We start from the raw sequence: 1,153,433 nt of genomic DNA, 5'->3' as shown, positions 1-1,153,433 counted from the left end.
CTCAATCCTCACCTAAAGCCAGACTGACCTCAGGAATTTTCATTTACTGAATATATTGGTCAGGGTTCTCTTGAGAAACAGAGCAAGTAGGAACCAAAGAGATTTATTATAAGGAATTGGCTCATGCCATTACAGAGGAAGACAAGTCCTAAGATCTGCAGGATGATTGGCAATCTGGAGACCCAGGAGAGGAATGTTTTAGTTCTAGTCTAAGTCTGAAGGCCTGAGAACCAGGAGGGTTGATGGTGTAATTCCTGTCAAAGGGTGACAGGCTCAAGGCCCAGAAAAAAAACCCTGTTTCACTTTTAGTCCAAAGGCAGGAAACAAGCTAATGTCCCTGTTGGAATTAGTGAGGAAAGAAAGAATTCTCTCTTACTTGGGGGCGGGTCACTCTTTTTGCTTCATTCAGGCCTTCAATTGATTGGATGAGGCCCACTCACATTAGAGGGCAATCTGCTTTACTGAGTCTACCAATTTAAAGGTGAGTTTCATCCAAGAACACTCTCACAGAAACACTCCAAATAACATTTGACCAAATATCCAGGCACCCCATGGCCCAGGCTAGTTGACACAAATTTAACCAGCACACTGAGCAAATTAATCCCTCTTGTGGTTTAAAACAGTTTGATTTGGGGGCGCCTGGGTGGCGCAGTCGGTTAAGCGTCCGACTTCAGCCAGGTCACGATCTCGCGGTGAGTTCGAGCCCCGTGTCAGGCTCTGGGCTGATGGCTCAGAGCCTGGAGCCTGTTTCCGATTCTGTGTCTCCCTCTCTCTCTGCCCCTCCCCCGTTCATGATCTGTCTCTGTCCCCCAAAAAATAAATAAACGGTGAAAAAAAATTTTTTTTTAAAAAAACAGTTTGATTTGGGTTTTCTTTCACTTGCAACCAAAAAGGCTACATTGATATAGGGAATCTACTCTGTGCCAGACTGTGCCAAGTGCACCAAAACAGTAAGACAGACCTTCCAGTCTAGCAACATATGTAGGAAGACCACTGCTTTTTTTTTATTTAAGTAATCTTTATGCCAAAAGTGGGGCTCAAACTCACACAACCCTGAGATCAAGAGTCACACATTCCAGCGACTAACCCAGCCAAGTGCCTCCAAACCGTTGTGTTTTTTTGTAAAAATGGTATTAAAAGATAACATTCAGATGACCGCAAGTTGGTTGACATCTTGACTACAAACTCATAAGAGGAGAGACCCTGAACCAGAACTACTCTGATAAGCTACTCCTAAGTCCTTGACCCACAGATATTTTTCTGATATAGTAACCATTTTTGTTGTTTCACAGCATTAAGATTTCAGGTATTTTTTTACACAGGAATAGATGTATAATATGCCCCTTCCACAAACATATCCACTAATCTGACCTTTATCATCATCATAAGTTAGCTTTACCTGTTCTTGAAATTTATGTAATTGAATTCATACAGGATACACTCATTTGTTCCTGGCTTCTTCCACTCACTGTTATATCTGTGAGATTCATCATATGCTTACATCTAGAAATAGTCTGTTCTTTGTTATTGTTGTATAGTATTTTATTTCATAAATATACCAAAATATATCTTTTCTACTGTTGGTGGAAATTTAATTTTTTCCCACATTTTGACTATATAAATAAAACTTCTATGAACAATCACATATGTCTTTTGGTTGGACACGTATATACTCATTTTTTCTTGAAAGTCACTTGAAAAACTGTTTTAATGTTTATTTTTGAGAGAGAAAGACAGTGCCAGCACATGCAAGTGAGGGAGGGGCAGAGAGAGAGGGGAGAACAGAGGATCTGAAGCAAGCTCTGTGCTAACAGCCGAGAACCCCATGTGGGGCTCGAACTCAGGAACCATGAGATCATGACCTGAGTCAAAGTTGGATGCTTAACCAACTTAGCTACCCAGGTGCCCCGTGGAAGCCATTTTTAAAATGTAATATTTCTGGGATGCCTGGGTGGCTCAGTCGGTTAAACATCCAAGAGCCCCATATTGGACTCTGTGCTGACAGCTCAGAGCCTGGAGCCTGCTTCAGATTGTGTGTCTCCCTCTCTCTCTGCCCCTCACCCACTCACACTCTGTGTGTGTGTGTCTCTCTCTTTCAAAAATAAATTAATTTTTTAAAAAATTTTTTAAAGTAATATTTCTTGCTTCCAACTTTCCTATACTACTGCTTACTCTGGTATTTTACTTATTAGCCTCTCCTGCTGTTCTTTTGAAAATGACTGAAAACTCAACCTTAACTTTTAAACATTTCCAAACAACCTTTATTTTTTTTTTAAGTTTATTTATTTATTTTGAGAGAGGGAGAAAGAGCACACGTGTGCACACAAGCACAGGAGGGGCAAAAAGAGAGAATCCCAAGCAGACTCCATGCTATCAGTGCAGAGCCCAACATGGGGCCTAAATCCATGAACCTTGAGATCATGACCTGAGCTGAAACCAAGAGTCAGATGTTCAATCAACTGAGCCATCCAGATGCCCCTCCAAACAACATTTAATTTGTAAATTTTAACTACTTATAATGGCAAAGGAATAATCAGAGGACATTGTTTTCTTAGCTGTGTGGAGAATGGGTTCTTCCTATCTCCTCATTCCCATGGGTTTTTGTAATCCATCAAAAAAGAACTTTCAGTCCTCCTAGATTCTTATGCACAGAGAACTTCTTTAAGCAATATTTTTGCAGATCCAAGAATTACGCTGTGAGTAAAACTACTACATAACAAAATTGATGAATGGCTAATTTTTGCATATGCCAGCAATTCTCAAACTTTTTGGTCTCAGGATCTCCATATACTTTTTTCTTTTTTAGGACCTCTGTATATTTCTTTTTGTTGTTGTTGTTTATTTATTTTTGAGAGACAGAGAGAGATAGAGCACGAGCAGAGGAGGGGCAGAGAGAGAGGGAGACACAGAATCTGAGGCAGGCTTCAGGCTCCGAGCTGTCAGCACAGAGCCCGTCGCAGGGCTCAGACTCACCGACCACGAGATCATGACCTGAGCCAAAGTTGGATGCTTAACCGACTGAGCCACCCAGGCACCCCTAGGACCTCTGTATATTTCTAAAAATTATTAAGGACCCCAAAGATCTTTTGTTTATGTGATTATATTTATCAGTATTTACTGCTTTAAAGAAATTGATAAAACTTTTATATATTTATTAATTAATTTTTAAAAATAATGATAAACCCATCATGCATTAACATAAATAACATATTTTAATTGTTTTTATTTTAGAGAGACAGAGAGAGAGAGCTGCAAGCAGGGTAAAGGGACAGAGGGAGTGAAAGAACCCCAGGCAGGTTCCATACTCAGCATGGAGCCCAATGTGGGGCTTGATTCCATGACCCTAGGATCATGACCTGAGCCAAAATCAAGAGTCAGTCACTCAACCAACTAAGCCACCCAGGCACCCCAGAATAATATATTTTTATGAAAAATAATGTGGACCTCCTGAAAGTATCTCAGATACTCAAAGCAGTCCCTGGACTATGCTACGAGAACCACTGGTCTGTGCTGATGCATTCTTTGCCCCTATCATATCACTTTGTATAAATCATCTTTTATTTTGACTTCTCAGCATCACATTCATCTTTATTTGGTGACAAAACCCTTATTTCCTAAAGAGAACCTATTCAAGATGGTTGAGATGAAGTTGACCACACCCCTTTCTCACCCAGTGATATGCATGTGATGCATGATTGCCTAGAGCTTCTTGGGAACTCTCATGCTGAGCTATTAGAAAATTATTTCTCTCTCTCTCTCTCTCTCTCTCTCCCTGTCTCTCTCTTTCTGTCACTCACTCCCTGTCTTCCCTTTCTACCTCCAGTTTGCAAATCATGTTTTAGGAAAGCCTAAAAACAACTTTCTTCCCCATTAAGTGGAGACAGCCTTCTAAGAAATGAAAAGCCCCAATCCCTGATGACATCATTTGAATTATTGGAGCAAGCCAGGACTGAAAAAATCTTTCCTCCCTCTTCCCAGTTGTGTTAGCCAGTTTGCTAAAGTTAGGTCTTTGTCCCTGACAAGTGAAGGAACACTGCTTAATACACATTGATAACATTTATGCATCAATCACAGCCTTCAACATTTAAATGTAACATGAGAATTTCAGACATTTGGTAGGACAACAGGCAAAACATTTAGGTGGTATGGAGTCTTCCAGATATTTATTTCTAAAATGTGGGTACACCTCAGAATCAACTAAGGGAGCTTTTTCAAAATACAAACTTCTAGACCCTGCCCAAAATACTCTGACTCAGTTGATGGAGCCAAAGAATATGTATTATTAGTAAGGTCCCTTGGTGATTCTGACACAATCAGTACAAGATCTGGCATTTGATAAACACTAATCTAGAAAACTATCGATTCCATCTGTAAGAACAATATGCAGTATGGATTTCTATGCTTCTATAAAGAAAACTTCTTTGGCTAGTACAGGAATGCCATGATTTTCAGAAATTCACTTAAGAGAAATCCTGGAATTTATAAATTAGGTAAAATATTCACACAAAGCATGGCACCCATGCACTTCCCATCCCCTTTCAGCTAAGACCGTTTAAGAGTTCTTTGCTATCTTCTTCAAATTTCTATCTTGTCCACATCTTTGCCAACTAAGCTGTTAACTGTATGTATTAACATACACACATAATATACAACACCGTACAGTATTTGGCAATTCAGCATTTTGCCAATCAATAACAGACATCATTCAAATGTGCAAAAAGCCACTAATAAGGACAGCAGCTTGAACACCGTTAGGCTGGGCACCAAAGCAAAATCTAGGAAACTCAGGCAGAAGTTTCTAATTATTTGATCATTATCAAACTTTAGCTGATCTAAAGTGGTAGGGAAGACTTTGAGAGAAAATCTTCAAGTCCCCACCCTCAGAAATGTTTGGAAATGGTATTTGCAAATAAGGATTTTGTATATGATAATTATGAAAGTTTTGTGTTGTGTTCCTTCAATAAAATGTATTGCTTTTTTCACACAGAGAAGTATTATCTTACTAAATTTATTTCTAGGTATTCATAGTTTGTTGATAACTGGAACAGCTTTTGAAATTACCCTTTCTAGGAAATTATTTATAATTTAAAGGAAGGCTATTTTTAAATTTACCATAAGATAAATTCTCTTATTGGCTGTGAATAAGATGTATATTTGATAGTCTCTTGGGTTTTCTTGTTATGTAATCATATCATCTGAAAAATCAAATTCATGTTGCCACTTTATTTGCAATATTTATTCCTGTATATCTTATTTTCTTATCTTTTTAAAAATTTTATGTTTTTTTAAATTTACATCCGAATTAGTTAGCATATAGTGCAACAATGATTTCAGGAGTATATTCCTTAACGTCCCTTACCCATTTAGCCCATCCCCCCTTCCACACCCCCTTCAGTAACCCTCTGTTTGTTCTCCATATTTATGAGTCTCTTATGTTTTGTCCCCGTCCTTGTTTTTATATGATTTTTGCTTCCCTTCCCTTATGTTCATCTGTTTTGTCTCTTAAAGTCCTCATATGAGTGAAGTCATGCTATTTGTCTATCTCTGACTGGCTAATTTCACTTAGCATAATACCCTCTAGTTCTATCCACATAGGTGCAAATGGCAACATTTCATTCGTTTTGATTGCTGAGTAATACTTCATTGTATATATATACACCACATCTTCTTTATCCATTCATCCATCGATGGACATTTGGGCTCTTTCCATACTTTGGCTATTGTGGATAGTGCTGCCATAAACATGGGGGTGCAAGTGTCCCTTGGAAACAGCACACCTGTATCCCTTGTATAAATACCTAGTAGTGCAATTGCTGGGTCGTAAGGTAGTTCTATTTTTAGTTTTTTGAGGAACCTCCATACTGTTTTCCAGAGCAGCTGCACCAGCTTGCATTTCCATCTTATTTTCTTATCTTATTACATTAGCTACAACCTTCAATATATCAATTTAGTGATGTTGATAGTCATCTCTTTTTTAATGATAATTACCTTAGTATATCACCACTTAATATCATTTTACTCTTTGTTTGATATACAGTAAAGATTATATTTTAGTCAGAATTTAAATTAGTCACCTAAATGATTTCAACGAGGCATGTATCCATTAAGAATGCTTTTAGCTACAAATAATAGAACCCTAAGACTGGCATAAACAAATAGGAAGTTAACTTCCAAGTTTGACCAAGACCGAGTAACAGGGACCAGATTTACCCTCTTACCTAAAAACTAAAGAAAAACCACACAAAACATTTGAAACAATCATTTTCAAACATTAGCCAATAGGCAGTGCATGGTAGTAACACCTGAAAGAAGAGAAACAAGCAGTGGGAGCTTTACAATTGCTCTGGCTCATTGCCAGGGAGGAGGAACCCAGAGTCCATAGTGTCCCAGAGTTGGAAAAGTTTTGCTAGGAGTACAGGCAGGTCAATGTGAATCAAAACTTGAACAGGGATGCCTGGGTGGCTCAGTCGGTTAAGTGGCTGGCTCCTCATTTCGTCTCAGGTCATGATCTCATGGTCGTGAATTCAAGCCCTGTGCCCAGCTCTACGCTGACAGTGTGAATCCTGCTTGCAATTCTCTCTTTCTAATCTCTCTACCCCCCCCACTTGTGCTCTCTCCCTCTCTCAAAATAAATAAATAAACTTTAAAAATATTTTTAAAAGACTTGAACAAAAAAGCCATGTTTTGCATAGATAGTAGAGTATCTGACACAATCCAAGGATAAGATGTGCAGCCCAGCCTCATAAGACACAGAACAAAAGGGATCCAGGAGTAGTCAAGTACAATAGCAGGTATCTTCTCTGTGCCTTCTTCTGGAGCCCCTTGTTCTCCTGGGCACCTGCTTCATTCTCCACCCTCTGTAGTCTGAATTACTTTACTTTTTCATCCACAGTCTGGAAAATAACTGTCCAAACTCTCTTTGTTCTCTCTCCATTTGTCTCACAAGCATTTTTCCTAATAAATTTGTTGCACATTTAATAGCATCTTGATTTGCTTTTCAATGGACCTGAACTAACAGATCAGTATCAATACATTCTGGTTTATTCAGTCTTAAAAATTATAATGTGAAGGGCAATAATAGCCCAGAGCTATCATTGTGTACAGTCATTCCTCCAACATGAGGTGAAGTTCATGTCTGTGGTCCCTCCTGCAGTCCTCAGCGTTCCTTCCTAAAACACAAACAAACAAACAAACAAAAAATTTTACACTACTACCCAAGAATGAGTAACAATTATAGGCATAGGGCAGCCTAGATTCATGGAAGAAAGAACAGTTTCCCCTTCAAGGACACTAAAGATACACCCAATTTACATGATCAAACATATAACTTCCTGATTGAAAACCACTACATTTTATTCAATATTCTCCTAAGAACAAAGGGTGGATACTGTGTACTTGTTTGCATAATTTTAAAACAGTCATGGCTTTTCCAGAACAGAGGGGGGGCCAACTTTCAATATGTATCCAAATCTTCACTTGTTAGCAAGAAGGAACTGCTTATAATTTTTAAGTAACAGTTTTTATTTGGCTTAAACAAAAAGCTCAAGATCCAGTTTCTACCAAGGCAAGCCACTGCATATATTTTATCTCATTTATCCTAAACAGAATAATGTCTTTCATTTATCTCCATTTTAAGAAGAGGAAACTGCATTTCAGAGAAATTAAGAAATTTACCAACGGTTACTTCACTGACTCTTATAGACAGAAATTAAACCCAAGTTCCTTCTGGTTCACAATCTAGTATCTTTTGTTGCTTTTTGAGATGCCACTGAAAATCTAGTTTGCCAAAATCTTTGCTAATGATAATATATGGATCTTTAAGCAAACCTGCTTGTCCTTTGTGTTATTTAAGAACGTGAATGGTCTGGGTACTGCTTGGTCAAAAGTTAAATATACATAAATGTCTGCTATATGTTGCTCAAGTTTCTGACACATAGAAAAAAAAAAGGACTTTTCTTTTCTCTTCCTTTTTCCCTTCATTAGGGCTGAGCTTTCCACTGGTACCCAGTAAAGGATGGAAGTTGGCATGTCCAGGGTTAGACAAATAAATAAATACAGATTTCTCACTATCAGAGAAAGGAGTTACAACTATGGAAATTAGGAAATCCAGAATATATCCTGGAGTGCTGCAAAGGAACTGGAGATATCAGTCTTATGGCCTGATTACATAGACAAATATAAGTGTGTGTGTGTGTGTGTGTGTGTGTGTGTGTGTGTGTGTTCTAGCTCTGTTCACTAAGAGGATCTAGAAGCAATGGCATTCTGATAACAATGAACCGATTTAGATCTTTTTTTTTCTAGATAACATTATCTGCTAAAAGGAACCAGGTCTCCTTGCCACAATATGACTCTAGGACTAGAGCAAGGAAAATATAAGATGTATGTATTTGGAACATTTTATGACACCAGAAGGTTAAAAAAAAATGCTTGAAAAATTATGGGGGCATGTGTATAATACACAGTAACCAGCTTGAGGTGGCTTCCGCTGGTAAGTCTGGGACAAATTGAGTATCAAAATTAATAACAATAATAACAGATTGTAACCCTGTGAGTAAAAGACAAATCCTAAGTTCATACTGACATTAATTAATTAATTAATTAATTGGAGAGAAAGGAAAGCTCTATCCTACCTAATCTAGAATGAATGACAAGATTAGAAAATTCCCATTTCATAATCATCAGAATAATAATTTATTCAGGCTAGAATCATTAACTGATGGTAAACTGGTGAAAATTTGCTAAGAAACAAGATAGTCAAATGATCTCAAAGAGTCTTGCTACAAAACAATAATTTATTATGTTACAATAGAGAACTTGGCAGACACAATCTTAACTAAGTAATAAAAGTTGACATCATCATTAATGGAACAAATTGACATCAAGTGCCTCCTCATATGATTCCTGGAGACTAGCACAGCATCACTTCTGTAAAATTCCTGCCAAAATGCATAAATTATAAAGAAACATCAGACAACTCCCCATAATTGAGAAACATTCTCAAAACCAATTGGTTTGGGCTCTCCAAAACTATCAAGATCATGAAAGATCATTAAACTTTGAGAAACTGTTCCAGACTGAAGAAGACTAAAGAGACACAACTAAATGCAATATATGATTGTAAACCGAATCCTGAACCTAAAAGGGACATTATTGAGACCATAAGATTTGAGTAGGTTATATAGATTGGATGATATTATTGGATCAACATTAATTTCCTGATTTTGATTGTTATACTGAATCCTTGCACCAAGAAATACAAATTAGAATATTAAAGGTAATGGGGCATTGTGTCTACCACTTACTCTCAAATCATTGAGAAATAAGTAGAGGATCAAGATGGAAGGTATACGGAAGCTCTGTGTACTACTTTGCAACTTTTTTTGTAGATTTGAAATTATTGCCAAATAAAGTTTTAAAAATTAAAAGCAAAGGGCACCTGGGTGGCTCAGTTGGTTAAGCGTCCGACTCTTGATTTCAGCTCAGGTCATGACCTGAAGGTTCATGAGTTCAAGCCCCACATCAGGCTCTGTGGTGATGGTGCAGAGTCTGCTTGGGATTCTCTCTCTCTCTCTCTCTCTCAAAATAAATAGATAAACTTTAAAAAATTAAAAATGAAAAACAATAGGGACACCTGGGTGACTCAGTTGGTTAAGCACCCAACTCTTGATTTCGGCTCAGGTCATGACCTCAAGGTTCGTGAGTTCAGGCCCTACATCAGGCTCCGTGGTGACAGTGCAGAGCCTGCTTGGGATTCTCTCTCTCTCTCTGCCCCCCCCCTCCACTTGCATGCATGCTTCGAAAGAAAGAAAGAAAGAAAGAAAGAAAGAAAGAAAGAAAGAAAGACAATGGCATTTTCTTTCCCCAAATAACTCTAAGAATAGCAAAGCCCATCAACACCTGTGGGATTAAAAGATTGGAGGAATAGAAAACAAAAATGTTTCATTTCAATTATTTATGACTGCATAATAAAACCACTCCAAAATTCAGTGGCTTTACTGTATTATCTGTCATGATTCTGTGGATTGATTGGCCTCAGTTGGGAGTTCTGCTCCCTGTGATGGCAGATGAAGCTGCAGTCATTTGGGTGTCCCCTAGGCTGAACATCCAAGATGGCACACTCACATGTTTGGAACTTTGCTGAGGTTGGTTAGAAGAGGGAGAGGGCTGAAATAGGCCACTGAGATGGCTGGGGCCTCTTTGCCCATGCAGTCTCAGGGTCTCTCCCTTTCTACCTGGTCTCTAAGTCACTTCTCCATATGATCTCTGTGGGATGACCTGATCAGAGGCTGGTGAAAGAATTCTCCCAACGCAGAACAAAGGAGAGAGAAGTTTATTGACTATACCACAAGGGAGCAATGGGCAGGACAGCAAAGGAGAGACTGCCTGCCAGGAGGCAGCAGGTAAGGGGTGGGAAAGCTGTATTTAAGGGGGAAGGTGAGAAGGTATGGGAATTTTCCTTTTTTGGTACCTATGTCCAGGTATAAGTAACTCATTGGTCAGCTAGGCCTTATGGATATTTTGAGGTGGGTGGCCTAATGGGCCTGTTTGTATTCAGTAGGGAGTCTCTGTGGGCCCTTCTACCATACTCAAGTTTCCATTGTTCAAGTTAGTTGACTAAAAGTGGCAAGCACCCTTCAAATACATGCTTTTATATGGACATGAGTATTCATTTCTCTTGGGTTGATATCTGGTCCATGAATATTTAAATATATTTTATAATATATTAATTCTATATATTTATTAATTTTGTATAATTAATTATATTTAATTACATTTCTACATTTAATTAATTTTATGTATTCTATAATATATCTGATTCATTGATATTTTTATGAGAAAGCTAAAGGTTATTTTCCAGTTATTAAACTTTATCTTTCTAATCCCCCGTTAACAGCAAATAATAGTTAATTTGGAAGAAGATGATTAGAGAAGTTGATGGAACCTTTACTTTAAGGGTAAAGGAATTTGCAATCCCTGTCAAAATATCACCAGCATTCTTCAGAGAGCTAGAACAAACAATCCTAAAATTTGTATGGAACCCCAAAAGACCCCCAAATAGTCAAAGAAATCTTGAAAAAGAAAACCAAATATGGAAGCATCACAATCCTGGACTTCAAGATGTATTACAAAGCTGTAATCATCTAGACAGTATGGTACTGGCACAAAAACAGACACATAGATCAATGGAACAGAATAGAAAACCCTGAAATGGACCTACAAACATATGGCCAACTAATCTTTGACAAAGCAGGAAAGAATATCCAATGAAATAAAGACAGTCTCTTCAGCAAATGCTGTTGGGAAAACTGGACAGAGACATGCAGAAAAATGAACCTGGACCACTTTCTCACACCATGCACCAAAATAAACTCAAAATGGGGCGCCTGGGTGGTTCAGTCGGTTAAGCGACTGACTTCAGCTCAGGTCATGATCTCACGGTCCGTGAGTTCGAGCCCCACGTCGGGCTCTGTGCTGACAGCTCAGAGCCTGGAGCCTGTTTCAGATTCTGTGTCTCCCTCTCTCTGACCCTCCCCTGTTCATGCTCTGTATCTCCCTGTCTCAAAAATAAATAAAACGTTAAAAAAATTTTTTTTTAAATAAAAAAAAAACTCAAAATGGATGAAAGACCTAAACATAAGACAGGAAGCCATCAAAATCCTCAAGGAGAAAGCAGGCAAAAACCTCTTTGACCTTGGCCTCAGTAACTTCTTACTCAACACGTCCCTGGAGGCAAGGGAAACAAAAGCAAAAATGAACTATTGGGACATCAACAAAATAAAAATCTTCTGCAGAGTGAAGGAAACAATCAGCAAAACTAAAAGCCAACTGACAGAATGGGAGAAGATATTTGCAAACAACATATCAGATAAAGGGTTAGTATCCAAAATCTATGAGGAACTTAGCAAACACAACACCCAAAAAACAATCCAGTGAAGAAATGGGCAAAAAACACGAATAGACACTTCTCCAAAGAAGACATCCAGATGGCCAACCAACACATGAAAAAATGCTCAACATCACTCATTATCAGGGAAATACAAATCAAAACCACAATGAGATACCACCTCACACATGTCAGAATGGCTAACATTAACAACTAAGGCAACAACAGATGTTGATGAGGATGCGGAAAAAGAGGAACCCTTTTGCGCTGCTGGTGGAAATGCAAACTGGTGCAGCCACTCTGGAAAACAGTATGGAGGTTCCTCAAAAAACTAAAAATAGAACTACCTTACGACCCAGCAATTGCACTACTAGGTATTTATACAAGGGATACAGGTGTGCTGTTTCCAAGGGACACTTGAACCCCCATGTTTATGGCAGCACTATCCACAATAGCCAAAGTATGGAAAGAGCCCAAATGTCCATCGAAAGATGAATGGATAAAGAAGATGTGGTGTGTAAATACAATGGAGTATTACTCGGCAATCAAAAAGAATGAAATCTTGCCATTTGCAACTACATGGATGGAACTGGAGGGTATTATACTAAGTGAAATTAATGAGTCAGAGAAAGACAAAAATCATATGACTTCACTCATATGAGGACTTTAAGAGACAAAACAGATGAACGTAAGGGAAGGGAAGCAAAAATAATATAAAAACAAGAAGGGGGACAAAACATGAGACTCTTAAACATGGAAAATAAACTGAGGGTTGCTGGAGGGGTTGTGGGAGGGGAGATGGGCTAAATGGGTAAGGGACATTAAGGAATCTACTCCTGAAATCATTGTTGCACTATATGCTAACTAACTTGGATGTAAAATAAATAAATAAATAAATAAATAAATAAGAAAATAAATAAATATTAACTTAAATTTAAAAAATAAAATAAATAAAAAACTATTTTAGAAATAAAAAAGGGTAAATGAATTTGATTTTTCTGTTTGTTTTTGAGAGAGAGAGAGCGAGCGAGAGAGAGCACTTGTGTGCACCAGTGGGGGAGAGTGGCAGAGGGAAAAAGAAAATTTTCAACAGGCTCCACACTGAGCATGTAACACATTACCCCACAATCCTGGGATCATGACCTGAGCCCAAATCAAGTCAGATGCTCGGGGCACCTGGGTGGCTCAGTCGGTTGGGAGTCCTACTTTAGCTCGGTCATGATCTCTCAGTCCATGAGTTCAAGCCCTGTGTCGGGCTCTGTGCTGACAGCTCAGAGCCTGGAGCCTGTTTCAGATTCTGTATCTCCCTCTCTCTCTGACCCTCCTCCGTTCATGCTCTGTCTCTCTCTGTCTCAAAAATAAATAAACGTTAAGGAAAAAAAAAAAAGAGTCAGATGCTCAACCAACTGAGCCACCCATTTAAGAGCTTAGATGTTGAAACGTAACTGCATTGTTTAAAATCCTGATTCTACCATTCACAAGATGTATGACCTTAGGCAAGTTACTTAACTTCTGTGAGCTTCAGCTTTTTTATCTGCAAAGTGGAGGAAAACATAATAATAACTATCTTATTAGATGATTGTGATGATTAAATCAGATGCCTCCAAACCTAACGCTAGGCACTTTGTAAATATGTATTAATTGTTAGTAATTATTAATAATAATTTATATACTGATGCATTATTACCTTTAAAAAATTATTTATTTATTCTGAGACAGAGAGAGAGAGAGAGAGAGAGAGTGCACCCGTGTGCTTGTGTGTGTGTAGGTGCACGGGTATGTGGGCAAGCAACAGAGGGGCAGAGAGTGGGAGGGAGAATCCCAAGCAGGCTCTGTGCTGTGGCATCAGACACAGGGCTCCAACCCATCAACCAATAAGTCATGACCTGAGCTGAAACCAAGAGTGGGACGCTTAACCAACTGAGCCACCCAGGCAACCCTGCATAGTTACATTTTTATAGTGAAAATGCATTGCTTTTGAAATTTTTTATTTATTTATTTTTAACTTCTTAAAATATTTATTTATTTTTGAGAGAAAGACAGCACGAACGAACAGGGGAGGGGCAGAGAGAGGAGACCCAGAATCCGAAGCAGGATCTAGGCTCTGAGCTGTCAGCGCAAAGCCCAATGTGGGGCTCAAATTCACGAACCGTGAGATCATGACCTGAGCTGAAGTCAGACACTTAACCAACTGAGCCACCCAGGCACCCCATTTTTGAAATTGTAAAAACAATTTTTAAATGTGTGAAGTCAACCTTAATTTTGAGCGTTTACTAATACAAATGCATTCTTAAATTATCAAGTCATGCGTTAAACTGCAAAATAGGAATTTTGCCCTGCTTTCTTGGTGTTTCGGAGGAAACGGAGACTGTTCACTTAAGGTCTGAATTGTGCTTTAGTTATTCTTTTCCATTCTATAAATCAAGGAGGGGCACTTTCCCGGGCACAAAAATTCATGAAGTTGTGGTACCTTTTTACCAAAATTGTTCCTAAAACAACTACTAATGACATTAAATTTCCTAATCTACAAGGAGTTCCTTTTAGTATTCTATTGGTCATTCGGATCTTTGAAGCAAAGCAATTCCAACTAAATTTCATGTTGACCCCTAAGGCTTTTTGTTTTAGAGTGAAAGAACTCTGTTAATAATCTAGCATCTTTTCCAAGATCCTGTCTCGTCTCCCTTTGGTAGATTGGAGTATTCCATTTTAATTCATTGCCTGTGGAATTAGTAATTATATGATTTCTCTTGTGACTCCAATCTTAAATAATGATATCCCTTTAATAAGCTTTGTTCTATTTATAGGGCTTAAAGAGAAATTTGATTTTTAAGAGAAAACAGCAGCAATACTACAAATAACTGTTAAAATGTATTCTAGAAGCCATTTTCTGGCCTGTTTTTTATTGCTTTATTTGTGTTTCTGGTCAGAAGAACTGGAATGCAGAATGAGGAGCTTATGAGGTTCTCACCCTGGCTCCTCCCACCCATGCTTGGATTCAAACAAGTGGCCACTCACTAGCATATCCAAATGGATACCAGAGCCATTTTCCAGACCTCAGGAGTCCTATAGCCTTTCACCAGCCAAGCTGTAAGTACCTACAAGGTAACAAGTACTTTTCTCAAGGCTATCTTTCTGTGTGTGTGTGTGTGTGTGTGTGTGTGTGTGTGTGTGTGTAACAGCTTTATTGAGGTATAGTTTATATACTACACAATTTACCCATTTAAAGTGTAAAACTTATTGGTTTGTTTTGGGTTTTTTGAGTGTGTGTGTGTGTGTGTGTGCATAAGCTGGGGAGGGGCTTGTGAGAGGGAAAGGAACAGAGAGAATCTTAAGCAGACTCCACACCCAGTGCAGAGCCCAACGTGGGGCTTGATCTCATGACCCTGAGATCATGACCTGACCCGAAATCAAGAGTCAATGCTTAACCAACTGAGCCACCCAGCACCCCTCATTGATTTTTAATATATTCACAGAGTTGTGCAATTATCACCAAAATGAATTTTAGAACATTTTCATCACCCCAAATATAAACCCCATGCCCAGTAACAAAACTCCCCTTTCCACATAGTGACAACAAAGCTCACCAAAAAAAGTATTTAACTTTATCCTACTAAAGCAAAAAGGACAGATTAAAAGGAAATCTCAAACTGTGCATAGTGTTCTAATTTTTAAATTCTATAATTGTGTTTTGTCCTATCTCAAATTGTGCAAAGAATATTTTTAAGGACTCCTATTTTTTAATTTGGGAAATTTATATTTTATAACAAAAAGGATTGAAATTGAGAAGATATAGAATTTTCCAGCATCTAAAATCGTGAAAATTGGGGTGCCTGGGTGGTTCAGTCGGTTAGGCATCTACTTCAGCTCAGGTCATGATCTCGTGGTTCATGAGTTCAAGCCCTGCGTTGGGCTCTGTGTTGACAGCTCAGAGCCTGGAGCCTGCTTTGGATTCTCTGTCTTCCTCTCTCTCTACCACTCTGCTTCCCCTGCTCATGCTCTGTCTCTAGGTCTCTCTCAAAAATAAATAAACATTAAAACTGTTAAAATAATTAAAAGAATCACAGAAACAAAACAAACAAACAAACAAACAAACATTCCCCTATTCACCCCAGCCCTAGGCAACTACTAATCTATTTTCTGTCTCCTTGAATTTACCTATTCTGGGAATTTCAAATAAATGGCAGCATATAATATGTGGCCTTTTGTGTCAGTCTTTTTCATTTATCATAATGTTTTCAAAGTTCATGTTGCAGTGTGTATCAGTACTTCTTTTCTTTTAATGGCTGAATAATACTCCCTTGTATGGATGTGCCACGTTTTCTTTATCCATTCATTAATTAATGAGCATTTGAGTTGTTTCTACTTCTTAGCTATCATGAATAATGTTGCTATGCACATTCATGTGCAAGTTTTTGTGTAAACATATGTCTTCATTTCTCTTGGGTGTATGCGTAAGAGTGGAATTACTGGTCCATGTGTTTAACCTTTTGAGAAACTGCCAGATTTACATCAAGGCTCTCTTAAGATCTACTTGGTCTTGGGTTAATTGTTGTTCCATTTGGGTATGGCCTTGGAAGCAGGCCCTTGCTGTTCAGATAAGAAACTTCTGTCAAAGACTTTCACTACATTATGATCTGAACTTAACAATCTAAAAAAGTATGTGCTTTTCAACATTTTTGAAAATACGATGATTAGCATTCTTCTCTCTAGGGAAAAAAAAGATCCTGTTTATCAAGTTTCCAGAACTATATAGACTCTTAAGGAGCACTTGACTCTTCTTACCCTAAAAGGCTGAGTAGACTTTAGGGGCACGTGGAGCAAGGCATAGTTGTATAAATTAAGGAGCATTACAAAAGAAAATATGTCTTCATTATTGCAAGGAAATTCTTCATTTTGCTTACAACAACATCCCTTGTTTCAGAAGTCAGAAATTCATATGGGCTAATAAATTTTTTATTTTAGTCACTCACACCTTAGCACAAATTACTTTAATAATCACACTTTCCTCTTAACCCCTGGTTAAGTACGGACTAAGATGTTCTGGTAGTAGAGGAGGTACTTTAAAAAAGGTAGAAAACAAGTAATTTTAGAGCCTAAAAAGGGGAATTGGGACACACTACATGTATTACATTTAGTAGGTTATTTACTGCTCATAAAAATGCCATGAGATAAGTACTATCATTTTCCTTTAAAAATTTTTAATGTTTATTTACTTTTGAGAGAGAGAGAGAGTAAGAGCATGAGTGGGAGAAGGGCAGAGAGAGAGGGAGACACAAAATCCCAAGCAGGCTCCAGACTCCAAGCCATCAGCACAGAGACCGACACGGGGCTCGAACTCAGGAACCAGGAGATCATGACCTGAGCCGAAGTCAGACGGTTAACCGACTGAGCTACCCAGTTGCCCCCATTTTTACTTTAAAAGAAAGGAAAAGGGCTAAAAAAAAAAGTTAAGTAACTTACTGAAAATCACACAAATTATATGTGAGAACTTTAACTCATATCTATCTGATTCCAAAAAACCAGAGCATCTACTCTCTGTCCTGAAGAGAGAACAAATACTTGCAGAACTCTGGGGCTGGGAAGTAGGGAATGTGGAGAGTAGAGGTGTGCCGAAACCAAACTTTGCCTTCTCTACAAATTTTTTTCACATCCCTGGTTGCCACAACCACCTGCTGGCAGCACCCCCTGACCCCCAATGGTGCAAAAATGCTAATGAGTCCTTAAATGCTTCGTCTTCCTGGCTTAGAGGACCTACTGTATCTGACTAAGTTAGGATGGTAGCAACTGCTGCTGCCTGAGCCACACACTCCAGCAAAACTTCCTTATTTGGAAAAGTCCTTTCCATCCTATCTGGGCAGAAAGAATACAATCTCACATTTAAAAAAAAAACAAAATGCTTTGACCTACATCAGAAGGAGCACTTGAAAACACTAAAACACAGAGAAATGGCAAAAAGATCAAGTATATTTCTAAATACTTTGCTCAAGTGGAAGGTGGGGGAACGTGGATGGGGTGGGGAATGCTTCATCAGATAGTTAAAAGAAAGAGCATTCACAAAACCCTTTTGCTTTAACCCCAGAAGCTCTTCTAGTTAGCAATAAGCTTTGTATCTCAGTTATATGAAATTTAGCACACTTTTTACTGGAATGAAGAAAAAATACATTTTGAAACTGCTGTTGAAGCCAGGAGGGAGCTGAATGGCAGGAGACTATAGTTTCTCAGATGGGGTTTAGCATTGCTTCTCTCCTACGCAGAGGTTATATTTGAAAAGATGGGACTAAGTGGGTATTTTCAGGATGGGCCAATGAGGTCGGCCTGAGTGTTAGCTCTTGTTGTTCCTGGAGCAGCTTGGTAGAAAGATGAAAAGAGGAGACTAAAGTCTCAACCCTGCTGCTGGGTGAACTTGGGCAAATTACTTAACCTCTCTGGGTGGACCTCATTTTGCTCTTCTTTGAAGAGGAGTTGGACTAAATGACCTCCAATAACCTTTCCAGAATTGACTTTCTGTTTTGTGATTTCCATGATTGTGGAAAGGGCTTGTCTAGGCTAAAGCATGCAACAGAAACCATGGGTTTCCAATGACCTCTAGACACGCCCCTCATTCCCTAACTTCCCTCCTGGTACCTTTAAACCTCAGCCCTTCTGGAGCCCAGGGCCTTGGTGTTGCTTCCGGGCTTCCTGGAGGGACCTCCCAGAAGACCCATTAGTATGCAAAGCACAATAAGCTGAATATCATTCCCAGTGCTTATCAAATTTTATCTGTCCTATATTCCATTCTCTCAGAGTCTGCTTTCAACCACCTGGCCCTGTGTGATGATGGATTAAATCAGATAAAATAACCCTCACTGAGATTTCCTAACATGTAACCCTCCTCACAAAATAACTTAAAAATAATCTGAATATACATCCCTCTTCCAAAGTTCCTCATATCTTTTTTTTAGTTTATTTACTTTGAGAGAGAAAGGGGGAGAGAGAGTGTGCACATGCACATGCAAGCCCACAAGCAGGGGAGGGAAGAGAGAGAGAGAGAGAGAGAGAGAGAGAGAGAGAGAGAGAATCCCAAGCAGCCTCTGCGATGTTATTGCAGTGCCCCAAGTGGGCCTGATCCCATGACCATGAGACCATGACCTGAGCCAAAATCAAGAGTCAGACGCTCACCCGACTGAGCCACCCAAGTGCCCAAAAGTTCCTAATATCTACATTATTTATTTATGTGGAAGGAGACAATTGATGGAGGGGTCTTCCTATGCCCCTGAAATTACATTAAGATTGGATTGCCTTCCCTGATCAGTGACACTTGGGGAAGTTGTCCTATCTTGGCAGGAAGATTGTAAACTCAAGATGGAGATTTTGTTTTTCTCTGCATTAATCTTCAGCTAATGCCAGTGAACATTATCCTTGTTTAATTACATTCACTAACCAACTGACACAACTTCCCCTGGGAAGAAGCTTATCCGACTCTGACTCACGCTTTACAGCATGTTGGATTTGAGGAAATGGATAATATACGCCCCGCTGGCTTTGGAATTTTAAACAGAAACCCACATGCCGCCAAGTCTCCAGCTTACTCCCAAATATGGGAGAATGTGTGCCCCAGCCACGGTTGCAGGAGGCATGCTCAGTGTGACAAAAGGCAAAACCCACAGTGTGTGCTGAATGCCAGGCCAGGCGTGGAGAGGCAGAGCAAGTATTCACTTAAAGGAAAAGGAACAACCCCAGAAAAGTGGTGGGAGGATGCCTCCTCTAAGGACTGTGTCCCTTTCCTAGAGTTATTTTGATGATGTCATAGCAGTGAATGTCTTATTAAAAGTAAAGTAGGAGTGCCTCGGTGGCTCAGTCAGTTATGCGTCCAACTCTTGATTTCAGCTCAGGTCATTATCTCACAGTTCGTGAGTTTGAGCCCACGCTGACCTTGAGGAGTCTGCTTGTGATTGTCTCTCTCCTCTCTCTCTCTCTCTCTCTCTCTCTCTCTCTCTTTCTCTCTCTCTCTCTCTCTTTCTCTCCCCTCCCCTCCTCCCTTCTCGTGCACTCACCTGTGCTGTCGCACTCGCTCCCTCTCTTTCTCTCTCAAAATAAATAAATAAGCACTTAAAAACCAGTAAAATCCTTGCCAGCCTCAGGGACTAAGAGGTGTGATTTCAAAGGGCTAACCTTTAGAGGTTTTTAAAGCAGTACTCACAGACACAGCATGTGAGAACAAGAAATGAAATGATAAGAGCCTTGTGCTGAGCTGGTCAGGTCACTCTGTATCCAGATCATGGCAAGAAACTCTCTAGTAGCCAGTGTGCCCCAGGATTCTCTAGTATCAGAGATGTTTCCAGAGTAGAGCTAACTGGGGCAATTGCTCTTGTGTCTGAGCTTAGGGTGCAGGGAGCAGTAACCCAGGGCAGAAAGGCATAGATCCTCAGCTGGAAGCCAAAAAAGAAAGGCTCATAGTCCAATTCAACCCCTACCCCCCACTCCATGGCTGAGCCACTCCCTCCTTTTGCCCACACCTCCTAAATCTCCACATGTCTTCTTACAAACTCTCTTCCTTTTCAAGACTGTCCTTGTTCTTCTTTTAAAAAAAAAAAATCTTTATTTTTTTTAATTTTTAAAATGTGTTTGATAAAAAATGTCAAAAAATATGGAAATATAACAATAACAGCTCCCATTTGTGGAGTGTTTTCTTTGTGTAAGACACTATACGAAAACACTTAATGTGCATCATTTTATTCAGGTAGGTTTATTATCATCCCCGTTTACAGATAATAAGATTAAAGTTCATACAGGTGAAGTAACTTGCCCAAAGTCACATGGCTGAGATTTGAACCCAAGTGCTTTCTGTCCTAAGGCCATGTGCTTAAATATTGCACAGGCTTCCTTAAAAGTACATGGAAGAGGGAAATATCAACCCTCGTCCACCACTCAAAGGTAACTACTGTGTTATCTTTCCAGACCTCTCTTTACATAAGTGTGTGTGGTGTTTATTTTAATCTGATTTTAGTAGAATAAAATCTGGGTTGATTGGGCTTCCAGGAAGAGGGAGAATGAGTCACCCACTGTAATTTATCCAGATTTCTCTTCGCCTTAAAAAGCTCTAGCTCAAACAACCTGCACTTGGATGAGTCCTGAGCCCTCTGCTGGTTTCCAAGAGGCATGGGTATCTTGCTGGAAGCATCATGCCAAGCACACAGTAGGCACTCAGTTGTTTCTCTCCAGTGGTATTATCAGGAACAGGATTTTCTGTTATTCTTGGCCTCTACTCCAATGTAAGTATTTTAGAGCTGTGAGTTTCAGGGCACCTGGATGGCTCGGTTAGTTAAGCATCTGGCACTTGATTTCAGCTCAGGTCATGATCTTGCAGTTCATGAGATCAAGCCCCACTTTGGGCTCTGCGACGACAGTGCAGAGATTGCTTGGGATTCTCTCTCTTCCTCTCTCTCTCTCTCTGACTCTCCCCACCTCTTAAAAAAAAAAAAGAGTTGTGAATTCCTTCCCTCTCTAGATGGTGCTGGTGCTGGTGCTGGAGCCAGATAAAGAACCAATTGCCCAAGTGAGCCTGGAAATACACACATGTCATCTCTCTGGAGAGCAAAATTGACACCATGACTACTGTTCTGGGACTGCCCTTTAAAACCTTTGCTGAATTTGTACTCCTGGTCTTTCTCATGCCTGCTGATGAAGAGAAGAGCTTCAGGGGTAGAGATAGTCACAGGTGAGGTGAAATGTGTGTGTTGGGGGTAGTGAGGAGAACAGAGTGGGATTCAATGGCTCTTCTGGAGTTCATAGGAGCTCCTGTCATCAGTTCTAGCCTGACTTCAGGGGGCTGGAGAATCCCCCACAGCCAATGAAGGGATTGACTTCAAGGGGCGGTGAATTACCCTGCTTGGTCATGAGACCTCAGCTGAGCAAGCAGAACAAACTGAGGCAAGTATGACAGAAGCTAATCAGGGACTCAGGAAACCTGTCTTTCCTTCTTACTTCTCACTAACCAGTACCTCCCCCTGCCACACATACAACCACACATATTCTCTTAAAAAATACCCCAAGCCATAAAGTGGTAAATTTTATGTTATACGTATTTTACTATGATTAAAAAGAATCATATTTAGCCAACCTAGGTTAAATATTCTATTCTCTGTCCTTATTCCTATGTCTATGTATTCCTCAGAACTGTAATCCAAGCACTGTAATCCACATTATTGCATTAGAATCACCTCAATTTGTGATATAATTTGTGAGTTTCCTAAATGAGGGATTACTGATTTTTTCTTTTTCTTTCTGCTTTTTGTGGAAGTATAACATATACACTGAAAAGTGCACAAATCATAAATATACAGTTCCATAAATTTTCAAATGGCAAACACCTTCATATAACCAAAACCTAAATGAAGAAACAGAATGTCACTAGCACACCTTCCAGTCACTAGTTTCTCAAGGGTAATTCCTATTCATAAATTAAAAACATATATTAATTTCTCCTGCTTTTGAACTTGACATAAATGGAATTGTAAGTATGTATTCTTTTTTTGTCTGGCTTCTTCCACTTAACATTATATTTATGATATTCATCCTTACTATTGTATAGAGTTATAGACTATTTATTCCCATTGTTATCTAATACTCCTTTATATGAATTCATCATGATTTATTTATCCATTCTATTGTTGGTGGACATTTGAATTGTTTCTGGTTTTTAGCTATTACAAATAGTGTCACTATGAGCATTCTTGTATATATGTTTTAGTGAACATGTTTTTCTAGAAATGCAATTGCTGTCATAGAGTATGCACATATTCAGCTTGGATAGATATTGTCAGACATTTTTCCAAGGTGGTTGTAACCAATTTACACTCCCACTAGCAATGTGTGAGAGTTCTGTTTGCTCCATATCCTCACCAACACTTGGTGTTGTCTGTCTTCTTTATTTTAGCCATTCTGGTGTGATGTGAACAGATATCCTGTTGTGCTCTTAATTTGCATTTTCCTGTTGATTAGTGAATGGAGTATTTTTCATATATTTATTAGCCATTTGGATATTCTAGGAATTTTTTAAGGTTTTACTTTCCTGGTTATTAAAGTAATACATGCTAATTGAAGAAGGTATGTCAAATACAGAAAGGAATCGTGGTGGCTTTGTACACGTCAATTTAGTTAAATTGGAACTACGTTTTTCAGAATTTTTTTTCCCTATCTGATTCCAGGCTAGATTTAGCCACAAGAAAATTTGCATAAAGGGTGCCTGGCTGGCTGAGTCCATTAAGCAACTGACTCTTGGTTTGGGCTCAGGTCATGATCTAGTGGTTTCATGAGTTGGAGCCCCACTGTGCTGACAGTGCAGAGCCTGCTTGAGAGTCTCTATCTCCCTCTTTCTCTGCCCCTCCCCCACTCATGCTGTGTCTCTCTTTTCTCTTTCTCTCTCAAAATAAGTAAGTAAACTTAAAAAAAAAGTAAGTTTGCATAAGACTTGCAGAAGTGAAGCAGCCATGTTTATGTTCAGAAGGTCTGCATAAAGGCAGGCACCATTGCAACTCATACATGTCTCAGATCTGCTGGTTTACCTGTTGGCATGGGAAGGCAACTGGACTCATAGTTCCCACCACATCTTGCCCTTCAACTTGTTCAACTCCTGGTCCAAATGTGTGTTTAGCTCCATGCCAAAGGTCCCAGCTCCTTTTGCAGGTCACTGACATCACTGAGGTTGGAGGTGGTGGAGGCAGTGGGAGACAGATGCAGGTTCCACTTCACCCTTCAGGGTGCCACATTTTTCTTGCAAGTTCCAGTTTGCCCTCACTCTCCCATACTTCATGTCTCTTCATTCTTCCTAGCTGCTACCCTCCTGACTTCAGGCCCAGCGCGACAAACATAAGCAGCAAGTGCACATAAGCTATTTAACCAGCGCCCACAATTACATAACTTCAAATCCCTTATAATAAACCACTGATTCTAGGTCATTCTTAGTAGTTATGCATCTCTAATTAAACTCTGATACAGGCAATAAGAAGAAACAGACTTCACCTGTAATCCCACATCCCGAGTGGACCACTGTCAACATCTCAGTCTGTATTTTTCCTGCCTGGAGTATTTTCATTGAAGAGAATGAGTTCTGGAGAGGTTAAGGACTGCTCAGGGCTCAACTGGTAGGTGGCAGAGCCCAGCCGTCAGAAATCTGGTTTCATTCACGCCAGTGAGGTGTTGCTTCCACTGTGTCTCAGAATCCCTGAATGACCCTTTACTCCTCCAGCTTTCTGGGGGCCCTCCAACTCTGAGCATGAGCTCTGGGCTTGTGAGAACAGCTTTTGAACACATTTTCCTGGGCTTTTCGGCCACCTGCTTTTACAGCTTCCCCATTCTGTTCTGACCAAATTACAGGAGTTCCACCTTTCTGTTCCTCTTCAGAAAAAGAAAAGTCTTTTAAAATGAGAGTCATGCTGTGTCATCTACATCTGGAGAACTGACTAAGAAGTGATGGCCACCAGGGGGCCAAAGAGAGTCCTAAGGCCTTCCCTGCCCTGCCAAACACTGCTCCCCTGAAGTCTAGAGATGGAGTACTTTGATTTAAGCATTACTGTCTTGAGAGTTCTTTTTTAAAAAAGAAGTACTCTTGAGAGAGGCAACACATGACATAATTCTTCAGAATGAATGATTTCCCAGATGTAGTAGTAAGTGACAAAAGCTTTGGTAAGAGAGCAGGCTGGACAGGAGACAGCAGGAGGTGAAGTCAAAGACAAACTCCCTACTGTACGATTTGGCCAAGAGTCTCCAGGACTCTGAGTTTTATAAAACCAAGAGTCAACAACACTTTTCTGCTCAAACCTGAGACTTGGGCTTGAGATCTGCTCCTCGCCTAGAGGGTGGATCCTCTAGGACAGATTCACTTCCCTGAGAACAGAACCAGAGAGAAGCATCCAGAGATGGAGAGCAATTTAGAAACTAGTGACCTTTGGGGTGCCTGGCTGGCTCAGTCAGTAGGGCACGTGACTCTCAATCTCACAGTCATGAGTTCAAACCCCAAGTCCAAGTAGGGTATGGAGCCTACTTAACATACATTTAAAAAGCAAAATACATTAAAAGATAGAAAAAAAATTCTGCTCTAGAAACTAGTCATGTCAGTTATGCCTGACTGGCTTCTTGAAAAAGAAAAAAAGTGGATGTTGTAGTTAAGGTTTCTTGCTTTGTTTGTTTTCCCCTTCCAACAGCTATAGATACTGTTGACCTCATTCCTGCTTTGTTCCTATCACTGCCCCCCAAGTAGAGGGGATAGTTACTCTACAGGTTGGTTGCTGAGCTGGGAGCCGCAGGCTGGCAGGGAGGCCACAGCCCAAAGCACAGGAGTGCCCAGCGGTAACATTATCCTGCCAGAGCTAAACAAGGAACTGAGTGTTTAGAATAACTTCAAGAAAGTCGTGGGTGTTTCCTCTGTCAGAGAAACAAGAAACCACAGTGAGATAATGGATAGCTATATTCAGGTCACAGATTATCAGCTGCCATTGCTACTTCCTGTTCAGAATTCAATGAAACTTCTTTCTAGTCACTGGAGCCTCATGGATTCTGCAAGCATGACAGCATTTTGTGATGTGGGGCTTGGAAGCGCTGCTAACCAGAGGTGGAACTGTTTTTTGGGGGGCGGGGGGTGAGTCTTCAGGGGCCTGTTCCTCGTAGGTGGTGAGTGAGGAACCATCAGTGAGAATAATTTTTGCCAGACTCTTGGTATTTTTCAGGCTTTTAGACTAAGATTTTTGTGCATTATCTTATTTGACTCTTAAAACAAGTGCTATGCAAAAGACAAGTGATAGTGAGGATGTGGAGATACTGGAACCCTTGTACACTGTTGGTGGGAATGCAGAAAAGTGTCCATCAACTGATGAATGGATAAAGAAGACATGGTATGTATATATTATATGTATATGTATGTGCATATATATATATATATATATATATATAATGGAATATTACTCAGTGATAAAAAAGAAAAATCTTGCCATTTACAATGATGTGAATGAAGCTAGAGAGAATTTGTTTATTTATTTGTTTATTTATTTATTTGTTTGTTTTTTCCAATATATGAAATTTATTGTCAAATTGGTTTCCATACAACACCCAGTGCTCATCCCAAAAGGTGCCCTCCTCAATACCCATCACCCACCCTCCCCTCCCTCCCACCCCCCATCAACCCTCAGTTTGTTCTCAGTTTTTAAGAGTCTCTTATGCTTTGGCTCTCTCCCTCTCCAACCTCTTTTCTTTTTTTTTTTCCCCTCCCCCATAGACTTTTGTTAAGTTTCTCAGGATCCACCTAAGAGTGAAAACATACGGTATCTGTCTTTCTCTGTATGGCTTATTTCACTTAGCATCACACTCTCCAGTTCCATCCACGTTGCTACCAAGGACCATATTTCATTCTTTCTCATTGCCACGTAGTATTCCATTGTGTATATAAACCACAATTTCTTTACCCATTTGTCAGCTGATGGACATTTAGGCTCTTTCCATAATTTGACTATTGTTCAAAGTGCTGCTATACACATTGGGGTACAAGTGCCCCTATGCATCAGTATTCCTGTATCCCTTGGGTAAATTCCTAGCAGTGCTATTGCTGGGTCATAGGGTAGGTCTATTTTTAATTTTCTGAGGAACCTCCACACTGTTTTCCAGAGTGGCTGCACCAGTTTGCATTCCCACCAACAGTGCAAGAGGGTTCCCGTTTCTCCACATCCTCTCCAGCATCTGTAGTCTCCTGATTTGTTCATTTTGGCCACGAAGCTAGAGAGAATTATACTAAGCAAAATAAATCGGCCAGAGAAAGACAAACACCATATGATTCCACTCATATGTAGAATTTAAGAATGAAATAAACAAAGGGGGAAAAGAGAGAGAAACCAAGAAACAGACCCTTAACTATACAGAACAACTGATGGTTAGCAGAGGAGAAGGCATGGGAAGATGGGTGATGGAGACTGAAGAGTGTGCTTGTTGTGACCATACCAGGTGTTGTATGGAAGTGTTGAATAACTATATTGTACACCCGAAACTAGCATTACACTGTATGTTAACTAACTGGAATTTATTTATTTATTTATTTATTTATTTTAATTTTTTTATTTTTTGAGAGACAGAGACAGTGCAAGTCAGAGAAGGGTTGAAAGACAGGGAGACACAGAAACCAAAGCAGGCTCCAGGCTCTGAGCTGTCAGCACAGATCCTCATGCAGAGCTCAAACCCACAAACTGTGAGATCATGACCTGAGCCAAAGTCAGACACTTAACTGACTGAGCCACCCAGGCACCCCTGGAATTTATATAAAAAATTTTTAATAATTGAAAATAGAAGTGTTGTGTCATCGAGCAAACCCACTTCTGGGTATTGATCCAAAATAATTGAAGTCAGGATCACAAATCAATATCGGAACTTCTATGTCTACTGCAACACGTTTCACAATAGTCAAGATGTAAAAACAACCTAAATGTCAATTGAAGGATGAATGGATAAAGAAAATGTATAGATACATACAATGAAATATTATTCAGCCTTTAAAAAGAAGGAAACCTTAAAAATATGTGACAGCATGATTGAGTCTTGAGGACATTAGGACATTATGCTAAGTGAAAGAAGCCAGTCACAGGACAAATACTATATGATTGTACTTATATGGGGAATCAAAAACAGTCAAACTTGTAGAAGCAGAAAATAGAATAGTGGTTGCCAGGAGAAGCCTGGGGAGTTGCTAATCAGTTTAAAGTTTCAGTCATGCAAAAGGAATAAGTTCTAGAGATCTGCTGTACAACATTGTGTCTATAACTTACAATACTGTGTTGTACACAAAAATCTGTTAAGTACAGGGGCGCCTGGGTGACTCAGTCGGTTAAGCATCTGATTTCAGCTCAGATCATGATCTCATGGTTTGTGGGTTCAAGCCCCACGTCGTGCTCTTTGCTGACAGCTTAGACCCTGGAGCCTGCTTTAGATTTTGTGTCTCCCTCTCTCTGCCCCTCCCCTGCTTCACTCTGTCTCTCAAAAAATAAATAAACGTTAAAAAATTCTTTAGGGACGCTTGGGTAGCTCAGTCGGTTAAGTGTCTGATTTCGGTTCAGGTCATGATCTCATGGTTCATGAGTTTGAGCCCCACATTGGGCTCTGTGCTGACAGCATGGAACCTGGAGTCTGCTTTGGATTCTGTGTCTCCCTCTCTCTCTGCCCCTCCCCCGCTCATGCTCACTCGCTCGCTCTCTCTCTCTCTCTCCTTCAAAAATAAATAAACATTAAAAAATTATTTAATCTGTTAAGAATAGATATCATGTTAAGTGTTATTACTACAGTAAAACAAAAATACAAATTTAATTTAAAAACCACACTTTAGGGGTGCCTGGGTGGCTCAGTCGGTTGAGCATCCAACTTCAGCTCAGGTCATGATCTCACGCTCCGAGTTCGAGCCCCGCATCGGGCTTTGTGCTGACAGCTCAGAGCCTGGACCCTGCTTCAGATTCTGTGTCTCCCTCTCTCTCTGCCCCTCTCCTGCTCATGCTCTGTCTCTCTCTGTCTCAAAAATAAAATAAAATAAAAAATTTAAAAACCACACTTTGAGGGGCACCAGGGTGGCTCAATTGGTTAAGCATCTGACTTCAACTCAGGTCATGATCCTGGGGTCAGCGGGTTTGAGCCGGCTTTGGGCTCTGTGCTGACAGCTCAGAGCCTGGAGCCTGCTTCAGATCCTGTGTCTCCCACTCTCTCTGCTCCTCCCTCGCTCATGCTCTGTCTCTCTCTCTCTCAAAAATAAACATTAAAAAAACTTTTAATAAAAAAATAAAAACCACCCTTTGAGAACAGTACTATTATTATCCCCATTTTATAGATGAGGTAAGGGGATCATAAATGTTAATTTGCCCAGGGGTCACAGTGGTAGAACTGGGAATTAGAATCAAGACTTGCTTCTCTCTCTCTCTCTCTCTCTCTCTCTCAGTACTTTATTGAACTATCACTTACATACACTTAATATGTATATAGCCATGTGGCCACCACCCAGATCAAAATTAGAACATTTACATAACTCGTAAAAGTTCCCCCATGCCCATTCCCCCTAACTTCCAAGGTAACCAGTGTTCTGACTTCTATCCTCATAGATTCATTTGAACTTCATATGAATGAAATCATACTCATATCTGGCTTCTTTTGCCCAGTAGAGTGTGTCCAGGATTTGTCTACCTTGTTGTATGTATCAGCAGTTTTTTCCTTTCCTTACTGCTGAACAGTATTTGATTTTATGAATATACCACCCAATTTACTTTTATCTATCCTCTTGTTGCTGAATATTTAGGTTGTTTCCGGTTTTAGGCCCTTTCGAATAACACTGCCATGAACATTTTTCTTAGGTAGTAGTGAGTTTAACTTTATTAAATACTGCCAATGTTTAATACAGTATTAAATACTGCCAAATAGTTGAGTTGTTCCACATCCTTGCTAATACATGGAATTGTTGGTCTTCATTTTAGCCATTAAAATGAGTGTGAGAATCAGCCCTTTCCCATCCCAAAGCCTATGCAGCATCATAGAGCTCCTGCTACATCCATAGCTCTCGGTCTTGGGTAGGAAAAAGCCACTTAAGTACCACTTACATGCTGGCAGCAAGAATGGAAAGTGGCTTTCCAGGACAGCTACGTGCCAGGACATCTGCCTCCTCCATCATTTCTGAGGTGTGCCCATCAAAGTCAAGATTGAGTGTGCACATGCCATTTTCTAGGAAAAGCTCCTTTAGAGAAAGCTCTCCTGTGGCTTCTGGTACAAGGGTGTGCCAAGTGTGTGGCCAATGTGGTCAGAGCCTACTGTGAGGCTGGGCCTGTTCATTGCTGCTAACAACTTGGAGTGGTTCAAGCCAGAACATCAGAAGGCTCTCAAGGATGTCCTGGCCCAGGAAGCACTGTAGCCCGAAGCATAAAAATCTTAGAACTATTTTGTAGTTTGACTTCATCCCCTAATGTGGCCTTTGAGCAGGTTATTTAACCTTCTGTGACTCAGTCTTGTAAACTATTAAATGGGGCAGCAATGCCTGCACTCTATCTTGCACAGGGTTCTTCAAAGGCTTCCTACTGTTCTTAGAGTGTCTCTTTTTCCAGCTCATCTTTCCCCCATGACCCCTATGCTTCTACCACACTGACCTATTTGAAGTTCATGAGCAGGATGTCTTCTTTTACTCCTCCACATTTTTATACAAGGTGCTTTTATGTAGGTATTCCTTTTCTCTGGAATACCTTTTCTCACCTAGTCCAACTAGCAAACTTCTCTTCATTCTCTGACACTCAGCATGAGCAACACCTCCTTTGTGAAGTCTTCCCTGATCATTCTTTGACTCTCCTAGCCAGATGGATGGCCTCATAACACTTGGTGTTATACATCTACTCACATCACATTGTTTTCTTGTGAGTCTTTCCCATCAGACTGTGGGTTCCTTAAGGAGAAAACCTCCTAGCACTGTGTCAGGCAGTCATGAGATAGCAGTTGCTCAATAAACATATACTGAATTAATGAATAAATCTTGAAAGAAAAGGAAATATGTTAATAGTAAAAAAAAAAAAAAGGAAAGCAAACCTTCAGCACTGTCTCCATTAGTTAAAGAAATACATGCATATGATGAACTATTCAAGCAACAGACACAGAAGTTTCCCCCAGTCTATGACACACCCAGGGACAGCCCTATCAACAATTTGCTTTCAGACCTTTTTCTGTATGTATACAATTTCTTTTCCCAAAAATGGGGTCATGTATTTCAGAACCTGTTTTTTATTTATTACATCGTGAACACCCTTTAGAAATGTCTCTTTTTTCCCATTATTATTGAAATATAAGTTGGAAGCACAAGTCTCAGACTCAGTAAATAATTGGTCAGGGATAGAAACTTAAGGACAGAGTTTCCTTCTCCATCCACCCTTCTGGGAAACCTAAAAAGTCCTTTATTCATTCATTCCTGTGTTCTTTTAATTACAAAAGTAACACATGTGCACTGTAACAAATTCATACAATACAGAAATGTATAAATAAATAGGTAGATATCTTCCATATATGTATGTGTGTATGTGTATTCACAATTTTTAGGAAAAAAAAGAAGACTGTACTGTACATCCATAGCTACACAAAAAAGTGTTGCTTTTTTCACTTAGTAGCTCATGGACAACTTGATCAATAAGTATATATCAACCTCATTCTTTTTGAATGTTTATTAATTTTTGAGAGAGACAGAGTGTGAGTGGGGGAGGGGCAGAGAGAGAGAGGGAGACACAGAATCTAAAGCAGGCTCCAGGCTCTGAGCTGTCAACACAGAGCCCGATGTGGGGCTCGAACTCACAGACTGTGAGATCATGACCTGAACTGAAGTCGGGCCCTTAACTCACTGAGCCACCCAGGAGCCCCAACCTCATTCTTTTTATGCTTGCATAGTATTCCATTGAATGGTGTGCCATGATTTAGATGTTTTCTAACACTTTATTGATACAATATATCCATTCAAAAAATACTTACTGAGCACCAATGGGAAAAAATAAATAGCAGTGTTGAGCTCACAATGGCAAGTTTATCCCAGGATGCTGCGAGAGCCTAGAGGAGATGCATAGGCTGGGAGGCACGTATTTGACTGCACCTAGTAGCATCAAGGATTTACTAGCAAGTATGAATCTAAAAGCTCAGCTTCCCAGCACTCTCCCTCCCACCCAGGCCTTGCATCTCATTGGCTAGAACAAGGCAGGATCCAGGACCCCCAGAGGGAGCTTCCAGAACATGAGCTGAATAGAGCAAGCATAGTTTGCGTTAGATGAACAAATTGATTTTGCAGACACAGGAAATTTCTCTCATACTTCAAGTCCTAAAATAGAAGAAATATGCTGGGATGCACAGGGAATTAGGGAACTTGGTTAACATTGTGAAGTAAATTTGATGTGCATTTTGAATCTGACAATCTCAACGTGAGCTGTTCCTCACTTCTCAAAAAGACTTTTACTGAAAATCAAGCAAGGACAGCAATCAGGGAATGTTCATACAGTAATAGAATGGAGGGAGGAGAACACTTCAAAGTATTGCTGGTATCAGAGGTGCAGGAAATGGAACCCTTCATGCTCTGCTGGGGAGACTATAAATCAGGCAGCCTAGAAGGCCAAGTGTGGCCTGGCCCAGTCTTCCTCTTTAGCCTCAACTCCAGATTTTCTCCCTGACACTGGCCCTGGTATTACTCCAGCTCAGCCTACTGTCCACCTGAGGACCTCTACACAGATCTACCTTGTCTGGAAAGATCCTTCTTCCCCAGGCATTCTCCCGACCCTCAGTCTCTCTAATCTTCCTATTCATCTGTTAATTCTCAGTTTCAGGGAGGCTGTCTCTAAACCCCTAGTATAAATTAGGTTCCCCTGTCTACATTCTCCGACAACGCTGTTCTTTTTCTTCAAAGAAGTAACCCTAATCACAGTAATATATTAATTCATGTAATTATTTGTTTAGTGATAATGTCTATTCGGTGACATCGGATGAATCTGTGTCATTTTGTTCATAGCCGAGTTCCTAGGGTCTCATAAATGTCTGACACAAAATTGCACCCAATATATATATATGTGTTGAATAAGTGAATGCTTTTAGAGTCTCTATAAAAATTGTAAATGTGATACTGTGTGACTCAGCCATCCTACTGAAAGAGTCTATCCTACAGAAATAGCAAAACTGCACTAAGACATAGGTGCAAAGTGTGTCTGTGGACGCATCATTTGTATTGCAGAGGTTTAGAAAATGCCTGATGTGGTACATCATTCAATGGAATATTATGTAACCATTCAAAGGAATGACAAATATGTATCTATTACTGATATGAAAAATGTAAAGGGAGGGATGACTAAATGAAGCACAAAGGATTTTTAGGGCAATGAAATTACTCTATATGATACAAAAATGATGGACACATGTCATTACATATTTGTTGAAATCCATAAAATGTACGACACCAAGAGTCAACACTAACATAAACTATGGGCTTTAGGTGACAATGGTGTATCAATGTAGATTCATTAATTGTAACAAATATACCACTCTGGCGGGGGATGTTGATAGTGGGGGAGGCTGTATACGGATGGATGTAGGGAGTATATGGGAAATCTTTGTACCTTCCATTCAGTTTTGCTGTGAGCTTAAAAATATTCTTTTTAAAAGCCTATTTTAAAAAACGTCCTTGAGCCATATATGGAGGATTTCTAACTTTTTATTTACACATTTATGTTTTCCAAATTTTTTACACTGCACGTATATATTAACCATCTTGGTAATTGAGAAATACTAAAGATAAAAAAGAAAGGAAGAATAAATACTGTCAGTCTATATATACAGTCCATACTGTGCAATTGCATACATGCACAGTAACAACCAGACATGCAAACATGCTTGGAGCTCTCTAACCACCAATAATAGTATCCACACTTTCTCCTGAACATCCACAGGGCCACACATTTTCATTCAGGGTGGACCTTGCAGAGGGAGAAGAAAGCTGTTCATCTCTAGGAGATTTAGTCAAACCTGACCCTGGGAGAGGATGAACCTGGGACCCAGTGAAGGTTGGAATCTGTGTAAGACATCCAGGGAGGGTGTCCTGTGAGCCTGGCACCCTGTTCTCTTAGGGAGGCCCAAACGAGGTTTTTTTTCTCATAATTATAACATTTACATATTTTTATTGTAAAATTTAGACAATACAAAAAAGTACAAAGAAATTAACCAATAACCTATAGCTCACATCTTTGTAATAATATGGTATAGAGATAAGAACATTCTGGTATACATTTTTCTAAACTTTATAATTTGCACATCTATAAACACATATGTATGCAAATATATACAATACATATTTAATTGATATATTTACCTATTTCTGTTTCTTTTTATATGCCTTTGGACTGGAACTGACTTTCATTTTTTCAAAGAAACATTTAATTTTGGAATAATTTTTTTAAGTATATTTATTTATTTTGAGAGTGGGGAGGGGCAGAGAGAGAGAGACAGAAGAGAGAGAGAGAGAATCCCAAGCATTCTCTACACTGTCAGCACAGAGCCTGATGTGGGGCTTGAACTCACAAACTGTGAGGTCATGACCTGAACCAAAGTCAAGAGTCAGATGCTTAACTGACTGAGCCCTCTAGGTGCCCCTGGAATAATTTTAGATTTACAGAAAAGTTGCAAAGAGAGTCAGAGAATTCCTGTATAAACTTCACCCAGCTTGCCCTAATATTAACACCTTACATACACCTAAAGGTGGTCCACGGTCGGGGTGCCTGGGTGGCTCAGTCAGTTAAGTGTCCGACTTTGGCTCAGGTCATGATCTCATTGTTTGTGGGTTTGAGCCCCATGTCAGGCTCTGTGCTAACATTTCAGAGCCTACATCTTGCTTTGGATTCTGTGTCTCCTTCTCTCTCTGACCCTTCCCAGCTCATGCTCTGTCTCTCTCTCTCAAAAATAAATAAATAAATAAATAAACAAATAAATAAATAAATAAATAAATATAAACATAAAAAAAAATAAAGGTGGTCCATGGTCAAAACTAAGAAATTAATGCCAGTATAGTACTATTAACCTAAATTTAGACATTGTTCAGATTTTACCAGTTTTTTCACTTACGTCCTTTTTGTGTTCCAGGATACCACAATGCATTGAGACAAGTAAGTTTTCATAAATTCCACCTGCTTCTTAAGTTGCTCCTCTTCTTTTACTACTATATGTAGTACTAACATGGGGTCAGAGTGCCTTCCTTCATTTTTTTTTATCTCCTTGCTTTCAGGTCATTTACTTTTCTCATGTGCTTCTCCATAGACTGCCTTTGGAGGACCCCATAGATATAAGGTCTCTCTGAAGACTCCTTTGGTCAGACAAATCCTGCTCACTGCCTTTTCTCTGAGTAGGGTAAGTCCAGCCAGGAGGTTTGCCTGTTAGGAGGCATCTCACCCAGGACTGGCCTGGATCCACTGTGTTCTGGCTTCTCTCAGTGTGCATCTTCCCTATGCCTTCCATTGTAATTCCCACCCCATGACGAGCCTAAGCCTTTACCTGCTTTCTCACTCTTACAATCCCTATGTCACTTTAAAATGCCTCCAAGATGCCTGAAACATTTTGTAATGTAATGGGTCTTCCTTTAAAATGTCTATCTAAATTTTATATAGCCACCAACTATTCTAATCATTAAGCTCCAGATGCCCTTATTGTTGACCAACTTTGGGGTGGTAGCTTTTTTTTTTTTTTTTTTTTTTTGTCTCTGGTACAGAAAGTTGGACAAATCTCTTCAGTTCATGGTACATTATTTCATCATCAGTAGGTAGGTGCCTTCTTTTATCCACCCCCCCCCCCCAGCTTCATCTCCCTACTCATTCATCTTTCTTCCCACCTCATAAGGGGCAATCTCTATAATGCATGTAATACATATCCTTCGGTATACATAGTGTTCTTTTGTGGATAGATGTGATGTTAGCCTCCATCAATGGTATTATACCAAAACTTTTAGTGTATTTCTTCCTTCATGACATATAATTTAATATTGTTGTGTGGCTCTAAGTACATCTGGTTCATTGCGTCTGACTTCTGCACAGTACTGCAAAGCATGCATCCACACATTTCACTTCATCATTTCTCCAGTGATGAACACCTAAGTTACCTCTGCACACAATCTTCTGACAAATATGCTTGTTTATGTTCCATTAGGGACCTGTTTGAGTTTTTTCCAGGGCAGTATACCCAGGTGTGGGGTTGCTGGCTCTTTGGGTAGAGTATATTTAAATTCGTGAAATAGAGTCAGATGGCTTCTAGAATGGTTCTATAAGTTTATACTTCTACCCATGGTTCCCTCTTTCCCATATCCTTGCCAACACTTGTTAGGTAATAGATGACTTTTCTAACTTTTGCCAGTCTAATTAACACAAAGTGATAACAAGTTTTAATTTGCATTGCTTAGAATGCTTCTAAGGTTGAGCATCTCTTCACAAACTGGCAAGCCATTCTGATTTCCCTTCTGTGATTTCCTGATCTATCTATCATTCACTTTTCCATTGGGTTTCTGGTCTTTTTCGTGTTTATCTGCAGGAGTTTTCTGCATATTCCAGATACTAATCCTGAGTCTGAGCAAACTTGATTCCTAAAGTCAGACTGCTTCAGATCTTCTGTCCCCCTCTCTCTCTGCACCTCCCTCACTTGCACTCTGTCTCTTTCAAATATGGATATTAAAAAAAACTTTAAAAACATATACAAAATGAGAAGGAGGACAGAATTGGGGGAGGCTTCTACCACTAGAAACCTAATGGCCCCAAACTTCACACATAAGTGTTCTTAATCCGTATGAAACTAAGCTATTTTTTCTTTAAAGTTTCCATCTGCAATATTGGATGAGAAACAGGGTGAAGGGGGGAAAGCAAGCTGTGGTGGTATAAACTGCTTTATTCATGATGACTAAAACCTCTGTCTGTTTGAAGTGAACCTTTGCTAAACATAAAAGGGTCTATTTTCTCAATAACTTGATACCAGCTTCTGTCACACGCCACAGCAGCTGCACTAAGCTGTGGGCTCCCATGTGTTATTTTTAACCCAAATACTCACTAGTACCCACTTGGTCACCAGTATGTGCACAGAAGTGTTTGGGAGCCTGAATGCTTCCATCTACCTCACAGGGATGAATGCCCCATGGCAAGAAGAAGCATTTTTAGTAACTGGCTGGGTAAGGCTTCTGCATGCCCTTGGAACAAGGTTCTTTAGTAAAAGCTGGGTCAGAGAACTCAGCTGTAACCAAAAGGCCTCAGCAAGCCTTCCTGTTCCCTTTGTCTGAATCAGAGAGTTCATGACCCAACCAGCTGCACAGAGGATGTCTGCCCTTCTCAGAGAGGCCAGGCCCTTTATGGTCCATATGGAGGCAGGAATCGGAAGAGAAAAAAATGGAGTCATTAATCCCCATGCAGCAACAGACCATTTGTCTCCCTGGGCTAAGCCATCTTGCCCTCAGACCTAGACTTGCCTCTTTTCCTCAGCCCCAAAATCAGAACAATTTCTAAAACCCAGAGCATGGCATAAACAACCTTGAGGTAGTCAGAGTTTATTTTCTCTGAGCCTCCTTTGACAGCAAGGTCCACACGCTGCCCGTCAGACCATCCCTCCCAGCCTTTCTTCACAGCCAGAGTTCTGGGCGCCTCCCCATCCTTGGTCGCTTTCACCCCCAGCCCAGCAGAGGCCGCTAGAGTAATGCAGATGGAGCCAGAGTTGGCGGGAATGGTAAAAGAAGGGCTGCCAACAGGGCCCAGGGGCTGGCATAATAGCCTATACTTCAGAAGCTCTCAGTCCAAGCACCTAGCTGGGACAGGCACTCTGAGCCTCCTGCTCAGAGCTCCCCTCATCCCTCTCAGAAGTGAAGACAGGGCCAGAGTACTTGCATTTTATTATTTTAAGAAATATGTTTAGTATTTCCATTTTTATGGCTCCTGATATATTTTTAATGCTCCCCAAAATTACTAAAATTGTGGTTTATTTAAAAAGTTTATACTTAGAAAATTAAACTTCATGATATCCTCCCCCCACCCATACACACTGCAACATAATAGTACAATTCACAAGCTGTATGGAAATACTTCATAGCACACTACAGTTGGCATGATCTGGTAATGGGACAGGTTTTCTGCATCCAGTGAATGAGACTGAGTGCAGCTCTGTGATGCGCACATAACCCCCACATTTCAGATCCATACTTAAGGCCCATCATAAATGTGAGACCCTAGCCAAATGGCCCTTCTAGTCCACTGCCTACTATCCATCCCTACCCTCCATGGACCAGGCCACAGTGAAATATTACACTAAGTACAGAATGGAGAAGAGGGAGCTGTGAAAGTTACTGGTCCCCCTCTTCCAGCTCCCAATCCATCACCCTTAGGTGGAAAAATGCACCCAGCAGGCTTGAGAAACATAGATGAATGGCAAGAGTGAAGCTTCTCTGCTCCCAGCTGTTTTCTGTACAAGTCTCTACCCCCCAAAACCTCTACTCTGGGCCATTACTCCCACCCCATAGGCCCCAGAGCCTTTTCCTGTGGTTGTGCTGTTTTTCTCAGAGCAGGAAATCTTCCTGGAAATTCTCCAGGAATCCAACATCCTCCTCCTTACCCAGGGGACACTAGCCTCAGGCGTGCAGCCCACCCCGCCCACCCCACCTCCTCTCTGGGCTGGGCCAAGAGGCCCAAACAACAGGAAATTATCTTCCCAGGGACCTAGCACTTGCCCTCCGAGTGCCCTGGGCACCTTCTCCTCAGCAACAGTCAGAACAACAACTTCTTGCCAATGAAGAGAAAACAACAACCCATATTTCCACAATGCTGCTTGTCTTCATGTGTCTTTTCTCACTTGGGACCTGGAGGCTGAGCACCATGGACCCCTCTCCCCATCTCCCCAAGATCTGTGGTTTCTGCTCTGGTGCTCAACATTTTCAACCTCTTCCTCCTTGTTCAGCTGTCAGAATCCCCATCTTCTCTGGTTGTCATGGGAGATGATAAGGCAAATGTGAATGACCGGCAAGGCCCCCAGTTTGCTCCCTCTCCTGAGAAGGTTATATTATAGACTAATAGCTCGGGGTATCCTAAAGAGCCTCTGCAACACTAGTTCTGTTGGATGCTCCGGGAAAATGGGGTGCATGGTCAAATATGTTTAGGGGACATCATATACAGATCCACAATCCTTTATCCACAATGTTAAAGTAAAAACAAAGTCCTGATTCTTTTCAGATTCTTTATTTAACCTACTTAGTGTGACTATCTGCAGAAGTATGTGATTACAGGTGATAAGTATGTGATCCACTCTGCTGGGGATGCTATGGAATAAGTAGTACATTCATTATAATATCTTATTAAAATATGCACAATTCTGAATTCTGAATACATCTGGCCCCAAGGGTTTTGGGTCCTGGATTGTGAACTGTATAAATCCCCTCATTTATCCTATCTATAGCATTTCAAGGCTCTGGAAAGATTGTAGACAAGAAACGAACCGTAAAGAGTACTCCCAAAACTTATTTGGCTACAAAACTCTTTGTTCCACTTAATATCTATTAATACCTCAAAGAATTTCCATGTGGACACTAGGAAACATAGGATATTCATAAGAATTTAACTCTCTAACAGTGGATTCTCAGACATAGGAAAAGTTGGATCTTCCTGAAAGCTTTTAGAGCCTAGGTCCTAGGGATAGTTTTTCCTTATTCTCAGGGATAACACTATGGGCAAGACAAAAAACTAGAATAAGGAAGACTGAGGCAAGACTCTGATGACTGATGTGGGCCTGGGACAAGGACAGGGCCTACTAGAAAACCCAATTAGGAGAAACACCTATGTCAAGAGTCAAACCAGAGAACCAGACAAGAACAAGGAGGGAAACAGGTAAAAGTTCAGCTACAGATCAGATATCAAGACATATGCAAAATTTAAAGCACTCAGGAATCCAAGTACACACACACACACACACACACACATCCTGGAAACTAAGGCAACTTTTGCCTCATCCTATGAGTTTTTATATGCCTCCTATAAAGATTCACCCATTCTAGAGTATAAAGTATAAAGGTATAAAAGTATAAAGGTATAAAGATAAGTGAAACTCCTGGCTGGTGTGTTAAATCAGTGAATAGGCAGTTAACCCACCTAATGTCCTCTCTTGACCCAGGTGGAAGGGATACTAAGGGGTTTATAAGAATAGCAGATTCAGGCAGTAAGGACTTCCAATATACTTCTTGTATCTCTGGTCTCTGGCTGCTGAATGTTATCATTCGTTGAAATTACACATTGGTAAAAAACATTGGGCTCAGGTACCACGTGTCAATAGGGCCAGAGCTAGGACTCTGGCCTGTCACAATATGCTAGTGAGGAATGGCCATCTTGGCTAGTACCTCTTAGCAGTCCTGGGTCTGTTAGGTGTCAGGAAACTCTTCAGAGTTAGTGAGTAACTCTAGGATAACTCATTAATGGCTTTCTCTGAGCTTTAAGGCTGTGCTTGGGAGTAAGCAGGAGCACACTGGGAAAAGGATGTGCCAAATCCATTGCAGGCTTTGTTGTGGCTGACCCCTGCCTCTTGCTGCTGTGAGTACAGTATGTTCAAGGCCTTTTTAAAAATGTCTCTTCCAAAAGTCTCACACTCACCTTCTGGCTACCTCCCTGTGCCTGCCCTCTATGGATTATTCTCAATCTCAGGATTTCTTGATCCTGGCACTATTGACATTTGGGGCCAGATAATTCTTCGCTGGGTGTACCTGTCCTATGCATTGAAAGATGTTAGTTACCCACTAGATGCCAGTAGCATCCCCCCAGTTGTGACAACCAAAACTGTTTCCAGACACTGCCAAATGTCTTCAGAGGGGCAAAATCACCTCCCTCTGTTGAGAACCACTTCTCTATATGAATGAGGAGGTAGCATGGCAAACTGAATGTCTGGGTTAGACTCCAGTTCTGCCCTAGGCTAGCTGGATGCCTAGAATCTATGTTATTTCCGATAGGACCCTATAATATTTCTGGCTGAATTTAACCTCTCTGATCCTCAATTTCCTCATAAAATAGAGAAAAATGATAATACATAGTTCACAGGCTTGCTGGGAGGATTAAATGAGATAATTTATGTAAAAAGATCACAGTGCTTGGCACAAAAGAACATTCCAATACCTGTGGGTTATTATTTACCCCTGTCCCTCAGGGCTCCACACCTGTTTCAAAGTGACTGCTAACTGACCTTAAACCGCCTTATAAAACATCTTGATGTTTGACCTTCCCTCTCAAACTTCATTTCTTCAACATCACCCCCAAACTCAACACTCCAGACCTACTGACTCCTTGCAATTCCAGGTAAGCAGCCAAGATTTTTATGGCCCCTGTGGTCTTTGTGCACATATGTTGTTCCTTTTGCCTGGTACCCTCTTCCTTTCCCCTGGCTAACTTGCTACATACACTTCAAATCTCCATGTGGGCAGCCCCAAGCCCAGGAAGGCTTCACCTCCCAAGTCAGGGCAGAAGAGCCTCCTTTGCACTCCCTGGTTTCTCTACTTACCTGTCATCATGCTTCTGACACTTGCATGATCATTGGCTGGATATCTGAATTGCTCCCCTGACTCAGATATCTATGAGGCAAGGGATAGTACGTTGCCCTATGCAGAGTATCCAGAACCTAGCTCAGTGCCTGATGTCCAACAGGGACTTTGTAATGTTTGCACAATCAATAACTAACTTTATGAACTGCTTCAGCACTAATATGGAAAAAAAAAAGCCCTCTCTTTTTCTCCTCCTTTCCAGATAACCATGTACTATTCTTTTCATTTGAATAGGTAATATTTGAAAATGGAACAAAATTTGAGTTATCAAAAGGTATATGGAGAATGGGGCACCTGGCTGACTCAGTCAGTACAGCATACAGCTCTTAATCTCTGGGTCATGAGTTCAAGTTCCACATTGGGTATAGAGCTTACTTTTAAAAAAATAAAGGTATTACCTATTTTTTAAAAAGATAGATAGATATAGATGTAGATATATAGATATATATATAGATATGGAGAAGAGTAAGTCTTCCTTTCCCATCCTCCAGCTACCTAGCCTTCCTTCCTAGAGGCCACTATAGTACCATGCAGCCTTTCATTGATGTCCAACTATGCACTTTAAATGGAGCCTTTGTAATCTAGTACTGGGCTTTCTTAAGTGCTATCCCACTGTTAGGACTCCAGTCCAGGCAACCAGCATGAGTCTTCCCCATTCTGCAAATCCTACTTTCCATATTCAAGAAAATGGATGCAATGGGACAGGAAACAAACTTTTGACCCTCTTCAAAGGCAGCAAGACAGGAGATGGCAGATGACAGAGATGACAGCAAGGGAGAAATCTGGTAGATCCCAGCATGGTCACCACCTCCATGTCTCCTAAACTGTCTACACACGCACACACATACGTACACATACCCAGAATAAAAGCAGAAGTTGGACGCTCTAGGGAACATCCCCAGGAGCACTGTCGCCTGCAAAGCCCCACCCCCTTCTTGCTACCTTGAGAAATCTGAGGGAGGGGGAGGGTCAGGCCCAGCTTCCAGCTTCCTCCTCCCTCCCCATTAAGAGGAAGCAAACTTCAATGCTTAGTCATTTCCCATGGGGTAGGGCTTTACCTGGGGGTCTGAGTCACCATACAGGTGCCAGCAAGGAAGAGGTGCTGTCCGATATGACACATCTGCTTGCCCAGGAAGGACATTAGCTACTGGGGGTTGTGGGGACCAATTTGACCCTAGATGCTAAGAACCCATACTGTTCTGTGAAGGACTTTGGAGTTCCAGGCCAAGGGCACGAACTTAGGGTAGAGAATTAAGGCTCCTTTCCTTATCTAACACCTTTTCCTTTCTCCTTCTCATTCCCCTCCACCCATGGGGAACCCATGGCTGGCTAGCCAACCTGGCCTTCAGCTCCTAGTACCTTAGTAGGCAAAGCCACAACCTCCCTGAGAGGACAGAGGTAAGTCCCAGGCACTTTATGGGCCTTCAAAAATGTTATTTCCCTTCTCCTCTCTGAGTTGAGGAGAAAGTCCAGGACATGAGGAGCACCAGTGAGCATACTGATCCCAACAAGTAGCCTCAGCGCCTGACCAACATTTCAACCATGCCAGGGGCCTCCTGGAGCTGGCCAGAGGTGACCAACCAAACCCTGGGAGAGGCTGGACTCTATACTGGAAATCTTCACCTTGGCATGACTTTCACTGTGCCTTGACAACTATTTCCACTCCTATTAAACTGCACTAACTGTAGTAGGCTAAATAATGGCTTCCCAAAGATGTCCACATCCTAATCCCTAGGACTTATAATTCTACCTTACATAGCAAAGGAGACTTTGCAGATGTGATTGAGTTAAGGATCTTGAGATGGGGAGATTATCCTAGATTATTCAGGTGGGCCCAATGTCATCACAAAGGTCCTTACAAAAGGGAAATGAGGAACCAGAGTGAAAAGGGGGAAGGTCTTGATGGAAAGAGAGGTCAGAGTGATATGGGACCATGAGCCAAGGAATATAGTCAGCCCTTAGAAGCTGGAAAAGGCAAGGAAACAGATTCTGCCCAGAACCTCCAGTCTTGCTGGCTCATTTTGGACTTTTGACCTCTAGAACAATAAAATAATACATCTGTTTTCTTTTAAGCTATTAAGTTGGTGGTCCTCTGTTACAGCAACAGTAGGAAACTAATACAGATTCTGATACTGGGAGAAGGGTGCTGATGTAACAAATACCTTAAAAGCCAAATGGCTTTTGGAATTGAGCAGTAGGCAGTGGATGGAAGAATTTTAAGTGTGATAGAAAAAAAATCTAGGTTCCCTTGAACAGACTTGTTAGTAGAACTATAGAAGGTGAAAATTCTGCTAATGAGGAATGAGAATTAAGTGAGGAGCACAATAGAGAAAACCTATATAGTTTTAGAGAATATCTAAATCATCATAAACAGAATATTAGTAATAATATGCACATTAAAGGTGATGCTGGTAGGGGTTAGAAGGTAGTAATATTTTATTGAAAACTGGAGGAAGGAGGGGAGGGGTCTTTGTTATATAGTGATGGAAAACTTACCTGAATTGCATCCTTTAGTTATATAGAAAGCAGAACTTGTGAGGAGTGAACTTGGATATTTATCTTAGGATATTTCCAAGCAAAGTATCGAAGGTGCAACCTAGCTTATTTTTGTCTTTATAGTAACATGTGAGAGGAAGGAGATAAATTGAGAGAAGCACTATAAACAAAAAGGGGAGGTGCCTGGGTGGCTCAGTCAGTTGAGTGCCTGACTCTTGATTTCAGCTCAGGTCATGATCCTAGGGTTGTGGGATCAAGCCCCATGTCAGGCTCCACACTGAATGTGGAGCCTGCTTGGGATTCTCTCTCTCTCTCTCTCTCTCTCTCTCTCTCTCTCTCCTCTGCTCCTCTCCCCACCCCCCAATAAATAAAAATGAAAGAAAAAGAAAGGAAGCAGGAGTAATGATTTGGGAAATTCTCAGCCTATCCAGATTGGAAAGGATGCTAAAATTAGGAGATTCACTGTCAGGAAAGAATTCTCTGGAAAGAAAGCCAAAGGTGTGACTAGACAACCTTTTGTTAATGCCTTGGAAAGATCAAAAGGTCAGAGTATTCATTTTCTCAGTGGATTCTTAGAAAATATTAGGCATGTGACTCATGTATCCCCACAACCATCTCAGCAGAATCCAGAAATAGGGGTGCCTATGTGGCTCAGTCAGTTAAGCATCCGATTTCGGCTCAGGTCATGATCTTGCAGTCCGTGAGTTTTAGCCCTGCATCAGGCTCTGTGCTGACAGCTCAGAGCCTGGAGCCTGCTTTGGATTCTGTGTCTCCCTCTCTTCTGCCTCTCCTCCACTCATGCTCTGTCTCTCTCAAAATAATAAACAAACATTAAAAAAAAAAGAATCCAGAAATAGAGGTTGGGTCATCTAGGAAAAAATCTATGGAGGAGACTTTTGTCTAATGGAGTGAATGCCTATGACATGTATGGGAGACCCACAAGGTTCTTGTGAATTTTATACTGGCAGAAACACTGTCAACTTGGATTAAAAGGGATAGAGAAAAACAAAATGAAAGAAGGTTGCCAGACTCTCAACATTCTACAGGCAAGAAACAAGATGATAAAATAAAATTATTCAAGAAAAAGGAAGAACAACTGAGAGAGGAGGGGTAAGCCCAGATGTCAGAGTCTCAAGCCACAGGATTATTCTCAGGTCTTGAAACCTAAAGGAGTTTGCCCAGCTACATTTTGAAATTTCTTAGGAGCAGTGACTTCCTTTTTATTCCATTTTCTCCCTTTTTTTTTTTTTTTTGAGTGAGAATATCTATAACTAGTATTCAGTGCCCATCCTGGGAAGCAGATAACTTGTTTCTTGAATTTCGTAGGTTCACAGATGGAGAGAAAATTGTCCTCAGGATGGATTGTATCCAATGTCTCACCCATGCCTTATTTAGAATATTTAGATGATGAGATTTGAGGATTTTGAGCTGATGAGATTTAGATGATATTTTAGACTGAGTCGATGCTCTAATGGGTTGAGATTTTGAGGGATGTTGGAATAGGTATGTGAGTATATTTTGTATATGAGATAAATGTGAATCTTTGGGGTCTGGAGGGCAGACTGTAGTAGGCTGAATAATGACCCTCAAGAGTATCCACCTCTTGAGGGGTCTGGGTAGCTCAGTTGGTTAAGCATCTGACTCTTGATTTCAGCTCAGGTCATGATCTCATGGCACATGAGATCGAGTCCCACATCAGGCTCTGTGCTGACCTTGGTTCCGGCTTTGGATTCTCTCTCTCTCCCTCTCTGTCTGTACCCCCCTCTCTCAAAATAAATAAATAAACATTTAAAAAAATATATCCACATCTTAATCCCTGGAATCTGTGAATATGTTAATTACACGGCAAAAGGAACTTCACAGATGTGATTAAGTTAAGGATTTTGAGATGGAGAGATTATTCTAGATTTTTAAGAGATCTGGATCTCTTACAAGGGGATCCTTATAAGAGGGAAACAGGAGGGTCAGACTTAAAGGAGATGTGATGATGTGGATTCATGAGCCAGGGAATGTAGGGAGCCTCTAGAAGCTAGATAAGGCAAAGAAGTGGATTCTACTCCCCAGAGCCTCCAGAAGGAATGCAGCCCTGCTGATCCATTTTGGATTTCTGACCTCAAGAGCTATAAAAATAATACATTTGTGTTATTTTATGTTTGTTAATGTTTATTTATTTTGAGAGATAAAGAGAGAGCACAAGTGTGTGCACACAAGCAGGGGAAGGGCAGAGAGATAGGGAGAGAGAGAATCCTAAGCAGGCTCCTCACTGTCAGCACAGAGCCCCACATGAACTGAGATCATGACCTGAGCTGAAATCAAGAGTTGGACACTTAACCAAGTGAGCTACCCAGGTGCCCTTGTGGTATTTTAAATCACTAAATTGTGGTGATTTGTTGCAGCAGCAATAGGAAACTCATAAGCTAACCCTTTTCATTCACCAAGCTCCATACCACTCAAGCCAACCTACTCAATCTTCCACCTGAGGCTGCTTCCACCTTTCTATCTCCTGTAGATTTCCAACTTGACATTTATAACTAATTCCCCCCACAGGCTTCCACCAACTGTTTCCTTGGCATTCCATCGCTTTCTCCTCTTTCCTGACCCTTCCCAGGTCTGCATTAGCCTTTGGTTTAACCCTAACTATACATTAAAATCACTTGGGTGTGGTAGGTGGCGTGAGGATGGGAGTGGGGGAGGGGGAAGACTTGTAAAAAATGTTGAAGCCCCGGCCCATACCTATTAAAGCAGGCTCTCAGGTATGTCATTATTAAAGTTCCCCCAAGTGATTCTACTGTGCATACTGTCATTGAGAACACCTGTCTACATGTTGCTCCAGGGTTATCAAACTTTCACATGCATAAGAGCTGCCTAGACAACTCTGAATGTAAACGCCACGGGCTAAGGCCTAGAGAGTCTGGTTCAATACATTAGATACTTATATCCTATTCTTCTAACAAGCTCCTCAGAGGGTCAGATGCAGGTGGCATTTGGAACTTGGAGAGACATTTCCACAGCCTTCTGTCTGCTCCTTCCCCAAAAGACTCAGCTAATTGATGAGATGAATTCCTTAGATCAATGATTCTCAATCTTTGATGAATATCAGAATCACCTAGGGACCTTGCTAAAAATAGTTTCTCAGACACCAATCCAGTTTTGTTTAACCAGATTATGGTTAACAAGCTCCCCAGGAGGTTTTGGTTCATGCTGAAGTCTGAGAATCAATGCCTTAAGTCAGTGATTCTGGTACTTGAGTATGTAACAGAATCACCTGCAGGGCTTCTTAAAACACAGATTGTTTGGTTGCACTTATAGAATTTCTGAATCAGTTGGTCTGGGGTAGAGCCTGATAATTTGCATTTCTAACAAGTGCCAGGTGATACTCAAGTTGCTGATTTGAGAACACTTGGAGGGCCACCACTTTATTTTATTTATTTGTTTGTTTGTTTGTTTGTTTGTTTGTTGTAAGCTCTATGCCCAACTTGGGGGCTTGAACTTAAACTCATGACCCAGAGATCAAGAGTCTCATGCTCCACTGACTGAGCCAGCCAGGTACCCTGGAGAACCATCACTTCAGATTGACGTTTTAAGCAAAGTGTTGATCTCACCATGTGTCTCTATCCATCCTTTCTCCTGATTCTCTCAGCCATGAAAGAGTCTAGCCAAGGAGAAAGAAAGGGCTAAGGCAACTGGCCAAGAGACTCTTGACTTGAGGGGGCTACAGAGGGGCTGTTAGGGAAGGACTTCTGGTAAGCTCACCACAGGGGCATCCTGGGATAAATCTAAGAGCTCTTCATGGCCAGTCTCTGTGGTGGCCAAATTCCAGTGGAAAATAAAAATGATATGATCAATAGCTGTTAACTCCACATATACATCCAGCCCCACTGGGACTCAAGGGCTTAGAGCTTCCCTGGAGGAGCCTCACAGCCTGTGATAGTAAAAGCTATGCAGGTATAGTGAGTAATAAGAGAAAATCTGAGGTCACCCTTGTCACCAAAGTAATTAGGGGGAAAGCCAAGCTGAGGCTATAGAGTCTTGTTCGTCAGTGGTATTGACCTCAGCTTATACACATGCTCTGGAGAGGAGAGCTAAAGAAACCAAAAGAGCAAAGATGAGAAGAGCCAGGTGAGAGAGGAAAGTCATTCCCTGTCCTTTTATTAAGAGAGAGTGAAAAATTAAGGGCAACTGACAGGCCATAACTGGCAAGGGGATGTAAGGGCTGAGAACCCAACCAGCCAAAGTTCTTACAAAATCCACTTTATTTTCACACTCTGCATGCAGAATTTGGTTATGTGCTAAGTTCACATGACCTGCTCAAACACCAGAAGTCACGTCTCAGTTTTAGGAAGCCAGAAGGCAAATAGCTAGATCCAGTCTGCTGATCCCTTTATACATAGTACAGGCCCATCTACTAACTCACTGACAGTAAATCACAGGACTGGAAGGTTTGGGAAAAGTTTCTAGAGTCAGAACCTCAGTCACAAGGCTAAACAGATTTGGGGTATTTACCCCTGCAGGTTTGGACAGAGTCACAGAGGCCATCAGCAGGTCTAGCTTGCCCTGTAGATACTGATCCCCCAAATTCTACCAGAAATAACTCTAGTTTGTTCGTGTGCCTGGTAGATATGGCTTTAGGGAAATCACTTATGGTAGAACGTCAGCTGTAAAAGTATACAGTATCTTATCTGTCTAAAGGCAGGAGGCTAAGCCAAATGATACCTTCTTTCACCCCCGACCCAGGCACCAAGTCAATCCTATCTTCACAAAATCTCCCATATCTGCACCCTCTCTTCACACCCCACTGCCGCTGCCCTGGTTCAGACCTTTTCCAGTTCCCACCAAGCTCAGTTTAGTGGTCTCTGAACTGGTTTTCGCTGCTCATAATATCATCTAGGCCCAAGAATCTTCTTTTAATTAATCTTTAACACTGTTGGCACACGCCCCAAACTTTTTAATGATTCTCCATCATTATGAAGTCCAAAGTCCTTTCTGTGGCAGGCATGGTCGCCTAGGACCTTAGGTGCCAGCTCTCACCAATCCCGGCAGACAAATCACCTCTACAGAATTGGCTTTATACCCCATCCACTTGAACCACCTGCAGTTCTTTGAGTGCTCCTTGCTTTCTCCTTCCTCTTTACCTTTGCACATGCTGTTTCCTCTGCTCAGATTGTCATTTCTCCCTTCTGTATTTGCCCTCCAAGACTCCACTCTTAGCCATCCATGCCCATTTGCACATCTGACTCATAGTTTCACTCTCACTGTACTCCATTCATCTGCTTATCTGTTTTTCCACTTGACTTTTATTCCACTGAAGCTGAGACTGGCACTTTTACCTCCATACCCAGTACACAGTACAGTGCCAGGCCTACAACCAACTCTCAGTAAATGTTTGTTAAATAAATGAATGAAAAATAAATCAATGAATCAATGAATATCTTGAGTCCTTGCCCAGGCCCCAAACTTCATCAACTTGCCTTGAGTGTCCTTCTTTAAAAGTCCTTTTAAAAAATGCAAACATCCTTGGGCTGGTAGCATATTAAAGTTAATGAGTTATTTTAGATTAACTAGGTGATCAGGCAGAACAAGGGCGCACACACACACACACACACACACACACACACACACGCGTGGGTGCCCAAGGAAAGGAGGTATAAAGGCAAGGGTAGAGAGGGCACCAGAGACAAAACAAACTTTACCCACATTTCCTTTTAAATGCAAATAATACTGCCTCGTATGTACGTGCAGTTTACAAAGAACTTTCACATACTTTATCTATGATGCCTGAAACCAGAAAGGTAGGTTGGATGAGTGTTATTAACTACATGGTACATACAACGCTTAGAGAAATTTGTAACACCCCAAGAAAAGGCTTATGACAAAGTAGTCAAAAGAAAAGAGCAAGATACAAAATTATGTATAGAATGTGAACACAACTATGTAAAAAAGAAGCAAATATTTTAAAAAGGAAATAAATACATCAGAATGCATTCATTCGATAAATATTTATTAAATATCTGCTATATTCTAGACATTGTGCTAAGTGCTGGGGATATAGTAGTGATCAAAAACACATCGCCTCTCATGGAAGTTACAATTTGGTGGGGAAAAGCAAACATTAATCAAATAACGAATGATGCAGTAAAGGTAAAATTGCAGCAGTTACAAGTGCGTCAAAGAGGTGGTACTTGTTACCATGAGATTATAGACAAAATAGAGGGATCTTATACAGTTATAGGCAGTCCAGGAAAGACTTCCTTGAAGAAATGATCTCTGAAGCACAAGGAAGAATTTAACTAGTCAAAGAAAGTCCGAGGCAGAAGAAACATCATGAACAAGGGCCCTGTGGTAAGAGAGAGACTGATGAGTAAGAGAATGGTTGAGTAGAGCAAGACTGGGAGAGGGTGGTGCCAGGTGGAGCTAGAGAGGAAGTAGGGGCCAGACACTGCCCAAACCAGCCAGCCAGGAACAATGGGAGTCATTAGGCACACTTGCATTTTCAAAAGATTTCTCCAGAATGAATTGGTGGGGTGTGGGAGAGAGTGGAGGGGGAAATAGAGTCAATGGGGGAGGCCAGTTGGGAAGCTATTGTGGCAGTCCTTGCAGGAGCTGATGGTGACTTAGGCTCGAGAAATGGTGGTGCTGTAAATGGAGAGAAATGGATGACTTCAAGGGCTATGAAGCAAATTGCCAGGATGGGATGAGGGGAGCAAGAGGAGAAAAGCATTGAGATGGCTCCTAGGTTTCTGGATGTGAATCGAGGTGGTGCCATCCCTTGAGACAGAGGGTGATGGAAGAAGTTCATCAGGTTGGGGCCTGAAGACAGGACCAATTTGGGGCAGGTTGTTTGAGGTGCCCTATGTGTGACAACCAAAAGGGGGTGTAAAGTAGCAGAAAATGAGGGTAGGTCTGGCTGGGTATAAGCATTTATAAGTCAACTGTTTATTGGTGGTAATTTAAGCCTGTGTGTGAATGAAACTGTGTGAGAGAAAGTTGGGAACAGGAGAAACTCTAGAATGAGAACTTAAGGAACCCAATATTCAGGGCCAAGTAGAGGAGGTTGATTGCAAAGGAAACCCAAGAAACCAGAGACGTTAACAGCAACTATGGAATGCTATGGAAGCATTTTACTTTTATAGTTACTTTTATAATTGGGTAGAAAATTTTAGTTAAGGGGAAAAAAAACTTCTTATGGCTCCTTGACCTTAATTAACTTTTTAGATTTTTGAAAAATAGTATTTGAGGGCAAGAGGTGATGTTCAAAATATTTAACTAGTAGGACTTCAGAGCCCCAACACATGGATGGTAGCTAAAGGAGGGAGGGGTGTCAGAGGCCCTATGCCCTATGGTTGCTGGATCATGAAGTGGAAAGAGGCTGGGTAGCAGGAGGCCACATGGAAGGGATCTTCAAACAGCTATTTCTGATTATCAACCCTGCTTAAGGGTCCTCACCAACTGGATCCAACTAACTCCTTCCCCCCATGCCCCCACCAGCCCTCTGCCTGCTCATTGCCAACCCTCAAACTCTTCTGTCTACTGCAGTGGTTTATTTATCATTTCTTCCCTTTTTTAAAGTAATCTCTATACCAAACATGGGGCTTGAACTCATGACCCCAAGATCAAGAGTCACATGCTCCACCAACTAAGCCAACCAGGTGCCCCTATTCATCATTTCTTGAGAATGCCTTGCCTTTTCATGTCTTCACGATTTTCCCTATACATAGAATGCCTTTCTCCTCCTTGTTTGGCAAACTTCTTTGCATTTTTATAGGCCCAGGTAAAATATCACCTCCTCTATAAAGTCTTCCTTGACTTCCCAAGGCAGAATTGTTTCCTCATCATTGTTCCATATACTTTATACATACTTTTATTATAGCATTTATCACGTTGAACTGCAGTCTTGGTTCTGTCTCTTTCACAAAGCTGTGAGCTCCTTGAGGACTAAGACTATGTCCCACTCATTCTTGTATCCCCAGCATCTAAAACAATGTCTGGTGTCCAGGTACTAATTTTTTTTTAAAGGTTGTTGAATGACTGCCAATGGGACTGCAAGGTCAGGGGGCCCTAAATTAAATAGAAAATTTCTCCCAATTTTCTATTTAAAACTCAGCAACAGGGCACCTGGATGGCTCAGTGGGTTAAGTGGTCGACTTCAGCTCAAGTCATGATCTCCCAGTTCATGAGTTCAAGCCCCATGTCAGGCTCTGTGCTGACAGCTCAGAGCCTAGAGCCTGCTTTGGATTCTTTGTCTCCCTCTCTCTAACCCTCCCCCGCTCGTGCTCACTCTCTCTCTCAAAAAAAATAAACAAACATTAAACAAATTAAAGCTCAGCAACAGTCCTGATACATGCTACAACATTGATGGAAGTGGAAAACATTATGGCAAGCAAAAGAAATCAGTCACAAAAGGGGTACCTGGCTGACTCAGTCAGTAGAGCATGTGACTCTTGATCTCGAGGTTGTGAGTTCAAGCACCACTTTGGGTGTAGAGATTACTTAAAAACAAAAATCTGGGAAAAAAAAGTCTCTCACAAAAGACCACGTATTATATGATTCTATATATATGAAATGCCCAGCATAGGCAAACCCACAGAGACAGACCTAGATTAGGGGATTGAGGAGATGGAGAGAAAAAGGGAGTGACTGCTAACGAGTATGGGGTTTCTTTTTGAGGTGATAAAAATGTTCTAGAATTGATTATGGTGATGGTTGCACAGCTCTGAATATAAAAATCATTAAGTTGTACATTTTAAGGGGTGAATTGTATAGTATGTGAATTATATCTCAATACTACTGTTATGGGGCACCTGGGTGGCTCAGCCGGTTAAGCATCTGACTTCAGCTCAAGTCACGATCTCTCGGCTAGTGAGTTCAAGCCCTGCATCGGACTCTGTGCTGACAGCTCAGAGCCTGGAGCCTGCTTCAGATTCTGTGTCTCCCTCTCTCTCTGCACCTCCCCAGTTCACGCTCTCTCTCTCTCTCTCAAAAATAAATTTAAAAACACATTTTGGGGTGCCTGAGTGGCTCAGTCAGTTAAGCATCCCACTTTGGCTCAGGTCATGATCTCACCAGTTTGTGAATTTGAGCCCGCATTGGGCTCTGTGCTGACAACCCAGAGCCTGTAGCCTGCTTCAGATGCTGTGTCTCCCTCTCTCTCCCCTACTCTGCTCGCGCTCTGTCTCTGAAAAATTAGTAAATGTTAAAAAAAAAATTAAATAGTACTATTATTTATTTTTTTATTATTTTATTTGTGGCTTTTGTTTGGTTTGCTTGTTTGAGGTTTTTTTGTTTTTTGTTTTTTTTTAAGAGAGAGCATGCATGAGCACCTGAGCTGTGCAAGCTAGGGAGGGGCAGAGGGATAAGAAGAAAGAAAGAGAATGTTAAGCAGGCTCCACATCCAGTGCTGGGGTGGGGGATGGGGAGCCCCACAGGGGGCTCAGCTTGATCTCACAACTGTGAGATCATGACCATGAGATCATGACCTGAGCCTAATCAAGAGTCAGACGCTTAACAGGTGCCTCTATAGTATTGTTATTTAAAAAGCACCTCAGCAACTTCTCCCACTGTATCTGATTCAAAGGGAAGGTTCAAATGTTTGCTGCTGGGGAGGAAGATGGACACACTGGGGGTGAGTGTGGAGAAGCAGATGAGGGGTGTGGTGTAGGGGGTTGGCTTGGGAAAGGCAGAGCATAAGTGGAAATCAAGTTGAGTCCTCCTAATAGAACGGGCCACAGAATATTTCAGAAGGAGGGCTTCTGGTGTAAACGGAAACCACTTCAATGAAATCAGGTTTCAGAAAAAAGAAGGATGAGGTTAGCTGAGAAGAGTGAAATTTTACTTTGAAACTAGTGGCTGAGTGTGGTCTCCTCATTTGACCTGGGAATCTTTTAAGAGAAAAGAGTTATAATATAGGCAGGGGTGGAAATACTAATATACTTAGCCTGGAAACCCCAGCATCTCCGAAGTAGGGAGCTTGAAAGGGGGCTGCTCTCCTTTTCCCAGGCTGGGCCCTGCCAGGAGGTCATAGGAAGCCAGCTGAATCCTGTCTCTGCCACTTACCAGCTGTGATGCCTCCGGCAAGTCTCCCTCTGTGTTTCCACTTTCTCTACTGTAAAATAGGGCCAATGATAGCACCTTCCTCATAGGACTGTTGTAAGGATTAAACCAGACACAGTGTGCAATACAGGGGTGCTTGGGTGGCTCAGTCAGTAGAGCATGTGACTCTTGATCTCGGGGCATGAGTTCAAGCCCTATGTTGACCATAGAACTTACTTTAAAAAACAAAACAAGGGGCGCCTGGGTGGCTCAGTCGGTTAAGCGTTCGACTTGGGCTCAGGTCATGATCTCGCAGTCTGTGAGTTCAAGCCCAGCATCGGGGTCTGTGCTGACAGCTCGGAGCCTGGAGCCTGCTTCAGATTCTGTGTCTCCCTCTCTCTCTGCCCCTCCCCTGCTTACACTCCGTGTCTCTCTCTCTCTCAAAAGTAAACATTAAAAAATTAAAAAACAAAACAGTGTCTAATACATAGTGAGGACTAGAAGGCAGTCCCTAAGGTGAGTGACAGGTTAATATATGGAACCCTGAAACTGGTTGCTGGAGAAGTGGCTGTTCCTGATAGTCTTGAGAGAGAGATTAGGGAAGAGATAGTAGCTGGCAGGGGAAGGGGGGAGTCAGGTCAGGGTGGTGGCTGGGAAATGGTCTGAAAAGAGCAGTGTCATTGCTCAATCCCACCAGTGGGGCTCACACTTCCTGTTTTCAGTGTCTGTGAGCCCAGATGCTGGAGCTGCTCATGTTGGAACAAGATCTTTCTTGGCCCCTCAGGGGAAATGCAGAGGCTGAGAAGCAACTCAGCCTGGGCTGGGTCCCTTAGCTTCACATCATGCCTTTTCTTTCCTGGCAAGTTTCAGCTCCCACAAAACCCACAAATGCAATTCTCGGGTGGAAGAGAGGGGGCTCCCACTCAATCTATAGTTTTATAGTATAAGCCATCATTTTTGTGCCTTTATTAGGTGCCAGGATTATACTAAGAAATTTGTGAACTCACGAATCCTTATAACATTCTTGGGAGGTAGATATTACGATCTCTTTTTTTCAGATGGGGAAACTGGGGCACAGAGAGGTTAAGAGTCTTTCCCTTGTCACACAGCTAGTGTCAGAGCCAGGGTTCTAGTCCAGACCACTTGACTCTGTAACCCATGCTCTGAACTACTGTATCATAGCAATAAGACAACATGCCAGATTAGAGGGACTAAAAATGAAATACTCTGGGTCCCTGACCTCCAGAGGCCCATGATCTAGGGAACCTCTGAACAGGAAGCCCAGGAGACCTTGCACCCCCAAACCCCACTCAGAAAACTGATTGCTCATGCAGAGAATGCATGCTGACAAATCTTGAATTTACTGAGCCCTTCACATAATCTGGCCAGTTGTCCCCAAAGGATTTCAATCAGGAGTTCTTATAAGAAACACCTGGGAAACTTTTCTAACATCACAAGCCCTGGCACCAGTCCTGACCTGAATCACAATGTCTGGGGGGGGGGGGGGGGGGGCATGGTCATATATGTATTTTTTAAAAGGTTTTCATGTGACTTGGTTAAGAAACACTGCTAAAAACCATTAACATAGGTTGGAAATCCCAACACTTTAGCATCCAACTATATCTCCCCACTTCTTCAGAAACTGATGTTTGGTTCAAAATATGTGGTCACCTCTATTAGGATACCACCTAGGTTTAGATTCTGGGTCCTCTGATACTAGGGATAGCAGTGACTGGTCATGAGCTTCATTAACACACTGAGAAAACTCAGCACCAGCCCCTCACACAGATGATGGGAAATTGTTTTCTATTCCCTGAATGACACAGACCCAAGCCAGACTGGGTTTTGAATCAGCAGTTTTCACTCATGCCAGTGTTCTCCTAGGTTGAGGTCAACCCCAGGATTGTTATGGGCAGAGTAAAGAGAAAGTGGTGGGACTTATCCTAGAGGATCACTGTGTACAGCCGTACAAGATGTGCGTTGTACAAAGGCATCAGGCTAAGGAGGGAATTGAGGGCAGACATCCAATCTGCACACTAGGCTGTACCTTACATGCTATGCAGGACCTATTCTACAATTCTTCTAGCCTCTACTTCTCAAAGTGCCATTAAGTCCGGAGATTCAGCCCCCAAGGAACTCTGAGATATATGCCGCCATCATCATTTTCCACTTTTTATGCTCCCCAACTTCCTCCCAAACAAGTACCAAGAAAGAACCAAAGTCTTCAGAAAAATCACATTTTTTGATCATATTTATTCAAAATTACAAAAATAGATATAAATAAAAATAGCAGAATATAATTATTAAATATTCAGTGTATAGGAGTGGTCCTCACTTCACCCAGTGAGGATTGGATAGACTCAGCTGAAAGGTCAGAAGGAATAACTGGCCAAGAAAGAACATCTATGTAAAAGTGAAACTGAAAATTTAGTGCTGGTCACGGGCCATGCCCCAGAATGATACATTCATAGGCATCACATGAGAGACTCAAGAGGACATAGGAGTCCATGACCTCTCCAGATAGACCATTCTATGTGGCATCATAGTCCATTCAGTTTAGGGAAATATCTAGACTTGCAGTCAGACACAGGAATACCAGTTGTTACTCATTCACACTGACACAGCCTGTGCACGGGTGTGCAAACATACATACACATATATAATATTTCCTGATACATTCATGGAATGTCAGAGCCCTTCCCTAAGTCATTAGTGTCTCCACTCCCCAAACCACTGTTCCACAGTGGCCGAGCTCACTCAAAAGACCTCAGTTCTGTTCTACTTCCTAATTGAGAAATTGTTCCTTTCCCCAACAGTGGGCCTCAGGAATGCCCACTGTTGGGGGAGCTGGCTCTCCTTCTAGCTGTGCACAGGAAATGGCATTTTTAACTCCAGGAGGCTTTAGTTCCGAAAAAGACAAACTACTGGTCAATACCATCCTGGGTCAGAACGAGCCCTCCATCCTGGCCACAGGGGATCTGGGCACTCAGCACCCAGGCCTGTATCTAAGGATAAAGCTATTGTTGCTCACCCTGGCGGGTGGCACATGCAAAACCATCTCTGCAGAGCCTATCTTCCTCAGTTTCTTCCTTATATATAGCTGATGCAGATGGTTCTACTGCAAAAATGACAGCATGGGAGTGGGTGGTACCCTTCTCTTCCCTTGGCTCCCTGGGGAGCCTCAGAGGTCTAGGCCATTCTGCTCCCCAGTGTGCCTTTGGATCCAAGGCAGGAAGCCTGAGACTCTTGTGTAGACGCCCGGCTTGTCCTTCATGGCACATCCGCTGCCCCAGCTCACAATCCCAGTCAGAGTCAGGCGGCCGTGGATAGAGCAGACCAGAGGGCCCCCAGAGTCTCCCTGTTAAGCCAAAGACACAAAAGGTGAGCCCAGAGAGAAGTGAGGAGGGGGCCACCTGATCCAATCACCCAATCATATGCAAGAGAGAGAGAAGGGAGAGTTTCTTAGAGTCAAAATCCTTAGTGACTCCCCACTTTCTACCACATAAAGTTTAAAATGCTCTGCTTGTTTTTCAAAGCCCTGCTATCTGCCACAATTCCATCTACATTCTCAGATCCTTTTCCTCCCCATCCTGGACTATGCCATGTTCACCCATTTTTGTATCTTTCAACTGGAACATTTTCCTTTCTTCCCTAGACCTCCTCAAATCCCTGCAGAGTCACATTCTCTTTAAAGCCTTTCCTCCAGTTGGCACTCACCTTCTGCTCCCAAACATCTAATCATTTACAATTCATACCACACCCTGAGCACTGAGTTGTATTGTTTTCTATTGTTTTCCTCTTTCTTGTAGTCTTATTTCTTTCCCTCCCCAGTGCAAAGTGTCTAGCACAGAGCCAGGCTCACAGCAAATGTTTGGGAAACATATAAGGGTTAGTTTAAACTGTCTAAGACCTAAGCTCCTAATACTGGCTTCTTAGGGCTTTGGTTGGACAGAGGCTCCCCAAAGCTGGCAGGTACAGGCCCAGGAGCCCTGGGGAGGTTTGGGGGTGACAAGGAGAGAAGCTAGAACTCTCACCTGGCAGGAATCTGTTTCCCATTGTGGGTCAGCAGCACACAGCATTTTGGTGGTGATTTCAGAGCCGTAGTAGTGGGGCTGCTGACACTCCTGGTAGGAAATCAGCTTCACAGAAGTCATTTTCAGCTGCTCTGGATAGAGATAGTCAGCTGGAGGGAGGAAACAAGGAGAAGTTTACATTAAGCTGTATATGTCTAGTCTTTCCACTGGGACTCTCTGCTGGAGTGAGGACCAAAAAGTGTCCTCACCAGGGAAAACCTTTATTCATTTCCACCCAAATCTGAGCCTTTACTCCATGTATAGCCCCTCACCCCCCATCTATTTACCTTTATGGCCCATTACTCCCTAAACAGTGCTCCCTACTCCATCCCTGGACCCGTCTGCTACCTCCACAACGCTCCCATCTCTATCTCTACGGTCCTCTCTTGATCAAGTTGAGTTCACTTCCAGGTTACAACACTCCCTCAGAACCCTCTCAGCCAGCCCCAAATGTCACTTACTGGTATTCTCTTTTCCAAAGCCAGTGATCTCACAGCTTGTGCCAAAATGAGCATCACCATACGATGGGGGCAAACAGATGGTTTGTATGGACCTGGATGGCTGGGCACACTGGCCTGTGTTGGATCTGATCTTCAGCAAGGCTGGCGGAGGAGGGAAGCAGGAGAGGTCAGGGGGAAAGATCTCCACCTGGTCAGTTGGTCACCATGTTTCGCCTCCAAATGCTGAAGGACTGGCTGTCTATCCCTAAATCAGTTAGGGTCAGAGATCATCCTGGAAAGTCTGCCTGTAGCTTATTACCTGAAACAAGTCTCCCCTGTCCCATGTCTCAAGGGCTTTGTTACAGCTGCCAACAAGAGCTTGGCCAGCCAGAGCCGCTGTATACAGCCATATGGTTGTTTTCTGTGAACAGCCCTGGCTGATGTAGATGAGCTGAATTCAGCCCAATGCTCTAAGTTGCAGATCCTGGGACAGGCAGAGGTTGTATCCAACAAAAGAAGGGGCCTCCCAGCCCAAGCCATATGCCCACAGGGTCACTGCCATCCATAGGAGGCTAAATGTTTGAAAATTTAAAGACTGCAGAGGAGCAGCAGGCCCTTCACATATGTCCTTTTGTTATATAAAGTAGGCTTTTCAGTTCCCCTACAACCTCAACCTCCCACTTGGTTCTCTTTTTGGACCCCTCTTCCTCCAACCATCATCATTATGGCAGATAAGGGTTTTCTACTCACCGATATCATTGTGGTGAGCAAGAGTGTCAGCACTATAGTCCTCATGCAAGATGAGATTTTCCACTTCAAACTTCATCTGCCCAAGTGTATCGGAGTTAAGCTTTGACCGACCCAGGTAGACAATGTAGTCCTCCTTCTTCGGGTTATTACTGTGGGAGGGGAGACCTGTTAGATAGTCTGATCTCATGAGATCTTGTCACTTCCCCTCCACAGCGAGCTCAGAGCATGACTTGTCCCCAAGGCCATGGGCCACATGGAGAGGGGCTAAGGGGGTAGAATTTAAGTGGAATCCTTTGCTGGGAAGGAGAATGGGATGTGTCTGGGGTAAGGTAGGAGGGTCAGGGAGAAGAGACAGAGGGACGTACATGAAGCAATGTGTTGCGCTGACCACCCAGCAAGGACTGATGAGGCTGCCTCCGCACAAGTAGGTGACAGAGCCTCCACGGTGCCTCCTATAGATGGCTGCAAACCAAGGCTGGTTCTCGATGGTGGTGAATTCTCCCCCAATAATCTTAAAGCGAGGCCTCAGAGCCTTCTGGCCACACTGAAACTCTGCTGTTTTTGGAGGAGACAGGGGACTTTTTCCTGGAGGCGACAGGGGACGTTTTCCTGGAGGAGAAAGAGAGGGATGTCTTGGGGAGGCAAGTAGGATAGTGTCCCTCTCTTGTCCTTTGACCTCCCAGTTTTTCAAAGCCTGGCAGACCTCCCTCCTCAACTCTCCTGATGGAATAAGGCGATGTATGAGGCTGTCCCCTTCCACCCTACTGTCATAAATAGGTCAGTGACACTCACCAAAAGAGCAGTCGTGCACCATGCACTGTTGGACAAGCTGGTTTAAGCCAACCTGCACATAGCACCATGGCTTTCTCTGGTTGTCCGGGTTCCTGGTAACACAGAGGGGAAGGTGGGGGGGGGGGGGTTGTCATTCCAACCCAGAATATGTTTCCTTCCCCTCCAGGGAAAACTCAGCCAGAGGCCTTGCTTTTCTCATGCTACGATCAGTACTCTTGAAACACAGGATGGTACCAAAGGTTCCTGTGTGGCTACGGGAGGGTCTTTGTTGCCCCACCTCACCTGCAATAATTGTGTTTCCCCAGGCCCAGCTGAAGGGCATCAGATCGGAGGGCATGGTACTCTTTCAGAAGAACGGCAGCAGAGTTCCAGGCCAGGCAGGGCCGGCCCACGATGTCGGTGTTGGCCTTCCCTCGGTAAGAGTGACCATTCCCCTGATAGCAGGTTTTCGATGTATCTAAGGAAGAATGTGAGGATGAGAGATATTAGAAAGAGGAAGAAATTCAGACAGGCATTTTAGAGATCGTGTCAGGCCTTGCATGATTTCAGACCTGGCAGAAAACACTAGAAAGGATCTCCTTCCGTCCCCACCCCACATTTGTGCAGCCACAGATTCATGAGACACTGTGTCTGTGTATATCACATGGGGATCAAGATGTCCTCCACTCTACCTCCAGCCCTTAACTCCTGCCTGCTCTTACATCCCACCCATCTCTCCCTGTCCCCAAATCTCTGGTGTCCCCTACTCCCCAGTTAGAGTCAGGATATCCATACCTATCTCACAGTGTTCTCCTTGGAATTTCTTTGGACAGCTGCATCGCTGAATGTTGGAGAAGTACTTGTAGGACACACATGTTCCTCCATTCAGGCAGCCGCAGTTTGCTGGAGAGCACAGAGGTGGAGGGGTAAGCAAGGAGTGTGGGAGGAGGCAAGGGGGGAGCCAGCCCTGCAACAGGGTCAGGGAGGGGCTGCCCCCTGAGGCTTTTCCAAGATGTCTGTATGGCCAGATATTATGCAAGGGGTGGATACTCACATGCATCAGACACTGGATGAAGTTCATGGCTGCCCTGGAAACGATGAGAGGGAGGGGAAAGTTCATCAAAGGTCCCATGCTCCTGGGACCCAAGGGGAAAGATAAACTGGCCTCCTGCCAAATCTCACCTTTTCCTCCAGCTCCCTCTCTCCTCACCTTGTTCATATCTAACTAGCCCTCAAATAGAAGATCATAGGTTTCAAGCAGGGAGAAATGGATTGACTCAAGCAAGCTAGGGTGCAAGAGAGCTAGGCCAGTCTCTTCAGTTCCTTCTTCCCTTGGCTGAAGGTGTGAACTCCCTTGGTTCTCAGGGTCCCCACAGCCACACCTGTCCTATTTTCCTGAGAGGCTAGCCCCCCGTAGATGGAATCCAGAGGACCCCAGCTCCCTATGCACCGCTCTCCTTCCTTCCCCTGAGGCTGTTCAGGAGTCCTGCCAAGCCCCCTCCCGCTGCCATAAGTCAAAGCGGGGAAGCCACTTACTTCGGAGTCGCTCACCACCAGGACACAGAGGAGCAGGCATGTCATCAGGACTCTCATGGTGGCCAGGCTGGGGCTCTAGACAGCACTCTACAAAGGAGGGAGAAGTCAACTTGAGGAAGGAGCAGAGGAGAGAGAAGGCGTGCCGGGTGGGTCACCGCAGTTCAGAACAGAAATCCCAAGGTCTCCCCAGAGGGGCGCCTGCGGTGACCAGGCTTCCCAGGCCCCGCCACCTCTCCTCGCTGGAGGCTCAGGGGTTCTGGCACCCGAAGGGGATGCACAGGCACCGGGAGCGGGAGCGGTGACTCGGACTCTGCCGCTGCGGAGCCGGGCCGCTGGGGCAGCCGGGGTAGGGGGAAGGGAAACCCGCAGGAGCAGCCCTGCGCAATGAGGGTGGCCTGCACTCACCGGCGGCTACAGCAGGAGGGACTCGGCGCTGGGACGGCAGAGACAGGTTAACACTGAAATCCGAGGGGCTCTGGGGCTCCAGCAGTTGCGCTGTGCTGCTAGCCCGCCGCCGGGCTCTATATCAGGACCCGCCCCAGCCCTGGCCCCGCCCCCGCCCCAGCCTAGGATCTCCCCAACCCCTCCCTTCTCTCCGCTTCCCTGGGGAAGTGTGTTTCCTCAACCTTGTCTGAGAGTGAGGGGCTGCGCGGTCCCCAGGGGAGGGGACGTACGAGGTCTGAAAACAGAGACACAGAGGCATCTAAATTCCTCGCCCTCTCCTCCCATTCACCTGTCCTGGGCCCCATCCCAGTGGATGGGGCCTCCGAATTGCTCTTGGGAGACTCTCCGTCCAGCTCTGATGTCTCTCCCCAGATCCCCTAAACAGCTCTTCTCCAGCCTTTACACCTTTGGGCCCCAAACGCCTGGGAGAATGATTCGGACCACTGGGTGTGGGGTCATAGTCCGCAGCTCAGAGAGCTAAGTCTGTTTCTCAACGTGAAAATGCACGTGACACATGCTTGCTTACTCCTGCTAACAGGAGCTGTTGAATAGCAGCTCCCCGAAATTCATCAACACAACCAGTGGATAAGACAAAGTTGAGTTTATTGCTTACCGTCCTAAGGGCAGGAGCAGCGGGTAGGCAAGATCGGATTTTATTGAGAATTTAGAGTTTGGTTTAACTTAAGGGTAGCCTTTCAAAGTGAGGGCTTGGTAAGGATTGCATAAGGATCACGCACGATATATTATTATAGGATTGTGAGAACAAAGTCTAAGGGCACAAACTGTTGATGCTTTCTATTAAAGTATTGATGGATCTTTCAAAAATTTCCTGTAACAAACAATCCCTTTACTTGCCTGGGCCAGAGTATAGTCAGTTAATAAAGACAATAGAATGTAAAGCCTTATTAAGGTAGACACTAAGCTGTGGAGGGGCAGGAAGTTCTGTTTTCACATCTGAGGAGAGAAACTGGGGAACTGGAGGACAAGAATGAGATTTGTTTTTCACTCTATGCTTTTTGCACTGTTTCAACTTTTGAAAACATACCTTTATATCACCCATTCCAAAAATATAATTACAGTTTTTTTTTTAAGTTTTTAAAATTTATTTTGAGAGAGACAGCATGAGTGGGGGGGAGGGCCAAAGAGAGGAGACAGAGAATTCCAGGCAAGCTCCTTGCTTCCAGCACAGAGCCCAACATAGGGCTTGAATCACAAAACTGTGAGATCATGACCTGAGCCGAAGAAACTAAGAGTGGGACACTTAACCGACTGAGCCACCCAGGTGCCCCATAATCACAGATTTAAAACAAACAAACAAACATATGTATTGGGGTGCCTGGGTGGCTCAGTCGGTTAAGCATCCCACTTCAGCTCAGGTCATGATCTCACAGTTGGTGGGTCCCAGCCCCTCATAGGGCTCTGCACTGGGCTTGGAGCCTGCTTGAAATTCTCTCTTCCCCCTCCTCCTCCCCCCACCCCTATGTCTCTCAAAATAAATAAATAAACTTTAAAAAATGCATATGCTCAGTTGGCTCAGGTCATGAGGTGACGGTTGGTGAGCCCCGTATCAGGCTGTACCCTGACATTGTGGAGCCTGCTTGGGATTCTCTTTCTCCCTGTCTCTCTGCCCCTCACCCACTTGCTCTCATACTCTCTTTCTCTCAAAATAAATAAACTTTTAAAAAAATGCACATGTATTTAGTATTCTAGACTTCACCATAAAGCCTTGTTTCTAATGAGATAAAATAATTGCTTATCAAACAAGGTTGTCCTCCAGAAAGACAGGCCATGTGTAAAGGACTCCACCCACTTTACCTGCCCGAAGGCAAGCACACATAGTTGTATAGCCATGCACATTCACATATCTCTCAGGCATAGCTGAAGGAGCACAGCGGGGACTCTGAGGTTCAGTCAACCCTTTCCTTTTCCCCTGGTGTTGGGAACCAACACCTTCGTGAAGGAATGGCTTGGGGTGACTTCCTTCTATCCAGAGGGACTGTCCCCTTAATGGGAAGAAAGAGGGCTGTGTCCCTGTAACTCATTAGCATCCTAAAGCCAAGCCCCAGGCTTGGTCCCTCTTTCTGCCTAGGCCTACAACATTTTGCTGCCTGGCAAACCTGAACCTTGGGTCTGGATCCACTTGAGAAGGGAAGGAGGAAGGCAGGGAGAATGCCAGTAGGAAGGAGGAAAGCTTCTTTGCTCTGCTCCAGCCAGAGGTCTCAAGATGCCAACCTCTGCTTGGGGGAAGTTCAAGTTAACCATTCAGCTTTCGTGAGGAAGATGACCCATCATCCTCTGGAGAGAGTTTTTCTGTGTCCGGCTGAGCTGCCAGCTCTCAGGGAATGGACTGAGTCACAGGTGCTAGAGGCTTCAGAGCTGGCCTGGCTACTTCCTCTAGAAAACTGAAGCATGTTTTGTTTGGATTTAGAACCCATTAATTGCAAATAAATGTGATCAAAATGTAAACAGAGATGTTGCAGCCTGAGGACTTACCCCGAAACTACTAGGTTAGGTATCAGGAAATTCCCAGCACACTGTCATGATTCACAGAGCACCCCCAGCAGCTCTCATGACTCCAGATTACTTGGCTGGAGGCTGTCATGCTGATTCTTGAGAGCAGGATGACCTCATTTCCTCCTGGACAAAGACGCTTGGAGACCGTTATGCAGCGTGACACTCTTCTTCCCTTTTCTTCCCCCTGCAGTGCCTTCACCTGGTTGAACAATCCTGGAGCCTCCAACTCTTTACTGTCTTTCCACTGTATGATCTTTGGTGCTCCCTGAAACCTCTGTGTCCGTCTTTTGGTGCACAGCCTGTGCTAGTCTTTTCAATTCTTCAAGGGCAGAGACCACATCTTAAACATCTTTGTCTCTCCCTCAACCCTGGGTACATGCCCTGTTCATGTAGGTGTTTTATGAGGAATGGATCAGTAAACAAGTGGCAATAGAAAGCTTTGGGGCACCCTGAAAGTTTTCCTACTCTCTTTCTTGCAGTGAAAAATAGTACTGGTATTGTTTCTGTCTTGTGCTAAAGAGCAATTTGACACAAACTATTCCTCTTTTGTTTTAAACAATTTTTTTTTTTGAGAGAGAGAGAGAGAGAGAGAGAGAGAGAGAGCGCGCACGCCTGTGCCTGCGAGCAGAGGATGGATAGAGGGAGGGGAAGAATCTTAAGCAGGCTCCACCCCTAGTGCGGAGCCTGGTGCATGGGGCTTGACCTCATAACCATGAGATCATGACCTGAGCCAAAATCAAGAGTCAGACATTTAACCAACTGACCACCTAGTTGCCCCCAAACTATTCCTCTCTAAACTCTTAACAGCCTTATGACATAGCTGGAAATCGTGTCCATTTTGCAGATGAGGAAAATGAGGTGGAGAAAAGATACACACTTGATGAGTGGCAAAGCCAGCACTAGGACCCAGGTTTTCTGATCCTTATTCCCATGCTCTATACCTCACTGCCTCCATGGAGAAGGGAATAAGACAGAATGCTGTGAAGATGAGCGTCAGATGATGTACAATGTTCCAGCTCAGGGGAGCCCTCTTGCTGGTTTTGGGACCACCTTCCAGAATTCTCCTTGGGCTATGGGCCCCTAGTTCTTGGAAAGTCTGCACTGTAGTATGGGTTGGTTGCTTGCCTGAGTTCTAAGAACTAACTTGGTGGTCTAGGCTATCTGAAGTTTCTATCGAGGGTAAGAGAATAAGGAGCATAATGTGTATGGTTTCATTCTGTTCCTGACTCCCAGAGTCACACCACCTGCCCCCACCTCTGTGTTTCAGAAGACCAAACTTCTAAGTCAGATGTGGCAACACAGACTAATGAAGGGGTCCCCTTTCCCAAAGCTTCTTATAAAAGAGCAGGCAGGTGCCAGGTGCGCAAGAAGAACCAGGATGTCCAGACTTGGCCTTGAGACTATGTCCAGGAAACTGGGCCCCTGAAAAGGCTATTTTCTGACCAGCAGGAACCAAAGGGAAGCTCACATCAAGGCACAGGATGTATTCCTGGTCTGCTGTACCAAAAATGTTCAACATGGCGGTGACTGGGCGGCTCAGTCAGTTGAGCATCCGACTCTTGGTTTTGGCTCAGGTCACGGCCTGCGTTGGGCTCTGAGCTGGGCGTGGAGCCTGCTTGGGGTTCCCCCTCTCTCTCCCTCTGCACTTCTCTCTCAAATAAATAAAGTGAAAATAATAATAACAAAAAAAGAATGTTCAGCATGGTACTACATAGAGAGTAGCGTCTAGCCTCGGGTCTGCCACATCCAGGCTGAATAACCTCAGACAAGACACTTAACTCTCTTCATCTCAGTTCCTAGCTGCAAAATGAGGCAATGCCTGCTCTGCCTGTTCCTCACTTTGCAGATTGAATGAGATCATGCTTGTGTGTGTGGAAGTGTTTGTTCATTCCTTTATTTATGGACCCAATGCCAAGGACAGTTCTGGATACTAGAGATAGAGGGATGAACTTTTCTGGATACTAGAGATAGAGGGATGAACTTTGTAAACTACAATTCCTACCCTGAGTGCTTGCCTTGCCTTCCTGACTATGGCTGTACTGGGCCAGAAGACCAGCAATTCTCTGGAGTCTGTCCCAGGATTCCGGTTAAGTGGGGATGCCGTGTCCTTAGCCAATAGTTCCCAGCAGCTGGCCAGCTGCATGTGCTATTCACCCTCTATAGCCCTGACTCCCATTCCCTCCCCCACTTCTCTGCTGTCTGTGGCCTGAAGCTCCTCTCTTTTTCCCCTACACCCAGGGCAGACAGATTCCTCTGCAGTTCTGGGAAGGAGGCACTGAATGCCGGTCACATAGCTTCCCTGGGTCTGAGGACTCCCACGTGTGTTTAGAGCTAAGGGAAAAGACGCTTTTGTCACAGTATGCACTGAAACATGATAGGGGAGCTTCTGGAACCGCTGGGCCCCCAGCAGCCTGTGGAAAGAGTGGGGCAGAGGAAGCCACATACTTGCTTCCTTACTCATGGAAAGCAAAGAGCCCAGGGGCTGCATCCTGAGGTTATAGTCTGTCGTCAGTAATGCCCTGAACAGAGAGGCCACGTTGGTCCCTCCAGTTCAGCCTCTGACCCCTACTCTTTCTCACCCTTTACGCCTCACAATTTCTGTTCCAATTCCTACCCCGCTGAAGTCAATTAGCTCAGATCTCTGCGTGAATATTTTGAGCCTTGGCCAAATTTTTCTTCATCTTTAACCCAAATCTGTCTTTAACTTCCTAAATCAGGAACTTGTGACCTTAAAGGAGTGTTGGTCCCAGCTTTCTAGACGTAGATTCCGAGTCCCCTCCAAGAACTAAAGCTAGGCCCTAGAAATTCTGCTTAAGTTACCGTGGTGCTGGATGGCAATGGCTCCTTAACTGGAAGGTAAGGGGATACCTAGGAAGAAAGGACTGGAAAGGGAAACTGGAAACTGGTGGGTACTACCAAGAAGTCGATGATGTTTAAGGAAATACATTAAGCCAGGAGCTAGTATATTAAAAAACATTGCTCAGAAGAAAACCAACATAGCATCCATAGCCCATACGATGTATAATATCATGTGCTCATGGCTCTCCCGAGATGATTTCTATATGCTTCTCTGTCTGTAAAGCAAGTGCAAGCACTTCCCTTTCCATTACACAGAGAGGAAAATAGAGGGCTAATGAAGGGAAGTGAATCATCTGAGTTCATTCACTGAAAATGATGAGATTCAGAATTCACCGATTTTGAGGAAACTCATGACACATTTCCACCCTCTCCCCTCCTATTCTGAATCCTCACCGCCTCCCTTCCTGACCACCCTCAATCCCCACCCTCAGTCTCTTTGTCTTCCGAAGGTGCTTCTTTTCTCCAAACAGTGATTGATACTAGTGTGATGAGGCAGCCAAGCCCTGGGGGGAGGTCAGTTTCCTTTCAGAGGGCGCACAGGATGAAATGTATGGAAGTCTGTGAGAGGAGGGAGCAGGGACCCAGCAGGGAGCCCCTGAGGTAGGTGTGTTTGCAGAGTGAGTGGAAAAACAGCATGCCGGTAGTCTAACCAGGAGGCTTCTCTTTACTCTGAAAGCAGTGGATGGTGGGAAGTGTGACAGCAGTTAAAGAAGACAGCAGTTAAAGACAGCAGCTAGAATTAAAGCAGTGGATGGTGGGAAGTGGAGCTGGAGGTGCCTAGCTGGCTAAGTTGGAAGAGCATTCAACTCTTGATCTTGAGGTCATGAGTTCAAGCCCTGCATTGGGTGTAGAGATTATTAAAAGGAAGGAAGGAAGGAAGAAAGAAAGAAAGAAAGAAAGAAAGAAAGAAAGAAAGAAAGAAAGAAAGAAAGAAAGAAAGAAAGAAAGACACTTAAAAAAAAGTCATTAAAAAAAAAAAAAAGGAAGAGGAAGGCTGTTCCCCCCAAGGAGATGTTATAATCTATCCTTTGTTAAAGATAGATGATAGGAACCAATTTTTATTTGCTTAAAATTCTTTTTCAATCTTGGCAACAACTTTTAAGGAAGGTACTTTTTTTTTTTTAATTTACATCCAAGGTAGTTAGCATATAGTGCAACAATGATTTCATGAGTAGATTCCTTAATGCCCCTTACCAATTTAGCCTATCCCCCCTCCCATAATCCCTCCAGTAACCCTCTGTTTGTTCTCCATATTTAAGAGTCTCTTATGTTTTGTCCCCCTCCCTGTTTTTATATGATTTTTGCTTCCCTTCCCTTATGTTCATCTGTAGTGAAGTCATATGATATTTGTCTTTCTCTGACTGACTAGTTTCCTTTAGCATAATACCCTCTAGTTCTACCCACATAGTCATAAATGGCAAGATTTTATTCTTTTTGATTGCTAAGTAATACTCCTTTGTATATATACACACCACATCTTCTTTATCCATTCATCCATCGATAGACATTTGGGCTCTTTCCATACTTTGGCTATTGTTGATAGCGCTGCTATAAACATTGGGGTGCAAGTGTCCCTTTGAAACAGCACACCTATATCCCTTGAATAAATACCTAGTAGTGCAATTGCTGGGTCATAGGGTAGTTCTACTTTTAATTTTTTGAGGAACCTCCATACTGTTTTCAGAGTGGCTGTACCAGTTTGCATTCCCACACGCAGTGCAAAAGAGATCTCTTTCTCCGCATCCTCACCAACATCTGTTGTTGCCTTAGTTGTTAATGTTAGCCATTCTGATAGGTGTGAGGTCGTATCTCATTGTGGTTTTGATTTGTATTTCTCTGATGATAAGTGACGTTAAGCATTTTTTTCATGTGTCGATTGGCCATCTGAATGTCTTCTTTGGAGAAGTGTCTATTCACGTCTTTTGCCCATTTCTTCACTGGATTATTTGTTTTTTGGGTATTGAGTTTGATAATTTCTTTATAGATTTTGGATATTAACCCTTTATCTGATATGTCATTTGCAAATATCTTCTCCCATTCGGTCGGTTGCCTTTTAATTTTGTTGATTGTTTCCTTCGCTGTGCAGAAGCTTTTTATTTTTATTTTTTAATGTTTTTTTAATGTTCATTTATTTTTGAGAGAGAGACAAAGAGAGACAGAGCGTGAGAGGTGGAGTGGCAGAGAGAGAAGGAGTCACAGAATCCGAAGCAGGCTCCAGGCTCTGAGCTGTCAGTACAGAGCCCAACGCGGGGCTCGAACCCACAGACTGTGAGATCATGACCTGAGCTGAAGTCGGACGCTCAACTGACTGAGCCACCTAGGCGCCCCTGAAGCTTTTTATTTTGATGAGAAAGAAGGTACTACTATTTTCACCATTATGAAGGAGAAAACTGAAGCTCATGGAGTTTAAACAGCTTACCCAAGGTCACGCTATAGGTAGGTAAATGGTAGACTTGGGATTTATACTCACACCTGGTTGATTCCAGAATGTGGAGAACTATCTCTGAGGCAGTAATGCATTCTGTCAAGAAGGTGAGGGTTTTGGGGGTGCTTGTCCTTTTTTCTGGGAATCTTCCCACTTCTAACCATGGATGCTATCCTGGGGTAGCCCCAGCTGTCCAAGTCTTGTCTGCATTGGTTCCTGACTACTTAGCTTCAGCCAGACTTTAATAAAAATGTTCTTCCTCTTATTTAATATAACCAGCCACAACTGGGTCTAGTCAAAGAAGTGATCACTGGGTCTTCTGGCTATGTTTATTATATCTAAGTGGATCTCTGGAACCATCTATGGCCAGTCTTCCCTTTTTGCAACCATTATTCAACCATATTAAGTAATGGGGATACCCAAGAGTTCTTCTGTAGGGAAATAACAATAGCTTCTATTTACTGAGTGTGCATTTTATTTAGCAAGCATTGGGTAACAGCTTCATGTGCACTATCCCATTTAATCCTCAATGAGGGAGATGCAATATCATCCCTACTTTATGGATAAGGAAACCAAGGCTCTGAGAAGTTAAAGTTACAAAGCTAAGCCGATACCTGGCAAGTCAAACCTCAGTTTCTCACTCCAAAACTTGTGCTGATTATAACTACGATAGTGTTGTTGCTTTACCCTTCCCAAGGGAAACAATGCACCCTGTTGAATAGGTGCCCAGGAAATGGTAATAATAAACATTCACTGGGATGTCTAGGTGGCTCAGTCGGCTGAGTGTCTGACTTTTGATTTTGGCTCAGGTCATGATTCCAGAGTCATGGGCTCAAGCCCCATGGGATTCTCTTTCTCTTTCTGTCTGTTTTCCCCACTTGTGCTCTCTCTCTTTCTCTAAAATAAAAAACTAAAAAAAAATATTCCCTGTTATGTTATCTTACCTTGTCTGATGATAAGAATCACCTGACTTAAAGGTTTAAACAATACAGAATGTCAGGTTACTTCTGGGGAAATTCTAATTCATTGGGTCCAGGATGGGGCCTAGGAATCTGAATCCTAATATGCATCTTAGAAGATTCTTACCATTAAACAATTTGGGGAAAATGTCAGTTAATGCATAATTGGGACTGTTGGTTTACTTTTTTATGTGGGAATACCCAGTTAAGTCACAAACTTTCTATTTCCTATGTCTTCTACTCCAACCCTTTCCTTTGAAATAAGGACCAGTATAGAAGTGGGAAAGATCCAGGGCTGGAAGGCCAACTTTTGTGTAGAATTTCTCAGACAGGGATGAATCAAGAAGGGAATGTACACCTGAGAGTCTTGTGCAAACCCGGCTACCCTGAGGCGACTTTCCTGAAGAATCTGTTCTCAAAAAAGCTAATTGCTTCGGCACTTTTGTACTTGTTCTTTTTTTAGATCCTAGTGATAATTCCATTTTTAAAATGTCAGATGTTTGGCTAATGGAGGGACTTTTCTGTACAGAAATTGAAAGAATTTGGGGAATGAGAGTAACCCTGAAAGTCACGGTAGTGGATGAGAATTTGGTTCCCTAAGGTTCAGGAAAATTGGGAGAAACTGGGTAGAGGTGAGAAGATAGCAGAATTGAGAATATCTGTACTTACTTTCCATCTGTGATAGTTCCTCACAGTTCTTGTGCTGGCACCCTTCTGAGCTTTTGAATTTTTCCCTCTAGGATCTTCTAAGTAAAACTGGGTTTCCAGAGCATTGTCCCTCTGCAGGGAGGGTAGGAACCACCCTCAGCAACAGTGGGCCCAGCAGCTTGTGGGATAACCACAAAGTTTACATTTTTAGTCAACAAGGAAATAACAGTGACATTCTCCCTGAACAGACTCTCTGCTCCATGGCATAGTGTCCTAGGATTTACTCAGTCTATGTCATGGCAGTCAGCTTATTCTATTTGGAAAGCAAACTCCAGCCCAAGTTCAAAAATAAAAGAATTAAGTTCAACTCAAGCTGTTAATTTCATACAATCAACCAAAAATTACTTTCAAATACCTAATGTGTACCTAGTGCTGGGCTAGACCCTAAGAGCACACAGAACATATGTGATCTGTGTCCTGAAGAAGTTTAAATCTGGTAAGGAAGACAAAATGCTATATATGAAACAATTAAAATGCTATTAAACAAGACGGTTACTATAAAAAAAGGAAAAGAAAAAAGAAAAGAACAAGCATTGGCAAGATGTGGAAAAATGGGAACCCTTTTCCACTGCTAGTGAGATTGTAAAATGGTGCAGCCACCATGGAAAACAGTATGGCAGTTCCTCAAAAAATTAAACATAGAACAACCATATGATCCAGCAATACCAATTCGGGGTATACATACAAAAGAATTGAAAGCAGGGTCTCAAAGGGATATTTGTACATTCATGTCATAGCAGTACTATTCACAATAGCCAAGAGGTAGAAGCAACCTAAATGTCCACTGACATGAATGGATAAGCAAAACGTGGTATATACATATAATGGAAATTAGTCAGTCTTAAAAAGGAAGGAAATCTTATCACATGCTACAACATGGATGAATCTTGGGAACATTATGCCAAATGAAATAAGCCAGTCCAAAAACAAACGAACAAAAAAGGCAAATACTGCATGATTCTACATATATCTTTAGATACAGAGGTATCCAAAGTAGTCAAATTCATAGAAATGGAGAATGGGAATTACCAGGGGTTAGGAGGAAGGGGGAATGGGGGAGTTATTGTTTAATAGGTATAGAGCTTCAGTTTTGCAAGATGAAGTTCTGGAGATCTATTGCACAACAAAGGGAATATACTTAATAGTACTGAAATGTACATTTAAAAATTGTTAAATGGTAAGTTTTATATGTGTTTTTACTATAATTAAAAAAAATGGTCAGGACGCATAGATGGCTCAGTTGATTAAGCATCCGACTCTTGGTTTCAGCTCAGGTCATGGTCTTGTAGTTTGTAAGTTCAAGCCCCACATTGGGCTCCATGCTGACAGTGGGGAGCCTCCTTGGTTTCTCTTTCCCTCGCTCTCTCTCTCCCCTTCCTCTGCTCATGCTCTCTTCCTCTCTCTCTCTCTCTCTCTCAAAATGAATAAACAAGCTTAAAAAATTTAAAGTCAAAATGCTTAAAAAAAAAGTTAACATCAAATAGTCTGACCACTGACCAAAACTACAGTGAAAGTAGAGAACAGGCACACTGAAGTTAGAGATTTCCTAGGCCTGAACAAATCTTAAGGGATGGGTCATGATGGATTGGTAAGAGCACAGAAAAAAAGAAGTTCCAAACAAGAGTCCTGGAAAAAGATAGAAGCTGGAATAAACATTGTATATCTTATAGAGAGTAAATTTTATATGTCCTTAACTGTGGTGTGTGTATGCATGTGTGTGGTTTTGTGTATACATGTGTACACGTGTATACAAGAGTGAGAAATCTGGTGCAGTTAAGAAGAGTTTACACTGACGAGTAGTGAGAACAAAGTAGAGCTAAGTAGGATGAGTTCTGATTGTAAAAGTTCTTAAAAACCACATGATACCATAGACTCCAGAAAGGCACTATAAGTTCTTAAACAAGGATGTGTATAAGGTTTTTAGTAAAGCTGAAAGTTCCTACTAATCTCAATTGAAACAAGAGAAGCAAAAGAGAGTGACCTAGATTGTGTATGGGCCTGGGCTGGAGGGAATGAGGGAAGGATACCCCCCAGAGCTGGGTGCAGTAGCTGAAGGGAGAAATGAAATGAGAGGACACCAGAGAGGAAGTGACAATTCAAGGGAATAGAGGAGAGCCCCTACAGCTGCCTCCATTCTTATTCTTCAGGAGCTTTTGTTTTTCCAAACTTGCGAGGTCATATGTTTTGCTTAGAAGGAGCCTTAGAAAGGGGGCGCCTGGGTAGCTCAGTCGGGTAAGCGTCCAACTCCTGATTTCCGCAAAGGTCACGATCTCACAGTTTGTGAGTTCGAGTCCCACATAGGGCTCTGCACTGACAGCACGGGGCCTGTTCAAGATTCTCCCTCTCTCACCAAAGCATAAGAGACTCTTAAAAACTGAGAACAAACTGAGGGTTGAGGAGGGCACCTTTTGGGATGAGCACTGGGTATTGTATGGAAACCAACTTGACGATAAATTTCATATATTGAAAAAATAAAGATTCTCCCTCTCTCTCTGCCCCACCTCTTCTCTCACTCTCTCTCTCTCTCTCTCTCTCTCTCTCTCAAAAATAAACTTAAAAAAAAAAGAGCCTTAGAAATTTCCTTTCAAGGGTTATACCATGAAATCCATATTTGAAGGTCAATACAATAGTCTCATGGGTTGGAGTGGGAATAATGAGGGTAGAGAGCCCCACTACCCAATCCCAGTGGCACCTGTCAAGTACAAAGGCCATATCTTGGAGCATAAGCCAAGAGCTTTTTCTTGAAGAAGATGGTGACTGCCCATGGTGAGGGCTGTGGTTTCAGAGTCAGAGAATGGAGTTCCATTCCCAGCTTCATTGCTGAGTCCATCTGTGCACCAGGGTGAATCACTTCCCTCCATAGTTCTCTCCTCTTTTGTGAAATGCAGGACGTTTTTTTTCCACCTGCTTTCACGGAAGACAGAAAAGACAAAAAGAAAAAGAAATTTACACCAGGCACCTAATTTAAGCAAACAGGTAAGGACTGGGCTGAAGCAAAGCCCAGAACGTATGACAATGTGGGGGCTGGTTTTGACACACTTTGCTCTTGACATCAGAAGTCCATGGAGAGGACGTAAGTACTAAACAGTACAAACAAATGTTGCCCCAGAGGGTCTAGATTCTGGGAACATGAACTGGGAATCCCAACCAAAATTCCAGGTCTCCAAGTTCCCCTGAAGGAGTCATGAGGCTCATGCAGGAGGTGAATCACCACACCCAGGATCTGTCTTGGAGACCTAAACCACCAAATATGAGCCTCAGCAAAGGAAAGGACTTGATGCAAATAGATTGGGCACTGTAACTAGAATATAAGCTGTTCCCTTGGGTTCCGATGAGACCAAGAAACAATTTTGCCTAAGGATCTGGATGCTGTTCTAGTTCTGAGGTCAGTGGCAGGTCAAAGCCATAAAATTGGTCCCTGTGGAGTCCTATGGTCTCTGGTCTGGAAGACGATATGAATAAAAGAGCTCAGAAGATTGTGGGCCTGATGATATTGAATTTGTATTCTTCCCAAAGCCTGTATTATTTCTCAGTCCAACTCTCCGTAAGCAAAAGGCAGAGAGATGGGCAGCAGCTTGCCAGAGCTTGGAAGAAAGACCAGAAAGTACAGGGAGAAAGAAGGGTGGTGACTGCTCATCAGCGATGATGGTTTCTCTGCCACAGGGAAATGCCAACCCTCACAGTCAGGAGAGGTGCATGGGGAGTCCAGAGGGAGGAGCAGACCCTGGGAATCAGGAATGCTTGGAACACTGTATTCAAAAGAGATTTCACACACCCCTTCATATCCATTTGTTTGGCTGTTATCAAAAAAGTGGAAAATAATAAGTGTTGGCAAAGATGTGGAGAGATTAAAACCCTTGTGCATTGCTGGTTGGAATATAAAATGGTGCAGCCACTATGAAAAGTAGTTTGGCAGGTCCTCAAAAAGTTAAACATAGAATTACCATACGATTGAGCAATTCCATTCCTAGGTATATACCCAAAAGAATTGAAATCAGGGACTCAAAAAGAGACTTGTACACCATGTTCACAGCAGCATTATTCACAATGGGTGAAGTCAAAAGGTGAAGCAACCCAACTGTCCACCAACAGATAAATGGGAAAACAAAATGTGGCATATACATACAACGGAATATTATTCGGCCTTAAAAAGGAATCGGATTCTGATACACACTACAACATGAAGGAACTCTGAAAATTTTATGTTTAGTGAAATAAGCCAGACACAGATTGTATGACTCCACCTCTGTGAGGTATTTAAAATAGGCAAATTCATACAGACAGGAAGTTAAGAATAGAGGTTACCAGGGTTGAGGAGAGAGGGGATGGAGAGTCATTGGTTAATGGGTACAGAGTTTCTGTTTGTAATGTTGAAAAAGTTCTGAAAATGAATAGTGATGATGGTCATACAGCAAAGTAAATGTACTTGGTGCCACTGAACTGTACACTTAAAATGGTTAAAAAAGTAAATATTATGCATATTTTACCATAATAAGAATAAATGAAATTAAAATGGTACATTTTATGTTATGTATATTCTACTAAAAAAGAGGGGGGATCCCATAACACAGGGATCTACCAGGCACTGAGAGTAAGATTCAGAGAAATGGGACATGGGAAGGTGGCAGCAATGATATTCAGAGTCATGAGCTGAGATGGGGATGGGGACTTGGAGGGAGACAAAGAGCCCTGCCCATGAAGGAGAAGGATAAAGTGTGAGAGTCAGAGATGAAAGACAGAGAAGTTGACCAAAATGGAGCCCTATTAGGGAGTAGGGATGAGTATGGAGAAAGAAATGGGGTTTGGCAGGTTTAATTTTCAAAATGAGTCTTAAGTCTGGGTCTTTTCTTTGGCAGGCACGTGGATTTCCATGTTTAACCACTGCAGGGCTTGTGGTAGATGCTTCTGGGACCTTCATCCACTCTGCAGTGGTCTGCTGGCTGTTGCCCTCTGAGGCTTCCTGTCTCCTTTTAGAGCTGACAGACACCACAGTGAGTCAGTCCTACCAAGACTTGACTCATTTTTGACCCAATTTTAGTAATCAAACACAATACTCTAGAATTTGGCACCATGGCTCAAAAGGTATGGTGGGTATATGGTTGCAAGATCCAGGCTCCAATCTGCTTCCTGTTGCTATTCCATTTCTTTGTAAAGATTGAAGTGAGCTACATTTAAAATCAGAGAGACTCGAGTCTGAATTCTGTCTTGCCCCTTACTAGCTATGTGTCCTTGGGCAAATTACTTAAACCTCTGAAAGCCATGGTTTCTTCACTTGTCAAATGGAACTATGGAGCTGTGTAGCCTTGGTGGGGGGATTAGATGAGTTCATGTATGAAGAGCTTCTCAGCACTTTGCTTGTCACAAAGAAATTGCTCAGTGAGTTAAGGTTATTATTATTATCGCTACTATTAGTACCCTGAGGTCTTTGATTATCTAGGATTGCTTTGCCCCAAGGGCAATGGAACCTTATTCTGGAACTTCAGTAATCCAGACGCCTGTAACCCTGGATTTAGAGCAGGAAGACCTGAATCTGATCTGGGATCCTCAATTTATTAACTGTGTGACCTTGGGCATTTTCCATATTCTTGGTTTCCTCATTTATAAGATGGGGATGATTACATAGAGTTGTAAATTTCAAATTAAATACTATCTGTAAAGGCTTTATAAATAACAACAACAACAACCAAAAAGCATGGATGTATATAATGTACTCAGAATCAGAAGCCTATTTCAGGGCCAAGGTTAGGGTCAAGATGGGAATCAAGGGTGGGATTGGCATGAGGGCTATAAAAAACAATTATGATAAGGGCACCTGGGTGGCGGCTGACTCTTGATTTTAGCTCAGGTCATGATTTCACGGTTTGTGAGGCAGAGCCCCAAGTAGGCTCTGCATCAGCAGCACGGAGTCTGCTTGAGATTCTCTCTCCCTTTCTCTCTGCCCCTTCTCCCCCATCCTCAAAATAGATAAAGAAACTTAAAATAAAAACAAACTGATCAAGATGAGTGTTGGCTTTAGGGGTCAAAATAAACTTTTGGGCTAAAATAGGGAGGGAGTCATGAGCAGGATCACAGTAGGGAGTTGGGTGGAGTTTTTAGTTTGGGCTAGGAATTCAGGCCGGATGGTGCACTCTGTCTGAGCCCTGAGGGATACAGCAGTTCTGTGCAGTGACTCAGAGGCGGCTGCACTACCTGGGATAAGGCACTAATCCAGAGAATTTGGTTTGAGGGAAAGTAGAACACAGGACTTAACAAATCCCGAGAGACTTATAGAAGAGTAGGCCTTTAGGCAGATAGTCAACTGCAGTAGTTCAGTGACCTCATCTCCTTCATCCTTCTCCCCCTAATGAGCTGTCATATTAAGTACCATCCCATCTCCAGGCGTGTCCTGCACAGCGCTGGTCCTCACGGCTCTCATCATCCCTCCACATCTTCCATCATTCACCACCTACCTACCCATCATCATCCATTCAACAAAGATTTATTGGATACTCACTATGTGTCCAGCACTTTGCCAGATCCTGAGGATGCAATAATGATGGAGGCAAGAATGTTGTCTGTCCTCATGGAGCTTCAGTCTAGACGGAGAGGCAGATAATGCAGTTGAAATTTCAATCTTCTATATTTGTGTGTGTTAGTGAGTGGAGGCAGGTTCTAAAATCAGTTCAAAGGCAGGGATTGCGAAATTATTATTTTTTTGAGTTTATTTATTTATTTTGAGAGAGAGAGAGCAAGAGAGTGAGCAAGCATGAGCAGGGGAGGGGCAGAAAAAGAGAGGGAGAGAGAGAATCCCAAGCAGGCTCTTCACTGTTAACTCAAAGCCAGACAGGGGGCTCGAACTCACAAACCATGAGTCCATGACCTGACTCGAAATCAAGAGTTGGACACTTAACGGACTGAGCCACCTAGACGCCCCAAAGATTGCAAAATTACTCCTGAAAATATGTTAAGTCACCAGGACTTTGGCATTTAGAAGCACAAAAACCAAGAAATAACAGCTATTTCTCTTAGCATTTCAGGTATCACCTGAGACAGTAGACGTCCAGATCTGGCTTTGAGGGAAGAGCATGCTTTAAATAAAGGAATTTCTTTGTTTCTTTCTCTTTCAGTTGAGTGTGTATAGTCGGGTTTGCATAAGATAACTGCATTAATGAGGGAACTCCAGTGTAAATACAAATTATACCAATATATATGTAATTATTATAAATATGTTAAGGAGGAATACAGTGCACTGTGACAATGTATAGTAGAGGGACATAACCCTCGTAAGGGACTGAATGATATGGAAGGTTCCATTGAGGAGGTGACACTTAGTCTTAGTCCTAGAAGATGAATATGAGTTAGCCTGTCATAAAGGAAAAAAAAAGAACTTTTCAGGCAGGGATCTTGACGTGAGGCAGAAAGGAGCTTCATGCGTCTTAGAAACTGAAAGCCAATTAGGTTGATGTTAGATAAGAAAGGGCCTCCCCAAGCCAGTCCACAAAGTGAAGACCTACTGTACCCGCTCAGAAGCAGAGAGGGAAGATGGTCTGAAATTCAGAGAAAAAAATAATTCAGAGTACAGGGCTAGAGAAACAGAAGAAATCAGTCAACATCTTTTGGAATCACTGGGCTAGCTGCCCTGTGAGATGCAAAGAAGACTAAGAAGTTATTGGAAACAGAGTCAGTGGGACTCACAGCTATAACTAGACATACACCAGGGGTCACAAACGCCAACACCCCAGAGGCTAAGTAGGTAACATAAAGAGTAAAGCAGGCTGAGTGTAGGACAACGTGGGGAAGGGAGTGTAACGACTATGGCAGACAGGAGAGCTCTTATCTTGTTTAAAGGGGCACCTGCCATCGAGCTCCTGCCAATTGTTGCCAAGTGAGAACTGAGGAGCAGTTTTGCTAAATCTTCCATATTGGGGCAGATGCTGTCAGTTCCAGCATCTTCTGGATTTGGGAGCCCACTCTTCTCTGCTGTACAACAGGCTGGATGTTCCTTATGCGTTAACACCACCATTGTCCCTTCTCCCCCACGCTGTAGCAGCTCCCAGCCAATAACTGCTGGTTTTGGTGGATAAATATGCTAATGACTTTGCCTCTCAGGTGAGACAACTGTGAGACGCGTGTTCTACACTGGTTCCCCGAATGCCCCAGCATAAGCAAGCTCCAGATGCCCATATGGTAACTTCCTTGGTAACCTTGCCCTTCTACCATCCCTTCCCTGTCTGACTCCCTCACTCCCTAACTAGAGTTTCCTAGGATCACCTTCCAAATAAACTACTTGCAACTGAAGACTTGTTCTGGGAGAAACCTACGTAGGACACAAAATGTTAAGAAATGTCTGAAATCTGGATTTTTTTAATGTTAAAACTTTCCAATTGAAATTATGCAAGTCAACAAAAAAACAGGTTTAAGGGCTGGATTTGGACAACAGACCATCAGTTTAGGATTCCTGACATTAACTAAGACTTCATCTTTCTTATAGCAATCACCCAGGAAAGGAATACACATGTCAAGAAAAAGTGCTTAAGGAAGAGTCTGATGAGAAAATTCTAAGAGTGAGACTAGTGCTGTGGGAAAATGACTGCTTAAAATATGGGGAATTAGGGAGGCTTCAGCAATAATGAATGCTACTGCAAGGTTGGCAGCTCCTGCCCATGGTTCCCTGCTGCAAGCCCCCTCGCAGCTAGCAGTTATGGCTCCCACCTGAGTTACACGAACGTCCTATGCGAAGTCTCAGAGCAGAGGCAGGCCCAGCAGCTGCCTGTACCAAACTGGTTCCGCAGCAAGAGTGGCAAGCCAGGACCTGCAGCTGCAGGGTCCTCAGAGTGAGACTCTCTTGGTTCCCAGTCAGCAACCCTTCCGAAAACTGCAAGACAGCTGCTGTTCTGCATGACCTGAGCCCAGTTCACCTGGCCTCTTGGTGCAAAGAGGGGCCCCCAGAGTATGTGTTTGAGGAGTCAGTGGGGGGTGGGGAGAACTGTGAGTCCCCCTCCCCACACTGGCACCTCTAGCCAAGCCAACTTTCTAGTAGTCGTCCAATTCAGCCACCTAAAGTGCTGACAGGAGGCACTGTCATCCTCTGCTGCATAGAGGAAGACACACCAGGCCCTGGAGGGTAGAGGGCTGCACCTGGCTGGGATGCCCAGACAGGCCCACGGGTGACAGGCAACGCCTTATGCCCCAAGCCATCTCCAGCAGTGTTTGCAGAGCCTGTGCTATTTTAGGTTCCTTTGTCATCACTGCAGGCAAACTGGACTGGAGGAGTCTGATTAGAAGAGAAAGAACCGGTTTAACAGAGCTGGGCTGGTGGAGGTTGCTTCCCTGAGTTGGCACCATAGCACCAGGCAGAAAAGCTTCTTCTGAGGCCCAGGACTGGGTTAGGATTCCAGCACTGGCTTCAGAGCTACTTGTCTGACGAAATAGGCAAAGAGGAGGACCTTGAGTTTCAAGGGCTAGCAGCTATCATTCCCATCTTGGGAATAACCATGACAATTAACAATATCTGCTTAAAAATGTACTTTAGAGTATATACATTACCTTCATAGATGTGATCTTATTTGATCCTTACTGCAGTCCTATGGACAAGCAGGTCTTACCCATCCTACCTTAAATAGAAGGAATCTGAGACTCACAAAAGTCAAAGTAAGTGACCTGCCCAAGATCACAGTCTTAAGAAAGTGACAATGGTGGGGCCTGAATCAATCACAGAAAGGGGTTTGGAAACCTAGATTTGCACATCTAGAGGTCTTCGTAGGAAGAGAGGAACTCAGGGAAAGTGGGAGAGCCTTGGCCTTCTGCTGGTGGCCCCAGGAAATGTGGCACTTCATGGACCAGTGGCTGAGAAACAGACCCATCCACAGAACCTGTTGGTGGTCTACACTATAGGGCAATCACAGCAGGCCTCAGGGCAGCTTCCTCTCCTCTCCTAGCTGGTGGGTGCGAAGGGTTTTTCTGTTCCCCTTATGCCGCCCCCTGAGTCAGCTCTCTGGCATTGCCCTGGCATGTCCTGGGCCCCACGCCCAGGCAGTAAGGAGGTGCTGGCACACTGCCTGGGGAATGCTGCTGTCTTAACTCAAGCCAAGTCCTAGTTACGACCCCTTCCCAGAGGCAGCCCAACAATGGCCACATGGGGAGATTTGACTTGTAGGCATGGGTGAGTCTTCCTCACCCCTTGGACTTCCTGGCATGGGTGGCATTGGGCATACACCTTTACCTAAGGGCCACAGTCTCAAAGGGGATTCAGGGACCAAATACATTTTGTAGACTGGCTGAGCCAGGCTGCTACCCCACAGCCCTGCTTGGGTTTCTGGTCACATCCAAATAGCTAGGGAGGGAGTTGCTTTTGGACAGAAAAGGGGAAAAGAGAGCCAAGACTCCAGCCTGAAGCTGCCTCAGCTGTTTCTGGGGCTCTGACTCAGAAGCTGCTTCTCAGGAATGTTGAGCACATGGGCCTCTGAGCCCCTTGTCCAGGCACAAGGGAATGAACAAGGAACAGCTGGGGTGTGGGGGATGTTTTACCCTCCCCTCTGTTCTCTGAGGATATCTCTCCCAGAGAAACCCCACTGGAATAGATTGAAGGCTCATCCTGGAAGGTCTTGGTCACCTTGTCCAGGAAGGAAGTCTCCTCAGACCACATCAGCCCCAGGGATAGCCCCCAGGGATGAGTGTCTGTGGCTACCAATTTGCACTTGTCAAAATGCTGCATTGCATGGGTGTCTGTCTTTACCTCTCTAGTTATATTCTTTCTCTAACTGTTGTAATTTCCTTGACTTAATGTTTCTGGATAAAAAGGGGTACCCTAAACAGAACATTCATTTGATAAATACATTGATTGACAAATCATCTGAGAAAAAGGAGCAAAGAAAAGAAAGAGGCAAAGAGAAATCAGTGAGAAAACCAGCAGTCTGGGTCACACCCCAAAATCTGGGGAACCTTTCCTTCCTAAGCAAAGCTCCCAGGCCACTTGGAGAAAGGAGAGAAAAAAAGCTGTGGAGAGGTGGCTTGGCACTTCCTTTCCCCCAGCACCCACCCCAACCCCAGACACCCTCAGATCTCCCAGGAGCCACTGGGAACCGTTCCACCTTGAGAGAGGAGGGGACTCCACAGTGATTCTCCAAATGTGGACAAAGGTTCTTATCTCTGTCTCTCATCTTTATTTCATTTCTCTAAAGCAGGTAGATATCCCATGGGATAACCTACTTTGAAATGAGACCCAAGGAGAGCTAACTAACCCTGGAACAGAAATCATGTTAGCAGTTTATCACACAATACAATATTTTTAGGCTTGTCTGCATACCTCCTTAGATCATAAAAGCTGGGATCATAAGAGTCTGTTTTGTTGACCAAGCTAGTCCCAGGGTCTAGCATGCTACGTGGTACACAGCAGGCGCTCAGTAGTGTGCTCCATGCATGTTTCTTTATTTGGCTAATTGAGGGGCATCTGGAAACTGCCAGCATACTCCTGCTATCTAGCTGCCATCAGCAGCTTTTATTCTGGAGCTAACTCATTCCAGGTCCTGGAATCTGATGGTCTATTGGAAGAAACTGAAGCCAGGTACACTGATAGGCTGTCTCTGGGGCTTTGGGCTCTAGGACAGACTTGGTATTGGAAATGACTCCTGGGTGGGGTCTGCTGAGTAATCCACAGCCCTGATGTCTCTCTAAACCCAGGCCTACTGCGGCCCCTAGTGGACAAGCAGAATCACTACCCTTTTGGGGTGGAGGTCCAGCTCCCTCACCTCTTTGAAACCAGGAGCTTCAGGTTCTCCATCCTTGGACTCAGGGTCAAGAGTATACACCATGGCACCATGAGCAAGATAATGAACCATATCACAGCAATAGACAAGAGACATCAAACACGCCAATCCATTAAAAAGCACCCATTATGTACAGTACATAGTACTCTGATAAAAGCATGAGGAGGGGGAAGAAGGAGATACAGGAATAAGCAAGGACTCTGCCCTTAAGAAACCTATGCTCTAAGAAGGCAAAACTAAAATTTAAAGTAAGCAAACAGTGAGCCTGTTATCAGGTGCCAAACATTTCAAGAGCTGAATTCAGAGATTTAGCTTAACCTCTCTGTGCCTCAGTTTTCCCATCTGTAAAACAGGGATATAAAATTTACCTTGCAGAGTTACATGAAGTTTATAATAAGATGATGAGGAGAAAATATGGTGTTATTGTTCTTGCTCTTATTCAAGTAATCTACGTTCATCATAAAAAACTTAGCACATTTAAGGAAGAGTAAAATGTTCACACTGATATCATGATCAGAGTACTATTAATCCAATGATATACATTCTTAATGTGTTAAGCATGTCTACAGAAGCAGGGGCATTCTGTGAGTGATATGAAATCACAAGATTGGCTAGAATTGGCTAAGAAGTTATACATAAGCATTCATACATAATTCTGAAGGAAACAGCATTTCAGCCAAGATGTGACCTACTGAAAGCGATATTATTCCCTGCAGATTTCTGCACATATGTTCATCTTATCAGAGGGACATTACTTCATTACCCTACATTAAACAGCACCTCCATCCCCTTCCCCTACTTTGATTTCCTTTGTAGTATTTATCGCCACCTGACATATTAAATATTTATTTGTTTATAGGTTGTCCCTCTCACAAGAAGGTAGGCTTCCTGAGGGCAAGGATAGCCCCTATTGTGTTCACTGCTCTACCCCCCAGCACTGGGAAAAGAAAGGAAGAGAAAAGAAAGAAAGAGAAAGAAAGAAAGTTGAAATATAAAATGAAGTTGACAAATGAAGTTGAACAGACAAAGTTATTGAAGTAACTCTGGAGGGTGAGGTAAGCCAAGTCTAGGGTGGTGGGAGGGAAATGCAGAAGAAGGAATAGACACAAAGACATTTAAAGGGTGAAATATACTGGTGCTGGTTCCTGATGACACACAGGATGAAAATAATAATAATAACTACCATTTATTTAGCATCAGGAATTGAGCCATTAACCTACAAATATTATCATTAAATTGTTATAAGGACCCTATAGTGAAAATTATGACATCTTTATTTTACCAGGAAGGAGCATGAAGCTCAGGGACTTTGAGAAACTTGCCCAAGGTCACACAACTAGTAAGTGGCAGAATCCACACCCACATCTGCCTCTAAGTGAGATAAGGGATGAGTCAAAGTTGACTCCAAGATTCTGAACATAGGTCATTGGCAGGATAGTCATGTCACTGTCACAGCCAAAGGAACTGGAGAGAAAAACTGGTCAAGGCAAGAGAAGTAATTATAATAATTAATATTTACTGAGCCCTTAATATGAAAGGCACTGTTTTACTTTTCTCATGTACAAATAATGTACTCCTCATAAAACCCTGTGAGGTGAGTTCTATCATCATCCCTATTTTGCAGATGAGAAAGCTTGAGGCAGAGAGAAGTCACAAAATGCACAGACTCCCAGAGTTAGTAAGAGGAGGAGCCAGGATTTATTTGGCTTTATTGTTCTTAACCACTATGTTATACTCTCTCTCAATCTGATTAATTTGGCTATGGATCATGTTAAATTTGAGGGGACAGCAAGACATTCAAGTGGAATCATCTGGTAAGCAATCATCTCTAGCCCAGATCTGGGATCTAAGACCCTCTGGAGTTGGTCTGGTCAGACAGTTGGACATTGGTCCTTCCTGAGGCCTAGCCTGCCTGGCCCAGAGCCAGATACTATTTACATCTTGCTGGTCCCCAGATTTATGTTCTTTTCCTCCACTCCACCCTCCCCTCCAGCTCACCTGACCACCCAGTTTCCCAAACACCTGCCAAGCACTCAGTATCTCAGGGTCTGATTCACACTCTCTTATTTACTAGCAATGACCCCTCACCTACAACTCCATCTGCCAACATCCTTCCTTTCCTTTTTGCTCATCCAGTTTTTCCAATTGTTCCAACTGATCTGATTGCTCCCCCATTAAAATCCCATAGTACTTTGCTTTTTACCCCCCATGCATTTATTATTGAGTAACTACGATGCCCCAGGCACTTTAGAGGATACAGGATAAACATAAACAGACACAGACCCTACCCTCGTGAAGTCTGTAGTCACACAAACACATGTAAGATTACACTTGGGACAAGCGCTTTGAAGAAGTGGTGGATGGAACTTTGCGGCTGCCATTCAGGGATCTGATGTAGTCAAAAGGCCAGGGAAAGGTACTTGGAGAAAGTGGCACCTGAACAGAGAACTGGAGGTTAGGCAAGGGAAGGGAAATGTGATGCAGGTAGCCATTTGTACTATGGTACTTATCTTTTGTTGTATCATTGTTTTATTATCGTGCTTATCTTCTTGCCTCCAGTGAGTAAAGCTCCTTTGAGGCAGGGCCTATTTCTGGCCCATCTTTTTGTCCCCTATAAGAGTTGGCACTGACGCCTACTTAGGGCTGTAAGACTATTGTCTAAATGGACTGAGGGGATATTGGCTGTCCCAGAACCCCTCAGCAGAACTGAGGACATTGGCTGTGTGCAGAACCCCTCAGCACAACATCCCCAAAACCTCAGGGGCACTAAGAGGTCACCCTGAGCCCCCCTTCACCGCCCTCTATTGTGGTAAATAAGGAACAGCATCATCTCCAGCTTCAGGCCCATTTTTATGTCCACTCTTGATGAAGGTATCTTCTGGCATTGAGCTGGGGTTTCAGGTCTCATGCCTTTGTGAGCATGAAGGCAGCCTGCCCCTGAGAACTACCTGTGACCCACAGCTTGGAAGGAGCACCAGGGTAGTTGTACCAGGACAGTGGGGTTTACTGGGGTCTCCAGATCCTGTTAACCTACTGCTTCCCACTTGCCCTTTTGCTCCTGCCACACAGTCCTTCTTTCCACTCCTCCAATATACCGTGACCAATTTTGTTTCAGCCTTTTGCTGCAGTTCCTTCCACTGGGTATGCTTCTGCCCCACGTCTTCAAATGACTGCCTCTTTATCCTTTAGGTCTCCCTTAAAAGTCCCTTTCCAAGAGTATCCATGTTTGAGTACCTCAGTTAAAGAAATTCTCCATTCCTCCCTCACTCTATCCCATTGCTTTATTTTATTTTCTCTGTGGAACTTACTCCAGTCTAAAGGGACCACTTTCTAGGCTAATTGCTTGCCAACAGTACAGACTGCATTACAGTCCATACAGGACTACATTACAGTCCAATGTAAGTTCCATGAGGGCAAGAATTTTGTCAGATTGTTCTCTTAGGTTCCCAAGTGACTAGAACAGAATAGTGAGCAACAAGACTAAAGAAATGAATGAATGAATGAATGAATGAATGAATGAGTGTCTCCTCTGAGTAAGTATCTGGATTCAGGACTAGGATTAGATTGGGATAAATCCACCTTGGGTTTAAGATTCCAATCTGGATCCCATTGCTAGTATGATCATATCTATATTGAACCCTGCATGCCATTTACTTCTCTTCCACCTCAATACCCACTTTTTTTTCACTTCTCTTCAGTCACATCATCCCCTACAACATATTAGTTGTTTGCTCCTAGGCAAGCTACTTTCCTTTTCTTTCTCCCTCTCTTCCTCCCTTCCTTCTTCCCTCCCTCTCTCCCTCCTTCCTTGTTTTCTTTCTAAGTAATGTCTACACCCAACATAGGACTTGAACTCAAGACCCCAAGATCAAGAGTCAGATGCTCTACCAACTGAGCCAGCCAGGTGCCCCTACTTTGCTTTTCTAAACTCCAGTTTCCTCTTCTGTAAAATGGGGCTGATGGCCCGGCCCCTACACTCATAGTGTGGTGGTGAGGGTTACATGGAATAGCATAGGTTAGAGTACCTAGTGCCTATGACTTTCTGGTAGCAAGCTCTCCCTAAAGGTTAACTACAATTATGGTTTTATTATTGTCACCACACCTCTCTTTCTCATTCATAGGCCTCTGGCTCTCCATCCCCTCCCTCTAGCATCCTGTGTGCCTCAGGTCTGCCCACCAGGGGGCCCCACATGCCACTCTTCCAGCCCTGACCATCCATCCCCAATGGTGCAGGCAGCTGGCCCCTTATCTCAGTATCTCCCTTCCGTCTCTGATAACAGCTTTGTCACCTCTCCTCTGGTGCTCCCTCTTCATCCTAAATGTCTCAGTTTCCTGCCCCCAATACTCCATTCATTCTACAAATAGTTACTGAGCACCTACTATATGCCAGGCTTTGTGCTCTGTGTTAAGGATACGAGGAGAAAGATCAGGTACCCTCTATCTTCAAGGAATGCATAGTCTCTAGGAGGATGGTGGAGGGGTGAGAGAGAGCCCTGACCTGGACTGGGGGTGGGAAGGCAGAAGGAAATCAGATTGTCCTTTGGAATCAGCCCTCTAGCTGGGAAATGGAAGGGAGTTCCTTCCTGCCAGTCCCTCAGCCCCTCACTCCAAATACTACAGCTCCTCACATTATATATATCACATCCCCTCCAAAATCTCATCCCCTGTGGCCAATCCTTCAGAGCTCAGTCCCTCACCTTACATTCCTCAGGTCCTCTGTTAAGAAATACTGTAGTCATTGGTTAAATCTGTGGTTCCTAACCCTTTTTTCAGTTCTTAGACACAGCAGGGATGGGAAAACACTCCTACTAAGGACGATTGCTATCAGGAGTAGTTACTGAGGTTGGTTGCAACTACTCTGTGCATTGTTGTGATTTGATGTGTCTTCCAGAAGAGAGAGGGGCATCCCTCACCAGGCCCCCTAGTTTAGGAACTGTTTATTTAAATGTTTTCATTTGTCTTTCTCCCTCTTTCTTATCCCCATTTTCATATGTTGTCACTAGGTTCAAATACCTCACCACTAATAATTTTCTCAGAGTCCTTGGAGAGGGACCATGACCTCATCACCCCTAATTCTCCAAAACTAGCCATAGAATCTTAGAGTTGGAGGGGACTTCGGAAGCCACTGGTCCAGTGAGTTTCAAACTTCTTTCAGGGACGTCTTTAAGCCAGGGACTCTTCTTCAACAAAACCTTACATTGAACCTCAATATATATGTTGAGTAGCTGCTGTGGCATGACCATGTAACCTGTACATTTCTGTGGAATATGGATTGAAAACTCCTCATGGGCACAAGGCTAAATTCTCTCCAAATTTATTTTACAACATCCCCCAACAAGTAGGTAACTATTGTTTGTTTCCAAAAGTGTCATCCCCCTTGCATTTAAACACCTCACTTTCAACTGCCCCATTTTCCTCAGGTCTGAAGAATAAGTACCTTTCTACTCTAAAATTGCATTCCAAAATTAGGAAGGGAGGCTTCTCTCATTCAGGGAGCAAGTCCCATGGTGCAATTTTTGGAGCCTTGAAAGAGAAAGAGCAGAGGAATGACAGAGGGTCCCACCCAGTGGAACCCCTCTGGTGATTATCAGGGCATCAATTTCCTGTGTAATTCCCTGTTCCCCATGCTGTGGGCACAGCCTGAGTGCTGGTGCTGCCCAGGGGACTTGCTGCAACCAGAACAGCACAGCTCGAGGACCCCATGAGGTTGCCATAGATACTGATGCGCAGGGAGCTGGTGAACTCATTATTTATATGCATCTTCCTCCTAATTTCTGTGGGGTAGCTGGAGGTTGCGTAGGTACTACAGCAATGGGAATCAGGAGGGTGTGTATGAGGGTGTGTATTTGTGTGTGCACACAAAGGTGTCTATAGGCTCCGAATTGCCACTCTGGCCACGTCAGAGTCTGACTTGTTGACAGAAGTAGTGAGAGAAGGAGGAGTGAGAGAAACATAGAAAGGAAAAAGGAGAGAATGATTTGAGTTTTGTTTTGATTGTGAAGTCTAATTTTCCACTTTATTTGGATGTTTCTCAAAATGAGAAGCAGTGCCAAGCACATAGTAGGCAGTTGATAAACATTTGTTGAAAGATAGCTAGTTCCCCTTACACAGTACTGTGAGTCATCCCCAAGGCTTCTCCCCACTATTTTTTTCATCACTCTTCCTTTTACCCAGAGGCTCATTGCAAAGTGCTTTATATGGTTACCCTCAAATATCCAGGGTAGAACCCTCATGCTCAGTGGAGAAGATAGCCCCCCCCTCACAGTAGGTACCTGGCAGTTGTAGTGCTGTTTTAACATTTTTTCCTGGGATACCCTAGGGGACTTTCCAGTAGCCCTAGTCTGTGCTTGTTCAGATCTCCCTCCATCTTCTCACTCCACCTTATATTAATGAATATTAAGTTTCAACATGAGGAGGTCGGGAACCAAGTTGTCCTGAGGGCTCGGGAAGGGCATATTGATGATTAATATGCAGCCCCTATTTCTGGAGTGCAGACTAGCTGTCACTTCTGCATTTAAGGTAGATGACAGAAACTCGGGACTGTTTGTCATCCCCATATATAATCTCATTGCATTGCCCTGCCCAAGTCCCACGCTGGGACTTGGAACCTGGCTTTCACCCCAGTGCTTTGAGATAGGAAGTGGCCTTACTCCCCAGCGCCTTACTTCCTGTTGCCCTGGGGAGGGGTGGAGCATGGTGTACTGTCACCTCAGCCCTTTCCTCTGGCCCTCTCTGACCCCTTCCTAGACAATCTGTTAATGCTTTTCCTCTCCTATTCCTTAAATCGCCCCCACTGGGCAGTCTGGCTCTCCTTAGCTCCCAGGGCTGTTGCTTAAGGAGAGGAGGGGAGCCCTCCCTGGGAGATTTGCTCCACCCACCCCTCAGGGAGGCAGCCAGGGAGGCTGGAAAGCCTCTCAGCCTCTCAGCTGCCTTCTCTGTGAGCCAGCCTGCTGACAATGGAGGCCTGACTCCCAGTGGGCGTCCTGCTGTAATCAAGACTGAGCTGCAGCAGTTGGCCCAACTCCATCCTGCCCAGTTGGGGCTGGCCCGGGACTTGGGGTACACTTGCCCAGGGAGGGCAGGTCGGGAACCTGCCCAGCGTGTTTCTCCTCCACTGAGACAGTTATGTGCCTCAGTGCTACCATTCCTCTGACAGTGGGGACAGAGGAAGGAATGGTAGCTCCCTCCCCCTACCACAGCCCTAAGTAGTCCCTTCATTCCACAAATATTTCCTGAGGGTCTGGGGCTAAGTACACAATGATGAACAGAGGAGGCAGGGGCCCTGCCCTATTGGAGCCTACAATTTAGTGGGAAGACAAATATTAAATAATAATAGCTACCTCTGTTCTAATTAGGTGCCAGGAGCTCTTCAAAGTACTTTATGTGATTTAGCCCATTTAATACTCACAACCCTGCGAGGTAGATACTATTATTCTTCTCAGTTTTCAGATAAGGTACTGAAGCACAGAAAGATTCAGTGACTTGACCAACATCACACAGCTGGTCAATGAATTGCCCATACATCCAAGCAGGCAGTCTGACATCAGAATTCACTCTTTAGACAACCACATGCTAGCTCTACTGCCTCTCATAGCAGTAAATATATCATTACAAATTGTGATGGGTGCCATAAAATAAAAATACAGGGTGTGCTGAAAGAAAATGGGGATATTTTCTCCTTCCTTCCACTTGCTCTTCCAGCCCACAACTGCACAAAACGTTTCTAATCATTCCCACTTCATCCCTGCCGTTACTAGCCTGAGAGAGAACATTGTCTTATCTCCAAGGTTGGAGTGCAGGAAGGCAAAGTTCCACCTGCATCCTTGGCTCTGGCCTGGTCTCCCTGAACAAACCGTGCCTGAAGGGTTTTATCTAATAATGGCCCTGATGCTTACACAAGTCTAGACTATCAGCTTCCAGAGGGAAGGCTGCTGAAAGCACTGGCTCTGCACAGGCTGGGGGCGCCGCCCGCGTGTGCAGTCTGACGCCGACTTTTTGACCTTGGCCTCTTCTCCACGTCGTATGAGCCGGTCTGGGGGCTAAAGACTGCTAGAAAACTCGGTGGTCCAGACCGGTACATATTCCCAAAACACACATATAGCACGCACATTCCGAGCCCTTGCAGGGTCTGCCCTGGGACAAACCCACAGGTCGCTAGGCTTTCGGCTCCCTCGGGGTGGCCCGGGGCTGGGACCCCCGCTCCTCTCTGCTCCCCTCTGCTCCCCTGAGCGCGCGGCCAGACCCGGGCGGCTCCCGGGGCGGGGCGGAGCCGGCGACAGAAGGCCCCTCCCCGGAGGCGGTCCGGGGGCCGGGCGGGGGGCCGGCGGGACTGGGGGCGGGGCAGGCGGGCGGGCGCGGGGGTGTCCCTCCCTCCCTCGCTCTCCCCGGTAAAGTCTCGCGGTGCTGCCGGGCTCAGCCCCGTCTCCTCCTCTTGCTCCCTCAGCCGGGCGGCGGTGACTGTGCACCGACGTCGGCGCGGGCTGCACCGCCGCGTCCGCCCGCCCGCCAGCATGGCCACCACAGCCACCTGCACCCGCTTCACCGACGACTACCAGCTCTTCGAGGAGCTCGGCAAGTACGGCCCTCACTCCGCCCGCCGCGGCCCCCCACCCTGTCCCCGCCGCCCGGGCGCTATGCGGCTCCTCGCCCCGCCCCCCGGCCCTGCACCGGCCGCTGCAGCGCCCCCTCGGCCCGCCCCACCCCCAGCCTTTCCCGCCTGCCGCCTCCGGGGCCCCCTCGTCCCCAGCTCTCTGTCCCGCAGCCCCCTCCGCGCCCTGCAGCAGCTGCCCAGGCTGCTGCACACCGCGCTGTCGCGGGGACTGCAGCCCCCGGACCGCTCCTCGGAGCCCTCCAGCCCCGCCCCTCCCTCATCCATCAGGCGCCCCCCATTCTGACCCCGCCTGCTCGCCGCGCCCCCTCCTCACCCTACTCAGGAGCTCACTCAGCACCCTGTCTCAGGTCCCACGCGCCTGGCACTCAGGACCCTCCCTGGCCCTGCGGCTCCAACCCCGCTGCGGTGCCTGAGTGTGGGGGGGATGTTTGGTGCCCGGCCCCGCCCCCCGCTAGTGATGCTTCCAGGATCCCAGCCCCGCTTCTGGGCAGTGCTGCAGCACCCCCTTATCCCCTCCCCCTATCCCTGCAGTGGTCCCGGGAGCCGCGCGCCGCAGCCGCGGCATCCCCCTCCCCTCTGCACTGAGCTGGCCGCTGCAGCAGCCCCGGCCCCCCCCCACCCCCACCCGCGGCGCCGAGCCCGGCCACTGCAGCCCCCGCCCTGCCCGCCCCCCTAGACGTTTCCAGAGCTAGAGAGTGCGAGCTCCCATTTGGGGGGAAAGTAGTGGAAAATATCATAGGGTTGGGGAGCTATTGATGTCTGAGATCCTCTCTTTCCGTGCTGTCAGTTGAGCCGGGGTGCAGTGGGATGAAGCCAGTTGTGGGGGCTCACTTTCCTCATCTTCCCCTATGATTGAGGGAGATTTCCCTCTCCGGATTATACCTTCTGTCTAATCTTCCCTTCCCCTACCCTCAACTACTCCCGCTGAGGGAAGGGCAGGGTCTCTGTCCCTTCTCCTGGTTCTCCTGGTTGGGACTGCAGAGCTGTCTGTGAGATGCAGCAGGTGTGTGTTTTAAGCATTGCCCACCAGCTCCTGATGTACAGCCTGAGGTTGGGGTGTTGCTTTGTCCAGTGACTAGATGTGGGAGTGGGATGTGGTGGTCCTCCATCACATCTGTTCAGTGTCATGCAGTGGCCTCATCCTTCTGCCCCACGTTGGATGGCGATGGTCACTATGCTGGTGTGTGTGATTTTGACTAAAGGGATGGTAATGCGATCATCACTGTTCTCAGACCCGAAGCGTGTCTGTGTCACTCTGCTCTGCTCCGTGTCCCAGTTCTTTCCCCCTTCTCCCTCCAGGGGTGCTTTCTCTGTGGTCCGCAGGTGTGTGAAGAAAACCTCCACGCAAGAGTATGCAGCAAAAATCATCAATACCAAGAAGTTATCTGCCCGGGGTGAGTGTTCCCCCATCTTGGCCTCTCATTAGACTGCCTCGAAGGGCTATAGCTTCTGAAGATGTTTCAGGAATTAGGAGTTGTGCATTTTAGCCCCTGCAGAAGAATTGAGATTTCAGGGTTGGTTGACTTGGAAGCCAGGCAAGGAGTTGCATGGGGAACCAGAAGTGCTCAGGTAGAAAAGATGAGAAAGATGTAAGACATGGAGATAGTTATGAGAAGGAATGGTCCCTGAAGGCTCAAGGGAGTTTGGTTTTTAAGGGAAGAGGAGATGTGGGGAGTGGTGGTAGCATGGAATGGGGAGCTCTAAATTTGGAGTCTCTGTGTTGGGGGTAGTGGTAGCCACCCCAGGCCTGTCCTATTCCCTGTGCCCCAGTGGTGACTTAGGATGGAAATGCAGTAAGTGAACAGCTCTGACAAATCCAGCCTCCCCCTGCCCACCAGGCGGCAGAACAGACTCCCAAGGGAAGGGAATCTGTAAACATCAGGGGAGGCTGCTACTGGCGAGGGCTTCTCGGGAACAAATCCTGCCAGATGAACTTGATTGCTTTTTTGATCAAATTACAAAGTTGGTGGTGCAGCAGCAGATGCAGCCTGTCCTGGGGAGAGGGTGATGCCTCATGGTCTGGAAATCTCAATTGCCTGGCCCGGGTGGGAGCAGCATTGCGTCCAGATCTGAGGATTGTGAAGGCCCAGGTCTTGGGGCCTGCTTTGTGAGATCCTCCCAAGTACCTGAGGCCAGGAGGGTGAGGCCCTGTCTTTCACACCTCGAACCTACACTCCCTGAACCTTGTATTGGGTGCTTGCCAAACTCACCTCATCTGATAGGTATAGACCCAGCAATGTGTGAAGTGCTATGTGAACAGGTCTAGTGAGTACAGAGGTAATGTGGATGGATCGTCATCGAGGGCGACAAAGGTTATTAGACTCAGAGAAAGGAATTAGTATGGGGCAATGGGATGCCACAAATATATTAGGAGCCAGGACAAACACCCTGGGGAAGGTGAGGACTGTGGTTAATAGTGACCCAGGCGTCTCTGGGGTAAGAGATACAGTAAATGTCCCTCAGCATCAGAGAAGCTGTTAAATTCCACAGAGATGACAGTGGGCTTCTGTTATGTGTACAGTTGTTCTGGGACCTGTTTACCAAGGCTGTGTCTGCCTCCTGTCTGGGAGGGCTTCTCTTTATCCCCCAAAACAGAGCTTGTCTTACTGTCTCCTTCCCAGCTTCCACTTCTTGCCATTCCTCTAATTGGCTATGAAGTTGACTTATTTGTTTGTTTTCTTTCTCTCTGGGTACCTTGAGTCGGAGGCGATGGTTGCCATAGAGATATGTGGGCAGTCAGATGCCCTCCTCCCCTGGGGTAGGGGATGACACAGTGGGCTGGGCTCTTTGGCAGACATCCTCTGGCCAAGGGTGCAGGGTGCAGGCAGAGACGACAGTTCTAGAGTGGATACCTCCCTGTGCCCACGCAGCATAGCCCTGGTGCATCAGAAATGGGGCTGGTGTCTGGTGTCTCCAGTTAGTGATGCAATGCTTAGCATTCCTCATCTCACCAGTGTCCTCCGACCCAGGGGTAAGGGAGGGAGGGACTCTAGGAACCAAACTCTAGGATGTGAAGATAGCTGTTGTGGTGACTTTGTGGAGCTGCCTGCCTTTGGTTGTCATTTCCTTCTCCTTTCCTACCCACCTGAACTTTCCTGACCTGTGTCATCATGTTCTATTCCCTTCCTCACCTCCTTTCAACCTTGTCTTGGTTTTCTGACTGACATCTTTCTTTCCCTGCCCAAACTGGATGAGGTTTGGTTTCTCTTTGATTTTTTTTTTTTTCCTCAAGAAAAGGATTCTTGTGTAAGATCATATGCTTCAGACATCAACTCCCCCTCTCTCGAGATGGTTATGCCAAGACTGGGGCTCTGTTGTATGGCTTGCGTGCCAGGTTAACTTAGGGACAGAGGCCTGGTCCTGGCTGATAGGCACAGGTGCCAACAAGACGGGTCAGGAATCTGTCGGTGCCAGTACTGTTTCGAGGTGGGAGAGTGGGAGGGTGTTGTCTTGGAGATGGAGGGACCAAGCTGGGGGCTGTGCTGTAGGTGTGGGCACAGGGGATGTGAGCTTGTGGAGAGTTGGGCCAGGGTGCCCACTACGCTGGTGCCCATGGGGTTAGGGAGTGAAGGCCGTGGCTTCCCTGCAGCCTCTCAGTTTACGCTGTATATTTTATAAAGGTGCAGCAGCTGGGGCTGGGTTTCACTAGTCACTGTCTGTCTGTCTAGGGCTCCGCAGGTGTTGGATTTCTGTGTCTGGGAATGTGGTGGGCCCACTGGAGTCATCCATGAGGGTCCGAAGGGGCTTGCTCTGTTTGCTGAGTCTCTCTGCCTTTTCCTTTCTTGTTTGTGATTTTCTGTGCTGTAAGTCGAAAGGAAAGAAAAGGGTATCAAGCTGCTTCTCCTTGGCATCCATGGTGAAGTGTTCAGGAGGCATGGGGAGAGATCACCTGGTCTTATGGGGGATCTGATATGGATGGGAATCCTTCTTTTGCTCTGTTGTTTCTTGTCATTGCGGCTTCAGAGGCCCACGTTCATAGCCGTGTTACAAGGTAGGGCGTGCGTGTGCCTGTGCATTGAGCACCGTCTTTGTCTGCTGGCCTGTCTACATAAAGTCACTGGAAGTCACATAACGTCACTCCCTTTGCTTGGAACAGTGATAGGTGTGGAGTTGGGGCTCTGAAGGGAGCCTGTGGTTCCAAGCTTAGCTCTCCACTAGGCTGAAGGAGGCATTTAAAATAGGCTTGGATGCAGGAGCTAGTGGGCCAGGTGATGGCAATGATAAGTCGTTATTTTAAGATTTAAGAGCACCCCCCAAGGAGCCTGAGCCCTTATGTCTTTTTTTATTTTTAAATCTTCATATTCCCTTCTTATCTTTATTCATATGCATATAGATTTTCACCTCGTGGAGCCTAACATTTTATATCCTGCTCTCTTGCTTACATCCAAAGCGTTTCCCCATATTGCTATAGTTGAAGGGCAAATGGTCCTTTCTTCTTCCGTAGTTTAGGATTTATCCTTGGAACAGTTAGCATTATAAGAAATCTCTGTATTTGGACCATTTATCTGGATTCCAGTTGCTTTTACTACAGTGGATACTTGGCCTTACTAAGAGATGCTACCAGAAACAGTATTTTGAAATCTGTTACAGCACTTGCTATGTCTATTTATTTAGTCTGTATACCCCCTACCCCCGTGAAGAAATTTCTATTGAGGCTAAATGTAAGCAAGCTTTCCTCTTCCTGAGGACCTGTGAAGTGAGGGTAGGAACCATATCTATTTCTTCACTTCTGTGCAGGCAGGGCCCAACAAAGTGCCTGACACATACCTAGCCTATACATGTTGAATGAATGGATTCAAAGGACCACATAACCGGTCATGGTTGCTTCTTGGCTTTGGCTGTCAGGAAACTCGGAGCCAAGTTGTAGGAACCCTCGTACCTTGTGGCTGGCTTGGGTTCCCCCTTTGTGAATCCATGGAGCCAAGCTGTAAGCCTGACATGACTGTTGGAGAGGACACATGAAGTTATAGACCGTGCTTGGGGCATATATGGTAGATGGGCGATGTAGGAAGATAGTGTAGCTTATGATTCTTTCTTCCCTTCAGAAATGACCTTATAGGGCAATGTTGGGACTTCCTCTCAGCCACAATTTTCAATTTTAGTATGTGTAAGGATCACCTGAGTACTGGTTAAAAAATACAGATTCCTAGTCTCCATCCACAGAAGGTCTAGGGTTGGGTCCCAGAATCTAAATTTTACACAGGTGCCCTAGTGAATTTCATGCAGGTGGTCCCTCAGCCATGCTTTAAGAAATGCCATCTAAAATCAGTAACAGCATCAACAATCACTCTTGCCACATTCTCCGAGATTACCAGACAAACCTTGGCCCAGCCTTTTCTAGGTGGCATCTCTGCCTGTATGTGGCCATCTGTGCACATGGGCTTTTCTGTGATTAGGGGCCTCCTTCTGAGCCCCCAGATTGAGGTGTCAGTCTGTGTCCAAGCCTGTGGCAAGCTGAGTGGCCGAGATTGTGGCATGTTGGCCACCAGAAGGGCAAAGGCTGTCCCTTTCTGGGTCCAGCTGGCCCTGGGGACTGAAATAGGATCCCCCTGGGTGGTGCCAGCTGTAAGTCCCCACCCCCTTAGTGTTGGCCTGAGTAGCCCCCATGACATTTGTGTCCCCTGTGGTATCTCCAAATGAGACTTTCCTGTTAAGGATCTGGGTGAAGTGAGGGGAGGCAGAGAGGGGAGGGTGAAGCAGCAGTGCGGGAGGGGTAGAAGGAAGAGAGATCTATGCAGCACTGGAATGCCAGGACTCTGCGACTTGAGGAAGCATTTAAGGAGGTTGTATGCAGAACTGTGTTTTCCTCCTGAGGATAATAGGCCAGTCAGTTTCTGTTGACAGAGAGATGGGCATCCTGTATATAAGTGACTGAGCTCCACTGACTCGTCCCCCTAAGTGGATGAGAAAACAGCCTGGAGGTCCCTTCTCTGTGCCAAGGCTTATGCTGGGCCGGTTTTGTCATACAGTCACGCTGTGAGCTATGTGTCTTAGTTCATACAACACTGGCCTGTCACCCTGCCATCCTGTCCACCTTCCCAGAGTGACTTCGGGTGCTGGCCTCATGGGGTGGGGATGGAGGTTGGAAGGTGGCCCCATCCTTGATCTCTTCCTGCTGCTTGCCCTGGTCTCTTGTCAGAAGCTGTGTTCCAAGCTTCGAGGCTATGCTGAAACCCTAGAGGTGAGTGGCTGACCCCATTCTCTGGTGAAGCTACAGGCAGGGAAGGGGAGGCGTGGGTATGATGGGCTCCCGTCCCCATCTCTGTGCTCGCTCTCTGGACAGCCTTGGCAGGCCAACAAGGGCCTGATCCCATGGGTGCCAAAAGGGTGATGACAGGAAGAGATGGGCACTTTGCACCTCTTGAGTGCCTCTCAGCAGAGGCCTTTGTCATCTGCCCAGGGCCAAAAAGATCTGCCCCAGGGCCAGTGGGGAAACCAAGGCACAGAAGGTTGGTTTGTTTCTTTTGAGCTGTAGGTATGCCAGTGATTTTGCTAGGGCTCAGACCCCAGCATCCTCAAGCAGTGTGGTCTTCACTTGGCTCCTCCCTTTAAACCAGATTCTGGGCATTTTGTTCCTGTGATGAATGTTGATATATCATCCCCACACCTCCATCTAGGCCCAGAGCTCTAAGCCCAGTGGAGCAAATCCCTCCGTTCTGCTCGCTGAGGCCTCGCTCTCATCTGTACCCCCCGTCTCTGGGTACAGACCCTTTGTGGTGGGGACATTTCCAGCCACTCCCCACCAACACCGTCTCTGCTTCCTGGCTGGGTCCTATCAGCAGCAGCAACAGCTTCCCATCTGCTCCCCTCTTTTCTCCTCTCTCTCTTCCCCTCCCCCCCCCTTGCTGCTGCCCTGGGAGGAGCTATTTTTAGGGGCTGCTTCCTGGGATGTTTTACTTGGGGCTGGTTACCATGAAGGAAATGTCACCAAAACAGTGGGCAAAGGCTGCAGGCACCCAGAGCCGTGCCGGGGGCATGGAGAACTCAGCGGCTGACCCTGTTCTGGCCCTGAGAGCATCCAGAGTGTCCAGAGGCAGAGCCCTGCCTTCTTGGACCTTGCTAGTGACCCCATGGGGATTTTCTCCACCCAAGCTGGTTTGGAAGACCTTTGCTATGGAACAACTTCTTGGTTCCTCTCTCCTTTCCCTCCTTAGTTAAAGCTTCTCTTATCTTACGACACAAAGGCCAAAGTAGGGCTTGGCTTTTTGTGTCACCTGGTTAAACCTGCTTGAGTTAGGACTGAAGAGAAAGGGAGAATACCAGATTAAGGGACAGAACCTTGGAGGTTCACATGAGCACATTTCAGGGCCTATCCCACTGTACTCAATAGCCCTCAGCTGGTCCCGGGTGTGTGAGTGTGAAGGAATTGGAAGCCATGACCCCTGCTCTTACATGGTGGATGGACTTTGCTCTTAATTGGAGACTCTTTGCACCTTTAGAGTGAGATTCAAACAGGAAGGGATGTGGCATCACAGTGTCAGGATGAGGTCAATGGGATTGTGACTTGGGATTCCCACTGGTCAGGGCCCAAGGCCAGGGACTGTTAATAAGCAGCTGGAAATGAGGATAATGACACCAGATCCCTCTGGTGCCCTTGTTTCTTCTCCTCCAGGTGATGCCCCAGAGGCCAGACGGAGGTCTCTGCTGCTTAGTAAGGAAGACGAGGGCACTCAGGAGGGCAGCAAGAGGAGACATTCCACTTGAAGCATCTGAAATTGGGCTTTAGGAAACTGTAGGAATCTTCTCATCGTTCATGTTGGGATCATAGGCACAGACCCTTGAAATACCCTTTGAAAAGTCAAGGATGTCATTGGGATTGGAACTTGGAGAGTGTCCTCATAGCCAGAGTAGAGCTCTGTGTCCTTTCCATGATAGAGGGTTGTGTATTTAGGTGGCAATAGGATCTTATGTGAAACTAGTGCCGGCGGGGTGCCTGGTTGGCTCAGTCGGTTAAACGTCCCACTTTGGCTCAGGTCATGATCTCACACAGTTCGTGAGTTCGAGCCCCACATCAGGCCCTGTGCTGACAGCTCAGAGCCTGGAGCCTACTTTGGATTCTGTGTCTCCCTCTCTCTCTGCCCCTCCCCAGCTCAGACTCTGTCTTTGCCTCTCTCAAAAATAAATAAACGTTAAAAAAAATCTTTTTTTAAATTAGTGCTGGCACTTGTGGTTATAGAGAAAAGTCGCTAAATCAGTCATATCCCTACAGGACCATGGAGGATCAATGGCCAGCCTTCCCTGGCCCCTGATCCTGTGATGGAAGGAAAGTGCATTTGGAGTAGGCTTCTCTTTTGGGTTTAGGGGAGAGGTGGTTCTAGAACTCTGCCTCCCCTTTGCCGTATGCTGTCTCCTCACTGCTTCCTCTTTTCTGTCTCGCTTGGCACTGACCCTCTGGTCACTCCTTGCTGCTCTTCCTGTGATGGGTACTTGGCCTGGACCAGGTCTGGACATACTTGGGCAAAAGGCAGGAGAGGCAGAGCCTCCAGGGATGCCTGTTTCTTGGGCCTGGCTCTGTCTGGAGGGGCTGTTGGGGAAGGCCCAAGCAGATCCCTGATAACAGCCACTTCTGCTTTCTGCTCCTGTTGCTACCTCTGCTATTGAGGGGGAGAACTTTGCAGAGAGATGTGGTTGGAGCTGGGCTGAAGGTCGGCAGGGGTGGGTCTCTCCATGGCAGCAGCACACAGGCAGGCAGGAAGTGGCCCTGTGCAAAAGCGGGAAGTGGCTGTTGTCAAACAGGAAGGGGGGGCTGGGCCACGTGAGGGGGCGGGGAATAGCCCGCTTGAAAGGTGGGTGGGAAGAGGGTCAGCCTTGGAAGGCCTAGGAACGGTGAGCTCCATGGTCAGTGGGAGGAGGGGTGTATCAAGGGAGAAGGCCACCTTTGTGACAAGAGCACCAGCTGGTGTGTTATCACCTTAGGATGCCCAGCCAGGCCCTTGACCTGCCATTGTGGACCAAGTCAGTTCAGTGGCCTCACCTCTTTTGGGGTTGTGATACTGTGCGTTAGCCAGGACAGCCCTTGCAATTGGGAAAGATGCTCTACAAACCATATTTGTTCCTGAAATACCACAGCCTCTGCTAGGGTGGAGCTCTCTGCTTTTTCCCCAGACGTAGACCAGTCCTGGAGGGGACTACAGGCCAGGAGGTGTGTGGAGGAAAGAGACAGGAGACAATAGCAGAGAGGCCGGGGTACCGGCTGGCTGTGTATGGTGTGAGGAGGCAGAGAGAGAATGGTTGGCAAAAACCACATGGTTCATTGAGCAGAGCTTCTGCATGGCAGGATGCCACAGCCAACAAAGGTGAGGCTGAGGAAGAGGAGGGATCCTGCAGGCAGTTGCACTTCCTTAGGCTTTCCTCTCTCTGAGAAGCCCCTGTTGCTAACCTTTCACCTGCAGGCTGTAGACACAGGCGGGCCCCACCAAAACAGGAGGGAATACCTCGATGCCCAGGGGGGCTGCAACAGAGCTGAGTCAGAGGGCTCTGCTGGTGTGTTGTGGACTCTCTGGGTGCCCAAGCTGAGAGAGAATGGGTCCAACTCTCTCAGTGTCTCTGGTGATAGCCACGGCTGAGGTTCTCCATGTGCCAGGCACCGTGCCGAGCATTTACCTGATTACCTCATTTAATCTGCAGATATCACTGCCTCTGTTTTCTTTCTTTCTTTGCTTTAAGTTTATTCATTTACTGTTTTGAGAGAGAGAGTGTGAGCTGGGAAGGGGCAGAGAGACAGGGAGAGAAAGAATCCCAAGCAGGCTCCACACTGGCAGTGTGTGGATGCGGAGCTGGAATTCACAAACCACGAGATCATGACCTGAGCCGACATCTAGACTCCGACAGTTAACTGTCTGAGCCACCCAGGCGCCCCTGACTGCCTCTGTTTTAGAAGTGAGGACACTCTTTCCCAAGGTATCTATCTGGCTCCTTTTATCACCTCCATTAGGTCCTAATCAAATGTCATTTCCTTGCTGAGGCTTTCCGTGATCATCCTATTTAGATATGTACTATTCCCCTTCCCTGCTTTATTTTTCTACATTGCACTTGCCAAGACATTTAATGTGCCATCTAGTTCTTATTGTCTGTCCCTCCCCCAACCCAGCGCCACTAGAATATCACCTCTATCAAGGCAGGGATTTTTGTCCTGTTTTGTTCACTGCTGTATCCACAGCATTTAGAACAGTGCATGTCACATGGAAGGCCTCAGTAAATATTTTTTTGAATGCATGAATGAGGCTCAGATGAGTTTAATAGCTTACCTGATATAGCAGGGCTTGGACTCAACCCGGGGCTGTCTGGCTCCAGAACTGTTGTGTTCATGGATGGACTGCATGGTTAAGGATCAGAGCAAAGATGAAGGAGTAGCCTGGGGTTCAGAGAAGACATGGGGACTCAGCTTCTTGGAGACAGGGCTGAATTAAGTGGCTAACAAGGACCCTCTGGACGCTGGGAAGCTCCTTCAAGGAGCTGGAAGGATGAATCTGTCTCTCCTCCTTCTGAGTCACTGGTAAAGCCAGAGCACCCTTATTTTTAGTGCTGTTGCTCTTGTGGGACTGGAACCATTAGCCAGTAAGAGACTTATGGGAGGAGATAAACATTAATCTTACAGGCCTTCCCCTTAGCAGCCACCTCTGCATTGCAAGATGCTGTTCCTCTGCACCTGCCTGGGCAGCCATGCCCAAGGGTTGTGGGTTGGAGGGTGGTGAGGTAAGTGGTCAGAGAGAGGGAAGCTTTGGGGCTGGCTAGCTGGGTACTCCCATCCAAATTTCAGGGGCTGAGAGGAAGGTGGGGTAGCCCTGACATCCTTCCAGCCATATCTGGAAAAAGCAAGCCCCCTGCCAACTGGGCTGGGCTAGCACTACTTTCTCAACTAACTCTAGGGTCTGAAAGTCCCTGGGACTGATGGGTCCCAGGTGATGTGGGAGTGTGGGGTTACCTGTGGTTTTCTGGCTGCATCCCGGTTAGAGGTAATGCCAAACCTGAGGATAGGAAGGAGGGCCTGACCCAGATCTTTGGGCAGCTGGGATGGATTAGCCTGGGCAGCAGGAACTAATCTCTGCCTGTCCCCACCTCCTTTTTCCACAAAGCAGAGCTGTTGCTAGAGGGAAAGTTTAGGACAAAACTAGGGGTGATTGGTGAAACAACAATTAGGAATTCCTTTTAGTCTATAATCCCTGCATTATCACAGACTACATTATCTTGGCAGGCCTGGGTCTGAATCCTAGTTCCTCCCTTTCCACATGTGTGATCTCGGGCAAGTTATTTAACTTCTCTGGGCTTCAGTGTCATTTTCTGTGAAATGGTGACCGTCATAGCACCTACCTGGTAGGATGGTTGTGGGAGTCATGGCAAGCTCTACAGAGGCTCTTTGCTATTAAGGTAGAGGTAGGGTGGGGAGAAGCCCTTACCAAGGGAGGCAGGAATTGTTTGGCAGATGGAGATGTGAAGGTACCTGCCTGGGCCTGGAGACGTCGAGGTGAACTGAGCTATGCCCCCACAAAGCCTGGAGTTTTTACGGGTTGCTCTTACTTTCTTTATCCTGTCATCATAGCATCATGCTGGAGAAAGGGCTCTAGGCTCAGACCACCTGCATCCACTGCCTGCGACCTTGAGCAGGTTCCCTCAACTTTTTAAGCCTCAGTTTCCTCATTTCTTCACTTGTAATGTAATAGAGTTAATCAGATCCTTTACTTCATAGGGGTTTGGTGGGGGTGACATAAGATAATCTATGCCTCTGCCTGGCAAATAGTAAATCCTTAGTAAATAATGGTTGTTACTACTATTGATACTATTGATAAACCCTTATGAAGCCTCTGTTATGGAAGGAACTCTAGGAAGCATCACTCAAAAAGATCCCACCCTTTAAAGAGCTTGTGACCAAAAGATGGTGGACATAATGTATGATGTGAACATTATAAGAAGTGCAGTGGAAGGTGGGGGGATGGTCAGGGGGAGGAGAAGTCCCATCTACTGAGAGGAACAGGGGAGACTTTGTGTAGGAGGGGGCTGTCTGGCAGAATTCCAGCAGGTGGGGTGGAGAGGGCTTCTAGGCCACCTTGCTTTGCATAGTAGCATCCTCTCTTTCTACTTCCTGGAGCTCTGCCTTCCTATGGAAGGAATTGACCACTGTTGCTTGCTTGCATCTGAGATCTCCTAGATTCTGGTCCTTTCACCAAAGCAGAGTAACCCCAGTGCCGAGTGCGAAGAGGTGAGAGCTCATAGCAGTGTATGGCCAAGCAGATCCTGGGGAGAAGCAGGATTACTGTAATATGGGCCTCATAATACTGCCAGCCTCATGGAGTTGTTACGAGAATCAGTTAAAAGCTGTTTCTGCCTGGTGTAGAAGTAAGCTCTCAAGAAATGTTAGCTATGATTATTTTATCAAATCATTATCATCTTCATCATCATCTTGGTTGTCAGCAGCATTATGTTTCAGGGATGCTATGAAAATTCAATTAGAGAATATATGTAAAACTCCTAGCACAGTGCCTGGTCATATAGTAGGTGTTCAATAAAACTTAGCTATTATTAGTATTTCTATCAAGAAAGAAATTCTGGACACCCTGGCCCAGTGAAATCCCTGCTATAGTGAAAAGGGTACCAGAGTTTTAGTTGAAGACCTGGATTCAAATCCCAACTCCACCTGTCACTAGCTTAAGGTGCTTTCCTAGAGCATTACTTCATTTGGAAAAGTGGTCATAATACCTATCCCTGGGATTGCTGTGACTTGCTGCATTAATTCAGCAAATTGTAAAAAATGCATAGTTGGAAGAGTGTGAATAGCAAGGTGGCCACAAAGAGAATGGATGGTTGATGGTTTTTGTTTCCTCTCTTCTGCTTTTAGATCACCAAAAACTAGAACGTGAGGCCCGGATATGCCGACTTTTGAAACATCCAAACATTGGTAAGTGCTTAGGGTATTTATTGGGCATGTTGTAGAAGGCAGGGAGAACAGAGGTGCACTGCTTTTGTGTATGAAACCACTTCTGCCCCTGGGCCTTTACCTGGTGTAATTTTTTTGTCCAAGTGGGATAGCAACTGTGTCTTGCTAAGAATTCTGGGGCGTTCTAGTTTAGAGACCTGAGGGTCTCCATCCCTGCAGTGTTATTTCAGGGCTAGGATGTGAGGATTGGACTCCCTTTCTTCCCCTTCTCCTTCCGTCTTTGGGCTGAGGTCCAGGATCCTCAGCGTGTGAGGCACTGGGCTAGTAGCCTGCCAGCATCCCTCACCAGGGGCCTTCCACAGCCATCATAAAAGGGTCCGGATTTTGTTTCTGGACTTGAAAGAGTTTTGTTCCTGTTAACGGTGTCATGCACACTCTGGGGGTTTCCATGGTGCTCCCGTTTGTATTCCCCAGAGCCAGGAAAGCAAGCTGCCCACCCGCCTGGCTTCTCTGGAGAAGGGATGGCAGGGGCCACTCTCATGGGGAAGGAGAAAAAATTAAGAGGATTTCTCCCTGCTCCCACCCCAACTTGGGGGACAAGAGCACATTGTTGGTTGTTCTAAAGCCTGAGGAGGTTTGCCTGCCACAACCCACTCCAGCTCAGTTTTATATTGTTCAGCTGAAATAGCCTTTGCCAAAAGCGTTGGCTCTGATTTGGTGCTTCTTGCAGAGGGGACAGAAATTGGGCTGGCTGCAGCATCTGAGCAGAAACCCCAGTCTTGACTTGAGGCAGAGCAGGGAGCATCTCCTAGGTTTTCCCTGAAAGCCCTGAGTCATCACAAAGAACAACACGTGTTCCCTGCTCCTCAGGCATGGCCTAAATATCGGGGCTCCCACAGTGCCCCGGAGGCCTCCCCCTCTGCTCTGTTGGCGGCCGGGGCTGTGAGGTGACATGCCGAAGCTGGATGCTTCCTCCGGAGCTACCCAGCCTCTGGTTTCCCAGACCTCAGGCTGGAATGCTTAACGTGAGCCCTTACATGGGAGAGCCGAGGTCGTACTCCGGCCCAAGGGGGAGAGGAGCAGCTCTGAGGTAACCAGAACTCCAACCATGCAGGGCTTTACAGATCGCAATCGGCAGCTTGGATTACACCTGAAGCAGATTGGCAGAGCCAGTGCTCGACTCTGCTGGTGCAGTGTGCTCCATCGAGCCAGCACCTCTCAGCTGAGGGGTCCTGGGCTTGGAACTACTGGAGCTCCCTGGGTGAGCTCTCAAGTTAGACCCTCACCTGAAAACAGCACAGTTGGGACCAATGTATCACCTTGGGTAGGAGAGAAGAGACAATGAGAGGAGTAACTAGACCAGCAATCGCAAATTCAGGAGTGTTTTGTTTGGCCAGCTCATGGTCTAAAAATATTTTATTATTTGCCAATATTTAAAAACGAGATTTCACATTTTGAAGAAAAAAAAAAAATTCTGTTTCCCAGTCTTTCGAATCAGACATTGTGGCTCTCCTGAGCCTCCATCTGCTCGGGCTGGGCAGCGGCTGTCCCTTGAGCCTGCTGGTCACCGTCGTTTGCCACTCTCTGGTACCTCATGTTTGCACTGATTGCCATAGGCTTTTGAGCTTGTGACCTCTAACCTAGAAGTTCCAGAACAGGAAGAAAAAGTGTGTTGGTAGCTAAAGCCATCCACAAACACAGAAGCATTTTGATGTTCCAGTCCCAGGTCTCAGGGTCTGAGGACAGCCACTTCCTTTCCTTATGCTACTTGTGACCAACTCATAGAGTAATGATGAACTGTTCTCATGTAGGGAGGAGAATATAGGGTGGGATAAATGAGGCAGGAGGCGGAACCACCTCCTGGTTGACCTGGTTGACCCTAGAAGGGTTGAGGTAAGATGAAGACAATTGAGAAACGACCAGGAAGGGCAAAAATGGGATTCTAGCTGAAAACAGTCATACCCTTCTTTTTATGCATTTCTAGAAATGAAATATATACTTTTGACCTTTTAGACCTTACTTTGGTTTGGTAGCTCTTTCCTTTTTATCTACCTGCCCCCAGCTCTACCTGGAGACCGTCTGCCTCAGCCATCTGCTCTGTTAGGGGGCCAGCGAGACCCAACCCAGGAAAGGCATCCTCACTTTATCAGCATCTGATTGCCTAGAATTGTGCTTCGTGTCGTGAATGTTCCCAGATCCTGAGGGATGTTGGTCTGAGGCCTTATTCTGGGGTCAAGATCAGGGAGAGGGAAGGGTGAGTCAGGACGGTGTCCTGGGAGAGCTGGCTGGCCAGGCTCTCTGGCTTCCGGTGGGAACCAGGGCTGCTAGAGATGTGGTGGAACTGTGGATCCAGGAGGCGGGGGTTGCCATGGATCCTGATCTGGCTTGTGGCGGGAGAGGAGGCAGTTTTGTGCCCTAATTCACTATTCTTCTCCTCTCTTCGCTGCCCCCTCCTTCAGAGCTTTGGCCCTTTTGGCTCCAGCCTCTTTAACTCCATCCCGCAGGGATACAAGTGGACCAGCCCGAGAGTGGTGCAGAGTTGAGGATGCTGAGAACAGAGAGCACATGATCACCCTCTGGTTGCTGTCAGACTCGGAGACCCTTGAATTCAGAAGGATATTTGGTGCAAGGAGCCAGGCATCCCCAGTTTTCCTCCCTGATAGATATTCTATCCCAGAGGTTAAAAGCCTGCTGGAAGAATGAACCCTACTGTAAACTGTGGAGTCTGGGAGACGATGATGTGTCAGTATAGGCTCATCGATGATAACAAATGTGCCGTGCTGGTGGGAGATATTGACAGTAGGGGAGGCCATGAGTGTGTAGGGCAGTTGGTATGTGGATGCTGTCTGTACTTCCTACCCAGTTGTGCTGTGAACCCTAAACTGCTCAAAACAATAAAGTTTATTGATGAAAAAAAAAAGCCTGTTGGTTATGAGGCATTAACTGCAGAACCTAAAACATCTTTGGGAGAGTGGCCAGAGGTGTGGAGTTGAGAGGAGGAGCGAGCAGCAGTACTGTCTAGTCTGAGTGGAATGTGTGCTACCTGTGATCTGCTTGCTCCCTGCTCTAAATTCCTCTAATGAATAGACTCTGTCTTCCTTCGTGCTGAGCTGCCCTGGGAGGTTCAATCACAGTCTAGGATTATGGTTTAGAGCAGCACTACTCAAACTTTCATGTGCTCATGAATCATCGAGGGATCGTGTTAAATTCAGATTCTGATTCAGGAGGTCTGGGGTAGACCTGAGCTTCCTCGTGTGTAGTCTCCAGGGTATGCCCACACTGCTGGTCTGTGAACCATATATGGAGAAGCAAAGTGTGTGGCTTTGGTATCATGTCTTCCAGGTTTGAATCTGGGATGTGTTGGTCTGTAGCTGTGACCTGCAGCAAATTATTTAGCCTGCCTGCACCTCCATTTTGTTATCTGTGCCTCTTCGTGGAGTTGTGAGAGGGCTCCGTGAGCAAAGGAGGCCTAGGAAATAAATGGAAGTGATGAAAATGGAGATTCTAGCCCCCAGAAGTGATCCTCCCTAAATCCTCAGCCCCAGCTCAGTTTGCAGATTATTTAAGCCAGGCTGCCATTTACCTTGGACCCAGGGCCATTTAGCTAACAGTAAGTGTAGCAAAAACAGGTGCAAAGAAAAAGAAGAAAACATTGCATCATGACCAAGCAGCTCCTAAATCTCTGCTCCAAGGGGGTTCTTGTCCACCTGCTCCTAGATGGGGAGGGCAGCCAGAGTCTCCCATCAGTCCCCCGGGAAGCAGGACCTCCTTCCCACTCTGCTATTGCTGCAGACACTTTTAACAGTGATGCTTTTTCCAAGCCAAGATTTGCTAGTTAAAATATGGCATGTTTTGGGGTGGTTTTTAAGGAATTGGAAATAGCCACAGCACTTGGGTTATGGCTTTGTGAGTGCTTGGAGGTACGAACCATCAAGTAAAGGTATTTAGGTGTTTGGGCTGTTTTTTCTTTCCGCAGTTTTTAAAAAGCAGTAATTAGGTTTATATCACTGAAATGCAGTAAATGCTTTATAGTCCTTTTCCAGGTCTTCCCGTCTGTGGACTTAGTCTAGCCCTCCTTGGCCTTCGACCATCTAATTACTGTGGAACAGGATGGGTGATTATTTTATTCCGTAGCATCCTTTACTTCTACTTCATAGCCCTTAACACAGTAGTGCTTAGTTACATATTTGTGTAAGTGCTGGTTTAACACCTGTCTTCCCCACTGGCCTGGAAGCTCTGCAGTAGCATGGCTGGGTTTCTCTTCCTCACAGCCATATCCATGGCCTGTTCAGCCATGCCTGTTTCAGGGGAGCAGGTCGGAATGGCCGGAGTTAGTGGGGACAGGTTGGAGCTCCTTAGCCTAAGAGGACAGAAAAAGTGACTCCCTCGCAGGCAATTCTACAATGTCAAGAATCTTGATGTCAGTTTGTTTTGGTTTCAAGTCTCAGTTCTGCCACTTAGTATGAGCTTGGATGAGTTCCTTTCGGAACCTCAGTCTTCTCGCCTGTCAAATGGGGGTAGTAGAAGTACCTTTCTTAGAGTTCAATAACATAACATATGTGAAGCACTTGGCACAATGTCTAGCACATAGAAACAGCCCAACTAAATATTAGCTGTTATAACTTGGATCGTTATTATCAAGATTCTGCTAGGGAGGCACTTAGAGTTGTGCAGTCAAGTTTTTCCCTCGTTCTCAGTCCTCCTAATTTTCTTTGCAAGAGAAAAAAAAGTATCTCGTTCAGGTATGGGGACTTGTGCACCTGTCCCTTCTTGTCTCAGTGGTACCTTGCTCTGGGGCACACATCAAAGCCATTCTCTGGGCTGGATTAATTTTCCATTACTGCTCTTCTCTTCTGATTCCCCTCCCCTGCTTTCTCCCACCTGGGCTCTGTGTGTGGCCTTCCTGGAGAAGAGCAAGCGCCAGTGCCTCCATATCTCAGCATGGGCATGGGTGCCTGTACTTTCTGCCCCATTCTCAGCCCTGCTGTGCTAGCCTAAGAGGCAGGCATGGGGCCAGGGGCTGGGAGAGGTAGGGCCGGGGGGCAGGATTCCCCTGGGAGTGGTTGTTAGCATCGTACCTCCTGTACTATTAGCTTACTGTCCTGCTACTGTTAGTCACCTCCCTAATGAAGCTGGTCTTTAGCTTCTGGGACAGCTGATTTCCAGGGGATTATTTGTATTACACACTTTAATGCTTTTTAATAGTGAATTTTTAATTAAATGGAAAGTCCTTTTGGAAGCAAGGGAGCAGCAGCTGCAGCAAGACTTTGTGTGCAGCCCCAACTTAGACCAGAGAAGCACAAGTGAGGAGGGGGCTGGCCGGGCTTTGGGGGAGCTCGCTTGAGCACGCCTGGGTTGAATAGCGTGGGAGGGAAGAATGGGTCTGGCTGTAGCTCCTTCCTTCTGTCATCTGGGGGCCTAAAGAAGTATGAGCTTGTTTGCCCAAGTACAGGAGGGAACAGTTGGAGGAGGAGGGATTCTGGTAGTACCACCTGCCTTTGATCCCATTGGTAAATCACAGAGATACTGAGTTTGGGGTAGAACTTTGGGTAACCGGATCAGATCAAATAAAGTAGGCGATATGACAGTTGTTGGGCCCTGGATCTGGCTCTGGCAGGTCTGCGTCCTCATTTGTCAACTGAGAAGAACCACAGAGCTGTAGTAACGGCTAAGTGCCTATATTTTATGTTCTGGCTGATCTTGCTGTGGTGGGAGAGGATGTAGGGAAGCCCCTTGGCCCTGAGGAAACAGTCTGACACTGGAAATGGAATCTGTCATTTGGGGTGGTTGGCAACATGGAGCCACCAAGGAAGAGACACAATGACTTCTGTGTATCCAAGATCTTCACTGGCTGGTTTGGTGTCAGGCCATTCCTAACGTGCTTTGTGAGTTGCTCCTGAAACCCCCGAGGATTGGCAAGGGTCAGACAGAGGTTCCCCATCAGGAAAGATCAGGTGAGGGAAGGGACGGGAGCAGCTGGGACATTCAGCCAAAGCATCTCCTTGTGTTTGCATTAGAATGGTGCTCAGGGGTTGGCATTTAGGCCACAGGTGGCTTTGTGGGCAGAAGCTTGAAAAGGAGACCTCAGAAGACATTAGATTGGTTTTTTGCCCAGGAGCTCTGGAGGCGGGAAGTGGGAAGGGATTCTGCTTGCCAGCCTTTTCCTGCAGCGGGTGAGTTGCCCTAGTCTGCTCATTGCAGTGGCCTCCTGGACCCGTCTATGCTGCTGTCATAAGTGCGTTTGCGAGTAGTCTCTCTCACAGTCTCCATTGCTCTATTGCCTGGCTGTGTGGGCTACACTGCATCTCTTATAGGAAGCAGTGGTGTAGACCAGTCTTTGGACTCAGAAAGAGCTGGATTTACATCTTGACCTATTATATCTTTGGCCTTTGGTAAGATACAACATCTCTGAGCCTCCAGCATCCTCATCTGTAGAATGGGAGTGGTTGTCCAGAAGAATAAACTCCTCGGAGGCAGCTGCTATGTCCCTAAATTCCACCATCCAGCACAGAATCTGACACATAGTAGGCACTCAATAAATGCTTGTAGAAATACATAATGTATGCAAAGAGCCTAACCCAAGGCCTGGCATGTAATAAGCACTTTAATAAACAATTATTATTGTCATTGCCTGAGTTTGCATGTTGCCTCCCATGCTTACCATCCATTAGCCTCACTCCACGTGCCTTCCTGCTGGACTCTACCTTTCCAGCTTTTCCCCTTGCCTTTAATTCCCCTTTTCCCATCTACTCCCATAAAAGAGCTCTCGGGCTCATCCATCTTGTCATTCTTTGTTCCTCTGCAGTCAGCATCCCCAGGTGGTCCTTGCTCTTGCTCTACGTTACACTGTCATGTATCATATCCCAGGACCACCTCCTCTGGGACTAGCACCTCTGGGAAGGTTCCTGCTTTTCTGTCTTATTTCTTAGCCACAAAGCTTCTATCTCTTGCCTACGTTTGAGGCAGTATGAGATGGCAGCCAGAGCACTGGACCTGGGGTCTGGTTGTTTCTCTGTTCTGTGGCTGTGTCACCTGGTCTTGGGGGGTGATGGGCATGTCGCCACTTCTTACTGCCACTCCTTCAGAAGACCGTCCAGTGAGGCTGACAGGCTGGGACAGGGGTGGGATTGCTGAGGAGGAGAGGAGTAGGTTTCCAAGGTTTCTCTCTGTTAATCTCTGTCCCCATCTCCTCTCTTGCAGTGCGCCTCCATGACAGTATTTCTGAAGAAGGGTTTCACTACCTCGTGTTTGACCTGTAAGTTCCACTTTCTGAGGGTGTGGGGGCCTTTCCCTCCAGCTGGCTCAAGATGAAGGCTTGGAAAAAGACCTAAACTGGGTCTTCAGCCTCTGCTGAGAGTCCCTCTCCTTTAGCCAAAAGAAAGAGTTTGAGTTTGAACTTCCTCTAGTAATGGGCAGGTTGCTCAGGGGACCTCATTGCTCACTCAGTATTTCCCCAGGGCTCTGAACCCCCGGATGGCATTACTCTTGCATTTCTGTTCAGCAGCACACCTTGTGCAAATGCTTTTTTCTTGTTTCTTGGTGTGTTGTCCTTAGTGGAGAAATAGAATACAGCTCTTCACATGACCTTAAAAATTCTGGGAAATTGAAGGTGGCTTTTATTAGTCATAAACTGGACTCCAATTGGTCTCTCCTCCACTTTGGTTGTGGTTTAATATCTTAAAAGTGGCTCTTTACCTCCTGGAAATGCCTCTCTGGTATTTTCAGGATTGGGTCTCTGTGTCCTTGGTCTCATTATTCTTCAACTTTAAGAATAGGTCTGTCCTTCTTGGGTAGCTGTGTATCTTAATATTCATATTGGTCTCAAATAAAGCTATGACTTTCTGAGTAGATTGATTATTTTCTCCTAGATCTCTGTATATTCTTCATTGCCTGAGTGTTAACTAATCTGTAGGTTATAGAAACAAATGTGCTGGAGAAAAGGAGGGCCCACATTACCCCAAGGTGAAGCCCCATGTCATTGAAGGATCGAGCATGTTCTGGGCTCTCAGATGAAATGCATGTAGAGTTTGGATTTCTTTAAAAGCTGTTCCTTGGTGTGACCTGTTTGTTACCTGTTGGATTCTGGTATTGGCCAACTGACACTGACCTACCCCCTTTGACTCTCTCTGTCTGTTGGTTGCAGTGTTACCGGCGGGGAGCTGTTTGAAGACATCGTGGCCAGAGAGTACTACAGTGAAGCTGATGCCAGGTGAGATGGGCGCCCTAGAGTTCAGTGTGAGTCTTGGCCACGTTAGGGGGGGCAGGCATTTTGCCTCTTTGAATAGTCTTTGGGGAAGATCAGAAGAGCTCTTATCTGGACAGAGATTCTGTAAGCTGGACCTGGGTTGCATTTGATAGGTGATGTTAGAAGTTAAAAGTTCAATACTCCCAGATCCGTGTTTTTGCGAAGCATTTGCAAGTCTCCTTTATCCTTTCACTCTGGAAATACCTTTTCTTTGCACTACTGTGTACTTGCAAGCCTGCCCAAGGGCCCTCCCTACCCTGCTTCTTTCCTTTGACAAATTTTACTGTGTGCAAGGCATCCTGGGAATGATCCAGAGATGGAGGAAACATGGCTTGTGTTCTGAAGGAGTGTAAACATCTGGGCTAATAATCCAACCAGGAACCTTCTTGGCAGAGATTCCATCCTGGATCACTTAGTCTCTTGACCACCATGACCAGCCCTGATGTGGGGCTCCTCAGGCTGGAGGACTGTTCCTTGGTCATATCCCTCAGTCTTCACCCCCCCCCCCCAACGGAAGCCCACAAAGCTCTTAGGTGCTTGTGTGACCTGTATTTCCTGCCTTGGCTCCTCCCCCAGCCCTGAGATTTCTCTGAGGGTGATGTCCATACAACCTGGTTTTGATCATCCTGCCTACAGTTTATCTGGCATTTGTGGCAGCTCTGGCTGCCTCTGGAGAGTGGGGGAGTGCAGCTTCCTCACAAATTTCTCAACCCTGAGAGGCCAGCGTTTGCTGATCAACTTCAGATGCTTCGGCCTCGGGGAAAAATTCTCAAGTGGGGAGATGAATTCCAGTGCCAGCAGGGGAGGACCAGACTCTGGGGCAGGAGGAGGCGGTGATAGCTCTGGGAGCCTGGCGGGGAGGAGGGAGAGCTGGCTAGGGGGAGGGGAGGGGTTGTGTGTGACTGTACCAGTGGGCTTGGCCTGGCTCTGCTGGGACACTTCGCACTTTTGCCATTTTTGGCCAGAAGGCTCTCCCTGCTAGCCTGGCTCTGTTCTAATTATACATTTCTGTGGAGACTCGCCTCTTCAGCTCAGTCTTGAAGTCTCTTTGGCCTACTCATGGGCTGTGTCCTGAAGGGAGGCCTGAGCCTCAGCCTCCAGGAGCCTGGTAAGACCCCTTGGCTCTTGTGGAAGCCCCAGAATCAGATTTTAGAGGAAGGAATAAGAAGTCCAGGACATCAGACCAGCACGCCCGGACACTCTGCAAGCCTGCTCTGCATACCTGGTAGTACCTCCCGGCTGGCTGGGGTCTCATTCTCTAGGCTCAACTTCAACACTACTGATGTTTGGGACCAGATAATTTTTTGTTGTGAGGGCCTCTCCTGTGCATTGTAGCATTTTAGAAGTATCGCTGGGCTCTACCCACTAGATGCCAGTAGCATCTCCCCCCCGTTGAAAAGGGATTTACCCACACCTTAGAGGATGGCTTGTGAAAACCAGCAACGTCTCCATACGTTACCAGATGTCCCCTGTGGGCAAAATCATCCCCCACTTTTCACCATTGCTCTAGATCACCAATGCTCTCTGCCAGGAGTTTGACTGCAAGTGTGGCAGGATATTTTGGAAGGTGGACGGCCTGATTCAAGAAATAGCAGTTGCAGTGCCTGGCTGGCTCCAGTGATAAAGCATGAGACTCTTGAGGTCTCAGGGTCATGTATTCAAGCCCCACGTTGAGTACAAGCCCCATGTTGGGCGTGGACCTCATTTTAAAAAAAAGAAAAGAAAGAAAAGAAATAGTAGGTGAAGGTGACTCTGGGTTAGTTTGTTTTTTTTCTGTGGAAAATCATCACCAGAAATGTTCCTCAGTTGCCCTGTTTGGAACCTTCTTAAGCACATCGTTTCTTTTTTTTTTTAATTTTACTTTTTAAATTTACATCCAAATTTGTTAGCATATAGTGCAACGATGATTTCATAAGTAGATTCCTTAATGCCCCTTACCCATTTAGCCCATCCCCCCTCCCACAACCCCTCCAGTAACCCTCTATTTGTTCTCTATATTTAAGAGTCTCTTCTGTTTTGTCCCCCTCCGTTTTTATATTATTTTTGCTTCCCTTCCCTTATGTTCATCTGTTTTGTGTCTTAAAGTCCTCATATGAGTGAAGTCATATGATATTTGTCTTTCTCTGACTAATTTCACTTAGCATAATGCCTGCTAGTTCCATCCACATGGTTGCAAATGGCAAGATTTCATTCTTTTTGATTGCTGAATAATACTCCATTGTATATGTATACCACATCTTCTTTATCCATTCATCCATCAATGGACATTTGAGCTCTTTTCATACTTTAGGTATTGTTGATAGTGCTGCTATAAACATTGGGGTGCAAGTGTCTCTTCGAAACAGCATACCTGTATCCCTTGGATAAATGCCCAGTAGTTAAGCACATCATTCATTTCTTAAAGGTGTCTGTGTCCTGCGTTTTATCTTTATAGTCTGTGTGCTACCAAGCACAGTGCCTGTAGGTTGTCAATAAATGTTTAAATGAGTGAGTGTACCTCCAACAAAACAACTTAGGTATAGTTGTACTAGCTTTCCTAAGATGCCACCACAAGTCTCTTCTCCGAGAACAGAGTTTCTATAGGGGGAAAAAAGAAGGAAGGGATTGGATGGTCTCTCTTTCTCAGGAGTGTCCCCAATTTCCTGGAAATGGACTGGAAAAGTATTGGGCCTTTGCAGTCTAGGGAGGCCTGGTAGACTCTGTTCTGGTCTGTCCTCTGCCATTATCTAGTGGGAATCCCTGGACAAACCTGTTAATATGCCTGGACCTCAGTTTCTTCTGTAAAATAGGTTGAACTAGATGATGTCCAGAGTCCAAGGTTTTAGCTATTGTTCAGTGATTCCCTGTGAATCTGTAACCCAGACTTACATGCTTTAATCTGTAGTGTGTGGTCGTGGATGAGTAGTTTAACCCTGCACTGACATTTCTTTTCCTTGTGCTTTTACAGCCACTGTATACATCAGATCCTGGAGAGTGTTAACCACATCCACCAGCATGACATCGTCCACCGGGACCTGAAGGTACTACCCAGGCTCCCCCTTTGCCTTCTGCTTGTGAAGCATAGGCGCCACCTGGTGCCAGGGTGTGGTACTGCGAGGACCCAAACAAGGCTTCCTCAGGGCCAGAGGGTGGGTGCCTCATAAGGTTTTTTTTCCTTATACAGCCTGAAAACCTGCTGCTGGCGAGTAAATGCAAGGGTGCCGCCGTCAAGCTGGCTGATTTTGGCCTAGCCATTGAAGTACAGGGAGAGCAGCAGGCTTGGTTTGGTAAGAGTGACCCTGTCTTCCTGGAATGTGGCCCCCGCCCTTCCTCCTCTTCCTGATCTGCTTTCCTCTTTCAGAACTAGAAGCCAGACCCTTAATGGTCCTGGTCTCCTCAGAGACTGGAGAAGGGGGAGGGTACAGAGCGTCCCCCTGGCCCTACGTGACTCAGTACAGTGAGTCTAGCTGTTGTCAGCACAGCATTCTTGCTGCCTCTGGGGAGGAATGGGAGCTCCTGGTAGGCACACGGAGTTGCCCTCTGATTTTTATTCTGGGCACTACAAGAAACCCAGCCTGCCATCTCTTGCTGCCCACGTGCTGAGAGCTTATGTAGCAAAAGCAGCAGGAATGAGAAGGGACTCGGGGGAAATTGCTGATGTGGTTTTAATGAGAGAGAAAGTGGGTTCAGTGTGCCTCTGCCCTCTCTTCTGCTACAGGTTTTGCTGGCACCCCGGGTTACTTGTCCCCTGAGGTCTTGAGGAAAGATCCCTATGGAAAACCTGTGGATATCTGGGCCTGCGGTAAGCCCATTCCACACTCTCAGCTTTTTGATGTTAAGGGCCCTCAACTTCCAGTGATGGTGAGAAAGAGGCATCGCTATTCCTCGTGGGCCCCACAAGTGTCTGGTGTGTGTGAAATCACGGTGTTTGCTCTAGTGCCCCTGGGATGGCTGTTCTCATCACTCGCTCCTCCCCAAATATTTCCTGGATTATACTGCATCCTTCCTGAAGAAGGATTTACGCACGCCTTAGAGGATGGCTTATGCCTAAAGAAATCCCTGATGTGGGCGGTGACACTGGGAGCGAAGGATAGCAGGAGGGGGCTAGTGGCACAGCATTATCGTCTGCCATCCACTTCCACCTCTGATATAACCTTGACTTTCTGCGTGGCTGAGCCCTGTGTGGCTTTTCTTGGTTCCTCAGTGAAGTAGGTGAGTGACCCCGATGACCTGTGTTCTGTCTCGTAGGGGTCATCCTGTATATCCTCCTGGTGGGATACCCTCCCTTCTGGGATGAGGATCAGCACAAGTTGTATCAGCAGATCAAGGCTGGGGCCTATGATGTAAGGACTGGTTTGTTCATGACCCTCGGGCTCTGTCCACAGGAGGGGACATGTTTAGTATGTCATGGGATATGGGGAGTGTCTGGGGACTTTGAGGACCCAAGGATGGGCATACAGGTCTCAATTCCTGCCACACCCTATCCCAGGAACAACTTTTTTGCACAGCCTTTCTTGGTAGTTATAAAATTGAGGAGTGCATGGAAGCTCTTTGATCCGTTATTTGCAAAGAATGGCCTGAGAGGTGTGATGTGGTACATAACATAGGGACAAGAAGTGTCATGGCTCCTTCCACTGCAGTGCAGCCTTGGGCACATTGTTGAGCCACTGTTTCTTTCTAGTAAGGAAAAAGATGGGGTTGAACCAGAAGATGGGATTGCTGAAATCCCCTTCCCACTCTGATCTGATATCCTGGCATTCTAACCATGATTCTATCTTCCTCTCCTAGTGTTTAAGTTTTGACACAGGTGCTGGGATGCCCCAGGGCTTCTCCATCTCTCTGCCAGGGAAGTTTAGATAGCACAGAATATCCCATTTCTAGGAGTTGGAACGAAGACAGAGCCTCCCTTTCAGAGTGTGGGGCTCACAGATTTCATATGTCTCCTTTCCCTCTTCCTGCTTAGTTCCCATCACCAGAGTGGGACACGGTGACTCCTGAAGCCAAGAACTTAATCAACCAGATGCTGACCATAAACCCTGCGAAGCGCATCACAGCTGACCAGGCTCTCAAGCATCCATGGGTCTGCGTAAGTGTCTTCGCCTGGGGTGGAGGATCTCAGAGATGTCAGCCCTCAATATGCCCTTAGTACTCTCCTCACCCTCCTTTTTATGAACAGAGAATAATTCTGGGCCCTGAGCAAAGACCCAGCAGAGAGGGAGGGGGACTGGGTGGGGCCCAGGAGGGATTCAAGGAGGCAGTGGCCTAATTGGCTTCAACCTGTCTCTCCCCCACTTACTTGTCAGGTGTGATTTAGTTCTGATCTTGAATGAAAGCTTAGGTTGACCCTTGCAGACTCTAGAGAGTTGATGGTAGAAAGCAGCTGGCACAACCCAAAGTGAATTACCAAGCTTAGGGTGCATATTCAGCTCTCAGCTGTCACACAACTCTAATGGGAATGTGACCAAGACCCAACAAATAAACAAAAGGGGGCCTCTGGGCAGTTAAAAAGAGCATCTTGAAGTTCAGTCATAAAGCTAGGAGAGCCTCCAGGCTGTCAATGTGGATCAACATATTCTTTTTCCATGAACACTTCTATAAAGCTGAAATCTGTTTTTTTTTTAATATTTCTTAATTTTTATTTACTTTTGAGAGAGAGAGAGTGCAAGTGAAAGCGGGGGAGGGGAGGAGAGAGAGGGATACACAGAATCCAAAGAAGGCTCCAGGCTCTGAGCTGTCAGTACAGAGCCCGATGCGGGGCTCGAACCCACAAGCCGTGAGATCATGACCCGAGCCCAAGTTGAACGCTCAACTGATTGAGCCACTCAGGCACTCCTGAAATCTGTTTTCAAACAAAGAAGAGGATCTGGTACAGTTAGGCCTCCTGACAACCATGGTGCATTTATGTATTTGCTTTTCCTGTGTTTACTGAGTGCCTCTTCAGTGCCAGTCACTGTGTGGGTACTGAAGATAAAAAGATGAGTAAAGCATGGTCCCTTCCCCCCAGAGATCTTAAAAATTATCTGGGGACGTAGGCACTCAAACAGCAGCCATTCTGCAATGTGACAAGTACATAAAAAAATCTAATGAGTGCACAGGAACTCTTGTTATCTGGTGAGTAGTGAGGTTACTGAAGGCTGCATGGAGGAGGTGACCTCTGTCCTGGTTCTTGACAGCTGGCTGGGAGTTCCTCAGGATACAACCTGAAGACAGAGGTTAGCATGGGCCAGGGTGAAAGGCCATGGGAAATTGTGGCAAGTTTAAGGAATGTTAAGTAGTTTGGTTGTAGATGAAGATATGCCTACAAAAATGCAAGAGAACAAGGCCAAAAAGATTCCATGACATACAAGTCTCTGCCTAATGAGTTTGGATTTTATTCTGAGAGCACAGGGAACCATTTAAGGGATTTAAAGAGGGAACAAAGGGGCGTCTGGCTGGCTTGGTCAGTGGAGCATGTGACTCTTGATCTCAGGGCTGTAAGTTCAAGATCTATGTCGGGTGTAGAGATTGCTTAGAAAAAAATAAAATCTGAAGACAATAAATTACAAAAAAATAAAGAGGCAATGAAGTACACAGTTAATAAAGGTCACTTTGGAAGCTTTGTAGAAAATGAAATTGAAGAAGAAAGGAGACTGGGGCAGAGAGCTCAGGAAGCTGTCGTAATTGTCTAAGCAAGACCAGATGAGGTCTTAGCTAAGGGTAATGATAGGAGACTGAGTGGTGTGGCAAAGAGTGGACAGATTTGGGAGATATTTGGTAGACAGAATCAAAAGGATTTAGTGACCAGTTGGATTTAGGGAGTGAAGGAGAGAGGTATCTATGGGGACTGCCAGATTTTGAGTTGATAATAAGCAGAGGGTTGTACCATTCACTGATTCAGAGGAAACCCAGAGGAAGAGCCAGTTTGTGAGAAAAGATGATGATGTTAGTTTTATACATATCGAGTGTGGTGTCTGGGGACCTCTAGCTGGAGACATCAGATGGGTGGTTAGAAATGTGGTTCCAAAGATTAGAAAAGAAGTTAAAAATTGGAAATGTGGGTTGCAGTCATTTCTGTGTGGGTGGTGTTGAAATAAATGGGATTGTTTCTATGCTGATCGAATTCCCATTATGGCTTGTATTTGCTTCGGTAAGAAAAGAGACGGCCACTGAACACCAGCAAGTAAAGACACAGTTAGAGGAGCCAGCAAAGAGGGCTGGGAATGAGAACTTCTGTGGCCGAAGGAGGTTCAGGAGCAGGAGATCCTAAGAAACGAGGTCTCAATAAGGGATGGTCTGCCACAGAGAGTCCATGATAAAGATGGAGAAGAATCCATATACTCTGACCAATCAGAAGCCATTGTTTCATTATTTCACTGACAGAGGCAGTAGAGTGAGAAACTGAACCCTTTCTTCAGTGAGGGAAGAGGGAATGAGGGTGAGGAGAGAAAGAAATGGTACTGTATACAGAAGATGATGAGTCAGGGGAGTTTTATATTTTTGTTTAAGGAGAGGCTTGAGTATAATGTATAGAGAAGAATATAGTCTAGAATAAAGGATTAAAAATATTGAGTAATTGAAGAAGCAAAGGTTGGGCTGTAAAAAGAGGTTGAAATTAGATGAAAATCACTTTGTGGATGGGGGTCTGAAGTTGAAGGAGTTCTTGTGTGATGATCTCTCATTTCTCTTTGTGGAAAAATTTATGCTTTGGAGGAGGAAGTGAAGTTATAAGACTCAGGAAAGGGAAGAGGAGGTTGGCAGACTTGCTTTGGGAACCAGGAAAAGAAGTGGGCCAGGGATGAGGGGAAGGATTATGGGGCAGCCCCATGGAGGGGCACCAGGCTGCATATTGTGGGATTTATTTTTCTAGCAGACTAGCCAAGACAGCAACAGCAAAGGGAGTAGGGGGGCAGTGAGCAACTTAAAACAGATACTCAAGAACTGGGGATTATACTATGTCCTGGGAGTCATTCTCATAGGCCCCACCCTCCACCATCCTATATAACTCAGTAGCTCCTGAGGACATCACTCTATTAAAATATTACATAATAATTGATGCTTGTATTGATGACCCTGAGTCATCAAGGAAATCATTGTAAATCATCATAATTGTAAATCATTTCCAGTGGACTCTTTAAGGAGGAAGGAAGTTAGCAGTGATACACTGAAGAGAAATTACCATCCAAAATGATGAAAAGAATTGATACTTCAAGGTGAAGACCCTTAGCTTCTCAGATCAGCTTTCAGGTCCTTGTGGGGGTGTGATGAGAGGGGCTCTTGGAAGGGATGAACATTCTCTGTAGAGAGCAGGAACACTGCCTGTTCTCTCACTGCTCAGGAGTGCAGTACGTGCTCAGCCAGCAGTTGCTGAAGGAGTTACTGCATGAGGATCACAACACACAGGATACTCTCTTCCATTCCGTAGCCTCCCATTTCCCAAGGAAGGGGAGAGTGCTGTCTCATGCACCCTCCTCATCCAGCATCAGTTATCAGTGATGTTTTCATGTTCGGATTTTTGTCCTTATATAACCTTGAGTTCGGGATAGTGCTTTTGTTGTAAAAGCATTTCACATCTATGACCTCATTTTATCTTCAGATCAACTCAGGGGTGGCTGAGCACAGAGCCAACAGTGCTAGGACTAGGGTGAGGGGCAGAGGACCTGGCAGGAGGGCTCACAGGCCTGTCTGTTTGGGTTCCAGCAACGATCCACGGTGGCGTCCATGATGCATCGTCAAGAGACTGTGGAGTGCTTGCGCAAGTTCAATGCACGGAGAAAACTGAAGGTGAGTCTTGCCTTTCCAGGCTGCCAGCATCCTGGAATCATGGCTTTTGACAGGACAAAAGACTGTCCTAATGCATCAAAAAGGAAGCTCCCCTTCTGGCTGGAGCTGAGCTGTGAAAGTTGTACATGTTGGGAAGCCCCAAAGACCTGAGGCCTTGAGGCTCTGGACAGCAGCTGCCCTCTGCCTGAGACCAGGCTATGCTTTTCGAGAGTTCCAGCTGAATTGACAGGCCCTTCTTCTTTCCCCAGGGTGCCATCCTCACGACCATGCTTGTCTCCAGAAACTTCTCAGGTATGTTTTCCCAGCCGTGCACTTTAATTCCACTGAGGTGAGTGGGTCAGAACAGGGTGTTGCCATCCCAGTGGTGGGTGTCTCAGGCAATACCTTGACCAATATGAAGATGACCCTGTTTTGAGGGGCTGCTGCTGCTGGGTCCTATTACATGAGATTCTGGGGGACTTCTCTTGGGTTCACATTTACGAATTCTATTCCCTAAACCCTCCCAAAGAGTAAACTGCCCAGCCTCCCATTTACCTTGTCCCTGGGGATTCTTATTTAATTCTCTAAAGACTCTTAGCACTTTAAGCTTTTAGCCAGTCACTAGGGTATTGGACAATGTGCTGGGGAAAAGAAAGAGATGAGATGTAGTGAATCTTCTCAATCACCACCATTAATTTGCCTACTGGGACCATCTCTACTTTATTGTGTCTAAGTAGGGATGACTAATAGAGATTTTTCCAGATGCTTAAACATTTTGTAGAGACTGTGCTTAAAATATGCTCTGTGATACTAGTTGTGTAAAAGTAAAGAAATAGAGACCAGCAGGATGAAGGGAAAGCAACTTGCTTAAATTTGCCTGAGAAATTGGGATAGTTGGGACCAGTAATTTGTAAATCATACTTGGCATGTCTTTTTAAGATGCAAGACACTCCACCCCACCCCAACCCAACCCCATCATTGTTTGCCCTCAGTGGGGAAGCCCAGTGGCTTTCTGTGAGGAAAAGGTTAATGTCAGAACTTAACTGAAGAAAGAAGGTCTCTTCCCAGCTTGCCTTTTCCCCTCCGGCCTCCACAGCCTCGCAACCCCCAGCCCCACTGTTTTGGCTGAAGACCCTTTCTCTTGTTCTCATAGCAAGATTCCTTCCCTTGCTTTCCTGTGCTGACATGGAGACAGAGTTGTGTGGCAGCACTTGTGTAGACAGCCACTCTGGGCCAGGGCTGCCCCCTTGATCAGGAGGGGCTTGTCTGTGCTGATTCAGGATAACCTAAGGGCCCTGAGTCTGAGGATACTGCAGATGGGAAGTCCTGGGTCTTCATGAGCTCTACCCAAGTGAGAACCTGGGGTCAGGACCAGAAAGTGAACCAGGGAAGTGTCCCACCTCAGGCCCATCCCCTGTGTTGCTGGTTTGGGACTCATTCTTATGTAGCTATCCATAAGGGGAAGACTTTGGTTCTGGATTCAACTCTCACAAATGAGAGCAGGACAGCACAGCTTGGCTGCCTCCAACAGAGATGGACCTGTAGTTCCACATCAGGCTTCTTGTCTTCCAATTACTTGAAGCTTCTACTTTCTCAGTGTGAGAGCTTTCTGGAGGACGGTCAAGGGCATTTCTGTGCTGACCTAGAATGGTGATCTGTTGTCTCTCCGAGTAGAAGAAATGTGAAGACAGGCCACTGCGTTTCTTCTAGACCAGGAAATCAGTAGCATGTGCCCTGTCCCAAGGCCTCCACATCAACCTCCCTCCCCCATCCCATTTCAGAAAATTGGTATCCTGGTTTCAGGAAATTGGTCTCTCTGTTAGGACAAAGTACTTTCACTCATCCCTAAAGAGCCTCCTGTCCTTGCTGCCCAGACCTTGTTAGCCTTTGAGCTCACTTTGCCCTGGGTCAGAGGAGACCCAAAAAAGTGCTGCAAGCACTCTAGTATGACTCTGGGACATCTGGGGATAGAGCCTGTCTCTAAAAGCTGCTGCAGAAAATGGTGTCACCAGGTATAATCAAGAAGGAAGGGCACCTGTGTGTTTTTTTGGGCATGAACTAGGGCCATTTTCTGAGTTTACCCCAAATAGGGGGTGCAGCTTAGCCCTAGACTCTAGCAGGTTAGCTAATAGTGGAATCAGGGCTTCTAGAATGTATTGCTTCAGCAGCCTTTGTTTTCTTTCTTGAGGCTCATTTCTTGGGCATCTTCACCCTCAGAATACTGAAATACAGGCTGAGAAAAGCTGGCTACCTCCCTTGAAGAGGGCAAGCAACCCGTGTCTCTAAGGAGCTAGAGGAATAAGAGAGGGATAGGCAGCTAGGGCCCATCAGTGAACCGAGCTGCACAAGGGCCATGCACCCGCCCCTGGCCCCGAGTGCCAGTGTCCCTCCTGTTTGGAATATGGCCAGAGGAAAAGGGCTCTCTGATAATATCTTCATGTAAGTCCCCTAAGGAGGGAAGGTCTGAAGGTGAGGCTCAGTTTCCTCAACAGCCTCAAGCGAGGGCCCAGCTGCCTCAGAAAGGACACCATCTCTCACCGATTCAGGCTTTAGACCCTCGCCTGAGGTGCTTATGGGACAGGTGCTAGAGCTGTGGTAATCCCCACACCCTGACCGAACCCAGTCCTCTCAGATCCCCAGACTGCTGCAGGGCTGGCTGCACCTGCTCATCAGCCTGCCCCTGGCGCCTTCGCTCCCCCAGCTCGGCTGGCTTGGCCACGCCGCCTGGGCCTTGCTGTGCGTGGGCGGCCAGCGGTTCCCGCGCCTCGTGCTGGGGCATGCTCGCTGCTGACTGGCCCCTGTGGCTTTGCGGCAGCTCTGTGCACTGAGAGATTGTATCCCCTCAGTTGGCAGGCAGAGCTCCGCCCCCGCCTCGCCTGCCGCGAGCGCCGCCGGCCTGGCCGGGCAAGGTACGTGGCATGAGTCCCCCGACCGCCTGCCTCGGCTCCCTGCCACCCCACCAGGAGGGCCAGCATGCCAGGCCCACTCACCAGGGAGGCGAGTCCCATGCTTGCGGGCTGAGATGGGCATGCCGGACGGACCACCTAACTTGGCATCTGCGAGCGCATTGGTGTCACAGAGCCCCCTAACCAGCCGTGCATGCTGGGCGCTTGCCAACTCTCAGGAGGCAATAGCCTGGGGACGTGGAGCTGGGTAGCAGGAGGCTTTCCTCCAGACGGCCGAGAGCCTGGCCTGCCTGAGGGCGAAGGCCAGCGGGAGCCCCCAGAGACAGTCCCGGGCATGGCTGGAGCTGCCCAATGCTAGAACTAGGCTTTGTCAGCACTGTTGGCAGACCCCACAGAGGAAGCCATGCCTCTCAAAATTGTGAAGTCTGGCATTTGCAGGCCTCCAGGTCTGAAAGGCTATAGAGTGCAGAAGCTGTAGAGAGAGCCATCCCTGGTTTTGGATGATAGCCCTGCCACATCCTGAACAAGTCATGTCAGCCCTCCCAGCCTTAGTTTCCTCATTTCTCCGGTGGGGATAATAAATCACGTGGCGATGATTCCGATCATGTATGTTGAAGGCTTTCAACCCTGCCTATATAGGACAGCTTGTAAAACTCCCTGATGCCGACACCCCCCACCCCAGACAAATAAAATCAGACTCCTAGGCAGGGGATAGGCATAATGATTTTTTTAAGCTCCCCAAGTGATTCTAATGGGCAGCCAGGGTTGAAAACTCTGGTGTATACAAAGCACTTAACACAGTAGGTGGTCGGGCATAGTAGTAAACACATAAAAAATAAATAAATTTTAAGTCGCCCCTGCATGGAGATAGGACCATAGGCCATTTCTGGGACGTCAGAATTCTTGTGATGGAGAGATCCCTAGTCTTAGATGGGACCCAACTAGGGTAGGAATGGCCACTTGAAGGGAAGAATAGCAGTAACAGTGACAATGGTTTACACTTAGTGAGTACTTGCTATGTGTCAAGGACTCTGCTTAGTGCTTTTCATGCATGGTCCCATTAGATCCTCACCACTGTCCTGTGACCTAGGCCCTATTTTATCCCATTTTATAGATGAAGAAACTGAAGTTCAGGGAGGTTAACTCACTCAAGGTCATACAGGTAGCAACCGGGAGAGCCAGTTGTCATGGTGGATCAGACAGCTGATTCCATCCCCCTGTGCCTCCCAGACTCTGCCATCCATTGTCTGCTACCTTCCTGTGGCCTTGGTGACCAGCAGGCATCACCAGCCTTCCTACACGAAGCTCATCAGCCTTGAGCCTCATCCTGTGCCTGGCTAGAATCTGTTTAATACCTCATTATTCTGCCCACTCCTTCCTGCTCAGTGGGTGCAGAGAGTAGACTGAGGAAAGAGGGGCAGATAGGACCCAGTAAGCCTGGTAAGGACCTGCCCAGTCAAGGCTTCAACCCCCTGGCAAAACCCTCCTGTAGGTGGTCCTGGTCTCTGTGTCTGTGTCTGTCTGTCCTCACGTCTGGTCTCCTTTGTGAACTGTGACACTCTTGTTTCTTAAGAGCTCTTAGGAGATGTCTTGCATCCTTCCAGCTTGGCCGTTCTGAGGAATTTCATGGCATCTAAGGACGGAGCCCTCACCTTTCACCCTGGCACTCTGCTTCCAGACCTGGGTGAAGTTGTTGAAGGCAGAGTTCCTAGTACCCCAGGCAGCTCCAGTATTGAATGTGGTTTCTCCTCCTAAGTGCAGTGTGTCCCTGTTTCTGCTGAGCCCACTTCCGTGGCAGAAGAGATCCCAGGGTGCCACCCTGAGGGTCTGACGCAGCTTGAGATGCCCTTCTTGCTTTGAGGCTACGAGGAGGGCGCTTTTCCAGGGGCTTCAGGAGACTCCTGGCCCCCTTGTCAGACACAGCGGACTCTTGCGGATCCGGCTGCCAGACTTCAGGTTAGGGAGAGAGTACAATGCAGGAGACTTGATTTTCCTTTTTGTTTTCACAGCTGCCAAAAGCCTACTGAACAAGAAGTCGGACGGTGGTGTCAAGGTAGGTGTCTCCACCCCTCTGGCCTGAGACTGGTCTCTCTCCCAATGTCTCTATGGGGGGTTCTTGGCACTTTGTTCCTCCTTTCCCAGAAACCCTCCTATCCTTGCTTTTCTGCTTTAAAACTGGAAACCTTTGTGCTCAGAACAGCAGGTTCCATTGGCCTGAGAGGGCAGGAGGAAGATGTGTTTCTTTTGACCCTAGTTTGATCATGAAGACTCAGAGGAAGTGATCTAAATTATAATTTACTAGAGCTGAATCCTGAACCTGACTACAGACACATGCCTCATCTCCATGGCTTGACTCTCAGGGGTTTTTTTTAGGTCATTTGGGTCAGTCTTCTCATTTTCTTTTTCTTTTTAGAGTGCAGATCCTTTTTAACAAATGAAAGCAAAGTTTGCCTGGTTAACTCAGGGTACCAGGGCTTGGAACTGGAAGCCACTATCCTTTTAGTTTTTTGTCCTTATCTCCAAAGCACTTCCAGAACCCAGCTCAAATACTGCTAAGTGAAAGTGTCTTATACTCTCTTGAGGCATAGCCTCCTCAGAAACAGACGAAGGACATGGTGTATCACAGCTTGTTGCCATTTAGGGAGCTTTCCCTATGGGATTGTGGCAAAAGAACAGGGGCCCACAGGGACCAGCAGAAAGCCCTAGTGGGAGTGGCTACTTGGGAGAGGTGGAAGAGAGGTGGCTAGAGGTCTTCACAGGTCCCAGAGTGTTCTGTAAATGTTTGGGGGCAGAACAGGTCCTGGGGCTGGGGCAGGAGTTCATACTATCCTGAAGCCTACCAATTTACACCATAGGGTATTTCAAACTATGAAATTATCCAAACTTTTAAATTCCAACAAAAGTTTAAATTGGGCCTTTCCACTGGATCTTATGTCCCCGCTGAGATACATATGTGTGCCCCGTTTCCCTCCCCCTCCCCTTCTTCTTTTTCATTCTCTGCATGCCTGCTTCTGTGTACTTCTGCCCCAAGGAGGGGAGCTTGGGCTCCACACACACCTGCTGACATAGAGTAGGGGGGTGACAAGCAGTCCCCCAGTTATAGGGACATGAACTGGATGGGTGGAACCAAGTTAAGAAAAGGTAGAAGGTTTAGTTGGAGAGAAAGTTTGCATATTTCTATCTGGGAAAGAAGCTAGAATCAATTGTTCTTTACAAAGTATTTAATAAGTACCTATCAGAGGCCCAGTGCTGTACTCAATTCTAGGGGCACACAAGAGATAGAAGGGGTGATGTAGTTTTCATCTAGCTTTGAGAAGTTGCAAAGTTAATAGAATAGGAAAATGGACATACCTGAAATCAGCTAGGCACTGAATGGTATTGATTCTGGACCCTGCATTGCATGGTTCAGTCCAAGAAGCTTCTGGGCAAAAGCTTATTGGAGAAAGCTTAAAGGATGTAGGAAGACTGGAACCCAGTCACTGATTGCCTCTAGTGAATGGGATTGGTGGTGAGGACAGGGTGGAAAGACATATCTTTCGTTTTTTAGTTTGTACACGTGTATTTTTCCTTAAAATGAAAAGGCATTCCTTCTATAACTTAAAAACAACAAAGTAATTGTATGGGTTCTGTCATGCATATTGATGTTCTCTACTCAACTGGAACATGGGGTTTGTGGTAGAAGGATATCTAAAATACAGCTGGACTGGTCTGGTTGGGCAGAGGGATTAGAGGTTTGTGTGTCAGACCACAGGAAATATAGGCCACTGAGCAGGGAAGCTACAGCAAGAGCTATGCTTTCAAAAGATTTGGCTAAGGGTATAAGGATGAATAGAAGAGGGTGGAAACTAGACACAGAGGTATCAATTAGAATGATCTGGGCATAGAGTGAAGAAAAGGTGATTAGAAATAGAAAGAGCTAATATTGAAAATACTTAACTACCAGAAGAGCACAGGCACCAACTAATCAGAATAGGCACTGCCTAGGGGCACCTGGGTGGCTTAGTTGGTAAAACATCTGACTTTGGCTCAGGTCATGATCTTGCAGTTCACGAGTTCGACACCTGAATCGGGCTCTGTGCTGACAGCTCAGAGCCTGGAGCCTGCTTCGGACTCTGTGTCTCCCTCTCTCTCTGCCCCTCCCCCACTTGCACTCTGTTTCTCTCTCAGAAATAAACAAATAATAAGAATAGGCAGTGCCTGTAGATAATTGGTCCAGCTGTATCCAAGAATGGGAGGCTGTGATTAGAGGTTGGCTGCCCCAACTTCAAAGGAAGTTGACACTGAATATGTTAAAAAGGACCCATCAAAGATAATGTCAGAGTTCCTTGAAGGTTGGAAGAATTGGTAGTAACTCTGCTAAAAATGGGAGTAATTGTGAAGGAATGCCCATTTTGATGGCCAGAGTTTTATTTTGGCCACACTGAGATTGAGAGACAGGTGAAGATCTGGGTGGAGAGGACTTTTAAGGTGCTGGGAAGTACCTGGGGTAGCCCAGGGAAGAGGTCAGTACTGGACCTGCAGATAGGGCTCATATGAGTGAATCACAGGAGTTCACTCATTCAGCCAAATTCCATGCTTCAGGAACTGGGAAGATAACACCATAATCCACCCTGTAAGGTGTTCAGAGTTGGAGAGAGACAGAGAAACCAGCAGTGCCCATGTAGTCTGGTAAGGTCTATGAGGGAGGTGTATATAGGGCAGGTGCTGGGGGAGCAGAGGCCAGCATCTGAGCCAAAACAGGAAATCTTCCTGAAGGAGATGGCCCATGACCTGAGTTTGAAGGACTCCTTTGATCTTGCTAGGTTGAAGTGGGCAGGAGATGGGAGGGATATTCCAGGCAGAGGAAATAGCACAAGATGTATAGGTTTGAAACAGTGTGGTGATTCTGGGAACTTCAGTAGCTCTGAAAGCCTGAAGGAAAAAGTGATTGCACGACGTAGGACCTGAAATAAAGCAGTAACAGCCGAGGTGGTAGTAAAAAGATGGATAAAGGAGACATTGAAGGACAGGTTTCTGATGGAAATTTCTAGATGGCTGCCTCCAAGGATGAGTGTTAGGCATAGCCTTGTAATATTAGCTTAAGGAGCTAATTAAAAAGATATATATTCCAGGATCCACCCTGGAATTCAGATTCAGGAAGCTTTGGGTGGGAGGTGGAATCTGAATTTAATAATACTCCCCTTCTCCCATATGAATCTAAAGCGCATGAAGGTTTAAAAGGTCAGTAAATGCATATTTTCAGGGCTATCTGTCATTGAGAGGCTGGAAGAAGAGGAATCATCAAAGGAAACAGAAAACACAGAAGAGGTGGGAGAAGAACATATGTGTACAACATTGTCTGACCTTACAGAGCACTGAGAAGGAGGAGGGCTAGGCAAAAAAAAAAAAAAAAAAAAAAAAAATCGTTAAATAAATTGCCTTAAATGAGAACGTATGTGGGGAACCCAGTGCCTGATCCTGCTATGTGCTCAGTACATGAGTTTTGTGCTTGAGAGAAGACTTTGAATATAGTAGCTGGATCAGAGGCAAAGATGCAAATGTTTGAGAAGGGAATAATCATCCAAAATTAAATGGCCAGCAACAAGTTGAGGAAAATATTCACAGCAGGTATGATGGGAAGGGTTAATATTATTTTTATACAAAAAAGCTTTCTCTAACAAATAAGAATCCCCCCTAAAATCCAGTAAATAAGTGGTCAGAGAAGATGCACTGACAACCCCATAAAGAGGAGGTAGAACTGGTTAATAAATGTGGATGTTTAGCCTTGCTAGTAACAAAGAAATGCAGGTTGAAATGAGGTGCCATTTTTTGACTCTTAAGTTTGTGGTAGTAGCATAAATAACAGTGGCCCTTTCTGAAACAGTCTGCATGTCAAAAGCCATAAAAATGTTCCTGCTCTTTTTACCCTTTAATTTTACTTCTGGGAATTTGTCCTAAAGAAATTCAAGGAGCGCCTGGCTGGCTCACCTGGTAGAGCAGTAGAGCGTGTGACTCTTGATCTCAGGGTTGTGAGTTTGAGCCCCATGCTGGGTGGAGAGATGACTAAAAAAAATAAATAAACTTTAGAAAAAAAATAATTCAAAATAAAAAAACTGAAAGCGGAAGGATGTTCAACATGACATTTGTAATTGAAAAAATTGGAGACAATTTCAAAAGTCAATAAGATAATGACCAAATAATTCAAGAAATCCATTTACTAGACTTTTACAAAGTTATTAATTTTCATGACTATATAATGTTTTATATTAAGTAAAAAAAAAAAGTGGGATATAAAGCAATTCGTACACTATCATCTAAATTTTGTTTGAAAAAATGATATGTTTTTGATTATATTTGGTATATATCATGTGGAAGAAACCCCATGAAGTATTAATAGTAACTTCACTGGATGATGGGAATTTGGGAAACTTTTATTTTATATATTTTTCTATGTTTTCTACCTTTTTTACCTAGACCGTGCATTACTTTGATAATCAGAGTAAAAATCAAAATACTATTTGTTTCAAAAAGTAAGGCATCAACTTGTATGTAGCTTATAATGATGTTTTTTTAATTGTGTAAGAAAAAAGACTAGCAAGACAAATAGGAGTAGGTGGGTTTTTTTCCTTCTTTGTTTTCCAAGTTGCTTATAATATGGCTACAGACCTTTTAGAATCAGGAACATGTATATAACAGTGAATGGCGTGGCTGGATGGAAGTACTGGCAAAGGCAGAGGGGAGGGCAATGCAAGATGTGTGGGGTTCAACTTTTCTGGACTCTCTTGAAGGTCAAGGTCACCACATGTGTATATGAGGGAGGCCTATGAAGTTGCCCAAAAGATGCTGACCTGTGAGCATCCTGGGCTCTTATAGACCCACCTTTCTTTCCCAGCTTCCCCTTCCCAATTCCTGGTGTTTAAGGTCTGTAGAGAGGCTTGTTTCTCACTGTCCAGAAGTTTTCACAAGATGCTGAGCTATTAGCATTGGTTTGAGCATCGACTCTTTTTGAATTTAGGGACCCCAGGTTCTGGTTAGACTTATTTAATAGTGGTATAGGGACCCAGGGTCTGTAGAAGAATGACAGCCACTTGTGAGGACAAGACTCTGGGAGGGGGGGGGGCACAAACTCTCAGATCCTGAGAGGCCTCTAGTTGAGGACTAGCCCCAAGGCCAGAATGGCCATCCAGTTTTAAAAAAAATAAAGGAACAAAAGAAAAAAACAAGGGATATAGCCATTTCCTTAAGTACTATTTGGATATTTGTTTAAGTATGGAAAGTAGGTTTGAACCTTTTTCTGATTTCAAATTTTAAATATTTAATTTTTAAATAAAAGTGAGATGTGATTCTTTAAAAATGATCTGGTATTGAAACAATGCTGCAGTGTGCTGGTTGAGAGGAGCTCAACTATACATGGTTGAGGGCAAAGCCCTGAAAGGATGGAGAGAGGAACTGGAAGAAGTCTACTAACCCAGTAGAAACTAGCCCTTGGGTAGAAGAGGATTATCTTAGGTTTTCCTGCAGGACAGTTTAGGAAAAAGAGAGGCAGCTGGAATTGAGAACTTACTCCCCATTAGGTGAAGCAGACGATAGAAAGTGCTCTACCTAAGGTGAAGTCCAGGTGAAAGCTTGACAGCATGTTACTGAAAATCACAAGAACCAAGATTAGGCCTGGTCAGTGTCCCTGCAGTTTTCACTCCAGTGATTCTGGGCAAGTTAGAAACCTGTGCTCTGCTTTAGCCTGGGGAGAAACCAGTGTCCACAAACCCAGTTCAACTCAGCAAAAGTTTGTTGATCATATGCTAACTTTAAGGCATTTTGCTAGGCATAGAGGAGATTAAAAAGATGGACCTTCCCTCACATTGTAAACACTCTAGTTGGATAAAAGGATAAGTATGGATGTAGCACACCTTCCTCTTTTTGAGGAATAATTTTGGAAGTAAAATCTCATTTTGGGGCATAAATGAAAGACTAATGCAAAAGAAGTCCAATTAGGGGTTTCTGACTGGCTCAGTCAGTAGAGCATGCAACTCTTGATCTCAGGATCGTGAGTTTGAGCCCCACATTGGGCACAGAGATAATTTTTTTAAAAAAAGAAGAAGAGGGGCCCCTGGGTGGCTCAGTCAGTTAAGAGTCCAACTCTTGGTTTCGGCTCAGGTCATGATCTCACGGTGTGTGAGTTCGAGGCCTGCGTCGGGCTCCGTGCCGACAGCACAGAGCCTGCTTGGGATTCTCTCTCTCCCTCTCCCTCTGCCCCTCCCCCACTCACTCACTCTGTCTCTCTCTCAAAAATAAATAAATAAAACTTAAAAAAAATTTTTTTTAATTTAAAATAAATTAAAAAAAGAAGCAGAAGCTGCCCAATTATATTTAGGCTTTCTTTTCCTTTAGATGTAATTTTCAATTCTTTTCAATACTTGTAGTCCCTTTCTTTTCAATTTAATACCATCCTGAAGATGTCTTCTAAAGTAGAATGCAGGCTCTTAAGGAAAGGAGCATTTATCTGACATGTTCACTGTGCCTAGAATAGTAGTCAGACAACAGATAGGACATGTTCCAAGGGTACTTCTGTCTCCCAGCAAGCTAATTATAAAGTGCTTTCACCTTTTAGACACAGCCTTCTGAGATGTACTTTCAGTGTTCCATGTGGTCTTTATGTTTATGCTCTTGTTTCACATCTGAGCATAAAGTCCATGAGCATCTGGCTGAGGGCTAAAGAATCACTGCTTTCAACATTCCCCCTGGTTCACATCTTGATGTCTTTGTCATCACCGCACTTTTAATCACCAGCACTCCTATTTTCCCATTTCCCACTAATTCCAAAATGCAGTGAGATACTGTAGTCTTATAAATGAGCATGGCCACACTGACAAAGAAAGGGATGCTACCAATTCACTGTTTACCAGATGATTTTCAAAAGCTCAACATTTTTATCTGAAAAGCAGTATAGGGGTGCGGCAAAAAACAAACAAACAAAAAAACTAGGTTCAGAAGTATAATGTCTCTAAAGCTGAGGATGGCCCCGAGTGGCTTTTGCTATTTACCTGGTAGCTGCTTGCCCAAATTTTGGGCAGACCTAGTAATGAGAGAAAATAAATAACCTTATAGGAGAGCCAGCCTTGTAAGCCCAAACCTATCAATTTGCAGCAAAATGTTACCTTCATAAACTTGTGAGTTAATCTCTTCACAAAGCTTTGAGCAATGCTGAGACATTTTAGAATATACTAAATCTGGGTTTGTGAACCTGACAGCAAAGGAGGTCTTCTCCCAGGGTCTGGAGGGATTTGTGTGCCTGGTGGTCTAGGTGCTGTTTTAATCCTTCTGGTGCTGGGCTCCAGGTCTCCTTCTTCCACTCTTTCCTCCTGAGGCAGAGCCCGCGCTGCTGCACTAACCTGCAGCGTCTCTGTGCTTCTCTTCTTACCTCCTCTTTCCCCTTCTCTTTCCCTTTTGCTGTGGTGTGTCCAGAAAAGGAAGTCGAGTTCCAGCGTGCACCTAATGGTGAGCCTTGCCTGCCCACCCATCTGCCTCCTCCATGCTGCCTGCGTGCCCGCCTGCCAGCCACGCAAACCCATTCTGCCATGTGCGTGTGCTTCACTCATCCTCACTGCATGTCTGTGCTGTGTGGGCAAGCGTGGCCTGTCCTGCCAAGCAGGGGCCATTGCCCAAGGTTTCCCGGTGACCTAAAAAATGGGCATCGGAATGTATGGTATGGCACCCCCTGCTGCAGAACTTGGACTGCCTCCAGCAGCCCAGGGCAGGAAGTGAAGCTAGGAGGGACTTGGAGCCAGGTGGCAGTCACAGGGAGAGACCCTCACTCGCTATTGCTCAGGAGGAGAGGCCCTGCTCACTGGGGCCTCCTGCTACAGACTGGCAGCTGGTGGGCATCTGTGTGGTGGGCAGAGGACCTGGTTGTAGGCTTACAGCCCTGAGCCTTACTGTCAGCCTTTTCCCCTATGCAAGTGCCCATTAACAGGCTGTGCCTAACATTTCATCCTTCCCCACCCACCCCTCAGGAGGAGCAGCTGAAAGAATCCAGAGAACGTACCTTTCTTTCTCATGGGACACAGGCCACCAAGGGGAGGGAGCACAGCAGCCTGAATTGTTATGAAACCATCCATTAAAGCCAGAGGTCGGTCCACCTGGGTGACATCTCAGCCTTCTGCAGATATGGCAGGCTTAAGAGCACCCTGGAGTTCTTGCTCCCTGCCAAGATCTCTGTCTCAGCTAGGCTTTGCAGGGAGGGCAGCCTTATCCAATGAGTCCCAAACAGGTCAGACTTAGTAGCTGAGCTAGGGGGGTGGGGAATAGAAGAGAGCAGAGTTTATGTGAGTTTAGACCCACATCCTGACTATTCCTGGGACCCCTTTTTTCCAGCCTGCAGAGTTCAGTGGAGTCTGGTAGTACTTGGTACCTGGCTTAAGGTTCCATGCCTAGCACTGGGTTTGGGGACATGTCAGCCATTGACAGCAAGCTAGGGTTGGATGCCTTCAGGTCTGGTCTAAGGAGCCATAAAAGAAGCCTCCAGTCAAGAAGTAGGACAGTCTTGCTAGCTTTCTGTGTGTGTCCTAGGAAGGAAGAAGCACATCCTAACTGCCAAGGTGTCCTCATTTGTGCCCTGCACAGAGATGGTAGCTACATGTTTGTCTCTCTGTCTTTTGAAGAACATGCAGGCATCAGGCTGCTCTTTGGTGGCCACTGGCTCCACTGGGACTCCCAGTGATACTGAGTACATTGGTGAGGGTATCATAAGAAGCAGAGGGGATTGTAAGAGGCAAAAGAGCCTCTTATAGATATGGCTCCCCCACCCCGGAGATCAGCCTCCTTCCTTCCTCACCATCCTCCCCCACCTTCCTTGCTGTGCCATTCAGTATAACATTTCAAAAGGCAAGGAGATATCCCAGTGGTCTGCTGCTGTTAGGAATGTTCGCCCGCTAGGCAGCCTACTTTCCCGGGGGCTGGGTTCTGGGACCATAGCCACAGCCACCCACCCTGGATTCACCTGCCCTGCCTTGGAGTTCTGCTCTCACTCCCAGTTGAGCAAATCCAAGATTTATCAGGCAGAAAATATATCTGTGCCAACTGCATAGCCTTGTCTCTGCTCCCTGGGGGCAGTGGGTGCATTCTGTATCCAAAGTCACATTCCCCCCCTTTCCTCTAGGCGAGGAAATCTCGCCACCATCTTCTAGGCGAGGTTTTTTTTTTTCTCTTCATGTTCCTCCTCTTTTCAGATCAGGCTCCGAGCTGATGTTTTAAGGGAAAGGAAATGCAGGTGGCAGGTTGAAAGGGCAGCAGGAGACTGCCCACAGATAGGGGGCCCAGAGTTTCTGAATTTTGTTCTGCTCTCTTATAAACCACCCTTCTTTTTCCCTGTAAAATAAGAAGATCCTGAATTTCTTTGAGCGAAGTATGATTGTGCAGTGACGTGGCATCTGACATAAGCAGAGATTTCTGGAGAGATGCTTTAAAACTAGCCTCAGGGCTAATCCCACCTTAAGGATGCTTCCAGAGCTAGGTCTCTGGGCCTCTCCCAATACTCCCCTCCTCGGATTGATCATCTCTCCGACCATTGCTCCCATCCACATAGTATTACGGAGGCCACCTCAGGCCTAGCTCCTCCGGGCCAGGCCGGGGGGCAAGGGAGGTCTGGGAGTCGAACCTGAGCAGCTTTGGTAACTCTAGAGGAACTAAACCATCTGTTTTCTTGTCTCAGCCACAGAGCAACAACAAAAACAGTCTCGTAAGCCCAGCCCAAGAGCCCGCGCCCTTGCAGACGGCCATGGTACCTCCTGACTACGGCTTCTCCGCCTCTGCCCCTGGCTGCCTCCCGCTCCTTCTCCCTTCCTCTTCTTGCCCTCCCTCCCAGGCCTCCTTGGCCCTTTCCTTCTAGTCCCTATAGAGCAGGCTGCTTTGTGTACTGCCCTGTGGGCCCCTTCCCCTCATTGTCCCATGTGGCCATGCTCCTTCCTGCACCGCACAGCTGCTGCTCCTGCTCTTTTCGCTTTTGGGGGGGAAGAGTGGTCAGGGCTCTCAGCTAAACCTCTCAGCCCCAGGCTGGGCCCCCATGGGTCTGCTGTGGGAGCCGGGAAGGTGAGTGGCTTATAAAAGAAGAGGGTAGGAGCTTTCTTTGGACCTGCACATCGGTTCTTAGAGGCTCCTTGTAAACTCTGCCTCGGCTTCTCCTTTGCAAAGCTTTGAACAAGAAGGAGGGCTGGGGTCCCTTGCCTCTGGATGGTGCTGAGGTCTCTGAGTTCCTGGAGAGCCCCATGCTGGGGGCACTGTGTGCTCCCAGAGCACCTTCTGCTAGTGGTGGCTAACTAGAGAGTTAGCATGGGGGGTGACTGGGAGAGAAGGAGGGATAATTGTGCCTGCAGACCCGGACCCTCGTGCTGCCTTATGGCACAACAGGGACAGGAACTCTGGGGAAAGGTGGTAAAGCAAGCAGGTCTCTGGGCTCAGCTTGCTGAGGGGCCATCCTGGGTCTTTCTGGGAGACCTTAGTCTACTCTCCCTGTGTCCCTTCCTCCTACATACTCCTTGATGAATGCTGTTGGCAGCGCCTGGCCTGGACCCTCAGCCCCACAGCTCCTCCAGTGTACCTGTCCCGTGGGAAAGAACACTCAGATCTAGCAGGAATCAAGGAATCAGGGACAGAGGCCCTTGACCTCTCAGCTTCCCTGGTACCTGCTTTTGTTAAGTGCCAGGCCTCTCCTTCTTTCTCAGCCAGTGCTGTCCCCTAAATCTGGGGTTTCCCAGCTGTCTGGGACCCAGTTGAGCCAGGATATTTTGTCTTGTGGGAATGGCTGGTGGGCAGGCCTCAGTGGTCATCATAGGGTCTGTGATGGGATAAGGATAGGGTCCCTCAGGGAAAAGCTGTAGGTCTGTCCTGAGGACAAGAGGGTAATTTTCATCTTCTCTCACAGGAGCCACAAACCACCGTGGTGCACAATGCTACAGATGGGATCAAGGTGAGTGGCTCCTGAGCTGGTCTCCTGCTTTATGGATCAGCAGGAAACAGGTGGGCTGGATCACAGGGTCTATGGGTCCTGCAGATGGCAGATGACAGGCCACACCTCAAGGCCACAGTATGTGTGGAGTCCAGGCTGGGAATACCGTGCATCTGTTTGTTTCCTGGACAGCAGTATACTTCAAGCTCTATAGTCAGGCAGGCCTGGGTTTGAATCTGAGGCCACTGTCACTCTGGTGCTCTGCACTTCAATTTGCTTCTCTGTAAATTGAGGATAATAATAATTAAATCTCACTCCATGACTTGTGAGGCTTAAATGGCAGCAATTAGCTAGAAAAACAGAGGAGAGTATAACCAGACCCTTAGAACATCCTCCATTGCCTCCCCCACTATGCCCTCAGTAACTTTGTCTTATTTTCACTACTCATGACAAGATAAAAATCTCTCTCCACAGGTGTGGGGGAGGCAGATAATAAACCAAAAACCAAATAAGTAAGATAAAATCCAGTAGTGGTAAATGCTATGAAGAAATAATACAAAGTAAAAAAAGGGGGGGGGGTGAACAAGGCCTTTAATTAAGTGGTCAGGGAAGGACTTCCTCAAGAGGTGATTTTTGAGCTAAAAACTAAACAATAGGAAGGAGACAGCTGGGCTGACTCTGGAGCAGAATGCCCTAGACAGGCAGGCTGCAAGTGTAGGAGCTTAGCATGTATACAGAACAGAGGAAACGAAGCAGAGCCTAGAGCATGGAGCCAGGGGAGAGTGGCATTGGGCGGTGGGGGAGGGAGGCGGAGGGGGGGGGGAGGGAGGCGGTGGCGGGGGAGGGAGGCGGTGGGGGGGAGGATGCGGGTGGCACAGGGAAGAGGGAAGGGAGTGGCGGGGGAAGGGGGGCAGGGTGATGATGTTGGAGAAGCTGGCAGGCCTGCTTCGTAGGACTTCATAGTAGTTTGCATTTTATTCCAGCAGTCAGGAGAAGCTATTGGAGGTTCTTAGCAGGAGAGTCATATAGTCTAATTTACACTTTGAAAAGCCCCTCTGGCTGTGTTATGGGCAAGAGCTTTAGGGAGGTAGGCAAGTATGGATGCAGGGGGCCCAGGAAGCTATTGTAGTTCAGGTCCCAGATGTTGGTAACTTGGAATCAAATAGTAGCTGTGCATTTAAAGAGAAGGGGTAGGGGTGCCAGGCTGGCTGGCTCAGTTGGTGAAGCATGTGACTCTTGATCTTGGAGTAGTGAGTTCGAGTCCCATATTGGGTGTAGAGTTACTTAAACGTAAAATCTTTCTTTTAAAAAATGAAGAGTTAAGAGACAGGACTTACTTTGGAGGTAGAACTAAGAGATTTGAATTTAGATTGGATAATTAAGATATAAGAGAAAGAGGGGTGCCTGGGTGGCTCAGTTGGTTAAGCTTCCTACTTGATTTCAGCTCAGGTCACAATCTCAGGGTTTGTGAGTTCGAGCCCCGCATCGGGCTCTGTGCTGACAGCTCAGAGCCTGCTTGGGATTCTCTCTCTCCTCTCTCACCGCCCCTCTCTACTTGTGCGCGCGCTCTCTCTCTCTCTCTCTCAAAATAAATGAATAAACATTTAAAAAAAATAGAAAGCAAAGATTCAACCTAGAATCAAACCTAGAAGGTGACTGTAGGTTTTAACAACAAGATAGATATTGTCATTTACTGAGTTGGGGAAGACTTGGGAGGGGATCTGGGAACCCAAGGTGTTATAAAAGTCAGATGGCAAGGGTGAAAATAGAACGTCCTGTGATTCTTCCTTGCACCTCCTGCAGGAGCACATACTCTGCTTCTGTTTTGCTCAGTTTCTCTGGTTTCTAAGGGCCTGAGTGTTATAGAAACATGTTCTTTTTGGCCTACAGGGCTCCACAGAGAGCTGCAACACCACCACAGAAGATGAAGACCTCAAAGGTAGGTGCTGGCAGGGTCGGGAAGGGACCCTAGCAGTGTCCCTGGTACCTTGGCTCCAGTGGGGCACCTGTCTTGTCTGTCCCCAGAACTGAGAATGGTGACTCCTTAGACTCTAGGAGAGGGCTTGGCATAAAAGCTACTCTCTGTGGGTTGTGAGGTCCCTGTCTGGCCTGGCTGGGCTAGGCAAGAGGCTTCTCTTTTTTGACCCCAGGTCTGGAATAGCTAACCTAGAGTTTTTCCTAAGCCTTTCCAGGGCCAGGGCCAGGGCTCAGAGAACTGTTCCTGTTGCTGATAATGATGAGACATCGCTGTACAGGGACATCCTGAGCCCCTGCAGAAGTAGCCCTTAAATATAGTGAGTCATTAGTAGGGTGACCAATGGTCCCAATTTCCCTAGGACTGAGGTGATTCCCAGAATGTGGAACTTTCAGTTTTAAAACTAGAACGGTCCTGGGCACATTGGAATCAGTCACTCTCATCACAAAGTCTTGACATGAATGATGGAGCCAGAACCACATTTGGCCATATCCAGGTGGTCCTGTGAGGACCACCACCCTAAGCTTGGGCCTGGCCAGGAGGGCCAGGGGGTGTGGGAGGGCGTGGCAGGCCAGACCCCTGGGAATCTCTGCCCTGCTCTTTGGTTTGGCCTCCTGGAATTGTTCCCTTTGCCACAGTAAGTGGCCTGAGGCCAGGCTCTCAGAAAAGATGGAGAAATGCTGCAGGACAGAGCTAAGAGAACACACACAGGAGCAGTAAGGGGGCAATAAACCTTTGGGAACGAAAAAAAAATAGCATAAATGTATAAAGCAATAAACAACAGTACCTCTAGGGCTGCTGGGATTAAGGCCAGAGCAATTCAGTTCTGGTGATGCTGGTGGAGTCAGTGGCTCCTTCACTGCTGGGCTCTTGACCTTGTAGCCTAGCGCCCTAGAACATCTTCCCTGGGAGCAGGGGTCCTTGTACAGTCTGTTTGAAGGCTCCTCTGTAAGCCACAAGCCCAAGTCTGTGCACCTTCCCGGGGCTCTCAGCTGGGAGGCCTCTCTGGCAGAGGCGGCAGCGTGGGATGTGGTCCAGTGTCCACAGCAGCCCGAGGCGTTGCCTTGCCCCAGCTCTGCAGTGCCACGGGCTTGGGTCCTGTCTGGCTTGCTCGCTCACCTGCCTTGTTCTGTTTGTTTTGGCTGCTCTGCCTTGCCCTGCCCTGCCCTGGCTGGCTAGCTGCCCCGCTCCGCACTGGGAATGGCAGCTCGGTGCCTGAAGGACGGAGCTCCCGGGACAGAACAGCCCCCTCTGCAGGCATGCAGCCCCAGCCTTCTCTCTGCTCCTCAGCCAGTAAGTGTGAGGGAGGCACAATCTGGCTTCTGTCTCCCTGGCTCGTCCTGAAGCCCCTCAGGGATCCCCCCCAGAGCTGTCAGCCCAGCCCAGCTATCTGTCTTAGTAAGCTTGGGGAGCTCGGCCTCTGCTGGGTGGGGGAGCTGATTGGAGGTGCTGTTAATACCAGGCAGGGGCCCCTGGGACCAGGGCCCAAAGACATAAAGAAGAGTGGGTGGAAGAACATGGCATTGTGGGAAGGAATAGAAAGCCACTGGGATATTCAGTGGGCCTTGCCTCAGCAACGAGCCAGGAAGAAAGGCTGAGTCAGAAATCAGGTCAAAGGTGGTGGGAGCGGGGATGATGGTGAAATTGCCATAAGCCAAGAACCGTGTTGGGATGTGGTGTTTCCTGAGGCTCAGCACATCATATTAAGAGCATGAGGCTTGGGGTGAGACAGACCTGAGTTTAAATCCCAGCTTCAAAATGTGTGAAGTAGCTTAAATCTCCCAGAGCCTCAGCTTCTTTATCTGTATAATGGGAATAAAATAGCACCTACCTGATAGCACTGTTATGAAAATAAATGAGATAGTAGAATGTCTTGATATGATGCCTTGCTGGATTAATGGTAGCTCATATTTTTATTTTAAGTTGTGTCTGTGTAGAGGATGCCTTTGTCTGCTTCTTTTCCTTCTATTATCTGTCCTTTTAAAGTTTCTAAACACAATCCTCTTCACCCTTAGGGCCCCAGTCAGGTCCTGCAAATGGGTTTGGTGGGTTGGAGAGGGGGTGTGTATGAGTGTGTGTGTGTGTGTGTGTGTGTCTGTGTGTGTGTGTGTTCACATACCTGCTTGCCTCTAGAAAGTGGATGCAGCTCGTTTGTTCCCCTAAGATGCTACTTACTCACCTGGAGCTGCCTCCGTGACAGTACTGGTGGCTATGGGGCCACCACCTGGCTGTATCTTTGGCTGCACTGCCCTCTCCCAGCTGTGCCTCTTGGCTGTGCTGTTCTAATGCTCGCATTTGTCTTGCAGCCTCTCGCTCCTGTGAGGAAAGGCTTGTGGCCTGGGCCAGCCCGGGGCTCTGGTCAGGGTTGGCCTGAGCTCAGCCTGAGCCCTCTCTTACCCTGGTGGCCTCTGCTGATAGTGGCGCTCCCTGTCAGTGAGCTGCCTGTGAGTGTAGGATGCCACCAAAAGTCCCTTGGCTTTGGATAGGGTGGAGGTGGGGGGCTCTTTGGGCACCAGTTCTGCCTGCTGTCATTCTGAACCTTGTCTCAGTTTTCTTGGGGGATGCATCCTGGCATGAGAGCTGGTACGAGATTTAGAGCTATTCTAAGGCTCGTCCAGGGTAAATGGAGACATCTCTCTGGTGAGAGGCTCTGTTTAAAAAGAGTGTTTATAGTTCCAAGATCCTTTATCCCAGAAAAGCCCTGTGGAGGAGATGAGCAGGGTAAAGAGAATTAAGCATCTGTCCCAGGGCTCTGTTCATCCTTGTGGAGCCCTCATCCTTGGCTAGGTTCTGCTCTCAGGCTGGCTGTTGCCCAGGACTAGGTTCTGGACCACTGAATGAGGGCTGGGGTGGTGTAGTGGTGGTGGTAATTGAGACCTGACTGAGCCCCTTCAGGTGAGAGAAGTAAGCCCCTTCAGGGTGGTGGAAACAGCCATATTAGGAGATGCTTCTTAGAGAGGCTGAATGTGCTGGGGATGGGGTAGAGAGTCTGGTCAGAGTATTCATGATGGCTAGGCTCCTCAACTGTAAAAGACAAGAGTGTTTTTTGCATCCTGGTTGTTGATGGAGAGGGAGACAAAGGCCAGGGAGCCATAAGCAGTGGGTGGGCTTCAGGAGGAGGGGGCCATTAGCTCTACAGACAACAGAGAAGGAATGAAGAGAAAAGTGGGCTCACTCTTCTGCAGAGGGCCTTAATGTTAAAGACAGAGAAGAGGGATGTCTTTGTCACAGAGATCACAGGGGGTTCTCTGAAGGATTGGGGAGGGTTCTCTGTCACTTGGGAGCTCCTCAATCCCGTGCAGGTAAATTGCTGGATTTCCCCCCCCCCCCCCCCGCAGTGCGGAAACAGGAGATCATTAAGATCACAGAACAACTGATTGAGGCCATCAACAATGGGGACTTTGAAGCCTACACGTGAGTAGAGACCCATTTCCTTGAAACCCAAGTCAACTCTAGAAGCCTTCCCACTTCCCCAAAATCAGCTTGGACCCTGGGAAAAGGGAAGGCTGGGCCTTGGGCACAATGCTTGAATTAAATACCAGGCCCTTGGGCTGGAATCCCTCCCAGATAGATACCCTATGATAATACCCCACCCCCACCTACCCCCATTCCCTACCCCTGCCATGGTGTCTTGGTGGTGGGCTGAGAGGGTAAGACCCTAAGATCTTAGCCATCTTGTCAGACCTAGCCCGCAGCTAACATGCTGCAGGACAGACATCACTGACAAGGAAGAAAGACAAGTAATCCTATAGGAGACTGACAGGCTATTTTTTTTTTCTGCAGGAAGATTTGCGATCCAGGCCTCACTTCCTTTGAACCTGAGGCCCTTGGTAACCTCGTGGAGGGGATGGATTTCCATAAGTTTTACTTTGAGAATCGTGAGTGGGTTCGTGCTGCTGATATACTCCTGCCTGACCCTTTACCCCCTTTGCCTCTGTCCCTGCTCACCATCTCCTCTTCCCAGTTGCCTGCTTTTCCCTTATTTGACCTGCTTGGCTGCACCTTGTTCTATGTGTTTGCTTCCTTGTGCCCTGAGGATGGTCTAAAACTGACACCTTTGAAGGACTTGCTTCAGAGCCCCACGTGCCCCGTCATTCTGCAGCTGCTTTGTGGCACAATCAGGGTCACGATTCCTTTAAGCCTCACCTCTTTCCACAATGACTGGAAACCACTGAGATTAGGTTGAGATGACGTCAGCAAGTAGTAATGAAGCTCTGTATGTATAGATTTCACAGTAGAGGAAATTAAAACCAGGATAAGAATGTACAAGCAAGTAGCAGGGCACTGTGGGTGATTTGTGAGATCAGAAGTTGTGGCTGGGGCCTCCTGAATATGGAGGGAAGCAGTCCTGGCTGAGGGGCTGTATACTCTGGACTCTGGACAGTTCGTGGAAGTTCCAGGGAATAAGAAGATGAATCACCACCTCCTCCTGTCTTTCTCTCCACTTTCTAGCACCCTCCTCCTCCCTATTTTTTTTTTTTTTCTTTTCTTTCCCATTTTATCCCGGGCCTTCCCCCATCCTGCCCTGAGGTTTTTTTGTTTGTTTGTTTGTTTTTTGGTTTTTTTTTTTGTTTTTTCTGTGGCTTTTTTTTTTGTCACAGTTTTTTTCTACTAACTACCATCCTCTCCATGTCGGCTGCAAATGTAAACCCTTGGCTATCTAAGTAATTCTGTTAGCCAGAAGCAGTTTCAGAGATTATAGAAGCCCTAGGGAGGGTCTCAGGTAGACCCTGTCTAACATTTGAAATGAATTAAAATGTGAATCTCATTAAAAGCAACACAGTTCACAGTGTTCGCTGATAATGGCAATCCAACTTCTTTTGGCCTTCCCGCAGCAGAATCTGGGAACCCTAGGAATATCCTGAGCTTGGTGCTTTGGTGATTCTATTTTAACTTTGGACATTTTTTTTTTTCCAAATCACAAATCAATTTTGAAATCTTAAGCTCTTGATTTTGCTCTGCAGCCAGTTAGGGTCAAGCCAACCCTTATGAAATCTAAACATCGGCCTGGAAGAATGGAAAGATCATAGGCTTTAGTTAAGAGTCAGATGGTCCTGAGTTCAAATGTTGTGTGATTTGGGAAAATTACTTAACCTCCTTGAGCCTGCTTCATTATTTCATAATAAAGAAAATAATATTGACCAAGAAATAATAGTTTATGTATGTAAAACCCCTAGTGCAATGTCTGATTAAAGTAGTAGTTGTTATTATCATTGTTCTCCACCTCTTTCTTCCATTTGGATAATTGAGACTACTGTTATGGGGTTTCCTGGCCTTTGGTGTATGGGGGACTTAGGGACTCCCAGAATGGTTGCTGGAAAAGAGGGTGAGACCTGGAAGAGCAGGCTGGGAGGAAAATGTCAGTGCCCAGGCCTGATGCCCTCCTACCTACTGCACTCTGCCTTGCCCCCTGCAGTTCTATCCAAGAACAGCAAGCCCATCCACACCACCATCCTGAACCCGCACGTCCACGTGATTGGGGAGGACGCAGCTTGCATCGCCTACATCCGCCTCACCCAGTACATCGATGGGCAGGGTCGGCCTCGCACCAGCCAGTCGGAGGAGACCCGGGTCTGGCACCGCCGGGATGGCAAGTGGCTCAATGTCCACTATCACTGCTCAGGAGCCCCTGCTGCACCGCTGCAGTGAGCTCAGCCACAGGTGCACCTGGTGGGGGGGTGGGGTGAGGAGGGGGACAGATGGGATCAGAGGAGGAAGAGGAGGTTGAGAAGTGGCACTAGGGGAAGAGATATAGATCATCCCAGGGGAGTGGCAAAGGCTGTCAGACAGACTTGTGTCTGGCCCTAGGACTCTAAGTTGGGTGACTTTGGACAGGTTACTTCCCTACCCTAAGCCTGTTTCTTTAGCTGTCAAAAAAGAGAGAAAGAGTGGTACCTACTTCATTGAGTTGTAAGGATTAAATAAGATACTCAGAAGTAAAGCATTTGCTTAGCAAATGTGAAGCAATGTTATATTTAAATGCTAGCTTCTCCCCCATCCTCCACCTTCTCAGGCAGACTTGGCCACATGTCTAGTGTGTTTAAGTCCCTGGAACTCATCTGTGTGCTTATTGTCCTTTGTTCTGTTACCACGTCTGTCCTCTTTGACAGGGGCATTAGGAGATCCCAGCCGGAGGTCAAACCTTCGCAGCCAGTGGCTCTGGAGGGCCTGAGTGACAGCGGCAGTCCTGTTCGTTTGAGGTTTAAAACAATTAAATTACAAAGCGGCAGCAGCCAATGCACGCCCCTGCATGCAGCCCTCCCGCCCGCCCTTCGTGTCTGTCTCTGCTGTACCGAGGTGTTTTTTACATTTAAGAAAAAAAAAGAAAAAAAGATTGTTTAAAAAAAAATGGAATCCATACCATGATGCGTTTTAAAACCACCGATAGCCCTTGGGCTGGCAAGAAGGCAGGAGTTTGTGTGACACCCGTCCTGGCATGAGCAGCCGGCTCACCCACCAGCCCTGAAGAGGTGAGCTCGGCCTCTGGCCTCCGTGGACTCAGGGGACCAGGCAAGAACTCTGACAGAGCTTTGGGGGCTGTGATGTGATTGCAGCCCCTGAGGTGGCCTGCCTGCCCCAGGTCTAGGAATGGACTTCTTCTGAACTTGCATAGCGCCTAGAATGAGGCTGATGAGAACATCGTGGCCATCAGACCTACTTGTGAGAGAACGCAGAGCTCCCAGCCTGCTGTGGAGGCAGCTGAGAAGCAGTGGCCTCGGGACTGAGGGCCTGGACGTTGCTGTACTGTTCCATTTAGTGTAGAAAGGAAGAGAATTGGTGCTGCAGAAGTGTGTCCGCCACAAAGCTGTTGAGAAACCTCGTGTTAGTCTGACATGTACTCACTTACTCATCCATTTCTATAGGATGCACAATGCACGTGGGCCCTGATACTGAGGCCCAATACCTGCAGCTGGGAAAGGGGAGGGGTTGCTGCTTTGCTTTGTGTTTGTTTTCTTATAACTTAGCAAGGAGAGAGTCAGGCCCTGGTCAGGGCTCCCCTTGCTGCCTTTGGCAGTTCTGTTTCTGTGCCGATTTGGACCATCTTTGTCTTGACTTTTCATTGTGGTGGTCCCTGTGCTGACCCTCATCTGGGCCTGGGCCCTCTGCCAAGTGCCCCTGTGGGATGGGAGGAGTTGAGGCAGCGGGATTGAGTTGATGGTTGTTTCTATGCATTCAGGCTGCCCTCAGGACTGCCTCCCTTCTTACTCTTCCCTTGCTGCACGCCCATCTCTTTACCTGTCTTTGAGATTGACCTGACTGCTCTGGCAAGAAGAGATGTTCTCTTTAAAGAGGCCTCTCTACTGACCAACTGAAGTATATGACTTACTGCTGGACAATCTGCATGGGCATCACCCCCCCCCTCACCTGCATGTACCCAAAAGAGGTGTCCAGAGCCAAGGCTCCTACATTCATTGTCCCTCTCTGTGCTCAAGGAGTTCCATTCCAGGAAGGAAAGATCTGTACCCTAAGCAGATAGCAGAGAAGATAATGGAGGAGCAACTGGTCATGGCCTTGGTTTCCCCCAGAACAACTATGCAGACTTATCTGCACAAATATCTGCACTATTGGGGGAAAGGTGGGTAAATCCCAGCTTCCTGAACTATCTTCAGGAGGCACAGGAGCTGGGAGAAGAGGCAGAGCTACAGGTTTACCTTGGAGCCAGCTGAGAAGAGAGCAGACTCACAGGTGCTGGTGCTTGGGTTTAGCCAGGCTCCTCTGAGCACCTCATGCATGCCTCAGCCCCTGGGCCCCAGCCCTTTCTTGCCCTGCAGCCTGCAGTACCAGCACGCAGACGCCTTCACCACAGGGTTTGGTTTTGCTGGCTTGAAGACAAATGGTCTTAGAGTTCATTAAGACCCATAGCTTCATATGGCTGCTCCAGCCCCACTTCTTAGCATTCTTACTCCTCTTCTGGGGCTAATGTCAGCATCTATAGACAATAGACTATAAAAAAAAAAAAAACAACCACCTTTTAAACAGGAAATGGAAGGCATTTGATGCAGAATTTTTGCATGATGACATAGAAATAATTTAAAAATAGTTAGTGTTTGTTCTGAATGTTGGTAGACCCTTCATAGCTTTGTTACAATGAAACCTTGAACTGAAGATATTTAATAAAATAACCTTTAAACAGTCCATTGTGTTACTGCTGTTGGAAGCTTATGGCCAAAGGCTGATTGGAGCAGCCTGGGTTACAAGCCTTCAGATGAGGAGATGTAGCTTCTCCCACCTCCCTTTGGGCCCACTGTAAAATAAAACTTCCTCATAAACTCATCAACCTCCAACTGGCCCACTGGGCTGCTGAGGCGAGTTTGGAGTGGAGAGAAAAGATGTGGACCCTTAGCTGGCGGGCTAGGGGTCTCGCCCCGCCCCCGGGCCCCGCCCCCGGGCCCCGCCCGCGTCACGGGCTGCCCCGCCCCCTTCGCCCCTCAGTGGCCCGACTCGGCTCCCCCTTCGCAGGGCTGAGTGGACGAGCCCGAACCCTGGGCCCGCCCCTGCCCCGGGAGCCGCGGCGCCCGACGCTCGCCAGACTGTGCCACCGGGCGGGGAGGAGGGGGTGCGCCTCTGCGGGCGGGGCGCGCAGCCCGCCGTCTCGGAGGCCGAGGCTCGACCGAGCGCTACGGAGGACTGTTCGGCCGCCCAGCACCTCGGCAGTGCAGCTGCCAGGCCCGGACTCTGCGGGGACCTGAGGGGCGTCACGAGCGGCAGCGAGCCGCCTCCCCCCACCCCGGGTGGGAGCGGTGGTTGGGCCCGGCTGCGGCAGAGCGTTCTCTCGGAGATGGCGGAGCCGCCGCGACGCGGCCCAAGGCCCCGAGAGCTGGGAAGCCGGGCAGCCCCGGGACGCGGCGGAGCCCGGGGACAGCGGGGACGCCGCCTAGTCCGCCGGGTGAGCCGCCCTTGAGGGTAACCACCCCCCACTCAGAGGGTGGCCCCCACCCACGGTCTCCCGCAGTCCCTCCCCTCACAGACTTCCCCTCAGTGTTGCCACCATAACCACCCGCGGGTTTGTCCCGGGCGGCCCTCAGCGCGGCCCAGCGCTCCCCTCTCCTGCGTCCCCTCCGCTAGCCTCCCTCGTAGTTGCTTCATTTCCCTCAGTAGGGGGCTCCTCCTCCCCTCGGGGCTCTCCCAGCCCAATGCTTGCCTCGATGTCACCCCGAGCTCTCCTCGGCGTGTCCCTTGCCCGGTCCCCATCTGGCGCTCCCTTCATATCCACCTGTGACCCCATGGCCCCCTCAGCAGGGACCCTCTACCCGTGACTCCTGGTATGGCAGCCCCGCATTCCCACGTCGCTCGCTCCTCGGTACCCCCCCCCCCCCCCCGCGGCATCTGCACCACTTGTCTCCCCGCCTTCCCTGGTTCCTCTCACTAGTGCTGTCGCCCAGCCCAGGCCTGGGTGACCCCTTTGGTTTCTGCCTCAGAAACCTCCCGCTGCTGCTCACACGTACAGCAACCCTTTCCCCGCGTTCCTACTTCGGTATCTATCATCCCATCCCACACTCGACCCCAATAGCTCCCTCAGCACCCCTTCCCTAAATATTGCTGCTGCTTCTTCTAGGTGTGAAGCCAACATGCAGTGGTTAAGAACACGGGCTGTGGAGCTCTACAGGCCTGACTTTGAATCCCAGTTCCTCCACTGACTGACTGAGCTGTGTGATCCTGGGCAAGTGACTAAGCTTCTCTGGACCTCAAATTACTCACATGTAAAATGGGGATAATAATAGTGTCTGCCTCTTACCTACCTTCCAGGGCTGATGTGAGCATTAAATATATGGAAAGCTCTTGGAAGAATGTCTGACAAAGAGTAAGCTCTCACTATTTACAATTATTCTTAACAGTAATGGGGGAGACACCCTGAGTGTCCACTTCGTGTCAGTGAGGACTTCTCACTACTGTGTTTTCCCTAAAGAGTTTCCTTTAATTCTTAGGATTCACCCCTTCCCATCACTATTTCAGTCCTCTCCCCAGCTTTCTTTTCATGTCAATTTTACCCAGGCCAAAGCTGAACTGTTCTTAAATCATCTCTCTCAATTCTGAGGAACCCTGTCTCTGCCTGATCTCACCCCTGAGATGTATATACCTGGGAGTGGGTAGCAGAGAAGGATTGCCAGTCCTTGGCCTTACTAGGAATGGCTAAGCTGGAGAGAACAACAATAAAGCTTCTAGAAGCAGTCTATATATTTAAGAAAACAGTCTCCAAAATTAGGTCTCCCTGAAACTGTTTTCTGATCACACTGTCCTTACCCCTTTCTTACTGGTTGGGTATGACTTAAGCTGTTGTAGCTCTCATCCAGCCCCACTAAGTTTGCTATCTTTTTGTAACAGGATTCAATCCCTCATGTCTCCATAGGCTAGCTCAGGACCCTTCTGAGCTGTTCAGTGATGAGGATATAGTATCACCTAGGCTAAGTTAGGAAGGTGAACTGAAGTGATAGGAAGACAGACTGGACTCAGCCCTCTGGCTTCTCTCAGGCCCCAGTGATGTGGTCTGCCCTGGGGCTACATTTTTATCACCTCTCTGACACTCGTGCAGGTGAGATGAAGGACAGGGGATGAGTAATTTTTCACAAGTAATAGAGAGTTTCTGGGTTTGGAAGTGAATCGAATGATTAGGTAGCACCATTTCTTTTACCTTTCGAATCTCCCCACCCCCCATCATAGTGTTCTCACTACAAGTTCGTTAGTGCTTCTAGCTTGTGATGTTGGGTTTGATTGATGAGGAAGATTAACAGACTCATGAGTTTCCTCTTATCTCATATTTCATTGGAGCACGGGACTTGTGGGGCTTTCTGTCCCTTCCTCACAGGACGACCAGAGCTCCTGCTGGCTGGCCAACTGCTTAGTCGTGGGCTGGGAACTTCTTCCAGAGCAGGTTCATTTTCGCCCTCCTGAGCTGTTTGGTCTCCTTTTGATGGGAGATTTGTTCCCTTCCAGCCCTTGAATATACTGCTCTAGCTCTGAGTTTAGCTCAGGAAGGAGAATTTATATTCTAAGAAAGGCAACAAGCTATGAAGTGAAGGTATGAGACTCAGATTGTGTTGTTCTTCTACAGGAGCTTTTTTTTTTTTTGGAGAACAAATCATCCTGTGAGCAGGAGGTAAGAGAGATGGGTGAAGAGGGGAATGGGTTAATGATACACTTTCAGGTGGAGAAGTAACCCATTGATTTTTCTGTGTTACAGATAGTGAGGGCAGGGATTATGAACTTTGTTGACCTCTAATGTGAGGAGCTCAGCAGGACCAAGAGTGGAGCCTGGCTAGATTTGCATCCTGAAGCCATGGACCAGGGGGCCATGGTGACTTGAGACCAGTGGACTGTGTCCAGTTGCCCCTCGTTGCCCCTTCTAACTCCCCTACCCTAAAGTAAGGGGAGTTGGCTCCAACTTTTCAGGGAACTAACCCTGAGGAAATCATTTTCCCTTACTTTCCTATCCTACCCTCTTAAGAGAGCCCAGCCTATAGAACTCCTACCTCCCATCCCCTGAGGTAGACCCCATCCCTGCCTCCCCTTCCCCGCCATGCTCAAGCTGTGGAAGGTGGTACGCCCAGCTCGGCAGCTGGAACTGCACCGCCTCATACTGCTGCTGATCGCTTTCAGTCTGGGCTCCATGGGCTTCCTGGCTTACTACGTATCCACCAGCCCCAAGGCCAAGGAACCCTTGCCCCTGCCCTTGGGAGACTGCAGCAGTGGTGGGGCAGCTGGCCCTGGCCCTGTACGTCCACCAGTCCCACCACGGCCCCCCAGGCCACCAGAGACAGCTCGAACTGAACCTGTGGTCCTTGTGTTTGTGGAGAGTGCATACTCACAGCTGGGGCAGGAGATTGTGGCCATCTTGGAGTCTAGTCGTTTTCGTTATAGCACTGAGCTAGCACCCGGCCGAGGGGACATGCCCACACTGACTGATCATACCCGTGGCCGCTATGTCTTGGTCATTTATGAAAACCTGCTCAAGTATGTCAACCTGGATGCCTGGAGTCGGGAACTGTTAGACCGGTACTGTGTGGAGTACGGTGTGGGCATCATTGGCTTTTTCCGAGCCCATGAACATAGCCTACTGAGTGCCCAGCTCAAGGGTTTTCCCCTTTTCCTACACTCAAACTTGGGGCTCCGGGACTACCAAGTGAATCCTTCTGCCCCCTTACTGCATCTCACACGCCCCAGCCGCCTGGAACCTGGGCCGCTGCCTGGTGATGACTGGACCATCTTCCAATCCAATCATAGCACATATGAACCAGTGCTTCTTGCCAGCCTTCGGCCAGCTGAATCCCCTGTGCCAGGACCAGTGCCTCGCCGGACCCGGCTTCCCACTGTCGTACAAGACCTGGGGCTTCATGATGGCATCCAGCGGGTGCTCTTTGGCCATGGCCTTTCCTTCTGGCTCCACAAACTTGTTTTTGTTGATGCTGTTGCATACCTCACTGGCAAGCGCCTCTGCCTAGACCTTGACCGCTACATCTTGGTAGACATTGATGACATCTTTGTGGGCAAGGAAGGTACCCGCATGAAGGTGGCTGATGTTGAGGTCAGTCTTTTTCCTGACTCAAATTTCTTTCCTTAGAAGCTGTTTCAAGCTCTGTCCTATCAGACTCCTTTGATTCTGAGCTTGTCATAGGTATACTCCCTGCCCTTTTCAGGCAGGAAGAACATTACTTTTCATTTTTCTCCTGATCAGTCTGCTCTCATGATTTCTTGTGTTCCTGCTACTCTTCCCAGGCTCTGTTGACCACCCAGAACAAACTCAGGACCTTAGTCCCCAACTTCACTTTCAACTTGGGCTTCTCGGGCAAGTTCTATCATACTGGTGAGTGTATTCCCCTGTTCCTTCAGCATATCTGTCTTAGTTTGGACTGTCCCTTCACTGTTCATCTTCCTGGGCAGGCAAGTTGGAGAAAAGGGGCAGGGTTTGGGGTCCAAATGTGGTGAGGAGCTAGCGGTGGATATGAATTTAGGTTAGCATGGGTGGCTGAAGAGCAAGTCAGCAGTGGGGCAAAATAGTCTCAGGTGGGCAGAAGTCAGCAGTCTTATCCCAAGAATGGAAGATGGTCAGTGTTGTTACAGAACAGAGGAGGGCACAGGGCCTGACTGGCTGTGGTCAGTGGTCAGTGTGTGGTCATAGGGACAGAGGAGGAAGATGCAGGGGACGACATGCTGCTGAAGCACCGCAAAGAGTTCTGGTGGTTCCCCCACATGTGGAGCCACATGCAGCCACACCTGTTCCACAATCGCTCCGTGCTGGCTGACCAGATGAGGCTCAACAAACAGTTTGCTCTGGTGAGACCCTTGGATCTGTTCCCCATACTTTTTCCCAGACATAATGATTCCTTTTCAACCTTCCCCTAATGGGGTGCCCTTTCCCTACCCTTTCCATTTGTCTTTCTGTGGAGGTATCCCCACCCTCTTTACCCTCTACTCCCTGAACCTCACCAGGTCCTGGTGAGAATCTATGCCATTCCCAGGAACATGGGATTCCCACGGATCTGGGGTATGCTGTGGCCCCCCACCACTCGGGTGTATACCCCATCCACACGCAACTCTATGAGGCCTGGAAATCTGTGTGGGGCATCCAGGTGACCAGCACTGAGGAATATCCCCATCTCCGCCCTGCCCGCTACCGCCGTGGCTTCATTCACAATGGCATTATGGTGAGGGACCCCTGATACAAACCTGAATCAAACTCCTACATTTAGACAGCCACCAACCTGCACTGACCTGTGTCCTCTCAACTGCCAGTCCAAGTTCACATAATAGGGGGTAAAGGGGTGAAAAGTCATAATGCACATAGTAAGAGTTTTATTGGTGTAACTCAGTACTTTACAAACCCAGGGAATCCTAATGCCTTAGGTCTTTTGTCCCTTATTTATTTTTCATTCTGCCTTTCAAATCTCATGTTAGTTTGTTTTTTCCTTCTTCTTCTAGGTATTACCACGGCAGACATGTGGACTCTTCACTCACACAATCTTCTATAATGAATATCCTGGAGGCTCTCGTGAACTAGACCGGAGCATCCGAGGTGGAGAGCTCTTTCTGACAGTGCTGCTTAATCCGGTAAGGTGCTGAGAGGAAGGGCTAGAAGATTGGAGAGCTGAAGTGTATGTAGGCTGGGAACTTTGCTCACCAAGCCTGGTTCTGAGGTGGGGTAGGCTCTCTAATTCTGACACGCAGGCTCCCTCTTGCAGATCAGCATTTTTATGACCCATCTGTCAAATTATGGAAATGATCGGCTGGGCCTGTATACCTTTGAGAGCCTGGTGCGTTTCCTTCAATGCTGGACACGGCTGCGCCTACAGACCCTTCCTCCTGTCCCTCTTGCACGAAAGTACTTTGAACTGTTCCCTCAAGAGCGAAGCCCCCTTTGGCAGGTATGGTTGGAGCTCAGGCTGACCAGAGACATGATGGGGGTGGAGAGAGTTGAAGAAAAGATGAAACATCTGATTCTTGGCCTCACCTTCAGAATCCCTGTGATGACAAGAGGCACAAAGATATCTGGTCCAAGGAGAAAACCTGTGATCGGCTACCCAAGTTCTTGATTGTGGGACCCCAGAAAACAGGTGAATCGTCCTTAGCCAACTTCTCTTGCCCTGCCTTAAGCCCAAAGGATTCTTTGGCCAAGGAATTCCCTTCTCATACCCACCTCTCCTTAATCCAGTCTCTTGCGACAGTGATTCTTAATCCTGAATCAGAATCATCTGTGGTTTGTTTTTTTTAAAGATCCACAAGTGATTCTGATGCAGTCAAGGCTGAGAACTACTATTTTAACTTCCCTGGGTCTCGCTGTCTTTTCCTTCTCTCACTCTAGTTTGTCCAAAGGGGAAATTACTACTCAGAGTGGTTATTTTCTCACCTCCTTAAAATTCATATTGTTGATCTGGCTTCTTTCCCAAAATAGCCTCGACCTTCTCTCCCATTTAGGGACCACAGCTATTCACTTCTTCCTGAGCCTGCACCCAGCTGTGACTAGCAGCTTCCCTAGCCCCAGCACCTTTGAGGAGATTCAGTTCTTCAACGGCCCTAATTACCACAAGGGTATTGATTGGTGAGACTGGGACCCTTTGTAATGCTTCTCAGAGGAACATTCCCTTCCCTCCAAATCCTCATTCCAGCTTCCACCAGTGCAGGTATCTGGCCCCTTCATGCTGCAAATTCTCTGCCTCTCCTCTGTGCTACTTCCTAGGTACATGGACTTCTTCCCTGTCCCTTCCAATGCCAGCACTGACTTTCTCTTTGAAAAAAGTGCCACCTACTTTGACTCAGAGGTTGTACCACGTCGGGGGGCTGCCCTTCTGCCACGAGCCAAGATCATCACTGTGCTCACCAACCCTGCTGACAGGGCCTACTCCTGGTATCAGGTGAGCCTGAAGCTAGGGATACATTAGGGTTTAAGTGAGGGAGGTGGTGACTGCTAGAGACAGAAAGGGAAGAGGGTAGGGAAACTAAATTGCTTTGGTGTGGGATTCCATTGCTGTGTATTCATCAGATCAAGAGTAGGGCAGAATAATTCTATCAAATCACCCATCCTTTCCTATTCCTTGTCCTTCAGCACCAGCGAGCACATGGAGACCCAGCTGCTCTGAATTATACTTTCTACCAGGTGATTTCAGCCTCCTCTCAGGCCCCTCTGGCACTTCGCTCCCTGCAGAACCGCTGTCTTGTCCCTGGCTACTATTCCACCCATCTGCAGCGCTGGCTGACTTACTACCCCTCTGGACAGGTACATGCCCCCCAGTAGCCTTTGTTGGGGTCCCCCTTCCCTTCTTTGTCCCTTCAGCCTAGAGGCTTCTAAGGAATACAGAGGGAACTACATCTCTGTCCCTTTAGTTGCTGATTGTGGATGGGCAAGAGCTGCGTACCAACCCAGCTGCCTCAATGGAGAGCATCCAGAAGTTCCTGGGTATCACACCCTTTCTGAACTACACACGGACCCTCAGGTGGGAGAGCATGACCCAGGGGAGGAGGAATCGGGGAAATGGGGAAACAGGTTGACCATGTCTGTTTGGAAGAGACATGTGTCCCTGTGAGCTGGGAGAGGTAATATACATTTATGGGGCTTGAATTTTCTTTTCTCCCTACCAATTAATGCCCTTTTGCTATTGAGCAGGTTTGATGAAGATAAGGGATTCTGGTGCCAGGGACTTGAAGGTGGGAAGACTCGTTGTCTGGGCAAAAGCAAAGGCCGGAGGTATCCGGATATGGACACTGAGGTGAGTAAAGCCTCAGACAAGGTATCCCTCTCTACCTCTGAGGTCTCATCCTGCGTCCCACTCCTTACCATTTCTGCCTCCATTTTTCTCGTCTCAGTCCCGCCTTTTTCTTATGGATTTTTTCCGGAACCACAATTTGGATCTGTCGAAGCTGCTAAGCCGGCTTGGACAGCCAGTGCCCTCATGGCTTCGGGAAGAACTGCAACATTCCAGTCTGGGCTGATGTCCAGGCCTCCTGTACCAGCAAAAGCGCCCCGCTACCCTAAAGGGCAAGCCCAGAGCAGGGCCCACAAGGGGTATTAGAGTGGCCCAGCCCCTGCCCCTTCTACCTCAGTGGCCCCCAGGCCTGGGATGGCTGAGAAGGAAAGGGCAGTCCTTTCCCATAGCTCTAGGGTCTTATAAAGGGGCTTCCCTTGATACCCCACATCATGGTACTAGGCACCTTCAACCCATGGTCTTTGAAGGTGGGTGAGAATGAAAGGGTCCAGGCAAGGTGTAGAGGAACTTATTAATCCAGTGATTTCCCTCTTCATTCTCAGCAGTATATCTATCTATACCTGGCTATGGGAGGGACCCCCCCCTACTGTGGGATCAATGGGATCTACCTGTGGCCCGGCCTCCCTAATGTCATTCACATTGAATGGGGATGAGGCCGGACAGTGGCTCATAGAGCTGAGTATGAGCCCTAGCTGTGGGCTAGAAATGTCCTTAATAAACATCCTTATTTTTCTGTTTTGTCTGCCTCACTGGAGTGGGAGAAACTTGGAATAAAGGAAGTATCAGTCTTTTCCCCCACCCCGGTTCAAAGTTCATCTGCACATGGAGGGAAAGAAGGCAAAGGCCCAGGCGGACTAGAGTAAAAAAGGAGTTTATATATTTATAAATGCCAAATAAATACCAGAGGCCACCCAATGCCCCCTCCCAGATAGGGCTGTCTCCCCCAACCCTAGGCTTCTAGGGTTTGAGACATCTTGGCCCCAAGCTACAGCCCAAGAGCAGCTGCCAGTCTGGGCTACCAGAGAACTGAGTGGGGATGATCTGTCCAGCCAAGATTCACTCCCTCTGTGTGAGGGGCCCCCATAGCCACAGGCCTGTATCCCTGTATAGGACCCTAGAGGGGCCAGACTCATGGGGAGAAGGTGGTCATCTCGAGTGAGACCCGCTGCCACAGCTCCTTGGTCTGTTTGCTGCGCTTGAGGTTCTGCAGGATGTCGTTGAACTGCATCATGCCCATGGGTGTCAGACAGAAGGCGCTGCGAGCACTGCGGATCGCATTCACAAAGTCGTCGTAGTCGGCAGGGGTCAGGTGAATCAAACGGTGGTGAATGTACTGGAAGAGGATGAGCCACTAAGCACAGAACCAGGCCCGTCCTCCCTAGCATGCGGGGTAATCAGTTCCATGCCTGCCCAGGAGGTGCTCCACCCTACTCCATACTTCCAGGGTTGTCACCTGCATGTATGCCTGCTGGCAGCGCTGCACCAGTTGGTGGAAGGCCGGGGCACGCAGGTGGTTGTGGGCATGAGCAGGGCTCAGCCGCTGCAGCGTCTCCATGACGATCTCCTGCAGCACAAACGGGCTCAGCACCCCCTTGGCTGCCCCCACACAGAACTGGTGCACGTAGTTCACTCCTGGGGGGCAGGGGGAGGGGCATGAGACGGGGGTGGCCACCTCTGCCCTAGGGACCCAACTTTTATCTCTCAGCTCTGGCCTGGCAGAGAGCCTCCCTCCACCCCAGGAGCTGAGGTAACCCCCCACCCCCCGCGCACGCACACATACCCGACCAAGGCCTCAACTCTGAGCAAGAGCTAGGAAGGAGGTCTGGGACAGGAAGGTGGGGAAAGTGGGTGGGGGCGGACAATGGTCCTGGGGAGGGGAGGTGTTACCCAGCTTTGCTGCCAGCCCCAGCAACCATTTGACATCATCAGTGTAGGGGGGGGAGCGGGAGAAGTTGTTGGGGTGATCGTTGTGTGCGCGGCGACCCAGCATCTCCAGTGCCAGCATTCCTGGGAGAAAAGGGTGGGCACATAGTGAAGGTACATCCTTTTCACCCTGCACCTCAATCTGGTACATCAGACCCCACAACAAACAAAGTAAGAGCTATGGGGAGGGAGGTATCACTAAAGAGCCTCTGGCACAACTGCAGGTGGGGGCACAAAAAAAAGACCTCTCACCAACACGGTAGGCAGCGTGCAGGTGGTGTAGGCTGTGTGGGTTGACAGGCTGACTGTGGGTCTCCTCCTCGGGTGGTGGAAACCCTCCGCTCACCAGAGGGCTGGGCTGTGTAGTCAGAGCAGGCAACGAGGCACCCTGGATGGCTGGAAACGTGGATGCTGGATGGACACTGCTCACTGAGGGTGGGATGAAAGCTATATGAGGAATTCACAGCCCAAAGAGGGATGGAGAGGGTTCCTCCCCCCATCTCCCCTGCCCAGTGTACCTCCCCTCCATTCACCTGTTCCCTGTCCCCACAACTCACAGGCCACACTGGTGGGCAGTGGGAGCCCTGGCTCTGTGTGGTAGGGATGTACTGTGATGGGTGCCATGGAAGGGACGGGGAAAGACACAGCAGTGGCAGCAAGTGAGGGGGGAGTCACTGAGTAAGGGTACTGAGCCCCCAAAAAGGCAGGATGCACACCCTAGAGACAGGGAAAAGAGTAGGAAATTATATTAAGATGTGGTTCTCCCCCTTCATCCCACAAGTGGGTATCCCTACATTTCTTATCTTGGTTGGCCTGAGTCCCCCCAGACCCCCACCACCTCACCAAGACAGTCCTATTATTCTCCCAGAGTACCCCACACTCCAACCCCACATGAACTTCTAATGTTCTCCCACGTGCCCAACCCCCCAACAAAACACTGGTCTCACCTGTGGGTATGCAGAGCTGGGCACAGGGAAGACGGCAGGCCGGGGCATATGAGGCATTGGGTGGGCAGGGTGAGCTGGGTGGGTGAGGTATTGAGGGCTGCAGGGCAGGTGGGGCTGTAGAGCAGTGTAGGGGTGCAGGCCAGGGGAATGACCATGCCCCAGTCCTGGACCTGGATATAAACTGGACCCCACTGAGATGACTGGCACCACTGTGGCTGCTGCTGTCACTGCTGCTGCTGCCACTGTAACCGGCTCAGTGCCTGGGCCCCCCCTGCCCTCAGGCAGCCCCCGCCCAGCCTCCCCAGCTGCCCTGATCCCACTGGCACTACAGCTTGTAGCCCCTTCACGGGCTGTGGATGAGCCACCTGCTGTTTGCTCATATAGCCAGAACCACTGGTGAGCAACCTCAAACAACACTTCAGGGTATACACCCCCACCCTTAGCCGCTTCTTCCACTGCCATGCAGGCCTTCTCCAACATCAGGTTATCCTGGAAGGAAGGGGCACAGAAGTTAAGGGGAGGGGCTTTACTCAGGCATGGTTGTAAATGACATTCCAACATCTTCCTCTGAGTTGGCTGGTTCCCAGGGAGGCATCAGAGGTCAGAGTCAGAGCAATGAATGCCTCACACAGACACTGAACAAACACTTGGTGACCAGTTCCAAACTACTTACAGTCCTAGTTCCAAACTAACCTAGCCACTCCCTCCCATCCAGTTCCCACCATCTCCCCAAGGCCTTCCCCAAGTATTCCAACCTGGTGACCACCTTGATCCCTAACCTATAGATCTCCATTTCCTTATCTATAAAACAGGAATAATCCTAACCTCAGAGTCGTAAGGCAAAAGAAGTAATGGATGTGAAAGTGCATTAATAGGTCAAGTGTCACCATAATAGCACAAACTAGAAAATTTGTGAACTTTAAGATTTGGAAATCGAGCTGGGCTGTTAGTTTTCCCCATGTCCCTTCCTAGATACCTGAAAGCAAGTCCCCAGATTGCCTGTAGAAATACCTGCTCCTTGCACTGCACCAGGGCCCGCTGGATCTCATTGGGGTTCAATGCATGGGCATGAGGCAGGCAGCTTAGGGCTAACTCCGCTGCTGCCCTCACCATATTGGAGTCTCGTGCCCGTGATGCCCTGTCAGCCAGGGATGCAACCTCAGGGGGCGTCAGGTGTCCATCCCAGCATTCTACCAGTATAGTCAGGGCTGCACTACCAATCTCCATTGCCTGACCTTCAAGGAAAGGAGCAAAAAAAAAAAAAAGGGGGGGGGGGTGGTTAGTATGGTGTCTTCTATCAGATCAGTAACTCCACAAGGAGAAGACTCTCATTTCTATCAATTAATCCCCAACCCATTCCCAAATCAAGATACTGGGTTTACCTGTAATCCAGGAAACGTGCGAAGAATAAGTACGTGAGAGCCAGTTGGGAGAAACAAAGTTGTGCAGGCCAAGGGCATAAAGCCCAATCTCGAAGGCGCAAAGGTGCAGGTTGCGGTGAGGACCCTGATGGCCCCCTGAGGAAGATGGATGTGTGAAAATGGAAGTGCTGCTGTTGCCCCCTGCCTTGATCAGCACCGTCTTCGCCAGTTCGAAGTAGAAGTGTGCAGCTGCCTCTGATGGCTGATTGGGTACATGGGGGGCATGACTCTCGGGACGGCGGCCCTTGTACCTGAGGGGGCAATGGGGTAGGGACGGGGATTGGGGTTTCTCTGAAATGGGTGTCCAGGTAGGCAGGAAAGAGCAGGATAAGTGGTGTCGCTGGGGGAACAATAGTTGGATTACACCAGGGATGTGACTCTGAGGGTGGGCCAGATGAGAGGAGTATTTCTTCCACTGACCTGCCAACTTCAACGGTCTTTGCCCGGGCCCCTCCACTGGCACTGGCCCGGCGACTTCCACTGGAGGATGAGGAGCCCAGAGAGTCCGAGGAAGAGCTGCTAATGCTGTCACTGTCCTGTCCTCGGCCCCAGGAGGTGGGGGCCCAGCCCCCTCGAAGTGGCCTCCGGCTTAAGGTGGGGGAACTATCTGATGTTGTTTCAGGGGCACTGCTGTCAATGCTGGCCATGCCTAACTCCCCAAGACAAATCAGTCTCAGAAGCTAGAAGTTACAGAATTCACACTTCAGGAAATCCCTCCCTCCATGTCATCCCACAGGCTGTCATACCTGTGTGTTTCTTCTTAGGCCGCCCTGGGGAGCCCCAACCCCGTCCATTGTAGCCTCCACGACTGCCAAGTGCCAGGCGGCTGGGAACCTTCCCTTCCGCCCTTGGGGTCAAAGCTGCCTCAGATGGGAGGCCCTCACAGGGAGAATGTGGGGAACTTTCTAGGTGGGGAAAATAGGACATTGGGATAAGCCAAGGAAAGGGGACCCCAACATGAATCCATACCATTCATCCCCCCCCTGCCCAGTGCCCCCACCTCACCAGGCACATTCTTCTCTGTGAAGCCCTCATTGGGGCCTGGCCCAGCCCCTGCCACATTCCCTGGCTGAGGAGGCCCTGCAGAGCCTGAGGTCAGTGGTTGCAGGGCCCCTGGGGCAGATGGGCCCCCATGCTTTGAAGGAGACCTCTGGCTGGCTGTGGCTGGGCGGCTGGATGAGTAGAATGAACTCAGTGTCTGGGGCTTATGCGTCTGGCTCTCTCGGTCCAAGAGTTTGTCTAAGATCTGAAGAAGAGAGAAGCAGTGACAGGATGCCCTTTATATCCTGACTTCTATTTCTATTACCTTACTTTCTCTTTGAGACAGCTTAATACTGCCTCTTCGGGAAGCCTTCCCCAGTCACAACCATAGGAGAACCTCCTGGATGATAGGCACCGGCTTACATATCTTGATATCCTAACACTTAACACAGGACTGACTACACTGATATTCAGTAAATATTGAAATAAATGAGTAACTGCTTCTTTTCTTTCATCCCCTGCCCAAGCACTCCTACGAGAACCATTGGTCTTATTCTTTATCAAGTGTCCCCAAGATTTTCCACTTATCCCCTATGGGCAGTATAGCCCTTTCCTCATTGGACTGCAATCCTCTGAGAAAGGGTAAAATTTTGCTCTCTGCCTGTCAAAATCCTAGTACTTCAGTCCCTACCTTTTTGAGCTTGGCTTGATCATCCTTGTAAGTGATCATTAGTGCCAGTGCCAGGTCACCCTTCTCCCGACGTGTGCCTTCACACAGGAGGGGATGCTCTGCCTCGCTCACTGTTGTCTTCATACCTGTGAGAAGAAGGGTCTCATAGGGACTGAGAATGGCCATAGCTCCCAAGACAGCCAAAGTGAACAGGCCAGGGCTGCCCAGCCACCAGCATATGTGAGATAAGGAGTTCTGGTCCAACCCACATCCCCTGTGGAAGGTCCCAATTGCCTATTACATCCAGCCTTAGCTCTGATCTGCTTTTTAAGACCTTCATAATTGGCCCACTCTACCTTCATGGCATACCCATCACTTCAAGGAAGTTTGACTCCTTGCCCTCATTAAGACTTACTTGATGGTCCCTGTCTTTATTCATGGTGTTTTGTCCCCTTACCAAAAACTTAACTGATCTTTTGACCTACATTCCGTATTCTATACCCTTCCTGAATCCTTTTCTTACATTTTGTGTGCCATAGCACACCTTTTGTCCCTAAATTCTTGACTGTACTACCTGGTTCAAACATGTCACATTCTGGCTGTCCCACTACCATACCACCCCTTCAAACAGGGACCATGTCTCATGCCCTTCAAGGCCTGGGCCAACTAGCTCACAGAAGTGCTCAAGATACTCCAGACTCACCTAAGGCAGCAACTGCTGCTTCAAATCCCAGCTCCTCATCCCCAGGCATCTCGTTGTTCCAGTTACGACTTGGTGGCCGGGAACCCGTGGGAGAAACCACTGGATGAAAGGTGGAATAAGTCAGGCAGAAAGAAGTGTCATTGGAAAGAATGAAATGTAGGCAACCCAAGACCCTCATCATTCCAGACCACTCATGAAGTTGCCTGATGGGTCCTAAGGATAATTCAGAGCCTTGGGCCTCTTGGTTTCTCCTTAGAGAAAACTACTCCTACCCAAGATCCCCACTCGAGTAGAGTCATGCACCATACCTGGAGCACAGAGAACGTCAAAGATGAAACTGGCCAGCATGAGAGGCAAAACGGGCCGATAGTCACAGAGTGTCCCCTCCCGAAGCTCCTCTGCCCGGCACCGCATGGTACTCATCTCACTTGGACCCAGAGGAATCTTCTTGAGCAGGGCAGCCACCTCAGACTCCTGGTATGCCAGCTTCACCTAAGGATACAGGAAGAAACTCAGACCCCTAACACTTCAGTAGAGATCAAGCTGTAAGTCTCTGAGGAGTCCCTGAGGAGACTGCAGTACAAGGCTGATGGAACCTCCGACCTCCAAGGCCTTGGTAGAAGCTGGGGGCCGCTGTAGCTCCAAGGCAAACATGCCAACTCGGAAGGCCAGGTTGTGGTGCTCTGGGCGTTCACTTAGCACTGTCAACAGGAAGGCTGCCTTCGTCAGGGTGTTGGTAGCCACCCAGGTCTGACGGCTCGTAGATACCTTGTTCTTCTTGCCCTAAAGAGGGGAAGTACAAGGAAGCAGACATATGAGTCTGACTCATCTTGGTGGAGTGAGGAGGCTCTCACTTGGGGTGGGGCATAGAAGAGGGTTAGCAATAAATGGGGGGAGAGGGCAATGGGGGGTCTCTCACCTTGGCAGGGGGCGGCTCTACCTTGAGGTCAGGTGGGTTGGCTAGCAGGTCCTGGGCAAGCTCCACAGTGAGGCGGGAGGCCTCACTGCTGTAGCCGTGCGCATGCAGGGCCTCAGCACAGGCAAACAATATCTGGAGAGGACGGGCACCACACAGGTTGAAGCCCCAACTTCCAGGGGCAGGACACCATATTCATACTCAAGCAGCAAACATCCCATGAGTACCTGCTATATGCTAGGCCCTATGCTGGTCCTGGGTATACCACAGGAACTCATAGTCTGATTAGAGAAACAGACACACGAACGCACAAACCAGCGTGAAGCCAGCTACCAGTGGGAAAGGCCAAGAGGGGCATAAGTGAGTAAGATACTTCACTGGGACCTGGGGCAAAGGGGCAAGCTCAGGGAAGACTTCCTAGAGGAAGTGATCTCTAAGATACCTGAGACCTGCAGAAAGAACAGAAGCTAGCCAGGAAAGGTGAGGGAAGAAGATTCTAGGCAGACAGGCCAATCTGTGCAAATGTAAGGATGAGAGAGAGAGCATGGCAAGCTAGACGAATGGTTCAACAGACTGTAGTAGAAAGGGCAGAATGCCTAGATGAGGCTGAAAAAGCATACAAAGATCATCAGACCAAGTGAGGCCTCACAGGTCATGCCAAGGGCAGTGGGAAACCACTGAAGACTTTTAAGCAGCAGAGGGACACAATCAGACATTTCAGGAATATCAATATGGAAGCAGTGAAAAGAATGGACTGTAGGCAGGGAGGCCAGACAGGAGCCCGCTAAAGGCTTCTAACAGCCTCACTACAGTCCTGACATTCCCAATTAGAGCCAGATGGCCCCTCTCCCAGCTGTAGCAAAAGAGCACCCTCAGTGTCCCCTCAGAGTCCCCTCACCTCCATGCGGCTCTCCTGTTCCAGTGGCTTCAGCCCAGCAAACAGGTCGTGCTCCTCCCCAGCCCCGCCCTCAGCCTTCTCTTCCTCGCCTCCAGCCCCATCCTGGGCATTCAGATAATATGCCTGGTAGTCATCATCCTCCTCTCCAACTGCAGTGGCTGCCTCTTTGGTTTTGGGGAGCCCATTGCCACTCTCATCTGTGGAAGGGAGGTCATCCCGGGTACAGACCTCCCCAGGCAGTAGGCCATGGGGGCCAGCAGAGGCTGTGGGAGGCTCAGGCCCTTCTGAGAAGTACACACCACCATCTTCTTCATAAGTATCTGGGGGTTCAGGAAGGAAGGTGGAAGGACCACGGGAGCCACCAGGAGGAGGGCAGGGTGGCGGGCTCTCAGGGAATCCACCAAAGGTGCTGGCCTCTGCACCGAGGGCCAGGCTGCTGTCATCCAGGCTCATCTCAGCCAGATCCGGCTCCAGGGAGCTGTCTTCGCTGCTCAGCCGTCGCTTGCTCCCACCGCCTGCTGATCCCTTGCCCCCACTGCCAGCCCCACCCAGTGCCTTGGCTTTGCCCCCACCTGGACCCATCTTATGCAGAGACTTATCTCCCCCCTCAGCAGAGAGGCGGCGGGGACCCCGCTGCGATGAGGGGACCCCCTCACCCAATCCCTTGCGCTTGGCCCCAGGCTCCTTGGGCCGCACAGCTGGCTCAGAAGGAAGAGATCGGGGCCGCTCCCGGGATTCCTCCAGGCCCCCAGATCGGGAGACACCTGGCCGAGGGGGCAGGGCTCGGGCCCAGCACAGTGCCAACTTCCGGTCGGTGCCGCTGTAGGTGACACCAGGGAGTGGGTAGGCCTCTTCCCAGTTGAAGTAGCAGGCCTCCACCGCTGGCCGGAAGCCAGGGAAGAGCCGCTCCAGGGTCTTTTTGTGCTGTCCCCGCTTCACATTCTCAATCACCTTCAGTTGCCACTGGCGTAGCTGGGCACACAATTCCCGGCGGCTGTGGGAACAAAGTTGGGGAGGTTGCTGGGGGGCTACATTCTGCTCTGAGAAGGGATGGAAGGAGATAGAGCAGGCATAACCCCCAGAAGGAGGGTACAGGAAGGGACCCAGGGAAGAACTTCTTGAGCCAGCTCATACACATCACTCCAATACTCAGGTATTTGGGAAAGTGGGAGCTATTTAAGGGAGGAAAGGAAGAGAGCTTCTCAGAAAAAGGACGCCTAAGTCACTGGTAACCTTAATGCTCAGTACCTCCCATTTCCCTAGGACTAGAAGAATAGTACGTTTCTATGTGCACATGATATGAGGCCTTGGACTGTCCTGGGCTGGCCCAATATCCGTGCTGTGATGAGCCTAGGGGGAGACTCACCGCTGGGGGCTGAGTGCAGGGTCCAAAACAGCTAGCCTCCACAGTGTGACCATCTCATCACACATGCTGGCACATGCATGGGCCGCTACCTCTGACTGCCCATTGCTACGGCCCGTGTGTCCACTGGCGCTGCTGTGTGAGGCTGAGGTGCGCACGCTGTACCACCAACCTGTTATCTGGAAACAGAGAGCTCTGAGATGCACCTAATAGTTTGGAGAAAAGAAGAGCAGCCCTCCCCAGTGTCCCTATCAGCAAGAGGTAAATGAAGTTAAGGGAAGGAGAAAATGAACCACAGCGGGGCCACCCAACTCTGGAGGGTTACCTGTTCATAGGTGAGGCACTGGTCAGTGAGGATTTCCAACAAAGGGGCAGCATTGCTGTCTCTCCGTTTGAACATCTCCCGCACAATGCTAAGTAGGTTCCAGACACCCTCTGGCTCGCGGCCCCTCAGAGGGCGCAGCAGACATGCCCATTCAGCAGCAGCTGGAGGCTCCGTGGAAGACAGATACATGGAGTTCACATCACTGTGAAGGTAATGGAGTGGAAAATGATTACTCTGAGATGGGGCTGCATATGACAGGTGAAAGTGCACCAGGGCTTTGACACAAAAGAGGCCCTGACCCAAAATACAGAGTGTAGGAGACAAAAGATGTCTAAGACAAAAATTCTTGAGGCACAGGTATTAACAGAGCAAAGGATCGATTAACAGCCTGAGGGTTGTTCCCTTCCACCACAGACACAGACATAGACAGATCCAATTTACCTGAAGACCACAGGCGAAGGGCCACAGAACTTGTGTAGTGTCTTCTTGATGTTATCAGTGAGTGTTGACTCATCCAAATACCATGTACTCTGGTCAGAGGCAGAGGGCCCTGCTGTGGGGTCTGGGGATGAAAGGTAGTCAGTTACATAGAGATAGGGGCCTGGATTCACCTGACAACAGCAAGCTTTTAGTAAGTGGTGCTCTGCACCACCAGCTTTCTTCCGACTGCCCTTCCTTCTCTCCACACTCACCGGGGGCTCCACACACTGTATTGATGGCTGTTGACTGGGAAGAGAGGAGTTCATCCAGAAGACGCTGGGCCGTGGGGAGGATCTGAGGGGGAAAGGGACAAAGGCATAAGTGACCCAAGTTGGCCTTGGCCTAACATGAAGACTAATATGCAGTCCTGGAGCTTAGAGTTGGAGAAGGGTGTCCCAACCTCACTCACCTGCTGAGGGAGCTCACTGATGAGGTACTGAGCAAACTTCTGCAGCTGGTCCCTCTGCAGCCGAGACAGGGACTCTGATACTGGGGCACGCAAGCAGACTGCAGAAGCCTGAAGGAGAAACAGAGAGAAACAGAACAAGCTGGAAAAGGTTTGCTGACACTGGAGCAAGGGAAAGACAGGCAGATTAAGGGAGGCGAGGAGGCTCACATTGTGGCCAGGCATGCAGCAGAGAAGGGGGGGATGGAGCGTAGGATAGGGCCAGGATAAATTGGGAGGGCCTCACGTTGTGGATGCGGAAGAGACAGAGTGCCACGACGTGAGTGCACCATTTGGCCCCAGCCCCACAGGTGCAGCTGCAGGAAGTGACCCGGCAGCGGTCAAACATCACAGCCACGTTGTAGGCCCCTTTGGGGGGGACCATCTGAGGTGGCACCACTGTAGCACTCAGGTGGAACCCTGGGGAGAAACATGGGTATGGTCAGGGAGAGCCATCAAGACATAATTCTCTGCCCTCAACCCTGGCCCTGCAGTTATTCCAACAACCTGCTCCAGCTTCTTGCAGTAGGTCCTTAACTCATAATACAGGGGATGGGCAGAGCAGGGGGTGCCACAGGGCATGATGGGACCCTTACCTATCTGCAGTGGGTCTTTCACAGCCCTCATGCGGAACAGCTGGTCCCCTCGCTGGAACTCATCGGCACTGCCATTGGCCAGGCACGAATACAGCCTGGGAGTGAAGAAGAGGACACAGCCACAACTCAGCAAACAACCTGTCAGAGACCACAATGCCCTGGACACGCTCTCCCCAGTGTCACTCCCTCTTGGGGAAAATCCCAGGCACTCCTCCCCTTGTCTTCTTCCTACAACCCCAAACACAGTATCTCCTCTGTTCTGGAGGAAACCCAGCACACAGTGTGGAATATCAGGACCCACTCCCCACCATCAGTCCTTTAGCCTCACCGGATATCCTCTTCATTCTCAGGGAAGCTCCAAAAAGCAATTCGGAGCTGTAGCTGCTCAGGCACTGGGGGATAAACTTTCTCCACCACTTCAAATGGGATATGAAATGCCACCTGCTTTGCTGAGAGCTCCACCAATGGGATCACAAGTCCATCTTTGGAAACAAAGGTTTAGGTGAGGGTAAAGAGAAGGGGAAATGAAAAGGGTCATGATTACCTGGCACCAATGCCAGCGCCTAACATCTTGGGCCCCACCTTCACTATGAAAGAAAAGGGAGATCTGGATGAAAAACCAAGGGACCCTCCTGTTAGGATACATCAACTCTTAAGATTTCATCTGGGGGAGGGGAGCTAACCAACTGCAGCCCATAACTTGCTACCTAAGGTCTAGAACAGAAGATACCACAGATATCCCAGAAACTCCTGGCCAAACAGGTGTGTTCCAGGATCCTAGCAAGTAACCCTCTCACATGGCTTGGCATCTAATTTCCCTTACACCTAGCACTTTATATTTATACTACATTGTTAATGTCTCTCCCCTGACATTCTCTTCTCTAACTGCTTTTTACTATCCCTTTTTCTCTAGATTATTCTAGGCCTCTAACTAAGGAGACAGGCCAGAGCCCAAAGGAGTTAAGAGAGGGACCTCCAGTAGCAAGAGAGGCTGCATGTCCCTTGGCACACCTGATCCTTGGCTTCCTACAATTGGAAGCCTGGGAAGGGGGATGGGGAGGAAGATGGGTATCCCAAGGGAATAGCTGCTGCTCCTGAAAACACCTGGAGTAGGATGGAGTTACCACTCAAGGTTTCCCACACTGTTTTAATCAATAAATGGTGAGGGGCGCCCAGGTGGCTTAGTCGGTTACGCGTCTAACTCTTAGTTTCAGCTCAGGTCAAGATTTTCGTGGTTCGTGAGTTCGAGCCCCGCATAGGCTCTGCACTGACAGCGTGATGCCTGCTTGGGATTCTCTCTCTCCTCTCTCCATCCCTTCCCTGCTTGCGCTCTCTCTCTCTCTCTCTCTCTCTCTCAAAAATAAATAAATTTTTAAAAGGTGAAACGCGACAGATTGCATACATATCTCACCAAATTGCTGGTCAAATTAGAAGACAGATCAGAAAATCATGGAGCTGAAAGAAACCTCTTTTAAAAAAAAAAAAAAAGTTAACCTCCTTATTTTACAAGTGAGAGACTGAGAGTACCCCGGGATGGCAGCGGGTTTGGGGAATGACATGCTTTTCTAGATTTTAACCTATTCAGGAAGATACCAGTATGTTGAAAATTTTCACCGACATTACTTCAGTTACTTCCCTCAAAGTGAAGGAGCTCTAAGCCCCAAGGCTACCCACACATGCAAATGTGAAAAAGCAAAGAGACCACAGAAGACCCACAGTGAAACTGCCTATGATCTTTGTGCATGTGTGGGTGTATGTGCACAGAACATATGCTACCTCTCCAACTGAAGTTGAACACTACCACTCCTAACAAGTGACATATGTACACTTCTTTGTCCCAAAAGGGTGCTAGAAATCTCTGCAGGGAAGTTTGGAAAACGGGAGTTTGGAATGGCCGGAGTACAATCACAATCCCAACTGCTGAAAAAAGTCAGCTTGCATTGAGGCCCAGAACAAAAACTGTGCCATGAGGAAGGCAGGGAAAGGATGTGGTAAGTCTTGAGCCTGTGGAGCTTCACTTATCATCACTCTTCCCTCAATCCCCTTTAATAAAAGCAAAATTCTTCACAACACTAATCAGTTAATTCACTGAAAGACCCCAGGATGAAAGAAACTCACAGCACAAAGCAGGAAGAGCATTTCATAAGGAGACTCTAGAGACAGTTTCCTACACTCTTCCCCAGGCCCCAGATGATAGAAATCTAAGGCTCTAATCCAGTGGTCCCAGCTTCTGACAGCTGTTCAATATGGACAAGAAACAAGCCTCTGATTTGAACCTATGTGACTATGGAATCTCCAGTTCACCTCCACTTTTCTATGAGTGGAATCCCTTCTTGGTGTAGCCAGAATCAGAGATCATCATCACCCCTAACAAGAAGCTCCCAATGCACTTTGCAATGGGGGTGACACGCCTCAAGTGGTCCCTTCTTCACAATCCACTCCCTACCCTCCTTCTCTTCTATTTTCTGGCTTGCCGCGGGCTTAACTAGGTAAGTATTCCCAAGTCAGAGGAGTTTTTTCTTCTATTCCATTACTAAGGCAAATGAACCACAAAAAAATCTACTTTCTGTCGCTAATCGTATCCAACCCAGAATTTACCAGCCATCACTCCAACACACACACACACACACACACACACACACACACACACACGCTGGCGTGGAGAAGCCAACCCCAGGAAGACTCGAAAAGCGAGTCCAGAAGTCCGTTCCAAGCTGCTCGGGACAGCTCGCGGTCCGGGACAGCTCCCGAGTGGGGACAGCTCCCCAGCAAGGCCTGAGCAGAGCCAGCCCGTTCCCTTCCCCCCAGCTCACCCTTACCTCGCATTCTGGTACCGCCACTGCCACCTCCGCCACCGCCGCCAGTGGGGGAATTGGGCCCCGCTGACTGTTTGCGCCATCCCCGCCAGTTCTGGCAAAGACTCTCGGCCTCGGAGATGAAGGAACAGAGCGAATCCTCCTCAAAGCGGTCCGAATCTTCAAATGAAAAGCGCTCTCCGTCCTCCCACTCCGCGAACATCAGCTCCATGGGGCCTGCACCCCCCGGGGCCGGGTCCCCCCCCGCGGATCCGGGGCCTGGGCCGCCGGCCGGGGGCTGAGGGGAGGCCCGGGGCCTGAGGGGCGAGCCGGGGCTGGGGGTGGCCGGGGCGCTCAGGGCGGCCGTGCCGGACGAGGATCTCAAGCCTGGAAGGGATATGGGACCGGGCCTCGCCCAACTGCGAGGTGCGAACGGGGATCGTGGCCAGTATCCGAGACTCTGGGCCCGGACGAAGCGCTCGGCAGCCGGGGCCTCTCCGCGGCTGCGGCGCCGCCTCCCCCATCAGCTGATCTGAACTTCCGGCCGCGCCGGCCACCACCACTTCCGCCTCACGCGCTTGGGAACCAGACCCGGTACCGGCAGATGTAGAGGACCCGTTTGTTTAATTGCTACATTTCCTGCCTCTTTTTTTCTCGAAGCCACCCTCAGATACTGTAAGAGGGAACCGACTACCAGAGATACATGAAATGACTACAAATCCCAGCAATAACTCGGCGTCCATAATGTCCCCAAGGAATAAACAGCCGCCATGAATGCCGGGAATCGTAGGCTGTCAAGCGGTACACAGGACAACTGGGTGGAGTCATTGTCTCAACTCCGGATAGGCCCTGGGGCCGCATCACCTTCTGGGAGTTGTAGTCCAGAAGCCTGCATTCCATTAGATTTTTTCTAAGATCTGATCGGGAAAGCACCCTGAAAAGAATGCATTTGATTTCGGGAAATGGTTGTACTGTTTTGTCAGTGGGTCCTTTGAATCCAGGAGTTCTTAGCCTTTTTTTGTGGTACGGACACCTTGGCAGCCTGGTGAAGTCCCTGGACCTCCTTCACAGATTGTTTATAAATGCACAAAATATATAACTTACAAAGGAAATGAATTATATTGAAATACGATTATCAGAATATTAACAAATTTGTAACGTAGTAATATTTCTTTATTTACACATTAAGTAAAGTCCAGCAGCAAGGGTAACTACCATAATTTTGAAGCTAGTGATAGGTATAAATGATATTGAGGTACCTGCAACCTACTATATGAAAATATTATATTCTCATATAGGTATTGCTAATTGATACTGTGGTTTGTTTCCCATGGTCCTAACTGAAATGCTAAATTTCAGTTGTGGTTAAAGATAAAAAATTTTTCCCATCCACATCCACAGACCTCCTACTGAGAATCTATTGACCCTAGGTTAAGAACTCCCAAGTCCAAAGTGCCTAGGTATTGAGCTTCTTCCTGTAATTAAAAGCCTCAGCTTTCAGAACAAGGCAACTGCCCAGTGCTCTACCCATGAGGTCTGAGGACTATTGGAAGTAGCTGTGTGGGTCAGGGAGGCAAGACCACTTCTTTATCTTAATAATTATCCCACTGGAGCCTTAGAAACCCCACTGATCTTTGTCTATCTAATGCTGCAAGGTATATAGAAAAGGTTAAGTGAATTAAACCTGGAAGGGCAGAGTATATAAAATGCCATACAACTATTTCTAATATCAAAGGGTCACAAAAGTTAATGCCTTCAGCAACTAGGTGGATAACTTAATGAGAGAAGTGAACAGGTGATACACAAAGAGGATAACTGCCAAATAAGTTTCGGTTTCACCATGTGGAAGAGGCCAATGGCCAGGTCCCTAGAGAATGGAGACAAAAGATAATCAGCTCTACTTGGTTATTGCCATGCAGGGATAAGAAACTGGTGTTTACAGATCCTTTTATTTTTTTAATTGAAAGCTAAAAAGGGGATTTTTTTAAATGACATTTTTCCTATTTTTGAAGGTGATGGTTTAATTTAAAAACTAATTTCCAATTGTGTTGGCTAAATAAAATACATCTGCAGTTCATCAGTTTGTGAACTTCTGATTATTCTGTGAGCATTTTGCAGGGACTATTTTGCACAAAATGGGTAGTCACTAAATACAGATGATACCGAAAAACTCTGCATGTAGGCAGACTTGAACATCCTTATTGCATCCAAAGGCAAGGGCACTAAATGGTGTAAGGACTTCAAAGGCAGAACAAGATGAAAGTTTTTATCCTGTTCCTCGGGCAAATCAAGAAGCAAAGAACTTCCAGAATCTAGGGAAGGATACAGAGTTCAAGTATGGAGGGAGAACCTAATCTACAACAAAGGCCAATTTATCTTCAGAGGATTTTATTTCAAAATAAAGCATAACTTCCACCATGACAATGATTCCAAAGGATGAAAAAGTGTCTTGCCTCCTTTCACCCTGCAAATAGCGCGTGGCAGTGCAAACGTTTCCAAAACACCTACACATAGTTCTCAGTAGCTAACAGTCCAGTCATAGAAAATGCTTCTTCATTTTCAACTGACATGAGATTTGTTAGGAAACCTCTGTAACAATTTATTCAGTTTCTTGGGGGGTAAACCCCCAGATTCTCCCAACGTGTCATGGATTGATCTCATCTTTCGCGCTGCCTGAAAAGACAGAACAAAAACAAAAATGACAGCTCTTAAGTTTGTCCTGACCTAGGCCAACAGTTCTCACAATACCAGAAAGCACACTAATACATTAACCAGCCTGGAAATAGCTGTGTCATCTTCCCAGTCCCCTTTCAACAAAGGGACTTGAGATCTACAGATGACTGTATGACCTGAAGCTACCATGCCAGCTAGCAATTAATTCTAGGTTAAAATCCAAACAACCTGTCTTTCACTATCTATCTTTAGTTCTATTTCAGACAATAATATCTATTTGAGCAGCACGCTAAATTTTACAAAGTGATTTTTTCCCATGAATTTCCCTTTATGTAATACAAAATTCTGTAAGGTATTAATATTAACCTTATTTTACAACTGGTATAGCTAAAGCTTAGAGCAGTGAAACAAATCGCTCAAGATCACAATGCCTTCAAAACCACAACCTTTTCCACTTGGGCGTTAGTGAAATCATTCCCACAACTTTCCTTGCCTTGTATAATTGCTTGTATCCCCCCACCCCCATTCTCTCCCAAGATGACACCCTAAGAGCCTTCTGTCACCTCGGCCCTCGAAGCACAATCGAAGAATTCCTTGATCTCTTTTCTGCACGCTTCGTCGCGGAATTCATTCTGCTTCCAACATGCCATCATCACCGACATTTCTGTGATACAAGTCGCCTCTGGAGGAGCAGAACGGGAAGACCCTCAGTCACCCTTACCTTATCTTGTAGCCCTCCCACCCAGCCGCCCCGTTCATCCCTCGGACTTCTGCTCTGGGAGCCTCCTTGGCTCCAACTGCTCACCGCCTCTCTCCCGGCGTCGTTCTCCGACACGATTAGCTAGGATGAGCGGCTTGTTGGGCTTCAGTATAGGTTTCCGTGGGTTTCCCAGCCGCGCTAGCCGACCCCGCAGGCTGGGCGTCGCCATTACGCACCGAGCTCCCGGCAGGCTCTGCGTCACCGTGCGTGACCCTGCGTGACCCCTAAGAGCTCGACGAGGCTTGGCGCGCAGCCTGCCGAAAGCTCGGCTGCCTGCGTGCTTGCTTTTCTTCGCCTCGTAACCCTGCTGCTGGGTTCGGGCACCGGTCGTTCAAGACCTGTGTGCAGGTTAGGAGGAGAGTCTTTGGGGCTCGTGTGCTGACCTAGGCCGCTCCCGGCCCTGAAGTCTGAGGGCGGTCTTAGGCCGGAAACATCCAAGAAAGGGCTCGATAAATGGACACTCATTTATCGTGGTAGCTGGCCGAACTCGAGGGTGATTGACAAAAGCAAGGGCAGAGGATGGGACCGAATCAAAATATGAGACCTTAAGATGTTAGGTTGGGACAGACTATTCTTATGTTTTTAATAAGTCTTCAAGAACTGTTGGATTTTACTACCTTTAAAACCACCCCGAAGCCATAAAGAAAAATTATGCTCATATAAACAGTAGCGACCACTTATATATCGTTTCTTCTTTGTAATGATCTCACTGGGTAGGATGAAGTTTAAGCGCTTTGGCGTTCATTATCTAATTTAAGACTCTTTCCAATCCTGTGAAGATACTTGGTGGTATCATTCCTATTATTAGACTTGGCTCTTCAGTTGTGATGCCTAAGTTCATCAGACTTGGCTCTAAGTGACTTTTAGGTGTTTACAAAAGGCACTTCAGGGGCACCTGGGTGGCCCAGTTGGTTAACCCTCTGACTTCATGATCTCAGGTCATGATCTCATGGCTGGTGGGTTCCAGCCCCGTATTGGGCTGGAGCCTGCTTCAAATTCTGTCTCCCTCTCTCAAAAATAAATGAAACATTCAAAAAGAAACAAACAACTCAGTTCAAAGATGTGCCAAGGATTCTCAAGGCATTTATAACAACTTCAAGAAATGTTTCTGGTAACGGAAGCATAACTTGAGCAAGCTTTTAGTTCATAAGATGACTACTTTGGAGGAGCAATATGTATTTGGTTGTGTAAAATTTAGTGTGCTAAAATCATTTATCACAGACGTTTAATCTTCCCATTGATCTCTGCATGACTGGTTCTTTTTCTTCTGTTCTCAGTTCCTGTCAGAGAGGCCTTCCCTGACTTCCCATATCTCTCCCATTATCAAGCTGTTTTATTTTCTTCATAGGACATATCACAGTCTGAATTAACTTGTTCATTTAATGTGTGTTTATGGCCTCACTTACCACCGACACCCATTTAAAATGTAAGTGCCATGAGAGGACCTTGTCTTACTGAATTCCTAGTACCTAGAATAGTGATAATACTTGTTAAGTGAACAAGTGTTTCACATATTTTTCCAAGTCTCCAAGTGTATCATACTCAGCCCAGAAATATAAACAAGCAGCAGACACTGTTTAAAAAGAAGCCATTTATTATACAAAATGAAACCTGAGATTATAGGATATTGCAACACATGGAGTAATAAAGGCATCAGCCCCATGCTCCACCCCCAGTCCAATAAAAGACTCCTAATCAAGCACTTCTACCACCAATAACCCCAAGCCTGCTGCTGTTGACAGAGCAAACTGAGCCCCAAACCAGAGAAAATTCACATTGTTTGCTTTCTCTTCATATTGGTTCTGCTTGCTCTTGTGGAAATGTAGCACCTGGCTTATCTTGCTCTTTTACGAATACTTTTATGGTAATAGGATTAAAGGAGAACGTCTAAAAAGCCCTGTCCACAAAGCAGGCCTGAGTCTCCAGCCACAATCATTCACAATCATTCAACAACTGGCCCATTTTGTACATAAAAGTGCCCACTTTGTACATAAAAGGAATGCCAATCTGAACTGGTGTAATTAGGAGAGGTAAGGATGATTCTACATTTTGCATAACCATCACTTACCCTTTTTATTGCACATAAACTTGAGTCCTAACCTTAGTTTGCATTTGAGTAATGTGTATTTTGCACTATATATGAGCACCTGCATTTAAGTAGATTGGAAGTTTAGGGGCACCTGGGTGGCTCAGTCGGTTGAGTGCCCGACTTCAGTGCAGGTCATGATCTCACGACTCATTGGTTTGAGCCCCACATCAGACTCTGTGCTGACACCTCAGAGCCTGGAGCCTGCTTCATAGTCTGTCTTCCTCTCTCTCTCTGCCCTTCCCCAACTCACACTCTGTCTGTCTCTTAAAAATGAATAAACGTTAAAAAAAAAACAAACTACTCCAAAAAAAAATAGATTTCAAGTTTAGAAATCAGAGTCCTGAATTTGACTTCTTTTTGTGGGTCTACATTATACCCAATTTTAATAGTACATTTGAAGGTCTATCTTCCCCTCTTGTGCTTTTCTGCAAAAGCCCAAACAGGTTAAGCAAACTTTCCATGCTGTTGTGAGGGTATTTTTTACTAAAAAATAAAATGAAAATAGAACCATTATGACCATGAAATCCAGTCTAAATTAGAGCTCTCCTTGGCCACATCCTTAGGTGTCACAATATTAAGTGTGGGACCCTAGTTGTTGAAGCACCTTACATACATAAACACACACACACACACACACACACATCTGGTTGTAAATTAGTGTATGTATGTGTATATATATAAGTACATATACATATTAATTTATAGATAACACTGATAAGCTATAGAACTTCTTTAGTGATAATTTATTAATACTACACATTACAACCAGAGTAGCTCTAAGGTCCAAGGTATTTCTTGTTCCACTGGCCCTGAAAAAGCTAATGGTCTCCCTGCCCTTTAAGCTTTATTTTCAAGCCACAGCAATATAAAAGTTTGGCTATATCCCCAAATCTGCCTAACAGCTTTTTACTGAACCAGCCACTTGTGGTGGCTAACTCTTGCCTCACCTCTCAGCCCCTTGACATCAAGGGCAAGTAAATGTTATAAAAAATACAATTCCAAAGAACCATAATACAACCCACCAGGAGTTTTGCTTCACCACCAACATAAGTCTTGCCTCACCTCTCAGCCCCTTGAGTTTAGGTATGTTCCATCAAAATGTAGTCTCAGTAAGTACTATAAAGTTGAACAGAAGGATATCAGTAACAGAATGAGTCAAGTTGGAATATTCATCCCACATGAACTGAAAAGTGCTCCATAGTATGAAGTAATTATTACAACTGTATTGCTGGGCTGTTTTTTCCAATGTAATTTTCATGATTCTTTGGAGGAAATGGGACTTTTGTAGCATTTAAAAATAATAAAATATAGGGGCACCTGGGTGGCTCAGTCAGTTAAGCAGCCGACTCCAGCTCAGGTCATGATCTCTTGGTCTGTGGGTTCGAGCCCCATATTGGGCTCTGTGCTGACAGCTCAGAGCCTGGAGCCCGCTTCGGATTCTGTGTCTCCCTCTCTCTGCCCCTCCCCCACTTGCACTCTGTCTTTGTCTCTCAAAAATGAATAAACATTAAAAAAATTTTTTTTAAATAATAAAATATAGAGAAGAGTTCATTAGGCAGACAGAAAAGACCAAAGACCTATAAAAACCTGCAGTTTGATTCACCCTGGTCTATTTTAACATTTAAAAATCATTTAGGGGCGCCTGGGTGGCTCAGTCGGTTAAGCGACTGACTTCAGCTCAGGTCACCATCTCACAGTTCGTGAGTTCGAGCTCTACATCAGGCTCTGTGCTGACAGCTCAGAGCCTAGAGCCTGGTTCGGATTCTGTGTCTCCCTCTCTCTCTGCCCCTCCCCTGCTCATGCTCTGTCTCAAAAATAAATAGAAACATTAAAAAAATCATTTAAATATTAAATTTGTTTTTCTGCCATCATTTTTTTTGTTTTTCTGCCAGCCATAGTCTCTATCTCTAACCTAAAATAGAGCAGGACAATTCATTAAATTGACATGATATATATTAACTATCGGATCTTTCTGTTCATGAGATGAGAAAGAATTACAGCTATTCCCTAAAAAAGAAGCAAACCAGCAGTAAGCAAAGCTGTCAAAAATCTACAGCCAGTTTAATGTAGAGGAGAATGAATGTGGGGATGGTGGCATCTTCATCAGATTACGGAAAACCAGGAAAGAAAAAACCATTAAAACAATTTTTTTAATGTTTCCTTTTGAGAAACAGAGAGACAGAGCGTTAGTAGGGAGGGGCAGAGAGAAAGGAAGACACAGAAACTGATACAGGCTTCAGGCTCCAAGCTGTCAGCACAAAGCCCGACATGGGGCTCAAACTCATGAACTACAAGATCATGACCTGAACCACCCAGGCACCTGAAAAAAAAAAAAGTTAAAAAGTTTGACATCAAGAGCAAGTAAATGATGTAAAAAATACAATTCCAAAGAACCATAACACAACCCACCAGGAGTTTTGCTTCACCACCAATGTAACCATTTATAAAGCAGGAGATGAAAAGAGATTAGGAAAGGTATTGAATAGGTGCGCCTGGGTGGCTCAGTCAGTTGAGTGTCTGACTTCGGCTCTGGTGGTGATCTTGCAGTTCATGGCTTCGAGCCCTACATTGGGCTCTGCACTGATGATGCAGAGCCTGCTTAGGATTCTCTCTCTCTCTGCCCCTCCCTGACTTGTGCTTTGTCTCTCAAAGTAAATTTTTTTTTAAATGTAAAAAAAATAAAGGAAAGGTACTGAATAATAAAGAGTTTAAAGAAGAGCACAGAAATTTTAAGACCCTACTAAACGTGGTCCATTTTACCTCATTCTTAAGCCAAGTACCAAGATGTTGTTCCAATCACAGTTAAGAGGATGAAATGGCTAGAGAAAGATGCAATTCTTTAAAGATTCTGTTGAATCAGCACTTTAAAACAAGTGGGTGTTTCAGGCTTCTGTTTTCCATTAATCCAAGAACTAGAAGCCTCCATCTCTCATTGAGGAGAGGCCCTAATACCACAAACTGAGACACTGGATACACATCATTAGGATAAAATATCAGTGGATATAACCGGAATTCCTGAACTCATAATAAGACAGTGTTCGTTAAGGGATATGCAGCAGATGCCCCTCATATCCCATGGTAGAATAAGGACTTCCATCTCCTTAACTCTACCAATTTTAAGGCTCTTGCAAGGATAATTAGAGATTTTGGTTCCTTTTCATGAAGATCTCATGTAGGTAGTCCCAAAATTTCCTCTGCTTTGTCTCATTGTTGTGGATCATGGCAGTGAGAGCTTCCCCCTGGTCCAGACCTTGCCAATAATCTTGCAGCCACATCTCCTTCCAGCTGAAACATCAAAATGGGAGTTGGATTATGGAACCTCTGCACAGCTACAAGTCCTGCCTTCTGAAATTTTAAGCAGATACAGCAGTCTCTGGCTAAGACAGGGCTCTGCTTTGAAGGAAAGGGAATGTGAAGTAAATCTAGTAGTCTAGTAATAGTACAGGTGACAGCTGCAAACACAAATCTATCACACATCCCACCCCCAATGAGTTAAACCTCCTTACTTGCCCGCTCCTGGTTCCCAAATGTGGGAGCTTAGAAGAAGGCAGGGCAGTGAGGCAGACTATGGAACCAAGGAGTCTAATATTTAGATGGTTACCTTATAAGCTGCAATGTCAATAATCAAAATGAAGGTGCAGTGCTATCCAAAGTCTAGGTAAAACACATTTTCTTTTTTTAACGTTTTACACTTTTTTTCCTAGTAAATCATAATATGTTCAGCATAAACTAGAAACAAATTATTTGATGGAAGACTCCATTCCCAGAATCAAACTGTGCCAGCAGTATATATAAACAGCCCTCTGCTGCCATCCACTGTGCAAGTTAGTCTCTGCAGGCCATTCTAGCAGTCTTGCTTTATTAAGCTTAATAATCTTTTATCACCTCTCCCCAAACAGGTGTGGTTTGCTGCAAGTGGCTTCAGCATTTTCCCACCCCACCTCCCGTGCTGACCTTGTTTCCCAATGCACCACTTTCTGCCACCTACTGCAGTAGCTTCCTCACTTCTCTTCCAATCCACACTGCCCAGCAGTGTTTATTCTATCTATTGAAAACATTCCTTCCATTTTGTTTGGGGTGAACATATAATTTATCACCCAAATCAGGGTACTTCTAAGAGTGAAAGGAGGTACTATATGGGGCGCCTGGATGACTCAGTCAGTTAAGTGTCTGACTTCAGCTCAGGTCATGATCTCACGGCTCATGGCTCATGAGTTCAAGCCCTGCGTCGGACTCTTGTGCTGACAGCTCAGAGCCTGGAGCCTGCTTTGGATCCTTTCTCTGGACCTCCCTTACTCACACTCTGTGTCTCTCTCCCTCAAGAATAAATAAACATTAAAAAAAAAAAATTAAAGAGTGAAAGGAGGTACTATTAATAATTGTGCCAGGTTAATAGATACAAACCCTACTGCAGACAAACCTCTCTCAAAACACCCATCTATGTATTGCTCATCCCCAACCCCAACATTTCAAAGATGCTAAATAAACAGCTGAGTTGGTTTTCGAGACAGTCCAACTCCTAAGCCTGGTATTCAGGCTATGTATATAGCCTGGCCCGAGTCTATCTGCCCAACTTTGTCTCTCCCTCATCACTTCCCTAAACAGGCCCCCTCTGCTCTGGTTGAAGCCTTTTTTGAATCACTATTGCAAACATTGCTCACATAAGCTGATTTTCATAGGTTGTTGCCCTGAATTCCACTTTGCATCTTTTCCTGAGCTTTTTCAGGAATTACTCTCCCAATTAGACTCTTGACACTTTAAAGGCAGAGTAAGCCCATGTCATAATTTCCCTATACAACAATCCCCTCAGCACCTACTGCTAGTTCACTGCCCACAGTGAGCAAGTAAGTAAATCGCTTGATTTGATGGCCACAGGGACCCCAGCTATCCTTACCTGTCATTCTCAGGAATCTCTTCCACACTGCCAAATCCAGGTGTGGGCACTGGGCAGTCCATGTGTGAGGGCTGGGCAATGTGAGGCTCAGGGACAGGGATGTCCCCAGGAGAGGCTGCGTGTGCTTTCTCGGCCTCCAGCCGAGCCAGTTCATGGTCACAGACAAAACACTCAAAGCCATTGAGGTAGTTAGGCAGCAAAGGATCATTCACTCCCCACTCCCGATACTTCAGACTATCCAGAAGGAACTGGTTGGTGATGCCCCCAGGTTGTTTGTATGCCAGATATTTCATATATTCCTCATCGTTCTTGTCCAGAAAATCAATAAATTCTGCCAGCTTTTGAGGTGACTCAAAGTCATCAATGAGGATGATGGAGTGATTGTTGGGCATCCAGTCCCTCACAGAGGGAGAGCCGCGATACACAGGCACAGCACCAAGATGCATGGGGCGCCACAGCTTCTCTGTCATGTAGTCGTCACAGATGGCATTTTCAAGGGCCAAGTGGAACTTATAGCGAGACAAGAAGGCCAAGAGCTCTGGATCCTCGGTGGTGGCTGTGGCTGTGTCCTGTAACCGCGGAGTGGGCAGCTCCCGATTTTGTAGGCATTTCCCGTAGGAGTCCACCTGTTCGGGGCAGAATACCGCCGTGAAGTGGGTGCGGCTAGCCGACCTGGACACCCGGGGTCCTGGCCTCCGCCACGCGCGCCCCCCTCAACCCCCAGGCCCGCCCCGGCCCCACCCACCGGGATGTAACGCATCAGCTCGCGCACGTAGCGGTCCCGGTCCGCAGGCACGTCGCAGTGGGACTGCAGATAGAGCAGCGGCGCGTAGCCGCGTCGGCGCCACTCAGCGCGCTCCTGTAGCGGAGGCGCCGCGCGGCGCAGATAAGCGGTCCCGGGCAGCCACTGAAGCGGCAACGGGTAGTCAGAATAGCGGCTGAACGTGGCAGTAAGATTGAAGAGGCGGATGCCCGGCCCGTGGCTCAGCAGGAAGTTGTTGAGGGGCGACTCCTCGTGCAGGAGCGCCCAATTCTGATGCGCCAGGCGCGGCAGCGGCGCCTCGGAGGCTCGAAAGTCAGTGCCGTAGAAGAGCAGCGCGCGCGTCCGCGAGTGCCCTCGCACCCGTCGGTCCCGGGACGCCACGCACGCGCCGCGCGCGCACTCGATGCGCTCTGAGTCGCCCGGGAAGTGGGGAAATAGCCCTGGGCTCCACCACAGCAGCACCGGCAAGTCCACGGCCTCCTCCCTCCCTGGCTGCGAGGGCCCGGGACTGCGCGCCACCCCCACCGCGCCCAGCGCCGAGGGCGGCCGGAAAACTGCACCATCCCACGGCTCTGCCCAGCCCGCCTCTCCGCCGGTCTCCCCCTGAGCCATGGGCCCAGAGCCGCTGACCGCACAAATACTAAGCACTCCCAGGGCAGCGAGCACAGCCCCGCTGCCGCACGCCGCCATGTCCACTGGCAGTTGCCCCGCTCCCCTCCCGGCAGCATCAGGCCTCCGCCCCGCAGGGAGTAGCGACCTGACGAAGTCCTACGCCCATGGTGCGTGTGGCGCATGCGTAGTTCTGCTCAGCCTACCACTTCCTGGGAAGTGCTAGGCCTAGCAGCAACAAATGGGACGGAAAATGGTAAGTCACAAGTAAAAATGAGGCTAATTGTTACATCTTAATTTATTTTATTTCTTTACAAATTAAAGATGCATTGAAAAATAAACCAATGAAGAGAAATGAGAGGTCCGGAGCAGGGGCATCCCAGGCTGGGAGCAGGCAAGCCTGGCCACCATCAAGCCTAGCCCTTGTCCTGCCCCAGCCAGTTCAGGTTGGAAGATAACGGTCGGCCACTCTGTCAATACCAGAGCTTGAGTGGTGTCCCGGCAGGAGAGAACAGAGCTCCAGCCACCTCTGCCTCTCCCCTCTCAACAACTCCCAGCTTGGAGAAGCAGTGTTTCCAGTGGGAGCTCAGAGTGGGATGGGGCTGGCTCTGTGAGGTATTGCAAATTGATGACCAGGCTCCCAACAGAACCATCCAGTGTTGGAGCCTCTCCAGCTGGGAAAGAGGCTGTTACCTCTCCCAGGTCTTAATATTCTTTGCAACTCACTTCCCAGGCTCATTCATCTCTGACAATGTGCCTCTATCCACTTAGTGATCACCAATCATTGCAGGAGACAGAAGAGCTAATCAACCACTCTCCAACTTTGACTTGGCTGCTGACTTCCAGGCCCAAAAAGGACTGAACAACCACTTTTCTCTCCACCATCTATGGTCTATACCCCAGCTCTTGTGCACCTGAATGTTTCGTCCCTAATATAGGAAGTTTTTGATGACACTGAGCTGAATTAGCCCCTACCCACCCCCGTATAGTACCCCTGGGATTCCCACTCCTTCCTGCCTGCCCCTCTCTTCTTGGAGGCTGGTCTAAGGGGACACATAATATTGCCAGAGTCTGGTTGCCTCCAAATCCCCCAATACCGAATCATATACAGTGAACTGAGAAACTACATTCATTACGACAGGATTAGCAGGAAAAGGAGGGTAAAGTGAGGGGATAGGGGCACCTTCCATCAGCAGGACATGACAGAGTGGTAGGATACTTGATTCCAGAAAGGTGTCTCCTTATACCTCCCCCTCCCCCCAGAGAGATTGAGGTCAGCTTACATGACTTATAAGATAATGGAACTGTTCCAATTTCTCTGCCATCCTGGTGTACTTTCTGGAAGCTGGCCTGGGACCCTATGCCATTTACCCACTTGCTCTAGCTCAGTAGCTGCCGAATTTCCTTGTGCATATGACAGAGAAAGTCCACATAGGATGCTCCCCCGCTCAAGCTCTTGTCTTCCACCAGGAAGTGCTTGAACAGCATCTCCAGCTTGTCCTCCTGTTTCACCACGATAAGCTATGGCCAGAAGACAGGGTCATGAGGCAGGGCCATAAGGAATTAAACATGCCCTAAAATCCCATTATCCAATCACTTACTCCCACCCCCCATTCCAGGGGAGGACTTCACAAGGTAAGAAATGCAGAGTTTAGATCAGTGTTACCTTCATGTACCGTGACCTCTGTGCCCTTAAGCTATCAATGAGGCCTCGCACCTTCTTGGACAGTGGATTATCCAGAACTGGCAGAACACTCTGCAACACAAAATTCATTTATCCTTATGGTAAAATTCTCTGAGTCAAGGCAAAATGGGGCAGCAAAGAATTATTCATTATCTGAAACAAGCCTCGGAATAATGACAGCATCCCCCATCCCCTCCAAGGATTCCCTGCTATTAAAGGGGACCAGCATACAAACTTTACTGACTCCCACTCATATCACAAAATGCTTTTCCACACCCATATTCCCCTTGACTTCCTGCCCTCACCAAGCCACTGGTGATCTGACTGAAGGAGGAGACACTGAAGAGGCTCTGGACAACACCCTGTTGGACACTTGCTCCCACCCACAGGAAGAGGTTGAGCCCATTCTCCAGCAAGTATATATCCCCATTGCTCAGACGCTCTTCAGATGCTCGAACTGCTGGTGGTTCAGTGGCACTCTCAATGGGAGACTTTGTCTAGACAAAAGGAAGGGGCAAGAGGTTATTTACCAAGGGCCATAAGACAAGTTTGCCCCTCACCACACACACGTGAAATTTCAGAAAGCTAAATCAGTAACTCTTTCAGTGTGAAAATTATATCAGATAATGTAGGTTAGAAACAAATTCACTAGAGTCAACCACAGATAATATTAACCTTTCCCTTCCTCCTTCTATGATGCCCCTTTCTCAGTGCAATATCTCACACCCCAGCCCTTAGTCGCACCAATGGTAGGAGCCGAGGATAAAAGAAGACATTGGTCTCAGCCACATCCATGGAGGTAACCAGCTGTCGGACGTAGGCACGGTCATCAGTAGTGACTTCAGCTCCAGGCTGCAGGACATCACTCTTCAACACACAGTTCAGGTAAACTGGGAGTAGCTTCATGCACTCAGGAAGGATCAACTGCAGGGATTATCAAAGTAAAGTTAATAATCATGAGAAGTCTCTCCCAAATGCAAAAATTTGTCCTAACAATTCCTCCAACATGCTTGTCCCACCTGTCCTGCAGAGGAGGGGCTGGCACAATTCTTTCTGTAACAGGCCAGGATCTGGGCACACTGAGTGATGAGAGTGTCACGAACAGTCTTCACAGGGCTATTTAGGACCCCCCGGTATGCTGGATGTGAAAGGGAGACAGCACAGTCACTGGCTAGCCACCCCATCACATGTGCTTTCCCACCATCACACCTACCCGGGAATGCTGAATCACCAACAACCACCTTTCTCTCAGCCCCAATCCCCCCTCGCCCTGCCTCTACCCTCACCAAACTTGGCCATGTAGTTGATGAGTGTGTCAGTCTCACAGTTTCGATACAGATCAGCCAGCTGGGTGCAGCAGTTCAGGGCCAGGTTGTGGATGCGGAGCCGTCGCTGCCCTGCACAGCTGGTGTAGAGCAGAGCACACTAGGGGAAGGGAGAAAAGGAGAATTCATACCCCTCCCTCACCAAAGCCCTCTGAAAAACTGCTCCTTTGCTAGATTAGTAAGATAGAGGAAAGACATGAGCCATCCCTTCCCCAGCCTCTTCTAGTCCTCTCCACCCATCTCTTATCCTCTTCCCTGCAGCCTATTTATATCCAGTACAATGAACTTGCCAGTTCCTCCCCAACCCCTGCCTCCTGCCTGCTACCTGCAGGAGGGCTCCGCTCTCTTCATTGAGCCGATCATCATGCTTGAACTCCACAGTCACCGTCTTGTCCCCGTCCAGCCCAGCCAGCTCCACATCTGTTGTGTTGCTCATGTAGAAAGCCCCAAAGAAATCTACAGCACGGATACCTGAAGCCACATGGATAGAGTCAGGGCTACAAATACGACAGGTGCCACTTGCCTCCCTTCCAGATTTAGCCCCCAACCTGCTCTTCTCCAACCAGGACTGACCAGTGCTTGTCCGAACACGCATCACAGCATCAAAGCCAACAACCTTCTGTACGTCCCGACGCAGGTCACTCAGGAACCGTTCCTGGTCATTCTCCACCTGCAGCCCCCCAGGCCCAGAGTCACATCACTGACTACATAACACCCTGCAGATTATCTCCCTGCATCCCCTCCACTCTACAAGCTGCTGAATCATAGGAACAGTGACAATGATAATAATGATAGCTTTTAAGCATTTGCTACAAGCCCAGTACTACATTAAGTATTTTACATATAACTACTTATTCCTGATAATAAATCTTAAGTATTAAAATCCCATTTTATAGGGGCACCTGGGTGGCTCAGTCAGTTGAGGGCTCGACTCTTGATTTTGGCTTGGGTGTGACCTCACGGTCATGGGATTGAGCCCTGCATCAGGCTCCACGCCGGACATGGAACCTGCTTGGGATTCTCTCTCTCCCTCTCCATTTGCCTCTCTATCACTCAGAAAAATGGGGGGTTGGGTAGAAATCCCATTTCACAGATGAAGAAACAAAGAAAAAATAAGTAATTTCTCCTAGGTTATATAGTGAGTATTCTGGGAGGGCCAGAATAACAGCTGAAGACTGATTCCAACCCCATGCTCCTAACCACTACCCTTGTTACTGTCTTCTTTACATTATGGGGTCTTCTCCTCCAACAGTATTCCTATTAATGAGTCAGCAGCTAAAGAGCTGCTCCACACGTAGGCAGACATTGTCTGTCCGGCTTCCACCTGCCACCCAGAGTCCCATGCCCTACCTGAAAGCAAGCATATTTGTAGACAGAGCCACCAGTGAGCTGGGGTACAACAGAGAGCGTGGCCACATCCACATACTGGTTAGGGAAGAGGAAGAGGTCTACACAGCAGCCTTGGGCCACACACTCTTTGGCCAGGGTCTGATAGGCACCTGTCTGAGGCTGGAACAGAGTCTGGGAAGGAACAGGAGAAAACATTCGAATATCTCAGCTCTACCCTATTTGAAAACTGTATATTTAATATGGGATATTCAAATATATGTAAGACTTCAGATCTACCTCATAAGCATTTGCAGGAGTAGTAGAACATTCTCTTAAAAAGAAGAATCTATCAAGGGGCACCTGGGTGGCTCAATCAGTTGAGCATCCGACTTTGGCTCAGGTCATGATCTCACGGTTCATGAGTTTGTGCCCCACATCAGGCTCTGCTTACAGCTCAGAGCTGGAGCCTGCTTCAAATTCTGTGTCCCCCTCTCTCTCTGTCCCTCCCCCACTCACACTCTGTCTCCCTCTTTCTCTCAAAAATAAACATTAAAAAAAGAAGAAGAATCTATCGAGCGCTTTGGGATGAGATGGGGTAGAGAGGTGTGGGAGCACTGGAGAAGGTTGGCAGTCATGGACCTGACATGTGAAAGGGGAGAGTGTCTCATCCCAGTCCCCCTCAAGAAAGTTGAGAGTATTGCATTGTGGGGGCCCCTGAGTGTCCGACTTCAGCTCAGGTCATGGTCTCATGGTTTGTGAGCGTCAGCCCCACATAGAGCTCTCTGCTGTCATTGCAGAGCCATCTTTGGATCCTCTGTCTCCCTCTCTCTGCCCCTCCCCCTCTCATGCTCACACTCTCTCTCTCAAAAATAAATACACATAAAAAAAAAAAAGTACTACATTATGAAGAGTCACCACCTTCCTCTGTAATAGAAAGTTCTCCCCCCATCTCCCAATCCCACACCTTCTCCTTGTCTGTGTTGATCAACTTCCTGTCGTCTCTGTTCTTCAGTTTCCCTGGGGCCTCTGCAATGGGCAGGGAGGTGTGGAACAGAAACAGCTTCCCTGCACACTCAGCAGCCTAGGAAAGAGAGGACTACTTGTTCATTCTTTCCTTTATTCAGCTATTCATTCATCCCTTCCCTCATCATTTATTTGGTGCCAATTATGTCAGATACACTGACTCATTGGGCAGTCATCAATCACTAAAGAAAGTTATATCCCAGGGAGTAAGATGGTCAGAAGAAAGTGAGGCAGAGAAGTTGCCAGGGTTCTAGCCTTACCTTTAGAGCCTCCATCCCAGCCTGGATAACTGGAGCAAATACTGTCTCTGTCTCTCTTGTGTCTGCAAACATTTCAGGAATCTGGTCCAATAAGCTGAAAAGATAGATGATGGGAGGCAATCAAAATTGCTATCCAGATTCAATGCCTTAGCCCTCAATTCACTGAAGAATCATGTTCCCCCCACCCCAGACTGAAAGCTCCTGAGGCACAGTCCCTGTCCATCTGCTGACCCCTCTGCTCGACTGACTTTCTCTGATTGTCTCTACCCCATTCCCACTTTATCCCCACAATCTGGCTCTTACCTGGTGATGACTGCCCGAGACTCACTGACATTGACCAGGAAGCCATCCAGCAGTGGCACAAACATGTCAGCCACATCAGATACAACCATCATCTGTGGCTGGGCCAATGAGCTTTTCACATTGTAGAAGTGGAGCACCTTATTATAGGTGACAAAGCCAACACGGATTGCTGACTCTTCTGCTCCACCCTCCCTGTAGAAGGTAACATTGTTACCCACACTTGGTCACCTTCTCCACCTACTGAGTCAATCAGAACCCACCCCCACCCCAGTGATTATCCAAAAAAAGAACCCTGGCTCCGTAAGTCTCACCTAGGTAGAAAATCTAACAGTGACTTGAGCTCCTCACAGAGGAGCCTAACAAGACCACTTCTGATGGCATTGTAGGAGACATCAATCATGAAGATAAAGGCAGGAGGGCTGGGAAACTTATTGTTCTGCAAAGGAAGGAAATGTTGGGGAGAGAAGGGCATTGGTAAGCAGGCTAGTTGACTACAGAGAAGTCAATATCAGAGGGGACAATGAAAGGGTGAGGAAAATGAACACAGCAATTCTCAGCTGTCTCACTGTCTTCCACCCACTTCTCCTCCCCATGCTACTTTCTCTTACCTTGCAGTAATCTACAGTGGCCAAGAATTCATAAGAGCCCAACGATAGCTCAGGACGGTCATAAGCATCCACACGTTTGCCGGTATGATCCAGATGTTGAAAATACTGGGGGGGAACTGAGGGGAGTACGTCCGAATATTACTCAAATGTCCACTCTCAATCTTAGTAGTCTTGCACTGGCTAAGCTCACTCTACCCCCCCACATCCCCATATGTGCCCTACTTCCACAGTTCCTGAATAAGGGAACCTTACCTATCTAACTAGAAAGAGAATAATGAAGATGCAATTCAGAACACCCCCCCCCCAATCCCAGCCTCTGTGAACATACCATCATTGATACAACTGCAAAAGCAGCACTGGAAGCGCCTCCCTCCCTCAATGAATTGCATGAAGGGGCACATATATGCTTTGCAGCGATTGCAGCGCAAAGGGCCAGATTCCCCATGGTCCACGACATACGGTGAAGCCTAAGGAGCAAAGGGGAGGGGCTCAGACAAAGGAAAGCTACAGCGGGTTGAGACATGTGGCAGTAGATGAAGAAGAACAACCTGGAGGGGAGAAGGGCATGGTTGAGATACCTTGCCTGAGGAGGGAATACAGTGAAAGGGAATGAAGACAAACGATGAGGGTACCAGGCACAGGAATGTCCCTAAGAGTTCAAATTCTATAGTCCCCTCTTCTTACTCCTCATCTCCACAACTCCCCTTCTTGAAAGAGAACTGTGAAAGTGGCCCTAACAAATCAGGGGCTGCTATAAGCATATAAGGAGAAAGCCAAAGATTCCCTAGGATTCTCGTTTCAGGCCCTATCTTCAATTCTCTTCACTCTTGCCGTAGGGATCTTGACTCTGCTTCCTTCCCCAACCAGGTATTTATGACACTGATCCTCCCCATCCCTGGATATCTGTGACATCTACCATTGTCTCAACTAGATGCCATGCTACAGATAAGAGACCAGCAGCTAAATGTCTAACCATCCCCACTGAGATCCAGAGAGAAAGAGAAAAACACAGTGTAAGACAGAGAGGCAAGATGTAAAGTGAGCCAGTTATAGAGAAATCCACTCTAAATTCATTAAGCCAGGCATAAACAGACTTTCCCGCCAAAGCCTGGCAGAGCAGCTGACAAGTTCTCTCTCTCTCTCTTTTCTTGCTGATTTCAGGTATTGAGGTGAAAAATCAGGGCCCAAGCCAGATAAGAGAAGGACTATTGGACCCTGATCTACCTTTTTCCCTTATATGATTTCCTAACATTCCCTAACTCACCAGGGATGTTAGGACAGTATAGAATAAAAGTAGAATGATGTATCTGTAATCATCTGGAGATGACCGTAAGGCTTCTGCATTCAGCTGTCTCCTCCCCTACAAGTTGGCCCTGCCTCTTTTCAGTTTGTTTCCCATATGGACCATGCTCCCACCCAACAACTTCTTGGGCTTTTACTCTCATCACAACCACACCCATCAGGCATGGGCCCTGATAGGCATGGGTAGAAAGCTATTGAGGTACTCTCCCTTCCTGCCCAACCAGGACTTCTTTCATTGTGACTGCTAGAATCACTTTCAGGAAGAAGTCTTATGCCCCCTCTTTTCCTCCCCCCTCTCTTCCTCCCTTTCATTATACTCCAGTCCCTTCCCTGACTCACCTCCTCTGGTGGCAGCCTTGCCAGTGGCTTGATGACAGCTGCTAGAGGCACCTGGGCTTGTTTAGCCATGTCAGATGTGCAAGGGATATTATAGGATGTGCATCGGATGTATCGGGGACTTGCATTCCCTGAAGTAGGAGGTAGAAAACCTAAGTCAGATCACAGAATCCCTCTAGACACCAGCTCTCCATTGCTGATCCACCTCATCACCCCGACATATGCTAGAGCTGATGGCGGCTTTTCCCCTAGAGGGACTGGTCTCTGATTAAAGACTAACAGAAGCCCTATCCATAAGCTGATAATCTTGGAGAAAAGGCCCTCACAGGAAGGAATTAATACCCTTCTTACCTTGGTCTTTCACCAGGAAGTTGGTGGTGACTAAGGGTGGCACCTGGCCCCGTACTCCAGTAACAAATGGCTCTGAACCCCGGTTGTTCCTGTCATCCTCAATAACCTGAATCTGTAGGGAAGAAATGAAATGAGTGAGGGTGACACAAGAAAGGGAAGTACCAGGTCCTAGAAAACCAGGAGAAAGAAAGGCTAGAGCTACTACACAGAAACTAGTAATTTGCTAAGAACACCTCATGCACCAGGCCTGCTCTCGTTCTGGAGATCACATAAAATGCTATAATGCCAATCTTCCGCTCTATAATCAGTAGCAAAATGCTGTACAGTCAACACTGAGAAAGGGCTTCTTTATGAATTGCCCTGACCCCCAATCAGTGGTGACCACCCCATTATTCCCCCCACTCCAGGAAAGTTCCAGCTCTCATCACAAACCTTCAAATATATCAGATTTCACTTCCCTCCCATATTACATGCCCCCCCCCACCCACTCCTCTCACCAAGACACATTCTGAGTCAGAGCAGGAAAACAGACAACGATAACCATGTAAAAATGAAATCTACCTGGAATGACTCTACACTCAATGAAAGTAGAAGGGACAGGATGAGGAGAGGATTAAACAGAAATGAACAGGTAAGGTGAGGAAGCAGATGCTGCCTTATTTTCAGGTAAGCATCCGTGTGTAAATATGGGAGAAGAGGATTAAGTACCCAATCCTTACAAGCCCAATCCTCAGTCCCCCACATTTTGACAGATCCAGCAAAGGAAAGGAAAAAAAAAAAAAGATTTTGCAAAGCTGGTAATCAGATCTTTGTGTAGGCTGATGACCTTTGGTCAGTACTTCAAGATGGTTTGTAAAACCAGAAAAAGTAAAGGGAGAATAAGACTCCATATTACATAGGAGAAAGAGTTGAAGCTTAGAAATATATCAGAGTCAAATAGACTCTCCAGATGAGAAAGTGGCCCACACTTTCCCAAACCAGTAGTCTCTTCCCCTGTGAGAAATACCAGTATCCCAAACTTTTACATTAGTAGTCACCTACCCAAAGTTTTTCCACAAGCTGTAGACATATCAGTCCCAAAGGGGAAGGACCTACTACTCAACTTTGTCCTGTTCCTTCAAATGTCACATGCAGGCTCCTGGAGGACCCAGCAGAACTAAAACCAAAGCTTAACATGCCACCTTACAGCCTGGTCTTCTACCACCCCATACTCAAGGCACTGCCAAACAGCTTGTTATTTCATTACATGGTGACTTGAGACATGCACATCCTTCTGGTTTGTAAAAGCGAGGGTCTAGAAGGACTAAGGGAAGAGGGTGGAGAGGGATGGACATGGTGGATGAGGTGAAGATGAGGTCACAGGCATGCATGGGTGGCATTAACACAGGGATGACACGCACACACACACCACCCCCTGCACTTACTGGACTAGGAATGGCATCAGGGTCTATTCTGTGCCTGGTTTTCTGCTGAGGAGGCAGCTCATTGAGTTGCTTTTAGTGTTTTAATAATAAAGGCAGCAGGGGAATACAGGGAGGGAGACAAAAGAACAAGAAGCAGATGTTACTTCTCTTGACCCTGATGAATTAGACATGAATAGCTGGAGCCCAGCTCATACTGCTGAAATCAGGCCCCCTCTAGGTCAGAAATTCCAGGGCTCTCTGGCCCAACACAGAGGCTTTAATGGCTCAGACTATGATGTAGAAAGATAAAGTGGCAAATAGGAAGCAAGTTTTAGAGAGAGGGGCTGAATGGGACAAATCTTAAGAAGGAAGAAGAGTGATGTTCCCCCCAAAAGGCCAAACTCCCATCTAAGGACCGTGCTTATGCTTAAAGAAGCCTTTCCTCACATCCAACCCAGATTCTACTTCTCCCTGAAGGAGACAAAAAGGAGGGGCTGCTTAATCCTCTAGGGTCGCTCTTAGCCAAAATGGTCCTTCATCATGGTAATTCCCCAAAGGAAGAGGAAAGAGAACAGAATGGAATATGACAATGGCTAAGCATGGTGAGGTAACTGACATAGCAAATGTTGCAGACAGAACTATAAAATAGCCCCCACTTGGGAGTACAGTCCCAGCCTCTATTCCAAGTAGGATAAGGAAGCCCTAAGGATTCTGATGATGGCTGTAAGAGTGAAATTCACCCCCCTCCTGGGAGAAGCAGCTTCCCCACATTGCCCTTATAAACTGTAGATCACTTTTCCCCCATCCACACAGCAGGATTCTAGCCAACAAAAGTACTGGAGGTTTCTTCCTAAAACACTGTCCAACTAGGGGCACAGAGAAACCAATGAGGCTTTCCTTCTCTTAACACCTACCATCAGAAAATTCCTACCAGATCTACCCATTAAGAAGACTGCTATCCTACTAAATCTAAAAGGACAAGACCTGGACCCAGCTACTACTCCACAGAAGGGTAGAGGTTACCATGCTATGTCCAATAGTGACAGAAGGCAGTACTCAACCCAGCTGTCTACTGACACTACTGATCACTCTTAGCTTTGCTTTCTTCCCTGCCCAGCTATAGAGTAAAAGTGCCCCCAAAAGATTTCTGGGGCCTCAAGTTCCAGTTCAAAGAGTCAAAAATTACATCTAGGTTCTATACCTAACAGAAGATAAATGAAAAGGGAAAATAATCAGAAAACGCTAGGCAAACATCTCATCTAGGTTGACTCACTTATCTGGCAGCCACAAACTCCTTCCCTAGGACCACATAAGTATCTACTTACAGGGCTTGGGATGGCATCAGGATCCAGGCGCTTAGGAGGCAGTGGTTGAGGAGGCCCAGGCTGACTGCCAAAAGTGGATGCTCCTGGGTAGGGACTTCCATAATTGGGCTGAGGGCCCCTGGCTGGTCCAAAGGAACCTGAAAGACAAGGGCACAGGTTGATAAATTCAAAATCCCCGATGTCTTCTTAAGGCCTCAGGGAAATGACTAGACTCCTATAAGTATAGAGGTAATGACCATTCAGAGAAAGACCACACTATCTGAACTAAAAGAAAAAAGAATGTCTTATAAATCCTGCATCCTAGTAATAATACCCTGAAGCTACCCATCTAGTTCACCGCTTAGCAAGCAATATTAAACAAACAAAAACACCTGAATAGTTGAAGCCTTTGGCTTCTAGACAGACCTTGGGAAAAACTTACCATTTTGTTGCAGCTGATAGCCTGGCTGCTGGGAGGAGTGCATAGGTGGTGGTGGTCCTGGGGGCCCAGTCATCTGGCTGCCAGGAGGCAGAGCTTGAGGAGGAGGTGAGGACACATGGTTGGGCTGGCTCACAGAGGGCCCCCCAAAACCCTGTCCAGGCAGGAGTGGACCAGTCATCGAAGGCATCCGAGGACCCCCTGAAGCTGGGGATGTGAAGCTGGAGGCCTGTGGTGGGGCAGATCGCTGGGGAGGCTGGGCCCCAAGATGACCCTGGCCCTGGCTAAGGGGAGGAGCCTGGCCCTGAGGATAGGAGCCATACAGACCAGAGTTGGGGAAACTTCCTGAGGCTGAGGCCAGCGATGTTGGTGGGCCTGAGAAGTAGAAGAGATACAGTCAGAACCCTAGTCATTTTGCCTTCCCCTTTCCACATGAGAGGGGCAGGAATGACCATTCCTATCAGCTGGCCCTCAGAAGCACAAGAAATAAAAGGGATTCGGGTATACACCAGAGTCTGATGCTTTTAAAAAGAAGGGGAAGGTAGGGGCACCTGAGTGGCTGTCAGTTAAGTGTCCAACTTCGGCTCAGCTCATGATCTCACGGTTTGTGAGTTCAAGCCCCAAATCAGGCTGTGCTGACAGCTCGGGGCCTGGAGCCTGCTTTGGATTCTGTGTCTCCCTCTCTGTCTGCCCCTCCCCACTCACACTCTGTCTGTCTCTCTCTCTCAAAAATAAATAAACATTAAAAATATATATATTTAAAAAGAAGGGGAAAATAACAATCCTGGGGTCATCAGTACTCACCATAGCCCAGCCCCACAGGGGGAAGGGCTGGAGCCACAGCACCACTGATCTGCATTCCTGCCAGCTGAGCAGTCACCTGTGCACTTGTCGGGGGAGGGCCAAAGGGCTGAAGCACAGCTGGCTGGCTGACCACAGGGGCCAATGGGACTGACCCAAATGGCTGAGACCCAGGGAACCTGTAAATACAAGGAAGGCAGAGGTAACAAGTAGGCTGGGAGACCCTTCAAAGTTGGCAGGAGCTCCACATCATACAGGAAACTATACTGTTCTACAGCATCTTCCTGTCATCCTGGGCTCTTTTATGGCTTCATGTTTTTGTATATTTGTAGATGTATTACATTCCTGATGATCCACACTATGATTATTCATGGAAAATCTTGTTTTCCATTAGGTTCACTCCACAAACATATGCCAAGCACCCTCAGATCAGGTATTATTTATTCTACTAGTTAGATTATCACCTCCTCTGACTCAACAGAGTTAAACAATCAAAGTACTTATTACTTTATCCTGGCTAAAGGTGTTAAGAGCAGAGTAAGTCATCTTAGTTTGACATTCTGTACTAATCAGAAAGATGATGCCAGCTCTACCAGAAAGGGACCAGGAAAACAGGACACAAACCAGAGAGCCTTCTAGCCAGGTTTATCTAGCAAAGCCTCATTACTTGGATAGCGACACTGGACATTCCCATGGTATCAGATGGCACATTAAAATATAAATACAAAATCATTCCAGTAGCATTGCATATCAACTAGTAACTAAAGTGGTGTTTTATGTTGATATTACTGCAGAAATCTACAACATAGATTATACATAAAAGCTCCATATGAGATTTCAAGAGTGAATCAAACTCTTCACAACAATAATTAGTTACACTTAAATTCTGATTTACTCTTCCTGCTTATTTTCTCTACTAAACAACTTGTACTTTATTATATTTTGTATAATAAATATAATATATTTATTATATTAGTCTTGTAGTTTAACACTTTTCTTTCATTCATTCATTCAATTACTATTTTCTGAGTGTTATGCTAGTGAACCTTATCTCCCTGAGAGAGCAGCTCTGCATTTGTTGTCCTTTGTTGGGCTCTGCATTTTTTGTCTTCCATAGCACCAAACATACTGTTAGCTCCATAGCCTAAGCCCATAAATCCTTGTCAGAATAATTATATTTCATGGTTACTACTCCATTAATATGGATAATACTATCAACTACCCAATGTTATTCCATCACATGCCTGAGTAATAATAAAATACCACCTTATCTCTAAGTAGCGTTACAACTTATAAAGCATCTCTAAGTGCTTTATTTAATGTAATCCTCACAGCAAAATGAGGACACAGCAGATAGAAAAGTAAGACATGAAGAGTGTAAGTGGCAAACTAGGCTAGAACTAGAGCCCAGACCTGATCTTAGTTCAATGTACTTTACTGTTTAATTATGAAGTGTAACATAAATAGAAAAAAAAAACATAAAACAAGTATTTACTGTTGAATAATTATAATACAAATACCAATGTAACTAAAAACCAGGTCAAGAAATAGAATACATTAGCACCCAAAGGCCCAGTGCGCCTCCCCTCCATCACAGCCCTCTCTCTTCTCCCAGAGGTAACCACTTTCCTAACTTCCTAATAATCATTCCCTTGTCTTTAAAACAACATAGTTCAATTCTGTCACTTTTTAAAAAAATATTTATTTTATTTATTTTGAGATGGAGCACAAGTGGGGGGTGGGGGTGGTGGGGAGAGAGGGAGAGAGAGAGAATCCCAAGTAGGCTCCACACTGTCAGCACAGAGCCCAATATGGGGCTCAATCTCACAAACAGCAAGATCATGACCTGAGCCAAAATCAAGAGTTGGACGCTCAACCAACTGAGCCACCCAGGTACCAGTTCTGTCACTTTTTTACACTTTTGTAAACAGAATCACTTCACATATACTCCTTGAGTTTTCCTCCTTTTGTTTAACCATGATTATGAAATTCATCTATGCTGTTGCATGTAGCATTTCCTTTCATCACTAAATGTTAGTCTGCTAAATAAACATGCCATGATTTACTTAAGTATTTTAATGTAGATCTCTAGGTTTTTCTAATTTTTTAATATTACAAACAATGTTGCTATGAACACTCATATACCTGTTTATATACATGAATTTTTCATATATATATATATATATACATGAATTTTTCTAAGGCATGTATCTATGAATGAGTTGCTGGGTCATAAGGTATGTATATCTTTATTTTTTTTTAATGTTTATTTTTGAGAGACAGAGAGAGAGCAAGCGAGCACAAGTGGGGGAGGTACAGAGAGAAAGGGGGACAGAGGATCCCAAGTGGGCTCCATTCTGACAGCAGGAAGCCCAATGCAGGGCTCAAACTCACACACTGTGAGATCGTGACCTGGGCTGAAGTCACTCAACCAAATGAGCCACCCAGGTACCCTGTTATCTTTAATTTTAACAAATAATTCCAAGCTATTTTCCCAAAGTAGTTGTTCTAATTTGCATCTGATCACCGGTGGATAAAGAGTTCCTGTTATTCTGATAGTCCAGCAATATTTGGGACTCTCACACTTTTTAATTTTGCCACTTTGATGGATACATAATAGAATAGAATCTTGTTACGGCTTTTGATTTGTACTTTTCTCATTATTTATGAGGTTGGATAGCTTTTTAATATGTTTCCTCTCTTTTTCAAAATATCTTATATTGTACTCACACTACTTGTGATGATGTGAGATGATAAAGTCCCTACGCGATGAGATGAAGTGAAGTGAATGATGTAGGCATTGTGAAGAAGTATTGAGCGACTATTGACCCTCTGACAGTATGTCAGAAAGAGGATCATCTGCTTCTGGATTGCAGAAAGGGAGACTACTATAATGGTTGCTTAAGGTTGAGAGAGTGGGGGACTGAAGAAATAGCTAAATAATGGTAGCTACTGAGCTAAAGGATATGGTGTTTTTTCTTGAGGTGATGAAAATATTCTAAATTGTAATGGTTGCACATTATCTGCGAATATATTAAAAGCCATTCAACTGTACACTTTATTTTTTATTAAGTTTATTTATTTTTGAGAGAGAGAGAGCACAAGCGGGGAGGGGCAGAGAGAGAGAGAGGGAGTCAGAGAATCCCAAGCAGGCTCCACGCTGTGAGCATAGCCTGATGTGGGGATTCAAACTCACAAACTGTGAGATCATGACCTCAGCTGAAATCAAGAGTCAGACACTCAACTGACTGAGCCACCCAGATGCCTCTGAATTGTACACTTTAAATGGATGAACTACATGATATGTGAATTATATCTCAATTGTCTTCAAAAATGCAATCAAATAAAATTGCCCTAAAACCTCAGACCTCCCTCAAGCTTTTGCTCCTTCTTTAGCCAAGCATTACAAAAGAATTGGTCTATATTCTATCTCCATGTCTTTAGTTCCTATTCCCTTTCTCTTTAAAGATTCTTCTTTCTGGGTTAATTTTCCTTTCTTTCATTAGTCTATCCCTTGATAATTTTCTCAACCAAGGTCGATACATGGTAAACTCTCAGTCAGTTTGTAAATATCTGTATTTGTACTCTCTCTTAGCCAGGTACATAATTCTACATTGACAATTGCATTCCCTTAGTCCTTTCAAGGCACTAGTCTACTATCTGCTCTCTTTTAATAGTCTCTATTTAGTCTAATCAATTTTTTTTTTTTTTCTCTCTGAGAATCCTTTACAGCCTGGGTTGAGGGAGTGTGGTTGTTTCACATTTGCTTCTGAAAGATACTCCAATGATATCGCCACCCAAGATGACATTTTTTAAAAAAGCTTTGAGGGGCGCCTGGGTGGCTCAGTCAGTTAAGCGGCCGACTCCGGCTCAGGTCATGATCTCACAGTCCTTGAGTTCGAGCCCCGTGTCAGGCTCTGTGCTGACAGCTCAGAGCCTGGAGCCTGCTTCAGATTCTGTGTCTCCCTCTCTCTCTGACCCTCCCTCGTTCATGCTCTGTCTCTCTCTGTCTCAAAAATAAATAGACATTAAAAAAAAAAAAAATTAAAAAAAAAAAAAGCTTTGAAAGGGGTACCTGGGTGGCTCAGTCGGTTGAGCGTCCGACTTCAGCTCAGGTCATGATCTCACAGCTTGTGAGTTAGAGCCCCGCGTCAGGCTCTGTGCTGACAGCTCGGAGCCTGGAGCCTGCTTCAGATTCTGTGTCTCCCTCTCTCTCTGCCCCAACCCACTTGCATTCTGTCTCTGTCTCTCTCAAAAATAAATAAACATTAAAAAAAAATTTTTTTAATAAAATAAAATAAAAAAACTTTAACATGGGGCACCTGGGTGGCTCAGTAGGTTGAGCGTCCAACTTCACCTCAGGTCATGATCTCATGATTCGTGAGTGTGAGCCCCCCATCGGGCTCTGTGCTGACAGCTCAGAGCCTGGAGCCCGCTTCAGATTCTGTGTCTCCCTCTCTCTCTGCCCCTCCCCCTCTCATGCTCGCGCTCTCTCTCTCTCTCTCTCTCTCTCTCTCTCTCTCTCTCAAAAATAAATAAACATTAAAAAAATAATGATAATAAAAATAAAAAAGCTTTGAAACACAATTTGTATACCATTAAATTCATTCCTTTTAAGTGTACAATTCAACGATTTTTTGTAAATTTAGAGCTGTGCAACCATCACCAGAATCCAATTAAAAAATTTTTTTTTGATGTTTATTTTTATTTTTGAAAGAAAGACATATATGTATATATATCTAGTATAGATATATATAGTATATGTTTTTAAATTATTACAGAATGAGGAGACTATATGCAAAATTTTAAAAAGATACTGTTTTTAGTAATCACATTTGTGATAGTGTTAGTATTGTTGTACTGAGACTGCTGTGTACAATAAGGGATAAAGTAAATGAGAAATTATGGCATATTTCAGTATTCTAATTCCATCATCCCCATAGCCTTAAGAAAAAGAAGAGATACAGGTATAATAGGTTAAGTAAAGGCTCTGTAGTTTTGAATTGGAAGTACAAATTTAAACATGTATATGTAGATATCTATAGATATGTAGATATATGTTTCCTAGCTATGCTTACTGTAAAGGCCCAGGAGTGACCAATCAGTGAACGTGCCTAGTGCCCAGATTACGGCCACAAAATGTCATTTATCACCACCAAAATAAAGGATTTCTTGGGAAAATGCCTAATTCCTGGTCTGGGGCTTAAAATGTGTAAGACAATCCTAAGACATCTTATCATTCTCAAAGACTACTAGGGCCATGTCAGAAGTACTCAGGAGTCAACTTGAAGAAGCTCCCATTGGTCAAAGATGGAACACTCTAAACTTCAATAATGATGATAATTGCAGTGGATTGAAACCCATCAAATATGTTTTTTTTAAAGTTTATTTTGAGAAAAACAGAGAGAGAGAAAGAACCTGAGTGGGGAGTGGCAGAGAGAGAGAGAGAGAGAGAGAGAGAGAGAGAGAGAGAATCCCAAGCAGGCTCTGTGCCACCAGTGCAGAACTCATGAATGCAAGATCATGACCTGAGCTGAAGTCGGGATGCTTAACCGACTGAACCACCCAAGTGCCCCAAAACCCATCAAATTTGTTTAAATTCAGGGTGCCTGGGTGGCTTGGTTGGTTAAACATCTCACTCTTGATTTCAGCTCAGGTATGATGTCATGTTTTGTGTGATAGAGCCCCGTGTTCAGCTCTGGCTGACAGCATGGAGCCTGCTTGGGATTCTTTCTCTTCCTCACTCTCTCCCTCAAAATAAATAAATAAAAACTTTAAAAAATATATATGTTTAGGAGCATCTAGGTGGCTCAGTTGGTTAAGCGTCCAACTTCGGCTCAGGTCACGATCTCATGGTTCACGAGTTCGAGCCCAGCATAGGGCTCGCACAGGGCTGCTGTCAGCACAGAGCCTGCTTCAGATCCTTGGTCCCCCCCTCTCTCTGCCCCTCCCCTACTCTCTCTCTCTCTCAAAAATGAATAAACATTTTAAATAAATAAAAATATGTATGTTTAAATTTGTAAATTCGAAATAACATTAAAAAAGAAGAGGTCACCTTCAGTAGGTAACAAAGGACCAATTCATTCCCTTATAAACTTGGAAATAAAGGTAAAGAAGCAAGCATTTAACCTATATGAGCTGCACAAGTAACCAATCAACACAAGAGGAAAACTGTAACAGTATTCAAACAATTAAATGAAAAACAAAAGAATTCAAAAGTATCACCATTTTGAAAACCCAAGGAATTAATATACATATGTATTAAGCTCCAACAACTGCTAACATTACAAAAAAAAGACAAGATATTAAGAAAGCAAGTCTCTGGATCCAGCTGCCAATTTGCAGAGAATACAGAGAAAAGAGGAACATGTTGAACTGTAATATGAATTTGGAACCAGAAGAATCAAGACTGTGGGAAACTCTTCAGGTCAATTGGCTTCAGTTCTTCAACAGATAAACAGGAAGAAAAGAAAGAGATGGAGGATGGCGGGTGCCTGGGTGGCTCAGTCAGTTAAGCATCTGACTCTTGATCTCGGCTTTGATCATGATCTCACGGTTTGTGAGATTGAGCCCCAAGTCTTGGGATTCTCTATCTCCCTCTCTCTTTGCCCCTCCCTCGCTTGCTCTTTAAGAAAGAAAGAAAGAAAGAAAGAAAAGAAAGAAAGAAAGAAAGAAAGAAAGAAAGAAAGAAAGAAAGAAAGAAAGAAAGAAAGAAAGAAAGAAAGAAAGAAAGAAAGAAAAGAAAGAAAGAAAGAACCTATCAACTTAAAGACACATCAAATTGTTTTTTGGTTTTTTAAACAGGCAAAACTAAACTGTGGTATCTAGGGATGTACATTTGGGTGTAAACTATTTTTAAAAACACAACAAAGTGGTTACTATAAGAGGATAATCATTACTCATGAGGATAAGGAGAGAGTTATGATTGAATTGAGGCATGTGGAAGGGGCTTTTGGGGTGTGTGGCAGAGTTCTTTCTATTTCTTCATCTGGGTTGTAGTTACAAGGGTATTCACTTTACAATAATTTCCTAAGCCATACATTTGTTCTGTATGGGTTTTTCTGTATGTGTTTTATATTATAATGAAAAGATCTATTGCATAAACAAACAAATAAATGTAAATGTGTTACTCCCCAGCTTAAAACTCTCCAATGGCTTCTCACTCCAACTAAAATCAAATTTATACTTCCTACTATGACTTACAAAGCACTACATGATACGGCTCTTGACTATATTTCTACCTTATCTCCTCCACACTCCATTCTGCTCTAGTCACGGTGGCATTCTTGCTCTTTCTCACACCCACTAAATTAATTTCTCCATCAGAGCCTTTACATTTGTTTCCTCTATCCAAGACATTCTTCTCCCAGATCTTTGGATAGCTCCCTGAGTCATTTCACAGAAGTTTCAAACAGCACTTCAGAGAGGCTTTCCTTGACCAATGTATTTAAAACAGCTCCCTACCTCCTCACCAGACATTCTGTATATCCCTACTCTGTTTTATTTCTTATTTATATTTGTCTACTTGTTATCTTCTGTGTACTCCACTAGACTATAAATTCCACCAGGGCAGAGATTCGGTCTGTTTTGTTTGCTGCTTTATCTCCAACCTGTAGAACAACATCCAACACATAATAATACAAAATAAATATTTTTGAGTGGCTGAATGAATGAATTTCTTATACTGCTTCTCAGTGTTTTCTAACACACAAGATTAGGGAGCACTTCCCAGGGTCTTTCCGATGCTAACATCTGATGCTAAAAATGTATATTCTGGACACCCAATAAAAATGTCAGAAAGTGACTCTTCCATTACCACACACCCTACTCACAGTTATACTTTATCCTTTGTTTACCAAAAAACAAACAATAGTCCAACAGAGATGACTTGCCTTCCCTTAATGGACTTCCATACAAAGACAGGTGTTTATTGGATCATGTACCACCAAAGTTTTTATCATTTATGGGGTTTTTCTTTGAGTATCTTTCTTTTCAAAACTGGTCACACCCAAACTTATCCAGTAAGTCCTACTAACTGCCTGGTCTAGAGGAAAGGGAGAAGTCAGAAGAGACATAAATAATTCTGAGATCCTTTCTTCCTGTTTCTCCCTGAGGGCAGGCTCAGTGTGATTGCAACAATTATTGAAGATATATGTCTAGTCAAGAAAAAAACTCAAGTTCACAGAAAGAATATACAAAAGAACTCAGGTACGAAGATGGGTTAATGATCTATGGAGTAGACAACAGCAGCACCCATAATCTGGAAAAATGAAAACAAAATACAAAAAAGTAGAGGGAAGAGAAAAAAGGATCTAAGAGAAAGTCAAGAAAAAAGAAACAGGCCCTCATCCATTCCTAATCCTTCTAATTTCATCAGACCGATTTTAGGTTGACCCAAATACATACCTCTGCATCTGAACAGTGGAGCTCGGCCCATTCTGTACATCTCCTTGGCCAAACTGGCCATAAGCAGCCTGGCCACAAGGGGCCTGTGCTGTTGAGGCTGGAGGTGCCTCTGAAGAAGGTGGGGCTCTTGACACACCTGAGGGTAAAGGACAGAAACTAAGCAATTGGGAAATAACTTTCTTCTCCACCCTGAGCAAGGAATATAAAGCAAGAATTAATAAGCTCAGAGCTTCACTGGCCCAGTGCCACAGCTTTGATATCAAAAGGATACCATGAACATGCAACTCCAGCTACAGCAGATTCTGAACATGGACGCCCAGTCAGAGAGTCTCCACTCTTCTAGACAGATATACTATACGTGAAGCTGTAACTAGAGCCACAAGAACATAAGGGCTTCCTGCAATCACCATACACTTTCATACAATCCAGGACAGTCTAATGTTCTTACCCTAGACAAAAAGTCAACTCTTTAAAAAAAAAAAAAAAAGATTTTATTTTTAAGTAATCTCTACACCCAACATGGGGCTCAAAGTCACAACCTCAAGATCAAGAGTCGCATGCTCCACTGACTGAGTCAGCCAGGTGCCCCAAAAAGTCAACTCTTTTAAGGAAAAGATCCTACTCCAGAACTCAGAAACTTTGAACATATGAGAAAGGTAGTACAGAAGGTGATCAAGTAATAAACTGAACTAATTTGTAAAGACAGGCTCCTGTTGGGGAGACTATTCTGCCAACCTCTTTTTCATATATTCTACTTATCCTAACCATCCACTTCTAAGTGTTGACGTTCCCAATATTACATGGCTCAGGAAAGTAATCTCAGGTTGGAGACTCTGCCCAGTGGTTCAGTCAGGACAGCTGACTTGCCATCTCACTAGTGGTGCCACCTTTGTCTTCACAAAAGCTGTACCCCAGCCCTTTTGCTCCTCAGAGCTCCTATCAAAGCTATTTCTACTACCCCCGACCATCCTTTCTGAATACTATCCCCAACCATCCTTCCCACATGAAATGCAGGGAATTAGTTACTCGGCACATCACTTTGGAAATGTTGCTGACCCCTGTTCAAACAATTGTTTTTCTTTTGCTCTGTTACTCAATAGAGATTAGACAATTAGACAATTTAGAACCTGCCTACAGGTTAATTAATCTGAACCTGTTCACTAGCCATCCCACAACCAGATAGGTTTTCCTTTCAATAATAAAACTTCCCATTGAGGCAATGCCAAACTCCATCCTGATAAGCCAGGACATGACAGATCAGAGGTGGACTCTGTCCAGCCAAAGTCTCAACCCAGAATAAGGCTCTTCCAAAGACCTGAGACCTAATCTCACCACTTGACAATTTTTTTTCTCAAAATCATAATTAAAACGGTAATACTTCATTCATTTCCCAAATCTTACCTATGCTTTCTTGGTGCCTTCTTTTTCCCATATCCTTGCATGGAATTTATGATCTTAAAAAGTTATGCATAAAGCATTTGGCATTAACTCTTCAGCTAGCCTAACCAAAGATCTGCTGTTAACCATTTTCCAAAAAGCCTTATGGACAGTCTGTAGAGTACCAGCTGCTCTTCTTGAAAAAGCAATGTAAAAGGCAAACACTGATCCTAAGGCAGCAGATTAGTCTTCTCTTATTGTCCTGATATTACAGAGCATCTAAGAAGCAGAGGAAACTCAAGCAAAGGCAAAAAATGGTATCAGCAGAAAGATATGAGAAGCACCAAAATTTAGACACACAAACACCACACTTTTTATCCACGAATTAGTTTCCCATGTCCCAGGGTCATTTATAAATAGAACCATTAATCCAATGACAGGTATTACCAATATACATGCAGAACAAGTGATTTCAGGGAGACTTTAGGTCAACAGGAAATATTCAATCCTGGTCACAGGCTCTGAAAGAGCTGTGACCACAACCTTTCCATCCAGCTGTGAACAAAGCAGCCAGTTGAGGCTATACATACAGGATGACACTCACATGAAATGAACTGCCACTGAACCTGGAAGATGTGCTTGATTAGATGTCTTAAGGCAGAACTTATGTAAAAACAGGGAAGGGAAGACTGCCCACAGAGTTCTCGTAACCGAGAGCCAGAGGCACGTTCCTCAATCCCAGTCATCCCAACTCTCTAGGCAGCTTCCGTAAGGCAATACCACCCAGCTTGAACACTACTGATTCCCCTCCTAAGCTCAAAGGAAACTTGGAAACATACCTGGGGGAGGTGTTTGCTGATAGCCTGGTACTGGGCCATTGTAGGCTCCATAGGAAGTTGGGGGTGCTGTGGACCCTGGTTGCCCACCATAGCCAGACTGATGATATCCTGGGTAGACAGGCTGGGGCTGCCCAAATGGCGGCACAGGTGGAGCTGACTGGTTGACGTTCATTATGAGTGCATCCCCAACTTGGTCTCACCTAATAGATGAGAGAGAAGAGAGATATTAGTCAAAATCAACTTCCTAAAGAGAGAACCAACTATTCAGGGTAGAAAGTATAGATAAAAAAAGGACTGACCTTATCAGGCAGTTATCAGCCTAATTGTTCCCATACTACCACAAGATCTTTGTAATTTTCTGCCCCAGCCAGTAGCCACATTACCTCCTCAAAGTAAGGATTTGTTACTGTGAACCCCATGCTTTGTCACTGCCAGGAGGGTATAAATTTCAACTTCAGATAGGACCCATTGGAATGGGGAATAGCCTCCATTCCCCAGTGGTATGATTTCTAGTGTCTAGTCACACAAGGAGTCCTGCCACTGATGAACTACTGTGATATTATAAGTAAATGAAACAATGTTCCCACTTTCCATTCATTCACCCTAGCATCCATTCATTCAACAAACACTGAATACCCTCTAAAGTGCTAGTCATTTTCCATCACTCAGGCTACACATACAAAACAGATCAGTTAAATTCCCTCCTTCTCAAAAGACAAATTCTAGAGTAACTGATCAGAGAAAAAAATTCTTTGGCTGAACTGCAATAATTCAAATGCTACTCCATCCCCAGTCTTTCCACCAAAAGAATGTATGGATTTGAAAACTAAAGCATTAAAATCATTAAATGCAAAGGACACCCAAAACTCTAGCAAGGTAATAGACACCAGTAAGTGCAGGCCAGGAACAAAAACTTCTCACAACAACCTAGGAAAACAGTTCAAGGATCAATGACAAAGATTTCATGTAAAAAGATCATTCACCTATCCTTCAAGCAGAGGGACTTCAAGCAGATTTGGAGTATTCCAAATCCCATCACTTCTCCCAACTATCCCGTTTCTGCTCTCCTTATGTTTGTCATGAATATAGGCCACCACTAAAATTATGACAATCTCACCCAGCAACAGAGGAATGAATGTGAGAGCCTTTCCGGGGTCCTTCCAAGAACAAGACTATCTGATCACATCTGAACGCCTTATCATTCAACTACCCTATACACAGATGGGGCACAGGAAGCAGGAGAGTTCACAGATGCTGTAGTGGAACAATGGGCCTCTCCCATTTGCTAAAGAGGGTCATCTTGATAATAGAAAAGCTGAGCTGCTCCTGGACTAGAATTCTTTAATCTTAAACCCATCTCAGGAGCTGTTCTTCCAAATCCTAAACCTTGCACAGGTCACAAACACTAAGCTTGACAGATGTCCCCTGCCCCTGTATCTTCCTAAATCAGTGTGGGGGCGGGGAGCGGAGGAAAGGAGCTTCTTCGCCAGGAAATAATCTCACACCCAAGAGTTTGGAGTAAGGCTCAAGTCTGGACTTCATTCTGGGTAGACAGCCGAGGGTGACAACCCAGGGGGCGGGGCAAGCTTCCTAGAATTCTGAAGGTAGTCGAGCTGTGGAGGCTGGGAGCGCCGGGAATCAAGACCAAGAAGTCAAGCTAGCTTCTCGGGCCACGACGAGAGGGCTGGTCCATTAAGCATGGAGATCGAGCGTCTCGCGCCCTTCAACAGGCTTGGGGCAGGAAGCGGGAGCCGGAATCTGGGCCGGGAGGAGAGAAGGGAGGGTCTAGGACTGATTCAGGATTGTGGATGCGTGAGGTGAGGGTCTCTCTCCGTGCCCCGCCCCCAGGCTCCTCCCTTCCTTCTCGGACGGGACCCCGATCAGGCCAGTGATACCCCGGCTTCTCCCCTGCTGTCCTACCCACCAACCTCCCGATGCCACTCCTCACCCGGCTCCAGATCCAGGTTCGACTTCGTTCCTAACGTCAAGGATCCCAGGCCCAACTTCCGGTTCCGAGGGGGCCTGAGCGTCGCCCCCGGAAGCTCCTCCCCCACGCTCCAGGGCCGGACACTCTTTCTGCCACGTCTGCAGTAGATGCGCGCGCAAGAACCCGGATGCCGCGCATGCGCCACGGCCTCTCCCGTCGTGGCTGCTGCCTGAGAGCCTCCGCAGGTGTTAGTGCATTTCTGCCTTTTTACCGCGCTCCCCGTTCTGATCACGTTATGGTCCCACTAGCTGAGATGCGATTGAGGGTGACGCATTAGTGACCTCTAATCTAGATCCTGCAGTCACTTCCTGCTGACCCCTGGCCCCATTGATTTCCGTCTATGAAGTTGCTCTTATGACTTTCGCTGGTCATAAGATGTGCGGAACTATTATGGTAAAGAGTTCTAACTCGGCTTTCAGGCTTCATGTGTTCGTGTTCTGGCTTAGCTGCTGACCAGCTTAGGCAACTATCTCTGCCTTAGTTTCTTTCATTTTTTAAATGAGAGAATACTGAATGCCCTTATAGCTTCTTGTGAGAATGTAATATATATATATATATATATATATATATATATATATATATATATATATAGCTTCTTGTGAGAATGTAATTAGACACGTCACACAGGTTGTTTGGCACCATAGCAATCACTCAGTAAATGTCAGATATTACTAGTTAACTTTTTTTATGTTTATTTATTTTGAGAGAGCATGAGGGGGGGAGTGGCAGGGTGGGAGAACAGAGGATCTGAAGCAGGCTCCGTGCTGACAGCAGAAAGCCCCATGTAGGGCTCAAACTTAACCAATGGTGAGACCATGACAGCTGAAATCAAGAGTCCCACATCGGGGGCGCCTGGGTGGCTTAGTGGGTTAAGCGTCCGACTTTGGCTCAGGTCATGATCTCGCAGTTCGTGGCTTCAAGCCCTGCGTCCCTGCGTCGGGCTCTGTGCTGACAGCTCAGAGCCTGGAGGCTGGTTTGGATGCTGTGTCTCCTTCTCTTTCTGTTCCTCCCCTGCTCGCGCTCTGTCTCTCTCTCAAAAATAAATAAAATTTAAAAAACATTTTTGAGGCCCACACCCAATTGACTGAGCTACCCGGGTAGCCCCAGTTAACTTTTTTTTTTTACGTTTATTTATTTTGAGAGAGAGAGTGGGAGAGGGGCAGAGGGAGAGAGAATCACAAGCAGGCTCCACACTGTCAGCACAGAGCTGGAAGCGGGGCTCAAACTCATGAAGGCGAGATCATGACCTGAGCCTCTATCAAGAGTCACCCAGGCATCCCTACTTGTAGGGTTTTTAAAAATATACGTGGCCTCACTTAATCCTTTCAATAATAGTTCATTTAATTTTTTTTTTTTTTTTTTTGAGCACTGCTGTGTACTAAGCCATGTTTTTGTTTCTGGGACTACATAGTGAACAAAAGTTCTTGCTCTCTTGTTGACAGTAAATAACAGCTATTCTGAAGCAGGGAGTGGTTCATTCATTGAAAAAAAAATGCACTTCTAGTCTGTGCTGCAAGCTATATTAGGCATTGAGCATGCTTTAATAAACAGGAAGTTTGTTTTTGTCCTCAGAAGTTGAGGTCAGTGGTTCTCCAAGTGTGATCCTGAGATCAACAGTAACACTATCACCTGGAAACCTGTTAGAAACACAAATCAAACTCGCCTTTAGACATACAGAATCAAATTTTGGAGGTAAGACCCAGTGAGCCATGGCTTAATAGGCCCTCCAAATGACTCCATAGCACACTGAAGATTGAGATTTACTAATCTAGATTAGTCATTTGCCAAATTCTGTTAACATGTGTTGAGCACGTTGTCTTAGGCTGTGCCCTCTACTAAGTGTTTTCACAAAATTTATCCTCTGACACCAACTCTCATATCAACACAGGAAAGGAGGTATCTTCTGTCTTGCTTAAAGTTGCACTCCCAGGGGCACCAGGGTGTCTCAGTTGGCTAAGCATCTGACTCTTGATTTTGGCTCAGGTCATGATCTCATGATTCGTGAGTTTGAGCCCCACATGGGGCTCTGTGCTGACAGTGCAGAACCTACTTGGCATTCTCTTTCTCTCTGCATCTCCCCTGTTCACGCTCTCTCTTTCTCTCAAAATAATTAAACTTGAAAAAAAAAAGGTTGCACTCCTAGTATGTGGTAAAGTCTAAATCCATGGTTTCTTGAGGATAGAGGCTGATGTGTTGCATTATACTGGTTTCTGTGTCCCCACTCTTGTTTCTCAATTGGCTGCACATTAGAATCATCTGGTGCTTTTTAAAATGTCAATACTGGGGCGCCTGGGTGGCTCAGTCGGTTAAGCGTCCGACTTCGGCTCAGGTCACGATCTTGCGGTATGTGATTCCGAGCCCCGCGTCAGGCTCTGTGCTGACTGCTCAGAGCCTGGAGCCTGTTTCAGATTCTGTGTCTCCCTCTCTCTCTGACCCTCCCCCGTTCATGCTCTGTCTCTCTCTGTCTCAAAAATAAATAAACGTTAAAAAAAATTTTTTTTAATAAATAAATAAAATGTCAATACTAGGTGTCAAAGCAATAAAATCATAATCCCCAAGGCTGAGGCCTGGGAATTACTATATATAGATCATAAATAAATAATTAAATAAATAAATGTAGGTCATTTCACTATACAATCATTAATCCTACTGTCTTATTTTAGGGAACCAGTAGCTTTAAATTTTTTCCAGGTGAGGGGCACCTGGCTAGCTCAGTCGGTAAAGCATGCAAGTCTTCATCTTGGGATTGTAAGTTCAAGCCCCACATTGGGTGTAGAGATTACTTAAACATAAAATCTTTAAAAAAAATTTGTTCCAGATGATTCTAATGTGCACTCAAGGTTAATTGAAAGCCACTGGTATAGCACAATGGCTGATTTGTAGCTAGCACTCAATAAGTGTGAGTATTTGAATAGTGAGTGAAAGGATATTTTAGATACTCTTTTTACTGATGAGGTCAAGTATCTGCCTGAGATCACACAACTAATAAATGGTGAAACAAGATTCCAAGTCCATTTTAGACACTAAATCCCAGTGTTTTCTATGACTACATCATACACCAGGGCAAACCGCATTTAGCACATGAGTAGAACAGCTATTCCAGGAAACTCTGTAGCCTTTGATAACTATTCTTACACCACCGTAATGTTGTGATTTATAACAAAAAGATCTCTTAGAGTACATTCATACGATGGGAACCTAAAAATAAGTAGAGATTTTATTATTAACATGTGTTGGCATGTTTATGCACACTATCTGTCCATCTTTCCATGACCACCTGTGCGCTGTAAGACGTTATTTAATTTAGCCAACATTCATTGAGCACTCTTCACATCAGGCATTGCTCTCTGGACTGTTGACGGACTGTTGCACATAGTCCTTTCAAATTTCTCAGTCTATGAGGAAGACAGGCATATAAACAAACTACAATATTGGCTGAGGAATGCAGTTAAAAAAATATATGAACAAGGTACATATGTTGCCAAAGGAAGGAAGGATTAATTCTATATGAAGGAAGTGGGGAGATGGGCAGAAATTAGAATTCCTCTACGTTGCCCAGCACTGCACATTAAGAATCATCTGTGGTGCTTTTTAAAATGGCAATACTAGGGGCACTCGGGTGGCTCAGTTGGTTGAGCATCCAACTTCAGCTCAGGTCATGATCTCAACAGTTTGTGAGTTGGGGTCCCACACTGGGCTCTCTAATCTCAGTGCAGAGCCCATTTCGGATCCTCTGTCCACCTCTCTCTCTGCCCCTCCTCTACTCGCACGCTCTCTCTCTCAAAAATAAATAAACATTAAAAGTAAAATAAAAAATAAAATGGCAATACTAGATGCAACAACATGGATGGATCTAGAGGGTATAATGCTAAATGAAGAAAGTCAATCGGGGAAGGACAAATACCATATGATCTCACTCATATGTGGAATTTAAGAAGCGAAACAGGGGCGTCTGGGTGGCTCAGTGGGTTCAGAGTCCGACTGTTGATTTCAGCTCAGGTCATGCTCTCACAGTTTGTGAGACTGAGCCACACAATGGGCTCAGCACTAATAGCACAGAGCCTGCTTGGGATTGTCTTCCTCACTCTCTCTGCTCTTCCCCTGCTCTTTTCAAAATAAATAAATAAAAACTTTAAAAAAAAAAAAGAAGCAAATGAACAGAACAACAAGTCAAACAAGAACACAGACTCTTAAATATAGAGAACAAACTGGGGGCGCCTGGATGGCTCAGTCGGTTGAGCGTCGTCGGACTTCGGCTCAGGTCATGATCTCATGGTTCGTTAAGTTCAGCCCCGCGTCGGGCTCTGTGCTGACAGCTCAGAGCCTGGAGCCTGCTTCGGATTCTGTGTCTCCCCCTCGCTCTCTGCCCCCTCCCCTGCTCGTGCTCTGTCTCTCCCTCTCTCAAAAATAAATATAGAGAACAAAATGATTGTTGTCAGAAGGGAGGTGGGTGGAGGAATAGGTAAAATACATGAAATGATGAGCACTGAGTAATGTATAGAATTGCTGAATCACTATATTGTACACCTGAAATTATTATAAAACTGTATGTTAACTATACTAGAATAAAAATAAACCAAAAAAATAAATTAAACATTTTTTAAAAGAGAAAAATGTATAGAATTTATACAAAGAAACTTTAAAACACTTCTGAGGAATATAAGATCAAAACAAGTCTAAAGGCATTCCATTCATTCATTCAATAAAAACCAAGCACTTACTATATGCCAGGCATTGTTCCAGGTTTTGGAGATACAAAACTGAACACAACAGAGAAATCCTTGCCAGTTAGGAACTAATATTCCAGTGGGTAGCAAAACCTACCATCAAAAATATGTCAATTCTCCCTATGTTAATCTGTAAAGTTCACAATACCAATAAAAATGCCAATAAGATTCTTTCAGGCCCAAGATATATTTAATAATATTGCAAAAATGCAACATGTATCCTTGCAAAGATGCTGTAAAAAAAAAAAATGTGTCCCCAGGGGTACCTGAGTGGCTCAGTCAGTTGGGCAGCCGACTTCGGGTTAGGTCGTGATATTGTGCTTTGTGACTTACATCCCTGTGTCAGGTTCTGTGCTGACAGCTCGGAGCCTGGAGCCTGCTTTGGATTCTGTATCTCCGTCTCCCTCTGACCCTCCCTCGCTCACACTCTGTCTCTCTCTCTCAAAAATAAATAAACATTAAAAAAAATTTTTTAATTGTGTTCCCAAAGTATACCTGTTTAACATTGCTATGAAAGAATAGAGAGCCTGCCCTGAGTGAGGCATTGGAGTTATGACTCAGTATTACACTACCAATCGTTCCTCCCCAAGAGGGATTATATAAAGAACCAGATACCCCGGAAGCATGAGCCTGGAGTAGGAAGGTTGGCAAAGCCTCTGTGTCTGCCTCCCAGACATTAGTCAGAGTCTGGATCTGCTTGGCTACACCAAAGGAAAAAAAGAAGAAAGAAAGAGAGGGAAGGAGAGAGGGAAGAAAAGAAAAGAAAGAAAAGAAAAGAAAAGAAGAAAGAAAAGAAAAGAAATGGAAAAGCATAGACATAGAGCATTCATAACCCATTATTAGACCATCTTAGTGTTTTGTAGTACTGGTTTACATAAAATAAAGGTATGGCATAAGCATTGTATTTTGTTCTGTAAAACCTTGCTGTCTAAACATTCTTGCCTGATTGTTTATTTAAACAGTATATTTAGGGGTGCCTGGGTGGCTCCGTCGGTTGAGCGTCTGACTTCGCTCAGGTCATGATCTCATGGTCGGTAGGTTCGAGCCCCGCATCAGACTCTGTGCTGACAGCTCAGATCCTGGAACCTGCTTCGGATTCTGTGTCTCCCTCTCTCTGCCCCTCCCCCACTCATGCTCTGTCTCTCTCTCTCTCTCTTTCTCTCTCTCTCTGTCAAAAATAAACATTAAAAAAAATTTTTAAGTGTATTTTGGCTTACACTAGACAAGACAGTTACTTCTAAGTTTTGGCAAGTCCCGAAAATTCAGGGGCTAAATGAACAGGGAATCACAAAATGGACAATTGCAACCGTTGCTGAAAGTGGGGAAAAAAATAAAATGACAATACTAGGTACCAGACCAATAAAATCTGAATTCCTAAAGCTGAGGCCTGGGAATCATTATATATATATATATATGTCAATAGATTATTTCATTATACAATCATCTAATCCTATATGCTGCCTGTTATTTTAGGAAACCAGTAGTTTTAGTTTTAAAAAGCTACATTGCCCTCAGCACTGCAACGGGATATGGATCTCCATTTTGATTAACAGGTAAATTCATACAGCAAGATGAAGGAGGCGCTCTTCTGGGGATCTTGTGAAATTGTGGAACAAGCCCAGCCATTTCTCGCCATGGAACTGAAGCCCACGCTGCTGCTGCCACTTGAAAATGAGCTTTGGAGGAAAGCAGTTGGGATTAGTCCGTGATCCTATTAGGGAAGGCACAGTCCCTGAAAGTGTATATATTAGTTAGAGCTAGTACTCTGAGTCCTGAGTAAAAGGCTCATGCAGGAGAACTGGGGAAAGGTGAAGGCATAAGTTTTGACTATAATTAGCTTTGGGAGTAATACAGCTGGGGGAGGGACGGGAGTACAGCCGGCAACTATTTTGAGCACAGCTCCGATTGACAGGACACGTGTGCTGGACTGTACTGATCCCAGGGCCAAGTTGCCTGCCTGTGGTGTGTGGTGTGGGGGGGAAGGCCTGGGGCAGCAGGAGCAGGACAGCCATACAGACAGGCCGGACGGGGTACCAGCGCCTCGACTTCTCTCTCTGGGACACTGTCCAAACTCCGAGGGCCATAGGCCAAGCTGAGCGATGGGTGCTGAGGAGGAGGTGCTGGTCACATTGTCAGGGGGAGCCCCCTGGGGCTTCCGACTTCAGGGGGGGGCCGAGCAGAGGAAACCTTTACAGGTGTCCAAGGTAAGGGAGAGCCCCTATTATTGAAGTTTCAGGGAAAGGGGAACCCAGGGGAATGTGGGAAGAGTCATGTGGTGGCCTTTAGGGGAGAAGTGGGAGGCTGTGAAGAAGAGGAGTGGGGGTGGGCAGGTGGGCAGGTGGGCAGGGAAGCATGCTCATCTGGTGGGAGGAGTAGTGTCTGAGCACAAGCTTCTTGTAGGGGGCTACTAGAAAAGAATTCCTGGTTTCTGGGAGCAGAAAAAAAGAAAGTTCCTGAGGCACCATAGTAGCAGAGGTCCTGTTCTGACCATCCAGTCTTTGCTCTCCTGAGTCTGTGCCTCTACTCCAAATTCCAGGAATATAGGGAAGGTTCTAATTTTTCTTTAAATTGATATGTGACGAGCTGAGGCTGTCTTACCCAGCCCTACCCTACCCTGCCCTGCCCTGCCCTACCCTGCCCTGCCCAGGCCCTCACTGCCCCTCTTTCCCTTCACCAGACCCTTTCTCTCCCTATGCAAGACTTTTTAGGTGCTAGGAGGATTATGGCATGATCTGGCCTGTCAGATGAAGCTGTTATCTGTTTGGTTTCACCTCACAGGCTTAGTTTTCTCAACTATAAAATGTGGGTAATAACGGTACCTACTTCATTCTAAGGATTAAATGCAATAACACATGTGGAGTGCTTGGCACCATACCTAACATTTAGTAAGCACTCAATAAATGATAGCCATTATTACTAGTATTATTACTTTCACATATGTACATGTGTGTGCACGCATGGCACACATATACACAACCACAATCTCCCAGAATCTGCTGGACTCCCTCCAATCTGGAACACTGTTCTAAAATCTTGACTGTGTAGGTAATGGCCCCTGAGATTCCAAGGCCTAGAAGAGAACTACTGGCTAGTAAAGATATTGCCCTTGGAGGGAAATCTTTAGGTGATACAACTGCCATTCCCAGTACCTCCCCTCTGTAGTTTGCCCCCAGCCTCTTTGATGGAGTAATATGATGTATTACTCCCTCCAGTCTGCACCTTCTTCCCTCTTGATAGGCTCCCTCAACTGTAGCTCCATACCCCTCCCATTTCCTACCCTGCAAAATATATCCCCTCCACACATAGGTCCTTCCTATCCTGATTCCTTTCATTCTATTCCCACTTGGAGCCCTCCCTCATCTGCTATCTCTCCTCCCAACACCTTCTCAGATCCGAAGACGGAGCCAGGCTGGCAGAGCGGGACTCCGAGAGAGGGACCAGCTTTTGGCCATCAATGGGGTCTCCTGTACCAGCCTCTCTCATGCCAGTGCCATGAGCCTCATTGATGCTTCAGGGAATCAGCTTGTCCTCACTGTGCGGCGGTATGGAACCCTCTCACCTCAGCCCACCCTCATCCCCCTAGTCCAGGGTTTCCAATGTCTATCCCAGCTCTGTGTCTCACTGCCCTGGCTTCAGCTACTATTAAGTACTCACTTCTTGTAAGTCTGGGCTGGAGTATAAATGTTTGTATGTGCCTCCCAGAGGGCTTCAGTGTATCTGCAATTAAGGGATGGGGGTGTCGAGCAGGTATTTGAGTGTGTAGGCCTACTTCAACCCCTTGCCTGTCTCCTCGCCATCACATCTCCCTCTAAGCCCCTGTCCACTTACAGCCCTTCAAGCACATATGCCTCCCAGTTTGTCTTCATATCCCCACTCTTCCCAGCCCACTCGTTCAACCTATAGGCCAGTCACCTCTCTCCTCCTTTCCTTCCTTCTCCCATCCCCTCTAGATCTCGCTAGCTGTCAGTCATCCAGCCCACTTCTTAAGTACTGTCTTCTTTCCATCCAGGGTAGAGGATGAGGGGCCTGTGCGGTCTCCATCCCCTGGTGAGCTTCAAGTGTTGTCACCCTTATCTCCACTGAGTCCTGAGCCTCCTGGCGCTCCAGTTCCCCAGCCTCTTCAACCTGGGAGCCTCCTCTCACCCCCTGACAGTGAGGCTTACTACGGAGAGACAGACAGTGATGCTGATGGACCTGCCACCCAGGAGAAACCCCGCCGACCCCGCCGCAGAGGCCCCACAAGGCCCTCCCCTCCAGGAGCCCTACCTGATGAGGTCTACCTATCTGACAGCCCTGCAGAGCCAGCGCTTGCCGTAGCTGGCCCTCCCAGTCATGGTGACAGCCGTGTGAGCTCCCCATCTTGGGAGGATGGGGCAGCCCTTCAGCCACCCCCAGCTGAGGCCCTGCTGTTGCCCCACGGCCCCCTCAGGCCTGGCCCTCATCTTATCCCTATGGTGGGGCCTGTTCCCCACCCAGTGGCAGAAGACCTCACTACCACCTACACCCAGAAGGCCAAGCAAGCCAGTGAGTGCCTGAGCCCTTTTTCCCTAGACAGAATCCTTCAATCTGAACCCTAAATCTACCCCTCCGTAACCATGCTTTATGCTTCTTTTGGATATAGGCTTGGGGACAAGTGGAGAAGAGTGATGAGTAGGAGGGAAAAATAATTATTCTCACAGTCCCCATTATTTTTACTGTTGGAACCAGTGCCACAAAAGGTGCAGGTGGTTCAACCCAACCCAGGAACAAAGTAGGGAAGCTGGAAAGGGACATGAAATCAACAAAGGGTTTGCTTGTTGTTGTTGCTATGATTTTGCTAAGTGTCAGACAGACAGGGTGAGGGCAGAGTGAAGACATGATGCAGGGGAGTATCTGGAAGCAGGGCAGGAGCTTTTCAGTGTTAACTCCAGGCATAACATCAGAGCCACCTTTGACATTTGTAAATTCAGTTAGGATTCCTGGGACTGGGAGACTATGGGATAGTCATGAGATCCCTAGGAAGTGGCAGAGGGAGGGATCTTCGACTCCTTATCTCAGGCAAGAATGTGGGCCTGGGCAGAAAAAGCCTGTTCCACTTATCTCAAGCTCTTTGCTATTTTTGATTTGAGCTACAGAACAAGGTCTAAGGGTGAGCTTTTTCCCTGTCCCGTGCCTCTACCCCAGAGACCTTTGTTGTCACCTTGAAAATCTAGGATTACCCCTCTAGTTCTCATCTCTCATTTCTTCCCTCTACCGTTCTGATTCCTGGTCCATAGAACTTTGTGTGCCTAAGTCTGGGACAGAGGCTAAGGACATTGATAAAATAGAGACTGACATCCCTGAGAATGTCCAATATCCCACAAAGAAATTCCAGATGCATGCCCAGGATCCCATGCTTATCCCCAATTCTCATTTTAGCACCCCTCCCTTCCTATCATGCTGGGTTAGACTGCAGTTAGTGACTCAAGATATTTTTAGCCAAGCAGTCCTCATTGTCCAGTGGGGTGGGGTTGGGGGAAGGGTAGGCAGGTGTCCATGTCCATCACACCGGGGCTTGTGGGGCAGCAGAGAGAAGGGAGGGAGGGGGCCAGGCTCAAAAAATAGCACAGTGAGCTCATTCAGCTGCCAGCTCTAGGGACAAGACAAAGGGGCTTTAAAAGGCGTGGGGGGTGGCTCAAGCTGGTCCTGCTCCAGCCAACACTGCATTTCTCGGCATGGAGAACTTTGAGCCCATCAGCCAAGAGCCCTTCAGCCAAGCCAGCTACAACAAAGCCCCAGACCCAACTCCTGAGCTCCAGGACCCATTCTACGCAGGTACTACCCTCCCATAGCCAAGAGAGTTCTGGGATCTAGACTGGAAGGGAATACATCAACAGCTTAGGAAGGGGTGTCTTTGGGAAAGGTCTTATTCCTTATTCTTTCCTCCTTTTTGACTTCTTTCTTCTCTTCTCAGGAGAGTTTCACTGCCCCTTTCTCAGAATGGGCTGATGCTATGGCTACATGTCAAAGGGGTTTGTGACCACATGAGCTTTAGAAAACTCATGGGGAGGGAATGTGTGTGAAAGAAAGAAGTATGAGTAATCTATAAATACATGAAGTCATGTATATGGGAGTCCATGGGAGGATATATGTGTGACCATGAAAGTGTCTGTATACATGTGTAGCTGGTGTCAAGAAGGCTTTAATAGTAATGGTTACACACAGTGGGCCTTAGGGCTGCCATTAAATGCTAAATTTACCTACACTATCTCACTTATTCCTCATAGCAATCCTATGAGATAGCCATTATCATGCTCATTTACAGATGAGGAAACTGAACTTCAGTGAAATGAAGTAACTCTCCCAAGAACCAAAAACCTGAACTGAACTCTGCTTCCAGTGCCTATCTCTCATGCACAGTGCTATTCTGTGGTATAAACGTTGGGATGGGTGGAATGAAAGCCCTAATTAGAAAGGAGCTTGGTATCTTGAGTGGAAAGCGGATGGAATTTCAAGAATTTTTCAGGAGGAACTGGGGATCATGGATCAGAGTGTATCTGTGTCCAAGGCAGGGTCGTAGCAGCAGGGCATCCTCTCCCATTTCCTGGCCCCACCTCCTGGGCCCCACATGGCATAGGAAGCCCTGCCCAGGTTGCCCTTAGTACATAGTCCTTGTGTGCCTGCCTCTTAGTGACTGCCTGAGCTCTCTACCTACGAGGCTGACCCCCAAAGAAGCCCACCCCACTCCCACCACAGTTGGGTGGTGGTGGTGGGGGGAGGATATATTTAGCTGATGACCTCGAGGTATCCTAAAGATTTGGAGGGTTGCCTTGGTGAGCAGCACTCTGGCTTTTCCTGCATCTCAGATGTGAGGCTATCCCTGGCTGTGAGTATCAGGGGTGTGAGGCACAGAATAGTGCCCTGGTGGTTGGAAGGCCAATATCAGCTCTAAAATTATGTCCAAACTACTAGTAACAGGGTCTCTGCAGGGGGAGCTCTGTGAAGAAGGAATGTGCATGCGTGTGAATGTATTTGAGTGACTGTGCTTTTGTGTGGGTTCATGTGTATTTACATATGTTTATGTGAACTAGGGTATACATAAACTGGGGTATATACGAATGAGAGAGAAGAGTACATATGAGAAAATATGCCCATAGCTGGCCTTCACTAGACCCACATGCTTGCTGAAATGTGTGGTGGTTATTTCTATGAATGTGTATGATGTGGACTACATAATGGAGGTGGAAATGTGAATGAAGATCCTTGTTCCTAAGGGTCCTTTGTGTCCCTACCATAGGGGTAGGGGTAAGAAGAGGAGATAAGTCCCTAAGTTTCTGAGAAGCCCCCTAACATGGTCTCTGTAGTAGAAGGAAAGTGTCCCTTCTCATTTTGTCTCTTTCTGGGACCTGCCTCATCTCCCTGGCTGCCATGGGAAGTGACTGTCCCTCACCTCCATTGCCAGCCAGGAACGGTGGGAGGCAGGGGAAGAATGTGTGGGGGGTGGGTAAGAGCTCATCTCCAGGAAAATAGAAGCAGAATAGAGAGGAGAGAGGATAGAAGGAGAGATGTGGTCAGAGCAGTGTGAGGACAGCCAACCAGAATCTGCCTTCCCTTCAACTGTCCTTGGTTTCACCTTTCACCTACCACTCTGCCCCAAGTCAGAGGACTTTGCCACAGGCAAAAGACATTGTAGATCAGACCAGTGAAAAGAGAGTAGGTGGGAGGGCTGAGGAAACTGGCTGGGGTGTGGGGAATAGGACTAGAAGACGTTCACTGACCATTTTCCCTCCTGGCTTCCTCAGAACTGCAACGGGCAGAGAGCCTCCAAGAGAAGAGTGTGAAGGAGGCTAAGACCAAATGCCGCACGATCGCATCCCTTCTAACTGCAGCCCCCAACCCCCACTCCAAGGGGGTGCTTATGTTTAAGAAACGACGGCAGAGAGCCAAGAAGTACACCCTAGTGAGCTTTGGGGCTGCAGCTGGGACAGGTGCTGAGGAAGAAGACGGGGTTCCTCCAACCAGCGAGTCGGAGCTGGACGAAGAGGCCTTCTCCGACGCCCGCAGCCTCACCAACCAGTGCGACTGGGACAGCCCCTATCTGGACATGGAGCTGGCCAGGCCAGGCTCAGCTGCAGGAGAGGGCCAGGGCCGGGGGCTGGGAGGGCAGCTGAGTGAGGCCTCCGGCAGAGGGGTCCAGCTCTTTGAACAGCAGCGCCAGCGCACAGCCTCCAGCACCCAGGAGCTGGCACGGGATGGTCCAGCAGCCGTGCTCAATGGGCAGTGCCTGCAATCACCACCTCGGGCCCAGAGTGCTCCTCCGGAAGCAGCTATACTCGCATCCAGTCCTTCCCCAGCCCCTGTAGTCAGCCCCACCCCCTTCTTCCCAGGCAGTGGAGCTCCAACCCCGGCTCCAAACATCTTTAACCGGTCAGCTAGGCCCTTTACTCCAGGCTTACAAGGGCAGCGGCCAAGTACCACCTCGGTTATTTTTCGACCCCTAGCCCCCAAGAGGGCGAATGAAAGCCTGGGAGGTCTCAGCCCCGTCGCACCGCCCTTCCTGTCCTCTCAGGGGCCCACCCCTCTGCCCAGCCACGTGCCGGCCTCCGGTTCCCCCAGCACTCCACGCACCTCAGGCCCCGTGACAGCTACAAGTTCCCTGTACATCCCAGCCCCCAACCGTCCCGTAACGCCAGGCGGAGCCTCGGAGCCCCCCGCTCCCCCTAGTGCCGCTGCCATGACCTCCACCGCTTCTATCTTCCTATCGGGACCTCTGAGACCAGCTGCGCGTCCAGAGGCTCCCGCCCCAGGCCCCGGGGCGCCTGAGCCACCTAGCGCTCGGGAGCAGCGCATTTCCGTGCCAGCTGCCCGCACTGGCATCCTCCAGGAGGCCCGGCGACGGGGGACCCGGAAGCAGATGTTCCGGTCGGGAAACGAGGAGACGAAGAACTCGCCCAACCCCGAGCTCTTGTCGTTGGTGCAGAACCTGGATGAAAAACCCCGAGCCGGGGGAGCGGAATCTGGTCCAGAGGAAGATGCTCTGAGCCTTGGAGCTGAAGCCTGCAATTTCATGCAGCCACCAGGGGGCAGGAGTTACAAGGCTCTGTCTCACGTGACGCCTAAAACCGCTCCTCCAATGGCTCCCAAGACACCGCCCCCAATGACTCCTAAGACTCCACCCCCAGTGGCTCCTAAGCCCCCTTCTCGTGGGTTCCTTGATGGGCTAGTGAATGGGTCAGCCCATTCGGCTGGAATCCCTGAACCAGCAAGGCTTCAGGGCAGGGGTGGGGAGCTGTTTGCCAAGCGGCAGAGCCGAGCAGAGAGGTATGTGGTAGAAGCTACACCTAGTCCTGGCTTTGGCCCTGGCCCTAGGCCCAGAAGCCCTTCCCCTACACCATCACTGCCCTCTTCCTGGAAATATTCACCCAACATCCGTGCCCCACCTCCTATTGCTTACAACCCACTGCTATCACCCTTTTTCCCCCAGGGTGCTCGAACTCTCCCTAATAAGGCCCAATCCCAGGGTCCTCGGGCAACCCCTAAGCAGGGTATCAAGGCTCTGGATTTCATGCGGCACCAGCCCTACCAACTTAAAACTGCCATGTTCTGTTTTGATGAGGTTCCCCAGACTCCTGGCCCCACCTCTTCAGGGCCCCCCAAAACTGCCCGAGTCCAGGAGATCCGCCGATTTTCCACTCCAGCACCCCAGCCCACTGCAGAACTCCTGGCCCCCACTGTTCTTGCCCCACGAGCAGCCACTACATTGGATGAGCCCATCTGGAGGTCAGAGCTGGCCTCAGCCCCTGTTCTTAGCCCAGGCCCTCCTCCAGAGTCTCCCAGGGGTCTTGGAACTTCCCCTAGCTCCTGTGGCTTCCAGGTAGCCAGGCCTCGGTTCTCAGCCACCAGAACTGGATTGCAGGCTCATGTGTGGAGGCCAGGGGCAGGCCACCACTGAATGGGGTACAGCTCCCAGGACCAAGGAGAGGTGGAACATCCTGTTCATAAAGTTGCTTCTCCAACCTATCCCATGCCCTCTCTCAGGCATCCGGAGGCTAAATTCCCTCCTGCCAGAGATAGTTTTGGAGTTGGTGTCCCATCCTCCTGGCTCCCAACCTCCCTGCTGCTTTCCAACCTACTATCTCTGCTTTGTTATCTGTGCTTCCCTTTGTCTCTGTAGCTCCTTTTGTGGGTCTTTGTCTTTATCTCAGTCTCTCGACCCACACTCCTCCACTGGTCTCTCTTTCTCTACATTTGTGCTTTTCTCTGTGAGCCTCATTTTAACATTCGATGAGAAGCACACAGAGAAGTTACCAGTGAGACCTCAAGCAAGCTTACCATCAGGCAGGCTTCAAAAGGACTAAATTGATCCCTGCACTAAATCGCTCTCTACTCCTCCCTCTCATTTTCCAAGCTTGGCTGGCATATATCTAGGCATGTATGTGTACATTTGTGTATGTGCAAATGTGTGTGAGCACAGATGTGTTCTTATGTCTGAGGCAAGAGTAAGAGGAGAGGTCTAAATAAAGACCAAATCTGGGTCTTCCCCCTGTATTGATGAAAGAATGGTCAGATAGCCAGATAGTGGGGAGAAAGATGGACTGGACTCAAAGATCAGTGTCTGTAGCGGGGGTACAGCATCTTGTGAAACTCACAGATTATGAGAAGACTTGAAGGGCCAGAGCAGTTTGTAAGGGCTGAGTTATACCAGCTAGACCAGGAATAGAATTAAGAATTCTATTCATCAGGGGGTGCCTGGCTGGCTCAGTTGGAGTAGCAAGCAACTCTTGATCTCAGAGTCATGAGTTTGAGCCCCACATTGGGTGTAGAGATTACTTAAATAAATAAAAAACTTGAAAAAAAAAAAAACGAATTCTATTCACCAGGATTTAAGAGCAACTTAAGAGACCCATGCTAAGCTATAAGGATCCAGGAAGTGGAAAAGAAAGACAAAGAATTTCTTCTGAGAATGAAAAAAAATCATTGGCTTCATTGCCTCATGCACCTAAGACAGAAAAGAGGGAGAAAAGTGCCATGGTGTGAGAAGTGACATAGAAACCAGGAGCAGAGCAGAATGAATGAAATTAATTGAGTCACAGAGAGGAGCATGGGGAGGGAAAGAGAGACAGTAGAGGTGGGTTTCAAGAAACTGTGTACAAGAGGGGGATTGGGGAAAAATTTGAGAGAGAAGAATGCATTTGTCAGAGTGAAGATGGATGATGGTAGGGGGATGTGAGAGTGTGTACTGAGTTTTGGAGGAATACGTGGTGTCTGTGCTACTTCCTTTGAGTCTGGCCTTCTGCCTTCTGCAACTTGTCATGATGACCTGGGAAAGGGCAAGGAAATACCCAGAGCCAAAACCTCTTTTCAGTCCTACCCCATCCCCCGAACCCTAGCTTTTGTTCCTTTCCAGCTTCTGGTCCTGATCTCTGATCCTAGATGGGTATGGACTCCCTTTTCACCGTGACCACCACCAGTCAATCACGTTTGCTGCTTGATCTGGATTGATCGCTTCCTTTGCATATTGGGTGTGAGTCACAGTACTTTGGTTTGTGCACAAGAATAAACTTAAGCTCCAAATCTTCTGTTGCTGTCATCTCTTCTAGTTTTATTCCTAAATCCTAATTTTCTTCCATCCTTTCTAACCCTGATCTCCTGATTCCTGATCTCTTTCTCCATTCCTGCCCTATTTTTCATCCTTTACCCTTCACCCCCTAGTCTTTTGCTCTTCTTTAACCAGTTCTGTCCCACTCTAATTTAGCCACCTCCACCATTCCCCTTGGTTCTCACTGCCTGCATTCTCCATCCAGATACTCCCCTTTTCCATCTCCTGCTCCATACTTCCCAATCAAGGCCACAATTTCAGAACCAAGAGGAGTGGAAAGTCCCTCCGAGCTTTTGCCATCATGACCTACCTCTCTGGAGGAAACGATGATATTTCCATGGGAAAGCAATGCCTGGAGGTGAAGATGGGATGGGAGAAGGAAGAAGAGAGGGTGGATCAGTGTGGATTGAGTTTCATATATAAGAGAAGGCACTAGAGGTAGGCTAGAAATTAAGGACTTCTGAGAAGGTAAGTGCCATTACTCCAGCAGGGGGCATATTTGTGCAAATAACCAGGCCCAGGACCCTGATGCTCCCAAGTACAGTCTTAGAATTCCAAAGGAAGGGCCCAGTGAGCATAGGTTGAATTTTGTCTTCATCCACCTGGTAGTTCTAGGTACTCAATCATAGCAGACAAAAATTTGGGGTTTTTTTTTTGTTGTTGTTGTTTGTTTGTTTTTGAGAGTAGGATGGTGGTGATGACAAAAATCACAAGTTTGCTGTTCATGTTTTTTCTTCTAATTGCTTCTTTGGGTTGGGAAGGCATGGAGAAGGAGGACAAAAGATGAGAGAGATCTGGATGTTAAACTGGTCTGGGCAGAGGCCAACTAGAGGGGAGTAGGATGATCTTTCAGCCCCTAGGCTGAGCCTGAAAAGTTCAGGACAGGAAAAGACAAGATCAGGAAGAGTGGAGAGCTCACAGAGTGACAGAAGGGCATTCCAGAAGCTGCAAAGTCACTTACTAAAGCAGCCATAATAGGATGGTGGTGGCTGCAACAGAGGTGCAGCGTGCAGCAGCAGCTGGTTCCAGAATCTGAGCAGGAGGTGGAAGAGGATGTAGGATGTTCATGTAGCTACTGAGGAAGGGACTGGGCAAATGACAGGATTCTTTTAAGGAAGCTCTCAAACTTATACCCTTGCCCAAGGGCTCCTCTGAAACAGTATGAATGGGACAATCTAGATCCTATTGGGTGTGTGCTCCTTTTGAGGAAAATCCCAAGTGGAAACCCTAGAGAGGAAGGACCTGGCAGGTTAGAAGCCTACCTGTACATCTCAGACACCAACATTTATCCTGCAAAACAGGCTGAACTGAGCACCCCAACAGCAAATGGGGACGAAAAGGGAGAAATTGGTCAAGTCTTCCCCACCTCATCTCTGACAGCATAGGAAGCACTGGGTTTGGTTAATTTGGTCCCTTGTCCTGCCAAGATCTAGCTTTCCCAGAGAAAAGATCAACTCATCGAGGAACTTTTAAAACATTGTGAACAGATTTCCTTTCCCCAAACATAGCCCCTTAAGCCCTCCCACTCCCAAAATGTACCCATATAGTCCCTCCAGCTCCAGCCTGGATTGGTTCTGAGTGACTCTCCAGACATGTTCTCCAAATTCTTGCTCTCCAAATTCTTGTCCACCGTTTTCTGTTTGCTTCCTCTTTCCCTCTCAGTTTTCAATTTTTCCCTGAATGCTTCTTTGGATCTCAGACTCTAGATGCCAAGAAAGGGGAGTCTCTGGGCAGACCGATCCCTGGCTCAGACAGCTTAGTGGGAGAATCCCAAAGGCTTTTCCTCTCCTTCCTGAGCCTCTGGGCAAGGAGGGCGGGATCTTGGTTCCAGGGTCTCAGTACCCCCAGTGCCATTTGAGCTGCTTGTACTCATCATCTCTATTAATAACTACCCTCCCTCCCCCACTGCCAGTGCTGCCCCCACGCCTGCCCAGCTCGGGTTCTCCGGTCACAGCAGCTCAGTCCTCCAAAGCTGCTGGACCCCCAGGAGAGCTGACCACCACCTCTGCAGCCGGTAAGTTCCAGCTCTATGGCCAGAGGGGCTGGAGCCCACTCTGTTGACTGCTGTGTCTGTGTCTGCAAGAGTGACCCTTGATCCTGGGAGACTTGTCTCCCTCCCCTATCTATGCTCTGCTCTCAGCTGTCCAGTTCAGGGGAGACACAGAGTTGGAAGAAGAGGGGCTTAGGAGGGTGGGGGAAATGGAGATGTTGAAGGAGGCACTGGAGTAATAAGAAGGGGATCTGAGAGGCTGGATGGGAAAAAGAACCTAGTTAGGGCTGAGAAAAGTATAGTAAATGCCCATTTATCAGTTCCGGGGGTCTTGTCTCAGCATACCCCATTAAGTTAGTAGAAATGCAGATGTGTTGTGAAATAGGACTCAGCAGAAAGACAGTGTTTTGCTGAGTGCCAACTTCTGTTAAGGAAGGGCTGGAGTCTGCATCTTTTCCCAGCTTGTCCCCCTCCACTGCCAGATTCTATTATTATGTTCCTATCCCCCCTCAATTCCCTACCGCTATGATATTGCTGAACTGATGTGCATCAAGGTTCAAATGCCCCCGGCCTTCCTCTCCACCCCAGCTCTGGGGTCTGGGGCGGGAGCTACTGAAAGGGAGGAAGGATCACTGCTGTGACCTCCCAGGCCACACTCCAGCTGGCCCAATAGAGGAGCAACAACCTCTCCTTCCTATGGAGAATGTTTTGGGCCGAATCTCCTTGACCCTGGCAGAATATTTTTCTGTGCCACTGCCCTCTGCACCCCTGCCAGGGCTTGAGGAAGACTGAGGAAAGACCCAGAGTTGGGAATTACAGCCCCAATCTGAGATCCCCATGAAAATAAAAACTTGAAGTCATGCCAAGCCAATGAAACCTGGGTGCAGCGCCCAGCCTGTGTGTTGTTTGTTTTACTCACTGCCCCCAACACATACCGTGTTCCTAATCCCTGCACCAGCTCTATTTTAACAGTAGAAAGGAGATTTATAGAAGGTAGGGGCAGAGGGTGCATCTATACTTTCTGCCTCACCTCCAAGAAAGGAGAAGCCCTAGAACAATGGGTTTTCACCCATTGTTTTTTCCCCCTTTTTAGGGAAAAATATACGTTTATTATACACACACACACACACACACATATATATATATATATATATATATATACACACACACACACACACACACACACACACACACACACACACACACACATACCCTTAACCTGAAGCCCTTAACCCCAAGTTAAGAAGTACTACCTTCCTGCAGATACCTTCCAGTCCCTCCTCCAACTCATCCTCCAACTCCCCCTTCTCACCCTATTCAGGCTGAATCTGCCTCCACAATGCCACTCTCAGGAACCCCAGCCCCAAACAAGAAGAGGAAATCCAGTAAGCTGATCATGGAACTAACTGGAGGTATGGCATATTTGCACCTACCTAGTGTAGGGACTTCTTGTTAAGAGCATCTCAGCCTCAGAAGTCCCAGAAAAATCATAAAGTTAAATAATGTGAAGAGATATGAAGAGACACGAGAAATTCTGGGGGGGGGGGGGCAGGGAGAAAGGTGGAGAAAGGATTCAACACTGATCACACACCCTTCCACCCTTTTCACCTTGTAATCTGAGACAATAATATCCTTGCCATATCACCCAATGCAGGTCCAGGACAACAGGACTCACAGGTCAGTGAGGTATGTTTGAGGAAAAAAATATATATGATGGAGACTGGCACAGAGTAAAGTCTCAGTAAATGGTTAATTTCCTTACTTCCCCTCCCTCCACCCCTCCAGTGCTAGGGAACCTGTGGAAACACATAAAATGGAAAAATACTTAGACTTTTTTTTTTTTTTCCTGGGGGGTGGTAGGAGTATATGCATATGAAGAGCTCTCCCAATGCCCAAAGTCTGTCTGCAGCCAGGGTTCACTGAGGGGAAGAGAAAGGAAAGTAGTTAAGACAGAAATCTGTATTTAGATGTGGTCAACTCCACACAGTGTTGGCCTTTGGGCTTTCCCCCAGGCTACAGTCTCCCCAATGGTCTCCATCTATGATGTTCCTTTAGTCTTTTTGCCCTGCACCCCATGCCTCTGCCCCTTCTGCCTTATTCACTCTCTCCACTCTGGTATACTGATTCCACTTTGCACCCCAGTTCCTGTGCATTGTCTCCAACTCCAAACCCAGGAAATAAAAATTTCTCACAAACTACATAGAACTTCATCAGACAGTATCTGCTCACCTCTGGGATCTCTGCAGGAGACACACACACTTAGTTGTGGTTGGCATCTGTATTCTGAACCTAGAAAACCTTACTTTTCTCCTTGTCTCTTCCTCCCCACCTCCCTGGAAGGTCGACAGGAGAGCTCAGGCCTGAACCTGGGCAAGAAGATCAGTGTCCCAAGGGATGTGATGTTGGAAGAGCTGTCGCTGCTCACTAATAGGGGCTCCAAGATGTTCAAACTGCGGCAGATGAGGGTAGAGAAATTTATTTATGAGAACCACCCTGATGTCTTCTCTGACAGCTCAATGGTGAGTTCGGAAATTTATAACTCTCACAGCCTAGTGCCTCTTCTGACAGTTTTTTGGTGGGCCCTGAATCTCCAAAATACCACCAACCTCCCCTCTCTGCAAATTTATAAGCTTATTAAGTCCCCAGATATGTTAAACCTCCAGGGTGAGTTACAGCCCACTTCTGAAACTCAGTCTCTATCTTAGAGCCAGTGAAGGGGAGGTGGGGGTGAAGAGTACACACCCTCAGGGGGAAAATTCCTTCCCAGTATGGCTAAGTGTTAAAGATAGGGCTGCCAGATAAGACAGGACACCCAGTCCTGTATTTTAAAGTTGAGGTATGCATGAATAATTTTTTAGTAAAGTATGTCCCATGAAGTATTTTGGACGTAAAAATTTAATTTAGTTCAATTTAAAAAATACAAGATGCCAGTTAAATTTTAATTTCAGATATGTGACGAATACTCTCTTGTATGTAAATATGTCCTATGCAATATTTGAAGTGTATTTATAGTAAAAAAGTATTCGTTGTGTCTCTAAGATTCAAATTTAACTGATGTCCTATAATTTTATTTGATGAATCTGGTAACCCTACAACGAGTTAAGTGAATTTTTATAAACATCTCCTTCTTGAGCCATTCTTTTATCTATAGGATCTAAGGACTCTGGATGTGGGAACTGAAACTGTCTTCTAAGATAGTGAGAATTCTCTAGTGAGAATCATTCTCCAAAGAGAAGGAGGGATTGGAAGGGTGCCAGGCACAAGATGTTATAGCCGAGAAGGAGGGGATCTTCTCCATTACCTTTCCTCCCCCTCTACCTTCACTGGGCAGCCAGGGGAAAGTGGAAATAGATGCCTACATGGGGCCAGAGGCAGGACTTTCTGTCATTGGCCCTTATGTAGGAGCAGAGCAAAAATGCTGAGCCGGTCATATCTAACTTTAGGAGGCCAAAAGCGCTCCTCCCTGGCTGGGTCTGGTTACACTGGTTGGAGCATAGGGGTGTGCATGGTGGGGTGGCTAGGAGAGCCTCCTGAAGGAGCTGGTGGGGTTATTTTTAGGCTTTGGGGCTGAATCCAGGGTTGCCCTTTTGGTCACCCTTCCCCCTACCTGCTACAGTTTCATGGTCAGGAAGTCCTGGTTCAACAGGCACCAAGAGCAGAGAGGGAGAGGAAGAGAAAGACAAAGAAGAGAGTTCTGTCTGTTAGACAAGATAAAGAAAAAGAAGAGGCAGACATCTCTCTAGCTTTTCAAATTAAGCCTGGGTTCTCTGTCCCAACCCCATCATTTCAAATTATAGTGGAGTGCAAGTCTTGGTCCTCTTTGCCTTGGTAAGGATGGGAAAGAAAGTGTGGAGAATGAGTTGTCCCTACCTTAAGGTGTAACTGGAACTGAGGAACTGAGGAACTGAGCCAAGGGGGGATCCTATCCATTAGGAGAGTTCAGTTCCTCTCTGTCAGGCTATCCACTATCCACCTATTGGAGGGGAGATCTCAGAGGGTTCAGTGTCTTCTGGTTGGCCATTTTCTCTGATCATCTCCTCCTTGCTATGCACACCACTTTTGTCTTTGTATATTTCCTATACCCATTGCGTAACCTTCCCCTTAATTTGTTCTTTCTTTACAGGATCACTTCCAAAAGTTCCTTCCCACAGTTGGGGGACAGCTGGGCACAGCTGGTCAGGGATTCTCCTACAGCAAAGGCAGCAGTGGAGGCCAGGCAGGGGGAAGTGGCTCTGCCAGACAGTATGGCTCTGACCAGCAGCACCATCAGGGCTCTGGGTCTGGATCTGGGGGTACAAGTGGTCCTGGGGGCCAGAATGGCAAAGGAAGAACTGCTGGAACAGCAGGGGTTGGCGAGACAGGAACAGGCAAGTATCCTTATGCAAGAGTAATGTTATCTGGTTCTTAGAGCAGAGATATCCCCAGGAATGAGGCCTAGACTGGGTTTAGGGAGCAAGGGAGGCCTGCTGAGGTACCTAGATGGACTCTCTTACCCCAGGAGAATGCCAAAATGTGTCTGTTTCACCCAGGAGCTTGATCTTTCTGTCACCTTTCTGGCTTTTCAGTTTCAGTCACAGATCTGCCCTTGGGCTGTCAGGATTCCACAAAACTAGCACAATTACCAAGATTGGCCCCAGCAACTTCCCTAGTACAGAGGTGTAAGACTAACTTCCACTGGCTGCTAACTGCTATTATTGACTCAATTTTCTCTCCCATGGCTGCCAGGAGACCAGACAGGTGGAGAAGGAAAACATATCACTGTGTTCAAGACCTATATTTCCCCATGGGAGCGAGCTATGGGGGTTGACCCTCAGCAAAAAGTGGAACTTGGCATCGACCTGCTGGCCTATGGGGCCAAAGCTGAGCTTCCCAAATATAAGTCCTTCAACAGGTAGGGGGTATGAGGAAGCAACCAGATGCATTCCAGTGTGTGGCACAATGTGCTTAGTTGGAATGGAGACTTTGGTTCAAATGTTTCAGAAGGAGGCTGAGGAGGGAAGGAAGGAATATGGGGACCCAAATTGAAAGCCTTTGCTTTTTTCACTCTAACTCAGAGAAATAGTGCAGTATGATGGAGGAAACATTTGCTGTGAGGAAAGATTTGAATTTTAGTTCACTTCACCACTTATTAGCAGAGTGGGCATGGGACAGTCACCCTACTTCTGAGCCTTGGTTGCCTTGCTCTAAAATGGGAATAATATATTACATGTTTAAAGGACTCTTGAAGTTCCCTTCATTCAAGGTTAGGATTTCATTACTGTCCCTGTAGGAGGATTCTATTTCCTTATTCTCTAGTAAGGTTTAAGTATCTATTCTTTTGGAATTGGGCTTCTCTAGACTGTGAACAGGAGATCTGTGTGAAAGCAGAATGGGGAAGCACCATTCTTTTGCATTTGGTCCTAAGAAGCCTGAATTCTCCAGGCAATGTTAATTCCTCTCACCAAGCCATGTGCTATCCACTGGAGGTGGGGTAGGAGTTGTGTGTGTGTGTGTGGGGGGGGGGGTCTACATTGTATTTTAAGGTAGTCTCAGACCCTTGGGTCTATAGTGTCTAAGTCACAACTATCCATGAACCTCTTTATCTAGTACCCCACTAGACTCCTTTTCTCATCATTAGCTCTGGAGAAAAAAGCAAACCAGGAATGGGGAATGGAGCACTAAGGGAGAAAAAGGAGTGCAGAAGCAACCTAAATTAAAATTCACAGACTTCCCCATCCTCAAAAAAGGGTAACACCTCACTGATAAAGCTGTTCCTTTTGTTCTGGTTTTTAATTAAATAATGTATTCTCTTTTCAGGACGGCAATGCCTTATGGTGGATATGAGAAGGCCTCCAAACGCATGACCTTCCAGATGCCCAAGTTTGACCTGGGGCCCCTACTGAGTGAACCCCTGGTCCTTTACAACCAGAATCTCTCCAACAGGCCTTCTTTTAATCGAACCCCTATTCCCTGGCTGAGCTCTGGGGAGCCAGTAGACTACAATGTGGATATTGGCATCCCCTTGGATGGAGAAACAGAGGAGCTGTGAGGTGTTTCCTCCTCTACTTTGAATTAAATTTCTCTTCTCAGGTTCTAATTTGGAGAGAGAATGTTAAGCAGGATGCCCTCACTGTAAATCCAGTATCCTTGTGGGAATGGAGGGGGAAAAGGAGGGAGAGATCTGCCTTTCCAGTCTTCACTCCAAGTCCCCACTCCAAGCATCCTTTCTCACCAACTTGCTCTGTATGGAACCTGCTCTTTTATGGAATTTGCTCTGCCACTGGTAATAGTCAATAAACTTTGAAGAAATGAACTCATTCTTCCTCTGATATTTGAGGGCAGATAAAAACTAAGGCTAACAATGCACAGAGACTAATTAAAGTCAAGTACTAAACGTTCATTATTCAGACTTCAAGACCAGACCTGAGCTCTGGTTGCTTACATACCACACCCATGTCCACACCCACAAGACCATATTCATAGGTGTATACAAAGACATACTTATTCAATGGTACATAAGACAATCATGCACAAACACATGTGTTGGTCCATATGTGGGCAAAACTAAGAAGCTATTGTGTGCAGTGGTTAGGAAGTAGGTGTTGGTGACCTTAGTGTTAGTTCTCTTTGTGTAGCTGATTAGAGATTGGGATGATCAGGATTATCCAATTATCACAAAAGTAGAACATGCCATAAAGTTTCCAGATGACACCAGAATGGGCTGAGGAATATATAAATCAAAGGTTACAGATTCCTGAAAGGATGGCATACCAAGTTAGAATCCAGAAGAAAGTGGGAGAAACAAGGTGCAGTTATAGTATGGCTGGTTCTGTGTGAGCATAGTCATAAAAGATCTAAGGTTCATGAGGGCACTTCAGTGGTATTCAGAAAGCACTGTAATTAGGGGAAAAAACTGTGACAGCCCAATAGGAATGAGCAACAATATTTTATTTAAAACATTTTTTTAAATTTTCATTTTTTATGAATATAATTTATTGTCAAATTGCCTTACATAGAACACCCAGTGTTCATCCCAACAAGTGCCCTCCTCAGTGCCCATCACCCATTTTCCCTCTCCCCCACCCCCCTAAATTTTTTAAATGTTTATTTTTGAGAGACTCTCTTAAGACAGAGAGTGAGTGGGGGAGGTGCAGAGAGGAAGAGGGAGACACAGAATCCAAAGCAGGCTCCAGGCTCTCAGCTGGGAGAGCCCAATGCAGGGCTTGAACTCATGAGCTGTGAGATCATGACCTGAGCTGAAGTCGGTGCTTAACCGACTGAGCCACCCAGGTGCCCCTATTTTTAAAAATTTTTAATTTTTATTTCAAGCATGTGGTTTCTTTAGATTCCCAGACTTAGTTACCTCTGTGTTCCACAAAATAAGAGATGAGGACCAGGAAGAATAAGAAGATGGCTTAATAGGATCTGGGAAAATAACTTCTGAGGAGAGCTGGCTGAATTCAGCCAACTCCATGAGCCATTAATGCTTTTATTAGGTTGCTAAACTTTGCACAGACTGATCTAATTTTCATGGACCTTGGGTCACATAACATTTACCTTGATCATTTTCCTTTACAACCTAAACAAATTTCAGAGGACTCATACTTCCTTTAAACTCGTACACAAAACTCTATTTCTGTATTCTACTTTTTCTTTTTTTAAAGATTTTATTTTTAAGTCATATTTACACCCAATGTGGGGCTCGAACTTGCAACCCTGAGATCAAGAGTCATATGCTCCACCAACTGAGCCTGCCAGGTACCCCCTTTTATTTTCCAAAGATTTTTCTGTTTGTATTTTTTTTCAAATACTTATTATTATTATTATTATTATCATTATTATTAATGTTTTTATTTATTTTTGAGAGAGAGAGAGAGAGAGAGAGAGAGAAAGTGAGCAGGGGAGGGGCAGAGAGAGAGAGGGAGAGAATCCCAAGTAGGCTCCATGCTGTCAGTGTGCAGCCTGATGCGGGGCTCGATTTCACAAATCGTGAGACCACGACCTGAGCCAAAATTAAGAGTCAGACGCTTAACCGACTGAGCCACTAAGGCATTCCCTGTGTGTATTCTTCTAAGGACAGTGTTGGCATAAGTTGGATTTCCCCTCCAAATAGATCCTGAGACAAAGATGTGGATGCAGGTAGATCCTGAGACAAAGATGTGGACCCAGAAGGTTGGAAGGTGATTCCAGAAATCCAAACAGTGTAAGGGAGTGAGAAGAACGCCAATAAAGGTGCTTTGGGCAACTGGAGTTGAGTCCCATTTGTTACTGAGAAAAATGCTTTTCAAAGTGTGGTCCTTGGACTGGCAGCATCACTGTTTCCTGGGAGATTGGTTAAAAATGCAAACTCAAGAATCTGTGTCTTACTCATCTCTTCAGGTGATTTGTATGTTAGTAAGTTTTGGGAAACACTACAGTGAACTCAGAATTGCCCCACTGAGGGGATGAGGAACTGTAGTATTTAGCCACCAAATGCCATCTTTCTTTGGATGCAGATTGCTACTGGGAATTTTAACTCTGCTGGCACTTCCAGGCAAAGAAATACACAGGTGTTTGAGGTAGGAAGGTATGGACCTGCACTATCTATCAAGGCTGTAGTAAGCTCTGGGGTGGGCTGAGGGAATATGGGTAGAGCACAGACAGGATCTGGATATGGGTTCACAATTTCCATCAGATTTTCATGCTTAAAACTCTGTGAGTCCTTCACCAAAGTTAAAGGCTATATTCCTTTAACAAATGTTTATTGAGTGCCTACTGTATACCAGGTATTGTGTGAGACATCAGCTGTACAAAGACACATTAACAACCTTCATGAGACATAGAGATTTCAGTTAACCATAAAATAATTATTAAGTGCCTACCCTTAAAGTTGGGGGAAAAAATTCCAAAAAATTACTTCCTGTTTTACTCTTCCTTGTTCACCAACTTTTGTTGTTGTTGTTCTGTTTTTAAGTCCAGTGCAGTAGTGAGAAGGAGGAAAAGAGAGTAAGTTCGATCTGTAACTGACTGTGAACAACCAATTAAAATAACTCACTACTTTCCAACCAACCTCCACTACGTTCTTTAAATCCATCTTCTGTTCCAGATGCTTCTCAGTCTGCATTTACAGTTGTCTGAGAGCATAGAGAAAGCCCTACAACTAAGTTTTGTGAGTCAGGAATTCAGGATGTGTCCACAGAGCTGCAAGCAACAAGTGCAAAGTTCAAGTCATACACCAATGCGGTCCCCTTCCGCATCCAAGGCCAAACACCTGTGCTTATGTTCAATTAAAAATACAAAACAAAACACACAAAAAAACCTTTCATTTCCTATTTTGGTCTGGCGAACTGATAGGGGTGGGGAACTCGTGAATAAACAAATTATTTCTGTGAAACCAAATGCCGTGTGCAAACCAGTGTGAGAAGAACGGATGAAAATTTCCTGAAGGAAGGTTACGAGGAGACGGTAAGATCAACATCTGGCTTGCTCGCTCCATCTCTAACTCCTCATGCATAAGGAAAATGCTAGGAAAACGGAACTAAAGGCGTCACTGCTCTAACTTTGAGGCACTTGGAGCAAACAAGGCCACATCCCTAAAGCTATTCCAGTGTAGGGTTCGCCATACTAACTTCCCCCAGGTCAACCCGTTCCCCCCTGCAATAGTTTTCCGACTCCCTCGATACACATTCTTCTTTGCCCTCACCCACTACCAGACTTTTCCAGGCCGCCCCTAACGCCTGGCGGCCGCCATTTTACACACTACTATCGCGAGATATACTTAGCCTTCTCAAGCCCGACTCGTTTACTTTCTTGCTAGAGGTTCTTCTCGGCTGTTCTCGCCGTTAGCTGAGGAAAGTGTCGCGAGAGCTGGTTGCCTTGGCTCCCCGTAGCTATAGCAGCCGCGGCGGTTAAGGATGCGGCGGCAGGAACTGTGAGTGCGACACCCTCAGGGGGGCGGGGTCGGAGGTAACGGGGGTGCAGGGGGTAGCCCTGGTGGTGGGGGTAGGTCGGGAATAACGGGCCCAAGTGTGACGTGTTGGAGAGGACCCAGGTCCAGTGGGTAAAGGGACCTGGCGCAGGTCTGCACTAGGGCACTCGGAGGGCTAGAGCTGCCGTGAGGTCCAGTGGGAGGGACGGCGGTGTAGTAGGGTTCAAGGGGCAGGGGCCGGAGTGTGGAAGGGTGTGCGTTGGCAGGAAGAGGGTTACGCGGACTCAGAACTGGATAAAGGGACCGGACTACATCGAGGAGTAAGTGGGAAGAAATGGGGTACCGCGAGGTGGAGGGTATATTGAATGGGAGCACAGAGGTTGGGCCCGGTTTGCTTTGCACTGGTGAGGACGGGGGGGGGGGGGGGGGGGGGGGGGGACTGTGTCGGACCCTTCGCGGCTCACGGGGTCCGCCGAAAGCTGGTCTAAGACTGCGCGCCAGGACCTGGGTCCTAAATGGCGTGGCGGGAATGGTGGCGTCCCGGACCTCCACCAACACTTGTCCCTTCCAAAGAAATCCCCCACGGACTGTAAGATGTAGAAGTAGGGTCCTGGTGAACTAGGATTAGTTGGAAAGGTTCTTTCTGCGGAGAGACTGTTGAGTGGGATAATGAATGATTGCTGCTGTAAAATAAAGTGTGGGGTGGGGACGGGGGAGAAATTCTTTAGGAAAAAAAACCCCTAAGATGTGCTTCCTCTGGAGCGTATTGAGTTGAAAGAAGGGGTGTGTGTGCTGAGATCACGTTTCTTCCCAGATTCATTCAAGTATAGAATTCCTTTACGGTGTACTTTTGAAATTATATATGCAGTGTAAAACCAGTTTAGCTGATACAGTGAAAGAATGTGCAGCACGACACTTAAGCCTTCCACGAATGTAATTTAAAAAGTAAGGAAAGTGTTTCTATTGCTGCAGCAGAAGGCTGAACACTAAGGATAGTTTTAGTTAACTTGAATATAAAACCTAGTGTTCCCAAAGTGCGCATATTCAGGTTATTTGCCTTTTAAGAAATGGATGAGGTTTTATTTTAGGAGATAGAACAAGTTTTGAATATCTGCTAATCTGGGAATAAAGGGAGTCTCCCAGGAGTTAAAATCAAGGAGAGGGCAAAATATTTAGTTTCTCAGTTTCAGAACTGTTTTGTGGAGATGAGGTTGGACCACTTTGCTCCTGAACTCTTATTTCTACTGAAAACAATGGCTTCAATTCAGGCATAAAAACAATTACAAACTATCTGATAATTTTTCTTACTGTCTTTTGTAGGTATACATTTGTAGGGGATAACCTCTTTTGATTATGTAACTGGATTTTTCCATTTGAGGTTCACAAATTCATTAATTAGAATAATGGCTTTTAAATCCTTCTGGCACTACCCTTGATGTGGTTAGTCATTGAACCTATTTATTTGATATGTGTTAGACTAAAAGTTTTAATTTGTAATATTAGTAGCTACACTTTAAAGCCTTTCTGAGGCAGGATACAGCTTTATGTGGTTGGGTCCAAATGATTTCTGCATGGATCCATTAAAGAGCTTTACTGAGTTCCTATTATGTGTGGAGTACTGTGTAAGGCATTGAGGGGAGGGGTGAGAGTTATTCATTCATTTATCCATTCAACAAACATTTACTGAGACCTATTTTGTATCATTACTAAGCTTTTAGGATACAAATAGGGGTAAGCTTTGCTCTCTGCCTTGCAATGCTCAGAACCCAGGTAGACTGACAGAGAAACAAATAATTACAATGTAATAAGAACAATATAGGGGCAGGTGGGTGGTTTCAGTCTGTTGAGTGTCTGACTCTTGATTTGGCTCAAGTCATGATCCCAGGATCATGGGATGGACCCCATGGCAGGCTCTGAGCTTGGAGCCTGCTTGAGATTCATTCTCTTTCTCTGCCCTGCACCCCCCCCCCCCCCCCCATTATATGTGCTCTCTCTCTCTCAAAAAAAAAAAAAAAAAAAAAAGCACAGTATGTGCACACAAGCTCATGAAACAAGATTCTGGCCCTCAGGGGTTTTCTTAGTTGACAAGATTATAAAGGAAGAAATAATTTTAAAAATTACAAAATACTGGGGCGCCTGGGTGGCGCAGTCGGTTAAGCGTCCGACTTCAGCCAGGTCACGATCTCGCGGTCCATGAGTTCGAGCCCCGCGTCAGGCTCTGGCCTCATGGCTCAGAGCCTGGAGCCTGTTTCCGATTCTGTGTCTCCCTCTCTCTCTGCCCCTCCCCCGTTCATGCTCTGTCTCTCTCTGTCCCACAAATAAATAAACGTTGAAAAAAAAATTAAAAAAAAATTACAAAATACTAAACAAATTCTAAACTATGCTGCATTAATAGAATACATATTATGTTTCTCAGAAGAGATAAAAGTTACAATGACAAAATTCACAAGTCAGCTTGTGATTTAAGTCTTTTTTTGGTACTCTTAAATATCACTGTATGTTCTTAAGTCAATAATTAAGCATAATAACTAAAATTTTTGACTGATTATTAATGTGCCAGATACATTATCTCATTTTATATTCATAACATTCTGCTCTTCAGCTGGTCCTTAGTGCTTCAATTTTAAACAAAAAATTAAGGAAGTTGCTAAAGATCATAGAGCTAGTAAATGTCAGATTAGGGATTGGAGTTGGAAATATATGTGATTGGAAAAACCTAAGCAAGATTCCTTTCTTTTGCAGGGAGAGTACCTCGAGATTGGGGTGGGGCAGAGATTGAAGGTAGAATTGGCCAGAAGATCAGAATTCAACCTCTGTGTCTTTGTTCATATATTTTTTTCTCCCTCAAATGTTTACACTACATATGGGAACTAATTTGAATATTAACATGATGCTAAGTATGAGTTTATGTTGTTGAACAGAGAATTGAGTAAATTGCCATATTCATGTTGTATATAATTGTATAGGGAGCTATGCTTGGGAAAATAGTCATAACAAGCAATTGTTAACATTTGCAATCTTCTGGAAAGTGATCATTTTAATAATGGAAATGATTATATTCATATGCAGTATAGAGCAAATGTTATTACAACAGACTTTAAGAGATTTAAACATTTTATACTGCTTTTTTTGTATTAAGAAAAATATATACATGTCACATGTATTTATATATTTGCATTCAGACTTTTTTTAAAGTATATTTATTTTGAGAGAGTGCATGCATGCACACACAACAGAGTGGGGAAGGGGCAGAGAGAGAGGGGGAGAGAGAGAGATTTCCAAGCAGGATCCACACTGTCAGTGCAAAGCCTGACACAGGGCTCGATCTCACAAATTGCGATATTATGACCTGAGCTGAAATCTGAAATCAAGAGTCAAATGCTCAACCCATGGAGCCACCCAGATGCCCCAAGGCAACAGGAACTTTTAAGTGACTTGCCAGAGTCACACTCCTGCAATGTCCCAGGTGTCCTGATTTCTAATTAAGTGTTTCTTCTACTGTACCACATTGCCAAATTATATTTAATAATCACTATGCACTGAGTTATAGATGCTCTCAGCTAATTTCAGGAAACCAGAGTTGTCAGGAGGCTATTGATAGATGAGAGTACAAACTGATGACTTGTTTCCCTTCTACTGTACTTATACTTCCTACTGATACTTAGGATAAATGCATAGTTCATTCAGAGGCTTCTTACATTTGGTTTATTATATTACTGTTTCATTTTTCTGTGTCTAGCTGCATTATTGACCCATTTTAATAAATGTTTATATGCCTTAAAAAAAGTGGAGGGGGGAGCCTCGGTGGCTCAGCTGGTTAAGCATCTGAGTTTGGCTCACATCATGATCTCAGGGCTCGTGAGGTTGAGCACCGCATTGGGCTCTCTGTCAGTGAGCCTGCTTTGGATCCTCTGGCTCCCTCTCTGTCCCTCCCCAACTAGTGCTTGCATGTTCCCTCTCTCTCAAAAATAAATAAACATTAAGAAAAAAGTGGAGGGTTACAACTATGTTGTAATACCTAATATTATTAAGAAATACATACACATTTGAAGGTGAGTCAGGTCAGGTTTTTCATTGAGTTGACTTTCTGCAGCAGTCCCTCATCTATAGGCTCCACAAACATCTGGGTGTGAATAAGATTCTGTTTTCTAACACCTTTTAACTAAGTGGGCTGGGTGCCCATGTTTTTTATGTGAATTATTTTTAGGCATTGAGACATTTTTCTAAGAAAGGTTTAGAGTAAGAGTGTAATGAGAGGAAGAGCCTTGAGGGCAGAGCATGGAACTTCTGCCCCAGAGGGTTGAAAACTGAAAGAGTAACCGCGGATGTGTAAAGAGGATAATGGCCGAAAAGTGTTCTTTAACTCTGAATCTCCACAGGAGAGCCTGAAGATCTTTTCTTCTACTTTTATACACATACCTCTTGGAAAGGTTCTATCCATTTACACTCCTCCAGGGATGTGTGGGAAAAAGTATTAATTTCCCAGCACTTATATCAGCAATAGTAAATAGACATTGAACAAATTAAAAACAGTTTACATGATAGGTGAAAAGTGCTATCTCACTTTAAATTTCCATTTCTTTGCCTGTGAAATTGAACATTTTTCCATATTTATTTTTCTTTCTTGTCTTCAGTGTTTATGTCTTCTTCAAAAGACTTGAAAAAAAATTTTTAAAGATTTTATTTTTTAAGTAATCACTACACCCAGCGTGGGGCTCAAACTCACAACCCCAAGATCAAGAATAGCATGCTCTTATGACTGAGCTAGCCAGATGCTCCAAGATTTTGTTTATTAAAATTTTTTTAATTTTAATTTTATTTATTTATTTTATTTTTTAAATTTACATCCAAATTAGCATCTAGTGCAACAATGATTTCAGGAATAGATTCCTTAATGCCCTTTACCCATTTAGCCCAGACCCCCTCCCACAATCCCTCCAGTAACCCTCTGTTTGTTTTCCATATTTAAGAGTCTCTTATGCTTTGTCCCTCTCCCTGTTTTTATATGATTTTTGTTTCCCTTCCCTTATGTTCATCTTTTTTGTCTCTTAAAGTTCTCATATGAGTGAAGTCATATGATATTCATCTTTCTTTGACTAATTTCACTTAGCATAATAGCCTCCAGTTCCATCCACATAGTTGCAAATGGCAAGATTTCATTCTTTTTGATTGCCAAGTAATACTCCATTGTGTGTGTGTGTGTGTGTGTGTGTGTGTGTGTGTGTGTGTGTGTGTATACCACATCTTCTTTATCCATTCATCCATCGATGGACATTTGGGCTCTTTCCATACTTTGGCTATTGTTGATAGTGCTGCTATAAACATTGGGATGCAAATGTTCCTTCGAAATAGCACACCTGTATCCCTTGGATAAATACCTAGTAGTGTAATTGCTGGGTCATAGGGTAGTTCTATTTTTAGTTTTTTGAGGAACCTCCATACTGTTTTCTAGAGTGGCTGCACCAGCTTGCATTTCCCCCCCCCCCCCCAAATTTTTTTTAAATGTTTATTTTTGAGAGAGAAAGACAGAGTGGGAGGGGGGCAGAAAGAGACAGAGACACAGAATCTGAAGCAGGCTTCAGACTGTGAGCTATCAGCACAGAGCTGACTTTGTCCAACTCACAAACTATGAGATCATGACCTGAGCCGAAGTTGGACGCTTAACCGATTGAACCACCCAGGTGCCCCTATTTATTTTTAAATTAAAAACACTTTTTTAAAAGTTTATTTATTATGAGAGAGAGTGAGTGGGAGTAAGGGAGGGGCAGAGAGAGAGGGTGAGGAGAATCCCAAGCAGGATCCTTGCTGTCAGTACAGAGCCTGACACAAGGCTCACTTTCCTGAACTCTGAGATTATGACTTGAGCTGAAACCAAAAGTCAGATGGTTAACTGACTGAGCCACCCAGGTACCCTTGCAGCTCTTTCTCTTTTTTAAAACTTAGCTATGTGCCTATAAGATTTCTGTCAATATACACTTTTTAACAGCTGATTGTATTTCCTTTTGATTTTTTGTAATTTACTTAACCTTTTTTTTTTTTTTTTATTGATGGACATTTAAGTTGTCCAAGATTTTTGCATTTACCAACCAAAATGAACATCCCTTATTCTTTCTCTTGGATTGATGTTCTAGAATACCTGTAGAGTAGTGGCTGTAATTATTGCTTGAAAGGTATGTATATTTTCAAAGATACTGCCAATCTGCCTTTCATAGTCTGTGTACTATTATGCATTCCACTAGCAGATTATGAAAGTGCCTATATCCTTACATACTTGCCAACACTTGGTATTATCAATCTTGTACATTTTTACTAATATGATGGGTAGAAAATTTGCAGTTTTCAAGTTACTTGTGAGTTTGAGCATATTTTAATTTCTTTATTGACTATATTTCTTTCTGTGAAACTGTTTATTCTATCCTTTGACTTTTTATATTTTGTTATTTTTTTTAAGTTTATTTATTTATTTTGAGAGACAGAGTGTGAGTGGGGTGGGGGCATAGAGAGAGGGAGAGAGAGAATCCTAAGCAGGCTCCATGCTGTCCGTGCAGAGCCTGATGCAGGCCATGATCCCATGAACTGTGAGATCATGAACAGAGCCAAAATTGACTAAGGCTTAACCCACTGGAACCACCCAGGCGCCCCTGACTTTTTTTTAAAACTTTTTCTTTTACCTTTTGATTAACAAGAACTCTTTATATGTATGTGGAAGCATACACTTTTTTAAAAAAGTCATTTATATTTACATTTATATATAGAGAGAGCACATAGTTTCTCTAATGTGTTGTGTTATCTGTGGTATCTATTGATATAATAAAATGTTTTTAAATGTTTGTTTATTTATTTACCATTTATTTATTTTTGAGAGAGAGAGACACACACACACATTGTGAGCAGGAGAGGGGCAGAGAGAGAGGGAGACACAGAATCTGAAGCAGGCTCCAGGCTCTGAGCTGTCAGCACAGAACCCAGTGCAGGGCTCGAACTCACAAACTGCAAGATCACAACCTGAGCTAAAGTTGGAGGCTTAACTGACTGAGCCTCTTATTTTTGAGAGGGAGACAGCGTGCATGTGTGCAAAGGCGGGTAAGGGTAGAGATAGAAAATCCCGAGCAGGCTTCATGCTGTCAGCGCAGAGCCTGACACAGGACTTGATCTCATGAGCTGTGAGATCATGACCCCAACAGAGATCAAGAGTTGGATACTTAACTGACTGAGCCACCCAGGCTCCCTGATATACTTTTTTTTTTATAATTTTTATGCTCACAGGGTGTTTGGGTGGCTATCTATCTTTTTCTTTTTTAAAAAAGATTTTTTTTAATTTTAAAAATATTTCTTTATTTAAATTCAAGTTAGTTAACATACTGTGTACTATTGGTTTCAGGAGTAAAACCCAATGATTCATCACTTACCCAGTGCTCATCCCAACAAGTGCCCTCCTTAATGCCCATCAATCATTAGCTCATCCTCTCACTCACCTCCCTTCCAGCAATCCTCAGTTTGTTCTGTCTTTAAAAGTCTCTTATGGTTTGCCTCCCTCCCTCTTTTTATCTTATTTTTCCTTCTCTTCCCCTATGTTCATCTTTTGTGTTTTCTTAAATTCTACATATGAATGAAATCATACGATATTTGTCTTTCTTTGACTGACTTATTTCTCTTAGCATAATATACTCTGGTTCCATCCACATTGTTGCAAATGGCAAGATTTCATTCTTTTTGATTGCCAAGTCAAGTAGTATTCCGTTGTGTGTGTGTGTGTGTGTGTGTGTGTGTGTGTGTGTGTATCTCACATCTTTTTTTTAATGTGTGTGTGTTTGTTTGTTTATAGAGAGTGCAAGCAGGGGAGAGGCAGACAGAGACAGAGAGAGAGAAGGAGAGAGAAAAAGAATTCCAAGCAGGCTCTGTGCTGCCAGTGTAGAGGCTGACGCGGGACTTGAATTGTGAGATGGTGACCTGAGCCGAAATCGAGAATCAGATGCTCAGATGACCTAGCCACCCAGGCGCCCCTGACTGAGCCACTCAGGCGCCCCATACTACATATCTTCTGTATCCACTTATTAGTCAATGGACCTTTGTGCTATTTCCATAATTTGGCTATTGTTGATAGTGCTGCTGTAAACATTGGGGTACATGTGCCCCTTTGAATCAGCATTTTTGTATTCTTTGGATAAATACCTAGTAGTGCTATTGGTGGGTTGTAGGGTAATTCTATTTTTCATTTTTTGAGCAACCTCCATACTATTTTCCAGAGTGGCTGCACCAGTTTGCATTCCCACCAACAGTGCAAAAGGGTTCCTGTTTCTCCACATCCTCACCAACATCTGTTGTTCGCTGAGTTGTTAATTTTAGCCATTCTGACAGTGTGAGGTGGTATTTCATCATAGTTTTGATTTGTGTTTTTCTGATGATGAGTGATAGAGAGCATCTTTTCATGTGTCTGTCAGCCATGTGGATGTCTTCTTTGGAAAAGTGTCTATTTATGTCTTCTGCCCATTTCTTCACTGGATTATTTGTTTTTTGGATGTTGAATTTGAGAAGTTCTTTATAGATTTTGGATACTAACCTTTATCCAATATGTCATTTGCAAATATCTTCTCCTACTCCATTGGTTGCCTTTAGTTTTGTTGATTATTTCCTTTTTGTGCAGAAGCTTTTTATCTTCATGAGGTCCCAATTGTTCATTTTTGTTTTTATTTCCCTTGCCTCTGGAGACATAACTAGGAAGAAGTTGCTGTAGCCAAGGTCAAAAGGTTGCTGCCTGTTTTCTTCTGTAGGATTTTGATGGTTCCTGTCTTACATTTAGGTCTTTCATCCATTTTGAATTTATTTTGTGTATGGTATAAGAAAGTGGTCTAGAGTCATTCTTCTGCATGTTGCGGTCCAGTTTTCCCAGCACCATTTGCTGAAGAGATTGTCTTTTTTCCCTTAGATACTCTTTCTTGCTTTTTCGAAGATTAGTTGGCCATACATTTGTGGGTCCATTTCTGGCTTCTCTATTCTGTTCCATTGATCTATGTTTCTGTTTTAGTGCCTAGTGCCATACTGTCTTGGTGATTACAGCTTTGTAATACAGCTTGAAGTCCTGAATTGTGATGCCTCCAGCTTTGATTTTCTTTTTGAACATGACTTTGGCTATCTGGGGTCTTTTTCTGGTTCCATACAAATTTTAGGATTGTTTGTTCTAGCTCTGTGAAGGATGCTGGTATTTTGATAGGGATTGCATTGAATGTAGGGATTGCTTTTGGGTAGTATCAAAATTTTAACAGTATTTCTTCTTCCAATCCAAGAGCATGGAATGTTTTTCCATATCTTTGTGTCTTCTTCAATTTCTTTCATAAGCTTTCTATAGTTTTCAGTGTACAGATCTTTTGCCTCTTTAGTTAGGTTTATTCCTAGGTATCTTATGGTTTTTGCTGTAGTTGTAAATGGGATAAATTCCTTGATTTCTCTTTCTGCTGCTTCAATATTGGTGTTTAAAAATGCAACTGATTTCTGTACATTGATTTTATATTTTGCGACTGCTGAATTCTCGTATCAGTTCTAGCTGATAGTTCAGTTTTTTGGTGGAGTCTTTCAGGTTATTGACGTAGAGTATTATGTCATCTGCGAAGAGTTTAAGTTTGTCTTCTCCTTTGGCAATTTGGATGCCTTTTATTTTGTTTTGTTGTCTGATTGCTGAGGCTGGGACTTCCAGTACTATGTTGAACAACAATGGTGAGAGTGGACATCCCTGTCATGTTCCTGACCTTAGAGGGAAAGCTCTCAGTTTTTCCCCATTGAGGATGAGTCTTTCACTAACTGTGAGATCATGACCTGAGGTGAAGTTGTATGCTTAGCCAACTGAGTCACCCAGGCACCCCTATAATTGTTAGATCTTCTTGATGGGTAGATCCCTTAATTATGATATAATGCCCTTCTTCATCTCATTTACAGTCTTTGTTTTAAAATCTAGTTTGTCTGATACAAGTATGGCTACTTTGGCTTTCTTTTGACCTCTGTTAGCATAGTGTGATAGATGGTTCTCCATCCTTTCACTTTTAATCTGTAGGTGTCTTTAGGTCTAAAATTAGTCTCTGGTAGGCAGCGTATAGATGGATCTTGTTTTTCCATCCATTCTGACATACCCTATGTGTGGTTTTGTTTTGTTTTGTTTTGAGAGAGAAAGGGCACAAGTGAGCAAGGGGCAGAGAGAGAAAGGAGAATCCCAGGAGGGTAGGGAGAGAGAAAGAGAAAAGGGGGCTCACCCAAAGTGGGGCTCCTGTTCACCTGAAACAGGGCTTTTGTTCACCTGAAGCAGGGCTTCACCTCACCAGAAGCAAGGCTCGAGCTCAGCCAAAGTGGGGCTTGTGCTCACCCGAAGTGGAGCTCGAGCTCACCTGATGTGGGACTTGAACTCATGAACTGTGAGATCATGACCTGAGCCATAGTCAGATGCTTAATGACTGAGCCACCCGGGTGCCTTACCCTATGTCTTTTGTTTGGAGCATTTTGTCCATTTACCTTCAGAGTGATTATTGAGTGTTTTTAAATAAACATTTAAAAAATCTTAAAAAATTTTTTTTTGTAGTGTTTATTTATTTTTGAGAGAGAGAGAGAGAGGGAGAGAGAGACAGAGCATGAGTGGGGGAGGGGTAGAGAGAGAGAGGGAGACAGAATCTGAAGCAGGCTCCAGGCTCTGAGCTGTCAGCACAGAGCCCAATGCAGGGCTCCAACTCATGAGCTGTGAGATCATGACCTGAGCTGAGGTCAGACGTTCAACCGACTGAGCCACCCAGGTGCCACTAAAAAATATTTAAAAAATTAAATAAGTGTAAAAATTCGTCTCTTCACTTGTACTAGCCATATAGTCACATGTGGCTATTGTATTGGACAGTGCAGATATGGAACATTTTCATCGGTGTATAAAATGCCAATGGATAGCCCTAAAAAGAATACCAAGATAGGGTGTCTGCCTTAAAGGTTATGTCAAAATGGCTAAGTATAGCAGGTGGGGAATCCATGAACTGCTGGTCACACATGAAACTCCCCACCCCATTCCAGACCCTTTCCATTGTTGATAGTTGCTGATAAATTCACTGTCCTATTGAGGTTTGGATGTGCCTATAAGTGAAAGGCATCATTGAAAAGGCAAGGGAAGGCAGAGGCTGACAAGGATAACATTCTGGGAGCTGTGAGTGTTAAGGGATTTTCCAGACATAGAAGAGATTGCTGAGCATTGGGATGAGTAGGAATGATATGGGTATGGAGCTGGGAAAATAACATGAAGTGCTAAAAGGAACATTTAGCTTGTAGAAAAACAATATTGTTCCCAGAAGAAATAATATTGAAGATAAATTCTAATGTTCAGGTTAATGTTGAGCCAATCACCAGCTTGATCACATCTTCACTAAAATTATAGGTTTGTCTATTGATATTAAAAATATGGACACATTTTTTATGTTTAATGAGAACTAGTGGGAAAGTAGAATTCACCTTGAGGTTTACTTTTTTTAAAATGTTTTTTTTTTGAGAGAGACAGAGTGAGCAGGGGAGGGGCGGGGCGGGGGGAGAGAATCCCAAGCAAGCCCCACACTGTCCTCACAGAGCACCATGTAGAGCTCAATCTCACGAACTGTGAGATCGTGACCTGAGTGGAAATCAAGAGTCAGATGTTTAACTGACTGAGGCACCTAGCACCTCTGAGGTTCACTTTTTAGTCCTTTTTCTTCTAGGGAGTACATCTGTAGAAAAGGCTACCCAAATTCTTTATTTTTGTTTTAAAAAAAATTTTTTTTTCAACGTTTATTTATTTTTGGGACAGAGAGAGACAGAGCATGAACGGGGGAGGGGCAGAGAGAGAGGGAGACACAGAATCGGAAACAGGCTCCAGGCTCTGAGCCATCAGCCCAGAGCCCGACGCGGGGCTCGAACTCACGGACCGCGAGATCGTGACCTGGCTGAAGTCGGACGCTTAAACGACTGCGCCACCCAGGCGCCCCCTTTATTTTTGTTTTGGGGACAGTGCCATATACTAAATTTGTGAATTTTTTCTCTCTCTCTCTCTCATTTACATCAGACACAAACATCAATATTTATATGATTGTAGGATATACAACAATGTTTTTAATCTTCTGTTACTGTTTTAGAGTTTTTCTTATTTCTTTCTGTTTGGCTATAAAAATGTGCTCTCTAGGCAAGTGGCTTTTGAGAAAAAAGGTATTATATTCATTACTTAGCTTTTTGCAAATAGGAAATATAACCCTGTTGTTGGTGCGCAATGAATGAACTTTTCTGAAATCTATATTTCAGTATTTAAGCACTTTCTCTTAGCAAAGTACCTTCCTGTACCATGTTGAAAGCAAGAAGCATTTTCTACAAAGCATATTTTTCAAATAGCATTTGAGTTTTGAAATGAAAACAGAACCTGAGGATAAGACTATATTGGACTCTTGTGGAATATTTTTGTTGGTATTTTGACCTGGTATGTAGGTTCATTTTTTCTTGTGACATGAAAGGTAGGATTTTAATATAAAGCCAGCAGGAATTCAATGACTTATTTGAAATTCCCAGAAGAAAAAGTTTTTTCTCGTGAGAAGAAATTTCTAAATAGATATCTTTTAGACAGTACAGTAGTTTCATAGTCAGGCTTGTAGAAAAATCCATTATCTATAGAAACAGAACTTTCTCTTTGTTTGTGTGCCATTGTCTCATTTCTGATCTGGGCTCAGCTGTTGTTTCTGTGCAGATCCACTTCCTTTGGTGGTGCATCCTGTCCTGAATGTTGACCCCAGTCAAAGTTGTATGGTGCCAGAAGAAAATAAATTTCTTGATCTTTTTTTGCTGTTTCTTTCAGCCTTTATTTATCTTTACTTGTGGTCAGTGAAGACAAGAAAAGAGCTTGTGGACAATTGGAAATTCCCATGTGTTCTTTCAGTGTTGGGAAACCCCAGAGAAAGGTAGAATCTATCTTTCTTTCTTTCTTTCTTTCTTTCCTTCTTTCCTTCTTTCCTTCTTTCCTTCTTTCCTTCTTTCCTTCTTTCATTATTTTGAGAGAGAGAGAGAGAGAGAGAGAGAACAAGCTGAGGAGGGACAGAACAGAGGGAGAGAGAGAATTCCAAGCAGGTCCCATGCTCAGTGTGGAACCTACATGGGGTTCGATCTCACTACCATGAGATTGTGACCTGAGCCAAAATTAAGAGTGGGATACTTAACCAACTGAGCCACCCAGGTGCCCCAAAGCAGTGTCTGTCTGTCTGTCTGTCTGTTTATTTATTTAAGCATTTTTCAACGTTTATTAATTTTTTGATAGAAACAGAGCATGAGTGGGGGAGGGGCAGAGAGAGAGACACACAGAATTCGAAGCAGGCTCCAGGCTCCTAACTGACAGCACAGAGCCTGACGCGGGGCTTGAACCCACGGACTGTGAGATCATGACCGGAGCCGAAGTCGGATGCTCAACCGACTAAGCCACTCAGGCACCCCAAAGAAGTGTTATTTTAGTTGGGGCCTACCAGGTCTAAGGAAACCTCTAGTTATTTCACAGAATTGAAATAAGAAACTTTGTAATTACAAAGGTAAGTTCTAGACACCTCTGACTTTTAGAGTATTTACTGATATTGAAACTACACATTTATATTATTCATGTTTTAACCAATGTTTAAACCACAAATTGCCACATCACAAGTTATTTTGAGTAGGAAATCTCAATGAAATTCCGGCCATTATTTTAACTGGGCAATCTATAGAAGTCTGATTTACAGTTGCCTTTCCTATGCCTATTCTACAAATTCATGAAAAGACCTAACTTGTTTTTAAAATTCAATTTGAAGTTCTTACTTCATGGTGACTCTCATCTTTTTTATTTCTTCTTTCAATAGTTACCTAAATGCCTGTTTTTAAAATAACGGTTTTAGGGGCACCTGGGTGGCTCAGTTGGTTGTGTCTGACTCTTGATTTTGGCTCAGGTCATGATCTCATCATTTGTGAGTTCGAGCCCCGAATTGAGCTCTGTGCTGACAGTGTAGAGCCTGCTTGGGATTTGCTCTCCCTCCCTCTCTCTTTGCCCCTCCCCTGCTTGCGCTTGCTCTCTCTCTCTCAAAATAAATAAATAAACTTTAAAAAATAAAATAAAATAACAGTTTTGTTGAGATATAATTCACAAAGTATATAATTCACCCATTTAACGTGTAATTTAAAAGTTTTTAGTATATTTATAGTTGTACAACGGTCAGTGTAGTCAGTTTTATTACATTTTTATCATCCCCAAAAGAAACTATATATCCATTAGCAATCACTCCTCATTTCTACCTACAACCCCAGCCCTTGGCAACTCTTACTAATTTACTTCTGTCCCTATAGATTTACCCATTCTGAACATTACATACAAATGGAATCATAAGTTATCATTATGTGATCTTCTGTGACTAGCTTTTTTTACTCAGCATATTTTCAAGGTTTATCCATGTTGTGGCATGTATCAGTATTTCATTCCTTTTTGTGGCTGAAAAATATTCTTTATTCTACTGTATGAATATAACATTTTATTTATCTGTTCACCAGCTGATAGACATTTGGGGTTATTTCCACTTTTTGGCCATTATAGTTGAGGCGAATGTGGTACTTTGCCCACAAAATAAGGATACTAAGGGCTGTGCAAGTGGGAAATTTAAGGAGGCATTCAAATTTTTGCAAGTGTATGGTCACTTGATTGACCCTGAGAATGAGTGCCTCCTTGCATTTTCTACCTGAGAGCCTCAAGTGTCCTACCACACTCCTAGATATGGATTGGTTCTGATAATACTTTCCTTGAGCTTCACTGTTCTGATAATACTTACCTTTAACTTCACTGAATACCAACCACTTTTGAAAACTGAGTGAAAAAGTATACTTTGCTCTTTGTCACTTTGCTGTTCAACAGTGTTCAGTGGTCTTCCATTAATTATCAAATACTGACCTGTGATTCTTACTTTATTTCCAGTTAGATTCCCTCTATCTTATCCTTTCAGCCAATCTAAGCTACTTTCTATTCCCTAAACAAGTCAAAATCTTTCTTGTCATCCTGACTTTGCCCATGTCACTTTTCACCCGGAACTAATACACTGAACAAAATTTATTTGTGGTAGCATTGATCAAAGTAGAACAACTATTTGAACCTGTGACACTTACCTTGTTCAGACTCTAGTTCCTAAGTATTAGAAGCAGTCTCCTTCCTCTCTAGGTCACAGGTACTTTCCAGGAAATTAGTAATTTTCTAGGTTTTTTGCTCAGAGTGCTGAAAGACATAAGTCAGGACAAATTCCATAGTTTTTGGTTCAAGTTGTTCTTTTTCCTACAGTTTGCTCAAAGTGCTTTGCTCAGCTATTGCTGAGCAGTGCCCAAGGACATTACTAATATTATGTGACTGATTTGGCTGAGATAAAGCCATGCAAATTGGAACCCATTAAAAAATAAAATCAAGTCATAGTAATCCATGTACATTTTAGAGTGAAATACTACTTTAAGGCTTATAAGGAAAAATATCTTTCTTCTGCCCTAGTGTTCCTTACCTAACCCTGATTCTTTTTTTTTTTGTCGTTTTGTTTGTTTGTTTATTTATTTATTTTGAGAGGGAATGGAAGTGGGGGAGGGTCAGAGAGAGAGAGGGGGAGAGAATCTCAAGCAGGCTCCACACTGTTAGCATAGAGGCCAACATGGGGCTCAAACTCAAGAACTGTGAGATCATGACCTGAGCCGAAATCAAGGGTCAGACACTTAACCAACCCAGCCACCCCAGCCTACCCCCTGATTCTTGTTCCTTACCTACCCCTGATTCTTGTTTTTTAGTGTTTTAAATGTTGGCCTTTTTTTTTTTCATTTTTTACCTTCATATATATTTCTGAATGATATGCTTAAATTGCTAAACTGCTATTTTCTATTACACCTCCTGCTCTGCATGTATACACATACACTTTTTCTCACAATGCAGGTATAATATAGTTTTTGGTTAAATCAGTTGTGGTAAGCAAAATAATACCCCCACACCCACCACAAATGTCTCATCCTAATCATCAGGACCTGTAAGTATGTTCCCTTACATGGCAAAAGAGAGTTAAGGTTGCATTTGGAATTAAGGTTGCTAATCAGCTGATTTTAAAATAGGGAGGTTACCCTGGATTATCGAGTTGGGGTCAGTGTAATTAATAGGATTGTTAAAAGTGGATGAGAAAGACAGAATAGGTGCTATATGAGAAGGACTCAGTCTCTCTTGGTGGTTTGCAGATGGAGGAAAGAAAACTGTGAGCAGAGGCATGCAGGTATCCTTTAGAAGCTAGAAAAGACAAGGAAAAAGATTCTCCCCTAGAGCCTCTAGAAAGGAGCCCAACCTTAGCACCACTGTGATTTTAGTCCAGTGAAAGTATATGAGACTTAATCTACAGAAGTCTAAGATAAAATGTTTGTGTTGTTTTTACCACAGCAATAGAAAACTAATACGTCAATATTCATTGTTTACATTATGGCTTTATAAATATTGTTCATAGCTAAGCCATATAATAATACAGTTCCTTTCTTACATAAAGTAAGAATATTTTAAGCAATAGTAATTGCTCTTTTTTTTTAAGTTTATTTATTTCGAGAGAGAGCGAGCATGCATGAGTGGGGGAGGAAGAGAGAGAATCCCAAGCAGGTTGTACTGACCTGAGGCTTGATCTCACAACCATGAGTTCATGACCTGAGCCAAAATCAAGAGTTGGACACTCAGCTGAGCCATCAAGGTGCCCCAGTAATTGCTTTTTTGTTTATTTTTTCTGGGGGGGGGGAGTAATTTACCTAAAGTTATTTGTTACTATTTTCCTGGGTGAAGATACAAAGCTAAGTGTCAAAACTAAGTTTTTGTTGTTTGTTGTTTTTTGAGAGAGAGAGAGAGAGAGCGAGCTCACCCAAGTGAGCTCGTGCAAGCAGGGGAAGGGCAGAGGAAGAGGGAGAAAGAATCGTAAACAGCCTCCATGTGCAGCTCTGAGCTGATTTCACCACCCTGAGATCATGACCTGAGCCCAAATCACATGTCATATGCTTAACCAACTGAGCCACCCAGGCACCCCAAGACTAGGTTTGAATGTCAGCTCACTTTCTGTGTGATCCTAGGTAAGTTACTTATACTCACATTTTATTTTATTTTATTTTATTTTTTATTTTTTTTTAATTTTACTTCATTTTATTTGTAATCTTTACACCCAACTAGGGCTCGAATTCATAACCCTGAGATCAAGAGCCACATGCTCTACTGGCTGAACCAACCAAGTGCCCCACCCACATATTGTTTAATTGATTTTTTATTGAGATAATTGTAGATTCACTTGCAGTTGCAAGAAATAATACAGAGAGATCTCTGTATATTTTTCTCAGTTTCCCCAAATAGGAACATAAATTTAGCAGAAGTACAGTATAAAGTTGCAACCAGGGTATTGATATTGATAAACACCACTGATCTAATTCAGATTTCTGTAGTTTTACATTTTTACTCATTGTGTGTGTGTGTGTTTGTGTGTGTATTCTGTGTAATTTTTTTAGATGTGCAGGTTCATGTATCCATTACTGTAGTCAACATACTGAACAGTGTTAAAACCACAAGGATCTCTAGTGTTGCTCTATAGGCAACCCCACCCCATCCCTGGCAACCACTAATCTGTTCTTCCTTTCTAAAATTCTCTTACTTCAAAAATGTTATGTAAATGGAATCATACGATATGTAACCTTTTGGGATTTTCTTTTTCTTTTTTTCCTTTTTTTCACTAAGCATGATTTCCTGGAGATTCACTCAAGTTGTTGCATGTATCAATAGTTTGTTCCTTTTTATTGCTGAGTACTATTCCATGATATGGATATATATACCATCATTTGTTTAAACTTTCACCTGTTGAAGGACATCTGGGCTGATTCTAGTTTTGGGCTATTACAAATAAAGCTGCTATGAAAACAACATCATCAACAACAAAAACAAATAAAGCCGCTATGAACGTTTGTGTACAAATTTTATATGAATATACATTTTCATTTCTCAGGGATGTTCAGGAATATAATTGCTGGATGTATGGTAGTTGCATATGTAGTTTTTAAAGAACCCGTCAAACTGTTTTCCAGACTAGCACTAAAGTAAATTTTACATTCCCATCAGTGATGTATCAGTAATCCATTTTCTGTGCACCCTCACCAGCATTTGGTGTTGTCACTACTTTTTATTTTAGCCATTCTGAGAAATGTGCCATAATACCGCGTTGTGGTTTTGATTTGCATTTCCCTAATGGCTTGTAATATTGAACATCTTTTCATGTGCTTATTTGCTATTTGTATATCCTTTTTTGTTGAAATGTCTCTTCGTATCTTGTGCCCATTTTCTAACTGGCTTGTTTGATATTTTACTGTTGAGTTCTGAAAGACCTTTGTATAGCTTAGATACTAGTCGTTTGTTGAATACGTGGTTTACAAATGTTTTCTTCTAGTTTGTAGCTTGTTTTTTCATACTTTCACCTAGGCTTTTATAGAACAAAAGTTTTTAATTTTGGTGAGATCTAATTTATCAGTTTTTTTCCTTGTGACTTGTGCTTTTGGTGTCAAGCCTAAGAACTTGGCCTAACTCTAGATAACAAAGATTTTTTTGTACTTTTTTCTTAAAAGTTTTGTAGTTTTGTATTTTATATTTAAGTCCATGATCATTTGGCTTAATTTTTATACAAGGTAAAAAAAAAAAAAAAAAAAAGAAAAAAAAAGGAAAGAAAAGGGGCGCCTGGCTGGCACAGTTGGTAGACTCTTGATGTGACTCTTGATCTCAGAGTCATGGGTTCAAGCCCCACACTGGGCATGGAGCCTACTTTAAAAAACAATAAAAAAAAATTTTTTTTAATATAATGTGTGAAGTTTAGGTTGAGTTCATTTCTTTGCCTGTGGATACCCAGTTGCTCTAGCACTGTTGAAAAGGGTTTCCTTTCTCCATTACATTGCTTTTTGCAGTTTTGTCAAAAATCAGTTAAGAATATTTATGTAGATCTGATTTGGGTTTTCTATATGTTCCATTAATGTATGTGTCTATCCTTATGCCAATATCATACTGCTTTTATTATTGTAGCTATGTAGTAAGCCTTAATATTTGGGTAGAGTAATTCCTTCTACTTACTCTTTGTCGATTAGTTTAGCAGTTCTAGAGTCTGCACCTTTTCATGTAAAGTTTAGAATAAGCTTGTCTATGTCTACAAAAAGCTTTGCTGGGAGTTTGATAGGAACTGCATTAAACTTACAGATTAATTGGGGGAGAATTGACATTTTTATGATATTGAGTTTTCCAATCCATAAACAATCCTCTCTGTTTTAGGTCTTCTTTGATAGTTTTCATCAGCATTTTATAATTTTCGGCATATAGACTCTGTACATGTTTTGATAAATGTACACTTAGGTATTTAGTTTTCTTTGGCATGATTATAAATGGTAGTGAGGTTTTTTTTGTTTTTTTGTTTTTTTACATTTATTTATTTCTGAGAGACAGAGAGACAGAGCACAAGTGGGGGAGGGGCAGAGACAGAAGGAGACACAGAATCCTAAGCAGGCGCCAGGCTCTGAGCTGTCAGCACAGAGCTGGATGCGGGGCTTGAATTAACAAACCATGAGATCATGACCTGAGCTGAAGTTGGATGCTTAACTGACTTAGCCACCCAGGCACCCTGGTAGTGTGTTTTTAATTTTGGTTTCTGGGTGTTTATTGTTAATATAGAGAAATGTGATTGAGTTTTGTGTGTTGATCTTATATCCTGCAACCTTGTTATTACTTTTAGGAATTTTTTTGTAGATTCCTTGGGATTTTTCACATAGACAGTCATGTCATTTGCAAATAGAGATAGTTTTATTTCTCCCTTTCCAATCTGTATGTGTTTTATTTCTCTTGCCTTATTGTAGTGCCTAGAATTTCCAATATGGTGTTAAATAAGTGTAATGAGAGCAAACACCCTTACTTATTAGTTCCCAACCTTAGGGGTAAAGTATTTAGTATTTCACTTTTAAGTGTGATGTTAGCTGTAAGGTGGTTTTTTTTTTTTTTTTTTTTTTTTTAATTTTGTTTTATTTTAGAGAGAGAGAGAGCACAGGCAGGGGAGAGGGGCAGAAGGAGAGAGAGGGATAATCCCAAACAGGCTTCATGCTCAGTGCAGAACCCAACTATGGGGCTTGATCCAAGGACACTAGGATCATGACCTGAGCTGAAATCAAGAGTTGGACACTCAACTGACTGAGCCACCCAGGTACCCCACTTAGCTGTAAGGTTTTTGTGTGGATGTTGTATCAGGTTGTAGCTACATATTTTAAAAATTTCAATTGAAATGGTATTTCTTTTGCATTGCTTTTCCACATTCCCAAAGCTGGCATTTACCCTCCATGTTTCAATTGCATTCAGCTTATACTACTGTAATTGATCTTTAGTCATTTGTATTGTGGTTGATTTGTTTTCATTTATCCTTCCCTGTCCTCAGACACATACACCCTCTAGGCTATGAGGGCTTAGGCTGTTTTATTCATCTTTATATCCCGAGCTTAGTACAGTGTGCGTGGCACCACTGAATTGTTTTTATTGAAGGAAGGAATAATGAATGAATAATGAATAAATGAATGAATAATTGAACGAGAGAAGAATAAATTACCTCTCATTGGGCTTAAGATCGTTTTAGTTGGTAGGAGTATGAGCTTTGGAGCCAGAAAGATTTCAAATCTCAGCCCTTCTATTTAATACGACTCTAGGAATTTGAGGCAAATTGCTAAATTTTTCTAAATTTCAGTTTCCTTATCTGTGAAATTAGGATAACAATAACCTATCTGAACAAATTGAGATAATAGATGTCCATTCTTAGCACAGTACCTATCATGTTGTAGGCACTCAGATTTTCATTTCTTTCTTCCTTGAACTGTTTTACGTATTTAATGGTACTGATTATAAAAATACTTTGTGAACTGTATAAAGTTATTTCAGATACTGTTCATGTTTGTGTTAAAGACAGTCAAACTAATTTTGATTATGTTGGTTTAAGGGGAAAAAAATAGGGACATGAGAAAATAGAGAAAGTTTGAATAACTTTGGTTGAGCAATACCATGTGCCAACCACTATGCTCAACACTTTACATGCTATAACCTATTTAATCCTGATAACAACCCCATAAAGCACATTTCTTCCTATGAAGAATTATATCTTAGTTTTTTAACTATAGTCTTCTTCTCTCCATCCATTGTAAATAAGCCCCAGGAATGGAGCTAATACAATTTAATGCAGATTTCAAACTACATCTAGAATATGACAAATAATAACTATTTTATTTCTAAGCTACGATCCTTAGTGTTTGGAGACTGTGTTCTTTAGGCCATGTGTTCTTTTTTTCAGCAAACTTAGTGATATTTACTTTCTACTTCCATCTCTAGGAATATATTAGTGCCCCAAATATATTAGGTTTTTCAGTTATATAAAACCAGAGTAATTAATTTGTCTATTGCCCATGGCACATTAGTTTTTTCAACAAATATCACTAAAAAAGCTTGAATCAATTTTTCAAAGAGGAGAAAAGCAGCAGACTGTTTCAATTTGTATTTAGATTTTTTCTCACTCAGTACTTTATATTGTTCAGGATAAGATCTTTTTTTTTCGATGTTTATTTATTTTGAGAAAGAGCAAGCACAAGTGGGGGAGGGGCAGAGTGATCAGGAGAGAGAGAATCCCAAGCAGAATCCCAATCCCTATAAAGGCTTGATCCTAGGACCCTGGAATCATGACCTGAGCTGCAATCAAGAGTTGAATGCTTAATCCACTTGAACCCCCCGGGCGCTCCTACCACCTTAACCATTTTTAATTATACAATTTGTTATTTTTAAATACATTCATTTTTGTGCAACCAATTTCTAGAACTCTTCATCTTGCAAAATTAAAACTCTGTACCTATTAAACAACTCCCCATCCCCCCACTTCTCCCTCCCTTCAGTTCTTGGCAATCACCATTCTACTTTCTGTCTCTGAATTTTACTATTCTAGCTACCTCCTATAAATGGAATCATGAAGTATTTGTCCTTTTGTGCATGCCTTATTTCACTTAGCATAATGTCCTCAAGGTTCATCTATGTGTCAGAATTTCCTTCCTTTTTAAAGGTAAATAATATTACATTGTATGTGCATATACTACATTTTGCTTATCCATTCTCTTGGGTTGTTTCCATCTTTTGGCTATTATGAATAATGCTGCTATGAACATGGGTGTATAATGATCTCTTTGAGACTCCATTTTCAGTTCTTTTGGATATACATCCAGAAATGGAATTGCTGGATCATATAATTCTGTTTTTAATTTTTTTGAGGAATTGCCATACCATTTTCTATAGTGGTTGCACCATTTTATATTCCCACCAGCAGTGCACAAGAGTTCCAATTTCTCCACACCATCATTGTTTTTCTTTCTGTATTTTGATAGTTGCCATCCTAATGGGTGTGAGATAGAATCTCATTGTGGTTTTGATTTGCATTTCCTTAATGACACCTGACATTGAGCATCTTTTCACGGGCTTATTGACCTTTTGTATATCTTCTTGGAGAAATTCTGTTCCTGTCCTTTGTTCACTTTTAAATCAGTTTTTGTAAAGTTGTAGGAGTTCTTTGTTAATTCTGGATATTAATGCCTTATCAGATGAATTATTTGCAAATACTTTCTCCCATTTGTGGTTTGCCTTTTCGCTTTGTTCATTGTGTCCTTTGATGAATAGAAGTCCTCTTTTTGTTTTAAAATTTTAATGTATTTATTTTTATTTCTTTATTATTTTAAACCATTCATTCATTCATTCATTTATAGCAGTGGGGAGGTTCAGAGAGAGAGGGAGAAAGAATCCCAAGCAGCTCCAGAGCCTGACGTGGGGCTTGAACCCATGACCTGTGAGATCATGACCTGAGCTGAAATCAAGAGTCTGACACTTAACTGACTGAGTCACCCAGCTGCCCCTATTTAAGATATTTTAGAAGAATAATACAATAAGTATCGTTGTATCCACCATCCACCAAATTAAACATTGCTAAATTATTTTAAGCCCGTTGGCTTTCCCCTTCTTGATTGCAAGTCCCTTGCCATCTCTCAAAGGTAACCACTAATTAATTTGATATTTCTCTAAGTAGTTTAAACCCCTTGGTCAGCCTATTAGTATTAGAAGCTTATCATGGAAGAAGTAAAAATACTGTAGAAGTCCTGTGGAAGGCTAAGGTGGGAAAGGATATTTTTTAGATTTTTTTTTTTTTTAAGTTGAAAGCCCAGTTCAGCGCCCATTAGAGATAGTTGTACATAAAAGTGCACAGAAATAATTTGTTGAGTGACTGTGTGGTACCCAGGCACTTCTGACTAAAGACATTTACCAACATATTATTTTGAAATGATGTCTACATATCTTTTGGGTTAGGATTGTTATGCACTTTACCAATAAATAGACAGCTATGACAGAGTAAATGTTTCCTTAAAAGTAGTGAAACTAGCAGACTTCCAGCATTTAGCTCTAATTGCATATAGTGCATTTAGCTGCTTTGGTTAATTGAGACTTGTAGACAGGACAAACAACAAGAGAGGTGTAGAAGCATTACAATTCCTGGTTCTGGAAAATGAGTTGTAAATTCTGAAAAACCAACCACCCAACCAACCAACCAACCCCCAGGTAATTCTGTTAAGGTCTGATTCTGGGCAAGGACCTGTTGAAACAAATAGCTCAATACTCACAGGGTAACAGTGAAGGACCTGACCTCCACTGTAGCTGAAAATGAAATACTTCTCTGGTGAGGCCATAATAGGAACAGCAAGTAGTAGCTGCTGCTGCCACTGCTGCCTGAACTTTGTGGCTGTGTGAAGTGGCTAGAGCAGGAAATGCTTCCATGGCACCAGGCATGTATAAGGAAGGACTTGTTCTGACTCTGGCCCAGTGGTTGCACAGGTTGTGGGTGTCACTTTAAACATACAAAGACCTGTTTGCTGGAGGAGGAGCGGCTTCCTGAGGATCAGGTGCGCATCAAGGGATGAGCTCATCCTTCTAACCAGACCTGCTCTAGACGCTGAGTGAATGTTTTCCTAATTGCAAGTCCTGCAGCTGCCAGAAGCAGGAAATGGTTGAAGCTTCAGGCACTTTGTGAGTAGCAAAAAAATAGAAGTGATTTGGGAGTCTTTTGAAACATGTGGCTGTGAATATCAGGTTGAAGGTGACACACATGGACACTCAGTCTTTCTCTAAGTTGAGGATTGCAGTAAAGTGTGTGGTGGGTTGCCAAAAGCTTTGGTGGTGCTAACTTTAAGGATTCTTTTTGAAGTGACTTAATAATTTGTTTTTTATCTGTCTTGTGTGATTTTGTTGCTCTGGGACTTAAGACTTCTGGGGGCTCCCTTTTTAATTTCCAGGAATCTTTACAGATTTTTTTAAGCTTTAGTTGATGGAACTTACCCTACTTTTGCAATCTATTGTGCTGGCTTTCAGAGACCTATGCATGATTCTATTCTGTTTTAATTTATCAAAACTATTCACTTTAAGTCTCTTTAAAATGAAATTGGTTTTAAAAAGAAAGATCCATTTTTTATTACTTTTTATTGAAATTTTAATTTTGAGATAATTCTAGGTCATGTGGAATTGAGAGATCTAATATACTCTTTAGCCAGTTTCCTGGAATGGCAACATCTCGCAAAATTATAGCGCAATAATCACAACCAGGATATTGACATTGATACAATCAGCACAGTATCCAGCATGTTGCCCTTTTCATAGCTGCATCCACTTCTTTTGCAACACCCCTTCTTTAACCCCTGTCAAACCCTAATCAAAAAATCAATTTTTAAGCAAGAAATTTTATGTGAATCTTAAGTAGTTTATTAGAAGTCCACATAGCCTTAACGAAAAGAGCCCTGTACTGTGATAGGAGGTTTTGGTTCATTGTAGTAGCTCTTTGACCTTGGGCAAATTATTTCTCTGTGCTTCAGTTTCCTTATGCATAAAACAGGATAATAGCATATTAATTTCTATCTAACCTATTTATAGGATTTTGAGATATTGTAAAGTTCTTTCAAAAAATAAGTTCTATATAGATTAATATAGGTAACAAGGATGATAGTTTTCAAACTAGAAAATATGAAGCAAGTTGTCAACTAGAAACTGAAGCTCAGAATATTGAGAGTGAACATTTTATTTATTTTTTTAATTAAAAAAATTATTTTAAGAGATAAAGAGAGAGAGAGCAGGGGGAGGGGCAGAGAGAGGGAGGGAGAGAGAAAATCCCAAACATGCTAGCACGGAGCCCCATGTGGGGCTCCAACTCACGAACTGTGAGATCATGACCTGAGCTGAAATCAAGAAGTACTGCACTTAACAGACTGGGCCACCCAGGTGCCCCAAGAGTGAGCATTTTAAAATGAATTTAAATCTTCTGGCTCAGTCGAATTTCAGAGTGCTGAAATTGACTGATGATGTCAGAGCCACTGTTGTTAATTTTAAGAAATCACAAAAACCAAAGAGAGACCTATGTTCTGATATCCAAAAAGAGGAAGGTAGTTGGAAAGCTGTAAAATGGATGTGAAATCCTGGAAAAATTCAATTATAAATGATTAAACAGATGATATGGGGTATTAAACAAAAAGATCTCTCAAAAATAAAATAAACTTTATTTTTATTAAAATTTTTTTTCAATGTTTATTTATTTTTGAGAGAGAGAGACAGAGCACGAGCTGGGGAGGGGCAGAGAGAGAGAAGGAGACATAGAATCCAAGGCAAGCTCCAGGCTCTGAGCCTGACGCAGGGCTTGAACTCATGAACTATGAAATCATGACCTGAGCTGAAGTCGGACGCTTAACTGACTAAGCCACTCAGGTGCCCCTCAAATAAAATTATTAAAAAAAAAAAGGGGAGTGCCTGGGTACCTCAGTCACTTAAGCATTTGACACACAGTTTCACAGTTTTTCATGATATATTCGATACCGATATGTGGTAAAATATGGTTTGGTTGATTAATTAAATGTGTAGAAGATTGAATAACTGTACCCATTTAGATTCTTGGCTTCACCAGGAAAGTCTCTGGTGGATTATCTTTGGGCCTTGGATAGAGTAAAAATTAAAACAAACACAAAACAAACATGTTAATCAGATATGTAAATATTACAAAGCTACGGTTAATATGACAGATGATGAATAAAACCTTAAAAATTATATCTATAGGATGAAATCATGGGCCCAAACTGAAGTTAAATTTAACAGAGATAATCCCTATGTTTAAATTCAAAACCTCAAATGCACAAGAACAGGATAAGGAAGAGCTGATTGTAGTAGTTAATATGGAAGATATCTGGGAATTTTGGTTAATCAATAATATAACAGGAACTGACTATGCAATGTCACTGCTAAAAACACCTCCAACTGTATTACCAGAAGCTTATCCAGGACACAGAAGTATTGGTTCTAATATATTTTTGTGCTATTTGTATATTTATTTAAGTAGACACTGACAAAAAGTATTCCAAGGAAGGCAGACAGAACCATAAATGGTATAGGACTCGGGGATGGAAGTGTTGATAAGTTTTAAAACTGCAAAAAATAATAAAACACCCATAATCTTACCACTCAGAATTAACCACTATTAATCCTCTCTCTTAGAAATAAAACATTTCAGATAAAGCCAAAGCTCCTTTCCTTCTCCTCCCTACAAGGAACTCTATCTTATTTTTATCAAGGTAATACATGTGCATAGTTTCAAAAGTTCAGATAATATTATATGCTTAGAAGGAAATAAGGCAGTTATCCCACCCCTAGAGGAAACTATACTTTTAAGAGAGAATTTGAAGCATCTAACTGCTTCTTAAACACATTTTTAAATTGCTTTTCCATTTTTAAGTTCCACCCCACATTCCCTCCTGCAAAGATCCAATTCCTGAGCATTTCCTGGGTTCTGTAGTAGGAGTATGTATACTTCTGTTTGCCAACATTTACCCTCTGGTTCTTACACTGGTATGTTAATCAATTACCACACATTTATCTGCTTCCAGCTTCTAATATTTTGTTTAAATTCTACTCCTTCAGTCATTTACGTTCCCAGTTTCTTTGTCCTTGTGGATTTTTACCTTTTGTATTACTTTACTCTTATTTATAGTGAAGACTTAATTTAGGAGGGAGTAGAGGTAAATGGGTTTAATTCACATATTTCCATTTTTTTATAATTTTGTATACATATAAAATGTATCCACAACTAATATATAGTAGTGCTCTGTGTGTTTGAAAAATTTTACATATGGGGCACCTGGCTGGCTCAGTCAGGAGAGCATGCAGCATGTGACTCTTGATCTTGGGTCAAGCCCCATGTTGGGTATAGAGATTATTTATTTTTAAGTAATAAATATAATAAAAAGTAGAAATAAAATCTTAAATAATTAAAAGGGTGCCTGGGTGGCTCAATTGGTTAAACATCAGCTCTTTTTTTAATGTTTATTTTTGAGAGAGAGAGAAGGAGATAGACAGAACATGAGTGGGGGAGGGGCAGAGACAGAGAGGGAGCCACAGAATTTGAAATAGGCTCCAGGCTCTAATCTGTCAGCACAGAGCCTAACGCAGGGCTCAAACTCGGGAACCGTGAAATCATGACCAAGAGCTGAAGTGGGACGCTCAACCGACTAAGCCACCCAGGCACCCCAAACGTCAACTCTTGATTTCAGCTTAGGTCATGATCTCATGGTTCCTAGGTTTCAGCTGTGAATCAGACTCTGCCCTGGCAGTGCATAGCCTGCTTGGGATTCTCTCTCCCTGCCCCTCCCCTATTTGTTCTCTCTCTGTCTCTCAAAAGTAAATAAATAAACAAATAAAAAAAAAATAAGTGAATGAGTAAATGAATGAATGCATGAATAAAAAAAAATTTACCTATATGGGGGTGCCTGGCTGGCTTAGTTGGTAGAACATGTGACTCTTGATCTCAGGGTTGTGAATTCAAGCCCCACGTTGGGTGTAGACATTACTTAAAAACAGTAAAATCTCACTGGGTGTTATATGTAAATGATGAATCACTGGGTTCTAGTCTGAAGCCAAGACTACACTGTATGTTAACTAACTTGAAAATTAAAAAATAAAAAAGTAAAATCTGTCTCAAAAATAAATAAACTTTAAAAAATTAAAGAAATTTTCTTTAATGTTTATGGGGGGGGCGGCGGGCAGAGAGAGAGGGAGACACAGAATCTGAAGTGGGCTCCAGGCTCTGAGCTGTCAGCACAGAGCCTGATGTGGGGATTGAACTCATGAACCATGAGATCATGACCTGAGCTGAAGTCAGATGCTTAACCAACTGAGCCACCCAGGTGCCCCAAAACTTAAAAAGATTTAAAAGGTCAGAGAGATTATATGGCATTATACCATGATGTGAATCTAGTTAACATAATCTTTGGGAAGGAATATTCTAGGGTATTTACTTCTTATTTTTTCCTTATTTGTATATTACATTTTTTTTTTTACAATAAAAATATTTTTTGTTAGAAGAAAAAATTGAGTCACTTCTAACATTTTAAAATAAGAATTAGGGGGGCATCTGGGTGGCTCAGTTGGTTAAGCATCTGACTCTTGGTTTTGGCTCAGGTCACGATCTCATGGTCCATGGTTTTGAGCCCCATCTTGGGCTCTGTGCTGACAGTTCAGAGCCTGGAGCCTGCTTCAGATTCTGTGTCTCTCTCTCTCTCTTCCCTGCTCACGCTCTGTCTCTCAAAAATAAATAGATATTATTTTTTAAGTTTTATTTTAGTTGAGAGAGACAGAGAGTGTGCGAATGGGGAAGGGGCAGAGAGAGGTAGAGAATCCCAAGCAGGCTCTGCGCTGCCAGTGCAGAAGCCCAATGTGGGGCTCTGTGGCTTGAACTCACCAAATCACCAGATCATGACCTGAGCTGAAACTAAGAGTCAGATGCTTAATGGACTGAGCCACCCAGGCGCCCCCAAAGGTTTAGAGGCTTACCTCCCAGGAACCAGGCACAAAGGCCAGCCAAATTCTTTATTATACAATAGTGTTAAAACCCAATTCAACTATTAATAATTTCCTCTAGAAAGCCTTTACAGACTTTCCAAGGGACATGTTCACTGTTATAGTTTTTCTTTTTCCCTTATTAGACAGTGAACACTTTGAAGTTCCCCTGGTTTTAGTCATCTTTGCCTCTCTAATATTAGCACTATATCTGGCTTACAGTAGTAAGTAGGCTCAGTAAGTAATGAGCTGAAGTATTTAAGATATAGCTCATGAGGAGATGAGAATTTCAGTATAGAATTGTTATTAGAGTTTTTAAAGATCAAATGAAATGAATAGCCTTACTTCATTCCTTCTTATTTTATTCATCATCATTTGCTCTTCTTTAAATATTTATATACCTTTTTTATGTGGATATCAAATTTACAAAAGAAATAAAAAGGAGATTTTGCTTTTTAAAATAATTCATCAGGGCACCTAGGTGGCTCAGTTGGTTAAGCATCAGACTTCGGCTGAGGTCACAATCTCGTGGTTTGTGAGTTCAAGCCCTGCATTGGATTGTCTGCTGTCAGCACAGAGCCCGCTTTCAGATCCTCTTTCCCCGCTCTGTCTCTGCCCCTCCCTGCTTTCTCAGGTGCATGCTTTCTCTCTCTCTGTTTCTCTCTCAAAAATAAATAAACATTAAAATAATTCATCAACGGTCTTTAAAGAGAAACCTTTTTTATTGCATTTAAAATATACCAAATTTTCATTTACATTATTTGTGGGGACTACATTATCATATAATGTAAGTATAATCATGCTGAACATCAGAGAATCTTTGTTTCCTTCTAATCATAAGGGGGAATAAATTCTAATGTCCTCTAATTTGTCCTGTCTGTGCATAGATAGAGCACTTAGTAAAAATATAACAATATTCCCTAAACCAGACTCTGTTTTATAATTAAAAAATATTCTTTTTTAAAAATCTAAAATGTGTTATTTGAGATAGTTTCCCACTCATCTTGATTCAGGGTGCTTTTTGTGCTGCTTCTATCTGAAGGAGCATCCTTCTGTAAGCCTTGCTTTTCCTCCTGTAGGCTGGCAGAAGACAGTGGAGCACCCAACACACAAACTACTGTTGGTGCATGGCTAAAGATGGTGGTAATGTTGTAGCACTGTGGGCACCTCACATCCATGAAGCGGGAGTTGAGGCTCTGCAGCAGGCAGCAGGCACTTCTTGTGTTTCCTCTTCTCCTCTTCTGGGGACTGGTGGAAGATGTACTTCATGAAGGGCATGTTCTCATGGGAAGGTCATTACCTCCAGAAAGCCAAAAAACATATTCCCTTTTTTTAAAATTTATTTATTTTTGAGAGACAGAGACAGAGCGCAAGCAGAGGAGGGGCAGAGAGAGGGAGACACAGAATCTGAAGCAGGCTCCAGGCTCTGAGCTGACAGCACAGAGCCTGACACGGGGCTTGAACTCATGAACCGCGAGATCATGACCTGAGCTGAAGTCAGATGCCACCCAGGCACCCCCCAAAAACATATTCTTAATATCTTTAGAATCTTTATCTGGGCTAGTTCCCATGAGATAGTATTTCACTGGGATATATCCTTTTTGGAGTAGTATATACAGTAGAAATTATTTGCGTGAGATTTATTTTTTTCCTGTTATGTAATTTTTCATTTGCATGAGATTTTTAAAAAATATTTTTTAATATTTTTAATAACTTCCTATCCTTTTTCATAAACTTTAAAACAGGTTCTGTTTTTAGAACAGTTTTAGATTTACAGAAAATTGAAATGATGGTAGAGAGTTCCATATACTTCTTCATCCAGTATTCATTATTATTAACAGCTTAGAGTAGATTTATTACAGTTAACAAAACAATATTGATACATTATTAGTAACCATTTAAAATTTCCTCACCTTTTATCTAATGTCTTTTCTTTGTCCCAGGGGCCCATCCAGGATACCACACACATTACATTTACCAGTCATGTCTCCTTAGGCTCTTTTTGGCTGTCACAGCTTCTCATACTTTCCTTATTTTTGATGACCATAACATTTTTTTTTTTAATGCTTATTTTGAGAGTGTGATTGCATACACGTCAGGGAGGGACAGAAAGAGAGGGAAAAAGAATCCCAAGCAGGCTCTGCACTGTCAGCATAGAGCCCGATGTGGGGCTCATCCCAGAAACTGTGAGATCATGACCTGAGCCAAAATCAAGAAGTGGACACTTAACTGAGTCACCAAGGTCCCCCTTGACCTTGACAGTTTTGAGGAGTATTAGGGTGCTTCTCTGTTGGAATTTGCCTGATGCTGTTCTTATAATTAGATTGAGGTTATGGGTTTTTAAGTGTGTTAACCTTAAAAATGAAAGAGTTTATTTTACCAGCAAAAATGGATTTATTTTGGAATAACAGAGAATTGCAATTCAGGCCATGCAAGCTATGGTAAAGCCATAGGCAAATCCCACAAACAAAGGAGAGGAACATTATTTTATGGAGAAAGAGGAAGTTGTGAGAGGTTGTTTGGAATGAAAGTCCATTGGAAAACTAGAGTTTAGGATGATTTTCCATTGGCTGAATTGCAGAGTTAGTAGATTTTTTGTAGGAGATACAATGTACATCTTTCTGTGTTGGGAACTATAATTAAGGATTTTTTCCTTATGGTGATTCTCTTGTTGGGTCTGTAATTGACAATTCTTACTGTAATTGACATTGAGTGGTGCAACTCTCCCTTACAGCCTACTCTTCTAGCATCCAGAGTGCACTTATTGAGGTGTCCCTTTATTAATTTTCACGGGTGGAGGATCCCAGAGATACAGTGGTATTCTCATCACATCATTTCAAGGGTATACATTATTGACATGATTTATCATTGTTGATAATGACCTTAATCACCTGGCTGAGGTTGTCTGGTTTCTCCACTAAAGGTACTGTCTTCCCTTCTTTCATGCTGTACTTTTTGGAGGGAGATCTCCATATACTTAAGGAGTGGGATTTATGGTCCCCATGCTTGCAGTTATATTTACATAAATTATTTGGAATTCTTATGCAAGGGAGATTTGTTCTCCATTTGTTTATTTAATCATTTCCTTATATCAGTGTGGACTCATAGATATTTATTTTTGTACTTTAGGCTATAATCAGATTTGGCTTTTGGGAGTTCATTTGGTTTGTCTCCTGTGTCCCTTTAATATACTTCTGTCACTTTAGGATTCTTGTTTTGTTTTTAGCATTTCCTTACTTTCTGACATTATAAGATGCTCAGGCTCATCTTGTATATTTCCTGTCCCAGTCCTGGAATTAGCCATTTCTTCACAGAACCTTGGTTTGTTTTATTGGAGAGTGGTATTAAAAACTAAGATTCTTGGCTTCAGGTGTGGTTTTTACAACTGGGGTGTCACTGATTCTAAGCACTCTCAGCTGACAAAGTAAGTAAATGTATGTGTATATGCATACATAAAAATATTTGTAGGTGCAATCATCTGTATTTTTATTAAGTTAAACACAAGTTAATATTCTAACTCTAATTCATTACCGAATGGAACATTTTATCCTTTTCTTCCTGCTTATCTGTAATTTCCCATTCCAAAAGTGAGAAACCTTCTACTATCTGTCATTCATTTACCTAATTGTTTAGGTCCAGTAAACATGTGTAATGGTTTCAGAATTGTTAACCTGTACACCTGAGGGAAACAGCTTCATTAGCAAGGGTACGATGCTAATGTGCAGTTCCGTGGGCTTTTAGTTTTACAGACTCCAGTAATTTTCAAAGTTTTTTACGTCAGTACCTTTATTCAGTATCTTCGGTGAGGTTGTTTCATAGGTTTATGTATATATTTTTTAAAGTTTATTTATTTATTTTGAGAAAGAAAAAGAGAGCATGTGCAAGTGAGCAGGGGAGGGGCAGAAAGAGGGAGAGAGAGAGGATCCCAAGCAGGCTCTGAGCTGTCAGCACAGAGCCCAATGCAGGGTTTGAACCCACCAACCATGAGATCATGACCCAAGCTGAAACCAAGAACCATATGCCTAGCCAACTGAGCCACCCAGGTGCCCTGGTTTGTATATTTTTATTATGGAAAATTTTGGGGTACCTGGGTGGCTCAGTTGGCTAAGCGACTGACTCTTGATCTTGGCTAGGTCATGATCTCATGGTTTGTAGGATCAGGCCCACATGGGGCTCTCCACTGACAGCACAGCACCTGCTTGGGGTTCTCTCTCACCTTCTCTCTCTGCCCCTCCCATGCTTGTTCGTGCACATGCTGTCTCTCAAATAAATAAAATAAGATTTATTATGGAAAATTTTGAACATATACAAAAATAAGGAGAGTATAGTGAGCCTCCATGTACCCATCACCAACTTCATGAAAATTATTGAATTTCTGAAATGAAATGAAAATTACTGACTTCATGGTCAATTGTATTTTATCTATACTCCCTCTTTACTAGTCAACATGTGATTATTTTGTTTTTGTTTTTTTTTCAATATATGAAATTTATTGTCAAATTGGTTTCCATACAACACCCAGTGCTCATCCCAAAAGATGCCCTCCTCAATACCCATCACCCACCCTCCCTCCCTCCCACCCCCCATCAACCCTCAGTTTGTTCTCAGTTTTTAACAGTCTCTTATGCTTTGGCTCTCTCCCACTCTAACCTCTTTTTTTTTTTTTTTTCCCTTCCCCTCCCCCATGGGTTTCTGTTAAGTTTCTCAAGATCCACATAAGAGTGAAAGCATATGGTATGTGTCTTTCTCTGTATGGCTTATTTCACTTAGCATCACACTCTCCAGTTCCATCCACGTTGCTACAAAGGGCCATATTTCATTCTTTCTCATTGCCACGTAGTACTCCATTGTGTATATAAACCACAATTTCTTTATCCATTCATCAGTTGATGGACATTTAGGCTCTTTCCACAATTTGGCTATTGTTGAGAGTGCTGCTATAAACATTGGGGTACAAGTGCCCCTATGCATCAGTACTCCTGTATCCCTTGGGTAAATTGCTAGCAGTGCTATTGCTGGGTCATAGGGTAGGTCTATTTTTAATTTTCTGAGGAACCTCCACACTGCTTTCCAGAGCGGCTGCAACATGTGATTATTTTGAAGTAAATCCTATACATATTATTTCCTCTGTAAATATTCCCAAATAAGACTTACCATAATTTAACCAGTCCCTATTGAAAGATACTTAGTTTTTATTACAAACAGTAGAACTATAAATATCCACTTACATTTATCCATTTACGTTATCCATTGACTGCAGGGTAAATTTCTAGAAGTTGAATTGCTGAAACAAATATATAAGCATTTAAAATTGAGAAATACTGCCAAAATTTTTTTATTCCTGTCAAGACTAAATGAAAATGTATCCTTCTCTGCATCCTCACCTACACTGGTTTTATCCAACTTTTAAACATTTGGCAATATGAGATCTGAAAAATGATATGTATCTTTCTTTTTTAAAAAATGTTTTCTTAAAATTTATTTTGAGAGTGAGAGAGAGAAAGAGACAGAGACAGTATGAGCAGGGGAGGGGCAGAGAAAGAGAGAAAGAGAATCCCGAGTAGGCCTCATATTGTTAGCGCAGAGCCTGACACGGGGCTCAATCCCATGAGCTGTGAGATCATGACCTTAGCTGAAATCAAGAGTCAGTTGCTTAACTGACTGAGCCACCAAGGTGCCCATTTTTGTTTTGCATTTTAAAAATTGGATAGGACATTTTTCCTGTCTTTATTGTCCTTTTTTTCCCCTTCTGTGAACTGCACATTTAAAGTCTTTGCTTGTTTAAGAAAAGGAAATAAATTGGGAAGCCTGGCTGGCTCAGTCAGTGGAGCATCTGGCTCTTGGTCTTGGGTTCATGAGTTTGAGCCCCATGTTGGGCATGGAGCCTACTTAAAAAAAAAAAAAAAAGAAAGGAAATAAATTGTCACAAAGGTGTGATTTCCTTTCCCAAACCATCATGTGCTGCCATGTCTCCCTTTTTCCCTGTTTCCAGTTTGTATCACCAACTCAGGAGTAGTACTTATGTCTCTCTTTTATTTTTTTAAATTTTATTATTTTTTAAAATTTACATCCAAATTAGTTAGCATATAGTGCAACAATGATTTCAGGAGTAGATTCCTTAGTGCCTCTTATCCATTTATCCCATCCCCTCCTCCCACAACCCCTCCAGTAACCCTCAATTTATTCTCCATATTTATGAGTCTCTTCTGTTTTGTCTCCTTCCCTGTTTTTATATTATTTTTGTCTCCCTTTCCTTATGTTCATCTGTTTTGTCTCTTAAAGTCCTCATATGAGTGAAGTCATACGATTTTTGTCTTTCTCTGACTAATTTCAATTAGCATAATACCCTCCAGTTCCATCTACGTAGTTGCAAATGGCAAGATTTCTTTTTTTTTTTTTTGATTGCTGAGTAATACGCCATTGTGTATATATACCACATCTTCTTTATCTAGTCATCTATCAATGGACATTTGGGCTCTTTCCATACTTTGGCTATTGTGGATAGTGCTGCTATAAACATGGGGGTACATGTGTCCCTTTGAAACAGCACATCTGTATCCCGTGGATAAATGCCTAGTAGTGCAATTGCTGGGTCATAGGGTAGTTCTATTTTTAGTGTTTTGAGGAACCTCCATGCTGTTTTCCAGAGTGGCTATACCAGCTTGCATTCCCAGTAGTACTTATGTCTCTTTAATGAAGGTAAATACCTGCCCTTTTTTTTCCTTCTGCCCTTTTTTCACCCACCAAAGGTAGCTCTCTGTTTTCTGTGCGTCCTAGAAATAGTCAAATTGTTTATCAAACAGATGGTTTTAAATCAGCTTCTGAGGGAGTACTCTAGGGAAATATGCCCAAGAAGCATCAGGAAGGATTTCTACAGACAGATGGGGGAATGTTTGTAATTGTTTAGCAATAAGTATGCCCAGCAAGTATCACTTCAGCCTGCTTTGTTCATCTGTTCAGTCTTTCCACATGAACAGAAGATATGTACTCTGACTTTTGCTGCTTGCCATTTTGATGGCATTTTCAGCCTTATTTTTGTCAAAGTGAATTATCTGTCTCCATCAATTTTGGACATATGTGTAATCAATAGTATTACTGTTGGTTTCTTGATGTAGGGAAAATAGTGATTGCATTCTGTCCTGAATTAAATGACAATGTCAGAGTGTAAGAATGTACGACAGACTGATTTTCTTTGCTTATGTATTCTTTAAAAACAGCTGTTCAAAATCTCATACACATAGAAATTGTTTGCCAAGCATTTGAAGCCATCTTGTTTTACCAGGTGGCAGCTGCTGCTGTTTGTTGGGACCTAATTTAAACCACAGACATGAAATAGTGTCCTTGTTTTTAAAAAGAGAAAGCATGATTTCTTGAAAAACATCTTTACGGAGATACAATTCACATATGAGACAAGTCACCCATTTAAAGTGTACAATTCAGTGGGTTTTTTTAAGTCTATTTATTTATTTTGGGGGGAAGTGGGGCAGAGAGAGAGGAGAGACAGAGGATCCCAAGCAAATTCTGCACTCTCAGCGCAGAGCCTGAGGTAGAGCTCAATCCCAGGAACTGTGAGATCATGACTTGAGCTGAAACTGAGTTGGATGCTTAACTCATGGAGCCACCCAGGCACCCCCAATGGTTTTTAATATATTTGCAGCATGAAACAACCATCACCACATCAATTTTAGAACATTTTTATCACCCTTAGAAGAAATGCTATACTTATTATAGTCACTTTCCATTTCCTTCACACCTCCTCTCAGCCCTATGCAGCTGCTTTCTGTCTCTATAATTTGCCTATTCTGAACATTTCATATAATTAGAATCATGAGATAAGAGGTCTTTTGTGATTGGCTTCTTTCACTTAGCATGCTTTCAATGTTCGTATATGATTGTAGCATATATTAGTACTTCATTCTTTAAAAAAATTTTTTTCTAGTGTTTCATTTATTCTTGAGAGAGAGAGAGAGCACAAGCAGGGGAGGGGCAGAGAGAGAGGAAGACACAGAATCTGAAGCAGGCTCCAGGCTCTGAGCTGTCAGCACAGAGCCTGATGTGGGGCTTGAACTCAAGAACTGTGAGACCATGACCTGAGCCGAAATCGGACGCTTAACCAACTGAACCACCCAGGTGTCCAGTACTTCATTCTTATAATGGTTGGTTGAATACTGTACCATTGTATGAATATACCACAATTTATCCATTCATTAGATGGTGTATATTTGGATTGTTTCTACTTTTTGGCTAGTATGAATAACGCTACTATGAACATTCGTGTACGGGTTTTTTATTTTTTGAGAGAGAGAGAGCATGTGTATGTGTGTATGCGAGTGCATGCATGCGTGAGCAGGGTAGGGGCAGAGGGAGGGGGAGAGAGAGAATCTCAAGCAGACACCATGCCCAGTGCGGAGCCTGACTTGGGGCTTAATCCTACCACTGTGAGACCTGAGCCAAAATCAAGAGTTGACACGTAACTGACTGAGCCACCCAGGCTCCCCTTCTAAAAGTTTTATAGTTTTAGCTCATTCATTTAGATATTTGACCACATTTTTGAATTTTGAATTTCCTTTTTTTTTGAAAATTTTTTTATTCATTTTGAGAGAGAGCATGTGAGGGGCAGAGAGAGAGGGACAGAGGAAGAATCCCAAGCAGGTTCTGCACTGTCAGTAGGGCTGATGTGGGGTTCGAACTCACCAACTGTGAGACCATAACCTGAACTGAAATCAGGAGTTGGATGCTCAACTGACTGAACCACCCAGGTACCCCGACCCCATTTTATAAGAAATTTATTTATTTTGAGAGAGGGAGGGGCAGAGAGAAAGAGAGGGAGAGAGAATCCTAAGCAGGCTCCATGCTGTCAGCACAGAGTCCATTGTGGGCTCAGTCTCATGAACTGTGAGATCATGACCTGAACTGAATGAAATCAAGAGTCAGATGCTCAATGGACTGAACCACCCAGGTGCCCCAGATATTTGACCCCATTTTGAATGTGCCATGTTTGTTTTTTTAGTATTTTATTTTTTTTAACTTTATTTTATCTTGAGAGAGAGAGAGAGAGAGAGAGAGAGAGAGAGAGAGAATCCCAGGTAGGCTCTGTGCTGTCAGCACAAAGCCTGACATGGGGCCCAATCTCATGAAACATGAGATCATGACCCAAGCTGAGATCAAGAGTCAGGCGCTTAACTGACTGAGCCACCCAGGTGCCCCTGCTTTTTTAATATTTTAAAGAGAGTGAGAAAACACACACGCAAGCAGGGAAAGGACAGAGAGAGAATGGGAGAAAGAGAATCCCAACCAGGCTCTGCTCTGTCAGCACAGAGCCTGGTGCTGGACTTGATCCCACCACCCTGGGATCATGACCTGAGCCAAAATCAGGAGTCAGATGCTCAACTGACTGAGCCACCCAGGTGCTCTGATCCCATTTTAAGTTAATTTTTACATGTGGTGTGTGATAGGAGTCCAAGTTCATTCTCTTGCATATGGATATCCAGTTGCCTCAATGCCTTTTTTTTTTTTAATGTTTATTTATTTTTGAGAGAGAGACAGAGTGTGAATGGGGAAGGGGCAGAGAGAGGGAGACATAGAATCCAAAGCAGGCTCCAGGCTCTGAGCTGTCAGCACAGAGCCTGATGCGGGGCTCGAACCCACGAACTGTGAGATCATGACCTGAGCCTAAGTCGGACGCTTAATCGACTGAGCCACCCAGGTGCCCCAATGCCTTTTTTTTTTTTTTTAAGTAGGCTTCACAGCCAGCTTAGAGCCCAATACAAGGTTTGAACTCATGACCCTGACTGAGATCAAGACCTGAGCTGACATTGAGTCAGATGCTTAACCGACTAAGCCACCCAGGTGCCCCTCAGGGCCATCAAATATTTTTTTTATTGAGGTGCCTGGGTGGCTCAGTTGGTTAAGCATCTGACTTTGGCTTAGGTCATGATCTCATGGTTCCTGGGTTTGAGCCTCATGCTGGGCTGTGTTATGCTTACAGCTCAGAGCTTGGAGCCTGCTTCAGATTCTGTGTTTCCCTCTCTCTGCCCCTTTCCCGCTGTGTTCTCTCTCTCAAAAATAAATAAACATTTAAAATTAAAAAAAAAATTAAAAATTTATATATAGAGAGAGAGTGAGCAGCAGAGGCGGTCAGAGGGAGAGAAAGAAAAAATCTTAAGTAGGCTCTGTGCTCAACATGGAGCCTAATGTGGGGCTCCATCCCACGACCCTGGGATCATGACTTGAGACAAAATTGAGAGCTGGATGCTCAACTGACTCAGCCACTCAAGCATCCCTCAATGCCATTTTTTAATGAGACTATTCTTTCCTCATTGAATTGTCCTGGCACAATTTTGTGATATTTAAGGTTCAGTTGGACATAGGGAAAATTTTACCATGTACATCCTAACACATTTTTTGTAACTCCACCCCAAATCAGTTTAAGTTTGCTGAAGTATGGTGGAAATCTCAGAGGCTTTCACTACTGTTAGGGAAGACAAAAAACCATTCAGGAAACAATATTGCAAAAAATAGAAATTATGCTGTCGACAGTTTACCATAACTGTAAACTCAATTTGGTTCTTTTGTTGTTGTTTCCTTTAAAAAATATTTTTAACTTTTATTAAACACAGCCAGAGTGTGGGCAGGGAGGGGCAGAGAGAGAGAGAGTGGGAGACACAGAATCTGAAGCAGGTTCCAGACTGCTCAAACTAGTGAACTGTGAGATCATGACCTGGGCCCAAGTCGGAGGCTCAACCAACTGAGCCACTCAGGTGCCTCTCTTTTCCTTTTATTTGAGTATAGTTGATATATAATGTTACATTAGTTTCAGGTGCATAACTTAGTGATTTAACAAGTTTTCACCACAAGTGTAGCTACCGTTTGTCCCATTACATCGCTATTACAGTATCATTGACTATATTCCTTATGCTGTGCCTTTTATTGCCGTGACTTATTCATTCCATTACTGAAAGTCTCCCTCTTCCCTTCACACATTTTGCTTTGCTTCCCAGCAACCATTAGTTTGTTCTCTGTATTTATAGGTCTGGTTCTGCTTTTTGTTAATTCATTTTTTTAAAGATTCCACTTATTAGTGGAATCATATGGTATTTGTCTTTCTCAGTTGTATTTCATTTAGCATAATACCCTCTAGGTCCATCCATTTTGTCTCAGATGGCACAACCTCATCTTTTTTATGGTCATGTAATATTCCAGTGTGTGTGTGTGTGTGTGTGTGTGTGTGTGTGTGTGTGTGTGTGTATACACCACATTTTCCTTATCCATTCACCTGTTGATGGACACAGGTTGCTTCTATATCTTGGCTATTGTAAATAATGCTGCAGTAAACATGGGGTTGCCTGTATCTTTTCAAATTAGTCTTTTTGTTTTCTTTGGGTAAAAGCCCAATAGTGAAATTATTGGAAAATAATGGTTCAATTTGTTTCCTAAAGGCTTTTAAGGAGATACCTTCTATTTCAGCACACAGTCATTTCAGAGACAAAGGGAGGTGTTATCAGAACCAGGAGCAAATTGCTCTTCAGTTTATTCCCCATTTTAGTTTTTTTATAATTGTTTATCTATTTTGAGAGAAGACAGTGTGAGCAAAGGAGAGACAGAGAGAGACACATACACACACAGAGCCTGAAGCAGACTCCAGGCTCTGAGCTGTCAGCACAGAGCCTAATGCGGGGCTTGAACCCACAAACCACGAGATCATGACCTGAGGCAAAATTGGACGCTCAACCGACTGAGCCACCCAGGCACCCCAGTTCCCCATTTTAGTTTGTGACATCCTGGACTTTTGACACTGTCACCACTTGTCCCTTACTCTTGTGTGTCTGCCCCAAATCTTCACAGATTTGGAGTAAGAACACTAGAAGAAAGAGCTCTAGAAGTGATTGTGTTGTCTAAGGATTTGAAGAGGTTTAGAATAAGAATACAGCAGGTGAACATGAGAAAAATACAGGATTAGGGATCAGATATGGTTTGAGAAAACTGGAAGGAGAGTCTTAGTATAGAAGCATCATAACTAGACCTGAGTGGCTTCCTCTATTTGCAGAAGTAGTAAGTTCAAAATCTGTGTGGTCTGATAAGATCACCTGAATTTATCTTCTCTGGAACAGGAATAGGCTACCAATATAACTTTTACTGGCATTCAATATCTAGTCAACTTTCTTCTCCATCATCATTTTCTTCTTTTTTGGTTATACCTTAAACTTGCAGGTTTAAGGTTTAAAAGAGAATGACAGATTCATATTTTTTACTGTTTGCTCTGCGACTAGAATTAGGTGATGCCTATAGTGCACTTGAAAGATATTTCCCATTCTTCCTGCTCTCTAGGAGCTTTCAGTCTATTTTGAGAAAATTTAAGTCCTTGTTCTAGAGATATGTTGGCTAATATTCATAATGACAATGCTATTTGAGGTAATTTTTAGAAAGATGCAAGATGTAATTTAATATGTGAATTTAAATAATGATGATATTATAACAACAGAGACCCAAATAATGGGTCCCTGACTGACTTTCCTCTTTTTTTAGAGTCCATTTGTGTTAAAAATACACAGAAGTTTTCTTGGACGGTTTTACTGCTTAGGACTATGCTTAACAGCCAAAGTTTCTCTCAAATGTGTCCTTAGGATTAGTTTTTTTTTTTTTTTTCTCTTTCTTGTCTGCAGTAATACCTCTTCTCAATAATGTGTACCTGAGTGAAATAACCACATATTGAAGGTATACACACTACTTACCAATGATGTGAATAAATCTCAGAATAAAACTAGAGGGACACATGGGTGGCTCAGTCAGTTGTGTGTCCGACTCTTCACTTTGGCTCAGGGCATGATTTCACTGTTTATGGGTTTGAGCCCTTTGTTGGGCACTGGGCTGACAGTGCCAAGCCTGCTTGGAATTCTCTCTCTCTCTCTCTCTCTCTCTCTCTCTCTCTCTCTGTCTCTGCCCCTCCCCCACTCGTGCGCCCATGCATGCGCTCTCTCTCTCTCAAAATAAATAAAAAATAAATAAACTAAAAAAAAAAACACTAGATACAAATCAAATGTATAGATTCTCTTGTTTTCCATTGATTTTCCAGTATATTCTTCCATACAACATAGAGTCAAAAAGCTAGAATATTTTTTCTTGTGTTCCTTGTTAACTAAGATCAAGTCCATTTCTTAGTTTCATTTTCCATAACTCCAGTTTAACAGCTTTGTATTAAGCTGTTTTGTTTTTTTTTCTTTTCCTGTCAGCATATAGTCCAGGGATCAAATGCTACTGTTTTTATGGGCTTCCACTTGATATAAAGCAGTCTCTACCCTGCTGCTTCCCATGTCAATCCTCCATAGTTTATTTAAAAGTTCACAGACTTCCTCACTACCCTCTGGAGTGCTAGAATCAAGAGGCTTTTATTTTCCAGTTTGGCTTCTCTGGAGCCACTCAGCTCTTGCTTTTACTGCCAACATTAGCATTATCATTAGCATCTCAGGAATAAAAACCAACAAAAATGGTTTTGCTTTGGGGTTACTTCAGGAGGAGTCACCTTGGTTTTTCTTAGAGCAATTGTTTCTTTTATGACTTTAAGAGAAGCAAAATGTTCTTTCATTAAATTGAACATTCTGCTGTACCTTATCCTGCCTGCTAGTGGAGACCGATTATGAAAAGTTGTGGGATCAGACCAAGAGGGACTTTTTAGCCTGTGTTCTTCCATTGACTCCTGCCCCCCATTTCTCTTGATTGCTTTGTCCACGTCTTAGAGGTAGTTCCTCCCTGCTCATGATATTTATATGTTTTTTTCCTGAGGTGTTTGTTTATTATGGTCAAAGGTAGGCTATTATGTGTAACACTCCTTACATAGTACTTGAACAATATGACAAGTTTTGTTGAGGCAGTTTTACAAAGTACTATTGTAGCAAAAGTCATCCAGCTTTAGGATCCCTGGACATTTAAACATGACATCTGAAACCATATATATCACTCTCCCTCTTGACCTAGCAATCATGCTCACAAAAACTTTCCTACAGGCAGTCTGGCACTTAAATAGCAGAAACCTGTAGTTACTCAATTTATTTTAGGTGGAGAGGCCCAGTGGTTGGCGGAGAGTTGTCTCTGTTATGTGAGACAGAACCTCTTGTGCTGTCTTGAAAATGAATTAAGAAATGTCAAAAAATAACTTAGACAAGGTGGAGTATAATTATATGGGAGAGTTTTATGTGAATTATTTTCTGAGGGGTTTCAAAAGAGATTGTAATCTGTTAGGGTGAGATTTTCCTGTGGATCACCTCCCTTGCCTGGCTAACATATGTAAAGTTATTTATCTGGTTAAATTGTAACCAGGGTTGAAGATTTGTTAACTCTGCCCCAGTACTCTAGTTTATTTGATTAGTCGCACAACAAATGTATAACCATCACCGAATGACTTGATTAGAGAGCTTGGCATTGTTATTTGTACATTCTTTCTTTGCAGTTAGCACTGATTAGTAGAAAGCCTATGTTTCACACTTTGAAATGACATCTCCACCCCCACCTACCACTAGGAGATCTGTTAGAATACTAATGGTTAGCAAAAGAACAACAGTATCTTTTTTTTTTTAATTTGGGTGCGCTTCCTGCTGTGAAAGGAATACTTTAGTGTATTGTTAAAATGTAAGAGCTTAATTAGTTTTGGGCAGTGCCTGAATATGTTTAGTTTTACTAATAAATCTTAATTAAATCTTTTTATAAGTCAACTCATATATTTTTTTGCAAATTATAGAAGAAATACAGCAGACCTTCATATATGGCAGGGATTCTGCTGATGAATTTTTTTTTAATCAGTATGCTTATAAAACAACAACTTTCAATAAAGCTGTTTTATAACTGGGAGTAATACATAGAAGGGTGTGTGTTGGTCCTCTGGGGCCTTTGTGCCCTGCCTGCAAATGTAAGTTCTGGGCTGACTGATCACATGCTTAGGGGCAGGACTCTGCCTGCTGTTTGTTCTTGGTGACATAACTTGGCCTCTTCCCTGAGAGAGGGGTGGAGATATTTCACTGTCTTTGCCTTTGGTTTTGGGAACCTTTGAGATCCCAAGGATTTTAAAATTGATTCTGGAATTCAACTAACTGGTCAGTTCACACGATAACTTTCTTTAAGAGAGTCTTGTTTAAGGAGGAGTTTTGCAAGTCTTGGAATTCTGAATTAAGGATTTAAACAGTAACAATTGTTTTGGTAATACAAATGTGTCTTCTTCTAGTGCTCCTTTTGACTGTACTGCAAAGGAATGTTTTTTAGGGCTGGCCCTCCGTTTGGAAGCAGCTGCTATCCTGCAAACCTTATTGTTACACTGCTGACCTTTATCGTCAGGAATGCCCCTAGAGAAAACAGTCTCCTAATTGTTTTTCTTAAGCCTCTATGAAGTTTGAGATATGTCCTTTCAAGTTATTTGTGGTTACTTTCTTAAGTTTACCTTGTTTACATTTAATTGGAGGCTCCATCTTTTTAGCTTTATCATGAATTGTCAGTTCTGAGCTCCTGGTAGGTGGTAAAAAGAATTGCCCTGTTATCCTGTTCTGCAGGAAGCCTTTGTGGTTTAGATTCACAGTTTCCCATTGTTGCTAGCTGCAGTTGTCTCCTCCCTCCCATACCCTTCCCTCCCCACACCTCTAGCTCTTTCCTTGACCCTCCTCATTTCTCCATCCTTTACCCTACAGACGCCCTTGGAATTGCTGGAGGTTGAGCGTGCTGTCTGGTGAGTATTGTGCTTGTGGCAAAACTGAGTGGATGGAGGGATACAGTCTTTGTGTCTGGTCAGTCTTTGTGAAGTGTTGCTCTGAATAGCAAAGGTTTAAACTTTGAAATTGAGGGTGTTGAACTCTCTTTACTTTTAGAAGGGCTTCTGGGTTTTTTTGTTTTTGTTTTTGTTTTTTGTTTTGTTTTTGTTTTTTTACTCTTCTCTCTGTTTCAATTAAAGCTTTGGAAATTTGATGCTTATTACTGGTTAAAAAAATTCTTATAGATTTTCTTGAGCTCATTAAGATTAAAGCAAGTGTTACAGGTTTAGTATTTTAAATTCCCTTCAAATAGAAGGTTATTTGTCATTTTTTAAATATTTTCAGTATTAATATATTGATAAAAGTAATAACAAAGAAAAGATCTGTTTTGTGGACAAGCTGGAAAGTAGTATTTGCTTCCAGAAGCAGAGTAATTCTTTTTTCCTCTCAGCAGAATGTTTTTGGCAAAATTCACTATAGATTATAGTAATATGTTGTTAATTCTGGGAAATGGTTTGCTGAGTACTTCAGGATAACAGATGCTTCTGGGAATTATTTTTTTGGAAAGTTAGATTTGCTCATTAGTTGCTGCTTACTTGAGGTGTGAGATCTATAATCCTTTTGAAAGTAAAATATTTAATATTTGGTGTTCACATTGAGTCAGATATCACTTTCATAAAGGGCTTTTTATTTCTTTGGATTGTATTGATCCTCAGCTAAGAAGCTGTACATGTCCACACCTTTAGTTCTCTGAAAGTATTGCTAATTAAAGTAATATTTATGGTAGACAGTGTGAGGGAAAACTTGTTCATGGGATGTTATTGCTGTTCAACTGAGTCATTTATTCAAGTGATAGTTGCACTTGTACAGTAATGATTTCCTGAGTTTTTACAATGTGGCAGGTGCTAGTTCCTATGCTAAGTACTTTGCGTTTCCTTCTAATTACCAGTACAATTCTGCCACGTAAGTAGTAATATCCCTCTGGTCAGCAGCAGTCATGCATGGGTAGAAGGAACATGGTTTTTTTTTTTCCTGCAAAATGAGAATAATCCCTATTTGGCAGATTTGTTGCAGGAATTAAAGGGCATATCAGACGTCTGGTGCCTAACTCAGAGTTGGTGCTCATTAAGTGGTGACTGCTATTCTAATTTTATAGCTATATTTTGCTGCAAGTCTCTTAGTTGTGTTAGACCTAGGATTTTAACTGGCTCAAAACCTGGAGTCTGGTAGCATGTTTTTGAGTATTGTGAAGGTTTTTGGAGTAGATTTCAGTGGATCCCTGCCCATTCCTCCACCTCCTGCTCCCATAAAGGAGGGTGCTTTTTTTTTTTTTTTAAGTTTATTTATTTGGTTTTGAGAGAGAGGGTGACAGAGAATCCCAAGTGGGCTCTGCACTGTCAGCACAGAGCCTGATGTGGGGCTCTAACTCATGAACTATGAGATCATGACCCGAGCCAAAATCAAGAGTCAGATGCTTAACCAACTGAGCCACCCAGGCACCCTGAGGAGGGGTTCTTTATAGATGCCCTTCTTTTCTTGCTATCCTCTGTCACTTTCCCAGTCATGTGCTTGGCCTCTGTCACTGGAGTTGCTTGTGCCATTCAGTACCAGTGTTCTCCTAGCAGAAATGAGTCAAGCCAGTATAGGCAGTGGCATCCCTATTTTCCTCTTGTTGATAGAGCCATCATGCTTTTATTATTGTTTGTGCTGAAAGAATTGGGGTAGTGGTGTGTTTATAATGATTCATAAATAGAGCATCATTGCAATCAAGCATTTAAATTAAGAAGCTTTAGGGGTTTAAAAAATTAGGGGAAAAAAATCTCTAGTTCTAAGTTGTCGAGCCAGAGGATAATATAGGGCAACTTCATGCAACTCATAGTTATCATTTTGCCATGTTGGAGCCTAATATAATTGCCATGGATTCTCTTTCCTTTAACCTATGGATTCTCTTTCCTTTAACCCCTGCTGTTAACTAGTTTGGTGCTATTAGCAGTGTGTTTGAGAAAGAATATTGTGTTAGTCCTTCTGGCCATAAAGTAGAGTATCTTTCTTCCATAGACCTTTTGGAAACAGAAGGTGTGATTTAGGTATGATATGATGTAGGCAGTACATTCAAGGAAGAGACAGAGAGATGACTTGGTATACTTACAACTGAATTAATCCCGAAACTGAAAAATGTGTTTTACAAAGCTTAGCTCTTCATTCATTCTTTAACTTAGTAAGTATTGAGCATCTGTTGGGTGTAAGGAAGTGTAACTTCCTATATTGTATTCTAATAAAGTACAGGTATACTGGTTAAGTACTGATGAATGAAGTTCCTGGGAGGGAGGGAGGGAATATGTCCCAATTGGTAAGGAGCCATATTTAGACAATCCTTTGGAAAATGAGTTAATATAAATGACTACTCCTTCCTGATAGGGTGTGACTATCATTAATCTCTATTGCTATAAATTGCCAGCAGAATGGCTTCTTCAAACAGGTTTGCTGAGTGGAGAGGATTACTTGTATTAGGTAGGACTGAGAAGATGGGAGTGGGAAAGGAAGTAATATTCCTTATTGAGTATACACAGAAAACTTTTTGTGTGTGTGTATGTTTTAAGGGGATTAGTGGTAAATGAGGTTGGAAACATGCATGGGTTAAGATTATAGAAGGTCATTTAAGGCCAAGGAGTTTTGACTGTATTTTGTCACTGAAGTTTTCTAAGCTACATACATAAATAGTGATTGATCAGAGTTTGCTTTTGGCAATATTTTATAGATGGGATTAGAAAGGGAAAAATGGTTTGGAAGTTACTATAGTAGTCTAGGTGAATTGTATTCAGAATGCATTATTTTTAGAATACATTTGCCTTCATTTTGATATGGCTTTGGGTTTATGCTAACAATTATAGTTTAATGTCATACAACTTTACATTAAGTTTATGTGTGTGTATTTGTACATGTAAGAGAGAAAGGGAGAGGGAAGAAGAGACGTATAGGGGATGGCCAATCATCATGATCACTTTTTTTTTAAAGGAAACCCTATGCCCAATGTGGGACTCAAACTCACGACCCTGAGATCAAGAGTTGAATGCTCTAGGGGTGCCTGTGTGGCTCAGTTGGTTAAGCGTCTGATTTATGCTTGGGTCATGATCTCGCGGTTCATGAGTTCAAGCCCCGTGTCAGGCTCTGTGCTGTCAGCTCAGAGCCTGGAGCCTGCTTCAGATTCTGTGTCTCTCTCTCTCTCTCTCTGCCCCTCCCCTGTTCATTCTCTCTCTCTCTTTCTCTCTCTCTCAAAAATAAATAAAACATTAAAAAAAATTTTTTTTAGAGAGTTTGCATGCTGTACTAACTGAGCCAGCCAGGTGCCCCCCCAAATCTCCTAGGAATCATAATCAGAGTTCCTATTTTGTACCTGGCCCTAAATATCTTGCATATATAATTTTGTTGAATACTCTCAGCAGATCATATATATTATAGGTAGTAAATGACCTGAAAGTCATAGAGCAGGATTGGAATGTAGATTCATCTTATTCTTTATCATCATCATCAAAGCATTTATGCCTCACTTACTAATACCAGGTACTAGGCTAATTAAACATGTATACATTATTGCATTTAATCTCCACAACAATCCCACGATTTAGATGTTATTTATTAATCCCATTTTACTGATGAGGTGCCTGAGACTTCAGTAACTTGGTTAAGATGATACAATTGTTAGTTGTTAGGTGGTGGAGTCCAGATCTGTTCTACTTTGCTAACTCTGAACCCTAAGTTGTATAATTCACATTGTGTTCTCTGGGAATGGTACCCCTTGGATCTCCACTGTGAGTATGGTGTTTCCTGAGGTTATGCAATGTAGTTGGCCCTGCAGAGCCTGCACTTTTAACCACGTGTTCTCTCTACTATCATGCTGCTTCCCTCAGAAGTCAGTAAATTATCTTTACAACTCTGGATCCTTATAAGGATGGGCTAAGTAGCCTGCAACTGCCATTTCTGAGTTTGTCAGTTACAACAAAGTGAAACATGTCTTCTTGGCTTTGTATTTTCTTTCCAATTGGTTTTGGAAAATTTGTTTACATGACAGTTTTCTAAGTTCTTATAAAAGGAAAAATAAGACTTTCTATTTTTTATCAGCATACAGTTCTTGTTGTTGTACATGATGTAATAATTTGAAGCTGCCAAAGTCCAACCCTCAGGAAATTGTTTGAGTTGAGTAACTGTTTTCACTGGGGAGTTTGAGATAACTAGCCCATAAATCAACAAATAGCTTAGCCTTTTTTTATGGTTGTAGATGCTTATCTCTTTATTTTCAAGCTTGAATCAGAAGCATATATTGATTCAATTGTTAGAGTCTCCATTAGAAAAAACCTACGGTATCGCAAGCTAGATATGGGCATTTGGGGGGCTCTTTTATTTAAGGAAAGTCAGAATTTATCAGGGTGTTGGAATTGGTTGTTCTAGGTACTTATCCCTTCAAACAAAAAGTGTTCTCTTTCAATTAAACTTTCAGCGATTCACTGCCTATATATTCAACCTTTGTGTGGAATAAAAAGATGCCCTTAAGGAATATATGCTATAGTCCATGTACACAAATAACTGTAACATGTGGGAATGTTCCACATGTGCTGAGACCACAGAAGAGGATGAAATAAGTGAAAATGGAAAGGTGAAAGAGAGAAGGAATCTGGGAATGCTTTTTATTTATATATTTTTATTTTTTAAGAAATTAAAATTTTTTTGATGTTTATTTTTGAGAGAGAGAGTGAGTGCGAGCTAGCCGGGGAGGGACAGAGAGAGACTGAGACTCAGAATCCGACCAGGCTCCAGTCTCCGAGCTTTCCACACAGTGCCCAAGGCGGGGCTTGAACATAGCTGTGAGAATCATGACCTGAACCAAAGTCCCACGCTTAACCAACTGAGACATCCAGGCTCCCCCAGAAAAATTTTAAAGTTTATTCATTTTGAGAGAGAGAGAGAGGGAGGGAGAGAGAGATAGCATGAGCAGGGGAGGGTCAGAGAGAGAGAGAGAGAGAGAGAGAGAGAGAGAGATTGAAAATCCCAACCAGGCTCTGTGCTGTCCTGGGAAGGGTGGGAGAGCTCAGTTTCCCAAATGGTGATGTCATGACCTGAACCCAAATCAAGAGTCATCTAAGATCATCTAACTCACTGAGCCACTCAGGCGCCCCTGGGAACGCTTTTGATGCAGCTTTTGATTGCAGGATACTTACGATTTTTAACAAGAAGAAATGGAAAGGAAAGGCACTCCTGGTGGAGGTAATAGTAGAGCCAAGGTGCTGAGGGAGTAGAGTACAGAGCATATTCATTATACAGAAAGAGTCCAGCTTACCTAGAGTGGAGGATGAGTGAGGGGCACATAATAGGTGCTCAGTGAAATTTCTGATCAATGAATGAGAGAATAGAAGTTGTAGCTGGAAATAGTGGTAAGATCTAATAATTTTCAAACTTTGTGCAGGCGCCAGGCATATTGAATTCATTTTATAAATTAATAGTTAATTTTACTGGAAGATTATGTGTATATAAAAATATGTGGTATAAAAATCACAATCATGAAAATGAGTCAATAAGAAAAAAAAGCTGTCAAAATAGGTCTGGTTAACTGCTTTTTTTTTCTTTAAGTTTGCTATTTGTTCATGTTTTTGCCCTATTAGTACTAGAATAGGAAGACAAAAAGTTATGGGACAGAAACTTGTAAAAAAATCCATCCATTAATTTTCCCTTTTATGAATTAGAAAAGTACCATTTTTCTCTAGCCAAAAGAATGTCCCTCCTGGGAGCCATTAAAGATTTTTGAAAAGGAGAGTAATGTGGTATTTTAGGAGTCCTCTTGTAGTTACATGTAGGATTGGAGGCTTGGCAGTGAGTCAGTAAGGTGGTGCTTTGATCCAGAGGTGGTGAGGGTCTGAACCTTAGCAGCAGTTACAATGAGAATAGAATGAAAGGAAATAGACATCCAAATCTAGCCCCCTGTTTCTAAAAAGAAATAGTTACTAGTTATTAAACAGCTTTCATATTCTTAGTATATTAGGTGTCTTCAATGATTGGTTACCTCTGGTCCAGCATCCTTTCATTGTATTTTTAGGGAAAATGAGTTTAAATCCCAATTTTAGTTTTACTTAAGAAAATAATGAATTACAGATAATATATCCATGAATTATGGATAATTTAGAAAATAGAGAAAAGGGCATAAAAAATCCATAATTCCATCACCATAATAAGCCCCCCCCCCCTTTTTTTAGATTTACTTATTCTTGTGGATTTAAAACGTTTTCTAATAGTTCATTCTGGGTAAATCAAGTTCTGAGAAACAGGTTCCTGAACTGATAGAAGAACCCACTAACTGCTATACGGTGATGTTAAACATAATAAACCCAGAGATTTCACATGAAGGCTTCACTGGACTCCAGTTTACCAGGATCACAAACTATGTCAATGTCTCCTCTTTTCCTGTAAATCTTAGTCCACTTACCTTTATGCATGTAGATCTTATTCTTCCAAATGCCTCTCTGTTCCCTGTTGGGTTCAAGGTTCCATCTCCTTCAATGAATTATTTATACAGTTTAAAGTTTTTTTAAGATTTTGAACCAATTTTGGACTTACAGAAAAGTTGCAAAAATAGTTCAGCCAGCTTCCTCTAGTGTTATCATCTTATATAACCATAGTACAATGATCAGAACCAGGAAATTAGTATTGGTACAATACTACTAATGACTAAAGACATTTTTCAAATTTCACAAGTTTGTCCGCCAGTGTTCTTTTTTGTTCCAGGAGCCTATCTAGGTTCTCACATTGCATTTTAGGTGCTTTTCTTCTTTAGTCTCCTGCATTCTGTAAAAATTCCTCAGTCTTTGTCTTTTATAACTTTGACATTTTTGGAGAATATTGACCAGTTATTTTATCAAATGTTTTTTGATTTGGACTTTTCTGATGTTTTCTCATGATTGGACTGAGGTCATATGATTTAGGCAAGAATACTGCAAATGTTGTGTCCTTCTCAGTGTATTATTACAATAGGATTCATGATGTTAGTATGTATTATTGCAGGTGAGGTTGACCTTGATTGTTGATTAAGGTGGTTTCTGCCAGGTTGCTCCACAGTAAAGTTAATAGTATCTTTTACCTTGCAGTTAATAAATATTTTCATGGAGATACTTTGATGCTATCATTTATATAAATGTCATATTCTCCACACATGAAATTAGTAATGTTTACTTAGAGACTTCAACGAGCTTTTTTTATTATGAAATAAATTTCCTTAAAAGACCTAATCCCTTCTAAGCTTTCTACACCTTTTACCTGGTCTCATCAAAGGGTCCCCAGGATTTGTAGCAACAAATAATTTCTACACTTCATTGGTCTTAGCCAATTTCATGTCCCATTTATAATGAAGTCTCCAATGCTAATAACCTGTAGATCTATGAACCTCATTTACCCCACTATCTCTTAGGGTGACAGGCTCTTTCTTCCTGGCCAAGTGCTCCTCTAGGCCTCACCTCTCTTACGCACAAGCCAGTTTCGTTTCAGCAAACATTTGAATGACTATTTTGTGTTTTTTAGAAACATCGGCTAAGAGAGGCTGACTTTGTTGATGAGGAATACAGTAGGGGATAATTAGAGTAGCTTCTGCTATAGTCTGGTTTATTACTTTGGCCTCAGAAAAATGGCAGTACATTTTGAGGTACTGGATATACTTGTGAAGTAATTATTCTTTGTATTTCATTAATACAGAGAAATAACATTTTTTTCCCTAAATTAGCTTCTAGAACATTACTTTTAAGGCTGGTAGTCTTGAGCTATGATCTTTTAAGTTTTTTGGTTTTTTGTTTTGTTTTGTTTTTGAGAGAGAGAGAGAGCAGGGGAGGGGCAGAGAGGGAGAGAGAGAATTCCAAGTAGTCTCTGCACTGTCGGCGCAGAGCCCAACACTGGGCTCGATCCCACAAACTGCAAGATCATGACCTGAGCTGAAATGAAGAGTCTGACACTCAACCAACTAAGCCACCCAGGTGCCCTGAGCTATGATCTTTTAAATTAGCCCTGTTGGGGTGCCTGGGTGGCTTAGTTGGTTAATATCCGACTTCAGCTGAGGTCATGATCTCACGGTTGGTGAGTTCAAGCCTGGCATCTGGCTCTGTGCTGACAGCTCAGAGCCTGGAACCTGCTTCAGATTGTGTGTCTCCCTCTCTATCTGTCTCTCCCCTGCTCGTGTGCACTCTGCCTCTCAAAAATAAACAAACATTTTAAAAAGTTAAAGATAAAATAAAATGTAATAAGCGCTGTCACTAAAAAAATTTTTTTTTAATGTTTGTTTATTTTTGAGAGAGAGAGATAGAGAGGGAGAGAGAGTGAGTGAGAGAGTGTGTGAGCGAGCAGGGGAAGAGAGAAAGAGGGAGACACAGAATCTGAAGCAGGCTTCAGGCTCTGAGCTGTCAGCACAGAGCCCGATGCACGGCTCGAACTCACAAACTGCGAGATCATGACCTGAGCTGAAATTGGAGGCTTGACTGACTGAATCACCCAGGTGCCCCAAGCCCTGTCATTTTTATTTTGTCAGCTGTGGATCCTCGGTGGAATTATCACAATAGGTTCAAGAATCCAAAATCCAAATGTACATCAACAGTATAATTTACCGATTTAGTGCTAATAAACTAAATACAATGACTAACATACTAGATGTTGCTTTGATTAGTAAAATACAAATTTATTGGTATTACTGAATTTATTATTTTTTAAATGTTTATTTTGAGAGAGAGCACATGCATGTGTGCATGAACTTGGGGAGGGGCAGAGAGAGAGAGAGAGACAGAGAATTCCAAGCAGTCTCCACACCAGCAAGGAGCCCAGCATGGAGCTTGATCTCACGACTGGGAGATCACGACCTGAGCCAATATCAAGAGTTGGATGCTTAACTGACTGAGCCACCCAGGTACCCCAGTATTACTGAATTTAAAGTAGCTTTTGAATTATGTTTTTTCTCAAGTAACATATACTATAGGGGCCCATTTTCTGTAATAGGATTCAGATTCTATGGACCCTGAAGCTCATATAATACAGGGGTCCTGCTTTTTTTTTTAAAATTTTATTTTTTTGAGTTGTAATGTTCTAATAAATATTAAAGTAAAATACTTTTGTTTTATTAGCAAATCAACAATTAACAAAATATTTTAATTTTGGTAAGGTCTACTTTTTTCTTTTTTTAAAATTAATTATTTTTAAATGTACATCTAAGTTAGCATATAGTGCAATAATGATTTCAGGAGTAGATTCCTTAATGCCCCTTACCCATTTAGCGCCCCCCCCCCAAACTCTCCAGCAACCCTTGTTTGTTCTCTGTATTTAAGAGTCTCTTATGTTTTCTCCCCTTCCCTGTTTTTATGTTATTTTTGCTTCCCTTCCCTTATGTTCATCTGTTTTGTATCTTAAAGTCCTCATATGAGTGAAGTCATATATTTGTCTTTCTCTGACTAATTTCGCTTAGTAATACCCTCTAGTTCCATCCATGTAGTTGCAAATGGCAAGATTTCATTCTTTTTGATTGCCGAGTAATACTCCATTGTATATGTATACCACATCTTCTTTATCCATTTGTCTGTCAATGGACATTTGGGCTCTTTCCATAATTTGGCTGTTGTTGATAGTGCTGCTATAAACATTGGGGTGCATGTGCCCCTTCAAAACAGCACACCTGTATCCCTTGGATAAATACCTAGTAGTATAATTGCTGTGTCATAGGGTAGTTCTATTTTTAATTTTTTGAGGAACCTCCCTACAGTTTTCCAGTGTGGCTGTACCAGTTTGCATGCCCACCAGCAGTGCAAAAGAGATCTTTCTTTTTAATGTTTATTTATTATTTTTGAGAGAGAGAGAGAGAGAGAGACAGAGTGTGAGCAGGGGATGGGCAGAGAGAGAGGGAGACACCAAATCCAAAGTAGTCTCCAGGCTCTGAGCTGTCAGCACAGAGCCCGATGCGGGCTGGAACTCATGAACTATGAGATCATGATGTGAGCTGAAGTCAGACGCTTAACCAACTGAGCCACCCAGGCACCCCATCAGAGATCTTCTTTCTCCGCATCCTCACCAACATCTGTTGTTGCCTGAGTTCTTAATTTTAGCCATTCTGACAGGTGTGAGGTGGTATCTCATTGTGGTTTTGATTTGTGTTTCCCTGATGATGAGCGAAGTTGAGCATTTTTTCATGTGTTGGTTGGCCCTCTGGATGTTTTCTTTGGAGAAGTATCTATTCATGTCTTTTGCCCATTTCTTCACTGGATTATTTGTGTTTTGGGTGTTGAGTTCCATCAGTTCTTGATAGTTTTTGGATACTAAAATACATGAGCCTCACTTCAGGTGAGCCCTGCTCTCTTTCTCTCTCTTGTCCCTCCTGGGATTCTCTCTCTCTCTCTCTCTCTTTGCCTGCCTCTGCCCCTCACTCACTTTTGCCCTTTCTCTCTCTCTCAAAAAAGAACAAAAACAAAAACAAAAAACTTTTTTGTTTTTTTTCTCCAAAGTTTTATTTAAATTGCAGTTAGTTAACATGCAGTGTAATATTGGTTTCCTGGGACATCCAGTGCTTATCACAAGTGCCCTTCTTAATACCCCTCACCTGTTTAACCCATTCCCACCCACCTTTCCTCCTACCCTCAGTTCTCTATAGTTAAGAGTCTTTACAGTAGTTTCTTATGATTCTCATGATTTCAGTTATTGTAAATGGCTCCTCTTTCACTTCTTCTTCTTTTTTTTTGTTGGCAGTTTATGTATTTGAGAGAGAGAGTATGTGCATGTATGCCAGTGGGGGAGGGGCAGAAAGGGAGAGAGAAAATTCCAAGCAGGATCATGCTGTCAGCCTGTCAGCACAGAGGTCTAGGTGGAGCTCAATCCCATGAACCCTGAGATCATGACCTGAGCTGAAATCAAGAGTCATATGCTTAGTGAGCCACCCAAGTGCCCCTCTTTCATTTCTGAGTATATTTGTGAGTCTTCTCTCTTAGTGTAGCTAAAGATTTGTCAGTTTTATTTATCTTTTCAAAAATCAAGCTCTTCATTTTATCTTTTCTATTCTCTTTCTAGTATGTGTTAAATTAACTTGATTATGGGAGTCCTTTCACAGTGTATACATATATCACATAATCACATTTATACTCTATTATATACTACATTATAATTTTATTTGTCAATTATACCTTTAGTGGAAAAAAATTATGAACAGAACTTATTTAGGGCTCTTCAGAGTCTATTCAGCAATAGTATAATACAGGTCACTATAACTTATTCAGAGTTGAGAGCAACACAGTAATTTCTTAGGTGCTCTTTCTCCTCTTTCCACCTTTGATTGATTACTTCATAGTTTTAAGACTTGGCTGGAAACTAGTAAATGTGGGTAAAGATGATGATATATTTTCTGTAGAGTTTGGGAATAAATAGCTGCCAGGTAGCCTGCTATCTCTCAGTTTGTTGTAGTCTAGGACTGTTCTCTGCAGAATGCTGAGAGTCCATTGGTTGCTACTGTGAGGGGCAAAATCAATCAGAGAGGAGTACTGGGTAATAGGCTATGGGAGCATTTTTAATTTAAATTTGAATAAATTTGTACATACAGCTTAGTTGCCATTATCCAGGTGGTGGTTATTTTATTTATTTATTTTTAAAATATAATTTATTGTCAAGTTAGCTAACATACAGAGTATACAGCATGCTCTTAGCTTCAGGAGTAGATTCCCATGATACATCACTTACATACAGCACCCAGTGCTCATCCCAACAAGTGCCCTCCTCAATACCCATCACCCATTTCCCACCCGCCCCTGCCCTCCCCATCGACTCTAGGTGGTGGCTATTTTTAATCATCATATAATGACATAAAAACTAAGCAAGATTCTCTGTTGAAACTGTATGTGGACACCTTCTTTGGAATAGACTCACACTTAAGTGTCATGCTCACTTGTAATGTATATTACATGCTCACCAATTTTTTTTCTTTTTGGAATCTGCTTGGGATTCTCTCTCTCTCTCTCTCTCTCTCTCTCTCTCACCCCTCCCTCTCACCCCTCCCTCTCTCTCTCTCAAAACAAATAAGTAAACATTAAAAAAATATCTTGCTTGATAAGATGAAAGAATTATATGGCAAGTTTATATATATATGTAGTTCATACTTTTTCTGTATGTATAGGTAGAGTCACAATTTATAAACAGAAAGATGGTTTATATGACAAGTAAAAGAAGCTTTGGTAAAATTTTGTGATAATGTAACCCACAATAACAGATATATAGATATAACACAGTTGGCTTCTGACCTCCATCCATTCCCCATTCTCAAATGGGGTGGGATAAAGCTCATCCTTTAGAGATGGAGGGTAACAGGGGACCCTAGAAACATTGGTATAATAGAAACATTAATTGTTCTCAAAATTATAGAACACTTATTTAGGAATTAAGAAATGGGGGTGATCTCTTCAGGCTTGAGGTGGCCAAGGAAGGTTTTCTACGGTTTTTACAAAGAGGCTGGACTACATAAAGAGGGGAAGAAGAATATTTAATATCCCAAGTAGGTAAAACAGAGTTAAGGTCACAGAAATGGAAGAACACTTTGGGAAGAAGGTTTCATATAGGGAAATAAAAGGAGATAAATTTAAAAGGTAAATTAAAGTCAGATTGTGTTATTAAGAAACAAGCTAAGAAATTTGCATATTATTTTGCAAGAGGGATTTTTTTGGGAAACTTTTTAATTTACACTTCAGAATATGCTTTTTAAAAGCAATTTAAAAATCTTTGGTAATTTACATTAAATTACCAAAATTTACATAAAAATACCAAAATCTTTTTGGTATAGAGTTCTGAATTTTGCGAAATGCATTATAGAGATGCCACCACAGTCAAGATACAGAACAGTTTCATCACCCTGGTACTGCTCCTTTGTAATCAACCTCTACCCTTACTCCCAACTCCTAGCAACCACTGATCTATTCTGACTTTTAATTTTGACATTTCTAGAATGTCATATAAGTGAAATCATGTAGTATATAGCTTTTGAGTCTGACTTCTTTCACTTAGCATAGTACATTTGAAATTCATCAGTGCTTTTGTGTATGACAGTGTTCTTTACATTTTATTTTTGAGTCTATTGTATGGATGTACCATTTACCAGTTGAAGAAGTTTTGGGTTGTTTCCAATTTTTCATGATTATGTGTAAAGCCACTATAAATACTTGTATACAGGTTTTTATGTGAGCATAAGCTTTCATTTCTTTTGGGTAAAATACCTAGGAGTGGGATTGCTAGGTCATATGGTAAAAGTATATTTAACTTTACTTATAATTGCTAACTGTGTCATGTTTCATTTTCATCAGCAGTTTTGGAGAGTTCCAGTTGCTCTATTCTTCCCCATTAGTACTTTTTTTTTTAAGTTTATTTATTTATTTTGAGAGAGACAGAGACAGCACAAGTGGCAGGGGCAGAGAGAGAGGGAGAGAGAAAATCCCAAGAGGGCTCCACACTGCCAGTGCAGAACCCGACACAGGGCTCAAACTTGCAAAACTGTGAGATCATGACCTGAGCTGAAGCCAAGAGTTGAGCGCTTAACCGACTGGGTCACCCAGGCATTCCCTCATGAGCACTTGTTATCATCCAGTTTTAAATATTTTTTAGCACGGTTTAAATATTTATGATTTTGTTTTTAGCTATTTTAATAAGCACATAGTGTGGTTTTAATTTCCATTTCCTAATTACTACTTATATTTAATATCTTTTTATATGTTTGCTATCTGTGTATCTCCTTTAGTGAAGGATCTGTTAAAATCTTTTGCCCATTTAAGAAAATTGGGTAATTTTTCTTATCAATGAGTTTAGAGGATTCTGTATATATTTTAGATACAAGTCACTTATCCATTATGTGATTTGAAAATATTTTCTTCCAATCTTTGCCTTGCCTTTTTATTCTCTTAACAGTGTCTTTTAAAGAATAAAAGTTCTTAATTATGGTAAAGTTGAATTCTTTAATTTTTTTTTTAATGGACTGTGCTTTTTTGTTACATCTAAGGAATCTTTGCTTAACCAAAGGTCACAAAATTTTGTCTTCTAGAATTTTTATAGTTTTAAGTTTTCCATTTAGAACTATGATCCAATTTGAGTTATTTTTGTGTAAGATATAAAGTGTGGGTTAAGGTTCACTTTTTTGCATGTTGTTCAGTTATTCCAATATCATTTGTTGAAAAGACTATCCTTTCTTCATTGAGTTGCCTTTCCACTTTTATTAAAAATTAGTTGACCACGTATATGTAGGCCTGTTTTGGCCACTGTTCTGTTCCATTGATCTGTCTATTCTTTCACCAGTATTGTATGGTGTTGACTATTGAGCTCTACAACTTTGTTCTTCTGTTTCAAAATTAATTTGGCTGTTCTAATTCCTTTGCCTTTTCATATAACTTTTACAATCAGCTAGTCAATTTCTACAAAAAGAAATCCTGCTAAGATTTTTATTTGAAATTACATTGAATCTATGAATCAATTTGGAGTGAACTGACATCTTAAAATTGTTCAATTTATGAACATGGCATACCTTTCTACGTTTAGATCATCTTTGATTTCTTTCACCAGTGTTTCATAGTTTTCACTACATAGGTCTTACATATGTTTTGTTCTTGCCTAATTATTTTATATTTTGTGGTGTTATTATAAATGGCACTGTAAAAAATTTCAATTTTAGTTGTTTACTGCTAGTATATAGAAGTATAGTTAATCAGCGGTTTTTTTGTACTGACTTTGTGTTCTATGACTTACCCCACATATTAGTTCTCAGAATTTTGTTTTGTTTTTTTTTTAGATTCCTTGGGACTTTTAAATGTAAAAGAACATCATGTTGTTTGTGAATAAGGACAGTTTTATTTCTTCCATCCCAATCTCTCTATTTTTTATTTCTTTTTCTTGCCTTGTTGCATAGGCTGTGACCTCCAGTATGATGTTGAATAGGAGTGGTAAGAGTAGACATCTTTGCCTTGCTTGGGACTTGAAAAAGGTGAGAGTGATCCTACCTCGCTCTTCTGCTAAGGCATAATTCAAGCTTTTTACCTTTTTGTGTAAAATGCACAAAAATAACTAATGAGGCATATTAAAGAGAAATATTAATTTTTTAAAAAAGTAATTATATAAGTGAATTGGAATGGCAAGAGATAGGAGGCCAGCAAGAGGTAATCTATTATAATAATCTAAATGGGAAGTAATTGTGGTATAAACTGGGATGATGACAGTGGAAGTGAAAAAGAAGAATCAATAAAGAGGTTTTTGAGGGGAGAATTGATAAGACTTTGTGACATGGATAAGGAAGTAGGGGATGGATAGGAAGGAGTCCAAGACTACAGAGGTTTTCAGCCTGGGTAATTGGAAATGCCATTAGTTAAAAAAAAAAAAAAATCAGAGAGGAGGCACTATATTTGGGGGCAAAGGAGGTGGTGTCTTTTTTTTTTAAATTTTTTTATGTTTATTTTTGAGAGCAAGAGAGACAGAGCACAAGTGGGGGAGGGACAGAGAGAGGAAGACACAGAATCCAAAGCAGGCTCCAGACTCTGAGCTGTCAGCACAGAGCCCGATGCGGGGCTCAAACCCACTGACCACAATATCATGACCTGATCCGAAAGTGGACACTTAACCAGCTGAACCACCCAGGCACGTCAGGAGGTGGTTTCTGATTTGGACATATTGAACTTACAAAAGTGTGACAATGTGCAAGTATTTGGTGATTTGGTTTTAGAGTTCATGCGATTTGTGATTTGTCTGTCAGACCAGAAGTGATGGTTGAAGTTCTGACAGAGGAGGATGAGAATACCATTGGTGGAATTGTAGAGATGAGCAAGAACTTCTGATTTAAACTTTAAGGAATGTATTCTTTTAAGAATGTAACAAAGGAGAGGAAAAGTGAACTGTCAGTAGGAGGAACCAGTGTTCTGGTTTGTTATTCCATTTTATTCATTCTCTCATTTTCTTATTAATTCACCCAATGAATCCAGGATTATGTAGCCTCAAGGCAGCCAGTGTTAGGTGCTGCAAAAAAGAAGAATGAGGCCTGTGGAAAAAGCCAGTAGGTTTTGCAATTAGGAGACTTCTTTAGATAGCGATGTTCCATGAAGGAAAGTTGTGGTGGTGGAGTCAAGATTAGCACCGTGTCCTGAAGAGGTTGATAGTGAGCATGAAGAGGTAGCAGTTGTAAGTTATTAATTGTGGAGACATTTAGTAGTGGAAGGTACAAAAAAATTTAGGACAGTAGGCATAGGAGTTAATAATTTTGAGGTGGTCTTTGTTGTTGCTGTTTTTATTTTTCTTTTTAAAGAATATAGGATATCTGTATGAGGTTATCTTTAAAGGGAAAAGAACTTACAAGGAGGAAATGTTTGAAAGGTAATAGTAACAATCATTTATAGGGTAATTACTATATGCTGGACATTGGATTAGCAGTTTGCATGAATTAACTAATTTTTTAAAAATGTTTATTTATTTTTTCAGGGGAGGAAGGGTGGAGGGGGGTGGACAGAGGATCTGAAGTAGACTCAGTGCTGGCAGCAGCAAGCCTGGTGTGGGGCTCAAACCCATGAACCATGAGATCATGACCTGAGCCAAAGTTGGATGCTTAACCGGCTGAGTCATGCAGGCGCCCCTGAATTAACTAGTTTTAATTCTTATAATAACTAGCAAGATACTATATAGTTAAGAATTATTGACATATGGAGCATACCGAGGGATTGAGGTAATTTCTTGTTGATTTATCAGTGCAAATATAGTTTTCTTAAGTAAATTACAAGTAAACTGCTGTATAGAGTAAAAGAAACTAGAAATGGGAGCAACTTTCCTGGTTAACTCTTTGGATATCTCATTGTAGTGCAGTTTGACTTCCTAATATTTGGGTTATTTTTGGTATTAATCACTTGTAATGGGGCTACTCTTCCTTCATTAGAAACTGAGATACTCTTCATGGTTTTTCCATTTTGAATCATTGATCAGTTGGACATGGTCATTCTTTGTAGACCTTTTAAAATGTTGCTCTGTTCCTTGTAATAGGCTCAACTGTTTGGCTTTTTACAAATAGAAAGTTAAACTTTGTATTTTAAAAGTAATTGTAAAATTCAACTGTTTCTCCAAGCACATAGTTAAATTGTGCTAACATATCATTTGTCCTGTATGAGGGTTATTGTTCTTTTTATACAATTAGAAGACTTCTTCCTGGTGGCTTACAGCTTTCTAGTATCCTGAAGTCCCCAAACCAAAATTTACACTTACACTTTCAGACATCGCAGTTCACTCATTGTAGTGGAACTCATTATTCATTCTTTGTTTTGAAAACTTGCTAGTACTTTGGCATGCCTATTACATTAAATCTCAACCACTGTGTAAAATAGGTATTCTGCCATCATTTTAACAGACCCAGAAAACAAAGTTCAGGACACTTAAATAGTTCAGGATTACCCAAAATAGTAAAAATATGGAAGTCGAACCCATGTCCTCTAACTCCAAGTCTGGTTCTGCTCCTGTTTGTATATCATAATTACATCGCTTGCTCTTATAACAACTAGGCATTGTACTGTATGTTGAGTTTTCTTTTTCATAGATGTAGTATTGGAACTTTATTCTATTTTTCCCTCATATCTAATACTTTTATTTTAGCATCATATCAGGCTTTTTTGCATTTATCTTTCTCTTCTCCTTTTTCTTTTTTTAAATTTTAGTTTGGGATTGCTTAATATCACCTGGCATGGTTATTATCTACTAGCTTAATGATTTTCGTCATTTTTTCATTGAATCACGAATACTGCATACATTACAAGGTAATTTCTACATAATTTTAAATTCTTTTTTTTTTTTTTTTGCTGATATTAATTCTCTTTCAACTTAAAAAAAATGATTTGAGGGGTGCCTGGGTGGCTCAGTTGGTTAAGCGTCCGACTTCAGCTCAGGTCACGATTTCGCGGTCTGTGAGTTCAAGCCCCATGTCGGGCTCTGGGCTGATGGCTCAGACCCTGGAGCCTGCTTCCGATTCTGTGTCTTCCTCTCTCTCTGCCCCTCCCCCATTCATGCTCTGTCTCTCTCTGTCTCAAAAATAAATAAAAACTTAAAAAAAATGATTTGAAACTTATAGAGGAGTTATAAGAAATGGTACAAAGAATCCCCATATCCCTTTCAGTCACATTTACCGGTTGTTAACATTATTGCTATATTTATTGTACCATTTTCCCTTTCTCTTTGTATTTACATATACACACACACATGTATATATATATAAAATACACACACACGTATATTTTTCCCTTCTGAACCATTTCAGAGTACGTTGCAGATATTATGATCTTTTACCTCTAAATACTTGAATATTTATTACCTAAGATGTTCTTTTATTTACTTATTTATTTATTTATTTATTTATTTTTAAAGGTTTATTTTATTTTTTGAGAGAGAGTGAGAGAGTAAGTGCAGGAGAGGCAGAGAGAGAGGGGAACAGAGGATCTGAAGTGGGATCCATACTGATACCAGAGAGCCTGATGTGGGGCTCGAACTCACGAACTGCAAGATCGTGACCTGAGCTGAAGTCGGGTGCTTAACTGACTGAACCACCAGGTGCCTTAAAGTTCTGTTCTTTTTAAAAATAGGTTGTTTGGGGTGCCTGGGTGTCACAATCATTAAGCCTCCAGCTCTTGCTTTTGGTTGGCTCAGATCATTACCTTGTGGTTCCTGAGATCAAGCCCAGCGTAGGGCTCTGCACTGACAGGGCAGAGCCTGCTTGGGATTCTCTCTCCCTCTTTCTTTGTCCCTTCCTCGCTCGTGCATGTGAGCTGTCTCTGTGTCTCTCAAAATAAATAAACAAACATTAAAAAAATAAAAATAGGTTGTTAGATGTGGGTATAACTCTTAATTGACTTTCTTATATATCTATAGTAGATGGTATAGTAGAAAGATTGTGTGGTTTGGTGCTGGACCTACAATTTAAGTGAAATATTTTGTCATCAGTATTTCTTTGGATCATTTGTTATTGCCTCCTTTGGCCTTATTTTTTCTGGCTCTCACCTCTAATTTCTGACACACCTAACGCAAGTGTGAGGGCTTATTGCCTTACCCTACATAATGCTGCCATTCAGAGCCTGAGAATCTTTTTTTCTGTGACTGCTTTTTTTTTCCTCTTTGCTGCCTGAACTCAAGGGTGTGTATCATAGGGCAGGCTGAGTTTCAGTAAGTGTCTAATGCAGATAGTGGAAACCCCACCTGTCTGCCAAGTCCTTTTGGCTGTGAGCAAAGTGGAGGCTTGGTATGTCATTCCTTTGCAGCAGTTGAGCTGAAGGAATGCTGCATGTCTTGTTGGAAGTTGCTTAGTAGCTTCGAATGGGGTGTGTATGAGGGTGTGTATAGAGAGTTGAGGGTCTTTTAGTCTGTATGGGAGACATGGAATCCTTCTTGGTGCCATGCTAGTCATCAGGGAGTATTTATTGAGTTCCTCCTTATGACCAGCACTGTGGTAGGAACTTTTGGAATAGTATGATAAAATACATAATTAAGTCACAGTTTAATAGTCGAAAAATTCTAGTTCTGCCACTTACCAGTTTGATTTGAGCAAGTTAATGTCTTTAAGTCTCACTCTACTCTTCTGTAAAGTGGGAACTATTAACACCTACATAATAGGTAAAGAATAAATAAAGAATGTAAGTATAGTGTTTAGCAGTTGTCTGACACTAGTTAGTATTTCATTTCATACAGTCATTCAGGATATATGACTGATACCATATAAAACAAATAGAGAGTAATAAAAACAAATAGAGGATAATATGACTCTACAGTGTATAGTCAAATACTTTAATTGTGACATGTAGATTATAAATAGTCTGGGAATTTAGAGAAGGGAAAGAACAGTCTTATGCAACCATTTAATGTTCCTGTGCCTCAGTTTTTCCACTGGACACACTGTGGATAATGGTAGATGATTTCTTAGAGAATGATTAAGATGTTTTAGCATTTTTGCTTTTTTAGGTGATCCATATGATGATAGGAAGTAAGGAAGGGAGAAGCTTGGGGAACTGTTAGAAACCAAATTTAACACTCAACATTCTTAATTTTTTACTTATGTGGACATGGCAGCCTTATATGAAAGCTTAAAGCTGGAGATTAGAAGATTTCCTTCTAGTAAAGGTGTTTGCTTTGGTATTTCTTCCCTGTTGCCTCACTGGAATTTTAATTAGTTGAAAAGTAATGTTGGTCAGTGGATTGCCTGTGATTGTGAGTGCCTCAGATATAATCTGAGGATTAAGTTATTTGTAACCCAAATTATCTCTCTGATCCTCTGGCAAAAATGAAACATACAAACAAACAGGGCAGGAGAAGATTTAGTTCTCCTGGACATGATATTAAGGGCATATGGTTTACTTGCCATGAATATTTCTCTGAGATGGGACATTTCCTCAGAACAGAGCCCAGAGTGATAACTTGGCCTTCCCATCTTTAAATAGGCTTTCATAGCCATGAACATGTAAAACACCTCTAAAAATTTCTTTACTCAAAATATCTAACAGAAACTGTCCCAATTCTTAATTTGGTGTATGTTTACCTGGTAATATTTTTGTTAGCTTGATTTTGGAAACTGTATTTGGTGTTCGTTTTGCCCTGATCAGCTGTCTTCTAGAAATTTTCAGAGAAATTTCCTCTGAAAGAAAAACTACTCACACCTTTTTTTTTTTCCTCTTTGGTTTGAGCGTTTCTCCTTTTTATTGTTGTTGAGGTTTTGTTTTTTTGTTTTTTTTTTTTGCATTTTTTGTTTGTTTTTGTCATTGTTTGCCAAGGTTTCAAGTTTATAGTGAGAGGTGAGGCAACGTTGATCTTGGCAGAACAGCACAAAGCCAGGAGAGTCATTAAGTGACGCAAGCTTTTAGTTTTTTTTTTTTTTTTCTTTTTGTTAAAGCTCTCTGGCACAGCTGGCTATTCTAGTCACAGAGGAAGAGAAGAGACTTTCTGAAGTTCTAGATGGAACGATGGAAGCTGTTTGGGGCATATTAAAAAAAGAGCAGCAGCAATAAGAACAAAAACTCCATATAATTCAAACAAAATTTCTTACCTTTGTGGAATCTATGTCAGTTGTTTAGAACTTGAGTTTTTACTTCAGACGATGATGGGAAAAGGCAATAGAAGGCGAGGAGGGTTGCATTGGATTCTTGCTTATCTGTCTGCTTCTCCTTCCAGTTGGAAAGAATCTTCGATCCACAAGAAGCATCATCAACAAGCCTAAGAATACATCCTACCCTGATCCTGGATTCTGTTGGAGTTGAGGACTGCAGGCACTTCACCACGATTTTATGGAGGCAATTCAAGAGAAATAGAAGGACGCAATACCTAAGGATTTCTCTGTTTGTGTTTGTACTGTGCCATGTTAAATTTTGGGCATTGTTTGGAGCAAATGGGGGACGGCTCTGTCATGTGGATCTAAGAGGATACCTGAGTTCCTTGAGCTACATAGATGATGTTTGGAAGGTTGTAAACTCAAAATATTTCAACACAGATTCATTGAATTCTGGATTATCTTTCACAAATCAGGACTTCAGCAGACAGAAGCTCTTTCCCCAAAAATACAAAATCTTCTCTAAGTTTTCAAGCTAATTGTGAACAATAATGTCTTGGAAAAGAAATTATTTTTCAGGGGGCCGTGGTAGTGTCCAAGGCATGTTTACACCTCGAAGCTCAACCTCCATAGCCCCCAGCAAAGGTCTCAGCAATGAGCCAGGACAAAACAGCTGCTTCCTCAACAGTGCCCTGCAGGTAAGGGTAATTTCTTTCTTTTTGGTGAACTTTGACTTTTTAGTTGCAAATGCTGTGCTTCCAATAGCTCTTCTAAATATAATCCTTGATGGTCTTTGTTTGAGGTCAACAGCCTGAGATCATTTCTAAGTTTATCTGTGTGATTTTAGGCAAGTCACTTAATCTCTGAACCTCAATTACCTCATTTATATGAAAAAGGGATTAATAATGATAATAGAAATAATAAGTGTAACTACTACTACTTACTTGCCTGAAGGAGAAAGAAAGTACGTGAACTAAATGATCTTAATACGTGATTATTGATTTTTTCTTGCTTTTTTTTTTTTTTTTCTTTTGAGACAAAGATGTCTTATCACCGTACTTGCTTTTCTCTAGAAAAGAAAGCAAAGTTCTTTCCACAAGTCAAAGACCTTTCAGGTACATTACTTTTGTCTTATAATATATAGGCTCTTAGCATACACTGAATGGAGTCCAGTCTTTGTCCATTTCTTCATCCCCTTCCTCTGAGCTCTTTTGTAGTAGCTCATGATTGGTGTATGGACAGATATGCTTAAACAGAGCTAGTGGAAAGTAAATTCCCCTAAGGTGTGATTATCTACTGCAGATTTTCCCTTTTGGTGTTGCTTACCATACTAGTGATCTCAGAATCCCAGAGCTTCCTGTCTGTCTGCTTTGCCTTGTCAGGCCCATAGAATGTTAAGTTCATTCCTTTTGGCCTAACTTTCAAGTAATTACTTTCCCTTCTTTTCTGCTTCTCAGAGTAAAAGTAAATTGAATTTGCCATCCAGGATAATTAACTTGGTTAAATATTAGTTTTATGCTTCAGATATAATGAGAAAATATCTTGCTATGATAGAAGAAAAACCAAGACAATGTATTTGGAATGAAAAGTACTGGACTGGGGTGCCTGGGTGGCTCAGTCAGTTGAGCATCCGACTTTGGCTCAGGTCATGATCTCACAGTTCATGAGTTCGAGCCACACATTGGGCCTGCTGCTGTCAGTGCAGAGCCTGGTTAGGATCCTCTGTCCCCCCCAACCCTCCACTCACACACTCTCAAAAGTAAATACTTAAAAAAACAAAAATAAAAAGTACTAGACTTATGAATTAGAAAACTTGGATTCTAGTTTTAGTTTGTCTGTACACTAGCTCTGTGACCTTGTACAGGTAATAGTATTTCAGTTTACTCATTTATAATATAAGAATTTTGCTAAGCTTATTTATGTAATAAAGTTTCATATTCTCTCTCTGTTTTCAAATTTTTATTTGAAAACATTAAAAAATTCTATGCTGTCAAGCCTAGAGAAAGAGTTTAACTATATTCCCTAATTGCTACTGTAAATTTCATGCAGTTGGGTGGGGTTGGTTCGGTTTTTTTTTCCCCAGATGATGCATATGGGTTTTTGAGTGACATTGCATAAACTAATAATACTTTTTAAATTTAGAAGCAGGCAAAAAAAGGTATTGATATAGGTGTGTGTGTGTGTGTGTGTGTGTGTGTGTGTGTGTGTGTTTACCTCCTTTCTGGCCATCGTCCTGTTTTTATAATTCTGTTTCGTTCTGTATGTTCTATCTGTATTAAAACAATAATATTTATGGCTTTCTGTTGTAATTTCCAGCACCATATGGACACATACTGGCACACACACACACACACACACACACACACACACATACTCACACACACTTCTATGTACTTAAAGATTGTGTCATTGATGGTTTTGGAGTGCCTGTTATAATCACGTTACAAGTTGAAAATAATTGTTTCTATGAACTAATATTCTGACTTTTGATATGAATGCTATGTTGGCCACAGATGTGTTGAACCCACTGTGTTTATTATGAAAAGGTGTTACTTATTTGGGAGTATAGTGTATTTCCAAGAACTTTTGGAATATGTACCTTGAAGACACATAAGTAAGGAGAAACTCCAGAGCTGTGCTTTGTATGGGCCTCCGGAGGCATAGTGCCTTTTCATATATGATGCCATTTAAATGTTTCCCAAGCAAGAGGTGCCTGGGTGGCGCAGTCGGTTAAGTGTCAGACTCTTGATCTCGGCTCTGATCCATTATCTCATGGTTCGTGTATTCGAGCCCCACATTGGGCTGTGCACTGATGGTGCAGAGCCTGCTTGGGATTCTGTCTCTCCTCTCTGTTCCTCACCTGTTTGTGTGCATGCTCTCTCCCTCTCTCAAAATAAATAAATAAACTTAATTAAAAAATGTTACCCAAGCAAGAGGAACATCCTAAGGCATTAGGCTATATATTACATCATTTATCTTTTAATTAAAGTCCATAGTTTATTCAAATTTCCTTAGTTTTTGCTTAGCATCTTCTTCTGTTCCAGGATCCCATCCAGGATACCACGGTTACATTTGCTTGTCATGTCTCCTTAGGCTTTTCTTGGCTCTCTTTCACAAAATTTCCTTGTTTTTGATGATCTTGATAGTTTTGAGGAGTAGTACTAATCAAGTATTTTGTTGGATGTCCCACTATTGGAATTTGTTTGATATTTTTCTCATTGTGAGACTGGGGTTATAGGATTTTGAGAAGAAGACCATAAAAATAAAGTGCCATTCTCATCATATCATATTTAGGTTACATACTATGAACATGATTTATCACTGTTGATATTACCATTTTTTTAATCTGTTGACATGAGGAACACACATCTCTCAGAAAGGTCCAAAAATTGAGAAATCCAACAAAGACAAAATTCCACACTATAATTCAAGCTTCTAAATAAGGTTTCAAATACCATATGATTTCACTTATATGTGGGATCTAAAAAACAAAACAAATGAATAAACAAACAAAAAGCAGAATCAGACCTATAAATATAGAGAACAAACTGGTGGTTGTCAGAGGGGAGGGTGATGAGGGGGATGGGCAAATGGGTGAAGGGGAGTGGGAGATACAGGCTTCTAGTTATGGAATGAAAAAGTCATGAGGAGGGACACCTGGCTGGCTGGCTGTAGATCATGTGACTCTTGATCTTGTAAGTGTCAGCCCCACCTTGGGTGTGGAGATTCCTTTTTAAAAAATCTTAAAAAAAAAAAAAAGATCTTGGGAATAAAAGGCACAGCATAGGGAATATAGTCAGTGGTATTGTGATAGTGTTGTATAATGACAGATGTCAGCTACACTTGTGTTGGTGAGCACAGCATAACGTATAAACTTGTGGAATTACTATGTTGTATCCCTGAAACTAATGTACATGTATCAACTATACTTCAAAAAGCAAGTTTGTTCCAAAAAAAAAAAAATTGTTTCTTGTGTGGACAATTAAAGTAAACCCTTATTCTGCAGCTTTTAGCCCATAAATTTCCCCTTCAAGATCACATTTGATGTATATTATACATTATTTTGTCTGTGTGACCTTCATTTTCAAAGTAATGTATTTTTCAGAATATAGTCTTCTGTCCCTTGTGTTAGCTAACTCACCCTTTTTGGCATTTGTTTTAATATACTAGAATGAGTTTTCTCTTGGGAATAAAGATATATTCAGAAGTCATTACCTATGTTTGCTTGAATTCTTGAATTTAAGATCAAATGGAGTCTTCTTATAAAGTACTGAAGTATTTCCCCTTTTTTATTGACAGGTTTTATGGCACTTGGACATCTTCCGACGTAGCTTTAGGCAGCTTACCACTCACAAGTGCATGGGAGATTCCTGCATCTTTTGTGCTCTGAAGGTAAGTTCTTCAAATCTGTTTCTTCTCACTACCATTAGGCTGCCAGATGATCAATATTGAGGCAATTTAATCAGGGGATGCTAAAGAATTTCTTACTGAATTATTTGCTTGTGGCTTAGTGCGAAAGATGATGTGATCAGTTTTGCTTGCTTCAGAGAATTGTTACCTGGCTTAGGTAGTCTGTTTTTCTGAACTTTCTTGCCCATACAACTCTATTTAATGTGATAGGATACTACAGAGATGTGCTTAGACTTGGAGTATTTACCTGAAGAGCTAATTCTAAATTTTTATTTTGAAAGAATAAACAACCAAGTGTTTTTAGTGGAATTAGCTATTGTTTGTTAAAGCTAAATTTAACAACAAACTCTTCCTATTGAGAAAAGCCAGTACTAAAATTTTCCCATTCCCTAAATGTTTCCCATTACCACATTTAATAGATTCATTATACCTGTTCTTGACCCCATCATCTGACTCCCAAGTTTTTCATTTCTGAATAAAATGAAACCTGAGGATTCATTTAGAGACAAAGAAAATAGCAGAAAGTGAGAGATTTCTGACTCAGAGATTTTAGGTATGCTACTATAGAGGAAGAACTAGGTTGTATAAAAGGTCCATTTTCTATACTTTATCTGATTTTCCAATATGTAGCTTCTCTGTGTTTTCTTGGTTTGTATGTACAATGGATTATTTATGGCTAGGCAAGTCTGTGTGAGTTCTGATAAACATCCAGAGTCATTTTTCAGTTTCAAGAAGTCTGAGTTCTTGGTTTGTCACAGGGATGCTTGGTTGTGATCATATGTTTGATTTAGTTGCTTTTACATCTTGGAGTAAGAACTGTAACAAAAAATCCAGGAGAATTTCCCAGTTGTATTGGTTATTTGCAACAACTGATTTAAGACGTTTTTTGAGCAGCATCACTTTGGAATTTTAAGTCCATGATGGGCACATATCTTTAGAAAGAGATGACTGAGTCTTCTGAACGTTTTACCACTTGGGTCACAAACATCTTTTTTCTCTTCCCCTTGGAAGCATTGGAACTTTTAGCAAAATATGTATTATTGATTAATTGGGGAGTTTAAATATGAATTTTAATAAAAGCAAATCTTTTACAAGTTGTAACATTTCTGACTATGCCCATTCAGACAGAAGTCCATCCACAAGGGAATTTGGCTTGATTTTCTGAAGGGTACACTGACATTAAGTATCTAATTTTATTTTTAAAATTTTTATTATTTTTATTTATTTATTTTTGAGACAGAGTGTGAGCAGGGGTAGAGGAGGGGCAGAGGGAGAGAGAGAATCTTAAGTAGGTTCCACACCTGGTGCAGAGCCTGACGTGGGGTTTGATCTCACAATCATGAGATCATGACCTAAGCCGACATCAAAAGTCGGATGCTTAACTGACTGAGCCACCCAGGTGACCCAGTCTCTAATTTTAAATGAACCAGAAATATATAGCCCTTTGGCTAGCAAATCGAAGAGAAGTCTGGTTCATGACATTTAAAAACTAAAAAGCCAAAGTAAGATATTTGCTAGAGAAATTTGAATCCTGGAGAAATCCCTGGTAGAAGAATCTCCTGAAACTGGAAACACTCATCTGTACCAGGAAGGGATGATAGACCCCCTCACATGCCTTTGTTTAGAACTGTACCATCCTCTTCATTGACCCAGAGGGGACTCTAATGAACTGATTGTCACAGTCTTGTATTTCAGTTTCCAGAAGCACAAATGGGTAATAGAATATAAATTAGAATCACTATATAAGCCAAAAAAGATGGAGAAAACCAGAGACTTTATGGGACACCTTCTGGATACCCAAGTACAGAAAGGAAGATATTTTTTAACTTATGAGGGCTGAGAATGTACCTTGGGACTCTTTCAGAGAAGCAATTGCTTATGGCAGATAGGTGAATGGGCTTAGGGAATCAAAGGCTCTATTTTGGATCTTCGTAACTCCAAGGAGTTCTACTACTTTCCTCGTCACATCATTGTCTCATCTATCCATTAGGTTTATTTTTCTTCACTGCTTCTTTTGTTATATTTGGGAGTATATTAAAAATTTGATGTTTTTCCCCAAAGTGCTTTTCAGTCCCTCAGTGCTATATAAGTATTAAATAATGAAGCTCTAGTTTGCATTCTTTTAATTATTGTACACTTCATTTGAAACTTATTTTAAATAGACTTATAGTGAGATGGATTAATTTGACAATATGGATGAGCTGAACTTCATTCTAATAGCTGAGAAATTTAAATTGTTAGAATAACCATATTTCTTCGTCCAGCCTGGAGGGCTTTCTTTTCTTCTTTTTTTTTTTTTCAATATATGAAATTTATTGTCAAATTGGTTTCCATACAACACCCAGTGCTCATCCCAAAAGGTGTTCTTCTCAATATCCATCACCCACCCTCCCCTCCCTCCCACCCCACGTCAACCCTCAGTTTGTTCTCAGTTTTTAACAGTCTCTTATGCTTTGGCTCTCTCCCACTCTAACCTCTTTTTTTTTTTTTCCTTCCCCTCCCCCATGGGTTTCTGTTGAGTTTCTCAGGATCCACATAAGAATAAAACCATATGGTATCTGTCTTTCTCTGTATGGCTTATTTCACTTAGCATCACACTCTCCAGTTCCATCCACGTTGCTACAAAGGGCCATATTTCATTCTTTCTCATTGCCACGTAGTACTCCATTGTGTATATAAACCACAATTTCTTTATCCATTCATCAGTTGATGGACATTTAGGCTCTTTCCACAATTTGGCTATTGTTGAGAGTGCTGCTATAAACATTGGGGTACAAGTGCCCCTATGCATCAGTACTCCTGTATCCCTTGGGTAAATTGCTAGCAGTGCTATTGCTGGGTCATAGGGTAGGTCTATTTTTAATTTTCTGAGGAACCTCCACACTGTTTTCCAGAGCGGCTGCACCAATTTGCATTCCCACCAACAGTGCAAGAGGGTTCCCGTTTCTCCACATCGTCTCCAGCATCTATAGTCTCCTGATTTGTTCATTTTGGCCACTCTGACTGGCGTGAGGTGATACCTGAGTGTGGTTTTGATTTGTATTTCCCTGATAAGGAGCGACGTTGAGCATCTTTTCATGTGCCTGTTGGCCATCCGGATGTCTTCTTTAGAGAAGTGTCTATTCATGTTTTCTGCCCATTTCCTCACTGGGTTATTTGTTTTTTGGGTGTGGAGTTTGGTGAGCGCTTTATAGATTTTGGATACTAGCCCTTTGTCCAATATGTCATTTGCAAATATCTTTTCCCATTCCGTTGGTTGCCTTTTAGTTTTGTTGGTTGTTTCCTTTGCTGTGCAGAAGCTTTTTATCTTCATAAGGTCCCAGTAATTCATTTTTGCTTTTAATTCCCTTGCCTTTGGGGATGTGTCGAGTAAGAGATTGCTACGGCTGAGGTCAGAGAGGTCTTTTCCTGCTTTCTCCTCTAGGGTTTTGATGGTTTCCTGTCTCACATTCAGGTCCTTTATCCATGTTGAGTTTATTTTTGTGAATGGTGTGAGAAAGTGGTCTAGTTTCAACCTTCTGCATGTTGCTGTCCAGTTCTCCCAGCACCATTTGTTAAAGAGACTGTCTTTTTTCCATTGGATGTTCTTTCCTGCTTTGTCAAAGATTAGTTGGCCATACGTTTGTGGTTCTAGTTCTGGGGTTTCTATTCTATTCCACTGGTCTATGTGTCTGTTTTTGTGCCAGAGGGCTTTATTTTCCAAGAGAAGAGAAGGGATGCTGAGTAGAAGAGTAAATCTGGGATGGATCATCAGCACCTGGAATGTCTCTTTTTTGTTCGCTACTTTAAAAATATTTGTATAGAATATGAAATAATTTGATTCATCATTGAACTAGTTCTAGTCAGCATAATAAGACAAAAGGAAAGATAAAGATTAGGAAGGAAGAAACAAAGTTATCATTATTTGCAGATGATATGATTGGCTGTTAAAAAAAATCCCAAAGCATCTACTGAGATATCAATAGAACCAATAAGAATTTAGCAGGTTGTTGCCTGTAAGATCAAGGCATAACATTCAATTGCATTTTAATATACGAGCAACTAATAGAAAATGCAATTTAAAAGAAACTTTTAAATAGTAATACAGTATATAAAGTGATATGAATAAATCTAACAAAAAATATATGACATTTATATAAAATCCTCACAAAGACCCAGTATAATGAATAATCACAAAGTGACCATCCTTTAACAACTCTTTAGGTGAAAATAGAATACTGCCTGTACTATAGACATTTGAATCCTCCCTTCTTTCTCAATCACGTCTCCTCCTTTCTCCCAGGGGTAGCCAGTTTTCTAATGTTTGTGATAATCACTTTCTTGTTTTACCTGATAGTTTACTGCCTATGTATCTATTCTTAAACAATTGAATTTAAAATTTACCTGTTTTTGAAATTTATTGTAATTGGAATCATTCTAAATGAATCTGTGTGGGTGTGTGTGTGTGTGCGTGTATGTCTTCTTTAGTGCAGCAGTATGTTAATAAGATCATCATATTGTTATGTGCAGGTTGACTTTGTTCATCTTCATTATCATATGGTATTTCATTGTGTAAATAAGCCAGTTTGTTTATCTATTCTATAGCTGGTAGTCATTTGGATTATTTACAGTTTTTAATTTTTAATGAGCAATATTGCCAAGAACATTCTTATTTATATTTTACATATGCATACATATTTCTCTTGCATATTTGCCCAGGAATGAAATTACTAGAATCATAGGATATGTATATCTTCAGTTTTTTTTTTTTTTAATTTTATAATACCAACTGTTTTCCAGTATTTCCGTATGTTTTCCAATGTGGTGATACTAATGTATATTCTGACCAGCAAGTTTGTCCTGGAAGTTTAGAAAATTTGATTCTGAAATTCTTATGACAAACAGGGAAGAATAGATATGACATTCTTTTTTTAATTGGAGAGAGAGAGAGAGAGAGAGAGAGAGAGAGAGAGAATCTTAAGCAGGCTCCATGCTCAGTGCAGAGCCCCACATGGGGCTTGATCTCACGATCCTGAGATCATGACCTGAGCTGAAACCGAGTCGGATGCTGAACCAGCTGAGCCATCCAGGCGCCCCCAAGACAGAACATTCTTGAAGGATAATAACAAAATGAATGACTTGCCTTGTGTATCAGAGTAGACTAAGTTATGTTTTGGTAGCAAACTAAAATCTCAGTGATAAATATACAAAAGGTTTATTTTTCATTCCCATTACTTGTCCACTGCAGTTTAGTTGGAAACCCTACTGATTATAATCACTCAGGAATGCAGGTGCCAAGTTGACTATTGGCCAAGGCAGAGGGAAAAAGAGCTCTGGAGGTTTTTGCACAGGCAGTTGAATGTTCAGCATATCTCTTCTGCTCAGAGATCACAGACTCGAACTAATCATACGGCTCCAGTGAATCCTAAAAGGGCCAGGAAGTGTGATCCTATCAGAATCCTGGGGAGAGGGAAGAACCAGAAATATTTGGCAAAATTACTAATGACTACGCTACTTTATCAGATATCAAGGCTTATAAAACTATATTAATTAAGACAATGTGCTGTCAACACAGTATGACTAATAAATCATTGGAACAAAATCAAAAGTTCAGAAATACATATGTGGAAACTAGCTACTTGCCCTGTGAATCAAAGGAGAAAGTGGACTTTTCAACAAATGATGATTAGGTTATTGGTTATCTGTATAGAAAAAAGAAAAGTAAATTAGATCCCTATGTCATATTATTACCAAAAGTATGAATTTCAACTGAGCTGAGATGTGAAATGTGAAAGAAAACTTTTTTAAAAGTTTATTTATTTTTAGAGAGAGAGAGATTGTGGGGGGGGGGGGTGCAGAGAGAGAGAGAGAGAGAGAGAGAGAGAGAGAGAGAGATAGAGAGAGAGAAGGAGAGAAATCCCAAGCAGGCCCCATACTGTCAGCACAGAGCCCAATGAGGGGCTTGAACTCACTAACTGTTATCATGACCTGAGCCAAAATCAAGAGTTGGACACTTAACCAATTAAGCCACCTAGGCACCTGGAAGGAAAACTTTAAGTTTTAGAATAAAATATGAAAGAATAGCATGACCTCAGGGATAGACAGGATTTATTAAATAAGACATAAAAAATACTAAAAAGAATTGATAACATTTTACTACAGAAAATTCAAGAACTTCTGTTCATCAGAAGACTCTAGTAGAGGGTAAGACCCAAGGCTACACGCCAGGAGGAAATATCGGCAATAAATTATATATCCCACAAAGGATTGGTATGCAGCATAGAACTCCCCAGAGAACTCCTATAAAGAATAAGTAAAAGATAATGGAGTCAGTGGGAAAATGGGAAAAACACATAAACAGGCATTTCTCAGTACAAGAAACCCAAAAGATCTTTAAGAATATGAAAGATTCTTATCCTCCCAAGTAATCTAAGTAATGTCAACCAGGGATGCCTGGTGGCTCAGTCGGTTAAGCATCTGTCTCTTGATTTTCGGCTCAGGTCATGGTCTCACGGCTTGTGGGTTCAAGCCTCTTGTTGGGCTCAGTGCTGACAGTGTGAGCCTGTTTGAGATTCTCTCTCTCTCTCTCTCTCTCTCTCTCCCTCTCTCTCTCTCTCTCTCTTTGTGCTCCTCCCCCACTTGTGTGCACACGTGTGCATGCGTTTTCTCTCTCTTTCTCTTTCTCTCAGAATAAATAGATGACTTTTTAAAAAAAGAGAAAAAAAGGAATTAAAGTAAATCAATACCCTTTAGAGTAATAGAAAATTTAAAATTGGATAAAATTGTTACTTGAAAGGTGGAATAATAACTTATATACACTTGCTGGTTGGAATATAAATTGATACCACTACTTAGGGAAATATTTTGTCATTACATTTTTCAGGTAAAATTGAAGTAGCATATACCCTACCATTCAGTAATTCTACTCCTAGATACATATTGTAGAAAACTTCCTTGTATATACATATCAGAAGATATATTTGAGAATGTCCAAAGTATTATTTTTGTGATTATAGAAAAATGGAAACAACCCATTCCAACTATAATAGAATATAATAGAATAGGTTTAAAAATTATGGTTTATTCCTAAAGTAAAACACTGTAGTAGTGAACATGAATAACCTGTAGCTACATATATCAGCTTGGATTAATCACAAAAACATTACAGTGAAGCAAGTCACAGAAGATTATATAAACTATGATTCCATTTATATACAAAGTAAAAATGGGCAGAACTAAATAACATGTTGTTCAGGGATACATATATGTGAGAAAGAGGGAATGATTTTCATAAAATTCAGGACAGTGGTTATAACTGGAGGGGAGGAGATTATAATCAACTGGGGAGTTTCGCACTCATTAAGTTTTTCATTTCTTAAATTGGTTGTTGGACACATGGGCATTTCTTTTTATTCTTTGGCTAAATATATACATCATGCTTGTTTTTTATTAAAAGAATTTTTTTTGTACATTTATTTATTTTTGAGAGACAGAGAGAGAACACAAGTGGAGGAGGGGTGGAGAGAGAATGAGACACAGAATCTGAAACAGGCTCCAGGCTCTGAGCTCTCAGCACAGACCTGACATGGGGCTTGAACCCACAAATCATGAGATCATGACCTGAGCCGAAGTCGATGCTGAACCGACTGAGCCACCCAGGCATCCCGACTTGTTTTTTATTTAAAGGATGATTTTTTTTTTTAATGTGTATTTAGTTTTGAGAGAGAGACACACACACACAGAGCATGAGCGGGGGAGGGGCAGAGAGAGGGAGACACAGAATCAGAAGCAGGCTCCAGGTTCTGAGCTGTCGTCAGCCCAGAGCCCAACGTGGAGCTCCAACCCACGTACTGTGAGATCATGACCTGAGCGAAGTTGGCACTCAACCGACTGAGCCACCCAGGTGCCCCTAAAGGAGGATTTTTATTACAAGTATAGGAAAGTACTACAGTCATTTTAGAAAAACACATTGAATTGTAAAGAGAAAAATTGGAAATTGCATCACAGAGGTTGTCATTTCTCTTTATGCCTCCTCTTTGGTCAATGATATTTCTAGTAATAAGTCACATATAGTAAAAAGAATATTTTTTTTCCAGACCCCTAAGTTGCCTCTCTATCTCTAGTATCATCCTATTTCATTTGTTTTAACCTAAGAATGTGCTGGAGTGCTATCTTGAAGTTACTCCTTTCTTATAACCTTGAAGTGGCTCCCAATTATTTCTTAAATCACTTAAAAATATATGCTTATAGGCATTTAAAAAACGTTTCATACTTTTTTTCCCCTTCCTTTCCTTCCTGAGGCACTCTCCATTTCAGCTATGACAGCAGATGGTGTACTTCCTATGACTACATTGCAGATGTTATTCACTTTGCCTGGACCCCTTAGCACCCAAAACAATAACATAACAATAAACAACACATCTCTTTAAAATAAAACCACATCTAGTCCTTTCAGAATTCCATTTCAGAAACATATCTTCTTAATGAAGTTTTAAAAATGTTACCTCTATCTAGAACCATGATTGTTTTACTTAACAGTATTTAGCATGGCTGAATGAGTTTTTGGAAAGGTGGCTCAGCTTTTCTTCCCCGTTGGTATTCCTTATAGTGCTTGCACCATAATATAAATACGTAACTTTTCTGGGTTCATATATTCTTTTAGTAGTCCTTGGATTTTAGTTACAGAGTTTTGTGTACTTGCCTTTTTCTTCACTTTTTTCTTTTTGTCTTTTGTGCTCTCACTCTTGTTCTACTTGAGATTTTCATCGTGACTTTTGGGTTTACACTTTTTTTAGTAGGTCTACTTAATATAGGCTGCTTTATGCCAAATTTAGTTAAGGAAGGGTGAGGTGTATGTGTGTGGTGGGGGTCGGGAGGAGTTGATGATGGGAAGATCTGCTGAAGAGTCAAAGCCTGGGATTCTGTCAAGCAGAGTAGTTATCTGGCATCCTACAATTAAGTTACATGTTAACTTTGTGGTGTCCCAGTGTGGGTGTAATTCAGTATATTTAAGTCCCATTTTTTCTCTGTCTCCTGTTTAAAAATTAGATGAATGTTTGGTGAAGCAAGTAAGAATTCCTTTTTGCTGGTATTTGGTGACCTGTTTGCATTCTTTAATGCTAAGTTTCAAATGTAAAATTTTAATTTCATAGATATTTTTCAAAACACAAAACTCCAAAATTCCTGTATTTGAGGTACTCTATCAGCACTTGCTCATTCTATAAAGTCAGAATTCTTTTACGTTGGAACATAATTGTTTAGCTCTAGAACTCAATGTTAAGAACAAAAAAGAGACACACACATGTTCCTAGATAAATCAAAAGCTAGCCAACTTTCCCTTAATCTAATGTTTTGGATGAAGGATTTGCCCTTCTAAGTCTGGCTGGAAGATGTGTATCCCTGTTTTTTTTTTTTTCTCCACTTTTTACTTTACCTTGCACCAATCTTTAAAATGCTTTTACTGTTAGTCTTATGTAAACACCTTTTCTTTAATGTTTTTACTTTTTCTTCTGCTGTCTGAATGTTTGTCAGTGTTCTTGTGCCTTGTGACCTTCACCAGGTACCATAGTGTATGTTGTATCTAGCGCTTATAATTGCTTTTTGGAGGTTTATACGTAATATTTAGGATAATCCATTTGGTCCTGTAAAAATATATTGGGTTATTTTTCTGCATTACTTGATACTAAGTTGCTAACCTAATTTCAGCCTCAAAATTTTGCATGCAAATTATTAATGATCGCTTTCATTAAAAATAATTTGTCAGTGTGTCTTTCTTCTTATTTTGAGCCACAATGCATTTCAACTCTGACTTAACAAAAAGATTTGTGGGCTAATTACTCTGTCCCTTCTGAATCTCCAAATTTATTCCCATCTAGTGTTACTAAAAGGTATTTCCTGACCTGAACTGTTGTCATGCCTATAGCCCAGAACTCTTATTTATTATTCATATTGAATCTGCCCTTATGTCCCCAGCCCCCAGGGTATGACTTTGGTGTTGGCTTATTTATTTATCTCTGTCCAGGGGAGGAAATCCGTCCTCTGTACTTAGTATGCCACAATGATTTTGTTCTCCTTCCAGGGATTGTACTAGAGGCTTTGCAGTGTGCCAAGATGTAGGACAGAGTGTTTTTTGTTATAGGCAAAGAAGAATGCTTCATTGATTGATTAAATTCAACAAATCTCCTCAATTAGTGATTTTTCTTTTAAGAATGTTAGTACAAGGCATCAAAGCCAGAGAATGGTGGTGATGGTGAGGGGTAGGTGAGGAGGAAATAGGTTTTTGTGTATAAAGTGTCCTGTAATGTAAGTTTGTATCTGTGCAGCAGTAAGACTGTTCAAAAGGGGCAGGAAAGTCTGTGTTCTGCTGATAGCCCATCAGTTAATTGGGGGGGGGGGGGGATTTGAGAATTCAGAGAATAAATACCTCAATATATTTTGTGTGTACCATGTAGCTGTTCCTCTACTGGAAAGCATAAGCACAGGGAGTAAAGTGGTATAAGAAATTACTCATTGCACATTATCAGTCCAGTCCTTTTTTTGGTAGATTATTGGAACAGAAGGTTCTTCATTGTCCTGTGGTCATGGCCAATATCAGAGAAGAGTAAATCCATTATGTTGGACTATTTAAACCAGAAAATTAGGTTTCTAATAGGTTACCTGGAGATTTTAGCTAGTAATCAACAGACTCACATGAGGAAGGTATATCCCTGTCTAATGCAAATATCATTTACTTGAGTTGAACTTCTTTGTTTTGCTTTTCTCTGGGGTATGAGTATATTTGTGTGGTCTTTTGGTTAATCTTTCTTAGTCTTAAAGGCCTATTAGGCTGTACCTAAATATTCTCAACTAATTTAACCATTGATATAACTTGGAAAGTATAAAGTTGAGTCTTTCATCCTTTTTAAAATTTGGAGTTTAGAATTTTACATGATATTCAAATAGAGGGTTATGACTGCAAGGAAAAACATAGTAGATCATCATGATTCTTTCCTTTCCAGAATTTATGGCAGAGCCTGAAACTTATACAATCTCAAAATCTTTGTGCATGTCCAGAAGGGTCCCCCTTTTCATTTCCCCTGTGGGGTAAGTGGTTATGGTATTGATTGTCAAAATTTGATTTAAATACTGTTGGTAATCTCTAAGGTCCTGCATTTTTGATCTTGACAAAAATTAGCAAATTGACTATTATATTTTGTAAAATTTCAACATTAGTTTATGATTTCCTACTAAAAGCAATACCATCCTCTGGTGAATTTGGCCTGTCTCTGCTCTTTGGCTCTCTGTCTAGTGTCTTGAAGTCTTGGTGTTTCTTTCTGTGTCTGTCTTTGTGTGTATGTGGGTGTGTCTCTTTTGCAGAGGTAGCACAAATGAGTGTGATAGGTAGTTTATGATCATCTTTAACTTCACCACTGCAAGTCCAAAGTATTGGGTTATGAATTGAGTGTAAAAAAACCCAAAACTCATGGGGAGATATGGTATCGACAATTGGGTTTACTTAAAGGGACTGATACAGGATATGCAGATAATTTTATAATCCGGAAATCCAGAAGGTAGGTATTTTTAGACATAAGGTTAAAGAATCCCAAGGGAGAAACTAGCCAGCTGTTCTCTGTCTTCCCCAATGTTGGAGCAAGAATTTCTATTAAACTGACTGGATATTTGATGATATTAAGGAATTATTATTACCTTTTTTTAGTGTGGTAATTATAGTATGATTAAATTTTAAACAAAGATTTCTTATGTTTTAGAGGCATATCCAAAATATTTATAGATGAATAATGTCTAGTATTTGATTGAGAATGATCTGGGAATGGGATGAGTGGGTGGGTTGTATATATGAAATGAGATTGGCCACAGTTGTTAAAGATAGATAATAGGTACATAGGAGTTTGTTGTGCTATTTTGTCTACCCTTGTATGTTTGAGATTTTCTACAATAAAACATTAAAAATCCAATGTTACTAGTTTGGATGCCAAAATGGTAAACATTTACATGTTCTTTTCCCCTCTTGAAAGAGAATGTTTGAGATTCTTTTGAACACATAAAACTAGTGAAAATTCTCTTTTCTAGTAGTACTCAAGGAGTAGTAGCTCCTTTATCTTTTTTTCAGAGGGTTGTTTTTACAGACAGGCTTGATTGGTCACACTGAGGCTTACAATTTATTTAAGTCTATGATTTCTAGGAGGTGTGGAGAAAAGGAGTGATTATGAGAGCCAAAATGATGAGAGGTTTGGAAAGCCCGGGTCAAGAAGAGAAACCCTAAGAACTGAGTTAGTAGCAGTGCATAAAATGTATTGTGTCTTTGCACAATACATTTTGTTGGACACCCCCCAGGAATGAGTTGGACTGCTAACTTTCCAAAGACCTAGGGCCCAGAATGCATCACATTTAGCTGTAGCCCTTCTTCTTGACTCCCATCTTCTCTACTCATGACTTTTTTTTAGAAGGCTAAGGCTAGGCTAAGAAATCCTGAGAGAGAAATAAACAGCTGTTCCTGCCTAAAGACAAAAGTCTGTGTTTTAGGGGGGAAAAAAACTGAAGCAACAGCTGCATTTGTAGATGCCAAAGCACAAAGAGTTTCTGTCTCTATGGCACTTTTATCTTATTTACATGGTTTTTACTAATCCAGATAATTATGAGCTCCTGTGGGTAGAATTGTTTGCTACATGATCCAAGAGAAATGGGTGGGGAAGCACCTGCTTTTAGTCATTAAAGTCTTGTTGCTTTTGCACTGCATCCAAAAAAATAGTTAACAGACAAAAAGTAATTTGCCTTTTCCTGAGAATGAAAAGGAAGACCTCTTTGGTTTCACTTTGTGAAGAAGAGCAGAGAGAAACCTCAAAGGTGGGTTTTCTCTGTTAATTGAAATGAAACCATCAGGACCCCATAGGGAAAAATGATTCCTGGGTTTTGGTTCTTCCTGCCCTTTCTCACTCCCTGCCGCAGAACTCAGCAATTGGAAGAATACCAGTTTTTGTTCCTTATTGGTCCTACCACCTGTTCTTACTTCTGAACTAAATGTTCTTGGCTTTCTTTGGTGTGAACAGGATCTCCCTCTGGGAAAGGTGGCAGGAGGGTGAAAAAGGGAGCAGGAGGAGGCCCGTTCCAGCCCTGTGCTCATGTGAGAGGGACACACAGGGGTTAGTGTGCTGCCCTAACAGAGGGGCTTTGTATTACAGCTTCTTCCAGAGCTACAGCTCCACAGATGCATGCTGGGAGTGCTCAGGCTGCTTTATTCCTGATACACTTGCTTTGTCCTAACAATAGCAGAGCAAGACTGATAACAATAATTACAATAAAATAAAGAAGATGCAGGCATTCTGAGTACATTCAGATACTCAGTGTGTATGGAGAAAGTTGCCTGTAATTAAGAGATGAGAAAAGAATATAGTTTGGAGATGTTGATGCCACTGAACACAAGAGTCAGATCTGTTGTTGTATATCGAGTGTGGATATAAGCAGAGCTCTGACTATGTCTTTTCCTTTCTGTGTTGAAACCCTTCTTATCTAATCATGGGAAATCTGCCTCTCTTGAGTAAGCAACAGAAAGAGAAGTGGTTTGTCCTTCTTACCCAGATTTCAGAGACTAGGGAGGTAGTTCAAGGTAGATGGCATTTCTGACGCACGGTCAGTAGCAGACAGGCTCCTTAGTAACCTAAAATATAATAATAATGATAATGATGTTGATGATAATGATAATGATGATGACAGCTAATACTTAGATAAGCACTTATATAGCCAGGCATTAGTCTAAGATATAGATAGACAGGTAGATAGAGAAAAAGATAATTTATTTAATCTGTAAATAACCCTAGGAGATAACTACTATTACTGATCGTTATTTATTTATTTATTTATTTATTTATTTATTTATTTATTATTTAAAATGTTCAAAGTCTATTTATTTTGAGAGAGAGATAGTGTGAGCATGGAAGGGGGTAGAGAGAGAGGAAGAGAGAGAGAGAATTCCAAGCAGGCTCTGCACTGTCAGTGCACAGCCCGACACGTGACTGGAACTAATGAAACCATGATCATGACCTGAGCCAAAAACAAGAGTCAGACGCTACACCAACTGAGCCACCCAGGCACCCCAACCCACTAATCCTCTTTTAAAATTTTGTTTTGTTTTGTTTGTTTATTCTTTGAGAGAGAGAGAGAGAGAACGAGCACAAGCAGAGGAGGGCAGAGAGAGGGTGACACAGAATCTTAAGTAGGCTCCAGGCTCTGAGCTGTCACACAGAGCCCGACACGGGGCTCAAACTCATGAACTGCGAGATCATGACCTGAGCCAAAGTAGAACGGTTAACCGAGCCACCCAGGCGGCCCCACCTGCTAATCCTCTTTTAGAGGTACCTGGGTGGCTCAGTCAGTTAAGTGTCCAGCTCTTGATCTTGGCTTAGGTCATGATCTCATGGTTCATGGGATTGAGCCCCACATATGGCTCTGCACTGACAGCGTGGAGCCTGCTTGGGATTCTCTCTCTCCCTCTCTCTTTGCCCCTCCCCCCTCACTCTCTATCTGTCAAAATAAATTGAAAGAAAGAAAGAAAGAAAGAAAGAAAGAAAGAAAGAAGAAAGAAAAGAAAGAAACTGGGGGTGCCTGGCTGGCTGTCAGTAGAGTATGTGACTCTTGATCTATGGGTCATGAGTTTGAGCCCCATGTTAGGCATAGAGATTACTTAAAAATAAAATCTTAAAAAAAAAAAAAAGGAAACTGAAGACTAGAGAAGTTAAGTAACTTTTCTAAGGTCATAGAAATGGTAAATTTTGGACTGGGGTTTGGGATCCAGATAGTTTGGTTCCATAGTCCATGCTCTTAATTATTACTCTATGCCATCTCTCAGTGGAGCCCTGTCCTTTCTCAAGCAGGGTCATCTGAACCACAGAACACAGTAAGTGCCTTGAGTGACTGTTCTTTTAATTCTCTCTGGATGATAACATAACTACTATTATACATAGGAGAGAAGTTAGTTCATTAGTAATTGTTGATGCCTTAGAGTATTAGGGCTTAATTCTTGAGGGAACTCAGTTGAGAAAGACTAAAGGGGCTGTAGTTTGCAAATATCACATTTGTACAGAACTATCCTGGAAGTCATTTCCCACTGGTTTGTTTTGGAAGCAGTTTTGGACTCTGGACAAAGGACCAAACCTCATCCATCTCTTGCTCTAGAGATAGAGCCTTTGTCAGCACTAATATCTCAGTAATATCTTAGCATTAACAATTGAGAAGAGCAGCAGGTTGGGATATGATAGTGGCCACTGCTTCTTTTCCTACCTTTTCCTTTTTTTCCCTCTTCCTCTGTTTCAAAATCACTTGGTATAGATATATCAGTTGTCCTCTGAGAATGTTTAACTGTGGACCTAGACCTTTCCTTTTGGTGTAGTTTAATGGTCACTAATAGACATTCTTCTATTTCTAGTAACAAATTATGGAAGGTCCTGTCTTGCCTTTACTTGATTTTAAAATAGATTTGTGAAAAATGTCTAGGTTAATTCAAAGTAATTTGAAGCAATTATAATAGATTTTCCCCCAGCTCCTAGCTTATTAAATAATACTAAATATGTATTACTAATACTGTCATCTCCATATCATATGGAATCATTTGTAGGGAAATAATAGCAGGTTACGTAGCAAATTGTTCTTGAGCTGCTGTTGGGATAGATGCTCAATGTGTAAGAGGAGGAACAATGCTAGTAAGAAAGTAGAATGAGGAGAGCCACCTGGATGGCTCAGTCAGTTGAACATTCGACTTTGGCTCAGGTCATGATCTTGTGGTTTTGTGAGTTCTAGCCCTGCATTGGGTCGTGTGCTGACAGCTTGGAGCCTGAGGCCTGCTTCAGATTCTGTGTCTCCCTCTCTCTCTGCCCCTCCCCTGTTCAGGCTCTGTCTCTCTCCCTCTCTCAAAAATAAATAAACATTAAAAATAAAAAAAAAGAAAGTAGAATGAGGGAAAAACAGTTCCAACTTTTAATTAGCAGAATGAAGTTCAATCCCATTTTGTTTTAACCAGTTATACTACCTTAGGAAAATTATATTTTCTTAGGAAAATTTTTCAACTTTTCTAGGTGGTTCTTTATCTGCTTTAAAAAAGAGGGGACTTGGGGCGCCTGGGTGGCGCAGTCGGTTAAGCGTCCGACTTCAGCCAGGTCACGATCTCGCGGTCTGTGAGTTCGAGCCCCGCGTCGGGCTCTGGGCTGATGGCTCAGAGCCTGGAGCCTGTTTCCGATTCTGTGTCTCCCTCTCTCTCTGCCCCTCCCTCGTTCATGCTCTGTCTCTCTCTGTCCCAAAAATAAATAAATGTTGAAAAAAAATTTTTTTAAAAGAGGGGACTTGATAATATTTTTCCTTAGTAAGATCTACCCATATTACATCATTCATTCATCCATTCATCCATCCATTCAAAACTAGTTATTGGTTGCCCTCTATATGCCAGTACCCTTCTAAGGTGTTGAGAGTGAGTAGTAGAGTAGAGAATTAAAGGGCAAAAATTTTTTGTACTCAGACTTAGAGAGTGTAGTCAGACAATAAATAAGTAAAATACGTGGTGTTATAGATGATAATAAGTGCTACAGAGAAAAATAAAACAGGTAAGGGTAGGAGGTTTGGGGAAGTGGGGGTGGAGCTTGCAATTTTAAAAAGAGTGATCAGGAAATACTATATTGAGAGGGTAATTGAATAAAAATTTGGAGAGAGTGAATGACTGAGCTGCTGATAGTTCAAGTAAGATGAGGAACAAGATTTGACCATTCTAAATTGGTGGGGCCTCCTATTCTTAGATCACATAGGTAGGTTTATAAAATGGTCTCATTTCTGGTCTCATTAGTAAGTCTGAAAAATAACCATGTCTTTTTTTTTTTTTTATAAAGAAAGTACTGGTAAGAATTTCAAGTGAGTGACATTCTTTGGTATATTGATATGTAACTCATCATTGAATTTGTTGCTTATCTGAGTGGTTTAGTGAGGATCTGGGCCATGTGATGTCAAAGGAGCATATTCTAATTTATGTTGGGAAGGTCCAATACCACTTGAGAAGTACTCATCAAACCAGGTGCCACTTGTTGCCACTCTCTGTTTCTATTCTCTGAACATCACATTCATCATTGGTTCAGATCAGGTAAAGATGCTGAAGATGGGTAATTTGATCACATTAAAATTTAAAAACTGCTCCACATAAAAGACACTAGAAGACTGGGAAGAAGATATTTGCCACAAATCATATTTGCAAAAGACCCAGAAAAACTAGATGTAGTTTGAAAGACTAAAATTAACTAGTCCAACTGTATTTATTAATTGCTGACAAGGATAAGGGGAAATTTATTTATATTCATCTGTTACTGGAAGTATAAGTTGACATAGCCTCTTTATAATAGCAAAAATTTGAGACTGCCAAAATTTCAATTAAGAAATGGATAAATATATGTTGTATAGACCTGGTAAAACACAATACAGCAGCAAAAAGGGATGAACCGTGTGTGTGTGTGTGTGTGTGTGTGTGTGTGTGTAAATTATGGATAGATCTCAAAAATAATGCTGAATTTAAAAAAGTAAGTCAGTGTGATACTTTGTATACAAACAAAAAATGCACATAAAAGTGCACTATGTATTATATAAGAATACGTATATACACACACATATATAGACACACACACATATGAACACACTTACACATATACTTACACATATGTATACAGAAGCATTAAAAACAGAAAATTGTGCAACAAACTCATGATAGTGAGTGGCTGGTAGAGAGTGGGTGGTCTTAAAAGGGACTTTATCTTTTTTTTTTTTGAAAGAGAGAGAGCTTGGGGCGGGGGACACAAGTAAGGGAGGGGCAGAGAGAGAGAGAGAGAGAGAGAATCACAGGAGGGCAGAAGGAGAGAGAGAGAGAGAGAGATAGAAAGAGAGAAGCGGGGCTCACCCAAAGCAGGGCTCAAGCTTACCTGATGTGGGACTCAAACTCATGAATCGTGAGATCATGACCTGAGACTAAGCCAAATGCTTAACGACTGAGCCACCCAGGTGCCCAGGACATTAGCTTTATATGTAGATTGGGATTAAACATAATGGAATGTTTATTTCTGGGTATTAGACAAGTAGATATTTGTTATATTATTCTTTGTACTTTCAGTAATTTTATTTTTTTATTTTTATTTGAGTAATTAAAAAAAAATTTTTAATGTTTATTTTTGAGAGAGAGATAGAGTGCTAGCGGGGGAGGGTCAGAGACAGAGGAGAGGGAGACACAGAATCTGAAGCAAGCTCCAGGCTCTGAGCTGTCAGCACAGAACCCAGTGTGAGGCTTGAACTCACAAATCATGAGATCATGACCTGAGCCAGTCGGATGATTAACCGACTGAGCCACCCAGGCACCCCTTGAGTAATTTTAAATTAAAAGAAGGGGCTAAGTTTAATAGGATGAGCCCCCAGAGAATAATTTACCAAACCATTTATATATAATTTGCCTTTATTTACTGTGAATCATCTACCTCTATCTGTGTCAGAGGAAATGAGGTACCCAATTACATTAACTCATGACAGTGGTCTATGACAGATGGAAGAGCAAGGATCCTTACTAGCACAGATTATACCCTTTATTCTGACACTTGATTTTTTACTTTTTTAGTACTAGCTGCAAGCAGATCAACTCATGGAAAATACGTTTGGTTCCAATGTTATAAGCATGGAGATGCTAGCTTGACAGATTGGGATGTATAGAAGCTTAATAACATCATTGTGTTTTTTCCCTTGTCTAACCTCTTTCCTACAGGGAATCTTTAACCAGTTTCAGTGTAGTAGTGAAAAAGTGCTTCCATCTGACACTCTCCGCAGTGCTCTGGCAAAGACCTTCCAGGATGAACAGCGTTTCCAGCTGGGAATTATGGATGATGCTGCAGAGTGCTTTGTAAGTGTTGGCCTCTGGCCCTCTCTGATATGGGGTGAGACTGTTGATGGTCTCCATCAGGGACTAGGTACTTTACTGTAGTATTTACTCTGTCCCTGGTCTCTCAATTAGAGCTAGGAATTTCCCTAGTTTCTCAAAGCTCTGCTAATACAGTAGGAATTGTAGAATAGGTTTATTCTTTCTCCTTTGGGCTTAACAGTAGTTTTGTGCTTGCCATGGCATAAAACATTGGTCTCACCTTCAAAGGAGACAGGACTCATTAAAATACAAATTGCTGTGTCACACTCCATTGAATTTCTGATTCAGTAGGTCTAGATTAGGGCCCGAGAATATCTAGCTCTAACAAGTTTCCAGGTGATGCTAATACAGATGCTGCTGGTCTGGAGACCATCACAGTTTATGAACTCCTACATTACTAAAGATAATTAAACAGAATAACTGAGTCCCTAGCACAGGCGTGATGTGCTATTTAGATAGCTAGATTGCTCGCAGTGACTTTTAGTAGAAGACTCTTCTGAACTCTGGGTTCTCTCAGTCAACCTTCAAAAGACTCTCTGTCTTTAGACTCTTTCTGCTTGTTGTTAAAAAAAGTTCGAGAGTGATATATATTCTATTACAGGGCAAAATGTCACCAAAGTCAGAGGTACTCCTGACAAACTGGATTACTTATATATTGCTGGTGGAAATGTAAAATGATATAGCCACCCTGGAAAACAGTTTGGCAGTTTTTTAAAAAACTGTACTTGCAAATTATCATAAGGTTCAGTGGTTGTGTTCTTGGACATGTATCCCAGAGAAACTAAAACTTATGTTTATAAAAAACCTGTACATGAATGTTCATAGAATCTTTATTTATAATAGCCCCAAACTGGAAACAACCCAAATGCCTTTGATGGTAAATAGTGAAACAAGATTTGGTACTTCCATACCATGGAATACTATTCAGTAATAAAAAGGAATTACTGATTTACACATCAACTTCAATGGATCTAAAGGGAACTATGCTGAGAGAAAAAACACAGTATCAAAAGGTTATAAACCATATGCTCCCATTTATATAACATTCTTAAAATAATAAAATTATAGAGATAGGAAAACAGATTAGTGGTTGCTAGGTGTTCGGGTTGGAATTGGGTGGAAAAGGCTATGAAGGAATAATATAAGGGAACCTTGTGATGGAACAATTTTCTTTCTTGATTGTGGTGGTTGTTATATGACTATACATCTGATAAAATTGCATAGAGTTACACACACAAATAAGTATATGTAAAACTGGTGAAATCTAAATAAACTCTGTAGACTGTGTTGATGTCCATTTCTTGGTTTAGATAGTGTACTATAGTTATGCAAGATGTTACCATTGGAGGAAACTGGGTGAAGGGTACATGGACCTCTTAAACAATTTTTTTGAAACTTCCTATGAATTTATAATTATTTCAAATTAAACAGTTTTTTAAAAAAAAAATCAGAGGTATTCCTACCTTCCAAGAGTATTACTGTTTCTCTGAGTAAACTGCCTACCAATTTGTGCATTTTTCTATTAAATATCATTGATATGCTGCTTTTATTCTTTCCTTATTAGGAAAATCTCTTGATGAGAATTCACTTCCACATTGCTGATGAAACCAAAGAAGATATATGTACTGCCCAACACTGCATCTCCCACCAGAAATTTGCAATGACGTTGTTTGAACAGGTGAACATTATTTCTATTTTCATCACTTCTTTTCTTCTTCAAGAACACTGTATCCAGGGATGTGGGTTATCAGATGGGTGTCAAAACAATTAATGACTGTGGTTACTTGGTTTTGCTTTTTTACCCCGGTCCCAGTGTGTATGTACCAGCTGTGGTGCCACTTCTGATCCGCTGCCTTTCATCCAGATGGTACATTACATCTCCACCACTTCCCTTTGGTGAGTCTTAAAGGTTCTCTATTTGTACCCTTAGGTATTCCTTCAAGTGATAAGTTTCAACTGACAGCATCCAAATAGCTTATATCCTTATTGTTAAGACAGTGTTATATTGTAGGAACTCAGAACAATAATTTTAAAATAATTTTTGTTCTTCTTCCTTCCTTCCTTCCCAGTCCTCCCACCTCACCCCCCTTTCTTAGGTTCAGTTGTGGTCAGCAAGGTGGGAGGAGAAATGGGGATTCTATGAGCTTTGGATCTGGGGACGGGCAAAGGTGCTCATTGTGTTTGGGACACTGAGACTGGTCAGGACAAGGGGCTTTGGTATAGTGGGCAGAGGAAGAAAATCAAACATGTGAGTTAGGAGTTTGCATGAGTAATCTATTTGATTTAGTTATAACTCTGTGTAATTCCTACCATCATACCCTTCCATTCCCCCACCTTGAAGCAATCAGGCTATTTGTATGCTGGAAAGACGTGAAAAACCCTCACCAAGCATGTTTGGTGAGCTGCTGCAAAATGCCAGCACCATGGGGGATCTGCGGAACTGTCCGGTGAGTTAAGTCAGAGGTGGGGTTCAGAGTGGAGAGGGGAGCCCTCGGATTAGGGAATTGAGGCAGAGCCAGTGGGAAATATCTCAAACCAGCCTTATATATGTATTTCAGAGTAACTGTGGAGAAAGGATTCGGATTCGCCGTGTGTTGATGAATGCTCCACAGATTATTACAATTGGGCTGGTATGGGACTCGGACCACTCAGACTTGGCAGAGGATGTCATTCACAGCCTGGGTACCTGCCTGAAGCTGGGTGATGTGAGTATTAATTACCTTTATCTCTGACTTAGTTCTTGTGTCTTAGTATTGCTTAAGGGCAGTGAATACTTATATCCTAGTGTAAGTATATACTTATAGGTGTAGGTGGTGTAGACTTTTTAGGAAAAATGGAATAAAATTGGTCTTGAAAGACAGGATGGACAGAGCTTAGCTACTGATAAAAATCAAGCAATTTATAGAGTTATTGTGTACTCTACTCATTGCTTGTTTATACAAAGTAGAGTTGGGAGGTGTAGTCTACCACAGGTGGTAATAAGGTCAAAGAAGTGAGCAGTCTTGACTAGAGCTGCTATGGGAGGTGAAGGGGTAAAAGTTGGTGACCTGAGTTTTAGAATACAAAATTCACAGTGAGGAACCAATGTCTGTTGCAAAGGTAATGGAGTAGCTTGGAAAAGAATTCAGTAGGTTAGCAGTTTTCTGTGCATCTATTCAAGAAAATAGGGAAAACGACTTCAGACCTGGAATCTTTTACCTTATCAGCTCCGCGCCCTAGTATAGGCAGGGTTTTCCTTCAGTTCAAGAGAAGAGCCAGAAACTCTGTGGTTTCCTTTCACTGGTTTCTTTCTCTTATAGTCCTGTGACTAAGGAGATTCCTTGTCATTCTTTAATATCACTAAGTTACAAGTGAGAATGAATGCACTGTCTGGAATCTTATTTTAGGTCTCCTTCCCAAGGAATCTCTGACATGAGTAGGTTATACACAATTAAATCTCTTTTTTCTAAATTCCTTTAGTCTACATATTCTGTACTGTTCTAGTTTTGTTTTATTTCTATGATGATTTTCTCATTCAAATAAGTTTCTCAAGGCAGCATTCTTTTCTTCAAAAATTTTTTGTATATCTGCTAGAACATACAGCAGTGAAATGCTGGTAATCAGCATGGTGGTATTGCTCTTCCTAAGGGACTCTTTACCCCTTAGTTAGGGTCTCAGCAGGAAATTTATATTTGTGGTGCCAGCTGGTAAGTAACTTTTGAAACGTCAGTGTTTGTTTTTGTTTTATTTTGTGTTTTTCTACTTTCTTGAATCCTCTTACGATAGGCACCAGCAATAAAATATTGTAAGTTATGAAGAAACATCACCACCTTACCGGTTTACTGGCCACTATCCGTCTTTCTTTTCCCTACATTTTGTCTTTTTAGGTTCATTTCTGATGATTAATATGGACTAGGAAAAATCTTAGAATGAAGCATGGAGAAACAAGTCAGTACGTTAATAAGAAATGATGGAGTGTGCTAAGAGATTGATGTGAGAGGGCTGAGTATTTGACTGTTTTTTTCATTCTCTTCTTTCCCCACAGCTGTTTTTCAGAGTGACGGATGATCGGGCCAAGCAGTCTGAACTGTACTTAGTAGGAATGATCTGTTACTATGGCAAACATTATTCTACATTCTTTTTCCAAACAAAGATCCGCAAATGGATGTATTTTGATGATGCTCATGTCAAGGAGGTAGGAATATTCAAGCCCTTCTTGAAGTGTTTGATAACAGCAACAAAAAACTAAGGATAATTACTTGTATTTGATGTTTATTTTCATAATTTTGATGTCTGTTTACTTACCTATCTATTGAATTTATGAGAGTATCAGTCTTTTCCAGTAGATGACAAGTTCCTCAAAGATAGATCGATATATTTTCTGTTATTTTCTCTGAATCCTCTCACCATGCAGTCAGCACAGTTATGTTTATAGTTGACAGGTTTTGGGTTTTTTTGTTTTTTTTTTTGTATTAAGTGGTTGATTTGAGTGAGAACAGTTTAATGCTTCAAATTAGGTTAGAAGGTTAGCATGAACTTCAGAATTTCAAACTTGGAATTATCAATGGTAATACTTTGTCTTAGGTAATACCTTGAATACTTTGTGTTAGGGCTGCTATAAATTGTTCTCTGATTGGTACTTACCTGAAGTACCTTATCATAGATTAACATGTTTTGGGGATCATGTAGAAAAAAATAGGGCTATGAGGATATTTAAAGCTGGAAACTTGGTACTATCTAAATCACAGAATCTGTGACTAAAGTCGTTAAAGGATCTGCATGAGTTAGGAAGCTTCTTGATAAAGGCTGGTGGCTAGAAGACTCCTAACTATAATTTACACCAATCTGTGGACCTTTAGCCCTGTCTTTCACAAATGGTAAACTCTGTCAAATTTCCTGATTCTCTATCTCTTTTTGCTGTTGTAATTTTGGCTGATTTATATGAATTCCTTGAGCTTTAGCCTTTTTATTTGAAAAATAATACATGCCTTATAAGAAATTAAATAAGATTTGTATATAAAAAGCATGTTTGTTGGGGTGCCTGGGTGGCTCGGTCAGTTAAGCATCCAGCTCTTGATTTTGGCCCAGGTCATGATCTTATGGTTTGTGGGATCAAGATTCATGTCAGGCTCTGTGCTGAGCATGGAGTCTGCTTGGGATTCTCTTTCTCCTTCTCTCTCTGGCCCTCCCCCATTTGTGCTCTCTCTCTCCTAAAATAAATAAATAAACTTTTAAAAAAGCATATTTTTTTTAGTTAAAATAATAACTAAGTTAAAAATTTAATGAACATCTATTATGAAATAAGCACTATGCTAATTGTTCAACTCTTCAGAGCACACCATCTCAGAATGTGACTGGTTCAAGTTTAAGAGAGGGTGAGTTTAGAGATTTGATTGGATTGTTGTTTCCATGGTCTTCTGTCACTCTTTTCCACTGCTTTGGCAGTGCTGAATCCAGTTCAAAGCTAAGACTGAGGTTCATCTGTCTATTCTAAGCAGTTTGACATTTATGTCCTGTCACGTGTGAACTCTGAAATGGAATGTCATTCATTCTAAAGCAGTCTGTGAGAGAGTTTCTGCCTGCTCTTTAGATTCATAAAAGTGATTTTAATATTTAGGAGAAAATTATATAATTTATAGAATTGTAAATTTCAAGCCAGGGCTTTTATATGTGAAAAGGAATTGGTCACCAAGGCAGCTGAAGTCCCTTCACATAGCATGTTCACCTTGGAGTACTTTTATTTATATTTCGCAACTGAATTGTTGTTTCACAGGAATGAAAGTAATTTTATTCATCATTCCTATCTCTTATAAGGTGCCATTGCTTTCTAAAAAGATTTAACAAAAACAGACTTAACAAAAAACTCATGAAATTTAGGTCTAAGGTCTCTTTTGTGGTCTCTTTACCCAATTCTTGTCTTTTTTATTTCTTTTATTTTCTTTAGAAAAACAGAATAGGAAGATATGTTTTGAATTGTGGATATGAAGTATAACTCATGTTTTTCTGATTGTTTCTGGTTCAGATTGGGCCGAAATGGAAGGATGTGGTGACCAAATGCATCAAGGGGCATTATCAGCCTTTGCTACTGCTTTATGCAGACCCGCAGGGTACCCCAGTGTCTACTCAGGACCTGCCTCCCCAAGTGGAGTTCCAGTCGTACAGCAAGACCTGCTACGATAGTGAAGATTCAGGTGAGCAGCCTAGCTCTTTACCTCTTCCTTCTCCCTTCCAATGTGATCACTGGACAGTTAGAACTCATACTTAATCATGAGCCTAGCACATAACTAGCTTATAGAAAGGGGATCCATTAGAGATAGAAAGAAGTGCCAACTCGTGTTGAAGCCCAAAGTGTGCCAGGCTTTGTTTCTTTCAGCCTTCAAGAATGTGTTGCCTAAGTCACCTGGCCCTGATTCAAAAGTGAGAAGGAAATTAGGTTGATTTAGACTGAAATAATAAGTTTGTGAGGGAAACTCAGTGTTTAACCTTCCAGTATTAGTAAAGATGACTGATTCTTACTAGCAACTTAACAGTGACTTCACTGAGTTGTGAAGACCAAGAAAAAATTATATGAGTTACTACAAAGCTTATCATTTTATTTGGGATAAGAGATTTTTGTTTTAAGATGTCAAGTGTAGTAGCAGTATTCCTCAGCCTGTGAATCAGTTTGCTTCTAATTCAGTTGGTTGCAGCCTAAATTGTTCCCCTGTAGCAACAATTTGCAGCTTGATGGCTAAAGTCTCAGCCTAGCCCATAGAGGCTTATAATATATTAGAAATATAGCCCTAATGGTTTTGGCTTGATTTCTGAAAAGGAGAAAAAAGAAATATTCTTTTTGTCTTCCAGATCTAGGATTGTCCTTGAGTATAATTTTGAAAGAGGACACATTTGTCTTTGGAATTTTTCCCCCTCCCTTTTGTACCTCCTTCCTGCTTGGTACCTGGTGTTCTTCCCAGCCTCGTACCCAACTCAGGCCTGCTCTACTTTTTCTCCTTTCAGTCAAACACCCATTTCCACTGTTGTGCTCATCTCAGTGAGTTGTTCAGAGGAAAGTAGTCTGATTGAACTAATTTACTCTAAAGTATAAGTAACAGCCACTTAATTTCTCAGATATATTAAAATGTTTACAATATCAATTAAAATCAAAGTGACATTTCTGGCAGTATAGGAAAAAAATTACGGGATGGGGAACAACTAGTTATTGCCAGGTCGGCCTGGGACTCTCCATCTAAATAGATCTTACTTTCACAACTTTTTCCTTTCTTCCACTTTTCCCATAGGTTTTCTAAAAGCCCCACAGTTTTTCACAGTGGCAGGCAAAGTGAGGGCTTCAGCAAGGTAGGGACAGGAGTGGGAGGAATTCTTTGTGTGTCTGGGCAATATGGAAGTTGGGTGTTGGGAAGAATGGCTCTGGTATATCCTTCTCACCCTTCCTTCTAGGAAGTTCTTGCCTTATGGACCTTTGTTTCCATCCAGCTGTTTGCCTTCTCTCTGTCACTGTCCTTCTCTCTTTCCTTACTTTGGCATATGTGTCTCCTCCTTCCCTCAGGGAGGGAGCCCTCCATCTCAAGTGATACTCGAACAGATTCTTCAACGGAGAGCTATCCCTACAAACACTCCCACCATGAGTCTGTGGTCAGTCACTTCTCTTCTGAATCTCAGGGGACAGTCATCTATAATGTGGAGAATGATTCCACGTCTCAGAGCAGTCGGGACACAGGTAGGGAGTTTTACAGTGGACCCTGCTTGCCTGATTCAGTTCCTGCACAGAGATTCTCCCAAGAAAGAGAAACTGGGGCAAGTCAGAAACGTTTGTCATGCAAAGGGAGAACTTGGGTAATTGGGTGGGATGAAAAGAAGCAACACAACTCTGACCGAATGATGATGTGCCATTGCACATTTTCCTATCAACAGTAGCATATCAATAAGGATGATTGTAATGTGATTATTAATGTGAGTGTTTATTCCAAAATCTGCCTTTTTTTTTTTTTTTTTTTTGCTGTATTCTTGATCCCTGTGCTTCTCATAGTGTCCCAATAAACCCTTACGGTTTTGCACCTCATCATGTTCTCATGCCAGGCTTTATCTTAAGTGAAGGGCTTTGAGAGCAGGGGTATATTTATGGGCATGGATGTGTGCTGATCACCTTGCTTCCTGAAGGATAGAAAGGCCAAAGAAAGAAAGCTAGCTTGTTTGTTATTGTGAGTTCTATGTGGAGAACATTCTGGAATTTTTCTGTTCTTCTATTGAAGAGTGTACCTGTTGTTGGTGGAAGAAATCAATACAGGGCATACAAAGAACAGTGAGTGACTGATTGATGAGATGAAAAATTTATCACCTAATACACAGAACAGTGCCCATACTCTAGAGATGTGGGAATTAGTGAGTTCATGGCTTCAGATTGGTGGTCCTTTTAAAGTTTTTATTTAAATTCCAGTTGTTAACATGTGGTGTATTATTAGTTCCAGGTGTACAATATAGTGATTCAGCACTTGTTGTACAACACCTGGTGCCCATCACAAGTGCACTTCTTAATCCCCATTAACCTGTTTAACCATCCCTCCATCCACCTCCCCTCTGGTAACCATCAGTTTGTTCTCTATAGTTAAGAGTCTGTTTCATGGTTTGCCTCTCTCTCTCTCTCCTTTTTTCCCTTTGTTCATTTGTTTTGTTTCTTAAATTCCACATATGAGTGAAATCATATGGTATTTGTCTTTCTCTGACTTATTTCTCTTAGTGTAATATTCTCTAACTCTATCCATGTCATTGCAAATGGCCAGATTTCAATTTTTTATGGCTTACTAATATTCCATTGTGTATATATATATATATGTATATATACTGTGTCTTCTTTATCCATTCATCAGCTGATGGACACTTGGGCCATTTCCATAATTTGGCTATTGTAGATAATGCTGCTATAAACAACAGGAGTACATGTATCCCTTTGAATTAGTACTTTTGTATTCTTTGGGTAAATACCTTTTTTTTTTTAAATAGAGAATTTTAAACATTTTCAAAAGTATCACAATAGTATACTACCCTTCCATGGACTCATTGACTAGTATCAGTAATTATAACTCATGCTTGGAGTGCCTGGGTGGCTCAGTCGGTTGAGCATCCGACTCTTGATTTTGGCTCAGGTACGATCCCAGGGTTGTGGGATCAAGCCCCACATTGGGCTCAGTGCTGAGCGTGGAGCCTGCTTAAGATTCTCTCCTTCTCTGCCCCTCTCCTCTGCTCACACACACTGTCTCTGTAAAATAAAATTTAAAAAAAAATTAAAAATTGTAACTCATGGCCAGTCTAGTTTTGTCTGTATTTCTATCTACTCTCACTACTCCTGGATTATTTTGAAGCAAATTCCAGATATTATCACCTTTTCCATAAATATTTTAATGTGTCTAAATATTTAGTATATCTGAAACATGAGAAATCATTTTTAAACATATCATTATCACACTTAAAAAATATTAACAATAATTCCTAAAAACCACTAAGTAACCAATGGAGTGTTCAAATATCCAAATATAAATGTTGTTATTTTTTAATGGTTTGTGTGCTTGATTCAGGATCCAAGTGAGGTCTATGCAGTGAGATGAATTGATAAGTCTTTTATGTTTCTTTTACAGTATAGGTTTCTCCTCCATTTTTTCCTTGCAGTTTATTGTTGAACAACTAGGTACTTTGTCCTATAGATTCCCCATATTCTAAAATTTGCTGATTGTATTCCTATGTTAAACTTTAGCATGTTTCTCTGTTCTCTGTATTTCTTATAAATTGGCAGTTGGACCTAGAGCTTTGGTCAGACTCATGTTGGGTTTCTTTTGATGACTATTGTGTAGATGACTACTGCAAAGTATGATTTTTTTAAGACCATATTTCTGAAACTGTGAGTCAGGGAGAAGCCAAATAACACGATAAACAAGGCATATTTTCCAGCAGAGTCAGGTTTATGTTAAAGGTTTGTGAATGGCTGGGGTAGGGGAGCATACTCTCATTGGTTTAACATTTGCAGATTTAGTTGCTCCAAGTGATTTTCTCCTTTCTTAAATCTTTTTTTTTGGGCCCAGAGGTAGCAAAGGATCAGATATAAAGCAATAAAAGATTACATTGGTGATTGATTGAAAAGAGATGGACATGTCACTACAGTGCTGATACCTGAATATGTACAAGAATTTTCATATACTAATGTATGAAAACAGTTCATGGTTCATTTGAAAACCTAGAGGATTGTCCCTAAACCTGCCTTCCAATTTAATTCAATTGCTTAATTCACTTTTGGCTTCCAGCAGTTCAGGTGATTATATCCTTTAGAATCTGACCTTTGCTGTTATCAAATCAGACTCCTATATTTACATCCTATGGGCGTGAAGCAGGGCAAGTTATGTATTTTCTGGGCTTCCCAGAAATCAATACTGAGGAATTTTGAAGTGTAATATCTGGGTGAAGCCACGTTGGGTGAAGCCAAGTTTGGTAAAGCACTCATTGTGGATGGGAATGAGAATTATGCAGAGTTCAAATGTCCTAACTTTAAATGATTAACATTTAAGGAAGGTTTAGAACTGAATGGGAGGTGGGGAGAGGGAGCCACCCACAATCAGACCTCTTGTGGGCAAAGGCTGGGGCAACTTGGATAATACTAGGTATAATAAAAGTTAGGCTTTACTTGATACGTTGCTAAATAAAAGGAAAGCTCTATCTTCTATTTATGAGAATGAAAACATATTGATACATGACATTTTTATACAATCTTTAAAACTGTCACGTTTTAAAAATTAGCAAGTAATGTGTCCTTCTGGGTCACTGGGAGAGACTACGGGCAGGATCAAGACTGGTAATTGTTCAGGAGACATTATAAATTTGGAAGCTCCCATTAAATACTTGAGCTTCTTCGCATTTATCTATTGAGAGATTCCTGCTACACTTAAATCAGATAGCCTTAGCCCCTACAGCTTCTGATTCATGGGTATACCAAATTTGTGGCACTGCTGTGAATCCCAAAGGGAAGCTAGGTTCTCAAGAGGATGGAGGTAAGTTTCAGATACCAGCTTACCCCCATTTCCTTGTTCTTTCAGGACACCTGACTGATAGTGAATGTAATCAGAAACTCACATCCAAGAAAGGGTCACTGATAGAACGCAAGAGGAACTCTGGCCGGGTTAGGAGGAAAGGCGATGAGCCACAGGCCTCAGGGTACCACAGTGAAGGCAAGCCACTCTGCACTCTTTGTCTTTTTTCATTCACTCTGGCAGCTTTTGTCATAGTCCATACTGGCTTTTCTATTCTGCTCAAAGGGCTTTCCTTGCTTTTACACTTTGGGGTCTAGGTATCTGTGATCACTTTAAACATTTATATTTGTTTCATTCTTTGTGTTTTTAGGAGAAACATTGAAAGAGAAGCAGGCTCCTAGGAATGCCTCTAAACCATCTAGCAGCACCAATAGACTAAGGGATTTTAAAGAGACAGTCAGCAATATGATTCACAACAGACCATCACTGGCTTCTCAGACCAACCTAGGATCTCCCTGCGTGGGGAAGGGAGGAGACCAAACTGACAAAAAGCTTCCTAGAAATCTGCCTTTACATTCTCGTGACTGGGAAGTAGAGAGTACCAGCAGTGAGTCAAAATCCAGTTCTTCTAGCAAGTATCGTCCAACGTGGAGACCCAAACGGGAGTCTCTGAATATTGACAGTATCTTTAGTAAGGACAAAAGGAAGCACTGTGGCTATACCCAGCTTAGCCCCTTTTCTGAGGATTCAGGTGAGGAGATAGAGAAGAATTGGGCTTTTGAATAAAGTTGACTTATGTATTTAAAAAACCTGGATTTTCTGGTAGAGTCAGTAAGGTGCATTTTTATATGCTGATGTTGAGCCTTTTGGAGATAGGAGTTCAGTGAATGAGTAGCTGGAGGGAGGGTTGGTTATGTTTAATTTGAGGCAGATGCTAAATCTACCTCCTTTTCCATACTTGTCCTTTGATCGGGATAGCTAAAGAATTTGTGCCAGATGAACTAAGCAAGCCACCTGCTTACGACATTAAAACTGGTGGACCAAGCCCCCAGTACAAGCCCTGGGGCCCAGCAAGGCCAGGCTCTCACCTTTTAGAACAGCACCCTCGCCTAATACAACGAATGGAATCTGGCTATGAGAGCAGTGAGAGGAACAGCAGCAGCCCCATCAGCCTGGATGCAGCCCTGCCTGAAAGCTCCAGTGTCTGCAGGTATTGTTTGGTTCTTGAATTGCCTCATTGTCCCTTGCAGCAATGTGAGTCACCAAGAGGCTTTTCAAGTCAGATAAATGGAGAAAAGGACTTTATTACCATCTTGCAGGCAAAGTATTGTGCTTTATCAACTTTCTTTCTTTCTTTTTTTTAAATTGAAATGGGGGGGGATGGGTTAAATGGGTGAAGGGCATTAAGGAAGGGCACTTGTTGGGATGAGCACTGGGTGTTACATGTAAGTGATGAATCACTGAATTCTACTCCTGAAACCATAATCACACTATATATTAACTAATTTGGATTTAAACAAAATTTAAAAAAACAATCACACTAAAAACCTAAAAAAAATAAAACAAAATTGAAATAAAGTTGGTGTACCATGTTATATTAGTTTCAGGTATACAACATAGTGATTGGACAGTTCTGTATATTACACTATGCTCACCACAATAAATGTAGTTACCATCTGTCACCATAGAATATTATTACAATATTATTGACTGTATTCTCTATGCTTTACTTTTTATCTCTGTGACTTATTTATTTTATAACTGTGAATTTATACTTCTTAACCCCCCTCGGTTATTCCCCCTTTCCTCTGGCAACTACCAGTTTGTTCTTTGTATTTGTGATTTTTGTTTCTGTTTTTGTTTATTTGTTCATTTGTTTTATATTTTAGATTCCACATGTAAGTGAAATTATATTTGTTTTTATCTAACTTATTTCACTTAGCATAATAATACCCTCTGGGTCCATCCATGTTGTCACAAATGGCAAAATTTTATTCTTTTTTATGGCTGAGTAATATTCCATTATATATGTGTATATATATCATCTTCTTTATTCATTCATTGCTTTCCTATCTTGGCTGTTGTAAATAATGCTGCAATAAACATAGGGGTGCTCTCTCAACTTTCTATAGCAACAGCACCCTCTGCTGGGAGAAGGAGCAAAGGCATTTGAGAAAGAACTTTATTACATGTAAAATAGTTTAGTAAATAACTTAAAATGGAAGAATTAGTGAATCAAAACATATAGTCCTATCATCAGAGAGTAAATACAATTGTTATCTATTCTTGCCTTTCATTTAGGGTAGGTTATTTTTTTTAAGGGTCACAGGGATTCTGTGTTTTATGAAGCCAATGATATTCATAATTCTCTAAGATAACATTGATGGTTTAGTAGTGCTCATTGTGCCCTGTCCATAGGGCCCAGTTTGCTTTGTAAATTTTATTTTATTTTATGTTTTGAGACAGAGTATGAGGATGGGAGAGAGGCAAAGGGAGAGAGGAAGGAGGGAGGGAGAGAGAGAGAGAAAGAGATAAAGAGAGAGTATCTTAAGCAGGCTCCACGCTCAGCACGAAGCCTGATAGCGTACTCAATCCCATGACCCTGGGATCGTGACCGGAGCAGAAATCAAGAGTTGGATGCTCAACAGAATGAGACACCCAGGAGCCCCATAAATTTTAGATTTTCCTACATTGTTTCTACTAAGTTGCCACAGAGGCAAGTTTCCTAACAGTGTTGCTGCTTTGAAAAGAGTGATTTTGTCTTCTACAAAGGTGATAATCACACCCTCATATTTTCCCATTGCTCATCCCTTGACATAGGACCCTGTTGAGTTTTACACATGAGAAGATGGCCACAAAGGTGTAAGAAAGAGGAAGGCAACCCATGTGAGAGCTTATATTTATTGATTCATTGAATATGTTTTTTTTGCCAGACACTGTGCTAGATGCACAAAATGTGAATGAGACGAGATAAGATGGGGGAACTACTTTCAGAGGTAGTTTAGCAGATACTTCAATTTTATATTAGTTTGATGTTTTATTGGTTTTTGAGGGAATTTAGTCCTAGGAATGTTGCAAGTTGACATCCTTCTGATGTTTTCACTAGACTCTGGTTTGTCTTTTGAAGGGATCCAAGTGCTAAGAGATCAGCTGGGTTGGCACCTTCCTGGCGTCACATCCCAAAGTCTCACAGCAGTAGCATACTGGAGGCGGACTCCACAGCATCCAGGAGTAGCTGGGCAAAAAATCAGCACCTCTCAGGTAAGCAGAAAGACACTGGACTTGGAGGACTGGATTTGACTGCCAAATCTATTTGGGAAATAGCCTTACCTGAGCACATTTGAAATTGGAGGATGGTTGTACTTTAAGTTTTCATCACTATGTAAATACGGAGGCATTTGAGCTGTCCCATCTTTGGATTTATCTACTTTCTGTTCTCCATCATGGCTTTCCTGATTGTTCTTTCCACCTTGGCAAGAGCCCTTGCTGGAACAAGAAGGAACAGAAATATGGTGAACTGTGTCAGTAGCACCTGCATTCCTCACAGGAATAAGTTCGCCAGTTTTTGCCTTTGGTGTAGAGGAAGCCTCATGGGAATGGATTTCTTAGTGTTTAGTTCTATGAATTGAGATGACAAAGGGGGATGTGAAGGCTATAGGCAAAACTGGGGAATAAGTAAACCTAAACCTATCCTTATCCCTGCCTCTGTATCCTGTCCAGTATCCCTATGTTCCCTTCTTGAGTGTGTCTTGTGTCCTCATACTCCTTCTTAAAATGAGCTCTCAAGGAATGATCTGACTCCTTCATACTAAATGTAAATGACTGGAAATAGTTTAAAGCATGCTTTTTCTAAGAGAAACTAGCATTTTAAAATTAAAGTCAAAGCCTAAAGGTAAAAGAATACTGGAATTTCAGGTGTGAGACACTGAGGGTAGAGATTTGAGGTAGTTAGAGGTTTTAGTTCCCTTTTACATTCCTCTCACAATACACATATATACTTACAGTACATATTCCACTTAAGTAGAGACCCAGTCTAAATGGTTTAAAATAAATCCTTTACTTACTTAAAGCTGAAATTTGAGGTGATACATTGGCAATCTCCCCAGATAGAGACTTTTTGCAATGGCTAAGGGAAGGTGGTGAGTGTCTAACTAGGGAGTTCTGGGAGCTACTTGTCTAACTTACAGATCAACCTTCATCCCCCCCCCCCCCTTTTTTTGGTTTGTTAGATCAATTGGGAGTAGAATATGTGGGCAGAAACCTTAACTATGGTCTGATTTAATGAGCTTCTGGATGTAGTTCTGTGGTCAGCTTACTAGGAAGAAGTGGACAGAATACTGTGTACCAGCCTGTAGAGGTAAGACCAGTCTTAATGGTATGACTGCCAATTCTCTTGATAGCCACCAAAAGTTCTCAGAGGTGGCTGGAAGGGAAGTATGCAGCAGTAATGACAAGGCATGAATTCTTTTAGGTGTGAGTGCCAGTAGGTTGCTAACATCTGGCAGAACAGAACAATGCCAATAGAAGCAGGTATCTCTGAAATCCTGGGCTGGAGTAGGTTGTAATTTGAAACCCATGGAAGAAATTCATGCTTCTTAATGAAAGTATACATTTGCTTTACTTACTACATTTTAATTTATTTCACGTTGACTAACATTGCTTTGAGAAGCTTGTGGTCATGCATGAGCCTATTCCCCCTTCTCTTTTCTTTAGATAGCCAGTACCTTTTCAGGTCACTAAAGACCGAGTCTCATGACATCTCTAATAGCCCTAATTCTGGACTACTTTGGATAGAATCCACCAATATTATTCCTCCACTGGTAAAAGATATTTTGCAAAGAGTTACAACAAATTCCTCACACACCATACTGTCCTCTTTGTATAGGAGACCCTTAGTATACAAAGGCATGAATACTTGTGGCTCACAATTGATCCTATCATTTTATTTTGGCACAGAACAAAAATTTTTGCCTGGTAACTTTGATCACTCTTTTAAAAAGTTACGGAAGTAAAAATCAGTCCAACAATTTAGTAACCTGCCCTCTCCCTCTTCAAATTGAAGGAACCAGTGTTTGCATCATGGTATATGTTTTTCTACATTTTTTGTATGCCTATGTAAGTATATGGATATGTTTATTACTACCGTTAAAAAAATAAAATGAAGTCATATATATTATTCTGTCACTTGAATTTTCACTTAATATATCATGGATGTCCTTTGGGATCTATTTGGTTCCATCTATGAACATTTATAAAATTGAATTTATACTGGATATTTTATAAACTCTTTAAAAGAGATGGTAGAAATTAAGGGTGAGAAGTTGACTTGCTTGAAGTTTCCCAATGAATCAGTGGCAGCACATGGTTGAGAATGCTCTCTAATAGTTAAGAGTATGGATTATGAATTTAACCTATTTGACTTTATTTATTTATTTATTTATTTATTTATTTATTTATTTATTTATTTTATTTATTTTATTGATTTTTGAGACAGAGAGAGACAGAGCATGAACAGGGGTGGGTCAGAGAGAGAGAGGGAGACACAGAATATGAAACAGGCTCCAGGCTCTGAGCTGTCAGCACAGAGCCTGATGCGGGGCTCGAACCCACAAACTTTGAGATCATGACCTGAGCCGAAGTCGGACGCTTAACCGACTGAGCCACCCAGGCGCCCCAACCTATTTGACTTTATTCAGCTCCATCATTTACTGTCGTTGTCATGGCAAGTTATTTATTCTTTGTGTGTCCGTTTCTTCTTTCCTAAAATGTAGGCAATAATAGTATCTACTTCATAGGTTGTCATGATAATTAAATAATGAATGTAAAACTGCTTAAAACTGTGCTCATCATATAGTAAATGCTCAACAAATGTTATATTGTTATCATTGTTATAAAGCCACTCAATAAATATTTTATCATTATCATCATTATCATTATAATTCATAGCCCAGATCTCACCCTGAATCTGATATGGAAATCACTATCCAAAACATGAATTCCAAAATGAATAAAGACTTCTAAAGGAAAGGCAATGCAGTGGCCATAAATGCAGCAGGTGCTTCATATTAGTTATGGAAATGTGGCAATTTCTCTTCTCCCTTGCTTGTATTCCAGGTGGGGAGCTCTCTTCCAAAAGCGAGCTGGATGAATTGCAGGAGGAAGTGGCCAGGAGGGCCCAGGAACAGGAACTTCGCAGGAAACGGGAAAAGGAATTAGAGGCAGCTAAAGGATTTAACCCTCATCCCAGTCGCTTCATGGACTTGGATGAACTGCAGAATCAGGGTAATTGTTCTGAACTTTAGGTTATGGGTGATGGGGACAGAGAAGAGAGGAAAGAAAAAAATATTCAGGCTTATAAATTCCTGTCTTCTGTTTAGCTAAGTTGTATTTTATCATAATTCACTCATTTTAGTGAGAACTAGCTGAAGTAGGAGGTGACAAGCCTGTTAATTGGAAGACAGGCACTGATTTGGGGCTCATCTATTAAAAGTCTATAGATGAGAGATAGTATTATTCATAAAAATATTTCCCATGCACATCTCTACTGTAGAAGGTGTAAATAAAGCTAATCACAATTCAGAAATAGCAGAACAGGGCAGTGAGTAAGCCACACTGATAAGGGAAATTCTACTTGCTCAGCGGAAATATACCCTTGAAATTTCCCACCTGGAGCTTTAAGGAAGTGGGTCTACCAAACAGGTTCTAAGAACACAGAGCTTGATTGCCTTTTGATCCTCTGATGATTCATTTCCCAATCTCATACAATTTTTGTGGACTTTATGATGCTTCTCCAACTGCCCCACACTAGTTACTTTTTTTTCCTTTCACTGCTTTAGGATGTCCTTTTGTACCAAAAGAGATTAGTCTTCAAAATAGGAGTTTAAAATAGGAAAAGTAGGAGTTATACCTTAAATAGGCTCCTGGAACTTGTATCTTTCTATAAAATGAATTTATTATTCTTATTATTCAGAATCCCCAGATGTAACATTATGCTAAAATAGTGCAAAGAATAGGAGTCTTTGCTATTTTGGGTGACTGCTTTCTTGTTGACCACTTCCCACTTCCCACTGGGCTAATTTGGGGGCCTATTTGGGGCCATTCTTCTCCTCTAATCCTATTGTCTTTTGATTTGAGGTAATTGTTGCCTTATATTTCCCAAGGCATTGTATCTGTTTCCAAATTAGTTTTAAATTCCTAGTTCCTTAGCTGTCCCTACATTTGGATAGTCTTCTCTCCCTTTTTGTCCTCAAGCTATATTACACTGGGGTCTCGGGGTTATTATGCTTCTGTACTCATCTCCTTCCCTTACCTTTTTTCCTTCCTTTGTTAGTTGGGCAGTACATGAAAGTTGAAAGGGAATCCTGGCCACATTTCATTGTTAATTCTTCATACACTTTGATTCAGAATCTCCTGGAAGAGCAAGGAATGGAGTGCTAAGATTCTAGAGGATTAGAATTAAAATCTAGTACAGTGATCAATTGTAGTGTGCCTGTATATCTATAGAGAAACTTTTTTGTTTTGATGGCTCTCACTATCATCTCTCATTATAAAGATTATATAGATCCAATTGTCAAATATTATGAGAAGACCTTAGGCCTGGAGGGTAGGTATCAGATCTCTTGATGTGGGATAGAACCTGAATGCCAAGTTCTTCAGAACCAACTTACTACTTCACTGCCCTCCCATTGCTCTCCAAAGGCCACAGTGAATTAGGAAATTAATGTTAGGGGTATGGAAGAGCCTTTCTTACCATGTCAAGTTGGAGGTAAGTGGAAGATGGGGAGATTATGGGAGAAATGACTGACATTTTGATATTTTTTTTCTTGTGAGCATGTGAAAACTCACCAAAATTCACCATTGTGAGTGAATTTACAATACAGCTTACTACCAGTTTATGAGTGAGTAAGAGCCAAGGGGACACATAAACTTGAGCGTTCTTTTACAAAAGTTGACCTTGCAGTACTTGCTTTTTCATCTGGCACTGTACTTGAACTCTTTTGCACCTGCTTTGGTACACATTTGCTTTCAGGGGAGGAAGGAATATTTCATGCTCCCTCTATGGGAAAGTGACTTTTGCAGTAGGTTTTGCAAGCAAGAGCATGATAAAAGAAAATACTTAGGAGTGCTGATGAAAGGAATGTGGTTGCAAACCAACAACAAAGGCTGTTCAACTGCCCTGGTGGATATATTGAGGTTAGGAACTGTAAAGCACCCGTGCCCAAGAGGTGTACTAATTTTCCAGTTGAGGGTGGTACAGAGAGGACTGTGAATTGATGTAGGAAAGAAATTTTACAGATGGCTTTCCACAGAGTAGTGAAACCACTTTTGCCTTAACACAGCAGTAGAGGTCTCTGTAGAGATCTGGGGCATTCTGACACTGGTTGGCAAGATGTATCTTGTTGCACTGTGGAAACAGGTCAGTTCCAGGCATAAGAATCCACCCTTCTGCTGTAGACAATACGGTGTTCTTTTCTGGAGGGACCCCCTTAAGAGCTCTTGGAGTTGGAATATGTGGTGGACAATGACATACTCCTTTTTCATGGCCTTGGCAATGTCTTGGTTAAGGCAAAAATGGATGTCCTACATGTTTCAGAGACTTCTTCATAGCAATGGAGAGTTAGAATAAGGGTAGATCAAAGGCTCAGCAGCAAGGATCTATGTGCCCTTAAGGGAAACAATACTACTTAGAAAAAGGTGGAACAAATTGTAATGAAAATGAAAAGTACTGGCCCTTTCAGGGAGGAGTGACGGCTTTGAGAGGTCCTTGCGAGAGGCAGATTCAGTGTTTGAAGAGTCGCTGCATCTGGAACAGAAGGGAGACTGTGCTGCAGCTTTGGCTCTCTGTAACGAAGCTATCTGTAAGTAACTCTAACTGCTACAGCTATGGCAATTTTGACTAACTTTGAGATAGGTATTATTAGTGTCATCGCTCAGTTGGGATGAAAACAGCTTTTATGTCTCCTCACTGTCAGTCTCCCAAACTGAGGCCCTTTAGCTATTGTTGCCCTTCAGATTTTTAAGTGTGCCCTGCGCTGTCATCTGGCCTATGGATATTTACTGGAATGACCTCATCAGGAGTCTGTAGATGAACTATCCAGCCATGCCTACCTTCTTATCCCAAGTTAGACGTCAGATTTGAGGTTAGTCTGTTCTTTCTCTAGTCACTGACTAGTTAGGTGGAGCTTATGGCAAGAAGAAATGAATATATTGGCTGTGATTTCCCAGGCCTGTGACTTTGCACTGCATATATGATTCATGTTCTTCCCTTGCTTTCCTGGTATGCTGCACCATAAGGTTACAGTGAAGGACTAAGGCTTAGCATTTATATCTGGTTCTTAAATGTGACCCACAAGAAGCTGTGTTCTGTAAAGACAGATGCAGATTTGGATCTTATTTCTGCTGTTGACTGTCGGGAAGGGGAAGTTGGGAGCAAAGTGTGGAGACCAGAGTCGGACAGGTCAGTTGCAAAGGATGAGAGTGGCAGTCTCTAAGATGGAAGCACCAGTTTATCTTCTTAACTCATTTTAGTTTAGCTTTTTATTTGTTTGTTTTTTTAAATTTGGATTAATCTGTTTGGCCTCCATGGCTTCCATGAATGTTCCTTATAGCCAGAGCCAGCTCTGTACCCTGGACAGTATGTGCATGGTCCATGCCTTGCATTCCTGCTGCACATTTTGAGTTTTACTGCATATCTTTGCTCATTTTTGGTTCAATTTTATTTTTATTTTTGTTTGTATTTTGTGTTCTGTTTCTGCTATATTTTCTTTTGCATTTTAGCTAAACTAAGACTTGCCCTGCATGGTGCCAGCTCTAGCACGCACAGCAGAGCCCTAGTCGATAAGAAGTTGCAAATCAGTATTCGAAAAGCACGGAGCCTGCAGGATCGCATGCAGCAGCAGCAATCATCATCGCCGCAGCCGTCGCAGCCCTCAGCCTGCCCCCCTTCACAGGGGGCGGCCCTCCCTCAGCCAACAAGGTAGTGCCTGGGATCCACTGTAGTTTATGGACACCAGGGGAGGACATGACCATGGGTGTTCCATAGTCAGAACTCTCCTAGTCTTGGTGACTACAGAGGAGAGAGAAGAGTCCTCTGAAAATATTTTCTTCTCAGATTAGACACACAGAAAACTCATCCCACTGCCAGTCGTTTTCTTAATAGCTCCTAGAAAGATACAGAAAGTATAGCATAATAAATAGACCATTTGTCCATATTTCCTGTGGGTGACTTTGTCCTTGGACTGGTATAATAATGTGATTATTAAATATGTACATATTATGTTCTCAGACATGGCAATCTGAACTGTTCCATGTTGCAGTAAAAACCATGTGATTTGTTTTGGGATTTCAGTGCTTTCTGTCCCTCATGGAAGCAGAGAAAGCAGTATTCTTTGCTCTAATTGAACCATAGAGAAGAGACACAAAGATTCCCTTTGTTTTGCTTTCCTATGGGCAGCACTTCCCCAGGGCCACTGGTATAGCTTTCACACTTTAGCTTTGAATTTGGCTCTTACTTACAATATGTAGGTTTAAGTTAAAATTAATTTTGGCTTTTAATAAGCCTGAGTAGTTTTCAGAATATAAATATTATAAGAGCAGCTAACATTTTCTGAACATTTGCCTATGTCCAGGTACTAAGCTAAACACTTTAATTCTCACAATAACCTTAGGAGATAGGGACTATTAGTCTATTATTTAGTAATATTTTATAAATAAGGAAACTCAAGCTCAGGGAGGATAAAATGCATAAGGTACCCATGGTTACTCAGCTAGTAAGTGGTAGAGGGGTGGACTTCAAATCCAGGTCTGTTTCACTCCATTAGGTCCCCTGTGGAAGTAGAAGGACGCAGTCTTCATAATGTTGTAAGGGTGACTGGGTGGTTCTACCCACAGAAGTTGAGAGTGTATTCTTTCAAATTTAATGCTAATAGCTGAGATCTTCCTTCTTCTTTTCTCCTACTGTGTACTCTAGTAGTTGAATGATGATCTGCGAATCTGATCAGAGATACGTTTTGAATATAAGCAATTTAGGTAACTAAACTCTCTCTAGAAAACTTATGCCACTTGATGTAAGTAATTGAGGTTTTATTTAAGTGCTTCTAACACTGAGTTTTTTAGGTCAGAAATACAAAACTATTAGTAAGAAACTGAGTAAATGCAGTTAATTCCTAGTCTCACTCCCAAATCTTTGGAGAGTCACAGTGTATTACTTTGGGAAAATATCTCAGTGAATAATACAACCAAATCCAGATTATAAAAACACACTTGAAGTAGTTGAATTCTGTGTAATCCCACGAACCAAAATCACCCTGTACTCTGTAAATGTGGCTTTTGGTTCTTTGGGCTGGTCTGCCTCTCAGGGCCCTAGGTATGAGTGACTTCTAGGCTTTGCTCACCTTCATGTCATCTGCATGTGGGACTAGCAATTTTTGTTTTTTTAATTTGCAAGAAGAATATGATTGGAATGGGATTTTACAGGTAGTGAAGAATATTGACAAAGACTTCATTTAATATTACTGTGTGCAGCTTTGGTGAGGGTATTTAATAAAGAGAATTAATATTACCTATTGCTTGGGTGTGAGCTGACCATGTGCCTGCCTTCTCTTTTGAACCTCTGAACCGTTGACTGTACTTGTGCTTGTCTTTCTATTTATTTTTACCATTCCCTCTGAATGGCTAGAAATGGGAATCAGATGAACAGGTCTTTTTGTAAGTGATCTTGTCATTTAAGGCAGCTTATGACTGGTTCTCTCCATTTATTTCAGTGAACAGCCTATCCCGCTCCAAGTATTGTTAAGCCGGGAGGCTCAACTAGAACCCTGCACGAATACAGAGTTTGGGGCCAGTTCTTTCATCCACTCACCTGCTTCCTGCCATGAGTCACACTCATCACTCTTCCCAGAGTCATCTGCCCTGTCTGCCCCACAACACAGTTCCCCCAGTAGGTCTGCCTCGAACCTTCTGACTTCAGTTGAGGATAGCATTGACCCCTCTACGCTCCACAGGGAGGCCTTACCTAAAACACCAGGGAGGACTGAGAAGAATGCTCATTATGGTTGGGAACCATTAGATGTACCAGAGAGTAAGCTGCAAGGCTACAAGGGTGACAACAGCAGCTGTACCAGGTTCCTCCCACAAGAAGGAAGAGGAATTGATCAAGAACAACCATTCCAAGAAAAGAGGGACCCTATTGTCTCATCCCAGGTGATGCCTTGGTCATACTCAACTGGAACAGACACCTCTGAGAGAGGAGATGCACACAGACTAGGCTGTAGTCCTTCAAGTTCATCAGCTCAGTCCAGCCTTCCCCTGTACAGGGCCTGCCACACTGTAATGCCTGCTGCTTCCTCACCTATGCTTCACTCTCCTGATACTGTGCAGAAGACTAACGAATGCCTCCAAGCCAAAAGCCTCAAAACCTTGTTGACTTCAAAAGTGGATGCTGGCAGCGAGGATCCCTATAGGCCAGAGTTTCCAAGCACAAAGGGGCTTGTCCGTTCTCTAGCAGAGCAATTCCAGAGGATGCAAGGTGCCTCCACAAGGGATGGCACAGGTTCCCAGGATAGAAGTTTGCCAACCAGTCTAAGAAAGAACTCTTCCCCTTCTGACTCTAAGCTTCCTTTCCCACAGGGTCGAGGGAAAGGCCATTGGCCTTGGGCAAAACAACAACAACCCTCTTTGGATGGGAGGGACAGACTACCTTCCTGGGAAGAACCTGCTGATTATCCTTCTCTTGCCATGAACTCTGGGCTGCTTAATAGTGAAACTTCTAGGGGAAGACAGCCCAGGTTGGCAGATCCAAGCATGTATCAAGGAAAGCCATCTCAAGTTAGAGACGCTAGGCCTAAGGAACTGGGCAGCAGTGTCGACTTGGGGACTTCCTTACCTTTGGACTCCTGGGTGAATGTCACAAGGCTCTGTGATTCTCAGCTTAAACATGGGGTCCCTGGGCCAGGAATGAAGTCCCCCCCCCATGATTCCCATACCTGTGTAGCCTATCCAGAAAGAAACCACATCCTTTTGCATCCACATTGGAACCAAGACACAGAGCAGGAGACCTCAGAATTGGAGTCTCTCTACCAAGCCAGTCTTCAGGCTTCTCAAGCTGGCTGTTCTGGATGGGGGCAGCAAGATGTGGCCTGGCATTCATTTAACCAAACAGGTAAGAATGTAACAATGGGCAGGGGGAGTGGGAGACATATAAAAGCCGAAAGCAGAACAAGAAGAGGGGTGGTGTTCTGTCCAAATAACATCCTAGCTAAGAGGTGGTAGATCTTCTGACTTTATTTATGAAGACTTTAGGACAAGAGCTAGATCGTTTTCTAGCTATAGTGGAAAATGGGGAGAGAATAATCATTAATTGTCCAATTCCCTCCTTCTAAAGGAAGAAACCAATGAGTATATGCCAGGGCTGTTGTGCTTTCTGGGCATTCTGTGCTAAGGAATGGTTCATAGGTCTTTGAGAGAGACTCAGCCTGAAGTAGGGGAGGCTGAAAAGAAAAGTCATCCTTTTATGGCTCAGGAGGGAACTGAACTAATCCATGATCTAGCTTCTAGATCCAACTTGCAATGAGGGTGTCCACATTGAGCCAGATCTGTAAAGTGGCATTTCTAGATCATACTGAATCAGAAATATCAAGAGCTTCCCTGATCCCTTCAGCAACTATCAGCTTTAAAATATTCAAGGTTGTATGCTTGTAGGGTACCCATTCATTGGCTATCCATTAGATTATATTGTGTGAAGAATGAAGTCTGTACCTTAAATGTACTTCACAGACTTGTTCTGGAAATTGTAGACATGAAGAATATTTATAACTTAGATTGATATACTTAAGAACTCCAAAGCCTGAACTATTCTGGTTCCATCATTAACTGTCAGTATAAATTTGGACAAGTCACTTGATATTCCACGGCTGAGTTTTTACCTGCAAAATTACAGAATTGGTTCAATGATTTTCTTTTTAAAGATGCCCTCCAACTCTTTTTTTTTAAATAAATGTTTATTTATTTTTGAGAGAGAGAGAGCGAGCATGAGTGGGGGAGGGGCGGAGAGAGAGAAAGAGAGAGAGAGAGAGAGAGAGAGAGGGAGACACAGAATCCGAATCAGGCTCCAGGCTCTAAGCTGTCAGCACAGAGCCTGATGCAAGGCTCGAACCCACAAACCTCAAGATTATGACCTGAGCTGAAGTCCAACACTCAACTGACTGAGCCGCCCAGCTGTCCCAAGATGCCCTCCAACTCTGAAAATGATATGTATGATTCTGTGAAATTGAACTCAGAGAACTTTATCTTTAGCTCAGTTTCCATAACAGTACAGGTTATACTGCCAGTTGATGTTTAAATACAGCCATACAGGTATTTACTGAGTACCTAGAAGCTATTCCCAGAAGCTATTGGGGAGGGAGGGTGTCACATAAATATAAGATTTGATATTAAGATATGTTTTTTAGGATATGCATCACAGTGTAGACTTTGCAATGATGTTTATTAAAATTCTCCTTAGGTACACGGGACAGGGCAGGATGGGAAGATTCTAAAGAATGAGGAAAAGCTGGTGTCTTCCTCAATTAGCTTCCTACCTAAGGGAGAAAGAAAATACAAATGTCAAGTGTTTTAATAATAAACACATATAAAAGAATATATTGCAATTAAAATTAAACTGTCAAGTATTATATTACCAAAAAAAACCCAAATAAAAAAAATTCTTACGTTACCCAAAATAGGAACATTTTTCATTGTGGATAGTTTTGAAAATAATATAAACTAACAAAAATCATTGATAATCCCACTATTAATTTCATGAGTTTACTTCTGGCTTTGTTTTTTATGCATATATACTATATATTTATATTTAGTATTTATATTTATATTGTTTTGTTTTTATAAAAAGCAAATTGTTACAATATATGTATATAGTTTATTCCCATGATAGTCTTACAATATATCCATTAGTATTTTTCTTTTGAAACACTTTTAAGGACTACAATATGCTGCATATGAATGTATCATATATTCAACAATTTTATGATACTTTATATACTTTGCTTAGAATTCTTCCAATTTTTAGATAAACTGATGATGAATATCTTTGTATTTGGGCACATTTCTGATGAGCTCTTCCAAATAAATTTTTACAAGGATAATAGCTAGTTGAAGGTTAAATACTTTTAAAAATCTCTTGATATGGACTGGTAAATTAGCCTTCAGGAAGATTATACTTCTGTAAACAATTTCAAAGAGTACGTACCCAACAGTACTTTTTTGCTTAATAGTGAACAAAAACTAATTTAAAATATCCATCTGATGAGTCAGTTCTTAAAATCCTTGTCAAACCAGACTAGCCTTTATTAACATAAAGAAGGGATCAGGTGGAATAAATCAGGAAGTAGGTAATGAAGGACAGTGCCAATTAGGATCTGTATATGATAGACTATATCTTTAGGGGAGTACTTCTTCATCTTACTGTGAAGCATTTTTTTCTTTTTTAGATTTTTAAAAATATATTTATTTATTCAGGGTGGGGGGAGGGGCAGAGAAAGAGTACGGAGAAAATCCCAAGCAGGCTCTGGGCTGCCAGCATAGAGCCCCACTTGGGGCTTGATCTCACAAATGGTGAGATCATGATCTGAGCCAAACCAAGAGTCATATGCTCAACTGACTGAGCGACCCAGGCTCCCCTATTGTAAAGCATTTTTTAAGCATCAAATTACTAAAGCGAATTACAAAGCATCTCTCCCCCCGCCCCCGCTTTATTCATATAATTTACAAATAACATGTAAGGTTAAGGTGTACAATGTGATGGTTTGACATATATATAATGTGAAATGATAACGACAGTAAGGTTGGTTAACCCAACCATCACCATGCATAATTGCAATTTCTTTGTAAGAACATTTAAGATCTATTCTATTAGCACCTTTCAGGTAAATAATACAATATTGTTAACTATAGTCATGATCCTGTACATTAGATCCCCAGAATTTATTCATCTTCTAATTAGATTATATCCTTTGACCAACATCTCCCCATTTCCCCCACACTCCATGTCAACTACCATTCTTTTGTTTTGTTTTGTTTTGTTTTGTTTTGTTTTGTTTTTTTAAGTAGGCTTCAAGTCCAGCATGGAGCCCCAGATGGGGCTTAAACTCACAACCCTGAGATCAAGACCCAAGCTGAGATCAAGAGTTGGATGCTCAACTGACTAAACCACCTAGGTGCCCCTCAACTACCATTCTATATTTCAATGAATTTAGCTTTTTTTAGACTCCACAAAGTGAGGTCATATAGTATTTGTTTTTCTCTATCTGACTTATGACTTAAAAAAATATAAAAGCCTTATTGATATATAATTTACATATCATACAAATCACCTACTTAATATGTATAATTCAGTGTTTTTTAAGTATATTCACATATATATATGCCCATCTATCACCACAATCAGTTTTTTTTTTTTTTTAAGTTTATTTATTTTGAGAGAGAGAATGTGAGCAGGGGAGGGGCAGAGGGAAAGGGAGATAGAGAATCCAAAGCAGGCTCCACGCTGTCAATGCAGAGCCTGACACAGGGCTCAATTTCACAAACCATGAGATCATGACCTGAACCAAAATCAAGGGCCAGATGCTTAACCAACTGAGCCACACAAGTGCCCCACCACAATCAGTTTTAAAGTGTTTTAATCACCCCAAAAAGAAGCCCTATTCCCCTTAGTAGTCACTCCCTATCCCCCCTACCCCTCTCTCCTCCAGCCTCAGGCAACCTCTAATCTAGTTTTTGGCTATATATTTGTTTATTTTGGACATATGATATAATGGAATCGTATAGTATATGGTGTTTTGTGACCAGATTAATTTTGACATGATTATAGTTCCTAAAGAGTTGTATATAAACATTGTCCTTGACCTCTATTCTAAATTTCATAGAATTTTGAAGTTAGGCAGACATTATCTTAAAAATAAAAAATAACTTTTTGTTAGGGAAAATTTCAAATATATTCAAAAGTAATGAGTAAGAGTAAATGTTACAATAGCTGTCCAATAAGCTAGTACTTATGACTAGCTACTTATGACTAGCTTCCATAGTGATTATCTTGGCCAGTTATCAACATATGGCCAATTCTGGTTTACCTATAGCCTCTGCCTACTGGATTATTTTAATATCTATCTATTTATTTATTTACTCATTTTATTTTATTTTATTTTATTTTTATTTCCTTGAGTAATCTCTACACCCAGTGTGGGGCCTGAATTCATGACCCTGAGATTAAGAATTGCATGCTGTACTGACTAAGCCAGCCAGGCATTCCTCTACTGGATTATTTTAAAGCAAATTCCAGACATTATATCATTTCATCCATACATAATATGGAATGTATCTCTAAGAAATAGTGACTCTTTTTAAATGCAAAACTATAATTTTATTATATCTAGAAAATTAACAATAATTTCTTAATGTAATATAGTAACTAGCCAGTATTCACGTTTTCTCAATTGTGCCATATATGTCTTTTCACAGTTGGTTTATTTCAAATTAGTATTCAAACAAGATCTACACATTGCATTCGGTTGATATGTCTCAAGGCTTTTTTTAGCCTATAAAATTTTTGTCTGGTAATTTATTTATGGAAGATTTGGTCATTTGTCAAATCCACATTCTAGATTTTACTGATTATATTCTGGTAGTTTTTTCTTTTTTAAAACATGTTCTTCTAGCCCCTGTTTTTCTGTGATCTGGTAATTAGGGGTAGAGGCTTAATTAAAATCAGGTTCAATTTTTTTTAAGATTTTATTTTTTGGGGGGGCGCCTGGGTGGCTCAGTCGGTTAAGCGTCCAACTTCGGCTCAGGTCGCGATCTCACAGTTCCGAGCCCCGCATCCGGATCTGTGCTGACAGCTCAGAGCCTGGAGCCTATTGCAGATTCTGTGTCTCCCTCTCTCTGACCCTCCCCCGTTCATGCTCTGTCTCTCTCTGTCTCAAAAATAAATAAATGTTAAAAAAAAAAAAAAATTAAAAAAAAAAAAAAAGATTTTATTTTTTTAAGTAATTTTTACACCCAAAGTGGGGCTTGAACTTCATGACCCCAAGATCAAGAGTCATGTGCTCTACTGGCTGAGCCAGCCAGTCACCCCCAAAATATTTATTTATTTATTTTATTTTATTTTATTTATTTATTTTAATGTTTGTTTATTTTTGACAGAGAGAGAGAGAGAGAGAGAGAGAGACAGAGCATGAGTGGGGGAGGGGCAGAGAGAGAGGGAGACACAGAATCTGAAGCAGGCTCCAGTCTCTGAGCTGTCAGCACAGAGCCTGATGCGGGGCTCGAACTCACAGACTGCAAGATCGCGACCTAAGCCGAAGTCGGTCACTCAACCGACTGAGCCACCCAGGCGCCCCACCAATATTTTTAAATAAGATTTCAGAGATGGTACTTTGTATTTCTATATCAGGAAGTGCATGATGTCTGGTAGGCTTTCTTCTTGTTACTATTGAGCAGTACATCTTAACCCTACCTTCTGTCAAATCCATAAATCCCCTCAGCTCCTTATAGGTGGCCACCTTCACCTCTGCTGAAATATCTTTAAAAGAATTAGTCTATTCCCAGGGGCACATGGGTGCCTCAGTCAGTTAAATGTCCAACTCTTGGTTTCAGCTCAGGTCATGATCTCGCGGTTTCATGAGTTCAAGCCCCACGTTGTGCTCTGTGCTGGCAGTGCAGAGCCTGCTTGAGATTCTCTCTCTCTCTCTCTCTCTCTCTCTCTCTCTGCGCCTCCCCCACTCCGCTGTCTCTGTCTCTCAAAATAAGTAAATAAACTTTAAAAAATGAAAAAAAAAAGTCTATTCCCTTCAGAAGGTTCCAGTGGCTACCACCTTGTCTAGGAATCACACTTGACTTTACTTGAGGAGCACCAAATTCTAACCATTACAGCTATAATTCTTAGATCTGGCTGCCCATCAGAGTCAGCTGAGGAGTGTTTTTTAAAAAAACACAGAAATAATTTTATATAAATGGGATGACAGCACACATGTTGTTTTTATTACAGACGTTTTTCTGTTTATCTCTGATCCCCTTGCATGAGTCCCTCCTGCCTTTTATCCTCCACCTTCCCAGGTAGTAATCTAATGTGCATATTTATGTATTTTTCTGTTGATATAATCCTATGTAGACCTAAATATACGTTTTTGTTTTTTGGTTTTTTTGCCTAGGGTTAGTATTACAGATTCCCCCCCCCCCCTTTTTTAAGTTTATTTATTTATTTTGAGAGAGAGAGCGCGCACATGAGTAGGGGAGGGATAGAGAGAGAATCTCAAGCAGGCTGTGCACAGTGCAGAGCCCAACACAGGGTTCGATCTCATGAGCAGTAGATCATGACCTGAGCCAAAATCAAGAGTCAGGTGCTTAGCCAACTGAGCCACCCAGATGCCCCAATTTTTTCCCTTTTAACTTAACAATACTTTATGAAAATCCCTCTAAGTCATCTAGTTTAACTCAATTCATTATTTTTAGTGGCTGGGCAATATTTTTAATTTTTTTTAATGTTTATTTATTTTTGAGAGAGAGACAGAGACAGAGTGCAAGAGGGGGAGGGGCAGAGAGAGAGGGAGACACGGAATCTGAAGCAGGCTCTAAGCTGTCAGCACAGAGCCCAACGTGTGTGGGGCCAAACTCAGGAACTGTGAGATCATGGCCTGAGCTGAAGTCAGAAGCTTAATCACCTGAGCCACCCAGGTGCCCCTGGGCAATATTTGTTATTGAAAATACCATAGTGTATTTAGCCATCCTGCTATAAATGGGTGTTACTTTATTTCTAGTTTTTTGGCCACTTTAAATAATGCCTCAGTAAACTGGTATTTTTGCTTCTTATTCCCAGGAGTAGGATTGTTGGATAAAAGGGTAAATATATTTCATTTTTAATGGATATTTCTAAACAGCTTTTTAAGAAGACTATAACATTTCAAATTTTCTTCAACAATGTTTGAGGATATTCTCCTATGCTTTTCAGGGAATCCTTTTGTTTTGTTTTATTTTATTTTATTTATTGATTTTTAAAGATTTTACTTTTAAGTAATCTCTACTCCCAACTCACAACGTTGAGATCCAGAGTCATATGCTCCACTGACTGAGCCAGCCAGGTGCCCCTTGGGGAACCTTTTAAAAAGAAATATTCCCAGACTCCACACCACAAAGATTCTGATTCAGCAGGGCTGTGGAGAGGTACAGGAATCTGTATTTTTAAAAGCTCCTAGATGAATCTCAGGTGGTATTGGAACCTCTGCATTTAAGTACCAGGAAATACTAAAAGTAATATTTAGCTTGATCTTTTAGATTAGTATCAGGAATATCCTCCTTTAGCCAGATACATATATTAGAATCAAAATAGCAAATCAAGATATGAATTGGTGATAGACATATACACCAAATGTAGGTCAAGGGCATGTGCATTTTCAGAATGGAAGACTTAATTAGTTGTATTGGGGCGAGCCTCTTGGGAGTCACATATCCAGTTTGGAGCAGCTCTTAATAATCTAGCAAGATGTTGAGGAAGAGATAAGCATTTAGTAATGGTTCAGAATTTAAGCATTTAGTAATTGAGAGAAGCCAATGGGGAAATAAAAGAGCATTACACATATAAAATATTGTTGAAGAGCTCCTACTCATAGTAATAGGAAGTGAAAATCAAGAGACTTGAATTTTAATTCTGGTTAATCTACTTACTACCTTTCAGACCCTGGAACTCATTTTCCTGTTATATAATATGAGGAGGTTTGATAGATGATTACTGTGTTCATTTCAATTTCTAACTGGACAGAAGATAATGTTCCCTTTGTCATCACAGATGCTCTAGAGAACAACTTTGTCGGACGATTTCCTCTGTATATATTTTAAGTCTTGGGCGTAAGTCTGAGAGAAGTAAAGCTGATTGTGCTTACATAAATGAAACAAGGCAAGATGGGGACATTCAGTTGTCTGTCCACAGAGCCCCTTCTATAACAATGTTCTTTAAAGCCTGTGTTCTGAGACTCTTGTGGCCTATAGGAAACTATCCGTATTCTGAAACTCCTGTTTCTACATCTCAGGAGTACATCCTTCACTGGATTTAGGGATGCTTATTTGTTATTTCATGAAAAAAGAACTGAGTTTCTTGCTCTCATGCTGAAGTTAGGCTTCGGGAGAAGAGATGGCTTCAACCTGTATTTATGTTTTCCTCCTCAGGCTCTGCAGATGGTGTGGGGAGGAGGTTGCACTCAGCCCCTGGCCTGGGTCTCTCAAGGACCCCAACAGCAGAAATGGAGCACAGTCTCCATGAAGCCAGCACAGTGCCTGCTTCTCAGGTAGCAGCCTCAGGTCCTAAAGTGCTGGCATGGGGTGGTGCATTGGGACAGGAAGTGTGGAAAGATATAACTGGTAGGGTTGGTGGTAAAGCAGGGATATGGTAATATGGGGCTGTTAGAAGAGAACAAGGTTAATGATGGGGCTTCTTTTGAATGAGAAAAGATTGTCATATGGCCACTACCTTTCAAATACATTAATTCAGGTCTGTACTAGTGAGTCTTACCCTATTTTCTCCCATACCCCTGGGGACAGGGTCTGTGGGAAAACCATAGGTCTGGTGTTTTGTGTCTGCCTCTGTATGTCTGTGTGTTTGAAGGCTGCACCTTGCCGAGGCCCCAGCAGGGAGTATGGGGAGGATGATCAGTACGGTGCAGAGAACTTTCACCGCATCTCACGCAGTCTCAGTGGCACAGTTGTCTCAGAGAGGGACGAGGCTCCAGTCTCTTCCCACAGTTTTGTAAGTAGAATCAGGGTCTCTATTCAGAGCACTGTCTTTCTTTTGCTAGGTAAAAATACACTATATGTGAAGGGGCAGGGGAAATTAAAAGCTGTAATTTGGGGGAAAGCCATGTGCACTCAGCAAAAATGATGACACATAGTCATTACTTTATTGACATACATTTTGTTAGAGCCCAGAGGGATGTCCCTTCCCTAGAGCAGTTCTGGAAGGCATATTAAAGGGTTCCCTAGGGTGAGAAGAGTCCTACTAGCCTTGAGAGAAGTCTGAGTGAGAATCAATGGCTGCTGATTGGATCAAAACCCATTGTACTAATCAAAGGAAGGGAAGAGATGGGATGAGATATTTTTTTTTGCCTTTTCCTCCCCACTCCAGTATATGATTGAATGGGATCTAGTATGCTTTCATGCTAAAATAAAGCATGTGCTTGGCAAGAAAAGGAAAGTGATTTAAAATCTTCCTCCTTGAGGCTTTTCATATGGAATTAATGCAGTGATCTGTAGGTGAAAGGGACAACCAAGTCAACAGAGATCAAGAAAGTCAGATAGTTTCAGTGGCTGGCTTTATAAATTATGCTTTTGAGGATTTCACATACTTGCCCAAGCAAATTGAGTTTTCATTACAATGGAGGTTAGGATGCAAAGCTCTAGTGCATTAAAGCTTGTTCACTAGGTCAGTTTGATAAAGATTAAAAAAAAATTTTTTTTAGATACATGATATAAAAATAAAAAGGTACAAAAGGGTACATAGAGAAAACCAAGTCTCTGTTCCACTAGTCCTTCAGATCCACTTTCCCTCCCAAACAGCAGTCATTTTTTCCAAGTTATTGTTCATAAGTTCCTAAACAACTGTGAACATCTTGCCATTCTTTTGGGGGAAGGTGGTCTTTTCTGCCTCACATTTGTTCTCATGTACTGTTAGTGAATTTAATAGCAAATTGTTACTCTTCTAGGGAGCTGGCTTTCTTTCTCCTGATTCCTATACCATTTATTTATTCACTGACTCATTCTTTTAAACAAATGCTTATTGAGCATATGTTCCAGGTATTGTGCCTGGTGCTGGGGATATAGTGGTGAGTGAGCTAGATGTAGTCCCTGCTGTCATGGCCCTTACAGTCTACCTGGGGAGACAGATAAATAAAAGAATTATAATATGATAGGATTTAATGCTATGGAAGCATAATAGAAGGGACATCTAAACCAGACTTGAGGGATCAGGGAAGGCTTCCTGAAGGAAGTAAAATGAATATAGTCTGTAAAGGGACTTCAAGCAGATATTCATTGAATTAAAAGTTTATTTGGTATGGCAGGATTAGAGTCTGGCGAGGACTCTGTTGGACAGAATTAACAAATGAGACTGGAAAGAATATAACTAAGAGTCATATCATGAACCACAGTACGAAGTTTGGGAGCATAGAGAGAAGTGGACATGTTGGCGAGCCAAAGAAGAAGTAAAAATCATTGGGACTTGGTGTCTGATTCATATGGGGAGAGGAGAATCAAGGATGATAACCTGGAATTATTGGTTGACAATGAGGTACTTGAGGGAAGAGATATGTATAATTTTGGATATACTATATTTGAGTGGAGATATCTGGTAGGCCTTTGGATGTGACACATAAAAGCTTGAAACCAAGATTCAAGAATCATAACCTTTGAAAAGAGGGAAAGAATATTGTGAGGAGAAGGAAAGAATATTATAAGAAGGATATATCTCTGATGAATATCGTATTTAAATGGTTTATCTGAAGAACCCTAAAAGGAGTGAGGACCAGAGAGGTAAAAGGGAAACCAGTGTGGCATCACTTCTTCTGTGCAGAATAAAGGAATAGTTGGCTATGTCACATGCTGAGAGGACTGGCACTTGGTCCTTAGGCCATATGGTAAATGCTTCCTATGTTCCATGCTGTGGTAGTTGCTATGAGCATACACTGATGAAATAACACAAATTTTGCCCTTGAATAGCTTACAACTTGGTTAGGAAATAAGATACACTGGTATATAGATTGTTTTATTTAATATATTATTTATTAGGTGCCTGTAATGTTCCAGGTGCTATTCAGGGTGCTGGGAATACTGGAGTAAAAAGAAATGTATTCTACCAGGAGAGAAAGACAATAAACAAGTAAACCCCAGACAATGTATGATCAAGAAGAATAGAACAAAGCAAGGGGATAAGGAATAGAGAGGTAATAGTGGTTATTTTCAGGGCTACTTTTGATACAGTAGTGAGGCAAATCAGCTCTAAGGAAGTAACATTTGATCAGTGACGTCAGTGATAGGATGGTGTGAGCCATGGGAAGACTATTCCAGGTAACAGAAACAGAAAGTGAAAAGGCTCTGAGTTGGAATGAGGTTAGTGTGTTGGGGAAAAGTTAAGAAAGTTACAGTGAAAAAGGCACAGGAATGGTAGAGATAAAGTGAGAAAGATCATTACCATTGCTACACATAGGAACTTAACAGGCCACAGTGAGGAAGTAGCAGGCTGGGATAGGAAGATCAGATTGGAGGCTGTTGGGAGTGGTCCAGTTGAGTTTAAACATAAAACCTATAGGTAGAAATGAGTGTTCTTGACAAAGGCAACTAAAGGAATCGTGAATGAGAAGTGCGAAATCAAGGGCAATGTCAGCATTTGAATCTAGGTGACTTAGGAAAATGTGGTACCAGGAGGTGGAGTTTGGAATGATGTTGGTTTGATTTTGGACATATTAGTGTTTCAAATATTAAAGGGGCTATTTCTGAGACTTTGCCACAAAAGTGAATGACTAGTGGAGTATAGTCGTTGACACAATCATCAGTGGTTACAAACTTGACTGGCAAAAGAGGAGACTGCACTACAGCAGTGACGGGGGAGATGGTGGAGTAGCAGAATTCTTGATTGTATATTTAAGGAGATACATTTTTAGTTCCCAATATTTAGAGAGAGTATAGAATTTTCTTTTTCAGTCTCTCAGTCTTTCTGATTTTTTTTCTCTTTCCTATTTTTTCTCTTTTTAAATTTCTATCTCAGTCTGATTCTACTGTTAGCATTAAAGAATGGGAAAGTGAGGGCTATGAGAAAGGTTAAAGGAAGAGGATCTGCAGTTCTGTGTCTCCATTTCATAGTGGTCTGGATGTCCCTAGAGGAGTTCATGGGAAGAGTGAGTCAATTGGGTCCCTCTCCAGAGCTAGGCATATTGGTACTCTAATCCCCTCCATCTCCCCCTGCTTGCCTCACTGTGTTTACCCAACCATATCCTGCTGTGTGTTAATCCTCATCTTTATGTTTTTTTGTCTTGTCTCACTATAAGGATTCATCAAATGCGAGGAAAAAGCCTTTGGAAACCGGGCACCGTTGTTCCAGCTCCTCTTCCCTCCCTGTCATCCATGACCCTCCTGTGTTTCTCCTTGGTCCCCAACTCTACCCACCCCAACCACAGTTCCTGTCCCCAGATGTCTTGATGCCCAGCATGACAGGGGAGCCCCATAGACCCCCAGGTAACTCTCCCCAAATCTAATATTATGTGCCAGAATGTGGTACTTTTCAGGGATGACCTAGAAAGATCAAATCAGTATACCTATTGGGGGTGGGGGAGTCCCAAGGTGGGTGGTAAAGGGATATGAATTACCACTTTAAGATCAATCATTGGTTTAGGTGAACTGTGATTGAATCATTACTTGGGCAACATGGTTCTTTGATTTGGGGGGCTCTGGTCTAGATCTTTAGAAACTGAACTGGCTCTATCATGATAAGCTTATAAGCGACCAAGGGGAGTTAATATTCAGTCTTTAGGATCCTCCCAAAACAAAAAGTGTCATCTATTAGCTAGTTTCTCTCCTACTGTCCCCTGAATCTCAGCTGAGGTATAGTCAGGAGGACAAGGAATGAATGGGAAACCTGGACAGACCCTATGTATGGAATACCTGTGCCATATATACAGACCCAGACAATCCTAGGGAAGGTGGGTAGCATCCTTTTGGCTTTCTTTGACCCTCTGTATTAAGATTTCCTACTTTTCTTCCACATGAAGAGGCTGAATCTATAGCTTAAGGCAATGATTCTCAATGGGAAATAGGAGGTACTACTGGCATCAATTAAGTGGAAGCCAGGATGCTGCTAAACATCCTACAAAGCACAGGGCAGTTTACCTACACCCACCCCCACCCCCCCAACAGATAGTATCAGCTCAAAATATCAGTAGTGTTGAGATTGAGAAACCCTGGCTTACAGATATAAATGCCTTGGGGCAGGGAGTGGTTGTGGTTCTAGAACAGAAGAGTAGTATTGCTGATATGTGTCCAAATTTTAGGGAGGTTTGGATAAGCAGGCCTTCTGGGTAGATGAACTTTCTATCACTCAGTGGAACAGCCAGGTAGCCAGCCCCCTTTGACAGTCGTTAGGGGCATCTGATCCATCAGGCAGTATTTTAGTGCAGCCTGTTCTGCACTAAATGTTATAGTGAATATAGGGGAGAAAGAAGGTAGCTCTCTGTTCTTAAAGAGCTCAAAGCTGAAATAATCAGAATGTGCATGCATATAAAAATATATTGCAGATGTTGATGGGCTATAAAATAAAGAATGTAAAGTATTTTTTAGAAGTGATTTTTAAAAATTATGTATTTTGTTTTGTTTTTTTTAAGTAAAGGGGAATTGATGTGTAGAAAAGGCATTCCACACTATATATGTGGTAGGAGTGTGTGAACAAAAACAAGAGATCTCAGAGACTGAGCAAGAATGTAAGCAGAAACAGATTAACTAGAGTGAAGGTACCAAATTAAAAAAGCAGAGTGATGTTCTGGAGTGGTGGCTCTAAGAGTAGAGTTGTTACACTGAGTATACATTTGCAATATTAGGGAGCCATTCCTGGGGAGGGAATGGAGGAAGAATTATAGTGGAGTAAAGTGGAAGTATGGCAACATTTACCCAGGTAGGAGGGAAGAGATTTGATTTTGATGTATATTAAGAATTCTTAAAAATGAAATTAAAAGCAAAGCTAGTCTTCTTCCCCTGAGGTGTATGCTCTTGGAGGTGTGGGGAGTTGAGAGGTACAGCCAGGAATGATCCTCTGGGAAGGAGAATGGTTTACTGAAGATGCTTAATATTTGGGTTTCTTTTTCTCTTTTCAGGAACTTCGAGGAGTGTCCAGCAGTTTCTGGCTATGTGTGACAGGGGTGAAACTTGCCAGGGGGTCAAGCACACAGGACGGACTCTGAACTACCAGAGTCTCCCCCATCCTTCCAGAATAGATGCCTCTTGGGGACCATGGTCAGAGACCAACCAGCATATTGGGGCCAGATTCCTGAGTACTCCAGGGTGCACGCCTCAACTGACACACACTGCCACACTACCAGAAAGGCGCCAGGGCCTTCAGGTTCCTCATGCTCAGTCCTGGGGGGATCTTTTCCATTCATCCTCCCACCCTCCCATTGTTCACCCTGTGTCTCCACCATCAAACAATCTTCATGAACCCCTGAGGTCAGCTTGGAATTTGGGTCCAACTCCTGGGTCTCGAGCCCCTGGTCCTCGAAGAGTAGATATGCCCCCCGATGATGACTGGAGGCAAAGCAGTTATGCCCCACAATCTGGGCACAGGAGAACAGGGGGAGAGGAGTTTCTGTTTGTTCTAGCAGATGCTCCTGGAAGAGAGCAGACAAGGGCAAGGGCCCTGCAGCACAATAGGTGGTAAGGGTCACCCCTTCCCTTTCCTGGAACCACAGCCTTCTCTGTTAAACTGTACTGTGGAGGAGCTGGCACCCTGCATCCCTGCTAGAGTTGTGCTAGTCTCATCTCGACGTAAGAGTTGGCAGTGTCCTAGGGGTACCAGGAACCCCTAACAAGACCTGGCTCTTTGAGAGGGAATATTTGAAATTCCAATTTTCTTTCACCTAGCAAAAGGAAGCAACTGCGGTTTGGGCTCTATTTGAGCCAACTTTACAGATGAATCCATATTACCCCAGACACTAGTCATTTCTTAGGATCTTAGGGTCACCATTTTATTCCTGGATCCTTTATGCCCCCACCTGCACCTGAGCCTTTATCCTGTGTTCCCTAGTATACTGCCAACTTCTCTTCTTTGTTTTACTTACCTATCCTTATTACCTGACCTTCTGTCTCCCCATATCTCATCCTCAGAGGGACATGTAGCTGTGTGGTCATGGTCCTGACCACATCATTTAGGGCAGCCTGTTTGCCCCAGTATTATGAACGGTCAGCCTTCCCTGTGCCCCGACACCTTAGGCCTAGAATGCAGAGCTGCCAACGTAACATTTGCCCTTCTGAACAGATGGAGTTAGGCACACTAACACACCTTCCTGTCCTCAGCAGCAGAGCCATTACTGCCACTTGCACAGTCACCATTGTAAACCCTCAGAGTCAGCTAAACTATTTTAGGGCCAAACATACTGTTTTTGTAAAGTATTTTTCATTAATAAATCTTTAAGATAGTTGTATTTAATTCCTTGTGATTTAATTGTCTATTTAATGCCTTTTGTATGCTCTTGCTCTTTTATGTCGGGGATGTAGGGGAAGGCCTGAATAAGCAAGAAATATCAATTCCCAGGGTACTGGGGCTCCCAAAGAGAGGACCATGGCACAAATGTGTGTGTGTGTGTGTGTGTGTGTGTGTGTGTGTGTGTGTGTGTGTGTATGTCTTTTGACTGAGTGAAGGTGAGGAGCCAAATAGTTGGATATATACTAAAGGTAGGAATTAATGGGCCCCTAAAGTAGAATGGCTTTCCTTGTTATTACTGTTGTTAGTGTATTTCCTATTCCTTTCCTGCTAAAAAACACAACGTTACATGCTTTATCCTTCCCTCCTTAGGGAGATTTTTTTGGGGATTCAGACCCCTCTTAGAAACCCACTGCTGATCTATGTATTCTTGGTGCCCTCCTTCTACAAGTTTGTGCCTCCTATCCCTTCCTTGCTCTCTTCCCGTGGCTGCCACTACCCTTGCCTTCCCTGTGGAATTTCTGTACTTCCTCTGGTGGTCCTCAAATCATTGAAGCAGGTAGAGCTATTGATGGTGAAGAGGAACAATTATTGCACAGAAACAGCCATTTTCACCTCTGCCTCACTCCCAATTCTCCCTCTAAAGGATATTTTGTGGGCTCCCTTTGCAAAGAATACCCTTTGGACACTTCCCCGCCTCTTTTATCCCACGTCTCAAGATCACTGAAATTGACAGAAGAGGTAGAAAGGTGTTCTTTGAGACCTTTGGACCACTGCTTACCTAATTAACACCATCCATTATGAACAGATTATGAGAATTTAATGTTCAGGAGGATAGCAGGAATTTCTCATGCCACTTGGATTGTATGCCATCAAGATATATAGATCTTAGTGGCTATGCTGGTCTCTGCCCTGTGATTCAGTACATCTACTGTCATACACATACCTTCTAGTAACTATTGATTGAACAATCAGTTCTTGTCCCACTACTCCCTTCCCCATGAAGGTCCATCCCTATAAAGTAAGTCATCAGGGCTCAGATTCTGTATGTGCACAAAAGTACCATATGAAATATTTTTTATGAGGAACTAATTTCTCTATGTACCCCTCTGCCTCCCAAATCTCTATTTTCTGAATGGATCAAGAGGGAGGCTGTGTCCTTTTCAGGTGTATACTTTGAACATCCCTTGGTTGTCATCCCTTTCCCCTTACCTATTTTGATTCTTAACCCTTGGAGCCTATTCTGCTCTATCTATATTCTCACCCTGTGCCTTCAGACTCTTGACAATTCCAGGCTCTAAACATAAGGGTCAGATAGATTCTCAAACTCCATTTTGAACGGTCACTTCCCTCCAGAACCTACAGTGCCTCCTCTATTTTCCTGTCCCTTACCAACCAAAGTACTCAGATTTGGTAGTCAAATTGTTATACATTTGTTTCTCTATTAGTAGGAGATTCTCAGGTTTGAATAAGTCTCGCCATCTTACTAGGAGCTCCATGAGAGCCAATGTCATGTTTCTTAGCGCTCATTCACTGCAGCTACTAGCAATAGATAGCCCTTCCTCTTAACGGTCTATTGTTTCTGCCTGCCCAGAATTTTAACCTGATCCCTTGGCCTCGTCCTGTTTCTCTCCCAGCCTCAGTAATTTTGCCCAGGTCCCTAGAGTCTGCCCCGCCCCCGCCCCCGCAAGCGCGGTGCATGCCGGTCTTAGCCCCTCTGTAGGGAAAGAGGGTCCGCCATGTTCCCCGGCGGCGCCGCCGCTTGGCTCTGGTAGCCGCCGCCCCCGCCCCCAACCCCGCCCGGCCCAGCGCCTAGCCGAGCCCCGGGCCCAGCATGGCCGCCCCGGAGCCGGCCCGGGCTGCACCGCCCCCACCCCCGCCCCCGCCGCCCCCTCCCGGGGCTGACCGCGTCGTCAAAGGTGAGAGGTGGACGAAGCCCTGGGGGCCTGGCCTGAGGAGCTGTGTGTAAGGGCGGGCGGGAGACCGTCCCCTCCGGAGCGGGCCCGGAAGGGCGGGCGAGTGACTGGCTGCCTCCCTTGGGGAGTGGCCCCTGGGCGGGCCCCTGCTGGGCTGGGCTGAGTCGGTAGCGGCGGCTCCGCGGTCTCCCGCATGCCTTCAGGCCCGAGGCGGGGGTTTCGCTCTCGAGGTCTTCTAGTTGTGGGGGTGAGTCTCCGATCTGCAGTGAGCCCATTTCTTTTCCTCCTGGGCCTGTCAAAGCGGCCCAGAGGCCGCGGTTAGCTTCCTGCTCCGCGACAGCTGCACGCCTGGCTTGCCTGGGCGGACCGAGGGGCTCGGAGACCTTCAGCCACGCGGGGCCGGGCGATGAGCAGTCAGAAATCACCTCGGCTTTGGCCCACGCCTGCTCCCCAGTGACAGCCGTCCGCCCGATTCGCGCCTAGTTAGCGCCAGCCGCAGGGGTTCGCGCTTGGCCCTCAGGTGTCACTCTACGCGGAAACTGGGGGAACCATGTGGGATTGGACAAGGGTGAAGAGACGAGGCAGGATTTGGGGGTCCTGGCTTTAAGTGCAGAGAAGATGGAGAAAAGGCAGCATAAAGAAAAAAAAACACCCAAAAAACCTGATCGATAGGAAAAAGCATTTACTTAGAAAACCGTCAACACTGGTCAAAGGCCAAAAAGGGTTACCCCTCACCTTGTGAACACATACCCATAGAAAAAAATTAAATATTTCTCAGGTGGGCAGAATATATGTATGTTTACCGACAACAGGTCAGCAGAAAAATTTTAAATAGAGAAATTGAGGGCAAATTGACTGTTGCTTAAGATTTCCATGCTCTCTAGGAGAGCCCATCAACTTCATACGCTGCTGTGGAGGTGAAAAACAGAATTTGAAATGATGTTTATTTACCATATGCAGCTTGGTCAATACATTGACATCATTTTAGAATAAAGTTTTCTTTATCGTATTACATTTATTTTGGAAAGGTAGATACTTCTTTCATTTGTTCATTTTCATTCAGCTTCTCAAATATACTGGTACAATGTTTAAACACTGTTAGTCCACTTTTTGCAATTTGACCAGAAATGTTTCCATTAAAATATTTAAGAACAAGAAAACCTTTTTCCTTTGTGTTTTTTTAATTTTAATTTTTCAGTTTGAGCCTCCTTTAATGATAACACTGGTTTGTATCCAGGCTTATGTAGACAATTTTTAAAAGTTAATGGTATATCGAGTTGGGCCAGTCATTGAAATGAGCTGATTAAAGAGTTTATGGAATCCTGAGACATCTGTGTAAAAAGAGAAGAAGAGAAAAAAAGATTGGTAGTTCAGGCATTTAGCCTAAGTTTTGCGGGGGTTGGGAACAGAGACATGGGCTGTCTCTTCTTTTTCTGAGTAGGTATATGAGTTGTATGTTCATTTCTCTGGGCACTTTTCACCCTACTATTAGGACTAGTCACATTCCCGAACAATGAGTTTTTGCTATCCTTATGCTTGTGAGTCTTCTTGGTTTTTGTCATATATATGGTAATGTTTTCCCTGTACTGCTTTAATACGGTAAAAATAAGATTGCAAACATAAGGTATATTCCTTAGGGGTGAGTTGTGAATCCACAACAGTCATATTTATAGGTTATTGGTGTGGAATAAAAGTCCTTTGATTTAGGTAAATAGGAAAAGAGCTTGTTGGTGTGGAAAATTATACATTTATAGAATTATAAATAGAGCTCATGGATATAAGATCTCATGTGCTTGGTAGTATATTCTTCACCAGGACAATTTTGATTTCTTTATGGAATTCATTAGCAATTAGAAAGCCTGATAAGGATCACATGTTTAGAAATGGTGGAAACAGACTAGTTTGCCCTGCTCATCTCAGCTCTGGCTTCCTCAGAAATTACTGGGAAATTCACCTTTCATACAGAAACCATTTTTAGATTTCATCTTCAGGCTTCTTTCTTGCCTGCCTTCTTTCAGTAATTGTACCATAATGTTTTACTTGATGAGAGAGAACACCCTTGCCAGAAAATACATGACCACGGTGCTGGTTCAACTTGTTAAAATCCAGATTTCTTATAAGTCTAGTATGTGCTAGTTTTGGATCTATACCATCTCATAGTAGTAATATTATGGACACCATCATTGGCATTGAATACAGGTAGTCTTCTACTTTCTGAAACTTTTCCTTCTTGTCTCTAAATTTTATGCTCTTACACTTCTAGTTAGGAGGCCGGTTTTGAAGGGGATATAGATCTTTCTGTGTTAAAGATCATGTGCCTGAAGTTCACTTTCATGTGAAGTTTGAGATCTGGAAATACTGTAGGTGATTCATGTATTAACGTAATTAGCCTTTTAGTGAAATTATTATATCGCTGATTATGGATGATTAGGTTTCCTGGTTAGTTCAGGCAAATTCATTTCTGAGCCTACTCCAGCTGCTGCTGGCTCAGGTCAAATTCTGTTTGAAAGTTGCAGTAACCCAATGGTTTAGGTGAGATAATATGCCCTCTTAGCTATTTTCTGTTAAGCATTTTTCTGTTCTTCAGCTAAAATAAGAAGTTGGAAATAAAATAGAAACAAACTAGCAAAAATGGCTAATTGTATCTGCCTAAGTGCCTTACTGCCACATCAGCAAAATTGGTATTGTAATTGAAGCATAAAACCCTGAATTTATGTATATTGCTCTCCCACCTCTCCCTCCCCCGCCAATTTAGTTGACCTGAATTGTCCAGATGCTACCTTTTATTTCCAGATATTTTTAAATACTTCTTTTAAGTGCTTTTTGCCATATAAATGAGGTCCCAGATTTGTAAAACTTGATTGTCTCTTGAGATTATTAGGTCTGTTAGTCTTGATATAAAAAATTCACTGTTATCACTTAGAGTGCATTGTCTATATTGTGTATATGTTCATTTAGTATGTACAATGTGACTCACTTTCTTTTGCATTCAATATTTTTTCCTTATTTCCTAGGTTATATTAATCTTATGTCTTAGGTGATCAGACTTTCAGATTGAACCAAAATGCTGAAGTATGTGTGTGTGTTGTTTTTTAAGCTGATACATTTCTGATGGGCAGACTTAACATTCATTTAGGTTCTATTGCCAGCTGTCCTGCTTATAAATCTTAGGTCACTTGGCTCAAGAACTGTCTAGTACCTTAGTTTTATTAGGATTGCTTATTTTCATTACAGATTTTTAGATGACCCACATATGTCTTTGGGTCACATGGCTACTTCAGTGTTTCTTGCTCGTTCTATTTCATCATATTTTAAACCAACTTGAATTTTAATTTTTGTTTACAAAATTTATTTTGCAGACTTACCTATCCAAAAAGATAACTTTTTTTTTAAAAGTTCATTTATTTATTTTGTGTGAAAGAGAGAACCAGCAGGGGAGGGGCAGAAAGGGAGGGGGACAGAGGATCCAAAGTAGGCTCTGTGCTGACAGCAGAGAGCCCAGTGCGGAGCTCTAACTCACAAACCTTGAGATCATGACCTGAGCTGAAGTCAGATGTTTAACTGATTGAGCCACCCAGGTGCCCCTAAAAAGATAACTCTTGAAAATGATTTTTCTTCTTCCTTCCACCCCCATTAAACTGTTAAGCATACTAAAATAAATCTTCAGTACCATGTGTCCTAAAGAAAGTGAGGGAACAGAGAAAATTGTGTGTGTGTGTGTGTATGAGAGAGAGACAGAGATAGAGGGAGGGAGAAAGAGAGGAAAGGAGAGAACATTGTGGTAATGGTCTTCTTAGAAGGAAAATGCCAAGGAGGAAATACAGCTGCTCAGTAGTAAGGCAAAAGCTCAGGTTCCAGAGCTATTCGATGAATTAGCAAGAATTGTAAGGAAAAGTTTGGTGAAAAGAATCTTAATTTATTAAATGAGGTTTATCTTAATACCAGTCATATGACTTCATTTCATTTTATCATAAAAGTGTTTATTTACACACAAATAAAATTAGCTGAAGGTAATTGGGCATCCTTGTATGTTATGTAAAATTTATTTTGGAACACCAGAATAATCAAATAGCAAAATATTTATTAAATACCTGCTGTATGCTAAGAACTGTAGGGAGACAACAAAAGTATAAAAAATGAAAAACAAACTTGGTCCTTGAAGAAATAAGTATTCATGAGAAGTTATTTATATATGTCATAAGGATGGGTCATTAATTGCTAGATAAGTGACAGAGCCAGTGACTCTTTTGGGTTCAACGGAGATAGTGATGACTCTGGACTGGAATGGTCTAACAAGGGTTTGTATAGGAAGAAAGAGACCTTGAAGGAAGGGTAGGATATAAATAGGCAGAGGATTGGAACCACTTATTTGTGCAACATTTATTGAGTACCAAAGCATAATTATTAGGCATTGAAGATACAGGCTTGGATTAGATACAATTTAAGTAAGGTAGATTCTCTTGGAGTGCTGGCACTCTAGTGAGGGAGATATCATTGCAAATAAATAATATAACAAATTTTGTACAAAGTGCTATTGGAGCTATAAAGAAGGAGTTGACTCCCTGATTTGGAGAAAAAGCATCAGTGAGAGGATTATGTTTTGAGGTGAGCCTTGAAGGATGAGAAGAATTTTTCCAGAAAGGAGGTAGGACTGGAGTAGGGAAAATAGCAGAAAGGCATGGAGTTGGGAGAGGGGCGGGGGGTGGAAAGCTTGAAAATTTGTGACAGTAGTATGTAAAGTACCTGGCTGGGAGTGGCAGGAGATGAAGTTGGAAACAGTCTTTTGTACACTAAGTTGAGGAGCTGAAACTTAAGCTAATAATCAGTATAGTCTCTGGATGGTTAAGAACACAGGCTCTGGAATCCAATTGCCTGGGTTTGAATCCTACTTCAACCTTAATAACCTCTCCACTGTAGACAAGATACTTAATGTCACCAAGCTTCAATGTTCTCATCTGTAAAACAGAGTTAATAAAGTATTATTATGGGGTTTTTGAAGGATTAATGGAGATGGACCAAATAAAGTACATGGGCTGGCACATGATAAATATTCAATGAACGGTAGCCATTATTATTATTGAACGTTTTAAAATAGAAGAGTGATCCAGTATCTTGGTTTTTGAAAGGTAATATAGTATTGTGTAGAACAAAATAATAGCAGGGAAGATGCTTGGAGTATCAGAAGATTGGGGCATCTGGGTGGCCCAGCTGATAAAGCATCTGACTTTGGCTCAAATCCTGATAACGCAGTTTGTGAGTTTGAGCCTGGCATCAGGCTCTGTGCTGACAGCTCAGAGCCTGGAGTCTGCTTTGGATTCTGTGTCTCCCTCTTTCTCTGTCCCTTCCCTGCTCATGCTCTGTCTCTCTCTCTCAAAAAATGAATAAGTGTTAAAAAAATTTTTTTAGAGTATCAGAAGATTAATTATTGAATTTTAATTTTCTTTAATTTTAGCGTTTTTATTTTCAAGAGAGAGAGAGAGAGAGAAACCAAGGGAGGGGCAGAGGGAGAGAGAGAATCTGAAGCAGTCTCCAGGCTCTGAGCTGTCAGCTCAGACCCCAACGTGGAGCTCAAACTCACGAACCATGAGATCATGACCTGACCTGAAGTCGGATGCCCAATCGACTGAGCCACCTGGGTGCTCCTAATTATTGAATTTTAGGTAGAGTATTCCAAGTTTGTAGAGTGGACAAAATTGAAAAGATTGTAGGGGGCACTTGAGTGGCTCAGTTGGTTAAACATCCAACTTTGGCTCAGGTCATGATCTCATGGTTTGTGAGTTTCAGCCCTGCATTGGGCTTGCTGCTGTCAGCGCAGAGGCTGCTTTGAATTCTCTGTTCCCCTTTCTCTGCCCCTCCTCTGCTTTCTCTCTCTCTCAAAAACAAATAAACATTAAAAAAAAAAAAAACTTAAAAAAAGAAGATTGTAGCAATTCTAGGGGAATAAAAATTCTTTCTTCAGCATCTCAGGAGCAAAGTAGTCCAAGTACAAAATGACCAAAGCATGAATTAAGGGAATGAGAAACCAGATATGATACAAATTCTGAATAATATTAGAAGGTAGTTCCTATTGGATCAGTGATTGGGTATGGGAACAGAAGACCAAAACTTTTTAAGTAGACAATGATCAGACTAATTTTGCTTTAGGGATTGATTAAGTTGAACAATTGTAGTTGGAGGCAAAGATTGGAATGGCATGTAAAAGACTGGGAATGGTCAAGTAGAGAAGGATCTTAGAAATAAGTTTCAGGCTTTTTATTCCTCTTTATCCCCCCCCCCCCCCCCTTTATTCTTTAGTTCTTAAGAAACTACACACAATTTTTGAGTAAGTTAATCTAGCAGTAAGTTAATCAAGGGGAAGGGAAAGTAGAGCTGAATTAGATTTTTTTAGTACACAAAGTGATAAGAATTGAACTAGTATTGCAGCAATGGAGATACAAGAAAATGAAGAGAATTTGAAGAATCAATAGGACTTGGAGTCCTGAAAGAGAACAATGACACCAAAATTTTAAGTCCCAGTGACAGAGAATGGTGATAACCATGACAAAAGTAAGACAGGAAGGATAACCAATTTTGAGGGAAAGGTACTATATTCAAATCACCACCACAGACTAAAAGGAATCCAAGGAATACCTTGAAATTTTGAAGACTGTGCTGTAGGTTTTATTGAATCTGTTCTTAGAGGATGTGGCCAGTGCATACTTCTGTCTCTAGCACCTGGGTGGGTTATGCCCTTTTTCATGACAAGAAGACTTTTTGTCAGAAGAGCATTGTCATTTTGTTGGTATAGGACAGATTGTACTGGAGTAGCATTCTGACCTCAATTTCAGCCACGATTCTGCCCCTTACTAGTTGAAACACTTGAGAGAGCCATTTAACTTCTCTGAACCTGTTTTCCCTTTTGTGAAATAGGGATAAAACCTGCCCTACTAAACCCCCAGGATGCCTCTGAAAATCATGTAGGATTATGTATGTGAAAGTACTTTGTAAACAAAGCAGTATAAATATACTGTCATTGCTATATAGTGTCAAGATATACAAGTATTTTAGAAATTATATCATTAATTTAGTAGACATTCAATGGTAACAGTGTTCTAATCACTGTGTAGTTATGAAAGACATAGCCCCCCCCCCTTCCAAAGAGTTCATAAGCATGTAGGGGAGACATATTTACAGTGTAATTGTTAAGTGCCATGATAATAGGTCTTCATTATATGCTATGCTATAGGACCACAAAGGAAGGGACACCATTAACCTAGTCTGGGAACATGAAGAATTTTCAAGAATTGGAACACTGAAGTGACATTTAAAGACGAGAGGTTAGGTAAAAGATGGGAATAGTGTATCCCCAAACAATAGGGTGTTCGAAAGTATGGAGATTAAAAATAAGTGATGTAATTTTAAAAATGAAAATAAGTATATGGAGTGTAGAATTTATCTGGAATGTGAGGTAGTGACAAAAGATGACGGTTGGAAATGTAGGCAAGGTTCAGATCACAAGGGATCTCGCATGCCATGTGAAGATAAAGAATTTGGATTTTGTATAATAAAGCCAGTCTTGAATCAAGAGAAGGTTGAGATTTGAATTTTAGAAAGCATATTCTGAGTGTTGTAGAGTAGACAAAATTGGAAAGATTGTAGTAATTCTAGAATAGAAGCCCTTATTCAGTGTCTTAGAACCAAATGAGCAGAAACAGTTCAGGTAATTATTTAGGACATATTGGCCATGGAGGGTGAGAAATAAAGAGAATTCTAGGACAATTCCTTGATGGGAACTATGGATAATGGTTTAGGGGGGAAAATCACACACTAAATTTTGGACATACTCAATTTGAGATATGTATGGAAAATCCCAGTGGAGATATTTGATAGTTTACTGGGAATCTGGAGTTTAGGGGAGGGCTTTCGACTGAGCAGTCTATTATTTGAGGGTCCTCAAAATGTAGATTTTAGCTGAAACTGTAGTTATGAATGAGATCACTAATTCAGAGCAGTATGATAGGAGAGCCAAGGACAGAATCATAGGACACACACTGACATTTAAGGATCAGGAGAAAGACTAGAAGTCCATGAAATAGACCAATCAGTTGTGACCAGAGAAGTAGAAGAAAAACCAGGTGAATGCTTTCAAGAACCCAAGAGAGAAGAGAGTTATAAGGTGGAGGAATAGAGCAGAAACCAGATAAATATGGATTAAGGAAAATAGACAAAAAGTCAAAAAAGGAAGATACCCATTGCAGATCTTAATACCCTTTCAAAAAGCTCAGTTCTCAAAATAAAGGATATATGGCAGAAACAGGGATGAGGAGTAAAAGAGAGTTACTTCTTTGAATTTTTAAAAAAAAATTTTTAACATTTATTGCTGAGGGACAGAGCACAAGCAGGGGAGAGCCAGAGAGGGAGGGAGACACAGAATCTGAAGCAGGCTCCAGGCTCTGAGCTCTCAGCACAGAGCCTGACGCAGGGCTCAAACCCGCGAACTGCAAGATCATGACCTGAGCCAAAGTTGGATGCTTAACCGACTGAGCCACCCAGGTTCCCCTGAATTTTTAAGATCATAAAGATTTAAGCATGTTTAATTGCTCAAAGGAAAGACCCAGTGGAGAAGCAGAGGCAGAGGAAACAATAGAATCATAGGAGGGGTGGAGGGGATGACTGCAGTTAAGAGGTTGCGGGAGTGGGATTCAGGATACAAATAGTGTTTAGTAAAGGATAGGAGTATCTCTTCCTCAGATGGGGAGAAATTTAAAGATGCATACTGGTGTAGACGTGTGGATGGAGAGGAGGGAAGTGAAGTTTGGTCTGAAGGCCTCCATTTTCTCTGAAATTGGACACAAAGTTGATTTACTGAGTAAGAGATAAAGTGAGTGACGGTTCAAGAAAGGGGACCATTTGAAATTTCTACTGAGAAGCATGGGAGACAGAATGTTTAATAGGATTGCTGAGAAGTGCCAATGACCAACTACATGGGGGACCATGAATTTGTAGTAGCACAGAGCCATTTTGATGATTTTATACTTAGCACCCAAGTTTAAAAGCTAATTCATCCAAGAATTGCAGGTTTCCCTTATAGGTAGAATATGACAAAAGGGCAAAACAATTTAGAATGTTGTTTAGAAAGTGGGTGAATGATGGAATACTTTAAAAGTATAAGAAGCAAAGGTATCCAGAAGGGAGTTGATAAGGAGGGGTTGTCTAGGTTTTTAATACAGTTGAAGAATAGATGGAGTAATGGGAGTGGAACTGAAAGGTTAGGAGGTTTTAATCATTGAGTGAGAGATTGGAGTTCAGGATTTCAGAGGTGGAGCAGTAATTATGGTCAAGGCTGAGGAGTTGAAGTGGAGTGGAACTCAAACTTCTCAGTTCTTATGTTTTAGGTAGATCATTCTGCATGGACATTGATGGTGGGATTTAGCATGGAGAAGGCCTGCAAGCCAGGAGCTGGAGTTGCATGTGAGAAACGACTAGAAGTTTAGAAGATGGCAGGGACAAGGATAAACTGTCTAGAAGGCATGAGCCTCAAAGGAGAAGGTATTTTTTTCTTCAGTGGAGTGATGAAATTGGAAATGGTAATGCAAAGCAACACTTAAGACTAAAGCCTTCTCTGCTAAGAGTAGTGGAGTGTGGAAGAATGCACAGCATCTATTTTGAAAAGAGGGTTTGAAAAGTATTATCCTTCAGGATAACTAAGATTTAATTAAGATAAAGAGATGAAGACAGCATTACTATGAAGATCTAAAGTGTGTGTGTGTGTGTGTGTGTGTGTGTGTGTGTGTGTGTGTGGGGGAAGAGGGATGAGTTAAAAAAATAATGAGGCACCTGGGTTGGTCAGTTAAGTGACCAACTTCGGCCCAGTTCATGATCTGGTGGTTTGTGGGTTTGAGCCCCACATCAGGGTCTCTGCTGTCAGTCCAGAGCCTGCTTTGGATCTTCTGTCCCCGTCTCCTTTTGCCCCTCCCCCATTCTCTCTCTCTCTCTCTCTCTCTCTCTCTCTCTCTCTCTCTCTCAAAAATAAATATTTTTTTAAAATGATGGGATTTCTGGAGGCTTAAATGAAGAGGATTGAGAAGGAGGAGAACAGCCAGAGATGGCGTGGTGTAAGAGAAATACTGAGAAAAAGTCAGAAATGTAGATGACAGGAGAGACTTTATTTGGATAGTTGCCAATAATGGCAATGATCAGAAGCACAGGCCTCTGAATGATTCTTTGTAGTAAAGTTGTTCAGTTGACATAGGCTGCATGTACCCCAGTTGGTGTTGGCGGCCTTGTAGGGCTAGCTAATACTTTTGTAGCCTTTGCTTAGAGTTGGGGAATAGGAGTTAGTTGATTTCTAGGATTCCTTACCCAGTAGTAGAAAAAGTGTATCTGTTCTTCCCCTATCCCTGGTCAATACTGTCCCTGGTTTGTTTTTCCAACTTCCTAAATTAAAACTTGCTTTATACATTTTTTTAGTTGCCATACATTAAATCTGAATGAAAATAACTTGTGAATGTTATTGATTACTATATAGATGTGTGTGCTTCATGCCAAAATTTGGGTTAAAGGAAATGTTTCAACAGAATAGTTGGTCAAATGAATATTACCAATTCAAGTTTCCTAGTGTTGGAAACTTGGTGATTTGAGATTATTTTGTAGCTCTTTATTCTAGCTAATCCTCATTTTTAGCCATCTCAGTTATTGACCATTCACATTACATTTGCATATATTTATATTCTGCTTTTTTCCTATCATAAATATAGGAGAGTAGGAAAAATAGTCTGAAAATAAGGAGGAAAAATGTATTAGAAGAATATCCTAGAAAAGCAGGAATAATTGGCTAAAGATGAATTAGAAATAAAAAGAAAAACTTTTTTTTGTTTATTTATTTTGAGAGAAGTACACATGCACGAGTGGGGGAGGGGCAGAGAGCAAGGGAGCAGACTTTGCTTGCGCTCAATCTCCCAAACAGAATGGTGAGATCATGACCTGAGATGAGATCAGGTCAGATGCTTAATTGAGCCATCCGGGCTCCCCAAAAGAAAAAAATTTAAAAGCCTGAAAATAGATGGGAATGCTGTAAAATGACTTAGGAATTAAAGTAGTTGAGAAAAAAAAAAAAATATATATATATATATATTTTTTATTAGAGGGTGTGTGCAAGTGGAGAGGGGCAGAGAGACAGAGAATCTTAAACAGGCTCCATGCTCAGGGCAGAACCTGATGTGGGGCTTTATTCCATAACCCTGGGATCTTGACCTGCAACGAAATCAAGAGTCAGGTATTCAACGGACTGAGCCACCCAGGAGCCCCAAGAATATTAATTTTTGATGACAAAAATGTTTTTTAACTCTTTGACCAGTAGGGTCAATAATTAACCCCCTGTTAGGCCAAATTCTATTTGGTTGGCTTTCTTTTGCCTGGTCAGATCACCTGCTACAACTCCTCTCTCCTTCTACAAAGAGCACATGCCTTTTTCCTCTTATGCCTTTCTACATGCCTTTCCTTATTTACTGATATATTAAAATATATTCTTTTGAAACTTCATTTTCTAATTTCAGTATTGTGTTGTTAGAACAACACTGATCTAAAGTTTTCATCTGCTTTTATCTGTGATGGCATTTCTTTATCTTTCAACCTGTACATTCCTTAGAATGTATCCCAGCTAGTCTTGACATGTAAAAGTATGCCTTGAGTTGAAAAAGTGGAAGAGCATAGGTCTATAGATGACTTACCCATGAGCAGTTTTTTAGATAAATAAAGGCACTTTGGCTCTTGGGGGTAATACTTCAGTGTGAATTGCAGTGGAGCATTCACAGTGTGCATGAAAATACGTAGTAACACTGGTGACTGGTTGAATTGTGGGGATGGGGCTGGTCTCCCAGTTGGGTTTTTAGGAAGTTCTGCAGTTTGAATAGAATTCAGCCAGGAGTGGAACTTTGTTGTTGATTATTAGAAAGTATATATAATCTAGAATGCAACATCTTAAAGAGTATCTGTTTTCCTGAATAGAGTGCTAAAAAATTTTTCTTGGCCTGATGAGAAAAATGTGATCCCATCTTGATCTCAGAAATTTGTGTTTGAGATATAGTGCTTTTCCTTTTTGTAATGTCTCAGAGCACCTTGTGATTTATTTAGCAATCAGTTATTAAAATCTGCAGTTCTTAAACAATTAGTTTACTGATTAGGGGCAAGTTTGGTCTGTTTAGTCTATGGCTAGAGAAAAACATACTTTAACAGAGATTTTTATTTTATTAGACTCTGGACATACTATATTTGAGGGAACAAAATGTGTTTTAATGCTTTGTTCTAAATGTGGTAAAAAATAATGGGAATATATGTGTTCTAATGAAGAGCAAGTAAAGAAGTTCCAATTTTGTTTTACTAAGTATCAAAGAAAGCAAGAGGGATTGGTGATTTCAAAGTCTTTTAGAATTGGTTGACATCCCTCTGCCTAGTTCTTATCTCACTTCCAGAGTATTGAGTTAGTCCTGTTTTTTTGTTTTTTTTTTTCCCAGTAAGATAGAACATGGTTACTAATTATTCTTTCTCAGGTAATTGATATAATTCTAACCCAGGCTCCAGTTTTTAGTTTTTTTAGTTTAAGTTGAAATGTAAAGAAGCAATTGGTCCTATACATTTCCAGGCTTCTGTATAATAATTGATAATTACAGTGATGACACTGAAACATCAAGAAAATACTATATGGTGTATGCCCAAATATAAAGTGAGTTTTTTCTAAAACAATATTTCAGAAAAGAGGGAGCTGCCTTACATTTGAGACTATATACAGACTTTTACTATAAATTCTCTTGCTTTGTTTTAAGAAACAAAGTACTATTTGGTAAAGAGCGTAAAACTACTTCAAGCTGATTTTGAATGTTTAATGAGGCCACTTGTTGGAGTCAGTGAAAAGGAGTCAAATAAATTTAACAGATATGTAGTAATTTTTCCTAGGTATAGAACCTCAAAATTGTGCTAGATACTGTTGAAAATAGACCTTTTAGTTTCTCATTCTGTTTCCCAATAGCAGTTTTAGAGTACAGTTGGTAATATATATGGGAACTGTGGCTTAGGATTAATTTGCAGTGATAACATTTTATGTGTATTCAATAAGTGATATATCAAACAACTTGAATGAAAGTGAAGATTAGCCTTTGAAAAAAGTGTTAGATGACTTAAAAATGCCTCCAGTGATAAGGAATGCATTACATACATTTGATGTCAAAGATGCGCATAAAGATTTTGAATGAAGATGTTTTGTAAAACAGGAGGTAGGAGAAAAAGCAGTATTTCAAAATTACCATTTATTAATGCTGTTTTAAATCTATGTGCGCAGCATGCCTGGTTGGCTGAGTCGGTTAAACGTCCAACTCTTGATTTGGGCTCAGGTCATGATCTCATGGTTCGTGAGATTGAGCCCTGCATCATCGGTGCTGTCAGCACAGAACCTGCTTGAATTTCTTTCTCTCCTTCTTCCTCTGCCCCTCTCCCCCCTCTCAAAAATAAACACTAGGGAAAAAAATCTATATTTGCATCTAAATGAATTTAAATTTTATAAATATTTGTTTTATCTATATCTCTAAAAGTTTCTTTAAGAAAAATTTTTTTAATGTCTTTATTTTTGAGAGACAGAGAGACAGAAAGAGAGAGAGAGAGAGAGAGTGCGCGCGCAAGAGGGGGAGGGGCAGAGAAAGAGGGAACCACAGAATCTGAAGCAGGCTCCAGGCTCTGAGCTGTCACCACAGAACCTGACGTGGGGCTCTAACTCATGAACATGACCTGAGCTGAAGTTGGATGCCCAACCAACTAAAGCCACCCAGGCGCCCCTAAGGTTTCTTGGTTTTTTTTTTGTTTATTTGTTTGTTTTTTAAGAGGAACTAGCTGTTTTTTTAAATGTTTGAGAGAGAGAGAAAGAGAGCAAGTGGAGGAAGGGCAGAGGGAGGGAGAGAGAGAATCCCAAGTACGTTCCTCACTGTCAGTGCAGAGCCCGTTGTGGGGTTCGATCTTATGACTGTGAGATCAAGACCTGAGCTGAAATCAAGAGTTGGATGTTTAACTGACTGAGCTACCCAGGTGACCCTAGCTCTTTTTTTTTTTTTAATGTTTATTTATTTTTGAGAGAGAGAGAGAGGCAGAGAGAGCGGGGAAGAGAGAGAATCCCAGACAGGCTCCTTGCAGCCAGCACAGAGCCTGACGTGGGTGAACCGTGAGATCATGACCTGAGCCAGAATTAAGAGTTGAATGCTCAACCAACTGAGCACCCAGGTGTCCCTGGAGAGTTTCTTTTCAAGTTGGGCAGAAAACATTGTTTTTAACTTCCTTATTATAAACATGGTATGTCACTTTATATTTGGGATTTCTTTCTATTCAGGTTTAAGTTACATTTATTGTGCTTCCTTAAGGTGAAGAGTGTATGTTTTGAGAATTCTGCCAAAAAATGTTATCGCTGAAAGAAAACTTTAGTTATCCTGAAAGAACTTTTAATTTTGAGGCAGTTCATTTCTCTAATAAGTCTCAACAAAGAACATGCTATTATATATAAATAAAAAGTATAATTTGATTACTCTTTTATAAAAAACCTTTTAAAAAATTAACACCTCTGTCCAGTAAATAAATAAACACTCTAGCTTTTCAAGTTTTACTTTTGTTTATCTAGATCCATTAATTAGTATTTATGTTAATATATTAATGGTGATTTATTTTTTATTAATTAAAAAAAATTGCAGCTGTACCTTTTCCCCCAACACATCGCTTGACATCTGAAGAAGTATTTGATATGGATGGGATACCCAGGGTTGATGTTCTGAAGAATCACTTAGTAAAAGAAGGTCGGGTAGATGAAGAAATTGCACTTAGAATTATCAATGAGGGTGCTGCCATCCTTCGGAGAGAGAAAACCATGATAGAAGTAGAGGCTCCAATTACAGGTATACTTATTTATGTTTTGGATATTGTTTTTTTGATTATACCATTATTTGGTTGCTTGGATATAGGGCTGCTTATTCTTCAGCGTATGGTATACTAAATTAATATTACATGGACATTATCTTGAATTTCCAAATTATTTTTTGTAATTTTTTTTAATTTTTGCCTGTTTTTACTGAATAAGCATGATCCTAAGTAACCTGAGTGCAGAAGTTGGTCTAATATGTTTTTGTGAAGGTTTCATCAGTTGTGTTGGCCATAATCCAATTTGATTCAACAAATTCTTATTTACTTTGCTTTCAATTATTAGGGGAAAATACCTCAGTGTCAACATAGCAGTCAATAGAAAGTGTTGTGTTAGAATGGAGATTTTAACTGCCACCATTATAATTTTGTAATCTTAAAACATAAGCTTGGCTTCCTGAAGAGGAACTTTGTAAATTTAGATGAAAATTTTGTCACTAACTACAAATTTCATTATTTTTGTTAAATCTTGTTCTAGATCTTGAGCACATGAACACTTGGGTACATCATCCCTATTAGGACTCTTCATAGACTCTGACTTCCTTCTGAGACATTTCTTGATAGAATTTACATTATCTCTTATGTGAAAGAAATTAGAATTTAAGTAAAATTTGTTATTTCAGAGTTTTTTTTCATATCTAATAATCTTCTTGTTTCAGTGTGTGGTGACATCCATGGCCAATTTTTTGATCTGATGAAACTTTTTGAAGTAGGAGGATCACCTGCTAATACACGATACCTTTTTCTTGGTGATTATGTGGACAGAGGTTATTTTAGTATAGAGGTAATAATCATAATACTGTCATTTGATTTGCTTTTAAGTGTTACCATAGATGATTTCCATTAATTCCTAGTAAAATAAGTTCCTTAAAGTACCTATATTGGGTTCTTTTTAATACCTCTGCATATTCTGAAGTTTTTAGGTAAAACTACTATTTATTCTCTTCCGCCTTTCAAACTATTCTGTTTTCTTTGTATTACTATGCTTATGAAATTATAATTGCCATTTTTCCCAGTGGAAATTATGTGCAAACTGAGGGTTCTTTATTGTTCTGTTATCTAGTGGCCCTAAGGAGCTAGTGCTATTTATCTCTTTTGCCCCTAAAGGCATTAATTACCCCATGTGAAAAAAGATTAATTGAATTTTCTCTGATTAAATAAAACATACTATAATGCTTTTATTGCTTAAACCGTAGTGCTTCTATCCCACCTTCTATAGCTATTAAGACCCAAGTCTTTTGTGTATTCTGAAAGTATTCATTTCTTTTAAAAAACTTAAGAGGCATTAAAATGACCTATTGATCATTACTTAACAGTACATGGTTCTTTTTGCTCCTTTTATTTCTCTAATTATATAAATAAAATAAGGTAAATATAGAACAATCTGCCGTTTCTAATATATGCATCTCTCTTCTTTTTTAATTGAAAATGTGGCCATATTATAATGTTGTTCTGTAACTTGCTTTTTTCATATATCTCTATACTGTGATGTCTTTCCAGGTCAGTATATATAAATTTATAATATTTTTAATAGCTGCATTATATTCCGTTGAATAAACAAACCACAATTAATTTCATCGATTTCTTATTGTTAGACACTTACGGTGTTCTCAGTTTTTTGTCATTACAAATGATACCTCAGTGAACCAGGTTTTGTATATGTGTATATATATATATCTTTGCACACTTGCTAAATTATTTCTGTGGGGCAGATTTTTGGAGGTAAAATTGTTGGATAAAAGCTCTACTAATAGATACTTATGTTGAGCATTTGCCATGTTCCAAGCATATTGTAAGCACATAACACACACTGATTAATTGAATCCTCACAACAACAATATGAAATAAGTAGTGTTACTTTATCCATTTTATGGATGAGGAACCTGAGGCCGTGCCCAAGGACACATTGTTAGTAAGCAGTACAGCCAGTCTTATTCCAAGCCTGTACTCTTAACCACCTCTCCCAGTAGACAATTAAAGCTTTATCTGGTGCATTTCCATGCTGGTTCCTGTTGTTTATATCCCCTTCTCCAGTATTTTTAACCTCCTTTCTGAGGTATGCTAGGATTCATAGTGAGGAAGGAGTTCAGGGCCCTGGCCACCCAAATTCCCTAAGGAATTTTGTTACTCCCCCCTGAGTTGTTCTTCCTTTATTCATAGTTTCTTCATCAGTCGCCTTAAACTTCCCCCACAGTTGCAAGGAAATCAGAAAATGGCCCTTCTTAACAAAAAGATTGGGGGCTTTGGAAAAACAAAATGAACAATTTTAGGAAGCTTATTGGGAACTAAGCATATTGGTGTGTATGTCCTTGTATTAGAATGTTTTGTAGCTGACTCTTTTAATATATTTTACTGTTACAAAAGGAAAATAATAAAGAAAGCAAAAAAGACAGAGTTTAATAAGTATTTCCCTGGCTTAATTTCTTTTTTCCTTGTGAATAAAATGAAGGTGTGAATAGTTAAAGATTTTAATATACCTTAACTTGTTAAAAATAAAGTTTGTTTTTCTTCTTGTGTATAATTATATTTCCATATGAAATGTCTTTCCTTTTTTTTTTTTTTTTAACCAAATAAATAAGATGTGAGTCTCTTGTGTTAAATATATTTAGAGGGGTGCCTGGCTGGTTCAGTCAGTAGAGCATGCGACTCTTGATCACAGGGTTGTGAATTCGAGCCCCACGTTGGGTATAGATATTGCTTAAAAATAAAACCTAAATAAATAAATAAATCTACTTAGAGAAAAGCATCTGCTTTACTGCTTATTTTAATATTCTTCTTTTTTAAATTATACTTTCTTTGAATCAGTTTAGATAATAAGCCCCTACCTTATGTAAGGCAACAAGTATAACCAACAAAATAAACATAAAAAATGGGTATTGCCTTCGTAACACAGCATGGCATAATGATTAAGATCAGAAGATCAGATTCCTATCTCTTAAAAGTTTTTGTAATTTCAGACAAGTTACTTGAGCTCTTTGCTTCAGTCTCCTCATTTATAAAATAGAGATAATATTATTTACTTCATAGAGTTGTTTGAGGAACAAATGAGGGGTATTAAATATATAGTGCTTGATACATTGTAAGTACTCAGTAAATGGTAGATGCTGTTATTTTTGACACTGTTATTATTTTATTTATTGATATACCTAAGAAGGAAACCAATCTGCTGATTGTTTTTACAACAAATAGTCTATAAATCTAAAGTAATTAAATAGATTGACTCATTCATTCAACAGATATTTATTATTCTTTTGCTGTTTGGTAGGTACTTTTCTAGGAGTGGAGGATGAGTGTGAATAAGATGAAAAAGTCCCTGATTTCATAGAGCTTATATTTTAGCAAAGGACAAAGAGAAAAAGATAGTAAAGAATAACAGAGATTGTAAGGACAATAGGGTTAGAGGAAAAGGAACAAAGATCAAACAACTTAAAAAGATAAGTTAAATTCACTTAAAACATTTTCTTTTGCAGTGTGTCTTATATTTATGGGTCCTGAAGATTCTTTACCCAAGCACATTATTTCTTCTGAGAGGCAATCATGAATGCAGACACCTTACTGAATATTTTACCTTTAAGCAGGAATGTGAGTATTGCCATGAGAAATACTTTCACTTCCTCAGTAATCTTTTGGAGTGAGGTAGTAAGAGTTTGGAAGATTTACAGTGCAACATTAAGAACAGATTTTGTGTCCAAACACATAAAGCTTTAAGGATGATTGTCAGGAGCTCTCTAGTGGTTAATGGTGTTTCATTCAGACATTTTCATTTCAGTATTTCCTGTTAAGTTTGCCTTTATAGATATATGAAACAGTTTTGAGTTTTGTACATAGTTTTAATGTTTAAGTGATTTTTTTTAACAGGAAGACTAAAACTAAAAGGAAAAAAATTGTTTTTGCATTAGAGACTTTTGTCCCCCAATATTGAAGCTCTCTCATGAAGCTTCTTAAATTATTCATGCTGTCATCATTGCAGATTGTTTCAAACACACTGTTAATGAATTGAAATTCTTAACCTACAATGTTTACCCCATTTCTCTCTTAAATTATTGTGGCAATGGCAGTCTATAATAGCCAGAAGCAACAATATGATATAGGGCAGTATTTGATCTTTTTTTCACATCTCTTAACTGTGTGCTTATTAAGTTAATATTCATGACTATACTAAGTCTTAGAGTTAAGTTCTAAGAGTAGAAATAATTTCAGAATTGTGGAGACTCATGATCCACTAAAGATCATATTACTAGAGACTTTCAGTAAAAGAAGAAAAATATAGTGGTAAGTAATGGCAGAGGGGGCAAAGTCAGATAACTTCAAAGATCAGGTAGGTAACCTGAATGAATAGGTTATGAATAATAACATAATAAAAATAATAAAATAATGCAAATAAATAATGAAATAATAATAAATAAATGAATAAAGATGAGACCTGGAAAGTGCATTGACCAAAAGCAATCAGTTTAAAAATTTTATTGAACCACAGTGCTGGAAAACAGATCTGTTAGCAAACTACCAGTTTAGATGGTTGCTGGATATAGATTTTCTCATATTTGAATGTTACAGTGTTAAAAATGGAAAAAAGAATTAAGTTCTTTTTTTCCTTTAGATAATCAACAAACCACCCACCAAAACTCCAGCAAAAATGTAAAATATCCACGAATTTAAATATATAAAGGAGCAAAGGGATCTCTGTAAAACTAAATTAACAGTTGGATTTGGTGGAGTTTTTGTCTCTTGTGTTATTTTGGCTTCATGCTTCACTGCCCATTTTAACCATTGTAGACTAGAGGAGCCCCTCTGTTTCTCCAATATATGAATAAGTTATCTTTTCTTTCTTTTTTTTTTTTTTGAATTGGATGGACCTTGAGTTTTGTTGTGATGATGTAGTCATCTTCCCTGTAACAACAAAGTAGTCACTGACTCTTACAATAAAATAAAGTATTAAAACTATTTTAGCTTTAAGTATAATTCTAATTTAGCTTCACCTGGCCTATAAAATAGGTAAAAGGTTGGGCTGTTTTTAGAAATTTGACTTATTTATTTTAAGTAATATTTTATGGTGATCTACTGCATACCCAAAGTAAATTTAGAGACTGCAAATATTTTGTCTTCATAAGACCAATACCACTGCTTATTTTATTGATTCTCATACAGCAAGATGCTTTCCTTTTTAGAAAAAAATTGTATACAGTAAAATTCACTCTTTGTAGTGTTTAGTTCTGAGTTTTGACAAGTGCATAGAACTGCCTACCACCATAGTCATGATAAAGAAAAATTTCATCATCCCATAAATTCCTTTTTGCTGTCTTTTTATAGTTACCTCTTTACTGACTGGTGACCACTTAGCTGTTATCTGTGTCTATAATTTTCTTGCCTTGGTTTCAATAGTCAATTACAGATAGGTAGGTAGGTAGGTCGGTCGATTGATCGATAGATTAATCTTCAAAATGATCAACTGGTATTGTAATTTTCAATTATTTTTTCTTCTAGGTAAAATTAAATATTCAGAAAGAGTCTATGAAGCTTGTATGGAAGCTTTTGATAGCCTGCCTCTTGCTGCACTTTTAAATCAACAATTTCTTTGTGTTCATGGTGGACTTTCACCAGAAATACACACACTGGATGATATTAGGAGAGTGAGTACATATTGTAGTTCCAAGGTTGGTTCCTATTGATAGTACTTTGTTGGGTAGAGAGTAGAAATTTTAAACTTCTCTTCACTGCCAAGATTAGGTAATGGTAAAAATTATCATACTGATATTTTAAGGAAATATTCTCTAACCATTTCAGAACGATGTAGTATGGACAGTATTCAAAGTTGGTACCACTTTACTGTGTCCATTCTATTCTCACTTTTGACAAGTTATTCTTTTCTTTGTTTCTTTCTTTCACAGTTAGATAGATTCAAAGAGCCACCTGCATTTGGACCAATGTGTGACTTGCTATGGTCCGATCCTTCTGAAGATTTTGGAAATGAAAAATCACAGGAACATTTTAGTCACAATACAGTTCGAGGATGTTCTTATTTTTATAAGTAAGGAAAAATATCCAAGATTAAACACATTTTAGTTGTTAAAATAGCATATATTTCATATAGAAAACCATTATTTTACTTAATTTACTTTTTTCCCCCACAGCTATCCAGCAGTGTGTGAATTTTTGCAAAACAATAATTTGTTATCGATTATTAGAGCTCATGAAGCTCAAGATGCAGGGTAAGAATTCTGTTTCCCTGACCCAAATTAACACCTTATGTACAAATCAAACTTAGTAACTCATAATTGATGCTTTACGATGCATATTAAGCTATTTGTTTTACAGCTATAGAATGTACAGAAAAAGTCAAACTACAGGGTTCCCTTCATTAATAACAATTTTTTCGGCACCTAATTACTTAGATGTCTACAATAATAAAGGTAAGATGTTGTTGATAAAAAAATTGTTAAGCAACTTAGCTTTTTTATTGACTTATTTTTTGAAAATAATGGAAAAGAGGCATTGTTTGAAACTATAACTATCCAAATCTCATCATAAAAAAGTATAAGATATAAGGGAGGGGAGAGAATAAGAAATAAAAATCCAAAATGTGAAACTTACCGTCTGTAATCATTCCACAACTTGTCAGTCATAAAAGCTATCTTATAAAAGAATGCTCCGAATTAAGTCAAAAAACCAAACATGATTTTCTCAAACTCCCCTTTCTTAAATCTTTCCCCTTATAATCAAGAGAATGTTTTCTTGTTTGCATAAAGCTCCTTCTGCTGCTTTGACCATTTCATGTATTTGCACTATATAGTTAATTTAGTTTATCATGTTTCTTGTTTTATTTCACTGATCTAGGTTCTGTTTGTCTTTCTTACTCCCTGCTTTTACCTCTATCTACAGTCTTATCATTGCCCCATGAAGATTTGTAGTTGAACCTTCTTTGATTAATTCATTCTGACCTCCATTTCAGAGACATATTCTTCCTTTCTTTTAACTATTCTTTTTTCCTTTTTTTCATCTTTTTTCTTTATCTCCTGTTCCACTAGTTTTCATTCCTTCTCCTTCTGTCCATATTTGATCTGTCTATAATAATTGGGTTTCATTTAACTTTGAACATAGCTTATTGACAGATAATACTTAGGATCTTAATCTAGTTAAGTGTGTGCCAAAGACGTTAAAGATGAGCTTGGGTATGTTTACGTAGTTCACATTTTCAGGAGAGGAAGTTAAGAAGCCAGCTTCTATTCTGTCTTGATATGTCTGGAATTCAGTTGACTATGCCATAGTTTCCAGGGTCACTGGAAGAGATGTGCCAGGAGGAAAGAACAGAAGGTTAAAGACTTTTTTGAAAGTATTAGAGACGTAATGAGGTCATTGCTAAATATGGGTCATAGAGGACTAGAATAAGAGGATTTTTTGTTGTTGTTGTTATTGGAGATGATGGTTAAAAGATTAAAACATTTGCCTGAGATCAAATGGTAGCATGCTATAAGTTTGATACAGAATATGCTACAAAAACTTAATACTATATTAATTACCAAAACAACCATGCCATGGACTGAGTTGCTAATCTTCAGAAGTTGGTATCTGTGTAGTCTCTAAGGAGTATGTCAGTGCTAAAATAGCCTTTTAAATTGTAGTTTAGTTTACAAACTTCAGAATTTCTGAAGAAGTTATCTAATGATGTGTGGCTTCACTTTTGAAGAAAATGTCATCTAAGTTTTGACTCAGTTCTCAAGAACAGAATAGAGTGCTACGTTTAACTTTGTACCGGCGCTCTGCTACCTCAACTGTGACCTCCCCTTATCAGCATTATAAGACCTAGTGTTCAGTGCTCAGTTGATTACTGTCTTATTGGTTGTCCTCTGTCAGTTTGACCTAGGGGGTAAAGGGATTACTTTTCTGAGTATTCAGAAAAGAAACTCAAACCATCGAATCTGTCTTGTCAAAATCAGATGTCTCTTAGTAGTGATTAGTCTGTACATAGTGTTAATGATTTGAGTGCTTACATGGTATGGGTATGTTTGTAATGTTTCATTCCATCTATAAGGCAATTTTCTAGATTCTTTCTCTCTCTTCTCTCTCACTCTCTTGTTTTGTTTTAAAGCTGAAAACTTGGTATCGGCCCCTAATTTCTGAGGCTAAATTTTAAATACTTTTATTTCCTAAGGGAAACAAACACATTACTTGTGACTTTGTATTAGCCAGAATCTCACATCTTGGAATTTAACATTTGCATTTTCATGCTTTTCATTAAAATGGAAAAAAAGTAATCACATAATTATTATATCTACAAAGCATTTTATACTTTTATATACTTTCATGTGAAATACATTCTCTGATCGTAAAATCAACTTCTGAGATAGGCAGGGTGGACATAATAGTCCTATTTTATGAATGAGAAATAGGTTAGTTAAATAATTTACCAAGCATTATGAAGATTGTATGTGCTATAGCTTAGATTAGAATCTAGCCCATATAACCCAGTGTTCCATAAAATAATATAACCAGTGTCTGAAATCTATGTAGTTAATTTAAGATATTATTTCTTTTAACATATTGAAACATTAGATACCTTAAATTGAGATGAGTATGTTACTTTTGGGTTATTTGGTTATAATATTTTTAATGGAATTTTTTCTAAATGAAGTAAAATATTTCTTTGTGGTAGTTTCACTTGATTTCCCATATAAATGAAATAAATACATTTATATAATCATAAAAACTGCTTTTTTTCTGGCTTTTGTTTTGTTTTGTTTTTTGCTTTATTACCATTTAGCTATCTTTTTCAGGTTGCCTGCAACTAAAAAGATCCTCTTAAAATTCCTTCAACTTATACGAACTTTTAAACCTAGAAAATTGCTCATTGCCGTTCTGTGTTTCCTCTAAAAATTGAGTTTTCACAATTTTGGATTTAAAGTGCATGTTCTTCATTAAATTATAAAGTGAAACAAACATTCTAGAAATCTGGGAATTTCATTAAAAATAACTGTAGATCTGACTATGCTTTATATAAAAGTGTGTTAAAAACAAAAGTGTGTTATTACTAAAAAATTAGTTCCTATCTCCCTCTACTAGTCCTTATTCAACTCACCCCTTGATTCCCTACCCCCTTAAAACAATATTTTTTTGCTTTTATGTGTTTTAGACTTTTGGAGCTAAAGACAAATTGTTACATTCACATTCAAACTTCTCTTTCAGCTGCTGTATTAAAGTATGAAAATAATGTGATGAATATTCGACAATTTAACTGTTCTCCACATCCTTACTGGTTGCCCAATTTTATGGATGTCTTCACATGGTCTTTACCATTTGTTGGAGAAAAAGGTATGATTCTTTTTTTTTTTAATGTTTTATTACTGTTAACATTTACTCCAGTTTACTATTGCAGGCACATACTTACTAAAGGAAACTGAAGTCTAGTTTCACTGTGGGTTCAGCTCTACTTGTGTCAGTGGGTGTGGATATGAGAGCCTCAAAGATATTTTGGTTAGCTGTTTATAGCCCCCATGTGAGGGTGTCTGGGGGACTAGGAGAAGACTTATAAATAGCCTGATGTTGTCTTCAGCTGTTGGGTTTTACTTTCTGCTTTTCTTTAGCTTAAATCTTTTATAAGGAATGGAGGGATAGCTTTGCTTTGGAATGGACACTTTTGCATATTTTAACAGCACTTTTGGGGGATGTCAGAGTATTTTATGGGAGAATTTAAGAGCCCTAGTTTTGGGCAATGTTAGTTATATTTTAGCAGTTCTGTATACCCTGAGAAGAATGATAAAGAGAAATTCAGGTTCAAACCTAAGATTTGTTTTCCTGTATAAAAATATGTATACAAATTTAGTCGTGATGCTTTCTGATAATTTCCATTAATAATATATTAGTTTATGCTTTTTAGGCTTTTTAAGAGAACATAATGCTATTTAAGATTTTTTTTTCTGTTTTTTTTCCTAGTTGTATAGAATTCTTAGGATTTCCTTACTTTATCACATTCTTTTCTACTTAGTGTTAATTTTTCCACAAGGCAATGCCTCAGTTACCATAAGTGGAAAATAAGAGTATGAGAGTACAGATATGATTGTAAAACATTTTGTTCTATATCCCTCTCTATTTTTTCTCACCTCTTCCATGTTACAAAATGTTCCTTTCTGTTTGACATATGATATTTCTGCCAACACAATTTTGGGTTCTAAAATACAGAGTTAATACTTAAACTGTGTACGTTAAACAGACTTCTTGAAGATTGCCTTCAGTCTTCATCAGTTACTCAGTAGGTCAACAAGTTAATATGGAGATAGAATTACCCACTTTAGCATTTGAGAAGGGGGCCAGTAAAAGGCTTAGGTGCAAGGGATGCATTACACTTACAACCTTCTATCTTTGGTGGATGAGAAATAGTTCAATCATAGCATCATCAGGCTAAAGGGAATTTAAGAATTCATATTGCTCATTCTCCTGCCCTTAGGCTAGACTTCAACTCAACTATTTTAATGTAATATGAGTGGGGTTGGGGGGCTGGAAAGAAAGGGAAGGATAAGGTAGGAGGAAAATAGACATTTCATGGATTCTGATTTGATTCTCTAATGCCTCTGCAATAAGGAAATACAGTACTTCATTATATCTAGTCTAAATATTTGTGTTTTGAGAAAAGAAATAGGGATAATAGCTTTTCTCAACTAATGCACCTATCAAAAACCAGGGCATCAGAGAATTTTAAAACTAATAGTTAACTTAATAATCATGTAGTCTAATTCCTTCTGAGAGATGAGAAAATTTAATCTAGTTTCTGGGGATCTGTCATAAATAAAAATGGAGAATCAGGTTTCTATCAGTGTTACTACATTTGAAGTTTGCTACTAAGTAATCTTTTGTTCTTTTTTTGCCACTTTAAATCATCTTATAAAGATGAGGAAGTATTCAAACCTTTTGACCATTTTCCCCCCGTGAATCTTCTCCAAATTATTCATACTTTCTAAAAATGTGAAGCTTAGATTTGAACATTATACGCAAATAGAATCCTAGCTAATGTTGAGCACAGTAAGATTTTTTTCAAACTCTTTGCATATTTTTCCATTTAATACATGTTAGCTATTTAGATAGCCTATTTGATTCTAATGAAAATTTTCTTTTATTGTAAATAACAGCAAATGGTGGCTCATTTGTTCCACTTTGAAAAAGCCAATTTGACTCTGATGTAGTCTCTGAGAAGCAACGAACCTAAGCCAGAGGCTTCCTTGGAGGCTGATTGAATCCTAAAGTTAGATGAAATCTGTGTTTTTAACCTTTTGGGGCTTTTTATTTCTTAAAAAGAAAAATCCTATGTTGGAAAGTTTCCAACATATACAAAGGTATAATGAATAATATGATGAGTTGCTATGTACCAATTGCTCAGCTTCAATAATTTGATCCACTTATCAAACCATGACCAATGTTGTATCATTTATATACCTATCCACTACTCCCCACCCAATACATTAGTTATTTTGGATCATATATCAGCCATTTTTTTATAGCTATAAATATTTTAGAATGAATCTGTAAAAGGACTCTTTCTTATTATTAAAGTAACTACACAAACACAGTGATTAATTTCTTAAACCCTTTTGAGAATCTGATGAAATTTATGGACTTTGCCTCAGAAAAATACATGTACGTTTGTACATAAACATAACATTTTCAGGATGTTTCTATATCTGAAGTAAATTGGTAACTCCTTTCAGGTTTATTGCCCCCAATTTAAGAACCTCTGTTCTAGAGGGTCCAATAAAGTGCAATCTCCCATAGAAGGTCATACATGTAATATTTATTCATTTACTAGATTTTTTTGGAAAGCCTGTTTTATTCCCGTTACTAAGGATACAAAAATACAAGTAAGACATAGGCCTTTGCAGATTAATAGAGAATTTAAGATACATGAATAATGATAACAAAATGTAAGTGTTCCTAGAGAAGTCTAGTTTTATAGGAATTAAGAGGAGGGGGTAGATTATATTTGTTAGAGGGGTTAAAGTAGCATTTGAACCAGGGCTTGTAGAATGGTGGAATTGGAATTGTAGATATGGGCAGGAGAATTCTAGGTAACAGAATTTACCTGAGTCAGAAAGCAAGAGAGCATAAGGCCACTGACAAATGTTGAGGGGTTCAGGCTGATTTGCAGTTAAGATGTATGAAGGTCAGTAGTAGTAGAAAAAGAATGAGAAGTTAAGTTAGGGCTAGATGATGAGGATTTTGATCACCACACAGAGAATTTGGAACTTTGATAAATGGTGGGCAGCAGCTGAAACAGAGTATTGACCATGATAGTCATTTAGAAAAATTGGTGAAATGGCCTGGAAGACTAGAAGTTGGGAGACCTGTTTTATGAAGCTCCATCAAGAGTCAAGTGGAACTATAATAAAGCCCTGGTAGCATTAGGAATAGAGAGCAGGGGAGAACTGCAAGAATTATAGAGGTACGATGAGTTAAGACTTAACAAGATTGCATGTTGCAGGCGAGGGAATGGTTGAAGATGACTTAGATGTTTGATCTGGTAATGATATTACCATTAACACTCTGTGATGAAAACCTGTTATTTTAGCAACCCCTCACTCTAGTTATAGCTACTCTTGATCTTCATTGGGATTGCTAGGCCTTTGACTGTGTCATTTTCTTCTAAGTCAGATCACTCCTTGCCTTTCTTCCTTCTTAATGCACCTTCATACTCCTTTCTCTCTCTTTTTGCTATTCATTTATCTTGCAAATCTTAGCCCCAGTAAATCCAACCATCCATTTTCTCCATTCTTATAGCCAGGGTATAGAACACTGCTGGAGATATTTACACAGCCTTATGAAGTGGTACCACTCTTTGATTGCTAGGCATTGGTTGGGTTCTCGATAGTACCTAAATATTTTTTGTGTCACTAATCTGCTTCCTTTCCCTTTTCCGTTAGGAAATATTATCAATTTAATTTTTTTTTTCTCTTAAACACTTTTTTTTTGTAGCCACTTCCCTCACTCTCAGAGAAAACATATATCACTAGTGGGAGCTTTCTCTACTTATTGTTTCCCTTCTTATAAACCTTGAAGTCTTACCTGTTGAAGTCTTACCTTATTGAAGAGGTGACCCTTTCCATCTAGGGTTAGCCCTTCTAACCTGACTCTAGGATTCCATTATGCTTCTATTTTTTCAGGAAACTTGCTTCATCTGTTAGATCTGTTAGATCTTCTGTATTTTCAGACTCTCTGTATTAAGTTCTTTTATAAATTGCTGAAATCTATTTGATCTTTATTTTAAAGATTAAATAACATTTCCCCTATTTGGTATCTTTCTTTGGCAACTACCATGCCTTTCTTTCACAGTTAAGCTTCTGGATGAAAAGTACTATATACTTAAAAGCTACTATTTGTTAGTCATAAATGACATCTCGTAGCTTTCAAGATAAATCTTAATCTGTCACACAAGGTCTTTGGACCTCTTTATGTTTTCAGCCTCATTTCTTTCCTTCTCATCTTATTCTCTATGTTCTAGCCATAACACAGCATTGCCAATTACCTGCATATGATGCTCATTAGGTTTCATGTTTTCATATTTTGGTTTATTTTCTCATAACAGTTTTAATGAGATATAATTCACATCCCATATAATTAACCTATTTAAATCCTACAGTCCAGTGGTTTTTAGTATATTTGTGGAGTTGTACAGTAATCACCACATTTTTGAAACGTTTTAATCATCCTCTCAAAGAAACCCTGTATCCATTAGTAGTCACACCCCATTTCCTCCTGCCTCTCATTGCTGGCTCTCAGCAAGCATTAAGCTACTTTCTAACTCCATAGGTTTGCCTGTTCTGGACATTTCATATAAATAGAATCATACAATTTGTGATCTTTTGTGACTAGTATCTTTCTCTAATGTTTTCAGGTTTATCCATGTTGTGGCATGAATCAGTACTTCATTCCTTTTTGTGACCAAGTAATCTTCTATTACATGGATACACCACTTTTTAAAAAAATTTATTTTGGGGTCTCCTGGGTGGCTCAGGAAATTAATTGTGAGACTTTGGCTCAGGTCATGATCCTGTGGTTTGCAAGTTCAAGCCCCACCTCAGGCTTTCTGCTGTCAGCAAGGAGCCCGCTTCAGATCCTCTGTCCTCCTTTCTCTCTGCTTGTGCACTCTCTCCCTCTCCCTCTCTCTCTGTCTCTCTCTCTCAAAAATAAACATTAAAAAAAATTTTATTTTGCTACATTAGTTTCAGTTGTACAATATAGTGATTCAACAATTCCATATAGTACTCGATGCTCATCAGGATAAGTGAACTCTTAATTCCCTTCATCTGTTTTACTCATCTCCCAGCCATCTCCTATCTGATAATCATCAGTTTGTTGAAAAATCTGTTTTTTTTTCTTTTTTTGTTCCTTTGTTCATTTGCTTAAACTCCATGTGTGGGTGAGATCATACAGTATTTGTTTTTCTATGATTGGCATATTTTGCTTACCATTATAGTTTATAGATTCATCCATGTTGTTGCAAATGGCAAGATGTCATTCTTTTTTATGGCTAAATAGTATTCCATTGTATGTGTATGCATGTGTATATATATCTCTACACATATATATGACTTTTTCTTTACCCATTCATCTGTTGATGGACACTTGGGCTGCTTCCATAATTTAGCTGTTGTAAATAATGTTGCTATGAACCTAGAGGTGCATGTATCCCTTTGAATTAGTTGTTTTTGTCTTTTTTGGTAAATATTCAGTAGTATGATTACTGGATCATAGGGTAGTTCTATTTTTAACTTTTTGAGAAACCTCCATACTCTGGATCATAGGGTAGTTCTTTTTTTAACTTTTTGAGAAACCTCCATACTGTCTTCCATAGTTTCTGCACCAGTTGGCATTCCTACCAACAATGCAACATTGCAACATTGCAAGAGGGTTCTTTTTTCTCCACAGCCTCACAGACACATGTTGTTTCTTGTTTTTTTGTTTTTGTTTTTTTAAATTTTTTATTTACTTTAGAGAGATAGAACACGCAAACTGGGGACAGGGACAGAGGGAGAGACAGAGAGAATCTTAAGCAGGCTCCACACACAGTATGGAGCCCAATGTGGGGCTTGATCCCATAACCCTGAGATTATGACCTGAGCTGAAATCAAGAATAGAACTCTCAACTGACTGAGACACCCAGGTGCCTGTTTCTTGTATTTTTGGTTTTAGCTGTTCTGACAGTTGTGAGGTAATAACTCATTGTAGTTTTGATTTACATTTCCCTGAGGATGAGTGATGTTGAATACCAAATTTTGTTTATCCCTTCATTAGCTGCAAGACATTTGATTGTTTTCACTTTTTAACTATTAATAATGCTGCTGCAGTGAACATTCATGTACAGGTTTTTATATGGACATATGTATTTATTAGGTATAGAACTGGGAGTAGAATTACTGGGTCATATCGTAACTCTTATGTTTAACCTTTTGAGAATCTGCCAAACTTCTTTCCAAAGCAGCTGTATAGTCCCATTGCCAGTGAATGGTTCCATTTTTTCCATATGCTTGCCAGCACTTTATATTATGTATTTCTTTTTTTTTTTTAATGTTTATTTTTTGAGAGAGAGAGCATGCATGTGAATGGGAGAGGGGCAGAGAGAGAGGGAGACAGCAAGCTCCAGGCTGTGAGCTGTCAGCACAGAGCCTGACGTGGGGCTCGAACCCATGAACCGTGAGATCATGACCTGAGGCGAAGTCAGAGGCTTAACTGACTGAGCCACCCAGGTGCCCCTATGTATTTCTTATCATAGCCATCATATTGGATATGAAGTTGTGTCTCATCATGGTTTTGATTTGCATTTCCCTAGTGAATAATGGTGTTGAGTATATTTTCATGTACTTATTGACCATTTATCTTCTTTGAAGAAATACTTATTTAAAAAATTTTTTAAATGTTTATTTATTTTTGAGAGAGAGAGAGACACTCACACATACACACACATGCACACACGCACACACAGAAAGTGCAGCGGAGGAGGGGCAGAGAGAGAGGGAGACACAGAATCCAAAACAGGCTCCAGGCTCTGAGCTGTTAAGCACAAAACCTGACACAGTGCTTGAACTCATGAACCCTGAGATCATGACCTAAGCCAAAGTCAGGCACTTAACTAACTGAGCCACCCAGGTGCCCTGAGAAATGTTTATTTAAATCCTGTGTTCATTAGAATTTTTTTTTTTTTTTTTTTTTTTTTTTTTTTTTAGAGAGAGCACACACAAGTGAGGGAGAGGGGCAGAGGGAAAAAGAGAGATCTTTTTTGTTGTTACTTATTTTTGAGAGAGAGAGAGAGCCTGTGCTAGTGGGGGAGGGACAGAGAGAGAGAGGGAACAGAGGATCTGAAGTGTGCTCTACACTGACAGGAGAGAGCCTGATGTGTGGCTTGAACTCATGAACCATGAGATCATGACCTGAGCTGAAACCAAGAGTTGGACACTTAACCAACTGACCCACCCAGGCACCCCGAAAAAAAATTTTTTTTATCACTCACAAAAATGTGCTTTTATTAGCAATAATTCATAAATTATATTTATGTGTTTGTACAAACTCTACCAAATGGTGGTTCAATAAATTCATTGCCACAAAGGCAGCACAACACATGCCCCAGCTGAGAAGTGTACAGTTCTCATGATTACTATGACAAAATCCTTCCTGAATTGGATTTTCTTCAATTTGTCCACTGAGATGACCATAAAAGATCATCTATAAGACATACAGACATGAAAATTATAATATTGCGCTAATGTTAATATCAGGTTGGGAAGACTGTAAGGATCTTGATTATATAGTGCTCCTCTGTTGTATCTCTCATCATCCTGGAAAGCTAAGTTTTCCAGGGAATGAGGTGTTTGTACACTTTCCATTAGTTTAACCAATACAATTTCCCTGGATATTTATTTATTTATTTATTTATAGGTTTTTTTTCTTTGATGTCTTTTATTTTTATTTATTTATTTTTAATGTATGAAATTTATTGTCAAATTGGTTTCCATACAACACCCAGGGCTCATCCCAAAAGATGCCCTCCTCAATGCCCATCACCCACCCTCCCGTCTCTCCCACCCCCCATCAACCCTCAGTTTGTTCTCAGTTTTTAAGAGTCTCTTATGCTTTGGCTGTCTCCCACTCTAACCTCTTTTTTTTTTTTTTCCCTCCCCTCCTCCATGGATTTCTGTTCAGTTTCTCAGGATCCACATAAGAGTGAAAACATATGGTATCTGTCTTTCTCTGTATGGCTTATTTCACTTAGCATCACACTCTCCAGTTCCATCCACGTTGCTACAAAGGGCCATATTTCATTCTTTCTCATTGCCACATAGTACTCCATTGTGTATATAAACCACAGTTTCTTTATCCATTCATCAGTTGATGGACATTTAGGCTTTTTCCACAATTTGGCTATTGTTGAGAGTGCTGCTATATAGGATAAGTCTATTTTTAATTTTTTGAGGAACCTCCACACTGTTTTCCAGAGTGGCAGCACCCGTTTGCATTCCCACCAACAGTGCAAGAGGGTTCCCGTTTCTCCACATCGTCTCCAGCATCTATAGTCTCCTGATTTGTTCATTTTGGCCACTCTGACTGGCGTGAGGTGATATCTGAGTGTGGTTTTGATTTGTATTTCCCTGATAAGGAGCGATGTTGAGCATCTTTTCATGTGCCTGCTGGCCATCCGGATGTCTTCTTTAGAGAAGTGTCTATTCATGTTTTCTGCCCATTTCTTCACTGGGTTATTTGTTTTTTGGGTGTGGAGTTTGGTGAGCTCTTTATAGATTTTGGATACTGGCCCTTTGTCCGATATGTCATTTGCAAATATCTTTTCCCATTCCGTTGGTTGCCTTTTAGTTTTGTTGATTGTTTCCTTTGCTGTGTAGAACCTTTTTATCTTCATGAGGTCCCAATAGTTCATTTTTGCTTTTAATTCCCTTGCCTTTGGGGATGTGTCAAGTAAGAAATTGCTGGGGCTGAGGTCAGAGAGGTCTTTTCCTGCTTTCTCCTCTAGGGTTTTGATGGTTTCCTGTCTCACATTCAGGTCCTTTATCCATGTTGAGTTTATTTTTGTGAATGGTGTGAGAAAGTGGTCTAGTTTCAACCTTCTGCATGTTGCTGTCCAGTTCTCCCAGCACCATTTGTTAAAGAGACTGTCTTTTTTCCATTGGATATTCTTTCCTGCTTTGTCAAAGATTAGTTGGCCATACTTTTGTGGGTCTAGTTCTGGGGTTTCTATTCTATTGCATTGGTCTATGTGTCTGTTTTTGTGCCAATACCATGCTGTCTTGATGATGACAGCTTTGTAGTAGAGGCTAAAGTCTGGGATTGTGATGCCTCCTGCTTTGGTCTTCTTCTTCAAAATTACTTTGGCTATTTGAGGCCTTTTGTGGTTCCATATGAATTTTAGGATTGCTTGTTCTAGCTTCGAGAAGAATGCTGGTGCAATTTTGATTGGGATTGCATTGAATGTATAGATAGCTTTGGGTAGTATTGACATTTTAACAATATTTATTCTTCCAACCCATGAGCACGGAACGTTTTTCCATTTCTTTATATCTTCTTCAATTTTCTTCATAAGCTTTCTATAGTTTTCAGCATACAGCTCTTGTACATCTTTGGTTAGATTTATTCTTAGGTATTTTATGCTTCTTGGTGCAGTTGTGAATGGGATCGGTTTCTTTATTTGTCTTTCTGTTGCTTCATTATTAGTGTATAAGAATGCAACTGATTTCTGTACATTGATTTTGTATCCTGCAACTTTGCTGAATTCATGTATCAGTTCTAGCAGACTTTTGGTGGAGTCTATCAGATTTTCCATGTATAATATCATGTCATCTGCAAAAAGTGAAAGCTTGACTTCATCTTTGCCAATTCTGATGCTTTTGATTTCCTTTTGTTGTCTGATTGCTGATGCTAGCACTTCCAACACTATGTTAAACAACAGCAGTGAGAGTGGACATCCCTGTCATGTTCCTGATCTCAGGGGGAAAGCTCTCAGTTTTTCCCCATTGAGGGTGATATTAGCTGTGGGCTCTTCATAAATGGCTTTTATGTTTAAGTATGTTCCTTCTATCCCGACTTTCTTGAGGGTTTTTATTAAGAAAGGATGCTGAATTTTGTCAAATGCTTTTTCTGCATCGATTGACAGGATCATATGGTTCTTCTCTTTTCTTTTATTAATGTGATGTATCACGTTGATTGATTTGCAAATGTTGAACCAGCCCTGCATCCCAGGAATGAATGCCACTTGATCATGGTGAATAATTCTTTTTATAAGCTGTTGAATTCAATTTGCTAGTATTTTATTGAGAATTTTTGCATCCATATTCATCAGGGATATTGGCCTGTAGTTCTCTTTTGTTACTGGGTCTCTGTCTGGTTTAGGAATCAAAGTAATACTGGCTTCATAGAATGAGTCTGGAAGTTTTCCTTCCCTTTCTATTTCTTGGAATAGCTTGAGAAGGATAGGTATTATCTCTGCTTTAAATGTCTGGTAGAATTCCCCATGGAAGCCATCTGGTCCTGGACTCTTATTTGTTGGGAGATTTTTGATAACTGATTCAATTTCTTCGCTGGTTATGGGTCTGTTCAAGCTTTCCATTTCCTCCTGTTTGAGTTTTGGAAATGTGTGGGTGCTTAGGAATTTATCCATTTCTTCCAGGTTGTCCAGTTTGTTGGCATATAATTTTTTATAGTATTCCCTGATAATTGCTTTTATTTCTGAGGGATTGGTTGTAATAATTCCATTTTCATTCATGATTTTATCTATTTGGGTCATCTCCCTTTTCTTTTTGAGAAGCCTGGCTAGAGGTTTATCAATTTTGTTTATTTTTTCAAAAAACCAATTCTTGGTTTCATTGATATGCTCTACAGGTTTTTTAGATTCTATATTGTTTATTTCTGCTCCGATCTTTATTATTTCTCTTCTTCTGCTGGGTTTGGGGTGTCTTTGCTGCTCTGCTTCTATTTCCTTTAGGTGTGCTGTTAGATTTTGTATTTGGAATTTTTCTTGTTTCTTGAGATAGGCCTGGATTGCAATGTATTTTCCTCTCAGGACTGCCTTCACTGCATCCCAAAGCGTTTGGATTGTTGTATTTTCATTTTCATTTCTTTCCATATATTTTTTAATTTCTTCTCCAATTGCCTGGTTGACCTATTCATTCTTTAGTAGGGTGTTCTTTAACCTCCATGCTTTTGGAGGTTTTCCAAACTTTTTCCTGTGGTTGATTTCAAGTTTCATAGCACTGTGGTCCGAAAGTATGCATGGTATGATCTCAATTCTTGTATACTTATGAATGGCTGTTTTGTGACCCAGTATGTGATCTATCTTGGAGAATGTTCCATGTGCACTCGAGAAGAAAGTATATTCTGTTACTTTGGGATGCAGAGTTCTAAGTATATCTGTCAAGTCCATCTGATCCAATGTATCATTCAGGGCCCTTGTTTCTTTATTGACCATGTGTCTAGATGATCTATCCATTGTTGTAAGTAGGGTATTAAAGTCCCCTGCAATTACCACATTCTTGTCAATAAGGTTGCTAATGTTTGTGAGTAATTGTTTTATATATTTGGGGGCTCCCGTATTTGGCGCATAGACATTTATAATTGTTAGTTCTTCTTGATGGATAGACCCTAATTATTATATATGCCCTTCTTTATCTCTTGTTACAGCCTTTAATTTAAAGTCTAGTTTGTCTGATATAAGTATGGCTACTCCAGCTTTCTTTTGACTTCCAGTAGCATGATAAATAGTTCTCCATCCCCTCACTTTCAATCTGAAAGTGTCTTCAGGTCTAAAATGAGTCTTTTGTTTACAGCAAATAGATGGGTCTTGTTTTGTTATCCATTCTGATACCCTATGTCTTTTGGTTGGCGCATTTAGTCCATTTACATTCAGTGTTATTATAGAAAGATATGGGTTTAGAGTCATTGTGATGTCTGTAGGTTTCATGCTTGTAGCGATGTCTCTGGTACTTTGTCTCACAGGATCCCCCTTAGGATCTTGCAGGGCTGGTTTAGTGGTAATGAATTCCTTCAGTTTTTGTTTGTTTGGGAAGACCTTTATCTCTCCTTCTATTCTAAATGACAGATTTGCTGGATAAAGGATTCTCGGCTGCACATTTTTTCTGTTCAACACATTGAAGATCTCCTGCCATTCCTTTCTGGCCTGCCAAGTTTCAGTAGAGAGATCCGTCACTAGTCTTATCGGTCTCCCTTTATATGTTAGAGCATGTTTATCCCTAGCTGCTTTCAGAATTTTCTCTTTATCCTTGTATTTTGCCAGTTTCACTATGATATGTCGTGCAGAACATCAATTCAAGTTACGTCTGAAGGGAGTTCTCTGTGTCTCTTGGTTTTCAATGCCTTTTCCTTCCCCAGATCAGGGAAGTTCTCAGCTATTATTTCTTCAAGTACACCTTCAGCACCGTTCCCTCTCTCTTCCTCCTCTGGAATACCAATTATGTGTAGATTATTTCTCTCTAGTGCATCACTTAGTTCTCTAATTTTCCCCTCATATTCCTGGATTTTTTTATCTTTTCCTCAGCTTCTTCTTTTTCCATAATTTTATCTTCTAGTTCACCCATTCTCTCCTCTGCCTCTTCAATCCGAGCTGTGGTCATCTCCATTTTATTTTGCAGCTCATTAATAGCATTTTTTAGCTCCTCCTGGCTGTTCCTTAGTCCCTTGATCTCTGTAGCAATAGATTCTCTGCTGTCCTTTATACTGTTTTCAAGCCCAGCGATTAATTTTATGACCGTTATTCTAAATTCACTTTCTGTTACATTGTTTAAATTGTTTTTGATCAGTTCGTTAGCTGTTGTTATTTCCTGGAGGTTTTTTTTAAGAGGAATGCTTCCGTTTCGTCATTTTGGATAGTCCCTGGAGTGGTGGGGAACTGCAGGGCACTTCCCTGTGCTGTCTTAATTAACTTGCGTTGGTGGGCGGGGCCGCAGTCAGACCTGATGTCTGCCTCCAGCCTACCGCTGGGGCCACAGTCAGACTGGTGTGTACCTTCTCTTCCCCTCTCCTAGTGGCATGGCCCGTCTGGGCTACTTGCACACTGCCAGGCTTGTGGTGCTGGGGATTTGGCGTATTAGCTGGGGTGGATTGGCAAGGTGCACGGGGGTGGGAGGGGCAGGCTCAGCTCGCTTATCCCTCGGTGATCCGCTTCGGGAGGGGTCCTGCAGCTCGGGGAGGGAGTCAGACCCGCTGGAGGGACGGATCCGCAGAAGCACAGCGTTAGGTGTTTGTGCGGTGCAAGCAAGTTCCCTCACAGGAACTGGTTCCCTTTGGGATTTTGGCTAGGGGATGGGCGAGGGAGATGGCGCTGGTGAGCGCCTTTGTTCCCCGCCAAGCTGCGCTCTGTTGTCCGGGGCTCAACAACTCTCCCTCCTGTTGTCCTCTAGCCCTCCCGCTCTCCGAGCAGATCTGTTAACTTATAACCTTCCAGATACTAAGTCCCGCTTGCTGTCCGAACACACTCTGCTTTTGCAAGCCAGACTCGGGGGCTCTGCTTTGCCGGCAGGCTGCCCTCCGCCCTGGCTCCCTCCCGCCAGTCCGTGTAGCGCGCACCGCCTCTCCGCCCTTTCTACCCTCTTTCATGGGCCTCTCCTCTACACTTGGCTCTGGAGAATCCGTTCTGCTAGTCTTCTGGCGGTTTTCTGGGTTATTTAGGCAGGTGTGGGTGGAATTTAAGTATGCCGCAGGACACAGTGAGCCCAACATCCACCTGCCATCATCTTCCCAGAAGCCGAAAAAAATTTTTTAATTGAATTGTAATTGACATACAATATTATACTAGTTTCAGGTGTACAACATAGTGATTTGACAGTTAAATACATTACTAAATGCTTACCTTAAGTACAGTTAACCGTCTTTCACTATACAAAGTTATTACAATATTATTGATTATATTCCCTATGTCATACTTTTCATTCTTGTGACTTATTTTCTTTTATAACTGGCACTTTGTACCTCCTAATCCCTTTTGCCTATTTTGTCCATCCCCCTGCCCTCTCTCTGACAACCACCAGTTTGTTCTCTGTATTTATGAGTCTATTTCTGTTTTTTGTTTTTTTAGATTCTACATATAAGTGAAATAACATGGTATTTGTCTTTTTCTGTCTGACATACTTCACTTAGCATAATACCCCCTAGGTGTATCCATGTTGTTGCACAGGGAAGATTTCATACTTTTTTTATGGCTGAGTAATATTTCATTGTGTATATATACCACATCTTCTTTATCCATTCATGTATCAGTGGATACTTAGGTTGCTTCCATATCTTGGCTATTTTAAGTAATGCTGCAATAAACATAGGAGTACATATATCTTTTTGAATTAGTGTTTTTGTTTTCTTCAGGTAGGTGCTTCGAAGTAAAATTACTGGATCATATAGTATTTCTGTTGTTAATTTTTTGAGGAACCTCCACACAGTTTTCTGTAGTGGCTGCACCAGTTTGCATTCCTGCCAATAGTGCCTGAGAGTTCCCTTTTCTCCACATTTTTGCCAATACTTGTTATCTTTTTGATACAAGCCGTTCTGACCAGTGTAAGGTAATATCTCATTGTGGTTTTGATTTGCATTTCCCTGATGATAAGTGATGTTGAACATTTTTCATGTGTCTGTTGGCCCACCTGTATGTCTTCTTTGGAAAAATGTTTATTAAAGTCCTCAGCCCATTTCTTAATGGAATTGTTTGGTGTTTTGTTGTTGTTGTTGTTGTTGTTTTGGTGTTGAGTTCTATGAGTTCTTTATATATTTGGGTAATAACCCCTTGTTGGATATGTCATTTGTAAATATTTTCTCCCATTCAGTAGAGTGCCTTTTCATTTTGTTGATGGTTTCCTTCACTGTGCAAAAGCTTTTTAGGTTGATACATCCCAATTATTTATTTTTGCTTTTGTTTCCCTTGCCTGAGGAGAGATCCAGAAAGATATTGCTAAGGCCAATGTCTAAGAGTTTGCTGCCTGTTTTCTTTGAGTTTAAGGTTTCAGGTTTTACTTTTAGGTCTTAATCCATTTTGAATTTATTTTTGTGTATGGTGTAAGAAAGAGGTCTAGTTTCATTTTTTTGCATGTAGCTGTCCAGTTTTTCAGATATTATTTATTGAAGAGATAGTCTTCTTTGTTATATACTCTTGTCTCCTTTGTTATAGATCCGTTGGCAGTATAAGCGTGAGTTTCTTTCTGGACTTTCTATTCTCTTTCATTGGTGTGTGTCTTTTTTTGTGCCAGTACCATACTGTTTTGATTACTATAGCCTTGTAGTATATTGGCCATTTGCTTGTCTTCTTTGAAGAGACATTTATTTAAATATTGTGTTCATTTTTAAATGGGTTTTCTTTTTATTACTGAGTTGTAAGAGTTCCTTATATATTCTAGTTGCAAGTTCCTTGTGAGATACATCATTTGTAAATATTTTCACCTGTACTGTGGGTTGTCTTTCCACTTTCTTGACGGTGTCCTTTGAAGCAAAGAGTTTTAAATTTTGGTGAAGTCCTCTATTTATTTTTTCTTTTGTTGCTTTTGTTTTTGGTGTCATGTTTAAGAAACTATTGCCTGATCTAAACTAATGAAGATTTACTTCTATGATATCTTCTAGAAGTGTTATAGTTTTAGCTCTTATATTTAAATCTTTGATCCATTTTGAGTTAAGTTTTATATATGATGTGTAGTGGGGGGTCCAATTTAATTCTTTTGCATGGGGACATTCAGTTGTCCCAGCACCATTTGTTGAAAAGACTGTTCTTTTCCCCACTGAATTGTTTTGGCACCCTCGTTGAAAATCGGTTGACCTTAAATGTGAGGTTTTATTTGCAACAACATAGATGGAACTAGACGTTATTATGCTAAGCGACTTTAGAGAAAGACAAATATCATATGACTTCACTCATATGGGGAATTTAAGATACAAAACAGATAAACATAAGGGAAGGGAAGCAAAAATAATATAAAAACAGGGAGGGGGACAATCCATAAGAGACTCTTAAATACAGAGAACAAACTGAGGGTTGCTGGAGGGGCTTGGGGTGGGAGGATTGGATAAATGGGCAAAAGGCATTAAGGGGAACACTTGTCGGGTTGAGTACTAGATGTTATATGTAAGTGATAAATCACTAAATTCTACTCCTGAATCATTATTACACTATATGTTAGCTAACTTGAATGTAAATTTTAAAAAAATTAATTAATTTTAAAGTGAGGTTTTATTTCTGGACTCTTTGTTCTATTCCATTCATCTATATGACTACTTCATACTTTTTCTAACTTATGATTAGAATGCCTTATGTGCCCTCTCTACATGACAAACTCCTACTGCATGATTCCTCTACCAGAAGCCTTCCTTTTCCCTGCAGGTCTTTTGTATACCTCTGCATACTTAAAGCATAGGGCTCATCACTCTTCTGTGGGGTGTGTGTGTGTGTATCTATATATCTATGTCTATACATCTATATCTATCTATCTATCTATTCTTTAGTATTTAGGAAGCTTCTGGTGAGTAGAGACTGGACCTTTTATATTTGATTCCCAGAGCTTTAGCACAGTCCCTGGCATGTGGTGTGCTATTAATATATTTATAGGAGGAATAATAGGAGCAGTATTGAATTTTGTTTTGGATGTGTTCATTTCTAAGTGCCATTAGGACATCCAGAGGGTTATAGTCAATAGGCATTTTTATTTATTAATTGAAACTTGCTTACACTTTTCTTTTTTAAATTACTCATTTGTCAAATATTGGATGCCTGTCTTCTACCAGGCATTGTACTAGACTCTGAGGTACAGTGGTAAACAAAACATCACCCTGCACTCATGAAGCTTTCATTCTAGTAGGAGAAACAGACAATATAAAATTGTTTAAGATAGTTGGCAATAATACCAGCAAGGAAATCCCGAGACTGAAGGTGAGGTCAAGACTGGTGATACAGACTGTGGAATAATCTTCAGAAAGGTGATACTTGAAACTCTGTAGTTATAGATGGAATTGCCAAGAGATTGAGCATATAAAATCACCGAGAGATTGAGCTGAGAGAGTCTTGAAAATATCCAGATTTAGGGGGGAAATAGTCTGAAATGTAGGAAAACCAAAGGAGTAGAATCCTGGAAACTAAGGGAAAGGAGAAGAGAAAAATATGTAGAATGGTAAAGGAGGAGTAAGACTAAGAAAGAACCATAGGTTCAGGTTGTTAGTCATTTGTAATCTTAAGAATTAAGTTTTGGGGCACCTGGATGGCTCAGTTGGTTGAGCATCTGACTCTTGATTTTGGCTCAGGTTATGAGAGGGAGACACAGATCTCATGGTTTGTGGGATTGAGCCCCATGTCGTGCAGGCTCTGTGCTGACGGCATGGAACTTGTTTGTGATTTTCTCTCTTCCCTTCCCCTGCTCATGCTCTTCTCTGTCTAAATAAATAAATAAACATTAAAAAAAAAAAGAATTAAGTTTCAAGGGATTTGTTAGAGTCCATTTTCTAAAAACATTGAATCCTGGGACTTTTTTGAAACAGTGAAACTGTGCTGTAAGTTTTTTCTTACTCTGTAAGGACATGCTATATCCATAAGTGGAGAATTTAAATGTATACATTTAGATGTTATTTATCTCTGTGGGGCTTCATTTTTTTTCTGAGACCCCTGAAAACTTACTCTGTGCAGAATCGCTCTTAGACTTGTTATCCATTGAACTTCTTTCATTTTGAAAACGTTGGTATTTTCTTTTAGCTTCTTCATTCTTCAGTTGGGTTAAAAATCATTTGACTGTTATGTGAATAATTGCTGTGTGTGCATATAGACATTTGCATTTGGTCAGCTAACATATAACTTTTTTTGGTTGTTTTTTTTTTTTGTTTGTTTTTTTGAATAGTGACAGAAATGTTGGTAAATGTTCTGAGTATTTGCTCTGATGATGAACTGATGACTGAAGGTGAAGACCAATTTGATGGTATGATTATTCATTTTACTATTTTTTATTATGAAATGGTATTTTTGAACTGCCGAGCTTCACTACATAGTCTTGCAAAATGTAGTCATTGCTCTCAAATGGCTATGTCATTTGATAAGTATCAAGACAATTTTTCAGATATTAAGATGTTAAAATCATTTTAGTAATATTACTTTTTTATGTTGGTATGGGGAAAAAGATGAATTTTGGGAAAGGGGAAATTTGGAAGAACAGAAGGAAAGGAAAATTGAAAGGTACCTAAGAATGTGGTTCTTCATGAATATGGGCACCACTTACAGGGATGATATAAAAATGCTTTTTGTTTCATTGGTACAGTATTCTTAGTGCATCAGAAACATACCTGAACCCCCAGTGTTGTTGTCATTTTTTTTCCCCCGAAACTAAAGTAGACTATTCCCAACTGATGAGTGGTTGTGTTCTAAGAGACCACTTGTTAGTTTAGTTTGATTTTCAGAAATGGTTTCTGAAGGTTAGACATGGCTGTTTGTTCTTAAGCAAGCCCACCAGGATGTGTACTGATGTGCATTTATAGTGTAAATTAATACTATAGAAACAAAATTCCTTTTATTTTTATGTCTTGAAAAAATTTTTTTTATTTAAAATTTTTTTCAAATGTTTGATTTATTCTTGAGAGAGAGACAGAGACAGAGCATGAGCTGGGGAGGGGTAGAGAGAGAGGGAGACACAGAATCTGAAGCAGAATCCAGGCTCTGAGCTGTCAGCACAGAGCCCGATGCGGGGCTCAAACTCACAAGCCGTGAGATCATGACCTAAGCCAAAGTCGGACGCTCAACCGACTGAGCCACCCAGGCACCCCTTGAAATTTTTAGTTGAAGCTTTTTAAGTATAAATATTTTTTAAAATTTAAAGTCACTGAGAAACAAAAATGTAAACAACTTAAAGCTGAAACTCTTTATTTCCTTCCATATGCCCCTGACATCTTTGTTGTAGCATTCTTTTCATAATTGCAATCAGTATATATAATTGTTTCCATGTATTAAACATGGTCTATGTATTGTTAAAACTTAATAGCTACATATTTCTAGGTTATTAATATACCATAATTTTCAGTTAATCTCATATTGTTTGGCATTTGGGTTGCTTTCAGTTATCCTTATTATGAATAGCATGCAATAAATATGTTTATACAGTATATATTTTTTTTTCTTGGAGTGAATTTCTTGAAGAGAATTACAGAATTAAATATGTGTTTTAGCTTCATTATTTTAGCTATGAACTGCCAGATTACTTTGCAGAAGAATTGGAGCAATATGAAGTGCTTTTTGCCATGGTTTTCTCCACAGGCCCACCTCATTGGTTTTTGTCATTTTTATTTATTTTGCTTGGTAACTACCTAGTAGTGAATTATAGTTGGTTTAATTTATTTATATTTCTTTGATTTTCTAATGATTGTTAATTAAAAAAACTGCCTACTTTTTCAACTGTATAAACTGTATATTTTAATTGATCACTTATTAAAGTACAACCTGAGTAAAAACTATTTAGAAATTTCTCTGCTTACGGACAGGTTTAATTCTTACACACTGTTGTAAGCCCATTTGTTAAAAGTACAAAGTAACTGTATACGAGTGTCTGCTATTGCCATCTGTTGGTGGCAAACAGAGATGTGCTTTTACTCTGGTTTGTAGTTTCATTAATTGAAATAAATTATTTATATCCATTTTTTTAGCTTGGATAATAAACTTTAATGAGTAATATTTTTTCTTATTTTAATTCCCCTTTTGATGTTTGTGTAGAAGTTTTTAGCTCTAACAACTTTCTTGTATCTGTCTTTTCCATAAAATTTTAAGTAGTTTTTTCTTCCTTTTTTTTTTTTTAATGTTTATTTATTTTTGAGAGAGAGCACGTGATTGAGAGAGGGACAGAAAAGGGGAACAGAGGATCTGAAGTAGGCTTTGCGCTGACAGCAGAGAGCCTAATGTGGGCCTCGTACTCATGAATTGTCAGATCATGCCCTGAGCTAAAGTCGGATGGTTAACAGACTGAGCCACCCAGGCGCCCCCTAAATAGTTTTAATTAAATATTTTTTCTCCATGTTCTGTCACCTTAACCCTTTTCTCTTGTTAGACTAGGTCTGGGTTTAGATTCTAGTTTCTCATAATGACTATATGACCTCAGGCAAATTACTTAGCCTTTCTAAGTCTCAGTTATTTTATCTTCAAAATGAAAGTAATAGTACCTACTTCATAATCTTACAGGTATTGATATAATGACTGCAATAATTTTTGGTTCGTAGCTCACTAGTTTTTTCAGGTAAAGTTTTCTATTATTTGTTAAATTCTGTGAAATATCTAGTAGTAGTTTTAATTAGTATATCATTAAATCTGTATCTTCATCTAGGAAGTTTTTTTTTTTAATAATAGTTTTCTAAACTAAGATCAAGATATCTCGCTTTATATAATAGTTCATTTAACTATTTCATTTAATGTATTTAATGTACAGTTATTCCATTTAAAATTATATAATTTTTCTTTGAAAAAATCTGTTATCATCAAGTTAAATTAATATTTTAGCATTTTATATTCTCATACTATTACAACTGGTATCTCTTAATGTGTTTTCTGTGTATAAGGTGTACATTAGGTATTTGTGGGTTTATCTTATGTTTGAGAACCTGGATCAGCAATATTATTTCCTGTGGTAATTTTTATTTTGTTTTCCTTACCTTTTAAAAATCTGTTATTTACATAAGGCACTTATGTTCTACATTTTGCCTTTATTTTTATTTTTAACAAATTTGTATCAATATTATTAATAGTGGTTTTTAAAAATATTTTAAATAGGAGTAGTGATAGGTAATGCTTTAGTCCTCTTCCTATAAAAAAAAGGAAAAAAATTTCTTTGTTAAGTCTACTACAGTACTTGGCTTATATATTTATGATTTATATGAAGATAGACACTGAATCATTTTTGGGATTCAACCAGGAATACATACAAAATTTTATTATATTCCTTCTAATGAGATTTTATGTATCTAATCAACATTTTCCTATCAAAGATAAATTATGCTTATTTATCCGCTTGTTATATCATTCTTGCACTTCAGGGATGAGTTAAGTTGGATCATTAAAGAGGTGGTGTAGTTTAGTGAAAAGGATCGATGGTTTAGGTATCTTGGTGCTACCATTATGCTAGCTGTGTAATTTTGGAGAAGTCACCTCACTTCCCAGGATCTTCTCATCCATGGATTGAAGGAATAGAAAGGAAATAATTTTAAATTGCTAAGCTGTCATTTATGACAGTGTTTCTGTGGGAAAATACGTTGAGTTCCAGCTTTGAATATAGAAATAGATCTCCCTTCACTGCCAACATAGCAGGTGTAATTACGCATTTCTTCACCCTTCCATACTAAGTATTGGGAGTAGAGACTCCAAGAAAAATTTAAGAGTATGAATCTAGGAGTTTGTATGGAGGACTAAGAATGGTTTGGGGGAGACCCTTGAGGAATGGAGGAAAGGGGAGGACATTAGGATAGGTACCAGGGTGGGATAGGGAAAAGAGCTACTGGAACTAGGTTTATTTCCTTTTCTTAGTCATATTCCTGTATTTCTTCCCCTTAATTCTGTACATTGTTCTCCTTTCCTTTCACCATAATAGCATGTCTTTTGTCCTCTCCTTTCCCTTTTCCTACTCAGCAGTGGAACCATCCTATGAGCTGGGCATGGGGAGAAATCTGACTTAGAAAGAAAACTTGGTGGGGCGGGTGGGGGCGGATTGCTGAGGAAGGTTTAGCTTTTCTGTGGGGAAAGGGAGAGAGCAGGAATGGAGATTTCCCAGTGGCAGGAAAGAAAGAATAGTTTTTGCATATGTAAGCCTGAGATTGGGTAAAGGAATAAGCCTCTTAAGTGATGATCTTTGGTATTCTGTATTGTTTAATGTACATGTGGATTTATTTTTAAAGGCAAAAATTTGCATAAACATATTGCATGTATAAATGCACATTCTTTTTAGAGGTATTATTTAATCATTAAAGAGAATTTCTGAACACTGATGTCTGTGATTTTTAGAATGCATACTATTTCTGTCATATATTTATCTTTTGTCTTGAGTTTGGTAAAGGAAATACGTAACCCACATGTGTTGTAGTTTTACTAAACTAAAACTTTGCATTTCCTGTAATGGAATCATATATCTCTGCATTAGAATGGAAGATATGGAAAGCTCAAATGAAACATCTCTACTGCCTTCTCTTAGAGATATTACTTGCTTGAAACAGTCTGTTGCTATTTCTGCAAAAAGATGTCCCGCAAGCTCCCAGATTGGATTGGGAACAGAAAGCACATACTATTGATGTTGAGTATGTGCAAAAGTTCTACAATTCAGATTCAAGAAATTGTGTGCTCTTGTTATTATGGAGTGTGGGAGGCTTAGCCTTTTCATTATTGGGAGTGGGTAAGATTTTCCACTGAGGTAGTTTATAAAGTTACCCACATTTCTCTGTGTATACTATAGATTTTACAGATGTTGGTGTCCTTGAAGAACCACATGAGTTTGTATATCATTTGTGTCATTACCTTTCACTTAACATATTCCCATGGGTGACACATTTCCTTAGGGGTATCAATATAAATGGGCGATTGTTGTTTGCACAGTCTCTTATCAGTCTTATGTGTTTTCACGTGTTTTTTTTCTGTCCCTAATTTGTCTACTTTCATCAAATATTATAGTCATTCTGTCCATAATTTCTTCTGAACACATATCTTTTAAGAAATCTTTCCTTTAGAGTTCTAGCCAGTGGCATCCCTCTTTTATTCACTAGATCCTACAATACTACATTTTTTCAAATTTTGAATATGAGGGCCTTCATTTTTCTCCCTTTCTTTCTACATTCATTCTTCAGTACCACTGCCAAGTTAAATCTCTATCTTTTTATTTGTCTCAACCACCTTTTCTCCATCATTCACTTCCTTTTTTCTGGACTCTCCATCTGAAGAACGGCTCATATATGGCAATAAAAAAGGTACAGACCAGACAGAGTAACATTGTTTTGAAATATGACTTCATAAGTTATCCTCATATCCATGTAAGTTAGCACATTCATTGAATACAATTGATGCAGAGTCCTCTTGGGCCTTTTGCAAATTTAGTTTAAGTTTTATATGAGTTAGAATTTGATGTTTTTAGAAGTCATATTCCAAGATATCTGTCTTTCTGTGCATGGAAATATTTTTCCCTCTTTTTCATTCCTCTTGTTTTAAAATTTCATTCTTTTGCTTATTTGTAATGTTTTGTACTTTTCCCTGCATGATTAGGGGTGTTTGATTGTCTGTCTTATTCCCCAGAGTAATTTTACTGTGGACATTTACTTTAATATTATGCATGATGTGTTTGTAGACTGATTTTAAATCCTGACTTGTATAGTGTTTTTATATCCCAGTGACTTTTTAAAATTTGAAATCAGTATAGTTTACATATCATTCAGTTTTATATGTATATAAATTAAGGCTGAAAATATGAATGTGCCTCATTGCAGCCATCCTCTCCCATCCTCATACTCCTCTCCCCCAGTCTAGCTGTTTTTAAAATTCTGTCCATTTTAAAACAAAATGTTTGTGTTAATTCATTCAAAGAGATCAGACTTCCCTTATGTCCTTGGACAAGACATTTAATAAATTTAGTTTCTTTGTCTAGAAAATGAGATTAAACTTTGCAATGTATCCCTAATGTCTCTTGAAATTCTAATGTTCTATGATTCTGAGATTTTTAGTAGTATTTTGGCATCTTAAAAACACTGTGTAATACCATGGTACCTACACAGTTTTGTATTTGTAAAAACTGTAGCTTCATTGCTCATAATATTACCCTTTAGAGCATCATAAACATGGTCGTGGAGCCTGTTTTCTCTAAAATATGTCTTTTGTTTTCGTCTTTGAAATTAGATTTCTTTTCTGTTTCCTTGTGGTAGGGTCCAGTCATCATCTTAGTTTTTAATTATATGGTATTTCTGGGCTGCTTGAATTTTAAATGAGATGCTCTAGCCCAGAAGACTTATGGTTGTTCAGACCTCTGTGTACCTATGGCCCCTTTTAGTCTAGTCTCTTTAGCCTTTCCTTAACTTTCTCCTCAACCATGGTGCTTCCATATGTGTGTTTTCATCATGTTGAAGCACAGCTCTAAGGAACCACACTCTTGGGTCCAGAGTGATTCTAGTTGCTATATATGAGATAACAGGACTGAGATTGTTGTTCTTTCTGGAGGCCAAGGGAAGGAAGATACAATTTTGAGTTTTTCTTCAGCCAGAGATCAAGTTATTTTGGTATATTCTCTTCTGTACCAGTGATAGGCAGTACAGCCAACCCTTTATAGAGGTAACAGTGATCCTTTAGCCATGTTTTTTAGGGAATCTTTTCTTGTTCACTCTCCTTGTGTCATACTCACCTAGGGATATAAGAGATTGTATATATTTGCATGACTTTGAGGACGTCTAGTCCATGAGGTTAAGATGTGCATTATTGTTGAAATATTAGTATGGACCTTAGTTCAGCGCCATCTGCACAGTAGTTATTCTATACCATTGTTTTTAAACCACTTAGAGCAAGCAACTTACTTTATCATAGTAAGATGGGATATTTCCTGCCTGCATGTCAGAGGCTTTTATAATAGTTAAATAGAAGACTATACAGTTATTACCAACTCTTGTCTGTTAGTCTGCATGCCATAGGCTCTCATGAGAATTAAACAAAGACGATAGGATTGTTAGCATTATTTTTGTTCTCTGGTTTGTGATACAGGTTGGGTTCTAGTTTCTTTCCCATTGCTGTTTTACTCATTAGCAGTAGCGTGAGAGTCATAATGTTTGTGGATTACTTTTCATTTGTATCTGTATCAAACCCCAGTCTTAGACCAGTGCTGAGCTAAACAGTGAAGGAGTAAGAAGCTTTTTGGCATGAGTTCATTAAGTCTCCTTCATGTGAGCTGGTGGGCAGAGGGTTTGGTGTTGGTTAAGATGAGCCTGGTATAGGGTAGTGATAGAATGGTGCAAGTGTGGATGCCCTAAACTTGAGTCCTTTTTTCTATTTATTCCATTGAAAGTAGGTTCAGCTGCAGCCCGGAAAGAAATCATAAGAAACAAAATTCGAGCAATTGGCAAGATGGCAAGGGTCTTCTCTGTTCTCAGGTAATGATACATTTTCCTGATTATTTGTTTTACAGAAATTCCTTTTATTGTCCTTTGCTGTAAGCAGTGTCCTGTTTGACACCTAAAAGCAACATAGTAGCATTCTTCCTATAAAGAAGTTAGTTGTACATTTACATAGTGAAGAAGAGAACACAAGTCCTTTTGAAACTAGGGGTTTTGACCCTTGTGATTATTTTTGCTCACTTTTGGTATGTGTTGCCCTTCTGTGATGAAAGTACTGGTTCTACACCTTAAAAATTAGAGCAGGATAAGAAGGAGGGGGTACTTTTTATTTAAAAAAAAATTTTTTTTAATGTTTATTTATTTTGAGAGAGAGAGAGAGAGAGAGAGAGAGAGAGAGAGAGACAGCGCAAGTGGAGGAGGGGCAGAGAGAGAGACAGAGGCACAGAATCTGAAGCAGGCTCCAGGCTCTGATAAGTCAGCACAGAGCTTGACGCGGGGCTCGAACCCACGAGCAGTGAGATCATGACCTGAACTGAAGTTGGACGCTTAATCAACTGAGCCACCCAGGTGCCCCAGGAGGGGGTACTTTTTAGAGTATTCCTGATGAACTTGCTCATCCATACAGGAAGTCCCCTTTGCTGGAGCCACAAGCTGTTTTCCTAGGGTTAATTCAGGTTTAAGGGTACACATAATGGGTCAGTCCTTAAAAATTTGTTTGCAAAACTGGTTATATCTGACATTTGAACTTTACAGCATATGAAATACCATATTTTCTCAATTGCTTGATTCTCATTGATGATTAATCTCATTATATATTTAATAAGGCTTTTCAGGAAAAACAGTCAGTTGTAATGTGTCAGTTGTAAGTCATACATTTAAAATATAGAAAAATGTCTTATCTTGGAATTGAGGAAAATATGGTAACAACAATGAATGTCATAAATTACATACATGGCCTACCTCTGGGCCCCATCTCATCTTTTGAACTAAGTACTTGTTGGAAGTCTCTGATGTTTGTTATATCTCTTTGCAATAGGGAGGAGAGTGAAAGCGTGCTGACACTCAAGGGTCTGACTCCCACAGGGATGTTGCCTAGTGGAGTGTTGGCTGGAGGACGACAGACCCTGCAAAGTGGTAATGATGTTATGCAACTTGCTGTGCCTCAGATGGACTGGGGCACACCTCACTCTTTTGCTAACAATACACATAATGCATGCAGGGAATTCCTTCTGCTTTTTAGTTCCTGTCTCAGCAGCTGACACAGGCAGAATACTATATGATAGGTAGTGTCTGGTTAATAACCTGACCAAGGCAGAACATTGATAGAATGGGTATTCCTTTCAATTGAAAATAATGGTCAGTCTCTCAGCTTTTAATGAAATGATATGGGAGCAGCTCATATCATAATGGTTAAAATCTTTATTTTTGTTTGTCTAATGCATTCTTTTCTTTTAAGAGCCCCAGTTTCTGAATGTGAATCAAGGATATCCATATTACTAAAATGGAAATGTAATTCCAAGTTTCTTATTTTTTATTTTTTTAATTTATGTAATTGTATTAGACTATGCTTATATTTTCAGATACTTAATTTTAGAATTAACAGTCTGCTTGGGCCCCAGAACATTACTTATGCACTTCACTTGCCAAAAGATTTGTGCAAGGTTTTGTACCCTGGTGAATAATGCCAAAGTTTGTTTTCTGTGGTGTTTGTCAAATGTTCTATGTATAATTGACTGTCTGTAACATGCTGTTTTCTTCCTCTGCAGATGTAGCTGCTTTCCTAAATCTGTCTGTCTTTCTTTAGGTTAGCTGTATGTCTGTAAAAGTATGTTAAATTAAATTACTCTATCAGACGCTTATCTGTCTTTTGATGTAGAAGCAACTCTGTAGCACCTTGTTTTGAGGTTTGCTGCATTTGTTGCTGTACTTTGTGCATTCTGAACATGAATGTAACATTAGATATTAAGTCATTGTTATAAGGGGTTGAATTTAAATCCTGTAAGTCAAAATTGAAAGGGTGTTATTAAGTGTGCCTTTATTTTGCATGAAAATAAAAAGAATTATACGTAAAGCATTCCTGTAATCTGGCTCATTGAATATTTTATATTTAAAAAAAACTTACTTTTTTTGGCGTAAATATTTGTGTAAATACTGGGTTAACTTTTTGAAAGCCCGTTACATATTAAATAGAAGAGAGTGATGTGAATGTTTTAGCGTATACACAATAACTCAAAGTCTAGATTTCTTTCCCTTGTGGTTGGAAGGCAAAAAATGTGATATGGAAAGTCTTAATTTATGTTTTATTGTAGCCACTTTTGACAGCCCTCCAAGGGACATTGCTCTATTCAAACAGGCAGTAACAGATCTGATGTTTTCCTTAGTCACAGATAACTTTCTTTCTGGTGTTGTAATTAGTGAGTTTTTTTAAACAAACAAACAAAATAAATAAAATAATTCAAATTTTTGAATAAATTTCAATTAGATTGACTTTTCACAGTTTCATTTCACTCAGTCTCATAATAAGTGCCAAATAAATAATTTTTCCTGTAGACAAATAATTCCTCCTTGTAGCCTATTACATGTTCTATTTTATACGTTATTGTGTTGTCTGCTACCACCACTGGTATATGTGAGAAGTACAGCTAGGTTTTAAAATTATAGTTTCAAATTTACATTCTGAATGAGGTTTCCTTTTTTATTAAAAGAAAAACTGCTTTGATTTTATATTCCTTACTCCACTCTTACTATATTGTAGACATTAGCAACATGAGCTAAAAAGAATTTCACTAAAACTAAGATCTTAAACATTCAATAAAACTAGGAAAAGTGTTAATAGAAGAGGATAAACTTTAATGGCTTGAAAAATGGTATACCTTTTCTCCTTTTTGTTCATAAAAGGAAAACTGAAAGGCTTCATATTTTAATAAAACTACACTACAGTCATCTCTCCATTATCCTTGGATATATTATTACTTTTGCATTGTATCTATAGCAGACCTTTCTTTCCGATTTCACAATTAGTACTTGCTTTGTTGGCAGCTCAGCATTTCTATGCATTTTTAATTTGCATGCAGCCTGAAGCTCAGTCTTCCAACTTTGAACTCACCCCAATTGCAGGGAAGGTTTGAAAGACAGCTTTACCGAAGGGACTGTATTCCCAGTGGAGAGTGAGTTACAAGACAATGCTGAGGTTAAGGGGTCTAATTTGGGAAACTAGATAGCTCCCCAGCTGTACCATGATGGCTCTTGATAGTGTGGGGTGATTTCCCTACTATAATAATATTAACCCATTTTTAAGTACATAATAAAACTCATACAGAAGCTGCATCTGTGTGATTTAAAATTTTTTCCTGATATTTTAGTAGACATGTTCCCTGATATGAATAACTGAAAGTTAAGTATTACCAAAAAAAAGTTTTAAAATTCTAATACCTCAGTCCTGTTGTCAGGGAATAAGTCCTATTGCCTTCTCAGTAACTTTATGATATTTGAGTGTTTTTACAAACTACACAACTCTTTTGGAGTAGGAATTGGTATATTTTATGTCTGTTTTCCTCAGGGAAATTTGATTGGGAGCTAGCCCTATAATGCTGTCTTCACCACGACCTATATGGGAAAATATGTGACCATGTCTATTTTAGTAATGCCAAAGTCCTCTTAATTATTTATCCTGTGTAGTATTGAGGAACACAGTTTGTGACAGCACTGTACTCAAACCTACTAAGGTCATGTCAAGAGGCCTTATAAAACTGAAAACAAATAGAGGAAAAATTGTGCCTTTCAGATTGAATTTTGCAATTATCAGATCTCTTTCTTTCCAGCTTAATTATTAAGCTTCAAGTGGCTTTTTTTCAGTTCTAAACATTCAAGCAGTTTTGAGTGTGATATATGTTTTTTATCTTGAAAAGGATTAGGAGCATTTAGGAGTTTCTGGAAAGAGCAGAAAATATAATTTGACCTAGAACATGCTTTTATATATAAAATTAAAGCCTATAGAATGATTTCAGAAGTATGTTGTTACGTTTCATAATTTGAAAAATTTATTAATCGACTTTTGGACTACTGATACGCTCAATTAGATACTAATTCTTACAGTGGTATCAGGTTTTATTTTTAATTTGTTACCATATATAACACATATTCTGATAGGCATTTTATTTTTTTCTCATTCAATGCCTAAATTATAAAGAAAATAGTCCATATTTTGAAGAATAGAAGTTGCAGGGCTGATCAAATAGAGGTGGGTCATTTATCCCAGTTTTCTGTCTGGGAAAATTCCAAGAGTATACTCCAAATGTACAGAGCTAGATTTTTTAAGTGGTTATTTGTATAGTTGGTATACAATAAGTTTGTCTGCTTGGATTTGTAATGTAGTTTAACAGTTAAGGAAAATTAAAATTTTTTTAAATTCAGTGTGCAACCTACTTCTTTTGGGTCCCCCCCAGTTCACTTTACTATCTTGTTAAGATCAACAAACTTTCCTAATTTAGTCTACTTTAATTCGTTAGATTCATCAGTTTTCTTTCACATTAATAACTGCTTTGGACAAAGTTTAGTATTTCTAAATCAAATTGGCCTTGTTGTAGAAGAAGCAAAATAGAAAGGATGGGGTATTAGGGGTATTATTGTTATAAATATTCTGAGTGTGTGCACTTTGAGTGAAGTGGAGAATTTGCAATGTTGTCAGTCAGTATTGTCCTCTGCAGTCTTTGATTCTGGTCCTAAATGTGAATGTTCTATACACTTTGAACCCAGAGATGAGCCAAAAGAATGTTTGACTACAAAATGTGTGACCAAATAATATTGAAATTCTCTAAATGGGCTAGAGACCAACTATACTAAGAATGCATTTCTCATTTATATGACCTATGTGTATGTCCATATCATACAGGACTTACTGCCTGAAAGACCTCAGTTCTATCTTGAGTCATCTCTAGTTGGTAGATGGGCTTGAAAAGATGTTTGTTGGCCTTTCCATCTTCATTTGCAAATGCATGCTGTTAGTACCAGAGGCAGATTTGAGTTCATGACAAACTGAACATAAGCTTTTTTTTTTTTTTTTGTAGTAAAGGCTGTAGACGTTAGTATCTGTGGATGTTTGGGACACTAATCAATATTAGAATAGAAAGGAAGTTCCTAGTAGATAAGAGGGGTCCTTTTAGGTTACCCACAAACAACAGAGCTACAGAACTATTCTACCAAGAGCAATTCACCAAGTTTACTTCCCTTAAGTTTCATTGTATCCATACTGACTTTTGCAATGCCTTATGAATTAGAAGCAACAGGAAAAGCATTACTGACCCCTTCTAGTTTATATCTCATGGAATAACAGATAATGAGTATTATTTCAGTTAGATGAAAAAAAGGAATCTTCTCTTTGCTCTTCTGCTACAATTCTACCATCATAATTTCACCTTAGAGAATTTCCTTGTGATTGTGATGGATGTGATATAATAAACATGTTGAAAAATTCTAAGGCTATCAAAATACTGAATTCATGATAGGTAATTAATACTGGAGTGCATCTGCATGGGTGCTGAGGTGTCTGTGTTTGCATTAGGTCTATGTGTTCTGTGCTCTGAGCGATGTTGTCATAGTGCTGTGTGTAAACTGTGCTGTGTCAGGAATTGGGGGATTGGATGGGCTCTCTAATGTGGATACTATTTATGTTAAATTGTAAATGATGATGTAGTATGGGATACTGTGATATTTTAAGTGATCATTGCCTTTTCTGCTGTACAATATGACCCTTCTCATCTCTCTCATTCATTTTGCATGCCTCTGCTCACTTCTGTACAGCCACAGTTGAGGCTATTGAGGCTGAAAAAGGTACGATCAGAGTCCTTGCGCTGGGCAGAGATCTGTGGTGTGTGGGTGGGCATCAGAGAATGTCCTGTGGGTGTGTTTTACTCCTAGTTTGCACAGCCCAAGGTGAATCAGACTCACTGACTCATTGAGTTTGATAGTCACATTCCTCTTTTTTTTTTCTTTTGTTTTTGTTTTTGTTTTTTAAATCACAAGGACCAATATCCACAGTGATAATCTGGTTTTTCCCTTTTCTAGTATATTGTGCAACCAGCATTGACTTGTTCCTGAATTCTTTAGAGTGCAGCATGTTATGCTATAATATTGTAGCATTTGAGGTTGCAAAGAAAGCTCTGTTCCACATTTTGCATGATTCTGTGCTATTCAGATCATTTTTTTCCTAAGTGAAACCCCCTCTAGGTATAGGTTTGAGTTAGTTTTTACTGATTTTCAGTAATTTATCTGAGACTGCAGGAGCTGTCACTATGATTTTTATTTTATTTATTTATTTATTTATTTATTTATTTATTTATTTATTTTTTGCTGTTTGGCCTAGTGTTTGCTGATAATATTATACTCATGTACATCATATGTTGGCTTGATGTTACACATTATTTAATGCTTTACTGCCCAACCATTTATTTGGTTCACTTGCACAGACTCAGAATCCCAAAGATTGCACATGTTAAAACAACCAGATTATAACCAGTGGTATGGAAATCTTTTGTATGCACATTTTAATAGTGGAAAATGCATCATTCCAGATGAAGTAAATGAGAAATTACAACAATTGGAGGAGGATTGCTATTTATTTTGATTTGGGTTTCCGAAGAACATGCAGTGAATGGCTATTGAATTAAGGAAAACATTCCCTAAAATCTGAAACTATGAATACTTTTTGCTATCAGCCAAACACAGACCTAACTCCTGGAGGCATTTCCCACCTTTTTCATTTCATTCTGGTGGTGATGGGGTGATGATACCTTGACCTCCAAGATAGTTCTGATCTGCTAAATTTTAACTTAACTTTACTTACCTCTTTCTCCTCCCAAGCTCTTGGTACAGATTTGTATGTCAAGGATAACCTTGTTTAGCCTCCTCACTTGCCCCTACTCTTGTTGCTGCCTTACTGTGATAGTCACTGGTGATTTTAGGGTCTGAGGTAGGAGATAATTGGTATAATAGAAGTCAGACTGAGACCCTGAGACCATTGCCTGTTTGTTAATTTTGGGGTCAGAGAAGAGTTATTTTTGTGCGTTCTTTTATAAAGGCTATGCTAACACTATGAAGCGATCATGTTTATATTTAGGTTTAAACATTTCACATTTTAAGGGGAAGTCTGGAATGGGGATAAGGTTCAGTTAAAGTAAGATTTAAATGTTGCTACGTACAGCTAATTTCTTTCTTCTTAAAAATCATTAATTATGTTTTTGAAATCTCAGAAATGTTTTTCAATTACTGACTTATCAAATTTGCATTTTGTTAAGCAATACGAGGATTCTCTCCACCACATAGAATCTGCAGTTTTGAAGAGGCAAAGGGTTTGGATAGGATCAATGAGAGAATGCCACCCCGGAAAGATGCTGTACAGCAAGATGGTTTCAATTCTCTGAACACCGCACATGCCACTGAGAACCACGGGACTGGCAACCATAGTGCCCAGTGACCCACGGCTTCCCAGGGACTCTCACATCTCGGGCCCCAAATGGACAGATCACCCCCAGGATCTGGAGGGGTCGGCCAAGCTGACTGTAAATGTCACAGTCCCTCTGGAGAAACCATTGTGCTTTTGAGACCCCAGCCCCCTTCCTGGATGGAGGCTTGAGGGCCCTGGGACATGCTGTACTATCTGATAAGATTGGGTCATCGCTGCCAAGGTGGAGAGCAGTGAGCAAGGGGCTTGGGGCAATTTCCAGTGGAGGGCAACTACACCTCCATTTATGCTTGTGGTTCACACATTTAAGTTTACAAATGAGATTTCTTTTTCCCCTCAGTAGAATTAGATTTTGTTTTTTAACCATGACTTCAAATGCAATCCTAAGAGCTAATGTGGACTTTTTTTTCTCATGAAATGTCTTTAAAGGATGAATTAGCATGGTCTTAAAATACATTTCTGAGGTTGCTAAGCTGTATTTTGAATTATGGGCAAAATGCTGAGAAACCCAGTTGGCATTTAAACAAAATGCTGACCTCAGGTCTATAGTTCTTAAATGTGGCTAATTCTGTAATATAGTCTTGGTATTTTTCAATTATGAATGCATAACCTATTTCTAGGCAGACTCTCTTACTTGAACACAAATCCAAAAACTAATTTAGAATCTTTTTTGCCCAGATCTTTTGAAATTTACACCCCAGAGATTTAAGAAGAAAACCTCTAAATTTCAAAATTATGAAGAATTACAGAATTACTCATTTAAGGTACTTTAAAAGAAGTTTGTACATTGTCAACGTAAATTTTACTTCAAATCATGTCTGTAAAACTTGACGTATTTTGTGTATGCATGTTTTCATTTTGCAAATATTTAATATATAGACCTATGATGTACAGGTACGACATGTATAGGTTACCTAGATGTTATGAGAAATTTTAGTTTATTGTGAGTACTCAAGTTGCTTAAATAGCCACCAGGGTGATTTGCTGCTGGCTTTCTATCATTTTTATGTTTTGATGCAAAGGAAATTTTAAAAAATGTTCTGGAAGTGTTTTTGATTAAGCAATGCAGCATAGAAGCAATGGTTCTGTTCAATCATTCAGATGTTAGTGGAAGCATAAAAGTCAAGATTGCATGTTGAACATTTTCCTTTGATAGTTACAGAACTGCTTGGTTAAACTAAATGGAACCATGTGCTAATTTTTCACAATTATTGACCTGTATTGATTGCCACTGTAGTTTGATATTTCCCTTTACTTTGGTGGCCTGCTTCCCTCATGCCCTGGAATACAACTCAGAGCTCCAGGCAGCGGAACCATCTATTGTTTTGTTTGCCAGAAAGTGCACCCTGTATGGTCTCCTGTCTAAGTTGGAAATATTATGCATGTGCAGGACTATTCGAGTATTTTATAAACAGTAGCACACAATAAATTCCATGCATGGGCCGCTGCTCCTATCTCTGTGTTGGGTTTTATTTGGAAGATGTAGTCTGATTTGACCTCGTGCAAATCAGAAAATTCTGTTAACGGAACTGGTATATAGCCTTCAGAGAAGATTATCTCGTGGATAGTTCATGATAATTTGATGAATTAAATTCTTATCTTCATAAATTTTGCTTTTTTTTTTTTAACTTTGGTTACATTTGTCTTACATGAGCATTAGTAATTGAGCACTAGAGGACTTTGGGTGCCTATTATAGGCCTTCTAAATCTTATATTTAAAATCACTATTTCACTTGACTTTTCATTGAAAGAAAATGTTATTATCTAGAATTTTGTTACAGTTGTATTGGGAACTTATTGGGTGTTTTAACAGTAAGAAAAAGGATATTCATGATACTGCATTTTCTTGCCATCATATTCCTTCTTTGCCATAATCAAAATAGTATGGAATTTTGCAAATTGAGGGAAATTAGGATATTGCTCAACATTTTATAATGTAATCATATGGTAACCTTATTACAGTTTTCAACAATAAATATAATGATACACATTAGAAAGCATTAATTTAAATTGAAATGTGTATACTCGCCTAATTTCAGGTAACAAACAGAATTCAAATTGATGATTATTACAGCTTCTAGTTGCTGTATTATCAACTTAACACACATACCAGTCCATGAGCTACCCTTAAAGGTGCTATGCACTGCATACCTTAAAGGTTCTTCTTAATGTTACTGTTTTTATGAAAACTGTGCATCTCTAAATTAAGAGCTTAACTAGAATATCAGGTACCAGGAACTCCGCCCTTAGATTCATCACTGGGGGGAATCATGGGTAAACGTAAAACATCATTAGCAAACTAGAATTATGGGTTGATAGTAAAAATTAAAAAGAGGAAGAAAGTAAGAGAAAGGAACAGAATTCAGAAAAAGTGGTATACGTTAAGAGTGGTAGAAAAATCACCCAGTGCCTCACCTACCACTTTGTACCTGTTGAATAGGAACCTCTTTCTAGTCTTTCTTCAGAACTATGAACGATAGAAGTATTTTTTAAGGTTTCACAGTGAACCATGAAAGCATTTTTAAGGCTTTTTAAAAAATGTAACTCATGGGGTACTGGGTATCTCAGTCAGTTAAGCCTCTGACTTTGGCTCAGATCAAAATGTCATGGTTTGTGAGTTTGAGCTACGCATTGGGCTCTGTGCTGACAGTGTGGAGCCTGCTTGTGATTCTCTCTCCTTCCCTCTGTCTCTGCCTTTCCCTCCACTTTCTTTCTATCATAAAATAAAAATAAATAAAAAAATAAATGTAATTCATGATGAAAGCAAACTGAAAAGTTCAGATCTTTCTAAATTGTAAATTTAAATGTCTGCCAGAGCTAGTAGCTATGATGGTAAAATATAAATTAATATTCAATATCAGTTTTTTCTTTATTTTATATTCCTTTATAGTCAAAGATGACACTCCTGAGTTAGAAAAGACCATCTCTCAGGGTGCCTGGGTGGCTTGGTTAAGCGTCCAACTTTGGCTCAGGTCATGATCTCATGTTTTGTGAGTTCGAGCCCCACGTGGGACTCTGTTGCTGACAGCTCAGAGCCTGGAACCTGCCTCGGATTCTGTATCTCCCTCTCTCTCTGCTCACACTCTGTCTCTGTCTCTGTCTCTGTCTCTCTCTCTCTCTCTCTCTCTCTCTCTCTCAAAAATAAATAAACATTAAAAAAATTAAAAGAAAAGACCACTCTCACTTCTTGTGCCTTCTGTTGTTCAGCTAATATTAACAGAACTCATAACCTTTAAATGTTCTGCCAGTTGATTTGAAATAGACCTGAAACATTTGCTTAAAACGAATTGCTCCCATTTTACTCAGGATTTTTGCCTATTGCAACTGATTTTCTTTTGTCCACGGCTGTTCTGAATAATGTCATGTAAATGCATCCTTAACACTTTTCTTCCACCTTATCTGCTTTCAGTTTGCTTCCTATAGTCTGGAGTTCCTTAAGAATCCATTTTCAGGGTGTCTGGGTGGCTCAGTCGGTGGAGCGTCCAGCTCGGCTCTGGTCATGATCTCATGGATCGTGGGTTCAAGCCCCACATCGGGCTCTGTGCTAACAGTTCAGAGCCTGGAGCCTGCTTCAGATTCTGTCTCCCTGGTCTCTCTCTGCCCTTCCCCTACTTGTGCTGTCTCTCAAAAATAAACAAAAAAAAAATTTTTTTTTTTTAAGGAATCCATTCTCTGCATCTGTTCATGTATAGATTTTTGATTTACCACATTCCAGGACCTCCCTGCAAGTTGTTCTGTTCCCCAGTTTGATGATCACAGAGGCAGGTAAGTGACATATAGCTGGGGCCAGATGTAAGCAGAAAGTTAGGTCTTGCAGTCATATAGGACCATTGTCCTAATAACTTACGATAGACTCTGGAGCTTGGTAAGTGAAAAGGAGCTAGGAATGTATAATTAAATCCCTTGGATCAGTATTCATTATAGGAAGAAATGAGAAGATGTTTGAATTGATTCTTTTATATTTTCTGTTCCTAGAAGTAGAATGCATTTTTAGTAATATTTTGATTTTGCTTATTTTATTCCTCTTCTTATTCACTCTTTTGAAATAAATGGAGTGTGCCCGATGTGACATTCACTCAGAAAGTACCTTGCTTTCCTTTCAGAGAAAGTGAATTTTACAAATTAATTTTGTTTCCCCTACAATTGATTTTCTTCTATACCATTAAAAGACCATTTCTATTCTTCTTTCTTGGGTATTACATTTGTACTTAATATACAAATTAATTATATTAATCATTGTGTTTGAGCAGTGTTGTTAGGCTAAAAGGGACTTTGGGCTTGGGGTAACTCTTCCTGGGTCTGGATTAACATCCAGAACTCCAGGAGTTCCCACTGCTCTGAGCTAGTGCCTCCCTTTCCAACCAACTAATGACTTCTGAACTAATCCTAGGTGTTTTTTGTTTGTTATTGTTTGTTTGTTTTTCTGCCACTGTGGACTAAGAGCATAAATGCTGCCTTAGTAAGAGAGGTTAAAGAAGTAATAGGTTTCATCTTTCCTTAGCCTGACTGGCCTTTGGTGAGTTTGGGTGTGTTGACAGAATAAATACTGAGCCATCTTGGCAGACAAGGAAGGTCAGAAAGAGAGAAGGCCATGGGCAGGGGGCCAGCTCCCTCCTTGCCTCGTTAGGGAGAATTCAGCGTTGTCTGTCTGGTTGGCAGGGTATACCTAATCACAGAGACGCAGCATTTCAGCAGTTTGCAAAGGAAAGTGATACGAAGGGACAGCTGCAAGTCAGCCACAGCTTAGATCTGAGGAGATCAAGCATTCGCTTCACTTGGAAGAAAGAAGGAAGGAAGCCTAGGGCTTAGCAGGGTAAGTTCCTTTCCCTTCAAATCATCTGCTTGCTTAGTTTATAGTTGAGTAAAACATTTATCACCCCAAGGAGTGTTAGCACTGATTAAGCATCTGAATGTGCTTAATAATAGTGTTCCTAATGGATTCCTCCTTTTCGCTTTCTCTTTCCTAACTCCTTTTGAGGATCCCCAATGACTAGCATCACTCTCCCCTTTCCCTGCCTCCCCAAAGATATTTTGTGTTTGCTGGTGAATTAGAGAAAATTACATAGGTCTTCCTGGTCTGGAGATAGCGAGAAGATACTGTGGTAGGTGAAACTTGGGCTTTTGGTGGTGAGGGAGAAGGATGGGAGACCTGGTCTGGGAATAGGCTAATATTTAGGGAATTTGGAGATGAAGGATAATAGTTTTTCTAGACCGTCCAGTTCATGTCTCCTTTTTAGTCCTTGGTGTTGGTGTTTTCTCTTTTATATACGGAGAATAAATTAGAGCCCAAGCCACTGGGGGCAGCTAGAAAAAAGGTGATTCCTTGCTAGGTGACATAGACTCTGATCTCTAGAAAATTCTGAAAGCTCATTATATGTAATTCTTTCCAACTTCTCCCTTGTCCTCTATGTTTTTTGCCTTTGTTTCTCTCAGTCCCGTCCCTCCCCTCAAACCTGGAGGATCCTGGGACTCTGCAGAAAAGTTAGAGCCAAGGAAGCTGGGTCTGGGCCTGGGGTACACAAACTCAGACATGAGCTTCACGTAGATGCAAATGCAAGGACCTGGCTTCTCATTCCCACCTTCTTACCTTCCTGCCAGAAATTTAGTTAGTTTGTATCATGAGCCCATTCTAGACATAGAGGAAACTCTCAGGGATTTCATCGCCCCACTCCTCCTCAAACTGTGATTCCTTCACTTCCCAGTGAGTTCAGTCAACTTCTAGAGAGCCAAGAGTTAGTCTTCCTTTCAAGAAGGACCTCTTTGGAAAGGCAGATAAGTGAGGCAATACCTTTCTTGTCTTAATTGGCTTCCATTGCAGAAGGCTTTTAGTTGAACATCAGGAATATACATTTATTAATCCTGGGATTTAAGACCCTTGACTTATATCAGAACAAAGATAATTTTTCTCCATACCTGTAAAGAAAAGATGAATCCATTCTTTCAAGGTTCAAGAAGGTGTTTTCTTGCCTGAGGAGGCTGGGTAGGTAGAGCAGATGAATGCTTCTAAAGTTGCAATGATTCTGGAAATGTGATGAGAATGTGTGGTGATTAAAAGTGGAGGGAAGATTCAGGTCACTTGTTGGAAATGGGGTACTCAGGTGTGAAGGCATCCTTTAGTAAAGGGACCCTTAAATCTTAAAATAATCTACCACCTTCAGGTCTAATTTCTTCTGTATTAGTGAGAATGTAGAATGCAGATGAGTTTAGCTATCTCTGTTCTTTGGACTCGGAAAACATCCATTTATATGTGGTATGAGGGGAGAGATTACACAAGTGGAATGAAAGGAGGGGAAAGAAAGTACAAAAGAAAATACAAATTAGTTCCCTCATTAACTGAGGACAGCAGTTTGCAAAAAGCCGTGTCATAAGATAATAGCTTTTCTTTTTTTTAAGTTTCAATTTTAATTCCAGTTAGTTACAATGTTATGTTAGTTTCAGGTGTACAGATAATAGATTTTAGTGGATGATTCTGGGAGGTTTTTGTTTGTTCTGCCACCTACACTTCATCTGAATGATGATTCTAGAGTTTTTTTCCTAACAAATCTGGTCCAGAAGGAGTAAATGTCAGACTATTTTTGTAACAAAACATGATCCCTGATTTGAACTTTAAAAGTTACCTTATTCATAGTAAAACCAACCACTGTCAGCCTTTTTATCCTCTGCCATTTCCCTGTCCCTGGAGGCAGTTAATTGGAAAGTTAGTATTTAGATTCTCAATCTCTACAGGTACCTTTCTTTTTTATTTTTTAATTGAGATGAAATTCACAACATAAATTAATCCTTTTAAAGTGAGCATTAAATGGCATGTCCTACATTCACATGGTTGTACAACCACCACCTCTATCTGGTTCCAAAACATTTTCATCATCCCAAAAGAAAACCTCATAACCAGGGGTTCCTGGTGGCTCAGTTGGGTAAGTGTCTGACTCTTGATTTTGGCTCAGGTCGTGATCTTACAGTTCCATGGGTTTGAACCCCAAGTTGGGCTCTGCACTGACAGAGCCTGCTTGGGATTCTCTCTCTCCCTCTCTCTGTCCCTCCCCTACTTGAGTGCATGCTCTCTTATGCTCTCTTACGCTCTCTCTTTTTCAAAATAAATAAACTTAAAAAAAAAAAAAAAGGAAACCCCATAACCATTTAGCAGTTACTCCCCATTCCTCTTCCACCCAGTCCCTGGCAACCAGGAGTTGATTTCTGTCTGTGGGTTTACCTTTCCTCGATATTTCACATAAATGAAATCCTATAACGTGACCTTTTGACTTCTTTCAGTTAGCATAATGCTTTTGAGGTTCATCCACATTGTAGCATATTATCAGTACTTCATTTCTTTTTATGGTGTCATATCTAAGAAATTGCCAAATCCATATTATGACCTTTTCCCTTTGTGTTCTTCCAAGACTTTATAGTTTTAGTTCTTAATGTTTATGTTGTTATACTTATAGTCAAACTCAAATCATTCTATTTCATTAATTTCTAGAGTGTTCCCATCTACATTTCTATGCTCATGCTCTTCTCTGTGCTAAGAATTCCTTTTTTTATCTCATGTATTCAAAGAATTACCATCGGTCTATTTTGACTGCTACCTGCTTTATAAAGTCTTCCTACAGCTAACCAACTAAAGAGACTCTTCTGATTTCCCACTAGTGCTTTAGTTTCACTTACAGTATTTATATACTGCCTTATGTTATGATTTACATTTGATCCCTCTACAGGACATCTAGATGTTGAGTATATTTTTCATATTTGTTTCCATTATTTTATGAGTGATTATATATGTTTAGCAATAAATATTTGTTGAGTGAATGCATGTTTTTATTTTTCCCAATATAGTTCCTTTTGTTTACTCAACAATTGTAGAAGGAATGGGAGAAGACAAGCCAAGAAAGGAGAATATCACAGAGTTCCTGCTAGGTAGTGGGTGGGTGCAGGATCAGTTCTACTTCAAAACTTGCCTCTTTAGGAAAGTTTCTTCATAATTTTTTATAACTTGCTTTGACTATATAACTCTTAGCATTGTGATGCTGATTTTGTGTTGCGTTTAATTTCTTCCTCTGGGTCTATTGCTTACAACTGTGATGATAGGTTTTCTAAAATGAATGTTTTATTTCCCCAACTAAGTGAAATTGACTAATTCTCCAATTAGCTGGTAGTTTTGGACAACCAAAACTTTTGTTTGCTTTTTTTTCTCTCTTTTTGAAATCAAGAATCAGACACTTACCCAACTGAGCCACCAGGCACCTCTGGTTATGAGGTTTTCTTTTGGGATGATGAAAATGGTTTGGAAGTAGATAGAGGTGGTGGTTGCACAACCATGTGAATGTAGGACATGCCATATTATTGCTCACTTTAAAAGGATTTTTGATTTTTTAAAAGGATTATACGAATAATATATAAATATATTCTAACTATTCAAGAGTCAAATATCACAGATAGGTCTAAAGTTCCTTTTGATTAACCCAGTTCCTGTCCCGTTACTTCTTTCCGTCCTCAGTGTTAATCACTGTTACTGGTTTTACATGAGACCTGCCAGACCTTTTCCTGTGCATTTCCTTACATATGTATTTAAATTTTATATAGAACTTAATATGTAACACATATATGTATAATTATGTTCATATATAATTATTTCCCTGCTGTTTTTTTTTATAATCGCCTATGGTGATCAATAATCAGTAGATACCAAATAAGTCTTACGGATACCTAGGTCTGAGAGACTAGAATGAGAAGTGAAAGGTCAAACATATGAAAACACATCATATGTGACCAACTTGCAAAGTTTCATTCCATATCTGTTCTGTGTATAGTCCCCAGGTATCAGTGGACAGCCATGGCTCCAAGATCTCGGAAGCAAAGGCACAAGAAACCCCCTTCATCAGTGGCTCCCATGGTTGTGACCCCATCCACAGTTGTGACCCCTGTGCCTCTGACCCTCTCAAAACCTGACCCTAGCATTGATGCGCTTGGCTTCTTCTCCTTGGAAAATAATGTTCCTGGCCTATCTCAGCTAATCCTTCAAAAGCTAAGCATGAAAAGCTATGAAGAATACAAGTGAGTGACTCGCTCTATGGAAGAATAATATCTCTAGTAGAACTGATTTTAGAAGGCAAAGAGGGAATATAGCTTGGAGAATATGGGGCATTTACAATGAGGGAGTCTCTCATCCTGACTTTTGTAAGTTTTATTACTATAGAAGAAATATAATTTGCTTATGTGAGAAATAGTGGGAGTAGATGGAAATATATTGGAGGCAAGGTATAGGTCATGAAAGATTTTGGAGATAACTCTTTTTCCTATTGCCACTTATTCACCGTGCCATTTCTGCAGGTTGGTGCTAGATGGGGGTGCTTCTGTATCAGGCTTTGGATTTCGATGCCCTCAAGAAATGTTCCAGAAGATGGAGGACACATTCCGATTCTGTGCTCACTGTAGAGCTCTCCCTAGTGGTCTTTCAGACTCCAAGGTCTTACGGCAGTGCAAAAGGTGACTAGTTGGGGGCTAAATGGGGAGTCATCCAGAAATGATCCTATTCTAAGACTTCCTTGCAGGAAGAAAGGTCTAAGAGTTTTCAAAGTAACTTAAGGCCCACTCATTTTGTGTGATCCAGGCCACAGAAAGATTAGAAAAGGATTGGGCTCCTTCTTATTTTGGGTATTATGGGGAGGTCAGACAGATTATGGTACAATAGTCCCCCCTCCCCCCCCCCCCTGCAGTTTGCTTTCTGTGGTTTCACTTATCCATGGTCAACCACGGTCTGGGAGCAGATGATCCTCCTCTGACTATTGTCAAAAAGTCATTAGTAGTGTAATGCTGTGTTGCAGTGCTTATGTCATTCATCTCACTTCATCTCATCATGTAGGCATTTTATCATCTCACATTATCACAAGAAGAAGGGTGAGTACAATACAGTAAGATCTTTTGAGAGAGAGACCACTTTCGTATAACATTATAGTGTAATTGTCTTATTGTTAATCTCTTACTGTGCCTAATTTATAAGTTTTATCATAGATACATATGTATGTATGTATGTATGTATAGGAGGAAACAGTATATACAGGGTTTAGGTCATCCGTGAGTTCGGTATCCATTGGGGATCTTGGAACATATTCCCTTTGGATAAGGGGAGACGACTGTATAATCTTCTTTACCTCCCTCCTCTTGAGTACGCAAGGTATAAGATCATTATCTCTTCTGGAGAGTTGAGCCATACCTGTGATAATAGGGCAGCTGCAAACTCCTGTTATTTATTTTTTCTGTAAGTGATGTAAAAAGTGAGTTGTTCCAGATATAGACTGAGGTGTCACTCTAACCCAAGAGAATAATTACATTCCTAGTCTCTCATGCCTCCCCTCCCAAATATAATCTCCAAATTTAGTGCATCAGTTGTCACTCCTCTCCTTACCTTCCTTATCCAGTGATCTTTCTTCCTAGGTGCAGGAATATCAGTTCCCTTCCCCTGACATACCTTTGAGGTATAGGAACATCTGTTTCTGGGGCTCATTCTTTCAGGTGCAGAAATGTCTATTACTGTGGTCCAGAGTGCCAGAGGTCAGACTGGCCAGCACACAGGAAGGTTTGTCAAGAGCTGCGTCTTGTAGCTGTGGACCGTCTCATGGAATGGCTCCTAGTCACAGGTGAAGTGATAGTGTTGGAGAACTCTGACATAGTGGTCATAATTGGTTGTACTTGGAGAGGGAGATGAAAGCATGTTGTTAGAAGGAAAAAATGAGAAACTGAGTGGGGCACTCCTGGTCACAAGTTGGGAGAGTACACTTGGGAAGAATATTGAAGCCAGGAAAGGATTATGTCATTCTTATTTCTTCTTTCCTACAGGTGCTTTTGTCCTACCTTCAGGGCCTTGGCCATGCCTGGCTGAAGCTGTACAGGGCTGGGATACCTGGTTTTCTATGCGGCATTTACAGCTAGATGCTACACTGGATGCTGTGCTAGGTAGTCATGCCATGACCACCCTGTGGGCCAGCGTAGGACGGCCAAGGCCAGACCCAGATGTCTTGCAGGGCTCTTTGAAGCGGCTGCTGACAGATGCCCTCTCACGACCCTTGACACTGGGCCTTGGGCTTCGGGCTTTGGGGATAAATGTTGGGAAGATTGGGGGAAGCACAGTGCATGTGGTTGGTGCTTCCCATGTGGAGACATTCCTCACTCGCCCTGAGGACTATGATGAGCTTGGCTACATGTTTCCTGGACACCTTGGCCTCCGTGTGATCATGGTGGGTATAGACGTATCTGCTGGCTTTACACAGAACCCCTCAACTCCCATCCTGGAACCTGGCACAGTTCAGCTTAGTGGCCATAGAGGCCTCTATCATGACTTCTGGGAGGAGGAGGTAGAGACTGGGCGGATAGCCCATCCAGATTTGGTGGTGACATTCCATCCAGGTAAGAATCATTTAGGGGAATACTGGGTGGCTTTTCTGGGAATTTTCTATGCTGACTCTTGTATCTTCTATATTTGGAATCCCATTCATTTGGTCAGGTTAAACACAATATGATGACAACTTTGGTTGATCATTAGCCATTTGTGCTATGCCCGGGTTCAGAATTTTCCACTGAAGAACCTGGGGTAGATGATGATGGTAAATGAGCATTGGAGGTGAGCAAGGTGAGGAGAAAGGTGAACACAATTAAAAAAAAAAAAAAAAAAAAAGTATCTTGCTTAGGCCCTACTTCAGCCTTTCCCCTCTCTATATCCATTTCTATTTTTGTTGTTTTTTCCATAGGTTTCCATGCTTCCCCAGACTTAATGGAGGCTTGGCTGCCCACCCTCTTGCTACTTCGTGATTATGAGATCCCTACATTGATCACTGTTTACAGGTTTCAACTTCCTCCTATTTTTGATATATCCCTGACTCACTCAACACCTCTCTTTAAATTTTTAATGTTTATTATTCATTTTTGACAGAGAGAGAGAGACAGAGCGCGAGAGGGGGGGAGGGGCAGAGAGAGAGGGAGACACAGAGTCCGAAGCAGGCTCCAGGCTCTGAGCTCTGAGCTGTCAGCACAGAGCCCGATGTGGGGCTTGAATTCACGAACCGTGAGATCATGACCTGAGCGAAAGTCAGATGCTTAACCGACTGAGCCACCCAGGCACCCCTCAACACCTCTCTTTATATAGATGAGCTCATTTCTCTCCCCTTTGCTCATCTTCTATCTTCTGGTGAGGATTTTCTTCCTTTCCACACTTGGCTTTCTAATCCCCTTAGAACCAAGTCCTATGCTAGTTAATCAGGTGATTAGTGAGACATTTGGTAGGAAAGGATATCCCTCGCCTAAACCAGCCTTAGGTAATTTTGGGGATTAATGAGTACAGAAGCATCAAGTTCTGAGAAATTTCTCTCCTATGTTTCTCATAATTAGCACAGCATTTTATTATTATTATTTTTTTTTATCTGTCTCCCATAGCCATCAGGAATTGGCAGCCTCATTACAGATTCTGGTGGACTTGGATACAAACATCACCGCCTATGGAGCTAACCCTTTTGCATCCCTCAAACCTGAACAGGTCTATTCCAACCCCAACAAGCAGCCAGTATACTGCAATGCCTATTATATCATCTTTCTTGGAAGTTCCTGCCAGTTGGATAGGAGGCAACTGGAAGAAAAAGTAGATGGTGGAGTTTAAATAGCTGACCCAGATCCTGACTGGATTTCTAGAAAATGGGGAGGTTGTAATGAAATTACTCTGCTGATGTCAGGTTGTTGCTGACTTTGAAATCTACTATGTCCTAAACCTCATTCACTTATCCAGGTAAAGATTCTCAGCTGAATGGGAGTTCTGTGTGATGTGACTCATTTCTAAGAGGTTAGCCATAAATAGCTTCTAGAGACAGGATTCTAGATTTAATACATGGCAAGAGGCCCTGGTATGTCTTTCCAGCCTAGAATTCCTAATAGTTCCCTTTGTGAGAAAGTTTTACCTTGAATCAGATGGTGTAAAGGAGAAGAATGACACCTCATTCTTTTGGAAAAGACTTTCTTGTTACCCAGAAATCTTGGCTAAAAAATGGAGAGGTGTTAACGACTTGAAGTGGTACACGAATGGGCAAGTCAGAGAAGCGGTTGGGAACGTGGGAGAAGTTGTGAGGATTGGTATGTTGTTCGATTTCCTGGCTTTTTCTAGATAAATATCTTATTTTCTTCTTTTCTATTGGGCTCTTCTCACCCTAGAGTAGCTTTTTGCTTGGTGTTATATTTAAATATCCCAGGGTATGTCAGGCTTTAGTTGAATGTACTGGAGTTGTTATTACCTAGTCTATACCATAATAAACTCAGTTTGGGGCTTCTTGTTGTATCCTTTTTCCTATTCACTGGCAAGTATTACTTGTCTACTCACAATACCTCAAGACTTGAGGTTTCTCTTTTGCCAAAAGAGTTGTTAACACCAGCTCTCTGGGCCTGCTACTCTGCCACTTCCCATCTCATGCCATCCTTCTCTTATCACATTCTCAAGATGAGGATTTTCCTTAAATAGTCATTCCTACGACCTTGCCATGACCTCAGCCTCCCACCCCCAGCCCTAACACATATACATTCTTATTGCCCACTCTGCGAGGGGTAATATTAGAATTCACATACTCATTCAAAGTATGAAGTTAGTACCTACCGTGTGAAAGGTACTGCATTACAGCTTTGGAGAGTTACAAAGGTGAATGAGAGATGGACCTTATTTTTAACCTAGGAAGGGAAGTAATACATATACATAGATAATCTCTATTATAAGATGTGATACGGAATAAGAACCATGAGAGAGGCCTGTACTCCTAAGGTAATAGAGTGAAAAGAGAGATCACTAAGTGAATAGTGAAGCTCTTGTGAAGTAGAATTTTATTAAACAAATGGAGGGCAGGTCATTTCAGATGGAAGGAATAAGAGTTAAGCAGAAAAGAATAGGAGATATTTTAGGGTACATTGGGGGATTAGTATAAATTTAGTCTGGAAGGTATATTGAGACCAGATTATAGAAGGAGCATTGCTTACTGGTCAGTTTTAGATTTACATAGATCTGAGTATGAATCCTGGAGCAACTACCAAATATGTTTGTGTCTGTGGGAAAGCTAAACTTCTCTAAGTTTCCTTAATTTCCTCATCTGTAAAATTGGGATGATGCCTAGTATTAAGTTACATTAAGAGTTAAAGAAAATGTTTACAAAATTGGAAGACTCACACATTCCAATTGCAAAATTCTACAAAGCAGTAGTAATCAAGACAGTGTAGTACTGGCCTAGGATAGATATGTGGATCAATGAAATAGAATTGAGAAGCAAGAAATTCTTAACATTTATGATCAATTGATTTTTGACAAGAGTGACAAAATAATCCAATGGGAAAAGAACAGACTTTTTAACAGACAGTGCTGGAACAACTGGATTCCACATGCAGAAGAATGAAGTTGGACGCCCCCTCCACACACACACAACATAAAAAAATTAACTCAAATTGTATCGAAGATGTAAATCACTAAAACTGTACAATTCTTAGAAAAAAACATAGGGGTAAATCTTAATGAAGTTGGATTGGGCAATGGTTTCTTAAATATGACACCAAACATATAACTGACCAAAATAAAAATAGATAAATTGGACTTTATTAAAATTAAAAACTAGTGAAAAAGGCACCATCAAAAAAGTGTAAAGAATGGGAGAAAATATTCATAAATCGTATATCTGATAATGAACTAATATCCAGAATATATATAAAGAAATGTTACAACTCAATAAAAGAACAAATAACCCAATTAAAAAATGGGCAGGGGCACCTAGGTGGCTCAGTGGGTTAAGTGTCTGACTTTGGCTCAGGTCATGATCTCACGGTTCATGAGTTTGAGCCCTGCTTTGGGCTCTCTGCTATCAGCGTGGAGCCTGCTTTGGGTCCTCAGTCTCCCTCTCTTTCTGCCCCTCCCCTGCCTTTCTGTCTGTCTCTCTCTCTCTCTCTCTCTCTCCCCCTCCCTCAAAAATTAAAAAAAAAAAAATGGACAAATGATCCAAATAAATATTTCTCCAAAGAATATATACAAATGATCTGTAAACACATGAAAATATGCTTAACATCTTTAGTTATCAGGAAATACAAGTCAAAACCATAATGCAATGGCACTTCATCCACTAGAATGGCAGTAATAAAAAAGAAAAATAACAAGTATTGTGATGTAGAGAAATTGTAACCCTTATACACTTATGTGGGGATACAAAATGGTGCAGCTATTTTGGAAAACAGTCTGGCAGTAACTCCCCAAGAAGTTAAATTTTGAGTTACCATTTGATCCTGTAATTCTGCTCCTTGGTATGTACCCATGAGAAATGAAACCATGTATACAAACTGTCATAGCAGCATTATTCATAATAGCCAAAAGATAAAAATCCAAATGTCCATCAATTTATGAATGGGTAAATAAAATGTGTGTCCATGTAATGAAATGTTTGGGCTTAGAAAGGAATGAAGTACTTATTCATGCTACAATGTAGATGAACCTTGAAAACATGTTCATTGATGTTCATGTTAAGTGAAAGTCACAAAGACCATATGGTATATGAGTGCATTTATAAGAAATGTCTAGAGTAGTCAAATCTATGAAGACAAGGTAGGTTAGTGGCAGCATACAGATGAGCAGGATGAGGGTATCGGGGTAATGGCTAAAAGGTATGGATTTTATTTTGCGGGTGATATAAATGTTCTAAAATTGATTGTGGTGATGGTACAGCTCTGCAAATATATTAGAAACCATTGAATTGGACACTTTACATGAGCGAATTATATCTTCATAAAGCTGTTACCAAAAGCATTTTTTTAATCTTAGAGAATATAAAAAATTTGTTAAGTGCTTAACACAATGCCCTAGCACATGGTTCATACTTAATAAATGGTAGCCATTGTTGAATCCATACCACTTTAATTTTACACAGTAACAAACAGATTGAGTTAGCAATACTGTATGAGTACTGATTTGACAAGGAAAAACCAGTTGGATACATCATGAGAGGAGATAATGCAGGTGCCAGCTGAGGTGATAGTAGGCATGGAAAGGTAGAGGTAATTTCTAACAAGTAAATAGTGCCATTTTATAGATAAAGCATGAAAGTAAAATCTATAGGGTTTGGTTACTGATGGTGATGGATGAAGTGTGTTATATCTATCAGAATCACCTCAGGAGACAGAAACCACACAGTAATAAATGAGACAAAAATTTCCAACTTACTAGCTGGTGGTGATAGTGCATAAAAGTCTAAATGCCTAGCTTCATACTAAATGCTGAGAAATCTAAAATGGCTTCTGCCCTTAGAGTGTTTACAGTTTAATAGAAGACTGACATAAACAAGAGCAATATAATAGAGTTGTATTTTCTAACTCAGCAAATGAAATGAAAAAAAATTGCATTTTTAAAAATGTATTTACTTTGAGAAAGTGAGCAAGCAAGTGTGCATGCTAGCGGGGGAGGGACAGAGAGCAAGGGAGAGAGAGAGAGAATTCTAAGCAGACTCCATACTGGTCAAAGTGAGCCTGGCACGGTGCTTGATTGCATGAAGGGTGAGATCATGACCTGAGCTGAAATCAAGAGTTGGACGCTCAACCAACTGAGCCTCCCAGGAGCCTCCCAAATTTGCATTTTTAAAACTGTATTGAAAATCCCTTAGAATAGCACTACATTGGATTCTGCCACATCCTCATCTCAGCAGGTCTATCAGAGCCATTTTTTCCTCTAGTATTGGACATTAATCTCTGCTTATTTGATCACCAGATCAAATGTTGGCTTGGGTTTGGAGAGCCCTGTTGTAGTCAAATATTTATTGAACATTTATTACTAGACTCTAGAGCTATTCCTATTCTCAATGAGCTTACATTCTAGTAGGGAGGGCAAACGATAGACATACAAAATTTCAGATTCTTTTAAGTGATACAAAGAAAATATAACAGTGTGTAACTGATGGTGGTGTTGGTGGCAATGGTGACTACTAATGCCACAATGTTCAGGGAATACCCACCTCTCTGAGGAGATGGATGACATTTGAGATGATGCAGTGGAGAACATTCCTAGTAGAAGCAGTAAGTGTGAAGATCGTAAGAATCTCTGATGTGTTTGTGCACAAACCTGGTATGTTTTCCTGGACATAAGGCCACTTTGACCAGAGTTTAATGATTGAGAAAGAAGTTGAAGACGGATGAGATCAGAGAGGTAGGCAGGGGCCAGACTATATAGGGCGTTTCGGACCATGGCCAAGAGTTTGGGTTTGTCATTCCAAGGGAATGACATGACCCAATTTATTCTTTAGAAAAAACATTTTAGTTCAAGAGTTTCTTAATCTCAGCACTATTGACTTTTGGGATGGAATAATCCTTTGTTGAAGGGGGCTGCCTAGTGCATTGTAGAATGTTTAGTAGTATTCCTGATCTCTACCCATTAGATATTGGTAACATCTTGCCTCCTCCGGTTGTGACAATCAAAAACGTCTCCAGACATTGCCAAATGTCTCCTGGGAGACAAAAATTACTGCTTTAACTGTACAAAAAATTTATTTAAATATTAGACTCTACACAGTGGAATGTTCACATTAGGGGAAGCATACTGGCCCCTATTTCACATGAACTCTGGTCCCTAAAATGACCTTCAGAGTTGTTTCGTTGTTGCTAATTTTTTTTAAGATTATATTTTTAGGTAATCTCTACACCCAACAGGTTTTGAACTTAAACCCCAAGATCAAGAGTCACTTGCTCTTCCAACTGAGCCAGATAGGGGCACTTGTTTTTGTTAAGTTTATGTGGTTGAATACAAGTAAATTACATGCTCATGCTGTGACTCCGCTGTTCAATATACCACAGTGGACATCTAGATAAGGTCTATTTGGGCACAAAAAAGGGAGTAATTGCTTACCTAAGGGAAAGTAAGGAAAAGGATGAGGTCAGGAAGTTTCTTGAAGCAGGAAGGAGGCATGCGATCTTTGAATTGAATCTTAATAGATTAATAATTGTTAAAAGGCAGGTAGTACTTTCTAGGCAGAGGAAGTATGAGGAAGAGCTCTTTGATCCTAGAGGTACTGTGTGTCAGGAAGGAAGGACAAGTTGAAAGGATGAAGTGAGAAATGTGGTAGGGTCTGAACAGGCTATTGGATATTTGGGCTTATAGCTCAGGAAAATGGGCTGGAAGTAGATTTGAAAAATGTCCTTTTAGGGTGATAGTTAAGGCAGAAGGAGAGGTGGGGATGAAATCATCATGGGAATAGTGTGGGACAAAGAAGAGTACAGACAGTCTGGGGCACCTGGGTGTCTCAGTCGGTATAAGTGCCCAACTCTTAGTTTTGGCTCAGGTCATGATCTCACAGTTCATGAGTTGGAGCCCTGTATCAGGCTCTGCACTGGTAACATAGAGTCTCTTTGGGATTCTCTCTCTGCTCCTTCCCTGTTTGTGTGCTCTCTCTCGCTCTCAAAATAAATATTAAGAAAAAAAAAAAAAAAAAGCAAGGACCGTCTTCTTAGGGAACACTTAAAAGCTGGATGTCTATGTAGGCAGATTGGACAGAGAGGCCCATTATTTGTCAAGTAGGGAGACTGATAGGAACTGGGGAATGAATGCTGGATACCCAGAGTGTTGTGCAGTTTTGTTTAAATTTGGCAGTGACCTTCCTCAAGGACCTCACTTCACTGATGTTTTGGGGCTAAGTATATTTTGCTGTTCCCACTTAAAATTTAATTCACCCTATCCCACCCTTATGAGGAAGCTTTTGGGTAGAAAAGCCTGAAGAGTAGTAAGTTGATCGTGCTCAAACTTAAGGGTGCCCACCTGGAGGGCTTGTTAAACAAATTGCTGGGCTCTGCTCTTAAGAGTCTGATTCAGTAGATCTAAGGTGGAGCCCTAAATCTGCATTTCTAAGAAGTTTACTGCTACTGGTGTAGGGACCATACTTTGCGAACCACTGTGAAAGGTAACTGACTGGTTTTGCATCGGGAATAAACTTGCTTAATGAATTTAAGATATTGGTCTGAGCCCTTGAAATCACCTCAAATGTTTAATGCGAGTATTTGTGTTAGATGTTAGGGCTCTAGTGTGAGGGTAGTCTAGAATCACCTAACAACCCATCTGGAGTTGTTTTGATTAATATATCTCGAGTTCTATCTAGACAGAATCCCCAATAAATATTAATTGATTTCACAGGGATCTAATAAAAGACACGGTCTTTATCCTTAGAAGGTCCCAGGGAGGACGGTATATCAGAAGCGGAGAGGCTGCACCTGGCCTCCCAGTCGCGGCCCTTCTCAGCCGCCCGTCACTGAAAAGGCTCCGGGATTCCTCAAAACCGCTGTGATTTGAGAAAGCGCCAATGGGATTGGGGATGGTCCTTGGGACCGAGAAAAGTGATAAAACCGGCTAGTCCACCTGAAGGGAGCGTCTCTTCCCGCAGGTGGAGCTGGGAGGCGCCGACTAAGCGAAAGCGCGAGCCAGGCTGAGCCGAGGCACCGCCCCTCCTGCTCCGGGGGCGTTCCCGGCCGCCGCAGCTCCCCTAACGGGCTGGGGCGGTGGCCGCTGCGCTCCGCCTTCCTGGCCCCGCCCCCGGCTCCATCTTGCTGGCGACCAGTGTTGGGCTGTAACGCTGCTCCCCTGGGTCAGGTGAGCGATGGCGCCCCCTACCCTTCCTGCCCCTGTCCCCCGGGTCACGTCGGTCAGGCCAGCTCTGGGGCTTGCCGTGCGGGAGGTGGCGGGGTCCCGCGTGTATCCCCGCGGTAGGGCTCGGTGAGGGTGCCTGTGGGCCTCCCGGGTGGCGGGCGTCTCGGCGTCTGTGTCTCCGGACCTGGGCTGCCCGGTGGGGTGTTCGGGCGGAGGCGCTTTGGGGTGGGATAGGCTAGGCGGCCAGCCAGCCAGCCTGGCGGGAAGACGGGAGGACCTTTCACCGTCCTTTGTGCCACTCGGCTGTCCCGAGATTAGAGGGACTAGTGACACCCTGCACGCAGGCAGGTGACTACAGGTGGAGGGAGGGAAGCCAGAGGATGACCCTGCTGAAGCCACCTCAAGGAAGGCTGAGTAGGAAAGCCAGCGAGAAATACAGAAAGCTGTCTGGTTAGTGACTAGACTTTGCGGTGACACAGCAAATTTAGGGAAACTTGGGAAATTTGTACTGTGCTTAGTGAACCGTAGGACAGGGCCTACGCCTAAAATTGTACATTGGCTCGGGTTTATAATTCTTGGAAACTATTCTAGGAAATAGCTTTCCAGATTTGATTTCTATTCCCTGAACAGCATCAAGTATGCTGATTAATAGCCCGTCATGAGCCAACACTTCCCATACATAGGGAGATGGCTGATGTCCACCATAAAGTGACAAATGAAAAGTCGTCCAACCTTTAAACTCGCTAGTATCTTCTATCAGGTGGGGAGCTGATCTGATAAAGTAATCTGTCCTAATTAGAGCTTCATGAGTCACCTTTCAGGCAGGTAAGGAGTCTCAAGCACTAGATCGGTAGAAGAGAGAATTTTAGCTACTTCAAACTTAAGCTGCTTTTTATTCCTCACTGGTGATGGCTGCCTACCTTGTCCAGGAAGTCATGGTTGGCCATGACTCTAGTTCTATATCCAGTGGCCCTTGCTGACTGATTTAATTAGTCCTTCCCGACCAAGAGGCAGGTTTTGGAAAATTGTAGTATCTCCTGTTGGCCATCTTCATTTGCCCTTCCTGTTCTGTATTTGTTTCACAAATCTGCAACAGCTGCCTCTTGTGTTCCTGGGCTTGATGCCATCTTGAGACTCCTGTAGTGAGACCCACCCCTTTTAGTAGCTGACTCACTGGGTGGAGATGGTCTGGAGAACCAAGAATGATTTCTAGTCTTTTAAAAGTAGTTGCTGATGGAGAATGATAAAAAGGAAGTAAGAACTCTTGTTTACCATTCCTTGGGCAAAATGAGTAATTTGTTGAGTCACCATAGGGTTTAAGTTTTTACAAAAGCTTTTTAAATCTAGCTTTTGAATAGATGATACATGCACGACTCCAAAAGGGGTAAAGGTACGTTGAAAATTAAGTTTTCATGGGGCGCCTAGGTGGCTCAGTTAAGTGCCTGACTCTTTTTTTTTTTTTAAATGTGTATTTATTTTGAGAGAGAGACCCAGAGTGCGAGTGGGGGAGGGTCAGAGAGAGAGAGAAGGAGACAGAATCTGAAGCAGGCTCCAGGCTCTGAGCTGTCAGCACAGAGCCTGACACAGGGCTCAGACTCATAAACCATGAGATCATGGCCTGAGCAAAAGTCAGACACCCAACCAACTGAGCCACCCAGGTGCTCCTATCTGACTCTTGATTTTGGCTTAGGCCGTCATCTGAAGGTTTGTGAGTTTGAGCTCCGAGTCAGGTTCTCTTGGGATTCTCTCTCTCTGCCCTTCCCCTGCTTTCGTGCACGCTCTCGCAAAATAAGTACTAAAAAAGAAAAATAATGTAGAAATGGTATTTTGTCACTGGGACAGTTCTTGAGATTTAGAAATTTAAGTTACTTATGTAGTCTTTGTTACTGTAACTACTTGTTGCCTTTAAAATTATTAATTTTCTCATAAACTATTATCAGATTTTTCCCCCTTTCTTTTGACACTGACCTCTTTTGCCCTTGGTCCATCTGATTATTTGTAAGATGCTGTTGTCCCTCTTTTACTCCTTATACCAACCATACTCCTGTTCCTATTTTTACAACTGGGTCTTTGGATTCCAAATGATTATTTTAGAACTGACTGGATCAGTCTCTTATTATCTTTATTATTGTAACTTTGACTCAGTATATGCCTATTCATTCTCAATTTGGTGTTTTTAGCTTCTTGTGCTTATGTTATAAAGAACACTACAATAACTTAGATTTATTATCTCATTTTCCTGTACTGTGTATTCACTTTATTTTTAATGTTTGTTCATTTTAGAGCACACGAGCAGGGGAGGGGCAGAGGGGGGAAGTGAAGAGGATCTGAAGCAGGATCTGAGCTGAGAGCAGTGAGCCCTATTCGGGGCTTGAACTCACGAACTGTGAGATCATAACCTGACCCAAAGTCGGCTGCTCAACTAGCTGAGCCACTCAGGTGCCCCAATATACTGTGTACTCAAAAGGCAGGATACTTTTCTCCCTCATCTTTCTATCAGCACCTAGGACAGTACTTATTACATAATGGGATTTCATTATGTTGAATTGGATTTGTTTAGGGTCTTGATGTAAAAGAAATGGATAATCGTTTACAGCCATAATGGGGAGAAGAGCCAAAACACATTGAAAAGTGTGCAAATTATTTGGTAGATCCAGAAATACCAAAATATTCTGGTACCAAAATATGATTCAGAGACCAGCAGCATCAGTATCACCTGAAAAGCCTAGTTAGAAATGCAGAATCTTGGGGCGCCTGGGTGGCTCAGTCAGTTAAGCGTCCGACTTCGGCTCAGGTCATGATCTCGCGGTTTGTGAGTTCAAGCCCCGCGTCGGGCTCTGTGCTGACAGCTCAGAGCCTGGAGCCTGTTTCAGATTCTGTGTCTCCCTCTCTCTCTCTGACCCTCCCCCGTTCATGCTCTGTCTCTGTCTCAAAAATAAATAAAAACGTTAAAAAAAAATTAAAAAAAAAAAAAGAAATGCAGAATCTCATGCCCCATCTCAGAACTACTGAAACAGAGTCTTCATTTTAACAAGATCCTCAGGTCATTTACATACATAATGAAGTTTAAGAAGTACTACTTTATCTTGTACATTGTTCAAAGAAGGGAGAGATTAGAGGCACCTGGGTGGCTCAGTTGGTTGAGTGTCTGACTTTGGCTCAGGTCATGATCTCATGGCTCTTGAGTTTGAGCCCCACATCAGGCTGTGTGCTGGCAGCTCAGCGCCTGGAGCCTTCTTCAGATTCTGTGTCTCCCTCTCTGCCCCTCCCTTACTTGCACTCTGTCTCAAAAATAAATACACATTAAAAAAAGGGACAGAAGATTTGAGCTGGATAAGTCAGGAAAGGTGAGCGAACCCAGGCATGAGGGCCAAGTCATTTAATAACAGTGGCTTAACCAAAGGCACATTGGGAATGGTTTAAGTGGTAGAGATGTCTCATTGGAGGTTAGGTATTGTTAAGAGATAAAATGAATAGATAAATTAGAGCCAGTACTAAGGAGAACTGAATTTCAGGCCTATACATTTTCGTGTGATACTCTAGCAGTAGTCTTTGAGGAGGTTTGACCTGAAGAGTGATATGCTGAAAGAGGAGCATTTTAGGAAAATTCATCTAGTGATGGTGCCCAGGAAATTATAACTGTGAGAGTATATGCAAGATAAATAGAAAAGTAATTTTACTAAAATAGGCATCAATGATGAAAACCTGGTGTAAGGATATGGCCATGAGAATAGAAATGATGGGTAGAATAGGAGAGGCATTGCAAAGGAAAAAAAGAAAAGTGTTGGGTTACTTACTGTACTTAGTAATAGGTAATTTAAGTAGTGGTACTAGTGACAGATACAGGATTTTTTCCCAAGTTTTTATTTATTTATTTATTTTTCTTTTTTCAAGTTTTTATTTAAATTCCAGCTAATCAACGTATAGTGCAATATTAATTTCAGGTGTAGAATTTAGAGATTCATCACAGTACCTGGTGCTCATCACAAGTGCCCTCTGCAATACCCATCACCTATTTAACCCATCCATCCACTCAACTCCCCTCCAGTAACCATCAGTTTGTTCTCTATAGTTAAGATATTTTCTTGGTTAGGTATGGGATATTAGGATTGATCTGGTGGAGAATGATGAATATTTAATTCCAGACCAATACCGAAGGCCTCTTAACTGGCCTCTTAGTCTATGTTTCATTGTGTTTTGATGATTGTCTATCTTAAATTATATACTATCTTTTGCCTTGCATATGACATTGCTGTTCAGCTTCCCTACCAATGTATCATCACCATTTTATTTAATTATTTAATTATTTATTTATTTATTTATTTATTTAAAGTTTATTTATTTTGAGAGCAAGGAGGGGCAGAGATAGGGGAAGAGAGAGAATCCCAGGCAGGCTCCATGCTGTCAGAGCAGAGCCCGATGCAAGGCTCGAACTCACAAACTATAAGATCATGACCTTAGCCCAAAGCAAGAGTTGGATGCTTAACCGACTGTGCCACCCAGGTGCCCCTATCCATCACCGTTTAAAACTTAGTTTAAACCTTTGGTAATTCTGTTAGTCTCCAATCTTAGTACAGTGTTTTATGGTAGATGCTAAATAAATGACTTTATATAGATATATTTGCCAGGTATATTATTATATTTGACCAATAGTTTTTTAGATATAAATAAATATTTATTTATTTATTTTGGGGGGGGGAGCACAAGTGGGGGAGGGGTAGAGAGAGAGAGAGACAGAAAATCCCAAGCAGGCTTCGAGCTGTCACCACAGAGCCCGGTGTGGGGCTCGAGCTCAAGAACTCTGAGATCATGACCTGAACCGAAACCAAGAGTCAGATGCTTAACTGACTGAGCCATCCAGGCACCCCTAGATATTTTTTTAAGAAGGAAATCTTGCAATTTGTGACAACATGAATGAATCTTTTTTTTTAAAGATTATTTATTTATTTAGAGAGAGAAAGAAAGCTTGTGCATGCACATGAGTGGGGGAGTGGCAGAGGGAGAGGGAGACAGAGAATCCCAAGCAGCTTCCTCACTGTCAGTGCAGAGCCCGACATGGGGTTTAATCCCACACACTGTGGGATCATGACCTGAGCTGAAATCAAGAGTCAGATGCTTATGGTTAAGTCACCCATGTGCCCCAGTTTTTTAGATATGATCAGGCTATGAAATAGTATTGTTTTGAATATTTGTTTTCCCCTTATTTATTTGCATTTCTTTTAGGTTGGTAGTGTTTTCTTCAATTGCAAAAGGTACTTACACTATACATATATACGTATATATTTGTGGTTTTGGGTTCACGTTGGCTGCATTTGTTTTACATGAGTGGTCTTTAAAATTTTTTTTAAATGTTTATTTATTTTTGAGAGAGAGAGAGAGCGCTAGTGGGGGAGGGACAGAGAGAGAGGGAGACACAGAATCTGAAGCATGCTCCAGGCTCTGAGCTGTCAGCACAGCCTGACGTGGGGCTTGAACTCACGAACCATGAGATCATGACCTGAGCCGAAGTTGGAGGCTTAACTGACTGAGCCACCCAGGTACCCCTACATGAATGGTCTTCTAAAAAAACCAAAAACTTTATTATGGAAAAATTTTAAATGCACAACTGGACAGAAGAGTGTATTGAATATCCACATACTTGTATAAATAATCAACTTATCCAGTTTCATCTATACTCCTGCATAACCCTTTTATATGATTTTGAAGTGATTCCCAGACATATTTTGTCTATAAATATTCAGTGTATATCTCTAAAAAAGCAGATGCTTTACAAAAATCATAATACCATTATCAGACCTAAAGATGTAATAATTTCTTAACATCAGATTTTCAAGTTATTGTTTGCATTTCCAAATAGAAATGAGTTCCTTTTGAAGAAAATAACTTTCAAACTCTCTGGTGCAGACTGCAGTTTGCAAAAGATATTTCCCCTGTCATGTTTGCTGATCAGAATACTATCAAATCTTGATTACCATGTATTATCAGAGAATAGATAATGTATGATTGCCTCTTTAATCCCAGACTGGCTGCATTCTGCCACCCCACCTTATTTTCTTTTCCCCCAATTAGAGAATGTATACTAGTTTTAAAATTAGTCTAAGTCTTGGGTGCCCGGGTGGCTCAGTTGGTTAAGCATCCGACTTTGACTCAGGTCATGATCTCATAGTTTATTAGTTTGAGCCCCACATTGGGCTGTCCGCTATCAGCTCAGAGCCAGTTTCAGATTCTCTGTCCCCCTCTGTCTCTGCCCCTCTCCCACTCTTGTCTCTTTCTCTCTCTCTCAAAATAAATAAACCGTTAAAAGATAAAATTAGTCTAATAAAATTGGATAAATAAATATATTGGCAAATATTGGCAAAATATGTAGAGAGATACTTACACAAGGCTATTCGTTGTAGCACTGTTTGTAAAAGACTAGAAACAACTCAGATGTTTGCTATTAAGTAAACTATGGAAAGTCCACAAAGTGGAATACTATGTAGTTGTAAAAAGGAATGAAGACTATCTATATACTGCTATGAGTGGTCTCTAATAAAAGAAAAAAGCCAAGTGAAGAAACAGTGTATGTATTGGCTAAATTTTATCTAAGAAAGGAATGGGGATATAAATATATACATATCAGCTTAAAAAACACAATAGATGTATAAGCCATAAAAATAATGGTTACATATAGGACGAGGGAATGAGCAGGGATAGAAGCTAATATCTTTCTGAATATATCTTGTTTTATTGATTTGACTTAGGACCAAGAAAATATTTTATGCAATTATAAAATGAAACTTAAAAAAATTTTTTTTTTTTTTGGATAGGCTCCATACCCACTGTGAGGCTTGAATGATCGGCCCTGAGGTCAAGAGTGGCATGCTCTAATGACTGAGCCAGCCAGGTGCCCCCAAAGTAATCTTTAAAAATTAAAAGCACAGTGAAACAGGTGGACCAAATAGGTATCACATTGGTAGCCTAACTCTATAGGAATCATTTTAACTATCTTTAAAACATAGTAATTTGTGCATTCATAGTGGGGTATATCCCAGTGTAATGCTCTGAATGTGTTTCCCCTAAAGATGACAGTATTTGGAGGTGAGGCCTTTGGGAAGTGCTAATGTAATGAAGGCAGAGCCCTTATGAATGGGATTAATGCCTTATAAATGAGGCTCGAGAAGGATCCCTTCCCCTTCTGCCATGTCAAGACATAGGGAGAAAGCACCAGCTATGAACCAGGAAGAGGGCCCTCACCAGAGAATTTGATCATGTTGGCGGTTTGATCTTTGACTTCCAGCCCCTGGAACGTAAGCAATAAAATTTCAGGTGTTTTGTTATAGCAGCCCATATGGACTAAGACACCCAGAGACATCCCAACCCCAAATTGCAAAAAAAAAATTTTTAAGTTTATTTTGAGAGAGGGAGAAAGACGTGTGCACAAGCGGGGAGGTGGGGGGCAGAGAGAAGCAGAAACAGAATCGCAAGCAGGCTCCATGCCATCAGTGCAGAGCCCTATGCAGGGCTCGAACTCAGTGAACTGTGAGATCATGACCTGAGCTGAGATCAGGAGTCAGACACTTAACCGACTGTACCACCCAGGTGCCCTGCAAAAAAGAATTTTTAATTGTTTTTGGCAATCATATTGTAGCAATATGGGTATTTGTATTAATTTCCTGTGGCTGCTGAAAGCCAAAAGTCCTAAATCAGTGTCTCTGGGCTGAAGTCGAGGTGTTAGTAAGGTTGCACTCTCCAGGAGGCTCTAGGGAAGAATCTATTCCTTGCCTCTTCCAGTTTCTGATGGCTGCCAGTGTTTTCCAGTATCTGCCTCCATAGTCACATTGCCTTCCCTTCTGCTCAATTCCCTTTGCCTCCTTTTTACAAGGATACATATTATTACATTTAGGGCCCACCTAGATACTCTAGATAATCTCCCCCAAGGTCTGTAATTTAATCACATCATTTTTGCAAGATAAGGTGATACTCAAAATCCAGGAATATCTATTGGAAAGCCAGTTATTCAGCATACTAGTTATTATTATTCCGAAACTCTTATGAGTTTATATAGAATTTATACAGTAGGATAAAGTAGGTAGTATGTTAATGTCATTAGGAACTAAGAAGTTCAGTGTAAGGGAAAATATATAAATATAAAATGTTAAATTAAAAACCCTATAATTCTAAAATTGAACTGGAAATATAAATATGAACGTTTTGTTTTTTTAAAATATTACCCTGCCCCATACTGAAAAGGCGTAGAGAAACAATGATCAACTACTAGCAGTAAACATTGCTAGTACTCCGGTTGTAATTTCTAAACATCAGTCATTTACCATGAAAACTGATCAGGGCTCCTTGGAGAGTAGACTAGGTCTGAGGCAAGAAAAATACAAAATGAGCCTGGAATATCATGTGATATAAAATGGCAAGGAAGTTACCCAAAATGTCTGGGAGATTGTGTCAAAACAATGTGTCAGGCAATATTAAAGGCTTCCCTTAGGGGCTTGGGTGCCTCAGTCAGTTAAGCATCTGACTCTTGATCTCAGCTCAGGTTTTGATCTCAGGGTCGTGAGTTCAAGTCCCATGTTGGGATCTGTGCTGGGTGTGGTGCCTACTTGGAAAAAAAAAAAAAAAAAAGCTCTGCTTGGCCAAAGATGGGAGAAATTGAACATTAATGAGAATAATAACTGCAATGAATTGAACTATATCAGATATGTTTATGTTCTTGAATTCATATTGATACTTCAAAATTTATTAGTCATCTTATTATGCTATGGAACCAATTCATTTTGAAAACTGGTAAATGAAGAGAAAAAGTACAGTCTATATAACTATTTCAGGAAAACCATACAGTTGCTAAAGGGAAATTTCTTAAGGATTCCAGATAATTAATGAAGAAAAAATGATAGAATTAGATCCACACATTGATTATCAGCCACAAAAAAGAGGGACATCTGATCGTTAGGTGTTTCCTGACAGAAACAAAACAGTATTTTTGAGTATTTGTGCCAAAAAAGGAATCTGAATCTGATCAAGCTTCTAGATCTGACTATAAATTTTTAGGAAATAACTTTTAAAGATTATTATGGAGAATCAGTTGGCAAATCCAGATAGAGGGATATTTCAGGACAAATTCTCTGGTTCCTTCAACAAATAAACTGCACTGAAAAAAATTAGGAGGCTTATAGACTAGAGACATTTAAGAGACACACCAAGTCACTAGAATATTTGGACCATAGTTGTATACTGATTTGAACAGCCAAATTGTAAAAAATATTTTGAGATATTTGGGCAAATTTGAACACTGGATACTTGATGATATTAGAAAATTATTAAATTTTTAAGATACAATATCTTAAAAGAGTCCTTCTCTTTTTACAGATAGTATATTGACATACTTGTGAGTAAAGGGATATGTTTGGGGATTTGCTTTAAATGATCTAGGAAGGATAGTGGTTGGGGTACAAATGAACTAGGATTACCTGTGACTTGACAGTTGTTGAAACTGAACATGAAGTTATGTGAACATTATATTAGGTTGAGCCACAAGAAACTTGTATGTTAAAACAGTTGAATTTCATTAATGCCACGTAGTTCAATCTAACACTGTTCTCTCTAAAATCTTTCAGGTTTTCTATAATAAACAAGTACAAAATAAAAAGCAATAAATATTTAAAAGATAATTGGAAATTTGAACACTGACACATTGATATTATGGTTATATTTTTAAAATAGTCCTGTTAAGAAAAAATGTTTTTAGAGATATATACTGAAGTATGTATAGGCTAAAATGGTAGAATGTCTGGGATTTGCTTCAAAATAATCCAGTGGAGTGATGGGGAATGAATGAGTGTATTGAAAAAACAAAATGGGCCGTGAATTCGTAATTACTAGAGCTGATTGTTGAGTCTTTGGGGTTTCTTATACTCTTTACTTTTAAGTTTGAAACTTAATCAAAAGTTTATAAAAAAGGTGTGTGTGGATATGAATATTAACTCTTAACCATTGTTTCCCATAATGTTATATCACCAAATAAAGGGATTTCTATGGCATTTGGAAAGCATTTATTTTAGTCTTTACATTTTAATGTTACCTTCTCTTTGTGGCCAGAAACTATTGCAAGTTTTCCACATATGGAAGTGATATAAAATAGATTTAAGTGAAAAATTAATTGGCTTATAGATATTCCATAAATATTCCATAAATAATAGTGCTGGTAGTATTAAGATATGACAAAAATTGTATGGGGAGGATGAAGTTGGAACATTTACTATGCTACGCTGACTCCATTGGTATGAATGGGGAGATGAAAAAGTATTTTATAAACTTTGCTTATACTTCTAATATTCACATGTTGAATGCCTGACAGACTCTTGAAAGAAGATAGATTTTGTATAAAACCCTTGATGATATGTATCTTCTAAGGACTTAACCCTTATAAAAAATTACAGAGGACATTTTTTATTGTTACAGAATGTCATACCCAGGCTATCCCCCAACAGGCTACCCACCTTTCCCTGGATATCCTGTAAGTATTGCCACTTATAATAGTAAAATAGCTCATGTACTTGGAACAGGTGTTGTATAGGACTAGCCCATGACAGATCTTACACATATGCTAGAACAGGGGTCATAAACTCAGTTGCCCAGAGATATTGAGTAGAATAAGTGTGTGAAGGCAGGAGGTGGGAGGGAACGAGAGTGTACTTGCCTCATTTATGGAAAGCCAGCAGCTACTCAGCTTCAGTCCAATGTCGCCGTACTGCAATGCAGACTCAATGTTGCTAGATATTCCATTTCTTCAAGTAAAGCCAGAAATATGGATTTGATGTGAAATTGCCCCAATTTTTTAAAATGGGAAATTAATTTTTTTTAATGTTAAATGTTGTATGGCCAATAAAATATGTATGTAAGCTAAATCCATCCCATGAGCCACTGGTTTTTAACCTTTGTATTAGAAGGTTTAAAATAATTAAGGGCTTGACTCAGAGATAACAAATTGCAGTGGATTAGAGGCCCCTGTATTTGCAGTTCTGACACTTTTAGTATTTGGAGTACATTTTTTAAATGTGCTACTAAGTTCTGCCTTGTTGATGTCTATACTATGAGGACTAAACTTCTAGCTGAGGCATTCAAGTAAGAATTATGCATTTCAGTTTTATATTCATAAATGTATAGGGCTTCTTTCTAACAATGGGAGAATAGAAAGAGAGGTCTATGCAGATTAATGTTAATGTAAGTATCCTTATGTAAAATGAATATATAGCTCTCCTGAATTTATCATAGGAGAGAAGAGAATTATGAATATGTTCCTAGGTCCCTATATACTCAACTGGACTCTGGTTACCATTTCAGTTATTATAGACTAATTTCTGAAACAGACAATCCCAACATCCAAGTGACTTAACACAATAAAAACTTGTTTTCTTTAGTCTCCTAGAAGTCAGTGGCAGGTGGGTGGTGGGGTGGGGTATCAAGGAGACTTTATTCCATATAGTCTTTCAGGTTACTAGGCTCCTTCCACATGTTGGCTTTATCATCCTCTAGTGTCTTGGATTCCTCCACTGGATTCTCTGCTTCCAGCTGGCAGATAAAGGGAAAGAGGAAGAGAGAGTGTGTAGGATTGGGCAGGAGGTTTTTAGGGGCCAGATTGGAAGTGGTGTACATCACTTCTGTCTCTGTTCATTCACCAGTATTCAGTCATATGGTCCTACTTTAACTGCAAAGGGGTCTGGAAAAGGTAGTCTAGCTTTGTGGCCAGGTGAGAAAGTTTAGTGAACGTGTAACAATCTCTGCCACTCTTAGACATTTTCTAGTCTGAACTGGGCTCCAAATGTCACACCCCATGGTAACTCAGGTCACTTTTTTGTTCCTACTATGTAACAGGTCCAGGTGTGTCGCAAGAGAGCCAGGAATTCTCTTTAGGGTAGAGAGCTATACGTCTTTCTAATATTTCCAGGTATTAGGAAAATGAAGGAACTAATGAGCTTTGATAGTTTTTCCTGAAGCCTTGAGGTTTCTGAAGAGTCTCGTTCTTACTCCCAAATAGAGAAACAGATCCCTCTTGCCCGACACAGGTAGAATTGAATGTAACTGAGTTCTGAAAAGCAAGTGTTTTGACAAACTAGCATACAGGTAAACTAGTACAAGATACCAAGACTTTTAATGTGACTTTTACTATGTAAAAGAAAATTTAGACCTTAACAGTTATTTCAGTTTGTTTGTTTGTTTGTTTGTTTTGGTCACATTCATATGAAAAGTTTTCTGGTTTGTCAGCCTGCAGGTCAGGAGTCAACTTTTCCCCCTCCGGGTCAGTATCCTTATCCTACTGGCTTTCCTCCAGTGGGAGGAGGTGCCTACCCACCAGCCCCAAGTAGTGGCTATCCAGGAGCTGGAGGCTACCCTGCCACTGCAGGCTATCCAACCCCTGGAGGCTATCCTGGTGCCCCACCACCAGGGGGAGCTCCATCCTATCCTGGAGGTGAGTAGTGGGTTGTGGCATTAGTGATGATTTGGGATTGCTGTATCATTTTTCCTCTCTCTCTCTCTCTCTCTCTCTCTCTCTCTCATCCATTTCATTCTTGCTTGTTTTATATGAGGTCAGAGATGCTCTTAGCCTACTCTCTATCAAAGACCATAAACCTAGCTGGCAAGATAAAGGTTCTTGAGGGCATGAAAGCTGGAAACATTCTCAAAAATTCTGTTGTGAAAAGAATTAGAATAAATCTCATGGTAATAAAGGACCAATATATAGCAGTTTACTTGATTATTTGTAATCTTAAGAATTGATTATGATATTTCACTTAGCATAATTGTGGCCTTTAGGACAGCTTTGTCTGAAGGCCAAAAAGCTTAGCGTTTTTGTTACTATAAGTTATTTAGTAAGGTGAATGAAGTAAAAATTTTTTAATTTGTTTCATAACGGAAAAGAGTTGATAAGTTGAATTTAGACCAAAAGAGACTGCTGTTATAGCATTAATTGCATATTTTTTCCACTTTTCTTAGTGGATATTAGTAGATACTTTCCTAAAGTTTACTCTTCAATCATGAGAACTGTCACTGTATTTATTCTTTTATTCTAGTTCCTCCAGGCCAAGGGTTTGGAGCCCCCCCACCAGGTGGAGCAGGCTTTTCCAGCTATCCACAGCCACCCTCACAGTCTTACGGTGGTGGTCTACCACAGGTCCCACTACCTGGTAGGTAGCAGAGAAAAACAATAGTGTGCTACTTAAAATTTTCAGTTGCCACTGAGAGAACTTAGTTATGTTTGGGATAGTCTTTAGTAAACTTTATACTAAGTACTTTTATAATTTTTTTTTTTTTAATTTTAGCGTTCATGAGTGGGGGGATGGGGCAGAGAGAGAAAGAGAGAAATAATTTAAAATACATGGTTTCATTTGCAACTACGTGGCTGAAACTAGAGGGTATTATGCTAAGCCAAATTAGAGAAAGACCAATACATGACTTCACTCATATGAAGACTTTAAGATACAAAACAGATGAACATAAGGGAAGGGAAGCAAAAATATTATAAAAACAGGGAGGGGGACAAAACATGAGAGACTCTTAAATATGGAGAACAAACAGAGGGTTGCTGGAGGGGTTGTGGGGGGGTGTTGGGCTAAATGAGTAAGGGGAATTAAGGAATTTACTCCTGAAATCATTGTGCACTATATGCTAACTAACTTGGATGTAAATATAAAAACTAAATTAAATAAAATGGTAAAAAATAAATAAAATGAAATGCATGATTTCATGAAATGCATTAATTTGATGGAAAAGTTTAATCAGTAAGATGGAAATAAGGACCCACTTTTTGAGTTACAAAAAATCTGTTCCAAAGCCAAAAAACCAAAACCTTCAGGAGCTTCCCAGCTCACACCTATACCACTCCTAAACCCTCAGAACTATGCCCTGGCATCCTTTCTAGATGGAATCAGAATTTAGTTTGGTTCAAGTATTTAAAAAAAAAAAAGGTATTATTTGTTAGGAAACTCTGTAGGACGTGGAATATTTTAAAAGGTTCCTGTGACCAAAGTTGGTTTTAGGTTTAGTGAATTATAATCTTAAAAAATTACCCTACTGAATAACATGGTGTGAATGTTCTCATGTTTCTATATTCATAATAGTCAATGCTGTTTTGAAAAGTTAAATCCTATGAGATCTGTTTACTGTACTTTTTTTTTTTTAACATGTAGGTGGCTTTCCTGGAGGACAGATGCCTTCTCAATATCCTGGAGGACAAGGTCCTTACCCAAGTCAGGTATTTCTGCTCCTATTTTTAAATTTAGTCCAATTTAATTGGATAACGCCAAAGAAGGGCACCACTGCTTTGCTGACATTTCCCTGAAGCAGAGGATATGGTCTGTTATAGTCACTTAAGATTCTGCTCTTTGCGTCTGGTAGACTTGATGCTGTCTTTGGTCCATCTGCTTTAAGTGGTGTCCTGATGACTTTAATAAGACAAGCATAGGTCCCTTCTCACAGGTGATGATACTCCTAACTTTTTCACAGAGATTCATTTGGGTTCTTGGCATTGGTTTTAGTTCTTCCCTCACTGGTAGTTAACAAATAGGAACTTGAGTGACTGAGTAATTGCTGTTTTGGGCAGTTTATGGTTTTGTTTTCTATTTTTACCTTTATAACTTTCCACTCTTTTTTCAGATCAATACAGAATCTTTTCCTTCCTATCCTGTTTTCTCTCCTGTTTCTTTGGATTATAACACTGAAGTGAGTAAGGTTTTCTAGTGTTTACTAATTACTGTATGTGCCTGTATGTACCTTCTTTACTTTCTGATTTCTCGTGTATTGGTCTCTCACACCTTCCTCAAGGATTCCACTGTATCTGTCTTACCATTATGTCCCTGTAGTGCTTGGTAGGGCTTTAACCATAGTAGTCAATTAATATTTGTTGAATTGATTTCTCAATAGCCCTAGGTCTCCTATGTATCAAATGTTTGTCTCATCTCTGTATAGCCCCTTATTTTAATATTAAGTTTAATTTTATATCTTATGCAAGTTATAAGGAACACAAGCAGTATGCTTTTATGCTTATCTTTAGCTTGATTTTCTTATTTATTTCCATCCTCTTTAATCATAAAGATCTAGCATTACCAAGCTTTTTTAAAGCTGAGATGGGAGCGGGATTAAAGTATTGAAAGAGAAACACTTTAGCTATTTTCTGGCTTACTTTCTTGATTTGAGGAATTTGAGTTCCAGATTAAGAAATTTGTCCAAGATCACACACCTAGTAAAAGACTAAGCTGAGACTAGCTCTAGTTCTTCTGACTCCCAGACCAATGGTCTCCCTGTTACATAATGCTGCTTTGCTGGTACTATAAATGATATTCCTCCAAAGCACATAGGGAATTGCCTTCAATCTTTTTTTTTATTGTTGAAGTTGATTGTTAATCATATTATATATCTATAGTTATTTTAATCATGTATGAGAATTTTGATTTTATTTTAGCTTAAGCATGCACATAGTTTGAGAGACATGGATTTTATGACTAAGTATAAAAAAAGATTTTCATGTCATTTGCAACTACGTGGATGGAACTAGAGGGTATTGTGCTAAGTGAAATTAGTCAGAGAAAGACAAATATATGACTTCACTCATATGAGGACTTTAAGATACAAAACAGATGAACATAAGGAAGGGAAGCAAAAATAATATGACAGGGAGAGGGACAAAAACAAGAGACTTAAATATAGGGAACAAACAGGATTGCTGGAGGGGTTGTGGGAGGGGAATGGGCTAAATGGGTAGAGGGCATTAAGGAATCTACTCCTGAGATCATGGTTGTACTGTATGCTAACTAACTTGGCTGTAAAGAAAAAAAAAAAAGTTAAAAATTTTTCAAACCTAAAACACTAAAAATGAAATAGACATACACATGTAACTCATGTGTAACAATTACTACCTTAAGATAGAACTAAAACCAATAAGTGGAACTTAACAGAGTGGTAAATTTTGGAAGATCTTTTAGATGGAAATGGAACAGGATCCCTTGAGAGGAGTAAGCTTCCTATCACTGAAAGTCCTCTGGTGGATGGTGTGTGTGAGTATATAATGTGTGTAGGAAGATGAAAATTTTTGTCTTGGTTGGGCATTTGGGACAGGTGACTTCCCTGATTGACTCAATTTTGTTTTCCAGTAGGAAGGTTGGTATCAAATGGGTGTCAAAGGGTAGAACTTTTGATTGCAGTGTGGGCTTTGTTGTGCTGAGAAATCTTCCCTAGTTTGAGTTTTGACCTCTGGAACATGGACCCTGATATCTTTTAATTCAATATAGTGCCTGGAAGATGACAGTATTTTTGATAAAGATTCATTGCAAACTTAGACTTTCAACAAAGAATGAAACAAATCCATTTTTTCCTAAAGATGAAAAATGAGTAGTTTTTGTTTGTTAAGAAAGAAGAGATGGGACACCTGGGTGGCTCAGTTGGTTGAGTGTCCAACTTCAGCTCAGGTCATGATCTCACCGTCAGTGAGTTCGAGCCCGGCATCGGGCTCTGTGCTGACAGCTCAGAGCCTGGAGCCTGCTTTATATTCTGTCTCTCTCTCTCTCTCTCTCTCTCTCTGCCTTTCCCCAACTCATTCTGTGTTCTCTCTGTCTCTCAAAAATGAATAAACATTTAAAAAATCAAAAAAGAAGAGGATGACAGAAGATGAGGATCATCAAATCATAGATTTTGAGGATTAGTTTCTCTTACTGTCTAGTCCAGTGTATTGTAAACAAAGGGTTTTGCCCTACTTAGGATTTTAATGAAGGAAACCTTAGTTTCTCGGTACCATAAAGCTCATGTAAAGCTACAAGTAGAATTTTTTTAAACCACTATACAAATATTTGTCATTTGTTAGTTCTCTGCTTACATTCTTGGCTTAGAAGGAAGCTTCATAGTGCAGGATGGTTGTTAGAAGAAAACATTGGTGTGAGAGTATTGGTAAGTGGGAGAAATTATTGACCCTAAAAATGTTTAGGCCTAAAAGATGGTCTGGTTCTCTTCTCCCCATTTACTTTGCCCTGCAGTTGCTGGCATATTGCTGTATTCAATGGGTATAAATAACATTAAATGTAGTTTCGGTTGCCTAAAAAGCAATTGAATCATTTTACATTTTGGAGTGGTGTTGAATGCATCTTTAAATGCTATTTTAGCGATAATGGGTTAAATAAATATATTATTAAAATTCAGTTAAAAGAATGTAGTGGGATATCATCTCACTTCATCCCATCTCTCTTAAGCCCTGATTTGAATAGTTTAAAAAAACTATTGAAGGGGTACCTGGGTGGCTCATTCGGTTAAGTGTCTGACTCTTGATTGCGGCTCAGGTCATGATGTCATGATTTGTGATACTGAGTCTCCCATCAGGCTCTGCGTTGACAGCACAGAATCCCTGCTTGGGATTCTCTCTCTCTCTCTCTCTCTCTCTGTCTCCCTCACACTCACACACACACTGCTTCTCTCTCTCTCTCTCAAAATAAATAAACATTAAAAAAACTATTGTTTCCTAGCTGTATATTTTAAAATTTGTTTAAATTTTGAAATAATTTTGGACTTACAAAAAAGTTATAAAAATTATAGAATTCCTGAATAGCCTTTACCCAGATCCTCCAGTGTTAACTTCTTATATAAACACAACAAAATGATCAAAATCAGGAAATAACATTGATGTAATACTACTACCCAAACTATAGATCTTATTCAAGTGTTACCAATTATCCCATTAATGTCCTTTTCTGGTTCAGGATCAAATCCAGGATGAAACATTGCATTTGTTGTCATGTCTCTTAAGTTTACTTGTTTTTTTAATATTAATTTTGATTTCATTTCATTTGTTTTAGTAATCTCTATGCCCAGTGTGGTGCTCGAACTCACAACCCTGAGATCAAGAATCACATGCTCTACCGACTGAGCCAGTCAGGCACCTCTCTTAAGTTTCCTTTAACTTGACACAATTCTTCAGTCTTTTTTGTTTATGACCTTGACACTTTTGAAGAGTACTACCAGTTACTTTGAGAAAATTCCTTAGTTTGGGTTTGTCTGATACTTCCTCATGATTAAATTCAGGTTTGGCCATTTTGACAGGAGTACCACAGAAATGGTCTTGGATCTCCAGTGCATTATTGTATCAGGAGGCACTTATTGTTGACTTATTCTGTTATTGGCAATGATTAATTTTGATCACTTGTGTTTGCCAGGTGCAAACTATGTAAATATCTTGGTTCTCATCGCACTTTTACTCACTAATTTTAGCATCCATTGATGATTCTCTCTGGAAACAGTTATTACTGTGGGATATGTCATAGTGATTTTTAAGTTTCCCCATAGATTTTTATTTTTATTTTTTATTTAATTTTTTAAAATTTATTTATTTATTTAGAGAGAGAACATGAGCAGGGGAGGGGCAGAGAGAGAGGGAGAGAGAGAATCCTAAGCAGTCTCCGTGCCATCAGTACAGAGCTTGACACTGGGCTCAAACCCACGAAACCATTAGATCGTGACCTGAGCCAAAATCAAGAGTCAGACACTCAACTGACTAGGCCACCCAGGTGCCCCAATTTGTATTTTTAAAGTATAGTCCCGTTTTGCCTTCTGGTTTATTTCCTATATAATCTATGAAGAATATTCTACCTCCCAGAATCTCTAATCATTGCTTGCTTTCATTTTGTGCTTTTCTTACTACAAAATGTTTTATTTCATGTTTTTTAATGTTTATTTTTGAGAGACAGACCATGAGCAGGAGAGGGGCAGAGACGGGGGTGGACAGAGGATCCAAAGAGGGCTCTGTGCTGACTGTAGAGAGCCCTATGTGGGGCTTGAACTCATAAACTGTGAGATCATGACCTGAGCTGAAGTTGGATGCTTAATTGACTGAGCCATCCAGGTGCCTCTATTTCATGTTTGATAATGAGGGCCTATAGAGGAAATGGAAAGATATTGCCAAAATTTTATTGCTTATTTGAAACCTCATTGATCAATTCAAGGTCTGCCTAACTAAAGCCCTCATTATCTTATTGTATCTATCTATCTATCTATCTATCTATCTATCTATCTATCTATCTATCTATTTTGAATGAGTGGTGAGAACAGATTTTTCCCTTGTTACCAATCTCAGAGAGAAACCATCCAGTCTTTCTCTGTGAAGTGTGATGTTAGCTATAGTTATTGTGCAGAAGCTCTTTAAAAAAATTTTTTTTAATGCTTATTACTTACTAGAGAGAGACAGAGTGCAAGCAGGGGAGGGTTAGAGAGAGGGAAGGAGACACAGAATCTGAAACAGGCTTCGGCTTCAGGCTCCAAGCTGTCAGCACAGAGCCTGATGCGGGGCTTGAACTCACAAACTGTGAGATCATTACCTGAGCCAAAGTCAGATGCCCAACTGACCGAGCCACCCAGGCACCCCTATATTATTGTCTTTAAATTAGACACTGCTGCTCAACACTATCCAGGAATCAGTCTCTGTTTTTCCCTTGTATTCTACCAAGAAGGAAATCGAGGCATAGGAAGATTGTGACTGATTTCACAAGCTTGACTTTTTTGTCTCCTGAAAGTTTGGAGGTTAGCTGTCTTTTGGCAGGAAGGGGATAGGTCTTTCTTGCCTGTTCCAGAATGAGCCCTGAAAATAAAATGCTCATATGCTTTGTCCTAAAAGTTAAACATGGCCTCCTTGCCTAAGAGTGATAACTGGGGAAGTCTTAAGGTGTCTTCTTGTCAGCAGAGAATCCGGGCTTTTAAAAAAATTTGTTTCTTCCACTAAAGAAGTTGAACATTTTTACATCCCCTGCCTCCCAGTTTTATTGAGATGTAAGTGACATATAACATCGTATTAGTTTTATGTGTACAACATGATAATTTGATGTGTTTTTATGTTATGAAAGGATTACCACAGTAACTGACTTGGAATTTTTGCTTCTCATTTCAGCCTGCCGCAATGACTCAGGGAGCTCAAGGAACAATCCGACCAGCTGCCAACTTTGATGCCATGAGAGATGCAGAAATTCTTCGGAAAGCGATGAAGGGTTTTGGTAAGAAAACAGGTTTTTGGGGCGCCTGGGTGGCTCAGTCGGTTAAGCGTCTGACTTCGGCTCAGGTCATGATCTCACAGTCCGTGAGTTCGAGCCCCGCATCAGGTTCTGTGCTGACCGCTCAGAGCCTGGAGCCTGTTTCAGATTCTGTGTCTCTCTCTCTGACCCTCCCCCGTTCATGCTCGCGCGCTCTCTCTCTCTCTCTCTCTCTCTCAAAAATAAATAAATGTTAAAAAAAATTTTTTTTAAATAAAAGAAAACAGGTTTTTATCTTATTTATAATTGAATCTAAAGTAAAAATAAACTAAATCTAAAGTAAAAATAAATCAAGTTTATGTGTCCACCTGTGCACATACCTCAATTTAATCTGGCACCAGTCACCTTGTAAAGCAACCAAGAGATGTCCTCAAGGAGTAGCCAGCACTGACTTCATCCTTACTTAAACATGTATGGTTCTTCCAGGGACAGACGAGCAGGCAATTGTGAATATTGTGGCCAACCGTTCCAATGACCAGAGGCAAAAAATTAAAGCAGCTTTTAAGACCATGTATGGCAAGGTATTTATATTTTTTTCTTTTCTGGCCACAAACAATGGCCTGTAGACTCTGCCTTTATGCGAGGTTGGATACTTTGTTTTTATTAGTACTGATGGTACAAAGTAGAGACAAGACTCCAGAGACCCCAGAGTGGTGTGTTTGCTATGTATTTCTCTTAAAAGTCTAATTCTGGAGTAATCCTTCATCTCATAATCATACCTCATACTATGTCTGATAGATGCTCAGTAGAAAACAGATTATGGCTACAATAGTGTAACTGACAGTAGATAACTTTATATATAAAATAGATAAACAGTATAATAGTTGGTTCTCAGTCTTCTCTTTACAGATGACTTATCTTATCTTTACAATGACTTATCACATAGCCCCTGCTTGTTCTTGGTGTTTGGTATCATCTTCCACTCCATTCTCTCCCTCTAATTGTATCCTATATTATGCCCACGTGGAACTTCTTGCCATTCCCTGTGTACATCATTATCTTTTATAACTCTATGCTTGGTATATGTTGTACTCTTGGCCTAGAACACCTTTTCCTCTTTTTCTTCATGGCAAACAACTTCAGGATTTGGGTTAAATCAGCTTCTCCGTGAAGTTTCTCTCATTGCTCTAGGCAGAATTTAGCTCCTTCTCTCACTGTGGTCTGATAGCATTTTGTAAAACTTCTGCTCTAACTGATCTCACTGCCCACTCCCCAAAACAGTGAGCTCCCCTCAGGCTAACCATGTCCTACTCATTTGTGCATTTTTAGCACCAAGTACAGGAATGATAATAAATAGCCACTTGATAAATATTTGCTGAATGGATGATCAGTAACAAAATATAGCAAGATTCTATGGCTAAAAAGTGCTACTGCTTCTTAGATATAAAGGGGAAAACTGGGTACCATTGGTTTGCCATTTAGATAGGAATCCTAAAACTTTCTAACATTCTCTGGATCTAGTTTACTTTTCTTAGAATGGGGGCAGAGGTTCATCAGTTGGTCCCACTTGACCTATTTTACTCTGCCTTACCCTCCCTCCTTGGCCCAGGTCCACTTCTTCAGTCTTTTTTTTTTTTTTTTTTAACGTTTATTTATTTTTTGAGAGAGACAGAGTATGAGTGGGGAAGGGGCAGAGAGAGAGAGAGGGAGATACAGAATCCAAAGCACGCTCCAGGCTCCAAGCTGTCAGCCCAGAACCCGATGCGGGGCTTGAACTCACAAAGTGTGAGATCATGACCTGAGCCGAAGTCAGACGGTTAAGTGACTAAACCATCTAGGAACCCCTCCACCTCTTCAATCTTCAAGCTGATTAAGCAACACAAACTCTAGATTTCCTTAGGGTTCAACTTCATACTTGCTTCTCTAACAAAAGTATTTTCCATATTATGAATTTCTTTAGTTTGTATATAGCCTGTGCTACGCTGTCCTGAATTTTCTTATATATCAGTTTAGAATTAAAACTAAACTCACAGCATATGTTTTTTTATTCCCAGCCATCTTTTCTTTGGCTTCCTATTAATTAATAAAAATATCATTCTTCTAGGGGCCCCTGAGTGGCTCAGTTGGTTAAGCATCCAACTTTGGCTCAGGTCATGATCTTGCAGTTTGTGGGTTCAAGCCCTGCATTGGGGTCTGTGCTGACGGCTAATAGCTTAGAGCCTGCATCTGATTCTGTGTCTCCCTCCCTCTCTGCCCCTCCCCCACTTGCTCATGCGCACATGCATGCATGCTCGCTCTCTCTCTCTCTCTCTCGCTCTCTCTCTCGCTCTCTCAAAAATAAATATTAGGGGTGCCTGGGTGGCTCAGTCGGTTAAGTGTCCGACTTCAGCTCAGGTCATGATCTCATGGTTCGTGGGTTCAAGCCCCACATCGGGCTCTGTGCTGACGGCTCAGAGCCTGGAGCCTGCTTCAGATTCTGTGTCTCCCTCTCTCTCTGTTCGTCCCCTGCTCTCACTCTGTCTCTCACTCTCTCAAAAATAAATAAAGATTAAAAAAAAAAAATTAAAAAAAAATAAATATTAAAAAAAATTTTTTTAAGTCATTCTTCAAGCCTGCTGTGGAGTTGTCCTTGATTCCACATTCTTCTTTATCAGTCTTTGGATACCTATTCAATGCCTACTATATGCCAGGCACTGCTTTGTCCTAGCATCTGGTTATTAACTCTATCTTGTTGATCTAATATGTAAAAGGTCTTTTTAAAAATGTGCTTCCATCTCAAATCCACTACTCAAGTCCAAGCCTGAATGAATTCTTACCTAAATGTTCTAGTAGCCTAAATGTTCTTATCTATAAACCTCTTTGTCATCGTAGTCCATACTGCCTGTGGTTGCCATTTCAATGCCATTTTCTTGCATAAAAATTTCCTGTGGCTTCTCCCAGCATGAAGAATCCAATGCACATTCTTTAGCTTGTGTTCAAGGTGATAACCCAAGCATATCGTTACAACTCTGTCTCACTAATCTGTGAGAACATTCCCCTCTAACAAAATTGGTTGTCTTACTGGTTCATTAAAAAGGCTTTGCTTGTTCTTGTTTCATACTAGTGACTCCCAACCTTAGCTGAGCATCATAATTTCTTTTCAGACTTAAAAACACTTGCAGAACCTCTGAGTATTTGTCCTCAACATCAGTGTGTTTTTTTCTTCTCGTCTCGTCTCGTCTCAAATAATTCCACGGATGATTTGAGTGCATGGTCAAGCCTGGGAACCACGTTTGTGTTTCTCATTTGTGTTCTTCCTTCTTGCCTGAAATGTTTTTCTCCTTCCTCTTTGCTTGCTAATTTTACATACTCTTCAAGATCTGGACTAGAAGCTTTCTTTGGGCTTTCTAGCCCACTTTAACTTCTCCTGTTTGAGCTTTTTCTGCTGTTTATTTATGTGCTACTTAAGTACAGGCTGCCTTATACTATCTCTTTTTAGGGGTTTACCTTATCTTTCCACAGAAGAACACAATGATGTTTCCTGCTTCCACACAGAACAAGAACAGTTTCTTATACTAAGTAAATACCTGCTTATTATTTTGTTCATTTGAATGATTTTTTTATTTCATATCTCTGTCTTTGTACCTGGTATGGTGGTGGAACTATAGTAGGAATTTGTTATTGTTTATTGGTAGAGTGAATAAAATACATCTGCTTTAAAATACAAACTTGAAATGTATATATTTACTTGTTTCTTAGTATACGCTACTCAAATTTGAAATTTAGGTTTTCATAAAGCAGTTCAATTCCACTTTTCCATATTTAAAAAATTTAAGCAGCAAAATTTGGAGAGCACACATAATTAGTTTGTATTTGTAATTAAATAGGATTTAATCAAAGACCTCAAATCAGAGTTAAGTGGAAATATGGAAGAACTGATCCTTGCCCTATTCATGCCACCTACATATTATGATGCCTGGAGTTTACGGAATGCAATGAAGGTACTGTGTCATTTACTTTGTATATTTTATCCTATTTTAAATGTAAAACCCCACCAATTATGGCAGTTTACAGTGACAGCTAAATCAGTATGTTGTATCATATCATCTGAATAAATAGAGCTTTTTAGGTCTGGAGGCCAAAGAAGTATTTGATGAACTAGTAAGATTTAATTATTTTCTGTTATTTTGTTTTTCTTTTGTATAAGTCTCACTTTCTTCATTTCACATAGGGAGCAGGAACTCAGGAACGTGTATTGATTGAAATTTTGTGCACAAGAACAAATCAGGAAATCCGAGAAATTGTCAGATGTTATCAATCAGAATTTGGACGAGACCTTGAAAAGGACATTAGATCAGATACATCAGGACATTTTGAACGTTTACTTGTATCCATGTGCCAAGTGAGTATAGTATGAATATATATTGATGGAGGGAACATTCTTCACTTTGTATTATCAGGGAACATTCTTTATTCCTTTTCATATTTAGCCCCTTGGAATCTTGACATCTTTAAGAGGGGTAGCACAGAATCCAATGTTCAAATTTCTTTGTAGTCACTATTGAGATTTATTTCCGCAGATCTAGGTTTGTAAGAGATTAGAAATTAACCTCTTTAACATTATATGGAATCAGAAATCAGCTTGGCTCTTTGTCTTAGGATGAATCTCATACTTCTTTTTTTTTTTTTTTTTTTAAGTTTATTTTTGAGAGAAAGAGAGGCAGAGAGAGATGGCAGGGGTGGGGGCGGGGGGGACAGAGGATCCGAAGCAGGCTCTACACTGAGAGCAGAGAGCCTGATGTAGGGCTTGAACTCATGAACTGTGAGATCATGACCTGAGCCAAAGTCAGACACTTAACTGACTGAACCACCCAGGTGTCCCTGAATCTCATACTTGCAAATTTAGCATTGTACTGCCAGTTAAATTGGGCCATCAACTGACGATATGCAGGACTTCCATGGAAGTGCTGTAAGAGGTGAAAACTGTGAGGAGAGCCAGAGATGCAGAAACTTTTCTCAGCGTTCACAGTAATGTGATTAGCACCTTCCTTATTCTGATTCCCCAGATGTGCTGGAGAAGTGATGGAAAATTATCCAGATAGGGTTTTTGGAATGATACTATAAGCATACTTAGAATGAGATGATGAGGGTCTACTTGAAAAGACATGCACACTGATTCAGTGTCAGGAGTTATTGGCTATCCTGCTAGTATACAAAGCTGGGCAGTCTTGAGGGATAGGAAAGCAGAAGTCAGGCTCTTCAGAGCAAAAGGAAGATAGTTCCAGAAAACACAGTGTGCCAAAGTGAGTGAATGTGGAAATGAGAAAGCAAATGGGTGGGAAGAAATTGAATTTACCTACAATGGAATAACAGAGTAGGGAAATAGATTAGCATTGAAAAACAACAAGAAGAAAAACAACAGCAAGAAGACAAAACAGGAACAGGGATTTAATGCTAAAAAATGATTATTTTTTACATGAAGGGCACCTGGCTGGCTTAGTTGGTAGAGGATGTGATTCTTGATCTCAGGGTTGTGAGTTTAAGCCCCACGTTGGGCATGGAGACTACTTAAAAAAAAAAAAAAAAAAAAGACTACATGAGGTGCCAAGTCTCTTTATGCAGAGTTCAAGGCCCAGCTATTTTACAAAGTAAAGAGACCTCTTAAAGGGAGTGAGCAGAAGAATGGCTTCTCAGGAAAATGAGACTTGTTTTTGTGTGTTTGAATCCAAAGGCAATCATCTGGGAAGTTTTTCCTGAGCATCTTTTCCTGTGTGCTATCTTTAGTCTCTCATTTAGAATATGCTTCTGCTTATTTCTTGTGCCCACTGCTCTTCAAAATAGTTTCTCACCTGTAAGGAACACCTCTCCATTGTGTTCAGAATACAGTTTCTCACCTTTAAGGAACACTTGTCTATTGTGTTCCTCAGACTGACACCAAGACTTTAGAGGGCAGCTTTTCCTTCATTTGGGTTTGTGTTTTTGAGAGAAACCAAATGCCCATCTAGGCTTTGCTCTTGTTCAGGCCCACGGCTTTCTCTCTCGCTCTCTCCTTCTTTCCCTCCCATCCCAGCGAAAATTTGGTATACAAATTGGCACAGTCTGGCAGAACTTGAGTTATTTGTAGCTTCTTCCTAAAAGCTCATGTGTCATTTTTATGTCTACATTCATAATAAAACTTAAATATTAAGATTTCACTTGACTGAAGGAAAGGAAGTTCATGAAGCTCCATATTATATACTCCCTCCCTTGACTTAAATTCTTTGAGGGCAGGGACCTTGTCTTCTTGTGTCCCTACCACCTTGCATATCCTATAGGTACTCTTTCTCTGGAGAACCTAATACAGCCTCACACAAAACAAGTGCTCCATACATTTTAGCTGCATAAATGAATACAAAGTGGAACTCAGTATAATGCATATTGATCTTAAATCCCAGCTAAGGAGAATTATAATTTCTTCATTTGAGTGGTAGTTTTTATATCCTAGAAAAGATGTTTTTCTTTTTGGCTTTTTTTTTTTTTTTTTTTTTTTTTTGGTGGGGGAGGATTTTAATAGAACTTGTGTCACATCTTCCAAGTCTTGCCTTCCTCTTTTGCAGGGAAATCGTGATGAGAATCAGAATGTTAACCACCAGCTGGCTCAGGAAGATGCTCAACGTCTCTATCAAGCTGGTGAGGGGAGACTAGGGACAGATGAATCTTGCTTTAACATGATTCTTGCCACAAGAAGCTTTCCTCAGCTGAAAGCTACCATGGAGGCTTATTCCAGGGTATGAGCTTTTCTTTTGAAGATCTGGCTTCTGTTTTAAGTTGTGAAAATATTTTAACCCTTGTGTTTTTTGTTTGAAGGTGGCTAATCGAGATTTACTAAGTAGTGTTGCCCGTGAATTTTCCGGAAATGTTGAAAGTGGTTTGAAGACCATCTGTAAGATACTTTTATGTTTCGCTTTGTTTTGTTTGTAAATGAATGAGGCTTTGACTAGTTGTTCCCATTAAGTGATGATGCTTAATATAGCCTTCTGGGAATCTGCTTAGAGGCTGAGCTAATCCCATGTTTTATATACAATTCCTTATGAATGGTGGTGGTGTGATCGAATAGGGTTGTTTTGGAATTCGTTGGTCTTTATTCTGTATGCCCTTCATGAGGATTAAACAAGAATATACAGTAGATGTAGCAGTTCCATTAAAGTGAATGGGAAAGCCCTAAGGAACTATAAGTGACATCACACAAAGTGTCATTTTGAGCTCCCAAAAACATCTTTCAAATACTCAATCCAAAGAGACCCTTTTCCCTTTTGAAATCAAAAACCCAGTTTCTGGTGTTCTTTGAGATGTCCGATGAAATGGAAATTTAATTCTCCTGGAGAATATATGACTAAAGAGAGTATTAGGAACACATGTGGTATTAGCAATTGAGTGTCTTACAAATATTACTATAGTAATTATAACTAAAGTAATAATGTACAGTTAGTATACCTCTACCATTTGCAGGAAAAGACTTTGCTGTTAATTTTCCTAAGAGAAAATGTGTCAGACTTATTATCATTCTCAAATCTTGGCTCAAATCTGTTTTCATTTTCATACTGGAATGTATCTCCTACCCTTCTCTCAGACTTGTAGAATTCAGATTTCAGTCATTATTCCTTTTTAAGTAAGGTATTATTGGCCACAGTTGCTATAGATTTTTCTCACTTGAAGGGAAAAAAATGTAAAGAGTGTAAGCTATTGCATCTATGGAAAGAAAATGGGATTTATTAGAGGGAATCCTCTAGAATTGAGGGTAGCCCATCTAATGTGGCTAGAAAGATGGATTCTGAGAAAAAAATCAAGAGGGAGAACATCACCTCAAATTTCTCAGAAAATTCTATAGAAAATGATCAAAGGCAGGCTAGAAGTGATAAATGAAGCTGGAGCATGGATACCTTTGTCAAGGCATCATGTGTGAAGTATCTCTAACTTGCAGTGCAGTGTGCCCTGAACCGCCCTGCCTTCTTTGCTGAGAGGCTCTACTATTCTATGAAAGGTGCCGGCACAGATGACTCCACCCTGGTCAGGATTGTGGTCACTCGAAGTGAGGTGAGGCTTTCTTTTTTTTGTCTGATCTTACTTGATTTTGAATGTTAATTTCCTGAAAGTTCCTCAGCAGGTTGTCAGTCCCTCGGAATGATGTTAAGAAAGGGCATTGGGGAGGGCACCTGTTGGGATGTGCACTGGGTGTTGTATGGAAACCAATTTGACAATAAATTTCATGTACTAAATAAATAAGTAAGAGTTCCTTTGTCACTACTGGTGGAGGCTGTGTGAAGTACAGTGTTCATTCTCCTCATGCTGTGAGAGAGGCTTAAGTTAGTGCAACAGATGACTGTGTCTCAGTGTAGCCAGTGCCAAGAATTTTTCCTACTTGAGGAGGTCTGCAGAGAATACTGGGTTATATCAAGTTGGAAAATATTTATCTTTTCATTTTCATTTTGCTAATGTAAAAAATTTTGTGAAAGATTAATCCTATTGGATAATAAAATTCTCGACATTTAGCATAGCTTTTAATTACAAAATAATTTTTAAAAATTTATCTTTATTTCTTTACCCAAATACACCTCAAATATTTTCCTTTCTTTGACTTTGTATATGTATTAGAGTTCTTTCTTAATTGAAAGAAAACCTATGCCACTAAATTATACTAGAGAAGGTAAATCATTTTTAAAAAGACAACCATCATATGATGTTTTTTAAAGTTGTGTATTTGTACTTAGACCTAAATTTTCTAAGCACGATCTTTTCTTTAAATTGTAATAAATATATACAACATAAGACTTACCATTTTAATCATTTTAAAGTATGCATTCCAGTGGCATTACGTACATTCACGTTGTTGTACAACCATACCACCACAACTTTTTCACCTTGCAAAACTAAAAATCTATATGCCTATTAAACAATAATTTACCATTCTCCTTTCTCCCCGGCCCCTGGCAACCACCAGCCACCATTCTATTTTCTCTTCCTATGAATTTGACTACCCTAGGTACCTTGTATAAGTGGAATCATACAGTATTTATCCATTTGTGACTGGCTTCTTTCTTAGCATAACATTTTCAAGGTTCATCCATGTTGTAGCATGTGTCAGAATTTCTTTCCTTTTTAAGGCTGACTAGTATTCCATTGTATGTATACAATACCTTCTGTTTATTCATCTGTCAATTGACAGGTTGCTTTCACCTTTGGCTAGTATGAACACTGGTGTACAAATATTTGCTTGAGTCTTTGCTTTCACTTTGTGTACATACCTGAAAGTGGAACTGCTGTATCGTATGGTAGTTCTATTTGATTTTTTTTTGAGGAATCACCATATCTTCTTCTACAGCAGCTATACTGTTTTACATTCCTACCAGCAGTGCACAAGCGTTCCAATTTCTCTACATCCTGCTAACACTTGTTATTTTCTGTTTTTGATAATAACCATTCTATCAAATGGTTTTATTATTTTTTAAATGGTTTTTAAATCACCAGTATTTTTTGGAATAATAGATGAGACTAGTACCACCCTTATTCAATATTTTTACAGAACAGTAAATTAGCCCTTCATAGGGTGATGCTAGCAGTGGTATAAATGGTAGCTATTAAATGTCAGTCACTTGGTGTGTTTTTTTTCCCTCTCTGCTTTGATTATAATTATATTCTTTTCACTATTAAAGAATAATTCTAATAATACCAGTTTTCTCTTAACAGCTTTTTTCTAACATCAAAAATATCATCTCTTGCATGCAGATTGATCTTGTACAAATAAAACAGATGTTCAAACAGATGTATCAGAAGACCCTGAGCACAATGATTGTAAGTGACACAAGTGGAGATTACCGAAGGCTTCTGCTGGCCATTGTGGGCCAGTAGGAGGGATTCTTAAATAAACGAAGCTCTTCACAGCATATCCTTCAAAGCAGTGACTGACCTGCATGCAGCAATATCAACCATCACCAAACCAAAAGAGCTTTTTACTAAGCATTGTGTCAGGGTATTGTGCTTGGTTTGCACATGTGGTTATTGCCTTAATTCCAATGTTATTTTTTTCTCTATATACAATCAACGTGAAGCCATATCACGATGATGTAGTATTAACGCGATATTTGTAAGGCATAATTCTCACTGTTCTTACTCTAACCAGGGTCCCAAATTGAATAAAAATCACAGCAATCTCTAATTCTGTGTAATAATGATGAATAAAAAAAAAGTTGCTGAAACTCTGCCTTCCAAAGCCCCATAGGTCCATTGGACAGTTATAGTTGGTAGTATATCAAAACTATATTTTTAAAAAATTCAGCTCTTTTGACATAGAAGAGTAATTTGCATCTTATTTTACATAAATTGGTATTTTATATTTATAAACACTAAACTTTCCACATAGTGAATAGATGAGTATTGCCTGTAACAACTTTTTAAAAAGGGATTATATGTTTATGTGCATAAAATATATAGCCTACTTTTTTTTGTCTACTAAAATTCTCTAAAGATCTTTATTGGCCCTTGGCTTTAAAAAAAAATTATGAAATAGCTTCTCGACCTTTTGGCTAAGATGAAGTGTAAAAAAAAAAAATTATGACTTTAAGAATTAGTTGTAATTTAATCATGATTCAAGAAAGTGAAGCTTCACATGTAGGAGGTGTTCAGTTAACGAGTGAATGAAGCTTAAAGCATCACTGGGAAAATTGAGTGCTAGCTCTTTGGAGAAGTGTTCAGGAGCTCAGTTAGTGGTATAGGAGGATGATTGCAACACCCATTGGTTTACCCCCAGTACTGAGCAATTACTTATTGAGTATATTGAGCATTATAATGGGTAGCCAGGAGAAATATGAAGGAAGGAAATTTATAATATACTGGGGGTTCTAAATAAAAAGACACCAAAAAAAAGTGGTAAATGTTAGATTATAAATTCTGCTGAGAGGAGAACCGTAGTTCTTTGTGTGAAGCTCCCTGGCACAAAGCAGAAATTTAATAGATTTTACGAATGATTGTACTAAGAACTGAGGAGAAGAATAGTAAATATGAATTATAATTCAATGAACAGTTTTGTGTACATACCAAGGGGCATATAAGTTGGCATAAGATACAACCTTACTCTTAGATAGACCTATGTACGATTGTAGCATAAGGTAAGATACATGGGTAGAAGGATAATGGGTTAAGATGGATGTTAATTACTTTTTAAAAAAAAAGTATCATTGAGGGTTGCCTGGGTGGCTCACTTGGTTAAACGTCCGACTCTTGATTTCGACTCAGGCCATGATCTCACGGTTTGTGGGATCGAGCCCCACATGGAGCTCTGCGCTGATAGTGAGGAGCCTGCTTGGGATTCTCTCTCACCACCTCTCCCCTACTTGCACTATCTCCCTCTCAAAAATATATAAACATATATTTTAAAAGTATCACTGAAAAAGTTCAGTTTGGATGTAGGTTTTAAAAAAGTAACAGTGATGAGATTTGGTAAAGATGAGAAATGGGGGTAAGGTATTAAGGAAAGAAAAGATATGATCAATAAAATATATTTTTTAAACCTTTTGAAAATTAGATAGAATTCATATACCATTCACCTTTTTAAAGTGTACAACTCGGTGGTTTTTAGCATATTCACAAATCTGTGCAATCATCACTATAATCAATTTTGAACATTCTTATCACCCAAAAAGAAACTTTGTACCTATCAGTAGTCACTCCTCATTCCCCCTCCTCCTGTCCAGCCCGTGGCAATCACTAATCTACTTTGTCTTTCTATGGACTTGCCAATTTTGGACTTTTCATATGAATGGAATCATTAAATATGTGACCCTTTGTGTCTGGCTTCTTTCAATTAGCATACTGTTTTTTCAGGTCCATCTGTGTTGTGGTATGAATCAGTCTTCATTCTGTTTTAAGGCTAAATAATCCACTGTAACAAGGACACACATTTTTTTTTTTTGTCCATTCATCAACAGATGGACATTTGGGTTGTTTTTACCTTTTAACTATTATGAATAATGTTGCTGTGAACATTTATGTACAAGTTTTTGTGTGGACACATGTTTTCCGTTCTCTTGGCCAAGGAACTAGGAGTGGAATTGCTGAATGATATACTATCTTTATATTTAGCTTTCTGAGGATCTGCCAGACTGTTTTCCAACAGCTGCACCATTTTACAATTCTACCAGCAGTGATCCCAGTTTCCAAAATTTTTTTTTTTTTTTTTTTACTAAATTTCTCTTCATCCTCACCAACACTATCATTGTCTGTCTCTGATTATAGCCAAGTGGATGTGAAATGACCTCTCATTGTGGCTTTGATTTGTATTTCCCTTTCTTGTGCTAATTGGCCATTTGCATATCTTCTTTGGAAAAATGTTTTCTAATACTTTTTCCATTTTAAAATTGGGTTATTTGTCTCTTTATTGTTGTAAGGGTTATTTATATATTCTGTGTAGTAGACCCTTATCAGATATTATTTTATTTTGTATGCTTCTATGTGTTTTTATGAAGTCAGTTTAGGTTCAGCCATAAGAGGAGACACAAGAGAGGCTCAAGAACATTATTATATTCAAACTTTCTAGAGACCAGAGGCACTGCACACACAGGGCCATATGGGAAGGATACCAGGGTGGTCAGGAGGAGGGCCAGAGGGGAATGCTTAGGCCATGACCTTTATTGGGGTTTCTAAGGGAGAAGCAAAGTTGGATAGGATAAATAATTCAGTATTGGCTAGTTTGAATAATTTTGGTAATTTTTGAGCTATATGGGTGGTCTCTAGTGTCCTTTTACCTGGCTCTAGGATAATTAAAGTAGAGGAATATTGCCTCCTCGGGTGCAGGGCCAAACGTAAGAGGTAAGGCTCTGGATTGGTTCGTTTGCATGTCAAAGGCATGCTCCTAGTTGGGGGCCTTTGCTGTCTCTGAATGGGCTAACCAGGGAGAAGGCAGTCACTCCCCAGTCAGAAAAGTTTTTTTAAGGTAGAAAATATAATACACAAAAAATTATATACCCACACAATATATATTTACAAAGATTTTCTCCTGTGGACTGCCTTTTTCCTTTTTTTTTAAGTTTTTTTTTTTTTTTTTTAAGTAATCTCTATACCCAACATGGGGTTCAAATTCATGACCCCACATCAAGAGTTGCATGCTGTATGGACTGAACCAGCCAGGTGCCCCTTTTTTACTTTTCTGCTGGTGTTCTTTGATTTTAAAGCACAAAACTTTAAAATTCTGATTCCAGTTTTTCTATTCTTTGGTTGCTTGTACTTTCAGTGTCATGTCTAAGAAACAATCGTCTAATGCAAGGTTAACATGATTTACCCCTATGTTCTCTTCTAATATTCTAATGTTTTTAGCTTTTACATTTAGGTCTTAGTTCATTTTTATAAATGGTGTGAAGGTGTTCAACTTATTTGTTTCGCATTTTGATATATGGTTGTCCCACCATCATTTGTTGGAAAGACTATTCTTTTCCCACTGAATTGTCATGGCACTCTTACTTTATTTCCGAACTCTCAACTGTATTCCATTTGTCTATATGTTTATCCTTATGCCTTGATTAAGCTACACTTAATACTTGATAAATGTAGTTTTGTAATAAGTTATAAATTGGGAAGTGTGAGTCTTCCAACTATGTTCTTTTTCAACATTGCGTTTGCTATTCTGGCTCTCTTGCATTTCCATACGAATTTTATTTTATTTTTTAATTTTTTTTGATGTTTATTTTTGAGAGACAGAGACAGTGTAAGCAGGGGAGGGGCAGAGAGAGAGGGAGATACAGAATCTGAAGCAGGCTTCAGGCTCTGAGCTATCATCACAGAGCCCGACGCAGGGCTCGAACCCACAAATTGTGAGATCATGACCTGAGCTGAAGTCGGATGCTCAACCAACTGAGCCACCCAGGCACCCCTTCATATGAATATTAGAATCAGCTTGTCCATTTCTGCAAAATATCCATCAGGGATGTTGACAGTGATTACTTTGACTTTCTAAATCAATTTGAGGATGAGCAGTACATTTGATTGTATTAATGAATGTTGTCAGAAATAAATTGACTGGAAATAACAGATTAGCTAATTAGAAACAATTTTTTTGGAGTAATGTGAAAGGAGTTTGTTGGGATAGTGAGTCATCTAGTGGAGGTTTCTGAAACCCAAACTAAAGTTTGAATTTTATTAGATGATAGAACTTTTTTTGTCCCCCAAATTGGTTTGTATATGTAGATGACTTAATTCTGATTCTCGGTACTGTTGTATTTTCTGTGGCACTAAAAAGGGCCTTTTCCTTGTTTTCTTGCAAAGTTGATGTTTTAAATCTGTCAAAAAACATTTGAATGCCTTTCCTTGTAAGGATTACATGAAATTCAGAGTGGTCACTGCTATGCATTCCAGGAGAATAAAAGAACTATATAACACAAGGTTTTACCATCAGGCATTCCACAGTCTAATGATAAAGGGTTAATTATGTTTAAGGAAGTGACACCTGTTATTTATCCTTTCTTGCCTTGGCATCATGAGTGATCTAGAACAGTTCCCTAACAAAGACTTGGCCGTAACCCTTGCTTATTATGTAAAAAAGTATTTCGTGGGCAAGGTAGGATGGCTCTCTCAGTACTAATTCACTCAGAGCCCTCACCTGGGAAAAAATCCAGAGAGAAATTACTCAGTAGTTCCATAGGTCTATTTGTTTTAATTACTAATAACACTGCAACATTTAAAAGATTTTTTTCTTAATTTTTATAATTTTAATATGTTTATAACAAATAAAATTTATTTTTAAAATTTGGCTGTGGTAGTTTTGTATCCGAAGACATTTCCAATGGGACTAGTATGTGTGTGTGTGTATAGTTTAATAATTTTTGAAATAATTTTAAATGTACAGAAAAGTTGCCAAAACAGAGCAAAGAATTTCCACATCTCTTTCACCCAGATTCTCATATAGTTAACACCTTATTGCTTCATTGATCACTTTGTTTACATGTATATGTGCATATGCATATATTCCTTACTATTAGTCCTTTTCTGGACATTTTGAGGGTGGACAAAGCAAACTAGACTTGATGTTCCAACACTCCTAAACACCCTGTTGTGTATTTTCCTCTAAATAGTGTCCTATATAAAAGCAAACAAACTTCCATATCAGGGAATCAGTTTTGGTACACTACCATCCAATCCATTAAGCCCATTCAAATTTTGCCCACTGTCACAACAATGTCTCTTTTCTGGTCCAAAATACTATACAGGAATACATATTGCATGTAGCTGGCATATATCTTCAGACTCCTTTGGAACAGTTCCCAGTCTTTCATGTCTTTGACAGTTTTAAAGAGTACAGCACGTACTTTCAAGAGGGTGGCCTAAAACCTGAGTCTCTCTGATGGCAGGAATAGCACAAAATGATGCTTTCTTTTTCCCAGTGAGTCTCATCAGGAGGCATGCAATGTAGACTCCTCCCAATCCTGGTGATGTTAACCTCAACCACATGATATTGTTGGTTTCATTTCACAGTTTCCCCTTTGTAACTGATTGGTATTCCAAAATCATGCCAATATTCTCTTCTCATCAAACCTCCTCTCACCAACTTTAGCATCCACTTATATAGTGTGTGCCAAATGGTAATTCTCTGTTTCCATCATTTCCTCTTTCTTATTGGGTTGGCATTCTGTTAGGAGCTCTCTCCATTTATTTATATTCATGTGAACTTGTGTATCCCTATTTTACTCAATGGACTGTAATCATTATTGTTTATTTTGGCGCCCAAATTTAACCAGTGGGAGCCCCTTCAAAATGCCTCTTAATATTGCAACATTTGAAAGTATGTATGTTGCTAAGACCCATCCACGTGTAGTTGCAGTTAATTCATTTAGACTGCTTTGTAATATGCTATTTTGTGACTATATAATCAATTTGGTCATCCACTCATCCACTGACGGGCACTTGGGTTGTTTCCACGTTCTTGCTATTTTACTATTCCAAAACTCTTGGTGTTTTCAAATGTATTAAAACTTTGGATTAGTATTATATACTTAGTCTATTTATTGTATAAGTATTGAGCACCAGAAGTAGGACTGTTTTGCACTCTCACCAACAGTGTGTGAGAGGCTCACTTTTAAAATAACTCATCTGCATTTTTCATGGAGAAAGATTTAAATGACCGGTTTTCAAAGCCGTGTAATAAAGGCTTTTATTTTATCTTTAAGTAAATTTCCTCTTGGTTTTCCAACTATTTATGTAGGGATATTGAAAGGAAAAGGTCGAGAAAACAAAATCCAAAGTTAGAAAACGTTGCAGTTAAGTTAAAGCAAAGTTGCAACCGCGAACATGGCAACAGAAACTGCTACTCAAGCGCCTAGTTCCTGGAGCGCAGGCGCAGACAGCTGTTTCCCCCACAGAAACCATTACCGCGAGTCTTAGGGATAAACTTGTAAAGAATGCCAGAACTAAGTTCTCGCGAGAGGTAGTTAGTTACTATAGTTGCGGGTAACGCAATTGTGGCTGCCTCAGGTAAGACGGCTATAACTCCTCCTAAACCCTCTGCCCCCCGATCTCTCCTTCGTGGACCTGCGACCACACCCCGTTACAGCTTCTCTTCAGCTACAGCCAGAGTGAAACGCTGGGACCGCATCCGAACGCAGTGCACTCAGGTACAGACTTAAATGCCACCGACCCTGCTAGGCGCAGGAGCTACCGCTAACCCCGGACCTCCCACCTGAATCCAGACTTAGACCCCTTTCTGGCTCTGCGCCGAGGTCTCCGGCAGTAAGCGGGCGCTAAGCCTGTGTCCCCAGACCACACCCCTTCACATGGTTTCCTTCATCAAACCTTTTCTGATTTGACTGTTACCTTACATTTTCTTGGGAGCGATATGGCAAGAAGTGCAGGTCTGCTGGGGGCAACAGGAGCGCCCCTCCCCGACCCTCACTGACTGCCCTGACCATCACTTGTAACTAGCCAGATTTCTTGCATTCATTATTCAGTAAATACGCCGCTAAGACAAGGCATAGTGCCGGGCACTCAGAGACTGTGAATACGAGAGAGATTCCTTGTATGTAAGGGAGTATTTGAGCATTCAGGAAAAGCAGTGCGTATTAATAATACCACTTGTGCGGTGCTTCATAGGTTAAGCAGTTTTAGTGGATATTCACAACAAAACATCAGAAGTTAAATTATATATTTTACAGAAGGTGAAACTGAGGCTCAGAGAAATTAGGCTTTTGTCCAAGATCAGGCTAGTGAAGGTCTAATTCCCGTGATACTATTAAAAAGGAAAGAAGAAAACTGATGTAAAAGGTCATTTTCAAATGTGAACTTGATAAGAAAATTGTCAGGGTCACTTAGGCTGTGATTGAGCCTGAAGACATGGTGTTAAACAAGTGACCTGTTTTAGATGACTAAAGGTTGAGGGAGTAGCTGAGAAGAGGCGGAATAATTATATAGCCTGGGGACACTAGATAGCTCCTTTTTTGTACCACCACTCCTAGACACAGCATAGTATGCCCTCAGTAAACATTTGAATTGCTTTAAGTTCCACTTTGAATTGAGTCAGAAAATCTTTCTTAAACATATCCAATTAATTTTTGAAATTGTGTCCTTAATGTTGTAAAATAATTTAAATATATCATTAACTAAATAAGACGTATGTCAGGACTTTTGCTAATGGACTAGTCATTATTCCATATGGCTGTTTCCTTCCTGTGCTCAAAGTATAGTTTTGTAAAAGTGAGAGATTAAGGAACCATTGAGGGGAACTTTGCACATCAAAAAAAAAAAAAAAAGTCTACCAAAGAACACTATGGAAGATGTGGGGGGCAGCGGGGAGTAAGGGAGATGGCACTCCTACCCTCTATGTCTTGTGATGATTTGTGCTTATGGGTTAGTTACACATATAAGGATCATTTTAGTGCTAACTGATGTAATCCTCCTTGTGAACAACTCTGTAAAATACTGCCTGTCTAGCTGCAAAGGTTGAAAAGGGCACAAAACATTGATGGGACTATAGCATTTTCCTAGGTTATCCCCTAGTATTGGTTATGATATAATATGGCTACTTCTACAGCTATGGTACTGGAGGGGAAAGGTGGATTCATTATATTTACAGAGACCAGAGAAGACCAGAGGGACTTTGCCCAAGTGCTGATATGGAGCAGGTGTCATCAACAGGCAGACCTGTGCAGATCACTGTGACAGATGGATATGACTTGGTAATGTTATCTTTGGAAATCTGAGAAGGCCTTAGTTTATTCATTCTTCTTGAAAGTACATTTGTCTTTGAGTTCAAGTTTCCCTGTCAAACATCTACCTGCAGGTTGGGGGAAGATGTATTGGAAACAGCAGCAGGAGAAATGCTTTTGCACCCTCCTATAACACCTGACCTGCTGGTCTTACTTAACATTGCACTGGTACTACTTTCTCAGTTTTCCTTTTTGTTCGACTATATAATCAGCAGGTCAAATCACTATGTGTGTAAAATACCTGGCAACTTGAATGCTAAATTTTACCGGTGACACAAGAAGTGATTTTTGTTTTCATAGACCGCAGGTCTTTTCTCCTGAAAAATATCTGAATTCTTCCAGAGTTTCTCTTGTGATTAATTTCATTTGATGGATTTAAATAAAAACTACAATATGAATTAACTATAAAAATTACAAAATAATGAAATGGCAGATATTCATTCACTATTATGAAGTCAAAAGCTCATTGCAAAACAGGATGTAATGAATGATATTTTGCTTTGTTTTAAAAGATGTATAAAAGATGTGTGTATAAATGTGTGTACATATTTGTATATATATTTACATACATACATGCATATATATTCACTGGAAAGCACTAAAAATATATTCTAAAATGTTAATAGTGTTTACATATTAGAGTGAAATTACAGGTGATTTGTTTTCCATGTGCTTTTCTCACTTTTTCAAATGTTTCACAATATACTTTTATAATCATGTAAACACAAGAAAAGTTATTTTTAAAACTCCAACATAATGGCATTTAAATAGAATTTTGCAGTTAGTTACAACTAGACTTTTTAAATGACTTTCTACCTACCTAACCTTTTTGTATATGTGGTATAGTTTGTTAGGAAAACACAGAAAATGCTATTTAGGTCAAGTCAAAGTGAGTTTCCAGATGTATAGGAAAATTCTCTATTTGAGTAAAATTGTAAAGTGTATCCTTCTGTCAACAGAAAGGTTTTAAAGGAGATACTCCAGTTACTTTTATTCGTGCAGAATTCAGTCAAGTGGTTCTGGGAGACTCTGCAAAAGTTACGGTTTCTCCAGAAGGAACTGCAAAATACAACTTCACTAGCAGCTTTGAGTTCAATCCTGAAGGAGGAATTACTTTGGATGACCTCGCCCACAAACCTGTGTTCTGTAAGTCCTGTGGTACTAAAAATGTTAATTATGTGAGTATGTTATAAGGAGATTCCGAGGTATTTAGTAGTTGTTTTGGGGGAAAATGAACACACCTTATCTTCTTAACCTAGGAATAATGTGGTATACTTTGAAACCTAGCTGCTTTTGGCAGCAATCTCCATGGCCTGCTAATTCTAATCAATTTGTATCAAAGACCTTTTGACATTTGGCTGAACTTTGCAGCCCTTGCCTCCGGAGTTGGGTTGAGAGCTTTTCCTAAATATTCCTATATTTAGGGTTGACAGATTTAGGAGAAAAAAAAAAAAAACCCTGAAAAACAAAATTTGGGACATACTTACATTAAAAAATTATCCATTGGTTATCTGAAATTCAAATTTAATTGGGCAGCTTGTGGAGCACCTGGACAGCTCAATGGGTTAAGCGTCCAACTCTTGATTTCAGCACAGGCCATGATCTCATGGTTCGTGATCTTGAGCCCCATGTTGGGCTTCATGCTGACAGCAAGAAGCCTAATTGGGATTCTCTCCCCCTCTCTCTCTGTCCCTCCTCCACTTGTGCATGAGCTCTCTCTCAAATAAATAAACTTAAAAATAATTGGGGATCTTGTATTTTACCTGGCAATCTTGTCTGTACTTCTGTATACAGTACTTCTGTACACTTTTTTTGAAATTCAGGTTTGTATCTTATTTATTTCAGAATTTCTAGCTCCTAGACATAAAAGGACATAACTGGGCTCAAAAAGTGTTTGTTGAATGAATTAATGAATATATGATTTCTGTATCCACATTTTTACAGGTTCTGAGTACACAGTATTATCTCTGACTGCTTTGTACTTATGTCTGTATACTAGTCTTATGGCTTTTTTTTTTTTTAATTTATTTATTTTTTGAGAGACAGAGAGAAACAGAGCACGAGCAGGGGAGGGGCAGAGAGAGACGCAGACACAGGATCCAAAGCAGACTCCAGGCTCTGAGCTGTCAGCACAGAGCCTGATGTGGGACTTGAACCCATGAACTGTGAGATCATGACCTGAGCCGAAGTTGGTCACTTAACCGACTGAGCCACCCAGGTGCCCCTTGGCTTTTTTTTTTTTTTTTTTTTTTTTTACCTGTACTCTTAACTTTTGTTTAGTTATTTTTTTAATGGCAACATCTCCTATGGTTCCTGCCAAAACCACAGATTCCAAGATCTCAGACCTAGGGAAGGAAGACCTGGGAATCATACAGTACTCTAGAACGTTGCTTTCTAAACCTTTTTTTTTTTTTTCCATAAGAGTCACCTGAGGCTCTGGAAGAAAATAGTTTTCAGAGTCCCACCCTAGAACACTAAATTCATGATTGCCAGGAGAGGAGCCTAGGAAGCTGCATGTAGGAACAAAAGCCTCAGGTGACTCCTGGGAAGCATTGCTCTAGAAAAGTGATTCCTAGCTTTTGCCTAACCCATGGAGGCATCCATCTGATCCATGCTCTCTGACCACTTTCTTCTACTTCTTTCTTCTTTGCTCTGTGCTTCTCTGTTAATCCCAACCTCAAATAAGAGGAGTGTCAAGTCTCCTAACTGCCTCCCTCCTTGTCATGTTAAATGGGAAAAGCAGAACTGGAACATTGTTTTAAATGTGTCACTGAACTCATGAGAAAGAAAGGGCAAGCCCTTGTTCTAGAAGCAAAGCAGGAACTGAACCTGGAACTCTTGAACAGCTGCTCTTGGTGTGTGGTGGTGTTGGGGGAGAGGGCAGTACTGCAAAATCTAGGGGCTTGGGTTTTAATGCTCTTAGACAAACAAAGACCTTGGGCTGCAGTAGTTGGGAGTTGAGACTGAGACTACCCCCTTTACCACAGCCTAGACTCTCAAAAAGAAAAAAAAGTCCATTCCCCATCATATGTGTCTAGCCATTGGATAGATGAAAAAAGTCTTTCCTAATAAGTAGTAATCATAGGATTATGCCAATCATTAAATAACATGTTTTCTTAAAACACACAAGGAACATTTATACAATAAAAACTGGCCAAACAGTGGGCAATAAAGCAAGTCCTACCATATACCAAAGAATCAATGGCATACAGACTGTTTTCTGAGTAAAATACAACAGTCAACAAAATTAGAAATCTATAACAAAAACAGAAAAAAAGAATCCATTTGGAAATTTTAAGATGTAGTTAAGTATAATTCATGGGACAAAGGAGAAATCATAAGAAAAATTGTAAAGCATTTAGAGTCAATCAACAGTAAAACACAAAATATCAAAAACTTGTGGGATACAGCTAAAGTAATACTTAAGATAAATTTATGCTTTCAAGTGCAGTCATTAGCAATCAGTAAGGATTTAAAACAGAACCTGTGGAGTATATATACTTTCCCCTATTCCTCTCACCAAGGACAGGTGCAAACCCTAGACTTCATATGTAAAACAAACATAAGAGACTCTGCAATGAAGAGAGAAGAAGGAAACTTGAGGGGCGTCTAGGTGGTTCAGTCAGTTAAGCATCTGACTTCAGCTCAGGTCATGATCTCATGGTTAGTGGTTTCGAGCCTCACATTGGGCTCTGTGCTGACAGCTCAGAGCCTGGATCCTGCTTTGGATTCTGTGTCTCCCTCTCTCTCTGCCCCTCTCCTGCTCTTGTTCTCTCAAAAATAAATAAATGTTAAAAAAAAATTTTTTTAAAGAAGAAGGAAACCTGAGACATAAGGTATGACGCAGTGGTGAGTTCCTTGGGTTTTCTTTTTGCCTTATATATTCCAGACTTCATGCTGAAGAAGCCAGCAGCCTAGAAACATGAATGAATGAGTGCAGACCAAATAAAAAACAGAAGTCTGCTTTCTCTAATCAAAAGACCAGGAAAAGTGCAGCCTAGCAAGACACAAAACTTTTAGACAGTAACTTCGCTGCTCCAGCCAAACACTAACTACACACAAAAAAATGTGGACCCACTCACACCCAAGCTGGGTAGGGGATGTAGAGTTGGATTCTCACAAAGCTGAAATTAGGTGCTCCAGCTGGTGGTTTTAGAGCATACGAAATAGGAAACCAGGACCTTTGTGCTATCTAGCCATGACCTCTCTCTCACCATGTGGTTTTTAATGAAGACCACACAGGGAGCCTAGACTTCTGCCCCAATCTAACAAGTATCAAATAACCATTTTACTTCCCACTGTGGTAGTATGAGGCCTAGTGTAGGGTCGAGATTCACCATCTCGTCTTCGTAATGAGACTACACCCACTGTGGTATCAGTGGAAAAGAAGTAAGGAACCAGAACTCCCACCCCTTCTCAAGAGTAATGAGGAGCTGTCCCCCTCAAGTATCAATAGAGGCTGAGTGGAGATATGCTTCTATCTCCACTTGGCAATAATGGGGCAATGCCCCTCCCCTTCCTCTATTGGAGCAGTGTAAACAACAACAGCTAAAACAGATGATTTAAGGTTCAGAGTTTCATAACATACAAAAAGTCCAAGACTGCATGAAAATCACCCATCATACCAAGAACCTAAGGAAACCGAATTAAAAAAGAAAATCAGTAGATGCTAACACCAAGATGACAGAATGACAGATATATTAGAATTATTAGACTAAGATTTTAAAAAGCCATGAGATCTGCACAGCAAAGGAAACAACCAACAAAACTAAAAGGCAACCAACGGAATGGGAAAAGATATTTGCAAATGACATATCAGACAAAGGGCTAGTATCCAAAATCTATAAAGAGCTCACCAAACTCCACACCCAAAAAACAAATAACCCAGTGAAGAAATGGGCAGAAAACATGAATAGACACTTCTCTAAAGAAGACATCCGGATGGCCAACAGGCACATGAAAAGATGCTCAACGTCGCTCCTTATCAGGGAAATACAAATCAAAACCACACTCAGATATCACCTCACGCCAGTCAGAGTGGCCAAAATGAACAAATCAGGAGACTAGATGCTGGCGAGGATGTGGAGAAACGGGAACCCTCTTGCACTGTTGGTGGGAATGCAAATTGGTGCAGCCACTCTGGAAAGCAGTGTGGAGGTTCCTCAGAAAATTAAAAATAGACCTACCCTATGACCCAGCAATAACACTGCTAGGAATTTACCCAAGGGATACAGGAGTACTGATGCATAGGGGCACTTGTACCCCAATGTGTATAGCAGCACTCTCAACAATAGCCAAATTATGGAAAGAGCCTAAATGTCCATCAACTGATGAATGGATAAAGAAATTGTGGTTTATATACACAATGGAGTACTACGTGGCAATGAGAAAGAATGAAATATGGCCCTTTGTAGCAACGTGGATGAAACTGGAGAGTGTGATGCTAAGTGAAATAAGCCATACAGAGAAAGACAGATACCATATGTTTTCACTCTTATGTGGATCCTGAGAAACTGAACAGAAACCCATGGAGGAGGGAAAGGAAAAAAAAAAAAAAAAAGAGGTTAGAGTGGGAGAGAGCCAAAGCATAAGAGACTCTTAAAAACTGAGAACAAACTGAGGGTTGATGGGCGGTGGAAGGGAGCGGAGGGTGGGTGATGGGTATTGAGGAGGACATCTTTTGGGATGAGCACTGGGGTTTGTATGGAAACCAATTTGACAATAAATTTCATATATTGAAAATAAATAAATAAATAAATAAATAAAAAAAAAAAGAAAATTCCTTCTGTCAAAAAAAAATAAAAATAAAAATAAATTAAAAAGCCATGAGATTGGGGTGCCTGGGTGGCTCAGTTGGTTAATTGTCCAACTTAATCTCAGGTCGTGATCTCACAGCTCATGAGTTTGAGCCCCGTGTTGGGCCCTGTGCTGACAGCTCAGAGCCTGGAGCCTGCTTCTGATTCTGTGTCTCCCTCTCTCTGTTCCTCTTCTGCTCATGCTCTGTCTCTGTCTCTCAAAAATAAATAAACATTAAAAAAATTTTTTTAAAGCCATGAGAAAAATGGTTTTAGTGAGCGATTGCAAACAATGAAAAAATAGAAGGACTCAGCAGAGAAATAGAAGGTCTTAGAAAGAAATAGAAGTTATAAAGAAGAACCTAATAGAAATTTTAGATCAGAGGTGCCCGGGTGGCTCATTTTGTTGAGTGTCCAACTCTTCAGTTCAGGTCATGATCTCATGGTTTGTGAGATCAAGCCCCATGTCTGGTTCTGTGCTGACAGCACAAAACCAGCTTGGGATTCTCTCCTTCTCTCTCTGACCCTCCTCCGCTCATGCACATGCGCTTTCTCTCTCAAAATAAATACACTTTAAAAACAAATTTTAGATCAGAAAAATACAACGAGTGTTATGAAAAGCTCAATGAATGGGCTCAACAGCAGAATGGAGGAGACAGAGGAAAGAATCAATGAATTGGAAGATAGAACAATAGAAATATCCAAACTAATATAGAGGAACTAGACTAAAAAGATATGAACAGAGGGGCGCCTGGGTGGCTCAGTCGGTTAAGCCTCTGACTTCAGCCTTCATGATCTTGGCGTTCCCGAGTTTGAGGCCTGTGTCAGGCTGTGTACTGACAGCTCAGAGTCTGGAGCCTGTTGGAGATTCTGTGTCACCCTCTCTCTCTCTGCCCCTCCCCGACTTGTGCTCTGTCTCTATCTCTCAAAAATAAATAAACATTAAAAAAAAAAAGATATGAACAGAGCCTCAGAAGCTTGTGGGACTATGACAAAGATCTAACAGTGTCATCAGAGTCTCAGAAGGAGAGGAGAAAGAGGATGGGGCTGAAAAAGTATTCAAAGAAGTAAAACTTGAAAATTCCCGAAATTTGTGAGAGACATAAACCTACACATTCAAGAAGCTAATCAAACTCCCAGTAGGATAAAACCAAAGAAATCCATATTAAGAAACATAATTAAACTTCTGAAAACTAAAGACACAGAACAAAATCTGAAACCAGGGGAAAACAATTAGAATGACATCAATTTATCATCAGAAACCATGGAGGCCCCAAAGGAATGGCATAATATTTTCAAAGTGATAAAAGAATTGTCACCCAGAATCCAATACCCAGAGAAAAGATATGAAGGGGAAATCAAGACCTCAGATGAAAGATGACTGAAGGAAGTTCTCTAAAGAGAACTGAAAGTGATAAAAGAAAGAACCTAGGAACACCAGGAAGGAAGAAATAATATGGTAAGCAAAAATTTGGATAAATAAAGTAAGCTTTCCTTCTCTTTGAGTTTTTTAAATTGTGTTTGACACTTGAAACAAAGTATAATACTGATGCAGTTCTAAAGGTATATTGAGAAAATATTTTAGGTAGTTTTAAACAGGGAAGGCAAAGGGACAGAAAGGGAGATAAGATTTCTATACTTCACTCAAACGAATATAATGATGATATCAGTAAGAAGTAATGTATGTATAATGTATTGCCTAGAGCAACCACTAAAAAAATCTATACAGATAGATACACTTAAATGTATTATACATAAAATGGAATTCTAAAGAATGTTCATGCAATCTATAGGAAAGCAGAAAAAAGAAAACAAATGAAAAAGAGAGGACAGGCAACCCCTAGGAGACTTAAGCCCTAATATATTAATAATTACATTAAACATATCAAGAGACAGATTGCAGAGTGGATTTAAAAAAACATGACCTAACTATATACTGTCTACAAGAAACTCAAAATATAACTATATAGTCAGGTAAGACGTAAAAGGATAGAGAAAGATGTATTATGCACATATTCATCAAAAAGTGGAAGTGATTATATTAGCATCATATAAAGTGGACTTAACAAAGTAAATAACCAGAGACAGACAAGTTCATTATATGATGATAAAAGAGTCAACCCACCAAGAAGACCTAGCAATCCTAAATGTGTATGCACCAAACAGCAGAGCTGCAAAATATGTGACGCAAAAACTGATAAAACTGAAAGGGGGAGTAGACATGTTCACTCAATTATAGTTGGGGACATAAATTCCTGTCTCTCAATTTATAGAATAACAGGTAAGATAGAAAATCAACAGGTATGGGGCACCTGGGTGGCCCAGTTGGTTAAGCATCTGACTTTGGCTCAGGTCATGATCTCACGGTTCATGGGTTTGAGACCCGTGTTGGGCTCTGTGCTGACAGCTCAGAGCCTGGAGCCTGTTCAGATTCTGTGTCTCTCTCTCTTTCTCTTTGCCCCTCCCCCACTTGCAGTCTGTCTCTTTCTCCTTCAAAAATAAATAAATATTAAAAAAAAAAAAGAAAGAAAATCAACAGGTATATAGGAAAACTCAACAGCACCATCTGCCTACAAGATCTAATCAATATTTATTGAACACCCAACAATAGCAGAATATACATTATTTTCAAAAACCCAAAGACCACATACTAAAATCATATTCTGGGTCATAAACTTAACCTCAACAAATTTAAATGAACTAAAATAATGTGTTCTGTGACAATAATAGTATCAAGCTAGAAATCAATAATACAGAACAGGAAACACTCCAAACACTTGAAAACAAAAAGACACACATTTTTTTCTTTAATGTTTTATTTATTTTTGAGAGAGAGAGAGAGAGTGTGAGCAGGGGTGGGGCAGAGAGAGAGGGAGACACAGAATCTAAAGCCGGCTCCAGGCTCTGAGCTCTGAGCTGTCCAGAGCCCAATGTGGGGCTCGAACCCACGAACTGTGAGATCATGACCTGAGCCAAAGTCAGCCGCTTAACTGACTGAGCCACCCAGGCACCCCAAGACACACTTCAAAATAATCCATGGGTCAAAGAGGAAGTCTCAAGGGACATACAAAAAAATACATTGAACTGAACGGAAATAAAAACACAAGGTAACAAAGTTTGTGGGACATAGCTAAAGCACTGCCAAGAAAATTTATCACACTAAATGCATACGTTAAAAAAGAGGAAAAGCCTCAAATCAGTAATCCTAAATGCCACCTTAAGGATTTAGGAAAAGAAGAGCAAAAATAACCCAAATCAAACAGAAGGAAGAAAATAATAAAGATAAAAGTATAAAGTAATGAAATGAAAAACAGAAACAAAAGGGAAAACAATCAGTGAAACAAGTAACATAGCTGGTTATTTGGAAACAGCAAAACTGACAAACCTCTAGTAAGACTGACCAGAGGCCGGTGGTGGGGGAAGAGAAGAGGCACCGCATATTATCAATATTAGAAATGAAATGGGATAACATCACAGATGGTACAGATATTAAAAGAATAATGGATATTATGAGCAACTCTACATACATAAAATTGACAATAAAATGGACCAGTTTTTTGAAAGACACAAACCACAATTCATCCTATAAATAAAGTTGCCCTGTAACTATCAAGGAAATTGAATTCATAATTTGAAATCTCCAGGATTTCAAAGATAGTTGAAACTCTCTCCAGATAGTTTCATTGAAGAATTCTACCAAAAGTTAAAATAATAACTAACGCTAATTCTACACAATCTTCCAGAAAATGAAAGAGGAGGAAATACTTCAATTCATCTTATGGCACTAGTGTTACACTGATACCTAAACCAGTCAAAGACAGTACAAAAATAGAAAACTTAAGGCCAATGTTTGTCATGAATATAGACACAAAAGTCATAACAAAATACTAGCAAATAGAATTCAGTAATACATAAAAAGAATTATACATCATCATGAAATGGGATTGATTCCAGTATTTGAAAATTAATCAATGTATTCTACTATGTTCATAGTCAAAAGAAGAAAAAGCATGACAACAAAACAACAAAAGTATTTGACAAAATTTAACACCAATTCATGATAGAAACTCAGAAAAATACAAATAGAGGGAACTGCACCCTGATAAATGCTAACATACTTAATGGTGAAAGATGGAATGCTGTACCCCTAAGGTTGAGAACAAATGAATGAGGTCTTCTCTTGCCACTCTTATAAACATAGAGCTGGAAGTTCTAGAAAGTGCAATAAAGTAAGAAAAGGAAATAAAAGGCATATAGATCTGAACAGAAGAAATAAATCTGCCCCTATTTGCAGATGACACGATTGTAGAAAATATCAAGGAATATGCAAAACTTATAGAAAGAAAAAGTGAGATCATAGGATGGAAGGTAAATGTACAAAATCAATTATACTTCTATATACTAGTGATAGATACACGGACATTGATATTAAAAATACAATACATCATTTACAAGTGATTTTTTAAATGAAATAGTGTATATTTAACAAAACTTTTTTTATCACTTATGTGCTGAAAACTATACACTGTTGAATGAAAGTTTTAAAAGTCTTTGTACATGGAGAGACATTCTGTATTCATGGACTGGGAGATTCAACATAGTTAAGATATCATTTCTCCCCAGATTGATACAAAGATTGAATGTAATTCTTATCAAAATCCCAGAAAGATTTTTTTGTAGATATGGACAAGACTATTCTATTTTTTTAAGATTATTTATTTATTTATCTTGGGGCAAAAAAAGAGAGAGAGAGAGAGAGAGAGAGAGAGAGAGAGAGAGAAGCCCAAGCAGCCTCTTCACTGACAGTGCAGGGCTCAAACTCACAAACTGTGAGATCATGACCTGAGCCAAAGCCAAGAATTAGACACTTAACCAACTGAGCCACCCAGGTGCCCCAAGACTATTCTAAAATGTATATAGAAATGCAAATGAACTAGAAAAGCTAAAATAATTTTGGAAAGGAATAAAATGGGAAGAATCAATATGGTTAATTTCAAGATGTATTATATAGCTACATTAGTTAAAATTGTGTGGTGTTGGTGGAAGGATAGACACATAGATCAATGGAATGGAATAGAGAACCCAGAAATAGACCCATCCAAATGTGCCTAATGATTTTTTATAAGATTTTGTTTTTAAGTAATCTTTACATCCAATAAGAACTTTACATTCTTAATATCCAATGTGGGGCTCATACAACCCTGAGATCAAGAGTTTCACGCTCCACAGACAAAACCAGTCAGGCACCACTGCCTAATGATTTTTTATAAAAGTAAAAAATAAATTTATTGTGGGAGAGGTAGCCTTTTCAACAAATGATGTTAGAGCAATTGAATATCTGCAGGCAAAAAAAGAGAACTTTATACATATCTTATACAAAAATTTAGTCATATCTTATACATAATAATCTCATAACTTATACAAAAATTAACTCAAAATGGATCACAGATTTAAATGTAAAATGTGAAACTACAAAACATTAAGGAAAAAATGAGAAAATCTTCAGGAATCTAAAGTTGGGTAAAGAGCTTTGAACACAAAAAGCGTAAGCCATAAAAGAAAATTGACGAATTGGACTTAATCAAAATTAAAAACTCTTGCTGTATGAAAAACCCTGTTAAGAGGATGAAAAGACCAGCTACATAGTGAGAGAAAATATTTGCAAATCACAATCTGACAAAGCAATAGTATCTAAAATATATAAAAAACTTTCAAAACTTAACTGTAAAAAATACTTCAAACAATACAGTTAGAAAATAGGCAAAAGACATGAAGAGACATTTTACCAAAGAAAATACACAGATGGCATATAAAGATATGGAAAAGTGTTCAACATCATTGGCCTTTAGAGAAGTGCAAATCAAAACCACAATGAGATAACACCACACACCTATCATTACCCACATATCAGAATGGCTAAATTAAAAATAGTGAAAACACCAAATTCCAACAAGGTTGCAAAAAACCTGGATCATTGATACATTCCTTCTGGAAATGTCAAATGTTACAACTTCTGGTGGGAATGTCAGATGTCAGTCTAGAAAGCAGTGTGGCAATCTCGTTAAAAATAAAAAACGCAAAGCACCATGTGATCCAGAAATGGCACTCCTGGGCCTTTATCCCAGAAAAATGAAGACTATATTCACTCAAAAACCACTATATAGTTTATACAGCTTTATAGACAAAAACTGGAAACAACCCAGATGTCCTTCCATGGGTTAAATAAATGTACAGCCAAACCATGAAATACTACGAACAAACTACTGGTACACGAAACAATCTCAGTGGTTCTCCAGAGAACTGTGCTGAATGATGAGGCCAATCTTAAAAGGTATATACTGCATAATTACATTTATAGAAGACTTTTGAAATGACAAAGCATAGAAATGGAGAACAGATTAGTGGTTGTCTGGTGTTAAGAAGGAGGATGGTGGAGGTGACTCTAAAAGGGTAACATGGGTTAAAAGAATAACCATGATCCTTCTAGTGATGAAATGATCTGTATCTTGACGGTATCAATGTCAATTTCCTGGTTGTGAGATTTTACTGTAATTATGCAAGATGTTACCACTGGGAAAAATGAGTACAAGATAGCTTTCTTTATTATTTAGCACAATTACATGTGAATCTGAAATTATCTCAGAATAAAAAGTTTAATTTGATATATTCTATTCTTAAAGGGGAATAAGCATCTTTGGTAGTAAGAAAAGTCATGAAACTCAACACCACTGGATAAAGCATTACTGTCTGCTCAAGAGTGAAAGAAAGGACACCAATTAATGAGTCCTCTGCACAGACCCCACAAATTAGACTGAAACTGTGAAGGTAGCTGTGAAAACAGAAAAAAAAATTCTTTCTGGAGACCATGAGTACCCTTTGCAGTATAGTGTCTGTCATCTTCCCCTCAGATTCTTCTTGAGATTACTTCATGCAGAGAACCTCTTCTATCCAATTCATCTAGAGTTAAGCTGTATAAAAGAAAGTTTCCTCTTGCTAGTGGGAGTTTGTTAACAGTGTATAAGTCTCCTAGAAGATGAAAGAGGGCTTTGACCATTTCATTTTTGAAGCTTTGAGTGTATTAAAAAATGCACACATGCCCAAAAGGTTAAAAAATTGTTTAATTATGGTATGTGTTAAGGTCTATCTTTAATAAAATGGTTCTCTTAATGAACATAAAAAAGATTGAAGTAAATGAATTAAATACTTAAGAAGCTACTTAAATAACAGAGAACCCCAAAGAATATAAAAAGACAGAATTAAGAACAAAAATTAATAAATTGAAAAATAAGCATGAGAAAGGAGCTACAAAAAAAAAAAAAAATCTGCCTGCTTATTTAAAAGACTAACAAACTAGACAAACTTCTGGCATGAGTGAGCCAAAACAAAACAAACCCAAGAATACAGTGTTAGGAAGAAAATGGGGCTTTACTACAGATAGAGTATATTTTTGAAAATTATACAAAGAATACTTTTGAAGATTCTGGGAAGACAGGAGAGTAAGAAGCACCAGGAATCTGTCTCCTCCTCAGGACAACACTTGCACTGCCACATTTTATCTGATATAACTGTTTTGAAACTCTGGAGTCTATGGAAGGCTTGCAACTTCCAGGAGAAGATTTGGATTGCAAATTAAGATTAAGTTTGGTTAATTTCAGATCTTAACACAGTAGCAGCTACTCATCCCCCATCCCTCTAGGCTTGTGTCAGGGAGTCATGTATGTGTTACTCTAGTAGCTTGCTGGAGCCAGGGTGAGCTAAAAGGACCATGTCCTTCAAATATAGTGGATCTGTGCTCTGTTTGCTGATTGTTGCTTCTGATCACAGAGGTGCAGATAAAGAGCCTCCTCTCTCCATTACACTGTTGTAAGGCCCTTCCTCTCTGGTTGAAGAAACTACCGGAGATTTAAAGGGCAGTATCCTTTTCCCCTCTTTCCTAGGGCACTTAAAAACAACTGTAAGGGGTGCCTGGGTGGCGCAGTCGGTTAAGCGTCCGACTTCAGCCAGGTCACGATCTCGCGGTCCGTGAGTTCGAGCCCCGCGTCAGGCTCTGGGCTGAGGGCTCGGAGCCTGGAGCCTGTTTCCGATTCTGTGTCTCCCTCTCTCTCTGCCCCTCCCCCGTTCATGCTCTGTCTCTCTCTGTCCCAAAAATAAATAAAAAATGTTGAAAAAAAATTTAAAAAAAAACAAAAAAACAACTGTAAATAAGGGGAAAAGTTGAATGTGACCATGCATGTCCAGGGAAAGGCTCAGAAAAGACCTGAAAAGACCTTAATTTTACACCTCAGCCTGACCTTCAGCACAGAGACAGCCTACAACAATGACAAAAATAAACAAAAACAATAACAAAAAAAACCAGTATACCCTGGGAAGGGGGAGAATCTAATTTCCAGAGTTATCCCATTATTAGATTCAGATATCAATGTTCAACAACAACAACAACAAAATAAGGTGTATAAAGAAACATGAAAGTATAGCCCATTTAAATGAAAAAAAAAATCACAAGAAACAACAGGGTTGGTGAGGATGTGTAGAAGAAACTCGCATGCACTGTTAGTGGGAATACATATTGGTGCAGCCACTGTGGAAAACAGTATGGAGATTCCTCAAAAAATTAAAAATAGAATTAGTATATGATCCAGTAATTCCACTATTGGGCATTTACCCAAAGAATATGAAAACACTAATTCAAAAAGGTATATGCACCCCTATGTTTATTGCAGCATTATTTATAATAGCCAAAATATGGAAGTAACCCAAGTGACCATTGATAGATGAACGGAAAAATAAGATGTGATAAATATATACAATGGAATATTACTCAGCCATAAAAAAGAATGAAATTTTGCCATTTGCAACAACATAGATGGATCTAGAGGATATAATGCTAAGTGAAATAAGTCAGAGAAATACAAGTACTATATGACCTCACTCATGTGGAATTTAAGAAACAAAACAAAGAAACAAAAAAAGAGACAAACCAAAAAACAGACTTTTAACCCAAACAAACTAGTGGTTACCAGAGGGAGGTGGGTGGGGTGATGGGTGAAATAGGTGAAGGGGATTAAGAGTACACTTATCATGATGAGCACTGAGTAATATATAGAATTCTTGTACCACTATATTGGTGTTTTGTTTTGTTTTGTTAAATATTTGTTCATTTGGGGGGGGTGGAGAGTGAGACAGAGGGAGAGGGAGAGAGAGAATCCCAAGCAGGCTCTGTGTTCACAGCAGGGCTCAATCTCATGACCCTGAAATCATGACCAAAGCCGAAATCAGGAGGCAGATGCTTAATTGACTGAGCCACCTAGGTGCCCCTGTACCACTATATTGTACATCTGACACTAATATAACACTGTACATTAATTGTACTGGAATTAAAAGTAAGTAAATAAATTTAAAAAACAAGGAATATCTCAAATCAACAATATAACTATACAACTTAAGGAACTAGAAAAAGAAGAACAAAATTCCAAAACTCACAGAAGAAAGGAAATAATAAAAACAAAAGGAGAGGTAAGCAAAATACAGAATAAGAAAACAATGAAAATCAGTGAAACCAAAAGTCGTTTTTAAAAAAATCAATGAAATTCACAAACTTTTAGCTAGATGGACTAAGAAAAAAGAGAGAAGATGCATATAACTAAAGTTAGAAATTAAAATGGGGCTCTTACTACCAATTATAACAAATTAGAAATATAAGAGGGTACTATGAAAAATTGTTCACCAACAAATTAGACAATCTAGATGAAATGAAAAAATTCACAGGGATGCAAAACTACCAGACTAAATCACAAAGAAAGAAAATCTCAATAGAACTATAACTAATGAGGAGAGAGTAAATCAGTGATAAAAAAAAAAAATCTCCCAACAAAGGAAAGTTCTGGGCCTGATGGCTTCACTGGTGAATTCTATCAAATACTTTAAGAACTAATACCAATACTACTGAAACTTCCCAAAAAAATTGAAGAGGAGGGAACATGTCCTAACTCATTCAGTGAGGCCAGCATAATCCTGACACTAAAGCCAGACAAGGTTGCTATAAGAAAACTACAAACCAATGTCTCTTATGAATATTGATGCACAAATGCTCAACAAAATACTAGCAAACCAAATTGTGCAGCATATTAAAAGGATTATACACTATGACCAAGTGGTACTTTTTCTTGGAATGCAAGATGGCTCAACATACAACTCTGTCAATATAATAAATCAAATCAACAGAAGGAAGAAAAAACCCACATAATCATCTCACTTGATACAGAAAAAGCATTTGACAAAATTCAAGAACTTTCATGAAATAAACATTTAGCAAAGTAGAAATAGAGCGAAACTACCTCAAAATGATAAAAGCCATATATAAAAATTTCTCAGTGAACATTATACTTAATGGTGAAAGACTGAAAGCATTTCCTCTAAGATCAAGTACAAAGCAAAGATTCCTGCTTTCACCACTTCTTTTCAAAATAATAATAAAAGTTCTAGCCAGAGCAATTAGGCAAGAAAAAAGAAATAAAAGGCATCCTAATTGGAAAAGAACAAGTAAAATGATCTCTGTTGCAGATTATATGATCATACATGTAGAAAACAAAGATCACACACACACACACATACACACACACAATTGTTGGAAAAAATGACTTTGGTAAAGCACCAGGATACAAATTCAGCATACAAATAGCAGTTGCATTTCTATATACTAACAATGAGCAACATGAAAAGTGAGTTATAAATGAATTCCATCAAAAGGAATAAAATATCTAAGAATTAACTTAACCAAGAAGTGAGGTGTCTGGGTGGCTCAGTCGGTTGAGCGACCGACTTCAGCTCAGGTCATGATCTCATGGTTTGTGAGTTCAAGCCCTGCATCAGGATTTGTGCTGACAGCTCGGAGCCTGGAGCCTGCTTCTGATTCTGTGTCTCCCTCTCTCTCTGCCCCTTCCCCGCTCATGCTCTGTCTCTCTCTGTCTCAGAAATACATAAACATTAAAAAATTTTTTTGAAAAGAAAAAAGAAAAAAAAAACTTAACCAAGAAGATGAAAAGACTTGTATAATGAAAACTACAAAACTTTGCTGAAAGAAATTAAAGATGACACAAATGAATTGAAACACATCCCATATTCATAAATTGGAAAAGTTAATATTGTTAAAATGCCAATACTACCCAAAGTGATCTACAGATTCAATTCTATCACTATCAAAATACCAATTTTTGTTTTTGCAGAAATAGAAAAACCCAACCTAGAATTCATATGTATTCCAAGACACCCCAAATAGCCAAACAATCTTGAAAAAGAGCAAAGTTTGAGGTCTCTTATTCACTGTTTTCAAAACTTACTACAAAACTAGAGTAATCAAAAAAGTATGTTGGCAGAAAGAGAGACATATAGAACAATGGAATAGAATAGAGAGCCCAGAAATAAACCCTCACACATATGGTCAAATGATTTTTGACAAGGGTGCCAAGACCATTTAATAAGGAAAAGGCAGTCTTTTCAACAACAGGTGCTAGGAAAACTAGATATCCACATACAGAAGAAAGAAGTTGGACCTAACACTATATGTAAAATTAATTCAGGATGGATAAAGAACCTAAATGCAAGACTTGAAACAATAAAACGCTTCGAAGAATATAAAGGACAAAGCTTCATGATGTTAGATTTGGTAATGATTTATTGGATAGGATACTAAAGGCACAGGTAACAAAAGAAAAAAAGAGAAAGACAGAAAGACAGATGGAAGAAAGAAAGAAAGAGAAAGAAAGAAAGAACAAAAGAAAAGAAGGAAGGAAGAAATTGGACTTTATGAAAATTTAAATATCTTGTGCCTTAAAAGACACTACCTACAGAGTAAAAAGGCAGCCCACAGAATGGGAGAAAAATATTTACAAATCATGTATCTGATAAGAAATTAATATTCAGAATATAACAACAAAAACCAACCTGATTCAAAAATGGACAAAGGACTTGAATAGAACTTTCTCCAAAGATCTACAAATGGGTAATGACCACATGAAAAATGTGCAACATCACTAATCATTATAGAAATGCAAACCAAAACTACAATGAGATATCACCTCTTACATATTAGGATGGTTTCTATAAAAAAACAAACAAACAGAAAACAAGTGTTGACAAGGATGTGGACAAATTGGAATCTGTATTTGGTGGGAATGTAAAATAGAACAGTCACTGTGGAAACTGCTAGTTCCTCAAAAAATTAAAATATAATTATCATATGATCCAGCAATTTTACCTCTGAGAATATATCCAAAAGATTTGAAAGCAGGGTCTCAAAGAAATATTTGTACACTGATGTTCATAGCAGCATTATTCACAAAAGGTAAAATGTGTAAGGAATCTACATGTCTATTGACAGAATGGATAAGCAAAATGTGACATGTATACAATTGAATATTATTCAGCCTTAAAAAGGAAAGAAAGTCTGACATATGCTACAAAATGGATGAAATTTGAGGACATTTTGCTAACTGAAAGAAGCCAGTCACAAAAAGACCAATGCTGTATGAGGTACCTAGAGTAATCAAATACATAGGGATAGGAAGGATCCTCTGTCCAGTAGGAGGGGGAGAATGGGAATAATTAATAGATATAGAGTTCCAATTTTAGAAGATGAGAAGAGTTATGGAGATGGAGAGTGGTGATGGTTGCACAAAAGTGTAAATGTGTTTGGGGCACTTGGGGGGTTCAGTCAGTTGAGCGTCCAGTTCTTGATTTCAGCTCAGGTTATGATCTTGTGGTTTGTGGGATCGATCCCCAAGTGGGACTCTGTGCTGACAGCATGGAGCCTGCTTAGGATTCTCTCTCTCTCTTTCTCTCTCTCTCTCTCTCTCTCTCCCTGCCACTTCTCTGTGCACGTCACACACCCTCTCTCTCTCAAGATATATAAACACTGAAAACAAATAGTAATAGAGGTACCTGGGTGGCTCAGTCAGTTGAGCACTCGACTTCAGCTCAGGTCATGATCTCACATTTTGTGAGTTCGAGCCCCACATCGGTCTGTCTGCTGTCACAGTGGAGTTCGCTTGGGATGCTCTGTCCCCCAAGCTCTCTGCCCCTCCCCTGCTAATGTTCTCTCTCTCAAAAATAAATAAACATTAAAAAACACATTAAGATTATAAATAACAATAATCAAGTGTGAGTGTGTATAATGCCATTGACTGTACACCTATGGGTAGATGGTAAATTTTATGTAATGTGTTGTTACCACAATAAAATACAGACATTAAAAAAAGAATATTTTGCCATTTGAAATATTTTCATCTTTTGAAAACAAAGATCACAGAGTTTGATAACATACTACATAGGCATGTATGTTATCAAATTGTATTATCTTTGCCAAAAATTGCCAAAAATACTGAAGATGAACCTAAGTCTACAGGAAACAAGAACTGAGAAACAAATTAAACACCATGGAAAAGGGGAGACAAATCCAGAAAATGAGACATTCTATAAAACAATTGGCCTGATGTCTTCAACAAATCAGTGTCATAGAAAAAAAGTATGTGGGAGGAAAACTGTTCTAAATGAAAAGGAATATAAGAAACATGAGAACCAAATGCAACGTGTGGTCTTTGATTGGATCCTAGTTTGAACAACACAGCTACAAAATAAATTTTGGAATAATTGAGAAATATTAAATGTAGACTGGACATTAGATGAATTAAGGAATTACATTTAATTTATTATACACTTGCTAGATTGATAAAGTTATTGTGATTATGTAGGAAAATGCCATGTTTTGAATTTGTATACTTTAGGGGTAAAATATCATGATGTTTGTAATTTACTTGAAAGTATTTCAGCAAACAAGAATAGATGAAACAAATATGACAATATTTAACTATTGTTAAATCTAGGTGATGACTATATAGTATTCATTCAGTATACTAATCTCCCTAACTTTTTATGTATTTCAAATTTTTCATAGCAAATATTAAGCACATACACAGAGTAATGCTGCAGTGAAAAACCCGGTACATACCTTGAGGCTCTATCAATCACTCTAAGGTCTGCTAAGCCGTATGCTAGGCAAAAGATCTAGAACAGTATTGTTCAAATTGCAGATTGCAACTGTGTAGTCATTCCTAAAATCAATTGAAGGGGATTGTGACCAGTATTTTTTTTAAGTTTATTTATTTTGAGAGAGAGAGAGACAGAGCACGTGAGCAGGGGAGGGGCAGAGAGAGAGGGAGAATCCCAAGCAGGCTCCACACTGTCAGCATGGAGCCCAATGCGGGCCTCGCACACACAAACTGTGAGATCATGGCCTGAGCCGAAACCAAGAGTTGGACCCTTAAATGACATAGCCACTCAGGCGCCCCATGACCAGTAATTTCTTACACATGAAATAGAATAGAAAATATCTAAGGGTTTTCAGTTATTAAGGATGAATATTACTTGGAACTTTGTTTTAATCATATGTATCAGTTACTTTTATATGTGTGTACCGATTATGATGTAAAGTCCATTTTTTACTATAACTTGTATGCAAAAAGTTTAATAGGTCGCTCGGGTGGTTCAGTATTTTCCACCAGAAGTCACTAATAATGGTGCCTTCTCAAGTTTCAAGTTAATTTCTCTTAAATTTCTTTGACAATGCTTTGTTAGCTGCACCAGGGTTATCTGATGGATGACCCAGACGTGTTCTCATTTTCTTTGTTTTGATTTTTCTAGTAACTATGACTGAAGTTTTACCAAAGGAAAAGAAACAGAAAGATGAGAAGACCTTAATTCTTGGTCAAGCTGTGGTGGACCTTCTTCCTTTACTGGAAGGTCAGATGTGTGATTTGCTCAATAGCAGATATAGCAAAGCTCATAAAATTTAGCTCCAGTGAAGTCCCTGAGTGAATTTGAGGGACTTAATAAAAAGATGAGCACATTTATCTCTGCCTAACCTTTCCTTTTATGACTTGACTTTGCCTTCTTCTTGCAGGAGAAAGTTCATTTGAAACAATAATCCCCTTGCACCCTGTGCCAGGCTCGCCTTTAGAATCTCTTCGATCAGGTGCTAAGGTAATCAAAGTTTCAAATCTCAACTTTCAGCTAGCCATTTAGTCTACCAAGTCTATTTGCTATAAAGGTTCAATTTGTTTGAGTCCAGTTCATCAGGTGTCTTCTTTTCACAGGCACACATAGCGTTAAGTTCTGGGAAACAAAGATAAATAAGGCAGAGTCCTACTTTAGGAGTCCATAATCTACACACCATGGATTATAATCAGTGTGATTAGATGGTGGAATGGGGCATGTGGGCACAGAATAGTTATTGGTTATTTTGCCCAGGGGTACATGTAAGGAAGGCTTAACCATGGAAATGCCTCTTGAGCTATGTCCTGATGGATTAAATTGAATAATATATGAATGCACCTAAAACACTTTCTGGCATAGTGAGCCTGAATTGGTAGTCTGTGCCACTGGTGTCTTCTGGGCTTTGTTTTCCATTCTTCCTGGGGATTGGTAGCTTCTTGGGGCGTTACTTTTGCCACTCTGGTGCAAGTGCACTCACTTTCAGCAGATACCCAGGTGCCTTCTGTTTTGCACAAGTAAAAGAGAGAGGAAGGCTCAAATGACCCAACTATTTCAAATGCAGTTCCCTAATTAACCATTACTGTAGGTCCTCCCTGCTTCTTGTTGATTCTGACCTTGGAGCTGCCGTAATCCACTCCTGCATCTCCTGTGGTTCTTTCCCTCTTATTTAGGCTGTGGTTGGTTTCTTCTCAGTTTTTGTTTGTTTGTTTTTGGTTCTGTTTAATATCTGATTTAATTTGCTGTCTTTCTAAGATTACTAAAACTATGTAGTCTAGTGATGGCATTTCTTATTTTCCAAGGATATTATAGCATTATCCTTTTATTGGCTCTAAAGATATAATTTAGTATTTTTCTGTCATTTCATGTGATTTGTGCTAGAAAGAGGTATATATTTGAGCTCAGTCTGCCTTTCTTGGTTCCATGTCCCTGCCTATGTACTATTGATTTTCCTTACATATCTTTAGAAGAAAAGTTAGTCAAATGGATTATTAGTCCTTAGGATATTTGCTCATAGTATTCCTGTGTTCACTTGTTTTACACACTCAGTGAAAAAATATGACAATTTCTATTTGTTTGAGAATTCTCATTTTATTTTATTTATTAAGTTTTATTTATTTAAGTAATCTGTATACTGAACTTGGGGTTCAAACTCATGACCCTGAGATCAAGAGTTGCATACTCTTCTGACTGAGCCAGCCAGGCGCCCCCAGAATTCGCACTAATTTTATATTTAAGCATTACACTGATTATTCTCAAGACTCAAAGAGTAAAATGATATAAACCTGTTCTTGGAAAAGAAGTTCCAATTCATCTTCAAGTATTCCTTGTCTTGATTGATTGAGTGATACAAATTAGAAACCTTAGGGACATTTTACTTATCCTTCCAGAGACATATTGATTGATCAGAGGTATGACATTCTTCAATGCCTCTGTTTCTTAAAATCTGCTTTCCTTTGGGGTGCCTAGGTGGCTCAGCTGGTTAAGTGGCTGACTCTTGCTTTAGGTCATGATCTTGCCGTTCGTGAAATCAAGCCCCTTGTTGGGCTCTGCACTGACAGTATGGAGCCTGCTTGGGATTCTCCCTCTCCCTCTCCCTCTCCCTCTCCCTCTCCCTCTCCCTCTCCCTCTCCCTCTCCCTCTCCCTCTCCCTCTCCCTCCTTGTCTCTCTCTCTCTCTCTCTCTCTCTCTCTCTCATGGACATGTGCTCTCTTTCTCTCAAAAGGTAAATAAATAAACTTAAAAAAAATTCCCTTGGACCCTAAATACAACCAATCCCCAAATCTGCCTTTTAGCAAATCTAGCCTTTTATATCTTCTAAGTCCTCTGGACTCTCCTTAGCTTTATCCCCACTCTTTATTGCCTTATAATCTCTCATTGGAACATTACAAGTAGCCTTGTAACTACCCTTGCCTCCCCCAGTTTCGCCTTCCCATGGGTGGAAGGGTGTTTGCAGGGTGGCTTACAAGGGAATATGGTCACATCTCATCCCCTGCTCAGTACTATATAGTTCATGGATTCCCCCACTGCTTACATGTTAAGGTCTAGATTCCCTAGAAGTCATGCAACAGCTTTTATAATAGGAGTCTGACACTTGTTCAGTCACATCTCTCAGACTCCCCTCATTATGTTTTATATTATAAAATCCTGAACTACTTACATCTGAACTGAATATACCATGCTATTTCAGTCCTCTTTTACATAAACTCTTCTTTTTGTTCAGAATTATTTTCTTTCCTTTTCCTGCTTATCTAAATTGCAAACTCTTACTCATTTTGTAAGTCACTTCAGACGTCACCATTTCTCACTTCTCCCCACCCCAATAATTAACTATTCACTTCCTCCTTGGTGCTCCTTGACTAGGGACTAGGGCATTTTATACAGGTCTCTTTTATAGCATTTACATAAATCATGGAATTGTAATATGAATCCCATAATAAAAAGAGCCACATCTCCTTTATCTTTATATTCCTTTTTTTTTAAGTTTATTTACTTATTTGAGAGAGAGAGAGCATGCACGTGTGTGTGCAAGGAGGGGCAGAGAGAGAGGGAAGGGAAGAATCCCAAGCAGGCTCCATGTTGTCAGCACAGAACCCACGTGGGGTTTGATCTCACGAACCATGAGATCATGACTTGAGCCGAAATCTAGACTTGGACGCTGAATGACTGAGCCGCACAGGTGCCCCTATCTTTATATTCCTAATGCTGTGGTAAAGTGCCTGGCATATAATTAGCAACCAATACACATTTTATTTTATTTTACTTTATTTTATTTTTATATGGAATGCTTCATGAATTTGCATGTCATCCTTGTGGAGGAGACATGCTAATCTCTGTATTGTTCTAGCCAATACACATTTTAAAGCTACTTTTTATGGTATCCTGTGTGAAACTGTCAGATATATACATATGTATCTATATCTGTATCTATATCTATCTATCTATATGGGTATATACATATATATTTGAAAAAACAGTTTTCTTGTTAAAAAGCACGTTGCCAAATCAGAATTTATATTGGAGATATAACTTGGAAATTTCTCATTAGTGGAATACAAAATTCTTTAACAATAATATCAATTATTCTTATTAATGTTGATTCCTAAGAAATAAAATAAAAAAATGAACAAATTATCTTTCTCCTCTCTAGTTGAAAAAGTCATGACAGCCCTATTTGGATATATCACTAACATCAAATCCTTGGCAGCTCTTCTGAAAAATTCATTTTTCAGCTCATTCATGGGACCAAGAAATACTTTCTCATCTGTGAAAAATAGAAATATAGTAAAGAATATGATTTTCAAATACTTAGTAAAAAAACCTAAAATTTTAAAAAAGTACTACATTTAAGTTACAAAAATAGTCACAGAATATAAACTAGCAAAAAAAAGCAGCTCAATCTCACTCATGTGAAACTACTATTAACATTTCATTATAGAACCTTCTGATTCCTCTTCTATGTGTATTTGTATACATGTGTGACCTGAGTATGGTAGAGGGGAAAGGCCTTTAGCTTAGGAATAAGATTCTCATCTAGGCTATAGCTCTAACTTATGGGACCTAGAGAAAGTTATTTGAAGCCTCTATATGGAAATAATTAAACTTGACCTTCTTACCTTGAATAGTGATATGAGATTCAAATGAGATAATGAAAAAAAGGGTGGGGAGGCCTCTTGCATTTGCAAAATGCTGCATAATTTTATTCTTTTCCAGCAGTGCAGTCTTGAAGTTAAAGTATTTGTGGCAGAGCCCTTATTGACCACAGCACAGATTTTAGGAGGCAATCTACTGAAGGTCACATTGGAGGCTGCCTACTCTGTGCCTGAATCTTTCATTCCAGTAGGCCCTCTGCAGAACTACATGGTTGGTCTGCAAGTTCCATCAGTTGGAGAGGTAAAGCCCTACAGCCAGATATTTAGATAGATTTAAACACTCATATGGTCATCTCTTCCTTACCTGCTAAGATTTCATTCAAAGCAAGCTCTATTAATTGAGGAAATTTATTTTAGGCTTAAAAAAAGTTTTCTAATGTTATATATATAGATATCTATAGTTTACATGTTATATGTAATATACATTGCATATAATTTGTATCAATAAATACATATTTATGGTGGAAAATATGTAAAACATTTTAAAATTGATAATTTTAATATATTGCTACACATTACTTTTATGCGTATATTTTGTGGATTTTATACAATGTACTTAATTATATAAAACTTTCTCTTAATTTCAGGTTATTTTCTTAGTCCAAATTTCTGTAGAGTAATTATATATGGATTTTTTGAGGCTCTTGATAGATATTTCAAAGTTGCTTGCTAAAAGGTATAATTAGTTAATACTCTCAGATGTTCTATTGCAATTTACTTTTCAGCATAGAACCCTCCAATTCCTCTTCACTATTCACATTCCCACCAGCAGTGTAAAGGGTTCCAATTTCTCCATATCCTCATCAATATCTAGTATTTTCTGGGTTTTTTTTTTGTTGTTGTTGTTGTTTGTTTTTTTTGATAATACTTATCCTTACAGATATGAAGTGGCATTTCCTTGTGTTTTAGATTTGCATTTCCCTAAGGACTGATGATGTTGAGCATCTTTTCCCCTCCTTACATTGCCATTTGTATATCTTTTTGGGGGGAAATGTTTATTCAAGTGTTTTGCCCATTTTTGAATCTGGTTGTTTTTTGTTGTTGAGTTTAAAAGTACTTTATATAGCCTACCTATTGATCCCTTATCAGGTATGTGACTTGTAAATATTTTCTCCCATTCTTTACTTTGTTGTTAGTATATTTTGCTGCACAAAATTCCTAATTTTGATGAAGTCCAATTTATCTATTTTTTTTCTTTTATTGTCTCTGCCTTTGGTGCCATAACCAAGAAATCATTGCTTAATCCAATGTCAAGAGGTTTTCCCCCCTGTGTTTTCTTCTAAACGTTTTATAGTTTTAGCTCTTAGATTTAGGCCTTTGAACCATTTTGAGTTAATTTTTGTATGTGGTTTAAGGTAAGGATATAACTTGATATTTTTGCATGTGGATAATTAGTTTTCTCAGCACCATTTATTGAAAAGACTGTCCTTTCTCCATTGAATGGTCATGGTATGCTTAATTTTGAAGTTTTTGCCAGCATTCTCATTTCTGTGGAGGAGCAAATTTTCAGAGGTCCTTACTCTGCCATTCCAGAAATGCCTTTCTGTCACAAAAGTTCTTCCCAAAGAACTAGAATTGTTGAGTTACAGGGTATGACAATTTTAAATTTACTGGAGACTGCAATATTGCTTTTCACAGTTATACCAATTTATACTTCCATCAACTATGTATAAAAATACCATACCCTTTACAATATTGCCAGTGCTTGATATTTTCAGACTGATTTTGCCAATCTGTGTTTTAAAATGATATCTCATAGTTTTAATGTGCATCTCAATTATTATTAAGGTTATCTAGCATGTTTTTATATAAACATTGGATTTTCTAATTTCCCTTTCTACAAATTGCCTATTTACATCTTTGTTAATTTTCTTTTACAAGTATATATTAGATAAATTATAGATAGGAAAGTGCCTATATTGTTAACCCTTGTCAGATTTGTTTGTTTTTAAAAAAGTAATTTTTAAAAAGGTATATCATAACTCTCATATAAATATAAAATGACAAAAGGGTTTTAAACCAGTTCAAAGGAGAATCGGGGAAAAAAACACCCATATATAAGCAATCAGGAATGTTGAGATGAATTTCCTAATAATTCTAAACTCATCATCAGCCACAGGTCAATAATTGATTATATCTCCATTGGACAAAATATGTTTGCATATCTATGGACAAGAATAACTTGCATTGTTACTATTTTTTTTTATAAATTAAAGAATTATAAAACAGCACAAATACAGAATCAGATAATCACAAAAGGAAGGGTCTGTTAGATAATACCCAACATTACACTGAAAATATACTTCAATAAACTTTTTTGTTCATTTTGAACTCTTTTACAAAACTTCCTGATGTATGATAATTTATTCTGTAGAAAGACTATCCCATTTTGTTCAAGAATGGAACTCTGAAGATTGGAGGGGAAAGAGAACCTGTTCCCCGGCCTAAAAAATGGCCAATTGCCAACATTCTGGCTCCAGGAGCTAATGACATTCCTAATGCTTTCATTGTTGGTGGGCCCTATGAGGAAGAAGAAGGAGAACTCAATCACCCTGAGGTGAGAGAATTATGTACTTTTTTTTGAGACAAACTAAGTGCATAGACAGATGGCAAGACATTTTTTGAATCACTCTAATTTATATAAATCTGTTACTTGTTAAAATAAAACAATTGTCTAATTCTGATGAAAATGTCTCCTAACTTCTTAAGTTCAACAAACAAAATAGTTTATTAAATTCAAATTTACTCTTTATTTTATTTTGAATTTATGAACTTTTGAGTAGGCAATAATATGATCATAGTCATGCATATAAAAGCAAATATATATACTCAAAGGAAGAAAGAAAGACTCACAAACAAAAATATTTAGAAGAGCAAAGTTTCCTTGCAAAGAATGCAAAAAGGAATAGATTTCAGAAAGACTGACTCAGACATCAGCATAGTAAAAGTCAGGGATAAAATTGTTTTTCTTTAGGAAGTCCAGATTTATAGAAAGTATTCAAAATATTGTTATTTTCAGAACTAGAACCTGTCAGGAAGACACTGCTATTTTTATTTTCTCTGAGGGTGTAAATTAATTAACTTTATTTATTTATTTATTTGTTTGTTTGTTTGTTTGTTTATTTATATTTTTCTTAAGGGTTTATTTTTAACTGAGTATATAGAGTGCTTAATCATATTAAAGGCAGGGAAAATGTCAGTTTTGATTTATATACACACATATATGTACATACAGTACATACATGTATTCTTTGTATTCTTTCCTTATTGGTGGCATACTCATACTGTTTTGCAACTTGCTTTTTAGTAGATCTTGGTGATTTCCACATCACTACTTAAAGAGCATTCTCATTCTTTTTCTTTTATCTTTTTCTTTTCTCCTTTTTTTTTTTTTTTTTTTTTGAGAGAGAGCTAGAGTGCAAGTGGGTAAAGGTCAGAGGAAGAGAGGGAGAATCTTATGCAGGCTCCATGCCCAGCTCAGAGCCCAATGTGGAGTTCCATCTCACCACCGTGAGATCATGACCTGAGCTGAAATTAAGAGTTGGCCGCTTAACTGACTGAATGACCCAGGCGGCCCATCATTCTTTTTCTTTCTTTATTTGTACTTGCTGTATAACATGACATTATATAGACACACTTAAATTCACTTAACCAGTCTGCTATTGGTGATCATTTAGGTTGTTGAAATTATTCTTTTCTTTTCATTCCTCCCTCCTTTCCTCCTTCCATCCTTCTCTTTCCCTCCTTCTTTCTTTCTCTTTTTATTTTCTTTCTTTGTTTCCCTGTTTCTTTCTATTTTACTGCAACTTATACTTGTCAAGAGCATAGAAAATGCTGCAAACATACTGGCAAATGTTTCTTGAATGAGCTAATAATCATTAGTGGAAAAATTCAATAAAATTATTTGTAAAATGAGGATGGTTGAATTATTTTAAGTATCTGACTAAATATTTTAAATAGTTGAAATAAATCTGGCAATATTTGAAAAACATTGTGCAGTATCTTCTCTCATCATTGTGATTAGTGAATATTCATACTGTTTCTTGATTTATACTTTCATTTAGATCAGATACTTTATTTTACGTATTTAGATCTTATATTTTAGTTTATTTTTAAATTTTGTTTGTTTCAAGTTTTTATTTAAATTCCAGTTAACATATAGTGTAATATTGGTTTCAGGAGTAGAATTTAGTGATTCGTCACTTACATATAACACCTAGTGCTCATCACCAGTGCCCTCCTTGCTACCCATCACCCATTTAACCCTTCCCTCACCTACCTCCCCTCCAGCAACCCTTAGCTTGTTTCTATAGTTAATAGTTTCTTATGGTTTTCCCCCCTCTTTCTTTTTTTCCTTCCTTCCCCTATGTTCTTCTGTTTTGTTTCTTAAATTCCACGTATAAGTGAAATCATATGGTATTTGTCTTTCTCTGACTGACTTATTTCACTTAGCAAAATACAGTTTATCTCCATCAAATGGCAAATTTCATTTGTTTTGCTGTCTGAGTAATAACCCATTATATATATATATATATTATATATATAATATATATATATTATATATATATATATATATTTACTTTAGATCATTAGCTCTCAAGCCTGGTTGCTCGCTTGAATCATCTGGAAAGCTTTTAAGACAATAGCAATGGGGCACCTGGATGTCTCAGTCTGTTTTACATCCAACTTGGTGTCAGGTCATGGTACTGTGGTTTGTGAGTCTGAGCCCCACGTCGGGCTCTGTGCTGACAGCTCAGAGCCTGGAGCCTGCTTCAGATTCCATGCCTCCCTCCCTCTCTGCCCCTCCCGCACTCACTCGCACTCTGTCTCTCAAAAAGAAATAAACATTTAAAAAAACAAATTAAAAAAAAACAATAGCAATGGCCAAGCCCTAACTGAGATCAATTACATAAGAATTTACTTTCAAAATATTACACTGGGGCTCCTGGGTGGCTCAGTTTGTTAAGCCACCAATATTGGCTCAGGTCATGACCTCATGTCTGGTGGGTTTTAGCCCCTTGTGGGCTCTGTGCTGACAGCTTAGAGCCTGGAACCTGCTTCAGATTCTGTGCCTCTGTCTCTCTCTGCGCCTCCCCCACTTGTACTCTCTCTCTCTCTCTCTCTCTCTCTAAAAAATAAATAAATATTAAAAAAATGTATTACCACTGCCCAGGTGTTGATTTTTTTAAAAGCTCCCAGATAATTCTAATATGCATTCAAGGTTGAGAATCAGTGATTGAGATTATATGAGTGAATTTTTGGTACTTAGTACTAAATTAATGTGAAGGTAATATAAATTATCTTACGTACTTTAGTAATAGTAAAGTACCCTAAAATTTAAGATGTGGTAGTAGTTACAGTAGTAGTTGTAGTTATACTAGTAATAGTAATAGTAATAGTAATAGTAATAGTAATAGTAATAGTGTTGTGATCAAATCCCTTAAAAGAATGACTTACAGATTTAGCAGGATGAAACCATGGCACACTGAGAGAACAAAAGTCTCTTATTATTTTACAGGACAGGGAATTTAGGAACCAAGCAGAGTGCATAAAGAAAAGGATTACTTGGGACCTGGAAAGTCGCTGCTACCTTGATCCTCCTGCAGTAGTCAGGTAGGAAGAGGAAGGGGATTATGTCTAAGCAACAACTAGAGGTGGGAAGAAATGTTACTTTTGTTAATTTTATCTATATTTGAGTTAGGGTGATCTGAGAATCCCTTCCACCAAACCTGCTAATTACAGAGGCTTTTAGTGATCGTGGTTCACTCATGGTGGGTTCTGATTCCTTTTTCATATAAAACAAGTCCAGAGCTGATATGTATGGTGGCTCCACAGTGTAGCTCCATCAGGTATACAGGCTCCATCTTTATTTTTGCTCTACCTTCTTTAACATGTGCTTTCCATCCACAAGGTTGTTTCATGGTCCAGAATGGCCATTGGAGCTCTATCCTGCATATTCACATTCCTCAAAGAAAGCTGGAAAGGGCGAGTGTTTAGGGATAAAAAAGGATACATGCTGGGTATCTTAGACCCTCTTATAGAGCCTTCCTAGAAACTTACAATTTCAGTTTTATATCTCAATGGCCATCTCTAGATGCAAAAGAGGTTGGAATTATGTTTTTGTTATACACATTGTCATTCAGACTAAATCAGGGGTTAGAGGGGTGCCTGCGTAGCTCAGTTGGTTGAGCATCTGTCTTGGGATCAGGTCATGATCTTGTGGTTCATGGGTTCAAGCCCCATGTCGAGCTCTGTGCTGACAGCTCAGAGACTGGAGCCTGCTTTGGATTCTGTGTCTCCCTCTCTCTCTGCCCCTCCCCTACTCATGCTCTGTCTCTGTTTCTGTCTCTCAAAAGTAAATAAACATTAAAAAAAATCTAAATCAGGAGTTAGATACTAAAGAAGAACAGGACACTTGACATTGTGTGGGTAACTACCAGTCTCTGTCACAGTTACCTGGCGGTTAGGGAGAGATGATAAATAAGGGACTATCAAAATACATATAATTAGAATGAGCAACTCTGGTTTTCTTTTTCAATTCATAGGCTGTTTTTAAGAAGAGTGTTAGAATTACAGAAAAATTGAGCAGACATTTCCCAGAATTCCCATATACCGCTGGTTCTCCACTTGACTGTGGTGTATAGTATAAATATACATTGTTGGGGTGCCTGGGTGGCTCAGTCGGTTAAGTGTCTGACTTCAGCTCAGGTCATGATATTATGGTTCATGCTTTGAGCCCCGCATTGGGCTCTCTGCTGTCAGTGCAGAGCCTGCTTTGGATCCTCTGTCTCCTTCTCTCTGCCCCTACCTTGCTCTCTCTTGCTCTCTCTCTCAAAAATAAATAAACATTAAAAATATAAATGTACATTGTTGGGTTTGACTTGCTTATATTCTGTTAAGGATACATTGTTGCTCTTATTACTTTGAGTAGTTATCTATTTGATCAATTAAAAATAAGAAAAATTTGAAAATTTATTTTACCTTAATTTTGTCCTCTGATTATCTTCTTTTCTTAATGTAGATCCAAGTTTCTGACCCATATCATTTTCTTTTTCTCTGAAAACTTTTAGCATTTCTTGCAAGGCAGGCCTACTGGCCACAAATTCTCTCCATTTTTGTTGAGAAAGTCTTTATTTCTCCTTCCTTTTTTTTATGATTTTTTTTTTTTAGTTTATTTATTTTGAGAGGGTGAGAGAGAGGGCACAAGCTGGGGAGGGGCATAGAAAAAGGGAGAGAGAATCCCAAGCAGGCTCTGCACCATCAGCACAGAGCCCAACACAGGAATTGATCTCACAAACCGTGAAATCATGACCTTAGCAGAGATCAAAAGCAGACGCTTAACCAGTTGAGCCACTCAGGTACCCTCTCCTTCGCTTCTGAAGGATAATTCTCTGGATACAGAAATCCAAGTTGGTGGTGTGTTTTTTTCCAGAAACTTTGAATATTTCACTCCATCTCTTATTGCTTGCATGGTTTCTGAAGAGAAATCCAATGTAACTCTTATTCTTGTTCCTCTATAGGTAAGGTGTTTGTGGTTTCTCTCCCCTCTGTCTTCTTTAAATATTTTCTCTTTTTCTGTGGTTTTCTGCAGTTTGAATATGATATACCTGGACATAGGGTGTTTTTGTTTGTTTTCTGTTTTGTTTTGGTAATTATGATGCTTACTCTTCTCTGAGCTTTCAGTATCTGTGGTTTGGTATCTGTCATTAATTTAGCAAAATTCTCAGTCATTATGATTTCACATATTTCTTTGGTTCTTTTTTCTGTTTTTTCCTCTGGTATTCCTGTTATATCTTCTATAATTGTTCCACAGTTCTTGGATATTCTAATTTTTTTTTCATTTTTTTCTCCTTTCCATTTTAGTTTGGGCATTTTTTATTGACATATCTTCAAATTCACTGATGATTTCCTCAGCATTGTTCAATCTACTAAGTCCATCAAATGAATTCTTCATTTTTGTTTCAGTGTTTCTTGTTTCTAGCACTTCTTTTTTATTCTTTCTTGGGTTTCCGTCTCTCTGCTTACATTTCCATCTCCCTATTACATTATTTGCAGTTTGTCTACTTTTTCCATTAGTGCTCTTAACATATTAATTATAGATATTTTAAATTCCCTACATGATTGGGGCATCTGGGTGGCTCAGGCAGTTGAACGTTGGACTTCAGCTCAGGTCATGATCTCGAGGTTCCTGAGTTTGAGTCCTGTATCTGGCTCACTGCTGTCGGTGCAGATCCGCTTCGGATCCTCTGTCCCCCTCTCTCTCGGTCCCTCCCCCACTCGTGCTCACTCGCTCTCTTGCTCTCTCTTTCAAAAATAAATTTAAAAAACATTAAAATATTCCCTATATAATCATTCGAAATTTTGTGTCATATCTGAGTCTAGTTCTTATGTTGTGTCTCTTCAGTATTTTTTCTTGCCTTTTAGTATTCTTTGTAATTTTTTATTGGAATCTGGATATTATATATTGGGTGATAAGAAATGAGGTAATTAGGGTTTTTAGTGTGAAGTTTTCTGTTAGTGTGGCTTGGAGCTGGGCTGTGTTTAATGTTTGCTGTAACTGTATGTGCTAGAGGCTTCAGTTTCCTTTTTTGTTCCTCCCCTGTTGTCTTTGAGTTTGCCTAAAAGAGGGTCTGTGTTTTGCAGCCTCTCAAATCCACTGTTCTTATACCAGAACCCTGTTGGTGTGGTGATAAGGTGTTTGGAAGGGGAAGTATTTTAAAATACTGTAATTAAACTTAGTATTTTAATGGGTTTGACTTCCTGGCCTGTGACAATCAGAAGTGTTTAATAGTATTTTTTACTTCTTATGTGAAACAGGAAGGCTAGACAGAACTAGAATTGTCTAATTGCCCTTCTCCCGCATCAGATAAGACTCTGGTAAAATAGTTTCCCTTAAAGGGTAAGCATTTGTTATGGGTAACACTCCAGGCATATTTCAAAATACTTACTGTTCCCTTCTTCCTACTTAAGAGGATTTTTCTCATATCTTCACCATGAATATCTGAAGTGACTCCTTGTTTTAAAGCCAAAAAAGTGTGGAGTCTATAACTCTGGCTAATCCAGCCTCCAGCAATTTGTCAAAATTACCATTAAAGTGTTTCCACAACTTATTGACTCCATTGCTTTCTCCGACCTGTACACTGACGTCAGCTGTGATTCTCTGTACTTGCCTCTCCTCCAAATTTTATGGTGGTGATTTGCCCCATGAACTTAATTCTTAGATGGATCTAAGAAAGGTCATTGATTTTTCAGTTTGACCTGCTTCTTATTGTTGTTATGAGGACAGGAGCAACAACTTCTAAGCTCCTTACATGTCAGAGCTGACACTGTAAGTGCTACTCTATTTTCACAGTATAAACATATTTTATATGATTTGCATACTTGTCTGATTATTTCTTTAGAACAAATTACTAGAAGTGAAATTTCTGGGTCAAAGATTATGACCATTTTAAGGCTTTTGATTCGCATTTACAGATTGCTCTCAACAATGTATAGTTTGCTTCTGCTAGCAGTACAGTAGAATTATTTTTGGAATTTTATAAATTTAGGAAGCTTAAAACAACCCACCTACCTAATAAAAATGTTTATATATCTTTGCGTATTCCATTACTTTTAAAAAGAGTCTTCCCTTTAAATTATACTAACTTGATTTTTTCATACAATTCTAATGGGCTAATTTTTAATTTGCAGTTTTCAGAAGCGAATTGTTGATTGCCGCTTTTGGCCTGTAGAGATCACAAGAGTTCCTCTGACTACTGTACCCAAAGGGAAAGCTGCAAAATTTGATAAGGTAAATTTGTTCCCTTAATGATAGCTGTAGAAGAAATGCCTGGTCAGACCCAACCTATTATTCTGCTTCTTTATTTTTTAAATTTTTTAAATGGTTATTTATTTTTGAGAGAGAGAAACTGAGCACAGGCAGGGGAGGAGCAGGGAGACACAGAATCTAAAGCAGGCTCCAGGCTCTGAGCTGTCAGCATAGAGCCCAACACGGGGCTTGAATCCACAAACTGCAGGATGATGACCTGAGCCCAAGTCAGATGTTTAACCAAACTGAGCCACCCAGGTGCTTGTTATTCTGCTTCTAGTTCTGATACAGAAGGAATGTGTGAACTGATGTGGGTGCTCTCTAGGGTGACTAACTTAACCTGATTTGTCAAGTAGTTTCCTGGTTTTAGTGCTGAAAATCGCATGTCCCAGGAAGATCTCCTGTCCCTGGCAAATCAGGATGACTGGTCACCCTAGCTCCCTATTGTCCACTAAAAACTGTTTAGGCTTTATTCCTAGACATCCTATTTCCCTTTAGCTCTTTAAAATGGTTTTACTATAGGTAAAACCACACAAAATAGCCATTTTTATAGGTCAAAGTAGTTAAATATTGGGAATATGGCTCAACCTAATATATCTTCCTGAATTTCTTTTTGACATACCTACTTAAAATGTTTTAGCCTACTAATTAGAGTAATAGGGCTCATTGATGTACATTATTCTGAAAAGATCTAGCTTTGTGAGCCTAGAACATGTTCTCTGTTGTTTTATTTGTGCATGTCTGGTCTTTTCTGTTTGTACATAAACTCCCTTAGGGTAGGAATACTGTCATAGACTACTTTGTATCCTCTATAGTACCTAGCATGATTCATGGTATACAGCAGACAATTAACAAGTACCTAAATTCTTTTGATTTTTATTTTTTTATCTTAAATTTTTTTAAAATGTTTACTTATTATTGAGAGACAGAGAGAGGCAGAGCATGAGCATGGAAGTGGCTGAGAGATGGGGAGACACAGAATCTGAAGCAGGCTCCAGGCTCTGAGCTGTCAGCACAGAGTCCAACGCGGGGCTCGGACTCATAAACCTAGAGATCATGACCTGAGCCGAAGTCGGAAGCTTAACCGACAGCCACCCAGGCGCCCCCTTTTGATTTTTAAAATAGACATTTTTACATAATAAATATACTACTGCCAGTAACCACTTCTCCCATTGTAATATAAAATATACATTGCTAACTTTCCTTAGCAACACAATGTTATTATATATATGTAAGACTTTTAAATCTACTTTTTAAAAAAATTTTTCTTTTTTAATGTTTATTTATTTTTGAGAGAGAGACAGAGCCTGAGCCGGGGTGGGGCAGAGAGAGAGGGAGACAGAAAATCTGAAGCAGGCTCCTGGCTCTGAGCTGTCAGCACAGAGTCCCACATGGGGCTCAAACTCATGAACTGCAAACCGCAAAATCATGACTTGAGCCGAAGTCGGATGCTAAACCGACTGAGCCACCCAGATGCCCCAAATCTAAATTCTACTTATTGTAATATGTGAAATCAAAGAGATTACTTTTAATTTTGCGGGAATTAAATGTGTTTTCTTTCAGTAAATTTTTTCCCTATGAAAGTTTTCTATGGCAAACCATTAAAAATTATGTTAAGTTATATTTATTAACATGTTATTCATCTTTGTGATGGGGGTTTAGACAAAATTAGCGGGGCACCTGGGTGGCTCAGTCAGTTGAGCATCTGACTTCGGCTCAGGTCATGATCTCGTAGTTGACAAGTTTGAGCCCCGCATGGGGCTCTGTGCTGACAGCTCATAGCCTGGAGCCTGCTTCAGATTCTGTGTCCCTCTCTCTCTGCCCCTGCCCTGCTCATGCTCTGTCTCTCTCTGTCTCAAAAATAAATAAACATTAAAAAAAAAATTAGGTAAAATTAGCGATGGCAAATACAGAGTGGCAAACTATCATTCATCCTCCCTCATCCATGGCAGATATTACTGATTAATCAAAACGTTGTTTCTTTCTGAACCCAGATAAGGGTATAGAATCTTCGGGGTGCCTGGGTGGCTCAGTCGGTTAAGCGTCTGACTTTGGCTCAGGTCACGATCTCGCGGTCTGTGAGTTCAAGCCCCGCGTCGGGCTCTGTGCTGACTGCTCAGAGCCTGGAGCCTGTTTCAGATTCTGTGTCTCCCTCTCTCTCTGACCCTCCCTCGTTCATGCTCTGTCTCTCTCTGTCTCAAAAATAAATAAACGTTAAAAAAAAAAAAAAAGAATCTTTCTCAATACGGTACTCTGAAACAACTCCACCAATTGTTTAGAATTTAGGCATATTCAAGTCTATTTAATATGATGATTTGTAAGATCCCTTTCATTCATAAAAATCTGTGAACTAAAGCTAAAAGCCACATCTTCTGATTTCTTTTCGTTGTTGTAATTATTTTACAAAGCTTCATTTTTTCCTAAGAAGCAATATTGTTAAATTGACTTTTTTAGTTGAATATATATATAATCAATTAATTGGAGCATGTGTTATCCAACTACTGCCTTTACTATTCATTAACACCGTTGATATGCATTATTTCAGTGATTGTGGTATTATTAAACCCATTTTGAAGATAAAGAAATGTAGATCCAAAATATCTATGTAACTGGCCAAGTCAAATAGTTAAGGAGCATAGCTAGTTCCTAAAGCCAGGTCTTTGAAAAACTAAGAGCTCCATACCTTCTGCTACATTGCTCTACAGCACTAACAGCTCTCTGGTTTTATTCCTTTAGACTGATGATGAAAGTCAGCTTTCATTTCATGGTGTGGCTTATGTGAATATGGTCCCATTGCTGTATCCAGGTGTGAAGAGGATTCGGGGAGCTTTTCATGTTTACCCTTACCTAGACAGTACAGTCTATGAAAAGGTAAGAAAAAATTGTACAGAAGGTATTATCCTAATTTATCCTTTATGTATGTGTTTACTTACATCTTTAGCATACAAATCTTTGCACTTGAAGTTTGGAACCATTGGTATACTGGGATGGTAAATATAGCACCTTGCAGTCATTCTGTCATTGAACCTTAAAAACTTTAGGATAGTGAGGAGCACCCCAGTGGCTCAGTTGGTTGGGCATCCAATTTCAGCTTAGGTCATGGTCTCAAAATTTGTGGGTTTGAGCCCCACATCATTTTCTCTCTCAAAAATAAATAAAACATTAAAAAATTTTAGGATAATGAAAAGCCAAAAACTGGAAACAACCTAAACCTCTATGAACAGATGAACAGAAAAACAAATTTTGTGGTATATCTATATAATGAAATCCTACTCAGTGATAAAAAGGAATGAACTATTGATACGTGCAGCATGGATGAATCTCAAATGCATTATGTTAAATGAGAGAAGGCTGATAAAAGAAAGTACATAATGTATGATTTCATCTAAATAGAATTCTAAGAAAATAATCTGTGGTGACCTAAAGCTGACCAGTGGTTGCTTAGGAACAGGAATAGAGAGAGGGATGGATTACAAAAGAATGTGAAGAAAGTGTTAGGGATGATGGAAATGCTGGTTATCTTGATTGTGGTGATAGTTTCACATGTGTATACATATGTCATGTCAAAATTAATCAAATTGTATACTTTAAATATGTAGTTTGTCATATTTCAATTTTACTCAGTACAGTCAGATACATAATCTTTAAGACAATGAAAGAAGTCTATTGTGTTAAGTATACAAAACTTAAATCCATGAGCTGATTAGTGATTTTTAGGTGTTAAAATGTTAAAATCATCTATCTTTTTATCTATCTATATGTCTACATATAAATATAGAATATATATATGTGTATTTTTCCCCAAACAAAAAATCAGTTTTACCATATTTTTCTTAGGAGAAATTGAGTCTTCGTAAAACACAACAAAAATAATAACAAAAACATATTACTATTTCATTATTATTAGGACAGCTATTTTTCAATAATGGAGTCATGAAAGACCTATCATCTATTTGCAAACCAACTGAGTAGTAAACTCTTTCTATATATTATTTATTTTTGAGAGAGAGAGAGAGAGAGAGAGAGAGAGAGTCAGAGCATAAGGGGGGAGGGGCAGAGAGACAGGGAGACACAGAATCCGAAGCAGTCTCCAGGCTCTGAGCTGTCAGCACAGAGCCCGATGCGGGCTTGAACCCACAAACCATGAGATTATGACCTGAGCTGAAGTCGGATGCTTAACCGACTGAGCCACCAGGTGCCCCAGAAATCCTTTGACTCAGAAATCACACTTATAAGGATGTATCTGAAGGAAATAATTTAATAGAATCAAAACTCCATGTTCGTCCTTCAGTATTAGTCTCTAGAACTTTCTCATGTTCTGTAATACAATTTTTAGCATTAGAATAGATTTGGCAATATTGAATGGTTTGCCTTCCTTTCTGAAAGTGTGTGAAGCATTACAAAGAAAAAGATGTGCATGGACTATGAGTACAAATAAAAATCTATATGTAGTGTTTCCAATTATTGCAATTACTGTAAAAAGTGTTAAAAATGTTTTGTAGAATACAAAGAGGGGAAACATCATAAGACTTCAGTTTGTCATCTGTCTACAAATACTATAAATCTTAACTGTTAGTGACAGAAATGTCCATCTGTTTTACTTACACTATTTGTTTTTCTTTGAAAACATGGCGTATGCAAAAGTATCTGGGTTAGGTTTGGCAGAGTGGAAAAGCAAATGAAATTTGAAAAAGAGCTAGCAGTGATGAATGTCGCAGTGTGTAAATTAAAATTCCTAATGACATAAAAAACCCAACTCCGTATTCAGAAAAACTTTTTGGGATCTATGATAGCAAAAATTAAAAATAAGTTTTTTTTTTATTTTTTAACATTTATTTATTTTTGAGAGACAGAGAGAGATGGAGTGCAAGTGGCGGAGAGGCAGAGAGACAGAGAGACACAGAATCTGAAGCAGACTCAGGGCTCTGAGCTGCCAGCACAGAGACCCACGTGGGGTTTGAACCCACCAACCCTGAGATTTTGACCCGAGCTGAAGTCGGATACTCAACCAATTGAGCCACCCAGGTACCCCTAAAAATAAGTTTAAGGGGCGCCTGGATTGATTAGTCGGTTGAGCCTCTGACTTCAGCTCAGGTCATGATCTCGCGGTCCATGGGTTTGAGTCCCCCATCGGGCTCTGTGCTGACAGTTCAGAACCTGGAGCCTGCTTCGGATTCTGTGTCTCCCTCTCTCTCTGCTCCTCCCCTGCTCATGCTCTCTCTCTGTCTCTCAAAAATGAATAAACATTAAAAAAAATTTAAAAAATAAGTTTAAAATGTCTATAATAGAGAAAAGCTTAGAAAATGATTGTAAATAAAAATGATTCAATATGCATCTATTAAAAAAGATAATTGTTAATGCTGTGTAAATAGTTAAATGGAAAAAAAGAATGCCAAAATGTTACATATAGCATAGATAAAAATAAGTTGCAAATGAGTTTATTAACATTGTTAAATGTGAAAAATATAAAAGTAGAAGTGGCTATTAATTAAAAAATATGAACTCAGGAAAGACTTTCCTAGGCTTGAGAGCAATGAAAGATATAAAAGATTTAGATTAACAAAAAATGAATAGCTTCTATGTATAGGAGAAACCATCATAAACAAAATTACAGTGTAACTGAAAAACGGGAGAATATTTGAATATATGTAGGAAAGATGGTTACTATTCCTAAAATATAAAGCACTTTATCAAATTGATAAGAAAAACACACTAATTTTGTTTTAAAGGGCAAAGTACATGAAACGGTACTAGACAAAAAAAGAAATGCCAATGGTCAATAAATAAAAGAAGAAGAAACATTTGGCCTTATTTAGAATCAAACAACTGCAAATTAAAATAATAATAAAATACCATTTTACCTGTAGAATTAGTCAATTCTTTAAAACATGGTAATGCCCATTGTTGGGAAAGGTGTGATAAAGCAACTCTCATTCACTGCTAGAAGTGTAAATTAGTATAAACCATGAAAAAAATTTTGTCAGTATGTATTAAGAAGCTTAGAATACTTATATTTTTTCCTGTAGCATTCCTACTTCCAGGAATCTATTTTAAAGGAATAAGTAGAATTGTATCCAAATTTTACTAAATGAAGATATATCTGAGGGAAGTAGTATATTATAATTGAAAGGTTATAGGCCTTGATGTCAGTCAGCCTCTAGTTTCAATTCCGGAATTAACCAGCTGGGTAACTTCAGGCAAGTGACTAAGTTTCTCTCAACTTTAATTAATTAATTGATTTATTATAAATAAATTTATTATAAATGAAGACAGTGCTTTTTTCCTAGAATTGTTTTACATATTAAATGAGATAAAATATGTAAGGTACTAGGAGTGTAGTACTAGGGGTGTAGTAGGGGTGATTGGAGACTATTGTATATACATTAAAAATTACCTTATGAAAAATTTTAAAACATGAAAGGTACATGTGATAATCTGTTAAATGAGAAATCAGGGTATAAAACTACATTCAATATGACCACAACTTTTAAAAAATATATAATCATAATTAAATATATATGTATATATGTATATATATACATATAATATTGGAGAGGAAATCTTTCTGGCTATGTCTGAGTGAGAAGATTGTCAAATATTCTCCCCACCACCACCAAAAGCAGCTGTAAAATTGGACAAATTGGCAAAAAAACCATTCAGCACTCTGGAAATTGACCAAAGGCATCAACAAACTGAGAAGTATTAATGCATGAAAAACTATGGAGTTTGAGGCTTTCTTGGTTAGGGCTGCTTCTAAAACTTCCCTAAGTTGTTCCCTACTCCACTTCTTTAGCTTAACCAGTGCAGTGATTATTCTAGGGCAGGATAGGCTGTGAGGACCAGCAACTTTGCTGCCATAGAAGAAGACTTACACAATTTGGAGCAGTGGATGAAGGACCTATGCCCAGCAATGCTGTTGGTTGAAATTTGTAGAGAGCAACCAACATAACTGAAATGAGAGTCCCAGGAAAGAGAGTAAGGGGCAGAAAAGATACATGGCAAAATAATGTCTAGAAATGTCTCATGTTTGATGAAAACATTAATCTACATATCCAAGAAGTTCAGAGGATCCCAGGTTGGATAAGCATACAGGCATCTACAACATAGACATTAGAGTTTACTGCTGAAAGACAAAGAGAAAATCACGAATTCAACAGGAGAAAAATAACTCATTGCTTATAGTTGCAATGTATTTAACAGCTGATTTTTCTTCTGAAACAATGGATCCAGAAGGCAGTAGAATAACATATTCAAAGTGCTCAATGAAAAAGCTAGCAATCAAAAAGGAAGGTAAAATAAAGACATCCAAAGATAAACAAATATTGAAAGAATTTGTTGCTAACAAATTTGTCTTGTAAGAAACACTAAAGGAAGTTCTTCTGCTTGAAAGGATATGGCATTGATTGCTGACTTGAATCCACAGGAAGAAACAAAGAGCACTAGAAATGTCTAAATTTAAGTTAATATAAAAGATTTCAGAAATACAGTATGTATTTTTTTTATTTTTACTCTTAATTTCTTTGAAAGGCATTATATAAAGCATTAATTATATTGTTGGGTTATAACATGTATAGATTTAATTTGTATGATAATAGTAACATAAAGGAGGGAGGATAGAATGGAACTACAGTGTGCTAAAATTTCTACATTATACCAGAATTAAGTTAATATCAGTGTGATATACATTGTGATTAGTTAGGATGGCCAAGAAAATTGTGTGTGTGTGTGTGTGTGTGTGTGTGTGTGTTTGTGTTTGTGTGTACATATACATATTTAACATAATAGAAGGCATTTAAAGGAGGAACAGAGGAACAAAAAAGACAGAAGATATATAGAAAACAAATAGTAAAATGGCAAACATAAATGTAAATATTTCAGTGATAACTTTATATGTAAGTAGTGTTAAATACCCCAATGAAAGGACAGAGATTATAAGACCACATTTAAAAAAAAATCAAGATTCAGGGGGCCTGGGTGGCTCAGTTGGTTGAGCATCCAACTTTGGCTCATGTCATGATCTTGTGGTTCATGGGTTTGAGCCCCACATCGGGCTGTGTGCTGACAGCTTGGAGGCTGGAGCCTGCTTCGGATTCTGTGTCTCCCTCTCTCTCTGCCCCTCCCCCACTCACACTCTGTCTCTCTCTCTCTCTCAAAAATGACTGATGAATGAATTTAAAAAAAAATTTTTTTTAATCAAGATTCAATAATATGCTATTTAAAAACAGACACACTTAGATTCAGATACATGGAGATTGTAGCAAATGGTTGGAAAAAATATGCTATGCAAATAGAAAACATAACAGAGCGGAGTGGCTATATTTATATCAGACAAAATAGACTTCAAGACAGGAAGTATTACTAACAACATAGAGTGGCATGTCATAATGATTAAAGGGTCAATTAATCAGAAAGAATTTACAAAGTATTGTGTAAAATAAATATATAAATTATAAATGTATACACACCTAACAATAGAAACTCATAATACTTAAAGCAAAAACTAACAGAATTGAAAGAGAGATAATCTGACATTTAGAAATTTCAATATTTCAATCTTAATACTTGGTAGAAAAACTACATAGAAAATCTGTATTAAACATTAACTTAGCGTACAACCCACAAAATCATTGTTTAAAATGTTTACTTATTTTTGAGAGAGAGCGAGAGAGAGGCTCTCACAAGCGAGGGAGGGACAGAGAGAGAGGGGAACAGGGGATCTGAAGTGGGCTCTGTGCTGACAGCAGCAAGCCCAGTGCGGGGCTTGAACTAATGAACCATGAGATCAGCACCTAAGCCAAAGTTGTACACTCAACAGACTGAGCCACCCAAGTGCTCCCCTCAACAAAATCATTTTTAAGAACCTACCCAAGAGAACTGAAAACCTGCATTTACACAAAGACATGTATATGAATATTTATAGCACATCAGTGAAACTATCACCACAATCAAGATAAGGCAAATATCCATTTCCTGCCCCCCCCCAAACTTTCTTGTGTCTGTTCTTATCCTCTCATACCTCTGACCAGTCTTCCCCTCTTTGTTTTTTAGTCTGGCTTCTTTCACTCAGCATAATTCTATTTAGAAATGTTATGATTCTGGGGGACCTGGGTGGCTCAGTTGGTTAAGCATCTGACTTCAGCTCAGGTCATGATCTCATGGTACGTGAGTTTGAGCTCCGCGTGGGGCTCTGTGCTGACAACTCAGAGCCTAGAGCCTGCTTCAAAATCTGTGTGTCCCACTCTCTCTCTCTGCCCCTGCCCCGCTCACGCTCTGTCTCCCTCTCTCTCTCTCTCTCAAAAATAAATAAACATAAAAAAATTATTAAAAAATGTTACGATTCTTCTTCATTTATCTATAGTTTGATTTTCCCATACAAAATTTTTAGGTTGAATTTTAAACTTGCCCTATTTTTCCAATTATAGTTGATAGGCAAGTAGTAATTAGATATTTCTTATGCAGAAATAAATTCTACCTGTTACAGATCAGGAATCCTAAATTCTCTCTTGTCCGACAAGAGAGCAGACACTGACACAGAAATGAAAATGAGAGAGGCTAATGTCTGGGAGGAGACAAGAGCCCTGAACAGGGATTTCGTCTCCATATTTATTGAGTTCTCAAGATTTTACATACGTGGTGAGTGTGCAGACGGAAACAGGAATCATTAACTCATATGTGTAAGAAGCAAAGGGTCTGGGAGGAAAGTAGCATTTAAAGTTGTGGTCAAAGCACAGTAATATATTGGTGCCAGATGATAAGTAGTTTCCTGTAGGTGATACAACGGATTAGCTGTCTTCTTTAAAGTTTCAGATTGATGGAGCATGCAATTTTAAAGATAACAAGTTACTAGTTAGCTAGTCTAGCTAGCTAACCTTGGGGGCTTTTGCCCTGCAGCAGCTCTGGGCCCTAACCCTTTTTAACCCATTTGTGTAAATGTGAGGAATTCTTGAACCTATTTCCCATATCTACCATTTAAAGTTAATCTGAAATTATGTATCAAAAATTAAAAGTTTTCTAGGAACAAGAGTTACGAAACACCAAAACCAAGCGATGTTGAACAATCTCATTGTAATAATTTAAATGATAGGATAGATAGCTAATTTTCTATGAGGGTTTTACCTGTTCAACAAGTATGGCGATTCAGTGAAGTTTTTCTTTTCCCTATTTCCCTCTGATTCTACAATGTTGAAATTATCTAGAAAACTAAATGTTTTTAAAGAATAATGTGAGTTTCTTTCAAATTTGTCTCATTCACCTGTGATTCACTGCATTTTTTTTTTTTTTTTTTTTGTTTCTTTTCAGACCAAATGTTTATTTAGCTTGTTCCGGGATACTGGCCATCATTTGATTCAGAATAATAAAATAGAAGGAATTAATTCTCCATTGTCTAAACTAGTTGTTTCAAAGAACCTGAAAGAAGATAAAGCAGTCAAAGAAAAGGATATAGAAGGAAGGCCTAGGCCTGGGGATATGGTAGGTTGTTGAGAAGGTGATGATTTTGCTAGTTTTGTTACATTTCACAGGCTTGTACTGATTATTGGGTGAATTGCATCAATTTAGTTTGCCTTTTGTTACAACTTAATGATCATTGTTCCTGCCATTGGGAAGACCATGTAAGAATTCAGTTTTTGAGGCATGTTCATTTTCTTTCAGCAAGCACCTAGTATAAAATCTCAGAGCTCAGATACTCCTTTGGAATTTGAACCCTCTCTAAGCCACAATCCAGAAGGACAGGTAACTATGCATAAAGAGTTGGAAAATTAAGTTTAAATTCATCAGTTTTTTACTGAGCAGGATAGTATGGTATTGTGAAAAATTCTCATTATCTCAATTACCATCCCATATTTGCCATGACTAGTTTATAACTTTGGGTAAATTTCTTTGTCTTGTTGAGACTCTCTAAAATGAGCAGGTAGTACCAAATTAACCTTAGGTCCTTTCTAACATTAAAAAATTATGTGTTTTAGTAATTCTACTGTATTATATATTAGAAATCATGCAGAGATGCATCATCTGTAGCATTTACTCATCTGCCCTCAAGACACTCAACAGTCTGGTGGGTGAAACAGATTGGTACATAACTAACCATAACACAGAATTTTGATGAATATTATAATAGAGGTACAAATAAAAGTGCTGTTTGGGCTCACATAATACAGATGAATCGCTCCTAGGATAAAGCAGTCTCAGAAGGCTTCATGGAAGAGCTGGCATTTGAGCTAAGTAGTGAAAGATGAAGAGAATAGTTTGCCGGATGAAGATGAGAGGGTAGGCATTTCAGGGCAAAGGAACAGCCCAAGTCAGGACACAAAGAAGGTAGCAGAATTTAGAGTGTATCAGTTAATTTAGTGTATGGAATAGAGATGAAAAGAAACGAGAATTTCTAGACGGAGGTGAGAAAGGAGAGAGAGGCTGTGTTGAGTTGCAGAAAGACTGAAAGATTTGCTAACAAGTTTGGACTTCATTATGTAGCTGATAAGGAACTCTTGAGCTTCATCTTGGAGACTCCTATTAATGATTTTTAAGTCATGTAGAAATAAGACCTCCTATGTATTTCAGGGTAGAACTCTTGCAAGGAAGTGAAAACAGAGAAAATGAAGTTGGGGTAGGGGCTTCAAATATTGGTTTATAGGTTTTTCTAATTGTACAGGTGAGTGTGTGATGATAGTTTGATTTAGGGAAGAGATTGTAGTAAGGAAAATCAGAAACTTGAAGAGGCAAGATTTGGAATTGGGGAGCTTTAAGGGTGCTGAGGAAGAAAAGCTAAAGATAACGCAGGTTTCAAGCCTCACTTTCGAGAAGGATTACAAAATCATAAGTCAAAGAGAGATCAATATAAGGGAAATGATAAATTTTGGACATGCTGTATTTAGGGTGCTGGAAAAAAATTTGGATAGAAATGTCCATCAAACTGCAGCTGGTAGATGGTGATGTGGATTCTGTGAATGGGAATGTCAGAATATTTCTGATTGGAAATGCTTGGACTTGGAAGATTTGGTGGCAGAAAGAATAGCATTCACTTAAAACAGTTACAAGAAAAGTATTGAACAAGTTAAACAGTGCTTCAGCTGAGGTAGAAGTTTCCAATAATAAAATTGAAAATCCTTTTATGCAAGAGATAACCACTGTAACTATTTTTCTTTCCAGTTATTTTTCTATATAAAGAATATTTTGACAGTCAAGATCACACTATATATGTATAGTTGTATATGCAATTTTCTTATATTGTATATATTATCCTATGTTACTAAAATTTGTTCATAAATATCTGTTCTTAATGGAAAGAATAAATGAGAGAAAAATATCTTTACAGCAATATGTAGAAGCAGGCACATACATTGTGTTGGAGATTCAGCTGGACAAAGCCTTGGTTCCAAAGCGAATGCCAGAGGAGCTAGCCAGAAGGTGTGTAGCAATGGTTCTTATATTTATATATATATTTTTTGCAAAAACATTTTAGATATAAATAAAAGGAATTCAGATTGTCTCCTTAAATATAATTTCCCTAGACTAAGCAGCAGACAGTTTTCTGATTTTTTAGCCCAGATTAAGTTTCTTTTGTTATAGTTGTCTTCTTATTACAAAAGCAGTATATGCTCAGCATAAAAAAAAAAAAAGAAAAATCAAGGGATGCCTGGGTGGTTCAGTTGGTTAAGCGCCCGATTCTTAATTTTGGCTTAGGTCATGATCTCATGGTTCGTGAGTTCAAGCCCCAAATAAGGCTCTGTGCTGACAGTGTGGAGCCTGCTTGGGATTCTCTCTCCCCCTCTTTCTCTGCCCCTCCCCAAGTCTCTCTCAAAAATAAATACATCAACTTAAAAAAAAAGTCAAGGTTTTGAGAAAATTGAGATCAGCAAGCATATAAAAATACTCAGATTTCTACTCACCTAGTGATAACCACTTAAGAATCTTTTTAAAATGTTTATTTACTTATTTTGAGATAGAGAGAGAGAGAGAGAGAGAGAGAGAGAGAGAGAGAGAATCCCAAGCAGGCTCTGCATTGTCAGCTCAAAGCCTGATGCAGGGCTTGATCCCATAAGCCATGAGATCATGACCTGAGCCCAAATCGAGAGTCAGATGCTTAACCAATTGAGCCATCCAGGTGCCCCAGTGATAACCATTTTTAAAAAATTGGTATTTATCCTTCTGGAGTTAAAGTTCCTAAAATACACACATACACACCCATGTCACATATAAATAAGTGCAATTTTTAAAAAACTTTTTTTATATTGTACCATAGTGCTTTGATTGTGTTTCTAGGAAGTTGTCCATTTCATCTAGGTTATCCAGTTTGTTGATGTACAACTATTCATGGTATTCTCTTATAATTCTTTTTACCTCTATAAAAATGGGGAGTACTGTCCCCATATTTATTTCTGATTTTAGTAATTTGAATCTTCATTCTTTTTTCTTAGTGGTTACCTTGGAAATAATAATGACCATCTTTTTTTTTAAGTTTGTTTATTTATTTGAGAGAAAGAGCAGTGTAGGGGCAGTGAGAGAGGAGAGAGAGAATCCCAAGCACTAACAGTGCAGAGACCTATGCAGGGCTTGAACTCATGACATCATGACTTGAGGAGAAACCCAGAGTTGGATGCTTAGTTGACTAAGCCACCTAGGTGCCCTGTAATGACCATCTTAAACCTTTAACAATCTAATTGGAATAATACCAAATAAGTTTCAATACTATTCACCCTGCCTCTCTATATCTCCATCTTTCCCTTTTTATATTATTATTGTCACAGATTATATTTTTATACATTGTGTGCCTATTAGCAAATATTTCTAATTACAATTTGTGCATTTGCCTTCTACAAACAAGTAAAGAGGGGGTTATTTTTATTTAAAAAAATTTTTTTACTGTTTGTTTATTTTTGAGAGAGAGAAACAGAGGGTGAGCAGGAGAGGGATACAGAAAGAAGGAGACACAGAATCTGAAGCAGGTTCCAGGCTCCAAGCTGTCAGTAAAGAGCCCGATGTGGGGCTCGAACCCACGAACCGTGTGATCATGACCTGAACCACCCAGGCTCCCCAAACAAGTAAAAAGGAGTTTAAAACCAGAAGTACAATAATACTGGCTTTCATGTTTACCTTTACCAGTGTTCCTTATTCTTCAGTTACCTTACAGTTACTGACTAGTTGTTCTTTCATTTCAGCCTGAAGGGCTCCCTGTAGCATTCTTTTTTTTTTTTTTAAGTGTATTTATTTTTGAGAAAGAGAGAGAGGGGGACAGAGGAACTGAAGTGGGCCCCATGCTGATAGCCCTGAGCCCGATGCAGGGCTTGAACTCATGCTTTGAGATCATGACCTGAGCCGAAGTCGAATGCTCAACTGACTGAGCCACTGAGGCACCCCTCCCTTTAGCATTTCTTATAAATTAGGTCTTACTAATAGACTCTTAGTTTTTTTAAATATAATTTATTGTCAAATTGGCTTACATACAACACCCAGTGCTCATCCCAACAAGTGCCCTCCTCAATGCCCATCACCTATTTTCCCCTCTCCCCACCCCTCCATCCACCCTCAGTTTGTTCTCTGTATTTAAGATAGACTCTTAGTTTTTGTTTATTTTGTTAATTTCTTCTTCATTCTTGAAGGATAATTTGCTGTATATAGAATTTTTGGCAGGCATTCTTTTTTCTTTCAAAACTTTAAATATGTTACTCTAGTACCTCTGGCCTCCATGGCTTGTGTTATTCTTTTTGACATTATTGAAATTATCTGTTTATCTTTGTGACAAGTCACTCCTCTCATTGCTTTTTGAGTTTTTCTCTTGTCTCTGGCTTCTGACAATTTGACTACAATTTATCTTAATGTAGATCTTTTCAAGATTATTCTGCTTGGAAGTTGTTATGCTTCTTGGATATATAGATTCATGTCTTTCTCCATATTTTGGGAGTTTGGGGCCATTATTTCTTCATAATTCTTTCTGCCCCTTTCTCTCTCTCTTCTCCTTCTGGGATTCTCATAGGGTATATGTTGGTCACACACACTGTGTATGTTGATGGTGTACCACAGATTTTAGGCTCTCTTTACTTTTTTTTATTTGTTTTTCTTTCTGTTCCTCAGATTGTGTAATTCCAATTATCCTCTCTTCAAATTTGCTCATTCTTTCTTCTGCCTGACCAAATCTGTTGAACCTTCTAGTAAATTTATCCTTTCTGTTATTGTACTTTTCAACTACAGACTTTCTGTTTGGTTCTTTTAAAAATTTCTGTCTCTTTACTGATATTCTATTTTCTTTCTGTTTATACATCATTTTCCTGATTTCTCTTTCCTTGTTTGTGGTTTCCTTTAGCTCTTGAGCCTGAGTAAATTGCTTTATTTCACATCTTTTTGTAGCAAGTCTGAGTGTGGACTTCTTCAGGAACAGTTTCTATAGATTTATTTTTTTCCTTTGAAAGAGGCACACTTTTATGTTTTTTGTACATTTTGTGATTTTTTGTTGTTGAAAACTGGACATTTGGATATTATACAAACTTTGGAAATCTGATTTTCCCCTTCCCCAGGGTTTGCTGTTCTTAATTGTTGAAGTTGTAGATTGTGTTTAGCCAATGTGGGTTGGTTTATTTTGTTTGTTTGTTTTTTTCAGCCAATGTTTTGATTGAGATTTCCTTAAATGCCAAGATCTTAAGATAATCAAACAAATAAAAATAAAACAAAAAATATTTCTTTTGTCTGCAAATGATTCCATACTGGAGCATTCTTTTAACACTTAACAAGGCTGTTTACATTTCTGCCTCAACCTTCACTTCCTGCTTGCACTGGGACTGTAGGTCAGTCAGTGGTGGAAGCTTGGGGTCTTCTCTGGTCTTTTCTGAGCATGTATCCTATCCTAGGATGTGTGCAACTTTCATGTTTAACGTAATGCTGTCAAGACGTAACATGTATCAGTACTTCATTTCTTTGTTATTAAATTAGATTTCACTGTATGGATGTACCACATTTTTTCCCATTCTTTAGTCGATGGACATTTGGACAATTCTTAATACAACATTCGAAAATGATTGTGTTAAAATGGAGGTCAACTGATGTAACTCCTCTGCTCAGAAACCACCAGTGACTCCCTAGCACACTCTGAGTAAAAGTCAAAGTCCTTACAATGGCCTACAACTCCTTACATATTCTGTATGTACTTTGCTCTCACTTTTTCAGTCCAGCCATACTTGCTTCCTGCTATTCCTCACACATGCCAAGCACATTGTTGCAGCAAAGCCTTTACACTTTCTGTTCTCTTTGCCTATACTTTTCTTATCCCAGATATCTACACAACTTGCTTCCTCACTTCCCTGAGGTCTTTCCTCAAATGTTAGCATCTCAGTAAAGTGTCTTGATGAAATGTGCTTCCCTACTTCACCACCCTAGCTCCCAACATAGTCTATTTGCCTTCCTGCATTATTTTTCTTCACAGCACATATCACTAACATATTTATCTTAATTATTGTCTTTCTTTCCCTGCTAGAATTCAAGCTCCATGAGGGCAAGAATTTTTATCTACTTTGTTTTATGCTCTATCCCCAGCATCTAGAAAAGTGACTGATGGATAATAGGCAGTCAGTATATATTTTGAATGAGTGAATAGATAACGTCTCTGGAGAGGAAATTGGGTGGCTGGAAGACAAGGTTGTCAACAAGGCTAATAACAAGGAGACAATTTAGTATATGTTGTTTCATGCCTCTTAAGTTCTGAATCATGACACTATTACCTATTAAATAAAATTAAAATTAGAAATCAAGAGCAGAGATATACAATTACATATGACCTATTAAAGAAAAATTGAATTTGTGAATTTGATTATAAACTTTAAGGCAGTACTATATATTTCAGCAGGAATCTGAAGCTACAAGGAGGAAGAACTAGAACTTAATTTCCTCTAGTTTTTGTAGGGTCTCCTGAAAATGGAAGGTAGAAAGTTTAGCATAAGTAGGTTGACAGTGACAAAATATACTTTCTTACTCACCACAAAGTCTGGTATCATTATTGTAATTGAATGCAGTCATAAATTATGACCAAGAGTACACTTTTTATCCTCGATGGACAGGAAAGAAAAGCTTTCACTTGCCTTGTACCATTTGGATTTCCAAAACTTCATGCTATCAGAGACTCTTCTGAGTGCACCTAAAATCATAACACCCATATCTTTCCAACTCCTGAGTCAAACAGTCTCTTGAGTGCAATAGCAGTTTAAAAAAAATGTGTGAGAGTAAAGCCAGGGCTCAAATTAGCCAAAAAAAGTACAACTTAGTTAGTTTCTGAGTAGCTGCTTCCTGGCTTCTTCCCTATCTAGTTCACAGCCATATATTGTTCTATGGTTCACATCTAGGCTTTTATATGAGAGAAATGCACAGTGATCAAGTGTGATGTGGGAACAGACCTTAGATCTCCCTCGTATAGGCTCTTTGGAGGTATGAATAAGAGAACATAAATCTGCGGATCATTATTTATTTTTTGTTGTTTTTTTTTTTCCTGGTACAGGGTCAAGGATATGATTCCGCCAAGGCCGCCTCTTACCCGTCGGACAGGAGGAGCTCAAAAGGCAAGTGCCAAAGCTAAGGTGAAACTATAACAACATGTTGAGTATACCCATTTGAAAATAAGGCATGGACTCTTCAGTATGTTTTCCAGAGGGGTGAGAAATTGTAGCTGCATATATTTCCCTTCCTGGTTTTGTTTGTGACCAGTGGCAGACAGTGAATAGTGTATAATGTTTAGTCTTTGGCTGGTCTCTGAGCTGAAAAGGGCAATTTGTACCTAAAGCAGTATTGAATGTAAAACCCAATCCACTTTCAGACTTCCATTACACATCTTGATCTCTCTGAGGCCTCTTTCCAGACATTTTGTATTTTCCTAGGCGGTGAGTGACTACCACATGCAGATCAAAAATATTTCTAGAGCCATTCTGGATGAGTATCACAGGATGTTTGGAAAACAGGTGGCCAAACTAGGGAGTGATATGGATAGTGAAACCCTAGAGGAACAGAAGTGCCAGCTCAACTATGAACTTAACTGCTCTGGAAAATACTTTGCTTTCAAAGAACAACTCAAGGTAAATATTCATTTAATTATTCCATGGATTTTTATGAAGCATCTTCTCTACATTCTTAATTATAGTTGTCCAGCTATGCTTCCACATTCTTGCTAGCAATGTGCCTTATGATAGAATGCCACAAACTCTACTTGTGCAAAGCCTTGGAATGGTTCAGTATCCATTCCAAGTGTGAGCTTTTAAGAAACTAAGTCTTTACTTGAGGGGGGCAAGTTTTGAGACAGGTTTCATGTTGCAGGGATGAAACTCTGTACATGTTACTGATTCCATGACTACTCTGTCTCCCATTGCCAACCTTTCCATCGTCCACACAATCACTAAGATTTGAGAAATATTTACTTAATAATAATTTCCCAAATAATAATGGCTAACATTTATTGAGTGTTTGCTTACACCAGACAAATTTTTAAATGCTTCAAATTTTACTAATTTAATCCTCACAACAACCCTATGAGGTAGATATTCCTCATTTTACAGATGGAGAAATGCAATATTAACTGGCTAAGTAATTTCCTTAAGATCACAGAGATAGTAAAGGTTAAAGATGGGGCTTAAATTTAGGCAATCTTGCTCCAGAACTCATATTCTTAACTGCTACACTGGATTGCCTCTCTGAGCGCATTTACTGTGTGTCCTGTCCTGTACTAAACAGATAAAAAGAAAGCACATGGAAGTAATAAAGTGAAAAACACTGATGCTGATGGAGGCAAAACACTCTTCTCAGTAGATGGCATGATTACAACTTAGTTTAATTCCTGGTTCTGCCATTACTAGCTGGATGGTGACTTTATCTCTTTGAGCTTCAATTTCTTTGCCTAACAATAAGGGATAATACTAATATTATCACATGGGTTCATTATGAGAATTAAATAATATAATGCATGGAAACTGCTTAGTACAAAACCTGACAATAACATTAACTTAAGGGGAATAAAAGCTGTCATGGCTATAGCAATATGTTATTTGTACAGCATTTTAAGCTTCACCACCTACCTGTTATCTTTCTTTGACTTCTCAATCATCTTCTGAAGTAAGATAATAATACCAGAAACACACATCCATATAACAAATGAGGAAAATGAGGTACTAACTGTAATTTTTGAGGTTGTACAGTGGCAGGATTAGAACCAGAATTCCATTCTCTAGACTGTCAAATCAGGCCTTTTTCTCTTGTATCATGTGGCCATGATGAGAGATGTAATACATAAACCTAATGCTGAGGTCTTCTTTAGCTTTATAACTCTCTTCACATGATATGAGTTCTGCATTGACTATATTAGTGATGACGTTAAGAAAAGAAGTCATGCAGAGTATGTCGAAAATCAGAGGAAAATCAGAGCTGACACTCTTATCAGTCACCAAGGGAGAAACCAATCATCTTCTGAAGTTCTGATGAGCCTTATACCAGATGCTCAAGGGAGGCCTGTGTTGTCAGCATGGTACTGGACTCTGTTATCAAATGGGTGATCTATACCTCTTACAGCATGCTGTAGTAAAGATTGTGAGAGAGAAGTATTTGAAGACAACATCATTTGAAAGCCAGGAGGAACTGCAGACATTTATTAGTGAGCTCTATGTGTTCTTGGTGGATCAGATGCATGTGGCCTTAAACCAGGTAGGTGATCAATAACTGAGAGCCTTTCCTTTTCTCTTTAAGGCCTCAAAGTCTCTGAATGATTCCCTCCTTCCTTGATTCCTTTCTTCCTTAATTCAGCAAAGAGAAATGTGATCGATTAAAACAATAAATAAAATCGGCTAATGCAAATTGTAAAACAAAAATCATCATTTTATTTATTCTGTGAATGTGTGTAATTCTCAGTTTGTTCTCTGATATTGGCAATCAAAACCAAGAAACATTATGAGATTTCAGATATTGGACCTATATGACAATGATGCTTCAAACATGCCTTTTCATTGGACGGGTAGCCTGTTCTTCTCCCATTTGTCTGTTTTTTGTTTTTTTTTTTTTTTTAAGTTTATCTATTTATTTTGTGGGGAGGATGGGCAGAGAGAGGGAGAGAGAGAATTCCAAGCAGGCTCCACGCTCAGTGGGGAGTCCAACACAGGACTTGATCCCACAACCGTGCAATCATGACCTGAACCAAAATCAAGAGTTGACCATTTAACTGACTGAGCCACCCAGGTGCCCCCCTCCTCCCATTTATCTGTTTATATCTGTATTTGCACAGCTTGCATATTGCCTTCATTTGCTCATTTTTAAATGTATACAGTTGTGGTTTATTTGAAAACTATGACAAAAACCAAAGTCTTTTTGTCCTATTGGTAGTCGCTAAGCAGCTATGCTTCCTCAAACCCTCTATTCTATTTGTTCTTTCCTTCACTTGATTTTCTTCTCTGTCACCATCATTTTTTCTTTCAACTTGTCTAGCCTTTCTGGAAGAGGAAGGTGAGGAATGTCCAGTATTCTAGCTAGCATTAAGAGAACAATCCTGCCTTGGGCACAGATGACTTGGATGAATTGCTTTGAAAATTGAACATTAGGTGGTAATTACTGTTGCCTTATGCCTCCAAGGAATCCCTGTCTAGTAGACAGAGAGACATAAAATACAAATAAGTGTAGCAGGGTGAGGTCAATGCTGTGAAGGGGTGTGTCCATGGTAAAGCAGGTTAGGAGATGCCTAAATAAAAAGTAATCAACTTTGCCCTGAGACCTGTCAGGAAAGGATTCACAGAAGAGCTGTGGCTTGAGCTTGAAGGCTAAAAAATTCTCAAGGTGGAGGATTCAGAGTATTTGAGTCATAGGTAACATCACAAAAGCTTGGAAACTTGGAAGCATATGGAATACACAGAAACTGCATATAGTTCGGGAACGGATGCTAAACTGGTTAAGGAACAGAGAAGCAGGAGGTGAAGCCAGGGATCAATAAGTTCCTAGTAGGGGAGTTGGGAATATGGATGGAGACCTTGTATGCCACAGAAAGAAGTTTTGCCTTTTCTATTATTAGCATTTTGGAAGCAATAAATTTAATTATTTTACGCTGGGGAATAGTATGATCAAATCTACATTTTATGAAAAACACTGATAACAGTGTGTCAGTTGGGTTAGATGCAGTGAAACTGGTGATGTTAACTGGTTATTACATAGTAAGTAGGAAAAGGGGGCAAAGATTAAGTTTAAGGCTCAATGACTGGGTAGCAGGTAGTACCAGTAAGTGGGACAAGAAATACAACACAAGCAGATTTAGTGGGAGGTAGGTGATATTGAAATTACTTTTGAATATTAGCTCTTGTGGGATTTTTCTCAAGAGTGAGATCTGAGCTGGAGATGAGATTTGGGGAGCCATAAGTGCATATAGGCATACCTTGGAGATACTGAAGATTTGATTCTAGACCACCGTAATAAAGCAAATATCAAAATAAAGTGAGTCAAATTAATATTGTGGTTTCTTAGTGCATATACAAGTTATATTTACACTATACTATACTCTATTACATGTGCAATAATGGCATTATGTCTAGAAAAACAATGTACATACCTTAATTAAAAAATAGTTTAGGGGCGCCTGGGTGGCTCAGTCGGTTGGGCGTCCAACTTCAGCCCAGGTCATGATCTCGCAGTCCATGAGTTCGAGCCCCACGTCGGGCTCTGTGCTGACAGCTCAGAGCCTGGAGCCTGCTTCCGATTTTGTGTCTCCCTCTCTCTGGCCCTCCCCCGCTCACACTCTGTCTCACTCTCTCTCAAAAATAAATAAACATTAAAAAAAATTTAAAAAAATAGTTTATTGCTGGGTATTTGGGTGGCTCAGTCAGTTGAGCGTCCAACTCTTGATTTCTGCTCAGGTCATGATCCCAGGGTCATGGGATTGAGCCCTGTGTCAGACTCCACACTGAGTGTGGAGCCTGCTTAAGATTCTCTCTCTCCTTCTGGCCCTCTCCCCAGCTCACACACACTCTCTCTCTAAAACAGAAACAAAAACAAAAACAAAACCTAAAAACTTTATTGCTAAAAAATGCTAACCATCATCTGAGCTTTCACTGAGTCCTAGTCACTGATTACAGATCACCGTAACAAATATAATTAACAATAAAAAGGCTTAAAATATTGTGAGAAGTACCAAAATGTGACACAGAGACAAGTAAGCAAATGCTATTGGAAAATGGTACCAACAGACCTGCTTGTCACAGAGTTGCCATGAACCTTCAATTTGTAAAAAAAATAAAAATAAAAAAAGCAATATCTTTGAAGCTCAATAAAACAAGATATACTTGTAGATGCTAGTTAAACTATGGTTATAGATGGAGCTGCTGAGGAAAACATAAGTAGAGAGAGAAGCAAGCTGGTGCTGGAACACTATAGAAATACCAACATTTAAGGGATGGATGAATAAAAGAATTAATTAAGGAGATAAGTGAATTGTTAAAAGAGCAAAAGAACCAGAAGACAGTGGTGTCACAAAAGCTAAGGGCAGAGAATTTTAAGAAGAAAAAGTAGTCAACATTGTCAAATATTCCTAGGAGTTATGAAAAACAAAAGCTGGGGAATGGGAAGGGGAAATTGGAACGAGGCGGTCAAAAGATACAAACTTCAAGTTACAAGATAAACAAGCACCAGGGATATGATGTACAGCATGATGACTATAGCTAACACTGTTGTTTGATATATTTGTAACTTGTTAGGAGAGTAAATCCTAAGAGTTCTTACCACAAGAAATTTTTTTCTTTTTATTGTGTCCATGTGAGATGATAGATGCTAACTAAACTTACTATGGTAATTATTTTACAATATATGTCAGTCAAACCATTAAGCTATGTGCCTTAAACTTACACAGTGATGCACGACAGTTATATCTGAATAAAACTGGAGAAAAAGAAAAACAAAATTTGAAAAGTTTTCATTGGATCTGAAAATAAGGAGGTTATTAACTTTTACATAGCAGTATCATTGGACTAATGGAGAGGATTCAAATTATAATGAATTGTGGAGTAAATGAGTGCTTAGGAAACAGATAAATATAAATTCAGGAAGCTGGGGGACGCCTGGGTGGCTCACTTGGTTGAGTGTCCGACTCCTGATTTCAGCTCAGGTCATGATCTCAAGGTTCCTGAGATCAAGCCCCATGTCAGATCTCTCTCTGCTTAAGATTCTCTCTCTCTCTCCTTCTATTTTCTTCCCCTCTCCTGATTGTGCACTCTCTCTCTCTCTCTCTCTGAAAATAAATAAATAAACTGGAAAAAGAAGTTGGAAGATAAAAGGAAGAAGTAGGAAAATAGTAGCCAGAGATTATCAAGGTTTTCATTTTAAGCTAGAAATGCCTTTAGCATGTCCATCGGTTTGGGAGAAGGAGTCAGCAGACTGGGAGAAATTAAAAATAGAAGGAAAGAGAGAATAATTGATGGCAAACCCAGGGTATATACAAATGGGAAAGAATCAAGAAGTTAGATGGAAAGATTAGTCTTGCAACAGAGAAGGATGTGATGCTTCTTCAGACTGAAAGTAAAGAGATACAGTGGATACAGAAATAAACTATATAGTATGGTGTTCAAAAGCTGAGGTATCCCTGGCCCGATGATTTCCATTTCCTCTGTGAAGTAATGTGTTTACTGGACAATGAAGGGAGTAAGGGTTGAATGAAAAGCTTGAAGAAAGAAAATTTAGACACTGCATCATAGTATTATGGAATGTGTTGCTAAACAAGGACAAATACATAGATTACTGAGTATGAAAGGCCTTTAGCTAAGACTGAATGCCAAAGAATCTGTGGCAGCTCAGAGATTTCTGTGTGTATGCAGTCTTCCTCTGGACCAATCAGCAGCTCCTGTAGGACTGTTTTAATTTGGGAATTTTCAGGCCAAGTACAGGCAAAGGACAAGGTGCCTGGGACCTGAGTTTGCTGGTAAGAGTAGTATGAGTGGATGGCCATGAGGTCCGGTATTACACAGTTGGGAAAAGACAGGTATATTAGAAATGAGGGAAATAAAGTCAGAGAGTAGTTTTAAGGGGATTAAGTGACAAAAAGATTGAAGGCTTATAACATAGGTTCTTGGAACAGGATATTAGAGGTAGAGTATTTCTGGTTTAGGCACTGTAGTATGTTGCTGGAGGAATTTGGAGGTCAAGATCATCAAAATCAAAAAGAACAAATAACAGAGACATAATCTGTAACCAGGAGCTCTCTTTGGCCCATCTCAAATTAAGCTTTACTCTCTACATCCCTTAGCAACTCTACTTATTAATGTCACTGATAATTTTTTTACTTCTAAATTCTAAAGAATTGGAGGTCTTCCTTGGCAGTAGCTTCTGATCCTGGAGATTACTTATTATACTATAACTGCTTTCCTGGATGGTATATAGGACATAATATTTTTCTGGGTTTTTCCCTACCTTTCTGGCTATTTCTAAAATGTTTCCTTTTGGGGATATATTTATATATCCCACTGAATGTGCAAAGGTAACTTCCAAAGCTTTATCCTTAGTCTCCTATTTTTTTGATGTTTGAAGATTCTAGCTAGTGCTAACCAACCTTTTTCATGTCATGGCACCTAAAAATGATAATATTCATCCCATACACAAGAGAAAATTAAGGAAGCTGTTTGAGGTCAAAGGAGGCTTACTTAAGGATTTTGACTGCCCTAAGTGCTGAGGAGGAGAGTTCTGTTCTAATTAATTTTTACTCACTTCCATGAGCTTAGATTGTTGGTATTCATATACCTGACCTTCTCTTTCATCCTTGATATGTCTCTCTTGGTTCACTCTTACTCTCTTACTATATTGAACTATAAGAAACTGCAATGTCATTTTCAACCTCGTGACTGAGGTCTCCCATCTAGTTTATTCTTATAAGACTCTCTACTTGTAATTGCTTTGTTTTGTCTAACTAACATCTTGATGTTGACAGACCATGCCAGATGATGTCCAACACGCTCTTTCAACCATTTATGCAAGCAATGAACAGCTTCGACTCTTCGCATTTGAAGCAGAAGTCAATGAGAACTTTGAAATGGCAGCAGTGTATTATGAAGAGGTAATTAAAGATCTTTCCAGTAGTTGTTATTACTATTATTTGTGTAATATGGGTATAACAAATAGTAGTTTTTAATTATTTAAAACCCATCAGGACTGATGAGAGGATAGACACATAAATCAATAAAATAGAGTCTATAAATATGTCCACACAAATAAGGCCACTACATTTTTGACATACATGTAAAAGAAATTCAATGGAGAAAGGACAATCTTTTCAAATAAATGGCTTTAGAATCACTGGTCATCCATATGCAAAAAATGAACTTTGATTTAAACCTCAAACATTGTAAAAAATCAACTTAAAATGGACCACACATCTGAATCTAAACCATAAAACGATAAATATTTTAGAAGAAAACAAAGGAGAAGGTCTTCATGATCTGGAGTTAGGTAAAGAGTTCTTGGACATGACACCAAAGCATGATACATAAAAGAAAAATATGATAAATGGAACTTCATCAAAATTAAAAATGTGTGGTCTGTAAAAGACACTATTAAGAGAAAGAAAAGGAGAAAATATCTGCAAGACATATATCTGACAAAGGATTTATTTGTATCCAGAATATTAAGAACTCTTAAAATTCAACAATAGAAAACAACTAAATAAAAATGGGCAAGAGATTTGAACAGATATTTCACTAAATATGATAAATAAGAACATGAAAAGATATTCAACATAATTAGCTATTGTGGAATGCAAATTAAAACCACAATAAGATGCCACTACAACTTATTAGAGTAACTACAGTGAAAATGCTGACAATACAAGGTGCTAATGAGGATACAAAGCAACTGGAACCATCATACTTTGTCAGAGGAAATGCACAATGATAACGTCATTCTGGAAAATAGTTTGGCAGTGTCTTATACATTCACCATATGACCTACTCCTGGATATTTACCTTAAAGAAGTAAAATCTTATGTACATGAATGCTTACAGAAACTTTATTCATAATTGCTCAAACAGAAGCAACCCAAATGTTCTTTAAAGGGTGACTAAATAAACTATGGCTTATCCATACAATCTATTCAGCAATAGAAGAAATGTATTACTAATACAACTTGCATGAATTTCAAAGGCATTATACTGAGTGAAAGAAGACACTGTCAAAAGGTTACATACTGTATGGTGTCATTTATATGATATTCTTTTTTTAAATTGAACTATAGTTGAATACAATTTGTATTCAACACTTTCAGGTGTACAATATAGCGATTTAACAATTATATATATTACAAAATGCTTACCACAATAAGCATAGATACCATTGGTCACCATACAAGCTATTATGACATTATTGCCTACATTCCCTGTGCTGTACTTCTCATTCCTATGACTTATTTATTTTATGACTGGCAGTCTGTATGTCTTAATCCCCTTCACCTATGTCACCCATCCTCCCACTCCTCCTCTGACAACTACCAATTTTCTGTATTTATGAATCTGTTTCTGGTTTTTTGTTGCTGTTTGTTTTGCTTTGTTTTTAGATTCTCATATAAATGAAATATGGAATTTGTCTTTTTCTGTCTGATTTATTTGTCTTAGTGTAGTGCCTTCTAGGCCCATCCATGTTGTTGCAAATGACAAGATTTCATTCTTTTTTATGACTGAATAGTATTCCATTACACACACACGCACACACACACACACACCCACACACACCCACACCACATTTTCTTTATCCATTCAGCTATTGATAGACACTTAGGTTGCTTCCATATCTTGGCTATTGTAAATAATGTTGCAATAAACATAGGGGTGCATATGTTTTTGAATTAGTGTTTTGGTTTTCTTTGGGTGAATACCCAGAAGTGTAATTACTGGGTTCTATGATATTTTTATTTTTAATCTTCTGAGGAACCTCCCTGCTGTTTTCCATAGTGGCTACGCCAATCTACATTCCCATCAACAGTGCACAAGGGTTCCTTTTTCTCTACATCCTTGCCAATACTTGTTATTTTTTGTCTTTTTGACACTAGCTATTCTATTTTCATCTCCCCGAAGATGAGTGATGTTGAGCATCTTTTCAAGCATCTGCTGGACATCTGTACATCTTCTTTCAAAAAATGTCTATTCAGGTCCTCTGTCCATTTTTAATCATATTATTTGTTTTTTTGGTGTTCAGTTGTGTGGGGGTGGGGGAATGGGCAAAACAGGTGAAGGGGATCAATAGGTACAAACTGCCAGTTATAAAATAGCATGTCTTTAAAGGTCATTCATGTCATAGTATGTATTAGTATTTTATTTCTTTTTATGGCTCAGTAACATTCCATTGTATAGATAGAGCACATTTTGTTTATTTGTCCATTAGGTGATGGGTATTTGACTAATATCCACTTTTTGACTATTATGGATAATGCTGCTATAAACATTCATTTATTGTTTAAGTTTAATATGGACATATGTTTTTAGTTCTCTTGGGTGTATACCTAGGAGTGGAATTACTAGGTCATATGGTAACTCTATGCTTAACTTTTTGAGGAAATGCAAAACTGTTTTCCAAAAGGTTGTACTCTTTTATATTCCCACTAGCAATAGATGAGGGTTCCATTTTTTTCATATTCTCACTAATTCTTATTATTATACATCTTTTAAACAATTATAGCCATTCTAATGGGTGTGAAGTGGTATTTCATTGTGGTTTTATTTTGCATTTCTCAAATATCAAGTTATTTTGAACATCTTTTTACATTTATAATTTTTTAGTAGGAAAATATGTTCCAGATTTTTTGGAATTAATGTTCTAAATTAATTGACAGAGGAATATTCAGACTATAACAACTTCAAAACATCAATCTATATAAATCATATGTTATGTCTTTATGTCCTTATTTCACTTTGCATATGTTCTCAGAGTTCATCCATGTTGTAACATCTGTCAGCATTTTCTTCCTTTTTAAAGCTAGCTAATATTCCATTATATGTATATACCATATTTTGCTTACCCATTCATCTGTCAGTGGGCACTTGGGTTGCTTATACTTTTTTAGCTATTATGAATATTGCTGCTTTGAACATGGATGTACAAATATCTCTTTGAAACTCTGCTTTCAATTCTTGTGGGTATATATACAGAAGTGGGATTGCTGTATCACATGGTAATTCTATTTTTAATTTTTTGAGGAACAACCATCTGTTTTACAAAGTGGCTGCACCATTTTTACATTCCCGCTGTTTACAAGAGTTCTAATTTCTCTGCATCCTCAACAATTGTTATTTTCTGTTTTCTTGACCCTGCCTCTCTTAATGGGTATGAGGTGGTATTTCATTGTGGTTTGATTCCCTAATGATTAGTAATGTTGAGCATCTTCTATGTATTTTGGCCATATGTAGATCTTCAGAGAAATGTGTATTCAAGTCCTTTGCCTATTATTGAGTCAGGTTGTTTAACTTTTTGGTGTTGAGTTTTAGTAGTTCTTTATATATCCTGAATATTAACCCCTTACCAGATATATGGTTTGCAAATATTTTCTCCCATTCTATGAGTTACCTCTTTACTTTGTTGATAGTTTCTTTTGATGTACAAAAGGTTTTTTTTAATTAAAAAAATTTTAATGTTTATTTTTGAGAGAGAAGACAGAGCATGAGCAGGGAGGGGCAGAGAGAGAGAGAGACAGACAGACAGACAGACAGAAGCTGAAATAGGATCCAGGCTCTGAGCTTTTAGCACAGAGCCCAATGGGGAGCTTGAACCCACAAACCATGAGATCATGATCTGAGCCCAATTCAGATGCTTAACTGACTGAGCCACCCAGGTGCCCCTGATGTACAAAAGTTTTTTAAAAGTTTTTGATGAAGTTCAATTTGTCTGTTTTTTCTTTTGTTTCCTGTGCCTTTGGTGTCATATCTAAGAAATCATTGCCAAGTCCAGAATCATGAAGCTATTGTGACATATTTTCTTCTCAAAGTGTTATAGTTGTTATAGTTTTAGGCATTAATATTTAGGTCTTTGATCCATTTTGAATTAATTTTTTTATATGGTGTTAAGTAAGGGTCCAAGTTCATTCTTTTGCATGGGGATGCAGATATCCAGTTTTCCTAGCACTGTTTGTTGAAAAGTGTGTCCCTTGCAGCCGCTCTGGAAAACAGTGTGGAGGTTCCTCAAAAATTAAAAAAAGAACTACCCTATGACCCAGCAATAGCACTGCTAAGAATTTATCCAAGGGATACAGGAGTGCTGATGCATAGGGACACATGTACCCCAATGTTTATAGTAGCACTTTCAACAATAGCCAAATTATGGAAAGAGCCTAAATGTCCATCAACTGATGAATGGATAAAGAAGATGTGGTTTATATATACAACGGAATACTACATGGCAATGAGAAAGAATGAAATCTGGCTATTTGCAGCAACATGGATGGAACTGCAAGGTATTATGCTAAGTGAAATAAGTCAGTCAGAGAAAGACAGATTCCATATGTTTTCACTCATAGGTGATCCTGAGAAACTTAATAGAAGTCAATGGGGGAGGGAGTTGGGGGGAAAAAGTTACAGAGAGGGAGGGAGGCAAACCATAGGAGACTCTTGGATACTAAGAACAAACTGAGGGTTGTTGGGGGTGGGGGAGAGGGGAAAGTGGGTGATGGGCATTGAGGAGGGCACTTGTTGAGATGAGCACTGGGTGTTGTATGGAAACCAATTTTTCAATAAATTATATTTTTAAAAAAAGCCTGTCCTTACCTACTGGATGGTCTTGGCCCCTTTGTCAAAAATCATTTAACCATAAATATGAGGATTTATTTCTGAACTCTCTGTTCTATCCCATTGTTCTATATATTTGTCTTGATACCAGTACCACACAAATTATATAGTTTTGTAAGTTTTGAAATCAGGAAGTATGAGTCCTCCAGTTTTGTTCTTTTTCAAGTTTGTTTTACCTATTCAGGGTTCCTAGAGATTCCATGTAAATTTTAGGATGGGTTTTTCCATTACTGCAAAAAATATCATTGGGATTTTGATAGAGATTATATTGAATCTGTAAATTTCTTTGGACAGTATTGACATCTTAATAATATTAAGTCTTTCAATCTATGGACATTGGATGTGTTTCTATTTATTTATGTCACCTTTAATTGTTTCAACAGTATTTTGTAGTTTTCACTTATTATGAGATGCTTCTTTTTCATATTTGTACTTAAATTTGTATTTGCCATCTCAAGGCTATGACAAAAATGATTATCGATGAATCTTTAAAATGAACTGTAAAATGAATCTAGGTTTCCAAGTAATTGGATAAGCTTATGGTAACCAGAACATTGACACTAGGAAGGAATGAGTTGAAAATTTAATTTTTAAATCATTCCAATATTTATTCACCACATATTATAAACCAGAACGGTGACTGTGCTAGACATTCAGAAATCAGTGGTAAACAAAAAATGACATAGTTTCTGCTTTCATAAAACTTATGGTATTTGTGGTTTTATGTGCATAAAAATATGACATACTGTGCAATAATCTTGGTCCTCCTAATGCTTCATGTGATAGAGGTTGGTCCGTGAGCCCCAGAACTTGGAACACTGGCTGGACTACGGTGCCTTCTGCCTCCTAACTGAGGACAACATCAAAGCACAGGAGTGTTTTCGGAGAGCCCTTTCCCTCAACCAGAATCATATCCACAGGTATGGGTGGAAGATAAGTGAAGAATGAGTAGGAGCAGATAAGCTTCTGTAAGAAATTTTCTTGGTTCCATGACTGTGACACGGGACCATGTTGTTAATCACGTTGCTGGTCTCTTCTCAGCCTGTTGCTGTGTGGTGTCCTGGCTGTCTTGATGGAGAACTATGAGCAGGCAGAAATTTTCTTTGAGGATGCTACTTGCTTGGAACCAACTAATGTTGTAGCCTGGACTTTACTTGGTATGGTATTTTCCTGTGATATCAATGTGTTTTTTTCCATTATAAGATTCTCCCTTTCTCTTTTCATTCTCTAATAACTCATCATGTAGTTAGTTCTTAAACTTTGGTAAAAAATTTGGAAAGACAAGTGAAATGTTGCAATTCTTTAGTATATGGTGGTAGAAAACCAGTCACATTTATTTTAGCATTTTTCTTTCTTCAGGTTTGTACTATGAAATTCAAAACAATGATATTCGAATGGAAATGGCATTTCATGAAGCCTTCAAACAACTTCAGGCACGAATGCTTCAGGCACAAGTAGCGAAGCAGAGGGGCACTGGTACTGTAGAGTACATTGAAGAAGGAGGGAAAGTAGAATCCAGTTTAGGCCCTTGGGGAATCACTAATGGTTCTGCAACAGCAATGACGGTGGAAGCGGCAGCAGGTAAGACCAGGAAACGGAGATGATGAGTGGCTATTAGGAAAATTAGTGGCCTTATGAATAGGAACTGGCAAATTGTAGGTACTTGGCAAATATTTGTTAAATGAGTTAGTAGATGGAGTTTTGAGTTGTCCCAGGTACACCAAGAAAGACTCCTTCTAAATATTTCCTCATTCATATGTTTGCAAGTGTGAAGTTTTCACTGTTGCTATTCAGGTTTTTGAATCTTAGAGAATTTACTGTCTCTGTGTATGCATAAAAAAGGTATCATTGTAGCAGAGTAAATTTCTTTCATTATCCCATCACTTTCTTTTCCAACACTCTCAATCCCTCTCTTGTGGTTCTTAAGTTTATTTATTTATTTACACACACACACACACACACACACACACACACCCTTTTTTCCCTGTCCTTCATTGCCATTCTCCTTTCCTCCATTTTAGAGAATCAATCATTCTAATGTGTTTAATTTAATATGTGGGTTTTTGTTTATGTGTTTCTTGTATATGGTATTTTGTTTATATGTTGTTGCGCATTATTATTTTGTGTGCATGTATTTTTAACAGTTTGTCTGAGATGTAATGGACATTTATAAACTGCACATATTTAACACATACAATTTGATATGTTTGACATATGAACACACCCATGAAAACATCACCACAATCAAGGTAATGAACATATCCCAAATCTCCAAAACTCTCCTTGTGCCCATTTGAATCTCTTTCTCTTGCACCCATTTCCAAACAACCACCAAGCATCTCTCTGTCACCATCAGTGACTTTGCATGTCTAAAATTTTTGAATTCTAGGAAATTTCTAGAATTTTCTGATTTATTCTTTACCAACATATATATTATTTATCAACTTATACATGATTGGAATTGATTTTGACTTGAAAGTTTGACAGAACTCAACCATAAAACAAGAGCCTGGGTGGGTTTTTTTGTTTGTTTTTTGCAGAAGAAGGTGTCTACCATTTCATTTTCTTAATATTTAATGTATTTGTGTTCTGTATTTCTTATTGTGTTATTCATGGTATTTTATACTTTCTAGGAATTCATCTATTTCATCTAGGTTTTTAAATTTTATTTAATTTTTTATATTAATCAATTATTTTTTAATAGACTTATTTTTTAGAGGAGTTTTAGGTTCATAACAAAGTTGAAAGGAAGGGTTAGAGATTTTTCATACACTCCTTTCCCCTACCCATGTGTAGTCTCTCTTTTTATTAACATTCTTAATGACATTTGATGAGGAGTATCTTATCATATGCTTATGTGCCATTTGTATATCTTCTTTGGTGAGGTGCATATTAAGGTCTTTGGCCATTTTTTTTGTTTTTACTTTTTGATTTTAGAGAGAGAGAATGAGATCAGGGGAGAGGGGCAGAGGGAGAGCACAAGAGAGAGAATCTTAAGCAGGCTCCACGTTCAGCATGGAGCCTGATGTGGGACATGATCCCACGATCCTGGAATCATGACCTGAGCTGAAATCAAGAGTCGGGCACTCAACCTACTGAGCTACCTAGGCACCCCTTTGGCCAGTTTTAAATCAGGCTTCGTTTTCTTATTGTTGAGTTTTAAGAGTTCTTTGTATATTTTTAATTTAAAGTATAATTGATATATAACATTATTTAGTTTCAGGTATACAACATAACGATTCAATATTTGTATGTATTGCAAAATGATCACTACAGTAAGTTTACTCAGCATCCATCATCACACACAGTTACAATATTTTTTTCTTGTGATAAGAACTTTTAAGATCTACTCTCTCAGCAACTTTCAAATATACAATAGAGTATTATTAACTATAGTCACCATGCTGTACATTACCTGACTTGTTTATTTTCTAACTGGAAGTTTGTACCCTTTGACTACCTTCACCCAATTCACCTACCTCTTATACCCTGTATCTAGCAACCACTAATCTATTCTTTATGATTTCAAGGCTCTTTTTTTGTGTTCTTGTTTTTTTTATTTAATATTCTACATGTAAGTGAGATCATATTGGGTTTGTCTTTCTCTGTATCATATCATACCTATATATAATATAGGATATTATAGCATAACAACATTATGCTAATATTATATAATAATATCCTCATGATGCATCCATGTTGTTACAAATGGCAATATTTCATTCTTTTTGATGGCTGAATAATATTCCATTGTATACCACATTTTCTTTGTCCATTCATCCATTGATGGATACTTAGGTGGCTTTCATGTCTTGACTACTATAAATAATTCTGCAATGAACATGAGAAGGTATATATATCTCTTCAAGTTCTTATTTTCATTCCTATGGATAAGCCAGAAGTGGAATTGTTGGATCATATGGGTATTTCTAGTTTTAATTTTTTGAGGAAACTCCATACTGTTTTCCATAGTGGCTGCATCAATTTACATTCCAAACCACAGTGCACAAGGGTTCCCTTATCTTCATATCCTCACCAACACTCATTATTTCTTGTCTTTTTGATAATAGCCATTCTAGCACATGTGAGGTGATATCTCATTGTGGTTATGATTGGCATTTCCCTGATGATTAGTGATGTTGAGCATCTTATCATGTGTCTGTTGACCAGCTAATACGTCTTCTTTGGAGAAATGTCTATTCAGATCCTCTGCTCATTTTTAAAATAAAATTGTTGTTTTCTTTGCTATTGAGTTGTAGGAATTCTTTATATTTTTTAAACATTAACGCTTTATCAGATGTATGATTTGCAAATATTTTCTCCCATTCAGTAGGTTGCCTTTTCATTTTTTTACAAGTTTTCATTTGTTGTACAGAAGCTTTTTAGTTTCATAGAGCCCCAGTTGTTGATTTTTACTTTTGTTGCCTAACAGTGTGTATCTTGATTATGGTAGTGGTTAAAAGAATCTATAAAATGGGATAAAAATGCTTAGAACTACATACACATACACACACACATACACACACACACACACACACAAATGTATATGAAAACTGGCAAAAATAGATGAGGTCTTTAGTGCACTAAAGAGTTTTGTACTAGTATCAATTTCCTGGTTTTGATACTATGCCATACTATAGTTGTATAAGATGTCACCATTGAAGAGAGGCTGGTAAGGGTACATTGGAACTACATGCTCTGTATTTGCAACTTCCTTTGCATCTATAATTATTTCAAAATAAAGAGTTAAAAAATCCTTACAAGTAGCAATTGTGAGCACTTACGTGAAGTCTTAAAATATAAAGCTCCATGTAAAATGAAGACAACAACAAAAACTACCCAAAAAAGCTAATATTCAAAACTTATTACTTCTTTATTATTTTACTATCATCTACACTGTTGAAGTTATTTATATCTAATTGTATTCATATGTAGAAATATTACATAATGGTATGCTATTGTGCATTTCTTCCTAACTCTTCATTCAGTGATGTAACATTGGTTTCTTGAAATCAGCCATGATTGGGGACTTTATATCATAGAAATCAGTAAACACTACAAATCAGCCTTCTCACATAGCCAAAAGCCAATTGTTGAACATTTACCAGCTCATGACTCGATATATAGGAAAATTTCAAGTATTTGTAATTTAAACAATACACTTCTAAATTTTTTTTTTTTTTTTTTACATTTATTCATTTTCGAGAGACAGAGAACAAGCGGAGGAGGGACAGAGAGAGAGGGAGACACAGAATCTGAAGCAGACTCCAGGCTCCGAGCTATCAGCACAGAGTCCCATGCGGGGCTCCAACTCACAAACTGTGAGATCATGACCTAAGCTGAAGTTGGACGCTCAACCGACTGGGCCACCCAGGTGCCCCTAAACAATACATTTCTAAATAACCCATATGTCAAAGAAGAAATCACAAAATAGTTCGAACTGAATGTAATGAATCACACAACAAACCAAAATTGGTAAGATGAACTAAATTAGTTCCCAGAGGGAAATTTATAGCTTTAAATACTTCTATTAAAAAAATAAGAGGTGTGCCTTGGTGGCTCAGTCGGTTAAGCAGACTTCAGCACAGGTTGTGATCTCCTGGTTCATGGGTTTGAGCCCTGCATCGGGCTCTGTGCTGACAGGTCAGAGCCTGGAACCTGCTTCAGATTCTGTGTCTCCCCCTCTCTCTGCCCCTCCCTACTCTCTCTCTCTCTCTCTCTCAAAAGTAAATAAACATTAAAAAAATTTTAAAAAAGAAAAAGAAAAGACAGGGGAACCTGAGTGGCTTAGTTGGTTGAGTGTCCGACTCTTGATTTTGGCTCAGGTCATGATCTCACAGTTTAGGAGTTTGAGCCCCACATCGGGCTCTGCACTTGGGATTTTCTCTCTCTCCTCCCTCTCTCTTTCTCTTTCTCAAAATAAATATATAAACTTAAAAAAAGAAAAGAAAAGAAAAGACAAAACTTCAGGCTACCCCATTCCTTCCATAGATTCAGAAAATAGAAGAGGGAATACTTCCCACAGTTTAACCATAGTTATTACTGTGATATTCAAAGTTAGACAAACCCATCCCAAGAAATGTACACACCAATAGCCTTCATGAACCTAGACACAAAAATTCTTAACAAATATTAGTCCATGAATTTCAGCAATATATATAAAAGGTAATATATCCAATTGAAGTAAGTTTGGTCTTACATTTGAAAATTGATGCAATTTACCACTAGAATAGTTAAAATTTTTAAAAATAATAATACTAAGCTATGGCAAGGATGTAGAATAGCTGGAACTCTCAAACTTTTGGTGGGAATGCCAAATGCTAATAGCCACTTGGAAAAACTGGCAGTTTAAAAATAGTTATACATGTGCCAGCAATTTCACTCCTAGGTATTTACTCAAGAGAAATGGAAACATTGCAATTTGTACACAAATGTTCATAACAGATATATTTATAACAGGCAAAAACTGGAAACAATCCAACTGCTTATCAGTAGATGAATGGATAATAAATTTTTTTCTTATGTGCACAATCAAAAACCACTCAATAGTAAAAAGAAACAAATTACTAATACATACACATGGATGAATCTCAGAAACATTATGCTAAGTGAATAAGCCAGATGCAAAAGAATAGATACTATATATTCCATTTAAATGAAATTCTAGAAAAGGCGAAACTAATCTGTATTGACAAAAAGCAGATTAACGGTTGCCTTTGGATGGGAGTTGAGGATTACCTTCAAAGAACACAAGGGAGCTTTCTGGGGTAGAAATCTTTTTATCCTGATTGTGACAGTGAGTACATAAGTGTATACATTTGTTAAAATGCACTGAAGTATATACTCAAAAGGGAGCACTTTATTATATGTAAATTATACCTCAGAAAAGTTGGATATTAATATTTTTCACTAAGATCATAGCTTACTCCTCAATCATTAGTCTGAGGTATTTAACCACTCTCTCCTTCCTGAAATACATGTTGGATTGCCTCCTACATCTCCCAACAGTTTGGGTTTCCTTTGTAAGCTTCTCTTTATTATTACACTCATTAGATGTACTCATTTCCCAATAATATAGTCATACTTTCTAAGAGCTCACCTGCACTCACAGTTTTCCTTTTACTACTGATGACTCTCAAATTTCTGTATTTAGCCCTGACATCCCTCCAGAACCTAGGAGCTGGGTTTCTCTGCTAGTAAACTTAACTCTTCATCTCTCAAATTGACTCTACATCACTCACTATATTAGGCACTCAAGTTCATGATCTGAGTCATCCCTGCATCCTCTTACTTTCTGTATTGAACTTCCGGCATCCTTCTATCAGATTAATTCTCAAGACCAGCTGGTTCTCTTTCAAAATGCTCCTTGCATCTTCCCTTTAAATTTACACGACTCTTTATTACCAAATACCAAGATTGTTGTAACAGCCTTATTACAAACCTCTTTGTCTCTGTCTGCATTTTTTTCTTCTTGCTATGTAGCACTGCTAGAGTAATCTCCATAAAATACTGCTTTCATCTAATAATTTTTCTGTTCAAAACTTTTCACTGTGTTCTCCTTTTGTCTACAGAAGAAAAATCCTAGCATTAAAATATCAGTACAGTCTAGCTCCAACCTGTCTTTCCCTTCATTTTATTTATGTAATCCTCAATACCCTTTAAAATAATTAGCTCACTAATGCATCTGACTCTTGATTTCAGCTCAGGTCATCTCATGGTTTGTGAGTTCGAGCCCTTCATTGGACTCCTTGCTGAGTGGAGCCTGCTTGGGACTCTCTCTCTGCCCCTCCTCCTCCCCTCTCAAAATAAACAAAATAAATAAATAAACTTAAAAAAAATTAGTTTTTGGGGCTCCTTGGTGGCTCAGTCAGCTGAGCGAGCGAGTTCAGCTCAGGTCATGATCTCGAGATTTGTGGGTTGAGCCCTGTGTTGGGCTCTGTGCTGACAGCTCAGAGCCTGGAGCCTACTTTGGATTCTGTGTCTCCTTCCTTCTCCGCCCCTCTCCCACTCATGCTCTGTTTCTCTCTCCTCCTCTCTCAAAAATAAACATTAAAAACTAGTTCACTACTTCCATGCTTTTGCCAATGGCATGCTCTCAGCCTTAAATGCCCCTCCCCCTCTACCTATCCAACTTCTACCTATTTTTCAAAGCCATATCTTTTAGAAGAAGGGTGACTTCTTCTAATTGGGAGTCAGTTGGTACTGATCATTTCCTGCCTGGCACTGCTTTTTTAAAAATTTGTCAAACATTTATTTATTTGAGAGGCAGCAAGACAGTTTCTGGAGCTTCAACCAATTATTTAACTTCTCTGTGATTCACTTTCTTCAAAGGAGCATAATGAATGTTGTGAAAAATAAATTAGATTATACAATAACGTTTTTAGTACAATTTTTAGTACAATTCCTGGCATACAGTCATGCTCAAATATAGCTACTTATGATGATGATGATGATGATGGTGATTTTTGAACACTGAGATAAAATGAGTAGAATTCCTGTCCTTCAAGAGTTTTCATTTAATCTAAAAATATATTAACTTTCTTGACATGCTGGGTTTAGCAAATAACTTTTATGATAGGTATTTGTTTGACATTTTCATGACTTAGGCTAGCAGGAGGGTTGGACTAGGGGTCCTAGTTATAGAAAGCTGTGCTATCAGTTTAGCTTGTACTCTTCAAATTATTCAGAAATATAAAAAGTTTGGGGCACCTGGCTGGCTTAGTCAGTGGAACATGGGACGCTAGATCTCAAGGTTGTAAGCTCGAGCCTTGTTGGATCTAGAGATTACTTAAAAATAAAATCTTTTTTAAAAAAAGAAATATTAAAGGCTGCAAAAGAAGCCTGTCCTTACAATATTTAGGTAATATGTTTCTTATGCTTTGAAAATAATTATATTTTATCCCCTGTAATAACCTTTTAATATCCAATGTAGGAAGGTGGGGTTTTTTTCTCATTCAAGTTTAATCTATTTGGGACCAAGAGATCCATCATACATTCTAGATGACTTTCTTGAAGAATCCTCCAAACTGCAGTCTGATTCACGAGAAAACATTTTGTCCCTACAATATCAAGATCCAACTATCAGCCAAAAACCATCCAATATACTTCTCAAAGACATACCAGCAAAGAAAGGTACTTAGGAATAAAGATTTCCACTTGAAAGAAGAGCGTAAACAAACTAGACAATGATGAAAACACTTATGATTACCAAAATGGTGATCTTAACTTGTGTGAAGTTGATTAGTCATATCACCTAAGTTCCTTCATATGAGGCTAAACTCTGATAATCCAAATTCAGTAGTGTAGCTCTTTCCATAAGCAAGGTTTTATATTATCTCAGAGAAGTAGCTAACTACAGGCTTATGATTTTCTTTTTTCTTCAAGTTTATTTATTTTGAGAGAGACAGAAAAAGAGAGAGAGAAGCAGAGAGAGAGGTAGAGAAGGAATTCCAAATAGGCTCCGCACTGAAAGTGTGGACATGGCACTCTGTGGAGCTCAAACCCACAAACCATGAAATCATGACGTAAACTGAAATCAAGAGTCAGATACTAAACCAACTGAGCCACCCAGGTGCCCCCAAACTTAAGATTTTCAAACAACGATCATTTTTAGAATATCTACATCACATTCAGGATGATCTGCATACATTAAAAAACCATTTCATTGGTTGTGACTTGCATTTGGAACCACCAGTAGACTAACCTTGAGAACTTTTGAGATCTTTAGGGACCATTGCTATAGAGGAATCTATTGCTTTTCAGGTTATAACCTCTCTCATAGATTAGAATAGTCTCCTTGCTACATTTGTATGTCTGAGCTTCCGACATTCTTTTCCTTTACGTCTAACCATCTATTCTTTTAATATAATAATTTCAGAAACATCAAAATGTCAAGATTCATCAACCTTTTTGCATCCCAGCCCTTATGGTGTTTCCCAAACTCCTGCCACCATCTTCATGGAGACCATACACTTCTTGATGAAGGTCAATGCTGTGCAGGTCAGAATATTTGGAAAAGGGCAAGTAGATAGAAAGATTTTAGCGAAATGATTATTCAGTGGTACCCTTCCAAGCTTTAATATTATGATACAAAAATCAAATATGCTTTTGAGGGCACACTGTAGGCCCAATGGTATGAATATCCAAATGTGAACCACTCTCATCATTCATGATGAAAATGCAAATTGAGATAGTATCAAATTGGCAAATAATATTACCCACTTTCAGTGAAGTAGCAGTGAAATGTACCTCACTATACATCTGCTGCCTGAAGAATACCAGCAGAGCAAAATCAGGCTCTAAAGGCATATGTAGCCTAATATCACTTTATTATCGGAATTCATATTATGTGAGTGTTGGGGGTTAACAGGAGGCTAATTATACCCTCATTTCTCTCTAGGTTGTAAACAATTGGAAGCAGATACACAGTGCTATGTGGGGAATAAAAATATTAAAGTTATTACTTGTAAAACTGGACTGCAGGGGCGCCTTGACTCTTGATTTCGGCTCAGGTCATGATCTCACAGTCATGGGATGGATCTCCACGTTGGGCTCCGTGCTGATCATGGAGCCTGCTTAAGATGCTCTCTCTCCCTCTCCCTCTGCCCCTGCCCCACGTGTGTGAATACAGTTTCTCTCTCTCAAAATAAATAAATAAAATCTTTTTAAAAAATGGGCTGGAGAAGCCCTACAAGAGATCCTAAGGGGGATCCTGTGAGACAAAGTACCAAAGACATCGCTACAAGCATAAAACATACATCACAATGACTCTAAACCCATATCTTTCTATAATAACACTGAATGTAAATGGACTAAATGCCCCAACCAAAAGACATAGGGTATTAGAATGGATAAAAAAACAAGACCCATCTATTTGCTGTCTACAAGAGACTCATTTTAGACCTGAGGACACCTTTAGATTGAGAGTGAGGGGATGGAGAACTATTTATCATGCTACTGGAAGCCAAAAGAAAGCTGGAGTAGCCATACTTATATCAGACAAACTAGACTTTAAATTAGAGGCTGTAACAAGAGATGAAGAAGGGCATTATATAATAATTACAGGGTCTATCCATCAGGAAGAGCTAACAGTTATAAATGTCTATGCACCGAATACGGGAGCCCCCAAATATATAAAACAATTACTCATAAACATAAGCAACCTTATTGATAAGAATGTGGTAATTGCAGGGGACTTTAACACCCCACTTACAGAAATGGATAGATCATCTAGACACACGGTCAATAAAGAAACAAGGGCCCTGAATGATACATTGGATCAGATGGACTTGACAGATATATTTAGAACTCTGCATCCCAAAGCAACAGAATATACTTTCTTCTCGAGTGCACATGGAACATTCTCCAAGATAGATCACATACTGGGTCACAAAACAGCCCTTCATAAGTATACAAGAATTGAAATTATACCATGCATACTTTCAGACCACAATGCTATGAAGCTTGAAATCAACCACAGGAAACAGTCTGGAAAACCTCCAAAAGCATGGAGGTTAAAGAACACCCTACTAAAGAATGAGTGGGTCAACCAGGCAATTAGAGAAGAAATTAAAAAATATATGGAAACAAACGAAAATGAAAATACAACAATCCAAATGCTTTAGGATGCAGTGAAGGCAGTCCTGAGAGGAAAATACATTACAATCCAGGCCTATCTCAAGAAACAAGAAAAATCCCAAATACAAAATCTAACAGCACACCTAAAGGAAATAGAAGCAGAACAGCAAAGGCAGCCTAAACCCAGCAGAAGAAGAGAAATAATAAAGATCAGAGCAGAAATAAACAATATAGAATCTAAAAAAACCTGTAGAACAGATCAACGAAACCAAGAGTTGGTTTTTTGAAAAAATAAACAAAACTGACAAACCTCTAGCCAGGCTTCTCAAAAAGAAAAGGGAGATGACCCAAATAGATAAAATCATGAATGAAAATGGAATTATTACAACCAATCCCTCAGAGATACAAACAATTATCAGGGAATACTATGAAAAATTATATGCCAACAAATTGGACAACCTGGAAGAAATGGACAAATTCCTAAACACCCACACTCTTCCAAAACTCAATCAGGAGGAAATAGAAAGCTTGAATAGACCCATAACCAGCGAAGAAATTGAATCGGTTATCAAAAATCTCCCAACAAATAAAGAGTCCAGTACCAGATGGCTTCCCAGGGGAGTTCTACCAGACGTTTAAGCAGAGATAATACCTATCCTTCTCAAGCTATTCCAAGGAATAAAAAAGGAAGGAAAACTTCCAGACTCATTCTATGAAGCCAGTATTACTTTGATTCCCAAACCACACAGAGACCCAGTAACAAAAGAGAACTACAGGCCAATATCCCTGATGAATATGGATGCAAAAATTCTCAATAAGATACTAGCAAATCGAATTCAACAGCATATAAATAGAATTATTCACCATGATCAAGTGGGATTCATTCCTGGGATGCAGGGCTGGTTCAACATTCGCAAATCAATCAACATGATACATCACATTAATAAAAGAAAAGAGAAGAACCATATGATCCTGTCAATTGATGCAGAAAAGGCCTTTGACAAAATTCAGCATCCTTTCTTAATAAAAACTCTTGAGAAAGTCGGGATAGAAGGAACATACTTAAAGATCATAAATGCCATTTATGAAAAGCCCACAGCTAATATCATCCTCAATGGGGAAAAACTGAGAGCTTTTTCCCTGAGATCAGGAACACGACAGGGATGCCCACTCTCACCGCTGTTGTTTAACATAGTGCTGGAAGTGCTAGCATCAGCAATCAGACAACAAAAGGAAATCAAAGGCATCAAAATTGGCAAAGATGAAGTCAAGCTTTCACTTTTTGCAGATGACATGATACTATACATGGAAAATCCGATAGACTCCACCAAAAGTCTGCTAGAACTGATACATGAATTCAGCAAAGTCGCAGGATACAAAATCAATGTACAGAAATCAGTTGCATTCTTATACACTAACAATGAAGCAACAGAAAGACAAATAAAGAAACTGATCCCATTCACAATTGCACCAAGAAGCATAAAATACCTAGGAATAAATCTAACCAAAGATGTACAAGATGTGTATGCTGAAAACTATAGAAAGCTTATTAAGGTAATTGAAGAAGGTATAAAGAAATGGAAAGACATTCCCTGCTCATGGATTGGAAGAATAAATATTGTCAAAATGCCAATACTACCCAAAGCTATCTATACATTCAATGCAATCCCAATCAAAATTGCACCAGCATTCTTCTCGAAGCTAGAACAAGCAATCCTAAAATTCACATGGAACCACAAAAGGCCCCGGATAGCCAAAGTAATTTTGAAGAAGAAGACCAAAGCAGGAGGCATCACAATCCCAGACTTTAGCCTCTACTACAAAGGTGTCATCATCAAGACAGCATGGTATTGGCACAAACACAGACACATAGACCAATGGAATAGAATAGAAACCCCAGAACTAGACCCACAAAAGTATGGCCAACTAATTTTTGACAAAGCAGGAAAGAACATCCAATGGAAAAAAGACAGTCTCTTTCACAAATGGTGCTGGGAGAACTGGACCGCAACATGCAGAAGGTTGAAACTAGACCACTTTCTCACACCATTCACAAAAATAAACTCAACATGGATAAAGGACCTGAATGTGAGACAGGAAACCATCAAAACCCTAGAGGAGAAAGCAGGAAAAGACCTCTCTGACCTCAGCCGTAGCAATCTCTTACTCGACACATCCCCAAAGGCAAGGGAATTAAAAGCAAAAATGAATTACTGGGACCTTATGAAGATAAAAAGCTTCTGCACATCAAAGGAAACAACCAACAAAACTAAAAGGCAACCAACGGAATGGGAAAAGATATTTGCAAATGACATATCGGACAAAGGGCCCAAAAAACAAATAACCCAGTGAAGAAATGGGCAGAAAACATGAATAGACACTTCTCTAAAGAAGACATCCGGATGGCCAACAGGCACATGAAAAGATGCTCAACGTCGATCCTTATCAGGGAAATACAAATCAAAACCACACTCAGATATCACCTCATGCCAGTCAGAGTGGCCAGAATGAACAAATCAGGAGACTATAGATGCTGGAGAGGATGTGGAGAAACGGGAACCCTCTTGCACTGTTGGTGGGAATGCAAATTGGTGCAGCCGCTCTGGAAAGCAGTGTGGAGGTTCCTCAGAAAATTAAAAATAGACCTACCCTATGACCCAGCAATAGCACTGCTAGGAATTTATCCAAGGGATACAGGAGTACTGATGCATAGGGGCACTTGTACCCCAATGTGTATAGCAGCACTCTCAACAATAGCCAAATTATGGAAAGAGCCTAAATGTCCATCAACTGATGAATGGATAAAGAAATTGTGGTTTATATACACAATGGAGTACTACAGGGCAATGAGAAAGAATGAAATATGGCCCTTTGTAGCAACGTGGATGGAACTGGAGAGTGTGATGCTAAGTGAAATAAGCCATACAGAGAAAGACAGATACCATATGGTTTTATTCTTATGTGGATCCTGAGAAACTTGACAGAAACCCATGGGGGAGGGGAAGGAAAAAAAAAAAAGAGGTTAGAGTGGGAGAGAGCCAAAGCATGAGAGACTCTTAAAAACTGAGAACAAACTGAGGGTTGATGGGGGGTGAGAGGGAGGGGGATGGGTGGGTGATGGGTATTGAGGGGCGCACCTTTTGGGATGAGCACTGGGTGTTGTATGGAAACCATTTTGACAATAAATTTCATATATTGAAAAAAAAATGGGCTGGAGATGTGACTGGTCTCAGATTTGACTTACCTGACAGGTAGAATTACTGGAGAATTACCCCCTTCTCCCAGAGAAGAACATTCTGTGAGGTCTTCCTACCACATGGGAAACAAGAAATATATCCATGAAGCAAGGAGTCAGAAAGATCCGGGAGCCAGGAGAGTGGGTCTGATCCTGCAGAGTGCATGTTCCACTTGAGGATGACCAAGCTCAAGAAAGGGAAAGAATTATGACCTGGCTTGGAGTGGGCCACGTCAAACAAGAACTTTTAACACATTAACCTTTCCTAGTAGAGAAACAGACTTTCTGTCTCTCGGATTAAATAAGTCACTATCACCCCATGGCAAAGAGCCAGAAATGCAGGTAGAGGGAACAGCTACAGAGCCTCCTCCCACTATTTTCCTAAGAAGGTATAAGTGTTAGTGGAAGTTTCTATATTATAGGCTAAGATGAGAACAGAGGGAGAAGAAAAGAAAGGCTTCCCCTCTGCTGAGCAGGTACATCTGACTTTGTCAAATTTGCAAGCTTCGTATAGTATTAAAAACAAAGAAAAGCCCAAAGTATAAAACTGGCAAACATAAATGAGAGTTTGCCAGAAACAGACATTTACTTTTCCAAGATCCCAAGTCTAGAACTTTAGAAGAGGGGTTTTGCTTTACCATAAGTTTCCTTAGTAATTACAGCTGCCTGAAAATGTTACCTCATGTATAAATGAAGTGATTGATGAAGTGCTTTTGTCTGCAACATAACAAATACAGGCTAAAACTTATATAGTACAATGACCAGCAAGACCAGAATGTCAATATTTTGTGACTATGTGAGTAGCTGGTAATGGAACCATGATGTGCTGAATCTTTATAATTCACCTCTAATTTTTGAAGTTGATAATCATTTCATTCTATAATATGTTTCTTATTAGTTGTTTTCAGGGACATAATATTCAACTGCAAGAGCTATGGAACTGAACAATGCAGCCATTTACATATTCCTTATAATCTAATTTTTCCTTGTAGTATGTGCACAGAGTGCTTGCACATGAGCTGTTATGCCCTCAAGGAGGCCCCAGCTGTGAGTATTACTTGGTGTTGGCCCAGACACACCTTCTCAAGAAGGACTTTGCCAAGGCAGAGGAATACCTTCAACAAGCAGCCCAGATGGACTACCTGGTAATAGCTTTTGCTAGAATCTCTTGAGTTTAGTTTAGAAGAGGGGCAAGCAGCCTTTCTTAGAGGTGGTGATGCCAAGTCATGGGTAGATTTCTAGTTACCAGAGTTAGAGGTCATCAACTATCACTAAACTCATGTATTTCCTTCCATTGTTTTTCTCAAGCAGTTATGAGTTTTGCAAAAGGCAGAGAAAAGGGTAAGGATAGCTCTTTAGCAGATAGTTGATCTATTTCAAGTCTTCTGGACTTCTTCTGTTTTCTCATTGTGAACATTGTCTTGGTTATATTTGAATGTTTTTCTTAATATTTACCCCAAAGACAAAATGGTTTTGAAGAATGCAAGAAAGAAATGAAAGGGCAGACCTAGAAAAATATCTCCCAGTGCAACTGAATGGCCCTCTTTCTAATTGAATGCTATTAGGAAAAGGAAAAAAGGACTTAATCTAATTTTAAATGTTAAACAAAGATCATTAATGTATTTATAAATACCACCTCATCCCAGGTACCACTTGTTCTTTACTTTCTCAGAACCCTAATGTCTGGGGCATGAAGGGCCATCTCTATTTTCTAAGTGGAAATCATGCTGAGGCCAAGGCATGCTATGAGCGAACCATTAGTTTTGTAGTGGATGCTTCTGAGATGCACTTCATCTTCCTGCGACTGGGACACATCTATCTAGAAGAGAAAGAGGTGAGGGATACAGGATGGGGAGTAACCATGTAAATAAATCAGGTTATGGTCTGAGACCTGACTACAGTTCAAGCATTAGCATTCATCTGTGTGGACTACACATACTCATATAATAATGATACTTTTACATCCAAAAGTAAAGTGACTTGACCAACATTAGATAAACTAGTAACTAATAGAATCAGGATTCAAACCCAGGCAGTCCAATACTACAGTCTGTGGTTTTAACCACTATGATACTAAAAAGCTGTATCATAAATGTATACATTTATACAATAAACGTTATTGTAGTTACTATTTAAGCAAACTTCCTTTTATTAGCAGTAGTAAAAACATTCTTAGCTTGACTTTATTAATGGAAAATATCAAAAGACCTTCTCCAAACTTCTTCCTCAGCACAGAGGTTTATAGTTTATTTGGCTGAGGGTAGCTAGCCCCATTCCACAGGACACTCTGACCTGACTCTTTAGTAATTACTGTCCATATTTTAGGAACCACCCCAAGACCTTCTAAAAGAAACTTTCTGTTATGGAAAATTTCAAATACATATAAAATAGAATAGTAGAATGAACCAACATGGGCTAACCATCCCATGTTAACAATTATCAATATTTTGCCAAAGTCCTTTTGATTCTGTTTTTGTTTTGACTTCATTCCATTTCTCCCTCCAGAACACCCAATTTTCTTTCTATATAAAATAAAACAAGAGCAACAAGAAATTACAATGTATTATAATGTAAGTATGATGGCTCACATAGGCTTGAGAGAGAAAAATCACTATCCCATTGCAGTGTACTTCCCTGAAAGAAACTTTCCTTTCTGACATCATTGCAAGCTGCATCTGAATAGAGCTTCTGACTTATGTAGTCAAGGCAAGCAATTTCCCTAGGCAAGCGATTCTTAGGCTATTTGCTGAGGCTTACCTATAGTTGCATCTCTCACATTGGAGATACAAGACAAGAAGTAATCTACTTCTTTTGAAAAATTTTTTTTAGTTTTTCTTAATGTTTCCTGTATCACTCAGTGCTAAAAAGAGATAAGCTAGCAAACCATGAAGAAACATAAAGGAAGCTTAAATAGATATTACTAAGTGAAAGAAGCCAATCTGAGAAGGGTACATATTGTATGATTCCAACTGTATGACATTCTGGAAAAGACAAAACTATGGAGATAGTAAAGAAATCAGTGATTGGGTTGGGGAAGGGAAGTGATGAATAGATGGAGCACAGAGGATTTTTAGGACAGTGAAAATACTCTAATAATGGATACATGTCATTATACATTTGTCCAAACCTATGGAATGTATAACATCAAATGCAAACCTTAAGGTAAACCATGGGCTTTAGGTGATGAAGATGTATTAGCATAGTTTCATCAGTTGTAACAACGGTACCACTCTGATGGGGCATGTTGATAATGGGAGAGGCTATGCATATGCAGCAGCAGGATGTATATGAGAAATCTCTGTACCTTCCTCTCAGTTTTGCTGTGAACCTAAAACTGCTCTAAACAAACAAACAAAAAAAAAACAATTTAAGGGTTCCTTTAACTTAGATTGGTCTTTGGTACAACTACAGATGCCCCATGACTAACTTAGCAATACAACATTTGAAACTTCCAGAAGAACAATAGCTTAGGGGCGCTTTCTTTCTACAGTATGAAAAGGCAAAGAAAACCTACCTGCAAGCCTGTAAGAGATCACCTTCGTGCCTTACCTGGCTAGGACTGGGAATCGCCTGTTATCGGGTAAGAGGGTGAAGGCTCAAGACTGTGAATACAGCTGACCTTGATTCCTTGGTCTTCTAAGCACCCTGGACGTTTGTAATGATGGTGGGAAGATTTACTTTTCAAAGGTGTTCAGTAAACTAAACAATCTGTACTATAAGAAAAAAATTCTTTAAAAACTCGCACAAAAACCGGAACCAGGAAGTTATATAATAAAAAATTTCATGTTATTTGGTACAGAAACTCTTAATTTTATGATGTTATCTGTAAGGGGAAAGTGATATGATAAATGAAGAATCTACTCAATTAAATTAAAGAAATTGATTGATTCTTATTAAGCTCTATGGCCCTTCTGTATTCAGGAGGAGATGCTACAGCTTCTGGTAGATTTTTTACTCCACGACCCCTAAAAACTCTCCAGTCACCCTTTCCTTTTTTTTCTTACAATCTTTGAAAGAGGCATGCATCCTGCTATTCATGTCTAATTTCTTCAATGTATTCTTGATTCTAACCCTCTCATTTTCTCCTAATAACTTACTCTCTTATTTTTTTCTTTTTATTTTATCCTTCCCTTCTCAACTCTTTCCTCATACTTTTCCCCTTCTTATTTAACCACAGTGATAACAACCAAATGAATTGTCTGTGTTTCCTGTCTCCTCTTCCTTATTGCTGTTTTTTTGAGCATGAAGGTAATATATATTCATTATGGAACATTTAGAAGATACAAAATGTGAAGAAAACATAAAAGCATCCGTAATCCAACCATTCAGTGATAAGCACTGTCAACATTTGAATGCATTTTACTGCAGTCTTTTTTATACATATATGAAAGTAATTTTAATGTATAAAATTGTAAATAATATATTTACTGCTTTGTAATCTTTTTTTCTACTTAAACAGTATAGCATTGATATCTTCTCACATCACCAAAGAGTCTATAACACGATTTCTGATGACTTCTTGGTGTCCCCTTGTTTGGATGCATAAATGAAGTGACCATGTAATTTGTCTTACTGACCAGAAACTAAAGAAAACACCTTGGATTAAGCCATGCCACTAAGATGTTTAAGTAATCCCTACTCCCTACCAGCGTTTTAGTCATACTATACCTATGTGTGGACATACCGTAGTTTATCTGATCACTCATTATTGGACATGTTAGTTTCTACAATTATACTATTATAAATGAAGCTGAGATAAACGTTCTTGGACATAAATCTCTATGCTTAATTCTGATTATTTCCTTAAGATCCATCCTTAAAGAATGTAGAAGATTTTAAAAGTCTTTAAATTACAGTATCAATGTGCCCCTAGAAAGGGTATGTACTGATTTATACTCTGCCAGAAGGTATGAGAGTACATTTCACTGTTACCTCATTGAAAGTGGGTGATATCATTTGCCAATTTGATAGGTATCTTAATTTGCATTTTCATCATGAATGAGGTTGAAATCATGTGATGTGTGTATTTCTTTACTTGTGAATTGTCTGTTCATATCCCAGGTCCCATTTACGTTTCACTTCATTGCAATTAGGCTTACCACTTTACCACTTTACCTTTACCAACTTACTGACCCTTCTGACAGAAGTTCCTGATAACATCCTAATTGCCAGATGCCACAGACACTTAGGTTAAGTCTCTCTGAAGCTTAACTCCATTGAGTGCCTTCTTCCTGAAGCCCTCTCCTCCCTAGGTTTCCATAATACTTCATTTACATCCTTCCAGTTCCATGCCTTCCTCTCTGGTATCTCTTTCTCAGCCTTTTTTTTTTTTTTTTTTTTTTTGTCAGCTCCTAGTTTTTTTAGCCACCATAATTGTTGGGTCCCCCCACCCCCACTCGGAGTTCTATAGTCAGCCCTCTTTTCCTGTCACCATATTTATTCCCTAAGAAATAACATCTATCCCAGTGGCCTTAACTACCACTTGTGCCCCCAATGAATTATAAACCTTTAATGCATAACACTTTTCAAGTTCTGACCTTTAAACAGTGTAAAATACACCTCAAAATGTGCATAACTGAAATATAACCTATCTCTGAAGGATTCTCATATTCTGAAAGCCTACCCCTTCTCCTGTATTCCATGTCTTCATGAATGGGACTGTAATGAACCCAATCAACCAAGCCAGAAACTTAAAAGCTGTCCTAGGGGTGCCTGGGTGGCTCAGTCGGTTAAGCGGCCGACTTCGGCTCAGGTCATGATCTCACGGTCTGTGGGTTCGAGCCCCGCGTCAGGCTCTGTGCTGAAAGCTCAGAGCCTGGAGCCTGTTTCGGATTCTGTGTCTCCCTCTCTCTACCCTCCCCCGTTCATGCTCTGTCTCTCTCTGTCTCAAAAATAAATAAATGTTAAAAAATCTGTCCTAGTCTACTTCTCCTATTACTTTTAACTAGGCACCAAATATCCTATTGATTTTATCTCCTAAATGTCTCTTAAGTCTGTTGTCTCCTCTCATCCCTATTTTTACAGCTCTAATTCAAGCCTCATCCCTCATCTTCTAGGGTAATCTGTCTTCCTTCAATTCATCTCCCACATTGTTATCAAAGTGGTCTTTAAAATCTGGAAATACTATGTTACTCCCCTACTTAAACCATTCAATGGCTATCCTTATTTCAGAATAAAATTTACATTCCTGTGAATGAATACATATGATCTGGTCTCACCTAACACTTTAGTTTCATCTGCTTACTGTCTTTTCCCTAATCTCTCTCTTCTCTCCAGACACACAAGAATACTTAAGAGTTTCCTGACCACACCACACTCTCTTGTGCCTCCATGCCTTTGCATATGATATTGCTTTCACCTGGAATGCCTTTCTTCACCTTGTACAGCTAACAAACTCCTTTTTATTCTTCAAGATTCACTTTAGAGCTGCCCTTTAATTTCAGTGCAGAAATATTCCCATTTTCCTATTTCCCTCCACTAGATCATATATATGCTTTTATTACAGAAATGTTTATTCTGTATTGGAACTATTTATGTGTTTGGGTTTTCATTTTGTTTTATTTATTTCTTTACATATATGTCAGTGAACCCTTTGAGGGTAAAGCTTGTATGTTATCTTTTTATTCACAGTACCTGGTATACTGAATAAATCATTAGCAAGTATAATTGATTGAATAATGTTGGTTGAATAATGAATCAATACATTGATTGAATATTGATTCAATATTTTAGAGACATTTAAGGTGTGGACCAAAGTCTGGGCATTGCTTAAAAGTCATTCTTCATATTGTCTTGGGCCTGGAAACCCATACTTTTCTTTTCTAAAACAGAAAAAAAGAAGAGCTATTTTACTGGGGAGAAGAGTGACTTATTTCTTTCTCAGGTGACCTTTTGGAAGATTTTACAAAGCAAACTTACTTTTAGGAAGCAGCAATGATACCCATGTGTCCAGAGCTCAGGGAGAATTTTAGAGTCTGAATATTGTATTGATTCCTCAAGACTGTGCTGTCAATAACTAATATTAGGGGAAAGGAAGCTGTCTGAGCAATAGTATTTTGGCAGGCTAATGGGACTTTAACCTTAAGAAAGGGGTGCATGATGTAAAGGAAGAAACCACAAATGTATCTGACAGCCTACTGTGTATTGGAAAATCACTGAATGATGCACACATAATAGTGAATACTTCTGGTTTTCCAATCTTGGCACCTGAAGCTCCATGGTTCAGGGAGGCCCTGATGGGACTGCTGTAGAGGAAAGGAGGAAGAGAGGGGTGTAAGTTGAGAGCCTAGCAGGCAGGACTCCAGTTTGCTCTACCTGGATTTTTAATCAGAGCAGTTCTGCTTTTAACAGGTTGAGCTACCACATAAGATTTTGTTTGAAGAAAGAGTTCTGCTAAAAATTAAAAAATTGAAAACTGTTTGTATAGGTCACACACACCAGTGTTATTTGAACATAATGTTTTCAACTACACTAACTCCAGCTGGCTTAAGGGAAAACTTCTTTGACTTAACTCATACTTTTCTTTTTTCTGTCAAGCTGGAGGAGCTCACGGAAGCTGAAGATGCTCTCTCTGAAGCCAATGCATTGAACAACCACAATGCTGAAGTATGGGCATATTTGGCTCTGGTCAGCCTAAAAGTGAGTGTTTATTAGCCTTACACAGTGCCCTTTTAGGGCAATGAGGTGAGGAACTAAGTAAAGCAAGAGATAGGTAGGTGGCCATTAATGCATGATAGTTGAGATTTAGTGAGTTTCTGATTTGGTTATTATACTTATGAGAAAGGAGAGGCCAAGTCTGAGAAGCTGCTACTTGGAATGTGCTTAAAAATCATATACTCAGGTGTGTTTGTATGGAAACTGAGAGCAAGTCACTTGGGCTTGTTGGTCATAGGTGAGCAGGAGTGGGGTGGGCCAGGACTGATTGTCATCCAGTGTTATGGGTTGGGTGGTCTCTCTGTGTTACTTTTAAGCTGCTCTGCAGTCCCTGGGCAGGGTATACTAACCAGCCCAGCTCTGTGCATCCCTTTCCTCAAGATGAAGGATATAGTGATCAGAGTCTGGCCTAGGGTTGGGATTAGGAATGCTGAATGGGGAGCTGTGTGAGGGCAGTGACTGATGGTACAGTGGGATGGCAGATGATACTAGGGGGTGGTGGCCATTCTCCTGCTGCCCTCCTTGATGCCTCTTGGCCTGCCTGAGCTCTCAAGCCTGGGACATTGGTATGCATTCCTTGTATAGTCATTCAAACCATGAATCTATAAAAAAATTCCTCCATATCCTCTCTCATCTCCCCCTTTGTTAGTTGTGTATGACCCAGAAAAGCTATATAAGAATCTACTGATAAAAATAAAGGCTGATGAGGATGCCTGGGTGGCTTAGTTGGTTAAGTGTCCACCTCTTGATTTCTACTCAGGTCATGATCTCATGGTTTGTGAGACGGAGCCCCATGTTGGGCTCTGCACTGACAGCAAAGAGCCTGCTTAGGATTCTCTCTCTCTCTCTCTCTCTCTCTCTGCCCCTACCCTGCTCACTCTCTCTCTCAAAAAAAATAAATAAATAAATAAATAAATAAATAAATAAATAAACAAACATTTTAAAAAATAAAGGCTAATGATAAAGGTGCAAACACAAATGCATTACCAAAAAACATAAATAGATTATTCAACAGAAATCTCTGACACACTAGAGCAATTTTTCCCAGAGAGTCCATTGTCTGGTAACTACAAAGTGTCTTCTTTGCAGTTGTCTCTGATTTTTTTTCTCTGAGATAAGAATTTGGGATAGTCTAGACATTTACCTGATACTAATCAGTAAATATATGTTATTTATATTTAAAAGGTGTTTAGTTATATTTAACGACTTCACTCCTGAGTTTGCTTTTCATCAAAGTAGTTTGCTTTTCAAAAGAATAAATACATTTACGGGCGCCTGGGTGGCTCAATTAGTTAAGTGGCCGATTTTGGCTCAGGTCATGATCTTGTGGTTTGTGACTTCAAGCCCCACATCGGGCTCTGTGCTGACAGCTCAGAGCCTGGAGCCTGCTTCCGATTCTGTGTCTCCCTCTCTCTCTTCTCCTTCCCTGCTTGCACTCTGTCTCTCTCTCTCTAAAAAATAAACATTAAAAATTTTTTTTAAATAAATAAATACATTTTTAAAATGGGAGTGCTCTTGTATCAGAATGTAAACAAGGCCAAAGGTCAGTGAAGGACATGCTCTACTAGACTTTCTGAAACATGCCTTCCTGTTAAACTTCTGGCTGAAGGTGCTTATCCTTGACATATATGGGAGATTAGGAAGGGCGTATTATGGGAGTTGTGATAGCTACTTTACCTATAGAAAATAACTCTCCTATAATTAAATAATTTGCTCAGCAGTCTAAGATCAAATGGGGAATAATAAGAATGGCGCTTTGTTTTCTAATGGCCAATATGACCTCAAACTGACAGGGAGTATTGTGATTATAAGAGAAATAAACAAAATTAAAATTACTGGTTTTTCTTTTTGGAATAAATGTCTTGAATGTCAATATGGGAGATACCTGAGTTCTTCCCCAACTCTGCCACAACTAACCATGGGAACCTGGGCAAGTCACTTAAAGTTGCTGGACTTCGGGGCACCTGGGTGGCTCAGTCAGTTAAGTGACCAACTTCGGCTCAGGTCATGATCTTGCAGCTCATGAGTTCAAGCCCCATGTCAGACTCTGTGCTGACAGCTCAGAGCTTGGAGCCTGCTTGGGATTCTGTGTCTCCTTCTCTCTCTTCCCCTACCCTGCTTGTGCTCTCTCTCTCTCTCTCTCAAAAAATAAACATTAAACAAATTTAAATTAAAAAAAAGTTGCTGGACCTCAATTTCTTTATCTGTAAATTAAAAGGGCCAAAATGGAAAATTTTAATACACATCTTGTAGAAACTGCTAGGTCAAATAGGAAAAAAATTGAGGATATGTAAGATTTGAATTAAAAAAAAAAAAAAGGTTGACCTCAAACACCAATATAGAACTCTGTGCTTAATAATTAGAGAATACATATTCTTTGCAAGTACAGATGAGTTGTTCTTAAAAGTTGACCATATGCTAGACCACAAAGAGAGATTCAACAAATGCATATAGATCACACTACTAGTGAAATTATATGTAAACAATTAAAACTTATGCCAGAAGACATAGATACATTTAAACTTAAACTCATACATGTAATTAATTCATAGGTCTAAGAGAAAATCACATGACAATTTCTTGTGGTGGGTAGAGTTCTAAAGATGACCCTCCCCACAAGATTATTCCATCAAATACTAATATAGGTACTGCTGTCAAGGGATTTTGCAGATATGCTTTCTTTGCTGCTGCCTTTCTAGCTCCTTTAGGTGGAAGGTTAGGTTGTATATTTGGGACCTTTCTTGCTTCTTGAAATAGTCCTGAATTGCGACGTATTTTCCTCTTAAGACTGCTTTTGCTGCGTCCCAAAGGGTTTGGACTTCTGTGTTCTCATTTTCATTTGTTTCCATATATTTTTTAATTTCTTTTTTAATTTCCTGGTTGACGCATTTGTTCTTTAGTATGATGTTCTTTAACCTCCGTGTATTTGGGGGCTTTCCAGATTTTTTCTTGTGGTTGATTACAAGTTTCATAGTGTTGTGATCTGAAAATATTCATGGTATGATCTCAATCTTTTATACTTGTTGAGGGCTGTTTTGTGATCCAGTATGTGATCTATTTTGGAGAATGTTCCATGTGCACTCGAGAAGAATGTGTATGCTGCTGCTTTTGAATAAAATGTTCTGAATATATCTGTTAAGTCCACCTGGTCCAGTGTGTCAGTCAGAGCCTTTCTTTCCTTATTGATTTTCTGCCTAAATTATCTGTCCATTGCTCTGAGTATTAAAGTCCCCTACAATTATGGTATTATTATCTATACATTTGTTTATGCTTGTGATTAATTGATTTACATATTTGGATACTTCCACATTGGGGACATGAACATTTACAATTGTTAGCTCTTCTTGATGGGTAGAGCCTTAATTATTATATAATTCCCTTCTGCATCTCTTGTTACAGTCTTTATTTTAAAATCTAGTTTGTCCGATATAAGTATGGCTACTCTGCCTTTCTCTTGACATCCATTAGCATGATAGATGGTTCTCCATCCCCTCACTTTCAATGTGCAGGCGTCCTCAGGTCTAAAATGAGTCTCTTGTAGACAGCATATAGATGGATCTAGCTTTTTTTATCCATTCTGATATCCTATTGTTGCAGACTTTGAGTCTGGTGTTCTCTCTTGTCCAGCAAGAGGATGGATGTAGAATTTTATACAAGAGAGGCTAATGTCCAGGAGGAAACGAGAGCCCTGAATAAGGGTCCTTTCTCCATATTTATTAGGATCATAAGGCTTACATACGTGATGGACATGCAGAAAGAGACAATAAAACAGTGATCATTAACTCGTGTGTGAGAGAAAGGGGGTTAGAAGGTATGTGGTGTTAGGGGTTAGGATCAAGACAAATCAAAATCCTGGCGCCGAGCAGATGGCTGTTTACTGCAGGCAACAAGCACCGTGTCTATGTATCTTAACTTTTCTGGGGGCTAAGACAGATAGAGCATGCTATCTCAGGGTTAACAAGGCATTTTTCTTGCTAATTAGCTCTGGGTGCTTTCACCCTGCTTCAGGGGCTTTCAGCCTCTACCTCTTCTCACTTTCATCCTGTGGAAGCAACTTTCTGCTTGATGCTTTGTTCTACACTGAGCATTTTCACCCTGAGGCGGCTTTTCATCCTAAGCCTTGTTAACTCCTTGGTGAAAGCTCAGAGAATTCTTAAATTTATTCCCCACACCCTATGTCTTTTGATTGGGCACTTAGTCCATGTACATTCAGAGGGATTAATGAAAGATATGGATTTAGTGCCAGTGTGTTATCTGTAGGTTTCATGTTTGTAGTGATGTCTCTGGTCCTTTGTAGTCTTTGCTACTTTCCACTCAGAGTACCCCTTAGAATCTCTTGCAGGGCTGGTTTATGGTCATGAGCTCATTTAGTTTTTTTTTTTTTTTTTTTTTGTCTGGGAAAGTCTTTATCTCTTCTATTCTGAAGACAGCCTTGCTGGAAAAGGATTCTTGGCTGCATAGTATACCTATTCAGCACATTGAATATTTCCTGCCACTCGCTTCTGGCCTGCCAAGTTTCAGTGGACAGGCCTGCTACTACCCTTATGTGTCTACCCTTGTAGGTTAAGGCCCATTTGTCCCTAGCTGCTTTCAGAATTCTCTCCGTATCTTTGTATTTTGCCAGTTTCACTATGATATGTCATGGTGTTGACCTATTTTTGTTGATTTTGAAGGGAGTTCTTTGTGCCTTTTGGAGTTGGATGCCTGTTTCTTGGGGAACTTCTCAGCTATAATTTGTGCACATAAACCTTCTTCCCTTTCCTCTTGCTCCTCTTCTTCTGGAACTCCTATGATACGGATATTATTTCATTTCATGGAATCACTTAGCTCTCTAATTCTCCCCTCATGATCTAGTAATTTCCTTTCCCTATTATTTTCAGCTTCATCATTTTCCATAATTTTATCTTCTATTTCACCTATTTTCTCCTCTGCTTCTTCCATCCTCGCCGTCACTGTGTCTAGCTTATATTGCATCTGATTTATAGCATTTCTTAATTCAGTGTGACTATTTCTTAGATCTCTGATCTCTACAGCACTAGATTGCTGTCTTCTATACTTTTTTCAAGCCCAGATATTAGTCTTATGACTGTTATTCTAAATTCTTGTTCAGATATATTGTTTATATCTGTTTTGAGCAATTCTCTGGCTGTCATTTCTTTCTGGATTTTCTTTTGAGGAGAATTATTCTGTTTCATCATTTTGGTAGGCTTTTGTCTTTTACATGTTTTAGTAGCTTCTTATGTGTTCTGCATGTGCAAGTACTACTGTATTAAAAAGGGCTCAAACACTGTCCAGGGACTGGAATTTTAGGAAGTGTTTTTGGAGTGTGTTGTTTGCACTCTGTTGTTGCATTTTGGTTGCTCTATCCCACTTGTCAGTCCTCTGCAAAGCTCCTCCTTGATTTTAGTGGTGGAGTGTTTGGACCTTCTACCAGGTGTGCTTTGATTTGTTCATTGAAACAATGGTTTGTCAGGTTTAAAGGTCTCCTTAGTGAAGTTCTAGTTGAAGAGACTCAAGATGAGGCCTGACTGGAGATTTGGGGCAAAGGAAAGTGCTAGAAGAGAAATTCAGGACAAAACCAGAAGGAAAGCTACTACCAACCCCCAAGGGATTTTGCAGATATGTACAGAGATTATCCAGGTGGACCTGTACCATTCAGGTGAATCTTTTAAAAGCAGGGAGTTATTTTCTGGCTGGGGACAAATAGGGAAGTCAGAGGAATTCAAAGCACAAGAAAGATTCAATGCACAATTGCTGGCTTGAAAATAGAGAGGGACCACATATCAAGGAATGTGGATGGCCTCTAGAAGCTAAAATGCCAACTGCTCACAGCCAGCAAGGAAATGAGGACCTCCATCCTACAAGTACAAAGAACTGAATTCTGCCAGTAACCTGTATGTGCTTGGAAATAGACTCCAGATAAGAATCAGATCCTCTGATGGATCTGGGCAAAGTAAATTGAAAACCATCTGGAATCCAGGATTCATCATTCTAGATTTCATTAAGAACATTAGTGATTCATGTGAAGAAGTCAAAATATCAACATTTACAGGAATTTGGAAGTTGACCACGGGCCTCATGGATGATTTTGAGGGGTTCAAGTCTACTTTGGAGGAAGTAAATGCATATATGGTAGAAATAGCAAGAGAACTAGAATTAGAAATGGCACCTGAAGATGCGATTGCATTGTTGTAATCTCGTGAAAAAAACTTTCACAAATGAGGAGTTGCTCCTTATAAATGAGCAAAGGAAATGATTTCTTAAGATGGAAACTTCCTGGTGTAGATGTTGTGAAAGTGGTTGACAGAAGGTTTAGAATATTACATAAAGTTAGCTGATAAAGCAGTGGCAGGGTTTTAGAGGATTGATTCCAATGTTGGAAGAAGTTGTACTATGGGTAAAATGCTGTCAAACAGAATTGCATACTACAGAGAAATCATTCATGGAAAGAAGAGTCAATTGATGTGGCAAACTTCATCATTGTCTTAAAGAAATTGCCACAGCTACCCCTACCTTCATTAACCTTCACCTTCAATATCAAGGCAAGACCCCTACCAGCAAAAAGATTACAACTCCCTGAAAGCTCAGATGATGGTTAACATTTTTTAGCAATAAAGTATTTTTTATATGTTTATTAATTTTTTGTTTTTGAGACAAAAAGAGTGCACAGGGGAGGGACAGAGAGAGAGGAAGAGAGAAAGAATCCCAAGCAGGCTCAGCACTGTCAGCATACAGCCTGATGCAGGGCTCAAGCTCATGAACTGTGAGATTTGGCCTGAGCCAAAATTAAGGGTCAGACGGCTTAACTGACTAAGCCACCCAGGCACCCCAGCAATAAAATATTTTTTAATTAAGATATGTACATTGTTTTTAAAAACATGATGCTATTATTTCTCACTTAATAGACTACAGTATAGTGTAAGCATAACTTGTATATGTACTAGGGGACATCGCTTATTGTGATATTCACTTTATTGCACTTGTCTGGAACAAAACCTGCAATATCTCTGAGATATCCTTGTGTACTGGAAGTTCCACCATGCCAACAACACACATACTCATAAAAGAAATTGGGGGAAAAGGATTAAAAGGGAATCTACAAACTGAAAGATGAATAAAAAGTTTCACTACTGAAAGAGTAGACAAAAAACAAAGAATGGTGGTTATTGTTGGGGGAAGGAGTTGGGAACAGAGTGGATAGGGTCAGGGTGGAAGCAAGACCTTTTACTATATACCTTATTATATCCTTTTGATTTTTACTTATGTATATGTATTATCTGTTCAATAAAGATTAACACAAAGAAGTAGATTTGCAAAGTTGCTGGAAAAAATATTAATATAAAAATCAATATCATCAAAATCAAAGATCAATAGCAACAATCAATTTGAAAGTCTAACTTTAAAAATCTCACTCAAGATCTTATGGATGAAAGTGTAAAACTTTACTGAAGGACATAAAAGAAGATCTAATAAGGATACTATCTATGTTCATGGACAGGAGGTTTTAAGAACATAAAGTTGAAAATATTCCCACATGTCTAATTTTAATGCAATTCCAATAAAAATAATAACAGGTGTTTTTTTTTTTTAGGAACTTGATCAAGTAACCCTAAAATTCACTTGCCCAATAAAGGCCAAAAAATCATAGTGACAATATGGACAGGATAATAAGAGGTGAAGACTTTTGTACCAAATATTAAGACTTATTGTGAAGCTCTGATAATTAAAACTGAGTGATATTAGGGTAAGAATAGGTAAGTGGAACATAACTGCTAGACAGAAGTAGACCCACATATATGTGGAAACTTAGGTTTTAATTAGATGGTTTTTAAATTTTTTTTTAAACGTTTATTTATTTTTGAGACAGAGAGAGACAGAGTATGAACGGGGGAGGGGCCGAGAGAGAGGGAGGCACAGAATCGGAAGCAGGCTCCAGGCTCTGAGCCATCAGCCCAGAGCCCGACGCGGGGCTCAAACTCACGAACCGCGAGATCGTGACCTGAGCTGAAGTTGGACGCTTCACCGACTGAGCCACCCAGGCGCCCCAATTAGATGGTTTTTAAAAATAATGGGGTTTCCTAGGAATTTTCCCTGAAACTCTTCCTCCAACAACTAAAAACTACACAAGCACAAGATGTTTATTACAGTGTTATTGCAATTGCAAAATATTGGAAACAACATACATAGGAGAATATTTGAATAAACTATGGTATATCCACATAATGGAGTACTAAGCTACTGAAAAAAATAATGGAGAAGATCTCTATGAACTGATGTGGAGTGATTTCCATGATATAGTGTTTAGTGAAAAAACTAAAGTGCAAGATTTTATACCATCTTTTGTGTAAAAAGGAGGGAAAAAGAAGAATTCATTTACAGGTTGGCTCATTTGTGCAAAAAAAGCACAGGAAGGAAAAACCAGATTAATGAGAGTGGGTCCTTTAGGACATGGGCAGACATAGAGTACAAGGGAGGCAATGAGTGGGTGACACTCTGATTATACTTTTTGTACATATCTGACTTTTGGAACCATGTTAATGTTTCATTTTTTTTTAAGAAATTCAACAAGAAACAGGGAGATTGTATAATTCATATCATAACAATAACAACAAAACTACTTCCCATGAATAACAGCACTGAAGGTGGGAAAAAGAAAACTAACTCAAGATACTTTGGGGGACACCTGGGTGGCCCAGTCAGTTAAGCATTTGACGTTGGCTCAGGTCATGATCTCACAGTTCATGGGTTCGAGCCCCACGTCGGGCTCTGTGCTGACAGCTCAGAGCCTGGAACCTGCTTCGGATTTGGTGTCTCCCTCTCTCTCTACCCCTCCCCTGCTCGTGCTCTGTCTCTCTATCTCACAAAAATAAATTAAAATGTTTTTAAAAAAATTTTAAAGATACTTTTGAAAAATTATTTGAAATATATACTCTCAGACTAAAAAGGAAAAAAAAAACCCTCTATACAAATATTGGACTCAGGTTAGTAAGCTTTTTGGGAGTGATAGAAATCATCTAAAACTGGATTGTGGTGGTGATGGTTGCACAATTGAACCTTAAAATCAGTGAATTTTATGGTATGTAAATTATACTTCAATAAAGCCAATTTTAAAGATCGTATAGCCCCCCAAAATGAGGAACAAATGGACTATTCAATAAATACAGATGGAGCAACTGGCTATCCATGTGAAGAAAATTAGTTCCTTACCTCACACCAAACATGCACGTGGATGCATACATACTTCCAGCTGGTTTAAAGGCCTAAATCTTAAAACTTTGGATTGCTTAGGAGAAAATATAGAGAATACCTCTATAGCCTCGGGGTGTGCAAATTTTCTTATGACTGTAAATGCACTAGCCAAAAATAAAATACCAAAAATAAAATTAGCAACCTTTTTTTTAAAGTTTATTTATTTTGAAAGAGACAAAGACAGCACAGGCTGGGGCGCCTGGGTGGCGCAGTCGGTTAAGCGTCCGACTTCAGCTCAGGTCACGATCTCGGGGTCCGTGAGTTCGAGCCCCGCGTCAGGCTCTGGGCTGATGGCTCAGAGCCTGGAGCCTGTTTCCGATTCTGTGTCTCCCTCTCTCTCTGCCCCTCCCCCGTTCATGCTCTGTCTCTCTCTGTCCCAAAAATAAATAAACGTTGAAAAAAAAAATTAAAAAAAAAAAAGACAGCACAGGTAGGGGAGGGGCAGGGAGAGAGGGAGAGAAAGAATTCCAAGCAGGCTCTGCACACTAGCGCAGAGCCTGACGCAGGGCACGAACTCATGAAACGGGGAGAACATGTCCTGAGCTGAAACCAAGAGTCAGTCCTTAACGGACTGAGCTCCCCCGGCACCCCTGAATTAACAATTTTAAAATAGAAACTCATGCATAACAAAAGACACAAAAATAAAGCTTAAGGACTTTAATACTTGCAGAATTTATAACTCATTACAGTTTATGTAATTATATAATATAGCTTTTATATAAATATGTAATATGCCCTACAATAAGAAAAAAACAAACAATCTGATTGAAAAATGGTCACAGGATAGGAATATACAATTTGCTGAAGTGGAAATTGTAAAAGTCAATAAATTTATGATAAGAAGTTTGCCTCACTTGTAATCATGAAAATGCAATTTAAAATGACATTGTGACAGAAATTCACACCCATTAAACAGGGGAAAATTAGTCTGATATCAACATTGACAAGGACTTTCAGAATTGTTGATATAAATTGATAACTACTTTGAAGTGCAATATGGCATTATTTACCCAAATTCTTACCTATAACTTAGCAATTTTATATCAAGATATTCCTAAGAAAAATACCAGAAGACATGTACAAGGATGTTTATTACAGCATTTTCCATAACAGCAAACAAACAAAAAATGTCACTCTTTTCAAAATTGTTTTGGCTGTTCTGGATCCTCACATCATTTGGATCCCAGCAGAAATGAAACAAAGGTAATAGTGACAGGAAAGGAAGATGTGTTAGAAAATGCCCCTGGAATTCAGTGAACTTCAGGTGGGGATGTCTTTGAAGTGTATATATTATAGGAAAGTCCTTTATTTTTATTTTTTTATTTTTTTTAACGTTTATTTATTTTTGAGACAGAGAGAGACAGAGCATGAACGGGGGAGGGGCAGAGAGAGAGGGAGACACAGAATCGGAAGCAGGCTCCAGGCTCTGAGCCATCAGCCCAGAGCCCGACGCGGGGCTCAAACTCACGGACCGCGAGATCGTGACCTGAGCTGAAGTTGGACGCTCAACCGACTGAGCCACCCAGGCGCCCCTATTTTTATTTTTTCAATAATTAAAAAAAATTTTTAACGTTTATGTATTTTTGAGAGACAGAGAGAGACAGAGCATGAGCAGGGGAGGGGCAGAGAAAGAGTGAGACACCAAATCCGAAGCAGGCTCCAGGCTCTGAGCTGTCAGCACAGAGCCTGATGTGGGGCTTGAACCCACGAACCATGAGATCATGACCTGAGCTGAAGTCAGGTGTTCAACCGACCAAGCCACCCAGACACCCCTAGGAAAGTCTCTTAAATAGTGAAAGTTTTGTGAACTAGTAAAAATTTATCATGAACTGGCACTGATCAGGAATTTGGACTAGATATTTTCTAAGTTTCCTTCTAGCCTGAACATTCTGTAGTTTTCATATTTATTTAATACTAGGTATTATGCATGTATTTCATATTTATGTATTTCCCAAGTGACATTGTATACTCTAATTTGTTATGCACAAACTCGTTAAGTATAATAGTGAATTCATATTATTCTCATTTAATACCTAGATGTGCTTCATGCAAAAAATAACTGGGAGGAATAGTTAGGTGTCCTCATCTCATATCCAGATATGCATGGAAGCAATTTCAGTATTTGCTTTTTTCTAATGCATAGAGACAGGATAAAGTGCAATAGTTAAAACCTTGGGACTCTGGAGCCAAACTGCCATTGTTTTAAAACCTGGATCCTCCACTTACTAGCTTCGTAACCCTGGGCATTTATTTATCCTCTCTATGCCTAGGTATTTCTATCTGTGAACAAGGAATTATAAATAATAGCAGTTTTTTTCCTAGAATTACTTTGAGGACTAGGAATGAAAGTGTGTAAAGCACTTAAAACAATATAGACAATTAAAACAGTATGAATCACAAAGTAAGCATTATGTAAGTTTTAGCTATTGTTAACAGAATGGCTTCAATCCTGAGAGAAACAAATGACTCATGGTGTTTTCAGGGGGAAAAAATGAGAGGCCAAGTTATTTTTAAGATTTTTAAAATGAAGAAGGAATATTCATATATCTCGTGTGTGTGTGTGTGCGTGCGTACATGTGTGTATACATTTGCAACACATATATATACAGGGACATCTGCTTTTTGATATCACCTTTCATTTTTGTTCCCCCTTTGAATCCAGAGGGTAATCCTATGTTTTGGTAGAAATGTTTGTGGCACTGTACTTTCTTACCGTAATGTTTATGATATGTCATCATCACCAGCTGCTGCTCTCTTTTTCAGGCTGGATGGGAACTGGAAGCTGAGCAGGCCTACAAGTACACAATGAAGGTATGATGCAGGTGCCTCTGCTGCTTGTACTGAGGTTGGAAAACTGGGAGGAAGATGCTGCCTTAATTCAAGACTTTACAACATTTCATGATGTGAATATTTTTCTAGAGGCTCTTCTTACTATCTTTGCCATTTGCTGCTGGGTTTGGAATAACCCATATATTGGAATAACCCATATATTACTATGGGGGACCTTTTTTCTACCTCTTTATAGAATTTGGTTTAATGGAAAGACAGATGGCCTGGGAGTCAGGAGACCTGAGCTATGGTCCTAGTTTTGCCACTAACTTTACTGTGTTAACCTCTCTGGGCTTCATTTTCCTCGTGTGTAGACTGAAGGTGTTGGTCTAGTCCACAGATCAGCACACTTTCTGTAAAGGGCAAGATTATTTATATTTTAGGCTTTGTGGGCCAAACTGTCTCTATTGCATCTACTACTCTTCCCTCGTAGTGCAAAAGGAGCCATAGACAATACATTAACAAATGGGCATGGTTGTGTTTCAGATAAAAGTTTTACTTACAAAAACAGGCAGCCAGCCGGATTTGGCTCATGAGCAGTAGTTTGCCAACCTCCATTGTATTCTATTCATTATGAATTACAGATAATTTGACTTGAAAGATAGTGGCTTAAAAAAATTGGGAGTTTTATTTTTCTTATCTCATGAAAAGCCCAGGGCTGGGATCCCAGCTCCACAATGTCATCAAAGACCTAAACTCTATCTCTTTGCTTCAGTCACAGCATGCAGTTCCCATCCTTCATTGTTGCAAGGCAGCCACTGTAGCTCAGGCCACCACATACATGTTTCGGGCACAATAAAGAACAAAAGGGAGGAAAGAACAAAGAAAACATGCTAGCTATTTCACCTCCATTATGAAGCAATGACTTTATGGGGATAAAAGATATAGCATAGGGAATATGGTCAATGGTATTGTAATAGTGTGTGGGACAGATGGTAGCTATACTTATTAGCTATACTTAGTGTAATGTATAGACTTGTAGAATCACTGTGTTCTACACCTGAAACTAATGTAACATTGTATGTCAACTACACTCAGAGTAAAAAAATAAAGATGTTTCACAAGTACATAGAATTTGATGGTAAAGAAAATCATTTCCAGAGAAAAGTATCTCCTTTTGGGGGGGAAAAAGCAGCAGTGACTTTAGGTGACATTTCATTAGCCACAATTCGTCGTAAGACTACCCCTAGATCTAAGGGAAGAAGGGAATGGAGATTTTTAGCTAGCTGAATTCCTGCCCTGAAAAGAAGTGAAGATTTTGTTAGTAAGAAAGGAGAGTGGATATTTAGTAGCCACTAGACATCTTTACTACACATCTAGAGTCTAAAATTAAATCTAGTATCTTTGATTCCTGTCACTTGCCAAATTGGAATATTATAGTCAAGATAGATTGGGTGATGATGTGAACTCTTTTAAAAGTAAACTTTATTAAAGTTATTTTACAAAAAAATACACAAATTGCAAATGTTTATACTACTTGAATTTTCATAAAGTGAATGTGTCCATGTAAGCGCAATGTTCTGAGGTCTTTTAATGGAGCTACCATGAAATAGGGAATATGGGAAGAGCCAATTTCATGCCAAGGAACTATATTCTTTAACTGTGGCCCTGTAAATGAGGGGTTTCCACAAAGATATATCAGGTATGACATGTCTCCTCCCCTTCCATCTTCTTATGCAGCTGAAATTGAAAGATGAGACTCTACTTGCAGAGATCCACATGGTACAGGAGGCAGTTGGCTTTGGAAATCCATCTTTCTGACATCCTTCCAGCTGAAGACTATTCTGTATGGGACTCTGAGCTTCTTTCCTTCCCAGAGAAATTAAACCCTGGATATTTCATCACATGAGGCCTGGGAATGGACAACACCATGAACAGAAACTCGTTCATTTATTTCCATGGGCTATCTTACTGGATAGCCCTTCCTGGGATGTTTTACAAATGACAGTAAACTAGATGACAATAAAAAATGGAAGAGATTAAAAATTCATCAGTGTGGTTCTGGAGTTAATTAAGGTATACTGAGGTATATGTAAGAACATAATTATTTCTATAATTAAGGTATAGTGGGTTCATTATTAAGGTTTCTGGTAAAAGCTTATCAGATCACTCCTTTAGGACGTCAACTGCTAAAGTCTCTGGCCTGGTTTACTTCCTGGAACTTGAGAATTAAGGTATCAATTTCTAAAGTGGGCCTAAAGTAAGAATGCAATGCTGGGTCACTGTAATAGGACAAACACATTAGTTGTGACCAGACCCTTTGGATTCAATGGTGAACAGAGCTGAACAGAGAGGTCTTTGCTCATTACCTCTAATCCCGGGTATCTTTATGGATCTAAATCACAAGGGCTCCAAGAAGAGTCCATTACTCTATAATAGATGGAAAACTCACAACTGAGGCCATTATTCTAGGGTTAGAGATGACAAAGGAACCATCCTTCACTCCTTTTCTTCTAGATCACTGCATAGCAAAACCAGAAATAAAGACTCCTTTCTCTTATTTTTTTTAAAGAAGGTGCAGAGGAGGGAGGTGGAGGAATAGGAGGGAAAGTGAAAGGCATATTAATAAACATAGAAAGATAAAATAAACTCCACATTCATTTATTGTTCTTCTATAGCCTCGACTCTAACGCTACTTCCTTTATGAAATCTTCCTGAGGCACCAAGGAAGTATCGGGTTCGCCTCCTCCTCCGCTGCCCCAGGACTGTATACTGACCACCTTTAGCAACTCTGGTGTGGGCTCAGCGTCTCCCCCACGTGACTATGAGCTTCCTAGGGGCAGGGACAGCGCCCTTTCAGCTAGGCCTTCTCAGCAGTGGCTTTGGCTCTAAACAGGTGCCCAAAACACGTTCCCTGGAAGGATGTATTCAAGAGCACTTTAGCAATTCTCCTGGCCGCTCCCCTGGATTCTCCCAATATTCCTCACTCTAGCAGGAACCCACTGTCACTCAGCTCGGCTCGCACTACCACCCCCGCTACACGCAATTGCAGCGCGCCTTTTTTGCAGCAGTTTAAGGTACATTAGGGTTCGCGACGTTGCCTTATGGGAAGGGTAGGAGCGAAAAGCGGAAGAGGCGGGGCGAGTGGACTCTGCTTCCGCCACCAGGGCGCTAGGGCTTGGGTCACGGACAGGTCACGCCCCAGGTTCGGCAGTGTGGACTTCGGTGTTCGTCCTTCGCCCTTCCCAAGCCGTAGCGCTGATCAGTGCGGACCGCGGGGCGCTGCGAGGCGCGGCACCTGGCGCCCTAAGTCGCGGCGCACGCCGGCTGCACCATGGTCCAACTCAGTGAGTGAGCTTCCGGGCGGAGCTCGTCGGCGTATGGGGCGTGGGGGGGGGGGGGGTGGCATATGGGACCAGAGGAATGAAACAGCTCTCTCCAGGGCGAGTTGGAGGCCACCCCAACATGAAACAGCCACACAGCCTTACGTTTAGCTCTCTCCTCAGTTTTTTCTTCCTTAATCTTTGCTGAAAACCTATGAGACAAATGGCATTTTGTTTATAGATGAGGTAGCTGAGGCTCCGTCGTGGTTGCAGAGCTATTAAATGGCAGGCTGGTGTTGAGTGGATTGAGGGACGAGGAGGTAGTCACTTCTCGTTGAAGAGCATGAGAGGAGTTTCACAAAGAATATAATATTTAAACCAGATTGACAATAATTGGTTGGATGTAAAGATACCACAGTTGAGGAAGGGGCTTGTTTATCTAACTCATTTTGTCCATTTTGTGTACTCAGTTCTTGTGTCTTAATCATTTATTTCTCTATAGCTACTGTCCTCTGCAAGGCCTACCATGGAGGCCACTTAACCATCCGCCTTGCCTTGAGTGGCTGTACCAACCGGCCTTTCTACCGCATTGTGGCTGCTCACAACAAGTGCCCTAGGGATGGCCGTTTCGTGGAGCAGCTGGGCTCCTATGATCCATTGCCCAACAGTCATGGAGAGAAAATCGTTGCTCTCAACCTGGACCGGATCCGGCATTGGATTGGCTGTGGGGCTCACCTCTCTAAGCCTGTGGAGAAGCTTCTGGGTAACCTAGCTCTAGCTTCTGGGTAACCTTACTTCATTGAGGGGATTTTAAATTGAAGTCAGTTTCAGGATGATAGTAGTTAAGAATGACTTTCATTACCTCAGGCTGATCAGGACTGGAGTGAGAGCTGAAGTTGTGTTCTAATTGTCATTTTGAATGTGGAGACTCCTTTTTCCACGTTATAATGAGTGAAAATCCTGTTGCTTGTAGGTCTCTCTGGCTTCTTCCCTCTGCATCCCATGATGATCACAAATGCTGAGAGGCTGCGAAGGAAACGAGCACGTGAAGTCCTCTTAGCATCTCAGAAAACAGACACAGAAGCTACAGAAACAAAAACGAGCTGACTTCAGCTGAGCTTGAGCAGAGCATTGGGAATAAGGTCAAAGTTCTCTTAAAACACCTGTGCAGAGCACTTAGTTTTATTAGCTTTGGAGGTCAATAAATGGAGTTTTCTAAGTCACCCATGTTCTGGCCTGGCCTGAGCAGGGCTCAGGGAGAGATTTGTTCTTTCTGACATAAATCTGGGTCTAGGTACTAATTCGATTTTTCAGCTTTCATCTGGGAGAAAGACCGTGACTATGGGGTGTGTTGGACTTTGGGTTGGGCCCTGGATCTCTTGGGCAACTTTACAATCTGTTGCCTGCCAAGACCCCTGTTTGACAGCCCCCAGCCAGCCTGTCCATGGTCCATCAGAGTAATTCCTTCCTTAATCACTTACGGTCATCTCACTAGCTCAAAGACACACTTTGCTTATTATTATTTTTTTGTAATTATAAATTTATATTGTCTTGTTTGACACATAATCTCAAATTTACAAGGGCAGATTTTTTTTAATTTTTTGGGGGTTTATTTATTGTTGAGAGAGATAGAGCATGAGTTGGGGAGGGGCAGAGAGAGAGGAAGACACAAAATCCGAAGCAGGCTCCAGGCTCTCAGCACACAGCCCGACGCGGGGCTCGAACTCAAGAACTATGAGATCATGACCTGAGCCGAAGTCGGACGCTTAACTGACTGAGCCACCCAGCTGCCCTACAAAGGTAGAGTTTTTAATGAGCTTTTAGGCTATAAGAGCCTATTTTAAGAATATGAAAATGGAAGAAAGGTACTATTGAAAAGTACCTATGTACATTCTCAGCTCTTTACAAGTAGGTTATTTGTGAGGATTATTAGGTATCATGAAAGTGAGTAGGATTGTCTCTGTTTTATTGATGGGAGGCTGAGGTTGAGAGGTGGAAACTTGACCAAAGCCACCTATTTTCATTTGGGCAGAGCTAGGATTCAGAGCCCACTATGCATACCTGGAGAGCCCTTTACAGCATATTAGAGTGTCTGGGGCAGGGTGGGTGTGAGATGAGCAAAGATGAGGAGCTTTTCAAAAGTCCACTGAAAAAGCCAGTGATAGGATGAGGGTTAGGTATGATGAATTTGGCAATATAAATGATGGGCTATGCCCAAAACCCAAGGTGTCACATTATCTGGTCCACCATTTTGCAGGACAACCACGGGCACGGATTGGAGAATTTTAGTGCACACCCTGGATAGTACAGATTTCAAATTCTGGCATGAGACCAGGGTGGGGAGATTTATAGAGGAGATACTAAAGGGCTATCAATGTACCAATTTATTTTATTCTCTGGGTTTTGTATCCTGAGAACAGTTACCAGCGATCTCGCTATGGCATCATCAAGTCTGTCCCAGGGGTGTCACTGGTTGGCCTCCCTTGCTTTGAGGGAACTTTGAAGGCAGAGCAGGCCAAGAAGAACTGACTACCTGGATTTCATCTGGAATCTGGGAATGAGAAATGCTATGAAAACCATGGGAACTCTGGAAGTTAAAGATAATAATCCACTTTGGAGAGTTCAAGATCTTTGGGTAAACTGTAATTGTAGATCAGAGGAGAATGATTCTGAAAAGTATTGAACAGCAAGGGGAACTGCTGGGAAATGAGTTAAGCTAAGGTATTATTTTGAGCTACTGAGTTTCTGCCAACTCAAGTATTCACTTTGTGCTTTGGTTTATCCTTTGCCTATGATCTGTATACACACACTTCCTGTGTGAGCTCATCCTGTCCCTGATTTCCAAGGTTATCTCAAGCTCTAGCCTTGCTTTGGATCTCCTGACACAGTTTCTCACCATCTTCTAGTTGATTGCGTCAAATTCAACATGCTCAAACCCAGCTTTGTACTTTAGAAAGCATTAAAAAAAAAAAAAAAAGCTTTTTCTTCAGCATCTTTATTTTTACTAAGATGAGGGTTTGGGTCACGTTACTTTCACCAAAGTGAAAGGTAAATGGGAATGATTCTGTAATAAACGTTAGAGTTAAAAGACCGGTATTTTGTGCTTTTGGTTTAGGGTTTTTTTTCTTGCAGGAATCGAGGGAAAGCCCTTACCCAGCAGTCCCAGCCTGTAGGTTGCAAAATTATTGGGTCTGCGCGTTCTGTGTACTCCTGTCTGGATCGTTGAACCATATCAAATTGCCAAACGTCAATGCTAATGCAGTTTTTTACATTAAAAAGGCAAACAAAACAGCAATATATAGATTCGAGTAGTATGGACCTGCCATATATTAAATAAGCTTATGCGTTGGGACACTGGGGAGAAGATAGGCGCCAGATTTCCTGAATAAGGGGAGGAGGGCATCCTGGCACTGGGCCTTAAAGGCTAACCACGCGGAAGGAGGTTCCCACAGCAGCTCCTTCTAGACTGGCCACGCCCCCGTGTTGCAGCCGCCGTAAAGTGCGGCGTCCTGGCCACGCCCCTCCGGCGCTTCTTGTGACGCAGTCGCCCTGGGTATTTTTGCGCGGGAAAAGGAGGCAGTTCGGAGCGCTAGGCAGTGTGGCCGGAACCGGCAGTTTTTGCGGAGTTTGCAGCTCGCTCCCTGCCCTTACTGGCCATGGGGCTGCTGGAGCTGTGCGAGGAAGTGTTCGGTACTGCCGACCTTTATCGAGTGCTGGGCGTGCGGCGCGAGGCCTCGGACAGCGAGGTCCGGCGCGGCTACCACAAGGTGTCTCTGCAGGTGCACCCGGACCGGGTCGGCGAGGACGACAAAGAAGACGCCACCCGCCGTTTCCAGGTATGTGAGTCCCCGCTCCACTGGCCTCCTGGGTTTCTCTTGGTCTTTTGGCCGACTGGCCCCGCCCCAGCGGAGTGCGCCCAGCCGGGTCTGGCTTTTTCTAATCTTTAGTTCTCAAGCGCGGTTTCAGTGAGGAATGCAACGGGTGACTTTTGGATGCTCTTTCCCCACAGATCCTCGGGAAAGTCTATTCTGTTCTGAGCGACAAAGAGCAGAGAGCACTATACAATGAGCAGGGAACAGTGGACGAAGATTCTGATGTGCTCAACCAAGATCGGGACTGGGAGACGTATTGGAGATTACTTTTTAAAAAGGTAGAGGAGGACTCTGGAGATTTCTCTGTGACTGTTCATTCATTCGACAAACGTTTATTGAATGCCTTTAAGGCATTGCATTTTGTGTTGTGTAGGAATGAGGAATTTGTTTCATCTCAAAATACAGATATATACACACATACAAGCAAGCATTCCTCAGGAGATACAAAGAATAAATCTATTTAAATGAGCCTTTACTGTTGATGTAGAGCGATTGTAGTGAAAAAGGTAGTTTAATATTTTACGAGATAGTGCTTCATTGTACATATCCACATGTAAGTCTCGAGTTTTCCCGGGAGACTTCATTTAAAATTTCCTGGTCTGTAATTTAGTAGTTGTGAAGGTTGGAGCAGGGAGAACTCTGGAAAAGCTTTGGCACAGAAAATGTGGTTCCTTGCAACAATTTCAACTGAAGCATCTGTTGTACTTGGGGGGAAATATTTCAACACCTAAATCTAGTTTTACTAGTATGCTTTTTATTTATTTAAAATAAAATTGTCAGTTAAAGCTAAAGCATATGTCTCTGTTCAGATATCTCTAGAAGACATTCAAGCTTTTGAAAAGACATACAAAGGTTCTGAAGAAGAGCTGGCAGATATTAAACAGGCCTATTTGGATTTCAAGGGTGACATGGATCAGATCATGGAGTCTGTGCTGTGTGTGCAGTACACAGAGGAACCCAGGATAAGGAACATTATTCAGCAAGCCATTGATGCTGGAGAGATCCCATCCTATAATGCCTTTGTCAAAGAATCGAAGCAAAAGATGAATGCAAGAAAAAGGAGGGTAAGATTTTGAATGCAATTTATTATTTATATCCTGATTGCTTCCAAAGAGAATATGAGAGTATTTACAATAACAAATATATAGAAGATTACTGAAATGCGCATCAGGGTTAACTTATTAAATAGTGGTTGTCTAATGAAATGAGCATGCCAGCTCATCAAGAGAAACTTTTTTTCCCTAGTATGTTGTGGTCAACAGGATTTTACTATGTGTATGGTTTAACTAATATCTTTTTTTTTAAACTAATATCATCTTAACACAAATATTCTTTATTCCTCAAGAGATAAATTAATGGAGTCCAGATACATAGGTTAGACGGTGGTTCTCACTCGGTTAAGGGATGGGGAGAGGATGACAGAAACTTTTGGGGAGGGGGGGGCACTGTGTCTTGTTAATACAGATTTTCTTTTGCCCTTGCCCAGACTGGTTCTTGAGTTAGGCCTAGAATATATATTTCTATACAAACGATTCAGTTTATTTTGATGCAACTGTATTCCCAAACACACTTTGAGAGAAACACTCTTGTGGTGAGCCCAGGATTGTGGCCTCTGTACCTTACTATACTGTGGCATTGGTAGAGGGAGGGTTGATGGCAGGGGAAAGTAATTTAGGAACAGCTGAGATTCTGGGAGGGAGTGGATTCAAGGTAGCAAACATCTGTGTGTCTGGTCTTCTGGGATAGTAACCATTGCCTCAACCTGGATTTCCTAATGGGAGCTCTGTGGAAAGTAGACAGTGTAAGATTTGGAGGTGGAAGTAGGTCTGCAACTTTGATACAAGATACATACCAGGGGTGAGCTCGTGTGTGTGTGTGTGTGTGTGTGTGTGTATGTACATATTTGTTGAGCAAGGTGAAATGTGTATCAAGGTTATCATTTTGGGGGTGCCTGGCTTGCTCAGTCAGTAGAGCATGCTACTCTTAATCTCAGGGTCATGAGTTTAAGCCTCATGTTTGGCATGGAGCCTACTTTAAAAAGTAATAGTATTAATCATTTGGGCTCATAGGCTATATCTGTTTAGGCTCAAGTTGACCGTTTAAGTTGGTAATAATTTTCTCTGGTGAAACTGAGCACAGCTGTATCCAGTAATAGGATATTAGCTTGAGAAACTTCCCTAGAATTGGGGGATGGGGGATGGTATAGTTTTGAGAGAGACTCCACCAAACCTGGGGAGTGGGTACACAGTATTAAAAGACAGAAATAGAATACAAGGACTGAAAACAGAGCATGGAAACTCTTTTTATTGGAATAACAAAATCCTAATGTATCATCATTCCCAGTATTAATGGTGTTCATTGTTATTTAGAAAATTTACCGGGGTTTGGGACCTATTATAGTGTTAGTTGTTGCCCTGAAATAAAGAACAAAGTCATTAACCTTTTTCAAGATATTCTTGTTGTATTTTGGAATCAGTGCCCTAGGAAAATTTGGCAGAAGAAGGTGGCTTTGAAATCAGGTAAAGAAAGGTTAAAACTGAGTTTGTTAGTATTCTGACTACTTGGGAATTTTAAGCCAGGGTTACTCTCAAGGCTGCCACAAGTCACATGTAAAAAGTGGGCTTCCAGAGGAGAGGAATCTGAGATGCCTGTATCTTGACAACATTTTTGAGGGCATCCTTGGTTAAATGACCTTTCCTACTTCTAGTGTTTTGTTTTCATTCTTACCACCATGTGGCTTATGAATACCAAACTACTTGCTACCCCTAGCTAGTAGAAATGAGGGAAACTCAGAAATGCTTATTGGAATCAGGGGATCTACTGCATGCTGTCAGCTGTGTTGTCTTTTAATGAATGACATATTTATGTAATTGTGTTCTTTTAACCTGTATAATCCTCAAAATGAAAGGTTATTAATAGATCTGGTGTTGGGAAAGAGGGTATGTTTTTAGTATATGCTAAGTTTCCATGGAGTCTCATGTGAGTTTCTGTTTTAGGCTCAGGAAGAGGCTAAAGAAGCAGAAATGAGCAGGAAGGAGTTGGGCCTTGATGAAGGAGTAGATAATTTGAAAGCAGTCATTCAGGTAAACTTGACAGGTTGTCTTTAAAGGTTGTCACCACTTTCGTGTTCTGATTCCTTCTGCTAGTATTTTCATTATAGTGTATATATGATGTTGTGGGTATCTTGTTTTCTTTTAAGACATAATTTGCATACCATGCATACCATGTTTTCATTTTTTTAAAGTGCACAATGCAGTGGCTTTTAGTATATTCATCAAGTTGTATAACTGTCAGCACTAATTCCAGAACATTCTCATCACCTTAAAAGAAATCCCTTGCTCATTAGCAGTCATTCACCCATTCTCCCTTTCACCAGCCCTTGGCAACCACTGAGTACTTTTGTCTCTGGATAGCCTTGTGTTTTGAAAGCTTGTGTTTTAACTTCTTAAACAGAGCAGACAAAAGGATCGGCAAAAGGAAATGGACAATTTTCTGGCTCAGATGGAAGCAAAGTACTGCAAACCTTCTAAACGAGGAGGGAAAAAAACGCCTCTCAAGAAAGAAAAGAAATAATGGAATTTTCTCTTCAAAAGTCTTTAAGTGTTAATTGGTGCCCTTACAGGCAAGGTACAGTCAAGATTTGAAGACAAAAGTCAACCCCGCCCTTGAGAAAAATTGTCCTTCCAGCCTAGATTATTCAGATCAATTCTGTAAACCACGCAGAATCTCTCAACCTGATTTTAGGAACCCTAGAAATCCCCTGACATTCTTTGAGGTCCTGTATAAAGGAGTTTAGTGGTGATTTTTAAGGGAATGGGGGTGAGTGGTGTATTCCTGCTGGCAGCACTTGCTTCTATGGGTCTTCTGTGCAAGAAACTCTTATCTAGAATGTGGGTCTGTCCCATACAGCCTTTAGCAGTTGTCATTTTGGCACACAAGAGTGTGCACACAGCTGCAGAGTATTCGAAGTGATGTGTGTGTTTATTAGAACAGTAACTCTACCTGGCTAGAAAGCCTTCAAAACACTTGCTGGACATCTGTCTTTCACATATTTGTGAGTTTACTTTCAGGCTTAATACTCTTGAATAGATCCCCTTTCCTTTTTGTTTTACTCAGCCAGCTTTTGTACTCTGCTTGAAGTGTAGGAGAAACATGTTCAGATTACCTCAGGCATCTTTGTAAGACTTAATACCTGATGAAATAAACAGGTTAAAAAGGACTATTAAGTTGTGGGGCCTTTTAAATGATCTTTGTGATCATTTAAAAATCTGTAATCTAGAGAAACTATGGAAGGTGCTTAGAGAAGAGAGAAGAAAAATAATCCTAGTCAGCTTATTTATAGTAGGTAGTCTGGTTTAAGTATCATAAACAGAAGTTGTCCTACCTGTAACTGTTGAGTGTTCTTAGGTCGTTTGTTTCCTCATCTATGAAAGGGTGAGGGAATTGGGCTAAGTGACTTCTTCAGAGGTGTCTTCTGACTCTACATTTGAAAGGCAGACCATCTTGATCCCGTGGTTTGTTACCATGCACTCATGGTATTGATTTGTGAGAAAAGTACAGGTTTTTACTTAATTTAGTCAGATCGGTATATAGTCATTGGAATATATGGAAATTTTTTTAGCAATTGTTAAACTTAATATCTCTGATTTGTAGACTTACGTATCCAATACCATATGCATAACACAGCCCTTCTGTTACTGAGCTTTATGTATGATAACTGAGGTAAGCACATGAAACGCTTTCAGTTTGTGATTACACACAGGTTAAAAAATACTCTTTAATTTGTGTTGAAAATATAATTTAAGGCAGGTTGTTCAAAGCATCTGTCTTCTTTATATGATAGCATAGTACACCTTGATATAATAAAAAAGATACCCCTATTTATGGTCACCTGAATTTATCCACTCTGAAGATTAACAAGATTTAAAACTTATAGGGTCATCAAAATTAAAGTTCAATGAAATTTAAATAAAATAAATTTAAGCCATAGTTAAAACCTGCATTATGCTGCATTTATGAATGTCCTCCAAAAAAAAGTCCATGGTGAAATCAGAAGAATGTTGAAGTTCTCTACTTCTGCTCTTAGGATATGTTTATACTAGACCAATTACCAGAGTTTCTGAAATTTTAAGGCATTGCTGGCTTACCAGCAGATTCTATAAATTTTCAAGTTGACTTAGAACTTAAGAAGAAAATCTGATAAGGTGAATTTAATAGTTAAAAAAATATATATATAACCACTAAAGTCCTTTAAGAAAAGCATAATCTGATATCAAGCAGGCATTGTGAGGTTGAGCTGTCCTGTCTGAAAATATATATACATTATGACTTATTACATAAGTTACTTTAAACCAGTGTTCAACATTTATGTCTTTATTACTCACCCCTTCCATACCTCTGCCTAGAAGATTGGACATCTAAAGAGAAAGCTTTAGGAATGACATCTGTTTGATGAGTAGCTCAGAGTTTTGACAGAACTGTCTCCTAAAAATGCCTTAAAAATGAGTACAACTCTCCAGAAATTCATACAAGTGGAAGTGTTCTGAAGCCAGTGATATAGCTTCATGTTATCAAACAATCATTTGCTGCTTTTTGTGTATGTATAGTCTTCATAGACTCTTATAGAATCCTATAATTGAACTGATCATCATTAACAGACAACATGAGCAGTGATTTGGGGATAATTATTCATTTGTTACATTTTTGGATACAAATTCTGTCCAGTGGAGTAGGTTAACTTAATGCTGAAAGAAGATGGTAACTGGAAAAACAGTACCCATGTAATCTTTGGCGGATATTCTTTTTTTTTTCCTCAGTCAGTTACACCAGATTAACACTTCATGAAGATGTTTTAACTTCTTTTGTATACAAGCTTCGCATCACAAGATGACTGGACACTGATTCATGAAATTCTCTCACGTGTTCCCTGCAGCCTGAAGCAGGTTCTTCTATTTGCCCTATGGTCCCTGCTTGGTTCTAGAGACTGGTCCACCTCTGTTTTGAGATTTTGTAGACCCATGTAACTGAGGACCTGTCAGACAAAGATGACATCATAAAGTAACATTAGTAGACATTTTAGGTTTGGTAATCTCAAATTTATATCTAAGGGCTTTTTTTGCTCCAATTATCAGTTGGACTGAAATTTGGAGACTGGTACTAAGTAATAAAGTATATATTTACCAAAGCAATAAGAACCACATTTACATTATTTTATCATGTAAAACCTACAAGTCTGTATTAAGATATGAAACCTAGTTCTAGAGAAGAACCCACCAAGTAAAACAGACTAATATGTCTGTTTCACTTATCTAAATGTTATAACTGGCCATCAACATGGCTAAATGCAGTAACTGTAGCTCAGAGGCAGCACTGTGTCTCTGAGGACTACTAATCCAAGAAAAGAATCCACTGAAAGCATTCAGAGACTGCCAAAAAATGCAAATAGGAACTGAACAAGAGAATTTACTTGGATGACAGATAATTTGAGGCAGATTATTTTTTAATCTTATTAACAGGAAACATTTCAACTGCTTAATACTTCCATATTTCACCTACAACATAATGAGAATGACCCTGATGGTGGTGAGAAGACCATTATAGGAAGATAACTTTTAAGATATCCTTAAAATTTCTTCTTTCCTATGAAAATACAGTCTATAGAATATGACTTAGAAATAAAAGTTAATGGGATAGGCTAAGACTCTGCATGTCTTGTCATTTTTAAATTTCTTTTCTTACCTTGGCCTAGCAGGTTAACTGACCATAGCAAGTTTATTCTACAGAAATATGGATCTACATAATAAAACCCATGCAGTGTTTGAATGTTATAAAAATGACTTATTTCACTTAAGTTTTTTAGATTGAAGAAAAGAAAGTACTGTCTATTTTGCCAGAGTGGTGAGAAGTTAATTTACGTATGAGAAAACGAATCTGGAACTTGGCTCTGGGCAACAGAGGTCTCCTCGATCTTTATTATATGCCATTTCCAAAGGAATTTGAGATGATTTACAAATGTAGGAAAACAAAATATAATAAAATCTGGAGGAAGGGAAAATAAACATAGAAAACAGACAAAGGCAGGGTCTTAACATAGCCACATAGTAAAATAAGAGCAATGGTCCCACCTGTCACTGCAGATCCCCTACCAGGTCGGGCCTGATGAGGATACTCAGCAACACACGAATGATATTGTGTATCTGGCTGCAAAACAGAAAAGATGAGACACTTCTTACAATGGGACTTCCCCCAAAGGATGTATGTTAGTAGGTTTATAAAGGAATACCTTGAAATCAGACAGCAATATAAATGGCATTGTCTGCCAGCTGAGGGACAAGTTGGTTGAGTGCACTCTTGTATTTCAAGTAAAGAATCCCAAGCCGGGGACCTACAAAGCCATTTGTTAACTTGTAAGAATTTTTAAGTTCTTCTTTTAAAAATTTCTTAAGTTCTAAAATTTTATTAATATGCCTTTAAGATAATTTGAGCACTTATAAGTAATCCATATGGTTTAATATTTCTCAGTATTTATAATGGCTGTTAAGGGAATTTTATCTAATTTAGACTGCCTGCTGACTAAAGTTTAAAACAACAGAGCCTTTTCAGCAACATTAAAACACCCATGACTTTACCTCCATACTTGAAATGTGACTCTCAGTATGAAGTTCAAACATTTCAAAATCACCTCTGATAATTTAAAAATTTTAAGATATGATTAAAACACTGAAATGTAAATATAAAAAAAAAACAAAAAACACCTATCAATGCCATCCTGCTGGTGCTTCTGGAATAAAAAACATCCCTCTCCGTTCCCTGTCAGAGCACTGGAATTAAGACATTTCAGGAACCTTCTTTTGGTGAAGCCCCATTTTCTTTTTTTTTACTGGGGTCACCAAACTTCCTTTCTGGCGGGCCAGAAAGTAGATATTTTATGCTTTGTGGTACGTACTGCTAGAAACTGCTCAACTCTGCTGTTAGAGTGGGAAAGCAGTCATAGACAGTACATAAGTGAATGAGTACGGTAGCTCTCCTGTAATAACTTTATTTACAAAAGCAGACTAACTTTTGTGGTGAGCTAAATGGTCCATAAAAATAGTTTGTTCACCTGTAGGAGCAGAGTGCTAGTCTGGAAGTGCCAAGCCAGGGACTCAGTTATAATGCTCTCAGTTACATCGAGCAACTAGCTGATCTCCCTTTGCATGACAGCAAACTGGGAAAGACACAGCTAAGGTAAGAAATTCTTACTTTTATTGTTATAAACATCAGAAAAAGAAGAAACTGAAAATTATATATAAATGTTTTATAGAGAATCTAGCTGTAGAATATAATCATGGAACACTGCTTTAACAAGTGCCCTGAATCAAATTATGAGAGGACAGATTTAATAGAGGTTCTCAAACTTTTCTAGAGTTCACATTGAGTAAGAATCAGAAATGCTCACATTTCCCTTTAGGTCACGTTTTGGTGAATCTCCCCCTAAATAAAGTCTCCTAAGGTCTGTTGAAGTGTCCCCTCCTGCAGCTGCTGCCTAAATTTATGTCCACCTGGAACCTGTGAATAGGACTATTTGGAGATAGAATTTCTGCAGATGTCATCAAGATAAGGTGAGGTCATATTGGACTAGGGTCAGCCATAAATTCAATGATTGGTATCTTCATAAGACGGAAATCTGGACACAGACACAGGGAGGAAGGCTGTGTGAAGGCATAGGCAGAAACTGGAGTGATGCAGCTGCAAGGCAAGGACGGCCAGGGACTGCTGCAGTCACCAGAAGCCAAGAAGAGGTGAGAAGATCCTCATCCATAGATCCTGTAGTGGGAGCATTGTTCTGCTGACACCTTGATTTTGGACTTCTAGGCTCTGGAACTGATAGAATAAATTTCTGTTGTTTTAAGCCACCCACTCTATGGTAATTTGTTACGGTAGCCCTAGGAAACTAATACAATATCCCGGTAGTTTATTGTTCTCACCACTCTCAGTGGAGGATTGTATATTGCTTTAGGCTGATATAGTTCAAAGCTTATGAGTTGGAATAAGTGGGCTTCAAATAGCACCATCCTGAAAACTGGTATAAGATGTGAGGCCCCTGGCTCCTGGGCACTGAGTGTGGCCCCATTCACTTCCCGAGGCTCTTCAAGCCCTCTTGCCACAAAGATCAGGTGGGGCTGAGCTCCTGGCCTACCGTTGGGCAAGGTCAGTGCATGGCCTCCACTCCCAACTCAGTTTTTCTATTATTTGCTTAAAAGGCTAGTAAATGCACATTAAATGGTAATGTAAGCATCTCAAACATCAAAGAGTTGACTTCTATTTTTTTTAGGTGAGTTACCTCTCCATCAGTCCACATCATAATCTGATACCAGTTTTGGTGTAACTCTGTAAGGGCAGTGTTAGAGAATGAGTTATGCTGATCTGATATACACTGGAGTTTAACATTTTTTTTTGTTTGTTTATTCTCAGAAATATTTAATATTTAACAATTTAAATTGTTTAGAATTTGTGACTCATGTATAAGGCATTTTAACTTATTCTTTTTATGAGTTGAATAAGTGGCAGAGACCAGTTAGAATTTCAAAAAAATATACTACTAATGCTATTTTTATTATTAAGAACCTCAGCTTTTATTCTTGGAGTTGATTAAGCTACTACATGAAATCTTAAGTCTGCCAGACTAGTTTTTTTAATTTTCTTTCCCCAACTGTCAAGACCATAGAAGTATGTCACTTTACCAAAAATGACTGAGTAGTGTTGGGCCTGGAGAAAAAGTCAGGTAAAAGGAGCCTCTCCTGGGGCTGCTGATGGTTAGGCTCATCCACCACTGCACTTCGAGCTCGATTGGAGTCACCATGGGTTTTCTGCAGAGGAGACAAAAATTACAAGAAACAGTTAATTTGTAGTGAGAGCTGTACATGGCCTACATCACCCCAGGTAGGTATGATAACTGCAGGCCAAGCAGCTCCAATTCCATTGTCATAAATTAGGATTCAGTTTGTACTTTTGACAAAATGCAGTATAAATCAAGACCAGAACATGGATTTTGCACAGTTGCTGGCCGTGAGGTCTCATAAGCACATGGAAAAGGCAACAGGAGAAAGACCTACCGTTTGCCTTTGTGACCCCACAGTGCTTAAGTGTTCCACTTCAGCTGTGCCAATAGGTGGCAGGAGATTGTTTCGACTCAGGGGCATTGGTGAGGGAGAGGAGAGTGAGTCCGCCGCTCCTGGACTGCAGATCCCACCAGCAAACACCAAGATAGGAAAGCATAAAGTTACAACAATACAAGAGAACTAATTAGAATGAAAGAAATGAAGGAGATGAGTTAATGTCATGCACAGATGCTTTAAGCTGTTTATGTTTTTACGTAAAGAAATCTCAGTGAAAGGATTTTGGAAAATCAGAGTTTGGTTTTTTCATAGTATTTTCATAGTATTTTTCATAGTATTTTCTGATTTTTGTTGAAACTTTATCCTGGGCACACAGCATAAGTTGAGCTCTTAGTGAAATTTTCCCTGTCTGGTGTTAACACTGCATGGTGTTAACCTGTTATGGATTTGTAATTTCATATCTGATGGAATTCTCCACAGTTCTGGGCCTTTTGATTGTCCTTTTCACTAATAACAGTAGTCCTCCCTTATCCACACTTATCCTCAATAAATTTAATCTATAGCTGTATCAGTATCAACATCAACATAATAAAATAGTTCTCACCAGGTGAGAAGAACCCTGGTGTCATGAAAGATTTGTGGTCGGTATAGACATCTCTTACTGAATCTATGGGGACAAATTAAAACAAGAAATTGAAAAATCAAAGTCCACGAATGACATGTTGGGAGAGAAGCATAGTGACATATGCTTAATTTAGAAGCTGAATTCAAAACATAGTTATAGCCATATTACCTCATACCCTTGATCATAGTCTTAGAATCAAACATCCTAATATGTTTTATGAATCAACAACTAATGAGAGAATTTTATTTAAAAAATTGGCTTCTAAATATTTTTTGCATTATGAGGCTCAAAGTGAAGTAAGGGTAGGAAAAGGGAAGAGAATATGTTTAGTGTTATTTCCTAAGAAGTGCTAAGGTTTATTTTTCCTGGTATGTAGGCAAGTACTTATCTGAGGTTAAAATGTTATCATTGTCAGTAGAATAAGCAGATCCCAATGGTACAGAAAGATATTCAGAGGATCTATTATTTTGGGATGAATTTCACTGAACATATATCCACTAAGGAAGATGTTTAATAAGATACATATGTTTTATTCCTTAGATAAGTGTCACTGAAGTATTCTAGCCATTTCATTTGTAGAAATATAAATCTTAAGCTAGACTAACAGAAAGATCCAATAGCCGTATTATATTCAAATGTAACCACACCTTTTCTATATTGAATTTAAACAATCATGAGAATATGTAATGATTAATTTCTAAGCATTCATTCTGTTCATAAAATTCTTCATTAGTTTTATCACAGTTTCCAAAAATTCTGCTTCGAAACCTACACTCGGGATCCTCTGAGGATTTCTTCCACAGGCCTTGGCGTTCCAGCGCATGAATGGCTTGTGCTGATGGGATGAAGCGTACGTGGTGGGGGATTGCGTCTCCTGGCGGACTGCACTGTGTATGAGAGAGCTGATGTGCTAAGCTCCAGGGCTCGATTTGGCCAATTTCGGGTTGAAAGGATGGTACTGGATCCAGGTCTCATAAGTAGCTTGTCATCAAGATCTCTAGTGGCCAAATCAGAAACCCACAATGAAATCAGAATTGCTATGTGTAGAGAAACAGGACTCAAAAGCTTAGAGTGTAAAATACATTCAAGGGAGAAAAAGGCAAAGTAATCTAGTTTATACAAACTACATAATCTAGTTCAGGCATGAGAATGTGTTCTGTTTTTTTTTTTTTTTTTTTAAGTTTATTTATTTTGAGAGCGAGCAAGCAGGGGAGGAGTAGACAGAGGGGAGGAAAGGGAGAATCCCAAGCTGGCTCCACATTGTCAGTGCAGAGCCTGATGTGGGGCTCGAACTCACGAACCATGAGATCATGACCTGAGCCAAAACCAAGAGTCGGATGCTTAACCGACTGAGCCACCCAGGCACTCTGAGAATGTGTTCTTAAAAGGACATCATTTTAGTCATACAAGTAATTTAATAGAATGGAGATTTGGGAAAGCAAATCCATTATTCACCTGCCAAGACCATGACTTCTTCAGTTACAGTGAAGGCCAACCTGAGGAGTACCTACACTAGAGTGCTTCCCGAAAGTTTACCTCAGGGAATGAGATCCCCACCATATTTGAGGCATTCTTTGTGCCAAAGGAAAGACTTAGTTGAAAGGCAAATATTGCTGCTTGGAAGCAACGTGGCACCAGTGTGGCTCCCACTCAAATATTAAAATGCTGAGCTTGTGGGGCGCCTAGGTGGCTCAGGCCGTTAAATGTCCTACTTTGGCTCAGGTCATAATCTCTCAGTTTGTGGTTCGAGCCCTGCATCGGGCTCTGTGCTGACAGCTCAGAGCCTGGAGCTTGCTTTGGATTCTGTGTCTCCCTCTCTCTTCCTCTCCCGCTTCTGCTCTCTCAAAATAAATTTAAAAATTAAAAAAAAAAAAAATGCCACGCTCGTTGGAGCCTGCGGGGGTAGGGGTTTGGGTTCCTGGGAAAGCTGGAAGCAGGCAAAAGGTCCAGAGCCGCCTGCTGCCCAGGGCACTAGGACTACAGAAGATCTCTATTTGCATAAGCAACTGAAATAACACTTTTCTGTAAGTACTCTGATAAGTAAAATATGCCGAAACAGTTCAGTAGCTTAAACTTTGCCCTACAGATTTGGGGGTTTTTATTTTGGTTTTTTTTAAATATAGAAGAGACATTTGTGCTATAAGACACCTAGGAGAGCATTTGGACAAGGAAATGGAGGGAAAGTGAAAGAATTAAGCTCTGCCACATGCTCTTTTGGCTTTCAACAAGTTTCTCAAACTTTCAGGCCCTTTGATGTCTTGTTGTGCAAACTATACCTCAGTGTTTGGAGGACTGTGAAGGGGAAATACTCATCAAGGAATGGACTAAACCTTGAGCATTACTCACAAGAGATCTTGCTGGTCTTCCTGCCTCTGTAACCATTCACTTATTAGCCTTTCCACACCCAAACTCCTTTCCATTACAGAAGCTTTAGGCCTTAAGTGCTCTATGCTTATCTTTATTTTGTCTTCTGGACTACTCATTTATAATTTTGGATTCAGTATCACCTCTAGCCAAGTGACTTCTAGATCACCTTCCAAAGGTGACCTCTTCGATGTTGCCAGTGAGATGGCCTGGCATTATAAACTCAACACACCCCAAACTAAATTCATCTTTATCCCACAACGTTTCCCTTGAAACAAGTTTCCCTTCTCAGAGTTGACTTTGGTTCTTCTATTTTTATAGAATCTGATTTCTTTTACAGTAGCTCCTAAAATATTCCATTCCTTTCTTATCTTTTGCTACAACTTGAGTACAGACTTTTAGCAGCTCATGCTTGAACACACACACACACACACACACACACACACACATGCACACACACATATATATATATAGACACACACATATATAATTATCTTATTTTTTTTAGCTTTTTTTTTTTAACGTTTATTTATTTTTGAGACAGAGACAGAGCATGAACGGGGGAGGGGCATAGAGAGGGAGACACAGAACCCGAAGCAGGCTCCAGGCTCTGAGCCATCAGCCCAGAGCCCGACGCAGGGCTCGAACTCACAGTGAGATTGTGACCTGAGCTGAAGTCGGACGCTTAACCGACTGAGCCACCCAGGTGCCCCTTTTTTTTTAGTTTTTTAATGTTTTTTTATTATTTTTGAGAGTGATAGAGTGCAAGTAGGAGAGGGGCAGAGAGAGAGGGAGACACAGAATCTGAAGCAGGCTCCAGGCTCTGAGCCGTCAGCACAGAGCCCAGTGTGGGGCTCGAATCCACAAGACGTGAGATCATGACCTGAGCCAAAGTTGGACACTTAACCGACTGAACCACCCAGACCCCCCCCCCCTTTTTTTTAAAGTAATCTCTCCACCCCAGCATGGGGCTGGAGCTCACAATCCCAAGATAAAGAGTTGCATGCTCTTCTCACTGAGCTACTCAGGTGCCCTTTGAATCCCTATGTTAATTAGACTCTTTACCTTCAGTTCCTCCTGCTTCAATCTGTGTTCTGCTGTGAAATCTATCTTTCAGATTCCTGATTTAAATATATGTGCTCCCAACTGAATCATACATTGCTGGCAGAAGTGTCAAATAGCGTAATTAGCTTTGGCAAACTGTATGGCAGTTTCTTATAAAATTAAACATATACTTGTCCTATGACACTGTCTACATACCCAAGAAAAATGAGGCCATAGGTCTACAAAAAAAAGACCTGTGCAAGAATGTTTATAGTGCCTTTAAGCATAACAGCCCCGATCTGGAAACACCCCAGGTATTCACTAACAGGAGAAAGGAAAATGAATTGTGATGTATTCTTACAGTAGAATATTACTTGGCAATAAAAGAGAAGATCATGTGCAACAACATAAACGGATCTCAAAAACATGGCATTCAAAACCCCCAGTCTGGTCCCAGCCTTCATTAATTTCATAGCCTTTTTCCCACTAATTACACCATGATATATCTGTTTTAACTCTGAAAGATTGTCAGTGGTCTTAGGTCAGAAGCACTAAAATTGTGACCTACCCTTTCCTTTTCTCATTATAGCAAAACTGGTCTGCTTTCTCTTCTAAACAGTTCTTATTTTCTTGTTTCCAAACCTTTTCCCACACCATTCCTCCTACCTACAATAGCATTGTTGCTCTTCTCTGCTTATCCAAACTCCCCTCTTTGAAGGAAAAGTTCAAACCTACAGTTACCCACCAAAATGCCTTCCTTCTTTGGGATCACCATGCATTCACTCTGGGTACCACACACTTGACATTCAGTCACAAAGATGCCCTATATGGGTCTCTTTTTACCCATGTGTGTCTTCTCTTTCCAGTTACATTATCTGCTCCTTTAGGATGGAAACCATTTCCTTAGATGTTTTTAATTCACAAATTTCTCTGGTTGCTTGGTAGGTACTCAATATGCATATTGATCAACTGATTTAGCTTTCCTTTTATTTCTCAGTGATCTATGTAAATTCTAGAGTCTATTAAAGTTTTATACTTCTTACAGTAGCTTGTCCATTAGGGAGAGATTTCTTGGTTGTAGAGGCATCCCATGGACCAAGAGACCATTCACATTTGGCTGATGACCACTTGCTGCTTGACAGAGATTCATCTACATGTCAAAAGAAAATGTTACTTGTTATTGGTTGGTGAAGATACTTGCTTGGTTTCCCAACTTTGCCAAAAGATAATATTTTCAAATTAGGAGATCTGTACATTTTTCTCTTATGCCTTAACTTTTGTAGTATCTTTCTCCAGTAGCCTAGCTGGGTCCCCAAGTCCACTGTTAAAATCACAAGTCAGAGTCCTTTTCTCTTCATTTTTAAATGACAGCAGGCAAGGGAAGCCTGATCAACTGAGATGAAAGCTGTTGACAGCCACTCTGATAAGGGATAGAGAACTTCATTACTATCATTATTTACATTAGAAAAGAAAACCAAAAAGAAAACAAAATATGAAACAAAAATAGAAAAAAAAAGTAAACTCTGATGTAATCTCTTTCACCATCAAACAATCTTCTACTCTGCACAAACATACTTTCTCTTTCCCTACCCCTGGAGCAGTCAGCTATTGTCATTACCTAAAATCTGAAGACTTTTATTAGAAAGAGTTAATCTTATTTGTTCTAGTGTTATCAGGGTTTAATCTTCCTTGGACTGACATTGCCACCTTGAAGTGCTGTTGATTTACTCTGTCAGATCATCAGTTCAGTGCCCTTTCTGGCTATCTCCTTTTCTGCTGTAGCATGCATTTTCCTCCTACTTTCTCTCAGGAATCTTTGAACTAACACTTCTCTTTCCTTTGGTCACTAGCAGCCAGAAACATTTAAGTTAACTATTCATAACTTAGGGTACCTAACCCATAGTCAGACCACTTACTTAAGCATGTTAGAAGTATTTTATTACCACCAAGAACATTAGTTTACCTGGTTAAGCCACCAATGTGATAAGATATGGATGGGCCTTGCTGATTTTATTTTTATGTAACACATTTGTAAATCCAGCAGGACAATATCAGCCAGTATACCAACAAAGCAAATACTAGATCTGGTAGTAAAACTCAGGGTTGATGAGCATGGCTCAAGGATTAGATTCCCCCACCCCTTTTTTTTGGCCACAAGTAACACTGAAACTACCATGTAGGAATTGGGACTAGATGAGGCGATGTGAGACCAGGTTCATCAGCCTTCTGCAAGAAATGGCTGTCCTTATGTCTGTCCACAGATTTAATTGGGACTACTTTTTCCTTACTTTGGTTTGCTTTTTATGCCTCAGTTATTAATGAGTACTAAACACCCAAAAGGCAAAAAAGTTAACAGATTCAAATGTCAAAAATAAAAATCAGGTAGGCTGAGAGAAGAGAAAAAGGAGTCAAAATGGAGAAATTCAAAGCATAGGATGTTACCCGTTTTGTCATATCCTTTATTCTTCTCCCAAACAGACTTAGGCTAACCATATAGCTGATTCTACATTGCGTAACTTACGGGTGACTTTTTAAAAAAGCTATTAACCCTAATTTGCTATTAATTTTTTAAACTGAAATTAAACTTATAAGTGCAGAGTCACTGGATTATTGTGATAAACACATTACTGAAAAAAAGTTAAGTCATAAATAATAAAATTAAGGCAAATAACTCTGAGCAAACTTCTGGCAAGAACAGTCGTAGGTTCTCCAGTACATTCCCGTGTGGGGCTTACTGTATTTGAGGTGATGGACAGCACCTTCGACTGTGGCACTCGAGGTAAAACCAAGGGTTGTGGTTCACTCAGCACACAGGGGCTTTCTGAAACTGGTCTGGTGTTTGCAACATTACTCTCATCATCTGAACAAAGGAATAGAATCTGTTACCCATGGATATCTTCAGACCCACAACAAAACTGAAAAATAATCTTCCCTGAGAATTCATAATCTCAAGATAAGCTTCATGCATTTTTGCAGCCCAACTTAATACCACCTGCATGGTTCAAAAAACAAAACAAAAACAAAAAACAACCCTCAAATTAAGTTAAATGGTTTCCAAGGCTGGTGATACCTACTTGTACCTGGCAGAAGGAAAAACAACTCTAGAGCAAAGCTGTCCAATAGAACATTTGGAGTTGATGGAAATACTCTACATAGGCACTGTCCAATATAATGGCCTCCAGCCACATGTGGCTCTAAAGCCCTTAAATCTGGCTAGTGTTATAACCAAGCAGAATTGGAAAAGAAAAAAACTACAGAAGAGAACTAGAATTGCTAAAATTAAAAACAGAATTAATAGATTAGATACTGCTGAAGACAGAATTAGTGAACTAGAAGAAAAATGTGAAGAAATAATTCTGAATTCAGCACAGAGGAAAAATGAAAAATATGAACTACACACTAAAAAGATAATTTTACTGTATGTAAATTATAACTTAATTTTAAAAATGGATAAATGAAACTTCCTTTTATGTGTTGTCAGAAAATTAAACATTGATTAGTAAGTACTGATGAGACTGTACACAGGAACTTGTGTACTTGTTAATGGGCATACAGAACTGGTACAATCACTTTGGATAATTTGATGTTATCTAGTAAGTTGATGATGCATATTCTCTATGACCCAGAAAACTGTATTCCTTGGTATATACCCTAGAGGAAATCTTACACATGTGTACTAGGAGAAATGTTCAAGATTGTTTATAGCATCATTGATCATAATTTCAAAACACTGGATTTGGGGATTTTAGCACTTCTCATCATCAGTTATAGCTCCAAAGCTCAACTCAAGATGAGGAATCATGTTTCTGAGTAGAATTGACATGCACTCTGGGTCTTCATTGTTTCTAAATCACTTCCATTATCATCATTTGGTTTCCTGCTCTGGTTTAATTCAGAGAAAGTATATCTGTTCTTGACAAAAATGTCCAGCGAAGCTTGTTTCTGCATTAGCAAATTAGGGTTAATAGTAACAATAATTATTCATTTTAATTATTAGGTTTGGTTTTAAAATATTCTTTCAAAAAAAGGGGGGTGCCTGGGTGGCTCAGTTGGTTAAGCATCTGACTCTTGATTTCAGCTCAGATCATGATCTTGTGTTTCACAGAGCCAAGCAGGCTCTGTGCTGACCATGTGGAGCCTGCTTGGGATTCATTCTCATTCTCTCTCTCCCTTCCCCTAACCCCCTCTCAAAATGAATAAATAGATATTAAAAAAATAAAATATTCTTTCATAATTTGGATTTTTAAAATGGCCTGATTAAAAGTTAAATGACTAGAGTGAGTAGGGGCACCTTAACTCAGTCCGTTAAACATCTGACTCTTGATTTGGACTCATGTTACGATCTCCTGGTTTGTGAGTTCGAGTCTTGTGTTGGGCTCTGCACAGACGGTGTGGAGTCTGCTTGGGATTCTCTCTCTCTCTCTCTCTCTCTCTCTCTCTCTCTCTCTCTCTCTCCTGCCCCTCCCTCCTCTCAAAATAAGCAAACTTAAAAAGAAGTTTAAATGACTGTGAAAACAACAAGTTAAAAAAATAAATGTTTACATTTCCTCAAGGTTTTACATACTTTTGGGTTACAGTTGACAAACCTTAAAATACCACAAGTTGTCAAATGGTCCTATGCAGTTTGGCTTTGTTCCTCATGGAGGGGTAGAAAAAGTTGCTTTAGTAGTAGGGATAGGTTTGTACCAGCACCTGTAGGTTGGCTCTGATATCAACTAACCAACTGGTCCACACCAAAGCCAAAAATGCAAGAGTTATTTCCATACTTCAAGATGTTATTTTTAAAAAGTAATGATAATATCTAACATTTATTATACTCTTACATATTCCAGTAACTATTTTATATCCTCTAATATAACTCATTTATTCCTTACAGAACCCTATGAGAATTAGTATCATACTAATATAGATAAAGAAATTTAATCACATATATACAGAGTCTCTAGAAGTATACATAGCCACATCCACACATTTACATATGGTTTATGGCTGCATTCAAGGGCAGAGCTGAGTAATTGCAACAGCCCAACCTTGGTAAATTGTGAAAGGTGAAATGAAAGTTTTCTCTGATATCTCAATACTCTCTGATACTGAAAAATTGAAAGCGTTTCTTTTTTTTGTGTGTGATGAAAATCTTTATATATATATTTTTTTATTATATGAAATTTATTGTCAAATTGGTTTTCATACAACACCCAGTGCTCATCCCAAAAGGTGCCCTCCTCAATACCCATCACCCACCCTCCCCTCCCTCCCACCCCCCATCAACCCTCAGTTTGTTCTCAGTTTTTAAGAGTCTCTTATAGAAAGCGTTTCTTTATTTATCACCAGTGTTTATTATAGAGTTACCTGGCTGGTTCAGTCAGTACAGCATGCCACTCTTGATCTCAGATCGTGAGGTCAAGCCCCACATTGGTCATGAAGCCTACTTAAAATTTAAGAAAAAAAGTATTTATTATTATTGCAGTTTGGATATGACTGTGGACTTTATAATTTATGTCATATTATCAAAACCTTAAACTCATAAACCAGTTAGTTTTTTTATTTTGTTTTGTTTTGTTTTTAGAGACAGTGGGGGAAGTGCAGAGAGAGGGAGAGAGAGTCTCAAGCAGCTCCATACCCAGCACGGAGCCCAACATGGGGCTCAATCTCACCACCCTGAGATTATGACCTGAGCCAAATATCAAGAGTCGGATGCTTAACCAACTGAGCCACGAGGTGCCCCTTAACTAGTTATTTTTTAAAGGGTGTTGGTTCTAAACTCTAATACTAGCTTTAAAAGAGAACTTGACAAGCATACAACAGAGTGGCTTAAAAAAGAACCCACATAGACAGTATCAAATATAGCAAACATGGAGCAACTGGAACTCTCATGCAGTACTGAAGAGCATAAATAGATGCAACCACTTTGGAAAGTTTTTTGACAGTAGCCACTGAAGTTGGAATAGCATGTTTTATGACCCATTTGTGCTACTTTTAGTCATGTATTACATGCATAAAAGACACATACAAAAACATTCCTGCCAACACTATATGCTGGTAAACTGCAAACTACTCAAATGCCCATCAACAGTAAAATGTGATACAGTCATACAGTAGAATATAACAATGAAAATATTGGGGCACCTGAGTGGCTCAGTTGATTGAGCATCTGACTTTGGCTCAGGTCATGATCTCATGGTTCATGGGTTCAAGCCCCATGTCAGGCTCTGTGTTAACAGGTCAGAGCCTGGAGCCTGCTTCGGATTCTGTGTGTCCCTCTCTCTCTGTTCCTCCCCTGCTCATGCTCTGTCTCTCTCTCTCTGGCAGGTAGGAGGGAGGAGAGAGTGGATGATGGGTATTGAGGAGGGCACCTGTTGGGATGAGCACCGGGTGTTGTATGGAAGCCAATTTGACAATAAATTTCATATTTAAAAAAAAAAAGAGAAAAAAAAGGAAAAACAGAAAAAAATAAAATTATTTCTCCATCAAAAAAATAAAATAGAAAAATAAAAAATAAAAATTACCCCCAAAATTAAAAAAAATAAAGATTAAAAAAATGTTTAAAAAAAACAATGAAAATATTACTACAAGCAAAACAGTTGAATTTAGCAATGTTGAGTTTAAAAAGACAGATGCAGAATAGTATATACTATAGCAATCCATTCTTATAAAGTTATAAAACAGACAAAATTAATCCTAATAGGATAGGGTTACTCTTCGGGATGTAGAAGTTTAGTAAGTGACTGAGAGAAAGCACGAGAGGGGTTTGTGAAGTGTTGGTAACATTTTATTCTTGGTCTGGGCACTGGTCATATATGTGGATTCATTTTTTTTTTTTTTTTACTTGAAGTATAGTTGACACATGAGTTTCAGGTGTACAACACAATGATTTGACAATTATGTACATTTCAGAATTCTTGCTACTGATGCATAGTTACCATCTCTTACCAAAATTGTTACTATATTTTGAATATATTCCCTATACTGTACTTTCATCCCAGTGACTTATTGTATAACTGGCAGTTTGTATCTCTTAATCTTCCTCACCTATTTCATTTATCCCCCCACCACCCTTCCCTCTGGCAACCACTAGTTTGTTCTCTGTTAGTCTGTTTTTATTTCCCTTACTTTTCCCCTTTTATTTCCCTTTCCCATTTATTTTTTTTTAATATTTATTTTGAGAGAGAAAGAGCAAGAGTGGGGTAAGAGCAGAGAAAGAGGCGGAGAGAGATAATCCCAAGCAGGCTCTGCGCTATCAGTGCAGAGCCTGACACAGGGCTTGAACTCACAAACCGTGACATTATGACCTAAGCTGAAATCAAGTGTCAGACACTTAACTGACTGAGCCACGCAGGCACCCCTATTTTGTTTTTTAGATTACACTTAGAAGTGAAACCATGGTATTTGTGTTTTTCTATCTTATTTAACTTAGCATAATACTTTTTAGGACCATCCATGTTGTTGGGAATGGCAAGATATCTTTCTTTTTTTTCAATGGTTATTTATTTTTGAGAGACAGTGAGACAGCACATGAGCCAGGGAGGGACAGAGAGAGAGGGAGACACAGAATCTGAAACAGGCTCCAGGCTCTGAGCTGTCAGAACAGAGTCCAACACGGGACTCAAATTCACAAACTGCGAGATCATGACCTGAGCCGAAGTTGGACGCTTAACCGACTGAGCCACACAGGTGTCCCCAAGGTTTCATTTTTATGGCTGAATAATACTGCATTGTGTACATATACTACATTTTCTTTACCCATTCATCTATCAGTGTATACTTAGGCTGCTTCCATATCTAGGCTGTTGTAAATAATGTTGCAGTAAACATAACAGTTCATATATCTTTTCAAATTAGATACTCATTTTCTTTTGCTAAATACCCAGAAGTAGAATTACTGGATTACATGGTACTCTCTTTTTATTTTTTTTTTTAGGAATCTCCATACTGTTTTCCATAGTGGCTACACCAATTTATATTTTCACCAACAATGCACATGTGTTTCCTTTTCTTTACATCCTTGCCAATAGTTGTTATTTCGTGTTTTTTTTTTTAATTTTGAAAAATAATTTATATGCCTGATGTGGAGCTCCAACTCAACCCTGAGGTCAAGAGTCTCATGCTGTACTGAATGATCTAGCCAGATAACCCAGCTCTTGTCTTTAGATACTAGCCATTCTGACTGGTGTGAGGTGATATCTCATTGTGGTTTTGATTTGCATTTCCCTAATGACTAGTGATACTGAGCATCTTTTCATGTGTCTGTTGGCCATCTGTAGGTCTTTGGAAAAATGTGTATTCAGGTCCTCTACCCATTTTTAAATCGTAGTTTTTTTGTTTGGTGTTGTATGAGTTCTTTGTATATTTTGGATATTAATCTGTTACTGGATATCATTTGTAAATATCTTCTCCTATTCAGTAGGTTGCCTTTTCAGGTTTTTTGTCTTGTTTTGTTTTTGATGGTTTCTTTGCTGTGCAAAAGCTTCTTAGTTGATATACTCTCATTTTGTTTAGTTTTGGTTTTGTTTCCCTTGCCTGTGGAGACATATCCAAAAATATTGCTAAGGTTGATGACCATGAGTTTACTGCCTGTGTTTTCTTTTAGTAGTTTTATGTTTTCAATTCTTATGCTTACATCTTTAATCCATGGAGTTCATTTTTGTGTATGCTGTAAGTGGTCTCATTTCAGTCTTTCACATATTGCTGTCAAGCTTTTCCAACACCATTTATTGAAGGGATTCTCTTTCTTACGTTGTATATTCTTGTCTCCTTTGTCATAGATTAACTGACCATATAAACATGGGTTTATTTCTGGGCTCTTAATTCTGTCCCATTGATCTATGTGTCTGTTTTTGTGATAGTACCATACTGTTTTGATTACTGTGGCTTTATAGTATAAATAGAATTCTGATATTGTGATACCTCCCACTTTGTTCTTTTTCAAGATTGTTTGGGCTATTCAGGGCTTTCTGTGGTTCCATCCAAATTTAGGATTTTTCATTCTACTTCTGTGAATAATGCTATTGGTATTTTGACAGGGATTGCATTGAATCTGAAGATTAATTTGTGTAGTATGGATATTTTAACAAAATTAATTCTTGCAGTCCAGGATCATATTATATCTTTCCATTTAAATGTATAGTCTTCAATTTCTTTCATTATTGTCTTATAGTTTTCAAAATACAAGTCCTTCACCTCCCTCATTAAATTTATTCCTGTGTATTTTTTTTATTTAAATGGAATTTTTTTCTTAACTTCTCATTCTGCTATTTTGTTTGTGTTTTGTTTTTCATTCTGCTGTTTGGTTATTAGTGTATAAAAATGTAACAGGTTTCTGTGTGTTGATTTTGTATCTTGTAAATTTACTGAATTCATTTATTCTAACAGTTTTTTGCTGGAGTCTTTAGGGTTGTTACTTTTTTATTATTATTTGTAATATGTCATCTGCAAATAGTGACAGTTTTCCCATTCCAATTTGGATGCCTTTCCCCCCCTTGTCTGATGCTGTGGGTAGGACTTCCAGTACTATGTTGAATAAAAGTGGTGAGAATGGACATCTTTGTCTTGTTTCTGGTCTTAGAGGGAAAGCTTTCATATTTTTATCATTGAATATGATGTTAGCTATGGGTTTGACATATATGGTGTTTATTTTTTTGGGGTATGTTTCTTCTGTACCCACTTTGTTGAGAGTTTTTATCATGAATGGATGTTCTATTTTGTCAAATGCTTTTTCTACATCTATTGAGATGATCATATGATTTTTATCCTCTATCTTGTCAATGTGTTGTACCACGTCGATTTGTGGATGTTGAACCATCCTTGCATCATTGGAATAAATCCCACTTGATTTTGGTGAATGGTTCTTTTACTGTATTTTCAAATGTTTATTTTAAGAGAGCACACGAGCTGGGGAGTGGCAGAGAAAGAGGGTAAGAGAATCCCAAGGATCTGTGTTGTCAGCGCACAGCCCCATGTGGGACTTGGTCTCACAAACAGTGAGATCATGACCTGAGCTGAAATTAAAAGTTGGACACTCAGCCAACTGAGCCACCCAGGTGCCCCTCTTTTCATGTATTTTTTAATATGAAATGTATTGTCAAATTGGTTTCCATACAACACCCAGTGCTCATCCCAACAGGTACCCTCCTCAATACCTGTTACCCACCCTTCTATCCCTCCCACCCCCATCCACCCTCAGATTGTTCTCAGTTTTTAAGAGTCTCTTATGTTTTAGATCCCTCCCTCTCTAACTTTTTTTTTCCTTCCCCTCTTCCACGGTCTTCTGTTAAGTTTCTCAGGATCCACATGAGAGTGAAAACATATGGTATCTGTCTTTCTCTGTATGACTTATTTCACTTAGCATCACACTCTCCAGTTCCATCCACATTGCTACAAAAGGCCATATTTCATTCTTTCTCATTGCCATGTAGTATTCCATTGTGCATATAAACCACAATTTCTTTATCCATTCATCAGTTGATGGACATTTAGGCCCTTTCCATAATTTGGCTATTGCTGAAAGTGCTGCTATAAACATTGGGGTACAAGTGCTCCTATGCATCAGCACTCCTGTATCCCTTGGGTAAATTCCTAACAGTGCTATTGCTGGGTCATAGGATCGATCTATTTTTAATTTTTTGAGGAACCTCCACACTGTTTTCCAGAGCAGTTACACCAGTTTGCATTCCGACCAACAGTGCAAGAGGGTTCCCGTTTCTCCACCTCCTCTCCAGCATCTATAGTCTCCTGATTTGTTCATTTTAGCCACTCTGACTGGCGTGGGGTGATATCTGAGTGTGGTTTTGATTTGTATTTCCCTGATGAGGAGCAACATTGAGCATCTTCTCATGTGCCTGTTGGCCATCTGGATGTCTTCTTTAGAGAAGTGTCTATTCATGTTTTCTGCCCATTTCTTCACTGGATTACTTGTTTTTTGGGTGTGGAGTTTGGTGAGTTCTTTATAGATTTTGGATACTAACCCTTTGTCCGATATGTCATTTGCAAATATCTTTTCCCATTCCGTTGGTTGCCTTTTAGTTTTGTTGGTTGTTTCCTTTGCTGTGCAGAAGGTTTTATCTTCATGAGGTCCCAATAGTTCATTTTTGCTTTTAATTCCCTTGCCTTTGAAAATGTGTCAAGTAAGAAATTGCTGTGGCTGAGGTCAGAGAGGTCTTTTCCTGCTTTCTCCTCTAGGGTTTTGATGGTTTCCTGTCTCACATTCAGGTCCTTTATCCATGTTGAGTTTCTTTTTGTGAATGATGTAAGAAAGTGGTCCAGTTTCATTCTTCTGCATGTTACTGTCCAGTTCTCCAGAGACTTTTTTCCATTGGATATTCTTTTCTGCTTTGTCAAAGATTAGTTGGCCATACTTTTGTGGAGTCTCTATTCTATTCCATTAGTCTATGTGTCTGTTTTTGTGCCAATACCATGCTGTCTTCAAGATTACAGCTTTGTACTAGAGGCTAAAGTCTGGGATTGTGATGCCTCCCGCTTTGGTCTTCTTCTCCAATATTACGTTGGTTATTCGGGGTATTTTATGGTTCCATACAAGTTTTAGGATTGCTTGTTCTAGCTTCAAGAAGAATGCTGGTGCAATTTTGATTGGGATTGCATTGAATGTGTAGATAGCTTTGGGTAGTATTGACATTTTAACAATATTTATTCTTCCAATCCATGAGCACAGAATGTTTTCCATTTCTTTATATCTTCTTCAATTTCCTTCATAAGCGTTCTATAGTTTTCAGCATACAGGTCTTTTATATCTTTGGTTAGGTTTATTCTTAGGTATTTTATGCTTCTTGGTGCAATTGTGAATGGGATCAGTTTCTTTATTTGTCTTTCTGTTGCTTCATTATTAGTGTATAAGAATGCAACTGATTTCTGTACATTGATTTTGTATCCTGCAACTTTGCTGAATCATGTATCCATTCTAGCAGACTTTTGGTGGAGTCTATCGGATTTTCCATGTATAATATCATGTCATCTGCAAAAAGTGAAAACTTGACTTCATCTTTGCCAATCTATGCCTTTGATTTCCTTTTGTTGTCTGATTGCTGATGCTAGAACTTCCAACACTATGTTAAACAACAGCGGTGAGAGTGGACATCCCTGTCGTGTTCCTGATCTCAGGGGGAAAGCTCTGTTTTTCCCCATTGAGGATCATATTAGTTGTGGGCTTTTCATAGATGGCTTTTATGATGTTTAAGTATGTTCCTTCTATCCAGACTTTCTTGAGGGTTTTTATTAAGAAAGGATGCTGAATTTTGTCAAATGCTCTTTCTGCATCAATTGACAGGATCATATGGTTATTTTCTTTTCTTTTATTAATGTGATGTATCACATTGTTTGATTTGCAAATGTTGAACCAGCACTGCAGCCCAGGAATGAATCCCACTTGATCATGGTGAATAATTCTTTTTCTATGCTGTTGAATTCGATTTGCTAGTATCTTATTGAGAATTTTTGCATTCATATTCATCAGGGATATTGGCCTGTAGTTCTCTTTTGTTACTGGGTCTCTGTGTGGTTTGGGAATCAAAGTAATACTGGCTTCATAGAATGAGTCTGGAAGTTTTCCTTCCCTTTCTATTTTTTGGAACAGCTTGAGAAGGATAGGTGTTACCTCTGCTTTAAATGTCTGGTAGAATTCCCCAGGGAAGCCATCTGGTCCTGGACTCTTATTTGTTGGGAGATTTTTGATAACTGATTCAATTTCTTTGCTGGTTATGGGTCTGTTCAAGTTTTCTATTTCTTCCTGTTTGAGTTTTAAAAATGTGTGGGTGCTTAGGAATTTGTCCATTTCTTCCAGGTTGTCCAGTTTGTTGGCATATAATTTTTTATAGTATTCCCTGATAATTGCTTGTATTTCTGAGGGATTGGTTGTAATAAATCCATTTTTACTCATGATTTTATCTATTTGGGTCATCTCCCTTTTCTTTTTGAGAAGCCTGGCTAGAGGTTTATCAATTTTGTTTATTTTTTCAAAAAACCAACTCTTGGTTTCATTGATCTGCTCTACAGTTTTTTTAGATTCTATATTGTTTATTTCTGCTCTGATCTTTATTATTGCTCTTCTTCTGGGTTTGGGGTGTCTTTACTGTTCTGCTTCTATTTCCTTTCAGTGTGCTGTTAGATTTTGTATTTGGGATTTTTCTTGTTTCTTGAGATAGGCCTGGATTGCTATGTATTTTCCTCTCAGGACTGCTGCATCCCAAAGCATTTGGATTGTTGTGATTTCATTTTCATTTGTTTCCATATATTTTTAAATTTCTTCTCTAATTGCCTGGTTGACCCATTCATTCTTTAGTAGGGTGTTCTTTAACCCTCATGCTTTTGGATGTTTTCCAGAATTTTTCCTGTGGTTGATTTCAGGTTTCATAGCATTGTGGTCTGAAAGTATGCATGGTATGATCTCAATTCTTTTATAGTTATGAAACGCTGTTTTGTGACCCAGTATGTGATCTATCTTGGAGAATGTTCCATATTCACTCGAGAAGAAAGTATATTTTGTTGCTTTGGGATGCAGAGTTCTAAATATATCTGTCAGGTCCATCTGATCCAGTGTATCAGTCAGGGCCTTTGTTTCTTTATTGATCCTGTGTCTAGATGATCTATCCATTGTTGTAAGTGGAGTATTAAAGTCCCCTGAAATTACCACATTCTTATCAATAAGGTTGCTTATGTTTGTGATTAATTGTTTTATATATTTGGGGGCTCCTGTATTCAGTGCATAGACATTTATAATTGTTAGCTCTTCTTGATGGATAGAGCCTGTAATTATTATATAATGCCCTTCTTCATCTCTTGTTACAGCCTTTAATTTAAAGTCTAGTTTGTCTGATATAAGTATGGCTACTTCAGCTTTCTTTTGACTTCCAGTAGCATGATAGATAGTTCTCCACCCCCTCACTTTCAATCTGAAAGTGTCCTCAGGTCTAAAATGTGTCTCTTATAGACAGCAAATAGATGGGTCTTGTTTTTTTAATCCATTCTGATACTGTATGTCTTTTGGTTGGGGCATTTAGTCCACTTACATTCAGTGTTATTATTGAAAGATATGGGTTTAGAGTCATTGTGATGTCTGTAGATTTCATGCTTGTAGTGATGTCTCTGGTATTTTGTGGTCCTTGTAACATTTCACTCACAGAATCCCCCTTAGGATCTCTTGTAGGGCTGGTTTAGTGGTGATGAATTCCTTCAGTTTTTGTTTGTTTGGGAAGACCTTTATCTCTCCTTCTATTCTAAATGACAGATTTGCTGGATAGAGGGTTCTCGGCTGCATATTTTTTTCTGTTCATCACATTGAAGATTTCCTGCCATTCCTTTCTGGCCTGCCAAGTTTCAGTAGATAGGTCTGCCACTAGTCTTATGGGTCTCCCTTTGTAGGTTAGAGCCTGTTGTTGTTTTTTTTTTAATTTTTTTTAACGTTTATTTTATTTTTGAGACAGAGAGAGACAGAGCATGAACGGGGGAGAGTCAGAGAGAGAGGGAGACACAGAATCCGAAACAGGCTCCAGGCTCTGAGCTGTCAGCACAGAGTCCGACCCATGGCTCAAACTCATGGACCGTGAGATCGTGACCTGAGCCGAAGTCGGACGCTTAACCGACTGAGCCACCCAGGCACCCCTAGAGCCTGTTTATCCCTAGCTGCTTTCAGAATTTTTTCTTTTCGTTGTGCTTTGCCAATTTCACTATGATATGTCATGCAGAAGATCGATTCAAGTTATGTCTGAAGGGAGTTCTCTGTGCCTTTTGGATTTCAATGCCTTTTTCCTTCCCCACATCAGGGAAGTCTCAGCTATGATTTGTTTAGGTACACCTTCAGCCCCTTTCTCTCTCTCTTCCTTTTCTGGAATTCCTGTTATACAGATATTGTTCCGTTTGATTGCATCACTTAGTTCTCTAATTCTCCCCTCATACTCCTGGATTTTTTTTATCTTTCTTTTTCTCAGCTTCCTCTTTTTCCATAATTGTATCTTCTAAGTCACCTATTCTCTCCTCTGCCTCCTCAATCCAAGCTGTGGTCGCCTCCATTTTATTTTGCACATCATTTATTCTATTTTTTAGCTCCTCATGACTATTTTTTAGTCCTTGATCTCTGTAGCAATAGATTCTCTGCTGTCCTCTATACTTTTTTCAAGCCCAGCGATTAATTTTATGACTATTATTCTAAATTCTTGTTCCGTTATATTGCTTAAATCGTTTTTGATGAATTCGTTAGCTGTCGCTACTTCCTGGAGTTTCTTTTGAGGAGAATTCTTCCATTTCGTCATCTTGGGTAGTCCCTGGGGTAGCTCCAAACTGCAGGGCACTTCCCCTGTACTGTCCAGAGTACAGTGGGCGGGGCTGCAGTCAGGCCCAATGTCTGCTCCCAGCCCACTGCTGGGGCCACAATCAGACTGGTGTGTACCTTATCTTCTCCTCTCCCAGGGGAAGGACTCACTGTGGAGTAGTGTGGCTCCCTTCTGGGCTACTTGCACACTGCCAGGCTTGTGGTGCTGCTTCGATGGGATTAAAGGTTTATCAATTTTAATTTTCAAAGAAACAGCCCTTAGTTTCAGTGATCTTTTCTAATGATTTGTAGTCTCTAATTCATTTGTTTCTACTTTGAGCATGATTATTTTCTTCCTTCTGCTAACTCTGGGATTTGTTCTACTTTTTCTAGTTCCTTTATTTGTAAAATTTGAAAGTTTGAGACTTTTCTTGGCTTTTGAGATAGCCCTGTATTGCTATAACCTTCCCTCTTGGAAGCACTTTTGCTGTGTCCCAAAGATTTTGAACCATCGTGTTTCCATTTTCATTCGTATCCAGGTATTTTTTGATTTCCTCTTCAATTTTTTTCATTGACCCATTTGGGCTGTTTAGTAATATGTTGTTTAGCCTCCACGTGTTTGTATTTCTTCCTGTTTTTTTCTTGTAATTGATTTCTCATTTCATACCATTGTGATTGGAAAAGATACTTGATATTATTTAAATGTTAAATTTATTGAGACTGATTTTGTGGACTAACATGATCTATCTTTGAGAATGTTCCATGTACACTTGTTTTATGTGTATTCTGTTTTTGGATGGAATCTTCTGTATATATCTGTTAACTCTATCATGTGTGATGTATCATCCAAAGCCACTATTTTCTTATTGATCTGCTATCTAAATGATATATACATAAATAGATATGGGATGTTAAATTCCCCTCATATTATTGTATTATACTGTACATTTCTACCTTTATGTTTGTTAATATTTGCTTCATATATTTAGGTGCTCCTATATTGGATGTGTAGATATTTACAATTGTTATATTCTCTTGTTGGATTGATCCCTTCATTATTATGTAATGCTCCTCTTTGTTTTAAAATTTTTTAACGTTTTTATTCACTTTTTGAGAAACAGAGACTGTGAGCGGGGGAGGGACAGAGAGAGAGGGAGACACAGATCCGAAGCAGTCTCCAGGCTCTGAGCTGTCAGCACAGACCCTGATGCAGGGCTCGAAACCAGAAACTGTGCGATCGTGACCTGAGCCAAAGTCTGTCGCCCAACAGACTGAGCCACCCAGGCGCACCTATACTCTTTGTTTTAAAGTCTCTTTTGTCTGATGTAAGTATAGCTACTCCAAGTTTCTTGTGGTTTCCATTTGCATGAAATATCTTTTTCTATCCCTTCACTTTTAATCTCTGTGTGTCCTTAAATCTAAAGTGAGTTTCTTTTAGGCAGCATACATATGCGGCTTGTTTTTTTTATCCAGTCACCAAATTTTATTTTTGAGAGAGAGCCTGAGTGGGGGAGGGGCAGAGAGAGAGGGGGATGGAGGATCCAAAGCGGGTGCTGTGCTGACAGCAGTGAGCCTGATGCCAGGCTCAAACTCATGAACTGTGAGATCATGACCTGAGCTGAAGTTGGATGCTCAACCAACTGAGCCACTAGGTACCCCTAGTCACCAAATTTCTTTTGATTGGAGCATTTAGTCCATTTACTTAAAGTAATTATTGGTAGATACATACTTATGGCCATTTTGTTAATTGTATTCTTGTTATTTTTGCATTCTTCCCTGTTCTTTTCTTCTTTTTTTTGCTCTCTTCCCTTGTGGTTTGATGACTTCCATTATTGTTATTTTGGGATTCCTTTCTGTTTTGCGTGTGTGTATCTGTCATAGGTTGTCAATGTGACATCTATAACATCCTATGTATATATAGTAGTCTATATTAAGTTGATGGTTGCTTAACTTTGAATACATTCTAAAAGCACTAGATTTTTATTCCTTCATGTTTTATGTATATGATATCATATTTAAGTCTTTTTATTTGGTGTATCTTAACCAACTTTTATAGGTATAATACAAGTTACTACTTATACTAGCTTTATAAGTGATTGATTACTACCATTACTATATGTTTGCTTTTAATAGTGAAATATTTTTCCTTTCGAAATTTTCTTCTACTTATGGCCTTTTCATTTCCACTTAAAGTGCCTTTAACATTCTTTGTAAGGCTGGTTTAGTAGTGATGAACTCTAACTTTTGTTTGTCTGGGAAACTCTTTCTGAATGATAACCCTGCCAGGTAGTATATTCTTGATTGTAGGTTATTCATTTCAGCACTTTGAATATATTATGCCACACCCTTCTGGTTTGCAGAGTTCCTACTCAAAAATCAGCTGATAGCCTTATGAGGTTTCTCTTGTATGTAACTGTTACCTTTTCTCTTGATGCTTTTAAGATTCTTTGTCTTTAATTTTTGCCATTTTAATTATTATGTGTCTTGGTGTGGACTTCCTTAAGTTCATCATATTTGAGTTTTTCTGCAATTCCTGGGCCTGGATCTTTGTTTCCTTCCCAAGATTAGGGACGTTTTGGCTATTATTTCTTCAAATAAGTTTTCTACTGTCTTCTCTCTCTCACTCTCTATCTCTCTCTCTTCTTCTGTGACCCCTGCAATGTGAATGTCATTACACTTAGTATTATCATGGAGGTTTCTTAACCTAGTCTCTTTTTAAAATTCTTTTTTCTTTTTGCTGTTCAGTTTGGTTACTTTCCAAACCCTGTCTTCCAGATCACTGAACCATTCTCCTGCATCCTCTAATCTGCTGTTGATTCCCTCTGGTGTATTTTTCACTTCAGTTACTGCATTTTTCAATCTGTTTCTTTTATATTTTCTATACCTTTCTATCCCCTACTGTTCTCTCAAGTCCAGTGAGTATGTTTGAACTCTTCAGTAGGTAGATTGCTTATCTCTATTGCATTTAGATGTTTTTCTATTGTTCTGTCTTGTTCTTTCATTTCAACCTATTCCTTGGTCTCCTGATTTTTTTCTGATTCTTTGCTTCTGTGTATTAGGCCTGATTCTGAAAGTGGTTGCCTTATGTAGAAGGTATCCTGTGGTGTGCTATAGTGCAGTCCACCCTGGTCACCAGAACCAGGGCTATCCCCTGTGTGGGCTACCTGCACCCTCCTGTTATTCTTGACCCAAGACTACTGTGGGAGCTCTTGTGGGACTGTTTGCCTCTTGAGCACCTCACTGAGAAGCCTGGCTGAAGCTGCTGTAGGCTCAGTGGTGAGCAGGACTAGTCCTCAGCCTAGCCGTTGCAGTGACCCACTGTGACTGCTGCAGGTGCAGTATTTGGCAGGTCTTGCCCCTAGTGTGGCTAGCTGAGAGACTCAGCGGCACTTACTGTCGACATGCTGGTGTGTTAGGTTAGCTTCCCCACTTCCCAGGGCAGGCATCACTTTGTAGATGAGCTGCTCTTGGCCAAGGCTGACTGCCAGGTGTGGCAGGGTGAGAGCCACTTTTGGAGGCAACTGCCAAGTTGGTTGGGTTGGGTGGGGTGAGATCACAGCGAAATGCTGGAGCAGAGCAAGTAATGCCAACAAGGTAGATGGAGGTGTCAGAACTGGCTCCCACAAGTGTCTTTTCTGAGTTAAGGAAAGGATAATGGTGTCTGCAAGTACTTCTCTTCCTAGAGAAAGTTGCCGCACATCCCTTATTCTCTGGCAGATGTCCTAAAATTAGTCGAGAAATTGTCAGGAAGATGATGGAAGATACCTAGGCTCTCTTTGTCCCACGAATACAACTAGATAAGTATCAAATATCCGAGAAATCAACCTGAAGACTGACAGAACAACTCCACAACTAAAGAGAGAAGAGGCCACATCGAAGAAGGTAGGAAGTGCAGAGATGTGGTTTCGGGCAGAAATGGATCTTGGCTGATGTGGAGGGGTGGGAGAAATGAATGCAAAGAAGGGTGAGAGAGAGAGGAGCATACAGGGGAATACACAAGAAGAACGTTTCCCCATAGTCACTGGCTTAGAAAATGAGAGGGGCAGAATTTCATGAGTTCTTGCAACCAGCGGGACTTAAAGCCTGGAGTTTTAAAAGTCAGCAGGCTTGGCTAGGATAGAGCCGAGAGGGCACTACGCTGTTCTTTGACAGAAGGCAGGCAAAGAACCTGGGAGCATAGAGGATGGAAATGGCAATCTGAAGACAGCCTGGGGCACACAGTAGGAAGATTATTTGTTCTTCTTGGAATGTGTTCCTGAGAGCATTCACAAGAGACACCACTCCAAGAACAGAAGAGCTGGCTAGTTCCATTTTCCTCCCCCACCCCTCAGCATAAACAAAGCCACCTGTGGGAAGCAGTACAGTGCACACACCAGCTGCCTACACTAAGCCCCACACCCTGAGCTCCAATGGAACTGCCCTCCTCAGTCATGCTAACTTTGTCCCAGTATGGCAGGACCTCCCCCAGAAGACCAGCACAAACCCTGCCTATACCACATCTCTCAACCAGAGAGTTTTACAGGGCTTCAGTTCCAGTGGAGGTGGTGACAGATCTCATTTCACAAGCACACAAGAGGATACCTCACCACATTGAGGTTTGGGACCACACACTTGCCCACTGCAGGCAAGGAAAGCCTCTGCAGATGACTGACCTGAAGGACAGAGCATCCAGAACACAACAGCAGAGCATATGCAGCACACACATGGCATGAAGTGCCAGGCCTTGGCCACTATATGACCTCTTCCTCATAAGGCCATTACTCTCAGGAATAAGAGATACAGCTGGCTTTTCTAGAACAGAGAAGCAGTCAGAGGCTTATACAAAATGAGAAGACAGAGAAATTTATCCTAAATGAAAAAACAAAGTCACGGCCAGAGATGTAAGTGAAACAGATATAAACAATCATGAGGGTACTCACTACACTTGAGAAAAGAATGGAAGACACCAGTGAGACCCTTACCACAGAGATAAAAGAGTTAAAAAAGAACCAAAAAATGAAGAGTACAATAAACGAGATTAGAAACATGCATGATGCAAAGAACAGCAGGTTGAAAGAATCAGAAGAACAAATTCATGACCTAGAAGACAAAATAATAGAAAGCAATGAGGTTGAACAAAAGAGAAAGCATTCCGCAAATCGAACATAGACTTAAAGATCTCAAACATTATGTTTGTATTATAGGAGTCCCAGAAGAAGAGAGAGAAAAGGGGGCAGAAAATTTATTTGAGGAAATAATAGCTGAAAACTTCCCTAATCTGAGGAAGGAAACATATCCAGATCCAAGAGGCACGGAGAATTCCAATCAAAGTCAACAAAAGCAGACCATACCAAGACATATTGTAATTAAATTTGCAAAATACAGTGAGAAAGAAAAAATCTTAAAAGCAGCAAGACAAAAGAAGTCACTAACTTACAAAGAAAAACCCATAAGGCTAGCAGGAGATTTGTCAACAGAAACTTGGTAAGCCAGTAGGGAGCGGCATGAAATATTCAGAGTGCTGAATGGGAAAAATCTGCAGCCAGGAATACTCTTCCAGCAAGGCTATCATTCAAAATAGAAGGAGAGTGGGAAGCCTACATGGCTCAGTTGGTTGAACATCCAACTTCAGTTTAGGCCACGATCTCATGGTTCGTGAGTTCAAGCCCCGCATCGGGCTTGCTGCTCTCAGTGCGGAGCCCACTTTGAATCCTCTGTCTCCCTCTCTCTCTGTCCCTCCCCTGCTCATGCTCTCTCTCAAAAATAAATAAACATTAAAAAAATAATAGAAGGAGATAAATAGTTTCTCAGACAAACAAAAACTAATGGAGTTTGTGACCACTAAAACAGCCCTGCAAGAAATACTAAAGGGGATTTTCTGAGTGGAAAGAATTGACTAAAAGTGGACAGTATAAAGGCAGGAAAAACAAAATCAGTAAAAATGAGCATTTCTGTAAAAAAAAATTAGTCAAGAAACTCACAAACAAGAATATAAAATATATACCTAAACTGTGGAGAGGAAAGGAAAAAAAGAATGGGTTCAAACTTAAACGATCATCAACTTAATATAGACTTCTGTATGCAGAAGAGGTTATATACAAACCTGATGGTAACCATATATAAAAAACTACTAACATGCAAATAGTAAAAGAAGGAAATCCAAATATGTCACTAAAGAAAATATCAAAACACAAAAAAGAGAAGACAAAAAAGGATCAGAAAATTTCCAGAAATAATCACAAGTAATTAAATGGCAACAAATACATAAAAATTAATAATTACTTTGAATGTAAACAGACTAAATACTCCAATCAAAAGACATAATGTGTCAGAATAGATTAAAAAACAGCACCCATCTATATGTCCTGCCTACAAGAGACTCATTTTAGACCATAAAGATACCTACATATTGAAAGTGAGAGGATGGAGAAACATTTACCACACAAATGGATGTCAAAATAAAGGCAGAATAGCAATACTTGTATGAAACTAGACTTTAAAACAAAAACTTGGTAACAAGAAAAAAAGAATGGTGCTATATTAATAAAGGGAACAATCCAAGAAGATCTAACAACTTTAAATATTTATGCATCTAAAATGGAAGCACCCAAATACATAAAACAGTAACAAACATAAAGGAACTGATAATAATACAATAACAGGAGACTGTAACATCCCACTTACATCAGTGAACATATCATCTAAGCAGAAAATTAACAAGAAAATAATGGCTTTGAATGACACACTGGACTGTATGGACCTAATAGATATATTCAGAACATTCCATCCTAAAACAGCAGAATACACATTCTTTTCAAATGCACACCGAACATTCTCTAGAGTAGATCACATATTTAGGCCACAAATAAGCCTCAACAAATACAAGATTGAAATCATACAATGTACCTTTTCTGATAACACATTATGAAACCAGAAGTCAACCACAAAAAAAAAAAAATCTGGAAAGACCACAAATACATGGAGGTTAAATACCATGCTACTAAACAATGAGTGAGTCAAATAGGAAATAAAATAAGAAATTTTAAAAAATACATGGAAACAAATGAAAATATAATAGTCTAAAACCTTTGGGATGCAGCAAAAGCTGTCCTAAGGGGGAAGTATATAGCAATACAGGCCTACCTTAAGAAGCAAGAAAAATCTCAAATAAACAATCTAATCTTACACCTAAAGGAGATAGAAAAAGAACAATAAACAAAGTGTAAAGCCAACAGAAGGAAGGAAATAATGAAGATGAGAGCAGAGATAAGTCACATAAAAACTAAAAAACAAAACAGAACAATAGAGAGGAGGAGTTAGATGGCAGAGAAGTAGGGGGACCTTGGGCTTTCCTAGTCCCTCAAACAGCTGTATTGAGGTCAGATCACTTGGAACACCCAGGAAATCGACCTGTGGACTGGCAGAAGGATCTCTGCAGTTAGAGGGAGACAGTGTGGCAGGTGTGAGGTGCATGGAAGTGAATTTGGGGAGAGAAAAATGGCAGTGCCATGGAGGGGAAGGGACCTTTCTGTAGAGACACAAAAGGGAGAGAAAGAAAAAGGGGTTCAGAGAGTGCAGCATTGGTTTTGCACAAGAGGAAAACCTCTCTGGACCACCGACTGGGGACCGGGAAGTACTGAGTGTTGCAGGTTTTGTTTGTTTGCTTGCTTGCTTGCTTGTTTGTTTTTTCCAAGCAGCCTTTGGAGCTCAAACTCAAGTTTTGGAAGTGTGCAACTTTCTCTGGAGCAGAGCTGTGGAGTACGCCCCTGGTGAACAGGGAGCTGACTTTGGAGTGCATAGCATGGTGTAGAGATCTCCAGGGCACATTGAAAGAGATTATTCCCCTAACCGGAGTACTTTTCAAAGAGGGTATATTGCCTCCCCAAGAGCAAAAGATCCTGCAAGCGTCAGCAAAACACTTTCATCAGCAGGGGACAGAGGTGCACTCAGAGGGAACATAACCTTTGCTGCTTTTAGTGGTGCTATACCATATATTCCACACACAGCTCAGATGTGGGACTGTTTTTCAGGGTGAAATGACTTCAGACACAGTGTATAAAGCCCTAATCTGGAGGATGGGTGGGTCCACACAGTGCTAGGTCCTTTAAGACTTTGAGTTTTGAATCACAGCCGTGTGCCAAAGAAAAAATGCAGTAAAGTTGTGGCACACTGTAAACTGACTGCCCTCGCTATTCTGTGAGGGCTGCCTGAACAGCAGGGGTTGTGAGATCCCCTGTTCAGGGAGGAGAGATTGAGGAGGCGCCATTTCCCACCCCCCGACACACAGCAAAACAGTGGGGCTTGAGAGAGCAACATAGTGGCCCCCAGTGGAGGCAAGAGCCACTTACACCAAACCCCTCTCCCCTATGCCTGGCAGCTGCTTATTTACTGGGGCAAGACTGACTGAGCCAATGCAGCAGGACTCTCCTCCGAAGACCAGCACAGCCAGTACCCTGTGTGTGCCAAGTGAACTGGAAAACAAGTGCTTCAAAATGACAACAGCAATTCTGGTAGAAATAGGACCAGGCTTACTTTTCTTTTGGAATCAGACTCATAGTTCTCATTTCCTCCCTGCACCCCTCAGTCTTCTTTTTTGCTTTTCTTTCTTTTTCCTTAATTTTTCCTTGGAATTAGCCTTATGTTTTTTTGATTCACTGTTGGGTTTTTTTTTTTTTGGTTCCCTTTCCTTTTCTCTTTTTTTTGGGATCAGTTGTTTGTTTGTTTTTTTTTTCCTTTTCCTTAGGCTTATTTTAACAAACAAATCAAAGCACACCTAGTTAAAGGTCTAGACACTCCCCACCACAAGCAAGGAGGAGCTCTGCAGAGGACTGATCAGTGGGAAAGAGCAGCCAAAACACAACAGCAGAGTGCACACAGTGCACACCAGAAATGCTTATGGAAATGCCAGGCCCTGGACAGTGTATGACCCCTTTTTAATGTAGCATGACTCTCAGGTGCAGGAAATGTACCAAGCTTTTAAAACACACAAAAGACAGAATCTTAGCCAAAATGACAAGATGGAGGACTTCTCCCCAAAATAAAATTCAGGAAGAAATCACAGCTAAGGAATTGCTTAAAACAGATTTAAGCAATATATCTGAACAATAATTTAAAATACCATGCATAAGGCTAATAGCTCAGCTTGAAAAAAGCATAGGGGACACTAGAGAAATACTTGCCGCAGAGATCAAAGACCTAAAAACTAGTCAGGCTGAAATAAAAAACGCTATAACTGAGATACAAAACCAATTGGATACAGTCATAGTGAGGAGTGAAGGGAAGAGAGGAGAGAATAGGTGATATGGAAGATAAAATTATGGAAACTAATAAAGCTGAAAAGAAGAGGAAAAGGAGAATCTTAGATCTTGAGAGGAGACTTAGAGAACTTAGTGATTCTGTAAAAGGAAACAATATCCGTAACATAGGAGTCCCAGAAGAAGAGCAGGGAAAAGGGGCAGAAGGTTTATTTGAATAAATTATAGATGAGAACTTACCTAATTTGGGGAAGGAAACAGGCATTCATGTCCAAGAGGCATAGAGAATTCCCCTCAAAGTCAACAAAAACTGGTCAACACCACAACATATCACAGTGAAACTTGCAAAATATAGAGAGAATTCTGAAAGCAGCTAGGAACAAAAGGTCATTAATCTATAAGGGTAGACACATAAGGTTAGTAGCAGACCTATCCACTGAAATTTGGCAGGCCCAAAGGGAGTGGCAGGAAATATTCAATGTGCTGAATGCGAAAAATATGTAGCCAAAGATTTTGTATCCAGCAAGGTTGTCACTCACAGTAGTGGGAGAGATAAAGAGTTTCCCAGACAAACGAAAAGTAAAGGAGTTCATGGCCACTAAACTGACCTTGCAAGAAATTTTAAGGTGGACTGTGTAAGTGGAGACAAAAAAAAAAAAGACCAAAGCAACAAAGACTACAGTGGATCAGAGAACATCACTAATAATACCAACTCTACAAGTAACACAATGGCACTAAATTCATATCTTTCAGTAATCACTCTGAATGTAAATGGACTAAATGCTCGAATAAAAAGACACAGTGTGTCAGAATGGATTAAAAAAACAAGATCCATCTAATATGTTGCCTATAAGAGACTCATTTTAGATGTAAAGACTCTTGCAGATTGAAAGTGAGGGGATGGAGAACGATCTATTATGTTATTAGGCTATGAGGTCAAAGAAAGCCAAAGTAGCCATATTTATATCAGACAAACTAGACTTTAAAGCAAAGACTATAACAAGAGATGAAGAAGGGCATTACATAATAATTAAAGGATCTATCCATCAAGAATATCTAACAATTGTAAATATGCCCACAACATGGAAGCACCCAAGTATATAAATCAATTAATCACAAACATGAAAAAACTCATTGATAATAATACAGTAATGTAGGGGCCTTTAATACCTCACTTACAACAACTGACAGATCATCTAAGAAGAAAATCAACAAGGAAACAATGGCTTTAACTGACAAGCCGAACTGGATGGACCTAACATATATTCAGAACATCTCACCTTAAATCAGCAGAATACACATTCTTCTCAAGTGCACATGGAACATTCTCCAGAATAGGTCACATACTGGGTCACAAATCAGTCCTCAACAGGTACAAAAAGATTATGATCATATCATGCATATTTTCAGATCACAATGCTATGAAACTTGGTCAGCCACAAGAAAAAGATTGGAAAGCCTTAAAATACATTGAGGTTAAAGAACATCCTACTAAAGAATGAATGGTTTAACTAGAAAATGAAAGAAGAAATGTAAAAAAATATGGAAGCAATGAAAATAAAATATGACAGTCCAAACTCTTTGGGATGCAGCAAAGGCAGTCCTAAGAGGAAAGGCCTATCTCAAGAAGCAAGAAAGGTCCCAAATACTCAATCTAACCTTACACCTAAGGGATCTTGAACAGGAATAGCAAATAAAGCCTAAAGTCAGCAGAAGAAGGGAAATAATAAATATTAGAGCAGAAATAACTGATATAGAAATGACAACAACAACAAAACTGTACAACATATCAACAAAACTAAGAGCTGGTTCTTTGAAAGAATTAACAAAATTGATAAGTCCCTAGCCAGACTCACCACCACCACCACCACCACCACCAACAACAAAAAAAGGACCTAAGTTGATAAAATCATGAATAACAGAGGAGAGATCACAACCAACACCACAGAAATACAATTATAATACTGTAACAAATTATATGCCAACAAACTAGGCAATCTGGAAGAAATGGACAAATTCCTAGAAACATACACACTACCAAAATTGAAAAGAAAGAGAAAATTTGAACAAACCCATAAGCAGCAAAGAAATTGAATCAGTAATCAAAAATCTTTCAATAAACAAGAGTCTTGGGACAGATGGCTTCCCAAGGGAATTCTATTAGATATTTAAAGAAGAGATAATACCTATTCTTCTCAAACTGTTCCAAAAAACAGAAATGAAAGGAAAGCTTCCAAACTCATTCCATGAAGCCAGCATTACCTTGATTCCAAAACCAGACAAAAATCCCACCAAAAAGGAGAATTTCAGGCCAATATCCCAGATGAGTCTGGATGCAAAAATTCTCAACAAGATACTAGCAAATCAAATTCAACAGTACATTAAAAGAATTATTCACTATGATCAAGTGAGATTTATCCCTGGGCTGCACAGATGGTTCAATATTTGTGAATCAATCAACATGATACACCACATTAATAAAAGAAAAGGATAAGAACTGTATGGTCCTCGGGGCACCTGGGTGGCTCAGTTGGTTAAGTGCCTGACTTCAGGTCAGGTCATGATCTCGCGGTTCATCAGCTGTGCTGACAGCTTGGAGCCTCGAGCCTTCTTCAGATTTGTGTCTCCCTTTCTTTCTGTCCCTCCCCCCCTCATGCTGTGTCCCTCCCTCTCTCAAAAATAAATAAACAGTAAAAACAAAAAAAGATCCATATGATCCTCTCAATAGATGCAGAAAAAGAATTTTACAAAACACAGAATCCTTTCTTGATAAAAACCCTTAAGAAAGTAGGGATAGAAGGAACATACCTTGGTATCATAAAGGGCATATATGAAAGACCCACAGCCAATATCATCCCCAATGGAGAAAAACAGAGCTTTCCCCCTAAGGTCAGGAACACAACAGGATGTCCACTCTCAACACTGTTGTTTAACATAATACTGGAAGTCCTAGCCTCAGTAATCAGACAACAAAAAGAAATAAAAGGCATACAAATTGGCAAGGAAGAAGTCAAACTTTAACTCTTCAAAGATGACATGATACTCATGTGGACAACCTGAAAGACTCCACCAAAAGACTGCTAGAACTGATACATGAATTTGGCAAAGTCACAGGATATAAAATCGATGTACAGAAATTGGCTGCATATCTATAACCAATAATGAAGCAGCAGAAAGAGAAATCAGGGAATTGATCTCATTTACACTTTTTGGTGCAACAAAAGCCATAAGATACCTCAGAATAAACCTAACCAAAGAGGTAAAAGATCTGTACACTGAAAACTATAGAAAGCTTATGAGAGAAATTAAAGAAGACACAGAGAAATGGAAAAACATTTCATGTTCATGGATTGGAAGAACAAGTATTATTAAAATGTTGATACTACCGAAAGCAATCTACACATTCAATGCAATCCCTATCAAAATAATACAGCATTCTTCATGAACTAGAACAATTTTAAAATTTGTATGGAACCACAAAAGACCCTGAATAGCCAAAGTAATGTTGAGAAATAATACCAAAGTTGGAGGCATCACAATTTCAGACTTCAAGCTATATTACAAAGCTGTAATCACGACAGTATGGTACTGGTAAAAAACAAACAGATCAGTGGAACAGAACAGAGAATTCAGAAACAGACCCACTAATGTATGGCCAACTAATCTTCAACAAAGCAGGAAAGAGTATCCAATGCAGGGGGAAAAGACTGTCTCTTCAGTAAATAGTGCTGGGAGAACTGGACAGCGACATGCAGAAGAATGAAACTGTATCACTTTCTTAACTCATACACAAAAATAAATTCAAAATGGATGAGAGTCCAAAATGCAAGACAGGAAGCCATCAAAATCCTACAGGAGAAAATAGGCAACAACTTCTTTGACCTTGGCCACAGCAACTTCTTACTGGACATGTCTCCTGAGCCAAGGGAAACAAAAACAAAAAGGAACTATTGGGACCTCATCAAGATAACGTCACCCACAATCCCACAGCAAGAGAGAGAGAGAGAGGGAGGGGGAAGAAACATTGGCTCAGTTGTGATCATGTGGCATTTGGTGTGACATACTACTTACGTTGCAAAACATTGCTCGTTTATCAAGTTAAAATTTATTAGAAATGTTTGTCTTGTGGAACATTTGCAGAACAAGTTACTCACAATCCAAGGCTTTACATACAATGGAATATTACTTGGTAGTCAAAAAGAATGAAACCGGGGCACCTTGGTGGCTCAGTCAGTTAGGCATCCGACCTCGGCTCAGGTCACAGTTTGTGAGTTTGAGCCCCACATTGGGCTCTTTGCTGTCAGCATAGAGCCTGCTCCAGATCCTCTTTCCCCTCTCTGCCCCTCCCCTGCTCGCACACAAACACTCTCTCTCTCTCTCTCTTTCTCTCAAAAATAAACATTAAAAAAAAAAACTTAATAAAAGAGCAAAACCTTGCCATTTGCAACAATGTGGATGGAACTAGAGCGTATTATGCTAAGTGAAATAAGTCAGAGAAAGACAAATATTATGATTTCACTCATATGTGGAATTAAGAAAAATACAGATGGACACTGGGAAAGGGGAAGAAAAGAGAGAGAGAAGCAAACCATAAGAGACTTTAAATACAGTGAACAAACTGAGGGTTGCTGGAGAGGGGGTGGTCTAAATGGGTGATAGGCGTTAAGGAGGGCACTTGTTGGGATAAGTACTGGGTGTTATATGAAGTGATGAATCATTAAATTCTACTACTGAAACCAATACTATATCTATTTTAAATAACCTGAATTAAAAAAAACCAATAGAATAGAACAATGAAACCAGGAGCTGGTTCTTTGCAAAAATTAATAAATTTGATAAACTATAGCCAGACTTATCCAAAAGAAAAGAGAAAGGGCCCAAATAAAATCACAAATGAGAAAGGAGAAATAACAACCGACACCATAGAAATACAAACAATTAGAATATTATAAGTATGCCAACAAATTGGACAACCTGAAGGAACTGGATAATTCCTAAAAACATAGATTACCAAAAACTGAAACAGAAAGAAATAGAAAACTTAAACCGTTAAGCAGCAAACAAATGGAATCAGTAAAAAAAAAAAAAAAAAAAAAAGAAACCAAAAAAAAACCAACTCCCAGATGAACCATCTGGTCTAGGACCAGATGGCTTCACAGACAAATTCTACCAAACATTTAAAGAATAGTTAATATTTATTCTCGAACTATTTCAAAAAAATGGAAATGGAAGGAAAACTTCCAAATTCATTTTATGAGGCCAGTATTACTCACCAAAACCAGATAAAGACACCATAAAAAAAGAGAAGTATAGGCCAATATCTCTGATGAACACAGATGCAAAAATCCTCAACAAAATAACAAATATTGTTAAAATATCCATACAATCCATAAAAAAGAGGATTCAAGTGAAATCAGAAATGAAAAAGGAAATGTAATAATTGATTCCAAAGAAATAAAGGATCATAAGGGACTATGAACATTTCTATACCAACAAATTGGACAACCTAAAATAAATGGATAATTTTCTAAGAACATACAACCTACCAAGACTGAGTCATGATGAAATGGAAAATGTGAACACACCAGTTACTAGTAAGGAGATTGAATGAGCAAGAAAAAACTTGGCAACAAACAAAAATTCGGGACCATATGGCTTCACTGGTGAATTCCAACAAACATTCAAAGAAGAATTAATACCAATCTTTCTCATACTCTTCCAAAGAACAGAAGAGGAAAGAACTCTTCTAAACTTTTTTTTTTAAACAAGATTGGCATTACTTAGTACCAAAACCAAGGATGCCACAAGAGAGTACAGGCCAATATCCCTGATGAACATAAATGCAGAAATCCTCAAGAAAATATTATCACACCAAATTCCACAATACATTGAAAGAATAATATATCGTGATTAAGTGAGATTAATCCAGAGATGCAAGGATGGTTCAACATCTGCAAATCAGTCAATGTGATACACTACATTAATAAAAATGAATATCATATGATAATCTCAATAGATGCAGAAAAAACATTTGACAAAATTCAAAACTCTCAACAAAGTGAGTACAAAGGTAATGTACTTCAACATAATAAAGGACATATATGACAAACCCACAGCTAACATTATACTCAACAGTGAAAAGCTGAAAGTTTCTTCTAAGATCAGAAATAAGACAAGGATATGCACTCTCACCACTTTTATTCAACATAGTATTGGAAGTCCTAGCCAGAGCAGTTAGGCAAGAAAAAGAAAAAAAGCCATTCAAATTGGGAAGGAAGAAATAAAGCTCTCACTATTTGCAGATGATATATAGAAAGCCCTAGAAATTCTATCAAAAACTGTTAGAACTAATAAATGAATTCAGTGAAGTTGTAGGATACAAAATCAATACACAAGAACGTACTGCATTTATATACACTAATAATAAACTATGATAAAGACAAAATTAAGAAAACAATCCCACCTGCATCAAAAAGAATAAAATACCTATGAATAAATTTAACCAAGGAGGTAAAGACCTGTATACTGAGAACTACAAAACATTAATGAGAGAAACTGAAGAAGGCACAAATAAATGGAAAGATATTCTGTGCTCACAGATTAGAAAAATTAACATTTTTAAATGTCCAAAACACCCCCCCCCCAAAATGCACAGATTCAATGTGATTCCTATCAAAATTTGAATAGCTTTTTTCACAGAAATAGAACCAAATAATCCTAAAATGTGTATGGAACCATAAAGACCCCAAATAGCCAAAGCAATCTTGAGAAAGAACAAAGCTGGAAGCATCTTGCTCCCTGATTTCAAGCTATACTACATGGCTATAGCAATTAAAACAGTAAGGTGCTGGCATAAAAACAGACACATAGATCAATACAATAGAATAGAAAACTCAGAAATAAACCCACACATATATGGTCAAGTAATTTACAACAAAGGAGATAAGAATATAAAAGGAGTAAAAGACAGTCTCTTCAATAAATGTTTTTTGGAAAGTAGGACCAGTATCTTACACCATGTACAAAAGTCAGTTTAAAATAAAGACTTGAAGATAAGACCTGAAACCACAAAACTCCTAGAAAAAAACATGAGGTAAGCTTCTTGACATAGGTCTTGGCCATGATTTTTTGAATCTGATGCCAAAAGCAAAACCAAGGAAAGCAAAAAACCCAAAAAACAAAACAAAAAGCACCATCAAATTAAAAAGCTTCTGCACAGCAAAAGGAAAAGTCAACAAAATGGAAAAGCAGTCTATTGAATGGGAGACAATACTTGCAAATCATCTATCTGATAAGGGGCTAATTTCCAAAATTTATGAAAATATATACATAGCCAAAAAAAACCCAATTTAAAAATGGGCAGAAGATCTGAATAGACATTTTTCCAAAGAAGAAATACAGATGGCCAAAAGGTACATGAAAAGATGCTCTACATTACTCATCATCAGGAAAATGCAGATGAAAATTAAAATGCAGTTTCACTAGTCAGAATGGCTATTATCAAAAAGTCTAGAAATAACAAGGGTTGGCAAGGAGGTGTAAAAAGGTAACCCTCGTGCACTGCTTGTGGGAATGTAAATTGGTATACCCACTATAGGAACCAGTATGGATTTTCCTCAAAAAAATTAAAAGTAGAGCTACCATATGATTCAGCTATTCCACTTCTGGGTATTTATCCAAAGAAAAGGAAAATACCAACTTGAAAAGATAGATGTACCTCCATGTTCATTGCAGCATTATTTACAATAGCCAAGATATGGAAACAACCGAAGTGTCCGTCAGTAGATGAAAGGATTTAAAAAAAGCAACTGTGGTGTATATATACAATGAAATACACTTCAGCCCTAAAAAAGAATGAAATCTTTCTATATGTGACAACATGAACGGACCTCGAGGGCATTATGCTAAATGAAGTAAGTTAGAGAAAGACAAATAACATATGATCTTTCTTATAGATGGAATCTAAAAATAAATAAATAAATAAATAAATAAATAAACAAACAAACAAACAAACAAACCAAGCTCATAGATATAGAGAAGAGATTGGTAGTTGCCAGAGGCAGGGCATAGGGAGTTGGACAAATGGATGAACACTTTTTGCTTTTGTTTTTAGAATGAATAAATTAAAAAATTTTTTTCATATCTATAAAAGAATTAATCACCAACAGACTCACATTTACATACAGGTTTAAAATATTTTAAAATGTTTAATGAAATAAAATTCATATAACATAAAATTCACCATTTTTAACCATTTTACAGTACACAATTAATTGGTTTTTAGTATATTCACAATGTTGTGCAGTCAGCACCACTATCTAATTTCAGAAAATTTCTATCACTGCAAAGAGACACCACATACATCCCAATTCCTTTCTCCCTATATCCCTTGGCAACCACTAAACTACTTTGTGTCTCTATGGATATGCCTGTTCTGGACATTTCAACTGAATAAAATCATACAATATGTGGCTTTTTGTGTTTGGCTTCTTACCCTTAGCATAATATTTTCAAGGTTTATCCATATTGTAACATGCATGATTACTTAATTTTAGTTTATGAATTAATAATATTACATTGCATAGTACATTAGTTACTTATCCTGCTATAACAATATACCACAGACTGAATGGCTTAAATAACAGAAATTTATTTTCTTAAAGTTCTGGAGGTCAGAAGTTCAAGATCAAGGTGCTATCTGGCTTGTAGGCAGCTGTGTCCTTGCATTACCACTTTTCCGTGCATGCACAGAAAGGGGGCTTTGGTCTCTTCCTCTTCTTATAAGGATACCAACTCTATAAGATTAGGTCCCCATGCTTATGACTTCATTTAACCTTAATTACCTTCCTAAAAGCCCCACCTCCAAACATTCACACTGGGGATTAGGTCTTCAACATATAAATTTTGAGGAGGACACAATTCAGTCCATAACATATGTATATACCAAATTTTGTTTCTCCATTCATAGCTGATGAACATTTGCGTCAATTCTAACTTTTTGACTATTATGAAAATGCTGCTGTGAACAATCATACACAGGCTTTTTTGCAGATAAGGTTTCAGTTCTCTTGGTTATATACTTTGAGCAGAATTGCTGGTCATATGGCAATCTTATGTTTAAGTTTTTGAGGAACTACCAAACTGTTTACATGGTAGCCACACCATTCTACCTTACCACAGCAATGTATGAGTGTTTCAGTTTCTCCACATACTCACCAATACTTGTTATTGTCTTCTTTTTTTTTTTTTAATGTAGCCATCATAGTGGGTAGAAGTAGCATTTCATTGTGATTTTGGTGTTGGTTTGTATTTCCCTAATGAATAAGGATGTTGAACGTCTTTTCATATGCTGACCGGCCATGTGTGTATCTTCTTTGGATAAATACCTATTCAAGTTGTTTGCCCATTTTTAAATTGAGTTGTTTGTCCCTTTGTTGTTGAATTGTACTTTACATATTGTGGATGCTAGAATCTTATCAGGTGTATGATTTGCATATATATTCTTCCATTCTGTAGGTTGTCTTTTCACTTTCTTGATAATATCCTTTGATACATAGATTTTTTTTTTTAAGGATAAAATCCAGTCTATTGATTTTTTTGTTGCTTGTGGTCTTGGTGTCATATCTAAGAATCCATTGCTAAATCCAACCTCATTAAGATTTACTCTTATGTTTTCTTCTAAGAGTTTTATAGTTTTAGTTCTTAAATGTATGCTTGTGATCCATTTTGAGTTGATACTTTGTATGTAGTGTGAAAGAAGGGTCCAAATTCATTCTTTTTCATGTGGTTATCCAGTTTTAGCACCATTTGTTGAAGATACTATTCTCCCATTGAATGGTCTTGGCACCCTTGTTGAAAATCAATTGGCTGTATATGTGAGGGTTTATTTCTAGACTCTTGATGCTATTCTGTTGATCTATATGTCGATTCTTATGTCAGTACCACACTGTTTTGGTTAATGTACCTTTGTACTAAGTTTTAAAATCAGGAAATGTGAAGCCTCATGCTTTCTTCTTTTTTAATATTATTTTGGACATTCACTCAAATCTGTTTCGGGAGTATTGCCACTTAACAATATTAAGTCTTCTAATCCATAAAACACAGGAAGACTTTCCAATTCTTTAGGTCTTCCCTATTTTCTTACAATAATGTCTTGTAGTTTTCAGTGTAAAAGTCTTACACTTTCTTGGTTAAGTTTATTTCTAAGTATTTTATTCTCTTTGATGCTATTAGAAATGAACCGTTTTCTTAATTTCATTTTTCATTGTTCATTGATAGAAGAATTTGGAGAAACATGATAGAGAAAACATAAATTGCCTTGAACAGACTTAGTAGAAATTTCGATTTGGAGGATGCTCTAGGGGAGGGTTCAGAAGGAAATGAGGAACATGTTATTAAAAACTGGAAGAAGGAGGTGCTTGTTATTTAGTGGAAGAATGTTTAGTGAAATGGTCTCCTGTGGTCATGTGGAAGGCAGGACTTAAAGTGATGATTCTGGTTGTATAGCTAAGAAGAGTTCCAATCAAAGTTATTGAAAGTGAGGCCTGATTTTTTTCCTGCTACTTATACAATAAAACATGAGATGAGAAAGAGAAACTGATGGAAAAAATATTAAATGTAAAGAAACCAGGACTTTATAATTTTGAAAAATTTGTATCTCTAGATGGTGAAAGAGTTTAAATGAAAGAAGGCTGTCAGACCCTCAAAATTCTACTACCAGGAAGCAGTCTAATAAAACTACTTAGCTTTCACACATGTGAAAAAGGAAGGATGATTCAGAGGGCAAAACCAAGAGCCCAGAGGTTGGAACAGAGAGCTATTTCTAGGACTAGAACTCCCAGTATTTTCCCAACTGGACTTCAGAATTACTATAAACCTTTTTTTTTTTTAACCTTCTTTTTTTTAATGTTTATTTATTTTAAGAAAGAGAGAGAGACTGTGAGTGGGGTAGGGGGCAGAGGGAGAGAGAGGGAGAATCCCAAGCAGGATCTGCACTGTCAGCACAGAGCCCGACATTGGGCTCGATCTCATGAACCATGAGATCATGACCTGAGCCGAAATCAAGAGTCAGACACTTAAGTGATTGAGCCACCCAGGTGCCACTTAACCTTTCATTTCTGCCCACCCCCCCTCCCTTATCTAGAATGTCTGTTATCCTTTCCCTGGCCCACTATTGTATGATGGGTGTGTTGGGGTAAGGCGACTTTTCTCTATGACAGGAATGGTTGGTTGGATTATATAGTTAGATGTTTATATTCCTATGTATATAGCCTTTAGTTTCACAGATATATAGATGGAAGAGAATTGGGCCCCAGTAACTTTACTTAATGTATTATATCCATTCATGGGGAAGTTTATTCATACCAAGACCTAATTTAGATGATAATATTTTGAACTTCTGAGCTATGCTATAATAAGTCTCTTGGGAATTTAGTGTATTTTGCATGTGGGAGCACAGGAATCATTAGGGGCAAGTGGGAGAACTGTAATGGACAAACTCTAAGGTGGCCCCTCTTACCTCTTGGTGTTCACATCTTTTTTTTTTTTTTTTTTTTTTTTTTTTAGTTTTTATATATTTTTGAGACAGAGAGAGAGACAGAACATGAGAGGGGGAGGGGCAGAGAGAGAGGGAGACACAGAATCCGAAGCAGGCTCCAAGCTCTGAGCTGTCAGCATAGAGCCTGATGTGGGGCTTGAACCCACAGACTGCAAGATCATGACCTGAGCCGGAGTGAGAAGCTTAACCGACTGAACCACCCAGGCGCCCCGGTGTTCACATCTTTGTAGAATATCCCTTTGAGTGTGACTTACTCCAGACCAACAGAAGATGGTAAAAGTGATGAGATGTCACTTCCATGAATATGTTACATTATATAAGCTTCTGTTTTGCTGACTAGCTCTCAGCCTTTCTTGCTGGCTTTGAAGAAGAAAGCTGCTGTGACTCCTACAGTTACAAGAAACTCGATACTTCTAAGAACACACAAAAGGGGAAGTGTTTCCGTTCCTAAGTGAGCCTCTTCATGAGAGCCTAGCTGTGGCCAACACCTTGATCACAGCTTTGTGAGATCCTAAGTAGAGAACTAGCTAAGCCATTCCTGATCTTCTGACCCACAAATCTGTGAGATAAAAAATGTACGTTGTTTGAAACTGATAAGTTTGTGATAGTTTTTTGTGCAATACAGAAAAACAAAATAATTCTTAAAAAGCTAAATATACATTCAACCATATAATCAAACCATTCCACTCCTAGAAATTTACCTAAGAGAAAAGGAAATGTATGTGCAAAAAATTCTTGCATAGTAATGTGCATAACAGCTTTGCATATTATAGTCCCGAATTGAAAAGAACCCAAATGTCCATGAACAGGTAAATGGATAAACAAATTGTGCAACAGTGGAACACTTCTTGGGAATAAATTGCTGACGCACACATTTACATAGATGAATCTCAAAATGATCATGCTGAATGAAGGAAGCTTACAAAAAGGAAAAACCCTGATTCCATTTATATGAAACTCTACAAAATAAAAACTAAACTATAGTGACAAAGCACGTGGGGATTGGGGGTCAGGCAGGGGCAGAAAGGGATTACAAAGGTATTATATATATTATATTGACTGTTTTGTGGTTTCATGTATACATAGGTCAATTGACCAATTTACACTTTAAATATGAATGGTTTATTTTATAATCAATTATTCTTAAGTAGAGCAGTTTAAAAAATGTATTTGCCACTTGCACATCTTTTTTCTCACAAATAATTATATTCAAATAAAACACAGTATAGTCATCATAGAATAGCCTTGTTACTCATCCACTCATTTTCAAATATTGTCTAAATATCTGTTAGTGTCTGTGGAAAATACAAATATGAGTCTTTTGCAGTAATGAAACATATAATCTGAAAGACTAGTCAGGGTTTGGAAATCATAAATAATTATTTTTTTATGTTGTTTTCACAAAGATCCTTACCAGAAGCAAATCCCTCCCAATGACTACGTGTCAGCTGCTCCATACAGCTCAGAACTTTGCTCCACACGTCGTCAAACACATAAGCAAGGACGTCCTCTTTCATGCAGTAAAATGGAGCAATGGGAGGGTACCCTAATTTCTGTTTCTCTGGAGATGCGTGTAATTTCTTTCCTTGAAACCCCTCTTCCCTGTAACAGAAGCAAATAAGACTTCCTAGTTATTCTTTACTGAGTGTTCACCACTGTGTTTTGTGCTTCTCCAGGAGCGTGATTTGTGTCCCCTCCCCACATGTGTATGTATGTAGCTCAGTATATGTATGTAGCATATGTGTTAAACTGTCTTGTGACCTAAGGGAGTTCTCAAACAGACTGAATTTCCCTTTTTACTCCACCCCACCCCACTACTCTGCCAAAAAAAAAAAAAAAAAAAAAGAATAAGAAAAAGAAGACTGAGGTCTCATTGTGTATTTTTTAGCTTTGAACAGTGAACATTGTCAGTTGAGCAATAAGCTATGACAGGCATACAGAAATAATCTTTTTGTTGTGACTGGATAACATTTAGATTACTATTCGTGTACCATTTAATGATGGGCATGTGACTGTGTCACATAGTTATTTGAGGCAGTGATTCATTAGAGAAATAGTGTACTTTTGTTAATCCAAACAAACAATTGGCATTTGGCTGGAAAGGGAAAGGAGGGGAGCCCACCAGCACAAGAAGCTACTGTGAGGCCTTTTTGGAGACCATGTAGCTATCTGTAGTCCAGAAACTCAGCCAAGTCTGTCTCTTCTTTGGAAGGGGGTACCAACAGCCCCAGTATTTGGGGGGCAAAGATCTAGCTGACAGATATGCTTACCTATGATAGATGTATTATAAATTAACACAAAGCAAATTCTGGAACACTTGGGCTATGAAGAAATATCTTACGGCCTCTCCCGTGAAAATTATCCCTGGGGTAGCAGAGGTGTCAAGAATTAAATAAGAAGCTCTAACTAGGAAAGAAGGATGCTAAGAGGTTTATGCAGGGCAGCTAAAGACTCTTTACTTCTTTCCCAAGGAAGAGCTGGCATGGCATTAAGTTGGGGAGAAAGCTGATTTAGTATTAATTGTATTTAAATTTATATTTCTTTTTATAGGAGATAACACTCTCATATGATGAAAAAAAATTCACATTATACAGAAGGAAATGTATTTATGTAGTGAAAAATAAGTTTACATTTCTGTCTCCCAGGCACCATTCCCAGAAGCAAACATTATACATTGGTCCAGGGAAATAGTTACATTATACACTGCACTGCATTGTGGCCTTTTATTTAAAAATATATCTGGCCCTCCATCTCTATTAATACATATGAATACGCCTCTGAAAAAATAGCTGCAGAGAATTCTACTGGATATACCATAGTATATCTAACTATCCAGTTATTGATCAACCAGGCTTTTGTTCTTATAGTCAATAGGACATTTAATATTCTTGTATGTAGTTCTTTGGCTACATGGGTATTATATCTGTAGGATAAATTCCTATAAATAGAATTATTGAGTGAAATTGTATATGCATTTAAAATGGAAAGATATTGCCCACTTTCCTCTAAAGAGAGATAATCTTCAGTGTTGAAAAAATATGACTTTTTTGCATTCAAGGAATTATCAAACTTCTTTGTTTTCTCTGCCAGTCTGACAAATAAAATAGTATCTTGTTATAGTTTTAATTTGCACTGGTAATTGTGAATGAGATTGAATTTTATTTCCTTTATTTAAAATCCATTTTCTTTTGGGGCGTCTGGGTGGCTCAGTTGGTTAAGCATCTGACTTGGTCTCAGGTCATGATCTCACGGTTCATGAATTCGAGCCCCACATCAGGCTTTGAGTGGATAGTGTGGAACCTGCTTGGGATTTCTCTCTCTCTCCCTCCTTCTTTGCCTCTCTCCCACTTGTTGCGCTCTGGAACTTTTAAAGGCTTGGAGGAATAGCTTAAGAGGTTAATGTTTCAGAAGGGTAGCATAGGATAGTGAAGAGAGCACTGGACTTAGAGTAAGATGAATAAGGTTTTAGGTCTTAGCTTTACCTCAGACAAATCATTTAACCACTCTGATTCTCACCTATCCTATAGAGATGGTAAATAATATCTGTGTCACAGGACTATTGTCAGAATACAATAAGAATGGATATAAACAAGCATTATTAATTGTAAAGTCTGTGCTAAGTATAAGGTTTTATATAAACTGTGTATACCTTTTCAAAAAGGATTTATGTAAACAAAGTTCATACCTCTTCAACTGCTCCTTTGAAAAGCTTCAGATTTCCATGAATTAACTGGTGATGATTTACAAAAGGTAAAATCAAATTATGTGAAGAAAGAAATTAACTCATTTAAAAATGTTTAATCTCAGGAAGAGGCAAATAACACATTCAGGAAGAAAATACACAAGGGAGTCTGGTATGTGGAAGCAATAGGAATTTACATCAACTAAGCACATGAACTCTGGATACCTCGGAAGTAATAGGAAATAAATAACCAAGTGACATCAGTCTAATTATATGTAATATTGGTTGTGTACTTTATATTTTGTTTGGTTGTGTTTTTTTTCTGTCTTTTGGGGGGGTGGTTCTGAGTAGTAGATTTTATTATTTTTTTCAATCCATTTTTAGCGAGAGAGCAAGCATGAGTGGGGGAGAGGAGGAGCAGAGGGAGGGGGAGAGAGAGAGAGAGAAAGAGAAAGAGAACCTCAAGCAGGCTCCACACTCAACACAGAGCCCAATGCAGGGCTCAATCTCACAACCCTGGGAACATGACCTGAGCCAAAATCAAGAGTCAGACACTCAATGGACTGAGTCACCAGGTGTCCCTGAGTAGTATACTTTAGAAAAAATAGAGGGGTGCCTGGGTGGCTCAGTCAGTTAAGCATCCGACTTTGGCTCAGGTCATGATCTCACAGCTTGTGAGTTTGAGACCTTTGTCAGGCTCTGTGCTGACAGCTCAGAGCCTGGAGCCTGCTTCCGATTCTGTGTCTCCCTGTCTCTCTGACCCTCCCCCACTCATGCTCTGTCTTTCAAAAATAAACATTAGAAAAAAATAGATATTAATACACAAAATAGGAGGGGAGTAAAAAGCTTAAAATACTTAACACTCACATATCAGTGTGGTCGAATGCTAGGTATTCCTCTATTATTCCTTCAGAGAAGATTATACAGTCTTCCTCCTCTCTTTCCATAGAATACACACTAGGGGATTTGGCAATGGGAGATGCTTTGTGAGCATAAGAAGATGAAAAATGTAACTTCTTTCCCCTAATACCAAATCTGGGAGAGGAAAAAGCAATTATTAATTGTATATAACATAAACAGTTCCTACAGCAATTCAGTCATACGAGTTTCAGCTCAAAATCCCTTGCCCTGCTGACATCTCCCCAAACTATTCATAGTCTTAATACCTATTGTTTCTCAGAACAGAAAGAATAAACACTAGCCATAGATCTACTCTGCCTAGGTGTACTGTGCAGTATCAAATACTATTTGCTGTCTTTTCAGATGCAACAGCTAAGGCTATGAGATAAGTTTAAAAATATTTAAGAAAAACCAGTCAGAATGGCTAGTATCAAAAAGACAAGAAATAACAAGTGTTGGCAAGGATATGGAGAAAAGGGAACCCTCATGCACTATTGGTGGGAATGTAAATTGGTGCAGCCACTATGGTTCCTCGAAAATTAAAAATAGAAATACTATATGACCCAGTAATTCCACCACTGAATTCCACCTGAAGAAAATAAAAACATTAATTTGAAAAGATACATGCACTCCTATGTTTATTGCAGCATTATTTACAGTAGCCAAGATATGAAAGCAACTTAAGTGTCCACAGATAGATTCATGGATAAAGAAGATGTGGTATGTATATACAATGGAGTATTACTCAGCCATGAAAAAGGTTGGAACTTGACATTTGCTACAACATGGATGGACATAGGGCATATAACGCTAAGTGAAATAAGACAGGAAAAGACAAATACCATATGATTTACCTTAAACATGGAATCTAAAAACCAAGAAAAAGGAATAAACCAAACAAAACAAACAGATTCATAAATACAGAGGACAAACTGGTGATTGCTAAAGGGAATAGGGATTGGAGGGTTGGCAAAATAGGTGAAGGGTATTAAGAGGTACAGACTGCCAGTTATAAAATAAATAAGTCACAGGAATGAGAAGTATGGCATAGGGAATATAATCAATAATATTGTAATAACTTTGGTGGCAGATAGTAACTATACTTATTGTGGTAAGCATTTTGTAATTTATATAATTGCTGAATCACTATGATGTACACCTGATACCAGTATTTTATATTTAAGTCTCTTTCAATAAAAAAATTGATGAAAAATTAAGAATATTAATAATTACAACTTTCAGGTACCTCAGGAGATAATATGCTTATTTCAGTAACTCCATCATAGTTCAAAATGCATATGCCTTAAGGGCAGGGATCTTCTCTTATTTATATTTAAATTTCTCTTCCTACCCAGATATTCAATGAATATATGATGACTCATTCAGTTCAGAATCTTTACTTTGGAGAAAACCAGTCAAATCTGAGCAGTACAGTTTTTTTAAATGGCTCTGTTTAACGAAATATTAAATATAACCAATGTATATTTTGTGATATTCTTTATACTTTTGTACCTTAAGTATTTTTTAATGAAAAAAAAAAAAGAATAAACCTGTGGCACTTTTCAGCAAGGCTAGTGGGAAAATCTGACTTGAACAAATTTTGGAAATATGTCCAAATATTTAAGAAGAATATTTAAAATATTTGGAAATATTTCCAAATTTCTCCCATTCCATAGGTTGCCTTTTAGTTTTGTTGATTTGTTTCCTTCACTGTGTGGAAACTTTCTATTTTGATGAAATAAAATAGTTTATTTTTGCTTTTGTTTTCCTTGCCTCAGGAGATATATCTAGAAAGAAGTTGCTACAGCCAATGTCAAAGAGGTTACTGCCTGTGTTCTCTAGGATTTTTATGGTTTCATGTCTCACAGGTCTTTCATCCATTTTGAATGTATTTTTGTGTATGATGTAAGAGAGTGGAACAATCCTATTTTGGTTTGTTTTGCTGTTGTTTAAAGAGTTTGAGGTGTTCAAAAGAATTTAGCTATTTTAAATATACTAATTACCCATTTTAAGTTAATGAACTAATAGCAGTTTAACTTCTGTAAAGAAATTAAGTTGTAATTAATATTATATGTTTAAGAAAAATTACTTTTTCAGTATTTTTTCAAAAAATCTTTAAAGTGTGTTTCTCAAACTCCTAAATCTCCTGAAACCACTCTATCTACACTTTATTTCAAGAAGGAAATGCCTGTATCTATAAAAATATAGAGATAGAGACATAGAGATAGAGACATAGACAGAGATACAGAGATAGAGATAGAGATAGAGATAGAGATAGAGATAGAGATATATCTGAATAACAAAAGTATCCTTAAACCCTAGGAAATGACTTACTTTTTGAATAAAAAAATTATATAATAAAATTCTCTATGCATAAAAACTGTGGTCAATCTTAACAGCATTTTCTGTGCTTTATTAAATACCATCAAGTAAAACATAAGTTTTTTAATCCCCTAGTATAACTGGCAGAATATAACACTTTGGATACATAAATACTTACATATTAGGAATACTTACATAGTAGAATCTCTTTCTTGAGAAAGTGTTGTCTCATGTGAAACTGAAACAACAGAAGGGGATCTAGGATACAGTCCATATCCTTCGCTTGGAGTGATTATCTGCCTACCCAGGATCCTTCAAAATGAACAACATAAAGAGACAATCAAGCATGTTCACCTGGCATACATACAAAATGTAGATATTCTTGGAACAAATATGATGGCTCTCTATTAAAGTCCAGTGCATACTTAGTATGCTACTGATTAAGAATGATTCTTAAGAGAAAAATGTGAATCCAGAATCTTATTACAGGTTATAGCTCTCTTCCACAGAATAGATATGGAAAAGATAAAGCTATAGCCTCACACTGCTGAAAAAATCCAAGGACACTGAGCAAAAATTTGTAATTTTCCCTCCATCCTCTACAATAATCTTCATTAAATCTGCTAAAATGGATGAAAGCCAGGCCAAATTAGTGAAAACTATAAATTATATTCTTAAGAACATGATGCTATATAGATTTTAGGTATAAATTTTAAGTAGTAAGTATAGTAACTTACTATAGTTACTATACTTACTATATAAGTAAGGGAAGTAAGTGAGGGAAGCTTCTTAACAGCTTATGTCTGCTTTTAAATTTGTGTAAGAATTTTCTTGTAGACAACAGTGTAAACAAATACATTTTCTGACCCTCTTGCTCCAAAGAAGAGATCTTTGGACAGCCACAATGCATAGATCTCAGCTACAAGGTAAAGGAACTGTTTTTCTCAATTAGGACAACATAGTGGTAGTTATGAACACTCTAAGAAACTTCCATCAACTTCAGTTTTCTCTCAGTGCAGTCTTTATACCATATGGCCTTATTTACATTCATTAAAACCAAGTCCATAAAGATTTCAGAATACAAGCTTTTTTTTGGATATCTGCTTTTTTAAAAATATTTTTTAATTTTTTTTTTTTTTTATTTTAGAGAGACAGAGAGGACAGTGAGGAAGAGGGGCAGAGGGAGAAAATCTTAAGGAGACTCTATGCTCAGTGTGGAGCCTGACGTGGAGCTCAATCCCACAACCTGAGATCATGATCTGAGCCGAAATCAAGAATCGGACACAGCCAACTGAGCAATCCAGGCGCCCCTAGATATCTGCTTTTCAAATTTTAGTATTAGCCATGAATACAAGCCAGATCTAGGGCTTTAATACCTGAGGTGAGGAAAGCTGCATGTCCATTGTTGGCACTCTTCCTGTAGACTCTTAGTATGCACACTCAACTTCTGCTCATACAAGAGCTCGTCAATGGCTGTGAACATTGCCTGGACCTTTTCAGTGGCATTTTGATCAAGCTCCTGGAAGAAAATATCACCCCTAAATATTTAGGTGAGCTTTTAAAGTCCTAAAGGTTGAAAGCAATCAAATTTAAAATTTAGTCCATTTGAAATACTGTTGAATTTCCATTAAAAAATTTAGTGAATTTTCATCTTATAATATTCAGATTTCCTTCCTATTCCTATGTAAAGAAAATTTATAGAAATACCTACTTTTTTAAAGTAACATTTTCTTCATTATAAAAATACTATGTTTATTGTAATCATTTTGAAAGATCCAGAAAAACATGAAGAATAAATTAAAATTACCAATAATTCTACCTAATATAATGATTGCTAATTTTAGTATAGTTGCTTGGTTCCAGTATTTTTTTAGAGCTGAAGATAGACAGTTAATCCTATACATGTGGCCTTAGGGATGCTGACCCTCCGCCCCCATGTGCCCCCTTTCCCCCCCCACACACACAGTCAAAAATCCATATATAACATTTGTCTCTCCAAAAACCTAACTACTAATAGCTTACAACTGACTGGAAGCTTTAACAATAACTCATATTTTATATATGTATTGCATACTGTATTCTTACAATAAAGCTAAAGAAAAGGTTATTAAGAAAATCATGGTGGGGCGCCTGGGTGGCTGTCAGTTGAGCGTCTGACTTCGGCTCAGGTCATGATCTCACAGCTCGTGAGTTCGACCCCCGCGTCGGGCTCAGTGCTGACAGTTCAGAGCCTGGAACCTGCTTCGGATTCTGTGTCTCCCTCTCTCTCTACCCCTAACCCACTCGCATTATGTCTCTGTCTCTACCAAAAAATAAATAAACATTTAAAAAATTTTTCTTTTTTTTAAAAAAAGAAAAGAAAATCATGGTGTGCCTGGGTGGCTCAGTCAGTTAAGCGTCTGACTCCTGGTTTTGGCTCAGGTCATGATCTCGCAGTTTCGTGAGCTCAAGCCCCACATCAGGCTCTTCGCTGGCAGCCTGGAGCCTGCTTGGGATTCTCTCTCTCCCTCTCTGCCCCTTCCCCACTCGCGCTCTGTCTCTCTCAAAATAAATAAACTTAAAAAACAAAATAGGGGTGCCTGGGTGGCTCAGTCGGCTAAGGGTCCGACTTTGGCTCAGGTCATGATCTCTCAGTTCCTGAGTTCAAACTCCACATCGGCTTCTCTCTTTCTCTCTCTCTCTCTCTCTCAAAAATAAATAAACATTAAAATTAAAAAAAAAAATCCTAAGAGGGGAGCCTGGGTGGCTCAGTCAGTTAAGCGTCTGACTCTTGATTTTGGCTCAGGGTCTTTATCTCACTGTTCATGAGTTCAAACCCCACGTCCACCTCTGCACTGACGGTGTGGGGCCTGTTTGGGATTCTCTCTCTGCCTCTCTCTCCACCCCTCCTCTCTCTCTCAAAAATAAATAAATAAACATTAAAAAAAAACAGAAAATCATAAGAGAAAATACATTTACAGTCCTGTACTGTTTTGAAAAAAAGTCCACATATAAGTGGACCCACACAGTTCAAACTTGTGTTGGTGAAGGGCTAACTGCGTATGTATCATTTTGTAGTCTGTATTTTTATTTTACTTTTAATTTTTTTTAATGTGTATTATTTATTTTAGAGAGAGCACAAGCGGGGTTGGTTCAGAGAGAGCGGGAGACATAGAATCCAAAGCAGGCTCCAGGCTCTGAGCTGTCAGCACAGAGCCGACAAGGGGCTTGAACTCATGAACTGTGAGACCATGACCTGAGCTGAAGTTGGACACTCAGCCGATTGAGCCACCCAGGTGCCCCTGTAGTCTGTATTTTCCAGCTGAGAGTTTAGGTTATCTCCCTGCCCTCTGTAATCTTTTAGTAGCAGCAATAGAGATGGCTATAAAATATAAATCTGATCATGTTATTTGCTTCCTTGCTTTTCTACTTTATATTTATGCACCCTTTTTTATTCTGGTGGAAGAAAAAGTATAAGATAATAAATCTGTATTTTCACTCCACGAATGAAAATCAGTTTCTACCCAATTAAAAAAGACTTGCTAGATAGATATGAAGGTTAATTTTAAAGACTGTTGACCTTAAAAAAATACAGAAAAAAAAAGTGTCAGCTTTTTAAAAGCAAAATAAGCTTCAGGAATAGCAAAGAATTGCAAATGGGGACAAGCAAACTTATGGCAAAGCATAGGCAAGTCCAGAACAGAGGAGAGGCTTGCTTTTATAGGCAAAAGGAGGAAGCTAGAAGGGGCTGTTATGGCTTCTCATTGGATGAGTGTGGTGGTTTCTCACTGGTTGGGCTGTGGATGTGCAGGAAGAAATTCTTCCTCCTGCTGGGGTATATAAAGTAAGTTTCTTCCTGTTGGGGAATGCAAGCTATGGTTTCTTATGGAGGGATGGTAGTGTGTGAGAGATTGTTCTTTAGGGCTTCCCAATCCAGGTTTAATGATATTTCTTTTATTTATTTTCACAAGAGTCAACATAAGTAATATTTCTAAAAATTCTTTTACTGTTTTCAAGCTTCTGGGGGCTGAGGTGGGACTTTCCTAGTCTTAGTGAAATTTTTTATTTATTTTTTTCATGAAGCATCAAAGTTCTTTATTAGAGATGAGAATGGCATAATGTTGAAAGAAGTGACTAGCACAATCTCCTAGCAAGCTGGCTGTCTTTTGTTTTTTGTTTTGTTTTGTTTTGTTTTGTTTTTGCATTGCAAGCATTTTTTAAAAATTTAATTCCAGTATAGTTAACATACAGTGCTACATTAGTTTTAGGTATACAATACAGTGATTCAACAATTCCATACATCACCCTGTGCTCATTATGACAAGTGCAGTCCTTGATCTGTATTACCACATTACCGATTTCACCTTCCCCCCACCCACCTCCCCTCTGGTAACCATCAGTTTGTTCTCAATAGTTAAGAGCCTGTTTCTTGGGGCACCTGGGTGGCTCAGTTGGTTAAGCCTCCAACTTCAGCTCAGGTCATGATCTCATAGTTCATGAGTTTGAGCCCCACGTCGGGCTCTGCACTGACAGATTCTCTGTCTCCCTCTCTCTCTGCCCCTCCCCCACTCACATGCTCACGTGTGCTCTCTCTCAAAAATAAACATTTTTTTAAAAGAGGCTATTTCTTGGCAAATTTTTTTCTATTAAATATTTATCTGCTTAAATGCTATTATGTCAACTCTTCTTGTTGTATTTGCCTATTATAACTTTTCCCATCCCTTAATATCTGGGTGTCATTCTGTTTTTGAAATGTTTATTTAAATAGCATGTAGCTAGAATTTCAAAATCCAATTTCAGAGTCTCTGTCTTTTCTTAATAGGTAAATTGTATCCACTTATACTTATTATAATGTGCAATATTTGGACTTATAGCTACCATTTGTTTTGTGTTTGTATTTAACCTTTTTCTTGTGTTTTTTATTTTCTTTTCCTTCTGTTACATTTTTTCTTGTTTCCTCTATTAATTTGGAAGTTATTCATTATGTTTATATTCTACTAGTAGTTAAAATTTTAGCATCCATACTTCATTTTTTTATTTTTTAAAATTTTTATTAATTTATTTTCAAGTTATTTAACATACAGTATAGTCTTGGCTTCAGAAGTAGAACCCAGTGATTCATCTCTTATATATGACACCCATTGCTCATCCTGAAAAGTGCCCTCCTTAATGCCCATCACCCATTTAACCCAACCCTCCAACCCCTCTCCAGCAACCCTCAGTTTGTCCTCTGTATTTAAGACTCTCTATGCTTTGCCTTCCTCTCTGTTTTTATCTTATTTTTCCTTCCTTTCCCCTATGTTAATCTGTTGAGTTTCTCAAATTCCATATATGAGTGAAATCATATGATATCTTTCTCTGACTGACTTACTTCGTTTAGCATAATATCCTCCAGTTTCACCCACATTGTTGCAAATGGCAAGATGTCATTCTTTTTCATTGTCCAGCATTATATCATTGTGTATACATACTATATCTTCTTTATCCATTCATCCATCGATGGGGATTTGGGCTCTTTCCATACTTTGGCTATTGTTGATAGCACTGCTATAAACATTGGGGTGCATGTGCCCCTTCAATTCAGCATTTTTGTATCCTTTGGTTAAATTCCTAGTAGTGCAATTGCTGGGTCATTAGGTAATTCTATTTTTAATTTTTTGAGGAACCCCCATACTGTTTTCCAGAGTGCCTACATCACTTTGCATTCCCACCAGCAGAGCAAAAGAGTTCCTCTTTCTCCACTACCTTGCCAACATCTGTTGTTGCCTGAGTTGTTAATTTTAGCCATTCTGACAGGTGTGAGGTGGTATCTCGTTGTGGTTTTGATTTGTAATTCCCTGACGACGAGTGATGTTGAACATCTTTTCATGTGTCTGTTTGCCGTCTGGATATCTTCTTTGGAGAAGTGTCTATTCATGTCTTCTGCCCATTTCTTCACTGGATTATTTGGTTTTGGGGTGTTGAGTTCGGTAAGTTCTTTATGTATTTGGGATACTAACCCTTTATCTGATATGTCATTTGCAAATATATTCTCCCATTCTATTGGTTGCCTTTTAGTTTTGTTAATTGTCTCCCTTGCTGTGTAGAAGCTTTTTATCTTGAGGATGTCCAAATAATTCATTTTTGCTTTTATTTCCCTTGCCTCTGGAGACATGTGAAGTATGAAGTTGTTGTGGCCTAGGTCAGAGAGGTTGCTGCCTGTTTTCTCCTGTAGGATTTTGATGGTTTTCTGTCTCAAATTTAGGTCTTTTACCCATTTTGAATTTATTGTTGTGTATGGTGTAGCAAAAGTGGTCCAGGTTCATTCTTCTGCATGTTGCTATCCAGTTCTCCCAGCACCATTTGCTAAAGAGACTGTCTTTTTCCCATTGGATACTCTTTACTGCTTGGTCAAAGATTAGTTGGCCATATATTTGTGGGTCCATTTCTGGGTTCTCTATTCTGTTCCATTGATCTATGTGTCTGTTTTTGTGTCAGTACCATACTGTCTTGATGATTACAAGTTTGTAATACAGGTTAAAGTCCAGGATTGTGATACCTCCAGCTTTGGTTTTCTTTTTCAACATTACTTTGGCTATTCAGGTTCTTTTGTGGTACCATACAAATTTTAGAATTGTTTGTTCTAGCTCTGTGAAGAATGCTGTGTTATTTTGATAAGGTTTGCATTGAATGTGTAGATTGCTTTCAGTAGTATCAATATTTTAACAATATGTGTTCTTCCAATCCATGAGCATGGAATGTTTTTCCATTTCTTTGTGTCTTTTTCAATTTGTTTCATAAGCTTTCTATAGTTTTCAGTGTACAGATATTTTACCTCTTTGGTTAGGTTTATTCCTAAGTATCTTATGGTTTTTGGTGTAAATGGGATCAATTCCTTGATATCTCTTTCTGTTGCTTCATTATTGGTGTATAGAAATGCAACCAATTTCTGTACATTGATTTTATATCCTGTGGCTTTACTGAATTCATGTATCAGCTCTAGCAGTTTTTTGGTGGAGTCTTTTGGGTCTTCCATGTAGAATATTATGTCATCTGCAAAGAGTGAAAGCTTGACTTCTTCTTTGCCAATTTGGATGCATTTAATTTTGTTTTGTTGTCTGATTGCTGAGGGTAGGGCTTCCAACACTATGTTGAACAACAGTGGTGAGAATGGACATCTCTGTCATGTTCCTGATCTTAGGGAGAAAGCTCTCAGTTTTTCCCCATTGTAGATTATATTACCTATGGGCCTTTCATATATGGCTTTTATGATGTTAAGATATGTTTCTTCCATTCCGACTTTCTTGAGGATTTTTATCAAGAAAGGATGCTGTACTTTGTCCAATGCTTTTTTTGCATCTATTGACAATATCATATGGTTCTTATCCTTTCCTCTATTAATGTGGTGTATCACATTGATTGATTTGTGAATACTAAAACAGCCCTGCAGCCCAGGAATGAATCCCACTTGATCATGGTGAATAATGCTTTTAATGTATTGTTGACTTCGATTTGCTAGTATCTTATTGAGAATTTTTGCATCTAGCTTCATCAGGTATATTGGCCTGTAATTCTCCTTTTTAGTGGAGTCTTTGTCTGGTTTTGGAATCAAGGTAATGCTGGCTTCATAGAATGAGTTTGGAAGCTTTCCTTCCATTTCTGTTTTTTGGAACATTTTGAGAAGAACAGGTATTAACTCTGCTTTAAATTTTTGGTAGAATTCCAGGGCTCTTATTTGTTGGGAGACTTTTGATAACTGAGATTTCTTTGCTGGTTATAGGTTTATTCAAATTTTCTATTTCTTCCCATTTGAGTTTTGGTAGTGTGTGAGTGTCTAGGAATTTGTCCATTTCTTCCAGATTGTCTAGTATGTTGGCATATAATTTTTCATAGTATTCTCTTAGAATTGTTTGTATGTCTCTGGTATTGGTTGTGATCTCTCCTCTTTCATTTGTGACTTTATCTATTTGGGTCCTCTCTTTTTTCTTTTTGAGTAGTCTGGCTAGGGGCTTATCAGTTTGTTTATTCTTTCAAAAAATCAGCTCTTAGTTTCATTGATCTGTTCTACTGTTCTATATCATTTATTTCTGCTCTAATCTTTATTTCCCTTCTTCTGCTGGCTTTGGGCTATATTTGCTGCTCCTTTTCTAGCTCCTTTAGGTGTAAGGTTAGGTTGTATATTTGGGGCCTTTCTTACTTCTTGAGATAGGCCCGAATTGCAGTGTATCTTCCTCTTAGGACTGCCTTTGCTGCATCCCAAATGATTGGACGATCATATTTCATTTTCATTTGCTTCCATATATTTTTAAATTTCTTATTTAATTTCCTGCTTGACCCATTGGTTCTTTGGTGGGATATTGTTTAACCTCAATGTATTTGGGGTTTTCCAAATTTTTACTTGTGGTTGATTTCAAGTTTCATAGCATTGTGATCTGAAAATATGCATGGTATGATCTCAATCTTTTTGTACGTGTTGAGGGCTATTTTGTGACCAGTATGTGATCTATTTTGGATAATGTTCCATGTGCACTCAAGAAGAATATGTATTCTGCTGCTGTAGGATGAAACGTTCTGAATATATGTGTTCAGTTTATCTGGTCCAATGTGTCATTCAGAGCCATTGTTTCCTTGATTGATTTTCTGCCTAGGTTATCTGTCCATTGTTGTAAGTGGAGTATTAAAGTCCCCTATAATTATGGCATTATTATCCAAAAGTTTGCTTATATTTGTGATTAATTGATTTATATATTTGAGTTCTTCCACATTGGAGGCATAAATATTTACAATTGTTAGCTCTTCTTGATGGATAGACCCCTTAATTATGATACAATGCCCTTCTTCATCTCTTGGTACAGTCTTTGTTTTAAAATGTAGTTTGTCTGATGTAAGTATGGCTAGTCCAGCTTTCTTTTGACATCGTTAGCATGATAGATGGTTCTCCATCCCCTCACTTACAATGTGCAGGTGTCTTCTGGTTTAAAATGAGTCTCTTGGGGGCGCCTGGGTGGCTCAGTCGGTTAAGCGGCTGACTTCAGCTCAGGTCATGATCTTGCAGTCTGTGAGTTCGAGCCCCGCGTCGGGCTCTGTGCTGACAGCTCAGAGCCTGGAGCCTGCCTCAGATTCTGTGTCTCCCTCTCTCTAACCCTCCCCTGTTCATGCTCTGTCTCTCCCTGTCTCAAAAATAAATAAACGTTAAAAAAAAATTTTTTAAATAAGTCTCTTGTAGGCAGAATATAGATGGATCTTATTTTTGATCCCTTCTGATACTCTGTGTCTTTTGATTGGGGCATTTAGTCCATTTATATTCAGAGTGATTATTGAAAGGTATGAATTTAATGCCATGGTGTTATCTGTAGATTCCATGTTTGTTGTGATGTCTTTGGTCCTTTGTAGTCTTTGCTGCTTTCCACTCACAGAGTACCCCTAGAATCTCTTGCAGGGCTGGTTTAATGGTCATGAACTCCTTTGGTTTTTGTTTGTCTGGGAAAGTCTTTATCTCTCCTATTCTGAAGACAGCCTTCCTGGATAAAAGATTCTTGGCTGCATAGTTTTCCTGTTCAGCACATTGAATATTTCCTGCCACTCGCTTCTGGCCTGCCAAGTTTCAGTGGATAGGTCTGCTACCAACCTTATGTGCCTATGCCCGTAACTTAAGGCCCATTTGTCCCTAGCTGCTTTCAGAATTCTCTTTATGTTTGTGTTTTGCCAGTTTCACTATGATATGTCATGGTATTGACCTGTTTTTATTGATTTTGAAGGAGTTCTCTGTGCCTCTCAGACTTGGATGCCTGTTTCCTTCCCCAGATTAGAGAAGTTCTCAGCTATAATTTATTCATATAAAACTTCTTCCCCTTTCTCTCTCTTCTTCTTCTGGAACTCCTATGATACGGATATTGTTTTGTTTCATGGAATCAGTTCTCTAATTCTCCCCTCATGATCTGGTAATTTCCTTTCCTTCTTTTTTTCAGCTTCATTATTTTCCGATTTTATCTTCTATTTCACCTATTCTCTCCTCTGCTTCTTCCATCCTCACTGTCACTGTATCTAGTTTATTTTGCATCTCAGTTGTAGCATTTTTTAATTCATCAGGACGAGTTCCTAGGTCTGTGATCTCTGTACAAAGAGATTCTCTAGTGTCTTCTATGCTTTTTTCAAGCCCAGTTATTAGTCTTATGACTGTTATTCTAAATTCTTGTTCAGATATATTGTTTATAACTGTTTTGAGCAATTCTCTGGCTGTGATTTCTTCCTGAATTTTCTTTTCGGGAGAATTCCTCTGTTTTCTCATTTTGGCTAGTTTCTGCTTTTTGTGGGTTTTAATAGTTTGTTATTACTGCACCTGTGAGTACTTCTATATTAAAAAGGGGTCATACACTGTCCAGGGTTGGCACTTTAGGAATTGTTTTTGGTATACATTATATGCACTCTGTTGTGTTTTGGCTGCTCTATCCCACTGGTCAGTCCTCTGCAAAGCTCCTCCTTACTTTTAGTGGTGGAGTGTTTGGACCTTCAGCCAAGGTGTGCTTTGATTTGTTTGTTGAAGTAACCCTGGAAAAAAGGGAAAGGAGTGGGGAGGAAACCTGATCCCATAAAAACAAAAAAAATGAAAGGGGAGAAATGAAGACCAAACAGGGAATCAAAAAACTATCAGGCTAAATTCAGAGAAAGGAAAATAAAGAAGAAGAGAAATAGAAACGGTGTAAAATGAATAGAATAAAAATGCCTAATTGAACAAATATATGTATATATATAAATGACCAAAAACAAATCAGAAACTATGAGCCTGATTCCAAAAGGAGAGGGTAGGAAGAGGAAAGGAAAGGAAAGGAAGGGAAGGGAAGGGAAGGGAAGGGAAGGGAAGGGAAGGGAAGGGAAGGGAAGGGAAGGGAAGGGAAGGGGTGAGGAGGGGAGGAAAAGAATTAAAAAAACAGTCATCTGTTGGTGCCTGGGACTGGTGGCTGCACTGGTCTAGAGGAGAGGCTGCCTGCATTGGCTCAGAGTCAGCCTTGCTCCAGTAGATAAGCAGTTGCCAAGCACAGAGGGGAGCAGTTTGGGTAAATGGGTCCCACCTCCAACGGGGGCAGCTGTGCTGCTCTCTGAAGTCCTGCCATGTTGCTGTTGGGGAGAAAAAATGGCAACACCCAATCTCTCCTCCTTTCCCTCCCTGAACAGGGTTTTCTGTCAGGCAGCCCTCACCCAGTAGCACAGGTGGTCAGCTTGCCCTGCTCCACAGTTCTCTCAAGGCTTCTAGCTGCTCTGCTAGATTCAAAACCCAATGTCTTAAAGGACCCCGCATCCTGTGGAACCTGTTCTGGAGTAGTGCCACTCCACCCTGCAGATTAAAGGCCTCTGGCTGGCACCTGCACGGTCTTTTGTCTTTGGGGAGGCAATAAACCCTCTTCCCAAAGTACTCCAGGAAGGGGACTGTTCTCTCCCAGTGCACCCCTGAGATTGCTACAGTGCTGGGGCCCGACTGCCTTCTCCCCAGTAGTGTGCACCATGGCTTTGCTCTGGAGAAAGCCACGCACATTTGAAACCTTCACATTTGAGCTCCTAAGGCTGTTTGCAAAATACAAACTGGCAATCTCCCCATGTCTCGTTCTCCAGTCCATGGTCTGGAGAGGTTTTTCTCATGTGCTAACTTGATACTTTTTGAAGACCTGTCTCTTTTTGTCTCTGCACTGAAAGGGTTCCCTCCCCTCCATGCCTTTGCCATTTTATCTCCCCCTAATCACATACATGTACCTCAATCCTGCCAAGCTGTCTCCCTCCAACTGTAGGGACCCTTCTGCCACTCCACAGATTGATTTCCTGGGTGTTCCAAGTGATCTGACCTCAATACAGCTGTGTTTGAGGGACAGGGAAAATCCCAGTCCCCCTACACCTCTTCCATCTTTAAAAAAAAATTTTTTTTAATGTTTATTTATGTCTGAGACAGAGAGAGAGCATGAGTGGGGGAGGGGCAGAGAGAGAGGGAACAAAAAATCCGAATCAGGCTCCAGGCTCTGAGCTGTCAGCACAGAGCCTGACGCAGGGCTCAAACCCATGAACGAGATCACAACCTGAGCCGAAGTCGGTTGCTCAACCAACTGAGCCACCCAGGCGCCCCAGCACCTCTTCCATCTTAACTCTGCCCCATACTCCTTTATTTTTCTAACAAAGTTAGAAAGTTAGTTTGTTTGTTTTTAGCATTTCTGGCCTCCACTGAAACAAAGCAAGAACTTTGATCATTTTGCCATATATACATATATCAAATCATTATACTATATAGCTAAAACTAATAAGTTATGTGTCCATTTTTAAAAATAGGGGAACAAAGGGACGCCTGGGTGGCTCAGTCAGTTAAGCGCCAGACTTAGGCTCAGGTCATGATCTCACAGTTCGTGGGTTCGAGCCCCGCATCGGGCTCTGTGCTGACCGCTCGGAGCCTGGAACCTGCTTTGGTTTCTGTGTTTCCCTCTCTCTCTGCCCCTCCCCCACTTGTGCGTGAGCTCCCTCTCTCTCTCCAAAATAAATAAACATTAAAAAAAAAATTTTTTTAAATAGGGGAACAAAGACATGAGACATGTTGTGTGAGGATAGAATCCACGGAATTTGATGACGGATTTGATGAGAGAGATGGTTAATGAAGATGAATCTAAGCCTCTATTCTGGGTGATAGAAAGGATGATACTAGTAATAATAGTGAACATTCATCAAATAAGATATCCTTAACTGAGAAAATATCAATAGTCTTTATACTAAGTAATGAATCTGTACCATATCTTTTTTTGTTTAACTTTTTATTTTGACCTAATTTCAGACTTAGTATCAGATATCTTTAAAGTAGGAAAGGTAAACACTTAGGACTTCTCAGAAAACATTCTTACCAGTGCTTTCTCAAGCTTTAGGATCGTGTGGATCATGAAATCAATATAAAATGTTATTAAATAATACCCAAAAAACTAAAATAGAATAAAGTAGATAGAATGTAAAATATCATAGTATCACTCATATACAGGTTATTACTTTATAGAACTTTGTCTTCTGTTTTATGTACACACCATGAGTCATAATGTCAACTACGTGTCTTAGTGTGAGTTGCAATTTTAAGTTTGATGCCACCTATCTAGACAGGGCCCAGTAAGCCATCTTCCTAGTGTAAACTGTCCCTATTCCAGTTGATAGGATTAGAGTATTAACTGGAACAGAAAGGGACAAAGGGGCTTCAAGCATCTTTCATCACTTTGACAATGAATGACAATCCAATTATGTAAAACACATTTTTCTAAAAAGGACTTTGATATGATTTAACTTCCCTCTAAGTATTTTTCATGTTTTTATTTTGAATTTTAGTATTGTGTTATTTTTAACACATAAAATGTTGTCATTTGTTTCATTTTGCCAGTATGCTCTGCCAATTACTTTGCTTTCTGTTGCTTCATGTATTGCATTCCTTTCTTCTGGCTTTTTCTTCTTGGTATAATCTATCCTTTAATGGTTCCCTCAGTGTGTATATATGGATGGGAAACTCTTATTCTATAGATGTTTAAAATGTCTTTATTTTGCCTTCACTATTTAAAAAAATTTTTTTAATGTTTATTTATTTTTGAGAGAGAGAGAGAGGCAGAGTGCGAGCAGGAGAGGGGCTGAGAGAGGGGGAGACACAGAATCCGAAGCAGGCTCCAGGCTCGAAGCAGTCAGCAAAGAGCCCGATGTGGGGCTAGAACTCATGAACGGTGGGATCATAACCTGAGCCGAAGTTGGACGCTTAACTGACTGAGCCACCCAGACACCCCAATTTTGCCTTCATATATTTATTTCATATATTTGCATATCTTCTTATTTCTCATCTAGAAGAGATATATCGTTCATGTATATATACTTGACATACACTGAATATATCTCTTGTTTTCCGTAGTACTTTAAAGATATAATATCATTATCATCTAGCATTTGTTAATTGTGAGCTATCTGTTGTAAGTCTGATTTTTACTCCATAATGTGTGGAATGTCTTTCCTAATAGTTTTTAATGTTTCTCTTTTTATCTTTGATTATCAGCAGTTTCTCTGAAGAGGTTTTTTGTTTTTGTTTTGTCCCTCAGTTGATATACTTTTCAACATGCAGACTGTTATCTTTCTTCAATTCTTAAAAAAATTTAGTAATTATTACTTTCAATACTACCTCTTTCCATTCTCTTTCTAAAACTTCCATTAGACATATACTGTAGCATCTTAATCCAGCTTTCGTGTTCCTAACTACTCTTCAAATTTTCAATGCCTAAATTTATCTCTCTAATTTGAGGTGATTTTCTTAGCTCTATCATTCTGTTCGCTACAGTTCTGTTTCACTCTGTGTGCAGTTTACCGTATTTATTGACATATTTCAAGTGCTATTCATTTCCAAGATTTTAAACTGGATCTTCATATCTGTCTGTTCTTAAAATCTGTACCTGCCTTGATTTAAAACCCAATAATTTTAATGGATGCTATCTTATCACTTAATTCTTTGAGTATTTAATAAGCTTAATAAGCTTATTGAGGAGTATGTACAATAACATTTCAAGTATATACAGCACAAGGAGATCTGAGAAATGTATTAATCATACTAACCACCATTCCCTTCCAGATTTATAACATTTCTGTCACTCTGTCACAATATACCCTCATTCCACTTTACAGTTGGGAGTCTCCCGTTCCCCATGCCAGGACACCACTGATCTGATTTCTATCACTACAAACTAGGTTTTTTAAATTAAAGTTTATTTATTTATTTTGAGAGAGACAGAGACAGTGTGAGTGGGGGAGGGGCAGAGAGAGAGAGGGAGGGAGAGAGAATTCCAAGCAGGCTCTGCACTGGCAGCACAGAGCCCAACACAGGGCTTCAACTCACATACTGTGAGATCATGACCTGAGCTGAAACCAAGAGTCAGATGCTTAATCAACTGAGCCACACTGGTGCCCCTAGAACTTTGTATAAATAGGATCATGCAGGGTGTACTTTTCTGCGTTTAGCTTCCTTCACTCAGCAGAATTTTTTTGAGGTTCATCTATGTTGTTGTATGTGTTAGTGTTCATTACATTATATTGCTGAGAAGAATTTCATTGTAAGAATATGCTGCAATTTATCCATTCTCCTTTTGAGGAACATTTGCATTATTTATTTTGAGTAAATCTGATATGAACATTTATGTATGTCTTTTTCTGGACATATATTTTTATTTCTTTCAGATAAATACATTGCAGTAGAATTGCTGGATCTTAAAAGGAGTATAACGTTTAATGTTAAGCTATTTTGCAGAGTGTATGTGTGTATGTATACACACAACATACACACACATACATATATATGCACATACATATACATATATACATACAATTTAGCACTGCCACCAAAAATGTGTGAGCATTAAATTTTGCTCCACGTCCTGGCTAAAACTAGGTATTTAGTTTTAGTTTTAGCAGTTTTAGTGAGTGTGACATGGTGTATCATGACAGTTTAAATTGGAATTTCTCTGATGATTAGTATTAAACATCTTTCTATATGCTACTTCGACATATATCTTCTTTCATGGAGTGTTCAAGTCTTTTGCCCATTTTTAAAAATTGGTTTGTCTTCTTAATATGGAATTTTAAGTTTTGGATACAAGTCCTTTGTCAGATATATATAGTGGTGCAAATATTTTCTCCCTGTCTGTGACTTGTCCTTTCATTTTCTTGATGGTATATTTGGAAGTTCAAAAGATTTTTAAGTTTAATGGAATCAAATTTGTCCATTTTTTTAAGTTTATGCTTCTGGTATGTCATATCTGCGTATTATCTTGCAGGTTTTCTCACATTTTTTCCTAAAAAATTGACAGTTTTTGCTCTTACATTTAAATTTATAATTAATTTTGAGTAAAATTTCTATATGATGTGAATTGAGTTTAACTTCATCTTTTTTGCATATGGATAGCCAATGTCTCAGCAACATTTATAGGGAAAAATACTCTTTTCCTATTAAATTGCTGTGGCACCTTTGTCAAAAATCAATGGACTCTACATGTAAGGGTTTATTTCTGGATTATCAGTTCTGTCCCACTGATCATTATGCCTATCCTTATGTCACTATCACACTATTTGATTATAGCACCATTTTAAGTTTTGAAATATGACAGTGTAAGTCCTCTAACTTTCTTCTGTTTCAAAATTGTTTAGACTAACTAATCTGGCTCCTTTACAATTCCATGTCAATCTTAGTACCAGTTTAATCAGTTTCTACAAAAACTCAGGGATTTTGATAGGGAACGCATTGTATGTATACATCATATACATCAATTTGGAGAGAATGTGGTCTTAATATTCAGTGTTCCAATCCATGTACCTGAATTTTATGTATGTATGTATGTATGTGTCATTTTCTCAGCAACGTTTTGCAATTTTCAGTGTACAAGTTTTGTGTTTCTTTTGTTAAGTTTATCCTTTTTGCTCTAATGTGAATTGAATTTATTTTTTACCTTCATTTTCAGATTGTCCATGTGCAAATGTGTAGAAATACAGATTTTTAAATTTAGATACAATTCATATACAATTAAATTCAGCCTTTCAAAGTGTGCAAGTCAGTAGTTTGGGGTATACTTCCAATGGTCTGTGGTATATCCACAGTTGTGCAACCTTATCTTAGAACATTTCATTACCCCAAAAACAAATCCTGCCTCCATTAGCAATCACTCTCCATTTCTCTCTCCACCCAGTCCATGGCCACAACTAACCTACTTTCTCTGTCTCTGGATTTGATCTTCTGGACCTTTCATATAAGTGGAATCATATAATATGTAGCCTTTTGTGTCTGGCTTGTTTCACTGAGCCTGTTTTTAAGGTTCATCCACAGTGTAGCATGTATTAGTACTTCTTTCCTTTCTATGGCTGGATAATATTCTATTATGGAAATATACCACATTTATAATTGATTTTTATAAACTGACCTCATATACTGTGACCTTTCTGAACTTATTTCTTTGTTCTAGCAGACTTGGGAGGGGGGCCAGAAGGAGTGTGAACTCTAGGATTTTCTACATGTCATCTGCGAATGGAGATAGTTTTATTTAGTCCTTTCCGATATGGATGCCTTTCATTTCTTTATATTGTCTTACTGCACTGATAAACCTCCAGACAATGCTGAATAAAAGTGGCAAGTGGAACTATTACCCAAAGAATATGAAAACACTAATTCAAAAAGATAATATGCACCCTTATGTTTACTGCAGCATTAATTACAATAGCCAAGACATCAAAGCAATCCGTGTGGCCACTGATAGATGAATGGATAAAGATGTTTGTGTGTGTACATATACATATACATGTACATATATATATATATATATATATATATATATACACACACACACATTTTGTATCCAACACATACACAATGAAATATTACTCAGCCATAAAAGAGAATGAAATCTTGCCATTTTCAAGAATATGGATGGATCTAGAGAGTATAATGCTAAGTGAAATAAGTCAGAGAAAGACAAATACCATGATTTCACTCATATGTGGAATTTAAACAAATGAACAAGGAAAAAAAGAGACAAACCAAGAAACAGACTCTTAAACAAACTGATGGTTTCCAGAGGGGAGGTGGGCAGGAAGGTGGATGAAATAGGTGAAGGAGATTAAGAGTACACGTATGTTGCAGCACCTGGGTGGCTCAGTTGGTTGAGTGTCCGACTTCAGCTCCGGTCATGATCTCGCAGTCTGTGAGTTCAAGCCCCACGCTGGGCTCTGTGCTGACATCTCCGAGCCTGAAATCTGCTTCAGATTCTGTGTCTCCCTCTCTCTCTGCCCTTCCCCCACTTGCACTCACACTCTCTCTCTCTCTCTCTCAAAAATAAACAAACATCAAAAATAAATAAATAAAAAGAGTGCACTTATGATGAGCACTGAATAATGTACAGAATTGTTGAATCACTATATTTACACCTGAAACTAATATAACACTGTATGTTAACTATACTGAAATTAAAATAAAAATTAAGTTAAAAAGTGGTGTATGGATGTCCTTACCTTGTTCCTAATCTTAAGAGGAAAATATTCAGTCTTTTCCCAAAACACACAATGTCAGCTGTTAAGTTTTTTTTAGATGCCCTTTGTCAGGTTGATGAAGTTCCTTTTCATTTCTAGTTTGTTGGGAGTTTTTATCATGAATGGATGTTGGATTTTGTCAAATGCTATTTCTGTGCCTACTGAGATAATGTCATTTCTGTCTTTTATTCCATTACTATGATGTATTAATTTTCTAATGTTTAACAAGCTGTGCATTCCTGGAATAATCCCACTTAGGGCAAATAATCCCTTTATGGTGCTAGAGTTGGTTTGCTAATAATTTAAAGTTCTTGTGTCTAATTTTAAGAAGTATATTAATTTGTAGTTTTCTCTTCTTGTGATGTCTTTGTCTGATTTTAGTATCAGGGTAATAATGGCCTCATAGAATGAATTAGGAACTGTTCTCTCTTTTCTTTAAGATTGGTATCTTTCTTCCTTAAATATTTAAGTGTATATAGAAATACAACTGATTTTTTATATTGATCTTATATCTTGTGGCCTTGTTAAACTCTATTAGTTCTTTTTGTGTTGTTTATTTTAGAGAAACAGAGAGAGGGCACAGCAGGGGAAAGGGGCAGAGAGAGAGAGAGAGAGAGAGAGAGAGGATCTTAAGCAGGCTCCATGCTCAATGTGGAGCCTAATGTGGGGCTCGATCCCATGGCCCTAGGATCATGACCTGAGCCGAAATCAAGAGTCAGATGCTCAACTGATTAAGCCACCCAGGTGCCCCTAAACTCTATTAGTTCTAATAGAACTAAAAACTAGGGTTTTTGTTTGTTTGTTTTGCAGATTCTATAGAATTTTTTGCATACAAAATTCTTTTTTTATGATAACTTTGGCTTTGGTAGCAGGGTAATAATGGCTTCATGGGATGAGTTAGGAAATGTTCCTCTGTTTTCTAAAGAGTTTATGATAGTTATTTATTCTTCTAAATATTTGGTAGAATTTGCCAATGAAGCCATTTTTGCCTGTTTTTTTTCCTTTGTAGGAAGATATTTTACTAATTTCTTTAATTATTATAGATCTATGTGGATTTTTTAAAAATCCATTTGGCAATTGTGTCTTTTTAGAAATTTGTCAATTATATCTAAATTATCTAACTTCTTGGCATGAAGTTGCTTATTACATTCCCTTAACCTTTTAGTTTCTGAAGGATCAATAATTATGACCCCCTCATTTATCTCTAATCTTGTTAATTGTGTCTTTTTTCTTGGGAAGACTTGTCAATTTTGTTGAATTTTTTTAAAGAACCAACCTTTGACTTTATTTATTTGTCTCTATTGTTTTTGTTTTCTATTTCATTAATTTCTACTCTCATCTGTATTATTTCTTTCCTTCTGCTTGCTTTTGATTTAATTTACTCTTTTAGTTTCTAAAGGTAGAAGCTTGTGTTATGGATTTGAGACCCTCTTTTTTTTCTGTAGACTTTTTCTATTTTTAAAATTATATTATGCATTATATTAGTTTCAGGTGTAATGATTCAATATTTATATTGTGAAATGATATATTGTGAAATGTATATATGTGAAATGATATATTGTGAAATGTATATATGTGAAATGATATATTGTGAAATGTATATATGTGAAATGATATATTGTGAAATGATTGCAGTAAGTCTAGTTAATATATGTCACCATACATAGTTACAGAACTTTTTTTCTTGAACTTTTAAGATCTCCTCTCTTAGCAACTTTCAAATATGCAACACAGTATTATTAACTATAGTCACCATGCTGTACATTACATGTACATAACTGGAAGTTTTACATTTTTGACTCCCTTTGCCCACTTTACCTACCCCCCAACTCCCACCTCTGTCAACCACCAATCTGTTCTCTGTGTCTGAGTTTGATTTTTTCCCCTACAGTATTTAAAGCTATTAATTTTCCTCTAAACACCACTTGAGCTATGTTCTACAAATTTTGATATTTTGCTTTTCCCTTTTCATTCAATTCAAAATATTTCCTAATTTCCCTTGTAGATTTCTTCTTCGACCCATCAGTTAATTAAAAGAAAACTGTTTAATTTCCAAATCTTTGGGGATATCCCAAATTTCTACTTAATTCCAGCATGGCTGGAGAACAAACCTTGTATAGTTTCAGTCCTTGTATTAGTCCTTGTTTTAGATACAAAAGAATATATATTCTGCTGTCTTTGTGTGGAATGTTAGGTCAAGTTGGTTAATAGTGTTATTCAACTCTTCAATATGTTTGCTGATTTCCTGTCTACTTGTTCTTTTTTTAATTTTTTTTCATGTTTATTTTTGAGAGAGAGAGACAGAGCATGAGTGGGGGAGGGGCAGAGAGCGAGGGACACACAGAATCCAGAGCAGGCTCCATGCTCTGAGCTGTCAGCACAGAGCCCAACGTGGGGCTTGAACTCACGAACCATGAGATCATGACCTGAGTCAAAGTTGGACGCTTAACCGACTGAGCCACTCAGGCACCCCTTTGCCTAGTTGTTCTATCAAGTATTGGGAGTGGGGTATTGAAGTCTCTGGGTATAATTATTGTGTTGTCTGTTTCTCCTTCACTTCTGTCAAATTTTACTTCATGTACTTTAAGGTGCTTTAAGGCTTGTACTTAGATGTGTATGTATTTGTACAAGCCTTTTTTTTTAATGTTTGTTTTTATTTTTGAGAGAGACAGAGCATGAGTGGGGAGGGGTAGAGATAGAGGGATACACAGAATCCGAAATAGGCTCCAGGCTCTGAGCTATTAGCACAGAGCCCAATGCGGAGCTCGAACTCACAAACAGTGAGATCATGACCCGAGCGGAAGTCAGAAACTCAACTAACTGAGCCACCCGGGCGCCACTGGCTTTTTTTTTTTTTTTTAATGTTTATTTATTTTGAGACAGAGTGAGTATAAGCAGGGGAAGAGCAGGGGGAGGGCAGATCTCATGAACCACGAGATCATGACCTGAGCTGAAATCAAGAGTCAGATGTTTAACTGACTGAGCCAGGTGCCTCGAATTGGTCTTTTATCATTATGAAATGTCTCTTTTTGTTTCTAGTAGTATTGTCTTTATTTTGTCTGCCTTGACTTTTTTTTTTAATTTTTTTTTTAACGTTTATTTATTTTTGAGACAGAGACAGAGCATGAATGGGGGAGGGGCAGAGAGAGAGGGAGACACAGAATCGGAAGCAGGCTCCAGGCTCTGAGCCATCAGCCCAGAGCCCAACGCGGGGCTCAAACCCACGGAAGGCGAGATCGTGACCTGAGCTGAAGTCGGACGCTTAACCGACTGAGCCACCCAAGCGCCCCTGTCTGCCTTGACTTTTTTCATTATTTCCTCTGCATTTGCATGCTGCATGGATATGTGGAGAGTTTATCAGTGCCTATGAGTATCTTATTTCCCGGGTTTCCTTGATAAATTTCTGGGTAGTCTTACTTTTTTGCCCTAACCAGTACTAAATCCACAGACTATCTGAGCCACTATTTGCCTTGTTTGTATGCCACTGAGTTTGCTACTGTTACTGATGATGCCATTGGGGTACCAGTTTGTGTCCAGGTTCCACTCCAAACTACTGACCCCTCTGGTGGTGAAGCTGCTAGTTGTCACAGCTTGCCTCTTTGTAAGTAGAACACATTCTCACTGTAAGTAGAACACATTCTCACTGTTCTTAACTCATGGTTCTAATGATTTTCATGAATAACTGCTTCTCTGTTAAGTTCAATTAACAGAGAATTTGGTCAATTCCAGGGCTCTGAAATGGTCACTTGTGACTTTTTATTGTTGCTTTTGGGGAAAAAGACTTGTCAAGGTATTCACTCTGCCATACTAGAAGTCCCAACTCATAATTTTCTTTTATGATATGTTTTTCTCAGGTTTGGGCATCAATATATTATGATGGCTTCATAAAGTGCATTAAAAATGCTCCTGTTTTTTGGAAAAAGCTTGTGTGACTTTTATTTCTTCCACAAAAAAATGTATGATAGATTCAGTAGTGAAACCATGTAGGCGTAAAGCTTTCTCTAAGAGAGTTGTTTGATTCAGTTTCTTTAAGAATTTTACAAGTGTTCAGTTTTGAGGAATTTGTCCATTTTATATAAGTTGCAGAATTTATTGGCATAAAACTGTTCCTATTCTTTTAACGTCTGTAGGGTTTGAGGTGATGTTTACTCTTTCATTCATGATATTTGTAATCTGTGTTTCCTTGCTTTTTCTTGATTAGTATCACCAGAGGGCTTATTATTAATCTTTTCAAAGGATCAACTCTTGGACTTGTTCATTTTCTCTTTTATTTATCTGTTTTCCTTTTCACTGATTTTTGCTCTTCATTATTTCTTTCATTCTTCTTTCCTACCATTTTAAGCTAGAAACTTCAATTATTCATTTCAAAGCTGTATTCTTTTCTAAAATAGGTATTTAAAAAAATTTTTTTTAATTTTTTAATGTCTTTTATTATTTTATCTTAGAGAGAGCATGAGTGAAGGAAGGGCAGAGAGAGGGAGACGCAGAATCTGAAGCAGGCTCCAGGCTCTGAGACCGATGTGGGGCTTGAAGTCATGAGCAGTGAGATCATGACTTCAGCCAAAGTTGGATGCTCAACTGACTGAGCCACCCAGGCCCCCCTAAAAAATTTTTTTTAATGTTTATTTGTTTTTGAGAGAGAGAGACAGAGTGTGAGCAGGGAAGGGGCAGAGAGAGACAGGGAGACACAAAATCTGAAGCAGGGTCCAGGCTCTGAGCTGTCAGCACAGAGCCCAATGCGGGGCTCGAACTCATGAACTGTGAGATCATGACCTGAGCCAAAGTCAGATGCTCAACTGACTGAGCCACCCAGGTGCCCCAGGACTGATGTTCTTGTAAGAAGACATGCCACAGGTCGCTCCATCTGTGAGCATGCCCAGAAGAAAGGCCATATGAGGACACAGTATGCTAGAAAGAGAAGCTTCGCCAGAAACCAACTCAGACGGCACCTTGCTTTTAGACTTCCAGCCTCCAGAACTGTGAGAAAATAAATATCTGTTGCTTAAGCCACATAGTCTGTGGTGTCTTGTTATGGCAGCCTGGGCTAAGACAAACTGCCTCTTTTATTGCTAGGGAATAGTACTCTTTCACAGGGCAAACTCAGTGTTTTCAAGTTCAGTTTGTCTCATATTATAACCATGTCAGACTACTGTGTTCATCGTATATCCTTCTCTGTCCTTTAAATTTCAACCTAATGTGCCTTTATATTTACAGTGCATTTCTTCCATATAGTATACAGTTGAGTTTTGCTTTTTATCCATTCTGACAATCTCTGCATTTTAATTGGAGTGTTTAATCCATTTACATTTGTTTTAATTGTTGACAAAACTGGGTTAAATGTACCATCTTGCTACTTCTTTTCCATTTGTCCCTTCTGTTTTTTGGTCCTCTCTTGTTCCTTTCTTTTTTTTTTCCCCCTGACTTATTTGATCAACAAATCAAGTATTTCTTAGTTTTCCATTTTACTTCCCCAATTGGCATAACTTATTCTTATAATTTTTTAATGCCTGCTCTAGAGCTAATAATATGCATTCATAACATATTGAAATCTAGTTAGAGTCAGTATTTTACCACTTCATACCTTCTTCTTCACACTTCCCATTTCTCTCTTGATACCTGACACTTCACAAATATAACAGCCTTATAACAGAGTAATTTCATTTACAACCACCCATCCTTTGAACTGTATTTGTCTCATCTTTCACTTCTATAGGTATAAACTCTATCTTGCATAAAGAAGAAATCACCAAAAAATGTAGACTTTTGTATTTACCCACTTATTTATAATTTCTGGTGCTCTTTATCTCCCCCCTGACCTGCATATTCCAGCTACTTCATCTTCCATGAACTCTGATCTCTGTTCCTCAGCACAATAGGACCACCATGCCTTGTTTGGACTCTGGCTCACAAATCCACAGTCAGAAAGTTATTCCCAGTCAGGAACCAGGGTAAACAGGGGCTCACCTTATGAGTTTCCTTTCTCAGGGACTGTAAATATATACTGCCTGTTATTCAGTGCCTTAGAGACACCCAGCATGGAGTTTCAAAGTCAGAACAGAATAAGGAAAGCATCAACCTGGGAGAGCAGCCTGGTATATGAAATTGGAACCCACGCAGAGTAATGAGGGCGTCTGTGTAGGAAGATGGTCTGTTGTATGGAAGGAGACCAAGAGGGGCGAAGAGAACATCTAAGCAATTTTCCTGACCCTGGGCAGTGCAATAGGGTTTTCTAGCTATTTTGGCAGTATAACAAGTACTCCCAAACTTACTGACTTAAAACAGCAACAATCATGTATTATCTCTCCAGGTTTATATAGGTCAGGAATTTTTAATCACAGCAGGAATAGCTTATCTCTTCTCCACAACATCTGAGATAAAGCTCTTAAAAACATCTTGAAAAACATGAAGGCTTGGACCTGAATTCATTTGAATGGTCATTCACTCAAATCTCTGACAGTTGATGCTGGCTTTCAGCTGGGGGCTTCAGTTAATTTCCACATGGGTTTTTCCATGTGGTCTGAACTTCATCACAACACGGTGGCTGCAATCCAAGGTCAAGTATCCAGAGAGAGAGAAAAAGAGGCAGGCAGAAGCTGTGTTACTTTCTAACCTAGAAAATCATGCAGCATCACATTCACTGCATGCTAATGACTGAGGCAAATGATCCATTCAGATTCAAGAGGAAAGAACATATACCCTATCTCTCAATGGAGGAGTATCAATATCTTGTAAGAAGAGCATCATGTGAGATGGGATATATACTGGCATTTCTTTTGAAAATACAGTGCCACAGTGGGTGTTTTCAGGTGGGGGAGCAGGTTGTTTCTGGGTGTTGGAGCACAAGTAAGATGAAGAGGATGTCCATGTGGGGAGTAGCCAGCTTGTAATGTTGGAACCAGAATGGAGAGAAGAAAGCTACTATGTTGGGAGCAGGCAGCCTCACACAGGGTGATAGTCCAAGCAGGATGAAGAAGGTGTCTGTATAGAAGTCAGGACTACACTGGGTGTCTGACTCTGAGCAGGGTGAAAAGAGCACCAAATGGGTAAAAGGATGCAGGGGGTAGTGACCCAGTATAGGTTGTTGAAACATCTGTGAAGTAAGAAGGGTATTTGCAGAGGTTAGGAGGCAGTAGAATTAATAGGAAACTGGTTACATTCAGGGGGATTTATCAAGTAAATTACCTACTCTGACATACATGTGATACCTGCAATGAAATGTTTGTGTAATATAAGGAAAACATCAACATTATTTATATCCTAACTAGAAACCTTGAAAAAGCATGATCATAACAATAAATGTCAATGATAAATGTATTTTTCAAAAAATTAAAATGGTTTTAATTCAACTCCTAGGTATATACCTAAGAATATTCAAAAACATATGTCTACAGAAAAACGTTCACACAAATATTCATAGTAGCATTATTCAAAATAGCCAAAAAAACAAAATAACCTAAATGTCCATCAACTGATGAACAGATGAACAAAATTTTGGAATTTTTTGGAATTATATTCATCAACAAAAAAGAAGTACTGACACATGCTAAAACATGGATAAATCTTGAAAATACATGAAGTGAAATAAGCCAGACACAAAAGGTCACATATTGTATGATTCATTTATATGAAATGTCAGAATAGGCAAATCCATACAGACAGAAAGAAGATTGGTGGTCCACAGCGGGTTGGGGGACTGGAGGCTTGGAAAGGGACAGCTAATGCATATGGGACTTCTTTTGGGGATGATAAAAATGTCCCGAAATTAGACATAGTGATGGTTGCACAACTTTGTGAATATACTAAAACCACTTAACTGTTCACTTTAAAAAAGTGAATTCTGGGGCGCCTGGGTAGCTCAGTTGGTTGAGCGTCTGACTTCAGCTCAGGTCATGATCTCACAGTTTGTGAGTTCGAGCCCCGCGTCGGGCTCTGTGCTCACAGCTCAGAACCTGGAGCCTGCTTCCAATTCTGTGTCTCCCTCTCTCTCTCTGCACCATCCCCACTCATGCTGTCTCTCTCTGCCTTAAAAATAAATAAAATATTAAAAAAAAAAAGTGAATTCTATGTTATGTGAATATCACAGTTAAAAATAATAATAATAAATCCAGTGAAAGTTTAACCTAGTATTAAATAAATGAGAAATCTATTAAAACATATAATAACATGTTAGAAGTTTTAAAAACATGACAAAGAATATAAATTTTTGCCAGAAGCCAACATTATCCTACAACTCAGTTCCCTTAAAAAACAGGGACTGTACCTTTACACACCAGCAATAAATAGATTAAAAATGTAATTTTTAGGGGCGCCTGGGTGGCTCAGTCGTTTAAGCATCCAACTTTGGGTGAAGTCATGATCTCACAGTTTGTGGGTTCGAGCCCCGCATCAGGCCCTGTGCTGACAGCTCAGAGCCTGGAGCCTGCTTCAGATTCTGTGTCTCCCTCTCTCTTCTCTCCCCTGCTTGTGCTGTCTCTAAGATAAATAAATGTTAAAAAAATTTTTTTAATGTAATTTTTATATTATACCATACAAGGTACCTAGAAATAAATATTCAACAAGTGGAACTTTATGGATACAATTATAATAATTTATTAAAATATATTTTAAAAATTAATACTAAATGAAAAGATTTATGGGGTGCCTGACTGGCTCAGTCGTTAGAGTATAAGACTCTTGATTTGGGGGTTGTGAGTTCAAACCCTGTGTTGGGTGTAGAGATTACTTAAATAAATAAGCTTTAAAAAATGCAAAGATTTATATATCAAATTCATGAATAGAAGAACTCAATATCATTAAGATAGCAATCCTCCCCAAGTTGACCCATGCAATTTAACAAACAGATTCTAACATATATGTAAAGGATTGGCCAAGAGAATTATGAACGATGCCGTAGGAATTCCCTACCAGATATTATGGATTAGAAATAAATAAGTCAATCTCATCTCAACACCCATTAAATAATGACTGAATAACATTTTGGGTAGATATCTTTAGTCCTTTTTTCTAATATATGTATAAACAAAAATATATGTAAACTCAAATTAGAACCACACTATACATACTATTTTTAATCTGCTTTTTTCATTTAACAATATATCATAATCATTTTCCCAGTCTATAATAGCTTAATAATCAACTTCTAAGAACAATTTAAACAACAAGGTAACATTAGTGGTGGAGAGACACATTAGTGTACTGCACACAGCAAAAGGAGTAGATCCAGGGCCCAGATCCATATTAATATGCAACTGTTTAAGTCAAACACTAAGTACCTAAAAGGATTAACTACTATATCCATAAAAGCAAAGCAAATACTGAAAGAGGGTAAAAACTGATGAGAAATATTAAAATGTAAAGAAACCATGAAGGAGAGTAAAGGAATGAAATATACTGACAAAACTGATAAATCCTAACTCCCAGAATAGTCTGCCAAGAACTCCATCAGACCAATAACCAACAACTCACACCATATCCCCAGGAGAAGTCCGAGCTGCCTTCAGTGGAGATCCCTGTGCCTGTATAACTTGGAAAAGCAGATCTTGAATTCCCAGTGTCAGCTGATGTAAAAGGTGATTCTTGTGTGATGTCAGACTCACTAAATGCCCAATTTGGAAGGAAGAGAGAAAAAAGAGAAATTCTTATATTTCCTCAAGTTTCTGTAGCATTAACTATTCAGCAATTTGCTAGATGACAAGCATATACACAAATATATCTATCCACAGGAGAAAAATAAATGAAGAACTACCAATTAAGCATCATGGAAAAATCCTACCTAATTCCTGCAGAATTGATGACAGTGATTCTAAATAATTCTAGTCGTAGTTTACAATAAATATTTTTTAATATAATTTATTGTCAAATTGGCTTATATACAACACCCAGTGCTCATCCCAACAGGTGCCCTCCTCTTTCCCCTCTTTCCCCACTCTCCCCCACCCTCATCAACCCTCAGTTTGTTCTCTATATTTAAGAGTCTCTTATAGTTTGCCTCCCTCCCTCTCTGTTCGTAACTATTTTTTTCCCCTTCCCTTCCCCCATGGTCTTCTGTTAAGTTTCTCAAGATCTACATATGAGTGAAAACATGATATCTGTCTTTCTCTCACAGACTTATTTCACTCAGCATAACACCCTCCAGTTCCATCCACGTTGCTGCAAATGGCATGACTTTATTCTTTCTCACTGCCAAGTAGTATTCTATTGCATATATAAACCACATATTCCTTTTTTTATTAAAAGATTTTTTTTAATGTTTTATTTATTTTTGACAGAGAGACAGAGCATGAGTGGGGGAGGGGCAGAGAGAGAAGGAGACACAGAATCCGAAGCAGGCTCCAGGCTCTGAGCTGTCAGCATAGAGCCCGACGGGGGGCTTGAACTCATAGACCGCAAGATCATGACCTGAGCCAAAGTCAGACGCTCAACCGACTGAGCCACCCAGGCACCCCATACCACATATTCTTTATACATTCATCAATTGATGGACATTTAGGCTCTTTCCATAATTTGGCTATTGTTGAAAGCACTGCTATAAACATAGGGGACATGTGCCCTTATGCATCAGCACTCCTGTATCCTTTGAGTAAATTCCTAGCAGTGCTATTGCTCGGTCATAGGGTAGTTCTATTTTTAATTTTTTGAGGAACCTCCACACTGTTTTCCAGAGTGGCTGCACCAGTTTGCATTCCCACCAACAGTGCAAGAGGGTTCCCATTTCTCCACATCCTTGCCAGCATCTGTAGTTTCCTGATTTGTTCATTTTAGCCACTCTGACCAGTGTGAGGTGGTATCTCAGTGTGGCTTTGATTACAACAAATACTTTAACATTCTACTTATAACATCTACCCTTGAAAACTAAAAACATTTCAGAAATATGAAAGTAATATCTGGACTTGTGTGGCACTTTTACAGTTTACCAAGCACTTTTATAGATATAATCCCATTTATTCCTCCCAACAACTTGGTGATGTAGAAGTCAACCCCATTTTAAAGACAATCTATTGAGTTCTAGGTTTTGAAATCAGTTTTTATGATTATAATTTTTCTATGATACCACATTGCTTCTCAGAACCCTCTTTGAAGTTACAGAATGATAACTGCAGCTAATACTCACCATATGCCAATTATTGTGCCAAGTTTTACATACTTTATCTCATTTATATTTACAACACTCTTTAAGAGATACTATTACCTGGTAAGTAACTTGCCTAGTGTTACTCAGCTAATAAGTGGCAGAACCAGGATTAAAAATCAGATCTGTTAGACTCCTCCTGAGTCTTGTCTTTTAACTATGTAATAATACTACTTTAAGGGTTATAAGTATGATGTTTTCATTAGCTGTTCCAGAATAAAAGCTGAATGGTACTGAAAATGCGATAAAAGTCCTTGTTTTGTTTCATTAGTTCAAGATTAGATATCAAGCCCAAGCCAAAACACACACACACACACACACACACACAAAACACTTTTGCCATTATCCAGTGTAATAAGCAAACAAGTACAATTTGTGTTGTTACCTTTGGGAACTCATATCTTTTTCATGGCTGTCATTGGTAGAAGAAATTTCATCCAGCTGCTCTGGAAGGGGATGATGATTAATAGCATGTTTTGTTATTCCTTTCCTGTGAAAGATTTTTTAAAAAGTTATATTTCCTGTAAAGAAAAAAACATACTTTCAGCAGCTTAACCTACAAGTTAATCACCTACTTCCTGCTGCTCTGGGACTGCACTGTCCAATACAGAAGCCACTAGCAATTAGCAGTTAAAGTGTGGTTAACTGGTGTGATGAGCATCATTGGATGTTGTATGGAAGTACTGAGTCACTATACTGGACACCTGAAACTAGCATCAGACTGTATGTTAACTGGAATTCAAACAAAAACTTTAAAATTTGGTTAGTCAAAAATGGGATGTGCTTTAAGTTTATACCACACAGGATTTTGAAGGCTTAGTATGACAAGAACGTGTAATGGATCATTGATAGTTTTATCTTGATTACATATTAAAATGATAATATTTTGGATATACTAGATTAAAAAATATATTCTTAAAATTAATTTCACTTCAAATTTAAAATATAATAAGTTATAATCACATACCTATTAGAATAGCTAAAACAAAATATGGTAATAACACCAAATGCAGGCGAGGATGTGAAACCAGATATCTCATGCTCTCCTGGTGGAAATATAAATTGGTACAGCCACTCTGGAATAGTCTCACAGCTTCTAATAAAACTAAACACATGCATTTACCATAAGACCTAGCCATTCACTCTTGAGAACTGATCTCAGAGAAATGAAAACTTACGTTCACACAAAAATCTGTACACAAATGTTTACAGCAGTTTTATTTATAATTGAAAAAAAAATGGAAACTGAAATGTCTTTTGATGGGTGAACGGTTAAACTCTGATATATCCACATGATGAATAAGATTGAGCAATAAAAAGGAGTGAACTATTGATACATGGAACAACTTGGATGGATTTCAAGGGCATCATGCCTGGTGAAAAAAGCAATCTCAAAAGGTTACATACTATATGATTCCATTGATATAATGTTTACAAATGACAAAACTATAGAGGTAGAGAAAAGATTAGTGGTTACCAGAGGATGGAGAAGGGAGTGGAAGTGACTATAAATGGGTACACAAGGACATTCCTTGGTGGTGATAAAAAAGCCATCTTGATTGTACTGGTGGTTACACAGTTCTATAAATGAGAGCAAACTGCACAGAAGTCTATATACACATACACAAAACAGTGGATATAAAGACTGATATAAAACTGATTTAACAGTATTGTACCAACATCAGTTTCTTGGCTTTGACACTATACTAGCTACATAAGTTGTCATCTTTGGGGGAAACTGGGTGAAGGGTTCATGGGACTCTATGTACTATTTTTGTAACTAACAGTGAGTCTATAATTAGTTCAAAATAAAAAGGCAAAAAATTAATTTTATCACTTTCTATTCTTTTAATGTGACTATCTGAAAATTAAAAATTATATATGTGGCTTATATTATATTTCTATTGGACAGTGCTGCTCTAGGGAATTCAACATGTACATTAGAATAAACTAAGGGGTTAATTATTTTATGTTCAAGTCTTAATCATCCATAGTAGACTTTCCTCCCCCACAAAATTCTGTAATAAATTAAGTTTAGGAAACATGATAGTCTAAACAAAGTACACAGGCTTCTTTATAAAAGGTCTTCTCAGGGTCTTTAATATGCCAATGTATATTATAAATCTCTAATATTCTTATTTCACAGAAAGGAAAGTGAAGCACAGAGAGACTAAGTATCCTGCTTAAGGTCATATGTCTAGGAAGTGATGGAGCCAGGATTCAAATCCAAGTACTCTGGCTCTGAGGCTTCTCAGAGCAAATGAATAATTTGAGAGTTTAGTGAATTAGACCATTTTCATATATAAAGATAAAGCTAAGGGCCCCAGCAGCAGAGCTTGTACTTTAAATTATTTCTCAAATAGTAGGGATGGACAGATGATTAAGAGACAGATGAAAAGATGCTCAACATCACTCATCATCAGAGAAATACAAATCAAAACCACAATGAGATACCACCTCACACCTGTCAGAATGGCTAAAATTAAGAACTTAGGCAACAACAGATGTTGGCAAGGATGAGGAGATAGGGGAACAATTTTGCACTGTTGGTTGGAATGCAAACTGGTGCAGCCACTCTGGAAAACAGTATGGAGGTTCCTCAAAAAATTAAAAATAGAGCTACCCTACAACCCAGCAATTGCACTACTAAGTATTTATCCAAAAGATACAAAAATGCAATGTTTATAGCAGCACTATCAACAACAGCCAAATTATGGAAAGAGCTTAAATGTCCATCATCTGTTGAATGGATAAAGAAAATGTGATATATACATAATGGAATACTACTCAGCAATCAAAAAAGAATGAAATCACCATTTGCAACAACGTGGATGGAACTAGAGTGTATTACGCTAAGTGAAATAAGTCAGAGAAAGACAAATACCATATGATTTCACTCGTGGAATTTAAGAAACAAAACAGATGAACATAGGAGAAGGGAAGGAAAAATAAGATAAAAAGAGAGAGGAAAGCAAACCGTAAGACTCATATACAGAGAACAAACTGAGGGTTGCTGGAGGGGTGTTGGGTGGGGAGATGGACTAAATGGGTGATGGGCATTAAGGAGGGCATTTGTTGGGATGAGAGCTGGGTATTACATGTAAGTGATCAATCACTGGGTTCTACTCCTGAAACCAATACTACACGGTATGTTAACTAACTTGAATTTAAATAAATTTACTTTAAAAAAAGGTAGGGATGGATTTGTGGAGAGCTATTTTTCACTCCTCTTATTCAACAATCCTACAACCAAAAGTTGTCTTTGAGATAGCGGCAGTAAACAGAAATGTGGATTCCAGCTACAAGACAGAAATTTAAGACATTTTTTAGTCTGTCAAAGAAATCTCTATAAAATGACTGTTAGGGGCGCCTGGGTGGCTCAGTCGGTTAAGCATCCAACTTCGGCTCAGGTCATGATCTCGAGGTTTGTGAGTTCGAGCCCCGTGTCGGCTTCTGTGCTGACAGCCCAGAGCCTGGATCCTGCTTCAGATTCTGTGTCTCCCTCTCTCTCTGCCCCTCCCCCACTCATGTTCTGTCTCTCTGTCTCTCTCCCTGTCAAAAATAAACAAGCATTAAAAATTTTTTTAAATAACAGATAATACCAAAGAAATATTAAATGTAATAGCATTGTTTTTACATAAGAAAATGCATTTTTAGAGATGCATACTGCAGTATACAGGGGTGAAATGATAGTGTCTGGGGTTTTGCTTCCTTATTTACAGATGATGGACAGAGAGGCTGAAAAGAGATAAAGAATATAGATGAAGCAAATATATCAATTTTTGATCGTTATTGAATTTGGGGGATAGGTGGTTCAATATATTATTCACTATACATTTATATTTGAAACATCACTTTTTTAAATTTTATTTTTATTTTTTAAAATTTACATCCAAATTAGTTAGCATAAAGTGAAACAATGATTTTAGGAGTAGATTCCTTAATGCCCCTTACCCATTTAGCCCATCCCCCCCTCCCATAACCCCTCCAGCAACCCTCAGTTTGTTCACCATATTTGAGTCTCTTCTGTTTTGTCCCCCTCCCTGTTTTTATATTATTTTTGTTTCCCTTCCCTTATTTTCATCTGTTTTGTTTCTTAAAGTCCTCATATGAGTGAAACTTATCACTTTTTAAGTATTAAAGCTGTATGTTGAAAACTTTTTTTTTCAAGCTCTTTTCAATATCTATAATTTGGAACTATTAGGGAGAAAAGGAAAGTTACTTCTTCAAAGCAAATTATCATAATGCCAAAAGTAAAAATTGCTTTTATTTTACTATCATTTAGATACATATAATCTTCATTATCTTCATTATTCACATCATATTCTCCTAGAGAATCACCTTTGGAGAGAGTGGTCTTTAAGGAGTATCAAGTCAACAATAGAGAACAAGTAACAGAACTATACTGGATCAGTAATTCTGGCCCACTAAGTGCCTACCAGCAACTTTTTTCACAAAAGATTTTTTTTTTTTTTGCTACTTTCAGAATGGTCAGAACTAATTATAAAAGCAGACTTTTGGCTAAGACCTGTTCCCTTTGTTTGGAAAATGACTTTCTTCTTCCTACTTCCTAAAAAGCTTATTATCTGAATTGCTACTGTGTAGATATCTTATTACTTAGTAGATAATAAGCTTCTGTAAGGCAAGAAGAGATCACAGATTTTCTTTGTATAGCTATTGTAGCAAGTAAAGATGGGACGGGGCAAGAAAATTGCCAATTACTAAGGATCTACCCTGTGCCATTATTTTATTTCATCTATTTTATTTTATTTTATTTTATTTTAATTTTATTATTTTTTAATGCTTTTATTTTTGAGAGGGAGAAAGAGACAGAGCTCCAGCAGGGGTGGGGCAAAAAGAGAGAGGGAGACACAGAATCCGAAGCTGGCTCCAGGCTCTGAGCTGTCAGCAACCCATGAACCGTGAGATCATGACCTGAGACGAAGTCAGATGCTTAACTGACTGAGCCACCTAGGCGCCCTTGTGCCATCATTTTAGATATGCTTTTAGATAAGGTGTTAGTCCTATATTACAGAAATGAATGCTCAAATATTTAGTAATTTGCTTAAAAGACACATGGCTAGAGAAGAGCTTAGCCAGAAACCCAGAGTGACTGAAAATTCCACGCTTGTTATTATCATGTATACTTAACATATTTTTTTAATTTTTTAATGTTTATTTAAAAAAAATTTTTTTTTTCAACGTTTATTTATTTTTGGGACAGAGAGAGACAGAGCATGAACGGGGGAGGGGCAGAGAGAGAGGGAGACACAGAATCAGAAGCAGGCTCCAGGCTCTGAGCCATCAGCCCACAGCCTGACGCGGGGCTCGAACTCACGGACCGCGAGATCATGACCTGAGCTGAAGTCGGACGCTTAACCGACTGCGCCACCCAGGTGCCCCTTTAATGTTTATTTTTGAGAAACACACACACACACACACACACACACACACACACACACACACACACACAGAGTGTGAGTGGGGGAGGGGCACAGGGAGGGGGAGACAGAGTCTGAAGCAGGCAGGCTCTGAGCCCTCAGCACAGAGCCTGATGCGACCCTCGAACTTAAAAAGCACAATACTATGACCAGAGCTGAAGTCAGATACCTAACCAACTGAGCCACCCAGGCGCCCCTATACTTAATATTTAATTAATAAATGTATAATTGCTAAAATTACATAGCTCAATGGAGAAAAAAAGTTGGGATTTGAGGATTAAAAGGCCAAGCTCAAAACCTATTGGTTTTATAATCTTAGGATGTGTAACCTTTCTGATGTTTCAGCTTCTGAAAAACTGAAAGCTAATCATACCCATCTTACAGAATTGTTGCAAGGGATCAAAATGTGAAAGTCTTTTTGAAAGTGTAAAGCATTAATAAATGCAGGACATTATCATTACTTGCTAAATTACAACATCTCACCAAGGGTGGGAGGGGTGTATTTCAGCTGCAATATATACTCTCTAAAGCAAAACTTATCCTTAAGGATTCTGATGTTTAATTACAAAAATGGGGAAACAGAATGTATAATGATTATGACCAAGGCTTCAGGATCAGATTGACACCAGGTTTGTGTGCTCCACCACTTCCTGGCTGTGTAATCTTTGGCTTGCTACAATCTTTAAAAATCTGGGATCGTTATCTGTAGAATGTGCAAAATAATATTCTCTATTCTGGTATCCTTCCTAATAGGATTAAGTGAGCTAATGCATGTAAGCAGCTTTGCACGGTGCCTGGCACTAGATGTATTCAACTTTTTTGTAGCACTCAGCTATTAGTAACTTCTCGATTCGTCAATGGCCATTGACAGTGAGGCATGAAACACTGAGTAAGCTACAAATGCCAAAGACCCAGTCCCTGAGTTCAGGAAGTGCAGCCCAAGAGGGCCAAGCCCTAGGACAGCACAGGAGACATGCCCTTAGCTGGAGATGGAGGTGGAAGGAGGGCGTCCAACAAGGCTGGGAGGAAACAGTTCCTTCCCCTACCCTGAGAAAGGAAAAATGGGAAGCGCCGCTTGGAAGGGGTCCCCAGAGCGCCCGCTGCCCGCCTCAGCCTCCCACGGCCCCGGTTAGGATGGCTGAGCAGTCCACTTACAACTCCAAGCTCTGTGGCACCGCCTTCCGGGTGTATCTGGAGATCATCCTCCTCTTCCTCCTCTGCCGCGGAGGGGGCGGGCACGCCAGGGTCGGGGCCTCGGGACCTGGCCCTCCCGCCGGCTCCGGCCCGGCCCCCTCCCGCCACCTTCCGGCCCCGTCACGCCCCGTCGCTTAGACTCCGGACCGCCACCTCTCCAGGGTCCCCACCCCTCTAGCCCTCCGCCCTGCCTGCTTCCCCGCGGGGGCGGAAGTGACGAACGCACCTGAGCACCCACCTAATGTTCCCGCGGACGCGCAGCAGTGACGTTGCTGGGAGTTCCGGGGCGAGCGGGTGTTTCAGGGGTGTCGGCTAACCTCAGGCGCCAGAGAAGCGTCTGGCCTGACCTTGGGCCGGACTTGGACTGCTACTGACGCGGTAGGAGGGGCGGTCGAGGAAAGGTGCCGCAGCCGAGACGCGTGCGGCAGGCCCGAGGATCGTAAGCGGAATTGGCTTCAGTTTGTCGGATGGAGGGAGAAAGCGTAGTCTGAGTCAAGAGCGCTAGACTCCAGCTCAGCCCTCTGCAGCTTGGTCTCTTCTCTTTCTGTGCTCTGGTTTTCTCACCTGTACAGCAAGGAATTAGGCTGAGTGGTCTCGAAGCTCCTTCCAGTTCTGACACTAAATTCTTCATAAAAATGTGTGCTTGGCATTATGGGGCGGGTCGACAGAATTATCTGTCGCTCTGGGTTGAGAAGCCAAATGATTTGGACAGACTGCGGTGACTGGATGCAGGTTCCTCTCGACTTCGTTTTATTAGTCCTTTAGAAAACCGAGTAAGGATAAAAATCGAATTGTGCCTTACAGTGGACCATCCAGTACAGTGCCTGCCTTTACCAAGCCTCGTCTGGCAGCAATAGTGAGCTAGCACTTTTGTTTTAAGGAAAACCCTTAGAAAATAGATATCTATCTACCTGCTCTTAATATACTGGAGCTGTACCCCCTGAGACCTGAAAAGGGAGCAGTTTTAGGACAGCTGTAGGATCAAGAACCGTGGGCAAATTATTTTGGGGTGAGATGATAGGACATGAATGTTTTGTATTCCCCTATGCCATACAATATTCATAAAAAGAGGTTGAAATTTTGCAGCCTAAGGGAGATTGCTCTTAAGAGCTTTCAAATAATAACAGTTTAAACTGGGGGAGGATTTTAGAAATGAAAGAGTAACATTCTCATTCTACAGTTAAGGAAAAGGCCCCAGAAAGAGAAAGTGAAGTGCCGAAAGTGACAACTAATTAGTGGCGGAACTGGGACTTTTGATAGTATTGAAACATAAAATGTTATTGTAGTGTTTCTCAAAGTGTGCTACACACACTACTGCTAGTACAAGGGCAAACATTTTTTTAAAATTCTTACACGCCTATTAATTTGGGAATGTGACACTGGATTCCCATTTACTGTATTATATCAAAAGTTCTTTTAATATAATTTCAAGTATGAAGAACATAATTTTCAGCATAAAAACCTCATTAAAAGAATATTAAATAGGTGTTACTATTAATACTTGATAAAGTCAAAAAATTAAAATGGTAGTATGTGGGTAACTGAATTTTGGAAAACAATGGAATCATCTAGAATCGTTTGAGAATTTGGATATTCTGCATTATTCTATGTGGTTTATATTATTGAAACTTTAAATGTAGTTTTCAAAGAATGGAAGAAAATATGAAGCTTGCTACAGTGGAAGACACTGTGGAGTATCACCTATTCCTGATACCAGATGAACCAAGAGACCCAGAAAAACACAAAGAGATTCTTCAAAAGTATATTGAGAGGATAATGACCCACTTTGCACCTATGCTGGTCCCCTATATCTGGCAGAATCAGCCTTTCAATCTCAAATACAAACCTGGAAAAGGTATGGCTCTTTTACTTATTTTGATTTGATACATGTGAATTTTAATTCTGACAACAGTGATGTGTAATAGTCCATAGTTCATTCAGTGTTGTCAGGAGATTTATAACCTGAACTTTTTAGATTAGTGATGCTTGCTTATATTTGGTTAAGCCCTTAAACTAACCAAAAAAAATTTTTTTTAATTCATTTGATGAAAGCTTTCTAATAGTAATTACCTTAGGAACCTAATACATACTCAAAATGATTGAACCGTAGCTATTCTTTGGAACTTTACTTTTCTATGCTAGAATGTATCTGGGTACCTGTACTAAACAGGTTCAGGCATCTGCTTCCTTAACCATAGCCTCCTTTAGTGGTTACTCTGTATTCCTTGCTCTTGATCATGGGTTTTGTAGGCTGCCTTTTTTCACACAATTGGCTCTACTTGACTTATAAAGAGCAATCATTGGGCTTAATGACCATTATTTGCCTCTCAGAAGTATTTTGAGGTTCTTTCATGCTTCCTTGTGTTGTTGGTGCTTAAGATCTGACCTCTGGCCAAGTATGGCATTTTTTGTTATCATTTCATATAGCTTTAGTAAAATGACTCCTGAATAGGTGACCAAGGCTCTGCTCCAGGGTCTTATTTCAGGAGTCTAGCATCTTTTGATACTGTCAGTCTAGGTCTTGATTTCGTGTTTATCTGTTATCTTTTGGTTAGCAGTTGCCACATGTCTTCCTTTGTGTTCATTTTATTGAACCCCTGTTCACTGAAACACATGTAATATTTATTGGCAAGAACACTCTCACAATGGCACAGCACATCCAAGACCAACTCCTTATCTGTTTCCTAGAAAATCATTTTTACCCAATGTTTTCTTGTTTTCCTTAATGGCTTTGCTATCCACCTAGTTATTCAAGCTTGTTAGTAATTCAGAATTGTATTCACCTCTTCACTTCACCATAGTCAGTCAGGCACTAAATCCTACTGTGGTTACTCCTAAAATATGACCCTTTCTCTACATTTGCTTGGCTACAATCTAGACCCTCTTAATCTCTTCATCTGGAAGATTACAGTAACCACCTAAGTAACCTCTTTGGTTCCAGTATCTCCAGTTCTTCACATTGTTGCCAGTTACCCTTGTGAAACACAAATTTGATCATGTTACTCTTCTGCCTAACATCCTTCACCAGTTCCCCATTGCTTCTGGATGAAGTTAAAATTGAAGTTTAATATATAAGGTAGATAAAAATAGACACTTTAATTGGAGCTTCTCTAGTTGAAGAAATTTGAGAGACCTGGGGTGAGGTGAAGAGTTAGTTGGGATGTTCTTCCCACATGTTTTTTTTGTTTTGTTTTGTTTTGTTTTTTTTGCCATGGCAGCTCTAAAAACACTCTATAATGTGCTTGTTTGACCCTTAGTCTGTTAATGTGGTAGATTACATTTCTTGATTTTCATACACGTTCCATTCCATTCCAGGAATATATTCTACTTGGTCATGGTGTACAATCCTTTTCATGTGTTGAATTTAGTTTGCTAGTATTTTCTTGAGGATTTCTGCATTAGTGTTCCACGGAAATTGGTCATGGTTTTCCTATATTGTCTTTGTTTGGCTTTATTATGAGGGTAATGCTGGCCTCATAAAATGAGTTTGGCAGTGTTCCCTCCTCTTCAGTTGTTTGTAAGAGTTTGAGGAGGATTGATGTTAATTCTTCTTTAAATGTTGGTAAAATTCTGGGGTGCTTGGGTGGCTGTCAGTTAAGCATCCGACTTCAGCTCAGGTCATGATCTTATGGTCCCTGGGTTCGCGCTCCGTGTCGGGCTCTGTGCTGACAGCTCAGAGCCTGGAGCCTTCTTCAGATTCTGTGTCTCTCTCTCTGCCCCTCCCTTGCTCATACTCTGTCTCTCTCTCAAAAAAAAATAAACATTAAAAAAAAAAGTTTAAAAAAATGTTGCTAAAATTCTCCAGTGAGCTTTTCTCTGTTGGGAAGTTTTTTGATTACTGATCCAGTCTCTTTCTAGTAACCAGAAGTAATTCAGTCTCCTTCTAGTGATCCAGTCTTGATATGTTGTGTGTTTCTAAGAATGAACTTATTTCTTCTAGGTTATCCAATTGGTTGGTGTACAATTGTTCATATCATATGTTTCCTTATAGTCCTTTTTATTTCTGTAGTATAGGTTGTTATATTGCCTGTTTCATTTCTGATTTTAGTTACTTGTGTCTCCTTTTTTTTCTTACTAATTTAAGATTTTGTAAATTTTGTGATCTTTCAACAAACCAGCTCACCTTAGTTCATTTTTTTCTGTTGCTTTTCTGTTCTCTATTTCTTTTATCTCTGTTCTAATCTTCATTATGTTCTTCTTTCTGCTAGCTTTAGGTTAGCTTTTTCTTTTTCTAGTTCCTTAAGGTGTAAAGTTAGGTTGTTGATCTGAGATCTTTTATAACTATAAACTTCCTCTTAGCACTGCTTTTAGTATGTTACATCTTTGTTTTCGTTTGTCTCCTTGTATTTTCTAACTTCCTTTGTGATTTCTTCTTTGACCTATTGGCTTGTTTAAAAGTGTATTAAGTTCTACATATTTTTGAATAATGCACTTGTTTAAAAAATTCCTGCTCCATCTAAATCTAGCTTCCTGATATTCCTAGAACACTTTATTGTCTGTCATGCTTATGTGCCTTTGCACATGCTATTCTCTTTTTGGAAAGCCTACTTCTGGTCATTCTTCCACATGAACATAGCTCAGATATTCTTTATGGTCACAGAGCCCTCAGTGCATATGTCCATTCATTATCTTGTTGTTGTTGTTGTTTCATTATCTTGTTTTGAGATGGTGTGGTTGTCTTGTCTCCGGTTGTCTATGGGTCCTCAAGGGTGGGCTTTTTATATCCTGTTCAGGGTTGCAACCCCAGCTCCCAGGTGTGGTACCTACAGTATAGTCAGTCAATGAATGTTCGTTTAACTGAATGATTACTTGTATGTTTATGTGCACAGACAAGTTTATTTGGTTATATGATTGCTTTTCTCTTGTTTTTAGGAGATGTTCCTGCTCATATGTTTGGCATGACAAAGTTTGGGGATAACATTGAGGATGAATGGTTTATTGTTTATGTAGTAAAGCAAATTACAAAGGAATTTCCAGAGTTAGTAGCAAGGTATTAGTTATTTTAATAATCTAAAGGAATTCTCTTGTTGAGACTGACCACATTTTTATCCATTTAGTAAAAATTTTTTGGTAGTCTGGTAGAGATTGAACAAATTTGAGACATAGATTTTGAAAATGACTTGTGTGTTTTCTTCCTTTTTTCTTGTGACTTCCTTTTCTTGAGGAAAAATTAAAGTACATTGGAGAATTTAACTTCTAAATTTTTAAACGAAATCTGCCTATTTTAGCTTTTTAAAAATTATTCTCATTGTGAAAGACCAAATACAGATGGTAAACAAAGTTCAAACAATACCAAAGGGTGTACTGCTCTTTAAAAATAAAATCATAGGGGCGCCTGGGTGGCTCAGTCGGTTAAGCATCCGACTTCGGCTCAGGTCATGATCTCGCAGTTTGTGAGTTCAAGCCCCGAGTCAGGCTGGGTGCTGACAGCTCAGAGCCTGGAGCCTGTTTCGGATTCTGTGTCTCCCTCTCTCTCTCTGACCCTCCCCCGTTCATGCTCTGTCTCTCTCTGTCTCAAAAATAAATAAACGTTAAAAAAAATTAAAAAAAAATAAATAAAAACAAAATCATAGAAAAAATTCCATTCATATATACATATACATTACAGATTTCTTTACTATGTCTTCCTTGATTTTACCATAGCGCGTACCCTCTCTCTCTTTCTCTCTCTCTGCATATATGTTGAGAAATCACATACAGAAAAATTTAAAGAAAAATTAGTGAACAGTATTGAAAGCAAAGTAGGTAACACTTTAAAATGGAAACTGATAGTTCTCTGTAATTACCAACTTGTGTCAGCAGAGGGCGTTTCACCCATTTGCCGCATGTTATTCTAGTTTTCCTGTTAGCGCCCAAATTCTAATCCATTCCCCCAACCTCTTCCCCAGCTGAACAAAAAGAAAAACAACTCTGAAAATGTATTATTATATCAAAATTTCAAACATGAAAGTAGAGAGAATGAACCCACATGTACTCCTCACTCAGCTCCAATAATTACCAATTCATGGTCCTTCTTTACCCATAGCTTTCCCCTCCTCCTTTCCCCTACTCCTTTTACATAACAAGATTATTTTAAAGCAGTCTCCAATACTATGCCATTTTATCTTTAAATACTTTTAAGATGTAAATAGAATAGATAAGAACTCTTATTTTAGACACTACTGTTATCACACCTAAAAATAATTGTCAGTAATTTCTTCATAAATGATAGAATTTTATATGAACAAACTCCAAGATAGTTGTTTCTATCTTTACAATGGTAATAGGGGAGGGCAATGCCTTTTGTGTATGGATTCTGATCTTTATATAATGATGGTGCATACCTACACACCAGGCCTATAAAGCTCTTTGACTAATAGGCATCTACTGTCTTGTTGGGGATTTGGTTTTTAAATTTTTTTTTTTTAAGTTTGTTTATTTTTGAGATAGAGAAAGAGAGCATGAGCAGGGGAGTCACAGAGAGAGAGGGAGACACAGAATCTGAAGCAGGCTCCAGGCTCTGAGCTGTCAGCACAGAGCCCGACACAGGGCTCAAACTCACCAACTGTAAGATCATGACCTGAGCTGAAGTCGGACACTCAACCAACTGAACCACTCAGGTGCCCCTTGTTTTTAATTAGAAAAAGAAAGAACTTCCTCTATGTCTCTGCCAGATTAATCTTCCTAAGGTAGAGCTCTAACCATTTTCCTACACTGCTTTAAAACCATTCATTCCTTAAAAAAAAAAAAAGAATAGAATAGAATAAAACCAAGCTCATTCTCATTGACTCTGCCGACATTTAAAGCTCTTCCCAAAATGATATAACTGTGCTTTTCTAGTCTTGTTCTTTACTAGTGCCATTCTCCAAATATCTACCTTAAGTAGACACCTCCATGATTTTGTCATTGCTAATCCCTCTCCCAAGAACATCTCAACTTTTCTCCATATATCTCCACCCATAAAAAGTGAAAAAATCTAGAACAGTATATAAAATACGCTACCTTTTGTGTGACAAGAGGAGAAAATAAGAGTTTATATTCCTATTAACTAGATTATGCTTAAGTGAACCCAGAAGGATTAGGGACAAAAGTAGGAAGGAAACTGTTTCATTGCAGAAACAGTTTCTTTATGTACTTTTTAAAAGTTTAGCCATGTGACTGTCTTACCTATTCAAAAATTTAAATTTAAAAAATAATACAAATGAGGCAAAACAAAATTATCTTTCAGGGTCTAAGTAACTCTTCCATAAAGGCTTTCCTTATCTTGGCTCTATGTGGGTTTTTTCTTCTTTTGACACCTAATTGTATGTTTTTCATATTTGTGTCTGTTATTATTTACTTATGTACTTAATTTGTTCTCCTTATCATCTCCCTCCAACTCCTCTTTCAATCTTACAATCTCCCTGAGAGATTCATGGTGTCTCAAATATTTTGCTTTATTATAACAATCTGTACATAGCATGTACTCATACATTAACTAAAATGAAAGAACATATTAGAATAAATGTGTTTTGATTCGTAGCATATATGTGCTTTTTGAATGCATAATTGGAATTTCTTTTGCAAAAGGATTGAAGACAATGATGGTGAATTCTTGTTAATAGAAGCTGCTGACTTTCTCCCTAAATGGTTGGATCCTGATAATAGTGCCAATAGAGTAAGTGTATCCAAGTTTGGAAAATTTACAGAGATGAAATCATGTTACTAGTACCTAGAGTTTGTCAGTGCCCAGAATGAAAATTAAAATGTATCATTTTGCAGGTATTTTTCCACCAGGGAGAGCTGTGCATTATTCCTGCACCAAGGAAACCTGGAGCAGTATCCTGGTTACCCTCCACACCCCCTACAATCCCACAAGCTTTGAATATAATCTCAACACACCCAGAAAAAATTTTGGCTTCAGATTCTATACAAGCTGCTGTGAATAGGCGCATTAGAGGGTAAGAAAAATATTTTCAGTGCTAGTCAAAGAGCCTTTTGATTTAATGCGGTTCAAGTCTTCCACTGAATGTAGAATTTCTTTCACCTAGATTAATGCTCATTTTCATTCTGTCTTCATCCTTCATGAAAGTGACTAACAACAGATTAAATTTACATGTTTTAAAATTAAGGAACAGATGTATCTTTTAATTCCCAATCATAGATGTTATATTACAGTCCCAATACTTTTGCATTTATTTACTTAGATATTGTGGCTAAGTTCTATCTATATCCATAGGTAAAAATTTTGAGACCTTGGGACGCCTGGGTGGCCCTGTTGGTTAAGCATCCAACTCTGATTTCAACTCAGGTCTTGATCGCAGGGTCATGAGTTTAAGCCCCTCGTTGGTCTCTACACTGGACGTGGATCCTACTTCAATATTTTTTGAGACCTTTAGGAATGAAAACCTAAGGGAGCATAGTGTGCTTTGTGGGACTCTGTATAGTATTCTTTGGTCTGTGTGGAACACTTTAGGCTCTATGCCGAAAAGACAGTCTTTACCTAATAACAGATTAGTTCAACCTTTCACATTTGAGTACCTAGGCAATGTTTACTACCATTCAAGTTTTAACAATATAAAAATCTCTCTTAACTTTGTTTCAGCATACTTTGTACCATTGTTTTAAAAGAATAAACTCTGATTTTATTCTTGTTCCAAAAAATAGTAGAGTTTTCATTTTGTTTTTATTGATCTACATTAGTCCCTTTTCTTTATTTTCCATTTCTTCCTACCTTTTCTCTTTCTCTTCTTTTCTGCAGTTTTAGTGTATATGGTAGCTTTATCTTCACTTTCCTTGTCATTCAACATCTCTTGATGAACCAAGACAAGGGGAACTAAATGCTATAAGAACGCTAGATATTTACATATTATAAAATAAAAATAATTATGTTACCTGTCACAGATACCCAGAAAAAATTCAAGCCTCCCTTCATCGAGCACACTGCTTCCTTCCAGCTGGTATTGTAGCGGTGTTAAAGCAGCGCCCCAGATTGGTGGCTGCAGGAGTCCAAGCATTTTACCTACGGGACCCTATTGACCTGCGAGCCTGTCGTATTTTCAAGACTTTCTTGCCTGAAACACGAATAATGGCATCGGTAAGATAGCTCTCCTGGTTATTTGGTTCCTCACTAGCAAGAGAGTTGAACATCATTTTAATTGTGCACTAGAAAAAACTGGAAATATTCTGCTTCCTCATCTCAAGTTAATACACTTTTTTTTCTTTTCTCCCATTCTAGTGGAGGAAGATTTCAAGAGATTTCACTCCCTAGTTTGTATCTAAATGTTTCCTAGGTATTTTCTGGCCACATTTTCCCTATTTTGTTTTCTTCTTAAGAATAAAACATTTCATTTCTTCCAGAGAATTAAGAATTATTCTTTATCTAACAACCCACCCAACTGCCATATAATGTAACTGATAAGAATTCCATTAGTGATAACTAAAAACAGATCATGCAGTTAATTTTGTGGTATGTGAATTATTGTATCCCAATAAAGCTGTTACTAAAAAATGTAGGCAGTAAATAGGTTGGATCTTCTTTGCATTTCATATGAATATGAAGCTCATAAGTGGAACTGTGAAATGATATTGAATTTTTACTTTCAGGAAGACTCAATGTATTTTGTGTCCCAATGTCCAGGTCAGTTTCACTAAATGTCTATATGCACAGTTGGTGCAACAAAAGTTTGTGCCAGACCGGCGGAGTGGATACAAGATGCCTCCTCCATCTCATCCCCAATACCGAGCCCATGAATTGGGCATGAAGTTGGTAATGAACCATAAAATTTTATATTCTTCCTTTAGGTAAAAGGGCTCTTAATAAATAATGACACAGCATAGAAAGTCTAGAAATATACCTTATTTACATGAGAATGTGGCTCTCAAACAAGAAGGAAAATGTGTTATTCAGGAAATGATAATAGAACAACTGAGAAGCTGTCCAAAAAGTTAAAGTTCATTCCCTCACACCTATACCAAAATAAATTCCAGGTGGATGAAATATTTAAATGAGAACATTAAAACCATAATATCTGAAAACACAGAAGAATTTTTGATAATTTGAGTAGAGAAGGCCTTTTTAAACAGGATTTGAAATCAGAAGCTATAAAAAAAAAAAGACTGGTAACTTTATTAAAAATTAAGCATTTCTGTGTTGGAAAGAAAAATCCCGTAGCTAATGTCAAAGATAGTAAACCTGAAGAAAGCATTATATTTGCAGTTTAAAAAAGAGCTAATTTCTATAATATATAGAGAGTTCCTACAAGTTGGTATGAAAAGAAATGCTAATTAATTAATTAAAAATGTTCAGAAACCATAAACTGACAGTCCACAGAAAAGGAAATACAGATGATTTTTAATTTAAACATAAAAATGTTGGCCCTTGCTCATAATAAAAGAACTGCAACTTAAAGCTACAAAATAGTGTTTTTTACATTTGGCAAGTATCAAAAAGTTTGATAGTATATACTGGATTGGTGGAAATACATATTTGAGATACTCTCAAACATCATTGATGGGAATATAAATTGATTCAGTCTCTTAGAACAGTTTGTCAATATCCATCAATTTATAAAGTACACAACTCTTCTGCTCGGCATTTTCACTTCTAAACATTTATCCTCCATGTATTTTACATGTGTACGTAGATCTGATGATACTCATGACAGTATTATTTCTGGTAGCAAAAGATTGGAAATTACCAAATATCTATTAGTAGGGGAATAGTTAGATAAATTACAACCTGCCTATGAAGTGAATTGGATAAATTTGTGTGATCATATAAAATGATCTCCAAGGCATATGACTTAGTGAAAAAGCAAGGTTTAGAACAGTGTGTATGCTACCATTTAGTGATGGAATAGGATATACAGACACAGATACACATCTGCTTGAGTGCATACATTACTTCTGAAAAGATATGCAAGAAATTGGTAACTATAGTTTCCTCTAGAGTGATCAGGAAAGCTCCCTATCTAATATATTTTATGTGCATTCATTATATTTTTTAATCAAAGTACCCTTAAAATGATATGATTCCTTCCCTTTGCTATATCTAAGACCATGGTGAATTCATTTATATTTTCTGTTAGATGAGAAGCCTTTTCTAAGCCTTTTTTTAAGCAAACAACAAATAAGTTTAAATTTCTGGTTTTGTGATCAGCAAGAAATCTCTTTGAAGAGAATAAGATCTTTGTTTTGCATTATTTGCTTTCCCTTTATAATTTTTAGTAATCTCTATATAGAAATTGAAAAATTGGAGGGGCACCTGGGTGGCTCAATCAGTTAAGCATCTGACTCTTGATTTTGGCTCAAGTCATGATCTCACAGTTCATGAGTTTGAGCCCCACTGCTTAGGATTCCCTCTCTCTCCCTCTCTGCCCCTCCCTGCTCATTATCTCTCTCTCTCTCTCTCTCTCTCTCTCTCTCTCAAAATAAATAAATAAACAAATAAACTTTTTTTTTAAATGGAAAAATTAGAAATAATCACATTTTTCATAAAATTCAAAGTGTTATAAATGTCCATATGTCAAATGACCTAGTTCTTAAGTGTGATTAAATGGAAAGAAAATAATGATGAAAATTCTGTCTATTCTATCTAGGCTCATGGATTTGAAATCTTATGCTCCAAATGTAGCCCACATTTTTCTGACTCCAAGAAATCGGTCATGACTACCTCACCACTCTGGGCTGGCTTCCTTGAAAGTCTGAAAAAGAACGATTACTTTAAGGTAGGACTTGCAATGCATTTGTAAAACTGTACAGTCCAGGGGAAATCAAGCTAGTGAATTAGAGATCTATGGTCCATATTTAATGTATAACATTATTAGAGAAGCTAGAGTTAAAAGGGACCATTCTAGTTCAGTGTTAATGAGGGAGTGACTATGAACTGTTTCCAATATTTTAGAAAAGTTAATAATGTTTATATAAAATTATGATAGTTATCATTTGTATCTGAAGAGCAATTTATGCAAATCATAAGGCAAATATGAAGACACCAAATAGAAAATGAGCAAAGACACGGATTAAAAAAATTACAAAAAGACAACTAATAAATTTTTTGTAAAATATTTACTCTTACAAGTAGTAAAGATATATGTATCAACAGAATAATAGTTTTTCACATATGTGAAAAAGGATCTGAATGAGGCTTAATGCTATTGAAAGTACAAATTAATACTCCCTATACATTGCTGGTAACATTGCATATTGATAGAACTTTAACTGGAAAGTAATTTGCTAGTGTGTTCCAGGAGCTATAGAAAGGTTCAAACTCAGAACCTTTACTTTGAATAATCTATTTTAAGGAAACAGCCAAGAAGTAGAAAAGTCCATTAAGAATATGATGGTATATGAACAGACATTTCTCCAAAGACATACAGATGGCCAACAGATAAATGAAAAGATGCTCAACATCACTAACCCTCAGAGATGGTGAGGCTAAATCAGAATGGCTAAAATCTAAAACACAAGAAACAACAGGTGTTGGTGTGGATGTGGAGAAAAGGAACCCTCACGCACCATCAATGAGAATGCAAACTGGTACAGCCACTGTGGAAAACTGTATAGAGGTTTCTCAAGAAATTAAAAATAGAATTATTATATGATCCAGTAATTTCACTACTGGTATTTACCCCCCAAAAATGAAAACACGAATTCAAAGGGATACATGTATTGCTATGTTTTTTGCAGCATTATTTATAGCCAAGATTATTTATAGCCAAGGGAACCAACCCAAGTGTCCATCACTAGATAAATAGATAAAGAAGGTATGGTATGTGTATACACACACACACGCACACACACACATATGCAATGGAACATTACTCAGCCGTAAAAAGAATGAAATCTTGCCATTTGCAACAAAATGGATGGTTCTAGAGGGTAGAATGCCAAGTGAAATAAGTCAGTCAGAGAAAGACAAATACCATATGCTTTCACTCATATGTGGAATTCAACAAACAAACTAAACAAACAAAAAACCAAACTCTTAGCCATGGTTATCAGAGGGCAGGTGGGAGGATGGGTGAAGTAGGTGAAGAGGATTAAGAGTACAATTCTTGTGGTGAGCACTGAGTAATGTATAGAATTATTATGTTATATACCTGAAACGAATATAATACTGTATGTTAATTATACTGGAATTAAAAATTTTTTTAAATATCATATAAAGACTGTAGCAATATAGAAAAGTGCTTATGATATCATAGTATATTTTTGAAAGAGTGTGAAATATTAAGTACAAATGCCAAAATAAACATGCATGTGAAAAGCAGAAATGGCAGTGAAAATGAGATTATGCTATTTTTTGGTTCTATTTGTACTTTGTTTTATAAATTAATTACAAATCAATTATTTCTTAATAACCAATAAAGTACTAGAAAATGGTAGAAAATCTTCCAAATTGGAAAGAGGTCTTTAATGGTGAAAAGGATTAGGAAGCACTACATAGAGCCTAGTCCCCTTGTTTGGAGAAAATGGAGCCCAAACAGGTACATTAATGACAAAACAGGGACTAGGACTCAGGCCTCGTGATTCCTGAACAACATATCATACACTGCCTCCCTGAAAATTGCTGGTGAGTGGGTAATTTCAGTGATACCATGTAAATAATGTTATGATTTTTTTCTTTCAGGGTCTGATAGAAGGTTCTGCTCAGTACCAGGCAAGGCTAGAAATGGCAAAGAACTACTTCCAACTCTCAGTAAACCGGCCAGAAAGGTGAGTTTATCACTACCTAACCATGGCAGCAAGAGTGGTAACCTGCCAGATGTTAAGGAGTTGTTCACTCTTGAGATAGCTGCAGAAATTGGAATTGCTGTATTTAAAGAGTTAACGGCAAGGATCATGACTGCTGAAGGGGATGAACTGGGAGAGAGGAGGTGTTGCTACAGAAGATCACTGGATCTGGCACCCATCATCATCATCATCACCTAACGGCTAATGTTTATTGGTACTTACAAAGTGTATTGGTACTTAAAAATTTGTTTGATCTCTCTTATAGTCCTGTGAAATAAGTATGATTATTATCATTCCCTAGTTACAGCTGAGGCCAAGAGAGATTAAGTAGTTTGCCAAAGTTCACACAGCTAATTAGTGACAGATCTAGGATTTGAACTCAGGCAGTCTGATACCAAGCATGTGCTTAATTCCTGTAGGAGCCCTTGACTGTGTTTAGCTACATTTAGGAGAGGCTGAAACATAGGATAAAGCAGGCAGTCAGCTTTCAAATCACATCTCATTCTAACCTGCCATACATTGCCTAGAAAAAGAAAGAAATGAACACAGGGTTGGCAGGAAATGGCACCCTTTTAAAATTTTATAAACTCAAGTTCTCATAATGGTGGAGTAACATATCCAACTAACCCCCTGCCAAGTGTAATTATAAACCCTGGATGGAATTTAAGAAACAGTTATTTGAAGACACAGTAGAACAACAAAATTGGGCCAAAATTGAAGGAAATAGAACCCTTTGAAAGAAGAAAATCACAATAGATGAGGTCCTCATTATCTGAGTTGTCACCTGAGGTCACTTCCTAGTCAGTGCAGCACCAAGGAAAATAGAGCTCAAGCAGAAAACTTTGGTCTTTTTGAGCTCAGGAATCAAAGGTCAGATTTTGAGTATTGGAAAAAACTCAATTTATGTTTGTAAAATTGAATTTGAGATACTCAAAGCTATTAAATAATATAAAAGCAATGGCTTTTGTATATATAATGGTTAAAATGTCCCAAGTTGTATGTGTTTTTCATTTGTTGGACTTTTTTTTCTTTTTTCCTTGGAGGAAACTTAATTGGTTTTGAACTTCATTCATTTTGCTTACATCTCAAACATCACTTATTTGTGTAATAGAATGTTCTTTGAGGACTGGTGAAGCAAAGTTGATGCTGAGAGAACTCTAACCTCAGTGTCTGTGAGATAATAATGACTTTACAGCAGTCTTTACTCTTTCAGAAGTGTCTGCGTGTGTCTTTGTCCTGCTCCCATCAGTTTTATGGCAGTAATTGATGGTGAAAAGAGGATGCCTTCTTAGGGAATCATTTCAGAAAACTTGCTCGAGAGTCAGAAGAGGAAAAGAGGTGGCCTCATGTTTAGGAGAATCTGCCCCAGATGATTCCCATCCACCTCCGTGGGCCACTCTGTCTGTGAAGACACGTCACCTTACAGACTTGGGTTAAAGAGATGTTAGAAAATTAGACTCATGTGTAGGAGAATCAGGGCTCCTCACACAAAATAAGATAGATTGGTGGTTAGGTAGTTATTTTTAAATAATGGAAGTTTGTTAGGGCACCTGGGGGCTCAGTCAGTTAAGCATCTGGCTCTTGATTTTGGCTCAGGTCATGATCTCAAGTTTTGTGAGTTTGAGCCCTGCATCGGGCTCTGCACTGACAGTGAAGAGACTGCTTGGGATTCTCTGGCCCTCTGTCTCTGCCCCTCCCCTGCTTGCACTTGCTATCTCTTTCTCTTTCAAAATAAATAAATATTAAATAGATAATGAAGTTTGTTGTTGTTACGAAAGTAATGTATTCACTCATTATAGCAAATAAAGATGTAATAAGGAAAAAATATATATCAGAGAGTCAACTACTATTATCATTTTGATCTACTGCATTCCAGGATTTTTTTTCCCCATATCCATCTAGTTGATTTTTTTTTAATTGTACTATATAAAAATTTTGTATCCTGCCCATAATTTTACTTATTACCATCTTACATTTTCCAATGACATTAAAAAGTATTTATAAGTGTATTTTTATTTTATTTTTTCTTAAAGATTACATATTTATTTTGAGGGAGAGAACATGAGTGGGGGATAGGCAGAGAGGGAGGGAGAGAGAGAATCCCAAGCAGGCTCCCTGCTGTCAGTGCAGAGTCCGACACAGGGCTCGAACCCACAAATTATGAGATAGTGACCTGAGGTGAAGTTAGATGCTTAACCAATTGAGCCACCCAGGCGCCTCTATAAGTGTCATTTTAAAGAGCTGCACAACATTTCAGCAAATGGATGTACCATGACTTACTCAACACACCTTTACTATTGGAGAAAGAATTATAAGTAGCTTAAATGTCCAACATTGTAAATAGTGCTGCAGAAGAGACTCCTGTTCCCCAAACCAGGATAACTTCTAAACAATTTAAAACCAAACTCACATCTCCCTCCAGACCTGTTCTTGAATTCCCAGTTTTTTGGGTTTTCTTTTTAATACTTAGATTAATGTCAGAGACTGTTTCCCACTCTCTTTTTTAATAGACTACCATCCTTCTTATTACCTAGACCTCCTGGCTCTCGTTTGATCCAGTCCCTAGATCTTTTTTTTTTTTTTTTTTTTTAATTTATTTTGAGAGAGAAGGAAAGAGAGTGCATGTGCATTAGCAGGGGAGGGGCAGAGAGAAGGGGAGAGAGAGAATCCCAAGAAGTCCCCATGTCAATGCAGAGCCTGACATGGGGCTCCATCGCATGAAACATGAGATAATGACCTGAGCCAAAATCAAGAGTCAGATGCTTAGCTCACTGAGCCACCCAGGCTGCCCCCTAAATCCTTTTTATTGTTATCTTGTGTCTTACATTTTTCTTTTTTGCTGCCTACATACTCTAATATGTATATATATATTTTAACACTTATTTCTTGAACTATAACGATACCTAAACTTGGTTCCCAACGTCTAGTGACTCTCCACTTCCAATGCAACCATTAGAGCCAGAGAATATGCTTGAAATATATCTTTAATCATATTATCCCCTCTCCTAAAAATTATTAGAGATTGTAATAGTGAAAAATTGAACAGTGTAAGTATCCATCAATAGTAGATAAATGGATTGCGGTGTGTTTGTAGGATAGACTACTATCCATTACGTAACCAGAGATTAGCTAAATATATGTAAACCAGTCCAAGGTTTCTAAACCTTGGCATTGTTGACATTTTGTACAAGATAATTCCTTGTTGTGGGAGACTGTTGTGTGCATTATAGGATGTTTAGCAGCATCTCTGGCTTCTACCTAGTAAATGCCAGTAGCTGTCCACCCTGCCCCCAGTTATGACAACCAAAAATATCATCAGACATTGCAAATGTCCTCTGGGGGCAGAATTGTCCCCAGTTAAAAACCACTGATCTAAATAAATACGTCTTGTAAACATGATGTTGAATGAAAAAAGGATATTGTAAATGTGTACAGTATGGATTCTATTACATATAAAAAGTTTTAATACATAAGGGCGCCTGGGTGGCGCAGTCGGTTAAGCGTCCGACTTCAGCCAGGTCACGATCTCGCGGTCCGGGAGTTAGAGCCCCGCATCAGGCTCTGGGCTGATGGCTCAGAGCCTGGAGCCTGTTTCCGATTCTGTGTCTCCCTCTCTCTCTGCCCCTCCCCCGTTCATGCTCTGTCTCTCTCTGTCCCAAAAATGAATAAACGTTGAAAAAAAATTTTTTTTTAAAGTTTTAATACATAAAATACTATATATTACTTATAGACATGTATATATTAATTCATTCAACCAATATTTATTATTTCCAGGCACTAGGGATACAGCAAGCAAATCCAAAGTCTCCCTGCCCTTATGGAGTTTACGTGCTAATGTAGGAGAAAGACAATAAATCACTATATGCTGTTAGATGGTGATCAGTGCTTTAAAGAAAAAAAACAGTGTGTGGGGACAGAGAGGTCTAGGCTGCTCTTCTAGATAGTTTGGTCAAGGAGGACTTTCCAAGGAGGTTTAGTTTGAGAAGACACATAAGTGAAGTGAGGGAATGAGGCATACAGGTATTTGGGGGGATAAAATTCCAGGGAAAGAGAACAAACAGCAGTTACAACATAGATACGTACACATGCGTGTGCGCACACACACAGACATTCACACATATACACACTCAGTGGACCAGAAGGGTATTTGTGAGAGCAATCATTTCTGGGTAGCAACAAGATGGATTGGAAATGATAGTGTTGGTCATCAAAGGAAAAATATTAGCTTTATGTATAATTTTTAAGGAAATGTATATGTTACTTGTTTAATTTTTTATGTTAAGTGTCAGTATAATCATACCTTTAGATTAGAAGTATAACAATATTATAATTCTAGGTGGGTAAAGATATGCTATATCATCTTTTTTTTTTTTTTTTTTTGGTCATCTTTTAGACTTGTCTGTACTATATAAATCTCTTAAAACAAAAATTAAAAATAAAAAAGAAGCCGTTAGTGATCACCTACTGCTTATTTCATTGAGTCCAAACTTAGCCATTTCAGGCTCACTGTGCTCTCATTTCAGTCCATCTGTTCAGCCCTGTCTGCCCCACTTAAGCCACACTGAACACCATTTGCTTTGTGAACATGTTCCTCAATTCTCTGCCTCTATACAAATGTTCGTTTCCCCTCTTGCGTGAAGTTTCTCTACCCTATCTTCCTTGTCAAAATCTTACCCATTCTTTAAGTCCTAACTCAACTACGTCCATTATCTCTTTTCCTTTTTAATTTTCTTGTAGTTAATGTAATCATCTCCTGTGACTCTATATAACATTGGTATTCCTATATGATTTTATATTTTGTAACTTGTTATGATTATTTGTGTATTTCTTTTCTCTCTCCTAATAATATTTTCATAATATGGAGTAGGGATGATTTCCTGTCACCCACATGATTTAGCAAGGTATGCAGATCTTTATTAAATAAATGTAAGTCCATTCTATAACTTGATTTGCTCCATTCTATATAGGTCAGGGAAGCATGGGTGACTTAGTTGGTTAAGCCTCCGACTTTGGCTCAGGTCATGATCTAGTGGTTCGTGAGTTCCAGCCCTGTGTTGGGCTGAGCCTGCTTTGGATTCTGTGTCTCCCTCTTTTTCTGCCCCTCCCTCACTCATGCTCTTTCTCTCTCAAAAATAAATATTAAAAAAATTTTTTTAAATAGCTCAGACAGGGTTCAGGTTTCCATTAATTTATGTAATAGGTCATATTGGGGTGCCTGGGTGGCTCAGTCCGTTAAGCGTCTGACTTCAGCTCAGGTCATGACCTCGTGATTTGTGAGCTTGAGCTCCACGTCGTGTTCTGTGCTGACAGCTTAGAGCCTGGAGTCTGCTTCAGATTCTTTGTCTTCCTTGCTCTCTGCCCCTCCCCTGCTCACACTCTGTCTCTCTCTCAAAAATAAGTAAACATTAAGAAAAAACAAAACAGGTTACCTTGCCATCATAAAATAGTATGCTCATTATATAGATAATTTCTGTGCATATTTCCTCGTTAGTTTATTGTAGGAAGATCATAAAATAGTATCAGAAGACTTGATTTCAAGCTTTTGCTGTCCAACTCAATGACCTTGTAAAAGTTATAGAATATCACAGCGCTTTGGTTTTCTCCTCTATAAAACAGGATTATCACTTATAATAGTAATTAGAGGACTAAATAAGAAAATGTATTTACAAAAATTTTTTTTAATTTACATCCAAGTTAGCATATAGTGCAACAATGATTTCAGGAGTAGATTCCTTAATTCCCCTTACCCGTTTAGCCCATCCCCCTCCCACAACCCCTCCAGTAATCCTCTGTTTGTTCTCCATTTTTAAGAGTCTCTTATGTTTTGTCCCCCTCCCTCTTTTTATATGATTTTTGTTTCCCTTCCCTTATGTTCATGTGTTCTGTGTCTTAAAGTCCTCATACGAGTGAAGTCATATGATATTTTTCTTTCTCTGACTAATTTCACTTAGCATAATACCCTCTAGTTCCATCCACATAGTTGCAAATGGCAAGATTTCATTCTTTTTATTGCTGAGTAATACTCCATTGTATATATATATACCAAATCTTTATCCATTCATCCATCGGTGGACATTTGGGCTCTTTCCATACTTTGGCTGTTGTTGATGGTGCTGTTATAAACATTTGAAATAGCATACCTGTATCCCTTGCATATATACCTAGTGGTGCAATTGCTGGGTCATAAGGTAGTTCTATTTTTAATTTTTTGAGGAACCTCCATGCTGTTTTCCAGAGTGGCTGCACCAGTTTGCATTCCCACCAGCAGTGCAAAAAAGATCCTCTTTTTCCACATCCTCACCAACATCTGCTGTTGCCTGAGTTGTTAATGTTAGCCATTCTGACAGGTGTGAGGTGGTATTTCATTGTGGTTTTGACTTGTGTTTCCCTGATGATGAGTGATGTTGAGCATTTTTTCATGTGTCAGTTGGCCATCTAGATGTCTTCTTTGGAGAAGTGTCTATTCATGTCTTTTGCCCATTTCTTCACTGGATTATTTGTGTTTTGGGTGTTGAGTTTGATAAGTTCTTTATAGATTTTGGATACTAACACTTTATCTGATATGTCATTTGTAAATATCTTCTCCCATTCTGTTGGTTGCCTTTTAGTTTCGCTGATTGTTCCCTTTGCTGTGCAGAAGCTTTTTATGTTGATGAGGTCCCAGTAGTTAATTTTTGCTTTTGTTTCCCTTGCCTCCAGAGACATGTTGAGTAAGAAGTTGCTGCAGCCAAGATCAAAGAGGTTTTTTCCTGCTTTCTCCTCGGGGATTTTGATGGCTTCCTGTCTTACGTTTAGGTCTTTCATCCATTTTGAGTTGATTTTTGTGTATGGTGTAAGAAAGTGGTCCAGGTTCATTCTTCTGCATGTCGCTGTCCAGTTTTCCCAGCACCACTTGCTGGAGAGACTGTCTTTATTCCACTGAATATTCTTTCCTGCTTTGTCAAAGATTAGTTGACCATGTTTTTGGGTCCATTTCTGAGTTCTCTATTCTGTTCCATCGATCTGAGTGTCTGTTCTTGTGCCAGTACCATACTGTCTTGATGATTACAGCTTTGTAATACAGCTTAAAGTCCGGGATTATGCTGCCTCCTGCTTTGGTTTTCTTTCTCAAGATTGCTTTGGCTATTCGGGGTCTTTTCTGCTTCCATACAAATTTTAGGATTGTTTATTTTAGCTCTGTGAAGAATGCCGGTGTTATTTTGATAGGGATTGCATTGCATATGTAGATTGCTTTGGGTAGTATTGACATTTTAACAATATTTGTTTTTCCTATCCAGGAGCATGGAATATTTTGCCATTTTTTGTGTGTGTCTTCTTCAATTTCTTTCATAAGCTTTCTATATTTTCAGTATATAGATTTTTCACCTCTTTGGTTAGATTTATTCCTAGGTATTTTATGGTTTTTGGTGCAGTTGTAAATAGGATCGATTCCTTGATTTCTCTTTCTGTTGTTTCATTGTTGGTATGTAGGAATGCAACCAATTTCTGTGCATTGATTTTATATCCTGCAACTTTGCTGAATTCATGAATCAGTTCTAGCAGTTTTTTGGTGGAAACTTTTGGGTTTTCCATGTAGAGTACCATGTCATCTGTGAAGAGTGAAAGTTTGACCACCTCCTGGCCGATTTGGATGCCTTTTATTTCTTTGTGTTGTCTGATTGCTGAGGCTAAGACTTCCAATACTGTGTTGAATAACAGTGGCCAGAGTAGACTTCCCTGTCTTGTTCCTGACCTTAGGGGGAAAGCTCTCAGTGTTTCCCCATTGAATATCATGTTAGTGTTGGGTCTTTCGTATATGGCTTTTATGATGTTTAAGTGATCCTTCTATCCCTACTTTCTTGAGGGTTTTTATCAAGAAAGGATGTTGTATTTTGTCAGATGCTTTCTCTGCATCTATTGAGAGGATCATATGGTTCTTGTCCTTTCTTTTATTGATGTGATGAATCACATTGATTGTTTTGTGGATATTGAACCAGCCCTGCATCCCAGGTATAAATCCCGCTTGGTCATGGTGAATAATTTTTTTAATGTATTGTTGGATCTGGTTGGCTAATATCTTGTTGAGGATTTTTGTAAAAAAATTTTTGAATGTTTATTTTTGAGAGAGAAAGAAGAGAGAGAGAGAAAGAGCCTGGAGCCTCTGAGCTGTCAACACAGAGCTCAACTCAGGGCTCAAACTCATGAACCGTGAGATCATGACCTGAGCTGAAGTTGGACACTTAACCGACTGAGCCACTTAGGCGCCCCAATAAGAAAATGTATTTAAAGTGCTAGCCTAGCATATTATACATGCAAGATTCATTTTAGTTCGTATTTTCCTCATATATATATGCTATATATAAATTAAAAGAGTTGCACTAAGTCAGCAGCTTCAAGATGGTGTTCCATGCAGCCTGCTTCAGAGTGAAAGGCAAAGGTGAAGTAGATATATCTCTGAGCCTCCGGACTCCATTTTAATCAAAGCAGTTTTTTTTTTATCTTTATTGAGATATAATTGAGAAACAAAATCTAAAGATATTTAAAGTGTATATCATGGTGATTTGTTTTTTCATGGTGATTTGAGATATGTGCATGTGAAGGGATTATCACTAACTAGTTAATTGACAATTCCATCACCTCATATATTTATCTTTTTGGGGGAGCAGTGAGAACATTTAAGTTCTACTCTCTTAACAGATTTCAATTATATAATACAGTGTTCTCAACTATGGGTACCATGTTTTACATTAGATCCTCAGACTGTATTCAGAAACTATCTACCCTTTTACCAACCTCTCCTTATTTCTCTCACCTCCTACTCCCTGGCAACTACTGATCTATTCTGTTCCTATGAGCTTTACTTTTTTTTAGATTCCACATATATGTGATACCATGCAGTATTTGTCTTTCTCTGTCTGGTTTATTCAATTAGCATAATACCCTCAAGGTCAATCCATTTCACAAATAATAGGATTTCCTTCTTTCTCATATATATTTCTCTGAATAATATTCCATTGCATTAATATAGCACATCTTCTTTTTTCATCCATTGTTGGGACACTTAGGTTGTTTCTATATCTTAGCTATTGTGAGTAATGCTGCAGTGAATATGGGAATACAGGTATCTCTTCAATATTCTTTACATATATACCCAGAAGTAGAATTGTTGGATCATATGGTAGTTCTATTTTTAATTTTTTGAGGAACCTCCATACTTTTTTCCATAGTGGTTACACCAATTTACATTCTCACCAACGGTGCACAAGGGTTCCCTTCTCTCCACATCCTTACCAATGCTTATTCTCTCTTGTCTTTTTGGTGGTAGCCATTCTGACTGGTGTGAAGTGATATCTCATTTTCATTTTGATTTGCATTTCCTGATGATTAGTGATGTTGAGTGCCTTTTCATGTACCCGTTGGCCATTTGTACACCTTCTTTAGAAAAATGTTTATTCAGGTCCTCAGCCCATTTTTAAATCACATTTGTTTTTTCCTATCAAGTTGCATGAGTCCTTTATATATTTTGGATGTTAACCCTTTATCAGATATATGTTTTTGTAAATATTTTCTCCCATTCAGTAGGTTGCCTTTTCAGTTTGTAGATGGTTTCCTTTGCTGTACAAAGCATTTTTTCTTTGAGCTCTTTTATATTTTAGAGTTACTGGTAAGATTTTATTTGAGAAAAAGGGGTCTATAACTTAAAACAATTGCTTAAAAACAAATTAGACTAGATAATTGCCTCCAGCTTTAAAATATTTTTTTGTGATTATTATTCTGAGCTGTCTTATAAAAAAATCCCCATGTCTTTTATTTTTTATAGCTCTCTTGCTCTGAGCCCAGGTGAAGAAATCTTAACCTTATTACAGAACACACCATTTGATATAGAAGAGCTTAAGAAGGAAGAAGCTAATCTTCCCCCAGAAGATGGTAAGTCATGGGCCAAGAGAGAGCAGAAGGGTGAGGAAAAATTAAAATATTCCGCTAGGTCTCATAGGGCCCTTCTCTGAGAGTACCTGCCATGTGAGTACAGTATGGCAGTATCATGTTTTCTTCTTTTTCAGATGACCAGTGGTTAGATCTCTCACCAGATCAGCTGGACCAGCTACTGCAGGAAGCTGCTGGCAAAAAAGAAGCAGAGCCCATTTCCAAGAAGGAGGAACAAAACTATGACTTGACTCAAGTCTCAGAGAGCATGAAAGCTTTCATATCTAAAGTCTCAACCCACAAAGGAGCAGAGCTGCCTCGGTAATTTGTGTTAAAGTCTAAATATCTAAGTAGTTAAAACCCAGATGTTAAAGTCATCTAGTCATTGCCATTTCCACTCTTTTTTTTTTTTTTTTTTTTTTTTTTTTGTACTGCTATGTTTCCCTCTTTTGGTGCCTAGTACCCTGATGACTTTTTTGGAGTCATATTTTTAATAGCCTGATCCTTTGCAATTCTTTTTTTTTTTAACTTGTTTTATTTTATTTTTTTAATTTATATCCAAATTAGTTAGCATATAGTGCAACAATGATTATAGGAGTAGATTCCTTAGTGCCCCTTACCCATTTAGCCCAATCCCCCTCCCACAGCCCCTCCCGTAACCCTCAGTTTGTTCTCCATATTTATGAGTCTCTTCTGTTTTGTCCCCCTCCCTGGTTTTATATGATTTTTGTTTCCCTTTCCTTATGTTCATCTGTTTTGTCTCTTAAAGTTCTCATATGAGTGAAGTCATATGATTTTTGTCTTTCTCTGATTGACTAATTTCACTTAGCATAATACCCTCCAGTTCCATCCACATAGTTGCAAATGGCAAGATTTCATTCTTTTTGATTGCCGAGTAATACTCCATTATATGTATATACCACATCTTCTTTATCCATTCATCCATCAATGGACATTTGGACTCTTTCCATACTTCGGCTGTTGTTGATAGTGCTGCTGTAAACATGGGGGTGCATGTGTCCCTTCGAAACAGCACACCTGTATCCCTTGGATAAATACCTAGTAGTGCAATTGCTGGGTCGTAGGGTAGTTCTATTTTTAGTTTTTTTGAGGACCCCCATACTGTTTTCCAGAGTGGCTGCACCAGCTTGCTTTCCCAGCAATTCTTAAAGTAAGTCAGAGAGACTGCTCAACAGATCTAAAAGCTTCCATCCCAGAGCTGTGCAAGGAAACTGCATTTTACTCTTTAAACTTTTACTCAGAACTTTATGACTCTTAACATCTAGCTCTCAGCAAACCCACACTTCAGATCTGCTACCAACAAGCAGATTGTAAGCTTCACACTCAAAAGAGGGGAATAAAAGATTTCATCAGAGAAAGAAATAATAACAGGAGAAATGGGAAGTTACATTTGGCAAATAAATGTAAGAAAATAAGATAGATGGAATTGTTACTTGTATAGCAAATATATCTTTATTCATGTTGATGCTCTTAAGCCTCATAAGAAGATTAAAATTTATGTTCAGTATTCTCTAAGAAAGCAGAGATAAAGAAAGGTATATTCTTATTTACTTTTAAAGGTTTAGTTCTTAAAGAAATAGACTTTATGTAAATTAACTCAGATAAGTGATTTCTTCTGCTAATGCTATATATATCTTGTGGGAGGTGGATGGTGGGTAGGTCCCTAAATTGGCATAAGTTTAATGTGCATAAACAAAGTGCAATTTTTACTTTTCTTACATCAGTCTTTCCCATTTCTTTTGCCCTCAAGACCATTTAAACTACAGTTTTTCTTGGTGTACCTCTTGAGATCCTATATCTGGTAGTGTTCCTAAGAATGGCACTGCTTTAAAAAAAGTTCCAAAGAGTTATGTTTACGATAAATGGTCTTTTTCCTTTAACCTTGCAGAGAACCTTCTGAGGCTCCAATCACTTTTGATGCAGATTCTTTTCTTAATTATTTTGACAAGATTTTAGGTAAGTTACAGTACGATGTTTATTTTCATTTTGAAACTACAAGGCTGTGGCTAGAGCACTGGAGCATTGGAAGTCAAAGTATTTGCTTTTTCTTCATGATTTTAAGTTGCTTTCAACCATGAACTTCTGCCCAGTTGAATGATTTTGCAGAGAATGCTTAGCTCAGTGCCGGACATAGTTGCTGCTCGTTCATTATTTGAATGAGTGAATGCTATGTGGCCAGATGTGGTTTCCATGTTAATACTGTTTATTCTCTTTTAGACTTACTGTACTTAACACTAATAATAAAAAGACAAATAGCCCAAATTTAAAAGTCAACAAAGGATTTAAATAGGCAGTGCCTTGAAGAAGAAATATAGACAAATATTTGAAAAGACTTAACTGTTTCTAGTAAGTGAATACACAATACAAAATAAGAACTTATTTTTTTGCCGATCATATTGGCAAAGATTCTAAAGATTGGCAATACCCAGTTTTCTCAAGAGCTGAAGAAATGGGCACTGTCAAACCGTGAGCGTGGAACTGTAAGTTGTCTTTCTCACGGTGGTTTGGTATCCTAGAAAATTTATAACCTTTGACTTAGTAATTTATTGCCAGGAATTTTCACTATGAAAAAGACATAATGTTCTAAGATGGTGATTGCAACATTGTTAATAGCAAAAGATTAGAATATCCCAAATGTCCATGGAGAAGGAAATGGTTAAAAAAATTGTAGTACGTTTGTTATGAAACATTGTGCATTTTTTAAAAAATTTCTTTTTAACATTTATTTATTTTTGAGACAGAGAGAGACAGAGCATGAACGGGGGAGGGTCAGAGAGAGAGACACACACAGAACCCAAAACAGGCTCCAGGCTCTGAGCCATCAGCACAGAGCCTGACGTGGGGCTTGAACCTACGAACCGCAAGATCACGACTGAGCCAGTCGGACGCTTAACCGACTGAGCCACCCCAAACACTGTGCATTCTTAAGAAAGAATAAGGTCCATCTATGTTTTCACAAAGAAGGACTTCCAAGACATATAAATAAGTGGAAAAGCAAACCATAGTTCAATATGTATGTATGTGCAAAAAAAAAAAAAGAACCTTATGTTTATATACATATGTGTAGGACTACATAAAGGCCTGGATGCCCACCAAACTGTTAAAAGATGTTTAACTCTGGGAAGAGAGTGAGCTGTGAGACAATAATAACTCTGTGTATGGCTTGAATATTTGTATCAAAATATATTCATGTAGTTTTTAAATTTTTAAAAAAATTTTAGTAATTGAATTCTCATTTAAAAAAAAATTTTTTTTTTCAGTTCAGCCTATGTACTTTTCTGAAAATATCTGCCAGCAGTACCATTTTCTGGAAGGGGTTTTTATGAAGTTAATTTGTGTATATTGGTCCTTTTATGAAGATAATATTTAACTCTTTTGAAAGGTATAACTACTCAAGAAGAAATTACCATGTGGCTCTTTCTGTGTTGGGGTCTGTGTAGGGCCAAGACCTCATGAATCAGATTCTGATGATCTGGATGATGAAGACTTTGAATGTTTAGACAGTGATGATGACTTGGATCTTAAAACACAGGGGACTGGGGAAGAAGCATCTTTAAAAGGAACTCTTAATGATCTCAAGTCATACATGGCCCAGATGGACCAGGAATTGGCAAATACCAGCATTGGCAAAAGTTTCACCACCCAGAAGCAAATGGTACGTGTGTGTTTAACCTTTTCCCGTGTCTGAGTATCTTAATATTATGAAGGAAAGCTAAAACTATATTTTATCTTAGTTTCTCTTTTTCTTTCCTTTTTTTGATTTGTGATCATTTTTTGGTGATAAATTTGATTTTTTTATTTGAAATAAATAAGAATGTAAGATTGCTAATGTTTCCCTAACTATTAGGATGAAAGATTATTAACTTTACTCTCCTAAATATAGTTTATTTTTTTATTTTTGATGTATTACATTTATTACTTATAAATGTATTAAATTTATAAATGTATTATTAAAATTAATTTTTAATTTTTATTAAAAAATTTTTTTTCTTTAATGTTTATTTTTGAGAAAGAGAGAGAGAGATAGCACGAGTGGGGGAGGAGCAGAGAGAGAGAGGGAGACACGGAATCCAAAACAGGCTCCAGGCTCTGAGCTATCAACACAGAGCCCAACACGGGGCTCAAACTCACAAACTGTGAGATCATGACCTGAGCCGAAGCTGCTCAACCGACTGAGCCACCCAGGCGCCCCTTTATTTTTTAAGTTTTTAAAAAAATTTTTAATGTTGGGGCGCCTGGGTGGCTCAGTCGGTTAAGCAGCCGACTTCAGCTCAGGTCATGATCTCGTGGTCCGTGAGTTCGAGCCCCGTGTCAGGCTCTGTGCTGACAGCTCAGAGCTTGGAGCCTGTTTCAGATTCTGTGTCTCCCTCTCTCTGACCCTCCCCCGTTCATGCTCTGTCTCTGTCTCAAAAATAAATAAACGTTAAAAAAAATAAAAAAATAAATAAAAAATTTTTAATGTTTATTTATTTTTGAGAGAGAGCGAGAGAGAGAGCGTGAACATAAGTTGGGGAGGGGCAAATAGAGGGGGACAGAGGAACCAAAGCGGGTTCCAGGCTGACAGCAGAGATCCTGATGGGGGGCTCAAACTCACAAACTGCGAGATCATGACCTGAGTCAAAGTTGGACGCTTAACCAACTGAGCCACTGAGATGCCCCTTAAGTTTAATTATATTAGTTCTTCTGTTATCAGTATTTAAAAAGTCATGCGATGTGGTCAGATTATGCAGTTGCATTCTACTACTCGCAGCTTACACTGACTTTAAAAAAAGAGAAAGGATCTTAAATATCTAAATAATTTTCAAGTCTTAATACTGTTTGTTTTTTTTCTTTTTTAATTTAGAACCAAATTAAGACTTCATCTTACACTCTTTTTTATCCTAGTTTTTATACCATCAGTGTCTAACCTATACCTCAAAGACATTATGAAGGAGAGTGGAACTTCTGGATTAGGGTTTGAAATCCAGTTGAGCCACCCACTGTGAATATATATCCATTAACCAATAATACCTATGTTGTAGGATTAACATGAGAACCAAATGAGACAACAGTAAAACCCGCAACAAGGCCCTTAATGAATGTTACTCACCTTGCTTTCATCATCTAAACTACATTTAAACTAGAATCATTTCCATTATTGCCCAGACCTCATAAAAACCAAGAAACCGTATTGTTAGATTTATCTAAAGGAGTGTATCTTAGATTTTAATATGTATATGAACCATCTAAAGATCTAAGTAAAATAGAAGTAAAATGTAGGAAATAAACAAAATTCTGATTAAATAAGGTCTGGGGTGAAGCCTGAGATTTTACATTTCTAACAAGCATCAAAGCAGTGCATGTGCTACTGACGCTTGAACTGCACTTTGAATAGCAAAGATAGTCTATAGATCACGCTACAGTCTTTCAAATCCTTTCCCCATCCTGTGAAACCAGAGGCTCAGGTAATAACTCAGAATCTTTGTGGTTGAATTCCGCAGAACTTCAGGTTTTTACTTGAAGTTTTTTCATTGAGGAAAAAAAAAAAGAAATCTAGTTTCTTTCATTTAGAAAAAAAATAGGTTCTTTTATATATATATAAAATGTTCATTTTTATTTCTTTTACAACTCTTAGGTAAGTTATAAATATGTCTCCTTAACCCTGGTTATCTCCCTTGGGCTATTTCAGAATGGGGAAGAAGTCCAACTTATAAAAACTTTTCCTAGAAAGAAGTGTGTTTTAATCTTTAGAACCACATTCTATTGTGTGTGTTAAATTGTAAGGTTTATTAGATTTCATTTTTACTTTGTCATTAAGGATAAGAAATTTCCTTTTTAATTTAGAATTCAATTTTACATTGTTTAGTTTTTATTGTAACTACCATCCAACCTAATGGCCTATTATCTCATGATTTTCTTTTCTATCAATAAGGAACCTCTCTCCCAGACTACCAGTAATAATTCAGATGAGGAAGATTCTGGTGCAGGAGGATCTGTTATGACACCAGTGGACGTAGACCTGAACCTGGTTTCCAACATACTGGAATCCTATAGTTCCCAAGCTGGCCTGGCAGGACCTGCGTCCAACCTTTTACAAAGCATGGGAGTACAGCTGCCTGATAACACCGATCACAGACCCACAAGTAAGCCGATGCAAGATTAACCAGCACATCTCACCTCTTTTTTCTTCTTAAATAAATATTGAGTCTGATTGTGCTCATTTGTAGTGTGGATGACTATGAGGTAACATAAAAGGTTTTGAAGTCAGCAGGAGACAGAATATCAAGTTTCTGGGCAGCCCCTGATTTACACACTCCATGTTTAGAACATTAAGTTTATCTTTATTAAGGGTTAAAGGCAAAAATAAGGAATGAATGAGTTGCTTTTTTATTCCAATTACCAGGCTCACTCTGGTAATAGATACATTTGTTTTTATGTTTTACCTGTTTTTCCTATTCTGCTTCATGAACTGAGTGGGCTCTTTTTATTGTTAGCACCTTCACAGCTCATTGCCACATGAATATTGTCTATCCAGGTAGGCCCTGTACCAAAGTTCATTTTATTTATCTGCCATTTTTAGTTCCCGAACCCTGCCCTGTTTTGCCTCACTTTTCAGATATCCTTGGAGTTCTAAGAAGCAAAGCCCTCTCCCCACTCACTGCCAGGAAACAAAGTTCAACGTTGCAGCTCCTCTATTAGCCTCTCACATCTTTTCTTTTCTAAAACAACACATTAATCCAAAAGCAAACAGTTACTCCATGGTAAGTTTGAGAAACTCATAACCAGGAATCCTGCACACTCCCCTTTCTGTCAGTATTTTCAGATTGGGGGATGTGTACACATGTGCTCACAAACACACCCACATAGAGACCGAAAACATTGGGAGATGGTAATACACATGGACCCTGAACTGTTTTCTTCTAACTGCAAGATATGAAGAAATCTCAGGACCTCTCTTTCGAGAGTGCTTTTCCCTTCTACATGCTGGGTTCAGTTCAGGTCAGGGCAAGCTGCCAACCTAGCAGGACAATCAAGACCTGTCACATACTATCCCTCAACGTTTCCTGATGAAGGCACTTTGATTTCCCCAAAGCACTGATGATTTGCTGGCAATGGCGAAAGCAATGACCTTTTGGGATCAGAGGGAAATTCAGTGCTTCATCTTGTCTAATTCTAGAATCTCTTTTGCTTAGTCCTGTAGACTTTGATGTGTGAATAATGTTAGGGTCTCTGGCACTTGTGTCTTTTATCATAAATTAGTACCTAAAATCATCCCAAGATACAACTCTTTCCTGGCCATTCCTCTTTTCAAACAGACCTCTAACTGTATTTCTTCTGTACATCACTTCATTTCTTCCACATTTGGAACCTGGACTTAAATGTTTATCACACTAACAGATTGCTTTTCTCCCTCCCTATCCCCTGTCCCAAATTCTCACTTTCTATAATTTCCTCACTTCGTAAGACAGAAAAATGCATCTGAACAAAGGTGTGGAAATTTACTTTATTTCCTCCAGATAAATTCTTCTCTTCTATGATGAGGTGTAGAATGACACATGAATGATGAGAAATCCTACATTAGTTTATCTGATAAAGCTCAAGAAATGGTTCATCCTCACTAATCCCTTAAGTGAAGTTACAACACTTAACTGGGTATGCAAATGGCAGTGACTGTTGTGCATTTAGGAAGTCAGACATGGCAAAGTGATCATCTTTTCCTTGGGTCACAAGTTGAGCAAGTTAACTGCAAAAGACTTAACTATCATAAACCCCACTGGGGTGCAGTTACCTCAGCAAAACATCACTGCATCTGATTTATTACAGAGTACCCTGAGGAAGACCTTGGCTCCCACTTTCCTCATCCCTTCAGATGACTTAAATATGACTTTTATTTAAATCCCGGGTTGTGCTATTTTTCTTAATTCTGTGAGGATGAAAAGTCAGGAGTGGGTTGAGGTTTGCTGTATACTTTCAATAGTAAGATAAAATTCTATCAGGCACATTTTGGCAGTTAGTATAAATCCAGCATTAACAAGATACCTGCTGAAGAGATGTTTGCTTCCAAGGCCTCAATGAAAATTGCTGAACAAAGGCCTATATCCAAACTAATGCTTCAACTTTCCCTCTGATTTTGACAATCGTCATCTTATCAGTTTGGCATTTTTGATTGCCTTTGAAGAAGAACTTCCTTAACACTGCTGTTAAAGGCAGCCCACTGTAGGATTACCTTCTATTCTGCCTTATTATGAAGTTGTCCTGGAGATGGCCTTTTATCACCTCCCCTTTATCAACTGATCTCTCTTATGCCCCTCCAAGATACTGAGAAAGGATCTAGATGTCTCAACCTGAGTTAAGCAGGCAGGGTAGAACAGTTTGGCTTTTCTACCCACTCCTTAATCAGTTGGTGGGCAATGGCTAACTTGGGGGGCAACCAGAATGTCCCATTCTGTTGCTGAGTGTATGGATTATTTCTCCTCAGGGCTGTGGCCACCTCATCATGACTGAACCAGCCAGCTGCCTCTAGTTCTCTCAAGTTCACCTGGATCTAAAAGACATAAAGAAAAACAGGATGTAAGGTTAGGAGCTATAAAATTTAGAATACTCTAGCCAAACGTGAGAAGATGTTTTCGGAACTGAGCAATACCTGGGATCTATAGGCTGGGAGTTTTAGATATTGCACAGAAGCAAGAGAGGCATAATTAAAAGGTGAGAGTTAAATATATTTTTGTAAATAGTGAAAAAGAAAAAAGTTCATCTTAAAAATCCTGGAAGCACAAATACTGAAATACTGAAGAGTGGTTAACAGTGAGGTGTAGTTTATAAATAATGTTTGTTTTTCTTTGTGCCCCTATTGATTATATAACTTTCTATTTAAAAACATAAAATTACTCCTCTTTAAAGGATAAGGGATAATTAGTGATAATCAAAAGCGTAGTATCTTCTTTGCAACGCAAATTCCCCCCACAGGAAGCTGAGACAGATGAGATATTACGAATTCTATGCAAACCGAAACACACAGGTAGGAACCTGTGCCCACAATGCCATCTGTCAAGGCATGCTACCGAAAAGCAAGATGAGGCCGGGTAAGGCAACATCTAAATCCCTTTCTACCAGAAGTACCTAGGATTTTATATAATTAGTCCCCAACATCCTAACAGACTTGAACAGTAAGACCCATCCTGAAATCCATCATTCAATTTGATTGATATATTTATTGTGTGCCTTCTCTGTGCAAGATGCTCTGTTAAGTCCTGATGATGAAAAGCAAACTGTCTCATGACTGAGATACAAATAAGGAAAAATGGTGATTATGTTGGTGCTCTGAATTTTCATGGAGATTGTTTCCTTTATAAGATTGCAAATTCTTCAAGGGACCAAATCATATGTTACACATCCTTTGTATAATGTAGACAATGCTGGATAACACACATGCCTACTAACCAACTTGAGTGAAGCAAAGGAAATAAACAGCAGAAGGGAAGCATCAGAACTTACCTCTGTCTGCCCTGATTTCACAGTTGCATGACAAGCAATCATGAGTGAGCTATTAGGAAAGGGCCAGTGCTGGGATGCAGAGTACTGTAGTCTTTCCACCTCCAATCCCACCTCTTCTGCAACTTCTCTCCGGACAGCCTCTTCCAGGCTTTCACCTATAAGCACTCAGATTAATTCAGGACAGCCCTGCAGCGGGAAGGGTGATACAGATGCCCATTTGTGAAAGGAGCGGAAACTGGCTCCAAAGTTTCAATGAAGTATTCTTGGGAGAGCCCTAAATCCCCGAGTCTCTGTAACAGTGGGAATCAAGTCTGGGGCTGGAGGCTGAACTGCAATACTTACACTAGTCATTTGGTTAGTTGTAGTGCAAAATAAGAGTAGCAGTGGGAGAAGCTACTGCTGACTTCAGCCTTAATAAAATTTTAATGCCACCTTTCACCATTTGCAAATTTTACCCCAACAGACTGAGAAAAAACAACCTGTAAATGCTGAATTCTAGTTAATACAATGCATGCTGAAATATTTAGGGAGAAGTGTACTAATGTCTGCAAACTATGCATCAAAGAATAAAGCGGATTGATGGATGGATAGAATAGATAGATATGTGATAAAGTAAATGAACAAAAAAATTATGGGATTTAGGTGGTAAGTGTATGGATAAGTATTAACTGTAGAATTCTTTCAGCTATGCTGTATGCTTGAAAATTTGCCTAATATTGAAAAATTATAATGCCAGAAGGCAGTTATTTTTTTTTTTTTAATATTTGTTTATTTTTGAGACAGAGGAAGAGAGAGAGCATGAGAAGGGGAGACACAGAGAGAGGGAGAGAAATAATCCCAAGCAGGCTCTGCACTGTCAGTCCAGAGCCCGACATGGAGCTCAGTCTCACAAACGGTGAAATTGTGACCTGAGCCGAAATTGAGAGTTAGACACTGAACTGACTGAGCACCCAGGCACTCCAGAGAGAAAGAATCTTAAGCAGGCTCCATGCTCAGCACAGAGCCTGACATCTCATTGGCCTTAGGACCATGACCCGAGCTGAAATCAAGAGTCAGATGCTCAGCCAACTGAACCACACAGGTGCCAAAGAAGGCAGTTTTCTTGACATCATAGGGAAGAGGGTGCTTAATACTCCAAGCACTGTGGCAACAAGGCAAAGAAATACCTACTATTATTAAGCTTTTGTGTCCTCCAGTCATCTGTATATGCTCTAAACTCCTTACCTATATCACAAAAACCTGCCAAGGCAGAATACATTCCCTTGGGAAAGGAACTCTGGCGGGCAAGCAGGCATCGAGTCCCATCTGACACCAGAGTGATCACCACAGGAGCCATCTAGGAAAAGGGGATAGAAACTTCGACATTAGGGCTTTGGAGCCTATTAATGGGATGAAGGATTGGATAACTAAGGAGAGCCTTTGAATTGTACAGGCTTTTGTCCCCAGGACAGAGTAGTGCATAGCCTTCTTGGATTACTGTCCTTTTAAAGTAGTGCTTACCTGTGGATAATAGATAATCTTATTGGAAGGGCATACACGCTTGCTGCCAGCCATATTCTTCTTGGTGGGCTGCCCACTTCTGCTACAGAACTGATGACCGTCATGCCAATGGAGAAGAGCCTGAGCCTAGGAATACAAAGATGGGCTTGGTTTCATTTGGAAAGAATATGGAGCTCACCTATAATAGTCCTGGGCCTAGTATTTAGAGCAAGTCAAAGGGAAAAGCCAATCCCTTTCCAGCTCACCTACTTTATTATTTTTGTAATGTTTATTTATTTTGAGAGAGAGAGAGAGAGAGAGAGAGTACGAGCAGGGGAAGGGCAGAGAGGGAGAGAGAATCCCAAGCAGGCTCCATGCTGTCAGCACAGAGCCCCACTTGGGGCTCAGTCTTACGAATCGCAAATTGTGAGATCGTGACCTAAGCCAAAATCAGGAGTCAGACACTTAACTGACTGAGCCACCCAGGCACCTCCAGCTCACCTACTTTAAATGGTTATTAACTGTTTAAACTTACTTTTTTTGTTTGGTTTCTTTTTTTCTTTTTTTCTTTTTTTTTTTTTTGAGAGAGAGAGAGAGAGAGGGTGTAAGCAAGCAAAGAACAAGAGAAAGAGAGGGAGAAAGAGAATCCCACAAGGGGCAGAGAGAGAGAGAGAGGGTGAGAGAAGCGGGGCTCACCCAATATGGGGCTTGAGCTCGCTGGAAGTGGGGCTCATGCTCACCTAAAGGCAGGACTCGAACTCACAAACCATGAGATCATGAACTGAGCTGAAGTCAGATGCTTAACTGTGCCACCCAGGCACCCAACCATTTAAACTTTAAAAACAAGGAAAACTGTCTGAACATATTCCTCTAGCATCTAATATGAATAAAAGAAAGTATATTTTAAATGTATTATGAATTATTTAAAGTACATATAATATATAAAGTATTGTAATGAATGCCCCATGCACTTATGACCCAACTTAAAATAAGACATTACCTCAACATGTACTCCTCCCAATAAAAGTGGAATTTGTTTGCAAATAAAAATGTTTAGAGGTGTCTTTTTAAATTAAATGAACAATTTCTTGCCCTTCTCTCCCTGTTCCAAAGGCAAGGCTTTAGGGAAGGGACTAGGAAGCCTTGGGGAAGAGTCTAAAGGGCTTGAGCATTTTTAAAAGTAAACACAAGAGCCTTGGGACTGAGTTTTGAGATGGAGTTGAGAGCACAGAAAAAACCTGAAGGTTGGTACTCTATGGAGCAGACCAGTAGAGAACTCTCTTGACCGTATTTTTTTTTTTTAATCCAGTTGTCTTTTCTTTCTGGCTTCTAGGTTCTCCATGCCAGGTGAGGTACCTGGGTTCCTGTTACAAGCCCTGTAGAGAGAGCCCTCCCTTTGTACAAGTACCTGAATGCTGCAATGAGCAGACTTCCGTAAAATTTTATATTAATTTCTAATGTCAGTAGTGACTCGGTTCCTGGGGGCTGCAGCCAGCCTGGGACATCTGTAAGAATTTTTGGGCGACTCACCTAGATGTTGTTTCTTTCTTGCTCCTCTTCCTCTGTGTAATCTAAGTGCATTAAACATATTTGCAGGGGTGTCTGGGTGGCTCAGTTGGTTGAAAGTTGGACTTTGGCTCAGGTCATGATCTCACAGTTCATGAGTTTAAGCCCCGCAACAGGCTTACTGCTGTCAGTGCAGGGCCCGCTTTGGATCCTCTGTCCCCTTCTCTCTCTGTCCCTCCCCCTGCTCACTCTCTCTCTCAAAAAATAAACATTAAAAAATATATATTTGCAGAAAAAAAAATAAATGAAAAACCAAAAGTACTTCAGCAAGTGAAATCCAAAGCTGTGAGGATGTCATTAAAGCTATACAAAGTAATTTCTCATAGGAGTAACATGATGATGTATATATTATGCTGTGGGTCATTAAAAATATCATGAGGCTGATAATCAGACTGCTATAGGAGAAAATGGTCCTGCCAAAAATAAGGACAAAAGGAAGAAGAATAAGCACTCTTCCTACAGCACATTGTCCAGCCAAGGTTTGTAGGAAGGACTATGATCTCTCTGCACAGGAGGAAATCAAATGTCATCCTAGCCTTGCATATGCATGCATGTATTCACCCATCAACACTGCTTTACTAAATTTTCTACAGAACTGAGAAGTCAGAATCTACCGTGGACAGCAAGGAGGCATCCTTTGTATTCAGCTGAAAGAGAGCCTTCCTCAGCTCCATGAAAGACCCCTTGAGCTCTGTCTCCATTTCTGGTTTCTGTAAGGAAGCTAGAAAAGGAGAAATGAGAATGAAATGCAACAAATGCCAAACTTTGCCTTGGGGCCCCTCTCAAGGATACCTGTTAGGATAGTGTTTCCCAAACTCACCTAATAAGACTTAACCTAGGGAAAATAAAAAATGTATAGGTTCTTAAGCCTCTACCTGGAGATTCTGAACAGCAAGGGAGTGAGGGCCAGAAATCTGTATTTTTTAATAAGCATTAGGTGATTCTTATGTTCATGCAAATTTGAGAAAAATTAGAGCATAGTATTTCTCAAGATCCTCTTCAGAGTAAAATACTTGCACTAGCCACATGCTATCCCTGAAAAAGAGGTAAAATGGAATGTCTAGGCTTCTATCTGCACCTCATTCCAGCATCATTACATTTACACCTAGACCCTGAAAGAGAGAAGGAAAGCCTAATAGGAGCCATGAACCTATACCAACCTGGTTCCCAAATGTAGGTCTGAAGACCCTGAGCTACTGCGTGGTAACATATTTCTTCCCACTTGAGATAAGAACAATGTCATTAATTTTAAAACATTGCTTATGAAATAGTTAAGAAATATAAAATGTATCAAGGTACTGAGAATAATACAATAAACATCGGTGTACCTACCACCTGAGAAGGTATTAAAATGTTCTTTACTTTCTTTAAATGATAATGATAGTAGATGGTAGGATTTTTTATATCCTAACTTAAAAAAAAATACAAAGTTAATAACCTTTTGGTGTTCTCAAAATTTTCTTTGAAATTTTGCTATTATGTTGAAACCCCAAAGTCTGAGCACCACTGGGAAGTGCCCATTAGGAAGAATGTTCTATACCATTTATGGAAGAGGAGCTATTTAGACCTAGATCCAGAGCAAACCATGCTTCATGCTGTTCAGAGCATCCAATCAGCACAGAATCTTCTATTCTTTGTGTGTCCTGTCCAAACTTAGCTAGGAGCCTTTCCAACTCTAAGAAACAGAAAGGGAGAAGGGAGAAAAACAAAGGTTTTAATTAAATCACCACAGCCATATTAGACTCATAGGAAATCCTCTACTTCAGTTTGAAGTAGATATACCTGCTTCTAGTCATTGCCCTGCAGCTAATTAGCAATGTCATCTTGGTCTAATCACTTAACCTCTCTAGGCCTCCACCTTCTCATCAGCCACCTAAAGTGTTTAGACTAAAGAAGGAATTCTTACTGTGTAACACTGGACTCTCATGAATGTATCATGAAAGGAGCATATCCCCTAGTTAAAAAAATACACAATAGTTAATGTAGTATGATACTGGGGAAAAAAATGTGTCACGCTTAAAGTGGAAGAGAACAAATCAGTTAAATATGATTTAGTCTCCAGATTATGCTGCTTGTATGGACTAGGGTAGACGATTCATCTGAGATCTCAGTCTGTATAAGACAAATGATGCCTAGAGAGAAAACCTGTCCTCCTCTGCATGAAGGACTTATATTTATTTGTTCATAATACAACATAACATTGCCTTCTGATGGCATCCTTATACTCTTCCGCACTGCTAGAAACTATCCAAATACTCCAATATCTGACCCATGGAGGAAATTCACTGGCTTTGTTTGTATTTAGAAGTCAGTATTATAGTGATATCATGTAAAACTGAGAGTACTTGAATGCAAAATCCCAATGGCTTAGGTATGCCTAGTTACATACCCTAAAAGAGTTCTCAAAACAAATTAATTTTAAATCACTTTTAATTTTGACCCTTCTAAAATTTTTTAGGCGAGATCGGGCATGTTCAGGGTGGTATGGCCATAGACCCTTCTAAAATTTTTTTAAAATGTATTTATTTTGTGGGGCGCCTGGGTGGCTCAGTCGGTTAAGTGTCCGACTTCAGCTCAGGTCACAATCTTGCAGTTCGTGAGTTCGAGCCCCACGTCAGGCTCTGGGCTGATGGCTCAGAGCCTGGAGCCTGCTTCCGATTCTGTGTCTCCCTCTCTCTCTGCCCCTCCCCCGTTCATGCTCTGTCTCTCTCTGTCCCAAAAAATAAATAAACGTTAAAAGAAAAAAAATTTTTTTTAAATAAAATTTATTTATTTTGAGAGAGAAGAGTCGAGGAGGGGCAGAAACAGAGAGAAACAGACAATCCTAAGCAGGTTCTGCACTGTCAGCACAGAGCCCAATGTGGGGCTTGAACTCACGAACTGTGAGATGATGACCTGAGCCAAAAGCAAGAGTTGAACAGTTAACTGACTGAGCCACTGAGGCACCCCTTATTTTGACCCTTCTAGAAGAAATGAAGTCCTGACGCAGATCTTAAACAGTAGAACAGTGTGCAACTCCATGGAGGCTGGAAATCACTGGCCTAAGGCAGGGTTTGGCTAAATATTTTAGGCTTTGCAAGCCATGTGGTCCCTGTCACAACTGCTCTGCCATTGTAGTGCCAAAACAGCCACAGACAACATGTAAATGAATGAGCGTGACTATGTTCCAATAAATATTTACATTACAAAACAAGCGGTGGGTTCCAATTTGGACAGCAGTCTCGCTAACCCCTCGTTTAAGGCAGTAGTGGTTCACACCATCACCATATAATATCTGGACAACTCAGGTTTGTACACTACTAACTGGCAGAAACAGTTTGAAAAATCTGGACTCTCAGGTCAAACAAAAGATCCTTTCTCAGGGATTTGATACGGATGGAATTCTGCTTAATGGCCACAGGCTGGTCTATTCTACAGGTCCTCTTTGGGCTTACCTAGCAGGCTATGCTGGGGGGCCTGGTATTGATGTTCTGATTTCTGAAGCAAAGGAGCCAGGCTATGAAAGAGGTAAAATGCTCCTGTCTGCTGGGCTTTTTTACATGCATCATCATCTTCCTTCAGTTCAAATAAGTACCTGTATTTTGGAAATAATCAAAGCATTACAAAACCACACCTACTTATACAACATTCACCTTTTAGAACTCTGTCCCTGCATCCCTCTCCTACCATAGTTACTTCCTTTTATTTATATTATATCCTAAATTGCTGTGAAAAGGGTTTCAGTTGGCTGCAGGCAATCATTTCATTCTTTCCTTTGTGCTACTATACACATTTGCCCATACTTCTGTGGTTGCACTTCTATTATACCATTTGTTAATTTGTCTGTCTCCCCCGAAAAACTATGATCTCCTTCAGGACAGGGTCAGCCTTAGTTCTGTATCTCCAGTAATGAGCATATTGAATGGCTCAATTCAATAAATATTTATTGAATTGAACTTCAAGGGTAATAAATATTTACTGAATTGAACCTCAAGGTACTTTGCCAATATTACGCTGTGAGGCAAGAATTTACATGCAGTGGAGTGAAAGAAAAACAAGTACAGTGATAAAACATCAACCACAGAATACCTAGAGATGGGAGCAGACTTTATTATTGCAGACAAAGAGCAAACAGTATAACTTAAGTAACTCTCATTCAGTCTAGGGATGATAAAGACCAGATTTTATCTTCAATCCATTGTAGCTTCAAACATCTAGTCCCCACCCACCCCACCACCCCCGTGGACACCATTAGCTCCTTATTTCTATGGAAGAGACCACTAATGGGAAAGTGATGCCCATGCTTGACCTACACTTAACTTAGTAAGTGTAATATTTTCAATAGCCAAAATACAAATACAGAAAAGACAACATCCTATCATTAGTTTCTCTAAAAGAAATAGTATTTGATCCAGTTCTAGGCTTTCCGAGCACCTTCATTAAAGATGACCTAAGTCAAGAGCCTTGGAAATCAGGTCAGGGTCCACATGACTCAAGGGGTACTGCATGTGGGATTCTCCTTCTAGAGCCTTAGGGATAACAATTCTTGCCTGTTAAAAGCCCCCAAAGAGACTCAGACTTATGGCAGATTTTGTCACTTAACTGGGCAACAGTTTATGGTTATTTTCTGTAGGATCTGGGAGCTTTTGTAACATCAATAGTGTTAGCTCAACATGGAACTGCAAAGCAAAATGATAAATGTGCCCCAGTGGTCTCTTTAGGAAACTTTTTTTTTTTTAATTTTTAAAAAATGTTTATTTATTTTTGAGAGAGAGAGGGAGTGTGAGCAGGGGAGGGGCAGAGAGAGGACACACAGAATCCAATGCAGGCTCCAGGCGCTGAGCTGTCAGCACAGAGCCCAACGTGGGGCTCGAACTCAGAAACCAAGGGATCATGACCTGGGTGGAAGTCTGATGCTCAACCCACTGAGCCACCCAGGCGCCCCAGAACCTATTTTTGACTGTATGATAAAGGGAGTTACAGTGAGCTCTTTATAAACACAAGACCAAAGAAACCTGAGATCTTAATCCTCATGGTATTTATAAACCTTTTAAAAGTGACTGCGGCTTCCTGGGGCAAAGACTTAATGCATGTCAAAGGAGAGACATGTGCCACTCAGAAGTTACCAAATATAAACAATAGAACAAACACTGCTGCCTTCCTAAGAGAACAGTAAGAGTGGTACAACCTGTGCTTTGCCCTAATGACCCTATAAAACAAAACACCTACAAAAACACCCAGGTTAAGTTCTTAAACTCAAGGCCTCACTGGAACTGGAACTGAGATCCAAAAAGATCCTTACATTTTTCTTCTTGATCAGGAACACTAATTTTAAAAATTCATTTTCCTCCCTTAGTTATAATAGCATGGAAACAACACTAAGATTATCAGACTTAAACTGGTTTTTTTTCCTATTTATAAAAATAAAAAGTCATCAGTAAAAATCAGTAAATATAGTTAACAATTTGTTCAAAAAAGGGAAATCATCAAGAACCTCACCATTCAGAGATGATCGCTCTTTACACCTGGGAATTCTTCGAACTATTTATTGTGTATCTATATGAATGTAGGTGTATTCAGAACCATACCTACTAATTTGTAGCCTTTTTTTCTTTAACATTTTTTCATACCATGTGCCTTATTGAAAGAATTTCATTCAGGATTTTTTACTCATTTTTAAGTCACTTTAACACAGTCATTTTTTAGACTATTCAATAATTGTTCAATAATTCAATTATTGCTCTCAAAGTCTCAGCCTGAGAACTGCAAATAACCTAAATGCCCAACAGTATCTAAAATAAGGGCTGCAATTTTATTTTCTCCTGCTTATGTCAGACTGTATGTTTAGGGGTCTTTAAATTTTGGACTGGGCATTCCTGTCTGACAGAGCTTTTTATGTAGGAAGCCTTGGTTAGGACTGTATCTCTTCAGAGGAATTTTATATTTGCTTCTGCAAGGTGCCCAGGGGTATTATAAGTCTAGGACTACTACTTACATTCTTTTTTTAGGTTGGGTTTCGGATCCATACCACACAGATGGTGCAAATTTAAACCCCAAAACTATGAGAGCAGGACAGTGATTTCAGATTCATGGATTTTAAATTTGCCCAAGCCGTGACAAAAAAAGTCCTTTACCATCTACCTATACTGGTATAGTTTTTTTTTTTTTTTTCCTGGTCTATCTTTCACTGGTAGTTTAGTTCTTTCTTAGGGGGTGAGGGGATTAGAGTTATCACCTTATTTTCAGGAAACTTCATGAACTATCACTCTACAGTATAGTTTTTCATTCTATCATATGGGCATACCATAATTCAATTAATTTGTCCCTTGCTGTTCATTCATCCATTCAACAATCCTTCGGTGCCTACTCTGTACCAGGTATTGTTTTATGCACTAGGGGTACCATAGCAGGAAAGACAAAGTTCTTATCTTAATAGAACTAAATATTTAAGTATGTCAGATATTTTAGATATTATTGGAAATTTAGTTTATTTAGAATGTTTCCAATTATAAATAATTTGCAATGAACATCCTTATATGTAAATCTTTTTATTTGTTCATTTATTTTGAGAGAGAGAGAGAGAACACTTGTGCACGAGAGGGACAGAGAGAATCCCAAGCAGGCTCTGTGCTGTCAACACAGAGCCCAAAGCCTCTCAATCTTACCAACTGTGAGATCATGACCTGAGCCAAAATCAAGACTGGGACGCTTAGCCAACTGAGCCACCCAGGAACCCCATATGTAAATCTTAATCATGCATCCTTAATTCTCCTTAATATAGGATTCCTTAATATAGGATTTTGAGATATTTATATTTTATAATGTAATGGGCCAAAGAGAATAATCAGAGCTCAGGTCGGTCACAACTCACCGGCTCTTAGTGACATAAGTTGACAGCAGCCTATAGGACCAAAAAGATTTTCTCCTGCAAGCAATTCCACAATACAGGGACATTGTCAGGTCCTTAGAGAAAAGAGGAGTTAAAAAAAAAAAAGAAGTCATAGTATGCAATTTAAAGTAATGAATCACCAAGAGGGTTACACTTTAAGCCAGGATAAGATTACTTTTTAATATTAAGGAAAGAGAAACTGAATAGGAGTCAGATGATCTGGCTTTTCTAAATTGCATTTCTACCACTAACTAGCTGTGGGATTTCAACTTTTCAGTACCTCTTCTAATCCAAAATTGAAACCTGTTCCGCCTACCTAATAGGTTATTGTGAGAATCCACTAACTATCCATAAAAAAATATATGCTCCTCCTTCCATATTGCGGATTTGTTGTTAGAACATAGTTGCTAAGCCAAGATCTACGTTTCTCTCCTCTCCTGTATCTAAGCAGGGCCAAAAGTAGGTCTTAACATGGAATGTGAGTGGAAGTGATGTATATCTTTTCTAGGCTGAAGCAGTTAAGACGTGGGTATGCCTTCTCCATCCTCTTTCTTCCTACCTAGAAGACTCCAGAATGGCAGTCATTAGACGGAGAAGCTGTATCCTTGAATCACAACACCGAGAAAAGCCACCTGCCAACCACAAACCCCCCTCTACCACACCACTCTGGACTATTTGTGAGGGAGAAATAAACTTCTACCATATTAAGCTACTGAATTTTTGAAGTTTGTTACAGCAGCTAGCATTACTCTAATACACAGGTAAGCCTGGGAGTGTCTCCAGAGTAATGGAGCTAAAGTTCCTCAGGATATATGAAAACCAGTCCCTCCAAGAATGAAGTAAGAGGAATCCTATAGATAAGAAAAATATAAAATCATGGCCATTAGGAAAATATTCCAAAGGCAGCTATGCAAATCTACATGAATTCAAGACATTTTCTATTTTTTGAATCTCACTGTGAGAGAAAAAAAAATTCTGTATCTTATGAATCCATTCTGCAGAAGGTGATTCCTTTTAAATTGTTTATCAATAAGTATTTTATTCCCCATGAAAAGTACATTTCACATTGGCAATAAAAGTCAAGGAGTTCCACTGAAACGAGAAAATCAGTACAGTTAAATAACCAACCACCCTTTTAACTGTGCCCAAGGGAAGCAAGCTTTAACACTAAACAAATCGCTGAGTTTAGGCTTACTTCTTGGTTGCATAATTGTGAATCACTGATGACTAATCCTTGGACAGTTTTGGCTAAATCTATGTCCTAGCCAAGGGTAAAATATATTTAGCAAACGACATTCAACAAAGAGTGTTTATTGAAAGCTGACTTTAGGCAAGGTCCTTTAAGGAACACAGAAATGTACCAGATGAAAAACCTGCTGTCAAGGGACTCTAGCAGGAGAGAGAAAACAAACACAGCTTTCCCAGAAAACAACATGTGATATATGGGTTACAAAGCATTCTGGGAGAGTATTAAAAGCATAATCCCTATTTTAATAACCCAAAGACTTGTGTGATATGCTAGAATAAATGTATTTACATTTCTCATATATGTACATGTCACATATATATGTATGTCTCATGTACAAACTCTAAGAATGTAAATATTTGGGGGGGGGCAATTTGGGAATATCTATCAAAATGCTAAATAAACATCCCTTTTACCTAGCAATTTTTACTTCTAGAAATTTATCCTAAGAAGGAAAGGATATGTACTGGAATGTTAACTGAAAAGTGTACTAAAAGGGAATAATATACAGCTCTTAAAAATAAATAGAAAATAACAGTGGAAATGTACATATATAGTAACAGGGAAACATATTCAGAACATATGATTAAGTAAAAAAAGCAGATAATATTTGGTTGGTTTACCATGATCTAATTTATAAAGAAAAGGACATATACATACCAGTAAACATATCTTAAGGTGACTAGAAGTGAACATACCAAATCGCTATTGCTAACAGGTGACTAATTTGGAAGAATGGGATGGAGAGAAGGACTGAAAAGGGTACTTATAATTTTGACATTTACTTATACACTGCTGTACTTTAAAAAAAAATTCTAACCATTTGTACATACTCCTTTACAATAAAATAAAGGTAATAAGTAGTCGTTCCTGAGACTCACTGCATACTGAGGCTAGTTCCAAGCCAGTGTTCTTAGGAGTACCTCACCACATTCCCTGGGAACCAAAAGGATTTCCTCTGGTGCATTCCTTGAATCCTGACAGCCAAGAGCTGTTTGGTTGTAGCTATACCAACTAATCTGTGTGGCCCACTGGCTTCCTGATGTTTTGCCTAGTTTTTGTTACTAAATTAACTTTAGCTAGTTGTAGATTATCGTGGTCAGCTGACTCACGGGATGGTGGTCACAGAGCTTGTAAAAAACGTAGTCAATTTCTTAATGTAGGTTTGAAAACATACTAACAATCAAGAGGAAAACCAGACTTATTTTAACTGAGAATTGTACCTTCATTGGTGAAGCCATAAATCTAATAGATAAAGATTAAGTCTAATTCCTGTTCTAAATGGTCCCTTGTATATTTTTTATACACGTCTTATATAAAAGCAGTATAGTGGGGCGCCTGGGTGGCGCAGTCGGTTAAGCGTCCGACTTCAGCCAGGTCACGATCTCGCGGTCTGTATGTTCGAGCCCCACGTCGGGCTCTGGGCTGATGGCTCAGAGCCTGGAGCCTGTTTCCGATTCTGTGTCTCCCTCTCTCTCTGCCCTTCCCCCGTTCATGCTCTGTCTCTCTCTGTCCCAAAAATAAATAAACGTTGAAAAAAAAATTTATAAAAGCAGTATAGAGAGCAGTAAGAGATTATTTAAAAGTCAAAGAAGAAAAAATGATTTCCTTAAAAATCAGCTCTATTTCTCTTTTAAATAGCTCATTTAAATTATAAAGTTAACATAACTACATTATAGGACATCTAGAAAACAGAATTGTGAGAGCATCCATAATATCACCACATAAATATAACTTATAATTTAATATGCATTTTCTAATCTTTTTACACATATAATGTCTACATATTTGTAATCTGAGGACATGTTGTTTTCAACTTGCCTTCATAAAACATGTCATAAGGAATTTTCTATGTTTTCGTATAAGCTATATAATTTTTCAACTACATAATACTACATTCAGGTAGACTCATCCTTATTTTGCTAAGCATTCCCCTGATTTTTTATTTTAAATTACCAGAAATAAGATACCACTAAGTACTTGTGTGCATATTTTCAGGTTACTTCTTTTAAGTTTCCCAAAGTAGAATTACTGGGACAAAATTTAGTTTAAAATCCTATGGTTCTTTCTATACATTGCCACACTTACAAGATTCAGTAGTATTTACTTTAAATAAAAAAAAAAAAAAGCGAGGGTGGGGGGACTTTCATGTTATATCTCTTTGATTAACTATAGAGTTTGGGAGTGTTTTGAGATTTAATAGTTCCGGTTTCCCTTTTCAAATTGTTTGATGTCCCATGCTCATTTATTTACTGTGGTTTTACACTAGCATTTCAACCATTCTAATTTTTAGAACATTTATAGTACATTGATAGCATTTTCCATAATGTGATCACAGGACCACACTATAGGAACCAACTGCTATATGTACTGCTCTTCTCTGTGGGCTCAGTCATTAAGACTGAACCTCTGTAGAAAAAAAGAGGTTCTTTTAACCATAAGAAGGATATATGAATTACTTTTAGGATGAAAATGTAATTTCTCATAGCTCCATACTATTTAGAAATCTAATGCAGGGAAACTTTGTTGCTTTTTTTCTAAATGGTTTGTGATTTGTTTACTCTTTTAGGGATCTTAAGGTATGATGTTTTATTCAATGTGTGTTGGCTCAAGGGCTCACCTTTAGTAAACACGGTGGAAAACAACTGGTAAACCTGCTACGATCCTCACATCCAGCCACTCAAATGCCACATTACAAAGAGAATAGCTGTTTTTCTTTGAATTGGCAATTACTATCATATTTTATTCCTGATGGCAAGCTAGGGATAAAAGCTCACTATTCACTAAATGAGTTTTGGAAGAAAATACTAGCACTGTTATTTTGCCTTAGATGATAAACTGAGGCCTGCCTTTCATTTTGTTTACAGTGCCTGTGCGTATCTCCAGACTGAGGAAGGAACAGGGAAGTCAGCATGGAAGAGACTCTGGACTTTTATTCCAGGCACCCAACTAACTGAATTTGTGACCTGGGGCTGTTACCTATCTTGTCCAAGCTTGGTGTCTGTCTCACTTCTCACAAGGGAAGAAAGGAGAGAAAATGGATCTAAAGTGTATTACAACCATCAAGTTTTCACATACTAATTCTCAGGTCCGTTAGACTGCAAAATCCTTAAGGGTTGGGATTGTATCTTTCCCTATCTATAGCATCTAGCACTGTCCTACCACAGTGTAAAACACAATACATGTGAATGAATGAATGAATGAATGAATGAATTTATCCTATTTTACAAGTGAGGAAGATGAAGGTTTAACCAATCTGAAATCACAATTTAGAAAGCGGTAATTTCAAACCCAGGGCTACATGGCTCCAAAACCCATGTTTTGATGCAAAATACATGGGAAAGCACTTTTTAACATTCATTTTTAACATTCATGTTTTTAAAAAGTACAAAGACTAATACAGATGAAAGAATATTATTTTTTACCAACAACTATTCAATGAGGAGGTAAGACTGTTAAGATTAACAATTTCTCTCAACCTCCTGTAATAAATAATTCCCACATTTCTCATCCTGTTCATCTTAACTGAAGAAAGATTACTTTATAAAGCACTACAACATGAAGAAAAAGCCCATCTCGAATCTCTGTGGTACATCTACAAAGAAGTTTGGTAGTGTTTGCGAGAGCCCTTTTCAGACAGTCTGTCTATTCATTACTGTGGACCTCAATGGAATGAGGAAATATGCAAAACTGAGGATACAGATTTCAAGGTCTCACTAAGTAGCTTTATGGTTTGCTTTTTAAACATTGTTTCCTCCCTTAATTCAAATATAATCCAGGCACAATGCAAAGAAGTTAGCAAATTCCATTTTTAAATGACTCTCCAAGAAAGTATCAGAAAAATATTAGCTTCAGTTACCAGGTAAAACTGTGGTCATTCCCTGGTTTCTTCAAGAAGTAAGGGAGACTAAGCTAAAATTACAAAATGCTGTGACCGAGAGCTTTTTTCAAGTTTTGATTATGTCTCCCCATAAAATCCCTCCTGCACTTGGAATCTCAACAGTTTTCTGTTCTACTGTACTCACTCTGAATTCTGTTGGGGGAGGGCACCTTCCTAGGCCTCAAGAATCAGCAGAAACCAGGAAACTTCTAATGTTCCTGGGAAGTAGGGCTTCCCTTCCCCACAGGGACCATGGCTGCCTCTGCCACACTTCCCAGAATCCCCTAGAGATGCACTCTGGGAAATGTAGTTCTGTTTTCATGCTAGCTGTAATTGTAAACATGATTTTGCCTCACTCCCCAGAATCCACCTAGAGATGCACTCTGGGAAACGTAGTTCTATTTTCATGCTAACTAGTTGTAAGCATGCTTTTGCCTCACTCCTCAGAATCCACCTAGAGATGCACTCTGGGAATTGCTTAATCCACAATTGTGCTGCTACCCACTCCAACTGCAAAGTTAACCATGATTGTCAAAAGCATGATCTAAGATCTTCAAAATTCATTATTTGGAAAACTGTGTCTTTGGAGACTATAAACTAGCATAATTTTGAGTAAAAAAAAGATAGTCAAACCCATCCTAATACACAGAAAGCATATTTGTTGTGGGGGAGGGAAGGAGTGTTGAGGCAGGAAATCAGATAACTTTCAACCTTTCTATATATTTATTTCTGTCTCTGTCTACCCACTTTAGAACTACCTGTAACATTTCATGAAATTCTGCAATTTAAAAGGACCTGACTGTGTCTAGATGTGTGGCAGCTTGTGTTAAAATGCATCCCTTGATCAACCAAGGTAGGATTCCATCTGTCTGAAAGCAGTCCTCCAGCAGAACTACTTTGGTTCTGCTCTTTTCTCTACTTACTACTAAAGTTCCTTGCTTATAGATGACAGTTTTGAAGTCCCTTCATTTACCATGTATTTAATGAATACCAAATGTACCTAGGACTATTATTAGGATCAGATACAGCAGGGGAAAAAGACATGAAAATTTCTGTCCTCCTGGAACTTACATTCTAAAGGAAGAAACAAACAAGTATATATACAATGTGCAAGATAAGAGGAGGGAGGATTTTGCTATTTTTTATAGGATGGCAATGGCGAGCCTCATTTGAGCAAAGATAGTGAAGGAGTTGAGGAAGGAAGCCAGGTGGAAATCTGTGAGAAGAGATCTGTGGATAGAAAAAATCAGCAGATGCAAAGATCCTGGGGAGGAAGTGTAACTGGCAGATCCAAGGAAAGCCCAAGACAAAGCATGATGGTCAGAGATGAGGTCAAAGAGTAGCCAAGTACCAAATCACGTAGGGCTTCACAAGTCTTAACAATTTTTGTAGAGCCATTGTAATGCTTTCAGTTTTTACTCTGGGTTGGATGGGATGTTACAGAAAAATTTGAGCAAGATCTCAATTGAGTGAGATGATCTGACTTACATTTCAAAGGAATTACTCTGTGTGTGGAGATTAGACTGTAGGGGATAAGAGTTATTAAATCCTGAATGTCATTGTTAATGTGTAACTCAGTTACATGGGAAGCAAGAATGGTAACTGGTTGACCAGCCGTTTCTTTTGGACCTTTTCATTAATACATGAACTCAAGCTTTTTATCAGGCTGATTCATTGTCCTTAAGGAAGGCACAGAAAATTTGAAGGATATAAGATTATAAAGTCAATAAGTTCCAAAGAGATGGGGAAGCATGCTTAGGGAAACTTAGGGATCTAATAATTTTTTATTTTTTATTTTGTAAAGTTTATTTATTTTGAGAGTGTGAGTGCACGTGTGTGAGCATGTGAGCATGTGAGATGGGAAGGGGCAGAGAGAGGTGGGGGCAGAGAGAGAATCCCAAGCCGGCTCCATGCTGTCAGCAAGGAGCCCAACAGGGGGCTTGATCTAACAAGTGAGATCATGACCTGAGCTGAAATCAAGAGTCCATTGCTTAACTGAGTGAGCCCCTCTAATAATTTTTTAAAAATCAAAATAACTATATTTTTGAGCAATTAAGTGTTAAGTGCTACATAAGAAAAATAGTGCTATGGTCTGAATGTGTTCCCTCAAAATTCATATGTTGAAATAATAATACCCAATGTAATACTATTACAAGGTGAGATCTTTGGGAGATGATTGGGTCATGAGAGTGGAGCTTTCATGAATGGGATTAATGCCCTTATAAAAGAGGCCCAAGAGCACTCCCTTGCTCCTTTCACCATGTGAGAAGTCGGCAGTCTGCAACTTAGAGGAGGGCCTTCACCAGAGCCCAACCATGCTAGCACCCTGATCTTGGACTTCCAAGCTCCAGAATTGTGGGAAATAAATTTCTGTTGTTTATAAGCTACCCAGTCTGTGGAATTTTGTTGTAGCAGACCAAATGGACTAAGACAAATAGTCAAGATTAACTGGGCATTTACTGTGTTCCAGGTACCATGTAAAGTGTTTCATATATTATCATTAATCCTCACAGTCTATGAGATATGTATTATTATTATTATTTGCACTTTACAGACAATAAAACAGGATTCAAAAAGTTAGAAAAAGAGAATGAAGAGTGACTGCTAGTGGGAACAGAGGTTTGGAGTTGCTTTGGAGTGATAAAAATGTAAAATTGATTGTGGTGATGGTTGCACAATTCTGTGAACCTAAGAACTAAAGATCACTTCATTCATTCATTCATTCATTTATTCATTTATTTTAATTTTTAAAAGTTTATTTATTTTTGAGACAGAGACAGTGCACAAGTGGTGGAGGGGCAGAGAGAGAGGGATACAGAATGTGAAGCAGGCTCCAGGCTCTGAGCTGTCAGCACAGACCCCGATGCAGGGATCAACCCCATGAACCGTGAGATCATGACCTGAGCTGACGTCGGACGCTTAACCAACTGAGCTACCCAGGCACCCCTAAAGATCACTTTAAATGAGTAAGTTACATGTTATTTGAATTATGGCTCAATAAAGCTGTTAAAAATATTCAATCAAATCATTAATTGTGTTAAACAATCACAGTGCATGGTTAGTAAATACAGCAAGTATGCTATAAATAACTATAATCCTTAGAATGTTGTTAGGTCATGATGATAAGGTAAAAATTATCTTTCCTCAGACATGCTTAAGTTTATTTTATTTTATTTTATTTTTTTTAACGTATATGCATTTTTGAGAGAGAGAGCACAAGCAAGGGTGGGGCAGAAAGAGAGGGAGACAGAATCCGAAGCAGTCTGCAGGTTCCAGGCTCCCAGCTGTCAGCACAGAGCCAGATGTGGGGCTTGAACCCACGAACCCATGTACCATACGTAAGATCATGACCTGAGCCGAAGTTGGATGCTTAACCAACTGACCCACCCAGACAGCCCTGACATGCTTTAGTTTAAATCAATGGCAATGTTTAACCATGTAATAAATTAATACTGTTTTAAGAGCAAAAACTGAGCCTCAAGTGGTTGAATCCCAGTCTAGCTTTTGGTGATGAAAGTAACAATGTATTTAAAGATAAGTGTTTATTAATTAATTGAACAGTTATTTATGGAAAACCTGTCATATGCTAAGCATCATACTAGAATTGAGGTTACAGTGGTGAATAACATACTGTCTCTGCCATCAAAAATTAATTATTCATGTATATGTGTGTGTGTGTGTGTGTGTGTGTGTGTGTGTGTGTGAGAGAGAGAGAGACAGAGAGAGAGAGAGAGAAAGTGGGTGAGCATGCAAGCATGTGAGACAACAGCCCATTTACTCAGTCTTTGGCCACTTATAGGAATGGACAATGGGATGTAAGGTGTACCTGAGCAAACTTGGGAGAGAAATTACAACTTCATTCTGTAAGTAGGTTTATGGTTGGATAGTGTATCATTTCACATGGGACAAGAAAAAGATCTCAGCAAATGGGTGGGAAAGGGGTTTACATCAGAGTCCTTTAAATAATAAACCACTTTCAAAAAGTCCTATCTGCATAGCTCATGGTGCCATAAGCAGCGGGAAGTCCTTGTGCTTCTCTTCAAGAGCAAAATGCAATAGGTTTTCTTCTCCTCTATCTCCCAAATATGGAATGATACTTAACACACAGCAGTGAATGGAACCAAGACCATACTCAGCTGAAAGACAAGATAAAACAGAACAATTAGGGCATACCAAGTTAACAATTAATTTGAATACATGATTTTGTTAACATAATGCAGTCATTTGACTGGGTTTCTATTTCCTGTTAATTGAACTCTTAACTCTTTTTGCTTTTGCTCTCCAACCGCCTTTTCAAATGACTACCTGTGGATCATTTCACTGTAGTCACTAACAGTTCCATCAGAAAATTGGCAGAACTAGAGGCGCCTGGGTGGCTCAGTCGGTTAAGTGTCCAACTTCAACTCAGGTCATGATCTTGCGGTTTGTGAGTTCAAGCTCTGCGTCGGGCTCTGTGCTGACAGCTTAGAGCCTGTAGCCTGCTTCAGATTCTGTGTCTCCTCCTTTCTCTGCACCTCCCATGCTCATGCTTTGTCTTTCTCTGTCTCTCAATAATAGATAAACAATAACAACAAAAAGAAAATTGGCAGAACTAAATGACATATCGGATAAAGGGTTAGCATCCAAAATCTATAAAGAACTTATCAAACTCCACACCCAAAAAACAAATAATCCAGTGAAGAGATGGGCAGAAGACATGAATAGACACTTTTCTAAGGAAGACGTCCAGATGGCCAACAGACACATGAAAAGGTGCTCAACATCACTCATCATCAAGGAAATACAAATCAAAACCACATTGAGAAACCACCTCACAACCAGTCAGGGTGGCTAAAATTAACAACTCAGGAAACAACAGATCCTGGCGAGGATGTGGAGAAATGGGAACCCTCTTGCACTGTTGGTGGGAATGCAAACTGGTGCAGCCACTCTGGAAAACAGTGTGGAGGTTCCTCAAAATATTAAAAATAGAACTACCCTATGACCCAGCAATAGCACTACTAGGAATTTATCCAAAGGATACAGGAGTGGTGATTCATAGGGGCACATGTACCTCAGTGTTTATAGCAGCACTTTCAACAATAGCCAAATTATGAAAAGAGCCTAAATGTCCATCAGCTGATGAATGGATAAAGAAGATGGGTTTATATATACAATGGAATACTACTTGGCAATGAGAAAGAATGAAATTATGCCATTTGCAGCAACGTGGGTGGAACTGGAGGGTATTATGCTAAGTGATATAAGTCAGGCAGAGAAAGACAGATATCATGTGTTTTCACTCATATGTGGAACTTGAGAAACTTAACAGAAGACCATGAAGGAAGGGAAGGGGAAAAAATATTTACAAACAGAGAGGGAGGAGGCAAACCATAAGAAACTCTTAAATACAGAGAACAAACTGAGGGTTGATGGGGGGTTGTGGGGGAGAGGGGAAAATGGGGGATGGGCATTGAGGAGGGCACTTGTTGGGATGAGCACTGGATGTTATATATAAGCGATGAATCATGGGAATCTACCCCCAAAACCAGGAGCACACTGTATACACTGTATGTTAGCCAACTTGACAATAAATCATATTTTTTAAAAAATTGGCAGAAATTAACAAAAAATTACCAGTTTCATTATCAGGAAAAAGATCTAGCAAAAGGCTTTCAGTAATGAGTTACAACTATCATTGGATAACTTTCACTTCTCTAGTGTCTTGTGTAGTTTCATCTTTACCCCAATATCTAGAGAGGTTCTAAGTATTAGACAAAGTGATATTGTGTGTGATTATATTACCAAAGCAAATGTAATTTTTTCTGTTACTTAATTTGGTGATTATTTTACTTTTCAAGGCCTTAGTTGGAGATATCCCTAAATCTCTAACATTTTATAACATAAATATTATCCAGATACATATTATGTTTTCAGTGTTGGATGAAAAGAATTTAGAGATTTCCCCCGGATTTACTCTCTTTATTCCTACATTACAATGGAAGCTTGGGAGGTAGTTTTGTCAGTTATCTGCTATAACAATAATGCTTCATTAAAAAAAAATCATAAAATCACAGAAGCTTACAAGTTTTTACTCACATACCTGGAGTGGTTGGTTAGGTGATTGTGCTGATCTTGGTTAGGCTCATTTACCTATTTAGGGGTGGTACACTAATAATCTAAAATGGTCTTGGCTATTTAGACCATGGCTAATTAGACCATTAAAATGGTCTACCTATTTAGGGGTGGTACACTAATAATCTAAAATGGTCTTGGCTAGGACAATGTGGGTATGGTGGCTCTGCTCCATGTGCCTCTCATTTGCTAATAGGCTAATACAGTGTTTCATGCTTTTCCAAGAATTTTCAAACAACTATCTTAATTGACTCTCATAATGTTTTTGTGTGGTTGATGGAGCAAATATTATTATGGTCATTTGGTGGATGAAGCATAAAAGTTAAAACAATTCACTTAGGACACCCTGCTATACTGTTAATGATGACTAGAACCTGAGCTCATTGATATTACCTGTGCTCCTTCTAGACCAGATTTTTTTCTTCCTACCAAATACTAGAATTCTGTGACTGAATGAATTCCAAACTCACCAAATAAAGTTGAGATTTCTGGCATTCTTGCCTGGTTTGTTTGAGTTCTTGACAAGTTCATTTGGGTGGAAGAATGCATGGACTGGCCAACCTCTACAAATCTTTCAGACAGCTAAGTCAGATGTTTTGTGTCTAAACAGAAGCATTCTTCTGAAATCTATCTTGTTTTCAATAAAATATTTTTTTAATTTGTAAACATTTCCTGTTTGACAGAATAGCTGTTGGACATTCCCCTGCAAGCTATAGCACTTGAAAATATGTAATATTTAGGACTCAAGTTATTTATATTCAAAGAGTGAAACATTGCTAAGGAAAAAATATCAGAAAATGGGAAAGGAGTAACTGGAGCCTGATACAGCTGTCATGCTATTCATAAATTGATCACAACCAAAATTAATAAATAAGTGTGCCTTATTCACTGATGTATTTACAATGCTGGGTATAATACCTGGAATAGTAAGTGTTCAATAAATATGTGTGAATGAATGAATGAATAAGTGAATAACTAAAACAGACTTTCTTACTAGAACAAATTGATCCAAATAGAGTGAAAACAAAAGTTGTTCTGTATTCCCCTGTTACCACTGTTTTCCTTTTGGAAAACAAGTATACCTCCTTTGGGAATTAGAAATTTGGTTCAAAACAAGAAAACAGCTGAGAGTTGAATTGGAGCCTTCTCTAAAATGACTCTTAATACTAGTGCTAGGGCACTACATCAGTTAAGATGTGTTTGGTTACTTGTGATTGAGATTTGGGAAAATTTAAATTCAATTTACTTAAACAATAAGGGAATTTATCAATTTGCATAGCTAACATATCCAACTGTAGTTTAGGCCTCAGAATCTTTTACTCCATCTCAGCTCTGACCTATTTCATATATTGGCTTTGTTCTCAAGTTGGCTTTCATCATGGTAGGAGAAGGGCTTCCAGAAGACCTTAGGGCTATTTACTTTTTTGTTACTATCCAGAAAATATGTCTACCCTCAGCCATGAAACAAAAGTATTGGTCTTCACTCTATTTGGATCAATTTAGGCTACAATCTCCATTTTATGAACCTTTAACCAGACAATTCCTGAGATCAAAAGAATGTCATGAACTGTTTGGGACCTGGATTAAGCGCCCATCCCTAATTACTGTGGCAAGACAGATGGTCACTTTACTAATGTGAGTCAGGCTTATCAGGATAAGGGGCCTCCTCTAATTTTGGAGTAGATGAGTTTCTTGGATATGCAGTTTGATTTTATTATTTTTGGAATATACTTTGTCATTATTTTTGCAGATATTTCTAAAGGTTCATTTTTCTTTCTCTTCCCCTTCTGGAACTCCAGCTAAAATACGTAGGATTTTTGAAACTGTCCCACAGCGAATTTTGTTGTTATTCTGCTTGTTTTTTACTTTTTTTCTCTTTGTATACTGGCATCCCCTACTTTTCAAAAGTCTGCGTAACACCACTTTGCATTTATGAAAGACCCACATCAGTACCCGTTTTTGCTAACTGAAAGAAGTCAGAAGAGGATTTTTGCTTTTACCAAAAAAGACAAAAAGCAAAAACAGTGTTCAATGTTTGTTTTGCAGTAAACTACTATGAGGCAGTATGCACTTCTAACAGAGAGAGTGGCACTACCAAGCTTCTTCCCCAGGAATTACACTCAGCATCCAGCATCAAGCCACCATACCTTTGCACTGTGTCTGTGAGCATCTGTTCTTTATCTTGATTTATTTTGTGTATCTGTTAGCAAGATGTGTCCTAAAATATCAGAAAAGCCTAAAAGAGGTTATTTTTGGGGTCTGGGAATGCTAAAAAAATTTCCATATAAATTAATAGTGATTGCTTCTTCACTTCATGGCATTTCAGCTTAGGGAAGGTTTCATAGAAATGCTGTATTTTCTTCAGATGGCAGTGAAACTGGTATTGGTTTGGATGACTTGATCTTTTCTCAGCTGTGTTGACTACACTGATAAGTCCAACAAAAGAATTATTCATCTCTGAATATTATGGGATTTTTCCTCCCTAGAACCTTCCTTTGACTCTTTCTTGTAATTTTCATCTATCTTCTGAAATTCCCCATTTGTTCATGCATGTTGTCCACTTTTTTTCACTAGTTAGTTTGAAGTCTTTATCTGATAGTTCCAACCTCTGGTTCATCTCTGAGTCCCTTTCTGTTGACTACTTTATTTGTTGACAATGAGATTTTTGTTCGTGTCTCTCATGCTTTGCTAATGAATGCTGGACATGGTGTGTGGAACAGTATTATTTTCCAGTAGGTAGTGTCCACACCTGACAAAAAACACACTTCTTCTTCTGTCAGGTTGTTAATGGAGGGGGTTCCGTCAGTCTAGTTAGGAGTTGAGCTGTGCTGGGGCTTCATACAGCACAGACTTCAAATTCATGTAACACAAAGGTGCTGTTTCCTTGGGCTTAGCATGGGGGCTGGTGTGCCAGAGAGTTTTTCTCAGCGTTTCTGCTTCTCTCTGGGCTTTCAGTTGACCCTGCATTCTTATGCCACAGAGGGGCTCTCTCCACACTCATCATTAGACTGGGTTTGTGATGGAGATTTTCCTGTGTCCTAGTTTAGCCTCAGTCTTAGGGAAGTTCTGTGTGCTTGGGCCTCGTGGGATGGGACTTCTTCAGTTTCCTCTCTGTGGCAGCCAATGCAGCCTTTTATCTATGGTTGGTCTTGGGCAAGAGTTTCCTTCTCCTTCCTTAGCAATAGTGGACCTCAGCTTGTTAACAGTGTAGGATCCAGGGTCTAAGAGAGTTTCCTGCCACTCCCCCCCCTCCCCCCACAAAGATAAAGGGCTTTCCTTCTATACTTCCCTTATCCACAAAGGATTTTTGTGCCCTGGGGGCCAAAGAGTTTGCCACCCCTTATCCAGTGGCTTATGGTTTTTGCTTCGTATTATAGAAGAGTCTGAGGAAAAAGGGTCTGAGAGGCTTTATGTCCAATTCCTAGCAGCTGCCGATTACCTCCTTTATGTCTGCAACATTTGGGGTTCTCTATGATCTCCTGTCCTGACCCTAATTGTTCATCTGAGCACCACTAAGCTTGTGGGAAAAACTTGCAAGTGCAATCTCCCTTTGTGTCTGAAGCTCCCAAGTTACATACTAGCCTACACATGACGTTTAACAATTTGTTAAAATTTTTGTTGAGTTATTTCTTACCCTGACAAAGGCCTAAACCGTGTGGACCATTTATCCCTGGAACTCAAGTTACTTGGTTGCCTTGCAACCTCAGCTGTTCGGCATGCCCAAGAAAATGTATGATTTTGCAGATTATCTGGCTTTTTTTTTTTTTTTTTTTTTTGGTCATTGTAAAAGTGGGAGCAAAAGTCTTTGCACTTGTTTACATCCTAGGTAGAAGTCACACCTAAACTGAAATGCTGGGCAATTTGGAAAGTCTTAATAAGGTTGGCAAAGCAGGGGATGAATTCCAGGTAGGCAGCACACAGTATCCATTTCAGGTACAAATATAATCAATAAACATCATTCTGGTAATAAGTTTTGTAAAGGAAAAGTTTGACTTTGTTTAGGCAGTAGATAGGTTAAGATAGACTGAGTAATGCTGAAGTTATAAATAACTAAGTTTTAGTGAGTTAACATAACAGAAGTTTGTTTTTCATTCAAGCTACATATCCAATGGAGATTGTCAAGTGGAGAGTTTGAGGCTTTGTTCATTGTAGGAACTCAGAGACCTGGGCAGATAATGGCTTCATCTTGATATGGGCTTCCATGGTAACTGCAATACTTCCATGGTAACATGTCACTTTCTTTGGCCAAAGCAAATTGGCCAATAACTTTAAAGAAGGTGAAGAGTGGCAGACCTTTCTGTCTAGTAAAAGTCCTAGAAATATTTGGTGAACAGTACTAATGAATACCATAGGAAGGTAGCCTTGCCTTGCCAACCAACAGTAGAAAGATATGTGCAGTTAATGTGCAGTTGACTCATTTAGCAGAATTAAATCTGAAGAAATCACAGATTAATTTTAAATTAGAACTGCAAGAAGATAGAAGTTTAATTTTTATTTAAGTTTTTATTGTGATATGGAAGTCTGCTTAATATTGACAAAGTATTAATGGGCACAGTAAGTTTGAAACTTACTGTCATGGCCCCTGTCATTTCAAATCCAATCAAGATTCAAAATCAAACTCTTCAACTGCTCTGCAAATTCAGCTCACTTTCCCAACTTCCTTATTTTGGTTGTTGATACCATTATTCTGCCAGCTTTCCAAAGTAGAGACCATGGCACATTCTCTGTGTAACTAATATGCCCTGCTGTGCCAGCTTGAGGGTACAATATGAAGTCATATGCCTTTTACCAATATGATTGAAGGTCTTTATGCTTCTGTCTTGCTTACTGAGAGGACTTTTCTTTCTCTCTAGCTTCCTCTTCCTCAGATAATTCCCATGATTTCAGGAATGCTTATCCTGTGTAAGGTGTCAGTCCTAATTTACTACATTCATTTCTAGGCCAGAACATTAGGAAATTTACTCAGACCCTTGAGAAATGTCATTGTCTTCAGCTATTGTTTCAGTCATAGGCATATAAGTGAATGTATTAGTTTCTTAATGCTTCTGTGATAAATTACCACCAACTTAACAGCTTAAATAATACAAATTTATTATCTTACAGTTCTGTAGGTCAGAAGTTTTCCATAGGTCTCACTGGGTTAAAGTCAAAAGTATTGGCAGGGCTATGTTCCTTCTGGAGGCTATAGGGAAGAATCTGTTTTCTTGCCTTTGCTGGTTTCTAGAGGCTTCCCACAGTCCTTGATTCATAGCCCCCTCTCTCCATCTTCCAATCAGCAGTGTAACAAATATCTCACTTTGCTTCCATCCTCACAGCTCTTTCTCTGATCACAGCTGGGAAAGATTCTCGGCTTTAATGAATCATTTAATTGAATATGGCCCACATGGATAATACAGACTACTCTCACCACATAAAGGTTCTTAATTTAATTACATCTGCAAAGTTCTTTTGCCACGTAAAGTAACATAGTCACAGGTGTAAGGGAGTAGGATGTGGACATCTTTGAGGGGCCATTATTCTGCCTGCCACAGTGAGCATACCTATCGAGGCCACAGGATACAGTTGGTCTAGCTACCCCATTGCAGCCACTTTCCTCAATGCCACACTGACAGGATGTTAGTGACTGGAATGGTTTCCAGTTTCAGCTGCATTCATCCCTTGACTTTCATGTTCCTACTCATGATTAAACAGAAAGTCCCTGTTGTTCCTTGTCCCAAGGCCCATCCCCATGTCCAGTGACATGGAAAACTCATATTCTTACATTGCATTTTTCCTTTGTGAAAGTAAATAACATAATATTACCACACTATTTAAAATACCTCAGGGACATCTGGGTGGCTTAGTTGGTTAAGCATCTGACTCTGGATTTTGCCTCAGGTCATGATCTCATGGTTGTGAGATTGAGCTCCACATCATGGTAGGTGCTGAGTGTGAAGCCTGCTTGGGATTCTCTCTCTCCCTCTTTCTCTCTCTGCCCCTTCCCTGCTCATGCCCTCTCTCTCTCTCAAAATAAAAAAATAAATAAAATTTAAAAAATAAAATATTTCAGTGCCTTTCCATTGTACTTGTTTCAGTACTAAACAGGCCCTTCATAATCTAGCCTTTGCATACCAGTCACCCTCGTTTCTCCCTTGCTTATGGAACCACAAGCACACTGAATTTCTTTCAGCTTCTCAAATGCATCAAGTTTTTTCCTGTCACACGCTCCTCACACTTACTATTCTCTCTTTAGAATGCTCTTGTTCACACACTTCATCTGGCCAACTCAGGTCTCAGTTTATGTGTCACTTCTTCAGCGACACTTTCCCTGTGTTAGTTATCTAAATTATGTCCCTACTGTTATTCTTTTTCCATAGCACCTTAGTTTATTTTATTATAATTAATATGTATCTATATATGTACTTATTTACTGTATTGTCAGTTTTCTTCAAAGGACTCCAAGTTATATGACAGCAGGAATCATATATCACTCTGTCCAATAAATTTATAAACTCTTTAAGAAACTGCCTAATTAAAGTTTGATCTTCCACAGCTCAGTAGGCAATGTCTTAGACACAGTTGGTAGGCATTCCATAAATATTTATTCAATGAATCTTGGACTACTAATCTAGACTCCATGTTCCTTCTTTTCTAATTCACATAGCATAATATTCTAAAATATTGCTTCCATCATCTTAATCCCCTGCTGGAAAACCTATCCACACTTACCTATTTTATCAAATTCAACTTTATTATTTCTCCTCTCAAGTAAAGTATGTAGTATTTTATAATTCTCACAACTCAATACTTATCTACTCTCTCAAATGATTTCTAATTGTTTCTTATATGTGAATGCAGTTTGATTAAAACTGCCTTTGACAAAGCACCTAGGTTCGTTGAGTGATTCTTGATTTTGGCTTGGGTTATGATCTCAGGGTCGTGGAATTGGCCCTGTGTCAGGCTCTCTTCCTCTCTGTCTGCCCCTCTCCCCCGCTCATATGCTCTTTCTCTCTAAAACAAAAACAAAAACAAGGGGCACCTGGGTGGCTCAGTCGGTTAAGCATCTGACTTCGGCTCAGGTCATGATCTCATGGTTTGTGTGTTTGAGCCCTGTGTTGGGCTCTGTGCTGACAGTTTAGAGACTGCTCCAGATTCTGTGTCTCCCTCTCTCTCTGCCCCTCTCCCATTCATGCTGTTTCTGTCTCTCAAAAAATGAATAAAAATGTTAAAAAAGAAATATTTTACAAATCCAGGAGCACCCGGCTGGGTTAGTTGGTAGAGCATGTGACTCTTGATCTTGGGGTTGTGACTTTGAGCCCCACATTGGGAGTAGAGGCTACTTTTAAAACATTTTTATGGACCCAAGTAATTAGAAGAATCTCCCGCAGATTATCTTCAGGCTCCCTAAGTTTCAGCTTTGTTTCTGCTCCACTATACGTATTTTTTGATGGTAAAACATAGGATACATTCAAATAGCTATAAAATGTCTGGCCCTGCACCTTTGTTTTACAATGATGGGTGGGTTGGCACAATGGGTGGTAGTATTCTTGGATGCCATTCCTACACTGGGACAGCTGGCAATATTTTAACTATGCATAGAAGTAACTGTGCGTTACAAAAATATATCCCACTAAACTCAAACCAAATGTATTCTAACTCAACTTCCTGGGGCTAAATTTAAAAAATGCCTGCTAGCCACTCCTACACCACTGGACACGGGGAAGTGTGACAGAGGAGAAATCGGTGAAGAAAGAGTTTGCAGTCTAAAGATTGCAGTTAAAATTTTTGTGAACTGTGTGCATATACTGCTAGGGCCCCTTCCAGAGCCTTGTAAAAGGCGAATGCCAATGAAGTCCCTCTCCTCACCCCTCCCCCCCCAAGTTGAAGTTTTCTTAGCTTCACAGTAAATCTGCCTCAGGGTCTGGGGCCATTTTATTTATAGGGTGGATTGTCAATTTTCAGTCAGCTCAGACAGGGTCAGTGGATATGTTGATTACACCTCCATTTGAGGTAAGATTTGCCTCTTGTGTCAAAGGGCTCTGTTTTTTGCTTAGACTAAAAGTTTTCTAACTCTTTGATCTCATGACCATCTCACTCCTAAAAAGTACTGAGGGCTCCAAAAAGCTTTTTGAAGATATCTATCAACATTAATGGTATTAGGAGTTAAAATAAACATATAAAATATTTATTAATTCATTTGAAAATAAAGAACAATAAAGCTGTTACATGTTAGCATAAATAACAAATTTTAATGAAATATAACTATTCTTTCAAAGCAAAAAGCATTTAGTGAGAAGAGTCGTATTTTACATTTCTGCAAATCTCCATATCTAGCTTAATAGAATTCTCATATCTGCTTCTGCATTGAATCTGTTGCAATATCACCTAACATGTAGACTCTGGAAAAGCCCAGTCTTAGTATGAAATAATTTTGACCTTGTGGACCCCCAACTACACTTTGAGAACCTCTGAGTTAGACATCATCATATGTACTTTCTGGATGCCTAGAGCTTCCAAAGTACCCGCTCTCTGTATCTATTTAATCAAATCTGCCTCCTAGATAAGAGTCAAATGTTAATTTTTGCTAAGGTTTTTGGCATACATGGAAAACTTTAGAAACAATTTTTAATGAATCACAAATCTTAGAGAAATCATTCTTCTCTTTTACTGACAAGGGTCAAAGTATCTCCTTCATTATCTGCTCCCTGATAGCAAGGCTTTCTTCTTTTAGGACTATAATGGCCAAGGCAAATGTTAGAATAAGACCAAACACAAGATTGGATGCCTTATAGGGTATAACGACACCATCTAGTATTTACTCAGTATTTGCTCAGTCCTTTCTGCGTGCTAGGAATGCACGAAGTGCTTTACATACATCATCTCATTTAATTCTCACAGCAATCCTATGGGATACCTACCATCTTTCCCGTTTTACAGACAAGGAAACTGAGATAAAGACAGGTTCACGCCCAGCTCAGCTGGGAACTGAACCCCAACAATCTGTCTCCGGAGCCCACAGTCCATTATCTACTGATAAAGTATAAAGGTGGCAGATAGAGTGAGATTCGTATAAAATGACATAAGAGGTGAAAAAGGGGATAAAGCAAAAAGCCTCAGGGCCAAGGCAGCAGACAAACTAACAGGGAATGCATTGTATTATTTTCCACCCGAGGCTTCTTTTTAGCTTCATTTTCTACGCTCCCATGTTCCTCTTCTCATATTTAAGTTATCTCATTGCTGGTGGTTTCGACGCCCAGGCCTAGGCTGATCTTGAAATTAAGGCGTTAAACAACCTGATGAACAGCAGCGAGGCAAATCCGAGGTAACGAAGGTGACGGTGGCGTGGCGAGAAGCCTGCGCAGGCGCATCACAACCCCAGGCCCGCCCGCTGTCCCCCTCCTGCCTAGGACTCCGGGGCTGGTGGGAGTACGGGTGTGGGCCGCGGGCGCGGACCGGAGGGAGGTGCGGGCAGGGCGCCTGCGCAGTCTCCGGGGCGCTGGTGTGATCGAGCTCACGTAGCGAGGGCTGCAGTCGCCTCCTCCCTAGCGCTGCCGTCGCAGCCTAGAGGTTATAAAAGGGCTAACTGGCTCCCTCTGCTGCCCAGTCGCGCCGCCAGCGGGCTGAGGGGAAGGAGCAGGTATCGGGCCCAAGAGCAGGCTACAGGGGACTGAAGAACGCGCCGCCCCTCACGCCCCACTTCCCAGGTGAGACGCTTCCCCGACCCTGGGGGCTGTAGCTTCGGCCCTAGGACCGCTGTGGCCCTTCTCGGACGGCTGTGGCGGCCCGGTCCCTCCCTTCTCTGGTGGGATGGCTTGGGAGCGGAGGGTTCTCCAGTTTACCACAGTGGCCTTAATACTTTCATTTCTGGAGACTCGGCCTCGCGTCCCGCGCCCCTTGGCTGCCCCAGAGGCCCTACTGCCCTTCTCCGTGCTCCCCTTCCCGTCTCCTGCCTGGTCGGCGCCCCCGACCGTTGGGGCTGCGGCAGTCTCTGTCTCCGCCCTGGGGACCAGGACTTTCTTCAATATTCCTTCCTTCCCGGGGAGGGCTCAAGCCCTGTTGATTTTTCCGAGCTCTCCTCATACCTGGTCCTCCCTACAAAAGCTGGGGGGAACGCGAGGGCGGGGCGTGGGTTTCTGGCCTCCACCGCCGCAGATGGTTAGCATGTGGCCGGGTAAAGAGCGGGTTTTAAAGCTTAGAGCAGGAGCTGAAGCACTCTAGGCGTTTCTACCCTGTCGAAAAGTCGTCGGGTCTGGGAAGCGGACCCAGCTGGAGAAGTTCAGGCTCGACTCATCTGTTGCGCGCAGCGGTGCTGCTGGAGCAGCTAGATGCAGCCCGGGGCGCCGAGTTTCGGGCTGCTCGGTTGAAGAAGGCGGCTGTCAGATCACCCGGTCGTCGGGAAAGCTGCTCTTCCTTCCCTCTTCCTCCACGATTTTTTTTTAAAGGCACAAGAGCTACGCACACCCCCCCACCCCCACTTTCTTTCTCTCAGCAGAGAGTTTGCTGCTTCTAAAAGTCCACATCATTAAAACGAGTTCCATGGTTGTGTGAGAATTTTGAGTTGGATTGCACGAATGGCCCCCCAGATACATGTTTTAAAGGGGGAGGATGAATGGTACCATCTCGCCTATTTCTAGGGGACTATTTCTCCTAAATAATCGAATGTATTAAATACAGTTCAGTTTTTAGACACAAACATGCGTTCCGGGGAGTGAAGACTCTTGGAATTTTGCGCTGTTTGCTTTAAGAAAGGGATGATGAAGAAGCTAGCTCTCCTTTTAGGAATTGATCTGAAAGGCCACAGAGGCTTGCCAATTTCAATTTAACTGTTTCTGGTTTCTCCGAGAGCTGTGGCTCCCGGACTTTCCCTTGGAATGCACTCCAAAGGGATGAAACAGCCACTACGTGAGTGGGGGAGGGGAAAAGACGTGGCAGCAGTGTTCTTTCATAGTTTTTGCTCATTAAAAAAAAACGTTTCTGGGAAGAAACGTGTTTCCACTTTTAGGTTTAGATGTGTGAATAGCCTTATGAATGAGGCTAGTCTTCTGAAATAATCAGATGAAATAGCAGGAACATTGGAATCTAATTTATAAAACCTTCTGAAAGGATTTTCTGGTCGAGTTTCTATGGAGCAAATGGATACATACCTTAAGGATACATACCTTAAGAAAATATTCAATAAGCTGAAAGTGAACAACCGTTAACATGTTTTGCCTCCATTTAAAGGTTAAATAGACATTATGTGTTTTTTTTCTTTAACTTTGGCTTTTTGGCCTGTGAGTATAATTTCAGAATTTTAAGAACCTTGAATTTTACCTTTTCCTTTTTGTGGGAAGTGTACGTTTTATCACTTACCTTTAAAAGCCATATCAGTTTTGGTTTTGAAACGTTATGCCTTAAGTCCTGCCAGTATTTTAGATAGCTGATGGCAAGTGCTTTTTTTAACATAGACTAACTAGGAAGAGGACTACTTTGTGTCATTTTAGATGGATTATGCTGTTTCCTTTGAGATCCTAAAATGAGTTTTATTTTGAAGTACTAAAAGCCAGGACTTTGGTAAGCAGATAATTACATTTGGCATTTTGTGTCTTGGTAACTAAGGTAGTAAAACAGATAAAATAAATATATATAACTTTTAATTACCATAGAACAATTTAGACAGTGCAAAAGACTATTGAAAAAAGAAAGCTTTTCTGTCACCTAGGTGGTCCAGGTTGTTGCAGGCGAATCTTGGCTTTTTGATAAAGAGATGTTAGTTAACCTTTTCTAATACTGCAGAGCGGGTTGTATACTGACAAGCAGTGTCTTTCATAAGGTAATTAAGTTCAAACTCCTGCTTTTATTCCAGGGATGCAGCAAGAGTTATTCTGGGGACCCAGTGGTAAAGCTGCAAGCCTTCTTTTCTGTGGAAGGAATGCCTTAATTTATTTAGCAAATAATTATCAACTGGGATATAATTACTGCTCTTAGGTTTGAAAATGTGCCCTGTGAGATACATAGTAACAGTTCTCAACTTATTTTAAGGTCATGAAATCCATTGAGAATCTGACAGAGGTATGGATCCTGGGTCAGAAAATGCAAGTGCAAACATCTGCATGGAATATTCTATACCATTTATAGATACTCCCCTCCCCCAACCCCACACATCTGTAAATTATCATAAGGATAAAAAAAGTTAATCTTTAAGTACATCTAGGTATCTTGATGCAGTATTTCTTGAATATTTATGAAAATGGAACTGAGCTTCTAAGTCTGATTGGACTTGAGTATATAGATGACAATAATAAACTTTTGCTGAAAGAGTTTTAACAGAAGTTAAAGAATTATTAAGTTGCTAAATTGCCTAGGCAATCGTATATTACATTACTCCCCCTTCTGGCTTCCCCTTCTGTGTTGTAATATCTCTGTTGTAATATCTCTTTGGTTCTATTCTGAAAGTGGAAAATGCTTGAATGTAAACAAAAATAAATTGCATAGGCCTTTGGCATTAAACCAGTCCTCTTCTTACAGTGAGAACTTAAATCTTATAATTAAATCATAATGGTGTGTGTACAATATATGAATATGTAAGAGACAAGCCAAATAAAGTGTGCATGTGTATTTGTGAAACTAGTTAAAACTTCATTCATGTTTCTACTCAATGAAATTTATTTGTATAAATTGAAGCTATCTTCTCATTAGTTTTTTTCTGGCCAAATATTGTGCCTTAATAAAAACTAGAAATTCAAAAGTCTTCATTAAAATTACTCTAGCAATGGGGTGCCCCGGTGGCTGAGTTGGTTAACAGTCAAGCCCTTGATTTCAGCTCAGGTCATGATCTCACGGTTCATAAGTTCGAGCCCTGCATTTGGCTCTGTGCTGACAGTGTGGAGCCTGCTTGGGATTCTCTCTCTTTTTCTCTCTCCTCTCTCTCCCTCTCTCTCCCTCTCTCTCCCTCTCTGTCCCTTCCCAACTCATGCTATCTCTCTCTCAAAATATATAACTAAGCTTAAAAAAAAAGATTACTCCAGTAATTTTTGAACTTGGTATAATGAAAAACATTCCTTTTCCTGATGTTGATTTGGATGATAAGTTTGACTATTAGTATATTTGGTTGGACATTGGCAAAAATACAGTACAGGATTCATGCTTCTTACATAGTGTCATCTGTGAATGCATACTATCTTAGACTTCTTCCTCTTCTTGCTTAGTGTTTCATATAAATATGTCCATGTTTTGGTGGTTTACCTATTTTTCATTTAAATAGTAATGTTATAATATGTTAAATTAATGTACTCATCCTTTTTTTCTTGTTGGGCATTTGAACTGTTTCTCCATTATAAGTAGTGCAAAGAGAAGGCTATAAATTAGTGGTTTATTTTATACACCTGTATAGCTACAATAAACTTTAACCAGTTTTCTATCTGCATTTTTTTTCCTTAGGAAAAGAAACACTTGACAATAAACCTTGAAGCATCAGTAATTTTTCTTACCCCTGAAAGAATTTTCTAGGGGCATTGGACTAGGCTCTAAAAAGAGATTTTTTAAATCTACTTGATAGTAATGAAAGTACTTTATATTTTTTAAAGTGTTGTTTCATATATAATTTGATCCTTAAAATAATTCTGTGAGGTAGTTTTATATCACCCCCATTTTACAGATGAGGAAACTGAGGCTCAGAGAAGTCAAGTAATTTGCCCAAGAATACAGTAACTGTCAGCACTAGAACTTGGACCCAGGTTGTCTGTTTTCTGATTCACATTATTTAATTCCCGATAATTGATCAGACTGAGTTTGAGGAAATAGAATGGGTAAAAAATCAATTTACTGTATTACCAATGTATTATAAATGTTGAAATAAGGTAGGGTTCCTGGTTAGTAGTGACTAACTTAATCATTCCACTTAATTGAATTTAACTTGTTTAATTTATTTAGTTTTTAAACATGGGAGCATTTAAAAAATTTTTTTTTAAATTTGTTTTTATGTTTATTTATTTTTGAGAGAGAGAGACAGACAGACAGATAGCATGAGCAGGGGAGGGGCAGAGAGAGAGGGAGACAGGGAATCTGAAGCAGGCTCCAGGCTCTGAGCTGTCAGCACAGAGCCCGACTCGGGGCTTGAACTCACAGACTACAAGATCAGGACCTGAGCTGAAGTCAGAAGCTTAACCAACTGAGCCACTCAGGTGCCCCCACTCAATTTAATTTTAAAAGCATTTATAATGTGCCTGGTAGCCTATGGGAAAATCCAAAGAGTGATGAGAAATGTTTTGTAGGAGAAATAAGACAGGAAAGTTACATGCTATACAAGCACAGTACCAACATTTTACTTGATATTAAATCTGAGTATGTGTTGAATGGAAACCCGTATCTAGATTCACATTTCTGCAACCATGAATTTATCTCTCCCTATTCCAGTGTATGTGATTTTATTTCATATATATTTTTCTGAACTTGACAGCTTTGGATCTGGCATTAGAAAAAAAGGAGGGAATTGAAGGCTAGAATGAGTAGAGGGAAAGAAAAATGGAATTTGTCCTAAAATGTATATAAATTCCTGGGCAGGGAGCTACCCATTGTCCATTAGGAAATATGAGGTGCCCAAATAAAAAAATTTTTTTGCATATGAATATCTAACTACTACTCTAAACTATTTTTGCTTTATTGAGTTGCCTTTATACCTTTGTCAAACAAAGAGATTCATTTTCTTTTTTTTTAAATTTTTTTTTAACATTTATGTATTTTTGAGACAGAGAGAGACAGAGCATGAATGGGGGAGGATCAGAGAGAGGGGACACAGAATCTGAAACAGGCTCCAGGCTCTGAGCTGTTAGCACACAGCCTGACGCGGGGCTTGAACCCACGGACCACGAAATCATGACCTGAGCCGAAGTCGGCTGCTTAACCGACTGAGCCACCCAGGCGCTCCCCAAACAGATCCATTTTCTGTGTCTGGATTCTCTATTTTGTTCTACTGATCTACATATTTCATTGAAAATTCTGCTTTTGGAATATTTTGTCATCACCTCATGTTCCTTATTTAAGCTTAAAAATTCTAAAATGTAAATATCTAAATTTTACTTTTTCACTTATATCCTTAGAGTGGTGAAGACACTAACATTGTCTTGTCAGGACTTCCTAGGTAAATAAAAAATAAATGAAATTTGTTTTGGAGCAAAAGGGATTGATAGTGGTATTGTGTCAACTAGTAGAGCTGGGGAGTTGAATATTTGGATTTTGCTAACTCTGTCCATGATTTGAATTTGTGCTACTTTGACTTTGTTTTTTAGCTCACTTATTTACTTACAGAAATAGAAATGTTCTATCAAATGGTTATTAAAATGCAGAGGTTGAGTGGAGATAATTGTGATTCCACTTCTCAGGTAACATTTTTGTAGTTAATTACTGTGTGAAGTTTTTTTTTTTTTTTTTTTAATGTTTATTTTTGAGAGAGAGAGATAGCATGAGTGGGAGAAGGTGGGGGGGGGGGGGTGGCAGGCCCAGAATCGGAAGTAGGCTCCAGGCTCTGAGCTGTCAGCATGGAGCCTGACGCGGGGCTCGAACCCACAAGCCGTGAGATCATGACCTGAGTGAGCCTCAGTCGGATGCTCAACCGACTGAGCCACCCAGGCGCCCCATTACTGTGTGAAGTTTTAATGTGTGTGTGTGTGTGTATACAAAATCTTTAAACTTAGAGATTAGACTTTAAAACTTCCCCACATATATATTTCCCCACTCTCCAAAGTAGAAAACAAACCTAGTTTTAAGAGTTTGAATCGCTAACGGATTGTTGCTTTTTATATTACTGCTGGTTTTTTAATTTAACCAATATTTATTGACGTTTATGTTATTAAATACTCAGTTTCATTAATATAAACCAGTTAATATAGCCAAGAGAAGATGCTGCAAGGTCTTTCTTAAAGTCAGAATATATAGACTATGTTAATATTTGGAAATACCAGCATTTATAAGCCACAAATAAAACATGCATAATTTAATGGTTGCTTCTTTTCCTTTTTCCCTTCCACTGCCTCTGTTCACTTTTCCTACTCAAATTCTTAAATTATGAAAGTCTGCAGCTGTCTGCTAGTAGACTAGGCTACTTGTTCCTTCTCACTGTCTTAGCCCAGGATTGAGGTTTCCTGGGCTTCCCACCATTCACCAAGTCTTTTCTTTTTCTACATCCCTTGAGACATCTTTGGCAACAAGTCCATCTATTCTTAAATTCTTGCCTCACATCCAAAAGTATCATTTCTTAAGTGTCTTCTATGTGTCAAGTATCCTCTTAGACCCTTCCATCTAAATTACTGGTGTTTTTTTAAATTACTGGCTGATGGTCAAATTTGACCTCATATTTTGATACCTTTTCTGCTTATTCGGCTTCCTGTTAAGGGGACCACCAAATAAAGGTGGACATTATTGATGGATCTTACTAATTCGGGGGCTTTTAATATCACATATGGTAACTTTTTTATATTCTGTATTCTGGACACAAGAATCCTGACCTTTTTTCCTACATTGGGAAATTTATGCATTTTTAACTGAAGCGTTTGAAATAGTTGAGGGGTATATTATACAGTTTAAAAGTCATTGAAGAATAGCACCATTTTAATAATAAATAATAAGATTGATTTCTTTCTCAAACTTTCTCCATCAGCCTATATTTATTTGTAAAATGTTTCTGGTTTAGGAGAACTTGACTTTTGTAGTTGCAACAGAAACTTTAAACATTGAGTTTAAGTTCAGTTTTTTTAAACTGATAATATATTTTATTCACTTTTATTTTAAATTTATTTATTTAAGGGGCGCCTGGGTGGCGCAGTCGGTTAAGCGTCCGACTTCAGCCAGGTCACGATCTTGCGGTCCGTGAGTTCGAGCCCCGCGTCAGGCTCTGGGCTGATGGCTCGGAGCCTGGAGCCTGTTTCCAGTTCTGTGTCTCCCTCTCTCTCTGCCCCTCCCCCGTTCATGCTCTGTCTCTCTCTGTCCCAAAAATAAATAAAAAACGTTGAAAAAAAATTTAAATTTATTTATTTAAATTTAGGTTAGTTAACATACAGTGTAGTATTGGTTTTAGGAGTAGAACCCAGTGATTCAGCACTTACATATAATACCCAGTGCTCATCCAACAAGTGCCCTCCTTAATGCCCATCCCTCCCATTTAGCCCATCCTCCCACCCACCACCCCTCCAGCAACCCTCAGTTTGTTCTGTTTTTAAGAGTCTCTCACAGTTGCCTCTCTCTCCATTTTTATCTTGTTTTTCCTTCCTTTCCCCTATGTTCATCTGTGTCTTTCTTAAATTCCACATAGGAGTGAGATCATATGGTATTTGTCTTTCTCTGACTGACTTCACTTAGCATAGTACACTCTAGTTCCATCCACGTTATTGGAAATGGCAAGGTTTCATTCTTTTTGATCGCCAAGTAATATTCCATTGTGTGTAAGTGAAATACGTATTTCACTTTTGAATTTTTACATGTTTCCTAGTTATTTTGTGTAAGGTGGAAACTAGAACTGTTTAAAAGACCTATGCAAATCTTACATTAGTAACTGAGGATTTTCTTTTTTGGTGTACTATTTTCACAACCACAGGTGTGCTTGCTAGGTAATAATATAACCATCACAGAAACAAATGTGAGGCAGAATACTGGTAAAGGAAAACAAAGCAAGTTTAAATTCAATTTTGAATCCAAATTCCAATTTAAATATTTTTTTAAAAATGGATTAAAGTAATATTCTAAACTCTGTATCTCTGATACAGAGGTGGCACTTATTGGATTTCTAACAGGCCACAAAAAATTACTGTATTATTTATTTTGCCTATAAGAATATTAACTGTAGGGTTAATGAGAGAAACTATTAATTAGGACTCTGGGTTAAACAGAAACCCAACTTATACTAGCACACAGTAGAATTCATGTAAGTATTGTGGGGAAAGGGAGTTGTCTTAACAATTGAGGTTAGGAATGTGATTAGACTTCAAGAGTATCTGGAACATCAGAATGTTTTCTTCTGTCTCTTGTCCATCTTTCTCTCTGTATATCTGCTTCATTTTTTTATTCTTTCTAGATAAATTTCATTTACTTTTTGGCCCATATGTCTAAACTTGGTCTGTTACTTTTGAGCTTTATATAATTCAGGCATTCAAAGAGTGCCTGCCCTTTTTTTCCTCAATTTTATTTTCAAAATTTCCAGGAAAGAACTTTGAATGGCCACTTGGTGAGGGAGAAGTATCATGCTGTTTAACATGATTGATAAAACTATGGAGATGAATTAAAGGTAGATTGGGCAGTAAAAAAAAGGTAGAAGGGACAGTTTCCAGAAGAAAGGAATCGCGGTAGAAGTACCACACGGACAAAAATAGGTGTGTGTTTTTGAAATGGTATACTCAGGTTCTTTCTGACAGGAAAGACTTTGAATTTTGCAGGAACCTCCAAAAGACAGACTGTGTAGTACTTTCAGTTAAGGGTGATCTTGACTTAGAGCTTCTTTCCAATCAAATTTCAAAATGCTGTTCATTTGGAATTAAGCCAATGGCTGGGTTCACTGCTCAAGTACAGAAAGCTGTGGGAAAGAGGCTAACGTGATTTCTGAGTTTTTGATAGAAAAGTTGGTCATAACCATAAAAGCACTTGTCTGTCAGCTTGTATTTACTAGAGCTGTAGCTCACTCTCTTTGGGAGCAGAAGTATGACTGGAATTCATGGTGTTAAGTTAAAACAAATGGCAATTTGCCAGAGGGATTATAGGGAAGAACAGAAATGTAACTTAGTTCTGTTAGTTAAGTACTCAGTTGTTTTAGAAAATCCATCCTGCTTATATGGAAGAGACATGCCAAGTCTTGACATATACGACATTGTAATAGCCTAAATTAGAAGGCTGAATTTGGGGGCACCTGGGTGGCTCAGTTGGTTGAGGGTCTGACTTCGGCTCCAGTCAAGATCCCACAGTTCATGAGTTCTAGCCCCACATCGGGCTCTGTGCTGACAATTCAGAGCCTGAAGCCCGGTTTGGATTCTGTGTCTCCTAGTCTCTGCATGCCCACCTGTCCTCCCTACCCCTCATGCTCTGTCTGTCTTTCTCTCAAAAATAAACATTAAAAAAATTATAAAAAAAAAAAGACCTAATTTTTGACTATAAAAACTGTCAAAAAAATTAAAGTCTAACACAGATGTCAGGAAGACCAACAGTTGAATGTGGGATTTGTATGAGGTTAAGTAAACTTAAGTTGGAGCCCTCTAAAAGAAGATTTGGAGTAGTTACGGAAGGTATGGAGAGACTGATGCAAGGAGACCTGTGGAAAATTTTTAGTGTCAGAGAAAGTTTAGATTAGAATATCAAGCATTCTTTAGTCAGCCTTATTAATTTTTGATGATTTGTCTGGGAAAGACCAACTTTTTAAAATGTTGCAATTTTTTTTCTTGGAAGAAAAATGTTAGAATGAAAGGCTAATAGAATTATTTGCCAGGTACTCTGTTCCTAGTAACTCATTGAATAACTTGTACATACAATTCAGTGAATCCTGATAACTCAAAGTTGTAAATATTTACAATGTAGTAGAACTGCTTTAAAATCTGTTCCCAGGTTTGATTGACCTGTGACTATATGGGATTGGACTTTCCTGGGAGAAGGACTGTAGGAAAGTTTTGGATAAATATTACACTTTGCTATTTGTTTTTATCCTGGCTTACCTGAGAATATGTTTTCCAGAAAGATTTCTTCCATACAGTTTAGAAAACTGTTTAGAAAACAGTATGGGAGAAATCTGTCCTCATAGTTTCTAAAATATAATATTCGTACATATTAAACATTATGTGTAATGTACATGTATGTTATACAAATTAGATAATAAACACTGATGAACCTACCATCTAACCAAGTCCAAAATATTATCTGTAATTTTTCTGTAGTGTTTCAGCACTAAATTTTATGGCCGTATAAACTTATCTTTGTATCTTTGACTCCTCTTTGGCTTTCTTCCCTCCCCTTTCTTTTTCTTTCTTTCTTTCTTTCTTTCTTTCTTTCTTTCTTTCTTTCTTTCTTTCTTTCTTTCTCGCTCTCTTTCTTTCTCTCTTTCTTTCTCTCTCTCTCTCTATTTATTTATTTTGAGAGAGAGAGAGAGAGAGAGAGAGAGAGAGAGAGAGAAAGTGAGCATGAGCAGGGAGGGTCAGAGAGAGGGAGACTGAGAATCCCAAGCAGGTCTGTGCTGTCAGCACGGAGCCTTGTGAGATGACCTGAGCCAAAATCAAGAGTTGGAAACCTAACTGAATGAGCCACCCAGGTCCTGCTCTTTTTTTTTTTTTTTTGAGTCTAGTCTTTTTAGACAGCTGAGATTTATCTTCCTTGCATCCTCTTTAACCCATTTAAATTCTACTTCAAACTTGTTTTAGGACTTAGAACAGGAGACTTTTGTATCTTTCTATTTTTTTTTTAAGATTTTTTTTTTTTAAGTAATCTCTACACCCATCATAGGGCTCAAACTCACAACCCCAAGATCAAGAGTCACATGTTTTACCCACTGAGCTTGCTATTTTTGATAAAACCCTAATGTCTTTTAGGATGCTTGACTCTTAGATGCTTGTAATGATTTGCATTGCAAGCTGTTAACTGAATGGAGATGGAAGTAAATGGAAATAAGACATCAGAAGTAAGGAAACCATTGTTTTAAAAACCTGTGATTGATAAAGATATGCTTGCTTATTAACATGTCACTTAAGGTTCCTTTTTTTTTTTTAATTTTATTGTTTATTTATTTTTGAGAGAGAGAGCGAGTGCTGGTGCATGGGCATGAGTGGGGGAGGGACAGAGAGACATAGACACAGAATCTGAAGCAGGGTCCAGGCTCTGAGCTGTCAACACAGAGCCTGACACGGGGCTTGAACTCCCGAGCTGTGAGATCATGACGAGCTGAAGTCTGATGCTTAACCAACTGAGCCATCCAGGCACCCCTTAAGGTTTCTGAAAAAATGGGGATGAGACATAGTATTAAAAGAGATTAGAGGACTATTCACTAGAGTAATTAGAAATTCAATTATATTTTTCAAAAAATAAGTTGAAGTAAAATTTTACTGTCTTAAAGGTGGAGAGCACCTTTTGTGTGATTTGTTTGTATCGGGTGGTTTTCAAAGTGTGATCCCCAGACCATCAATATCACCATCACCTGAACTTGTATAAATTATTTAAGTACCTCAGACCTTTAGGTGATTTTGATATAGCTAAAGTTTGAGAACTACTGTTCTATAGGGCTATCTTCCTTTTTATTAACTAGTTTAAGTTGGCATGGTAGTTTGGTAATGCTGTGTGGGTCTGAACTTTCCATTGTAAGTGACAGAAATTCAACTTGAACTAACTTAAAATTCCTTAAAAAGGGAATTTAGAAGCTCCCTTGCTGGATTGGAATGTTATTGGGGTAGCTCACAGATTCAAAGCAATAATTGGAAGAATCAGGGCTATGGAGCTTGGAATTATCTCTGCACGACTTTGTTCTGTTTATAGATTGGGTTCCTAGGTGTCTTTGACAAGTGGGAAAGATCATAATGTGTTGCTCCCAATTTGCATCCTATGAGCTTAGCAACTCCAGAAGGAGCTGCTTTTTACCATTTCACAAGTCCACCTCTGAGACGTTATGTTCGTGGGAATAAGTGTCAATGACTGACTTAGCCTGCATCATATGTCTGTTAGGAGGAAGGATAATAGAAAAGTATACTACTCTGACATTGTAGTTCATGGCTAGATATCTGGGTTGCTTTTATATAAGCTTACTATCTTTGTAGCAGAGAGAGAAATCTGGAGGCATATAGAGTTAGAATATGGAGCATGCTGTAATGTGGATAGTATTTGTTAGCTACTTTTTTGTATTAGAGAGTAGTTAACCACTTCATTAAAAGCTTAGGGTGACCTACATAGTATGGGAGTTGATGTTTTAGGTTTATTATTTTGTATATATTGTCACTATGAAAGTAAATATACCCTGGGACATCTGGAAAATACAGAGAAATAGAAAAAAAATGACCTAATGTTCTTTCCAGAGACAACTACATTTTGGTGAATTTCCTCTGCATATTTTCATGCATAGTTATGATCATATTATGATAAGTTTTTTCTTTGTTTTGATCAGTATTTATTTATGACTTTCTGTCAGAGTAGTGGAAACTTAATCTCATTCAATACAGATTCCACCAGGGTTAGAGTTGTATGATGTTAATTTATTTTAAGTCTTTATTTTTTAAAAGCAATTTAGGTTCATAGCAAAGAACCTGTACAGAAATTTCCCATATACTCCCTACCCCCACACATGTGTAGCCTCAACATCCCCCACCAGAATGGTACATTTGTTATAGTTAATGAATCTACATTGACATATCATAATAGCCTAATGTCCATACATAGTTTATATTACCCATTCACTCTTGGTATTATATATTCTGTGAGTTTGGACAATGTATGTCCAAAAATAAATGATGTATTTATCATTATGATATCATACCGAGTATTTTCACTGCCTATAAATCCTCTGTGCTGTATCTGTTCATCCTCCCATCTCCCAATCACTGATCTTTTTATGGTTTTCATAGTTTTGCCTTTTCCAGAATGTCATATAACTGGAATAATACAGTACATAACTTTTTCAGATTGGCTTTTTTTTACTTAGTAATACGCATTTAAGATTGCTTCATGTCTCTTCATGGCTTGATAGCTCATTTCCTTTTAACACTGAATAATATTCCATTGTCTGGGTATACCACGTTTATCTATTTACCTACTAAAGGACATTTTGGTTGCTTCCAAGTTTTGGCCGTTATGAAGAAATCTGTAAATATCCATGTGCAGGTTTTGTGTGGACATAAGTTTTCAACTTTTTGAGGTATATACAAAGGGAAACAATTGCCAAATTGTATGGTAAGAGTATGTCTGATTTTTTAAGAAACTGCTAAACTGTCTTCCAAGATGGCTGTACCATTTTGCATTCTCACCAGCAATGACTGTGAGTTTGTTAATTTTTAAAATTTGTGTTTTTATTTAAATTCAAAAGTTAAAGGACATACTCATTTTAAGTTCCTTGACATATATATAGCACCATCAATATTTTTAATTGTGAATTTGTTAAATTTGTTTAATTATTCATTTGAAGGACAAAAAAAAAGTCCTTGATTACTCAGTGAACTTTTTGTTTAACTATTTTTAGTTTTTCTTTTGTGACTTTCTGTGTTCTTAATCCACTTTTCTATTAATATCTTAGTGGTCTTATTGATTTGTATGAGCTCCTTTAATGAGCTCTATTTTCTTTATTTTCCTAGTTTGTAGTTTATAGGGTTTTTAAAATGTATTTGAGCCTAGATTATTTTGCATATTTAACTTCCATCTGTCTTTTGATAGGTTGTTTGTATCATTTTTAAAGTTCAGAAATTCTCTTTTTAGAGATCCAGTAACTTTTCTTTTTGTTGTTTTTTTGTTGATTATAGCTCTTTAATCCATCTAGAATTTATTTGCAGCATGATGTAAGGTAAAGGTATATTTATTCTTCATTTGATTAATGATTTGAATTTTTATGTAAGCTCTATCATTCTTAAAATGTAGTTTTCAAACTTTGGTGATATCTGTAGACTAATAGTTCTTGATTCATTGAGAGGTTTAAGGACAGTGAAAGATGACAAAAAGTTTTAGTGACAAAATATATTTTAGCTATGAAAAAATCATAACCTCTTACCTGACAAATCTAAACTTCCCTATCAGGGTTAAACGTTTAGACAACATTTCTGATTAGCCTTCTATTAGTACAGCAAAAGCATTTGTATTTTCTAAATAACATTTATTCATGAAGAAAATTATGGCTGAAATCTGTGTAAACAGTGAGAAGATTCTAGACTCTTCAGACAGCCCAGTAGTTTGAAAAAGCCTTGTGCTTTGGCAGGAGCCCAGGGGAGGAAGTGTCTGCATCTGCTGCATTCTAGAAGCCTTCCCAAAGAGTTACTATAAAGTAGCCAAGAGAGCAGTGTATTTCACTACTGTGTGGTTCTGGAAGTTTGTGGCAAACTTAAGGGAGGAGACTTAGGAGTACTTCCAGAATGTCAGTTTTTGTGGTGATCTATTTTTTATTGAGTTTCAAGAAGGAAAAAGTAGGTTTTTTTTTTTTCTTTTTCCTTTTTTTTTTTTTGCCGAATAGGGAGCTTTCCAATGTGAACTTCAACCTGTTGGTTTAGGTGAAGTCACTTGGAAAGAGTCAGAGGTGCCTGCTCAGAAGAATAGGGTGACAAGAAGAGTAACAAATGCGAGCCTGTTACTGAGGCTAAAGGTACTGTTATAGTAACTGATTCTTTTCTAAGGTAATAAGGAGGACTTAAAAGTCCATGTATGTGATGGTGGGGGAGCAAGAAAAGAGTGCTATCAGGACATTTGGGAAGGAAGGGTAAATCTTTCTGCTGAATAGTTGGTACTTGCACCTGCCATGAAGAATCCATTCTAGTAGTCAGTGCTACCAGTGGCAAAGGAAAAAGAAAGAAAGGGTTTGCTGCCAAGTTAAAAAAAAAAAATCCACAGCTATGTACTAGGCTAAGAATTTTTACATAGAACACAGTAGATAGAAAAACCTCAACACAAGGTCCTTTGAGAGAAATTACTAGCTTAAATCTACAGGTCTGTTTATTCTTTTTGGATTCTGTACAACTTTTTAAAAATAACAGCTTTATTGAGATATAATTCATATACCATACAATTCACCCATTTAATGGTCATGATTCAGTGGTTTTTAGTGCTTTTACAGTGTTCTTCAACTATCAATCACCAGTTAATTTTAGAACATTTTCATCACCCTAAAATCTACAACTTTTTTTTGACTTATTTTTTTTTTTAAGTTTATTTTGAGAGAGAGAGAGAGAGAGAGAGAGAGCATGCAAATGGGGGAGGGGCCGAGAGAAAAAGAATCCCAAGCAGTCTCTGCACTGCCAGCTCAGAACCCAACGCGGGGCTCAAACCCACAAACCATGAGATCATGACCTGAGCCAAAGTCAAGAGCTAACACCTATTCTACTGAGCCACCCAGGTGCCCCAAAATCTATAACTTTTAATTAAATTTATTTTAAAATTTAAAGGCATGTGGGAAAAAGATGAAACAAGTTAGTAATTTGAAGGATTAATCAGTGGCTCTGAAACCTTTTTTTTCCCTTTAAAACATATCCTAACATTTTAGAAAGTATTTTAGTAATATTTAAATTAAGTTACTTTAATGAAGTTGTATATTTTATGGGAAATTCATGGTTTAGATGTAGATCACAGAGAACACTTATTTTTCAGGCTATCTGAAAGAGGTGCTATTATCTAATCACTCTAATTATAGTAGTAACTAAGGAGAAAACAAACTCGGGTTGAATTTTTAAGCATAAATTGTCATTTATATGTTTCTTTAACATGAAATAGAAAGTTAGTACTCTAGTTATATGCAAAATAGGGGCACCTGGGTGGCTCAGTTGGTTAAGCATCAGACTCTTGACTTTGGCTCAGGTCATGATCTCACAGTTTGGGAGTTCAAGCCCGCATATGGCTCTGTGCTGAGAGTGCAGAGTCTGCTTGGGATTCTGTCTCCTGCTTTCTTTGTCCTTCCCCTGCTTGCTATCTCTCTCTCAAAAATAAATAAAAATAAATTAAAAAAAAAGAAAAATGATAGTTGCTTTTATTAAATTGTTAAATCAATTTATAAGAGTTAATAACAATCTAGGGCAACCTTAGGGTCTAACTTACAATTTGTTCATAGGAAAAATTGATTGAGAACTTTTCCTACCCTATTTTTTTTTTTTTTTTTTTTGTAATGGCCATATTTTCTCTTGTAGGTGTGTGAACCTGAAAAATTAAGTCTTCCAAGATGATCTGGTATATTTTAATTGTAGGGATTCTACTTCCCCAATCTTTGGCCCATCCAGGCTTTTTTACTTCAATTGGTAAGTCTTACTATTTTTTGGCTTGTATTATTTTTGCATGTAAATTTTTCCATTTTTTAGTGTTTTTAGATCAGTAAAAACAAATACAGTGTATTCTTAGAGACTGAAGTATGCCTCAGTCCCTTCCCTTTTCCAAGTCTCTCTTTTTTAAAATTTAACTTTTTCTTTACATTTTTTTCTGATTACAAAAGCAGTACATTTTCAGGTTAGAAACTCATGAAAATTTAGAAAAGAATACCAAGAAAATTCTTTGTTAGTGAGTCCACTCAACAAATAACTTAATATACATACTTAGTCTTTTTTTTAACACACAGTATTACAAAAGTATTGCAAAAATAACATACTGGTTAAAGGAGAAACAGACAAAAGTACATAGAATGTATGATGAACTCCACATGTCTTTCCCCCAGAAATATTTTTCATGTTTAATATGTATGCTTTTATGTTTTCCTATATGCATACTTCATCTGCCTTAGTGAGATGTTTTCTTTCATCCTGTTGACCAGTTCTACACTTATGTGATTGTAGTGCTAACTAAAACAAAAGCGTTATATTTATGACACCTAATTTCGGGATATAAAATAATGAGTCTTCTTATCCCATTATAAATAACTAAACACAGATGATTTGAATTTCGTTTGTGAAGTATACTTATGTATACTTAAAAAAAAATTTTTTTTTAACATTTAGTTATTATTGAGAGACAGACACAGAGTGTGAGCAGGGGAGGGGGCAGAGAGAGGAGGGGACACACAATCTGAAGCAGGCTCCAGGCTCTGAGCTGTCAGCACAGAGCCTGACGCGGGCTCAAACTCACAAACTGTGAGATCATGACCTGAGCCGAAGTCAGACGCTTAACCGACTGAGCCACCCAGGCGCCCCCTGTATACTTTTTGTTGAATAAAAAATTAATTCTAATTAGTCTCAAGAACAAAGAGTGAGAGCAGAGGTAGGGAAGAAGAAAAAAGTAGTGTTATTTTGTAATTTAAAAATAAAATTTTAGACGAAGAAACAATTTGCCAGTATGGTCCAATTTGCAAAATGAAGTAGCTTGAAAACTAGAATTGGAACATATGATTAGAAAGTTTTTGTCTTTGGGGCACCTGGGTGGCTCAGTCAGTTAAGTGTCCGATTTCATCTCAGGTCATGATCTCACAGTCGTGGGTTCGAACCCCATGTCAGGCTCTGTGCTGACAGCTCAGAGCCTGGAGCCTGTTTTGAGTCTGTGTCTCCCTTTCTCTCTCTGCCCCTCCCCCATTTGTGCTCTGTCCCTCTCTCTTTCTCTCTCTTTCTCGCTCTCAAAAATAAACATTAAGAAAAGAAAAAAGAAAGTTTTTGTCTTTATCTGGTTAAAAAAAGAGGAAAAAACATATTTTCTCCAATATATCTGTGTTTAATGCTAGTTGAATCTTCTCAAAGAATGAAGCATTCTTGATCATTTTTAAATTATTCTAAAATACTTGTGCTGATCAATGCAGGTATTTGATGACTTTTCCTTCTCCTCCTTTTAGGTCAGATGACTGATTTGATCCATACAGAGAAAGATCTGGTGACTTCCCTGAAAGACTATATTAAGGCAGAAGAGGACAAATTAGAACAAATAAAAAAGTAAGCAAAGTGTTCTACTTACGATTCTGACTCTACCTGGATGTTTTCCCTCTAGAGCTAAAACATTCTTTGAGTGGAAGTGGAAGCCATTTGTCTTAAAAAGCCAGTTGAAATGACTAACATAGGAGTGCAAAAAACAAGAGTTAGGCCTGGGACAAGAGTTCAGGTAGGGGATCGTGGATTGAGATAAGGATATAAATAGCTATGGGGTTGACTGACAATTTCTAAAAATGGTTGCTAATTTCTTCTGTCTTCCTCTAATCTCCCTAATCAAGTCATCTTCTGGAACAGTTTTCCAATTCTATTTATTCTTCATTGCTATGGCTCCATTCTAGAGATTATAGTGATAAGTATTGTTAGTATTGATATGGTTTTTCCTTAAATGCCAATTTATTTTTAATTGACTCAGGTTATAGTTAATCCTGAGAATTCCTGCCTTTTGTTTAGTGAGTAACTGACTATTCAGTTTTTGTTTGTTTTAAAGTATAGTTTTTAGGTACTGGGGTGCCTGGGTGGCTCAGTTGGTTGAGTGTGTCTGACTCTTGATTTTGGCTCAGGTCATGATCCCACGGTCATGCAGATTGAGCCCTGCATGTAGCTCCGCACTGCGTGTGGAGCCTGCTTGGGATTCTGTATCTTCCTTTGTCATTCTAACCCACTTGTGCTATGGTGTGTGAGCGCTCTCTCTCTCTCTCTCTCTCAAAATTAAACAAATAAGATAAAATATAGTTTTTAGATACTGCATGTAGAATTTTTGTACAAGTTTGATTTAAATGAACATGTAACAGAATTTATAATAATAATAATCAGTTATTCGGATTTAAGGACTTGTGGGGAGACGTATTTTTAGACTCTTGCTAGAGAGATCCAGTCGTAACTTAAAAAAAAATTTTTTTTTGACATTTATTCCTTTTTTGAGAAACAGACAGTGTGAATGGGGGAAGGACAGAGAGAGAGGGAGACACAGAATCCAAAACAGGCTCCAGGCTCTGAGCTGTCAGCACAGAGCCCGACGCGGGGCTCGAACTCATGAACTGTGGGATCATGACCTGAGCCAAAGTCGGACGCCCAACCGACTGAGCCACCCAGGTGCCCCTCCAGTCACTTAAAGAGAAGTTCCATTTACTGTAACCATTTGAGAGAAGCAAAACTACAAGAAAGGCCTTATTATATTGATTCTACCATGCTAGATTTTATCCATAACAGCCTTGCTTTTTAAAAAACCTATAATTTTGTTTTAAAAATAATTCTTTTTTTAAGAGAGAGTGCACGTGAGTGCATGTGTGCACTGTTCAGGAAGGGCAGAGAGTGGGAGAGAGAGGGAATCTTAAGCATGCTCCATGCTCTGCATGGAGTCCAACATGGGGCTCGATCCCAAGAGTCTGGGATCATGACCTGAGCCAAAATCAGGAGTCTGATGCTCAACCAACTGAGCTACCCAGGTGCCCCTAAAAAGAATTTTTAAATATAGTTTTAACTCAAAAGCCTCTAATCTCATCTTTTTTCTTTTTCTGAGTGATTTACTAAATTGTGTTCTTCCTTATTAAGTGTATGTATGCTCCATTTATATGTCTTACATTTCCAGATGGGCAGAGAAATTAGATCGACTAACTAGCACAGCAACAAAAGATCCAGAAGGATTTGTTGGGCATCCTGTAAATGCATTCAAATTAATGAAACGTCTGAACACTGAATGGAGTGAGTTGGAGAATCTGGTCCTTAAGGATACATCAGATGGTAAGTCTGATGGTAAGAATAATGAGCCAAAAAAAAAAAGTAAGATAATATTGGTGCCACCTGTGGAAATGCCAATAGTGATGAATTCAGTTCCCAGAACATCAAGTGTTCAGTGTTGTAATTGAAGTGTTGCAGGGTGTGTTTGATTTAATTAAAGTTAGTCTAGATCCTGAATTCCTTGATTTAAAAAAAAAAGGGAATAAAAACAAATAAAAACAAAACTTTAGGCTAAAAAAAAGTAATTTGTGTTATTGGTGCTTTTTGCTTTGAAGTTTATAAAAATGAATTATTTGGCATATAGCTTCATTACTGAAGGTAATGAAATAATTATTACATTAATAATTAATAATTAATTAAATGAAATAATTCCTAAAATGAAAAGGTTTAGCTTCAGACTTTAAAAATTTATGGGTAAATCTCTATCTTCTAATCAATTTTTAATATATTGGGAGTGGTACTATAAGGAAAAGTGTTAGTTATTTTCCACATAGTATTTTGAAGTTTAGAATTGTTTTACCTGAACAGTAAATTTAGAAACGAAGGCTGCGAACAGTAACAATGAAGGTCTTTCTAATTGAACAATAAAATTGTAGTTGGAGTATTGAGGTATTTTAGATATTTTAGTAACAGACACAGAAAACTAAGTCTGGAGTTTAAGAACTAGAGGGAATATGCTTAGAGTAGGGGCTCAAATATTTGTTCAGTGACTAAAGGTGGAATGAAAAAAAAGGGAGAAAGAGGATGAAAACTGAGCTAGCTATGCAAATGAAAGCACTCTAAGGGTGCTTACAAGTGTTTGTGAGCAATAAACCATTATGCGTAGGACAGAAAACCTTGGAAAGAAAAGTTAAGGCAAGCACTTGTGAAAATTTCTTCATGGTAAGAGGGAAATACTGGTGGTTAGTTGCTCTCTTACATAGCACCATGAGAATATTTTTAAAGTCATGTACGTATGTGTATACACACACACACACACACACGCTTAATTAAAAAAAAATCTCAAGTAGTGACCTTTATGACTTAAGTTATTTTATAAGGTAAACCTTGAGACTGACATTTTAATCTGTAGTAGTCATCCCTTAATTCTATAATGCGTATATTTTTTCTCTTTTTTATTGGAAAGGATTTAAGCAACTTCTTGGATTTTGTTTTGGGTCATAGAAGATTGTAAAATTTGTAAAATCCCATGTGGACATTGTGACTGAGTTGGTTTTAAAAATAAAAAATATGCTTGATGAGAACTTTAGCCCTCTCCCAGCCAGTTGTTCATTTGCACAAATTCTTGGCCTTTTGCTGATCAAAGTACACATAGTTGATTATAAGTAAAAGAGAGGGAAGGGAAGTTTCATCCCTAGCTTTTATTTATTTTTTTAATGTTTATTTTTGAGAGACAGAGTGAGACAGAGTATGAACAGGGGCAGGGGAGGGGCAGAGAGAGAGGGCAAGACACAGAACTCGAAGTAGGCTCCAGGCTCTGTGTTGTCAGCACAGAGCCTGATGTGGGGCTTGAACTCACGAACTGTGAGATCATGACCTGAGCTGAAGTCGGACACTTAACCAACTGAGCCACCCACGTGCCCCCATACCCAACTTTTATTTGCAAATGCTGACACATATTAAAATTTTAAATCAATTTTGTTTTTGTTTTGGTTTTGGTTTTGGTTTAACCTTAAGGAGTATTTAGCACCTATTCTCCTTAGGCATTATATAGTTATCAGTAATTAGTTTGTTAGTTTGATTTTGTTATATTTTATATAAAACCTTTTAATATTAAGATCAGATTCTATATAGAGCAAATCTTGGTTGATCACTTTACTCAATAATTTAACAGATCTGAATATATTTTAATAAACTAGTTCACTTGATCTTAAATATATTATTAAAATCTCTTTCTTCCTCAGGGAATTCCACCAAACTTTACATATTTACATATTTATATAGTGTGTGGCACGTGGAAGAAGAAAATACAACTTTAGTTTTTTAAGTCTATTTAAAAAAAATTTTTTTTTTGGTGTTTATTCTTAGAGAGAGAGCATCAGCAGGGGAGGGGTAGAGAGAGGGAGACACAAAATCGGAAGCAGGTTCCAGGCTCTGAGCTGTCAGCACAGAGCCCGGCATGGGGCTCGAACTAACAAACCGTGAGATCATGACCTGTGCCGAAGTCAGACACTTAACCAACTGAACCACCCAGGTGCCCCCAAAATAGAACTTTCTTTAAGCACGTATATTTTACTTACAATCTGTTATTTGAAAGTATAATTGGTTGGGGGTGCCTGGGTGGCTCAGTTTGTTGAGCATCTGACTTCAGCTCAGGTCATGATCTCACGATTTGTGAGTTCGAGCCCTGCGTTGGGCTCTGTGCTGACAGCTCCGGGCCTGGAGCTTGCTTCTGATTTTTTGTCTTCCTCTCTCTCTGTGCCTCACCCACTTGTGCTCTTTCTCTCTCTCTCTAAAATAAATAAACATTAAAAAAAAATTTTTTTTAAAGTATAATTGGTTGCCAGTGGATGTCATTTTCAAATCTGTGAATCCCATTTTTCAAGCTTAGTGGAGGCTATGTTGTGTAACTAAAAACTCAGTTATCATGTTGATCTTTACCTAATACAGATAGGATTTATGCAATGACTTCAGATTACTTAAGCAACATTAGGGTTTGGGAAGATTGAGTAAGTTAGAGGTATTTCAAATCTTAGTGTATTTGTTTTTGTTTTGTTTTTTTTCCCTGTTGAGCATGTGGAACTTGTTATGGTAGAAAACTATAATAAAATGAATTTTGAAAAATCCTTATAAACACTATATATTGCAGATTGGAAGTCTGTGAGGTTCTAGTCATTGTTTTTTTCTTTTTGTATTTGTTTTGTTTTCCTCTTTTTTTTTTTTTTTTTTAATTTCAAGGCTTTATCTCTAACCTAACCATTCAGAGACAGTACTTCCCTAATGATGAAGATCAGGTTGGGGCAGCCAAAGCTCTGTTGCGTCTCCAGGACACCTACAATTTGGATACAGACACCATCTCAAAGGGTAATCTTCCAGGTAAGAATTCTTTTAGTCTATAAAACACTTATCACCTGGCTGCTCCATTCAGTCCATTAGGACATTAATCTAAAAAATCTTTTGTATTTTAAGATTTTTAGCTTTAGTTTATTTCACAGTCTTTTATGCCAAATAACCCTATGTTTCTCTAGGACTTAAGAGTTGTAAGTTTCTAGCTTGTGAAAGCTTAATGTTACAGGAACTAAACTTATGTAGTCATGTTTTTCTTTAGAACATCCAATGTTTGTATGTGGTTATAAGGCAATTGATAGTCAAAGTTTATATGTTCATTAATTTAAAAACCAAGACATATTTGATGTATACAGATTTTTAAAGGGTTCTGTAATATGGAACATCCTGCTTTTTCCTATTTTTGGCACAACCTTTTTTTTTTTTTTAGGTTACAGCTGATTTCATTCAAATTTGCTTTAAAATTTTTGTTGTGCAGAAGTTAAATGACAAATTTATCATCTTAGTCACTTTTAAATGTGTGGTTTAGTGGCGTTAAGTACATTCACACTGTTATGCAACCATCACCAGCATCCATCTCCATAGTTCTTTCATCTGGTAAAACTAAAACTCTGTACTCATTAAATAATAACTCCCTGTCTCCTATTTTCCCCAGCCCTATCATTCTATTTTTTAAGTTTATTTATTGTTGAGAGAGAGTATGCGAGCAAACAGGGGAGGGGTATAGAAGAGCGGGCAGAGAGAGAATCCCAAGCAGGCTCCGAGCTGTCAGCACAGAGCCCGTTGTGGGGCCCAACCCAGAAACTGTGAGATTGTGCCCTGAGCTGAAATCAAGAATCGGACGCTCAACTGACTGAGCCACCCAGGTGCCCCTTATCATTCTACTTTATGTTTCTATGATTTTGACTATCCTAAGTACCTCATATAATTGGAATCATACAGTATTTGTCTTTTTGTGAGTGGCTTATTTCACTTAGCATAATGCCCTCAAGGGTCATCCATGTTGTAGCAAATGTCAGAATTTCCTTACTTTTTAAGGCTGAATAATAATGCAACATGTATGTCATGTAAACACACACGCACACACACAATCACATTTTGCTTATCCTTATGCATCAGTAGGACACTTTGGTTGCTTCCATGTGTTAGCTATTGTGAATAATGCTACTGTGAACATGGGTGTGCAACTATCTCTTTGAGACCCTGCCTGTCATTCTTTAGGTATATATACCCAGAAGCATAATTGCTGGATCCTATGGGTCAAATTCTGTTTTTAGTGTTTTGGGGAACTGCCATACTATTTTCCATAGTAGATAGACCATTATATATTTCCACCAACATGTATAAGGGTTCCAATTTCTCTACCTACTCTCCAACACTTGTTATTATCTCCTTTTTTGATAGTGGCTATCCTAATGGGTGTGAGGTGATATCTCATTCTAGTTTTGCATTCCCTCATTATCAGTGATGTTGAATATGTTTTCATGTGCTTAGTAGCCATCTGTATGTCTTTATTGGAGAAATGTCTATTGAAGCCTTTTGCCATTTTTAATTGTTTTTTTGTTATTTTAGGAGTTGTCTATATATTCTAGATGTTAATCCCTTATGAGATTTATGATTTACAAATATTTTCACCCATTCTGTGGGTTGCCTTTTTAGTTGGTTGATACTGTCTTTTGATGCATAAAATTTTTAAATTTTTGTGAAGTCCAATTTTTTCTTTTGTTGCCTATGCCTTTGGGGTTGGTTATATATAAGAAATCATTGCCTCATCCAATGTCATGAAGCTTTTCTCCTATGTTTTCTTCTAAGTTTTATTGTTTTAGTCTTACATTTAGGTCCATTATCCATTTTGAGATAATTTTTTACAAATGGTGTTAGGGTAAGCATCCAACTTCATTTTTTTTGCATGTGAATATCCAGTTTTTCCAGCACCATTTGTTAAAAAGACTGTCCTTTCCCCACTGATTGGTCTTGGCACCTTTGTTAAAAAGTTTATGACCATATATGTGAGAGTTTATTTCTGGGCTTCCTGTTCTATTCCATTGGTCTGTATGCCTATCTTTACGCCATATTAATACCACACTGTTTCAATGACAAATTTTGTTGTGAGTTTTAAAATCTGGAAGTTTGAGTTCTCCAGTTTTGTTCTTTTTCAAGATTGTTTTGACTATTCTTTTTCAAGATTGTTTTGAGTATCCCATGAGATTACATATGAATTTTAGGATGGGTTTTTCTATTTCTGCAAAAAATATCATTGGGATGTTGGTAGAGATTGTATTGAATCTGTACATCAGTTTGGGTACTATTGCCATTTTAATAGTATTAAGTTTTCCAATCCATGAACATAGGATGTATCTCCATTTATTTATGTTTAATTTATTTCAGCAACATTTTGTGGTTTTCATTGTACATGTCTTTCACCTCTTTGGTTAATTCCTAACTATTTTATTCTTAGAATTATTTTAGTGGTTTTCTTTTCAGATTATTCATTGTTAGTATGTAAAAATGCAACTGAGTTTTGTGTGTTGGCTTTATATTCTGCTACTTTGCTGAATTTATTTATTAGCTCTGTGTGTGTGTGTGTGTGTGTGTGTGTGTGTGTGTGTGTGTGTGTAGTCTTTAGGGTTTTCTGCATAGAAGATAATATCACCTGCAAAGAGAGACTATTTTACTTCTTCTTTTCCAATTTGGCTGCTTTATATCACTTTTTCTTGCCTAATTTCTCTGGCTAGAGCTTCCATAGTAAATTGAATAGGAGTGAAAATGGGCATCCTTGTTTTTGTTCTTCATTTTAAAGGAAAAGCTCTCAGTCCTTCACCATTGCATATATTTGCTGTAGATTTTTCAAGTATGTCCTTTTTTATGTTTAGGTAGTTTCTTTTTAGTTCTAGTTTGTTGAGTTTTTTCTGCATCAGTTGAGATGCTCATGTGTTTTTCTTCCCTTTATTCTGTAATGTGTTTTACATTGATCTGTTTTCATATATTGAGACATCCTTGCTTTCCAGGAATAAATTCCCCTGGTTATGGTGTGTTATCCTTTTAATATTCTGTTTGCCAGTACTTCATTGAGGATTTTTCATCAATGTTTGTAAGGGATATTGTACAGAACTGTATTGTACAGAAACTGTAGGTTTCTTGTACAGTCTTTGGTTTTGGTGTAAGGGTGATGCTGGCCTCATAGAATGAAATGGGAAGCATTCTCTCCCCTTCAATTTTCTGGAAAAGTTTGAGAAGGATTAGTGTTAGTTCTTTAAATGTTTGGGAGAATTCTCCATTGAAGCCATCAGGTCCAGGAATTTCCTATGTCAGGAGACTTTTGATTACTGAATTAGTCTCCTTACTAGTTACCGGTCTATTCAGATTTTCTATTTCTTTCTTAGTCTTGGTAGGCTTTTTGTTTCTAGGAATTTATCCATTTCATCTAGGTTATCCAGTTTGTTGATGTACATTTTTCATACTACTCTCTTATAATCTTTGTGTTTCTGTAGAATCAGTAGTAGTGTTCCTTCTTTCATTTTTTCAGGGGGGAAGGAGGGGCAGAGAAGGAGGGAGAGAATATTAAGCAGGCTCCACACTCAGCATGAAGCCTGACTTGGGGCTCAATCCCATGACCTTGGGATCATGACCTGAGATGAGATCAAGGTTTGGATGCTCAACCGACTGAGCCATCCAGGCATCCCTCCTTTTTTTTTTTTTTTTTTAATTTATTTTTGAGACACAGAGAGAGAGAGAGAGACAGAGCATGAGCAAGGGAGGGGCAGAGACAAAGGGAGACACAGAATCTGAAGCAGGCTCCAGGCTCTGAGATGTCAGCACGGAGCCCGACGCGGGGATCAAACTCACGGACTGTGAGATCACGACCTGAGCTGAAGTCAGACGCTTAACCAACTGAGCCTCCCAGGCGCCCCAAGGCATCCCTCATTTTTTATTTTAGTAATTTGAATATTCACTTTTTTTCTTAGTTCATGTAGGTAAAGGATTATCAGTTTTGTTGATCTTTTCTAAGGACCAACTTTTGGTTTCATTAATTTTCTTTTTTTTTTTTTTTTTTTTGGTAATGTTTATTTATTTATTTATATGAAATTTATGTCAAATTGTTTTCCATACAACATCCAGTGCTCATCCCAACAGGTGCCCTCCTCAGTGCTTACCACCCACCCTCCCCTCCCTCCCACCCCTCATCAACCCTCAGTTTATTCTCAGTTTTTTAAGAGTCTCTTATGGTTTTGCTCCCTCCCTCTCTAACTTTTTTTTTTCTTCCCCTCCCCCATGATCTTCTGTTAAGTTTCTCAGGATCCACATAAGAGTGAAAACATATGGTATCTGTCTTTCTCTGTATGACTTATTTCACTTAGCATCACACTCTCCAGTTCCATCCACGTTGCTACAAATGGCCAGATTTCATTCTTTCTCTCTAATGTTTATTTTTGAGAGAGAATGTGCACATGTCTACATGTGAGCAGGAGAGGGGCGGAGAGAGGGAGACAGGATCTGAAGAGGGCTCTGCACTGACAGTAGAGAGCCTCATGCAGGGCTTGAACCCATGAACTGTAATATGACCTGAGCCGAAGTCAGATGCTTAATTGACTGAGCCACCCAGGCACCCTGGTTTCATTAATTTTCTCTATTTTTTTTTATAGTCTATTTAATTTACCTCTAATACTTCCTTCTGCTAGCTTTGGGTTTAGTTTTTTCTTGTTTTTCTCGTTTCTTAGTTGTAAAGTTTTACAAGTTAGGTTATTGATTTGAGATCTTAAGTTGTAAAGTTAGGTTATTGATTTGGGATCTTTCTAGCTTTTTAATGTAAGCATTTACATTACATCCTTTTACACTGCTTTCACTGTGTCATGTAAGTTTTGGTATGTTGTGTGTTTGTTTTCATTTGTTTTTAAGTATTTTCTAATTTTCTCTGTGATTTCTTTTTTGTTCCATTGATTGTTTAAGAATGTGTTGTTTCATTTCCACAAATTAAAAAATTTGCTAGTTTTACTTGTGTTACTGAAGCCTAACTTCATGTAATATTTTATGTATGCTATCTCTCACTTTTTCTATGAGTATATGGCTTACTACCATTACTATCTCCTTGTCATTATCAGCTGGAGAAATAAATTACTTCTGTCTTCATATTGAAATTCATTTTCATGGTGAGAATATACAGGGAAGAGTTACTTGTTAAGATGTTTTCTGGCTCATCTCTCTTTATTTGGGGTGAATATCAAGTGGGAATATAGTACAACAATATTAGATAAAATCTCCATTAAGCTGGAACATAGTTCCATTATTTCCTATTACTACCAATATTATACATTGTTAACACTTCTGATAAGATCATAACTATTTTTTAAAATTGGCTTGGGGCACGTGGGTGGCTCAGTCTGTTAGGTGTCCAACTTTGGCCCACGTCATGATCTCGTGCTTTGTGGGTTCAAGCCCTGTTTCGGGCTCTGTGCTGACAGCTTGGAGCCTGAAGCCTGCTTCGGATTCTGTGTCTCCCTCCCTCTCTCTCTGCCCCTCCCCTGCTTGCACTCTGTCTCTCTGTCTACCAAAAATAAATATTATAAAACAAACAAACATTGGCTTTTGGTATAAGACATCAATTTGTTTAATAGATATTAACCATATAGTATGTACCAACCATTCTGTTCAGTTCTAGGAATACAATAATGAATAAGACCAATACAGCTCCTTGCCCTTAGGATATTTACATTCTTATGATATAGTATGATGAATGCCTGAGTGAGGATAATTTAGGATACCATGGGAGCACATAGAAGGAAGCCTAATTCTGCACTTGAGAAGAGGCATAAAGGAAGGTTTCCTGGAAGACACATTAAAAATTAGGATATAATAGACAAGGGATTAACCAGGAAATTGAGGAAAAGTGTACGCATGAGAAAAGTATTCCAAACAGGGAGAATGTGTACAAAGGCCAGAGAGGAGAGAGTGTATTATATCAGTTATATTAACAAGTAGTTTGTTCAAGAGGTGAGTGTATGGAGTGTAGGGATGGGAGTTTGGTTTTATGAGAGTAGTGAGAGAGAGGCTAGATAAGTTAAGCAGAAGCTGTCTCTTGAAGGGTTTTGTAAGCCACGTGGAGATGTTTGAAATTCTCTGAGTGCAATGAGGAACTACTGAAAAGTTTTAGAGAAGTTAATGTCATTTTCATTTTAGGAATATCATTGTGACTGCAGAATGGAGATTGGATTGGGACATGGGGGTAGGGACAAAGAATTCAGGGAGGAGGCTGTTGTAAAAATTTAAGAGATGATAGTGGTAGCTAGTAGGTATGGAGAGAAGAGGACAAGGTATCAAGCTGTTTAGGAAGTGTAATGGTGAAATTTGATGGTGGACTTGATATGGGTTTTTGGCTTGAACAACTATATGGGTTCCATTCAGCAAAATAAAGAACACAAAAGAAGCAGGTTTGGTGTATGTGGGGATAATACATTTCATTTAATTTAACTGTATTCCTTTTTGTTTAAATCTTTATTTTCCCATCAAAATGTTATTGAATATTATTTAACCCTGATTTTGCCATGTTTAGTTTTAGGAAATTCACTGGGTTCCCTGAATACTTCATCTTTTATCTAGAAATCAATTGGTAAGACTTTGATAGAGAATGGCTGAAAATAAGACACCCTGAGAATATGCGCAGTTATTTTTCATTGGAACAATATTTATCCTTTCTTGTGTATTTTGTATCTCTTTATTGACATTTCTTCTTCTTCAACTCACTATTTTGGGTTCAGTTTTTATTGAATTTTTCTCTCATGCAAATTCCTTATAAGTAGAGTCCCTGAAATTTTCTAAGCATAATATGTCCTATAAGTGGTAAAAATAACACTAGAGTGAAATAATAAACAGTTTTTAGGCTTTTCTTGTTCTCAAAGATCACATTAAAAGATCACAAATGTGTTTGAAGACCCCTTCTGCACTTTTCCTTTTCTCAAGGTACTGTCTATTCTGAACTTGGTGGTATTTGTCCGTTTTCTTATACTTTACTACATATATTGTTGTGTTTTAAAAATGTAAATAATATATTCTGTTTATCTTTCTGTAAACTTTTCCACTCAATTTTTTTTAGTAAATTCTTCCACATTGATTAAACTCCTCTAAAAACAGTGTGGAGGTTCCTCAAAAAATTAAAAATAGACCTACCCTATGACCCAGCAATAGTACTGCTAGGAATTTACCCAAGGGATACAGGAGTACTGATGCATAGGGGCACTTGTACCCCAATGTTTATAGCAGCACTCTCAACAATAGCCAAATTATGGAAAGAGCCTAAATGTCCATCAACTGATGAATGGATAAAGAAATTGTGGTTTATATACACAATGGAGTACTACGTGGCAATGAGAAAGAATGAAATATGGCCGTTTGTAGCAACGTGGATGGAACTGGAGAGTGTGATGCTAAGTGAAATAAGTCATACAGAGAAAGACAGATACCATATGTTTTCACTCTTATGTGGATCCTGAGAAACTTAACATAAACCCATGGGGGAGGGGAAGGGAAAAAAAAAGAGGTTAGAGTGGGAGAGAGCCAAAGCATAAGAGACTGTTAAAAACTGAGAACAAACTGAGGGTTGATGGGGGGTGGGAGGGAGGGGAGGGCGGGTGATGGGTATTGAGGAGGGCATCTTTTGGGATGAGCACTGGGTGTTGTATGGAAACCAATTTGACAATACATTTCATATATTGAGAAAATAAATAAACTCCTCTAACTGCTACAGAATTTATTCATTCTCCTGTGCATAGATGGACATTTTGGTTATTTCCAATGTTTTGCTATGTCAAACAAGGTTTCAGTAAACATTCTTGTGTATGTATCCTTTTGCACACCTGCAAATGTTTCTTTAAAGAAGTCAGGGTATATGCTTTTTCAGCTTTACCAAATATGGCCAGATTGTTCTCCAGAGCAGATGCACCAGTTTGTACTATCACTAGCAGCGTGTAAGAGTTCCCATTTCTTCATATACTTGCCAATCCTTGGTTTTGTCAGACTTAAAATTGTAGCAGTTTAGTTGTGAAATAATCAGGGTGAGAGTAGAGGGAGGGATATTTGTGTTTTCAATTGTCTCAAAACAAAAAAATCAGAGAAATGCTTATTTCAGTGGATGATTACTGATGCCAAGTTACTCCATGATTTTTTTTTTGTCTGCTTCCCCTTTTTTGGGTCTGTCTTTTTAAATGCTTTTTGATCTATTTTTAATTTTTTTTAAATGTTTATTCATTTTTGAGAGAGAGAGAGAGCATGAGCGGGGGAGGGACAGAGAGAGGAGACACATAACCAGAGGCAGGCCAGGCTCTGAGCTGTCCCGTACAGAGCCTGATGTGGGACTCAAACTCACAAACTGCAAGATCATGACCTGAGCTGTATTAGATGCTTAACCAACTCAGCCACCCAGGCGCCCCAATACAGTTTTTAAATGTTTATTTATTTTGAGAGAGAGACAGAGTGTGAGTGGGGGAGGGGCAGAGAGAGATGGGGGAGACGGAGAATCCCAAACAGGCTGTGTTTTGTTAGTGCACAGCCCGATGTGGGACTCAGTCCCATGAACCATGAGATCATGACCTAAGCTGAAATCACGAATCAGATGCTTGACCAACTGAGCCACCCAGATAACCCACTTTGTTGATATTTTTAATATAAAATCTAATAAGTTCTGTGCATTTTGGCAGCTGGTGTCTTTATAGTTCATAGACTATTCCTTTGGCTTCTGGTTGTTCCTAACCCTGATTTGTTAAATAGATCCATATCTTCCAAAGATACATGCTTTTTTTTAAGCGGTGATTTTTTTTTTTTTTCTGGTATGGAGAATGTCTAATGTATAAAATTTTATACAGATAGAAGTTGAATGTTCATGCTGTTTAAAATAAATGACCCAGGTTATGGATGAGCCACAAAATTGTGTTTTTAAGCAAAGTTTTCCTCTACTGTCATATAGTATTCTAGTTTATATTGTGATAAGAAATAAAAGGACTCTTAACTAATTCACAACATTCTCTTCTCATCAAATTTTAACCATTTGCCCTTTATATGAAAGCTTTCTGCCATCTTTTTCTGACAACATCACTTTTTAAATTTCATTTTCTTTGCCAATTTTTTGCCCATTTACTTTTTCTCAGGTTCTCTATTTTGGAAACAGCCTTCCCTTTCAATTGCTGCATCATTTCTTTTTCATTTTCTTCTTTTAAGAATGTGATTCCCAGGTATTCTGCCTCTAATAATTGTGAATGGGTCAATAGGTAAAATAAGCAGAACCTCTTTAACTACCAAAACAGAAGAGCTAAAGATCTTCTACTGTCTTATCAGACTTTCAAATAGCATTGCCAGAATATCAGGTCATATAAAAAATATCACTGGGGCTACCTACATGTAGTAATGACGGACTGTCATTTTGTCTTTTGCATGTCATGAGAAAACTACTCTTAATTGCTTCATTATAAGCTTATCTTAAATCTGTACACCAGTTTTCATAACTGAAAAATAGTAGGGGAAAAAAATTCTTTTTAAAAATTTTTAATGTTTTATTTATTTTTGAGAGACAGAGACAGAGCATGAATGGGGAGGGGCAGAGAGAGAGGGAGACACAGAATCTGAAGCAGACTTCAGGTTCCGAGCTGTCAGCACAGAGCCCAATGTGGAGCTCAAACTCACGGACCTCAAGATCATGACCTGAGCCAAAGTTGGACACTTAACCGACTGAGTTGCCTGTGTGCCCTGAAAATCAAAATTTAAATGTTTTTTTGATTTCAAGAATTGCATCATGTTAAGCTATTAATAAGTTAGTTTCTTGGTATCCTTTCCTGGGGTGGAATAATAGGTAGTATTCCTAGGGTGGAATAATAGGAATAATAGGGACAAGTGTCAAATATGTATCTTCATCTTCATTTTAGGAGTACACTGATAATCAGTCACTATCCGTAAGTGACTAATAGGAAAAAAAATGAATGGAGGTAGTTGTATGTATCAAATATTAGGTTGTATTGGTCTGTGTAATCCTCCAGTAGTACATACCCCTCCATGCTAGCCTTCTGCTTGGTAGTGGAATCTCATGTCTTTCCCCTGCACTAGTAAAACATGCCCATGCCTTTACTTTCTCTTAGTTTATTTCTCACAAACTCCTTTTCTGCTAGCTAGCATTTAAAAACAAACGGGCGCCTGGGTGACTCAGTCGGTTGAGTGTCCGACATCAGCTCAGGTCATGATCTCTCTCGCAGTCTGTGAGTTCGAGCCCCGCGTCGGGCTGTGTGCTGACAGCTCGGAGCCTGGAGCCTGCTTCGGATTCTGTGTCTCCCTCTCTCTCTCTCTCTCTCTCTCTCTCTGCCCCTCCCCCGCTCATGCTCTGTCTTTCTCTCTCTCTCTGTCAAAAATAAATAAACATTAAAAAAAAATAAACATGTTACATCACTGGATAGGTATAACTAAGTCTGATTCTAGCCAATTGAGGGACTCCTTGAAGTGTATTCATTTAGTCATTTACTAGGGAAAACACCATTGTGTTCCTTTTTCTACCAGTTTCTTTTGCACTATTATCAGACACTTAAATGTGTAAGATTATATCTGTTTTATTGAAGAAATACTAGGTTAGTCTGCTTTTGACCAATAGTTTATTTTAAAACTTCACTATTCTGGAAGTATGGCTTTTATACAATATTTATTTATTATCAGACCTATATGTTCAGAAGTCTGGCTAGAGGTATCAGTTTTATTGATTTTTTTTTCAAAGAACCAGCTCCACTTTCATTGATCTCTTCTATTGTGTATTTAGTTTCTATATCATTTATTTCTGCTCTAATCTTTATTTCCTTCCTTCTCCTGATAATATGTTTTGTTTGTTCTTTTTCTAGGTCCTTTAGGACCTAAGGCCAGATTGTTTCTTTGAGATTTTTTTTTCCTTTTTTTTTTTTTTAATGATTTTTAGCACAGAGCCTGATGTGGGGCTTGAATCCACAACCGTGAGATCATGACCTGAGCCAGAGTCAGACACTTAACTGACTGACCCTAGCCAGGTGCCCCTATTTGAGATATTTTTGCTTTTTGAGGTAGACCTGTATTACTATAAACTTCCCTCCTAGAACCACTTTTGTGGTGTTCCAAAGGTTTGAACCATTGTGTTTTCATTTTCATTTGTTTCCTTTTACTTTTTTATTTCTTTTTTTTATTTCCTGGTTGACCCATTCAAAGTTTAGTAGCATGTTATTTATTTATTTGTTTTTTAAAATTTATATCCAAGTTAGTTAGCATATAGTGCAATAATATTTTCAGGAATAGATTCCAGTGATTCATCCCCTATGTGTAACACCCAGTGCTCATCAACAAGTGTCTTCCTTAATGCCCCTTACCCATTTAGCCCATCCCCCCACCCACAGCCCCTCCAGCAACCCTCAGTTTGTTCTCTATATTGAAGAGTCTTTTATGTTTTGTCCCACTTCCTATTTTTATATATTTTTGCTTCCCTTCCTCTATGTTCATCTCTTTTGTATCTTAAATTCCACATATGGGTGAAGTCATATGATATTTGTCTTTGTCTGACTGACTTATTTCGCTTAGCATAATACACTCTAATTCTATCCACATTGTTGCAAATTTCATTCTTTTTTATTGCTGAGTAATACTCCATTGTTTATATATACCACATCTTCTTTATCCATTCATTAGATGATGGACATTTGTGTTCTTTCCATACTTTGGCTGTTGTCAGTAGCAGTGCTATAAATGTTGGGGTGCATGTGCCCCTTTGAAACAGCACACCTGTGTCCCTTGGATATATACCCAGTAGGGCAATTGCTGGGCCGTAGGGTAGTTACTATTTTTAATTTTCTGAGGAATCTCCATACTGTTTTCCAGAGTGGCTGCACCAGTTTGCATTCCCACCAGCAGTGCAAAAGAGATCCTCTTTCTCTGCGTCCTTGCCAACATGTGTTGTTGCCTGAATTGTTAATTTTAGCCATTCTGACAGGTGTGAGGTGGTATCTCAGTGTGGTTTTGATTTGTATTTCCCTGATGATGAGTGATGTTGAGCATTTTTTCATATGTCTGTTAGTCATTTTGATGTCTTTGGAAAAGTGTCTATTCATGTCTCTTGCCCATTTCTTCACTGGATTATTTGTTTTTTGGGTGTTGAGTTTGATAAGTTCTTTATAGATTTATGATACTAACCCTTTATCTGATAGGTCATTTGCAAATATCTTATCCCATCAGTTGCCTTTTAGTTTTGTTCATTGTTTCCTTTACTGTGCAGAAGCATTTTATCTTGATGAGGTCCCAGTAGTTCATTTTTGCTTTTGTTTCCCTTGCCTCCAGAGACGTGTTGAGAAGTTGCTGTGGCTGAGGTCAAAGAGGTTTTTGCCTGCTTTCTCCTTGAGGATTTTGATGGCTTTCTGTCTCATGTTTAGGTCTTTCATCCATTTTGAGTTTATTTTTGTGTATGGTGTAAGAAATTAGTCCAGGTTCATTTTTCTGCATGTTGCTGTTCAGTTTTCCCAACACCATTTGCTGAAGAGACTGTCTTTATTCCATTAGTAGCATGTTATTTAACCTTTATGTATTTGTGGTCTTTCCAGATTTCTTTCCCTTTTCTTCTTTCTTTCTTTCTTTCTTTCTTTCTTTCTTTCTTATTCTTTCTTTTTCTTTCTTTTTTTTGTGGTTAACTTCTAGTTTCATGGTGTTGTGGTAAGAAATTATGTATGCTGTGACTTTTATCTTTTTGAATTTGTTTTGTAGCCTAATATGTGATCTGGAGAACATTCCATGTGTACTTGAAAAGAATGTGTATTCTGCTGTTTTACGGTGGAACGTTCTGATTACATCTGTTAAATCCAGCTAGTCCAGTGTGTCATTCAAAGCCATTGTTTCTTTGTTGATTTTTCTGTTTAGATGATCTGTCCATCAATGTAAATGGAGTGTTAAAGTCCCCTGTTATTGTATTATTATTGAATAGTTCCTTTATGTATATTGTTAACTGTTTTATGTATTTGAGTGCTTCCATGTTGGACACATAAATATTTATAATTTTAGATCTTGTTGGATTGTCCCCTTTATTTAAAGTCCTTGTTTTAAAGTCTAGTTTGTTTGATATCAGTATTGCTACCTTGGCTTTATTTTGACATCCGTTTGCACGATAAATATTTCTCCATCACCTTAATTTCAATCTGGAGGTATCAGATCTAAATTGACTCTCTTAATAAAATAAAAATAAATAACATGAGTTTCTTATAGACAGCATATAGATGGGTCCTGTCTTCTAAATCTATTCTGTCACCTTGTGTTTTTCGATTGGAATATTTAGTCCATTTACATTCAAAGTAATTATTAATAGATATGTATTTATGGCCATTTTATTACTTGTTTTATGATTGTTTCTGAAGATTTTCCCTGATCCTTTCTTGTCTTTCTCTCTTTCATGGTTTGTTGGTTTCCTTTAGTGATATATCTGGATTTCTTTCTCTTTATTCTTTGCATGTTTATTAGTGGTTTTAGGTTTGCATATAACCTCTTATGCATATAGCAGTCTGTATTACTTTGATGGTCATTTAAGTTTGAACCTCTTTACTCCTTTCTTCCCTACGTTTTAGAATATGGTGTCATATTTTACATCCTTTTATTTTGTGAATTCCTTGGCTGACTTTTTACAGAAAAATTCATTGTTACTGCTTATGTGTTTCCTGCCTTTATACAGTTGCTTTTAGTGTCTCCTTTCCAATCAAAGAGTCCCCTTTAATATTTCTTCAGGGCTGGTTTAGTGGTCATGAACTCCTTTATTTTTTGTTTTTTATCTCCCCTTCTATCCTGAATGACAGCCTTGCTGAATTGAGTGTTCTTGGCTGCAGGTTTTTCCCATTCAGCACTTTGAATATACCGTGCCACTCCTTTCTGGCTTGGAAAATTCCTGCTGAAAAATCTGCTCATAGCCTTGTGGGGTTTCCTTTGTATGTAACTGTTTTCTTTTGTCTTGCTGCTTTTAATATTTTTTCTTTATCGCTGTATTTTGCCATTAAAATTTTATTTATTTATTTATTTATTTATTTATTTATTTATTAGAGAGAAAACGTTTGAGTTGGGGAGAGGGGAAGAGAGAGAGGGGCCAGAGGATCTGATGTGGGCTTTGAGCTGACAACAGCAAGCCTGATGTGGGGCTTGAACTCACAAACCATGAGTGAGATCGTGACCTGAGCTAAAGTTGGACACTTAACCCCTTGAGCCACTCAGGCACTCCTATATTTTGCCACTTTAATTACAATATGTCTTGGTGTGGATCTGCTTTTGTTGAGAGAGAGAGAGAGAGAGAAAACCTTAAGTAGGCTCCATGCTCAGCACGGAGCCCAGTGTGGGACTTGATCCCATGACTCTGGGATCATGACCAGAGCTGAAATCCAGGCACCCCTTACTGGACTATTTGCATTTAAAATATGCAAATCCTGGACATAATGTCATTTTATTCATAAATAAATATGCATATCTAACTGATCAGTCAGGTCTTTTCCTTTTTAAATGACATAATCACTGTTATCCAACCTAACAAAGTGGCAGTATTTCCTTTGTATAACTTAATACCCAGTCAATACTTAGTTTCTCTGTTGATCTCAAAGGTATCTTTTTACAGTTGCACATTTTGGTTTTACCTCTTAAAGCTATTTTGTTCTTCTCTTTTCCCCTCCTTCTTTCCCTCCCGTTCCACTGAATATTTGGAAAAACCTGGTTATAGGTCTTGTGGAATGTACATTTTGGAGTTGCCCGATTTCTTCCTTTGTGTGAACTTGTTCCTCTAACTCCTGTGTTTCCTACAAACTGGTTAGAGCTTGAGACTCCATTAGATTCCAGTTAAGTTTTAAAATTAACTCCATAGGTGGTGCTCTGAACTTCCCATTTAATTTTATGATCAGATGCTTAACATCTCATCATACCTTTTGTGCTAGTGATTGATGGGTAGCTTCACTGGTGGAAGACTGATACGTCCAAATGAAGTTTTCCATGAGCTTCATCTAATTGTTTTGGCAGCCTTGGATGATAATTGCCTAGAACTATTTCATTAGGGAGTTCTAAAATTTTGATTAAAAAAAAATTTTTTTTTTAAACATTTATTTAGTTTTGAGACAGAGAGAGACAGAGCATGAACGGCAGAGGGTCAGAGAGAGAGGGAGACACAGAATCCAAAACACGCTCCAGGCTCTGAGCTGTCAGCACAGACGCGGGGCTCCAACCCATGGACTGCGAGATCATGACCTGAGCCGAAGTCGGACATCCAACCGACTGAGCCACCCAGGCGCCCCAAATTTTGAATTTTTTATCCCATCATTCTTTCTACTTTTATTAGCCAGAATTCTATCAGTAAGAACTTTCTGGAACCATTTGGTTACCCTGAACTAGAGTTTATATATGAAGGGCAAGATAAATCCTTGATTGTTTTTCTTGTATCAACAACATTCAGAGTAATGAGTTGATGTCATAATAACTTCTAGTAGTGATCATTGATTTTTTATCTGAAGTATCATTATAAACTCCTGGATTTTTATAAATTTTTATATTTCAATCCATTATATTAATTATTCATTTGATGTCCAGATATCCTATTTGAGACCAGTGGGATCATCTTTAGATTGGGTAATTTGTCTTTTTGAAATGACCCTATTTTTCTTTGCTAGCAAGGAAATTTAATTTTTTGCACAGTTTTTTCCAAACTTACACATTTCTACCCCAAAGCAGGAAGAATCAGGCCTTGATTCTTTTTTTTTTTTAAGTGTTTCTTTTGAGAGAGAGTATGATCACATGAGTGGGAGAGGGGCAGAGAGAGCGGGAGAGAGAGTATCCCAGTCATTGGTTCATGAGATCAAGATCATGACCTGAGCTGAAATCAAGAGTCAGGCACTTAACTGACAGAGCCACCTAGTCACCCCAGGCCTTGTTTTTTTTTTTTTTTTAGTGGGGAATGACATTTAGGAAGTGGAATATAGGTAGGTTTTAGGGATGTCAGTTGCTATTGAGTTTGTCATTCATTCTAGATCTTTTCAATGGACAGTTATAGGAAATATGTGAGTTCATGTTGTTAATTCCAATTAAAATCTCCAAGTATCTCATCTGATTCACTGTTTAAAGATGGAATGTTATATGAAGATTCTATTCATATCATTCAGTTATACTTTTTATTTCTTTATTATTTTTTATTTTTAAATATTTGAAAGTTTGTTTATTTTGAGAGAGTGCATGTATGTGCACATGTGAGAGCACAAGTGGGGCAGGGGCAGAGAGAAAGAGAGACGCAATCTCAAGCAGGCGCTGCTCCATCAGTGCACAGCCCAATGTGGGGCTCAAACTCATGAACTGTGAGATCATGACCTCACCCGAGATCAAGAGTCCAACATTTAACCAACTGTGCCACCCAGGCACCCCTATTAATTTATTTTTAAGAGAGAGCGAGAGACAGAAAGAGTGCACAAGTAGGGGTGGGCCAGAGAGACAAAGAGAGACACAATCCAGTGCAGGCTCTAGGCTCTGAGCTGTCAATGCAGAGCTCATCGTGGGGCCCGAACCCACTAACTGTGAGATCATGACCTGAGCTGAAGTTGGATGCTTAACCGACTGAGCCTCCTAGGCACCCCCATTTATTTCTTTCTATAGCTTCTTTGGGGTTTTTTTTGGTTCTTAGGAAAGTAATGGTAATTGTACAGTATTTGAAAAAGTAGAGAGGTATAAAGATTTAGGAAACAACTTGTAATCCATCCCCCAAGGTATCAGTTTAGCATTTTGACATATTTCTGTCTAGATTTTTCTGGCTTTCCTATATAGCATTTGAAATTATCTTTCTGAATGAAAAATACTGTTCCATTATATTGACATATCTGTCTTGCTCTTAGTTTATTACAGTTTTTAGCTATAATATTTGGTTCAGCTATAAAAAAATTATTTATATAAGAAGGTGTTTTTTCCTCAACCCTTAGTATTAAACTCAAGAAAATAATTGAAAACTAGTATCAATTCATAGGCATAAAATTACTACTCTTGTTTCATATTGCCAAATGTCGTAACAGTAAAGTTACCACTTTACTACTCCCTCCCCTAGTAAATTTTGCCATTTTATGGTGTAATTTCACACAAACTTCTGGAGTCATAGTGTACAGATTCCAATTCTGGCTCTTTGCTGTGTGACCTTGAGCATAATAGTTAAACTCTTTCTACTGTAGTTCCTTATTAAATAAGTGACAAATGCCTGGCACATAGTAAGATCTCAGTAAATGTATGTAGGCTGTTGTTCAAAAATATTTTTCTGGGGCACCTGGGTAGTAGCTCAGTCAGTTGAGTGGCCAACTCTTGATTTTGGCTCAGGTCATATGATTCCAGGGTCATGGGATCAAGTCCCACGTCGGGCTCTATGCTCAGCGTGGAACTTGCTCGGAATTCTCTCTCTCTCTCTCTCTCTCTCTCTGCCCCTCTGCCCCCTCCCCTGCTTGTACTCTCTCTCCCTCTCTCCCTCTCTCTGTAAAATAAAAATAATAATAATAAAGTTAAAAATTTTTTTTTCTTCAGCATTGTTTTAATTTCATATTTCTTGGGGCACCTGGGTGGCTCAGTCGGTTGAGCGACTGACTTCGGCTCAGGTCATGATCTCATGGTTTGTGAGTTCGAGCCCCGCATTGGGCTCTGTGCTGACAGCTCAGAGCCTGGAGCCTGCTTCTGATTCGTGTCTCCCTCTCTCTCTCCCCCTCCCCCACTCATGGTCTGTCTCTCTCTGTCTCAGAAATAAAGATAAGAAAATTAAAAAAATTTAATTTCATATTTCTTTAACGATAAGTGAGATTTTTTTCTTCAAGCATTGTGGTTTCCTATTTACATTTTATTTCATGTGAACTGTCAAATATCCTTTTAAAAAAAATTTTTTTTTACATGTATTTATTTTTGAGAGACAGAGTGAGATAGAGCGCAAGTGGGTGAGGGGCAGAGAGAGAGGGAGACACAGAATCCAAAGCAGGCTCCAGGCTCTGAGCTGTTAGCACAGAGCCCGACAAGGGGCTTGAACCCACGAACTGTGAAATCATGACCTGAGCCAAAGTCAGACACTTAACTGACTGAGCCACCCAGACGCCTCAAATATCCTTTTTTCAAACTAGGTTTTTTGTTGTTGTTTTGTTTTGTTTTTTAAGTAGGCTCCACACTGAATGTGGGGCTTGAACTCAACCCCGAGATCAAGAGTTTTATGATCTACTGACTGAGCCAGTCAGGTGCCCCATCTTCTTTTCTTAAGATAGAAGTTTTACTTCACAAACCAGTTGACATACCAACACCAAAAGCACAACTGATTAAAGATTAATGTTAGACTTCACCAAAATTAAAACTTCTATACTTCAAAGTACACCATCAAGAAAGTGAAAAGACTACCCATACAATGGGAAAGAATATGTGAAAATCATATTTATGATCAGGGACTTGTATCCAGAATATATAAAGAACTCTAAAAATAGTGAAAAGATTCAAATTTTTAAACAGACAAAGGATTTGAATAGATATTTTCCCAAAGATGATATACAAATGGACAATAAGCATATGAAAAGATACTTCGTATCATCATTAAGGGAAATACAAATCAACATAATGAAATACTACTTTATACCCAGCTAAATGGCTATAATAAAAACAAATGGACAACAACAAGTATTAGTGAGAATGTGGAGAAATGGAACCTTCATACATTGCTGGTGGGATTGTAAAATGGTATAGGCACTTTGGAGAACAGTTTGGCAGTTCCTGAAAATGTTGAGCATAGAGTTGCTGTGGGACCCAGCAGTTCCACTGCTGCATATAAGGGTAATGATAATAAATGTCCACACAGAAACTTGTGCATGCATGTATGTAGTAGCATTGTTCATAAAAGCCAAAAAACTGGAAACTCAAATGTCCATCAATTGATAAACAAAATATAGTCTTTTCATACAATGGACTATTGCTTGGCAATAAAAAGGATGCCACAACATGAATGAACCTTGAAAACTTTATGCTGAGTTGAAAGAAACCAGTTACAAAAGACCCTGTGTTGTGTAATTTCACTTATATGAAATAACCAGAATAGACAAATCTGTAGATTCAGAAAGTAGATGAGTGGTTAAATAGGGCTGGGGCAGGGAAAGGGAAATAATGGGTAGTGACTGCTAATGGTTACAGGGTTTCTTTTTGGGGTGATGAAAATGTTGTAAAATTAGATTTGGTGTTGGTTGCACAACTCTGAATATACTAAAAACTATTGTATTCTTTAAATGGATGAACTTTATGGAATGTAAATTACATGTCATTAATGCTGTTGGAATAAAGGGGAAGGAAAAAGGAAAGGAACCAATTTACAGGTTTGCCTCTCTTCCTGTCCATTCATTTCTTGCACAGATTGTTGGTTAGGAGTAAGATGTATGTCATATGGTAATTCCTGTTGTGCTAGAAAATTGCATGCTTCAACTTAATTGATGTTTTATTTTAGTATGATGGCTGATAATTGAAGTCTTGGGTTTTCTAGGTCCATGACCCCTATTAGTGTGATTCTCAGCATGTTTCATTACCTTGTAGATTGTTCCTTTGTTCATAAACTTAGGATAATTCTTGTTTTTCCTACCTCAGAAGGTTGTTAAGTTCAAATGAAAGCGAGATAGCACTTTGAAAGCTGTATAGTCCTAAATAAATAGAGAGTAGTATTAAGATTTCTAAAGTTCTCTGTGTTTTCTTTCCATAGGAGTAAAACACAAATCTTTTCTAACAGTTGAGGACTGTTTTGAGTTGGGCAAAGTGGCCTACACAGAAGCAGATTATTACCATACAGAACTGTGGATGGAACAAGCACTAAGGCAGCTGGATGAAGGCGAGGTTTCTACCATTGATAAAGTCTCTGTTCTAGATTATTTGAGCTATGCGGTATACCAGCAGGGAGACCTGGATAAGGCACTTTTGCTCACAAAGAAGCTTCTTGAACTAGGTATGTTAAATTGGCCTAATTCAAGATTATATACACACACACACACACACACACACATACATATATATGTATATATAAATTATATATAATTATTGTATATAAAAAGTGCCAACCTATATGCCAACATAAATGTATATGTATAATTCTGATATATGACTACATATCTTGTCTTACATATATATGTATATAATGATAAATATATATAATTCTGATATATGTGTAATTCTGATAAGTGTAATTTGTTATATAGCTTTGGTACATTTTTTTTTTCTTTTTTCAGGTTTTTATTTAAATTCTAGTTAGTCAGCATACAGTGCAGTATTAGTCTCAGGGGTGGAATTTAGTGATTCATCACCTATATACAACACCTGTGTTCAGTACAACAAATGCCTCCTTAATTCCCATCACCTATCTAACCTGTCCCCCCACCTACCTCCCCTTCATCAGTACTCAGTTTGTTCTCTATAGTTAAGAGTCTGTTTCTTGGTTTGCCTTTCCAACCCCCCCACCTTCCCCCCTCCATGTTCATTTGTTTTGCTTCTTAAATTCCACATATGAGCGAAATCATACGGTATTTGCCTTTCTCTGACATATTTTGCCGAAGATTGTACTCTCTAGTTCCATACATGTCGTTGCAAATGGCAAAATGTCATTCTTTTCTATGGCTGAGTAATATTTATTCCATTTGGTACTTTTTATTTGTTATAAGTCAAGAATCTATCTGTTAGACAAATTTTATCCTCTCCCTGTTTATACACTAAATAAGTGGCAACTGATTTTCCTCAGTTAATGGTACTACAACAGTGGCTGTGCTACTCTGCTGTATACTCTTCAGGAATTTCAAAAGTGGACCTAACCTAGCTAACTCAGTAAAAAATGTTTATTTACCATGTTGCTATATTAAATATTAACCCGTTTCCTTTGAAATGTTTTGTGTTCTTACATTTCATGTTTAAAAATGATCTTGTGATTTAAAATAAATAGACTGAAAATGTAATTTGTCATATTCAAATATTAGATAATGTGATATCCTTTGAGGATTTTATCACTAGTGTTTTGAACTTGTTTCTCTAAGTATGATCCAGGGACCATGTGCATTGGAATTACTTGGATACATATTAGAAATGAAAAATTTCTTGATTTCCACCCCAGAGCTACTAAATCAGAATCTGTGGACATTGAATTGTATGCTAATAAATTCAGGTGACCTCTGGTATATAATGAAGCTTTAAAACTTTTCAAAAATTAATTATTTTTATGAATAGGTTAATATGTGTATTTTAGAAAAGTCAAACAGTTTAAAAGAATTGGCCATCTGAAAATGAACTTCTGATAATTAGGTTATTTCTTGGTTGAGTGAGTTAATAAATTGAGATATTAGTTCAAGTACCTTTTTTTCAGTATTTTTTCGTGATTTTTTTCTCCTCACTTAAAGAATATTTTACTCCTTATAGAAAATTTTTAAAAATAAGAAAAGATATGGAAGAGTCATCCATAAGTCTATCACTGAAAGATTTTCACAATCACAAATTTTTTTGTTTCATGATAGTATATACCCTCTTTCCTGCACATACATACTTATCCCATTCTTTTACAAAATTAAGATTATATTGTATATCACAATATATATAGTGAGCAGTTTCTCAAAGACAAAATCTTACAAATGTAAGGCTAGATTTCCTAAACACTTCATTTAATATCACAAATGAGGTTTCTGTGTATTGTTCTTTTTTATTTTTGTGTGTATGTGTGGTGGTTTGGATTTTTTTTTCCTCTAGGATGGGTGGAGTAGTCTAGTCCTCATTTCCCCTACTAAAAGATAGCTAAAAATGATGACTAGCAATTCAGAGGCAGTTAGTGGATTCTGCTTTATTTGAAAATTATATCTTTAGTTTCTCTTTTTCCATCTCACTTAGAATTTGGGGACTGAAATTCACTCAGAAGTAGGCTGTGTTCTGCATTTATAATGTATCTGTGGTGAATGTTGCTTTTGAACTGTATATACACTGTCTTTCCCATGATGATTACATTCAGTCTCAGAAAAATCTTTTCTATTGCTTAAAATAAGTAGAATGAGTGATATTTTAGAATTCATTTGACATCAAACTGATCATAATTATTTCACTGAGACTTTTCTTTGAGAACTTTTCAGTAAGTTCTCAAAGTAGAATATTTACTACTTTGACATAAATGGCTGATTCCTTCTCCGGAACTCTTTGTATATAGGGTGACAGTAGGTGATTTACTTCAGCCAGTACTGGTTTATACCTGTTGTTTTGGTGTAATGATTTTTATTAGTGCCTCCTTTTACTCTCATAAGTGTCCCGGTTTGAAAGGTAAATTAAATGATCCTGCATTTTTATATTCCTATATTCTGATGCTTGAACAACTATAAACTTAGTCATGGACATGTTTCCTTTCTCTCCAATAGATCCTGAACACCAGAGAGCTAATGGTAACTTAAAATATTTTGAATATATAATGGCTAAAGAAAAAGATGCTAATAAATCTGCTTCAGATGACCAATCTGATCGGAAAACCACACTGAAGAAAAAAGGGGTTGCTGTGGATTACCTGCCAGAGAGACAGAAGTACGAAATGCTGTGCCGTGGGGAGGGTATCAAAATGGTAAAGTGGAAAAGCCAATTGTGTGTGTGTATGAATGTGTGTGTGTGTGTGTGTGTTTGTACATAGTTCTAGAGAGAATCAGAGTTCTTTTATATTTAAGCCTATGTGATAAAAATTAGAATTAACTGCTTAAAGTATTACAGTATACCACATCACCTTATTGTGGGTGTCACACTTAATATGCTCCAGCTGTTAGTAAAATAGTTTTAGAATAAAGCTTTAGAATAAAGAATCATTATTGCATTTTCTTTACTTTTGGTAATATAAGTCTTTGCATAGGCCAAAAGAGGTTTATTTTTATAAGATGAGGGATGAGATAATTTAAGGGATAAGATCATTTAAGCTTTATCTTATATCTTAATGCAAAAGAGATTTCTGCAATCTTAATAGAAATAATATATCATCCTAACCCATTGTATAAAACAAAGAATTCATCTATACAATAATCTTTTGTGGTTTTGCTCCTAGCTGATCTTGACAAGATTGCTTAGTGAAACATGTTAGTCTATTTAAGAAATATTTAAAACGCAGAAAGGATTTCAAAAGATTTTTGCTTTAACATTTATTTTTTTTAAATACTCAAATGTGCCTATAAATATCCCTACCTTTATTGTATATCTATATTTATGTATTTATAACTCAGAATACCAGTGCTTCAGGGTGTTAATAGATAAAAGACCACAAACAAGTTTAAGTTTGGAGAACATAGGTTTTTGTTCAGCCTCAGGACTTTTCAGAGTCCTTTTATGATAATGTACATCACGGATATGCTATACATTGTTTCCCAACATTAATAGATCATGGAACCCTTTTTTTAGGAATATCATGGGGTACTAGTGTTCAGCTGAATGTGGGCATATGTAGAAGGAGTTAGTGAATTTTTGAAGTAAGTACTTTTAAGTTGTAAACATTTGAATAGCGTTGTAAGGTTTTCTCTGCTACTGATAAACTCAAGCTGGACTTTACATTTTGATATTGATGACTTTTTGACATTTGAGGACTTATCGTTGACAGCCTAATCTCTAACAGCAAATGTGTAGATCATATCTATGTTGACACTTTTGATAGCTAAGTTCATGGAGACCTGGAAGAATATGCTTACTTTTGCTTTGGTGCTAAGGAGTAAATATAAGGGTAATAACAATCTGATAGACTCATGAAATATTTTTTTAATTTCATATCTAAATATTTTATTATGTATCTATTGAAGATAAAGATAATAATCAAAAAACCATTATCATGCCTAAAAAAATTCATAATATTTCCATAATATCATGAAACATCTAGTGAGTGTTCAAATTTCCAATAGTAAGCAAATATTTTTTATTGCCCTTAATAACTCTTAAAGAACAAATCAAAATAAAGCCATAGGTATAAAATAGAAGTCTGCTTAATTTGCCAGTTTGTTGATATGACACAGTAACTCTGCCCAAAATCAAAGGATCGTCTTTATCCTCAGAATAGTTAAATTCACCTCATGGTTATATCAAAGACTTATATAAATACATATTTAGATTTTTTTTAAGTTTATTTGTTTTGAGAGAGAAACTGCATGCACGAGTGGGGGAGGGGCAGAGAGAGAGAGAGAGAGAGAAAGAGAGAGAATCCCAAGCAGGCTCCGAGCTGTCAGTGCAGGGCCTGGTGTGGGGCTCAAACTCATAAACTGTGAGATCATGACCTGAGCCAAAACCAAGAGTGGGATGCTTAACTGACTGAGCCACTCAGTTGCCCAATAAATCTTTAGATTTGACTCTAGGTAAATAAAGTACATGGAGAATAAACATGAATCATTATTTACTTGTCTTAGTAGGTTAACCTAATATTTAAAACAAAAACTAATATTATTCCTACTTCATATATGATGCACTTATTCAATCAAGAGAAGATTCAGCAATGGAATCACTTATTTAGTTAATATAGATTGAAAGGAACATTTGTCGATCACTCAATTTTTAATATCTATCAATAAAAGCACCTGCCTTCTTTAATAACTTATTTTTTCTTTTTCAGAGTTACTCATTTTCATCTTTGCTTTTTAAAACTACCTAACTAAATCTATTTATTTATGCTACAAGCATTTAACTGGGAGGTATTTAGATAAACCTGATGAGGTTTTGTTTTGTTTTGTTTTATTTCTCCTTTTAGAAATTTTTTTTCTGGGTGCTTCCCAGTTAGTTTGTGAAGTTTGGAGCAATGCTGGTCATTCATTTCATATTTTCATAAATATGTCATTATTTCTTTCATATTTAAATATCTCAACTTTATTTTAATGAGACAAGGGTTGGAAGAGAAACCCTACCTTTTTTCTTATATAAGGCCTAACACTTCTCCCAGAAAATAATCATTAATAAACCTTGTAAAGTCCTGAATGTCCCATTTGATGCAAAATACTTGCAGAGTACTGTTTCTTTTGTATAGTCTACCATAAATGCTCTATTTATACACAAACATGATTATTGTTTCTTTTCTGCATAGGAGCAAGCATTAAAAATATTATTACTCTAATATATTTATCATTTTTGTAACTTTATGTTTAGACTCCTCGGAGACAGAAAAAACTCTTTTGCCGTTATCATGATGGAAACCGGAATCCTAAATTCATTCTGGCCCCAGCTAAACAGGAGGATGAGTGGGACAAGCCTCGTATTATTCGCTTCCATGATATTATCTCTGATGCAGAAATTGAAATTGTCAAAGATCTAGCAAAACCAAGGGTAAGTAATTTTTTTATCTTTTCTCCTTCTCAGTTTACTTTACCCATGTATCAGTTTTGCCTCTGCAAGTTACAAATATGATAATTGATATGGCAATAATCCCACAGATAGTTTTAGATATTGTTGTCATAACATAATGGAGTTGTTAACTAAGCTCTATGCCAATTTTTCCTTAGTTATTAACACAAGTAGCAAACCCTGCATCTGGGTTTTAAGCACTTAATTATGAAAATCATAAATGAGATTTTTATTGACACTTAAATTTGTGTTTCAGTATCTTCCTGAAAAAGTTTTGTATGTATTTTCGGAACTTTAGTCTCATAGACTAATCAAAGACCAACTTTCTCCTATCTTCTATATTTTTATCTGAAAGAATACTTGAAGTATTTTTATTTCCCTTCTGGCACATTATTACTAGAAAGATATAATTGGGCACAGTCATCATGCTAATTTGAAATAAGGACATCATAGTTTTCTGAATTTAACTCACATAATTTATCTTAAGAAAAACAATTTAATGTAAATACAGTCCCATAAACTTATTGTTTAGCATAGAAATTCTTCTTTTATGAGAATGGGAGAAACACTACCCTTTATGGTCTTGCCTTTTTCCCCACCAGCTTGTTCTCATTGAACAAGATCTCCATTTTATATCATTGATAGTAAAATACAAACTGCCCTCACTTTTATAAAGAGACTGTTACACAGGAGTTGGCAAATTTTTTCTATAAAGGTGCAGATAATATATTTTAGGCTTTGCTGGCCATACCATCTGTCACAACTACTCAAGTTTGCCACTGTAGTGCGAAAGCAGCCATAGAAAATATATAAATGAGTGTGGCTGTATTTCAATAAAACTTTGTTTCCAAAAGCAGGTGGCAGTCCATAGTTTGCAGATCCTTGTTATTTTAAAAGATTTAATTATCTGGATTTCTATACTGCAAAATAAACCTAAAGTCAGAATTTTTGTTGTTGTCAAATTTTATGATTCCAAATTGGTACTTTTTGTTTTTTTATCAAAGATTACATTTTAAATGGGAAAGACTGGTTATATATATATATACACACACATACATATATATGTGTGTGTGTGTGTGTGTGTGTGTGTGTGTATATATATATATATATATCTCCAAGGGAATTCTTATGACTCTTTCATCATATTGTGCCAGTATTGTCTGAATTCCTATTTTCGTCCGTTCTTTGTGGTCTATAAACCAAGTAAACCAAAACATCTTGGTAGAATATTGATTAAGAATGCATTTCAGCTTGGGGATCAAGTCATATATCTCTGGGTTTGGAGACCTCAGTCTTCAAAGGGGATGCCTCAGTTGGATTATTTTAATAAAAAAATTCAAAGTCAAGAAAAATTTTATTCTCTTTTGTTAACCTCCAAATCACCCTCCATTTTTTTTAAAGTTTAAAATCATTATCTTGGCTGTCATCAATTTCTTACTGTTTTTGTACATTTATGAGTTCTTTTCATCTACTTTTCTGTTAGGTCCCAAGATTATTTCACTGTATATGTGAAATATATGAACATATATATTGAAGGAAGGAAAGATAGATTTTGAAACAAATTTTGAACAACATTAACCTTTGCAGACAGTTGCATCACTAAAAAAATTAAAATAAGAGGTTTGAAATGGATCATTAACTGCAAATAGCCATTCTTGTAACTATAAATTAGACTTCACATTTTAGAAATTTTTCTTTCCTCACAGTCCCATCATCCAACCATTGAAAGAAATTTAATTTCTAATCTCTTTTGTGTATCCTCCATTCATGCAAAGCAAAAACAAAATTTTTAAAATAACAAAAAAAATCCAAAAACTAAAAAACTTCCAAGTCTCAAGGCTTAACACAAGATGACTGGAAGTCTATGGAGTTATTTTCTCTTTTCATTTTCCTTTGTAAAAATCCCAGAATTCTGACCGGTTGGATAAATGTGATTCCTTTTTTTTTTGTTTTGTAATGCGACTATTTTGATGGTTGGCTTCACAGCTGAGGCGAGCCACCATTTCAAACCCAATAACAGGAGACTTGGAGACGGTACATTACAGAATTAGCAAAAGGTAAGAGATGTGTATGTTGCATATTTTGCCCTCTAACGAGTGTTTTGTACATCCTACAGGAATTATTCATTTAAGAGAAGTAGGTCATTTTCAGTCTCCAACTCAAGTCACTGCCTCTTTATATACGCATGGGTAAAATGCTTTGTGTTTCACGGGTCTTTCCCTTTAACTAGAAGTTCTCTTTAATCTTTAATTGGTCTGTTATTTTTAGGGAATTAATATGCTTTGCATTTCTCTTCAGGTCAGGAATCCAATCTCCAGGAAATGGCTTGATACTTGTTTTCTGTTTCCTTTTTCTTGCCAAAGGGGAAAAAAAAGAAAAAGAAGCAGCCTGGATTAATCTGGGAGTAGCCTTTGTTTATATAGTTCTCTCACATTCATAAATGCTACAGTGAATTCACATCATCCTTCATGGTGATTGTACTGGCATTTGTTCATTCATCTTGTGAAATACCATTGTCATTTTGAAGTAATCTGTATTCCTCCTGTTGGAGTTATTTTAAAAAACTTGCTGACTTGAAAGCTGGCAATGGAAAGAACAGAGTTATGCTTCTGATCTCAGTCTTCCAACTACTATTATTCATGAACTTAGTTGCCTTTTACTTCGCCAGAGAGACTTAACTACAGTTTTATCTCAGTGAGAGTTTTAAAAAATAAATTTAAAGAGACTATTAACTATTCTTTTGTCACAATACTTAAAGGACATTAAACTTCTAGATCTGAGAAAGCTCCTGTGAAACCCAGTGCTATACATCATTTACATACAGCTTCAAATGATTTAAAAAAAAAAAAAGTGAAAGGACAATAAATCTACAACAAAAATATGTCAACCCATTTTCTCTTGATTTGGAAGTGGCTTTTCATTTATTGCCACCTTTCTAAATGTTTTTGCTGATTTGAAACCATTACCTACCATCCAGACCAATCTGAACTCTTCCAATCACCTGTGGCTTGGCAAAACAAAACAAACAAAAGCCCAAAATTGCCTGCTACGTTAGTAAGTCCTTGTCCTTTCTCTTTTTTTGTAGCTGAGCCGAGCTACAGTACATGACCCTGAGACTGGAAAATTGACCACAGCACAGTACAGAGTATCTAAGAGGTAAGGGAGTAATGGAGAGAATTTTAGTCTTATTTGGACTATTTTCTTTCTTGAGAATCTATTTTAATAAAACCCATGATATGGTTTCTAAGACCTAGGCTTTAAGCATGACAACTATGCCTGAATTTTCATGATAGACTAATAAACAGACATGGTTATGGGACAGTTAACAGAGATTTTCTAGAACTAACTTACTAGATTTCAAAATGCCTGCTGAGACTCCCCAAACTCCCCCTGAAACTGAGTTCCTATATTGAAGTAAGAGAAGTTCCTAAAGAACCATCATAGAAACAAGGCCTAATTTGGCTTCTGCAGTAAAAGCAAAGGTTTAAAAATCTCTAAGTCACCAGAATAGCTATAGGTATTGAGAAAGGGCATGCCTTGAAGGATTCCATAACAAATCTTTTTAAGTCAGTTGGTTTCAAATTCTTTGCTTTTACCAATGTTTAAAGAGAATTTACTTAAGTTATTAGCTGATAGACCACTGAAATAATTTTAACAATAGATTACTGTGTAACTAATGTATATAACTTAGAAGGAATCTGCAGAATAAGTGACATTATTCCAACAGAACTCCTTTTCCATCTACTTATTTACAAAGGAGTTTTCTCAGCTCTCATGAAAATGAAAATAGAAATATATTAAGTTTGGTCTCATTCTAGAAATAAGTAATATTTATCCACGGTTACAATACCTAATTGAAAATAACGAAATAAGCTCCTTCCATCTCATTATATCAATTTATAAAAGTATTTTTGTTGTAGAGAAGTATAATGTAATAAAAGACTTCTAGGAATAGAAATGTATATCTCTAGGACAAGGCTTCTCAACCTCAGCATTATTGATGTTTCAGATCAGATAATTCTTTGTTGGTGGTGGTTGCCCTAAGCTTTGTACAAGCTTAGCTGCATCTCTGGCATCCGCTAGATGCCAGTAACACCCTTCCTCCCAGTTGTGACAGTCAAAAATGTCTCCAGACATTGCCAAATATCCCTTGGTAGGCAAAATCCATCTCCCACCCCAAAGACTTCACCTCTCCACACATGTTGAAAGCCACTATTCTAGTATAAAAATGGAATGAAAATGCAGTCCAAGAGGAAAAAAAAATTTTGAATATTATTGCTGTAAGTCATAGCAAAAGTACTATGAAGGCTGTCAGAATGCATTGTTTCCCTACTCTTTTTTGGGTAAAGCTCTATGTCCTTTATATGGTAATAACCTTCAACATCCTCACACACATTGCCTGGTTTCCTAACTGTCTGCCCTATACTACCTGCCCCCCCCCCCCCCCCCCCGCCCCAGGTAGAAGTCATGGAGAAAATTTAATCTCTGTGATATGTCAGGGAGATGAATAAATGGTAAGGATTTGCAGAAACTAATTTGGATAATGTTTTGATACATGATTTATAATGCTTCTGTGCATTGTAATTAACTCTAAATTTCAAGTTAAACTTCAGCTATTTTTCCATTCTATTACAGAATATTATGCATGTGTTGAAAAATAAACCCTTTATTTGTGGGGGTAAAAGAAAAAAATTAACCCATTAAAAATAATATTTTATCAAAGATTATTTTTATTATATGGTTTTAGGCATTTTTACTGTCATAAGGCTTGTATCTAACTTCTCCAGATTTGGATGCTTTTAGGAAGCACATAAAATAAAATTTTCGTGAACTTAGTTCTTTGGAAGTCCTTTTTGGAAATTTTTTATATATACAATGGACCTTTTGAAGAAATAGCCAGCCCACAGAGTCATTGGACCCTTACCAATAAGGCAAAATAGATTATTCTTGGAAACTTTTTTTTCCTTAAGAACTAAATATTTCTAAACATTTTGAGCTTATTTTTTTAGTATTCTAATTTTATAGCTATGAGAAGAATTTTATTGGATTTTTTTTAGAAAGACACAACCATACTTTATATTATATAAGGCAATAGAAGTCATTTAGCCCGCAGCATTAGAAGTTTTAGAAGACTGGGGCGCCTGGGTGGCGCAGTCGGTTAAGCGTCCGACTTCAGCCAGGTCACGATCTCGCGGTCCGGGAGTTCGAGCCCCGCGTCAGGCTCTGGGCTGATGGTTCAGAGCCTGGAGCCTGTTTCCAATTCTGTGTCTCCCTCTCTCTCTGCCCCTCCCCCGTTCATGCTCTGTCTCTCTCTGTCCCAAAAATAAATAAACGTTGAAAAAAAAATTTTTTTTAAAAAAGAAGTTTTAGAAGACTAATACCAGAATAAATTCACCTAATCGCAGCAAAGTGTGCAGAGAGTGTGTTTGTTTTCAAAATTACCTAGTAACAGTAGAATTCCACAGCATAGTGATATTTATATTTACCCAAGGAAAATTGTTCAGCAAATCTTTTAAAAATAAAATATATATGTTGAGAGAGGCCGTAACTGTTAAAGAATTGGCTCCATAAAATATCCTATACATTTCATATTTAACAAATAAAAAGTTTTTGTTATTTTAGGAATTCATTAGCTATGCTGAGACGTTTTCTACCCATCAATGTAAAAATCTGAATTTTGAAGATGCCTACAAGTGAAATAAATGTTTTATGTTTCCTTCATACATTATACCTCTGAAAAAGGCATCTCAAATGCAAAGTAGAAGTATTTATGTGTACTGATGTCAGTTAATGTGGTTCCTTTTGCTGTGGGAACATCTGTATTTTGAATGGGTCAGAAAGGAATCTCAAATATCTGTATTTTGAGAAATTTCTCAGTGATTACATCATCTTCTGAGGAAGGAAAATCTGTTCCAGCATCCTAGCAAATAGAATTTTATTTGGGTAAAGTATCTGTGGAAATCCATTACTGTTTATTTATTTTATTGACTTTCTGAACTTTTGGTAAGGCATCTCTGTCCTTTCCTATATTATCCTTTCTGATATTTAAAAAAAAAAAAATCCCAAACTAAAAATTTACTACAGCTTATTAATGGAAATGCTAATAATTTTGGCTGAATCAGAGAAATGGAATTTTAGTTTTGAAACGGTAAACATTGAGTTACTGAAAAGGCAGTTTAGTTATGTGAGTTCATTAAGTCCAGTTAAAATAATATAAAGAGATTTGCAAATAAACAATCCACTTAGTGGAGTAGAAAAAGCTTCTTTGATTCTGGTGGGTTATTTTTGGAAGTAGTTTTCATTTTCTTACTCTCAAGTACAGATTTCCTACAATAATGACATTTTCTTATGCTTGAGATTTAATGTAAATAAGGAATAAATACAATATAAAAGCATATTAATATACTATAGAAGCAAATACAAATATATTTGAATAATTTCAGATATTTTTAAAATTGGAATCCCTTTTAACAATGACATTACTCTCTTTTGGGTTGAACAGTGGTTCTCCGCTCAGATTAAAATAACTGAAAGGGACAGATCTATAGTGTTATTTCATAATTGTCCCACTAAAAACCAAAGGGCTGGGATAAATTTCCAGTCTAGGTGATCAGCATTTCTTTGTTAACCATCAAGCGCTTACAGAGAGCAAAACTTTTTTTTTTTTTAAGACAAGTATTGGGGCGCCTGGGTGGCGTAGTCGGTTAAGCGTCCGACTTCAGCCAGGTCACGATCTCGTGGTCCGTGAGTTCGAGCCCCGCGTCAGGCTCTGGGCTGATGGCTCAGAGCCTGGAGCCTGTTTCCAATTCTGTGTTTCCCTCTCTCTCTGCCCCTCCCCCGTTCATGCTCTGTCTCTCTCTGTCCCAAAAATAAATAAACATTGAAAAAAAAAATTAAAAAAAAATTAAAGACAAGTTTTTTGTTTTTTTTTAGTGTTTATTTTTGAGAGACAGCCAATGGGGGAGGGGCCAACAAGAGGGGGATAGAGGATCTGAACCAGGGGTGGAACTCACGACCTGGGGGATCATGACCTGAGCCAAAGTCAGCTGCTTAACTGACAAAGCCACCCAGGTGCCCCAAGAGCAAAACTTTTAATAATTCTTGTTTTTGCAAAAAATCACATAGTGGTTTTATATTAGCTATTTGTAAAATGTAAATTTTCACATGTGTTGAGTTAGAAGAAGGTAATGATACTATTCAAATTATACCACTCACATTTTCCTTTGGAACTTTGTAACATTCTCCAAAACCTCCAAAATGAATTTTTCTATTTACTGAACATGAGGTCCTTATTAATGTATTAGAAATATAGTAATGCAGTATGAGAATGTTGTTCCTTAATCAAATAGAGCATTCCAGTGACATTGTAAAATAGCATATATTAGAAGAATAACAAACACTTCTTAATAAAAAAAATTCATTAGAAAGGAAAAAATGTTGAAACATTACTCTGAATATACAACTTAGCCCTTGGGTTCCTGTGATTAAGACCAAAAGGAATATAGTTTGTGTTATCTAATTAGTAACAGAAAAAAGAAACACATATACAATTATCTGGAGAAAGAGATAGGGTTTTCTCATGGCACTAAATTGTGTTGTATGGAAAAAACACTATATAACTTAGTTGAAATTTTCTTTTCTTCTTTTTTTAATGTTTGTTTATTTTTGAGAGAGAGAGAGAGAGAGAGAGCATGTAAGCAGGGGAAGGGCAGAGAGAGAGGGAGACAGTGGATCTGAGAGCTCAATGTGAGGCTTGAACCCATGAACGGGGAGATCATGACCTGAGCTGGAGTTGGACACTTAACAGACTGAGCCTCCCAACAATTTCAATTACAGTTGTACAAACAATAAAGAAATGTTCTTCAAATGATTTATCCTGTTACAGCAAATACTGTAACTTTATGTTCTAACTCTGTTGAAAAACACTGAGTACTTAGAAGAGAGAGCCTTGATTTCTTTTGATTTCATTTAGTCCAGGAATGACTTCCAGATTCTAAGGAATAGACAGTTAATATATAATATAGTATCATCGTCTTCACTGAATTTTTTGGTGGTGTTACAACAATCTAGATTCAGGGCTAATTTCTTAGAGTAGATGATAGGTCTATAATAATGTTGCTGAAGACAGATTAGCAGTTGGGGTCCAGATGAAGAAGATGTTTTAAATGTATAGAGTTCTCCAGCTAAAGAAAATCCTATTATGTTTTGGAGAGGTTTTCATATGAAAGTCAAATTAAGTGAAATAACACGCATAAGTAGAATTTATTTTCCACTCTAGTGACTATAAGAGAACCACAATTAAGATAACAGTTTATTTTTTTTATGTTTATCTGAGAGAGCATGCAGGAGGGACAGAGAGAGAGGGAGAGAGCGAGAATCCCAAGCAGGCTGCACACTGCCAGCACAGAGCCTGACGCTGGGCTCAAACTCAAGAACTGTGAGATCATGACCTGAGCTGAAAGCAAAGGTTGGACACATAACCAACCAAGCCACCCAAGTGCCCCAACAGTTTATTTTTTTTTAACCTGTAATCAGTCATTAATGACTTTAACTGCTAAGCCTCAGACCTTCTGTTCATATCATTTATAGTATAACAAGTGCAATTTAAATTTTTTTAAAAATCTAAACAATTAAACTACTTTCCTTCTAGGATTAGCAAAAATTAAAAAGATTGGTTCTGGCAAGGATTTTCTGAAATGGGCACTCATAGCATACGTTAGGAGTATAAATCACTTTTTTGGAGAACAATATGACATCATTTATCAAAATGTGAAAGTCGTCTAGCAGTTCCACATGTAGGAGTTTAACCTACGGAGATATTCGCACAAGTATGCAAAGATATACAAAAATTTTCATTATAGTATTGTTTGTAATAGAGAAAAAGTAGAAATAATCTTATTTAACCAGTGCTTTATTGACAGACCTTCATGGTCATTTTGGAAGTAAAGATGGTTTATTTTAAAAAGAAAGGCAGTAGTTAAAAGCACTGTGGAATGGGAATGTAAAATGATATAGTTACTATGGAAGAGTCTGGTATTTCCTCAAAAAGTTAAACATAGGATTACTATATGAACCAGAAATTCCACTGCTAGGTATATACCCAAAAGAATTGAAAGGAGGGACTCAAACATTTACTTGTATACCCGTGTTCATAACAGCATTATTCACAATAGCCAAAAGTTGTAAGTAACCCAGGTGTTCATTCATGGATGAATAGATAAATGTTATATATTCATATGATAGAATATTATTCAAAAAGAATGAAATTCCAATACATGCAACAACATGGATGAATCTTGAGAATGAATAAATGAAAACAAGTAAGTGAAATAACACACAAAAAGACAAATATTATGTGATTTTACTTACGGTAAGTACCTAGAATAGAAAAATTCATACAGACAGAAAGTGGATTAGAGGTTACCAGGGCCTGGGAGGAGAGGGAAATGGCAAATTATTGTTTAATGGGTACAGAGTTTCAGTTGGGATGATGAGAAAGTTCTGGAAATAGTGATGATGGTTGCACAACTTTGTGAATGTATTTAACACCACTGAATTACACACTTAAAAATGGGTAAAATGGTAAATCTTATGTATTTTTTAAACCACCTTTATATATATATATATATATATATTTTTTTTTTTTTTTTTAAACTGAGGTTGTGCTATATGTACTGACTTGGAAAGATGTCAGAAGTATTTTCGGTGGCAGGGGGAAATATATGTGTATATTGATACGGGAGATGGGAGGGTTGGTAGATTCCTAGTTTTTAAAAAATTCTCTCTGTACATTTGTTTATATACAGGGGGAAATGTTGAGGATATATAGCTATTTATTAGTAGTGTTTACCTGTGAGGAATGGGACTAGGAAAGGAACTTCATATACTTTTGTATTGTTTGAAATTTTTATAAGTATTTCTTTTTTTTTATGTTTGTTTATATTTGAGAGAGACAGACAGTGCATGAACAGGAGAGGGGCAGAGAGAGAGAGATGGAGACAGAATCTGAAGGCAGGCTCCAGGTTCTGAGCTATCAGCATAGAGCCCGACGCAGGGCTCGAACTCACAAGCCGTGAGATCATGTCCTGAACCAAAGTCAGACATTCAACTGACTGAGCCACCCAGGCGCCCCAAGTATTTCTTTTTTTAAGTAGCTTTATTGAGATATATACATACCATACAGTTCATCCATTGAAAGTGTACAATTCAAGTGGCTTTTAGTATATTCAGAGAGTTGTGCCTCCATCGCCATAATCAATTTTAGAACATTTTCATTACCTGAAAGAGAAATTCTGTACTCCTTAGCAGTAACTACTCAATCATCAATTCACCCCCCTCTAAGCCCAGTCGTAGGTGACCACTAATCTACTTTCTGTTTTTATGGATTTGCCTGTTCTGGAATAAAATCATATAATATGGGGCCTTTTGTATCTGGCTTCTTTCACTTACCATGTTTGTAAGGTTCATTCATGTTGATGTATGTATCTGCATTTCATTCCTTTTCATGGCTGAGCAATATCCCATTGTATGGATATACCACATTTTATCTATTTTATTCATCCATTGATAGTGGCATTGTTTCTACTTTTTGGCTAATATGGATATTGCTGCTCTGAAAATTCATGTACAAGTTTTTATGTGAATGTAAGTTTAAATTTCTCTTGGGTATAGACTTAGGAGTAAAATTGCTAGGTCATATGGTATCTCTATATTTAACCATTTGAGGAACTGCCAAACTTTTCCAAAGTGGCAGCACCATTTTACAATCCAACCAGCAATGTATGCGGCATTCCGGTTTCTTCACATCCTCACCAACGCTTGTTATTATCTTTTTGATGGTTATGGCCCTCCTAGTGGGTGTGATGTGCTATCTCATTGTGGTTTTGATTTGGATTTCCCAGTGGCTGATGATGTTGAGTATCTCTTTATTGGCTGCTTATTGGCCATTTGTACATTTTCTTTGGAGACTGTCCATTCAGATCCATTGCACATCTTGGTATTGAATTATTTGTCTTTTATTTAGTGGTAATAGTTCTTTATAGATTATCGACTCAAGTCCTTATCAGACTTTTGATTTGCAGAAATTTTCTTCCATTCTGTGAGTTGTCTTTTAACCTTATTGATGGTGTCCAATGAAGCACAAAATTTTTTTTATTTTGATGCTATCCAGTTTACCTATTGTTTTCTTGTTGCTTATAGTTCTTTTTTGAGAGAGAGGGGAGAGAGAGAGGGAGAGAGAAAATCCCAGGGAGGCCCCACATTCAGCACAGAGCGTGTGGGGCTTGATCCCACGACTGTGAGATCATGACCTGAGCTGAAATCAAGAGTTGGATGCTTAACTGATTGAGCCACCCAGGCTCCCCTGTTATTACTTGTTCTTCTGATGTCATAGCTAAACCAGTGTCTAATACAAGGTCACAAAGATTTACACTTGTATTTTTTTTTCTAAGAGTTTTATAATTTTACTTCTACATTTAGGTCTTTAATCCCTTTTGAGGAGTCATACACACACACACACACACACACACACACACACACACACCGTAGGGAAGTAGGGAGTCCAATTTCTTTCTTTCACATGTGGTTATCCAGTGTCCTTGGACTATTTGTTGAATATAACAACCATTTCTTGCTTTTATAATTTTAAAAGTGTAAAGTGAAAGTTTGGAATGGTAATTTGCTAGAATAGCAAGAGTGAAGGCGTTCTTGGTAGCAGGAGACTTCAGGCTGAAGAGTAAGCATTGTCAAAGAAAAGATTAAAGATAAAGAGGCAGTGATTGATAGAATGAGGCTTGTGGAGTTAGGAAGGGTAGGTTCAAAAACATAGATAAAAGATCCAGCCTTTGTAAGGCTGAAGGACCATACTTCTACCAGAATATAAGAGAAAAGGTAAGAATAGATGCTTGTGGTTGCAGGGACGGAAGTTGAAGGTAATAGAAGTAGGAGACAGGTTCTCTGTGGGTGATAGGATGGGACAGGAACAATTATCAGAATGCATCTAGTTTAAAATTTTAAGAGAATATTTACCAATCTTGTGTTGCAGTTAGCTATAAAAATCAAGTCAGTAGTTTGTTGCTTATAAAGTTCAAATATCTGTCAAATTGTTGCCAGCCAGAACGATAGCTACACCAACATACCAGATTAGTTCCTGGTTCTCCTAGCAACTCAATCAGAATTGGGAGAAATAAGTTCTTAATATATGTATCAGCTATACCCTTTATAATAATAAAATTCTTGGATCCTTCCTTTTCCTGCTCTGCTGAGGAATTCTCAGCCAGTCCCTATAAATTTGTAAGAGATCACGAGACAAATAATTATGGTAACATTGAATAAATCTTGGATTAGTTCTTTTTTTTTAATGTTTTTATTTATTTTTGAGACAGAGAGAGACAGAGCATGAGCAGGGGAGGGGCAGAGAGAGAGGAAGACACAGAATCTGAAGCAGGCTCCAGGCTCTGAGCTGTTAGCACAGAGCCTGATGCAGGGCTTGAACTCATGGACTGTGAGATCATGACCTGAGCTGAAGTTGGACACTCAACCGACTGAGCCACCCAGGTGCCAGTCTTGGATTAGTTCTAAGAAATCTCCAGGATTCATTTATTCATTCAGCAGAAATAGATTGAGATCTGCTATGTGCCAGACACTGTAATAGGTTCTGCAGATATAGTAGGGAGCAAAACCAGGCAGACTTTATATGTATTTAGGACTAGTAGTTGAAAGAAGACATCTTAAACAACAAATTAATATATAATTACTGTGATAAATTATACAAAATAAGAATATATGGTACTATAAAAACATTAGGGGCAGCTGCCTTCTCCACTTCCAGGTGCATGGAAGTGGCCTCCCCCTGATGTACTTTAGCTGCAGGCAGTTGCTAGCTCCGAGATTAATGATTTTGGGGGGTACAGCTGCCACCACCCTCCACCCTCTCAACCAAGGGTGATTCCCATAGTAGCATCTGGCAGGTGCCCACCAAAATCAGTGTGGTGCTGTTATATATCAAAAGTACCACAACCTTGATTGCTTTTGTGAAGAGCATTTTATTTCCTTACATCAAAGAAAATGTTAAGTTACCTGCAGACAAAAATACTTATTCATTCTTGGAAAGAAGAAGAGTGCCAGGGGACCTCAGTCTTTTGAGGTAACAGGCTGAAGAGGATTCCTATCAGGATGAGGTGTTTTTGACCTCTGCAACATCTGGGAATGGGGTGGATGATCTGCAGTAGATGACCCAGGCTGTGGTAGATAATGTGTGCTGGCAGATGTCTCTGCATGCAAAGACGATGGTACTGACAAGTGCACGTCTTCATGTAGAAGGCAGCATTTAACAGCTGGGAGAATGAAAGCAGCATTCTTTGAAGATGTAGTTCCAGCAGTTAGGAAATAGAGAGAAGCTGGAATGAAGGTGTATATTCTTCAGAGAGCATAGAGACATAGAAATTATGACTAGTACATTTTACAGAGGAAGATATTCTTGAGCCTGTTGATAGTTACTTTGATGCCAAGGTTGGGCAGAAAGTGGAGAGTGAGAGTTATTGAAAGACTGCAAGTAGCATTGAATGCTCAGTCAACAACAACCTGTTTTTGACATGTTACTGTGGAGGCTAGTGCTGCTGAGGAAGTAGACTTGCATGTAGCTGTGGGGGTGAGACATGGCTAAGTGGGGTTAAGAAATGATGAAAAGCCTATAGCCTCATCAAATCATTCAGCAAATTGTCTTCTTCAATCTAGGAAAAGATTTCTAAGGAAGACAAACTGTTTCTCATAGTTTGTCCCTGTAGTCTCATTTTATTTTAATGGTAAAAGTAGCTTACTTTAAAAATACATATATACGCATGTGCAAATATGTATGTGCTCAAATTACCTTCTACAGATACATGAGTGATAAAACTCTCCATTCAGTGAAATGAAACATTTTAAAATCTATTATATGTAAAAATTGCTTGAAACTATAACACTAACCACTACTGAGGATAAAGTATAGTCAATAGAAAAAACTAACAGATCAAATGTGTCATGTATCAGGTCATATACCAAAATGGAGAGCCAGTTTTGAGCAATGTTTTAGAAGCTTTGCTATTTTAAAATCTGAAAGTGTTTTAAAGTCATATATTTAAAAAAATTTTTTTTAATGTTTATGTAGTTTTGAGAGAGAGAGAAAGAGAGAGACAGTGTGAGCGAGAGAGGGGCAGAGAGAGGGAGACACAGAATCTGAAGCAGGCTCCAGGCTCTGAACCGTCAGCACAGAGCCAGGCATGGGGCTCAAACTCATGAACCACTAGATCATGACCTGAGCCAAAGTTGGACGCTCAGCCAACTGAGCCACCCAGGGGACCCTCAAAGTCTTATTTTTAAAAATAAAAAATTGCCCGTGTTTAATTGTGAGAGAATAAAATTTAGAAGATTACAACAGCTACATTTCTCAATATGTGCTTACCTATATACAAAAGACAAAGATAGTTGCCTGTGCTCCACTAGAGGGCAAAATTAGAAAACTCACTTTAGTCTTAAACACGAGAGTGTATGTTACTTAAGAAGAAACTTGCTAATAATTGTGGGATCCACAGTGATCCACAGCTAATCATTGTGGGATCCCATTGTGGGATTTCATTTCATGATTATCAATGAAAAAGGTACATTAATGTAATAGCTAAAAAAGAGATGTGGTTCTTAATGTTTCAAAAAACAGTCCTAATCCTGTCGATTGTGATCATTCTAGATTTTATAGCTGCCTTTCTGACAGTATCTTAGCACAGTTTGAGAAAGTATATTATTATTATTTACTATTTTTAAAATGAACTTACTGAAATCAATCTGTCAGATCAAGAAGAATTCTATATATTTTCTTTTGAAATGGGTATGAGAAATGTAAATTTTATAACAGTATTATTTATCCTGGTTCAGTTCTTATAGCATGTCATGTCAATTTAATGTTGTGATTAGTAAAAAAACAAAACAAAACAAAAAACTTCTTTGTCCTTTTTTGTCCTATTCCTCTTACTAAAATAAAAAATAAGCAGTTTGACAGGAAGGAGTGAAGGAAAGCTTCTCTGAAGAAGAGATGACTAAATTGATAATCCAAAGCCTTATCTTTACAAAATGAAAGAGAAAAATATTTGTGGCAGAGAGAAGAGCATGTGCACTAGCCTTGGGGCTTGCTGGAACATGTTCTTGAAGAAGTGATGCTGGGGTACCTGAAGAGAGACCGAATATAGTAGTAGAAGTTCTAAGGGAGACTAAGACCGAGCAACCAGAGAGACTGAAGGAATCCTGAAGAATGAGTGAGTGAGGAGGAGTTTCAAGGATGAACATACAGCTGTTACTAGAAGGGCAAATACGATGAAAATCGGAAACATTTTGTTAGATTTAGTAGCACAGTAGTTATGGGTGATATTAGCCAGAGCAGTTTTGGTGGAGTGATAGGGACTGAGGCAAGGTTGGAATGGATTAAGAAATGAAGAGTTGGGTGCTTGGCTGGCTCAGTGGTAGAGCATGCAACTCTTTGTCTAAGGGTTGTGAGCTTGAGCCCCCATATTGGGTGTAGAGATTACTTCGAAGTAGAATCTTAAAAAAAAAAAGTCTGTGGAAAAAAGGTGACTTAAAGAGGGAGGAGAAAGAGATTGGTAGCTGGAGCAAGACAGAGAGTTAAAGGAAGGAACTTTATCTATCTATTTTTTTATGGAAAAGACATAAGCCCAGTTAAAAGCTGTGGGAGGAATTGAGAAGAAAAAGTTGATCATTTAAGAGAGAAAAGGTCTAATCAATGAATTATGCTTTCTAAAATGTCAGAAAATAATAGAATTTAAGACAGGGAATTAACCTTATAATGGAGAGAAATCTCTTTGGAACTGGAAGGGAGGAACTAGATGAACTAAAAGGAACAGATAGATGCAAATGTATGTAGATTGTATGGTTTCTTTTTTCTCTTAGGTAGGAGATATGTACTGAGAGAAGGGGGAAATTGGGTGGGTTGGGATTCAGAGTAGAAAAAAGGAGGAAGAGTAAGGGCCCATTTGAAGTTGGTGTTCATGAATTTTCAGGGAATACATATTTGCCCTATTTCATGACTTTATTCAGTAGGGTTTGGTGACACAGGTGTAAGCTTAGAGAAAAAATTTCATTAAGGATAGTATTTTTGCCAATTTAATTTAGGGATTTAGCAACAATGTTGATGAAATGTGGAGTGAGAGATTGATGAGAGAAGTAAAGGAAAAAGGCTGATAGACCAGGAAAAAGCATATATAAAGGAGATAGTTTAATTTGGGAGTACCTTTTTTTATTTAGCTATAGTTCCCATACCATAAAATTCACTCCTTTAAATAAGTGTATAATTCAGTGGCTTTTAGTCTTTTTAGTTGTGCAACCATCACCATTATCTAATTTCCAAACATTTCCATCACCTCAGAAAGAAAGCCTGTACTTACTAGCAGGCACTCTGAATGGGAACATCCTCCCTCCCCTGGAAAACCACTAATCTACTTTCTGTATCTGTTGATTTGCTCATTCGGATATTTCATATAAATGGAATCATAATATGTGGCCTTGTGTATCTTGCTTAACATACTGTTTTCAAGGTTCAACCATGTTGTGGCATGTTACCAGTCCTTCATTCCTTTTCATGGCACAATAATTGAGCATATGGATAGATCACATTTATGTATCCACTCATCAGTTGATGAATATTTGGATTACTTCCATTTTGGTCATTATTAATAATGCTGCTATGAATCTTTATGTACAAGTTTTTGTATGAACATATGTTTTAATTTCTCTTGGATATGTACCTGGGAGTGGAATTGCTGGGTCATGTGGTAACTGTATGTTTAACAATTTGAGGAACTGCCAAACTGTTTTCTAAAGTGGTTGTACCATTTTACATTCCTACCAGCAATGTATGAGGGTTCTGATTTCTTTACATTCTCACCATCACCTGTTATTGTCCATCTATCTGTTTTTATTATAGTCATCTTACTGGGTGTGTTTGGATACCTTTAAAAACTTATTATTTATTTTTAATTTTTTTAATGTTTATTTTTCAGAGAGACCGTGTGAGCAAGGGAGGGGCAGAAAGAGAGGGAGGCACAGAATCCAGAGCAGGCTCCAGGCTCTGAGCTGTCAGCACAGAGCCCAATGCGGGGCTCGAACCATGAACTGTGAGATTGTGACCTGAGCTGAAGTCAGAGGCTTAACTGACTGAGCCACCCAGGCACCCCAAAACTTACTGTTATTTATGCAAGTAATATAAAGAAGTAATATAATGAATTTAAAAAATGAGGGGCGCCTGGGTGGCTCAATCAGTTAAGTGGCCGACTCTTGATTTCAGCTCAGGTCATGATCTCCTGGTTCGTGAGTTTGAGCCCTATGTAGGGCTCTGCACTGACAATGTGGAGCCTGCTTGCGATCCTCTCTCTCTCTCTCTCTCTCTCTCTTTCTCTCTCTCTCTCTCTCTCTGCCTCACCCCTGCTAACTCTGTGTGTCTCTCTCTCAAAAATAAACTTTAAAAAAAAATGAATTTTTTTCTCATAAAATATTTACATTATATATATCAGGCTAAAAACCCTATGACCTCCACCTCAGTCAGTTCCTATACCTTATCTGGGAAGAAAAAATGTTTTCAGTTTGGTATGTATTTTTTCAGAATTTTTAAAAATTCTGAATGTAGGCAGCTCTGTATAGCCTTCTTACATTAATCCAACTGTTTTCAAAGAAAACTCTATAATAAATGAGATTAGTTTTTTCTTTTCCAACCTTTAACTGTGAAATATAGCATTTTTAAAGGTTTATTTATTTATTTTGAGGCGGGGGGGGAGGGGAAAGAGTGGGAGAGAGAGAATCCCAAGCAGGCTCCGTGCTGTCAGTGCAGAGCCCAACATGGGGCTTGATCCCACAAACATGAGACCATGACCTGAGCCAAAACCAAGAGTCGGATGCTTCACTGACTGAGCCACCCAGGCACCCCTAACATGTAGCATTAAAAAAAAAAATTACAACATTCTTTAGTAAAAATCACATCAAACAAGCCAACTAAATGCCTATAGGTAAAGGCTTATTATCCCATATATTATGGCTTTTAAAATGATGGCTCTTAGTCTTTACTTATTGAAACATTATAAGTAAAATTAATATTTTCTTCTTGTTAGTGCCTGGCTCTCTGGCTATGAAAACCCTGTGGTGTCTCGGATTAATATGAGAATACAAGATCTAACAGGACTAGATGTTTCCACAGCAGAGGAGTTACAGGTAGGTAATCACATTACCCTTAAACTATATGCTATCACATTATTTCTTTACACTTTTTCAAACGATGCTTTAGATGAGATTTCCTAACACTGTGCAGGCACTCTACAGGTATTGCAGGATAATTTGGGACCAAAAAAGTGACTATGCAAGCTGAGATCATGCAAAGTGGTCTTAATCAATGGCAAAAATTATGAATATCTGTGATTTCCAAAATTGTTTACAAAATTAAATTAAAAACTCTTATTGTTAAGTATAACTTAACAATAAAATTAAGTATAGCTTAACAATAAATTAAAAACTCTTATTGTTAAGTATAATTTTATAGGGGAATGAACAATATGTAACAATATTTATTAAGCACACTACAAGTTTTTTTTCATTCCTAAGACTGTCAGGTGACCAGCGGTAGTTATTTTTTAAAAATTTTTTTTTAACATTTATTTATTTCTGAGAGAGCACGAGCAGGGGAGGGGCAGAGAGAGGGAGACACAGAATCCAAAGCAGACTCCAGGCTCTGCGCTATCAGCACAGAGCCTGATGGGGGCTCAAACCCACGAGTGGTGAGATCAGGACCTGAGCTGAAGTCAGACACTCAACTGACTGAGCCACCCAGGCGCCCCTCTTTTTTTTTTTAATGTATTTTTTCTCTTTTCTATTGAGATATAATTCACATACCATAAAATTTACCCTAGTTTTATTGTATGCACGTGGTTATGCAACCATCACCACTATCTAATTGCAAGAACATTTTCATCACTTCAAAAAGTTTTAGTATTCACTCCTCATTCCCTTTCCCTAATGCCCCTGGCAACCACTAACCTACTTTCTGTGTGTGAATTTGCCTAGATATTTCATATCCAGATATTTTATATAAATTGGATAATACAATATGTGGCCTTTTGTATCTGGCTTGTTTGACTTAACATAATGTTTTCAGTGTATCAGCACTTTATTCTTTTTCATGCCTGAATAATATTCCATTGTTCGGATATAACCACACTTCATATATTTATCAGCTGAAGGATATTTGGTTGTTTGTATTTTTTGGCTATAATGACTAATGCTGCTATGAGCATTTGTATACAAGTTTTTATACCAACATTTAAATTTCTCTTGGGTATATTCTGCATATGGAATTACTAAGTCATGTGGTAACTTTAGTTTAACATTTGAGGAATTGCCAAACTGTTTTCCAAAGTGACCATACATTTTACAATTCCATTTGCAATGTATGAGAGTTATAATTTCCTCACATCCTTGTAAATAATTTGTTCTTGTCCATTTTTTTGTTTGTTTTTAAATTACATCCAAGTTAGTTAGCATAAAGTGCAATAATGATTTCAGGAGTAGATTCCAGTGATTCATCCCCTTTGTATAACACCAAGTGCTCATCCCCACAAGTGTCTTCCTTAATGTCCCTTACCCATTTAGCCCATCCCCCCACAGCCACTCTAGCAACCCTCAGATTGTTCTCTGTATTTAAGAGTCTCTTATGTTTTGTCCCTCCTCCCTGTTTTTATATTATTTTTGCTTCCCTTCCCTTATGTTCATCTGTTTTGTATCTTAAATCCCACATATCAGTGAAGTCATATGATACTTGTCTTTGTCTGACTGACTTATTTCGCTTAGCATTATACACTGTAGTTCCATCCACATTGTTGCAAATGGCAAGATTTCATTCTTTTTGATTGCCGAGTAATACTCCATTGTATATATATACCACATCTTCTTTATCCATTCATCAGATGACAGACATTTGGGCTCTTTTCATGCTTTGGCTATTGTTAATAGTGCTGCTATAAACATTGGGGTGCATGTGCCTCTTTGAAACAGCATACCTGTATCTCTTGGGTAAATACCTAGTAGTGCAATTGCTGGGTCATATGGGAGTTGTATTTTTAATTTTTTGAGTAACCTCCATACTGTTTTCCAGAGTGGCTACACCAGTTTGCATTCCCACCAGCAGTGCAAAAGAGATTCTCTTTTTCCCCATCCTCGCCAACATCTGTTGTTGCCTGAGTTGTTAATTTTAGCCATTCTGACAGGTGTGAAGTGATATCTCATTGTGGTTTTGATTTACATTTCCCTGATGATGAGTGATGTTGAGCATCTTTGCATGTGTCTGTTGGCCATCTGTATGTCTTCTTTGGAGAAATGTCTGCCCATGTCTTATGCCCATTTTTTAATTGGATTATTTGTGTTTTGAGTGTTGAGTTATATAAATTCTTTTATATTTTGGATATTAACAACCCTTTGTCAGATATGACATTTGCAAATATTTTCTCCCATTCACTAGCTTATTGTTTAGTTTTGTTGATTGTTCCCTTTGCTGTGCAGAAGCTTTTTATTTTGATGTAGTCCCAACAGTTTATTTTTGCTTTTGTTTCCCTTGCACAGGTGACATGTTTAGAAAAATTTTGCTGCAGCTGATGTCAGAGAAATTATTGCCTGTGCTCTCTGCTAGGATTTTCATGGTTTCACATTAGGTCTTTAATCCATTTCCAGTTTATGTCTGTGAATGTTGCAAGAAAGTGGTTCAGTTTGATTCTTTTGCATGTAGCTGTCTAGTTTTCCCAACACCATTTATTGGAGAGACCGTCTTCTTTCCTATTGCATATTCTTGCCTCCTTTGTTGAAGATTAATTGATCACATAATTGTGGGTTTATTTCTGGGTTTTCTATTCTGTTCTATTAATTTATGTGTATGTTTTTTGACCAATACCAGACTGTTTTGATTACTATAGCTTTGTAGTACATCTTGATAGCTGAGATTGTGATACCTCCAGTTTTGTTCTTTTTCAAGATTGCTTTGGCTATTGGAGGTCTTTTGTGGTTCCATACAAATTTTAGTATTATTCTAGTTCTGTAAAATAATGCTGCTGGCATTTTGGTAGGGATTGCATTAAATCTGTAGATTGCTTTGGTAGTATGGATATTTCAACAATATTTGTTCTTCCAATTCGTGAGCATGGAATATTTTTCCATTTCAGTTTTTTTCATCAGTGTTTTATAGTCCTCTTCAGTTTCTTTCATCAGTGTTCTATAGTTTTCTGTGTACAGGTCTTTCACTTCCTTAGTTAGGTTTATTCCTAGGTATTTTATTATTTTTGGTTAAATAGTAAATGGGACTGTTTTCTTCATTTCTTTCTGCTACTTCATTATGAGTGTATAGAAATGCAGTGGATTTGTGTATATTGATTTTGTATCCTGTGACCTTACTGAATTCATTTATCACGTCAAGTAGTTTTTTGGTGGAGTCTTTAGGGTTTTTTATGTATAGTATCATGTCATCTGTAAATAATGAAAGTTTTCATTTTTCTTTACCAATATGAATGCCTTCTATTTCTTTTTCTTGTCTGATTGCTGTGGCTAGGACTCCCAGTACTATGTTGAATAAAAGTAGTAAGAGTGGCCATCTTTGTCTTGTTCCTGATGTTAGGGAGAAAGCTTTCAGTTTTTCACCATTGAGTGTGATCATAGTTGTGGGATTATCATATATAGCCTTCATTATGTTGAGGTATGTTCCCTCTAAACCTACTTTGTTGAGGGTTTATCATGAATGGATGTTGTACTTTGTGAAATGTTTCTTCTGCATCTGTTGAAATTATTAAGTGGTTTTTATGCTTTCTCTTGCTGATGTGATGTATCACAGTGATTGTTTTGCAAAACAATCACCCTTGCATACCAGGAATAAATCCCACTTGATCCTGGTCAGTGAGTTTTTTAATGTACTGTTGAATTTGGCTTGCTAATATTTTCTGGATGTTCATCAGAGATGTTGGCCTGTAGTTTTCTTTTTGTATAGTGTCTTTATCTGGTTTTGGTGTCAGGGTAATGTTGGCCTCATAGAAGCTTTTCTCCCTCTTCTACTTTTAGAATACTTTGAGAAGAATAGTTATTAACTCTTCTTGAAATATTTGATAGAATTCACTTGTGAAGCTATCTGGTCCTGGACTTTTGTTTGTTGGGAGGGTTTTTTTTAATACGTTTATTTATATTTATTTATGTATTTATTTATTATTATTTTTAATGTTTTTATTTATTTTTGAGACAGAGCATGAGCAGGGGAGGGGCAGAGAGAGGGAGACACAGAATCTGAAGCAGGCTCTGAGCTGACAGCTCAGATGTGGGGCTAGAACTCACGGACTGTGATATCATGATCTGAGCTGAAGTCAGACGCCTAACCGACTAAGCCACCCAGGCGTCCCTATATTTATTTATTTATTTATTGAGAGAGAGAGAGAGAGAGAGAGAGAGAGTGAGTGAGTGAGCAAGCTGGGGAGGGGCAGAGAGAGAGGGAGAGAGAGAATCCAAAGCAGGCTCCATGCTGTCAGTGCAAAGCTCAATGCAGGACTCAAATTCATGAACCATGAGATCACAACCTGAGCCGAAATCAAAAGGTGGACACTTAACTGACCAAGCCACCGAGGCCCCCCTGTTGTGAGTTTTTTGATTACTGATTCAGTCTGTTTAAATTTTCTGTTTCTTCCTGATTCAGTTTTAGGAGGTTAATATGTTTCTAGAAATTTATCCATTTCTTCTAGGTTGTCCAATTTGTTGGCATGTAATTTTTCATAATATTCTTTTGCAGTTCTTTGTATTTCTGTGGTGTTGATTGTTATTTCTCTTTCATTTCTGTTTTTGTTTATTTGAGTTCCTTTTTTTATGAGTCTGGCTAGAGGTTTATCAATTTTGTTGAACTTTTCAAAGAATCAGTTCCTGGTTTCATTGATCTGTTACATTGTTTTTGTAATTTCTGTTTCATTTCTTTCTGCTCTAATCTTTATTATTTTCTTCTTTCTGCTGGTTTGGGGTTTTGTTTGTTTTTCTTTTTCTAGTCCCCTTTAGATGTAAGGTTAGGTTGTGTATCTGAGATTTTTCTTGCTTTTGAAGTAGGTTTCTATTGATATAAACTTCCCTCTTAGGACAGCTTTTGCTGCATCTCAGTTTTTGTTTTCATTTGTTTCCACTTTTTTTTTTTTTTTTTTTTTTTTTACTGATTTCTTGGTTAACCCATTCATTGTTTAGTAACATGTTATTTAACCTGTGTGTATTTGTTCTTTCCCGAGTTTTCCTTGTAATTAGTTTCTAGTTTCATAGTGTTGTGGTCAAAAAAGATGTTTGGTATGACTTTTTAATTTGTTGAGACTTGTTTTGTGGCCTAATAAGTGATCTATTCTGGAGAATGTTCCATGTGCCCTTGAATGTATATTCTACTATTATAGGGTGGAATGTTCTGAATAGATCTGTTAGAGCTGTGTGGTCCAGTGTATCATCCAAACCAACTGTTATGATTTTCTGTTTAAATGATCTATCCATTGATATAAGTGAGTGTCAAAGTCTCCTAGTATTGTATTATTAGCAATTATTTCCATTATGTTTGTTAGCTGCTTTATGTATTTGGGTCCTTCTATGTTGGGTGCATAAATGTTTACAATTTCTATATCTTGTTGGATTGTCCCCTTTATGGTCATATAGTATCCTTCTTTGTCTCTTCTTACAGTCTTTGTTTTAAAATCTGTTTTATCCAATATAACTATTGCTACTTAAGCTTTTTTTCACTTCCATTTGCACTATAAATGCTTTTCTACCCCTTCACTTTCAATCTGCATGTCTCTTAGGTGTGAAATGAATCTCTTATAGGCAGCATATAGATGTGTCTTGATTTTTTTAGCCATTCTGTCATCCTCTGTTTTTTGTGTTTTTTTTTAATTGGAGTGTTAAGGCCACTTACATTCAAAATAATTGATAGGTATGTATTTATTTCACTTTGTTTCTTGTTTTATGGTTGCCATTGTAGTTCTTTCTTTCTTGTTCTCTTCTCTCACGGTTAGCTGGCTTTCATCAGTGATATACTTGGATTCCTTTCTCTTTATTTTTTGCATATATCTATTACCAGTTTTTGATCTGTGCTACGATGGGGTTTGTATATAACATCATATGCATACAGCAGTCTGTATTAAGTAGATGGTCACTTAAGTTTATGAAGTTTGAATCCATTCTTTTTAAAACAAATTTTTAAAAAATTTTTAAATTTTTATTTATTTTTAAAAGGGGGGGCGAGTGGAGGAGGGGCAAAGAAAGAGGGAGAGAGAATCTGAAGCAGGCTTCATGCTGTCAGTGCAGAGCCTGATGTGGGGCTCGAACCCACGAACCACAAGACCATGACTTGAGCTGAAATCAAGAGTTGGACGTTCAATGGACTGAGCCACCTGGGTGCCCCAAGTTTGAATACATTCTAAAAGCTTTAAATTTTTACTCCTCTCCCCTGCCACATTTTAGGTATACGGTGTGATACTGTACATCCTTTTGTGAAACTCTTGACTAATTTTTTAAAAATTTTTTCTTCTAATGTTTATTTTTGAGAGAGAGAGACAGAGGGTGAGTGGGGGAGGGGCAGAAAGAGAGAAGGAGACACAGAATCAGAAGCAGGCTCCAGGCTCTGAGCTGTCAGCACAGAGCCTGATGCGGGGCTCAAACCCATGAGCCATGAGATCATGACCTGAGCCAAAGTAGGACACTTAACGGACTGAGCCACCCAGGTGCCCCTTGACTGATATTTATAGATAAGCTTAATTTTATTGCTTTTATGCTTCCTACTCTTCATACTTCTCCTTATGGTCTTTCATTTCCACAGAATCTCCTTTAACATTTCTTATAGAGCTGTTTTAGTGATCATGAATTCCTTTAACTTCTGTTGTCTGGAAACTTTCTCTTCTTCCATTCTGAATGATAGCCTTGCTGGATAGTATATTCTTGGCTGCAGGTTGTTTGTTTGTTTGTTTGTTTGTTTGTTTTTCCCAGCTCTTTGAATACATCCTGCCATTCCCTCCTGCCTGCAAAGTTTCTGCTGAAAAATCTGCTTATAGCCTTAAGAGATTTCCCTTTTATGTAACTGTTTTCTCTTGCTGCTTTTAAAATTCTGTTTATTACTGCTTTCCATTTTAAGTACTACGTGTCTTAGTGTGGACCTCCTTGTTGATTTTGTTGGGGGCTCTCTGTGCTTCCTGGATCTGGATTTCTGTTTCCTTCCCGAGAACTGGGAAATTTTCAGCTATTATTTTTTCAAATAAATATTCTGCTTCCTTCTCTCTCTCTTTTCCTTCTGGAATTCATATAATGCAAATGTTACTACGTTTGATGGTGTTACTGAGTTCCCTTAGTCTGTTTTCATTTTTTTTTTTCTTTTTCCTGTTCAACTTGGTTGCTTTCCATTATTGTGTCCTCCAAGTTGCTGATCTGTTCTGCTTCCCCTAGTCTACTATTTACTTCCCTCTAGTATATTTTTAACCTCACTTATTGAGTTATTCATCTCTGATTCGTTCTTTTTTTTTTTTTATGTTTTGTATCTCTTTGTTGAGGGTCTCACTAAGATCCTTCACTTTGTTCTCAAGTCTAGTGAGTATCTTTATGACTATTACTTTACTTACTTATTTTTTAAATATTATTCCTTTTTTCTTTATTTATTTTGAGAAAGAGCATGCGAGTGGGGAAGGGCAGAGAGAGAGGGAGAGAGAATTCCAAGCAGGCTGTCATTGTCAGTGGAGAGCCTGATGCAGGGCTGGAACCCATGAACTGTGAAATCATGACCTGAGCCAAAGTCAGACACTTAACCGACCGAACCACCCAGGTGCTCCTATGACTATTACTTTCAATTCTTTATCAGGGATATTATTTATCTCTGTTTTGCATAGGTCTCTTGTGATTTTGTCCTGTTCTTTCATTTGGGACACACTCCTCTGTCTCCTTATTTTGTCTAACTCTGTTTCTTTGTGTTAGGTAAGTCAGCTATGTCTCCCACTCTGGAAAACTGTGGCTTTGTGAAAAAGAGGTCCTATAGTACCCTGCAGTGCACTGTCCCCTGTTCACCAGAACCCAGTGCTTTAGGGATGTTTTCTATGTGTGTTGCATGAGCCACACTGCTTTTAGTCCAGTTGTCTGCAATGGCACTCTCTGCCTGTTGTGGGCAGGTTTTGGTCTCTGTGTTGTTAGTGGCCTAGTCTAGGGCCACCTTGGGCTTGAGTTGAGTCAGACCAGACATTTGCCAGAGATGGAGTAGCACTGAACTGCAGGGTGCTTTCCCTCTGTTGTGCCCTGAGAAGCTTTTGTTGGTGGGTAGGGCCTGTAGTCAGACCGATGTCTGCCCCCAGCCCACTGCTGGGCCATAGTTGGACTGGTACGTGTATATATCTTCATCTCTCCCTGGGGCAGGAGTCACTTTGTAGTGGTAGAAGCCCCCATCAGGGCTACTTGCACACTTCCAGGCTTGTGGCACTGCTTTGGATGGACTCTGGCCAAGGGTCTATTGGAAGGGCAGGTCCGCAAGAAAAAGCAGGCTGAGATTCATGGTGCCTGCAAGATCTACACTGGTTTGCTGTGGGAGAGAGCTTGAAGACCATGAGAAAACTGCCCAGACTGGAATGGAAGGGTGGGTCCATATAATAGCTTGGTGAGCAGGGGGAGGGTTCAGAGGGCACTGTTAATAAGGTCCATGCAGGTGTGCTGTGAGAGGGGACCTGAGGCTGCTTGGGATGGAGGGGGTATGTCTGCAGAAGAATGTCTGGCGGAGCTCTCACTGTTAGCAGGAGAGTGTTCTGCTGCCCTGGTTCCCATACGTGTCTGTGAATCCAGGCAGGGGAAGGAAATGGCTCTTAGAGAAGTCCGCCTCAAATCCCTGCCCCTCCAGCTCATGTACTGAGATTAGTAAAAAAAAAATCTCCTTCCTGTATACCCAGGCATTTTTAAAAAATTTTAAAACACTTTTATTTATTTTTGAGAGAAAGAGCATGAGCAGGGAATGGGCAGAGAGAGGGGGAGACACAGAATCCAAAGTAGGCTCTAGGCTCTGAGCTGTCAGCACAGAGCCTGACACGGGGCTTGAACCCACAAACTGTCAGATCCTGAGCTGAAGTAACCGAGCCGAAGTAACTGACTGAGCCACCCAGGCGCCACCCACCCCAGGTGGCATTCTTTTTTTTTTTTTTCAGGTGGCATTTTTCAAACTGCCTCTTCTATGCTGTGTGTCAGCTGGGCTCTTCAGTGCACTGTCTCTTTAAGGGCGGAGATTCAGTTTCCTTCTGCCCTCAGACTCTCCCAGAGCTGAGCTTGCTGATTTTTAAAGTTCCAGGTGGTAAGCCCACTGATTATAAGAACATGAGAATCCATGCCCCTTTGGTTTTCAAAGACAGATGTTTATAGGGATTCATCTCACCCATACAGGCCCCGTATGCATGGGGTGCCTGGTATGGAGGTCTGCTCCTCTCCCCTCTCCACTCCACTGCTTCCCTCCCTCCCACAGGCAGTCTCACAGTCTTTTTGGCTCCCTACCACATCTCAGCCCTTCCTACCCTCTTCCATGTGTCCCCTTCTCTACATTTAACGGTGGAGAGTCTGTTCTGCCAGTCCTTGGGTCATTTTCTGAGTTATTTACACTGATTTTGATATTATCTAGGTGTGCCCGTGGGACAAGGTGAGCCTAGGATCCTCATATTCTGCCATCTTCCTCAGAAGTCCCTGGTTGCTTGTGCTTTAGATATCTAAGAAACTATTGCCTAATGCAAGGTCACAAAGATTTATACATGTGTTTTTTCCTAACAGTTTTATAGTTTTATCTGTTATGTTCAGGTCTTTGATCTATTTTGAGTCAATTTTGTATATGAGGTAGAGGTCCAACTTCATTCTTTTCATGTGGATATTCAATTGTCCCAGCATCATGTATTTAATTTTTTTTTAACATTTATTTTTGAAAAAAATTTTTTAAACGTTTATTTATTTTTGAGACAGAGAGAGACAGAGCATGAATGGGGGAGGGTCAGAGAGAGAGGGAGACACAGAATCTGAAACAGGCTCCAGGCTCTGAGCTGTCAGCACAGAGCCCAACGCGAGGGTCGAACTCACGGACAGCGAGATCATGATCTGAGCTGAAGTCAGATGCTTAACCGACTGAGCCACCCAGGCGCCCCGCCAGCACCATGTGTTTAAAAACTACTCTTCCCTATTGAATTGTCTGGGTAATCTTTATTGTGAATATTGAGAATTAAAGTGCTTTATATCTTTGTAAACACTTATCAAGGATAGTTTAAACATTCCTTCTTATTGTGAAATTTGGGGCACCTGGGTAGTGCAGTGGGTTGAAAGATTTTTTTTCCAACATCATTTCTTCCTTCCTCCAAGACATCTTTATCCTTTCCATCACAATCACTTTCCTTATGTCGGTAAGTTTGCCTTCACCACGTTCCTCTGACTGCATAGCTAGAGTTTCTTGACCTGCACAAGTGGAAGCATTCCCCTTGTCATTTTTTTTCTATATCACCATTCACCATTTAAGTTTGATTTGAATTTTACTTAAAGCATTATTACTTTCCCTTTTTCTGCTGTACATTGTCTTTGTTAGCCATTTGCCTCTTCCAGCTATTCATTTTTGTAAAATATCACATGAGTTTTCACTGGGAGATAAGGAGGCAACACAACTACACACTTTGGTGTCTGTGCATGAATTAACAGATGTGCAGTGACCAATCACTGATAGACTTTGAAAGAAGTGATATGATTGGTCATTCATCATGATGTGCAGCTGTTATTTACATCGTAATTTGTGGACTAAAGTGCTAGCAGCAACATTTGTACTTTATGCAATTACTCGTAGTCAATATGTTTTGGTGACTGAAATTTAAACTATGTTGTTGGAACTCTGGTGTTAATGAGTAGCTAAACCATTAGATGTGTGCCTTTTGGAACTGTGCAAAATCAGGATTGCCTATATTTAAATTGCTTAATTAAGTTGCCATTTATTCCATGGTAACCTACAATTTCCTTGGTATTCATTATATTACTAAAAGGTCTTGTATGTAGCTTTTTCTTTCCTGATCTGTGTTTATTCTCATCTGCCTAACCCTCACAGGATCTTTCAGGCTATGTGATACAGTTTTACTTAATAGGTTGATTCAACCCAATGTGTCTACAATATAAGCAGTAAAATATCCAGAGTAATAATAGTTCACATAGGACTTGGACTTTGCTGTGGGCAACACTCTTTTAATTATGTTTTTCTTTCATTTCATTGGTAGTGCTCTTCAAATTACATTCTCCTTTTATTGTGTCATATTGGGATACAAGGAGGGAGCTAAGGGAAGGCATCATTCTCCTTAATTTATAAATAAGAAAACTGAGATTGTATTCAGAATTACATATATTGTAACTAAGAAAGCTAGAATTTAAACTCAGACCAGACACTTTTTTACTCTCTTTTGCTGCTTCCCACTGGGACATTGTCATTACCGATTAAAATTGTAGGAAGATATTAAAATTGATTGGGAGTTTCCCAGATATTGGGGCTTTGGAAAACATGAGTCTTGATTTAAATTCCAAAGAAAAGTGTTTAGTAAAAATTAATAATAGAAATCTCAAAACTCTAATTCTATAATATTTTAATTCTAAACATTTAAAAATTCTGATTCAAATTTTAGTTTAAGTTATATATTAGAGGAAAACATGTACCTCAAAATTTGCTAAAAGAAGGTATATTAACTAAGGTTCTTAAATATATAGTAGGTATCCTTAGTTTTTTATCCTTGGTTCCTTAGGAACTGTCATTGATTTCAACTGCTTTGCTTCTAATTTCTCTAGAAGTACCTAACCATATCATGTAAGAGGCCAAAATAGGACTTACAGATTTTTTGAATAGTAATCTTGATTTTTTTTAATGCATGCTTTCTTCTTCTTCAGGTAGCAAATTATGGAGTTGGAGGACAATATGAACCCCATTTTGATTTTGCACGGGTAAGTTTAAAAAAAAAAAAAGGAGAATGTAGGAGTTCTAACTGAAGCTTAGGCATGACATGTTAAGTCTGTTCTTTTAGTAGTAAAAATTCATAGCCTGTTTGCAATTTGTGGAAGCATGGTGGAATAGACATTCTATAAAACCTTTTTAGCAGTAACAAAACAAAACCCCTAGATGTTAAAAAAAAATTTAGGATACTTTTAAATGCATTGCTGAGACTGGAAGAAAGTAAAGGAAATTCCCAATTCCCAAAATGAACAAAGAAAACCTAGAAACTAAAATTAGAGTTAAAGGGGGGCTGGGCCAAAAAAGCTGAAGCTGAAAGCATTTGTCTCCAGGAATCTAGAGCTTTGAGGATTGATGGCTGTGTGAGAGGACCTGCCACTGTGCAGGCTACTGAACTTGAGACCGATGCATAAAACCTGAATCTCCAAAAGGATTATACCCTCAGAGAAAGAAAGAATAGCCTTGAAAAGAATCTGCTTGGAGTCAGGAGCCTTAAGGAGAGTTGCCTCTCATCATCCAGGTGGGCATGGAATGTGTATGAGAGCCTCTTCTGGGAGTTTGAAAGCCTAGGCCTGCTCTCACATGAACCTTTTATTTTGAATTTCACTACCCTGAAAGAGGAGAAATTAAAGTTGTTCATTTAGGTAGTGCTTCTTGGTACCTGGCAGAAACAAACTCATGTCCTCCCTGAAGACAGGCATCTTTATTCTAGTACCTCAAGAGTTTTAAAGATTAAGGTCAGCCAAATACAAACTCATTAAAAAAAAAAAACTGGTAATAAGACACCATTGGTGAGACTAAAGTGACCAACAGATTTAGAAGCACCAGGATGTTAGGTACTTGAATAATCAGAGAATATAAAATAACTGTATAGTAGTTTTAAAAATAAAAGGATAAAAATTAATAAACTCAAAATGATTTAACATATTTGAAAAACAAATAGAAGCTCTAGGTAGAAAAAAGTAATTGTTGAAAATTTAAAGTTTGATGGATAAATTAAAACAGATTAGAGAGGGGCGCCTGGGTGGCTCAGTTGGTTGAGCATCCGACTTCGGCTCAGGTCATGAATTCATGGGTCCTGGGTTCAAGCCCCACATTGGGCTCTGTGCTGATAGTGCAGAGCCTGCTTGGGATCCTGTCTCTCCTCTCTCTCTCTCTCTCTCTCTGTGCCCCTCCCCCACTCATGCTTTCTCTCTCAAATAAATAAACTTAAACAGAGACAGTTGAAGTGCATTAGTGAATGAATTGGTAAATCTGAAGAAATTATAAGAATACATTAAGAGACAAGATAAAAAATACAAAACAGATGTAGAGAGACACTGGAGAATATATAATAGAAAGCAGTTTGCTAAAAAGCTGTCCTTTACCAAGTACTACTCTTGCTTAAGATTAATAAATATTAACCTTACTTTTTTCACATTAAGCTATAAATTATACATTATACAAGTATACAAGTCCTCATTAAGCTTTATCATAAATACATGAATTCTAAGAACTGTCTTGGGCATTTTAATAAACTTCTTGATCTACTGTCATTTTAAAATAAGAGTACATTTTTTTGAAGGAAAACAGCCTATATTGTGTCATGGCCCTTGACTAGCTTAAATCCCAGAATTGTACTCTTTTTCTATGTAGGCCAGCAAGGAATATATTTTTAGTCTTTCCCTTCTTTTTTCAATTATTGAAAAATGTCTGAGAGTCTTGAATGATGTGAAAGAGTACAGTTCAAGCTGACATTAGTGCAACTAAATTTTTTTCTTAGTTTTTTATTTTGAAATAATTACAGATTCCTAGGAAGTTGCAAGGAAATGTACAGAGAGGTCCTATGAACCCTTCCCTCAGCCTCCCCCAATGTTAACATCTTGCATTACTGTAGTTGACTATCAAAACCAAGAAATAAGCATTGGCACAAGACATAGAGCTATTTCATATTTCACCAGTTCTATTTGCACTAATTGTGTGTGTATCTATGCAGTTTTATTACATGTGTAACTTTGTGAAAGTACCACACAATCAGGATGCATAACTGCACCATGACTGCAAGACTCCCTTACAGTCCTGCTCTTATAGCTGCACATACCCTTCTGCTTCCCATCCCTTAACTGCTGGTAGCTGCTAATCTGTTCTTCTCTGTAATTATCATTTCAGAAATGTTATATAGATGTTTTATGCAGTATGTATCTCTTTTCACTCAGCAGCATAATTCCTCTGAGGTTAGTGGAGTTCTTAAAGAATGTGTCAGTAGTGTGTTTTTATTGCTCAGTAGGAGTTCACAGTATAGACACACCACATTTGGTTAATTGTTCCTTCTTTGAAGGACAGTAAGGTAAGGTAGTTTCCAGTTTGGGGCTATTACCAATAAAGATGTGTATAAATTTCTGTGTGAAAAATACATTTTCATTTTTCTGGGATAACTGCCAGGATACTGTATTGTATTTTAATTTAGATTTAAATACCTAGATGTGAATTGTCCAGCCAGATTAAAGTGCCGACTGTCCAAAAGAATGACAAGCATAGTAGCAGTAAACATTTGAATGGACCATGAGTTCAATTTAAATCTCAAGGTAAATTCTTTACCTGCAGAGAATAGAGTTCATGAATGTAGCTAAGAGGCTCTTTCCCCCCTGCCCCTTTGGAAGCTAAAACTATAGGCATTAATTAATAATCTGTGGATAGTAGATACTGATTTTCGTTATTTAGGCTAATTAATATAGGTCCCCCCTACCCCCAGTGGTCTTATCAAAAGTATTCACTGTACAATCTGAATCAACAACCAACAAGTATTTGAGTGCCTGCTGTATATCATGCACTAGACATTATAAATGAACCTTTTGGGTTTTTTTTGGCATACCCTTAAGCATATTACTGGTATTTAGTGCCACTGGATAATTTGCATTCCTGAATTTTATACCATTGAGTTTGTTGTGTTTTATTCACAGAAAGATGAACCAGATGCTTTCAAAGAGCTGGGGACAGGAAATAGAATTGCTACATGGCTGTTTTATGTAAGTTATAGCTAAAAAAAAAATTTTTTTTTGCTAAAATTTTTAAGTTGGGATTTTATCACATGATGTTTATTTTGATGTTCAGATGTCTGTTTTCCTTAGCTCTTATTTAACATCCTAATTTAAAGTTTTTACAACTGAGTAAGTGGAGGGTTTTTGCATTTGTAACTTTTTCAGATAGTAATATTAAAACCTGAATAAAAAAGTTAAAATTACTAACAGTCTCAGGGCACCTGGGTGGCTCAGTCTGTTGAGCATCTGACTCAGGTCATGATTTCACGCTTTGTGAGTTTGAGCCCCATATTGGGCTCTGCGCTGACAGTGCAGAGCCTGCTTGGGATTCTCTCTCCCTCTCCCCCATTTGTGCTCTTCTCTCTCTAATTAAATAAATAAACTTAAAAATATAAAAAAATTTATATTACTAACAGTCTATTTGGAGACAATCATTGTGGATATTTTGGTGTATGGACTGTTCAGATGTGTATATAGGCATCTCTGTATATATTCACACACATTTAATAAACTTTCCTTTTGAATTTTTTATTGATACATATAAGAAAAGTATACAAATCCTAAGTACTATAACCTGATAAGTTTTCACAAAGTGAATACATCTGGTGTAAGCAGCTAAATCTAGAGAGCACATTATAGCATCCTGGAAGCCCCATTAAGGGTAACCATTTTCACATTGTTTAGTAAAATTTCAAAACCGTATGATCATTATTTTTAAAATTGTTTATATACCGGGGCACCTGGTGGCTCAGTTGGTTAAGAGTCTGACTCTTGCTTTCTGCTCAGGTCATGAGCTCACAGTTGGTGAGTTTAAGTCCCTCATTGTGAGTTCCCTGCTTGGGAATCTCTGCCTGCCCCCCTGCTCGTGCACCTGCACGCTCTCTCTTTCCCAAAAGAAATAAACTTTAAAATTGTTTATATACTTAAATATATTTAAAAAATTAAACTTTGGTCATAATACTTGCCCCAGTTATCTTTTGTTGCATAACAAATCACCCCAAAACTGAATAGATTAAAATAACTATTTTTATGTCTCATGGTTGTAAGGTGGGCTTCACTCCTGGTTCTTGCTGTGGATCATTCATGCATCTGTAGTCAGTTGATGACTGGCACTGGGGTCATCTTGAAGGTGGAGGCTGGCTTTGGCCAGAGTACCTGCATGTGGTCTGGGCTTCTTCCCAGCATGGTGACTAGATTGCAAGAGCAAGTATCTCTGCAAAAAGCAAGGCTGAAATGCATGGCATTTTTATTACCTACCTTCAGAAGGCTTTTACTAATCAAGGCAATTACAAAGATCTGCCAAGTTTCAAGGGGAGGAGACATGGACCCTACCACTCAATAAGAATGTCAGTGTCATGTAAACAGAACATGTAGGACAGGGAATACTGGGAAATAGTATATTTGGAAAATATAACCTTCTACAATGTTGTAACCTTTGTTAACTTCAAAAGATGAATTTTAAGTCTAGACATAAATGTTGCTTATTTCATTGTTTTGTCCACCCCCTAACCCATTTGAATGATAGGAAAATGGCATCTCTTTTTGCTGTTTATCTCACTCCCTACCAAAATTTGTGTATCTCTGCTCAGTCTCATTTTCCTGCTTCATTGCTTCCTGCTACCTTCCCTATTTGTCTTTTACTTTATTTCTTCCATTCTTCTCTCTCTCCTTCCCTCTTTGCAATCCACCTTTTCACCTTCCTACCTCATCACCCTCCTTCCCTCTTACAACCTTATCTGTTTCTAAAAAGATTCAAGATACCATAAAAAAAGGATTTAAGCACTGTAATAAAAAGGATTTAGGATTAAAAAAGAATTTGAGACATATAATGTTAAAGATGAGAGAGAATTATTACAAAGGGAAAACCAGGAGAGACGATGATACATTATACAAAATTCATGCTGTGAAATCTTGTATACTTTTTAGAAGTGAATTCTCCATAATTGTACCAATTTATATCCTACCTTTAAGTGTGATATGTTTGTTAACCTTTTGGTCTGCACATCTTTCACTTATTATATTGGCAGTTATTGTGGTTTTAGTTTGTATTATTAGAGAGGTTGGTCATCTCTTCTGATGTTTGAGACATTAACCATTTTTTTTTTTTTGCTTTTATGAATATCGATGCTATACATTATTTGGTCCAATATCCATAAATATTAGATTATTTGACCTTTATATGTTTGATTATTATATTCTATCTTAACTATATAGCATTTTGATTAGATCAGTAATTTTGTCCCCCACCCCCTGCCATTGTTTAAGTATTGTCCTACATGGTCCATTTAGCACAACTTTTTCATTTCTTGAAAGTTAGCTCTTTGCTCCAGTGGATGTATTCATCATAGTACAATATCCTTCTTTATCTCAGTGCTTTTATTTTTATTTAAACTGTGTTCGATATTAAGATCAAACTCTATTTTCTTTGGTATAGCATTTGCCTGGCAATCTTTTTGTTTCAAGGCTTGTTTTAGATGTGACTCTTGGATATAGCACAGTTGGGCTTTGCTTTGTGATACAGTCTTTGTATATACGTTCTACTTACATTGCTTGTGAAAAAATCTTCACTGCATGATAGGTTTCCTGTCTCATTTTGTCCATGTGATCCCTTAATTTGGAAGATTTGTGTTTTACATGTAAAAATTCCAAATTTTAATTCTGGTATAATTAACGTACAGTGTGATATTAATTTCAGCTCTACAATTTAGTGATTCAACACTTACATACAACACCTGGTGCTTATCACAAGTGCACTCCCAAATCCCCATTACCTGTTTACCAGAGTGGAAGGGGGATGGATGGGTAAATCATCAGTTTGTTCTCTACAGTTAGAAGTCTGTTTCATGGTTTGTCTCTTTTGTTCCTTTGTTTCATTTCTTAAATTCCACATATGAGTGAAATCATACAGTATTTGTCTTTCTCTGGCAGACTTATTTTGCTTAACATAATACTCTCTAGATCCATCCATGTTGTTGCAAATGGCAAGCTTTCATTTTGTATGGCTGAATAATATTCCATTGTATATATAGACCACATCTTCCTTATCCTTTCATCAGTGGACACTTGAGCTGTTTCCATAATTTGGCTGTTGTAAATAATGCTGCGATAAACATAAGGGTGCCTACATCCTTTTGAATTAGTGTTTTCATTTTCTTTGGGTAAATACCCAGTAGGAGCACCTGCTATAAATACTGTAGACATTAAAGTGAGCAATGAACAAAATAGATGAAAATTCCTGCCCCCATGGAGATTATATTCTAGTGCAATAAATACATAGTTATACCCTTGTATTACTTGATTTGATTTTCAATCCTCTTTTTTTTTTTTTTTTTTTTTACCTCTGGCTATAAAAGAAGTAGCTATAAAAGACATCCCTATCTCCCTTCCTGACTTTATCATTTCTTTTACTTTTATTTTTTTTAAATATAAGTATATAAACCTAGAATAGAACAGCATCTTTTTTTGTTTAAAAACTGAGTAGCATGGGGGCACCTGGGTGGCTCAGTTGGCTGAGCGTCCAACTCTTGGTTTTGACTCAGGCTATGACCTCACAGTTTCATGGGTTTGAACCCTGTATTGGGCTGAGCACTGACAGTGTGGATGGAGCCTGCTTGGGATTCTCTCTGCCGCTCCCTCACTCGCATTGTCTCAAATAAATAAGTAATAAATAAATAAATAAATAAATAAATAAATATTAAAAAACCTGAATAGCCTGCACAAACTATGTAAATAGAATTCCAGATGTTCTCATATTCTCTGCAGTATCATGCCTTCCTCACAATGGCATATTTAACTTTATTATACCAGTGCTTCTGATAATACTGTCTGCAATTCTTATAGATGAGTGATGTGTCAGCAGGAGGAGCCACTGTTTTTCCTGAAGTAGGAGCTAGTGTTTGGCCCAAAAAGGTAAACTTGGTTCATTTGTTATTTTAATTTTGTGGGTCTTTTTTTTTTCCCTGAGGAAGAGATGCACCTTTGTTTCACGGTCTAATTAATGAATAACATTTTTAAAGATAGAGATAATGTAGTCCTTAAGGTCCTTAAGTATACTAGGTAAAATTTTAAATATCTTTATGGTACACTTTACAATGATTACCTAGAAATAATGAACAACCAAGGATTAGTACTCAAAAGTTTGCATTTCTAAAATGGGTTCCATATGATGGAACCTCCATCTTACTACTGTAAGATTTGTTAGCTTTGTTTTGGCAAATCCCCTTTGTCAGGCAGCTTTGTGGTATTGACATTTTCATGTGATCACCAAAATTTTGTAAATGGTTTAGTCATATTTTCAGAATTTTATTAGGGAAGACATAATGCTGCCATGGAGGAGTACTTCCACAGGAACAGAGGAAAATTTAATTACTACAAAAAGTGATAACCTATATCTTATTTGGAGATAATTTTGTATTATTCTCCACAGGGAACTGCTGTTTTCTGGTATAATCTGTTTGCCAGTGGAGAAGGAGATTACAGTACACGGCATGCGGCCTGTCCAGTGCTAGTTGGAAACAAATGGGGTAAATATTTCCTATATTCTCTTTTGACTTTTGTCTCATATTTTGAAATTAGGGTAGTCTATATCTTAAAAAGAAAACAAAACTAACATTGAAAGGGATTCAACCAACCAAGTTTCTGATTTTAATATAAATTTACTTTCAATAGATCAGAATTCTGATGACAGATTTTAACAGTAGTCCCGCTTCTTGACTCAAAGTTGAAGAAGACAGTATCTTTCCCTCAAGGAGTGTACAGTTGTCTGAGACACACTAATGGATAAATCAGAATATAGTGTAGTACACACTAATACGGAGATGTATACAGAAGATGAGGACTCCTTATAGTTGGGAGGCTTCTTCAAAGCTTAATTTTAAAATTTGCTCTTGAAGAGAGAGCCGTATGTTTTCCAGGCATGTTAGGGACCAGGGCCAGGACTAGTGTGAGGCTAGAGAGGCACTCAGGGTCAGGGTCATGCTAGTTTTTAATGTGGCCAGTCATAAAGAAATAGAAGCAGGTGAATTTATTTTTATACATATTATTTAACCCCATAAATCCTTTTCAATATGTGTCACTAGCCACCTTTCAGGTACTTAGTAGCCACATGTGTCTAGTGGCTACTGTCTCAGACATAGCAGGACTAAGGAGTGACACCTGATTGTTAGGATTTTAAAAATCTTCTTTGATGATTATGTTTGAGAATCACTGGACTAGAATGAGGCTAGTGGAGGAGAGATCAGTTTAGAAGGCTCTTTTACATTGCCTAAGTGGGTGATGATGAAAACTGGACTATGGTAGTAGCAAAAGGATTGGAGAGTAAAGAGACAGAAGAGATATATAAGGAAAAGTGGCAGGCTTTGATGAATGATAGATGGGATATAGGAGTTGAGAAAGATAAGAGTAATTATGGGTCCTAGTTTACTTTGTACATGTTGAAGCCATCGATTGGGTTCTATGATAAAGAAGGAGTAGAAAATTCTGTTTGAGTTACATTAAAAAGCAGTATCTTGGAATCAAGGAAATTTAATGAGCACATAATAGTAGTGATTGATTGTAGAATTGTTCCTGTACGTTGGAGGCTTTGTGTTCATCTCTAAAATGTCCCTGTATTAGTGATAGTATTTTTGCAAACAATTAAAACAATGTTCTGTCTCTACCTACATCTTCATTCCAATTGCATTTCATTTCAAGATTTACATTAAACATCAGAAACTTTAGGAAATGCACATACATAGACTCTCATGTGCTTCCAACATTTAGCGAAGTTTTGTGGGGTTTTTTTTTTGGTTTTTTTTTTTTAAATAGAGTGCCTAGGTACCATCTGCTTCCATCTTATTTTGGTCTTGAACTTTTAGCTCGTGTAGAAACTTTGTTATAGGCCTAGTTCTTACAAGTGATTTAAATTTTAGATAGTGGAGAATATTAATGTATTTTTTTCTCTCACAGTATCTAATAAATGGCTCCATGAACGTGGACAAGAATTTCGAAGACCATGCACCTTATCAGAATTGGAATGACAAATAGGCTTCCCTTCCTCTCCTGCTATACTCTAATGTGTCTGATATGCACATTTCCCAGTCTTAACTTTCAAGAGTTTACAATTGACTAACACTCCATGATTGGTTTCAGTCATGAACCTCATCCCATGTTTCATCTGTGGACAATCACTAACTTTGTGGGGTTTTTTTCCTTTTAAAAGTAACACTAAATCACCATATTGTACATATAAACCTTTAAAGTTCAGTTGGTATCACAGAGGATAAAGCAAGGTAGAGTTAAAAAAATAAGGAATTTTTACATTTATATCTTAAAGAACTTCTTGGTTGGATAAAAAAAAAACACTTTATGCATCTGATTATAGTATTTCACTACATCTCAGTTGGTAGGGGGTAGGCTAGAATGGGCCATGTGATTATAAGCCTTATAGTTTGGACCTAGGTATTACATTTACCTAGTCTTATTTTCTGGATCTGCCTAAAGACTAGGAGTAAACTAGACCTCTAATCTGGGTTCCATTTGATGTTTACCCCTCCATACGCTATTCTAAGTTGATTTTTTTCCTCTCAGATCTTTTTAAAGAAAGTATACTGTATTTTACCAATCCCATTCTTCTCTCACAGCTCCTCTGTGGTGAATCAAATCTGCTTGAGTTAAAATAATTTGATTAAAAAGGTTTTTTATTGCAAAGCCCTATATAACAACAGTGGGCCTTCTTAACTAAAATGATCATTAGTCTGTTTATTTCTCCCTTAAATGACTAATGGTTTTGTCCATAAAATTTGCTGTTTTTTGTAATGCTAATACCTTGCCTCTTATTCCTGCTATAGCAGGGTGATGATATTGGCGTTCTGATAAAATAAATATCGTGCCTTAGGAGACTGGAAATTTTAAAATGTACAAGTCCTTTTAATGATGAGGGAATTGATAAAAAAAAAGAAGAATCTTTTTTCTAAAAAAGCCAAAATGTCTGTTTTTTTTCACTTCTGAAATGTGTTGTGACAACAATGACCTATTTATGATCTTAAATCTTTTTTTAAAAATGTTTCTGTTTTCTGTGTGGTATTTTTCTTATTTGAATGTGAATGCATACTGTAGTGACAACAGGTGATTTCTATGGATGTGTGTGTGTGTTTTTTGTTTTGTTTTTTTTAATACAGAGGACTTAGATCTATCCCTTTGGTTTTCATTCACTTTCATGTCACACTGTTATGGTAGAACTCTGAACTTTCAGCCATTCAATCAATCAGAATATGTTTCCTTCAAAAGAAGCTCTACAACTTGTGGTTATAAAGTTACTATAATGATGGTACTTAAGACTTTCTCTTATCCAAAAGTGTGGTATAATATAAAGCCATGAACCCCAAGAAGTATATCAGTTGACCCTTAAAACTAACATTTTACATTTCTTATGGTGAGTCTTAATTCATACAAGGGCTCTTTATCCTTTATGCACTATTTAAATATTTAAGGAAGAGTTTGGTTGTTTGGGTAAGAAGGTATTAAATCAACTGTGAAATTCCTTTCTCCCAAATACTTTGTTTCACCACAGCTATTTTAGTAAGAAATATTGGAAATGACCTTTAGTACTTTAATTTACTTAGATTTTTTTATACATGATTTTAAAAAATCCTGTTAGAAGCAATGTAAATGCAAAAGGATAGAAATAAAATGGGAGTTCAATGAATGGAAACTAACCTTTCTTATGTGTTTTAGCAAATAGAATAAAAGTAATATATATTTCGGAAGCAATGACATACTCTTACAAATTTCCTCATTATATTCAACCTAGACTCTCTATGGGGACCAGTAAACTCTTTTCAGCATTAGATCTTACAGAACCCTCCCACATTTCCAATGTTACCATTTTTCTTTCCAAATGGAAAGGAGGAAAAAAATCCAGTAAAAAGCTTTGAGTCCAGTGGTCATTGCAATTTTTTTTCTTATGGTGAACATTAAAATAAATGAGGGCTACATACCAACCCTGGATGCCCTGGGACACAGAAAAAAAAAGGCATGGTTTACAAAAGCAACTAAAGGGGCACTTGAGTGGCTTAGGTCCCAATCTCGCAGTTCATGAGATTGAACCCCATGTCGGACTCTGCCCTGACAGCACAGAGCCTGCTTGGGATTCTCTCTCTCTGCCCTTCCCCTGCTTCCACACATGCTCTTCCTCTAAGTAATTATTTAAAAGAGCAACTAGAATATAAAGGACCCTGCCAAAGGGTAGGAGAGCTGCTGGAACCGTCTCTGGATTAGAGGGACTGGCAAGTGCCATGGTTTATGTTCTCCCTCTACTTTGATAGCATGGATGGGAGTGGGGTCTGGGCACCCTAGCAGGCCTACTACCTTAGTGAGACCTAGGCCTCTAGCCCACACCAACCCCAGATATCCTGCCAAGGCAGCCCCAGGTGGAGCCAAGATTGGGCACACACAAACCCCTAGTGAGTGCTCACTATAGCTCCAGCCATCTTAGCAAGGTGACACAGGCCCAGAGAACCCCAGAATACTCCAAATCTGCCCACTTTGGCTCCAGATGACTTGCTAGGGCACCCATGGCACAGCACTCCAGGACCCCCTGGCCCATGCCCACCTTGGTCCCAACACTTCAAGGTACCCTTATGTGGAATGCCCTGGAACCCCCAGGCCCACACCCTGCCTCAGCAACAACTGCCTCTCTAGGGTACCCCCTGCACTGAGCACCTCAGGGCACCCCAGCCTGAACCCACCTCAGTTTCAGCTGTCCTGCCAGGGTGTCCTCTGCACCAAGAGCCCCAGGACCATGCCAGCCCATGCCCACTTCAGCTACAGCTCACCTGCCAGGGCACGCCCTCTGTGGAGTGCCCCCAGGACCCCCAGCCCACACCCAACCTTGGCTCTAGCTACCCCACCAGGGTGCTCTCTGCACAGAGCACAACAGATTCCCCAACTTGTGCCCCATCAATGTACCCTTTGCCCAGAGACCTCAGGCACCACCCCAGACTACGCCCATTTCAGCTCTGGCCATCCAATAAGGACAGACCTAGCACCCCCAGCTTATGCCAGCCATTGCTTCAGCCAGAAAACCAAAGTCACCAGGTACACATAGTCTACATGGGATGACCATACACAAGACCATTCCTTTGAGTTTAGGAGAAGTAGCTATTCCACCTAATTCATAGAAATATACACAGTAAGCTGAGCAAAATTGAGAAATGTGTTTCAAATAAAAGAACAAGACAAAACTTCAGAGAACTAAATGAAATGGAGATAAGCAATATGCCTGATAAACAGTTTAATGATCATAAAGATGCTCACTACACTGGAGAGAACAGTAGAGCTCTGTGTGAACTTGAACAAAGAAAAATACAAAAAGAACCAATCAGTTGAATACAATAACTGAAAAAAATACACTAAAAAGAATCAACAGATTAGCAGATGCAGAAAAATGGATCAGTGATCTCTTTTTTATTTTTTATGTCTTATTTTTGAGAGAGACAGCATAGCGTGATCAGGGAAGGGGCAGAGAGATGGAGACAGAAATCTGAGGCAGGCACCAGGCTCCGAGCTATCAGCAAAGAGCCCAACATGGGGCTCAAACTCACAAACTGTGAGATTATGACCTGAACCAAAGTCAGACGCCCAACCGACTGAGCCACCCAGGTGCCCCTGGATCAGTGATCTTAAAGGGTAATGGAAAGCAACCAAGCTGGAGAGCAAAAGAAAGAAAAAAATGTTGAGGTTTGAGAGAGCAAAGCGGGAGAGGAACAGAGAGAGAGAGAAATTCCAAGCAGGCTCCATGCTGTCAGCACAGAGCCTGATGTGGGGCTTGAACTCTCAAATTGTGAGATCATGACCTGAGCCGAAATCAAGATTTGGACACTTAACTGACTGAGCCATCCAGACACCCCAAGAGAAAACAATTTTTAAAAATGAGGATAGGTTAAGGGATCTCTTGGACAACATCAAGCAAATACATTATAGGGATCCCAGCAGGAGAAAAGAGAGAATATGGTGCAGAAAACTTCCCTAACCTGAGGAAGGAAACACATCTAGGTTCAGGAAGCAGAGTTCAGCAGAAACTTTGTAGGCTAGAAGGGAGTGCTGAAAGGAAAAAAACCTGCAACCAAGACTAGACTATCATTCAGAATTGGAGAAAAGTTTCCTAGACAAAATTTGGGGTTTATCACTACTGGGGTGCCCTGGGTAACTCTTGGTTTTGGATCAGTTCATGATCTCATGGTTCATGGGATTAAACACAGAGTCTGCTTGGGATTCTCTCCCTCTCTCTCTGCCCCTCTCCAACTTGCACTAACGCTCTCCCAAAAATAAATAAATTTGGGGGGCGTCTGAGTGGCTCAGTTGGTTAAGCATCTGACTTGGGCTCAGGTCATGATCTCACTGCTTGTGAGTTCGAGCCCCATATTGGGCTCTATGCTGACAGCTCAGAGTCTGGAGCCTGCTTCGGATTCCATCTCCCTGTCTGCCTTCCCCCACTCACGCTGTCTGTCTCCCTCTCTCTCTCTCTCTCTCTCTCTCAAAAAAAAAAAACATTAAAAAATGTCACAAATTTTTAAAAAAAGTTTATCACTGCTAAACTGGCCTTAGAAGAAATGTTGAAGGGACTTCTTTACATGTGAAAGAAAAGGTCATAATTAGAAGAAGCTTCTGAATAAAAAGATGTAAACTATGACAACACACACAGAAAACATGGGAAGAATAAATAAGTTCTTTTAGGGGGCACATGGGTGGCCCAGTCAGTTAAGTGTCCAACTTCTAGTTTCAGCTCAGATCACGATCTCACAGTTCAGAGATCTCCACATTGGGCTCCATGCTGACAGAGTGAGGCTTGCTTGGGATTTGCTCTCTCCCTCTCTGCCCCTCCCCTCACAAGTAAATAAACAAACAAGCAATAAATAAAAAGTTCTTTTAGAATGTATTCAAACTTAGCCATCAACTCAATACATACACACATATGCTTATGATGTTATATATGAACCTCATGGTAACCACAAACCCCAAATCTGGTGACAGATACACAAAAAATACAGAGAAAGCAAGCCAAAAATAACACTGAAGAAAGGCATCAATCACAAAGAGAAGAAAGGAACAACAAGAACTATAAAACCAACCAGGAAACAGTTCACAAAATGGCAATAAGAACATACTTATCAAAAATCACTTTAAATGTAAATGGTCTAATCAAAACATATAGAGTGGTGGAATGGATAAAAAAAAAACAAAAACAAAAAAACAAAAAAAAACCCCAAGATCTGTATGCTGCCTGCAAGAGCCACGCTTAAGACTAAAGACACAGACTAAAAGTGAAAGGATAGAAAAAGGTACTGCATGCAAATAGAAGGGGGAAAAAAGCCAGGGTAGCAATACTTTTATCAGACAAAATAGACTTTAAAACAAAGACTATAACAAAAGACAAGACCATTAATAATGATAAAGAGAATCTAACAAGAGAATATAACAATTGTAAATATCTATGCACCCAATATTGGAGCACCCAAGTACATACAGCAAATATTAATAGACATAAAGGGAAAAATTGACAGTAGTAAGATAATAGTAGGGGACTTTAACACCCCATTTATATCAATGGATAGATCATCCAGGCAGAAAAACAATAAGGAAACAAGTGTCATCAAATGACACAGTAGGCCAAATGGAGTTTACCCATATATACAGAACATTCCATCCAAAAACAATAGAATCCACATTCTTTTCAAGTGCACATGTAGTATTTTCCAGGATAGACCACATGTTGGGTCACAAATCTCAATAAATTTAAGAAGAATGAAATATGCATCTTTTCAGACCACAATGGTATTAAACTAGAAATCAATTATAAGAAAAATCTAGAAAACACAGGTACATGAAGGTTAAATAACATGCTACTCAACAATGAATGATCAACCAAGAAATCAAACAGGAAATAAAAAAAATACATGGAGACAAATGAAAATGAAAGTACAGTGGTCCAAATTCTTTGAGACACAGTGAAAACATTTCTACAAAGGAAATGTATAGCAATGCAGGCATACCTCAAGAAACAAAAATCTCAACTATGCAATCTAACCTTACACCTAAAGGGGCTAGAAAAAGAACAAAGCCCAAAGTTAGTAGAAGGAAGGAAATAATAAAGATCAGAGTGGAAAAATGAGATAGAGACTAAAAAAAATGGAAAAGATCAAAGAAATCAAGAGCTGGTTCTTTGAAACAAACAAAATCGATTAAACTTTAGCCAGACTCAAGAAAAAAAAAGAGAGATGGTACAAATAAAATCAGAAATGAAAGAGGAGAAGTAACAACCAATACCACTGGGGGGAAAAATGATTTTGAGACTACTACAAAAAATATGCCAACAATTTGGACAACGTCAAAGAAATGGATAAATTTAGAGGTGCCTGGGTGGCTCAGTCAGTTAAGCATCTGACTTTGGCTCAGGTCATATTCTCACGGTTCATGGTTTGAGTCCCACATTGGGCTCTATGCTGACAGCTCAGAGCCTGGAGCCTGCTTCCGATTCTGTGTCTCCGTCTCTCTCTGGCCCGCCCCTGCTCGTGCTCTGTCTGTCTCTCAAAAATAAACATTAAAAAAAATTTTTTTAAGTGGATAAATTTCTAGAAACAACTTTCCTAAAATGAAGTAGGAAGAAGAAACTCTGAACAGACCAATTACAAGTAAGAACATTGAATTAGTAATAAAAAAAAGCTCTCAACAACCAAAAGTCCAGGACCACATGGGTTGGCAAGTGAATTCTACCACAAATTAATGAAGAGTTGATCTCTATTCTCAAACTGGTCCAAAAAAATAGAGGAAGGAAAGCTTCCAAATACATCCTACAAGGCCAGCATTACCCTGATAGCAAAACCAAAGACACTACAAAATAAAAAAGAAAGAAAAAAGAGAACTAGAGGCCAATATCCCTGATGAACATAGATGCAAACATCCTCAACAAAATATTAGCAAACCACAATAGTAAACAATACATTAAGAGGATCATTCACCATGATCAAATGGGATTTATTCCAGGGATATAAGGATAGTTCACTATTTGCAAATCAATCAATGTGACACACCACAGTAACAAAGCAAAGAATAAAAATCATGGTCATCTGAATAGATGCAGAAAAACATTGACAAAATCTAACATCCATTCATGATCAAAAATCTCAACAAAGTGGGTTTAGAGTGAATGTACCCCAGCATTATAAAGGCCATAAATGAAAAATCCACAGGTAATAGCATACTCAATGGTGAAAATCAAAGTTTTTCCTGTAAGATTAGACACAAGGCATGGATGTCCATTCTTACCGGTTTTGTTCAACATAGTATTGGGAGTCCTAGCCACAACAATCAGACAGGAAAAATAACAGGCATTCTAGTTGGTAAGGAAGAAGATAAACTCACTCTTTGTAGATAACATGATACTATACATAGAAAACCCTAAAGACTCCACCCAAAAACTATTAGAATAAATAAATTCAGTAAATTTACGGATACAGAATTTATACATAGAAATTGGTTGTGTTTCTATACACTAATAGTGAAGTTACAGAGATAAATTAAGAAAACAATTCTATTTACAATTGCACCAAAAGAATAAAATACCTCAAAATAAACCTAACCTGTATGGAAACCAATTTGACAATAAATTTCATATATTGAAAAAAAAACAAAAACAAAATAAACCTAACCAATGAGGTAAAAGACCTCTACTCTGAAAGCTATAAAACATTGATGAAAGAAATTAATGAAACAAATAGAAAGACATTCCATGTTCATGAATTGGAAGAATTAATATTGTTAAAATGCCCATATTACCCAAAGAAATCTACACATTGAATACACTCCCTATCAAAATACCAATAGCATTTTTAAACAGAATGAGAATAAATCTAAAACTTATATGGAACCACAAAATACCCCCAATAGTCGAAGCCATCTTAAGAAAGAATAAAACTAGAGGCATCGCAATTTCAGATTTCAAGATATACTACAAAGCTACAGTCATCAAAACAGTATGGTATTGGCACAAAACAGAAACATAAATCAATGGAACAGCATAGAGAGGCCAGAAATATACCTGTATTTATATGGTTTATCGACAGCAAAGATGGCAAGAATATATAATGTGGAAAAGACAGTCTCTTCAATAAATGGTGCTGGGAAAACTGGACAGCTTTATGCAAAAGAATGAAACTGGACCACTTTCTTACATCACACACACATGTGAAATGAACTCAAAATGGATTAAAGACTTAGATGTGAAATACAAAAGTATAAAACTCCTAAAAGAAACATAGGCAGTAATTACTTAGTTAATAAGAAACATCGACCTTAGCAATGTTTTTCTAGCTATGTCTCTTCAGGCCAGGGAAACAAAAGCAAATATAAACTACTGGAACTATACCAAAATAAAAAGGCTCATGTACAGTGAGGGAAATAATCAAAATGAAAAAGCAACCTACTGAATGGGAGAATATATTTGTAAATGATGTATCTGCTAAGGGGTTAACATTCAAAATACATAAAGAACTTACACAACTCAACAACAAAAATACGATGTGATTTAAAAATGGGACAGTTTTCCAAAAAAAAAAAAAAGTTTCCAAAGACAGACACATGAAGAGATGCTCAACATCACTCATCATCAGAGAAATATGAATTAAAACCACAATGATAGGGGCTCCTGGGTGGCTCAGTCAGTTAAGCATCTGACTTCAGCTCAGGTCAGGATCTCATGGTTTGTGAGTTTAAGCCCCATGTTGGGCTCTGCACTGCCAGCTTAGAGCCTGGAGCCTGCTTCGAATTCTGTGTCCCTCTCTCTGCCCCACCCCCACTCACACCCTGTGTCTCTCAAAGAAAACATTAAAAAAATTTTAGGGGTGCCTGGGGGCTCAGTTGGTTGAACATCCAACTTCAGCTCAGGTCATGATCTCACCGTCCGTGAGTTCAGGCCCTGTGTCGGGCTCTGTGCTGACAGCTCAGAGCCTGGAGCCTGTTTTGGATTCTGTGTCTTCCTCTCTCATTGCCCCTTCCCAGCTCATGCTCTGTCTCTCTGTCTCTGAAAAATGAATAAACCTTAAAAAATTTTTTTAAGATATTTTAAACCCACAATGATATATCACAAACCTTAAAAAAATTTTTTTAAATATTTAAAAAAACCCCACAATGATATATCACCTCACACTTGTCAGAATGGCTAGAATCAAAAACACAAGAAATAACAAGTGTTGTTGAGGTTGTAGAGAAAAAAGAACCGTCATGAACCATTGGTGGGAATGCAAACTGGTACAGCCACTGTGGGAAACAGTATGGAGATTCCTCAAAAAGTTAAAAATAGAAATACCCCGGATGCCTGGGTGGCTCAGTCGGTTAAGCGTCTGACATCTTCTCAGGTCATGATCTCACGGTTTGTGGGTTTGAGCCCCGCGTTGGGCTCTGTGCTGACAGCTCAGAGTCTGGAGCCTGCTTTGGATTCTGTCTCCTTCTCTCTGCCCCTCCCCACTTGTGCTCTGTCTCTCAAAAATAAATAAATGAAAAAAAAAAAGAAAAAATAGAAATACTGTATGATCCAATTCAAAAAAAATAATTGCACCTCTATATGTATTGCAGAATTATTTATAATAACCAAGATATGGAAGCAACCCAAGTATCCATCAACAGATGGGTAAAGATGTTAGATAGGTAGATAGGTAGACAGGTAGGTAGTCAGATAGATGGATGTTATATATAGCCAAACAATAGCCAAACTATGGAGAGAGCCCAAATGTCTATCTCCTGATGAATGGATAAAGAAAATGTGGTAGATTGTGGGGAGGGGGAGCCAACATGGCGAAGTAGGGATATCTTCCGAACTTCCCTCTTCTCCCAAACAAAAAAGTGTTGAAGCCAAAGGACTTTGAATCCCAAGAGTCTGGGAGGAAAAGAGACAGTCGTGCTTCCAGGGATCTACTGAGACAACCTGATAGGCCATAGGTGCGTGATTGCAAACTGTGAGAGATAAAACGAATGGAGGGAGGGATCTGCTTCTGCAGAGTGACAAAGGGAAGAGAAAGAGCAGCTGGGGAAGCACAGGACTATATCCAGACAAGAGAAAAACCTCGGACCGGGACAGAGAATGATCCAATCTGTAACTGTGGGGCTTGCTGTGGACTGGGGCCAGCTGCCGGGATCACTCACCTGGGAAGGAGAGGAGCCAGCCCCAGGCTTGGTGGCTAGGTCAGGGGCACAGTCCACAGTAGGAGAAAACGATCCCCTCCCTGGAGGGCTGTGGGACAGGACAAAGCCTGCCTGTGCCCGCCAGCCAGGGACCACACATCGGGTGGCATGGAGAGGTGATTCCCCAGTTCCCGGGTGTGTGGAGTGAGAGTTTGAATCCCAGCCAAGTGCCAGACACAAGAGTCTGGGAAGCGAGACAAACTGCCTTGTTTGCACCTACGGCAAAGTGAGGATGGCTTGAGCACAGTAGTTTGGAACACCGGGTCTGTGGAGGAGACTGGGGGGGGGGGGGGCGAGGGGGGGAGGGTGGTGGGTGGGATGTTACCATTTTTCTCCTCACAACCACCAAGGTGGGACCTCAGGGACCAACAGCTGGACCGCCTACACCAAACCACGTCCCTCCTAGCTGGGTAACTGCATATCTACTGGAGCAAGATAGAAGCTAAGGGAGCAGATGGCCCCTCCTCCAGACCTGTGCTGCTGCATTGGCTGGTTTAACTCTCCTATAGATACATTCTTCCTTCCTTTTCTCCTTCTCTCTTCCCTCCTCTAGTCTGGTTACTCTAGTTGTTAGTTTGTTTAAGCAGACACATTTAATCCATTCTCTTGATACATGTTCCACACCTTCTTTATTCTCCATTCTCTCTCTCTGGATTAAGCTGTATAGTTTCTCTGTCTGGATAACTTTATTTTCTTTTTCTTTTTCCCTGCCTCCTTCTTTATTTTCCTTTCTCTCTCTCTCTATTAAGCTGTATAGTTTCTCTGGTCAATTTTTATTCTTTCTTTTTCACTGCCCCTGTCATTTCTCTCTTTGTATGGAATAAGGCCTCTTTCATCAGTACCATCTCCACCCTGTTGTTTACTTGTAGCTGGTATTTCTGGTGTTTTGTTTTTTGTTTGTTTGTGTGTGTGTTTGTGTGTTTTTGTTTTCTGGTTTTTTGTTTGTCTGTCTGTTTTCCTTTCCAGGGCTACTTCAATGAACAAATCAAAGCACACCCAGTGAACAAATCAAAGCACACCAAAACATCACTATGAGTAGGGAGAGAAAATAACCAAAGTTACAACAACAGAGAGCAAGTAACACTCTCCAAAAAACATCTGAAGGGCCAGGACCTGTATGACCCCTCTTTAATATAATAGTGCTTGCAGGTACAGGGCACATAACAAGTTTTTAAAACACATAAGGGACAGAAAACAAGCCAAAATGATGAAATGGAAGAATTCTCCTCAAAATAAATTACAGGAAGAAATTACAGCTAAAGAATTGATCAAAACAGATATAAACAATATAACTGAGCAAGAATTTAGTATGATAGTCATAAAATTAATCGCTGGGCTTGAAAAAAGCATAGAAGACAGCAGAGAATCTATTGCTGCAGAGATCAAAGAACTAAAAAATAGTAATGATGAATTAAAAAATGAGGTACAAAATAAAATAGAGGTGGTCACAACGAGGATTGAAGAGGCAGAGGGATAAATAGGTGAATCAGAAGATAAAATTATGGAAAAAGAGGAAGCTGAGAAAAAGAGAAAAAAATTCTGGATCATGAGGGGAGAATTAGCTAACTAAGTGATTCAGTTAAACAGAACAATATCTGTATCATAGGAGTTCCAGAACAAGAAGAGAGAGAGGCTGAAGATGTACTTGAACAAATTATATCTGGGAACTTTCCCAATCTGGGAAAAGAAACAGACATTGAAATCCAGGAGGCACAGAGAATTGCCTTCCGATGTAACTGGAAATGATCTGCACAACATATCATAGTGAAACATAATGAAAATACAAAGATAAAGAGAGAATTATGAAAGCAGCTAGGGATAAACAGGCCTTAACATACAAGGGTAGACACATAAGGGTAGTAGCAGACCTATTTACTGAAACTTGGCAGGCCAGAAAGGAGTGGCAGGAAATTTTCAATGTGATGAACAGGAAAAATATGCAGTCAAGAGTCCTTTATCCAGCAAACCTGTTACTCAGAATAGAAGGAGAGATAAAGGTTTTCCCGAACAAACAAAAACTGAAGGAATTCATCACCAATAAATCAGCCCTACACTACAAGAGATCCTAAGGGGGACTCTGTGAATGAAATGTTGCGAGGATCACAAAGGACAAGAGACATCACTAGAAGCATGAAACCTACAGATAACACAATGACTCTAAACTCCTATCTTTCAACAATAACACTGAATGTAAATGGACTAAATGCTCCAATCAAAAGACATAGGGTATCAGCATGGATAAAAAACAAGACCCATGTATTTACTGTCTACAAGAGACCAATTTTAGACTTGAGGACACCTTCAGATTGAAAGTGAGGGGATGGAGAACCATCTATCATGCTACTGGAAGTCAAAAGAAAGCTGGAGTCGGGGCGCCTGGGTGGCGCAGTCGGTTAAGCGTCCGACTTCAGCCAGGTCACGATCTCGCTGTCCGTGAGTTCGAGCCCTGCGTCAGGCTCTGGGCTGACGGCTCGGAGCCTGGAGCCTGTTTCCGATTCTGTGTCTCCCTCTCTCTCTGCCCCTCCCCCATTCATGCTCTGTCTCTCTCTGTCCCAAAAGTAAATAAAAAACGTTGAAAAAAAATTAAAAAAAAAAAAAAAAAAGAAAGCTGGAGTAGCTATATTTATATCAGACAAACTAGATTTTAAACTAAGGGCTGTAATAAGAGATGAAGAAGGGAATTATATAATAATTACAGGCTCTATCCATCAAGAAGAGCTAACAATTATAAATGTCTATGCACTGAATTCAGGAGCACCCAAATATATAAAACAATTAATCACAAACATAAGCAACCTTATTGATAAGAATGTAGTAATTGCAGGAGACTTTTTTTTTAATGTTTATTTATTTTTGACAGAGAGAGAGAGACAGAGCGTGAGTGGGGGAGGGACAGAGAGAGAGATTGGGAGACAAAGAATCTGAAGCAGGCTCCAGGCTCTGAGCTGTCAGCACAGAGCCCGACGCAGGGCTCAAACTCACAGACCGTGAGATCATGACCTGAGCTGAAGTCGGATGCTCAACCGACTGAGCCACCCAGTGCCCCTGCAGGAGACTTTAATACTCCACTTACACAATACTCCACTTATTGGACAGAAAATCAGTAAAGAAACAATGGCCCTGAATGATACACTGGACCAGCTGGACTTGACAGATATATTTAGAACTTCTCATCCTAAAGCAGCAGAATATACATTCTTCTTGAGTGCACATGGAACATTCTCCAAGATAGATCATGCACTGGGTCACAAAACAACCCTCAATAAATATAAAAGAATTGAGAACAAACCATGCACACTTTCAGATAACAATGCTAAGAAACTTGAAATCAACCACAGGAAAAAGTTTGGAAAACCAAATACATGGAGCTTAAAGAACATCCCACTAACGAACAAATTGGTCAGCCAGGCAATTAAAGAAGAAATTAAGAAATATATGGAAACAAAGGAAAATGAAAATACAACAATTCAAAAGCTTTGGGATGAAACAAAGGCAGTCCTAAGAGGAAAATACATTACAATCCAGGCCTGTCTCAAGAAACAAGAAAAATCCCAAATACAAAATCTAACAGCACACCGAAAGGAACTAGAAGCAGAACAGCAAAGAAACCCCAAACCCAGCAGAAGAAGAGAATAAAGATCAGAGCAGAAATAAACAATATAGAATCCAAAAAAACCAGTAGAACAGACCAATGAAACTAAGAGTTGGTTTTTTGAAAAAATAAACAAAATTGATAAATCTCTAGCCAGGCTTCTCAAAAAGAAAAGAGAGATGACCCAAGTAGATAAAATCATGAATGAAAATGGATTTATTACAGCCAATCCCTCAGAAATACAAGCAATTATCAGGGAATACTATGAAAAATTATATGCCAACAAACTGGACAACCTGGAAGAAATGGACCAATTCTTAAACACCCACACACTACCAAAACTCAAACAGGAAGAAATAGAAAATTTGAACAGACCCATAACTAGTAAAGAAATTGAATCAGTTATCAAAAATCTCCCAACAAATAATAGTCCTGGACCAGATGGCTTCCCTGGGGAATTCTACCAGACATTTAAAGCAGAGTTAATACCTAGCCTTCTCAAGCTGTTCCAAAAAAATAGAAATGGACAGAAAACTTCCGGACTCATTCTATGAAGCCAGCATTACTTTGATTTCCAAACCAGACAGAGACCCCTCAAAAAAGGAGAACTACAGGCCAATATCTCTGATGAACATGAATGCAAAAATTCTCAACAAGATACTAGCAAATTGAATTCAATGACTTATAAAAAGAATTATTCACCATGATCAAGGGGGATTCATTCCTGGTCTGCAGAGCTGATTCAATATTCACAAGTCAATCGATGTGATACATTGCGTTAATAAAAGAAAGGATAAGAACCATATGATCCTGTCAATAGATGCAGAAAAAGCATTTGACAAAAATCAGCATCCTTTCTTATAAAAACCCTCAAGAAAGTCAGGATAGAAGGAACATAGTTAAACATCATAAAAGCCATATATGAAAAGCCCACAGCTAATATCCTCAATGGGGAAAAACTGAGAGCTTTCCCCCTGAGATCAGGAATTCGACAGGGATGTCCACTCTCACCACTGTTGTTTAACATAGTGTTGGAAGTCCTAGCATCAGTAATCAGACAACAAAATGAAACACAAGCCATCCAAATTGGCAAAGAAGAAGTCAAAATTTCACTTTTCGCATATGACATGATACTCTAATGGAAAACCTGAAAGACTCCACCAAAAGTCTGCTAGAACGGATACATGATTCAGCAAAGTTGCAGGATATAAAATCAATGTACAGAAATAGGTTGCATTTTTATACACCAATAATGAAGCAACAGAAAGAGAAATAAAGAAACTGATCCCATTTACAATTGCACCAAGAACCATAAAATACCTAGGAATAAGCCTAACCAAAGATGTAATAGATCTGCATGCTGAAAACTATAGAAAGCTTATGAAGGCAATGGAAGATGACACAGAGAAATAGAAAAACATTCTATGCTCATGGATTGGAAGAATAAATATTGTTAAAATGTTAATACTACCCAAAGCAATCTACACATTCAATGCAATCCCAATCAAAATTGCACTGGCATTCTTCTCAAAGCTAGAACAAACAATCCTAAAATTTGTATAGAACCAGAAAAGACCCCAAATAACCAAAGTAATACTGAAGAAGAAAACCAAACTGGGAGGCATCACAATCCCAGACTTTAGCCTCTACTACAAAGCCCTACTCATCAAAACAGTATGGCACTGGCACAAAAACAGACACACAGACCAATGGAATAGAATAGACAACCCAGAATTGGACACACAAATGTATGGCCAACTAATCTTTGATAAAGCAGGAAAAAGTATCCAATAGATAAAAGACAGTTTCATTAGCAAATAGTGCTGGGAGAACTGGACAGCAACATGTAGAAGAAGAATGACTAGATCACTTTCTTACACCATACACAAAAATAAACTCAAAATGTATGAAAGACCTAAATGTGAGACAGGAAATCATCAAAATCCTCGAGGAGAAAGCAGTTAACAACATCTTTGACCTCAGCTGCAGCAATTTATTACTCAACACATTTCCAAAGACATGAGAATTAAAAAGCAAAAATGAACTATTGGGACCTCATCAAGATAAAAAGCTTCTGCACTGCAAAGGAAACAATCAATGAAACTAAAAGGCAACCGATGGAATGGGAAAAGATATTTGCAAATGACATATCAGATAAAGGGCTAGTATCCAAAATCTATAAAGAACTCACCAAACTCCAAACCCAAAAAACAAATAACCCAGGGAAGAAATGGGCAGAAGACATGAATAGACACTTTTCCAAGGAAGACATCCAGATGGCCAACAGACACATGAAACGATGCTCAATGTCACTCATCATCAGGGAAATACAAATCAATCAAAGCCACACTGAGATACCACCTCACACCGGCTAAAAAGAACAAATCAGGAAACTATAGATGCTGGCGAGGATGTGGAGAAACGGGAACCCTCTTGCACTGTTGGTGGGAATACAAACTGGTCCAGCTGCTCTGGAAAACAATGTGGAAGTTCCTCAAAAAATTAAAAATAGAACTACCCTGTGAGCCAGCAATAGCACTGCTAGGAATTTACCCAAGGGATACAGGAGTGCTGATGCATAGGTACATGCATACATGTACTCCTATGTTTATAGCAGCACTTTCAACAATAGCCAAATTATGGAAAGAGCCTAAATGTCCATCATCTGATGAATGGATAAAGAAGATGTGGTTTATATATACAATGGAATACTACTTGGCAATGAGAAAGAATAAAATGATGCCATTTGCAGCAACATGGATGGAATCAGAGGGTATTATGGTAAGTGAAGTAAGTTAGAGAAAGACAGATTTCATATGTTTTCACTCATATGTGGATCTTGAGAAACTTAACAGAAGACCATGGGGGAAGGGAAGGGGAAAAAATAGTTACAAACAGTGAGGAAGGGAAGCAAACCATAAGAGACTCTTGATTTAAATACAGAGAACAAACTGAAGGTTGATGGGGGTGGGGGAGGGGGGAGAGGGGAAAGTGGGTGATGGGCACCGAGGAGAGCACTTGTTGGAATGAGCACTGGGTGTTGTATGTAAGCCAATTTGACAATAAATTATATTAAAAGATATACAGTGGAACATTAGCCATTGAAAAGAATGAAATCTTGCCATTTTCAATGACATGGATGGAGCTAGAGTGTATTAAGCTAAGGAAAATAAGTTAGTCACAGAAAGACAAATTCCATATGATTCCACTCATGTAGAATTTAAGAAACAAAACAAATGATCATGGGGGAGAAAAAGAGAGAAAAACTAAGAAACAGACTCTTAACTATGGAGAATCGATGGTTACCAGAGGGGAGATGGTTTAAACAGGTGGTGGGGATTAAGGGGTGTGCTTGTGATAAGTACTGGGTGTTGTACGTAAGTGTTGAATCACTAAATTTTACACCTGAAACCAATATCACACTGTTGTTAAGTGGAATTTAAATAAAAACTAAACAAACACACTAAAAAAGCAATCAACCATCTACTTTGGTGAAAATATGATAAAACGGTTATTACAGTATGAAAGGATTGACAAGAGTTGTTGTAAGCAGTAAACACATACACACACATAAATATGTAAACCAACACATATGCATACACACAAGTATGATGTTGCTGAGAAGAATCTAAATATCTTTACATAACCAAGTGTTGACTGGTTATATGTAAATTCCATATCAGATAGCCACTAAGTCCAGAGAGCTGAGAAATGAACAACATATGCGCAGGGACCCATGCACTTAACCAACTGAAGACCGGATTGCTAACGTTAAGAAATTTACAAAGTAATACAAAAACACAACAATTATCTAATTGTGAAATAGCTATAAATCACTTGAGAAGTAATAAACAGAATTACAAAATAGAAATTGCTAGGAGAAAACAGTATGAGAAATGACATCTTCATCTGAATAGTCAGCAACACAAAAAGCAATCATTTCTTTTGACAGCACTTATTTCACTACGGTATAAGATGGTGTTTTAGAAGGCACAATGTTAGGAATTTTGAGAAAAAGGAATGAATTATCAACACTAGAGAGTACCCTTTGTCAAACTATCAGATTTATCAGAATGAAACAGATTTCACATTCCTATTCTCCTAATGTCTTTGGATACTACCCCACAATACTGATGAGTTATGCAAAATTAACAGTAGTAGACCTGTAATGTTCTTAGCTGCCTGCTTTATTAACTTTTATCTGACGATTTTAAGTTTACTTTCTGTGTGAATGTAGCATTCAATTAAATATATGTTTTGATGCAGTAAGACTGATGAGCTACAAAAAGAACATTAGGAATAAGGCAGTCTTATCAAATGTAAAAGCAGATTTTTAATAAAAGGAACAGCCAAAAGGAGTGGAAGTCCTTATTCCACTTTTTGAAGTACTGTTGAAATTCCATCACAGCACTGTTCTGTTCAAATTAGTTGTACAAAGATAATGACAGATAAAATAGGCTTTAAAATCCAAAAAAATAAAATCCTTAGATTTTTGTTATTTGGGTGTTCCAATATCCCAGTAGGCTTATTTCTAACACAACTCTGTTTTAGGCTAACCACTTTAAAGAATTCAGAAAAGAACATTTCAAATGGAACACAGAGTGATGTGCACTTTTATATTTCAGGGCATTTTATAGAGATGAATTGTATCTTGAGTCAATCGTTTCTAGAAAATGCATTCACTAATTTTAAGTACAACAAAGAACCAGAATTATTATTATAATATCTATTTTAAAGGCATAAATGTAAACTCCACTGCAATGTAGGTTTTATATGGGTTTGATATATCAGGATCTAAATTATATTATGTAAAATACATACATAATGGTTAACTTCTAATAACATATTAATCTTATCCTTTGATACCTGTATAATAAAACTTATTATAGTTGTTAACTCTTAGAAGATAAAATAACTTGCATAATAGCTCAATTATGTATGTTCTAGTTTTTACTTTACATTTAAAAAGGAACAAAGTTAAGGCTCTGTGACATGAAATATTTTTTCAGACTTTGTGAGATAGGAAAAAGTGGCCCTTATTAAAAATAATCAGTGTTAACTGTCCCACATTCCCTTTTTACTTCTACAACCATGGGAAAATAGTCTATAGAAAGATAAACTAAGGTAATAATTAAAAATGCTCTGAAACAGTGCTACTTAGAGTGTGGTTTGCAGAAGAGTTGGCATGGTATTTGTTACTGGTCCACAACAAGATAAGGAAATTACATCAAAATGTAAATAAACTACATCAATAAGTATATGGTTTTGTTCAGCTGACTTTTCTTTCAAATTTTTATTTCAATTCTAGTTAGTTAATATATAGTATAATATTGGCTTCAGTAGAATTTAGTGATTTATCACTTACATATAACACTCAGAGCTCATAACAACTGCCCTTCTTAGTACCCATCATCCATTTAGCCCATCCCTGCCCACCTCCCTTGGGCAACCCTCAGTTTGTTCTCTATAGTTAAGAGTCTCTTATGGTTTGCTCCCCCCACCTTTTTTACTTTTTTGGAGTTTTATCCGCTAAATATAACCTATAACTATAAATATTTATCTGCTAAATATAACCTATAAATACTAGAATTTTAAAATATATCACATCAGACCTTTATTAAGAGTTGAAAAGATTTTTAACAGAACCATTAGTAAATAGTAGGTTTATTATATCAGCATTGTTCAATTAAAATCTTAGAGATGCAAATTTAATAACTAGAGTTATATATTAACAATGGTTAGTCCCATTATATAAATTGGTGATAAAGATGACAGTTTTATTTTATTTTTTATTCTCAAGTTAGTTAACATAACAGTGTAGTCTTGGCTTCAGGAGTAGAACCCAGTGATTCGTTAAGAGTCTCTTATGGTTTGCTTCCCTCATTTTTTTTTTTTTTTTGCCTTCTCATGTTTATCTGTTTTGCTTCTTAAATTCTATGTGTGAGTAAAATCATATGGTATTTGTCTTTCTTTGACATTTTATTAGCATAATACACTCTTGTTCCGTCTATATCTTTGCAAATGGCTAGATTTCATTCTTTTTGATGGCTGAGTAATATTCCACTGTGTATATTTATCACATCGTCTTTACCCATTCATCAATCAACAGACACTTGGGCTCTTTCCGTACTTTTGCTATTGTTGATAATGTTGCTATAAAAATTGGGGTGCATGTACCACTTTCCATCAATATTTTTGTATCCTTTTGGGCAAATACCTAATAGTGCAATTGCTGGGTCATAGGGTAGTTCTATTTTTAATTTTTTGTGGGACCTCCCTTTTTTTTTCCAGAGTGGCTGTACCAGTTTGCATCCCCACCAACAGTGTAAGAAGGTTCCCCTTTCTCCATATCCTCCCCAACATCTGTTGTTTCCTGTGTTAATTTTAGCTGTTCTGGCAGGTGTGAGATGGTATCTCATCATGATTTTTATTTGTATTTCTCTAATGATGAGTGATGTTGAGCATCTTTTCATGTGTCTCTTAGGAATCTGGATGTCTTCTTTGGAAAAATGTCTATTCATGTCTTCTGCTCATTTCTTAATTGGATTGTTCTTGGGGTGTTGAGTTTGGTAAGTTCTTTATACATTTTGGATAATAACCCTTTATCCAATATATCTTTTGCAAATATCTTCCCCCACTCTGAAAGCTGATTTTAGTTTCATTGTTTCCTTTGTTGTGCAGAAGCTTTTTATCTTGATCAAATCCCAATAGCTCATTTTCACTTTTGTTTCCCTTGCCTCAGGAGATGTGTTTAGTAAGAAGTTGCTATGGCCAAGGACAAAGAGATTACTGCCTGTGTTCTTCTCTAGGATTTTGATGGTTTCCTGTCTCACATTTAGGCCTTTCATTCATTTTGAATTTATTTCCATGTATGACGTAAGAAAGTGATCCAGTTTTCCCAACACCATTTTTTGAAGAGACTATCTTTTTTCCATTGGATAGTGTTTCCTGTTTTGTCAAAGATTAGTTGACAGTTGACTTTTTTCATAGCAAGATTTTCAAGAGGAGGAAAGCAGTGTTATTTACATTATGTTACAGGCTTGTTACCACACTGAGAACTAGCTTTAAACAACATTGCTCTAAAGCAGTGGAAATTGTTTGATTCTGCATTTTTAAGAGTACTAAGAGTTTAATATGTGTGGTTTGCATCTTGGCTGCAATAGGGGAAGCAAATTCCGCATGTCTTAGCATAATGGGAAAATACTTTGGAATAATTATTTGGCTTTGCAAATAATGTATCAAGGGATCAAGAGTATCAAGATCAATGTATCTTCTAGAGGAAGATAGCTGACTAGGATGCTCTAAGCCCTTGTTCTCCCTGAGAAACATGAAATAAACAACTAGAATCTGGATAAAATATCTTTATAGAAGTTTGAAAAACAGTCAAAGGTTTACAGCAACCAAGTGAATGCTCAGTCAAGAAAAAGCCATATTCAAAATGGCAAAAAAATTTTGTGGTGTGTTTACTTACTCTTCCCCTACCCTAAAACTGGTACTGGGTAGGTGGTAAGAAGTAGTTGCCCAATTTTCAGTTTCCTCTCTTGAACCTAGTTTTTAACATTCTAACCTGTTTGAAGGGTGCCTGGGTGGCTTAGTCAGTTAAGCATCTGACTTCAGCTCAGGTCAAGGTCTCATGGTTCATGAGATCAAGCCCCGCATTTGGCTCTGTGCTGATGGTTCAGAGCCTAGAGCCTGCTTCGGATTCTGTGTCTCCCTCTCTCTCTGCCCCTCCCCCGCTCACACTCTGTCTGTCTCTCTCTCAAAAATAAACATTAACATCTTTTTTAAAAACTTGTTTTAATGTTTATTTATTTTAAATTTTATTTTTTATTTTTTTAAATTTACATCCAAATTAGTTAGCATATAGTGCAACATGATTTCAGGAGTAGATTCCTTAGTGCCCCTTGCCCATTTATCCCAACCCCCTCCCATAACCCCTCCAGTAACCCTCAGTTTGTTCTCCATATTTATGAGTGTCTTCTGTTTTGTCCCCCTCCCTGTTTTTATATTATTTTTGTTTCCCTTCCCTTATGTTCATCTGTTTTGTCTCTTACAGTCCTCATATGAGTGAAGTCATATGATTTTTGTCTTTCTCTAATTTCACTTAGCATGATACCCTCCAGTTCCATCCACATAGTTGCAAATGGCAAGATTTCATTCTTTTTGATTGCTGAGTAATACTCCATTGTATATAAATACCACATCATCTTTATCCATTCATCCATCAATGGATATTTGGGCTCTTTCCATACTTTGGCTATTGTTGATAGTACTGCTATAAACCTGGGGGTGCATGTGTCCCTTTGAAACAGCACACCTGTATCCCATGGATAAATGCCTAGTAGTGCAATTGCTGGGTCGTAGGGTAGTTCTAGTTTTAGTTTTTTTGAGGAACCTCCATACTGTTTTCCAGAGTGTCTGCACCAGCTTGCATTCCCACCAACAATGTAAAAGAGATCCTCTTTCTCCGCATCCTCGCCAACATCTGTTGCTGCCTGGGTTGTTAATGTTAGCCATTCTGACAGGTCTAAGGTGGTATCTCATTGTGGTTTTGATTTGTATTTCCCTGATGATGAGTGATGTTGAACATTTTTTTCATGTGTCGGTTGGCCATCTGGATGTCTTCTTTGGAGAAGTGTCTATTCATGTCTTTTGCCCATTTCTTCACTGGATTATTTGTGTTTTGGGTGTTGAGTTTGATAAGTTCTTTATAGATTTTGGATACTAACACTTTATCTGATATGTCATTTGCAAATATCTTCTCCCATTCTGTCGGTTGCCTTTTAGTTTTGCTGATTGTTTCCTTTGCTGTGCAGAAGCTTTTTATGTTGATGAGATCCCAGTAGTTAATTTTTGCTTTTGTTTCCCTTGCCTCCAGAGACACATTGAGTAAGAAGTTGCTGCAGCCAAGATCAAAGAAGTTTTTGCCTGCTTTCTCCTCGGGGATTTTGATGGCTTCCTGTCTTACGTTTAGGTCTTTCATCCATTTTGAGTTGATTTTTGTGTATGGTGTAAGAAAGTGGTCCAGGTTCATTCTTCTGCATGTCGCTGTCCAGTTTTCCCAGCACCACTTGCTGGAGAGACTGTCTTTATTCCACTGAATATTCTTTCCTGCTTTATCAAAGATTAGTTGGCCATGTTTTTGGGTCCATTTCTGAGTTCTCTATTCTGTTCCATCGATCTGAGTGTCTGTTCTTGTGCCGGTACCATACTGTCTTGATGATTACAGCTTTGTAATACAGCTTAAAGTCCGGGATTATGCTGCCTCCTGCTTTGGTTTTCTTTTCCAAGATTGCTTTGGCTATTCAGGGTCTTTTCTGGTTCCATACAAATTTTAAGACTATTTGTTCTAGCTCTGTGAAGAATGGTGTTACTTTGATAGGCATTGCATTGAATATGTAGATTGTTTTGGATAGTATAGACATCTTAACAATATTTGTTCTCTCTATCCAGGAGCATGGAATCTTTTTCCATTTTTTTGTGTCTTCTTCAATTTCTTTCATAAGCTTTCTATAGTTTTCAGTGTATAGATTTTTCACTTCTTTGGTTAGGTTTATTTGTAGGTATTTTATGGTTTTTTGTGCAACTGTAAATGGGATCGATTCCTTGATTTCTCTGTTGCTTCATTGTTGGTGTATAGAAATGCAACTGATTTCTGTGCGTTGATTTTATATCCTGCAACTTTGCTGAATTCATGAATCAATTCTAGCGTTTTTTGGTGGAATCTTTTGGGCTTTTCATATAGAGTATCATGTCATCTGCGAAGAATAAAAGTTTGACCTCCTCTTGGACGATTTGGATGCCTTTTATTTCTTTGTGTTGTCTGACTGCAGAAGCTAAGACTTCCAATACTATGTTGGATAACAGTGGCGAGAGTGGACATCCCTGTCTTGTTCCTGACCTTAGGGGGAAAGCTCTCAGTTTTTCCCCATTGAGGATGATATTAGCGTTGGGTCATTCATATATGGCTTTTATGATTTCAAGGTATGCTCCTTCTATCCCTACTTTCTTGAGGGTTTTTATCAAGAAAGGATGCTGTATTTTGTCAAATGCTTTCTCTGCATCTATTGAGAGGATCCTATGGTTCTTGTCCTTTTTTTTTTATTGATGTGATGAATCACATTAATCGTTTTGCAGATATTGAACCCGCCCTGCATCCCAGGTATAAATCCCGCTTGGTCGTGGTGAATAATTTTTTTAATGTATTGTTGGATCTGGTTGGCTAATATCTTGTTGAGGATTTTTGCATCCATGTTCATGAGGGAAATTGGTCTGTAGTTCTCCTTTTTCCTGTGGTCTCTGTCTGGTTTTGGAATCAAGGTAATGCTCGCTTCATAGAAAGAGTTTGGAAGTTTTCCTTCTATTTCTATTTTTTGGAAAAGTTTCAAGAGAATAGGTGTTAACTCTTCCTTAAATGTTTGGTAGAATTCCCCTGGAAAGCCATCTGGTCCTGGACTCTTGTTTTTTGGCAGATTTTTGACTACTAATTTGATTTACTTACTGGTTATGGGTCTGTTCAAGTTTTATATTTTTTCCTATTTCAGTTTTGGTAGTATATATGTTTCTAGGAATTTGTCTATTTCTTCCAGATTACCCATTTTTTTTTGGCATATAATTGCTCAAAAATTCTCTTTTAATTGTTTTTATTTCTGGTGTGTTGGTTGTGATCTCTTCTCTTTCATTCTTGATTTTATTTATTTGGGTCCTTTCCTTTTCCTTTTTGATCAAACTGGCTAGTGGTGTATCAATTTTGTTAATTCTTTCAAAGAACCAGCTTCTGGTTTCATTGATTCTTTCTACTGTTTTTTGTTTTTGTTTTTGTTTTTGATAGCATTAATTTCTGCTCTAATCTTTATTATTTCCTGTTTTCTGCTGGTTTTGGGTTTTATTTGATCTTCTTTTTCCAGCTCCTTAAGGTGCAAGGTTAGGTTCTTATTTGAGATCTTTCTTCCTTCTTTAGGAAGGCCTGGATTGCTATATACTTTCCTCTTATGACCACCTTTGCTGCATCCCAGAGGTATGTTTATTTTTTGACAGACAGAGAGAGAGCACAAGAGGGGAAGGTGTCAGCACAGAACCTGACGCGGGGCTTGAATGCACCAACTGTGAGATCATGGCATGAGCCAAAGTCGGATGCTCGACAGACTGAGCCACCCAGGTGCCCCCAAACATTAACATTCTAACCTGCTTGGAAGCTGCCTGAAGGACTCATTTATTTCGCCTAACTCAGAGCTCTTATACGGAAAAGCTTATAACTAGAAAAAGCCCTGGGAAGCATCAGACAGTTTGTTACAGCTGTATGGGGACTACAGACCTGCAGATACCTAAGGCAAGAGACTACATGTAGCACAATAGAAGGTTCCTAAAGCAGGCTGGGATGAGAGTTTTATGGAAATTAAGATATTTAAAAGCAGCCATGTATAGGGGAGAACAAAAAAAGCACACACAGTCAGGGCAAGTCAGGAAGGCCTTAAGAAACACCTTAAGAAAGATCAACAAAGACCTTAAGTCACCACTCCAGACTGATCCCAGGGATCAGAACATGCCCTGCTAATTACTGAGGGTCTTTCTCAGCATGGATAAAGTCTATAAATCTGGGAGAGGTGGCTGTTTTTTCAAATATCTAATTTTCAGTAAAAAAATTACCACAAAACATATAAAAAACAGAAAACCACGGTCCATTCAAAGGGAAAAAATAAAATGGAAGAAACCATTCCTGAAGAAACACAGATACTGGATATATTAAATGAAGACTTTAAAATACCTGTCTTAAATATGCTCAGAGTTAAAGGAAAACAGGGACCAAGAACTAAAGGATGTTAGGAAAATAATATATAAGCAAAATGAGAACAACAAAAGGTTCAAAATTATAAAAAGAACAAAGCAAAAATTCTAGAGCTGAAAAATGCAATAACTGAATGGAAAACATTCACTAGAGGGGTTCAACTGTAGACTTGAATAGGTAGAAGAACAAATCAGCAAAATTGAAGATAGGTCATTTGAATTGATCAAGTCTAAGAAGCAAAAATGAAAAGAATGAAGAAAATTGTACAAAACCAAAGGGACCATAGGACAACATCAAGCAGACCTGTATACATATTATGTATCCCTGGAAGAAAGTTGCTGAGAGATCTTTTGAAAAAGTAATTGTCAATAATTTTCAAATTTGATGTCATGTGTGTAAAAATCCTAGAAATTTAAGAATTCCAAGTAGGATAAACTCAAAGAGAATGACACTGAGACATTTAAACAAACTCTTGAAAGACAAAGACAAAGTGAGAATCTTGAAAGCAGCAAGAGAAAATTGACTTGTCATATATAAGGATGTTGTAGGCTCTAAGTCTAAAGTTCTCTTTTGGCCAGCAAAAGAGCAGGACACATGATGAAAAGCAAGAGATGGCTAATATCCGGGAAAAGTCAAGAGCCCAAATAAGGGTCCTTGCTCTGTATTTATTTGGATCAGAAGGCTTACAGACGTGATGGGCATGTACAAAGAGACAAAGGAAACTGGAAACATTAACTTGAGGATGTTTTGAAGATATACAGTGTTTGGGGTTTGGGTCAGTGTAAAACCAAATCCTGGCACTGGGCAGATGGTTGTTAGTGGCAGACAGGAGGTGCTGTGTCTGTTTAACTTAGCTAGCCTAGGGGATGAGACAGATGGGGGAATAACCTTAGGGTTAACAAGGCACCTTTTCTTTTGTAAATCAACTCCTCTCTGGGCTGCTTTACCTGCAGAGCAGCGGGTCTATAGCCCAATTTACCTATTTACCTAACTTGGTCTTTTCTTCCTGTGAAAGCAGCTTTCTGTTATAGTACTAAATTGGGGGTGCTTCTACCCTGAATATCTAATCTTGCTTATTTCATATACCTATGTATTGGGCACCTTTGTGCCCCTATTTTTGGGCCTTTGCCCCTCCCTATTCTGGGGGCTCTGCACCCCCTCTTTATTCTGGGTTGCCTTTGTACCTCCATATTCTTGTGGTGCCAATCTGGTTTACCCAAACGTGGGTGTGAGCATTTATGGCTTTGTATTTCTTTATGCTTTGTTAACCCATTGGTGTAAGCCCAGGGGATTCCTAAGCTTATTCCCCACACAAGGAAACGTGAATAAGATTATCAGTGGATTTTTCAGCAGAAACCTAAGAGGCCAGAAGGCAGTGGAAAAATACATGTAAAAGTGATGAAAGAAAAAATGTCAATCAAGAATTCTATATTTAGCAAATCTGTCCTATAAAAACATAGGAAAAAATTAAGACATCCCCTGATAAACAAAAACTAAGGGAGTTTATTACTACTAGACCTGTCCTACAAGAGATGGTTCAAGTTGAAAGGACACCAGATGTTGACTTGAGGCCATATGAAAATATAAATATCTATAATAAAGATAAACATATGGACAATAGACAAATCAATATTGTAGTTTTAATTTGTAACTCCACTTTTTTTGTAGTATTTAAAAGAAATACCTAAAAAAATAAATCTGTATTAATGGGTACACAACATATAAATATGTAATTTGTGACTTCACTAACAAAGGGGAATGGAGTTTTTTTTTTAAAGGAGTAGAATTTTGTGACTGAAGTCGGTATCATTTCAAATTAGATTGTTATAAATTTAGGATATTTTATGTAATCTCCATAGTAACTACAAAGAAACTATAGAACATACACAATAGGAAATGAAAAGGAATCAAAATACATCATTACAAAAAACCAACAAGACACAATGGAAGGTAGTAATAGAGGAAATGAGGGACAAAAAGCTGTAAGACATAAAGAAAACAAAATGGCAAGAGAAGTCCATCCCTGTCAGTAATTCCTTTAAATGTAAATGCACTAAATTCCCCTATCAAAAGACATAAATTGACATAATGGATAAAAAACATGACTAATATATGCTGTCTAAAAGAGGTTCACTTTACATCTAAAGTCATGCACAGGTTGAAAGTAAGAGGATGGAAAAATATATATTCCCTATCAATCCCAATGATTTTTTTTTTACAGCAATAGAAAAAGCCATTCTAAAATTAACATGGAATTTCAAGGACCCTAAATAGCCAAAACGATCTTGAATAACAGTAGAGGTCTCAGACTTCTTGATTTCAAAACTTACTATAAAGCAACAGAAATCAAAATAGTGTGGTATTGGCATACAAACAGATATATAATTGGAATGGAATTGATAGCACAGAAATAAATCCTCATAATTCAACAACAACAACAACAAAACATTTTTTAATGGACTTGACAGGACTTTTTAAAATGGACTTGACAAGTCCAGGACTTGACATTTCTCCAAAGATATGCAAATGGTCAGTAAACACATGAAAAGGTGTTCAACATTAGTAATCATTAGGGAAATGCAACTCAAAATCACAATGAGATACTACCTCACATCCTTTAAAGTGATTATTATCACACACACAAAAAAGAAAATAATAAGTGTTGGCGAAGCTATGCAGAAATTGGAATCCTTGTGTTTTGCTGGTAGGAGGCACTAGCAAGTGGTAGATGGTCATTTCTCAAAAAATTAAATCATTATCATATGATCTAGCAATTCTATTTCTGGGTACATATCCAGAAATAATGAAAGCAGGGACTCAAAGAGATATTTGTACACTCATTGTAATAAAAGCAGCAGTGTTCACAACCAAAAGATAGAGGCAACCTAAGTGTCCACCAATGGAGGAATGGATGAACAAAATGTGGTATATACCTATAATAGAATATTATTTGCCTTAAAAAGGAAGGATATTCTGACCCATGCTACAACATGGATGAACCTGGTAAACATGTTCAGTGAAGTAAGCCAGACACAAAAGGACAAATATCATATGACTGCACTTATACAACATATCTAGAATAATCAAATTCATAGATATAGGAAGTAGAATAGTGGTTGCCAGGGGCTGCAGGGGTTGATGGGGAGTTACTATTTAATGGATATAATTGCAACTGGGGAAGATGAAAAAGTTTTGGAGACAGATGGTGGTGATGGTTGCATAACAACATGAATGTACTTAATGCCCACTTAAAATGGTTAAAATTGTAAATTTTATTACAATAAAATAAGTTTGAAATAAACTAAAATGGAATTACCCTATGATCCAGCAATTCCTTTTTTGGGTATATACCCAAAAGAATCAAAAGCAGGGAATCAAAGAGAGATGTGTATACCCAAGTTCATAGCAGTATTATTCACAATAACCAAAAGGTGAAAGTAATCCCAGTGCATCGACAGGTGACTGGATAAATAAAGTAAAAAAATAAAAATAAAAAGGACAATTTTTAAATGAAGAAGAAATAAAAGAATTAAAAAGAAAATGACATTGAAAATAAGGAAAGAAGATCTAACAGAGAGATAATAGGAATTCCAAAATAAATAACAAAGTGAATAGAATGATGCTTAAAAATTTTATTTCAAGAAAACTTTCTGTACTGTAAATATCTGACATTTAATTTTTGACTGTAATATTATTGCCTGACATTAAGCCTTTGATGCCAAGGCATCCATTTCAAAGACATCCATCACCAACAAAAGTATTGTCAACTCTATGATGCAGCTATAAGCAAAACAACTGGATAAGGAACCAGGCTGCCCCCACCCATGAAGTTCCTCTTTTAGAGATACCTGGGTAACCTAGATAACTGGCCACTTGAGTGTCTCTGCCTTTCCCTTCCCATGCACTAATTTCTAACTCTTATGCTTGAAATTTGCCAATAAAGAATGAACCATAGAACCTTAGGCACACTACCCTCTGACCCTAATAAAGACAGAGCCCCAGGTATGTGCTTCCCCCCATCCCATTCTCTCTACCTGTGATCTTGCCATGTAACCCTCAGGCATGCCCTGTACCCTCCAGAATCTGTGAGTAATAAATTTTGTTCTTCAAAGTCTCTGATGGTTTTGCTGAGGTGTGCCCTACAATCATAATAAGAATGACAAAGGCTCATCCAGCACCAACATCAGCTCCAGTCTAGGAAATGTCCATTGTAGTTTGTCACAAGTAATATGGACCCAGGCAAGGGGCTCAGGCATTCCTAGGTGACAGCATCACTATCAATTGGTTGGAACTGACACAACACTTTCTTCAAAATATTTAAAACTATATATTGAAAAAGAACATTGTGTATCTGTGAACAATGAGCCAAAATGACCAACACCAATACATTTGTAAAACCACCAGATTTTAGAGAGGGAGAAAACTCCTTTGAGCATTTTGGCAAAAGTCCACATGACTTATAAGGGAAAGATAATTAGATCATGATCAGATGTTGACAGCAACACTTTATCCCAGAAGAACATTGATTAATACGTTTAAGATAGTCAAGGAAAGAAAGCATGAACAAAGAATTTTGTATCTGGCATGACTAACCTTCAAGTATGAAGGGCACAGACAAATCTATGAACATGCAGGAACTTCTTTGTTCCTATGATCCTTTCCCAAGGAATCTAGAAAATGAGCTTCAGATACCAGAAGGGAAGTTATGAAATAGTCAGATATGAAAGACAATGAAAGCTATGGGATACGGCAGCATTTACAGGAAAATTAACCTTTAATGTTTATAGTAAAATACCAAAACAGATTTAAAATCAACGTATTTACAGTGCACCTACTATGGAAAACAGTATGGAAATACCTCAAAAAATTAAAAATAGAACTACCATATGATGTCGTAATTTCACTTCTGGGTATTTATCTATAAGAAACAAATGCACTAACTGGAAAAGATGTAAGCACCCCCATGAGCACTGCAGAATTATTTACAATATACAAGACATGGAAACAACCTAGGTGTCCATCAATGGATGAATGGATAAAGAAAATGTGGTGTGTGTGTGTGCGCGCGTGTGTGTGTGTGTGTACAATGGAATATTATTCAGCCTATAAAAAAAATTTTGCCACTTGTGACAACATGGATGTACTTTGGCAACATTATACTAAGAAAAATAATGCAGACAAAGATAAATAGTATGATATTGCTTATAAGTGGACTCTACAAAAACAAAACAACAAAAAAAGCCCCTGAACTCAGAAAACAGATTGATGGTTGCCAGAGGTAAGGGTGGGTGAAATGGGAACAGTAGTCAAAAGGTACAAATTTCCAGTTATAAAATAAATAAATCCTAGGGATATAATGTGTAGCATCATAACTATAGTTAATAATACTGTATTGTGTGTTTGAAAGTTGCTAAGACAGTAAATCTTAAAAGTTCTCATCATAAGAAAAAATTGTAACTATGTGTGATGATGGATGTTAATGATTTGGTGATTATTTCACAATATATACAAATATTGAATCATTATATTATACATCTGAAACTAATATAATCTTATATGTCAGTTATATCAGAAACAGAAAGAAAGGGAAGAAAGGAAGGAAAGGAAAGGAAAGAAAAAGGCACCTGGGTAGCTTAGTTGGTTGAGTGTCTGACTCTTGGTTTTGGCTTAGGTCATGATTTCCTGGTTTGTGGGCTTGAACCCTGCATCAGGCTCTGTGCTGATGTGAACCTGCTTGGAATTCTCTCTCTTCCTTTCTCTCTCTCTCTTTCTCTCTGCCTCTACCCCCCCCCCCCCACACACACACACTCTCTCTCTCTCTCTCAAAATAAATAAACATTTTTTAAAAGAAGAAGGAAAGGAGAAGAGAAAAAAGAGAAAAAAGAGAAAAGAAGAGAGAAAAAAGAAGAGAATAGAAACGAATAGAAACGAATGATCAGGCCCAAATATCAACTATGCCAAAGTTGAGAAACCTTGATCTCAGCAATTTGATCAAGAACAGCTGATAGAAATGTATTGATTGTGATCAAGTACAGTATTTTCTTGAAATTGCATTTAAAATCTTCAAGGAGTATTGCAGTTGAGCCTGATAGATATATACATCAGATATCATGTTCCTCATCCTATTACTTTTTTCTTGAAATATTAAAGGGCATTATAAAAACAAAAACAAAAATAAAATAAATGTATTTAATTAGAGAAAGAATAAGGAAAACCCTTAGTATGATGGAAATAATTAGTGCTTAAATGAAAGTTTACAGCACTTAGTGTCCATATTAGAAAAAAAGGTAAAAAATTAATAAACTAAGTTTCTACCTTAAGCTAGAAAAGTCATACAATGAAGTATTACTCAGCAATGAAAGGGAATAAAGTACTGATACATGCTACAAGATGGATGAACTCTGTAAACATATACTAAGTGAAAAATCACTCACCAAGGACAACATATTATATGAGTCTATATATATGAAAAGTCCAGAATAGGCAACTCTATAAAGAACAAAAGCAGGTGGGGTAATTAGGGGATGGAGTAATTAGGAAGTGAGGGCTAAGGTATATAGAATTTCTTTGGGGGTAATGAAAATGTTCTAAAATTGACTGTGATGATGAATACACAATTCTATGAATATACTAAAAGATATCAAATTGTACGTTTTAAGTTGTTGACTTGTATGGTATGTGAATTATATTTCAATAAAAATATTTTATTAAGACTAGAAAAAGAACAAATTAAATTAAAAGTAAGCAGAAGGGAACTTAACAATAAAGAGCAGGAATAAATGAGATAGAAAGTAGACCAACTATAGACAAATTCAATGAAACCAAAAGCCATTTTTTTGAATAGATTGATAGAATTGACAAACCTCCAGCCAGACTGATAAAAAACAGAAAAGAAACAAATTACCAACATTAGGAACTTTAAAAGAGACATTACTATAGTTTCTATAAACATTAAAAGTATAATAGAATATGATGAATATCTGTATCAATAATTAGACAGCTTATATGAATTGGACACATTTCTTGAACAGGACAAATTAAGAAGAAATAGTCTGAATAGACTCATATCAAGTAAGAAATTGAATGATTAAAAATATTACCATAAAGCAAAGTTGAGGTTTAGATATCTTCAGTACTAAGTTCTATCAAACATGTACAGAATACCAATCCTATACAATTTTTTTTTTTTTTTTTTTTTTTTTTTTTTTTTAGAAAATAGAGAAGGATGAAACTTTCTTACTCATTTAAGAAATAAGTATTACCTGGGGCACCTGGATGGCTCAGTTGGTTAAGCGTCCGGCTTTGGCTTAGGTCATGATCTCACAGTTTGTGAGTTTGAGCCCCATATCGGGCTCTGCGCTGCCAGCTCAGAGCCTGGAGCCTGCTTCAGATTCTGGGTCTCCCCCTCTCTTTGCCCCTCCCATATATATATATATATATATATATATATATAATAAACTAATTTATATACATATATAATAAACTAATTTACATATATAATAAACTATATTATATATAATATAAAACTAACAAATATTATATTTTATAATATATAACTAAAATATATATATTTATATATACAATATATTTATATATATATATAACAAAAAAGGTACAGATTAACAATGCAAAAGTCTATATACAAAAATCAATTTGAATTTGAATTAAAAAAATATATATATATTTTTTAACATTTATTTATTTTTGAGACAGAGACAGAGCATGAGCAGGGGAGGGTCAGAGAGAGAGGGAGACACAGAATCTGAAACAGGCTGTCAGCCCAGAGCCTGATGCGGAGCTTGAACTCACAGACCACGAGATCATGACCTGAGCCGAAGTTGGACGCCCAACCGACTGAGCCACCCAGGCGCCCCTGAAATTGAATTTTTAAAAATGTGTATATAAGAAATGTTAAACTTAGAATTATATCTAACGAAATATGTGTGTTAGCTCTGTACTGAAAAATATTTTTAAAAATCACTGAACAATATTTTAAATTACCCTAAGTAAATGAAGATATAAATCATATTTATGGATTAGATGAATCCATATTATTATCCCCAAATTAATCTACAGATTCAACATAATCCTAGTCAAGATCCAGGCAATTTTTTTTTTCCTAATTGACAGGCTCATTCTAAACTTTATATGGAAATACAAAGAATGCAGAAGAAGACAAATTGGAAAAAAATGAACAAAGTTGGAAATTTTACATGACCTGATTTAAAGACTTTTTATAAAGCAACCATAGTAGAGATAGTATATATTGTTAGAAGAATAGACATATATATATATAATTGGAACAGAATGCAAAGTCCAGAAGTAGACAAACACATATATATGTAGTCAATTTTCTTTAAATGTTTATTTATTTTTGAGAGAGAGATAGAGAGACAGAGTGCGAGTTGGGGGGTGGGCAGAGAGAGGGAGACACAGAATCTGAAGCAAGCTCCAGGTTCTGAGCTGTCGCACAGAGCCCAACGTGGGGTTCGAACTCATGGACCCTTAGATCATGACCTGAGCCAAAGTCAGATGCTTAACCGACTGAGCCACCCAGGGGCTCCTAATCAATTAATTCTTGGCAACCTTTTGTCAGTAATTCAAAGGGAAATGGATAACCTTTTCAACAAATGTTATTGGACTAATTGGATATCTATCCATCTACCTACCTATCACCTATTTACCTACCTACCTACCACCTATGTACTTATCAAGCCTCAACCTTTACTTCACACTATACACACAGAAAAACTTGAAATAGATAATATACTTGAATGTGAATGGTAATATGATAAGAATTTAGAAAAAAACACAGGAGAAAATCTTTGTGACCTTCATGTTGGCAAAATTTTCTTAGAACACAAAAAACACTAACCGCAGAAGAAAAAAATTAATTTGACTTTACCAATATTTAAAATTTCTGTTCTTTGAAATATACTTAAGAAAATGAAAAGTTAAACTACAGACTGGAAGTAAATATTCGCAAGATATACCTGAAAAAAGGCTTCTATCTACAGTAATAAGAAGATAGCCCAGTTTTTAAAAGGGCAAAGTTTCACTTTGAAACTTCACCAAAGATGCATGAATGCCCAAAAAGCATATTAAAAGATACTTAAGATCGTTAGTCATCAGAGAAATGCATATTGAAGCCACAATAAGATACCATTACATACCTACTAAAATAAGAAAAATTTAAAAACTGACAATGCTACGTGTTGGTAAATATGTAGAGCCACTAGAACTTTCATATACTGCTGGTGGAAATGCAAGATAGTACATATACTTTGGAAAAAAGTTTCATAGTTTTCTATAAATGTAAACATATGCTTACCAAATAGCTCATCAATTTCATTCCTTGGTATTTACCCAAGAGAACTGAAAAGACTGTAAAAACTTCCTTGTATATGAATGTTCATAGCATTATTCACGATAGTTAAAAACTAGAAAGTTTATGTCCACAGGAGAACGGATAAACAAAGTGTGGGATATCCATTTAAGTGAATATTTCTCAGCAATAAAAATCAGTGATATATGTGATACAGGGCAGGGATTGACCAGGAAGGGCACAAAGGACATTTTGGGGTGAAATTGTTCTCTATCATGGTGGTGCTTACTCAGGTGTATTCCTTTATCAAAACTCTTGTACAGTGTGTTTAAAATGGGCATTTTAGGGACACCTGGGTGGCTCAGTTAGTTAAACGCTGACTTTGGCTCAGGTTATGATCTCATGGTTCATGAGTTCGAGTCCTGCATCAGGCTATGTGCTGACAGCTCAGACCCTGGAGACAGCTCAGAGCCCGGAGACTGCTTAGGATTCTGTGTCTCCCTCTCTCTCTCTCTGCCCCTCCTCTATTTGCACTCTTTCTCAAAAGTAAATAAATAAATAAATAAATAAATAAATAAATAAATAAAATAAAAGATGTACATTTTATTCTATGTAAGCAATCCCTTAGTACAGTATAGGTTTTCAAAAATTATCAAATAACTTGGCACTGCAAAGTATAAATAAGGCACCCATGGGTGCCTGGGTGGCTTAGTCGGTTGAGTGTCTGACTTCAGCTCACGTCATTATCTAACAGTTCGTGAGTTTGAGCCCCGCATCGGGCCCTGTGCTGATAGCTCAGAGCCTGGAGCCTGCTTCAGATTCTGTGTCTCCCTCTCTCTCTGCCCCTCCCCTGCTCATGCTCTGTCTCTCTCTCTCTCTCAAAAATAAACAAACATTAAAAATAATACATCCTAGCCAAATATCACCTATACCAAGAATGCAAGGATCAATATTTTAAACACGTGTTAACAAGATCCAGTCTTAAAAATAAGTATTAATCATTGGGGAAAAGTGTTTGACATACATTCCTGATTTAAAACAAATAAACAAAATTTTGAACACTGGAACTAGAGGGAAACTTCCTTAATTTCATTGCGGGTATCTACTACAAACTTTCAGGAGATATCACGTTTGATTGTGAAAGCAGTTTTAAAGCATTCCAGTTAATGCCAGAAGTTAATGTAAATGCTGCTTTTAGGCAACAGGCTTGAGCAATGGAAAGTTGAGCAAGGCAAAAGAGTCCATAGTGACTGTTCAGCTGACACAGACTTATTAAGTGACCCACCTTGAAATAGTCATAGGTTGTAACTGAACAATTGTAATTGACCAATCAGTAAGGTCAAAATGCTTGCTAGCACTTCTTCCATTCAAAATGGTTCCCAAGGTATTGCTGGGAAAATGGCAGAATAGGAGAACCCTAAGCTTACTTTGTCCCATGGATATAGCTAGGTAACACTCACATCAGTGTAAATAACCCAGAAAATGACCTGAAGACTGGTGGAACAAACTCCACAACTAAATGTAGAGGAGAGGCCACATCAAAGAGGATAGGAAGGACAGCGACCTGGTGAGGATTGAACAGATCTCAGGACTGTGTGGGAAGGAGGGACCCAGAGGCACTAAGAAAGGAGAGAAACAGACTATCACACCAGGGAGCCTGCACAAGGAAGAAGAATCCCCATAACATTTGGCTTTGAAAACCAGAGAGGCAGAATTTCAAAAGTTCTTACAACCAACAGAACTTAAAATCTGGAATTAAAAATCAGCAAGCTTGGCTCTTGGAGAGCTGGGAGGGCAAGAGGAAACTGAGCCCCCCCCCCCCCCCCCCCCCCCCCCGCACCTACTTAGAGAGAACACAAGAGCCTGCAGAGATACAGCTCAGATGCAGCAGTTTGAAAAACACCTGGGGCATATGGGAGGGTTATTTACTCATCTTAGAGTGTGTCTGGAGGGACAGAGATTGTTGGGAAACTCCTCCAGGAACAAAGAAGCTGGCAGGCACTACTTCCCTCCCTCTGCTCCCAAGCATAAACACACAGCCACCTGTGGAAACATATACTACCTAACTTGCTTATACCATGCCCTGCCTCCCCAACTCCCCTGTGCTTTGGCAGACCCACCTCTTCAACCACCCCTCCCAACTCATGTGCTTTGTGGGGCCTCAGTCCCAGTGGCAGCAAAGTTCCTTTTCCCAGAGGACCTGTAAGCGAACTTGCTAAAACTGCAAGCTCCGTCCCCATGTACTTTGTGGATCTGCCCCTTCTAATACACTCTTGGCCAGAGCCCATTCAAATCAGGGCCACAAGCCTGGCAGTGTGCCAGTAGCCCTGACAGGACCAATACCACTCCAAAGTGACTCTTGCCCTGGAGAGAGGGAAAGATATCCATACACACCAGATCAACTGTGGCCCCAGCAATAGTCTGGGGGCAGACAGCTAGCTGGTCTGACTGCAGGCCCCACCCACCAACAAAAGCTTCTCAGGGCACAGCACAGGGAAAGAACTACAGTTTGGTGATATTGCATCTCTGGCAAATGCCTGGTCTGACTCAACTCAAGCCCAAGACAGCCACAGACTGATCCACCAACACCACAGGGACCAAACACTGCCCACAACAGGCAAAGAGAGCCACTGCAGATGACTGAAGGAAAAAGCAGGTTGGTCACAATAGCAGGGTGCACCCAACATGTACAGGGTGCTTTTAGGCAAACAGACTTGAGCAATGGAATGTAGAAAGGGTCCACAACAACCACCTGGCTGAATACAGACAGGCCCATTAGGTGACCTACCTCAAAATATCCATAAGGCCCTAACTAACCAAGAGGCTACTGTAATAGGTATGCACAGTTACCAAAAAAAGGAAAATTCCATATGTCTCCGTACCTCCTCACCTTTCCCTCGTTAAAAACAGCCCCTTCCCACTACCTAGTTGCAGATAGCCTCTTCTTTGCTGTCCTGCCTGCCACTTCCTTGAGGTGCATTCCACTCTCACTGCCTCATGACAGACAGCCTTCTCCTCTGTTCGCCTGCCCACAGTGAATACACTGTGGTGCATTCAGTAAACTTCTATCTCTTTTGTTCTGTCTCAGGTGAATTCTTTTACCTCCCACACCACTGGCTTCCACCTGATCATCACTCCACATTTGGGGGATCCTATCCAATCAAGAGACACCCATTTAGACACCACACAACACATAGGAGACATCTCTAAAATGTCAGTTCTGGTAAACAGGGAACACTGTACTGCAGAGCACTACAGGATCTCTTCTTTATAAGGCCACACCTTTCAAGAACAGGAGACATATCTGACTTATGTAACATACAGAAACAGACAGAGAGGTATATAAAATGAGGAGAGGAGTATATGTCCCAAATGAAAGAACAGGACAAAACCACAGCAAGAGACTTAATTGACACAGAGATAATATACATGACAGATAATTAAAAGTAATAATCATATAGATACTCATAGGACTTGAGAAAGAGTGGAGGGCATCAGTGAGACCCTTAACAAAGAGATGAAAAAGAATCAATCAGAGATGAAGAACACAATAAATGAAATTAGATGGAATAAATAGTAGACTAGAGGAAGCAGAAGAACAGATCAGCAACCTGGAGGACAGAGTAATGGAAAGTAATCAAGGTGAACAACAACAAAAAATTATGCAAAATAGAATAGATTTAGGGAACTCATTGACTCCATCAAGCATAATAACATTTGCATTATACAGATCCCAGAAAGAGAAGAGAGCAAAAGGGACCAGAAAACTACCCAAATCTGGGGAAGAAAACAGAAATTCAGATCCAGGAGGCAGGGATCCCCCAACAAAATTAACCAAAGGAGAAAGAACTAAGACAAATAGTAATTAAAATTGCAAAAAGTAGTGATAGTAATTTTAAAAGCAGCAAGAGAAAAGACAACAGTTATATACAAGGGTAATTCCATAAGGTTATCAGATTTTTTTTTAGCAGAAATTTTTGCAGGTCTTCTAGAAGGGGCACGATATACTCAAAGTGCTGAAATGAAAAAATCTGCAGCCAAGAATACTCTATCCAGCAACTCTGTCATTCAGAACAGAAGAACAAATAAAGAGTTTCCAGACAAACAAAAGTTAAATGAATTCATGACCACCACTAAAGCAGCCCTACAAGAAATGCTAAAGGGGACTCTGAGTGGAAAGGAAAGATCATAAGTAAGAATAAGGAAATTAGGGAGCATAAAAGCAGTAAAAATAAGTATATCTGTAAAAATCAGTCAAGCAACTCACAAAATAAAAGGATGTAAAACATGATACCATATATCACAAAATAAAAGGATATAAAATATGACACCAACATGTGGGTGGGGGAGAGGAGTGAAAAATGGATTCAAACTTAAGCAACCATCAGCTTAATATAGACTACTACATGCAGAAGATGTTGTATACCAAACTCATTCTATGATGCTAGCATTACCCTGATACCAAAATCAGATAAAGACACTACCAAAAAAAGACAGCCAGGGGTGCTGTGTGGCTCAGTTGGTTGAACATCCAACTCTTGATTTTGGCTGAGGTCATGATCCCAGGGTCATGGGATTGAACCCCACATTGGGCTCTGTGCTGAGCATGCAGCCTGCCTAAGATTCTCTCTCTCTCTTTCTCTGCCTCTTCCCCTTCTCTTTTACACTCTCTCTAAAATACAAAGAGAGAGTGAGAGAGAACCACAGGTCAATATTGCTAATGAACATAGATGTGAAAATCCTCAACAAAATGCTAGCAAACTGAAGCCAACAATACATTAAGAGAATCATTCATCACAAGCAAGTGCAATTTATTCCACATGCAAGAGTGGTTCAATATTTGCAAATCAATCAACATGATACATCACATCAATAAGAAAAAGGATAAAAACTATATGATCATTTCAGTGGATTCAGAAAAAGAATTTCACAAAGTACAACAACATTCATGATAAAATCCATCAACAGGGCACCTGGCTGGCTCAGTTGGTGGAACGTGTGACTCTTCATCTCAGGGTCAGGAGTTTGAACCCCACATTGGGCTTAGAGCTTACTTAAAATAAACACAGAGTAGGTTTAGAGGGAATACATCTCAACATAATAAAGGCTACATATGAAAAGCCCACAGCTACCATCATATCAATGGGGCAAGAGCTGTTCCCCAACATCAGGAACAAAAATATCTACTCTCACCCTTTTATTCAACATGGTACTGGAAGTCCCAGCCACAGCAATCAGACAAGAAGAAGAAATAGAAGACCTTTATTAGTAAGGAAGAAGTAAAACTTTCATTATTTGTAGATGACATGATACTATATATAGAAAACCCTAAACATTCCACCAAAAATAACTAGTATAACTGATTAATGAATTCAGTAATGTCACAGGATACAAAAATCAATGTGAAGAAATCATGTGCATTTCTATACACCTTAATGAAACAGCAAGAATAGAAATTAAGAAAACAACCCCATTTAAAATTGCACCAAAAATAATAAAGTACCTAAAAATAAATTTAACCAAGGAGGTGAATACCTGTACTCAGAAAACTATAAAACATTGATGAGAGAAATTGAAGATTATACAAATAGAAAGATAGTCCATGCTTATGGACTGAAAGAACAAATATTATTAAAATGTCCATACTATCAAAAGCAATCTACAGATTTAATGCAATCCCTATCAAAATACCAACAATATTTTTCGCAGAACTAGAACAATTCTTAAATTTCTATGGAAACATAAAGGACCCTGAATAGCCAAAGAAATCTTGAAAAAGCAAAGCTGGAGTCATCCCAATTCCAGATTTCAAATTTTACTATAAAGCTGTAATAATCAACAAAAATAGACATATAGATCAATGGAACAGAATAGAAAGCCCAGAAATAAACCCACCATTATATGGTCAATTAATCTACAACAAAACAGGATAGAATAGGCAGTGGGAAAAAGTTTCTTCAACAAATGGTGTTGAGGAAACTGGACAGCTACATGCAAAAGAATATAACTGAATAACTTTCTACATCATACACAAAAATAAATTCAAAATGGATTATAGATCTAAATGTGAGACCTGAAACCACAAAAATCCTAGAAGAGCGCACAGGCAATAATTTCTCTGACATTGATCATAACAACAGTTTTCTAGATAGGTCTCCTGAGGCAAGGGAAATAAAAGCAAAAATAAACTATTGGGACTACATCAAGATAAAAACCTTCTGCACAACAGAGGGAACAGTCAAAAAAATTAAAAGGCAACCTACAGAGTAGGTGAAGATGTTTGTTTATAAATGACATATTTGATAAAGGGTTAATATCCAAAATATGTAAAGAACATATACAACTCAACAGCCAAAAAACAAATAATCCAATTTAAAAATGGGCAGAAGACATGAACAGACATTTCTTCAAAGAAGACATCCAGATGGCCAACAGACACATGAAAAGATGCTCAACATCACTCATCATCAGGGAAATGCAAATCAAAACTACCATGAGAGGGGCATCTGGGTGGCTCAGTTGGCTAAGCACCAACTCTTGATTTTAGCTCAGGTCATGATCTCACAGTAGTGAGATGGAGCCCCATGTTGGGCTCTGTGCTGGGTGTGGAGCCTGTTTGGGATTCTCTCTCTGTCTCTCCCTCTGTCCCTCCCCCACTTTCACTCTCTCTCTCTCTCAAAAAAAAAAGTGGTTGTAACAAAAAAACAAAAACAAACTACAATGAGATATCACCTCACAGATATCAGAATGGCCAAAATCAACAACATAAGGTACAACACATGTTGGTGAGGATGTGGGGAATGCTCTTGCACTGTTGGGAATGTAAAATGGTGCAGCCACTTAGAAAAATAGTATGGAAGCTTCTCAAAAAATCAATAGAACTACCACATGATCCAGCAATTGCACTCCTGGGCATTTACCCAAAGAATACAAAAACACTAATTCAGAGGGATACATGCACACCTATGTTTACAGCAGCATTATTTACAACAGCCAAATTATGAAACCAGCCCAAGTGTCCATTGATAGATGAATGGGTAAAGAAGATGTGGTATATATATACATGATGAAATATTATTCAGCCATAAAAAAGAATGACATCTTGCCATTTGCAACAACATAGATGGATCAAGAGAGTATAATGCTAAATGAACTAAGTCAGGGAAAGACAAATACCATATGATTTTACTCATATGTGGAATATAAGAAATTAAACAAATAAACCAAGGTGAAGAAAGGGACAAACCAAAAAAAGCCAACTCTTAACTACAGAGAACAAACTGATTACCAGAGGGGATGTAGGTAGGGGGCCGGGTAAAATAGGTGAAGGGGATTAACAGTACACTTATGGTGGGGTGCCTGGCTCTTTCAGTCAATAGAATGTTCAACTCTTGATCTAAGGGTTGTGAGTTCGAGCCCCACGTTGGATGTGGAGATTACTTAAAATCTTAAAAAAAAAAAAGTACACTTATGATGAGCCCTGAGTAATTTATAGAATTGTTGAATCACTATATTGCATACCTGAAACTAATATAACACTGTATTTTAACTCTAATGGAATTAAAAAAAAAACAAAAAAAGTACACTTATGATGAGCCCTGAGTAATTTATAGAATTGTTGAATCACTATATTGCATACCTGAAACTAATATAACACTGTATTTTAACTCTAATGGAATTAAAAAAAAAAAAAAACAACAGTTGTTCCCAAGGTCTTGGTAAATACAAGAAAAAGAAAAGAGTTATGGGGCAGGTAGTTTTGTAAAGCTCACACTACCCATTCCAATTCTTGTTTTGCTATACTAAATAGACTGGAAGGTACAATATTTTAAGGACTTCCTATCCATAGGCATCCCCTTGGTTTTATCAGAGAAACAACACACTTGAGAGCAATGTATGGTAGTATTTGCACATGAGAAGACTTGCAGATGGCAAGCCTTGTGGTGGTGATGTCTGGTTCCCTTGGGGCTTCTGTGGCAGATTTCTGGCATCTATGCCTAAGTATGGAGTGGCAGCATTTTTCCTTGTTGTGTAGCAACCAAGCTCAGCATCTCCTACCCCTCTAGATATTGTGACCTCATTAATATCATCCTTAATATTCTTTTTCCTTAAATTAATAAAGTGCTATGTTAGAAGCAGCCAGGAGTCTTGGCCAAGAAAAGGAATTTTGGTTAAAAAGGAAAAAATAAATTTCTCATTATTTGCATATTATATGATTGAGTATAGAGGAAAATCTGTTAAACATGATAAATACAAGTAACTATAATATCATTTTGAAAAGGTATTATGAAAGTAGAGATAAAATGCTACTTATGTTTGGAAGGAAAAGACAATTTCTAGCTTTGGGAGCCCTGTGGTGGTGGGAAGATGCTGAGGGGCGGTAGGCATGTGGTTATGCTGTATAATCCTTTAAAAGCTGATGAACTCAGTTTGCTACTGTTCTAAATAAGACATTTATATCAATTCATTAACAGTCTATAGTTTTCTTTCCTGTGGTGCCTTAGTCTCACATTGGTATCAGGGTGATACTGACCTCTTAAACTGAGTTAAGAAGTGTTTTTTCCACTTCAATTTTTTTGAAGAATTTGAGAAGGAGAAAGATTGGTGTTCTTTGTATGTTTTATAGAATTCAACAGTGAAGCCATCTGGTCCAAGGCTTTTCTCCGGAGGTTTTCCGTTATGAATTCAATCCCAAACTAGTCGTAAGTTCTATTCAGATTTTACATTTCTTTATTCAGTCCTTTAAAAAAATTTTTTTAAAGTTTATTTATTTTGAGAGAGAGAGAGAAAGTGTGTGTGTGTGTGTGGTGGTGTGGGCACATGTGTGTGCATGCTCACTGGCTGGGGGAGGGGTAGAGAGAGAGAGTCCCAAACAGGCTTTGCATTATTAGTGCAGAGCCTGACACAGGGCTTGAACTCACAAACCGTGAGATCATGACCCGAGCCAAACTTACGAGTCAGATGCTTAACTGACTGAGCCATTCAGGCGCCCCTTCAGTCCTTTTAGATTGCATGTTTTTAGGATATGTCCCTTTCATCTAGGTTATCCAATTATTGGGGTACAATTTTCCATAGTACTCTTATAACCCTTTTTATTTCCATGAAGTTGGTAGTAATGTGCCCTGTTGCATTTCTTATTTAATAATTTAAATCTTTAGGGCACCTGGGTGGCTCAGTCAGCGGAGTGTCTGACTTTTGATTTTGGCTCAGGTCATGATCTCATGGTTCATGAGATCAAGCCCCAGATCAGGCTCTACACTGACAGCACGGAGCCTGCATGGAATTCTCTCTCCCCTTCTCTTTCTGCCCCTACCCTGCTTGCCCCTGCTCTCTCTTAAAATAAAAAAAATATAAATTTTTTTTCAACGTTTATTTATTTTTGGGACAGAGAGACAGAGCATGAACGGGGGAGGGGCAGAGAGAGAGGGAGACACAAAATCGGAAACAGGCTCCAGGCTCTGAGCCATCAGCCCAGAGCCTGACACGGGGCTCGAACTCACGGACCGCGAGATTGTGACCTGGCTGAAGTCGGATGCTTAACCGACTGCGCCACCCAGGGGCCCCTATAAATTTTTTTTTTAAATCCCCTTCTTGTCTTAGTCATTCTAGCTAAAGATTTGTCAATTTTGTTGACCTTTTTAAGTGGGATTTATTTTTGGAATACAAAAATGGTACAATATATGAAATGCAACACACCACAGTAATAGAATGGAGGAAAAACTCACATAATAATTTCAACTGATATAGAATACACATTTTAACACCTTGATTAAAAAAAAAAACTCTTCAACAAACTAGGGATAAAAGGAAACTTTCTCAACATGGTAAAGACCATCTATGAAAACTGAACAGTTAATATCCTCAGTGGTGATAGTCTGAAAACATTTTTCCTAAGATCAAGCCAAGGATGCCCACTTTCACCATTTCTATTCACCGTAGTATTGGAAGTCCTAGTCAGAGCAGTTAGGCAAGAACAGTAACAGACATCTAAGTGTAATGGAAGAATTAAATTAGTTCAGTCCACAGATGAGATGAACTTCTATGTAGAAAACTCTAAGTAGTCCACAAAAATCTCCCTCTAGAACCAATAAATGGTTCCAGCAAAGTTGCAAAATATAAAATCAATACTTTTTTAAAAAGTTGCATTTCTATACGATAACAGACAATCCGAAAAGAAAAATAAAATGATTCCATTTACGCTAGCATCAAAAAGAATAAAATACTTAGGGACAGATTTACCCAAGGAGGTTCAAGATTTGTAAGTTGAAACTTTATTAAACATTGATGAAAGAAATTAAAGACAAAAATAAATGGAAAGTCATCCATTATTGATGGCCTGGAAGACTTAATATTGTTGAGATAATAATCTATAGATTCAATGCAATTTCTATTAAAATACCAGCATTTTGTTTCTTCCAGAAATAGAAAAACCAATCCTAGAATTCATATGGAGTAAGGGGCCCCAAGTAGCCAAAACTGTTTTTATAAAAAACAAAGTTAAAGGCCTCATACTTCTTGATTTCAAAGCTTACTACAAAGCTAAGGTAATCAAAACTGTGATATGGGCTTAAGGATAGACATATAGACCAATAGACTGGAATAAAGAGCCCACAATGAATTCCCACAGACATGGTCAAGTGATTTTGACAAGGGTGCTAAAACCATTCAATGATACAAGCGATGCTTTTTTCAACAAATGGTGCTGGGAAAACTGGGTATCAACATGCCAATGAATGAAATTGTTATCATACACCACATATAAAAATTAGGGTAAAGTGGATCTTTACAGGTGAAACTGTAAAAATCTTGAGGAAAACAGAGCATTATCTTTATGATACTGGATTTGGTGATGTTTTCTTGGATATGACATCAGAAGCACAGGCAATACAAGAAATAGATCAATTGGACTTCATCCAAATTCAAAACTTTTGTGCAAAATTTAAAACTATCAAGAGAGTGAACGGCAATCCACAGAATAGGAGAAAACATTTGCAAATCATGTATCTACAGAAGATTAATACCCAGGATATAGAGCAAATTCTTAAAACTCAACAATAAAAGTAACTGCAATTAAAAACTGGCAAAGCAGCTTCCACAGTCATACAGGATGCTGCCAATGAAGGCTATTTCTCTCTCAATGCATCAGAACTACTGAGCCATGAGCTGTATCACTGAGGGGTTAGAAGAAGCTGGGAGAGTTGCAGATAGCACTCTTAGATGGCATTAGTGACACACAGTTCCTGTGTCAGAGGCTGCTTGCAGAAGTCACTGGGATGGCTTGCGTGTGGATTCCCCCTAGGTGGCACATGGGCATGCTTAGCACCCGATATGGCTCACCCATGCATCCCCAAATCGTGTGGCTGACTCCCAGTGTGCACTCCTGATGGTACTGGGGTGAGCTTTGGCAGATAGCTGTGGGTATGCACAGACATTTGGCTTGGATCTGGAGGCCATCTGGAGATGCCACAAACTTGAGGTTTAAGCCTGCCCTCAGTGAAGCAAAAGGAAGGCTGTCAGAATGTGATCTGGTGCATTACAGGATTGAGAGAAGTCATTAAGATTTAATAATGCAGCCAAAAGAGAAAGCAAAAAGCATTGAGCATAGAAGATCTGAGAAAGTCTTAGAATCCTTAGCAAGGATGACAGAAGTTATTTCTTTCCTAAAGGCAGTTATTAAAAACTGGAGATGACCCCTACTTCAAATGTGAAGATAGCAACACAAGACTTGAAAGAACATGAAAAATCAAAGAAACATGACAACACTAAAGGATCACAATAATCTTCCAGTAACCAAGTCTCCTAAGGCCAAGATGACCAAGTAGAAGGACCCTAAGCTCACCCCATCCCACATTTACAGCTAGGTATCACTCACAGCTGAGTAAATAAGCTGAGAATAATCGGAAGATGGGCAGCACAAACTCCATAACTAAAAGTAGAGAAGCTGCATCTGAGAGGCTAGGAAGGGCAGAAATGGAGGTCAGGACCTGCCCCCAGGAGGGAGGGAGCTGCTGGCACAGAATGGAGAAAGCACCAGAGAGCCCATATGGGAAAGACAAATCCCCATAACAGCTGTCCTTGAAAATCAGAGGGGCTGAATTCTATGAGTTTGTATGTAACCAGTGGGACTTGGGGCCTGGAGCTTTAAAAGTCAGCTGGTTCAGCACTGGGCAAGCCAGGAGGATGAGTGATAGCTGAGTCCTCACCCATAAGAGACAACAGCCCATGGGGAGGCAACACTTTGCATAAGGTCTGGGGTAAATGGGGAAAAGATCTGTTTATATGAATTTTGGAGTGTGTTGGGGGACTTCTGGACCAAAGGATCTGGCAGGAGCCATCTTCCTTCCCCCCCAGTCCCCAGTGTAAACACAGAGCCACCTGCAGGAGGCAGTGCTGCACAGACACTTGCTACCTAACCTGGTAGCAGGGCACCTGCCCACAAGTTCTCTAAGCCTGCTGGCCTCTGCCCTGGGCTAAATGCAAATTTTGTTAATGCCACTGTGTGCCATGCCCTCAGCCATTGCACTTTGGGGGATCCAGCCAAGAACTAGTGACTCATCACCAATTATGTTAACACTGCCAGCCTGTTCTGGTGCCTTCCTGTGGTCATGTCCCCTGAGACCCGGGCTGCCTGGGTTTCACTAACACCAGAGATCAAGCACAGACAACAACAGGCGAAGAGTCAGTGCAGATGTCTGGACTGAAAGGAAAAGCGACTCAGACAAAATAGTAGGACTCAAGCAACACATGTAGGAGACTCCCCTGAAGTGGCAAGTTTCTGATAAACAGGGGACACTACAGGACCTCTTCTTCATAAAGCCACTACTCTCAAGAGCAGAAGACGTAGCTGACTTTTCCTAACACACAGAAACAGACACAGCAAGGTAGACAAGGGAGAGGAATAATATGTCCCAAATGAAAGAACAGGACAAAATCACAGCAGGAGATCTAAGAGAACAGAAATAAGTCATATACCTGATGAAGAATTTAATTTTTTTAATGTTTATATTTGAGAGACTGAGAGACAGAGAGACACAGAGAGAGGAGACAGAGCACAAGCGGGGATGGGGCAGAGAAAGAGGGAGACAGAATCTGAAGCAGGCTCCAGGCTTTGTGCTGACAGCTCATAAAGACACTCAGTGGACTTCAGAAAAGGGTAGAAGACATCAGTGAGACCCTTGACAAAGAGATAACATATCAGAGATGAAGAACTCAATAAGTGAAATTAAAAATACAACAGATGCAATCAACAGTAAGCTACGGGAAGCAGAGGAATGTATCAGTGACCTAGAGGATAGAGTAATGAAAATCAATCAAGCCGAACAGGTGAGAGACATATAAATACTGCTTAATGAGAATAGATTTAGAGAACTCAGTGATACCATCAAGAGCAGTAACATTCCTACTATAGGGATCCCAGGAGAGGAGAGAGAAAGGGGGCAGAAAATTCATTTGAAGAAATAATAGCTAAAAACTCCCCAAATCTGGGGAGGAAAACAGATCCAGATTCAAGAGGCACAGAGATTCCCTAGCAAAAGTCAGCCCAAGGAGGTCCAACTAAGACACATAGTAATTAGAATGGGAAAAAATAGTGATAAAGAATTTAAAGGTTGCAAGAGAAAAGAAGACAGGTACATACCAAGGAAACCCCATAAGGCTATAAGCTGGTTTTTCAGCAGCAACTTTGCAGGCCAGAAGGAAGTGGCAGGATATATTCCAAGTGCCATACGGAAGAGATATGCAGCCAAGAATATTCAATTCAGCAAGGCTGTCATTCAGAATAGAAGGAGAAATAAAGTTTCCAGATAAACAAGGGTTGAAAGAATTCATTACCACTAAAGCAGCCCGCTAAGAAATGTTAAGGGAGACTGAGTGGAAAACAAAAGCTGTAAGTCAGATTAAGAAAAATAGGAAGCACAAAAGCAAAAAAAAAAAAAAAAAGAAAAAAAATGAAGTTTATCTGTAAAATCAGGCAAGAGAAGACAAAAGGATGTAAAATATGATACCAAATACCCGAAATATGGAGGGGAGAGGAGTAAAGAATGAGTTCAAGATTAAGGACCATCAGCTTAATATATATTGCTTCAGCTTAATATATGTTGCATAAGATGTTACATATCAACTGAATGGTAGCCATAGATCAAAACAGTAATAGATACACAAAAAGTAAAGAGCAAGGAATCTAAGTTTATCACTAAAGAAAACCAGCAAACCATGAAAGAGAGAAAGAGAAGAAAGGATAAGAGGCCAACTACAAAAACAACCACAAAACAAGTAACAAAATAGCAATAAATATGCATCTATCAATAATGTAAATGGACTAAATGCTCCAATCAAAAGAAAGGGTAACAGAGTGGATTAAAAAAACAAGACCCTAGGCGCCTGGGTGGTTCAGTTGGTTGAGCGTCTGACTTCGGCTCAGGTCAAGATCTCAGGGTTCGTGAGTTTGAGCCCCACATCAGGCTCACTGCTGTCGGTGCAGAGCCCACTTCGGATCCTCCGTCCTCCTCTCTCTGCCTCTCCCCAACTTGCTCTCTCTCAAAAATAAATAGAACATTTAAAAAAATAAAAAAAATAAGACCCATCTATAGGCTGCCTACAAGAGACTCATTTCAGACCTAAAGACGCATGCAGATTGAAATGAGGGGATGGAGAAACGTTAATCACGCAAACGGATGTCAGAAGAAAGCTGGAATAGCAATATTCTGTTGGACGGAATAGAATTTAGAACAAAGTCTGCAGGAAGAAACAAAGAAGCACTATACATAATAATAAAGGGGGCTGCTGGAGCTACTGAGCAAGGTGGTGGCAGAACTGGAAACAGCATGTACACATTCCTCCCCCAGACTGGTTCTCCATTCCCAGCCTGGGGGCAGGATCCCTGCCTGCATGTATGGTGGGTGGAGAAGCTGAAGCCAGTGCCAGTAGCACATGAGAACCAGGGCATCTTCCCTCTGGAGGGACTCCTACCTAGTGCTGCACAATGGTCCAGAGGAGCTCTCCCACTTGCACTTACGGATAGGACAGCAGCCATCCTGGGATGAACAGGGGCCTGTGCTGTGCTGGTCGTGCACCTCAACACCCTGCCTGTCGAGAGGCTGGTGCAGCACCGAGAGGTGCAAGGCAGTGAGTTTGACCTCTTCATGAGCTACTTCTCATGTGGCCTCAAGTACCAGGAAGGTGGAGTAGAGTCAGCATTTCACAAGACCTCCTCAGGGGCCACTCTAGCTGCCACCAAGAAACTCTACCAGATCAAGAGGAAGAAGAACATCCATGCCACTGAAAGGGCACTGAGCTGAGACAGCTTCAACACTGGGGACTGCCCCATCCTGGACCTGGGCCAGAATATCTTTGCCTGGTGTGGTGGCAAGTTCGACATCCTGGAGCACTGCAAGGTGCGGTACCTGGACATGGCCATCTGGGACAGTGAGCGACAGGGCAAGGCCCAAGTGGAGATTGTCACTGATGGGGAAGAGCCTGTAGAGATGATCCAGGTCCTGGGCCCCACGCCTCATCTGAAGGAGGGCAATCCCGAGGAAGACCTCATGGCTGACCAGACAAATGCCAAGGCTGTGGCTCTGTATAAGGTCTCCGTTGCCACTGAACATCAACCTGACTAAGGTGACTGACTCCAGTCCCTTTGCCCTCAAGTTGCTGCTATCTGATGACTGCTTTGTGCTGGACAGTGATGCTTTGTGGCAAGCTCTACATCTGGAAGGGGTAAAAACCTAACAAGAATGAGTGGCATGTAGGCTCCACGTGGCTAAGGGCTTCATCTCCTGCATATGGTATGCCCCAAACACTCAGGTGGAGATTTTCCCCCAGAGTCATGAGAGCCCCATCTTCAAGCAATTATTCAAGGACTGAAAACGAGGATGGGCCTCTCCCTGCCCCCTGCCTACTTTCTCCTTCTCCAGCTGCCTGATTAGTGCTGAGGTGCCCCCATGAAGTTTCAATAAATGAGACTAGTGCTTTCCTGGAAACAAAAATAAAGGAGATGATGCAACAAGGAAATATACAACAATTGTAAATATTTATGCGTCCAACATGGGAGCATCCAAATATATAACGCAGTTAATAACAACATAAGGGAACTAATCAATAGTAATGCAATAATAGTAGAGGACCTTAAAACTCCACTTACATCAATGGACAGATCATCCAAACAGAAAATCAAAAAGCAAACAGTGGCTTTGAATGACACACTGGACCAGATGGATTTAACAGATATATTCAGAACATTCCCTCCTAAAAACAGCAGAATACACATTCTTTTCAAGTACACATGGAATGTTCTCCAGAATAGATCACATATTAGGCCACAAAACGTGCCTCAACAAATTTAGCCGGGAATGAGGGTGGGCGTCTCCCCTCCCTCTGCCCACTTTCTCCTTCTCCAGCGGCCTCAGTGCTGGGGTGCCCCATGGATGTTCCCATTTTCATTGTGACTCGGCCCCACAAATCATGCACCAGGCCCTGATCCCCACTTCACCAGTGACAGCCTGTCCATTTCTGAGTCCTTTCACCTTTGTGTCTCAGTTTTCTCACCTCTCAGACAGGAACGATGTCCACCTTACTTCACAGAATTGATGTGAAACACACATACACTGGTTTGGAATATATAGATGCTTTAAAATACTGGTGGCATTGTTGTTCATATGATTTTTTTTAAAGTAGGCTCCATGCCCCTTAACAGGACTTGAACTCACAATCCTGAAATCAAGACCTGAGCTGAGATCAAGTCAGATGCTTAACCGACTGAGCCACCCAGGTGCCCCCATGATGAAATATTTTTTAACCATTGCCCTTTCTGGAGTCTGAGTCTCTAGACAAAAAGATTTCTTATCCAAAATGAAGAAATGTAATTCATTATCTTCTATGGGGCTTGCCAGACTTTTGAGAGAGAACCTATAGGACTCATTTGGTCCATAAAGATATCATTTATAGAGACTAGTGATCTCATGGATTTTATTTCTTCATGTGGCTAAAAGCAAAGTATGAACTGAAAGTGATGCCAAAACTCTGGTCTTAGTCAACAGTCTTAAAGCCTAAACTTTCAAGTTCTGTTTCTGATAAACCCTTTAGTTAGTTTCTAAGCAGCTTGAGTAAAAACAACACAAGGAGAGTGGAGTTTCCTCAGCACCATCTCTGGGCAATCTGTAGAGATCAGACACTGTTGAGTGGAAGTGAAAACACTGCTGTAAGCAGAGAGGCAAAAATGTCCCAGCACCAGAGTGGCTGCACTTAGGAGCTCTGCTGGGTTGGAGGACAGAGTCTGAGAGCCAAGAAGAGACTAAGGCAGAAGCCGGGGTCCCGAATCTGAAAGCCCACTTCACACACACTTAGAACACACGGATAATATCCTGACCATTGGTATGGGTGTCATTGTTAACCCACTGACATTGGGGGTTTCCTGAGCTCTCAATACATCCTCCTAAATCTCCCTAGAGACCATGCACAGATGGTCTTAGGGGTGGTGCTGGGATCTTGGGACAAGATCTTGTGTCAAGAGGCTAGCCCTAAAGGACCAAATTTGTAACTGATCAACAGGTTAACAAGTTGGTTGGGGGCAGAATTCCAATTGCTCCACCACTCGTGCCTCCTACAAGTTGGCCAACATCTCCCTCCTCCAGGGCTGTGGAATCCACTTTGAAGTGTTCTCTCTGACTGGCCATCCCTCAGACAGGCCCTCCCACTGCCTAACCTTTACCCTTTCTAATTGCCCTGATCTCATCCCAACCTCCATTGCTATGTTTAAAGTCCACCTCTGGGGAATACACAGATTGAGTGTTCCAGATAACCCCCTTCCCAGTCCTGCTTGACATCTGGCCAGCAGGCTGCATACCTGGATTTCCTGGGACACTGGCTGGGGTTTGAGGAAAGACCTCAGCACCCAGCTGGCTTCAGGATGAAGCTGGCCACTGGCTTCTTGATTTTGTGGCTCAGCCTGTGGGGTGGCCCAGCTCGGAGTGACACCAGCCCTGATGCAGAGGAGTCCTATTCAGACTGGGGCCTTCGGCACATCAGGGGCAGTTTTGAATCTGTCAACAGCTACTTCGATTCCTTTCTGGAGCTGCTGGGAGGGAAGAATGGAGTCTGTCAGTACAGATGCCGATACGGTGAGTGCATGCGCAGTTTCTCTTCCTGGTGGGCCTGTGAACAGTGGGAGCAGGGTCTCAGTCTGTCACACACTTTTCCCTGCCATTCACCTCCTAAGTCGGTTTGCCGGATTCAGCAAATAAAAATACGGGATTCCCAGTGAAACGTGCATTTCAAATAAACAACCAATAATTTGTTAATATATTTGAAATATTTGGGACACACTTACACTGACAAATTATCGGTTGTTTATCTGAAATGCACATTTCACTGAGTTTCCTGGATTTTTGCTAACAAACTTACTCCAGGGAAAGGGCTTCATTTTAGTGAGTTTGTTGTGAGGCCATTACTTAGAAACAAGAAGTATGGGTGGGGGTCGGGGAGAAACTCCTCTTTGTGAGGAGTTCCCAGGGATGAAAACTTGAGCTGAACATTCAGAGAAAATTCTACTGGGAGGTGAAACAGCTTCCTCAGTCACTCTGTGCTAAGCTTGGAGATGGATTCTTCTTTCCTCCTAATGTAGTTCACACCTCCCTGCCAGCTCTGTCAGTCCCTGATGGGCATCCGTGTGTCCGACCCTCCTAAGAGAGCTTACAGAGTATGACTGCCTCAATCAGCAATGGCAGGCCTTCAGGGGTTAGGAAGGGTTTGCTGCCAGCTGTCTCTGCCCACCAAAGACCAGGCCCTGAGCAGGTCTCAGACTGCCCCTCAGGCCTGGCGTCAGATGTACAGTTGTGAACGGGTAGGGCACTACCCTGCCTGAGTTGTAAAGAGGGTGCGTGGGAGCCAGGGTGCACTTCCAGCTGCCAGGAATTGTCCCTGGTGTCAGTTCTTCCTTCTCCACGCTAGGAGTCAGTTTAAGGGCAGCAGGAAGCGGGGCCCTGGACCTTGCTGCTGGGAGGCAGGAGTAACTTCAAAAGGGGAGGAGAGTGGTTTTCGAAAGCATGCACGGTTTCATATAGTATTAGTTTTATGGTTTAGGTTATCAAATATTTCATCATGGGATCGGAGATGGAAATGGTGAGTCAGTCTAGCCTAGCAGGAAAACATTTAAGAAATATTTTCTCCAAACACTTTTGAGAAAGAGAGAAAGAGAGAGAGACAAAAAAGCTGCATAATTGCTGGACTCACCCAATCAGTCTCACTCACTCCCTTTTTACCTGTGAGCAGGGGACATCACTTCCTTACAAACCATGAGTGACTCAGTGGGTAATCCTTGAGGCAGAACCAGAAATCTTGCAGCATAAAAGTTTGAACCATATACAGTTACGGCGAACAAAAGAGTCGCATCTTCTATGTGATGATCCCTTAGGGCAAAAAGCCATCTGCGCTGGGTCTACCTGGGCTCCTGGCCCCATCTTCGGCCAACGTGGGTTGGACAAAGGCAGAGGTGACTTGTCACTGGACTGTGCTCACCTAGTTTGCATCAATGGTGCAGGGAGGGGGTTAACTCACTTCAGGTATTTCTTCAACACAGGTGCTATTTTCCTTCCTAGAGGCGATAGGAGACTTGGGTCTGTGGTTTAGCAAATAGATAACCACGGGGATTGTTTAGGAAAACAAGAGTCAAACCTTCTTCTTTCTTCTCTGGCAAAACACCATTAAAAGATTTCAGCAAATTTTGGTTGCAAGCTTCTACCTGGGCAGGGGCAGCAGCTACTAGTGGGGGATGGGACAGTCAACAGAGACATTGCTGGAAGGCAAATAACTCCACTCACTCTGAAAACAGAACCTGTGAAAGGAGGGGCCTGAAAAACATACAAAATAGGGGGTTAAGCCTTATTACCTTTGGAACTTAGTGGAGCCAAGAACCTGGAGGCCACGGCCAAACAGCACAAAATATCTTCTCAGGTTGATTATGAATCAAGCAATCTTTGGAACAGAAAATACCTAATAATTAACTGGGTCTCTCTGTCCTTTTTCAGTTTGCTTTGTGGTACACTTCTTGTACACCACGCCTCTATCCCCAAAGCAGTGGTTGTCAACTCCTCTGCTTTGAAGTCTCTAGTGGGCTTAAAAAGACTGCTATCTTTCCCCACCCCCCACCACATTTCTGATTGGGTAGGTAGGTAGGTCAGGGGTGGAGCCACAGAATTTGCATTTTTAAAAGTTCCCAGGTGATCCTGGTGCAGGACCACATTTTCAGGAAAAAAAAAAAATCAGTTTTAAAGGTTACAATCTTTTGTCAGAGGAAATAATTTAGCAACAGTCTACCAAAAAAATTTTTTTTCTATTTGATAAGTACTTAACCACTACTTAAAACCATAGTTCTCTATCTTGGCCCTGTACTTACCAGCACCTGGGGGTCTTTAAAAACTCCTGTGCCCAATCAGAATCTCCATGGGCTGGACCCAGATGTCAGTATTTAAAAAAAAAATTTTATAAGTGTTTTTTAAATGTTTATTTATTATGAGAGAGAGAGAGCGAGCACAAGCAGGGGAGGGCCAGAGAGAGAGGGAGAGAAAGAATCCCCAGCAGGCTCCACACTGGCAGCGCAGAGCCTGATGCTAGGCTGGAACTCATGAACTGTGAGATCATGACCTGAGCAGAAGTCAGACGCTTAACTGAGCCACCCTGACATGCCCAGATTATCACTAGTCTTAATGTTTCCCAGGTGATTACCAAGTGTACGGAGCACTATTTTAATAGGTCTTTCGTGGAGAACTTCAGCCTGTAGGTTGTTCTGACAGATGAAGGTGTGTTTGTGGCCTGGTAGCCTACAACATTGTGTCAGCATTGGTTTCCCCACTTCTTAGATCTACAGCAGCTTGTTTTCATGTCAACACATAAAATCTGTACTTGTTAAGGATCAGACTATAAATACAATGAGATTCAGCAGGTATTAATAGCAGATGTAGAACAGCTGCTATAAGGGGTATGCACTAATGTGATCAAGATTTCCTCTCCCGCTGCCAGAGATTCTGATTCAATAGGTCTGTGGTAGGACCCGGGAAGTGCACGGGGGGCCCTGGAACTAACCAGGCTTTGAGAAATACTAGTAATGGAAAAATCATGGGTTTGAAGTGGGGGTGGGTGTGTGTGAATCCCATTGCTGGTGACCTTGGGCAAGTTATCTAACTCTCTCAACCTTTGTTGACTCATGTTTTTGTTTTTTTTTAATTAAAAAAAATTTTTTTAAGTGTATTTACTTTTGAAAGAGAGAGAGAGCATGAGCTGCAGAGCGGCAGAGAGAGAGGGAGACACAGAAACTGAAGCAGGCTGTATAGGCTCTGACCTGTCAGCACAGAGCCTGATGCAGGGCTTGAATCCACGAACTGTGAGATTATGACCTGAGCTTCATGACCTGAGCCAAAGCTGACCCTCAACTGACTGAGCCACCCAGGTGCTCTTGTTGACTCATGTTTATAAATGTTAATAACACCTACCTTGCAAGGTTGTTATAAGAATTAAGAATTAGTGCGAGGTATGGAGCACGGCAGGTACCGAACAAGTTTTACAAATGTTATGAGAAACATGGCCTGGTAAACAGGTTAAATACACATTCAGATTCTTCCAGTTCTCTTTCAACATAAACACACACACACACACACACACAAATCCCACAGGCTGGACAATACCTTTTCAGCTTCTGGAAGAAATCATCAAATGATAATTCAAGTGTTCTGTGCTTTTATGAAGGAGGAGGGTCTCTGCAGCAGAGTTTGTGTGTCTTGTAAATTATGATTGAAAGTACTGGTCCAAGGACACCTGGGTGGCTCAGCTGGTTAAGGGTCCGACTCTTGATTTTGGCTCAGGTCATGATCTCATAGTTCGTTGACACGGAGCCCTGCGTTGGGCTCTCTGCTGGCAGTGTAGAGCCTGCTTGGCATTCTCTCTCTCTCCCTTGCTCTCTGCCCCTCCCCCACTCACGTGTGCATGCGCATTCTCTCTCTCTCTCTTTCTCTCTCACAAAATAAATAGAACTTAAAAAAAAAAAAAAGATACTGGTCCACACTCATACTTTGATAAAAAGACCTCATGATAGAGGTGCCTGGATGGCTCAGTCAGTTAAGTGTCTGACTTTGGCTTAGGTCATGATCTCACAGCTCGTGAGTTCCAGCCCTGTGTCAGGCTCTGTGCTGACAGCTCAGAGCCTGGAGCCTGCTTTGGATTCTGTGTCTCCCTCTCTCTCTCTCTCTGCCCCTCCCCGCATCGTGCTCTATCTCATTCTCTCTCTCTGTCAAAAATAAATAAACATTAAAAAAAAGACCTCATGATGAATTTCTTCTTGGGTTTAGTTCTAGGAAAAAAAGTATCTCTAAATATCTTTTAATCTGTTTAAAATCTCAGAGCAAAATTTTATGAACCTGTGAGTTCGTATCTTTTTCCAGGGAAAGGATTCACAGCCTTAATCAGATTCTTAAGGGGATCTATAGCTTGAAAAAAGAAAACAGCTACTGGTTTAGAGGCAAAGATTGTTCTTGTGCTAGGGTGACCAACTGTCCGGTCTGCTGGCGGCTGAGGGGAGAGGCGGGGTTGGGGTGGGGATTCTTGGGACATGGACTTTCAGTACTAACACAGGGACAGTCCCAGGCGAACCAGGACAAGTTGGTCATCCTCCCTCCTGCAGTAACTTAATCTGTTTTAGTAACTGAAATAGAGTTTATTGCTTCAGTAAAATTGTCAGAGTTCTGCTTTGTTCCCTTGGTGTGTTACTCATGCTGTATTTGAGTGTTTCTGGAAGGACATAGATTTCAAATAAAGTAGTCTGATTCCTTAGTAGATCTCTAGCAGAGCAAAGCTCCTGCAGGAGCCAGCTGGGTGGGGAGAAGGGACACACCCTCCCGGGAAGATGTAACCCTTGATCTGGGTAATAAAGCACAGAAGTTTTTATTGTTCTTTTCAGTGACAAAACTGAGAGGGAAGAAAGGTTGGGTCCAGGAGGCAGTGTGCATGCTTGTGGTAGAACTCGGGTTTTGCGTCTAACCCTCCTCTTAAATCTCCCTCATTTGTCTTTTAAGTGTCTAACGTGTTTTATGGTGTCTCAGTTTGTTCAGAAGGTTTTAATTTTCATAAGATCAAGTCTGTCAGTCTTTTCCTTTATGGCTTCTGAATTGTTTGCCTTGCTTAGAAAGCCACCCTCACATCATGATTATACCAACCTTTTGCTAATTTTTTTCTGTGAAAGCAGCCATGTCTAATATGTAATAAATGAGTGTTTCTGTGTTCCAATTAAACTTTTTTACAGACACTAAAATTTGAACTTCATATAATTTTCACATCACAAAATAATATCCTTCTTTTGACTCCCTCCCACCAATTATTTAAAAATATAAAAACAATTGTCAGCTGGAAGGTTATATAAAAACAGGCGATGAGTTGGTCTTGGGTCATCGTTTGCCAACCCCTGAATTAGAGGATCAAGTTGTCAGCCTCCCAATTCTATAAATAGCCAAAATCAGAAAATAAAATTAGTCTGTGGGCGTAGTCCATTATTGATGCCCAGACTCAAAACATCAAACTGTAAAGACTCATTGCTAAGCTCAACTCAAAACTACTCAAGCTATAATTTGAGGATACAGTAAATTATTTCTGCCCAGATTCAACCATGACCTTTTTTCTTAGAACTTTTCCTTCAAGCTTCATTCCTAAACAGAATTCCTGCAGCTATCATAAACTATTAAATAAATACAAAAATTAAAAATAACCAGCAGGACAGGTGGCTAGTGTCAGTAGTTGGCGTTCCATTAGCTTTCAAACTGGGATATCAGAATTTTATCTTCTATGAGTTATCAAGTACAAAAAAGGTAGAGGGAAACCCAGGAAACTCCGCAGAGTCTACTGCAAAAGCTCTTTATCAACAAAATTATTAAAGGCGTAAGTTTCATCATAAAAATTATGCATTAGTTTCTTCATTAAAAATGTTCCTCCTGATTTCTATAAAGCTAGTACGTGTAGAACATTTGTAAAGGAACAATCCAAAGAAAAAATAAAATCACCATAATATTACCTACAAGAGACAATTCACATTTAATCTATGGCATAGTATAATTATTTTCATATGTGTATTTTGATTACTAACATTACTTAATACATTTTACGCATTCCCCAACTCCCAGTAATTCTGGCACACACACACACACACACACACACACACACACACACACAGAGTAGGTTAGTAGGGTATCATTGGTAGGGTACATTTCTCAAGAACTTTGAAAAGTAATGCAGGGATTACTGGTGGGCTGGCAGACTCCATCAACAAGCACAGTACTTCTCCATTATAAATAAAAAATGTTAGGTGAAAATAAAACATTAGAAAAGATACGCCCTCAAGCTAGAATGGAATAAATGGAAACCTATAAGTTCCGTTGAAGAGGAACACTAATGCTAAAGTAATGAGCAGGAGCTGATGCTAAAACCGTTGGGGGTTTTAAGATCACATGTAGACTCTAGGGGCTGAGGAATAGGTTTTAATACTCATACAAAGAGAGAAAGAGTAACTTTCACTCGTAAGAATTGGGAATCTGGAACTGAACAGTCTGTATAAAGCTTAAAGCCCGAGGAGCTGCCCAGTCTGTTTAAAATGGGTTAGAAAATATCTACCCAATATTTCAAGAGAGTAGCAGGGATGATTTCCATCCACCTGGGGCTGAGACTTAAAGGGGGAATAAAGAACATCCACCAAAAAATCACTACTCCAAACATATTCTATTCACACATGTGGAATTTGAACTTAAACAGTTGGCCTGAGGTGAGTTTCCCAAGCTGAGAAATTAACATAAATACTAATGTCTCAAGGATCTTAAGGCTCCCAGAGCCACACAGCAAAGGTAATTGAGGAACCAATATGTAGTACATGACCCAGGGCACAGAAATTCCTTCAGGAAAAAAAAAAAAAAGCCCTTCTGAAGATAAGGTCTTATTGAAAAATTATACACTATGTGAAAAAATAATCAATCAGGAGGGAGAGTCAGCAGACATTAAAAAAAATGACTTGTATCCCAAAGACTGGAGATTATAAAAGAATATTTGAAATCATTAAATAAATAAAACAAGGACTAGAAAACATAATAAAAAGACAGAACTCGGTGAAAATGAATACATAGATTTAAAAGAAGAATCAAATTGGATTCCGAGAAGTGAAAATTATAGTTCTTGAGAGAAAAAAAATAACAGCAGATGGGTTAAATAGCAGATTAGTGAACCTAGAGAGAATTAGTGAAATGGAAAATAGATTTGATGAGCTAGACAAAATTCAGCACAGAGAGACAAAAAAGATGGAAAATGTAAAAGAGAGGTTAAGATATATGAAGGACAGAATTAAGAAGATTCATCATTCAGTAGTAAGAAGCCCAGGAGAAGAAAGTAGGGAGTATGAAGAAAAGAAAATATTCAGACGGTGGCTGTGAATTATCCAAGGTGAAAGAAACCAGGTTTTCAGATTTTTCCAATCAAGATAAGGATATACAATCCACATCTAGATACAGTGTAGTGAAACTGTGAGGATGTGGAGAAATTGGAGCCCTTGTGCAATTGCAACGCTTGTGTTGGGAGGGCAAAATGCTACAGCTGCTGTGGAACACAGTTTGACAATTTCTCAGAAAGTTCAACATTGAACTACCATATGACCCAGCAATTCCACCACGTAGGTATATGTACCCCAAAGAACTGAAAACAGATATTCAAACAAATATTTTTGCACGCAAGTGTTCATAGCAGCACTCTTCACAATAGCCAACAGATGAAAACAACCAAAATGTCCATCAGTGGATGGATGAATAAACAAATTGTGGTATATTCAGAGAATGGTATATTATTCAGCCATCAAGTGGAACGAAGTACTGATACATGCTACAACACAGATGAACCATGAAAACATTATGTTAAGTGAAAGAAGGCATATATATTGTATGGTTATATAGTGTATGGTTCCATTTATTCAAATATCCAGAATAGGCAAATCTCTAGAGACAGAAAGCAGATTAGTGAGGGGCGCTTGGCTGGCTCAGTTGGAGGAGCATGCAACTCTTGATCTTGGCGTTGTGAGTTTGAGCCCTATGTGGGGTATAGAGATTACTTTAAAAAAAATCTTTAAAAAAAGTAGATTAGTGCTTGCCAAGGATTGGGAGAAGGGGAGAATAGGAAATGACTATTTAATGAACATTTGGTCTCCTTTGGAGGGTGATGAAATGTTTTTGGAAGTAGACAGAGACAATGGTTACACAACACTATGAATGTACTGAACACCACTGAACTGTGCACTTTAAGATGGAAGTGTGAATTTCACCTAAAAAAAAGAAAATAGACTTCATCAAAATTAAAAACTTTGGCTATTCAAAAATACCATCAAGAAAGTGAAAAGACAAGGGGCGCCTGGGTGGCTCAGTTGGTTAAGCGTCCGACTTCAGCTCAGGTCACGATCTCACGGTCCGTGAGTTCGAGCCCCGCGTCGGGCTCTGGGCTGATGGCTCAGAGCCTGGAGCCTGCTTCTGATTCTGTGTCTCCCTCTCTCTCTGCCCCTCCCCCGTTCATGCTCTGTCTCTCTCTGTCTCAAAAATAAATAAACGTTAAAAAAAAAAGTGAAAAGACAAACCACAAAATGGGACAAAATATCTGCAAAGAAGATATATATGTGAGTGGCCAATAAGTACAGGAAAAGATGATCAACATAATTAGTTATTAGGAAAGTGCAAATCAAAATGACCATTAAATACCACTTCACACTCATTATAATGGCTGTAATAAAAAAGACAGATTATAACAAGTAGAGGAGAGGATGTGGAGAAATTAGTACCTTTATACATTGCTGTAGGGAATGTAAAATTTTGTCACCACTTTGGAAAATAGTCTGTTAGTTCCTGAGTTAGCATATGACCCAGAAGTTTCATTCCTATGGGGGAAATGAAAACATATTGTCCACACAAAAATGTTTGTGGTAGTATTTTTCATATTAGCCAAAAAGTGGAAAAACCCTAAATGTTCATCATATTTACTTGGCAATAAAAAAGAATGAAATTCTGACACATGTTAAAACATAGATGAACCTTGAAAACATTATGCTAAGAAGCCAGAAACAAAAGGCCACATATTGTATGATTTCATTTATGTGAAATGTCCAGAATAGGCTAATTTACAGAGATAGAAAGTTGATTAGTGATTGCCTAGGGCTAATAGATAATCCCATCTTGGAAGCAACATACCTCCACTTCTGCCATGTTTTCTAGGTCGCATAGACCAACCCTGGGACAATATACAAGGGCATGAATACCAAGAGACTGGGATCGCTGGGTGCCATCTTGAATGATGATCTCATACACTCATTTTACCACAGAAACAAATACCAAACAGACTGTGGCAGAGACTGCTTATTGTATCCTAATGTCTTCCCCTTTGTCCGTAGTAATAAACCCCTCCCTACAATTTTAAGCTGGGCTCATGGTGCCTACACTGAATAAAAACTTCAATTCCTAGCCCATTTTTGCCAGTAGATATTGCAGTTTGATTAAGATCTGGACAAAGGGAAGTAAGAGGAAGTGATGTATAATTTTGGAATGTGTTTATTAAAGAGAGGAGCTATGACCCTTCTAACTCCTTCTTTTATCCTGCTGTTTGTAATATGGATGTGTTGGCTGAAGCTCCATCTTGAACCATGAGGGCCAGGGTTGCATTCCAGGGCTGGTAGAGCAGAAAGTTAGAAGCAGTGTGGGTTCCAGAGAAGTGTAGATTTACCATATGAGCTCTATAATCTTTAATTCTGGGTTATGATATATTCTATCTTGTTTAAGCATCAGAATAATACAGTATGTTGGAGACAGAGTAAATATATGGTGAAAATGAATACTCTACTGAAGGACACAAAGGAAGACCCAACTAAATAGAAAACTGTACTATACCCATGTTTGGGAAGACAGAATATTATAAGAAATTCAGTTATCTCCAGGTTAATCTATAAAGTCAATGTACTTTCAATCAAAATCCTGCACTATCACTTGTAGAATTTACTAAAATGACTCTAAAATTCCTTGCAAAACCATAGGTCCAAGAGTAGTCAAAAACAATTTTTAAGAGTAATAAGGAGTGGCACCTGGGTGGCTCAGTTGGTTGAGCATCCGACTTAGGCTCAGGTCATGATCTCATGGCTCATGAGTGGGAGCCCTGTGTCAGACTCTGTACTGACAGCTCAGAGCCTGGAGCCTACTTCAGATTCTGTCTCCATCTCTCTCTGCCCCTCTCCCACTCAACACTGTCTCTCTCTCTCAAATATAAATAAACATTTTTTAAAAAGTTAAAAAAAGAATACTAAGGAGGGAGGTCCTTAAATCATAGACTTAATATCTAAAAATTAAAACAGAAAGGGGGGTGCATAGGGAGCTTCAACTGTACTTGTAACAGTTAATTAAACAGAAAAAATATGTATAGTAAGTTTGGCTAAGTTAACATTTATTATGTTTGTGTAGTGGGCTCATGAATGTTTGTTTCTCTGATTTTCCTTCATAATACAAAATAATTAAAATAAAATACCTTGTAGGAGAAGGTAAAAGAAAAGAAAGAAAAAATAAATGCTATATGCCTCACTCTGAGGATTAATTCTTAGCTTATTTCCTCAGTCTTATGCTCTGTCTTGCGTCTCCTAAAAAGGGGCAAAGGGTTGTGATAGAAGAACATGGGCTTTGGAGACATAAAACAGGAAATCTGGATTTATATCCTACTTCCCCCACTTAGTACATGACTTAGGCAAGTCACACGCCCCCTTAGTCCCCTTTTTCTTATCTGGGTAACAGGATGAAAATGCTCACTGCCAAATTGTCCTGCAGGGCTCTCTCTCTCTCTCCTTTTTAAATTAATTGTTATTTTTTTATTTGGGAGAGAGAGAGAGAGAAGCAGAGAGAATCTCAAGTAGGCTCCATGCTCAGCGCAGAACCTCAGGCAGGGCTCGATCTCAAGGCATCGTGAGATCATGACCTAAGCCGAAATCAAGAGTCAGGATGCTTAACTTACTTAGCCACCCACCCAGGTGCCTTCAGGGTTCTCTTTACCAATGATAACTACCATCATTAACATTGACAACATTTCTTTCTCAATAATTGAAAGATTATAACATAACTCAAAAGTCATGTAGGAGAAACCAAGAAATTCAAAGCCTGCCAGATGGTTTCTGCTTAGTTCTATGATACAAAGTCTCACATACTGCATGGTAATGACTTCTATGCTCTTTGATCAATAATGCTTTGCCTACATTTATGGAATCTTGCAAAATTTCCTTCAAGATATTCTGAAAAAAGTTTTGTGGTACTGTTATAATTCTTATTTGTTAAATGTGTGATCAGGTAGTGTTCTGCTTTTTCTGTGCATGGCGTGTGGTCTTACAATGGATGGAGTAAGACACCTTGAGTTTTGGTTCCATTTTTCCATGGACCTTACCTTCAAAGTCATGCACTTAAGAAACATTAGAATTGTTAGTAAATAAATGCTCATAAAATTCTTTAAGATTAGGAGAGAAACGCCAACCTGGCATGAAGATTATTATCCTTTTATGACATTATCGACATCATCACCATCATTGCCACCAAATTTGGATGTGAATATCTGGTGAGAAATGATGACTTAAAAAAATTTTTTTTTTAATGTTTATTGAAACAGAGAGAGAGAGAGAGAGAGCACACAAGCGAGTGGGGGAGGGTCAGAGAGAGGGAGACACAGAATCTGAAACAGGCTCCAGGCTCCGAGCTGTCAGCACAGAGCCGACGCGGGGCTCCAACTCACAGACTGTGAGATCATGACCTGAGCCAAAGTTGGATGCTTAACCAACTGAGCCACCCAGGCTCCCCAGAAATGATGACTTTTAAAGGAAAAATTGAATATGCTTTAAGATAATTTTTATTTGATGAATGTTCCCAAATGTTTAATTTCTAAATATTTCTTCCTGCTTCTTTCCTCTCTTTCTCCTGCTAGGAAAGGCACCAATGCCCAGACCCGGCTACAAGCCTCAGGAGCCCAACGGCTGCAGCTCCTATTTCCTGGGTCTTAAGGTACCAGAAAGTGTATGTACCGCCACAATTATTTTCTTAGTTGATTGGTTTTAACTAAGACAAGTCTGAGAGTTCTCACTAATGGGAGTGATCATTTATGGAATATAGCTTTAATGTTTATCTATTTTTTAGAGAGAGTAGGAGACAGAGTGCGAGCAGGAGAGGGGCAGAGAGAGAGGGAGACACAGAATCCGAAGCAGGCTCCAGGCTCCAAGCTGTCAGCACAGAGCCCGATGTGGGGCTCAAACTCATGAACTGCAAGATCATGACCAGAGCCAAAGTCGGATGCTTAACCGACTGAGCCACCCAGGCATCCCTAATTAAGTATTTTAAATTGGATTCAGAGTAAGGGAGATAATTTTCAAAGAAAGTATCCAATATCCTCTTATCAAGGACAGTTGTCCCTCAGATAAGACCTTGTGTAGTGAACTTTAAAATCACCACTGCAAATACCAGCCAAATATTAGGGGATCGAACATAACTTCATGTGAAATCTGACAAGTGTGACTTATTTAAATTAATGAGACTTTCCTATGATGTCCTGAAGCCATTGGCACTGAACAGTGAGAACTGGTTGCTATATCGTCAGGACTTTTGCAAGTGGTTGACCTCATGCCTGGTAGCACCAAACCAGCTATGTTTAGAGTTTTAAGATCATAGTAATCTGCACACATACACACCCACACAAGCATGCCCCATCCCCACACACACATCTAGCCTCCGGCTAAACACTTCTCATCACACCAATGGCCATTTCTCAAGCTACTGGCCTCCCCTGAAAACAAGTAATAAACTGATTTCTTTCAAGACCTCTTGGGGGACCTTTTATCTTTTTTACTTCAGAAAAGATGTGTTACATAAAATGTAGATAGAGGGATTTCCCATCTAAGCCATGATTTTGAATTGTGTCTTAATCAGGCTAAACATCACTTTTCTGCTGATTCAAAAGATTTTACTTTGTAATAGTTTTATAAGCAGCATAACGTTTACTCTTTTAATGAAAATGCTGCCCACTAATGTGGCATAATTTGGCAAATTGAGAAAAGGTCCCCTTTCCTCTTCCATTTGTCAGAAATTTATCTTAATATCACTCTTGGAAATTAATATTTTTCTTAGAAAAGGAAATTTGACTGCCATTGGCTAGACATTTTTCTTAATAAATATACAAATCTATGATATCTTGTGGGACAGTGCCCCCTTTGATATGACACTCTTGTGCACTGTACAACCTGCACAGCCGTATTCCCAACCTCGCCCACAACCATCAATATGTGTATGGACACAGAAGAAAGACAATCTTTCCAAATATATATTTATATTAGAGAAACCCCTTTTTTGGCTAATATACTTTACTTGATTCCAACTAGGAGCTATAGAAGTGGCATTAAAACCTCAATAAAGATGTAAAAGTGGGCTTGGGAGTTAAGATGGTGGAAGGTAGGGAGACCCTAGGCTGGGTTTCAAAACCCATCCTTTGAACACAGCAAGATAAACATCAAATCATTTTGAATATCCAAGAACTTGATCTGAGGACTGAAAGAGAAAAATGCACTAGTGGGATGCATAGGTGGCTCAGTCGACTGAGCATCCAACCCTCGATTTTGGCTCAGGCCATGATCCCAGGGTCATGGGATTGAGTCCCTCATTGGGGTCTGCACTGAACATGAAGCTTGCTTAAGATTCTCTTTCTTGGGGCACCTGGGTGGCTCAGTCAGTTAAGCATCCAACTCTTGATTTTGGCTCAGGTCATGATTTCACAGTTTGTGAGATCAAGCTCTGCATCAGGCTCTGTGTAGACAGTGTGGAGCTTGCTTGGAAATAAATCTCTCTCCCTCTCTCTCTGCCCTTCCCCCAGTAGTGCTCTTTCTCTCTAAATAAATAAATAAATATGAAAAAAATTTAAAAAGATTCTCTCTCTCTCTCCATCCCCCCCCCCCCCCCCCCCACCGCTTGGCCCCTCTCTCCAGCTCGTGCTCTCCTCTCTTTCTTAAAAAAAAAAAAAAAAAAAAAAAAGCGCAACTGAAGGTGAAAAAGCTGCCACAACATGGAAGGTAGAAGCTGCAGAAAGTTGATTTCAGAAAGAGAAGAGCTGTGAGTGCTGTGATGGGGAGGGAGTCCTGATCATGGAGAGAGGAGTGAGAGGAAAACAGAGAGAGAGAGAGAAAAAAATGGAAGTGCGTGTGGGGAATTGCACAAGAAAAATTCTTCCCCCAAACCGTTGACTGGAAAAATGAGAGGGGCTGAACACAGCAAGTTTTTATACACAGTGGTGCACAAAGTCTAAAGTTTTGGAGGTCAGCACCATTGCCAGGGTCATGTCTGGCAGGCTTAATGAGGCTCTGGTGGGGAAGGAGGGTGGAGACCCAGAAGTGGACAGCATGGCCTAAGGATCCCCTAGGTCACACCCCAACTAAGAGTGCATTTGGGAGAGGGAACACAGCCTCTCCAAGGGGAAAAGACCCAGCCAGCACCATTGAGCTGCCCTGTTCACTAACATAGGAAGGGAGATGCTGGCTGGGGACAGTGAGCCTTGGTGCTGGCTTTCTGCCATGCTTTACCATAAACTCCAAACCTCTGTGTAGTCACTCAGCTGATATCTGGGACAAGCCAGCACTGGCCACAGTGCAGTGAGACTCTCTTCCAGAGGATCAGTGCAGCTCCGTGCACTATGCAGATCTCTAAAATTTAGAATTTTGAAACCCTGAGATAAAACACAGGAGTGTCGTGCCACCCAGCAGTTGGACAGCTCAGATGCAGACAGGGTGAAGGTTGGGATCTGGCCAAAGCTGGGGACACAAGAGAGGTGATTGCTCTTCTGTGAGGACTTCCTGAAGAGTGGTGGGCACAAGCTCCTCATTTCAGGGATGAGACAGCTGGTGACACCATTTTCACCCTGCCCATCAGCACTGACGGACTTCACTAAACAAAACAGTGCCACCAAGAGGATGGCAGAGCTACTTACACCAAGCCCTGCCCTCCTGTGCCCTGCAGATGCATCTCCACTAGAGCAAGTCCACTTGAGAATCAGTCCAGCAGGTCCCAACCCAGAAGACCAGCACAAATCCCTCACATGCACCAAGTATACCAATCATAGAATGTTACAAAACTTTAGCTCTAGGGGAAATAGGATCTAGCTTCCTTTTTTACCCACCCTTATGATACTGAAAAAACTATTTTATGATTTTATTTTATTTTATTTCTTAATTTATTACATATATATGTTTTGGGTTTTTTAAGTTTTTATTTATTTATTTTGAGAGAAAGTGAGTGAACAGGGAAAGGGCAGAGAGAGAGAGAGGGAGAGAGAGAGAATCCTAACCAGACTCTGCACCATCAGCACAGAGACCAAAGTGAGGCTCAAACCTATGAACCATGAGATCATGACCTGAGCCAAAACCAAGTCAGTCAGTTAACCACCTGAACCATCCAGGCTCCCCACGTATATATGGTTTTTTTGGATCTAGCTTCTTTTAACAAGCAGACTTTGTGTTCCCCCGCCTTAGGATACAGAAAAAGCAATTTTATCATTTATTTAATTTTAAAATGTTATTATATCTATATATCTATCTATTTTGGATCTGGCTCCTTTTAACAAGAAACACACAGGATCCAGCTTCCTTTTTTGTTTTTTGGGGTTTTTTTTTGGACCTTGACAATATGACAAGATGAACGAATTCATCCCAAAAGAAAGAACAGGAAGAAGTAACAGGCAGGGATTTTATCAATACAGATATAAGTAAGATGTCTGAATTATAATTTAAACCAACAATTATAAGGATAGTAGCTGGGCTTCAAAAAAGCATAGAAGACACTAGAGAATCCCTTACTGCAGAGATAAAGGACCAAAAACTAGTCAGGCCAAAATTAAAAATGTTATAACCAAGATACAAACACAAACAGATGCTATGACAATGGGGATGGATGAAATAGAGGAACAAATCAGTGATATAGAAGATAAAATTATGGAAAAGAACAAAGCTGAAAATAAGAGTGAAAGAAAGGCATTGGATCACAAATGTGGACTTAGGGAACTCAGCAACAAAGCATAATAACATTAGTATCTTAAGAGTTCCAGAGGATGAAGAGAAAGAAAAAGGGCCAGAAGGTTTGTTTGAGCAAATAACCAAGACATATCATAGTGAAATTCACAAAACACACAGACAAGACAAGAATCCTGGAAGCAGCAAGGGAAAAAAGTCCTTAACTTACAAGAAAAGGCAGATCAAGTTCATTCTAGCAGATTTGTCTATAGAAACTTGGCAGGCCAGAAGGGAATGGCATGATATATTCAACATGCTGAATAGGAAAAATATGCAGCCAAGAATACTTTATCCAGCAAGCCTGTCATTCAGAATAGAAGAAGAAATAAAGAGTTTCCCTGACAAAAACTAAAGAAGCTCATGACCACTAAATCAGCCCTGCAAGAAATATTACAGGGGTCTCTTTGAGTGGGGAAAAAAAGGACCAAAAGCAACAAAGACTAGACATCACCAAGAAACACCAGCTTTACAGGCAACAAAAAGGCACTAAATTCATATCTATCAATAATCACGCTAAATGTAAATGGACTGAATGCTCTGATCAAAAGGCATAAGGCATAAGAATGGATTAAAAAAAACCCTGTCTATATGCTGCCTATAGGAGACTCATTTTAGACCTAAATACACCTGCAAATTGAAAGTGAAGGCATGGAGAACTATCTATCATGCTAATGGACATCAAAAGAAAGCTGGAGTAGCCATACATATATCAGACAAACTACATTTTAAACCAAAGACTGTAATAAGAGCTGAAGAAGGGCATTAATAACAATTAGAGGGTCTATCCATCAAGATCTAACAATTTATGCCCTGTACTTGAAACACCCAAATATATAAATCAATAACAAACGTAAAGAAACTCATTAAAATAATATAATAATAGTAGGGAACTTTAACACCTCCACTTACAGCAATGGATGGGTCATCTAAACAGAAAAATCAACAAGGAAACAATGGCTGTGAATGACACACTGGACAGGATGGACTTAACAGATATATTCAGAACATTGCATCCTAAATAGCAGAACACACATTATTTTCTCTTTCTTTCTTTCTTTCTTTCTTTCTTTCTTTCTTTCTTTCTTTCTTTCTTCTTTCCCTCTTTCTTTCCCTCTTTCTTTCCCTCTTTCTCTCTTTCTTTCTTCCCTGAGTAGGCTTCATGCCCAGTGCAGAGCCCAACACAGGGTTTGAATCCATGACCACAAGATCAAGTCCTGAGCTGAGCTCGAGTCAGATGCTCAATAAACTGACCCACCCAGGTGCCCTCCACATTCTATTCAAGAGCCCATGGAACATTCTCCAGAATAGATCACATACTGGGTCACAAATCAGCCCTCAACAAGTACAAAAAGATTGAGATCATATCATGCATATTTTCAGACCACAATGCTATGAAACTTGAAGTCAACCACAAGAAAAAATTTGGAAAGACCACAAATACAGGGAGGTTAAGAACATCCTACTATAGAATGAATGGCTTAACCTGGACATTAACAAAGAAATAAAAAATACGTGGAGGCAAATGAAAATGAAAACATGCAGTCCAAAACCTTTGGGATGTGGCAAAAGCAGTCCTAAGAGGGATGTATATTGCAGTATACATTATATTGCAGTATACATATGTATTTCTTGCCTTAGGAGACAAGAAAAGTCTCAAGTATACAACCTAACCTCACACCTAAAGTAGCTAGAAAATGAACAGCAAATAAAGCATAAAGCCAACAGAAGAAGGTAAATAATAAAGATAAGAGCAGAAATAAATGATATGGAAACAACAACAAAAACAGTAGATCAAGAAAACTAAGAGCTGGTTCTTTGAAAGAATTAATAAATTGTTAAGTCCCTAGCCAGACTTATCAAAAAGAAAGAAGAAAGGACGAAAAAAAGTAAAATTACAAATGAAGGAGGAGAGATCACAACCAACGCCACAGAAATATAAACAATTATGACAAAATATTATGAAAATTTTATGTCAACAAACTGGGAAATCTGGAAGAAATGGACAAGTTCCTAGAAACCTACAAACTAGCAAAAATGAAACAGGAAGAAATGGAAAATTTAAACAGACCCATGACCAGGGCACCTGAGTGGCTCAGTTGGTTAAGCATCTGACTTTTGGTTTTGCTCAGGTCATGATCTCATGGTTTGTGAGTTCGAGCCCCACATCAGGTTCTACACTGTCAGTGTGGAGCTTATTTGGGACTCTCTCTCTCTGTCTCTCTCTCTCTGACCCTTCCTTGCTTTTACTCTTTCTCTCTTTCAAAATAAATAAATAAAAACTTTTTAAAAACAGGCACCATTTAAAAAGACCCATAACCAGCAAAGAAATCGAATCAGTAATAAAACATCTCCCAACAGAGGCAGCTGGGTGGCTCAGTCAGTTGAGCATTTGACTCTTAGCTTTGGCTCACATTTGAGTGTCGAGTCAGGCTCCATGCTGGGTCTGAAGCCTACTTAAGATTCTTTCTCCCTCCCTCTATTGCTCATGGTCTCTCTCTCTCTCTCTCTCTCTCTCTTTCAAGAAAAATAATCTTCCAACAAACAAAAGTCCAGGGCCACCTGGCTTCCCAGGGGAGTTCTACCAGACATTTAAAGAAGAGTTAATACCTATTCCTCTCAAACTGTTCCAAAAAACAGAAATGGAAAGAAAACTTCCAAACTCATTATACAAGGCCAGCTTTACCTTGATTCTAAAACCAGAGATCCCACTAAAAAGGAAAACTATAGGCTAATATCCCTGATGAAACTGGATGCAAAAATTCTCAACAAGATACTAGCAAATCTAATTCAACAGTACATAAAAAAAGAATTATTCACCACGATCAAGTGAGATTTATTCCTGGTTGCAGGACTGGTTCAATATTTGCAAATCAATCAATACAATACACCCCATTAATAAAAGAAAGGTTAAGAACCATATGATCCTCTCAATAGATGCAGAAAAAGCATTTGACAAAATGAAGCATCCATTCTTTTTTTAAAATGTCTATTTATTTTGAGAGAGAGAGAGAACAAGTGGAGGAGGGGCAGAGAGAGAGGGAGAGAGAGAATCTCAAGCAGCTCTGTGCTGCCAGCATAGACCCCAACACAGGGCTCGAAATCACAAACCGTGAGTTCATGACATGAGCCAATATCTGAGTCAGACACTTAACTGACTGAGCCACCCAGGTGCCCCTTTTTTATCTTTTAAAAAAATGTTTATTTATTTATTTTGAGAGACAGAGAATATGAGTGGGGTAGGGGCAGAGAAAGAGGGAGAGGGAGAATCCCAAGGAGGCTCCACACTGTCAGCACAGAGCCATCCTTCTTGGCAACGAAGAAGTCAGACTTTCACTATTTACAGATGACATGATACTCTATATAGAAAACCCAAAAGACTCCACCAAAACATTGCTAGAACTAATGCATTAATTCAGTAAAGTTGCAGGATATAAAATCAATGTACAGAAATCTGTTGCACTTCTGTACACCAATAATGAAGCAGCAGAAAGAGAAATCGAGGAATCGATCCCATTTACAATTGCACCAAAAACGATAAGATACTTTGGAATACACCAAAGTAAAGAGGTAAAAGATGTGTACTCTGGAAACTATAGAACACTTATAAAAGGAATTGAAGAAGAGATAAAGAAATAGAAAGACGTTCCATGCTTATGGATTGGAAGAACAAATATTATTAAAATGTCTATACTACCCAAAGCAATCTACACATTTGATGCAATCCTTATCAAAATAACACCAGCATTTTTCACATAGCTAGAATAAACAATCCTAAAATTTGTACGGAACAACAAAAGATCCTGAATAGCCCAAGCAATCTTGAAAAAGAAAAGAAGTTGGAGGCATCACGATTCCAGACTTCAAGCTATATTACAAGGCTGTAGTGATTAAAACAGTATGGTACTGGGCCAAAAACAGACACATAGATAAATGGAACAAAACAGAAAACCCAGCAATGTACCCACAACTTATATGGTCAACTAATCTTTGACAAAACAGGAAAGAATATCCAATGGAAAAAAGATAGTCTCTTCAACAAATCGTGTTGGAGAAACTGGACAGCAACATGCAGAAGAATGAAACTGGACCACTTTCTTACACCATACACAACAATAAATTCAAAATAGATGAAAGACCTAAATGTGAAACAGGAAACCATCAAAATCCTATAGGAGAACACAGGCAGTAACCTCTCTGACATTGGCCGTGTCAACTTCTTACTCGATATGTCTCCTGAGTCAAGGGAAACAAAAGCAAAAATAAACTATTGGGACCTCATCAGATAAAAACCTTCTTCACTGTAAAGGAAACAACAAAACTAAAATACAATTTTCATAATGGGAGAAGATGTTTGCAAAAGACATATCTGATAAGGGGTTAGTACAAAATGTATAAAGAACTTATCAAACTCAACACCCCAAAAAACAAATAATGCAATTAAGAAATGGACAGAAGATGTGAATAGACATTTTTCCCAAGAAGATATCCAGATGGTTAACAGACACATGAAAAGATGCTCAACATCACTCATCATCAGAGAAATACAAATCAAATACAATGAGATATCTCATACCTGCCAGAATGGCTAAAATTAACAACACAGAAAACAATAGCCAAAGTATGGAAAGAGCCCAAGTGTCCATTGACTGACTAATGGATAAAGAAGATGTGAGATACACACAGACACACACGCACACACACACACTGGAAGAGTGCTCAGCCATCAAAAGGAATGAAATCTTGCCGTTTACAATGACATGGATGGAGCTAGAGTATATTATGCTAAGTGAAATAAATCAGTCACAGAAGATAAATACCATACAATTTCACCCATATGTGGAATTTAAGAAAGAAACAGATGAACATATGGGAAGGGGGGAAAAAGAGAGAGCGAATCAAACCATAAGAAACTCTTTATGATAGAGAACAAACTGAGGGCTGATGGAGGGAGGTGGGTGGGTGGATGGGCTAAGTGGGTAATGGGTATTAAGGAGGGTACTTGACATGTTGAGCACTAGGAGTTATATGTAAATATTGAATCACTAAATTCTACTCCTGAAAACAATATTACATTATATGTTAACTAACTAGAATTTAAATTGAATTTTGAAAAAATTAAAAAAAAAAGAAATGTAAACGTGGATGGAAATTAGGATGGACACAGTGCTTCAGCAAGGCTTGACTTGTGATCAAAATTTTCTCTTCTTCAGTTTTGAAGCTTTCCCTTCCCCTTCACTTGTTTTTCTGTAGAATCTTTTGTTCCAGGAACTTGGTATGGATGGCTGGCACCAGTGTTTGACATTCCTATCGCAACTGCCCAGATCCTGTCTTTTCCTATAAAACCCCTCAACCTCCTACCCAGGGTGGGGGCTTTCACTCTTGGAGGCATTAGCCTGCTGCAGCCTCCTTTGTATGGCAAAGTAATAGACTATCTCCCTTCTTTATCCCTAAATCTGTCTTCGTATTACATATTTCAGCTCTGGAGCACAGAGGTTGGTTTTTGACAACAGTATGCACTCTATTTTGGGAGTAATGCCATTTTATTTACTGGTACAAGTATTGTCTAGGACCAGTTCAAGAATTTCCAATTCAGTTGAACTGAATGATAGCGACTATACTCATCTATCTAATTAATTCTCAGTTACCTCTGCTGTGATATACATTTAGTTTTTGGGATGAGGCATGAACAAAGTAGTTTCCTTCAGGTGTCAGATGATAGGAATTTACCCAGAATTGCAGAGCCCAGGCTGTTGCCTAGCCTAATGAGTTACATTACCTCTTACTGTAACAATGGATTTTATTTTCTTTTTCTTAGAAGGGTATTTTTTTTTAAAGAGCTTTTTCTAAAAACGTTTATTTATTTATTTTGAGAAAGAGCATGAACAGGGGAGGGGCAGACAGAGATGGAGAGACAATCCCAAGCAGGCTCCAAGGTGACAGCACAGAGCCTGATGTGGGGCTTGAGCTCACAAACTGTGAGATCATGACCTGAGCTGAAATCAAGAGTTGGACACTCAACCGACCGAACCACCCAGGAGCCCCTATTTTATTTTTATTAGTCTTCATGCCCAGCATGAAGCCTAACGTGGGACTTGAACTCAAGACCATGAGATCAAAATGTGAGCTGAGATCAAGAGTTGGATATTTAACCAACTGAGCCACTCAGGGGGCCCTGTCAGAAGGGCATTTTAAACTACCAAAGTCCATAGTCTGTTTTAAGTGGTCTTGGAGCAAAAGTTCAGATAAGGGAGCATTTAAGGAGAGCCAAGTGGAAAAGATCTATAATAGCTGGTTAATCAATCTCCACCCATACTGTGAAACCATATTTCCACACCTTCCACTTGGGTTCAAGTTTATATTATCAGAAGAACTGCAAAAGATTCTAAGATGCTCTACCAAAGTCTAAATGCCCCTGTTCCAAACTATTTCACATACCACAGAATGATCACTCTCTGTAATCACTTATTCTATCATGTTCCTTCTTTGCTCGAGTCTTTATCAAATCTTACTAGGTACTTTGGAAGTCAGAACCATCCACCAACTTACCTTTCTTAATTAAAAAAATAACAAACAAATAAATTCTTGCTAAGACCCTTGAAACACCAAACAAACTCACTTGCTCACATATGATTTGCTCATTATCTCTTTTCTTTACCCTCATGTCTAATAATTTTCTAAAAAAAAAAAACACGTAGAGTTATCTAACTCTAGATGTGGCATTCTATGAAGTTACTCAGTTTATGCCACAACATTTACAGATGTTTATAGGAGGCTTAATACATTTATGTGTGTGTGTGTTAGATATTGACATTTAACCATAGTCCCCTTGTGGTCAGGAATCATGTGTTCTATACCCCACTCTGCTCCCTGACACATACAGACAAGACACATGCCTTTAAAACAGTGTATGGGATGGGTTTCTAATAAATGCTGGTGACCTCTTGATGAACTGAGCCTTGATTTTTTATACTTCTGAGCCTTTGAATCTTTTGCTCAAATAAAATCTCACATAATATAGGTTTTAGTTAAATTTGGAAGTCCTGCAGCTCTGCCCTCTTCACTAACCTTCTGATGTTTATTTTCATCCCTGTAGTGGCCTGTGAATTTGAAAATTACTAAATCTAAAAGAAAAAGAAGAAAATGGACTATTCAGAATTAATAAGCTAATAACCAAACCATAATTGAAACTCAACATCCTGTAGCTGTCAACCTTAGGCATTCTCTCAAGTCACTGGTATTTCTGAATTGATCTGATGTGTAACAGGAATTTGAGAACTGGCCTGTTAATAACAAGGTGGGCAAGGTTGCCTAAGGTCCTTGGTCCAAACGTGGCATTTTCTTCCTTCTCTTTTCTTCCTTCACTTATCTCCAGATGGATTTGGGCATTCCAGCAATGACCAAGTGCTGCAACCAGCTGGACGTCTGTTATGACACCTGTGGTGCCAACAAGTATCGCTGTGATGCAAAATTCCGATGGTGTCTCCACTCTATCTGCTCAGATCTGAAGCGGAGTTTAGGTTTTGTCTCCAATGTGGAAGGTAGGTATCTTAAGGGAATCTACTGGTGAGCAGGGAGTTTTGTTCCTGTTTTCATACAGAAATATATCCAGAGCCCCTTTATGCAAAGAGACCATTAGAGCTCACTGAACTTTCTTTATAGAACACTGTGACGAATGTTAAGAAGGGTGAAGGAAGATTCTGGGCATTCCTTCACTAAAGTTCTTGCTGTCCTGCCCAGGAGCTGCTGGCCCCACTCCTGATGGACAGGGCTACACCAAAGCCTTTCCAGAGATATAAAAATCTATCCTTTAAGACTGGAGAAAGAGTTGCCCAACTGGCTTTGGTTATTCATTCCACTATTAAATAATTTTCCATATCAGGAATTTTTCTGTAGGACCACTTGGTTTGGTTTAAGCCCTTTTCTTCCTTATTTTGTTTTCAGTTGGGGAAAGAATTTTTTAAAACCTATCTTTTTTGTTTAAGCTCTTTGTATTCTTCAGGATAATTATTTTTAAACAACTGCTTAGCTACCCAGTTTCTAGCACTGATTGTGTAATTTCCTTTTCCTAATTCACCTTAGGAAAAGCTTTAATCCTTTAGTTTCTGAAGCCAGAACATTATATTCAGGTATTCGTATTATATATTTTTAGATGGCAAAGTTTGAAATTTAAGCTTATAAGGAGTTGGCCTCATGCCACTGAGAAAGTCAGCAGTAGAAAGAATTTTGGATCATTTTCATAGATCGCTGTCTAGAGTGTAGTCCTAAAGTGAATGTGTGAAGGCTTCAAAATATGAATAATTAACTGGGCACTGTAAAAGGGAGTATCACTCTCTCTGTACCTACAAAAGGTGAATAAGTGCCTGCTGCTAATCCAAGGTCAGGTCAAGTTACTTCCTCTAAGCAATGTCCTATTGATTTTTTCTCCTAAATATCTCTTTGATATACCACTTGCCTGGTTACTGCAAGTTAATCTAATCTCTGGATCCCATCCAATCTATTTTCCTCATAGGGACCAGACACATTTTTGTACCATATAAATCCAGTCATTTCCACCCTCTGTGTAAGCCCTTCAACTGGTTCCTCTTCCTTAGGAATAAATCCAAACTCCTTAGTATGATATACATAGCCTTTCCTGATCCAGCGCTACCCTACCTCTCCAGCATTATTTTGCTTATTTCTGATTTCTCTCCTGACTTCTACCATTCCAAACTACTTGGGTTGATGAACCATATTTTTCTGCCTCTGCAGTTCCCTCTGCTTGGAACACTCTGATCATTTTTTGTTGTTGTTGAAATAGCTTTATTGATATGTAATTCACATACTATACAATTCAATCATTTAAATGCTTTTAAAATATGTTCACAAAGCTATGCAATCAGGCCCATAATCAATTCTAGAACATTCTGACCACACCAAAAGGAATCCCCATAGCCATGAACAATCCCTCTCTCTTTTCCTTTCCTGGCCTTTGGCAACCATGAATCTGCTTTCTACCTCTATTGATTTGTCTGTTCTGGACATTTCATATAAATGGAATCATAAAATATGTGGTCTTTTGTGACAGACATTTTTAACTTAGCAAAGTTTATCTGTGTTGTAGCGTGTATCAGTATTTTCTTCCTTTTTATTGCTAAGTTATAGTCCATTCATTATATGGATATAATGTATTTTCTTTATCCATTCATCAAATGAAGGACATTTGGGTTGTTTCTAACCTTTGGCTATTATGAATAATTCTGGTATGAACATTGATATATAAGTTTTTGTGGAGACATATCTTTTCATTTCTCTTGGGTATATATCTGAGTGGGGGGGGGGAGGGATTCTGGGTTATATGGTAATTTTATGACAAACTGTTTTCCAAAATAGCTACACCATTTCACATTCTCACCAGCAATGTATTAAGGTTCCAATTTCTCTACATCCTTATCAACCCTTGTTATTATCTGTCCTTTTGATTATAGATCTTAGAGAATGTGAAATGGTATCACATTGTGGTTTTGATTTGCATTTCCCTGATTGCTAATAATGTTGATTATATTTTTATGTGCTAGTTGGACATTAAATATCTGCTTTGGAGAAATGTTTAATCAGATCTTTTACCTCTTTTTAAATTGGGTTACTTATCTTTTTATTATTGAGTTGTGAGTATTCTTTATATATTCTGGACACAAGTCCCTTATCAGATACATGCTCCACTAATATTTTCTCTCATTTTGTGGGGTTTTTTTCACTTTCTTGATGAAATTATTTGGAAAGCAGATGTTTTACATTTCAATAAAGTCCAACTTATCTATTTTTTTCCTTTTGTTGCTTGTACTTTTGGTGTCATATGTAAGAAGCCTTTGCTTTATCCAAGGTCACAAAGATTTGCTCCTATGTTTTCTTCTAAGAGCTTTGTTTTAGCTTATACACTTAGGTCTATGATCCACTTTTAGTTAATTTTTGTGTATGATGTAAGAAAGAGATCCAACTTCATTCTTTTGTATGTGGATATACAAATGTTCCTGCATATTGTTGAAAGACGTTTCTCATACTCAGTTGTTTTTGCACCCTTATCAAAAATCAGTTGAACAGGAATGCAGTATTTATTTCTAGATTTTCAATTCTATTTCATTGATCTATGCCAGTGGCACATGGTATTTATTATTATGGTTTTGTAGTAAACTTTGAAATCAGGAAGCAATCTTCAACTTTGTTCTTCTTTCTCAAGATTGTTTTGGATATTCTAGGTCCCTTGAATTTTCTTATGAATTTTAGGTTCAGCTTGTCAATTTCTGCAAGAAATGGCAGTTAGAAATTTGGTACAGCTTTTGTTAAATCCGGAGATCAATTTGAGACATGTTACCATCTAACAAAATTATGTTTCCTGATCAATGAACATGAATGTATTTCCATTTATTTGGATTGTCTTTAATTTCTTTCACAGTGTCTTCTAATTTACAGAACACAAGTCTTACACTTCTTTTGTTTAAATTAAGTACTTTATTTGTTTTTTTGTTATTATAAATGAAAGTATTATCTTAATTTTGTTTTCAGATTATTCATTGATAATGTACAGAAATAAACTGATTTTGTATACTGATCTATTATCCTGCAACCTTGCTGAACTCACTTATTAATTTTAATAGATTTTAGTGGATTCCTTGGGCTTTTCTATACATAAGATAATGCCATTTACATATCATCTTCCTTTCCAATTTGGATACCTTTTACATATTCCTCTTGCCAATTGTCCTGTCTAGGGGTTCCAGTACAATATTGAATAGAAGTGTTGAGAGCAATGTCAAGAGCAAATAAACAAATGGTACTAAACAACCAATGGGTTGAAGAAGAAATCAAAAGAGAAATAAAGAAACATTGAGACAAATGAAAATGGAAATACAACATACCTAAACTTATGAGATGCAGCAAAAGCAGTTCTAAGAGGGAAATTCATAGCAGTAAATGCCTACATCAAAAAGATCTTGAATACATAGCTCAACTTTACACCTCAAGGAACTCGAAAAAGAAAAACATCGGAGCCCAAAGTTAGTAGAAGAAAGTGAATAACAAAGATCAGAGCAGAAATAAATGAAACTAAGACTAAAATAACAATAGAAAAGATAAATGAAACAGGAGCTGTTTTGTTTTGTTTTTTTTAAAGATGAAGAAAATAGACAAACCTGTAGCTAGACTAATTAAAAGCTAATTTGAGAGGACTCAAATAAATAAAATCAGAAATAGAAGAGGAGACATTACAACTGATACCACAGAAATACAAAGGATCACAAAAGACTACTATGAATAATTATATGCTAATAAATTGGACAACTGAGGAGAAATGGGTAAATTCCTAGAAACATGTAGTTCCTAGGAACATTCAGTTCTTACTGAAACTGAATAATGAAAAATAGAATCTGAACAGACTGATTATTAGTAAAGTGATAGAATCAGCAATCAAAGATCTCTCAACAAATGAAAGTCCAGAGCAAGATAGACTTTTATTTTTCAACTTTTTTTTTGAGAAAGAATACAAGTGGGGGAGAGGGGCAGAGGGAGAGAGAGAGAGAGAGAGAGAGAGAGAGAGAGAGAGAATTCCAAGCAGGCTCCATGCTCAGCACAGAGCCCAACACAGGGCTTGATCTCACAACCATGAGATCATGACCTGAGCTGAAATCAAGAGTTAGATGCTTAACTGACTGAGCCACCCAGGCACCCCAAAATGGACTAAGTGGCTTCAACATTTAAAGAGAAATTAATCATCCATTTAAATGGTTTCAACATTTCAAGAAGAATTAAGCATCCATTAAAATGACTTCAACATTTAAGGAAGAATTAACACCAATCCTCAAATTCTTCCAAAAATTGAAGAGAAGGGAGCACTTCCAAACTTACTTTATGAGGCCAGTATTATTTTGATACCAAAACTAGACAAGGACGCCATAAGAAAAAAATACTACAGATAAATTTCTGATGAATATAGACGCAAAAATCCTCAACAGAATATTAGCAAACCTAATTCAATTCAATAATATTAAAAGGATCATACATCATGATCAAGTGGGCTTTATTCAAGGGAAGCAAGAATTGTTCAACATCGGCAAATCAGACAATGCGATACAGCACATTAACAAAATGAAGGATAAATATTGTATGATCCTCTCAATAGATGCAGAAAAAGCATTAACAAAATTCAACATTCATTTGTGAAAAAAACCTCTCAACACAGTAGGTATAAAGGGAACATATCTCAACATAATAGAGGCCATATGTGACAAGCGCACAGCTAACATCATACTCAATGGAGAAAAGCTGAAAGCTTTTTCTCTAAGATCAGGAACAAGACAAGGATGCCAACTTTCACCACTTTTATTTAACATAGTATTGGAAGTTCTAACCAGAGCAATTAGGCAAAAAGAAGAAATAAAAGACATCCAAATTGGAATCAAAGATGTAAAACTACCACTATTTGCAGATGACATGATATCATATATGGAAAACCCTAAAGTCTCCACAAAGAAAAACATAAACCTATTAGAACTAATAAATTCAGTAAAGTCACAGTATGCAAAGTCAATATACAAAATACAATTTCATTTCTATACACTAATAATGAATTATCAGAAAGATGATTTAAGAAAAATTATCATTTACAATTGCATCATCAAGAATAAAATACCCAGGAATTAATTTGACCAAGGAGGTGAAAGACTTGTGCATTGAAAAGGGTCATACTACCCAAAACAATCTACAGATTCAATACAATTCTTATCAAAATTCTAATGGAAGGTGTTCTGAGATGCCTTTCATAATAACCTTTACCCCAAAGGGATAGACTTTTCTTGTGTGGGTTCCCATACCACCATGATATTACTTCCATCACAGTGTAGTGTAACCATTAGTTTACCTGTCCATCCTGTCGACCTCTTTGTCCAAACTGTGAGTACTTTAGTTGGGATCTCTTTGGTCTTTGCATCCCTGATGGCTAACAGAATGGCTGACCAACACATATGTTTTTCTTAATGAGTGAATTGTTATTCATCCCACACTTAAACAGAGAAAGCTACAGAAAACGTAGTACAGTTATCTGAGGGAGTATTCTGCAAAAATGGTAGATTTTCCATGGAGTGTGCATAGTGATATAGGAGATTCTGATTGCTAAATGTGATTTTAACCTAGAGGCCCATAAAAGAAGGGCACCTCAAAGTATATTCTGCTTAATTAGATTGGATGGAAGCTTATTAAGTTTCTCTTAAGTGTATGTTCTTTTTAATTATGTATTTGGATCACTGCTTTTATTTTCCTCTGGGTATCATGTCATGCTTGGAATTGCATTCGTTTTTAAAATTACTCAAACTACTTGGGATAGTCTTGTACATTAACCTTTTATTTCTCTTCATTTTTTTCTTTTCTTTTTTTTTTTCCTCTTCATCCTTTTCAAGTAGCCTGTGATTCTCTGGCTGATACTGTGTTCAATACCGTATGGACCTTGGGCTGCCGACCTTTCATGAATAGCCAAAGGGCAGCCTGCATCTGTGCAGAAGAGGAGAAAGAAGAGTTATGAGAAAGAGGTGATCCCTTCCTGGTTTTGAGTGATGCCACAGCTGTCAGTCTCAGAGATGGTAGTGTGGCAGATGTGTCTCATCCTTGCTTCCAAATGTTTGGATAACACAAAGCAAGAGAAAGGAAATATTGTTCTACAGCTGAAACATGAGTCCCATCCTTTGGGAGAACTGGAAAAAAAACATGGAGTGATTTGAAGACTACTCTTTATTTTACCAATGGTCTCCCCAACCAAGAAACATTTGCCTGGCAATTCAGTTCTTAGTTTAAAGACTAAAATAAAGACTAAAATATTGGGATTCTCGGACTTGGTAATTATATTCATAAGTGAAATTTTGCAGCATCCAACCATTTGGGAGGCAAGGACTTTCCTCTGATTCATGTTTCAGTTGCCAGTAAGCATCTCACATTTAATAAAGTGTTCTTTTTAGGAAATATGAAAAGAGATGAATGAATTCCATTATCACCAATGTGCTTCCATTTCACTTAGAAGAGAACAGAACCCAACCTGGTAAGTTCCACCAATGATAACAATCATTCCCACTGGTGCTGGAGAGATAAGAACAAGTGGGAAAGGTCAGAGACTTACTTGGTGAAGACCAGTGGAGGTGGAGGTCAGATGGAGTTAGGTCTCTGAGGTTCCATTTTTTTCCTTCAGTGAATTATTCCTGTTGATATTCCCAGTTACTAAGTGGTGTTAGTGTCATGGTAGGATCTGAGAAGCATTTCGTAAAAATTGCCGCTGAAGATAGCTAGGTGAAGTCCCTGAAATCTGAGGACACACAAATGGTCAGTTGCTAAACTCTGGTTCTCAATACTGACTACAGATTAGAATCACCAAAGGAGTATTAAAAAGCAGAAACCCTCTGGGGGTGGTATCTACCTATAGGTGTTTTATGAGTGCTCCCCACCTGATCTTGATGCACTGGGAGGGCTGAGGTCCACTAAGATCAGGGATCAGCAAATGAAACTCATGGGCCAAATCAGGTCTAACACTGCTTCTGTGGCGTTTTATTGGAACACAACCATATTCTCATTTGTTTATGGTCACTCCTGTGCTACAACCTCAGAGTTGAACAGTTGTGACAGACTGTATAGCCAGAAAGCCTAAAATGTTTACCATTTGGCTCTTGACAAAAAAAGCTGGCCAATTCTTGATCTAGGTCATTCTGTCCTTTCACTTCCGTTTGTTAATTTTACTGGTTGCATTAAGAACTGTTGATTATAGCCATTTCAAAAAAGCAAAAGAAGAAAAACTGTTTCCTGATCTTATGTAAAGCCATAAAAATAATTGGCATATTAAGAAATTGGATTTCATTGCATATAAAATTTATCTCTGTGATTTATAATATTTACTTCAATAAACTGTATTAAGCACCTACCTACAAAATAGAGCATGGTATAATTTACACCTTTTTTTAATTGCCATATCAGTCTGAGGGCTTAGAATGCCAAATAACAGGACATATGGTACCAAATTTTAATTTTGTCTACAGTTCAGTCATTGAACCACTTAAATGCATGTCGATACATTTATTAATATTTATTAATTGAAAACATTTCACGTAATATAAAAATATCAAAAGAAAACACTGTGCAAGAGGAAAATCAAATAATATTTTTTAGTACACACTTATACTGATAAACTTCCGAATCTTCTATAACTACTCTGCGTTTGAGTTGAAATTTCAGGGAATGATTATTATTTACATATTTAAGGAGTTGCTGGGTATTTAGGTCATAATTTCGAGCAACCATTTAATTTGTTTTAAGTTTATACTTCAGAAGAGCATGCCCGACTTTTGATTTTAGTGGTCCTATTGCATCCTACACGAGGTGTTTTATTGTAGGAAGGAAATGTGGGGAGCAGGGTGAGCTGCTTTCTTGCAGGGACAGCATAGCTTTCGACGTTGGGAAGATGAAGCCCATGGGTTGGATCAGTCAGCAGTGAGGTGGCCTTTCCTGACCCAGCAGCCGGAGTCAGAATGAGTCAGTTCCGGGAGTCTGTCTAAACCCACAGTATAAGGTTCAAAGAAGCGCCATGTTCTAGGGTGTTGATTGGTGCTCTCAGAGGGCGTAGGGAGAAGTTCCAAAGAGGTGGGTGGCCCAAAGCCAGCACTCGGGTGTTGGGTGGTCCTAGTCCTCCCAGTCGATGCTGATCGGGCCGCCAGTCAGCATCTGGCTCTGCAGACCAGCTGTATCCTCTCCCTCTACTGCCTCACGACGCATTCGCCGGTGGCAGCCCTGAGCACAGCGAGAATGCTCGTCCAGCCTTCCACAGACAAGGACCTGGCAGTGCAGAAACACTTCCTGGAAAGACCATAATTATAATTAACAAAAATAATGATAACAGCTACCACTTGTGGGGCCCTTTCTAGAAGCTAGACACTATACCAGATGTTTCATATATATTGTCTCGTTTCATCTAAACAACAACTGTTTGAGGTAGATGTTATCATCCCCATTTTACAGATGAGGAAACTGAGACTTAGGTTAGGAAACTTGCCCAGATTCACAACATTGGTCAGGTGGCAAAGACACTGAGTCGTGTGGGTGATTTAGAACCCCACATCTATAACTTTTGCTTTTGTACAGGGACAGGAGAGACCTTTGAGAAGGCAACATCTAATAATGTTAACATCTTCATTCTTAGCATCAAAGTCTGGGAAAAACATTGGTGCCCACACACTTCTGTGTAAAATAACAAGTTCTTTGTCCAAGCTTCTTCCTACAAGTTACCTCCCAAAGCATGCTGCCTGCTTGAGGAGGGAGATCAGGATTAGCCATCATGATTAGCAGGTGCTCTGGAACAGTGATGTAACTGTTCACTTAAATTCACTTAAACGCAGGGTGGAAAAGAATATTGGTCTCTTAAACTTATTTTGGTTTAAATGTCTCAACAACTCTACTAAAACAAAAACCAAAAAAGCCTCCATCTTAACATACTATCTATGGCCTCTTATAACTTCTGTGTATGTATAATTTTCAAAAACGTAGCATATTCAATATGCGTGTAAACTGTTATGATAAAAGTTTTTTCATATCTCCTTTTTCTATATTTCTCATTTTAATAACTGCTTAGTATTGCATTAACTGATATATGGTAGGCCTGGTTGGGGGCTTTCTCTCATTTCCCATGTAACAATGCTCTGTAAACACATCTAACAAATCGTGTTTTTCTTTTTTTTTGCTTGTTTGTTTTTGAGAAACTGTCAGAATTGGAGTTTTTAGAATATGATTTTATTGTAAAATCATATTCTACATATTATCAGACATATTATTCTACATATGCTACATATTATCAGACAACTTTCCAGAAATTATACTCATTTATATTGTCACTGTATTCTCCCTATAACTTTGCAAGCATTGTGATAAATTTTTATAAATTTAATATGCATAAAATAATGTCTTATAATTGTTCTAATTGGCGTCTTAAGTACTATTTTCACTGAACGCTTCACTATTTGTCTTTTCTGTGAGTTTTCTGTCCATATCCTTGGCCAATGACTACCAAGCAGACTTTTTCCACCATATCTGCCCACAATGATTTAAAATTATTTTCATATAGTATTTTCTTTGAACAAGCACAGTGATTTTCTTGGGAGGGAGGCAGATAAACTGTGATATTAATGAATGTATTAGGCTTCTAGGTGGCCAATTCTACAGTATTTTTCTTTACTTTATAATTTTTTTTTATGTTTATTTATTTTTGAGAGTCAGAAAGAGAGCACAAGCAGGGGAGGGGCAGAGAGAGAGAGGGAGACAGAGAGTCTGAAGTAGGCTCCAGGCTCCAAGCTGTCAGCACAGAGCCTGACACGGGGCTCAAACTCATGAACTGTGAGATCATGACCTGAGCCAAAATTGGACACTCAACCGACTGAGCCACCCAGGCACCCCGACAGTATTTTTCAGAGGGGAATGCAGATCCTAACTTTGGTCTCATAGAGAAGGTCAACGAATTGGGACACCAGTTCAGGTCTGGGGGTGGGGGATGTAGGTTACAAGGTAAAGGTGTTCAGCTCACCTTGTGATCTTTGCCCACAAACTTGAAGACCGGAACCTGAAAGTGCTTTGCTAAGTGGTCTCGTGATGTGTACTGCTTCACTGAGTCATCTGAAACACAGCTGAAAGCAAGACAGGAGAGCACGTAAGACTTGATTGTTTCTACAGAGGTGGAAAAACAATCCAGTCCAATGTGTTTGGTCCAAAGAGTGGCTGACTGGGTGGAGGAAGCTGGGCTGAACTCAAGCTTGTTGAGAATGAAGGAAAAATGAAATTCCCTCCCTAGAAAGGCATCTTCAGATACAACCCTGTTCATTAATCATCTCTCATTCTCTGTACCCACAAACTGGGCACAAGGACCTCTTGACATATCAATGTACTGAAGTGCCAGCAACAGCACCCACATTCATTCCAACGATATCTCTGGAAATGAAGGTATCTTTGTAAGGCTGTATTTTTATTTGTAATACATGGTAGGGATTCTGCGGTTACATACTCGATAATTGGCTTAAAAAGGCTTTTCTTTTAACTAGACTTCATAAATATTTATTGGACACCTTATATACACTAACCCCCAAGGGGGGTTCAGAGATGAGCAAACCCCAACTTGTATTTCAAAGAGCTGCATAAAGACCTAAGTTCCAGAGAGAATAACTCGTTCTCCTGAGGAAAGTTCATTCACCTCCAAACTGCTGTAATTCCTCTTTTCCCAAATGTAACGCTAAGTTTTGGTTTTGTAGGGTTTTTGGGTTTTAATCTCAGGTCTACTGCTTGAAGTGAAACTCATAGGGTACGTCAGGGTTAGCTGAGGAAAAGATGTGTTATTGATTCTCAATTTTGAGACCACGGTTTAGTATTTGATGAACATTTTCTTCCTACAGGCCAGGGATTACACCTGTATCATCTTTCCCATTCTGAATTTTAAAGGAACTTTATTTTCCCTGAATGTATTTTCCCTTTTATGGATACCTAATAGTTCTTGCCTGCCAAGGCCAGGAAAAAAAAGTGGGGATCAGAAGTAAAAGTCTATGAAATTGGATACTTGCTCCACATGCTTAAAGACCACTTTCTAGTTCATTGCTAAGTTTCAGTGCCATTGAAAAATCCCATAAAATTGTTTAAAAATAAGGCATTGTGACTTATATTACCACTAGTACCATATTCCCCTGAACTGAAGAAGATCTAAATATATAATGCAGTCTCTGTTATTTCTTGTATTTATGTACTCATTTTCATTTTCCTGAGGTAAAGTTAATTTATGCCATCTTTTGATTACATTCTATAATAAATACCTACTGCATATCTAATCTAATGCAACATACTCTGCTGGGAACTGCAGAGGATATAAAGATGAAAAATATGGTCTGTGATGTCAAGGAGTTTACAGTCTGTATCTATGATAAAAAAGAGTAAAGCGATATTAAAATGGCACTTTTCATCTAAGTGCCTCACCATTTTCAATTTATTTTTACCTAAAAATACTATTGTTGTTGTTGTTGTTGTTGTTGTTGTTGTTTCAAGCGAGAATGAGGCAAAAAGAGTTGTTACAGGGTAATATATTACAGAAGAGAACCCAGAACAAATTCTGGCTCTTGACTTGGGGTTTGCCATGATTACACAATGCTGGTTCATCAGCTCTAAGTTGGTGTGTTGAAAGAAAGTAACATTGGTATATAGGATAATACAAAATCATTGATTACCCAAATGTTGTCCAGTATTTTATTTTGGAATTCAATATGTTTCTTTTTCTGGAGAATAACTTTCTAATTCTACTTTGCATGGGCTTGTATTAAATTACTTTGCATTCTCAGAGCACAGGCCGATTGAAACTGGAGGGAGGTAAACGAGATGGGCCAAATATCAGGAGAAACCATCCCGATTTAAATTTAAGCTGAGGACGATGAATAATCAAACAGTTTATAAATGTAATCACACTGCATTATGTTTACTTTAGGGCTCTGGACTAGCTTCAGATTATTGTTATGTTAAATGCTCACGCAATAATTCATTTGACCAATACTTAATGACCCTATAGACTAGGCATTGAGGAGGAAAGAGAAGGAAAGAATATTTCTAGTTCAGGTTAGAAGGAATCAGGGAAGGCTTCATGGAGGAAAGAAATCCTGTTGAATCTTGAAGGACCAGTAAGATTCAGGCAGCAAGAAAAGGGGAAGAAGATTTCAGGCAGAGGAAACAACAGGTGCAGTCAGAAGGGTGTAAGGAACAATGGAGTGTGGGAATTGCCTGTAGTTCCCTTTGCCAGGAGCAGAAACTGGAGAAGGCAGAGGTCAGAGGATGAGGCACAATAAGCCAGGCTCAGAGTTGGATTTTATCTTGAGGAATTGTCTCATATACACCATTACAGTACTATCCATTATTGTGCCAGAGATGGGACTATTTGCCTGGTTACTAAATAGATCTCTACAGCTGTGTTTTTGAGTTCTTGTCTCTGGCTTTTAAGCATTTTAATTTCTCCTGTAGCATTTTCAGGAGGGGGGCTATTTTGTACATGCTAAGGGCTGGAAAATTAAATAGCACAGCTTCTTAGAACTGTTTAAAATAAAAAGTATATAGTCCTTAACTATCTGAATAACAAATACATAAACAAACTTTGCAAGATTTATTGAGATTGTAGATTACATCTTTTTCCAGTAAGTGGGTTATGATTATACATTTATTTTTGTAAAAAGTAAGTACAGAGGAAGGAGAACACTCTTGGAATGAGAGAAAAGTTCCCTATCTTGATTATAGTGATGGCTTCATGAATGTATACGTCAGAACTTACCCAACTGTACACTTTCAATGTGTATGCTCACTGTGTGAGAATGGTACTCCAATAATGCTGTTAGAAAAAAAAAAAGGAACCAAAATCTCCTCTCCCCCTAAAAGAAAATCCATTCCTTAATCTATTAACTTTAGGATGTGAGTGAAAAAAATAAATAAAAAGTGATACTTCTAATTTTCACTTTAAAGCTTTGTGAGGATAACTTTAAGATGGCAAGAAATCCCAAGAACTACAGACTCCTATGAGACCTATTACTGGCCACCCAAAACAGCTCAGAATGATAAATTTTCCATTTTCTGAACACAAGAAAAGGAGGCTACAGAAAGCTGAGGCTAGAAGTACTCCTGCTGGTAAACAGTGAAATTTACTAACCAAAGGAAATCAAGAGCCATCAAAGGTTTTCAACATGGATCTGACCATATATATATATATTTTTTTTTTCAAAAATTTAAAGTTTGTCTTCCTTTTGACTAGATATCCAGGGACTCTTGAAGCTGAGATTTGAGAGTTGGGACTTAGGGGGCTGTTGGGAGGCTGTTTTAGCTGTCCAGGTGAAAGATAACAAGGGCTGGAATTAAGACAGTAAGAGAACAGAGAGAACAGCATGGGGGTACTGCTACTTTCTACAAAAGGCTCTTGGTTGATCCCAATGTGCTTCAAGAGTTGAAAAATCACTGTGCGAGAGATTGACAACAGCAGGTGGAGGTTGCCTGTGATGAGAGATCTGGTAGATAAAAGCTAAGTAGATATTTCAGAGTCCAGCAGGCCAATTAGCAAAGGGCATGGCCCATGTGGTGCTCTTGCTAGACCATTTCCCTTTCATTGAGCTGCACTCCGTGCCCCTACCTGAGATATGTCCCACCTGACACTGAGAACAAGGAAGAAACTGATAAGATTCTGCCATGAGTTTGGGGTATGAATGCAATTTTCCTGGGAATGTAAGCAATGGATGGGATAACTGCCAGACTTCCAATGATCCCATGAGATACACATAGTTCTCAATCCAAGGATTCTTAGGAGATAAAGGAAATCTCCTTTGTATAAAACAGGCACAGAAAAACCAAATTTCACTTGATCTTTCTTCTCCTGAAACCTTCCAAGTATTTCTTTTCTCTCCTTCGCTACCCAAGCTGCTGCTGCTGCTGCTTCTTCTTCTTTTTTAAGTTTATTTATTTATTTTGAGAGAGAGAGAGAGCACGCACACACAAGCAGGCTCTGTGCTGTTAACACAGAGCTCGATGCAGGGCTTGAACTCACAAATCATGAGATCATGACCTGAGCCAAAACCAGGAGTCGCCCCTCGCTACCAAGCTTCTTAAAAGAGAAGTCTACAAGGGATGCCTGTAGTCTACAGGGATGATTCTTGCTCCTTTATCTCTAGTCCTGACCTTGTTCCAAGGTCTGATATACATTTTCAACTGCCCACTGAACTTCTCTTTTTTTTTTTTTTTTTAATAATTTTTATTTTAACGTTTATTTATTTTTGGGACAGAGAGAGACAGAGCATGAACGGGCGAGGGGCAGAGAGAGAGGGAGACACAGAATCGGAAACAGGCTCCAGGCTCTGAGCCATCAGCCCAGAGCCCGACGCAGGGCTCGAACTCACTGACCGCGAGATCGTGACCTGGCTGAAGTCGGAAGCTTAACCAACTGCGCCACCCAGGCGCCCCTGAACTTCTCTTCCCATATATCCTACAGGCATTTACAATTCAATAGCATTACTTGGAATTATCATATTCAATATTTCACCTCAAACCTGCTTTTCTACTTATAGCCTTCCGTCTTGGTTAATGGCATCTAGTCAGTCACCTGAGCTAGACCCCTTGGAGTCATTTTTGACTCTCTGCTCCCTCACCAGTTTTTACCTCCAATATGTCAATGAGTGGCTTCTGAACCAATTAAGAACTCATAAGAGTGCCATGTTGTTTTAGGAAATGACCGAGTAGGCTTGTGCACTTAGAAGGTGGATGTGAACTGGGGGTAGTAAATCGTGTAAGCAGCATAATTACCCATCCTGGATGAGGTAGTACTTCAGGATCTCATCGATCTTGGAGGTGGGGGTGGCAAAGCAGCTCTCCACTAGGCTTTCTAAGCCATTCACGTGCACGACAGGCTCAATGCCAAAGTAGAGGGAGTCTCGAAGCTTGAGGGTGGGCAAAGCTTCTCGGTAAGGCTCTTCAAACTCATTGTCCTTGAAGATCTCCAGAGTGAATGGGAAGATTCCATGACTGCGGCCCATGATTTCCAGTGGGGTATTTCGAAGGTTAGGAACGTAGCCTTCCGAAATGGTGTACAGGCGTGGAAACTCGCAGGTCACTGGGATCAGCAGTTTGCTGGTTCGGATGATGATGTCTCCGCTGCTCCCTGGGGTCTGCTTGGGTAGACCTGTCACAAGGTTGCTTGCCACGATCTTGTCATTTACCACCTGAGCCAGGCCAGGGCCAGGAGAAGAAAAGATTTTATGTTTATTTCTAAGGAGTTCCCCATCCCCACCTCCCAAACCCTGCCCCACTCCTGACTGTAACATTCTCTCAACTTCTATTTACATCAAAACACATAAAAAATTTGGTTGCTGAAGACTGGAACTGTTTTTTTTTTTTAATCACTTCTTTTTAGCAAGATGTTCTGACTGTTAAGAATTTTATATACTACTTCATGGTCAACCCACGCATTCCTTTGGAGTATTACTCATAAAACCTGAACTATGCAGAATCAGCAAATTCAAAGCTCTGGTATTTTAGGAAGGAATGGCTTCTATTTTTTTTTTTTCTGGACTCCTAGACCTGCTGATCAGGCTGCGGCCTGACCTTGTGCTGAACTCATCCACAGGCAGAACTTCAGCTATCACATTTATGCAGATGACTTTCAGTTCTTTGTCTCCAGCCTTGTCTGCTCTCCGGGTGCCAGCAAATCCAACACACCACGGGGGCCTTTCTACTTAATCATCTACAGATACAATAAACACAATTTGCCTAAAGTGGGACCACCTTCTCCTGAGATACCACCCCCATGTCTCAATCTAAGTTCAATTAGCTCTCTGATTTCTCTTAGTCGAATTCAGCAAATAAATATTTATTTAATCAGAAGGTCATGAGAATCTCTGCCCTGATCTCCTAGATCCAGGTCCCCTTTTCTCTATCCATTTCTCATGCTTCTGATCTCATCACAACAGTGCCTGAAACCCCCCTCTATGGTATAGAGCCCAAACGTCTCACCCTCACACACAAGGCAGATCTTTGGAAGCAGTCTCGCACCCCCACCTCCACCCTACCCCGTCTACTTTTCTAGTTTCCTTTTCCAATATGAATTCCTTGCCAGTCAGTCTGAACTGCCCATTCACTCAGCATAAGCCTTAAATATTCCCATATCTGAGGCTTGCTCACTTGTTTCTCATCTGAAATGCCCTCTCCTCTCTGTATAAGCCACACACATGCTTCTATTCCAGTTCAAGTCCCATTTGTCTTGACATCCCCAATGTTTGTCCCTTTCTAGACTGCTATAGCACCTGTCATCTGTATCACTGTTTCTTTCTTTCTTTTTTAATTTATTTTTGAGAGAGAAAGAGAGGGAGAGAGCATGCATGAGTGGGGGAGGGGCAGAGAGGGAGAGAGAGAATCCCAAACCGGCTCTTCACTGTCAGCACAGAGCCCGACGTGGGGCTCCATCCCAGAAACCATGACATCATGATCCGAGCCGAAATCCAGAGTTGGACACTTAACCGACTGAGCCTCCTGGGCGCCCCTCACTGTTTCTTATTTATATTGTGTGTGTGTGTGTGTGTGTGTGTGTGTGTGTGATCTCAATACTACTGTGTATGTTCTCAAAAGTTAGGAATCTTATTTCATATATCCCTGAGACTTCAATGCAGATTCTTGGACAAAAATACAAACTTTGAACCTCTGTCTAGTTTACTACTCAAACTCTTTGTTACCTCATAAGTGAACTTTCATCTGTGTCATTTGCTTTCTTCAAGTAAAATAATTGGTCAGAGGAGATGCGACCAGTCTCCCAGTGCTGGTGCTGAGGCACTTGGGAAAATGTCTGTACACATTGGAGAGACAGGACCATTTAAGAACAGAAAGAGAGGAACTCTTCTTACCTCTCTGTGCTCACAGTGCCAGGACCACGGCAGATGCTCAATAATATATGTGTTAAATGAACGGCATATGATTCTTCAAGCTCCATTATTTAATGTGGAACTATTTCATCTATAACACAAGCCACGCTGCATACCTCTGTCAACTACCTCCCAAATAACTGGCTTTTGGTTATTCCCCAAGCGTCCTCCAGGAAGAACCTACATTGACCACTGTGCCACACGTCTTGAGGGAGAAGAGGATGTTGACGTGGGTGCCGTTGGACACTCCTCGGCAGGAGGTGTTGGTCAGGAAGAGCTCCAGACCGCCAACCAGGTCCCTGGGGATGCTCACTTCAATGGTATTTGACCTGCACAACACGGGGACTGCGGCAGAAAGGGGGGTACTGTTAGAACTGGGAAATTTGAATTGGGAGAAGGGTAAGGACGGTGTCTAGGGGAAATAATTTTAACCTCACACAATTTGAGCTTTTTGTTTTATCCTTAAGAAAATCTATGAGGCTCAAAACAAGTTGGTGAATAAAACCAGGACTCCTAACTCCCAGGGTTGTGGTCTAATAATGATCCTCAAATAATTGTTCCCCGAATGAGGAAATATTGTGTTTGAGTTTCAATTCAACATTTATTTCAAAGTGTGGATAGCATAGTTCCACAAACTGAAACACCTAAAGGATTAACTTTTAGCACAAACACAATTTATTGGCAATACAGAAAAAGTACTGCTTTGATGTAGGCTTAAATTACATAACAGTACTGCTCTGACTTTACCATTAATTATGTCTCATAAAACAGAGGTAATAAAAACAACGTTAGTGCACTTGGGAAAGAGTTCCAAATTGTCCTTGCATTGTTCAGTAAACCATAAATGCTGACTATAAATTCCACTTTAACTTAATATGAAAAAGATTGCTTTTCTTTGGTGTTCCTGTGTTCAGTTTTCCAGACTCTACAAATACCTGAAAAGGAATACTTATGGGTACTGTCAGAAAATATGTGAGGACAACATCAATATGGGAGGATATATCATAACAATAACACAGTATAAGGAAATCAGAGATAGGTGCTCATTAAATATTTGCTATGTGAATGAGTTAATATTCTGGACATAAATAACTAGATTTCCAGAAAATAGTTCTCAGAGAATTGTTGATGTTCACATTGTAATTGTAGGGAGACGAATCAGCTCCCTAGGGCTCTCAACTTAGTTTCACCACCCAATTTTCTGTTAGAAAAGAGAGGAACTGCATCAGTGTCTTAGACTTCAAAATTAACTATTAGTTATACTGCTAATAATAGAAATTAGAGAAAAAAATCAAAAGTAAAAAGCAAAGGAAACTGATGGACCATCAATCCCATTTCTGGGTATTTATCCAAAAGAACTGAAAACAGGATCTCAAAGAGATATTTGCACACTCATGTTCATAGCAGCATTATTTGCAATATCTAAAATGTAGAAGTAACTCAAGTGCCCATCAATGGATGAGCCCCTAAACAAAATGTAGTATATAAATACGGCAGAATATTATTCAGCTTTATGAAGAAAGGAAATCCTGTCATATGCCACATGGATGAACTTTGTGCGAAATGAAATGCAAAGTGAAATAAGTCAGTCACAAAAGATATATAGTCACATGAGGTGTCTAAAGTAGTCAAACTTCATAGAAATAGAAAATATAATAGTGGTTGCCAGGGCAGGGGATGGGGAGGGAGGAATGGGGGGAATTATTGTTTAATGGGTATTGAGTTTTAGTTTTGCAAGATAAAAACATTCTGGAAATCTGTTGCACAGCAATGTGAATATACTTACCACTACCGAACTATACATTTGAAATTGGTTTAGATGGTCAATTTTCTGTTGTGTGTTTTTTTTTTTTTGTACCAGGATTTTTTAAAAAGCAAAAGAAAATGAACTTTTTGGTAATGCTGTCTTAGAGAGCTTCTCTTTTGAATGATCCCAGAGTAAAGATGCAGAGATATACACTGTCGAAAGAGCTGGTGCTCTACAAGATGGGAATATTAACACACTTCAGTGAAGAAGGCAGGGAGATTCACGGGGGAGAGCAGAGGTTGAGCGCATCCGTGTACTACCTTGGCATGTGTGGTTATCCTCAGACAGCACCAAGCCCCGGGGACATTCACACTGATAGCCCTTCTCAGACACCAGGCAAAGATGGCTGCAGCCACCATTGTTATTGTGGCATCCTTCAATGTCTGCAATAAAACCAAAAGAAAAGGGAGTGATCTTGCAGGCCTCTTTCCCAAGAATTCTGTTCTTGGGCTGGCACTTGACATCAGGGAATATATTTGACTCATTGCAGTATCACTGGGGTCTAACCCAGTCACTGAGTCATGTAGGGAAGTCCACCCAAAAAATGTTTATTAAATGTTATAGCTAGAAAGAGCAATCTTAGAACATCTAAAGCTCTAACCTCTTAAGCTGGTCATTTTGTAGAATGACCTTCAATCTGGATTTGTCTGTTTTTCTCATGGTTATACGACAGTTTTGGAGAGGAAGACCCAAAAGTCATTTCTTAGTTGCTGTAATCCACCCATTTTGAAATTTTATAGCATATGACTGATATAAAAGGGACTGACAGAATATAAATTCAACTAGACTAGAGAGACGTATCCATTATTGCCAGTTGGTTGGATTGCCAGACCCTCTCCTCAAATCTCTAGAACAATAGCACTGGGATACGTGCCTTGGGCTGATAGCACACTTATAAAAATGAGGCCTGGATGACACACTCTCACATACTCTTTGTGACATTCCTCTCTTGAGGTGTTTTTTTAAAGTTTCCTTTAAAAAGCTTTGCATTTTGGGGTGCCTGGGTGGCTCCTTCGGTTAAGCGTCCGACTTCGGCTCAGGTCATGATCTCGCAGTCCGTGAGTTCGAGCCCCGCATCGGGCTCTGCGCCAACAGCTCGGAGCCTGGAGCCTGCTTCCAATTCTGTGTCTCCCTCTCTCTCTGCCCCTCCCCTGCTCATGCTCTGTCTCTCTCTGCCTCAAAAATAAATAAAACATGTAAAAAAAAAAAAAGCTTTGCATTTTCTTTCTCTTTCTCCTTCTCCTCCTCTATTTCCTTCTTCCTTTTCCTCCTCCTCCTTCCTCTTCCTTCTCTTCCTCTTCCTCTTCTTGTTAGTGGGCTTCATGCCCAGCATGGAGCCCAACATGGGCTTTAACTCACAACCCTGAGATCAAGACCTGAGCTGAGATCCAGAGTCAGACACTTCACCAACTGAGCCACCCAGGTGCCCCGGAAGTTTTGCATTTTCAAAAAGCATACGCAACCAAATGAACAAGAAAAAAATATTCAATTGTCAACTGAAGAAACTACCACACGATTTCATAGTTAGTTGGGAAAATTAATGACCTTTGTGGGCTCTAGACATTGTGAGGGGTCATCAAATTCCGGCATAAGTTTTACTGGCACACAGTCACGCTCATTCATTTACCAATTGTCTGAGTGCTTTCTCACTACAGGGCAGACTTGAGTAGTTTCAACAGATTCCATATGATCCCCAGAGCCTAAAATACCTACTATTTGGTTTACACAGAAGTTTGCTGCCCCTGTTCTAGGGGTAAGATAAGTAAAGGGAATGCTTTCAAAGCATCTCAGATGCTCAAAGAAAGATAGAAACCGATTTCCAGTTATAGTTATAATTCTCAGTTCAATAACAGTTAAAAAAAATTAGTTCCTTGGAACATTAGTAAATTAACCTGGGATCAACTGATTTTTGTGAAACAAACAAAGAATACAAATTTGCAGTGAATTAATCCTTGCAAAACTTAGGAAGTATTAGGCTATTATCTGTTTACAAATCTGGATACTTAAAAAGGATAAAAGTACTACTATTGGTTTTTGAAAGAGCTGAAAATGATATAGAACAATGTAGAAGGCAGCATAAAAATATACTAGAAAATGTTAAATCAACATTAATGGGATTTTTTTTTTCTAAAAATGATCTTCCTTAAGTCAATTTAATTTCTCTGGGTCTCGATTTCAGTATTTATAAAAGGAAAGGGTTGGACTAAATGTTCACTCAGGCTATTTGTAGGTCTAAAACTGCAAAGCACAAAATAAGTTGAAATTCTATGTTGGCATAAAGGGTTTAAGTCTCTTATGAGGATATTCCAAATGTTTGGATACATCTGGCAGGTGGGATTGTGGGTCATTTTAGTTACCTTTCATTTATTCCTCTGTATTTATTTTCTTCTATGAACATAATTTTCATAATAAACAAAACAATAAAAATTACATAAAATTAAAAAGAGGCTTTTATTTTAAAAAAGAAGATATAATTATTTAATGACTAAAGAAACAAATATGTTTGGACTATCAATAAGACTTAAGGGTTTCAAATATGCATCTTAATGCTAAAGTATACCTGATATATAAATTTTGTCTTCTCTTAAGATACTTTCAATCATGATTATTAGGTTTTAAAATTATATGAAGATTAACACTAATACTGCCAATAAAATGCTTGCAAATAATTACAAATGTTCCTCATGGAACATTTCATTAATATTTCAATATGCAAAGATTATTACATAAAATAATTAAGATTTAAAGAAGATTCAGGACACTACCCTTACTCAATAAAATTTAAAGTACATTTAGTCTTGTTATAAGTGACAGTAGTTTAATATTCTGGCTAATGGCCCCTCGGTTATTAATGCAAACTTGTTGCATAGAACAAAATGTAGGAACTAGGCATAATTTTTCCTTTCGGGACAATATTTTATTATGTTGAATATTACCAGAATAAAGTGAACTCTTATAAGCAGTGTTGTACCACAAATTCGATTTAGCCTCACAGACAAATCATAGGTCCTCTGTAAATAATAATTAAGCCATTGATCTCTTCATATAATCTGCAAAGATCGTTTTTCTTTTTTTTCTTTTGGTCCCTCAACTCCCAATGATATGAGATTCAGACTCAGTAAAGTGGAAGAGACGACATTTTAGTTGTGATAATTTACAAGGGCAAAGGTGTCTTAGAGAAAGAACATTACCTAAGTTTCATATCATTGTCAGAGTACACAACTGCCATTTCAACTATTTGACATACATTACAAATTCTTTTTTATTACTTAATCATATAAAATGTACACAGTATTTCTGCTATTAACAATAGAAAATTTTAGTTATCTTTCCCACAGTGTATTAATCTCCAGTAAATGCAAAGCATAGAGGGGGAAAAAAAAATGCCTGCATGTGAACCAGGTTCCCAAACTTCAAGATGGTAAGACTCACCTAATGGAACTTGGTAAAAACACAAACCCTAAGGCCCATCTCGCCCCCCTGAACCAAGGTTCCAGGAGAGAGGACTGGCAAGGGCCAGGTTTGAAAGCACCCGGGTGATTCTCCTCAGCAGGAATGTTTGAGAAACCCTGCTATAACCATCTCTATTATCTTCCTACTCCAACTATGCTCCTCTGCAGCAGAGGTGTCACCTAGAAGTTATTTAGAAATGTATTATCTTTGCCTGACCCCAGATCTACTGAATCACCATCTGCATTTTAACAAGATCCCAGGTGATTTATGGGCACATTAAAGTTTGAGAAATGCATAATACCCTATTTTTTCCCCCAAATTAAATGTGGCACCTGGCTGGCTCAGTTGGTAGAGCCTGTGCCTCTTGACCTTGGGGTTGTAAGTTACAGCCGCACACTGAGGGTAGAATTTACTTAAAAAGAAAAAAAAAAGTGGCCCTCTGCCTCTTGCAAAATACAACTGCCTTTATCTTGAAGATGAAATCAAAACCGAATTCTGCCTGCAAATGACAGTCCCCAGTGACGGTGAACCCCTTTTGTCATTTCTTTACATAGCCCAACCTTGACTCTCTCCTAATGCTGGACAATTTCATGAACATCAATCAAAGAGTAAGCCAATGGTTTAGTCTGGGATCTTGATCTGAATCCCTTCTTACCCATTCTCACCTTCACACGTCTTGCCATCACTTCTTAGCACACGGCCAACCCCACAGTCACAGCGATATGAATTTTTCAGATTTACACAGATCTCACTGCAGCCACCATTGTTTTGCTCACATTCATTTTCATCTGTAGAAGAGAAACCACCCTGTTTACACACTGTTGAGCAGCTCAATCTTTTCCCAAGCCCCTTAGCAGAGTCTTCTCATCTTTTCAGAGCCTGTCGATACACCAATCCTTTGCTGTAATCCTCATAATCACTTCCATTAACCTGATCTCCTAAACCAGGTTATTTACCCATCTGCCCTCTGCTAGAACAGAAGGCACTTAGTTGTTGGCCAATTAATTCCCTTCTAAGAGCAAAACTGGGGAAATGAAGTTTCTTTTGTTACCTGGCCTCACCTATTTGTTTGTATTGGTGAATCTCACTTTTTCCAGTGAGTTCCTGAAGTTTAACTAAATAAATACAGACTTACAAATCAAACTGTGTTTTAAATACATCAAAGGAACTTGCAGTGCAGAAATGAATAGCTGATAAAAATTATGTGTGAGGCCATCTTCTATTATAATATGAACAACTGCCCTTGAAGTCTATTTTAAATATTGGAATATTCCTATTCGGTACTTAAGCAATGACTGTTAACCTTTTTAAGAATCTGATAAAGGATAAGTACTCTTGCTATAAAAAAAAAAATGCACAGCTGCTTGCTATAAAAAATGCAAATGTCACTTCCCGTACTTCTACAAAGAAAGAGAAGCTTGGGAGATACATGTATCATGGCTTGGAGTTGGGGATAGGGGTTTGGGATTTGAACACCCACAGGGTGACAGATGGCATGGCCTTGGGCTCAGGAGAGGAGGTGAGCTGCAAATGAAACCCTGCTTAAATCCAGGACCCCAGAAAAGATATCCCCACAATGAAAGGGGGAGTAGAAGAACTTTGCCCTGAGGCCCACGGACACAGTAAGCAAGCTCTCTCTGAGGCCTCGGGGAGAGAAAAATCCTTCATAAACAACGCAAACCCCAAGTCAGGCTTTGCTATGGTTGAAGTATGAACTTATAATTCCCATGGAAAATGGGGATCTTGGAGCTGAGAAACTGGTATAAAATTTGGCCTGGACTGGCGAAACTTCCGTTGTGCATGACAGAAGCATTTGAAAAACTGCTCTGTAGTCAAACTTCCACAAACCAGGCAGTCAGAGGGGAGTTCCACAGAAACACAATTTCAACAGGTGGTGGTTTGCCACAAAACACCACACATGAGGAAATGATCCACGATGAGAATGGCTTGGCAAGATAACAAATGGAAGGCTCTGAACTGGAGATAACAGAATAATCCTGAAAAATCTGTAATGCAATGATCTAAAAAATTACTAAACAGATAAAAGAAAGGATAGTAACCAAGATAAAAGAAGTATGCAAAAAGACAAAGTAGAATTGAAACTAAACAAATGCACAGAACTTGTAGAAATGAAAAATGTAGTGCATAAGATTAGACTCTTCACTGGGGCCACTACTGCCTGGCAAGTGGATGGTTAGAAGTGCCAGCTGCTTTCCTGGATGTGGCCATACTCTGTCCCAAGCCTGGACAGCTTACCTGGAGACTGATTTTTTTCTTTTTCTTTTTTCTTTTTTATGCGAGACAGTAATACACTTCTGATTTAAACCATTGGTATTTGGGAGTTTACTGTCACTTACGGCCTTAGATGCTCTCTGCCCCAGCAATTCTACTTTTATGAGTATACTCTAGAGAAAATCTCACACATGGAGTAAGGGATCATTTTTATGTTAATTTTAAGAACAAAAACAATGGGGGCGCTTGGGTGGCTCATTCGGTTAAGTGGCCGACTTCGGCTCAGGCCATGATCTCGTGGTCCGTGAGTTCTAGCCCCTCGTCGGGCTCTGTGCTGACAGCTCAGAGCCTGGAGCCTGCTTCAGATTCTGTGTCTCCCTCTCTCTGACCCTCCCCTGTTCATGCTCTGTCTCTCCCTGTCTTAAAAATAAATAAACGTTAAAAAAAATTTTTTTTTAATTAAAAAAAATTTTTTAAAAAAAGAACAAAAACAATGCTATATATTGTTATGGGTACATACATAAATAATAAAAGCATAAAAACAGGGACCAGAAGAATACACACTAGTTTCAAAACAGTGATTACTCCCAGAGGGTGAAAAAGGGAAATGAAAAAGGAGATGGAGTGAGATGACTTCATTTGTATCTGTAAAATTTCATTAAAAAGAAAAAGGGGGCAGCTGGGTGGCTCAGTGGGTTAAGCATCTGACTCTTGATTTTGGCTCTGGTCATGATTTCACAGTTTGAAGGTTTCAGCCGGGCATGGGGATCTGTGCTGACAGCACGGAGCCTGCTTGGGATTCTCTCTCTCTCTCTCTCTCTCTCTCTCTCTCTCTCTCTCTCTCTTTCTGTCCTTACTCTGCTCTTGTGCACTCTCTCTCTCTCAAAATGAATACACATAAAAAAAAAGATTTACTTTTTAAAAAATTCTTATTTATTTTTGAGACAGAGAGACAGAGAGAAAGAGAGACAGAGCATGAGTTGGGTACGGGCAGAGAGAGAGAGAGAGAGACAGAATCTGAAGCAGCTCCAGGCTCCAAGCTGTCAGCACAGGGCCCAATGCGGGGCTTGAATTCACAAGCTGAGAGATCATGACCTGAGCTGAAGCTGGATGCTTAGCTGACTGAGCCACCTAGGTGCCCCACAAAAGATTTACTTTAAAAAAAAAGAAAAATGGAAGAAAAAATGAACTATAGTTAAATCTGGGTACATGAATTATATTATTTTATCATTCTGGCCAATAATCCCATTGTATTATTTTCTTTTACACTTTTCTTGGACTAAAAAATTAACATAATTTAAAGTAATAATTAAAATTATATTATATATATTTTTTAAAATAAAGGAAAACTTATATTAACACAAAACTTTGCCTTTAATTTCAGGGAATTCATGACAGACTTCGAATAGGAACTGAGGTGATTTCCCTACACACTGCTAGGCAAAGATGTCCAACATAAATTGCTAACCAAGAGATGTGTACAATATGCAGCCTTTGGTGTAAAAAAAGGGCAGTAAATAAACATACATATTTACATTTTTTATATCTGCCTGAAGAAGTCTTGGGAACATACATCAGCAAATATTACAAGAGTTTACCTGAGATGGGGTTGGAGAAGGGACAAATGGAGGACAGAGAGCTAGACATTTCATTGTATACCATTCAAGCTGTTCAATTTGGGACCCATCTAATTATCTTATCTATTCAAATGTTATATTAAAACAAAAGCTGAGGGGTGCCTGGGTGGCTCAGTCAGCTGGTGCTGACAGCTCAGAGCTGGGAGCCTGCTTCAGATTCTGTGTCTCCCTCTCTCTCTGCCTCTCCCCTGTTTGCACTCTCTCTCTCTCTCTCTCTCAAAAATAAACACTAAAAAAAAAAAAGCTGAGTAATGAAACAAAGCCTGTCTTAAAATGAAGCCAAATATTTCCCAAGCACATCGCATGTGTGTGTGTGTGTGTGTGTGTGTGTGTGTGTGTGTGTGTGTGAGACAGAGAGGGGGTTAGGGAAGGAAGTTAGGGAAGATTACGGGAACAATCGTCTCCTATATCCCAAACCTTTTAGCATTAATCACACGAAGTCCATCATGCAAGATCCCTAAGAGCTGGCACAGGAGGGCATAAACATACTCCATGGGGTTGTCAGTGGGGTTCATTAAGGAGGCTGAAGAACATAAACTTTTCTACAATAAGAATCTTTTTATATTCCTTTCAACTTAATCCCTGTTCCATTTGACCTGTTACTGTTCTTGAAAAGGCAGGTGTGGGCCAGTGTTCCCTTTCTCTCTGGGTGTGTTTTAAGTGTTTATTTATTTTTGAGAGAGAGAGACACAGAGAGAGAGAGAGAGATCATGAGCTGGGGAGGGGCAGAGAGAGAGGGAGACAGAGAGAATCCTATGCAGGCTCCACACTCTTATTGAAAAGCCAGACGCAGGGCTCGAACCCATGAACCATGAGATCAGGGCCTAAGCTGAAATCAAGAGTCGGTGACTTAACCAACTGAGCCACCCAGTTGTCCCTGGATGTGTTTTAAACCTATTTGAGTCTGAATACCTTAATGGGAAACTAATGTTATGAGTCATAACATTAATGGGAAAAGATATGATCTTCAGTCTTGGGTTTTTAAACTCTATTTTGTTCCAGTTACAGACAAAAACTGAGTGTAAGTAGACAACTCTAGATTTCCTAGAAAATTATCTGACTCCCATTTCTTGCTACTCAGAGAAACCAAAATTATGTTAGTGCAGCTATAGGAGTATGTTCTTAGATAATCCTAGAGCAAAGCCATCTGACAGAAATACAAAGCAAGCCATGTAAGTAATTTAACACTTTCTAGCAGTCACATTAAAAAAATTCTAAGAACACATTTCATTTAATCCAATATGTCTAAAATATTTCCTCTAAATATAAAATCAATTTTAAAATTATTGAGATATTTAAAATTTTTTTTTGAATGAATCTAGTGTGTATTTTATACTTACAGCATATCTCAATTTGGATGCTAAATTTTCTTTTCTTTCCCTTCCCTTCCCTTCCCTTCTCTTCCCTTCCCTTCCCTTCCCTTCCCTTCCCTTCCCTTCCCTTCCCTTCCCTTCCCTTCCCTTCCCTTCCCTTTCCTTTCCTTTCCTTTCCTTTTCTCTTCTTTTTTAGTAGGCTATATGCTGGGCATAGAACTGGAGCTTGAACTCACAACCCTAAGATCAAGACCTGAGCTGAGATCAAGAGTCGGATTCTCAGCCGACTGAGACACCCAGGCTCCCTGGTTGCTAACTTTTCATTGAATTACTTGGTTGGGGAGTCCCTGGGTGGCTCAGTTGGCTAAGCGGCCGACTCTTGACTTCAGCTCAGGTCATGTCATGGGATTGTTGTGTGCTCACACCACTGAGCCTGCTTGGGATTCTCTCTCTCTCTCTCTCTCTCTCTCAATCTATCTTCCCCTGCTCACTCTCTCTCCCTCTCTCTCCTTCTCTCAAACAAATAAATAAACATTAAAAAAAGAGAAATACTTGGTTGGCATTTAGAGTCATAAAATTTACTGTTGGTTACTCAAGTTGTCCCAAACATTTTCGGTTTTCCAATGACTGAATAAAATATCACTTAAAAAAAATTTTTTTTTAACATTTGTTTTTGAGAAAGAAAGAGACAGAGAGAGAGAATGGGGAGGGGCAGAGAGGGAGACAGAGGATCTGAAGCAGGCTCTGTGTTGTGAGTGCAGAGCCTGATGCGGTCTTGAACTCATGAACTGCAAGATCATGACCAGGGCCGAAATCAAGAGTCAGTCGCGTAACCAATGGAGTCACCCAGACATCCCTCAAGTATCAGTTTTTAAATTAAAATTAGGTAAAATTAAAATTTAGTTTTTCAATCACACTAGCCACATTTCTTTTTTTAAATTTTTTATTTTTTTAAATGTTTATTTATTTTTGAGAGACAGAGAGAGCATGAGTGGGGGAGAAGCAGGGCGAGAGAGGGACACAGAATCCGAAGCAGGCTCCAGGCTCTGAGCTGTCAGCGCAGAGCTGGATGCGAGGTTCAAACCCACGAACTGTGAGACCATGATCTGAGCCAAAGTCAGATGCATAACTGAATGAGCCACCCAAGGGCTCCCACACTGGCCACATATCAAGAGCTCCACAGCCACACATGGGTAGGGGCTGCTGTATTGGACAATGTGAGTCTAGACTGTTCCTCCACATGTATAAATTTGGTTTGAGGGTTTAGTCACAAACTAAAAAGGCAAATACTGTTCTAAGGGTTTAGAGACACAAACTAGAAAAATGACAGTCAGGAAGTTTTTGATTTGCCTTTTGATGTGAATGGCCTATTTCCACCTCACAATTAGTTTCTTACCGAAGCATGTCTGCCTGTCAGGGCCTAGCACAGTTCCCGGAGAGCACGTGCATTCACTGGTGTCCAAGCAGCTGCCGTGGCAGTCCTCATCACAGATGTCATAAAAATCTGTGGAAAGATAAGGTCGACCTTTCATGAGGGGTTAAGGACCAGAGGACACTCATTCATGAGAAAGCCTCATGGGTTCAATCATGAGGTAGGAGCTCTTGGCCAACATTGAGAGTTCTCATAGTTCAGGGTTTATGTAACCCAATGGAAAGAGATACTGCCCAGGGACATCTGTCATTTAGATCAATGGTTCCCAACTTCAGATCCACAGGTGATAGTTTCTGCAAATCTAAAACCTCACCAAATACGAGCTGTAGATTAAATAAGTGTTATGCCCTATTCTTCTATGTATTTTATTTTTTATTTAAAAAGACTTTTTAAAAACATTTATTTATTTTTGAGGCACAGAGAGAGACAGAGCATAAGTGGGGGAGGCGCAGAGAGAGAGGGAGACACAATCCGAAGCAGGCTCCAGGCTCTGAGCTATCAGATAGAGCCCAATGTGGGGCTTGAACCCATGAACCGTAAGATCATGACCTGAGCCAAAGTTGGATGCTTGACTGAGCCACCCAGACACCCTGTACTCTATTTTTTAAATGCATACAGATTTTTTTTTTTAAGTGTCTGACTTCGGCTCAGGTCATGATCTCACAGCTTATGAGTTCAAGCCCCACTTCGGTCTCTGTGCGGACAGCTCAGAGCCCGGAGCCTGCTTCGGATTCTCAGTCTCCCTCTCTCTCTGCCCCTCCCTTGCTCGTGCTTTGTCTCTCTCTGTCTCAAAAATAAATAAACACTAAAAAATTTTTAAATGCATGCAGATTTTGATGGGATTAATAACACAAACATTTGTTTTAAAATACTACTGATCTCAAGCAGGTTTTTCCCATTACATATCATTTAAAAAAATCAATGGATACTAAGCACAGTACTACCTTATGGATGTCTGATATATATCTTAAAAAAGGGTTCTCCATTCTCAAAAAGGTTAGAAGTCCACTACTGAAATAACCCAAGTCAATATTTCATTTTCTAATGTTTTGTTTGAGTGGAACAAAGGCAAAATAAAAAAGAACTGATCAAAGTCATAATTCCTTTCCCTTTCTGTTTCTTCAGGACATCTTCAGAAATCTAAGAACAGATCACAGAAATCACAATCTGAAGTTACCTGTGACTCTAAATCAATGTTATTTAGACTCTGAGATACTACGATAGCTCAATTTCATACAGCATTTTTCTGATGCCATCTCTGGCCCTCATAGGGGAGGAAAAGAGCACAGAGAAGGTACTCACGACCACAGTAGGCATGAAAGCAGACACTGGGCTTGGTCAGACGATATACATAGTAGCCACCCGGACAAGCCTTGACCTCCACCGTGGTGTTCCAGAGGCAGCAGTTCCCACTGAAGCTTGCGCAGGCCTGGCGTTGCACGATGCCATCACCTTCTAGAGGGTGGCTACCATTGAGCCAGACAGGTGCATGGGTTCCACAATGGTTTTCAGGTATGCAGAAGGTGGGCATGGCATCCCCTGCCATGCCTGTGAAGCGATACCACTCCCCATCCACATGGTTGTCACATAGAGGGGCGCCTTGAGACTCATCGAACTGGTGGTCGGTGTTCCTCCATGGCTCATTCAAACTGATGTAAGCAGAGCAGGGATCTAGGGCTGGGGATGAAACAGACACCTCAGAGGCAGGCACCTTGTGGTGTTTCCGATTACAATGGCGAAAGCTTGAGTCCACCTACTTCATCTTACATTTTGGCTTTTGGTGGGGGGGGGGGCGGGGCTTAAGAAAGAAATAATCTAAAAGCCCAAACAGTAGCTGTTTAAGATGCCTCAAGTTGACTTAAACATATTTTATAATGCCTGCTGCAAAAATTATTTCAAATCTATTTATGGTTTAGTGTTAGTGTTGGACTCAACTTTTTATCCAGAGAAATCATTTGATAGAAGGGTAGTTGTTCAGATCAAGGGAGTTTAGGATTATAGTTTCACTGAACTCTGTTCGAGTCAGACAATATTTTGAGTATTGTGTTCACCTAGAGGCTATATTATATGAAAGTATGGACAAATCTGGGGTCCAGTGACCAGACTCGGAAGGGAACCTAAAAATTACCAACTGGGGAAGAAGCAGAGAACTATACTTTGGAGAAAAAAAGACTGAAGAGTATGCATCAGTTTTCACAAATGTAGGTATTCTGTTATTAGAGCAAGAGCAGACTATTGCAGGGAGGGATTTTAGTTCAGCTATGGACTAATGGAGAGGCCGTATCTCAGTGTTGTAAGCTTTTCATCTAAGACATTTAAACAAAGTATTTGGATGGTCATTTGTAAGCAAGACTGTGAATGACATTTTGCACTGCTGGAAAGTTTGACTTGTGAATAAAGGTGCACAGCTCATCCCACTGAAAAGGAAAATGCCTCTGGCACAAATCCACTGTTTTGAAATACACAGTACACTGACAAGTAATCAGCAAAGATATTCTCAAAGGGAATGTTGGCATATATTGAAAACTTATTGAAAATAGGAACTTTTTGTGTATAAACAATGAGCTACGGCATCATCCTACAGCCAAATTTCTCAAGCATGCCTTTGTAGTGCATAAATCACATGGACAAACATCTCATCAAAAATATTTTAATGACTCAAGACACCAATATCCTCTATATTGTCACTGCTTCCCTCAACTTCAAGGAAACATGGAATGAATATAGGCCAAGTGTCTTTATGAAGAATCTATAAAACCAAGAAATTCTAGAAAGGAATACCAGCCAGAGAGTACTACTATCCTTTGTAATGCACATGAGGCCAACTTACCTGACATTGTAGTCAGGGAATTCACATTAAGACCAATGCGCTTTGTAGACAGAAATTCAGTTTTAGCAAATACTGCACAATAATTAACTGTGGATGGACCATGATCATAAAGTTTAAGTTGTCTAGAAAATATTTTGAATTTTCTAAGTCTACTTTTGAACTCCAATTTTCTCTCTAAATTCAGTCACATGTAGAGGAGGGTGTAGCCTAGTGCTAATGGCCCCAAAGAGAATATGAAATTTTGCGAGAGGAAGTAAGGCTATTGCACTTTCTGGAAATAACACATTTGCAGAGTTGCACATGGCAGGAGCCTCTCTCTCTCTTTTAAAATGCGCCTGAGATATTCCAGCTGCGCCTTAGACCGTATGCGATGTCACTTGAGGGCAGGAAATGTCCTCATACAGACTCTCTCCCCTCTCAAAAGGGAAAAATTCCCTCATCTGCTCTCCCAGCTGTGATTCTCTTAAGAAGCAAGGTTTCCAGGGCAATTTTGCAGGTGATTATAAATTCATAGAAATATTTGGTTGATCTCCTTGGCTCTAATTTTATAAGAAATGGTTAGGTACTCAACTTTTAATGGCTTTTGCAGAAATTCCTAAACCTCCCTCAACAACTATTTCATGATTTATAAAGTTTTCCCTTAAATTTAACTGTCATTTTTTGGTGTTATTTGTTAAAAGTTCACTTCCCCTCATTGAAGGGAACATATGGCACAAATAGGGGAAATTTACTGACTATGTTCTGTAAAATAAATATATTTTTAAGTTACCCATGCAATATTTTCTAACATTAAATACACCCATTCCTCTCCACTCCTTAGATCCTTTAATAATCTGGCCACTGGTGTGAATTCCTGTTTTCAGTCTCTCAGTGTGGAGTCTGGCATTCAGTATTAAGCATGCTGCATCCTAAATTGCTGATGTATACACTCCTTAAATGGGAGACCTTCAAAACGAACAATTCCATCGGTTCCTTGCAAAGTTGAGTTCCGGGCCAGCCCTGCCAGGAAGGTCCTCCGTCTTGGCCAGGATTCCTGCCTGAGGTCCCCCATCCGCGGACCCCCGTCTGGGATGCACGGAAGCTTGTGTGTCCCCAGGGCTGGCACCTCACGGGGGCCAAGTGCAGAGAGCAAAGTCAGCCAGCATCCCCACCCTTCCATCTCCAGCCCTCCAGGTGGGGGGGATGCCACCCCTTGGACTGGGTCCAGGCGCCCCCAGTGTCCTTCCTTCTGTCTCCGGTCCTCCCAGTTCCTACTCTTCCCCTGTACTTCCTGCGCTCTCACTTCCTCTCTTTTCCCTCCCCTCCTTTTTTTCTTTCACTTCCCCTTTCCTATAGGGGAAGACCCTCCCTCGGGGATCCCCAGCTCCCAAAGTCGTTAATTCATTCATTCATTCATTCATTCATTCATTCATTCATTCATTCATTCTTTTTAATTCTCAAGTTAGTTAACATACAGTGTAGTCTTGGCTTTAGGAGTAGAACCCAGTGATTCATCACTTACATACAGAAGCCGGTGCTCATCCCAACAAGTGCCCTCCTTAAAGCCCATCACCCATTTATCCCACCCTCCACCCCCATCAACCCTCAGTTTGTTCTCTGTTTTTAAGAGACTGTTATGGTTTGCCTCCCTTTATTTATCTCGCTTTTGGCATCGAGTCAAAGTTCTAGAAGGGCTGCAATAAATAAATTTAAAAAAACCAAAAGATCTGGGAAGAGAGAAGATGTATGATGGGTGGGAACAAGAGGTATTGGAGAGTAAGCAGTAAAGAATGGGAAGAAAGGCAAACAGAAGCTTCCGGGTGGTGGAGGCTACTTTTGCTGGGGCAAGTCTTGGTTAGTTATTGGCAGAAGATACGGGTGATTAAACCTAGCTCAAGTCTATCTTTTTCTAATAGACTATTTTTTAAGAACAATATTAGATTTAGGGAACAATTGAGAAAATAGTACAAAGAGTTTCCATATACTCTGTGCCCAGTTTCCCCTATTATGAAACATTGTACATTAGTTGCAGTACCTTTTCCACAGTTAATGATCCGAAGGTGATACATTATTATTAACTCAAGTCCATAGTTTAGATTTCCTTAATTTTTGCCTTTGTCTTTATTCTAGGATCCCATCCAGGATACCACATTACCTTAATTTTCACATCTCCTTGGGGTCTCAAGCCTATTTTTAATGTGCATCCTTAAAGGTGCTAGAGTAAGACCTGAGTTACCCTGAAGAAATAAATCGGGGTCAATTAAACAGAGCTACTCAAAAGTGCCAAGCAGGATGGCTCTGTCCATCTCGATCTCCTCTTACTCTCTCTTCCAATTAGAACTTAAATTCTATTGGAAAAAGGAGAAATGTGTTAGTAACTGGAACTGAAACTTTGTTTTGCCTCGTTGGCCAGTCTTGTGCCAAGCCTGAGAAGGGAGAGAGTTTATGATTCACTCAGTCTATGCAAAAAGTTCTTATTTACAGATGTCTAGACTGAGAAGTTCAATTTATCCAGATCTGTGCCTTTCATGGGGATAGAGCTTTCATTCAGTCCCTTGAATTCATTAAAAACAAAACAAAAAAACCAATCAACCAACCAACCAAAAAAACCCCTCTATCCTCAACTCTAAAGATTATTTTTTTTTTTTTTTGCTCTTAAAGTTGGAATTCTACAAGTGCCTATAATATAAAGAAGTTAGAATTCTTTTTACATGTACTCCAAGAAATATTTAGCTTGTGGAAAGCTGTTGGTTGTGGCAAATCCATGGAAATTCTGGATGCCTGGGCAAGAGGCTAACTGGAACATGAAACAGAAATTCTTTGAAAATGTATCTATCATAGGTTATCACACATTTTCTTATACTATTCTAGAACCAGTATTTAAGATATTGGAACCTAGTTCTTATCTGTTCATAATAGCAAATTCCTATATCAAAAAGTGCGTTGTGCCAAGTATGTGACACAAGACTCACCCATTGGTGATGCAGGTGTGATGGTGAGAAAGACGCAGGTGAGAAGCAGGAATTGAGACATCTTCTAGACCAGCCACCGCAACAGACTGGAAATCCTCTTAATTCCAGTTGTCCTTCGTCTCTTCTTTTTCAAGCAGTTTTTGAAAAAGGTCACTAGGCTCTTACCAAAAAAGACTTTACAGTACTGGTTGGGGCTTTATCAGAGGAAGAGGATGAGTGGGATAAGGTGTCCATTGTTCTGGCCTTGACCCCAGATAGAAGCACTGCTTTACGCTGTCAACAGGGTTATTGATGTTTTTCTTCAGTGGGGGAGAAAGCCCGTCACAATCCCTCATCCTCCTATTGTTTTCTCTCAAGAATTCCCTGCACCAAGGCCTCCGGTATCTTATCCAGAAGGGAACGCTAAGTGAGGGACATCCCCTTGTGTCAAAATCTTGTTTTGTGACTTCTAGGAATTAATTTCATGGTGTTGCAGCCGTACCATTCATTGCTTATGAAATGAGAATGGGATAAAGCCAAATTGTTGGCACTGGTCATTAGGAAACGTCTTGGTCAGATGGTGAAGGAGTTTATAAAAGCACACTAAAAAGTAGTAAGGAGACGTGTGGATTAGGGACAACATTTTTTTGAAGCAAGCTCCTAAGTGTGCTTTATTATGGTCTTTGGTCTCAAAACTTCCTAAAAAGAAGGTTTAAGTTGTGTTTTTACCAATTCCAGCAGCAACACCTCAGTTTTCATAGTGTCTTTCTGTTCCAAATTAAAATGGTTTAGTGTTCCTTATTTTACTAATTCTCACACGAAGAGGTAGAGGCTTCAAATTCGGAATGACTCACTCATTAAAAGTAACAACACCGAAAGTGACGCTTACTAGAATTTCATTTTTAGACAAAAGAGGCAAAATGAAGGGACCTGCATATTATGTGTCCCCAGACAACCTTTGGTAATTACAGGTCCAGAGTCTGCCAGCTCCCTGACGTTCTACAGTGTGTGGACACCTGGGACTTGGCAAGCACTAGTATGGGAGATAAGGTAAAGGGAGGAGAAAGAGAAGGGTAGAGGACAAGTTTTTATTTTATTTTTTTTACCATTTAAAACAATGTTTATTTATTTATTTGGCGGGGGGCGGGGGGAAGGGGCAGAGAGAGAGGGAGAAAAAGAATCCCAAGCAGGCTTTGTGCTGTCAGCGCTGAGCCCAACGTGGGGCTCAATTTCATGAATCATGAGATCAGGACCTGAGCTGAAATCAAGTCTGACACTTAACTGACTAAGCCACCGTTTTTTTGTTTTTTTTTTTAAGTCGGTTTCATGCCCAACATGGGGCTTGAACTCATGACCCTGAGATCAAGAGTTGCATGCTCTACTAACTGAACCAGCCAGGTCCCCCGAAAGATTGTGTTTTTAAATACTATATTAAACCAGGATCTGAATGATATCAAAGTTTCCTACTCTTACCTTGATCTGATGCTTTGGGCTTCTATCATTCGTACACTATTTATATTTCTTGTCCTATAGCCACATTTCTAGTGACTAGGGAAGGGATATTTGTATTAGGAAGTAGTTCACAAATGTGTCTTCTTAATCTCTTGTCACATTTTTTTCCTATGCTAAGTGGCATCCAAATTGGGGTGGCCCCTTTCTTCTAAGGGTTTCAGTTCAATTAAACATTAGTGCTTACTAGGGGCCAAGTGCCATGCTGTCTCTGGTCTTTGACAGTGACTAAAGGTAAAAGTGTTCCTGCAAGCACAGAGTTTACAGTGCTCTAGAGTGGAAAGCTCTAGCAAGGGGTTTCTGTTGATCTAAATTTATAGTTAGCTACTTTATCACTAGCAGATGATAGCAGAACACAGGCGATCTGACCATTTTTAGCTTATTAAGTTGCAATTTGATGGCAGCAATGGATGCATCTGGGACTGAGGAACCGTCTCATTGCAGTTAAGGAGTTGGTGCTCTTAACAGAAAAAACAAAACCCTGCAGTTTCCTGTCCCTGAGAGACCATCTGAGTGCTTCATATGTGTTGCAGAGAAACAGAGGACGTGTGCGTGAGATAAACTCAGATTTGCTGCCAGGATTGATGGCCAGAGTCAAGGACTTTTACCAGATAGCCCTCTGGTTCTGTAAACAAGCATTCCCAGGATGGTAGGACTTTTTTTTCTTATTCCTATTTTTTCCTTTTTAGTTGACCTGCCATTTCATTTTAATTTTTTATGATGAAAAATTTCAAATGTATACAAAAGTAGAAAGAATAATACCCAGCTGCAATTACTAATATTTTGTCAATCTTATTTATATACCAAGATGCATTTCTAACATATGGCCTTTTTTACATAACTGTAATGTCATTCTTACTACTATGAAAACTTAGTACTAATAGTCATTTCATATTAAAATTCCCCCAACTGTTTCAAAATTTGCATGGCTAGTTTGAAGTCAGGATTCAAACAAGAGCCATACATTGCATAGAGTTATATCTCTTGAATTCTCTTAATCTAGAATGGTCCCTCCCTTTTCCTCAATGCTTACACCATTTGTTGAGGAAAGCCAGTCATTTGTCCTATAGAATGTCTCACGTTCTAGATTGCTTTGACTGCTCCTTGTGGTGTTTTATAGCGTCTCCTTTCCCATATTTAATGTTAATTCTTGTTCATATTTTCTTATTTTTCTAAAGTACGTGCTATTAGAAATTAAAAACAAAAATATTCTGGTGACACTGAAGGAATTTAATGCACTGGAGGAATGCAGGAAATAGATCAGTTAGGAGGCAGATGAACCATTCTGCTGTTCAGGAGAGATCTGAGTTTACCTAACAATCTGAGAGCTACCAGCTTACAAATGGGGGAGGGGAGTGAGTGAGATCATCTATGGAAAATGGGGCCCAAGATGGAACCCCAGAGAAGCCGAACATCAGATGTGGGCAGAGGAAGGGGACACTGCAAACGAGGCCAAGAAGTAGTCAGAGATTTAAAGAAGGAAACTCAAGAGTCGAGTCACAGGAGCAGAAGATATTTTTGAGGAGGGATTGCTCAGTGGATGATGAATTTATAAAACATATGCAAATGAAAATTTATATAGTGGGTCATTTTATATTCAGTAGAATTCATTACAAATTAGCCTATACATTTATCCTAAGGATGTAACTATGTAGTGCATTCTGGAAGAGAACAAGTTTGTACTTACTTGGGAGAGCAACAAACTAAAGATCGTTGGCAGTGATAAAAATGAATTACAACTCTCAACAGTTTTGGTGAAACTGAGTTCCAAAATCCAAGAAATTCCACTTTTCTGTGAAATCTCTCTAGATTGATTTTAAAAATTCAACCTATTTGTTTTTGTAAGCATCTACTATGTCCTCACCACAACCCTTGAGAAGCAAGATACAGCAGTACATGTGACATGAGCTCTATTGTTTCCATTTACCATATTCACCACACTCACCAATTCTCCGTTACTCGGTCTGGTTGTTTGGTCATAGGAATGCACTGATGGGTTGGGACACAGACGTCTTCTCTGTGCCTGTTTCCTTCTCTTTAAAGCACTGGGCTTACTAGACCAACGGTTCCCATCGGAATCACCAGAAGAGCTTATTACACACAGATTGCTGGCCCAGTGCCTAGTTTCTGATTCAGTGGGGATCAGAGAAATTGCATTTTTAACAAGGACATACCAGGTTGCTGCTCCAGCAATCATACCGTGAGAACCCTTTTACTTTTTCCATCTCTAAAAGTCTATTATCCCTTAGCAAAACTGCATTATCGACACTCACTAATGGATTTAACTCTCTATTATCTATCTCCACTGAAAATTCACTGAAGCCTAACAATGTCGTGGAATGTGTAGACATTATTTGCTGAAACCAAACAGTGGCTTAACGTTTTCAATCTTATTTTCTTCCACCTTACTTCAGTCTCAGGGATGTCTGCTCTCAGTACATCTCACACTGCACTAAATACAGTCAGACATTTAACGTTTAACATATGATTTTTGATAGGCCGTCAATGGATTAGGTAGCATGTGATATTTTCCTGTTTGGTGATCATACAAACTCTTAAAATAATGAATATTTAATCTTGGTTCATTCTTGAACAACTTTCTGAAGTCCAGAAGACCACACTGGGCAATCTGGTGGTCTGATACAATAGAAAATTTTCCTGGTAGTCAGGAGATAAGGATATTGGTCTCAGTCTTGCCATTGGCTTTATTACGGCTGTAGAAGTCACTTAACCTCTGGTAGCTCTGGAAAATTAGGAAAATACTGACCATTTTAGATTCAGGAGGCATGAATGAAATGCCTGTTTTTAAAATACGGGCTCTAGTAACCAAATTTAGTTTCAAAATAGTAGTTTTATAAAAATTAATTTTAGAAGTAGACGCTTCTCCACCTAGAATTACAGGAAAATAAGGTTTTGTTTTCTTGGTTTTGCTTTAAAGAATAAGATGCTATAGTTCAAAAATTGAATAAGTATTTATTGTTCCAGAAGGTACATTGCTTTTTATACATATTTCATAAATGATACAGGATTTTACACATGTTCAGTATTTTGCTATTTGTGTAAAGGACTTTTCTCCACATCTTCCCTCCCTTGCCTCCCACACACCCTGAAAGGATTTGCTCATTGCACTGTGCTGTTTCTTCTTAAAAACCCTGCACACAAACAGGATAAATGATTTAAAAATAATTCACATTAACTTAACAAAAATAAATGAGGGGAGGGGCTGAACGACGGGGGGGAGGGAAGGGGGGACATGCGCCCTTTCATTCCAACATGCCAGTGGAAGGGGTGGCGGCAGCAGTGGCGGTGGTCCTGGCTAGCCTTCGACCTCTACAAGGCACCTGGAGTCTGGGTTTGTCGCCTAAAGTGTTTCTTTTCATACACAATGATCCCAAAGGAGGAAGAAAATGAGAAAGAAAACTCCTTGCCACAATGAGGAGGGATGAATCATGTGAAAGAAAAAGCCAATCAGCTGTGTGGCAAGCCTCATCATCCTTTCCATCCTGTCCCCCACCGTAGTGCAAAACAGGATATTAGACACAGATTCCTTTGACTCTTCAACTGCAGATGTCATCTGGAAGTATGGTAGAAAATATTTTGATAGAGTATAAGATTAATTCTTCCTTCTCTCAATTTAAGATAAGAAAAAATAGGGTGAAGAGGGCAGGTTGAAGGAAGCCATAGAAATGTATTCTTGTATAAAGATAAATTGCACCCTTTGAGATCCACACACTTGATTTACAACTATTAAAGTGGTGGAGGTGGGAGGGCTCACAAACAGCGTGGAAGCGTGTGTCCTTCAAGATAAACAAAATCTCCAGACAAGGCAGCACCACCTGGGTGGGCTGGAATGCTGTCACACAAGCAGACTAACAGCATTGAAATTATTCTGGTTCTGAAATGGCTAGAGAGCCATGATTTTTTAGCCAATCTGTAAACCTTACATCTTCCTGATTTGGTAATACAGCTGAACCCCTCCCCCCCCACCTCTGATTTGAGTTGTGGAGGGAGAGAGGAATATCAATAGGATAGTTAAATAAAGGAGGGAAACTCTGCCTCCTTTTAAAGATTAATTAGTAAAAAAACAAAACGAAACGAAACAAAACAACCTCATGCAGTGTTGCCAATGATTCCTAGATACTGATCCAGAGCACTGGAATATACAGACATTTAAGAAGGTATTACGGGATAATCCAAAGTGTCAATTATCAAACAGTCGTAAGTTGGTTCCAGCTATCATATGGATAAAATTAGTGTAACCAACAGGAGTGGGTGGTCAGAAAAGGGCACAAATAGGAGAGATTCCTGGTAACTTTGCAGAGACTGGGTTCAATTTAAAATAAATGCTAATGGCACGGGCTCAGACTCTGTTTGCCACCCACATATCTTGAGGATTTGCTTTTCTGGTATATTTATTTACTCCTATGTCAAAAATAAGAAAAGTTAAATTAAAAAAAATTAGAGCTGAGTGGGGTGCTGGTGTGTTACTGTTTTGCTGACCCTGCAAAGAAGATGCAAGAAAGGAACACCCCCAGCATCCTTTTCTCTTTATGAATCTCTCAACTGTATAATGCATCATTTTCATCCAGAAACTAAGATGCTTGATTAAGACAATATTCACTAAGCCCTTTGAGCTTACATTCCACAAAGCCTGATCCTCAGATTTTAACATTCCCTTCTTCCCTAAGATCCTTTTTGTTTTTGTTTTTAATTAAAGGTAAAAACCCTCTACCCCGACATGGCTCCCAGCTTCCACCTGCAATGCTTTAATTAAAAAGGCAATAGTTATAAACAGGTGTTCTTTCTGCCAGGATTCAGAGGCTCTTTGCAGATCAATCTTTTTCACCAATTTGTCGAAGGGGCAGATGTACTTGTAATGGGTCTCTCAGTCTCTTAAGGTCCATTTCTGCCTAAAATAGAAACAAAAGGTGAGAAAAACTGGCTAGTGAAGCGTTCAGTGATATTACTGTCTCCAGAGAAAATGAAATTTTCTTTTCTGCATCACTATGAATCACAGAAATCATCTCAATTACTTTTAAAATAAGAGTGCCTCAGAGGCAAAGGGGTTTAAAGGCACAGGACTACAAAGGGGGACCAAAATGGAAGTCTGTCCCCGCAGTTTCAGCTGTCAACAGAGACTTCAGAAAAGGCTGAAGGCCTATGCTGTCAATAGGCCAGGACTTGGGGATCCAAGAACATGGGGGAGCATCTGATGTACCTTGATGGCATTTCTCGAGAGAAAAGCCGTTTCACAAGCCTTTGTCTGGATCCAGAACTTTAATTTATGAAGATTCAAATTTATAATTTTAATTATGCCCCAGACCTTAGTTGTTCGTCCAATAGTTGTTTTAAGTTTTTCACTTAGTTTAAAAAAAAAAAACCAGGATTTGCTGTCAACAACAGCACTTTCAAAATTCACACACGCTGGACCTCAACCCTGAGGAGTTGGATTAATAGGCTCAGGGTGCGGCTGACGCATCTGTATTTTTAACAGCTCCAGAGATGATCTGGTGCATTCCCTCCAGCTGAGAACCACCACACGGAGCAACAGAAGACACCAGTCCACTTAGGCCAAGGCAGGAAGGCAGACTAAGCCTATTCAAAGCACAACCCATCACCAAAAAGGGACAGAGAAGGGCAACCAAACATTAAAGAGGGTGGAAGAGCTTCTAGAAATTTTTGAAAAATCTCTAAAGTCATATAAGACTACAGAGAAGAGAAATGAAGATTTATTTACTGAAATCAAAGATATCAGAGGGAGGCACACTCAGAATTTTGAAAGGTAACTATTATGAAAATAGTTACATCAATCTTTTTTTTTAAAGCATCTTTGGGGTGCCTGGGTGGCTCAGTGGGTTAAGCATCTGACTTTGGCTCAGGTCATGATCTCATGGTTCGTGAGTTCCAGCCCTGCTTCGGGCTCTGTGCTGACACCTCAGAGCCTGGAGCTTGCTTCGGATTGTGTGTCTCCCTCTCTCTCTGCCCCTCCACTGTTTGCCCTCTGTCTTTCTCTGTCTCTCTGTCTCAAAAATAAATAAACATTAAAAAAATTAAAAAGAAAATATTGGGCTCTGTGCTGACAGCTCACAGTCTGGAGCCTGCTTCAGATTCTCTGCCTCTCTCTCTCTCTCTCTCTGTCCCTCCCCTGCTCATGCTCTGTCTCTTTCAAAAATAAACATTGAAAAAAATTTTTTTTAATTAAAAAAATAAAAAAAGTATCTTCTAGTTCAATAAACTCTGACTTGTGCCTGGCAAACACTTCTAGTGGTCTCTCTTACCTGGATTTTATTTTTGCCCCATTGCTACCACACATTATAGGTGGAAAACATTTGAATTACTGTAAAAGATTTTTAAAAGGGAGAAAAGTAAAAAAAGCCAACTTTTGGGATGCCTGGGTGGCTCAGTCAGTTAAGCATCTGACTCTTGATTTTGGCTCAGGTCATGATCTCATGGTTTGTGAGATCAAGCCCTGCTTGAGATTCTCTCTCTTCTTTTCTCTCTGCCCCTCCCCTGCTTGTTCTCTCTCTGTCTCTAAAAAAAAAAAAATTAAAATGTTAAAAAGAATAGACAAACTTAAAGAACAAACAAAAAGTAAACATAGCTCTACAAATTTCAATATGCTAGAGTTAATAGGACAGACATGACCCATCATCTTTTCACCTGCTTGTGTTCTAAAACTTTCCAGAGGGGCATCCATGCTAAAATAGTCATTTTTATCAACTGAGGAATAATTTACATAGGAAGAAGAGGGCTGGCTCATTCTTTCAGAGTTTACCCATTGAAATACTATAGCACCATACAAAATGGGACTGGAATTTATTTTTATTTTTGGAAAACTTACCTGAGCAATTGCATCCTTGAGTTGATTATATTTCTCTAGGTCAAAACGTGACTTTTTGGCTCCTTTATGGAAAAATAATAAGTATTGTCTGTCTCTGGCTTCTGGATAAACATATTCCTACAAAAATAAAGGAGAAATGAAATTATTAGCCCTTAGAATGCCCCTTAGAATACTATCTTTACAAAATAAGCATCTACTAACTGTTGATCAGATTCAATACACGTGCACAGTTATAAAGATACATACTGATGTGTTGTGTTAAATATTTATTTCTTAAACATTTTTTATTGTGAAACAGACACATAAGTGTATACAAAACAAAAATGTACATCACAATGAATCATCACTAAATGAATATGTTAATCATCACCAGATAAAGAAAATCTAACACTGCCAACAACCAAGAAGGCTTCCTTGTGCCTTCCCAATTATTAACCTTTCCTTTCTCCCAAAATGAATCACTATCTTGCCCTTAATGGTGATTGTTTTCTTTCTTTCTTTATAGCTTTCCTACTTAAGTATGCATCCCTTTCAACTCTATGGTTTAGTTTTACCTGTTTTTTGAATTTAATAAAAATAGAGTCAGACAGTAGGTATTCCGTATAGCTACTTTCACTTAATACTATGTTTGCAATATTCATCCTTTTATAGTCCACTCATTTCCATTGCTATGTTATATTCTATTGTATGACTACATCACAATTTATTTATCCATTGTACTACTGATAGACTTTTGGTTGCTTCCAGGCTTTGGCTATTATGAATAATGCTGGCAAGAACATTTTTGGGCTTAACTCTTCTGTTGGATATATACCTATGAATGGAGATCCTAGATAATAAGGTATGCCTGTGTTCAAGTTAAGAAGTGATATCAAACAGGTTTCTAAAACAATTGTACCAATTATACTCCCATCAGTAGGATATGAGAGTTGGCATCATTCTATATCCTTGACAATACTTGGTGTTGCCAGTTAAAAGAAAAATATTAGCCATTCTGGTGTGTGTGTGTAGAAGTACTACTTCATTTTTAGAAACAGCTTTACTGAGATATAATTCATATACAATTCATCCATTTAAAGTGTAATGTTCAATGGTTTTTAGTGTATTCATGAAGTTGCACCACCATCACTGCAATCAGTTTTACAACATTTTTATCATCCCCAAAAGAAATCCTGTACTCTTCAGTAGTCACTTCCTATCTCCCTTGACATCTCCAGTTCCAGACAACTACTAATCTATGCCTCTACAGAGTTGCCTTCTGGACATTTCATACAAATGGAATCATACAACCTGAGCCTTTCGTGTCTGCCTTCTTTTAAGGTTCATCCATTTGTAGCATGTATTGGTACTTCATTTCCTTTTATTGTCAAGTAATAAATCCATTCCACTGAATGGATATACCATATTTTATTTATCCATTAATCAACTGATAGACATTTGGGTTGTTTCCACTTTTTGGCTATTATGAATAATGCTGCTATGAATATTCCCATACAAGTTTTTGTGTGAACACGCTTTCATTTCTCTTGGATATCTATAGCATTTTCCTGATCACTCATGAGGCTGAGACCTTTTTATTAGCCATTTGCATTTTCTTTTTAAGATGTGCTTATTCAAATCTCTTGCCATCGTTGTCTATTGAGTTGTCTGTTTTTTTCTTACTGACTAGTAAGATATGTTTATATATTCTGGTTATGGATCCTTTGTTGGATATATGTACTACAAATATCTCCTCCTAGCCTGTTTGCCCTTTTAATGGTGTTCTTTAGTAAACAGAAGTTCTTAATTTCAATATAGTGGGATTTATCAATCTTATTCTTTATAGTTAGCACTTTTCATTCTGGGTAAGAAGTTGCTCCCTATTCCACAGTAATTAACATATTCTCCTATATTATCTTCCAGAAGCTTTATTGTGTTACCTTTCATATTTGGATTGGTGATCCATCTGGAATTAATTTTTGTTAATTAAAGATGTATAAAGTCATTTCATTTTTTAATGAAGATATTTATAGAAAGAAGACTCTCCTTTCTTTGCAATGCTCTTTTTAAAATCAATTTCATTTATACCAGGTCTATTTTTACATTCTCTCATCCATTCCATTGGACTATTTGCCTATCCTTGTGCCACTGTCTGAATTACTATAGTATGATAAATAAAGCTATAGTCTTCCATATCCAGTATGGCAAGTCCTCTTACCTAGTTTTTCTTTAAGAATTTACTGGCTTTTCTTACCCTTTTACATTTTTATAGAAATTCTAGAAGCAGCTTATTTAAATCTCTTCTCCCATCCCCAAAACTGTTGGGATTTTGACTGGGATTGCACTGAATCACATCAATCAATTTGGATACAATTGACATTTTTTAATATTTGCTTTTCTAGTCCATGAACATGTTTATTTCACTTACTAAGTTTCCTTTACATTTAAGTTTTTCTGCATAGAGGTCTTACACATGTTTTGCATGATTTACAGGTATATATGTATACACACACACACACATATACATATATATATGTATATATGTGTATGTGTATATTTTCCAGTGGGCATACTTAAAGGGAATTAATATAATGCTTACCCTTAGTCTTAAGGAATGAGAGACATAAAAATGAAGGAAAAGACATTTTCCCAAATGCAAAACTGCTACTTTCCAGTAATGTTATTATAAAAGACAGAATGGTACACATTTCCAAATGCATTTTTGTTACTCTCCTGATTAAAGAAACAAATGCTTGACAACATGGTTTTGGGTATATGCTGAATCTGCACAGATTATAATTTTGGCCCCCTTTTTTTTGTACTTTCAAGTTTTAATTTAAATTCCAGTTAGTTAACATGCAGTGTAATAATGGTTTCAGGAGAATTCATTACTTACATATAACACCCAGTGCTCATCAGAAGTGCCCTCCTTAATACCTATCATACATTTAACCCATCTCCCCACTTACCTCCCCTCTAGCAACCTCAGTTTGCTCTCTATAGTTAAGAGTCTGTATCTTGGTTTGTCTCTTTTTCCCCCCTATGTTCATCTGTTTCATTTCTTAAATTCCACATATGAATGAAATCATGTGGTATTTGTCTTTCTCTGATTGACTTATTTTGCTTAGCATAATACACCTAGCTCCATCCACATCATAGCAAATGGCAAGATTTCATTCTTTTTGATAGCTGAGAAATATTCTGTTGTGTGTAGATATATGTGTGTATGTATGTGTATACATACATATGTGTACACATGTGTACATGTATACATATACACGTGTACATACACACATACATATGTGTGTATATACACACACACACACACACATACACACACACATACACACACTTTATCTTCTTTATCCATTCATTAATTGATGGGTATTTGCACTCTTTCCATAATTTGGCTATTGTTGATAGTGCTGCTATAAACATTGGGGTGCATGCATCCCTTCAGATCAGTATTTTTGTATCCTTTGGGTAAATACATAGTGGTGCAATTGCTGGACCATAGGTTAGTTCTATTTTTAACTTTTTTGAGGAACCTCCATACTGTTTTCCAGAGTGGCTGCACCACTTTGCATTCCCACCAACAGTGTAAGAGGGGTTCGTTCCCCTTTCTCTGCATCCTCACCAACACCTGTTGTTTCCTGTGTTGTTAATTTTAGTCATTTTCACAGGTGTGAGGTGATATTTCATTATAGTTTTGATTTGTATTTCTCTGATGATGAGTGATCTTGAGCATTGTTTTCACGGGTCTGTTAGCCATCCGGATGTCTTCTTTGGAAGTGTCTATTCATGTCTTCTGGCTGTTTCCTCACTGGATTATTTGTTCTTTGGGTGCTGAATTTGATAAGTTCTTTATAGATTAACCCTTTCATTTGGCAATATCTTCTCCCATTCCAAAGACTGTATTTTAGTTTTGTTGATTGTTTCCTTTGCAGTGCAGAAGCTTTTTATCTTGATGAAGTCCCAATAGTTTATTTTTGCTTTTGTTTCCCTTGACTCAGGAGACATATCTAGTAAGAATTGCCATGGTTACTGCCTGTGTTCTCCTCTAAGATTTTGGTGGTTTCCTGTCTCACACTAGGTCTTTCATACATTTTGAATTTATTTTTGTGTATAGTGTAAGAAAGTGGCCCAGTTTCATTATTCTGCATGTTGCTGTCCAGGTTTCCCAACACCATTTATTGCAGAGACTATCTTTTTTCCACTGGATATTCTTTCCTGCTTTGTTGAAGATTAGTTGACCATATAGTTATGGGTCCATTGCTGGGTTTTATATTTTGTTCCATTTATCTATGTGCCTGGTTTTGTGCCAGTACCATATTGTCTTGATCACTACAGCTTTGTAATATAACTTGAAGACCTGAATGGTAATGCCTCCAGCTTTTCTTTTCTTTTTCAAGGCTGCTTTGGCTATTCAGAGTCTTTTGTGGTTCCATATAAATTTTAGGATTGTTTGTTCTAGCTCTGTGAAAAATTGCTGGTGTTATTTTGATAGCAATTGCATTAAATGTGTAGATTGCTCTGGGTAGTATAGACATTTTAATAATATATGTTTTTCCAATCCATGAGTGTGGAATGTTTTTCCATTTCTTTGTGTCCTCTTCAATTTCGTTTATAAGCGTGCTATAGTTTTCAGAGTACGGATCTTTCACCTCTTGGTTAGGCTTATTTCTAGGATGTATCTTATGGTTTTTGGTGCAATTGTAAATGGGATCGATTCCTTGATTTGTCTTTCTGCTGCTTCATTATTGGTATACAGAAATGCAACAGATTTCTGTACATTGATTTTGTATCCTGTGACTTCACTGAATTCATGTATCAATTCTGCCAAGTTTTTGGTGGAGTCTTTCAGGTTTTCTACATAGAATATAATGTCATCTGCAAATAGTGAAAGTCTGACTCTTTCATGCTAATTTGGATGCTTTTTATTTCTTTGTGTTGTCTGATTGCTAAGGCTAGGACTTCCAGTACTATGTTAAATAACAGTGGTGAGAATAGACATCCTTGTCTTGTTCCTGACCTTAGGGGGAAAGCTCTCAGTTTTTCTCCACTGAGCAAGGTATTAGCTGTGGGTCTTTTGTATATGGCCTTTATGATGTTGTACTTCTAGATATTTTTAAAAGCCATTTTAAGTTACATCTTTTAAAGTTTAATTTTATAATTGTTACTGGCATATAAATATGCAGTTGATTTATGTATACTAACCTTGTATTCAGTAACCTCATTAAATTGACATGGATTCTAACCAATTATATGTACATGTTTTTCTATTTTTTTAATGTACAAAATCTTTGAATAATGTCAATTTTCTTTCTTTCCATCTTTCTTTGTTTCTTTCTTTACATCTCTTATAGCTTTTTCTTGCCTTCTCCTTCCAGAGATGATTTATGGCTATTTATGATGATTTATGTTCAGCATCATGCCTAACACACAATTGGCATGCAGGTTCACATACTCGTGTGTGTGTGTGTGTGTGTGTGTGTGTGTGTGTGTGTGTGTTGTGTGTAGGATAAATGGGTACTTAAAGGGAATTGGCCTTAGAAAGAACACGAGAACACAAGAGAAAAGAAAACTAATTTGACAACCAAAACTTCATTCATCATAAAACTTCATTCATCTCATAAGAAGTTACTCGAAGAGGAATTCTTACCTGACGTGTCATTACAAAATATGCATACATTGCCATGGCACTTCCATAAGTGATAAAGTAGGTGACTGGCTCCATGATGTCCCAGGAATATTCCCACCAGGTAAGCCGGGCCAAAATGCCAAACTGTGTGGCCATGTAGGCAAGTCCACCCCATAGCACCAAAGTGGTCCTCTTCTCAGCTTTTCTGCTAATCTCAATTCGTACCTATGGGGCACACATGATCAGTCAACGATAAGGCATTTTAAATTTAAACTGTTCTACGTTCATTAAAGAAATAGGTATCATAATCAAGACATGTTGGCCTCAATTCTAACAAATGTAGTTTGTCTTCCTAAATAGTATCTGTAGTTTCTACTGGAGAAAATATTTTGTAGGAGTAACACTTTTCTTAGGACATTTGTGTTTTGTGTTGCACCCTAGAAGTAGATGAAAATATGGTGAAACTATGGGAGTGAATAAGTAAGTGTCTACAACTCTTCATCCAACTACACAATTATCTTCTTTGCAGGAGGGATATGAAAACATGCCAGTGTTCTCTTACTGTGGTATACAAGATTTAATCTATTCTCGTTCCTTATGCAAGGGGCCTGTCAGGGCACAGAATAGCACAGTGAGTCAGAGCATGAACTCTGGATTCAGAGCAACTGCACTCAGGCCCTAATACGCAAATCATTGTCAGTGTCATTATAGAGTTCTTCTGAGGACTAAATAACAGAATACAGGTAAAATACTTGGCACGATTTCCAGCACATAGTAAATATTCAACAAGGATGATAATTTATTTTGTTACGCCGATACATTAAAAAATACTTTACATTTTGAAAAGACCAAATTTAAAACTCATCCTCCTTCACAACAGTTCAAGTTTAATTGATCACATTCCTAATGGTCTTAAATTTACTGAGGATAACCTTGAGATACTGGTTATTTTTAAAGAAATCAGAAAATGCACAATATTGAGTATTTTGTTTCCTTTCGTAATCTCTGAAAGTATTTGCGTCATCATTAAAAATAAGAACGACATATGTTTACTATAAACATCTGGAAAAATGTAAAGAAGTAAATCAATCATAATCCTACTATTCCATTAGCATTTTGGATTATGTTCCTTCTGACTTTTTTCTGTGTGTATACTTATACATACACATAAATGTGCACAGCTATATGCACAACACATTTAAAAATTGATCACAGTATGTACTAATATGCACAGTATTTTATAATGTACTTTTCATAAAATTATGAATATTCTTCTATTGCATATTAGATCTATATAATCATTTTTAACAGCTGCATAATAATCCATATAATATTAATTCTTAACTTGGCTAAAACCATTATCCATTACACTCGGGACTTTTTCCAATCAGCAATTATTTCACCTTTTGTTGCAAAGGCGGTAAATCTGGTTAAGGGCAGAAATTTAGACTTCAAAGTTCTAAGTCCTCTAATTCCTTGTTAAGTCTTTTCTTAGCTTTGACTGGAATTTTTTTATGGTTCAGTCCCCAAAACTAAAGGACTAGTTTGAATGACATAGCTCAATTACCAAAAGAGACAGATGGAAAAAAAGCAGACATATATACTCTTGAAAAATTACTGGTGAAGAGGAAGGTCTGAGATTTGAATTGGCACCTTTTCCAGGGGAGCCAGTTGCTGTTTGAGATCCTCTAATCTTTCAATAAGCTCCCTTTCCTTGTTTAACTGGTGCTGCTCGATGCACAGTGTGGTGTACAGCTGCTGGACGAGTGTCTTTACATCGTTCAGTGTTGCTGCATTTTCGTGGCTTAAGAGGTCTGAAAAAGAGGGGTTACATTGTTTTAAACGTATGCCTTAGCTGGAGAGTTGCTATTCCTAGGGCTATTTGACAATGATAAGAACAAGACAGAGTCATCCACTACAGGGATCCCACCATCGGTTTCTTTCAGTGTTCAATTGAAAGGAAGTGATAGTTCCTTTTTAAAAAAAATTTTTTTTCAATGTTTATTTATTTTTGAAAGAAACAGAGTGTGAGCAGGCGAGGAACAGATAGAGAGGGAGACACAGAATACAGAGCAGGCTCCAGGCCCCAAGCTGTCCGCAGAGAGCCCGATGCGGGGCTTGAGCCCATGTACTGAGAGGTCATGACCTGAACTGAAGTCGGACGTCCAACTGAGCCCCCTTTTTAAAACAGAGGTAACTACCAATCCTGGAAAGTAAGTTCATATTTGGGCAACTTGAAAATTTTGAAGCCAACATCTACCATTATATTCTTGAAAGTCAAAATGCGACAAATAAGGCTATAAATAATCATAATCTTCATTACATAAAAAATTTAAGGCAGTATATTAAAAACTAGTAGAGAGGTTCAGAATCAATCTCACTATTATGCTCATTAAAATGCTTATCTAGAATTTATCTGTGGTCTTGCCATTTCAATTGGTGATTTTCTTCCTGTTTAACACCTGAGGAAAAAATACACAGTATTTCAAATTTGCAAATACAAATGTATAAATAAAAATACAATTATCCTAAAAAGATTAGCCTCCATACACCTTCCCCGCATACCAACTTTATTTATTCCTGTTGGGAAAAGACACAGAATAGCAGTTTGGACTTCAATATCATGTTTTAGAGGGCATGAAGGTTAAGAGAATGATTGAAAGTGTAAAAGATTGAATTCTTTGATTCAATATCCTCTTCTATGAATAGCATGTGTTTCTAGAAATCTAAAAATTATGTTTTGAGAATATAATAAAAAAATAAGCTATCTCAGCTGTCAAAGAATAAAAAAAAAAGACACAAGGAATAAAACTTTTGTTTTAAAATCTTATTAGCCTTGGGGAGCCTGGGTGGCTCAGTCAGTTAAGTACCCAACTCTTGATTTCAGCTCAGGTCATGATCTCCTGGTTTGTGAAATCGAGCCCCATGTTGGGCTCTGTGCTGACAGGGCAGAGCCTGCTTGGGATTCTCTCTCTCCCTCTCTCTCTGTCTCTCCCCTGTTTGTCTGTGCACTCTCTCTCAAAATAAATAAATAAACCAACGTAAAACAAAAATTAAAATATTAAATAAATCTTATTAGTCTTAAATGTGACATTTTGTTGGGTATAGCCATAAGGTCAGCCCTCTTCTAATTCAAAATAAACCACAGTCAAAATTAGCTGGGTATTTAAACTTTTTTCAAGGATGTCTGTGAGTACAGTTATCAAAAAATTCAATCAATGAAAAATTCAAATAAGGACAGCAAGTTGGATTACAGAAAAGCTGATACAGTAAAATGGGATATAGTACCTAGCACAGTTTCTTGCAACTTCGGTAAATGCGTGCTGAATTAATGGGAACAGACAAAAGCAAGAGCACTTTGAGTTCTAGAAGTCATCTATGTCAACAAGGTTTTCTTTGCATTGAAACTGTAGCTCATGTTTGCATGTGGCTTTATACTTTCCAAAGTTACCAGAAGAGGAAGCTGTACTCTAGAAGGCAGTAACTTGTTTGGAATATCACAGTGAAGTGGTAGGATGTCTCCTGACTCCATAACTGGAACTGAGTTATAATGTTTCCACCATATAATAATGTTTCCCCTGAAAGTGTGGTCCCCTTTCAAAAGACAATTCTTTAAGTAGTGATCAATTATCTATGGTTATTGAAATCTTTTCACATATATTATATCTCCTATTATTCTCACAATAACAGGAGTAAACTTGGTGCCCAAAATTTATAAATGAGGAACCTGAACCCCAAAGATAAGATTAACAAATGTTTTTGTGTAAGTTACTGATCTAGTCACTACAGAGGGAAAAAAAAAAAAAATGTGAGGTGGCTGTTCTCCTTAATGAGGTCTAATAATAATATATATGAAATTGCAGAACTAGTCGGTAGTGGACAAAGATCTGAAGGGTAGTCCATTGGCTTTCCTATTTAACGCTCTTTCTTTTCCCATTTTAACTTTCAATACTTTAAGTATTATGTGGGGAATAAGTTTAGGAATTCCCTGAGCTTGCAATGCTGGGTTAACAAGGCTTAGGATGAAAGCATCCAAAATCAGGTAATCAGGTAATCAAAGCTAGGTAATCAGGGTGGAAGCCCCCCTCCCCCACCCCCCTCGGGCAAGTTAGTAGGATAGCAGAAAGCTGCTTTCACAGGAGGGAAGGACCAGAATGGGTAAAGAGGTAAATAGGCTACAGACAGCAGCAGGGTGAAGTTTTTGCCCAGAGCGGAGATAATGGAGCTAATTAACAAAAGAAAGGTGCCTTGTTGACCCCGAGGTAGTAAGCTCTACCTGTCTTATCCCCTAGGCAAGCTAAGATAGACAGGCTGCACCTTATGCCTGCCTAAACAACCGTCTGCCTGGTGCTGGGATTTTGTTTTGTATTGACCCAAACCCCTAACGCTGCATATCTTCAAAACCCTCTTTCTCTCACACACAGGAGTTAATGTTCACAGTTTCATTGTCTCTTTGTGCATATCCATCATGCTTGTAAGCTTTCTGATCCTAATAAAAATGGAGCAAGGACCTTTATTCGGGGCTCTTGTCTCTTCCTGGACATTAGCCTCTTTCACATTTTAATTCTGCGTCTGCTCTCTTCCTGGACAAGAGAGAACTCCAGACCCCGAATCTACAACAGTAATGTGTTTGCTTAGAAGTCCAAGGAAGGAAGGGAGGGAGGGAGGGAGGGAAGAAGGGAGGGGAGGAAGAAAAAAGGAAAGGACGCAAGTAAGCAAAACTAAACAGAATCTCTTCTCTTCCTTTTCCTAATGGAGCATGGACATGTTAACGATCAAACATATAGCGACAATCATAACCTGAAAATCCATAAAATTGGAAATCAGGCTTGGAAATTGTTTTACAAAAAACCAAGTCTCTATTAGAATATCATTCATTGAAAACCTGTTAGTTTAAAAATTAATATTTCTATTATGGCCTCTGCTGTGCAGAAAATTTATTTTTTGTATCAGTCTTTTCTTTTATGGCTTCTGGGTTTTATGTTATAGTTAGAAAGCTTTTTCTCATTTCAAGGTTACAAAAATATTTCTCTTTTGATTGTCTTTCATTACTTTAAATATTTCTTTTTCTTCTTCAAAATCTAACTTTCTGATCCACATATTCTTTGACATTGTCTTCCACTTCCAAGTATTTTTCTTATATATACACTCAGAGACTTCCTAAGTGACATATTCAGGATTATTCGATGCTATAATATATACTACAGCAAAAGATGAAAACTACATAAAAGTCCATCCATAAGTTATAAAATAAGCAGTTAAGTAAATGATGATATACATTCATACAATGCAATACAAGTGCAATACAATGTGAAAAAGAATGAGGAATTTTTTATGTACTGGTATAGTAAGATTTTCAGAAAACACCATTGGATGAGAAAAGCAGTTTGGTGGTTTTATACCTTGCCAATCTAGCTAAACAGGAATTATGTTTTCGAAAATACCCATCCCTGTATGTATGGTTCAGAGTTAGCATTAACCAAATGAGAAATTCAAGTAAGATTTTGGAAGGCGGAAGTGAGGCAGAAGCCATTATGCTCTGAAGGCTGTAGTGGGTAGTAGTGAGAGACAGATGCAGGTGCCTAGAGATGCTAGCTTGTGCTTGTTTTCCCATTCTCTGCATCTAGCTCTTTTTTCTCAACTGCCACCTCTGTTGATGAATGGCACATCTAGGCCCACAACCAGATGCAGCCTTCTAGAGCTCTGCTGTCCAAAAGAGTAACCATGAGTCACATATAGCTATTTAAATTTAATTAAAATAAAATAAAATTTAAAATTCAGTTCTTCAGTCACACTAGCCACATTTCAAGGGTGCAATAACCACCTGTGACTAATGGCTACCATCCTGGACAGTGCAGAAATGGAACATTTACATTATCACAGATAATGTATGTATCTGCCAGCACTGTCTTATGATTTCTCTATCGGTCCTCCTTTGCAGCCCATCCTAATAGTTAGACACATTTGAATTTTCAGGTTCCTTGGCAAGCTTTGATTAATCTCCCTGTGCCATCACTTTAAAATTAGTGACTTTTCTCTGATCTTCCAAGCTCCCATTTTCACTCTTGCTTTTTTTCCATTGAAGTTTTTATTTAAATTCCAGTTAGTTAACATACAGTATAATATTAGTTTCAAGAGTACAATATAGTGACTCAACAATTCCACACATTACTCCCTGCTCATCACAACAAGTGCACTCCTTAATCTCCAACACCTGTTTAACCCATCCCCCCACACCCTTTCCCTTCAGGTAACCATCAGCTTGTTTTCTAACCATCTGCTTCATGGTTTGCCTCCCTCTCTTTTCTCACTTTTTTTCCTCCTTTGCTCATTTGTTTTGTTTCTTAAATTCCATATACGAGTGATATCATATAGTATTTGTCTTTCTCTGACTTATTCCACTTAACACAATATTCTCTAGCTCCATACATGTGGTTAAAAATGGCAAGATTTCATTTTTTATGGCTAATATTTGTGTGTGTGTGTGTGTGTGTGTGTGTGTGTGTGTGTGTGTGTGTACCAACTCTGATCAGGCATCACTAAAGCCCCAATAAACTCAAGAGATTTGGCTTTGTTAGATTTTCTTGTCGGGAAGAATATGGTTCCAAGGTATTATCATGGCAGAGGAAAACATCAATCCCAAACCTTTGACCCTGAAAACTTTGCCCACATATTTGGAGATGAAATTATAAGAAGAGAGCAGATAAATCTGCTAATGGCTAAACAATACCACTTTTGGATGATGTGTGTATCCTTCACTAAAAATGCAATGAGGTGTTTATTAATGTTTCTGCACATGTCATCAGTGCCAGGAAATTAAGGTACAGAAAGGCAAGGAGATGTGCAAATTACTGAGGATTAAAAGTCTTTTTAGCTACTAGAATGGTTTAAGAAGGACTTTGGCTATTTTAGTCTCTGGTCAGGTATTTGTTATTGTTTGTATTTGGTTTGCCTGCTCAACCATTTCCCTCAAATTATTTACATCATTAAGAGAGAAGCAAGGTTTCCAATATCCTTTGGAAGAATCAATGGGGAAAAGGGCTTAGTGGTGCCAATCAAAATGATTCTCCTTAGCACAACGTTCAACAACCAGTGATTTAGATTATATTCTCTTCCCAGTATATATACCTTCCCAGTATTAAGTGGAAGGTAGTTAATTACTACTTCAACATGGACTGAGATAAAAGGCCTTTTGTGCTCCCTTTCCATATTCCTCCCTCCATCCAGATTTAGATTAGGTTTTAAAATCATTTAATTGCTAAAACAGTTCCTTTTCTCATCCTGCAGCGGACAGAGGGCGATCCAGCCATACACAGCTATGCTAACCAAGAGAATTCAATGGAGCCTGCAGTGAGCCTTACTGCCATGACCTGCCCCCTTGGTTCCGTCTCAGCTTTTTTCTGCCTCTTCCCTTTCTCATTTGGGGTTAGGTTCAACACTTAAGTATCCATAATACTTACAGACTGTCGACCCCACATACACATTAAGTGGGCCTTTATTAGATCCTCTATCAATAAGCCCCCTATCCTCACTGCCTGATGGAAGTGTGTGAAGTTCAGGTTTACTGATACACAGCATTCATACAGCATTTTTAGTTCTAAAGTGCTATCCGTCAACAGGGAAAAGAAAAATAGGAGAGGAATGTGAAAGTTACAGGGGTGAGGGGTGAGTAGAAAAAATTGTTTTAACACTTAAAAAACTGTCCTGGAAAAGTTTTCCTTCATTCCTTCTTTTAACTTTTATTAGATCTGTTCCATCTGCTCCCTGTGTTTATAAAATCCTAGTGCTCCTCATCGTCTGACACCTAAGCCCTAGTACTTGCAATTTCTTTTCTGTTTAGCCTTTTTAATAAAAAGGGTTCCAACATGGGGAAGAGGATTGTCTCATGTGGATGACTGCCAACCTTCTCGAATACAGAAATTCAAACTGCTCTCCTACTTGATGTAGCTGAAAACTAGTGGTGACTTAGATGCCAGCAATATCTTCCTCAGACAGGGAGAGAAGATTATACGGCAGAAACAAAATTAAAACCTATTTTATATATCATCAAAAGAAAAAAATGACTTTCTTTATGATGTTTTCTTAAGATCTTTTTAAAAATTTTAACTCTAATATAGTTAACATATAGTATTGTATTTGTTTCAGGTGTACAATATAGTGATTCGACAATTCCATATATCACTCGGTCCTCATCACAAGTGTCCTCCTTAATCTCCATCATCTATTTAACCCATCCCTCTACCTCTCCCTCTGGTAACCATCAATTTGTTCTCCATAGTTAAGAGTCTTTTTCCTGGTTTGTCTCTCTTTTTTTGTCTTATTTCTTAAATTCCACATATAAGTGATATCATATGGTATGTGTCTTTCTCTGACTTATTTCACTTAGCAATACTCTCTAGCTCCATCTGCGTCATTGCAAACGGCAAGATTTCATTCTTTTTTTATGGCTGAATAATATTCTAGTGCATGTGTGCATGTATATATACACACACACACATATACATACATACATATATACATCTTTTTTATCCATTCATCTATCGATGGACACTTGGGCTGCTTCCATAGTTTGGCCATTGTATAAAATGCTGCTATAAACATATGGGTGCATATATCCCTTTGAATTAGTGCTCACCCAGTAGCTCAATTACTGGATCATAGAGTACTTCTATTTTAAACATTCTGAGGAACTTCTATACTGTTTTCCATAGTGGCTGCTCCAGTTTGCATTTCCACCAACAGTGCAAGAGGGCTCCTTTTTCTCTACAACCTGCCAACACTTGCTTATTGTGTTTTTGATTTTTACTATGTTTCAAAAGTTTGAGGAAAAGAGTTTATGGACTTAAAACAGTATTATTCAAGCTTCTGTGTGAAATGGTATCTAATGGCAAAATCTCTCATTGGCTAAGAACAGTGGTGAGAGAGCTTTGATGTATGAAAATATTTTAAATGTTGAAAAGATCTTTTAAAATTCTACACCAGTGCCGCTATTGAGCTTACGGAATTTCACTTCAATTTACAATTATTCCATGAATCATAGACTTTTGACCCTTGCAAACTTCATTTTCTAACTGACATCTAAGGAAGCTGGGCAGACTGCTGAATTGATTCCCAGAGAATCAACTATAATTTCTTCCCCTTTCAGTTTCTACCTTTACTTTCCCTTATTCAACTTGGGAATAGCCTGATCTAAAACACTGTAACATTCATTTCCGCTTTATTTTTTTTAAGTTTATTTATTTTGAGAGAGAGAGAGAGAGAGAGATTGAGAGAGAGAATGTGAGCAGGGGAGGGGCAGAGAGAAAAGAGAAGAGAGAGAATCCCAAGCAGGCTCTGTGCTGCCAGTGCAGAGCCTGATATGGGGCTTGATCTCATGAATGTGAGATCATGACCTGAGCTGGGATCAAGAGTCAGATGCTTAACCAACTAAGCCACTCAGGCTCCCCTCATTTCTGCTTTAAAAACAGCATTAGACAAGATGGTTACAATTAGTCATTGATTAAAAGTCTCTAGTTTTTGACAACATAATATATGGAAGCTTATTTTCCTGCTCATTATACTTTACATAAGGATATATTAGTCAACTTTAAAATTTTTACTAATACAAAATAGAAAATCTAAATAGAATGAGCTCTCACATACACCAAATTCTCCTCAGTATAATGCTCTCAAGACCTATCCAAGTTGTTTCCTTCTTTTTCAGAGCTAAATAATATTCCATTATATGTATAAACCACATCTTTTTAATCATTCATCTGTGGACAATCAGGTTGTTTCCACATCTTCACTAACGTGAATAATGCTGCAGTGAACACGGGAGTGCAGATACCTCTTTAAGATCCTGATTTCATTTCCTCTGGTTATATACCCAAAGTGGGATTGCTGGATCATACAGTATTCTACATCAGTCAAAGGGTACCAAAATTCCAATTGTAAGATGAGTAAATTTGGGGGATCTGTTGTATAGCATGGTGACTATAGTTAACAATATTATATTGTATACTTGAAATTTGCTGAGAAAGCAGACCTTAAGTGTTGTTACCACACGTGCACACACACACACACACACACACACACACACACACACAATTATGTGAGGTGATGGAGGTGCTAACTAATCCTATTGTGGTAATCATTTTGTAACATTAAAGTGTATCAATTCATTACACTGTACTCCTTAAACTTACAATGCTGTATGTCAATTTTATGCTAATAAGGCTGGAAAAGAAAGAGCAAATTTAAAGAACAACAAAAACTGAGTAAAATAAGCCTGTACCTCTGTTATCTTAAGGGGAACTTCTAGTCCAAAAATCAAGGAATAAAGAAGAAAAACATATTAGCTTGGCTAATATATAGCTAACAATCCCTGGTCTACGTGTTCAATTATTCCAATGTAATAACTGGCTTAGTAATGTCTTACTATTTAAAGGAAACTTTTCCCACTCTTGCTGTATTTACTGTACTTTTTCTAAACTAGTTCCATTTCAACTAGCTTGCACACAGAAAATAATCTGGCTTCTGAACAAACAAAATGCTACCAACTTGATTCACTTATTTCACTCAACATAGTATGACTATCTGAGTCAATGGAGGATACAAAATCACAGTCCTTCTGTCTGAGCATTAATAAAGAAGAGTTCAGACAACAGATTAGTCACTTCTGGTTGGCTGGGATTTAGAGAAATAAAGAACATTAAGAATAGGATCATTAAAGCCTTCATGGAAGAGCTGACCTTGATGATTTTGACATGGGGAAATAGGAGGTTAGGAAGAAAGAAAAAAGGCACCGTAGAGAAAGTAAACACTGAGATGGCAAAAAACAAGGCACAGTTCAGGAAACAGCAAAGGATTAGAGGGTGGAGGAAAAGTAGGTAACATGTTAAGAGAGATAGAGGAAAACTTTAAAACAATTTTTTTAATGTTTATTTATTTTTGAGAGAGAGAGACAGAGTGTGAGCGGGGCAGGGGCAGAGAGAGAGAGAGAGAGAGAGAGAGAAAGAGAGAAAGAGAGAGAAAGACACAGAATCTGAAGAAGCTCCAGGCTCTGAGTTGTCAGCACAGAGCCCGACGCGGGGCTCAAAGTCACAAGACGTGAGATCATAACCTAAGCCAAAGTCAGACGCTTAACCAACTGAGCCACCCAGGCGCCCCTAGAGGAAAACTTTTAAAGTAGATGTGGACCAGATTTTGGAGGCATTCAATGTTTAGGCTTTCACTGAGAATATTTTCTACATTAGACACAATTCTCAAAAGCAGAATTACAAAGAAGGGATGCCCTAGAAGGCTGGTGGAGAGGGTGGTAGTAATGGAAGGGACATTAACAACATCAGTAAGTAATAATAAAGATCAAGGGCAGAGACAGAAAAAGACACATATCAAATGCTATTTTAGAGGCCTATTTAGCATCAGTACTGTGCAGAAGCCATATTGGGAGCCTGGGATAAAAAGAAAAATCAGTAATACTGACTGCTTTATTTAAATTTTTGATATTTTGTTCATCATGGGGTTTTGGCATTAACTTTGGTTTTTTAAAATAGTTCATTAAAGTATTATTTATCTTGATTACTGAGGGTTTTTTTTGGGGGGGGGCACCCTCTTAAAATCTGCACCTGAGGCAAATATCATACTTTTGATTATTTAAAAAATTTTTTTAACATTTATTCATTTTTGAGAAACAGAGAGAGGCAGAGCATGAGGCGGGAAGGAACAGAGAGAGAGGGAGATACAGAATCCGAAGCAGGCTCCAGACTCTGAGCTGTCAAAACAGCCCGACGTGGGGCTCAAACTAACGAACCATAAGATCATGACCTGAGCTGAAGTCAGACACTTAACCGACTAAGCCACCCAGGCATCCCTGTATATCACACTTTTTATATGGAAGCATATACGTGTCAGAAGTTCCTAAGGACTATTACAATACAATATAATTGACTTTCGCACTGCTTACCTTGAGCCAAAAAAAAAAAAAAAAGATTAATTCATTCATTCCTGTTATAAATGTTAAGAGGACAGGGAAGTCCATAATTTATTTTTAAAAAGATTCCCCTGTGATGTTATTAAAATAATATGACTTTTAGCCTGTTTGGAGGGAAGGAGCTTAAGTTACACAGAACATTCATTTATGTGAAGCATTTATATCCAATAATAAAGCATTCTGGTGTCTAGGTAGAATCTAAGTTTTCATCACTGTACTAGCCAGGTATTCAAGCATGAGACACTCAATGAGCTCTTCAACTGAAACAGAGTCTACCTGGATGTAAGACTTTTCAGTGTTCTTTGAATATTGTCTGCTTCTCAAGGTCATCCAGGGAAGAATACAGTTCTTTCCAAAAGCCCTCCCACATTTCTCTGATCTTATCAAGGTTACTTTTTACCTCTCTTTGGTGGTCGTACATGATATGTTAAGTCATTAATGACCAGCTTAAAGTCATCAAGGAGTAGGAGGTCTATTCCTGTTGAGGCAGCAACTCGAACACCATCTATAAAAAAAATTTAAATGTGAAAATTTAAACTCGTCATATATCCCTAATTGTTTGACAATGATCAGGAAAAAGCAATCCTCAAAATCAATTTTAAAAATTATATCTTCTCTTTTAAATTCTAGTTCATTTTTGCCTCATCCCCAAATTCTATGCTAAACAAAGCTTATATTATCTGAGGCTTTTTGCTTTCATGATCTCAAGTCTATGAAGATTTAATAATACACTTTTCTGCCAAAACTTTATCAACAAGTAAAATAATTACATAGATCTATCAGTGTCAGTTGGAAATCTTGGGTCATGGGAGAGCGGCATGGATGTCATATATCTATCCATGATGGAAGTTGGTGGAGTAAAAAAAAAAAAACAAAACAATGCTTTCTAATGTATGGTACTTCTCAGTATAATTACTGATTCGTCACCAATAATTTCGTAGGGACAGATGTTAGCAAAGTACACCATACTGGTCTACTAGTTATATTATTAGATAAGATGAAAATTAAGTATATTTAAACTACTTACAGCATAGAAATGTGGCAAGTTGTTGAAAACTGGTAAATCCAAGGGTAAATGGGTACTTCCAATATAGTCTTTTAAGCTTTCTGTAGGTTTAAAATTTTTCAAAGAATGGGAAAAAATGTAAGGCACTTAAATAAATAGGACAGATGCATGTCAAATGGGAATTTTTTAGTGCCTTATTTTACATTCTTTTCCAATCACGTATGTCTTTATTTTACAAACTATGTGAAAGATGGAACAAGATCTAAAAAGAAGTCCTATTATTTCATATCTCCAGAGATGAGGGCTCAACCACTAGAAAAATTTATTTTATGCCTAAGGTAATAATAAAAGGTTTCAATAACATAAAATGTGATTGACTGCTCCTCTTTGCCCATGGCATTGTATGTGAGGTGCTTCTGAATGAGACTTTTTGTGTATATTCAGTTCCTAAAACTGAACAGTTATATTCTGAGAACTGAGACAGAAATCACAGTCTCTCCTGACATTTGCTAAGCAAAAAAACGTGTCCTAAAGTTAAGAGTATGGGATTCTTTTGCAGTGGTATATGTGTGTGCGTGTGTGTGTGCATACACGCGTGTGTGTGTGTGTGTGTGTGTGTGTAGAGTATAGAAGCGTTCTGGGGTGAAATGACAGGTGGGTGAGAATTAATAATGAATGTGACTATACCTGGTGAGTAGATTGCAACTCTGTCAATTCCCCGATCCTCTTCTTGAAGTTGTCGTAAAAACACACCGACTGAGTCTGAAATAGGTTTGAGTGTGAACTGGCAACGTTCACGCCGGGATGGTAGCCTCACAGATATCACAGGTAACCCATTTTGATACACCACTGTCACATCTGAAATGAAAAAGATCCATAATCATATGATAATTAGATTTCATTATAAGTTAAAGCTACAATATTACTATTCTTACATAGGGTCTATTATTATTAACATGGTTTAAAATGTTTTCAAAGGTTTAAGAATATGCCCTTTAGCTTTAGTTGGAGGTTATTCTGGGAACTGGCTTATGGAAGATCAATCACATAGATCACACAATTCACTGTTCAGAGAAAAGAAAGCATGCAAAGGATTATCTTCTAAGTAGGTCAGGGAGAGGCTTTCCCAGGAATTTGAGGTAAAGATTTTGGTACTGGTAAATATAAACTCTAGTTCTACTGAGGAAGATTTTACTAAGTAGCCAGAGATTGCTGGGCCAGACTCCATAACCTTTAGGAGGTGGCTCTGAGGAGCCACAGCTTTCAAGAACCCCTGAAGAATAATATGTGAAAATACACTAATAAGTGAGACTCTTACTCAAGGAAAGTCACTTCATATTTATAGTATAATTATTATATCCAAGGTGTTTGATAAGTATTCTCTTACATATTATGAACATATTATGATAGAAACAAAACAATTCTTTTTATGTTCTCTTAAACATTGTCCTGAGACTAGTTAGAAGCCACAACATAACTATTTGGGATTTTCTAACAAAAAGTTATTAAGGGAAACATTATCATAAGCTATAAAACTGAAAGAATTCCCATTTCCTTATCTTTTTCATCAATAGTCTTGATTTACTGAGTCTTAGTCACTAAAACAAAGGTCAGACTAACTCTTTTGAAATAATTTTCAAATGAAATTTATAAATAAATTTTGAAACAGAATTTTTTACATAAGCAACCAAGCATTTAAAGATAAGTTAGCACTACTAGCCTGTGAAGAAAAACAGGCTTTGGAGGCAAATCTGGGATGGAATCCTGGCTTTATAACTTTGGGCATGTTATGTAATTTCTCTGAGCCTTGCTTTCTTGACGTATAACATGGATTTAATTCCTAACTGATGGAATTGTTGTGAGGAATAAATAAAATAAACCATTTAAAACACTTAGCACACTGCTTGATAATGTTTATTAGCTTTTTTTAAAGCTAATTCTATAATGTTGCTAAGGATTCATACCCCTCAATATTGAAGAGTTGAGAGGAAATGTTTTTAGGTTAATATTCTGGAGATGCCAAATGCATCACACTTGGCAATGTGGTAATTATTTACATCTTATTTCCTTGCCTATTCTAGCCACTTATAAGGCTTGCAGTATATACAATAGCATCACACTACATTCTTTCAGTACTTAAATTTTAAAAGTAACCCTGACTGAAACAGAGTTTGTAAATACCAAAATATACTTTTATTTTAAATGGGCATTTGATGAGTTTTGGCACAATAATCAAGATAAAGAGCATTTTCATTACTTCCCCAAATTCCCCTACTCCCCATCCCAGTAAATCCTTAGGCAACCACTAATTCAATTTTTGTCACTACAGATTATATTTAGTTTTTCTGGAGTTTTATATTACTGGAATCATATAGTACAGACTCTTTTGTATCTGACTTCTCTCAGTATAGTGATTTTGAGATTAACCGACATTGTTGCATGCATTGGTAGTTTATTTTTATTGCTAATATTTCACTGTATGGATACACCATAATTTATGCATTTTCCTGCTGATTGACATTTGGACTGCTTTCCAGTCTTTGGCCACTATGAGTAAAGTAGCCACTTTCAAGTCTTTGCGGAGACATATGTCTTTGTTCTATACCTTTTCTCATCCTTATAACCTATCTGTGTCTTCACATTTAAAGTGGGTTTTCTACAGACAGCATATAGTTGGGTCTTGCTGTTTTGTCTAATCTGACAATCTCAGCCTTTTAATTAAAGCATGTATATCATTTACATTTAATAAGTTATAAATGTATATAAATATACTTGTGTATAAGTCTTGCTACTTACTTTATTGACCCAAACTGTTCTTTCTTCTACTTTTTCTTTATTCTTGCTCTCTTTTAGATTAACTATTTTTTTTAATAAGGCACCCTTTTGTAAAAAATATTTACATATATTCTTTATTTTAAAGAGAGAGAGCACTAGCAGGGGAGAGGCGCAGAGGGGAAGAGAAAGAGAGAATCCCAAGCAGGCTCCTGGCTCAGCATGGAGACGGACTCAGGGCTCGATCCTAGGATCATGACTTGAGCCAAAATTGAGCTGGATGCTCAATTGATAGAGCTACACAGGTGCCCCTAGATAAACTAATTTTTTAATGTTTATTTATTTTTGTGAGAGAGAGAAAGAGAGAGGGAGAGAGAGAGTGTGTGAATGGGGTAGGTGAAGGGAGAGGGGGACAGAGGATCTGAAGCAGGCTTTGTGCTGACAGCAGAGAGTCTGACACAGGGCTCAAACTCACGAACCATGAGATCATGACCTGAGCCAAAGTCGGATGCTTAATCGACTGAGCCACCGAGGTGCCCTAGGTTAACTATTTTTATGATTACATTTAATCTCTACTATTGACTAATTGACTATGTCTTTTTATGTTTCTAGGGGTTTCCCTACGGTAGGTGTTGACAAACTTTTTCTGTAAAAGGCTAGATATTAAATATTTTGGATTTTATGGACCATAAAGATCTCTGTTGCAACTACAGACTGCACTGTGGGGCAGAAGCAGCCACTGGCAGTAGATAAACAAATGAGCATGGCTGTGTTCCAATAAACTTTATTTATAAAAATATGCAGTAGCCTGGATTTGGACTATTAGGCTTCCTGAACCTTGCTAATGGGTTTACAATATACATCTTTAACCTATTACAGTTGACTTTTACCCAATACATCACTTTAGGTATAGTGTAGAGTATCTCAAGACCAATACACTTCCACTCCCTTTGCTTTGTGCTATTGTCCTCATATATTTTATTACTACATGCTATAAACCATACATCATTTTTACTTCAACAACTAACTACATGTTAAAGAAATCTTTTTATTTTTTATGAATATAACGTATTGTCAGATTGGCTTCCATATAACACCCAGTGCTCACCCCAACAAGTGCCCTCCTCAATGCCCATCACCCATTTTCCCTCTCCCCCACATGCCCATCCACCCTTAGTTTGTTCTCTGTATTTAAGAGTCTCTTGTGCTTTGCCTCCCTCCCTCTTTGTTCGTATCTATTCCCCTCCCCCCCAAAGAAATCTTAAAATGAGGAAATACTTTTCATATTTACACTTATAGTTACCCTCTGGTGTTCCTCATTTTGTATAGATCTAAATTTCTATTTAGCATCATTTTCCTTTTGCCTGAAAAGCTTCCTTAAACATTTCTTATTGGGCAGATGTGTTGACAATATATTCTCCCAACTTTGATAAGTCTGAAAAAGCTTATTTAAAAAAATTTTTTTTAGAATGTAAAAGAGTACCAAAGTTTATTGGTATGATTTCAGATTCCATACAGCAATCAACCTTAGGGAGCTATCACTAGTAAAATTTTGGTTAAAATCAAAGAAATATATCTACAATTACTTGAAAAGGTCATTACTAACTTTTCCAACTACATGTCAATAATTGATAAGATTTTCTACACATACGTCTAACAAAATAACCTATTGAATGCAGAATCAGATACAAGAATCTACCTGACTTCTATTAAAACAAACATAAAAAAGATTTGCAAAAATAGAAAACAATCTGCCCTTCTCACTACTTTGTTTTAGAAAATACAATTATTTTTGATAAAATTGTCTTATTTATACTATGACAATTATCCACAGTAGATTTATTATTATTCTTTTTTATTTTTATTTTTTTAAAATGTACATCCAAATTAGTTAGCATATAGTGCAACAATGATTTCAGGAGTAGATTCCTTAGTGCCCCTTACCCATTTAGCCCATCCCCCCCTCCCACACCCCCTCCAGTAACTCTCTGTTTGTTCTCCATACTTATGCGTCTCTTATGTTTTGTCCCCCTCCCTGTTTTTATATTATTTTTGTTTCCCTTCCCTTATGTTCATCCGTTTTGTCTCTTAAAGTCCTCATATGAGTGAAGTCATATGATTTTTCTCTTCCTCTGACTAATTCCACTTAGCATAATACCCTCCAGTTCCATCCACATAGTTGCAAACGGCAAGATTTCATTCTTTTTGATTGCCGAGTAATACTCCATTGTGTATGTGGGTATGTGTGTGTGTGTGTATACACACACACATATATATACACACATAAATATATACATATATACATACAGAAGATGTGGTACATGTATATATATGTGTATGTATATGTATATGTACATACATATACATACACATATACATACATATGTATATATACAATCTATTTGATTGCTGAGTAATATTCCATTGTGTGTGTGTATGTATGTGTGTGTATAGATAAACACACATATACAGAAATATATATATATACACATACAGAAGATGTGGTGTGTATGTATGTATGTGTATGTATATGTATGTGTATATATACATACATATACATACATACACATATACATACACATATACATACATACATATACACCACATCTTCTTTATCCATTCATCCATTGATGGACATTTGGGCTCTGAAAAAATTTATTTTACCTTCATTAAAAAGAAATGTTTATTTATTTTTGAGACACAGCACAAGCAGGGGAAGGGCACAGAGAGAGAGAGAGAGGGAGACACAGAATCTGAAGCAGGCTCCAGGCTCTGAGCTGTCTGCACAGAGCCTGATGTGGGACTTAAACCCACGAACCATGAGAGCATGACCTGAGCCGAAGTCGGACGCTCAACCAACTGAGCCACGCAGGCCTCCCAGCCTTCATTTTTGAAGAACACTTTGCTTTGTAAAAAATTCTAGGTAGACAGATTTCTTTTTCCTTTTAGCACTCTAAAGAACTTATGTCTTCTGCTTTGCATATACTATAAGTTAATGTATACTATTATCTTTGTTCCTCTGTACATAAAATGTCTTTTGCCCAGTGGCTGCTCTTAATATTTTCTCTTTATCGTTGGTTTTCAACAGTTTGATTATAATTTTCCATTCTATGGTTTTGTAAGTATTCTGCTTGGGAGCTGCTAAATTTCTCACATCTGTGAGCTCATAGTTTTAATCAAATTTGGAAACTTTTTTGCCATTACTCAAATATTTTTTCTGGCTCTTACCCTTCTCCTTCTGGGATTCCTATAATTATACCTATATTAGACTATGCAATATAGTCTCACAGGGCACTGAGGATCCCTTCATATATTTCAGGGGTTTTTTTTCCTCCTTCATTTTGGATAGTTTTAACTGCTACACACTTCAGTGTCACTGATATTTTCTTCTATAATGGCTAATCTGTTAATTTCATCTATATTGCTTTGCATCTCACATTTTTTTTCATCTCTAGGAGTTACATCTGTTTACTTTTATATCTTCTATTCTTCCTCATATTATGCTTGCTTTCCTTTCCCTCCCTGAATATAATGATCACATTTATAATAACTTTTAAAATCCTTGTCTGTTAATTGCACCATCTCTGTCATTTCTAGATCTGTTTCTGTTGATGAATTTTTCTTGTTTTTTCCCCCTGCTTTTTCATTACCTAGTCATTTTTGATGAGGTTAGACATTGTTGACTTTTACATTACTGAGTGCTGGATTCTGTTGTATAGTTATTTGCATATTATATTGATCTTTTCAAGTCTTTTAGAAAGGTTCTTAGCACAGACCTAGAGATTCTTTTGTTATATGGCCAATTTGGCTCTACTTGTAAGGTATGTTCTTCTGAGAGTCTACAATGAATGTTCATATATTCAATGATGTCTCTTCTCTGGCTGGAGGGAAGTCAAATGATTTCTGGCCCTGTATGAGCACTAAGAAGTAGTCATTTTACAGTTTCTGGTAATTGTTATTGGAAGTTATTCTAGCCTGCTCTTGTCATTCAGAATTTAGAAAGCCTCATGTTGTGAGCTGAGGTGATATAGGGTCAATCCAACTTGTTTTTCTTCTCTCAGAGATCAGTCTTGTCCTTATTGTTCAATATCTAAAAACAATTCTTTGACATATTTTGTCCATTGTTCTAGTTGTTGACAGCAGGACAGCAATTCCCATAGCAGTTAATCCTTTGTGGATACATAATTTGAATTTTTACATAAAAATTTAAAAGACAAAAATCTCTACTTCTTTAATTCTTCAAAAGTGTAATCTATATTTCCTAAGGAAGAAGAGGCCAAAAATAGTAATATGAACTTAGTACATATTAAGTACTATCTCAAGTTTTTAATGTCTAAAGATATTTGAAAATTTTCTTTCTCATTTCTAAAAGAATCCTTAGCAATCCAGTCTTTCTTTAAAGTCAGAGCCATTTACATGAGTATCTCTCTTCTTCTATAGGCCATAAAGATGATGGCATCATAAAATTCAGTGACTAACTTGTTTACCTGTTTCCCTCCCCTCCATCATCTTTTTCCTATAGTGAAAAACTATTCAGCCACAGATTTCAAGAAGCAGACAGAGTTAAATTTAAATAAAAGATGTGAATCTTAAACACAAAAGCATGGAAGATTTCACTAAACATCAGTTTCACAGGTAAGTGCTTAGGGGTTACTGTTTTAAAATAACTGAGATAAAGTCAACAGAGAAAATTAAGGTCTTTCTCAGTCACTTTAACTTTTTACACTAAAGATCATGAGGCCTTTCAAAGGAGTGAAATATGAAAGCTTTGAGAAACTCTGCACGAAATAGCACATTTCAGAACTGACAAACCTTCATTTTAATACTGCTTTTGAAATGTATCCCCAGGTCTTCTGCTTTCCCACACACTAGATTGTAATGTAAATGTCAGATCTCTCGGTTTGCAACCAAAGAACAATTGCCAAAGTTCCTCAAGTTTAACAATATGTAAAATAGTTGCTGGCGGTAGTAAAGTCACAATGGGTATTTACAAGCTAATGACAGTTGTCAGCTATTATTCTCTAGAGACAAATATTCTTTTTAAGTGTAAATTGCATCAGGTGGTTTGGTCGGGTTCATTTTTAATCTTTTGTTTTGATTCCATTTCAATAAGAAAAGAAATAATCTCAGTATTTCTAGCACAGTGTACTTCAAAGAAACTCACGAATTATGGGTCAACCAATATGATTACTGAGAAACAGAACACGACAACAGATTTAGGCATAAAAACAAAAGGGCAAAGGATTTTCCAGATGAAAAAGAGAAGCGCAAGGACAACAGACATTTGGGGTTGAAGAAGGAATATGTTAAAAAAAAAAAAAGGTCTTTGGGGCATCAGGTACAGAAAACGTTGCAAAGTGTAAGTGCTTGTGCTTGTTTTTTAGCCAATTGGTAAGTAGGAAAGTTAAGTTCACAGTAGGAAATTTATTTGTTGTCAAAAATAATAGGTAAAATCTCATCCATAATAGATCATCTCATGCATGAACATGAATGTATATATCTTGAGGACTTATGAAAGGGAACTGGTACAATAAGAAAACACATATAGGGTGTTTTCTGCAAAGATACTTAGAGCTGTACTTTATGTATGATAGATGATTCCAGTGGCTTATGATCTTGTCTGTTTATTTCTACCCCCTTTCTGTTCAAGAATGTGAACTATAAGCACAGACTTTTAGTGTTAGAAGAGACAGAGAAATCATACAGACTAATAATGAGGGAGCATAAGACAGGCTGAGGGTGAAACAAGCTAGCATCCACCCCTGCACCCCCACCTCCCCCTGCCCCATATGTGTGATATTCCTCAGGTACTGCCCAAGAACAAAGGAAAGGAAACTTGGTTAACTGATAGAGATCACAGTCATACAGGACATGGGTCTCCCATAAGTTTACAAATATCTTAGTAAATTAAAAAAAAAAGAAAAAAAAGAAAAAAAAGGCAATCTAATCAATAGCCTAATCTCCAGAAACCTGTAGACTCAGTTTCCTAGAGACCCAACATCACCCCTCCATAGTGATATGGGGAACAAAGGCAGGAAGGAAATGGTAGTAAAATTAAATTTCTTTATGACTTGCAGCCCATTGAGAAATACCTGAGGTAAATACAGAGTACAACATTTCTACAGGAACCCCATACCGTCCTAATGTTAATGCCTTACTAGAAGAAAAACACCTTTAGCTTGACAATAGCAAGGCCTCAGGTATTGTTTAGCATATCAAAGTCCCTCTGGAGGCCTCCCTTTTGACTTTACCCCCCCAACTTCATAGTATATAACTAGTTACCCATCACAACCTCAGGGCTCCTCTTTCTGCACAGGGGTCCTGTCCTAGTGCTTTAATAAAATCACCTTTTTGCACTAAAGACATCCTCAAGAATTCTTTCTTGGCTGTCGGCTCCAGACCACTCCCCCCATCACCCCAAAACTTCATTACTAATGTCCTTCTTTTGCAGCTAACAATAAAGTCTGGCAAGGTTAAGTGATATTCCTAAACTGATACAGTTCAACCCAATGCTAAGTGATTTTGGATCTCATCATTCGACTAAAAAGTCATTTTCTCCCAGGTCATGTATGATATTAGGTTGCTAAATTCAGTGGGAATTTTGGCCTTTAACTTGCTTGTTTTAGCAATATCTAATGATGTCAACCTGATGACGGAGTGTGGGGCAAGCTGAGGGCAAAATACAGGCTGGCACCCCACTCCCACCCCACCATGGTGGAATATGTGTGATACTCCTTCTTGGACACTCCTGGCTACCCAAGAACGAAGGAAAGGGGTTTAAGTGCTTGCCATGGTAATGTGGGAAACTAAGGCAAATGAAAAATTAAATTCCCTTACTGCCTACAGCCCATTGACAAGTCCTTGAAACCGGCAAAGTGACCTCCCTCTAGGAACTCAGCTGCCTCCATGACGACACCTTGCTAGGGGCAAAAGAGAACCTTAGCTTAATATTATCACAACTTCCTGGATCCTGTAAGTATACTTCCTCTATCTCAACTGCCCCAAGAGATATGCTGCCAATCATACTCCAAGCTTATGGCCCCCTGATACACATCTGAAGGGTCTCATGACTGAGGTTTTACTGAACTGTAATAAATGGCATTTCTGTAACAACAGCTAGCCCCTCAAGGTCCTGGAAACCTTGCTTCCAAAAATACATTAGAGACTCCTCCCAACCTGAGGGTATACAATGAGTTACCGTCATGACCCTAGTGCATCTCTTCCTGCCCACAGGTCTTGTCCCCATGCTTTAATAAAATCACCTTTTTGTACCAAAGACGTCTTCAAGAATTCTTTCTTGGCTGTTGGCTCCGGACCTCATGAATCCCACCATCACCCCAAAACTTCATCAAACCTGCTCCTTCACTTTATAAAAAGCTTTCCTTTTGGTTTCTGTGATTCCATACTCTCCTGGTTGTTTGCAACTTTCTGTCTGCACTTTCTCATTTTCCTTCATAAGCTCTTATTCTTGTATTCATCCCTTGAAAATTTCTACGTGCTTTCTCCTAGGTCTCTGTGCTTCTTAAACCACACATTCTCTAGGCAATCTTATGTCTTTCCTGACTGCCAGCTAACTTCTAAATGTTGATGATGTCCCAAACCTATATTCAACTCTCTGCTGGACATGTGGATTTCCCATATGCACATCTCAAAGTAAAAATATCCTAAAATTGAATTAATCTTCCCTGAACCACCCACCTCTGACATTTTCATCTCAGTCAGTAATAGCACCATTATTTAACTTTTGCCCAATCCAGAAATTGTATGATATCCCTGACTACTTAGAACGAGAACATGACATCCCTCATATCTAATCAGTCACCATGTCCTTTCATTCTATTTTCTAAACAACTCTAATCCTTCCAATTCTCTGCATTACCACCATCTTCTTAGTCCAGGTCACCATCACCTTTCTTCTATCAGCTATATTGTAAATGAATTCCCTACATCATTCCAGCCTTGCTCCTGTTCAAAAAACTATCCATACTCAAGCAGGGTAATCTTTCTTTTTCCACAGAAAATCACTATCTTGAAGTTGGTATTTGGTGTTTAGCAGTCTCATCCATGATATACATACATGCTGCAAGCAGGCAGGCAGGCAGACAAACACACACAGAGACACAGCTTAGTATACAGTATATAGTATAGTGGAAGCCAGCCTTTGAGGTGGTTTTCTATGATCCTTGCCTCTAGGTATTCATATCCTTGTATGGTCGCATCCCACATCAAATCAGGGCTGGTCTGTAAAATCAGTAGAATACAGCAGATGTGATGGTGTGTAACTTCCCAGACTATGCCATAAAAGACTGTGTGGCTTCTGTCTTGCTCTTTTGGATCACATGCTCTGAGGGAACCCATTAGCCACAAGGACAAACCTGCAGCCCTGTGGAGAAGCCAACATTGAGAAGAAGTGGAATCTCCTACCAAGAGCCAGTACCAACTTCTCAGCTCATATTGTGAGTTATCTTAGAATCGAACCCTCCAGCCCCAGTCAAACCTTCAGACGACTGCAGTGCCAGCGAGCATGGGATTGCAACTCCATGAGATTCTGAATTGCCCAGCTAAACTGCTCCCGAGTTCCAAATCCATAAAACATGAGATAATACAGGATTATTATTGTTAAGCCACTAAATATTGCTGTAATTTGCTACGTGGTGTTAAATAACTAAATATGGCATGGTTCTTACGTGTATTTAGACATTACATAAATGGTTACACTATATTCAACTTTCTACAACTTGCCTTTTATGCTCAATAATGCTTTGACATTTATCCAAATTGAATCAGATTTCTGGATCATTAACTTAAAGTCCTATGTAGAATTTTATTTATGAATATACCACAATTTATTTATCCCTGGAAAAAAAACAGATTTTCTTCTTCTTTATTGTAAATAAAAAGAAGGCTAAGAAAGTTAGCAGCCCTCCTTGTTTTTAGTTTCCAATATAAATTTGGCCAACTTTTCTTTTCCTTTTAGAGCTCTGCATTTCACATTTTACTCCTTATGCCATTTGGAATTTACTTTTGTGAGGTAAGAAGTCAACTATAACAGCCGCATTTATTGAATAGTCTCCCTTTTCTCCTGATGTACAATGTTAATTCTATCACACATGTCAAATTCCCGTACATGCAAGGTTTCTCTAATCTGACTCTACGATCTTTCCTGAACCTGTTTTGATTATTATGGTTTTAAAAATACATCTTAATACGTAGTTGAGGCAAACCTTCCCCCCCTTTCCGCTCCAAATTTATTTTAGGTATTTGTGTAGTTTTCTTTTTTCATATGAAGTTTTGAATAAATTCAGCAGTTCCTGTTGGGGTTTAGTTTAGATTAGCATTGCACTGGAGTTTATAAATTCATGTGGGGGAAGCGGACAATTTTTACAGTGTTGTCCTCACATTCGTTAACATGTCATAACTCTGCATTTATTTTTATCTTCTTTTGTGTCATTCAATAAAGTTTACTCTTCTTAATATATGCTTTACAGATTTTTTTTACTAGTATCATGCCTAGATAGCTTCACACAATTTATCTTTAATACTCACTTCTATGTTCATAAATACAATTCCAAAAGCCCATAGGCTTTTTCATTAAATTATATGTTAAACAAAACATAAGATTACCATTTAACAGAGTAAACTAAATATTATTTTGGTGATAATAAGGCCCTTCCTTATACATTGTGGCAAAAATATCTTTGATATCAATAATTAACATGTATAAACAAAATGTGCTTGCTTCACAATAACCTCAGAAGAATCTATTTAACTATGAAAAATAGATTATTGAAATTTTCTTTACATTATTCATAATATATTAAATATACTAAGTCTGTCACATATTAACAGCATTTGAAGAATACTTATGTTGAAAACTTGTAAATTTTACGTAGGAAATAATTTTCCACGGCAATATAAGAAAGCCCAATTATATAATCATAACTTCAGTAGCTTGATAAATCCAGTTGTTTCTTTCTAACCAGTAGTATAAATTCATTTTAATCACATCAACTATGTATTTCATTTTGTACCTTGGGTGAATCAGTATTTGTACAAGGTAATTTCTGTAAACTATGTACAATTTTTGTGGAGTTATTATGGGGCTTAAATAGTAAAAGTTGGAAAAATACAAAGTTATAAATCATCTTTTTATACATGGTGTTATCAGTCTGATGCTAAATAGTTGTACAACCTAGGTACTTCTTGTTAATTCAGGTTCTTTTAAAATGAGTTCATGAAAATATTTCTCAGAAATGTCAAAACCATTTGTGCTAAGTAAAAGATCATCCCCTCCCTTTCTTTCCATTCGTGCACTCACTCTACTGAGAATTAAAATTTTCTTTTGCTTTTGTAAAAATAAAATCCTGTCCTAATATAGTACTGTAACATTTTTTCCTTTTAAAACTGATGTTTTTGGTGGTGCTGCTATGAAAGTAACTTTATTAAACCTTGATCCTTGATCCACTTTAATTTCTGGATGATAAACAGAATACAATCCTAAAGTATAGACAGTGGAGTGCAGTAGAAAAAGCATGGTTTTGGAATCTCAGATTTGATAGTCCTCAAGTTCTACCACAGGAGATACCTCAAATCCATGGGCATGTTACTGAATATAACTGTACCTCAGTTTCCTCACAGTGTAGGGATTCTAATACCTCATAGGGCTGCGGAGAAGATTCAATGAGAATATATGAAAAAAATGCCTGCTTTAACAGTTTCTCTTGATTTTCCTAAAAACTAAGGTCTTAAAACCCAAAGTCTAAAAGCATGTAATACATCCATGGAAAATTTCCAATCATTCCTTTAAATCTCAAGAAAACAAAAGTGACTTGTTCCACTGAGGACAACAAGAAGGAAACCAGTTATTGCTATATAAACCAATTCCATGTTCCTTAGTATTTTTGGATAATTGCCCTCTTTGAGACACTGATAAGGGTATAGATTCCTCCTATAGCCTTATTCCCTGAAAAAATTCAAACAATTTATACATAAAAATTTTAGATATAATTTATTTTATTGCATCAGAAACTGATTTCCTTCATATTGTCTGCTACAGACTAAATTGTGTCTCCCTGCCAAAATTCATAGGTTAAAGCTCTAAATCTCAGTGTGACTATCTGGAGATGGGTCTTTAGGAGGTAATTAAAGTTAAATGGGGTCATAAAGGTGGGGTCCTAATCTGATAGGACTGTGGATTTATAAGAAGGTAAGAGCTCTCTCCAGTCCCCACCATGTGAGGACACAGAGAGAAGGTGGCTATGTGCAAGCTAACAGAGTTCTTGCCAGAACCAGACCATGCTGGTACTCTGGCCTCAGACTTCCAGCATCCAGAACTGGGAAAAAAATAAATTTTTGTTGTTTAAGCCATTCAGCCTATGCTATTTTATGGCAGCCCAAGCAGACTACTACACTGACATATTTTTAAAATAAATGTTGACAAAAAACTGACTTTCCTCATTTTAACCCCAAATTAATGGCCATTTCTTATTTTTTAAAGAGATAAAACAAAATTGTACAAGTTAAATAAAATATAAACTTTAATACTGTATAAAAAACCATTTCAATTACAAGGCTGCTATTGCTTGGCTTGAATAAAGAAGTCACATAAAGTCACGTAAAGAAGTCATGGTTAACCAGAATATCATCTTTGATATCTAAAAGGTTGTGCCTTTCTGTTTTTGTGAAAAGAAGTTGTGAACACTCAGAGACTCTGAGAAAGATATGGTAAATGTAATCACAGCTCCCTTTGGCAGATGATGATGGTAGGATAGGTGTGTGCAAGGAACTTAAGAATGTTCTAAGACTCTTAGAATTGAATTCATATCACTATTTTGATGCAGTATCAAAAGTGAGAAGATTATAAATCCAAAATTCAATTTTAAGGTTTCTGAATGGAAGTAATCTTCAAGAGCTCTGAGGTTTTTCAGTTCTTGTAGAGAAACTGACAAAGCTTTCCATTCATGAGTAGACTTCAGAGAAACTCCCTACCCCCGCAGTTGGAAAATTCACAGGGTTGTCTATTTCTAATTACCAACTTCAGAGCTACAGCTCGGTTAAAAGAATTCATGATTTTTCTACCAAATTCATAATAATAACCGAAAGGTCTTGAATTGGAAGATTATGCTCATTCATAAAGTCCCAAATATTTCCAAATAAATCAAGGCATAAGTAAACTCTTCCTTTAACTAAATTTTCTCTTCTCTTAAAAAGCAAAACTCCTAAAATCTCTATCAAAATAACACCGGCATTCTTCACAGAGCTAGAACAAATAATCCTAAAATTTGTATGGAGCCAGTAAAGACCCCGAACAGCCAGAGCAATCCTAAAAGAGAAATCCAAAGCTGGAGGCATCACAATTCCAGACTTCAAGCTATACTACAAAGCAGTAATCATCAAGACAGTATGGTACTGGCACAAAAACAGGCACACAGATCAATGGAACAGAATAGAGAACTCAGAAATGGTCCCACAAACGTATGGCCAACTAATCTTTGACAAAGCAGGAAAGAATATCCGATGGAAAAAAGACAGTCTCTTCAGCAAATGGTGTTGGGAAAACTGGAGAGTGACATGCAGCAGAATGAACCTAGAACACTTTCTTACACCAACACGAAAATAAATTCAAAATGGATGAAAGACCTAAACATAAGACAGGAAGCCATCACAATCCTAGAGGAGAAAGCAGGCAAAAACCTCTTTGATCTTGCCCGCAGCCACTTCTTACTCAGCTACCCTTACTCTGGAGGCAAGGGAAACAAAAGCAAAAATGAACTACTGGGACCTCATCAAAATAGAAAGCTTCTGCACAGAGAAGGAAACAATGAGCAAAACTAAAAGGTAACCAATGGAATGGGATAAGATATTTGCAAACGACATGTTAGATAAAGGGTTAATATCCAAAACTTATCAAACTCAATACCAAAAAACAAATAATCCAGTGAAGAAATGGGCAAAAGACTGAATAGACACTTCCAAAGAAGACATCTAGATGGCTAACAGACACAGGAAAAAATGCTCAACATCACTCATCATCAGGCAAATACAAATCAAAACCACAAGCTCACATAGGTGAGCTATCACCTCACACCTGTCAGAATGGCTAAAATTAACAACTCAGGCAATCACAGATGTCGGCGACAATGTGGAGGAAGAGGATCTCTTTTGCACGGCTGGTGGGAATACTAACTGGTACAGCAACGCTGGAAAACAGTATGGAGGTTCTCAAAAAATTAAAAACAGAACTACCCTACGAGCCAGCAATTGCACTACTAGGTATTTATACAAGAGATACAGGTATGCTGTTTTGAAGGGGCACATGCACCCCAATGTTTACAAGCAGCACTATCGACAATAGCCAAAGTATGGAAAGAACCCAAATGTCCATTATCTGATGAATGGACAAAGAAGATGTGGTATATATACACAATGGAGTACTATTTGCCAATCAAAAGAATGAAATTTTGCCATTTGCAACAATGTGGATGGAATTAGAGTGCATTAAGCTAACTGAAATAAGTCAGTCAAAGAAAGACAAGTATATGATTTCACTCATATGTGGAATTTAAGATACAAAACAGATGAACATAAGGGAAGGGAAGCAAAAATAGTATTAAAACAGAGAGGGAGACAAACCATAACAGACTCTTAAATACAGAGAACAAACTGAGGGTTGCTGGAGGGGTATTGGGTGGGGGAATGGGCTAAATGGGCAAGGGGCATTAAGCAGGACACGTGTTGGCATGTAAATGGCACTTGTTATATGTAAATGATGAATCACTAAATTCTATTCCTGAAATCATTATTACACTATATGTTAACTAACTTGGATTTAGATTGTAAAAAATTCAAAAAACAAATAAATAAAAATAAGTAAAAAGCAAAACTCCTGTCAAAAGTTTAACCAAGCAAAGAAAAATTTTCTATTTTGATAAAATCATCTTATGATAGTGACTACTTCTGTGGTAGCAGGCAAGGCTTCTTTTAGGACTCTGGGAAAAGCCTTCAATGCCAGTATGTGCAAGTGAAAAAAAAAAAAAACAAAACCAACAACACCCAGTGCATTATTACAATGGGTGGGGCTCCTTTCTTCTCTAAGGCAATATAAATATGCATGTTACTAAGCTTGGAAGATGTACCATCTGTGCAGAGAGTACCAAGATCTTTCTTAGCATCAAAAAAATTTTTTTTCTGGTAGTTATTTTGGCAAAGAAATTTAACAATCTTCCAAAGAAGGTTACAGCCATTAACGTTAACAGATTTTCTAATTTCCGTAAGAGAATCACACATATTTGAGATTTTTTTTGATTGTGTCAGCATGCTTATTAACAGACAAAAAGTAGGAACTAAGGCTTTAGAGCAAATCAGTAGTTTCATCAAGTTGTATTCTGAAGGGAAATGGGATAGTTTCCAATTCATTCAAAACTTACTTCAAAGTATTGGAATAACTGACAGCAATCCTAGATTAGATGACATCATCTGAAATTTGACAAATTTGCTTCTACTCTAAGCTAAGCCAGTTCAAAACTGTCAGCACATAAAGTTTAAAGGTCTTTCCAATTTCATGTGGCAGCTTTTCTCAGCAATGTGAAAGTCAATTTTTATAGAACCTTACAAAAAAGGGTTTTGTGATAGAACAAGTGCAATCACATTTTGGTAGCTCCTAACTGAAACTTCTACTTAAACAAAAAGTCCAAACTATAAGATATATTTTTTAAATGGAAACCTATAGTCTGTTTCAGCATTCCCAACTTCATCTTTAGGTTGGTGACAACTCTGCCATATTAAGACCCCAGAGCTTTGTGTTCTAGCATCTTTGGCGATTAAGTGGTTTCATTAGTTTCATTTCTTTTTTGTTGTCAAGTTTTTAAACAGTTGGAATGAAACACAGTGGTGGTGTAGTTTGTGCCCTCAATATGATGATGACAGTAAAGACAGAATTTCCAAATGTGTATAAAAAGTGGCCATTAGTAAGATGACTCAAACAAATCCTTTTTTCCCCCAAAACTATTTGAAAAGCAACAGGAAAAGCTCTAGAATATATAAAGAATCCTTATAAATCACGACTAAGATGGTCAACTTTTTTAAATGGACAAAAATTTGGATGCTTTACCAAAGAAAATACTTGAATGGTTAATAAGCACATTAAAAGATGCTCAACAGGGCGTCTGGGTGGCTCAGTCAGTTGAGCATCTGACTTTTGATTTCAGCTCAGGTCATGATCCCAGGGGATCACGGACTGAGCGCAGTGCCTGCTTAAGATTCTGTCTCTCGCTCTGCCCCCTCTCATCCGCTCACGCAAACTCTAAAATGAAAAAATAAAATAAAAAGATGCTCAACATCATTAGTCATCAGTGAAATGCAATGAAATAATACTACATATCCACTAAAATATCTATAATCAAGAAGATTGATTCAAACAAGCGTTGGGGAAGATGTGGGGAAACTGGAACACTTACATGTTGCTGGTGGGAATGCAAAGTGGTACAGCCACTTTGGAAAACAGTTTGCAATTTCTTAAAAAGCTAAGCATATACCATATAACCCTACTTTCCACTAAGTACCCAAAGGAAATGGAAACATATGTTCACCCAGACTTACAGGCAAATGTTGATACCAGCAGTATGAACAGGCCAAAATGGAAAACAACCCAAATATCTTTCATTTGGTGAATAAACAAAATGTGATATTTCCATATACCAAAATACTTCTCAGCAATAAAAATAAAGGAAAGAGCTGCAACACCATATAACAGGGATAAACCTCAAAAGCATTATCATAACATAAAACAAGCTACATGCAAAAGACTACATACTGTAGGAGTCCATTCATATGATATTTTTGGACAAGATTTAATTATTAGAGGCAGAAAGTGGATTAGTGATTGCATGGGGCACAAGGTGGGAGAAGGGAATGACTGCAAAACAGGAACCAGGGAACTTTTAGGGGTGAAGGAAGTAGTCTAACACTGGATTGTTATGATGCTATGAAATGACAGGTGAATTTTAGGATATGTAAAACATATCTCAATGAAGCTTAAAAAAAAAAAAAAAAGGAACAGGACAGGGGTTCCTAAGTGGCTGTCAGTTAAGCATCCAACTCTTGGTTTTGGCTCAGGTCATGATCTCACCCTTTGTGGGATTCAGCCCCGCACTGGGCTCTGCACTGACAGTGTGGAGCCTGCTTGGGATCTCTCTCTCTCTCTCTCTCTCTCTCTCTCTCTCTCTCTCTCTCACTGTCCCTCCCCTGCTTGCTCTCTCTCTCTCAAGATAAACATTTTTTAAAAATTAAAAAAATTTTTTTTTAATTTAAAAACATAACAGGACAAAAACCAAAGAAGAAAGTTGGGGCAATATTTAGTTCTCCAAACCATCCACAGACCTTAGATTAAGAATTTATATGTTATCAGCAGCACCTGCCTGGCTCAGTTGGTTGAGTGTCCGACTTCGGCTCAGGTCATGATCTCATGGCTCGTGAGTCCGAGCCCCGTGTCAGGCTCTGCTGACAGCTCAGAGCCTGGAGCCTGCTTCAGATTCTGTGTCTCCCTCTCTCTCTACCCCTCCCCTGCTCATTCTCTCTCTCTCTCTCTCTCTCAAAAATAAATAAACATTCAAAAATATTTTAAAAAAATAAAAAAAGAATTTATATGTTATCTATACTTGGGTTAATTAAACAGATGGTTATTTATTATTAAACAGGAATTTTCAATAGCCCTTTATTACAAAAATTATTTGCTCTCTAACTGTTGTATGAAAATCTTACATCTTTTGTTAACTACAAAATAAACACAACTCTCTACCACAATTCTCAAAACAGGGTTAACTGAGTAGCATCACATTCTGGATAGAGAAAGGAAGGCAGCTAGAAGGGGCTATTTTCCTTGTTCTTATGCTAGCTCACCCTTGACACTTTCCCAAAAGCTTAGGGGACAATACGTCCTGGGTTACACTGTGAAAATCTGTCAGGAAAACTCTGGTTGCCCCCTTTTCATTCTCAAAAGTATCCTGGGTTGGATGATAAATTATACATTCAACCTGTCTATAGCAGAATTACTCTCATCCTTAACTTTCATTAATGTGAAGAGGAACTCCCTAAAGGCTTTGGAAATCTTAAGCAGGTATAAACAAGGCTTTGGAGATCTTAAGTAGGTACAAACAATACAGTCATAAAAATTTTGCGTAGTTTTATAGTTGAGGATGGGGGCACAATGAAATTAAAACGAGAAGCCCCAAACCACTGTTCTTAGATTAGAGGTCTTTAACACTACCACAAGCACTCTTTATAGAGTAAGTCATTCTGGTGGATAAGTACTATTTCTGCAGGGTAAGTTGTTTCTCTCTCAGAGGTGATAACTATTACTATCTCCATTTCACAAATGAGAAAAGAGGCTTTGAGAAGCTAATGCCCTTGTCTAAAGTTATAAGGTGGTTAAATAGTGAAACTGGGATGTAAGCCTAGATCTGCTTGACTCCAAAGCTTGTCTCATACTTAACCTCTAAACATAATGCCTCTCATGAAAGGGAACATGTGCACAGATATGGGTACGTACCTGTGCGCCTGTATACAATGTATCTGAGGTTGAGGGCCATGAGATGAGGAGTCCATGAGTTGGTTTAAGGGAGTCTTTATCATTAAGAAATTATGTGTAAAATTTCCTATGTATATGTGTATGTATGTATGTATGTATGTATGTATGTAAGCAGATATATATAGAGAGCTTTCACCAGATCTTTAAAAGTATTTGTGGCATAAGAAAAACTAAGAACCTTTAGATTGCTTTGGTAAGAAGGTTAAACATTTAAAATCATTTATATCTGTTATCTGAGCTATTATAGTCATAAACAGAAGATCGGTCAAACAACATAATTAACATGCAATTATTGAGAGGTAGTAATATTAGGCATATATAATAGGCATATAAACATAATGTGGTATTTTAGATTTTGTACTTTTTAAAAATGATTTGATAAAGAATATGATCCGGCAGTCTCAACTGAGAGCAGTAAATGATCACAGAGACGGCTGGCTACAAGTAGCTATGTATTAAGCAGAGTTTTCTCATACACTATACAGACCTAAGGTAAAATTAGCTTAGAAGTAAAAATAAGAAAGATGTATAATTTGCGGATAGTATGGGCAATGAGTTGCATTAAACCAATTATGTGCTTCTATTTTTTGATTACTAATATGAATTGGTTTTCTTAAGAAGGACAATAGTATTGGTAGGAATTTGGGGACCCAAACTTCTTTTAAAGTATGTATCCCTTCAGCTTTTGCAAAAATATTGCCTTCCACCCCTTATGCAAAATACAGTCAACCTACTAGCATTTATGTCCTGGAATAATATTCATCTAGATATCCCAGTACAACTGTAGCACTGTTACATTACTGAAATACTTCCATACAGGATAATAGCAGCTGCATTAAATTTAAACAGCTTTGAGGGGGAGGGTTCTGGTAACACTCTAAATATCGATTCTGATCAATAACGGGGATCCTAGGACTCTAAAAATTCTGCTGAGATTTCGTTGCTTTAGGTGTCTTTAAGTTTGCTAGATGCTCTTTTGATGGTTGCTTTGCCTATAAATTTAATGTTTATAAGGTTGAAATTAGAATTCTATCAAACTAAACTTTATACAGAGGAAATATATTAACACTCAACCCTATTAAGCAAATAATATAAACTGTGAGTGTCCAATACTGAGTGAGAGAAATGACAAGAAGAGCTGTAAACATATCCCTCCACTACTGCAACAACAGCCTCCGTCCTATTGTCAGTTTGCAGCATTATGGACTTTTACAAAGGACTGCATGTGGTCCCCAAGCATCGGTTCATTCTTCCCCACATCAAAAAGGATAGTACCATCAGGGAAGAAAAAAACAATCAGGCAGGAGGTTGCAGATTTTGAATTGCTTCTTTCTAGGCCCTGATGACGTGAAGGGGCTGGAGAGTTTGATCACGATACATAGAACAAAGACCCAGTGGTTAGGAAATACCAAAGATGGTGCTTCTGTGATCTTCACATTACCTTTGTCCCCAGTTTTAAAACATAAATGAAGAGATGAGATAATAACATTCCTTGATCTATGAAAACTGGATGGGCCTATTAGCTTTTCTTTCTGATTTCTCCTCTAAAGTCACTATATCTTCATTCAAATTTTCTTTCTCTTTAGCATTGCCTCCCCCTGCTTGTCTCTCTGACTCCAAGTGCATCTGAAGTGAAAGAGTATGATATATAAATTTGTATGTTAGTTAGAGAATGAGAAACACTGAGTTAAGAAAAAGAAAATAGACATAAAAAATGGATTTGCCAAAACTCACCATCAGAGGGCACAACAGTACTGCAATAAACAACTCCCAAATTCTGCCAGGAAGAGAGCCTCTGGTGCACCTAGAAAACACAAAAGGACACATCCACTGTCAGGACACAGTAACAAATGTGAAATTATGTTCATACAGAAATAACTTTCTGGTTATTTAAGCAATGCGTATTCTTTGTAGAAAAGTTTAAAAATATACTTTAAAGAAGTCTCTCTAACTCATACCACCCTAAGACAACAGTGATGAACATTGTGGCTTGTTTTCAAGATTTTATACAAACATATTTACACACACACACATCACACAAACTGTTCTTTCATCTGCTTTTTAAACAGATGAATATTTGCTTAAGGGCTATCCAGTCAAAAGTGAAGCTTTTGTGCTTCCTTTTCTTGCTAGCGTTTACACATGCATTGCCTTCATAACTAGGTGTAAGCCAGTTATTTAAGTAGCTGATCATGAATTTGCTGTTATTGGGTAGAAATCTCATCTTTCTGTTCACTGTCCTTTTTTTTTTTCTTTCATTTTTAATTTGGTCAGGGAGCCTTACTCCTTGAGTCCCTAATAATTTCCTTTTTTTAATTTAAGAAGGAAATCACTCATAATCTTACTACCTTCTCAAAGAGTAGTGTCATTTAAGATTTAGATCTGGAATTTAGTTTCACGCAATTAAACTAAGTTTCAAAAAGAATATTAAATATGTTTCTGACTTGTCAAATGATTATATTTATCCCTTTGTATACTTTCCTATTCACAGAAAGTATTTAAAAATTTTTTTCATGCTTATTTATTTATTTTCAGAGAGGTAGAGTGTGAGTGCACATGCCGTGCAAGTGGGGGAGGGGCAGAGAGAGAGACAGAGAGAGAGAGAGAGAGAGAGGATCCTAAGCAAGCTCCACACTGTCAGCACAGAGCCCCATGTGGGGCTCCATCTCACGAACTAAACCATGAGATCATGACCTGAGCCAAAATCAAGAGTCGAATGCTTACCCAACTGAGCTACCCAGGTACCCCTCCCAGCCACAGAAAGTATTAAAGGAAGGCATTAAGCGACTAAAACACAATATCTGCCTCTGAGCCAGATATCATATTCCATTCCATGAGCCCTAAAAGAAAAATCATTTAGGACTCTATGACAAGACATACCTTAACACAACCATGATGCATAACAGACTTTATATCCTTCATGTGAACTTCAGTTCCCACCTCCTTCCCACTTAGGAAAACATGCAGAAATATGAGACTGACATTTACTAAAAATATAAATACAGTAGTCTCCTCTTATTCACAGGGGCTATGTCTTAATTTTATAGATCAATGGATTCTATGCTCACTACCAATACTTTAACTATAGTTTCCCCTTTCATGTCTTGGTTGGCTGAATTTCATCCTGTAGAAGTAGGGTTCATGAGAATAAAGTTCTCTGAAACTTGGCATGTTAAAAAATGTCTTTGCCTTCATATCAAAGAATTATTTGGATTGGCATAAAATCCCTAAATAAATGTTTCTTTGAGGAAAGTATTGGTTAAAGGGTTAGTGTTGAACCCCGCTTTGGAAAAAACTGAGGCCAACCACTTCTCTGGGAGAGCTAAGCTCTCTTGGCTTTGTTGGGGATCTGGAACCATAGATCTCATCTCTCAGGGTCTTCTCACATACACATTTTTTCTTCATTAGGTCGGGTAAACCTTTTTTCATATATTGTGCTTTAGGATTGCAGAGATCTCTCTGGTTGCAAAGATGGAGCTTGCTTTCTTATTCACTTTCTTATTTTAAGGTTATTTCAAGAGAAGGGAAAAACTGCTGCCTTTACCAGGCTATTATTTACTTAAATAGCAACTTTCTAACATGGGCATTTCAGAACATACAAAGAAGTAAAGAGCACAGTGTGATGAATTTCTTCCATGTATCATCACCCACTTCTATATTTACCAACATTTTGTCAAATTTGGTTCATCTATATCCGTCTAGTTTTTTCTCCCAGAGTATCTTAAAGGAAATTCCAACTGGCATATTGCATTACCTGAAAATATTTATGTATAATCTGACGGGCCATTTTAAAACGGGAAGTCCTCTGTTCCTCTATGATTTTGCAAGTTCTCCTCGACAATAAAAAAATGTTTTTGTGGGGCAAAGAACTGCATAAACACATGGTTGCTTATGAATATTATTTGTAGGCTGCTAAAGAATATAGGTTGGCAGGCCAACCACCTGTTTTTGTAAATAAAGTTGTACTGGAACAAAACCAAGCCCATTTACTTCCAGTCTATAGCTCAGTCATCTACTCCCACACTGCAGTGGCAGAATTGAGGAGTTGTAGCAGAGTTAAGTAGTTGGAACAGCGACTTTATGGCCCAGAAAGTCTGAAATATTTATCATGTGGCCCTTCAAGAAAATGTTTGCTGACTCTTGCTGTAGAACCCTGCCTCTGTAGTTCTGAGATAAATCACTTTCCCAAAGTCCTTCCCAGTCACTTCTATAATGATATTGGTAATTATGAAATATTACTTATGAAGTGTTCACAAACACACATATAGGTCCTTTCCTTTCTTAAACCTTCTAATACCTTATAGTCTAATAAGGCCAATAGAAACAAAAATGGTTTTGCTCTTGCCCTTTTTCTTTCTAATGTGTCAACCATAACAACATTCCAACCAAACCAAAGCAAAGACAAAAACCAAGGAGAGGAATGTAAGTGCTAGAGACCAAAGAGGTATTGCTATTCTAAACTGTATTCCATGACTCCCCTAGACTGAATATATTTTGCTGTTTTAATTACATATTCTTAATAAATCACAAGAAGATAGAAAGCTTTTAATAAATTCTTGAATGATGCTTAAAGTTAAAAAAAAAAACCCTCAAGAAGTTTAAAAAAGAAACACATTCAGGCAAGTGGTATGTATTTATTCATGCATTTAAATTTCAAAGGCAGAGACGGAGATTAAGGTTAAGAAAGCAAATACCCAAATGTGCAGAAATCATGAGAGAAAGAGTAAATCTCTAGGCAATATCAATGCCAAGGGAACAAAGTGATTTGGTGTCAATACAGCTCCTTGAAAAGAAAAGACAGATTTATACTTTTGGTGCAAAACAGTCCACATCTTTCTTTTTTTTTCGAGTAATCTCTACACCCAAAGTGGGGCTCAAACTCACAACCCTGAAATCAAGAGTTGCATGTTCTACTGACTCAGCCACGCGCGTCCTGATAGTCCACATCTTTGATGAGTAATTTGAGAACTTCTAGGAAAAACAGGAGCTTGTAGTTAAAAGTACAACATCTGCTCTGGTAATACAACCACTTCTTAAATCTTAACCCTTAGAAAAGAAAAATGCTAGCATTATCAAGTTAGAGTCAGACTACAAAACACCGTAACTTAATTTTCCCAAGTCATAAGATTCAAGCTAATAAAATATCAAACTTTAGTATTCTAAAAAGACATCTCATGCCTTCAGAGCAAACTATTAAATTCAAGTCAAAACTTAAAGTTTTTTACTACTATCATAAATTATGCAACTTCCCCTACACTCACTTTTCATTGTTCAGAAGAGCAAACTCAGCAACACATTTCTGTCAGCAACTTGGGAAGAATGTCAAGTCTAAATAACCTGTCAATATCCCCAAAATATTCATAGCCAGTTAGACACTAGACCATAAGGGGAAAACAACAGAAGGGGGAAAAAAAAGAAAAAGAAAGAAAGAAAAGAAAGGAAAATAAGAAAGAGAAAGGTAGTTCCTTTATTTAAGTGAAGGCAATCCCCTTTATATAAAAAATCAGAGACAAACACTGTAAAATTATTTCAGTTGGTCTAAAGCCAAGGTCTAAATCTGGGTCTTTTCTTAAAAAGAAAACCAGAGGCCCTGAATGGTGTCACTTAGGCCAACTCCCCAAACCAGAGCTTTATATATAGTCTAACTGCAGTTTCAACCTCCCCCAGAAATGTAGTCTTAACTGGTCATGAGGAATTTTCTAATGGGTGCCACTGAGTCTGCCACCACCAGAACCCTCTGCATTCCCCAAAGGAAGAAGAGATAATCTGTTATGATCAAACACTCTACTCTTCCCTCTAGGGAACAATCCTTTCCTTTTGCTAATTAACTTTCTTGCCGCCCCCACCAGCCTCCTACCTATACACCTACCTTCTATTTGGTACAACTCCTCAGGGCTCCCCTGTACTTGCTAGATGGGATGCTGCCCAATTCATGAATTGTTTAATAAAGCCAATTAGATCTTCAAATCTACTCAGTTGAATTTGTTTTTTAACACACAAAAAAACCTATAATAGCTTCTACAATTTGGCATCAGTTTTTTTTCCAAGTCCTTGATATAATATAATTGCTGAAGCATCACATCTGTGATAATTTTTCACTACTTCGACTCTAACCATTCACTGAAATAAGCACTGTGACTCCAAATCCGCGAGATCTAATGTATGGGAAAACACCAAAAACCCTGGGCCCAGTTCCAACTTACTATCCTGAGTTTCCACCCCTAAGTCTCAGTATCCTCATTTGTTGAATGAACAACAGCAATGACAACACACGTGACTACTTCACAAGGCTGATTTCATTTATGGGTAATGACAATATAAATGTGATAACATTTGAATGACTGATGTTCTACCAACATGTAAGATATTCAGAAACTCAATCTTCAATCTTACTCTTACTGAAGACTTACTCTTACTGAAAAGCATTTAATAAGTATAATGTATTTTGAAAGCCACAACTACCTCTAAACAAAGAGATATTATACAATATAAACACTTTATGATATTTAAAGTAGAAATCTGAAGTTTTAAAAAGAGAATCTCTTTAGGTAGTACCATAAAAAATTTTAAAAGGTTATACTAAATATAAGGCATATTTTATTCTTCTTTCAATAACTCACCAAGGAAGCAAAGCTTCCGATGCAGTTTAAATGAAGGTGGTATTAATGTTTTGTGAGTTAAATTATATTACAGTTGAATATTAGAGAATTATTTTCTCTTTGAAAACATTATTAAACAGTGACTACATTTTATTATAATATAGGCAACATTTCCCTACTAGAATATATTGTTACTTTATAAAGTAAGTCATGAAGCAATTTATATACCTTTGGTTTCCAAGAGAATTTCATATCTGTAAAACAAGGCAATATGGAGGACTTTATTATACTTTTTTGGAAGGGCTTTTTGTTGCATCTGGTCAACATCAGATTTTGAGTTAGGAAATTAAATCTAGCTCCTAAATTACCAATAAAGTTATTTAAAATTAATACTTGTCCCACACTAATAGTGCTTTGAGGATCAAATAAGATAGCATACCTAAAAGCATATAAGGCAAGACCTCAGTCATAAACTTCTGCAACACTGCTGATCTAGCAATGGACTAAAATAACCAGAACACTCAAATCTTAACTGTAACTAGTTGTATGTCATATCACTCTATGTAATATGAACTGATGAAAGATCATTTTATCCTAATAAATATAAATATTTATCCATTTAACTGTATCAAGAAATGCTCATTAGGGCCAATTCTTACATGAGGTCTTGAAATTAATAACTAGGTTTGTAAGACATGTAAAAGATTAGTGATATTTCTAGTATATCACAACTTAACAAAGTTATGAGAATTTGGTATAAACTTCATTGATAAATAATGTTTCTATTTTAGATTTTGGTATCACTCCAAAATTACAACATATGATTTATACTGTGCAAGAATAAGAGTCCAATAACAACTAAAACTTTAGTGTACAGTTTAAATCCCTAGTATTCGAGGCAATTTTACACCTATATTTGGAATGTGTTTATACCCTAATGAATGCTATGTTTTCCTTAATGGATGCATGTTTATCCTCTTGGGTCTCATGACAGGATATGTTAATGATACCAGAGTAAGGAATTTCTCCTTTTCTTAAGTGACAACCTGCCTTTCTCACCGTGAACTGGAAAGTTCTTTTCTACCTTGTTCCTTCCCTTCTATTTATTAAAAAACTACATTCACACACAAAAAAGAAAACTTTGGCCTCTTTATATCATCTTACCTCGTTTTTTTTTTTTTAATGTTTATGTATTTGTGAGAGAGAGAGAGAGAGGGAGAGGGAGAGAGAGAGAGAGAGAGAGGGAGAGAGAGGGCGAGTGGGGGAGGGGTAAAGCCAGAGGGAGACACAGAATTCAAAGCAGGCTCCAGGCTCTCACTGTGAAATTATAGGACATTTAACTGACTGAGCCACCCAGGTGCCCCTTACTTGGGTTTTTAAAAAAATTATTATTTTATCCAACCTTTTATTATAAAACTTTTCAAACATGCAGCAAAATTGAAAGAATTTTGTAGTGAACACCCTTACACTTTTCACCTAGATTCTATATTATCATGTTATGTACCCATTCCTTTAATTTTACAAAAATTCTTAATTCTTACAGTTTCTTTTATCTCACTTACTTTTAGAGAGAGAGAGAGAGAGAGAGAGAGAGAGAGAGAGTGAGAGAGCAAGTGAGCATGTGACCCAGGGAGAGGGGCAGAGGGAGAGAGAGAATCTCAAGCAGGCTCCACACTCAGCATGAAGCAGGATCCCAGGACCTTGACATCATGACCCGAACCAAAATCAAAGTCAGATACTCAACCAACTGAGCCACCCAGGCGCCCCTCCTTTATCATTTCTAAATTCATTACATTCTCCATTTCCTTTGTAACTTTCCTGTGTTGCCCTCAGATTTTGTCTTTTTTTCATTTGTCATATTGTATTCTAATATCTGTTTAGATGTCTGCCTCCCCCTTCAAAGTAATGATCACCCAGAAGACTGCTTTCATTTCTTTATATATTGGTACCCACCCGGCTCCCCATACCCTAGGAGACAGAAGCTTAATAAATATTTATTTGCATTGTCTTTATTTTCTTCCTTATACCTTAATATCTTTGACAAGTTTTACAACTTTGCTTTATGTCCCAGTTTCTCTCCCTTGGGAATTATTACTGACTTTTATTTTACTGCTAAACTACTCTGGGAAATAAGGAGGTAATTATGATTACTGTAAGCATTTTGGGAGATAGTCACAGTGCAAATTTTTTCACATATATATTAAATATCTATTTTACTTTCAGCTACTATAGTTGTGTAAATGCATCCCTTCCTCAAAGAACTACAACCCAAAAAAACCTGGCTAGCATTTGTACCTTTCAACAATCATTTGTACAATTCAAAGAAGCATAGAAATTTAGACATAAGGGAATGAAATCCAAACACAAACCACATTGGAGCATGAACTCTCAATAAATGTTAAAGGAATAAATACAGCTGGTTTGAAAGATGTTTTTATTGAGAGTAAAGCTGTAACTTCATTGGTTGCTCGTTTTGACTTAAAGTTCAATTTTTTATTACCTAAATTCATATTTCCCTCCAAAGTACCACGGAAATCTTGAACTCAGTATCTGTTGATATAACAATATTGGGAAAAGGGGTCGTTGCATCTCTAAATTACTGTATTGGTCTCAAAAGGCTCAGTGGGAAAACAAAAGTATACACTGGAAAATATTTACAATTAGCGAATCTAGATAAAGGGATGCCCATTGTATTACTCTTTCAAATTTTCTGTAGATTTGAAATTTTTCAACATAAAAAGTTAGTAAAATAAGAAATTTAAGAAATATTTTGTTTTAGGTTGATGATGAGTAAACAGGGGTTAGTTATAGTATTCTGTATTACTTTATATAACCGAGATATTTTGTAGTTTTTTCCTACTTTTCTAGAGCGTAGGGGCGGTGAGATTTCTGTGCTGGTTCTAGATAACTACTACTCAAAAATATAGTCCATGGGTCTGCAGCATCAGAATCAGATAAACATGTCAAATGCAAATCTCAGGCCCACCTCAGCCTTATCTAATCATAATTTGCATTTTAACAAGACTACCAGGAAATTCATATGCACATGCAAGTTTGAGCAGCACCACTATAGTTCACTCAGATGAACTCTAAGGGAACTCGAGTTATACTAGAGAGAAAGATGTAGTACCCTCAGACATTTTACCTTTCTCGTTCATCAGGACCCTAACATAAGCATCTAAAGCTTGTTGGGAGACAACATAATAGAAAAAATATGACACTGAGAGTTTGAAAAGCAAGATTCTAGTCTCATCTCTAGTTATGTGACCCTGAACCTCAGTTCTTCTCATCTGTAAAATGAATGGGTTATAGAACATACATTATAAAGCCTTTCCAACTCTATGAATTTATGAAAATAAATACCAGTAGATATTTAGGGGAATGGCTCAACTATATGTGGTATCTCAAGAAATTGGGCCTACTTTTAATGCTATAGGCACCTTATCCATCGGTTCCTTTGTATTTATTTAGGTTTGAAAATCAACTTTTATCTTTCATTTTCACACTTGGTTTCTGGAAGATACATAATGGTGAATAACTTAGGAAGTGAAGTGGGTGGCTGCTATTAATAATTTCCCTCACTGTTTCCTTTGTTCTTAAATGCTGATAAAACACAGGTAATAGACAGGATTTAGGAAAAAGTAAAATCAGATTCTGTGTTTTGTATAAGAGCAAGAGGATATTATTGTTCTTGGGAAAAACACGGCTGAAACATTTAGCAGTAAAGGATTATGATGACTGATACTGTCAAACGGATGAGGAAATAATAAAATTTGTGTGTCTGTGTGTGTGTGCATACACAAGCTGCACATGAAGAGAGAAAGGTGAAACAGAGTAAATGTGGCACAATATTAATAACTGATGAATCTAGACAAAGGGTATAACACTATACATCACACTCTTCCTGTAATTTTTTTGTAGGTTTGAAATTTTTCATAGTAAAAGTTGAGAGAAAAAATAACATAAATATATTATATACTAACCTCAAAATGCCCTGTTTTTTTTATTTTTTTTTATTTTTATTTTTATTTTTTTTTTAGAGAGAGGAAAAAAACATGAGCAGGGAAACGGCAGAGATAGAGAGGAAGACAGAGAATCTCAAGCAGGCTCCATGCAGAGCCCGAGGCGGGACTTGATCTCACAAACCATGAGATCATGACCTGAGCTGAACTCAAGAGTCAGATGTTTAACTGACTGAGCCACCCAGGCTCTCCGAGGTTAATAAGATTTTAAAACAAAAGTTTTATTCCTTGTGTGGTTTTTTTTTATTCTTTGATGGCTGAGATAGCTGATATTTTATTATAGTCTCAAAACATAATTTTTAGATTTCTGGAAACACATGCTATTCATAGAAGAGGATATTGAATCAAAGAATTCAATCTTTTACACTTTCAATCATTCTCTTAACTTCATGCCCTCTAAAACATGGTATTGAAGTCCAAACTGTTATTCTGTGTCTTTTCCTAACAGGAATAAATAAAAGTTGGTATGTGGGTAAAGTATATGGAGGCTAATCTTTTTAGGATAACTGTATTTTATTTCTAACCTAGCTTTCCTCTTGCATTTTAAAGGTTACAGAAAAATAAATAAATCTATATTTTACTTTAAAATAGAGAGAAGAGGTGCCTGGGTGGCTCAGTTGGTTAAGCAGTTTTGACCAGGATTGGTTGCTGAGAGATTGGTTCCCATGTGATCCCTAAACAGATGGAGAGATCAGCTGGAGTCAGAGAATGTGGGATGTGGACCATTCCCGGGTTGAGTATTTTCAGTTTTGAATTATATATGAAAGTCATCTCAACTATCTTATTTGATCTTACTCTTTGCATTGCATCTTTAATGACTATTATTCGTTGAATTAATTTTTAGTTATGTGTTCATGATCTGAAATTATACCCTAGAAAGGCTTTGTTAAGGATATTTTTAAAAATTAAGCAAATTAAAATAAATCTGTTTCCAAAAAGATAAAGGGAGGAAAGTTTTTCAAAATCTATGTTAATTTGTATGAGGGCAGTGTTAAAGACAAATAACACTTACGAATGTTTTTAAATCTCTAAGTAATTGAAGGTAGATTTGTTGTTCTTAGGGTATTCCTGTTGGATAAAGTCTGGAGAGACTGAAGGAACATTATCAGTCAGTTAGTACATGCGTCTATTACTCATATTCTGGATTGAGATTTACAATTAAGCAGGACACTTATGTTAGAAATGCAGGCAGTGTGCTTATTTTATTTTTAATTTGGTAAAGTAATTTACAGTAAATAGAAAAGGAATTCTGAAACAAACCGACTACTTCGCTCTTTCACTTTTTATGTTATGTTTTGGTCTTCTTGTGGTATAAGTCTATTACAATTACATAGCACGTGGGAGGGTAGAGAGTGATTTTTATAGCAGCTGTTGTATCCCTCTCCTTGCAGGGGAATAAAAAAAAAGCTGATATTTATATTTGAGTGGTAACTACATTCTTTTTCATTACTGACTGAAGCAAAAATTAAAATCATAGAAGGTCTCCTTTTGGTTTGAAATTGTTTATTTCATTAATATAAGGAAGATGTGAGGTGACTTCTAACCACTTATTTTGCCCCTTTTATTTTATCCTTAGCGAGGAAGAAAACTAAGCAAGTCTGTAACCAAAAGACAAAATAAGGAAGCAACATGGGAGTGCAAGTTACACTTACACTTCGTTATACACTCTGTCCTGTCAAACTTTACATGGTCTGAGAGACTGACAGAGCCTTATCTATATAGAGAGATCCCCATTACCACTATCACTCCCATCCTCTTCATTTTCTACGCATGCACAGGGTCCAATTTTTCAAATTATTTTATTTATCCTTGGTTATTTTTTTTAGAGAGAGAGAAAAAGACTGGGAACAGGGAAAAGGGGGAGAGTGGGAGTGGGGGAGAGAGAGAGAGAGAGAGAGAGAGAGAGAGAGAGAGAGAGAATCTTAAGTAGGCTCCACACTCAGCACAGAGTCTGATGTAAGGCTTCAACCCCATTACCCTGGGATCCTGATGTGAGCTGAAATCAAGAGTCAGACACTCAATCGACTAAGCCACCCGGGAACCCCCATGCTTTGTTGGTTCTACAAAGAATCTGAACCAACTACAACACAAACACATATGATAAAATGGTGGTTAATTTTAAAAATTCTGAAATTAAAATTAAAAAACCAGGACCAAGAAAACAAAAATGCTAGAAAATGCTAGAAAACAAAGATTGGGGGAAAAGAGTATGTGGGCCACTAAAACCTTCACAACTGCTAAATTAAGCTCCATATTTGGCTCTAAACCTCTATGGTAGCCAGAATAATGCCCACCCCCAAGCTGTTCATGCCCTCATCTCTGGAATTTGTGGGCACGTACATGGCAAAGAGAAATTAAGGTTGCAGATGGAATTAAGATTGCTAATAAACTGAGTCTAAAATAGGGAGATTATCTGGATTATTTGGATGAAACAAGTTATCACAGGGGCCTTCGCAGAATTGGAGGAAGATGTGGGTATGCAGAACAAGACAGATGGCAGTGTGAGAAAGACTGAGAAAGATTCTGCCCAATGTAGCTAAGGAAGGAGGCCAAGGCAAGTGGCTAACTCCTGGAGGCTGGAAAAGGCAAGAAAGCAGATTCTCTCTTGGAGCCTCCAGAAAAGACCACAGCCTTGCTGACACCTTGGTTTCAGCCCAGTGAGACCTGTATTTGACTTCTAACCTATTGAACTGTAAGATAAAAAACTGATGTTGGTTTAAGCCACAAAGTTTGTGGTAATTCGTTAGAGCAACAATAGAAAACTATTACAACCTCCTGGCTTCCAAGACAAAAAGAGAACAGAATCAGTGATAATTCTCATTAATAGAAGGGAAGAAGCATACAAATTTGTCAGGAAGGGCAAAATACTTTCTAATAAAGTTCTGAAAGAAATGTTTGACACAGCACTTTATATGGGAGGCTTTGAGTAACAAAGTGGATATTGGGTTCCCAATAATGTTATGGATATTAAACAAGAAATTTCACGATTTTTTCTTACATTATTCTTTAAAAAAAAATTTTTTTAATGTTTATGCATTTTTGAAAGGCAGAGAGAGGCAGAGGGTGAGTGGGGGAGGGGCAGACAGACAGAAAGGGAGACACAAAATCAGAAGCAGGCTCCAGGCTCTGAGCTGTCAACACAGAGCCGGGGAGCAGGGCTGGAACTCACCAGCCATGAGATCATGACCTGAGCCGAAGTGAGACACTTAACCAACTGAGCCCCCCAGGTGCTTCTCTTACATTATTCTTTGATAAAAAATGAGAATATCTTTATCATCTTAAAATACAACAGAGTAAAGTCAATCTTTGAGGGAGGAAAATAATCCAAACCGAGAGCGGATGTTTGGGGCAGAATCAGCTTGATTTGAAAAGATTATAACTTGGAACAATATAAATATTATGGGTAATTAAGTGTAATTTCATGTAATAAAATTCACTTAGAATTAAAAACTGTTAATAGATCTATACTGGATAAATCTCAAGATTTAAAAATTATAGCAGGAAAAGCAAATTACAAATACTGTAGAAGTTAAAAGAAACATGTTATTTTACTTTTCATATGTATATATACATGTATAATAATATATTCAACATACTTAAATTTTAAATATTAAACATATAGGAAGGTATCATTTTTATGGCAATTATCTCTGGAGAGAAAGGGCTTTGAGATTGGGGATGGGAACAAAAGCAGCTTTAACTTTATTGTATTGTATATTGCTTACTTTCTTCACATTTTTTTTTTTTTTTTTTTTTTTTTTTTTAGTACCTGTGCTGCTGGAGCGACCACAACATATTATTTATTTTCTTAGTAAAACAGATTTGGTATATGACAAAATGTGGTGCACCTGCATGGTTAAGTCAGTTGAGCATCCGACTTTGGCTTCCATCATGATCTCACAGTTCGTGAGTTTGAGTCCCACATCAGGCCCTCTGCTGTCAGTGCAGAGCCAGCTTCGGATTCTTGGTCTCCCCCACTCTACACCCCTCCCCCACTTTTTTTCTGTCTCTCAAAAATAAATAAAAACATTAAAAAAATAAAAATATGACCAAATGTGAATATTTAAGAAAATTCTTTGTAATTTTGTTTACAAAATTTCCAAATTAAAAAGAAAGAAACAGGGGTGCCTGCGTGGCTTAGTCTGTTGAGCTTCCGACTCTTGATCTCTGCTCACGTCATGATCTCACGGCTCATGGGATGGAGCCCCATGTGGGGCTCTGCACTGACAGCATGTTAGTTTGGATTATTATTTCTTCTTTGATGTACTTCTCAAATATTGGAAGATTTTCTTATAAAAATGTTATAATTTCTAGCTTAATTCCACCGTGGTTAAAGAACATATTCTGTATAATTTCAATCTTTTGAAATGTGTTGCTTTACAGCCTAGCTCATGGTCCATTTTGGCAAATGTTCTATGTGCATTGAAAATAGCCAAGTATCTATAGTTGTGGTATTTCCAGAGGCTTTTAATGCCATTTGAGTTCTGGGGCACTTGGGTGGGTTAGTCAGTTAAGCATCCGACTTTGGCCTAGGTCATGATCTCATGGTTCTTGTGAGTCTGAGCCCCGAACTCGCAGTTGGGCTTTGTGCTGACAGCTCAGAGTCTAGAGCCTGGAGCCTGCTTTGGATTCTGTGTCTCCTTCTCTCTCTGCCTTCCCCTGCTCATGCTCTGTCTCTCCGTCTCAAAAATAAACATTAAAAATTAAAAAACAAAAACAAAAAAATATCAGCTGAATAAAGCTGACATTTTGGGTGACAATTAAGGGCTTAACTTTATTTCTTGCTTGATTGGAGGGCTATCTATCCCTGCAAAATCAAAACCTTCAAGAAAGTGTTGTGAGGATTTTCCAAATAAAATATATTGCTACCCTAAACATTGTGAAGTTAAAGTCAAGCAAAAGCATGTTTGCTGAGTTTCCTTCTGCTGAGGAGGATCAACTTCTTATTAAGAACCCAGCCATGCATATTAATCTTATTAAGACTGGAAGCAAAGGTTGGACTGGGTCATTCTGACTCTCTAGAGTTATATAACTAATTGGCTTTTAAACCAGTTTCCTAGAACGAGTATATAGTCTTCAAAAAGCTTACTACATATAACTCATAATATGTAAACACCAGATGAAATTTAAAATTAGTTGACCACCTCATTTTATATGAAGGGAACGCTTTATTAGAAAAATATCAATCTTGTATTTTATGCAGGCTTTGGGGACCAAATGTTCTGGTTTTAAACAATTTTGGGGGGGCACCTGGGTGGCTCAGTTGGTTAATCATCCAACTCTTGCTCTTAGTTTAGGTCTTGCTGTCAGGGTTGTGAGTTTAAGCCCCACGCTGGGCATGGAGCCTACTTTAAAAAAAAAAAAATTAATTAAAAAAACCAGTTTTTAAAACTCTTATAAACCTTTTGCTCTTTAATTTCCATCACAGATCTTTTTTTTCTTTCTACTCTGTTTCTTGCAGTACAGGAACCCACCAGTTCTTCTAGATAGAAGTAATGATCATAGGAAGTCAGAAAATTAAAAATGGGAGAATGCTTTAGCAATAAACAAAAATCAAATTTCAATTGGCAGAATGGACAATGAATCTAGGAATAGAATTTGATGTACAAAGTTCAAGTCCTGGTCTCAATACTAAGTTGTTACACGGCAGATGATTGTGTGAAATCTAGCATCATGTCACTATTTGGAAAAACAAAACGGAAAAGGAACATGTACTGGATGTGGTAGGAAATTACTACTGACCAAAACACTGTGATACTTCATGTTATTATCTCATTAAAAAATCCTAGCCAAATGGATGACTAAGACATTCAAAAGGAGATATCTACTCGATCATTTGCCAGTAAAATATTAAGTGATTCCTTATTACGCCTCTCATTTTTTTCCCCTTATTTTAGAGAGAGAGAGAATATGCATGTGCAAGAGGGAGAATAAGACAGAGGCAGTGGTTCAGGTTTACTCCTACCCCTATAGCCTTCCAATGGAGGGTCTCACAGGATTTCCTTTGGTGCTTCTATATGAAATGTTAATCCCTAAGGCCTACCTTTTGTTAACTAACTATGTAAATGGGTATCATTGGTTTCAGTTACAGAAAAGAGACAGACATTTGTGTGTATGGTTAATAAAAATGGTCTTCTTGCCTCCTTTCTTTCTCTATTGCCACTCTTCCTTCTCACCAAAATGTCGCTTACTGTGAAAGCTATCTCCTCAAAGGAGCTTTTCAGTTGAACCATGTATGACTTGCAAATTAAAAGGCCTACCTCAATTTGTCAAATTAATGAAAACTGACTTAAATCCCTCTCTGCTGTTGATTCTGAGAGATGCTGGTTAGGATCCAGACACTATTCTCTTACCAAATTTTCAAATGGCATCCAATAAAGAGTCGAAGTTACTTTTATTTCTAGTATATAATTCTCAGTGCCAATATGTTTAAGTGTCATTGAACAGCATCACTAAGACAATGCTTGGAGTCAATGCTGTCTCTCTATGGTTTGACAACACAAGTTCTTTGAGGATAGCCAGAATATCATATTCTCCGTCTCTGGATTCAACACTACTAAATAATTCACAAAGTGATCTTCAGCAACAATTGCAATACATAAAAGCTGGTCAATTCTATAATCAGGGTGTGTTAAAGGAGTTCAAGTTTCTAAAATGGAAATAGTCATAGACATCAAGAAGGCCAAAGGAAAACTTCAGTGGCTTCTAGGAACAGTACTTGTGGTTTTATTTTCATAGAGTAAGTTAGCAAAACACTAGTGAATATCACTATTACCACAACAGAGTGATCATGGTTTATTTTTGCTCACTCTCAGCCTATCCTCTCCCATAATCATGCTACATTTGAAGTACATGAAATTCTGAGAAGTCACAGAAGAGGACAATGACCTGGATTACCAGGAGGCACTTTTCATTCTAAATCACAAATCTGTAATAAAGCCAGAACAGCTGATGAGGGACCATGGGACTAGCTGAGGGCAAAGTACAGACTTGTGGCACCCCCACCCCAGGTGGAATATGTGTGATATTCCTTGGATACTCCTGGCTACCCAAGAATAAAGGAAAGGGGTTTAAGTGCTTGCCATGGTGATGTGGGAAACTAAGGCAAATGAAAAATTAAATTCCCTTACTGCCTACAACCCACTGACAAGTGTTGAAAGCAGTTGGAGTGGCCTCCCTCTAGGAGCTCAGCTGCCTCAAAGATGACACTTTGCTAGAGGCAAAAGAGAATCTTGGCTTAACCTTATCTGATTCTCACCACCACCATCCCCTCCCCCTAGTTCCCCCCCCCTCCCCCAGGAACTTTAACACATAAAAATTCCTTTGGAAACTTCCTTTATCTCAACTGCCCCAAGATACATGCTGGCAATCATACTCTAAGCTTATGGCCCCCTGATACACATCTGAAGGGTCTCATGACTGAGGTTTTACTGAACTGTAATAAATGGCATTTCCCTAACAACAGCTAGCCCCTCAAGGTCCTAGAACCTTGTTTCCAAAACTCACAGAGACTTAATTTATCCCTGCCCCCCTCCCAACTTGAGGGTATATAATGAGTTACCTGTCATGATCCCAGTGTAGCTCTTCTGCCCTCAGGTCCTGTCCTCATGCCTTAATAAAATCACCTTTTTGTACCAAAGACGTCTTCAAGAATTCTTTTGTGGCCATTGGCTATGGACCCCTCCACCATCACCCCAAAACTTCATCACAGCCGCACAATTATAAGCTGTTTAAGTCTTCTCAGTTTTCTGCTCTATTACTGTCCTATCATCTAATTATTTTCAAGAGCAAAATTGGACAATACTTTGCCTGTTTTCAAACAGCTATTTTCCATTTTACAAAATTCTTAAAGAATAAAGCAAGTTAAAATATTATCCACATTTAGAGATTAGAGTTACTACTTGACTGAATTTTATTTAAGTACTTAGTACATGCAAGGCACTCAATAAATGCTAATTCCCTTTGGGATAAAAACGTCAGAACCCTCTGCATCACTCATGTCCATAAGTCTCTACTACTCTCCCTTTATCACTTTATTAATACAAAATAATATACTTCCTTCCAACTTTTACTGACATTTTCAATACTTTTCTGATTAGACTGCAAGTCCTTTGAATGTAGAAACAGTGTCATGTACTTCTTTTAATGCTCATTTATAGTAACTACTTTATAACTGAAATGTTATAGACAATAATAATTCTAATATCCAAGGCCAGTGGCTACTGCACGTGACACCTAAAGGGGAGATTCAAATGCTTATCCAAAATACTATTAAGTTTCCTTATAAAGTATTAGCAAGCCAGCATACCTCAGGCTATTGTTAAGTAGGTGGTAAAGTCAATAAAACCAAACAATACTGACACTGCAGGGGAAGGATATGACGAGATGGAAAGAGCTAGGACCAAGGGGCCCTATTACTGTATTCTATAATTGGTGCCAGCTAGAAGGGTAAGAATCAAACACACCTGAGGAGAATATACCTCCAAAATAAAAACTTAGTCACCATAATTATTTCACATGTAATGCATATACAGAGGTTATTTGCTTTGCAACAGAGAGACAACAGAGTAACAGAAGGTGAAGGGAGAGAACCAACAAAAGACTATTTTCTGGATGCTTATGAATTAAACTGATTTTACAGTGTATGCTGGAGGAGGAAGATGAAGGAAACTGGGTCAAGTAATAATAAATTCACAGTGGTGAAAAGACATAGAAAAAAATTAACAATAACTCTGCTGCATAATAGTTTTTACTAATCAAATTGCTAAATGCAACTGTTTAAATTATAACATTATGCTACCAGTCCTCATCCCATTTATATGGGATTGCTTGTTTGCCTGGTTGCCGAGAAGATTTTTTTTTAATGCTTATTTATTTTGGAGAGAGAGAGAGAGAGAGAGAGAGAACACACACAAGCAAGCAGGGAAGGGGCAGGGAAAGAGAGGGAGACACAGAATCTGAAGCAGACTCCAGGCTCTCAGCACAGAGCCCAATATGGGGCTTGAACCGACAAACTGTGAGATTGTGACCCAAGCCGAAGTCAAACACTTAAACAAATGAGCCACCTAGGTGCCCCCAGATTTTTTTATAAGGAAGCTCAGTAACTTCACCAGGTTCTTAGTTTTAATCATTCCCAATCAGCTACTTAAAAGCACATACCAACTGACTGGAAGGGTAAATGACTTCTTAAGAATTCTACTGTACAACCAAATAAATTTCCTCTTATGTTTTGCTCATTCCTAACAAATTCCTACATGTTATTTCTAGAGTATATTAAAGATTTCATTTAAAAGATTTTCATTGAATTATCTGAAGAAAAAAATCTAAAATGGAAGACTTTTCCTAATGACTGCTGCATATATGACACACTGGTCCCTAAACACCCATCTAGAGTTAAGAAAAAAAATTATGAAAAATACTATGAAGGTGGAGCAAGTTTTTAGCCATGTTAAACTTTAAGGATTTTTTTTTTAATGTTTATTTATTTTTGAGAGATAGAGTGCAAATGGAGGAGGGGCAGAGAGAGAGGGACACATGGAATCTGAAGCAGGCTCCAGGCTCTGAGCTGTCAGTACACAGCCTGACACGGGGCTTGAAATCATGAGCCAGGAGATCATGACCTGAGCTGAAGTCAGACGCTTAACTGACTGAGCCACCCAGGCACCCCAAACTTTAAGGAGTTTTTATTGATTCCTTGCTATGAATGATGAAGAAAGGGGCACACTTATAGTTTCAATCATCCTCTTCCCTACCTGATTTGTTAGTTACATTATTTTCATAATAGCAACGTTTATAAATTTACAATCTATTCTGAAAGTATAATTTCCACTTAAGTATACAAATTCCGTAATGAAATGCATTTAAATTTCTTATCACACTTTTTTTGCCATGGTTTATTTCTGAATTCTTTAATTCTTTTGATTAGGTCCATTTTATCATGATGTAATTTGCTTTAAAAGGCTTTCTGGGTGTCATAAACATACCTTCTCAGCTTTTCCATGCTAGTGTACATTCATGTGTGGTATTTACGCTTCAAGTATTTGGCAGGTTAAAAAAATCTCAGGTAAAACCTCAGGACAAGGTAGAAGTCATGCATTGTTTTCTAACATTGTCTCTAATTGAGGAAGAAGCTAAAGTAGACCCAAGTTCTGTCCCTATCCCACTACTTAGATGTCCACAAAATTATTTTTCTAAGTTAGTAACTTGACCAGGATATGCCTGGATATCAGTTCTTGTATAGCAACTGTTCTCGGGCCATAGGGGAGTCATTTTGATTCAAGGTTTTAATTATGTCAGGAAAAATTATCCTCTATTATAGGCTCTAAATTTTTTTTCAGTGCCATTTGTTGTTTCAGATGGGCAAACCACGAGCAGGTAAAATCCAGCCCCAAATCTGCTTCTGTATACAAAGTTTTACTGGAACACAACCATACATAGTGTCTGCAGCTGCTTCTGTGTTATGGGGGAGAGTTGACTGGCTGCAACAGAAACTGCACTGACCGCAAAGCCTAAAATACTTACTATCTGTCCCTTTACAGAAAAAGTTTGCTGGCCCCGTGCATACATCTCCTTTGTTTTCCTTTATATTCTTCTCTATAATTTTTATATCTTACATTTTCTTATTTATTTATTTTTTAATGTTTATTTATTTTTGAGACAGAGAGAGAGAGAGCATGAATGGGGGAGGGTCAGAGAGAGGGAGACACAGAATCTGAAACAGGCTCCAGGCTCTGAGCTGTCAGCACAGAGCCCGACGCAGGGCTCAAACTTACGGACCGTGAGATCATGACCCGAGCCGAAGTCGGCCGCTTAACCGACTGAGCCACCCAGGCGCCCCTACATTTTCTTATTTAAAGGTATGTAATTTCCTCAAGCCTCTCAGCCATATCTGACTTGTTTTTTTTTTAAGTTTATATGTTTTGAGAGAGAGCACGCACACGCACAAGTGGGACAGAGGCAGAGAGAGGGGGAGAGAGAGAATATCCAAGCAGGCTCCACACTGTCAGTGTGGAGGCCGGTGCAGGCCTCGAACTCACAAACCATGAGATCATGACCTGAGCCGAAATCAAGAGTTGGACACTTAACCGACTGAGCCACCCAGGTGTTCCTCAGCCATGTCTCTGATTACATGTACTCTTTCTCTTTAAAATTCCTAATGTGGTTTTCATTACCTTAGCTGCTTTTCTTTTCCTCTTATATTTCTTTCCTGATGTTTGCCCATTGATTTTTCATCTCCTTCTATTGTCCTATTATCTCTTTTTAACATTTATGTTGGAAAGGCTTTAAAAAATTACACTGTATTTTCTGTAACAGATGTTTATAATTTCTTTGTGTCTATGAGACATGTTGGAACTCCAATAAAGCCTCACCATTTAGATCTTTCAAATATTTGGGGGGGGGGGTGCGCCTGGGTGGCTCAGTCAGGTAAGCATCTGATTTCAGCTCAGGTCATGACCTCACAGTTGGTGAGTTTGAGCCCCATATCAGGTTCTGTGCTAACAGCTCAGAGCCTGGGGCCTGCTTCAGATTCTGTGTCTCCCTCTCTCTGCCCCTCCCCTGCTCACATTCTGTCTGTCTCTATCTCTGTCTCTCGAAAATAATAAGCATTAAAATAAAATGTTTAAATGGTTTTTTAAGTTTATTTATTTATTTTGAGAGACAGAGAGTGCAAGTGCGAGAAGGGCAGATAGGGGGATAGAGAGGGTGAAAGAGGAAGAGAGAGAGAGAATCCCAAGTAGGCTCCACATTGTCAGTGCAGAGCCCCATATGGGGCTAGAACTCATGAACCAGGAGATCGTGATCTGATCTGAAATCAAGAGTCAGATGCTTAACCTACTGAGCCACCCAGGTGCCTCTCACGGGTTAGACCTTTTAAAGTAATATGATACTTACTTATAGAGAAACCAGTATAGTGCTTGGAATTCCCAGGAGAACTTCAGCATCTTCCCACATGTGGACTAGATTTCACAGTATCTAACAGGTTTGTATCTCATTGTTTGTATTTTGGGCTTAGCCTTGTGCCTAATTTCACTAACAATGGACTTCTATTTTCCTTTCTTGTTTTTAGTTTCAAAGGAGGAGAGTAAAAATATCTTCACTCTGATACCTTTAACTGAAGGCTCCTCCTCACACATTATATTTTAAGATGAGTTCATCTTCAAAGTAATAAATTACAGGCTTGACAGGTTTGAATGCATCAGGTAATGAAAGAAAAAAAAAATCCAACATCAGCAGTGTGAAAGAATTGCTTACAAGAAGTCTGTGCCAGGAACAACATTTGTTTGCAGATCTGTTCAAGCAGCCGTGCCAAATCAGTTGTGAGACTTAGATTAAAAGAAGCTGCAGAATGCTGTACTATAAGACTTCCACAGCATGTTTACAATTAAGTTTAGGATTAGGATGAGCAATTTCACCTGAACATCACTTTATAAAGTCCCTTGTTGCACTCTTCCACCTGATTTAGCCCTCATTTGTTGACGTGTATGTGTACAACGCATTTTTTCTTTCATCACCTGACACTGGCTCAAATATCTTCTCCAATTTTAGGAGGTTCAATTAGGTGATTAAAAAAAAATTTTTTTTTAATGTTTATTCATTTTTGAGAGATGAGTGGGGGAGGGGCAGAGAGAGAGGGAGACACAGAATCTGAAGCAGGTTCCAGGCTCTGAGCTGTCAGCACAGAGCCCGAAGCGGGGCTCAAACTCATGAGCCATGAAATCATGACTGAGCCAAAGTCAGATGCTCAACCGACTGAACCACCCAGGCACCCTGTTGATTAGGTGATTTTTAAGGGTTAAATTCTTAAAATTCTTTGGGTCTATGTGTTAAAATACCGTGCTGTTAGTTATAATACATGTTGTTCAGTATAAAGCTGAATTATATTTTTAATACATCTATGTAGGGACTGAAGGACATGACAAATAGACTTGCGGGTGACTATGTCTGTGCAGTTTCCAAATTATTTACAGTAATCATGTATTATTTCACAATCAGAAAAAAAATCACAAAAATATGCTACCTATAGTACAGATGTCAAAAGATATCAAATTAACGAACCCTTTTACACTTCCTTCCCAAATTTTGCCTGATTTTAATCACCTTCTGTAATTAAAGGTTTGGTTTTCTGCAGTCTTCAGAGTTGTTTACAGCTGTGTATCTTATGTCTTATTGCGGGTTGATGTCTTGGTGCATAAAAAAATCCTCTGTCTCTGTTAATTTCCAAGCTGGCTGGTCAGCAGCTCTCACTAGCAGTCCAAGGCTGGCTAGGTCATTTGAATTTATGTGACAATGGGTTCTACTCATCTTGCTAAAAGCGGTCTTATTTCAGCTTCCTATTGGGAATCTGTTTGGATTCCTGACATGAGTCATCCTCAATCTATAAAAAAATCCAGAATGTGGGGCTGGGATAGTGAGCTAACAACTAAACTGTGTTCCAAGTGCTGGCAGCAGTGAGCCCTCATGCTATTTAATGTTTAGTACAGCTTAGAAATGACACTGATGAAAGTGATCCCAGAATCAGATGTGACAGTTAAAGCACATTTTGAAACTCTGAGTCTTGGCGATGACTAAATTATCAAGCTGTAGATCTTATGTTTGCTCAAAGGCTTGGATGTCCCACTCTGCCAATCTCCCATAGGACACTAATAAACAGACAACATAAAACTCAAGTATTTGATAAAATATTATTTAAACCGTGATGGGAATAAAGCTTACTTCCTCCTTGTATTGCTTTGCAACAATTTGCTTCAAAATGCAATGGTAAGTTTATGTTGTGCATTGTCAGAAAATAGCCCCTCATTCCAAATACCATTTTAGAGCATATTTTCAATAATGAATACTAAAGATTACACACTAGAGACTAAGTTCCTTTGCCCCTTCACATCCTGTATTCAACTTCTTACTCTCCTTATAAAATTCTGTTCTAGTCATTAGATCAGAGGTCCCTTTTCTTCCTTTTGTCCTGTCTTTTGCTCTGTCCCCTGTCTGTATCTCACAATGATAAAGAAGAGACCTTGAAATTTCAAATTAAAACCATTATACTTTCCACACTAAAGGAAAAAACACTATACACATCTAAAATGAATAGGTAGGGGCGCCTGGGTGGCTCAGCTGGTTAAGCGTATGACTTCGGCTCAGGACATGATCTCTCAGTTTGTGGGTTCGAACCCCACATCGGGCTCTGTGTTGACGGCTCAGAGACTGTAGCCTGCTTCAGATTCTGTCTCACTTGCTCTCTACCCCTCCCCCATGCGCGTGCGCTCTCTCTCTCTCAAAAATAAATAACCATTAAAAAGAAATTTAATGAGTAGGTGAATAATATTGTTTCCTAAAATATGTTCTATATGGGAAATTGCCTTCAAGTATATTCAGTACCTAAAATGACAAGGGACACAGCCTTGGCTGAATGAAATTTATTTTTCCCCTAAAAAGTAAGGAAGATATAAGGGAGTGCTTTAGGTTACATCTGTGATGAAGGACAAGACATTATGTGGAATTCTAGAGGTACCAAAATAAGGCCGAGAAGCCAATAGGGTCTTTTGGTAAAACTCTGAAAAAAAAAAAAACCATTTACATTATCTTGAGAAATTATCATTTGTTTTCAAGGATAAGTTGGTTAATATGAAACTTATTTTCCAAAAATTTAAACATCCTCATTACTCAGTCCCTGAACAGAGATAGAAAACAATCATTAAACAGTATGCTCAAAGACAACTTATGCATTTTAATTAATAGCATGCCTCCTGTATCAAACTAAACTGGGTTTGAGATTTCTTTTCCCCACTCTGACATTCTAATGCATTGAGAAAACAGCAAACAAGGATTGAGTGGCAACCTAGTCAAGAAAAGAAAATCCAAATGTAAGAATAATCTGAATGACTCACACTGATTCTACAGAACAAATTCTACTAAAATGGATTAATAAAAGATCAAGTCTCCTGGTGACACTGGATCTCTATACCCAAATAACTACAGCAGGCACAAAAATATACTTATCTCATAAAAATGTCAATTTAGTTCTGCAAAATGTATACATGCATACAGGAACACATCAAGATCTCAACAAATAGTAATGTGGCTCACCAATGCTACAATGCAAGTTTTCTCTAAGATCAGTAACCTTTTGCTCAAAACCACTACCACCACCACAAAACTGAAATGGCAGTTTGGACTTTCATCTTATCGTCCACTATTGTATAGCCTATCTTTCCTATACTATAAATCACACATTTTTGTTTCAAGAAACTGTCAGTAAAAATCTGACTATAAATTACCTTGGTTCAAAGTGTGACCCCAAGGAGTCAACTAATAAAATGTACACTGAATAGTTATTACTAAAAGCACGTGCTGAACAGCCTTGAGATTTCTTACTGGGTGTAACCAAAAGAAATTACCACATCATTTCAATATTCTCCCTCAGCATCTCTAGGCCCAACCTCCTTGCTTTACCACTCTCCATGCTCAGTATAAGCCTTATCTTAGTTATGGTCTCTAGGGTCTCCCTCAGCTTCCTTGGTGTCCTAAACCCACTCCACCAACCCGTACTTCTGATAAGTCCATTCCATCAACTCCTGTCATAGGAGGAAGCCAGGACTAGTTAAAAAAGGCAACAGAATTGTGTTAAATGACACTACTACAAATTCATGTTATCCAACCATAGCTAGATGGCCCTGGAATCACAAATGGATTTGAATTGCAGCTCCCTCATTTACTACCTTTGTGCGTTTGAGCAAGTTCTTTACCTCAAGCCTTAGGTTCTGCATCTATAAATCCAAATATTGTGAGATGTCAAAGGGCTAATGTATAAAGCAATGACATCCAAAAACACTTAAAAAAAACAAACAAACCTATTGTTAATTACTCCTGCAATAGCTTCTAATCCTTTGTCCTTCTAACATATCCATCAGAGCACACCAGTCACCTGCCTAAATAAAAACTGGATGATACAATCCTCTCTTGAAAATGCTTTCACTGGATCTTCTTTGTTTAAATGATAAAGCCAAAACTTCTTATGAGTTTCAAGGCTTTCCACAAAATTAACCAATTCCAGCTCTTCCTCAAGGTCCTGGAAAGATACTTCCTTCTAAAGCACACCTTAAAAATGTGGGTCATTAAAGTTGTATTTCCTTTATCTAATAGCTGTCTATCCCATGAATATGAGGAATTCGCCTAAAAATTTAACAAAAAAGTTTGCAAACTTCATTCTTGAGTCAAAATTGTAAAATATTTTGGGAATCTGCAAAGCTTCTGAAACCCATGACTGTTCCTGCTTCCCAAACAAATTTCTATAGTAGACTTATTTAATTTCAGGGCAAACATTTACTTGAATCCTTTCTCATTTGGCTGATAATAAGCTCTGTATCATGAGCCAAAGACAAGAGAATCTGGCTGAGTTTCAGAAATAGCAGGTGGAAGAAAAGGTAAGCCAACTGCTAAATATGACAAAAGAAACCTAATATCCATTAGTAGCGGCGATATCTCATTGTAAAAACAGGACTATTCTTTAAATTCATATTTTTCTCTTCCTCAGTAGTTCTTACATAAATCATCTATTTATCATCAAGTAAAATAAAATAACAGTGCCTGAAGATAATTGCAAAGTTTCCTATTCATGTTGCTTATTGACTAGATTGCATCTGACTTGCTTCTTTCTTTTTCTTAATTTTTTAAATGTTTGTTTATTTTTGAGAGAGAAAGAGAGAGACAGAGTGTGAGCAGGGGAGGGTCAGAGAGAGAGGGAGACACAGAATCCGAAGCAGGCCCCAGGCTCTGAGAAGACAGTACAGAGCCCGATATGGGGCTCAAACTCATGAACCATGAGATCATGACCTGAGCCAAAGTCGGCTGCTTAACCAACTGAGCCACCCAGGAACCCCGTAACTGACTTGCTTCTATTTGGCAAAGTAATTAGATGTTTAAGTAAAACAGAATCTGGTTGGGAATCAGTGATTTTAAGTTTCTTCTTTTTTTTTAAAGCTTATTTATTTATTTTGAGAGAGAGCACACGTGTGAGCTGAGGAGGGGCAGAGAGAGAAAGAGAATCCAAAGCAGGCTCCACACTGCTAGTGCGGAGCCCGATATGGGGCTGGAACCCATGAACGCTGCAATCATGAACTGAGCTGAAATCAAGAGTCTGACGCTTAACCAACCAAGCCACCCAGGCACCCCAGCTTTTAAGTTTTTTTTTTATTTCATTAGTTTATCCTGCTAATAGTTTATAAATACCGGTTAACAGAATAATTAAATGTTATTTTATGAATTATACACGTTCCTGGCTGAGAAAATGGAAAAGATTCCCAGCGCCCTATCTTCTTTTGGCCATCCCTTAAGCCAGCCACTCAATACTTAAGTAAAAAGTCCAATTTAAGGTCTATTTTCTGAGCAAAGCTTATGTGTATGGGGAAAAGAGGGAAAGGAGACAGAGGGTACATGTCTATATGGAGAGAGGAGTAAAAGGCAGAAAAACCAAAGTAATCAGATTCACTATTCCAATAAACTATTTAGAACTGAGTTACCTGGGAGCTAAAATTTGGGCTTCGATTATATTATAACGATTAGCCTCCTTTTTTAATAAAAATGATGAAAAAGGAACTCAATAAAGTTGAGCAAATTTTATTTAGTTTTCCTGGCTTAGACCACATAAAAAGTTCCTGACTCCAAGGAGAAGCACGTTTTAGTGGTTTGTTGCTGTTGTTTTAAAAAATATTTCAGAAGAAGCTCAACTGGCCCAATGAGAAGTCATTAAAATATTAACAATAGGTAATGTATTTTTCAAGACTCTCATTTAGGTTTTATTTCAGGTGATTGTGTTGTTAATGAGGAATTACTAAAAAGTCTTCCCCCTTCCACTCCCTAAAGATGAATCACCTTATAATGGTATTTATTTAAGGTCAAAGTCAGGTTTTTAAACTCACTTAGATATCCAAATAATAGAAGAACATGCTGCTTCTATGTGCGAAAAGCCGTACAATAAGTATTGTTTCTCAATGACTTAAGAAACCACATTAATTACCAGAGCAAAGGTCACTCTTTAAAGCTGTGCTATCTAAACTGTAAAAAAAGCATAACCTAGAATGACTGGAGTAATGCTATGAAACTCACCTCCACTTTTGTTTTCATACTGTGTTAGTGCAAAGAAGTTCTGTGCAGCCAAATGACATCATGACAGATAGTACAAAGCTCTAGTATCATTTCAAAAAGAAGAAAAAAATAATGGTAGGAGGTTGAGTCATCACAGCACACAGAGTAACATATGAACGCTGAACTCAAAAGAATCCAAGCAGTGGTAATTGGTGCCATAATCATATTTCAAGTTGGCCATTTAGTGTAGTAGTAAAACACTACCACATAAAATTAAGGCCACTTGAAATTTACTAGGTTTGTAATATGGTTTCATAGCAACACAGGAGCTACACGCCTCTCTGACCGTATATCACACCTCTGTCATCTTCACTCTTTGGGTCCCAGCTCAGTGCCTTCTTATACTTCCCTGAACTGGCCAGGTTTGTGCTGGCCTTACAGCCTCACATTAATTAATCTTCTATGCCTGGAATATTCCTTCCACAGAGAGTCACATGATTGGCTCTTTCTTGTCAACCAGGTTTCATTAAAAAGCTCCTCTCAGAAGAGTCCTCTCTTTCCATTCAATCTGAAGTAGCTCAACAGTCACTATGAACACAACTCTGCTTTATTTTATTCTTGGCACTTCTCACTGTGTAGTTGTTTCTTACTGATTTGTTTTCATCCCCTTCCCTTCTGCCTACATCACCACTAGAAAACAAGACCCATGACTGGTTCAACTCTACATTCCTGGCACCAAGAGCAGTGTAACTGGCACATATTAGACACATTCATTCAAAAAATTACTGCATATTAGAATGAATTAATGAATTAAAGGTCTCCACATAGCTGCCTTAGCCCTTTGTGGCCTACTCCCTACCCATATGTCTTTGGTTTCATCTCATACCAGCCTTCTCCTCACTTCAGTGTCCACTGGTGTTTTTGTAATTACTTAAATTCTACATGCTCCTCCCTAGGCATAGGGTCTTTCCCCATTCAGTCTGTTTAGAGAAAGACCTCAGTTTATTCCTTGATCTGATTAATGCATATTCATTTTTGTGGATCTCATTCAATCACCCCCTCATATAACCAGACTAGCTCAAATCCCCTTAATATTTTTAAGTTCATTTATTTATTTTTAAGTAATCTCTATACCCAACATGGGGCTCCAACTCACCGCCCCAAGATCAAAAGCCACATGCTCTTGTGACTGAGCCAGCCAGGCACTCCATTACCTAATACTCTTCAAGTTCTTCATCTCTTTCTTTTAAGCACTTAGGAACTTATAATTTTACATTCATTTTTTTAAGTTTTATTTTGGTAATCTCTACATCCAATGTGGGGCTCAAACCCACGACCCCGAGATCAAGAATCAGCCTTCTTACTGAGACAGCCAGATGGCCCTATAGTTTTACATTTAATTGTGAGATTATTTGATTAATACCCTTTCCGTTACTGGAGTGTAAGTTCCATGGAAGCAGGAATCATGCCACCTTTACAGCGCCTGGCACATAACAGGCACTCAATATGTATTTCTTACATGTATCGATATCAGTGGAATGAAGAAGGAAAAGAAAACTTAAGAGAACCTTGCTTAATCTAAGTAAAAAGTTTTCTCATTGTATACTTCTCATTTAAATGAAGGCCTATTCTGGGACTTAGAGTTGTTCTCTAAGTCTTTTTTTTTTTAAAGAAACATTATTGGGGTGCCTGGGTGGCTCAGTCAGTTGAGCATTTCTTGGTTTCGGCTCAGGTCATGATCTCACAGCCAGTGGGATCAAGCCCTACACTGACGGTGCAGAGGATGCTTGGGATTCTCTCTCTCCCTCCCTGCCCCTCCTCTGCACACAGACGTTCTCTTGGTCTCTCTCTCTCTCTCAAAATAAGTAACTTTCAAAAAAAGAAGAAAACATTAAATATGTAACATTACAAAAGAAAAACATAAATTTGTTTTGGTATATTACAAGTTCCAAACTGATATTTAAAATAATTATTTTAAGTATATTTACTTATTTAAGTAACCTCTACACCCAATGTGGCACTGGAACTCATACCCTAAGATGAAGAGCCACATACGCTTCTGACTGAACCAGTCAGATGCACCCCAAGTTGATATATTTTTTAGATTTTATTTTATTTTTAAGTAATCTCTGCACCCAGCATGGGGCTCAAATTTACAACCCTGAGATCAAGAGCTGCCCACTCTATGGGCTGAGCCAGGCAGGAACCCCCACCCTCCAAACTGATATTTTTTAAACAAAATCTCAACATCAAGTTATTAGGCTGCTTAAAACAAAACTAAACTAAAATTGGAGGGGTAGTGCTAATATATCTTAACAAAAGTAGAGATATGTTAACAATGTGCCCCCTAAATAATGCAGGAGAAAACATACAGAATCACCTGTGATGTATTCTTGCCAAAAACTGAACTGGAATCTGATCTCACCTCTAGATTTAATTAACAATTTGTAGGAATACAGGAGATAGGGAAATAAGTTAAAAGATGCCACAAGGATTAGCAAATTCTATGTGGAATTTCTATTGCCTAAATGGCCTGAAATGTTCAACAAAAAAAAAAAAAAAAAAAAAAGGGAAAGGGAAAGAAAATACGTAAGTGGGAGATTCAGATCTCATTGACACCTAGTCAAAATGGAAGTTCTCTTCTGTCAGAAATATATTCAATAACACATGCATACAATTATAATGCGTCAGACCTTTATTTTTGTTGGAAATAGCAAAAATGGAATTACTCCAATACTCCTATTGGAGTAATACTACAAACAATAAGGGCATCTATGTGTAAATTTGCTTTTTTTTTTCCCATCCAAACTATCAACGATAGGAAGCAAATTGCAATCAACCATGCTAAAATAAAGGCTAAATTAGCTTTTAACCTCTACAGAAAATTATTGTAGAAAAATGTCACATGAAGAAGTCATCTAAGAGTATGAAGACCAAAAAAAAGTAGGAATAAAAAAATACTACAGAAGTGTTAGGCAGTTAACGAATAAAAATGTTTTGTTATTATTTGGGAATATATATTTGTTGGCTTTTAAAAGGTGTAAATTGTTGGACCTCTCTTCTCATTCTAAATAAATATTCACTTATATTGCTAAATAAAAGTGAGGAAAGAGAATTTAGTGTATGGTCTTTGTTTAGATTCTGCTTCGGGGCGCCTGGGTGGCGCAGTCGGTTAAGCGTCCGACTTCAGCCAGGTCACGATCTCGCGGTCCCGGAGTTTGAGCCCCGCATCAGGCTCTGGGCTAATGGCTCAGAGCCTGGAGCCTGTTTCCGATTCTGTGTCTCCCTCTCTCTCTGCCCCTCCCCCGTTCATGCTCTGTCTCTCTCTGTCCCAAAAATAAATAAACGTTGAAAAAAAAAATTTAATAGATTCTGCCTCAAATGAACCCAATGCACTAGAATATTTATGGAATACTTAGGAAAATTTGAATAATTACTAGTTGATGATATTAAGCAAATATTGTTGACATTTTTAGATATGATGATGATGTTGTGGCTATCCTTATATGTCAGAGAAATATATTAAACTAGTTTTTGAAAAATGATATGATAACCAACTGGGTGGCTCAGTCGGTTAAGCATCCGACTTTGGCTCAGGTCATGATCTCGCATTGTGTGAGTTCAAGCTCCACATCAGGCTTTGTGCTGACAGCTCAGAGTCTGGAGCCTGCTTCACATTCTATCTCCCTCTCTGTCTGCCCCTCCCCCATTCACACTCTCTCCTTCAAAAGTAAATAAACATTAAAAAAAAGATACAATAATTTGTATAAAATAATCTAGTATTTGTGTGTGTGTGTGTGTGTGCGCGCACATGTGCAAGTAAATGGCTAAGGGTAAAGATGAAATCACATTGGTCATGTGGTTGATAACTGATTAAGATAGGTAACAGATACATGGGATTCATTATTCTTCCAACTATCAAAAAGTTTTAAATTTTCACAGTAAAATATTAAGAATATATAATGGAAGCTTAAGGTTATTTATTACAGCTTAAGGTCATTTATTGGAGAATGGGAATTGAATAGATTTAGGGATTCTCTATGAAAAGAAAAACAAGCTCTGTTTTCAGAGTTTTTGACACGCATAGATAAATTAATAGCATAGGATGCTACTAAGGAACAAACTGCGCAATTTGGATTTGTGAGTTTGGATTTTTGTGTATGTGTGGCAAATATTTGTTCATTCTTTCCACTACTGCATTAAATAAAAATCCTGCAGCTTTCGTTGGCGCACTGAGTCTTTATTACAGTAGGCAAACAGAAAGTAGGGGGAAATGAGAGCCAACTAGAAGAAGAAATACAGGAAAAATTAGAACTGCTACTGATTCTGTGAAGAAGTGGTTTCTAAAACAAAGACACAAGCAGGAAAAAACATGACAACAACAAACCATCTACTCTATAAGCTATACTGTCTTCCATAATAACATAAACCAAAACAGATTATTTAGATGGAAAGACCCACCCAATTTTGCTCCTGAAAAGTATTCTGTTTTAAGCCTATCTTCTCTGACAATAAAACCTGCAAAGACGAAAGAGGGGGAAATAGGATATTATTCTATTATAAGAGAAATACAGAAACAATGAGTCATGAATAATACAAATGAAATAAGATACAATTCTTTAGATACATGACCTGAAGGTTGTACAGGGAATGAAACCACTGTTGATTAAGGTGTAGTGAAAAGCTACTCAATGCAATTACTTGGCAGTTATAAATATTTCAAAATAAAATTGAGTGGTGACGTTTTTGTAAAGGACTGAACAGATTTACCATATCACTTTTCACAGACATTTATAGAATAAAGAGAAATCATAGAAAATAATATTTTGATGTTCAAATAAGGGCATAAAACACAAAACAGAAAGTGAAGCTTTAAGGGTTATGCAAAGGAATCAATGTTCTTTTTGCTTTTAAAAGCAAAGACTGAACATTGAAGATACACATAATGAATATATTTGAGTAGGGCAGGCTCTGAGAGCTACGGCTACCCAACAGCCTAGAGCAGAAAGAAGTATTTACCTTCATCGTAATTTTCTTTCTCACTAAATTTCTAATGAAATGACAAAGTTGTAGGCCCCATTTAGGTTCTTCTGAGTTTCACTAAAAGACTTTTCTAAGATATTGTTCAGAAGCCCTGGCCAGAGCTGTTAACTTTGCATCACTCATAAACCTTTATCTTCTTTTTAAAAGAAAACTCGGGGCGCCTGAGTGGCTCAGTCGGTTAAGCATCAGACTTCGGCTCAGGTCATGATCTTGTGGTTCGTGAGTTCGAGCCCCGCGTCAGGCTCTGCACTGACAGCTTGGAGCCTGGAGCCTGCTTCGGATTCTGTGTCTCCTTCTCTCTCTGCCCCTCCCCCACTTGTGCTCTGTCTCTCTCCTTCAAAAATAAATAAATGTAAAAAAAATGTTTTTTAAAGAAAACTCAAACAGGCTTGATTTATATCTCAATTAAATACAAAATTAAGTTGAAATGGAAATGGGGTTAACAAAATTTGTCTTTTTTTTACTCCTACTCGAGAGTCACTGAAAATGCTGAAGTTACAGAAGCAAGGACAGATGATTGCCTCAAAGGAGGCAGGAACAATCCTGAGGATACTTTAAGGGTCTACCTGTAGAATCATTTGCATCAGGAAATGCCTTATGGCCTTCAGGATAAAATGGGCCAACCTCTCAACTGTGGAAGTTTCCATTCTTGAGTTGAACACTTGGTATCAACAATTCCTTAAGGCCACTCATGCATTCTTAAAGGAAATCTTACATGAATGTGGCAAGCATGCTTAATTAAGAGTTACCTTGAATTAATTACCTAGAACCCTCAGGAACCAAGATATATTTCTTATCTTCTACTTTTGAATAAAGTAGCAATTCTCAAGAAAACAAACTGGCAAAGAATTACCAAAGATAATCTAAGAAGTCATTGGATCAGAGTCAGTCTAAAGCCTCTCAAAAGGGAGTTGGGTATGTGGGAGGAACATGTGACCAGGGTCAGAAAGTCAAAGTTCTTTTTTTTTTTTTTTTTTTGAGACAGAGAGAGACAGAGCATGAGCAGGGGAGGGGCCAAGAGAAAGGGAGACACAGAATCTGAAGCAGGGTCCAGGCTCTGAGCTGTCAGCACAGAGCCCGACACGGAGCTCGAACTCACAGACCGTGAGATCATGCCCCGAGCCGAAGCCAGACGCTCAACTGACTGAGCCACTCAGGCGCCCCAAAAAGTCAAAGTTCTAATGTTAGCTCCAGAACTGGCCAAGGCTATGACCTCTCTCAAGTTCCTCATTTCTCTTTGAACTTGTTTCTCCATCTGTGGTATAAGGACTGGATTAGATGATCTTTAAGATCCTGACTATAAAATTCTATCACACATTTTTGATCCTACAGCCTTAAAAAGCTAATCCTAGATAATGAAAAATAAATTTACATTCAAAATAATGTCCCTGAAGTACCTGACAATATAAACATTCAAGCAAGAGTCACTTATATTAACTACACTGTACCTATAAAATCAACAGAACAGAACACATCTTTTGGAAATACTTTCAGCAAAAAGGACCGAAAGTGTTATGAGTTGATACTCATTATCTAGAAAAGTATTTAATCAGTTAGGATCCCTTGTCACATCCATTTGGAAAAGCAGTTTAAATTTCTATCACACAGTAATAATTACCTAGCTTAATAGGTGATATTGCATCATAACACTAAAAGTACTATAAATTTTCCAGAAGAAAGTGTTCAAAGCACTATCAATATGGTCTCTATCCACCTCTGTCTCCCCAAGTTAATGACAATATGCTAAGCTTTTTGGTTTCTCCTTTCACTGCAACAGTTTGAAAAATAATCCAACACCTAAAATTTGTGTCCTTACTTGCATGTGAATTATATTTCAATTAAAAACATTTTTTTAATGCATGTGAAAAAGGTTTTAAAAAATCATCCAAACATAATTCAATTCAAATATTTTGTTAGGAAAATACAACTTTCTCTTTCAGTCACCATTCTGTTAGAGAGTGTTTGCCTTTATTATCAGTGATTTTCAGGCTTTCAAATGAAGAGAATAAGAGGATGTAATTTTTAGACAGGGCAGATGTATGAACTCATTAAAACATTCAGTAAATAAATCTTGACTTGCTGATTCATGAATAAGAGGCTTTTTCATCTTTTTGCATTGCCAGAATGATTATAAAATATATCAATTAATAATAGAAATTATGATGATCTAACCAATGTATTTTAAAAGCAATTTATTACACATATCACATGAAATGAGTTAGGTTTTTTCCCCCTATATGATTAGAATAAAGAGATGTAGCAGTATCTAATGTGTGCTCTTTGCCCCAACAATTCTGCTTTCAAAAGCTTTCTGTACTGAACTTGTCACAAGTATACAGAGATATAAGTGTTCACTGGAGAACAGCATCATAAAGGCCTGAAATTGGTTTTGTTTATCAATATGTTTTCAAACCCCAAAATAGTGCTTGGCACACAAAGGGTAGTTATTCAATATAAGTTGAATGAATGAATGTTTACTATGACACTTTATTATAGTGAATATTTGGAAACAATCTAAATAAATTATGATATATCAATACAATGAAATATTACACAGCTGCTAAAAAGAATGAGGTTGATCCACATATGCATCTGTGAGAAAAATATATCATGGAGATCTTAGGTATAAAAATTAAGATATAAAATTGAATACAGTATGATTTTAAATTTATGTTAAAATACATAGTATGATTATATATTTGCACTTAAAATATATTCACACATTTGTATATGATAGAGGAAAGTCTGGAAGGATCTACATCAAACTGTTAATAGTTTATCTCTAAGCGGGGATGACTTTTGCTTTTTACTCTGTAACACTTCTGTACTGTCTACTTAAAAATATTACATATTACTTTAATAAGAAAGATTTCTAAAAATTAAAAAAAAATTAAATGCACAAAAAATAGTTCTGGGAGGATGCAATTAAATTACAGTAGTTACCTTTGGGTGCTGGGATGATGGATATTTTTCCCCTTTATATGTTTAGTGTAGTAAAAAATAATGCCACACTGAGTAGTTTTCTTTCCCCTTTATGAATTTCATTGTTTGTATTGTGTGTGTCATTGAATATGAATTATTTTTGTAGTTAGGGGAAAATAACAAAAAAAATTTAAACCTCAATATATTGAATTATGGTAATACTAATTTTACTAATAGTTTTTATTAATTTATTAATATTTATTACTAATAATAAACACTAATATTTATTAGTATGATACGATTTTATCATCAATATGAAGTTCATAGAGGTTAGATAACACATACAAGGTCACACAGCTAGAAAGGGATAGCTAAGGCAGTCCCCCAAGAGTAATGATTCACAACAAAGGTATAACTGTGGTAGGGTTCCCTTCCTAAGAAGGAAAAAAAAACAAAAACCTCAAGGCAACCTGGCTATATGCATACATGACAACATCCCTCATGACCTTGTAACATGAGACCACTTAATCAGACTGCATGTATGTGTGTTACCATATATGGGAGACAAAGAAGTAAAAAACATATAAAAAACTACACCACGTGCATTCAGGGCTCAGTTCTTTGGGTAGGAACTCAACTGAGCGGTGCCGGTAGGAATAAAGTTGCTTCCTGGAAAGAAAAGGCTTGGTGTCAGGACTCTGTGTGAGAATCTTGCTACATAACAATTATGAATATCTATGCAACAAATAACATAGCAGCTATTTATCATCAAGAAGAAAGAGTAGGAGAAACAAAGTTAAACCCACACGGAAACATACTAGTAGCAGACTTTTGCTTCTTAGACCGCCACAGATCAGGTAGACAAAACTAATGAGGAAAAGTCAGCTTAATCTAGTTAATAAACTGGAACATGTATGCATGTAGTTATGTATGTTCTGTACCCTGAAAATTAAAAACAAAACAACCTCACCAAATGCCTGTGAAACCTTATGAAAATTGACATTAAGTCACAAAGAAAACCTTAATAAATTCTAAGAAGCAGCATAAAGAGAAAATTCTTTAATCATAGTGTAATAAGACTAGAAATTTACAACGAAATCAGAAAATAAGGTGCCATCTAGAAAATTTTAACTCTGTTAAGCAATTCTTGGTCAAAAAGGAAGTAAGGATTGTTTCAGTTTCCCTGTTAAAGTTGGATGGGATATCTCTGTAACAGTTAAATATTTCTATTATTTGAGAAATATTAAAGTACTGAATATAGTTTAGGGCAGTGGTTCTCAGAGTACAAACCTGGGTTTCCCAGTGATTCATGAGAAACCCCTGATGAATTAGTGAGCTCTAACAGTTACAGAGTGGCATTCTTATTTATTTATTTATTCATTCATTCATTCATTCATCCTGAGAGAGACAGACAGACAGACAGACAGTGGGATGGGGGCAGAGAGAGAGGGAGAGAGAGAGGGAGAGAAAGAGAGAGAGACAGAGAGAAAATGAATCCCAAGCAGGTTCCACGCTCAGCTCAGCGTGGAGACCAACACAGGGCTCAATCCCACAACCGTGAGATCATGAACTTAGCTGAAATAAAGAGTTGGCTGCTTAACTGACTGAGCCACCCAGGCACCCCTTAAGTGGCATTATTTTTAACCAAACTGTTCCCTTGTGCCAAGAAACAGATACTACATCATAGATGCCTCATCAGAAGCTGACATTTCTAAATTTTTTTAATGTTTATTTATTTATTTTGAGAGAGAGAGGGAGAGAAAGAAAGAATCCTAAGCAGGCTCCGCACTACCAGTGCAGAGCCCGATGTGGGGCTCACACCCACGGATTATGAGATCATGGCCAGAGCTGAAACCAAGAACGGACACTCAACCGACTGAGACACTCAGGTGCCCCAGAAGCTAACATTTCTAGTCATGAGAAGCTGTGATCAAACTGGAGGATGAGTGAGTAAGTGTGCTCAGGTATTACTTGGTGTTAGAGAACAAATTTGTCCCAACTTCCTGGAGTATATTTCTTGGAGTTATGATAGACAGAACTTTAATATTATAACAAATTTAATACTGAAATAGATATAGTTAGTACATAGCTGAATAAAAAACAGTATGCAAGCTTTAAATGTACAACACGGTATTTCAGAGAAACTTTATACTTGCCAAGGCCATCCTAGGATCCTGAGAGGATACACGTCTCACTGTGTATAGTTAGGGGTACTTGAGAATAGCTTGAAAATTACCTAGTATAGTAACTTTGTTATGATGCCAGGTGAGATCCAGCAAGGTAATCTGTAAGATAGCTTTTGTGGATAAAGTATTCGTAAAGTTTAAAAAAAAGGAAAAAAGTGGAAATAAAACTTCAGTGCACAAGTGTAGGTGACCAAAACTACCATATTATGCCTCATTTGTTTGTCATGGTCAGAAAACTGAGTGTTCCACATAAGTGAGTTTTCCATGAAACTAAAGCCCATCCTTTTAAGTATAAAATCTTTTCAAGTTTTAAATTTCTTTCTTTGGAAGAACTCCTAAAGTATTTTTACTTTAACTTTTTACTGTGGAAAATTTTAAGTATATACAAATATATTCTACAATGAATCCCATGTATCCATCACCCAGATTCAACAATTACTGACTTAAGGTTGATCTTATTTCATCATTCTACACCCCATTTCCCCTGCTAACATATTATTTTGAAGTTCCAGAAATTATATCATGTTATACACTAATATTTTAATGTCTAAAAGATAAAATTATTTTAAAAACATAATCACAAGGATCATACACTCACACATTTTCAATTTTTAGTGGCTTTAATGGGAAATATTTTAAAATTTACTCATTTTACTTAAAGCACACTGCTTGTGAAACAACTTCTATTTGACAGTCCAGAGTCCTTATCCCTGGGTGTGGGGTGCTGCCATATCAGAAACCTAAAATATGCGGCCCTGATTCTGAGATGTGGTGGCAGGTGGAGGTAGGGTGGGACTTGAGGAGGCTGTTGCTAAGAGCTTAAAGGTAAGTGAGGAAAATTTGTATCAGAAGCTAGAGGAAATATACGTAGTGGTGGACATTTTGGCAATATTGTCACTTATGGTAATGTGGAAAATAGGAAATCTACCTAACAAACTCAATGTTCTAGCTAACAAGATTTTGGGGCAGAGTTTTAATGGTGCTATCTGTCCTCTCCTAGCTGTCTAGAGTAAAATACAAGCATCAGAGATAAGCCCCAAGAAAAATTCACTTTTTAAAAGCAAATTTAAAGGAAATATACAAAACTTTGGATTTGCTCAGTTTTTCTCATTCCTTATCTCTACGGAAGGCAAACTATTCTCAAATTAAGAAATAGGTTCTGGGCAAACATCAAAGCCAGAATGAACCTTTAGGGTCCTTTATTAAGACCTCCTCAGGAAAAATTTAAGGTGGTGCCTTATAGACCTTTTCAAACAAGCAAACAAAAAGGCAGTCTCAAGATATTAGGTCATATTTCACAATACTCTTGTTCAACACTAGGGATTCTAAGAATTGTAAGGGTATTGTCTTACTGCAGTCTCACAGGTAGCTCAAGTTTGAGGAGGGCTTGTCCTGAAGAGATTTTTGGTTGTGAGTTTGTCTAATGGAGTGAATTTATAAACTGATTCAATAAGACGACCACAAAGGTTTCAGAGAAATTGTACCAACTTGGACTGAAAAGGACAGAAACACAACAAAATGAAAGGAAAGGAGGCTTTGGACTTCCCAAACCTGTAAACGTTACTCAGCTGCAAAAATTGGCTAGTTTTATGCAAAAACAAGGATGATTCAGCAGAATCAAGAGCAAGAGAGTAGAGCCAAGAATCTAGCAAACAGCCCTATGGATAGAAATATGGAGCCCTCCCTAATCAAGGAACTGGCAACATGTGCTATTAATCAGTAACTGCGATTTATCTCGTTTCCCCCCTTTTTGATGGGAGGGTGTATTGTGGTTATCCTATGCCTGCCCCATCATTATGTGTTCCATTTATGTAAGGCAGATAACTTATCTCTTTAGTCACAGGTCTTCAAATCAAGAGGAATGGTTCTCTAGGAACTAAATGCAAGAAATTGCACCATTCAGAGCCTCATTCATACCTGGACTTGGTATAGATAAGCTTGGAGCTAATGCTGTACTGGAATGTAAATTGAGGGTCTTGGTGGAAGAGTTGAATGTATTTTGCAGTGTTGGAGGGATGTGAATTCTTATAGCCAGAGGGCAGACTGGCAAATTCTATCTACTGAGGGTCGCTACCACAATATATCTCATCTCACATGTTTTTTCTCATAATATAAATACATCAATAAATTCTTCCAATCAAGAGGAGGATCTGTGATCCTTCAAATCTGGGGAGGACTATGAATATGGAAGTAATGATATGTAACTTCTGAAACTAAGTCAAAAAAGACAACATAGCTTTCCCCTGGTTCTTTTGGATCTGCTTTCTTAGAACCCAGCCACCATGTGGTTAGGAAATCTAGGTCACATAGAGAGGCAACATATAGATATTCCACACTACAGCCCCACCTGAAATCTAGGTCACCAAGAGAGACAACATACAGATATTCCATATGAAGAGCCAACCTCAGCCAGACATGTGTGAGGAGGACGCAGCCATCATCTAACTGTAACCATATGTGATACTCCAAGCAAGAACTATCTTGATGAGCCCAAACAACCCACAAAATTATAAGATAATACAATAATTGTTGTTAAGTCATAAATTTTAAGGTGATATGTTACAAAGCAATAGATAACAAGACCCCAGTACATTTCTCTTTAATAAGTTAAACTCTCACGGCCACAACAATATATAGAGACCTGTTTGACCACATATATATATTAAGTGGTTCCAGACTCCTGAGCTTCTACAAAATTTTCTGATAGTGTAAGCAGATAGGGTTAGGAGTTTCCAGGAAAAGAAAGGCAAGGCATAGCTTTCTTGACATAACAGAAGTCACCTGAGGCGCCCCAGCCATTGTGTGATCTATGCCTGACCAACACTACTTACCCAAGCACATTTCTTGAAGAACTTCCTGGGATATATTAAAATTGCAGAAAATAAACCTCAGTAGTTAATGATTTTATGGGAACAAAAGAACATAAAAATAAACAGCAACTACCAGGCCAAGAGATAGCCTAACCAGATCAGAGCCAATAAATCAGTGGTAAAACTCCCAGAGCTGTTTCAAAAGTAAAGACTGACCTAAGGTGCCTTCTTGAGTTTTTACAGAACTTAAACCCGTTTGAGCACTCAAACACAGAACTGACTGGAGCCAGAGAACTGATGATGCCTGTGACTGCAATCAACTAGGACCTGGCCTCTGTCGGCTTAGGATGACTTCTGCCACAATTCTATCCCCAACTCTCGTTTGCCAAGCTCCTCCATGAGTATGCATGCACCCTTAGCTTAAAACTTCCCTGATTATACTGTTAGACGAAGGGGCGGGCACCGCTTCTGAAAATATCCCTGGTGTCCTCTCTACTTGTTTCAGGTAAAACCCTTCCTGTTCCCGCTCTGGCTTAGTTGCGTCCTTTAGCTCTATGCCCACCAACAAGAGGCAAACCCAGTTTCGGGTTACCACAGTTTTTCCTTTTGCTGGTTCCTCTCTTTTTGAGTGGTTTCAACATCTGGCTTCCTATCTGTTGCTTTATTTTGGCCAAGTGAAGTTCTGAGGCAAGCTCTGCCTCACCTATATGATTATGCTTATTTCTAATTTCCTAGCTATACAGTTGCCCCTTGAACAATGCCGGGATTAGGGGTGCCAAAGCTCCCTTACAGTAGAAAATCTCTGTATAACTTTTGATCCCCCCCAAACTTTACTAATAGCCTACTGATGACCAGTAGCCTACTGATGAACCCTTACTAATAACATAAACAACTAACACGTGTTTTATATATGTATTATATACCGTATTCTTACAGTAAAGTAAGCTAAAGAAAAAGGTTTTAAGAAAATTGTAAGGAGGAGAAAATACATTTATAGTACTGTACTGTGAAAAAAAAAATCCATGTACAAGTGCACCTGCATAGTTCAAACCCGTGCTGTTCAAGGGTCAACTGTACCATTACTGCAGTAAGCCTTAGAAAGGGGCATAATCATCGTCACCAACATCTGCTGGCCATGTAACACACTATACCTCACATGCACTGATGTCATTTAATCTTCAAAAGAAGCTCCTGAGGAAATATCATTATTCTAACATTCACACAGAGATACTGAGAGTGACTTTATCCAAGGTCACACAGCTAGGACCTGGCACAGCCAGGATTCAAACGTGACTTCAAAAGCCTCAGTCTTTACTACACATACGACTCTTTTTGATAAAGGAAATGAGGTAGCAATCTCTTCTGAATAGACTTAATTTAAAAATGTTTATTGCTTTTTGGCATTTAGGAAGAATTTCCTACATTAAAGAAAGTATGTTCAGAAAAAGAAAAAAATGAAGTTTATATAATTTCATATTCTTATATAAAATGTGCAACTACAACTAATATACCTTCACTCAAATGGTAATTATTTAGATTAACTGAATTTAGTGATTCATGGCATTTTAATAACTATGGGAAAACACATTGGCTGAAAGGCTTCCTGATAAAAACAAAAATAATTTATCCTATATCTAAGTATGCAATATAATTAGGCAGGAACCTCAAAGAAGGAGAAAGAGAAAAGCTATAGCTTTTTCAGCATTGCTTTTAAAAAGAAAAACAATCTATGGGGCACCTGGGTGGCTCAGACGGTTGAGCCTCTGACTTCGGCTCAGGTCATGATCTCCCGGTTCGTGGGTTTGAGCCCCTCATCAGGCTCTGTGCTGACAGCTCGAAGCCTGGAGCCTGCCTTGGATTCTGTGTCTCCCTCTCTCTGTGCCCCTCCCCGCTCGCCTCTGTTTCTCTCTCTCTCTCTGTCAAAAATAAATAAACATTAAAAAAAATTTTTTTTTAATAAGAAGAAAAACAATCTCTAAAAAGAATCTATCTAAGGACTAGCATAACTCTGACATCCTTTTCCCGGGACCAGGGGTCTAAGATGCAGATGGTGAAGAGAGTAATAAAACAAAAAGAAGTGAAAATAATAAATACTAATGATTACAGTTGCAGTCCGTACATGACATTAAATTAAAATACTCTTTTGTTCACTTTACACAACTCTGAGTCACGTTAAGAGATGGCCAGCTAGCAGCTGAGCTTACAGACTTAAATTTGATTTGAGTCATTTAAATTCTAAAGAAACTCAAATGACATAACACCCATCACTAATTTGAAACCATTGGGAATAAGGTAGGGCAACAAAGGCAAAATGTGCTACTACTTCTTACCTCTCAACAAGGAGATCATTTCACTTAAAATCTTAATATATGCTTACAACTCCTCCCCTACATCTGCAAAGACTATCAGGAATATATATCATATAGACACTAACCCTTCCAGGGCAAATCAATCACTCTGAAGAATAGCCACTAAGTATATACTGATAGAGCAAGGCTTTCAAGATTTTGAAATGCCTCCAAAGTATCTGATCTATCTTTGTCACACCACAATATATTTCTTTATTTCCTATTTCTCTATAATCAAAATGAAAAGCACTATTATTATTTAAAATATATACTGGATTTGAGATCCTAGGAGACTGCATTTCAGTTGAAGTGTTGTTATTCATAAAAGTGCTTCTGCAATTAAAGCTTTCTGAGCATAGGGGCGCTTGGGTGCTCAGTCAGTTAAGCTTTCGACTGTAGGTTTCAGCTCAGGTCTTGATCTCACCGTTAGTGAGTTCAAGCGAGTTCGAGCCCCACTCAGGGCTCCAGGGCTCCACGCTCACAGCACAGAGCCTGCTTGGGAGTCTCTCTCTGACCCTCACCGCTCTCAAAATAAATAAATAAACTTAAAAACAAAAAGCTTTCTGAACATAGTAGTATAAAGCATGCCTACTAGCTTTTTATTATATAGCCACAGCCTTTCCTAGATACAAAACTATAAATAAAAAAACACCAAGGAATCCCAGGAATGTCCAGGGTTATTTCACCAACCAAAAAGAGATTCAATTTAATAGAAGATGTGTATTTCAACTCTATTCTTTTTTTTTTTTTACATTTATTTATTTTTGACAGACAGAGAGAGACAGAGCACAGTGGGGTAGGGCCAGAGAGAGACAGAGGCACAGAATCCAAAGCAGGCTCCAGGCTCTGAGCTGTCAGCACGGAGCCCGATGCGGGGCTTGAACCCACAAACTGCGAGATCATGACCTGAGCCAAAGTCAGACACTCAACTGACTGAGCCACCCAGGTGCCCCTCAACTCTATTCTTATTATTCCTTCATCTCCATTCATCTTCAAATTAATAGAATTCAAAAAATAAAACACATTGAAATTATCTTGCAGAGTTTTCTTTTTAATACCATTTCTAAGAGGAGTAAATGATTCATCTCAAATTTCATAAAGTTAACAATCTTTATATGTTTGTTGAGGCTTCTGGGAGGTATATAATACATACAACTTCCCCTGTAGCTTTCCCCACTCCCTTAATGAGGGGTGGAAGAATGAGGATAGAAAGCACTGAAAACAGAAAAGTCTAGAATTAGGCTAAAAGTTATTTCTCTTCCCTTGCTATAGAAAAAGCCAACATTCACTTAATACAGATTAAGGGAATGTCTTTCCCCACGTCTTCTTTGTTGAATTTTGCAAAATGAAAGAGATATACTAGAACTAGACTAAAATATTAGTAACAGGGCTGGAATGTTGCCAGGGTTAAGAAAGATTCAGAGTTCAGAATTCTGAAGTATACGTCTACAGTTTAGGTCATCTATGACAATGCATGGCACAGAAAAGGTTCTCACAAGGTCTCCTGAATCAAACCACTAAGCAAACCAGAACCAAAGCCAGAAATGTGTAACACATGTGTATACATGATGTGTGCACATCAGAAATGTGTCACCAGAAACAACTGGTGGGCCATGTAATAAGAGGAATGGATACCTTTTTGAGTATCTCTGATTATGCTGGGTGTTTTTTCCAACTTCTTTCTTTCTTTCTTTCTTTCATGAGTGAACTCTTTTTTTAAAGTTTATTTATTTTGAGAGAGAGAAAGAGAGTGGGGGGGGGGGGTGGTGAGCAGAGAAAGGTAGAGAGAGAGAATCCCAAGCAGGCTCTGCACTGTCAACACAAACCCCAATGAAGGGCTCAAACTCATGAACTGTGAGATCATAACTTGAGCTGAAACCAAGAGTTGGACACTTAACCAACTGAGCCACCCAGGCGCCCCTCCAATTTCTTTTTTAGTGCTTCATATTTTATTGTGTAATTTAGGTGGCTTGATGTAATCTGAAATGCCTTATAAAGAGGATAACTACTTTTGTGCCATGATTAGAAATATGAATCTAATTTCAGAAGCCTCAGAGAGTTACAAAGATTAATGTCTTTTTCTTGGGTGCATATTTGATGGAGACTTATGAGGGAATAGGACCCAACAGGAATTAATGGAAATAGAAAGGGAAAGCTAGAAATCCTGGAGATAAAACTTTACCCAATCTTACTTTTGAGGGAAGGCATAAGAAGAAAAGCTAATCCTGTGTGACAAATATGGTTTAATCTTACTTCATCTGGGTGCAGATTGAAAATGAGCAATTCTCTCATAAAACAAAATCAGAGAGAAAGCTCAAAATAAGATGATTAGACTATAAATGACAAAGCTAGCATTATAAAATTTTATAAACTCCTATACTTACTTGACACAAAGCTAAAGCTAATACAGTTCTAGACATATCACGGAAGCTACAGCCATTTAAAGAACACTTTATTATAGTTAATATGCAATATCGATCACTCAAATTCCAGCCATTTGTTTCTATTAGATATTAACTGGTACTTATACTCACAACAAGAAAACTTGTATTACATAACATTATTTAAATCTAAAACATCTTACTATCTATTGTGCTAAGATTACATTCGTAAAGTACCTTAACTATTTCCAAAATTTCTAGCCATTCAATCCCGTTTTTGGAAATGGTCACCTCACCCAACATATCAATTTTGTTCCCTTGATGGTGGTAGGTTCTAAGGTTGCTAGAGTGTCCCTGAGCACAGGTGAATTCAGAGATAGTCAATGGGAGAACCCAATGAAGTTACCAAGCCTGCTCTCTCATTTTTACTCATCTAACACCCCAAACTCATCCCTTACGAGACTCAAAGAGCAGACACAGTAATCCTTCTAGAGATGTACAAATGAACCAGTTATAGGACTCAAGGACTCTAAGCACAGTCTTATTTTTTCAGTGAGGAAAAGAGATAACAAGACATAGGAGATTCAGGAAAATAGCGAAACTGGCTCTAAGACAGGACACCCCATTCTAGACTGTCGTCAGAGGAAAGGATTCAGACATACCTAATCCCTACTATCTTTAGTCTCTACTTAGCAAATGTGAGGTTTATTTCAACAAACCACTGGATTCCCTCAGTAGCTGTTAAAATAGGGGATGTTGTAGACTAGCAAACAAGCACTCTATCATGAGCCAACAACTCATGATGTGTTACCAGGTGACAAGACAAAATATAAAATGATTTTTAAACACATCTTTACCCATCCCTTAGCAATGTGGGTGTGGTGTAAAATTTCCACACAGAATGTACTAGATGAACTTTCTTCATTACTAGTTTGTATGTGCAACCATTTATAGTCTACTACCTATGTGTGCACACTACAATCCTAACACTTCAGTGCTATGTCGGAAAATAGTCACTAAGTTTTTTAACTATCTGGAGTCACATACTCAAAGTCAACAACTACTTGTTTGGGTAATGGCTAGATACCTATTAAATGAAGAGGCCAGAATACCCTCCACAGATTCCAATATGGAATAGAATCTGTCCTTGTTTCCTGACAACAACCATTTTCCTAAAGGAAAGGTATCAACTCAGAGCATATTATGTATAAAGCAATACTGAAGTAAGTGCTGTGAAGAAAATAAAGAATGAGAGTAGGTCTGTGGTGGCTAAAAAGGTACAGTCTAATCAGTGAGGCATGATACAACCATAAAATGGATATACATTGGTTTATAACAATGCTGAAGTGCCAAATGAGAGGTAAACCCAATGAAATTTAAAAACAACAGAAACTGAATTTTCAATAAGTCAAGATTATTGTGACCGGGAGTGGCTAGAGAAGGTGTCTTGGAGATGGGACCTCACCTGGGTCCAGCAGGATATGTTATTTTATAAGGCACAGGGGGCGGCAGGTTTGTCCTTTAGAGCATGCTTTGTTTAGCTGAATATTAAAATCATTTTATATTACATTATTAAGCTGATAAAAAGCTTACCCTTTAAGCTTGAGATTAATGTATGGTCCTTGAAAAATCTCCTCCTCTCCATACAAACATTTTATTTGCTATTTTGCTATTTGAGGTTCAGGATGATTTACAAGAGGTAGGAATGCTCAGATTTGGTGGTTTGCACAAACAAGTGTTGTAGGAAACACCTAAAGCTTCAAACACACATATTCTATCAGTGATAGCATGTTTCCAGGAGGACTGGATTGAGTGTGAAAACTGGGGAAACAATGTTTATGTGTCCCAAAATAACTTAATACCAACAAATCTGTGAATTAGTTGCTGTTATCCTAATCCTTCCAATGAGAAAACTGAGATTCAAGGTGGTGACAGAGCCAAGAATCAGCACAACTAGGATCTGAAATAAGACGTATCTGATTCAAAACATTCATCTCTTTCTACTATTTGTGACTCATTTTTATAGAGTAAAAACAGTGGATGCTCACTCCATGTTGATTTGTTCAAATAAAACACTGAGCATATATGTATTTTAAAACACACACACACAAAAAAAAACCTAGCCAGAATTCCACAAATAGCTATCCAGAACTATATTAATTAAACTGGGTGACATCTCAGAACACCAATCTCATGCCTTACGAAAATATCTGTGTGGCAAATCAATACAGTATGTATCATTTATCCTTGAACTTTTACTGCATAGCATTAATACCTTATTTAATACAGTCTTTACTTAGTCACTTACTATTCAATGGACACCTTTCATCTACTCTAATCAGTAACACAGACAAGGATCTATTATTTTTTTTTTAGAATCTGTAAATTGTGTAATACCTTCCATAATATATGTACAATAAATACCCATTAATTAAGAAGTGCTAAGCAACATTCCTTTAATTTCTATACAAAGTCTCCTTCCCAAAAGGATTCTTTTCAACCACGTCTATTATTAGATAACTACCTCTAAATTAAAATAAGTGGCTATGCACATATCACAATGTTTTTCTTACAAATTAAACCAAGGTCGGGGCACCTGGGTGGCTCAGTCGGTTAAGTGTCCGGCTTCGGCTCAGGTCATGATCTCATGGTTCAGGAGTTCGAGCCCCACATCGGGCTCTGTGTTGACAGCACGGAGCCTGGAGCCTGCTTCAGATTCTGTGTCCCCCTCTTTCTCTGACCCTCCCCTGCTCACACTGTTTCTCTCTGTCTCTCAAAAATAAATAAACATTAATAAAATCAAAGCAACAACAAAAACAAGAACAACAAATTAAACCAAGGTGAAAACTGCTGCCCTCTAAGATCCTTTTACAGACTAAGTCTGTCAGAGATAAAGTGAGCCCTTAATTCCATGAAGTGAGTAAAAGAGAACTTTACATAAACACTAAACAGTGAATAAAATTGTAATTCTGGACTATATGCCAACACACAAAAGAAGCTCATTTCGAGCTGTCAGATAAATGCCCTACTCAACAAGTATGACTTCCTAGAATATATATTTGGCTATTTTATATTCTGTTTCCTTAATCTGCCACAAACTGTGACAATCAGAGAATGGGGGATGTAAGTGGCAGGAGGGGAGGTGGGGAGACAGGGGCAGAGAGAGGAGGAAAAGAAAGCTGTGGCTTCGGTAAATACATAACCACTAACCTTGCTGCAGAGACACCAAGGTTATTAGGAAACTGCCGGCATAGCACTGCCAGTTTCGTCTGGAGCAGCATCACTGCCATGTGGGTGGCGAGCTGTGTGATATATGTTGAAGTTGGGGAGATTCTCCTGCTGGCTCCTGAAACTGCATCTGCATGCTAAGTATCTCGAGGCAGGAGAAGCCCTAGGTAAATGAAAAGAGTAATCCCTGGACTACTGGGATATGTGGAATCCCAACTCCCTTGACAACGGCGAGATTCTGCTTGAACAGCTCTATCAAGTGTAGTAAAAGACACATATACTAGGAATTGGCTGATTCAGGTTTTAAAATCATGGCTTCTGTGCTTTTGCTCTTCACTCTAACAAGGGCACTATCATTTAGAGCTGAAAATACATTCGCATTAGGAATTTCCCCAAATTTGCTGTGTAGGAGGAACTCCCCACATCACGCCCACATGAAAAAGTAAAGCTGCTATGCGATATACTTCAGCCAGAGGCAAAGTGCTCAGCAGCACCCCCCCCCCCCACACACACACACAAACACTTAGGGACAGGCTTTCCCCAGCATGTACACTGAAATGAGGAGATGGTTCCCTTGTCTCCGTGCACAGTGACACATTAACAGTTACAGGAGCTACTGAGTGCACAGAGCACTGTTCCTGACAGACAAGGACATTCAGAGATTTAATCCCTGCTGCCAGTTGCTTTGCAGGACTTTCTGTCCTTAGATATGTCACTAGGCAGCAAGCTTACTTAAATTGATTCTTTAACCTCTCATACAACTAAATGTATACTCTTTGCATTGGTTTTCAAGAAGGAATACAAGGAAATCTCTTGGAAGATGCCAATCCCTCACATATCCAGGTAAATGGGCTCTTCAACCTCATAGCACAACATGAAAGGTTAAGCACAACATGAAAGGCATCCAATGGTGCCCCATCTTCCTCTGGCTTCCCTTAGATCAAGCAGCAAGGTTAATTATGTGAAACAGCCAAAAGGGTACAGTAATTGGATATTGACTTTTGGGTGCTGATGAATTTCAACAATGCCTGTGGCTCTAGGCTTCATAATAAGCTTCTCTTTAACTTGTTTTTGAAACTAAAGAGTCAAAGACAAAGGAAACAAATTTTTTAAAAAAAAGAAAAGAGAGAAAGGAAGGAAGGAAGGAAGGAAGGAAGGAAGGAAGGAAGGAAGGAAGGAAGGAAGGAAGGAAGGAAAGAAGGAAGGAAGGAAGGAAGAAAAGCAATACTACCTTAAAAAAAATCTTTGGAGCTAATCCTGGGGAAGATCCTTCCCATATACATCTGATATTAGGGACCTCTCCACCTCACTCCACTTTGTGTTTTTCTTGGCATGATCTCTGCTCTCTCCCTTCCTCTGAGAAAATAAACAGTATTTACTATATATAACACTTTGGATACAATAGGTTCCTCCCTCCCCACCCCCGCCCCACCAAAGCCTATCTTTCATCCTGCAATGTTTAATTGACATATTTTCCCTCAAACTAAAAATGGGCTAGACCTCCCAACACTGTTACTAAACCAGCTCTCTTAGGAAGGGATTACACAGTATATGCAAAGCCTCTCAGATGCCAAAGATAGACCCCAAGTAGTGACATACGATAATTCCTTGTCTAAGTCCAAATCACATCCCTTCACAGAGCCACTACTTTGTTTTTACCATACCTTTGTCCTAAATGATATTCTAAAATAAACAGTATCACACTTGTTTTTGGCCATGAGAATGGGGTTGAAGGAATAGAAAGGAATTTAAAATATTCTTCAAAATATTTGGAAGCTATATATATAGTGCACCCAGATGGTGTACCCACACCAGGTAACAAAATCCAACCTGAAAAAAATCTAAACACTGACATTCTCTAGCTAAGGTGGAGCATATGCAATGCAGTGGTTTCATTTAAACTATTCAATTAAGTACTTATGGTGGATATTGATTATGCTTAAAGAGCATTCAGCAGAAATTTCAAACCAGTTGAGTTATTGTTTCCTTTTTTATGACTGGGAACTCCTTTCACACTTTCCTATAGAACTGTAGACTGCACATTGCTCTGGTTTCCTCAGTGGAAGGAAGGTCCATTGAGAAACACCACCAGTCACAAATATTTCTAAATTTCCTGGATTCTTGATCATTTATTTTGTTTCCTTTGAAGTTCAAGGGCTAGTCCCTTGCATACTACTGCAGGATGTTGGCTCATGGTTAGATAGCTACACTAGAAATATAATGACTTCTGTTGTTCCTGGCCTTGCTAACTACCAGCCAAGATACAAATAATGCATAAGTCCTATAAACAAGGAACTTACAAACTAGTAAGGAAAACTAGACATACCTCTTGCAAATTTAAATAAGAAAACAAAAGTTAAAATGAGTTCCTCAAAAGAGGTACAAATTCAGTTGGACTTTTAAAAAACCAGGTAGAGGGATGCCTGGGTGGCTCAGTCAGTTAAGCGTCTAACTCTAGATTTCAGCTCAGGTCATGATCTCATGGTTCATGAGTTTGAGCCCTGCATGCAGTTCCATACTGGCAGTATGGAGCCTGCTTGGGATTCTATCTCCCTCTTTGTTCCTCTCCAGCTTAAATAAACTTAAAAAAAATTTTTTAATAAAAAAACAGGTAGAATTTAGGTAAATGAAAAAGTACAAGAAAGCATCTGGAAGAGCACAAGTGAAGGAATACATACGGTGTGAGGGTTGGGAATGCACCTGGCACACTACAAGTGGAAATGCGCCAGTTCAAGTGCTGCTCCACCTGTACAACCACTTCCCAAAGGAAATTTCAGGTGTACAGAGAAGGGATGTAGCATTCTTTTAGACTGCCAATTTGGGGGTTCTTCCCACACAAATATGTGGTTAGAGTATATTCTGTGGAATCACCAATGGTGAAGGAGGGAGTGTTCCAGAATGAAGTGTGGAGAATCATGATCCATGGCCCGTAGAGGAGTCTGCAATCCTGGCAGCACTCACTGTTTTACCTCATGGAAGTGACCCAAAATACTGGATGAGAGTGAAAAGGAGTTTTCCCTTTTTGCAGCCTATGCGTGACCACAAATCAGTGTCCTCATTGCTAGAACTGACCATTTGGATCACCCTCAGGTCCTGTCACTAAAATAGTTTCCAGGATCATTAACCCTTGGCCAAGCCACAAAGACCCTAAATATGTATCCGCAACCAAGGGAAGGAGGGGTGGGGGGGATAGAGAGAGAGAAGAACAGACATGAAAGTAGATATCTGTTTTTCTGAAGTATGTTTGAGAACTAAACAACTTGCATTCTCATTCTTCACCCAGGAATTAGCGCAGGTTAAGCTCCCACACTTAAGTCTCAACTGATTCCCAGGAAAACATCACATCTGCTTATGTATAACCACATAACCATCTGTTTCTGAAAACAGGCATAAATACCCAAATCCCCAAAGCCCTGTTTTAACCACAAATGGAATGAATGATGTCTCACCCACAGTATACTTGATGTATTGCTGGAAGCCGAGCTATCCCAGCCTGAGTGGCAGGGCCCGGGCTGTGGACGGATTGGTAACTGCAAGGCAGACCACTGACAGTGAAGCTTCTTGTACTCCTGCTTTTAGTAATTTGGCCTTAATAAAGTACCTGGGGTATTGTCTGTTGGGGAATTGCCCTCGGCAGGCCCCCTGGGAAAAGAACCATTAGGGAAGAAAATAAGGTTCCGCAAGAAATTGAGCAGCCTTACATTTAGCCATTGCCATCCCCTATGGAGACTCCTCTACTTAAAGGAAGGATAGCCTCATGTAATTGTCAGCAAAAGCAGCCAACTAAGGAGAGACAAATGGATTTGAAAGCCCCACTCTGGCAACTAGGGAGTGTATCTCTGGGCACAGGTGACTTCAACTCCTAGGCCCACCTGGCCCCCCAGAGGCATTCCAGATGATGACTGAACCTAGTCAGTTAAGGTACAGAATGGTTCATTAATTCCTAGGTGCATTGTCTCTCTGAGAATGTGTGAGGCATGGGTTTCGAAGGCCCTATCAGCCCCTTCCCGGCACCTCGGACAGAGGCAAACACATTGTTCTTCTGGCCTCATGTGGTTAGGAGGTCATGTCCCCGTAACTGTTCCACTTAAGGTGTTGAGAAATGGAGGGACTTTTATGAGAACAGCAAAGCAAATGCTTTGTAGATTATAGATAAACACAGATGCATAATGGAATAATGTAAGAAATTAATCAATAATCAAAGGGTATGCGGGAAAATTAGGGGAAAATCACCATGTAATTTCTTAAAGGTTGATTACACCTAGGAACTTTTTCAAAATTAGGTAATGTCAGAAAAACATAGATGACATATGCTACAAGGAAATCACTAGCATATATAATGCCACATTTGCTACAATAAATCGGCCAGATCAACTCACAGCTGTTGTCTGTCCATTTTTATTTTTGTTTTTTATTTGGTTTTGTTTTATCTTCACTTTTTCACCGACGCCGTTCATCCTTCGGGAACCCCTGGACCTGCTGGAGCCGGACCCCGGCAATGTATATTTTGCCTTTGGGAATCCTCACCACCTATAACCTGACTAGCCTTCAGTTGAATTTAACCCTACAATTCATTTAAAATTAATAAATGTAAGAAACTGAGGAGGCTATATGAGGAAGCGAAGTGTGAAAGACAAAGTAAGCCATGGGAAAAAACTCTAAAACCTTGCAGCCCAGGCTAAGGATACGATCAGTTTATACATCTAAACAAAGAAGTCCCTACTGGCTCCAAGCAATCTCAGCCTCAACAATTTCTTATCCCCAAACTCCTTGCCCAACAAATCCAATTCATTTTCCTAATTACCAATAACAAGGTGCCAAATTCTACATCAAAAACCTCTCTAATAGTCCCTCCATGGGTACCATCCCCCTTAACCCCACTCAAGTGTTCCAATCCTTATAATAAAATGACTAAAATACCCACAAATAAATGAATAAATTATTCATTGAATTATTGTCTCTATATGTCAGTCAGACCAAATAAATGAGCATCACAATGTCATAAAATTATCACAAATATGTTATATTACATTTGTAAGACATTTTTAATTTTTTATAAAAGTAATCTCTATACCCAACTTGGGGCTTGAACTCATGCCCCTGAGATCAAGAATCACATGCTCTATTGACTGAGCCAACCAGGCACCCCAGAACATTTTTAATTTTTTAAGAGCTTTTTCCTGTCTAAAACTGCATCTGATTCTCACTATAAGCTATGAATAAGAAAAAGATATTAACAAGAGAAAACCAGAGAAGGAGTTGACATGGTAAAATGCAGATATCACTATTTGAGGTCTTGTTTTTTTTATTTCAGTATTTTTGCATGTATGTATGTATGTATGTATGTGTGTGTGTGTGTATGTATTTATGTATGTATGTATTCATTCATTCATTATGCTAGACCCTTCCAGACTAAGGGAGAGTTGGAAGGGGAAGGAGTGAAGCTCCTTGTGGCTTTCCATTTAAATCAAAGAGGCATCATGCTCCTGTTTTCATAAGATTGTGGTAAGTTCGTTATAATAAGTGATGACAAATGCATCTTTCCTGCTCTCTTTCCAGTTTATCTAAAATAACACACACATACACATGCACTAGTCAAACAATATCTTAGAAAACTGCTTTTAAAAAACTTCAGCAGACTTTCTTTTCCACTTTTGTCTTCCACAGTTATTTTTTAAAAATACTTTTGAGATATAAGTCACATACAAAATTCACCCATTTTATGTGTACAATTTAGTAAATTCACAAAGCTCTACCACCATCATCACTATCTAATTCTAGAACATTTTTGTCACTCCAAAAAGAAACCTCATGCCCATTAATATTCTCTCCTCATTCCCTTCACCCAGCCCCTTATAATCACTAATCTACTTTCTGTCCCTATGAATCGCCTATTCTGGACATTTCACAGAAATGGAATCAGACAATATAGTCTTTTTTGACTGTTTTTTTCCACCCAGCATATTTTCAAGGTTCATCCATGTTACAGCACATATCAGCACTTCAATCCTTTTTATTGCCAGGTAATATTCTATGAATGTACCATATTCTGTTTATCCATTCATTCATTCATCAGCTGATAAACATTTGGGCTATTTCCACTTTTGGGCTATTTAGGAATAATGCTGCTATAGATTGTATAAGTTTTGGGGTGGGCATATACTTTCATTTCTCTTGAATATATACCTAGAAGTCAATTTGCTGGGTCACATGAGAAATCCATGTCAAACACTTTTAGGAACTGCCAAACTACTTTCCAAAGCGGCTGCACCAGAAATATATGAAGGCTCCAAATTCTTCACATCCTCACCATTACTTGTTTTTTTCTGCCTATTATGATTATTGTTGTTGTTATTGCCATAGTAGGAGATGTGAGGTGGGATCTCATTGTGGTTTTAATTTGAATTTCCCTAAGAATTGGTGAAGTTGAACAACTTTTCATGAGTTTATTGGCCATTCATACACCTCCTTTGCAGGAATGTCAATTCTTTTGCCCATTCTAAAATGAGATTTGAGTTTTTTTATTATTGAGTTGCAAGGGTTTATTTTTAATATATTCTAGAGGCCAAGTCCTTTATCAAAGGTATGATCTGCAAATATTTTCTTCCATTCTGTGGGTTGTGTTTTCACTGTCCTAAAGGTATCATTTTGCAGAAAAGAAATCTTAAATTTTGATAAAGTCCAAATACATGTTTTCTTTGCCACTTGTGCTTCTGGTGCCATAACTAAAAGATATTTTGCCTAATCCAAGACCATGAAGATTTACATCTATGTTTTCTTCTAAGTTTTATTGTTTTAGATCTTAAACGTAGGCCCTCAATTTATTTTAAGCTTATTTTTTTCTATGTTGTGAGGTCCGGGTCCACCTTCATTCTTTTGCCATGTATGTCCAGTCATTCTAGCATCATTTGTTGAGCAGACTATTCTTTTCCCCACCAAACTGTCTTGGCATTCTTGTCAAAAACTGTTAACTGTATACGTAAGGACTTATTTCTAGATTCTCAATTCTATCCCATTGTCTACCCTTACGCCAGCTCCATGCTATTTCTCTTACGGTTGCTTTGTAATACATTTTGAAATCAGTAAGTGTGAGTCCTCCAACATTGCTTCCTTTTTCAAGATTATTTCAATTATTCTGGGTTACTTGCATTCCCATATGAATTTTAGGGTCAGCTTGTCAACTGATGTAGGGGGAAAAAAGCAGCAAAGATCTTGATAGAGATTATGATGAAATTGTAGATCAATTTGCAAGTACTGCCATCTTAACCATGTTAAATCTTCTGATCCATGAACACGGGATACTTTCCATTTATTTTTGTTTACTTTCTTCCAATAAGTTCTCAGTGTACAAATCTTAACACCTTTTATTAATTCCAAAGTTATTTTGATCACAGAGATAACAGCTGAACTGATGTTCACTGATGACTATATGTTAATGGTCCTCACTGCATTTGGCATCGTTATTCGCATACATATTTTTCCTTTATTTTTAATCCATTATACATCCATATTAATTTGGAACTTTAATCTGTAAACTGGTTACAAAAAACAGTAATCCATGACCACTACTCCTTCCCCTTACTTCTACTCCTCCACACCTAACACATTCACTTCACTTCTTCCTAATTCACTTAGGTAACTGCTCTGAACTGATCCTTTTTGCTATTTGCTCTCATATTTCTGAATAACACACTTATAGTACCACTCCTTGAATTTTCAGCTTCATGAATCATTTACTGTGGAAAAAAAATTTCAGCTCTCTTTCACATATACACATCCCCACTGACCCCATTCAACTTGTCCTCTGTATATTATAATTTCGTTTTCATTATGTTGACTATGTAAATGCTATTACAGTTTAGTAACAGAGTACACTAAGATTATTTTTTCTGTCCTGTACAATTTTAGTTTCCCTAGTTTATGACCTTTCTTTTCTCTTAGTTATCTATATATTTGAATCATCAATTCCACCCCAAATTTCCTTCCACCTATATAAATCTCTTCTCAATATAGTAAAATATATAGTAAGTACTCTATCCATTCTTCTTGAAGATATCGCTCTTGGAGCTTTCTGAACCACTCCAATCTAGACCAGTTGCACTCTAGGTCTGTTAAATAGCTGTCTTCTCAAGATGTATATCTGCCATCATTCTGAAGACTTCCTTCAACTCTAAGATCCCACTTCTCAGGTATCATCTCTTTCTAGGAGGACTTCTTCATTACAGCACATATTCCAAGAGCTTCCTGAGAAAGTATGCTTGGAAGTAAAATTGGAGACCTTACATGTCAGAGAATTTCTTCAGTCTTCCTCAGCCCCTATTTCAAAGTTTAACCAGGCAAAAAAATCCCAGATTACAAATTGCTTTTCTTCAAAAATCACAGGTCATTTTCTACATTATTTAGTAGCTTCCACTGTTAAAAAGCTTGAGCTCTGATTACCGATCCTTTGTATGTACTTTTCTCTTAATTCCACTGTTAAAAAGCTTGAGCTCTGATTACCGATCCTTTGTATGTACTTTTCTCTTAATTCTGTAGGATTTTCTTTTTTTCATATTATTATGAAATTTCACAGGTCCCTGACCTGGGTCTCACTGTGCTTGGCAATTGTTGGATTATTTCAATTTAGAAATTTATCTTTCAGGGGCTACCTGGCTGCCTTAGTTGGTGCAGCATGGGACTCTTGATCTTGGGGTCATGAGTTCGAGCCCCATCATGGATGTAGAGATGACTTAAAAATAGAATCTTTTAAAAAAAAAAAGAAACTTGTTTTTCAGTTATTGAATTGAATGGTTTCTTGGATTATTTTTTTCCTCCTTTGCTTTTTCTATTCTTTCTTTCAGGAACTCTTATTTAAATCTCTTTTGGTTACTGGACCTCTTGGACTAATCCTCTGATTTTCTTATTCTTCTCTCCTAAGTTTTACCTTTTTATTTTAGTTCTACTTTGTTGGTCACTTCAAAGTGGCTGTGGAATAATTTGTTATCATGATTTTAATTTCTCTTTTTGGTTTTTTGAAAGCTCTTTTCTTAGAGCCCCTAATATCAGTTTTAAAAATGCATTATTTTCTCTCTTTCTCTCTGAGGATTATTGGCAATATATTTTTAAATTATATTTAGTGATATATTTAAAAATTAGTGATATATTATTATTTAGTGATATATTTAAAAATTAGTGACATATTCCTACATAAGCTCTTTTCCCTTTAAGTTGCTGTTTCCAAACTGTTTTGGTTCTACTGTTCATATTAAAATCATTACTCAAATGTCTAGTGGTATTTGACTGACTGCTCTTATTTAGGAGTGAGGGTAAAGGCTAAAAAGCTGACTGGTAGCTTTATGCAAATGGTGGTCTTCACTGCAAACTGATCTGGTTGTTTTATTTCTCTGGGAAAACCCTAGTGATCAATATCTCTAGATCTTGTTTTCAGATTATGCCAGGTTCTCTGGAGAATAATACCAATTTCCTACTTAGAAGGTAAAAACTTGTCTGCCAATATCGTCAAAGCCAAATGAGGAAAGAAATATCAATGTCGAATATGTCAATTTCGATTTAATTCTCTTCCAGTAGAATACCCTGCCTTCACAGTATGTAGGGTTCCTCATTCCAGAAGACTTCTGTTTCATTCTTTTTACGGACTAAATTTTCAGTTTTCCTTGGATAGGTGAAGGGAATCTGGTGGACTAAATACCATGTAAAAAGACTTTCAACAAATCCTTCAACTAATTTCTCCTGTTGTTAACTCACTTATTTACCTTTCAAGGGTATTGGAGGGTGTTTCAGAATAAGCCAAGTTCCTTCTCAATTTATACCATTACTAACTTAGGATTCACTTTCTTAAAGAAGTACTCATTCCTCTTCTCTTCAGATTCCTAAATCTAAAATTTCTAGTCCCTTCAATTTCCCTCCTCTTTTCTTTGTCTTTTTGTTCCCCTTGTGGATTTATGTCTTTTAGAAAAAAACACTTGTCATTTTAATGGAATTTTGAGGAGTGAAGGTAAATCTGTGTGTTCAATGTACCAGATGACCGTAGTTAATCCTGCTATATGATATATAATAAAGTTGTTAAGACAGTACAGCCTAAGATTTCTCATCACTAGGATAATTTTTTTCTTTTCTTTTTATTTTATCTATTATGAGATGATGGATGTTAACTAAACACACTGTGATAATCACTTCACAATATATGTAAATCAAACCATCATGCTATACACCTTAAATTTATATAATGATGTATGTTGATTATTTCTCAGTAAAACTGGAAAAAATCTACCATATTTAACTGGAAGCACCCACATTTATTAAGTCATACTTAAAATCCAGGGGCACCTGGGTGGCTGAGTCAGTTAGCATCTGACTCTTGATTTCAGCTCTGGTCATGATCTCGCAGTTTCTGAATTCGAGCCCCACATCAGGCTCTGTGCTGACAGTGCAGAGTCTGCTTAGGATTCTCTCTCCCTCTCTTTCTCCCCTACTTGTGCTATCTCTCTAAAAATAAATAAATAAACTTAAAAAAATTTTTAAAAATCATCTTCAAAATCCAATACCAAGATCCGGGGGCAGATTGAACTACAGAATTCCAAAAAGCTACCTGGAACAATAAAGAAAAAATAAAGTTAAGATATACTCTTCTACTATATTTTTCCTCCCAGGATTTAAAATTTGTCAGATAGCCAAGAATAAAATTACAATATTCTTTATTTTATTTGAGAGATAGAATCCTAAGCAAGCTCCACACTCAGTGCAGAACCCAAGGTGGGGCTTGATCCCACAACCCTGGGATCATGACTTGAGCCAAAATCAAGTCAGGCACTCAGCCACATGAGTCACCCAGGCATCCCCCAAATTGTAATATTTTAATAGTCATTAGGTGTTGATGGCCAGCGGTAGCTGGAAGTTGGGCTTTCAAAGTTTGGTGATATTTATTGTTTTTGTTGTTTAAAGAATAATAAAAGAAATGGATGAAGAGAAAGTAAGGAGAAGCAAATCACATCTATTCAGCAGTTATTTTTCTAAATGTTTTTTCACCAGGTGCCATTTCCTTACTGTCTTTTTTTTTTTTTTCAACGTTTATTTATTTTTGGGACAGAGAGAGACAGAGCATGAACGGGTGAGGGGCAGAGAGAGAGGGAGACACAGATTCGGAAACAGGCTCCAGGCTCTGAGCCGTCAGCCCAGAGCCCGACGCGGGGCTCAAACTCACCGACCGAGAGATCGTGACCTGGCTGAAGTTGGACGCTTAACCGACTGCGCCACCCAGGCGCCCCTCCTTATTGTCTTTTAATTTCATAAAGAATATTGATTTTGCCCCACCCCTCGGACTCCTTTTGGGAGGTAGGGCTGGTTGTGTCTCCATGGATGCCCACTGGCTTTCCCTCTACTCCCATCCTCCTCAAAGGCTCTGCTGGCAGGAGTCCTGGCCGGTGGCCATATTCCCAGATCCTAGGCTTCCATATTCCATACACAAGAATTTCACTCCTCCAATCCTGCAGTACAGAGCTTGAAGGACTGTATGAGTTGGCCCTTCACAGAAATAATCAGGTAAACATTTACCATTTTGGTATTTAAATTATGTCATCATGCTTTGAAATCCTTTGAAAAAGGATTTGCTTCATTTTGTTACTTTCCCTTCTATTTTTTTTCTCTTTGATGATAGGTTTAAAAACGCAAAGATCAGATAAAGCTACTTTTGGAGATCCTTTTAGACTTGATATTCCTCTAGAACTTCGCTGATGAACTATTCACTTGGAAAAATATTTTGATTCCCAAAAGAATGACAAAATCAACAGTGAAACAAATACCAATAATGTAAAAAGTGTTGAAATCACTAATGAAAACTTGCAAAGCCTCTGAACCTCACCTGGAAGAATGACCACCTCTGAATTATTACTTACATGTATTTTATTATCGTTGGTACAGAAATCCAAAATTTGTTGGTAAATATACATATCAGAATGGTCTAGTCTTGGAGCTTTGGAATAGCCAAGGATTATCCACAAGTAAGATACACCCTCCCCAGATGACACTGGCTCCAGCTTTTACCCTGAGATGCTCTCAGGCTCCTTCTATCACAGAAGCTCACAGGAAGCAAATGTGCTCAGATTCAACTGGTGTACTAGCCCTGTCTTGGGACTCACCTTATTCAAAGGATAAGAATGGCAGACCTGCTGGTGACTTGGTACCAAATATTCTGATAAATATATAAATAAATAAATAAATAAATAAATAAATAAATAAATAAATCTGAAGCAGAAAAGAGGGTTGAAATGTCCTTTTATGAAAATACAGACCCTAGTGAAGATTTTCATTCTAACATTTCTTAGGTTTCAAAGGTCTAGTGATATTAACCACGTGAATTCAAGTATCAAATTGTTAAAAAATAAACTCAAAAAGAAGAAAAAAATCTATTTCAACTAGTGAATATATGAAACCTTAATAATATCACTTTTGAAGTTTATGAACACCTATACCATACTGACCCCTCACTAAGCATGGACAATTCCATGGTGGAACAGTATTCTTTCTAAAAAGTAAACTTAAGTGTGCATGGAACAAGGAAAATCTAAGGTCATTTTCCATCAGGACTTGGTCTTCTATCACCAAAGTAAATCAAACATCTAGTCATCTCTAAGTTATAAGGGACAACTAAGTAGAGAGTAGATGGGGGATTGGAGGATTCCCTTATAACATGTGCCCAACACTGTTATTTCTCTCAAGGCATTTTGTCCACTACCTCTGGCAAGTGAGTGTCAGGAATTAAATCCTGGTCTAGATAAATGACTACACAAAACTTTCATGCCAGCAAGAACTAGGAGTACCAGTAGCCCAAAAGAATCTCTTCTCATCAACTAGTTTAATAGTATGAAGGAAATCACAGTACTACTCAAGTAAAACAATTCTTGTTTCACTAGAACACTATGTGGAGAGTCAAGAGAGGATTTCTTCCCCCACGCCACTCACCAAATTGGGAAATCAAAGACTATTTTTCTAACAAACTTGCTCTATCCCTTGTATTCCTTGTCTCAGAAAATGGCACTATCATTTAGTTGTTGAAATTATAAACTTGGCCTTCATTGTTAACTTCTTCCTCCCACCTTCCTTCCTTCTTTCATTCAGTCACCAAAGACTGTGGGTTCTATCTCTTAAATAGCTGTTCAATCCATCTGTTTTTGTATCTCCAAGTCTGGACTGCACCAATTCTATTCTCCCTGCCTACTATCTATTCTCCACAACATAACCAAAATTATCTTTCTAAAATGCTCATCTCTTCATGTCATTCCCTTGCTTAAAACCTGTATCTTTGGCTTTAAGACTTTTAAAATTAACAAAAGTGGTTACAGACTTTCAAGAGTCAGGTGTCATGAATATATACTTGGGAAAGTGCCAAAGAAAAGATATGGATTACTCAAATGTCAGGAGGAAGGAAAGGAGCAGCAATGGGGCCAGGCTGTGATTAAAGCTAATGCTCAAATTAAAGGCGGCATAAAAACTATTTTTAAACGTGAGTAAACTGCCTTTGCAGCACATTAAAATTACAATATTACTTCACACAATCATTTATATTAGATTTTTCAATTCAATAAAAGTTTACTAGAACTCCTACTATATGGAAGGCTCTGGATTATCCACATATTTCTAATAAGACTTCCTACAATTCAACTTCCCCAATAACCTACACTCAACACCTTTTCCACCATCCTTTAAAAACAGAGTTACAAAGTACTTATGAATAGAATAATATGATGTCTGATAAGATGTCGAATAAGATGTCTAGTAAGATTTGCTTAACAGTAATTCTGGGAAGGGAGCTAGTTGGGGGACAAGAGTGACAAAATGTTCACATGCAGAAGATGGCTGGTGGGTATGTCAGAGTTCACAGGTTAATTATACTATTGTCTTTATTTTGTGTATTTTTGAAAAATTTCTATAATAAGTAAAACAAATCCAAAACAAAAGCCACCCAAAAAGCTATATGAAAAATGATCCACTGCTGAAAATATTCAATGCTTTTCTCATTCAATAAGGTTATATACAGGTAGACTTTCATATTTCAGAGTTCACTTTGATATATGATTTGGAACCACAGCTGGAAAGGTTACTCTTTCAAATTCAATTGTGGAACAGAAAGATTTATACCAAAGTTAAAGAAACTGTAAGACAAATCAAAGTTTATTTTTTTGGTAACAGCTTCTGCGACTAAAATATAGAAACCTTATTTACTTTTTTTTAAATGTTTATTATTTATTTCGAGAGAGAGAGAATGCACCTAAGTGGAGTAGGGTCAGAAGTTGAGGGAGAGAGAGAATCCCAAGCAGGTTCCACATTGCAAGCACAGAGCACGCTGCAGTGCTCTATCCCAAAAACCATGAGATCATCACCTGAGCCAAAATCAAGAGTCGGATGCTTAACTGACTGAGCCACTCAGGTGCCCCAGAAACCATATTTACTCCAAGAAAACTTGAATAGTACCATACTTCCATTCTTTGTTCCTAGATTCATTACCAAAAAAAAAAAAAATCTTACAGTTAGTATCTACTTCACAAATAAGTGATTTTAAACAGTCTTGGTCTATATTAAAATATAGCCTGTAGGGCATTTTGTACTTCCAATAATAAAGTTTTTATGAGTATGATCATGCTGTTCCCTTTAATCTCAAAAACTAACCATGGGTTGACTACACTGCCCTACAGCAGGGTTTCTTAACTTTATTATTAAGGACATCTTGGGCTGGGTAATTCCTCGTTGTGGGGTACTGTCCAGTGTGTTAAGAAGTACACCTGGCTTGTGGCCACTGATGTCGGTAGCACTGCCGCCCCCACACTAGTTGCTAACAACCAAAATGTCTCCAAATATCTCTGCCAAATATCTCTTAGGGGGCAAAATTACCTCCTACAGATAACTGCCCTATAGCAATTAGGCAGTATGATTTATGAAGTATTAGTTGTTTGTTTTAAAAATACTCTAATCTTGTTTAGTTTCATAAACACATTTCCCTAACCTAAGACAGTGAGACCCTGGAATGTGTGTATATATTGCTATCATTACTTATGGGAACAGCCCCCTGATCATAGAATCATAGAAGCATCTTAATGATATACTTGTGTTCTCAATGGGGACCATAGTCCAGATCTGTGGCTATATATTCAAGAGTTTAGAAGTTCTCTATAAGAAATTTTAAATTTTGTGCCTATATCACTGATAATCTTTGAAAATTTAGATCTGAATGAAATTGAGTGTTGCTGGAATATTTGTGTACCCACATGTGTGTTACCAACACAAAGTCATCAGTTTCCCTATCTTAAGCTAATGAGAAAAGCAGAGGTAGCAAAATAGTTGAGCCAGTAGAGGCCAAATGATATCATGATGCACTAAATAAAAGATTTTCAATAGTTTTTTTTAAACCTTATTTATTTTGAGAGAGAGAGACAGAGAGAGAGTGCACAGGAGGGGCAGAGAGAGGAAGAGAGAGGGAATCCCAAGCAGGCTCCGCACTGTCAGCATGGAGCCTGATGCTGGGTTCAAACCCATGAACTACAAGATCACGACCTGAACCGAAACCAAGAGTTGGACACTTAAGGGACTGAGCCACCCAGGTGCCTCTCAATAGTTTTAACAGAAACAATGTATTAGGAGAATTAAATTATCATATTGTGCACAGTGGTCCAGGTGTCCCAATGCAAAAGAACCTACAGGATAGCAAAGGATAACATATTCACATTGGAAGCAGCATTTTAGTTTCAGCAAACCATTATCATTCATCATGTTAATGTTATTAATATGTTGGTTTCATAGTTTTGTTTATACGTCATTTGTTTTGGTTTATAGCTTAAAATGGATACAATAGAGGGAACTTCTATTTAACTTCATATTTGTCCAACACTATAGTTACGTATATAATTAAAAACAACAATATAGTTACTTGGAATATTAGTGCCTTTTAAAGGATCTGCAGGGGCAAGTGTCCAACTCTTGGTTTTGGCTGTTATGATTTCGCATTTCAGGAGTTCAAGCCCCACACTGGACTCTGCACAGACAGTGCAGAGCCTGCTTGGGATTCTCTCTCTTCCTCCCTCTCTGCCCCTCCTCCTCTCGCTCTCTTTCTCTCAAAATGAATAAACTTAAAAAAAAAAAAAAGGATCTGCAGATTACTCAAATTTGAAATTTAATGATCTACTCCAATGCTTTCATTCTGCTCAGAAGAAACCACAGTCCAGTGGTATTATAGTAATTTGTGCAAAATCAAGCACCCAATTGCTGGCAAAGAGAACATTACAACTATAGGTCTACTCATGCACCAATTGTTATCATATGCCTTAGTGTCTTGTATAAATAACATACTTAAGTAAACATAATTCAAAATGTCTTCTTTTCACATATCATAGTCTAAATTAAACTTATAAGTAGGAAACCAAAAGCAGTGCCTGGGTGGCTCAGTTAAAGGTCTGACTTCCACTCATTCAGCTCAGGTCATGATCTCATGGTTTGTGAGTTTGAGCCCCACAGCTCAGAGCCTAGATAGAGCCTGCTTCGGATTCTTTGTTTCCTCTCTCTGCCCCTCCCCCACATGCTTGCGTGCACTCGCTCGCTCGCTCATTCTCTCTCTCTCAAAAATAGACAAACATTAAAAAAAATTTTTTTAATTTTTTTTTTAATGTTTTTATTTTTTTTTGAAGGAGAGAGGGAGAGACAGAGCATGAGCGGGAAAGGAGCAGAGAGAGAGGGAGACACAATCCGAAGCAGGCTCCAGGCTCTGAGCTGTCAGCACAGAGCCCATCGCGGGGCTCAAACTCACCAACTGTGAGATCATGACCTAGGACGAAGCAGGACGCTCAAATGGCTGAGCCACGCAGGCACCCATAAAAAAATTTTTTTTGAAATAGAGAAGCAAAGTAAATCAGCATTAGTGATACAGTATAAAAAGACTACAGCAGTACAGTATCATATAGGCATTTCCCTACAAAATAAGACTAGGTTAGTCACTCTATTAAAAAATTCAGGGGCGCCTGGGTGGCTCAGTCGGTTAAGCGTCCGACTTCAGCTCAGGTCACGATCTCGCCGTCAGTGAGTTCGAGCCCCGCGTCGGGCTCTGGGCTGACGGCTCAGAGCCTGGAGCCTGTTTCTGATTCTGTGTCTCCCTCTCTCTCTGCCCCTCCCCCGTTCATGCTCTGTCTCTCTCTGTCTCAAAAATAAAATAAACGTTAAAAAAAAAAAATTTAAAGAGTGTATATATGTTACCCTTGGTCATGAGAGGTACCAAGATTAAATACCCCAAGCCCATACTTCTTAAGTCTTCTTGGCATTTAAGAAGTTACTTAAATACTGCATTTTTTGTGTAATTGTGAAACGTTAGAAAAAGTTTTCCAACAATAAGGAATGTTACATTATGTATAGTACATTCATATACTTGAACACTTGAGTAAAGAGAGTGACTATTAAATGATACTGTGTATGAGATTTTGTGTTAAAGGCATTATATGACCTCAACTTCACAACAATCCTATAACTTATCTCCATTTTACAAATGAGATATATTTGCCAGATCACATAACTGTTAAGCTGAAAAGTCCAGAATCAAAGTCTGATCCCAGATTCTAAACTTAAGCTATATGAAAACCTGCTACATATTAAAATTCTGGTATAAGTATCACATGAAAAGACACTCAATGTAATGCTATGTGATTAAAAAACAGTTTAGAAAATAGCACTTACAGGAAAAGCCAGAAAAGCTCTATACCAAAGTGTTAACTGTGACTATACCACTGGGTCTTATTTTGACATATCTGTATTTTCTAACCTATATGCAGTGTATAAATATAGTTTGTTAAACAACAGAATCTTTCAGTGATAAAAACCGAACAGGCCAACAGACTTATGCTGTGTGATGCAGTCATTCGGGGCAATGACCAACAAGACCCCGATGTTCTAGTTACAAATATGACTTTGGCTCCAAAAAGCTTAAAAATAAAAAACCTTCCTTTCTCTGTTTCTTACACTAGGTAGTCTCACCCAGAGAGGATTTACCTACAAATAAAGTAAAAGAAGAAAAGAACGTCATTTTATAAACTGTTGTTTTCACATATAAATGTTGAACATCTTTTCATGTGATAATTACTTAACACATGGCAGTTTTCATAAAGCTTCCTCGTGACACAATTTGAAAATTAAGCAGAAAATCTAACAACTGCATTAAATGTTAATCAGTTTCAGAAATATACTGTATTTGTGAAACTTACTGGTTAATCATTTAAAGGGAACATTCCTTTCACTATGCTTTTAAAATCCATTTACTTCTGAAAGAAGCGTGTATTTGCTCAAAACACAAGAGTCTTAGATAAGCCTATAAAGACATAAAGTATTAGCTCTTAATAATTTTATATTAGTTCTTGGTTCTGAAGCAAACAATGTAAGTGATCATATTGGTAACAAACGAAAAGGAAGGCATTGATTTGCTAATGTATAATAGCTATGGAATTATTTGTGTGAATTTTATAATTAAACATTGCTGTTCTGATCTACTTCTCATTTCACTACCAGAAACGGAAGAAAAGGGACATTAGACAATCCTAGTATTGACAGCTAGGATATAAAACTATGAAGACACCTAAAACTAAAAAACAAAAGTTAGCCAAGTTTTTCCTTAAGCAAAAATCAAAGTACTCAGAAATGACAAACATTTTATTATCACAAAAGTGGCACTTTTACCACGCAGCTACAGTAAGTCAGAGATTTCCTTGTTCTATTAGTTTCCTATTGTCTTTGTAATAACTTATTACAAATGCAGTGACTTAAAGCAACACCTATTTATTCTCTTACAGTTCTGGAGGTCAAAAATTCAAAATGAGTCTCCCTGGGCTAAATAAAGTCAAGGTTTCTAGAGTCTCTGAGAGGAGAATCCGTTTCCTTACCTTTTTCAGCTTCGAGAGGTCTCCTGCATTCCTTGCCTCACATCACTCCACCTCGTGCTTCTGACATCGTGTCTCCTACTCTTAATTCTCATCTCCTGTCTCCCTATAATCATAAGGACCCTTGTGATTAAACTCAACTAGACCATCCAAAACAATCTTCCATCTCAAGATCCTTAATCACATCATCCAAAGGGGAAAAAATCCATTTGGAAAGCACTACATATTTCCTTCACTTGGTTGGCACATATCTCTGGAAAAACAACTGGCCAAAGAGTTCAAGAGTAGCAAAGATTTATGACTCAGCAGTGAGGTACGCAACTACAGTGCTACCAAGTTTTTGGAAGTAATGAAACCACGGATTTCACCTTCTGCTAACTCATGCCTACAGGCTCTCTCTATTTGATAAAAACTAATGGCAATAAAAGACAACCTCATGGGCCAACCTTGTTACAAGCTAATACCAGATACCCTGGATCCAAAAAATACTTTGCTGCATTCCACATCCAGTAAGGCCCAAGGACAAATAGCTCTGTGTTTTCAGTATTTTCAGCTGTATAGGTATAATGGGAAACAGTGAACAATATATCCTCTCAGTATTTGCTATACATTCTGCACCAGCTTGTGACATAATGTAACATATAAAAACTCCATTTAAAAAATTACTGAGATTTTCCCCATCTTATGCCATCCTTTTGTGTGGGCCTTCCATAAAGAAAATATATATATATATATAATATATATAGCTTATAAATGGGTTGTGCTATCTAAGTTTGTAAAGAAGTTGTAAGAAACTTCAGATACTATCAATCCATCTTCCCTCAGGCTAGCCACAGCTGTAGTGGCACTAAGACACGGCTTAAATTGAATTTGAATCCTTTTGTTTGCTTTGGGGCAACTACCAGCTATCCAAAGAAGATACTGTGATTAAGTAAGACTTCTTTAATCCTAAGGTTTTAAAAGGCACCTAGCCTAATTCACATATGCAAAATAGCGTATATTAGGGTAGGAAGTACTTCGTTCCTACCAATACTTAAAAAAAAAAAGTCAGACTGCCACATGCAGTGCCTCATTTGGATGTGTCTGGAGTCTTGGACCTTCTCCTATTGATGGACCTTACGAGCCTGTTTGGAGGTTCTAGCAGGGGAGCACAGCTACTCATATACCCTTGACCGAAGAATGGTCTTTCTCTATCAGGGAAGGTCTTCCTCTTTGAAGAGGCATGCAGTTTCAGGAGAGACCCACATGGAGCAGGGAAGGAGGAAGGGGACACCCACCTAACCAGCCAGATCAGCAGAATCAAGCCTGGAGATCAATGGGGTGACAGATGTTGCAGCCAGATCGCCCTCACATCTTTAGACCAGATAAACTACAAACTCTCTTACACAAAACATGGAGAAATGCTGGTTAAAATACGTAACAAATACCCTTTAAAATGTGTAACTGAGCACTAAGAAAAAAAAAAGAAAAAAATCCCATGGGCCTAAAAATTAATTGAGAAATGAAAACCAGAGCCCCTGGAGGAAGTTCTCTGGTCTGAGTAATCTGCAGGCTTGGGTTTTATAACTCCCCAGGGTGGGCTACATCAAAATTAAAAACTTCTGTGCATCAAAGGACACAGCCATAAGAGTAAAAAGCCAAGCTATGGAACTGAAGAATATTTGCAAATCTTTTCCTGAGAAAGTCAAATAAAGAACTCCTATAACTACAACAGAAAATCCAAACAACTCAATTAAAAATGACAAAGGACTTAAGACATTTTTCCAAAGAAGATGTACAAATAGCCAACATTTGAAAAGATGCTGAACATCACTGATCACTAAGGAAATACAAACCAAAACCACATGAGATACCAGCTCAACACCCATTAGGATGACTACCATTAATAATGATAGTAATTGTTGACAAGGGTGTGGAGAAATTGGACTATGCACTATTGGTGAGAATCTAAAAAGTGTGCAGCTGCTATGGAAAGCAGTATGATGGTTCCTCAAAAAATTAAAAATAGAATTACCATATGATCCAGCAATCCCACTTCTGGCTATATACCCAAAAGAAATAAAAACTCAAAGAGATACCTGCACATCCATTTTCATAGTAGCATTATTCACACTAGCCCTGAGGTGAAAACGACCTAGGTTTCCATCAACAGATGAATACATGAGCAAAAAGTGTATGTACATACAATGAAATACTATTCACCCTTAAAAAAAAAAAAAAGAAATTCTGACATATGCTATGACATGGAACTTGAGGCCACTACTCTAAGTGAAATAAGCCAGTCACCAAAGGACAAATATTGTATTATTCCATTTACATGTGGTATGTAAAACAGTCAAATTCATACATATACAAAGTAGAATGGGGGTTGATGGAAGCCAGCAAGAAGGAGGAATGGGAAGTTGTTTGTTGCTTAATGGGTATAAAGTTTCAGTTTTACGAGATGAAAAGTTATAGTTTACCATATTTAAAAACAAACAAACAAATAAAACACCAGAGGGCTAGAGACAAAATTTTGAGCTATTAAAAGGTTACATAAAAATAAGGTTACAACTAAGATCCTCCCATAAAACAAGGAACCTTGAATTACTACATCCTCAGTGAAGGAATGAATTGTAAGGAATTTATTCGTACCACAGGAATATGACAAGGAATTAACATCGTTAGTTTGGCCTCTATTCAAATAGAACATAAACAGTCTCAAGCTGAGAAATATAGAAAGTGGTGCTGAGACACAGTAGCCTCGAACACTCAGAAAAAATCAAACTCAGTATATCTCTGGAGACAAAACCCTCAACCTAGTCCACACAGAATTACTACACACAAAAATCCAGGTAAGTTAATTATTCAAAAAACAAAACACATGAGGAAAACAATCCATCATGGATAATATTAAACATTTAACCCCAAGAATTTTGGATACTAAAACCATCTGATACAGACTATAAAGCATATTTATTTAAGATGAATACAGACAGGGGTGCCTGGCTGGCTCCATTGGAAGAGCTTGTGATTTCTTGATGCTTGGGGTTGTAAGTTCGAGTCCACATTGGGTATAGAGATTATTGAAAAATAAAATCTTGGGGCTCTGTTGGTTGAGCATCTGACTTCAGTTCAGGTCATGATCTCACAGTTTGTGAGTTCAAGCCCCACATCAAGCTCACTGATGTCAGCACAGAGCCTGCTTCAGATTCTCTGTTCCCTCTCTCTTTGCCCCTCCCTCACTCATGTGCATTCTCTCTGAAATATAAACAATTAAAAAAATAAATGAAATAAAATCTTGGGGTGCACCTGGGTGGCTTGTCAGTTAGGTGTCCAACTCTTGATTTCTGCTCAGGTCATGAGTCTCATGGATTTGTGGGATTCAGCCCCACACCAGGCTCTGAGCTGACAGTGCAGAGCTTGCTTGGAATTCTCTCTCTCCCTCTCCCTCCCTCTCTCAAAATAAAAAAATAAAATAAAATAAATTTTAAAAAATAAAAAAAAATTTTTTTAATGTTTATTTATTTTTAAGAGAGGGGAGAAAGAGAGAGAGTGAGCAGAAGGGCAGAGAGAGAGGGAGACAGAGAATCTGAAGTAGGCTCCAGGCTCTGAGCTGTCAGCAAAGAGCCCAACAATGGTCTCGAACTCACGAGCTGTGAGATCATGACTGAGCCAAAGTCGGAGGCTTAACCGACTAAGCCACCCAGGCACCCCTAAAAAATAAAATCTTAAAAAAAAAAGGATGAATACAGACAAAAGAAATTTGAAAAGGTTTTGAAGACTATGAAAATCATAGGCAAGAACCTTATAGAATTTCTAGAAATGAAAACTAGTAACTAAAATTTCAAATTCATGGTTCAAATGGCACACTGAAGAATCAGTAAATCAGAGGCCGGATATAAAGAATAATCCATGATACAGCAGAAAAAGGAAGAAAGCTTTAAAAAAAAAAAGAATGAAAAGGATCACCATATGCTAATAGATGATCTACAGAAATACAAGAGTGATAATGGGGAATAAAATAATATTCAAAGGGGTATTTGATTAAGAATTTTCCAGAAATAAGGATCCTCAGATTCAGTCCATGTAAGTCCGAAAATATTAAATAAAAACAAAACTATATCTAGACACATTACTGTGAAGTAGAAGGAACACAAAAAAGAGAAGATAGTAAAAGAAACTAGAGCACATGGATGTCACTAATCCCCAGGGAAATGCAAATTAAAACCACAATGAGACACCACCATTAGCATAACTATTAGAAAAAACCAAACAAGAAAACAAAAACAGAAAATAACAAGCACTGGCAAGGATGTGGAGAAATTGGAAACCTTCTCTATTGCTGGTGGGAATATAAAATGGTGCAGCCACTGTGGAAAACAGTATAGCATTAACTCAATAAATTAAAAAGTAGAATTACAATATGATCCAGCAATTGCACTTCTAGGTATATATCTTAAAAAAAAATGAAAACAGGGACTCCAAGAGTAATTTGCACAACAGTGTTCACAGCAGCATTATTCACAATATGCTAAAAGGTGAAAACACCCAAACATCCACTGATGGATAAACAAAAATGTGGCATATAGATACAATGGAATATTATCAGCCTTAAAAAGGAAGTAAATCCTGAAACATGTTACAACACAGATGAACCTTGGAAACATTATGCTAAGTGAAATTAGTCAGACACAAAAGGACAAATACTTGATTCCACTTACATGAGGTACCTAAAATGGATAGACATTCATAGAGATAGAAAGTAGAAGAATGGTTACCAGCACTGGGGTAAATGTAATGAGAAATTATTGTGTAATAGATACAGAGTTACTCGGACTTCAAGCTGTATTACAAAGCTGTAATTACCAAGACAGTATGGTACTGGCACAAGAACAGAGAACCCAGAAATGGACCCACAAATGTATGGCCAACTAATCTCTGGCAAAGCAGGAAAGAATATTCAGTGGAATAAAAACAGCAAATGGTGTTCTTCAGCAAATGGTGCTGGGAAAACTGGACAGCAACATGCACAAAAATGAACTGGACCATTTTCTTACACCATACACAAAAATAAACTCAAAATGGATTAAAGACCGGGTTCTAATTCCCTGTCTCCCTCTCTCTCTGCCCCTCCCCTGCTCATGTGCTCGCTCACTCTCTCTCTCCCTCAAAAATAAACATTAAAAAAAATTTTTTTTTAATGTCCAGTGTTTTGGGGGCATGTGGGTGGCTCAGTAGGTAAAGCGTCCAGCTTCGGCTCAGGTCAGGACCTTACAGTCTGTGAGTTCAAGCCCTGCATTGGCCTCTCTGCTGTCAGCGGAGAGCCCAATTTGGATCTTCTGTCCCCCTATCTCTCTGCCCCTTCCCAACTCGTGCTCATGCTCTCTCTCTCTCAAAAATAAGCATTAAAAATAAATAAATAAATAAAAAATGTCCAGTGTTCAGATGGCCAACAGACACATGAAAAGATGCTCAACATCACTCATCATCAGGGAAATGCAAATCAAAACTATGAGCTACCACCTCATACCTGTTGGAATGGCTAAAACCAGAAACACAAGAAACTACAAATGTTGGCAAGGATGTAGAAAAAGAGAAACCCTCTTGCACTGTTGGTGGGAATGCAAACTGGTGCAACCAGTTTGGAAAACACTATGGGGGTCAAAAAATTAAAAGTAAAATTACCCTATGATCCAGTAATTCTGTTACTGGGCATTTACACAATGCATACAAAAACACTAATTTGAAAAGAAATATGAACCCCTATGTTTATTGCAGCATTATTTACAATAGCCAAATTATGGAAGCAACCCAAGTGTCCATCAATAGATGAATGCATAAGGAAGATGTGATACACACACACAATGGAATATTACTCAGCAGTAGAAAATAATGAAAACTAACCATTTGCAACAACATGGAGGGTTAATGCTAAGTGAAATAAGTCAGAAAAAAATAAATGCCATCTGATTTCTCTCATATGTGGCAATTAAGAAACAAAACAAACAAAAAAAGAAAAAAGAGACAAGTAAAAAAGCAGACTCTTAAATACAGAGAAAAAAGTGGTGGTTACTAGCAGGGAGGTTGGAAGGGGGATGGGTAAAATAGATGAAGGGAATTATAAGTACCCTTACCATGATGAGCACTGACTAATATATAGAATTGTTGAATCACTACATTGTACAACTGAAACTAATACCACAATGTATGTTTATTACACTGCAAACAAATTTAAAAAAATAAATACTAAAATAAAACATCCAGTTTTTGACAAAAAATTATGAGACATGCAAAAAACAAAAACAAAACAGGAAAGTATGACCCATATACAAGGAAAGAAAGCAAGCAATAGAAATTGTCCTTAAAAGGGTTCAGATGTTGGACTTAGCAGGCTGACTTCAAAACAACTGTTAGAAACTGTTCAAAGAATTAAAGGAAACAATGCTTCAAAAAGTATAGGAAGTTATGAACATTTCTCAACAAACAGAAAATATCATTAAGATACATGGGGCAACTTGGTGACTCAGTCAGTTGAGCGTCCAGCTCTTGATTTTGGCTCAGGTCATGATCTCACAGTTTATGGGTTTGGGCCCTGCATCAGGCTCTGCGCTTAGGGAGTAGAGCCTGCTTGGAATTCTCTCTCTCTCTCTCTCTCTCTCTCTCTCTCTCTCTCTCTCTCTCTCTCTCTCTCTCTCTCTCTCTCCCTCCCTCCCTCCCTCCCTCCCTCCCTCCCTCCCTCCCTCCCTCCCTCCCTCCCATGCACGTGCATGCTCTCTTTTAAAATAAATAAATTAGGGGCGCCTGGGTGGCTCAGTCGGTTGAGCGTCCGACTTCGGCTCAGGTCACGATCTCGCGGTCCGTGAGTTCAAGCCCCGCGTCGGGCTCTGGGCTGATGACTCAGAGCCTGGAGCCTGCTTCCGATTCTGTGTCTCCCTCTCTCTCTGCCCCTCCCCCGTTCATGCTCTGTCTCTCTCTGTCTCAAAAATAAATAAATGTTAAAAAAAAAAATTAAAAAAAAAAACAAAATAAATAAATTAAAGTTTAAAAAAAGAAACTATCATTAAGATGCAGAAATGATTTAAATAATAGAAATTCTGGAGCTGAGAAGTATAATAACCAAGAAGAAAAATTCATTATAAAGACTGCACTATAAATATGAATTAAAATTAGCAGAAGAATCTGCAAACTTGAACAAGATGGATAGAAATTATGCATCCAAAGAACATAGAGGAAACACATACAGTCTCAGAGAAAAGTAGAAAACCATTAAGCACAGCAACATATACAAAATGAAAGTAAAGGAGAAAACTTTTCACAGAAATAAAGAAAGGAACAGTAAAAATATTCAAAAAAATAATGGCTAAAAACTTTCCAAGTATGATTAAACAATCTACAAATCCATATCTAAGAGGTTCAACAAAACTCCATGTAGGAAAACACAAAGTAATAGTATACATACACAAGATATATCACAGTAAAAATCTTGAAAGCCCCAAAAGAAAAAAAAGCTCCTTACTCACAAGGAAATCTCAAAAAGATTACTAGTAGATTTCTCATTAGAAATAATGAAGGCTAGAAAGTAGTGGGATGGTATTATCACCCAAGAATTTTATATTCAGTAAAACAATCTTTCAAACTTGAAGGCAGATAAAGACATTCCAAATAAACAAAAACTAAAAGAACTCATTGCTAGCAGGCCTGCCTTACGAGAAATAGTAAAGGATACTATTTAGCCTGAAAGCACAGGTCCCTAAAAGTAATTCAAATTTACATGAAAAAAATCAAAGGGCTTCAGTAAAGGTAACAATGTAGTTACAAAATATAGTATAAATGCACATTTCTTTATCTCTATTGAATAAAACAATATGTATGTAATTGTATTATTGAGAATAACACATTTATGGACGTAATACGTTTGACAATGACAGCAGAAAGTAAGTGAATGGGAACAAATATGCACTGGAGTAAGGAAATGACACCAAAAGGTTACTTGAATTCACAGAAACAAATGAAGACAACAAATGCTAAATAAGAAGGTTTAATCTAAGAAATTTTATGAACTCTGTGTTCTCCATTGTTCTCTCAGCTTCTTTAAAAGGTATAAAATTATATAAAGTAATAATTATAACATTGTTAGATTTGAAACGTATATAGTTATAAAATGTGCAGGTGACCCCTGAATAATAAGAGGGTTAGGGGTGTCAACCATTCCCCCCATCGCAAGTTGAAAATCTGTGTATAATTTTTGGCTCCCCCAACACCTAACTACTAATAGCCTCTTGTTAACTGGAAGCCTTACTGATAACATAAATAGTCGATTAACACATATTTTGTATGTTATATGTATTATATACACTATTTTCACAAGGTAAGGTAGAGAAAAGAAAACATTATTAAGAAGATCACAAGGAGGGGAGAATACATTTACAGGTTGGAAACAATCTATTAGTAGACCCATTCAGTTCAAACTCATGTTGTTCATGGGTCAACTGTATAATTAAAAAAGCATAAAAGGGGAAAAGGAAAGAGAGGTAAACAAAAATACTTTTTGATGTTTTTTTCACTGAGTAGATGGTAAGATTTAGTGGACCTCTAAATACTCTTTTTTAAAAAAATTTTTTAACATTTATTTATTTTATGGAATCAAGTTAGTATAAATCTGATGTAGACCATGGTAAAATAATCTCTAGAGCCCTTAGTAAGAAAGTAATTCAAAAAAATTAGTGGAAAAAATCACAGAAAAATTAAAATGATGCACTAGAAAATATTCAGGTAATGCAAAATAAAGCAGTACAAGATACAGAGAGGAACAGAAACATAAAACATCATATTCTAGGCCATAAAATTAGGATCAGTAAACTTAAACAGATTGAAACCATAGGAAGTATTCTTTCTGACCATAAGAGGATGAAATTAATTAGAAATTAGTAATGGAGCTCTCAGGTGGCTCAGTCAGTTGAGCATCAGACTCTTGTTTTGGCTTTTAGCTCAGGTCATGATCTTGTAGTTCGTGAGATCAAGCCCCACGCTGGGCTGCACATTGAGCATGGAGCCTATTTGGGATTCATATTTTCTCTCTCTCTCTCTCTCTCTCTCTCTCTCTCTCTCTCTCTCTCTCTCTCACTGGGCATGGAGCCTGCTTGGGATTCTCTCTCCTTCTCCCTCTGCCTCTCCCATGCTTGTGTGCTCTCTCTCTCTCTTAAAAATAGATTAGATATCTAGATATCTAGATAGATAAAAATTAAAAAAAGATCTCAATTCAATAATCTAACCTTCCATCTTAAGTGTATGATTCTATTATAGATGTGTCCAGAGTAGGAGAATCCACAGACAGGAAGTAGACTATTGGTTACCTAGAACTGGGAGGGAAGAGGGAAATAGGGAGTGACTGATAATGGGTATGAGGTTTCTTCTTGGGGTGAAGAAATGTTCTAAAATTGATTGTGGTGATGGCTGTTCAATTCTAAGAATATACTAAAAACCACTTAATTGCACACTTCAAATGGGTGAATTGTATGCTTGGTAATTATAGCTCAATAAAGCTGTTAAAATGAACACTCTCAAATATATAATGAAAACACACAAACATATAGGACATTTCATCAATGCTAAGACTTTTTTTTCACATTTTAACATCTTTGAAATCAAAATGAGTCTACCTTCAATGAAATCTCTGAGAGCAAAGCAGTGATTGTGACATAGTTGTCATTGCCTGTGCAAGCAGGAATTTGGTTTTCTCTTTACAGACTTTCTGATCAACTGCAACCTCTTCGTTTCCTTCAACAAACTGCTTAATGTTCATTTTAGGAGAAATATGGTCCTTTTCTTGTTTGGACATTCCACTGGCACCAAGCTTAAGAAAGTGCCAGCATCAAAAGGTGCAGAATATGTGTTAGGAGCTTGGAAGAAAATTCCAGAGACAATATTGGAGCATTTCCTAAAAACACAGGATAATGTCATATGGAAAAACATAAATATCTATAACTCTCATAAAAGAATGACTCATAAGACTTGGGCTCTGACACTTTTAAGGTTACCTTAAGCAATTTATTTCACTTATATATTCCTTTTTATATATGGCTAAGAGTGATATATAATTTTTTTAATACCTAAATAAATTTTTCAATAAGCATAACATTAAATTTTTGCATGATAAAGTATTATGTCATAGTTTAATCATATTTTCTCTAACTGCTATGTAAAATAGTGCATCTTAAAACTGATGGCAATGATATACAGTATATTACTAACAACAATCAATGTGAGTAAACTAAACTCATCATTTAAGAAGCTGAAATCATCATCTTGCTAACTCAGTTCCTATAATGCATAGAAGTCAAGACAGATTTGCCTAATTCTAATTTCTGGAATTCTAACATAAATTGAGAATTCCTAAATTCATTGAGATTATACATAGGTTTTTAGATCAACAAATACAAGAGTGTCTGGGTGGCTCAGTCGGTTCAGCGTCTGACTTTTGACTTTGCTCAGGTCATGATCTCAGGGTCATGGGATCAAGCTCCACGTTGGGCTCCGCACTGAGTGTGGAGCCTGCTTAACATTCTCCCTCTCTCAAAACAAACAAACAAAAAAAGATTCTCCCTCTCTCCCTTTGCCCTTCACCCCTGCTTGTGCTCTAAAACATAAAAATAAAAAATTAAAATTAAATCAACAAATAAATTACCAGAATTTTTGTAGAGAAATTCTACAGAACCTTATTTTATTGACTATAAGGGCAGATTTTTAAAGAGGACATGTCCATCTTGCAACCTGACAGGAGAGGTGAACTATTAAAGTGCAAAACTGACTTCATAGTCAAGTAGTTTCAATTTAAAAGGATCTAGGATTCTGGAGATATAATTTAAGAAAGATGCTATGACAATTTTATTTTGTGTGGAAATAAATGCGATTTTTGAAAAACACAAGTCATTTTGAATTTTTAAATTTTCTTCTCTAGTTCAAAAATGGACTACTCTTTATTTCCCAATCATTTTGCCCCCTTGGAAACTTTTCACTCTGGTAGTACGAGTCATTTTACTATGACATTTTCTTTTTTTTATTAAAAAAAATTTTTTTTTAATGTTTTACTTATTCTTAGAGAGAGAGAGACAGAGAGGAGCGGGTAAGAGGCAGAGTGAGAGAGGGACACAGAATCTGAAGCAGGCTCCAGGCTGACAGCACAGAGCCCAACATGAGGCTCAAACCCACAAGCCGTGAGATCATGACCTGAGCTGAAGTCGGACACCCAACTGACTGAGCCACCGAGGCTCCCCTACTATGACATTTTCTTTGTTCTCTTAGAGGTTATTTTAAAAGTTGGTTTAGTAATCTAACGTGCTGAAATTTAAAGGTGAGAGCCTAAACTTTAAGATTTTTTTATTTTTTAAAATTTACATCCAAATTAGTTAGCATATAGTGCAACAATGATTCCAGGAGTAGATTCCTTAGTGCCCCTTACCCATTTAGCACATCCCCCCTCCCACAACCCCTCCAGTAACCCTCAGTTTATTCTCCATATTTATGAGTCTCTTCTGTTTTGTCCCCCTCCCTGTTTTTATATTATTTTTGTTTCCCTTCCCTTACGTTCACCTGTTTTGTCTCTTAAAGTCCTCATATGAGTGAAGTCATATGATTTTTGTCTCTCACTAATTTTACTTAACATAATACCCTCCAGTTCCATCCACGTAGTTGCAAATGGAGAGATTTCATTCTTTTTGATTGCTGAGTAATACTCCATTGTATATATATATATATATATATATATATACCACATCATCTTTATCCATTCATCCATTGATGGACATTTGGGCTCTTTCCATACTTTGGCTGTTGTTGATAGTAGTGTTATAAACATGGGGCGCATGTGTCCCTTTGAAACAGCACACCTGTATCCCGTGGATAAATGCCTAGTAGTGCAATTAGTTTTTTGAGGAACCTCCATACTGTTTTCCAGAGTGACTGCACCAGCTTGCATTCCCACCAACAATGCAAAAGAAATCCTTTCTCCACATCCTCGTCAATATCTGTTGTTGCCTGAGTTGTTAATGTTAGCAATTCTGACAGGTGTATGGTGGTATCTCACTGTGGTTTTGATTTGTATTTCCCTGTTGATGAGTGATGTTGAAGATTTTTTTTTAATGTTTATTTATATATGAAAGAGAGAGAGAGAGAGAGAGCGAGCGAGAGAGAGCGCACGCAAGCGGCAGAGAGGCAGAGAGAGAAGGAGACAGAAACTGAAACAGGCTCCAGGCTCTGAGCTGTCAGCACAGAGCCCGACCCAAGGCTCGAACTCATGAGCCATGAGTTCATGACCTGGCTGCAGTTGGACATTTAACCGACTGAGCCACCCAGGCGCTCCTAGAACCTATCCTTTTTAAACAAATATTAAAATATGCCTGTCCAAGTCTATAAAAATTTTCTTGGGATTTTGGTAAGAATTGCATAAACAATTAAATCAATTTTGGAAGATTAAAAAAAAAAATTAAGAGCCTAACAAGATGAAAATGAAAACAACCAGTATAATCTCTCCCCAAATTATATAAATTTCTGTTCATTCACATATTCTCTTTGAATGCCTAAAATAACTGTAAATTTTTGCTTTAGAGGTAAGAAAACTAAGGTAATAAATTTTACAGGTAAGAAACCTTGTGATTTGATCAAGGTCACTCAGAAAAGGGGGGAGGGCAGATTCAGCACTCAAACACAAATCCTAAATCTTTTATTTTCATCCTTTATAAACTCATCAGAACCTAATATGCCAGGGACAAAAGAGCAAAAAAACTGATTTCATACTAAAACCCACTGATAGTCAAATCAAAATAGGAATGTTCATTCCTCTCAGAAGACTTCCAACTAAACTCCTTTTTGAACAAGCAAGAATTCACATGGTGCTATATAATCTCTGGGTCTCTATCCTATCTTTGTTTCAGTTTTCTTCTCTGTAAATTGCAAGTAATACCCTTGCAAGGAAACCTCAGAGCTGACAGGACCATTACAGACAGCAGAAGAAAACAGTTTGAATTTGGAAATCCCTAAAGTCCTAAGACAAAGTAAACTATTAAAATAATAAAAATACATAAACCAATCTGAGATTGAAATAAGTGATACTTTTTGCATATAGAATCTAAAACTAATCTGCAATGACAGAAGCAAGTCACTGGTAGTCGGTGGCCACAGGTAGAAAAGATTGGCGGCAAAGAGGAACAAGGGAACTTTTTTGAGCGATGAAAATAGTCTATCTATCTGCTTGATTTTGGTGGTGGTTACATGGATATACACACCTCAAAACTCAGTAATCGTAATGTTTAGGTTTAGTTCACTGTATGATAAATTACACCTCAATAAAGCGGATTTAAAAAGGGATAGAAGACACAGAATCAAAACCAGGCCGTACAGAGAAGAGTTCCCCCAACAAGAACAAGCTTTTCTGCATACCACTTTCGTATCTACTGCACTTTGGAAAAGTGTTTAATGAACATATTTAAACCAGAAGAAGTAAAGAGTTGTTAAGACACAGAAGTTCATCTGAAGACCCACAGTATGTTCAATAACTTATTTTTCAATCATAACTGATCAATAAGTATCAGAAATACAGGATCAGAAGGCCACGAAGTAGTGTCTTACCGGTTTTACAGAGAGAGAAATAGAAGTGCTGGGAAACGGGACTATAATCCTAAAAGTTCAGTTTTAATGTCCTAGCTATAAGATTCTGAAATCTCCTAAAACTATATTTGAAAAAAGAAAATTATTTTTAAAAACTATTAAAGTAATAATTGGGTAAGATGAAGCAGTACCCAAGGGTTTGAGGAGTCCAAACAGCCCTAACCTACACATTGCTAATTTATGACTATCTAAATGCAATTAATAAACACAGGTCTTCTGCTTCTCGTGTATTTGATACCTAGCAACATAGAGAGACCATCCAAAAAAGCTCATATTTGAACTGCATATTTGAATGGCAAGTCTTGATTTTACCATATATTTGCGATGATAACTAATGGCTAAGGCTGGGTTTAATCTACCTGACATCTGAGAAAATCTTGCACATTTCCTACTGAACATAAAAATAAAGAAAAGGGAAAAGAATGACATAAAAGGTACTTTGAATTTCCAAGCTTCTTTTAATTTTATTCCAATGGATATAAACTTGAAGAAATGAAAAAGAATAGTCTGGAATATTTTTATTCTAAAAAGTCAGAGCTTCTGTAACTCATGGGTGAATACAGGGGTTCCTTATTCTTGATGAAGCCATCTGCCTTCAATATTTGCAACAGAAAGCCCTACGGGTTACTAAAATAATCTTTTAAACATAAGACACATCCCAAGAAATAATAACTTTCAACGAGGAGCTGGCATAAAGCAGAACAAAAGGCTAATACACTCTTCCTTGCCTCCTACTCATTACCCTCTCCCATCATCTCTCATCTTTTACAGTACCTCTAATGTAGTACCATTTGCAGATTTTGCAACATTATGGACAAAATTGTTTTCATTGTTTCATTTGTAAGTGGTCAGATAGTCTAACTACACTACGCTATCAACAACTGCATTCTTATAGACTGAGTTTGTTTGGGCAAAGCAGAGAATTTTCAGTAAGACCTTTTTGTTTTCTATGGCCTAATATCTAATTTTACCTAAAGGCAAAAATCACATCCATAGGTCTCATTTTTATCCCATTCTACAAATTTGTGGTCATTAATGACTCTATATAGTGGCTACTAATCAAAATATCTACAGTGAACTTGTGCTATATAGAAATTCAGAATATCCCCTGAAAAATCCCATTCTCTTCATATAGCCAAGAAGTAACTAAATCAACTTAGAGCTTCAAGGCAATTACATTCCTCATATACTGTAAGTAGATTATGCCCCATTTTTCATTTAGAAATATTAAAAATGTAACCCAAAATATGTTTAGGGGAATACAACTATTTAAATTCAAATTATGATTATTCCCTACTGTACACTCTTCCTAATTAAAAGGTATAACTACTGCTTAAATATTTCATAGTTTGGGCAGTGTATGTAGGAACTCTCAGCCCAGCTGGTGAACAGAGAATATTTGAGCACAGGTACTACAGTATGTTATGCTACCTTTCAGCTACCAGACCAAGCACAGGCTCACCTTTCAAAATAACTGGAATTCCTAGCTATGCAATACATTAAACTGCTGCATAACCACAAGGAAAAAAATACCATGTCTACATGCATATTTTACTCCCAATCAGCAAGCATCTTCCCCCCAATTTTTTTTTTTTTATATCTTGAAGTAACTATTCTTTCTGTGGCCAAGATTATACTGCCCATTAAATTGAGTTAATGGACTATTTGGCAAACCAGAAACTGGCTCAATCACCACAGCACAACGAAGGAAGAGAACGTAAACTGGAATAGACTTCTACAACGCCCCGATTCCTTAAATCATTTAGTGGAACTGAAAGCCACTGGGCAGGGAAAGGCAGAATATGTGGCTAGTCAACATTATGTAAACGTGGAGTGGAGGCCAAAGGGGAAAAAGCTTGCTCATAAGAATAGAAAAATCTAACAGTTCAGCCTAAAGTCTTTGCTTTCTTACTAATGGTAAATGGCTACTTTTAGAGAAGGAAATTAAGAATTTAGGTTAACTCACTCACTCTAAGATGGTTCTTCTCTTGGGGGGGGGGGTATTATTATTACCTTACATCCCTCAAACTTTTCTTTCCATATTCTTCTGATTCTATGACCTAGTCATCTAAGCCAAAACTTATAATCAATTGAATTTTATATAAAAGACACCTGAACAAAAGTAACAACCTTTTCACTGTCTCTTTACCTCCAGTCTTACTCTCTCTCACGACAGCCGAGAATGATCTATCTAAAGTAAAATCTGACCGTGTCACTCCTCAGTTTTAAATCCTTCAGTGTCATGTCACTGCCTGTAGGATAAGCCCAAACTCTGAAGATAGTATGCAAAATCCCACCATAATCAAACCTCTCCCCCATCCCACCATCTCATACTACACCTTAAACTAATTTGTAGTTCCTTAAAAAATAAATAAGCCATGCTATTTAACACTTCCAGAGACACTCATATGGCTCCCCTAACTCAAATGCTTTTCTCTTACTCATCTTGATACCCATCCAGCAGCAACCTCTCAATATTCTTCCTTCACCCAATTCAAGACCCAGCTGATCTCCTCCTGGAAGCTATTCCTAGACCCCTAAACTGCCTTAGGTGCCCAGCTTGTGTTCTTCCATAGTTCTTTGGTGTGGTAGGCAAAATAATGGCCCCCAAATAAGTCAACACTTCAATACTCAAAAAGCCATGAATATGTTACCTTATACGGCAACCTTATAGATGTGGGTAAGAGATTTGGATTTAAAATCATCATCCAGGATAATCCAGGTAGGCCAATCTAATCACAGGAGTCCTTAAAATCAGAAAACCTTTCCCCGCTGCAAAGACCGAGAGAGATAACAATGAGAGAAGAATTGGACCCATTGATACTGGCTTTGAAGATGGAAGAAAGGAGTATGAGCCTACCTCATATGGGTGGCCTCTAGAAATTAGAAAAAGCAGAGAAACAAATCCTCTTGTAAAGTGTCCTGCAAGGAACACAGCCCTGCTGACACCCTGATTTTAGCTCAGTGAGATCCATGTCAGATCTCTGACCGACAGAACTGTAAGATAATAAATTTGTGTAACTTCAAGTCATTTAGTTTATGGTAATTTGTTACAGCAGCAATAAAAACTAATATATTAGGGCACCATTTTTATGATGCTATACTATTACTGTCTGTGTCTACTAGAGGATGGGAGCTCTATTTTATTCAAAATTATTTTCCCAATACCTAGCACAGTTGTTGTCTACAGGGATGCTCAACAGTATTTTACAACTGAAACATGTTCATAATTTAATTCTGAAGATGTTTACTACTATAATTAAAACATTTTTCTTCAATTCAGAATCTTAATTGGCAATATGAACTACTTTCATTCTTCATTAGTCGTTCCAGGCACAGAGATCTATTAATACAAGTTTACTTATGAGTTTCTCCTTTCATTAACAGGACAAGTGCTCACTATGACACAGTCCTCCTATGGAGCTTGCATGTATACAGCTTTGTTATCAATTTTCCTGCTTCATATCAGATATCATATTTATAAAAAATCATATATATTGCCATCAATATATTGTTGTTTTTAGTTCTATCAATCCCAAGATCCATTAAGAAGTATTTTATTTATTCACAGTGCTTTTAACCTAAGTCTCTTGAGTATCTGACAAAATAAATTAGTACTGGAAGTTTATCTCTGAAATCAAGGATTTAGAAATATTCAGAACCTACAAAGTCCCATTTCACAACCCTCTAAAATTGACATTATTTCCCCCTCTTCAGCGGCATGCTCAATACTATAGTTTACAATATCAGCCAATATTCTGAGGGCATAATATGTGCACATCTCTGCAGTATTCTTAATCTTTACAATGACCCAACAAAGGTGATTCTACCTATTACCCTTATTGGGATGGCAGTGTGTGTGTGTGTGGGGGGGGGGGGGGGGTGGGTGCTCAGAGGGTTTAAGTGCCTTGCCTGAGATTAATTACACAGCTCAAAAGTAGTAGAGATGGGAATTCAACTCCAAAGTCAAAAGTAAACAGAAGTAAATTTCTTAGATCAAGCCTTAATGTAGCTTATTCTATTCAAAAATGGAATTTGGGAAAAGTCAACCTTCACATCTGACAAAGAGTTTTCAGACTGGCAGGTACCCATGAAGGTATGGCAGTGGCTATCATAAAATATGAAGAAGTACACATCATGTGACAAGGTGAGATGAAGCACTCTGGCCATGAGATAAATTCATTTTCTTTGTGGCTTAAAATACCTTTTCTAAGAGGAAGATAAGACTAAATCATATCATCCCTGTGCATTTTTCCTAGCAACTGATACTTCCACTCCTCTGGAGACAAAAAGTAGAAAGATTCTAAATTTCAGGCTCATTTTGTGGTTTAAGATTGGTTCCATATGCAATTCAAACCTCTCATTCAGCATCTTCTGATGCCTCTCATTACTAATTCTTGTTAGTCATTAACACAGGCTAAAAATGGACTGCAGAACATTGGCAGCATTGATCTTCACTTCACTAATCCGCTCCTCAATCTCAACTCTCCTAACTCTCTGGTCTTTGGTTCTCTCATCCATAACACAAGAAAGTTAGGTTAGATGAAGTCTAAATCTTTTCTTAATTCTAATATCCTAGGATTGCATTAACCTTTGCATTCTGCCTGGCATTCTACTGAGCTGAGTAGAGCTAGCAGAAACTTAGAAGGAATTAGGATATAATTAAAAAGCTTCAGAGGGACTATGTTTCAATCTCAGTGCTGTCACTTACTAACTATATGGCATTGGGAAAGTCTTAGTTGCCTTGTCTGTAAAATAAGGGAAAAAAATACTACCTATGGTTATTTTGAGAATTAAATTTTTAAATACTTTTTTTTAAGTGTTTACTTATTTATTTAGAGAGAGGGAGGGAGAGAGAGCCCCCAACCAGGAAGGGGCAAAGAGAAAGAAGAGAGAACCCCAAGCAGACTCTGTACTATCAACGTGGAGCCATATGCAGGGCTCAGTCTCATGACCTCAAGATTATAACCTGAGCCATTATCAAGAGTCACCCAGGCGCCCCTTTAAATACTTCTTTTAAATGCATCTAAAACAATGCCTGGTGCTGAGTAACTGCTCACTCAATATTCCTTTCTCTTAAAGTGTGATTTGTAAGTATTATAAGCAGGTTTTTCAAAGGAGCCATTTCTTGAAACAAAATTTAAAAGTTTTGTAGGATTTAAAGATAATGTAGTACCAAGACTGTCTTAATCTACTTGGGGTACAAAATACCATATGGGGTGTGGGCAGCAGGGTGGCTCAGTTGGTTAAGCATCCAACTCTTGATTTCAGCTCAGTTCATAATCTCATGGTCCTGAGATCGAGAGCCCCGCCCCTCCCCAACACCCCTCTCCATCCCCCACCCTGCACTGGGTATGGAGCCTGCTTAAGATTCTCTCTCCCTCTGCCCCTCCCCTGCTCATGTAAACAAGTGCATGCGTGCACTCTCTCTCTCTCAAAAAACAAAAACAAAAACCCATAGACTATGCGGCTTAAACAAAAGATATTTACTTTCTCACAGTTCTGGAGGCTACAAGTCTCAGATGATGGTCTGACAGGGTTGGTTTCTTGTGAAAGCTCTCTTCCTGGCTTATAGATAGCTGCCTTCTCACTGTGACTTCTAGTATTCCTTCTACTTCCAGTCCTGCTGGATTAGGGCTCCACCTTTACGACCTCACATCATCTTTATCACCTTCCCACAGGCCCTATCTCCAAATATATTAACATTGGAGATGAGCACTTCAACTTATGAATTTTTTTCTAAGTTTATTTATTTATTGTTGGGGGGGGTGGCAGAGAGAGAAGGGGAGAGAGAGAATCCCTAACAGGCTCCCCACTGTCAGAGAGAAGCCCCATGCAGGGCTTGAACTCATGAACCATGAGACCGTGACCTGAGACGAAATCAAGAGTCAGATGCTTAACCAACTGAGCCACCCAGTCACCCCACAACATACGAATTTTGGGAGGACTGAAACAATCAGTCCATAACAAAGAGTATTCTTTATTTTTGTACTAAAGTTTTTTATTTTAAAGCAAAGGTTACAGACTTCATTCAAACCTCATTCTAAGTCTCTAAGATGAATAGAAGTCCTATGATCCTACATGGATACTTGGGGAACAGACATGGAGAGGTTAAACAACCTCTTAACCTTAATGATACATAACCTTAATGACACAGCTGAATAGAGGCAGAGTTACAAACAGAATTTGGGCATTTTAACATTGAAGCTCATTCCATTAAATAATACTGCATTTTTGAAACTTCTATTTCTAAATATATTATCATTGTTCTCTCTCACATTACTTCTTAAATCTGCCTTAAAATTCTGTTTTGAAGGGGCACCTGGGTGGCTCAGTCAGTTAAGCATCTGACTTTTGATCTTGGCTCAGGTCATGATCTCACAATTTGTGAGTTCAGGCCCCACATCGGGCTCTGCACTGACAGCTTAGAGCCTGTTTGAGATACTGTCTCTCCTTCTCTCTGCTCCTCACCTGCTTGTGCTCATTCTCTCTCTCAAAATAAATAAACTTTAAAAAAAAAAAAAAAGAAAGAAAGAAAAGGAGACATTCTTCCAAAAAAAAAAAATCTGTTTTCAAAAGATAATTTAAATAATATCAAAGAATGGGGAGATTTTTTTAAATGACTAACGTTCTCAAAGCCAAGGAAATAGACTAAATAGAGCCATGAAAACCAAGGTTTAATCAGCCCCATGATTTTGTGATGTGTACTTTTAGGGAATGCCAAGAAACTGACACATTCAGCAAAGTCATTGGCTTATTTCTTGACCAACACTCATCAGTGATGCTCATCCACCCACAGACAAGCTGGAGTTAGATAATTATTTCCAGTAACTGAAAGCTGCCTATTCTTACTTTCAGAAAAGGGAAATAGATTACTTTAATAATTATATTTCACGTTTTCTGGGTGGCAGAGATTTTAGACACCATCTCTTTGGGTAGCAAATACTAGTATATCTGTGGACATGACACAGCACAGAGGGTTGTTTCCAAGAACATTCTCATGGGGTGGGGGGCAGAATTCTTCAGTGGGGAGAAACACTGGCTTATATTTAGTAGGCATTACTCCTCAGACCACTTTGGCTAGGTGTTGAATTCTTTCCCTCTTTTTAGAGATTAAAAAAATGTAAAACTAGGTGATGTTATTCCAATTTTTATCCTTTAGCACTGACATGCAGGCTAGCACCTTCTAGAAAAAGTGAGAAACTGCCTGTTCAAAAATAGCAATTTTTACGGGACTTTCTGTACTTTTTGGGTAGGGAGGGAGGGAGGGAGAGAGAGATCACGCTGTACTTGTCCTTACCTAACCAAACTAAATATTCTATTTAAATATATTAAATATTCTATTTTTTCTTTCCTTTTTTTTCCCCCTGAAACAATGTTTGTATTCACTGTGCAAAAATGTTGTACCTCCCTATGTTTCTTCAGTTGGAAGGGGTGGTGAAGGTGGTGGTGGTAGTGACTTCCTGTTGCTGATCTCTAGATTACTCGTCATCTCTTATTTGGCTCACAGCCCCTTCACCGCCTGTGTCACAACTTTCCTACATCAAATTTCTACTGTTGTAAATACCTGAGAGAATTTCCATTTTCCTAGTGAGACTCTGACTGATAAAACCAATATACAATGGCAATTTTGTCATTTACTGTTTAATTAGCTTTTTCATATACTTGTGTGCTTTAATATGTCTCCTCAAGTAAAAATCTTAATCTTGAAACCATGCATTCTGAGATCCTAACTCTGAGTTCTTAGGGCACACACTGAAACGAGGATGAAGAGTGCAGAAGGGAGAAAAACGTGGACATGGAAGGTCAATGAACAAAATGGGGTCGCAAAAGCTACTCAGGTAATATGCCAGCTATGACAAAGTAATGTCAGCCAAGGAGTCTCTCAGACTGAGATGTTCTTTGAATACAGCAAAAAGTATTATTAAAAACATGTCAATACATGTACAATGAATACAACAAGCAATGATAATGCTATTACAGCCTTTCAAGAATCAAGATTCCCAGTCAACCAGTGAATTATGCAATTTCTTTAGAGGCTTCCCAAACTGGCTGATAATCCAAAAGAAATGTTTTATGTATGAGTTATTGTTAGTGGCTGTAACTTAAGGCAATCTACTGAAAATGCAATTCTTTAATGCTAACAGTCCAAAGATAGACTGGTATCACAACACAGTATAAATGCTATTTTAGAGGAAAAAGGGAGAGTACTAGATGGCTTGTGCACACCTCTTTCAGGAATTGGTTTCAATTGGGCTAGTATCCCTAAAGTAATACTTGGACACAATCTTTGAAAACTCCGGTCTGGCAAGAAAAAGCCCTAAGAGACCATATTTAGATAATCATTTATGTTTCAGCAAATCAAACTGATTTGACTTATAGGCATAAACTCAACAATGATAGAATACTAATAAAAATAACAACAACAGCTAGCAATCAAATTGCAGTTACTATATTTATGTGCCAGGCACTTTTCTAAATGCTTTATACACTTACCTCATCTAGTAATTCTCACAACTCATTGGGATAGGAACTCTTATTTCCCACCCCACCTCCAATATTACAGACTAGGCTTAAAGACAATAAGTAAGTTGCCCAAGTCCACACAGCTAGTAAGTAACAGCTAGAATTTGATCTTAGGCAGTCTGATTCCATAGTCCATGCTCTTAATTATTATACCGTATTCTCTCCCTAACTTGGTAAAAGTCACATGTGGAACTAAGTGGGGAAACCAGGAATTCAAGACAAGTCTTGAGCTACACTTAACCAAAAACACATTTAGTTATAAGACATGGGACGTTATAACTCTTTGGCTCTCCCCCTTTGAAGCCCTTAGAAGTCTTTACCGTCACCAGCAAACAATGCCTGTGGAACTAGGCAATGGGCATAGCACAATATGGGACCCCGGTGCCATTGTATATCAAATGGTACATAACAAAAAGAGCAAAGTTTTTATGGTCAGAAAATCATGGGTTGAAGTCATAACTTTGCCATTAATTGGGAGTATGCTACTAAATAGAGTATAGGTTATGACATCAGACAGACCTTGATCAAAATCCGAGCTTTGAGAACACCGTGTAGGGTGGCAAAGTTTATATACAGTACAAGAGCACCTAGCCAAGAAAGCAAAATGGGGCCGAAATTCTGCCTATGTTCAGCTGCTCAGCAAGCCATCCGCCCTGGAATGGGGGCTATGTGTGCTGGAAGAGGTGGCACCTAGCACAAGCCCCCAAGCTACTACCTAGGGTAGTGTGGCAGCCCAGAACTTTCAGTTATTTAATTGGTTCACCACAGGGGGCACCTTTTTCTATTTCAAACAAAGTTTTCTCAAAAACTACAGGTGACTGCCTACTCTAATACTAGCTATGTAATCTTGGGCAAGTCACTTAATCACTCTAAACCTCGGTTTCTTCATTTGGAAAAAGTGTTTGAAAATAGTACTTGCTTCATAGTGCGGTTCTAAGGATTACATAAAATGATGCAAGTCAAGTGTTTAGTATAGTATAGTGCCAGGTACTTAATAAGTGCTCAGTAAATCATAACCACACACAACACAACCTGGGCCTCCCATCCGTCATCAGTTAAAATGAATACCATCTATCTCACAAGACATTTCATGAATGTTATATTGTGACAAGAAAGCATTTTATAAACTGTTACATGTTAATTTATAATTTTTATATAAAGAATTAGCAAATACAAAAAGTTCTTGGTACCCAGCACTTAGTAAATGCATGACAAATGTTAAATGGTATTGTTGCTATTAGTATTGACAACTCATTTAAATTTTTTACATCATACATTCGTGTTTAGGTATTTATTTTAGGGAGGATAATCAAGCTCATGCATCATTTTAAATTGTGAGAGGAAAATTATCTCATTAGAGAGATCTGTAAGCAATATAAATCTAAGGAGTCTAAGACTAAGTGGTATCCAGCCCCACCCCCACCCAAAAAATCCTACAATCCATCAGGTTTGAGCTAAATTTAAAAAAAAAAAAGGAAGGGGTGCCTGGGTGGCTCAGTCGGTCAAACGTCTCACTTCGGTTCAGGTCATGATCTCACGGTTCATGAGTTTGAGCTCACGTCGAGCTCTGTGCCGACAGCTCAGAGCCTGGAGCCTGCTTCAGATTCTGTGTCTCCCTCTCTCTTTATGCCCCTCGCCCGCTTGCACTCTCTCTGTGTCTCTCAAAAATAAATAAACATTTAAAAAAAATTTAAGGGGACAATAGGGGCACCTGGGTGGCTTGGTCAGTTAAACATCCGACTGGCTCAGGTCATGATCTCACAGTCTGTGAGTTTGAGCCCCGCGTCAGGCTGTGTGCTGACAGCTCAGAGCCTGGAGTCTGCTTCAGATTCTGTGTCTCCCTCTCTCTGTACCCCTTCTTCACTCACACTCTGTCTCTCAGAAGTAAATAAACATTAAAAAAAAAAAGGAAAAGAAAAATCATGTCAGAGACACTAAACCTTGCTTAAAATTAGAGCCTCTCAAAAGAAGAAACTATATTTATATCCACACAACACATGAAAACCACCAGATTTACACATAGTAGCATAACTGTAGTTTCTTTGAACTTGGAAACCGTATTCTCAGAAACTGCCTGTTGATTCAGCTCAAATTCAAAATAAATATGTGACCCTGCTCCCCTAAGAAAAGGGCTCCTTCCACCCATATTACAATGTTTGGGACATTTAAAGTTTCTATTACCATAAATTCCAAGCTTACAGTCTCACAGCAGCTATAATTCAGCTGCAAAGAACAAACATAGGTCTGCAAACCAGAGGACTTAACAGGCCTCTGTCTCTACAACAGACTGATTCTTCCTGTGACCCATGCTGCAGGCAAAACCCAAAATAAAAGGAAGACCTAAGACTGCTATCAGACTTGCTTCATGTCTGTCTTCCCAATGTGCTTACATTTTGTTGTTTTGTTACCGTTCATAGTTATTCCCACCACCAGAGTGCTAGCAACACATCTGTTGATACAGTACTAAGGGAAGAAAAGAATGCTCTCTCAACTTGATTAATGCTTGCATCTTCTTAGCGCTCAAGCATAAAGCACATTCTAGATTTGCTGTATTATTCTCCCCATCAAGATATCTTGATGGGATGGACACCAAGAAGCTCTGGATTCAAATGTGAATCGGTCACTAAGTAGTGTTATGTCCTCAGGACATCATTTAACCTCTGCAGGTCTCCTCTGAGATAATGTATGAAAGAGATTTTTTAAATTATAATGTGATGTACATATGGAAATGATTATTTCTGCCAACAGTATATCATAAAAACAGATATAAGAACCCTGCTTTAGTTATTCCAATGGAATAAAAGGAAAAGTTATGAAAGTGCTCTTTGAGAATAGTCTCTATAAATGTGAGACTTACAGATTACATCACCTTTAATTCTTTTTTTTTTTTTAATTTTTTTTAACATTTATTTTTGAGACAGAGAGAGACAGAGCATGAATGGGGGAGGGTCAGAGAGAGGGAGACACAGAATCCGAAACAGGCTCCAGGCTCTGAGCTGTCAGCACAGAGCCCGACGCGGGGCTCGAACGCACGGACCGCGAGATCATGACCCGAGCCAAAGTCGGCCGCTTAACCGACTGAGCCACCCAGGCGCCCCACCTTTAATTCTTTATAATCGTATTATAGTACCCACTAGAGGCATTATACACAGATCGCTCACTCAAAAGGTAACCATAATTTGGAAACTTCTAGAAGCGTAAGTATTGACAGTGGGGATAATCAGCTTCGTCACTAATATTATCTGTTGGGCAATACGTGCTCTCTTTTTTGGCTTTTTTAGTAGTATTTTACACAGCCACGTGCTACTTCTACAAGGGCAGTAAAAGAGCCTCAAGTTTGCCTATCCTGCCATCTTTCATGGGAACAAAGGAGAAGCAATATTACCTCCATTTAATAAAGGAGAAAAATGTGGGTGATCATCTAAACATACGAAATAAAAAATGAAACCAGAACTAGAGCAGAAAATAGGCTAAGTTCACTGTTCTTTTTCCTAGAATGCACTGCCTTCCTTGGGGCAGGACAAAGCTCCAAACTGAAAAAAAGAAAACAAGAAAAAAAAGTCCCTGTCCTTTCTCTCCCAGGCTTCTTTGCTACCCATGTGAGACCCTTGCACCACAGAGCACAAGAAGCACAAACTTCATCCCATAAGGCATAGCAAGGGATGAACTTCACGAATCTTTGTTTTCTACTTGTCAGCTCTACAAACTATATATAAACTGACCTCCATTAAGATCAAGGCCAGCCTCATGTGACTCAAGCTGCTCCATTTGGGAAGGAAACCCTGGACATCTGGCAAAATAATCTGCCAAAGACATGGCTCCCTTCATCATGAACAGGCAGATGAACATGATGGCCAAATGTCAAGAGTGATACTGAATGACTATTGCTAATGTGCAATTACCTCATTTACAGAGGAATTATTTTATTTACTTAATGTGCATTATTACTAAACTACAACATCTCTACTCCACAGTACATCTCACACACAAAGCACGGCCACTAAGAAACAAAACCACCACTTCAACTGGCTTTATGGAAGCCAGGAACTTCCAGCTAGGAAGAAGCCAGAAACACAAGGGTAGTTTAAGAATTACAACCAACACATGAAAAGATGCTCAGCATCACTCATCATCAGGCAAATACAAATCAAAACCACAACGTGATACCACTGCACACCTGTCAAAATGGCTAATGTTAACGACTCAGGCAACAACAGATGTTGGCGAGGATGCGGAGGAAGAGGATCTCTTTTGCACTGTTGGTGGGAATGCAAACTGGTGCAGCCACTCTGGGAAACAGTATGGAGGTTCCCCCCAAAATTAAAAATAGAACTACCCTACAACTCAGCAATCACACTACTAGGTATTTATGCAAGGGATATAGGTATGCTATTTCAAAGGGACACATGCACCCCAATGTTTATAGCAGCACTATTGACAATAGCCTAAATATGGAAATTGCCCAAATGTTCATCGACAGATGAATGGACAAAGAAGATGTGGTATATATATATACAATGGAGTATTACTCGGCCATCAAAAAGAATGAAATTTTGCCATTTGCAACTACGTGGATGGAACTAGACGGTATTAAGCTAAGTGAAATTAGTCAGTCAGAGAAAGACAAAAATCATATGACTTCACTCATATGAGGACTTTAAGGTATAAAACAGATGAACATAAGGGAAGGGAAGCAAAAATAATACAAAAACAGGGAGGGGGACAAAACAGAAGAGACTCATAAACATGGAGAACAAACAGAGGGTTACTGGAAGGGTTGTGGGAGGGGGGATGGGCTAAATGGGTAAGGGGCATTAAGGAATCTACTCCTGAAATCATTGTTGCACTATATGCTAACTAACATGGATGTAAATTAAAAAATAAATTATTAAAAAAAGTTAAAACTCTACCCTAAAAGAAAAAGAGAATTAAAAATTGCAGGTGTTATGGGTGCTGACCCCTTCACAATTGAATATCCATATATAACATTTGACTCCCCAAAAACTTAACGACTAATAGCCTACTTTGACCAGAAGTCTTACCAATAACATAAACAGCTGGTTGACACTGTTTATGTGTATTATATGTGTGTGTATGTATATATATATACACATATAATACACCGTATTCTTATAATAAAGCTAGAGAAAGGAATTAGAAAAATCATGAGAGATAACATTCATATAATGTGCTGTAAAAAAAATCCACATATAGGTGGACCTATGTAGTTCAAACCCGTGTTGTTCAAAAGTCAACTGTATTTCCCAAGTTAAACATTTTCATGCTATGTAGTATACAAACATGTGTCACTGGGACAGTATTTTGCTAACAATGTATGGCAACACTGATATGATATAACACAGGCTAAAAATGGCTACTTATCTAGACATGAGGTCTACAGATGTAGCAAATGCTGATTTGGTTTTAAAATACTAAATATGTTTCAGCTGCTGACATGCATCACCAATCTGAATTTATACAGAGAACATATTGAGTCCATAAAATATAACAAAACAGTGTACAAAGTTTCAGAAGGCAGAAAATGAGGAATCATTTTGTTTGTTTGTTTTTTAACTAGATGTGTGTTAAGTTGAGACACAGAAGTTTTGACACAGAGGTTGTTGTTGAAGCCTTTTCCATCTGACAGACCTTTGCTCCTGTGGCCATAATTTGATATGAAATGTATTTTACAACCTTTTAAAGTCAAACTGACATTTGAAACTCATCAAGGTGTAGTTGATTCACGTGAATTTTCTTACACAGTTTCTCTTTCATGAAAATTGTGTTCGGGTTTCCGAGGAGCTGGCTGAACGACTGTCACGGCTCATAGATGATCACTGTTCCAAATCTCATCCAGATTATTCTTCTGTGCCAACTTCCCTTTCCTGACACATAACAACTATTTTGGGTTCCTGGACTCAATACCTATGTGTGTGTGAAGGTGTTTTCCAGCCCACCAAGAAGCAATTCTTGGACACCAGCAGAGTATCCAAGAATTCAACTCAATTCTGACAGTGTCTCCCTGGAGACAACCAGACAGAAGAGATGCGTAGGGCAAGGTATGTGGGAAGGGGCACGGAGCTTCCATGCTCTCTCCAGGCATACCACTGTCCCCACATCTCCACATGTTCACCAACCCAGAAGCTCTGTGCAATGATGATTTTTGAAGTAGAATATCTAAAAAGATAAATTAGGGACCCTTGATTTCATATCAGAGGCCACTGAAAGTTTTTTGATCAAGGACAAATATTTAAAACAGTACAATTATACAGAAAACACTTAAAACTGATCCTAAGAGCAGGTTTTAATTTTATTTTTTTTAATGTTTATTTGTTTATTTTGGGGGCAGGGGAGGGGCAGAAGAGAGGGAAACAGAATCCCAAGCAGGCTCTGCACTGACAATGTGGATGAACCATGAGATCATGACCAACCAGGGGCCCCAAGAGCTGATTTTAAATTTAAATAGAAAAATGGATTAAAGATATAAACGGTCAACTTATAGTAGGAGAAACATGAACAGCTAATATATTTTTTAAATGCTCAGCCTCACTCATAATCAGAAAAATAATTTAAAAGACTAGGAGATTCCATTTCATACCCATTACATATATAAAAAATAAAAAGCTTGACAACACCACGTGTTGAAAAGGATATAGAGCAATGTAAACTCTTACACACTGCTGGTGAAAAAGTAAATTGCTCATGACCACTTTGGGCAGCATATGTTAAGAAAAATATGCAAATCCTACACCCTAGCAATCCTGCTTGTTGGCAAATACCATAGAGAAAGCCTGGGCCGGGTACCCAGAGAGACCTGCACAAGAATGTTCACAGCTGCAATTTTATTAGAGAAAAAAAAATCCTGGAGGGGCGCCTGGGTGGCTCAGTCGGTTGAGTGTCTGACTCTTGATTTTGACTGAGGTCAGGATCCCAAGGTCGTGGGATCGACACTCATGTCTGGCTTTGCACTGAATGCAGAGCCTGCTTGAGATTCTCTCTCTCTCTCTCTCTCTCTCTCTCTCTCTCCCCCCCCCTCCCTCCCTCCCTCCCCCACGTGTCTCCCCCGCCAGTCACACTCTTGTGCTCTCTCTAAAACAAACCAAAACAAAACAAACAAAAAAACACCCTGTAAATAGCTGCCTATTAACAGGAGAATAGAAAACAAGTGTTCAAAAACTGTTGAATGAATGACACCAAGGAATGAACAACAGTGTTCTCAAAGGAGGTCAGAGCCTCAGGAATCTGTGGGTGTATAACAACCATGTCATCAGAAAGAAAACAAAGAATACAGTGCAGAAAAAAATATTTGAAGAAATAATCGGTGAAAACTTACCAATTTTGGTAAAAGACAAAACTGTGGTACATCCATACAATGGAAAACAACTCAGCAATAAAAAGGAACAAACTATTGATACATGGAACAACATGGGTGGATCTCAAAGGCATAATGCAGAGTGAAAGCCAATCTCCAAGTGTTACAAACTATTTGATTCCATTTATGTGATAATCTGCAAAAGGCAAGAGCATAAGAACAGAGAACAGATCAAAGGTTGCCAGGGGTGGTGGATGAGAGGAGGGTTTGAGTCCACTGGACAGCACAAGAGAATTTTAAGGGTGAAGGAATTGTTCTGTATCCTGATTGCTAATGTGGTTACACAAATCTACACATGCATTAAAATTCACATAAATGTACAAGCAAAAAAAGTCAATTTTATTATATATGCTAAAAAAAGAAAAGTCTAGGAAAAAAATCAGTATCTCCTCTAAAATCATGTATATCCAAGATATATGGCATCACATATCCCATGCCTTTTACATGTAAAAAGCCACCAGATCAAGCAGATATACTACGATATCTCTTTCAAAGATGGTTAACAAAAAAAATCTAAATAAAAGCACTGAACAATAAAAATCAAATGTGTAATCAATGTCTTGCAACCTAATTTTATCAGGAAGAAAGTGCTCCATTATTTTTTGGTGTTTTGTTTTGTTTTGTTTCAAAGATTTTATTTTTAAGTAATCTCTACACCCAGTGTGGGGCTCAAACTCACAACCCCAAGATCAAGAATTGCACACTCCACAGAATGAACCAGTCCGGCACCCCCAATGCTCAGTTTTTTTGTACTTGCTTTTAAGGAGTTAATCTAGAAGATTTAAAGACAATAACTTTGCACAATTAAAAGAAAACATTCTTCTGTCACATTTCATACCTGCAAAACCTTTTTGTAGGGGATGGGAGATATAGCCAGTCTGTTAAATTAAAACCTTTTACCTTTTCCTTCTCATTCAACCTCTCAAGTTCAATGTGCCCTAAATAAAAAGTTGTCTAAGCCCTGAGATAAAGGAGATGTCACCGACAGAACAGGCCCTTAAAAGTGATAACTTCCACAAATGCACTTTCCATAGCCTACCAGGATTGCCAAAACAGAAGATAGCAAAGCTTTAACAAAGCCTTTTAACTTGGGTGGCCATGTGTCCTAATCTGCTTGGGACACCTCTGGTTTAACACATGTTGTCCCGATATAATTATTAACAGCACTCTCTCTCAACTCTAGAGGTGCTGTGGTTAAGACGATAAATTATATGGCAACCCCACCCTTAACCTATTTCCCTTAAGGAACCTAACCATAATCCCTACCTATCACTAAGACCTAGAATGCAGACTTCACAAAGAGAAGCACTAATACTAGGTTAAAAAAAAAAAAAAAAAAAGACTCAGGAAAAATGAATTTGATTAATGTGTTTGTGTTGCATTTACTTGTTCTGTCAATTACAGCTAATAAAATTCTATTCTTTGGACTGTAGGACTGCATAAAAATAACGCAAAACTCTAATTATTCCATAGCCTAGTATCTTAGAAGAAACTCCATCAGTCACATTGAATAACAACAAATCACTCATTTAAAATCTCTACCCCCGTGCTCACTTCAGCAGCACATGTATTAAAATTGGAACAATGCAGAGATTAGCACGGCCCCTGCACAAGGATTACACGTAAAATCTCTACCTGTGCCTCCATTCTCATTCTAAAGTGACTGAATAGTGTGGGAAGGCCAGTGCTTTTTATTCCAATTTAGGATGCTGTTTGCCAAATTCTAAGGAATTCTAATATGCTATATCTCCACACGGAAAGTCTATCTCTGCTTCCTTGATGTGATATCATTGTCAAAAAAAGAACAGGTTTCAAATTATAATTCTTTCTTGAGGCTGTAACAATGTGGACCAGATATCTTTCTTTTATAGTCTATCTAAAACAATGAACTTACTTCCTCAGGGAATTAACTGCCCAAATTCCTTATATCTCCTTGTCATCTACCCTTTGGGAAGTTCATTGAACAGGAAAAAGTTAATACTCTTGCTATGACTGCTTGGTAATGAATCTGATGAGAGAAAGAGAATAAAATGATAGACTTACACTGTACATTATAAAAGCCACTAGCATCATGCTCTGCTGACCACTTGAAATGTGTCTCATCCTAACTGAGATGTGCGGCAAGATTTTTAAAACTTAGTACAACACCAAAAAAAGTAAAATAATTAGTAATTTTTATATTGAGTACATGTGGAAATAATTGCTTTGATATTCTGTATTAATATATATTACAGAGGGGCTCCTGGGTAGCTCAGTTGGTTAAGCATCTGACTCTTGATCTCGGCTCAGATCATCTCATTTATGAGATTGAGCCCCACATCAGGTTCTGCACTGACAGCACTGAGCCTGCTTGGGATTCTCTCTCTCCCTCTCTCTCTCTCTCTCTCTGTCCCTCACCTGCTAATATGCATTCCCTCTCTCTCTCTCTCTCTCTCTCTCAAAATAAATAAACATTAGAAATAATAATAAAAAATATACAAATTCACTGGTTTCTTTTTACTTTTTTAATGTGGCTACTACTATAAAGTTTTAAATTACATAGATGGCTGCATTATTTTTCCATTGAATAGTCCTACAATAAACCATGTTTTGATGCGTTTCCATAATAATTTTCATAATAACAATAGCAGGCATAAAACTGACCTAGTTCCAAAGGCTTTGCAATTGCACCACAGGTGTCAAAGTGACAAAGTTATCTGTAATGAGAACAGTCCTTGTTACTATACAGTAATTAGCACTATATTATCCTTAACAGATTTTTAAAAAGAAATAAAAACCAAAGCAAAACTCACCATATTTTTAACATGCAATGTTCCTCACTTTTTTGTTTCAAGAATTCTTAATTCTCTAAGAACTTACTGAGTATCTCCTATTTGTCTAGACACTGTACAATTTCTGAAATATCCCAAAGCAACCAACCACACACTTTTTTACTGAAATACAGTCAAAAAGTTATATTAGTTTCAGGTGTACAACATAGTGATCCAATAATTCATTACGCTACACAATGCTCACCATGGTAAGTGTGTTTACCATCTGTCACAATACAAAGTTATTGCAATATCAGTACGACTGTACTTTCCATCCCTGTGACTTACTTATTTTTCAGCTGGAAATCTGCACCTCTTAATCCCCTTCACCTTTTTGGCCCACCTCTCTCCCCTCTGGCAACCACATCTATTTGAGTCCATTTCTTTTTTGTTTGTTTGTTTCCTTATGGAAACAACCTAAGTGTCCATTGGTAGATAAATGGGTAAAGAAGAGGTGGTGTAAAAAAAAAAAAAATGTGTGTATACAAACACACACACACACATCACACAATGGGGAATATTACTCAGCCATAATAAAGATGAAATCTGGCCATTTGTGACCACAAGAAATTATGCCATGTGAAATAAGTTAGATAGAGAAAGACAGACACCATATGATATCACTTACATGCAGAATCTAAAACACAAAACAAAACACCATAGTCCCAGTCTGGGAAACCTGTATCTACAGAGGAATATAATGTGGAAGAAGAAAGCAAAACACAGGCGCTGAACATAAACTAGATGCAGCAAATAGGCAATCTGAGTTCAAACAAAAATAAACTCAAACTATTACCCCAGAATGCTTTTGCCCTGCATCTGCTCCTGAACTTTCCCTTATACCTTTAGTTTCTATTTTTAGCTGCTTTGGGTCATATCTCCAGAGTTAGGCTGAAAAGGCCTAAACAGTTTCACTATTAGGTTCAGAATTCCCTTTATATTTTCAAAATTTCAAATAGGCTGACTTCATGCTTAGCAACCTACCATTAAGAATTTACCAAACTTCTTGGGTGCCTGGGTGGCCCAGTTGGTTAAGCAGCCAACTTTGGCTCAGGTCATGATCTCACGGTTTGTGGGTTCGAGCCCCACATCAGGCTCGCTGCTGTCAGTCTGTGAACTCAGAGCCTGGAGCCTGCTTCAGATTCTGTGTCTCCCTCTCTCTCACTCTCCCTTCCCCTGCTCGTGCTCTGTCTCTGCCTCTCAAATATAAATAAATGTTAAAATAAAAAAATTTTTTTTAGATTCTACCAAACTTCTAAGTAAAAGATAATAAATCAGGCCATTCCCAATCCCCTACATAATCACTACAGCTTTTGTTATCTCAGAATTGGTATTAAAAGATTCAAATAAATTATTTTTTCCATACCCTGGACATTATTTTTTCCATACCCTGCCCACCTTACATGGTAGCAATTATAACAAATTTTGCATTGTTTAAATTTCACATGGCTGCTGAAATCACAATTATAATTACAAAATAAAATGAGATCTCCAAACACACAGCAACTAATATACTCTCTGTTTGGAGGCAGTTTCAGGCATTTGAAACACTAAAGTCTTTTTTTTTTTTTTAAGTTTTTATTTATGTACTTACTTTGAGAGAGACAGCGAGAGCAAGCACGACCACGGGAGGGGCAGAAAGCGGGAGAGACAATCCCAAGTGGGCTCCATACTGTCAGCACAGAGCCTGACATAGGGCTTGATCTCACAAACCGTGAGATCATGACCTGAGCCAAAACCAAGAGTCTGATGCTTAGCTGAATGAGTCACCCAGGTGCCCCTGAAACACTCAAGTCTTACTAATACCCTAGAACAAACAGGATACCTGAAAATAAGGGACTTCAGACTTACTGCTTAGGACAGACACAGCTTCAAAAATAACTCAAATGATATATCTCTCTAGAGTCTTATTTATCCACTTTAAAAGGAAGGTAATATTTATCTAGATACAGGTGACATTTATGGCTCTTTGACATTTAAAGTTAAATACAAGAACAGTGTACAATAACTTTTTTTCACAACCACAGAAAATCTTTTGGATTCTCCAGATATGTGATGTGACTTGGAGCTCCTACTCAAGTATCTTTTTTTCCTTTCAAGTCTGGCCATAATTCAAATATTCCCATAGAGGCTTTATCTTTTTGAATTTTGAAAAACTACAGCAAAGCTAGTGTGGCTAGTATCAGATAGTTTTGTATTTGAACATTATAGGTAACAGTTACATCACTAGGTTCCAAGCCCTACCACATACACATAAGGTGCTCAATAAATATTTCTTGAGTGAATAAAATGAGAAGAGGGGAAATATGCACAGTGGTGTAAGACTGCAAAGAAAAACTTGATGCAAGAAAACAAAACACAGAAAGAACCAGATGGGATGCCCTTCCACCAAAAACATTAAAAATACTACTCTGGAGGTGCCTAGCTGGCTCAATCAGAAGATCATACAACTCTTGATCTCAGGGTTGTGAGTTTGAGCTTCATGTCAGGTGTAGAGATTACTAAAAAAAAATAAACTTAAAAAAAAAAAGCTTCTTAGTATGGAATGATGCAAAAGTTCTGGAGATGGATAGTGGTAATGGTTGACATCAATGTAAATGTACCTAATGTCATCGAATTGTGAATTTAAAATGGTTAACATGTATATTTTAGAACAATAATTTTTTTAAGTAGGCTTCACACCCAATGTGGAGCTTGAACTCACAACCCTGAAATCAAGAGTCACATGCTCCACCAACTGAGCCAGCCAGGCGCCCCTAAAAAAATGTTTTAACAGCTACTCAGCCAAGTGTGACTACAGACTTTCACAGGAAGCCACTGAGACTATGATGGTGAGAAATTCTGGCCATGTAAAGAAACACTGGCCATGTGTGTGGTACAGTAAAAAACTTAAAGAGAAGCAAAAACGTCCTCACTGAAAAAGTTGTGCTGTAAGGATATGCTGTTTTACAAAATATCTGTTTGCCAAGTCCTTGTGACAAAATTAACATACTATGGTAGCTGTTTATATACAAAACATTAAGTACTATTTACTCCAATGGAAGGAAAACTAAGTATACTTTAGGTAAACACAGACTTTGAGTCTTTAAAAATAAACATGCTTACTTAAAAAAGAAATGAATTAAACTGTTTTGATCTAAATTGATCATAAGACTTTCAATTTCATAGTTTTTAAAAACTCATATAGACCAACCACATAAACAATTTTATAATATGAAATACTTCTTTGCAAATATTGTTACATAAAGCCAAAAGAAGAGGGTCAGGTCACTTTTTAAGGAGAGAAAATTCTATCCTACACTAAACACCCAAAAATTAAGAGAAGATATGAAACCTCAACTGGTGATATGGGGACAATTTGCTGATCCAGAGGGCTGCCTGAACATTTCTATAATAATCTCCAATAAAACTTCAGGAATAGGTATGGCAGAAAGAAGTCTGCAATGCAGCTCAAAGAAATTTGGTGTGTTAAGAAAGGAAAATGGGGGTGCCTGGGTGGCTCAGTCAGTTGAGCGTCTGACTTCAGCTCAGGTCATGATCTCGCGGTCCGTGAGTTCGAGCCCCGCGTCAGGCTCTGTGCTGACAGCTCAGAGCCTGGAGCCTGTTTCAGATTTTGAGTCTCCTTCTCTCTCTGACCCTCCCCCATTCATGCTCTGTCTCTCTCTGTCTCAAAAATAAATAAACGTTAAAAAAAAAAAAAGAAAAGGAAAGGAAAATGGGTTTATGACTGAGAAACCACCAGTCTTGCTATTTCATGTTCTGTCCCAAAGTTGTGACCAGTCAGTCAAAAATTCTAACATTTTCTTCCCCCACCAAACTCTCGGGATTTAAGGGGCTACTTGGCAGAATGAAGTCAGCCCACTGAACAAAGTCTACACTCAGTCTGTCACTAAGTAGGGATATCATAACACCACTAACGTTAACCATCCAAAAATCTTAAAACAAACCAACCCAAAAAACTGCTTTGGATCTAGAATAGAAAAAATGAAGCCAAAAGATACATTTATTACATAATATATACAAAAAATTATAGCATATATAAAAAATACATCCCAGGGGCGCCTGGGTGGCTCACTCGGTTGGGCAACCGACTTCAGCTCAGGTCATGATCTCACAGTTCGTGAGTCCGAGCCCTGCGCCGGGCTCTGTGCTGACAGCTCAGAGCCTGGAGCCTACTTCAGGTTCTGTGTCTCCCCTCTCTCTACCCCACCCCTGCTCATGCTCTGTGTCTCTCTGTCTCTCAGTAATAAATAAACATTTTAAAAAAATGTTTAAAAATAAAATAAAATAAAATAAAATAAAATAAAATAAAATAAAATAAACTTCCCATATTAAAGATGGGTTAAATAGGGATTGGGTTAAAATAATTTTCTTTTCTTTTCTTTTTTTTATTTTATTGGAAAGAGAGAGAGAGAGAGAGCGTGAGAGAGCAAGCAGGGGAGTGGGGCAGAGGAGAGAGGGAAAAAGAGAGAGAATCTTACGCAGACTCCACACTCAGTGCAAAGCCCTACTCGGGACTTGGTCCCACAACCCTGGGATCAAGACCTGAGCCAAAATACAGAGTCAGATGCTCAACTGACTGAGCCACCTAGGCACCCCAAAATAATTTTCAAGTAACAAAAGAAACAAAATATATAAATATATAACACTGTCAAGGGGGAGAAATGAAAACGATGAGTTACAGCATAACCTACAAAACACAAATGCCTGGGACGCCTGGGTGGCTCAGTTGGTTGAGCGTCGAACTCTTGATTTCAGCTTAGGTCATGATCCCCAGGTTGTGGATCGAGCCCTGTGTCAGACTCTGCCCTGAGTGTGGAGCCTGCTTAAGATTCTCATTTTCTCTCCCTTTGCTCCTCTCCCTTGCTCACTCTTTCTCTCTCTCTACCCCACCCCCCTCTCAAATTAAAACAAAACAAAACAAACAACAACAAAACCAAATGGCTGGATTACTGGAAAGAGCTGCAGAGTTTAATTATACTGTAGAACAGTACCATGTTCAGCTTTTCAGAATCAGCTGTCACCACGCATCAAAAGAACTTCAAACAGACGTAAAACAAATAACATAAAAAGAAGTAAAGAAGTAAAGAAGTAAAACATAGAACAAAGGTCATTTTCAAGCCTAATTAGTCTCAAATTCTATCATGCATATACCAAATCTTCCATGATTTCTTCGTAGCTACTCTTCCATGAAGAACATCCAATAATACCACCCCTCTAGGTGATAATGCAAAATGAATTTTTTTTATGACTTGAGCCAAAATCAAGAGTCAGATGCTCTACCAAATGAGCCACCCAGATGCCCCTGCAAAATGAATTTTTATTTTTTTTAAAGTTTCTTTCATTTGCTTCTAAGTTCATAGTATGGTAATTTACATCATAAAGCTTACACCATAAACAAAAAGTGCTTTCAATGATTAGAACAATGCCTGATAACACAGTTGGTACTCAGTATTAAGTATCTGCTGAATGAATACAGGAATTATAGTTAAGGAATTATAATTAATTATAGTTAAGTTTATCATCTCCCCCTCATAAAATGCTTGTATTACAGTGGCTCTAGAATCCTTTCTGTAGCCTGCTAATCACTAGACAAAGCCACAAACACAACGTGTTGTCCAAATGGCACACTCCCTCTCTGCCTCCCTTACCACCTCCAACATACATACCCATTTGATCCCCAAACCAAATTTAAGGTACTTATTTCCCTCCCTTTCCCTGACTTCCTGCCTTGAATAAAATACTCAGTAGAATTTATAGCTTTGCACTCACTAAAAATCAGCTCAGAAGTTGCCCCAAGAGCACAGGGAAGTATATCTAACTACATATAACTACATCTTCAAAGAGAAAGACCTTTCCTAACTTGTGTTCTGTGGTGCTCTCTTTCTTCACCAGTGGGTAAAAATAAAACCCTACAATTTATCCATAGTCCAAGTCCTGCCCATGGGCAACATATTCTTTCGAAATTAATGGCTCTTGAAAAAAATAATGCCTCTTCATTATTTGACATAGCTATATGTGTGGAAGTTGTTGGACAAAATGCACATCTGATTTACTTTCACTATGTCCTATGTGAATTTTACTAGGTCCAGTTCTCACCCAGTCACCCTGGTCAATGAACAGGCAAGCACTTAATGAACCCATGAAAACCAGGATTATTAGTTTATAAACAAAAACATTAACCAGTGGTGACCAATAGGTTGCCACTGAAAGAACCGTATTATTTACCGTGAGCATTATTTACTTAACCAAAGATCTAGAAATCTACAATATGACTGAAATGTATATAAAAGAGCTGAGAATCTCTGAGGAAAAAACACTGTCAGGTAATACAACCAAGTATAAATAAAATAAAACTGCAAGTCTGAAGAACCCCTATGACGACAAAGATGGGTAGAGTAGGCAGAAAAAATAGGAACAAGGGGAATCTAAAAGACTTACCCAATGAAAGCTTAAGATACAAATAATCTGCAAGCCACAGTCAACTTGGAAGCATGGCACAGGCAATGCCAACAGCAGTGACACTGGCCACAGGGGACACGAATTCCCCCTCTCACAGTACAGATGCCTCTTCATACATCTTCCACTTTCAAAACACCTTCCACTTTCAAAAGAAGACTGTTTCTATATGTTTATCCTTCACAGTGAATGTCTTTAAAATCACAGGGGCATATTTTTGACACAACTTACTTATGCCTATTGAAACCTATATTTAGTCATGGTCAATTAAATGCTACTTTCCCAAAAGTTCAATTAATTACTAAACTCATTAACTCTGTTGTATCTGAAAGGGGAAAAGATTCTTAACTGTATTTACAATTAAATATATGAATAAGTGCATTAATATTTTATTAACAACTATTGAAGTATGTTGCAATAGCCTACATGATGCCAAATATAGCTAGAATCTTTTTCTACATCCACTAAGTCCTTGCCTATTAGGTCTAGAAGCCCTTCTCTAGGAACCATGCTGTCATCTCCCCACTGACACAACGGGATTAAAGGATCTGTCCTGACAGTTCATTTAAGAGATACAACCACACCTAACAGCGCATGCTGGCTGCCCAGCAAAGGAGCAAATGACTCATGGTACCTGTTGGTTTGAACTCACCCTGGTATTACACTAGCTTTAATGACCTCACTGGAGTTAAGTTGAGTAACACGTAAAATAAACAAGTAACACGTAAAGAAAACAAGTAACACGTAAAATAAAGATATAGAAGTCAGAAGTCAGAGAGAAATGCAGAACTAAAAGTCACAATTCTGAAGCTTGGTCATTCAAGAAATTCCAAAACAAAAAACAAACAAAAAGCAAAAACAAAAAACTCCTGATAAATAAGAAGTTTTGTTTTGGGAATACCATTCCTTTGGTGGGGAAGAGTGGTGGGAACCATTCCTAATCGGATATTCTGTCATTTTACTGTTAACGATCAGCCACAAACTATGGAGTTTCCTATTTTGCGGTAATGAAAGAGGAAGCCTCATACTAGAAGGGAAAGATCATGATGAAAAGACTCTTCCAGGTGGCCACAGAACAGTAAGCAAGAGAGCTATTATTAATTGATATACAGCAAAGTGAAAAAACACTGACAGTATCAAAGCAGAGTAACAGTAAAAATCTTCACTGGCTAACTTCATATAATAAACCCACTTTAAGGAGAAAGGAGCTGAACAACCACATAACCCCAAGCCCTACACCCACAAAAAGACAACAGGAACATAAGAGGTTGGCTTTCTATAAGGGCACCTGGGTGGCTCAGCTGGTTAAGTGTCCAACTCTTGGTTCTGGCTCAGGTCACGATCTCACAGTTCGTGTGTTCAAGCCCCGCATTTAGCTCTGTGCTGGCAGTGCAGAGCCTGCTTGGATTCTCTCTCTCCCTCTCTCTCTCTCTCTCTGCCCCTCTGCTGTTTTCTCTCTCTCTCTCTCTTTCAAAAGAAACATATATATATATATATATATATATATATATGTATATATATATGTGTATATATATGTATATATATATACACACACATATATATACATATATATATGTATATATATATATGTATATATATAAAGAAGAAGTTGGCTTTCCTTAAAATGGAAAACTCTTCTCTATTTCATAAACAGAGAAGCTTGGAGGACTGCTGCAAGGAAGGCTATTGAAATGCTACATTCACCTGGAACTGCAATTCTCCTTAGTTAAAATTCAACACACACACATACACACACACACACAGTCTAACTTTAATCACTCTTCCAGTTCCCAACACTTAGACTTTTTTAAAAAATCCTATTTGAAACATACAATTTAATAAGAATCAAATTACTCGAAGCATAATTCCAAATGTTATTTTGAAAGTGTATAAAAGGGAATGGTCTACCTCAATTCTGAATATAAACTTCACCGCAGTGCACACTGGACATTCCACCCTTCTCTTTTATGGCAATTAGTTGACTACTCACTGGTAGTCAAAAAGGTTTTAAGGTAAAGTACACCTCGATACTCCAACTTATAGTTTCTACTTCAGTAATTTCATTATAATGTCTTGTGCATCTAACCACATGCAGCACATCACTGTGACATGACATGCAAACCTAAGGGTAAGTATACACAGTGCTTACCTTCTTTTTTTAAAACATTTTTTAATGTTTATTTTTGAGGTATAGAGAGAAACAGAGCACAAGTGGGGGAAGGGCAGAGAGAAAGGGAGACACAAAATCTGAAGCAGGCTCCAGGCTCTGAGCTGTCAACACAGAGCCCGACGTGGGGCTCAAACCCACAAACTGTGAGATCATGACCTGAGCTGAAGTTGGACGCTTAACGGAATGAGCCACCCGGGCGCCCCTACATAGCACTTATTTTCTAATACTAAACACACTTTTGGCTCTAGCTGAATACAAAACTGAAACTCAAGGGACAGTTGGGAACCGGGAGCCTGCTTTGGATTCTGTGTCTCCCTCTCTCTCTGCCCCTCCCCCACTTGTGTGCCCATGTACTCTCTCACTTTCTCTCTCAAAAGTAATAAACATTAAAAAACAAAAACAAAAACAAACAACAAAGATGAAACACAAGAGCTGGAGCCTTAAAAAATGAATAGCACTTTGGCCAGTAGAAAGGGTCAGGAGGATACCTCGCAAAAGCAGTGAACAAAGAACCATAAGGCATGTCTCAGGAAACTAGCCCAGCAAAAAGCCTAGGTTGCAAAAAATACGAGGAAAAAGGAAGAACCTGGAAGAATAGACTGGGTGCAAACCATAAAGGACTTTTAATCCCAAAATATAGGGATTTTAAGCTTTATTCTCCAGGCAACAGGCAGCAAAGGATTTTAAGCAAAAGAATAACCACTAAAAACCACGTGCCAAATACAGAATTTCCACAGATAAGAAATTCTAAGTTTCACATAACATTTCCTTATGTTATTTATAACCCTTAACTATTGAAAGATGAGGCTAGGATGTCAACATCATGGTTATCAGTACTCAGCATTTCCTTTTTCAAGATAATTAAGAATCCACATTTCCTTGCTTAGCATAGGCTTTCTAAAAAGGCTTTGTCTTTTTTGCCCCATTTTATCTAAAACAAACAGCACAAACCAGAGGAAAAAGTAGTCTTTTCTATGGTTGCTCAATCCAAAAGCTAAACCCGGCATGTAGGGTACACATTACTATGGAAGACTGAATCTACCCCTCACTCCACGAGGCTATTTTTGATTTGTTGGTCGTGCAACTAAGGAGGGATGAGTGGGAGGAATTTCTCAGTGCCCCCAGGGTACTTATTCATATAACTTCATGCCAATTCCACTTCTATCTTCCTCAAATAAACTTTCTGATTACTATAATTACAAGCTTTATTCCATCACCAGAACTAGAAAGCTTTTCCAGTGGTTTTTATTTGTAGTGATTTTAACTCTGTCCCCAGTTCCAGTGGAGGCTTTCTTATTGTTTTAAGTCATTACAGGATTTCTCCAGCAGCACTAACTCCTAGAAGCCTGCAAGTCCAACTACTAAAGTAACAACTGTACCTAAAGATAACCGCTGTCCCTGCCACCGCTCATCACTACTCCTATGCCCACTGAAAGTCAGAGAATGAGGAGTTGCCAGGGATGCAATCAACAGCTTGCTGCACCTGTACATAGGGACAGCTCACTCCTGAAATTCAGGTCCAAAAAAAGGGGAAACACTGACAACTTTCCTCCTAAGGAATTCACATGGGGCAGCTTTCCGTATCCTCTCAAGTTCTAAAATAGCAATCTCTCACAATTAGGTTATGTGCCCTTTGAGGTCTAAGGCCAAGGCCTAGCAATGTGAGACTTTTACGTGGAAGGTCGGTTCTTTTTTTTTTTTTTTTTTTTTTTTTTTAAGTAAGTATTGCTTGAGTTGAGGTTTCTGCACATCTGTTTTATCACTTACGTTTCTATACTGCTCTAACAGAAAGTTCCTGCTATTACATTAGTGATCAGTCTTAATTTGTTCTCTTACCTCCAAGACACAGTTCCACCTTAACACCTCCGAGAGTGCAAACTCATGACTGAAGAGTATGAACTACACCACTTCTATGGTACCAACAGAAGAATTTCTGAAGTTTGGAGAAAGCGAGTTAGGAGTTATTTTCAAGAAAAACATGTGTGCCCACTTAGAGTATAATCCACAAGTCATCATATGACCTACACACTTGACTAACAAGACTAAGAAGCTTTGAGTGACACTGCAGCAAATATAAACAAGTTCTTGTAGAAACCTATTATAAACACCGAGAGCAACCAGTCTGGGACGGCTCTTTGACCACGTGCCAACAGAACCATTTCTCCCCACCCTACTGTCTGAAATACTGAATAGCTTCATGTCGACATCAAGCAATAGTATCCAAGATTGTCCACCATTTACACTGGTGGGCACTATCAAGCTAAGGCAAAGGAAGGATAGTAATAAAACTCTTCAATGGCAAGTGTTACAGATTTTAAAAGTAGATGAGAGAACTACAGCATTTAAATCATTAGAACCTGAAGCTAAAATTCACTGATTGATAACAATGGGGCGAGTAGGTCTGGCTCAGAGTTTTTGTTTACAACCTGTTTACTCATGCAGCTTAGCAACATTTCTCCTGAACATCTCCAGGAAGCAAATGTTGGCTATCATCCTTCTTTTCCAACAAGCATAAAGGGCCAACCGTTGTCTCTGGGGGATAAAATAAAACCATCTGAGGGAAAACAAAAAATGTCTGGGTTAGAAGGAAATATTTTCCTAAGAGAATGCAACAATTTTTTCCGCTCTCACTTCCTTGTAGAACTGAGAGTCTTTGTGAGTACAGGGGTACTAACTAGGCAGCAGTACTTAACGTGGAGGGGGGGGTGGGGGGGAGAAAATGAATCAGAGAAATTAGTCAGAATCTTACTTTTTAGTTATCTAATAATCCAAACCTGGGACTGGAGGTAAATCTGAGGATGTAGAATAATCTGACAAAGCCCAACTAAATTTCATTGTCACCATCCAGAGAACTACTAAAAGGAATATAGGCAAATATTAAGCAAAGCACTCTTCCAAAAGCACAAGATATTCATATATCCAACCTCCATTTGTATACACATCTCTCAATACATGCAAAGGGCTATAAACACAAAAAAATGTTTATATTAATTCACTGTTATTTTTTAATTTTCTAGAATTAAAGTATTAAACTATGTTGATATGCAAAACAAGAATATTTCTTTACCAGTTTCCCCCCCCCCTTTTTTTAAATAGAGTAGTATGTACTCAATGTAAAAACTAAAATTAAACACAGATATACATGACATGGAATGTGACAGTCCCCTGCAATCTCATCCTTCAGGGACAACCACTGTCAACAGTTTAGACCCCAGTGGTCTACAATGCTCTATAATTACCAAACCTCAGGGCTGAAGAGCTACAAAGATAATAGGTATAACAGCATCTTCTCCATCCCCACTCTCCTAAAAGTACTAAAACACTTTTTACAATGTCCCTGACAAATGTTTCGCCAGACTCGACTTGAACAAATCCTTAGACTAGGACCTGACTACCTGAGTGGCTATTGTCTTGCTGTCAGATCATCCCAGTTTCTGTCTTGAATATATCTGTTTTTAAGTGTGCACCCATAAAATCAGGTACCCAGGAATGAACACAGTAGTCTGAAACAATCATAGTACTTATTCTGGACACTATGCTTCTATTAACAGAGCCCAAATTACACTGTGGACTCACACTGAACATGCACCACCACTCCACTCCCACCCCCAGTATTTTTCATGTTATCTACTGTTAAACTACATCACAATCATCTACAGTAACACTTTTTAAAATGTTTTTAATGTTTATTTATTTCTGAGACAGAGAGCATGAGTGGGGGAGGGGCAGAGAGAGGGAAACACAGAATCCGAAGCAGGCTCCAGGCTCTGAGCTGTCAGCACAGAGCCCGACGCAGGGCTCAAACTCAAAAACCATGAGATCATGACCTGAGCCGAAGTCAGTCACTCAACTGATTGAGCCACCCAGGTGCGCCAGTAACACTTATTTTTAGAATCATATGTAGAACTTTGTGCTTATCAGTATTCAATAAAGCTTGATTGGTTTAGTCCATTTCAGTCTAAAATAACTATTTTCAATCTCTGTTCTGAAAAAATAACACATTAAGTATACAACTTATCATTGCCAGCTTCAAGTCATGTATGGATTTGCAAAGCAAATCATCGATATTTCATCCATGTTATTAATAAAAATGTTGCGTGCTGAAATATGACTCAACTTATAAAAAGAACTGAAATTCTGAGATATGCTACAACATGGATGGACCTTGAGAACACCTTGCTCAGTGAAATAAGCCAAACACAGAAGAACAAATATTGTATGATTACTCTTATATGAGGCACCTAGAATAGAAATATTCATAGAGACAGAAGGAAGACTAGAGGTTACTAAGGGCTGCGAGGAGAGAAAGTTATTGTTTAACTGGCACAGAGTACTTTGGGAGATGATGAAAAAGTTTTAGGTATAGTAGTAATGGGTTACTGGTGATGGTTACACAACACTGTGAATATATTTAATGCTACTGAATTATATACTTACAAATGGTTCAAATATATACTATGTTATGTTTATCTTACCACAATAAAGAAAAAAAGGAATGAATTATTGATACATGCTGACAGAAAAGAAGCCAATTTCAAAAGGTTACATACCTACTATAGGATTCCATTCATTTAACATTACTGAAATGACAAACCTATAGAAATGGAGAACAGATTAGTTGTTGCCAGTGGTTAGAGACTGGGGAGAGAAAAGATGAATGTAGTTGTAAGAGGACAAGAAGAAGGATCCCTGTGGTAACAGACTTGTTCTGTATCTTGACTGTGGTGTTGGAGACAGAAGCCAACACATGTAACAAAATTGCACAGAATGAAATACACACACACACACACACACACACACACACACAATCAATCAATCAATGAGCAGAAGTAAAACTGAGAAAATCTAATACAATCTGTAGGAGCACCTGGCTGCTTCAGTCAGTAGAGCATGCGGCTCTTGACCTCTGGGGTGGTGAGTTCAAGCCTCATGTTGGGTGTAGAGATATATTTAAATATACCAGAACTTTTTTTTTTTATGTGAATTTTATCAATGTCAATATCCTGTGATAGTGTCCTATAGTTTCACAAAATGTTACCAATGGCTAAAGGGCACACTGGATCTTACTGCATTATTTCTTTCAATTGCATGTGAGTCTATACAATTACCTCAAAATTAAAAGTTTAATTAAAAAAAATTTTTTTAATGCTAAACAAAAGATGGCAATGCATAGTGTCTGCCTATTACTATCATTTTCCCACTGTCTCCTGTTAATGTGTCACTCTATCCCACTATTAAACATGCATTCTTTTTATTTGAATCCTATAGTTATTTACCTAGCTCTAAGTCCATTTAATTGGGAGATGTAAAATCCTCATTTCCCCTCCACCTGTTTGCAAGGAAATTATTTTAAGCCTAGTTAAATATCCAGTACTTTAAATTTTTTTAAAAATATCTTAGTAACTATTTATACACTCAAAGCACAGCGCTGTCCAAAACTTCCAACAGAATTATGTAAGCTACATATATAAAGTTTATTTATTTATTTTGACAGAGAGAGAGAGAGAGAGAGAGAGAGCAAATGCACATGTGAACAAATGGGGGAGGGGCAGGAAGAGAGGAAGAGAGAGAATCTCAAGCAGGCTCCATACCGTCAACTCTAGGCTCGAACTCACAAACTGTGAGATCATGACCTGAGCCAAGATCAAGAGTTGGACACTTAACTGAGTCACTAAGGTGCCTCCATATATGTAATTTTAAATAGTCAAGTAGCCACATTAATAAACAATTTTTAAAGGTAAAATTAATTTTAATAACATATTTTTATTTAACACATGTCCAAAATATTATTTCAACAGGTAAATAATCTGACATGTAATTTATGATGAGGAGAACAAGGCAAGAGAATGGTAGCTAAAATTAAACCTCCTTACGACCCGCAGCTCACTGATAAATCCCTAAGGCGTGCAGAGTGTGACTTTACTTAAGGAACGAACCATGGCTGCCTTAATGTTGGTGTTTCATTAAAGACTAAAAACAACCTCATCTGCACAAATAGCCAGATCTGCAAGGTCCAGCAGACTCTACTTTAACAAACAGAAATTGCTTAGAAACTTATGTTATGTCTGCCCCCTTCCCTCCACAAACCTGAAGTATGCAACCAGTCACTCCTCACAATCTCAGTACAGCTCTTTCTGCCCCTGGGTCCTGTCCCTGTGCTATAATAAAAGTACCTTTTTACCCATAGAATGTCTCAAGAACTTTTCCTTGATCACTGCACTCAGTGGCCTCCCATCGTTTACAGTTCCAGCGCATGTCGATTTGAACTAGGCACATTTCAGGTCACCTGCGGCTAGTGGCTACTATATGAGCACGGATACAGCATTTCACTCAACTCCTACTATCGCATCTTATTTAGAAAAAGGTTTACAATGTTTAAAACCCTCTTTGAGGGGCGCCTGGGTGGCTCAGTCGGTTAAGCGTCCGACTTCGGCTCAGGTCATGATCTCACAGTTCGTGGGTTTGAGCCTTGCGTTGGGCTCTGTGGTGACAGCACAGAGCCTGGAGCCTGTTTCAGATTCTGTGTCTCCCTCTCTCTCTGCCCCTCCCCCACTCACGCTCTGTCTCTCTCTGTCTCAAAAATAAATAAACATTAAAAAAAAATGAATCATCTATTCTTGAATCCTGCCTATATCATTGGTCTTTCTTTCAACAACAAATGTACTTTCTCCTCTTTTTCACAAGACCCATCTTCAATTTGCCAGTCCTGTACTTCTCTTGTTTTCTAAGGTTTCTCAAAGACCACAAATAATCTCATATATACAAAAAGTTCTGAGTACCATGTACTTTTTTTTTTCCTGGGATAATTCTATGCTCCCTTGTAGGTTCTTCTCCTTCCCAGACTTAGACTATCCTTTATTGGTGTCATTTTTCATCCTTCAAGTCAAAAGAGGTTCTTCACTGGAAATGTGAACGGGAGGCAAGCTGTGCTCTCATGGCCATCTGTTTTATCACCATTAAATAAGAGTAGCAAGCCTATGTTTACCTATTCCCATCAGTCCACAGTTTTAAAATATGTTTTTGTTGTCTCAGTAACTTTAGAAGCCTTATCACACTTTTTAAAAACTTTTTTGAATATTTATTTTTGAAAGAGAAAGAGAGACAGACTGTGAGTGGGGGAGGGGCAGCGTGAGAGGGAGACACAGAATCCGAAGCAGGCTCCGGGCTCTGAGCTGTCAGCACACAGCTGATGCCGGGCTCAAACTCACCAACTGTGAGATCATGACCTGAGCCGAAGTCAGACACTTAACCGACTGAGCCACCCAGGCTCCCCAAAGCCTCATCTCATTTTAAGCTCATTCTGCTAATACTCCAAGGTCACTCTTGAGTATATATCCTCCTCACTGGCCTTCTGTAAATGTCTGTTTTAGATCTGAGTAAAGCAAAGAATCTCTTTTGCAGCATGCATCGGTCTTTAAAGGACCCTCCTCTGGCTCTTACTCATAATTTCCAATTAACATTGTCATCATGTGCTTTTAAGGGTTTTCTTTCCTTCTTGAACCACATTCCCACAGTAAGTCTCTATTCACAGATAACCATTTCTTTTTTAATTTTTTAAATGTAACTTCCAAAGTTATTTCTAAATTTTCTTCAACAAGCATATTTTACCATTATAATAAAAAATTAAGGGGTGCCTGGGTGGCTCAGTGGGTGAAGCATCTGCCTCGCGATTTCAGCTGTAGTCATGATCTCATGGTTTGTGAGTTCAAGCCCGAGCTGACAGTGCAGAACCTGCTTGGAATTCTCTCTCTGCACCCCCACTTTCTCTTTCAAAATAAATTTTTAAAAATAAACTTAAAAATGTTCTTAAGTTTAAAAAATAGGTCCCAGGTTGCTTTATTTACCTTCTGTGAAATTACATTTTCAGAAAGGCTTGTCAATATTGAGTAGATGCTCCAATTTAAGCTAAATGAGACTATTTAAATTCACCTTTCACCCAATATATATATTATATATATGTATATATATATGTATACATATATGTATATAATATATATGTATATATATGTATACATATATGTATATAATATATATATACACACAAATATATATATACATATATGTGTATATATGTGTGTGTGTGTGTATATATATATGTGTGTGTGTATTTGAAACATATATTGTTTCACCAGGTAAAATTGACTGAGTGCCTATGAAGCACTAGCCTATATATACTTTTCATACATTATCTCATTTTATCTTTTCTTTTAAGTTGATTTATTTTGAGAGAGAGAGATGCCGGAGGGACAGAAAGAGAGGGAGAGAGAATCCCAAGCAAGCTCCACACTGTCAGCACAGAGCCCAGTGCAAAGCTCGAACTCACAAACTGTGAGATCATGACCTGAGCCAAAACCAAGAGTTGGACGCTTAACCAACTGAGCCACCCAGACACATCAATTTCATTTTATCTTTACCACAATCTTTCAAGGTAGACTTTATCCATCTCATTTTAAAGATGAGAAGACTGATGTTTCAAGAGATTAAGGTGGGGGTGCCTGGGTGGCTCAGTCGGTTAAGCATCTGACTTCAGCTCAGGCATGATCTCACAGTCTGTGAGTTCAAGCCTCACGTTGGGCTCTGAGCTGACAGCTCAGAGCCTGGAGCCTGCTTCTGATTCTGTGTGTGTGTGTGTGTGTGTGTGTGTGTGTGTGTGTGTGTGTGTCTTTGTCTCTCTGCCCCTCCCCCGCTCATGCTCTCTCTCTGTCTCAAAAATAAATAAAAAGAGAGAGAGAGAGAGAGAGAGAGATTAAGGTGGTTTGTTCAAGGTCACCCAAGGAGGAAATGGTACATTTTGAAACCTAGTCTAGCACCAAAGCCTGTGCTCTTTTCAACTCTTTCTACCTTTCTCTCAGCACTCCTTATAGATTCTATTTTAGTTTTCCATTTAATATCAATAAATTTAAAATTAATAAAGAGTATAAATGCTCTTACCAAAAGATTACATCCATATTAAACCCACTAAATGTAAGGAAAAAAATCAAAAGAACAATTTTGGTCTCATGGAAGCTCCCTCCTATAATTTAATCGAGCTAAGAATATATTTAACAGTAGTCTTCATTTGACTACAAAACATGGCACATACGACAGCTACGTAAACCATTCTCACGATCCAGTTAAACCAGTTATGAATTCTTTGAATGCCCAAATTCCTTTTGAGGGAGGGTAAAAAAAATATATAATCTAAATGTTATGTGCAAAACCTTGCAATACTAGGTACAAATATTTCTTAAAACCTGGTGAGAGAGAGTGCTTAAGGAGTGTTCCAGAAGCCAACAGCCTTTGTTCGACACATTTAGTAGCTGTGGTTTTCCTGCTCAATCAGATTTCCATAGGAATTAAAGTAGCCCTTTGCAATTTCTTCCACTTATCTGTCTTCATACATCAACAACTTCCATTTCAATTTTTTAACAACATGACTTTTACTCCCTTTATGACCAATACTTAAAAAAACTAAAGGATACTGAAAAGGGCACGTGACTGCCTTCTTTGGAAAAAAAACTCTCTGAGGGGTGCCTGGGTGGCTCAGTCAGTTAAGCGTCCGACTTCGGCTCAGGTCATGATCTCACAGTTTGTGAGTTCGAGCCCATGTTGGACTCTGTGCTGACAGCTCAGAGCCTAGAGCCTGCTTCGGATTCTGTGTCTCCCTCTCTCTGCCCCTTCCCTGCTTGTTTGTTCTCTCTCTCTCACTCTCTCTCTCTCTCTCTCTCAAGAATAAATAAACGTTAAAAAAAAAGACTCTGAGTTATCAATCTGAAAAATGAATGAATGATAGATTCATAATGAAATAAAGAAAAGCTTAAAAAAGATGCCTCAACTCTTACAACTCAACAGAAAGACAAACAACCTGATTTAAAATGGGCTAAGGATTTGAATAGGCATTTCTCCAAAGAAGATATACAAATGACTAATAAGCACATCAAAGTATGTTTGACATCATTAGTCATTAGGAAATGCAGATTAAAACCACAATGAGTTACCACTTCACACCCACTAGGATGGCTACAATAAAAAAGACAATAACAAGTATTGGCGAGGAGCAAGGAAACTATAACCTTCATTCATTACTGATAGGATTGTCTTTTTAAAAAATGTTTGTTTATATATTTGAGAGAGAGAGAGAGAGAGAGGAAGCAAGGGAGGGGCAGAGAGAGAGAGAGGACGGGAAGGAGAGGGAGGAAGTAATGGAGGGGCAGAGAGAGAAAGAAAGGACGGGAGGGAGAGGGAGGAAGTAAAGGAGGGACAGAGAGAGAGAGAGAGAGAGAGAGAGAGGAAGTAAGGGAGGGGCAGAGAGAGAGAGAGAGAGAGAGAGAGAGAGAATCCCAAGCAGGCTCAACGTTGTCAGTGCAGAACCCCATGTGGGGCTCAATCTCACGACTGCCAGATCACGACCTGAGCCACCCAGGCACCCCAAGTGGTGCACTTTAAAAAATAGTTTAGCAGCCAGACGTTTAACCCACTGAGCCACCCAGGCGCCCCACATTCCTGTGGTTTTGAGATGGCAGCCAGTAGCAATTCGATTTGCAGGCTTCTCTGAACTCATGAAGTAGAAGAATGAAGGTTCTCTTATCCAGGGCCTTTTCCTTCAGGTTGAGTGGGCCAATGTGCCCATCCCAGAATCAATTTACTGCTACCAGAGGAATTCCACGTATAGACTGGCTTAAACTGGGGCTCCTGAACCAACTACCAGCAAGGGAAATGGAATTATGATTGGCTTAGACCAATGGCTTTTTAACTCTTTCAACTGCAAACCATATTAAGAAATATATTTTACATCAAGACTCATACACATACGTAGACACATATTCAGACAAGCTAACAAATATTCTGTGAAACAATAGTCTTACTATACACAATGCACTCTGATATTTTCTTATATTACATTTAGTATTTTTTAAGTTGGTTGCCACTCTACTAAATTGATTTTCTGACCCTTTAATAGGTCATGTTTGGCCATTTCAAAACCACTGGCTGAGGCTAATCATAGCTCACACATGAGGCAAGTGTCAAATTCAGAAGGCATACTACAGCTGCACAATAGGGAAAAGGTGAAATAGTTACTGCGGCCTCAGCCGTTAACATCCATTCATATCACCCACGGTGCACTTTCACATTTTCTTATATGATCTTACTAAAGTAGTATCGGAAATGTCCATTGGATATACACATAAGGGAAAGAGGTTTTGTCTTCTCATTTTCAAACTATGTTAAAAGTCCCTGCACATGTAGGATAATCATATTTAGAAACTGTTCAAATGGATGTAATCTCTGCAGAGCACCTACAAGTATGGTCATCAGTTACCATTAGAAAGGACAAATAGGATGAGTTTTAAAAGAAAGCCAAAAAGCTATAGTTGGAGAAGCGGTTCTCAACCAGGGATGTTTGGCAATGTAAAGATATTTTTTTTTGGTTATCACAAATGGGGAGGGGGTGCTACTAAACACGTTACAATGCACAGGACAGTCCCCTTTTCACAAAGAATCATCTTACAAAGTATCAGTCGTGCCAAGGTTGAGAAACTCTGCATAGAATATTACCACCTATAGTCACATTAGTCCATCTAAAGTCCAAACACCCCTGTGCAGTAGGAGCATATTAGATACATAAGGACTATCTGTTCCAGTTTGAATAAGAAGTGGAAAATGTAAAAGAGAGTGAGCAAAAAGCAGAGTTTACTTTATTCAGAGTAGCAATTGTTCTGCATTCCAAGGCAAATTTATCTCATTTGTTTGTGGAGCTGATTTCTAAAAAAAGACTAGAAAACAGTTTTCTATCACTTCATTATATGATGCAATTCTTTAATAGGAAAGATCTATCAATGCAGACTTGAGGCTGGAGTCTTTTGTTATTCTGAAGCAGTCACAAGAGCTAGTGCAATACAAATCATCATAACCACACAAAACATGGTTCCTGTACATCAAGGTAAGAGGAATAAAGAAGGATTTCTTTCAAGGCTCGCTAGATTGAGGCACTGGAATGAAAACAGAAGGCTTTATCCCACTACTCACTGGACATGCAGAGATATTTCTTATCTTTGCTAGAAACCTCACACTGTTCTCCTCCTAAACAGTATATAAATAATTTTAGTCACTCCATAATATCCAAGAGCTCGTGGGTTTAATAACACAGAAATATCCTCCTTTTCTCCACACCTATAATTACATCCCTACTCTCAACAGGACATCTCAGGGGAAGAAAAAGTAAGATGAGTGTCTTCACACTTCTGGTAAAACAAAACAAAACAAAACAAAAATATCCTCTCCTTTACAATCTCATCTACACTCCTTCTCACTCACCACACTACAGCAACATCAGCCATCCTGCTGTTCCTCCAACAGGCCAGACTCATTCACCATCCTGTGCCTCAGACCCCCATCCCACTTTCAAACCACAGCCTTTTGACTGGTCCACCCTACTAAAATATTCCTCACCCTTAATGTAACATGGATTTCTCCTTGTCATTTAGGGCTGAGCTTAAGTTTCTTGACCTCAGAGTGGCTTTCTCTGACTACTCAAATCCAAATTAACCCTGCAATCACTCTCTACCATACCAACTTTTCCATGGTTTATAACTACTTAGTACCTTTAAACTGCTTTCCTTGTTTGGAAAATTTCTCATCTCCTAAGTCGTGCCTTCCCAAAACATAAGTCAGAAATTCACTTCCTCAGCCTCTTCTGTAAACAGGAAGTGGGTATGTGACCTACGTTCTCCCAACCAAACACACTCACATGATATTTCAGTTAGAAAGCAAGTGATATAATGGAGACACCATGTTTAGTCTATTCTGAAGTATATTTCAGAGAGATATACCTTCCTTTCAGAAGGCGAAATGACAGATGTCCTAGCAGTTACATCTCATACTCAGCACAGACAGTGCAAATTCCAATACCTGTTCTGCGACAAAAGAAGTAATATCTCCAATGATGGAGCCCAGTGTTATAATTTAGGCATTGTTCCTAGCTAAGCAGTCCCCAAACTGATTCTCCACTTTCCCCTAAAGAATCTATGAGCTATGTAATACTCTTAATTTTTTTTTTCCTCTGCTTTAACTAACTAGAATGGGATCCACCACTTGCAACCAAGATATCTGATTCATTCTTCATAGATGTTCTCATAAGATTCTTACTGTCTGATGTTTTCTTGCTAGTTATTTTATTTATTGGCTGTCTCTCCCCACAAGAATATAAACTCCATGAGGACAGGGACATTTTCTATCTTCATCCTTTAGACCCAGTATTTAGAGTAGTAGTGCTGCATATGCAAGAGGCACTCAATAAAAACTCAAAAAGTTATTTACTGCTACATAAATGTAAAGTCAAGAACCAGCTGGAAGAAAGTCAAAGTATCACTGCTGTAGGAGTTAACGAAAAAAAGGATCAATGTGGACTAGAGAGGTCAGAGACACTTCATGAAGAAGACGGCACTTGAGTACTGAAAAGATAAACTAGAATCCATCCTTCTGCAGGGGTGCAGAAGGGGAAACACATGCCTTCTAAAGGATGAGACCAAATGAATGGCACTGGGAATAGTGTGGCAAACACAGAAATACAAGATTGAAGAAAGTGTGTTGAGCTCAGTGGGAAATATCTTAGCTATGCAGGATGGGCAAGATTATGAATGGCTGTGAATGGTAGGCCTGGGAATGTTGTATTTGATGATGTTTCAAGAACACTAATCCTCAATGAGCATTTTCATCTATTCTTTATCCTAGATGTTATCTGCTATGTAAAACTACAACAGCTACCCACACATTTTCTACAGCATTCCCTCTCCCAACACTGGTGCTCTATATTTATCTGTTCAAGCTGAGACTACTTGAGAAAGAGATTCTTATAATTAATCCTCTTGTAACCAAGTAAATACCCAATTTAAAGATAAAAATCTATTACCAAATGGACTTTATTTCCCAGCCCCATCCCCAAAGTCAGGTTTTAACATTTGTCTCAAGTCCATTTACCCTCTAGTCTGTGAGATATTACACTGGTACTAAGTACATGAACTAGAGTTTTGAGAATTTTGTTTTATTTTGTATTAAAGTAACATAGTCACTCAGAACACAGAAAGACAATTTTATAAACAGACCTATTCAGATAAAATCTTTTAAGAATCCAGAAAATCCAGGGCATCTGGGTGGTTCAGTCAGTTAAGCGTCCTACTCTTGATTTTGGTGTAGGTCATGATCTCACAGTTCATGAGATTGAGCCCCATGCTGGGCTCCATGCTGACAGCACAGAGCCTGCTTGGAATTCTCTCTCTCCTCTCTCTCTCTCTCTACTCCTCCCCTGTTCATGCTCGTGTGCTCTCTCTAAAATAAATAAACATTAAAAAAAAAAAGAATCCAGCTAATACTATATATAGCTAACAACTATAAAAAGGCTACATAATTCTATTTTATGGTCTCAAATAAATCAGAAGGGACTTGACAAAGACTCTTATGTTGTTGGTTTTGGAAAACAAGTTAAATATTACTAACTCTACATATAGTATACACACACGCGCGCGCGCACACTTTGAACCACCAATCCCACTACTGATTTTTTTTTAACGTTTATTTTTGAGAGGGACAGAGAGAGAGATAGAATGTGAGTCAGGGAAGGGCAGAGAGAGAAAGAGAGACATAAAGAATCTGAAGCAGGCTCCAGGCTCTGAGATGTCAGCACAGAGCACGACACAGGGCTCAAACCCACGAACTGTGAGATCATGTCCTGAGCCAAAGTCAAATGCTTAACTGATTGCGCCACCCAGGCGCCCTCCCCCTACTGACTCTTTATCTCATAGAATAAATGTACTAATACGTGAGGGTACTTACTACAATGTGCACAGTGACAAAAAAAAGGGGGGGAACAATCCATCAACAAAAGATTAGCTACATCAACAAATGTACAGCTGCACCAAAAATTAATCTCATTTAGGGGCGCCTGGGTGGCTCAGTCAGTTAAGCATCCAACTTTGGCTCAGGTCATGACCTCACCATTAGTGAGTTCGAACCCCACTTCAGATTCTGTGTCTCCCTCTCTCTCTCTGCCCTTCCCCCACTCACACTCTGTCTCTCTGTCTCTCTCAAAAATAAACATTAAAATTTTTTTTAAAATAATCTCATTTATACAGCCAATAAATGAATGAATTTATACAGCCAATAAATAAATGAATAAATGAATACTTGATGTGGAAAATATTGTACTAGTTATTATTAAGTGAGAAAATAAGATGCAGGAAAGAATGCATCGTATGATCCAATTTTATAAAAAAATTAAAATAACTATACATATGCATGTATGCCTGGAGGAGTGTATGTGTACTGATAGGCAGACAAAAAATAGATAGGATGGTGATTCAAGTAAGAGGGAAAATATGAAAAGATATATACTATACAGTCACTTTGGAGCAAAATGAGAAGTAAAAGGAGAAAGGGAATTAGGCAAGACAGGAAAAAATTGATCTATTCACAATTATATAAAAATCAATATACATAGAGAAATTGGTATGTCCAAAATAAAAACAATATGAAAGGGGTGCCTGGGTGGCTCAGTTGGTTAAGCGTCAGACTTCGGCTCAGGTCATGATCTTGCGGTTCGTGAGTTCAAGCCCCAAGTCGGGCTCTGTGCTGACAGCTCAGCGCCTGGAGCCTGTTTCAGATTCTGTGTCTCCCTCTCTCTCTCTGACCTTCCCCCGTTCATGCTCTGTCTCTCTCTGTCTCAAAAATAAATAAACGTAAATAAATAAATAAATAAATAAATAAATAAATAAATAAATAAATAAATAAAAACAATATGAAAATAAAAAGGTTATCAGAAACAACCTAATCTAACCCTCCAGATGATTCACCCGTCACTTCTTCAACACTATGTGCCTAATTTGCCCAACAGGGACAAGGGTTCGTATCTCCTTTCCAATAACAGATCTAGTAACAAAGAATCCATCTAGTCCCAAGGATGCCCATTCCATTTTAAAGCTGATCTAATGAGAGAACTTCTTCCATGTGATTAACTGAAATTTGCTTCTCTGTAAGAAGGAATAAATCTAATCTAACCTCTATTTATATAATTGTCTTCACAGAACTAATATTGTATTCACTAAGCAACATCTACAGGCAGTTTCTTGCTTTTATACATAATACAGCCCTTAAAATGTACCTGTTGAAACTATAGACTCAGACTTAAATAATTTAAATGTTAGTGCACAGCAAAAGGAAATGCAGTTCTTTAAAAAGATGTTCAACTTCACTCACTTAATGCAAATTAAATCTACACTGAGATACAATTTTTTCACCAATCACACATAGATCCAAAAGTTTGGTAACACACTGTGTTGGCAAAGATGTAAACAGATAGTAGTTCTCATACTTTCTGCTTTTAGGAACACATTTTATAATCTCATACAGGAGCAATAATGAATGCACAAGGTTATTCACTGCAGCAATGCACATAATAGCAAAAGATGAGGCACAACTTAAGTGTTTAACAGAAAGGAATTTATTTTCCTAAAAGTATAGCATATCAGCACACCTATGTGAAAGATTCACAAGGTATGAAAACATCATTTAGCAATTCTGAAAGAAAAGTCTAGAAAATAATTATTTCCATATTTAACTTTTTGAGGAACCTCCATACTGGTTTCTAGAGTGGCTACCCTATGACCCAGTAATTGCACTACTAGGTATTTATCCACAGGATACAAAACTGTTGACGTGCAGAGGCACGTGCACCACAATGTTTACAGCAGCACTATCAAATAGCTAAAATATGGGAAAGAGCCCAAATGTCCATCGACTGATAAATGGATAAAGAAGATGTGGTGTTTATATACAATGGAATATTACTCGGCCATCAAAAAGAATGAAATCTTGCCATTTGCAACAACGTGGATATAACTATGGTATATTATGCCAAACGAAATAAGTCAGAGAAAAACAAATATCATATGATTTCACTCACATGTGGAATTTAAGAAACAAAACAAACGAACATAGGAGAAGGGAAAGAAAAATAAAATAAAAACAGAGGGAGCCAAACCATAAGAGACTCTTAAATACAGAGAACAAACCAAGGGTTGATGGAGGGGAGGTAGGAGGGAGGATGGGCTAAATGGGGGATGGGCATTAAAGAGGGCACCTGTTGGGATGAGCCCTGGGTGTTACATGTAAGTGATGAATCACTAAATTCTATTCCTGAAACCAATACTACACTATATGTTAACTAATTTGAATCTAAATTTTAAAAGAAGAAGAAGAAAATTATTTCTTAATATTTCTGGTTACCAAATCTAGAGACTGAAGGATGGGCTTTCCAACAGCCTTAGAAGAATCTTATCAGCTTTCACTGAAATGGTAAAAGGGATCTTGAGAACAGCATCTCAAACAGATGGACTTTAAGAGATGCTTTAAATAACTTTATTGTAATTTGAGGCTGTTACTTGTGAGTGTATAAGAACATGGTGAGGGTGGTATCCAATTCTGTTCACACAGTAACATAGTACAGAAGGATCATCAGGTGAATATAGGTTTTTTAATTTCTTTTCCAATTTTCCTGAAACTTGTCTCAAGAGGAAACAATGTTTATTCTTCTTTTTAAAGTTTATTTATTCATTTTTGAGAAAGAGACTGTGTGTGTGTGTGCGCGCGCGCACAAGCGGAGGAGGAGCAAAGAGGGGGAGAGAGACAGAGACAGAGAGAGAGAGAGAGATAGACAGAGAGAGAATCTCAAGCAGGCTCTGCACTGTCATAGCAGAGTCCAACATGGGGCTCAAACCCATGAACTGTGAGATCATGACCTGAGCTGAAATCGGACATTTAACTGACTGAGCCACCCAGTGCCCCAAGAATGTTTATTCTTTAAAATTCTGGAATCTGCTGCCAAAAAAAAAAAAAAATCTATTTTGAAATTTATATTGTAAACACAAACAGTGATATGGCTACTCTTTGGAATATTAAGCTGCCATCTAATGTTCATGACAAGTTTGTTAAACATTTGGTATAATGCTAAGCAAAGGAAGCAAAATATGGTTTTATGCTGTATTTAAAGACGAACTACTCTTATCAAAAGTGAGATGAACTCCATAAAAAATGTCTGGAAAGAAATGCATAAAAATATTAACAATGGTTGTTTCTGAGTAGCACTTTCTCCTTCCTTCCATTTTTCTGTATATTTTATTTTTCTGTGATTTGGTACTTATATAGTAGATAAAAGCTTTTTTAAAGTGAATAATAATAACATCACACACAAGAACACAAAATTAAGTTTATTTTTGTTCTGACAAACTTGTTGGTACTTATTTAAAATGTAGCTATAAAAAAAATCTAACTCTTATCTTCCCCCTCACTTTTGCTGTGAATATTAAACTGCTCTAAAAAACTGTTTTGATTTAAAAATTTCTAGAAGATAAACATTTCCTAAAGTCAAAAGTGATGTAACAAAGCAAATTAAGCTTTCATAAGAGAAAGGAGATTTTTCACTCATGTCCAAAAGTGTTAAGGCAGGAAATACTGCAAATTTTAGTTAAAAACATGTCCAAGAAAGTAATACACTCACAAAGAGAAACAGACTTTTTCTCCATTTCTTAACTGTCTGCAGGGAAGAAGTGACAGCTTTCAGTTCAAGCCACTCTCTTCTCTGACCTCTGTGAATCAAACCCCAAAACAAAAATGGGTTATTGTGGCTACCCAAAGATTAACTTGGAAAATGTAATGTTGCCTACTGTGTTTTTAACTATTACATTACAATTTTATTTGTAAAAATACTTACATGTAAAAAAGAGAGAAAGAAAGAAAAGTCTGGCAGTAACTACAACTCAATCTTGCTACTTCATTGTAATTGTTGTCGATGCCTAGACTAAGGCAAGTGGAGGGCTGAATAAAATACAAAAAGGCAGAGGGGTTGGATCAGGTGGTGAGGCAGTAACCGAGATCAAGTGGGAAAGGCAGCATCTAATTTATAAGAAGTCATACACTTTTTAATGACAATAAACCAGTATGCTAAGTTGATCTATAAATTTTAGTTTTCATACAGGAAAATGTCCTCATAAGCTCATTTTGATCTTCAAATAAAATGTACTGGTTGTTTTCTCATTACTTATCATAGATCCTCAAATTCACAAAGATGATACTGTGAGAATAACACACTACCAAACACACACTTCACCATAAATATTGTTGAGTTCCTCATTAGAAGCATAAGTGAGCAATAATTTCAAGTTGCAATTACCAGTGACAAGGATTAAACTGATTTGTCTATAAGTTTCACAGATAATTTTATTTCAACCAAAACAAAATGCTTCTTTTTCAGGCTCCAAAGGAAATACGACCATTACCCACAGACAGACTACACTGTCTGGAAATAGCAGCAATGCATCACTATAGCAAGGCATCAGTCAGGTATAAAAACTCTGTAGTATATATTGGAAATCATCTCAGGACAACCAATAAATTAAATTTGGGGCGCCTGGGTGCCTCAGTCGGTTAAGTGTCCGACTCCAGCTCAGGTCATGATCTCACAGTCCGTGACTTTGAGCCCCCCCGTTAGGCTCCGTGCTGACAGCTCAGAACCTGGAGGCTGCTTCAGATTCTGTGTCTCCCTCTCTGTCTATGCATCTCCCTTGCCTGCTCGCGCACACTCTCTCTCTCTGTCTCTCAAAAACAAAAACATTAAAAAAATTTTTTTTAAGAAATTAAATTTAGGGGCGCCTGGGTGGCGCAGTCGGTTAAGCATCCGACTTCAGCCAGGTCACGATCTCGCGGTCTGTGAGTTCGAGCCCCGCGTCAGGCTCTGTGCTGACAGCTCAGCACAGCTTCAGATTCTGTGTCTCCCTCTCTCTCTGACCCTCCCCCATTCATGCTCTGTCTCTCTCTGTCTCAAAAATAAATAAACATTAAAAAAAAATTTTAATAAAAAAGAAATACTTTTCAAAAGCTATAGCTGCCACAAATAGGGATACCTCTGATTGATCTGGGTAAAGTAAATTGAAAACCTTTTGAAAAGGATTCACTATTCTAGATGCCATTAAGAATATTCATGATTCGGGGCTCCTGGGTGGCTCAGTCAGTTAAGCGTCCGACTTCGGCTCAGGTCACGATCTCGCAGTCCGTGAGTTCGAGCCCCGCGTCGGGCTCTGGGCTGACTGCTCAGAGCCTGGAGCCTGTTTCAGATTCTGTCTCCCTCTCTCTCTGACCCTCCCCCGTTCATGCTCTGTCTCTCTGTGTCTCAAAAATAAATAAATGTTAAAAAATAATAAAAAATAAAAGAATATTCATGATTCATGGGGGAAAAGGTCAAAATATCAACATTAATGGGAGTTTGGAAGAAGTTGATTCCAGTTCTCATGGATGACTTTGAGAGGTTCAAGATCTCCAAGGAGGAACTAAGTATAGGTGTGGTGGAAACAGCAAGAGAACTAGAATCAGAAGTGAAGCCTGAAGATGGGATTGAACTGCTGCAATCCCATGGTAAAATTTGAAAGGATGAGGAATTGCTTCTTATGGATGAGCAAAGAAAGTGGTTTCTTGAGATGGAATCTACTTCTAGTGAAGATGCTGTGAAGATCATTGAAACAACAACAAAGAATTTAGAATACTACATACACTTAGTTGATAAAGCAGCAGCAGGGTTTGAGAGCATTGACTCCTGTTTTGAAAGAAGTTCTACTGTGGGTAAGATGATATCAAGCAGCATTGATGCTACAGAGAAATCATTCATGAAGGGAAGAGTCAGTTGATGCAGCCAAATTCACCCTATTGTCTCATTTTAAGAAGTTGCCACAACAACCCCAACCTTCAGCAACCCCCACCCTGAGCAGTCAGCAGTCATCAACACGGAGGCAAGACCCTCCACCAGCAGAAAGATTACAACTCACTGGAAGCTCAGATGATGGTTAGCATTTTTTTAGCAATAAAGTTTTTTTAATTAAAGTATGTACTTTTTTTTGATACAATGCTATTGCGTACTTAATAGACCACAGTAAAGTGTAAACATAACCTTTATACGCACTGGGTAACAAAAATACATTCAATTCACTTTACTGTAATATTCACTTTACTGCAGTGGTCTGGAACCGAACGCACAGTATCTTCAAGGTATGCCTGTATAGGGAGATCATGGAAGATATCTGAGCAGACCTGAGAAAGATAACAAATAAGCAAGCATGCAAGTATTTCAGGAAAAGAGCATTCTAGTCGTAAAACTGCAAATGCAAAGATCCTGTGAGGTGGGTGGATATCTGCCATGTTTGAGGAACACTAAGGTCAGTGTCACAAAAATGGAGTGGGCAAGGGGAAAGCAGTAGCAGGGGGAGGTCAGACAGGGAATGTTCAGCAGTGGGGAGCTGGAGCTGGCTGGTACCAGCCGATAAGAAGATTGTTATGCATTCCAGAACTTTGAATCAGCCGTAGTGAGAGTGAGTAATTATACCACAGAAGTAGTCAAATGTTACAAATCAGTGGCTGTCCCCCCTCTGGAGATCCAGTTTATCAGCACATTGCTGCCTATAGGCCACTTTAAATACTCTACATTTTGCTCTGTGTGAGATGAGAAGCTACTGGAAGGGTCGTCATCTTTCTGGTATCATCATTCCCACTGCCTGAGTTCTGATCACAGAGGAAAAGGGCAAAAGCAAGAAGACTAATTTGGAGGCTGCTGGCATACTAGAGATGAGATATGCTAGTGGTCTAACTCAAAGCACCTATGGTGAGAATATGAGAAGTCAAATTCTGAACATGAAGAGCTGCGCTGATTTGAATCAGCATGTGGTGACAGTTACCAAGCTTCCAACCTACAAATCAATGATATCTACCTCTAGTCTAAATATGTCATTCCTGGCTCTGAATTAAGACTGTTAGCTGGATTTATAAAGAGCTTCAAGAAGTGCAAAGAACCAATAAGGAGTCTTTGATGCACATGATGTATCTTCAGCTATCAACGATTCTATTATCATTCCAAATGATCGACACGGACGTTTACTGAGCACCTGTTATACATAAGGTACTGCAAGGGATACAAAAAAATCTATACCCCAAACCCTCAACCTCAAGGAGGTTACAATCTAAAAATTCAAGCAAAGGGGCTCCTGGATGGCTCAGTCAGTTAAGCAGTCAACTCTTGATTTTGGTTCAGATCATGATCTCACAGTTCATGGGATGGGACCGCATTCTCTCTTTCCTCTCTCTCCCTCTCTCTCTCTCTCTCTCTCTCTACCCCTCTCCTTGCTCACACACACTCGCTCTTGCTCTGTCTCAAAAAATATGCTTTAAAGGGGTGCCTGGGTGGCTCAGTCAGATAAGCGTCTGACTTTGGCTCAGGTCATGATCTCATGGTTTGTGGGTTCGAGCCACGCATCAGGCCCTGTGCTGACAGCTCGGAGCCTGGAGCCTGTTTCAGATTCTGTGCCTCCCTCTCTCTCTGCCCCTACCCCACTCATGCCCTGTCTCTCTTTCTCTCTCAAAATAAACATTTAAAAAAATTAAAAATAAAAATAAACTTTAAAAAACAAAGTTTAAGCGAATGCATCTATATATAAAAAGAAACAGATTCAAGGCAGTGAAAATACCAAGTGTGTAGTAGCCCTAAGGAGTTTTCTATAAACTGGGATAAGGAGGGGGAGGAAAAAAAATCACTGGACTTAATGGATACGATGGGACTGGGAGAGAAACAGGAACAAGTAAGGGCCTTCTAAGCAATGGATCCGAGAAGCGAAAGAGCTAGGTAAAGATGGGAACGCACTTGGTGGTTCAGGAGTAGCCTACTCGAGGCATTCAGGAGCACTGGGAGACAGAGATTACAAATGTGGCATATGGAGACCTATAGTTGAACTCTTAACTGCATCGCTTACTTGAGCATGTTACTTAGAGCCCTCCGGCCTCTATTTCCTCTGTGGCAATTACTTTATAGGACAGAATTAAGTAAAATTATGCCTGTAGAGTGCTTCACACAACTTGGAAATTAGTAAGTAGTCACTGGTGATTAAAAACAACATTCTCATTAAAGATGGAAAGACAGATTGAAATTCCATTATGGAAGACCTTGAATATCCGACTAAGGAATCTGCATTAAACCCTGTAGGTAGTGGCAAGCAAAGTTTTACGTGGGGGAATAATTTGGTGAGATTTTACAACTATAACTCTGGCACGCAGATATAGAATGGATCGCTTACAGAGGAAACACTGGAAGTTGAGATGCTATTTAGACAAAAGTCTAGATATACAGTAAGAGTTTCAACATGGGTAAGGATAGTGATAATGGATCACAAAGTGCAAAGGGTGGGATACTGAACTGTGTATGCTGAAGACATGGTTAAGATGGTAAATTTTATGTTATGTGTTTTCACCACATTTTTTTTAAAGGGTCAGAAAGGGAAAGTTAACTCAAGTAACTAGAAGAACCAAAGGTACCAATAAGGAAAAACAACAACAACAACAGTAAAGTCATGAAAGGGGGCTCTATTTGGGAAAAGGACTCTACATTCTGGTTAGGTTTGAGGTGATGCCGTGAAAGCCAAAAGAACATGTAGAGTATACAGAGATACAAGACTGAAGCTCACTCACTGATCAGTGGGAAGGAGAAACTTCACCATGCATAAACATACTAATACACCCAAGTCACAACTACTTGGCTTACCAGTCTTTACTGTAAGGTTAGAAAGGATGGATATATGACTTGGGAACTGTACTTAATACAGACTGAAAAGATGTCTTTTCTGAGCCATCCCCAAAACCTCAACCTACATTATTCATCTTATAATACAAATAGGACTGTAACAGATCCAATAACAAAATGCCACTTTGATAATCCTTTAATTCAGACACCATATATTCTAAGATGTAAGGCTAATTTGTTCAGTGTGTTCTCCATATATCCCTTAAATATTAGCAGTGAATTTGTGCATGCATGTGCTTTTTCCAGAATTGCTAACATTTTTGTATACTTTTTTCTGAATAACATGAATATAGAAAAATATATAAGCTTGGTGAACTTTCATGAAGTAAACACATCCATATAACCAGTACCCAAAACAAAAACCAGAACATTACTAGTACCCCAGAAGGCCCCTTCATACCCCATTGCAAACACTTTCCCCAATCCCCAACAAGGGTAATCAATCTCCTGACTTCTGACACCACAGATAGTTTAACCTGGTTTTGAAATTTATGTAAATGCAATCAGAGTTATGCACTCTTTAGCGTCTGGCTTCCTCCACTCAACATTATATTTGTGAGATTCACACATTATCATATTATTGTATATTGTATTCACACATTTTGAATGTGTATGTTTGTTCATTCTGATCAGTATTTAATGTTCACTGTTTGATTATGCCAGAAACTTATTTACCCATTCTACTGTTGATGGGCATTTGGAAAATCCCAGCTTGCACTATTACAACTCGTCCTGCTTATTAACATCTTTGTCCATGTCTTCTGGTGAACGCACACACACAATTCTGTTGTGTATAACTCTAGGAGTGAACATGCTGAGTCATAGGGCGTACAAGTGTTCAACTTTAGTAAAACAACTAATGAACTTTAAAGGAAGGAATACTTTAAGATCTTTATAGGGAAATTTGAATGATTAATGATTTATCAGAAGGTGCTGATGAAAACTACATCAAAAATGACTTCCAGGAGGATAAACATATTTAAGTAGGATTGTTGAACCACATGGCTTCCCAAGAAGGCAACTTAGTTTAGGATATTGTCACCAGCAATTTAGAATGTGACTATAACACTTAGAAGTAACCAAGTTTGGGGTGTCTGGGTGGCTCAGTCGGTTAAGCGTCTGGCTTCAGCTCAGGTCATGATCTCACGGATTGTGGGTTCGAGCCTCACATCGGGCTCTGTGCTGACAGCTCAGAGCCTGGAGCCTGCTTCGGATTCTGTGTCTCCCTCTCTCTCTGCCCCTCCCCTGCTCACGCTCTGTCTCTGTCTCTCAGAAATAAATAAAAACGTTAAAAAAATGTTTCTCATTTAAAAAATTTAAAAAAAAAGAAGTAATCAAGTTTGCCTTGTTGTTTCTGGAACTGCTGATGCAGAAAATTCAGAAACAACTCAAGAGCCATTACTATCAATAAGGTAAAGTAGCCACTTTCCCATCATGTACAGAATATAAATGTCACAACTCTGCAGCAGTTAAGCCTGTACCCATTGAATCGCACTCCTGGAATATAAAAGGGACTTCAAAACTAGTCTAACTTTCAGGTGGTCATATCAATGCCTTCTAAATCAGTGAACATGTGAACAAAACTTCATTTAATCCTGGAACAGAAGAAGATCATTAGGCAAAAACTAAGGGAATCTGAATAATACACACTGAATAATACACAAAAAAGTAACATGTTACTTCTAATGTAACATGTTAACCATAGGGGAACTGGAGATGGGGTGTATATGGGAATTCTGTGTAATATCCTTAGCCATTTTCCTATAAATCCAAAACTGTTTAAAAATAGAATTTATTTTTAAAAATCCACTTAAAACTCTGCAACATAATCTGCAGATTGTAATACACCTGCTAAACTCCTCTCAGAATGCAATCCAAATGCGTTTTAAGAGCTGTCAGACACCCACGCATGCACACATACACACACATACACTCTTTCCATCTATGGGCTTAGACACATAGATATATGAGGGAAGCATTCTATCTGTGCTGATTTTGGTTTTGCTCCCAGCTATAAAATAATGAACAAGGCTCAGACTTCCTTTCTTATTCCAACTAATCTAAACTTTTTGAATATATAAGTTTTTAATGATTCATTAAGAAGCAACCCCCCAGTTAATCTTCAAACAAGAAAATAAAAGCATCCAAACTCCAAGTAACATCAATTCTCCAATAAATCACATCTTTGTGGTTTAAATCGTTGAGTCTTTTTGCTTCTACTTCAGAGGGAATAAAGTGAAAAGGCTGTGCCTTACAGTTAGTAGTGAAAACAAGTAGCCCTACTATGGTGTAAGACCTAGTAGAAGGAACCCTGGGCAAAGAGGCAGGAGACCTAGCTTCTGGTTTCAGTTCCACCACTGTCTTCTCTGTGACCCTTGAACATTTCCCCAAACTTCTCTGATTCTCAATTTCCATGATCTCAAGTTCATTTCAACTTTAATATTTGTTCCATGAATAAAGAGGTCCTTTAGTTATCACTTCTGGGAAGATAGCCTAGTTAAAGCTTTTATCCTTATCTGTCCTATGAAATCAAGTCTCTAGAAAGAAAAATGATATCCCGTTATGGAATGAGTGTTTAGTCCCATGAGGGGTGAGGAGTAGGGGGATATAATGAATAAAAGAAAACAAGTTGAACAGCCATCATGGCTTTCCATTCCACTAACCTTGTATTAGTTAATCCCACCACCATATATATTGCAAATATTTATTTGCTAGATAGCATTATGACACAGGGCTTGGCTTTCTTTTTAGAAGACTATTGGAATTCACCTGTGGTTCCAACAAGTTTATATCTAAACATATCCTGAAGTCTGTTTCTTTTATAGAAGGAACCGGCACACTTTTTCTTAAAAACCCAGATAGTCTTAGGCTTTGTGAATCATACGGTCTCTGTCACAACTCTACTTTGTTGCTATAGTGCAAAACAGCCATAGACAATTTGTAAATGAATGGGTGTGTGTTCCAATAAAACTTTATTCACAAAAACAAGTGATGGTCATGGCTGTAGTTGGCTACTCCCTGTCCTAGAATCAGGGGCAGAAAATCAACTGGCAAGATAGATTTTGTAAAACCATTTCATGAGTTCACACTGAAATAAACTGTTTTGTTTGCAGGGAGAAAATGTTTATGAATCATGATCTTCACATACCTGAGAATGTTCAAGTTTCCCCTGCATGAACAGGTCACACCACCAATACCTAAGACAGAGCAGGAAAACACTCTCCCTTACATGGTTGTTATGACATAACAGGGGATGTGTTAATATATATAGGCAAAATTTACAAGGTGACCTGCAAAAGTAAAATACCAGGTTTTAGCAACTTTAGCAAGAAAAGAGACCCATACCTCATTAATGCCAACCATCACTTTTTCTATATATTAAGCTAAATTAATTAAGCTATATAGAGAGCTAAATTTCAAGGTCATTGACTTTCTTGGGAGAGCTGCTCTGTTTCCATGCAACCCAGTTGGTTTAGACCAGCAGACCCTTGGTTATCCATAACCTGTTAAATTTCCAGAAGGCCAGACTAACTGTTTGATCTAATACAGAAGTTCTGATTCATTCTGGGATGGGACAGGGGTTGTACATCAACATGAATGGGCTAATTAATAATTAGGCCAAGACCAGATCTATCATCCCTTAGGGTCTATCCTAACAAAAATGTTCCATCCTGTGACAGTCACCTTGCTAAGTTCAGCCCCATGTTAGCTACCAGGTATTCAATAGCAGGCTAGAGCAAAGAGCCAGCCCACAAGGATCAAGCAAGTGCCTTTTTAAAAACTAATCTTAAGAAGTTCCTCTACATGGCTTTGCAAAGTAAGCAAAAACCATGCCAAATAGTAAAAAAGGCACTTACTTGACTCCCACAGGCCAGCTCCACACTCTAGCAGCTAAGATGTCACTGGCATGGTACATGGAGAGTGAGGTGGAAACGATATCTTGTCAACCACCGTAGGAATGGTAGTGAAAGACCTAAAAGAATAGAAAAAAGTAAAGTCAATGTCAAAGGTGAAGGCTCTCCTGAGCCTGCTGACATGGATACCTCAGCATATGACAACAAAGGAAAGAAAGTTTGAAAGAATATTAGCTATAACCTAGAACCTAGAATAAATCCAGAAGATTATGAGAAACTCTCAAATATACATTTTTTCCTGAGGAAGTATTGAATCTTTTGATATCTGCATGGTAAGCTCATATAGATGTAAAACTTGAGAATCCGAAGCAACAATTCATAGACTAATAATACTTTTAGAAATTGCTTTAAAGAAGCAAAATTCTTTCACTCATCTCTATGCGTCTAACATTTAAAAAATGGAACCCTAATAAACAATGAGAAAAAGCAGAAATTTTTTAAAGATTTTTTAATAAATTTTTTTTAACATTTATTTATTTTTGAAAGAAAGAGCAGGGGAGGGGCAGAGAAAGAGGGAGACACAGAATCGAAAACAGGCTCCAGGCGCTGAGCCCTTAGCACAGAGGCCAACGCGGGGCTTGAACCACGAGATCATGACCTGAGCCAAAGTCAGTCATGATAGCTTTGCACAAGCCACCCAGGCGCCCCAAGATTTCTTTTTTAAAGTAATCTCTAAACCCAAGGTGAGGCTTGAACTTAAGACCACGAAATCAAGAGTTGCATGTTCCAAGGAATGAGCCAGACAGGCACCCCCCTCTTTTTTTTTTCTTAAATAAGAATAAAAAATTTTTTAGCTGAAAGGGACCCTGGCAATAGAAGTCTCAGGTTATCCAGATTCATTCAGAACTTTCAATAGTTTCAGAAAGAAGTTCACAAAACTTAAAACTCTTGGTGCACTAAAACAAAAAAATCCAATTCATTTACCTAGCCACACAACCCTCTGGTTTAGGAGTTCTGTTTCAAAATGCTTGACTCTTGGCAAATTTTATCAGAGATCATTCAAAACAAGAACAACCATTTTTTTTCAGGACAACATTTTTGAAAAGAGCCTGTTCACATACCATTACCTCCTCTTCCAATGCCTACACTATTTGTGGGTAAAGGAATTTGTGAATAAAAAACTGTGACTTATAAGAAATGCAGCAATAGTGAAAAAACAAAAATCATTCTTCATAATCAGTTAATTCTCAATTCTTAATTCTCAATAATCTCTTTCTTCCTTCCATCTAATCATTCCAACGCCCCCCCCCCCTCAATTTTTTTTTTTAAATAATCTCTTCTTTTACTTGCTGGCCCTTTTAGCATCCTTGCCCCCACAGAATCACAATGGCAGAAACCAACAGGCAACCGAATTTAATCATTCTTGGGGCACCAGAATCTCTCCAATAAGAAAAAACAAAGATAATTTAAGTTTTCATTCTAAATAAGTTTTAGCCAAAAGACTATTCTTACACTAGTCCCTAATTCCAGTATGCTTAAAGTTGGGTCACCTTTTTAGCAAACAGTCTGATGATTCAAATTGCCCAGGCCTCGGGGCACCTGGGTGGCTCAGTCGGTTGGGCGGCTGACTTTGGCTCAGGTCATGATCTCGTGGTCCGTGAGTTCGAGCCCCGCGTCGGGCTCTGTGCTGACAGCTCAGAGCTTGGAGCCTGTTTCAGATTCCATGTCTCCCTCTCTCTGACCCTCCCCCGTTCATGCTTTGTCTCTCTCTGTCTCAAAAATAAATAAACGTTAAAAAAATTTTTTTTCAAATTGCCCAGGCCTCGATTAATTTATTTAGAAAGGGATATTCACTGTTAATAGCATATCTGGCCAGACTGCATCGTGGGTGCCTACCTCACATTTTCTTCCCAATTTTGGCTTGTGTTTGCTTTGCCTTAGCTACAGTCCCTGGAAAGCATCCCATTTATTAGTGTTTCCCTTGCTGCATCAGCATTTCTGGTTAAAGCACAATAGCAAATCATTTGCAGGGACAACCTGAATGGAGTTCTGTATTGTGTATTCTGCAACATTATCCAAACCATTATCAAAGATGTTAACAGTTCTTCTTTTTGTTTTGTTTTTTAATGTTTATTTGTTTTTGAGAGACAGAGAGACAGAGTGTGAGATTGGGGGGAGGGGGGTGGGGAGCAAAGAGAGAGGGAGACACAGAATCTGAAGCAGGCTCCAGGCTCTGAGCTATCAGCACAGAGCTCAACGCAGGGCTCGAACTCACGAACCTGAACCGAAGTCAGACTTAACCTACTGAGCCACCCAGGTGCCTCTCAAAGATGTTACAAATGAAAGACAACTGCATGAAATTGGGAAGAAAAAATATTTATCAGAGATTGCCTTTCTAAAACAATGACTACAAGGAATACTCAATGGCAAATACACATATAAGATTCATTATTAAAACAAATATTTTATTTCACATCAAGTGTCTACCCCAAAAAGCACCCCTCCATTCCTAGACCTTGTTTTTCCTTTACTCCGTAAAACCATGACACAATTCAAGAACAATCTTTTTACCATTTAAGGCATATACCCTTTTTACCAAATAAAGGAGTCCCAAACTGCAAATTTGGGAACTCACAGAAGAGAAACAATGAATAAATGTCAACAAGTTCCCATCTACAGCTTGTCTGCACTTCAAAAAAAACTGAGCATTTTCATAGAACAAACCAAGTTTTAGCTGCAACAGCTCAATCCCGCATGAGCATGCTGTATTACAGCGGATGCCGTTCGGCACTTTGCACAAGACATGTTCGTCTGTGTAATGAAACATTATTCTTCTCTGCCTTCTCTCCGGAAGTACAAAGGGTTTTCCCAGGAATATGATAAATGAGGGCATTCCACACCCAAAAAAGGAAACTGGCTTTTTTGAAAGTCAAAATATTCCTCGTCTAACTTTTAAAATGACATAATATATTCCTCTTTCCCAGCCCCCCAAAATATTCAGCTAAAGACACTTTCAGTCAACAAGAGAATGGTTAAACATGAGAAATGGAGAATGAAACATGACAAAACAGTTAAAAATGAATGAACCAGAACTACACGTATCAACTACAGATTCTTCAAAGTATTTAAACAAAAAGAACAAATTATGTAACTACATACAGTGTACAATCTTCTAAATAAGGCTTAAAACATATTTGCAGTACTATGTAAGGTTGACAGATACAGCAAAAGCATAAACACAGGCATGGGAATGGTAAATACTAAATTGGAAAGAATGGTAATTAGGGGAGAGAGGACAAGAAATAGGACTGAGGAAAGATACCTGGGGCAGCTTTCATAGTTATCATGTTTAATTTTTCAAGCTAAAAGAAATAAATATTCTACATGTTTTTATAGACATGACATACTTCATAATTTAAAAACAAATGACTTTTCCCATTATGTTTAACTGAATAGAATGTAGTTTTCTTATGAAGCCCCCCCCCCCCAAAAAAAACCCTCTGGTGATGGAATGCCCTTTCCAAGTGAGCCCCCTCATCAGTAGAGACCTTCTGTGTTTTCTTCCACTAGTGCTGCTACTTTCTGATACTGGCTGTGATGGGATTTTCAGATCCCTAACTCAGGGCCTCAGCTTGTCTCTCCTTTTAATCTTACCAAGAATGCTCTTTTTAGGCAAGAAATCTATTAGAGTTTCCTTACATTTTCCCCTTTTTACTGCTAAAACCTCTAGCAATCATTAAAAAGAAAGTCATTACATATTTAAAGCTCACCCGACTTTGTGGCACTTAGCCAAGCTAGGAACTTGATTTTATTCTGAATCAAATGTCAATGCGGAATGAGATACTAAAATTAAAGAAAACACTGGGGCACCTGGGTGGCTCAGTTGGTTAAACATCCGACCTCAGCTCAGGTCTTGATCTCAAAGTTCAGGAGTTTGAGCCCAACACCGTGCTCTGTGATGACAGCTCAGAGCCTGGAGCCTGCTTCAGGTCTCCCTCTCTCTCTGCTCCTCCCCTGCTGATGCTCTGTCTCTTTCTCTCTCTCTCTCTCTGTCTCTCTCTCTCTCAAAAATAAACATTAAAAAAAATAAAATTAAAGAAAATACTGACTGCAGTTTAATTTTCTAATAAATGAACATTCTAAAATTCTGTAATATGTTAGACCACCTCAACAATGTTTAGATAACATTTTGTTTTGAAGCTTAAGTCAGAGCCGGAGATAAAAAAAGAAAAAATTTCATGGTGGGGGAGGGTTTAAAACAAAAATGAAAAAATAAAACAATTTCTCGCATGCATACATGTAATGAGACATTCACACAGAGCATACCCTTGGGATTCCCTCAAAAACTAAAAATTAAAAAATCACTACCATCTCTTCATGATCAGAAAACCCATTTTTCCTAACTATTCTAACACCAGCATTCAAAGGTCAGAGAAAGAGGGGCAAGAAAGAAGAAAGTGACAGAGACAGACATAAGCTGGTATTCTTCTGTTTACCAAACAAATTCCAGCAAACGCAAATAAAAAACTTTCAATCTTCTCATTAGGTTTTTACTATTTCTCCTACTCCATTCAATCTATCCTTAAATACTTCATAAAGTATGCTCATATCCATACTCTGTTTTAAAATGAAAAAAATAGGTTTTATCACACTTGGCCACTTGCCACAGCCCTGCTTCATGGCAGCTAGCAGACTTCTGGCAGTGCAAGATACAGGATACAGTGGGGGCAGAATGGAAATACAGAAGATTAGTTCCAAAATAAACACCTCCAAAAATCTGTCATCTTTGGAAATATATACATGCAGGGAATCTAGAGTTGGCAGCACCTCTTTCAAATAGTTCCTTTCAAGCTCTCTTCTGCAGTGCCCAGCCCTTCACCCTTCCCTCCACTCCTCTACTTCCTCCAAATACTTGCCAGGCAGATGCATGTGTCAATTTCTTAAATTACTTAGAAGACAATAGCACTACAATATTTTTCTATCACTATTTTACTTAGTATTTTCCATAGTCCTGCTTGTTTCAGCATAATCTGTGAACCCTTTTAAAATGATCTGCTGCTGCCTGAATCAAAGAAAAGTAATTTCTTCTTCGTATTTCTATGATTCTCATCACTATATTATCTCGGCATGGAGAACAAGAGAATCTACAGCTGCATTATCCACAGGGTTGAAGGATTTAGACAATGGTCTCTAGGACTTTTCAACTCACTGACTCATTTATTCAACACTGGCTGAGTGTCTCTGTTCTTGACTACACTAGGCTCAGCTCACAGAGTTTGGGAGAATAGACTACTGTGGGCAACTAATCACCTGAGGTTTCCACACTCAGGATTCCTGCAGTGTAATTACAAAGGAAAACAGAAACATTTTCTGTTTCAGCCTGGCAGATCACGACTCAGAATTAACAGATTATTAGAACAGTCTGTCTTACCTCAGCATTCCAACATTAACTGCTTTTTTCCTTCCCCTGTCTCTCCACCTCTCTGGATTCCCCACCACATGTTCACCTCTTCCCCCACACCCTCAGCAGTTTGGATTGGAAAAAGAAGACAAAAGAGAAGGATGGGACTAAAGGCAGAATGACTTGTTTAAGAGGAATGCAGGGTAAACTGTCCATCAAGATGTCAGAAGTAATTATACAAACTGTCCTGAAAAGGAAATGGAAGGGATTTTTCTTCACTTCAAGCCTTTGACCCTGGTGAGATTAAGCAAATACATTATACTTGAGTTTATGATTTTATACAAGCTCCCCAAAGGAAAAATATAAAAATTACTTATAAAGTATTATATGAAAGTGACATATGTCTTAGAAAGCCCCTTAGGCTCATTTGATCAAGCATCCTTATTTAATTGGCCAAAACATTAAGACCAAAGAGGTCACCTGCCCAGGGTCAAACAGCAAGTTAACAGAAGAGAAATGAACAAAACCCACACTCCTACCTCTATTGTATCACATGGCACCTAATGCTCTTCAAGTACAGTGACTTACTTTTATTTTGGTGACTGAAACACACACACACACACACACACACACACACACCATTTCCATCTCTTATTTAACTATCTCAGAAAACTAATTAAAAATTCTATGATGGTATAGCAATCCTTTAGTCCCATAGTTTTCCAAAGGCTCACCAACAACGTGACAAATACAATCTCTTCTGGTGAAGCAGATATTGTAACGGGTCTAAAGACTTGTCATAGTTATCAAATAAATACTTACCTCTGTATTATAATACCTAGAAGACCAAAGAATATGTGCTTTCCGAATAAAGCAATCCGGTAAGGTACCTAGTCAATTAAAATACAGAGAATCACTCCATATAACTTGTTCTCGATTATTACATGTTTTTATTTTTATTCTCCTCTTGAGAAACGGATGGCAGAAGCACAACTTCTGTCTTCGCTTCTAATGTAAGAATGGAGGTTGCTAACATTTTACGAAGAAAAGGTTTCATGCCTAGGAATGACTAGGTTTTTATTTGTTTGTTTTAAAGACAAAAGACCATCATACATACAATGCTCAGTATTCCCTAAAGGTAAACAAATATTACAAAACTGGAAAGTTAAAGAGAACAAAGTCAAAGGAAATTACTCAAAAACATTCCTCTAATTAATTAAGGTGACGTGAAGAGTTTCTGCTTTGGAAGAGTGTCATACACAGAACACACACTCTCAAAGAAGACTTGCTGAGTGCTCATCACACTTGGTGAACTCCTTCCACACTGTGTGCAAATCTTTCGGATTCTGATGGTGTGGGGGAGGGGAGGCAGGAACATGGGATAAGGTAGGCATTGGATTTGATACATACATTTTAAAATCATTAAACCAGGTCAGCACATTTTTATATACAAAAGAAGAGGCACAGAAAAGACAACAAAGAAGTATATTTAACATGACTGTAAAAAGAAACACACAGAAAAGGTCCAGAAATAAAGTTTCAGGGCCTGAGTATTAATAGCATCAGACAGCCCTTGAATTGAACTGCCTTTCTACCTGGTACTAGCTGAGTGATAGTCTATGTCCAATCACCAAGTTCTAACAATTCTACTTCCTAAATCTGTCTTCTCTCTATTCCCTTTCTCTATCCCCAATGATACTGTCCTTACTCAGGCATCTTTTGCCTGGTTCATTAAGATACCCCTTATTGGCCTCTTGGCTTTCTCGTCCCATCCTTTCGAATCCGGCCTTCACACTGCTGCCATTATAACTAACCTTCCAAAAAAAGCACAAACCTGATCATGTGATTCACCTAATTGAAATTCTTCAGATGCTCACCTATTGACTAGCAGTATTTTTCCAAACTGTGGCTTAAACTGTAGAATCAATTTAAGTGGGTCCCAACCAGTATTTCTTTAACAAAATAGCATAGAAACTATGTATGCCTCATACATAGTAAAAATATTGTTTCATGAAACTTTTCCTACTTTTATGCACACGTGCACATTCTGGGTCATGATATAAAATGTATTTCTACTGTGGGTTGAATTTAAAAAAAACCACTGACCTACATAATAAAATCCAATTCCTTCACAAGTCCCTTCACAGTCTGATTCCCTCACCATAGCACAGTAGTTAAGAGACAGGCTCTGGAGCCAGACCACTTGCATTTCCTTGCCAGAAATACCAGTCGCCGCTGCATGATCCTGAGTAAGTCATTTACCAGCTGAGTGTCACTTACCAGCTGTGATCCTGGGCATATCAACCGAGCTGAGGTAACTCGGCTTCACTATAAAACGAGGGTAGGAACAACATCTACCCATAGGGTGCCACAAGAATTAAGTGAGATTACCTATGTGACACGTGTGACACGTGGTACACTTGATAAATGTTAATTATTAGTGGTATCGCTATTACTGCCCAGCCTAATCTCTGGCTGTTCTTGCTCACACTCCAGTTCTTACAAACTGCTGGCCGTTTCTCAAATACATCTTCCTTCCTCATACAGTCACGTCAGATGTTGCTGCTGCCTAGACTGGACTATACCCTTCCAGTCCCCCACACATCATATTTCATCCTATTTCAGCTTAAGTGAGGCCTGCCCTGTGAAGCCTTCTCCAGCTAAACGCTCCCACTGAACCTCCGGGCCGGCAGGGAGCATAGCCACTTACAGTCTTGTTTGTCGGTGTCTCCTAGCCAAACTGTGACCTCTCAGGACCACCTCAGAGACATCACTCTTTCCCAGCACAGCATCTTACAAACAGCAGTTCATCAGATATTTTCTGAATGACTCCTGGTTACTTACCCTTACTAGGTCTTCATTTTCTCATCTGTACAATGGGAGTAGTATTTTGCCCAAAGAGTTATAAAAGTGTCTGATATAGAAGCAATGCTCAACAATGGGTGGGACTTTCCAGAATCCTCAGCTAAATTACAAATATCCTAAGGAAGCAATATCTTAGACCCTTATTAGCTGAGACCTGGAGGTGAGGGTAGAGAAAGAGACTTAAATGGTAAGATCTCTTGGAAGAAAGCTGCAGTAGATGCTTGAGAAAGAAACACAGCTGAAGGACAAGATGAAAGGGAAGGGGGCCCTACACAGACACCCAGCCAGACCCAGGCATAAATCCCAGCTCCAAAACATCTGTCTAGTCTATCTTTGCATCCCTAGCATTAAAACAGTTTATGACACTTAGGAAGAAATGAACCTATCTCATCCTCAATTTCCTCATCTATAAACCTGGGATAATCATGCCTCTCACAGGACTATAGTGAGAATTAAATGAGGTAACACAATGCCCTCAGATGCTTTCTTCTCTATCTACCCCTCTACATACAGGTCAGGTAGTTCACATTAACCTACTTCCTCTCCAGTTATTTGACAAATTATCAGTCACGTTGACTTTCTCTAAAGTTTAAAGCAGATATTAATACTCTTAAACATCCTGTAACACCACTTATTATAGGTATTACAAAAAAGGTGAAGGCAAAAAAGAAGTTTAAAGGATCTTGTAATCCATAAGGCAGTACAGTGCAAGACTATACGTGGGAGACTGTCCCCTGGACGGCCTCATACACATATGGATTCTCAGCAATTCTCTGGTGATTTTTACAAGTGTTCCCCAAACAATAAAATAGACAACAGTAAAGACTGAAAACTTTAGTAACAAAGTATAAAAGGTAAATACCCTTTTGATTAATAAATATTGCCAATGTCCTTAAAGAACCTTTGAAAAGCACTCTTATTTTCAAGAGATGTCAAAATGCAATGTCATATTTCCCATTTTTTCCAGAACTGCATTAGAAAAAGTTCAGTTTCAGCATGCTACTAGACCCAGTTGGTGGTGTAATCTACCAAGTTATATTTTGATCAAAATAAAAGATTCAAGCCCATACACAGTTTATGGGTCAATAATTCACTAAACTCATTAAAATTACTTTGCTTGAAGTCAACTTTCATGTTACACAGTCTGTCTCACTGCAAGCATTTAACAAACTGCAGTGAAATAATTAAATGGATTGTTTCTCTTTTTGTGTTCAACCTGCAGAGGACAGGTTTTTTAACACATATCATCAAGCTTGACCTAAATCAGGAAATAATTATTCAGGACTGGGCTTGAGTTTAAGCACTTACTGAAAGAAAGGGTCTCAATTCACTTTTCATTTTTTGATTTTTTTCTCTCCCCAATTCTTTTTTTTTTTTTTTTTTTTTTTAAAGTAGGCTCCATGCCCAATAGAGGGCTTGAACTGGAATCAAGCAAGAGTCAAATGTTCTACCTGGGATCAAGAGTCAGATGCTCTACTGACATAATCAGCCAGGCACCCCTCCTAATTCACTTTTTAAAAGGAACCTCGGCTTAATTGTCCTTTAAATGAAACATACATTCCTGCAATTTCATAGGAAAAGAACTGATTGAGAAAGCCAGCAGATGGGGGAACCATTTTCAGCTCTGTAGTAACTTGCTGGGCTACTAAAGAAAAAACCATTTCACCACTCTTGCATTATTGCCTTAATCTATGGTCTTTTTGAGCTCTGAAGTCTATGATTCTTTTTAGTACATGTCCTCCATGGTAACATCTTAGTTTTCCTAATAACATGTTATTCCAGTAATTCTAAAATATCCATGAGTCATGGTACAGTATTAATTAGTGAGATAAAGAATAGAGGATTCCGTTATGTTGGGTGGCTATCTCAAGATCTTAAAAGGTAGTCTTGTCCTGGGACACCTGGATGGCTCAGTTGGTTGAGTGTCAGACTTTGGCTCAGGTCATGATCTTGCAGTTCATGAATTCGAGCCCCGCATCGGGTTTGCTGCTCTCAGCACAGAACCCGCTTCAGATCTTCTGTTTCTCTCTCCCTCTGTCTCTCCCCCATTTGCATGCATTCATTCTCTCTCTCTCTCTCTCTCTCAAAAAAAAAAAAAAAAAAAACCAACACCCATAGTCTTGTCCTTAAGCACACACATAAACCAGAATTTTTTAAGAAAACCCATAGAGACACAAAGCTAGGATATAAAAAAGAAATGAAAGCAACATCTCTGCAGTTATTCAGATAATGGTATTAATGGGGGCGGGGCACCTAGGTGGCTCAGTCAGTTAAGTCTCTGACTCTTGATATTGGCCCAGGTCAAATGATCTCCCAGTCATGGGACTGAGCTATGTCAGGCTCAGCACTGAGTGTGGAGTCTGCTTGGGATTCTCTCTCTTCCTCTCTCTCTCAAAATAAGTAATAAACATTTAAAAAAAAACACAAAAAACCAGACAATGGTATCAATGAGGTGCTATTGCAGAAGACCATAACCACCCTGGATTTCAAACACAAGGCAGCCCCAAAACCAAAAACGATGTACATTCAGTTTGTTGTTCTCTTTGACATACACCATTCCTGATGCTGCATTCTCTATTTAGATTTCCTCTTGGAGTAGAGTTCCATAAAGCATAATAATCTGGGTATTAATCACACTTTTGCTGGGCTTTGGGCAGAAAGCAAGTATCACTGTAGAACTCATCGAAAGGTACCAACTCTGTGCATCAGTCTACCATAAAGAAGTGTAATATACAATCAAAGACAGTACTGGAAATACCAAAGTTAAAGCAATTACCCAAATGTGGCTACCTAGGCAACAGGCCATTAGAAAAGTCAAACTGGGGGATGGGGGGCATGGTAATGAGCACATCTTTTCATTGTACCTGCAAGCAGACAAAAGGGTGCATATTCAATTAATGCTCATCTGAGTGTCACCTATATACCTAGCACTGCGCTGGAGTCTATGAGAGACAAAAAGGCAATACTGCCCACCCACCCCATAAGATAAGGCACCCACAAATGAAATATTTAGGTAACAAGATAAGTCAGTGTCAATCTGTGTCCTGCTAATAATTAAACTAGCTAACAATAAATCCCATCAGAACTTAGACAAGGCAGAAGAGAACAACAGAAAGGGATTAAGAGCCAGGAATCACACAAATTAAGATTCTGACTAGGACTTCTTGAATCCACCTCCATTTAAAGACATCTCAGATGTCATTAACCACAAACATAACCTAATAAGTCACTTCCCTCAGTTCCCATTAGGCGTGTCTCCTCATCTGTAAAGTGAGGAGGTTAGATTCAAAGAGGAGTCATAGGTCACAGTCTCTAACCTGAAATGGACCTTACAGGTTAGAGAAGTGATTAAGACCGAAATTCAGCTGCAAGAACTGCATAAACATTTAGTATAGATACTCGGAACACTGGCTTAAGCGCAGTGGAATATTTGTGCTGGGATGTCTCTGGGAAATGCAATTAAAGAATTGCAACTTGCTTCTGTGTCTGGTAATATAACCTCTGCTAAAACTATCAGGTTAAACAGAAATGTTGTGACCACTAAAGAACTATAATGTGTAAAAGTGAGAGGGACAGTCACAAACAATAACAGTCCAATGACAGACTTAAGCAAGAGATTTAGTAATTCAGCATAGCCACTGACCACTAGGAAATGTCAACAGTCAGGCTTTCATAATCAGAGGTGAGACCATTTGATTTAGCAAAGGAATTACCCAGCTCACAATGAAAGGCAGTTCCCCCTCAAAGAGCCATCCTTGAAAATAGCAACCACCTTCACTAACCACACAGAAAGGCATGCGACAAACATTTTACATCAGTCTTAAGTTGCAACCACAAGCTGGGAGCAGTAACGGGCTCTTCACATGGAAAATGAAAAACTACACTAGATGGTGCTAAAAATATTGAATAAGCCCCTGCATTCTTATTTCTATTTACTTAGTTGAGTGATCTTTTAATAAAGAAAGTGGGGAGGGGACAAGTTATGTTTCATAACTTCACAACCACATCTGCCAATGAGCTGAACTGTATTGTTTTGGACTCCTCCTGTAAACTTGGAAAAGATTTTGAACACATGCCTCTCAAGCAAAAAAATTAACTAGCACCATAACCGGTTATGTCCCCCTGGCTCTAATTTACTGTACCTACTACAGCAGAACAAAAGTGGCACAAGCTGGGCTTGTGATGTCGTCCAACGCAGAGTGCCATCTGCTGCACATGCACAGGATGTCTCCTAGGCAAGATTCAACCTTAGTGTCTCTCAGGGACCTTTACAAGAGCAAGCTGTTTGCTCCCATATTTGCCTAATACATTTGGCCTCAAACAACATCCACTTACAGGAGCATTCCCATTCATGGGATTTTAAAACATCAATACTTTCCTAATGATAGTCAGTTTTATAAAGGAGGAGAAAGATTATGAAGGAGCAATGGCACCTGATAATGAGAAGAACACAAGAACAGGGTCACAATATCTGGGGTGGGTCCTGAAACTGTTGCCTGTTAGCTGTGCAATCCTGGCCAAGTTTCTCCCCTTTTCTGGGCCTCAATTTCAGGCATAAAATGTCAAGAGTTAAACAAATCTCCAAGAGATACCTTTCAAAGTGAGTCTTGTGAGAGATCATAGAATAACAGATGGAGACAGCTATATACAGGGTGGCTTCAGAGCAATCGTAGAAAAAGAAAAAATCCTGTTTACATATTTTAAATCATCGGACACAATTTTTTTCAAAAGCATACAATTCTAAGTTCATTTACAAGTCAACATTCCCATGATAACACTTCAGCCCTTCAGAAATAACACTTCACTTTAACTGTGCTTTCAGTTACAAATTCAGCACATCACTTTTACCCACCCCAGAATAGCACAGAAGAACACTTTCATGAAGTACCCACACAAGGAAGGCACTCACAGCCTGACAGATTCGCATAGTGAAAAATATACAAGGCACAAATTTAAAAATGCTAAATGAATACCACACCCAAATAGCCTTAAAAACAAACTGTGCAAAGTCAAAAGACGTATTAGCAAAATACAGGGATAAAGACAACTTGAGAAGTCTTTAAATAGTTTGAGGGAGAGGGGAATGCAATCAGATTTTTGGGTGGCTTCATGTTTTTAGGAAAACAAAACACATAAACGGAGGCTATGAAACATGCAATTCTAAACTGAACTGTGGAAAAGCTCGGCTCTCACCCAAAAGCTTCAGCAAAGCAATATGTCAGCATGCCAAATATGAAGTACAATTTTCTTCACAAGAATGAAGACAGGATCCATACGTATGACTAATAATAACAATATCATCTTGCATTTCCAGAGCATTAGTTCTTTTCATAGCTCTTTCAGACCCTTGATTTTATGTTGTCATCAGTCTTGGGGTATCCTCTCTGAAAACCTCCAGTTCAGTTTCCTCTCAAGAGCTATGTGATCACAAGAAGACAGGTGGATGTATTTGTTAACACAGGTGGACGTACGTGCTGAGATCTCAAGGTACTAGTTTCTTCTAGCAGGCTGTCTGCAGTGATTCTCTCATTAGCACACTATACAACTTAGCTCTAGGAAACAAAACCTACACTTTCTCACTTGGCCAAAGACCAACACAAATGGGCTGGGAAAGTCCAAGCAAAGAGAACCCACTGACTTGTTAGGTCAAGAACTCCACGCCAAGTTGATCTCTTGTAACTGAAAAAAGAAATGACAATCACTCACAAACACACCCCAAGGCTGTTCAAATAGAAACTCTCCTTCGTTGCCAGCCAATGAAATCCAGCAGTAACTGGTTAATTCAACCACCAAATCCCTGCCTCTGTGAACAACTTGCCATACCCACGTCCCCTCCGCCTGCTGCCCATCCTTCCTTCTTCAGGCACGCGTGAGCAAGCTGCTAAACCAGCCCTCCAAAAGGACCACCGAAGACCTTTAAGAATCTCAGGATGGAGCTTGCCTCCTGAAGCAATGCAGCATCCTTCGCGAGGGGGCTGTTTCCCGTGCCCACACATGCAGGAAGTCACAGAGGGGGATAAAGTTTGATTATCCTTTCTTGCCCGTTCCCGAAGGGCCGAGAGAGGACGAGGGAGCGGTCCCGCTGGGGTCCTGGGCTGCTCTCCCGAGACAGTTCCCAGAAGCATGGCTGGCACTGCCACTCTCCTGACACATACACCAGGCAGCCGCGGCAACTCAGGACACCCCGACCCGCCCGGAGGAGGAGGGAAAGGGGACAACTTGCACGGGGCTCAGTTCGCGAGCGGTGGGGCAGAGTTGTTTAAAAAAAAAAAAAAAAAGAGGGAGGGACCGAGATCGGGTGCGAGTCAGAGAAGGGTTCAAGTCCCTTCCCCGCCCTGGTGCCCCGGGTCCTGCGGGAACATCCCCGCCATCGCCCCTCCTCCTCCTCCACTCGGCTTCCTCCGCCCTCCCTCCCTTCCTGGTCGCCGCCGCAGGCGCCTGAAGGGCACGGCGGCTCCTCGGTGCCCGGCAAGCTCGGGAGCGGCAGCGAGTTGAGGGAACTCGCCCGCTGCCCCGGCGGCCTGCCCGCCAGCGGCTCCCACACGCCAGCGCCGCCCCGCCCTCCCCGGAGCCTCGGGGCGCGCTCGCTCACCGTCCGGTGGTGCTGCTGCTGCCGGTGGCGGCTGACGCCCAGCCCGGGGAAGCAGCCGGCAGTCAGCGCTCCGCAGCCGCCGACGCCCCCGCCGCCGCCCCGGGAGGAGAGGAGCAGCAGGAGCGATCTACCTGCGGCGGCCGCCATCTCTCAACTGGAAACGGCGCCGACCCAGGCAGCGCAGCGGACGGCCGGGGCGGAGCTAAGGCCCGCCACTCACCCGCGCCGGACCAACTGCCGCCCTTGGCTGAGTTGGTGAGGCGGGGCTTCCTGCAAGGCCCAATCGACAGGCGGGAGAACCACACTTGAGGCTGCCTGTCACTTCCAGAGTTACCTATTGTGGGACCTAGTCAATTACGGGCAAATTCTAAGGAACCGGTAATTGGCATCCGAGCCCCTCAGAATAGAAGCAGTAGAGATGGCATATTCGATTTGGCTAATCTTCACCAAGGATAAAGCTATGATAAAGGTAACTGGGGAAACGGATCTTTGTGCTAAGCTTTGTACTTCGTGAGTGTTCTAAGTTGGCAAAATATGTACCAGATAAATAATCATTAAACTAAGGATGCTGGAACGCTCAATGACACGCCCAGAGTTACCATTCATACTGATGGTATTTGGATATGCTGGAATTAACCCTACATCATAGGGTGATCTAATGACCGTGCTGTGTGGCATAGTATAGGAGAGGTAGAATGATTAGGATATCCAAGTCCCAGAATGAGTACATGCCATCAGAGTGAATTAACAGATCTATGTATATTTCAAATACTCAATTCATTTTTACAGCATCTTTCAGACTGATACTCTTACACTCTCCAGAAGGAATAGTCTCCATTTTCTTACTATCTTTGACCCTGTGTGCACTTACTAAACTATGAAAACAGAACATGTTGGTAATGTAATAAAAGTCATGTAAAGGTTACTTCAATGAATTTAGCTAAACTAGCCATTAGGATAAACTTTGGAATAATTGTTGATCACTTTCTCTTAAAAAATATTTATTTCCCCAAGAAGCAAGATCATAATGAAAACTCATTAAAGACTGTGAAATAAATATTTCTTTAGAAGATTTCCTTACTATCTGTTATTATAAGCTGGTTAGTCCTCACATTTTTTTTTAAATCTGAAGCACGAAAGCAGTTTGGTAAGCAGATGAAAAGTATTGCTCTCAATTTTGGGAAACATCTTTATAGTGTAGCCTTAGGTGATCAAGCTGAAACAAACAAACAAAAATACACCACACACAATTTTATTGTATCACTTGTTCTAATAATATTTTTTTAAAGTTTAACTGAAGTAGTACTTGTTTGGCCAAGAATTGCTAAATAATGAAGTGGAGTTTTTGGTCTGTTTAATCCTTCCACCCCACTCTGGAACAGTAAAATGATTGGCTTCTCCAGGTGAGACTATCACACCACTCACCCAAAAGGCATTTATTGCCCAACAGTGGAACCTGAGAGCTCGAGAATGAGATTAGCCCCCCATTCAACAGCTGCACACACTAATTCCTCTCGTTGGAAATCTGTGACATTCCTGGAACAACTTCACTCACAGTCATTTTCGGCCCATCTATATTTATCCCATCTGCATATTATGTATTTACCCAGCTGTGCCATTTCCTCCTTCTTACTAGGAAGGAGAACCATGGATTTTAGTTTTGTTTCTATTTTCTGTGACTTTGCCATATCTGGCTACGAATCAGGATTGCCCCATTCATGTCTATCTTATACTCTGAGAAGTTCTATGGGAATTGTCTTTCTCCTATTTTTCCAAGTATAGAAATTAGATATGCATCCTAGGTAGAATGTTCTGAGACTTAGTCCTGTGCATTTGCAAAAGAACCACAATAAATAGATTATTTAACTGCACAAACCTGACACTAGAGGGGCTACCAAAAGCTTTCTTCTTATTTACCAAAAGAGGTTATCTTTTATCTACCAAGATGAAACCACTGATGCACCCCCAGTAGGCTGTGTAATTTGCGGATCCACTGACTGAACCGAGTTCTAATAATCTGGAGCTAGAAATGAAACAAATATCAATTATCTCTTCACTATCTCTTCACTCTTCAGCTATCTCTTTTCCATAGCTGCAAAGGATATACCTCACATTAGCTGGTTGGCCAGGCCCCATAACAAGAAAGTGTAGATAGTGCAACAGAAAGCATCCACATACCTAGAAAATAAATAAATAATAAATTATATACGAAGAGAAATGACATATGACAGGAAAGTTAATTCATGCAGTACCTGCTATGCTGATCACCTTTATAATACTTTTATAAAAGATGGTAAAGTAGGGGCACCTGGGTGGCTCAGTCGGTTGAGCGTCTGACTTCGACTCAGGTCATGATCTCATGGTTCGTGAGTTTGAGCCCCGCATCAGGCTCTGTGCTGACAGCTCAGGGTCTGGAGCCTGCTTTGGATTCTTTGTCTCTCTCTCTCTCTCTGCTCCTCCCCTGCTTACACTCTGTCTCTCTCTCAAAAATAAATAAAGATTAAAAAAATTATTTTTAAAGATGGGAAAGTAACCACACACACACACACACACACACACACAAAGAAAACTTAAAAACATTGTAACTTTTGAGAATTAAAAAATTTAAGAAAACCTAAATGTTTTCCAATAGGGAATTGGTTAATAAATTAGAGACGAACCCTATAACAGAATGTTATGTAGCCCTTAACAAAATGAATTGTCCCATCTATAAAGAAGTAATAATGCAGTACAAATGAGCCTTTTAAAAGTTATTATTTTATATAATTCAGGTACATATTGACTTCTAGAAAAATAAATAAGAAACATGTTAACTCTGGGGACTTTTGAGGGGATAGCTACCCTTTCAAATGGTTCAACATTTTCTCATCTGCATGTCATTTTTACCATTATAAAAACATGGTCACTGAAACCTACAGAGTTCTTTTCTGTGCCAGTCCTTAAAACAGGTTGATCTTTTTTTAGCTAAAACTAATCAGAACAGATTTCCTGGAGCATGAAACCCTAACTAGGCTCCCTACAAAACGTACGCTGAAGTCAGCTCCCAATTATGACTCAATTCAATGGAGTATTTGCTTAAAAGCATTCCAAAATAGCCAGGATAGGTGATTGCACACAGTTCATTGCATGAGCAAGAAACCATGACAGGGATCTGCTTAGAGGTCTGGGGGCTGTGTTTCATGGTTCACAGATGGTGTGAATTATATATGCAAGTAAGATGAGCAATTCTTAATGGACAGAAAAAAAGTCTGTGAAGAAGGAGAGCAAAAGAAAAGGGTTTTACCTTCAAATATTTATCAAAGCCTAAGTCTGTTTTCTGGCTATTTGGGGTTCACTATTTTCCCAGATGTCATTATTCCCGTTTCTCCACACCTACCCATCTGCAGTCATCTCTCCATCATTACCACTCACTTTCCCATGACTTCTTAGTTTCTGTAAACTTTTCTGTCTTTTTTAAGCTTTGCTGGTTCAGAAATATTTCTAGTGAGCATAGCTGAGAAGGGCTGAACTACTCGTAAACCCCACTATGTCTCTTTTCCCGTCTATATCTACAGCTAGTCTCACTTCGCCAAACTGAACACACATTTTTTTCCTTCCTACTTTTTAATCCCTTTACTTTTCTCCCCCCCAATATTCCCATCTCTCTTACTCTAATATAGACTGCAACCTTACACTGGATTATGAACATATTTTACATACATAATTTACATAGGTATACTTACATATGATCTCTTAAAATTTTTGTGTAGCCAGACCTCAGGCCCTGACCTTCAAAGAATGACTGACTCCATATTCATTTTGTAATTCAGTGACCCTATAATCGAATATTCTTTCAGATCAGGAACATCCAATCTACAAGTTTTCTTCTGTCAAGAGCATGGGGCACCTGGATGGCTCAATGGGTTACGCATCTGACTTCGGCTCAAGTCATGATCTCACGGTTCGTGAGTTGAAGCCCCACGTTGGACTCTGTGCTGACAGCTCAGAGCCTGGAGCCTGCTTCAGATTCTGATTCTCTCTCTCTCTCTCTCTCTCTCTCTTCCCTCCCTCACTCGCACTCTGGGTCTCTCTCTCTCTCAAAAATAAACATTAAAAAAATTTCAAACATATTCAGTGCAATACCTATCAAAATAACACCAGCATTCTTCACAGAGCTAGAACAAACCATCCTAAAATTTGTATGGAACCAGAAAAGACCCCGAATAGCCAAAGCAATCTTGAAAAAGAAAACCAAAGCAGGAGGCATCACAATCCCAGACTTCAAGCTGTATTACAAAGCTGTAATCATCAAGACAGTATGGTACTGGCACAAAAACAGGCACTCAGATCAATGGAACAGAATAGAGAACCCAGAAATGGACCCACACATGTATGGCCAACTAATCTTTGACAAAGCAGGAAAGAATATCCAGTGGAATAAAGACAGTCTCTTCAGCAAGTGGTGCTGGGAAAACTGGACAGCGACATGCAGAAGAATGAACCTGGACCACTTTCTTACACCATACACAAAAATAAACTCAGAATGGATGAAAGACCTAAATATAAGACAGGAAGCCATCAAAATTCTCAAGGAGAAAGCAAGCAAAAACCTCTTTGATCTTGGCCATGGCAACTTCTTACTCAACATGTCTCTGGAGGCAAGGGAAACAAAAGCAAAAATGAACTACTGGGACCTCATCAAAATAAAAAGCTTCTGCACAGCAAAAGAAATAATCAGCAAAACTAAAAGGCAACAACAGAATGGGAGAAGATATTTGCAAACGACATATCAGATAAAGGGTTATTATCTAAAATCTGTAAAGAACTTCTCAAACTCCACACCCAAAAAACAAACAATCCAGTGAAGTAATGGGCAAGAGACATGAATAGACACTTCTCCAAAGAAGACATCCAGATGGCCAACCGACACATGAAAAAATGCTCAACATCACTCATCATCAGGCAAATACAAATCAAAACCACAATGAGATACCACCTCACACCTGTCAGAATGGCTAACATTAACAACTCAGGCAACAACAGATGTTGGCGAGGATACGGAGAAAGAGGATCTCTTTTGCACTGCTGGTGGGAATACAGACTGGTGCAGCTACTCTGGGAAACAGTATGGAGGTTCCTCAAAAAATTAAATATAGAACTACCCTACAACTCAGCAATCGCACTACTAGGTATTTATGCAAGGGATATAGGTATGCTGTTTTGAAGGGACACGTGCACCCCAATGTTTATAGCAGCACTATTGACAATAGCCTAAGTATGGAAAGAGCCCAAATGTCCATCGATGGATGAATGGATAAAGAAGATGTGGTATGTATACACACACACACACACACACACACACACACACACACACACACACAATGGAGTATTACTTGGCAATCAAAAAGAATGAAATCTTGTCATTTGCAACTACGTGGATAGAACTAAAGGGTATTATGCTAAGCAAAATTAGTGCGAGAAAGACAAACATCATATGACTTCACTGCTATAAGGACTTTAAGATATAAAACAGATGAACATAAGGGAAGGGAAGCAAAAATCATAAAAAATCAATGGGCAAGGGGCATTAAGGAATCTACTCCTGAAATCATTTTTGCACTATATGCTAACTTGGATGTAAATTTAAAAACTAAAATAAAAAAAAATTTTTTTTGAGAGCAGAACACCAGGAAAACACCAAGTTGAGAAGGGCAGGGTTTGTTCAAATAGGACCGTCTTTGTTCATGTTTCTCAAGATCTGAGAGGTTGGCAGCAAATATTAATGGTGTCCTTTTTGTGTTGTATTGGCTGTGGCTTCCTCCAGCCTTTGCTATTTACTAGACCTTTGGAGCCGGGAAGTCTTTTTCCTCTATCTGAAGTGATTCAAAGAGGCAGGACACAAACTTTGCACTCAAATAAACAACGCCTCTAGAGGAATTCAGCATAGGAATTTGGCACACATTCTTATGGAGTTGAACACCATTCCAGAATATCTAAAAGTGCCCCCAAAATCACAAGAACATTCTTTGACAAGACCAAATTCTAACAAAATTCCAGATTGGTAAAGTGCTCCCCTCTTTCAGCAATCTCCAGGTATTTACTACCTAAATCCTGAATATGCCCTGACCTTTCAACCTCCAACTCTGCTCCCACTGTCCCTGTAAGCCACCTGTTCTACTCTTTTGAAGGCCAACTTTGCCTCCTCTGAGATTAAATGTCCAAGTAAAATTAAACTCTCATAATTTATTGTTTGACCTTGTATCATGGTACTTTGGTACCTGCTGCAAGCTGATTTGACAGTTGAGGTCTGCCACACCCCCTTGGTTATCAGACCTATTTGATTAGACTCATCTCCTTGGCTGGGCCACAGCTCCTTCTGTCATCTTCTAAGTGTAATTTGTATCAAAGTTATTAATGTTACTATGTTTCTCTTACAGAACTTTTCCAGGTTAGTGTTGCCAACCTGGCAAACTAATTTAAGCTATCTATTTAGATGATAATAAGTACTTTTTGGATTGCCTCTTTTACACAACATTTAAATTTATAGGAGTCTCCCAATGCTGATAGCCAAAATAATTTCACAAAGTATGGCGGGTCTAAATAAATTATTCTGGGGTGGGGCACCTGGGTGGCTTAGTTTAGTGTCCGACTCTTGATTTCAGCTCGGGTTATGATCCCTGAGTCATGGGATCAGGCCCCACATTGGGCTGCATGTTGGGCTCTACACTGAGCATAGAGCCTGCTTAAGATTCTCTCTCTCCCCCTCCTGTCCCTCTTTCCCATTCTCTCTCTCTCTCTCAAATTAAAAATAAAAAATTTATTCTGGGGTGAGACAGTCCATTAAAAATCTTCAAAAATTCATCAAATACCTAGCATTAGTTTACCTATTTCAAGGTCAGATTCATCTTTATATTACGCTGAGTGTTGCCCAAATTTCAGCTCCTCTGAAACTAAACAAATTTAGTGTCCAATGGTATATTCATTCTCCACTTTGATATCATGTATATAATCTTCATCAGTACTTATTTATATGTGAACACATAAAGACTGGGCTCTGGGTTGCACTTGGTAGGAGGCAGAGGGTGGAGGAAGCTGTGGGCGTGAGACTGGTCATTGCCAGTTAACAACAGGTGCGAATGCTGCTCTTTAAATTTAGCCATTGCACTTGGCATCTCATCTCTCAGCCGTCACGTATGGCAACCACTGCTGATTTGGAAAGGATCAAGGAAAGAATGACAGAAAGGGTCACATTTATTAAAAGGCAGAGAGAAAAAGAGCTTTGTTCTCTTTTATTTAATAAGAGCTAGCCTAAGAAATAAAAAACCAGCATGAGACTTGGAAAGTGAAAAAACAACTTAAAAGAGTGAAAAGGGGAAGAAAATTATTCAAAGAGATAATAATTATTAACAAATCATTCTTAATTAGGCACTTTAAAAGCCATTCCAGCTGCCAAAGCGTGGGAGCAAAATTATCTAAAATTTGGGTAGAGACTCAGAAAATAATTACTATTAATTGGGAGTTAGGATAAGAGGAGGGGACAAGACCTGAATGAGGATAATCTTTTGTTCATTCATTTGATCAGTCAAGAAAAATATACTGACTGCCTCTTATGTGTCGGACAATATATACTATGAGAAAACTTTCCAAAATTCACATTTTTTTTGCATCGTGTATTACTTTTTCTAAAATGCTCACCCTAACCTTGAAATGGAATCAATTCTTCCCATAACTTTGCAGTCCAACATTTATAGAGCATTCAAAAGAATTACTGAAAGATCCTTTGAGTTACCTCGGAGTCTCAATATAACATAACTTTAAAACATACTACCAATGTAATAACTCACCCCACCCAACAAAATTAGCAAGAAGACATATGAAGAAATTTTAGTTTTTTGCTGTCATTGTACAGTAGGGTACAATTCTATGTAAATAGTTTCTAACTATTTCATTGCCTAGAGTATAAAGAGAACTTCAATCTCAGAGAATTGTGAGAAGACATTGCATTCCTTCCTTCATGCCTTGCTATTCTAAGACATACCTATTAGATTGAAACAGGGCCCTTTGGCTTTTCCAGCATCAGAATAACTCATTTAATAGACTTGTTAAGGGGCGCCTGGGTGGCTCAGTCGGTTGAGCATCCGGTTTCGGCTCAGGTCATGATCTTGCGGTTTGTGAGTTTGAGCCCTGTGTCAGGCCCTGTGCTGATGGCTCAGAGCCTGGGGCCTGCTTCAGATTCTGTGTCTCCCTCTCTCTCTGTCCCTCCCCTGCTCACGCTCTGTCTCTCTCTGTCTTTCAATAGTAAATAAACGTTAAAAAAAATTAATAGACTTGTTAAAATTTAAGCAAGATTTATAGCACCTATAGATGCTACTACTTTAAGATCCTGAAGCAATCAGATCTATTAACTATTCAATCAAAACATGATCATTATTAAGAAGAGGAAAATTTCACATAATACTACTAGATTATAAACCTGGGATGGTGTGTGGAAGGGTCCTAACTCAGAATCCTGAGTTAATTTGGATTATTTCCCATGGTATTTTATAGTTATTATTACAATTACCATGATACAGAACTCAAGAGGATTTGAAAAAAGATTGTAAAGATTTGATTTTTCTTTTAAAATGGACCTTTGCTGCTTTCTTATCAATTTTATGTTTTGGAAGGTGAAATATATAAACATAGACAATAATTTCCTGTTTGCAATCATGAATCCTTCTCCCAGAAACAGACCTGGGAAATGAATGAATCTTGTTAAATCAAATTTTACATATAGGTTAATAGTAAGCAGGCCAACTTTGAAAAGCAAAACCCTAGTTTCCGGAATGCATTCTTTTTTTTATGCTTTTTAAATTTATTTACTTATTTTGAGAGAGAGAGAGAGAGAGAGAGAGATCACAAGTGGGGTAGAGAGAAAGAAAGAAGGAATTCCAAGCAGGCTTTCACACTGTCAGCACAGAGTCCAACTTGGGGCTCAAACTCACAAACTGTGAGAACATGACCTGGGCCAAAATCGAGAGTCGGATGTTTAACCGACTGAGCCATCCAGGCACCCCCGGAATGCATTCTTTAGAATGATAATTCCCAATTTTTGATCCATCTTAGCAAATAAAACTTTAACACATGGTCATCACAAATAATAGCTCCCTAAAGCATCTCAATAAATAAGACAGACTTTGGCTTACACAAAATTCCAAGTGTGTTAATTGTAACTACATTGTGCCCAAATATCTCCTTGTATTAAAAAAAAATATGAAGTATTTTTTTAAGTTTATGTATTTATTTGGGGAGAGACAGACACAACGTGAGTGGGGGAAGGACAGAGAGAGAGAGAGGGAGAGAGAGAATTCCAAGCAGGCTCCATGCTGCCAGCGCAGAACCCAAGGTGGCGTTCGAACCCATGAGCCCCGAGATTATGACCTGAGCCCAAACTAAGAGGCAGATGCTTAACTGACTGAGCCACCCAGGCACCCCTGAAGTATTTCTTAAATTTAATAAAAGAGTTTATTCTGCAACTGCAGTAATGGCTATCTGTGAGTTCCAAGAAATTCATCCATTATCTCAATAAATAAGGTGATTTGTTGGTTGAGTTACCACAGCTAACAAACAAACAAAAGGATACGGCCCCACCAAGTTACCATATAATAAAAGATCAGGGAAACAGGAGAGTATTATAGGAGGGCATTTTACCTAATTTTGGGGATCTGGGTAGGGATCTCAGGAGATCCCTTTGGTGACACCTGACAAGTTAGTGGAAGTAAGTGCTGGAGGGAAAGTAGTGAGATATGATACCAGAGAGGCAACAAGAACCCATTACATAGTGTCTTATAAATCATATTAAGGAATTTGGACTTTACACAAAGAACAAAGTTTGTCTTCAAGGGTTTCAGAAATGGGAGAGATTAGAGAATAGATTGGAGACCAGAGAGACTGAAGGAAAACAAATTAGGAGATCTAGGCAAGAAATGCCAGCAATATGATCTATAGTATTGGCCATGGAAAAAAACAGACTAATTTGAAATAGACTGTATATAAGAAGTTGAATCAAAAGGTACTGGTAATTGATAGGATATTTGGGGGCAGCAGGGAAAAAAGGAGAGTAAGGTAGCAAGGGAAATTTTTAAGTGTCTCACTTGGGCAACTTGTGTCGATGCTGATGCCAGAGGAAACACAGAAAAGATTTCGTGGGGGATGATGAGTTCAGTTTTGAAAATGTTGTGTGACAGGTGCCTTGAGACATCCAAGCAACAATATTCATCAGACAGCTGGTTATTTGAGCCAGTCTACTCATTAGAGTAGACTGTAGAAATAGATGTGGAGATCATCCGCATATAGTTTGTAAATGAAACCACAGAAGTGGTTGGAACCATCCGGGATGAGATCTAAGAAATTAGTTGAAGATCTAAGAAGACCTAAGAAATTAGATGCCATTTAATGTTCTTCCCTAATACATGCTTAACAAATATTTGATTTAAGTAAATGAATGAATGAATAAAAACATGAGTCTTAATAAGATCTAGAAGGCATTTTTAACATTTGCACAGGACTTTTTCAGTATTTAGTATTGGTATTCCCTTTTTCAGTGTTCAGTATTAATATTCACTGACCTCAGGTAGTTAGTGGCTATGAATTGTTCAGTTTTCAAAAATGTTCTGGGTCCCTGGAGAACTTTTTTAATTTACTGCAAGATTTTTATTTTATTATAATGACAATATGTGTAAAGCTCCCAAGCTGAGTTCTAATACTTCAGACAGGAGCAAACTCACATACTTGGCATAGTTTCTTATACATAATTAATGCTCTAAAATCATATGTTCAGGGGCACCTGGCTGGCTCAGTCGGTTGAGCGTCCAACTCTTGATTTTAGCTCAGGTCATGATCCTGAGGTCATGGAATTGAGCCCTGTTTTGGCTCCACACTGGGCATGGAGCCTGCTTGGGGTCTCCCTCTCTCTCCCTCTGACCCTCTCCCCTCCTCACACTCTGTCTCTCCAAAATAATAATAATAATAATAATAATAATAATAATAATAAATTAAAAATAAACTCATAAGTTCAAAGACATTTGTGGAATGAATGAATAAATACATATGTGAAATACATATACTTATCTTCTCACAATAAAGCTATAGTATCTCCATTCCACTGTTCTTGATGTCTGCTGAGGTGGTACAGTAAGAACAACATAAGCAATTCAGTCCTAAGGGCCATTTACTCAAAGGAAGAACATCTACACTAACAATGCTGCCCAGGCTGCACTCCAGAGAGCTGGGGTGATATTAACAAAGAACTCATGTCCAAAATATACAAAGAGCTCTCGCAAATCAATAAGAAAAAGGCAGCAACCCGATAGAAAAAAATGGGCAAAAGAGTTGAACAAATAATTCACAAAAAGAGATCAAAATAACCCATAAACAAATGGAAGGGTTCTTCACTTCATTCCCCATTAAGGAAATGCAAATTAAAAACCACAATGCAGAGCGCCTGGGTGGCTCAGTTAAGCGTCTGACTTCGGCTCAGGTCATGATCTCGTGGGCTGTAAGTTCGAGCCCCGTGTTGGGCTCTGTGCTGACAGCTCAGAGCCTGGAGCCTGTTTCAGATTCTGTGTCTCCCTCACTGACCCTCCCCCATTCATGCTCTGTCTCTCTCTGTCTCAAAAATAAATAAACGTTAAAAAAAAATTTTTTTTAAACCCACAATGAAATAGCACTTCAAGCCCAGTAGAAGAGTCAAAATGAAAAAGATGAAAAATACCAAGTTTTGGCAAGGATATGTAGCAATCTTGACACTCTTATGTTGCTGGTGGGAGTATAAATTGACCCAAACACTCTATCAGTCATAGTGCAGTCAGGAGACACAAACCACACCAATTACTTGAAGAGACAATTTAATATAAAGAATTGTTAATAATAAAGGATGTGTCTCTAGTTTTAATAATTCTAATCATTTTCTTTTGTCCTCTTAGCTGAAGGGATCGTAGCTGCTTTCTGCAGTTGCTACCCCATGATTCTTTCAAGTTTTCTTTTTACCCTTGCAGTTACTTAGTTAACATCTTTACACCTAGTTAACATTTACATTAAATTACCTCTTCTCAAGTTACTGGTATGGTTTTTATCTGCTAACTCATATAGAATTGATAGCAGGAGTGATCTAGGAAACAGACCTTCAAATATAGGATCAAAAGATAGGGATTGAAAGACGGAAATAGAAATCACTTTGGAATAGAAATCACCTAGGAAACAATTTAGTCCTCATCTCTGATGGGACAAAAAAAAAAAAAAATTAAACGACCTACTAGTGCTGAGTGTTTTAATATCTATTAGCTCATTTAATCATCTCACTAACATTATGACTAGGTATTAGTATTCCTGTCTTACAGATGAGGATATTGAGGTTAAGTAATTTATGCTAACTTAGTACCCAAACTCAGGAATGAAGGACTTCAGCACCCACACTCTTAACCATTAATGTAATCTCACTTTCTGGAAGCCAGCACTTTCCACATGCAGTTCAATATAATACTCTGTAAACTACAGGTCATCATTGCTTCCCTCCCCACCTCCCCCGCCCCAGGCTATTCGGTTTACAATGGGGGAAAAGAGCCACGTAGAAGGTTACACCTGAAAAGGACTTCACAGGTTCTCTCCATCATAGTCTCAGTCTGCAGTAACTTCACTGAAGTCTAAGCACATACCTGACTTGCCCCAAGGCCACAGAGCAGTTTGTTTTTCCAAGGGAGGGGACATTTTATTTATTTATATTTAAACTTTTGTTTTTTAAAAGTAATCTCTACATCCAATGTGGGGCTCAAACTCATGACCCCAAGATCAAGATGCTTAACCAACTGAGCCAGCCAGGCGCCCCTCACAAGGCTATTTAGCGGTGGAGGCAGAACTATAATCCAGGTTTCCTCACTCTCAAGGCAGTTTTCACTATACCACAAAATCTGCCCCTCCCACATTCTCTTCTCTCAGAGATGGGTATTGGTATAGGGTCCAAAGTTCTTATTGACTCTTTAAAGGGACTGGCTGATGTGGACAGGCAGGCTTGTTTATTAAAGGTACACAGATCTACTTCCTGGTATATATTCAATGGCACCTCCAGTTTTATGCATTAGCAGACTGGGCAGCCACTGTGTGCTGTGCTGAAAAGTCAGTTTTCAACCTGCCCTACATTACCTTTGCCTCGATACTTCAGACTCTCAATGTTTGCTCTTTTGGGTTGAAACACTGGAAACCTTGGTTAAAATGCCAATGGACAGTACAACCAAAGGAAGTTGTTGTCAATTCCTTAGCTTGAATTAGTTTAAGCAAGTAGCACTCATCTCATGGAAGAGTCCTACAGGATCAGGACTCTGGAGACATTTGGATTTTCCGGACGGTATCAAATGGCATAGGATGACCCGAGAGAAGTGAGGCAGGTTATAGCAGAAACCTGCAGGGACAGGTCATGGCCATATGAAGTCACGGGACACCTGGAGAGGTGAGAAGAAACTAAAAGTCAGAAAATGGTACAGAAATGGGGTGGGAAATGGAGCTCTTTTGTACAAATTAGAAAGAGACCCACGGAGCCCCTGGGTGCCTCAGTTGGTTAAGCGTCCGACTCTTGATTTCGGCTCAGGTCATGATCTCACTGTGGGTGATTTTAAGTCCTGCATCGGGTTCCACGCTGACATTGCAGAGCCTGCTTGGGATTCTCTTTCTCTCCCTCTCTCTCTGCATTTCTCTCTCTCTCTCTCTCTCTCTCTCTCTCTCAAAATAAATAAATAAACTTAAAAGAGAGAGAGAGAGAGAGAGAGAGAGACCCTTTCTGGGCATCTTAGAGAATACAGCACCGACTAGATTTCCATTTCTACCGGCCCAACTTGCACACTGAACAGCCACTTGTGATAGACTTGTGTAAATCACATGCATCATAATGTTGCTGAGTGGTTGCCCTGCCTGCCACCCCTGCCGTTGCTCCTCATTTCCCAAGACAGCCGCAGAAAAAAAAGAGAACTAACCTTCACAATGCCTGGCCACAGCCCTCAGCGAATTTACTGAGCTCTTACTCTGTGCAGTCAGTCACCACAAAAAACTCAATGAGTAAGATACTATTTTCCCAACTTTACAGATGAAAAATAAAATGGCCCAACGAATTTAAGTGTTTTCTGTGAGACACACAATTAAGAAAACATTCAAAGAGGCTAAGTACAGTGTACCCAGCAAGTTAAGCTGGGTCTGACTCATCCTTATCTTTGTCTCCCTATACCACACCTGTTCACAGAAAACTGTTTCCTGCAGTTTACATAGTTGTACATACTCAGTTATGGCCAACCCTATTCTCTATTACACGGCATTGACCTTCAACGGTCTAACTTAACACAGGTAAGCACACAGGTTTCTCATTTGTAGGTGGACCATCTGGCAGGCAGCAATAGGGGAATAGGAAATAGTAATAGGGAGAAAAGACCCTTTGACAAGGTCATAAGAAGGTTAATGAGGTCTAGATTTTAAAATATTTTTCTAAAATCTGAAAGAAAGAAAAAAGATACTTCAATGACAAGTTTGAGTACTAGCTAACAGCACAGTGATAAGCTGGGCGCTGTAAAACATTACATTATAGCATCTTGCTCAATCCTCAGAATATCCTTATGAGGAGAATACTATCCAAGCCCCCATTGTTCAGATAAGAAAAATGAGACATTGAGAAGCTACTTGCTAAAGATCTCCTGGCTAAAGTATTGAAGCCAAGATATGAATCCAGGATATCTGTTACCAGAGTCCACACAC

The 1,153,433-nt window shown here is 39.4% G+C and overlaps 23 protein-coding genes, 4 long non-coding RNA genes, 2 other non-coding genes and 3 pseudogenes across 132 annotated transcripts in view; 20 read left to right on the top strand and 12 right to left on the bottom strand.

The window, feature by feature from the left end:
- LOC113600185 (uncharacterized) overlaps positions 1 to 24,969 on the top strand; it is a 75,077-nt gene extending 50,108 nt beyond the window's left edge. The window contains exons 4-5 of one of the 2 annotated variants that reach the window (XR_008292407.1): positions 14,815 to 14,971; positions 21,372 to 24,969. This is a non-coding gene — a long non-coding RNA (uncharacterized LOC113600185). Of the gene's footprint in view, positions 1 to 14,811; positions 14,972 to 21,371 lie in introns of both variants that reach the window. The other variant, XR_003421138.2, reaches the window with a different exon arrangement.
- A 30,741-nt stretch (positions 24,970 to 55,710) lies between these two features.
- On the bottom strand, positions 55,711 to 61,803 carry PLAU (plasminogen activator, urokinase). Of its 2 annotated transcripts, none has more exons than XM_053207892.1 (11): positions 61,781 to 61,803; positions 61,048 to 61,134; positions 60,566 to 60,599; positions 60,307 to 60,414; positions 59,815 to 59,989; positions 59,533 to 59,624; positions 59,106 to 59,349; positions 58,741 to 58,889; positions 58,012 to 58,152; positions 57,512 to 57,660; positions 55,711 to 56,835 (listed from the first exon to the last, which is right to left on the bottom strand). In XM_053207892.1, exons 2-11 carry the CDS (start codon positions 61,102 to 61,104, stop codon positions 56,659 to 56,661), a joined length of 1,326 nt encoding a protein of 441 aa, XP_053063867.1. In that variant the 5' UTR covers positions 61,105 to 61,134; positions 61,781 to 61,803; the 3' UTR covers positions 55,711 to 56,658. The 2 variants fall into 2 exon arrangements, with proteins under 2 accessions (XP_053063867.1, XP_026918116.1); XM_027062315.2 differs by lacking the exon at positions 61,781 to 61,803 and adding an exon at positions 61,453 to 61,607.
- Positions 59,958 to 65,698, top strand: LOC128312727 (uncharacterized). The gene is made up of 2 exons (XR_008292411.1): positions 59,958 to 60,437; positions 65,273 to 65,698. It is a non-coding gene; the product is annotated as an uncharacterized LOC128312727 (long non-coding RNA).
- Positions 65,699 to 91,063: 25,365 nt separating this feature from the next.
- Positions 91,064 to 147,081, top strand: CAMK2G (calcium/calmodulin dependent protein kinase II gamma). 22 transcript variants are annotated; one of them, XM_027062295.2, is made up of 23 exons: positions 91,072 to 91,275; positions 92,611 to 92,705; positions 104,144 to 104,203; positions 111,383 to 111,437; positions 112,326 to 112,391; positions 115,375 to 115,447; positions 115,591 to 115,693; positions 116,125 to 116,208; positions 116,655 to 116,749; positions 117,370 to 117,492; positions 121,083 to 121,166; positions 121,415 to 121,457; positions 123,992 to 124,054; positions 126,061 to 126,104; positions 133,493 to 133,525; positions 135,738 to 135,806; positions 136,947 to 136,991; positions 138,861 to 138,909; positions 140,125 to 140,238; positions 142,284 to 142,359; positions 142,729 to 142,823; positions 144,362 to 144,606; positions 145,056 to 147,081. In XM_027062295.2, the coding sequence occupies exons 1-22, from the start codon at positions 91,211 to 91,213 to the stop codon at positions 144,592 to 144,594; spliced, it is 1,767 nt and encodes a 588-aa protein (XP_026918096.1). In that variant the 5' UTR covers positions 91,072 to 91,210; the 3' UTR covers positions 144,595 to 144,606; positions 145,056 to 147,081. The 22 variants fall into 22 exon arrangements, with proteins under 22 accessions (XP_053063566.1, XP_053063571.1, XP_026918096.1 ...); XM_053207591.1 differs by lacking the exon at positions 145,056 to 147,081 and having other exon boundaries at positions 91,064 to 91,275; positions 142,729 to 142,831; positions 144,362 to 144,551; XM_027062297.2 differs by lacking the exon at positions 123,992 to 124,054 and having other exon boundaries at positions 91,073 to 91,275.
- Positions 147,082 to 147,459: 378 nt separating this feature from the next.
- Positions 147,460 to 155,871, top strand: NDST2 (N-deacetylase and N-sulfotransferase 2). 2 transcript variants are annotated; one of them, XM_027062291.2, is made up of 16 exons: positions 147,463 to 147,832; positions 148,502 to 148,747; positions 149,996 to 150,040; positions 150,125 to 151,465; positions 151,657 to 151,744; positions 152,060 to 152,214; positions 152,400 to 152,585; positions 152,860 to 152,988; positions 153,120 to 153,302; positions 153,395 to 153,491; positions 153,853 to 153,976; positions 154,115 to 154,289; positions 154,481 to 154,651; positions 154,759 to 154,868; positions 155,039 to 155,141; positions 155,239 to 155,871. In XM_027062291.2, exons 4-16 carry the CDS (start codon positions 150,461 to 150,463, stop codon positions 155,362 to 155,364), a joined length of 2,652 nt encoding a protein of 883 aa, XP_026918092.1. In that variant the 5' UTR covers positions 147,463 to 147,832; positions 148,502 to 148,747; positions 149,996 to 150,040; positions 150,125 to 150,460; the 3' UTR covers positions 155,365 to 155,871. The 2 variants fall into 2 exon arrangements, with proteins under 2 accessions (XP_026918095.1, XP_026918092.1); XM_027062294.2 differs by having other exon boundaries at positions 147,460 to 147,832; positions 148,502 to 151,465; positions 154,759 to 154,831.
- A 122-nt stretch (positions 155,872 to 155,993) lies between these two features.
- ZSWIM8 (zinc finger SWIM-type containing 8) lies at positions 155,994 to 170,277 on the bottom strand. 6 transcript variants are annotated; one of them, XM_015067695.3, is made up of 26 exons: positions 169,626 to 170,277; positions 167,135 to 167,288; positions 166,807 to 166,901; positions 166,458 to 166,630; positions 166,175 to 166,282; positions 165,978 to 166,059; positions 165,727 to 165,847; positions 165,286 to 165,487; positions 164,964 to 165,139; positions 163,598 to 164,591; positions 162,703 to 162,834; positions 162,387 to 162,566; positions 162,092 to 162,275; positions 161,784 to 161,882; positions 161,102 to 161,226; positions 160,435 to 160,675; positions 160,176 to 160,334; positions 159,850 to 160,078; positions 159,391 to 159,680; positions 159,020 to 159,243; positions 158,009 to 158,497; positions 157,595 to 157,778; positions 157,314 to 157,490; positions 157,026 to 157,145; positions 156,592 to 156,702; positions 155,994 to 156,471 (listed from the first exon to the last, which is right to left on the bottom strand). In XM_015067695.3, the coding sequence occupies exons 1-26, from the start codon at positions 169,831 to 169,833 to the stop codon at positions 156,011 to 156,013; spliced, it is 5,718 nt and encodes a 1,905-aa protein (XP_014923181.2). In that variant the 5' UTR covers positions 169,834 to 170,277; the 3' UTR covers positions 155,994 to 156,010. The 6 variants fall into 6 exon arrangements, with proteins under 6 accessions (XP_014923181.2, XP_014923183.2, XP_053063563.1 ...); XM_015067697.3 differs by having other exon boundaries at positions 157,619 to 157,778; positions 169,626 to 170,274; XM_015067698.3 differs by having other exon boundaries at positions 156,118 to 156,471; positions 156,592 to 156,770; positions 169,626 to 170,273.
- Positions 170,278 to 171,972: 1,695 nt separating this feature from the next.
- CHCHD1 (coiled-coil-helix-coiled-coil-helix domain containing 1) lies at positions 171,973 to 173,240 on the bottom strand. Its single transcript, XM_015067652.2, has 3 exons — positions 173,080 to 173,240; positions 172,838 to 172,956; positions 171,973 to 172,274 (listed from the first exon to the last, which is right to left on the bottom strand). The coding sequence occupies exons 1-3, from the start codon at positions 173,201 to 173,203 to the stop codon at positions 172,161 to 172,163; spliced, it is 357 nt and encodes a 118-aa protein (XP_014923138.2). The 5' UTR covers positions 173,204 to 173,240; the 3' UTR covers positions 171,973 to 172,160.
- A 1,370-nt stretch (positions 173,241 to 174,610) lies between these two features.
- Positions 174,611 to 181,606, bottom strand: FUT11 (fucosyltransferase 11). The gene is made up of 3 exons (XM_027062289.2): positions 180,763 to 181,606; positions 180,018 to 180,643; positions 174,611 to 178,408 (listed from the first exon to the last, which is right to left on the bottom strand). The coding sequence occupies exons 1-3, from the start codon at positions 181,468 to 181,470 to the stop codon at positions 178,261 to 178,263; spliced, it is 1,482 nt and encodes a 493-aa protein (XP_026918090.1). The 5' UTR covers positions 181,471 to 181,606; the 3' UTR covers positions 174,611 to 178,260.
- A 63-nt stretch (positions 181,607 to 181,669) lies between these two features.
- Positions 181,670 to 206,572, bottom strand: SEC24C (SEC24 homolog C, COPII coat complex component). Of its 5 annotated transcripts, XM_053206811.1 has the most exons (25): positions 206,428 to 206,565; positions 205,985 to 206,237; positions 204,480 to 204,679; positions 202,264 to 202,399; positions 193,861 to 194,036; positions 193,060 to 193,431; positions 192,639 to 192,775; positions 191,335 to 191,403; positions 189,911 to 190,022; positions 189,563 to 189,690; positions 188,250 to 188,388; positions 187,922 to 188,037; positions 187,625 to 187,749; positions 187,314 to 187,505; positions 187,011 to 187,104; positions 186,692 to 186,808; positions 185,749 to 185,919; positions 184,972 to 185,068; positions 184,724 to 184,869; positions 184,360 to 184,498; positions 184,093 to 184,211; positions 183,818 to 183,997; positions 183,379 to 183,570; positions 183,056 to 183,145; positions 181,670 to 182,910 (listed from the first exon to the last, which is right to left on the bottom strand). In XM_053206811.1, exons 3-25 carry the CDS (start codon positions 204,649 to 204,651, stop codon positions 182,770 to 182,772), a joined length of 3,360 nt encoding a protein of 1,119 aa, XP_053062786.1. In that variant the 5' UTR covers positions 204,652 to 204,679; positions 205,985 to 206,237; positions 206,428 to 206,565; the 3' UTR covers positions 181,670 to 182,769. The 5 variants fall into 5 exon arrangements, with proteins under 5 accessions (XP_053062786.1, XP_026918084.1, XP_026918089.1 ...); XM_027062283.2 differs by lacking the exon at positions 205,985 to 206,237 and having other exon boundaries at positions 206,428 to 206,572; XM_027062288.2 differs by lacking the exon at positions 205,985 to 206,237 and having other exon boundaries at positions 193,060 to 193,152; positions 206,428 to 206,572.
- A 182-nt stretch (positions 206,573 to 206,754) lies between these two features.
- LOC128312552 (uncharacterized) lies at positions 206,755 to 207,497 on the top strand. Its single transcript, XR_008291977.1, has 2 exons — positions 206,755 to 206,997; positions 207,059 to 207,497. It is a non-coding gene; the product is annotated as an uncharacterized LOC128312552 (long non-coding RNA).
- A 5,637-nt stretch (positions 207,498 to 213,134) lies between these two features.
- On the top strand, positions 213,135 to 222,730 carry SYNPO2L (synaptopodin 2 like). Of its 2 annotated transcripts, XM_015067693.3 has the most exons (4): positions 213,135 to 213,397; positions 214,584 to 214,735; positions 215,203 to 215,717; positions 218,954 to 222,730. In XM_015067693.3, the coding sequence occupies exons 1-4, from the start codon at positions 213,293 to 213,295 to the stop codon at positions 221,101 to 221,103; spliced, it is 2,922 nt and encodes a 973-aa protein (XP_014923179.2). In that variant the 5' UTR covers positions 213,135 to 213,292; the 3' UTR covers positions 221,104 to 222,730. The 2 variants fall into 2 exon arrangements, with proteins under 2 accessions (XP_014923179.2, XP_053063484.1); XM_053207509.1 differs by lacking the exons at positions 213,135 to 213,397; positions 214,584 to 214,735; positions 215,203 to 215,717 and adding an exon at positions 216,742 to 216,986.
- A 1,926-nt stretch (positions 222,731 to 224,656) lies between these two features.
- MYOZ1 (myozenin 1) lies at positions 224,657 to 231,032 on the top strand. Its single transcript, XM_015067692.3, has 6 exons — positions 224,657 to 224,764; positions 226,062 to 226,152; positions 227,081 to 227,259; positions 228,864 to 229,107; positions 229,466 to 229,631; positions 230,537 to 231,032. Exons 2-6 carry the CDS (start codon positions 226,080 to 226,082, stop codon positions 230,766 to 230,768), a joined length of 894 nt encoding a protein of 297 aa, XP_014923178.1. The 5' UTR covers positions 224,657 to 224,764; positions 226,062 to 226,079; the 3' UTR covers positions 230,769 to 231,032.
- A 3,470-nt stretch (positions 231,033 to 234,502) lies between these two features.
- On the top strand, positions 234,503 to 362,896 carry USP54 (ubiquitin specific peptidase 54). 26 transcript variants are annotated; one of them, XM_053207482.1, is made up of 24 exons: positions 234,538 to 234,629; positions 279,258 to 279,295; positions 300,510 to 301,082; positions 304,684 to 304,776; positions 323,540 to 323,674; positions 325,257 to 325,370; positions 325,506 to 325,588; positions 326,034 to 326,139; positions 326,251 to 326,397; positions 327,717 to 327,866; positions 329,694 to 329,862; positions 331,218 to 331,388; positions 334,747 to 334,878; positions 335,051 to 335,431; positions 335,659 to 335,890; positions 337,808 to 337,941; positions 340,795 to 340,962; positions 343,404 to 343,538; positions 344,458 to 344,656; positions 346,443 to 347,839; positions 355,888 to 356,006; positions 356,324 to 356,464; positions 359,754 to 359,940; positions 361,569 to 362,896. In XM_053207482.1, the coding sequence occupies exons 3-24, from the start codon at positions 300,936 to 300,938 to the stop codon at positions 362,126 to 362,128; spliced, it is 5,100 nt and encodes a 1,699-aa protein (XP_053063457.1). In that variant the 5' UTR covers positions 234,538 to 234,629; positions 279,258 to 279,295; positions 300,510 to 300,935; the 3' UTR covers positions 362,129 to 362,896. The 26 variants fall into 26 exon arrangements, 24 of the variants coding, with proteins under 24 accessions (XP_053063462.1, XP_053063457.1, XP_053063461.1 ...); XM_053207486.1 differs by lacking the exons at positions 234,538 to 234,629; positions 279,258 to 279,295 and adding exons at positions 234,720 to 234,946; positions 294,247 to 294,321; XM_053207483.1 differs by lacking the exon at positions 234,538 to 234,629 and adding an exon at positions 234,720 to 234,946.
- Positions 264,589 to 264,867, bottom strand: LOC113600369 (40S ribosomal protein S27-like; annotated as a pseudogene).
- Positions 362,897 to 364,654: 1,758 nt separating the features above from the next.
- Positions 364,655 to 422,694, top strand: PPP3CB (protein phosphatase 3 catalytic subunit beta). 7 transcript variants are annotated; one of them, XM_027062276.2, is made up of 15 exons: positions 364,656 to 364,809; positions 379,509 to 379,709; positions 380,391 to 380,515; positions 383,202 to 383,313; positions 385,216 to 385,361; positions 385,620 to 385,759; positions 385,863 to 385,940; positions 386,047 to 386,141; positions 388,912 to 389,037; positions 406,581 to 406,658; positions 411,634 to 411,660; positions 413,736 to 413,817; positions 414,818 to 414,915; positions 419,581 to 419,610; positions 421,074 to 422,694. In XM_027062276.2, exons 1-15 carry the CDS (start codon positions 364,725 to 364,727, stop codon positions 421,250 to 421,252), a joined length of 1,602 nt encoding a protein of 533 aa, XP_026918077.1. In that variant the 5' UTR covers positions 364,656 to 364,724; the 3' UTR covers positions 421,253 to 422,694. The 7 variants fall into 7 exon arrangements, with proteins under 7 accessions (XP_026918080.1, XP_026918077.1, XP_026918076.1 ...); XM_027062275.2 differs by having other exon boundaries at positions 413,733 to 413,817; XM_027062279.2 differs by lacking the exon at positions 419,581 to 419,610 and having other exon boundaries at positions 364,655 to 364,809; positions 413,733 to 413,817.
- A 1,071-nt stretch (positions 422,695 to 423,765) lies between these two features.
- On the top strand, positions 423,766 to 434,540 carry MSS51 (MSS51 mitochondrial translational activator). Of its 3 annotated transcripts, XM_015067678.3 has the most exons (7): positions 423,766 to 426,053; positions 430,045 to 430,288; positions 430,565 to 430,720; positions 431,747 to 431,871; positions 432,071 to 432,637; positions 432,979 to 433,072; positions 433,661 to 434,540. In XM_015067678.3, the coding sequence occupies exons 2-7, from the start codon at positions 430,068 to 430,070 to the stop codon at positions 433,878 to 433,880; spliced, it is 1,383 nt and encodes a 460-aa protein (XP_014923164.3). In that variant the 5' UTR covers positions 423,766 to 426,053; positions 430,045 to 430,067; the 3' UTR covers positions 433,881 to 434,540. The 3 variants fall into 3 exon arrangements, 2 of the variants coding, with proteins under 2 accessions (XP_014923164.3, XP_053063492.1); XR_008292270.1 differs by lacking the exon at positions 433,661 to 434,540 and having other exon boundaries at positions 432,071 to 432,860; positions 432,979 to 433,069; XM_053207517.1 differs by lacking the exon at positions 432,979 to 433,072.
- Positions 433,984 to 475,586, top strand: ANXA7 (annexin A7). Of its 4 annotated transcripts, XM_015067676.3 has the most exons (15): positions 440,786 to 440,852; positions 446,073 to 446,101; positions 451,302 to 451,356; positions 453,105 to 453,309; positions 453,911 to 454,024; positions 455,027 to 455,091; positions 455,493 to 455,558; positions 460,756 to 460,858; positions 461,321 to 461,415; positions 464,701 to 464,814; positions 465,045 to 465,215; positions 467,410 to 467,580; positions 467,660 to 467,735; positions 468,774 to 468,886; positions 470,576 to 475,586. In XM_015067676.3, exons 3-15 carry the CDS (start codon positions 451,303 to 451,305, stop codon positions 470,696 to 470,698), a joined length of 1,470 nt encoding a protein of 489 aa, XP_014923162.2. In that variant the 5' UTR covers positions 440,786 to 440,852; positions 446,073 to 446,101; position 451,302; the 3' UTR covers positions 470,699 to 475,586. The 4 variants fall into 4 exon arrangements, with proteins under 4 accessions (XP_026918075.1, XP_014923161.2, XP_014923163.2 ...); XM_027062274.2 differs by lacking the exons at positions 440,786 to 440,852; positions 446,073 to 446,101 and adding an exon at positions 433,984 to 434,006; XM_015067675.3 differs by lacking the exon at positions 446,073 to 446,101 and having other exon boundaries at positions 440,759 to 440,852.
- Positions 475,587 to 475,731: 145 nt separating this feature from the next.
- Positions 475,732 to 579,597, top strand: CFAP70 (cilia and flagella associated protein 70). Of its 6 annotated transcripts, none has more exons than XM_053207505.1 (28): positions 475,732 to 477,304; positions 478,899 to 479,001; positions 479,991 to 480,177; positions 499,521 to 499,619; positions 499,780 to 499,859; positions 503,586 to 503,762; positions 505,896 to 506,078; positions 509,040 to 509,134; positions 513,212 to 513,311; positions 516,066 to 516,200; positions 523,629 to 523,799; positions 523,980 to 524,060; positions 525,640 to 525,731; positions 530,803 to 530,863; positions 531,179 to 531,373; positions 532,857 to 532,988; positions 538,231 to 538,356; positions 543,851 to 543,984; positions 544,106 to 544,221; positions 544,424 to 544,646; positions 552,039 to 552,196; positions 552,942 to 553,063; positions 558,869 to 559,021; positions 559,549 to 559,710; positions 561,367 to 561,456; positions 565,413 to 565,514; positions 577,542 to 577,589; positions 579,288 to 579,597. In XM_053207505.1, exons 2-28 carry the CDS (start codon positions 478,939 to 478,941, stop codon positions 579,366 to 579,368), a joined length of 3,366 nt encoding a protein of 1,121 aa, XP_053063480.1. In that variant the 5' UTR covers positions 475,732 to 477,304; positions 478,899 to 478,938; the 3' UTR covers positions 579,369 to 579,597. The 6 variants fall into 6 exon arrangements, with proteins under 6 accessions (XP_053063480.1, XP_053063478.1, XP_053063483.1 ...); XM_053207503.1 differs by having other exon boundaries at positions 503,583 to 503,762; XM_053207504.1 differs by lacking the exon at positions 475,732 to 477,304 and adding an exon at positions 477,311 to 477,444 and having other exon boundaries at positions 503,583 to 503,762.
- Positions 502,643 to 502,744, bottom strand: LOC113600393 (U6 spliceosomal RNA). Its single transcript, XR_003421396.1, has one exon. It is a non-coding gene; the product is annotated as a U6 spliceosomal RNA (small nuclear RNA).
- A 1,039-nt stretch (positions 579,598 to 580,636) lies between the features above and the next one.
- Positions 580,637 to 582,093, top strand: MRPS16 (mitochondrial ribosomal protein S16). Of its 2 annotated transcripts, none has more exons than XM_027062269.2 (3): positions 580,637 to 580,925; positions 581,373 to 581,633; positions 581,844 to 582,093. In XM_027062269.2, the coding sequence occupies exons 1-3, from the start codon at positions 580,652 to 580,654 to the stop codon at positions 581,975 to 581,977; spliced, it is 669 nt and encodes a 222-aa protein (XP_026918070.1). In that variant the 5' UTR covers positions 580,637 to 580,651; the 3' UTR covers positions 581,978 to 582,093. The 2 variants fall into 2 exon arrangements, with proteins under 2 accessions (XP_026918070.1, XP_014923157.1); XM_015067671.3 differs by having other exon boundaries at positions 580,685 to 580,894.
- Positions 582,094 to 582,244: 151 nt separating this feature from the next.
- On the top strand, positions 582,245 to 593,632 carry DNAJC9 (DnaJ heat shock protein family (Hsp40) member C9). Of its 3 annotated transcripts, none has more exons than XM_053207519.1 (5): positions 582,245 to 584,706; positions 584,880 to 585,020; positions 585,645 to 585,806; positions 587,739 to 587,825; positions 592,850 to 593,632. In XM_053207519.1, exons 1-5 carry the CDS (start codon positions 584,527 to 584,529, stop codon positions 592,970 to 592,972), a joined length of 693 nt encoding a protein of 230 aa, XP_053063494.1. In that variant the 5' UTR covers positions 582,245 to 584,526; the 3' UTR covers positions 592,973 to 593,632. The 3 variants fall into 3 exon arrangements, with proteins under 3 accessions (XP_053063494.1, XP_053063493.1, XP_014923156.2); XM_053207518.1 differs by having other exon boundaries at positions 585,552 to 585,806; XM_015067670.3 differs by lacking the exon at positions 592,850 to 593,632 and adding an exon at positions 588,196 to 588,964 and having other exon boundaries at positions 585,552 to 585,806.
- Positions 590,638 to 677,794, bottom strand: FAM149B1 (family with sequence similarity 149 member B1). Of its 6 annotated transcripts, XM_015067666.3 has the most exons (14): positions 677,547 to 677,789; positions 671,336 to 671,440; positions 669,288 to 669,417; positions 643,196 to 643,338; positions 642,015 to 642,131; positions 639,465 to 639,632; positions 636,330 to 636,517; positions 601,608 to 601,732; positions 599,916 to 600,022; positions 596,237 to 596,461; positions 594,837 to 594,960; positions 594,465 to 594,590; positions 591,867 to 591,942; positions 590,638 to 590,773 (listed from the first exon to the last, which is right to left on the bottom strand). In XM_015067666.3, exons 1-14 carry the CDS (start codon positions 677,591 to 677,593, stop codon positions 590,700 to 590,702), a joined length of 1,755 nt encoding a protein of 584 aa, XP_014923152.2. In that variant the 5' UTR covers positions 677,594 to 677,789; the 3' UTR covers positions 590,638 to 590,699. The 6 variants fall into 6 exon arrangements, with proteins under 6 accessions (XP_014923152.2, XP_053063489.1, XP_053063488.1 ...); XM_053207514.1 differs by lacking the exon at positions 590,638 to 590,773 and having other exon boundaries at positions 591,555 to 591,942; positions 671,336 to 671,471; positions 677,547 to 677,794; XM_053207513.1 differs by lacking the exon at positions 590,638 to 590,773 and having other exon boundaries at positions 591,555 to 591,942; positions 601,632 to 601,732; positions 677,547 to 677,791.
- A 35-nt stretch (positions 677,795 to 677,829) lies between these two features.
- On the top strand, positions 677,830 to 724,994 carry ECD (ecdysoneless cell cycle regulator). Of its 6 annotated transcripts, none has more exons than XR_008292268.1 (16): positions 677,869 to 678,024; positions 679,226 to 679,440; positions 682,458 to 682,575; positions 685,134 to 685,221; positions 685,326 to 685,504; positions 686,448 to 686,640; positions 687,184 to 687,312; positions 689,144 to 689,272; positions 691,177 to 691,262; positions 701,080 to 701,186; positions 701,321 to 701,504; positions 703,093 to 703,160; positions 704,645 to 704,859; positions 707,116 to 707,326; positions 709,663 to 709,759; positions 724,705 to 724,994. XR_008292268.1 is itself a non-coding variant. In XM_053207510.1 (15 exons), the coding sequence occupies exons 2-15, from the start codon at positions 679,236 to 679,238 to the stop codon at positions 724,788 to 724,790; spliced, it is 1,998 nt and encodes a 665-aa protein (XP_053063485.1). In that variant the 5' UTR covers positions 677,830 to 677,963; positions 679,226 to 679,235; the 3' UTR covers positions 724,791 to 724,994. The 6 variants fall into 6 exon arrangements, 4 of the variants coding, with proteins under 4 accessions (XP_053063485.1, XP_014923149.1, XP_014923147.1 ...); XR_008292269.1 differs by lacking the exon at positions 724,705 to 724,994 and adding an exon at positions 713,491 to 713,756; XM_053207510.1 differs by lacking the exon at positions 709,663 to 709,759 and having other exon boundaries at positions 677,830 to 677,963.
- NUDT13 (nudix hydrolase 13) lies at positions 708,669 to 726,005 on the bottom strand. 5 transcript variants are annotated; one of them, XM_015067669.3, is made up of 9 exons: positions 725,863 to 726,005; positions 720,574 to 720,665; positions 717,158 to 717,297; positions 715,264 to 715,398; positions 714,338 to 714,444; positions 712,179 to 712,304; positions 711,903 to 712,014; positions 710,679 to 710,833; positions 708,669 to 709,728 (listed from the first exon to the last, which is right to left on the bottom strand). In XM_015067669.3, the coding sequence occupies exons 2-9, from the start codon at positions 720,654 to 720,656 to the stop codon at positions 709,534 to 709,536; spliced, it is 1,053 nt and encodes a 350-aa protein (XP_014923155.1). In that variant the 5' UTR covers positions 720,657 to 720,665; positions 725,863 to 726,005; the 3' UTR covers positions 708,669 to 709,533. The 5 variants fall into 5 exon arrangements, with proteins under 5 accessions (XP_014923155.1, XP_014923154.1, XP_026918067.1 ...); XM_015067668.3 differs by lacking the exon at positions 725,863 to 726,005 and adding an exon at positions 722,766 to 722,936; XM_027062266.2 differs by lacking the exon at positions 725,863 to 726,005 and adding an exon at positions 722,761 to 722,811.
- Positions 726,006 to 741,298: 15,293 nt separating this feature from the next.
- P4HA1 (prolyl 4-hydroxylase subunit alpha 1) lies at positions 741,299 to 829,466 on the top strand. Of its 2 annotated transcripts, none has more exons than XM_053207721.1 (15): positions 741,299 to 741,514; positions 757,607 to 757,714; positions 759,226 to 759,322; positions 760,908 to 761,059; positions 763,955 to 764,092; positions 783,780 to 784,019; positions 786,451 to 786,647; positions 789,185 to 789,361; positions 792,465 to 792,535; positions 807,523 to 807,626; positions 819,351 to 819,400; positions 822,347 to 822,412; positions 826,265 to 826,333; positions 826,851 to 826,947; positions 828,371 to 829,466. In XM_053207721.1, exons 2-15 carry the CDS (start codon positions 757,639 to 757,641, stop codon positions 828,439 to 828,441), a joined length of 1,605 nt encoding a protein of 534 aa, XP_053063696.1. In that variant the 5' UTR covers positions 741,299 to 741,514; positions 757,607 to 757,638; the 3' UTR covers positions 828,442 to 829,466. The 2 variants fall into 2 exon arrangements, with proteins under 2 accessions (XP_053063696.1, XP_053063697.1); XM_053207722.1 differs by lacking the exon at positions 792,465 to 792,535 and adding an exon at positions 791,366 to 791,436 and having other exon boundaries at positions 741,349 to 741,514.
- Positions 794,745 to 804,350, top strand: LOC128312704 (enolase-phosphatase E1-like; annotated as a pseudogene).
- A 48,694-nt stretch (positions 829,467 to 878,160) lies between the features above and the next one.
- On the top strand, positions 878,161 to 879,301 carry LOC106970960 (macrophage-capping protein-like; annotated as a pseudogene).
- Positions 879,302 to 881,094: 1,793 nt separating this feature from the next.
- On the top strand, positions 881,095 to 912,372 carry PLA2G12B (phospholipase A2 group XIIB). 4 transcript variants are annotated; one of them, XM_015067657.3, is made up of 4 exons: positions 881,095 to 881,454; positions 893,330 to 893,406; positions 904,819 to 904,984; positions 910,871 to 912,372. In XM_015067657.3, exons 1-4 carry the CDS (start codon positions 881,244 to 881,246, stop codon positions 910,990 to 910,992), a joined length of 576 nt encoding a protein of 191 aa, XP_014923143.1. In that variant the 5' UTR covers positions 881,095 to 881,243; the 3' UTR covers positions 910,993 to 912,372. The 4 variants fall into 4 exon arrangements, with proteins under 4 accessions (XP_014923143.1, XP_014923142.1, XP_014923141.1 ...); XM_015067656.3 differs by having other exon boundaries at positions 881,096 to 881,454; positions 893,330 to 893,418; positions 910,874 to 912,372; XM_015067655.3 differs by having other exon boundaries at positions 881,096 to 881,454; positions 893,330 to 893,418.
- OIT3 (oncoprotein induced transcript 3) lies at positions 903,269 to 943,846 on the bottom strand. Of its 2 annotated transcripts, XM_015067654.3 has the most exons (9): positions 939,554 to 943,846; positions 935,075 to 935,449; positions 933,737 to 933,844; positions 927,824 to 927,946; positions 923,966 to 924,088; positions 922,083 to 922,243; positions 919,791 to 920,206; positions 915,019 to 915,118; positions 903,269 to 913,301 (listed from the first exon to the last, which is right to left on the bottom strand). In XM_015067654.3, the coding sequence occupies exons 1-9, from the start codon at positions 939,612 to 939,614 to the stop codon at positions 913,128 to 913,130; spliced, it is 1,641 nt and encodes a 546-aa protein (XP_014923140.1). In that variant the 5' UTR covers positions 939,615 to 943,846; the 3' UTR covers positions 903,269 to 913,127. The 2 variants fall into 2 exon arrangements, with proteins under 2 accessions (XP_014923140.1, XP_053063232.1); XM_053207257.1 differs by lacking the exon at positions 927,824 to 927,946.
- Positions 943,847 to 943,994: 148 nt separating this feature from the next.
- MCU (mitochondrial calcium uniporter) lies at positions 943,995 to 1,138,859 on the bottom strand. 7 transcript variants are annotated; one of them, XM_027062247.2, is made up of 10 exons: positions 1,138,686 to 1,138,823; positions 1,123,831 to 1,123,946; positions 1,123,122 to 1,123,263; positions 988,573 to 988,642; positions 967,170 to 967,340; positions 965,877 to 965,981; positions 955,156 to 955,316; positions 953,524 to 953,727; positions 947,883 to 947,999; positions 943,995 to 945,951 (listed from the first exon to the last, which is right to left on the bottom strand). In XM_027062247.2, exons 2-10 carry the CDS (start codon positions 1,123,887 to 1,123,889, stop codon positions 945,874 to 945,876), a joined length of 1,107 nt encoding a protein of 368 aa, XP_026918048.1. In that variant the 5' UTR covers positions 1,123,890 to 1,123,946; positions 1,138,686 to 1,138,823; the 3' UTR covers positions 943,995 to 945,873. The 7 variants fall into 7 exon arrangements, with proteins under 7 accessions (XP_026918048.1, XP_026918051.1, XP_026918052.1 ...); XM_027062250.2 differs by having other exon boundaries at positions 943,995 to 945,947; XM_027062251.2 differs by having other exon boundaries at positions 1,123,122 to 1,123,170.
- Positions 1,079,306 to 1,087,396, bottom strand: LOC128312624 (uncharacterized). Its single transcript, XR_008292130.1, has 2 exons — positions 1,080,625 to 1,087,396; positions 1,079,306 to 1,080,393 (listed from the first exon to the last, which is right to left on the bottom strand). It is a non-coding gene; the product is annotated as an uncharacterized LOC128312624 (long non-coding RNA).
- On the top strand, positions 1,086,443 to 1,086,546 carry LOC113600435 (U6 spliceosomal RNA). Its single transcript, XR_003421429.1, has one exon. It is a non-coding gene; the product is annotated as a U6 spliceosomal RNA (small nuclear RNA).
- Positions 1,138,860 to 1,153,433: the final 14,574 nt, after the last annotated feature.

This window comes from Acinonyx jubatus, chromosome D2, assembly GCF_027475565.1.
Source record: "Acinonyx jubatus isolate Ajub_Pintada_27869175 chromosome D2, VMU_Ajub_asm_v1.0, whole genome shotgun sequence".
NCBI classification, from domain to species: domain Eukaryota; kingdom Metazoa; phylum Chordata; class Mammalia; order Carnivora; family Felidae; genus Acinonyx; species Acinonyx jubatus.
This window is presented reverse-complemented; position numbering and strand designations above follow the sequence as displayed.

Bases quoted from the DNA above. Each gene is read 5' to 3' on its own strand.
- FAM149B1 (XM_053207512.1), bottom strand. From the start codon at position 677,593: ATGATCTCCAGATACACCCGGAAGGCGGTGCCACAGAGCTTGGAGTT. The intron at 601,733-636,329 runs GTAAGGATCTTT...TCCTTTGTTCAG, and splicing joins TTGGGAGGGATTTGCTTCTG to ATGATGAGAGTAATGTTGCA. The intron at 591,943-594,464 runs GTAAAGTGACAT...TCTGTTTTGCAG, and splicing joins ACACTACTCAGTCATTTTTG to CCAGATACACAATATCATTC.
- CFAP70 (XM_053207503.1), top strand. From the start codon at position 478,939: ATGGAGCAGGTGTCATCAACAGGCAGACCTGTGCAGATCACTGTGACA. The intron at 503,763-505,895 runs GTAAAGCCCTAC...TTTATTCTGTAG, and splicing joins AAGTTCCATCAGTTGGAGAG to AAAGACTATCCCATTTTGTT. The intron at 559,711-561,366 runs GTGAGGGATACA...TTCTTTCTACAG, and splicing joins TCTATCTAGAAGAGAAAGAG to TATGAAAAGGCAAAGAAAAC.
- PLA2G12B (XM_015067655.3), top strand. From the start codon at position 881,244: ATGAAGCTGGCCACTGGCTTCTTGATTTTGTGGCTCAGCCTGTGGGGT. The intron at 881,455-893,329 runs GTGAGTGCATGC...TTCTCCTGCTAG, and splicing joins TCAGTACAGATGCCGATACG to GAAAGGCACCAATGCCCAGA. The intron at 893,419-904,818 runs GTATGTACCGCC...ACTTATCTCCAG, and splicing joins GTCTTAAGGTACCAGAAAGT to ATGGATTTGGGCATTCCAGC.
- FUT11 (XM_027062289.2), bottom strand. From the start codon at position 181,470: ATGGCGGCGTGCGGCAGCGGGGCTGTGCTCGCTGCCCTGGGAGTGCTT. The intron at 180,644-180,762 runs GTGGGTGGGGCC...TGCCCCGAACAG, and splicing joins AGCTGATGCGTTACATCCCG to GTGGACTCCTACGGGAAATG. The intron at 178,409-180,017 runs GTAAGGATAGCT...TTGATGTTTCAG, and splicing joins GAGATTCCTGAGAATGACAG to CTGGAAGGAGATGTGGCTGC.
- USP54 (XM_053207487.1), top strand. From the start codon at position 300,936: ATGTCTTGGAAAAGAAATTATTTTTCAGGGGGCCGTGGTAGTGTCCAA. The intron at 347,840-355,887 runs GTAAGAATGTAA...TTTCCTCCTCAG, and splicing joins GCATTCATTTAACCAAACAG to GCTCTGCAGATGGTGTGGGG. The intron at 356,007-356,323 runs GTAGCAGCCTCA...GTGTGTTTGAAG, and splicing joins GCACAGTGCCTGCTTCTCAG to GCTGCACCTTGCCGAGGCCC.
- OIT3 (XM_015067654.3), bottom strand. From the start codon at position 939,614: ATGTCTCAATTCCTGCTTCTCACCTGCGTCTTTCTCACCATCACACCT. The intron at 927,947-933,736 runs GTAAGAAACTAA...TCTCTTCTACAG, and splicing joins TGACAGGCAGACATGCTTCG to ATGAAAATGAATGTGAGCAA. The intron at 924,089-927,823 runs GTGAGAATGGGT...GTTTTATTGCAG, and splicing joins TGATGGCAAGACGTGTGAAG to ACATTGAAGGATGCCACAAT.
- PLAU (XM_053207892.1), bottom strand. From the start codon at position 61,104: ATGAGAGTCCTGATGACATGCCTGCTCCTCTGTGTCCTGGTGGTGAGC. The intron at 59,350-59,532 runs GTGAGTGTCACT...TTTCTCCTCCAG, and splicing joins GGTGCACGACTGCTCTTTTG to GAAAACGTCCCCTGTCGCCT. The intron at 58,890-59,105 runs GTACGTCCCTCT...CCCCTCCCACAG, and splicing joins AGCGCAACACATTGCTTCAT to TAATAACCCGAAGAAGGAGG.
- MYOZ1 (XM_015067692.3), top strand. From the start codon at position 226,080: ATGCCACTCTCAGGAACCCCAGCCCCAAACAAGAAGAGGAAATCCAGT. The intron at 226,153-227,080 runs GTATGGCATATT...CCTCCCTGGAAG, and splicing joins GATCATGGAACTAACTGGAG to GTCGACAGGAGAGCTCAGGC. The intron at 227,260-228,863 runs GTGAGTTCGGAA...CTTTCTTTACAG, and splicing joins TCTTCTCTGACAGCTCAATG to GATCACTTCCAAAAGTTCCT.
- MRPS16 (XM_027062269.2), top strand. From the start codon at position 580,652: ATGGGAAGGGTAGGAGCGAAAAGCGGAAGAGGCGGGGCGAGTGGACTC. The intron at 580,926-581,372 runs GTATGGGGCGTG...ATTTCTCTATAG, and splicing joins TCCGGGCGGAGCTCGTCGGC to CTACTGTCCTCTGCAAGGCC. The intron at 581,634-581,843 runs GTAACCTAGCTC...TGTTGCTTGTAG, and splicing joins GCCTGTGGAGAAGCTTCTGG to GTCTCTCTGGCTTCTTCCCT.
- SYNPO2L (XM_015067693.3), top strand. From the start codon at position 213,293: ATGGGTGCTGAGGAGGAGGTGCTGGTCACATTGTCAGGGGGAGCCCCC. The intron at 213,398-214,583 runs GTAAGGGAGAGC...ACACCTTCTCAG, and splicing joins AACCTTTACAGGTGTCCAAG to ATCCGAAGACGGAGCCAGGC. The intron at 214,736-215,202 runs GTATGGAACCCT...CTTTCCATCCAG, and splicing joins CTTGTCCTCACTGTGCGGCG to GGTAGAGGATGAGGGGCCTG.
- NUDT13 (XM_015067668.3), bottom strand. From the start codon at position 722,804: ATGCACCAGAGGAAATCCTTTTGGTTCCCAGGGAATGTG. The intron at 720,666-722,765 runs GTGAGGTACTCC...CTTTTCTCTAAG, and splicing joins TTTGGTTCCCAGGGAATGTG to GACCTGACAATGTCCCTGTA. The intron at 712,305-714,337 runs GTAGATTCTGAC...TTGTATTCCTAG, and splicing joins ATGCCTCCTTGCTGTCCACG to GCTCAGGCTCTTCTCCATTG.
- CHCHD1 (XM_015067652.2), bottom strand. From the start codon at position 173,203: ATGGCGACGCCCAGCCTGCGGGGTCGGCTAGCGCGGCTGGGAAACCCA. The intron at 172,957-173,079 runs GTGAGCAGTTGG...CTGCTCCTCCAG, and splicing joins ACGACGCCGGGAGAGAGGCG to AGGCGACTTGTATCACAGAA. The intron at 172,275-172,837 runs GTGACAGAAGGC...CTGTCTTTTCAG, and splicing joins ATTGTGCTTCGAGGGCCGAG to GCAGCGCGAAAGATGAGATC.
- MCU (XM_027062247.2), bottom strand. From the start codon at position 1,123,889: ATGTACCATGCCAGTGACATCTTAGCTGCTAGAGTGTGGAGCTGGCCT. The intron at 953,728-955,155 runs GTGCCAATTCAA...TGTGCCCCATAG, and splicing joins AACTGGCTCCCCTGGAAAAG to GTACGAATTGAGATTAGCAG. The intron at 948,000-953,523 runs GTAAGAATTCCT...TTATTTTTGTAG, and splicing joins ATTTTGTAATGACACGTCAG to GAATATGTTTATCCAGAAGC.
- ECD (XM_053207510.1), top strand. From the start codon at position 679,236: ATGGAAGAAAATATGAAGCTTGCTACAGTGGAAGACACTGTGGAGTAT. The intron at 686,641-687,183 runs GTAAGATAGCTC...CCCAATGTCCAG, and splicing joins AAACACGAATAATGGCATCG to GTCAGTTTCACTAAATGTCT. The intron at 704,860-707,115 runs GTACGTGTGTGT...TCTATCAATAAG, and splicing joins TCACCACCCAGAAGCAAATG to GAACCTCTCTCCCAGACTAC.
- DNAJC9 (XM_053207518.1), top strand. From the start codon at position 584,527: ATGGGGCTGCTGGAGCTGTGCGAGGAAGTGTTCGGTACTGCCGACCTT. The intron at 584,707-584,879 runs GTATGTGAGTCC...CTTTCCCCACAG, and splicing joins ACGCCACCCGCCGTTTCCAG to ATCCTCGGGAAAGTCTATTC. The intron at 585,807-587,738 runs GTAAGATTTTGA...TTTCTGTTTTAG, and splicing joins TGAATGCAAGAAAAAGGAGG to GCTCAGGAAGAGGCTAAAGA.
- NDST2 (XM_027062291.2), top strand. From the start codon at position 150,461: ATGCTCAAGCTGTGGAAGGTGGTACGCCCAGCTCGGCAGCTGGAACTG. The intron at 152,215-152,399 runs GTGAGACCCTTG...TGCCATTCCCAG, and splicing joins TCAACAAACAGTTTGCTCTG to GAACATGGGATTCCCACGGA. The intron at 154,652-154,758 runs GTACATGCCCCC...CTGTCCCTTTAG, and splicing joins CTTACTACCCCTCTGGACAG to TTGCTGATTGTGGATGGGCA.
- ZSWIM8 (XM_015067695.3), bottom strand. From the start codon at position 169,833: ATGGAGCTGATGTTCGCGGAGTGGGAGGACGGAGAGCGCTTTTCATTT. The intron at 166,283-166,457 runs GTGAGGCCCTCC...TTTCTCCTTCAG, and splicing joins GTCTCTTCCGCATCCACAAC to GCTTCTGCAGTCTGCTTGCG. The intron at 161,227-161,783 runs GTGAGTCTGGAG...TTCTTCTCACAG, and splicing joins AGCAGCAGTTGCTGCCTTAG to GTATGAAGACAACAGTGAGC.
- ANXA7 (XM_027062274.2), top strand. From the start codon at position 451,303: ATGTCATACCCAGGCTATCCCCCAACAGGCTACCCACCTTTCCCTGGA. The intron at 451,357-453,104 runs GTAAGTATTGCC...CTGGTTTGTCAG, and splicing joins CACCTTTCCCTGGATATCCT to CCTGCAGGTCAGGAGTCAAC. The intron at 455,092-455,492 runs GTATTTCTGCTC...CTCTTTTTTCAG, and splicing joins AAGGTCCTTACCCAAGTCAG to ATCAATACAGAATCTTTTCC.
- MSS51 (XM_015067678.3), top strand. From the start codon at position 430,068: ATGGCTCCAAGATCTCGGAAGCAAAGGCACAAGAAACCCCCTTCATCA. The intron at 432,638-432,978 runs GTAAGAATCATT...TTTTTTCCATAG, and splicing joins GGTGGTGACATTCCATCCAG to GTTTCCATGCTTCCCCAGAC. The intron at 433,073-433,660 runs GTTTCAACTTCC...TGTCTCCCATAG, and splicing joins ACATTGATCACTGTTTACAG to CCATCAGGAATTGGCAGCCT.
- P4HA1 (XM_053207721.1), top strand. From the start codon at position 757,639: ATGATCTGGTATATTTTAATTGTAGGGATTCTACTTCCCCAATCTTTG. The intron at 759,323-760,907 runs GTAAGCAAAGTG...TTACATTTCCAG, and splicing joins AAATTAGAACAAATAAAAAA to ATGGGCAGAGAAATTAGATC. The intron at 764,093-783,779 runs GTAAGAATTCTT...TTCTTTCCATAG, and splicing joins CTCAAAGGGTAATCTTCCAG to GAGTAAAACACAAATCTTTT.
- CAMK2G (XM_027062295.2), top strand. From the start codon at position 91,211: ATGGCCACCACAGCCACCTGCACCCGCTTCACCGACGACTACCAGCTC. The intron at 115,448-115,590 runs GTACTACCCAGG...TTCCTTATACAG, and splicing joins TCGTCCACCGGGACCTGAAG to CCTGAAAACCTGCTGCTGGC. The intron at 133,526-135,737 runs GTGAGCCTTGCC...TTCTTGTCTCAG, and splicing joins GTTCCAGCGTGCACCTAATG to CCACAGAGCAACAACAAAAA.
- SEC24C (XM_027062283.2), bottom strand. From the start codon at position 204,651: ATGAACGTCAACCAGTCAGCTCCACCTGTGCCGCCATTTGGGCAGCCC. The intron at 194,037-202,263 runs GTATGTATTTGG...TTGTATTTACAG, and splicing joins TCCACTGTTCAGATGCAGAG to GTTCCCTGGGTCTCAGCCAT. The intron at 186,809-187,010 runs GTAAGGCTAGAA...TCTCTTTCCTAG, and splicing joins CTGGGATGGAGGCTCTAAAG to GCTGCTGAGTGTGCAGGGAA.
- PPP3CB (XM_027062275.2), top strand. From the start codon at position 364,725: ATGGCCGCCCCGGAGCCGGCCCGGGCTGCACCGCCCCCACCCCCGCCC. The intron at 385,362-385,619 runs GTGAGTACATAT...TTTCTTTCACAG, and splicing joins CACTGGATGATATTAGGAGA to TTAGATAGATTCAAAGAGCC. The intron at 413,818-414,817 runs GTAATGATACAT...TCTTTGCAATAG, and splicing joins AGGGTCTTCTCTGTTCTCAG to GGAGGAGAGTGAAAGCGTGC.